The sequence below is a fragment of the Chiloscyllium plagiosum genome, unplaced genomic scaffold, assembly GCF_037043375.1.
Source record: "Chiloscyllium plagiosum isolate Xiang-an unplaced genomic scaffold, Cpla_swu_hap1 HiC_scaffold_7, whole genome shotgun sequence".
NCBI lineage: Eukaryota > Metazoa > Chordata > Chondrichthyes > Orectolobiformes > Hemiscylliidae > Chiloscyllium > Chiloscyllium plagiosum.
This window is the reverse complement of record NW_028270145.1, coordinates 99925362-101078794: the sequence shown is the minus strand read 5'-3', so window position 1 is coordinate 101078794 and position 1153433 is coordinate 99925362. Positions and strand designations below refer to the sequence as shown.

The window sequence follows — 1153433 nt, the reverse complement described above, 5'->3', positions numbered from 1 at the left end:
CTGAGAAATGGCAGATGGAGTTCAACCTGGATAAATGCGAAGTGATGCATTTTGGAAGGTCAAACTTGAACGCTGCAGATAGGACTAAAAACAGGATGCTCGGCAGTGTGGAGGAACAGAGGGATCTTGGTGTTCAAGTGCATAGATCCCTAAAAGTTGCCACCCAAGTGGATAGGATTGTTTAGAAAGCATATGGTGTTTTGGATTTCATTGACAGGGGATAGAGTTTAAGAGACATGAGGTTTTGCTGCAGCTGTACAAGATGCTGGTAAGACCACACTTGGAATATTGTGTCCAGTTCTGGTCGCCTTATTATAGGAAAGTTATGGAGGCTTTGGAGACCGTGCAAAGGAGGTTTACCAGGATGCTGCCTGGACTGGAGGGCTTATCTTACGAAGAGAGGTTGACTAAACTTGGACTTTTTTCCCTGGAGAGAAGCAGGAAGAGAGGTGACCTGATCGAGGTATACAAGATAATGAAAGGCATGGATAAAGTGAATAGCTAGAGACTTTTCCCCAGGGCAGTATTGACTGGTACAAGGATTTATAGTTTTAAGATATTAGGAGGAAGGTATAGAGGAGACATCAGAGGTAGGTTCGTTACGCAGAGAATTGTGAATGCATGGAATGCTTTACCAGAGGTGGTGATGGAAGCAGAGTCATTAGGGACGTATAAGCGACTGCTGGATGTGCACATGGACAGCAGTGAATTCAGGGATATGTAGGTTAAAAATAATCCTCAGCACAACATCATGGGCCAAAGTGCCTGTTCTGTGCTGTACTTTTCTATGTTCTATGTTCTAATGTGAGGTGCTGTATTTTGGAAAGGAGAATCAGAGCAGGACTTATACAGTTAACGGTAAGTTCCTAAGGAGTGTTGCTGAACAAAGGGACCTTGGAGTGCAAGGTCACATCTCCTTGAAAGTGGAGTCACAGTTCAATAGGATCATGAAGAAGGCATTTGGTATGCTTCCCTTTATTGGTCAGAGTATTCAGTATTGGGGTTGGGACGTTATATTACGGCTGTACAGGACATTGCTTACACTATTTTTGGAATATTGTGTGCAGTTATGGTCTTCCTCTTATCGGAAGGCTGTTGTGAAACTTGAAAGGATTCAGAAAGATTTACAAAGATGTTTCCAGGTTTACGGGTTTGAGTTATAGGGAGAGGCTGAATTGGCTGGGGCTGTTTTCCCATTAGAGGTTGAGGGATGACTTTATAGAGGTTTATAAAATCATGAGGGGCATGGATAAATAGACAAGATTTTTCCCTGGGTTTGAGGAGTCCAGAACCAGAGAGCATAGGTTTAGGAAGATGGGAAAGATTTAAAAGGGACCTAAGGGGCAATTCTTTCACGCGGAGAGTGGTGCGTGTATGGAATGAGCTGCCAGAGGAAGTGGTGGTTGCTGGTACAATTACAATATTTAAAAGGCATCTGGCTGGGTATATGAATAGGAAGGGTTTAGAGGGATATGTGCCAAGTGCTGGCAAATGGGATTCATTTAGGATATCTGACCAGCATGGATGAGTTGAACCAAAGGATCTATTTCAGTGCTGTATAACTCCATGATGCTAGGACTCTATGTCTTCAGTACTATTGCTGGAATTGTCAGGGCCCATAGCCTTTGCAGTATCTAGTGTTTCCAAATGTTTCTTGATATCATGTACAGTGAATTGAATTGGCTGAAGACTGGTATCTGTGATGCTGGTGACTATTGAAGAAGGCCATCATCCATTTGGTCAATCTGGCTGAAGATTGCTGTAAATCTTGTAAGCTTTTCTTTTACACTGATGTTTTGGGCTCTTCCATCATTGAGACTTGGAGTATTGTGGAGCCTTCTCCTCCTCCAGTGAGTTGTTGGATATGGTAGGACTGCTAAGCTTAGATCTGATCTGTTGGGTGAGAGATCGCTTAGCACTATTTATCACTTGCTGCTTATGCTGTTTGGCTAGCAAGTAGTCTTGTTTGGTAGCTTCACCAGGTTGACACCTGATGTGCCTGGTGCCACACCTGACTTGTCCTCCTGAACTCTGCATTATACCAAGATTGATGCTCCTCGCTTGATGGATGAATGGGGGATATGCTGGACCATCCAGTCAGAGTTTGTGCTGGAGTGCAGTGTCTTGAATTTTCTCAGCAAACTCAAAAAGGATGAAGCCTCTTGCATGGATGGATTACACCTATGTATTTCAGACGTATTTAGGGTAGAATTAGCAGAAACATTACCACAAAAGATAAAGTTGCCACTTTCGCAGAAACTATTCTCTCATTAGAGAAAAGTGGCTAACCTAATGGCCACCACCCATCAGATGAGGGCTGAGAAAGAGAAATTTGCATGGTAACTTCAGCCAATACAGGAGTTGAACCCATGTTGCTGGCTTCACTCTGCACTATGAACTAGCTGCCCCACCGACTGAGCTAACCATCTCTCATTACAATGCATGCTTAATAATTCACAATAAAAAATGTAAATCCAGAAAAGTAGTCATGTAATACTTTTATTTAAGAAAGGGAGGGTGTTTGAATAACAAATTCCTCGAGAATTAATGTTCAGTCAGTTTAGACCAGAAATAGGAAATGTAATGTAATCCTTATCAAAGGAGAGCAGAATATTGACAAACAAGTAAAAAATAACTAATGTGAAACCTAGAAGGAAAAAAAAAGTCTTGCTTAACCAAATTTCTGCTTTTTTGAGGACATGGTAGAGGGTAGACAGTGGTGTTACAGTAGATGTGATGTATCTGGTTTTCCAAAATCCTTTGATAAAACATTCCCTGAAGCATAAATAAGTACGGTCAGAAGATGTGTTGGCAGAGACCAGTAGCAGAATGGAATGATGGTTAGCTGCAAAACAGAAATCATCGAGAGTTGAGTGAAAGGATTATAAAACAATGAGATGATAAGATATAGGAGTAGAATTAAGCCATTCAGCCCATCACGTCGGCTCTGCCATTTGATCTTGGCCGAATAATTTCTCAACCCGCTCTTTTGTCTTCTCCTGTAATCCTTCATCCCTTACCAATCAAGAACCTATCTATTTCTGTTAAATACACTCAATAACTTGGCCTCCACAGCCCTTTGGACATTGAGCTCCACAAATTAACCACCTTCTGACTGACTAATTCCTTCTCATCTCAGTCCTACAGGGTTGTCCCTGAAAACTGAGGTTGTGCCCTTGGTTCCTGGCCTCTCCTACCAATGGAAACATCTTCTATACGTCCACCCTATTCAGTCACAGCCTATCCAGCCTCTCTTTATGACTCAAATCCTCTCAGCAACATATTTGTATATCTTTTTTGCACCCTTTGCAGTTTAATAACATCCTTCCAATAGCAGGACATCTGGAATTGTACGCATTAGTCCAAATGTGGCCTCAATAATGCCTTGTCCAGCCATAACATGAAGTCCCAGCTCCTGTGCTCAATGCTCTGATTAAAAAGGTCAAATGCCTGCATCACCACCCTGTCTACCTGTGATGCCACTTTCAAGGAACTATGTACCTACACCCCTAGGTCTCTCTGTTTACCAACACTCCCTAGGGCCCCAACATTAACTGTGTAAGTCCTGCCTTGATTTGTCTTATCAAGATGTAACACTTCACATTTATCAAAATTAAACTCCATCCAACACGCCTCTGCTCAGCTCACTCCAGTTGATCAGAATTCCACTGTTCTCAGCAATAACCTTCTTCATTGTCCACTAAACCACCAATTTTGGTGTCACCTGCAAACCTCCTCACCATGCCTCCTGTATTAGCACCCAAATCCTTTATATAAATGTAAGCAACAGTGGAGTCAGCACTGATCCTTGCGGCATAATACTTATCACAGACTTTCAGTCTGAACAATAACCTTGTAACATTACCCTCTGTCTCCTACGGTCAAGCTAATTTAGTAACCAATTGGCTAGCTCTCCTTGGATCCCATGTAATCTAATCTAACTAAGCAACTACCATGTGGAACCTTGTCAAAGGCCTTCCCAAAGTCAATGTAGACAATGTCTACCAGTCCTCCTGCTCATCTAGGATTTTGGTCACTGCTTCAAAAAACTCAATCAAGTTTGTGAGATATGATTACCCATGCACAAAACCATGCTGACTGTCCCAAATCAGTCCTTGCCTTTTCAGATGCATGCAGATCCTGTCTCTCAGATTTCCAACAACATACCCACCACTGAAGTCAGGTACAATATTTACCACTTTCATGTCTTTTGCCACCTCAGTCCTGCGAGGGGCCCCACAATTTCATCCCTAGCTTCCCAGTGTCCTGGGATACATTTGATGTGGTCCCTGGGATTTATCTCCATTTTTGCATTTTAAGATCTCCAACACCTGTTCTTCTGTAATGTGACCTGTTTTCAAGACATCACCATTTACAGTATTTCCCCCAGTTCCATACTCCCATGTCTTTCTCCATTGTAAATACTGACGTGAAGTATTTCTTTAGGATCCCACACATCTCCTGTGGTTCTACACATGGTTGACCCCCTTTTAGTTGGAAAGATGAGTAAGATATTTGTTACTTAGTAGGAAGAATGAAGGGATCTTAGGGATAAAACAAATGTTGCACCACTGGTTTGAAAGGTAAGACAGGCTTGAAGAAAATAAACAAAGCATTTTGCTTTATTACTGGAGGGTTAGAATTGAAAAATGGGGAAGTTGTACTCAACCTGAATTAGTCCATGCTTAAATGATACTTAAGAGCACTGCATGCAGTTCTGGTTGTCAGATTTCAAAAAAGATGAAAAGGCATTGGATAGGCTGCAAAGAAGATTTGCAAGGATGATAGCAGAAATGCAAAATATACCAATCAGGAAAGGACTGACAGACAGTATTTCATTTCTCTTGAATAAAGGGTCACTTCTTAGAGTTTTTTTTAAGATTACAAAATGTTTTGATCGAATATGTTCAGAGAGGAGGCTTACACGTAGAAGGAAGAGGCCATTACTATTAGTTACCAAGAATCCAACAGAGAATGGTTATGATTTAATTGGGAAAAATTAAAGAATTGCAGAATCACACCAGTTTTACAATGCAGAAGGAGACTATTGAGAACAACGTGCCTGAAACAGCTCGGTAAATGAGTATCATTACCTAATGTCAAACTCTTTTATTTCTTCCATATCTTTGCATGGTATTTTTATCCAAGTTATCATCCGATGAACTCTTGAATGCCTCATTTGAACCTATTGATTCAACCATCCTTCCAGATAGTGCATTCCACAGCATAACCATTGGCTGAGTGTAAAAAGCTTTTTTTCACTTCACTCTTGATTCTTTTGCAGATCAACTTAAATTTATGCACTCTTGCTCTTCGTCCTTTCATGAGTGGGAACAGTTTCTCCCCATCGACTCGATCTAATCTGCTCATGGTTTTGAAAACCTGTATCAGACCTCCTCTTCAGTTTCTTGCATCTGCTAGATATACAAAAGACAAGTGTATACATGGAAAAATAATCTCAGTCAGGCATTCAATACTCCAAAGATCAAGGGCAGTCTGGTGGCTCAGTGGTTAACCCTGCTGCCTCACAGCGCTAGGGACCCAGGTTTGATTCCACCCTTGAGTGACTGTCTGTGTGGAGTCTGCACATTCTTCCCATGTCTGCGTGGGTTTCCTCCCACAGTCTAAAGATGTGCAGGTAAGGTGGATTGGCCATGCTAAATTGTCCACAGTGTCCAGGGGGTGTGCAAGCTCGGAGAATTAGCCATGGGAAAGGGTAGGGGGATGGGTCAGGGTGAGGTGCTCTTCAGAGGGTCAGTGTGGACTTGATGGGCTAAATAGCCTGCTTCTACACTATAGAGATTTTATGATGGAGAAAGTGAGGACTGCAGATGCTGGAGATCAGAGCTGAAAAGTGTGTTGCTGGAAAAGCGCAGCAGGTCAGGCAGCATCCAAGGAGCAGGAGAATCGACGTTTCAGAAGAAGAAGGGCTTATGCCCAAAACGTCGATTCTCCTGCTCCTTGGATGCTGCCTGACCTGCTGCACTTTTCCAGCAACACATTTTTCAGCAGAGATTTTATGATCTAAATATCCAGGCCATAAGGTGGAAAGCTATTTACCCCTCATAGTTCATTTGATTTTTGCAATGACGGAATGCTTTTCTCTTCTCAATGTGATCACCTTCAATTCTATGGTTGATTAGGTGCATTTACATCTTGCATGAATTCTGTCCTTTAAGATTTCCTGGTTTTTCTTTCTTGTCCCCAACATGGTGAAAGACAGAGAGAGAGAGAGAGAGAGACAGAAAGAGAGAAATGGTGTGCCTGCAGAGTAAATTATTAACCCTCTGCAATTTGATTGATTGGAGATCTATTATCTAATAGAATTTTCTTAACTTGGGAATTTCAGTCTCGAATTCTTACTCATTTTGCTTCTAATAACCAACATCGTATTGCATGGCTCAACAATACTTAACATTTGATTTTCAGTTTGCAAGCTTTTCCTGTTTATTTCTGAGCAGCCCAACACCCACTTCAGCGTATGGTTCCAAAAAAACTAAACATATCATAGAATAGAATCATAGAATCTCTACAGTGCTGAAACAGGCCATTCAGCATGTCAAGTCCACACTACCATCGCAACCAGATCCACTCCCCTTGCCCTATCCCTGCAACCCTGCATTTCCCATGACACATTCCTGGGCACAATGGATGATTTTGCACGGCCAATCCACCCAACCTGCAGACCTTTGGATTGTGGGAGAAACCTGAGCACCTAGAATAAACGCACACAGATGTAACTGAGGGTGGAATCGAATACATTATCTCTTACAGAATTCAGCAGAAACTTTTTCTTTCCCCCACACAAATGATAAGAATTTGGGTGAAACTTGCACCCACAACTGGAAAAAAAGCAATGGAGGGTAAGTCAGATTTCAGCAAAATCCATGGGATCTCCTTGCTGGGAGGACTTTAGTTAGGATATTTCTGAACATGATGCCATCAAACCAATCATTCACCTAATCTCTCCAAAGCCAAATTAACCAATAAAACACTTACTGAGCAATAAACTATTTACTGACACTCTGAGCCATGGAGCATTTGTCCTCATCACAAATATTGTTTAAACATGTCAACACAGCTGAACTTAAAAGGTGAGATAAAGAGTAACTGCCCTTGACATTGAGACAGCACTTGACTAAGTGTGGCATCAAGGAATGCAAGGAAAACTGAACTCAATGCAAATCAGGGGAAAGCTCTTCACAGTTTGAGTCATACCGAGCTCAAAGAGCTAGGTTATGACTGTTGGAGATATTCTAAGCTTTAAGATCATATTGCTATTAAAAAAACGTTAGGTATTTTTCCTTCATATCTGTGCCAAGGATGGCTTCATACACACTTTTCCTGAGGTTTTTGACTTCTTATCCTTAAGTAAGGCTGTTCCACTCTTGATGAACAGTAACAGTCCTTTGTTTACATTACATCAACGTGCATTTCAAGTTAAAAATACAAGTCTCCAGTGTAGTGCCTGAGACCTTGCTTTTTGTATGCTTATTCTAATCTTACATTTTCTCTCAATCTCTCCTACTGCTGTCAGAGTCACATTATCACCCATATCATCATAGTTTACATATTGGATTAGATTCCCTACAGTGTGGAAACAGGCCCTTCCGCCCAACAAGTCCTCACCGAACCTCCGAAAAGCAACCCACCCAGACCCATTCCCCTACATTTTACCCCTGCACCTAACACTACGGGCAACTTAGCATGGCCAATTCACCTAACCTGCACATCTTTGGACTGTGGGAGGAAATCAGAGCACCTGGAGGAAACCCATGTAGACACGGGGAGAATGTGTAAACTCCACACAGACAGTTGCCCAATGTGGGAATTGAACCCAGGTCCCTGGAGAGCTGTGAAGCAGCAGCATTAACCACTGTGCCACCATGCCACCCACTGTTATGCTATTATACAGCAGGTATGTCAGCAATTCTTTCATTGCCATTAGGTCAGACACCTGAAATGCTTTTCTAAAATGTATGGCAGGATTATCTTAATACACAAATTACAGAAGTTTATAAAGGGAATCATTGTTATCATTATATCATGGACAAAATGGAAATTAGAATAGGTTCTGATGCCAGCAGGCCTACATCCCACAAATAACTAAATATAGTTTAAGTGAGAACTTGTTTATTGAAAATGAATGAGTAGCTGTACATAGGAGTCAAACTTGCTTTTGTCTACCTTACATTTCTTGTAGAACTGTAAATGCCTCATATGCATATAAAGGGATTTTGATAGTTTTGTAATACATTATATATGCCCTCCCACTCCACAGTGTTGAATTTGAGGAGCTTGCCTTGATTAATACCTCTATTTTCATCTTTAGCGAATGGTATCTGATGCCATTAAAACAGAGTTAGACAGTCCTTGTTCTATCTTATTTAGAAATAAATTCAAATCTAATGATAGGATCATGAATTGAATGTTGACTACCGTTTGGTAAAATAAGCACAACATTGCTTCCAAGATTACAGTGGTGATAGAGAGTATGCAATTACTCATGGTCATTTTTGAAGTCTTTGGGTTAATGTAACTGTGAAAATCCTCAACGGCAATCAATGTATTTAATATACAGCAACTGCTTTCGTACACAGCATTCTTTGTCTATTTTTCAGTTGGATGATTATTGGATCTCTCTCGTGTATTGGGGCATATGGAAAGCAATTGCTCTTGCTTGATTTTCAAAAAAGTGCGGGATCTCTGGACCAGATTGGAGTCTCATTTGCATTTTGGTGGCTTCCTTCTTCAAGCAGTTGTAGAAGTTATATTTTGGTTTTATGAAAGGGAACTCATGTTTAACTAATTTACTGAAGGCCTTTGAAGAAATAACAAGTATTGTGGACAAATGATAACCAGTGAACATAGTGTACCTAGACTTTCAGAAGACATTTGATAAGGCGGCACATCAAAGGCTACCATGAGGATGCAAAGCCCACAGTGTACTTGGCAAAATGTTGGCATTGGATAGATGATTGGCTAGCAAGCAGGACATGACGAGTAGGCATCAAAGTGTCATTTTCTAGCTTTCAAATCACAAGGATTGATTTTCCATAGGATAAGGTCAACTCTTTACTATGAAGAGAATCAAGATATGGTTCTAAATTTGTCGATGGTTCAAGATAGCTAGAAAATTAAGCTTCGAAGGAGAGACAAGGAGGTCACTAATCAATATAGATATTTTCAGAAAATGAACAACGATCTGACAAATGGAGTATAATGTTGGAAATGTAAAGTTGTCCACTTTGGCAAGAAGAACAAAAGTGGAGTATATTATCTCAGTAGTGAAAGTTGCAAATGACTGAGGTAAAGGAAGTAATTACAAAAGCTTACAGAAAGAAATCGCCCCACATGAAATCAAGAAATGGTTGAAGGCACTGGATACGGCAAAGGCCCTGGCAACAATCCAGCAATAGTACCGAAGGCTTGTGCTCCAGAACTTGCCGCTCTCCTTGCAAAGCTCTTCCTGTACAATTACAAAACTGGCATCTACCTGACAATGTGGAACATCGCCCAAGTATGCCCTGGACAGACAAATCCAAGCCAGCCAATTACCGCCCCATCAGTCTACTCTTGATCATTAGTACAGTGATGGAAAGTGTCATCAATAGTGCTATCAAGCAGCAACTGCTCAGCAATAATCTGCTCAGTGACGCCCAGTTTGGGTTCCGCCAGGGCCACTCAGCTATTAACCTTGGTTCAAATACGGACAAACGAGCTGAATTCTAGAGGTGAAGTGAGGTGAGAGTGACTTCAGTTGGAATTGAGCCCACAATTGATCAAGTGTGGCACCAAGGAGCCTCAGCCAAACTGGAGTCAGTGGGAGTAAAATGGAAAACTCTCCATTGGTTGGAGTGATTCCTGATGAAGGGCTTATGACTGAAGCATCGATTCTCCTGCTTCTGCTGTGCTTTTCCAGCATCACACTCTTGACATTGATTGGAGTAATACCTGGCACATAACAAGATGGTTGGAGATCTGTTATTTCAGCTTCAGGGAATCTCTGCAGGAGTTCCTCAGGGTAGCGACCTTGATCCAACCATCTTCAGTTGCTTCATCAATGACCTTCCCTCCATCTAAGGTCAGAAATGGGGATGCTCACTGATGATTGCACAAGACTCCTCAGATACTAAAATAGTCCATGTCCAAATGCAACAAGATCTGGACAATATCCAGGCTTGGGCTGACGAGTGACAAGTAATGTTCGTGCCACACAAATGCTAGACAATGATCATCACTAGTAAGACACAATTTAACCATTGTCCTTTTGACATTCAATGGTGTTACCATCACTGAATTCCCCCACTTTCAACACTCTGGGGTTACCATTATACAGAAACTCTTTGGAACTCATAACATAAACATAGTGGCTACAAGAACAAGTCGCAACTTAAGAATACTGTAGTGAGTAAATCACCTCTGACTCCCCAAAGCCTGCCCACCGTCCACTGGATGGCAAGGTGGCTCAGTGGTTTGCACTGCCACTGACAGTAAAGGGACCTGAGTTCAATTCTGTCCTTGAGTGACTGTCTGTGTGGAATTTGTGCATTCTCCGTGTCTGTGTGGATTTCCTCTGGATGCTTCAGTTTCCTCCCAAAGTCCAAAGCTTGGTGGAGTAGCTAGGGGAAATGCAAGGTTACAGGGATTATTGTATCTGGGTGGGATACAGGTGGTGGCTGTATCTGGGTGGGATGTTTTTCAAAGTTTAGTGTGGACCCTATAGGCTATATAGCTGCTCTTCACTGTCAGGATTCTATAAACTACACGGCACAAGTCAGGAGTGTGATGGATTACTCCCCACTTGCCTGGATGAGTGCAGCCCCAACAATACTAAAGAAGCTTGACACCATCCAGGACAAACCAGCCTGCTTGATTACCATCACATCCATTCCCTCCACCACTGACTCTCAGTCGCTGCAGTGTGTACTATCTACAAGATGTGCAGCAGAAAATCATCAAAGAACCTTAGATACCACTCTCCAAATCCATGACTACTTCCATCGACAAGGGCAAGGGCTGCAGAAATGTGGTAACACCACCACCTTCAAGTTCCCTCCAAGCCACTAACCATCCTGACTTGGAAATATATCCCTCTTCAAAATTAAAAGTCAAAACCCTAGAATTCACGTTTAGTGGGTCAACCCTTAGCAAGTGGACTTTATCAGTTCAAGAAGGCAGCTCATCACCACTTTCTCAAGGGCAACTAGGGATGGGCAATAAATGCTGGCCTAGCATTTATTGATGTCCACATCAATGGACATCATTGACGTGAATAAACAAATGATTAAAAAAAGGATGATGAATTGAGAGTAAAATCATATCTGCCATGATCTAATTGACTGTCAGGACTAAAGGGTTGAATGGCCTACTTCTTCACTTAATTTGGATGATCATATGTAAAATGCCACATTGTTCAGTTTCACTCTGAGAAAAGTCAGTTGATTTGCCATGCACAATATTGCCTCAGAAAGTCACTTTCAGAAAGTGAACATCTTTGTTATCAAGATGCGATGCAGTGACTTTTTCATCATGGGTGTTTGAGTTAAAAGAGGTTCTATTTGTCCAGATATTTGTCCATGAATCTGAGGCACAATCATTATGATTTGGTGTAATCACTGCTCTTCCTTCTGGATGCTGAGTCAATCACTCATCCTCACCTCCCACACCCCATCCCTTCACTCTCAGATTCAATGCTGCGAAATATGCAATTACGTTGGAGAATTAGACTAAAAATATAACTTCTTACTGCTATAAAACTGAATTGGACATGTCTGAAGTTGATGAGATGACACTTTCACCTCTTCAAAGAGTAAATAATGCTAGAGAAGATTTTAGTTTAATTTGAAAAATTTAAATTGCAAGTTTGTTTTCCCCACACCCACCATCATTCCAATTTATCTGCGGCCAGTTAGAGTCAAAGAATCCTACAACACAGAGGCAGGCCCTTTGGCCCGAACTGGCCCAGGCCGATTAAAATGGCCATCCACGCTCATCCCATTTCCTTGCAGTTGGTCCAGATCCTTCTAGTCCTTTCCTATCCTTGTATTTGTCTAAATGCCTCTTGAATGTTGTTAATGTACCTGCCTCAACCACTTCCGCTGACAGTTCATTCCATATGCGTACCACCCTCTTTGTAAAAAGGTTGGCCCTCAGGTTCCCTTTTATTCTTTCCCCTCTAACCTTAAACTGATGTCATCTAGTCCTTGATTCCCCAACTCTGGGAAAAAGACTAATTGTATTCAACCTAGCCATGCTTCTCATGATATTATATAAAATCTTCCCTCAGACTCCTATGCTCTAAAGAAAAAAGTCCTAGCTTGCCCAACCTCTCCCTATAACTCAGATCCTTGAATTCTGGCAACATCATTGTAAATTTCTTCTGCACTTTTTCCAGTTTAATAACATCCTTCCCATAACAAGGTGACCAAAACTGAACATAATACACCAAGTGCAGCCTCACCAACATCCTGTACAACTGCAACATAACTTCCTAACTTCTATAATCAGTGCCCTGACTGATGAAGGCCAGTGTGCCAAAAGCCTTCTTCATTGCCCTGTCTTCTTGTGACTTCACTTTCAGAGAACCATGCACCTGAAAGGTCCTTCTGTTCCACTACACTCCTTAAGGCCCTATTATTCACGATGAAACTCCTACCTTGATTTGACTTTCCAGAATGCAAGACCTCACACTTGTCAATATTAAAGACTATTTCCCATTTCTAGGCCCACTTCGTCAGCTGATCAAGGTCCTACTGTAATTTCTGATAATCTTCCTTACTGTGCACGAAACCACTTATTTTAGTGGTACTTCTAGAGTTGTATGCAAAAACGTGAGCACTTTATTCTAAGTACAGTTAATTTTCAAGCCTAAAATTCTTCCTGAGATGATTTAGTTCCTCCTTTGTAGAATTATTTATCTTCTCTCCGTATCCTTCTGGCTGTTATTAAAACTCTTTTATCATTCTAGACTTGATTACTCCAAAGTCTTCCTTCCAGCTCTTGTGTCTTCTGCTTCCATAAATGTTTCAGTCCCTTCTGCTTAACATCCTGCCATTCCTTATTACTTTTTTTGTCTCTTTAAAAAGCCTTGGGACTATTTCTACATTGAAAGTGTAGGTTCCTTTGGCACTCCATAAAAGATGCAATAGGCTACAGCAGCAGGGGTAAATATTGCAAGTTAAGCAGAAGTTGCTACTCAATCTAAATTAGATCAAGTCACACATTGGACTGTTTATGAAACAATCTTATTATTAGTGCTGACCAGCCCTTGGTTTTGCCAATGAAATCAATGTATGGAAATGTAAAACAGAATATTATTGGCTTAGAAGTGATCCCGATAAATTAATAATGATGATAAATAATGTATTTGTGTCAACACATCTTTGAAAATAGGTCGATGAATGGTTGTTTCTGCAGCAATTTGTTCTCATTAACTATGAAACATTAAATCTTTCACATTGATAATTTAGAAATGTTTTGAAAGGGTTGGCACCTCTTTTACAGAACACAAAAGAAAATAACTCTTTTTCTGATTGAAAGCTCTGAAAAGCATTATCAATAATTTATCTTATTTTGCTTACAGTAAAAGAGGAAAAGTGCACAATTATTGAAATTATTAAATAATCTAATCTGATCAATATGCCCCTATTCTGACTCCTGTCGACTCTAAAACGTATCTTAGAGATCAATGTGACATAGCATAAAGACACATTGTCTAATTCACAGTCTGACAGGAGGAATATAGTCTGACATGGCTCTAAGCAGGGTTAAAACAATGACTGCAGATGCTGGAAACCAGATCAGTGGTGCTGGAAGAGCACAGCAATTCAGGCAGCATCCGACGAGCAGGAATAAAGGCAGAGAGCCTGAAGCGTGGAGAGATAAGCTAGAGGAGGGTGGGGGTGGGGAGAAAGTAGCATAGAGTACAATAGGTGAGTGGGGGAGGAGATGAAGGTGATAGGTAAGGGAGGAGAGGGTGGAGTGGATAGGTGGAAAAGGAGCTTGTGTGTGACAATTAAATGGTTAATCCTCTGTTGGTTTTATGAGATCTCACAACCCTCACCAAGAGGTGTTAGATATGTCAACCAAATAGATAAGACCATAAAAGAAGGAACAGGAGTAGACCATTCAGCCCTTGACCTATGATATTTCTCATGTCCACTTCATTGCCCTTTCTCCACAACATTTGATTCCCTGACTGATCAAGAAAGCAAATATCCCTTTGGATGAGAAAGCAACTCTGTGAATGCTGTTTTGATCAAGGATCTTCTGAATCAGAAGTGTGAATGCTATTCCTATGTCCAAGGCTCCCTCCTACTTTTCAGCATAATCATATCTCAGTTAGATTTGATGTCAACTTATGATGAAACAATTGGTATTATATCCCCATGACCAGTCATGCTAACCCTGCATGGAAGCTAGAGTCAATTACAACATTTGCTGGGAATTTTGAGGTGTCAATGGGCTTACTTCAAACAGCATACATCAGCAGGTAAAGGGAGGTTGTCACAGGAAGTACTCATCAAGATGTACTAAGCTAACAGCTTCACATTTTCTGCTATTAATTTAGATAGGTGAAAAATCAAGGTTTGCAAGTCCACAACAAAATAACAAATTGCCTTTAAGCTATTAAAATCCTGCTAACTGGACGCATTAGTACATGATGTTTCACACTGAGCTACAGAAAGAAATATTAAGAGATGTGACCAAGAGCTTGGTTAAAGTGATAGATTTTAGGGAACAAATTAAAGGCAGATGTAAAACTGTGAAAGAGAATCAGGGTAAAAATTCCAGGGCTTAGGGCTAAAGTCAGCTGAGACACTCTAGTGTACCAATGAATATCAGGGATAATTGGAGGAGAAAGGCGTTACAGCTGGAGCATAAGAAGGTTCCAGAACTACGAAGGGATAAGGGCATGGAGAGATTTAAATGAGAATTTAAATGTTAAGAAATTGCTGGAGAGAGAGGAAATAGATTAACAAACATGAGGATGAAGTGTGAGTGGGAGTTGCTGTTTTTCTTATTGTCACTAGTCATTGAATGTGTCAGACCAGACAATCATGATCAAGAAATCAATGCACCTACAGCCAAAGACATTGGACTGCTTATGCATAGATGGTGCTGCTATATCGTGCCCAGGGACCAAACCTTTTGTCACACAACACTCGTTTACTGATGTTGCATTTCTGCCATCTCACAAAGAACTAGGTGTCTCCTTCCACATCAGGAAGGAAGAGGATGGGATTTAGATACAATGCGTGGGATCCAATTCCATCATGTTGATTTTTGAACGGTGGAGTATCAGGATGTGTATTGCTTACCCACACACAGAAAACTCAATTATGCTTTATCTATTGGAAAGGTAGACATCTTCAATGCTATTTTCATGGAATCCTGAAGAAGGGCTCATGCCCGAAACGTCGATTCTCCTGCTTCTTGGATGCTGCCTGACCTGCTGCGCTTTTCCAGCAACACATTTTCAGCTCTGATCTCCAGCATCTGCAGTCCTCACTTTCTCCATTTTGGGATGTGCCATGCTTCATTGCACTTCAGAGGGAAGTTCAAATATTGGGAATGTATGATCTGGAATTGGAATCCTTTGGACAGGTGAGTTCGAAAGGTGTTAACAATTTCCAATGACATAATGATTACAGAGGAACTTGGATTATCCAAAGGACACAGGTCGGGAGTATTTCATTTGGTTAATCGAATTCTGGAAAATTCAATGCTAGACAATATAGTTTAGCTAGGCATTGGGACATTGGAATCTTGCCGAATAATTTGATATTTGGATAATCGAATGCTGGATAATCGAGGTTCTCCAGTATTTGTAGGGATTTGTTTGGCAAAGTAATTTTTCAGAGTTGCAGAAGTGTTTAGATATGTTGGAATACTTTATCAAGTGGATAAAACATTTTGAACATCTAATATCTGCACCTGGATGCACCCCTTGGTAGAAAGTAAATTCAAACACATGTTCTTACAGGTAGGAGAGACTTCAGGGAGAGAAGCCAGTCAAGAATCATCTGCTGAAACATGGAAACATTTTTGCACTGCAGCAGCTTCTGTGACTGCTATAACGAGAAGAAACCTGAACTGGAAGAATTGGCCACTCCCCTACCATTGTTAAAGTAGACATTTCCAGATATTTCAGTGCCTCTGCCTCTCTTGAACAAAACACAAAGAGAACATAACCTTTTTTAAAGTAACAACATCGTCACAGTACTGAAGTACTAAATATCTGAACATTTTCTTAATTCTATTCAATTTAATGATTTAAGCTTGCTAAACATTTCCCCTATTATTAGCCATCATACTTAACTTGTCACATACAATTTTAGTGTTGCATGGAAAGTTAGAAATACTTTTTGCAACTCACCTGTCCAAAGGTTCACAAATCGAGATGAAGCATTCCCCATGACTTCAACTCCCATGAGCTGCTGTCATCCAAAGCCACTACCAAAATAGCTCTGATTCAATGGAAATAGTGGTAGGTGGGAGGGTTTAAAGAGCCCAAAAGCAAAATAGAATATACAAGATTGACATTGCTGTATGTGGATTTGCTACCACATCCTCAATCTATACCCTTAAAAGTTCCACAAGGCAGAAAATTTTGAATTTGATATTGCCCGCAATCTTATATCCTGTCCACTTTCACTCTGACTTTAGACCATAAGAGCATAAGACCATAAGACATAGGAGCGGAAGTAAGGCCATTCGGCCCATCGAGTCCACTCCGTCATTCAATCATGGCTGATGAGCATTTCAACTCCACTTACCCGCATTCTCCCTGTAGCCCTTAATTCCTTGTGACATCAAGAATTGATCAATTTCTGCCTTGAAGACATTTAGCGTCCCAGCCTCCACTGTGGCAATGAATTCCACAGGCCCACCACTCTCTGGCTGAAGAAATGTCTCTGCATTTCTGTTCTGAATTTACCCCCTCTAATTCTAAGGCTGTGTCCACGGGTCCTAGTCTCCTCACCTAACGGAAATAATTTCCTAGCGTCCACCCTTTCCAAGCCATGTATTATCTTGTAAGTTTCTATTAGATCTCCCCTTAATCTTCTAAACTCCAATGAATACAATCCCAGGATCCTCAGCCGTTGATAGAGACATAGAAATCTGACCAAGTTCTTTCAACTTACCCATGATGTAGTTCAGTGTCAAGCATCTGCATTTTAAACTTCTTCAATACTTTACTTAATTCCCTTTCACAGTGGAACTTCCTGACAAGTACTCTTGGGATTTCACTATTTTCCCATTTTAGAATTTTAATTGGTGCAGAGATAACTTGGAGAAGATCTAAGAGAAGTGCCTCACAAAGGATTGGGATTGAGTAAATAAAAGGTTCATTCTTTCCAAAAGCAAAATGGTAGAGATTTAAGGCAATTGGCAAAAGAACCAGAGACATGAAGGAAAGACCTCTTTTTGCTATGTATGGTTAGAATTTGGAATTTACAGATTGACACAGTGGTGGAACCATGTTCAATGACAGCTATCAACTGTAAGTTTAATGAATATTTTGAGAAATGAAACCTGCAGATACATAGAGTGAGAGCCAGCGTGTGAACAAAGAACAAAGAAAATTTGCAACCCAGGAGCAGACCCTTCGGTCCTCCAAGCCTGAGGTGAACCGAATCCACTGTCTAAACCTCTTACCCAGTTCCTAAGCATCTCTATCCCTCTGCTCCAGACCTACTCATGCATCTGTCCAGACGCACCTTAAATGAATCTACCATGCCGTCCTCTACTACCTCTGCTGGCAGAGTTCCAGGTACCTACCACCCTCTGTGTAAAATACTTTCCACGTGTAACCCCCTTAAACTTTTCACCTCTCGCCTTGAACATGTGACCTCTCATTACTGAATTCCTCACCCTGGGAAAAAGCTTATCTTCAGCTACCCTGTCTAAACCCTTCATGATTTTGTGGACCTCAATCAGGACCCACTCAATCTCCTTTTTTCCAATGAAAACAATCCTAACCTGGTCGAGCGCGTGTTGCTAGAAAAGCACAACAGGTCAGGCAGCATCTGAGGAGCAGAAGAATTGATGTTTCGGGCTGGAGTTCATCATCAGGAATGGGGCTCCGGCCCAAAACATCGATTCTCCTGCTCCTCGGATGCTGCCTGACCTGCTGTGCTTTTCTAGAAACACACTCTCGACTTTGATCTCCAGCATCTGCAGACCTCATTTTCTCCACAATCCTAACCTACTCAACCTCAACCTCTCTTCATAGCTAGCACTTTCCATGCCAGGCAACATCCTCATAAACCTTCTCTGTATGGTCTCCAAGGCGTCCTCATCCTTTTGTTAATGTGGCGACCAGAACTGTACAGAGATACTGTGAGACTGTAATGTGAGACTAAGTGAACTGTATCTCTGAATAACTATTGCTGAGTCACTGGGTCAAGCAGCCTCTTCCTGTTTTATATTATTCTATGATTACAATTTCAATAGCTCAATGCATACAGATGGGTTACACGGTGCTAAACCATTAAAATTAGTGAAACTTTGTCCATGCAATGTTATTTTCTCATTTGTGTAGACCTGTCCACAAACTAGGTAGCCCTGATTAATGCTATCCCAACTACCATCGCAATTCTGAATAGGATGGAAGGTGGTCAAAGATCCAGAATAACTAATTTTCCAGTTAAAAGCTTCTTTTTTATGCCCAAAACTGTAAATTTACTCCTCAGTGTATATTATTGCTATGAAGCATTGTTATGTTTCATCAACAAATTGCTTACTTTTATCAAAAATGCGTGGGCAGCAGCAGTCAGCATCACCTAGAGAGGAGAATGGTTTGAAAGACAGAAATCAGTGTGAAAGGGGAGCCTGTATTAGGAGCTGCCTCCAGTAGTTGGCCCTTACATAGACACATGGGAGAAGTTGATTACACAGTACTGGTAAGTTTCTATCTTTCTAATTACAAGAAACTTTTCTTTTAAAATTACAGGATGGCAGGTCAGCTCAGACAAGTGGGGTGTACGTCAGTGGTTTCCCCAGACATATTCATTCTTAGGAAGTATCAATGGCTGCATAAGCTTCAGCTCTAGGTTTTGAAACTTGATCAGATGGCTTGAGTCACTGTTGTGCATCAATGGAGTGGCCTGTGTGGATTGCACATTTAGGTAGATGGTGACACTGCAGTCTTGACATGTATGGGCTGAACCAAGGGAACAAGTGACTGCCTAGCAGTCTCAAAGAACCAAGCAGGCAGTGCAGGAATACCCTGAGTCTGTTGAGATGGCTAATTGGTATTCTTTACTGATACAGTGAAGGCAATGGTTCCTTAGGAGAGCATGGTCAGAGCCAAGTTGGTGGTTTGGCAATACAGATACAAAGTAGAATCACAATAGTGTTGGGGTTCCACAGACAGGTGATCAGATACATGTTCCATCGTGACTCCAGGATGAGATATATGATGTCTCCCTGTTGCAAGTGTAAAAGATGTTATGGAAAGGCTACACAATGTTCTTGGAGGATTATTAGCCAGAGGTCATAATCCACATTGACATCAATGACATGATGCGGAGGTGCTGGTCTGGACAAAATTTGAAATCACACTACACCAGACTATGGTTCAACAGGTTTATTTGAAATCACAAGCTTTTGGAACGCTGCTTCTTCATCAGGTGAAGTGAACTGAAAGCTTGTGATTTCAAATAAATCTGTTGATCAATGACATGGGGAGGAATGGGGGTGAAATCCTGAAAACAGACTTCAAGGAGCAAAGTAGGAGTTTGAAAGAACAACTTCTAAATCAATGGTCTCAGGATTATTGCCAGTGACTCATGCTGGAAGACTTAGAAATAGGGGAATTTAGGGATTGAACATATAACTGGAAAGTTGATGTAAGAAGATAGGAATCAGACTTCTGGGGCTTTAGGACCATTTCTGGGAAAGGTAGGGACTGTCCAAAGATGTGCAGGTTAGGTGGATTGGCTGTGCTAAATTGCCCTCATGTTCAGGGCTGAGTTGATTGGGTGCATTAGTCAGGGGTAAATGTCGGGGGAATAGGTCTGGGTGGGTTACTCTTCGGATGATCAGTGTGGACTTGATGGGCTTCGGGGCCTGTTTCCACACTGTAGGGATTTTATGTACAAGCCATAGGGTCAACAATTGATAACTATCCTTGTAGGGTGATTTACTAGAGCTATTGGGAAGGATTTAAACTAAATTGATAGGAGAACGGAAAGGTGAAGGCAAATTCATAGCAGGGAAGAGGTTAAACCACAACTGGGATTTTATGTACAATTCTGGTTAGCACATAACAAGAAGAGCATAATTACTCTGAAGAGACTACAGAGGCGGTTTACAAAATTGTTGCCAAGCCTTGTAAATTGCATTTATGAGGAAGGATTGATTAACAAGGGTTGTTTTGTTCATATCTGAAGAGAATCAATATTACAAAATAATAAAGGCCTCGGAAATTCCTATTTTCCCTTTTATCCGGTTAATTATCAGGGGCACAGATGTAAGCTGATTGGTTTGAGGTGATATGTGGAAAATCCTTTTCACCTAGACGATAGTAGATATCTGAAACATAACGTCCAGTTTTGAGGTTGATGTGGAAACCTTCAACTCATTGAAAAAAAAATAGATCCGCAACTGACAGACTGCAACTTGTAAGGCTATAGACCAGGCCCCTAAAAATGGCATTCGAAAGAGCTGTGAATTTTCGATCATTCTATTGCCTTGGGCAGAACACCAAACATTGCCATACACAGGGAAGGTTTTTTTTTGAGAACTACATTAAGAAGTTCACAAAGAATTGATGTTACAATGATGTTGATAACATTTTGAAGATTGCAGTTTTCCAAGTTACTGAAGTCATTGCCTCCCACAGTCCTCTCATATTGAGAAAGTTCCTTAATGGATTTATGAAAAGTTAGCAACAGGTGTGGAAAATGGGACTTTTTTGACACCACAGAGCTTCTATATACATTCAAAAGTTTGATAATGTGGCTAATCTGTGCTAGTTAATGATTTGTTGCAACTCGACAGAATACCTTTAATCTGTGTTGTGCAGTCTTCTGGAAGCTTTCAATCACTTACATCTACCAAGGTCATAACCTCACAATAATTTCCCAGCTAAAAAAAACATTTTATAAATTGGCTTAATAAAACTTGATCATTTAAAATTCTAATTGTCACCAACAGGCAAAAATAATACACAGATGCCATATGCCTGCGAACTGAAGCAATTTAGAGCAGTACATACTGACAAGTCAAAGAAAACAAAAATGATTTACCAAGCTACTTCAGTCTCCTTTATGGAATGCGACAATATGGTTCAAACAGGAAAATTCATTGCTGGTTAAATTTTTTATTAATCAAACGCTTCTGTTTTATTAAAGTACAATGTGAATTCTTCTCCAGTATTTATGGTTTTCCAAAAGATATTCCTTCTTTACTTTTACACTTGATGGCTCCTTAGAATTTAGATTTTATAAAAAATTTTTCCTATATAAATAGTTGACAGGTGACTAAGTATTTTCTTATTCATTTTTCACAGTTATAGATCAACTGAATTGACAGTTGCCTAAATAAATATTAATACAATGCTTGCTGCTGTTTGGATGATGTTCAAAGTTAATAAAATCTGTTCATAGCTGAATGTTAAGAATGAAAACGTGCTAATGTTGGATGCACTGAAGGACAGAAATTTAAATATTTATTCTTTAAACTTTTGTTTATATCGGATTAGATACTACACCGATGTCCTGACTGCCCTCCAAGGTGCTGGTAAATTATCCCCAAATGCAAGTTAGATGGCACAGGTTTTTGGGTTAAGATGGTGCGACTTACGCTCATTCCCAATGAGACAGGGAGCATACACATCTCATGGTGTCCTCATTCAAACATTTTCTGCATGCAGTCCAGCATGGCCCAAGATGTTTTTGGCTATTTGAAGAACAGCAGCTCTTAAAGGAAGACTGTCCCACTTGCAGGAAAGAAGATCAAGCCATTTGAAGTTGAATATCAATTCTGCATTGCAAATGATGGAAATTGAGCACCCAGGTAGGGAAAGCAACCTGGAGTTCTTCAACAGAGCACCAAAGTCTTCATTTAAAGATGGCATATTTACACTGGCGTTCAGAGGTCCCTTCAGGACTTCTCTTCAAGTGTGACCAGGGAGCTCAGTGCTCAAAGATTGATCCTGAGGACCTGTTGGAAGAAATGCAATGAAGTCTTGTGAATGGTGAGAATCAATGAATATATCTGCACATGTGCATTATCCACATAACATGCTCTCACACTGCTCAATGAGCCACAACCTCATCACTCACTGGAGAACAACTCCAAAATGCAATTTTCACAATCTCCAATTCATCATTCTTTTCAAATTAGTTAAAGGGATGTGGCTGTCACTGTTAGGTTAGCATTTATTGCGCATCCCTAGTTGGCCTTGAGAAGATGGTGTTGAGGTGCCTTCTTAAACTGCTGAAGTACACATGCTGTAAGTCGACCCACAATACTCTTAGGGAGGGAGTTTTATTATTTTGAACAGTGACATATTTCCAGGACTGGCTGGTCTGTTGCTTGGAAGGGAACTTGCAAGTGGTGGTGCATGCTTTATCTGCCTTGTCATTCTGGATGGAAATTGTGGTAGATTTGAAGGGTGCTGTCTACAGAGTCTTGGAGAAATTCTGCAGTGGGTCCTGTGAATAGTACACATTGCTGGTACTGAGTGTCAGTCAAAGAGTGAGTGATTATTTGTGTATGTGGTGCCAATCAAGTGGGTTGCTTTGTGTTGGATTGTGTCAAGCTTCTTGCATGTCTTTGGATCTGCATTCATCCAGACAAGTGGAGAGCATTTCATCAAATTCCTGACTTGCGTTTTGTAGAAAGGCTTTGGAAAATCAGGAGTTACTCATTGTGGTATTCCCAGTCTCTGAACAGCTCTTGTAGCCTTAGGTTTATCTGGAGAGTTCTGGTCAATGCTAACCCACAGGTATTGATAGTGGGGGTTTCAGTGATGGAAATGTCATTACATGTATGGTGATGATAGATTCTCTTTTACTGAGTTTTGAGAAGATTTGTAGGTCAGGTTGAGGTTCTGGGTGCAGGTTTGCTCACTGAACTGAAAGGTTTGCTTTCAGACGTTTCATCACCATACTAGGTAACATCATCAGTGAGCCTTCGGATGAAGCACTGGTGGCATGGCCCGCTTTCTATTTATGTGTTTAGATTTCCTTGGGTTAGTGATGTTATTTCCTGTGGTGACATCTTTCCTGTGGTGATGTCATTTCTAATTCTTTTTCTCAGGATGGTAAATGGGATCCGTGCCAATGTGTTTGTTGACAGAGTTCTGTTTGGAATGCCGTAGATTAGATTAGATTGCTTACAGTGAGGAAACAGGCCCTTCGGCCCAACAAGTCCACACCGACCCCGCCGAAGTGCAACCCACCCAGACCCCTTCACCTAACACTACAGGCAATTTAGCATGGCCAATTCACCTAATCCGCACATTTTTGGACTGTGGGAGGAAACCGGAGCACCCAGAGGAAACCCACGCAGACACGGGGAGAATGTGCAAACTCCATACAGTCAATCGCCATACTTCTAGGAATTCTCATGTGTGCCTCAGTTTGGCTTGTCCTCGGATAGATGTATTGTCCCAGTCGAAGTGGTGTCCTTCCTCATGTGTATGTAAGGATACTAGTGACAGTGGGTCATATCAACTAGCCACAAAAAGACATGACCCACTCTCACTCTCATCGGAACTCTGCATCCACATTCTCTTTTGTTGACAATGGCCACTGCTTGGCATTTATGTGGCAATTATTACTTGTCACTTTTCAGCCAAAACCTGTATATTGTCCAAGTCTTGCTGTATTTGGACATAGACTGCTTCACTATGAGGGGTTATGAATGGCGCTGAACATTGTGCAGTCATCAGTGACCATCCCCATCTCTGACTTTACAATGCAGAATGGAATTGAATTAGCTTTATTTTACTTTGATGAAGCAGCTGAAGATGTTGGAATAATGATACAATCCCAATGAACTCCTGCAGAGATGGCCTGGAACCAAGCTGAGTGATTTCCATCAGTCACAGCCATTTTCCTATGATATAACTTGATATAACTTGTGGGCGGCACGGTGGCACAGTGGTTAGTACTGCTGCCTCACAGCGCCAGAGACCCGGGTTCAATTCCTGCCTCAGGTGACTGACTGTGTGGAGTTTGCACGTGCTCCCCGTGTCTGCGTGGGTTTCCTCCGGGTGCTCCGGTTTCCTCCCACAGTCCAAAGATGTGCAGCTCAGGTGAATTGGCCATGCTAAATTGTCTGTAGTGTTAGGTAAGGGGTAAATGTAGGGGTATGGGTGGGTTGCGCTTCGGCGGGTCGGTGTGGACTTGTTGGGCCGAAGGGCCTGTTTCCACACTGTAAAGTAATCTAAAAAACTCCAACCAATGGAGAGTTTTCCCTCTCCAATTTTGCTAAAGCTCCTTGATGTACCACTTGGTCAAATGTGGACTCGATGCCAATCACAGTCACTCTCACCCCACCTCTGGAATTCATCTCCTTTGTCCATGTTTGAACAAGGCTGCAATGAGGTCAGGAGCCAAGTGATCCTGATGGAACCCAAACTGGATGTCACTGACTAAGTTATTGCTGAATAGGTGCTGCTTGATAACACTGTCCATCACTCGACTGATGGTCAAGAGTAGACTGATGGGGTGATATTTACCTGTTGGCAATTGTCCTCAGTTCTGTGAGCAGGAGGTTTCCTTGCCCATGTTTGACCTGGTGTCTTAAACTTCATGGAGTCAATGTTTCAGATACCCAGGTCAGCTCCTTCCCAAAGGTAAACCTCATCTGCTGTGTGACAGGACATTGATGATGGTTTTGTCGATAATATTATACAGAAGTATCATTCAGTGATTTGGATTATGTCAGGCTGTTGATCGACTGGTCTGTTAGAGATATCTACTAAATTTCACACTATGCTCAGATGTTAGTGAGGAGGACTTTTCAGGATTAGTACGGCTGTGTTTCCTGTTGTTTTTTCGAGAGCTGTGGACAATGCCAGCTGGTCATAGAGTCACAGAGTCATAGAGATGTACCGCATGGAAACAGACCCTTTGGTCCAATCCATCATGCCGACCAGATATCCCAACCCAATCTAGTCCTACCTGCCAGCACCCGGCCCATATCCCTTCCTATTCATATACCCATCCAAATGTCTCTTAAATGTTGCAATTATACCAGCCTCCAACACATCCTCTAGCGCTCATTCCATACACGTACCACCCTCTGCATGAAAAAGTTGCCCCCTAGGTCTCTTTTATATCTTTCCCCTCTCACCCTAAACCTATGCCCTCTAGTTCTGGACTCCCCGACCCCAGCGAAAAGACTTTGTCTATTTATCCTATCCATGCCCCTCATAATTTTGTAAACCTCTATAAGGTCACCCCTCAGCCTCCGATGCTCCGGGGAAAACAGCCCCAGCCTGCTCAGCCTCTCTCTGTAGCTCAGATCCTCCAACACTGGCAACATCCTTGTAAATCTTTTCTGAACCCTTTCAAGTTTCACAACATCTTTCCGATAGGAAGGAGACCAGAATTGCACGCAATATTCCAACAGTGGCCTAACCAATGTCCTGTACAGCTGCAACATGGCCTCCCAACTCCTGTACTCAATACTCAGACCGATAAAGGAAAGCATACCAAATGCCTTCTTCATTATCCTATCTACCTGTGACTCCACTTTCAAGGAGCTATGAACCTGCACTCCAAGGTCTCTTTGTTCAGCAACACTCCCTAGGACCTTACCATTAAGTGTATAAGTCCTGCTAAGATTTGCTTTCCCAAAATGCAGCACCTCGCATTTATCTGAATTAAACTCCATCTGCTACTTTTCAGCCCATTGGCCCATCTGGTCCAGATCCTGTTGTAATCTGAGGTAACCCTCTTCACTGTCCAGTACACCTCCAATTTTGGTGTCATCTGCAAACTTACTAACTGTACCTCTTATGCTCGCATCATTTATGTAAATGACAAAACGTAGAGGACCCAGCACCGATCCTTTTGGCACTCCACTGGTCACAGGCCTCCAGATGAAAAACAACCCTCCACCACCATCCTCTGTCTTCTACCTTTGAGCCAGTTCTGTATCGAAATGGCTAGTTCTCCCTGTATTCCATGAGATCTATGAAGAGAAAGTGAGGTCTGCAGATGCTGGAGATCAGAGCTGAAAATGTGTTGCTGGAAAAGCGCAGCAGGTCAGGCAGCATCCAGGGAACAGGAGAATCGACGTTTCGGGCATAAGCCCTTCTTCAGGAAGGGCGGAAGAAGGGCTTATGCCCGAAACGTCGATTCTCCTGTTCCCTGGATGCTGCCTGACCTGCTGCGCTTTTCCAGCAACACATTTTCAGCTTCCATGAGATCTAACCTTGCTAATCAGTCTCCCATGGGGAATCTTGTCGAACGCTATACTGAAGTCCATATAGATCACATCTACTGCTCTGCCCTCATCAATCTTCTTTGTTACTTTTCAAAAAACTCAATCAAGTTTGTGAGACATGATTTCCCACGCACAAAGCCATGTTGACTATCCCGAATCAGTCCTTGCCTTTCCAAATACATGTACATCCTGTTCCTCAGGATTCCCTCCAACAACTTGCCCACCACCAAGGTCAGGCTCACCGGTCTATAGTTCCCTGGCTTGTCTTTACTGCCCTTCTTAAACAGTGGTACCACGTTTGCCAACCTCCCGTCTTCCGGCACTTCACTGTGACTATCAATGATACAAATATCTCAGCAAGAGGCCCATCAATCACTTCTCTCGCTTCCCACAGAGTTGTCGGGTACACCTGATCAGGTCCTGGGGATTTATCCACCTTTAACCGTTTCAAGACATCCAGCACTTCCTCCTCTGTAATCTGCAATCTGTTCTGTCTGGTTGCATTCAATTTCCCTTTCTAGTTATTGATACAACTAAATGACTTACTATTTCACTTCAGAGGGCACTTAAGAGTCAACCACCTTGCTGTGGGTCTGGAATCATTTTCATTTTCACTTCTTCAAGGACCTTAGTGAATCAGAAGAGTTTTTTGAACCATAGAATCCATTCAGTGTGGAAGCAGGCCATTCATCCCATGGAGTCCATAGTGACCTTCCAAACAGCATCTCAGGAGACTCACCCACCCATCCCTGTGGGTTGCATTTCCCATGGCTAATCCACCTAGCCTGCTCATCTCTGGACAGTATGGGCAATTGAGCGTGGCTAATCCATCTAATCTGCACATCTTTGTGGAAGAAAACCAGAGCGCCCAGAGGACATCCACGCAGACATATGGAGAATGTGCAAACTCCACATAGAGAGTTGCCCAAAAGTGAAATAGAACCCAGGCCCCTGGAGCTGTGAGACAGTGGTGCTAACCACTGAGCCACTGTGCCACGATCAATGAACAATGGTCATGGTCAGCATTTCACTTTTATTTCCAGATTTTTAGATTCAATTTCCACCATCTGCTGTGGTGGGATTTAAGTCAAGAGTGTGTTGCTGGCAAAGCACAGCAGGTCAGGCAGCATCTAGGAGCAGAAGAATCAACTTTTCCAGCATAATCCCTTCATCAGGAATGAGGCTTGTGGGTCAGGGCTGAGACGGAGGCGAGTGGGGTTGGGGGGAAGGTAGCTGGGAAAGCGATAGGTGGATGAAGGTGAGGAAGAAGGTGATAGGTTGGGGGGGTGATGGACGAGTCCAGGGGGCAGTGCCGAATTGGAGGCTTGGGACTGGGATAATGTGGGAGGAAGGGAAATGAGGAAGCTGTTGAAATCCACCTTTATCCAATGTGGTTGCAGGGTCCCAAGGCAGAATATGAGGCGTTCCTCCTCCAGGTGTTGGGTGGTAAGAGTTTGACGGTGGAGGAGGCCCAGGACCTGCATGTCCTTGACAGAGTGGGAGGGGGAGTTGAAGTGTTCAGCCACAAGGTGTTGGGGTTGGTGGGTGTAGATGTCCCAGAGATGTTCTCTGAAACAATCCGCAAGAAGGCGTCCTGTCTCCCCTATGCAGAGGAGACCACACCCGGATGCAACGGATGAAGTATATGACATTGTTAGAGATACAGGTAAATTTCTGATGGACATGGAAGAATCCCTTGGGGCCTGTGGTGAAACGGTTAAAAATTATGTCCCAATACATGTGTGAATCTAACCAGAATGGAGGTGTTGCTTAGTCCCGTGTGAATCTTATTACACACCTCCCAGTGTGAATCTTCTTATCTGTATGTAACCAGAATGGAATGTGTTTTTTAGCCTTGCTCTGCTGTTCACATGAATGTTTATATCTGGAAAAGAGTATATCAGCTGGAAAAGTCTCCAGTTCGGTGAGTCTGCTCCGGGGTTACGTTTAACCGCCGAGCGTGGGTTGTTGGCAACCGCTCTACGAGAACTGACGGCTCCCAGTTCCGGTAACATGTAGAGTGAGTATAAGCCAGACCCGTTGTAAGTATGAGACCTGGTTGTGGCGACGCTGCGGGGAATAAAATGCTCATATTCTAGCAGACTCGCCTCTTGGTCATTTGTTCTGTGTCAGACTACTCTCCTACGAACCTGACCTTGAGAATTTTTTAAAACATTTGGCGCTGCGAGCAGGGTCAATCGCAATTGAGGAGAGATTTTGATACAGAACAATGTTTTGGAAAAAGACTAAGAAACCAGAAGAACAAACTGTGGAGGTCCCGACCGTCCCGGGATGGCATGGACCGTGGCATGACGTGGCAGTTTGTTTGAGAAATGGTGGGGGGCGACCGGAGGAACCCCAGGGTCGCTGCTGTCCACCCTTGAGAGGATCCCAGTCCTGCCGAAGAACCCCTTGCCTGGGGTACAGCGGAGGATGTGGGCATGTCCAAAAAGCTGAAGCGGAGTTAACAGAATTGAATGGGATTTAACTGAACTGAACTGAGTGGAACTGAAGTGAATCAAATTGAACGGAACAAAATGGAACTGAGCTAAATTGAATTGAAATGGACGGAACTGAATTGAACACAATTGAATTGAACTGAACAGACCTGAACTGAGCTGAATTGAACTACACTGAATTGACTGAACTGAAATTAACTGAAACGAATTGAACTGAATTAAGCATAATGTAACACATGTATTGGGCCAAGCAGTGGAATGTGGTGTAAAATTATGTCCCAATACATGTGTGAATCATAATGTAACACATGTATTGGGCCAAGCAGTGGAATGTGGTGAAACGGTTAAAAATTATGTCCCAATACATGTGTGAATCTAACCGGAATGGAGGTGTTGCTTAGTCCCGTGTGAATCTTATTACACACCTCCCCGTGTGAATCTTCTTATCTGTATGTAACCAGAATGGAATGTGTTTTTTAGCCTTGCTCTGCTGTTCACATGAATGTTTATATCTGGAAAAGAGTATATCAGCTGGAAAAGTCTCCAGTTCGGTGAGTCTGCTCCGGGGTTACGTTTAACCGCCGAGCGTGGGTTGTTGGCAACCGCTCTACGAGAACTGACGGCTCCCAGTTCCGGTAACATGTAGAGTGAGTATAAGCCAGACCCGTTGTAAGTATGAGACCTGGTTGTGGCGACGCTGCGGGGAATAAAATGCTCGTATTCTAGCAGACTCGCCTCTTGGTCGTTTGTTCTGTGTCAGACTACTCTCCTACGAACCTGACCTTGAGAATTTTTTAAAACAGGGCCTTGGACGGATGTGAGGGAAATGGTATGGGTGCAGGTTTTGCACTTCCTGTGGTGGCAGGGAAGGGTGCCAGGAGTGGGGTGTGGGCTGGTGGGGTGTGGTCTTGATGAGGGAGTGATGGAGGGAATGGTCTTTCTGGAAGGCTGATAGGGATGGGGAGGAAAATATATCTATCATGACGGGATTTAAATGTGGTCCCCAGAACATTATCTGGATCTCTGGATTAGTTGGCTCGTGACAATACTTCCAGATTGTTATTACCTCCCCATCATCACATAATATCTGCTGAGCTCAGTCTTTTTTTTAGTCACTTCTTGATGTTTCCAAATATATCAAGCTATACAACTGTGTCAGCCACACCACCTAAACACACTGTGCAAGTTCTGTCCTCTCTCTCTTGAGTGGCTCAATGGCTGAGAACTAGCAAGGACCTAGTACCTCATCAGCTGATGTAAGAGATGGCTGTTCTATCACAGTAGGCATCTGCCATCACTTTGTCATGAAGGCAAGTTATTATCTTAACTGGTCTGCCTCAATTCTCATCTGATTCTGGATTAGACTGGTGCTGGAAAAGCACAGCAGTTCAGGCACCACCCAAGGACCAGGAAAATTGACGTTTCAGGCAAAAGCCCTTCATCAGGAATACAGGCAGAGTGCCTGAAGGGTGGGGAGATAAATGAGAGGAGGGTGGGCCTGGGGAGAAAGTAGCATAGCGTACAATTGGTGAATGGGGGTGGGGATGAAGGTAATAGGTCAAAGAGGAGGGTGGAGTTTTTAGGTGGAAAGGAAGATAGGCAGGTAGGACAAGTCATGGGGACAGCGCTGGAAGTTTGGAACTGGGGTGAGGTGGGCGAAGGGGAAATGAAGAAACTGGTGAAGTCCACATTGATGCCCTGGGATTGAAGTGTGACATGGTTGAAGAGCTTTACCTCAATTCTCATTTGACCCACATCTTCCTATCTTGGCATGATGGTTAATCTCAGATGGTGTAATGGTGAACCTCTTTCTTTATGCACAGTGCAATCTCTGACCAACTCTAGGCACTGAATATCTTTTCATTGGCAGCTAGGAATAAATAATGTATTTTTGCCAACATTATTGACAATTGCAAGAATAAATAAACAATGTATTCTGCAGTATTTCTGCTTATTTTTCACCCCTTTCAATGAAGCAGTATGGATGAAACAGTGTGATGGATACACAGGAGAGGAAGTTGCAATAGAATATGACAGGCATTTGAGAAATGTTTATTACTGGGATTAGAGAGGAAAGGAATTAAAGTGTGATTTTTCAGTCTTTTAATGATATTTAAATGTTGTTCACATCAACATCACTCAAAAATCCATTATTGTGGATTTTGACTATAAATGCATGGAGTTATTCCAAATTGTAAAGATCGTCAGTGAGCTAACAAGTCAAATAAATGGGTCGCTTTTCTGAACTCAGCTGAAGAGATCAATTGATAGTATAAGGTATTCAGTGAATGGGCAACAAAGGAGCGAGTGCAGTATAATGTGGCTAAGTATGTGGCTTTTCATTTAGTTAATGAATACAGAAATGCAGATCTGTTTTGTAAGGGATCAACTTGTAGACATGATTAAAAAGAGCCTGGGCGAACAAATATTGCGGTATTTGGAAGATAAAGAGCAAACATAATCCTGTTATGCGTTGTAGCCAAATTAGAGGTATTGTTAATTCTAAGTCAGAAAGTTATGGGTTCAAGATTCATTCTAGACTGTTGCCCACAGAAATTAAAGCTGACTCACTGAGTGTGAATAACTCATAAAATTATATATTTTTGTGACAAGGATATTTTAAATTGTATTGATTAAAATGAAACAGGTATGTTTACATACATTAAATAATATTTTTGTTATTTAAAACAATGAAAATCATTGAGGACAAACTGACCAGTTGTACTAATTGTTGGAAGATTCAACATGGGAGACTGGTTAGCAAGGTTAGATCTCACTGAATGCAGTGAGAACTAGCCAATTGGATACAGAACTGGCTCAAAGGTAGAAGACAGAGGGTGGTGGTGGAGGGTTGTTTTTCAGACTGGAGGCCTGTGACAAGTGGAGTGCCACAAGGATCGGTGCTGGGTCCTCTACCTTTCGTCATTTATATAAATGATTTGGATGTGAGCATAAGAGGTACAGTTAGTAAGTTTGCAGATGACACCAAAATTGGAGGTGTAGTGGACAGAAAAGAAGGTTACCTCAGATTACAACAGGATCTTGATCAGATGGGACAATGGGCCAAGGAGTGGCAGATGGTGTTTAATTCAGATAAATGTGAGGTGCTGCACTTTGGGAAAGCAAATCTTTGCAGGACTTATACACTTAATGGTGAGGTTCTAGGGAGTATTGCTGAACAAACTGACCTTGGAGTGCAGGTTCACAGCTCCTTGAAAGTGGAGTCGCAGGTAGATAGGATAGTTAAGAAGGCATTTGGTATGCTTTCCTTTATCAGTCTGAGTATTGAATACAGGAGTTGGGAGGTCACGTTGCGGCTGTACAGGACATTGGTTAGGCCACTGTTGGAATATTGCATGCAATTCTGGTCTCCTTCCTATCAGAAAGATGTTGGGAAACTTGAAAGAGTACAGAAAAGATTTACAAGGATGTTGCCAGTGTTGGAGGATCTGAGCTACAGGGAGAGGCTGAACAGGCTGGGAGCATCGGAGCATCGGAGGCTGAAGGGTGACCTTATAGAGGTTTACAAAATTATGAGGGGCATGGATAGGATAAATAGACAAAGTCTTTTCCTTGGGTAGGGGGAGTCGATAAAACTTAGAAGTGTAATCTAACCAGGGCAAACTGAAGTTTAATTTGCATCCTACTTCCCAACTTTGGCCAAAGTTGAAAGATATTTGCTTTAAGTTGCCAGGGTTGGAGGGATTAAGCTGTAGAGAGAGAAGCTGATAGGCTGGGGCTGTTTTCTCGGGAGCATCAGAGGCTGAGGGGTGACCTTATAGAGGTTTATAAAATCATAGGGGGGTGGTTAGGATAAATAACCAAGGTCTTTTCCTTGAGATGGGGGAGTCCGGAGCTAGAGGCATAGGTTTAAGGTGACAGGGGAAAGAATTAAAAGGGTTTTAAGGGGCAAATTTTTCACATAGAGCATGGTGCATGCATGGAATGAGCTGCAAGAGGAAGTGGTGGAGGCTAGTTGAATTACAACATTTAAAAGGCATCTGGATGGGTATATGAATAGGAAGAGTTTAGAAAGATATGGGCCAAGTGCTGGCAAATGGGATTGGATTAATTTAGGATATCTGGTCAGCATGGATGAGTTGGGCTGATGGGTCTGTTTCTGTGTGGTACATCTCTATGACTAAGTTCAATACTATATTAATTGATGTCATTGTAAAGTGGAGTCCATATATACCTCAATATTTTTCAAATTAATCTGTTGGTTAACATGTACTTTTTGAAAGATTGATGAAAAGAGATTCAATCAAAACTTTAAAAAGTGTGAAGGAACATATATGAAAAGGTAAGATTTGTGGGGCTGTGGTTAAAAACTAGGCAGTGGGATTACTTAGCTTTTCAAAGAGTCAGCACAGATAAAATGGATGAAATGGTCCTGGCTGTGCTGTAAGATTTTATTATTTTGTGGTTCAGTGATTCATTATGCTATTCCATTTTCAGATTTTTAATCCCTTCATGATAAACTAAGGATTCAAATTGTAATCATACAGAAGATTAACAGATTTTAACTTTCCGACCACCGTTCTCAAAACTGAAAAATAATAGTTCTCACTATCTGTTCTTCCCTTTTGCTATTTAAGCACCTTTCAGGTAGTCATAACTTTAAATGGTGCAATTAAATTTGCAATGAACTGAATCTTTGATTTCAAATTAATTGTGCTACACTGCATTAGACTGAGTCACGTTTACAAAGAAATGCCCTCTGCCCTGAATATCTGATTTAATGTGCTTTAGGGACAAACCTCAAATAAATTGAATTGCAATGTGCTTTTCAAATAATATTTTTTAAAATGTTGACTGCAAGGTCAAAAATAAGCAATCGAAGCAAGTTTCATATGAAATTTGTTCTGACAGGTGAGATTCTCAGTAGAATAATTTGAAATGGTTAAACATGCAGTTAAGTGGGGAATGTGACTAGCTATTGTACTCAGGATTGTACTCAGTTGTAACTGTGATGCCAACACACCTGAGCAAACCAATTTATCATGGGTACTCAATCAGTTGTTATGCCTGAGCTGAGGTTCCCAATGGCAGCTTTAATAACAACTTACATTGTGGTAACATTTGATGTTTTGAAAAAAGGACATCTTATAGTACGTACAGATCAATGAAGTTGGGCTTTTAATGATTTAGGTGGTCCTTGAAATCAAAAGGAGGGCATCAACAATTTAGCTCAGCTGTTAGCCTTCTCGGTACTGAGTTCAAAACCCAATTTGTGAATTTTAGTTAAGTCTTTAAAAATCTGGAATAAAAAGCAGACATCAACTGGAAAAGTAGTGGTCATGAAGATGTTAAATGAACAGAAAGGCTGAACTGATTCTTTTTAAGCTTTTTAAGGAAGGAATTCTAATCTTGACCTAACATGAATTATATTCCCCTGTCAATTGCCCTTTGAGATATTAGTATCTTGTCCTGTTAAAGGTAAACGCACATAGTACTATCAGAATTCAGTTCTTTTGTCTCATTGGAAAAAGATGCCTGCTAGTGGTTTAACCTGAAGGTCACCACACATCAGGCAAGAGGCAAGGTTGTGAATTTGGGACCTTATTGGTAACTTCATCTGCTAGGGTATTCAACCTATGCTCTTGACTCTACATCACAAGCCAAATATCCCGCATAAATGCTAAATACCAAGGAGTTAAAGGTTATTGTTGTGGTTCTGTTCGCTGAGCTGGAAGTTTTTGTTGCAAACGTTTCGTCCCCTGGCTAGGCGACATCATCAGTGCTTGGGAGCCTCCTGCGAAGCGCTTCTTTGATGTTTCCTCCGGTGTTTATAGTGGTCTGTCCCTGCCGCTTCCGGTTGTCAGTTTCAGCTGTTCGCTGTAGTGGTTGGTATATTGGGTCCAGGTCGATGTGTTTGTTGATGGAGTTTGTGGATGAATGCCATGCCTCTAGGAATTCCCTGGCTGTTCTCTGTCTGGCTTGCCCTATGATAGTAGTGTTGTCCCAGTCAAATTCATGTTGCTTGTTGTCTGCGTGTGTGGCTACTAAGGATAGCTGGTCGTGTCGTTTCGTGGCTAGTTGATGTTCATGTATGCAGATAGTTAGCTGTCTTCCTATTTGTTCTGTATAGTGTTTTGTGCAGTCCTTGCATGGTATTTTGTACACTACATTAGTTTTGCTCATGTTGGGTATCGGGTCCTTCGTTTTGGTGAGTTGTTGTCTGAGTGTGGCTGTTGGTTTGTGTGCCGTTATGAGTCCTAGGGGTCGCAGTAGTCTGGCTGTCAGTTCCGAGATGCTCCTGATGTATGGTAGTGTGGCTAGTCCTTTTGGTTGTGGTATGTCCTCGTTCCATGGTCTTTCTCTTAGGCATCTGTTGATGAAGTTGCGCGGGTATCCGTTTTTGGCGAATACACAAACCAGACATCCCACTCAGACCCGCGCAACTTCATCAACAGATGCCTAAGAGAAAGACCACAGAACGAGGACATACCACAACCAAAAGGACTAGCCACACTACCATACATCAGGAGCATCTCAGAACTGACAGCCAGGCTACTGCAACCCCTAGGACTCATAACAGCACACAAACCAACAGCCACGCTCAGACAACAACTCACCAAAACGAAGGACCCAATACCCAACATGAGCAAAACTAATGTAGTGTACAAAATACCATGCAAGGACTGCACTAAACACTATATAGGACAAACAGGAAGACAGCTAACTATCCGCATACATGAACATCAACTAGCCACGAAACGACACGACCAGCTATCCTTAGTAGCCACACACGCAGACAACTAGCAACATGAATTCGACTGGGACAACACTACTATCATAGGGCAAGCCAGACAGAGAACAGCCAGGGAATTCCTAGAGGCATGGCATTCATCCACAAACTCCATCAACAAACACATCGACCTGGACCCAATATACCAACCACTACAGCGGACAGCTGAAACTGACAACCGGAAGCGGCAGGGACAGACCACTATAAACACCGGAGGAAACATCAAAGAAGCGCTTCGCAGGAGGCTCCCAAGCACTGATGATGTCGCCTAGCCAGGGGACGAAACGTTTGCAACAAAAACTTCCAGCTCAGCGAACAGAACCACAACAATGAGCACCCGAGCTACAAATCTTCGCACAAACTTTGAGTTAAAGGTTATGCCGCAAACAGGTGTTGTAAAATTATTAGTTAATTGTATGTAAGGAAGAGTGGGTTCCCTTACCTTTGATGTCATTACACTGCCCTTTTTATACATTACATACATAAATTGGATATTATTTGCAAACACTGGTGATTCAGTGATGATGGATGAAGGTGGAAAGTAGCCTGGGTGATTTGTTGATGGTATTGAAGAACGTGGTGCTGGAAAAGCACAGCCAGTCAGGCAGCATCCAAGGAATCCCTGATGAAGGGCTTATGCTCAAAACATCGATTCGCCTGCTCTTCAGATGCTGCCTGACTGGTTGTGCTTTTCCAGCACCACACTCTTTGACTCTGATCTCCAACATCTGCAGTCCTCACTTTCTCCTGATTTGTTGATGGGAAAGCAAAAATATTGGGTTGTGCAGGAAAGCACTTCTGGACATAGAAACAGATGTGTAAAAAATATAGAGAGCAGTGTCTAGGAGCTCTTTTGGTGTGGTATTGGTATCCCTACCTCAGAGGCCAGGATTCAAATCTTACCTACACCAGAGGTGTGTCATCACATCTCATAAAGATCAATGTTGCTGAACAAAGAGACATTGGAGTGCAGGTTCATAGCTCCTTGAAAGTGGAGTCGCAGGTAGATAGGACAATGAAGAAGGCGTTTGGTATGCTTTCCTTTATTGGTCAGAGTATTGAGTACAGGAGTTGGAAGGTCTTGTTGAGGCTGTACAGAACATTGGTTAGGCCACTGTTGGAATATTGCGTGCAATTCTGGTTTCCTTCCTATCGGAAAGATGTTGTGAAACTTGAAAGGGTTCAGAAAAGATTTACAAGGATGTTGCCAGGGTTAGAGGATTTGAGCTATAGGGAGAGGCTGAACAGGCTGGGGCTGTTTTCCCTGGAACGTCGGAGGCTGAGGGGTGACCTTGTAGAGGTTTACAAAATTATGAGGGGCATGGATAGGATAAATAGACAAAGTCTTTTCCCTGGAATCAGGGAGTCCAGTACTAGAGGGCATAGGTTTAGGGTGAGATATAAAAGAGACAAAAGGGGCAACTTTTTCACGCAGAGGGTGGTACGTGTATGGAATGAGCTGCCAGAGGATGTGGTGGAGGCTGGTACAATTGCAACATTTAAGAGACATTTGGATGGGTATATGAATAGGAAGGGTTTGGAGGGATATGGCAGGCGGGACTAGATTGGGTTGCGATATCTGGTCGGCATGGATGGGTTGGACCGAAGGCTCTGTTTCCATGCTGTACATCTCTATGACTCTATGAGATCATCTATGTAATGGAACCACAGATGATGAGAGAGATACTGAATTAATATTTTGCATCACTTTTTACTGTGGAGTACTGTCTGCATTGAGTTTGAACATCCTCCCTGTGTTTGCGTGGGTTTCTTCTGGGTGCTCCGCTTTTCTGCCACAATCCAAAGCTGTGCAGGTTAGGTCAATTGGCCATGCTAAATTGCCCATAGTGTTCAGGGATGCGTAGATTAGGTGCATTAGTCAGGGGTAAATGTAGAATAATACGGGAATGGGTCTACGTAGGTTACCCTTTGGAGGTTGGTGTGGACATGCTGGGCCGAAGGTCCTGTTTCCACACTGTAGGGATTCTCTAATTCTATGAAACAAATGAAGGCTAGAGAACTCGGGAATGGGGTATTGATATTTTGAAAATAGCTCACATTACAGAAGAGGAAGTGCTGGAGGTCTTAGAAACCATAAAAGTGGATAAATCTCTCGGACTTGATCAAGTGTATCGCAGGATGTTGTGGGGAGTTAGGGAAGAAATTGCACTATTTGCAGAAATATTTGTATCACCCATAACCAAGAGTGAGGTGCCAGAGGATTGGAGGGTGGCTAAAGTTGTGTCTTTATTAAGAAGTGTTGTAAAGAGAAGCCACGGATCTATATGCCTGAGAGCTTGACATCAGTGGTGGGTAAATTGATTAGATTAGATTCCCTATAGTGTGGAAACAGGACATTCAGCCCCACCAGTCCTCCAAAGAGTTAACCCATCCTGACCCATTTTCCTCTGACCAATGCACCTGACACTATGGTTAATTTAGCAAGGTCAATTCACCTGACTGGCACATCTTTGGATTGTGAGAGGAAACCCACACAGATACAGGGAGAATGTGCAAACTCTACACAGACAGTCACCCAAGCCTGGGATTGAACCTGGGCCCCTGGTGCTGTGAGACTGCAGTGCTAACCAATGAGCCACTGTGTCACCATGTTTTTGGAGGTTATTCTGAAAGATAGGATTTTAGAGAAGCAAGGAATAATGAGGGATAGTGAGCATGGTTTTCAGCATGGGAAATTGTGTCTCACAAACTTGATTGTGTTTTTTTGAGGAAGTAACTAAAAAATATTTTTGAGGGCAAGCGGTTGACATTGTCAAAGGCTTTACTAAAGTCTATTGTTAACAACATTCTGCATGGTCAACTAACTTAGATGACATGGGATTCAGGGTGAATTTGTCAATTGGATACAAAATTTTCTTGACGGTAGGAGACAGAAGGTGGTGGTAGAGGATTGTTTTTCAGATTGGAGGCCTAAAACCACAGGGCTCGGTACTTGGTCCACTTTTGTTTGTCATTTATATAAAATATTTGTTTGAGAATATAGAGGAGACATGGTTAATAAGTTTTTGGAAGACGCCAAAATTGTTTGTGTAGTGGATAATAAAGAAGGCTATCTAGATCTTGATCATTGGATCAATGGGTTGAGGAGGGACAGGTGCAGTTTATTTTGGATAAATGTGAAATATTGCATTTTAGTAAAACAAACAAGGGCAGAATTATATGATTAACAGTAGGATCCTGGGTAGTGTTGCAGAACAAAGAGATCTAGGGGTTCAGGTACATTATTCTTTGAAATTTGCATCACAAGTAGATAGAGAGAAAGTGAGGGCTGCAGATGCTGGAGATCAGAGCTGAAAATATGTTGCTGGAAAAGCGCAGCAGGTCAGGCAGCATCCAAGGAACAGGAGAATCGACATTTCGGGCATAAGCCCTTCTTCAGGAATCACAAGTAGATAGGATGGTTAAATGATGGTTAGCATGCTTGCCTTCATTAGTCAGACCTTTGAGAAAAGGAGTTGGGACGTGTGACAATGCTGCTCCTTTGCAAAGTTATTAGATTACTGACAGTGTGGAAACGGCCCTTCGGCCAAACAAGACCACACCGACCAGCAACCCACCCAGACCCATTCCTCCACATTTACCCCCTCACCTAATACTACAGGCAATTTAGCGTGGCCAATTCACCTAGCCTGCACATTTTTGGACTGTGGGAGGAAGTCAGAGCACCAAAGGAAACCCACACAGACATGGGGAGAATGTGCAAACTCAACACAGACAGTTGCCTGAGGCGGGAATTGAACCCAGGTCTCTGGCACTGTGAAGCAGCAGTGCTAACCACTATGCCACCATGCTTCCCACTGTGTTGTCCTTCAGCATCAGGTTATAGTCCAACAGATTTATTTGGAAGCACTAGCTTTCGGAGTGCTGCTCCTTCATCAGGAGCACTTCTCCTTCATTTGACAACCACATGATAAAGGAACAGCGTTCTGAAAACAAGTGCTTCCAAATAAGCCTGTTGGACTATAACGTGGTGTTGTGTGATTTTTAACTTTGTACACCCCAGTCCAACACTGGCTCCTCCAAATTATGTTGTCCTTGTTTTCTTTTCAAAAGAGTTTATAAAAGGAGAGGTTCCGATTTGTCTGGGATTAGTCCACTTTGATTATAGCTAACAGATATAAGGCAACAATCAGGGAAAAGGACTTTTAGGTTTTTTTAAAATAAACACTTGTACAATGAAAGGCGAGTGGCCAGTTCTCCCAGTTCAGGGATTTATTCGAGTTTAGTTTAGTTTTAGTTGGGGACCCCGAGAAGCTGCTGGAGTGAAAAGAGGTTTTTCAGCAAATGATCCCTGGCTGATCCTCTCTGCAATCTCTCTCTCCAGTAAGAACCTGTGTTTGATTTTACCTTTTTGCCAAAGGATGTGCTCATGGGATGTTGCAGAAATTCAGAACAGCTCTTTGTTAAGTTGTGGAGAATATTGTGTCAGTCGGGTTTCCAAATCATTGTTATTCTAAATTCTGTTTTCTTTTGTTTGTGTTTCCTTTGGTGGTGTGTAAATACATTCTGTTTTACTTGAAGCCAAGTGTTTTGACCAGCTGCATCACTCCTGGGATATCTACCTTATATCTGCCTGAAACAACAAGAAAAGTTCAGGTCTGGGTTACCATCTTAAATGTTTTGAGGGGGTCTGGCCTGGTCCATAACAGACGTCATGTTGAGGTTGTAGACAATGTTGATGAGGCCTCTTCTGCAGTACGGTGTGCACTTTTGTGGTTGCACTGATATAGGAAGGATATTATTAAATTGTGTTCAGCAAAGATTTACCAAGATGTTGCCAGGATGAGGGATTTGAGTTGTAAGTAGAGGCTGGATATGCTGGGACTTGTCTCTGGAACATTAAAGCTGAGGGGTGACATTATCAAAGTTTATAAAAGCATGAGGGGGATAGATAAGGTGAATAGCGCAAGTCTGTTCCCTAGGGTAGGGGAGTTCAAAACAAGGGGCATTTATTTAAGGTAAGATGAGAAAGTTTTCAAAAGGACATGAGAGGCATTTTGTTTACACCAAGTGGTTTGTATGTGGAATGAATTGGCAGCAGAAATGGTATACGTAGGTACAGTTAAAACATTTAAAAGACATTTGAACAAGTACATAAATAGATAAGGTGTTGGAAAGAAAGGAGCCAAATGCAGAATTAGTTTAGTTTGGGAACATGGTCAGCATGGACTAGTTGGACAAAAGGGTCTGTTTTCATGTGTATGACTCTATGATTCTATTCTCGAACAGGCTAATTTGAAAATAGTTGTGAAAAGGAGCTGGCAAGAAGTTTTGGGATATTTTCTGGTGCGTACTTGGATCAAAACTCTGATTAGAAAGTATGTGTTTGAACTCTACTTAACTTCTATTGAACAATATGATGTGACCAGGCAAATTAGCCATCTCCATATGGACAACTAAAAATGAGTGGTAAAGGTTAGTTGGATCACCGGCAAACATATCCCAAGAAAGTATTAAAACAAAGAACTGTGGAAGTTGGAAATCTAAAACAAAAACAGAAATTGCTGGAAAAACTCAGCAGGTCTGGCGGGATCTGTGGAGAGAGATTTTGGGTCTAGTGCACCAACTGCCAAACTCAAGTTCTGAAAAAGGGTCACTGGACCCAAAACGTTAACACTGCTTTCTCTCCACAGTTCCTGCCAGGCCTACTGAGTTTCTCCAGCAATTTCTGTTTTTGTTTGATGTCCCAAGAAGGACTATTTTAAAAAAGAAAGTTAGACATAATTTTTGTATGTATTAAAAAGTCGGAAATTTCCCTGCATTCAGAATGGTTCACTTCATTTGGTGATTATGATTCGATAAGGTTATGAGCTTTCTGATAAGGTAAGAGGTTAGAATTTTCCAGAATGATACCAAATTCCATCCATAATTGTGTTCTTTATTGTTTGATAGCATATGTCATTCCCAGGACAGGGAAGATGAGGAATCACATTCATCAAAATTCAGTCCGTTGGTACCCAGATGCAAATTTTGTTTTTCACATTTTGTTTTAATGCTCAAAGTGACAGTTTGGACCACCAGTTAATCACTGCAGATGGATGCAAGTAGCTTTGAATTTTAAATATTTCAACTCTGATTTGCTCAATAATTATACAAAATAGTCAAACGCAGCACAAAGTTCATTTCTAATTGATAGGCAATATAAAGAAAGTGAGTAATTGATTTTCTTCAAGGCGTGTTTTATGTGCCACTTGAGGGTTAAATATTGACCGAGGCACCACCTCTGCTCATTTTTGAATGTTATTGTGGGATGTTATTGGCCAGATCACTTGTCTTTCCTCTGTGGCTTCCATGTATACTCCTTGCTTCAGGTCCCTGCATTCTCTGCAGTAGCCCCTGCTCCTGCTGGGGCTGATACTGTTATAACTGCAGATCTGTCAGCTGCACTTAATTTTCTGGCTGTTGTTGGAGACAACAACTCCAACCCAAATACCCAGGGAAGCCTGAAGTCAGCCAAAAAAGTGCCCGATTGCATTGGATTGGAAATGGAAGTGGCTAGTTTCCACTGGCTCTCCACTAAAGTTCAACCTGACAATTCCACTAAATCACCCTAAAATTGCTTTTCAAAATTGCATTGATTACAAAAACATGGATGCTTAATTGAGTAATCTTTAACGTCAGGTGTCAGCCTTAATGTGAAGGAATTTGCCTTGTCACCCCGGGACAATCCCTGCACGTGATGAGGGATTTTAAAAGATTTGGGCACGTGCGAGAGCTGCAGAATGTCAGAGTTGCAACAGCTCCCTGGATATTGTGTGCAGACCCAGAGGGTGAGGTTAGTGTGACCACACATGATCTGCACATTAAAACATAGAACACAGAAAAGTAGAGCACAGAACAGGCCCTTTGGCCCACGATGTTGTGCCGAGGATTATTCCTAATCTGAAATAAAATAACTTAACCTATGCACCCCTCAATTCACTGCTGTCCATGTGCATGTCCAGCAGTCACTTAAATGTCCCTAATCACTCTGCTTCCACCACTACTGCTAGCAATGCATTCCACACATTCACAACTCTCTGTGTAAAGAACATACCTCTGACGTCTCCTCTATACCTTCTTCCTAACACCTTAAAACTATGACCCCGGGCAGTCATTTTCCTGCTTACCCTGAGGTCAAGGAAGCAGGAATGGTCAGCAGTTTATACCCGACAGGTATCCAAAGCAATGACTTTCTTGATTGGGGATTAGTTAATTAGGAGGGTCCTGCTTTTAATTAGACATTAATCCTTGAAAAGAAGCTTTGAGTTGAGGCTGCAGTTGAGAAGGTTGAGACATCTTTTGAAATTGGCAAACTTAATCACTAACCAGAAAGTTAGGCACATTATACTCTGTGTTTGCATAAGTCAATGATTCACTTTTGAATTTGGTGAATCATAGTGCACGTAGGAACCTGTCTCTGCATAATTCTTCTGTCTTTGCTGGGTAAGCAGATATAAACTGTGCAAATTTCCACTAATGAAGTGTTTTATCATATTTGCACATTGAGATGAAACCACAATGGGTTTTGAAGCAAAAGAAAATCACTGCTAAAAATCAGAAACACCAAACAGTAGCACAGGGCAGGGCAGCCAGCCTCTGGAGAGAACAGAAATATTAATATTCAGGCAGAGCTTACAGCAGACTGGAAATGTTAACTTTTTCTCTTTCAATAATTCTGACTGACCCGCTGAATGATTTCAAAGAACTTTGTCTTGACTGCACTTAACGACATATGAGAGGCAACATTTTTTAATAGGTCGGTGTTTATTTTGAGGTATGATTAAATTGTCCACAGAAACAATGATTCATTTAGTCTCTGTACAATTAACAATTTACATTAGTAAATATCAAATCACGTCAGAGACACGTGATAACTGTCGGCACGGCCTCACTACTTGGTAACTGCTTGTTGTTCAAGTGCTTGTTTCAGTCTTGCATTGAATGTTTCTGTCTTGTTCTTTTGGACAGGCAAACTTTCACCATTCCAAAGCATACAAAATGGATTGTGCTTGTGATAATGATTGTCTAATTAGGCTTCAAAGTATTTTAATTCAAACTCATCTTTTAAATGATTTTAAATTTTCATTTAATTTAGATAATGAGGGTACGCTTGACCTTCGTAGTTCAGCTTTTTGTTTTAAATCGGCACGGTGGCTCAGTGGTGAGCACTACTGCCTCACGGCACTAGGGTCCTAGGTTCGATTCCAGCCTCGGGCAACTGTGCAAACTCCACACAGACATTCTCCCTGTGTCTGTGTGGGTTTCCTCCAGGTGCTCTGGTTTCCTCCCACAGTCCAAAGATGTGCAAGTTAGGTGAATTGGCCAGGCTAAATTGCCAATAGTGTTAGGTATATTGGTCAGAGGGAAATGGGTCTGGGTGGGTTGCTCTTCAGAGGGTCGGTGCAGACTTGTTGGGCTGAAGGGCCTGTTTCCACACTGTAGGGAATCTAATCTGAAGGCTCGTTTTGATAAGAGCTATGGTGTGCTTCTGTTTGCACGATGGATTCCCTGATTGGCTTGAATTAAAAATGACTCAGTCTAATCCTAGGTATCTTCTCATCAACCTGTTCAAAGATCTTTACGTGCCTCTGGCACAGGTGGAACCTCAACTTCAGACTCCTGGTTCAGAGGTGGGGACATTACTGTTGCAGCAATAAAGTCCCCAGTGCAGTCCTATTCAAAGACAAATACAGCTTTTTTCACTCAGAACATGCTTTACTTGACAAACCTTTATTTTCCTGAAGGACGTTATTAATTTAGAGAGGATTCAAAGAAGATTTATAAGGATGCTGCCAGGACTGGAGAGTTTGAGTTTTAAAGAAAGGCTTGATAGGCTGGGTCGTTTTTCCTGGAGCACAGGAGGTTGAGGGGTGACCTTACAAATGTTTATAAAACCATGAAGGGCATAGATAAAGTGAATAGCAAAAGAATCTTTTCCCCAGGATAGGACAGTTGAAAGCTAGAGGGCATAATTTTAAGGTGAAAGGAGAAAGATTTAAAAGGGACCTGAGGGGTAACCTTTTCATATAGAGAGTGGCACATGTATGGAATGAACCGTCAGAGGAAGTGGTAAATACAGGTACAGTTATAACATTTAAAAGACATTTGGATGGGTAAATGAATAGGAAAGGTGCAGAGGGATATCGGCCAAATGCGGGCAAGATTACTTTAGTTTGGGAAACTTGGTCAGGGTGTGCAAGTTGGACTGAAGGGTCATTTCTGTGCTGTATGATTCCATGACTCTATTATACATAAGAGCACAAAATTACAAAAGGATATTGATAGACTTAGTGAATGGGCAAAACTACGGCAGATAGAATTCAATGTGAGCAAGTGTGAACATATCCACTTTGGACCGAGAAAGGATAAAGCAAGATCCTTTCCAGATGATCTGAAGTTAAGTACAGTGGTTGGGCCAAACAGACTTGGGGGTTCAGGTGCAAAGATTTTTAAAATGTCACAAACAGGTGCAGAAAATAATCAAGAAAGCTAATGGGATGCTTTCCTTGATATCTAGAGGACTAGAATACAAGAATGGGGAAGTTATGCTGAGCTATAGAAAACCCTGGTTAGACCCCACTTGGAGTACTGTGAGCAAAGCTGGGCACCTCATCTTAGAAAGGACATAATGGCCTTAAAGAGAGTACAATGTACACTTACAAGAATGTTCCTGAACTTCACATGTTATATGGAGATATTATTCAAATTAGACCTGTTATCACTAAAATTTAGAAGGTTAAGGGAGGATTTGATCGAAAACTTCAAGATATTAGCAGGCAGAGTAGAAGAAGATAAAAATAGACTACTTCGACTGGTTGGGGATTCTAGAACTAGAGGCCAAAGTCTAAGAAACAGGGCCAGACCATTCAGGAGAGATGTTAGGAAGCACTTCTATGCACAAAGGTGGTAGATATTGGAATTCTCTTCCACAAATGGCAATGGATGATGGATTGATGGTTAATTTTATATCTGAGATACATAAATGTTTCGTAAAACAAAGGTATTAAAAGATATGCGTCACATATGGGTCACAATATGTGACCCGAGGGGCAACATTTTTACACAGAGGGTGGTACACATGTAGAATGAGTTGCCAGCGGAAGTGGTTGAGGGAGGTACATAAATAACATTGGAAAGGCATTTGGACAAATGCATTGATAGGAAAGGTTTCAAAGAATATGGGCCTAGTACAGGGAGATGGGGTTAGCATGGATGGACAGTTTGGTTGGCATTGATCAGTATGGGCCAAAGGACCTAGCGATGCTGCCTGAACTGTTGTGTTCTTCCAGCACCACTAATCCAGAATCTGGTTTCCAGCATCTGCAGTCATTGTTTTTACCAAAGGACCTGTGTCTGTGCTGTAGGACTCTATGATTCCAAGTCTTAAATTTATACATGATGGGCTGAAAACTGTTAAGGTAAACTTTTAACTAAACTATAGGCTTTATTGGAGAGCAATGGCTAGTGACGGTATTACCTAAGGGTCACCACATCTCACATGAGGGTGAAGCTGAGAAGGAGCGTCCTTCATGGTAAACCCATAAACTGGCTATTTAACCAACTGAGCTAAACATGTTCTGAACAAGCCTTTGCATTGTCACAATAACTGAGGACTCTACATGTTTGGAAATGTTTGACATGCTGTCTGCTATTGGGTGCTGAGATGCTAATAATTTGTCTGTTGTTATACAGACTAATTATCTGTTATGAATGCATGCTATCATCTTGATCAGATATGTGGTGAATGCTGCAATTTGCATGTGTAATTCAACATCATTAATCGGCTCCATCTCAGTCAGTATATGACCGTGCTGCCAAGAAAGTTAAAAATCTTGTTCATATTTGCATATGATCCATATTTGAGATGAGTTCTGAAATGAACATTCTCCTATTTAACATGGAGAAAACTGCTGTTTAACACTCTTGAAATACTTGTGTTTTTGCACGACTTTTCCTTTTGCCAACTGGCTTGGTCACCAAAATGACAATTCAGGTGAGGACACAAATCTCATGACAGCAACATTCCTAACTGATGAGCTTGAAGAAAAGCTGACAACAATACTGCGGAATATCGATAGATTGCAGGTTTGGGCAGAGAAATGGCAGACGGATTTTAATCTGGACAAATAAGAGATGATGCATTTTGGAAGATTAGGTGCGAATTATATAATAAATGGCCGAACCCGTTGGAGCATTGACCTACAGAGGGATCTGGGCATGCATGTCCACAGATCCCTGAAAGTGGCAATCCAGATGGATAAGGTGGTCAAGAAGGCATACAGCATGATTGTCTTCATCAGCCGGGGCATCAAGTATAAAAGTTGGCAAGTTATGTTACAGCTGTATAAAACTTTAGATCAGCCACATTTGGAATATTGCGTGCAGTATTGGTCACCACACAACCAGAAGGACGTGGATGCTTTGTAGGTGGTGTAGAGAAGGTTTACCATAATATTGCCTGATCTGGAGGGTTTTAGCTGTGTGGAGAGGTTGGATAAATTCAGATGGTTTTCACTGGAAAGATGAAGGCCGAAGCGCAACCTGACAGAGGTCCACAAATTTATGAGAGGCATAGTTAGAGTGGATCATCAGAGGCTTTTTCCCACAGTGGAAGGTCAACTACAAGAGGGCACAGGTTCAAGGTGAGAGGGAGAATGTTTAGAGGAAAAGTTTTCACATAATGGGTGGTGGATGTGGCGGGAGGGGGCGGGTGTTTGAGTGGGTTACTTGGAATGCTCTGCCAGTGGTGGTGGTGGAAGCAGGCACGTTAGCAATGTTTAAGGTGTATCTTGATTGACACATAAATGTGAAGCGAACAGAGGGATAGAAAACATGCATAGGCAATAAGTGAGTGCGTAGATAAGGATTAAGAATCTTCACAGGATTGGTGGGCCGAAGGGATTGTTTCTGTTGAATTGTATTGTGTTTGTATAAGTATTGACCAAAGCAACTGCAGTCAAACTTGATGGTCAAAATAGTGAGTAATACTGAGTAATGGTGAGTAGCAAATAACAATGTCCCAGAAACAGAAATGCAGGAATGAACAGATAATTTATTTTTAGATCAAGAGATAAATATTGGTGTGAGTGATAATTCCTCTGCTCTTTTTTGAATAAATGCCAAGCAGGAAAGATGATGCCCACGTGGTACCATCACTAGACTATTAATCCAGAAACTCTGCTAACATTCTGAGGAGCTGGTTTGAATCCTGCCATGGCAATTTAGTTCCAGATTACTTTTTTAAAAAATCTACTGATGACCATGAAACCATTGTCAATTGTTGGGAAAAACCCTTTTGGCTCACTAATCTCCTTCAGGGAAAGAAATCTGCCATCCCTTACCTAGTCTGGCCTACACGTGACTCCAGATGCAAAGCAATGTGATTGACTTTCAACTGCCCTCTGAAATTGTATAGCAAACCACTCAGTTCAAGGGCAGCTAGGGACAGCCAATAAATGCTGGCCATCCACTGACAATCAAGTCCCACAAGTGAGTTTAAAAAAAATCAGATTCTGCACGTCCACCTAGAGAGACAGGTCAGACCTTAGTTTAACGTCTTATCTTTATTATTTCATGGGAAGGGTGGGGAAGAAGGGAGCTTTTGCTGAGAGTAGCATTTTTTGTCCATCCCTAATTGCCCTTTAACTATTTGGCTTTCTCGGCCAAGTCAGAGAACAGTTAAGAATTAAATATATTGATGGGGGTCTGGAGTCATATGTGGAACAAACCGGGTAAGAATGGCAGATTTCCCTGCTTAAAGGAAAAGGAAAGGTGTCAATGAGCCATATGGGTTTTTAAGACAACAATCAATGATAATTTCATGATCATCATTGATAAGATTAGCTTTTATTTATAGATTTATTTATTTACTTTAAATCTCACCAGTTGCTGTGGTGGGATTTGAACCCATGTCCCCAGACCTGAACATTATGGACTAACTAGCCCAGGACATTCCCTCCATACCCACTGTCTCCTCATCAGAATAGGGATAGCTCTGAAAATGAACTATTTACTGTAATCAGTACTGAACTAGAAGTGTCAGCCTAGATTTTAAAGTCAAGTCTTTGAGTGGGACATGTACCCATAACCTTTTGATTCAGAGGCAACAATAATTGGAATAAAGAGGGCAGATTAACACCCAATTATTTCTGTGAAGAGTCTCTCATCTTAATTATACCTCTTATGATAAATGATCTGAATCTCGAAACACTAACCTATCTTTGTCTTTCCGAGGTGAATTGATTTGCAATCTATTTCCAGCATGTTTTGTTTCTCTGTTTCAGACAATCAGGACTCATAATTTTTTTTTCTCATATTTATTCCCTTTTGGCTTTTAGAAAGTGAAGTAATCCACTATGCAGAGGTTGGTTTCATCAGGAACTAGAGCAATGTCACTTTTGTCAACACTTACCGAGCCACAGGTGAAGATGAAAAATGAAGTATGTTCAAGCACACTTTCCCAAGAGACTTCTGATTAAGCATTGCAATACCAAGGTAAGTGGCCATTATTATGATTTGATGCTTAAATCCTCTGAAAAAGCCACGTATAACATTCATCAGTTCACTGAATAATTCACACATCCAAAAGAGGTCAATTTCTCAATGGAACCAGGATGCTCTGGAAGTTCTTGTGATAGCTGCTTATACGAAATAAGTTATAAAGTTTGGATGCATAAGAGCATAAAAAATAGAAGCCAGAGTAGGCCATTCAGCCCCTCAAGCTTCTCATAACCTTAACTCCTTGATATTTCAAAAATCTACTTAACTCCTCTTTAAATACTTCCAATCATCTAGATTCCACTGGGGTCGAGATTTCCAGACATTCACTAATCTCTAAGTAATTCCTTCACATCTCAGAAATAAACGAGTGTACCCTTATTCTGTAACAATGTTCCCTAGTTCGAGACTCCACCACCAGAGGAGTTATCTTCTCAACCTGAAATACCTGCACAGAGGCTGAGTCCCGTGATCAAGTCATCCTTTATTTACTAGAGCATAGTACACTGGCTGTGGCCAGCCAACTCAGAGCCAGTCCTCAACTGAGGAGATTCTAATCACCTAATTTTTTTTCTTTTTCTTTTCTTTTTTTTAAATGGAACTAATCTCCAGCTTTTTTTTTTCTTAAGTTAAGAGGCAACAGGCTTCCTCCTCACAGCAAGAGCACACACTGGCTGTGGGCAGCCAGCTCAGAGTCAGTCCTGAGAATAAGGAGACTCTCTGAATCTTCTTTTTTTCCCAGAAGGCAAATGCCTCCTAGCTCAGAGAACTAACTGTTCCCCACAGTACCCTGGTTTTTCTCAGCCAGATCAGAGTCAGTCCCTGAAATCAAAAGATTCCGAATCCGCTGTTTAATTTTTATTTCAGTCCCTCAACTGAGAAGATTGTAAAACCCCTCTTCGTAATTTTTAAAATATTTATTTTATTTTATAAACGGTACAAATTACAAACACACGGTTAACAATAAACAAAAGGCAGCAGTTCACGAAAAACACTATTTACAGGGGAAGGGGCAGCATGGTGAAACCCCAAACCCCACCGTTCAGTTATCAGGGAAAGAGGTTAAATCTCAAATCCCACTTTTACTCAAAGAGGTAATAGTAATAAAAAAGACAAGGCAGTTCAATCAAATGAGAAACAGTGCATGGAACACAGACCCAATATGGCTAAAAACAACACCTGACACTTGTCCACACCACATACTGATCAGACCATCCTTGGCTAGCCTTCCAGCAGGACAGTCATTGGCCTTCCAGTCTCTGACTGCCCTGCGTACTGACCGACCTTCCCCAGGCCTGCTTTCCTCCAGACTGGTCATCGACCACTCAGCTCCCAGTACTCCGCATACTGACCAGACTATCCTGGGCCACTTTCCTACAAGCTTGCTGTTGGCCTTCTGGTCTCCAGCCACCCTGCGTACTGACTGACCCTCCCCAGCCCACTTTCCTCCAGGCTGTTCGTTGGCCAATAGCTCCCAGTCACCTCACTTACTAACCAAACCTACTTTCCTACAGTCGGGTTGTCAGCCCTGATGAAGGGCTCCGGCCCAAAATGTTGATCTCCCTACTCCTCGGATGCTGCCTGACCTGCTGTGCTTTTCCAGCAACGCACTCTCAACTCTGATCTCCAGTATCTGCAGACCTCACAGCCTTCCAGCACCCAGCCACCCCATGTACTGACTGAGCCTTTCTCCTGGCCAGCATTCCTATGGACTGGCCATCGGCTATCTGGCTCCCAGCCTCCTTGCATACTGACTGACCCTTCCCCGGTCGGCCTTCCTACAGGCTGCCGTCGGCCGCCTGTCTCAGCCTCCCCACGTAATAACCTGCCTGCCCTATATCGGCTTTCCTGATAGGACGCTATCAGTTGCCTGTCTCAGCCTCCCCACGTACTGACCGGCCTGCCCTACACTGGCTTTCCTGTGAGGATGCTATCAGTTTCCTGGCCCTGCCTGCCTCACATACTGACAGGCTCCTCCTGGCCCACTTTCCCCCCAGGCTATTCATCGACCCTCTGGCCCACAGCAAGCCCGCATACTGGCTGCCCCTTCCCAGATCAGCTTTCCTACAGACACACACATTTGCGTAGCCCCCGGCCACCCAGTGTACTGACAGATCCCCCCCCACTCCAGCCCGCATTTCCCTAGGCTGGTCATCGACCCTCCAGCTCCCAGCCGCTTTACATACTAGCTAGCCTGCTCTGACCTACACCCAGACAAAACCCACATCCAGTAACAGAATTCACAAAATCCTCACAACAGAGTTTCCAGCACCCAGGCAGAGTTCACACCCGAAGTCAGGGTCCACTCCAACAGGCAGCAAATGCCCACCTCCCGGCACACACAGGTCCTCAGTGTCCACAGAGGACCAGGCCCGCTTACAGGAATACAGTTCATTGTAAACGTGCAGTAAACTCACAGGGGCCTGACCCACTTCCAAAGACAGAGTCCATTCCTGAAGGTTGGGTCCACTCCAGCATGCAGCAAACACACACTTTCCAGCACACACATAGGTGTTCAGTCTTTGCAGAGGCCTAGTCTCCCCATAAAGGATCAGGTCTTTCCATAGAGGAACAGTTCATCTGGAAAGGTACATTATCTCACAGGGTTCAATCCAAACACTAAAAAGTGAAAACACATGCGAAAAAGAAAGAAAGCAGAGTGCAATACCGAAGCCCTGCCACAAAGCCAGCTTGGTCCTTTTCTCAAAATAAAACACACACAAAAAGAGTAATACACAGGGTGCAACCAGCCAGTGAAATAACAGTTTCCTAATGAGAACTGAAACACATTGACTGTGAAGATCAGCCAGTTTAGAAATCAGTCCTCAATACATAAAAAAATGAACACCAGTTAACAAACTGATTGTGCAGATCAGCCAGTTCAGGAATCAGGTCCCCCAAAGACAAGGAGCAATAACAGTACACGCTGGCTGTGTGGCCAGCCAGCTGGGAGTCAGTCTCCTCAATGGAGGAGATTCTAATCTCCTTTCTTTTTCTTCTTTCTTACCCCCACACTACCGCCTAACTGCAGTAGTGCTTATATTTTCCCCAGCACCCATGTTGTGTGTGTGCAGGTGTAGGACACAGTTAAAGACAACAGGTGTACAAATCTTTGTTCAATTTCCACCACCAGGAAGAAAGGAAACACCAAAGTGGCCAGTGACAAGCAATGCCCTTTTCAGCAAAGGGCAATGCTACATGATGAAAAAAGTGAAGGGGATGGTAAGGATTAAATCAAAATAGAGTTAGAGGGGGAAATAATACCCACCTCTCCCTGAACAGCTCGAGGGAGTTGGTATACGCTGCGTGCTCCTTCTCCAGGGACACCCGGGCTCGGACATAACCGCGAAAGAGGGGAAGGCAATTGGCCGTAATGACCCCCTCCATGACCCGCTGCTTGGACCTGTTTATGGCCAATTTGGCCAGGCCCAGGAGCAGACCCACGAGAGGATCCTCCAACCAAGCCTGCCCACTTCGCACAGGGTGCCCAAAGATCAGAAGCGTGGGACTGAAGTGCAGCCAAAAGCAGAGGAGAAGGTTCTCTAGAAATCTAAAAAGGGACTGTAAATGCCCACACCCCATATATATGTGGTCCACGGATTCCACAGCACCACAAGACAAGCAGTTGGGCTGGGAGTCCATAAACCACCCCAATCTGCAGTTGTAGGGGATTGCCACATGCAGCACCTTCCACCCCAGATCCCTGAGAGAAAGGGGGAGGACTCCCACATAGAGAGCCCTCCACTGGGGATCCCCACCTCCCGGTGGCAAATGGGCACGCCAAGCAGTGGTCTGTACAGGGCCTGCAATGATACATCCCTGAAGGGAACAAAACTAAAGTTCTGGAGGCAGATCAGGTTGTGGGGCACAGGCTCCAGTGGGAAGTACGGGACCTTGGGTCTCCTGATTATTTTGGTCAATCAAGACTTTCCTGATTGGCCCAAAATGACAACCCCAGTCAAGAACCTCATAGTTAACAGGTTAACCTGGTCCCACTCATTACACTACCCTATCAACCACCTTCATAATCGTGCATTTTTCATTCAGGTCAAACGTCAGTCTTCTTAACTCTAATGAGTGAAGGCTGGTCCTCTTTAGCTATTTGTAATAACTCAATAGATCAACCCATTCATCCAGAAGCAGCCTAGTGAATCTCTTTTGAATTTTTGCCAAGAGATTCTTTCTCTACTATGGTGAGCACAACAATATATTGCATTCCAGGGTGCAGCTTCACCAACACCCTGTGTGGTTGTAGCAAGACTTCCTTGTTTAAACCTCCAGCCTCTTAACAATGAAGGCTCAAATTTCATTTGCTTTCTCATTTTCTTGCTGCATTTGCATGACAACATTTAATTTCCATGCTCAAGAACACCCAGATCTGTGCTGGACCTTTTATTTGGAATTTCTCCTTTTTCAATAATAGCTTGCCTTTTGATTCTTCCTCTCAAATTGAATGACCTCAAATTTTTCGACACTCAACTCCAGCTGCAAAGGTTTTTGTCTCCACCCTCAAACTAATTATATCCCCTTGCAGATTTCTTATGTCCTCAACACAACATGGCTCCCACTCATCACCAGGAACCAATCAAGTGACCCTACTTGAGACTAAATTTACAGATAAGCATTGGTACTTAGTTCAATCATACCCTTAATGCAATTTCTAATGTGTGTGATGTGGAGTGGGAATATATCTGTTAATGATAGTTACAGAACCAAACCTCCAAAACAAAAGCAACAGGAAAATACAATGGGCAAGATGTCACTTTTTTTAAAACTTCCACCATATTAATCAATGGAAAATCAACAAAACTTAAGCATCAATTAACAGGTAATTTACATTCCACATAAATTATATATTAAATAGCCAATACAACAAAGATAGATATCATGGATGGTTTTAGTCATGGAGTCCCACAAAACCCTATTCTTTGAGTTTCTGTTCCTTTAGTCATGCAGGATATATTTCATATTTGAATCTTTACATCATCTGGGGAAAGGGCGAAAGTAAGGACTGCAGATGCTGGAGATCAGAGTCAAGATTAGAGTGGTGCTGGAAAAGCACAGCAGGTCAGGTAACACCCGAGGAGCAGGAAAATCGACATTTCAGGCAGGAGCCCTTCATCAGAAATGAGCCCCATCTTCTGGAGAAAAGCAGATTGGTAGTACATCCATAAACATTGACTGCTTTCCATATTAATGCTCAGTTACAGCAGCGTGTACCATCTACCAGACGCATTGCAGAAATGCCCCAGTGTTCCTGAGATAGCACCTACCAAGCTTATGCCCACTACTATCCAGAATGACAAGATAGTAGATATGTGAGAACACCATTATTCACAAGTTAGCCTCCAATCCACTCACCATTCTGACTTGGAAATATATTGTTGTTCCTTCAATGTGGCTGGGTCAAAATCCTTGATGGCCCTGGACTGCACGGTTCAAGAAGGCTGCTCACCTCTGCCTTTCAATAACAGTTATGGATCAACAATTAGGGGTGGGCAATATATGATGGCCAAACCATCTCATGGACAAAGAAGAAAATTACAGCAAGATCCACAAGTACTGTGTCCACCAAAAGGTATGCATTTCTGGAGCCTTCATAAGTCTGCTCACTAAATCAGTCTTTTTAGTCTCTTCCACCTGTGCTAGGGCTTTCCAACCTAGTTGTCTTATTGCACAGGTTCTCCACTGTTGCTACACTCATCTTTTGCAAGAAAATCAGGTTCAAAGATTCTTGTCTGTCTGACCACTGGACGCAATTTAGTCAGAGAGTCATAGAGGTCAATGGAAGAAAGGCTCCTTGGCCCATTTCATCGGTGCCAGTCAAACCAAGTGTCTCACTATTCCATTCCTACTTTCCAACCATTGCCTGTTGCCTTGGAAGACAAGTACATATCTAAGTAATTCTCAATTGCTTTGAGGGTTTCTGTCTCTACTCCATTACAGACAGTGAGATCCATATTTCGTCCTCCCTCTGAGTGGAATAAAAGTTTCTTCACATTACCTCTCAACTTCTTCCCGCTTTTGCCATGTGTCCACATTCCCACTCATTGATCCCTCTATTAATGGGTAAGGTTTCTTCCTGTCTTTGTCCCTCATCACTTTACACATCTCAACATGTTCCCTCTCTGTCACCTCTGCTTCAGGGAAAACAACCCCAGTCTGTCCAATAAAACAAAGAATAGCGGATGCTGGAAATATGAAACAAACAACAGAAATTGCTGGAGGAACTCTGCAGGTCTTGCAGCATCTGTGGAGAGAAAGTAGAATTAATGTTTCAGGTCCAGTGACCCTTCATCAGAATGGAATCACTGAAATAGTCACTGGACCTGAAATGTTTCCCAATCTCTCTCTTCATAATGAAAATTCTCCATTCTGGTAAATTTCCTCTGCCTCCTCTCCAGTCCAATCACATCCCACAATCTACTATTGTTGTGGTTTAACCAAATTTGGATACAGTTTCAGCATAACCTAACATCCTTTTAAATTCTATAGTAAAGGCAAGTATCCTGTATGCCTTCTTAATCACTTTATACCTGTCTCATTACCTTAAGGAACTTGTGCGGCATGGTAGCTCAGTGGTTAGCACTGCTGCCTCACAGCACCAGGGACCTGTTCAATTCCAGCCTTGGGCGACTAGAGTGGAGTTTGCACATTTTCCCTTAGTCTACATGGATTTCCTCCAGGTGTTCCCATTTCCTCCCACAGTACAAAGATATGCAGGTTAGGTGGATTGGCCATGGTAAATTATCCCATAGTGTCCAGGGAGCTTAGGTGGATTAGCCATGGGAAATACAAGGTTATAGGGTAGGGGGGTGACTCTGGGTGGGGATGTTCTTTGGACAGTTAGAACAGACTTGTTGGCTGAGTGGCCTGTTTCCTTACTGTAGGGAATCTATGATTTTGGATGTATGCACCAAATTCCATCTATTTGTCAGAGCTTCCCTTGCCTAATTTGTCCTGCCCAAGTGAATTAGCTTACACTTATTTGGATTGGATTTAATTTGCCACTGATTAGCCCATCTGACCAGCCCATCTACATTTGCATGTAATCTAAGACTATCCTCCTCATTATTTACCACCTAACCAATTTTTATATCATCCACAAATTAGCTATCAATGTTTTGTTTTAATTCATTCATTTACAGGATGTGGGCGTCACTGCCCAGGTCAGAATTTATTACCCGTACCAAATTTCCAGCGGGCAGTTCAATGACAGAAACATTGTTGTGGGTCTGGAATCACATGTAGGTGAGCCCAGGTAGGGACAGCAGTTTCCTCCCCTGGAGGACATTCGTTAACCAGATGGGCTTTTCTTCACAATCAACAATGGTTTCACGGTCATCATGAGACTCCTAATTCCAGACATTTATTGAATACAAATTCCACCATCTGGCCATGGAAAAGATGCAAGAGGACCAGAGAACAACAAATGTGGTGCCATTACAGGATGTGGGCGTCACTGCCCAGGTCAGAATTTATTACCCGTACCAAATTTCAAAGTGGGTCCCCAAAACATTACTAAGGTCTCTGGTTAATTGCCTAATGATAATAGTACTAGGCCATCATCTCCCCAATAACTCTCCTCCATTAAAGTTGAAAATATTTATCTAAACGACAAACAGCAAGGATCCCAACACTGATCCCTGTTGAACATTCCTGTACAAAGGCTTCCAGTCACCCTCTGCTTCCTGCTACTCAGCCAATTTTTAAATCTAGTTTGCCAAAACTTCCTTGGATCCCATAGGATCTCTACTTTGCTGTTACTCTCCCTTATGGATCTTTATCTAAAGCCTTGTTGAAGTCCAAGTTGACTTCATTAAGAAGATTGCTCTCATCTACACATCTGACTACATCTTTAAAAATTCAATCAAGTTGGTCAGACATGACCTCCTCTGAGCAAAACCATGCTGACTGTTCTTGATTAATGCCTAGCTCTCTAAATTTACATTAATTCCAGCCCTCAGATTTGTTTGCAATAATTACCCCACCACTGAGGTTAGCTTGATAGGCCTATAGTTTCCTGCTTTATCATTTGGTACCTTCTTCAATAATGGCACCACATTTGTTGTTCTCTGGTCCTCTTGCATCTTTTCCATGGCCAGAGAGGAATTGAAAATTATTGCCAGTACCCCTGCTATTTCTTGAAACTTTATTGCTGGAACAGCACAGCAGGTCAGGCAGCATCCAGGGAACAGGAGATTCGACGTTTCGGGCACAGGCCCTTCTTCAGGAATGGCTCATTCCTGAAGAAGGGCCTGTGCCCGAAACGTCGAATCTCCTGTTCCCTGGATGCTGCCTGACCTGCTGTGCTGTTCCAGCAATAAAGTTTCAACTTTGATCTCCAGCATCTGCAGACCTCACTTTCTCCTCCCTGCTATTTCTTGCCTTGGATAATTTGACCACTTAGCTTTGTTTATTCTTCCTGGTTAGCTTTCTCTCCGAGCAACTTAAGTAACAGTTTGAATTCTTGGAAATCCAAAGTTCCATTTTATAACTCCTCGCAGAGTTTGAAGATTAGTATTTCTATTTAGATTAGAGAATGTCTTAAAGTGAATACAGACTTTGAAAACACAATCAATACATGAAACAGATTGTAAACTGTGGATTGCATTATAATATTATGAATTCAAACCTTTTGCATGATAATGCTCAAAAGTGCCTTTAAACGTTTTACTATTTTAAAGATGCTTCAGAAATGCAAATGCATATAAATAAAGTGACCTATTAGGTTATGATGCGAATTCCATGTGATGGTTCTGATTTAACTGTTGGCCCTGTGTTTGCAGCTCCAATTTGAAAATTCTTAAGTAAATCAAATAACTGCAGATAGCATAAATCTGAAAGAAAAACAGAAATCGCTGGTGAAACTCAATAGTTCTGGCAGCATCCATGGAGAGATGCAGAGTCAATGTTTCTGGTTTAGTGACTCTTCATCAGAACTGATTCTGCCATTTCTGGCAATTCTGGGACTATCCACAGACACTGCCAAACTTGCTGAGTCTCCAGCAATTCCTATATTGTTTCTGTTGAAAATTCTTAAGACTTAGTTTGAGTCTTATCATTGCAAGTTCAAAAATTACCTCAGCGAAAGCAAATGTTGAAATCTGCAGCAATTCATCTTCAAAGAATCTTGTGGAATAATATCATATCAATCCTTCAACAGAAAACTCAAATATCAGCATCTAGAAATGCTAACTTTTTATTTCCTTTGTCAGATGCCAATGGGCTCATTGATTATTTCTGACATTTTTTTGTTCTTATATCAATTTCCTTTTCATTCATCATTTCTTCTTTTAAAACCTATTTACACTTTAGTAAACATGATTATGACAAATCAAATCAATAGTGCAAAACAAGTCAATAGTAGAGTTCCAACATGAAATTAATTTAACATTTATTGTAGCACCTCTGTTGAGTTATGAACAAAGAATCTTCCTCAAGCAGCTTAATGCTCAGATAACTGTATTCTCATTGTTGTGCCATGAGGCAGGAATATCTAACCGACTTTCATTGTCAATCTAGTGTTAATTCTAAACTTCCAATACCAAGAAATGTACCTTTTGTAACTGAGCACCACAGTTTAGGAACAATCTACTGACACATGCTGATCATACTGGACAGGTCAGTCTCCATGGCTGTGTTCTTGATTACTGCGGGGCTGCAGATGGGACCATTTTGATATGGCCAAGGTCATATTGTACAGATGCCACTGTTTGCAGCTCTGCCACACAAAGATCAGTGGGGATTATAGTGGATCCAAACATTCGCAGTCACTTCTGACAGCTGGCCCCCTTTCACAGGTTGTCAATAGCACGATCATCCAAGTACTAAGCCCACTGCTGGTGTTGTTTTTCTCGAGTTGTGATTAGCAGATCTCCATATTATCATTAAAGTGCTGTGGTACAGACTATATAAATAGAGTTATAGAAAGATCCACTTATTGCATTCATGTTGATTAAGACTATACAAATCTGACACATCTGTTACATGTTTTATCTTCTGCTGGCCTAAGCAACATAATCAGCATTCATTCATTTGTAAACATCCTTTGAGAAATGAAATTTGTTTGCCAATTCTCTGCTTATTAAAGTGAAGGGTGACTGTACTGGTAAATGGGAAAAGCTTCCCTTTTGTTCCTACAGGCTGTGGCACTTTCATTCACCAGCTGTAATGTAAAACTTCAGTATTTTACCCTAATAACAATGTATTTGAGCTTGAACTGCTCAGAGTGCTCTCAGTAAAAACAACTTATATTTATGTGGAGGTGTTTACAGCACACAAAGAAGCCATTTGACCCATTGCATCTGTGCCGGATTTCTACAAAGCAATTTAGTCAATCACATTGCTGAGTTCCATCCCGATATCCCTACAAACTTGTCTCCTTCAAGTACCTATCAAACTTCTTTTTGAAATCATTGACTCCACTTCCACCATCCACATGGGCAGCAAGTTCCATGAGCAAATCCTTTGTCATATCCTTTGTAGCATTTGACCAAATTTTTTATATTTGTGTGCAATAGACTTGAACTAGAATGATTTTTCCTTGTCTACATTATTCAAACTTGTGCTAATCAATTGTCCTTCCTTGTGGCAAGAACACCCAAAGAACTTCAGATAAGGAAACTAAAATAAAGATTGACAAATATCAGAAGTGGTTCAAGGAAGGTAGGAATTTTCAATGGCCACACTCTCTCTCACACCCACACTAAGACACACACACATCAGACTTACAAAAACACACACACAAACACCCATGCACAGACATACAGACAGACACACAAACACACACACATCAGACTTACAAAATCACACAAACACACACAGACACATAAAAACAGACATACCAAAAAAACACACCCCCCCAAAAACAGACATACCAAAATATACACATACAGACACACAAAAACAAACATACCAAAAATACACACACACACATAAACAGACATACCCACAAAAATACACAGATACACATGTCAGTCTTCAATTTGTAGTGACAAAGAGTATAGATGCTATACATTAACTGTTTAGCAAAGGAAATAGGACCACTTTATGCTGATAGCTCAAAGTATTTAATTCAAAGAAATGTTGTTTTTAAAGGAACTGAAAAACTGCAAATTTAAATCCAGTGTCTGTCTGGCAAAGTCCTGTAAGAATCCAACAGAATGTTTCACATGCAAATTGATACGGAAACTTCAGGTACAGCGAGATGTAACAAGAAGAAGCAACAAAGGAAGTCACTATTGTTCCCCTTTCAGCAGAAAGTCACCACTTGCAGACATGTCTCTCTAACCCTCCAGGAATACACAAAGACAACCATCTTCAATTCCAATGGAGATGACTAGTGGAACTACATACTTTTGCATGTTCTAGGCTGGATTTGAGTATTAGTGTGTAGTGAAGGTCATCATCAATGAAGTAACCCCTATTTAACTTTGTGTTGCAGGTAAAAATCTTATCTAATTTGGACAGTTGCAAACTTGTTGAAAACATAAATCAGGAGAAAGGAACTTCCAAACAAGAATCTTAAAATTATGTGTTACACTAGGAATGTGAACACTACCTCCAATGCAACAACTTTAATGTTCAGTTATCCAACCTTTACAAATGATTCAGAGACTTATATATCTGGTTTTTTTTCTTTCTTAAGCCATCATACTTTTGGACTCTATTACTCTAATTCTGTGTGCCTGTGCCTTGTGCTGCTAATTCTTCTCCCATTTAGTAATTAATAAATTTACTCTTTTAGAAAATTCAAGACAGTCTGGGTAAATTGGCACCTTTTAAAGCTTAAGTCATTTGATTCTAGGAGAAAGACACTAATATGGGAAGGGATTATTTTTCGTAAACGTATTGAAACCAACTGAGGGGTTTGATAAATTAAGAAGGAGAGCCAGTGCATCCCCCCTCACCCAATAGATAATGAATTGGGGCACATCACTTTGGGTCTAGCCATTACAATCTCACTATAACCACATACCTGAGGGAGTTCCTACAGAATCCTTACAGATATTAATCTAACTCCACTCATTTCAAAAGAGTTTTGGTTGGTTTATATTTGAATCATGCGACAGGATTGTAAAGTCAAAAGCAATTCACAATAACATTACGTATACTGGCACATATTATTTTTTCAATGTTGTGTGAAGATTACATGACAACTATTAATCACTGTCACAGTGCAGCGGTGCCAGTCTTGCCTCTGAGTCAAAATCTAGGCTGGAACTCCAATGAAGTACTGAAGGAGTGCTGCAATATCACAGGGTGCCAAAGTCTGGATGTGACATGAAGAGAAGGTCCTGCCTATTGCCTCAGAGGAATGAAAAAAAAAATCCAATGATCTTGAAGCAACACAGAGAGGCTATCTTCAGTGTCTTGGCCAATAGTTATTCCTCTACCAACATCATAAAACAAATTACGTGATCATTATTGTCATGTTGCTATGGGATCTCAGCTGTCCCATTTTTATATATTACACTAGTAACTGCCCTTCTTGAAAGAAATATTTTTTGAAAGAAGTTTTTCTTTCCTTGTACAAGCATTAATTTTACTATGAATAAAATGAATACAGTGGCGTTCAGTATATAAAGAAATGATTCAAGCTGGTCAATATTTTTTGCAGATACTAAATGTGCAAGTTCATTATTATTCCTGACTCCTGAGACAGTAAAGACCTATTACTGTGTGTGCTGTTCCGGTAGCTAATGATTGCAAAAATGTCAGGAAAAATATAAAATGACTTCCCTTGCCACATGGACGCTCTGATTACTTTGACTCAGATTGACAACAGAAAATGTATTCATTGGTCTTAGTGATAAGACAAGAGCCCAGTGCCTTTTTAACAAGAGAATTGCTGGCACTGACCCTGAATGCCCTGAAAGTGCCGTGACCCTCACTGTAAGTATCTGTATTCCAACAGGGAATTTGAATTAAACTATACTCTGAGAAAGCGTGTAGAAAAATGTAACCAATATGAAAGAAAGGTCAACAGCTCGAGAAGTTTTCGTAAGTTGAGTGGCCATTCTTCATTCTAATAGTGTTATTATTTTTCAAATAATAGGACATTATGAGCATCAACAATAATAAGGTTGAGAAGAAAGCAATGAAATGTCTCCCCACTATGTAGCTGCAAAGTCGGCCCACAGGTGGGTATCAACTGGCCTTTTTCCTGATTTCCACCTTACGTTGCTGCCAATATGACCATCTGGTAACAATCTTCCTCCAGAATATTCAGTCACGTCCTGCTTCTTGCAAGCAAGCTTCTCAGCACTGGGTAACAAGCTTCTCTTTAAAGGGAAGCTAAGGATGATGGCTGCTGCCAACATTTGCTCAATTAAATCAAATGACAAGATGATGTACATCAGTCACTGCTCATTTGCATCACCAAAAGACAAAACATTTCAAAGCAAGTCATTGTGTCTGAAGTACTTTCAGATGCTTTTGAACAACAGGGCACTGTGCCATGTAAATACATGATTTAATGCCACTTTGCCCTTGCTCATTGTGCAATAAACACCAACTTCTTCAGAACACTTTTATCTTGGTAGGAAATGTCATTAGAGGGAATTGTTATGTAGGATACTAGAGAAAACTTGCAGTGACGTCCATAAGACCATAAGACCTAGGAGTGGAAGGAAGGCCATTCAGCCCATCAAGTCCACTCCGCCATCTAGTCATGGCTGAGGAGTGTTTCAATTACACTTATCTCTCCCCGTAGTCCGTAATTCCTTGCAAGATCAAGAATTTATCAATCTCGGAACACCCAACGTCCCGGCCTCCACTGCGCTCCGTGGCAATGAATTTCACAGGCCCACCACTCTCTGGCTGAAGAAATCTCTCCTCATTTCTAAATTAACCCCCTCTAATTTTAAGGCTGTGCTCATGGGTTCTAGTCTCCCTGCCTAACGGAAACACCTTCCCAGCATCCACTCTTTCTCAGCCATGCATTATCTTGTGAGTTTCTATTAGATCTCCCCTCAACCTTCTAAACTCTAATTAATACAATCCCAGGATCCTCAGCTGATCATCATTCGTTAGGCCTACCATTCCAGGGATCATCCGTGTGAATCTCCGCTGGACACGCTCCAGCACCAGTATGTCCTTCCTGAGTTGTAGTGCCCAAAATTGGACACAGTATTCTAAATGAGGTCTAACTAGAGCATGTCTCAGAAGCATGTCGCTGCTTTTATATTCTAACCCTCCTGAGACAAATGACAACATTACATTTGCTTTCTTAATCATGGACTCAAACAGCAAATCAACCTTTAGAGAATCCTGGACTAACACTCCCAGATCCCTTTGTACTTTGGCGTTATGCATTTTCTCACCATTTAAAAAATAGTCCGTGCCTATATTCTTTTTTCCAAAGTGCAAGACCTTGCACTTGCTCATGTTGAATTTCATCAGCCATTTCCTAGACTACTCTCCTAAACTGTCTAAATCTTTCTGCAGCCCCCCACCTCCTCAGTACTACCTGCCTGTCCACCTAACTTCATATCATCAGCAAACGTCACCAGAATGCCCCCAGTCCCTTCTTCCAGATCATTAATATATAAAATGAACAGCTGCGGCCCCAACACTGAACCCTGCGGGACACCACTTGTCACCAACTTCCATTCCGAGAAAGAACTTTTATCCCAACTCTCTGCCTTCTGTCAGACAGCCAATCCCCAATCCATGCCAGTAGCTCACCTCGAACACCATGGGCCCTGACCTTACTCAGCAGCCTCCTGTGAGGCACCTAATCAAAAGCCTTTTAGAAATCTAGATAGATGACATCCACTGGGTTTCCCTGGTCTAATCTACTTGTTACCTCTTCAAAGAATTCTAATAGGTTCCTCAGGCACGACCTCCCTTTCTAAATCCATGCTGACTTGTTCTAATCCGACCCTGCACTTCCAAGAATTTAGAAATTTCATCTTTAATGATGGATTCTAGAATTTTACCTACAACCAAGGTTAGGATAATTAGCTTATAATTTTCCATCTTTTGTCTCAATCCTTTCTTGACCAAGGGGGTTACAATAGCAATTTTCTAATCATCTGGGACTTTCCCTGACTCCAGTGATTTTTGAAAGATCACAGTTAGCGCCTCCACTATTTCCTCAGCCACCTCCCTCAGAACTCTCGGATGTAGCCCATCGGGGCCAGGAAATTGATCAGTTTTTAGACCTTTTGAACCTGGGTAAGTCATGAACCTGTTCCTCATTGGGCATAAATAGCACAATGTAGGCAGAGATAGAAGGAAGGAGAGAGAAACAAAAGGAGAACTAGATGGTCAAGCATTGGGGATATTAGAAACATATGCAGACAAACATATGGTGCAGAGTGATTAGCATTGAGCAATAAAGTTTATGGGACAGTCATTCAATGATGTAACAGTAAGATTTAATTCTGGTATATTGCCAAATACCATTTACTATAACATTTAGTTTCAATATGTAATAAACAGTGTTATAAAGGATGTAAAGCCTTATGTCAGTTCTTGACCTTACCTTCTCCTCGACCAATGTGTTTGAACCGAAACCCATGGATATGAGCATGAAACAAACAAGAGAGTGAACAATACTAACTAAGCTGAATTAATTTTTGTATCCTTTAAGTGAATATTGTGTGTTTCACTGTTCAATACCTTAAAACATTAAAACACAAGGATCAACTCTAGGATGAACATTACTATATGTCCAGCAGACTATAGACTCCAGAAGGGTATTGCAATATAGTTGGTGAGCACCAAACCAAAACAATATGAAGTACCACAGAAACTGGTAAGAGGAGAAAAAAGGTAGAGAAGGAAAGACCTGCATTTACCTAACACCTTTAACAGCCACAAGATGCTCCAAAGTGTTTAACAGCCAATTAAAAACTTTTGAGGTAGTTATTTTTGTAGCCATCATGTGGACAACAAGTTCCCATCGCAATGTGAGAAAAGATCATTTGGTTTTGATGTTGGTTGGCGATAAATATTGGTCTGGAGAGAGGCAATAATTCCTTTATTGTTGTTTGAAATAGTACCAAGGAATTACCTGAAAAGCCAATAGTAACCTTGTAGAACATCTCACTCGAAAGATGGCATCTCCAAACATGTAGTATCCTTTCAGAATTGAAGGGCCATTATTGATCTTTGAGCTCAAGGTCTTGACTGACAAATGAACTCAACCATCTGTGACTCAGAAGTGACTAACTCAGCCATGGCTGGCATGAGGTGAGTATTGCATTGTTGTGATTGGAGGAAACCTGGGACAGTAGCAGTCACCTTGTGGAACCTCTTAAAGCATTCCTGCTCCTCTTGCTCCCACACGCAAACAAAGAAAAAAATCAGTTCCATTTTTGTGTATTTTAATGTATGCCCATCAAGTTTTATTCAACTCAGAACCATAACAATTGCTCCTCCTGTAATCAATTATGATGTTATTGGAGTCCAGTGGAAGTCATAGCACTCTGATCTGAATGAGATTCCAACTTAGCAACTCAGCAGATTATTGAATGCCCAAAGAAATATAACAGCAGAATGGAACATGGCAGTAGGTATATTTCTTCCATTGGAAGTATTGTGGCAACCTCCTTTTAGCTGGTTGAGCAGTTAAAATCTACCCCCACCATCATCTCCAAGGCTCTAGATAGTAAAAGCACAATCTTTTGTTTTTATTTTATGCATTGTTGTCATATGTACTGAGGTACAGTGAAAAGTTTTGTTTTTGCGTGCAGTGAAGGCAGATCATACCATATAAAGTGCGTGGGGTAATAGAACAGAGCAAAGAGTACAATGTTATGGCTGCAGAGAAGGTGCACAAAGAGTGGCAGTGTTGTCACCAAACTTGGCAATGGAGTTGTAGTGGAATTAGTCCACACAGTCAACAGTGTGTAAAGAGTATCGTAGGGGGTTGAGCACACAGCCTTGTGAGGCACTGGTGTTGAAGAATATGGTGGAGGTGTTCTTGCTTATTCTTACTAATTACAGTCTATGGGTCAGGAAGTCAAGGACCCAGTTAAAGACAGGGAAGGCAAGACCTAGATCTCAGAATTTAGAGATGGGTTTGTTTGAAATTATGATGTTGATGGTGGAACTGTAATCATTAAGCAGGAGCCTGTTATCCAGATGTTCCAGGGATGAGTGTAAGACCATGGAGATGGTGTCTGCTGTTGACCTGTTGCTCCAGTAAGCAAACTGCAAAAGATCAAGGCAATTCAGTAGGCTGGAATTGATGAGACCCATGACTAACTTTTGAAGCACCTCATAATTATGGAGGTCAGAGCCACTGAGTGGTAGTCAATAAGATACACTACACTATTTTTCCTTGGCACTTTGGCAGTCATCTTTGAAGCAGATACAGACTTCAGATCATAGTAAGGAGAGGTTAAAGATGTCTGTGATTACTTCCACCAGCTGGTCAATAACACACAACTCAGTGTTTTGGTGCACTTCCCTGTAAAGTCTGTTCCTCCAAGATATATCATATTAATACACACGTGATATATATTATTTGCTTTATTTTTTATATTCTTTGTTAAATTCCTCTCAGCTATGAATCTAGTGGGAAGCAATGAACATTTGAAATATAAATCTGTCCTGGAGTCTCCCTTTAATAAACAGCTTGCTTTTATCAAAATAGTCTACTTATTCAGCTGCCCACTCTATCATCTGATGATCTTGTTCCTGAGGAAATCACTAATGATGTTTCTTTAGCTCTTGGCATCAGTCATCCGCATAGATTTAAGTTAATGCTTAGATATCAAAGAATAACAGAATTGGAATTTCTATCTCCTGAAGTACTCGTTGGTTTTCGGTTGAAAAATAAATACTGTGGTCTATGACTTCAGTCTTCTTCAAGGACAATCCTTCTTCAATGTCATGATATTTTGTGTCCAAGTACACCTCAGACATTCTGCACAACAAAGTAGATTCTCATGGCAAAAGCCTATTTTCTAAAAGAGTGGACATTTGTTCCCAATCCGTCTCTCCTCTATTTACTTTTTCCAGGGAATTCATTGGCCAGAGGAGGTGGTATAAACAGATACAATAGCAATGGTTAAGAGGCATTTTGACAGATACATGAAGACGATGAAGAGCTTTCGCCCCAAAACGTCAATTCTCCTGCTCCTCGGATGATGCCTGACCGGCTGTACTTTTCCAGCACCACACTCTTGACTCTATCCTCACTTTTGCCTAAATACATGAATATGCAAAGAATAGAGGGATATGGACCACGTAAAGGCAAAAAGTTTTAGCTTAGAAAGACATCATGAGCTGGCACAGGCCTGGTGGGCCAAAGGGTCTGTTCCTATGCTGCACTGTTCTTTAATTGTCAATCGCCACTCATGACTGGATATGACAGCGCTGCAGAGCTTAGACCTGATATATTAGTTGTGTTTTGCTAGCTACGCCTGCTGTATACTTCATTGATGGTCTAGCCATGCAAGTAGCCTGATGTTGGTATTTTCAACAAATTGATATTTCACTTTATGTATGCTTGGTGCTGCTCTGGGCATGCCCTCCTATAATCTCACTGAACCAGTGTTGATTTCACAGCCAGTTGGCATTAGTAGAATTGGGGAGCACTCAAGGCCATAATGTTACAAGCTGTTTTTGAATACTATTCTGCAGCTGCAAACCATAGATAATTCATAATTTAGATTCCCATCTTTTACTTTCATAACATCACCTGATACCACTTTGGTCTTAACCTATCGCCTGCTAAAAGCCTCATACGTACCTTTGTTTCTTCAAGACTTGATGTCAATGCACTGGGGTGGCATGGCGTGGTTAGTACTGATGCCTCACAGCACTAGGGACCTGGGTTCGATTCCAGCCTTGGGCGACTGTCTGTGTGGAGTTTGCACATTCTCCCCGTGTCTACATGCGTTTCCTCCCACAATCCAAAACTGTACAGATCAGGTGAATTGGCCATGCTAAATTGCCCATAATTTTAGGGGTAGATATAGGGTATGGGAATGGGCCTGGGCAGGTTACTCTTTGGAGGGTCGGTGTGGATTTGTTGGGCCGAAGGGCCTGTTTCCATACTGTAGGGAATCTATTCTAACCCTGGGTGATCTCCCACAAATTATCCTCGAGAAACATGGGGACACCCAGCATTCTGCTGCTTTCGTTCTAATACACACCAAGACCCATTCATCCATCATCTTGGAATCTGCACCTTTGTTTTTCAAGTCTTCATGCTCTTCAAACTCAATTTTATTTAGTTCATTTGTGGGATGTGGGCGTCACTGGCCAGCATTTATTGCCCATCCCTAGTTGCCCTTGAGAAGGCGCTGGTGAGCTGCCTTCTTGAATGCTGCAAACCATCTGCTGTGAGTTAATTTACAACACTCTTAGGGAGGGAATTCTAGGACTTTGACCCACTGACAGTGAAGAAACAGTGATACATTTCCAACTCAGGATGGTGAGAGGCTTGGAGGGAACCTTGCAAGTGATGGTGTTCCCATGATCTGCTGCCCTTGTCCTTCTGGATGGAAGTGATCATGGGTTTGGTAGACGCTGTCTGAGGATCTTTGGTGAATTTCTGCAGGGCTTTTTGTAGATAGCACACACTGCTGCTATTAAGGGACGGTGGTGAAGGGAAGTGATATTGTTTTTACTTGATGTAGACTTGAAAATCTTGAGAAATCTATGCTTCTCTCATCCTAGCATCTTGTGAATCCTTGATCTTAATGCTGCCTTGGTAATTGTACTTTTAACCAAGACCTCCACATTTGTCATTCCCTTCCTAAACCTCTTTGCCTTTCTCTCTTCTCCTTTTAAGACAATCCACAAGATGAAGTTCTTTGACTAGGCCTCTCTTCACCTACCTTCTTAGACGGTGTCAAACTTTGTTTACTAACTTCTGTGTGATGTGCCTTGGGATGTTTTGCTACTTTAAAAGAGGGATACATTGGGCTTCAAGATTTAACGAGCCTGATTTCTTGCCCATTATGTTTTATGTATAAGTTTTTACCATTTCCTGTTCACTTTCCTTGGGGCGTCTGTTTAAGTCTCTTCATTGCTTAGTCACGCGTGATATTCTTTTCTCTAGGGGGTACTGCTATCATCAATGTAGTCATGAATATTTCACTCGTTCCATTTGCAACACATAAATTCTTCCACACACAAAGGAAGAATTTACATTTATATAGTACCTTATCATTTGCAAAGAGCTTTGGAGAGAATGAGTTACTTTTTGAAATGCAGTGTCTCTATTACATCGGTAAATGCAGAAGACAATTGCACATGGTAAGACCCCACAACGCAAATGAAGTAAAACAAACCCTAGCTACTTTAGTTTGAGAGACAATTACTGGCCTGAACATGACAGAATTTCCTGATTTTCTTTAACTATGCCAATGAGAAATTTTATATCCATCTAGATAGGAAGCTATGGGTATCAATTAAAAGTCAAAAGGCAGTGACGTCAACAAGATGCCACTTCCTCAGCAAGGAACAGTGACCAAGAAAGTGCACTTAAATCGCAGACTGGGTGTTGAATGCAATGCAGGTCTGACGTGTACACAGAAATGATATCAGCTGAGACAATATCTCTTGCAAACTCAATTGAAACTTCACCCATTGCAAAGTATCCAGTCACAATGGTGCCATCATATTGTATACAAGAGGAGAGGTGACCACACAACAGCATAAGAAAACTAAGCAATACTAAATATCATCACAGTGAACACAAGTAGTTTAAATTATAAATTCTGTCATATGTCAGATACAAAATAAATTACAGCATATTGGCTTAAATCTGTTGATATAATAATGCCTGGTCCAATGCAGAGCTCTACTGGTGAGCAGCTATTTTTAAATTCACAGTATGCAGTCTTATTGCTGTCTGCATTCAGCAGAACAGAAATGAGTAAACTCTTCACAAACTGATCCCAATTACACTACCACATTTCTGCAAAGCTCACATTGATGTAAATAGTAGCACTGCATCTGCATCTTAATTGAATTTGGACAATGATAATTAGTTAAGATTTTATTAAGCTCACCACTGAAAACTGAGCGTGAATATGTAAAGCTAGAAATAAGTTCAGTATTGTTACTAAAACAAGAAACAATTGAAAATTCTTCAACTTCATTTGCTTCACATTTCAAGACATATTTTCTTTTTTTTTTACTTCTTTCATGGAATGTGGGAATCATTGACTAGGGCCTGTCTTCTGTTGCCTGTCTCTAATCCCTGGAAGGAAGTGGTGATGATCTTGCTGTTTGAGATGTTGCAGTTCTTGGGGTGTAGTGCTGTCAGGGGATTCCAGGATTTGACCCAGTGACAGTGAGGGCATGACGATTTAATTTGAGTCAGGATGGTGAGTGGATGGAAGGAAAGCTTGCAGCCAGTGAACTTCCCATGCATCTGCTGTCCTTGTCCTACTAGATGAAGGTCACAGGTGGACGACTCTCATTGCAGCATTCATGATTAACTGCAATGCGTCATGTTAGTGTTAGCTACAGCTGCCACTCTGTATGAATAGTGAAAAGAGTGAATGTTGAAGGTTTTGCATTCAGTGCCAATAAATTGGGTGCTTTGTCCTGGATGGTATTGAGCTTCTTGAGTATTGATGGAGCTACACTCATTCAGGTAAATAGCCAGTATTCTATCTACTCCTGACTGTGCCATGTAAATACTGGACAGTCTTTGGGGAGTCAGGAGGTGAGTGACTTGCTGCAGAATTCATAATGTCTACATCAATGGTCCAGTTCATTTCTGATGAAAGGCAACCCAAAAATGTGACAGCAAGGGATTCAGTGATCATTGAAAATTAAGTGTTGGTGGTTAGATTCCATTGTCTTAGAGATGGTCATTATCTATGTGGAGTGAATGTTACTTGTTGTGCATGGACATGGAGTTGTTCACTGTCTGAGGAGTTACAAATAGTGCTGGGCATTGTGCAATCATTGACCCAATGTTCCCACAATTTGCTCCTGTCATGATGCCAAAACATTCACGTCCTGCCAACTGAGTAATTTCCATTCTTCTTTCATGTGACTGGCTGCATCCATGGACAGGTTGATAGTTGCCATGGAGAACGAGGGCCAGCACCGTCCAGGTTTGCTGGAGAGGAGCACACACCAGCAGCCAAGTGCCCTCAGCACTTGTCCTCAGGACTGAAGGCATGATGATAATACAGGGAACCACATAAATACACCAGGTGGCCCTTCCTCACCTGGAGATAGGGCAGTGCCAGGCAGCACCCAGCTGAAGGAGAAACCACACACAGACAAAATCATTGTACTGGTGGCAGGATCACAAATAAGGAAGACACCAACTGAGGTTGATTGACAAAGCAAGCAGCTGTGGTGAATATGAGAAAAAAAAACCCTTTAATGTGCAGTGAGTGCCTTGGATCTGGATTGCATTGTATGAGAGTTTGATCTCAGCAGATTTAATGGTGACTTCCAATAGACATTTGGATGATCAACAGAAGAGACAAAAATTGCAAGGCTAATGGGAAAGGTGGGGGAAACGGATTGAGGTTGGCACCTTTTGCAAAGAGCTGGCACAGACACAATGGACTAAATGACCTCCTTCTGTGTTGCAATCATTCTGCGATTTTATGATTCTTTTAATTCTTTGAGTCTTTACTTCTACATATTGCTATATTGCATTTCATTTCAAAAGGTGAGAAGAAGTGTAGATTAACTATCATTATCATCAATACAAGCTCTGTAACTTATTATTAGGTATGCTTTCCTTTGGCAGTTGTTAAATATTAATTGGTATTGTATCAGCACGTCAGTTGTGGCTCAGTGAGAAGTGACCTTTGAGTCAGAAAGTTGGTGATTCAAATTGTCCGACAGAAGTTTGAAAGCATAATCCTGGCAGGCACTTGAATGCAGTGCTGAGCTTGTCTAAGCTCATCTGCTGCTGAAATTCTCTTTCAAGTCTTGATACCTCAGACCTGGCTATTCCATCACACTCCTGGCTGGTTTCCCAGATTCTGCCCTTTGTATACTTGAGGTCATCCAAAGTTTTCCTACTCATGTTTTAACTTGCACCAAGTCCTGTTCTCCTGTCATCCCAATCTCATTGAACTACGTTGGCTCCTGATCAAGTAACATCTTTTACAAAATCCCTCAGTTGTCTCGCTCTTCCCTATCTCGGTAACCTCAATCACCCCCACAACCATCTGAAATATCTAGCCTCTTGAGCACTCATCTCCAAACTTAATCATTTTGCCACTGGTTCCTCCACCTCCAGTTAAGTAGACTAGCTCTTGGATTTCTCCTCTCTGTAGCTTGCTGCCTCTGTAACATATTCTCCTCTATTAAAACACTCATTAAAACTGAAGCTTTTGCTCCAGCTTTTAATGAGCTGACTTAAAACGTTCTGTGGTTTGGTATTTTATAATGCTTCTGTGAAGTACCTGGCAACATTTAATCAAAACGTAGAAATATAGGAATGAAGAACAGCTGTCGGCCTTTGAGCCTGCCCCACTATTCAGTCTGATCAAGGTTGATTATCCAATTCAGTCCAACTTCCCACTTTGACCCCATACCCTTTGATTCTTTAAGCCTTAAGAAAAAATATTTATTTTCATCTTGAAAACATTCAATTTATTGGCCTCAACCTCTGTGGCAGAAGCTCACTACTCTCTGGGCCTATCCCATATCCTTGAACTGTGACTTGGTGGTATCAGGAACATCCTTCCTATATTTATCCTGTCTAATCCTGTTAGTATTTTAGCGGTTTCTATGAAATCACACGTCACACTTCAGCACTCCGAAGAGTATACTTCTAATCAACCCAATCTCTCTTCATACTTCCTTCCAAGAATCAGCCTGGTTAAGCCTTTGTTGCACTCCCTCCATGGCCAGAACGTCATTCCTCAGATAAGGAGACCAAAACCACACACAATACTCCAAGTGTGGTCTCAGCAAGGCCTTGTAAATTTGCAGCAAGACATCCCTGTTCCTATACTCAAAACCCTCCCGCTATGAAGGCTCAACGTACCATTTGCCACCTTCACTGCCTGCTGCACCTGCATGCTTACTTTCAGTTAGTGGTGTATAACGACACCCATGACTCAGTGCACATCCTCCTCTCCCAATCTATCACCATTCAGATGATAACCTGTGTTCCGTTTTCCATGATATTAAAGACCTTTTAAGATATAAATGAGTGTTTTTGAGATGTTAAACTGCCCTCTCAGTTAGTTGTATATGATGCCTTTGCTTGAAACAGAAAAGGAAAGTTGTACTATGTCATTACTCCCTCAGTCAAAATCTTAAAACAAAATTACTAGGATTTTTTTCAATTGATTCACAGAATGAGGGTGTCGTTGATTAGGCAGCATTTATTGCCCATCCCTAATTACCCAGAGAGCAGTCAAGAGTCAACCACATTGCTGTGAGCCTGCAGTCACATGTAGACCCGACCAGATAAGGAGGGCAATTTCCTTCCCTAAAGGACATTAGTGAACAAAGGTAGTTTTTCCCCAACAGTCGACAATGGATTCATGGTCAGTATTAGACTCTTAATCTGGTTTATTTTTTATTGAATTCAAATTCCACCATCTGCCATGACAGAATACGAACTCAGGTTCCCAGGACATTTTCTGTGTTTCTGATTTAACAGTCCAACAATAGTACCACTAGACCACCGCTTAAAGATTACTTATTGCCTTGTTGTTTTTTGAGATCCAACTGTGCAGAAATGAGCTGCTTTGTATATTACAATACAACAATGACAACATGACATAAGCATGCTTCACTGGTTCAAGAGTACCTTACAACACTTTGTGGTTATGAAAGTTGCCTCATTTGCTGTCTTTCTTTCTCTTGAGAATGTACTGATGCAATACTAAACCATGTATTCCTTTACAGAGCAGTAAATAGTTCAAAAGACATGCTGTTTTGAGGATTGAGCCAAGAACCATCTGGTTCGGAGCAGGTGGCATACAAACTGTGACTGCCAGGCTACCTGTCAAGTGCACATTCGATTATTTCTATTTATTCGGTGTGTATATCAACAGAATGTGAAATAAAGACTCTTCATAAATAGTAAGCAAATTTAAACAACTGATATAATTTGTAAGACTCTTGAGTTATGTTTGTTGATTTTGACCATTTTAAACTTCTTGATCTGGAAATATTGCACAACAAATCTGGCATTTGGAGTTCATGACCCTTCACAGGGATAAATATTTCTCGGTTTCCTGAAAGTGTAAATGTTGTTGATTGTCTTCATTTCAAGGATGTTTGCCTTGAATTAGGAAATATAGTTTTCAATTAAAGATACTATTTACTTATTTTATTGATAGGTTACTTGTATAACTGTGAAGTGCAGTGTGTTAGAAGACTCTTAACTTTGGAAAGCATTTGGTTTGACCTGAATTACATCAACACAACATTCTTAAATATAACAAATTGCATGCTCTTTTTAAAAAAAAGTCATTCAAAGCTCCACCAGTTGTTTTCCTCAACTGGTTACTTTTGCCTGTTATTGTGAAGGCTGGTACCTCCAGTGGTGACTGACTCCCTACCCCCACCAGCAAGACAGCATGATTCATCATAAGTGCTTACCTTTCAGATATAATAGGGTGGTAGTCATGGGAAAAGAGGGCTTAGGGTTCAGAAGAAAGTATAAGTAGTGGATTGTATCCTGATCCTCAACCTTCTCTGATTCGGAGATCAGGATGCAATCATAACACCACAACAACACTAACCACATGCTAACACTTCACATGAATTAATTGATCACTTAAGGGCCTTAACTGGTTGAGAGTTGGGAAGGTCACCTTGCCTAGATCTTAATTGCTGAGTGATGACAAGGAAGCAAGTAACTGTCCAGAGCCAAAGCTCCCAATTTTTGTCCTTCTTGCCATTTCCTTTCCATCTTTAGGAAACGTTAATCATGCCCTTCATGTCTGAGATCTGAGTCTTAGAAGTCTGCAGCACAGAAAATGGCCCTCTGCCCCAAGCTTGTAACTGACTTTTTCCCACACTGACTAACAGTTTGACCAGCAAATGATAATCTGAAATAAAAGAAAATTGACGTCTTGAGATTTTGACTTTTCAAGATAGCAAGAATACTTAGCTGAAAGGGAGGTAACAGAATGTGAGGGCATTAATTCCAAGGCTGATGACTCAGAATAATAAGGCAACTCAAGGATCTAAGATAATCAAAATTGCCTTAGACATGGAGGAGTTACCATATTTAGGAGTTAGATAAATAAATGTCAAGTGGAACATACCCTGTAGATTTTCCTGAGTTCCAGTCTGGGCAGCTGGTAAGGCTGAATGCTCAAGGCTATAAATTGCCTATAATAGAAGGGACAAAGTTTATATAAAAAGGGGACTTATAACTGTGTCAGGTTTATGAGATGTTTCACTAATCATGCTGCTACTAGCAGAGTGATGTCTAGGTCTAAATCATAGAATCCCTAGAGTGCAGAAAGAGGCCATTCAGCCCATGAAGTCTGCACTAACACTCTGAAGGATCCCATTCAGCCAACACCACCATCACCCTCCCACCAACCTATTTCTGCAACCCTGTATTTACCATGGCTAATCCACCAAGCCTGCATATCCCTAGACACTATATCAATTTATCATGACCAACCAACTTAATCTGCACATGTTTGGACTGTGGAAGAAAATGGAGCACCCACAAGAAACCCTCACAGATACGGGCAGAACGTGCAAACTCCACACAGACAGTCACCCAAGGTGGGCATCAAACCCAGCCGTGCTAACCACTGTGCCACTGTGCTGCCATATGCCACATGGGCTACGGAAAAATGACAGTAGCGTAAGATCTTAAGACCATAACGTAGAAGAGTACACAGAGGCCATTCAGTCCATTGAATCTGTTCTGCTGTTCAAGGCTGATCTGAAAATCCTCAACTCAGCTTTCCTGACCTTTCCCCATAATGCTTGATTGAAAGTCTGTCTAACTCAGCCTTGACAGCACTCTGCAATAAACAATTCCATAAACTCACTAATTTCTGAAAAAGAAATTCCTCCTCAACTCTGCCTTCAATGTGTGATCCCTTTTTTCTGAGATTATGCTGTCTGGTCCTAGACTCTCCCACAGGAGAAAACACCTTTCGACATCTATCCTCTCAAGTCTGCTAAGAATCTTATGTTTCAATAAGGTCCCTTCTTCATTTTTCTCAACTCCATTGAGTACAGGCCCAACCTAGAACACCGAACAAGGAACAATACAGCCCAGGAATAAGCCCTTTGACCCTCCAAACCCACACCAACACAGTTTGCCTTTCCATATGAAAACTGTCTTCACAGGGGGTGCATAGTGGCTCTGTGGCTAGCACTGTGGACTTATAGCACCAGGGACCTGGGTTCAATCCCAGTTCTGGGTGATTATGTGGAGTTGCACGTTCTCCCAATTTCTGCATGACCAAAATGCTTCATGGTTGGGGCGGCACAATGGCTCAGTGGTTAGCACTGCTGCCTCACAGCACCAGGGTCCCAGTTTTCTCCCACAGTCCAAAGATGTGCAGGTCATGTGAATTGGCCATGCCCATGGTGTTAGGTGCATTAGGTCAGAGGGAAATGGGTCTGGGTAAGTTACTCTTCCGAGGGTCGGTGTGGACTGGTTGGGCCGAAGGGCCTGTTTCCACACTGTAGGGAAGCTACTCTTATAGGATCCATATCCCTCTATTTTTTTCCTATTCAAGTATTCGTCCAGGTGTTTCTTGAATGTTGCTATTGTGTTTGCTTTTACCACCTCCTCTGGAAGCGTATTCCAGGCACAAACGTACTCAATCTCTCCTCATCAGATAGTCACTCCATACCTGGGATCATCCTCCTCTGGACAGTCTTAGCCAAACACTCATTGAGAATGTCTCAGTCTCCAGAGAATCCAAGTAACCATTCATATTAGTTGCATTTGTCCACTTCACAGGGCTCAGAAGATTACTCAGCACATCTAAAGGGCAAAAAATGCATGGAAATTTCTCTCTCCAATTGTCCTGTCACCGTCAATGATCTGTACACATACACACCCAAATAAATCTGTTCCTGCATCTCCTGTAGAATTGTACTCCCTATTTTATATTGCCTTTTTATGTTCTTCCTACAAAACTATAACACCTTGCACTTCTGTGCATTGAATTGCATCTGCCATATATTTGGCCACTCCACTAATGCAACTATTTTCTTTCGGGTGTCAGCACTAGCCTTCTCACTGTTTACAAATCTTTGAAACTTGTATCTTTTGTAAACATTGAAATCATCCCCTGCCACTAAAATCTATATTGAGGGCCTCTCTAAAATATATGTATACATAAAGTATTCATTTAACACTTCAGCCATTACATTGTTTTCTCACATTAATCACCTGGAAAACCAACAAATTGTACCTAATTTCCATCATCCCTGCCTTTCTTCAGCCATCCTTTGGATTAACTGCAATGAAATTGAAGAAAAGGAGAACTTTCAAGTTTAATCAAACCTTGATCATGTTGTCACCCAAATAAAGTAGGTGAAGCCATAGCCCGTACTAGTGAAAGATTCACAGAGGCTTCTTAAAGAACCCATACAGTGAAATCTTGCAGCCTTCAAGAAAAAAGTGACAGAATCTTTCCAGTGATCCTCCTCCTTTAAATAGACTGTTACTTTTTATTTTGAAATCAGTTTTCAATCTGATGTCAATGAGATGGAGTTTAAGGAGTAGATGTGGAAATACGTAGAGAGGTTGAGGGAAAACGTTTCACATCTTTGGAATGAGCAGCTGAAAGAATGGACCCAATGGAAAATCAATGAATATTGAGGAAGCTCAAGAAGACAGAAATTTGATTTGGTTTGATTTGATTTATTATCGTCACATGTAGGGGTTGTACAGTGGCTCAGTGGTTAGCACTGCTGCCTCAGCACCAGTGACCCAGGTTTGATTCCCACCTCGGCGACTGTCTACGTGGAGTTTGCACATTCTCCAATTGTCTGCTTGGGCTTCTTCCGGGTGCTCTGGTTTTTTCCCACAATCCAAAGATGTGAAGGTTAAGTGAATTAACCATGCTAAATTGCCCATAGTGTTAGGTGCATTAGTCAGGGTTAAATATAAGGTAGGGGAATGGGTCTCGGTGTGTTACTCTTTGGAGGGTTGGTGTGGATTTGTTGAGCTGAAGGGCCTGTTTCCACACTGTAGGGAATCTAATCCTGACTGAGATATGGTGAAAAATACTGTTTTATGTGCTATCCAAATAAATCATACCTTACATTAGTACATCAGGGTAATAGAACACAATGTTACAGCTGCAGAGAGGGCATAGAGAATGAACAACTCTAATTTTTGAGTGGTCCTTTTATAAGTCTGATAACAGCTGTTCTTGAATCTAGTAGCACATGTTTTCAAAGCTTTGTATCTTCTGCATGATGGAAGAGGGCGGAAAAAAGTATAACTGGGGTGGGGAGGGGTCTTTGATCATGTTGGCTGCTCTCCCAAGGCAGCGGGAAGTATAGACTGAGTCAATGGATGGAAGGCTAGTTTCCGTGAGGGCCTGGGCTATGTTCACAACTCTCTGTAATTTCTTGTGGTCTTGGGCTAGGCAGTTGCTTTACCAAGCTGTGATGCATCCAGATAGGATGTTTACTATGGTGCATTTATTAAAATTGGTAAGAGTAATTTTAGATTTGCTGAAGTTCTTTAGCCCTCTGAGGAAATAGAAGCTTTGAGGAAATGGAGGAACACAGTTATTGAAATGGGTTGTGGGGTTCGAGTAGGAAATGAAAATTGTGATTTGTTTGTTTAAACCCTTGGACTATTAAATTGTTCCATTATGGATTTACTGTTTTTTCTTTTCCTTTTAGTACATGATCTCCACAAGAATACAGATGGAGAAGCAAGTGACCTGCCAGTTTTAAAAGCTGCAGGCACATATTCCAAGGCATGTGACTTACGTAGAGTGAAGACTTCACTTGTTGAAGGCTTGACACTATCTATTCAGGGTCAATTGTTATCCTCCTGTGACTGCAAGCTTGACAAGAAGAGGGAAATGAAAGCTATCTCAAAATTAATTGCAATCATGTCTGTCTCTAATGTAAAACCACCAAGGCTAGATATCATATGTTTCTGAAATTGGAACTGATAAAAATAAAATTGAATTGAGTTGCTGTTTCAAGCAATGGAAAAAAAAGTCAGATGAATGTTTGAGGGGATAATCAGATTTTCATTAACAGGAACTCATGGGAAGTAGTCTATATGATCTTATGCATAAAAGAGTTATGTTTGGGAGAAATTAAATTGAAAGCTGACAAAACCTGTCAGTCCAACAATACTGTGCTTTCAAAGCAAAATGCTAAATAGGTCTGAATTCAGAAATTGGATTAGTGGTGCTGGAAGAGCACAGCAGTTCAGGCAGCATCCGAGGAGCAGTACTCATCATAATCTGTGTTGACAGAAGCTGAGTTGATTGGTTGGAATTTAAGGCAATTCACCAAAGCAGGATTTGTGGTGGGAAGACCATAAAACCCAATGGGAATGGGTGAGTTGGAATTCCAATGGCCATATCCGACATGGGAGTTAAATGGCAAATGGGAAAGCAGCAAGAGGACAACATGCATGAAGATGATGGGAAGTCTATTAAAATTTTGAGAAATACAGCTCAGTGTCATTTCCCCACTGATAAATTTCCATCAAGTGGCCCTCCAGGATGACTCGAAAGCCAGCAGCATTGAAGTGAGATGGACTGTCAGTTGTTCTGCAAGCTGCATTCTACAGGAGGAGGGGAGGATTCACAAAATGATAGAGGGCAGAGCACACTTTGGAAGGTGAGATTCTGGAGGAGTTTGGGAGGCATAGATGAAAGGGGTACAGTCTGATAGGCATACATTGACACTTTAAATTCAGAATCAGCAGACAGTCTAAAATCAGACTTGTGAAAGTCACAATCCCCACTATTGTTGAGCGAAGGAAGGAAGGAGGAGAAATGCCGAAGGAGTCATTTTCAGGCACAAGAGAAACCATTGGCGGCACGGTGGCACAGTGGTTAGCACTGCTGCCTCACAGCGCCTGTAGACCCGGGTTCAATTCCCGCCTCAGGCGACTGACTGTGTGGAGTTTGCACGTTCTCCCCGTGTCTGCGTGGGTTTCCTCCGGGTGCTCCGGTTTCCTCCCACAGTCCAAAAGATGTGCAGGGCCAGGTGAATTGGCCATGCTAAATTGCCCGTAGTGTTAGGTAAAGGGTAAATGTAGGGGTATGGGTGGGTTTCGCTTCGGCGGGTCGGTGTGGACTTGTTGGGCCGAAGGGCCTGTTTCTACACTGTAATGTAATCAAATCTAATCTAATCTAATCTAAATCATTATTGGACAGAGAGGAACAGCTAAAGGGCACATCCCCATCACAACATTGAATATAGCCCATGTGTCACTTTCCCTAACTGACTGCCTACTGTTATGTTTTGTTTTATAGACAATGTACCTTTAAGAAATATGTTCATAATATCACCATTATATTATACCATGTGACATTAGGGGTAAATATCACATATTCCATCTTAACTGTCATTACTTCAACCATGACATGTACTAAAATCATACTGCTCTTTGCAAATGCATAGCTTAATCTGAGCCCAAACAATGGTGTATCTGTAAATAAAGTATTTGTGGATGTAAATTTGTTCGCTGAGCTGGAAGGTTTGTTTTCAGACATTTTGTCACCATACTAGGCAACATCATCAGTGAAGCCTCCGGTTAAGCACTGATGGTATGGCCTGCTTTTTATTTATGTGTTTAGATTTCCTTGGCTTGGTGACATCATTCCCTGTGGTGGTGTCATTCCCTGTGGTGATGTCATTTCCTGTTCTTTTTCTCAGGAGGTGGTAAATGTGATCCAAGTCAATGTGGTTGTTGATAGAGTTCTGGTTGGAATGCTATGCTTCTTGGAATTTTCCCACATGTCTCTGTTTGACCTGTCCTAGGATGGATATGTTGTCCCAATTGAAGTGGTGTCCTTCCTCATCCATATGTAAGGAAACTAGTGAGAGAGGGTCATGTCTTTTTGTGGCTAGTTGATGTTCATGTATCCCGGTGTCTAGTTTTCTGTCTGTTTGTCCAATGTTGTCTGTTACAGTTATTGCAAGATATTTTATAAGTAACATTAGTTCTGTTTTGTTGTCTGTATAGGGCATTTCAAGTTCATTAGCTGCTGTTTTAGTGTATTGGTGGGTTTGTGGGCTACCATGATGCCAAGAGGTCTGAGTAGTCTGGCAGTCATTTCAGAGATGTCTTTGATGTAAGGGAGAGTGGCCAGGGTTTCTGGATGTGTTTTGTCACCTTGTTTGAGTTTGTTGCTGAGAAATTGGCAGACTGTCTTCATTGGGTACCTGTTCTTTTTGAATACACTGTATAGGTGATTTTCCTTTGCTCTTCATAGTTCCTCTGTGCTGCAGTGTATGGTGGCTCATTGAAATAATGTTCTAATGCAGCTTTGTTTGTGGATGTTGGGATGATTGCTTCTGTAGTTCAGTATTTGGTCTGTATGTGTTGTTTTCCTGTAGACGCTAGTTTGAAGTTCCCCATTGGCTGTTCGCTCAACTACGATATCTAGGAATGGCGGTTTGTTTTTGCTTTCCTCCTTTTTAGTGAATTTTATGCCAGTTAGGGTATTATTGATGGTGTTGAAGGTTTCCTCTAATTTGTTTTGTTTAGTGATGACAAAGGTGTCATCCACGTAGCGGACCAAAGTTTGGGTTGGAAGAATGGCAGGGATAGTTGTTCAAGTCTCTACATTACAGCCTCTGCTAAGAACCCTGATATCGGAGATCCCATGGGTGTTTCGTTGGTTTGTCTGTAGGATTTGTTGTTGAAGGTGAAGTAAAATTTGTGTATATTTGGCAACTATAATAAACATCTGTTGGACTCTTCAGTGCTATATCATTTACAATTGAGTTCTTATGTCACAAGAGATAACATAATCATTTCTGCATCAAATAATGCATCCTGTTCGAGGCAGAACCTGCATCAGCTCCCACTAAACAAAGTTCAGCCATCTCTATTCTCCATCACTCAGGAATTCTGCTGACATTCAGATCTGCTCTCAGAATACCAATTGCCTGGATTAACTCCACCTAATCACTTTGGGTCAAAGATCTTCCTTCAGAACTAATATATACTCCATCAGAAAACTGCTGAAATAATAGAACAGTTGGAATTAGCTTAACTGCACATGAAAGGAGCTCCCTTTTAATATGGGGATGAGGAGAAATTGCTTACCTCAGAGAGTTGTCAATGTTTGGAATGTTATTCCTTCACATTCTTCTTTCCTTTCCACAGACTCAGACGTTAGAACTCACTCCTTTGAGATTTTTAAGAGTTGTGCCCATGTCATATTGTTATAGTGTGCAGTGTTTATAGCACACTCCATAGTGTTAATCCTTTCAAATACTTTCAGACCCATATACAATAAAGCAATTGTACAATGATGACAGAATGTGTAGGCTGGACCCATATCTTTTGGAGCTTAGAAAAATATAAAAAGTCATCTCATTGAAAACAGTCAGATTCTGAAGTGGGTGAACACTGACAGGTTGTTTTCCAGGCTGGGCAATGGGTTCTGTCTCAGGACGAGAGGGCAATCATTGAGAATTAAGATGAGGAGACAATTTTTCATTCAAAATGTTGTGAATACGTGGGTTCTATGTGCTCCACTATTGAGTATATCAAAGGCAGAGATTGGTATATTTTCGCTATCCCAGGGAACAAGAGATATGGGTAGTTAGTGGAAAATGAAGCTAAGACAGAATTTCCACCATGACCTTAATGAATGGCTAAGCAGGCTTGAGAGACTGTTGATTCCTGCTCCTATTTCTTGACTTCCTAATTAATGCAATGTGTAAAATGAAGTAAGGAAGTGCTCAAGAAGGAAAATAGAGACAGGTAGATCACGGGTGCCAAATGTGACATTTTTTCTAAAATCATTTTCTCAATTGATTTGGAATATGTCAATTAAGTTAGAGTGGGGAGGCAAAAGCTTGTTGCATTATCACCAGACTATGAATCTCGCAAGTCAGCTAATATTCTGGGGACCTGGGCTCAAATCCCACCATGACAGATGGTGAAACTTGCATTCAATAAACATATGTCTGGAATTAAGAATCTACTGATGACCATAAAACTATTGTCAATTGTCAGAAAAACTTACATGAATGGAAAACTGTCATCCTCACCTGTCCTGGTCTATAGGTGACTCCAGAGCCATAATTGTGGTTATCTCTCAATTGCCTTCTGAAGTGGCCTAGCAAGCCATTCATTTGTATTCATCACATCTCCTGAACATGGACTGTCGTGGTTCAAGAAGGCAGCTAACGGCCAATGTCTCAAGGGCAACTAGGGACAGACAATAAATGTTGGCTAGCCTGTGATACCTATATCCCATGAGTGAGTTAAAAAAAAATTAAATGCTCTTTCCTGACAGATATTTGCTAATGAAAGTCAGGAAAGTGCCAGAGGGAATAGCAAATGGATAATTTTCTCTTAGAGATCATGTATCCTTGCTTATTAATTAAGAGTACCCCAGTTGATAGTGTGTCAATTACCCTAGACACCAAGATCTTGCAGAAATGATGAACAAAGATCTCCAGACACACCCAATCTTTTGATAAGAGATCTTGAAATTCCAAGGACAGCTTGCATCATCAGGCATGATATTGGGATACCAGTCGAAGGACAAATATCATTTGTTCTCAGTGAAAGAACTAGCATCCAGAAATGCCTGGGGAACTTGCACGGAAAAGCAGGTCTGGACATTCTCAGTTACTTGAACATATGAATAGTTAATGTGGCTCAACAGAATAAGACATTTTTTAAAAAATCATTAGGGCACTGACACATACTGCATAAGAAAATCTAATTAATGGTATTATCAGGATGTAGTTAAACAGGTTGGTGCCTCATGAAAAATTGATGCTAAATTAAAGTAGGATGTAGAATTTTGTTTGGGGAAATTGTGCACTTGGGAGAAATAATAGTTAGGAAAAAATATCTGCAAAATGTATTTGGGAAAAGGGAAAACTGAAAAATATTTCAAGCCTATGATTTATTCGTGATATGGTCAACTTTAGCTTATAGACATGTATTATTCTTTGAATCCTGGTTTGACACTTGAAACATCCGTACTTGGTATGGATACTTGAATGCTAAAGACTTCAAATGAACAGCGTCTTGCAAAAGGATAAGCAATAAGTGAGGGCTTAGAGGTAACTTCGCCCTGTTAAGGTAGTGACCTTAGCGAGTTTTGAGAAGATTTGAGAATGTAGTGACCGTAAGAACATTTGCTTTTAATTCTGTTTTCTCGGAAATAGGACATTCCAAGAATGGACTCCCTCTGTAATGGTATTGTGTGCCTCCGTACAGTATGCTGCTGTAGTTCATCACCATCATCTTCTCAAGGAAAACAAGGGATGAGCCAGTGAACCCATATCCCAAGACCAAATTTAAAAAAAACTTGACTATTTTTTATGCTAGAATTGCTATTCTGCAAAATACCATAATTTTCAAGCTGATTTTATCTTGAATGATAACGTACATGACATAACAGCCCACGATTTGCTTCAGAGGGTATGGAAAGGAACAAAGGAAGCTCCAAGCCGACTTCAGTTAATCTGTTATCTGCTTTTTCTTATCGAGGGAAAGTGAAACTTGTAAACTATTTAAATGCACCTGATTAAATTGCTTTTACTAAATTTTAATATTTAGCTTTGCTTATGGGTTTTTATATAGTCTTATTCAGTGGAAAGTACACACGATTCAAGGATTTTTCTACAGTTCAGAATTCTAGGGAAAATTCACCTGAAGTATTATACAAGGACCAGGGGCAACACTGATTTAGACAGATGCAAATGCATTTTCAAGTGCAAGAAATGAGGTTTGCATAATGTAATTCTCAATTGTTCTTTGTAATTTGCTGCTCAAATACTGTAGCATATTAGATTTCACTAACACTTAAATAAAGTCATGACTGTTACCCATATTAAGTTAGCTTTGAACCATTGAATATGCAATTCTAAGGATCTCTGAAACTTGTTAAACATATAATATGGCTTGGAATTTCATGTGGACCAGACTGGAAGTTTGGTGGGGGGGCCTATACCAGGTTTCCATTTCTTAAATGCACTAGGATATCACTCAATTATTATTACAATCTGATCATTCCCATTTTCAATAATTTAATCAGAAAATCTAAAACAAAATGACTTTGTTTTCAGAATTTGTGATAATAGAAAATGAATTCTTATGCATTGTATTTTTACATTGCTCTGGGGGTGTGGGGGTGGGGGGGGGCTTCTGAGTGTCACTGGCACACCTGGCACTTATTGCCCACCCTTTGTTGAGCCCCATCTCTAAATGACGCACTGTCTGTGAGGAAAGTACCCCACATCTGCTATGATCATAGAGAACTCGGGAGGAAGCCACGTTGCATCTAGTCATTGCAATGATGAAGGCTAGTCCAGTTTCATCAAATTTTGTAGCTGAAATTGCCAACCTGCTTTAGTTGGTGGCCGTCAGACCACAAATGCAGAGGTGGGATTTAACTCCACTTTAGGACTCAGGAATGTAATCCACCTTTACCCATCAACAAAATGATATACTGAGGAATGCTGCATGGTTGGGGGGTCCCTGAGACTTACTTAAATGTTGTCTTATGAGCATTATCTATTGGATATCTGGAGCTGGATGCAAAATGTTATCTCAGATAGAGTCATAACAGAGCTGAAAAAGACACTTTGGTCCAACCAGTCCACGCCGAACATCATCTCAAACTAACCTAGTCCCACCTGCCTGCTCCTGGCTCATATCCCTCCAAACCTTTCCTATTCTTAGCCAACATTTATCTAAGAGTTTTGTAACATTTGTAACCACATCCACCACATCATACCACCCAAACTACCCTCTCTGTAAACAAAATTGCCCCACATGTCCTTTTTAAATCTCTCATCTCAGTTTAAAAATATACCCCCGGTCTTGAAATCCCCGATCCTATGGAAAAGGACAGCTACCATTAAACCTAGCAATATCCTTCTTGATTTTATAAACCTCTATAAAGTTACTTTGCAACCTCCTACATTCCAGTGAAAAAAGACCCAGCCAATCCAACTGTTCTTTATAACTCAAATCTTCCAAACCTAGCTACATGATAGTCATGCTCAACTCAAATGTGCTGCTTGATTTGTCTGCAGAACAACTTGATTGGAGCTTCAATCTAATCTTTAGTAAGTACTTCAAAAAGTTCTGACAACTTGCCAGGAGCAATGCAGGTATTAAAGGATATGGATCCAAATAGTGGAATTTTCCATCACACTTTGTGCTTGAATACAAAGAGTAAGGACATAGTCCAAGGGAAAGGGAAGTTCACTCCCTCCTTCATGAACAGGGCCTTGAGCTGCTGCAAATGGTCTTATAAAAAAGAGGACAGTCTCTTTCCAGCTGCCCATCATGGAGGGCTATGATCCAAGAGCAAACCAAAGTGGACATAGATTGTAGTTGAAACTTTATTGCTGGAACAGCACAGCAGGTCAGGCAGCATCCAGGGAACAGGAGATTTGACGTTTCGGGCACAGGCCCTTGTTCCCTGGATGCTGCCTGACCTGCTGTGCTGTTCCAGCAATAAAGTTTCAACTTTGATCTCCAGCATCTGCAGACCTCACTTTCTCCTCGGACATAGATTGTAGCCTGGGTCAGTGCTGCATTCTTCAAGAGGTGGGGTGCCCAAGCACTGCAGGTAGATGTTTAATGATTCTCGACGGCCTGCAAGTTGACATGATTGAAACATACAAAATTCTTCAGGAAATTAACAGGGTTTAATCAGAAAAATTGTTTCCCCTTGCTGGAGAGTCTATGACCAGAGGATATAACCTCAGAATAAAAGGTTGCAAGTTCAGTTCTGTGATTCTGCTCATGCCACACCAGGGAGGGGAAAATTTCACCCGATGTGAGTAAATGGTGTTGAAATGCAAATCCACCCTAGCCAAACTGAATAGCAGAGTAGATTCAAAGACTTGAACAGCTTGCTGGAATTTTGAAGTTCTTATCTTGTGCTTTTTTTATATCAAGCATTTTCAGTGTAACCTGCACACTGTCAATGCGTCATGGTCAGCAATGAGATGTAAAAAATACTCATAAAGCTAACCACAACTTATTCAGCATGATCTACCAAGTTGTCCTCTGAAGTTATCAGTCATGATTTCCTGCCTGCCAAGACATATTGTCTTCAATTAAAATAGTGCCTATTGCAACACTGACTACAGAAAGCTGAATATGAGGAGAAAAAAAGAATCAAATGAGAATTCCTTCTGTATAAATACAACACAGAAAAGGAAGCAGAAAATAGATTTTTGAGTTTGATGTATTAGCATTAATATATATGTCAGTGTGTTTCTATTTGTGATAGATGTTGTATTTTATAAGGAGAAGCTTGTATTTTAAGTTTGAATGGTAATTGTTTTCTAAATTATTTACCTAATGTTATAATGGCAATTCAGAATTGACATTGTAAATTTTGTTCGTTGAACAAATCTTCTACAATGAATGATTCAGTAAGGTGGTAATCTAATATTGTTTATCTTGCATCTCGCTCCCATCCAGTCATTAAAGTGATGAAAAATCTTTGACTTTATTATCAGTGTTTTTAATATTATGAGGGAAATGTTTTACATACACAATCTTTTTTCAGGCCAGTGATCCAGACATTAACCATTCAACCTGAGTCCAAATCTAGGTCAAATCAGAAATTGCTGGAGAAACTCAACAGGTTTTGCAGCATCCATGGAACAAAACCAGAGTTAACCAGTGAGCCCTTCTTCAGAAGAGTCTCCGATACACTGTTATGTTCTTCTGTTCTGAAGAAAGCTTACTGGACTCGAAATGTTAACTCTGCTTTCTCACTACAGGTGCTACCAAAGCAATTGGGTTTCTCCAGAAATTCCTGTTTTGTTTGTTTCAGATCATCAGCATCCACAGTTCTTTATTTTCTTCTGGGTCAGATTATTTGAACAAAATAGTCTTATGTTTGATAGGTATAAATTAGATGAGTTGGAATATTTTCATTCAAATCCCTCATGAGGGGAGGCAATGTCACTAGACTATCAGAGGCTCTGGATTTGACTCTGTGAATAAGAGTTCCCACCATGGCAGTTGGTGGAATTTAAATTCAATTAATAATTAGAATCAAAAGTTAGAATTGAAAGATAGATTCAATATTGGTGCCTATGAAACTATCATCGATTAATGTCATAGAGCTGTACAGCTTAGAAACAGACTTTCGGTCCAACTTGTCCATGCCTACCAGATATCTTAAGTTAATCTAGTTCCAATTGCTAGCATTTTGCCCATATCCCTCTGAACCTGTCCTGTTCATATACCCATCCAGATGCCTTTTAAATGTTATAGTTGTACCAGCCTCCGTAACATCCTCTGGCAGCTCATTCCACACACGCATCACCCTCTGCATGAAAACGTTGCCCCTTAGGTCCTTTTAAATATGTCCCCTCTCACCTTAAACCAATGCTGTCTAGTTTTGGATTCCCCTACTCTGGAGAAAAGACCTTGACTATTCATTCGTCTAAACCCCTCATGATTTTAAAAACTTCTGTAAGGCCATCTCTCAGTCTCTGACATTCCAGGGAAAATGGCCCCAAGCCTATTCAGCATCTCCCTATAGCTCAAATCATCCAACCCTGGCAACATCCATTTCAATCTTTTCTGAGCCCTTTCAAGTTTCACAACATCCTTCCAATAGCAGGGAGACTAGAATTGAATGCAGGATTCCAAAAGTGACCTAACCAATGCCCTACAGCCACTACAGCCACAACATGACCTCTAAACCTGTATACTCAATGCATGGACCAATAAAGGCAAGCATACCAAATTTCCAGTCTTCACTATCCAGTCTACCTGTGACTCTACCTTAAAGGAACAATAAACCTGGACTCCAAAGTCTCTTTGCTCAAAAACACTCCTCAGGACCTCACTACAAATGTGTAAGTGTTCTTTAAAGAGGGAAATCTGCCCTCTTTATCTGATCTAACCATGATTCCTGACCCACAGCAATGCATGCAACTCTTCACTGCTCTCTGAGTCCCTGAGTTTAAGGACAGTTTGGAGAAGGCAAAAATACTGCTAGACATTGCAAGTGATATATTCCATATCCCATTTGTCCCATGAAATAATATATTTCTTCAAAAAGAGTCACAACTCTACAGCGCAAAAGTTACCCTAGCTTGACACCAATAAGCGCCTCAGCAATAAGCTCCCTTGGCTTGATCGCAATTGGTTTTTGCATGAAATAGAAACATGCCACAAGATTGACATCTTCTATTTTCCTCATCAGTAATCATGCAAGTCTTTTTTTTCCCTGAGGTAGTTGCCAAAGCATGTGATTAGGGCAGAGTCAATCGAGGGTCTAATTCTTCCTCACCAGAAGTACAATTGTCTAATACGGACACGATCAGCCAAAAAAGTCTTCCATCGCCCAGCATCAACTTTGATAGTAATTGCATTTTCTATTGAATTATGGATGGCTTTTACTTAGTTCAGGAATCCTGATTAAACAATTCGCTTAGAAATATATGTACAAGAAGCATTGGAAGTGACAAAAAAAATGTTGGTTTGCAGAAGCAAAGATCTTCTGGGATGGGTGCAGCTGCTACAAAGCTCAAGAAACGCACAACATCCATTACAAAATAGTCTACTTTGGTAGCCTGTAAAAGATCCACATTCTCCAAAGTCACCAAACCATGACTGCAGTACATCCGACATGAAAAGGATTACGTAATCTTTCAGCACTAAAATAGCTCTTTTGGCCTAACTGATGTATACTGTTGTTTATGTCCCATATAAGCTTCTTCTGACTAGATTTTAATACAGTCACTACAGAATCTCACCATAACGTGTCCTAAATCCAGAACTTGGGACTACCTTAGAAGAAGATGATGTTTGCGGAATTTAATTTGGTATATAAAAATGAGGGTGATCTGTTACTATTGTTTCGAGTGGGACTCAACTAGTGTACTTTGTACTTTCATTGTTCCCTCATTTAAGACAAGATTGAAAAGAATTAGATGCAGTTCACAAAAGGATCACTCAATGGGTACCTGGCATGGCTGTAGTTATGAGGAAAGATTGGTTAGCTTGAGCCTGTGCTCAGTGGAATTTAGAAGGTCAAGAGGTGATCTTACTGAAACATTTCTGATCCTGAGTGGACTTAGCAAAGTGGAAGAATGTTCCCCCCTGTGGGAGCAACTAGAATTAGAGGCTTTAAAGGTTTAAGGCCAAAAGTAGGAGAATTTGTTTTCTCTCAGAACGTTGAGAGTCTTTGGACTTTCTTCCCCAGAGAGTAGTTAAGGAGGAATCATTTAAAGGGATGCTTTTATCCTTACTCCCTGTAATCAGCATATATACCAACCTCTTCCCAGTTCTGAAAAAGGGTCACTGGACTCGAAATGTGAACTGAGTGTTCTCTCCACAGAGGCTGCTAACCCTGCTGAGTCTCTCCAGTTGGGGGTAGGGGGAATAGGGTGGGAGGGGGCTGGGTGGGGGTGGGGGTGGGCGGCATGTTCTTTGGTGGGTCAGTGCAAACATAATGGGTTGAATAGCCTCTTTCTGCTGTTTTGAAATTCTGTGATATCATTCAATTTCTGTTTCTGTTTGTCATTGAATACTTAGAAGGTAGAGATTATGGAGGGCAGACAGGAGTATGGACCTGAGGCCAGAATCAGATCAAACATGATCTTCATGAATGGTGAAGCAGACTTGAAGGGTTGAATGGCCCATTCCTGCTCCTAAGTTGTTTGTTTATATATTTGTGTATCTGGGTCAGAAATGTGCCCATTAAAAGTCAAAAATGGGTGATCAAGGGCCAATGCTGTTGGGAGGGAAGCTGGGCAACTTAATAATGGAGGTTGGTGACAGACATGCAGGCGGTATTACAATAGCGAATAGCAATAATAATAGCATTAACAATATAATATAATAAGAACATAAGAACTAGGAGTAGGAGTAGCTTATCTAGCCCTTCGAGCATGCTCCACTATTCATTAAGGTCATGGCTGATCTTTTTTGTGTCCTCAGCTCCACTTACCCGCCCTCTGACCATATCCCTTAATTCCTTTACTGTTCAATTATCTATCCTAGCTTTAAAAATCATATACTGAGGAAGCCTCAACTACTTCACTGGACTGGGAATTCTACAGATTCACAACCCTCTGAGTGAAGAAGTTCCTTCTCAATTCAGTCCTGAATCTGCTCCCCTGAATTTTGAGGCTATGCCCTCTTGTCCTAGTTTCACCTGCCAGTGGAAACATCCTCTCTACATCAACTTTATCTACACCCTTCATAATTTTATATATTTCTATAAGATCCCTCCCCCATTCTTCTAAATTCCAATGACTATAATCCCAGTGTACTCAGTCTCTTCTCAAAAGCCAAACCCCTCAACTCCAGGATCAATCAAGTGAACCTCTTCTGCACCCTCTCTTGTGCCAGTACATCCTTTCTCAAGTAAGGAGACCAAAACTGCACAAAGTACTCCAGGTGTGGCCTCACCAGCACCCAAACAGGTGCACCATAACCTCTCTGATTTTAAACTCAATCCCTTCAGCAATCAAGGACAAAATTCCATTTACCTTCTTAGTTAGCTGTTGCACCTGCAGACCAACCATCTGTGATTCATGCACAAGGACACCAGGGTCTCTCTGCCTAGCAGCATGCTGCAAATTCTTACCATTCAAGTAATAGTGTGTTATTCCTACCGAAACGGATGACTTCACATTTATTAACATTGCACTCCATTTGCCAGTCCTTTGCCCACAATTACTCTATGTGTCTTTGCAAAGTTTCACAATCCTCTGCACATTTGCTCTACCACTCATCTTAGTGGCATCTGCAAACTTTGACACACTATGCATGGTCCCCAACTCCAAGTCATCTATGTAAATTGTGAATACTGCGGTCCCAACACTGGTTGCTGAGGCACAACACTAGTCACTGATGCTATTCTGGTTGGCACTTGTTTATAAAGAACAAAGACAAAGAACAAAGAAAGTTTACAGCCCAGGAACAGGCCCTTCAGCTCTCCAAGCCTGAGCCGATCCAAATGTACTGTCTAAACCTGTTGGTCAATTCCTAAGCATCTGGATCCCTCTGCTCCCCACCTACTCATGCATCTGTCCAGATGCATCTTAAGTGAATCTACCGTGCCTGCCTCTACCACCGCTGCTGGCAATGCATTCCAAATGCAATGTGTATCCCCCTTAAACTTTCCACCTCTCACCTTGAAAGTGTGAACTCTTGTTATTGAATCCTTCACCCTGGGAAAAAGCTTGTCTGTATCCACCCTCTCTATACCCTTCACGATTTTGTAAACCTCAATCAGGTGCCCCCTCAATCTCCTTTTTGCTAATGAAAATAAATCTAACCTACTCAACCTCTCTTCATTGCTAGCACCTTCCATACCAGGCAACATCTCCACTCTTTGCTTCCTGTTCATTAACCAATCACCTATCCATGTTAATACATTGCTCATAACACTTGCATCTTTATCTTATGCAGCAGTCTTTTGTGTGGCATCTTGTTGAATGTCTTTTGGCAATCCAAATACACTACATCTGCTGGTTCCCCATTGTCCACCGCATTCATAAGATCATCATAGAATTCCAAAAGATTAGTTAAGCATGGCCTGCCTTTCATGAACTCATGCTACATCTGCCCAACAGGACAATTTCTATTTAGGTGCCGAACTATTTCTTCCTTGATAATAGACTCAAGCTTTTTCCCCACTACCGAAGTTAAATGTATAATTCCCTAACTTTTGTCTACCTCTTTTTTAACAATGGCATCACATTAGCTGTTTTCCAATCTGATGAGATTGCCCCAGAATCGAGTGAATTTTGGAAAATTACTACAAGTACATTTGCTATTTCTCCTGCCATCTCTTTGAGCACCCTGGGATGCATTCCAACAGGGCCAGGAGACTTGTCTACCCTTAGCTCCATTAGCTTGCCCAATGCCATCTCTTTTGTGATAATGATTGTTTCCAGGTCCTCACCAACCTTAGTCTCTTTGTCAATATTGTATAATAATATAATAATAAAAATAGTGAAGTGGGGAAGTTCAATATATAGGTTGGGAGGTCATGATAGAGCCTCAAAGGGAAACCAATAAAAAGGAAGATGGTCCCTGGATAGGTAGTAACACCTTGGCTTCAATGGGTCCAATGTATTATTGGATTTGGCATGTTTACTTGATATGCTTAGGAATGCCTATCAGGTTAATGGGAAGGGGCCATTAGAAAGGGAATGTTAATCTTTGGGATGTTTCACCCATTCTCAAGAGGCCCTTTTTAAGAGACTGAGCCAGAGACACTTGTTTGAGGAATGCTTGAGAAAAACTGCATTTTTTTAAGAAGTGCCAATCAATGATAGTTTCATGGTCTAGATTTACCTTCCAGATTTTATTAACTGAATTTACATTCCAACACTGTCTTGGTGGGATTTGAACCCATATGCACATATAGAATAGAATTTGGTTCTGGATTACTTGTACAGATACATTGCCTCGTAGTCTATCCCTACAGGACAGCAAACAATGGATGTTATATCGAACAAGAGTCATAGAAGTCTATCACACAGAAAAAGGTCATTCAGCTATCTACCTGTGCTGATCAAAAACAAGCATCAAGCTATTTGAATCCAATATCCAGCACTTAGTCCATAGCCTAATATGCCTTGGCATTGTAAGAGCACATCGAAATACTTAGAGAGTCTTAGAGTCATAGTCATACAACATGGAAACAGACCCTTTGGACTAACCAGTCTATGCTGACCATAATCCCAAACTAAACTAGTTCCACCTGCCTCTGCTTGGCCCATTTCCCTCCAAGCATTTCTTATTCACGTAGCTATCTAAATGTCTTTTAAATGTTACAACTGTACCCATATCCATCACTTTCTCTGAAAGTTCATTCCATACATGAACCACTCTGTGGAAAGAAATTGCCCCTCATGTCATTTTTTTAATCTTTCCCCTCTCACCTTAAAAATATGCCCCAGTTTTAAAATTCCCTACTCCTGGGGGTGGGGGCAAAAGCATCTGCCATTCACTTTATCGACATGCCTCTTGATTTTATAAACCTCTGTAACTTCACCCCTCAATCTCCTGTACTCCAGTGAAAGAAATCCTACCTTATGCAGCCTCTCCTTATAACTCAAACCCTCCCTTCCCAGCAACATCCTGATAAATCACTTCTGAACCCCTTCCAGCTTAATAATATCCTTCCTATAACAGGGTGACTATAACTGGACATAGCACTCAAGAAGAGGTCTCACCAACATTTTTCCCAACCTCGACACCATATTTTAAATGGTATGAGAATTTCTTTCTTTACTGCCCTGAAAGGCAGAATCTCTTTTATCAACAAATAGTCTCTGTTTATAGTGCACACTCTACAGTGTCTAATTAAATGATTGACATGGGAAAGAATAGTATTACCATTTACGCCCATATCCTGAGAATGAATTCGGTAAAGAAAAGATCTATGGTAAGCAAGTGGTAGGACGGGTTTATAAGGAATGAATTCTTGTCTTTATCAGTTGTGGTGTAGGTTATAAGTGTAAGGTGGTAATGTTGGAGCTGTGTAGAACTTTACTTAGGGCACAGCTGGAGGGCTGTATGCAGTTCTGGTCACCATACAACATAAAAGATATGGTTACACAGGAGAAGAAGCTGAGGAGATTCATCAGGATGTTACCTGGAATGGAGCATGTCAACTATGAAGAGAGGCTGGATAAGCTTGGATTGTTTTCTTTGGAGCAGGGAAAGTTCGGGGTGAAATTGATTGAGATTCACACAGAGAGTGGTGGGCGTCTGGAATGTGTTGCCAGCAGAGGTGATAGAGGCAGGCACGGTAGATTCATTTAAGATGCGTCTGGACAGATGCATGAGTCAGTGGGGAGCAGAGGGATACAGGTGCTTAGGAATTGACTGACAGGTTTAGACAGTACATTTGGATCGGCTCAGGCTTGGAGGGCTGAAGGGCCTGTTCCTGGGCTGTAAATTTTCTTTGTTCTTTGTTCTGACCTTACGAGTGCATGAACATCACCTCACCACTGCCAGACATGACCAGTGCTCTCTCATTCCCTACCACATATACAATGAAGGACATAAATTCAACTGGGACAATGTAACCATCCTAGCACAGGCAACGCAGAGCCACGCAAGAAGCCTGGCACTCCAACTGGAACTCGATCAATAAACACATTGAACTGGACCCCATGTACAAACCACTCAGATAATGAACTGGAAGTACCAAAAGCAGAGACACATAAATACCAGGCAAGACAGACCACCAACACTTTATTGAAGATGCACTGATAATGCCATCTAGCGAAAGGATGAAACGTCTGCAGACAAACACAACGGCTTGGCGAACAGACCTACGACCTCAAGGAAGAATAATTTTAAATTGAAAGGTGGGAGATTTAGAGGGTTTTGAGGAAAAACCTTCTTTTCACCCAGATGATGGTAGGGGTCTGTAAGGCACTGCCTGGGAAGGCAGTTGAGACAGAAACCTTACATCCTGTAATAAATACTTGAATGAACACTTGAAGTGTCATAAGTGGAGCTAGTGAGGGAAAGTGAGATGAGTGTAGGTAGTATCTATTTTTGGCAGGACAGACTTAATGGGTTGACTGACCTCTTTTGTGATGCATTATTCAATGATTCTAAGCAGATACAAGGCTGCATGTTTCAAAACTTTGTTTCACTACTTGAATAAGTTACTGACCCATTGGCTGTCACTTCATGGATGCCTGAAATGCCTCAAGCAATTGAAAAGGGTCCCCAACCGAATTGGAGAATGTAATACAAGAGAGGGAATACTGGCAGACTCCAGCTGACCCACTGATGAGGCATATCTAAAATAGGGTGAAGAAGCAGCTAATGACAGTAGGTTTATGCTCTTCAGCACATTAGCAGCCTCAAGTCAATTGTGCTGCCATCGTGATGTGCCAATGACCTAGAGTGAAATTACTTCGCTACGCCTTGACATAACTCCCATCTCCATCTTGCTGATGTGGGTCAGAATAATTGATGTTTGAATGCTATGCTAATGATCTGCAATCCCACAGCATTTACTCTAATCAGTGAAATTAGTAGTATGCAAATTTGAAACAAGTGTTGCCATGTCTTTGAGTGATGTCTTGAAGAATCTTGAAACTGCAAATTAAATTTGAGAGTGCTTCGTTGCTGAATTATGTTCCAGATGTGGAAACCATATTCAATTGTTTACCAATAGCATTATTTTAAGATAAATCAATTTATTTGGTGCCAAGCCTAATTAATTATTTTTCATGCAGAAATTGCATAAGGCTTGTGTCTCTTTTCCATCTGTCAAGAAAACATGGGTATTATAAAGGTGTTAAAAATGATTACATATGAAGGACCCAAATTAATGAAATAATCCACAAAATAGAAATGCAATGTATTTAGCCATCTGATGTCCTGAAACATTGGTTTGAATATTCCCATTTATTTGGTGAAGTGTTTGTTTTATTCATTCACAGGATGAGGGCATCACTAGCTAGGCCAGTATACTAGCTAGTATTTGTTGTCTGTCCCGAATTACCCAGAATGCAATTAAGAATCAATCACATTGCTGTGGGTCAGGAGTCATTCGTAAGCCACATCGTGGGCGGCACGGTGGTTAGCACTGCTGCCTCACAGCGCCAGAGACCCGGGTTCAATTCCCACCTCAGGCGACTGACTGTGTGGAGTTTGCACATTCTCCCCGTGTCTGCGTGGGTTTCCTCCCGGTGCTCCGGTTTCCTCCCACAGTCCAAAAATGTACAGGTCAGGTGAATTGGCCATGCTAAATTGCCCGTAGTGTTAGGTAAGTGGTAAATGTAGGGGAATGGGTGGGATACGCTTCGGCAGGTCGGTGTGGACTTGTTGGGCCGAAGGGCCTGTTTCCACACTGTAATGTAATCTAATCTAAAGCAGGTAAGGGTGGTTGTTTCCTTCCCTAAAGAAAATTAGTAAACCAAATGGGTTTTTCCACAATTGATTCATGGTCATCATTAGACTCAAAATTTAAGGTTTTTACTGGATTCAATTTCCAACATTTGCCATGGTGGGATTTGAAAGCAGGTCCCCGTAACGTTACCTCAGTCTCTGGATTAATAGCCTAGTGATAGTACCATGAGGCCATTGCCTCTTTTTGCAAAGAGATTTATGGTGTATCGTCTGTTATGGTCCTTATTGACATTCTGATGCAATTGTCCACTCTTCAGCTCATTGATCATGTAAATAGCCTCCATGCTTCCTGGCTCATGGTATTATATGGCAGGAGTGACAGAGCTGCTCACTGCTACCACCATTTTATGGCAATGACACCACTGTTGCCATGGTTAAGCCCCAGCTCCATGGGGATTCCAGGTTCTGTAAGCCAAAGACTGGCCTTCACAGTCTGTTGGCCCACTACTGTTACCTTCACTTCCTGATGGCTCAGAAAGTGAAGGTGCTGCTTTGTTTCACAGAAAGGGACCTGGAGATGGCAGTGGATGGTTGGTCAAAAGAAAAGGCAGTGCTTTTTTTTCCCTCAGATTGGCAAAGACAGCAATGCTACCAGAGGCAGCCAGCCTTGGACGTAGAATAACAGCCTGGGAAGTATTGCATACAGGAACAAACACAACGTCGAAACAAAGCTATTGCAGGAATAAATGCCACCAACTTCTCCCTGCTAGCTCACTACTCACTCAACTCTGTCACTCTCTCACCAAGGTCTATGAACTAAAACTGCTACTGTTGTGTGGAGCATGACTACTTAGTGGCTTTCACATAACTCATCCTCCAAAATCTACTAACCCTTTGTACAGGCCTTGGTGAAACCACATCTGGAGTTGTCTGAAGAAGATGTTCTGGCTATGGAGAGAATACATCAAAGGCTTACCAGGCTGATTCCTGGGATAGCAGGACTGATGTATGAAGAGACACTGAATCAGCCAGTAGCAAATTCACTGGATTTTAGAAGAATGGGGGGAGATGTCACAGAAAACTATAAAATTCTGACAGAGCTAGACAGAATAAAAACAGCAAAGATGGTCCTGATGACTGGGGTGGCAAGAATCAGGGGTCACCCTTGAAGGATATCAGATAGGCCATTTAGGACTGACATGAGGAGGAATTCCTTCACCCAGAGAGTGGTGAGCCTGTGGAATTCTTTGCCATAGAAAATGGTTAAGGACAAAACAATTGGACATTTTCAAGAGCTTACATACAGCTCCAAGAGCTAAATGGATCAAAGGGTATGAGGAGAAAGCGATAACAAGGTCCTGAGGGTTGATCAGCCATGATCATATTGAATGGTGGAGCAGATTCAAGGGGCTGAACAGCCTGGAGCTGCTCCTATTATCTGTATTTCTATGTTTGCTATCCTCTGTACTTCACTTTCCCTCAATAGGGTTGTCTCCCCATCTCTCCTGCTCCTGCATCACCACCACTGTCCCTCCTATATAATCCTAAGATAATCAATACCCCTGCTTTGCATTACTGAAGGATAAAATGTCTGAGCCTAGCAGAGAGGATGAAGACCCACTGAAGGGTGGTGGACATTAAGCTCCTCAAAACAAAACAAAGTAAACATGCTGGAGTTGGCTGGAGCAGACAACATGCGGGGGTGCAGAGACCCCCATGTTTAGCAACCATGTGATCTTCACTGTGTTGTGCTGTGCTGCTCTTTCGTTAATACCAGTGCTAATTCATTCTTACCTTGAACCCATTTTTATCAGTTACACACAACCAAGTCTCCCTCTTCTCTAATCAGTAAGATCCTGTGAAACACTACAACCAATAAGGCCAGCACTATCTGCCCTCAGCTCAACTTCCACCTTCTTTGAGGAAGGCAGTCCATTTAGGTCTTTCACCTGCCACATCCATCAGTTCATTTCACCAAATCTCAGAATTGTTAGGGAACAGAAAGGGGGCCATTCAACCCATCATGTCTTCACCATTTCCATGACCTAATGATAATCTCCTGCCTTCTTCCAGTCTCTCTGTGCACTATTTCTATCCAATTAATCTTCCAATGACTTCTTGAATGCCTCAATTGAACCTGCCTCCACCACATTTCTAATTAGAGCATTCCGTACCCTAACAATGCCAAGGTTGGAGGATTTGAGCTATTGGGAGAGGCTGAACAGGCTGGGGCTGTTTTCCCTGGAGCATTGGAGGCTGAGGGGTGACCTTATAGAGATTTACAAAATTATGAGGGCATGGATATGATAAATAGGCAAAGTCTTTTCCCTGGGATGGGGGAGTCCAGAACTAGAGGGCATAGGTTTAGGGTGAGAGGGGAAAGATTTAAAAGAGACCTAAGGGACAACTTTTTCACACAGAGGGTGGTACATGTATGGAATGAGCTGCCAGAGGAAGTGGTGGAGGCTGGTACAATTGCAACATTTAAAAGGCATCTGGATGGGTATATGAATAGAAAGGGTTTGGAGGGATATGGGCCGGGAGCTGGCAGGTGGGACTAGATTGGGTTGGGATATCTGGTCGGCATGGATGGGTTGGACTAAAGGGTCTGTTTCCATGCTTTACATCTCTATGACTCTATGACTCTATAACTACTCACTGTGAGAACAGAGTTCTCTGTCAGATCACCGTTGTTACGTTTGCAAATCACTTTAAAGCTATACCTTCTCATTCTTTTCATTCTTTCACAAGTGGGAACAGCTTGTCTGTATCTACTCTATCCAGCCTGCTCACGATTTTGAAAATCTGTATTAAGAACAAAGAAGAAGAAAAAACAGTCCAGGAACAGACCCTCCACTACACCAAGACTATGCTGACACATGAAACCTTTCTAAACTAAAAACTTTTGCCTCTCTGCGGTACATATTCATTTATTCCCTGCTTATTCATATATCTATCAAGGTGCCTCTTAAAAGTCATTACTGTATTTGCCTCCACCACCTCCTTACCCCCTTTTACCTTAAATCCATATACCCTCATATTTGACATTTCTATCCTAGGAAAAAGACTCTCACTACCCATTCTATCTATGCATCTCATAGTTTTGTAAACTTCTATCACATCGTCTTTCATTCTTCGATGTTCAAGTAAAAACAAACCAGATTTGCCCATTCTATCCTCACAACTAATGCCCTCCAAGCCAATACCATCCTGGTAAGTTTTTTCTGTCACTCTCTAAAGCCTCCATATCCTTCTGGTAGTGTGGAGACTGGAATTGTAGACAATATTCCAAATGTGGCCTAACTAAATTCTATACAACAAAATCTCCTCTCAGCCTTCTTTTTTCCAAGTAAAACAGTCCCAAATTTATCAATGCATCTTTGTAACTGAAGTTAATGTTTCACCTTGAGTTCGCTTTCTAGATATGAGTCAGGAGCAGGTTCTGGGGAGCACATCACTAATACAACTCCAGATTAATTGCTGACCCAGTCTAAAGAACCCCATTTGAGCTTCCAATTTTCCCCCCCGGGACTGTACTGACTGCTAACGGATAGGTCCCCTGACCACTAACAACCAAAGCCTGACAGATCATGGCCCGGCTCCTGGGTTGACTTGAAGGGACAGGCCCAACTGAGAATAAACCAGACTCCAGATTGATATCTCGACAGAACTCTGTACGATAGACGTGTATCCCCACTCTAGTTCCACTTGAGCTGCAGAACTGCATGTCACTCAATCTCCAGATCAGGAGGACAGTGATCCCAGGACTCTGGAAGGACTGAGCACCTAATTGGCTGTGGCCAACCACCGAGACTAAGATTGGTTGAATCTCCAGACTGGCTGAAACAGCATGTTCTTGGGAGGTGATGGCCTAATTGGTATTATTGCTAGTCTGTTAATCCAGATCATCTCTTGAGGACCCAGGTTCAAATCCTGCCACAGCAGATGGTAGCATTTGAATTCAGTTAACAAACAAAATCTGGAATTAAGAGTCTAATGATGATTATGAATCCATTGCCCATTGTTGGAAAAACCCATCTGGTTTGCTAATATCCTTTGGGAGAAGAAACTGCCATCCATTTGTGACACCTGATCTATAACAATATAAGGTGTCACAGTGGTTAGCACTCTTGCCTCACAGTGCCAGGGACCTGGGTTTGATTCCAGCCTCAGGTGAACATAGTACAGTACAGCCTTTTCAGCTCTTGATGTTATGCTGACCTTTTATCCTACTCTATGATCAAACTAACCTACATACTCTACATTTTACTATAATCCATGTGCCTATCCAAGAGTCATTTAAATGTCTCTAATATATCTGACTTTACCGCCACTGCTGACAGTGCATTCCACACACCCATCACTCTCTTTGTAAAGAACTGACATCTCCCCTAAACCTTCCTCTAATCACCTTAAAATTATGTCCCTTTGTGATAGCCATTTTCACCTTAGGAAAAGGTCTGACTGTTTACTCTATCTATGCCTTTCATTATCTTGTATGCCTCTATCAAGTCTCTGCTCACCATTCTTTGCTCCTATGAGAAAAACCTTAGCTCCCTCAACCTTTTTTCATAAGACATTCCCTCCAGGCCAGACAGTATCTGGGAAAATTTCCTCTGCATCCTCTCTAAAGCTTCCACATCCTTCCTATAATGAGGTGACTAATTTTGAACACAATATTCCAAGTGTGGTCGAACCAAGGCTCTATAGAGCTGCAGCATTATAGTTCTTGAACCCAATCTGCCTGCTAATGAAAACCAACACACCATACACCTTCTTAACAACCCTATCAACTAGGATGGCAACTTTGAGGGGTCTATGGACATGGACTCCCAGATCCCTCTGTTCCTCCACACTGCCAAGAATCCTACCTTTAACCCTGCATTATTCATTCAATTCAACCTTCCAATATGAATCACTTCACACTTTTCCAGTTTGAACTCTATCTGCCACTTATCAGCCCAGTTCTGCATCTTGTCAATGTGACTACCTGTGTGGAGTTTATACACTCCCCCCGTGTCTGCGCAGGTTTCCTCTGGGTTCTCTGGTTTCGTCCCAGAGTCCAAAGATGTGCAGGTTAGGTGGATTGACCATGGTAATTGTGGGGTTACGGGGATAGGATTGGGGTGTACATTTGGGTGGGGTACGTTTTGGAAGGTTGGTGTGTATGGGTCGACTGGCCTGCTTTCATGCTGTAAGGATTCTATGAATGTGGTTGACTCTTAACAATAAAAGCTGGCATAGCCATCAATTGCCTCATCTCGTGAATGAATAAGAAAAGTCTCTGACCCACTGCACTAAGAACTGAACCCCTTTGATTTTTAGGCATGGTCATTTGGTTGAAGAACATGCAGCGTACTTGTTATTTAAGTTTGATATGCCTTAGAATAGTTAACTCTTATTGAAAGTTAATTTAGTTCAGAAAGATTTCGCTAATGACCATTGTTTACTGAACCTGTCTTGAGTGACTAGGATTAACAAAGCCACAAAGTATCCAAGAATGTTAACTTTCTCCAAAAAACAAATGTAATTTTAATGAGCCTGAGCAATGTTACGAATGCCTCAGCCATTTTTAGGGACTGACAATTTTCTCTTCATAACATATGCTTTATCATTTGAGGACCATTCTGAAGGGTCACTGGAATCAAAATGTTAATTTTGTTTCCTGCTGAGTTTCTCCAGCAATTTATGCTTCTGTTTGTTTTAGATCTCCAGCATCTGCAGTTCTTTGTATTTTATAAAAGAGTCATGTTTGTTACAGTTATAAATAAAAAAAAATGAATGAGGTGATTTACCAGAAATAAACAAGCAATATGCTTTAGGCTTCTCTTTCATCTAAACAGTCAGTTCCTTCCTCAACAAATGGTTATGACACGGGAAAAACCCCTCTGCTAATGTAAACCCGACACACAGAGAAGCTCACCTCATGCCATAATCTGTTAAATTTCAAGAGGCAAAGAGCTATTCCAGATTTCACTCTTTAAAGTAAGATTAACAATTTTAATTGTTAAGTCCAACAGAGAACATTAGAACCACTATTTACAACTCCTTTCTCTTAAACCTATCTTTACCTCCCACTCTACAATATTGGTCCAATTAAAAAAAACCCTATTAAGACTTACAAAAAAATATAATAATGTTTCAAAACCAGTCAACTTTGTTGATTTTCCTCTGAGTTTTCCTGCGTTATATCGTCTTCGGTCTTCTGCTGCACAACTTTTCTTATACACAGGTATCTTTCAGAGAGCTATTTGGCGAGCAGTCTATACTTGTTGGTGCTTGGTAGTTCTCTCCTTAAGTGTTCAAAATGTCTTGTTTTATACTGCAAAACATTGGTTCATGTCATCGGTCTAATGTCATCAAAACATTAAATTCAAATTCAATTAGATTTTGGTATATGGGGCATAATTTAAACTGATTGGCCAAATTTGAATTTGTTTTTGCTCCATGGCAACTCCAGAGTTTGGTTCAACCACGTGTTACATTTTTTTCTTGCTCAGGAAATTCTGTGCTTTCTGTCAACCCTTGCTAGCTTCCTCTCTCTCTTAAAGGTACAGTACACACCTACACCTTCACAACAAAAATTTCCTAACTCTATTGCATCTACAAAACTGGATAAAACTCTTTTTCAAAATCTATCCAATACTGATCTGATTATTGCTTTCTACAGTTCATGCAGGAATCAGTCGTTTTAAAATCTCTACTAGCATTTTCTTAGGATGCATGTTACAAAGGATAAGTCGATTAGTTTTTCTTCTAATGTAAAGAGAGAATCGGGATTGATACCTTGGAAAATTATCCATTCTCCCTATGTCATGGCCGAATTGCATTTTCCAACAATAAACTGGGTAAAGGTAAAAAGTAGCGTCACTACAGTCTGACCAGACCATAAGGTTGCTCTCTCATTCGGGCCACTGGTAGAAGTTTAACCTAAGGGTCACCACGCCTCAGGCAAGGAGAAAGGTTGAGAAGGAGAGCCCTTTGTGGCAACTTCATCCAGTAGGGGATTTAAAACCACATTGTTAGCATCATTCTGCATTGCAAACCAGCTATCCAGTCAACTGAGCTGAGTCCCAAGCTGGGTATCTCACTCACCTTACTACTCTATGTGAGATTGTACTGTGCCAAAAAGGTTATCTGCCATACCTGACTACAAAACGGCAATACCAACATTTCAAAAGTTATCACTGGCTGTGAAGCTTATTGAAATGTCCTGAGTGTGTGCAATGAACTCTAAAACTGCAAGTTCTTTCAGTATTCTGACAGGATCAAGACAAAGACTGCTGACATTGCAGGAATACAGCAGCTGCTGAGTTCTGTCCTTGGTTAGCAGATAGCAGTTATCTCAGACTGAAACAACACATCATGAAGACATTTATTTAAGAAATGCCATCACTCCATCAATTAATTATGTGACTGAACAAATGACCAGACATTGACATAGGCACCAGAAATTACTAAAGAACACAAGAGCAGTTGAATATGTTTGTGTCTGTGCTCACCAGAATTCAGAAGAATGAGGGGGGATCTGACTGAGTTATACAAAATGCTAAAAGGTGTTAATAAGGTGGACTTTGAACAGATGTTTTCCCTTGTGGGACCATCTTGAACAAGAGGTCATCAATATAGAGTGAGAGAAGATAGGTTCAAAACTGAGATGAGAAAGAAACCACTTCTCTCAGAGGGTTGTTGTGAATTTGTGCAACTCACTGTCCCAGAGGGCAGTGGATGCAGAATCAAAAAACAAATTCAAGACAGAATTAGATAGATTTCTAATAAAAACTGGGATAAAGGGCTCTGGGAAGTAGGCAGCACTCTGGTATTAAAACCAGGATAAGATCAGCTATGTTCATGTTAAATGGTGGAGCAGGATCAGAGGGCTGAATTGCCTATTCCTGCTCTTAATAACTATGCTCCTGTGTTCCAGTACTTAAAACTGCTGTCTCATAGCACCAGGGATCCGGATTTGATTTCATCCTTGGGTAGCAGTCTGTGTGAAACTTTCACATTGCCCCCAGGTCTACCTGAGTCCTCTCTGATGCTCCATTTTCCTCCCACAATCTAAAGACATTCAGGGTAGATCCATCTCCTACACATCAGCCTTAACTCCCTTCCTCCCTTCCCACAACAACAATCGGATCACCCTTGTCCTTGGATTAGTGGTGCTGGAAGAGCACAGCAGTTCAGGCAGCATCCAAGGAGCTTCGAAATCAACGTTTCAGGCAAAAGCCATCCTGATGAAGGGCTTTTGCCCGAAACGTCGATTTCGAAGCTCCTTGGATGCTGCCTGAACTGCTGTGCTCTTCCAGAACCACTAATCCAGAATCTGGTTTCCAGCATCTGCAGTCATTGTTTTTATCTCTTCCTTGTCCTGATCTACCATCCAAACAGCATTCATATCCAAAGGATCATTAACCGCCATTTCTGCCACCTCCAGTAGGATGCCACCACCGGACACACATTTCTCTTATTGGGATAAAAGGTTCTTTGTCAGAATGGCAGCCAGTGCCAGGTGAGGTCCCGCAGGGTTCAGTGTTGGGGCCACAGCTGTTCACTTTATGCATTAATGACCTGGATGAAGGGACTGGGAGCATTCTGGCGAAGTTTGCCGATGATATGAAGTTAGGCGGACAGGCAGGTGGTACTGAGGAGTGGGCAGATTTAGACAGTTTAGGAGAGTGTCCAGGAAATGGCTGATGAAATTCAGCGTGAGCAAATGCGAGGTCTTGCACTTTGGAAAAAAGAATACAGGCACGGACTATTTTTTAAACAGTGAGAAAATTCATAAAGCCAAAGTACGAAGGGATCTGGGAGTGCTTGACCAGGATTCTCTAAAGGTTGATTTGCAGGTTGAGTCCATGATTAAGAAAGCAAATTTAATGTTGTCATTTATCTCAAGAGGATTTGAATGTAAAAGCAGCAATGTGCTTCTGAGACTTTATAAAGATCTAGTTAGGCCCCATTTAGCATACTGAGTCCAGTTTTGGGCCCCACACCTCAGGTAGGACATACTGGCACTGGAGCGTGTCCAGCAGAGATTCACACGGATGATCCCCGGAATGGTAAGCCTAATATACAATGATTGGCTGAGGATCCTGGGATTGTATTCATTAGATTTTAGAAATTTAAGGGGAGATCTAATAGAAACTTACAAGATAATGCATGGCTTAGAAAGGGTGGTTGCAGGGAGGTTGTTTCCATTAGGTGGAGAGACTAGGACCCATGGGCACAGCCTTAAAATTAGAGGGTGTCAATTTAGAAATGAGGAGAGATTTCTTCAGCCAGAGAGTGGTGATCTGCGGAATTCATTACCATGGAGCGCAGTGGAAGCCAGGACGTTGGGTATCTTCAAGGCACAGATTGATAAATTCTTAATCTCGCAACGAATTAGGGGCTACGGGAAGAGTGCGAATAAGTGGAATTGAAATGCCCTTCAGCATGATTAAATGACAGAATGGACTCGATGGACCGAATGACCTTGATTCCACTCTTATGTCTTATGGTCTTATGATCTCTCTCCTCCCTTGTCAAACTTCCACAAAGACTGTTCCCTCCGAGACACCCTAGTCTACTGCCCCTTCACTCCCAACACCTCCCCCACATCTCCATGGCACGACCCCTGCAACCACAGAAGGTGTAACATGTGCCCATCTATATTTTCCTTCCTCAGTATCCAAGGGCCCGAAAATATTTTCTAGATGAATCAGTGTTTTATCTGCACTTCACTCAAACTTGTCTACTGCATTTGCTGCTCATAATGTGGTCTCCTTTACATTGGGGAAATGAAAACAGTCTGGGTGACCACTTCATGGAACACCAAATTCTGTCCACAATAAAGGCCTGAGCTTCCAGTTGTTTACCTCTTCAACACAACACTGTGCTCCCTGGCCAACATCTCTGTTTCAGGCTTACTACAGTGCTCCAAGCAAAGCTCCACACAAGCTAAAAGAGCAACATTTCATTTTCCACTTGAGAACTCTATAGTCTTCTGGACTCAATATCAGTTCAACAATTTTAGGGCTTGAGGCACTTTATCTCATGTCTTACCCCGAACCCCACACACCAGGCCTTGTTATCACATGGTCTGCTATTACAAACAGCCCATTGTTAGCCACCAGTAGTCCCTTTAGTAGCTATTCATTCTTCTGGGCTGATCGTTATCCACGCCTTTGTCTGTTCAATTGTTCTTCTTCCTCTTTGGGGTCTTTTTAAACTTATCATTCACTCCTTACCCTGACACCCCCATCCTACCTCGTGCATAAAAATCAACATTTTCCCAGCTACCATTAGTTCTGTGGAAGAGTCACTTGACCTGAAATATTAACTCTGATTCCTCTCCACAGATGCTGCCAGACCTGTTGAGTTTTTCAGCAATTTCTGTTTTTGTTGCTGAATATGTGCAGGTAAGGTGGATTGGCCATGCTAAATTGCCTCTTAGTGTCCAGGGATGCTAGGTAGATTAGCCATGGTAAATGCAGTGTTACTGGGATGGGGTGGGAGCAGGTCTGGGTGGAATGTTCTTCAGAGAGTCAGTGCACACTAGATGGACCAAATGGCCTTTTTCAACACTGTAGGGATTCAATGGTTGCCACCCAACTGCCTGAATTGATAAACCATTGCTCCTTCATTTTGAACTACCCATACAAATGTTATCATTCTGCAGTGTACAGCATTCCACACATTGGTCACACCTACTAAAAAAAAGCTTTCAGCACTGGTTATTGTTGAAGACATTGCTTTGTGTGATTGGTATTCCTGTGTTCTTGGTAGTTTTGAAAGGCCATCTATTTCAGACCACAGAAAGGCAAAATACTGCAGACTTTCAAACTCTGAAATAAAAGCAAAAAAAACTCTGGAAATGCTCAGCAGGTCCAGCAGGATCTCCAGACAGAGAATCTATGAATGTTTCAGGTCGACAACCTTTCATTGGAATTCAGATTTCAGATCATCCATTGCTTTCTTCAAAAGCTATCTTTGTAATCAATCTTTTCCTCTTAACCATGCTCGCAATTGCAACGTGACTGGCTGGGCTTAATGGAGCATTTTGCTGAGTACTGCTCACACAATAATTTTCTAGGCAGCAGAGAATGAAATGTTTGTAGAAATTGCATAGGCTTTTGAACGGCTCACTTTGTGTTTCATTGAGAATTTCTTTTCATGATGAGCAAATGTGTATTGTCATCACTTTTTACAGACTTTAGTAGAGTGAATAAATACTGTCTTTCTTTTTTGTTTCTCTAACTCAGGGCTTCTAAAATTGGGCGTGGGGATTCCAAATAGGTCATGAATTAAAATTTTAAGATTGTGAGTTGTGAGGCAGAATTGGACGCCATTGAGCTCAGACCAAGTTATAAATCTGTGCTTCTTTTTGTAACAGGCCCCCATTCTCATTGTGTCTCATCCTTGTTCTCACAACAGCCTCCCATCTATTTTACCATTGCCGCTGAAGTGTTGTAACTATTTCAAGAATTCAAATAGGGTCAAAGTGGGAAAAAGTGTGGAAAGCACTGTTCCTTCACGTAATTTATTAGATGTGCCTGCAATTCTTCCCAAACACTCTCAAGCATTTGCAAGACCTTGTTCCAGTTCACTGTTTGATTTTTAAAAATGCATTTAGTTGCTTGGGAGAATCAACATACAGGACTTTGTGACACTTTCCAGAAATTTTTGAGTTATTGGTAAGTGTTGCTTATTGCTCTTTTAAAAGAGCTTTAACTATTATTCAAGACATCGACATTCCTGCCAACTGAAGATTTTACTTCTTAAGTGACCCGGTACCTTTTCAAATAGACTGTGTAGACCCGTTTGCCATGGTGTGCTGTTTAAACTGGCTCAGTTTGCTGAGAAAATGGATGTCAATTGTTAAAAATACACAGCTATCTGCAAGGTCTGTCACTAGATATATCATACCACCCATACTTTTCTGACAAATTATCCATCAATAAGCACTCTGAAGAGATTAATTGTATTGCCTACCTTAGGAACATAGTTCTGTAATAGTCAGAGCTTCCATACAGATGGCTTTACCAACAGACAAGCCATTTCATGTAACTACTTTTCTTCATTGCTCACTCATTAATCCCATATCCTCTTTCCTTCTTCTCTGCGAAAACAGATATGCAAACAGAAAATGTTGGAAATAATCAGCGGGTCAGTCAGTGCTGTCAAGAAAGCAACGCTCATGGGTTGAGTTTTATGGAGTATCATGTTGTCCAACCACTCCAGCTAAAACATTAGTTGAGAGCCTGCCCCTAGCACAGGGTTGCTGTTGTTTGGCTCAGATCCCAAAAGTGAGGGGATTGCGGGCAGGGGCGGGGTGGGGGGGGGGGGGCGGGGGACCTTGCAGAATGCTGCCTTAGAAAGCTGCTAGCGAATCCAATTAGCCAGGAATGCTGGAGTCCCAATAGATGTTCGGTTGAAAATATGGCCACCGTTGACACTACAGGCAGTTCCCAAAGAGGACACATCAATGAGGGGTGGATTGAAGGCAGTTCTGGGGTGTTGCTAGGGCCAGACAGGCAGTCCAAATAAAGGGGAATTTGCAGGGTAGGGGGGAGGTAGGGCACTAGGTTTGAGAGATCACTGGGAATGTTAGAGGAGGGTGCTTCCAATCAACATGAGGCATCCCTCAAAGGAAATCTTGACGCTCCTCTCATGGCTTGAACTTAAGTAAGAACTGTAAGACCTGTTGTTGGTTATAATAGTTAATCTATTAAACTGTGTTGTCAATATAGACTTTGCTTATTTGATGCTATTTATATGAAAGCCTGGTCTGATTACGTCTTATACCCTTGGTGCAGTATATTCTAAATGGATTGCTCTGTGTGATTTAAATTGATTGGAGTTGTCTTCCAATAATTGACTTACATGGCATTTGCAATCCACCAATAGCCAACCATTCATCAACCTGATAAACTTCAATCAGAATGTCGACAAATCATGTCATTACTGCAAACTATGGTTCTGAAGTCAGAATTTGCACTTAGAACAAATATTTACATTTTTGTTCAGCCTCCAAGGTAAAAAAAAACCCAAGGAAAGTGAAAATGACTTGAATGGCAATGTTTAGTCTGGAGAAAGATGATGCTACGCCTGAACAGATAAATTAAGGCAGAGGAGTTTAGGGGGGATAGTTCAGTTGAAGAACTTGGTTCCTATGAAACATCAGTCAGGTGAATCAACCTGTCTGGATTGTTGCATTACTAACTAATACACTCATAAAGCTCAACAGTTTCTGGCAAGACCATATGTTTGTCTGGCAGTCCATCAAGTATCCACACCTTCCACCACTAGTACTTTGTGCAGAAAAAGAAACAGAAATTGCTGGAAAAGCTCAGCAGGTCTCACAACAACTGCAAAGAGAAATCAAAGTCAACAGTTTGGGTCTGGTGACCCTCCCTCAAATCTCCATCTGAGGAGGGGTTACTAGACCCGAAACATTAACTTTGATTTCTCTTTGCAGATGCTGCCAGACCTGCTGAGCTTTTCCAGCAATTTTTGTTTTTGTTTCTGATTTACAGCATCCACAGTTCATTCATTTTTTATTTAGTGCCTTTCAGTGTGTATTACCAAATGGTGCTTTCTAGAAACACACCACGATTTCCCTTGCAATGCCTTCAAACCTGTGACCCCCATCAGCAAGAAGGACAAAGGCCACAAATTACTTTCCAAGTCACACACCATTGAAATTGATATAACTAGCATAACTGACATAGATTACTGTTATTTCATGTGTTTGAGTAGCATTCCGTGAGCATCATGGATGGACCTTCACCAGATAGACTGCAGCAGTTCAAGAGCAAGACTCATCACTACCTTTATCAATGATGGGAAAGAATGGGAATAAGTGCCAACATTGTCAGCAACACACAATCCTTAGAATAAGTATTTCAAGGAAATAAATCTCAGATGGTGGTAACAAAAATGGAGGATGGTGAGGTGGTGAATAGAGCAAAACATATGGAGTAGAAGTGATTGAAGATGAAGATGAGGGTTTAATGCATAGAAATACAGTGGACTAGTACAGCTCTGCAAGGACAGAAGTACAAACACATTGTACATTATTATGTTAGAATGCACTCTAAGTTAATATAAAAATGGATATCCTGTTGAAAAACAACCCTTCTATTTCTTTGAATTTCTCCACAACACGTATTTCATTGACCTCTGCATATATTACAGATTCCCAAGTCAATAAGACTAGATTTGGAATTTGTCCTCAGTCTTCACAGGCAAAAAAAAAATGATGTGAATAATTCATTTAACAGATCTGCCAGTTCCTGGTTCTCAATAATATTTCTGTTCAGCTTTACCCCTTAATTGACTCCAACAGGTCCTTAACATTCTGCCCACTTCATACTTTTTTTCAAGCAGAAAAAACATCTTTAGATTTCTTGAAGCTGCTGGCAATTGACTTTTCATTTGTTATCAATTTCTTTCGAGTACTCATCTTTGTTATTATCAATTTTATTTTAATTTCATTTCCCATTACATTAAGATGCCTTGCATCTGAAATTAATCTTATGCACCCTAGAGTTCCTCTTGACCATTCCGGTCAGTCACTGCTTTCTTGGTCCAGTTATGAATCTTTTTTTCGTTCAAAGGTATGGATGCCCTTTTTATGGCGTCCATTTTAGATTTGAGTCTGCTCTGCCATTCAGTGAGATCATGGCTCAGAGGTGATAATCCTCAACTCCAGTTTCCTGCCTTTTCCCATTCCTTTATCAATAAAAAAACACTCTGTCAGCCTCAGCCTTGAATATATTTAAAAACACAACCTCAACAACCCTCTGCGTTAAAGAATTACAGTTTCACCATCTTCGAAGAGAAAAACTCCTCTTCACCTCTGGCTTAAGTGGGTGATTCCTTACACTAAAATTATGCGTTTTGGTCCTAAACTCTCCCAGAAGGGGTAACAACCTGTTTCCATTTCACCTGGAAGTTCTCTTAGATTCTTACATATTTTAATAAGGCCTCTTATTCTCCTAAACTCTAATAAATATAAGCCCAAACTATTCAATCTCTTATCATGAGAAAATCCTTTCATTCCTAGGATGAACTTAGTGATTCTTCTCTGGAATGCTTCCAATGCCAGTCTGCCTTCCTCAGATAAGGGGGTTAAAATAGTTTGTCGTACTCCAGCTGCATTATGACCATGTCTTGTATATTTTTTAGCAAGACCTCCCTATCTTTATATGCCATTTCCTCTGTAATAAAGGCTAACATTCCCGTTGACTTCCCCATTACCTGCTAAACTTGGATGTCAGCTTTTTGTGATTGATGGAAGATGACTCCCAACCCCTTCTGTTCTCCAGCTTTCTGCAGAATTTCCCCACTTCAATAATATTCAGTTCTTCTATTCTTCCAGTCAAACAATGTGACCTTACATTTTCCCAAATTACATTCCATTTGCCACATTTTGCCCATTCACTTAACTTCTGCAGACTCTTTGTGTCATCCTCACTACCTGATGTCCCATCAGTTTTAATATCATCTGCAAATCTGGCTATTGTGCATTCACTTTCATTGTCCATGTCATTATTAAACATTGTAAATAATCATGGGTCCAGCACCAAACCCTGTGGCACTCCACAAGTTAGAGGTTTCAGCGATACTAAAAATGCTAATTTTATCCCAACTCCAGTCAACATTTTTTCTGGTGCCTTTTACTTGTTGCTGATTTAATTCTCCTTAGATTTCTTAATATATCTCCGGTGCTTCACCTTCCAAAATTAGAAGCATCTTAATCTTATTATTTTTTAGCGTTAACTATGAAAGTAAATTTCACTTCCAATCATAACTTGCATTCTAAATTCTCACTCATTCCAGATTTCTAACAAATTGGTTTGAAGTGTGAATCTAATATGGTACACAGTTCATTCTGGCATCCTGCCATTAGTTTATTTTCTGGGTGCTGTATTACTTCATTTTGATTGTGCCTTGTCTTTCCATTTCACCTTCCAGACATCACCAAACATTTCCCTGCTAATTCTCTGATCTGAAACAACTCACTTTACATATGGTTACCATGAGCAGTTATTAAATACAAGTTCTATCTCTATTACTTTATTTCCCTTCTCATTCCTATTTTTAAACAAATTACCACTGTCTTGTACCATTATATTGTAACGGTTATTTCATTTTAAAAAAAAATAAATCATTTCTTCACAAGGGTTCATAGCTTTATCTTTATAAATTGACTCCAAGTTTGGTTCTATTTTACCTCAAAACGAGTTTCTATGATGCCTGTAATTTGTAAACTGTGTGTACCTCTTATTCCAAGAGGTTGTTTCTCATGCATTTTCCATTTCTATAAAAGCATTGACAACTTTAATGGCTTTTATCCATTTCTGAACTATTTTATATTTCAATTCCTCTTTTGTGAATAACAATCAACTCATATCTATGTATGCCAATGTCACAGCCTTGCTGCAGACTACATCCAGTTTAAATGAGTACCAGTTACTGTTTCATATTCTCTCCAACAGCTTCGTATCTCAGCTATTATATGCAGACTATTCTTCTGAAAGCATTAGTGAAGAGAATGGTATGTCTAGCGCACTGAGACACAGAACTGGAGAATCTATTTAAGCTATATGATGACCTTGAATGCTGTATGTATTCTCTGCCCCATCAACTTACACATTCTAATCTTTCAGGCCACTTCTAAATAGGAATGTTTGATATGATTGGACCCTCTAGGCTGAGCTATCAGGTCTCTTGTTGCCAACACAACCTGGCTTGATGGACTCTGGGAGTTGACTGGTGTAGTTTCTGTTCTAATGATGCTTGAAAAAGAAGACTGATCACACAGCTGGGTCACTGTTCATGCTTTAATGGAGGCCAACAGGTCATGCAGAACATTATAATGGGTAATGAAGCTTCAACTAACCAAAGGAAGGGGGGAGAGCAGAGGGTGGAAGCCAATCTTGGGACAATATTTTGATTCTTTCTAGCCCTGACTCTGGCAATATGTGCTAATAGATTATTTGAATGTGAACATCAAAGAATGGAACACGGGTTAAACTGCACATTTGAGTAAGTGTCTGCAATGACACTTGCCCAGGGACAGTATCATTTATTGAAAGGAACCTACTTAAATTGGCATTGAAGCCAGGTCTTTCATTAAAACTCAAGTTGTGTTATGATGCTGTTTTAACTTGAAAAACTACTTTACTAAATAATAAATCTACAATACATTCAGTCCATCTCTTCTGTGCCAGATATTTGTTAAAACTATCCAAATATTCTAACATTCCTGCTCTTGTTTCAAAGACATGTACTTTCAAGTGTCTAGCAAATTCGAGGTTGCAAGATACTATTGAATCCTCTGCCATTCTTTCATGCAGTAGATCACAAATCTCATTCCATAAATTGTATTCTCCTCACATTTCATCTGTTTCTTTAGCCAGGCACCATAACTCTTTGTCCTCTGGCAAAAATTCTAATTGTGATCTTCATGAATACTATTTAAATGTAGTTGGATTTCTTTGTGTATTATTTGTACACAGGCATAAGGCCATTTGATATAACATATTAAATGTGGAAATTCATTAAAAATTTGAGCTTTTACACTTTCTGTATTAGAGATCCTAAAAGTGTAGTTGCAATAGAAATGTACCACATTATAATGTCCTTAGGTTAGAATTATCAAGGATAAAGATGCAGATTAAAATGATTGCCTGAAAGGTAACAAAAATACATTTAAAAATATCAGATGAACTTATCTATAAAAGATAGAACTTTTAATGTTCTCTGAAGAATGTCATTGAAAGATCACCTAGCTCTAATGTTTTATTCATTTTTTGAAGCTTTAATTTCCCTTAACATATCATGACTGCATTTATAGTGTCAATGTTAACCAATGCAACTATTACATCCATTGTCCTTCAATTGCACCTTTCAGAAAGTGGTATTGACACAAATAAACTGATCCAACACAAAAATAACATATTTCAGACCAATTATGTCTACCAAACAAAATTTCAAAACATTTTTCTTGAATGTTTTTAACTTGTCTATGTTAAGAATTCCAGAAGAACAAATGAAAGTTCTATTTTTGTTGGATTTCCTGTTGAGTGCAGATCGCACACTTCTTAAACTATAAGACAAACTTTAGTTTCACAGTTGGGGCAATGACTTTGGAGGGTACTGCTTAGCCTGCAGATCATGTACTTGCTGCTGACTATTTCATAGACTGAACACAACAATTATGAAGAACTTTACATGCCTGATTGGACAAAGAAGCACAGGTTAGAATGTCCACTTATTAAACAGAACACTTATTAAGCAGAGGACCTTGGTGGTCTCAGTCTAACTGGAATTATACTGCATTTATTGCAAGCTATAGTGACTGGTTAGCTTATTTGACTAGATAACTGGAGCGTAATACAGACTAAGTGTGTGTTCAGTCCCAATACTGATTGGTATAGTTCTATGGTGATATTATTGTGTTAACTATGGTTAATAATCCTTGAACAACAAGTATGCTTCTTGAAGAGAGATTGCAAATTGGTGTGAGACTATGTATTCAGCCAGTCTTGCATTTGGGAATCAAACTGCCACACTTGTGCGAACACAATTGCAAAATTGACTTTCATGAATGCGATTGTTGTGTTCTCTTTTTATTTTTATAAGTGCAGGAAGCATGTCAGAGCAGGGAAGGGAAATCCAGAGACAAGATACCCATGGTTGAATCTTCACATTCAGTAAAGCGTTCAGACTGCAAACAATTTTCTGGTGAATTATTTTGTTATATTATGTGGCAACTTCAACAATTTATAATTTGCTTAGTCTACAGCAGTGACTCTCCTGATTAGCCAGTGGTCCATTTGTTTTTGTCAAGTCTCTTTCAAAGAAAATGACATCATTTCAGCAAAATCCAAGATTTCAAATGGGCATTCTAAGTAAATGAGAAAATTAATTTTCCTTAAATGTTGCTTAATCCTTATTTGATGCATTATCACACAAAAAAGCTAATTTCAAAGCATTAACAAGAGAATAAAATAGACTACTGTCATGTGTGAATTTATTTCAAAGGAGGTTTAGTGGCACCCCCAGGTGGACATCTATTGAATGGTATATTCTCTATAGCCTACCAACTAACCAGCACCAACTTACTAATTCTGTTTGTCAATGTCGGATATTAGTTTTATTTTTAAATGTATTCTTAGGGTGTAGGTGTTGCTATTCCGTCCATAATTTATGTCCATCCTTAGTTGTTCTGAGAAGATAGTGGTAGGCTGTCTGCTTCAAGAGATGTACAGTTTGTTCAGTCACCCAAGACGTAGTTAAGTTGTTAGCATGGGATTAGAGTTACAGATGTGTTAGAACAGTTCAAGTGGCAGGGGATATTAGCAGACAATTGGACAATCTCATGAGGACATTCATATTTCCACATTTTTGAAAGTCTACATTCAACTTTTAAAAATGATTTCTGATCTTTTTAAAACCGAATTCAAATGTCATAGTGGGAAGTGAATTTATGTTTTAGTCAGATTGCTAGCTGTTGCTTATCCAGTCCCATAATCACTAAATGACTGCATCTTTTTGAATATTTGTTAAATGTTCATTGATTCACAATAGCAATGGACATTGGCAAGTTTACATCTGAAACTGTTTTTGGGAAGTAACTAACAATGGTATGAACGTCTGATCAATGTTACTGCATAAATGATTAAAACCTTCCTATCAAATTCTCTCTTACCTAATTTAACAAAGACAATTGGTTCATTTTAAATTGAGTACAACTTCCAATGATGAGGCATACAGATTGCAAACAGATCTCTTGACATGACTAAATTGCCTTTGCACCTGTAAGATTCAGGGCGGTGCAGTGGCTCAGTGGCTAGCACTGCTGCCTCACAGCATCAGGAACCCCAGGTTTGATTCCAGCCTCGGGCGACTGTCTGTGTGGGTTTCCTCCCATAGTCCAAAGATGTGCAGGTCAGGTGAATTGGCTATGCTAAATTGCCTATAGCGATAGGTGCATTAGTAGGGAGTGGACAAATGGGTCTAGGTGGGTTACTCTTTGGAGGGTCAGTATGGGCTTGTTGGGCCGAAGGGCCTGTTTCTGCGCTGTAGGTAATCTAATCCCAAATTATTATGGTGATGCCTAAGGATCAAATTTGGATCTTTCTTGGATCAATCTCTTCCAACTCCAAGTGCAGCATATATCCTGTGTTCATGTTTGAAACTGAGCACAAGGCTTAGAGGCAGTAATAGGCCATTCAGCTCTTCCACCCTGCCTCACAGACAAATGCAAACCAATTTATTCGTCACTTAGAATTAAAATCTCTTCTATGTATCAGCATAATAGCAAAATATGTGGGCATTGGAATGCTGAAATTAAAACAGGAAATGTTGGAGAAAATTAGCTGGTCTAGCAACATAGGATCCCTACAGTGTGGAAAGAGGCCATTCAGCCCATCAAGTTTGCACCAACTCTCTGAAGAACTTCCAACTCAGAACCAACCCTTCCTGTCTGCCCCATCCCTGCAATCCAAGCATTTACTGTCTTATCCACCTGGGTCATTTAGCAAAGCCAATCTTTGGACTGTGGGAGGAAACTGGAGCACCAGGAGGAAAACCACAGAGACACAGGGAGAACATGTAGCAAGGCTGGAATTAGATCCAGGTTCCTGGTGCTGTGAGGTTACTGTGCTAATCACTGAGCCACTGTGCCAAGCACTTGTGGGCAGTGGAACACAGTTGATGTTTTGAGTCCATTATGACTCTTCTGAAAAACTGAAAGGAGTAGGCAAATGCTATTTTTTTTTTAATGCTGCTGACAAGCGGGAGGTGGAATGAGAGGAACTCTCTCACAGCTGGTGACTGTGCCCAGGGCAAAATAAAAAGGAAGTGCTCAAGGTGGGAAAGCCACCATTCATTTTTCAATCCACCCAAGATTATAGGTATTTCCAAGAAATTTAACACTCCTCAGACAGTTTCCAATTATTCACACAACCTTTTCTTTTTGTACTGTGCATCCTCGTGATTAATTCTTTCATCCTCCCCTCATCAAAAATGCAAAAAAACCCTATTTTTCAGCCCCTTTTGTTATGGAAGAAGAGTCACATTGGATTTAAAATGTTAACTTTGCTTCTTTCTCCACAGATGCTGCAAGTCTGATTTTTTATTTTAAAATCTTTGTTATTCTGAAAATAATGAAATAGACAGTGGCTAATTGTTTTTAGAACAGATTACTTACAGTGTGGAAACAGGCCCTTCGGCCCAAACAAGTCCACACCGACCCGCAACCCGCCCAGACCCATTCCCCTACACCTAACACTACGGGCAATTTAACATGGCCAATTCACCTAACCTGCACATTTTTGGATTGTGGGAGGAAACCCACACAGACACGGGGAGAATGTGCAAACTCCACACAGAGAGTCGCCTGAGGCGGGAATTGAACCCAGGTCTCTGGCGCTGTGAGGCAGCAGTGCTAACCACTGTGCCACCCACACGCCACTGTGCCACCGTGTTCTATGTTCTATCTCCTAATTCAGTATCCAGTAAGAGAAAAGAAATACATGATAACTTATTAGATGTAGACCTCTAAGAGCTGAAAACAAAGGAATACGCGAGATGGGAATTGAAGTATCATAGGCCTAGATTTTCCTACTGTTTTCTGTCAAAACATTGGTGGATTTGAGGACAGTGAGGCTGAAAACTTTCTGGAGAATATCCTTTCATCCTCCTATATGTTGCACAAGTCAGCCATGCCACTACTCATCATGTTACCATTGCTCAACGTAAAGTAGATTTACTGCTACCATCCCCTTTCAGAATAGGATCCACTGGCTTTCTTGTTCCAGTGTGATAGAGGCAAAACCATTAGGGAGTCTGCCAAGAAGAGGCTATTGTCTTGAACGAGATGTGGCTCATTACCTGATAGCAGCCATGTACAAGTTACACTGATGTGACAGATATTATTCAAGAAATAATGAGAAATTATATGCCTTACTCCTTCAAAATCCTAAACTGTCATCCCTACAAACCCATGTTATCATAACAAATAATCCTCAGCAATAACCCTGTCAGAAGCTTACATTATTATAAAACACTGTATTCCCTCCATTTCCTATTCTCTGGATGTAGTAGCAGGCAGGAGTAGTAGTCATTTTACAGTGAGAAGCAAATCATAATAATAAGTAGCTACATGTCTCCTATGATTTGTATCATTTGCATGTTGGACTCAAGGGAAGCTTGTTAGGACCAAGCACTCAGTGTGTGAAGGACAGGCAAGAGGAGAAAAATATAATTTTTCAAAAGTATGCTTTGTGCAAAAGTTCATAAAGTACAATCCAAACATTAACTATCACGAATTACGTGATTCATTGTCATTAAGAACTTGTGAATAGCTTGTTCTTTAAAGGTTTGAAAGAGAAGAAAATTGCTGTATGATATATAAATATCATTTCATTTAAACATATTTTTCTTTTCTTTTAATTGGACAATTAGGCTTTGAAAGCAATCGGCCAGTTTGGTAAACAATAAAAAGAGCAGAAATGCAATTACATTTCATGGGAACTGCTAAAAAGTATTTTAATTAAAACTGATACAGTTGAAAATAAAAGCTATAAAACATTATAGTGAATTGTATGTAGCAATGTGAACTTACAGTTACATTAATTAGAGTAGTAAGCTAGTGAGGAATCAGAAGGAATGCTAACTCCTACAATTTACTTATGGATTTCAAAAGTTGCTTGGGAGAAATGTTAGCTGCAGTATTATTTTTTCTTTAAATGTTCGCATTTCATGAGGCAATTCCAAAAGAGCAAAGTACCTATTTGATTGAGTAATTTGGGAAAAACCATTACCTCTTGTTGGACTCTCGGAGATGAAGGATCATCAATTTAATATCATCGTTAAGAGGCTAAGAGAGGCTCAAAGGCTTTTCTTTACGTAGAGGTCGTTGGAGTGTGGAACACTGCCAAGAAGAATTTTGACAGCAGGTGCTTCGCTTGTGTTAAAACAAAATTAGTCAAATAGTTGAAGTGGAGGGAAGTTCAAGGCTCTCACGATGGAGTGAGGAAGTCAGATTAGAATTATGAATATATAAATTGCTCTTGCAATGTGTTGGATTTTGAAAGATGGTCTTTGTCTGTGCTGTGAACTACTATGTTTAAATTTCCTATGTGTAACAGTCCCTTATGAAGCTGAGGGGCTCTGGCACAGTTGTCGGCAGGTGTGAACATTAAAGCAGATCACCGTAAAACTTGAAATTCAGAAGTTGTCATTAATATCTCAAATTGAGGCAAACTTATATCTTCCGAATGAGGTCATTATAGATATTTAAGGTGTAAAATGTATACCACGTATTACAAGCCTCTGAAATGTATTGTGAAACAAAACTTGTAATTTAAGTCCTATGATCAATTGAAGTCAAAAGAAATAAAGGGTTGCCATAAACTAAATAAAGCTACTTCCTGATCTCCATCAATATGTTTGGAAATAAAGCTTGCAATATGTTTCAAGGACACAACATATCTTGGGGTTCAGATGACATTGATAAACTACTTCAGTGCCACTTTTGAGGTTTATGATTTCAGGAGACTGCCTCCCTATATTGTTGCCAAGTAACAGTCCTTCTGTCATTCTGCATACCTGTACGTAGAACAACAGTATCAAGATTTCCTGATGGATTCACACAATGTTAACAATCTATTTAATGGAGCAAGCAATAAAGGCTGCTTCAATGGCAGTGTTTCATCCACATGCACACAAAAACGGAAAGAAATTCCATGCCAGAATAAGATAGATGAATATCATTAGTGGACTTGAGGGAGTTCAATACTGTTCATTTGAGGATAGTGGTGTGGTATTAAGAATTAGCCCTATCAAGCTCAATCTACATAATTACTGTCAAATTGTTAGAAATATATTCCCACATATACACTATCACTTAATGCTGTTTTGGCTAAATCAAAAGTTGAAGTCTAAAAATCAGAGAGTAATAGAGGCATACAGCATTGAATCAGACCCCTCAGGTCAACTAGTCCTACTATGTTCCCAAACTAAACCAGCCCCATTTGCCTGTGCTTGGCTCATATCCTCCAAACCTTTACTCTTCATGTATTTGTCCAAATGACTTTTAAATGTTGTAACCATACCCGCATCCACCACTTCCCCTCCAGTTCATTCCAGAGACGAATCACTGTCTGTGTAAAAATGATCCCCTTATGTTCTTTTTAAAACATTCCAACCTCATTTAAAAATATGTCCCCTAGTTTGTAATTCACCTATCCCAGGGAAAAGATACTTATTATTCACCTTATATGGGCTCCTCCTAGTTAAATATCACACAACAACAGGTTATAGCCTAACAGGTTTATTTGGAAACACTAACTTTCGAAGCACTGCTCCTTCATCAGGTGATTGTCAGGTGATGAAGGAGCAGCGCTCTGAAAGCTAGTGTTCCCAAATAAACATGTTGGGCTATAACCTGGTGTTGTGTGATTTTTAACTTTGTCGACCCTAGTCCAAAATCAGCACCTCCAAGTCATATGCTCCTCATGATTGTATAGGCCTCTATATGGTCACCCCACAGCCTCCTATGCTCCAAGGAAAATAGTTCCAGGCAATTCCATCTATTTTTATAATTCAAATCCTCCAGTCCAGGCAACATTTTAGTAAATCTTTGCTGAAACCTCTCTAGTTTAATAATATCCTTCCGCTTACAGGGTGAGTGGAACTGCACACAATACTCCAGAAGAGACCTCATCAACATCCTGTACAACTTCAACTTTGATATTCCAAATTCTACACGCAAAGCTCTGAGCAATGAAGACAAGCATGCTAAATGTGTTCTTCACCTCCCTTTTTATCTGTGATGCAAACTTCAAAGAATTTTGTACCTGAATCCCTGGATCTCTCTGTTCTACAACACTACTCAGGGCCCTAACATTTAATTGTATACGTCCTGCCCATTTTTATTTTACAAAATGCAAAATCTTCCGTTTACCTAAATTAAACTCCATCTGCCACTCTTCAGACCATTGATCTAATTGATTAAGAACTCATTGGAATCTTTGCTAACCTTTTTTACTAACCATTGTACAACCAATTTTGGTAGGCGAAAGTGAGGACTGCAGATGCTGGCGATCTGAATCGAGATTAGTGTGGTGCTCGAAAAGCACCGGGCATCAGGCAGCATCTGAGGAGCAGGAAAATCGACATTTCGAGCAAAAGCCCTTCATCAGGATGTATGAAAAAGCCTGATGAAAGGCTTTTGCTCGAAAGAACAATTTTCTTGCTCCTCGGATGCTGCCTGACCAAACAATTTTGGTGTCATCCACAAACTTATTAACTGTGCCTCCGAGGGTGGCATGATGGCTCAGTGGTTAGCACTGCTGCCTCACAGCACCAGGGTCCCAGGTTCGATTCCAGCCTTGGGCGACTGTCTGTGTGGAGTTTGCATATTCTCCCGGTGTCTGTGTGGATTTCCTCTGGGCAGTACGGTGGCAGTGGGTGGCACAGTGGCCAGCACTGCTGCCTCACAGTTCCAGAGACCTGGGTTCAATTCCTGCCTCAGGCAACTGTCTGTGTGGAGTTTGCACATTCTCCCCGTGTCTGCGTGGGTTTGCTCTGGTTTCCTCCCACAGTCCAAAAATGTGCAGGTTAGGTGAATTGGCTATGCTAAATTGCCTGGAGAAAGTGAGGACTGCAGATGCTGGAGATCAGAGCTGAAAATGTGTTGCTGGAAAAGCGCAGCAGGTCAGGCAGCATCCAAGGAACAGGAGAATCGACGTTTCGGGCATAAGTTCTTCTTCAGGAATGAGGAAAGTGTGTCCAGCAGGCTAAGATAAAAGGTAGGGAGGAGGGACTCGGGGGAGGGGCGTTGGAAATGCGATAGGTGGAAGGAAGTCAAGGTGAGGGTGATAGGCCAGAGTGGGGTGTGGGCGGAGAGGTCAGGAAGAAGAGTGCAGGTTAGGAAGGCAGTGCTGAGTTTGAGGGATTTGACTGAGACAAGGTGGGGGGAGGGGAAATGAGGAAACTGGAGAAATCTGAGTTCATCCCTTGTGGTTGGAGGGTTCCTAGGCGGAAGATGAGGTGCTCTTCCTCCAACCGTTGTGTTGCTATGGTCTGGCGATGGAGGAGTCCAAGGACCTGCATGTCCTTGGTGGAGTGGGAGGGGGAGTTGAAGTGTTGATCCACGGGGTGGTTGGTTGGTTGGTCCGGGTGTCCCAGAGGTGTTCTCTGAAACGTTCCGCAAGTAGGCGGCCTGTCTCCCCAATATAGAGGAGGCCACATTGGGTGCAGCGGATGCAATAGATGGTGTGTGTGGAGGTGCAGGTGAATTTGTGGCGGATATAGAAGTATCCCTTGGGGCCTTGGAGGGAAGTAAGGGAGGAGGTGTGGGCGCAAGTTTTGCATTTCTTGCGGTTGCAGGGGAAGGTGCCGGGAGTGGAGGTTGGGTTGGTGGGGGGTGTGGACCTGCTCCCAGGAGGACCAGTTCCAAATCCGTACAACCCAGATGGCCTCCTTCTTCAAGGACCGCAATTTCCCCCCAGACGTTGTCGACGATGCCCTCCACCGCATCTCTTCCACTTCCCGCTTCTCCGCCCTGGAGCCCCGCCCCTCCAACCGCCACCAGGACAGAACCCCACTGGTCCTCACCTACCACCCCACCAACCTCCATGTACAGCGTATCAACTGCCGTCATTTCCGTCACCTCCAAACGGACCCCACCACCAGGGATATATTTCCCTCCCCTCCCCTATCAGCGTTTCAAAAAGACCACTCCCTCCGTGACTCCCTCATCAGACCAAAGCAACATGACGGTTGGAGGAAGAGCGCCTCATCTTCCGCCTAGGAACCCTCCAACCACAAGGGATGAACTCAGATTTCTCCAGTTTCCTCATTTCCCCTCCCCCCACCTTGTCTCAGTTAAATCCCTCAAACTCAGCACTGCCTTCCTAACCTGCAATCTTCTTCCTGACCTCTCCGCCCCCACCCCACTCCGGTCTATCACCCTCACCTTGACTTCCTTCCACCTATCGCATTTCCAACGCCCCTCCCCCAAGTCCCTCCTCCCTACCTTTTATCTTAGCCTGCTGGACACACTGTCCTCATTCCTGAAGAAGGGCTTATGCCCGAAACGTCGATTCTCCTGTTCCTTGGATGCTGCCTGACCTGCTGCGCTTTTCCAGCAACACATTTTCAGCTATGCTAAATTACCTGTAGTGTTAGGTCTAGGGGTAAATGTAGGGGAATGGACCTGGGTAGGTTGCTCTTCGGAGGGTTGGTGTGGACTTGTTTGGCCGAAGGGCCTATTTCCACGCTTTGGGAATCTAATCTATTCTCATCCAAACCATTTATAATAATGACAAACAAATGTAAACCCAGGACCAAACTCTGTGGAACACCGCTGGTCATGGACCTCCAGTCCAACAAACAACGCTCCAGCACTACCCTTGTCTCCTACCATTGAGCCAATTTTATATCCAATTGGTTTCATATGCATTTATTTTTACAGTGCCAATATTTAATTGTAACTGATAATGAGCTACCTTCTTATTGACACGTTGCAGTGAAGATACTTTGATAAAGGTTTGCGGCAGAGAATTCCACGATTTTAATCAAGGCTGATGATTATTGATATTAATTTAGCTGCAAATTTCCATCCTGTGTGATATTGAGTTGGAGTACACCCATACAGTTCTGCCCTTGTTCTTTTAAGTAGAGGATGATGTGCTATCAAAGGAGCATTTGTGAGTCGTTGTGTTACATCTTCCAGTTTGTACAGAGTTGCCACTGTGCGTCATTAGTGGAGGTTGTGAATGCCTAGAGGGCAGTTAAGGGTTAAACCACATTGCTGTGGGTCTGCAGTCACATGTAGGCCAGACCAAGGAAGGATGGCAGTTTCCTTCCCTAAAGTGCATTAGTGACACAGATAGGTTTTTCCCAACAATTGGCATCATTAGATTCAATTCAAGATTTGTACCACATTCAAATTCTACCATCTGCCATAGAGGGATTTGAATCTGGATCCTCAGAATATTACCTGGATCGTTAGGCCAAAGGGCCTGTTTCCACACTGTAGGGAATCTCTCAATGAACAGTCCATTGACAGTGTGCTAGTTCATCACCTTCCCTGGATGCTACCGTGAAGAACTGAAGTAGTTGAGCCCCAACACTTGTAACTATCTCGGGCCACTTGAGAATTTCCCCCTTGATACCCATTGCCTTTCTGTTTTGCTGAGGTATCATACTTCTAAAGTTCATTAAAATTCCATTCTTGTCAAGTTATTCATTCTTCACCTTTGGAATTCAAATACTTATTCCACATTTGGACCAAGACTACAATCAGGTCTAAATATTGATATAAGACCTGATTTAATGGTTCTGGTACAACCAAGCATCAAAAAGCAGGTAAGTATTAGGCACTGCTTATTGGCATTGTCAGTTACACCTTCCATTACTTTGCTGATGATTTGGAATAAGGTATGGATTCAGTTTATTGTTGTTCTTTCCATGGAGCAAATGAACCTGCATTACTTTTGCACTGTTGTACAAATGTCTCGTGTTTTAGCTCTATCAGAATAACTTGGGTCAAGGCACAGCTGGTTGTGGTGCATTCCATTGATACAGAATTGGAAATGAATTATTTTTTAATTCAACAGGAGAACAGTAGCACCTCGTACTTATATCGTACTTAACATAGCATAACATATCCAGCTGCTTCACATAGTCAATGAAAGAAAAAAAAACACAGAACGTGAGATTGGAGCACTGAAAGTCATAGTCATAGAGGTATACAGCACAGAAATAGACCCTTCGGTTCAACTTGTCTATGACGACCAAATATCCCAACCTAATCTAGTTCCACCTGCCAGCACCCGGCCTATATCCTTCCAAACCCTTCCTATTCATATACCCATCCAGATGACTTTTAACTGTTGCAATTGTACTAGCCTCCACTACATCCACTGGCAGCTCATTCCATACATGTACCACCCTCTGCGTGAAAAAGTTGCCCCTTAGGTCTCTTTTATATCTTTCCCCTCTCACCCTAAACCTATGCCCTCATGTCTGGACTCCCCAGCCCCAGGGAAAAGACTTTGCCCATTTACCCTATCCATCCCCCTCATAATTTTATAAACATCTATAAGGTCACCTCTCAGCCTCCAATGCTCCAGGGAAAACAGCCCCAACCTGTTCAGCCTCTCCCTATAGCTCAAATCCTCCAACCCTTGCAACATCCTTGTAAATCTTTTCTGAACCCTTTCAAGTTTCGCTACATCTTTCTGAAAGGAAGGAGACCAGAATTGCATGCAATATTCCAACAGTGGCCTAACCAATGAACTGTACAGCCGCAACATGACCTCCCAACTCCTGTACTCAATACTCTGACCAATAAAGAAAAGCATTCCAAATGCCTTCTTCACTATCCTATCTACCTGTGACTCCATTTTCAAGGAGTTTTGAACCTGCACTGCAAGGTCTCTTTGTTTAGCAACACTCCCTAGGACCTTACCATTAAGTGTAGAAGTCCTGCTAAGATTTGCTTTCCCAAAATGCAGCACCTCGCATTTATCCGAATTAAACTCCACCTGCCACTTCTCAGCTCATTGGCCCATCTGGTCCAGATCCTGTTGTAATCTGAGGTAATCCTCTTCGCTGTCCATTATACCTCCAATTTTGGTGTCATCTGCAAACTTACGAACTGTACCTCTTATGCTCACATCAAAATCATTTATGTAAATGACAAAAAGTAGAGGGACCAGCACTGATCCTTGTGGCACTCCACTGGTCACAGGTCTCCAGTCTGAAAAACAACCCTCCACCACCGCCCTCTGTCTTCTACCTTTGAGCCAGTTCTGTATCCAAATGGCTTGTCCTCCCTGTATTCTGTGAGATCTAACCTTGCTAATCAGTCTCCCATGGGGAACCTTGTCAAACGCCTTACTGAAGTCCATATAGATCACATCTACTGCTCTGCCCTCATCAATCCTCTTTGTTACTTCTTCAAATAACTCAATCAAGTTTGTGAGACATGATTTCCCATGCAGAAAGCCATGTTGACTATCCCTAATCAGTCCATGCCTTTCCAAATACATGTACATCCTGTCCCTCAGGATTCCCTCCGCCAAAGCATGATGAGTATTTCTACAGCAGAAGATCCAAGGCAGGGGCAAAGCCAGGCATTGGTACAGAGCCTGAAATAGGCGGTCTTCGTGATGGTGTTTAGAAGGAAACTGCATTATTTTCTTTGAAAATGTTGATTTTAAAGATTGCAAATTAAACATAGCATTTGAGGAGTCACAATGGTTCAACAGATTAATATGTTTTCCTTTCACCACTTTGACATGGCTTTCAATCAGCTCAGGCTTGTGGGAGGCAAGTTTTGTTTTGCTTTGATGGTTAGATAAAATGGGTTTAGACAGCATTAGTGCTGTGAACATGAGAGTGCTGATTTAATGTTGGGTTCAACGCAAGTTGCTGAGGCAGTACAGAGATAGTTTTACTTCTTTTTGGCATGTTTTTTTAAGTTTAATTTGCAAGTCAATCCTGTTGTTCTGATACAATGATATGTATTTTTTAGCCTTTTCTATTATTTAATAATGTATTGAAATATGTAACAGATAAGTAATGATAGCAATATTAATTAAAACTTTCCTGACTTAAAAAGCTGATGACTTCTTTATTAGAATCAAGACATTTTGCAGCATAAGGGAAGGCTATCATTCTGGCCATCACGCTGTCCTGCCTCTTTGAAATGTTCGCACCAACATTATTTATATTTTGTGATTTAATATTCATGGCCTTTCCTTTAGACAAGAAGTATTTCAGCATCTGTTTCTATTATTGTTTCTGGGCAGTCAAACAAATTGCCATCAGACCTGTAGGAGTCGCAGCAGAAATAGGCCATTCAGCCCATCAAGGGGCTAGATTAGAGTGGTGCTGGAAAAGCACAGCAGGTCAGGCAGCATCCGAGGAGCAGGAAAATCGACATTTCGGGCAAAAGCCTTTCATCAGGAAAAGGCAGGGTGCCTGCAGAGTGGAGAAATAAATGAGAGGAGGTGGGGGTGGGGAGAAAGTAGCACCGAGTACAATAGGTGATTGGGGGTGGGGAAGGAGGTGATAGGTCAGAAGGAGTTTTCCTCATTTCCCCTTCCCCCACCTCACCCCAGTTCCAACCTTCCAGCTTAGCACCGTCCCCATGACATGTCCTACCTGCCTATCTTCCTTTCCACCAATTGACTCCACCCTCCTATCTGACCTATCACCTCCATCCCCACCCCCATTCACCCATTGTACCCTTTGCTACTTTCCTCCATCCTCCTCTCTGACCTATCACCTCCATCCCCACTCCCATTCACCTATTATACTCTATGCTACTTTCTCCCCACATCCACCCCCCTCTCATTTATCTCTCCACTCTGCAGGCACCCTGCCTCTATTCCTGATGAAGGGCGTTTGCCCGAAACGTCGATGTTCCTGCTCCTCGGATGCTGCCTGACCTGCTGTGCTTTTCCAGCACCACTCTAATCTGGACTCTGGTTTCCATCATCTGCAGTCCTTGTTTTTACCCATTCAGCCTATCAAGTTTGCTTCACCATTCAGTGAGATCGTGGCTGATCTGATAATTCTCAACTCCACTTCCTTTTCCCTACCACCCTCATTTTCCTTATTGATTAGGAATCTGGCTTTCTCAACCTTGAAAGTACATTTTTGCCCTCTGCAGTAAAGAACACCACCATTTCATTAGCCTGAGAGGGAAAGAACTCTGTCTCATCTGTTTTAAATGTGGGATCCCTTAAGCTGAGGTTATACCCTTTGGTCCTAGACTCTCCCTCAAGAGACAATCTTCTGCATCTTTTTAAGAATTCCTAAGAATTGTCTCTGTTTCCATAAGGTCACCTCTTATTCTTGAAAATGACAAGTATACCCTCGACCTATTCAACCTCTCATCATAGACAGTCCCTCCATACCTAGTGCCAGTCCAGTGAACCTTCTCTGGACTGCTTCAAATGGCAGAATATCATTCCTCAGATAAGCGGCCCAAAATTATTCATAGCATTTCAGCTGTTGCCTGACTAATCCCTGGATTAATTTTAGTAAAACCTTTCCATTTTTATACTCCATTCTCTTTGAAATAAAGGCTAACATAACATTTGCCTTCCCATAATGGTCTGAACTTGGATGCTAGCTTTTTGTGATTCAAAGAAGAGAACACCCAAGTGCCTCCGCTCTGTAGTTTTCTGCAGCATTTCCTGATTTAAATAATAATCAGCACTTCCATTCTTCCTGTCAAAGTGCATAACCTCACATTTTCCCACATTATATTCCATCTGCCAAGTTTCTGCTGACTTGCTTAACCTGTTTGTATCCTTCTGCAGACTCTGTGATATCCTCACCATTTGCCTTTCTACTCTTTTTTTTATGTCCTCTGCAAGTTTCCAAGTCATTAACATATATTATAAACAATTGTGGACCAGTATTGATCCCAGTGGCACTCCATTACCATCCTGGAAATGCCACCCTTATCCCAACTCTGTCTTCCAGTAGTTAACCAATCTACCATCCATGTTAGTATACCACCCTCAATATCATGTTTTCCCCCTATCGTATTGATTAGCCTGTTGTGTGACACCTTATCAATTCCTCTGAAAACCTAATATTACATCTCCCTTTATGTATCCTACTTATTGTCACCTCATGGACATGATATTTTCTCATGAAGCCATGGTGACTCTGCTTTATCATGTTATCATAGAAATCCTGCCGTGTGGAAGCAGAAGCAGGCCATTTGGCCCATCAAGTCCACACCAACCCTCTGAAAAGCATCCCACCAAACCTGTGCCTTAGTCTGTAACTCCTGCATTTCCCATGGCTAATCCACCAAGCCTGCACCCCCCTGGACACTATGAGTGATTTAGCATGGCCTAACGTGCACATCTTTGGACTACGGGAGGAAGCTACAACACCCAGAGGAAACCTGCACAGACACGGGGAGAATGTCCAAACTCCACACAGACTTGCCCAAAGGTGGAATTGAACCTGAGTACCTAGTGCTGTGGGGCAGTAGTGCTAATCCCAGAGCCACCATGCCACCCATCTTATGTATTTCTAAATGCTCTGCTATTACATTCTTTACAACGGACTGTAACATAACTGGCCTACAATTATCTGTTTCTTTTTCCTACACTTTCTGGAATAATTGTTTTATGTGGGTATCTTTCCAATTTTCTGGGAATTATCCAGAATTTTAAAATTCTTTGCTTTTGCTTTTGGTTATTATATATAGAAACAATGCCATTTAATGCATAAACTTGGAAATATATCACCATTCCTTCTGTGTTAGTAGGTCAAAATCCTGGAATTTCCTCCCTAATGGCATTGTGGGTCTACTGACATTCCTGAAGAAGGGTTATACCCGAAATGTTGACTTCTCCACCTACTAATGCAGTCTGGCTACCTCTGCTCTCCCAGCCTTCTGCTTGTCCACATTAAATGGACTGCAGCAGTTCAGAAAGGCAGCTCACCATCACCTTCTCAAGGGCAACCAGGGATAGGCAATAAATGCTGGTCCAGCCAGTGACGCCCACATCCCACAGGTGAATAAAAGCGGTTATTTCAATTTTATGCATTTTAAGTTATTGATTCAATTGACAAGTGGAATTTTCTTTTCTTGCTTTGCATTATCAAAAAGATCTCAAAGATCACCTAACAAGCTTCCTTGTTCTGATGAAAAGACCTTTATTTTCTTGTCTCGTCTGACTTTATAATGAAAGCTGATTGTTCTTGGGCTTTTCCTAATTACTCTCATTTGACCTTTTCGCTCCAGCCATGTGGCATTTGCCCCAAAATTACTCACAGCTGGAATTATTTGAATTGACAACAATGGAAAAAGATGGGTAAATGGAGAAAGTAGGTTAGGGATTGGGAAGTATTTTCAGGGATGTATTTAGCAGCTTGGTGATGGCTTGGAAAAGTAAAGTTGACATTATTTGAATGAAATCCAATGACTATATCAATGTGTGCTTGCATCAGAAAAGTCAGGGACGTCTTTCTCAGTTGTGTCGGGGAACAAGAGATCAAACACAGTAAATATCATAGGAGAAAGATAGGAAAGTGTTTATGATCAAGGACTTATCCCCCTGAATCTTTGATTCTCCTGCTCCTCGGATGCTGCCTGACCTGCTGTGCTTTTCCAGCATCACACTCTCAACTTTGATCTCCAGCATCTGCAGTCCTCACTTTCTCCTCTCCAGTGGTAATGTTACCATTCTAACAATCCAGAGGCCCAGGCTAATGCTCTGATGATATTGGCTCAAATGTCACCATGGCAGTGAGCAAATTTGAAATCATTCATAAATCTGGTAGTAAAAGCTAGACTAAGTAATGAGGACCATTAAATAACATTGATGTTGTAGATACATCTCGTTCACTAATGCCCTTGAGAGAAGGAAATCTGATATGCTTTTCTGATCTATCTTACATATAAGATAGATCACATCAGTGGGGATTGATTCTTAACAGCCCTTTATCATAACTTAACAAGCCACTCAGTTCAAGAATGATTAGGAATGGGCAACAATCCCTGTCAATCACATCCTAGGAAAGAAGAAAAGAAAAATAAATTGTTTGCTTTTATTTGTTGATAGTGGACGAAGGGAGAACCCAAGTGAGTCCAGATGACATGAAGGCTTGAAATGGAGAAATCCAAGAGCTGTCTGAACTGTGTGTTTGAGGTGACAGAGGAAAATGGGAGGGCAAAGAATGCTTGGGTGACACAGTGGCACAATAGTTAACACCGCTTCCTCACAGCAGCAAGGACCTGGGTTTGATTCCAGCCTTGGGCAAATGTCTGTGTGGAGCTTGTACATGCTCCTCCTTTCTGCTGGGTACTCTGGTTTCCCACACAGGTAAAAGATGGACAGCTGAGGTGGATTGGCCATGAGAAATTATTCTGTAATCTCCAGAGTAGTCACGGTAAATGTTGACTTACTGAGATCGTGTTGGGGGTAGGATGCTCTTTAGAGGATCAGTGTGGACTTGATGTAATGAAATATAAAAAAAAGAGTTGAAATTTAGGAATCATTTTAGTTAAAATGGCATACAGGTGATAATCCTTAATGTTATTGATTTTGTAGGACAAAGCATTAGCTGAAGTAAATAATTCTAGGTCAAATATTAACTATTGGTAAAGCTAATATCAGCTTTATCAGCAAATTGGTAAATATCAGCTGTATACCTGATTCAGAAGAAAATTAGATGAAAGCAAGAAGTAGACATGGAATAATGCAGCTGAGATCACAATAGCTAAGTGTTATAGGTGCTGAAAATCTAAAATTGCTAGAATATTCAACTTTTCCCCAGGATGGGAAAGGTTTAGACGGCATAGGTTTAAGGTGAGAGGAGAAAGATTTTAAAAGTACATGAGGGACAACATCTTCATGCAGAGAATGGTGCATATGTGGAATGGGCTGCCAGAAAAAAGTGGTTGAGGCAGGTCCAATAGAAACATCTAAAAAACAGTTGGATAAGAACATGGATGGGAAGGGTTTCAAGGGATATGGATCAAATGCAGGCAATTGGAACTTGCTGAGTGGGCCCATGGTCAGCATGCACCATGTTTCCATGTTGTATTATTCTATGATTCTATGGTTTGGCAGCCCTTGAATGATAATATTTCAGGTCAAGGATATCTCTTCAGGGAGTTGTGAAGAAACTTCTGAAACATGAGTCTGAATTTTCATACTCAACCTTCATGCTGTTCTAGTTTGTTGTAATGAAGAAAGTAAGTACCTCTAGTTTTCGTCCTTCACACCCCATTACCTACCATGTCAAGCATCTCCACCCATCCCCAACTTTCTCATGTCCCCATGCCAGGCAATGCCTCTTACCAATTCCCTTGACATCTTGTTCCCCACTTAATGGACGATGATGTTCCCCCGACCCCAATCACCCCTTATGTCTCCCATGCAAAGCTATGGCAGTTACATGTTGAATGACCCACTGTATGCTGTACAGAATCAATTATCCCTTTGGTGAAAGTAGGATGAATAAACAAAAATGTTGCCAAAAATGACAGTCATTTATTCCTCACTGTGCAGCATGTTATAATGATTTTAAGTAATTGCAATTTCTGTTATTGATGCACTTTTCCCATGTAGCAAAGTGACTACACTTCACACGATGGCATATTACAAATTAATATCTGTTGTAAAGCCTTTCTTCACACAATATTGTCAGTTTAGGGCTCATTGATTCTATACAGTGCATAGTGGGTCGATCTGCATGGTGTCATAGTCTGGCATAGGTGCCTGAGGGGTGTTTGACTATGTGGAAGCTAATGTGCGACATAAGGGTCCAAGAGAGATATTGCCTGTGTTACACCTCAATGGGGCACAGCACTGAAAATTGTGTCTTGCTATCCATGGCATCATCATAAAAATTTAAAGATTTATAAATGCAATTAAAATTCCTAAATTTAACTGTCTTTTATTTAGGTTGAAAAAAACACATTAACTATGTTTCTGCACTTAACAAGAATTGCTATATATTACAAATGAATAAATCCTAGCTACTGGTAAACAATTAATAGAATTCCACAGTGTAGAAACAGCCCATTTGGCCCACTGAGTTCACACCAACCCTCCAAAGACCATCCCACCTGTCCCTGTCATTTCCCTTGGCTAACCTACCTAACATGGTTAAAAAATTACACAACACCAGGTTACAGTCCAACAGGTTTATTGGAAGTACTTGCTTTCAATTTGCTGCCTCTTCATCAGGTGGTTGTGGAGCAGAATTTATAGCAAAAGGGTTACAGTGTCACAGAGTTGTAATGATATATTAAACAAACTTAGATTAAGTCTGGCATCGTTTAGATGAGATATGCTGGTTTAGACTCTTTAATACAAAAATTCGAGAACTTCTTTTCAGTTACATTCTCAAGGTGGCTTCAGTTTATCTAACAACAGGTAATATCTTCGCTCAGACAATGCATGAAAGGTGTGAACTTAAAGTCTGTCCCAATATTGAGTCAGTTTTATTTCTAAAGTGGGACTTACAACCGATTACATGATTTATGCAGTTTTTGAGCAAAATAAAATGCAATTCTGCAAATACAGATCCACCCCATACATTTGTATGTGTGCTCATGCAGGAGAGACAGAGTGGATGTGTGTATGTGAATGTGTGCATATGGATGTGCATCACACTCACACACATACTTGACCAAGCTTACACACACACATACACAAGCTCTTTCACATGTACACACACCTATATGCCTAAACCAGCATATCCCAGCCTAAACGATGCCAGACTTAATCTAAGTTTGTTTAATATATCATTCCAACTCTGTGACACTGTAACCATTTTGCTATAAATTCTGTATCTTCTGGTCCTGCTCCACTACTTGACGAAGAGGCAACACCTTGAAAGCTAATGCTTCCAAATAAACCTGGTGGACTATAACCTTTGTCCATACCAGGCCAACACCAGCATCTCCAAATCATGACTATCTAACTTGGATATCTTTAGACAGTGGGAGGAAACCAGAGCACCCAGAGGAAAGCTACACAGACAAGGGAAGAATGTGGAAACTCCATGTGGACAGTCACTCAAGGGTGGAATTGAAGTTGGGTCCTTGGCACTGTGAGGCAGCAGTGCTGGCCACTGAGCCACCGTGAAGCCATAATTATGAACTGTTAACACAACTCGAATGAGTTATAGTTAAAACTCTAACCACGTTCTGAAACATTCTCTCGACAAACATACGAGCACGTAGACACACACAGACACATAGACACATACAGAGACACAAACATAGACACGCAGACATACACACACACAAAGGGTGATATGGGTGAAAGGAAAGACTGTGAAGATAGTTCACAGGGTTCATTGAGATGATCCTTTTGCCTTGTCAGGACCCGATGCTCCATTGTCATCCTTTTCTGGGTATTTTTACTCACTTGCAAGAGGTATAGGTTGATTGGTTTACACTTATGAAGTCTCTGACTCATTAATTAAAGGGACAACTTATAGCAACTGATAAAGGGAAATAATGCACGAGGACTTTTTTTTAACTGCAGAGCAAAGGACAGCGCCTTTGTTTTTGGAGCTCTCACAGCTGCTGAACAAACATTCACACAGCTGCTCAGCTACTTGAACATCCAATCGCAAAATTGTTATGGGCAGAAGCCTTTATCATCAACAATTGGTCATGATTCTACTGACCAATCAGTGACTTTTTGCCAGCCAAAGTCCCCTTGGTTCATAACCCCATAGATCCAACTCATCTGCAACTAGACTTGCCCCATTTCTTAAAAGAGCAGTTGTGTAAACAACATTTGCACTGAGTTCAGTTAAATTGATTTTAAAAGAAGCAATAATCCATTTCACAATTCCTGACTTTTAGGACAATATTTTTTCCCCATTTCAGTCGACAATCAAAAAAAAAAAGAGTGGTATCAGAGGAAAAAGAAAATTCTTTGAACTTACTTTCAAAAACGTTATCTCACATGAACAGTGGATCCTGACATTTCCAATGTTCCTTGAATCATTAAAAATCTTGGCCTAAGTCCATGCAAATTGCAGAGGTGTAAATTAGACCTACCTCTGCAGTGTAGATTGATCAATACTACATGGTATGCATTCATGACTTGAACAAGCCTGCACTCTTAAAATGAAATGAGAAAAGTCGGGAGTAGGTTCAGGATTTCCAGAATTGTTTGTCTGCCATTTTTAAATCCTGACTCAGCGAACATCCAGGCCATTAACTCTGCTCCTCCCTCCACTAGGAGCTGTCACATCTATTTCCACATTTTTACTGTTCTTATTTCAAATAGACAAGATGAGTTCTGAGCTATTGTCAAATAAGGAAGTAACACAAAGTTGACTGGTCAGGGATGAATAACATTGAAAAATAAAGGTTAATCAGACATTCAGGAGTATGCTTCATTTGCAGTTTTAGAGAAAAGGACTCAGCAGAACCTTTCAGAAGACTAATTGGGTTTCATTGGGTTCATGTGGAAATGGAAAGAATGACAGATCTATGTTGATCTGTGTTTCAATGTGATGAGAGAACATCAGCTTGTGGAGACAGAGTGCAGCTGAAAGCTGTCAAAAATTACAAGCAAACTATGTTATGTGGTATCAGCCTGACACAACTCCAGCTGACTGATTTCAACTTTTACAAGGCTTAAATTGAATTTATTTCTGCTGGAGGTGAAAGGAATTCACATTAGTTCTGGCTGAGAGGACTTCACAATCAATCTGTCAATCTAGATTCAGACATTACAGTTATTTAGTTGAAAAGTTTTTGCGAATGAATAAATGTTTGCACCAGTTGAAAGTAGCTGTCCCAGGATAATAAAGGATCACCTCAGCTGATGTTGTTAACACAAATCCATTTCTTTGTGTCAACCTCCGCAACACTTTCTGTGTGGGGAAACATCTCCAGTCACTTCATAAGGGCATAATTAAAGAAGATTTATTAGGGTGAAATTTTGCCCTCTTTGTTGTGGCATGAATAATGGCAAAAGAGGTGAAAAACAATGTTCAGAATGAGAAAATATCAGACTCTAGAAGTAACAAAACTATTTTCTGAGTTTTATCTCAAACACGAAAGGAAACACCAGGATCTTGCCAATAAGTGGTGACAACTTTATTTCTGTAAAGGAATAAAATGAAAAATCAGAGACTTCAGGTGGAAAACAATCTTTGTATTGTATCAATCTAAAAATCAATCTAAAAATCATTATTATTTGGACAGGTTTTATGATGTTTATTAATAACTGACCTAATTGATGGCAAGAAGTAATGTCTGGACTTTAATTCTGATCAAGGTTCACATTCATTTCTCTTATATCTCATCCAAGGGGACAGGCTAAGTGCGAGAAGTTCATTTACTAGATCTTGGAGCACCAGTCAAGTCTTAAATTGACTTCCTAATTGAGAAAAGAATTGGCATGAAGGAGTTGGGAAACAGCTATTCCAATATCTTTCAGATAAACTTATATAAATAAATTTCAAATCTAAGAAGATAGCAATATCAAGAACATCAATAGATGTAAGTGTACTAAACATATGGTAACAAATGAAATCAATGAGTGATTTTAATAAGGTGTACCTTTTATTAATTAAACTAAACTAGATATTGATTATCCTTCTGAAGGATATGTTTACTTGATTTCAATGAAAGGCCTGCTAAAGAAATTTATGTGTACTCTCAAGAAACTTAATAATTTATGAGCTTACCAGCAGAAGTTGAGCAGACTAGACCTGTACTCATTGAGGTTCAGAAGAATGAGAGGTGATCATTGCCAAGCATGTAAGATTCTTAGGGGACTTCACAGAGTAAATGCAGAGAGGTGATTTCCCTTGTAGGAGGGTCTAGCTTCAAAGGGCATAACCTGATGATAAAGAGTCACCCATGTAAGACAGAGAGGAGGAGAAATCATTTCTCTCAGAGGATAGTTAATCTGTGAAATTCTTTACAGCAGTGGGCTATCAAATGTGAGGTGTTGAGCACGTTCAAGGCTGAGATAGACAGATTTTAAATCTGTCAGAGAATCAGGTATTATAGTTAAAGGTAGGAAGCTACAGTTGAGGATTTCCTTATCACATATGATCTCAATGATTGGCAGAGCAGTCTGGATGGGCTGAATAGCTTCCTTCTATTCCAATGTTTTATGGTCTTCTGGATTGATTTATGAGGCAATAGTGAGGACTGCAGATGCTGGAGAGTCAGAGTCGTTAAAGTGTTGCCCTGGGGAGCAAGAGAGTCGATGTTTCGGGTATTATCCTTCTTCAGAGGTCAATTCTGTGATACTAAACATCTGACTCAACTTCCATACACCTTTCTACATCACCTTCCTTCTCTAAGATACTCCTTTAAACCAGAATTTAACCTAATATCTCCCATTGTGGCATGGTGTTTCATTTCATCTTTTTAATGTTCTTATGAAGTGCATTTGTAAGGTTCCATATCATCAAAGACTCATAAATATAACTGTTGTTTTGAAACAAATTGGGAGAGGTAAGGGTGCTTTGCGGTGAAAAAAAAGGTGCTGCAACATTAATTACCTACTGACAGTACTAATTGAGATAAAAGCAGAAAACCTTTATGGAAATGAGCAAAATTCTCCAAGACACCAGAACAAGCCTTGGAGCTGTCCATGGTGCTGTCAATGTCTTCAAGAGTTAAAGTTGATGAGTGTTATACAAAGAAAATCCAATGCTCTGTCGACATGGTATATAATTGCAGCCGTGCTCACCAGAACCATTTGAGATGTTGTTGTTAAATTGGTTACAAACAATCCTTCTAATTAGTCATAGCTACTAACACAAAGTGGGGAGGAATGCCCATGCTATGACATCGATAGGAGGAAGTCTCAATCCTGATAATCAAAATAGATTTTATACTGAGAACTTAATGGCCAGTAACATAACATCTGAGTTACTTGATAATCACTTATGAGACATCAGGCTCAGCTTAAGAGTAAATACATATTTCTATTAGTTTTCTGGTCTTGGGACTCAAACTGATCTTGTAACTTAGATGATAACTGAAACATGCCGCACACACACACAAGTTTGTTTCTCCCAAGAACATTTCCACACTGTAAGTAATCTAATCTAATCTAATTTCTTTATACCCTGGTGGGAGGAGGTAATTTTTTTGATGTCAATTAACCATATCAAGTACTAAACAGCCTTATAGATCAATAAGATCATCAGTGAAATTCATTCATGCTTGTGGATTATGCATTAAAACTTTTCATATTGATTCATAAATTTGGGAGTTCACAACTTTTCTAAACTTAGAAAAAGTGTAGACTGTAGCAGAAAAGTCTACCTTTCGACAGGATAGGTGAACATCAACAAGACATGATGGCATATGATCCAGTATTGGTCACTGATTTAAGAGTTAAATCTCTGACAAGTATTGGAAAGATTTTCACCTAACTTCTTATTAGTTTCCAGAGAGCAATGAAGATGATGGACCCTTTCAATATATGATTCCAAGTGGATCATCTCAGGTAAATACAGTAAAATCATCAAAATCATCAACATTACTGCTGGAAGACAAAACTAAGTAAAATAGTGGTTGTCTTTCCTTTTTGCAGAGATAACTATTGTGTCAGCTGAATGGAAGAGGGACAGATTTACAGAAGTTATGACACACCAGATTAGGTAGCAAAAGAACTGCAACTGGATCAGGAACAGGAAGCCAGTGGTTTGTGTTGCTTAGCAATAAAATAGCAGTTAGCAGCACTAAAACTAGATTTATAAAATTGCAAGCCTCAAGCGGAGTGTGAATGTTGTGGGCTGAGGTTTCACAGTAGAACAGAAAGCATGATTAAACCAAAATGTAGTAGTTGCCATAGTTCAGGCATGTTCTTAAACAAAGAATTGTTAACCTGCAGAAATTTGAGACCCTTGCAAAGATAATATAACTCAACTCGAACAACTAACTCTGTTGCAGTAACCAACATACTATAATTTTAATAATGATACAAACATTTTGGCAATCTGTCTTATAGAAAAATAATATTAAACAATAAATCTGACCTATACACATAAAATTATTCAGTTCATTTTTTACATTGAAGTAATACACAGTGAAATATATTAGGTTCATGTTATAAAGTAGAAACCAATGAGTAAATGTAGAGATAAGGTACTTTCTTGGAGTGCTTGTCAGCTGTGTTCCAGTAATTACATAATTTCTTGCAATATAATCATATTCTGCAACAAAAAGCATTATATCATCTGAAGTTAAAAAAACTCAAATTTGTCTGTGAAAATGAAAATGAATTGTCATAGAATCATTTTATGAGGCACTTTAAAATATCTAGTAAGTGCTCAAAAACTTGTCCTTTGTACTCTTCAGTTTTTTTGAAAATCAAGTAAACAATTACTGTCAATGCCAAACATTCTATTATGGTTTTGTTCACCAATGGGAGGGCATTATATGGTGGAACTATATCCGGCTGCATGTCGCTCTTATATGTGGAAATTAACCATTTTAAGAATCAGAAATCACATTCCTGCTAGCCAACAAACTGAAGCAATCTACCTATGTACGGAACTGCAGGCAAACACATTTGGTAGCTCTTATTGGACTCAAGGATTCACACTGGTGAGGAAATTGCTTTCAAATAAAGACCATTATGTCAATTAGGAAGAAGCAGCTGGGCTCCTTTGAAATATGGACAATAGATTCAGTTTTACTGTTGTAGCAACTGAGAACTAACACTAATCGTTGTCATACACAAAATGCAAAGGCCGCTAATCTACAAGCAGATCTGCGAATCCTCACTTCATGAAGAGCAGTTTCATCTCTTTCATTAAAGATTAAAGCTAACTGACTTTGAAATGTTAATAGAATAAAATCAGTTATGTGAAACCTGAAAGATGATGGTATTTTAATACCCATGTTTTAAAGAACAGGAGCTGTGAAATTCAATTTCGTGTGTATGTGTTTCCAGGATTATGAGTGCCATTGGATCCAAGATGGCATCTGAGCCACACAAATCCACAGCTGATTGTGTTAAGCACCATTTTGCCGAGGACACAAATGTGAACGTAGCAAGTGTGTACCAAAACTACGCAGAATAGACAAACTGTGAACCAGCCAACTTATATTGCTGATTGTTGCCAGTGCTGCTAGCACATCTGCTCTGTAGCACAAAGGAAACCCAATAATGTTATTCAAATGGAACATTAGCTGCTTTCAGATTAGCGGCTTATTAAGTTCTATTGGTTATTGCTGAGTAGGGAGAAGTATTTGGTGCTTTGTATTGTAATTTGACACTGCTGAAGTCCAGTGGTGTGGCACGTGGTTTTGGTGTTAATGGTTCAGCTCTGATCCCTTGTTTCCAGAAAAAGAGCCAATATTTCCCCGGGCTAAGGAGAATGCAGAGGTGATAATGTGGGGAATATGCCACAGGAAGCAGGAAATGGAGTACGGCATGTGGATGGGAGTGGAAGTAGGGAGAAGAGCTGTCAGTATGTGACAATTTTCACTCAGGGATTTCAGCAAGTGATTACTGCCTTAGGATAATAGGCTCCATTCCTATACTGTTCTCCCATGAGTCCAATTAACATCACCATAGTAGGTAGTGCTTTCAGATCCATGTACAACAAATCCTTATTGTATCCATTTGCACACTACCTTTAGCTATGTGGGAGAGAAAACTGTGTGAGTAAGTATGGTGCAGTGGGTTTGGGTAATGTGGCTTTTATTATTGCATAGTGTGTAAAGTGTGCTTACTGTGAGCTCTGTGTAGCAGGCTTGTAGCAGTATGAAGTATGTGACAGTGAGTGTTGGAAAGCATATGAATGCTGAGCTATCCTAAGGAGGATATCTTTGAGGGTTCATCAAGCAAAGCCATATAGATGGAGCTCAGGAATAGGAAGGGTGCAATCACTTTAATGGGATTGTACAACAGGTCTCCCAATAGCCAGTGGGAGTTAGAGGAACAGAATATGGACAGATTATGGAAAAATGTAAAAACAACAGTGTAGTTGTGGTTGTGGATGATTTTAACTCCTTCTACACTGGCTGGGATTCCCTCAGTATCAGAGATTTGGATTGGGAAGATTTTTTTGGGTGTCATTCAGGAAGATTTCTTGAAGCAATGTATAGGTAATCCAACGGGAAGGGACCATAATGGATCTGGTATTGGAGAAAGAGCTCAGACAAGTGATTGAAGTTTCAGTAGGAGGGCACTTTGCCAACAGTTCTGCAACTAGTTTCAGAAACCTGACCAGCCAGGGAGCACCTCCCCTTTACAACTAACTTCAGGAGGTGAAGACTGGCTTTGAGTAATGCAGATGACCTTTAAGTAGTGCTGGCCTGTCCTTTGGTGTTACAGCCATTCAACAGTACAAAAAATGTTGCCTATATACAGAAGTCTTTTAAATGTGCAGGAAGCACAATATTTGGGTGATGTCTCCATCAAAACCATATGGTCAGTCCTGCACCAACTTTCATTTTCACAAACCTCATTTTTGAATACCATAAAATTAAAATGACAGTTACTTGACAGGAAACATATTTGGTACAATGAGAAACACCTAACAGAAGCAGTCCAAAAATAGCCACCAAATGTTAATGTTTTATCAAGGCTCATAATATGACTAAATGTGGGTAAGAAGCTCTTAGAGCAAATCTAATAGTGTTATTTTTGATCACACACACAAGAGCATTTGAGATGCATTCACAGTTCCACTTAAGGGCTGCTTTTGTCTCAACTGTTCTGCACTGATTTTTATCTTAAGCACTCTAGTTTGTAATAGATGAGTGTTAAGTAAGTGATTAGCTTTCCATCATGAGACAGGGAGGAAAAGAGAGCAAAAAGGAACTGCAAAATCCATGGTGCCGTCAAAAAGAAATAGCATTGACTATTCAATCAGTCAGCTGGGCTGCTAATCCAGACAAAAAAGGACTAAATATTTGACAAATGTTTTCTGAGCTCACAAGGTAAGAGATAGTACTATTTCAGAATGGAAGGGTTGTCCATACTGTCCAACATACTATAATAATGCTGCATGAATATATTTCCTACAAAAATTTGTTTTCAATGAATGCAAGGTCATTATAAATTTAATTTGGGAAGTAATGAGGATAAAGTTGCAGTACTTTATGCAATTCTGAATGCAATATTATTAGAGGGGGAAAAAGCTTATTTCTATTAGGTCATGACTTTAATAGAGTCATAGAGTCATGGAGATGTACAGCATGGAAACAGACCCTTCAGTCCAACCTGTCCATGCCGACCAGATATTCCCACCTGCCAGCACCCGGCCCATATCCTTCCAAACCCTTCCTATTCATATACCCATCAAATGCCTCTTAAATGTTGCAATTGTACCAGCCTCCACCACTTCCTCTGGCAGCTCATTCCATACACGTACCACCCTCTGTGTGAAAACATTGCCCCCTTGGTCTCTTTTATATCTTTCCCCTCTCACCCTAAACCTATGACCTCTAGTTCTGGACTCCCCCATCCCAGGGAAAAGACATTGCCTATTTATCCTATCCATGCCCCTCATAATTTTGTAAACCTCTATAAGGTCACCCCTCAGCCTCCGACCTCCAGGAAAAACAGCCCCAGCCTGTTCAGCATCTCCCCATAGCTCAAATCTTCCAACCCTGGCAACGTCCTTGTAAATCTTTTCTGAACCCTTTCAAATTTCACAACATCTTTCTGATAGGAAGGAGACCAGAATTGCACGCAATATTCCAACAGTGGCCAAACCAATATCCTGTACAGCTGCAACATGACCTCCCAACTCATGTACTCAATACTCTGACCAATAAAGGAAAGCATACCAAATGCCTTCTTCACTGTCCTATCTACCTGCGACTCCACTTTCAAGGAGCTATGAACCTGCACTCCAAGGTCTCTTTGTTCAGCAACACTCCCTAGGACCTTACCATTAAGTGTATAAGTCCTGCTAAGATTTGCTTTCCCAAAATGCAGCACCTCACATTTATCTGAATTAAATTCCATCTGCCACTTCTCAGCCCATTGGCCCACCTGGTCAAGATTCTGTTGGAATCTGAGGTAGCCTTCTTTGCTGTCCACTATACCTCCAATTTTGGTGCCATCTGCAAACTTACTAACTGTACCTCTTATGCTCGCATCCAAATCATTTATATAAATGACAAAAAAATGAGGACCCAGCACCGATCCACTGGTCACAGGCCTCTAGTCTGAAAAACAACCCTCCACCACCACCCTCTGTCTTCTACCTTTGAGCTAGTTCTGTATCCAAATGGCTAGTTCTCCCTGTATTCCATGAGATCTAACCTTGCTAATCCATCTCCCATGGGGAACCTTGTCGAACGCCTTACTGAAGTCCATATAGATCACATCTACCACTCTGTCCTCATCAATCCTCTTTGTTACTTCCTCAAAAAACTCAATCAAGTTTATGAGACATGATTTCCCATGCACAAAGACATGTTGACTATCCCTAATCAGTTCTTGCCTTTCCAAATACATGCACATCCTGTCCCTCAGGATTCCGTCTAACAACTTGCTCACCATTGTCGTCAGGCTCACTGGTCTGTAGTTCCCTGGCTTGTCCTTACCACCCTTCTTAAACAGTGGCACCTATGATGAGTGAGCTGGTTTAGCTCAGAATAGCTTGCCAGTTTCAGAGCTAGAAGACCTGGGTTCAAGACGCAATGCAAGATATTTTGCAAGGGAAGGGCCTAGTCACTACTGCAGGCAATAAGCACGTATCAGTATTGTGCCCCAGTTGGAGCAGTACAGTGACTCAGTCAATAGCATTGCTTCCTCACAGCACCAGGTATCTGGATTTGATTCTAGCCTCAGGCGACTGTCTGTGTGGAGTTTGCACAATCTCGCTGTGCCTATGTGGGTTTCCTCTGGGTGCTCCAGTTTCTTCCATAATCCAAAGATGTGTAGGTTAAGTAAATTGGCCATGCTAAATTTCCCATAGTGTTCAGGGGTATGCAAGTTAGGTGCATTAGTCAGGGGTAAAAATGTAGAATAGCAGGATAGGGTAATGGGTCTGGTGGGTTACTCTTTGGATGGTCAGTGTTATGAAGATGTGGGTGTACTTTAACTTTAAGAAAATTATTAGCTAGGAGAACTACTTGACAGAACCAAGTGTTTTGAAAAAAAAAGTAACATTTGGTTAAACAACTTGATTAGCTGGTTGCCTGGAGACAAAAACAAATTCAAATTTAACTAATCACTTTAAATTATACCCCAAAATACCAACTTCCAATCAAGTTTGAATTGAATATATTGACAATCCTAAAAGGAAATGACACAATCCAATGTTTGGGGGTATATGAATGAGGAAAACTGAACAATTGAGAGGAGAACTGCCAACCCACCAGCATGTAAAGACTGCCTGAAAAATAGCTCTCTTAAAGGCATCATTATCAATCAATAACCTGTGAAGCAGAATCCCCAAGAAGAAAAGAAGACAGGAATACAGAGAAGAATTGAAAGCTGCCTGGTCTTGAGATAAGAAGTTTCGTTTTGTAAATCTTAATCGGGATTTTTATCAGACCAGTATTGTAGAGGGGAAAGTAAAAGATGGATTAGAGGAAGGAGTTGTAAGTAGTTGTTAGTTAATTATTAGTTGTTATACTTTAAGAAATGAAGTTGTTAATTTTTACTTTTTGGCCTCTTGAGTTTTCACAGATTACTGCATGGGATAAATCTTTATTGTGTTGCTGATTTAAAATAAGCAGAAGGGTTTACCCAGTATCATAATAGTCAGTGTGAACTTGTTGAGCTGAAAGGCCTGTTTCCACACTGTAGGGATTCTATGAATTCTATTCTATGAATAACACCAACATGGATAAATGGAAAGGATTATGGACATGAATTAAAACAATCCAAAAAGCAAAAGGTGGGTTGATATGAAAGATGATTTGTATCAGACCAGTATTGTAGAGGGAAAAGTAAGAGATGGATTAGAGGGAGGAGTTGTAAATAGTTGTTAATTCATTATTCTCTGTTATACTTTAAGAAATAAAGTTGTTAATTTTCACTTTAGTAGTTCTTGGTCTCGAATTTACTGCACAAGATAAATCTTTTCTGTGTTGCGTTTTAAACTAAGCACGAAGGTTTACCCTGTGTCCTAACAGTTTGGGGCCTCGTCTGGGACTTGAAATGGTTTAGACAGGTTTGAGTAGACTTGGGAGTAGGGAAAATTCCCAGCAGATTTAAGCGTTTGCAGGTTAGTGTCCTCAATTTTTAAATAAAATGTAGGTGAGACAATTTGTTTAATTTCGGTGACATGTGGTTGAGTAAATTAAAAGTGAGAGAAATGGCTCTTAAAATTACTGGAGGGATTCTGGGATTTGAAGATGATTCTCAAAATTGCCAAGAAAGTTTAGAAGGAAAGAAAAAGGCCATACATTTAGAACTAGCAAAGAAGCTAGACTTTGGTTTAACCAAGGACAAAAGTAAATCTGAAATTGTAAGGGAATTACTCAAACACTTAGGCATGTCAGAGAAACAGTGCAGTAGAGACAGGAAAACTTAAATTACAGTTGAGGAAAATGGAAATAGAATATAAACACATAGAGAGAGAGGAAAAGGAGAGAGAAAGAGAAGGTTCTTAGCTGAGAGAAGAAAGGGGGGAAGAGAGAGAGAAGAGAGTGAAAGAGAGAGAGAATGTGAACTTGAGAAGTTGCGATTTAGTCAGCAAAGTCAAGTTAACAGGATGCAAATTTAAAGAAAAGATATATATATATGTCAAAACTCTGCCACATTTTGATGAGAAAGATATTGAAGCCTTCTTTATTTCATTTGAAAAATTGGCTAGGCAGATGAAGTGGTCTGAGGATTTATGGGTAATGTTAGTTCAGAAGAAACTGGTAGACAGAGCTGGTGAGGTATTTGCCATGCTGTCAGATGAGGTGTCAAGAGATTATGAAGAGGTCAAACAGGCTATTTTAAGTGCTTATGAATTGGTACCAGAAACATATAGGCAGTAGTTCAGAAGCACAAAGGTGGAACCAGGTCAGAGTTATGTTGAGTTCAAAAGAATTAAATATAGTCATTTTGATAGATGGGTACATGCTTTGAAAATAGATGGGACCTTTGAGCCTCTAAGAGAGATTATTCTGCTGGAGGAGTTTAAAACTCACTTAAAGAATTGGTAACAATTCATGTGGCGGACAGAAAGTTCAGGAAGTAAGAAGAGCAGCAGAACTAGCATATGAACACATGTTGGTGCATAAGACAAGCTTCCAGCCAGAATTTTGTCCTGTCAGGGATAGAAGTTGGGAGAAGGGGAGATCCTACACTACGAAACCAAGAGTAGAGAGCACTGGTAAGAATGTACCACAAGATAAAAAAGAAACCCAAGAGTGTAGAAAGGAGATGAAAGGCCTCAGATGTTTCCACTGTGGTAAAGTAGGACACATAATATCATAGTGCTGGCTGTTAAAGGAAGGCACTGGAGGAACATATGTGGTAAAAGAAGCTAAGACAGTGGTATTAGTGAAGACAGTAAAGGAGACCCCAAGAAGAACCGAGGAGCTGTGGGAGAGTGCATAGCTCAGGCAGGGGCTGGGAATGGAGTTAGTACCCGATCTCTACAAAGAATTCACCTCTGTGGGCAAAGTTTACTCAGAAAGTACAGAGAGAAGGACAAGAAGTTATAATTTTGAGAGGCGTAGAATCTAACCAGTCGCCAATAGTAAGGGATGAGTGAATATGCACTCTTTCTGAACTGTTACCTGAGAGGACGGTAATTTGTGGGGTAGATGGACAGAAATTTAGTGTTCCCCTATGTAAGATCAGGTTTGAATGCCAGCTCAAGATTGGGGAAGTTACAGTAGGAATGATTGACATAGTGTCAGTTCCAGGAGTTCAGTTTGTTCTTGGGAATGATTTGGCAGAATCCAAGGTAGGAGTGGCACCTCTTGTTGTGGAGAAGCCCAATGAAGACCAAGAAACTGAGGAGTTAAAACAGAAATATCCTCATATTTTCTCAGACTGTGTGTAACTAAATCCGACTATCATAAGTCACAGCACAAAGCGAAAAGTAAAGAGAAAGATGAAGGAGTGGACACCGTGTTTGATGTAATGGTGTAGGTAAAACTTGAACAGGCAGAGGGTCAGACAGAAGTGTTTAGTCCTGGACGGCTAAGAGACTGGCAACAACAAACAAGACGATAAAAGATATATATATGTGGATGAGTACTCCGGAAAAGACACAGAGAATATTCTGAAGGGTTATTATCTGAAAGATCGAATCCTTGCACAGTAATGGAGACCACAGCAGGTTAGTGCAGAGGAGAAATGGGCTGCAGTGCACCAGATTGTCTTGCCAGTAGTATATGGATAGGCGGTGTTATGAGTAGCACATGAACTACCTATCAGAGGTCACCTAGGGGTACAAAAGACTCAGGCTAAGGTACAAAAACATTTTTATTAGCCTTGAATGTGCAAGGATGTGGTTAACTTTTGCTGAGCATGTCATACATACCAAATGGTAGGTAAGCTACAGGTGATAATAAAACCAGCACTTTTTTTGACAATTCCAGCATTCGAAGGACATTTCACATGGGTTGTAATTGATTGTGTAGGTCCCCTCCTGAGAACTAAAAGTGGGAACCAGTACTTGTTAGCCATACTGGATGTGTCTACCAGATTTCCAGAGGCAATTCCGTTGTAGAGTATCAAGGCAAAAAAGATGGTAGAGGAGCTAATAGCTTTCTTCATATGGTATGGGCTACCCAGAAAGTCTCAGTCAGACCAAGGGTCAAATTGTACTGCTAGGCTGTTTAAGGAGGTTATGGATAGCTGAAGTACGCAGCAGTTTAAATCCAATGCGTATAATCCTGAATCCCAGTGAGCCTTAGAAAGGTGGCATCAGACCTTGAAGACCATGTTGAGCATACAGTCAGGATTATAAAAGATTGGGATAAAGGTATCCCATTCGTATTGCTTGCCATGAGAGATGCCCCAAATGAATCTAATCAGTTCATTCCTTTTGAGTTAATATTCGGGCATGAAGTGAGAGGTCCTTTGAAATTAATTAAAGAAAAATTGACAGGCCCAAAGTCGGAGATCGCACACTTGGATTATGTATTGGAGGTGAGGGAGAGCCTAACTCGAATAAGTGAGTTCGCTACACAGCACCTCAAGGGGACACAGTGTAGAATGAAGCAAGTGGCAGATAAAACTCTGAGACTCGGACGTTTTCCCGAGGGAATGACACATTAGTACTGTTACCAGTGGTAGACGATCTCTCCAAAGCCAGATTTAGTGGTCCCTATCAAATTGAGAAAAAGTAGAATCAAATGAACTATCTAGTAAAGATGCCAGAGAGAAAAAAAAGGTATAGAGAATGTCACGTGAACATGTTGAAACTGTATTATCCTAGGGAGAAAGAACTGGAGAAACAGGTGTTAGTTACTGCCCTGCAGAGTGAGGAATCAAATCCAGATGAGATGGATTTTGATGTGCCTCAAAAAGATTTAAAAATGAAGAAGACCTTGAGGAGTAGGATAGGTTAGTAATCTATCTGTCTCAGAAGCATAGAACGCAGTTGAAAGAGTTGTTATGGCAGTATAAGAACTTATGCAAGAATCAGATGGAAAGGACTAATGCTATTGTACATGGAGTAGATGTACGGAATACTGCTCCAAAACCAACACCCCTTTGGCTTAATCCTTTCAAAGCCAGGCAGGTCCAGATGGAGGTGGAAGCCATGCTCAACAAGGACATTATCATATCAAGCCAGAACGAGTGGTGTTCGCCGATCGTCTTAGTTCCCAAACCAGACGTGACTCAATGAGTCTGCATGGATTTTTGGAATGTTAACAGAGTTACAAAATTGGACTCATATCCAGTTCCAAAATTGGAAGACTATATCAAAAAAGTCAGACAAGCCAGTTACATCACCAATTTGGACTTCATGCGTTGTTACTGGTAAGTCTCTTTATCAGAGACGAGAAATAAATTTCTGCATTTGTATCTCCAAGTGGTCTATATCATTTTAATGTGATACCCTTTGGAATGAAGAATGTGTCCGCCACATTCCAAAGATTCATGAACAGAGTTATGGCTGGGTTAACAAACTGCAAACTATTTGGATGTTGTAGTGATCTTTAGTAAGTCCTGGAAAGATCACATGGTACAGTTGGCAGAGCTCTTTGAACAACTACAAGAAGCAAAACAGGTGATAAATAAGATGGCAGCAGTGACGTTCTTGGGACATAATATTCTGACCTGACAGAACACAAAGATGAAGACCATTGAGAAATTTCCACGACCAACCTTGAAGAAATAGGTGTTTCAATTTTTCAGACTCGACGGATTCTATCGGAAGGTTGTCCCAATCTTCAGCAGTGTAGTGGCCCCATTAACATGATTTGCTGAAGAGCAATACAAAGTTTTGGTGACCAGAACCATACCAGGAGGCATTCGACCATTTGAAATCAATATTAACCACCAAACCAGTTTTAGCTACACCAAACTTTTCAAAACCTTTTGAAGTCACCATTGATGCTCGTGACATTGAAGTTGGAGCTGTAGTCCTACAGAAAGGTGAGGATGGGATTGAACCGCCAGCTGGTTATTGCTCAAAAATATCAATATCCACCAGAGGAAATACTCCACAATTGAAAAAGGATTATTGAGTTTGGTACTGGCCTTACAGCATTTTAATGTACATGTCACAAAAGATGTTTTGGAGACGGTGGTGTACATGGATCACAATCTGCTTATATTATTAGAACATTTTAAAGAGAAGAATATGAGACTTTTTCATTGGAGTCTTATGTTACAGTCTTTTAATTTAAAAATTGGACATGTTGTGGGTTATAAGAATGTCATCGCAGATGCATTATCATGGAATTAACTGATAAATGAGATTTGTATTTATTTACTGTTATATATATGTAGCTTTATGGGAAGAAGTTAAGGTGAACTTAAATTAAAGTTATTTGTGTGTTAGAGCAATATGTTAAAAACAAATAGAAGGAAAGGAAATGAAGCCATCTTTTCATTACGATTGTTCATTTTTTCTTCAGGAGAGAGATGTTATGAAGATGTGGGTGTTCTGTATCTTGAAGAAAATTATTACCTAGGAGAACTACCTGAAGAACCAAGTGTTCTGAAAAAACAAATGTAATATTTGGTCAAACAACTCGATTAGCTTGTTGCCTGGAGATAAAAACAAAGTTGAATTTGACCAATCAGTTTAAACTATACCCCAAAATACCAACTTCCAATCAAGTTTGAATTGAGTATGTTGACAATCTTAAAAGGAAATGACACAATCCGATGGTTCGGGGGTATAAGAATGGGGAAAACCGAACAATTGGGAGGAGAACCGCCACTGCATGTGAAGACTGCCTGAAAACTAGATCTCTTTGAGGTGCTTTTATCAATCAGTAACCTGTGAAGCAGAATCCCCAAGGAGAAGAAAAGAAGACAGGAATACAGAGAAGAATCAAAAGCTGCCTGGTCTTGAGATAAGAAGTTTCATTTTGTAAATCTTAATCGGGATTTTTATCAGACCAGTATTGTAGAGGGGAAAGTAAAAGATGGATTAGAGGAAGGAGTTGTAAATAGTTGTTAGTTAATTATTATTTGTTATACTTTAAGAAATAAAGTTGTTAATTTTTACTTTAAGTAGTTCTTGGCCTCTTGAGTTTTCACAGATAACTGCATGGGATAAATCTTTATTGTGTTGCTGGGTTAAAATAAGCAGAGGGGTTTACCCGGTATCGTAACAGTCATTGTGAACTTGTTGGGCCGAAAGGCCTGTTTCCACACTGTAGGGATTCTATGAATTCTATTCTATGAATAACACCTACATGAATAAATGGAAAGGATTATGGACATGAATTAAAACAATCCAAAAAGCAAAAGGTGGGGAGATATGAAAGATGGTTATCCAGCATTGCTGCGTCCCCAGTTAGCGAAGGCAAAGCCAAAAGGAAAGAAGGTTTGTAGGAGATAGTGAGCATTAAAAAATAATGAGAAGAAAGTTCTCGAGGAGCATAGTCTGTTTTCCAGAGGATTGGTTTTCTGACAGACCACTTACTTCTGCTCAGAAAAGGGCGGATCAATGTTTGCACCGAAGGAAGAATTACATATCTGGGAAAGAGCAATGCCATGAGGTTAGTTTGGATTTCTCCAGCAATATAAAACAATAGGTGACACTTTTAAAAAGGTGTCAGGAACCTGACCACACTGGTCTCTGTGATTCCACCCTTACTGCAATCTACAGGAGGTGAACAAAATAGGGAACTCCTCTGCCTCTGCTATCCTGGCTAAGGACTGAAGGGCAGAACAGCTGTGCAGCAGTCTCAGTCAGAGGGCCCACAGCTCCAAATAGCTGGCAACAACATTAGGTAATGTGGCTGAGACTGACAGAGGAACATGAGGATGGCAAAAAATGGAGGCTCTCTCAGGTATCTGCAGGGAATTTGAAAATAAAGAATAGCCACATCTGTATGTTGGGCCAGCATTTTGTTGTCCATGGCTTTGTGAAGGTGTTGGTGAGCTGCCTTCTTGAACTTCTGCATTTCATTTACTTCAGGTACATTTGCAGTGCTGTTCGGGACAGACTTCCTGCATTTTGACCGAGTGACAATGAAGGTACTGTGACATATTTCCAAGTCAGATGGTTCACAGTTTGGAGAAGAGGTTGTAGGTGGTGGATAGTGTTCCGATGTGTCTTTTGCCCTTGTCACTCTGGATGGGCATGGCTGTGGGCTTGAAAGATACTGTTGAAGGAACTTTGGGAAATGTCTGCTGTGCATCCTGCAGATAGTACACACTGCTGCTACTGAGCATCAGTGGTGAAGTGAATGAATGTTTGTGGATGTGGTGCCAATTAAGTGGGCCAGTTTGTCCTGGATGGTGTGAAGTTTTATGAGTGTTGTTGGAGTAGCACCTGCCCAGACAAGTGGAGAATATTACATCACACTTCTGATTTGTGTCATGTAGATGGTAGATAGGTTTTTGGGAGTCAGGAGGTGAATTAATTTCTTCAGGATTTCAAGCCTCTGACCTATACTTGTAAACATTTTATTCATATGACTAGCCCAGTTCAGATTCTGGTCAATGATAACCTACAATGTTGATCCTGGGGATTTCAGCAATTATAATTACATTGAGTACCAAGGGGTGATATTTAGATTCTTGTTTTTTGGAGTTTGTAATTATTTAGTACATGTGTGGCACAAATGTTTCTTGTCACTTGTTTCCCAAGTCTGATATTGCTCAGGTCTTGCTGCATTCAGACATGGACTATTCCAGTATCTGAAGAGTCATGAATGGATAATCTTCAGAAACAATCACCAACATATATGCCCACCTCTGACTTTGTGACAGAAGGAAGGACAGAGATGAAGTAGTTGCAGGTGGTTGGTCCTCAAACACTAACCTAAGTAAAAGCTGCAGAGATGTCAAGGAGCTGAGGTGACTGACCTCCACAATCTAAAACCATGTTCCTTTTGGCTTCACATGACTCCAACCAGTGATAAGCTTTCCTCTTAATTTCCATCAGCTTTGGTTGTGCTAGGACTCCCCTTGATGTAAAACTCAGTCAAATGTGACCTTGATGTCAAAGGCAGTCATTCTCTCCTCACCTCAGGAACTCAGCTGTTTTGTCCATTGTTGAGCTAAGGCTCTCATGAGATCAGGAGCTGAATGGTCTGAATAAAACCCAGATTGAACATCAGTGAGCAGGTAATTGCTAATCAAGTGTTATTTGACAGTATCGTTGATGCCTCCTTCCATCACATTACTGTTAATGCCAACATTGTGTTTAAGTCAATCTGCACAGCCTTGATTGATAAAAGGCTATGCCCAAACCATTAACTCTCTTGCTTTTCAGGTGCTGCCTGACCTGCTGTGCCTTTTCCAGCACCACACTTTATCAACTCTGACTCTCCAGCATCTGCAATCCTCTCTATCTCATTGTTGCAGCATTAATTGTGGCCAAGCATGAGATGTCCTCATCACCTGAACCTGGTAATTCAGTGGAGCAGATTGAGTGACCTTCACAGAACCCATTTTGTTTTCATTCCATTGAAATCAATGGCAAATCAGGAACAGGTTTTAAAAGAGAACTTGAGATTTGTCTGCCATATTATTACCAAAGCAGTCTAAGCAAAACTCTATCCTATTCATGTTTCCCATTTTACCTAAACACTGTCTTGTCAAGATCTGTCAACTAGGGCAAAGTACAATTTAGATTTAGGTTAAATCTTCTTTGACTCTAGTAATATGGTTTCATGACTGAAAAGAGTCCTTAATGTGATCTTTATCAGTTATATCTTTTATCATTTATCAATGTGATCTTATTAACACTTCACACCATCTTTTTTTCACAGGAAGACTGTCAATTTATTGTAAGTAAACTGTAGACTTAGGAGCATTTTGCAACTGGAGTCATACACCTGCCAGAAGCTAAGAAAAAACAAGGAAGGATGTTGTGAAACTTGAAAGGGTCCAGGAAAGATTTACAAGGATGTTGCCTGGGTTGGAGGGTTTAAGCTATAGGGAGAGGCTGAATAGGCTGGGGCTATTTTCCCTGGAGCATCAGAGGCAGAGGGGTGACCTGATAGAAGTTTATAAAATCATGAGGGGCATGGATCGGTTGAATAGACAAGGTCTTTTCCCTGGAGTGGGAGAGTCCAGAACTGGAGGGCATAGGTTTAGGGTGAGAAGCAAAAGGTATAAAAGGGATCTAAGGGACAACCTTTTCACACAGAGGGTGGTATGTGTATGGAATGAGCTGCCAGAGGAAGTGGTGGAGGCTGGTACAATTACAGCATTTAAAAGGCATCTGGTTGGGTATATGAATAGAAAGGGTTTAGAGGGAAATGGGCCAAATGCTGGCAAATTAGTTTAGTATGTCTGGTCGACCTGAATGAGTTGGACAAAAGGGTCTGTTTCTATGCTGTACACCTTGACAACTCTGACGCTAAATGCAACAAAAATACAAATGGACTTTCAAATTAACAGTTTGGCTGAATTCCAACTCAGTGGCTCAGTGGATAAAGCCAACTATGGCAATCTCTGTTGATTATCTTTTGTTAAACAGTCTACGTCATGTAAGAGTTGTGCCTCAGCTGGGATAGCAAATAGGAGCACAGGAAAGGGAAGGAAAAATTCAATATTCCTACTTGTTACTAACCAAATATTACCATATACTGTGAGTCTATGGCAGTCAAATGCAATTGGCTCAATAGTTGAGGCTCAATCTTGAAGAAAGATCTCATTATCAAGATACAGATAGGCCGTAGTATCTGTGGAACTATCTTCCAGCATTAGGCAGAATCTTCTGGATTCTCTCTTTGATCAATATTAAAGTAAGCAAGGATAATACATCTTAACAGTTGATACTTATCATGACTCAATCCTATTTATAGAATCACAGAATCCCTACAGTGTGGAAGCAGATCATTTGGTCCATCAAGTCTATACCAACCCTCTGAAGAGTATCACATCCATCCCCCTATCCTATCCCTGTAACCCTGCATTTCCCATGGCTAACCGACCTAACCTGTGCATCCCTGGACACTATCGGCAATTGAGCACGGCCAATTCACTTAATCTACATATCTTTGGACTTTAATAGGAAACCCAGAGCACCTGGAGGAAACCCACACAGACCCTGGGAGAATGCGCAAACTCCATTCAGACACTCGCCCAAGGTAAAATCAAACCTGAGTCCCTGGCGCTGTGAGGCAGCAGTGCTAATCACTGAGCCACTATACGGCCCGTTTACATGAAGAAAAACAGAAATGCTGGGAAACACTTAGCAGAGCATAAAGAAAAAAACAGAGTTAATGCTTTAGGTTGGTGACCTTCCATCAGAACTATAGCATTTCATCAGAAATTGCTATTTAGGCACATCTGGCTAATCCTACTCAGAGAGGCAATAAAGGCAGTAATTTTATTTGTGCTATTTATATCGACACAGAAGCTCAGTGTTAAAATTCAATTCTATTCTGTGGCACTTAAGCACACTTGTGCTGTTGAATTATTTATTATTTAATTAATTTAATTTCCAGCATGCTTCTACCTTGACGTTAGCAATTACAACCAAGTACCAAGCAAGAAACAATTGAATATGGCAGTAGAATTTTAAAGTCGCTGAAGGTGGCAAGAAACAGGATAAAACAAACAAAAAGCAATCTAAAAATAGTAACACTGCTTGAAGGGAACATAAGAACTAGGAGCAGGTGTAGGTGCCTCATCTCCTTGAGCCTGCTCCACCATTTATGGGGTTTTTTTTGGAAGTTGTTAAGTCATTGTTGCCTACATGTTGATTGCCATGAATCACGATACCTTTTGGTTGTTGAGTTCTGCAAGGACCAGAGAGAGATGTGCTAACTGAAAATGATGCAATGTGATGGTGCTTTTGCTACTTCAGAGAGTTGTTCGCAATTGAAATAACCAATTACTAAAGTACAATTTGCTGAGAATAGATTTACTTCATAAAACCTCAGGATATTGATGGGCAGGGAGGGGTTCCTTTTGGAGATGGTCATTATTTATCACTCATGAGACTCGAGTGTAACTAACCACTTGAGAGATCAAACATGGATATTATCCAGGTCTTATGACAAAGACCTGAACTGTTCAATGTTTCAGAGTCTGACTGGCCATGAATTGTATTGTACATTGCACAGTCATCAGCAAATATCCCCACTCTTGACTTTCTAATGGAGGGAAGGTCATTGATGAAGTGGCTGAAGACACTAAATTTTGAGGAATTCCTGTATAGTTATTATGGAGCTGGAATGACTGACATGCAAGAATCTCAACCACCTTTCTTTGTGCTCTGTATGAATCCAACCAATGAAATGTTTTCCCTTTGGTTCCCATTGATGTCAAGGGTGGACACTGTCTCCTCGCTTCTGGAATTAAGTTCGTTTATTCATGTTTGAACAGAAGCTGCAATGAGGCCAGGAACTGAGTGGTCTTGGCTGAACCCAAATTGGGCAACTATGAGCTGATTATTGTGCAGCAAAAGCCGCTTGATAGAACTGTTGATGACGGCTTTCATGCCTTTGCTGATGATCAAGAATAGATTAACTGAATGGCAATCAGTTGGGTTGGAATTATCCTGCTTTATGTGGAATAGACATACTTTACAATTTTCCACATTGCTGGCCAATGTCAGTGTTGAAGCTGAAGATAACATCATCTGTGGGTGACATTGCACACCTACTTTGTTGCACCTTGGCAGTTCTGTATAATTGTCATTAGTTAGGATTTCTACGGGTATCTCCTTCTACCAAAAGTCCAGTTGATGAGGGGCAGTAAACATTTGTGACACTTGTGAGTTGTTGCAGATATACAAATCATGACAGCTACCTGAGTAGTGCATATACCTGAAACACTTCTTTCCCATGATCATAGAGCAGCTCTCCGTTCAGAGAGTGGAGCCCTTTACTAATAGATCCTGCTGCTGATCACAGGGAGCTCTCAATGCCATGTTGCAGTCAATTTTCCCATTTACATGCGTAAATCGTGCAAAAGCAGCATATCCCGTAGTTGTAGCAGTCTGTCAGTCAGCCATGTATCTTATAAATAAGTGTCCTCTCTGATGCCTTTGTGGCTAGCTGGCAGTATTCCACTCAGGTGGAAGCTTTGGAGAGGGTGCAGAAGAGGTTTACCAGGATGGCTATGTGGAATAGAGGGTATGAGGACTAATAAAACTGGCGTTGTTTTCTCTGGAGCAGCGGAGCCCGAGGGGAGTCTTATTAGAAGTCTATAAAATTGTGAGATGCATAGATAGGATTGACAGTCAGAATACTTTCCCTCGAGTTCAAATATAGAATATGAGGGGGCATGAATTTAAGGTGAGAGGGGAGAAGTTCAAAGGAAATATGAGGTGTAGGTTTTTTACACAGACAGTGGTAGGAGTCTGGAATGCACTGCCAAGGGTGGTGGTGGAGGCAGAAAAGATAGGAACATTCAAGGGACTTTTAGATAAGCACATTTATATGCATGGAATGGAGGATAGGGGCCAAGAGCAGGCAGGAGGGATTAGATAAATTTGTCATCATGTTCAGCACAAAAGCTTGGGCCGATGGGCCAGTTCCTCTGCTGTACTGTTCTATTTTCTATGATCTATGCTGCATTCTGCATCACAACACAAGGCAGTATGGCATTATTTTTTGTGAGGTTCTTTCCAATAGTACTTCCTAACTTCTAATCTCAACCAACTAGTAAGACAAGGGCAACATATGCCTGCCCATATCACTGCCTCCAAATTTCCTTCAAATTACACACTATCTGACTTGGAACTATTTTGCTGTTGAAAATGTGTTGCCCGAAACGTCGATTCTCCTGTTCCTTGGATGCTGCCTGACCTGCTGCGCTTTTCCAGCAACACATTTTCAGCTCTGATCTCCAGCATCTGCAGTCCTCACTTTCTCCTCGACTATTTTGCTGTTGCCAGGTGAACATTTGGTCAAAATCTTGGAATTCCTGAGCTAGGCACATCATGGGGATACCATCACCACACTGACTGTCATAGTTCAAAATTGTGGCTCACCACCACCTTATCAAAGGCAATAATTGTAAGTCAGGCTAACAACACTCCCTTAACATAAATGATTCCAAAACAAAATCAAAACAAAACCTTGCAATCAATTCTTCAAATGGTAGCAATATGGAGTGCTACTGTATAATCATGCAATATTTCAACACAAACAATTCAGCAGCTTTTGTGTAATTATACAATTCAGAATTACATCTTAAATTCTGCCATTATTGGGGCTATATTCAAAATCTACAATGCCACTTCAAAGCTTTTCATTTCAAATTGTTGTAATCAAACCAAATTGTAACAAAGCCGTACTAAATATTATGAAATTGCAGCATTATACTTCAATGCCAGTGTCTTACAGTAATAGTTATTTCTGTTTGTGTAACCATCAAACAGAATAAAAAGGAGGCATTCTCTGTAATTTTATGGTATTATTCACAAGGGTAGCAGTCTGCATAAACATGCCTCATATATACTTTCAGTATTGTTGATCCTCAAATTTCTTCATAACGTGCAGTAGATTTTAGTGACTGCTCCAGTCAGTTTGCTGACTGTATATTCAAACCTGTGCATTCTGATTTCATGTGCTTAAAATGTAAGTTTAAATTCAACAACACTAATACAGAATCAGAAAGAAAAATAGAAATGCTTGAAATTCATGAGTAGACTTCCAAAGGAATCTGCAGCATTAGAAACACACCATTCAGCCCATCTGAATAATTGTATTCCACATATTCCCTTCTTACTTCATCTCACCCAATATCATCTCAGCTCTGGGACGATGGCTTGAGGGACACGGTTCAAATCCCACCATATTGGGAAATTTAAATTCAATAAATAGCTGGGGTTAAAAAGCAGATGAATAACAACCATGTAGATATTGTCAATTGGCGTGAAAAAAAAACCTGTTTTACTAATGCTGTTTAGGGAAGAAGATACTGCCCATGTCCATACTGCCCTATATGTGAGTCCAGTCCCACAGCAACGTGACTGAATTTTAACTCTGAAATGGCCTAACAAGTCACTCAATTGTATTAAACTATTACAGAAACAAAACAATGGTTTGACACCAGGTGATTCCATCCAGCTAGTCCAACACCATTCTTTTGCATATTTTGTCCCACTGTTATGGACCAGATCAGGCCGGTTTACTGCCTTTATTCCTAATGAAGGGCTTTTGCCCAAAACGTCGATTTCGCTGCTCCTTGGATGCTGCCTGAACTGCTGTGCTGTTCAAGCACCACTAATCCAGAATCTGGTTTCCAGCATCTGCAATCATTGTTTTTACCTAGTTGATTTTAACCCTACTGCGAATCCTCTTGCAAGGATGCCTGCCTTGAAGATGTTTTCCTCCTCTCTCTACAAGAATCTCAGGGAGTCCCTCTCCCACTGCTATGGTACCTTCTCCCCACACCCACCCTCCTCTAGCTTATCTCTCCACGCTTTAGGCTTACTGCCTTTATTCCTGATGAAGTGCTTTTGCCCGAAACGTCGATTTCGCTGCTCCTCGGATGCTGCCTGAACTGCTGTGCTCTTCCAGCACCATTAATCCAGAATCTGGTTTCCAGCATCTGCAGTCATTGTTTTCACCTAGTTTAAGAAGGTAGCCTGGACAATAACTTTTTCTTACTTTAGAAGTGGATGTGAAGTGAGTGTTCCAAATGTGATGCAACTGGTCAAATCACTCAATATCAAGCAAAACATAATTTATTTAAATACTAATAGTTAAAATACAAATAAAAAAGAGGAATTTAGAATAACTCAACTAATGGAAAACTTAGCCAAATAATAGGTAAAGTACCTATTACCAATTAACTGTTCCAATATAGTAACATTCCATAAACACACCCCTTGACAAAAAGGTAAAATCATAAACAGATTCTTACATCAAGAGAGATTTCAGAGGAAGTCACAGTTCAGAATCATTGACTGAAGCTTTAACCCTTCTGGGACCTAAACAGTTTCTAACTGCTACAGCTAAAAGCAAACTAGAAAGCTTGATCTGGAAGAACTGCCACAACTGTTTAAAAAAAAACCTAAAGGCCCCTTAAATTATTGACTTAGATCAGTTCCAGGAGACACTTTTGCATCTTTGCCTTTACAACCTCTCTTCGAAATACCAAGACAAAATAACTTTTTTTAAAAAAAGTGACCGCATTGTGATGCCAATGGTGGGTCGTACTCAATAAATGTGACAGTATTGTGGTGTGCAGTTGGGAGTTGCCCTTGGCTTTCTCACCACCAACTCCAAACCTCTTAAAGTCTCATGCCATCAGGTCAAGTATGGGCAAAGAAAACTCCTGGCAATTAAAATATATTATGTCATGGCGAACAGCATTTAGGGGAAGCACTGAAAGTGGAAAGGGCACAGAATGGATTCCAGGTGGGCAACTTCAATATTGATAAGATGATAAGATGTAGGAGCAGAAGTAGGGCCATTCAGCCCATTGAACCTGTTCCACTATTTAATGAGATCATCACCCTCAACATCATTTTCCCCATAACTTTTGATTCTCTAACAGATTAAAATCTGTCTGTCTTGGCTTTGACTATATTCAATCGCCCAGCCCTGACAGTCCTCATTAGTAAAGAATTCCGGAGCTTCACTGCCACGAAGAGAAGAACTTCCTCCTCCTCTCTGTATTAAATGGGCAGCCCCTATTTATGAGATTATACCCTGCAGTCCTAGACTCTCCTACAAGAGGACAACCATTCCAAATCTAGCTCTCAAAACTTCTGGTATCCTTGTATGTTTCAATAAGGTCCCTCATTCTTCAAATGTCTGATGAGCACAAGCCCCAACCTACTCAACCTCTGCCCGTAAGGAAATACCTTCATACATGAAATCAAACGAGCGAACATTCTCTGGACTGCATCGAATACCAATATATTTTTCATTGGATAAATTGTTAACAGTATTCCAGCTATGGTCTGACTAGTATCTTGTACAGTTTTAACAAGGCTTCTCTATTTTTATACTTAACTCCCTTTGAAATAAAGGCCAACATTCCATTTGCCAGCCCTGGTAAACTTAGATGCAAGCTGATGATACTGAGGTCAGCCAGGTGGACCTCAGAGGATATGATTCCCAAACAGGGAGCCTTGGCTGACAGATAAGAATAGGAGTGTCAGATACCATGACACGCTGAGAGTTGGCTCAGAGGAAGTTGGATTAATGTTAAGGACTTTCCATATGTAAATAAAGGGTGACTTGGTCATGGGATACCAGCCTCTGTGGAGATATTTCGCGAGCTTCTTAGTGATTCATGCACAAAGACTGCCAATCATTTTGCACAAGGGCTTTCTGCTGTTATTGTCAATTTAAAATGGCAGCAACTTGTTGAGGCTGTAGCCTGTCTCTGCCTCTGGTGCTAACATCACAACTAGAAAAAGTTATTTCAAAACAAGGACAGTAGGCATAGGCCAAATAAGTACAGGCTAGTTTGTCTGACATCAGTGGTACGGGAGTTATTGGATAAAATTCCGAGGAACAGGACTATTCAACACTTGGAAATGCAGGGATTGATCAGGGACAATCAGCGCAGGGTTACTGGAGGAAGAGCATGTCTGACTAATTTAAATGAGATTTTTTTGAAAAGGTGACTAAATGTATTGAATTTGCTGTGACTTACATGGATTTCAGTAGCTTTTGGCCAGGTTCCACATGGAAGGCTGGTCTAAATGTTAAGGGACCATGAGATTCAAGGCAAGATGGTTTTCTGGATCCAAAATGAGCTTCCAAATAGGAAGGAAAGGACGATGGTAGAGAGTTGTTTTTTTTTTTGTTTTTGGAATCCTGTGACCAGCAGTGGACCAGCAGTGGATTACAGACATCAGTGCTAAGGGGCTGTTTGTTGTGTACATTAACAACTTGGATATGAATATGGAAGGCACAACTGGTAAGTTAGCAGGTGACATGGAAATTGGTGGTATTGTTGATAGTGAGGAGGATGGTCTCAGGCTACAGTCCGATATTGATCAATGGTAAGTTAGATGGAATCTAATCCTAACAAAAGAGTTGATGCATTTTTGGCTTTCCAATAAGAGAAGGATATACACAATGAATAATAGATTCCACAGGAGTACTGAGGAACAAAAGAGGTTGGTATAGAAGTCTGTAGCTCCCTGAAGGTGTCAGCACAGATAGATAGATTGGGAAGGAAAGAGTATGGGATGCTTGCCTTCATGAGCTGGGAAGTAGAATATGGAAGCATATTTGTTGTGATTTTAAACACCTTGGTTAGGCCACAGGTGGAATATTGTGTGCAGTTCTGGACACCACACTAACAAAAGAACATGGTTGCACTGAAGAGGGTACAGAGGACATTCACCAAGATGTTGCCTGGGATGGAAAATCTCAGTTATGAGGAGAGACGGAATAGGCTGAGTTTGTTTTCCCTGGTACAGAAGAGGCTGAAATGGGATCAGATTAGATTACTTACAGTGTGGAAACAGACTCTTCGGCCCAACAAGTCCACACCGACCGGCCGAAGCGCAAACCACCCAGACCCATTCCCCTACATTTACCCCTTCACCTAACACTACAGGCAACTTAGCATGGCCAATTCACCTAACCTGCACATTTTTGGATTCTGGGAGGAAACCGGAGCACCCGGAGGAAACCCACGCAGACACCGGGAGAGTATGCAAATTCCACACAGAGAGTCGCCTGAGGCGGGAATTGAACCCAGGTCTCTGGCGCTGTGAGGCAGCAGTGCTAACCACTGTGCCAAAATTATGAGATTGTAGTCGAGCAGGTTTATTTGGAAGCACTAGTTTTCGGAGCGCTACTCTTTCATCCAAAAGCTAGTGCTTCCAAATAAACCTGTTGGACAAAACGTGTGATTTTTAACTTTGTAAACCCCAGTCCAACACCAGCGTCTCCAAATCAAAATAATGAGAGGCACAGATAGGGAAGATTTTTCCTATGGTAGATGTGTCTGAGACCTGAGGGCTTAAGTTTCAGTGAGGAATGGTTTAGGAAGGATCTGAAGGTGTCAGAAATATGGAATGTGCTGCCTGAGAGGGTGGTGGAAGCACCTGTACTCTCGCAACATTTAGGAAGCATCAGAATGACCACTTAAAATGCCAGGGCAACAGGTTATGGACTAAGTGAAGATAAATGGGATGAATGTAGTTTAGTATATGTTGGTCAGTAAAAAAATGATGAGCCGAATTGCCATTTTAATGCTGTATGACTATAGCATTCCAGGAGGAATGCATGGCATTTCTCTGCTAAGTTTATCTGAAGGCAAATCAGTTTTAATGATCTAAGCAGTAGTTTCTAGATTTGCATTCAGAGTTATTAGCTCATTTGATGAGAGCTTCATATTTTACACTTTAACTATTATTATGACTTCATGACGCACCTGGCAAAACAATAAGGTGGCTGATTCACATTATGCACTCAATTGTCTACTGTTCTGTACTACCACAAAAATGTAAGCAGATATGACAAAGAGAAACATTTGTGTCAACACAGTTGTGCACTGCGTCTTTTTAACAAGGAGCTCAAGGTGTCAGGTTTGACTAGGATACTGATTGCTGATGAGTCAGGCATAGATTTGGATCTGTTGCAGATTTCTGTTTTAACCATTTTATAAGGATATGCCAGGGTCTTTGTATGCTCGAGCACACAAGTATTGGCTGAAATATATTTATACTGCAGTGTAACTCAGGATGGAGCAATAATGGTCTTCATAAAGCAAAGGAATGGCAGCTAATTCAACTCCAAAACTGCCTCAAAATAATGGGAACCCTGTAGTAGCCAGTCATAGAGTCATAGAGATGTATAACACGGAAACAGACCCTTTGGTCCAACTTGTCCATGCTGATCAGATATCCTAAATTAATCCAGTCCCACTTGCCAGCATTTGGCCCAAATCCCACTAAACCCTTCCTATTCATATACACAACCTTATGGAGTTCAGCAAGGCGTTCAATAAAGTTCCTCATGGGAGACTGGTTAGCAAGGCTAGAGCTCATGGAATACAGGGAGAGCGAGCCATTTGGATACAGAACTGACTTGAAGGTAGAAGACAGAAGGTGGTGATGGAGGGTTACTTTTCAGGCTGGAGGCCTGTGACCAGTGGTGTGCCGCAAACATCAGTGCGGAGTCTACTGCTTTTCATCACTGATAGAAATGATTTGGATGTGAACATAGGAGGCATAGTTAGTAAGTTTGTTAAAATTGGAGGTGTAGTGGACAGTGAAGAAGGATACCTCAGATTACAACAGGGTCTTGATCTGATGGGCCAACGGGCTGAGGAGTGGCAGATGGATTGTAATTTAGATAAATTCAAGGTGCTGCATTTTGGAAAAGCAAATCTTAGCAGGATGTATACACTTAATGATAAGATTCTAGGAGTGTTGCGGAACAAAGAGACCTTAGTGTGCAGGTTCATAGCTCCTTGAAAGTAGAGTTGCAGGTAGATAGGATAGTGAAGAAGGCATTAGTATACTTTCTTTTATTGGTCAGACCATTGAGTATAGGAGTTGGGAGGTCATGTTGCGGCTGTACAGGACACTGATTAGGCCACTTTTGGAATATTGCATGCAATTTGGTCTCCTTCCTATCGGAATGATGTTGTGAAACTTGAAAGGGTTCAGAAAAGATTTACAAGGATGTTGCCAGGGTTGGAGGATTTGAGCAAGAGGGTGAGACTGAAAAGGCTGGGGCTGTTTTCCCTCGACCGTTGGAGACTGAGGGGTGAGCTTATTGAGATATATAAAATCATGAGGGTCATGAATAGGATAAACAGAAAAGGTCTTTTTCCTGGGGTGTGGGAGTCCAGAATTAGAGGGCATAAGTCGAGGGTGAGAGGGGAAAGATATAAAAGGGACCTAAGGGGCAACTTTTTCACATAGAAGGTGGCACGTGTATGGAATGGGCTACCAGAGGAAGTGGTGGAATCTAGTACAATTACAGCATTTAAAAGGCATCTGGATAGGTATACGAATAGGAAAGGTTTGGAGCAATATGGGCCGGGTGCTGACAGGTGGGAATAGATTGGGTTGGGATATCTGGTCGGCCTGGACAGATTGGATCAAAGGGTCTGTTTCTGTGCTGTACATCTCTATTACTGTCTGATTCTCACTACTGTAATTGTACCACCCTCCACCACTTCCTCTGGCAGCTCATTCTATATACGCACCACCCTCTGTGTAAAAAGGTGCTCCTTCGGCCCCTTTTAAATCTTTCCCCTCTCACCTTAAACCTCTAATTCTAGACTCCCCCAGCCCAAGGAAATTCCCCTGTCTCTTCAACCTATCCATGCCCCTCAGTAATTTATAAATCTCTTTATAGTCATTCTTTAGTCTCCAAAGCTCCAGGACAAATAACCTCAGCCTATTCACCCTCTCTCTATAGTTCAAACCCTCCAGCTCTGGCAACATCCCTGTAAATTTTTTCTGAACCCTTTCAAGTTTCACAATTTCCTTCTTATTGCAGGGAAGCAATCATCCCAACACCCACAAACAAAGCTGCATTAGAACATTATTTCAATGGGCCACCACACACTGCAGCAAAGAGGAACTATGAAAAGCAGAGGAAAATCACCTTTTCAGTTTATTCAAAAAGAACAGGTACCCAATGAACACAGTCCACCAACTTCTCAGCAACAAACCCCAGCAAACAGACAAGGCACATCCAGAACCCTAGCCACTTTCCCCTAAATCAAAGACATCTCAGAAATGACTGCTAGACTACTCAGACTTCTTGGCATTATGGTAGCCCACAAACCCACCAACACACTAAAACAGCAGCTAATAAACTTGAAAGACCCTATAGAGACAACAAACAAAACTAATGTCATTTAAAAAATACCTTGCAAGAACTGTAACAAGCACTACATTGGACAAACAGGCAGAAAGCTAGCCACCAGGATAATGAACATCAACTCGCCACAAAAAGACATGACCCTCTCTCACTAGTATCATCACATATGGATGAGGAAGGTCACCACTTCAATTGGGACGACACATCCATCCTAGGACAAGCCAAACATAGACATGCACAAGAATTCCTAGAAGCCTGGCATTCCAACCAGAATGTTATCAACAAGCACATTGACTTGGATCCCATTTACCACCCCTGAGAAAAAGAACACAAAATGACATCACCACAGGAAATGACATCACCAACCCAAGGAAACCAAAATACATAAATATAAAGAGGGTCATGCCACCAGTGCCTCATCCGAAGGCTCACTGATGATGTTAACTAGTATGTTGACAAAACATCTGAAAATGAACCTTTCAGCTTAGCGAGCAAACTTACACCCAGAACCTCAACCTGAGCTAAATCTTCTCAAAAGCATTGTTAATGATTTGGGTCCATGGTTCTTGTAATTTATGCTTATCTCAAGTGGGACATTGGCCTGTGAGTGAAATCTATTTACAATCATTGCCTCAGGAGTTGAGATGGCACTGTGGCTCAATGATTAGCAATGCTGCCTCACAGCACCAGGTCCTGGGTTCAATTCCAGCCTCAGGTGACTGTAAGGAGCTTGCATGTTCTCCCTGTGTCTGCGTGGGTTTCCTCTGGGTGCTTCGGTTTCCTCCCACAATCCAAAGAGGTGCAGATCAGATGAATTGGCCATGCTAAATTTCCCGTAATGTTTGGTGTATTAATCAGGGGTAAATATGGGGTAGTGGAATGGGTCTGGGTGGGTTACTCTTCGGAGGGGCGGTATGGACTTGTTAGGCCGAAGAGCCTGTTTCCATACTGTAGAGAGTCTAATCTAGAATGAATTTCTTATGATCAACACTCTGGGGGTAATCATTGACCAGAAACTGATTTGGAATAACCACATCAACATTGTAGCTACAAGAGCATGTTAAGAGTTAGGAATCCTGCAGGGAGTCACAGACCTCCTGACTCCCCAAAGCCTGTTCATTGCCTACAAGACACAAATCAGGAATATGATGGAATATCCCCCACGTTCCTGGATGAGTGCAGCTCCAGCAACATTGAAGGTACTTGACACCAACCAGGACAAAGCAACCTGCTTGATTGCAAAACATTCACTGATATCCACCCCCTCTTCTACTGACGCTTAGTCACAACAGTGTGTACAATTCACAAAATGCAGTGCAGAAATTCATGAAGTCTCCATATATAGCACTTTCCAAAATCAAAAACATTTCCATCTAGAAGAACAGAGGCCCCAGCCTAATGATGGAACGTCACCACCTGCAAGCCAATCACCAGCCTGACTCAGAAATATATTGCTGCTCCTTCAGTTTCACGAGGTCAAAATTCTAGAACTCCTTACCTATTGGCATTGTGGGTCTAACTACAACAAATGGAGTGGAGTAGATTAAAAAGACAGCTCGCCAGCACCTTCTCAGGGCGACTAGAGATGCCAACAAATGCTGACCCAGCCAATCATGCCCACAGTCAATGAGTGAGTAAAATAATAAAACTTAATTGTTGAGCTCTTAGGCTTGCTTGTGAGGATTTAAGTTAAGACTGGGCTAATTCATTTTGCCACAGGATCATAAAAGTTTTCAGAGATTATTATGTTCGTTTGGTTTAGCCTTGGTTTCATTATTCTCAGTTTTCTTTCCCACAAATCTCTACCAATATGTTAATAAAAATGAATTGTGAACTATACAACAGATAAGCTTTGGGAGATTATGGTTGACCTTAAAGCTGGTGACATCATTGTCCAAATGTTTAATATTCCCATACTAGATCCAGTTTTGCATTCCATCAAAAAAGCAGAAGAATTTGGTCTGTCAAACAGAATTACATTGCATAGAGTAATGTCTATCTGATTATCTGTTTCCTCTGAAGATGTGGGGAGACACCATTTTACAGATGAGATAAAATTGAAAGGTTAACTGGTTACTTTGTAAAAACCACTTGATATATAATCACTTACACATCTCTGTGAATCATCAACACATCAAGCAGAATTTCTACTTTCCTCTGTATTTGTGTAACTTGGAAGTTTTAAATTAGACAGGCTAACCTCTTGATCTTCTTACTGGTGACATTTCAAGGCAAAACATATTGAACAGTGATGACAAAAATCTATCTTATGAACAAGAGTCATGGATTTTAGATTTTATCAATTCTATTCAGAGAGATAACTTCTCCCTACTGTTAAGAAAGATCTTCATTCACATTTCAACTTTCTTGGCCGTAGCGACATCCAAATCATGTTACAGTCAATGAACTGTTTTTAAAATACAGTCACTACAGTGACATAGGAATCACAGCTGGTATTTTAGGAACAACAAGATTCCACAAACAATGTGATAGCTTTTTGAAAATATGTTGTTTAAATTATGCGGATTGTGATTAAAAAATGCAATTAATTTCAACAAAGTAAGGCAATAGAGGGATTTGAAAATAAGAATGAGCATTTTAAATTTCAGGCATTGCTAGACTGGGAAGCAATGAAGACCAATTGTCCCGGGGTAATGGATAAACAGGACTTTGTACAGTCTTAGGATAGAGACATGATGTCACCACCACCACTTACAAGTTCACATCCAATCCACTCACCAATCTAACTTGGATCTATATCACCGTTTCTTCACTGTCATTGGGTTTAAATCCTAACGTTCCTTCCCAAACACACACTGTACCTACATGGATTGCGCCAGTTCAAGGAAGCAGCTCACTATCACCTTCTCAAGACCAATTAGAGATAGTCAATAAATATTGTTCGGACTGATGCTCACATCCCATGAATAAGTAATCAAAAATCAGAGGGTAATTAAGAGTCGGCCATATTGCTATGGATCGGCTACATTAGCTACAGGTAAATCAGATTAGGAAAAGATGGGAAATTTCATTTTTTAAAGGACATAACTGAGCCATAGATGTTTACAACAATCAATGATAATTTCATGGCAACATTACTAAGTCTAACTTTCCATTCAAAATGTATTATTTGAATTAAAATTTACCAGCTAACGTGGTGAAATTTGAATCTTTGCCTCCCCAGAATAATGGCTTGGTTCTCTGGATTACCAGTCTAGTGACATTTCCACTTTCCCACCATCATAAGGTCAGAAGTAGGGATGTTCACCAAATATTGCACAATGTTCATCACCTTTCACGACTCCTCAGTTACTAAACCAGTCCATGTTCAAATGCAATTGGCAAGCCCACTTTCAGAATACTGCACTAATTTCTGGTCTACCTGCTGTTGAAAGGATGGTGTGGAATATGAAAGGGTTCAGAAAAGATTTACAAGGATGTTGTCAGGTTTGGAGGGTTTGGACTATGGGGAGAGGCTCATTAGGCTGGGGCTTTTTTATCCTGGAGCTTTGGAGGCTGAGGGGCTTCCTTATAGAGGTTAATAAAATTTTAAGGGGCATGCATACACTGAATAGCCAAGGTCTTTTCCTCAGGATAGGGAAGTCCAAACTGAATGTTAATGGCTTAAAAAAAGAGGGGAAAGATTTAAAAGGAACCCGAGGGACAACATTTTTGTGCAGAGGGTGGTGCGTGTATTGAACAAGCTGCCAGAGGCACAGGTGGTGGTGGGTACAATTACTACATTTAAAAGGCATCTGGATAAGTACATGAATAGGAAGGGTTCAGAGAGATATGTGCCAAATGCTGGCAAATGGGACTAGATCAGTTTGGGATATCTGGTCAGCATGGATGAGTTGGACCGATGCATCTGTAACTGTGCTGTATAACTTTTCAACTCCGTTACACATAAACAAGATCTGGACAACATCCAGGCTTGGACTAACAAATAGCAAGTAATATTCATGCCACACAAATGCCAATAATAGATAATCTAACATCCACCCCTTGACAACAATGGTGTTACCATCATTGAATACCCTATTATCAGACTTCTAAAATTTCAGATTTTATCATCATGTGTACCCAAATACAGAGGTATAAGAGTACAGGAGAAAGTGAGGACTGCAGATGCTGAAGATCAGAGTTGAAAATGTGTTGCTGGAAAAGCGCAGCAGGTCAGGCAACATCCAAGGAACAGGAGAATCGACGTTTCGGGCAAAAGCCCTTCTTCAGGAATGAGGAAAGTGTGTTCAGCAGGCTAAGATAAAAGGTAGGGAGGAGGGACTTGGGGGAGGGGTGTTGGAATTACGATAGGTGGAAGGAGATCAAGGTGAGAGTAATAGGCCGGAGTGGGGTGGGGTGGAGAGGTCAGGAAGAAGATTGCAGGTTAGGAAGGCGGTGCTGAGTTCGAGGGATTTGACTGAGACAAGGTGGGGGGGAGGGGAAATGAGGAAACTGGAGAAATCTGAGTTCATCCCTTGTGGTTGGAGGGTTCCTAGGCGGAAGGTGAGGCGCTCTTCCTCCAACCGTCATGTTGCTAATGGTCTGGCGATGGAGGAGTCCAAGGACCTGCATGTCCTTGGTGGAGTGGGAGGGGGAGTTGAAGTGTTGAGCCACGGAGTGGTTGGGTTGGTTGGTCCGGGTGTCCCAGAGGTGTTCTCTGAAACGTTCTGCAAGTAGGTGGCCTGTCTCCCCAATATAGAGGAGGCCACATTGGGTGCAGCGGATGCAATAGATGGTGTGTGTGGAGGTGCAGGTGAATTTGTGGCGGATATAGAAGTGTCCCTTGGGGCCTTGGAGGGAAGTAAGGGGGGAGGTGTGGGCGCAAGTTTTGCATTTCTTGCGGTTGCAGGGAAAGGTGCTGGGAGTGGAGGTTGGGTTGGTGGAGGGTGTGGACCTGATGAGGGAGTCACGGAGGGAGTGGTCCTTTTGGAACGCTGATAGGGGAGGGGAGGGAAATATATCCCTGGTGGTGGGGTCCGTTTGGAGATGGCGGTAATGACGGTGGATGATACGCTGTACATGGAGGTTGGTGGGGTGGTAGGTGAGGACCAGTGGGGTTCTGTCCTGGTGGCGGTTGGAGGGGCGGGGCTCAAGGGCGGAGGAGCGGGAAGTGGAAGAGATGCGGTGGAGGGCACCGTCGACCACGTCGGGGGGGAAATTGCGGTCCTTGAAGAAGGAGGCCATCTGGGTTGTATGGTTTTTGAACTGAACCTCCTGGGAGCAGATGCGGCAGAGACAAAGGAATTGGGAATATGGGATGGCGTTTTCACAGGGGGCAGGGTGGGAGGAGGTGTAGTCTAGGTAGCTGTGGGAGTCGGTCGGTTTACAGTAAATGTCCGTGTTGATTCGGTTGCTCGAGATAGAAATGGAAAGGTCTAGGAAGGGGAGGGAGAAGTCTGAGACGGTCCAGGTGAATTTGAGGTCGGGGCTGCTACATCGATGACTGTATCGGCGCTGCCTCGTGCTCCCATGAGGAAGTTGAACAGTTCATCCACTTTACCAACACCTTCCACACCGACCGTGACTCCCTCGTCAGGTCCACACCCCCCACCAACCCAACCTCCACTCCAGGCACCTTCCCCTGCAACCGCAAGAAATGCAAAACTTGCGCCCACACCTCCACCCTTACTTCCCTCCAAGGCCCCAAGGGATACTTCTATATCCGCCACAAATTCACCTGCACCTCCACACACACCATCTATTGCATCTGCTGCACCCGATGTGGCCTCCTCTATATTGAGGAGACAGGCCGCCTACTTGCGGAACATTTCAGAGAACACCTCTGGGACACCCGGACCAACCAACCCAACCACCCCGTGGATCAACACTTCAACTCCCCCTCCCACTCCACCAAAGACATGCAGGTCCTTGGACTCCTCCATCGCCAGACCATAGCAACATGACGGTTGGAGGAAGAGCGCCTCATCTTCCGCCTAGGAACCCTCCAACCACAAGCGATGAACTCAGATTTCTCCAGTTTCCTCATTTCCCCTCCCCCACCTTGTCTCAGTCAAATCCCTCGAACTCAGCACTGCCTTCCTCACCTGCAATCTTCTTCCTGACCCTCCACCCCCACTCCACTCCGGCCTATCATCCTCACCTTGACCTCCTTCCACCTATCGCATTTCCAACGCCCCTCCCCCAAGTCCCTCCTCCCTACCTTTTATCTTAGCCTGCTGGACACACTTTCCTCATTCCTGAAGAAGGGCTTATGCCCGAAACGTCAATTCTCCTGTTCCTTGGATGCTGCCTGACCTGCTGCGCTTTTCCAGCAACACATTTTCAGCGTATAAGAATACCGGGAAAAGTGTAAAATTTCACCTCACATCTTAGGTACCAAGGAACCTAGGTAAAAAAAACTTAGTTACAAGGTAGGAAGAGAAACGAGAATTGAAAAAGCTAAGCACTACTTCATAGAATAGTAGAAAAATAAAGAAATAGGTAATAGTTTACGTTAAAGTCTTTTGTTGTTTAAGTTAGGAAAATAAAGATATGTGTTAAAAGTTCAATAGCCTTTGATGAGTCCTCCACATACCGCGCTCTTCCGGGGAGACCTCAGCTGGCTGTATCCACGGCTGCTGCCACTGAATCTTTCGCTGCTGCTGCTGGAACAGCTGCCTCTTCAAACTCCCTCGGTAGCTCAGGAACATACCCCCACAAGCAGCTGAGAGACCAAGCCGGGACCTGTCACAAGCCACCGAGACCTAGTCAGGAGTGTGATAGAATACAATTGACACCAATATGTTTGAGGCCTGGGTATGGGTAGAATGTCCTTTAATGGGGCAGTGCAAACTCAGTGGGCCAAATGGCCTATTTCTGTGCAGTCGGGATTCTGTGCTTCTACGAAATTGTCTCAGCTGAATAAGAATGATAGAGCATTTGGGTGGAGGAAGATGAAGTTTACCTGACAATCCAGGCCAATCCTTTCCCTGTCCTAACTATTAACAAAACCAAAATTTTAAAGGACACACTGTAGGTCAGTGATCAAATAGCTTCATGTTTCAGATTAGAAATTTTGAAGTGTTGCATTTTACCAGAAGCAGATTGACCTGCTGAGCATTTTCAGCAATGTATGCTGGGTGTAAAATGTTTTAATTACTTGTCTTTTTAACATTAGTATACAACACAAGTTGTATAATAAAATCATGTTATCTGGCCTTATTTTATACGTTTGAAAATATCCCACATCGCTTTACTGAAAGATTATGCCACTTATGAATTGATGTTCTGCCATGAAATATAAGCAATTCTTGCATTAGTTTGCCTTAAATAAGTAAATGCTCTTATTTTAAAAATAAGCCAGTACCTATTCTGAATTACCCCTTTGAAAAGTAAATGTTTTTGAAGGAAAGTTTTGAATCCTAATAGATTAGCATCTATATTAAATAAGTGTCATGAAGTTGATAAGATAATTTTTACTTCTGATCAATTCACATGATATAAGTTGCACTGGTGAGGCTAACATTTGTTGCCCATCCCCAGCTAGTTTTCAAGAATAAGAAGGGGAGAAGCGAGTTTAAGATATGTTCCCAGTCCTGTTAAAGAGTGAGTTTCAGTATTTTGGCAATTTTATAGAATCTTAGAGGTCCTACATCGTGGTAATAGGCTATTCGACCCATTGAGTCTGCACTGACCCTCTGAAGGACATCCTATCCAGGCCAGCACCTTGACCCTATCCCCATTACCCCATATTTACCACGGAGCTAATCCACGTAGCCTGCACATCTCTGGAAACTATGGGTCAATTTAGTATGGCCAATCCACTTAACCTTGGAGGAAACAATGATATATTTCCAAATCAGGATGGTAAGTGGCTTAGAAGTGAAAGTGAACAGTACTGGTGTGCCAATGTGCCTACTGCCCTTGTCCTTCTAATACATAAGGGATTGTGAGTTTAGGAAATGCTTTTGAAGGAACTCTGGTGAATTCCAGCAATGTATTTTGTGGCTGGTACATGCTGTTCCCACTGTGCACCAGTGTGGAGATAGTTTGTTCAAACTGGTGGAAAGGGTGCCAATCAAATGGATTAGATTTGACCTGGAAGCTTTTTAATTGCGAAAGAGGAAAACCAGGCAATTGCAGACCAATTAGATTAACATCTGCATTGGGGAAATTGTCTAAAATCAAGGATGGGAAACTTCAGTTAATCAGGGACAGGCAGCACGACTTCATGACAGGTGGATCATGCCTGACAAACCTCAGTGAATTTTTTGACAAAGTGACTGAGTTAAAGGGCAGGGAAATATCTATCCATGGACTTCCAGAATGCATTTGATAAAGTTCCCCATAAGAGACTGTTAAATAAGGAAGAAGCCCATGGAATTGAAGGCAAATTACTGATATGGTTGTCAAATTGGCTGAGGGGAGAGCGACAGAAGGATTCTTAACAGGTAGGTTCTCAAATTGGCAGGGTGTGACCAATAGTTTCTCACATGATCTGTGTTAGGGCATTAATTAGTGTTGAGTTCAGACTTTGTGCACCTTGTCTTCAGCCATAATATTGTATTCCTCGCTCTGGTCTATTACCCTTATGCACTTTGTATGGTATGATCTGCATGTGTTGCATGCAAACCAAAACTTTTCACTGTGCCTAAGTACTTGTGACAATAATAAATCTTATCAAATTAAATCAATTATTCACAATATTTGTCAACGACATGGATAAAGATATATGAGGTCATCTATTCAAATTTATTGATGACACAAAGTTGGAAGGCATTACATGAGATTACATTACAGTGTGGAAACAGGCCCTTCGGCCCAACAAGTCCACACCGACCCGCCACCCACCCATACCCCTACATTTACCCCTTACCTAACACTACGGGCAATTTAGCATGGACAATTCACCTTACCTGCACATTTTTTGGACTGTGGGAGGAAACCGGAACACCCGGTGGAAACCCAAGCAGTGCTAACCACTGTGCCACCGTGCCGCCCATAAACAGTGCAAATGATAGCATAAAATTACAAAGGGATATTGACAAACTAGATGCATGGTCAGAATTATGGCAGATGGAGTTCAATGGCAACAAGTGTGAGGTTATCCATTTTGGGTGGCACAGTGGCATAGTAGTTAGCACTGCGGCCTCACAGCGCCAGAGACCTGGGTTCAATTCCCACCTCAGGCGACTGACTGTGTGGAGTTTGCACGTTCTCCCCGTGTCTGCGTGGGTTTCCTTCGGGTGCTCCGGTTTCCTCCCACAGTCCACAGATGTGCAGGTCAGGTAAATTGGCCATGCTAAATTGGCCATAGTGTTAGGTAAGGGGTAAATGTAGGGGTATGGGTGGGTTGCGCTTCGGCCGGGCGGTGTGGACTTGTTGGGCCGAAGGGCCTGTTTCCACACTGTAAGTAATCTAATCTAATCTAATCTAATCTAATTTTGACCTTAAAAATGGGTAGATTAGAATACTTTCTAGATGGCATGTAGTTAAAGATATTTTCTAAACAACCTATCCGGAGATATTATTACACACCATTCGAACAGGTGGGACATGAATTTGGATCTCTTGGCTCAGAGGTAGGAACACTACCATGGATCCATAGTGCCCCTACATGTTAATTTCAGTGGATGTCCACACAGACTTGAGGGTTCAGGGACATTGATCTTTAAAATACCAATTATGGAGGTCAGAGCCACAAAGCTATAGCCATTGAGGCACACTGCACAATTTTTCTTTGGCCTGGATGATAATGGCCTTCTTGAAGCAGGTGAGGACTTCAGATCATAGTAAGGTGATGTTAAAGATACAAAACCAGACATTGCTGGAAAAGCTCAGCAAGTCAGGCAGCATCTGTGAAGAGGAGTGACGAAGGGTCTCCGGACCCGAAACACTAACTCTGATTTCTCTTCACAGATGCTGCCTGACCTGCTGAGCTTTTCCAGCAACTTCTGTTTTTGTTTTAGATTGATAGCATCCACAGTTTTTTTGATTTTAATTGAGGGATTAAGGATGTCTGTGAATACTCCCGCCACCTGGTCCGCCCTGAATTTAAGTACATGGCCTAGGACCCTACCTGGGAGAAAGTGAGTACTGCAGATGCTGGAGATCAGAATCAAAGAGTGAGGTGCTGGAAAGGCACAGCTGGTCAGGCAGCATCCGAGGAGCAAGAGAATCGATGTTTTGGATATAAGCCCATCATCAGGAAAGTAGGTAGAGTCGGTTCTGGAGGCAGTCATTCTTGATGAAGGGCTTATGCCTGAAACATCGATTCTCCTGCTCCTCAGATGCTGCCTGACATGCTGTGCTTTTTCAGCAGCATATTCTTGACTCTGATCTCCAGCATCTGCAGTCCTCACTTTCTCCTGGAGGTGAGTGAATCAGTGTTTTGCAAACTTCCAATTTTTTAATATCAGATATGAAACTGAAAAACTGTTTGTTGAGCTGGTGGATTCTACATTGGATATAGAATAGTAGACATCCTCCACACATTTGGGAAAGGGAGGCCTTGAACTGGGTTACACCAGAAATGTTGACTTCTCCATCTCCTGATGCTGCCCGAGTTGCTGGGTTCTTCCAACCTCCTGCTTGTCTACCTTGGAATCGATCAGTTTCTTTGTCACAAACCGGACTTGAGGGGCTGAATGGCCTATGTTCTCAAGCATTGGTGGATCTGTCCTTTTCCAGATAAGAGGAAGGTATTCCACCACACTACTGACTAGTCTTCTGTATAGCAGAAACTCTTTGTGAAGTTAGGAAGTGAACCATACATCATAGAATTAGCCCGCTTCTTGTATTTATATCTGCAGTTTTCATGTACTGCTCCAGATTAGTTTCTGGTCAACAAGAACTGTTATGATATTAATTATGGGAAATTCAAGGAGAGGTGGTATGATCCTACCTAATAGGAATTAATAATTATCTGTTATTTGAATGGCACTACTGTTACATCCTATTCTTCAGCCCAAATTGTTCAGGGCTTGTTGCATGAGAGTCCTTGAATCCCGACAGTGCAAAAATAGGCCTTTCAGCCCATTGAGTATGCATTGACACTCAAAACAGCATCCCACCCAGACCCATTCCCATAAACCCATGTTTACCATAGCTAATCCACCTAGTCTGCATATCCTTCAACATTATGGGGCAATTTAGCATGGCTAATCCACATCACATGTACATCTTGGACTGTGGGGGAGAACTGGAGCACCTGGAGGGCACCCTTGCAGACACGGGGAGAATGTGCAAACCCTTCAGTGGCAGCCACTCAAGGCTATGGTAGGACCCAACCTCTTGGCACTCTGAGGCAGCAGTGCTAACCACTGTGCTACCATACTGCCCTATTGTCCAGATTACTTTTTCATCAGAAGAATTATGGATGGTACTGCATACTGAGCAATCAATGATAAGCATCCTCTCTTTGGATTTCATTTTACAGGGAGGTCATTGACAAAACAGTTGTTGCTGATATTGTTTTAAGGCACTCCTACATCGGTGTTTAACAGCTACGACCATCTCTTTTGTCATAGTCAATGAGGAGTTTGCTCTGATCCCTATTATCTTCAACTTATTAGCATTGCCTGATGATACTCTCAGTGAAATTATGCTTTGCATTAAGAGCATTCACTTCTGGCATTCTGATAATTTACCTTTCATTTAGGTCAAAGCTGAAGAAAATGAGCTCTAAACCTAAGAGATTCCAGCAGAACACAAATTTGATAAGTAGTTTATCGATCAGTTGCTGAACAATCACAAATTTGCTGATTATAGAGAGCAGACTAACTGGGTTTGTCGAATATGTTTTGTGAACAGGACATAGCCAAGTGATTTTGGCTAATAGATCATCCATAGATTCCAGTTTCTAGCTGTGCTGGAACAGCTTGGCTAGAAGACCTAGGGGACGTTTACACCATTATAACTGGGATTGTCAGAGTCATAGAGTCATACAGATGTACAGCATGGAAACGGACCAACCTGTCCATTCCGACCAGATATCTCAATCTAGTCCCACCTGCCAGCACCCGGCCCATATCCCTCCAAATCCTTCCTATTCATATACCCATCCAAATGCTTCTTAAATGTTGCAATTGTACCAGCCTCCACCACATCCTCTGGCAGCTCATCCATACACGTACCACACTCTGTGTGAAAACGTTGTCCCTTAGGTCTATTTTATATCTTTCCCCTCTCACCATAAACCTATGCCCTCTAGTTCTGGACTCCCCGACCCCAGGGAAAAGACTTAGCCCATTTATCCTATCCATGCCCCTCATAATTTTGTAAACATCTGAAAGGTCACCTCTCAGCCTCCGACGCTCCAGGGAAAACAGCCCCAGCCTGTTCACCCTCTCCCTATAGCTCAAATCCTCCAACTCTGCCAAAGTCCTTGTAAATCTTTTCTGAACCCTTTCAAGTTTCACAACATCTTTCTGATAGGAAGGAGACCAGAATTGCACGCAATATTCCAACAGTGGCCTAACAAATGTCCTATACAGCTGCAACAAGACCTCCCAACTCCTGTACTCAATACTCTGACCAATAAAGAGATTTTAAACTGAAGTCCTTCTTGCTGTCTCAGATTGACATAAAATTATTTGTGAGATTCGTCAAAGAGGAGTCAGAGAGTTCTCCTCTGGTGTACTTGCGTAACATAACCTTAAATTAATAACTATAATCAGATTAGCTATTCATTTACACATTGCTGTGCATAATTTAGTTGCCTGGTTGCATATAAAGTACCTCATTGGGTGTAAAGTACTTTGAAATGTTTTGATGTTATTAACGGCACTTTTCTTTCTTCAGTCAGAAATTAAATTAGACTTGAAAATATCCTGATTGCCCTTATATCCATCTTTACTCAGCGAGTTGTGAATTCATGGAATGCCCTGCCAGTAGCAGTGGTGGACTCTCCCTCTTTATGGGCATTTAAATGGGCATTGGATAGGCATATGGAGGATAGTGGGCTAGTGTAAGTTAGGTAGGCTTAGATCGGCGCAACATCGAGGGCCAAAGGGCCTGTACTGCGCTGTATTTTTTCTATGTTCTATATATGGCACCATTCGAAGGAGAGCAGGTAATCTTTACTTGCATCTTGAACAACATTCATACCAACATTCGCAAAACAGATAAACTAATCATTTATTTTGTTCAAAGTTTGTGAGAAGATTTGTAGCTCGGGTGCTCGTTGCTGTGGTTCTGTTCGCCGAGTTGGAAGTTTTTGTTGCAAACGTTTTGTCCCCTGTCTAGGTGACATCCTCAGTGCTTGGGAGCCTCCTGTGAAGCGCTTCTGTGGTGTTTCCTCCGGCATTTATAGTGGCCTGTCCCTGCCGCTTCCGGTTGTCAGTTTCGGCTGTCCGCTGTAGTGGCCGGTATATTGGGTCCAGGTCTATGTGTTTGTTGATGGAGTTTGTGGATGAGTGCCATGCCTCTAGGAATTCCCTGGCTGTTCTTTGTTTCGCTTGCCCTATAATGGTAGTGTTGTCCCAGTCAAATTCATGTTGCTTGTCGTCTGCGTGTGTGGCTACTAGGGATAGCTGATCGTGTCGTTTCGTGGCTAGTTGATGTTCGTGGATGCGGATCGTTAGCTGTCTTCCTGTTTGTCCTATATAGTGTTTTGTGCAGTCCTTGCATGGGATTTTGTACACTACGTTAGTTTTGCTCATGCTGGGTATCGGGTCCTTAGTTTTGGTGAGTTGTTGTCTGAGAGTGGCTGTTGGTTTGTGTGCTGTTATAAGTCCTAGTGGTCGCAGTAGTCTGGCTGTCAGTTCAGAGATGTTCTTGACGTATGGTAGTGTGGCTAGTCCTTTGGGTTACGGCATGTCCTCGTTCTGTTGTCTCTCCCTTAGGCATCTGTTGATGAAATTGCGAGGATATCCGTTTTTTGCGAATACCTTGTATAGGTGTTCCTCTTCCTCTTTTTGCAGTTCTGGTGTGCTGCAGTGTGTTGTGGCCCTTTTGAACAGTGTCTTGATGCAACTTCGTTTGTGTGTATTGGGGTGGTTGCTTTCATAGTTCAGGACTGTGTGTGTGGCTTTCCTGTGTACCTTAGTGGTGAATTCTCCGTTTGGTGTTCTCTACACCCTCACGTCTAGGAATGGGAGTTGGTTGTCCTTTTCTTCCTCTCTCGTGAATCGGATTCCTGTGAGTGTGTGTATTCTCTATTTCCGTGGTTTTAATGATTACAAAGGTGTCATCAACGTATCTGACCCAGAGTTTGGGTTGAATTTGTGGTAAGACTGTTTGTTCTAACCTTTGCATTACTGCTTCTGCTATGAGTCCCGAGATCGGTGAGCCCATGGGTGTTCCGTTGATTTGTTCGTATATATGGTTGTTGAATGTGAAGTGTGTTGTGAGGCACAAGTCCAGTAGTTTAAGTATGCTGTCTTTGTTGATGGGTTCAACGTCCTGTTGTCTGTTATGTCTGTTCAGCAGGTTGGCTATTGTTTCTCTGGCTAGGGCTTTGTCAATAGATGTGAACAGTGCCGATACGTCGAATGAGACCATGGTTTCTTCCTTGTCTATGTGTATATTTCTGATGATGTCCAAGAATTCCTGTGTTGATTGTATAGAGTGTCTGGATCCACTGATCAAGTGTTTCAGTTTCTGCTGTAGTTCTTTCGCCAGTTTGTGTGATGGTGTCCCTGGTAGTGATACTATGGGTCTGAGTGGGATGTCTGGTTTGTGCACTTTAGGTAGTCCATAGAATCTGGGGGTGTTGTTGCTTTCAGGTTTCATTCTGTGTAGGTCCGACCTGGTTATCTGTCCATTTTTTTGTAGGTTCTTCAGTGTGTTGTTTATCCTATTGGTGAGCAACAAACACATAGACCTGGACCCAATATACCGGCCACTACAGCGGACAGCTGAAACTGACAACCGGAAGCGGCAGGGACAGACCACTATAAATGCCAGAGGAAACACCACAGAAGCGCTTCACAGGAGGCTCCCAAGCACTGAGGATGTCATTTATTTTGTTGTTGTTGTTGTATTTTGCATCGAAAACAATAGTGACTGTTCTTCAGAAATAATTATTGGCTGTTAATAATTTGTTGTCTCCAGCATATAAAGAATCTGCAAGTTGCAGTACTTTTTAAATACAAGAACCTTTCTTCTCTCCATTGCAATCTTTAAGCTAATGTTAAATCTGTTTCATATATCTTCAAAAGATTTATTTCTCTAAATCTTTAACATGTGCAATCATTCAATTATTTTCTATGTGAGACACACCAAGCTAAGCCATTTTCGAGGACAGACGGGAACTCGGCAGATTGGAGTTGTATCACGTGACCACTCATCCTGACGCCCAGGCAAATTGTCTGGTGAAATGGATTTAAATTCCACCAGGGCGATTGGTGGAATTTCAATTCAATTAATAAAGCTGGAATATGCAGCTAGTTGCAGTGATAATGACCATGGCAACTATCATTGGTTTCAATAAAACCCATTTGCTTTAGTAGAAGTAGATAGGTTCTTGCTTAGTAAGGAGATCAATATTTACAGACAGAAGGCAGCAGAACAAAGAACAAAGACATTTACAGCCCAGGAACAGGGCCTTCTGTCTAAACCTATCGCCCAATTCCTCAGGAACTGTATCTCTCTGCTCCCCACCTACTCATGCATCTGTCTAGATGGACCTTAAATGAATCTACTGTGCCTGCCTCAACCATGTCTGCTGGCAACGTGTTCCAGGCACCTACCACTGTCTGTGTAAGGTACGTTCCACGTGTATCCCCCTTAAACGTTTCTCCTCTCACCTTGAATGAGTGACCTCTCGTTATTGAATCCTTCACCCTGGGAAAATGCTTATCTCTATCCACCCTGTCCATACCCTTCATGATTTTGTAGACCTCAATCAGATCCCCCCCATCTCCTTTTTCCTAATGAAAACAATCCCCACCTACTCAACCTCTCTTCATAGCTAGCATCTTCCATACCAGACACATTCTCGTAAACCTTCTCTGCACTCTCTCCGAAGCGCCCACATCCTTTTGGTAATGTGGCGACCAGAACTGTACACAGTATTCTAAATGAGGCCGAACAAAAGTCTTGTATAATTTTAAGATGACCTGCCAGCTATTATACTCAATACCCCATCTGATGAAGGCAAGCATACTATATGCCTTCTTGACCACTCTACCCACCTGTGCAGCCATCTTCAGGGTACAATAGACCTGAATTCCCAGATCTCTCTGCTCATCAACTTTTCCCAAGCTCTTCCATTTGCAGTATAGCTCTCTCTAGAATTAGACCTTCCAAAATGCATCACCTCACATTTGCCCAGATTGAACTCCATCTGCCACTTCTCCACTTGACTCTCCAGTCTATCTATATTCTCCTGTATTCTTTGACAGTCCCCTATGCTTTCTGCTACTCCACCAATCATCATGTCATCGGCAAACTTGCTGATCATACCAACAGTGCCCTCTTCCAGATCATTTATGTATATCACAAACAACAGTGGCCCCAGAACAGATAACTATGGATCATTGGTCACCTTTCTCCATTTTGAGAAACTCCCTTCAAGTACTACTCTCTGTCTCCTGTTGCTCAACCAGTTCTTTATCCACCTAGCTAGAAGACACTGCACACCATGTGACTTCACTTTCTCCATTAGTTTACCATGGGGAACCTTATCAAACATCTTACGAAAGTCAATGTACATGACATCTACAACCCTTCCTTCATCTATCAACTTGGAACTTGGTCACTTCCTCAAAGAATTCTATTAAGTTGGTGAGGCTCAATCTCCCCTGCACAAAATCGTGTTGCCGATCACTGATAAGCCTATTCTCTTCCAAATATAAATAGATCCTATCCCTCAATACCTTCTCCAGCAACTCTCCCACTACTGATGTCAGGCTCATTGCTCTGTAGTTACCTGAAATATCCCTACTACCTTTCTTGAACAGGGGGATAGCATTAGCAGCTCTCCAGTCCTCCGGCATTTCACCTGTATTTAAGGATGCTACAAAGATATCTGTCAGGGTGCCAGCTTTTTTCCTCTCACGCCTCCCTCAGTAACCTAGGAAAGATCCCATCAGGTCCCGGGGATTTGTCCATCTTAATATCCTTTAGCCTACCAAATACATCCTCCCTCCTTATGTCAATGTGATCCAGAATAAACAAACTTCTATCTCTCATCTCAACATTCATCATGTCCCTCTCCTCAGTGAACACTGATGCAAAGTAATCATTGAAAATCTCACCCATTTTCTCAGGTTCGACATACAACCTTCCTTCCTTATCCTTTAGTGGACCAAACCTTTCTCTACTTACCATCTTCCTTCTTATATATCTATAAAGCCTTGGGATTCTACTTAATTCTGCTTGCTAAAGTTATTTCATAACCCCTTTTAGCCCACTTGATTCCTCGTTTAAGATTGGTCCTACTCTCCCAATATTCGTCAAATGGCTTAGCTGACTGGACTTTAATTATGCTTCCCTTTCCTTCTTGGCTCATCGCACAATTTCTCCTGTCATCCACGGTTCACGAATCTTGCTTTTCCTATCCCCTGTTTTCAAAGGGCCATGCCTATCCTGCACGATCTTCAACCTATCTTTGAAAGCCTCCCACATATCAAATGTCAACTTCCCTTCAAATAGCTGCCCCCAATCCACATTTCTCAGCTCCTGCCGAATTTTGATCTAATTGGCCTTGGCCCAGTTTAGTACTCTTCCCTTCGGACCACTCTCATCTTTGTCTACGAATATTCTAAAACTTACAAAATTGCGGGCACTATTCCAAAAGAAATCCCCCACTGCAACTTCTACCACCTGGCCTGGCTGATTCCCTAACATTAGGTCCAATATGGCCCCTTCCCCAGTTGGACCATTGACATACTGCTCTAGAAAACTTTCCTGGACACACCTTACAAATTCTGCTCCATCCAGACCTCTGACACTAAGTGTATCCCAGTCAATGTTGGAAAAATTAAAATCTCCCAGCACCACCTCCCTGTTGTCTCTACATCTTTCCATAATCTGTTTACCTATTTGTTCTTCTACCTCATGTTCACTGTTGGGAAGTCTGTAATACAGCCCCAACAATGTAACTGCACCCTTTTTGTTTCTCAGCTCCACTCATAATGCCTCACTGCTCAAGCCCTCCATTGTGTCCTCATTTAGCACAGCCGTGATATCATCCCTGACCACCAATGCAACTCCTTTCCCTCCTTTTACTTCCCTCCCTGTCCTGTCTGAAGCATCTATATCCTGCAACACTTAGTTGCCAATCATGCCCTTCCTTCAACCAAGTCTCTGTAGTCGCAATAACATCATACCCCCAGGCACCAATCCAAACCCTAAGTTCATCTGCCTTACCCACTATACTTGCATTAAAGCAGATACACTTCAGGCCATCAGTTCCTTTGTGTTCATCTGCTCTCTGCCTACTCTTCCCCTTGGTCATGCTAACTTCATAATCCTGTTCCTTACAGTCTCTAGCTTCCACCTCACTGTCTACTAGTCCTCTCTTCTGGTTACCAACCCCCTGCCACATTCGTTTAAACCCTCCCCAACAGCAGTAACAAAAACTCCCCCAAGGACATTAGTTCCAGTCTGGTTGAGGTGTAGACCACACAATTTGTAATAGCTCCACCTTCCTAGAACTAGCCCCAAAGTCCCACAAATCTGAACCCCTCTCTCCTACACCATCCCTCAAGCCACATGTTCATCCTGCCTATTTTTTAATTTCTACCCTGGCTCGCACATGGCACTGGTAGCAATCCCGAGATCACGACATTTGCTTTCCTCCTCGATAACTTCTCTCCTACCTGTCTGAATTCTGCTTTCAGGACCTCATCTCATTTTTTACTTATATCATTGGTGTCTATATTCACCAAGATAACTGGCTGTTCATCCTTCCCTTTCAGAATGCTCTGCAGCCAATCAGTGACGTCCCTGATCCGAGCACCTGGGAGGCAATATACCATCTGGGAGTCCTGTTTTCAGCCACAGAACCGGCTATCTACTCCCCTTACAATAGAATCCCCTTTGACTATGGCCCTATGAGTCTTTTGCCCACCCTTCTGTGCAGCAGAGCCACCACGGTGCCATGATCTTGGCAACTGCTGCCCTCCCCTGGTGAGCCATCTCCCCTAATAGTATCCAAAACGGTGTACCGGTTTTGGAGGGAGCTGACCGCAGGGTACACCTACACTGCCTTCCTACTCTTTCTCTGCCTTTTGGCCACCCATGTACTGTCTCCCTCAGCAATTCTAACCTGCAGTGTTACCAGTTCACTAAACATGCTATCCACAACCTCCTCAGCATTGCAGATGCTCCACAGTGAGTCCATCCGCAGCTCCAGAGCCGTCATGCGGTAAATCAAGAGCTGCATCTGACACACTCCGTGCAAGTTTAAGAGACAGGAACGTCAGACAGGTTCCTAAGCTCCCACAACAAGCAAGAGGCACATGCTATGGGTCTGAGGTCCGCTGCCATTGTAACCTTAGCTTTAACTCAACTAATACCAAACAATGCACTTAAATAAATAAAAGAAAATGGGATTGAGAAACGTATCAGCCCTTATAAAATGGCAGAGCAGACACAGTCAGCTAAATGGTCTAATTCTGTTCCTCTGTCTCTAGTCTAATGCCTTTCGGGGAGAAAGAATGACATTTTTATCTGTTCTTACCTATGTGTGACTCCACATCGACAGCAATGTCCTATGAAATGGCTTAGGAAGCTAAATCCGTTCCAAGGGCAATTAGGACTGAATGATAAATGCTGGCATTTTTTAGCATCACTCATATCCCATAAAATGATACTGTTTTAGCAATAAGTAAAGCACATTGCTGTGTGCCTTGGGTCATAAGATTGGGAAAGGGCTGATTTCCTTTCCTAAAAGTAAGGGTAAAGCATTAGATTAGCCTTGTTGATAATTGAATGGTTTCATATTTACCATTACCGACATTAGCTTTAAATTCCAGGATGCTTTAACTGACTGAGTTGAAATTCCATCTCTGGTCTGGTTGGAATTGAACTCATTCATCTAAATGATAAATCCAGAAATATATCCATTATTGTACATGCCCTGCAACCCCCATTTATACTTTTTTTTTATTAGACAGTGTAGTTGTAAGATGAATAGCTTACCAAGAAGTAATTATCAACTTGTTATATCATTTTTAAAAGTTATTTCATGGGATGTAGTGCAGAAGGTGGTGGTGGATCTGCCTTCTTGAGCCACTGTAATCCATTTGGTATAAATACATTCACTTGCAGAAAATTCCAGGATTTGACTTAGGACCATGCAGGAAAGGTGATATAATTCCAAGTTTATTAATGTATGGTGTGAAAGGAAAATTATAGGTGATGGGGATCCAACACATCTGCTGCCCTTCTCGATGGTCCAGATCCTGGGCTTGGAAGGGCTATTGAAGAATCCTTCGCGTGTTATTGTAATACACCTTGTAAATGGTAAACTATGCCTCTGTGTATCAGTGGTGAATATAGTGAACTTTGAAGGTCATGGATGTTGTGCCACTAAAGGAGGATGTTTAGTCATGGATATTGTCAAGTTTCTTTAGTGTTGTTCAAGTTGCATCTTGGCAAGTGGAGAGAATTTCATTATGCTCCTCAGTTGTGCCTTATAGATGGTGGACAGGCATTAGTGTGATGAGAGCTAAGTTGCTTGTCATAAAATTCCAGCCTGTGTCCTCCTCTTGTAGCCACATTATGCAAATGGATGATCCAGTTCACTTTGTGGTTAATGGTAACCCCAAGAAGGTTGATGGTGCAGGATTCAGAGATGGTGCAGCCAATGAATGTTGAAGGGTGATAGTTTTGTTCTCTGTTAGTATTTCCTATTGGAAATACTCATTGTCTGGTGCTTGTGTGGCATGACTATTACTCAACACCTTTCAGCCCAAACCTGTGCTTTATCTAAGTCATCCTGCATAACAGAGACTGCCTCAGCATCGGAGGATTCACAAATGGTGCCAAACATTTTGCAATCATCACTAAACTTCCTGATTTTTGATTTCAAGATGAAGGGTAGGTCATTGAAACACCTGAAGATAGTTGGAACTCGAATATTACCATAAGGAAGTCCTGCAGATGACTGACCTCTAACCACAACCATATTCCTTCATCCTAAGCATGACTCCAACTAGTAGAGAGTTTTCCCCAATTCCCATTGAATGGGCTGTTTGATGACACATTCTGCCAAATGCCCTGATGGTCAAGGGCGGTTACTCTCACCTCACCTCTGGAATTCAGCTCTTTCCTCCATGTTTGTACAAACACTGTGAAGAGGTCAGGACCATGTGCCGACAATGGAACTCAAACTGAGTGTCATTGAGCAGATACTTGTTTTGCAAATGTGATTTGATAGCACTGTTGATGACCCTTTCCATCACTTTGCTGATATGACAAGTATTGTCTGGGTTGGTTTTGCATTACATTTTGTGGCCAGGACATACATGGGCAATTTTCTACGTTGTTAGGTAAATGGAAATGTTGTAGCTGCACAGAAAGATGCGATAGTTAAACCACCGGTTGACGGGCAGTATTCTTCAGTACTATTGCCAAATTAATGTGAGAAGCCATAACCTTTGCAGCATCCAATGCCTTTAGCCTTTTCTTGATATAATAGTGAGTGAATCAAATTAGCTGAGTTCTGGAATCTGCAAAATTGGGATCTCAGAGGAGGCTAAGATGAATCAGATAGTCAGCACTTCTGGTTTGAGCTGGATGTAAATATACATTTGGTAGAAAATAATTTGAGTATTGTTGATTTAAAAAAAAAGACAATTTAGTCAAAGATTTCATCCTGTACTCATCAGGATAGTTTGCAAGAATTGTTTCCTGCATGATGGTTGGCTTATTGGTTGGCAAGTGGACTCTGGAAAGACGTTGCCAATTAGAATACACCAGTTAATTTTGATTGATAATGAATAGCCAAGTTTTGAAACAGGCAAGTGGACTCTGATTAGTGGACTCTAGAAAATTTAATCGTGAAGTGAATATTTGCCACATGTCTGCAGAGTTGAAAGAGGGTATAGTACACTTCTTTATCTAAAAAAAAACAACCTTGGTGTTAATATATGTGGCTTTCAGAACACATCAGTGTGTCAAACTGTGAGCCCACTTCACATTAGACTCTTAATTTCAGATTTTTATTGAATTCAAATTCCACCATTTGCCCATGGCAGGATTTGAACCTGAGATCCCCCGCGCCCCCCTAAAAAAAGCATTAGCAGAGTTTTTGGGATTAACAGTGCAATGATAACATCACGAGGCCATTGCCTCCCCTGTCCAAATTGAAAGTATGCAAGGTGTCATTCCAATAAAGTCATGTTTCTCATGGAATCCAATAAAGATATTTGCAAGCACCAGGTCTAATGGGGATTCCATAGTAGCCCCTTCTGTTGGGGGTATACACAGTGTAATTGAAACCAAATTCAAATGTGTGAGTTATTGAGTTTGTAACAAATACAAATTCATCCAATGTTGATGGGTCTAGATTTCCATGATAGAATACAAATGGGGACATGGCCTAGTGGTATTAACACTAGACTATTAATCTAAAAACCCAGATAATGCTCTGGACACCTGGGTTTGACTCCAACCAGGTCAGATGTTGGAATTTTAATTCAGTTTAAAAAAATAGCAGCACAGATGTATATGGCTTCCTTGAATGATACATTGACGAGTAGGCTAATAATGTCACATGGAAATCACATTGCTATCACTGCCCTGTACAGTCTTTGCAAATAGAAAGGAATCTTTGATTTGATTTGATTTATTATTGTCACATGTACCAAGATACAGTGAAAACTATTACTTTGCACGCTAACCTGACAAATCAGAACAGAATGCAGAATATAGTATTACAACTACAGAGAAGATGCAGAGAAAGGTCTAGTATCTGAGGGGTCCATTCAGAAGCTTGATAACAGTTGTCCTTGACTCTGTCGGTATGTGATTTCAAACTTCTGCCCAATAGAAGAGGGGGGAAGAGAGTATTGCTGATGTGGGAGGGGTGTCTGATTATGGTAGTTACTTTCCCTTGTTCATAGCCAGCTGAAACAATTGATTTGCTTTTATTCTTGCGTGGATTGCAGACATTATTGACGAAGCCCACATTTATTTACCATCCCAAATTGGTTCTGGATTATTTACTCAGTGATATTACTACATAGAGTTATAGAATCATACAACATGGAAACAGACCTTTTTGCCCATATTGTCCACACCGACCATGTTGCCAAACTAAATTAGTCCCACTTGCCTGTGTTTGGTCCATATCCCTCCAAACCTTTCCTATTCATGGACTTGTCTAAATGTCTTGTAAACATTGTCACTGTACCTGCATCCACCACTTCCTCTGACAGTTCCTTCCATACACGAACCATTCTCTACGTAAAAAAGTTGTTCCTAGTGTCCTTTTTAAATTTTTCTCTTTTCACGTTAAAAGTATGCCCCAATTTTGAACTACCCCACCATAGGGGAAAGACCCTTATCATTCATCTTATCTCTGTTCCTCATGATTTCGTAAACTTCTACAAGGCCACCCCTCAACTTCCTACACTCCTATACTCCAGTGAAAAAAGGCCCAGCCTATCAAATCTCTCCTTATCACTCAAACCCACTGTTCCTGGCAACATGCTGATCAATCATTTCTGAACTCTCTTCTGCTTGATAATATTTTTCCTATAACAGAGTGAGCAGAACTGCACGTAGTACTCCAGAAAAGGCCTCACTGATGTCCTGTACAACCTCAACATGACGTCCCAACTCCTGTACTCAGGCCAACAAGGGGTGAGGCCATACTGGATTTGGTTCTGGGTAACGAACCAGGCCAGGTGTTAGAATTGGAGGTAGGTGAGCACTTTGGGGACAGTGATCACAATTCGGTGACTTTTACTCGAATGATGGAGAGGGATAAGTATGCACTGCAGGGCAAGAGTTATAAGCTGGGGGCAGGAAAATTATGATGCGGTGAGGCACGACTTAGGATGCGTGGCTTGAAAAAGTAGGCTTCAAGGCAAGGGCGCAATTGATATGTGGAGCTTGTTCAAGGAGCAACTATGGAGTGTCCTTGATAAGTATGTACCTGTCAGGCAGGGAGGAAAGGGTCATTTGAGGGAGCCATGGTTTAATAAGGAATTGGAATCCCTTGTTAAATGGAAGAGGGCGGCCTATGTAAAGATGAGGCGTGATTGTTCAATTGGGGCGATTGAGAGTTATAAGGTAGCCAGGAAGGATCTAAAGAGAGAGAGAAGAGCAGCAAGGAGGGGACATGAAAAGTCCTTAGTTGGTAGGATTAGGGAAAACCCAAAGGCTTTCTATAGGTATGTCAGGAATAAAAGAATGACTAGGGTAGGAATAGGTCCAGTCAAGGATAGTAGTGGGAAGTTGCATGTGGAGGCTGAAGAGATTGGGGAGACACTGAATGAATACTTTTCGTCAGTATTCACTCAGGAACAGGACATTGTTGCCGATGTGAATACTGAGTCACAATTAATTAGAATGGACGGCTTTGAGGTATGTAGAGAAGAGGTGTTGGAAATTCTGGAAAGGGTGAAAATAGATAAGTCCCCTGGGCCTGATGGCATTTATCCCAGGATTCTCTAGGAAGCAAGGGAGGAGATTGCAGAGCCATTGGCCTTGATGTTTATGTCCTCGTTGTCTACAGGAATAGTGCCTGAAGACTGGAGGATAGCAAATGTGGTTCCCTTGTTCAAGAAGGGGAGTAGAGATAACCCTAGTAACTATAGGCCGGTGAGTCTCACTTCTGTTGTGGGAAAAGTCTTAGAGAAAATTGTAAGGGATAGGATTTATGAACATCTGGGTAGGAATAATGTGATCAAGGATAGTCAGCATGGTTTTGTGAAGGGCAGGTCGTGCCTCACAAACCTTATTGAATTCTTTGAGAAGGTGGCTAAGGAGGTGGATAAGGGTAAAGCGGTAGATGTGGTGTATATGGATTTGAGTAAGGCGTTTGATAAGGTTCCCCATGGTAGGCTACTGCAAAATTTACGGAGGTATGGCATTGAGGGTGAGTTAGAGGTTTGGATTAGGAATTGGCTGGCTGGAAGAAGACAGAGGGTAGTAGTTGATGGTAAAGGTTCATCTTGGAGTGCAGTTACTAGCGGTATTCCGAAAGGATCTGTTTTGGGACCATTGCTGTTTGTCAGTTTTATAAATGACCTGGAGGAGGGGCTAGAAGGTTGGGTGAGCAAGTTTTCGGTGGAGTTGTTGACAGTGAGGAAGGATGTGTCAGGTTACAGCGGGATATAGATAAGCTGCAGAGCTGGGCAGAAAGGTGGCAAATGGAGTTCAATGTGGGTAAGTGTGAGGTATTTCACTTTGGTAAGAGTAACAAAAAGATGGGGTACTGGGCTAATGGTCGGATACTTGGTAGTGTGGATGAGTAGAGGGATCTTGGTGTCCATGGTACACAGATCTCTGAAAGTTGCCACCCAGGTAAATAGTGCGGTGAAGAAGGCATATGGCGTACTGGCTTTTATTGGTAGAGGAATTGAGTTCCAGAGTCCTGAGGTCATGTTGCAGTTGTATAAGACTCTGGTGCAGCCGCATCTGGAGTATTGTGTGCAGTTTTGGTCGCCATACTATAGGAAGAATGTGGAGGCACTGGAACGGGTGCAGAGGAGGTTTACCAGGATGTTGCCTGATATGGTAGGAAGATCGTATGAGGAAAGGCTGAGGCACTTGGGGCTGTTTTCATTGGAGAAAAGAAGGTTTAGGGGTGACTTGATAGAGGTGTACAAGATGATTAGGGGTTTAGATAGGGTTGACCGTGAGAACCTTTTTCCACATATGGAGTCAGCTATTACGAAGGGGCATAGCTTTAAATTAAGGGGTGGTAGGTATAGGACAGGTGTTAGGGGTAGATTCTTTACTCAGCGAGTCGTGAGTTCATGGAATGCCCTGCCAGTAGCAGTGGTGGACTCTCCCTCTTTATGGGCATTTAAACGGGCATTGGATACGCATATGGAGGATAGTGGGCTAGTGTAGGTTAGGTAGGCTTGGATCGGCGCAACATCGAGGGCCAAAGGGCCTGTACTGCACAGTATTTTTCTATGTTCTATGTACTCAAATGTCTGAGCAATGAAGGCAAGCACGCTGAACACCTTCTTAACTACCCTGCCTGCCTGTGATGCAAGTTTTACAGAATTATGTACCTGAACCCCCAGCGGACTGTGTTCGACAACACTACCGAAGGTCCTATTACTAATTATATAATTCCTGCTCTTGTTTGTTTTACCAAAATGCAACATCTCACATTTATGCAAATTAAGCTTCATCTGCCACCCCTTAGTTCAACATAATTCACCAAACTAATTGGTTAGTTTAAATTATGCAGAATGAGTTGTAAATTTCATCGGTCAAAAAGGTTTGTCACCTTTGTGTCTCTTGTACAGCCAATATGTATATGGAAACAAAATCCCTGTGAACAAAATTCCTATCATACATATACAACAGCTCATTGCTTTCTCAGTAGTGTTGTGACTATTTTTTAAAACTTGCTTTAGAGTCATAGAGTCATAGAGGTGTACAGCATGGAAACCGACCCTTCGGTCCAACCCGTCCATGCCGACCAGATATCCCAACCCAATTTAGCCAGCACCCACCCCATATCCCTCCAAACCCTTCCAATTCATATACCCATCCAAATGCCTCTTAAATGTTGCAACTGTACCAGCCTCCACCACATCCTCTGCAGCTCATTCCATACACATACCACCCTCTGCGTGAAAATGTTGCCCCGTAGGTCTCTTTTATTTCTTTCCCCTCTCACCCTAAACCTATGCCCTCTAGTTCTGGACTCCCCCACCCCAGGAAAAAGACTTTGTCTATTTATCCTATCTATGCCCTTCTTAATTTTATAAACCTCTATAAGGTCACCCCATAGCCTCCAACACTCCAGGGGAAACAGCCCTAGCCTGTTCAGCCTCTCCCTGTAGCTCAGATCCTCCAACCCTGGCAACATCCTTGTAAATCTCTTCTAAACCCTTTCAAGTTTCACAACATCTTTCCGATAGGAAGGAGACCAGAATTGCACGCAATATTCCAACAGTGGCCTAATCAATGTTCTGTACAGCTGCAACGTGACCTCCCAACTCCTGTACTCAATACTCTGACCAATAAAGGAAAGCATACCAAACGCCTTCTTCACTATCCTATCTACCTGTGACTCCATTTTCAAGGAGCTATGAACCTGCACTCCAAGGTCTCTTTGTTCAGCAACACTCCCTAGGATCTTACCATTAAGTGTATAAGTCCTGCTAAGATTTGCTTTCCCAAAATGCAGCACCTCGCATTTATCAGAATTAAATCCATCTGCCACTTCTCAGCCCATTGGCCCATCTGGTCCAGTACCTGTTGTAATCTGAGGTAACCCTCATCACTGTCCACTTCACCTCCAATTTTGGTGTCATCTGCAAACTTACTAACTGTACCTCTTATGCTCGCATCCAAATCATTTATTTAAATGACAAAAAGTAGAGGGCCCAGCACCGATCCTTGTGGCACTCCACTGGTTACAGGCCTCCAGTCTGAAAAACAACCCTTCACCACCACCCTCACCACCCTTTGAGCCAGTTTTTTATCCAAATGGCTAGTTCTCCCTGTATTCCATAAGATCTAACCTTGCTAATCAGTCTCCCATGGGGAACCTTGTCGAATGCCTTACTGAAGTCCATATAGATCACATCTACTGCTCTGCCCTCATCAATCTTATTTGTTACTTCTTCAAAAAACTCAATCAAGTTTGTGAGACTTTGTGGAAGCTTTGTGGATGTAATACATTTGGCTTTTCAGAAGGCATTTGATGTGTTGCCACACATTAGTCCACCTGATGAGACAAAAGGCCATGGCGCTTTGAGTAGCATATCAGCATGTTAAAGGATTGGCTAGCTAATGGAAGATGGTGGGTTGGGATTAATATGGCATGTTCAGGATGGCAAACTGTAATTACTAGAGTGCAACAGAATCTGGAGCTGTGACTACAATTACTTACAATGTATATTCATGATTTAGACAAGGAAACAGCCAAGTTTGCAGATGACACAAACAGAGCTGAAAATGTGTTGCTGGAACAGCGCAGCAGGTCAGGCAGCATCCAGGGAACAGGAGAATCGACGTTTCGAGCATAAGCCCTTCTTCATTCCTGAAGAAGGGCTTATGCCCGAAACGTCGATTCTCCTGTTCCCTGGATGCTGCCTGACCTGCTGCGCTGTTCCAGCAACACATTTTCAGCTCTGATCTCCAGCATCTGCAGACCTCACTTTCTCCTCAAAGAAGACACAAACATAATTGGGAAGACAATTGGTGAGAATGACACAAAGAGGCTAAGTCAAAGGATAAGAACTTGACCGATGGAGTACAATGTGGTAAATCGTGAAGTATGTACTTTGGCAGGAAGAATGGAGGAGCTGAATATCTTTTAAATGAAGGAAGACTACAGAAAGCTACAACACACCAGGATTTGGGAATCCTTGTGCATAACTACAAAGCTAGCATGCAAGATCGGCAGATAATAGGTAAGGTAAATAGAATGTTGGCCTTCATTTCAAAACGAACAGAGATAAAACTAAGGAGGTCTTGTGAAAAATATTTGTGGCATGGTTGGAATATTGAGAACAGTTTAGATTTCCTTATCTAATGCAATGGAAGATGGTGGGTTGGGATCAATGTGGCATGTTCAGGATGGCATTGGAGGCAGTGGAGGCAGTTCAGAGAAGGTTCACTCAGTTGATCCAAGGTATGAAGGTACTGCCTCATGAAGAGACATTGAGTAGGTCATGCCTGTACTTATTGGAGTTGAAAAGAATATGAGGTGACTTTACTGAAACATACAAGATTGTTAGGGGATTTGACAGGAAAGATACAGAAAAGTTGCTTCCCCTTATGGGAGATTCTAGATCCAGGCAGCATAATCTTGGAATGAGGCATCATCTATTTAAGACAGAGGGTTTTCTTTCTGAGGATAGTGAATTTGTGGATTTCTTCACTGCAGAAGGCTGTCAAGGTTGGGTCATTTGTATGTTCAAAGCTGAGATAGGCAGATTTTTAATCAGTAAAGGAATCAAGAATTATGGGGGAAAAGCAGGAAAGTTGAGTTAAAGATTATCAGATCAGCCGTGACCTCATCAAATGGCAGAGAAGACTCAATGGGCTGGATCACCAGTTTCTGCTCCTGGAGTTTGTGATCTTTCAAATAAAACTGCTTAATGGCAGGTACAATGGATACACGCTTGGACTTTTAAGAATGGTGTGCACTTTGTTGATGAAGTCATGCTTGCTAACAATGACCATTCCAATCCCTTAATCAGGTTTTGTGATATGTCCATAATGCAGTCAGATATTCAAGTAACATATAAAAATTGGATAGATCATTTGGAATCCCATAATGTGCTCACATTTGATCAACTCAGTGCACCTTCAAAGGATTCACTGGTCTTCACTGGTTTGTTGTCGGGTAGTTGGGAGCAGAGAAGCTCAAACTCAGCAAAATCTCTTCCCTTTGATTTGCAGTGAAAGCACACCAGTCACAACCAGGCATAACTTCTTGTTTTCAAACAGTGCATGGTCAAAGAAAATTACTACGTGTTCAGTAGCTTTGTTAACTGAGTTACCAAACTGCTTCTAATTAAGTGAGTCTTTGTGCATGCCTGTTCTAAATGGATACAGTTTCAGTTGTAGTTGTCTATTAACACAACAAAGAACAGGTGTGAATCAAATTATAAGAGTATAGAAATTGGCACTCGTCAAACCATTTCAGCATAAGGTAAAATGTAAATTAGTTATCCTATTACCAATCTAATCAATCTCATCTCAAATAAACATTGATTCAATCATATGGCTGTATCTCAGTTCATCATTACTTATATACTTACAAGTTAAAGTTGACAAAATCTTGGGCTGAACAGGATTTTGAACAAAATCAGTAGAAAACGCATCTGTTCATAAATTACAGGGCAACCCCTGTATCCGCGGAATTGGTTTCCATGGTTTCAGTTACCCGCGGTTTATCGCGGCCCAAACATATTGTACAAATATTCCAGAACCAGGGACCTGCCAGGAAGGTATGTTTCTCATTTAAGTGGTTTGCACCTACCCATAGTTTTGGGCTTCCACAGTAGGTCTTGAAACATAACTCTCTCCCTCCCCTCGCGGGTACAGGGGTCTACTATCCCTGGAGTTTAAAGCTGCAAGTATTCTAGCTATGCATTTTACACTGATGTGGCTTCCCCATTATTGAAGATGGGGACATATATGGAGCTGCCTCCTCCTCCTGTCATTTGCTAAATAGTCCACCATAATTTACATCTGGATTCAACAGAGCTTAGATTTGAAAAAATAATTGAAGACTCACATAACTCAGTCCATCACTTGCTGTTTGCAATGCAAGTTGCCCTGTATTACAGCTTCATTAGGTGGACAGTTCACTTTTAGGTGTGCCTGGTGCTGATCCTGGTATGACCATCTGCACTCTTCATTGAGTAAGGGTTGCTTTCCTGCCTTGATGGTGATGATCAAATGGATGATACGCCACTTTATTGTTCTCATTTAATTGCTGCCTTCTCTATTTCCAATATCAAGATATGCAAAGAATCTGAATTTCTTTGACCCAATTATAGGCAAACTACCAATAAGCATCGGAAGTACTGATGGTGTGGAAAGACGTCATTTAGCCCATCGAGTCTGTACCAACGCTCCAAAAAACATCCCACCAAGATCCACCAGCCCACCTCCGTAATACTGAATTTACTATGGCTAATCCCCCTGGCCTGCGCACTACAGACAATTTAGCATGGCTAAGCCACCTAACCTGCACTTCTTTGGTCTGTGGGAGGAAACCAGAGCATTGAGCAGAAACCCATACAGACACGGGGAGAATGTGCAAATTGCAGACAGTCACCCAAGGCTGGAATCAAATCCAGGTCCCTGGTGGTGTGAGGCAGCAGTGTTAACCACTGAGCTACCATTCCACGCCAGAATGTTTGATCAAATAAAATAGCCTCACCGTTTTGGAATTTGCTTACATGAATTACAATACAGTTTGCAACAAGCAACCAGGCATGGAGTTTGAGAGCCAGTGTGACACTTGAGACTGTCACAAGGGTACGATTTTCTGCAAAGGTTGGTTTAATTTCAAATAGATTATCTCAGTTGAACGAGTTCTGTTGATTTATTGCATGCGTGGACCCATGTGTTAAGCCCAGTAATGATCGTAACAAAATTGCTTTACTGAAAAGGTTATAGATGTCATATTCTTTTGTTTTCATCTTATTAGTTTAATCGTAAATGTAAGAGATAACTTGTAGATGTAAAATACAAGGAGGAGGACAACTGTTTAAATTTACACTTGACCACTTTGAATCCAGGAGGAGTGTTAACATGACATTGGATGTTCCTTTTTTTTACAAAAGAGTTGTAAAATTTTCACACAAGGAGGTACTTCAAGAAGTTGTAACACAGAACACTTTTACAAAGCACTTTTATAAATATATGTAAGGCTGCAGCAGTCATTTTAAATTCAGCATCATAGCACTTCAGTCACATTATAGAAACAAAAAGAAGGTTTTGATTCTTATAAATTAGTCTGTTGTTGGTTTAAATGTTGCTGATAGTATGTACCAAAGACACACTGAATAATAAAAGGGAAGATTATATGTTCAAATGAAAGGGTTTAATTAGAAAACTACCTACTCAGAATGGACTACTGTGCTCACTATCTCTGGACCATATTATGAACAAACACATCTTTTATAACAATGTCACATTTATTTGTAGGATGTTAGTATTTGGGGAAAGGAACACTTCCCATTTTGGAAACCCAGTACTAGCATCAAGCAGACTCAGTTCAAGTATAAGATCATTCAGTTTAGGATCAGGGTGCTTTTGCTCTGGCACTGTGTAAAGTGGACAGTTCCTGCAAAGGTGAGATTTTCAAGAAGAAATCCTTATACTGTCTACAATGCAGCATCTCTGGTAAGATTGCTAGTCTACTACCAACAGGAACAGAGCAGCTTTGTGTTACACAAACTGTGTTGAGACAAACAAAAAGCAGTATTGTTTAATTCAAACTGTATGGTGGTCCATTTGCTGTGGTCTTACAGACTGCAAGTTGAGCTATGAATGAAATACATGCCAAACAGATCCATGTTTGCCTGAGGCTATTTAGGTCACAATGCACTTTATAAACTTGGTGATCTAAACTTCTTTTGTTTTGCCTGTTCCAAAGTCAATTTATAGGAAATTAGAATCTGTCTCCCTTCATGTCTCTTGTGCTAACCACAGTCCCTGGTGTAACCCTGCACAATTACAAGTGTGTGCAAAAATATTGCAAAACCAACTTAAGCACAGGAGGAAGAAATCAACTGACTCCTCATGGATGGAATGAATGGAACAGATCACTGAATAAAAAAAGATGATTTCTATCAAAGTTGCATTTATTAAGTCAATATTGAAGTTCCACTGATCAGAATCTTTAGTGAATCTGATTTAGTTTGAACTTTTTTCTATATCACTTAACTGCTTCGGTGGACGTGTGCACCATCTTTCCCCAGCCAGCTTTTAAAATAATGCTATTGAAATAAATGGGATATCTGCTTTGGGCCACTTAAAGTAAAAGATTTCACCTTTTAATAGCTGTTTATAAACATTTTTCAAATTCGATAGAATTTGTATATCTATTCTGCTAAACTCATCCACAGTTTACAGAAAACAACAAATTCTGCCCCATCTGATCATGAAAACCAGTCCTATGCCATGTACAGTACTTTGTGCTAACTTTTGGCCATTTTGGCTGCAGAGTCCATTGTTAACTCATTGTACAGTCAGTGAGTCCCAGCTGTTAGTGTTATTAATCTTCTGCTGTAACTGAGGTAATGAGAAGGGCTTGTATCACTGTCAGATGAAATATTCCTTCTTGCCTTCACTAATGGAGTCCTGATAAGTGGCATTGTTCTTCAGTGTGGTGTCAGTATTTTCAGCATATTCCACCCCCTTTGTTTCGTTGGTGCGATACGTGCCTTTGTGCCTGTACAACAGGCGTCCTGTTACAGCAACGATGCAGAGGATGACAAAGATCACGATTGCTATAATACCTGTGGGTGAGAAAAAAGAACTGAGTTTGAATAAGGGAGTGAGGAGTAGATCCTGCAGTGGCAGTATCAAGTTACAATGACTTCCCAGCATTTGCGGTCCTCACTATCTCCACAATGAAAAGTAAAACCAGCAATCAGTCAGGCAATGGGATAAATAATCCCCTGAAATCTCTCTGCATCCTCTTCATTACTACCAACGTTTGTACCATCGGCAAACCTGCAAAAATAACAAATACGAGTTCTGATGAAAAGTCACCAAATTTGAAACATTAACTCTGCTTTCTGTCACATGCTGACAGACCTACTGAGTTTCTACAGCAATTTATGTTTGTCTTTCAGATTTTCAGATTTTCAGCATCTGAAGTTCTTTGTTTTATTGCAAATGTGATTATGGGGCCCACAGTCAAATCATTGTGAACAGTTGTGGCCCAAGCGCCAATTACTTTGGTATCCCATTGGGCACAGACTGCTAACCTGAGAATGACACATTTACTCTGAATCTCTCCTTTCTGTCAGTCAATTAATCCTCAATCAATATTGCCTCCAATTCTATGTGCTTTACTAACCTGTTTACTAATTTGTCTGGGATTTTATCAGAAGCTTTCTTCCTAAATATACTACATTTCTGAGGTCCCCACTATCAACTCTGCTAGTAACATCCTCATAAAACACTATGAAGGTAGTCAAATATGATTAACCTTTCATATATCCTCCTGAGTTTCTCCAGAAATTTCAGTTTGTTTTTCAAATTAATATTTCAACTCCCCCTCCCACTCCATCAAGGACATGCAGGTCCTGGGCCTCCTCCATTGCCACATCCTAACTACCGGCACCTGCAGGAAGAAAGCCTCATCTTCTGCCTCGTGACCCTCCAACCCTATGGCATCAATATGGATTTCACCACTTTCCTCATTTCTCCAACCACCCCACCCCACCTTATCCCAGTTCCAACCATCCAACTTGGCACCGCCCTCATGAACTGTCCTACCTGTCCATCTTCCTTCCCACCTATCCACTCCATCCTCCTCTCTAATCTATCCCGATTACCCCCATCTCCATCTACTTATCACACTTTCAGCTACCTTCCCCCCAGTCCCTCCCTCCTCCCCTTTATCTCACTACCCCTTTGGCTCCCAGCCTCATTCCTAATGAAGCGCTTTTGCCTGAAACATTGATTCTCCTGCTCCTCGGACGCTGCCTGACCTGCTGGGCTTTTCCACACCACACTCTTGACCCTGCACTTATCCATGTTGACTCTGTCCAATTAAACAATCATGTTCCTAAGGATCCAGTAATCATATTCTTTATATGGGCTTCCAGCTACTTATGTCAGACTAACATGTCTATCGTTCCCCATGTTCTTTCTCCTTCCTTTCTTAAGCATTTGCAACCTTCATCTGTGCTGTAGATTTACTAGAATTCTGAAAGGTGATCACCACTGCATTCTTGTAGCTATCACTTTCAACATTCCAGGGTGAAGGTCATCAGGTGAACTGAACCCTCCTCTGACAACTCAGTGCATTCATCCATTTACTATGTGAGAAAAATTGGCCATTTTTACAATTTACAGCCAGATAGTTGGGCAATTCATGGAATCACAGAAACCCTACAGTGCAAAAAGAGGCCATTCAGCCATTCAAGTCCACACTGACCCTCTGAAGAGCATCCAAGTCATACTCAGTCCCTGTTACCCTGCATTTACCAAGGATAATCCACCTAGTCTGCCTAGCCTGGACACTATAGATAATTTAACATGGCTAATCCACCTAACCTCCACATTTTTGGTCTGTTAGAGAAAACCGAACCATTGGCAGAAACCCATGCAAGTAAGGGGAGAACGTTCAAACTCCACACAGACAGTCACACAAGGTTCAAATTGAACCCAAGTTCCTGTGGCTGTGAGGCAGCAATGCTAACCACTGAGCCAACATGCCACCCCACTTGCCAGACTGATGAAATAAATGATTAGTCAATCACCGGTAGCTTGACTTTAATAAGCCAATTGATGCTAAGTCCCAGCACCATGAACCAACTGACCTATGAGCTATTGTAAAGTTAGGTCTACATTCTTGGGATTGAACTGTAGCAGGTCTATTAAAGAGAAATGTATAGAAGGGGTGGTAAGAGAGGACACCTTATTTAACCTTTCTACTCAAGTTCCAGCCCCCCTTGATCTGATGTAACAATGACATAATGTCTTGTAGAAATGCTCAGTGATGTTTCTAAGATAAAATGTATAATTACTCCTGTGGTCCACTTAATCAGCCACTGAGCCACCATCCGATACTTAAGAGTTATCAAATTTCCATGCAATAACCATTTCTGGGTTCCAATCTCAGTTTTTAAATCTTCATCCCTGCTTTTGAATTTTTCACATCTCTTCCCACAACTTTCTTCAGTACAATGACCATCCTGGAGATCTGTGCTTCTCTAATTCTGTCTTCCTCTGCCTACGTGATTTCTATCACTCCATCTTTGGCACTCAGCCTTCAGCAGCCAAGGTCTTAAGGACTGAATTTCTTTCATAAATCTTTTTGTTGTGAAGCCATGAGGAGAAATTTCTTCAAGCAGAGACTAGTGAGCCTTCTGAAATTGCTTCCACAGAAAGTGGTTGAGGCCAAAACATTGAATGATTTCAAGAAGGAGATAGAAATAATTCTAGGGTTAAAGGGACCAACAGGTATGGGAAGAAAGCAGGAACAGGGCACCAAGTAGGAGGATCAGCCATTTATGTACTAAAAGGCTGAGGAGGCTTGAAGGGCTGAATGGCCTACTTCTGTGGCTATTTTCCATGTTGCTATATAGGACTGATGCAAATTGTTCATTGAGGTCAGTGCCCATGTTTTCTGAGTTTGCACAATGATCTCGATGGTATTACTGGGCCCTACTTTTCACCCTAATTACTTTCCTACTCTTTATATGTTTATAACAACCATTTGGGTTTTTCTTTAGTTCGGTTTAGTGCTTTCTCACACACTGCCTTTCCTTTCCTAATTCTGTTTTTAGGTTTCCCCTGCACTTTTAATACTTTTCTAGGGACTCTGGTCTATTGGGTTAACCCTAAAGCTAACTCTAATCCCATTGTATCTGCCATAAACTTCTCTCATTGTCTTAATCCTGACCTTCATACCCCTTAACAAGCAGGGGTGTCCAGTCTTATTGCTGCATTCTTTCACTATTTCCTCTTTGAATGACTCCCACTGATCTGACAATTTTACCTACAAGTAGTTGCTCCTAATCCAATAGGGACAGACTGCATGCCTTCAACGTACCCTCAATCATTATATCGTGCTGATGTTGCTGTGTAAATCACGTAGCTTGTACCCCCTTAATACTTTGCTTCATCATGTGTTTATTTCGCTTCTGAACTCCCAACCACATAAAAGCTTGTTGCAACACCATTCCCCAACTGAGGTGCTGCTTATGTGCATAATCGTCTTGTGGGACCAGAGGGAGAATCCATCCAGACGCACACATCTGGACGCAGTCACCATAAAATAATGACATACACGTGACACAAACAGCAGGTGGTTCTGCTCTCTCAGCTTCAGAGGCCCCAAAGGATAGCGATTAGCGACAAGTAATCGAATTGAAGCATTGTCAGAAATGGAAGAGAGAACAGAAGCAAGAGGCAAATTATCAATTGAAGAGAGAAAGTGATAATAATTATTTAGTGCCCTCTTGAATGCTTCAGTGGGGCCAGCCTCCAACATATTTCCAGGCAATGCAATCCACATCCTAACCACTCACTGAGTGAAAAAAAGATTTCCTCACTTTATTCTTGCTTCCTTTGCAGGTCATTTCAAATAAACAATCTCTTGTTCTTGTTCCTTTCATAAGCAGGAACATTCACTCCTTATCTACCCTGTCAAGCCCAATTATGATTTTGAAAATGTCTGTTAGATCTCCTCTCAGCCTTCCTCTCAGCAAGGAGAATAGTCCTAATTTCTTCAGATCTATCCTCATAACTGAACTTTCTCATTTCTGGTACCATTCTTGTCAGCCTTTTCTGCACTCTCTCCAATCTTTCCTACAACATAACACTCAGATCTGTATAAAATACTCCACTTGAGGTCTAGCAATTGCCTTTTACAAGTTCAACATCATCTCTTTGCTCTTGCACTCTATGCTCCAATTAATAAAGCCAAGGAGACTGTCAACTTTACTCACTGCAGCTCTATGTGTTTTACTGTTATCAATATCTCTGCATGTATACCACTTGGTCCCTTCACCCTTGCACCATTTTACAATTGTACCTGTTATTTTATCTTGTCTTTCAATATATATACTTCCTCCACAGGGCACCACTTCATATTTCTATGCATTAAAACTCATCTGCCATCGATCTGCCCACTCCACCAACTTGTCAATATCCTTCCAAAGTTTATACTGTCCTCCTCACAGTAAACAATTTGTACTTGCAGAATTACATTTTACTTTGCTCAAAATCTGCATGAATTCTTGCAAGATTCGGCAATTCCATTTTTTAGATTAGAATCAGTCTGACATTTTGGCACAGACAGCCTCAGACAGGCAAGCTTACACCTTCAATACATTATCTGGGCTGACATGACACCAATTGTTAAAGTTCACTTGAAAATGTATCTTTTAAAAACAGTTTTACGATTTACATATGAAAGAACTGAAACCAACATGGTCATTCTAAAAGATGAGATTCTTAACAAACAATCCAGGTCTTTTCCAATATGTAATTTCAATTACATCACACTATAATCTTTTGCTATAAATTCTGTGTCTTACAGTTTTATTCTCTACAACCATCTGATGAAGGAGCAGTGCTCTGAAAGCTAGTGCTTCCAAATAAACCCATTGGACAATAATCTGGTATTGTGTGATTTTTGACTAGGATTCAGTAGGTTTGCTATGAAGCTTAAGATCTTACAGTAGTTCATTTCAATTTAGTTGTCTTTTTCTTTTTATTATTGTCATAAAGCTCGTCCCTTTTTTACTCTAAAAGCTGTTCCTTGGCTCAAGGAAGCCCTGTCCTTGACTTTTTTCAGAGGGGCAATAAACCTGGCCGGGCTCTGATCAGTCTGGCTTGGTGCAGAGATGGAAAGGATTTTGAGAATCCTTTGGTTTATAGGTAAACAGATGAGACTTCAGGCCAAAGTGGTCATGTTTTAGAAGTGATGTGTATAATGAAGGCCAGTAGTCAGCTCTCTAGCTGAGCAGTTTAGTTCAGACCTGAATGGTGAGGAGTTCAACAGGGGCTTGCGTGGAAACTCTCTCTCTCTCTTTCTGCCCTTCAATTTCAAGGGGGAGTTTGCTTCTTGGGACTGTTGTGTATATTCAGAACAGCATAATGAAGTCTAGTTTGGATAGACTGAGTTCTATAGGGTTTCTGTATTCTGTTCTTTGGGTTTCATGGTGTAATTTTGTGATTAAATTTTCATCTGCTTTAAAATCTAGTAGTCAACCTAGCTAAGTTACTCCAGGTAATTTTCATTGTACACTTACCGAAACAAATTGCAAAGTTATGGTCTGGGTTTCCTGCTTAAGAATGTTTTGAGTGGTTTGGCCTAGTCCATAACATTACACAAGACTAACTTGGCATATTCCTTGCAATAACTATGCTTCTTAATGACAAAGCAGCATAAATATTGACTGGCAATTAAGGTGGAATTAGCATTCTGAGAACAGTTTAAGTGATCGAAGAAGAGGGCAACATAGTTTGTCATAAAATAGCCTTTTCAATATTTCACATAATTCAAAGTAAACAAAAAAAATCCGATTAAGATATTCTGGTCATTCTTAAACATTTATGGAGATGTACAAATGCATGCCTAATTTTAAAATATGTGGCTCATGCACATTTTCAGAAAGGAAAGGTGTAACATCATTAATACAGTGAAACATGATAAGGCAATTCGCAATCGAGATTTTAGAGGATTTAAGCACTGATGGAGGTTACAGAGATAGAGAGGGCAAGATAATGGAGGGATTTTACAACAACAATCTAAAATTTATAAAATGGGAATGTTATAGTCCAGTAGCCATTTCAAACACTTACCTCCAATGACTGCTGAGTCACCTCTGACTGAATTTTTTAATGGTTGACCCACGTCTATCGTCCCAGAATGATCTGCAATTAAATTTAAAAAGAATCAAAATCAGAATTATCAGCTGATAATGCATTATAATTTATTGATAATTTTTGTATGTTCTGCATCTGTGTGGTATAACTTTTTCTATTCATTCGTGGGATATGGGCATCCAGTGCCAGCAATTATTGCCCATCATATGGTGATGAACTGCTTTCTTGAGCCACTGAAGTGCTTGGTGTGTAAGGATACCCACAGTGCTACTAGGGAGTGCCAGGATCTTGACCCAGTGACAATGAAGGAAATGAAGGATATAGTTCCAAGTCAGGATGGTATGTGTTTCAAAGCAGATGTTGCTGCAGGTGTGATTGGTAAGTATCTGCGGCCCTTATTCTTGAGGTGGTAGAGTTCATGGCTTTGGAAGATGCTTTTGGAGGAAACTTGCTAAGTTATCTCAGTATATTTTGTAGATGATACAAGTGTGTGTGGTTGATGGTGAAGGGTTTAAATGTTGAAAGTGTTAGGTGTTAGGTGCGAACCAAGCAGGATAACTTTCTTTTGAATGGTGTTGAGCTCTTTGAGTGTTGTTAGATCTGCACTAATCCAAGAAAATGGATAATATTCCATCAGACTTCCGACTTGTGCCTTATAAATTGTGGACAGTTCAAAAATTCTAATCCATTTTCATAACACAGTATTTGTATGGATGATCCAGTTCAGTCTCTAGTCAATTGTAACCAAATGTTGATCATTAGGGCCTTCAGTCATGAATATGCCATTGAATATCAATGATCAGGGTCTACTTTGTTGGAGATGTTGTTGCCTGATGTAATTGTTACTTGCTACCTAGCAGCGCAAGCATGAATATTGCTTAGGTCTTACTGCACATGGATGTGGATTGATTCAGTTAAATGCTAATAGCTTTATTGATGCAGTCCTCATCTGTTCATTTTTCACTTGCATTTGAAATGCAGCTTACCTACACATGGATCCAGAAGAGGAAACTGACCACTAAATATGATCAAATCAACTGCCTGTCCCTCACATTATTTCCCAGTAGTTTGTTTCATCAGGCACATCCTGGAAGGTACAAGCCTGATCTTAAATTCCATTAAAATCCTGAACCTTTAAAAAGGAACTGAGCAACCTATACTCTGAAAGCTCATGGCATTTACGCAACAATCTGTGAGCATTTGTCCAATAAAGGAAAATAATGAAAGAGACAGAAGTTGTTCTGGACAAAGATATGTAGATCCTTGGAAATTTTTGCAATGTTACAGGGTGAAATGTCTATTTGTTCCAAAATTTAGAATTCATTGATTAGTTGAAGGAAAGATGCCAATCAATGGAAGTAAAATTTAAATTGGATTTTTTCTTTGGAGGTGGGTGGATGTGGGATGGGGAAGTGGAATTAAGAATTGTGCTTTTCATTGATCCTTTCCAAATCTGGCAGCTGAGTCTCAACCCATATCTTTTTTGGCAATAATCCACTCTCATGAACACCCTCAGAAGAGGAAATCTCTGCCATATTTTGCAACCTTACCTCACAAATTGACACCTTAACTATGCCAGCTGTTAGCATCGTTCTTCACCCAGACTATTATAATTAGAAAAATGCTTGTAAATCTCCAAACTCCTGCTTGATCAATGCTAAATGTTCCCATCAGGTGGATCTTGGCATTTATACAAGGATTATAGACCTGTGATTCCCAAATACCATTTTTAGAAGTTGTGAACACTGCTAATCATTTGTAACACTTGAAGTAGTTCACTAAACATTTAAGAGAGGAGATTAACATATTGTATAATAGCATAAAGTGTTCTGAGTAATTGCAATATCAAGGACTTTATCCATTAACATAAGCTCTCAGGTTTCCATAACAGTTTACTTTGTTAGAACAAAATACTGATGAAATATTACTGTCGACAGGTGATCTTCCATGCATTTTAAGTGAAAACAAGAATCTATTTCAAAGCTTAGTACACTTGTGCATATACAAAAATCTAGCAAATGATGTAGTAAATGTATCACTCAATCCAGACTTTCTAAACTCCCTGCAAAAGATGTTTTGAACAATATGCATAAACTCCTTTGTTTTCTGGAATTGCTTGTTTTTCTCTTTTTCAATACATTCAAGCAGCCCAGTTGCTGAACATAAAAATTTTAGATTAAAATAAAAGATAAATAAATAGATAAAAGATCCAATGTCCTGAAAAGCTGCAAGCATTCGAAAGGTACTCAGGAGTGCAAACAATTGAAATTCAGATAATCAACATTCTACACTATATATGTTTCAGTCCACACCAGGATATGAAATGTTGAAAAGCATTCATCCAAATAAAGCAGTTTGCAACAAAGCTATGGAGGTGTTCATCACTGGCTTCAAGGAAAGGCACAATCAAAGTCAAAACTCATGACAGGATGGGGATTTTAATGTTAATTTGAGTCTGGCACCAAGTGAAATAGATCTTCCAGCCTTTAATGATAGTGAGGTCACAAAGCAGAGTGAATAGCCAATTGCACTGAAGGATTTTCACAGACCAATATGTTGAAAGCATTGATTATCTTTCAGCTTCTAACAGAACATTGCAGAAAGAAAATCAAGATTGAGACACACATATGGAATGAAGAGAGAAGACAAAATATCATAAAGAAATGTAAGATTGTCATTTTGCTTTAAGTGTGCATTTCTTTACCATCATGGAGAAATTTCATATTCCATAAAGAACATGTGTCAAAGCGGCACAAGTAAGCCATTCGGCCCATTGAGTCTCCTCCATCATGCAATGTGATCATAGCCGATCTGATAATCCTAAATATAAAACTGATTTTCAGGGCCAAAGAGATTTTCTTGCAATAATTGTGATTTTAGTATGTTGTTTAAACCCAGTGATATCTCCAGCAACAGGATGTAGTTTTCCAAGTGGTTTTACAACCAGAGAAATTATGAAAAAGCAGAAGTTCTCATGTTCAATGATTTTGATTTGCTTACAAAGTGAATAACACCAACACTACATCCCTTAGAGAAGCACAAATTCACTCCAAACAATTCCTATACTTCTGCATTCACTTCCACGTGTGGACTCCAGACAAGCTATGACAGTCAATGCTGACAGTTTCACCCTCTACTCCTTGTGTTCTCATTAATATATCCAAATTCAATCAAATCAACCATCGTATCCTAAATTCCATGAAGCACTACTGTTGTTTGTTAATCTTTCTTTGTGATTTGACCCTTGAATTCCAGACACTATAGAGAATTGAAAGACAATGCTCATGGTACTGCATCTTCCAGAAGACAACTGCTACATTGGGTAATCAAGGTTGAAACTAGCCTGAGTCTACAACTGGATGATTGGAGAACCCCTCACTATCATAATGTCAGAAGTGGGGATGTCCGATGATTACGCAGTTACCATTCACATCACCTCAGATAGTGAAGTTTATGCGGCACATAGTAAGATCTGGACAACATTCAGTCTTGGGTTTATAAACATCTCAATACATTTGCACCATGTAGGTGCTAGATAGCGACCAGCTCTAACTTCAGTGAGTCTAATCTATCTCTCTTGAATGTTGAACACTATAATTTTTGCTAGAGGCCCACCATTGATACCTGGGAGCTATTATTAATGACAACCTTAACTGGACAACCTGATAAATATTGGGGCTACAAGACCTCGTAGACAACTCTAAACGTCTGACTGCAATGTACAAGGCACTAGTCAGGACCACTCTCCATTTGCCTGAATGAATACAGCTTCAACAATGCTCAACATACTTGATATCATACAGGACAAATCAGTCTATTTAATTGGTGTGCCATCCACTACCTTAAACATACATTACATCCACCACTGATGCACGGTGGCGCAATAGTATATAAGATGCACCTTGAAAACTCACTGAATCTCTTTTGACAGAATCTTCTAAACCTATGCTCATAGAATCATGGAATCCTCAGAGTGCACAGAAAGGCCTTTTGATCCATCAAGTCTGCACTGACCCTCCAGACAGCATACCACCCAGACCTCTACCCGATCCCCATTACCCTACATTTACTGTGGCTAATCCACCTAACCTACACCACGCTGGAAACTATGAACAATTTAGCATAGCCAATCCACCTAACCTGCACACCTCTGGATTGTGGGAGGGATTTGGAACACCTGGGGAAAATCCACACAGACATGGGAAGAACGAACAAACTCCAAACAGACAGCTCCCGAGGCTGGAATCAAGCCCAGATCCTGGCACTGGGAGGTAATAGAAACCAGTGAGTCACCACACTGTCCTCCATCAGCAAGAAGTATAAGGGAACATACATTTGGGAAAACCTCAACTACAGGTTGTTCTTCAAGTTATATCCCATCATGAATTGGAAATACATTCACATTCATTCAGCGTCACTGCGTCAAAGTCCCGTAGTTCCTTCTTAATTCACAGTGGGACTACCTACATGAGATGGACTGCAATAGTTTAAAAAGTAGGTCCACTACCACCTTCTTCAGAGCAGTTAGGGATGGATATCAAATTCTGTCCCCACCAATAATGGCCACATTGATTTAAGTAAGTGAAAAGTTGCATAGATGTTGTATCTCTTAATTATTGCTTATGGTACCAAATTCCACAGTCAAACCATTGGCTGGATAAAGAGCATACTCCTTAATTCCCTGTGGGATTAGCAATGATTATTTATAGTTATGACTATTTATCTAAAAGGAATACACAATGGAAGAGATATAAATTAGTTCTTGACCTTTCCTTCACTGTCAGTTTCTGCAGGTATCAGGATGAAATCTATGTTCCAAAATTGAGAATGCGTCTGCAGACTGACCCACCCAGTCAAAGGAAATAGCTCTATTAGTGGAAATAAAAAATAACTTGGGGTGAGTACAGGAACAGCGAAGATTGTGCATTATGTTTTGGGTCGCTGCCACACCTGGCAGAGGGGGCACAATCCATATCTTTTCGAAAAGCAGTCTCCTCACATGCATCATCAGGTTTTGTCGCCACTAGTTTACATCTCAGATAGGATAATTCTTCACCCAAAGTAGCTTTCTTTTTTGGGAAATTTTCATAAATCTATGAATTCCATTTGGATCAACACTAGATGTTCCACTCAGGTGGATCTTGACACAGGGACGTTGGCTGATGATTCTTAAAGACCATTTTATAACTGTGAACACTTAACCATCTGTAGCGTTTGAAGTAGTTCATCACACATTTAAAGAGAAGAAATTAACAAATTGCATAATGAGCGAGGGTAGTCTGAGTAATCGTAATTTCAAGATCTTTATTGATTCCAATCAGGTACCAGTTTTGCATATTCTGGGTGTAATGTCTCTGTTCCTAATAGGTAGGTGACCTTTCAAACATTACAAATGAAAATAAGAATTCACTTCAGAGCTTGATACATTTGTGAATGAACAGAAATCTCACAAATGATGTAGTCAATATACCAATCAATTTCATGCATTTAGAATCTGTAGAGATGTCAAAACCAGGCCTGTGCATAGTTAACTTCAAAATCAAGTGGCGAGCAACAATGGATGAGAGCCTCTCATCAACCAAAAGTGAATGTGTCTGCTTTTGAATGCTAATAGAGAATGCAGACAATTGAGAGTTTCTACATTCCTGGCAATAGATGCTTTGAACAAAATCTATAGACTCCTTTGTTTCATTTGACTTGATCATTATATCCCTTTTTTTCATAAATTCTGAAAGATCATTTTGTCTTGACTGAAATTAAATATCAGATAGCCCTGAAACATGCAAGCATTCTAGAAGATACTAAGGAGTGCAAGTAATGGAGACTCAATGTTCTATGGCATGTCGTATTCAATCGATCTCATCACTTTTAACCTTGGTTTGCAAGGCAATGACATACATCATGCATCACAGCGAAAGGTACATACAAAAATCTAATCATCAACAGCTGGCAATTTTCCCCTTTCATATTGTTAATGTGAATCTAGTGCTAAGTCAAAGGAATTTCCAACACTCTATGTGTTTATGAAGTAGGGGAGCAGTGAATTGCATTCAACAATTTTCACAGACAGCAAGTGTGTAAGTTGAAAGTCTTGATTATCCTTCACTTTGCAATTTCTTTCATAGAGAACAAAAGAAAGATTTGGACATTATGTGGAGGTGAGTGTTTAATGGTATTGTCATTGAACTAGTAATTCAGAAACTCAGAAAATGTCCAGCAAAACCAATATCATGGCCAACAGAAAAACTTGAATTCAAATAAAGTTTGGAATTAAAATTCTAGTCGAACCATGTCATTGTCATTTGTTGTAAAAATCCATCTGGTTCACTGATGTCCTTTAAGGAAGAAAACTGCTATCCATACCTGGTCTACATGTGATCAAGACCCACAACAATGTGGTTAAGTTCTAACTGACCACTGAAATGGTCTAGAAAGCCACTCAGTTGTATCAATCTACTAAAATGTCTCAGAAAAGGAACAGAATCAACAGAACCAGCTGACATCATCCGAGACATCGGTATTGACAACAGGGGGGAGGTAATTACTTATGGTATTATCACTGGACTGTTAGTCCAGAGACACAGGTAATATTTTGGGGACCCAGGTTTAAATCTCACCATGGCAGATGGTGGAATTTGAATTCAGTAAAATTTGGAAGTAAGAGTCTAATGATGACCATGAATCCAGCGTCGACTGTTGGAAAATCCCATCTTGTTCACTAAGGCCCTTTAGGGAAGGAATTTGCCATCCATACCCAGTCTGGCCTACATGTGACTCCACACCCATAGCAATTGTGGTTGACTCTTAACTGCCCTCTGGGCAATTAGAGATAGGCAACAAATTCTGGCTTGAACAGCAATGCCCTCAACCCATGAATGTATTTTTTAAAAAACTCAGCCCTGTCAACCCTCCAAAGTCCTCCTTATCAAAATAGTGTGACTGTTATCAAAATTGGGAGAGGTGCCTCATAGACTAGTCAAGCAACAGCCTGAAATAGTCATATTTCAAGAATTATACGGGGTTAGGTTTAGGATGTCCCCAGACAATACCCTTAACATTCCTGGATATATTCTATCCCACTGAAGACACAGCCAATAGACGTGGTGGAACAATGGTATCCAGTTGAAAAGGGAATTGCCTGGGAATCCTTAACATTGACTTTAGGCTACATGAGGTATTAGGGCATTAGGGCAAACATGGTTGAGGAAACCCTCTGCTGCCTAGCATGTATCACCTTCACACAGTTGATGAGCCAGTTCTCCTCTGTGATGGACAGCACTTGGAAGGAACACTGAGGACAGGAAGGGTGCAGTGTATTTTCAGGTTTAGGATTCCATCACCAAGAGTGGTTTGACAGCACCATCACTAATCAAGTCCTAAATGGCATAGCCGCAGGAGTGAGTCTTTGCTGGTCGGAGTCATATGTGGCACATAGAAAGGCGGTTGCAGTTGTTGGAGGTCAGTCATTTCAGCTCCAGAATTGGTAAGGCACAGAAGGGTTATGCCCTTAATGTCGACTCTCTTGCTCCTCAGCTGCTTCCTGACCTGCTGTGCTTTTTCCAATGCCTGCTTTATCAACTCTAACTCTGCAGCATCTGTAGTCCTCATTGTCTCCATCTCAGCTCCAAGCTAGCTCCTCAGGAGTTCCTCAGGGTAGGGTCCTAGGCCCAGTTGCTTCCTCAATGACCTTCGATCCATCTTAAGGTCAGAAGTGGAAACGTTCACCAACAATTTTACAATCTTTAGCACCATTCATGAAGCATCCAATTCCAAAGCAGTCCAACAAGACCTGGACAATATCCAGGCTTGGGCTGACAAGAGGCAAGTAACATTCCTGCCACACAAATACCAGGCTATGACCGTCTCCAATAAAAGACAACCTTATTGACATTCAATGGTATTACCAGCAATAAATCCCCACTATCAACATCCTTGGGGTTATCATTGATCAGAAACTCAACTGGAGTCACCACATACATACAGTGGCCACATTAGCAGGTCAGAGGCTAGCAGTACTGTGGTGAGTAACTCACCTTCTAACTCCTCAAAGCTTTTCCACCATCAACAAGGTTCAAGTCAGGACTGGGATGAAATACTCCCCAATTGCCTGGATCGGTGTTGCTCCAACAATATTCAAGAAGCTTGACAACATTCTAGACTAAGCAGCCCACCTGATTGAAACTACATCCACAAGCATCTTGTCCCTCCACCCTCAAACTTAGTAGCAGCAGTGTGTACTGTCTACAAGATGCACTGCAGAAACTCACCAAAGATCCTTGGAAGCACCTTCCAAACCCATAACCACTTCCATAGAAGTGCTAGGCATTGTCCACCTCCAACATGAAAGAATCTAAACCTTCTGACTTTTAACAACAGTACCATCACTGAATCTCACACTCTCAATTCCCTGATTGTTAACTGGCCAGCCTTATAATTATTGTCATTACAAGACATGGTCAGACGCTGGGCGTAACTCATCTCCTAACTTTCCAAAATCAGTTCATCATCTACAAGGCATAAGTGAGAGGTTGTCTGGATGGGTGCAGCTCAGAGAAGATTCAAGTATTTTGGACATAATTTGGAACAAACCAGTCCACTTCAAGAGCACCACCTTAAATATTTATTCTCTTGATCATCGGTACATGGTGACAGTTGTATGTGCTGTAGGCAAGACTCAATGTTGCAACTCAGCAATCTTCGGTTTACAGCAAACCTGTACACCTCACAATCTAAAAGGTCAAAGGCAATAGAGATCTGGAAACACCACTACCTGCAGATTTCTCTTCAAGCCATATTCCATCTTATCTTGGCAATATAATATTATTCTTTTGCTCTCAGTGGATCAAAAACTTTTACCTCGCTCTCCAACATCATTATTTATCTTCTAACACTGGATGGGCCACGGCACATCACGTTTATCACTACCATCTCAAGGGATTTCAGAAAGAGGAAAGAACAGATGACCTTGCCAATGATGTTCATGCAGAGTGAAAAAAAAAGTGCATCTATGCTATTTCTTTCAACAACTTCTGTGGCAGCAGGTTCAACAATTTTATCACTCACTGGGTGCAAACGTGTCTCTTTGATTCCCTTTCAGATTTTATTTACTATTATTGTTTCACTTTTGCTGTTTTACATTTATAACTTTTCTTGCATGTGAAAACAGCTCCATATTTGCCCTACTAAACTGTTAGATAATCATGTCTTCAGAGTATCCATGAAAGTAAGAGTTTGCCCTCAGTTAGTGGTAGCTAGAATTATGCAATTTATAAGATCTTTTTGATCTATATGTTTTCATTTATAAGATCGCTAGATTTTGAAAATGAAGCTATAAACGTAGGATGAAAGTCATGTAGTCCATGACTGTAATAATGAGTATACTCAATTTGATTTGATTTGATTTATTGTTGTCATATGTACCTGAGTACAGTGAAAATTTTTATTTTGCAAGCAGGACAGGCAGATCATAACAAACAAGAACAGATAGATGTTAGAGCATTTAGACAGAGCAAGACATAAAAGGTGGTGGCTGCACAAGAAGTGCATAAAAGCAAGATCAACTTTAGATTTGAAGTTAGATCAGCAGTCTAACAACAACGGGAAGACACTATTCTTGAACATGTTGCTACAAGTGTTCAAGCTTCTGTATCTTCTGTGTGGAAAAGAGTTGCATTAGAAAAGCACAGCAGATCAGGTAGCATCTGAGGACCAGCAGAGTCGATGTTTCGGGGGGGCATAAGCCCTTCATCAGGACATTCCTGAAATGTGGACTCTCCTGCTCCTCGAACTCTGCCTGACCTGCTATGCTTTTCCAGTGCCACACTTTTTGAATCTGATTCTCCAGCATCAGCAGTCCTCACTTTATCCTTCTGTATCTTCTGCCTGATGGAAGAGGTTGGAAGAGAGCATTACTGGGGTGAGAGTGTCTTTGATGATTTTGGCAGCCTTTCTGCAATAAATGGAGTCCATGGATGGGAGGTTGGCTTTTGTGATTGGCTGTGCCCAACTTCCGTGTACACAACCATCCTGGTTGGGTGGTTGAATATTTAGGGATCTAAGGAAAATTTGAGAGGAAAATGCAATGTTTATGCTCAGGACCCAGGTCAGTGATTAGTAGAAGTCCTAGAAAGTTGCTATCATATTAATATGAAAACAACTGTGTTGAAAAATACCACATTATTTCTCCAGTGAAAAACAGTCAGGATCAAGGATAATTAGCTTTGAATCGAAGTTGAAATTTTAATTAATGCGTTCTCTGTTGCTTAGGGAAGAAGGTAAAGGAAACTATTTTGAGATCAGATTACAACCTTTTCTTTAACCCCAATGTTATCACAGATGGGCAGCAGTTGCAATTTTGTCTCTGGAGGTGTTGTAGCCAACTGAGAGGTAGGGGTAAGTGATAGAACCAGCCAAGTCCGCATCTCAAGCTGAGAAAATTCAATCCTACATCCCTGCTGGAGCCAGCTTCGGGAGATGCAAAATCTCCAATATAAAATGGTATATGCTGTGTATGAATTGAAAAGGGCCCGAAAGGATTAATACTCAATTGAGTGCACTAGCACCATCCATTGTGATGACAACAATTGAACATCATCAGAGCAAAGCAGGAGCTGGTCAGAGATAGACCGCAGGCTAGTTTGCATCACTGTGGGTCATAGTCATGTGCTTTATAAATAGTTGCACTAATACAATAAACGTCATACTGCTTACTCAGCATGACTCTTCTAGTTATCTTCATCCACACAACAGGGCTGGAAGGAACTAACACATAAAATAGGAAGCTGGCAGTTAACATGAGGCATGCCCTTTCTGACCCAGATTCGACAATCTGGCCAAACATATCAGACGTCAATAAATTGCAAAAAAAAAGTTTTAATATTTTCCCTTTGTTTCTTTCTAATGCAGGACAATTTGCAAATCAAACAATTTTTTTCCATAACATAACCACGATCTATGAAATGGTTAATTTTGAAGTGATTTTGAGAGTTCCCATGTCATTTGGTATGACAAATAACTTGCAGTAATCACAGTTTTTAATTTTTCTCTAATAGTAAAATGCACACGTTCTTCATATTATTCCCACTAAGCTGGGGAGCATTCCCAAAGATCCCTGTACAGATCTTACATGAGTCATCCCCTTTAAGTTACCTCGCATTCATGTTCACACAAAAATAAATCAAAAGAGTTCAATCAGTTCCCAATGGATTCTGGAGAACAAAACAATTAAGAAACTTTAGTTGCTAACCCTTGATGCTCTTTTGCTGGCACTGTCTTCGGGCACTGTTCTGCTGTGACAGCAGCATTGGGCAGGAGACTTTGATTTGACATCAAAACATCAGATAGAGGTAAATCTAATCACAATTCTATGATCAGTGAGCTTTGCAGAGTTTACAAATTAGCTTGACTAATTCAGGAGTTTACAACAATGAAAGGACTTAGAGTTACCAAAAAGCAATCAGTTGGGGAAGTTAGAACAGAATCTTAAAATTAAAGCTGGGTGATTTAGGATTGAAATGAGGAAACACATTATCCACAAAAAATACAATGAAAATGCAGGACTCTCACCTCCAAATGGTTGCGCATGCTGGTGAACTGAAATCTTCAAAATGAAGGCTTTTTTGATCTTTTGTTCAGTAATGATCATGGAACAAGGCGGAAAAGTGGGGTTGAGGAATAGATCTGCTGTGATTTAATTATTTGAAAAATGGTTTTATAGTGTTGGTTAGGGTATGTTGCTATCTGCAGAATTTTAGCTTCACTGAATGCTTGCAAATGCACATTTTCCAGGAAGGATAACTGCAAGTTATTTAGAACGAGCAATTGGAGGCACTTTTCCTTTTCTTAATATGTTGAATGAACCCTACTTTTTCTTGTTAAAACAAGTTACTGCAGTAAATCTGTGAGATTTCAGCTCGACAGATACAAATGCAGAAAGTCTCCAAATTACGAATGGAGCCTTTAAGATGCCTATACAAGAATTACATGGTTTAGAAACCAACTCCAGATAATTGAATAAAACAAAGAACTGCAGATGCTAGAGTCACAGAGATGTACAGCACAGACACAGAGCCTTCGTCCCAACTCATCCATGCCGACCAGATATCCCAAACCATTCTAATCCCACCTGGCTGCACCTAGCCCATATCCCTCCAAACCCTTCCTATTCATATACCCACCCAGATGCCTTTTAAATGTTGCAATTGTACTAAACTCCACCACTTCCTCTGGCAGCTCATTCCACACACATACCACCCTCTGTGTGAAAAAGCTGTCCCTTAGGTCTCTTTTATATCTTTCCTGTCTCAACCGAAACCTATGCCCTCTAGTTCTGGACTTGCCCATCCCAGGGGAACATGACCTCCCAACTCCTGTACTCAATACTCTGACCAATAAAGGAAAGCATACCAAAAGCCTTCATTACTATCCTATCGACCTGTGACTATATTTTCAAGGAGCTATGAACCTGCACTCCAAGGTCTCTTTGTTCAGCAACACTCCCAGGACCTTACCATTAGGTGTATAAGCCCTACTAAAATTTGCTTTCCCAAAATGCAGCACCTCGCAGTTATCTAAATTAATCTCCATCTGCCACTCCTCGACCCATTGGCCCATCTGATCAAGATCCTGTTGTAATCCGAGGTAACCTTTACTGTCCACTACACCTCCAATTTTGTTGTCATCTGCAAACTTACTAACTCTATCTCTTATGCTCACATCCAAATCATTCATATAAATGATGAAAAGTAGTGGACCCAGCACCGATCCTTTAAGTACTCCACTAGTTACAGACCTCCAGTTTGAAAAACAACCCTCCACCACCACCCTCTGTCTTCTACCTTTTAGCCAGTTCTGTATCCAAATGGCTAGTTCTCCCTGTATTCCATGAGACCTAACCTTGCTAACCAGTCTCCCATGGGGAACCTTGTCAAAAGCCTTATTGAAGTCTATATAGATCATGTTTACTGGTCTGCCCTCATCAATTATCTTTGTTATTTCTTCAAAAAATTTGATCAAGTTCATGAGACATGATTTCCCACGCACAAAGCCATGTTGACTATCCCTAATCAGTCCTTGCCTTTCCAAATACATGCTGAAAATGTGTTGCTGGAAAAGCGCAGCAGGTCAGGCAGCATCCAAGGAACAGGAGAATCGACGTTTCGGGCATAAGCCCTTCCTCAGGAATGAGGAAAGTGTGAATATTTTCACACTTGAATGAGGAATGAGGAATACTTTCCTCATTCCTGAAGAAGGGCTTATGCCCGAAACGTCGATTCTCCTGTTCCTTGGATGCTGCCTGACCTGCTGCGCTTTTCCAGCAACACATTTTCAGCTCTGATCTCCAGCATCTCCAGTCCTCACTTTCTCCTTTCCAAATACATGTACATCCTGTCCCTCAGGATTCCCTCCAACACCTTGCCCATTGATGCCAGGCTCACTGGTCTATAGTTCCCTGGCTTGTCCTTACAATCTTTCTTAAACAGTGGCATCACGTTAGCCAACCTCCAGTCTTCCAGCACCTCACCTGTGACTATTGATGATACAAATATCTCAGCAAGAGGCTCAGCAATCACTTCCCTAGCTTCCCACAGAATTCTAGGGTACACCTGATCAGGTCCTGGTGAATTATCCACTTTTATGTGTTTCAAGACATCCAGCACTTCCTCCCCTGTAATATGGACATTTTTCAAGATGTCATCATCTATTTCCCTACATTCTATATTTTCCATGTCCTTTTCCACAGTAAACACAAATGCAAAATATTCATTTAGTATCTCCCCCACTTTCTGTTGCTCCACACAAAGGCTGCCTTGCTGATCTTTGAGGGGCCCTATTCTCTCCCTAATTACCATTTTGTCCTTGATGTATTTGTAAAAACCCTTTGAATTCTCCATAACTCTATTCGACAAAGCTATCTCATGCCCCGTTTTGCCCTCCTGATTTACCTCTTAGGTATACTCCTACTATCTTTATACTTTTCTGAGGATTCACTCGATCTATCCTGTCTATACCTGACATGTGCTTCCTTCTTTTTCTTAACCAAACCCTTAATTTCTTTAGTCATCCAGCATTCCCTATTCCTACGAGCAGGGTTGGATGGGGTTGGGAGCGGGTGAGGGGGCAGGGTTGGGTGGGGTTGGGACCGGGCAGGGGGGAGTTGTTGGATGGAGTTGAGGGGGCACGCGGGGGGGTAGGATTGGACAGGGTTGGGGGCGGGCGGGGGGTGGGTTTGGACAGGGTTGGGGGCAGAGTAGTATGGGGTTGGTGGACGGCGTTGGATGTGGTTGGGGTGGGCGGGGGCAGGGTTGGATGGGTTTGGGGGGAGCAGGGGGCTGAGTTGGGGTTGGGAGCGAGCAGACACACAGGTGTGTTATGCTGCTGCCTCGTCTCCTGAATGGGGAGCACACTTAACTGACAACTCTGAGCCCCAGAGGAAAGGCATTGAATTGATTAACCGAATAATCAATTATCTGAACAAAATAGTGCCTGCCCATCTTGTTCGGATAATCGGGGTTCATCTGTATTAGGGGATATTTAGTAAAATCTCAATAAGGTGATCATCCCTTTCTTATTTCTCAGTTCTCAGTTCCACCCAAATAACTTGCTGAGATATTTGTATCATCGATAGTCACAGGTGAGGTGCCAGAAGATTGGAGGTTGGCAGACATGGTGCCACTGTTTAAGAAGGGCGGTAAAGACAAGCCAGGAACTATAGACTGATAGGCCTGACCTCGGTGGTGGGCAAGTTGTTGGAGGGAATCCTGAGGGACAGGATGTACATGTATTTGGAATGGCAAGGACTAATTTGGGATAGTCAACATGGCTTTGTCTGTGGGAAATCATATCTCACAAACTTGATTGAGTTTTTGAAGCAGTAACAAAGAAGATCGATGAGGGCAGAGCAGTAGATGTGATCTATATGGACTTCAGTAAGGCGTTCGACAAGGTTCCCCATGGGAGGCTGATTAGCAAGGTTAGATTTCATGGAATACAGGGAGAACTAGCCATTTGGATACAGAACTGGCACAAAGGTAGAAGACAGAGGATGGTGGTGGAGGATTGTTTTTCAGACTGGAGGCCTGTGACCAGTGGAGTGCCACAAGGATCAGTGCTGGTCCCTCTACTTTTTGTCATTTACATAAATGATTTGGATGTGAGCATAAGCGGTACAGTTAGTAAGTTAGCAGATGACACCAAAAGTGGACAACGAAGAGGGTTACCTCAGATTACAACAGGATCTGGACCAAGATGGGCCAATGGGCTGAGAAGTGACAGATGGAGTTTAATTCCGATAAATGCGAGGTGCTGCATTTTGGGAAAGCAAATCTTAGCAGGACTTATACACTTAATGGTAAGTCCTAGGGAGTGTTGCTGAACAAAGAGACCTTGGAGTGCAGGTTCATAGCTCCTTGAAAGTGGAGTCGCAGGTGGAGAGGATAGTGAAGAAGGCATTTGGTATGCTTTCCTTTATTGGTCAGAGTATTGAGTACAGGAGTTGGGAGGTCATGTTGCAGATGTACAGAACATTGGTTAGGCAACTGTTGGAATATTGCGTGCAATTCTGGTCTCCTTCCTATCGGAAAGATGTTGTGAAACTTGAAACGGTTCAGAAAAGATTTACGAGGATGTTGACAGGGTTGGAGAATTTGAGCTACAAGGAGAGGCTGAACAGGCTAGGGCTGTTTTCCCTGGAGTGTCAGAGACTGAGGGGTGACCTTATAGAGGTTTACAAAATTATGAGGGGCATGGATAGGATAAATAGACAAAGTCTTTTCCCTGGCGTCGGGGAGTCCAGAACTAGAGGGCATAGGTTTAGGATGAGAGGGGAGAGATATAAAAGAGACCTAAGGGGCAACTTTTTCACGCAGAGGGTGGTACGTGTATGGAATGAGCTGCCAGAGGAAGTGGTGGAGGCAGGTACAATTGCAACATTTAAAAGGTATTTGGATGGGTATATGAATAGGAAGGGTTTGGAGGGATATGAGCCAGGTGCTGACAGGTGGCACTAGATTGGGTTGGGATATCTGGTTGGCATGGACGGGTTGGACCGAAGGGACTGTTTCCATGCTGTATATCTCTTTGACTCTATAACTTCCCTGGATGTATTTCTGATAATATCCTCCATCAGTATAGCTGTAATGCTATCTCTTATCAAAATGCCAATCTCCCCCTCTCTTGCCTCCCTTTCTGTCCTTCCTATCACATTTGAGATCTGAAGCAAAAACAGAAATTGCTGGAGAAAGTCATCAGCTCTGGCAGCATCTATGGGGAGAATGCACACCTTTCATTTTGTGTTCAGATAATTAAGTGTTTTGTGTGCTTTTTCCTCTATCAATGTTTGTTTTAAGATGTTGCGCACATGAGGTTTGACATCTGATTTCTATGACCTTCAACCCTCCAACACTCTGCTACCATGTGTCATTAGTAAGAGCAAGTCCAATTCTCCAATCACCCCTTTGCTCGCATGGTCAAGCAAGTCTTGATTTTCAAATGCTTTTAAGGCCTTGCTCCTCCCAATCTCTGTAATCTCCTTTAGTTCAAAAGCCCTCTGAGATACCTGTGCTCCTCTAATTCCAACTTCCTAAGCATCTCTGAATTTACTTGCTCCCCCATTGGCCATGCCTTCAGTTACTTTAGGTCTAAGCTGTGGAATACCAACCCTACCTTGCTTTTTTTCACCTTGCTCCAGACTTTTAAGACATTATCTAAAACCTACCTCTTTGGCTAAGCTTGTGGTCATCTGATTAATATTTCTTTATGTAGCGTATTGTCATAACTTGTTTTATAATGCTCCTGTGAAGTTTCTTGGGATGTCTTTTTCTTCAGGAATAATACCCTGAAAGTTAAATGATGCCCAAAGACTTACAATGTGCAGTTCATGATCATGTTTGGCAAGATAATGCAATGGTTTTCCAATGCCTTCTGTGGTTGAAATAACACTTCAGAGGCTGGCATCCTATCACCAATCGTTCTTTACTGAGACATGTATACCCTTTGATAATGCCATTGCCTGCTACTGAGTCAAGCATTCAAGGACTCATTCATGACGTTCATGCTTCTATTCCAGTCAGGTCTCTCTGATTGGACCAGATTAACAGCCCCAATCTGGGAACTGTTATTTTGTGATATCCAGCTGGCTGACCTCATTACAATCATGACAGTGAGTTTCATAACTGCCCAGGAATCTTTCCTAGTCTTGCCACCCATCACTGACATGCTTTGGAAGGATTTATAAATTGATAATTAACATGTTTAGCCACATCACGAATACACTTCCTTTGACATTAAGTCCTGGAGTGACAATTGACCATAGACCTTCTGGATTTGAGACCACTTTATCACAAGACATTCAGATTTTGATTAAAGGTGCTATATTGATAATTTCCATGTATTATTTTCACAGTTGTCCTGACATATTGGAAGAACTGCTGGGGAACCTCATCCCACATTGCCAGGTGACTAGCATTGTCTTGTTGCGGAACTATTAAAATCTGTGTGGTAACTCCAAGAGGATCTTTAGATAGCAGGAAATTTAAAATTTTGGAGTTTAAGGTCTTTTATTGGTGAACAAAAGAGAACTCCAATAAAAGAATCTCATCTGTGTAATTCCATGCATAAAGCTCAACTGTGAATTATTGTTTTAGATGGATGTTTCATTCCCCATATAAGAGGTGAAAAACAATGATCCATTTCAGTCAGGAAAGTATATGTGCAACATATCATGTTGCATTCCTGACATTGTCAATCATCCTTAATGCCAGACAAAAAAATTGGATTGTCAAATTTCCACTTCCAGCTGAAAGTACTACATTAGTTAATTATTTCTTTGATTCCCCAGCTGCCTTTCTTATTGCAAGACTTCAGTAAGTTAACAAGCTTATTTTCAAAAGTTGCATGTGTTAATGAATCTTGGATTAATTATAAATGTTATCAGTTTCAAATTCTTAGTTCTTAGTCGATGATGTCAGGTATTATAAAGGGGAACAGGCTGCGTGGGTGGACTTTTGTGCATCAAAACTCCTACATCCATAGAGAGGCCAAGATGTAATTACAAAACAACTTTGCAAATGACTAATTACTTTTCAATGAAGAGTTTAGTTTATGAACAAGTTCACTTGGTGCCTGTTTCGACAAAGTCTTCTAATTACTGCTGTCATTTTATTCTGCCTGTTTAGTCTGGCACATCACTGATGGACAAGACTCTATATCACTACTTCAAATATTTCAGAAAAAGACAACTTTGCTGCTTTTGTCTATGGCATTGATTTTATTCTCTCATGGGTGTGTGCATTGCTGGCTGGGCCAGCATTTATTGCTTGTCCCTAGTTGCCCTTGAGAAGGTGGTGGTGAGCTGCCTTCTTGAATGCTGGAGTCCATGTGTAGTAGGTAGACCTACACTGCCATTAGGAAAGGAATTCCAGGATCTTAACCCAATGAAAAAAAAAGAAGAACTATGGATGCTAGAAATCAGAAACTAAATCAGAAATTGCTTGAAAAACGCAGCAGGTCAGGCAGCATCTGTGGAGAGAAATAAAGAGTTAACCTTTCGGGTCCAGTGACCTTTCCTTAGAACTCTTCAGTTTTTCTGGCAATTTTTAACTTTGTTTCTTAACCCAATGACACAGAAGGAATGACATTTTATTTCCAAGTCAGAATAGTGAGTGGCTTGGAGGGGAATTTGCAGATGGTGGTGTTCCTATGTATCCATTGTCCTTCTAGATGAAAATGGCCATGGATCTGGAAGGTGCTGTCTAAGGATCTTTGGGGAATTTCTACAGTGTATTTGTAAATGGTCTGCACTGCTACTGTTAAATGGTGGAGTTACTGAATGTGTATGTGGTGCCAAATCAGGCAGATTGCATTGTCCTGGATAGTGTCAAGCTTCTTAAGTGTTGTTGGAGCTGCACTCATCCAGGTAAATGGGGAGTGTTCCATCATACTCATGACTTGCATCTTGTATATGGTGGGCTGGTTTTGGGGAGTCAGGGGGTGAGTTACTCGCTGCAAGACTCCTAGTCTCTGACCTGCTCTTACAGTTAATGTGTTTATATGGTGAGTCTAGTTAAGTTTCTGATCAATGGCAACTCCCAGGGCATTGGTAGTGGTGAATTCAGTGATGGTGACAACATGGAATATCAAGGGCCAGAGGTTAGATTGTGTCTTTTGGAGATGGTCATTACCTGGCTTTCTGTTTGCTATATTTTATGTCTGGGATGTGTAATATATTCAAAAGGCAAATGACGAAGGGTGTCTGGAGTTTCAGGCTCGAAATAACGTTACAGGAATGTTCCTGAAATCACTGTTCCAGAAATCAATATTGAATGCATTCTCTATATTGGTGACAGAACAGTCATGTTAACAGTCTCATTAACAGCACAATAAGGTGAAAGAAGAAAGAAAGAATTTTTTACAGTATTATCAGAGTGTCTTTTAAGTGTGGCAGCAGCTCTAGAGTGCAAATATAGTTAACATTTTGAGTCCAGTGACCCTTCTTCAGTTTGCTCTATTTTCTCTCTACAGATGCTCCCAAACCTACCGAATTTCTCCAGCAACTTCTGATTTTGTTTGCTTCAGATTGTCAGCATCCACAATGCTTTGCTTTAATTGTTTGCCCTAAGTTGGCTTAGAAATTTGAGCATGCCTGTTCAATTAAGATTTAGATCATTGTGCCCAGCGCACAGGAAGAGATTGCAGTCTGAGGATGGGTGGTTTGTCATACAAAGTGATGCCAATAGCACGGATTCAGTTCCTATACCAGCTGAAGTCACTATGGAAGTGCCCTTCTCCAACCTTGCCACCATCCCTTCCTCACCTAAGGTGTGACAACACTCATGTTAAACTGGCAGCCTGTCATCTCTGTCTAAAATCAGAGAGCAGTCTGTGGTCTTCTATAATCATAGCACATTTCACTTTCACACCCGAGGTTGCTCAGTACTAATAGCTGAGAGTCCTCAAGGGGGAGCTAAGTAGCTCTCTGTTTCTCTTCAACATCTCACACAATTGGCACTAAGAATGGGCATCTCGGAGGACTTGGAGATAGGACTGCAGATGTTGGAGAGTCAGAGTTGATAAAGTGTGGCACTGGAGAAAGCACAGCAGGTCAGGCTGCATTCAAGGGAGCAAGACAGTTGACGTTCAGGCAGGACCCTTCTGCTGTGAAGCCTCTTCCAAGGATGCCCATGTTGAAGAAGTTCTCCTCCACCCTCCACAAAGATCTCAGCGAGTCTCCCTCCCACTGCAACCCTGGTCGCCTCAAAGGACTACCACAGGTTGGAAAACAAGCATGCAGGATGGCAACTGAGGTTTTGCATGAGTACACTGATCTATTTTCTTTTTCCCAACATAGAAATGATAAATTGTTACTGTTGTGCTGTATTATTCTTGTGGTGGAGTAAGAGTGAGACCCCAAGGTTTGCTGTCAAAGAGAAACTAATTGTGTTTGTAAGAAGCGTGGCAAGTCTTTGTTGACTAGTATTAAATGGCTCAATGTTCACAACTATGTACAGAGGATAGGAAGATATGACATCTTACTTGGAGCCCTCCATATTCAGGTTCGAGTACTGTGTGGTTTGACATTATAATTGCATGGCTTGATTTGCAACTGCTTGTTTAGTAACTATACTCAGAGGAAAGGGCTATTTGGTAAAAGCTTACCATCAAAACCTCGACATGAGGAGCTGAGGGACCATTGCATCTCTACTTTCTTTTACTATTTTGGTGCCATTATAGAGTCATAGAATCATTTGGCATGGAAACAGACACTTTGGTCCAACCAGTCCATGCCGACCATAATCCCAAACTGAACTAGTCCCACCTGCCTGCTCCTAGCCCATATGCCTCCAACCTTTCCCAACCTATACAAATATCTTTTGAATGTTATAATTGTGCCGACATCCACCACTTCCTCAGGAAGTTCATTTCACATGCAAACCACCCTCTGTGTAAAAATTGCGCCTCTCATATCTTTTTTTAAATCTTTCTCCTCTCACTTTAAAAATGTACCCCCTAGTCTTGAAATCCCCCATCCTAGGGCAAAGAAAATTACCATTAACTCTATCTATGCCTCTCACTATTCTTAAACTTCTATCAGGTCACCTCTCAACCTTCTATGCTCCAGTGTAAAAAGTCTCAACCTATCCAGCCTTTCTTTATAACTCAAACCTTCCATACCCAGCAACACCTGGTAAATTTCTTTTGAACTCTCTCCAGCTTAGTAACATTCTTTCTATAAATGGGCGACGAGAACTGGACACAGTATTCACTGCCTAATTAATGGTTAGCTCTGTATCCTGTATCAGCATGGTATCCTGACTAAACTATCATAGTCCAGATGGGGATATCCTTGTTGTCCAACTTCTAATTTGACAGTTTGTTTGAAATAAAGAAGGCATTGATGATTGTCACAGGTTGAATGGACAGATGCTGTGAGACCTATCATGGACCTGCAGAAAGCACCGACTTTGAGGGCAAAGCAGCTCCATGTTGAGGGAGTGGATTCAATTGCGATGAGTTGGTATTAGGGAGCTTGGAAAAGGATAGTTTTACAGCCATTAGATCTGCACCTGGGACTGTGTGGCACATCGTGATGCTGAAGAAGATGTACATATTCCTCCTGGTGGCCTCCATGATACCAAAAACAAAGAAGTTGGTGTCACCTAAAGCAGACCGAAAAGAACCATGTGGCATAAAAGTTGAGGGACATGATGCCTATGACAGACAAAAGCTGTGCTGCCATTATGTCCTGGTTTTCAGGCTGCATAATTCTGTGACAGGCTTCTGGTGAAGTGATAATACCTCCTCCAGTGTTCCTGAGTAGAAGTTGTACTGAAATAATCTCTCTTTATAGGGCAATGCTTTGAGCAAAGGGACTCTCTATAGACAAAATCAATTCCCAGACAGCTGCAGTAACAAATTATGGAGTGATGATAAATAATAAACTAGAAATGAAAGTATAAGTACAACATGCTTCCTTTATGTAGCACCGGCGAGAGGGCCTTCATGCCAATTGGTGACTTGACTTTTTACGAGGATAGCACATGGAGAGTGAAACGCTGTGACGAACAAACATGAGGCAAAAAGGTCCTGTACTATTTCAGGACCTTAATTTACATGATACAGGCAGGGAAGTTGGAGTTAAGGATCATCAGAGCAGCTGTGATCTCATCGAATGTTGGAACAGACTCATTGGGCTGAATAGCCTGCTTCCGTTCCTTGTCTTATGGTCTTATGAATACAGAGTTCTGAATGCTGTTATTGACCTTAATGCTGGTTACTAGATCAGTCTGTTCAGGTCTAAATTGCAGATGGCACCCTTCCAACCAAGGTTTTGATTGGTAGATCATCGGGCATCTGAAATATGGGTTCTGCACAACCAGATTTACAATCCATTCTATTTACTGGGTCTCAAGAAATACTTACAAGCATCATTATAACCATTTGTACAGCAGAGTTTGCACTTTATTTTCATGATACTTTCACAAAAAATATGAATTTTACAGATGTTGAAGCCTAGAGTTTATTTTGAATAGGTAAAAACAATGACTGCAGATGCTGGAAACCAGATTCTGGATTAGTGATGCTGGAAGAGCACAGCAGTTCAGGCAGCATCCAAGGAGCAGAGAAATCGACGTTTCAGGCAAAAGCCCTTCATCAGAAATGAAGGCTTTTGCCCGAAACATCGATTTCGCTGCTCCTTGGATGCTGCCTGAACTGCTGTGCTCTTCCAGCACCACTAATCCAGAATTTATTTTGAATAATGTGACTCTTTTCAATTGCTTTAAGAACGTGCAAGAATCATTGCTGCAAATACAGAACCTTGCTACTTTCCCTGGCAGCCTTGAAGAACATTCAGTAGAAAGAATCTTATTCTCCAAAATATCTCACATAAATGCATATAATTATTATAGAATCCCTATAGTGTGCAAGAAGGCCATTCAGCCCATTGAGTCCACCCCCCCCCCCCCCCCCGAAAAGCATTCCACTCAGCACCTGTAACATTGCATTTCCTACGTCCAATCCATCTAATCTGTACATCCCTAGACACTATGGGAAATTTAGCATGGCCAATCCACATACCTACACATCTTTGGATTGTGGGAGGAAATCCACTCAGACATGGGACAAATGTGCAAACTCCACACAGATGGAGTGTGGCTGGAATCAAACCTGGGTCCCTGGTGCTGTGAGGCAGCAAGGCTAACCACTGAACCACCATGCTGCCATTTGGCTCTTCAAGCTGGCTCTGTCTTTCAGTAAGTTTATGACTGATCTCCTTGAGCACCAACTATCCTTGATAACCTCCGATTTCCCTGTCTACCTTCAATCTATCTGTTTCCAACTTAAAAATATTCAAGAACCTGCGTCTACAACATTCTGAGGTACAGACTTCCAAAGTTGCATAATCTCTAACTGAAAAAAGTGAATCCCCTTTTTGTAACCCCTAATTTTAAAACAGTATCCCCTACTTCTGGGTTCATTCCCAAGACTAAACATCCTTTGCACATCCGCCACGTGAAGTACATTCAGGAGTTTATAAATTTGAATCAAAACAACCCCTACTCTTTTGTTGTGGTTGTTTCTGCTGCAGTTTGGAATTATTGCCTCCTACAGATCTGCTGTCAGGGGATGTCACACCTGTCTGTCTCAGGTGATCCTCACAATGCCACTGTAGCTACTCTTCAACAACTCTGTGGCATCCATCATCCACCTATATCAAGTCTGACTCCTCTTTCCCCTGCCATTTTGACTTCTAGAAGGTTAGTTACTAATCTTAGGCATGATGGTCATTGCTTTCTCTCCACAGATGCTGCCAGAACTGCTGAGTTTCTCCTGTAATTTTTGTTTATGTTTCAGATTTCCAGCATCCGCATTTCTTTGTTGTACAATTATTTATCCTCTTGATTGATTGAAATTATACTCTCTTCATTGGTTATACAGATTATGTTTCTTCCTCGGGGCCAGTAAGATGAAGTGTGTATGAGTCAGTAATCCACGTATTCTTATTTGCAGTCCATGATCTTAACGTAAAATTCCATTTTGACTTAACTTTTAAGCCTATTTTTATGTGAATTTACAATCAAACAGCCAGAAATTAAGCTTTAAACTATTTTGCTACTTCTGTGGTTGAAAATGATTGCATTCATTTATCCCATTGTAAAACTCAAAGAAGTACACTTTTAGTTTATGAATTAACTTGTCAAAATAGAGTTGTAAGAATAGATGCCTTATAAAAGTTAACTTTGGTAAATGTACCATTCCTTATCACACATGGCTGTATTTACTCAATTGCTGTTCCCTTCCTCAATATTTTGTCATGATCTGAAGTATTTATTTCTACCACTACTGTAAGGTTATCTACTGTACAACATATTATGAACTGTAGTTATAGATAACCCACACAAAGGGCTGGCAGCAGAATTCTCTGCTCTCACGTCTCGCCCTTCAATACTGTCAGAAGCTAAGACCATGAACAGTGAAGCTCCTAAATTATTGACCTTACTCATGAGTTGAATTGCAAAGATAGCAAGAAAGGAAAAAAGAGCAATTTGCATTTATATAGTGCCTTTACTATGACTAAATGTCTCAAGGCACTTCACAGGAGTGCTATCAGACAAAATTGGAAACCGAGTCACAAAAGATTATGTTAGGCCAGATGAATACAATCTGTTCAAAGAGGTTGGTTTCTAAGAGAGTTTAAAATAAGGAATTAAATATGGAGAAGTAGGCAGGATTAATGAGGAAATTCCACAGCGACCATTAATTTAAGGCTAATTTTTGGGTGACTCAACCTCAAGGGTTTCAGTCCACTAAAATTTCCACCTAGGTGAGTTGTCTTTTTGCTAACATCACTAGCAAAGGCAGCATTTCTATTCTTCCTTAATTGCCCTTACAATGAGTTATTTGCTTGACCTATTCAGAGGCCAGTTAAGAGTCAAACACATTGCTGTTGGTCTGGACCCCAATGTAAGAAAGGATGGCAGATTTCTTTCTCTAAAGGACAGCAGTGAACTAGATAGGTTTCCACAATAATCAATGATAGTTTCATGGCCACCATCACCGAAACCAGCTTTCGATTTAAGATTCATAATTTGGATTGAAATTGTACCAGTTGCTCTGGTGGAATTTGAAACCAGATCCCAGACCATTAGCCGAGACATCTGCATTACTCATCCATTTCTTATTCTGCACAAACACTGATAAATTTTATAAAGGATTGTAAAATAATCTTTTGGACGCTAATATTGTAAACAATCTGGAGTATAACTTCACACTCACAACACATATGCATAGTAAGGGTTGATACCAAATAATTATCTGTAAAATTGTGCCATTCCTTTTAGGATTTGCCTCTCTTAGTGTAATTTTTTTCCAGTCTCTATTAATTTGGCTCATTACAAAATGATTTGTTCTCAGAGCTAAACAATGGGAATTTCACAATAGAGCCAATGATTATTTTACCTGTAAGAATTTAAACCATTAATGATTAACGATTTTGATCTCTCTTCCATATACTCTGTCTGAAATTGTTTCTCAAGAGGTTCAAGCAGTGATTTAGTTCTGTGTACTAATTTGCTCTCAAGGCTTTAACCTGAGGCTATATTTAGGTACACCAAAAAAATTGCAACGGAAATTTAATTAATGTTTGAACTTGCCCAATTTCCACACAAAATCATTCAATATAATGCACAAGGGATAGTTAGCACAGGTGAAATAGTGTATTTATAGCATGCTGGCAGCAGCCAGTCACAACCCAAGTTTGTACTGAAATTCCTCCAAATTTTTTGCCTCTTGTTCACATCAAGCAACAGAGTTCTTCTGCCAATTGTTCTGTTTTCTAAAAGGGCTACTTACATTTATCATTATAACTGATATCTATGTTGATACCCTTCATTTCCTCTCATTCTACCACCAACAAATTGAACTGTATCTCATGTGAAGGCTTAATCTTTGGGCCCTAGCCCACTACTCTCAATTCCAGCTTCATATGACAATATTCACTGGATTTGTCTTTATTGGATCTCCACGGTGACAGTTCTGATCTTTGTTCAATCTTAGGTAAAAAGACTTAGAGTCATTCAGTCATCAAGATGCACAGCATGGAAACAGACCTTTTGGTTTGACTTGTCCATGCTGATCAGATATTTTAAAGTAATCTAGTCTCATTTGCTCCATATCCCTCTGAACCCTAATCATTCATATACCCCTCCAGTTGCCTTTTACGTGTTGTAATTGCACCAGCCTCCACCACTTCCTCTGGCAGTTTCATACATCCTCTCCATGAAAATGTTGTCCCTTCTGGACATGATTGGATTATGACTGGCTACTGCAGGCATGTTTTAAATATCCCATTTGAACCTGTGCTAACTATCCCTTGTGCATTATATTGAATGGTTTAATGTGGGAATTGACCAAGTTCAGACATTAATTAAATTTCCGTTGCAATATTTCCCCTCTCATCTTGCATTCACGTTGTGCATTTCTTGACTGCTCAACATTTCAAACTGCTTTTCAGCCATGTACTTTTGAAGTGTCGTCATTGTAATTCAGGAAACACAACAGCTAGTTTGCAGACAGTAAGCTCTTAAATTCAGCTGTGTGATAATGGCTAGATAATCCGCTTTTGTGTGATGTTGGTATGAGAGTTTAAGGGGTTGCAGTCTAAGAACTTAGGGGAAATTATTTGAGACTGAGATGAGGAGAAATTTATTCACCTGGAGATGGTGAGCCTATGGAATTTCATGGCAATTGAGGCCAAAACAGTGAATGGTTTCAAGAAGGAGTTAGATATCGTTCTTTGGGCTAAAGGGATGAACGGATATGAGGAGAAAGCAGGAACAGGGTAATGATTCAGTTGATAGCAACAATCATTTGGTTGAGAGGGGGACAAGGCTGGCAACTTAACATTCCCGAATTTAGATGTTTCAAATGAGATAGAAAGGGATGTAAAATAGGTGGGGGAGTTGCATCACCGATAAGGGAAAATATCACAACTGTACCCCTGGAGCTCACCTTGAAGGGCTAATCCAATAAGGCCATATGGGTCAAGGTTGGGAATAGGAACAGTCAAATCACTTTGATGCAATTTAACTAGAGGGTCACAACAGGTAGCAGGAGTTAGAGGAATAGACATGTGGACAAATGTGGGGCAGCATGGCGGTTCAGTGGTTAGCATTGCTGCCTCACACCACAGAGTCCCAGGTTCAATTCCAGCCTCGGGAGACTATCTGTGTGGAGTTTACGCATTCTCCCCATGTCTGCCTGGGTTCCTCCCACAGTCCAAAGATGTGCAGGGCAGGTGAATTGGCCATGCTAAATTGCACATAGTGTTAGGTGCATCATTCAGAGGGAAATGGGTCTGGGTGGGTTACTTTTCAGAGGGTCAGTGTGGCCTTTTTGGGCTGAAGGGCCTGTTTCCACAATGTAGGGAATCTAATCTAACATACAGGGGACCTCAATTATCTGAACGTCGATTATCCAGACAAGATCGCAAGCTCTAGATGCTTGGCTAAACTGTATTATCCGGCATTTGATTATCCAAACAAAATACTCCCCACCTGTGTCATTCAGATAATTGAAATTGTGGTGCTGAATTTTAACTGCCCCTATATTGACTTGGACTTGTTAGGGAGGAATTTGTTAGATGTGTCCAAGGACTCCTCTAGCTTATCTCTCCACGCTTCAGGCTCACTGCCTTTATTCCTGATGAAGGGCTTTTGCCTGAAACGTTGATTTCGCTGCTCCTTGGATGCTGCCTGAACTGCTGTGCTCTTCCAGTACCACTAATCCAGAATCTGGTTTCCAGCATCTGCAGTCATTGTTTTTACCTACTTAAATAGTCCACCGAGGGAAGGGATCATACACGACCTGCTATTAGCGAAGCAGCCTGTCCAAGTGATCGAAGTTTCAGTGGGGGAGAAGTTTGGAAGCAGTGACCATAATTCTGTAAGTTTTGGGTTACTTATGGAAGAGGATCAAGTTAGTCCTTGGGGGAAAAGTACTAAATATGGGAGAAGGGTAAATATAACAATGTTAGGCAGGAACCGGAGAATGTAGATTTGGGAGTCAGCTGTTTCAGGGCAAATTCATATTTAGCATGTGGGAATCCATTAAATGCCATTTGATTAGAGTTCAGGACCAGCATGTTCCTGTGAAAATGAAGGGTAAGGATGGCAGGAATCTTGGATGACAAAAGAAATTGAGAGCTTAGTCAAAAAGGAAAACGAGGCATATGGAAAGTTTAGGAAACTGAAGACAGAAGCATCACACCCATCCTCCTCCTCTAACCAAAATAAAGGTTCTGTGTGCCGGATTGGGAAAGATTACTAGTTTTTCTTTCAATAGTCTCTTTGAGAATTCAAAGTGGGAATGGATGTTAGGGCAGTTGAATACTCCTCCTGTCGAATGTGAGAAGTAATAGGCACCACTATTGTCCCCACTGACTTCATCTGTGGGAAGTGCACCCCACTCCAGCTCCTGCATTAGGGAACTAGAACTTCGGATAATTCAGCAAGCTGAGGAAGTAATTGAAAGGAGTAACAGGGAGGTAGTCATACCTCAGGTACAGGAAAAAGGAAGATGGGTTATAGTCAGGGGACTGAAAGGAAACAGGCAGACAGTGCAGGGATCCTCTGTGGCTGTTCCTCTCAATAACAAATATACTGTTTTGGATATTGTTGGGCGGGATGACTTACCAGGAGTATAGGTCTCTGGCATAGAAGCGAAGGGGGGAAGAGGAGTAGAGCATTAGTCATTGGTGACTCAATAGTTAGGGGGATAATTGGAGTTTCTGTGGGAATGAGGGAGACTCATGGTTGATGTGTTGCCTCCAAGGTGCCAGAGTCCATGATGTCTCAGATTGTTAAGGAGGGAGGGAGAGTAGCCCCAAGTTGTGGTCCACATTGGCACCAATGACATAGGTAGGAAAATGGATGGGGATTTAAGGCAAAAATTCAAGGAGATAGGGTGGAAGCTTAGAGCTAGAACAAACAATTGTTATTTCTAGTTTGTTACCCATGCCATGTGCTCGTGAAGAGAGGAATCGGGGGAGAAAGGGGTTGAACATGTGGCTTCTGCACACGAATGATTGTCTGTGTAAAAATGTTGCCCTTCATGTTCTTTTTAAAACTTTCTCCTCCCAACTTAAAAATATGCCCCCTGATTTTGCACTCCCCAACCCAAGGGAAAAGACGCTTGTTAATCACCTTAATTGTGCCAGTCATGATTTTAAAATCCTTTATAAGAACTCCCCTCAACCTTCCACACTCCAGTGAAAAGAAAATCCCAGCCTTTCCGGCCTATTTTTATAACTCAAACCCTCCAATTCCAGGAATATCTTGTTTTTTTTTTTTCTCTGAACCCTCTCCAATTTAATAATATCTTTCCTGTAGCAGGGTGACCAGAACTGCACACAGTGCTCCTTGCTGGATGGTGAGTCTCAAGAGGGGCATATTGATATTCTAGAGTACAGCAATATAAAAAAGGAGGTGGCGTTGGGTGGTCAGAAAACCATTAAGGTAGACAAGTTTAAGTGCATTTAAGTCATCATTGGACAGGCAAATGGACATCCATGGAATAGTGTAGATGGGATGGGCTTCAGATTAGTATGATAGGGCGGCGCAACATCGAGGGCCGAAGGGCCTGTACTGCGCTGTAATGTTCTATGTTCTAAGTCCCCAGGACATGATGGGATCTGTTCCAGAATGCTGAGGGAGGCAGGTGAGGAAATTGCTGGGACTTTGTATGAAAGCTTTCTATCTTCTACAGCCACAAATGAGGTCCCAGAGGGCCAGTGTAGAGCCAACATTATTCCTTTGTATCATAGGACATCGAACTTAGAACCAGGAGAAAGTGAGGACTGCAGATGCTGGAGATTAGAGTCAAGACTAGAGTGGTGCTGGAAAAGCACAGCAGGGCAGGCAGTATCTGAAGAGCAGGAAAATCGACGTTTCGGGAAAAGCAATCCTGATGGAGGGCTTTTGCCCGAAATGTCGATTTTCTTGTTCCTCAGATGCTGCCTGATCTGCTGTGCATTTCCAGCACTACTCTAATCTTGACATAGAGCTTAGAACTGTACAGCACAGGAATAGGCCTTTCAGTCCATGATGTTGTGCCAAACAGAAAATAAAACGAATCTCTTCTGCCTGCCCTTGGTCCATACTCTTTCATTCCTTACGTATTCATTTGCTTATTTAAGTCTCTTAAATGCCCCTATCGTTTCTGTCTCTACCACCACCCTTGGCAGCATGTTCCCCATTTCTACCACTCCCTATGTAAAAAACTTGACTCCCACATCTCCTTTGAATTTTCCCCTCTCATCTTAAATGTATGCTTCCCTAATTTTAGACATCTGTTTCTAAAAGACAACATGGATAGTCTAGGAAATTACAGGCTACTGAGCCTTATGTCAGTTTTTGGGAAATTACTGGAGAAGGGTCTTGAGGATAGGATCTACTCATATTTGGAAAAAAAATATAGACTTTAGCAATAGGCAACGTGGCTTTGTGTGAGGAAGGTCATGTTTCACAAACTTGATTGAGTTTCTTAAGGCAGGTGACAATGGTGATTGATGAGGATTATTATTTCCCTTGATTTGAGCAATGCCTTTGACAAGGTTCTTCATGGCAGGCTGATACAAAAGGTAAAGTCACATGGGATCCATGGTGAGCTGGTAAGATGGATACACAACTGGTCAGAGAAGAGACAGAGTCGTGGTGATCGGGTGTTTTTCTAATTGTGACCAGTGGTGTTCTGCAGGGATCAGGGCTAAGACCCTGTTTGTTTGTAATATATATATAAACGATTTGGAGGAGAATGTGGGCGGCCTGATTAGTAAATTTGTGGATGGTAAAAGATTGGGGGAGTGGCAGATATTGATGAAGATTATCAAAGGATATAGCAAGATTTCAATAGACTGGAGACTTGGTCAGAGGCATGGCAGATTGTATTTAATCTGGGCTACTGCGAGGTGGTGTATTTTGAAAGATTTAACACAGGAGGTAAGTATACAGTAAATGGCAGAACCCTTAGCAGCATCAACATACAGAGATATCTCAGCATACAGGTCCACAGTTCCCTGAGAGTGGCAGCACAAGTGGATAAAGAAGGAATATGGCATGCTTAACTTCATCACTCAATGCATAGAGTATAAAAATTGCAAGTCATTTTGAGCTGTATAGAAAATTAATTAGGCCACATTGAAAATTGCATACAGTTCTGGTTACTACACTAGCAGAAGGATGTTGAGACTTTCGAGAGGGTACGGAAAGAGTTTAGCAGAATGTTGCCTGATTTGGGCAGAATTAGCTATGAGGAGAGATTGGACAAAGTTGATTTGTCTTCAGTGGAAAGTAAAAGGATGAGGGGTGACCTGATAGAAGTTTATAAAATTATGAAATGCATGGGAAGAATAGATAGTCTTAGTCCTTATCACAGATTGGAAATGTCAATTATGAGGAAAAATATGTTTAATGTAAAAGGGGGTAAGTTTAAACAGGATGTGAGAGACATGGTTTCTACACAGAGGGCTGTAAGTGCCTGGAATGCAGAGATACAATAGCAACATTTAAGAGGCATCTTGACAGAATAGGCAAAGAATGGAGAGATATGGACAGAGTAGAGGCAAAAATGTTTTAGTTTAGAAGGGCATCATGTGCTGGTGCAGCCTTGGTTGTCTGAAGGGCCTGTTCCTGTGCTGTACTGTTTTTTGTTCTTTGAACGACAGTGCAGGCTTGAAGGGATGAATAACCCACTGCCAAATTTCTATATTAATTCACAAAAAATTAAAATTTCTGCTCCACACCTCATTCCTGGCCTTCAGCTCTTTGCACATCTTCGTCTACCTTTGCTTGAGCACATGTTCAGGCTTAAGCAATCGAACACAGTAAATATCAACAGTAGGGAGCCTGGTATAAACAAACATAGACAATTGAATAAAGCATAAGTTCGAAACCCATCCTTAAAACTAGTGGAATTTAAATTCAATTAATGAGTCTGGAATATAAAGCAAGTCTCAGTGAAACTATTATTGATAATTATTGAAACCCGGATGGTTCACTGCATTTTGAAGAACGGGTGAGTCATTTCTTGTTTCCTGATCAATATACATCTCTCAACGAAAATCATAACCACAGAGTACGTAGTCATTGTCACAGTTTTGTTTTTGTAAGCTTGCTGTGTATAGTACGGCTGTCATTTTCCAACATTATGACATGGGCCATATTTTATCAGTTGCAAATCCTTTGGGACAGCTGATGGTCATGGAAAACTCCGAGCAAATACAAGATGTGTTAGAGTGTGACTTGACCACACGTGCAGTTGCTGTTATTTGTTTGGAAGTAGAAATCAGAAAAGTTTCTGGTCACATTTAAATCTCTGTGAAGCATTTTATCTCAGAATGTTTCTCACACTGGGAACATTTGACAATGCCATTATTACTTCTTTTCTTGAAAAATTGGATCAGTATTTAAAGCAGAAGCATCTATGCAGAAAGAAGAGCAGAAGAATCAATTTCAGAATAAAAACCACAAAAAATGATGTGACCTTCTTCTGTGGTATAAACCCATTTGGTTTAGCATGGGTGGTTTCCTGAAAGACTAACATTATTTCAGCTATCTTAAGCTTATTTTTTCATCTAATAATCAGAGAATTTGATTGAGTTTAATGTCCCTTAGTGAGAATAATATATTGGAGGACTGACTATTTTTAATGGAGGGAGATGGTGGCAAAATGTTTATATCGCTGAACTAGCTATCCAGCGATGGTGTTGACAATAAACCCAACTGTTATGGCAACTTAAATGAATTCTGTTAAACTTGTGAAAATATAATTGCAACGTGAATGGAAGATTGCACTAATTAGTCTATACTCAGTCTATAATTGCAATTGAGGAAGCTCTTGTGTGCACTGATAGAACAGGAAAACCCTGGTTCATCTCTCTCCTGTTCCAGAGGTATGTCTAAATATGTTGATTGAACTTTACTCAATTATCACAGTACATATTTCAATTGTGAAAATGAATGCAAAATTATACAGCTGAGTGATGATGGAGGGACAGCGATCGAGGTTCAAGACCTTGCTGTGCTGAGCAAAATATCCACAGAATCCCGACAGTGTGGAAACAGGCCATTCAGCCCAACAAGTCCACACTAACTATTCAAAGAGCTTCCCACAGAGACTCAACCCTTGCATTTCCATGGCTAATTCACCTAACCTGCACATGTTTGGACTGTGGGAGGAAACCAAAGCACCAAGAGGGAGTCCACACAGACATGGAGAGAATGTGCAAACTCCACACAGATAGTTGCCTGAGATTAGAATTGAACCCAGGTCATTGGCACTATGAGGCAGCAGTGCTAACCACTGAGCCACTATGTTGTGTTGCTGGGTTATCCTTCTATTGAAATTAAATAGACTGAAAAATTGGATGGCTTCTATAACAGATAGGCAATTTTCACCCTCATTTTCACAACAAACAGTATCATAATAATGCTCCTTTCTTCCAAAGGATGTAACAAAGAAGTAAGTGAAAAGATAAAAAATAATCTTAAAAGATTATTAAATTTCAGGTAAAAGAAAATTAGAGATAATTAAATACAACCAGGTGACTGTCGAGAGATTGAAGTCATATTTTCATAATAAATATTTGTTATAAAGTGCACCTGTTTACGCTGTCACAAATATCTCATGGGGATTCATTTTAATATTCACTGTACATACAATCTTGGTCTTTCAGTTTTTGGAAAAAATAATCGCTCAAATCAAATACTTTACTTGAATAAAGAAAAATAGTACTTCTGGGAAATTAAAGCATCTAGTTTTATTTCACCATTGGATGTACACATATCTCTGATTATTAAGAGTTGTAAAATTTCAGGCAAGATCAATGCAGTGCTTTCATTTTTGAAAACAATATTGCTTCATATCTTCGGCAAGCTGACAAAGTTTTACATGCTCACTCTACATAAACAGTCAAATTGGAAGCAACATTTTGCAATATATTTTCATGAATAAAGCAAGGAAGCTGCACTGATCCTGAATAAATCATCCATTATGACTCAGCTAGAGTGAATGTGGACAAAGTTAAAAATCCTATGTTCGGGACACCACCCACGCCCTCCACCTCCTCCATGATTTTCGCTTCCCCGGTCCCCAACGCCTTATCTTCGCCATGGACATCCAGTCCCTGGACACCTCCATCCCCTATCACGAAGGTCTTAAAGCCCTCCGCTTCTTCCTTTCCCGCCGTACCAACCAGTATCCTTCCACTGACACCCTCCTTCGACTGACTGAACTGGTCCTCACCCTGAACAACTTCTCTTTCCAATCCTCCCACTTCCTCCAAACCAAAGGAGTAGCCATGGGCACCCGCATGGGCCCTAGCTATGCCTGCCTCTTCATAGGATATCTGGATCAGTCCATCTTCCGCAGCTACACTGGCACCACCCCCCACCTTTTCCTCTGCTACATCGATGACTGTATCGGCGCTGCCTCGTGCTCCCACGAGGAGGTTGAACAGTTCATCCACTTTACCACCACCTTCCAACCTGACCTCAAATTCACCTGGACCATCTCAGACTCCTCCCTCCCCTTCCTAGACCTTTCCATTTCTATCTTGGGTGACCGAATCGACACGGACATTTACTATAAACCGACCGACTCCCACAGCTACCTAGACTACACCTCCTCCCACCCTGCCCCCTGTAAAAACGCCATTCCATATTCCCAATTCTTTCGTCTCCACCGCATCTGCTCCCAGGAGGACCAGTTCCAAAACCGTACAACCCAGATGGCCTCCTTCTTCAAAGACCGCAATTTCCCACCAGATGTAGTCGACGATGCCCTCCACCGCATCTCTTCCACTTCCCGCTCCTCCGCCCTTGAGCCCTGCCCCTCCAACCGCCACCAGGACAGAACCCCACTGGTCCTCACCTACCACCCCACCAACCTCCATGTACAACGTATCATCCGCCGTCATTTCCGCCACCTCCAAACGGACCCCACCACCAGGGATATATTTCCCTCCTCTCCCCTATCAGCATTCCATAAAGACCACTCCCTCCGTGACTCCCTCGTCAGATCCACACACTCCCCACCAACTCAACCTCCACTCCCGGCACCTTCCTCTGCAACCGCAAGAAATGCAAAACTTGCGCCCACACCTCCCTCCTTACTTCCCTCCAAGGCCCCAAGGGACACTTCCATATCCGCCACAAATTCACCTGCACCTCCACACACATCATCTATTGCATCCGCTGCACCCGATGTGGCCTCCTCTATATTGGGGAGACAAGCCGCCTACTTGCAGAACGTTTCAGAGAACACCTCTGGGACACCCGGACTAACCAACCCAACCACCTTGTAGCCCAACACTTCAACTCCCCCTCCCACTCCACCAAGGACATGCATGTCCTTGGACTCTTTCATCGCCAGACCATGGCAACACGATGGTTGGAGGAAGAGCGCCTCATCTTCTGCCTAGGAACCCTCCAACCACAAGGGATGAACTCAGATTTCTCCAGTTTCCTCATTTCCCCTCCCCCCACCTTGTCTCAGTCAAATCCCTCAAACTCAGCACTGCCTTCCTAACCTGCAATCTTCTTCCTGACCTCTCCGCCCCCACCCCACTCCGGCCTATCACCCTCACCTTGACTTCCCTCCACCTATCGCATTTCCAACGCCCCTCCCCCAAGTCCCTCCTCCCTACCTTTTATCTTAGCCTGCTGGACACACTTTCATCATTCCTGAAGAAGGGCTTATGCCCGAAACGTCGATTCTCCTGTTCCTTGGATGCTGCCTGACCTGCTGGGCTTTTCCAGCAACACATTTTCAGCTCTGATCTCCAGCATCTGCAGTCCTCACTTTCTCCTCAAAGTTAAAAATCACACAACAACAGATTATAGTCCAACAGGTTTATTTGGAGGCAACATCAGCTGGAATATGGCATTCTGCATACTAGGATGGATATGAATGCCTTGAACTGGGAGAAGAGGAGATTTACAAGAATGGTGTGAGGAACGAGGAACCTCAACTATTTTTAGCGACTACAAAAACTGGGATTGTTCTACAGAAAAGGTAAAGGAGACGTTGATGGGAGATTTTGGATTTACAACTACATCTGTGTCCTGAAGATGACATCTGAGATATTCAGATTCATTCATATTCTAGATTTTGTATCGATCTTTTTACCCTGGTTTTTTACATTGTCTGACAACGAATCCATGTGGCAGCTGAAAGATAAAAAGCCTATTTCTATCATTTATTAAAATATTCTTAATTAAAGTCAATCCTGACGATGCAGTCTATTTTCTGACTTTAATTTCTAAATAAACACAGCATGATGCAATTTAGTTCTGATAAAAAGTCATCTCAATCTAAAGCATTGGGCAGAATTTCCTCAACCTCTGCATGTTCTAGCATCTCATTATTTTCTAATCTGCCTTCATTTATATCTTCCCAAGTAGCAGAGAAAAACTGGACTGTAACAAAGGATTGTACCTAGGTACCTCTGTACTGAAAATGGTGCTGTCAGTGGCAATTTATAAACTTTTCACAACAGTCATTTGAGCATGTGACAATAAAGCGAATTCAGTAAAGCTAATTCAACTTCATAGGAGATATATCAACAGTATCATAACATCTGTTACACAATAACCTGCATGCAATATCTAGATCAAAGACTGTGCTTTTTTAAAGGTGAAGGCTAGCGCATTATATCTGAAAGATTTAGCCTAGTGCACCCTTCGCAGTCCTCACAACAGATATCTGTGACGTCATTCAATGCAGGTACAAAAGAGGTGACCAAATGCCTCAGTTATTACACCACTTAATTATTGGTACACCTGTATTTACTGACCTGTGGCCGGTTTGTGTTGTCATGAGGCTTGTACTTCAGAGTTTGTTTTGCGCATTAGAGAGATTAGCTTCTTAGTAGTGCTTCGCCTGTTTTCTCCTTACCTAAGTGTGACTGCTCTCTGACACTGACAGGTTTTAGAAAACTCCTTTCTTTATACTACGATCCATAATACTCTTCTCTGCAAGCACATCTCTCACTTGTAGAGATGATTCCAACCTTTCTTCACAGTTTCTTATACACGGTGGCTGATATCATTGACACATTACACTGCACATTACCATATAAATATTATGTCCAACATCATTGTAATATGTCTCCAAATTCCTACTCATCTAAGTTACAAAGACTCTTTCAATATACTGACACAGACACAATATATCTCATGGCTACCTTTTGTCTAAGATACTATGGATCAAATGGGAATAATTTTAGGACACTCATGGAAAGAGATGGAAGTGAAATTCCTTGGTCAAAAATCACAACACCAGGTTAATATCCAACAGGTTAATTTTAAAATACCAGCTTTTGGAGTGCTGCTGCTTCATCGGGTGTCAGGTTGGACTATAACATGGTGTGGTATGATTTTTAACCTTGTCCAACCCAGTCCAACACCAGCACCTCCACATCCTGAAATTATTTGGTTAGACAAGTTCAGGAAAATAAGTGTTTTAAAGATGAGAAGTGAAGACACATTAGCTTTGTTATCTCATAGAGTCATAAAGTCATAGAGATGTACAGCATGGAAACGGACACTTCGGTCCAAACCGTCCATGCCGACCAGGTATTCTGACCCAATCTAGTCCCACCTGCCAGCACCCAGCCCATATCCCTCTGAACCCTTCCTATTCATAAACCCATCCAAATGCCTCTTAAATGTTGCAGTTGTACCAGCCTCCACCACTTCCTCTGGCAGCTCATTCCATACACGTACCACCCTCTGCCCCTTAGGTCTCTTTTACATCTTTCCCCTCTCACCCTAAACCTATGCCCTCTAGTTTTGGACTCCCCAACCCCAGGGAAAAGACTTTGCCTATTTACCCTATCCAAGTCCCTCATAATTTTGTAAATCTCTATAAGATCACCCTTCAGCCTCCCACGCTCCAGGGAAAACAACCCCTGCTCACCAAAATTTCAAATCTGTCTAAAGGAACTGGAAATATCAAAGGTAACAAATCTAGGCTTTGACTTCTTATTTGAGTATCTAAAACCAGAGGTCATCAACATGACAAAGTCACCAAGTATTCATAGAAGAAATTTCTTTACTAAGAGTGTTGAGAATGTAGAATTCCCCAACACAGGCATGAGGAGGCTCAAATGGAATATAAGAATAGGTGTTCTCAGCAAGGTCACTGGACCCAAAACGTTAATTCTGATTTCTCTTCATAGACCTGCTGAGCTTTTCCAGCAATTTCTGTTTTTGTTTCTGATTTACAGCACCTGCAGTTCTTTCAGTTTGTATCAGAATAGGTGTACTAGACCGAATATGCTCTACATTTGGTGCAATTCTACACAGTGTCAAATTTGAAAAGTTACAGTACACTTGGCTGATGGGCTTTTGAAGATTAAAGTTGAAGGAAAGTAACAAATTGACAGAAAATGAGTAAGGCAAAGCTTTATTGCTTTCCCTACCAAATCCATTTCTTTCTTTTAAATCAAAAAATGCCTTCATTTTGTGATAGGTTCTAAAGTACATTGGTCTAAAAGAAATTCCGAAACCGTTAACAAAATATACATGAGATACATCTCATATCATCATTAAGTCAAAGAGATACAGCAGAGATTGTTCCTTGTAGTAATATGTGTAAATCTTTGAGCTATGGTGCCTTGATGCTGAGAAAAATAAATCTATTTGCACTACAGAAAATGGTCCACAGAAGCAGCTTACTCAATGATGCAGTTAAATGGTTTCATTGCTGGTTGTGGCCTTATAATACATTTCACTAATGCTGAATTAAACTTTCAGTCTTGGGCTGGCAAAATGAATAGATATTTAAAGTGATCCGATATTTCAAATAGCAACATTTCACGTATAAAAAATGGCAAAATCATTCTTACTCAATGATTTTTAACTTAATGATCCTTCTGGCTGTCAAACATACTGACAATGTTCCATCTAGTAGCATCAGTAACTAATGCAAAAAATGACTTAGTCATCATAAAATGCGAAGTGCATTAATAATCTAATAAATTAGAAAAAAAATGCCCATTTTGAAAAGAAATCAGCCCTCAAATAATTTATTTACTGACTAGAGTCTCGAAGAAGATGCATTCAAGCTGTTAGGGGAAAGTAACTGACCAAAATATATAACTATTTATTTCAAAACAATAATGGCTGATTGGCGGTTTCATCTCTATATATTGTGAATAGGTATTGAAAAAAAAATTAAAATCATACTGCTTGATAAAACTAAAAGGGACATTATTGCTCTAAGATAGGATTCCATGCTCAGCAAATAATGGGAATGATGTAGAACAACAAATTTTCCAGGAGATTATAGAGTTGCAAAAACAATAGCATTGTTAAAATGATCTACTGTAATTATCTTCATGCAGACTGTGATACCAACTCTGTAAAGAACAGTGAAGATGGACAAGTTTATGAAGTGTGCAATTAGCAATTTTCTGATCTGGAAAGTAGCATGAAAATCTGAAGAATACAGAAAGGGGCCAGTTGGCCCATCGAGTCTGTATTGATTCCCTCCAAAAACTATCCTACCCAAAACCACCCCATCCCTGTAATCCTGCATTTACAACGGCTAACCCACCTCACCTTCACATCCCTGGACACTACATTGCCAATCCGCCTAACCTGCAAATCTTTGGACTGTGAGAGGAAACTTGAGCACCCAGCAGAATCCCACATAGGCATGGGGAGAACATGCAAGCTCCACACAGACAGTCACCCGAGGCAGGAATCAAACACGGGTGGGCAATGATTCCACTATCACTCACATTGCTGCAGTCTATTCATGTGAAATGGTGGGTCGAGTTGACCAAGTGACAGTACAGAAACTTCTCGGGGACAGTGATAATTGTATCATAAGGTTTGGTTAGCTATGGAAGAAAGACAAGGAGCAATTTAGGACAAGAATAATTACTTGGAGATGGACCAATTTCAGCGGGGCAAGAACATATTCAGCCTAAGCAAACTGGAATTGAAAGATTAGCAGGCAAAACCATAATGGAACAATGGGGTGCCTTTAACAAAGAGGTAGCTGTCAAGGTAAATTCCCACAAAAGGCAAATCAATTTAGAGATGTCATAATGACAAAAGAGAGAAAGGCTAAGATGAAGCAGAAATTGAGTCCATGGAACAGATTTCAGGTTGAAAATACAATTGAAAATCAGCTTAAATATAGAAAGTTCAGAGGAAAAACGAAAAACACAATGACAGAAGCAAAGAGAGAATAATATGAACAGACTGACAGCTATTACAAAAGGGAATCCACAGGTCTTATATAAGGACATAAATATTCAAATGGTAGACAAAGAAGGAGTGGTGTCAATTTGAATGTAAAAGTGAGATCTACTCACGAGGCAAAAGGCGTGGTTGATGGACTCAATCTATAAACTTTACATTGATCTTTACCAGAGAAACAGATTCTGCTAAGGCCATTGTGAAAGAGGAGCTACTAAATGAGCTAAGAATTGACAAACAGGAGAGAGACTGACTGAAGTTAAAGTTGATAACATACCAGGACTGGATGATATGTATCCCAAGATACTAAGATCCTTAGAGGTAGTGTCAGAGGACTGTAGAATTGCAAATATCACAAACATCCAACTCCTGCTTCTAAGCTGAATGTTCATCTGGGCCCAATATGCAGTAAATGATTGGAAACAGAGAAGTGACAGGCCTTTGTTTTTCACACTGGAGGAAGGTGAATGGTGGGGTTCCAGAATGATCAGTGTGAACTTCACTTTTTTCATCAAGATCAGTGGGAGACTTAGGAATTCCCATCACAATTTCAAAATATGTGATTGTCATAAATCCTGGACACATCGTGAACTGTGAAAATGATAGTGATAGATTTCAAAAGGACACGGACAAACAGATGAGCAGGAGCATAGCAGATATAATACATTTCAGGAAAGAGTGAAATTATAAATTTTGGGAACAAGGTGGAAGATAGACAACATGAAATCGAGGAATACAATTCTAAAACTAGTGTTAGAGCAGTGTAATCTGGCCACATGGAACATTATGTATTGTAAATCTTCTGAGGAGGAGCGATCAGTCACTCTTCTTGAACTTTTTCCTATCTTGATACTGCTCTTGACAGATTTCTTGACAAATTTTCCAAACCCAGCTGTCCCAGAAATCTGGAACAAATTGTCCATCAGGGAGCTCCATCACAGTGCTCCCTTGGGGGGCATGGGCCAGGAGTATGGGTGGTGGTGATGGTTGGGGGAGGTAGGTGATGAAGGAGACAGGACACATGACCTCTTATGGCACCAACTGGTATATGTTAAAATAAGGGTTGGCAAGTGGATGAACGAGTGAATGGATTAGAGTGGTAGGTTGTGTCAATGGGCATGTTATATGGAAGAGGTTGACGTGGTAAGTAGGAAGAATGGCAGATGGCAGGGGTGGCAGTTTGATCAGATGGTAGATGGGTTGGTTGGTATCTGGGTGGTGCAGCAAATAGATAGGGAGCTGTACGATATGTATTACAATACCAATCACTACCAGCTTGTGGTCAGTGTAGTTTGTGGCTATAATCCTCTTCCATTGACTGGATCTACGAGCTTCCCTTTTTTTTTTAGCTTCACCCCTTTTTTTAGCTTTGACAAAGGGTCAGTTAGACTCAAAACGTCAGCTCTTTTCTCTCTTTACAGATGCTGTCAGACCTGCTGAGATTTTCCAGCATTTTCTCTTTTGGTTTCAGATTCCAGAATCCGCAGTAATTTGCTTTTATCTATGAGCCTAGTTGATTTTGTGTTGGAAAAGGAAAAAATACTCATGAGATAAAAGGCTCTTGGCTTAAACAACATTACATGAAAGTAATCAAGTGCAAATTACAATAGTGTCTCAGGCAATGGGTTAAATTTTGCCAGAAATCAGCAGGTCTTAATTTTGGCAATTTTCCTGGAGGTTTCTCTCCAGGAGCTTGAGACAGTTTTCTCTTGTTCTCATCCCCAGCTCACTTCAGTGCCTAAGCACCACACACCCATGGTGCGCCGCATACTGTATTTTTGCATTTGCCATTGGTGGAAGTTACTGGTGACTGTTGCGAACTGGTGAGGTAATTGCCCATGAATTGTTCTCTAGCTGGTTGGTGATTAGTGTTCAAGTTGAAATGCCAGAGAAGCAAGCGGTAAGTTTGACTTGCTCTGTAACTGTTTTGACTTTCACGTTGGATTTTGTCACTGTCTGACTTCATTCAGGCAAGAATGGGAGAATGGGAAACTGTAAAATCAATTCAACAAAATGACATAAGAACATAAGAAATAGGAGCAGGAGTCGAACATCTGGCCCTTCGAGCCCGCTCCACCATTCCATAAGGTCAGATTTTTCGTGGACTTAGCTCCACTTACCTGTCCACTCACCATAACTCCTAATTCATTTACTGTTGAAAATCTATCTCTCTTTGCCTTAAAAACATTCAACAAGGTAGCCTCAGCTGCTTCACTGGGCAGGGAATTGCAAGGATTCACAACCCTTTGGGTGAAGAGGTTTTTCCTCAACTCAATCCTCAATCTGTTCGCCGTTATTTTGAGGCTATGCCCCCAAGTTCTAGTTTAGTCCACCAGTGGAAACAACCTCCCTGATTTTTTCTTATCTATTCCTTTTATAATTTTACATGTTTCTATAGGTCCCTGCACAGCAGCCTGAAGCAATTCTTCATCATTTAATAATAGTACATTATGCTATTTTTCCTACCAAAGTGGATGATCTCACATTTGCCAACATTGTACGTCATCTGTTAGACCTTTGCCCACTCACTTAACTCATCTATATCCCTCTGCAGACTTTCAGTGTCCTCTGCACACTTTGCTCAACACTTATTTTAGTGTCATCTGCAAACTTTGACACACTACACTTGGTCTCCAACTGGGAATCACCTATGTAAATTGTAAACATAGTAATGAGGAATGTAATGCATGTCAACTCATGCAAATAGGCTTTCCGCTCACGCGTGAGAATTTCATCTCAACGTTCAACACTTGCTTGGAAAAGGTGACATTTTGCTCTTGATATTGGGAATCACCTCATTACCATTCTCATATGACTTTCCCAACATTCTTACCAATGCCCATGTCATTCAGTAGCTTGGAAAATTCAGTGCATTGTTACTAAGGCTACTGGGAAATCTGTAAATATAGGTATTCACTTTACAAGATTCTAAATTATTGTGCCATTCCCATCTGAATTCCTTATGCCATAGAAATATATATAAAAAAGAGTAGAGGAGGCTATTCAGCCCAGTGAACCTGCTTCATCAATCAACATGGTCATGGCTGATCCTCTATCTCAACATGATTCATGTGCTCTCTTTGGATTGTCTGTGACTCCTTTAGCCTCTAGAAATCCATTTCTGTCTTAAGTACATTTAGTAACTTGGCCTCCATAGAATTCAGTGGTACAAAGTTCTACAGGTTCCCCAACTAGGCAAAAAGAAATCTCTCCTCAACCCAGTCCAAAATGGCCTATCCTGAGACCATGACCATTGTCTTGGATTGCTGGCTGTGGGGAGCCATCATCTCTTCATCCAGGCTGTCCAGTACTGTCAACATGTTATCAATTCACGAAGACCCCACTCATTTTTCCAAACACCATTAAACACAGACCCAGGCTGTATATGTGACACATATGCCATCCCAAGAGTTAGTCTATTGAAGCTTTTCTGTCCTTGATTTACAGCAAGTATATACTTTATTAGGTTAGAGGGCTGAAACTGACATTATCAGATTGGATGGATCTTAATGCAGTCTCAAACATTAAGCCTCTCAGAGCTATTGCCATATATAATACAGCATGGTAGGTGAATGATGCGTAAGTTTGTAGTCAGGTGGTCATGATGCTAGTCACATGATCCTTTGGGGTCATATGAGGGTAGACATTAGGTCAGGAGAGAGTTAGTTGGCTGGTCAGCATTGTAGCTAGTAGTCAGGACATTGTTTAAAGCTGTGAGGGGGGGCAGTTGTGGTAAGGGTAGAAGTCAGAAGGAGGACTGGGCTTTAAAGGTAGTTGAAGGCATCAGTTGGGATTCTGGGTTAGTTAGGGGAATGAAGATGGCATGATGATTGCATAATCCTGGGATAGACAAAGTGTCAGTGTGAGTGACCGGGGTGTTGAATGTATAGCTATCCAGGAGTTTGACTGGATTTTAATCTGCCTAATGTTTTCAGGGTAGGTGTTCAGGAAAGTCTTCAACTCTAAATCAGAATCAGAGAGATTCAGAGGAGGTCCTGGAAAGAATCATCAGAAGTTGAAACATTCCAGGCAATTGCCATGTAGGTCAGCAGATCAGGACCTCCTTAGGGTCTGTGAGAGCCTTAGATTTTGGGAATTATGGATGTTACACTTTAGGCAGTGGGAAAAGTCATGAGAGAGGCAACAGAAAATATTAATCAAACCAGGGATCTAGGGATAAGGGACTTTATTTATGAGGATACCATGGAGAAGCTGGAGTGATCTCCTTAGAGAAGTGCTTTGGGAGGAGATGTGGTATTGGCTGAAACTCAAGTGGTTAGGATTGAGTAGGCATCAAGAAAATGCTCTCCCTCCTTGAAAGAGCTAAGATCATCAATTTAAAGTGATTCACAATAGAACCAAAGGCCACAAGACGAAATATGTTTTACCTAACAAGTGTTTGGATCGGAAATGGACTACCTGAGAAGTATATGGAGGTCAATTCAACTAATACTTTCGAAAGGATTATTTTCTGACAAAAGATGGCAGTGAGAAATGGGCAGGAAAGGAGACTAGGTAAAAATAATGACTGCAGATGCTGGAAACCAGATTCTGGATTAGAGTGGTGCTGGAAAAGCTCAGCAGTTCAGGCAGCGTCCGAGGAGCAGGAAAATTGACATTTTGGGCAAAAGCCCTTCATCAGGGGAGACTACTCTTGTAGAGGGTTGGTACAGAGCAAAAAGCTGAATAGTTGTTTTCAGTACTGTATGCACTTGATAGGTCTTGGATACATTAATCAAAGAATAATATGCAGATCTACTTAACATATGGAGATCAGCTAATTCTTTCCTTCAGACAGCATCCAGGGGAATTTAAATCAAATGCACCATTCCTAACATTGTAAATGATATACTTCAAGTTTGAAGCCAAAAGGAAGATGTAATGTGAAGAAAAAATATGGAGTAAAATATAATCATTTGTCATCTCCTTCGAGAGAATGAAGATTATTCATTTTTATAACTTCAGTAATTCTAGTGAAATATACAGTTTTCCTATGATCCTGACTGGTGACTTTAGTCAGGACTCTAGTTCTAATATTGAAACATTTCTACAATTTTAGCAGCAGAAAATATGATTGAATAATGAAACATTCACATGTGTTAATTTTGGCATCTTAAAGAACAGACAGCTGTCACTATTCCTTTGTCACAACAATGATTTTCTAACAGGTTCATTACGAAGTTTAAGAGGAGGGAGGAATTTTGATCATGCTACATGTTTTAGGCAATTGTGGAATGATCTAACACAAAAGGAGGCTCTGCAGATCATTGTTGAAAAGTGTGACGCTGGAAAAGCACAACAGGTCAGGCAGCATCCGAGGAGGAGAGTCGACATTTCAGGCATAAGCCCTTCATCAGGAATGAAAGAGTTTATGTCCGAAACATCGACTCTTCTGCTCCTCGGATGCTGCCTGACCTGCTGTGCTTTTCCAGCGTCACACTTTTCCACTCTGATCTCCAGCATCTGTAGTTGTCACTTTCTTCAGATCTCTGTCAACCACAGAATTTTGTGAAAATGGCAATTAGAGTTAGTTTCCTTTGTTGCTAATGAGTAGTAAATAAGTAGAGATTTAGTTAACTTTCTCATTACAGTTACTAAAGGTTGGGTTTTCTCTATATGTAGTTTACAGGGAGGTAGTGATGGTGGTGTCATGCTGATATCACTGGGCTAGCTATCCATGCCCACAAGCCAATGTTCTGGGGCTTGGATTCAAATCGAAATTTGAATGCAATAAAACCTGGAATTAAAGAACAACCATTAATGACTGCTGTAAATACTCACCATCCCTTTCAGGAAGGAACTCTGCTCTCTTTACGGGGTCTGGACTCTATGTGACTCCAGTTCCACAGCAGTTTGGTTAAATCTTAACTGCTTTTTCAGCAGTTAGAAACAAACAAAAAATGTTGGCCTTGCCCAATAATACCCACATCCAATGAATGAATGAAAAGAGTTAGAAGTATGGAACAACATAAACACACTTAAACATAGATTTGAAACTAATTGCCTAATGCAGAAACATTTAAACAATCATGGTGTGCAGCCGAAAGTTCCTCCTGTGTTCTTTGAAGTGTTAACCAACTCTTCACACCCACTGTTCTTACCCGATAAAAAAATTCCTTTCTAAGCCAATTGAAATGTAGGCAATGTCATTGACACCCAATCTGCTATTTTTTGGTGGAGACCTTTAGAAATGAGTAATGGATGTACCGGTCAATATTGCCACAACCTGAAAGAAGCTTTAAGCTTCTACTGTGTAAGGCAGATGCAGAAGTCTAAAAATTGCTGCCACAACTCTGCTGTTAGCTTTACAAAAAAAAAATGGTAAATGGTATTTCACTCTTTGCTTTGTAATTGACATGCATTGATGGTATGAAATTGCTGTATTTAGACACTGCTGGATTGAATCCTGTAAGATCCTGAGTGGTCTGAACAGGTTGGATATGGAGATAATGCTTCCTGAAGTGGGAGAATCATAAGGGATCTCCAGAAGGGAACAAAGTAGTATAACTTGTGAATGACGCATAATAGCCTGACTTGTTTTGTATAATCAAAACAATGCTCCATTACAATCAGTACATTTCTGAGCAATACTGTTCTTTTTCCTCTCTAGGTCATTGAACAAAAACAAACTATTTCAAACTAAGATTAGGGATTGGGGAAAACAGAGTCGTTGAATATTTTTAACAGTCAGGTGGACAGATTGTTGTTTATCAAGTAGGTGAAAAGCTAACAGGGGTGAAAAGGAATGTGGAATTAAGGTTAAAATCAAGTTTTGCAGAAGTTGACCAGACTCAGATAGCAGTCTCTCATAAATAAGGAGAAACTATTAGAAACTCCAGTATTTGCTTTAGAGAGAGTCCAGAGGAGATTTAGAAGAATGTAGCCAGGGCTTGATAATTTCTGCAGTGAGGAATGAATCAAAGGATTAGGGTTACCTCCTTAGAATAGAGAAGGCTGAGGGATGACTTAATTCATGTAGAAACTAATGAGGGGATTGGATAGAGTGGGACCTGATTCACATAGCAGAGAGATTAATTCTGTGTTCAACACATTAAAGTGATTGGTAGAAGGATTTGAGAAGATGTGGGGAAAATCATTCTTCTTCCAGAGGATGGTGAGTGTCTTGAATTCAAAGGGATTTGTATCCACACCTGAAGTTCTGTAATCTCCGAGGCTACGAATTCAGGTATTGAACAATAGGATTAGAATGGGTGTTGAGACCTTGACTTCTCCATCTCCTGATGCTGCCTGGCTTGTTGTGTTTTTCCAGCCTCCTGCTTGGCTACTTGGATTCCAGCATCCGCAGATTTTTTTTGGTTCTGTCTTGTTTATTCAGCCGGTGCAGACATGCTGGGCTGAATGGTCTCTTTTGGTCTCTTCCAGCATAGTCAAGGGCAGTCATGCCCTTGGTTATAACACTGAAGCCAAGTGTCTTGGGGCTACACAAATTCATTATGAAAAGGTCTAAAAGGGTAGACATGGTGAAGATGGGAGTTTCTAAGATGAGGATCATAAATAAAATATAATAAATACACAATGAAATCAGGATGACCTTCTTCACTCAGAGATAAGAATGTGAAAGTGTAGCAGCTGTAGTGAATGGCATAGATGAATTGCAGTAGAAACTGAATATATGTTTATTTATTCACAATATATGCTCACAGGGCCACATTCCTTAATTTCCCTTGAGAAGGCAGTAATGATTAAAGTTAGATAATACATATTATCATTCACCACCATTTGGGAATTTGGAATTTTAAAGTAAAGGCAGAAGGAAGTTCCAGTTCTATTACTTTTTTAAAGGTCAGGAAGTCATTTTGAACAGTAACCTAATACTTTATTTCCAAGAAGTTTTGTGATCTGCTGAAATGCCTGACAGGAGACCTCTGGGATGGTTACAGTTGAAATTATTTTATTCGTGACACGATGGCACAGTGGTTAGCATTGCTGCCTTACACCACTAGGGACCTGGGGTCAATTCCAACCTCAGTCGACTGTCTGTGTGGAGTTTGCACATTCTCCCTGTGTCTGCGTGGGTTTTCTTCCAGATGCTCCAGTTTCCTCCCACAATCTAAAGATGTGCAGGTCAGGTGAATTCGCCAAGCTAAATTGCCCATAGTGTTCAGGGATGTGTAGGTCAGGGGTAAATGTAGGGTAGGTGAATGGATGCGGTTGGGTTGCTGCTCGGAGGGTAGCTGTGGACTTATTGGGCCGAAGGGCCTGTTTCCACACCATAGGGATTCTAATTTCTAAGATCAGAAGCAATTAATTTAGTTCAGAATCAGAATATCCTTTGTTGTCACTTGTACTCCAGTATAAAAGTATCCTGCCCTACCTGTCCATCTTCCTTCCCATCTACCTGCTCCACCCCCTCCACCAACCTATCACTATTGCGCCCTACCTGCATCTACCTATCACCTTCCCAGCTACCTTCACCCAGCCCCCCACCCACCTCACTTTATCTCTCAGCCCCCTTCCTCCTCCATATTCCTGATGGAGCGCTTATACCCAAAATGTCAACTCTCCTGCTCCTCAGATGCTGCCTGCCCTCCTGAGCTTTTCCAGTGCCACATTTTGTCAATTCGGATGCTGCAGACTTACTTTCTCCATAAAAGTTCGGGAGTACAGTGAAAAATTTTACAATGAAGGACTCACTGCAGCAGTTTGCCTTTGGCAGGAGAATCAAGTTTTTGGTTTGAGGCAACTCGTCACTCAAGCAGAAGGATGTACTGTTTGTAAAGGATGTACTGTATGTGAAGCTTCAAGCTCGGAGAGTTTGTACAGAAGTCTTTGAGTTGTGGGAGCTGAAAAGAGGCTCAAGCCATCAGAACGGAAAAGAATGGTTATAATAGCAGACTCAAAAAGATGTAAACTGTTGCAATAATCCACTGAGGAGAGCAGTTAACTGTCACTCCCTCACCACCCGACGCCTGGAGGAAGAATGCCTCATCTTCTGCCTCGGAACACTTCAACCCCAGGGCATCAATGTAGACTTCACCAGTTTCCTCATTTCCCCTTCCCCCACTTTCCCCAGTTCCAACCTTCCAGCTCAGCACCATCCTCATGACCTGTCCTACCTACCAATCTTCCTTCCCACCTATCTGCTCCAACCTCCTCTCTGACCTATCCCTTAAACCCCACCTCCATCCACCTATTGTACTTTTTGTTACCTTCTCTCCAGCCCCACCCCCCTCCCATTTATCTCTCCACCCCGGAGGCTCCCTGCTTTCATCCCTGGTAAGGGATTTTTTTGCTCCTCAGATGTTGCCTGACCTGCAGTGCTTTTCCAGGACCACTCTAATCTAGACTCTGATTTCCAGCATCTGCAGTCCTCACTTTTGCCTCGGTCAGTTAAGTAATACATTTAAAAATTAGAGCGCTATTTCTCTGGGACTTGATGATTTCTATTGCTGTGAAATACTTTGAAATTTGCTTTGCTACTTATGTTAAAATCTTTCTAAAGTGTATAGGTTTATTTTTTTATATATCTTTTATGGAACATGCTTATGTTCTGTTGTTAAATGTTATTTGCATCCTTGTGTGAATATATTTCAGTGATGGACCAGCACAGTAACCTACTGAAATAAAACTAAAATTGTCATGCATCAAGTCAGGATTTATTCTGGGATCTGACTTCTAATGTATTATCATCAGCTCAGATCATATAACGCTGGTGAAAAATCTCCTTAAACGCCTTGTGGCTTGCTACACCCCATCAAAGGCAGGTAATTGTCAAAACATTGCTGAGTCTGGCATCGCATACAGGTCAGACTAAGTAAGGATGGCAAATCTCCCCAAAAGGATTGGTGAACCAAATATTTTTTCTTTGACTTTTCTCTGGCGAGAATTGCTTCATATTTTCTGCCATCTTTTAGTAGTGTTTCAATGTCATGACCTTTTCTTTCCTTGTTAAAGGATCTTTTTTGAAAGCCAAGCCAACAGTTGAAGATACAAGTTTCTATTATTGATCCAGACAGTTCATTCTCTGAAAAATCACAGTCATCACCCTTGTGTGGCACCTGATGACAAACTGATCAATCTTGATGCTGTGAACTGTAAGACACCAGCTCTAGTTATTGAATTCTCAAGTATACTTTTACACGTTGATTTTACAGTGTGCCATAGCTTAGCAAGATATCTCTCATCTGATACAGAGATGATTGAAGTGTCAACTCTATGTGATGCCCTCTTTCCAATGACTATTTTTACTGTTTACTTATCTGGTTTCATATGAACACAAATTATTAGCAGAAGTAGATCACTCAGCCCTTCAAAACTGCTCCATCTTTCAATAAGAACATGGCTGCTGCTTCTGTTCTGATTTCACATTCCTGTCTACCTTCTATAATCTTTGATTCCCTTGTCTACATGTCTATCTACTTCTGCCTTAAAAGTATTTAATGACCTTGCTTGCAATGCCTTCAAAAACAGAGAATTCCAAAGTTGCACAACCCTTTGAGAGAAAGTATTTTCTCATCTCCGTCCTGAAAGGATGACTCCTGATTTTAAAACAGTGCTGCAAAGTTCTAGGATCACCAAAAAGGATCACAGAGTCCCCACAGTGCAGATAGAGGCCATTGTGTTCAGTGGGTCTGCACCATCCCTCCAAAGAACATCAAACCGTATCCAAACCCCATTACCTTTCATGTGGCTTTCATCCGATAGCTAATCCATCTAACCTGGACATCCCTGAACACTGTAGGACAATTTCGCAAAGCAAATCTACCGAACCGGCACATCTTTGGGAGACAACCAGTGCACATGGAGGAAACCCATACAGACACAGTGCAAGCTCCACACAAGGCAATCGTTTGAGGATAGAATCAAATTTGGGTCCCTGGTGCTGGGAGGCAGCAGTGCCACCATTGGAAATATACTATCCACATTCCACCTTTTTGAGGCATTCCACAATCTTAGTCACTTTAATTGAGTTCATTCCTCATTCTTCTAAGCTATATTTTAACAATAAAACAGATGTAATAAAGCAAAATAAACAACGATAAAATGGAATAAACTGATCTATTTACTCATAACACAAATTCAAAGACATGGTAAAATTATAATACCATTAATCCAAAAACAGTGGTTTACAAGTTTCAAGAAAAGAAAACCACATTCCTTGTAAAGTTCCTAATGGCATTCCATGTACAGTATTCATACCAGAATCCCTTTCTACATCACTTCGACAGTTTCAAGGTAATTGTGACTTTAATTCCTGGAGTAGAACCTCTGCTGCTTATTACAGAAGCTATTATTCATCTAAGCTCAAACAAACTCAACTTCAAGTCATCTTCAGGGTTTAATGCCAACTTCCTGTCTGGGACCATTATTAACTCCTCACTCTAAAGTAATCTGGGTTTAATACACTGTCTCCTTCTCAGGAATAGTGCTGCAGACATACATTTCCATGCAAGGATTTTACAGAACTCTACAGAAAAAGTTAAACTGAAACAAAATCTTTCTTTCTCTTCTAGGGTCTTTCTCTGAAACTTAAGTAAAATCCCCAGTCAAGAAAGTTCCATCAAAAATTTTGAGAGACAATTTTCTGCCTTGCTAGATCCTAAAATCCAAAAGTAAACATAAACCTTTTTAGGCTGTCATAGTAGCCCTCACACAAGCTATTTTACAGAAATCACCATTGTTACAAAGACGTTTACAAGTTAATTATTAATTTCAGACAAACAGAAAACATATATGATACTAATTCAAAATTCAAAACCCAAGTCTAAAATAAGTCATATTAAAATATGTATCAATCAGACAGTTTAATACGACACCATCCAATTACACATTATGCAGTGTCCTATAACTTACTGCTGATTAGTTCCAGAACATGCTTTTCTAAGAAATGATCTTGAAAGCATGCTTTGAGAGCACTATCAAATCCATTATTGCCAATAATATTTTTACAGCTTTCATGCAGATTAAAGTCATTCACAATTATTGCCATGTCTTTATCGTAAGCACCCTTTTTTTTGTATAAAATTTCCTACATTGTGGTTTCTATTTGGGTGCCTATAGATCACTTCCACTGCAGAATTTTTTCTCCTGCTTTTCCTCAGCTCCATCCAGACCAATACTACATTTTGACGTCCTGAACCAACATCAACACTATTTCACCAAATCCATCATTGATCAACAAGCAGACCTATTTTCTTCTTGAATGTCACGTACTCCTCAACAGTGAGTTCAGACAGTTGGATAGCTGGTTTGTCAAGCAATGTGATGTCAACATTGTGGGTCCAATTTGGTGAGAGACACTACAAGTGCAGTGTTTCAGGTTTAGTCATGCCTGAATACATTAGTTCATTTACCCAGCAGTCCCCATGTTTGCTCCTGTTCAGCCTTCGGGCCGCTGATTCACGAGTTAAGTATTTTATATTCAAATTTACCTTCCTGGCTGGCCCATCATTTGTTAGAAAGCAAACCTCTCCCTCTTTCCTTCTTGAATGTCATATACTCCTCAACAGTGGGGATCAGTTAGCTGGACTCTTGGAGGAGAAAGTGAGGTCTGCAGATGCTGGAGATCAGAGCTGAAAATGTTTTGCTGGAAAAGCACAGCAGGTCAGGCAGCATCCAGGGAACAGGAAAATCGACGTTTCGGGCATAAGCCCTTCTTCAGGAAGAAGGGCTTATGCCCGAAACATCGATTCTCCTGTTCCCTGGATGCTGCCTGACCTGCTGCGCTTTTCCAGCAACACATTTTCAGCTCAGTTAGCTGGACAGCTAGTTGTGACACAGTGTGATGCCAACATTGTGGGTCCAATTCCCACAGCAGCTGAGGTTACTAGGAAGGACTCTCCTTCTTGACCTTCCTCCTCATCTGAGGCATGGTAACCTTCAGGTTAAACCACCATCAGTTGTCCTAATCTAATCAGAGAGCAGGCCTATGGTCTGGCAAGATTACAGTCACTTTACACTTCAATATTCAAAATCCAATTCTTATCGTCTTTCAGCCACATCTTCAGAATGACTATAACATCATATTTATTCACTTCAAAGTACAGTATCAATTCTTTAATTAATTATGGATGTAATGTGCATTCAGATACTGAGCTGTAAGTGTATTTTATTTGTTATCTTTATTGCATCTAGCATAAACTGTTGGTACAATCTTGTATGTTTTTCTTTCGTTTTCTTCCTGACATTCTCTGAACTTCATGTTCCACGCTACAGCTAAATCGGAAAATGGAGCTTCAGCCTTTGGTTAAAAACATTCAAGTTGTTTAGGATGTCTGTTGGTTTCTAATCCATTCTGTGAATGCACCTGCATTTTTACGAATTCTGTCAATGTCTGGGGTTTGATTACTTTCTTTGAAAAAAAACTCTGCCATGTGCTGTTTTTGGCTACTGCCCAAGTTTAACATTTTTTCTGTTATCAGCTGTTCCTGTGGCAATTCACTTTTCTGGTTATATGTATTCTTCTGATGCCATGCTTCTGCAAGATGCAAAGGACACTGGGTGATGTTGTACACATTCTGAGCCTTGACTTATTATTTATATCAAGCTCTTAAAACATCACAGCAGTTAAAGCATTTATAGGAAAGTAATTATAATGGCAGTTTTTTGCTTAAATTCCAGACTGAGTAAGTTAATAACAGGGGTGGCATGGTGGCTCAATGGTTAGCACTGCTGCCTCACAATGCCAGGGACCCGGGTTTGATACCAGCCTCGGGTGACTGTCTGTGTGGAGTTTGCACATTCTCCCCGTATCTGTGTGAATTTCCTCTGGGTGCTCCGGTTTCCTCCCACAGTCCAAAAGATGTGCAAGTTAGGTGAATTGGCCATGGGAAATTGTCTGTAGTGTGAGGTGCATTAGTCAGGGGCAAAGGTAGGGGTATAGGTCTGGGTGGGTTACTCTTCGGAGGGTTCGTGTGAACTTGTTGAGCCAAATGGCCTGTTTCCACACTGTAAGAAATCTAATCTAATCTAATCTAATCTAAAATCTCCAGTCACAATGATGGGCTTCGAGTTCATTGTCATGAGGGGTCGTATGGTAGCTCAGTGGTTAGCGCTGCTATCTCATAGTACCAGAGACCTGGGCTTGATTCCAGCCTTGGGTGACTATTTGTATAGAGTTTGCATATTCTGCCCGTGTCTGTGTGAGTTTCCTCCCACAAATCAAAGGTGTGTAGGTTAGTTGAACTGGCCATGCTAAATTAACTATAATGTTAGGGGATGTGTAGGTTAGGTGTATTAGTCAGGGGTAAATATTGGGTAGGGGAATGGGTCTGGGTGGGTTACACTTGGAGGGTTGGTGTGGACTTGTCGGGCCAAAGGGTCTGTTTCCATACAGGGATTCTATGATTCTATTACATCCATTGCTCAGGCCTGTTAATCAGTAACATAGTCAGTATGATATAGTTCCCAATAAGCAAGCGAGAAATGAGAAAGGAATGGAAAGACATGTTAATAGGGTTAGCTACTGTAATGTGGGTTGTAGTTTATATGCAACAACAGCACAGATCTATGCAGTGGAAAGCTGACTGTCCTTGTACTGTAAATTCTTTGTAGTCATTTTCACAACATTTATATTAGATTACTTACAATGTGGAAACAGGTCCTTTGGCCAAACAAGTCCACACTGACTGGCCGAAGCGCACCCCACCCAGACCCATTCCCCTACATTTACCCCTGCACCTAACACTAGGGGCGATTTAGCATGGTCAACTCACCTAACCTGCACATTTTTGGACTGTGGGATGAAACCGCAGCACACCCACTCAGACATGGGGAGAATGTGCAAACTCCACACAGTCACCTGAGGCGAGAATTGAACCTGGGTCTCTGGCGCTGTGAGGCAGCAGTGCTAACCACTGTGCCACCGTGCCGATCACAAATGTGTTTAGGATTTTCATTTGCTTTACAATCTTCTTGCAGCATGTTTCTGTGGCACTGTTAAAAACAAAACAGGGAGGGAGTTATCCATAGTATCCTAGTCAATATTGAGTCTTTATCCAAGACTACAAACGTAGATTATTTGCTCAATGTCACATTTTTGTTTTATTTTGAGTCCTAGCTGAATTAGAACAGTGATAACACTTCAAAAATGCTTTATTTTTAAAAGCACTTTGTGATCTCTTTTTGGAAGGCATTATATAAATGCAAGTCTTCCTTTGTATTAAAGGCATAATATAAGAAATAAAGAATAAAAAGTGTTGGATTTTGATTTATATCATCTGCCAGGTCAGTTTATGCATATTTCTAGATCTCACTAACATAAAGGGAAAAAAAAACCTGATTAAGTATTGAAGAAAAGTATTCAGATATGACCTATTTAGGATGGAAATAAATTAAATCAATTTACTGACCACGATATTATTTATGTACACACTCTTGATAAGATGGCCACTATCTGATAGAGTTACAAAATCTGATCCATTTGTCATACTGCTGCCAATAAAACAGTCCATTTCATAAGTTTGCTACATATGTATAATAAATGGCTGTCATCTCATGGCCTACAAATTAAATTTAGCTATTTCCTCATCACATTTCTCTGTTCTATAGATTACAGTTGCAATAAGAAGCAGATATGTCTTCAGGTTACTGCACCATAGAAATAAGTCAAAGGTTACATTGAAAATACTGTTAGACATTATTCAGCCAGCTAGCACCGTATTGAGTTGTTCGGAATATATATATAAAGCACTGGAATATAAATAGCATCAAGGGGTTTATGTGGGCTGACTGCAGAAGATGGGTTGAGTTTCAGCCCACTTCCTTGATGTTCAGTTTAGGCAGGTACCAGCTCACATTGCCAAAATTGTATTGCATCTATACTCAACTCAGCAGATTCACCCCAACATGTGGCAATGGACAAATGCAAAGCCTGGATTGGAAGCTGTATAAAAATTGGATAATATGTTTCAACCTAACTTGAACATATTTACTAGGCTTGATTTGAGTTGCAAGAATTGTTGGGTTGATAAGCTGGTGCAAGTTGATTTCACAGGTGGTTTTAAAGCGAGTCAAATAGGTTCTTGAGAATGAAAAAAAGAGGGATAACAGACAAAACAGACAGTGGAGATTTACAAGGATGATCCTTGGAATGGTAGGCCTAACATACGATGAAAGGCTGAGGATCTTGGGATTGAATTCGTGGAGTTCAGAGGGTTGAGGGGAGATCTAATAGAAACTTACAAGATAATGATGGCTTAGAAAGGATGGACGCTGGGAAATTGTTTCCGTCCAGCGGGGACACTAGGACTTGTGGGCACAGCTTTAGAATTAGAGGGGGTCACTTTAAAACGGAAATGAGGAGACATTTCTTCAGCTGGAGAGTGGTGGGCCTGTGGAATTCACTGCCATAGAGAGCAGTGAAAGCCGGGGCATTAAATGTCTTCAAGGCAGAGATTGATAAATTCTTAATCTCACAAGGAATTAAGGGATGCGGGGAGAGTGTGGGTAAGTGGCATTGAAATGCCAATCAGCCATGATTGAATGGCGGAGTGGACTCAATGGCCTTACTTCCACTCCTATTTCTTATGGTTTTGTGGTCTAAAATGTGAGAACATAGGATTAAGCCCAACTGCTCTTTCTAAGAACCAACACAAGCATGGTTTCCTGAATGGTCTCCTGTGCTACATGTTCTATTAAACTATTCAATCATTAATACAGCCTGGAGACTCATAAGGAGGTCAAGTTGATCACTGAAACATTTGCTTCTTAAAAGTTTGATGTTCTAAGTATAAAGGCACATTATATGCTTTCAATGATTCATTTTTCTAATTTAAGTGGATTCAAAAGATATGCTTTGTTGCTGTCTTATCAGAAAACTGGGAGCAAGTAAGAAAACAAAAATGCAAGCTATCTCATTTTGTGTGATATTATCCCAGTTTTAAATGTTAGGAAAAGCAAATTTTATTAATGCTGCCTGTTGCTGCTTTAATGTCGAGGTGCCGTTGCTGGACTCGGATGAACAAAGTCAGAAGTTGCATGACACCAGATTATAGTCCAAAATGTTTATTTGAAATCACAAGCTTTCAGAGTGCTGTTCCTTCATCAGGTGAAGTGTTCTTCATTTGATGAAGGAGAAGTGCTCCAAAAGCTTGCAAATTCAAATAAACCTGTTGGACTATAACCTGGTGTCATGCGACTTCTGAATTTATTGCTGCTTTACATATTTGTAAAATACAAACTAATTTAAATTGTAATGATTCTGTACTTCAAGATAAACCTGGTGCTCCAGTCACAGTCTTCAAAAAAGCATTATTTCATTCTACTCTTGGTGATAGAAATGCTGGGTAGACATTTGTGGGGAGGTAAACCAATTGAATATCTCTGTCCTCATAATATGTTCAATATTAGCGTAGACCATTCTGAATAGAAAGATACCCAAAAACAGAGCGAAAGTGGGGACTGTAGATGCTGGAGATCAGAGTCAAGATTAGAGTGGTGCTGGAAAAGCACAACAGGTCAGGCAGCATGCAGGGAACAGGGCTGCTGAAGGGCTTTTGCCCGAAACGTCAATTTTCCTGCTCTTTGGATGCTGCCTGACCTGCTGTGCTTTTCCAGCACCACTCTAATCTTGACTCAGATACCCAAAAACGATTGCTCATCATGCATAGTGACAATGCCACGCCAAACCCATTCTGCACGTGCACAGCAAAGAATTCACAGTACATCTGATTAGATTTTTCGTTGTGTCACAAATGTGTCATCAATGCTCTTCAGCTACTCTTTGTAGCAAAAACAATATTGTTATGTTGTGTTGTATCAGTCTTCGTACGTCATAATTTTAATTCAATTTCCTTGCCTCTTCATCCTTAACAAAGTGAAGTGTTTTTGTTGCTATTGTTTGGATGCGCAGCTTGATAGCTGTAATATTTTAAAGTATTCATATTCTTCAGTTTTAATCATTTTTGTTGCTTTAGAAAATAGTCTTGTCAGTAATGAAGAATAAAACAGACGTACTTTAAACATTTCAAATTCATAAAGCTTAATAGAGTGATAGTATTATTAAATAAAAATATTCACACATAAGTCATGTGTAAGGATTTTCAGTGAAATTTTCAAAATTTAGATTTTTCAAAGGAGACAAATAAGTGTGTATCGTGCATAATTATAAATTAGAAATTGGCCTTTTCTTAAATATTCTGAGATATATCACCATAGTGAAGAGTCCCAGCTCTCACAAGGTTGGTAGAATTCCTGACTGAATCAGAACGCTACGGGTTTAGGCTCCCCTTACTATGGAGTAAACATGCAAAGCTGATCTATTAATTTTGGGCTGTGGAAGTGTTAGGTGAATAGAGATGACACAATCTTCATATGTGTCGGCAAAGTTCCACTGTCTGGTCAGAAGGATGTAAAAAGAATCCTGAATGATATTAAAAGAAGGTTGGCGAGTTCCCCACGTCATGCCAATACTCTTCACAAAGCAATGTAAATTGCACAGACAAATAGACTGAATTTTCATTCATTTGCATTTTGTGAAATGTTGCCAACTGCAAATTGGCTGTTCTCTTTATAACATGTATTGGAAACAATATAAGATATGACCATTTACAACAATATTCCCAGAAACTACAGATCTGAGTTTATGAAGATATCCCATGAGATTTCAAAGGTTGTCTCCTTGATCTTCCAGATCTGACACTTTTCACATATTATATATTCCCATTCCTTTCTTTCCCCCAAAATCAATTTATCTCAAACCTATCCACAGTAAATTTCGTCCATCATTTGTTCAACTATCATTGTAACTTGCTGTATACTCCTGTAGTGTTTTACAGTTGGGTTTTTATGACAATCCAATAAGGTCACTTTTATTGATATCAGCTTTAATATGTACAAACTGAATTTGCTATTTCAAACTAGTGGAAATAAAACTCATGTTATGGGGATTAATAGTCTATGCCTCTGGAAAATATTTATGTTTGAAAACTTACTAACGTTCTGTGTGACGCAAAATATACTGTACAGGAATTGCACACACAGTATAATCAATATAGTTTTCTTTCTTTCCATTGACTTCAGTGAAAAGTAAAATTGGGCAGGTTTTACGGTGTCGAGTGTCAATACTGAGTTCTGCAGAAAAAGAGTCATACCAATCTCAAAACATTAATGTCGTTTCCCCCTCCTTAGATGCAGCCAGAATTGCTGAGTTTCTCCAGCATTCTGAATTACAACTGTCTGTTTTCCATGTGCATCATGTTTAATTTCACCATGTTTATGCCTAATCCTTCTATGGGATGAAGAAATTACAAAAGTAAGTCATCAAACAATGCAAATTCAAAGTGAAACATGATGACCAGAAGGACATAAATGACTCATGGACTGGAATTGCCTGTACCCCAGTGTGCAGAGCAGCACAATGGCTCAGTGGTTAGCACTGCTGCCTCACAATGTCAGGGTTCGATTCCAGCCTGGGCTGACTGTGTGGAGTTTACATAGTTGCCTCCAAGTGCTCTGGTTTCCTGCCACAGTCCAAAATGTGCCAATTGGTTGAACTGACCACACTAAATTGCCCTGCAGTGAACAGGGACGTTTGGGCGAGGTGGATTAGCCATGGGAAATGTACTTCACATGGATAGGATGGGATGGTGTTAGGAGGTTTGATGCAGACTCAATGGGCTGAATGCCCTCATTCCACACTGTAGGGATTCTATGTTTAAAAGAAAAGAAAACAAAGAACTGCGGAGGCTGGAAATCAGAAATTGCTAAAAAAAAAGCTCGACAGGTCTGGCAGCACCTATGTTCTGAAGGAAGATCATGGAATGTTAAGTTCGCTTTCTCTCCACAGACCCTGTCAGACTTGCTGAGTTTTTTTTACAGCAATTTGGAGATTCTATTCATTTTGCCTCCACTTAAAAAGTTTAATGACCATTGACACCATGCTGTCAAATTGCATCAAGATTCCCCACTCAGAATTATGACAGAGTGATTGCAGTAGTACATATGTCTGCCAAGCAAAATTCTTTTTTGTTTACAAAACCAAGTTTTGACAACATAAGTGAGGTCCCTGGTGGTGTTATATAACCTCAGATTTGATATCAATTTTTGGAAATCTTACTGGCAGGCAGGCAGGCAGGCAATGCCATGGGCATTATCTGTTTGCACAATCAAACTTTGATTTAATGTTTTGAGGAGATAGGGAGAGGAGACAAATGCAAAGTCTTGCTTATTATACTAGGCTGTGACATTTTTTTTCTGCTGGTGACATGTAGATTACATCCTTCATTGTTTGTTTTATGAGACCCAAGTTTTCTCTTATACTTTATTTGCCAATGACACAGAGATGGGAGATACAGTAAGCAGTCTAGACAGCAGCATAAAATTATTGAGAGATATTGATAGACTGTGAGTGGGTGAAACCAAGGCAAATGAATTTTAATGTTAAGGGTGAACTCATCTATCTTGGGTGGAAAAATAAGAGAAATCCAGATCTTATTGACTTGAAGAAAAGCAAGAAACAGTGGGACTATTAACATGTAGTTTATAAAATAAAATAATCAAATCAACTAATGGACAATTCCATTTTAGCAAGAGGGTTAGAAAATGAAAGTGCTTTTTTTTGCAGTAGGTTTGCTAAACACCAGTCAGAAATCAGCAGCCATACTAGTACAGCACCTCAGAAAGAATGTATTAACATTTGACTGAGTGCACAAGTGATTCATCAGAATGTTAATTGCTTTCTCTTCTATTTTAAGTCAATATTACTGCCTGCACTTTGAGAAACTGATCAGGAGTACAAGTGTGGTTACTGCATGTGACGATGCTGCCCCTTTATTTTGCCCGTGATTTTTTCAAGAGGGCTCGTAAAGGCAGAGGTGCTGATACGTCTGATCTGGCTACTTCGATTAAGGCTAACAGATTCTGCCTAAGGGAAAAGGGCTTTTTGGTTTGGCTTTTTTTAAAAACACTTGTACAATGAAAGAATAGTGGCTAGTTCTCCCCAGTCAGGGATTTCTCTCGTTTGTTTTAGTTTGAAGCTGTTAATCAACGAAAGCTGCTGAGGGAAAGGTTTCCCTTACTCAACAGAGGTTTTCTGGCTGACTCTCTCTCTGACATCTCTCTCCTGTAAGAACCCTTATTTGAATTTGCCTTTTTGCCAAGGGGCGTGTTTATGGGGATGTTGCAGGAACAGCACTTTGTTAAGTTTCGTTGTCGTGTTGCTTCGGTTTTCAAATTGTTACGTTATTTGAAACTTTGTTTTCTTTTGTTCATGTGTAAAAATAAATTCTGTTTTGCTTCAAGCTGAGTGGTTGGGCTAGCTGCATCATGCCTGGAACATCCACTTCACAACTGCCTAAAACAACTCGAAAAGTTAGGGTCTGGGCTACCTTAAAATGTTTTGAGGGACTCTGGCCTGGTCCATAACAGTACACATACACCAATACTGAGGCTGCTTGCTTGTTAACTCTCAGTAAGGATCTTTACTGTCTTATTCCTTACTGCAGAGTCAGGACCCTCTTGTAAAACTGGTGAGGATCTGAATGTCAGGCAGCACACCATCTACCATTCTACCCTACTGTGGACTGACCTCTACCACAAGGGAAAGAAGCAGGTATTACTGCAGCTGAAAGTGGGTGGAACAGCTTTTACCATCTGTGCAGGTGGGTAGTGTCTGAGCAGGCAATGCAGAGGTAATACAGGAATAATGGTGTAAAGGTTTTGTGGCTGAAGCCAGTGACAGGACATATTGCATGTGATAGCGAGCATGGTAAAGCATGAGACTTGGTGCAGTAATCAAGATAGAGTGAATGGGAAGTTTTGGGAGAGCCTGGTAACACTTATCCTGGCAGACTGGAGCAGGGCATTAAACTTCTTCCAACAGTACTGCGAATTCTTCCAGAATCAGCTCTAACATTGGTATCAATTTCGGACTGGTATGGCATGGTCTAGTGTGGTGTTCCTGGGAGAGGAGGAAGTCCTGCACTGGCATCACCTGGTCTAGCAGGGTCTCCAGATTCCTGCCTGCAAAGTGGGATGACAATATCCTTCTGTCTGCCACATCCTGGGCAAATGTTAGGACCATATACGGCAGCTCCAGCCTTGCCCGGGTGCACTGTTGGCTTTCAAAGAGGGCACAATGGATGCTGGTCTTTGGGTGGATATTTATTGAGTAATGGGGCAGGATCATGATAAGATGGGGTGGAAATCAGATGTGAGACATGTCACAGGGGCATGGAAAGCAATAAATGAGGCTATCTTGGGAAGATACATTGAAAGAATACACTCAACTTCACAACTACAGACCCTCCAAAAACCACAATGCAACTTGGACATCGTCAATAAAACATTAGATTTATCCCTATGATTCAATGATTGTACATCAGGAAACATCTATGGAGAAAGAAACACAGTCAACATTTCAGTTCTTTAAGTCCCATGAATTATAATATCACAGATGCTGTCTGACCAGCTTATGCTTCTCAGTGTCACAATATGACATAGATTCCAGACTTGAAGGCAATTGGGCAGCACTATGAAATGTGAACTTTTGATATAAAAGTTCCTATCATGCCTTCAAGTATCCTTACTGTGTCATGGAATCAGTGTAGTCAGTCAATTATTTTTGTGTGTATTCGACAGCAACATTAGAATCATAGAATTCCTACAGTATGGAAACAGGCCCTTCAGCCGAACAAATCCACACTGATCCTCCAAAGAGTAATCCACCCAGACCTATTTCCTGACCCTATTATCCTCCATTTTCCCCTGACTAATGCACTGAACCTGCATATCCCTGAACACAATGGGTAATTTAGCCCGGCCAGTTCACCTAACCTGCACACCTTTGGATTGTGGAAGGAAACTGGACCACCCAAAGGAAACCCACACAGACACAGGGAGAATGTACAAACTCCATACAGACAGTCACCCGCACTTGGAATCGAACCCAGGTCCCTGACACTTTGAGGCAGCACTGCTAACCACTGAGTCATCATGTCATTATTAATAAGTACAGAACTCAGACTGTGCGCCTAAGTTCATAATATTGTAGTTTTTTTAAGTAGCCAGCATTGTAAATAAACTTCAAGTTATCTGACTCACAAGAGTCTGACTCTTTGTGGTCGATATAACATAGTTTCTGATTTACTACACATTCACCTGTATCGCCCAGCATTTTTAGTTTTCAGATTTTCAACATCCTCAATATTTTGCTTTTGGCAATTCTTGCAATGAGGGAAGGTAACAAAAAATACAATATGCAAATTATTAAATGTGTGACTACCAGGGGTGAAGAAAGGAGGCAGGTTGGGCATATTGAAATTGCTCTTTTCTTAAAATTTATTCACATGAATATCATTTTATGTGAACTTAGAGCCAGAGGGTGGTGAATGCTAATATCATTTGGCCTATTCTTTGTCACTGACCCAATATATTATTCATGCCCATTTACATTAACTATTCCTGCTTTGAAGAAGGCAATGAAGGTTTCGTCTGTGATGTTATTGATCCATAGTTATGGCATGTGTGTGCTCAAATGTTCCATCCTAATGCTTATATATAAAGTGGGGAGGAAAATCTGTGGAGGTTATCCTATTATATCTGATTTGTTGAATGGAAAATCTGCAGAAATTTCACTAAATTGGTGTAAGACATCACATCTGTCTAAACTTTAGTTTTGTGGTTGTAGTTTCAAGAACACTGCACTGATTTATGTGCACAATGTAGGCTCATAGTCAAGTACAGTTTTGTAAGAAATGCTGGACTGTCTGAAGGGACATTGTTATGTGACTACATGAAAACATAATGTGGATGTAAAACAAAATCTCATGGCACTATTTGAAGAGCAAGGAAACCTCCTGAGGTCTTGGCCAATATTTGTTCCCCAACTAACATGACAGAAACAAATTATGTGGTCATTATTATTTAAATTATTTTAAGAATGCTGATTCTCATTGAAGTGAAAAATTTATTCAGTAATAATTCTGCATTCTTGGAGACTCAGCTAAAATGTAATTTATTATGGTGGGTTATCTCGGATATATATGGTTAAAATTTGGACTGTAAGCTTTTTTGAAATGGAATAACATATGGAAATTTCCTTAGTATTCCATCATGGGATGTGTCCATCACTGACAAGGTCAGCATTTATTGTTTACCTTTAACATTCCAGAAGGCAATGTTGGTAAGCCTACTCATTAAGCCATGGTAATCCATGGTGAAGCTATTCTGATTGTTAAGAAAGGACTCCCAGGATTTTGATCCAGCAACACTGAAGAAATGGCCTGATGTGCATGAACTTCTACTCCTTAAACTTCCAGGTGGTTGAATCATGGCTTTGGGAGATACTGTTGAAGAGACTTGATGAGTTGCTGCTCACTCCTGTTCATGTTCATTCCTGCCATTGTGCCTCAGTGTGGAGAGGATGAGTATTAACATAATGGTTGGGCTGCTGATCAAAGGGCTTAGTTGACTTGGTTTTCATCAAGCTTCTTGAGTATTATTGGTGTTATACTCATTCAGGGAAGTAGAGAATGTTCCATCATAGGCCTAACTATCAGGAATAGAGGAACATGGAGGGGTAGAGAGACGTGCAAAATTTGTTGGTAGCTGAATAAGAAGTAAGGCTTTGGCTCGAGAGGCTTCAGAGAGCAGTGGCTCAGTAAAAAGTACAGGTACGCTCAAGTAAAGTCCTTTTAACTTTCCTTTAAGTTTTACAGCAGTTAAGATGGCAAATAGGGCAGTCGCATGTTCTTCCTGCAGAATGTGGAAGCTCAGGGAGACTTCCATTGTCCCTGATGACTATATTGTGGGAATTGTACCCAGCTGCAGTTCCTGGAAGACGGTGTTAGGGAGCTGAAGCTAGAGCTGGGGTTGGATGCATTCAGGATCATCCGAGGTGAAAGTGAGGACTGCAGATGCTGGATGTCAGAGCTGAAAAATGTGTTGCTGGAAAAGCGCAGCAGGTCAGGCAGCATCCAAGGAGCAGGAGAATCGACGTTTCGGGCATAAGCCTTCTTCAGGAATTAGCCCTTCCTGAAGAAGGGCTTATGCCTCAAACGTCGATTCTCCTGCTCCTTGGATGCTGCCTGACCTGCTGTGCTTTTCTAGGATCATCCGAGTTACTGAGCACTTCCTAGATAAGAGTTTTAGTCAGGTGGTGACACCTACGGTGCAGGCAGAGAGTAGCTGGGTGGCCACCAATAGAGGCAAAGGGAGTAGGCAGAGAGTGCAGGAATCCCTGCGGCCATTCCCCTGAAAGATAAGTATACCGTTTTGGATATTATTGATGGGGGGAATGACCGTTAAAGGGAAAGCAGCTTGGTGGCACTATAAGACCATAAGGCCACTATGACTAACTCGGGGGCACAGCGGGAAAGGGTAAAGGTAAACAGGACCTTAATGATAGGGTACTTGATAGTTAGGGGGACAGATAGGAGATTCTGCGGTTGCACATCGGAATCCAGGATGGTGTGTTACCTTCCAGGTGCAAGGGTCCAGGATGTCTCTGAGTGGCTGCAGAACATTCTCAAGGGGGAGGGTGAGCAGCCAGATGTCATTGTGCATGTTGGCACAAATGATATAGGTAGAAATAGGGATGACATCCTACAGAGTGATTATAGAGAGCTAGGAGAAAAGTTAAAAACCAGGAGCTCATTGGTGATAATCTTTGGATTACTTCCAGTGCCACGTGCCAGCAGATTATGGCAGACGAATGTGTGGCTAAAGAATTGGTGCATGGGGCAGTGATTCAGAATTTTAGATCATTGGGATCCTTTCTGTGGCATAGGTGACCTGTTCAAGAAGGATGGGTTGCACCTGAACTAGATTAGATTAGATTCCCTACAGTGCGGAAACAGGCCCAACCAGTCCACACCGACCCTCCAAAGAGTAACCCACCCAGACCCATTTCCCTCTGACTAATGCACCTAACACCATGGGCAATTTCCCATGGCCAATTCACCTAACCCGCACATCTTTGGACTGTGGGAGGAACCAGAGAACCCAGAGGAAACCCACACAGACACAGAGAGAATGTGCAAATTCCACACAGACAGTCGCCCAAGGCTGGAATCAAACCTGGGACTCTGGTGCTATGAGGCAGCAGTGCTAACCACTGAGCCACCGTGCCACCCAGTAGAGGGGGGAACCAATAGCTTGGTGGCTAAATTTGCTCGTGCTGCAAATGAGGGTTTAAACAGATTGGCAGTGGGGGGCGGCAGCGGGGGTGGGGGGGGGGGCGTGATCTGCAACAGTAGGGAGGCAAGTGAGAGGCTCAGAAGAGATTCAGTAATCAGAAATAGTAAGTTGAAGAGACAGGTCAGGATGGAACAAGACAGGGAGCAAGGGATGCCTGTTAGTTTAAACTGCATTTGCTTCAATGTAAGAGGGCTGACAGGTAAGGCCGATGAACATAAGAACTAAGAGCAGGAGTAGGCCATCTGCCCCCTTGAGCCTGCTCTGCCATTCAATAAGATCATGGCTGATCTTTTTGTGAACTCAGCTCCGCTTACCAGCGCTCTCACTGTATCGTTTAATTCCTTTGTTGTTCAAAAAAAATCTATCTTAGCTTTAAGAATGTTTACTGAAGTAGCTTCAACCACTTCACCGTGCAAAGAATTCCATAGATTCACAACCCTCTGGGTGAAGAAGTTCCTTCTCAATTCAGTCCTAAATCTAATCCCTCTAGTCTTGAGGCTATGCCCTCTTGTCCTAGTTTCACCCAGCAGTGGAAACATCCTCTCTACTTCTATCTTATCTATTCCCTCCATACTCTTATATGTTTCTATAAGATCCTCCCTCACCCTTCTGAATTCCAATGAATATAGAACAATACACAGAACATAGAACATAACAGCGCAGTCCAGGCTCTTCGGCCATCAATTTTGTGTCAACCTATGAAACCAACCGGAAGCCCATTTAACCTATACTATTCCACTATCATCCATATGTTTATCCAATGTCCATTTAAATGACCTTAAAATTGATTCTACTACCTTGCCGGCATGGCATTCCACGTCCTTACTACTCTCTGGGTAAAGCTTATACTCTCTGAGTATAATCCCAGTCTACTCAGTGTCTCCTGATGAACCAACCCGCTCAACTCCAGAATCAACCCAGTGAATCTCCTCTGCACCTCCTCTTGTGTCAGTACATTCTTTCTCAAGTAAGGAGACTAAAACTGCATGCAGTACTCCAGTGTGGCCTCACCAGCACCCTAGACAGCTGCAATAGAACCTTCCTCCTTATAAACTCAATCCTTTGAGCAATGAAGGACAAAATTCCATTTATCTTCTTAATTACCTGTTGCACCTGCAGACCAACCTTCTGTGCTTCCTGCACAAGAAAATCCAGGTCCCTCTGCATAGCAACATGCTGGAATTTTTTTACCATTCAGGTAATAAGCCTTTTTACTGTTTCTCCTAACAAAATGGATGACTTTACATGTATTAACATTGTATTCCATTTGCCAGATCTTTGTCCACTTAAAGTGTTTATGTTCCTCTGCAAAGTTTCACGATCCTTTGTACATTTTGCTCTGCCATTCATGTTAGTGTTATCTGCAAACTTTAATACATAACACATGGTCCCCAACTCCAAATCATCAAAACAAATTGTGAATAATTGTGGTCCAAATACAGATCCCTGAGGCACACCAATAGTTACTGAGTGCTAACCAGAATAACACTCATTTATCCCCACTCTTTACTTCCTGTTAGTTAACCAATCCTCTATCCATGCTAATACTTTATCCGTAACGCCATACATCTTTATCATATGCAGCAGCCTCTTGTGCAGCACCTTTCAAAGTCCTTTTGGAAATCCAGGTACACTGATCCAGTGGGTCCCCATTATCCACCTTATTCATAATGTCTCATAGAATTCCAAAGGATTTGTTAAGCATGACCTGCCCTTCATGAAACTATGCTGCTTCTGCCCAATAGGACAATTTTTATCGAGACGCCTTGCTGTTTCTTCCTTGATAATAGGCTCAAGCATCTTCCCTACTACAAACGTTAAGCTAACCAGTCTATAATTCTCCATCTTTTGTCTACCTCCCTTTTTAAACAGTGGCATCACATTTGCTGTTTTCCAATCTGCTAGAACTGCCTCAGAGTCCAGTGAATTTTGAAAAATTACCACAAGTGCAGTTGCTATTTCTCCCACTATCTATTTTAGTACCCTAGAATGCATTCCATCAAGGCCAGGAGACTTGTCTACCCTTAGCTTCATTAGCTTGCCCAACACTACCTCTTCTGTAATAATGATTGTTTCTGGGTCCTCACCTACCTTTGTCTCTTTGTCAATTACTGGCATGTTATGAGTGTCTTCCACTGTGAAGACCAATACAAAAGACCTGTTCAATGCCTCAGCCATTTCACCATATCCCATAACCTAATGCCCATTCTCATCCTCTGAAGGATCAATGTTTACTTTAGGCACTCTTTGTTATTTTCTTGACAAAAACCTTTGCTATCTGTCTTTATATTCTGGACATGGGTAGGTACGTGGGACTGGGATATTATAGCCATTACAGAAACATGGCTATGGGAGGGAGAGGACTGGCAGCTTAATGAGCTAGGATACAGGTGCTTTTGTGGTACAGAGTTGGTGGAAGGTAGTGGGATGGGGGTGTTGCATTTTTGATTAAGGCGAGTATCACAGCAGTAGTCAGAGATGAAGTAATTGAAGGACATCCAGTGAGGCTTTGTGGGTGGAGCTTAGAAATAAGAAAGGGATGGTGGCATTATTGGGGTTGTACCAAAAGTCAACGGGAATTAGAGGAACACATATGCAGGGAGATTGGGAAGACTTGCAGGAGCAATAGTGTTGTCATAGTAGGAAATTTTAATTTTCCTAATATAGACTGGGACTGTCTAAGCCTGAAGGGCATAGATGGGATGGAATTTGTTAAGTGCATTCAGAAAAGTTTCCTCAAGCAATATGTAGAGGGTCCTACTCAGGAAGGGGCAAAACCTGACATAATCTTGGGAAATAGGGCAGAACAGCTGACTGAGGTGACAGTGGGGGACACTGTCCACACCAACCCTCTGAAGAGTAACCCCCCCCCCCCCCCATTTACCCTTGACTAATGCATCTAACACTATGGGCAATTTAGCATGGCCAATTCACCTGGCCATTACATCTTTGGATTGTGGGAGGAAACTGGTGCACCCATTAGAAACCCACGGGGAGAATGTACAAACTCCACACAGATAATCGCCTGAGGTGGGAATTGAACCTGGATCCTTGATGCTATGAGGCAGTAGTGCTAGCCACTGAGCCACCGTGCTGCCCTTAGAGGGGGTGTTGGACATATTGGCATGCATGAAGGTGGATAAATCTCCAGGTCCTGAGCAGGTATATCCAAGAACACTGCAAGAGGCAAGAGAAGCAATTGTGGGAGCCCTGGCTGATATGTTTGCATCAACTTGCCTCAGGTGAAGTCCTGGAAGACTGGACAGTAGCTAATGCTGTGCCCTTATTCAAAAAGAGGTGCAAAGAAAAGTTTGGGAACTATAGACCATTAAGCCCAACATCTACGGTGGGTAAGTTACTTGAGAAGATTCTGAGGGGTAAGATATACTTGCATTTCGAAAGGCAGGGTTTGATTAGGAGTAGTCAGCATAGCATTGTGCATGGGAGATCATTCCTCACAAATTAGTTAGACCTCTTTGTTGATGTGACCGGGAAGTTTGACGAGGGTAGGGCAGTAAGTGTAGTCTCTACGGATTTCAGTAACGCCTTTGGTAAGGTTCCACATAGTCGGCTGCTCTCGAAGGTCAGATCACATGGAATCTAGGGGGAGCTGGTAAATTGGACACACAATTGGTTTGATGGTAGGAAGGAGAGGGAATAGTAGAAGGATGTTTGTCGGACTGGAGGCCTGTGACTAATGGAGTGCCTCAGGGCTCAATGCTGGGCCAGTACTGTCTGCTTTCCATAGCAATGATTTGGATGAGAATGTACAAGGCATGATTCAGAAGTTTGCTGATGGCACTAAAATAGGTGGTATTGAGGACAATGAGGAAGGTTATCAGAAATTGCAGCAGGACCTTGATCACCTGGGGAAGTGAGCCAAGAAATGGCAAATGGAATTTAGTAGAGATGAATGGGAGGTCTTGCATTTTCGATAGTCAAATCAAGGTAGGAGTTTCATGGTGAACGGTAGGGCCTTAAGGAGTGTAGTGGAACAGGTTCACAATTTTCAGAAAATGGAGTCACAGGTAGACAGGGCAGTGAAGAAGGATTTTGGCACATTGGTCCTCAGCAGTCAGGGCATGGAGTATAGAAGTTTGGAAGTCATGTTGCAGTTGTACAGGATATTGGTAAAACCACACTTGGAGTATTGTGTTGGTTTTGGTCACCTTGCTATAGGAAGGATGTTATTAACCTGGAAAGAGCGCAGAAGCAAGTTACAAGGATGTTGCTTGGACTCAGTGGTCTGAGTTATAGGGAAAGGTTGGAAAAGCTAGGACTTTTTTCTTTAGAGCACTGGCGAATGAGGGGGGATTTTATAGAGGGGTATAAGATCATGAGAGGCATGGATAGGTGAATGCACTCAGGCTTTTTTCCCAGGGTTGGGGAATCGAGGAATAGAAGACAGCAGTTTAAGGTATGAGGGGAAAGAATAAAAGGGAACCCAGGGGCAACTTTTTTACACAGAGGGTTGTACGCATATGGAATGAGCTGCCAGTAGAAGTGGTTGAGGCAGGTACATTGACAACATTTAAAAGGCAAATGGACAAATACATGGATAGGAAAGGATTAGAAGGAAATGGTCCATGTGCAGGGAAATGGGGTTAGTGCAGATGGACATTTTGTTCGGCATGAACCAGTTTGGGCCAAAAGGTCTGTCTCTGTGTTGTAGGATTCTATGATTCTATGACTCTATGACTACATTAATATGATGATTAAGCTACTTGATGAGTAACCCAGAGTCCCAAGTTCATAATAAGAGCAGAAACTAACCAAGCACTGAACAATGTGTGCATTAGTTGGGAGAAAGTTGGGAGGATTGCATGAGTTTGGTGGTAAGGAGCTTCCAACATCAAGAACAGAAAGTTTAGCCAAGTTCTGTATGGTGAGGTCTAGTGCATGTCAGAGACCTCTCTGCACTAGCATGCATTAATATCCTCATTAATACATCATCATGCTTCATTCATATGTAGTTTTCCATTCTCTCACACCCACATAGGAACTAGGTGGTAAGAATTCCTGACCTGAAAGTCAGGGTTCGCTCCTGCAGACTTTCATAAGTAACCAACATACCTGGGCATGCTTCATGGGCAGTGGCTGCATGTACCTCTCTCCAACCCAACATCCAGTTGCCTGGTGGCAAAGCAGAGTGCAAATTCCCTCTGTCCCTCATAATGGGATTAATTGACATGAACTGGGCAGGGCACCTGTAGACTGCCAATGCTTGACCAGGTGCATGGCTGGTCTTTAAAGATGGTTTCAGTGGCAGTGATCCTGAAAGTTCTAGGCAGAGGTCAACACATTATGTCTCATAGAGAGAAACCCTCTATGAACCTGACTAAAACCTATGCTTAGACAATTTCTGATAGGATATAGCCATTGTAATTGAAATTTCAAATAGAGCTGGGTATTTGAAATGAAATTAACACAATAAATATGGAATGAAAAGCTTGTGTTATTAATTATGACCACGGAACAACTTGATGGTCTTGAAAAACCCAACTAACTGATTGACAGGTGTCATTTGGGAAGGAGACTTGCTGTCCTTATCTACTGCTGTTCACATACGCCTCCAGACTCATAGATATGTGGTGAATTCTTAATTTCCCTCTGAAATGGTCTCACAAGTCAATTATTTGAGCATTCTTTTGTCAATTATACACTTTCTGAGAAAGCAGAAAAGTTAACAAAGAGGAGAAATGGGAGCTTAGCAAAAAGGTTTTGGGATCTTCTGTTAGAAAGATGGCAGTCTCTTATATAGTTCCATACAATATAAAATGAACGTGCACATATTTTCATAATTGGCCGATTAGTACTGAGATAGTCGATGTATACCAGATGATTGGTAAATCATAGTTGAATATTTGATTCCAAATCATTACCTTCAAATTATTGGTTGTTCTTATTTAAGTTACCTGTTAGAGAGTGTGATGTGGTGATTGCTGTTGATTCGCTCCTGAGGGCAGATCCACAACTTGATTCAACAAAACGCCCTTTTATGGAGACTAAAGGAGAACCTGAATTTTGTAACGCAACTTTCAGAGGAGTAATCCCATTGAACTGGACTGCTGACAGGCAGCCAACGAAGCCTTCTGTGTTCGCTCTGTGCGTCTCTTTATCTAGATTATCACTGTCTGCAACATGAATTAAACATCATGTGAAATTAGTCAGTTGCAGGACATGATAAAAGTCGACAACAAGTTAATTAAATTCAAATTAACACTTATAACTGCCCACACATTATGGATTGCAATCAGCTACAGCATTCGTTAAAATACATTTTGTTTATCCATATGATCCTCCTACGTATAACGAAGCTAGAAGTTGCAAAGATTTAAATAAATACTATCTTAACAGTCAGTTTTGTTAACCATTCCTTAAACTATTCATGCACGGCATCAACCCTTGCATTGATTCACTTCACGTCCTAAGTGCAAAGTGCAGCGAGAAATTGATTGTTAATTAGACTTAAGGAGGAATAGAAAATGTTGAAGTCAATTTTTCACAGGCTGCAGTCCCTTAATTGTAAATTCATCAGAATTTTAATCAAATTTGCTTGTGTGTCATTCTAACTTGCTCAATGACACTCTGAGGCCATTGGCAAGAAAAGCTCATTACTATCAAGAGAGCATTTATCATCAGGTTTACGACCAGAAGATCAATATTGAAAGCCATACATTCTTGAGGAATCTAACACTGCTCCTTAAATGTGGGAAAATTAGGAGCCCTGAGACCACACTTGTCAGTACTTAGATCTACAGTTTGCCCTCTGTAAGGTAGCCTTCTAACTGTCTGTCTATGAACACACCACCATAACCTGAAACACTAACTCCGCTACTCTCTCCAAAACTGTAGTCTGATCTGCTGAGTAGTTCCAGAATTTTCGCTGATTATCACATATTTCCATCAAATGCAATATTTTGCTTGTGGAAGAAAGATTTGGAACAATTATTTAGCCTAAAGTTATCAAATGGCATTTACCATGTGTCTTGGATCACAGGATGTATCCAAGCGGTTCTTTTGGGTTAAATGCAGTCTAAAAAAGACTTGCTAACATTAATTTACTCAGATAGGAACATTCGTTGTGTAATAATAAGAGATGAAAAAGGAAGAAAAACAAAGGACTGAAATATGAACAACTATGAAGTAATATAAAAGATGAAAAAGGAAAGATGAGACAGCAATGAGTTTCACATCCTTCTGCAGTTTGGGAACCCTTTGATTGACGGCTGGTCTAAAAGCTTAGGTTTGTTCCTGGCACCATTCACGATCCCAGTCAGAGATGAAGTCCAAAAATGTGGAACAAAACTTTCTCTTATTCAGTGTGACAAACAGCCAGCACAGAAAAACAGATACAGGAAACAAGCTGCTTACAAGTATAGAAAACAAGTTTTGATTGTGCCGTCTGTGGCACGTACAGGAATGTTCATAGGACTCATTCAAGGTCATGCAGCTGTTGAATATCATCAACAATTTCAGCCCAACCTATACACGATGGGAAGGTGTCAGGACTACTACTAGTCAGCATTTACAAAGGTAAATTGGACTTCATAGTAAAAGCACAACTTGTGGTTGACAGAAAGCAGGATACTACAGCTCTAAAAACTACAGTGAATCCACCACTATCAATATCCCGGGGGTTACCATTGATCAGAAATCTGGGGGTTTACCAGATAAACGGAGTGGCGCAAAGAGCAGCTCAGATGTTTGGAATACTACAGCAAGTAACTTACCATCTGACTCCACAAAGCCCACAGGCACAAGTCAGGAGTGTGACAGAATATTCCCCATTTGCTTGGATGGGTAGAGCTGCATCAACCCTCAAGAAACTTGACACTATCCAGAACAAAGCAGTCTGCTTACTTTGCACCACATCCACTTCCTCCACCACCGATACTCAATTAGTACTATCTGCAAGATGCATGGCTGAAATTCACCAAATATCCTGAAACAGCACCTTCTGAATTCACGACCACTTCATTCTTGAAGAACAAGAGCAGCAGATACATGGGACTTCCATCATCTGCAAGTTCTCTTCTAAGTCATTCATCATCTTGACTTGGAAATATTTCCCCATTCCTTTGGTGTTGCTGGGTCTAAATCTTGGATTTCCCTCCTTAAGGGCATTGTGGATCAACCTATAGCACATGGACTGAAGCAGTTCAAGGAGGCAGTTCACCAACCTCTCATGGGGAGCCAGGCATGGACAATAAATGAAGGCCATTTCTCACGAGTGAAGATTTACAAGGATGTTGCCAGGGTTGGAGGGATTGAGCTTTAGGGACAGGCTGAATAGGCTGGGGCTGTTTTCCCTGGAGTGTTGGAGGCTGAGGGATTATGTCATAGAGGTTTATAGAATCATCAGGTATTTTCCCTGAGGTGGGGGAGTCCAGAACTAGAACACATAGGTTTAAGATGAGAGGGGAAAGATTTAAAAGGGACAACTTTTTCATGCAGAGGTTGGTGCGTGTTTGGAATGAGCTACCAGAGGAAGTAGGGAAGGCTGGTACAATATTTAAAAAGCATCTGAATAGGAAGGATTTAGAGGGGTCTTAGATTAGATTAGATTACTTACAGTATGGAAACAGGCCCTTTGGCCCAACAAGTCCACACCGCCCCGCCGAAGCGTAACCCACCCATACCCCTACATTTACCCCTTACCTAACACTATGGACAATTTAGCATGGCCAATTCACCTGACCTGCACATCTTTGTGACTGTGGGAGGAAACCGGAGCACCCGGAGGAAACCCACGCAGACACGGGGAGAACGTGCAAACTCCACACAGTCAGTCGCCTGAGGCGGGATTTGAACCCGGGTCTCTGGCGCTGTGAGGCAGCAGTGCTAACCACTGTGCCACCGTGCCGCCCATAAAGGGTCAAGTGCTGGCAAATGGGACTAGATTAATTTAGGATATCTGGTTGGCTTGGATGAGTTGGACTGAAGGGTCTGATTCCATGCTGTAACATCTCTATTATTCTGTAATAAAAAAAAGTTAGCTCATCATTTATCACAGGGAAAATATTGAAAGCTGTTATAAAATATTTATAAAAGGGCATTTGAAAAGTGCAAGGTAATCAGGCAAAGGTAACATAGTTTTCTGAATGGGTAATCATATTTAACCAATTTGTTGGCAATCTTTGAGGATGTAACATGTGTTTTGAATGAAGGGAAACCAGTATGTGTACTGTGCTTAGATTTCCAGCAGGTATTTGTTAAAGCGCCACATAAAAGATTATTGCATAAATAAAAGGTCAGGATGGAGAATATTGACATGGATAGAAGGTTGGCTGGCTGACAGGAAGCAGACAGTTGATATAAATTAGTCTTATTCAGGTTAGCAAGGTTAATGAATAGTTTACCACATGGATCAGTGGTAATCCTTGGACATTAATAGTTTGCCATTTATCTAAATTACTTGCGTGAGGGTAGTAAATCTGCAGAATTCTTTCCTGCTGAGGACTGGAGAGAGAGGGTCACAAAGTGCTTTCAAGATGGAAAGAGATAAATTTTTAATCAATACAGGAATCAAGGGTATTGGGGAAAGGCAGGAAAGTGGCATCAATTGAATGGCAGAGCAAAAAGATAAGCCAAATGGCCTACTTCCATTCCAAAGTCTCATCGTCTTAAGGAAGGGACTAAAGGCATAGTTGCCAGTTTTGCTGGTGACACACAGATGAGTCAGGAAGTAATAGCAAATTTTTATGGATGCTGGAAACTGTATTGGAAACAAAAATTGCTGGAGATCCCAGCGGGTCAGGCAACATCCATGCAAAGAATGTAAGCTATCGTTTCGAGTCTCAATGATTCTTGATCAGAGCTAAAGTGACGTGTGGAGTGGGCAGCATTTGTGCAATGGTGGGAGGGGTTAGAGTGCTGGATGAGAAAAGATGTTGATAGTTCAGATTAAGTAATCAGAATATGAGAAAGGCAGAGCAAACATGTGTCTAACTACCAGTCATGAAAGAACAATCAGTCCTGCTGGGGTGATAGAAGGGGAAAGAGGGTGAAAGAGAATGTAACAAGTAAGGCTAAAAGAAACGGAAGGATTGGGTTCACAATTTGAAGGTGTTTAATGCAATATTGAGCACAGAAGGTTGTAAACTGACTAGTTTGAAGATGAGATGTTGCTTCTCTGGTTTGTGCTATGATTCGCTGGAATACTGCTGCATGCCAAGTACAGATAAGTGGGCATGCGAGCAAGATGCTGTGTTATAATGATCAGCCATGGGAAAGTTGGTTTCACTGAAGAGGCTATAAGAAGGCTATTAAAAGCTATAGAGAGGTTAAGCGAGTGGGCAAAAATCTGGCTAATGGAATTGGACGTGGGAAAATATTAAATTGTCCATTTTGGCATGAAAAATCAGCTTGGGGCTGTAGAGCTGTGAGATAGAGAGGGACGTGGGTGACCTAGTTTGTGAATCTCAAAAGGCTAGTATGCAGGATATCTTCAAGTAATTATTGCGATGGGAATTTAGTACAAAAGTAGAAATATTATTCAACATGACACAGGGCATTGGTGAAATCATATCTGATGTACTGCACATGGTATTAGTGACCTTATTTAAGGAAGGATATAAATGTAATCAAAAGTGGAATGGTTGGATTGTCTCATAAGGAAAGGCTAGACAGGCTAGGTGTTTCAAAGAATGAAAGATGATTTGAGTAAAACATTTAAGATTCTGAGTGGTGGATATAATTTTCTTCTTTTTTGAGAATCTAGAACACGAGGTCACAGTTTAAAATGAGGTGTCACCCAATTAAGCCAGAAATGAGTTTTTTTTTCTCTGACGGAGGATGAATTTTTGATTATCTTTTCCTTAGAAGGCAGTGGAAACATAGTCCTTGGTTATTTTTAAAGTGAAAGTACACAATTTTTTATTAAGCAAGTGACTGAAAGATTATCAAAGGTAGGTGGGAATGTGGAGTAATCAGATAACCACAACATATTGAAGGGAGGAAACTCAAAGGGCTGAGTGGTTGATTTCTGTTCCAAACCTATACACATTTGTACATGTGAGTTTATACATTTATATATAAATTTGGAGGTATAGTCAATACTAAGGTATAAGTTACAAAATAAAAGATTATAATCAATAAACTTACAGAATGGGTGTGATGTAGGCATATAAGAGGAACTGCATGTTGGAATGAAGAAAAAGGAGGCTATATGTTATTTCAACATTATGACCAAATGTCGGAAAGAATGAAAGATCCTCACATATGGATAAAGGAAAATTACTAAAAATGGTGGGCTTAATTTTCTGATGGCCAGATAGTCAACTCTGCAGCATGGATGCCAGTTGATAGGAACCTGTGGAATCCCCAACACACTAGATGCTGAGGGAATTGCCCAGAAACTGAATTTAACAATTGGCAATGCCCTTGCCTTGGAAATCTCTGCAAGTGCCCATTTAAATCAGCCAGCTAAGTGGGTTCTGCTACAGCGAAGTTAAATGCCTTGGAAAAGTTGGACAATTAAAAACTCAGTGTGACTTCTGGGTTACTTCTTTTATGTTGACACCCCCAGCTTGCCATGTACACTTCCAACTACACTTTCCCCAAACTTCTTGTAACACCTGGATCCTGACCAGACAATCCTGCACCCCCCATCCCCGCCCCCCTCCACCCACACTCTGCTAGTTCCCTAACTCACAGAACCCAACATGCTTCTCCTCGCCTGGATACAGCATCTATAATGACCTTCACTCAACACTCCATCCCTTATCTTTCACAAATTTTTAGCTTTCACAAAGCCTTATGTCTTGGAACTTGAACCATCTAATTCCCTACTCACCTGGCACTCTGTCCATCCAGCATCCTGCCCGTCTGGCACCCTCACTTCACATATCTTAGATACATTCCCATCACAGTTAAATAAGTGGCTGCCTGTGTTGTTGGACATTTAATTAACAGAATGCATTAAATAATCCCATTGAAAAATGGCACAGCTTGACATCCCAGATGATCCCCAAACAAAGGGATTTGTATGATTTAATGAATAGTCTTTCTGGAGAAGCCAAGATAAATAATTTCCAACCAGGAATGCGGAGCTCTTTCTTAACAGAGAAAAAAGTAGAAGCAGAGTGGCAATATGATTGTCATTGTGATTCATTGGAAAATAAATCCAGTGTGGCGGCTAAGAAGCCCACAAATAACGCAAATAAGCAGAAAGGGTATTTTGCAAGGAAAAAGAATCAAAAAGCCATGTAATTATGTTTTGACTGCATTAAACTTTGATTGAACCACAATTGGAATATTGTGCGCAGTTGTCATATCAATATTGTCTACAAAAGCATCAGATAAGGTATACAAAGGAACCACAAGGCTGATAGCAGAACTATAAGAATATCCTGATCAGAAAATGATCTGCACATGCTCTTGTACAGAAATTGAAAGCTTGGTGATTGATCCCATAGAAGTCTTTATGATCATGAAATGGCTTTATAGGATTGAACTAGATAAGTGTTTCCAATTATGAAAAACTCCAGAATCAAAGTAGATGAGTAAAGATTGTCATCAATGGGGAACGTAGGACAAACTGCTTCATACATAGAATGGCAGCAAATCGTTACCACAAACATGAACTGTTCAATAGAATAGGTTCATTTATTGGGAAACTAGGTAAGTTGTATTGGAAAAAATGAATAGTAAAATATGCTGATAGAAGTACATGAATAAAGGTAGGAGAAGGCTTATACAGGGCCAGCAGAGATCTGCTCAGCTGGATGGTGTATTTTAATGTTGCAGACCCAAAGCAATTGGAAAAGTTAATTATGCATTTCGATAGCAAAGATCCTGCTGTATACTAGGTGCTATGTACAGAAAATTTTGTTGACCATTAAAATGATGCTTGTCAAAACTTAACTCTTACACTAGTTGCACTAGCATTAGGGGGATGGTTACCTCAGTTGGCTGGATGAGTGGTTTACGACGTAGAGTGAAGTCAACAGTATTGATTCGCTGAATGAGGTTACCCATTAAAGGTACCACCTTTTCATCCTCTCCCCTTACCTGATCCTCAGGTTAAACTACCACCAATCATTTCTCTCTCTAATGACAGAACAGCCCTATCTTCTGATAAAACTAAGATGACGTACCAAACTTTACCTTTGCTACCGGTAACATAGGATTGAAGGAGAAAATTGTGAGAATAAACTCATTTGAAGTTCATCCTAATGCAAATTTAGAACAGTTTATTGGAGAAGCCACTGGAATGGGCCTAATATTTTGTCTTAAGCCCAATTTGACACCATCCAAATGCCTGATTATAACTGTATAAATGACTTGATTTTGAAATAATTAAAATCTTACTCATATTGTAACAAGGTGGCATGAAGTCTCATGTCAATGTAAATGTAATGTTTGGTTTCCCATATCCAAACTCACAAGAAGTCCCAATCAATCACTATTTCTGGATTCACTGTCTACACTGACTCATGGTCTGACTCAAAACTTCCATTGCTGGATTGAAATCCCTCCATATCCTTACCCTTCCCCATCTCTGTAACCTCAGTGCCACAAGTGCTCTGCACTCTTTCATTAATGGTCTCTTGTGAATCATGACCTAACTCTTGGTGGTCATGCTTTCAGTAGACTCTGAGATTTGATCATTATGTTTCCTCCCTTTCTCGACTTCCTTTTTTATATTAAGATTTAAAACATATTTCTTTGTTCAAGTAGGATAAGACTCCTTGGTTTTGCTGTGGAAGATTCCACTCTTGCCCTTTCTGTGCCCAACAGTAGAATGCAACCCATAGTGTCATGAGGTCCACTACATGTACAGCACGGGTGCAGTTTCTGAATCAGATCATGCCTCACAAACATTATTGAGTTCTTTGAGAATGTAACAAAACACATTGATAAAGGTGGAGCAGTGAATGTGGTGTACATGGATTTTAGCAAGGCGTTTGATAAGGTTTCCCATGGTTGGCTCATTCAGTAGTATGGAGGCATGGGATACAATGTAATGTGACTGCCTAGATAAAGAATTGGCTGGTCCATAGAAGACAAAGGTGATAATAGATAGAAGGTATTCAGCCTGGAGCTTGGTAACCAGTGGTGTTTTGCAGGCATCGGTTCTGGGACCTCTGCCCTTTGTGATTTTTATAAATGACTTAGATGAGGCAGGGTAGGTTAATAAGTTTGCTGATGAAACAAAGGTTGGTGAAGTAATAGATGGTGTAGAGGGCTGTTGTAGGTTGTAACAGGACATTGACAGGATGCAGAACTGGGCTAATAAGTGGCAGATAGAATTCAACCTGGAAAAGTGTGACATGATTAATTTTGAAAGGTTGAATTTGAATGCAGAATACAGGGTTAAAGGCAGGATTCTTGGCAGAGTGGAGGAACAGAGGGATCTTGCGCGGTCCATGTCCATAGGTTCCTCAAAGTGACCGCCCAAGTTGGTAGGGTTGTCAAGAAGGCATATGGCGTGTTGGATTTCAGTAGCAGGGGGATTGAGTTGAAGAGCTGCGAGATTATGTTGCAGCTCTATAAAGCCCTGGTTAGACCACACTTGGAATATTATGTTCAATATAGGTCACCTCATTATAGGAAGGATGTGGAAGCTCTAGAGCAGGTGCAGAGGAGATTTACCAGAATCCTGCCTGGACTGGAGGGCATGTCTTATGAAGAAAGGTTGATGGAACTAGGACATTTCTTATTGGAGCGAGAAAGGATGAGAGGTGACTTGATAGAGGTGTATTAAATGATGAGAGGCATAGATAGAGTGGATAGCCAGAGACTCTTTCCTAAGGTGGAAATGGATATCGTGAGGGGTCATAATTTTAAGGAGATGTCAGAGGTCGGTTCATTACACAAAGAGTGGTAGGTGCATGGAATGCCGGCAGTGGTAGTAGAGTCAGATATATTAGGGACATTTAAGCAACTCTTGGAAAGGCACATGGAAGATAGTACAATGAAGGGTACGTAGGTTATTCTGATCTTCGAGCAGGATAAAAAGTCAACACAACATCGAGGGCGAAAGGGCCTGTACTGATCTATGTTCTATGAATCCATTCAAGTCAGAATGAGGATCACACATCATTCAATTGAACCCCACTACCCACTCAGTTAACAGATACAACTAGAAACTGAACCAACTCACTCCAAAGGAGTTTTAGGTTGCGACATAATCAGGCATCTTGTAGTCCAAAGCTGTGAGAACTGATGCTGGATGCTCGCATTTCATTGCATGGTTAACCAAGCATTGCAAATAACCAAGCATTGCATATTGATATATGTTAGAAAGATATGCAAGTTGATATTGAACCTGTTATCAATATGCCTTCCTTGTCCATCAATCCTGGAAAAAGACTTGAACATCAAATTTCAGCATAAGGGCTTAAAAAAAAAACTACCCACTGCACCACAGGAACACCAAAACACCATATATGTTGCTATTGCTTTTTATGTCATGACCATGAGTTTGTCTTCTTTACAAAACAGCTTCCAATGACTGAATGAAGGTTGAATAGTTTCTCCATTACATCTATATTATAGTACTGAAGAAAATGAATGGGTAATTGCAAGAACCTAGAGGACAATTCAGTGACTGTCACAAGGTAACAACACATTGTGGTGATTAAGTCATTTCACAGAAAATATCCAGAATGCTTGAATGCTTCCAAACCACAGAAAAACTCAAAACTCTGGAAAACTGAAATGAGAATAGAAATTGTTGTTGTATTTGTGTCACAGTTTATCAACCTTGAAATATGTTACATCCTTGAAACGCATTTCAACCTGCAGTATTCTGCACGATATAAATGGAATTTGGGGGTGGTGGCTATTTTCTGCTATTTGAAGTGAGTTATTTTGTACAGTGAGGGGAGGGTGGTTCGATGTCATCACAACTGAATCCTGTGATTTGAAGTGAGGTGGTATTAAACTTTCATTTTACTGCAGTGATGTTGGATTTTGTTTCTCGATGTATTACAGGACAATATCATACTCTGTACACAATTTAGAATGTAATGCTCAGGGAGAAATAAGAGCTTTTTCCATCGCTGAGAGAAAATCTCAAAGAATAATGAAAAACTATACCACTGGAATATATAGAAATTAGGACTAGGGTAATAGTTCCAGTCATCAGCACTGCATCACAATGAAATCAAAATGAACAATCAGTGCTTCTGGTATTTGTTATATTCTTCTCTTTGCTGCAAGCGCATCAATCAATCAGAAGGATTTATGATAAAAATGCTTGGGTCAGGGATGTCACTGATCGGCTGCAGAGCATTCTAAAAGGGGAGGGTGAACAGCCAGTTCTCTTGGTGCATATAGGCACCAACGATATAAGTAGAAAGCGAGATGAGGTCCTGAAAGAAGAATTCAGGGAGCTGGGAGAGAAGTTAAAGGGGAGCACCTCATAGGTTGTGATCTCAGGATTACTACCTGTGCCACGTGCTAGCCAGCATAGAAATGAAAAAATAGGCAGGATGAACACATGGCTTGAGAGATGGTGTAGGAGGGAGGGGTTCAGATTTGTTGGACATTGGAACCGGTTCTGGGGAAGGTGGGACTATTACAAAATGGACAGTCTACATCTGAACCAGACTGGAACCAATGTCCTTGGGGGAGTTTTTGCTACTGCTGTTGGGGAGGTTTTAAACTAATGTGGCAAGGGGCTAGGAACCAGAAGAGAAAACAAGTAGGCAGCGAGGTGGTGACTGGAGACTGTAAGAATTATGAAGATAACATTAATAAAGGGAAAAATAGGCAGAGAGCAGGTGAGTGCAAAAGAACTGGTGGCCTGAAATGCATCTACTTTAATGCAAGGAGTTAGTGTGTAAGGCAGATGAACTTAGAGCTTAGATTGGTGATTACATTATTGCCATCACAGAGACTTGGCTGAAGGAAGGGCATGATGATTGGCAACTAAATGTTCCAGGATATAGAAGCTTCAGACAGGACAGTGAGGGAAGTAAAAGAAGGGGTGGACTTGCATTGCTGGTCAGGGAAGATATCACAGCTGTGCTAAAGGAGGACACTATGGCGATTTTGGGTTGTGAGGCATTATGGGTGGAGCTGAGAAATAAGAAGGGTGCAGTTACATTGTCGGGGCTGTATTACAGACTTCCCAACAGTGAGCGTGAGATAGAAGAACAAATAGGTAAACAGATTATGGAAAGATGTAGAGGCAACAGGGTAGTGGTGATAGGAGACTTTAATTTTCCCAACATTGGCTGGGCTACACTTAGCGTCAGAGGTCTGGATGGGGTAGAATTTGTAAGAAACATCCAGGAGAGTTTTCTAGAGCAGTATGTCAAAGTCCAATGAGGGAAGGGGCCATATTGGACCTGGTACTGGGGAATGAGCCAGGACAGGTGGTAGATGTTGCGTTAGGGGATTTCTTTGGCAACAGTGACTACAATTCTGTAAGTTTTAGAATACTCATAGATAATGAAGAGAGAGGTCCTAAGGGAAGAGTACTAAACTGGGCCAAGGCCAATTATATCAAAATTAGGCAGGAGCTGGGAAATTTGGATTGGATACAGCAATTTGAAGAGAAGTCCACATTTGAGATGTGGGCGGCTTTCAAAGATAGGTTAACGGTAGTGCAGGATAGGCATGTCCAGTTGAAGGCAAAGGATAGGAAGAGCAAGATTCGTGAACCATAGATGACAGGAGAAATTGTAGCCAAGAGGAAGAGGCAAGCGTACATAAGGTGGGCGGCACGGTGGCACATGGTTAGCACTGTTGCCTCACAGCGCCAGAGACCCGGGTTCATTTCCCCCTCAGGCAACTGACTGTGTGGAGTTTGCACGTTCTCCCTGTGTCTGCGTGGGTTTCCTCCAGGTGCTCCGGTTTCCTCCCACAGGATCTATTTATATTTAGAAAAGAATGGGCTTATCAGTGATAGGCAACATGGTTTTGTGCGGGGGAGATCGTACCTTACCAATTTAATAGAGTTCTTCAAGGAAGTGACCAAGTTGTTAGATGATGGAAGGGCTGTTGATGTCATATACATGGACTTTAGGAAGGCATTTGATAAGGTTCCCCATTATAGACTAATGGAGAAGGTGTAGTCACATGGTGTGCAGGGTGTTCTAGCTAGGTGGATAAAAAACTGGTTGAGCAATAGGAGACAGAGAGTAGTTGTTAAAGGGTGTTTCTTGAAATGGAGAAAGGTGACCAGTGGTGTTGCACAGAGGTCAGTATAGGGGCCACTGTTGTTTATGATATACATAAATGATCTGGAAGAGGGCACTTTTGGTATGATCAGCAAGTTTGCAGATGACACAAAAATTGGTGGAGTAGCAGAAAGCATAAGGGACTATCAGAGAATACAGGAGGATATAGATAGACTGGAGAGTTGGGCAGAAAGGTGGCAGATGGTTTTCAATCCAGACAAATGTGAGGTGATGCATTTAGGCAAGTCTAATTCTAGAGCAAATTATACAATAAATGGAAGAGCCTTGGGAAAAGTTGATGGGCAGAGAGATCTGGGAGTGCAGGTCCATTGTACCCTGAAGGTTGCTGAACAGGTGGATAGAGTGGTCAAGAAGGCATATGGTATGCTTGCCTTCATTGGATGGGGTATTGAGTATAAGAGCTGGCAAGTCATATTAAAATTGTACAAGACATTGGTTCGGCTGCATTTAGAATACTGTGTACAGTTCTGGTCACCACATTACCAAAAGGATGTGGATGCTTTTGAAAGGGTGCAGAGAAGGTTTACGAGGATGTTGCCTGGTATGGAAGGTGCTCCCTATGAAGAGAGGTTGAGTAGGTTAGGTTTATTTTCACTAGAAAAAAGGAGATTAAGGGGGGACCTGATTGAGGTTTACAAAATCATGAAGGGTATAGACAGGGTGGATAGAGACAAGCTTTTTCCCAGGGTGAAGGATTCAATAACCTGAGGGCTTTCAAGGTGAGAGGTGGAAAGTTTAAGGGGGATACATGCGGCATGTACTTCACACAGACGGTGGTGGGTGTCTGGAACGCGTTGCCAGCAGAGGTGGTAGAGGCAGGCATGGTAGATTCATTTAAGATGCGTCTGGACAGATGCATGAATAAGTGGGGAGCAGAAGGATACAAATGCTTAGGAATTGACCGACAGGTTTAGACAGTACATTTGGATCGGCTCAGGCTTGAAGGGCCAAAGGGCCTGTTCCTGGGCTGTAAATTTTCTATGTTCTTTGTTCTAATTCTTTATTGAAGGATAAAATGAAATACAATGTCTATTCGAGCCAAGTATAGTATATGAGATGGCTATCATTGCACTTTAAACTGCCAACAAATCTTATCTGTAGCTCCCCTAACTCCCAACCTCAGTCCTGAAGAAGGGTTACAGCCGAAACATTGACTTGTCCACCTCCTGATGCTGCCTGGCTTGCTGTGTTCAGAGATGTGTAGGTTATGTGCATTAGTCAGGGGTAAAATATAGGATAGTAGGGTTGGGAAATGGGTCTGGATGGGTTACTGTTTGGAAGGACGATGTGGACTTGTTGGGCTGAAAGGCTTGTTTCCACACAGTAGGGATTCTATGGATTCTATGGTGTTCCTCCAGCCTCCTGCTTGTCTACCTTGGATTCCAGCATCTGTAGTTTTATTTTGTCTCTAACAAATCATGGGACTAGTTGTCATCATCTTTAGCAATCACTCATTAATATGAGTGTGATTGCTCACCTAAGAAATTCTGTGTCGCTGGGCATTCGTTCTGTGGCTCCTTGCATGGTTGATGAGCCCAAATCTAAAGCTGAGTCTCTGACAATAGGTTTGACAGGTGTTTCCGGGAAGTGGAATTGGTCCTGAGCCTTGAGATCACTGGCATCCCTTTCCCTGGTTCATTTATTATACTTTCTCTTGCTGAGAAGTCTCAAAAGAATTGTGTCCCTTCATACAAGTCACACCTTAGACCAAGGTTCTCTTATATATTGATGGCAAACACTTTTGAAAATTGTCAGTTAATGAAATTCTAGAGAGACTGGATTAAAAAGTTAAGACCGTAACACCTATTCTGAGTAAGAGGTACGAGTATCACATGAACATCCCTCTGGAGGTTAGGTATTTGCCTCTGAATTCCCTGGCTCTGACCTGTTACAGTAGCTACAGTAGTTATGTAGCTGGTCCAGCTCATATCACGTTGATGGTAGAAGCAAATGTAGGCCCTTCAGCCCATTGAGTCTGAGTCACCATTCAATGAGGTCATGGTCAATCAGATAATCCTAAACTCAGCAAGGGAGGCCTAGTGGTATTATCACTTGACTGTTAATCCAGAGACACAGGTCATGTTCTGGGGAACTGTGTTCAAATCCTGCCATGGCAGATGGTGGAATTTGAATTCAACCAAAACCTGGAATTAAGAGTCTAACGATGACCATGAATCCATTATTGGAAAAGCCTAGCTGGTTCATTAATGTCCTTTAGGGAAGAAAGCTGCCATCCTTGCTTGGTCTGGCCTATATGTGACTCCAGTAATGTGTTTGACTCTTAACTGCCCTCTGGGCAAATGATGTCCTCATCCCATGAATGAATAAAAAATCTTAACTTTCTCTACTTTCCCCCCATAATGTTTGATTCCCTTACAGATTAAAAGTCTATCACAGCCTTGTCAACTCTTTGAGATAAAGAATTTCGTATGTTTGCTACCTTTTAAAAGAAGGAATTCCTTCTCATCACCATCTTAAATGGGGGACCCTTAAGCTATGTGGTCACAGATTCTCCCAAAAGGGGAAACAACGTTTCTACGTCTGATCATATTAGATTCCCTACAGTGTGGAAACAGGTCATCTGGCCCAACAGGTTCACACCGACCTCCAAAGAGTAACCCACCCAGACCCATATCCGTCTAATGCACCTAACACTATGGGCAATTTAGCATGGCCAATTTACCTGACCTGCACATCTTTGGACTGTGGGAGAAAACCAACGCAAACACGGGGAGAATGTGCAAACTCACACAGACATCTACCTTATCAAGTCCCATAAGAATTTTGGATGATTGGAAAGATCACTACTCATTTTTCTAAACTCCAATGTGTTTTGGACTAGGCCAGACCACTCAAAAGATTCTTGAGTAGGCAACCCACAGACCATAACTTTGCAATTTGTTTCGGTAAGTGTACAGTGAAAGTTACCCGGAGTAAGTTCACTAGGTTGACTACTAGGTTTTAGAACAGACAGGAATTTATTCACAAAATTACACAATGAAACACAAAGAACAGAATAAAGAACCTCTACTGAACTCAGTCAATCCAAACTAGGACCTAATTACTGCTGTTCCGAATATACACAAAAGTCCTAATAAGCAACCCTCTTAAAGACCAGTTTAAAAAAAGGAACAGTTGCTGACAAGTTGAAACTAGAAGGGCAGAAACAGAGAGAGAGTTTCCACACAGCTCACTGTTAAACTCTCAACTAGTTCTGAACTGAACTGCTAGAGAGCTGACCACTCCCCTTTCGTTATACAGGTCACTTCTAAAACATGGCCACTTTGGCCTGAATTCTCATCTGTTTACATATAAGCAAAAAGGTCTCTCAAAATCCTTTAATCTCTGTACCAAATCAGACTAATCGGTACCAGGAGCAGTTTATGACCCCTCTGAAAAAAAAGCAAGGACACGGTATCCTTGAGAATAGGAACAGCTTTTAGAAAATAAGGGACCAGCTTTGTGACAAATGAGTATAAGCCTATCGGAGACAATTTCTCCACATAAGACAGTCCCTTCACAACACAGTATCAGCTGAGAGAACCTTCTCTGGATTGCCTCCAATGCCAGTATATCTTTTCTTGGAGATGTCATATGGGGATGATGAGTCTAGTTTGAGAGCTACCTGACTTTAGTAGTCCTCAGTTAAAGTGCTGTCCAATGGTGTCAGCATGAGAAAGCTCTGCATCTGCTACTGCTGTGGCACACTGTAGGGTTCACATGTGTACAGCCGGTGGTAATCTTTCCTTTTAATTCACATTGAGTGCAAGCAATGAATAGCACCACAATGGGCAGAAAATAGATGTGATACCTTGAGATATTGTGAAGTTCTTCCAATTGTTAGACTAGCTAATTTTATGCTTGTGTAAGAATGTGTCAGGAGGAAACCAGATGAAGTTGAATTTCCTCTTCAATCACGTGGTAATCATGTCTCTTACTCAGAATATATTTGACTCCTTCTTCTTTTCCCCCACCTCTTTTTCTGCCAAATGTTGGACTGTGTTGACTCCACCTCGACATTAACAGACTTTGCCTGGGAGAATCAACATGTTTAATTCCAGCTACATGATGCCATACAGGGCTAAGTGGCAACATTCTTGCTGATCTGTGGGAGTACTTCTGTAGAAGATGTTATGAACCATATCAAACCTCTTAAAACATATTAAGATTATAACCTAGACCCCAACCTTTTCATATTTTTAAAAATAAATGTAAGGCATTCTGTTCTGGATGCCTTCAGTTGGTCAATGTAAAAGGCTTGAGGCAAAGCAGACTTCATTTTTACACTATAGTTTAAATACAAAGAAAGAAGAATTGGAATAATTTAACTCGATTGGAACATTTAACAGAATAATAGATTATTTAACTACGAAACAGCAAAACAACGTCAGTTCTAACATTATAACATCCCATAAACACACCTTTGGCAAAGGCAAATTCAATAAAATAGATTGTCTCACATGCAATTCTAGCAGCAGGAAGAGAACCCTAACTTTTAGCTGTAACAGAGAGAGGAATAAGAGATTCCGTATCCAGCTTCAAGTCTCAAGCAACTGCTGAAAGCTGAAACTAAAATCTTGGTTCTGTGGGAGCTTGGCCCCATCCCTTCAAGCTGCTTCTAATGTTCCAACTTCATTAAAAAAAAACTAGCTGGAGTCAGAGTGGACAGCTCATCTCCGAGTTTTCGACACTTGCTTTTAAAAAAATTGACAGAACAAATCCTTCTTAAAGACCCATCTCATAACAGACACCTGTGATCGATTCAAAACTGTCATCCGTTTGGTCTCCCAAATGGTCCAAGATGAAAAAACTAGTTGAGTCGAGAGTTCTGTTTTCCTCAATACAAACATTTTGAGCAATGCTCATTCTGGTGCCATGGACTCCTGCAAGAAAGATCCAACTGTAACATCCACTTTGGTATTAATAGATGTCTGCAAAGTCCTTCAAGCTTTCCAGTTTGTTGCAGATGCTCTCAGGCATGTAATCCATTGAATTCACCAATTGATGGAATACAGAAACTGTCCTTATTTAGAATCAGCTCTGTTCTCTTCAGTAGAGTTATGACATTAACTTGTCTTTTTGTGATCTGATTCCTCGGGGATCCTTTCCAATTCCAATCCACTGCAGTTCAATCAGATGCCCAATCGCCTTGTTGGCATGCCAGTTGTAAAATGGCAGATCTTAAAGAAGTTGGCTTGATGAATAGGAGTTAAATGTGCCATCAGGTAGTCACATTAAGTATGTGACTTATTTGGCGAAAGAAAGAAAAGATGCACTAACACATTTCTAGATGATCTCCAAAGCTCTTTGCTAATGATATCAATGCCTCTTCCATGGGTCTCATTGTTTTCTGCATGGTAGAACCTCCTCCCTGCCCTGTTCTCCAAGATGAGGTGAGGGAAACTAATGTGTGTCTAGTTTAAGAGTTTTTGAGATGACCACAGCAGCTCAGCATCAATTCCCAATGAGTGTACGTAGTTATCTCAAACAGCAGATAATAAAGAAGGCATATAGAATTTTGGCATTTATTGTGAGTGGAATATATAAGGCACTTGGAGTATAGTGTACAATTTTGATATTCTTACTTGAAAAGGGATGTAGTTGTACTGGACGCAGTTCAGTGGAAGTTTCACTAGATTTTTTCCAAACATGAAGGACTTGGCTAACAAAGAGCGATTGAGCAGTTTAGGCCTATACTTTCTGGAATTTAGCAGACGAGAGGAAATCTACTTGAGTTAAATAACTAAAGAGGGAATTGACAAAGTAGGTTTGGAAAGATGATTCCTCATTGTGGGGCAAACTGGAAGAAGAGGATAAGGGGTAGCAGATTTAAAACAGAGGTAAGGACACATCACTTCTCATTGTGAATTTGGAATTCACCACTTTAGACTGCAGTGGAAGCTGGGACATTTAAGGAGGAGATAGACAGATTTTTAATTAATAATGGATTGAAGAGTAATGGAGAACAAGCAGGAAAGTGGAGTTGAGGCTTAGATTAGATCAATCGTGATGATATTAAATGGCAGGGCAGGCTTGAGACATGAAATTGCCTCCTCTTATGTCCTTATGTACACACTCCCAGCAGGATTCAGGCCATAACAGTCATTGTTAATTGAGATGAATATTTTTCAATTTTAGGCATCTACAAAAATATATGTGTACCTCCATGACTGTGAACATTATTTTTTTGTAAGGTTACCAAGGGTAAAAATATTTGAACTACAATATCTAGGTTTGCTCAGCTTCTGTTCTTAAATACATTCAAAATAAATTAAGTTAAATCAGAAATTTAGTATGATGTTGTCCAGCTGGATTGGAAACTGCAGCTTTCATTGTGAATCTGCTCATAGTTGCTTGCTTTAATTCTCTGATTTTAATACTTTTGAGGATAAGAACATACAGAAACATCAAATCCTCTCAGAGTTTTGAACTCAAGTGTTATCTGCAAAGTCTCTTTAAAGTGCCTACAGCTTAAAGAGCAGACAACAGCAAAGATTACCTTAGCTGTACCAACTGAAAGGCACCACACACAGGAACAAGAACATGGAGATTTTGGAAGAGAAGTAAACTTAAAAAGAAAAGTAAGCTTGTTTTCAATCTGCTTGAATTGTCAAGTTTTGGGAAGAAACAATATTGACTATAAGGAGTCCAAAAAAACCCTTTAAAAATGACAAATCAACAGTGAAGAATGTCCCCATTTTGAGCCACAACTATGTTTCCTGTGGAGTGTAATGATGTATTTAGATATAGCAACACTGTAAGACCATTCATTAAATCTGTGATTATACAAAGATTCCTCAGGATGTGAGTTACTTGCCTCTGGATCCCCAGATCATGACATCTTACAGCAGCCGCAGTATTTGTATAGCTGGTCCAGTTCAGTATTGAATAAAAATCTGGAAGAGCTCCAAATGCTGGAAATTAGAAACAAAAACAGAAATTGTTGGAAAAGCTCAGCAGGTCTGGCAGCATCTGTGGAGAGAAATTACAGTTAACATATCAGGTCCAGTGACACTTCCTTAGCTCTGATTTGGCTCCACAGATGCTACCAGACCTGCTGACCTTTTCCAACAAATTCTGTTTTTGGTTCCAATTCAATATTGGGCTGACAGTAATCCTCATGGTGTTAATAGTGGAGCCATACTGACACTGGCTCATCACATTCACGACTGAGAGTGAGGAATGGGGGAAACTGCAAAGGTAGAGCTGGATTGATACATGAGAGACAAGGTTTTTCCAAGAATGGCCAACTATTATACAATACATTAAGACTTAATCAAGAAGAAACATGAATGAATTATCACAAGTGGTGTAACTTTGAAATAAAAACAAACATGGTGCAGTTATAGAAGTACTTGGTGTAACTGGAATCTTTACTGAGTTAGTTGATCTCGTGGTAACATAGCAATCCTCAAAGTTGCTTAAGCATTTAGGGGGAGGTGATTTGGACTAAAATCAGCCAGTATTCCTACTCTGGAGTATGACAAAATGACTTCTTCCAGAAAGTCTCTGTGTGCATTTTTATCAGGGGTAAAAATCACACAACATCAGGTTATAGTCCAACAAGTTTATTTGGTAAGCACTAGCTTTCAGAGCGCTGCTCCCTTATCAGGCAGCATTCTGAAAGCTAGTGCTTCCAAATAAACCTATTGGACTATAACTTGGTGATGTATGATTTTTAACTTTGTCTACTCCAGTCCAACACTGGCTCCTCCACATCATTTTAATCAGGTGAAGGCTGGGTCTTACTTGACCCCATCTGTCTTCCTGCTCAAGTTCAAGCTCTGTTTACATGTACATTTGAAAATGCTGTGAATCACAAGATACAAGGAATTGTAGCAGAAATGGGCATTTGGCCCACTGAACTTGCACCACCATTTAATACATTCATGGCTGATCTTGGGTATGCTTATACAGTCCCAGGATCCAACAAGCCAGTGGGAGAGGTGGAAATTGGAGGTGAACAAGCAACCCAGAAGAAAATGTATTTTGTATTAATGACATCAGGAATAAGAACAGAACAGACCAACTATCCTTACCCAAAGAGGGTGGTGAAGGCAGGTAGTCTCACAACTTTAAAGACCCATCTGGATGAGCGCTTAAAATGCCAGGTCATAATAGGCTACAGACCAAGTGCAGGTAAATGGGATCAGTGTAGTTTGGGTGCTTGCTGGTCAGCACAGGAGTGGTGTACCGAAGGGCATGTTACTTTGCTGTATGATTGTATGACTTCATGAAAAAGTAGATAATTTTACCCCTCAAGCCTGCTCTACTGTTCAATATGGTCAGGGCTTATCTGCCAGTTCAAATCCACTATCCTGCCTACTCTCATGTTCTTTGGTACCTTGAAAGAGCAAAAATCAACCAATCTTAGTCATGAATATATAGCTACTGACACAACATCCACATCCCACTGACAGTGACAATTCCAAACACTCGCGTCCTGCCAATCAGACAACTGGATTCAGATGAGGAGAAATCTCTTCATTTTGTCTGAATCACTTGAGGATGTATTGAGTGGGGACCCAGGGGCTGCATGGTTTGGACACTGAAAGAAAGTTTCCTTGTGTAGGCCAGTCCAGCACTTGGGACCTCTGTTTAAAAATTAGGAGTTGAATTTTCAGGTCAGAGATGAAGAGAAATATTTTCTCTCAGAGAATTGAACGACTTTGGAACTCGCTGACTCAGAAAGTAGTAAAGGTGGGGCCATTGAATATTTTAAAATCAGAGGTGGATAAATTCACGGGGTCAAGAGTGTGGTGCTGGAAAGGCACAGTCAGTGAAGCAGCAGGAGAATCGATGTTTCGAGCATAACACTTAATCAGGAATGAGGCCAATCCACCTCCTGCATCTCGATGTAGTCTCCTCTACATTGGGGAGACAGAACGTAAACTCACGGAGCATTTCAGGGAACATCTCTGGGACACATGCACCCAACAACTTCACCGGTCTGTGTCTGACCACTTCAACTCCCCCTCCCACTCCGCCAAGGACATGCAAGTCCCGGGCCATTCCAACCTTATCTTCTGCCTTCAGACCTTTCAACCACATGGCATTAATGTCAATTTCACCAGTTTCCTCATCTCCCCTCCCCCCAACTCATCCCAGATCCAGCCCTCCAAATTGGCACCGCCCTCTTGAAATGTCCCACCTGTCCATCTTCCTTCCTATGAACTCCACCCTATGGTCTGACCTATCACCATCACCCTCCACTTTCATCTACCTATCGCTTTCCCAGCTATCTTCCCCCAGCCCCATCCTACCTCCTATTTGTCTCTCACATCCCCCTTCCACTGCCCCCCCATCTCCACATTCCTGATGAAGGGCTTATTTCCAAAACATTGATTCTCCTGCTCCACGGATGGTGCCTGACCTGCTGTGCTTTTCCAACACCACACTTTTCGACTCTGATCTCCAGCATCTGCAGTCCTCACTTTCTCCAAGTGGATAAATTCTTGTTTGACAAGGGAATCAAGAATTATCAGGGTAAATCAAGCATTATTTTAAATATAAGCAGATCAGCTACAATCTTATTGAATGGCAAAGCAATTTTGAGAGATCAACAGTCTATTTCTGCTACTTTTTGGATATTTGTATGTTCATAATTGATTGCCCCTTTATCTTCAGACTATTCTGCCTTGTTCTAAACTTCCCAATCGGGGAAGACAACCTCTCATTATTCACTTTGTCAAGCCCCTTCACTATCTTTTATGGCTTCAGTCAGATCAACTTCTCATGGGTGTCACTGGCTAGGCCAGCATTTATTACCCATTCCAAATCGCCCAGATGGCAGTTAAGAATCAACCACATTGCTGTGAATGTAGAGTCACATGTAGGTAAGGATGATGGTTCTCTTCCCTAAAGAACATTAGTGAACCAGAGGAGTGTCTTGTCCAACAATCAACGATGGATTCGTGGTCATTGTTAGACCTTTAATTCCAGCTTTCTATTGAATTCAAACATCACCATCTGTCATTGTGAGATTCAAACCTGAGACATTATTTGGATCTCTGGATTAACAGTTCAGTGATAACATCACTAGAACATCGCCTCGCCTGATATGATAATCATCTCTTCCCGGAACTAATCCAGTGAACATTGGCTATACTTTCCAAAGCAAGTATATTCTTCTTTAAGTAAGAAACAAAAACTGTGCACGGTATTCCAAGAGTGTTCTCACACCATCCTAGACAATTGTAGCAAGACATTGCTTTTGGACTCCAAATAATAAAAGCCAATATGTTAATTGATTGCCGTATGTGCATGCTGACATTCTGTATTTCTTATACAATTTCAAGCAGGTTATTCTGAACATCAATATTTAAATGTTTTATGCTTTTTAAAACAGTATTGTTTTTCTGTTCCCACCCCAAAGTGAACAACTCCTTGCTTCCCCACATTATATTCCATCTGTCATCTTGTTGTGCACTCACTTATTCTGTCTCCCTCTCCAACCCTTTGTGGCCAGCTCACATCTTACACATCAAACGTAGATGTATTGCTCACAATCTCATCAGAGAGAAATACCAAAAATTTCAAATTCTGCTCCTGAACACAATATTTCCCATTTTCACTGAGGCAGGAGGAGGGTCAGGCTGGGTTTAGTACATTTTTTTAACGGAGGTCGGTGCCTATTCAAATCACTAGCTGCGTTCACTGAAGTGGGCTTTTTCTATCCCTGCAGTACAGAACCCAGAGTAAGCACATTGAACCTGCTGATGGCAGGTCGGCACTTGGTTGATCAATTTGGAGGTACCCCCATGAAAATGATTTGGGAGGTTGGGAGCAAATGGGAGTCTCCTGTAGTGGAGTTATATTCCTTGGGAGAGGGTGATATACTATTCTTTGGGATTATTATCAATAGAAAACCGGTGTCTAAAAAGCCCTGGAACTGCAGAGACGTCAAAGCAATGAATAATCTGTCAAGACCTGTGAAGAAATCTCACGTTTGTCAAGAACAGTAGAGCATTCTGAAAGGGATCAACAGTGAATAGTTACGGTACTGAAGACTTGCCAAAAAGAAAAGTTGCTGCAATGTGAACTTGGAGAGTTAGGGAGCAGATTAAAAGGGAAAGATGACTAAAGACGTAAGCTCCAGATTACTTCCACTGCCACGTGCAACTGAGCGTAGGAATAGGAAGACAGGTCAGATGAATGCATGGCTAAAGCAATGGTGTAGGAGGAAGGGCTTTAGCTTTTTGGATCATTGGAGCAGCTTCTGAATGAGCTGGGACCTGTACAAGCTGGAAGGTTTGCACCTGAACCAGAATGGGTCCAAGCAGATGAGAAAATCATGGTCATGATGAGTACATGATAGGTTCAGAAAGTTAATTTCTATCTATTTTAATGAAAGGACCTTGACTAATAAGGAAGATGAACTTTGAGCATTGGGAATATGATATCGTTGCACTCTTTGAGATATGGTTGAAGAAAGGGCAGCAAGCCCAAGCTCAAGGAGATTGAGGGGCGATAGAAGTTTGTAACAATATAAATGGCATGGATGGAGTGGAAAGTATGAGGCTTTTGCCCAGAGTGGAGGGGTCAATTACTAGGGGACACAGGTTCAATGTGCGAGAGGCAAGGTGTAAAAGAGATGTGCGAGGCATGTTTTTCACACAAAGAGTGGGTGAATGCTTGGAACGTGCTCTCAGAGGAGGTGATGGAAACAGACACCTGGACAAAAACACGAATAGGAAGTGAATAGAGGGATACAGAACCTGTAAGTGAAGACTGTTTAAAATGAAAGAACAAAATGTGTTGGCACAGGCTTGGAGGGCCAAAGGGCCTGTTTCTTTGCTGTATTGTTCTTTGTAACCCTGGATGTCCAGGGATATCAAGACTTTGATAAAGAAAAATAAGGAAACATTTGTCACCGACAGAGCATTAAAAAGAGGGGAGGCCTTTCAGAAGAGTGGAGAGAATGTCGGGGGTACTTACAAAAACATTAGGAGGGTACATGAGTTATTTTGCAATTGGAAGCCTGTGACCAGCGGCGTACCATAAGGATCAATGCTGGGACCCTTGTTGTTTGTTATGTACATTAACAATTTAGATGTGAATGTAGAGAAGGTATAATTAACAAGTTTGTAGATTACATTTGGTGGTGTTGTTGATAGTGAGGAGAATGGTGTCAGGTGACAATCTTATATTGATCAGCTAGTAAATTGTGCACAGCAATGATGAATGGAATTTAATCCAAATAATGTGAGGAGATGCATTTTCAAAGATCAAATGAGGGAAGGATATACACAATGCATGGTCGGTCCTTAGAGAGTACTGAGGAACAAAGGGACTTTGGTGTACAAGTTCAAAGATCCATGTAGGTGCCAAAACAAATAGACAGGGTGGTGTAGAAGGCACATTAGATGTTTGTCTTCATTAGCCAGGGTGAAGAATATAGAAGCAATGAAGTTGTATTACAACTTTATAAAAGCATTGCTTAGGCCGTAAATGGAATATTATCTGTATGTTTGGTAGCCAAACTATCAGAAGGACATCGTCAGACTGGAGAGCGTGCAGAGAAGATTCACAAATATGTTTCTTTGGAGCAGAGGAGGACTGGGGGGATATTATTGGGGTATACAAAATTATGAGAGCCATAGACAAGGTAGATCATGAGAATATTTTCCCCATAGTGGGTATGTCTAAAACCAGAGGACATTAGTTTAAGGTGAGTAACGAGTTGTTTATTGGAAATCTGAGAAAAAAGAACCTCTCAGAGATGGTTGAAATTTAGAGTGGGTTGCCTAAGAGGATGATGGGACCAGGTACTCTTACAGCATTTGAGAAGCATCTGGATTAGCACCTAAAATGCCAGTGCACAGTAGGCAATGGGCCGAGTGCAGGTAAATTGGTTTAATGCAATTTGGTGTTTGTTGCTGGACATGATGATGGGCCGAAGGGCCTGTTACTGTGCTGTATGACTCTATGGGACTGTAACTATCAAGAAGTAACAAATCTGTCAAAAGCTGACAAATTTGTTTATGAATTGAAGTGCTTTTATCCCTAGAATATAATGTACAATATTGAACTTTATGGAACTGAGCTTTGTTTCTTCTATGTGCATGTGTATTTGTAGATAAAAAGATGAGATGGCAATGGGAAGTGAAGCGGGAAAGGGTAGAATGATTGGTTGCTGAGAGCTGAACTGTACTGGCATGTACTGTACAAGGGGCCAGGGCAAAAAGGTGGGAGCTGTTAGGTAATATGGGTTTGCATGGATCAGGAATGGGGAGAGAGCATGAGGGCTTAAGGAATTCCCCATAAAACTATGTTTTAGTTTTAATACTTGGACACAGTGCAGGATCACCAAGGCAGGTCACCCATTCAGCACACCTCAGAACCTAATAAAATCCTCAGTGTTTGCTGATGTTGCTAGCCTGATTTTCAATCCTGTCTGACTTTTCCTGCACCAGATTGTGGGGGGCCATTTCTAAAGGCTGGGTTCACTTGGCCCATCTCTGCACACCTGACTCATGAACAAGAAGAGGGCCGAAGATATGAATATAAATCCTAAATAGCTGTGACCCGAACACTGACCTTATTGCATTCCACTAATTATAGCCTATCTACTTGACTTATTTGTCATTACTCTCTGCTTCCTCCACCTGAACCATTTTTCCAAGCTTGCTTATACATAGCTGAACTCCAACTTGCAAACTGACCTTTTATGTGGCATCTTAAAGTATTGTATCTGGAAACAAAGTACACATCTATTGGTTCCCCTTTAACTACACCACTAGTTATAACCTCAAAAATAATGAATTCATTTCTCATGCTCTTTCACAAAAGCATGGTGTTGTCTGATCATGCTGTGATATTCTTAGTATTAAGATTGCTTTAAAAATTCATTCCAGCACTTTTCCAGATTTTTCTCAGGATGTCAGCTAACAGATCTATTAATCCATGGTATTTTTCTCATTCTGGGATGTAAGAAAATATTGGACAGTAACAGAAACAGTGGACCATCGCTTATAATCCTTTAAGTTTCTCCAATGTTTTTTCTTTGCTTATACAAATATCTTCAGTTCCTGACTCTGACTCGTCTCTTTGTGACACTCTATTTTTGGTTTGCAACTTGTTCCGATTGTTTCTAATGCAAACATGGACCGAAGTATTAGTTCAAAGTCTCAGCTTTTTCTTCATCCCCCATGATAATTTCTATTGTCTTGACGTCTAAGACTAAAGTTTACTTTAGCTACTCTCCTTTCTATAAGCCTGTAAAAGCTCTTACAATCCATTTTGACATTTATGGCAAGTTAAGTTCCACATTCCTTTTCTTTCCTGCATTTGTGGTCACCCTTTGCTGGTTTCTGAATTATCCAAATCTTTAGTTTTACTTCAATTCTTAACTACATTATAAGCTTCTTCCTTTAGTCAAATTGTTTCCTTAACTTCTTCAGTAAGCCTGGAATGATTCTGTCTTGCTGAGTTTTTAAAAAAACATTAATGTACTTGTTGAACATTTTGAACAGTTTCTTTAATTGTTTCCCTCTGTCTATTTATTGTCATATCTTTTACTTTATTTACCAACCCAATCTTAGGCTCTCTTCTCTCAAGCCTAAATAAATGATGTTGTTTAAGCTTAAGGTTTTTAGATTAGATTACATTTCAGTGTGGAAACAGGCCCTTCGGCCCAAGAAGTCCACACCGACCCACCGAAGCGCAACCCACCCATACCCCTACATTTACCCCCTACCTAACACTACGGACAATTTAGTATGGCCAATTCACCTGACCTGCACATCTTTGGACTGTGGGAGGAAACCAGAGCACCCGGAGGAAACCCATGCAGACACGGGGAGAACGTGCAAACTCCACACAGTCAGTCGCCTGAGGCGGGAATTGAACCCGGGTCTCTGGCGCTGTGAGGCAGCAGTACTAGCCACTGTGCCACCATGCCGCCCAAAGGTTCTTGTTTGACATTGGAGTATGCTTTCAAACTTAAAATGGAATTCCATTTTGTTATGATCATTTTTTCCAAGAGGATCTTTTACAAAAAGATAACAAATTAATGCTGACTTGGTGAAAAATATTGGATCTAAAATATATTTATTTCCATTTAGTCTGTACTACCTTCAGCAATTGATTTATCCAATCAATATGAAGATTAAAGTTATTACATTGTCTTTGTTACAATACATATCACAGAGATTGCTGCACTACTTATGTCACATAAATGTTTTAAATCAATGTTTGAAACGTGATTGCAGAGATTTCTATCATGTAAGAATTCCCCTGCCATCCCTCCACTTCTCAAAGACCTTCTTTAATTGATGGCAACCAAAGCCAATTTCATTTGGAAGAAATTCATGAGAACATGTCTCTGAATGACCTTAGTTAGATGCGATAGAAGTTCTTCAATTTCAAGGTTAGATGGAGGCAACATCAATCTGATTTCACATTTGGCTGAGATTTGATGCATGTTATACTCACTAATTCATTCTTCTGAGTGTAATTTAAGAATTTGATCATTAATTGAAGTAACAAAGAATAAGCCAAATGACTAACAATATTGCTGTTCCTATTGATTTTTACACATTACATCTGGTTGTTATGTTCTCATCAGCAGATTGTCTTCTGGTTTAACACTCACGAGGACTGAAGTAAATTGGAACAATTTAAACCACAAAAAAAATGAAATACCTGTCCTCGAAGCTTAAGAAGACTTCAGCCCTCACAGATTGTGGATTAAGCCCTTGAACTGCTCTCAATTGAATTGAGGATGTTCAAGAGTGTAATTGCATTTCTATGAAAACTCCACCAACATACAAGAGACATCAATCCCATTTGCTCAATGTTAGAACATAGAACATAGAAAAATTCAGCGCAGTACAGGCCCTTTGGCCCTCGATGTTGCGCCGATCCAAGCCCACCTAACCTACACTAGCCCACTATCGTCCATATACCTATCCAATGCCTGTTTAAATGCCCATAAAGAGGGAGAGTCCACCACTGCTACTGGCAGGGCATTCCATGAACTCACGACTCGCTGAGTAAAGAATCTATCCCTAACATCTGTCCTATACCTACCACCCCTTAATTTAAAGCTATGCTCCCTCGTAATAGCTGACTCCATACGTGGAAAAAGGTTCTCATGGTCAACCCTATCTAAACCCCTAATCATCTTGTACACCTCTATCAAGTCACCCCTAAACCTTCTTTTCTCCAATGAAAACAGCCCCTAGTGCCTCAGCCTTTCCTCATACGATCTTCCTACCATACCAGGCAACATCCTGGTAAACTTCCTCTGCACCCGTTCCAGTGCCTCCACATCCTTCCTATAGTATGGCGACCAAAACTGCACACAATACTCCAGGTGCGGCCGCACCAGAGTCTTATACAACTGCAACGTGACGTCAGGGCTCCGGAACTCAATTCCTCTACCAATAAAAGCCAGTACGTCATATGCCTTCTTCACCGCACTATTTACCTGGGTGGCAACTTTCAGAGAACTGTGTACATGGACACCAAGATCCCTCTGCTCATCCACACTACCAAGTATCCGACCATTAGCCCAGTACCCCGTCTTTTTGTTACTCTTACCAAAGTGAATCACCTCACACTTACCTACATTGAACTCCATTTGCCACCTTTCTGCCCAGCACTGCAACTTATCAATATCCCACTGTAACCTGACACATCCTTCCTCAATAACTCCATTGACTTTTGTATCATCCGCAAACTTGGTCACTCAACCTTCTAGCCCCTCCTCCAGGTCATTTATAAAAATGACAAACAGCAATGGTCCCAAAACAGATCCTTGCGGAACATCGCTAGTAACTGCACCCCAATCTGAACTTTTACCATCAACTACTAGCCTGTGTCTTCTTCCAGCCAGCCAATTCCTAATCCAAACCTCCAACTCACCCTCAATGCCATACCTCTGTATTTTTTGCAGTAGCCTACCATGGGGAACCTTATCAAACGCCTTACTAAAATCCATATACACCACATCTACCGCTTTACCCTTGTCTACCTCCTTAGTCACCTTCTCAAAGAATTCAATAAGGTTTGTGAGGCACGACCTGCCCTTCACAAAACCATGCTGACTATCCTTGATCACATTATTCCTATCCAGATGTTCATAAATCCTATCCCTTACAATTCTCTCTAAGACTTTGCCCACAACAGAAGTGAGACTCACCGGCCTATAGTTACTAGGGTTATCCCTACTCCCCTTCTTGAACATTTGCTATCCTCCAGTCTACTGGCACTATTCCTGTAGACAACGAGGACATAAAAATCAAGGCCAATGGCTCTGCAATCTCCTCCCTTGCTTCCCAGAGAATCCTAGGATAAATGCCATCAGGCCCAGGGGACTTATCTATTTTCACCCTTTCCAGAATTTCCAACACCTCTTCCCTACATACCTCAAAGCCGTCCATTCTAATTAATTGTGACTCAATATTCACATCGGCAACAATGTCCTGTTCCTGAGTGAATACTGACGAAAAGCATTCATTCAATGTCTCCCCAACCTCTTCAGCCTCCACACGCAACTTCCCACTACTATCCTTGACTGGACCTATTCCTACCCTCGTCATTCTTTTATTCCTGACATACCTATAGAAAGCCTTAGGGTTTTCCCTAATCCTACCAACTAAGGACTTTTCATGTCCTCTCCTTGCTGCTCTTAGCTCTCTCTTCAGATGCGTCCTGTCTACCTTATAACTCTCAATCGCCCCAATTGAACCTTCACGCCTCATCTTTACATAGGCCGCCCTCTTCCATTTAACAAGGGATTCCAATTCCTTCTTAAACCACGGCTCCCTCACACGACCCTTTCCTCCCTGCCTGACAGGTACATACTTATCAAGGACACTCAATAGTTGCTCCTTGAACAAGCTCCACATATCAATTGTGCCCATGCCTCGAAACCTACTTTTCCAAGCCACGCATCCTAGGTTGTGCCTCACCGCATCATAATTTCCCTGCCCCCAGCTATAACTCTTGCCCTGCAGTGCACACTTATCCCTCTCCATCACTAGAGTAAAAGTCACCGAATTGTGGTCACTGTCCCCAAAGTGCTCACCTACCTCCAATTCTAACACCTGGCCTGGTTTGTTACCCACAACCAAATCCAGTATGGCCTCACCTCTTGTTGGCCTGTCTACATATTGTGTCAGGAAACCCTCCTGCACACACTGGACAAACACCGACCCATCTAACAAACTCGAGCTATAGCTTTCCCAGTCAATATCAGGAAAGTTAAAGTCCCCCATAACAACCACCCTATTACTTTCACTCTTCTCCTGAATCATCCTCGCAATCCTTTCTTCTACATCTCTAGGACTATTAGGAGGCCTGTAGAAAACTGCTAACAGGGTGACCTCACCTTTCCTATTCCTAACCTCAGCCCAAACTACCTCAGATGGCGAGTCTTCCTCCATTGTCCTTTCCACCGCTGTAATACTATCTTTGACAAGCAATGCCACACCTCCCCCTCTTTTACCCCCATCTCTGACCCTACTAAAACATTTAAACCCTGGAACCTGCAACAGCCAATCCTGTCCCTGTTCTACCCATGTCTCCATAATAGCCACAACATCGAAATCCCAGGTCCCAACCCACGCTGCAAATTCACCACCTTATTTCGTATACTCCTTGCATTGCATGTTAGGTGTTAACTTACAAGAAGAGTGCAAGCGCCCAAATATATTGTGAATAACAACTTGTCATGTAAGCTAGTGCTGAAAAATGTGTTGCTGGAAAAGCGCAGCAGGTCAGGCAGCATCCAAGGAGCAGGAGAATCGATGTTTCGGGTATAAGCCCTTATAGTTGATTTAAGCTAGTGCCACTATATCCTAATGTAGATATTGGGCTGGATCTTACAGGAAATCATCTTGATGTTATTTTTAATGCAATTCTCTCCATGAGGCTGAGTGGGTTCTCTTATACGATTGTCGCCAACTCATTGATGATGCACCATGTCCCAGTGGCGCCCCTCCAACCCAATTCTCCCATTCACCAAGCCGGATGTATTTACAGCTGTTGGGATATGTTGGGATCCCTTGTTTCAGAACCATGTACAAAAGGCTGTTGTACATTTGGACAAACACAGGCAGTCTGGACACAATTGGACCCAATTTCTCCAGGCATGAAAGACAAAGGGGAATTGGAGTCTTGCTTTGCAGATAGTGTTCTGGAGTAATTGGTGGAAAGTGTGGTACAGAGGAGAGTAGTCCTCATCCCCCAAGACTGGCAGAGCATGTCAAGACACCAGAGCCCACCAGCTTGATCTAAGGTTGCTACCCTCAGGAGTCAGTAGTCTCAGTCATCTGGAGAAATGCCCAACAGTGTTAGTTGAAGGTCAAGGTAAGTGCCACAATCCCCCCTCTGATACATCTCACTCAATCTGCCTTTGCATCTGCAAGAACCTCTCACTGATTCTCATGCTCTACAACTCTCTGTATTGCATACAACATCTTCCCTCATTCTATGGCAGCAGTCCCAACCCCCAAACCTGGCATACTGTCTGTACTGCCTACTCGTTCAGAACATCTTACCAACTTTCCCTCCACATCTTTCAGCACAAACAGCTGTATCACGCACTTACCAACACACCCAGTCCCTTCCTTTCTGTCATTCCAATCGAAAACAGCTCAAAAAAAGGACACCAACAGTCATAAAAACAAAGAACTGAAGATGCTGAAAATCAACAACAAAAGCAGAAATGGCTGGAAAACCTCAGCAAGTCTGGCATCATCTGTGGAGTGAAAGCAAAGTTAATGTTTCTGTTGCAGTGACCCTTCTTCAGAACAGAAAGAGAAAGACAGGTGATGAACTGACCAATATTTTAACCATAAAGCCAAAGAATCCCTATAGTGCAGAAAGAGGCTATTTGGTCCATCGAGTCTGCACCGACCCTCCAAAGAACATCCCACTCTATCCCCGTAACCCCGCCTTTACCATGGTTAATCCACAGAGAATTATATACATGATGGTAGAGGGGGACTTCATATTAATGAGTTAGGTTTAAGTAATAATGAGGATAATAATGAGCAATAATCCCCATTAATAGGCATCTTGCTCCTCACTTGCAAGAATCTCACCTTGATATCCAGACTTAGTTGGACTTTATAGTCTCAATAATGGGAATTGCTTCTGTCTCCTGATTTTCCAAAATTTCCTGCTGTAGTTATGTTACCCGAAAAATTCTGTTGACAACTCATTTTTCTAATAGGTGTTTCCAGGGATTATGGAAGTAAATAAATCACAGCTGGTTTGTATATCTAGAAACATTTCACCTCTGGACAGTCACATAATTTATCCATTGTTGATTGGATGATTAGACTCACAAACATACAGACAGGTGTAAATGTAGCTGTGACAAGTCTGCCACCTTGCAAAAATGCCTATGAATAATCAATATGATGACAATTTAAAGAACTGCTTAAGGCATTGCTAGGAATTTTTAATGACTGCCTGTGGATACACTGAACACAGCAGAATCACATGTAAGTTAAAGACTCCTGCACAAAAACAAAGTATATGGGGATTTAATTCCAATGTGATCAAAGAACATCTGAGGAGGAAATCACTTTCTCCTGTGGTAAAGTTCTCGTTTAAACAGAGCAGACAAAGTAATGATGAAGAGAAATATCTCTATTACTGAAAGAACCTGTTCAGATATGAGCCTGGATTTTTCAACAATGCAGTTTGAGGGAAATGTCAATACTGAGAAAACTGCTGACATCAATATTGTCTACCAAAGCTCTTGAAATAGCAGTCAGGGTAGAGAGAACTGCCAGGTTCGCTAGTGCATTATAGATCAATAGGTTCAAGTGAATAGCTGCTCAACCTGCTTTTTTTAAATGTTTTTTTGGGCCATCAGCATCACTGATAGTCTAGCACTCATTGGTTATCTCTAAATGTCCCTTGAAAAGGTTGTGATGAATCATCTTCATGAACAGATGTAACCTGGGGACATCCACAGTGCTGTGGTGAGAGAGCTCCAGGGTTTTCTTCAGCCACAATGAAGGGCCAGGGATATAGTTGGGATGGTGTGTGTCTTGATGGAGGACTTGCAGGTGTATGTGCTTCCATGCATCTTCTGTCTTTGTCTTTCTTGGTGCGAGAACTTACTTGTTTGCAAAGTGGTATCAATAAAGGTTTGGTGAGTTGCTATATTTTGTACATTGCACATTCTGATGCTGCTATGGACCGAGGGTGGAGGGAGATAATATTCAGGATAATGGATAGATGCATTCCAGTTAGATTCTTTGTTCTGCAAGGTTATGAACATCTTGAATGTTGGTGAAGGTGCAGTGCAAATGGAGGGGATTCTACTATAATTCTCAGTTGTGCGTTGAAGAATGCAGAAGGGGTTTGGGAAGCCTGAAAGTTGGTCAGTCATCACATCTAACCTATTTCTGGAATAGTAGTGCTGGAAGAGCACAGCAGTTCAGGCAGCATCCCAGACTTCTAACCTATTGTTGAGCCACAGTATATAAACAGTTTGTCCAGTTGAATTTCTCATCATCAGCAACCTCCAGGCAGTTGAAAGTGGGGTATTAAGCAATGACAATGCCGTTGAATCTCAAGGGAGATTAGACTCTGTCTTGCTGGAGACAGAGCCTGACATAGAGGATTATGCAAGGGCCCAATAATTGGGGTCAGGCACTGTAGGGGCCTGCTCTGCTCAGTTTGAGTGTATGGGGCCACTGTGCTTGACTCAGGGGTTAGGAGTGGGCCAGAGTCTCAGGTCAGGTGTAACAACTTGACCTGGGATTTCTGTCCCTGGCCGTGGCTAAAAATTGGCAATTGTCTAACATTAATGTTACTAATCAGTATAAGTCTGAAAGTTATGCACATCTTGCTGTAGTTGCATATGATTGGATTGAGATTCAGGGAATCTCAATTAAATAGTACTGAACAATAGTAAGTTTAGAGAAAGGTATGCTGATATTCTGGGGCATGTTGCTATTAAAATGGAGGAGCTGTTGGGTGTTTTGAAACCATTAAGGTAGCTAAATCCCAAGCCTGATGGGACCTATCCCAGGTTATTGACGGAGGCAAGGGAGGAGATAGCTGGGTCCTTGACAGAGATCTTTGTATCCTTTAGCCACAGACAAGGTTCCAGAAAACTGGAGAATAGCTAATATTGTTCCTTTGTTCACAAAGGGCAAAAGGGATAATTCAGGAAATTATAGGCTAGAGAGTCTTGCATCAGTGGTAGAGAAATTATGATAGAAGATTTTTATGGACAGGGCTTACTCACATTTGGAAAATAATGGTCTTATTAGGGATAATCAGTAGGGCTTTTTTGCTGGGAAGTCTTATCTCACAAATTTGATTGGGTTTTTTGAGGAAGTGACAAAGATGAATGATGAGGGTAGAGCAGTGGATGTATAGTAGGCTGGATTAAAAGACTAAGTCACATGGAATCCATGGTGAGTTGGTAAGTTGGATACAAAATTGGCTTGGTCATAGAACACAGAAGATAGTTGTGGGGTGTTTTTCTGACTGAAGGCCTGTGATCAGTGGTGTTCTTCAAGGATCAGTGCTGGGACCTCTGTCGTTTGTTTTATATATTGCTATGTAGGTGTTCTGATTATCAAATTTACAAACAACATTAAAATTGGTGGAGTTATTAAAGGATACAGCAGGACATAGATCATTGGAAATTGGACAGAGAAATGGCAGATGGAGTTTAATCTGGACAAGTGTCAGGTGATGCATTTTGGGAGTTTAAATACAAGAGTACACAGTAAATGGCAGGATCCTGAGAAACACTGAAATACAGAGGGATCTTGGAGTGCAAGTCCACAGTTCCCTGAAAGTAACAATACAAATGGATAAAATGGTACGAAAGGCATATGACATGCTTGCCTTCATTGGTCAAGGCATTGAGTGTAGAAGTAGGCAGGTTATGTTGCAGCTGAATAAAACTTTAGTTAGGCATCATTTGGAGCACTGTGTGCAGCTCCAGTCACAATACAGGAAGGATGTGGATGCTTTGGAGAGGGTGCAAAAGAAGTTGAGCAAAATGCGGCCTGGATTGGAGTGCATTAGCTAGAGTGAAATGTTGGAGAAATTCGGATGGTTTTTGCGAGACTGTCAAAGCCTGAGGGGCACTCTGATAGAAATATATAAGATTATGAGAGACATACACAGGGTGGATACTTGGAATCCTTTTTCCAGAGTGGGAAAAGGATTCCAAGTACTTGGGGACAGAGGCTTAAGGTGAGAAGTGGAAGTTTAAAGAAGATGTGCGAGATAGGTTTTCTATATCGAGGATAGTAGGAGCCTGGGGCATGTTGCAAGGGAGGTGGTAAAAGCAGATATAACTGTAATTTTTAAGAGACATTTCGATAGACACCTGAACAGAGTAGAGGGAGACAGATAACATGCCAGGTTATATGGAAGATGGGATTAGTTTAATATGGCACCATGGTTGTCACAGGCATGGTGGGCTAAAGGGCCTGTTCCTGTGCTGTACTGGCCTTTATTCTATGTAATGAAAAATCAGTAAACGCCCCATGTTCTGACCCAATGCTGGAGGAAAGGTCATTGATAAAACAACTAAAAATATCCGACAACTCTCTTCCACTATTCTCGGTCTTAGTTCAACCTATTAATAATTTTCCTTTGATTCCAAGTAATTTCAATTTTACTAAGAACATTTGAAGCCATACTCAACCAAATGCTGTCTTGATGTCAAAATGAGATGTCAGATCCTTGTGTGAAGCCAAGGAAAGTGATGGGACCAGATGACGTAACAGGCCATTCACTCAGTGCATGTGTAGATCAACTGGCAGACGTCTTCTTGGACATCCTCAACCTCTCCCTGCAGCAGGCCACTGTCCCTGCCTGTATCAAGAGGGTGAACATCATCCCTGTGCCTAAGAAGGCTCATGTCTTAATGACTACAGCCCAGTGGCCCTAACCTCAGTCGTCATAAAGTGCTTTGAAAGGCTGGTCACAGCATTAATCAACTCCAGCCTCCCCACTGCTCCTGACCCACTCCAACTTGCCTATCGGACCAACAGATCCACGTCAGATGCCATATCACTTGCCCTTCACTCCCCCCTAGAACATCTTGACACCAAGAACAGCTACATAAGAATCTTACTCATTGACTGCAATTAAGCCTTCAACACTATTAGCCCCTTGAGGCTGATTACTAAACTTAGTGATCTCGGACTAAGCCCCACTCTCTGCAACTGGATCCTCAGTTTCCTGACCTAGAGGCCACCATCAGTGAAGATTGGAATGATATTTCATCCTCACTAATACTCCACACTGGAGCCCCTCAGGAGTGCAAATTCAGCCCCCAACTGTACTCACTGTATACCCATGACTGCGTTGCCAAATACCAGACTAATGCCATTTATAAGTTCACTGATGACACCATCACAGTCAGTCGAATTCAGATGATGATGAAACAGACTACAGACAGGAGGTGGAAGACCTGGAAAAATGGTGCACTGAGAACAACCTAGCTCTTAATGCCAGCAAAACCAAGGAACTCATTATTAACTTTTGATGGGATGTTACTCATACCCACCTATACATTAACAGCACAGAGATGGAATGAGTGGAAAGTGTTAAGCTTCTGGGAGTGGTCATCAACAACAAGCTTTCTTGGACTCTTCATGTGGGTGCACTGGTTACAAATACCCAACAACGTCTCTTCTTTCTCAGGCAGCCAAGGAAATTTGGCATGATGGTGAATATCCTTGCCGACTTTTATAGGTGCACCATCGAGAGCATTCTGTCTGGATGTATCACTACCTGGTATGGCAACTGTACCATTCAAGATCAGAGACGGTTACAGAGAGTGGTGAACTCAGCCTGGACAATCACAGAGTCCAACCTCCCATCTATAGAATCCATCTCCCAGACCCGTTGTCAAGGAAAGGCCACCAGCATTCTCAAAGATCCATCCCACCCTGGCAATGTTTTTCTACAACCTCTACTATCAGGGAGAAGGTACAGAAGCCTGAACACACCTACCAGCCGGTTTCATAACAGTTTCTACCCTACTGTTGTTAGAATACTCAATGAACTCACAAACTCTTAGCATTCGCCTATACCTGTGTTTTTGTTTTTGCCACTGTTTACCTATTATTTACTTATCTATGCTATTTAATTATGTGACCTGTTTGTATTGCTCACACGACAAAGCTTTTAACTGTGCCTCGGTATACGTGACAATAAATTCAACTCAGTTCAATTCAAAACTAACCATTCTCTTGAGTGCATCCTTTTTATCCATATTTAGATCAAGGCTGTAATGAAATTAGAAGTGGTGTGTCATTTGACAATGCATAAGTGGTCGATGATCGCACTACTAATAACAACTTGTATTACTTTGCCAATGACATTACTATATTGATGGGATGGTAATTGGTTAAATTTGATGTGTCATTTTCTTTCAATGGAGAGCAGATGCCATACTTAGAAAGAGGTCAGATTGCAGATATGCTGGAAATACTTGACCAGGTATGTGCCTAGTTCAGCAGCAAATCTTCAGTACTGTTATTAGGATTTTTTCAGGGTCCATAATCTTTGCTGTTTCCAGTGTTGTTAGCTATCTCTTGACATCAAATCAACTTAGTTGAAGACTGTCAGCTGTCATGATGAAGATGTCAGGAGAAAGTCAAGAGGAATTATCTACTCAGTGTTTCTGCACTAATATAATAGGCTCATTTATCAGTTTCTATCAGTATCACTCATAATTCACAACTGCAGGATTTCAGAATTTTGATCTGATCCATTAGTTGAGAGATCATTTAGCTCTGCCTATCATGAGCTACTTTCACTGCTCTCCACAAGTAGTCTTGTATTGTAGCTTCCCAAGGTGAAATATCATGTGTAAGTGTGCTTGGTAGAGCTCCTTGCTTTCCTACTTGTTTTGAATTAATTATGTTTAGAATGGTAGCAATGCAATACAACATGATGGGTCAAAGCAAATTACTGTGGATGCTGCAAATCTGGAACTAACTCAGAAAATGCTGAAGATACTCAGCAGATCCGGCAGCATCCATGGAGAGAGAAACTGCGTTAACCTTGTGAGTTTGGTATGAGAACAGAAAGGAGTTAGAGAATAGCTTCTTTTGTGTATGTTTAACTGAGGCAGAGGAGAAACAAAAGGTGTACTGTTTTGGTGCAAAAGACAAAGGGCTTGTTAATGGAAGAGAAGGGAGAAAAAGATATTTAAATTGATGTAAAGTGTGAAAGGAAGATAGTAGTCTCCTCTTCAACAGAATGACCTGTGATTTGTGAAGACTTTATCTGAGCAATATCTGTTCTTTCTAACCAATACAAATATATTTGTGACACATAGATAGGTGAGGATAAGGTCATAGAATCCCTACAGTGTGGAAACAGTCATTTGGCCAAACAAGATCACACCGACCCTTCAAAGGCTATCCCACCCAGACCCATTCCCCTACCCTATACATTTCCCCTGACTAATGCACCTGACTTGCACATCCCTGAATGCTATGGGCAATTTAGCACAGCCAATCCACCTAACCCGCACATCTTTGAATTGTGGAAGGAAACCGAAGCACCCAGAGGAAACCCATGCAGACAAGGGGAGACCGTGCAAGCTCCACACAGTCGCCCGAGGCTGGGATTGAATCCCAGTCCCTGGCGCTGTGAGGCAGCAGTATTAACCACAGAGCCACTGTGCCACTCAAAGAGAATCTTCCATTTTTGTAGTTCTTTCACCACAAGTCACAATCCAGTTTAGCCAATACATCCTGCATTCCCCACTCAGTCAGCAGATGAAACTTTAAGCTATCCTTGTTGATGGACAATAAAGTCCTCCAAACATTACATATTCCATGCCCCTGCTGCTCTCAGATTTTCTTCCAAGTGGAGTTCAACATAAAAGAGGAAGGGCAGAAGATGGTAAACAGATGGAGTTCTCTGAACATATATTTCTAATAGATATTTTTATTGAAAATTTAACATGTTTTTACAAACTTACAAAATAAAAAACACAAATACAAACATTACTATACAATTAAATATTAAATAAATAATAACCAAAACCTATCAAACAAAAACGAAGAGATGAAGAGAAAAAAAAGAGAAAACAAAACTCAACTAACTACTAATCCAACCTATAACTAACCAGAGCGTATAATAAAATACCTTACATTACTCAAGACAAAAAAAGGATAACATAGTAATTAAATATAAAGTACATACTCAGAACAAATTAACATCAAGTCATGATAAAACCCGTATTCATGCAGGATTCCTCCCCCAAGGGCCCCCAGACCAGCCAGAACCGCTATCACAACTCGATGAAAACCCTTGACAAAATGGCCAAAATATCTGTATCTATATAATTCAGGAAGGTCTGCCATATTTTATAGAATAATTCAGTTTTTTGGTGTACCATATTTGTAATGAAGTCAAGGGGAATACATTCCATGATTAACCTGTGCCAATTCGTAAGTCCTGGAGGGTCCTCAGCTACCCAGTTTACTAAGAAATTTTTCCTTGCACAAAAGGAGAGAATGGAAAATAATTTCCTCCCGTGTACATCCAGAGAAGGCAAGCTCAAAAAGCTCAGGAGAAGAGATACTGGATCTCCTCTAATTTCTGTTCCCAAGATTTCTGTCAGGATTTGCTACTCTGACCCAGTATTTGCGGATCTTATGACATGTCCATAAGCAGTGTGTGAGAGTGCTCACCTCTATTTTACATTTGGGACACATTGGAGATGCTCCTGCCCTAAATTTTGCCAATCGTTCCGGTGTTATAAGAGTCCTATGGAGTATCTTTAACTGAATGGCCTGGGTTCTATTACAGATGGAAATTTTTCTGACATTTTCCCAGATGTCATCCCACATTTCTGTGGATATTTCCAACCCCAATTCCTGATCCCATATTCTAAGAAAACGTTCCATGTCTTCCGACACTTCATTATGTAATAAATGATTGAATGCTGACCGAGGGTAAACCCATTGGCCACAACACTCTATGTTCTCTGTCTGATTTATAAAGGCTATCTACTAACGTAGTCTTCTTCTGTATGTAATCTTGAATTTGGAAGTATAGAAAGATGTCTCCATTAGGTCATCCAAATTCTGGTGCAGCTGTTCAAAAGACATCAAGACCCCCTCATCAAACAGATCCCCTAAACAGGAGATACTCCTGGACCTCCAGGATTTAAATGTGGCATCTGTGAGCCCCAGTTGAAAACCCCATGCCCCCACTATAGGAGTATAAGAGGAGGTTTTATGTGAATTACCCTCGTTTTGCCACATTATCTTCCAGGCTTTAATTATGTTTAATACTATAGGGTTTTTACAATGGTCCATAATGACTTTCATCTTATCGAACAATAAGAAGTTAATAAGAGGACACTTTACTTGAAAAGCCTCAATGTCCAGCCAGATTGATTGTGGGTCAGGCGAGACCCAATAGGCTATGTGGCTTAATAGGAACCTCAGCTGATAATTCCTAAAATCTGGAAAGTCCAGCCCTCCCCTTGCTTGGAGATCCAAGATGGCGGCGACCCAGCAAGTCTGAATCTGTAGTGCTCTGCCCAAGACTCAGGCAAAGTGGGCTGCCCGCCTCCACCAAACCTGCCAAACCATTCAAAATAACTTTTATTCAATACAGTTAGTCATTTTGCATCAAACTTGAGTAGTTTGGTGCTTTGTTAAAATGACCAAGGGAAAGAATGCCCTCAGCTCTCAGCAGGTAGGAACTCCTCCCCCACCCTCCCCAGCGGCAGCAGAGGCGTCCGCAGCCACCCTGGGGGGACTTACCTACGGTGGGGAGCCTTGTTGCAGTAATTACCAAGCTGGAAGAGAAGATCGGTGTCTTCATAGAGGAGTCCAGGAGCAGGTGGGAATCGCTATTAGTCGCGCTGCAAAAGCACGACCAAGGTATTGAAAAAAATCGAACATCGAGTTGGAGGGGCAGAGCTAAAGGCCGCGACCTTCGAGGCTGCTGCAGAACCGGCCATGGGTTGGGTCCGGACTCTGGAACAGCAGTCCGGGCATTAGAAGATCACATCAACGACCTTGAGGATGCCTGGTCCTGTTCCGGCTTCAGTGTTACAGGGAGAAGCAAATGCTCCTGGAAACCTCCAGAACCATCAGGAAAGATCCCCAGGCCATGACATATAAGGGATCTAGCATTATGCTGTTTGTGTTTTTCCCCAGCTTTGGTCTGCAAGAGGAGGGTGTTTGATGAAACGAAGAAGCGTCTAAGGGATTTAAACATTCAGTACTCTCTGCGCTACCCAGCGACGCTACATTATAACGACGAAAGTTTCATCTATAACTTTGGATCACCGGAGAAGGCCAAGGAATTTTTGGACTCTCTTAAATAGATTGTAAGAATTAATCCATGTGGTTAATGATGCTGTTCTGCACCACTATCCGTGCCCCCCCCCCCCCTCCAGTTTACCCTTTTTTATCCCCCTTATTTCCCTTATTGTTTAATATCATCTCCGGGGGGTAGGGAGAGGAGGGGGGCTTATTTGTTCTCCACTATGCAATTTTCTTTTTTTTATATAGGCTGGACGGTTTAGTTGATTCAGGTGAGATGGGCATTTGCCTTGTCCTACCTTATTTCTTTCTTTTAGAGCGGGGTTTTTTCCTCTTTTTTTGTGTTATTATACTTAATTATTACCTGCTGAGACTGTAACTTTACAATTTTATATGTTTATACATGGTATTAACATTACTAAATGCATCTAGATGTGGTGTGGGTGGGGGGTGGGGGAGGGCAGGGTACTCACCGTTAACTTTAGCTTTATAGTAAACTTGAATTTTTCTATTTTATTTTGGGGTGCCTGGGTCGAGGGTGGGACATTGGTTGGGAGAGGATACGATGGGTTTTTGGATAGGAAGTGATGTCCCCTGGAAGCAAGGGGGAAAATCTCCTTTTAAATATGTTTTTTTTTAATTTAGAAATTGTTTTTTACTATATTGGTGTGAGTGTATTAAAGAATCTCTATTTTTGTGAATTTTCTATGGTCTATGCTCGGGGTGTTTTGGATGGGGTTCTTCCTCTTGGGGGGTCTCGGACTTGCCTGGACGATTATGGTTAGTCATTCGATTAAATGGTGCACCTGGAATGTCAAGGGGTGTAATCCGCCAATCAAAAGGAAGAAAATACTATCAAACCTCAAAAAAGAAAGGGTTGATATAGCTCTCTTACAGGAGACACACTTACTGAATAATGAGCACTTGAAATTGCAACAGGGTGGATTTGATCAGGCCTTCTTTTCATCTCTCAGTTCAAAAAGTAGGGGAGTAGTCATTCTCATTCGGAAGAATCTCCCTTTCAAAATCTTAAGTCAGATAAAAGATGAATCTGGATGGTACATACTGATTAAAATCCTTATAAATGGAGAGGAATATGGGATTTTGAATCTTTATTGCCCCCCGGCGCATCCTTTCAAACTTATTATGGAAGCTTTCTCCAAACTGATGGCTCTTGGGGTTCATCACACAATTATAGGGGGAGATTTTAATTGTATTATGGACCCGGAGATAGACAGGATACCCAAGGGTACTGCGGGTATATCCCCCAGAATCAGGCAATTGGTGGATTTGAATAAAGAGCTAGGATGAGTAAATGTGTGGAGGTGCCCCCACCCGCAAGGCAGAGATTTCTCTTTTCATTCTAATCCACATAAGTGTCACACTAGAATTGATATGATTTTTGCCCCCTCAACCTTTTTGAATTCTATATTATCCTGCAAAATGGGTAATATAATAATTTCTGATCACAGTGCAGTGTATATGGAAATCAAAACTCTGAACAATGAGATGGTTCCCCCGACATTGGCGTATGGTTTCTTTCTTAATGGAGGATAGTAAATTCATAAAACATTTCTCTCAAGAATTCAAAACTTTTGGGAAATTAATTCAGGTACGGCTAGTAACCCGTCAATGATGTGGGAGACCATTAAAGGCTTGTGCGCGGGGTGTGATCATTTCATACTCGGCGACCCAGAAAAAACTAAAGGGAGAACATCAATGTCTACTCGATGCTCGCTTAAAGGCAGCTGAGACAGTGTACGTTGTTAGGCCCTCTGTTGCTAAATCACAAAGAATTATGGCCCTTAGGACAGCGCCGAATACCACGCTGACCCAAACGGCAAAGAAGGAAATATTATTTGCAAAGCAAAGATTTGACGATAAGGCTGGTAGATAGCTAACCTTTCTTGCAAGGGAAAAAAAGGACCCTCAAGCTATCACGTCCATCAGGGAAAGTGCTGGTACTCTGACTCACGATCATAAAAGGATCAATACAATCTTCAGAAAGTTTTACTCTGTTTTGTATGAATCGCAGGATTGTGAAGATAGAGCCAGGAAGATGGAGTCCTTTTTTAAAAGCCTGGCCTTTCCGGACTTAACCCCAGAACAGGTGTCGGTCCTGAATGCTCCCCTAACAACCCAGGAAGTATTTGACGCAATTAGGCAGCTTCAGAGTGGTAAAGTACCTACCACTCTGATGGATTTCTGGTTGAATTCTACAAAGAGTTTACGGGAGTATTAGCTGGTCAACTAATGGACATGTACAACTACTCATATAGTCAGGGCTGCTTTCCGCCTTCGTCCAGAGAAGCAAATATCTCTCTCATTCTCAAAAAAGGAAAGGACCCAGAAGATTGCGCATCATACAGACCAATATCTATGCTAAATGTAGATTTTAAAATTCCTTCTAAAACATTAGCATTGAGGCTGTAGAGGGTATTGCCATATATCATAAAAGAGGACTAGATGGGGTTTATCAAGGGCCGTAGATTATCTAATAATATTAGAAGGGTTTTGAATGTGATTCAAGTCTGTCATCAGGAAAGAATACTGGGAATAGTAGTCTCGTTGGACACGGAGAAGGCATTTGACAGGGTTGAATGGTCATACCTGTACTACACACTGGATATGGCACCACTAAACATCAAAGGGTTGAGGGTCAATGTTGACTTCCATTGGCAATGCCTACCTGCCACTGTGCCACTGTGCCACTGTGCTACAACACTTGTGCCTTTTGTCACTAAGCTGGTTCCTTTTTTCGAAAAGCTGTTCCTTTTATCAAGGAAACTGTGACCTTGGTTGTCTTTTTCAGAGGGGTCAGAAACAATTCCTGGCTCCAAGGTGACTAGTTTGGTACCGAGAAGTAAAAGGATATTGAAAGGACTTTTGTTTATATGTAAACAGATGAGACTTCAGGCCAAAGTAGTCATGTTTTAGAGGTGACCTTTGTAATGAAAGGGGAGTGGTCAGCTTTGGAAGCAAAAGTTAAGTTAGAAGTTTAGCAGGGGACAGTGTGAACAGCTGCAAAAACTCTCTCTCCTTCGGGCCCTTCTAACTGCAGCGTGTAAGGATTTGTTTCATTTTTACTGTTTTTAAAGGAGGTTTGCTGATTGGGACTGTTGTTTATACTGGATGTAAGTTTGCTTGCTGAGCTGGAAGGTTCGTTTTCAGAAGTTTCATCACCATACTAGGTAACATCATCAGTGAGCCTCCTATGATGCACTGGTGGTATAGCCTGCTTTTTATTTATGCGTTTAGGCATCCTTGGGTTGGTGATGTCATTTCCTGTAGTGATGTCATTTCCTGTTCTTTTTCACAGGGAGTGGTAAATGGGATCCAAGTCAATATGTTTGTTGATAGTGTTCCAGCTGGAATGCCGTGCTTCTAGAAATTCTAACGTTTGTCTCTGTTTGGCTTGTCCGAGGATGGATTTGTTGTCCCAGTCGAAGTGGTGTCCTTCCTCATCTGTAGTGTTTTGGACTACATTGGACAAATAGGCAGAACACTGGCCACTAGGATACATGAACATCAATTAGCCACAAAAAGACACGGCCCACTCTCACTAGTATCTTTACATGCAGATGAGGAAGGACACATCTTCAACTGGGACAACACATCCATCCTTATCAAGCCAACCAAAGACATGTGTGAGAATTCCTAGAAGCATGGCACTCCAGCTGGAACTCTGCCAACAAACACATTAACTTGGATCCCATTTACCACTCCTTGAGAAAAAGAACAGGAAACGACATCACCACCCCAAGGAAACATAAACACATAAATAGAAAGCAGGCCATACCACCAGTGCTTCAACGGAGGCTCACTGATGATGTTACCTAATATGGTGATGAAAAGTCTGAAAGCAAAGCTCCAGCTCAGTGAGCATCCTTACATCTAGAACCTTAATCTGAGCTACAAATCTTCTCAAAACCTGCTAATTGTTGTGTATATTCAGAATAGCATAAATAAGTCTAGTTTGGATAGACTGAGTTCTGTAGGGGTTCTTTATTCTGTTCTTTGTGTTTCATTGTATAATTTTGTGAATAATTCTTGTCTGTTTTAAAACCTGGTAGTCAATATAGCTAACTTACTCCGGATAATTTTCACTGGGCACTAACCGAAACAAATTGCAAAGTTATGACCTGGGCTGCCTGCTAAAGAGTGTTTTTAGTGGTCTGGTCTAGTCCATAACACTTTTGACAATATAGCATGCCTATTCTTCTAGTTGACAGGATGTACACACAGATATTAATGGCAATGTCTAGGAAATTGCCTTCAGGTATGATTTGGTGAGCATGACTGTGTCAAGCTGCTCCTTGACTCGTTTTTAAAGACAGCTATCCCAATTTTGTTTCAAGTAGTAAGGTATTAGTAAGCTTGTTTATCTTATTTACCAATATACCACTCAAAGAAGTTTTTGATATTTTCACAATATCATGACAATCCAGAGAAGCCGTTGGTGTCTGAATCTGTGATCATGAACTTGGTAACTCAGCAGCTAAATTCAGTTTCAGTGGTGATACTGATACTCATAACTCCTGAAAGATTTGCAATATAATCCATTTTTTTCCCCTTGGGTCATGCTCATTGAACCTCAAATTACCTGAAATGGGAAAATGCCTGAACATTTGAGCAATGGATGCAGGTAGCTGTCTCATGCTTGGTACCATGCAGTAAATTGTTGAGTGGTATCCTCCTCAAACAGCATGCTGCACTCAGACTGAAAGGATGTTTCTCCTGCTTCACAAATGAATAACTTGATAAAAATATGGGAGGCATGGCTAGTAAGTTTACAGATAGCACCAAAATTGGTGATATAGTGGACAGTGAAGAAATCTATCTAAGAGTACAAAGAGATCTTGATCACAAGAGCCAATGGGCTGAGAAGTGGCAGATGGAGTTTAATTTTGATAAATGCGAGATGTTGAGTTTTGGTAAGGCAAACCAAGGCAGAACTTACACAATTAATGGTAGGGCCTTGGAGTTTGTTGTTGAACAGACAGAGCTCGGGGTGTGGGTTAATAGTTCCTTGAAAGCTGCAGGGTGATGAAGAGGGCATTTGGTATGCTTAACTTCATTGGTCAGAGCACCAAGCACAGGAATTGGGACATCATGTTGCAGTACAAGACATTGGTGAGGCCACTCTTGTAATACTAAGTACAATTCTGGTCACCCTACTATATGAAGAATGTTGTTTAACTAGAAATGGCACAGAAAAGATTGACATAGATGTTGTCCAGATTGGAGAGTTTGAGTTAGACGGGTTTGAGTTATATATTGGAGATACTGAATAGGCTGGGACTTTTTTCACTGGAATGTTGGAGGCTGAGGGGTGACCTTATAAAAGTTTATAATATTATGAGAAAGGGGGTTTAGATTAGATTCGATTCCCTACAGTGTGGAAACAGGCTGGTCGGCCCAACTAGCCACACCAACCTCCCGAACAGTAACCCATCCAGACCCATTTCCTTCTGACTAATGCACCGAGCACTATGGGCAATGTAGCATGGCCAATTCACCTGACCTGTACATCTTTGGATTGTGGGAGGAAACCGGAGCACCCAGAGGAAACCCGCGCAGACATGGAGAGAATGGGCAAACTCTACACAGACAGTTGCCCGAGGCTGGAATCGAACCTGGGACCCTGGCGCTGTGAGGCAGCAGTGCTAACCAATGAGCCCTAAGCCGCTGGCGAGGATATTTGCCTCCTCACTCTCCACAGGAATCGTACCGGAGAATTGGAAGGAGGCGAATGTTGTTCCTCTTTTCAAGAAGGTTAATAGGGAAATCCCTGGCAATTACAGATCAGTCAGTCTTGCGTCTGTGGTCAGCAAAGTTTTGGATAAAATTCTGAGGGATAGGATTTATGACTATTTGGCAAAGCATAGTGTAATTAAAGGCAGTCAGCATGGCTTTGTGAGGGGCAGGTCATGCCTCACAAGTCTTACTGAGTTATTTGAGGAGGTGTCAAGACAGGTCGTCAACAGTTGAGCAGTAGATGTGGTGTATGTGGACCTCAGCAAGGCATTTGATAGGGTTCGCCATGGTAGGCTCATTCATAAAGTTAGGAAGTATGGGATACAGGGAGATTTGGCTTTCTGGGTTCAGAATTGGCTGGCTGACAGAAGGCAAAGAGTGGTTATAGATGGAAAGTATTCTACCTGGAGGTCAGTGTTGAGTGGGGTCCCGCGGGTCTCTGTTCTTGGGCGTCTGCTCTTTGTAGTTTTTATAAATGGACTTGGATGAGGAGGTTTAGGGGTGGGATAGTAAATTTGCCGATGACACAAAGGTTGGAGGTGTCGTTGATAGTATAGAGGGCTACTGCAGGCTGCAGCGCGGCATAGACAGGATGCAGAGCTGGGCTGAGAAATGGCAGATGGAGTTCAACCTGGATAAATGTGAAGAGATGCATTTTGGAAGGTCAAACTCAAATGCTTAATATTGGATTAAAGACAGAAATTTTGGCAGTGTGGAGGAACAGAGGGATCTGGGGGTGCAAGTACATAGATCCCTCAAAGTTGCCACCCAACTGGATAGGGTTGTTCAGAAAGCATATGGTGTTTTGGCTTTCATTAACAGGGGGATCGAATTTATGAGCCACAAGGTTTTGCTGCAGCTCTACAAGTCCCTGGTGAGACCACACTTGGGATATTGTGTCCAGTTCTGGTTGCCCTACTATAGGAAAGATACAGAAGTTTTGGAGAGGGTGCAAAGAAGGTTTACCAGGATGCTGCCCGGACTGGAGGACTTGCCTTATGAAGAAAGGTTGAATAAGCTTGGACTTTTCTCCCTGGAGAGAAGGAGGAAGAGAGGAGACCTGATTGAGGTGTACAAAATAATGAAAGGACCAAATAGCCAGAGACGTTTCCCCAGGGCAAGATTGACTGGTACGAGAAGTCATAGGTTGAAGATATTAGGAGGAAGGTATAAAGGAGACATCAGAGGTAGGTTCTTTGCGCAGAGAGTTGTGAATGCATGGAAAGCATTGCCAGTTGAGGTGGTGGAAATGAAATAATTGGGGACATTTAAGCGACTGCTGGTCATGCACATGGATAGCAGTGATAGAGGGGTGCGTAGGTTAAGTTACTATATTTTACATTAGGATTAAACCTCGGCACAACATCATGGGCCAAAGGGCCTGTTCTGTGCTGTATTTTTCTATGTTCTATAGATAAGGTGAATGGCCAAGGTCTTTGTTCAAAAGTTGGGGAGCCCAAAACTAGATGGCATAGGTTTCTGGTGAGAGGGAAAAGATTAAAAAGGGATCCGGGGCACTTTTTTCACACAGACAGTGTTGCAAATATGGAATAAGCTGGCAAAGTGGTGGAGGTGGTTACAATTACAAGACTTTAAAGATATTTGGATAGGGACTTGGATATGTAAGATTTAGAAGGACATGACATGAGGCAAACACAGGCAATTGGGACTAGTTATGTTTGGGAGACCTGGTTAGCTTGAACGAGTTGGACCAAAGAGTCCATTTCCATGCTGTATTATTCTATGACTCCATGACAAGACATTCATATTGTCACATGCAAATACATATGATTCATTTTGTATAGGCAAAAGAAATTTGCATATGCTTTGCACAGTTTTCAAAAATGGAGATCGCAGAAACAGACAATCTCTGCTGCAGTGGCAACTCTTCGACCAATCAGAATCTGCCTGCTTGGTCTGAGCATTAAGATTGACAGTTAACTCTTCTTACACATTCCAACGTCAATAATGCTCCAACCAATTAGTGCCATCTTCTCATGTTATAGAAAACAGTGTTTCTATTTTCAGTTCTGTTTCTTGCATTGTACTCTGAAGGAAGAAAGATGAAAATATGCAACTTCTTCTCTGTGTTTTGCAATGTTTAAGTTCTGTAGTGCCAAGCAATTATTTATTACAAAATTCTGGTTTGTTGATAACTTTATGTTTATGCCTCTGGCAAAATAACAGATGGTGTGTATTGTAGCAGGAAGAGAGTGTTGGTTTGTTTGCGTTGGTGCACATCGCTTTGTAGATGATATATATTCTATTCAATGAATACCCAAGTTTAATGTGATTTTGATTTTTTTTGTGGGATGTGGATATTGTTGGCTGGCCAGTATTTATTGCCCATCTCTAGTTGCCTTTGAGAAGGTAATGGTGAGCTGCCTTTTGAACCACTGTAATCCATTAGTCTCAGCATGTCAGTCAGACCTTTGGGAAAATTTTCACTTTTGTGTTTTTAATTCTGACATGCTAAGGCTGTGCAGACCTTTGTTCCTACTTGCTAAGGACATGATTTTTTGCATCAGTCAAAAGTGAATCTGGAAGCCATAGCTATGAACACTGTTTAAATATTTTGCACTCTTTTAGGAGTTCTGCTGTGGCACAATTTAATCGAGGATAATTTATGGATATTCTGACAATATATTTTGACCTTCCATTGTTTACTGGTAATCTGACACATATCCTGATCGCTTGCCATTCTCAAGTGAGCTAAACTAGACAGTGATTTGTCTGCTTATTAGCAAGCTATGTTTTCAACACCCTTGGACACAATAACAAAGACATTAAAGGTTGTCTCATGGGCTTCAGTATGATTTATGACTGTCAATCATGATTCTACCTGTAGATTAACTTGCTGACTGTTCAAGTACAATATGGCTCATCAACATATTGTTTTCTGTCACTTTTCACCATGTCATGATGATGATAATGGACTGGGAATCAATTATGCATCAGGGTTTAATTAACACTGTAGATTTAACACAGTAAAATGCACCACAAGTTATGAAACAGATATTGCAGCAAACCAGCTGAGTTCTCTCTGTGTAGCATTGGACTGACTGCTAAGAAGAGTCCCTTCCCACTGCCTTAACCTAGGACCCCCCAACTATTTATCTCTCAGCCCCCTTCCCCCTCTACATTCCTGATGAAGGGCTTATGCCCAAAACGTTGACTGTTCTGTTTCTTGGATGATGCCTGACATGCTGTGCTTTTCCAGCACCACTCTTTTTGACTTTGTACATGTATAGCAACTGGAGTCCTTAAAAATGAACTTTCTTTAATGCAATGAGGTTTTGGTTCAGCTTGTCAATGACAATGAATCATCTTGCCCAATGTTGCAATTCTTCTCAATCAAAATGTGTTCTTCATTTTACTTCCTTACTTCTACATCCATAGTCAAGTGGGAAAACTGAGAGAGCTGCATTAAGGTCTTTCGTGTGGATTCTGACACTGTAACAGAAATCAGTTGCATTTGGCATGGTCTTACCAAGTTCATTAAATAACCTGCAGGACACCTGATGATTTCTTCATTGGAAGAAAGTTGCACAGTCATTTTGACACTTTCAAACTTGACGTGAAGAAATCCATGTCAAAAGGAAAATTTGGTAATGCTTGCTTGTTAACTGTCAAGGTGTTAATTAACAGAAAATTAGAGCTGTACTGTTTTTAGTTTCAGTGGATAGAGTGCTGTTGAACTGGTGTGGGGCAATTTACAGTCTTGCATCAATCAACTGCTTAGGATGTATATTGATGTATTGTGGGACTTAGTATTAAATAACCATGACAGCTCCTCAGACATATTCAGATGCTTTGCCTAATCCAACATATCATGAGTCAGCCACTCGTTTTCAATTTTGGTGTGAACTCTTGAGGTTATTTTCTGAAGGAAGTTGTGAATCATAACAGCGCCCAAACTAAACTTGTGAAGTTCCCATCTGCTGTTTATGACATTGGCTTCAGTGTTAACACTGCTTGAAAATATTCACAAATGTCAGGGAAATCTCCAAGTCATTTGATCACTATGAGCAGACATAATTTTTGTTATAAGTCAAGTGTTGACATAAATAATCTTTTCAGGGTGTCCCTGATGTTAAATAGATCAAGGTCAGAGAGTGAAGTCCATAATAAGACATGATTTTTTCATTTAATGGGAGGTTTTCTTTAAAATTCATTCTTGGATGTGGGCATCTCTGTCATTTATTGCCCATCCCTAATTGCCCCATAGGGCAATTGAGAGTCGCCCGCCTCACTTTGGGTCTGGAGTCACATGTAGGCTAGATGAGGTAAGAATGGCAGTTTCCTTCTCTAAAGGACATTAGTGAACTAGATGGGTTTTTCTGACAATTGGCAATGGTTTGGTGGTCATCATCAGACTTGTAATACCTGTTTTTTTTCACTGAATTCAAATTCCACCATTTACTGTGACAGGATTCAACCCAGGTTCCCAAAATATTACCTGGGTCTCTGGATTAACAGTTCACTGATTATACCACTGGGACTTTCCCTCACCTAACGCAGCCTCACCAATGTTAGCCCCCTGATCATTCTCCATGTCTCAGTTGAGCCTCTTCATATGTGATCATAAAGAAAATGCCCATTAATGTGTATGTAACAAACCATTAACAACTGGATGAATTTTTTTTTTACAATTCATTCATGAGATATGAGTGCTGCTGGAAAGGCTAGCATTTAATGACCTTGGCAGGATGGTGGAGTTGCACTTTTATGGATTCACTGAGAGGTTTGTTGGATCATTCCAGAGATCAGTTAAGAAGCAGTCACTGGTGCAGGCCTGGAGTCATGTACAGATAAAGACAACAGATAGACTTCCCCAAACAGAAACAGTAAACCAGGTGGATTTATTTTCCCAATAATCTGTTAGTTTCATGCTCATCATGACTGATACTTGCTTTATTTCCTAGAGTTATGTCACTGGATTTACAATACTAAATTGTCATGATGGCAGTTGAATTTGTACCTCTGGATGCACTAACACACCACTATTTGTTTCTGAATTCACTCACGGGATGTGGGCATCATTGTATAGGTCAGCATTTATTGCCCATGCCTATTAAGAATCACACACATTGCTGTGTGTCTGGAGTCACAAGTAGGCCAGACCGAGATAAGGATGAAAGAGTTCATTCCCTGAAGGACATTGCTGAACCAGGTTACAATCAACAATGTTTCATGGTCTCCATTAGACTGGCTTTTTATTGAATTAAAATGTCATTATCTGCCCTGGGAGGATTTGAATGCATTAGCCTGGGGTTCTAGATTACTAGTCTGCTGACATTACCATTACATTATCATCTCCCCATAAGGAGTACTTCTGCATTTATAACATAAAAGCTGCATCTTTTTAAAAAAATGTAATTATAAGATGCATCTATTGACTTTTTTCCTGGTTTAAGATGTTAACCAGGCATAATATTGAAGATCATTATTGTTATATTGTAAATTCAAAAGCGATGCTTGTACATTGTGAGTTGAATATTATAGTTCCTTCCGATGGGAGTAAACATGACAACAGTTTTTCCTGTTTTTTTTTTGCTTCCGTTTGACAGATTATACTAGCATACCTAGAAGTTTCAGCAGCTTGTTACCATGCTCCTCTTCTTTAAGATATTCCTTCAGAATAATTGCTGTATGTGATTCTGATGCCTTTCTCTGTCTTGTGACCCAGTTTTCTTAATTATGCTTCTCTGAAGATGGGGAGCATGCTGTACATGACTTCCTTACTCAAGCAAGGACAGTCATAGTAACCACCGGGAAATCAGTTTCACAAATCGTAGGTGGATAAAAGTTTAGAAATAAGAATCAAACTTGACAACGCCTGAGTTAATTAGGAGAACCAACATAGATTTGTAATTTGACCAAATTGACAGTTTGGTCATCTGATGAATGTGACTGAATACTTCTAATGAACAAGAAAGATTGATGCCCTCTATACGAAATCTAAGTAATTTTTAAAGTAGCATTTAAAAGCTTGTAACAAACCATTAACCAGTTGTTAATGGTTTGTTACATACACATTAATGGGCATTTTCTTTATGATCACATATGAAGAGGCTCAACTGAGACATGGAGAATGATCAGGGGGCTAACATTGGTGAGGCTGCGTTAGGTGAGGGAAAGACTTGTGACATATAAGATTGGATCAACTAGGCTTGTATTCACTGGGATTTAGAAGAATAAGGAGAGATTTCACAGAAACATATAAAATCCTGATGGGACTGAAGAGGCTAGGTGTGGGCAGAATGTTCCCAACATTGGGGAAATCAGAACTAAGGGTCACAGTCTAAAAATAAGGCATAATCCATTCAGGACTGAGGCGAGGAAAAAATTCTTTAATCAGAGTTGTGAACCTGTGGAATTCTTTCCCACAGGAAGCTGTTGGGACCAGTTCATTAGATATATTCAAGAGGGAGTTGAACGTGGCTCTTGTGGCTAAAGGGGTCAAGCTGTATGTAAAGAAAGTGGGAATGAGATACTGAGATTGTGTGATCATCCATGACCATACTGAATGGTGGTGCAGGCTCCACCACCTATTTTCTATGTTCCTACAAAGCAGAGTCAGTGTTACGTTGATGAATTGAGAAAAATAAAATGGCTTAAGAAAAGAGAACAGTGAGCCATGGTGTATGATTTTTCTTCAGTCAGTAGAATGGTAGATTGCGTTTTCCAGAGTCAGTGCGAAGGTGACTATATATATATACATATATTAGATTATAATATGTAAATACAGAGCAAAATTTGCTAATGATACATAATTTGAAGGAAAGGCCATACAATGAAGATGATACAAATTATTTGCAACAGGTTAGAGATAGGCTAACAGAATAGGCAAATAAATGGCAAAGGAGAAAGTGAGGACTGATGAAGGACTTGTGCCCAAAATATCGATTCTCCTGCTCCTCAGATGCTGCCTGACCTGCTGTGCTTCTTCAGTACTACACTCTTGAAATAAATGGCAAATGCAATTTGAATTGGAAAGTGGGAGGCGATGAATTTTCTAGAGAGGGTGAACATAAAACATTACAGTGCAGTACAGGCCCTTTGGCCCTCGATGTTGCACCAGCCTGTGAAACCAATCTGAAGTCCATCTAACCAACACTATCCCATTATCATCCATGTGTTTATCCAATCATCCTTTAAATGCCCTTAAAGTTAGTGAGTCTACTACTGTTGCAAGGAGTCATGGAGTTGTACAGCACAGAAACAGACCTTTCGGTCCAACCAGTCCACACTGACCATATTCTGAAACTAAATTAGTCCACCTGCCTGAACTTGGACCATATCTGTCCAAACCTTTCCTATTCAAGATCTTATCCAAATGCCTTTTAAACATTGTAACTGCATTTGCATCCACCACTTTCACTGGCAGTTCATTCCACATACAAACTGCTGTCTATGCAAAAACAAAAGTTCCACCTCATGTCCTTTTTAATGGGGGTCACTTGATACGTAATGGCACAATTCTTAATCAAGCGTAGGGACAGAGGGAACTTAGAATCCATGAACACTTAACCTTGAAGGTGGAAAGCCATGCTGAGAGAGTAATTTGCAATGTCTCCAGGACGTCAGGCCTCTTAGATAGAAATATCGAGCACAAAAGCTGAGTAATCAAAATAACCATCAGATGCTCTCTTGAATGTCTCAATTGAACCTGCTTCCACCACATTTCCAAACAGTGCAGTCCATACCCTCTGTACTCACTGAGTGAAAAAGATTTTCCTCACTTCATCCTTGCTTCTTTCGCTTCAAACAAGTATGTAAGCTAGCTTACATACTTATCATCAACCTGAACTACAAATCTTCTCAAAAATAACTATCACTTCAAATCTATGCTCTCTTGTTCCTTTTCCGAGCAGCAACAGTTTTGCCCTAATGACTCATCCCAGCTTGCTCATGATGTTGAAAACCTCTATCAGACTTCCATTTAGCCCTCTTCTCTCCAAGGAGATAACTTTCAACTTGTTTGCCTATCCTCATCACTGCAGTTCTCATCCTTCAATCATTTTTGTAAACAGTTTCTGCACTCTCTCCAATGGCTTCACATCCTGACTATAATGTGCAGTGAATCACTTTGGCAGAAAGAATAGAGGATTTGCATGTTATTTAAATGGATAAACACTGCAGTAAGCTGCAGCAGAGTAGGGTTTTAAGGTTTTTGTGCAAAACTCACAAAAAGCTAACATCCAAGATCAGCCAATTAACAGCTAAAGTTTAAAGCCTGTTGTATTTTGTAGTTGTGGATTAAATTTTAAATTTTAAAGATAATAGGGAAGGCAAATAGAATGTTAATCTTTACTTCAAAGGGAATGGAGAATAAAATAGGAAGATTTTGCTAAAACAGTACAAGACACTTAATTGGACCACATCTGGAACATTGTGAACGGGTTGTTAGCTGTTTATCGAAGGAAAGATATACTGGCATTGGAGGCAATTCAGAGGAGGTTCATTAGGTTGATCCTGGTTATGAAAGGGTTTCTGATGAGGAGAGTTTGAGTAAATAGAGTCGGCCTGTGCCCGAAACGTCGAATCTCCTGTTCCCTGGATGCTGCCTGACCTGCTGTGCTGTTCCAGCAATAAAGTTTCAACTTTGATCTCCAGCATCTGCAGACCTCACTTTCTCCTCCTAAATAGAGTCTGTAATCAAGTAGACCTCACAGCCTCACAGTAAAGTGGCGACTCTTTAGAACAGAGATGAGGAGGAAAGTTCTTCAGCCAGAGAGTGGTGAATCGATAGAACTCATTGCCATAGAAAGCTATGGAGGCAAGTCATCAAGTATCTTTAACACAAAGACAGATAGGTTCTTGATTAGTGAGGAGATAAAGGGTTATGGAGAGAAGGGAGGATAATGAGGTTGAGGAACATATCAACCATGCTGGCATGGTGGAGCAAACTTGATGGGCCAAATGGCCTAATTCTGCTCATACGTCTTACAGTCTTATGAGACTTATTGAAGTTTAGAAACGTGTGAGACATCCTTATTGAAATTTTAAGATTTTAAGGGGACATGACATGGTAGATACAGCCTGGTTGTTTCCCCTTGTGGGTCAGTCAAAGACCAGAGAACATAAATATCAGACTATGGAGTCATCTATTTAAGACAGAGATGAGGAGGAATTAGCTCTCCCACAGGGTAGTGATCAATGAAATTCTTTACCACAGAGGGCTGTTGAGGCTGGGTAATTAAGTATATTCAAGGCTAAGATTGACAGGTTTTTTAATTGTCAGAGAGTTCAGGGCTATGGAGAAAAAGGCAGGAAAGTGAAGTTGAGGAATATCAGATCGGTCATGATCTCACTGAATAGTGGAGCAGACTTGATGGACCAAATGGCATATTTCTGCTCTTATGTCTTATGGTCTTCAAGTCTCACTGGTTGAAAGCATGGGACCACTGGTGGAGCAGTTAAAATGAAGGTCAAGAAATGGACTAACATTTGCACTACTGCAATGCTGGATGGCAGTTCCTTCGTCCGCAATTTGTCTATTGCATTCCAGTGAATTCACATTGAGGAAATGTGCAGAATGACCTGTACTTCTCTATCAGTCTGAGCAGCTATAATTAAAGTACCACCAATATCTATGTAGCTCATCACTCAGAAAGTGCCTGCACATATTTAAGATGGCAAAACCATTTTTTAATTTTTATTTTCAATTTCCATGGGGAGCATTGGATTGCCTGACACAATGGAACCAATCTCTTCCTCCATTAGAGACTCACTTTATTGTGAGGCATAGTTGATATCAACATTCAATGCCAAAGGTTCCTCTTTGTGGCAGGTTCTGCCATACAGAAAGTGCAGCCCAGCTTTTGCAGAGCAAATCATCTCGGCCCCTGTCTTTCAACATGTATGCCTTAGCCCAGCACCTCACTGAAGGTAATCCTCATTCCCTTCACCACTGAGCTATAGACAGTCAATTTATTTCTTGCCCATATATTCACAAACACACCACTCGCCAGTGCGCACCATTAAGTACGCAATGATTAATCAATTTGTACGTTAACATCCCATGCTAATAGATCTGCTGATGGAATAAGCTAAACTCATGAATCACTGCAGTCTGACAATCTCTTATAAAGTATTAGAATTTGCTTGGTAAGTGTACAGAAATCTTGCTGCCATGAGAAGTGGAGGAATTATTCAACTGAAAAGCCAAGAGCTTTTTGAATATTTCATTCTGTCTTCCTGACACAAGGGCAAAAAAAATGAAGGTGGGATATTCATTTTACTTTACATACTCTTGTCCAACTGAAGACAGCAGAAAATAAATTTACATATTAGAAAGCACAGCTTCAGAATGATTATTTTTTAAATTAATTGTGCCTTGGAACTAGTTTAAGTGTGTATGATGTCTCTATTTATCACATTCCCAGGTAGATACCTGCTGCTTGCATTAACTATGCTGCATTTAAATTTGATTTATTTATAGAATGAATGGCAACTTAAAATAATGAAAAAAAAACAGTGCCTTTTCTATCTGTGTTGACAGTAATGAAATTTGTTTAAGAATTGTCTTGGGAGGCTTAAAGTAGCAGCAGGTATAATACCAGAAGTCTTGTCATGTTAAGAGAAAGCAAGACTTTGCATTAAGTCTAACTGTTCTACTACAGTTTTTCTTTTAGTTGGCAGTGACAGTTCAATATAATTGTTTCAAACATCAGAAGATAAACAGCTGATTTACTAAGCTTGTCATAGTGGCTATCCACTTTTTCCCTTCTTTCCACACTGTCCCTCCTCCTACACACATGCTTACCACAGCCATGGAAAGACAGATGAAAAATACAAACTAAAATCTAGCCTCAGTAAGCTAATGTAAGAACCGTGATGTGTAGGTTCATTTTAACATTAGGTCTGAGGTATGGCAGTGATTTCACTGCATTTGTTTAGGTGAGCAATATACAGTGTTGAAACAAGTAGTGCAGCTCTCAAAGATACTGGTTGAACTGGTCAATGGTGAACTCTTGAGATTGTTGGTGAGGGACAATTACAGGTCATGGTGCCAGTGAAGACAGGGGCTACAGGTCAGACCTTTATTTGGAGGAGATGGTCATTGCTGAGCATGCAACAGCTCCCATCATAATTTCTAACTCTCAGGAAGTACTGCAGATCTTCAGAGCTTGGCACACCAAGAAAAAAGATACAGCTCCTTCCTGAAGCAAAGCAAAATACTGCAGGAAATATGAAAAAAAAAACATGGAAGACATTGGAGAAACTCAATAGATCTGGCAGCATCTGCAGAGATAGAAGCAGAGTTCCTATCTCGAGTCCAGTATGAACATACAACAGTACAGCACGGGAACTGGCCCATCAGCCCACCATGTCTGTGCTGGCCAGGATATTATTCAATACTAATCCCATTTGCCTGCACGTGATTTGTATCCCACTATCTCCTGCCTGTTCACGTGCCCATTGAATGTTTCTTAAATGTTATTATTGTATCTGCTTCTACCATCTTCCCTAGCAGCGGATTCAAGGCACCTACCACACTCTGAGGAAAAAAAACATGCCCTTGCACATTTCCTTTAGACTTTACCACTCTCCCTTTACACCAGAGTCCCTAGTATTTGATATTTCCATCCCAGGAAATGGACTCCAATTATTCACCCTGCCCATGCCTCTCATAATTTCATGAGCTTCGAGCAGGTCACCCCTCAGCCTCCAACCTCTTCTTTTTTTGCTAGGCAGCATCCTAATAAACCTCTTCTACACCCAATGAAGACAAGCATGCCATAAGCCTTCTTTGCCATCTTCTCCACTCTTGTTGCCAATTCCCGGGAGCTATGCTCTTGCACCCCAAGATCCCACAGTACAGCAATAGTCATTGGATCCTGCCATTTACTGTATACTTTCCTCTTGCATTCAAACTGCATCACTTTATGATCCTCTGGATTAAACTCCATCTGCCATTTCTCCGCCCAACTTTCTGACCAATCCATATCCTGCTGTATCCTTTGACTATCTTCCCTACTGTCCACAACTCCGCCAATTTTCATGTCATCTGCAAATCTACTAATCAGACCACCTATATCTTCATCCAAATCAATTGTATAGATTACAAATACCAGGGATCTTCGCACTGATCCCTGTGGAAAACCACTGGCCAGAGACCTCCAGTCAGAAAACACACTGCCACAACTGCCCTCTACCTTCTGTGACCGAGCCAGTTTTGTATCCAACTTACCAATTCATTGTGGATTCCCTGCAACTTAATCATCTGAGCCAGCCTACCATGAGGGAACTTGTCAAGTGCTTCAGCAAAGCCCAAGTAGAACAATATCCACTGCCCTACCTTCATCAATCATCTTTCATCACTTCCTCAAAAGACTAAAAATAACTCTTGATTCCCTTGATAATTAAAACATTGTTCTAAAGAAGAATCATGCTGGGCTTGAAACATTAAGTCATTCTCTCTCCACAGATGTTGCCAGGCCTGTTCAGTATCATAGAATCATAGAATCACCAAAGTGTGGAAACAGGCCCTTCGGCCCAAAAAGTCCACACTGACCCCCCCGAAGAGTAACCAGTTCCATCTTCATTTAATCTCGGTACACCAACTTTGTAATATATCATTTAATTGGAGGCAGTTCAGAGCAGGTTCACTTGGATGGTCCACATAACATAGGGATTGTCTTCTGAGCAAAAGTTAAACATGTTGGGGCCATACTCACTGGAGTTTGGATGAGCAAGTGGTAATCTCATTGAAACATGTAGGATTCTTAAGGGGCTTGACAGGGTAAATATTGAGAGGATGTTTGCTCTCATGGGAGAGTCTAGGACCAGAGGGCATGGTCTTAGAATAAAAGGGCACCAATTCAAAACAAAGATGAGGAGGAATTTATTTTCTCAGAGGGTTAAGAGCCTTAGTAACTCTTTGCCATAGATAGCTGTGGGGGTAGGGTCCTTGTGTTTATTAAAGCTGAGATAGATTGATTGAACAGTCAGAGAATCAAGGGTTATGGGAACGAGGTAAGCAAGTGGATATGAGGAATGTCAAATCATCCATGATCCCATTGAAGGGACTCAAGGAGCCAAAGGCCTACTTCTTTTCCTATTTTCTCTGGTCTTATGATCTTTATGGATGATTGGACAGGCACACTCAGGGTGTTTCAATGGGGACACAATGCACTCTCGGGTAGGTATTGCCATCTGTATGATGAGACACCTTTCTCATTTAAATATTTCGTGATACTCTTCATTTCACAAATTCACTTTAAAGATGCTAACACATTTGTCCAACACAGGTAACTGTTCAAAGTAACTGTTACATCGCACTCAACATTCCACTGCTCTTTGTGTCAGATGTTTCTTTTCACAGAGAATTCACCTAAGCTTAAGCATCTGTCAACAATGCAGAGTAAAAATAATTAATAATACTTTTCCTCTAATGGTAGTTTCTGACTAGGAGTAAAGGAATTATATCATTAATGGTATCAGATCTCAGGAAACTTCTCATTTACTATTCATTCCATATAGTTATTTTCAACACCGCCTGTTAATGTTCACCTTAATCAGTGTGGACCTCATCTCTGACAAACAGTAGTGGTATAAATATCTAACAACATAGCTGAGTCCACAGGAGCAAACTCATATTTATGCATAGAGAATAATGGAACTACACAGCACAGAAAGAGGACATCAGTTCACTATGACTCTGACTCCACTTTCAAAGAGCTATTCAAATAGCTCCTCATCTCATTATCATGGAGGTGTTCTCATTTTGAAATACTTATCCCATTCTATTTTGAAAGTTGTGACTGAATCTGCATCCATCATACTTTAAGGCAATGCAATCTGGGTCAAATACAATGCTGGAATCAAGGTAAAGAGAATTGTTCACTTGCTTACCCACAATCTTGCCAAGAGTAAGAGATCTAACAGAATTAAATCTGAGATCCATATCTGAAGGGAGGCTATACTCCACAGTCGTGAATTGATCAATCTGTAAATACAAAGTAGAAATTTGAACGGTCACATTATTTCCTGTTATACACTCTCAGTTTATGCTGTATTTTTAGCATTGGTCAACTTATGTATTCAGATAATAGGTTTTGAAGGAGGAATCATTTTCACACAGTTACAAATACCATGTTTGGTTTTATTTCAAAGTAAGACATTAGTTCATCGATTTCTCCCCGAGTTTGGTCAATTTTAGGTGCAGTAAATCTTTAACAATATCAGATCACCTGTGATTAAAATTTCAAACTATTTACATGGTCAAACTATGCAGGTCTGGGAGTCAACAAGTTTTGGATTGATTTCAGGCAGGGTGCTCTGAGAAATACTAAATAAAAACCGCAAGAACTGTGGATGCTGTAAATCAGAAACTAAAACAGAAGTTGCTGGAAAAGCTCAGCCAGTCTGGCAGCATCTATGCAGAGAAATCAAAGTTAACGTTTTGGGTCCGGTGACTTTTCCTCCAAACTGAGTTCTGAGGAAGGGTCAGCAGACCTGAAACATTAACTTTGATTTCTCCTCATAGATGTTACCATACCGGCTGAAGATCTTTCAGCAACTTCTGTTTTTGCTCTGAGAAATATGGGTGGTCTCAGTTGCGAACTGTAACTTAGCAGTTTCACAAATAGTTTGAAGATTCAAAGTCCCTCTCTCGACACTAGACTACAGAAACCTAAGTTAACACTCTAGTGTTGAGTCAAAGGGGTTGGATTCTGAATCTCTGATGGGGACAGGGTAAGGTGGGAGTGTTTTTGAAAAGAGCGTTCTCAAACAGAATGACAGTCTTTTTATGTATTTGTGATGCACTGCAATTTTCAAAGGTGGGGAAGAAAGCAAACTGGTAACTTGCATACCTCCAATTACCTCCTGGTGTTTGAAATAACTCCACCAAGGCTGGTATCTCATCGCCAAGTTACCTTTTATTTACACATGTACAGCCCTTGACGTCAGTCCTGCCTCATTCAGCATCAGGTACCAGAGTGTTTCTTTTTTATTAATCTATTTTTTCAAATAAACCTGTTCAGCAAAGTTATGACATAGGGCTCCCTGATTGGACAAGGTTAACAGCCCCAATCAAGGAGCCCATACTCTATGATGTCCAACTGGCTGACCTCATAACAATCACGACAGTGGTTAAAAGCTTGTTGAAGAGCTTGTTAACAGGCTGGAGAATGCCAGAATCAAGGAGACCTTGGTTCAAGTTCAACTGTTCTGGAAGTGCATTAAAAAATATCCAGACAGAGTGATTAAATTAATTAAGGACAGGAAGATCACATGATTGGGATGTTATAGAATGCAATGGGGAGACATATCTACTGGGATGGCTGATTTGAAATCTCAAAGGAAAGAAATTCAAATGAGCCAGCATGATGTTTCTCTTGTTTGAGAAGTTTGGGTGAAGTTCCTTATTAGCGAGCAATTGAGCCATGAAACCCTGTGCTGTCCTGCTCCAGGCAACAGCTATTCCTGTCATTGGCTGCCATGTGAAAATTGATCACTGACCATAAGGGTCATCGAGGGCCAAAGAGCCAGTACTGTGCTGTACTATTCTAAGACATAGGAGCAGCAATTAGGCCATTTGTCCCATCAGGTTTGCTCCACCATTCAATCATGGCTGACAAGTTTCTCAACCCCATTCTCCCACCTGCTCCCTGTAACCTATGATCCCTTCATGGAACTGCTTCTCACCTCTCGGCCATGCCAATTGGTTGCCAAGCCACTTCGAGCCATTTCGTACCAAAATCACTTTATGCCACTGTTGTTGATGCAAGGTGGGGTCAGAATCCAGCAGTTATTTGGATATTGGGTTCTTGGCCCTGGATAGAAAACTCAGCATGGCCCCACCCCTCCCTCGCATCCAACTGTCCTTACATATGGATAAAAAACAGAGCTCAACCCACAATTGTATGTGATAAAATAAGTGGATCCGTTCTTAACATAGATGCTAAAATCAGAGGGGGAATAGGTCATTCAGCTCTCCAAGCTTGTTCCATCATTCAATATGATCATGGCTGATCATCCAACTCACTTTCTCCCCAGACCCTTGATCCCTTTAGTCCCAAGAACTATATCCAACTTTATTTCGAAAACACTCAATGTTTGACTTCAACCATATTCTGTGGTAGATAGTTCCACAGGCTCACCACTCTCTGGGTGAAGAAATTACTCCTTATTTCAATCCTAAGTTTACACTTGGGCCTGAATGTTTCTGTCGATTAGGAAATGATCTTTGAGCATAATGTCATAGAAAACAGTATGCTAATATGTTCAATAGTGTTTTGCTGTGAAGAAATATAAATCACTTCTTGAAACTTTAAATCCTTAACGACAACAAAAACAGAAAAACTCAGCAGGTCTTGCAGCATCTGTGGAGAGAAAGCAGAGTTAACATTTTGGGTCCAGTGACTCTTCTTCAGAACTGAAGAAGGAGTGGGGAAGGGATGGGGAATAAACAACAGGTGGCGATGGAGCCCAGAGAGTGAGACAGAAACAGTTGAACAGTTAAAGGGTAAAGGTCAGTCTGAGAAAAATCAGTAGCTGTTAATTTGGACTATTTGGCGCTGTGGCAGCCCATGTGATGACAAAGCCTGGTGTGTGGAGGTTGGAGTAAGGACACAGGAGAAACTGATCAGGCCCTAAAATGACTCAACTCAATATTGAGTCCTGATCGTTGCAGGGTTTGCAACAGCAAAATGAGATGCTGTTCTTCCAGCTTGTACAGAGCTTTGCTGCAGCACTGCAGCAAGGCTGAGACAGAGACTAGATTAGATTAGATTTTAGATTATTTACAGTGTGGAAACAGGCCCTTCGGCCCAACAAGTCCATACCGACCACTGAAGCGCAACCCACCCAGACCCATTCCCTTACGTTTACCCCTTCACCTAACACTACGGGCAATTTAGCATAGCCAATTCACCTAACCTGCACATTTTTGGACCGTGGGAGGAAACCAGCGTACCTGGAGGAAACCCACGCAGACACGGGGAGAATGTGCAAACTCCACACAGTCACCTGAGATGTTGGCCAGCAAACACAACCATGTCGTTTCGACCAGATCTGCCTTTCAGAGGGAGCTGTTCTCTCCTGGTTCTCTTGAAAGCAAGTATTGTAACTTGTAGCTGTCTGCTCTCTGCCAAGCGGTATAACATGCTTTATTCTTAAAGTCGACAAGAGAAGCATGAGTGGATGGAGTCAATTTCACAAAGACTCAGGGTTTGCAGATTGTGCTTTCAGTTGGTGAAGTTAAAATGTTGGAAGAGGTCACAGCTCTCTCTGTGCAAAAGAATATGTTCTCTCCTGCTGTTGGGTTCATGTTTTCATTTCTATTTGCCTTTGCTCAGGGTGTTCATGGGAAGCTGCTATATTGGAACAGCCGATCAGTAGCAGTTTATATCTGTATGTTATTTTGTTCAGCATTTTGATAGAATTACACTTAATCCAACTCTTACTTTTTATTTTTATTTTGTATGTGATTTAACTGTAGTGTAAGAATAATGTGTGTTTTGTTTAAAGCCTCATATTTTTCACCAATCAAATCACATCTGGAATGCAACACCTTACACTTGCCTTTAAATAGGTAAAAGTTAGCATCTCAGACTATCTCCTTGACATATTTTGAGGGGGTTTGGTTTGGTTCACAACCTCTTGAAGTGAGAGGCAACAGGAAACTTAGAGTTAGTTCTGCAGATACAACTTAAGTGTTCTGCAAGGCAGTCGCCTAGTGTGCATTTCATCTCCCCAATCTTGAGCAGATTCAACACATCACCCTTGGAGCTGGTGTCAGATGAAACTCAATTGCCTGACTCTTGCCTCTTTCTCAGAAAGTTGGGGACTCAGTTCCCACCCCAAGAGTTGGATTCAATCCAGGCGATGGGCATCTCATCCCCCTCCCTGGGGAGCAGGTGAAAGCCTAAGTCACCTCCTGTGGAAAATGCCAGTTGGGCAGTGACAGGCCTTTTCCCTGAGATTGGGGTACCTAAGGGCTGCCAGTCATTCAGAAGTTGGCATCTATGCATAGCAGATAGTGCCAAGGAGCAGTGTAACCTCTGTCAATACGGCCACGCAACAGAACCAAGATCAGCATGGAGCCTAAGTCAGGTGGGTGAGAGTTAGATGGGAGTTACAGAAAACAGGACAGCAGAGTTGGCATCTTGGGCAGAGGGGTGATAGCCCTACCATCCCTGCCAAGTGATCACTTGCTGAGTTAAAAGCTGTCAACAAGACTTTCTGCCCCATACATAATTGCAGCAAAGGCAGGTAAACAAAGTGGACCCCATACTCCAATCTCTCGCACAATTGTATGCTAGCTTCACTTCCAGACATGCATCGGTGAGTGGGAAGGACATTAGGTTCCTCGCCAGAACTTCAACACAACAGGACTTCTAAACCAACATTCTGATAGGAAATGTAGCTTTATCAGACATGTGTTTCTTTTCTGGGGAGAGTTAAGTAGATAAAAGCAGAGGAATTATCCACAATTTCTGACACATTTTCTCTGCACAATCAACTCACAAAAACAGATTAGGTGAAAGTGAGGACTGCAGATGCTTGAGATTAGAGTCGAGAGTGTGGTGCTGGAAAAGCACAGTAGGTCAGGCAGTATCCGAGGAGCAGGAAAATTGACGTTTGCTTTTACCCAAAGCATTAATTATCCTGCTCCTCAGACGCTGCTTGACCTGCTGTGCTTTTCCAGCATCACACTCATGACTCACAAAAATATTGTCTATTCATTATCTATTTGCTTTTTTTTGTGGGAGTTTGTGGTGTGCAAATTGACTGCTGGGTTTCTTATTTGACAACAAAGACTAAATTTCACAGGTAAGTCATTGGTCGCATAATGACTGAAGGAATCCTGAGGTTGTGCAAAGAGCAAGCCTTTCTTCTTCTCATTTCCTCCCCTTTCCTGATGATTGGAAGCATACAGGAAAATAAAGAAGTAATCACCTTAATTTGATCTTGGGACAGGTAGAAACGGGTCATTTACTACTCGATATGGGCTGTCCTCAGATTGTGAGCAGATTCTGTTCTGAAGTTCGTTTGCAAGTTGATTTGTACACAAGCCAGAAGACAATGCAGGACGATATTAAATAGCCATTTGTATGTGTAGTAAACACATTGCAGTCCTGTATGGGGATCATGTTCGTAAGCACAAGCGTTCATAAATGGAGGACTCCCTGTGTATATTTTTAACCTTTTATAGTTTCAGGTAGTGGTAAAAAATGTAGATCATTGGCACTCATCATGCTATACATTTATGAGAGCATTTGTTGTAGCACGAGTTTGGTTTAATTTCCCCAATAATTTTTAAAACTCTACTTAAAATCTTTGCACAATTTCTCTGCTGGGCTATTTAAACATAGCAATTATGTCCAAAAGATTAATAACTCTATTTAAGTCCCCCACGCAGGAGTCCATGCCAAACTGTTAATTGGTTGTGAACAAACGTGCAATCAAGAAGAACACTGGTTAGACCAACAGGCAATTTGTTGAAGATAAAATATTGCATTTCACAACAGATCAGGCTACTTTCTAATACTTAAGATTATGTAAAACAAGGTATTCTGTTGTCTGGTTCTACTGGTGGATTAGTCATGGAATTTTTCCTGCTTAATCTTTCACTGAAATTCCTTGAAATTTTCCATTATTTTCTTGTGAAAAATTGAGTCGAGAAACTGATGAGATGTAACAACAATAATTAGACTGGTTCAGTATTTCTTTCTGAATAAGTTATTGTGCAGTACCTGCTGGTCATGGTCACAGAGTTATTCCCTTCTTTAAAGTTATGCTGCTGGCTGCCCATCAAGTATGAAAAGTGTCAGGATGACTGCTCAATAAAACAAACCTGACAAGTCTATAAATATTTAGCTCTCGCTGTCACTACACAAAAAAAATGTTGAATACCTACACTGAGTAAATTACAGTGTCCACTTCCAATGAGGTGTGTCTTCCTTTTTATTAAACTATTTTTCTAATGAACCTGTTCAGCGATGTTAACACCAGGTGGGACTTGAATGTAGGTCTCTCAGTTCCAGGGTAGGGACACCACCAGTGTGTCAGAAGATCCCTCATAAGGTCTGTCTTGCCTGTTTTTCTTCACTCAACCCTGATGGCCAGTATCATTTGAGCACCTCGTAGCTACATTGTTCTAAATGGGGAGGCTGGGAACGAGTCTCTCATTTGGAGAATTCAGAGGCACACATCTCGATTGGAGGATGGCTAATCTTTAAGAAAGGCTGTAAGGAGAAGCCTGGGAACAATAGGCCTGTGAGTCAGACATCATTAGTGGGTAAGTTGTTGGAGTTGATTCTGAAAGTTAGGATTTACATGCAGTTAGAGAGGCAGGGACTAATGAGGGATAGTGAGCATGGTTTTGTGCAAGGGAAAGCTGTGTCTCACAAACTTGATTGAGTTTTTCGAGGAAGTAACCAAAAGGATTGATGAGAGCAGAGTGTTAGATATTGTTTACATGGATGTTAATGAAGCCACATGTTAAGGTTCCACATAGTAGAATAATCAGTAAAGTCAGATCACATGGGATTCAGGGAGAGCTTGACCATTGGATAGAAAATTGGCTCGATGGTAGGAGACGAGGTAGTGGTAGAGGGCTGTTTTTCCAATTAGAGGCCTGTGACCAGCTGTGTTCCACAGGGATTGGTACTCGGTCCTCTTTTGTTTATCATTTAAATGAATGATTTGGATAAGAATGTAGGAGGCATGCTTAAGAAGTTTATGGATGACACTGAAATTGGATGTACAGTGGACAGTGAAGAAGGTTGTCTAAGATTACAAAGAGATCTTGATTAATTACATCATTGGGCTGAGGAGTGGCAGATGAAGACCAATTTGGATAAATGTGAGGTATTGGATTTTGGTAAAACAAACAAGAGAGGACTTACACAATTAATGGTAGGGTCCTGGGTAGTGTTGTAGAACAGAGAGCTGGGGGTTCAGGTACATAATTCTTTGAAAGTTTCATCACAGGCAGACCAGGTGGTTAAGAAAGTGTTTAGTTTCATTTTCCTTCATTGCTCAGATCTTTCATTAGAACAGTTGGGAAGTCATGTTGAGGTTGTAGAGAATGTTGGTGAAGCCTCTTCTGGAGTACAGAGGAACCTCAATTATCTGGCATTTGATTATCTGAATATTGGATGATCCAACAAGGTCCCAATGCTTAACTAAACTATATTATCCAACATTTGATTATCCGGAATTCAATTAACCAAATGAAATACTCCCGCCCGTGTCCTTTGAATAATCAATGTTCCTCTGTATTGTAAAAAGTTCTTCTCTCGCTGTTTAGGAAAGATGTTATTAAATTGGAAAGCGTTCAGAAAATATTTATCAGGATGTTTCTGGGAATAGAGGGTGTGAGTTATAAAAATAGGCTGGGACCTTTTTACACGGAAGCATAGAAGGTTGAAGGGTAACATCAGAGGTTAATAAAATCATGAGGGGCATAGATAAGGTGAACAGCAAGGGTCTTTTACCTAGATGGGGGAGGTCAAAACTAGAGGCTAGATTTTTAAGGTGAGAGAAGAAAGGTTTAAAAAGGGCATGAGGAGCAACATTTTTCTACAGAGAATGGTTCATGTGTGAAATGTACTGCCAGAGGAGCGGTGGATGCAGGTACAGTTACAATATTTAAATGACATTTGGATAAGTACATGAGTAGGAAAGATTTGGAGTGTTATGGGCCAAGTGCTGGCAAATGAGATTAGTTTGGGAACATGGTCGGCATGTATGGTATGTTCCCATGCTGTATGACTCCATGACTCCTCATGGTTTCCATGGATATCTTTGATAGAGTGCAGATTATACCCAGCTTTAACCCTCCCAGAGGATTCATCTGCTGTCTCCATCTGTCAATTATTTATCTCAGATACAATTTCAGATGAAGTTTCATTTCGTTCAGTAGCCAATGAGAAGGCCTTCCGAGAACTCTGCACCTGCACCATTAACTCCATCCCTTTTCCTGGCAACATTCTCCAGTGGAAACAAATTAGCAGGTCAAAGGCTGGGAATCTTGCAGTGAGTACCCCACTTTGTCTCCCAAAAGCCTGTCCAGCTTCTGCATAAGTCAGGAATATTATGGAATATTCCCCACTTGGCTGACTAATATTATCACTAGATTGTTAATCCAGAGACCCAGGTAATATTCTGGGGACCTGGGTTTAAATTTCACCATGGCAAATGTTGGAATTTGAATTCAATGAAAAGTATCTGGAATTAAGAGTCTAATTAATCTATTATCAATTATGGGGAAAAGTCCATCTGTTTCACTAATGACCTTTAGGGAAAGAAACTTCCGTACTTACCTGGTCAGAGACAAAAAAGCTGCAGATGCTGGAATGCAAGGTAGATAAACAGGAGGCTGGAAGATCACAACAAAGCAGGCAGCATCAGGAGGTGGAGAAGTCGATGTTTCAGGTGTAACCTTTCTCCATCTCCTGATGCAGCCTGGCATGCTGTGTTCTTCCAGCCTCCTGCTTGTCATCCTGCCCTGGTCTGCCTACATGTGGCTGCAGACCCACAGGCAATGTGGTTGACTCTTAACCACCCTCTGGCACTTAGGTTTGGGCAATAAATACTAGCCTAGCTAGTGATGTCGTAATCTGTGAATAATTTTTTTAAAAAACTGGCCTAGATGAGTGCAGCTCAAACAACACTTAAGAGACTTGGCACCACCTAAGGCAAAATACTCCACTTGATTGGCACTGCATGCACAAACATTAACTCTTTTCACAACCGATGTTCAGCAGTAGAAATGTGTACCATCTACAAGGTGTACTGCAGAAATTACTGAGGCTCCCAAGACAGCACCTTCCAAATCCATGACCATTACCATTGAGATGATATGTCCCATGTGTGAATAAAAAATAAATTCACAACTGTATCATCACCTTCACCTTTGATATTACATTCACCTTTAAAAGCATTAATTCCTTTCGCACACTGGTATGGTTCTCATCTCTGCTCACTTAAGTCCAAGTGATGCAGATTTGTAGGAATATTGCAGACATCTGTATTTTTTAAAAATACATTTCATGGGATGTGGACTTGTTTAACCGAGTTCCGAATTAGGGGCTAGTTCCTCTTGAGAAAATGATGATACACTATTCATCATCATTAGTTTAGTCGTTAGAAAAGCACTATCAATATTACTCTCACCTGAAGTAAAGAGAGAGAAGGTGGAAAATATGATGCATTAAGATACAGAGGAAACATAAAATACAGTGCAGCCAAAGTCAAAGGGGAGTAGTAAATAAATGCATACAGAAATGAGATCTTTGTCTAAAGGATGTGCAATCGCAGAAAGATGAACAGCTGCCACATGAAAGCTAAATGAGAATTAATCCAAAACCTACAAGATAAAAGAAAACAAATTGAGGCTGATGTTAGGGTTGGAAAGTTTTGAACTCAATGTTGAGTTCAGAGGGAGGTAAAGTTCTGAATGAAAAGATGAGGTGGTGTCACATGAGTTTATATTGAGCTTTATTAGAAAATTGCCTGCCCCACCCAAGTCCTTGCGACATCATCAGATTAGGCAGAATTTAATGAAGTCTCCGACGTTAACTCTTTCAGATCCATTACTTTATACAATGAGATAAACATGAGAAGAAAGTGGAGAATGAGAATGACAGGCAAATGGAAATTCAGGTTAATACTGCAGGCCAAATGCTAAAGCAAAAGCAACCCAAAGAATTTTATGGATGTGTTGTCACTGAAGATTGAGACCATCCAAATAGCTGCATCTGCTATTTCATGACCTTTTAGTAACTCATCAGATCAACTATCTTGATGCCTCCACTGTTGCAAAGTTATTAGGTTGTTTTGGAACATTCAGGGCTAGATGAGCAGAAATTTCCTCCAACTAAATATTGGGGAGACTGAAAATATTTTTGATTCTCTGCTGCAAAATCTGAATCCTAGTCATCAGCTCCTTCCTTGGCAACAATCTGAGGTTAACTCTGTTTGTTCAGCACAACAGTGTCACATTTGATTCTAGGATTAACTTCTAATCTCATGTTCATTACTCGCTAAAATCACCGATTATCACCTGAGTAACATGGCACAACATCACCCTGTCTCAGATTAGTTGCTGCTAAAACCCTCACTGTCTTTGTCTTTGTAACCTGTATATTCAACTATTTCACTGCACTCCTGGCTGCCTCACATGTTCTATCCTCCAAAAGCTTGAGATCTTCTAAAACCTCACTGCCTATGCTTTAAAGAATTCCCACAGTGTGGAAACAGGCCTTTTGGTTTAACAAGTCCACACCAATTCTCTGAAGAGCATCCCACCCACACCCCTCCCCTATAATCCTGCATTTCCCAGGGCCAATGCACCTAATTTACACATCCCTGAACACTATGGGCAACTTAGCATGGCCAATCCTCTTACCTTGCATACCTTCAGACTGTAGGAGAAATCTGGAGCACCTGGAGGAAACCTACACAGGCATGGGGAGAACATGCAAACTCCACACAGTCACTCGAGGCTGAAATCAAACCAGAATCCCTGATGCTGTGAGGTAGCAGTGCTAACCATTGAGCCACTGTGCTGCCTTTTAGTTTGCTGCAAGACCTGTTTCCCTCTTAGACCTGTGTTCACTGATCAACATTGGCTCCTGGTTAAATAATGCCTTGATTTTAAAATTTTCTTTCATATTTTCATGACTTCCTTCCATCTATACCTCTTTGTCATGCTCCAGCCCCTACATTCCTCTGATCCAGCCTCTTGAGCATCCACAATTCTAATTGCTCCACTGTTGGTGGCCAAGCCTTTAACTGATTTACTCCAAGCTCTGGAATAATGTCCATCCACCGCTCCTCTTCTCTACCTTATTTCTTCCTTTGAGACAAGCCTGAAAACCCTAGTTCTTTGATCAAGCTTTACAACACCTCACCTAATATCACTTTATATGGCCCAATAGCACAATTTTGTTTTGTTCAGTGTTTGTGAAGCACTTTGGGAGATTTTATTACATTCAAGGCACTATCTCATATAAATTGTTTTTGTTACTGTTGTAAAGATGCCCACCACCACCCCCCCATCCCTGAATTTACATTGTTTTTCAGGTTCTCCCTTTGTTTTCCCTTACCCTTTCTCAGCTTCTTTTGTGCACGAAAGCAACTTTCTGTTCACTCAAACATATTCCCACCAAATTTCCCATCACCCAACATCCTTTGGTTTCCTTCTTCAGGTATCGTCAGTCAAACTTGCAATCAGCACCCCTACCTGAAACCCAATCCCCTTTGCAACTGTGGTTCAATCTGAGTCACGGCAATTTTTTTTAGCTGGCTGCATGGGTCATTACTTGCAGCGGTTAATAGATACAAATACAAAGAAAATGTCATGGTGATTTGGTAGTGGGAAAGTTGTTCAGTTGTGTGTTTGAAAACACTTGCAAACTTTTTTTGAAAAAAGCATACACGGGGCCCTTATGGCACAGTTGTAAAGTCCCTACTTCTCGAACATAGAACATAGAAAAGTACAGCACAGAACAGGCCCTTAGGCCCACGATGTTGTGCCGAGATTTAATTCTAATGTAAAATATAGTAACAACCTACGCACCCCTCAACTCACTGCTATCCATGTGCATGTCCAGCAGTCACTTAAATGTCCCTAATGACTCTGCTTCCACCACCACCGCTGGTAATGCATTCCATGCATTCACAACTCTCTGTGTAAAAAACCTACCTCTATCGTCTCCTTTATACCTTCCTCCTAGTATCTTCAAACTATGACTTCTCGTACCAGTCAATTCTGCCCTGGGGAAAAGTCTCTGGCTATTGACTCTATCTATTCCTCTCATTATTTTGTACACCTCTATCAGGTCTCCTCTCTTCCTCCTTCTCTCCAAAGAGTAAAGTCCAAGCCTATTCAACCTTTCTTCATAAGGCAAGCCCTCCAGTCCAGGCAGCATCCTGATAAAGAAAATCAGAGGGTTAGATACGGTGGACAGGGAGAGCCTTTTTCCAAGTATGGGGATGGCAAACATGAGGGGACACAACTTTAAAGTGAGGGGAGATAGGTATACAACAGATGTCAGAGGTAGTTTCTTTACTCAGAGTGTAGTAAGGGTATGGAATGCTTTGCCTGCAACGGTAGTAGATTCGCAAAGTTTAAGTCATCATTGGACAGGCATATGGACGAAAATGGATTACTGTAGGTGGGATGGGCTTCAGATTAGTATGACAGGGCGGCGCAACATCAAGGGCCGAAGGGCCTGTACTGCACTGTAATGTTCTATGTTCAATGTTCTAAACCTTCTTTGCACCCTCTCCAAAGCCTCTGTATCTTTCCTATAGTAGGGCGACCAGAACTGGACACAATATTCCAAGTCTGGCCTCACCAGGGACTTGTAGAGCTGCGGCAAAACCTCACTGCTCTTAAACTCTATCCCCGTTGATGAAAGCCAAAACACCATATGCTTTCTTAACAACCCTATCCACTTGGGTGGCAACTTTGAGGGATCTATGTACTTGTACCCCCAGATCCCTCTGTTCCTCCACATTGCCAAGAATCCTGTCTTTAATCCTATAATCAGCAATCAAGTTTGACCTTCCAAAATGCATCACTTCACATTTATCCAGGTTGAACTCCATCTGCCATTTCTCAGCCCAGCTCTGCATCCTGTCTATGTCGCGCTGCAGCCTGCAGTAGCCCTCTATACTATCGACGACACCTCCAACCTTTGTGTTATCGGCAAATTTACTAACCCACCCCTCAACCTCCTCATCGAAGTCATTTATAAAAACTACAGATGAGCGAGAAAACCCAGGTTGAAGACTCTAGAGATGTGTAATAAGATCTCTGGGCAGGCTGATTTATAAAAAAAGCAGACCCTGACGAACACCTAATACTATATTTCCCCCACCACACCATTTTGATTTAACCCCTTCCCCATCTCCCTACTTCTCCCTCACTTTTGATTATTTGCAGTTCCCATAATGCATTTTGCATGTAAATATCATAATTGGCTACATGGGTGATTTGCTGGAAAAGCACAGCTGGTCAGGCAGCATCCGAGGAGCAGGGGATTCGACGTTTCAAACATAAGCCGTTCATCAGGAATGCTTTTCCAGCACTACACTCTTCAACTCTGATCTCCAGCATCTGCAGTCCTCACTTTCTCCTGCATGGGTGATTTAGTGGTGGTAGTTAATAGTGGGGAATAAAGTCTTGGTGATTTGGTGGTGGGAAAGAAAAACATTCAGTTGCGTGGATATGCAAAAAAAGCAGACCCAATGGAAGGCACTCTTGGTGCATGGTAGGGTCCCTACTTCTAAATCAGGAGACCCAGGTTCAAGTCTCAACTCAAGCTTTGTAATAATATCCCTGAGCAGGTTGATTACAAATGAGCTTACTCAGAAAATTAGATAAAGCAGATGTAGGGAAGGTCTGCAGAAATGTCTGTCCTGATTTGGGACTAGTCTATACACATCACTACTAATGGCTCTATTTTTGATGTTCAACAATAAATGATGTTCCTTTCCTGTTGGACTTCCTGAGTTATTTCACCCATTTGGGACAGAGATAGGGAGCATTTGTTTTCTTTCAGAGGGTTGTGCAACTTTGGAACTCTGCCTGAGAAGTGGCTGGAGACAGGGTCGTTAAATATTTTTAAGATCGAAGATTCTTGTGTGGTAAGGGAATGGAGGGTTTTTAGGAATAGATGAGAATATGCAATTTGAAAGCAACAGGCCAGCCATGGTCCTGTTGAGTCATGGAGCAATCTTGAGGGGTTGAATGGTCAACCTCTGCTCCTATAGAGTGAGCTTGTAGGTTCTACACAAAGCCAGGAGAGGTTCTCCTCCTGCTCCCATATTAACTTTGATTTCCATTGAGAATCTATCTTTGCATCCACTAATTCTCATTGACAAGAACACCATCGGAAGGCACAACATTAGTTCTCATATATATGCTGAGCAGGACAGCTCTTCGTCACTACCTACACTGTATTTAAGTTATCCAAATGCTTGTCTGAATTTACGTCATTCATGAACAGAAATATCCATTAAATCATAGAATCCCTACTGTGTGGAAAGAGGCCATTCAGCCATCAAATTTACACCGATCGTCCAAACAGCACTCCACTCAGACTCACTCCATCACTTCCCATGGCTAATCCACCGAGCCTGCACATCCCTGAACGCTATTGGCAATTCAGCATGGCCAAGCCACCTAACGTGAACATCTTTGGACTATGAGAGGAAACTGGAGCATCCAGAGGAAACCAACGTAGACACAGGGAGAACATACAAACTCCACATAGACAGTCAAGATCACAAGGCTGGAATGAAATCCAGGTCCCTGGCGCTGTGAGGCAACAGTGCTGACTACTGTGCTACTAGTCCAAATCCATTAAATGTGATATCCAGAAATATGCTCATCAGTTCCTGCTACAAACTTCAGACTTACCTCTTCGGCCTACCTGTCATCCCAACAACCACAAGAAGCATTTTTGTTTCATTTGCTTGGAGGTTGGTGGTTTTTTTTGGAGTACATTTGTGGAGTAAAGCAACATATGACACTTGAATCCATTCATTCTTACTTGCACATGTGCCAGTTTATACCTTTTGATGATCATTAATTCTAAAGGAGCTGGAGCACCTCTGTATGTTATCTCTGTAACAAGCACCATCAAAGTGATACTCCCCACAAGCATGGTGAAAATAACAGATGACTAGCAATTCCAGTAAGCCAGGCTGTTTAGATTTCAATGGAGAGGAAGTGCAGACAGAATTCAGGTGACTATAGGCATGATCACTATAACGGTGGGAAATTATACAGTGCAGGCGACTGCAGGTAGTGTCATTAGCCTAGACACCCTCAGGACATAGCAAGTCAAGTCAGGAGAAATGCAAGTACTCAGCACCAGCACCTACACCAATTAAACTGGAGTCACTGATCTCATTATTTAAACATGAGTCTGACAAAGTCATGGGGAAACTTTTACGTAACAGCTTTCAGGAGCATTTTTTTTCTGATCTATCTCAAAAGACCCATGGCAAACAGAAATGTAACAGCAACTAACAAAAGCAGGATGACATTCTGTCAGGATGTGGAACAAGCAACGTTGCAGGGCCTCTGAATACCCTCTTGCAAACTGAGGCACACTCTCTATAAGGATACATCAAGTGACATTGTCTGAAGTGCTTTGGTTTAGAGAACACTTTCCAAATCAGATGTGTCAACATTCATTTCAATTATTTCAGGTTAGAAAATCAGACTGGTAGCCCTCAAAAACATCCAGCGTGGGAAACCTCTTTTTTTAATCCATAGGAAATCAATCTCCCTATTAATTCATTCCCTAAACATTAACTTTGCTTTTCAAAACCTTCAATGTGTTTGACACATCTGATGCAATTGTGTATAGTTTATATTTAATATAATATCAAATGTCCTATATTTCCCCTTAAAGATCAAATCTTTGTGTTGAACCTCAAGAGTTGGGACAGATATTTAATGAATACTTTGCATCAGTGTTCACTGGGGGGAAGGAATTGGAGGCCAGACAACTTAGGGACATAATGTTGATGTTTTAAAAACAATTCACATTACAGAAGAGGAAGTGCTGGAATTCTTAAAAAATCTAAAACTGGAACATTTCAGAATGTCTTGGGATGTTAAGGAAGAAATTGCAGGGCTCCTTGCAGAAATATTTGCATCATCTATAACTAAGGGTGAGGTTTGACATGATTGAAGCATGGCTAATGTCGTGACTTTCTTGAAGAAGGATGTAGGGAGAATCCTGGCAACTATAAATTTCAGTGGTGGATAAGTTAGAGTCATACACTCATAGAGATGTACAGCATGGAAACAAACCCTTCGGTCCAACCCGTCCATGCTGACCAGATATCCCAACCCAATCTAGTCCCATCTGCCAGCACCCAGCCCAGATCCCTCCAAACCCTTCCTATTTATATATCCATCAAAATGCCTCTTAAATGTTGCAATTGTACCAGCCTCCACCACATCCTCTGGCAGCTCATTCCATACACGTACCACCCTCTGCATGAAAAAGTTGCCCCTTAGGTCTCTTTTATATCTTTCCCCTCTCACCCTAAACTTATGCCCTCTAGTTCTGGATTCCCTCACCCCAGGGAAAAGACTTTGCCTATTTATTCTACCCATGCCCCTCATAATTTTGTAAACCTCTATAAGGTCACCCCTCAGCCTCCAACGCTCCAGGGAAAACAGCCACAGCCTGTTCAGCCTCTCCCTATAGCTCAGATCCTCCAACCCTGTCAAAATCCTTGTAAATCTTCTCTGAACCCTTTCAAGTTTCACAACATCTTTCCGATAGGAAGGAGACCAGAATTGCACGCAATGTTCCAACAGTGGCCTAACCAATGTCCTGTACAGCCGTAACATGACCTCCCAACTCCTGTACTCAATACTCTGACCAATAAAGGAAAGTATACCAAACGCCTTCATCACTATCCTACTTACCTGCGATTCCACTTTCAAGGAACTATGAACCTGCACTCCAATGTCTCTTTGTTCAGCAACATTCCCTAGTTGTTGGAAGTGATTCTGAAAGATAGGATTTATATGCATTTGGAGAGGCAAGGAATGATTAGTGATAGTCAGCATGATTTTGTGTGAGAGAAATTGTGTCTCACAAACTTGATTGAAGTTTTTGCAGAGCTAACCAACATGATTGATGAGGGCAGAGCGGTGGATATTGTTAACTTGGACTTTAGTAAAGCCTTTGACAAGGTTCCACACGATAGACTAATTAGTAAAGTCAGATCACATGGGATTCAGAATGAACTTGCAAATTGGATGCAAAATTGGCTTAGTGTCAAGAGACAGAGAGTGATGGTGAATAGTTGTTTTTCAGACTGAAGGCCTGTGACCCACAATGTTTAACAGTAACAGTGCTGGATCCATTTTTCATTGTCATTTATGTAAATGATTTAGATGATAATATAGAAGGCATGGCTAGTAAGTTTACAAATGACACTAAAATTGGTGGTGTAGTGAGAAAGATTATCTAATATTACAAAGAGATCTTGATCAATGGGTCAATGGACTGAACTGTGGCAGATGGAGTTTTTGGATAAAGAAACAATGGCATCATTTACACAATTAATGGTAGGGCCTTGGGTAGTGTTGTAGAACAGAGAGAACATAATTCTTTGAAGTTTGCATCACATGTAGTTCGGAGGTTAAGAAGGCATTTAGCACACTTGCCTTCATTGCTCAGACTTTTGACTATAGGAGTTGGGACATTATGTGGAGATTGTACAGGACATTGGTGAGGCCTCTGCTGGAGTACTATGTCGAGTTCTGGCCTCTCTGTTATAGAAAGATATTACAGAGGAACCTCAATTATCTGAATATCAGTTATCCAAATTTCGGATCATCCAAAGAAAATCTCAAAGTCCCAATAGAAACATTACATCAAAGACATGTTTCCACCAGGGGGTCAGATGGGGGGAGGGGGCGTGGAAGACAGTCATGTGGTAGGTGGGGGCAGACGGGGAAGCGGGGTTGGACGGGGTTGGAAGACCCCATATAATTTTTTCAAGATGGATCCATTCATCTATTAATTTCCTTTTGAGCATTTCACTTTTAAACACTATTCCAACACTGTCTGTGCTTTGACTTACGTAAGCCCTAAGCTTTGCATATTCCTCACCCTACAGCTGTCCATTTCTTCACATTTTTTCCCTTCTTTAAAGTGCTCCATGAAATCTATTTCTTTATCGAGCTTTTTGACATCTGACCTAATATCACCTTATGTTGCTGAGTGTCAAAATTAATTTAATAAGTTCCTATGAAGTTCCTTAGGACTTTCATGATGTTAAAGGTGCTGTATAGTACACAGTAGTATTGTTGAATACAATGTGAAAATTAGGCAGGAAGATGGGGAAAATTCAAACTCCAGTATTAGCTTGCAATGCACTCAGTCTACCTGTCTTCACATGTCCGCACTTCACCACCCTGCTCCCACCCCACTCCCTTTATCTGCAGCTCTGATTACTGGCCCCAGTCCTGAAGAATGGTTACACTGAAACGTTGACTTCTCCACCTCCTGATGCTGCCTGGCTTCCTGCGTTTTTCCAGCCTCCTGCTTGTCGGCAATGCATTCAGGGTATTCAGAGGAAAGTTGTGGGGCTGAAATAGTTTATTCCATTACCTGATAACTGGTTCTAAGATCTCCTTAAATCCCTGTCTCCCTGCTTCACTAATCACTTTTCACTAGTTCCTTAAAACCTACAGCTTTAATCGAAATATAGATCCTGTTGTCTTAACATCTGTACATGGCTCAGTGTCAAATATCATGTGATAAAACCTATGCAAAGTGTCTGAGGATGTTTTCTTACATTGGAGACACCTTAACAATGCAAGTTCTTGTCACTGGTGTTCCAGCAACTTCCATTCTCAAACTTCTGATTTTCAAATGTTCTAATTTCTAAACAATCACAGAGATTGTCAAAGTAATGTCAATTTTATTGGAATTTTACTTGTTGTACTCTTAATCCATCATAAGAAACTGGACTGATAATATTCATACTCATGAATGTAGAATTCTTAAAACCAGTCTGTGATGAATTTAAACCTACAGTCAACAGAATAGAGTAGTACAATATTCTGTATGCTAACCCATTGGGCAAGTCATGACAAAGGAATACATCTCCATCTAGTGGCAGCTGCTGTTCCTGCATGATAGCATCATGAAAGACCACGTAGTTTGTTGTATTTCTTAACTGTGGTGTATGAAGTAATTAAGAAATTGCTGAGACCAGTATCACTGCTCCTCAACAGCTGATGGAACAGTAAATTCAGTACACTGAAGTATCTGAAATGCTGCCAGTCTCATAATTATAAATGTGTCTCAGACTCCACCTGGCTGCTGTTTTATCAAATATTGGGTATATCTTCCATCTCTTTTAGATGGATGGGGAGTGGCATAGTGGTAATGGCATAGACTAGTAAACCAGAACACCACCATGGTAGGCAGTAAGATTTGTATTCAACAAACATGTGGAATTAAAAGCTAACATCAGATAACCATTTTCGATTGCCGAGGAACCAATCTGGTTTTCTAATGACCTTCAGAAAAGGTAATCTGCCCTCCTTATCTGGTCTGGACTACATCCTTCACTGGATCCACAAAAATGTAGTTCATTTAGTAACTGAGGATGGGCAATAAATGCTAACCCATGGACAAAAAAAAAAATGCTTTCTCTTAGGAATGGAAAGAAGGATGACTGAGAATATACTATAGGTATTCTGTACTTTAGAAGAACATGATGGTGGTGGTATACTTATAATGTTACTGGTCTAATAATCCAAACCCTGGTCATGAGGTGAAATCCCATCATGACAAATGGAAACATTTGATTTTAATATAAATCTGGAATCAAAAGGGAGCCTAAAGATGACCTACTAATCACTGTTTCAAAAAATCAGAGAGATGTACAGCACAGAAACAGATCCTTCAGTCCAACTTTTGCAAATGTTTGCAAAAATGAAACTGATTACAGTTGTGCCAACTGAACAAAGAATCTTAAGGGAGAGTCAGAGTGGCACTTCACTGAAGGTTTGTGTATCTGTGAGGTTACTGCTGAGGTTTAAAAAAAGTATGATATTTCAAATAAAACCATTTGAAGTAGCATTTGTATGATGTAAGATTGTTCTCATTTTTTGTGTATGTAACAAAGTTTGACATTTGTTTGTCCAAAGTACACCAGCAGCCTCTTCCGAACATGTTCATTGATTGACCACAATGGAAGCGAATTGCTAAAATAAAACCTCTGGCCTATCAAGGCAAGTTTTGCTTTGGGATCTAACTTAGCCACTTTTCCAATATGCAGGGATGCTAATGGGGGCATTGGCAAGATCAAAACTCATTGAACTTAAGAAAGATCTGTGAATCTTTAAAAATAATATGTGGATGTCACCTGCATATCTTTGGACTGGGGGAGGAAATCAGAGCACCTGGAGGAAATCCACACAGACACGGGGAGAATGTGCAAACTTCACACAAAAAGTCGCCCGAGGCTGGAATTGAACCCAGTGCTGTGAGGTGGATGCGAGCATAAGAGGTACAGTTAGTAAGTTTGCAGATGACACCAAAATTGGAGGTGTAGCGGACAGCGAAGAGGGTTACCTCAGATTACAACAGGATCTGGACCAGATGGGCCAATGGGCTGAGAAGTGGCAGATGGAGTTTAATTCAGATAAATGTGAAGTGCTGCATTTTGGGAAAGCAAATCTTAGCAGGAAGTATACACTTAATGGTAAGGTCCTAGGGAGTGTTGCTGAACAAAGAGACCTTGGAGTGCAGGTTCATAGCTCCTTGAAAGTGGAATTGCAGGTAGATAGGATAGTGAAGAAGGCGTTTGGTATGCTTTCCTTTATTGGTCAGAGTATTGAGTACAGGAGTTGGGAGGTCATGTTGCGGCTATACAGGACATTGGTTTGGCCACTGTTGGAATATTGCGTGCAATTCTGGTCTCCATCCTATCGGAAAGATGTTGTGAAACTTGATAAGGTTTCGAAAAGATTTACAAGGATGTTGCCAGGGTTGGAGGATTTGAGCTATAGGGAGAGGCTGAACAAGCTGGGGCTGTTTTCTCTGGAGCGTCAGAGGCTGAGGGGTGACCTTATAGAGGTTTACAAAATTATGTGGGGCATGGATAAGATAAATAGACAAAGTCTTTTCCCTGGGGTTGGGGAGTCCAGAACTAGAGGGCATAGGTTTAGGGTGAGAGGGGAAAGATATAAAAGAGACCTAAGGGGCAACCTTTTCATGCAGAGGGTGGTACGTGTATGGAATGAGCTGCCAGAGGATGTGGTGGAGGCTGGTACAATTGCAACATTTAAGAGGCATTTGGATGGGTATATGAATAGGAAGGGTTTGGAGGATATGGGCTGGGTGCTGGCAAGTGGGACTAGATTGGGTTGGGATATCTGGTCGGCATGGACAGGTTGGACCGAAGGGTCTGTTTACATGCTGTATATCCCTATGACTCTATGAGGGACGTAGCTTTAAATTGAGGGGTGATAGATTTAGGACAGATAATAGGGGTTGTTTCTTTACTCAGAGAGTAGTAAGGGTGTGGAACAGCCTGCTGCAACAGTCGTAGTCTCGCCGATGTTAAGGGCATTTAAATGGACATTGGACATACTTATGGATAATAATGGAATGGTGTAGGTTAGATGGGCTCAGATTAATTTCACAGGTTGGCCCAACATTGAGGGCCGAAGTGTGTGTACTGCACTGTAACGTTCTATGTTCTGTGTTCATGTCAGTCTGCTCTATCTTCCTCACCATCTGAACCACTGTTCAGCATCAACATCCTAACAAGTCCTTTGTGAATTAGTCTCTTAGAGACATGGTGCATTTGTTGCCTCCTGTGCAGATCTATCTGATATGAAGGCATGAGAAGGCAATCTACCAGGACTAAGCTCTCACAAGCACTTACAAATCAACTGAGACATACATTAATGTTTGTACAACAAGGGCTTCTCAGCTCAGTTCTTCAAGGCTCCTACAATGATGATCTTGCCTCCTAGCCAAATATTTAATCGTAATGTCAAGCTTACGAAATATGTCAACCAGCACAATCTCTGTTTGTCATAAGCAATTGGACATTAATAGACAATGGTACTTATGCTAGGTGACAGCAAACATAAGAGAAGAATAGACCCGATATGGTATTAGAGAAGGAATCAAACTGGACAGATGACAACCTCGGAACTAGAAATGACAACAGCATTTGTCAGGCCTACAAAGTCCTCCCAAGTTTTATCTAAATCTTTGCACAAAATTATAGGAGGTATCCCACAGACTGTCAGGATGTTGCTTGACCAATCAAATGTCCATGTAATTGTTCAAACTGAGGCTGGAGGAATGCACCATCACTCGATCCGACTAGTTCTTGAGTCACAACGTTTCCCAGTGAATGAGATGGTTAATTATCAGCTCCCTTCCCCCTCCCCAGTCCTGCATGAAACATTGGCTTTCTTGCTTCTTGGATGCTGCCTGACCTAGTGTGCTTTCTCCAGCATCACACTTTATCGATCTGAATCTCCAGCATCTGCAGTCCTCACTATCTCCTAAATAAATATCTTGTCAATTACAGGTTTTAAATAACACAATCTATCAATTCGGTTTCTTAATAAATACAAAATAATTAGTTCATTATCAGAACATAAATGTTCAACTAAAATACAACTGGCTAAAATAGACAGACAATGATACAGAAGGATAAATATCTGTTCCTTTATATCACGCAAAAGGTGCAACACACACACACGCACACACAGATCTCAACAAGGTTATAGAGAATGCGCGGAAATAACGAGTTTTGAAAAATGTCCATATTACAGAGGAGAAGGTGCTGAATTTTGATGAGAACCTAGGAGGTATAGAACATAGAACAATACAGCGCAGAACTGGTCTTTCGGCCCTCAATGTTGTGCCGACCTGTGAACTATTCTCAGCTCGTTCCCCCTACACTATCCTACCATCATCCGTGTGCTTATCCATATATGTGCTTATAGTTAGTAAGTTTGCAGATGACACCAAAATTGGAGGTGTATTGAATAGCGAAGAAATTTACCTCACAGGGTTTGGATCAAATGGGCCAATGCGCCAAGGAGTGGCAGATGGAGTTTAATTTAGATAAATGTAAAGTGCTGCATTTTGGAAAGGAAAATCAGATCAGAACTTAGGCACTTAATGGTAAGGTCCTGGGGAGTGTTGCTGAATTAAGAGACCTTGGTGTGCAGGTTCATAGTTCCTTGAAAGTGGAGTTGCAGGTAGACAGGATAGTGAAATAAGTGTTTTATAGGTCAGTGCATTGAGTATGGGAGTTGGGAGGTCATGTTGCAGGTGTACAGGACATTGGTTAGGCCACTATTGGTTCTGGTGTGGTTCTGGGTCTCCCTACTACAGGAAGGGTGTTGAAAGAGTTCAGAAAAGATCTACAAAGGTGTTGCCAGGGTTGGAGGGTTTGATTGATAGGGAAAGGCTGAATAGGCTGGGGCTATTTTCCCTGGAATGTCGGAGGCAGAGAGGTGACCTTTCAAAGTTTATAAAATCATCAGGGGCATGGATAAGGTTAATAGACAAGGTATTTTTTCTGGGGTGGGGGAATCCAAAGTCAGAGGGTATAGATTTAAGGTGAGGGGAAAGATTTAAAAGGGACCTAAGCGACAACCTTTTCATGTAGAGGGTGGTACATGTATGGGAGAGCTGCCAGAGGAAGTGGTGGAGACTGTTACAATTATAACATTCAAAAGGGATGGGTATAAGGATAGGAAGGGTTTAGAAGGATATGGGCCAAGTGCTGGCAACTGGGACTAAATTAATTTTGGATATCTGGTCAGCATGGATGAGTTGGACCGAAGGGTCTGTTTCTGTGCTGTACAGCTCTGTGACTCCATCAGCTTGGACAGTCCCTCCTCACAGTTTTCTTGTTCCCAAACTAATTCCAGATACCAAAGCATTCTCCATCCGGTTCCTATTTGAACATATTCAGCAAGGGTTTATAAGAACAAGTACCTAATTTCAGTCATTTGATTTCTCAGAAGTCTCGTGAAAGAAAACTCCAATGTCCACACTGACCTTTGAATGACTGCTTTTAAAGAAACCACTCAGATACTCCAACAAATCATAAAATAAATCATACTTTTCACAACCTTTTGAAATATAAGTCATCCAAGAAAAATTAAGTACGATGTGTCAATGTCCAAGACATTGTTATCACCTCTTAGCTGTCTCTTCTCCTACCAAAAGAACCAGGAGAGGCGGTAACACAGCCGTATATAGTTGGGAGTGGTTTGCCCTGGGAGTCCTTACATTTTACTCCAGACCTCATTAAATCATATGGCATAAGGTCAAATCTGAGCAAGGAAATTTTTAGCTACTTATCACTCTTCCACCCTTTTGGCTGATGAGTCAGTACTCCGTATTTAACACCAATTAGAAGATACACTTTAAAAGAAATGGCAAGGACATAGAATGTACTCTGGATGGATGAATGTACTCTTGATTTCAAGGCCTATTACAAAGAATGGCTCAGTAGCACTATGACTAAATAAGCTATCTGAATTCGAAAGGGCATACCTCATAGAGTAGCTCTGTGGCAGATGGAAAGAGAACCAACAAGAGGGAAAAATCTACTTGACCATGAACTCACCAATCTCCCTGTCATAGATACATCTCTCCATGACAGTATCAGTAGGAGTGTACATTATGGGGATGAAGTTTCTCTCTATTGTGCTGTGTGGAACTATTACCATGGTCATTGGGAAAGATTGCAAACAGATGGTACAATTCAAAACTGAGCACAAAGAGTTTTGTGGGCCATCATCAACGGTAGATTTAAATCCAACCACAAGCTTTAACCTTATGGCCTGGCAAATCACCTACTCGACCATTACCATCAAACTGAGGAGCCAACAATGGTTTAATATAAAGCTCCAGGAGTGAATGCCAGGAGCAGCACAAAACAAACTTGAAAATGAGGCATCTAGCTGGGAAGCTACATTAGAAGAGTATTTGTGTGCCAAACAGCAGAGGCAGCAAGTCAATCACATCTAAGTTTTGCAGTCCTGCCATAATCATTTGTGAGTAGTGCTGGGCACTTAAACAACTATTATGAGGGAGAGAAGGCTCAATATAGAACTAAGTCCCAGCACATCAGTGTAAAACATAAGGTGAAGCATATGAATCTACATTCAGCCAAAAGTGCTATGTAGATGATACATCACAGTCTGCTCCCAGGATCCTAGCATCACAGATGTCGGTCTTCAACAAATTTGACTCATTCCATTTAATATCAAAAATGGCTGGAGGCATTGGATACTGCAATAGCGTTGGGTCCTTAAAATATTCTGGCAATAGTACTGAGTACTGGTGCTCCAGAATTGGTCATAATCCATATCGACATGTTGTAGTGCAGCATCATCACTGCTATCGATCAGGCAATGAGAACAATTGTGGGCCTCCTCCTTCGCTAAACTCTAGCCACCTGATGCCTGGATGCAGGACGCCTCATCTTCCGCCTTGGAACCCTCCAACCACACAGGATCAATTCATAAGTTTCCTCATTTCCCCTCCCCCACCTTATCCCAGTTCCAACTCTCCAACTTGGCACCACCCTCTTGAACTGTCCTACCTGACAATCTTCCTTCCACATATCTAATCCACTCTCCTCTCTGACCTATCACCTTCACCTCACTTATACCTACCTATCGCATTCCCAGCTACCTTTCCCCAACCCCAGCCCCCCTCTCATTTATCTCTCAGCCCCCTTGAGCCACCTCCTCACTCCTGATGAAAAGCTTATGCTTGAAACATCGACTCTCCGGCTGCTCGGATGCTGCCTGACCTCCTGTGCTTTTCCAGCACCTCACCCTTCAATTCTGATCTCCAGCATCTGCAGTCATCACTTTCTCCTAATTGTCTAAATATGTCATGTTCACAAAAGCTGTAAAATTAAAGTGTTATTAGTGTACATTCAATTATCAGCAAAGTAATGGAAGGGGTTGTTGATAGTGCGATCAACCAGTACTTGCTCGTACCTCACTGATGCTCAGTTTATGTTCAACCAGGGCCCTCACCTTAGGCTTGATCTAGTCTGGACAAAAAGGCAGAACTCCACAGCTGAGGTATTGTTCTTGACATCAAGACTGCATAAGACCTGAATATGGCAATAGGGTGGCTTCACAAACCATGAGTCCATCAGAATTGAGGAAAAGCTCTTCACTGGTTAGTATCCTACCGAGTACAAAGTTGTGGTTGTTGGAGGTCACTCATCTCAGTCTCACGACCTCATTGCAGGAGTTCCCAAAAGTAGTGTCCGAGACCTGACTATTCTCAGCTGCTTTTTCAGTGATTTTCCTTCCACTGTATGATCAGAAGTGAGATTGTTCACTGATAAATGCCCAGCACCATCTGTGACTCCTTAGATATTCTGTCCATGTCCATTTACAGCAAGAGCTGGATAATATCCAGACTTGCGTTATTAAGTTGCAAGTATATTTTGCTTGATACAAATGCTGGGCAATAACTGTCTCCAAGAAGAGATAATTTAACCATTTATCCTTGATAGTTAATGACATTAACAGATGGATACCTACACGTATTTTTTTAAAAAGTAACTAAAATCAGCTAATTGTCTCGCTCTTATCTTTGTCTCAGAAATTTGTGGACTCAAGTCCACTTCTGGAGTAGAATTTAATCCAGGTGATGGCATCTTACACAGTGCTTGAAGGTCCTCCTTTGGGGAGAGCGCAGTGTAATAAAATAAACATAAAATGCCAAATAAATTCCCAGAGGCTTGACATCATTTCTGACAGAGCATCCCATTTCACTGACACCCCATCCATCAAATTCAGCATTCACTCACTTCAAAACCAATACACAGTGTGTAGTCAATCCATCAGTACTTTTCAGTGTAACTTGCTATGACCTGTTTGCACTGCTCGCAAAACGAAGCTTTTCATTGTACTGGGTGCATATGACTACAATAAATCAATCAAAGTGTTTTTCCTTTGCTGGCGAATTGTCCTCATGAGTGCAAGCTAAATTGTGTATTCATTTTCTGTGGTACATAATTTACTCAAGCAAATGTGAATTGACTATAGAGCTGTTCTTGTTCACAGGACACCCTGACTCAACTGGAGGGACCTCAGCATTCGATGTAATCACTTCCAGCAAAGATCTCTGGCTAAGAGGAGGGATTGCAGCTATAACTTAATCAATTTACTACTGCAATAAACTAGCTATGGTCATACTTGTATTCCTAGGCTGTCAGAGAAGGACAGTCATGTGACAATTCAGGTAACCATTTATGTGTTAAAACACTGGGTTTCGCTATAGAACAACAAAAGCACACAAGACCTAAAGAAGTAAGATTGCTTTGCAGGTCACTGTCCCTTCGCAGACAACTTGAAATGGCCTTGTCAGCAGTTTTGATTTTCCATGTGCTGAAGACGGAGATTTTAAGATGAACTCAATCCCACGACTATCATCTTCAGAACAGAAACAACATTAAGAGAGATTGCTAAACCTCATCAACACTGATCCAAAAGGGCAACTGAGTCCAGTTAACTTTGTTGGATTTTAAATTGTTTAATCCATCCTTTCACTCTGTAATCTGTCGGTGTGTGTATGAAAATCAAGTCTGTGTGTGTGTGTGTGTTCTGCCTCTGAGAGAGAGGGCAAGAGAGGGAAAGAGAAATGGGGAGAGAGGGGAATAGATAGTGAGAAAGAAAGACAGAGAGAGAGAGAAAGAAAGGAAGAAAATCAGAAAATGTATTATTTATCTTGGATCAAATAAATAGCATTCTATTTTCTTTTAAGAAACTCCTGAAAGCCTAGAACTAATGAAAGCCTAGAACTAAACAGCTAAACACTCACTGATTTGGTCCTTTTAAACAAAGCCCTGTTGTTGTCAAATGAGGAGTGTGAAATGTGACTATACTGTGGTTTTAAGAAATTTATTTTGTACTTTTTTTATGAAGAGAGGTTCAGACAGAGATGAAGAATGGTCTGTTCCAAGCCAGTAAAGTGAACAATTTGTGAGGCCTTGGGTTTTGTTTTAATATAAGTTTGGAAAAGTGGAGGCAGCATTAATGGGTGGAGTGAGGCTCCCACAGAACCAGGGTTTTAGTTTAGCTTTTAATAGTGGTTGGAATTTTGAAGCATGATTGTGAAAGTCGCCATACCTCCCTCTCTCGGTTACGTATTGCATGTGAGTCAATCTGTGGGTTAATGGGATATTATTATATTGGAATAGTTGATTTTTAGTAGTTAAATAATCTTATTTTTCTGTTAAATTTTCCACTAAAGATATACCAACTCTTCTTTCTTTTGTTTGTATTTTTTACTGTATTGTAAGAGGTGTGTAGGTGTGTTTTGCTTCAAGCCTGGTACTGTGACCTTACGAATTATATTTTAGAACCTAGAACATAGAACAATACAGCACAGAACAGGCCCTTCGGCCCACGATGTTGTGCCGAACATTTATCCTAGCTTAAGCACCCATCCATGTACCTATCCAATTGCCGCTTAAAGGTCACCAATGATTCCGACTCTGCCACTTCCACAGGCAGCGCATTCCATGCCCCCACCACTCTCTGGGTAAAGAACCTACCCCTGACATCCCCCTATGCCTTCCACCCTTAACCTTAAATTTATGTCCCCTTGTAACACTCTGTTGTACCCGGGGAAAAAGTTTCTGACTGTCTACTCTATCTATTCCTCTGATCATCTTATAAACCTCTATCAAGTCACCCCTCATCCTTCACCGTGCCAATGAGAAAAGGCCTATCACTCTCAACCTATCCTCGTACGACATATTCTCCATTCCAGGCAACATCCTGGTAAATCTTCTCTGCACCCTCTCCAAAGCTTCCACATCTTTCCTAAAGTGAGGAAACCAGAACTGCACACCGTACTCCAAATGTGGCCTAACCAAGGTCCTGTACAGCTGCAACATCATTTCACGACTCTTGAATTCAATCCCTCTGCTAATGAACGCTAATACACCATTGGCCTTCTTACAAGCTCTATCCACCTGAGTGGCAACTTTCAAAGATCTATGAACATAGACCCAAGATCCCTCTGCTCCTCCACCTTACTAAGAACCCTACCATGAACCCTGTATTCCACATTCTTATTTGTCCTTCAAAATGGACAACCTCACACTTGACAGGGTTGAACTCCATCTGCCACTCCTCAGCCCAGCTCTGCATCATATCTAAGTCCCTTTGCAGCCTACAACAGCCCTCCTCACTATCCATAACTCCACCAATCTTCGTATCATCTGCAAATTTACTGACCCACCCTTCAACTCCCTCTTCCAAGTCATTAAAAAAAATTACAAACAGCAGAGGACCCAGAACTGATCCCTGCGGAACTCCACTTGTAACTGGGCTCCAGGCTGAATCCAGTGCCTGAGAGTTAGAGTCTTGGCTATTTTCTTGATAAGGTTCCCCATAGTAGGCTCATTCATAAAGTCAGCAAATATGGGATACAAGGAGATTCACCCTTTTATAGGAAAGATACAGAGGCTTTGGAGAGGGTGCAAAGAAGGTTTACCAGGATGCTGTCTGGACTGGAGGGCTTGCCTTATGAAGAAAGGTTGAATAAGCTCAGACTTTTCTCTCTGGAGAGAAGGGGGAAGAGAGGAGACCTGATTGAGGTATACAAGATAATGAGTGGAATAGGTAGAGTCAATAGCCAGAGACATTTTCCCAGAGCAGGATTGACTGGTACGAGGAGTCATAGTTTGAAGATATTAGGAGGAAGGTATAAAGGAAACATCAGAGGTAGGTTCTTTACGCAGAGAGTTGTGAATGCATGGAATGCGTTGCCAGCTGTGGTGGTGGAAGCAGAGTCATTAGGGACATTTAAGCGACTTCTGGACATGCACATGGATAGCAGTGAGTTGAGGGGTGCATAGGTTAAGTTATTATATTTTACATTACGATTAAACCTCGGCACAACATCGTGAGCCAAAGGGCTTGTTCTGTGCTGTACTTTTCTATGTTCTATGTTGTATTTGAAGGGGATTTGGTCTGGCCCACAACAAGAAAGACAGAAGTCTTACTAATCCTGCTCATGTGGCCGTTACCTCAGAGCTGCACAGAAAAGCTCAGGAAAACCAAAACTGACTAAAAATTGAAAATTGAGTTCACTCAGAGGATTTAGAAATAATTTTTAAAAGCTGATGTAAAGAAGTTGCATTCTAGTGAACACCCACTACTTCTCTGTCAAGTCTCCACCCACACATATTGTACTGTTATTCAACAAATTCAGAATTAGCCAATTTTGTCTCCATAAAATTTTGTATTCCATAGATCAAAGGATGAAGCTTAAATGATTGGCAAAATAACCTGAGGACTCTGAAGTGTTTTTTTCTTTGAGGTCTGCAAAACAGGAATGAGAAAATATTAAAGGAAATGAAAATAAATTATGGAAATAAAATAGCAAGAAACATAGAACAGATTCCAAACGCTTATGTCAGTGTGTAAAATGAAAATATTAGCGAAGATAAATGTGAAAAAAAAATAGGGATTAGAGAAATGGCAGGGAAGCTAAATCAATTCTTTGTGTTTGTATTCACAGAGGAAGGCATAAGAACTCTGCTTGAAACAATTAAGATCTCAGTGTCTAGAGAGATTGTGGAACAAAAATAAATTAGTATTAATAGGATAGTCATTTCAGAGAAATTAATGGGATGGACAATTGACAAATCCCCACCACTGGCTGACCTTCATTCTAGAGTTTTGATAGAGCTGGTGCCAGAGATAGTGGATGTATCGGCAAACACCTTTTACAATTCAATTAATTTTGCAATCGTACCTACAGTTTCAAAGGCTGAAAATTTAACTGTACCATTTACAAAAGGAGGGAGAGAGATAAGGGGAACTGGAGTTCCGATAGCCTGATGCCAGGAGTAGGGAGAATAGCAGAATTCTTTTTCATTCATTCATGGGAAATGGATGTTGCTGGTTGGGCCATAATTTACTACTCATTCCTAGTTGACTTCCATAACTAAATCACTGATATAGATTGTTAAATCCCTGGACCCAAGCGTTGTTCCCTGCAGCACCCCTCTTCCAACCTGAGCACGAACCATTTGTTGATATTCTCTGTCAATTCTCATATCATGCTAGTGTATGACTCCCAATCCCATATAGTAAACTTGTTTATAAACTTATCAAAAGCATTCTGAAAATTATAGTTGTCCTGGAGAAGATAGTGGTGAGCTCAAACAAAAACAGTCCATTTTGTGTAACTAACACACAATGCTATAAGAGAGGGAGCTCTAGGATTTGGACCCAATGACAACAAAGGAACAGCAATATATTTCCAAGTTTGGATGATGAGTGGGATCATGAGGATGAAGGGGGAACCAGTGGTTATGTATTTGACTTCTTACAATGCTTTTGGCAGAGGAGAAAAAAGTGGGGACTGCAGATGCTGGAGATCAGAATCGAAAAGTGTGGTGCTGTAAAAGCACAGCAGGTCAGGCAGCATCTGAAAAGCTAAAGAATCGACCTTTTGGACATAAGCCTCCTGATGAAGGGCTTATGCCTGAAAGATCGATCCTCCTGCTCCTCAGATGCTGCCTGACCTGACTAAAAATTGAAAATTGAGTTCACTCAGAGGATTTAGAAATAATTTTTAAAAGCTGATGTAAAGAAGTTGCATTCTAGTGAACACCCACTACTTCTCTGTCAAGTCTCCACCCACACATATTGGGTGACCTGACCTGGCCTGACCTGCTGTGCTTTTCCAGCACCACACTTTTTGACTTTTGGCAGAGGAGGTTTAACAAGGTGTCGCATGTGAGAATGCTGAATAACATAAGAGCCGATGATAGTCAGGGCAAGGTCACTGGCATGGAGAGAGGATGTGAACTAACAGATAACAGAGAGTGGGGATAAAAGAGTCTTTTTCAGAATGGCAGCCAGTGACTAGTGGTATTCCACAGGCATCAGTGTTGGGACTACAACTATTCTTGTTATGCATTAATTATATGGACAAAGGAACTGAGGCTATTGCTTCTACATTTGCAGGTAACACATAGATAGGTGAAGGGACTGGTCTTATGAAGGAAGCAGGAAGTCTGCAGACTGGGAGAATGGGCAAAGAAGTGGCAGATGGAATACAACGTGGGAAAGAGTGAGGTTATGCACTTTGGTTGAAAGAATAGAGGTGTAGATTATTTTTAAATGGTGAAATAGGTATTAGGAAGGCAAATACAATGATAGCATTTACTTCAAGAGGGCTAGAATACAAGAGCAGAGATGCACTGCTGAGGCTGAGTAAGGCTATAGTCAGACCACATTGTGAGCAGCTTTGGGCACTGTATCTAAGGAAGGATATGCTGGCATGGAGGGGGTCCAGAGAAGGTTTACAAGAATGATCCCAAGGATGAAGAATTTGTCATATGAGGGGTGGTTGAGGACTTTGGGTCTACACTCAATGGAGTTTAGAAGGATGAGGCGGGGGGAGGATCTCATTTAAAATTACAGAATGCTGAGAGACTTGGACAGAGTTGATGTGGAGAAGATGTTTTCATCTTCTGAAAGTGAAGGGACAGCATTGTCGAACTGAGAGGAGGGAACATTTCTTCAGCTAGAGGGTTGTTCATCTGTGGAACTCATACTGTGTGTATACAAGACAGGTGTATATATAATTTATTGATAGGTAAGGGATCAAGGGTTAAAAGAAAGCTGGAGAATGGGATTGAGAAACATATCAGCCATGATTGAATAGCGGAGCCGACATGACGGCTGAATGGCCTAATTCTGCCCGTATATCTTTATGGTCTCATGACTTTGTGGTCAGAATTAAGAGATGCCAATTTAAGACTGATATGAGTGGGAATTTATTCTCTCAGAGGTTTGTGACCCTTTGGAACCCTTACCACAAACAGCTGTGGAAGGAGAGGCCTTGACTATATTTAAGACTGAGATAGATAGATTACTTACAGTGTGGAAACAGGCCCTTCGGCCCAACAAGTCCACACCGACCCGCCAAAGCGCAACCCACCCATTCCCCTACATTTACCCCTTTACCTAACACTATGGGCAATTTAGCATGGCCAATTCACCTGACCTGCACATCTTTGGACTGTGGGAGGAAACCGGAGCACCCGGAGGAAACCCACGCAGACACGGGGAGAACGTGCAAACTCCACACAGTCAGTCGCCTGAGTTGGGAATTGAACCCGGGTCTCTGGTGCTGTGAGGCAGCAGTGCTAACCACTGTGCCACCGTGCCGCCCAAAGATTCTCGTTCAGTGGGGGAATCAAGAGTTATGGGGGAAAGGCAGGAAAGGAGATGTTAGAAATGTCAGATTGGCCCTGATTCTATTGAATAGCAGTGCAGGGGCCAAATGGCCTTCTCCTGTTCCTATTTGTTATGATCCTTTGGTGTTACAGTCTTGAGCTCCATTTGTTTGAGTGGCACAGAATCAATGGAAGCAGGCTTTTCTTTATTGGAATTCCTATCAGGTACAATAATGGCCAGGTTAACCTGCAGCCTGTTAAGTTTGTGGCTGACCTTCTGTTGCTGGTGATGGGGCCTTTTGGTTGCTATTTCGGAGTAGTCATTAGAAAATTTCGGCCTGTTTATCTTCCAGCCAGCCCAAAATGTGACTCATTACTGTGGGAAGCCCTCAGGAAATCCAACAGTAAGGCAATTGTCAGTAATTGTCAATTTTAAATCTTTAAATCTGAGAGAGATATTTTTAAACAAAGTTATTAAGGGATACGAATCAAAGGCAAGTATATAGAGTGAGGTAACACATCAGCCATAATATAATTGAATGGTGGAAAGTGTTTGAATGGCTGAATGGTGTCCTCCTGTTCCTATGTTCCTCTGTCCCAATGAAAACTAATGGATTAAATCTGCCATTTTATCCCTTCCTGGCTCTGCCAGCGAAATGAGCAGTCCCCAGGTGTCTCAAAGCAGAAAAACCATGAGCTGTCGTAAAATCCTTTTAATTAGATGAAAGGTGCAAAGTTATTCATATAAATAGCAGTGGAATGACATTTAAGTATTCTATAATGTTGCAAATATTTTCTAGTTGCCAACTCTTGTGATAACATTCATAAACTTGCATTTTAAATTTGAACTGCCATCATTTCATGTGTTAAAACAACACCTCCTGCTCTACCTCCGTTCAGGAATGTTTCCATTCCCAACAAAAATTGGCATCCCCATGAGAGATTCAGGAATTATATTTACAATTCCTACATCAAGTTCATGAATAAATATTGTGGTAGGAATAATGGCCTGAGACCTGAGCTTCAGTAGACTTTGCTGATCATAGCTATTCTATAATAGAGCTATTACCGTTGGTAAGTACTCTCTGGTTGCTGTTATCTAACCAATCAGTATCAGTTTACAACTTGCCTCTTTGGCTCCTGAGTTCTACACTGATTTCTGACATGAGATCTCATCAAAAGCTTTTCAAAAGTCAAGGTGTACAAGACCAATTATATTACCACTATTATTTAGCACTTTCACATTCTCAAATGTTCTCAAGAAACTTGCTTGGCATATTCCACCTACATTCTGCAATGCCTTGAATTTATGAGCATAATTCTCATTAAGCCTGAAATGTTTTCATTCTGTAATAACATAATTGTAGTGCACATTTTAGATATCAGGCAAACAGGAGTATAATTTCAAGGAACATGGTCCTCACCTTTTCAAACCTGAAATAACAAGTTCATTTTCAGCCTTCTGCTGCTGTCTGTAATCAACAAACCATGAAAGTTATGCCCAAGGCTCTTTATTTTTCAGTTTAATTCTTTCAAGTACGCCTGAATGAATATTTGGGCTGTTGGATATCATCTCTAAAAACTTAATTACCTTATTGTATCTAAAGGTACTCATGCTATTCAAATCCTACTTCTCATCTACTGAAGTCAGTGGCTTTTAAGCACTTCTTGGAGGATGGCCACCTAGAATTATTGGCAACCTCCAGGACTCCAGATTCACAGCTTTTCAAAGGAACACATGAGCTACCATTCTTCTATGTACTTTTATTTGTGTACATGACTCCATTAGAGTGTGATAATAATAACTTACACTCATGTGAAATAAAATGATCCAAACAGATCATTATAATGCAACATTAAACTCTGGATCCTATCAAAAGCTATTACATTAGATGACCAAAAAACATGGCCAAGGAAGCAGGTTGTTATTATGGTCTCAGTTGAGTCCAGTAACTTTTTTTTTTAAGAAGAAACATTCAAAGTTTGTGAGAAAATTTGTAGCTCAGGTGCTCGTTGTTGTGGTTCTGTTCGCCGAGCTGGGAATTTGAGTTGTAGACGTTTCGTCCCCTGTCTAGGTGACATCCTCAGTGCTTGGGAGCCTCCTGTGAAGCACTTCTGTGATCTTTCCTCCGGCATTTGTAGTGGTTTGAATCTGCCACTTCCAGTTGTCAGTTCCAGCTATCCGCTGCAGTGGTCGGTATATTGGGTCCAGGTCGATGTGCTTATTGATTGAATCTGTGGATGAGTGCCATGCCTCTAGGAATTCCCTGGCTGTTCTCTGTTTGGCTTGTCCTATAATAGTAGTCCTATAATAGTAGTCGAACTCATGTTGCTTGTCATCTGCGTGTGTGGCTACTAAGGATAGCTGGTCGTGTCGTTTCATAGCTAGTTGGTGTTCATGGATGCGGATCATTAGCTGTCTTCCTGTTTGTCCTATGTAGTGTTTTGTGCAGTCCTTGCATTGGATTTTGTACACTACATTGGTTTTGCTCATGCTGGGTATCAGGTCCTTCGTTCTGGTGAGTTGTTGTCTGAGAGTGGCTGTTGGTTTGTGTGCTGTTATGAGTCCTAGTGGTCGCAGTAGTCTGGCTGTCAGTCTGTCTGGCTGTCTGGCTTCACTCATCCACAGATTCAATCAATAATTGTGGGCGGCACGGTGGCACAGTGGTTAGCACTGTTGTCTCACAGCGCCAGAGACCCGGGTTCAATTCCCGCCTCAGGTGACTGACTGTGTGGAGGTTGCGCATTCTCCCCGTGTCTGCGTGGGTTTCCTCCGGGTGCTCTAGTTTCCTCCCACAGTCCAAAGATGTGCAGGTCAGGTGAATTGGCCAGGCTAAATTGCCTGTAGTGTTAGGTAAGGGGTAAATGTAGGGGTATGGGTGGGTTACGCTTTGGCGGGTCGGTGTGGACTTGTTGGGCCGAAGGGCCTGTTTCCACACTGTAATGTAACCGAATCCAATCTAAGCACATCGACCTAGACCCAATATACCGACCACTGCAGCGGACAGCTGGAACTGACAACCGGAAGCGGCAGATTCAAACCACTACAAATGCCGGAGGAAAGATCACAGAAGCGCTTCACAGGAGGCTCCCAAGCACTGAGGATGTCACCTAGACAGGGGACGAAACGTCTACAACACAAATTCCCAGCTCGGCGAACAGAACCACAACTAGAAGAAACATGAAATCCAAGTTATTTACTGAGAGACTCATGCCCAAACTTTCACACTCTAAAACGTTTTATTTTACTATACAAGAGCCAATCAAAACAATCATGAAACATTATGTTGGATAACCACCTATATTCGCAAGCTAAGAATCAATGTAACTTAATCATGAATTAACTGAAAAATTGTGGTTGATTATAAATTATAGCGTTGCCACTGAATGGCAAAACAACTAAAACAGATCTCACCACTTAATTCGGCAGTCTACTCACATATATATCAACAATCTCAGTCACAAAGTCCTTCAAAGCTATGTTTTCTCTGAAATGAATTTCAGTTTCTCAATTTTGAGGACTTAGCCAAATCTCCAGCAAACAACGTTGCAGGAATGGACTGAAATTCACAGGTATGATTTTCACAAATGACCCATGTCTGCTGAACCTCAGCAACTCTCCTCAGGTTTGTCGGTATGGTATGATCCACCTGTGTTATCTTAAAATAAAAAAAATTAGCTGCAGCAACTGTGTATTTGCCTTCTGTCATCTTCTGAATTTAACCTCTGTATTCTTCAGGATGCATGTACTGGAACACTAGGATAATTCTCATCATCTCAGCCCTGATGGCCTGGTGTCTTTTTTATATCATCTCAATCATTTCCATCACTCTCGGTTTGGGTTCCAATTCAGTTTCAGTCTGAACTGGATGGAGGAACAAAAATCTGCAGAAAGCTGCAACAGAAGGGGACTTGGAGATGCTTGTGCATGAAATACAGAAAGCTAGCACACAGATGCAGCAAATAATCAGGAAGAATTGAGTTAGGGTATAAGAGTAGGACAGTCTTACTGCAACTATACAAGGTACTGGGGAGACTATATCTCTAGTACTGTGAGCAGTTTTGGACCCCTAATTTAAGGAAAGATATTATTTCATTGAAGGCAGTTCAGAGCAGATTCACTCGGATGATCCCCAGTATGGAGGGATTGTCTCAACAGCAAAGGTTAATTAGTTTGGGAATCTACTCACTGGAGTTTAGAAGAATGTTTTCAAGAGCTTGGAGCCAGGTTACTGAAGGAACAGCCACCAAAGACAGATCAACTCAAGTTGAGGATGAACAGCATCTGAGGTAAGTCCACCAATAAATAAAAAAAAATGTTTTGTGAACAGTTTGGGTGCCACATTATAGGAAGAATGGGAACACATTGGAGAGAGAGTTGCAAAAACAGTTAACAGGAATTGTTCCAGGAATAAAGAACTTCAGTTATGACCATAGATTGAAGAAGTTGGAACTGTTTTACTTGAAGGGAAGAAGGCTAAGAGGAGAACTGACAGGGGTTTTTGAAATCATGAGCAGGTGGATAAAGTAGAGAGGGAGAAACTGTTCCAAGTGCTGGATGTCTTGAAACGGTTAAAGGTGGATAAATCCCCAGGACCTGATCAGGTGTACCCGAGAACTCTGTGGGAAGCAAGAGAAGTGATTGTTGGGCTTCCTGCTGAGATATTTGTATCATCGATAGTCACAGGTGAGGTGCCAGAAGACTGGAGGTTGGCAAACGTGGTGCCACTGTTTAAGAAGGGTGGTAAGGACAAGCCAGGGAACAATAGACTGGTGAGCCTGACCTCGGTGGTGGGCAAGTTGTTGGAGGGAATCCTGAGGGACAGGATGTACATGTATTTGGAAAGGCAAGGACTGATTAGGGATAGTCAACATGGCTTTGTGCGTGGGAAATCATGTCTCACAAACTTGATTGAGTTTTTTCAAGAAGTAACAAAGACGATTGATGAGGGCAGAGCAATAGATGTGATCTATATGGACTTCAGTAAGGCGTTCGACAAGGTTCCCCATGGGAGACTGATTAGCAAGATTAGATCTCATGGAATACAGGGAGAACTAGCCATTTGGATACAGAACTGCCTCAAAGGTAGAAGACAGAGGGTGGTGGTGGAGGGTTGTTTTTCAGACTGGAGGCCTGTGACCAGTGGAGTGCCACAAGGTGCTGGGCCCTCTACTTTTTGTCATTTACATAAATGATTTGGATGTGAGCATAAGAGGTACAGTTAGTAAGTTTGCAGGTGACACCAAAATTGGAGGTGTAGTGGACAGCGAAGAGGGTTACCTCAGATTACAACAGGATCTGGACCAGATGGGCCAATGGGCTGAGAAGTGGCAGATGGAGTTTAATTCCGATAAATGCGAAGTGCTGCATTTTGGGAAATCAAATCTTAGCAGGACTTATACACTTAATGGTAAGGTCCTCGGGAGTGTTGCTGAACAAAGAGACCTTGGAGTGCAGGTTCATAGCTCCTTGAAAGTGGAGTTGCAGGTAGATAGGATAGTGAAGAAGGCGTTTAGTATGCTTTCCTTTATTGGTCAGAGTATTGAGTAAAGGAGTTGGGAGGTCATGTTGCGGCTATACAGGACATTGGTTAGGCCACTGTAGGAATATTGCGTGCAATTCTGATCTCCTTCCTATTGCAGAGATGTTGTGAAACTTGAAAGGGTTCAGAAAAGATTTACAAGGATGTTGCCAGGGTTGGAGGATCTCAGCTGCAGGGTGAGGCTGAACAGGCTGGGGCTGTTTTCCCTGGAGCGTCGGAGGTTGAGGGGTGACCTTATAGAGGTTTACAAAATTATGAGAGGCATGGATAGAATAAATAGGCAAAGTCTTTTCCTTGGGGTTGGGAAGTTCAGAACTAGAGGGCATAGGTTTAGGGTGAGAGGGGAAAGATATAAAAGAAACCTAAGGGGCAACTTTTTCACGCAGAGGGTGGTACGTGTATTGAATGAGCTGCCAGAGGATGTGGTGGAGGCTGGTACAATTACTACATTTAAGAGGCATTTGGATGGGTATATGAATAAGAAGGGCTTGGAGGGATATGGGCCGGGTGCTGGCAGGTGGGACTAGATTGGGTTGGGATATCTGGTCGGCATGGACAGATTGGACCGAAGGGTCTGTTTCCATGCTGTACATCTCTATGACTCTATGATTCTAAGAAGGCACAGTTTTAGTGTGATCTCCGACTGAAGCAAGAATGAAGTGAAGAAAACATTTCCACTCAATGAGTAGTTAGGGTGAGGAATGTGCCGCTTGGAAGTCTGGTGGTGGCAGCTCAACTGAGGCATTCAAGAAGGCACCAGATGAATATGTGAATAAAAATAATGTCCACGTGTCTGAGGAAAAATATCAGGAGCTTTGCGTTACGTGCTGATGCTCATTTAACAAGCACAGCATTGTCTTTCTGCGGCAAAAGAATTCTGTGATTCTGTGATATACAAAAATCTGATGTCTATTAGATCATCTAGTCTATAACGACAGAATGCAGTTCTCAGTCCAAACACCTTCCCTCGAAACAAAGATGTGCAAGTGAGGTGAATTGGCCATGCTAAATTGCCCATTGTGTTTAGGGATGTGCTAGTTCGGGGTAAATGTAGAGTAATTGGGTAGGGGAATGGGTTTGTGTGGGATACTCTTCAGAGGGTCAGTGTGGACTTATTGGTCCAAAGGGCATGTTTCCACACTGTGAAACTAGTACACTGTGCTTTTATTCATTGTCACTGAGTATTGAACATCCCAATTAAAATAAATCACAGCAGCTACAGTAGAGCATTCTGGTTTTAATAATTCACACTAGTCTTTGAGCTGTACAAGCAATATCAAACTAAATCAAGTCTCTCCCATTAATTACCTTACTTCAGAAAAGTGGTATAATTAGATTTTGCATTCTAAAAGAGCCATGATTTGATGAATTATTAAGCATTTTTTCACTCCAGTGACTTAAATACCAGAATCTGCTCACAGGGCTTTCTCAGTCATATGGCTTTCTTGCTACAGATGCACATCTAATTATGCCATCACGGTTCTCTGAACTAGCACAGCCACATAGAATTAGTAGTGGAGCTGTTCAATGTATTATCCCACAACTCTTCAAATTTAAAAAGTAGAACATGTTTCCAATATTTCTCCATACAGTTACTTTGTGCTAGTAGAGCTTATCATCGTGCATTTTTAAAAAAAATACATTGACAGAATGAGGGTGTCGCTGGCTAGGCCAACATTTATTGACCATCCCTAATTGCCCAGAGGACAGTTAAGAGTCACCCACATTACTATGAGTCTGGAGTCACATGTCAGCCAGAACAGGTAAGAATAGCAGTTCCTTCCCAAAATAACATCAGTGAACTCGGTGTGTTGTTTTCCCCAACTATCAGCAATGGTTTCATGGGTCATCATTAGACACTTGATTCTAGATTTTTATTGGATTTAAAATTTACCATCTGCCATGGTGGGATTTGAACACTGATTCCTAGAATATTATCTGGATCTCTAGATTAATTAATACCCACCAGGCCAATGCCTCCCCATAATGAATGTCAGAAAATTCTAACTCATTTCCATCCTCCATACAATAGATGATTATTCTCATATGAACAGTCATCTCCACATTAAGCATCAAGGCTAGGGATCTAATCTGGGCTCTTTCTTGTCTGTGAGGTTTAGAGATTGTGGTCTTTCCTCTGAACCTTCATGAGAGTCTCCTTTTGTGTCTTTTCTAACACTATGTAGCATGGCTACAGCATGCAAGCAGCTAAAGGTAGCTGTCACAATGACAAATGTCTTGCCAAGACAATTTTGGCTGTTGCTGAAAGCACAAAGACTGTGAGATTGAATATTTGGGCACAAAGTGGTAAAATATGAGCTTTTCTACAATTTAATCATTGCCTGGATCAACAAGTCTGGATCAGCAGGTACTGGTTAATTCTATTTCTGAAGTTCAGATCACAAAGAACTCCTGGCAAGCTGCCCAAGAGAAATTTTGTTTGCCTTAAAGAGAAAAGGAGTGGAGGAAAAACAAGCACTTGTATTTTTATGATGTATTTCACAACCTTACTATATCACAAAGCATAAATTCTCTGGATGTAATTACTTTGAACGCACTGACTCATATATTCAACTAACTATATTCACTGACTATATTCAAGATTATTACATAGCCTATACCTTTAGGATCTGGAATTTATATAGCATTTATATTATTTACATGGCCACAGAGTTGCTCCTATGAAGTCAAATACTTAATGCTGTATATTACCTGAATGTAGATGGCTTGCCCTTCTCGATCGATCTTGACACTATGAACCTGGCCATTTGCCCAGTTTCTGGTATCAATACTCAAGAAAACAGGATCGTTATCGCCGTCCAGTTTGTATCTTATTTGAAAACTCCCTGGAAGGAAAGAATTGATCGATTTCAATTGGAGAGATATAATCTGGTTAAGAGGCTAAACATAGGTCAAAATCCAAATATCGGGTGTGTACTTATATTCAGAAAAATATAATTTTGTAAAAATAACACATTCAAGTATTAAGGTTTGTCCTAATGTGAAAATTCTACTATGTATAACACTGTAAGTTAGTTAGATTTTGTATTTGTCATTTATTTTCATTTGTCTGTTTATATTTTCTATACAAATGGTACTTCACACTAATAACCTACCATTCAATATGAATGTGTTCAAAAGTAAAATGCTCAATTAGCTCAGCAGATTTATTATGCTGTGGACTGTAACGCAGTGTAATTGTATCTACCTCTTTAAAGTATGGGATTCACAACAAAATATCTACTTCTCATATGTCTCAGGAAGACAAAAGTAGAATCGTTGGGGATGCCTCAAGACAGAACAATACTTTTAACATTTTTTAAGTGCTTGTAAGTTTGAAATAATTGGTGTAAATTAGTACAGCATGGAAATCTCAATGTGATCCAGGTTTGGGTGCTCAAAAGTTTATTAAGAAGGTTGAAAATCATGCTGCTTGAGAGTTTGTCCTTTTTTTGGAAACAATACACAAATGCAAAGATATAAAATTGACTTTTAATTACTTGTGCATCATTTTCCCCATCTCATCTCATCAATTGAATGTACAAGTGTATAGCTAATAGTATCTAACAAAGTTCAGGAAGGATGTGATTGAGAGTTGGGTTGCACTACTAAAAGGGAAATTCTTAGAAGTGTCTTTGTTGGGGACAACCTTTTGGAAAAGTGTTTTAAGATTAATCTGCAAAATCAGCTCTCTCAGAGGATGGGGACTCAAGTCATATTGCCATACTCTTAACAGGCCATAGGTCTTCTCTTTCATTGGAAAGGGACCATTGGTAGTGATTTAACTGGAAGACTGCTACACCTCAGGGGAAGGGAGAGGTTGAGAAGGAAATTCCTTCATGGTAACCTCAGGAGGTGTGTGATTTGAACCCAGGCATCACATGACTTTGCAAACCAACCGTGCAGCCAACTGAACTGACCATCCAGGGAATGTAGTTCTCAATGAACTACAAAACTTCAAAAATTGCTGGCCAATTTACAGCATTCAGGAGCTTCCCTTATACAAAAGACACCTCATCCATTGCCTTTCTTTGAGCTTGCTGATTTTGTATGTTAATTTTCCATGAAACCAGTAAAGACTATTAAAAGTCAGAATTAGTGTGGCAAATACCCTGCTAATTATGCCAAAAACCCTCTCCTTTATAGAGAAAGGGAACAATTTAATCTTAGAGTAGGCTAAGAGGCTGGCACAACATTGAGGGCCGAAGGGCATGTACTGTGTTATTAGATTAGATCCCCCACAGTGTGGAAACAGGCCCACACCAACCCTCCGAAGAGCAACCCACCCAAACCAATTCCCCTACATTTACCCCTGACTAATGCACCTAACACTATGGGCAATTTAGCATGGCCAATTCACCTAACCTGCACATCTTTGAACTGTGGGAGGAAACCGGAGATACCTGGAGGAAATCCATGCAGACATGGGGAGAATATGCAAACTCCACATAGACAGCTGCCCGAGATGGGAATTGAACCCTGGTCCCTGGTGCTGTGAGGCAGCAGTGTTAACCACTGAGCCACCGTGCCGCTCTAAGTCTTCTAAGTTCTATGTTCTTTAAAGCTGTTAGATCTCCTGACTGCAAGGAGCAAGTTATTCTTATATCATTAAATAGTTATATGTTAATCATTAAAAGGCTGTAGGTTAGATAGATTTTTGATCAAAAAGTGAGTAGGTTCTGGAGGACAGGTGAGAAAGTGGAAAGAGACTACAAGCAGATGAATTATTGAGTGGCATAGCAAGCTCATCCGGCTGAATGGCCTACTCTTGCTCCTATTCCTTACCAACAACAACTTTAAGGTTACTTTTAAATAAAATTTAGAGGACTTCAAATTCTTCACACAGTTAGGAAAAGTGCCTATGATTGAAATATGTGCCAAACAGAAACCAGACTGGCAGAGGTACTAATGCATTGGCACAGCAATGATGTAACATCCAGGAATGCAACCAACCTGACAATATAGCACTCAACTGTGAAAAACACATCAGCCAAACATCCTGTGAGGCAGCTGGTGACACCACTCGCTGTCAACAACTTAACATAAAAAGTGTTGCATAACATTAAGTAGAAGCAGGCTAGTTGGCATTTGAATTGCTTCTTGTACAGATGGACAAAGAAGCGTGCCTTATGACTAAGTAAAAGTCAACAACACCTGAAGTAATTCAATGTGCTGAAACATTAGTTGGTGCTTTGGAAATATAAGGCTTCAATTAAACTTGTTTTAAATAATTTGATCATTTATTCTTCCTTTTCTTGGATTAAAAACCTATTAAATGTCTAATACTAGGGGGCATGCATTCAAGGTGAGAAGGGGAGTGGTCAAAGGAGATGTGAGGGGTACGTTTTTTACATAGAGAGTGGTAGGAGTGTGGAACAGGCCGACAGGGGTGATGGTGGAGGCAGATACAACAGGAGCGATTAAAGGTACTTTTAGATAAGCACATGAATATGCAAAAAAATGGAGGGATATGGACCAAGGACAGGCAGAAGGGATTAGTTTAATTTGGCATCATATTTGGCACAACATCATGAACTGAAGCGTCCATTCCTGTGCTGTACTATTCAAGGTTCTTTGTATTAGGATTAAATTCTGATGTTTTTGGACCTGTGAAGTATGATTTTAAGAACATAGAACTTTACGATATTCATTTCATCGTATCCACAATATAAAGTAGAAATGAACTAATTGAGAGGATTTTGCATCAATCTGTCAGGCCATATTTAACATATCAATACTATGATGGCAAACAGATATTGCAAAATTACACAGCAATAAGAGAAGAGTTAGAGACAAGAATGCAGAGAATAGTATGACTGACAAATCATTCAGAATCAACTGTGTTTCAATGTTAGCATTTACACCTCTGAGTCAGAAGATTGTGGATTTAAGTCCCAGTGATACAAAATCTAAGCTAACACTTCAACTGTGGTGATACAATTTTAAAAAAAAGACCTTGGATGCTGGAAATCTGACATAAAAAGAGAAAGTGTCAAAAAAAAACCCTCAGTAGGTCAGGCAGCATCTGTGGAAAAAGAATGAATGCCTCAGGTCATTGATCTTCCATCATAGAGAAAGACAGAAGTGAAAGAGTGTTTTTGGACTAGTGGAAGAGAGGACATTGCAAGAAGAACAAAGAAGAACGCTTTGCCAACAAAAAAAACTCCCTAAAGTTTTTTATTTTGCCCTCAACATGACAATTCGTGCGGATACCAATGTAAATGGGAACATGCTTACACTGTATCTGAAGAGAGAGAGAAAGAGAGAGAGAGAGACCATAAGATGATAAAACTTTAAGCTCTAGGAGCAGGAGTAGGCCCATTGAGTGCATTCAGTCTGCTCGATCATTTAAAGAGATCATAGCTAACCTAATAATCCTCAACTCCACGTTCCTGCCTTTTCCCTGTAACTCTAAATTCCACAAGTGCTTATAAATTTGTTTATCTCATCCATGAATACATTTAAGACCCCAGTTCTCGACAGCCCTCTGTAGTTTGCCTGGATTGGAATGGAACGAGTTTCCTACTGCAGATGTGTCCAGTCCATCAGGAAAGATACATTATTGGACCTGGTTCTTGGAACTGATGTGGGCCAAGTAGATTAAGTACCAGTGGGAAATATTTAGGAGACAGTGCTCACTGTGTGATACGGTTCACATTGGCGTTGGAGAATAAGATGCAATAAACCAAAGTTAAGAAAAATCAATTGGCAGAGAGCTGACTTCAAAGGGGCTGGACAGAGTTGAATATGATAGATTGGAATAGATTGTTGGGGGAAGATCAGTAACTGAGCAATGAGCCACCTTCAAAAAGCATATTGGGAGCAATGAGGAATTTGCAACAGCAACAGCATGTGATGGATGCCAGTTATAGGAAGGGGGGAAAGTCTCAGATACAGTCACATAGATAGGTTAACTCCAGGAAGGGTAAGAGAGATGGCACTTAGGGCAGGAGTCTTTTGTGAATATACCCATTTCAAACAGGTATGCTGTTTTGGAAAATGTAGGGGGTGGTGGATTCTCAGGGGAATGCAGCACGAACAGCCAGGTTTCTGGTATTGAGACTGGCTCTAATGCAATGAGGGGTATGTCGGCTTCCAAGAAATCAATTGTGTTAGGGGATTCTGTCGTCCAAGGTACAGACAGACATTTCTGTGGCCAACAGCGAAAAAGCAGAATGGTTGTTGCTTCCCTAGTACCAGGATCAAGGATGTCTCAGAGAGGGTGCAGAATGTTCTCACAGGGGAGAGGGGCCAACAAGAGGTCATGGTCCACTTTGGAACCTTCGACGTAGGAAGGGAAAAGGTTGAGATTCTGAAGGGAGATTACAGAGAGTTAGGCAGAAATGTAAAAAAGAAGTCTTCGAGAGTAGTAATATCTGGATTACTCCCAGTGCTACAAGCTAGTGAGGGCAGGAATAGGAGGATAGAGCAGATGAATGCATGACTGAAGAGCTGGTGTATGGGTGAAGGATTCACATTTTTGGATCATTGGAATCTCTTTTGGGGTAGAAGAAGGACGGATTGTACAAGAAGGACGGATTGCACCTAAATTGGAAGGGGACTAATATACTGGCAGGGAAATTTGATAGAGCTGCTCAGGAGGATTTAAACTAGTAAGGTGGGGGGGGGGGGGGCAGGGAGATAATGAGGAAAGAGATCAATCTGAGACTGGTGCAGTTGAGAACAGAAGTGAGTCAAACAGTCAGGGCAGGTGGGGACAAGGAAGACTAATAAAATAAACTGCATTTATTTCAATGCAAGGGGCCTAACAGGGAAGGCAGATGAACTCAGGGCATTGTCAGGAACATGGGACTGGGATATCATAGCAATTACAGAAACATGGCTCAGGGATGGATAGGACTGGCAGCTTAATGTTCCAGGATACAAATGCTACAGGAAGGATAGAAAGGGAGGCAAGAGAGGAGGGGATGTGTGGCATTTTTGATAAGGGATAGCATTACAGCTGTGCTGAGGGAGGATATTCCCAGAAATGGATCCAGAGACGTTATTTGGGTAGAACTGAGAAATAAGAAAGGGATGATCACCTTGTTGGGATTGTATTATAGCCCCCCTAATACTCAGAGGGAAATTGAGAAACAAACTTGTAAGGAGATCTCAGCTATCTGTAAGAAGAATAGGGTGGGTATGGTAGGGGATTTAAACTTTCCAAACAATGACTGGGACTGCCATAGTGTTTAGATGGAGAGGAATTTCTTAAATGCGTACAAGACAATTTTCTGATTCAATATGTGGAAGGTGCAAAACTTGATCTACTCTCGGGAAATAAGACAGGGCAAGTGACTGAGGTGTCAGTGAGGGAGCACTTTGGGGCCAGCGACCTTAATTCTATTCGTTTAAAATAGTGATGGAAAAGGATAGACCAGATCTAAAAGTTGAAGTTCTAAATTGGAGAATTCTGACGGTATTAGGCAAGAACTTTCGAAAGCTGATTGGAGGTAGATGTCCGCAGGTAAACGGACGGCTGGAAAATGGGAAGTCTTCAGAAATGAGATGACGAGAATCCAGAGAAGTCTATTCCTGTCAGGGTGAAAGGGAAGGCTGGTAGGTATAGGGAATGCTGGATGACTAAAGAAATTGAGGATTTGGTTAAGAAAAAGAAGGAAGCATATGTAAGGTATAGACAGGATAGATCGAGTGAATCCTTAGAAAAGTATCAAGGAAGTAGGAGTATAAAGGAAGTAGGAGTAGGGAAATCAGGAGGGCAAAAAGGGTACATGAGATAATTTGGGCAAATAGAATTAAGGAGAATCCAAAGGGTTTTTACAAATACGTTAAGGACAAAAGGGTAACTAGGGAGAGAATAGGGCCCCTCAAAGATCAGCAAGGTGGCCTTTGTGTGGAGCAGCAGAAAACTGGGGAGATACTAAATGAGTATTTTGATTAGATTCCCTACAGTGTGGAAATAGGTCCTTCGGCCCAGCAAGTCCACACCGACCTCCAAAGAGTAATCCACCCAAACCCATTCCCCTACATTTACCCCTTCACCTAACACTACCGGCAATTTAGCATGACCAATTCACCTAACCTGCACACCTTTGGACTGTGGGAGGAAACTGGAGCACCTGGAGGAAACCCACGCAGACACGGGGAGAATGTACAAATTCCACACAGACAGTTGCCCGAGGCAGGAATTGAAACCGGGTCTCTGGCGCTGTGAGGCAGCAGTGCTAACCACTGTGCCACCGTACCACCCCATTTTGTATCAGTATTTACTGTGAAAAAGGATATGGAAGATATCCTGTACGGAAATAGATGGTGACATCTTGCAAAATGTCCAGATTACAGAGGAGGAAGTGCTAGATGTCTCGAAACGGGTAAAGGTGGATAAATCCCCAGGACCTGATCAGGTGTACCTGAGAACTCTGTGGGAAGCAAGGGAAGTGATTGCTGGGCCTCTTGCTGAGATATTTGTGTCATCAATAGTCATAGGTGAGGTGCCGGAAGACTGGAGGTTGGCAAACGTGGTGCCACTGTTTAAGAAGGGTGGTAAGGACAAGCCAGGGAACAATAGACTGGTGAGCCTGACCTCGGTGGTGGGCAAGTTGTTGGAGGGAATCCTGAGGGACAGGATGTACGTGTATTTGGAAAGGCAAGTACTGATTAGGGACAGTCAACATGGCTTTGTGCGTGGGAAATCATGTCTCACAAACTTGATTGAGTTTTTTGAAGAAGTAAGAAAGAAGATTGATGAGGGCAGAGAGGTAGATGTGATCTATATGGACTTCAGTAAGGCTTCAACAAGTTTCCCCATGGGAGGCTGATTAGCAAAGTTAGATCTCATGGAATACAAGGAGAAGTAGCCATTTGGATACAGAACCGGCTCAAAGGTAGAAGACAGAGGGTGATGGTGGAGGGTTGTTTTTCAGACTGGACGCCTGTGACCAGTGGAGTGCCACAAGGATTGGTGCTGGGTCCTCTACTTTTTGTCATTTACAGAAATGATTTTGATGTGAGCATAAGAGGTACAGTTCGTAAGTTTGCAGATGACACCAAAATTGGAGGTGTAGTGAACAGTGAAGAGGGTTACCTCAGATCACAACAGGATCTGGACCAGATGGACCAATGGGCTGAGAAGTGGCAGATGGAGTTCAATTCAGATAAATGCAAAGTGCTGCATTTTGGGAAAGCAAATCTTAGCAGGACTTATACACTTAATGGTAAGGCCCTAGGGAGTGTTGGTGAACAAGTGACCTTGGAGGGCAGGTTCATAGCTCCTTGAAAGTGGAGTTGCAGGTAGTTAGGATAATGAAGAAGGCATTTAGTATGCTTTCTTTTATTGGTTATAGTATTGAGTACAGGAGTTGAGAGGTCATGTTGCGGCTGTACAGGTATTGCTTCGGCCACTTTTGGAATATTGCATGCAATTCTGGTCTCCTTCTTATCGGAAAGATGTTGTGAAACTTGAAAGGGTTCAGAAAAGATTTACAAGGATGTTGCCAGGGTTGGAGGAATTGAGCTATAGGGAGAGGCTGAACAGGGTGGGGCTGTTTTCCCTGGAGCGTCGGAGGTTGAGGGGTGACCTTATAGAGGTTTACAAAATTATGAGGGACATGGATATGGTAAATAGACAAAGTCTTTTCCCTAGGGTGGGGGAGTCTAGACCTAGAGGCCATAGGTTTGGAGTGAGAGGGGAAAGATATAAAAGAGACCTAAGGGGCAACTTTTTCACGTAGAGGGTAGTACGTGTATGGAATGAGCTGCCAGGGGAAGTGCTGGAGGCTGGTACAACTCCAACATTTAAGAGGCAGTTGGATGGGTATATGAATAGGAAAGGTTTGGAGGGATATGGGCCGGGTGCTGGCAGGTGGGACTAGATTGGGTTGGGATATCTGGTCTGCCTGGACGGGTTGGACCGAAGGGTCTGTTTCAATGCTGTACATCTCTATGACTCTATTTGAGTACATTGAGGTTTTTTTTGCCTCATGCAAAAGGTAGGACAAACAAATCCAGAATTCCTTGGATAACAAGGGAGGTAGAAATTAGCACTGGAAAGGAGAGGTGTGCTTATGACAAGTGTAAGGCAGGAATACAATTTAGAATCCAAAGAAATGCTAAAGGCTGATGAGGAGGTTAAAAAGCAAATCGGAAAATCAAAGAGGAGCTATGACAAAGGTCTAGTAGCTAATATGAAGGGAAACCGCAAGTTATTCTCAACATATAAACAGCAAGAGTGGTTAAAGGAGGAGGAAAGTCAATATCAGAAACCAAAGGGAGAATTTACAGACAGAAGCAGGGGAAGGATCAAGATTAGAGTGGTGCTGGAAAAGCACAGCAGGTCAGGCGCATCCGAAGAGCAGGAAAATCCACATTTCGGGCAGGAGCTCTTCATTGTTTTCCTGATGAAGGGCTCCTGCCCAAAACGTCGACTCTCCTGCTCTCCGGATGCTACCTGACCTGCTGTGCTTTTCCAGCACCACTCTAATCTTGACTCTGATCTCCAGCATCTGTAGTCCTCACTTTCGCCTGGAAGCAGGGGAAGGGTTGAGTTATTTAGGGAGTGCTTTGTACCTGTCTTTACGAAAGTGCTGCTCAGGTCATAGTGACAGAGAAAGGAACTTAAAAATTAAGAAGGAAGATGTCTTGGATAGATTGCTGGTTTTTAAAATTAACAAGGGACCAAGACTGGATGAGGTGCTTTGAACGATTTTGGAGAAAGTAAGGAAATACAGACTGTTATGGACCAGGCCAGACGCCTCAAAACCTTTCAAGAAAGTAGCTCAGATGCTAACTTTGCTAATTGTTTTAAGCAGGTGTAATGCAGATATTCCAGGAGAGAATCAGGTGGTCAAACCACTTAGTTTTAAACAAAACAGAATGTGTTTATAAGACTACCGAATGATGTACAAACAGAAAACAGAATACTGAATACTTATCCTATCCAAAAACCCAACAGACTATCGCAACTTAATGATGTTTTTCCAAATACTTACAACAATCCCCATAAAGATCCCTTGGCATAAAAGGTAAAATCAAACACAAGTTCTTACAGGATAGCGGTCAGAGAGAGTACCAGCCTGGACCTGCTTCTCGGTCCAGCAGCTTTCCCACACTACTACTAAAAACAACAAACCAGAGAGAAGCTGAGCTGGGAGAACTGACCACACCCCTTTCATTGTACTTGGCCCTAAAACTCTTGAACCCTCAGACTTTTCAGAGTCTGTCATTTACCAGTTTCCTCATTTCCCCTTCCCCCACCTCACCCCAGCTCCAGCCTTCCAGCTCAGCACCGCCCTCCTGACCTGTCCTACCTGCCTATCTTCCTTTCCACCTATCCACTCCACCCTCCTCTCTGACCTATCACCTTCGTCCCCACCCCCATTCACCTATTGTACTCTTTGCTACCTTCCCCCAACCTCCTGTCTGACCTATCACCTCCATCCCCAACCCATTCATCTATTGTACTCTATGCTACTTTCTCCCCACCCCCACCCCCCTCTCATTTATCTCTCCACTCTGCAGGCACCCTGCCTCTATTCCCGATGAAGAGCTTTTGCCCGAAACGTCGATTTTCCTGCTCCTCGGATGCTGCCTGACCTGCTGTGCTTTTCCAGCACTACTCTAATCTAGCCACTTATAAAAGTTGAGTTTGCAGCATTCAGAATATCCCAATTTCTGCTCACTGGAACCCATCTGGTCCTATATTTAACACTTGTTTACAAGTTGGGATTGCTTCAGATTTACCAACATAATACATATGATTCTTTCTGGTAGTCGGAGCTCATTAATTGATCAATCACTTTGTCTGAAGTCCAGAAAACCTACACACGGCAGAAAAGACATTTCTATCCCTTAGACTCAAATCTTACTTAGCTCTTATTTCTATTTACTGTTTGAGTAATGCTTCAAAGAGAGAGTGGATTAACAATGAAGCAATAGGAGCATGCTGATCAGGAAACCAACTTGGTTCCCTACTTAGGAGCTGAGATCTTTAACAAGAAGGTCCCTGGTGTACCTAACCCGAAATTATTTGACAGAAGGTGACTGGAGTGGGAAGTCATTACACCAATGGATGTGACTCAAGCAATCAAAAGAATGTCTTACTACCTACCAACATGGAAAGGCATAAGGTCATCAGACCCCAAGAGCCTTCTACTGACACCTAGAAACCAATCAGTTCCTTTGTTCCTGGCAAGAGAATCTCTTAAATATACTAAGCATGCACTGGCACCAGAAAAACTCAAATAAAAAACCATAGCCCCACACACAATCAAAGTAAAATAAAGAGCTATGAATACAAAAAGAACAAAGAACAAAGAAAATTTACAGCCCAGGAACAGGCCCTTCGGCCCTCCAAGCCTGTGCCAATCCAAATGTACTGTCTAAACCTGTTGGTCAATTCCTAAACATTTGTATCCCTCTACTCCTCACCTACTCATGTATTTATCCAGACACATCTTAAATGAACCTACTGTGCCTGCCTCTACCACCTCTGCTGGCAATGCGTTCCAAACACCCGCCACCCTTTGTGTGAAGTACTTGCCGCGTGTATCCCCCTTAAACTTCCCACCTCTCACCTTGAAAGCATGACTTCTAGTTATTGAATCCTTCACCCTGGGAAAAAGCTTGTCTCTATCCACCCTGTCTATACCCTTCATGATTTTATAAACCTCAATCAGGTCCCCCCTCAATCGTGTTGAAGATCTATAAAAAAAAAACAGAAATTGCTGGAAAAAACTCAGCAGGTCTGGCAATATCTGTGGAGAGAAAGCAGAGATAATGTTTCGAGTCCAGTGACCCTTCCTCAGAATTGAGTTCTGAAGAAGGGTCACTGGACTCAAAATGTCAACTCTGCTCCCTCTCTAGAGAAGCTGCCAGACCTGCTGAGTTTCTCCAGCAATTTCTGTTTTTGTTATGCAGTTAAGATTTTGGCTACTAAATGAGTTTGCATTCCAGAGCTAATTGGGCACAGACATAACATTTTGTAAATCATGGGTACACAGCACAATATTTCCATCTGTTTAATATTTAAAAGCTAATAGTAGGACTGAAGGAATGGTCCTTTTAATTCCAAACATTTCAGGGGATGGCTTGGAATAAGCTGTTAGCAGATATTGCCATGAATGGAGGGTTTGAAATATAAAACTAGACTGGAAAGGCTGGCTGTCCTTTCATTGGGCTATGGGAGGTTCAAGTGCCGCTTTATTGAGGTTTATAAAATCATGACAGGTATAAATAAGGTGAATGACAAGGGTCTTTTCGCTATGGTGGGTGAGTTCAAAATGAGGGGGCATGTTTGTAAGGTGAGAGGAGAAAGGTTTAAAGGGGATGTAACGGACAACTTTTATACACAGAGAGTGATTTGTGTGTGGAATGAACTGCCAGAGAAAGTGAGGGATGCAGGTACAGTTACGCTTAAAAGACATTTGGATAAGTTCATGAATAGGGAAGTTTGGAGGTATAGTGATTGGAGTTGGGTGGATCCTGCTGATTATGAGATCCTTGATTGGGGTTGTTAACCTGGGCCAATCAGGGAGCGCTGGTTGACCAATACAAACAGGGGATTTAGAATCCCCTCAGGTGAAGGGACTGACTCTGAGTTGGAGGGTCACAGCCAGTGTATGTGCACAAGTAAATAAAGGGTGACTTGGTGACGGGATCCCGGCCTCTCAGCAGTTATTTCAGAAGGGATATGGGCCAAGGGCAGGCAGATGGGTTAGTTTAGTTTGAGAACATGGTTGGTGTGGACTGTTTGGAGCAAAGGGTCTGTTTTCATGCTGTATGACTCTGCGACTCTGACAGGAATGGAGAGTTGAATTGGGAAAACAAAAATGCTAAAAGAAGAAACACTGAATAACTCAACCCTCACAAGCCTAAACTAAAAAAAATCTATTATAAATGTTCCAAATTCAAAATATAGATGATCTTTCTTAAAATCAAAATACTGTGTTTATTTTATAGTTTACATGGGTGATCTTCAAATCCTTTTGTTCTTCAAAGCAATTCTGTGAGAAAATCAAGAAATCTTGTCTTTGTCAATATTCAACTCATTATAATTCATAAAATGCAGCTTGCATGCAGTTTGTGAAAGGGCACTTGAAAACACTTTGACACCAACTAGCTGTGCTGACCAGAAAATTGACAGTAATTTCTAGGTTTGAATGTCTTGTAAAATGCAACAAGTCAGAACATTTATTTGGAATTATACTACATAACCATCAGAGAAGATATCACATATCAAATAAATCATGAACACATGGATTTCTGATCTTACATTGTGATGTTCTTGTCGGTTGCACAATCCAGTAAACTCTCTAAGCAAAAAGGTCAATATTTACATATCATGCACTGCAGAATTAGGAACAAAAATTCCACAACAAAACCCCTTTCGGGTTTGTTTAGCTCAGTTGGCTGAACAAGTGGCTTGAGATGCAGAGTGATGCTATGGTTACCGTTACAGACTCCACTTCTCAGCGTCTCCCTTCACCTGAAGCATGGAGAACCTCAGGTTAAACCAACACCTGAGAGTCTGTCTCTTTTTCTCCAATAAGAGAACAGAGCTATGGTCTGGTAGGACTATGCCAATTTTACCTTTAAAACATTATTATTTAAAGCAACTGATTATCTTAAAGAGGACAGTTGTGTTAAAAAGAAATGGACACTCACAATGAATGTTCTGAGTTATTTGTGTATTGGTGAAGTGAAAATTTGGATGTATAATTACTGCCTACAAATGACCTGCTTCCAAGCTGTAGGGATTCCATTAAAATTATAGTTGCGAAACTAACAGTGTCTTCTAACATTGAAACAGAGCAATCTTTTTGCTTAAACTTCCAGGGAAATATGTTTTGCCAGCTTTCACAAGTATTTTCTAAACAACCTGTCCACAGCTGTTTTACACAATTCTGGAGCAGTTGGCTGTGGAACTCAGGCATCCTGGCCCAGAAGTAGGAACGCTACCACTGTGTAACAAGAGCCCATTAAAATGGCATTGGAATCAAAGGTGAACACAGAGCATTCAACAGGCTTGTAACAGATTTGAATGGAGGAAGAATTAAGTTCTGTTATTTGAACTCGGTTCAGGAAAAGAAACATTTTTACTTGCAATTGGTGTTCACATTATTACAATCAATTCATCTCAAATGGACTCGCTTCCTTGCACAAACTCATACTTCCAGACAGATTTAGATGAACATAAGTTGGAACATATACAGCATTATCAAGTAGAAGTAGTCAAAAGGCTTCGCGTGGATTTATTGATGGGTAGATCATTACTGATGAATGATGTTAAATTATTTTAAGTTGTTCTCTGATCAGATATTAATTGTTAATTGAAGGCAGGTCCTTGGCCTATTGCTTTTTTTCTGATCTGTTTTCTTGGCATCAATTGTCACTACTGGTTTGTCATGACCTTGTGCAGTTTGAGGGAATCAGTTCCAAGTCTACCTCAACTGGAATGGAGATCAAACCCAAACTGTTGGTGCTACTTTAAACTGCAGGTTAGCCTCATACACAAATCAGATTGGGTGATACTAATACATTCTGCTACATTAACACATTCAGAAGCATTACCTTATCATATGTCATATGTGGCTCAGTGATTAGCACTGCTACCTCACAGCACCAGGGACTCAGGTTTGATTCCACCCTCAGGTGGCTGTCTGTGTGGAATTTGCATGTTTCTCCCATGTCTGTGCAGATTTCCTCTGGGTGCTCTCTGGGTGCTCTCTTCCCCCAGTCCAAAGATGTGCAGTTTAGGTGGATTGGCTGTGCTAAATTGCCCATACTGTTCACAGATGTGCAGGCAAGGTGGATTATCAATGGGAAATGCAGTGGTTACAGGGATAGGGTTTGGTGGTGGGAAGGCTAATTCTGGGTGGGATGCTTTTTGGGGGGTCGGTGTGGACTCAATGGACCAAATGACCTGCTTCCAAGCTGTAGGGATTCCATTAAAATTATAGTTGTGAAACTAACAGTGTCTTCTAACATTGACACACACAGTGGAAATGGGAAAATCAAGTATTGCTGTCAGCACTTCCCTGTTGTTCCACAGGATTCATTGTTAAAGTGCCTAGTTAGAAGCCTCTAGCTATCCTTTGAATTTATGCCAACATCCACATTTATTCTAAGGTGACCTTTCTAAATTGCTGTGAAAACTGCTGCAAATATTTTTTTTGAATGAAGTCCAACTGGGTTTTTAACATTGTATTAAATAATATTTACTGAGTGAACAGCCTCTCTAGTTTTGAAAAACTGTAGATGTCAAGTCTTTCTGATGTGATAAACACATAGAACATAGAATGTTACAGCGCAGTACAGGCCCTTTGGACGTCAATGTTGCGCCGATCTGTGAAAATGATCTGATGCCCACCTAACCTACAACGTTCCATTAGTATCCATATGTGTGTCCAATGCCCATTTAAATGTCCTTAACCTCATCAAGTCTACTACTGTTGCAGGCTGGCTGTTCCACACACATACAATTTTGAGTGAAGAAACTACCCCAAATATCTGTCCTTAGTCTATCACCCCTCAATTTAAGCTATGTTCACCATCCAAGGAAAAATGCTCTTACTGTCCACCCTACCTAACCCTCTGACTATCTTATATGTCTCGATTAAATCACTTTGCAATCTTCTTCTCTCCAATGAAAACAGCCTCAGTTCCCTTAGCATTTCCTCATTAGACCTTCCTGCCATACCAGGCATCATCCTAGTAAATCTCCTCTGAACCCTTTCCAAAGCTTCCACATCCTTCCTATAACGCGGTGACAAGAACTGCAGGCAATACTCCAGGTGCGGCCTTACCAGTGTCTTGTACAACTGAAGCATGACCTCGTGGCTCCCAAACTTAATCCCCCTACCAATAAATGCTAACACACCATATGCCTTCTTAACAACCCTATAAAACTGGGTGGCAACTTTCAGGGATTTATGCACCAGGACACTGAGATCTCCCTGCTCATCTACACTGTCAAGAATTTTACCATTAGCCCAGTACTCTGCATTCCTGTTACTTCTTCCGAAGTGAACTACCTCTCAATTTTCTGCGTTAAACTCCATTTGCCACTTCACAGCCCGTCTCTGCATTTTATCTATGACCCTTGTAAATCACAACATCCTTCAGCACTATCCACAGCTCTGCTCACCTTAGTGTCATCTGCAAATTTACTAACCCATCCTTCTATGCCACATCCAGATCATTTGTAAAAATGACTAACAGCAGTAGTCCCACAACAGATCCTGTGGCACAACACTGGCAACTGAGCTCCAGGATGAATATTTCCCATTAACCACCACATTCTGTCTTCTTTCAACTAGCCAATTTCTGATCAAATTGCTAAATGACCTTCAAACCCAAAACTCCATATTTTGTGCAACAGCTTGCCATGTGGAACCTTGTCAAACACCTTATTAAAGTCCATATCCACCACATCAACCGTTTTACCTTCATCCACCTGTTTTGTGACCTTCTTGAAGAACTCAATAAGGTTAGTGAGGCATGACCTATCATTCATAAAATCGTGTTGACTATCCTTATTCCTTCCCAGATGATTATAAATCCGATCTCTTCTAACCTTTTTCAACACCTCACCCACAACCGAAGTAAGACTCACTGGTCTATAATTACCCCTTCTTAAAGCGACCTTGTAAACCTATCCCTGACTTCACTATCCTCAACCTCCTGTACAGTGGTCTGAAATGGTCACAACATCAAAATCCCAGATACCAACCCATGCTGCAAGTTCACCCACCTTATTCCGGATTCTCCTGGAATTGAAGTACACACATTTCAAACCAACATCCTGATTGCCAGTGACCTCTCGCAACCTTGTAAACCTATCCCTGACATCACTACCCTGAACCTCCTGTACATTGATTATTAAAAAAATTTAAAATGTTGTTATGGATTTTCCAATGGCTGGAGAAGTGTTTATGCAGGGTAAATGGGATTTGCACATGGAAAGCTAATAAAAGCAGACTGAAGGGACCGTCAGGAAATTACACATAGGAATTCCTCTATATTAGAACCCTCTGAATGTAGCCATTCAGAGTATTCTATTGAAAGTAAGGAAATAGTTACTCAGGAAAAGTTAGACTATGAGCTACCAAGCCTAACTCCTGAGTAACTCTTCAACTGACTCCCAACTTACCTTGCACAAATCCAACTACAGTATTCCTTCCCCTGACCCTCTATATGACAGAAGTCCTTTCCTAACAACCCCATCTTCCTCGGGATTTAATAGACCCTGCCACCATTGCAACAATTCTCAGAAGGCCCAGGATCAGACAATACCCTCCGGATTTTAGGCTTCCCTGTACCTCTTCTAGACCTAACTTCTTTTCCTACCATCAAATCCAACATCCTTTCCCCACTGATAGACCCTCCCTTTTCTGGCCTGCCACCAGAGCTATGCTGCCCCCACTCTAGCCCAGACACTTCCTTCTCTGTTGCTGATCCCAATTCCCTTTTTCATAGTTTGGAGCTGACAATCCCTTTCCCTGCGAATGAACTGGACACCCTCTGCCCCACCCACTGCAGACTTGACAGTCTTTTCCCAACACATGATCCAAACCCTCAACCCCCTGCTGCAACCATTAACTTTCTCTGCCCCCGACCCCCAAACTTGGCCCTCTTCCCATGCTTCTGACCCAACATATCCTCCATCCATCACCTGACCTGATCCCTCTTGGCTCAGATTTGACATGCTTCACCTGTCGTCACACCTAATGTCCCCTGGGACCTGACAGCACCCAAGACTCAACACTCTTCCGGAATCTGAATTCCTTTGCCTGCCTGCAATCTGACAGTCCCTCTCCAGACCCTATATTTCCGACTAACCTGAAATAACTCCACAGAAGCTAGTATCCCATCACCAAATCACTCTTTATTTACATACGTACAGTATACTGCTGGAGCCAGACACAGAGACAGTCCCGAGATTGAGGAGGCTCTCCGAATCTCCTGTTTATATCTGTCTGCCAGGGCTTCCTGATTGGCCCGGGTTAACAACCCTAATCAAGGATCTCATAGTCAATGAAATCCAATCGCTACACTACCCTAAACACTTTGACAATCTAATGCTACTCCCTCCCCACTTGAAAGCAGGTCTCAATGTGGTTATGATTCTGGATGCAATGGTGATTTCAGAATGTAGCAGTGGTGTTTCCACTCAGAGAGCACATTCAGAACCAAAGTATGGCTCCACATTTCTGAAGGAGTTCTGATTGAAATCCCCTGTGAGAAATGTGATGCTTTCTCATTGTGTAAAAGAGAAGGAGCTGGATGGTAATCTGTGTGAGAAACAATGACCCATTGTTTTGTATGATTATTTTGCCTTTCAATTTCAATTTTAATCCCACCTGTATGCTTAAAAAGTGAAGGATAAATTTATGCATTTAACGTCCTGGTTTCCTGTTTGAGAATTCTTCAAAGTAATTGGTTACTTAGGCCAGTGTTGAAGAAGGGTCACTGGACTTGAAAGAGTAATTCTGCTTTCTCTTCAAAAATACTGCCAGAGCTGCTACGTTTCTTCAGTAATTTCTGTTTTTCTTTGTTTCAGATCCTCAACATTTCCATTTCTGGGATGTAGTTATGCTCGCTGAGCTGGAAGGTTCATTTCCAGACGTTTCGTTAACCTACCAGGTAACATCTTCAGTGGGCTGGAAGCTCACTGAAGATGTTACCTAGTAGGGTGCTGAAACGTCTGGAAATGAATCTTCTAGCTCAGTGAGCAAACCTACATCTAGGACCTCAACCTGAGCTACAAATCTTCTCGAAATTAGCTCTTTCCATTTCTTTATTTTAGTGGCTACTGAGGCTGCTTATCCATATCACTATTGCTGGACACTGACATAATAGAATGCAGATAAATTGTTGACCATAGTTCAATGGGGAAAGAAAAGCACAGCAGGTTAGGCAGCATTCGAGGAGCAGGCAAATCAACATTTCAGGCATAAGCCTTTCATCAGGAAGGGCTTATGCCCGAAACGTCGTTGCTGTGCTTTTCCAGCACCACACTTTTCAACTCTGACTCTCCAGCATCTGCAGTCCTCACTTTCTCCTAAACCAGTGGGGCATTATGATGTCAGTAATTCTTCATAAGCTACAATTTTGTAAAGTTAATTAAGCTGTAATCGCCTTGTCTTGGTTGCAGTGTCAAATTAACATCAGCAAAGAATCCACATCAAAGTTGTTAGCAATGAAAATTCTCACTTTGCCAACTGCCACAGAATATCTGTAATGTTGGGACATTTTGGTGAAAAATAAATAAACTGCTGTGTTGATGGTGATAGCCTAGCACACAGCTGCTGGTTCCACCGTCACCTTAGGTCCCACATTCGTATCTGGATGATGTTAACTTGCTTAAAAATGTTTCCACTGCCCCAGAGTTTCACTTATAACATGGTGAGAGTGCTGCAAATTGGGAAAACAAACTTCTTCTCTGTGAGATCCGACAAAACCACTTGAGTGACAGAGAGAACCTGAACAGTAACGACATCCAAATAAAATTACATTCTGATAACGCAGAATTCCCTCTAAACTTCACAGAACTATCAGCATATCGTTTATCCTTTTCAGAAACAATTTTACTAATCGGTAACTTCCTTGCCTCTGAATTATGTGGATTCAAGTCCAACTCTAGGACCTGAAGATAAAAATCAAGACTGACACTTCAGTGTAGTCTAGAAGGCATGGTGTAACATTTAAAGAAAGGCATCTGGGAATTACACTTGGTGTATTCCCCAAAACATCAAGTCAATGCAGTGAAATTCTACAGAGATTCAAAGATCTGAAAGGTGCTTTTTAATAACTGCAAGTTCTGACTTTCTTGATAAAATTTAAACTATATCAAAGAACATCTCTTTGTGTCTAGTGAGTAAAGTACATAATATTCACAGTAATAAAGAGTTTACAATTCTGTTTTTCTTCAGCGTGCCCTTTCCCATATCACTGCAATCTCTGCCAGCTGTTCAGCCTTGTAAGAAATCTGTGCTCTTCTAATTCTGGCCTCTTAAGCATATCTGAATGTCATCAACGGTTGCGCCTTCACCTGCCAACGCACTTCAAACATTGCCTCTCAACATCCTTTTCCTCCTTCAAAAGACAGCTAAAAACTGACCTCTTTGACCAAGCTTTTAGTCACCTGCCCTGATATCTCCTTACATGACTCAGTATCATATTTTGGCTTACGATGTGTCTTGGAAATGCCGTAAGGCAATGTTTTCCTTTGTTAATGGCACGACATCAAGACAAGTTACTGTTGCTGATTTGTTTAAGAATATGTCATCCTCACTTTTTTTGTTATCATGTGCAGTGGACAAAGTTGAAAGTAACTCAACACCAGGTTATAGTCCAACAGGTTTATTTGGAAGCACCAGCTTTTTTTTTTGCTGTGTAGCTTTATCCTCAGTGAGAATTTCAAACTGACCAGGAGTAGGAATGGAATGAGTACTTGACAGTCAGCTACAATCCACTCACATTTTCTTGAGCTGCCATGAAAAGGGTGAATAAAAATTGATCGCTGTGAAATGCTGAATTATTGAGTTGTACAGATGGAATTCCCTAGTGTTTGAAAAGTGACACAATGTCTAATTTTATTCTGTAAGCTTGACAAGCTCACTCAGCTTGATAGGTCATGTTCAAGCCTTCAGCTGGTGTTTTAACACCTTCATTTTAACACTTCAGTTGAAGCATGTGGTTGAAGCTTAGCTGAAATTCTGAGTATCGCATTAATTGCAATTCGAAAGTTTTCTTTGATCAGGTTGAAATTTTCTCTGGAATGCTGTTCCTCAAAATGTGTGGAAGACTTTGCTTTGAAGCCTTGTTGGCATATACCTGATATATAAACTTCCACAGTACTGTGAGTGTATCTGTCGCCATGCATTGCAGCGATTCATTAAGGTGGTTCACCACCACTTTCTGAGCGATTATTATGGATAGGCAATAAACAATAGCCAGCAATCTCCACCTCTTATGAGTGAGTGCAAAATAATCCTGACTAAACTACTGCCACCAATTCTTCTTATTGATATTATTCTAAAGTTACTGATATCATGCAGGGAAGGATGCCTACTCAATCAAATTAATTTTACCAGAAATCAACTGAATGTCAATTTTGATAAGTATTATGGAGGGTGTCTATCCATAAGCCCGAGCATAATTTCTCAAATTATCTTCCCAAGTTTGCCTCATGACCAATACACCACACTTCCACGCTGCTCCGTTAGTCACATTCTCCCACTTACGACAGATGGAAGCAATGACCACACCCAGGCCCTTCTGGGACTCCTGGTGCCCGACTTTATTAAAGGCAAGCTGTGCCCATGGTTAAGACCTAGTGGTCTGTAATGGCCCTGCAAAGGTCCCATCCATTGCCCCCAACGCATTGGACAGAGGGAAATTGGGTCTCTGTTTTGCTGATGGAGGCCTGCAAGTTCTGTTGGATGCGGGGGGTGGAAAGTTGCATCTGAATCCTGTAGCATGCCCTGAGATGCTGCTGACTGAGGGGACACCAGAGCAAGTGGCGTGCTAAAATCGCCAGATTGGTTATCCTGACTTTCAGCTCAGGAATTATTGCTATCTCTGTGGGAGATAAGAGAGTGGGAAACTGGATCTGAAGGAGATGAGGTAACATTGTTATGGGAATGTTAATATATCCAAATAGGCCCCTCACCCCTCACTAGTAAGAATCCCATCTCACTATTTAGCACAGTTGGAAATTGGGCCTTTTTGCTCCCAACTTTGGGAAGTTCCTTGCTAGATATCGCAAGTAATCCTCCCAATGTTTTTGCCATTGTCATCTCTGCTCAGAGTGGGAAGATTCCACCCAGGGTCTGAGCTAAGATTAGCAAACAATGTTTATTCTTCAAAGTTTGTAGGAATAGGGTGGGTTGATCAAATAATAGAGGAAGCGGCAATAGAACTCCAAAATTGTGAAGTTGATTAAACAGCAGCAATTGTATGTTAGTGAGCCAAGGGTTACTTCCTGAAAGCAAATTGGAGCATGTGTGAACACAGAGGGCTCAATTTATCCCATTTTCAATGAAGGCGTTAGGTCAAGAGGGAAATGTGACACCCAGTGCACCATGGCATTTTTCTGATGCAATGTTCCACTCTCCACTGATTTAGTTATGCAACTGGGGTCCTCAACAACCCTCTCATGCAACTGAGGGGCAGAAAAGGCTGAAGAATTCATCACTGCCAGCAGCTTCCGACCTTTATATCATTGGTCGGAGTCATGTCTGAAGTCTACCTGCAAATGTGAGGACTACAGATGCTGGAAATCAAAGTCTAGATTACAGTGGTGCTGGAAAAGCACAGGTCAGGCAGCATACGGGGAGCTGGAAAATCAATGTTCCAGGGAAAAGCCCTTCATCAGGAATGAAGGCAAGGAGCCTCCAGGATGGAGATGTAAATGGGAGGGGGTGGGGGTGGGGATAAGGTAGCAAAGAGTACAATAGGTGGATGGAGGTGGGGATGAAGATGATAGGTCAGAGAGGAGGGTGGAGCAGATAGGTGGGAAGGAGGATTGGCAGGTAGGACAGGTCATGAGGATGGTGCTGAGCTGGAACGTTGGAACTGGGGTAAGGTGGGGTAGGGGAAGTTCTCCTCTCTCTATAACAATCTCAGTAAATCTCTTTCTCACTGCAATCCCCAGTTCATCACCTCTGCCGTGAAGCTCTTCAACCATGTACTGAAACAGACCCACCTCAGAACACTTCAACCCCAGGGCATCAATGTGAACTTCACCAGTTTTCTCATTTCCCCTCCCCCCACCTTACCCCAGTTCCAACCTTCCATCATCCCCATGACCTGTCCTACCTGCCAATCTTCCTTCCCACTTATCCACTCCATCCTTCTCTCTGACCTATCACCTCCATCCCCACCCCCATCCACCTACTGTACTCTTTCCTACATTCTCCCCAGCCCCACCCCCCTCCCATTTATCTCTCCATTCTGGAGGCTCCTTGCCTTCATTCCTGATGAAGGGCTTTTGCCCGAAACATCGATTTTCCTGCTCCTCGTATGCTGCCTGACCTGCTGTGCTTTTCCAGCACCACTCTAATCTAGACTCTGATTTCCAGCATCTGCAGTCCTCACTTTTGCCTAGTTGATGTTAACCTTCCTGCGAATCCTCTTGCAAGGATGCCTACCTTGAAGAAGTTCTCCTTCTCTCTCTACAAGAATCTCAGTGAGTCTCTCTCTCTCACTGCAACCCCAGGTCATTTCCTCTGCCCTGAAGCTCTTCAACCATATACTGAAACAGACCCACCTCAGAACACTTCAACCCCAGGGCATCAATGTGGACTTCAAGAGTTTCCTCATTCCCCCTCCCCCCACCTTACCCCAGTTCCAACTTTCCAGCTCAGCACCATCCTCATGACTGTCCTACCTGACAATTTCCCTTCCCACCTATCTGCTCCACCCTCCTCTCTGACCTATTACCTTCATCCCCACCCCCATCCACCTATTGTACTCTTTGCTACCTACACAGTGCCCACCTCATCCTCCCAAACTGTGAAACCTTCCAGCCCGCTCACTCACTGGCAACACATCATCATCTCTCCTGCGTCTTCACCACCATTAAATCCTCACCCCCAATTGTATAAATCCCAAACATCTTGCACTTGATCTGCAGGACTGACCCTGGGCTTATCCTGAGGCAAGGACTAAAACTGCAGACTGCGGTAGGTCCACGTGTCTGATTGGACCATGGTCAACCCATTGGACCAGACTCAGAAAAGACCCTTGCCTACTCAGTTTGCTCCTGACTGACTGTAATCCCCCTTGACTCCACAAAGGCATCTTCACTTTCAGACATGGACATTTGGCTCAAGAAATATGTTTGTTATTGATGTAGTGCACTGTTATACAGCAACATGGCTAGCTCATTTACTGTTTTGTGCTCCACGCTGTGACATGCTGCTTGTCTGTTCCTCTGCACTAAAACACAATGCAAGCCACACAGGCCAGCATCTTCCGAGGACACAGGAATGTGAATGAGCTCTATGAGATGAAGCAAAAAGCCAGTGGATGCATCCTGTCTCCATGCGTGATATACGTGTGTCTTTAACAAGGGTAAAATTCCCCCAATCCTCAGCTTCCACCCAACTAATCTCCGGATACAGTGCATTATCATCCAACATTTCTGCTACCTTCAGTCAGACCCCTCCACCAAGGATATATTTCCTACCCGACCCCTATCTGCATTCATCAGATACCATTCCCTCTGTGACTCCCTTGTTAGGTCCATGCCCCCACCTAGACACCCTCCACACTCAGCACCTTCCATTTCCACCACACGATGTGTAAAACCTGCACCCACACCTCCCTCTCATCTCTGTCCAAGGCCCCAAAGGATCTTTTCACATCTGGCAGAGATTTCCCTGCACATCCATCCACCTCATTTACTGTGTCCGTTGTTCTCGATGTGGTGTCCTCTACATTGGGGAGACAGGATTCCAACTCGTAGAGTGTTTCAGGGAACATCTCTGGGACACACACCAAACAACCTGACAATCCTGTGACAGACCACTTCAACTCCCCAATCCAACTCCGCCAAAAACATTCAAATCGTGGGCCTCCTCCACTGCCAAATCAAAGTCACTTGGGAACTGGAGGCCTTTCAACGAACATCTGTTCAAAAATTTCCAAGTCTCCGCACCGCCCCCCCCCATCTCATCCCAGATCCATCCCTTCAACTTGGCACCGCCCTCTTGACCTGTCCTACCTGTCAATCTTCCTTCCCACCTATCCGCTCCACCCTCCCTCTGACCTATCACAATTACCCCCACACCTGCATCTACCTATTGCCTCCGCAACTACCTTTTCCCGCTCCCAGCCCCACTCCTCTATTTATCTCTCAGCCCCCTTCCCCCTCTATATTCCTGATGAAGGTCTAATGCTCAAAATGTCAACTCTCCCGCTCCTCAGATGTTGCCTGACCTGCTGTGCTTTTCCAGCTTCACTCCTTTTGACTCCGCGCACAGAGCAGCCTGGCTGAAACATGTAAATCCTAGGTGTCTGTGAGCTGCAAAGTGGCTGAAGTACTGTGGGAGTTGAACAGGGAGCAGTCATGATGAAATGCTGAGGTTGGTCACTGGACTCAAAAGAGTAACTCTGTTTTTCTGTTTTTACAGATGCTGCCAGGGTAGCTGTGTTTCTCCAGCAATTTCTGCTTTTATTTTCCATTTCCGGCATCCACAATTCTTTGTTTCATTTTATTGGCTATTTGCACCATGTAGTTTAGAATCATAGAGTCATACATTATGGAAGCAGACCCTTTGGTCCAACCAGTCCATGCTGACAATAACCCTAAAGTAAACTAGTCCCGTTCATCTGAGCTTGGTGCTTATCCTTCCAAACATTTCTTATTCACATACTTATCTAAATGTCTTTTCAATGTTGTAACTGTATCCACATCTGATACACAAGAACCACTTTCTGTGTAAAAAAAATTGCCCCTCATGTCTTTTTTAAATCTTTCTCCTCTTACCTTAAAAGCATGTCCTTAAAATCTTCCATCCTTGGGAAAAGACACCCACCTTTCACTTGACAAAAGTGATGAGAATTGGAAACATTTTATAAATAAGACAAATTGCGCTATTTGTGAGGTACAAATTCATGGAAATAAGTTACTCACCATTCAATAGTGAGATTGTGAAGTTTCTATTTAAAGCTTAAGATGAAAATAGGGATTTTTTTCTTGTTGACATTAAGAGAGAGAGAGAAAGGTTTTGAGTCGAGATGACTCTTCATCAGAGCTGACATGAAGGGAGCAGTGTTTATGTAATAGACTTGGGGAGGAGGTGGTTAGAGTGCTGCTTTCGTGAATCACAGTGAAAACTGGAGAAGAAACATCACAGCTTCAGATTAGGTACTCCACAACCCTCTAGGCTCAATATTGAGTCCAATACCTCCAAACTGTGAACCCATTCCTTTCCTTTCTTTTAGCTTTACTTGTTACATTCTCTCATCATAAAGTGTGGCATTGGAAAAGCACAGCAGGTCAGGCAGCATCCAAGGAGAAGGACAATCGACGTTTCAGGCATAAGCCCTTCATCAGGAATGTTACATTCTCTGTCACCTTGTCTTCTCTTCCATCCTCCAACCCCCCCCCCTCCCCCCACCCCCTCCCCAACCCCAATGGTACTGCCTGTCCTTTCCATTCCAGTCTGGTACTTAGACACACCATTGTTCTGCCATTCTCCCATTCTGATCACTTTTATCTGAAACATCAGCATCCTTTCTCCACACTCCACATCAACTCCAATGAAGTGTCATCTAGACTTGAAACATTAGCTTGCTCTCTCTCTCCATGGATGCTGCCTCACCCGTTGTGATCACAAGCATTTTTTTTTTGTTTTCAGAGTTAGTGGATGGAAAGGGAGAAGTATTTATGATGAGGACCAACAACACTGGCTTCAATCTTCCTGATGGAGAAAATTTTCCCGCATCAAATATTGGTCGTGGGACAGGCAAACTGACAGCGTAGAGACAAAGGAAGGATTAAGAAGGTGAAGGTGAGATAGAACTCAGTTTTACCAGCATGCATATGGAAAAACATTGGGAGAGCTTGGATCTTACGTTCTACTGCATTACAAAGAGTAAAGTGGCAAAATTCTCGACAAATTACAAGATTAATACTGTATTGTAGACGTCAATTAATGTCTGTACCTTCACAAGAAAATAGTCAAGACAATCTAAAGACTTTGACTGAAAAGTATGAATGTACTTACATAGTATCATGAAACTTCTATGTTGGATATGCTGAAGATTCTGCTTTAATGTTATTAATGTTTGCTTACGGCATAAGTGTAAAAACTCCAGCAATTTGCATTAGATGGCAAAATAATAATTTGATTCATGCTACTCAATAATTCAACTCTTTTATTAGCCTTTAATAGACATTATTTTGTGCTTATGTTTAAATGTAGTAGTGAAAGCCAATAACCAGACATTTCTTTAAGCTTTAAACAAAGTTTGAAAATGGCAATAGGTTTATTGGCAAGATGTTGACTGTAATAATAAAAGGAAAATTCACAGCAATATTTTGGCACTGGCAGAAATAACATTTTAAATTAAATTTTGTCAGGATACTGGCTTGAAATAATAATATAGTTGCTTTAATATATGTAAACTAAAGAAAAAAATTGATGATGATTGATTAGGTTTTGTTTTAATACCTTAACATTCAACAATGCCATGTAAAGGGTTAGATTCTGTATAAATTTTGTATAATTCTACATGATTTTGAAAAAGAGTACAGAAATGTCACTAATTAATTCTGTACTGAACAGTGAACCTTCACATTTGCCAGGGTGCCGGGGAATAACTCAGGTGACTGGCATTTTTTTACTTAAAATGTCACACTTTAATTGTTTATAAGATCAAACATGAATGGAACATATCAGCTTCTTTGAATCTGTTAGATATATGTCTGAACATCCAAATCTAGAAAGCAAGCATTCAGATCTCTTGCTGTCTCATGCACGTCTCTTGGTATCCATGGAAATGTGCATGGCAGATTCATAGAAGCACATAATTCAGATGAGGCCCTTCAGCCCATTGAGTTTGCACTGACAGAAATACTCTAAATCTACATTAGCCCCACTTTTTAGCACTTGGTCCAGAGCCTTGGATGACAGGATATTTTAAGTGCTCACACTTTCTAAAGGTTGTGAGGTTTTCTACCTCAACTATCATCCCAGGCAGGATATCCCAGATTCCCTCCACCTCTGGGTGAAAAAGGTTTTCCTCAAATCTCCTCCTAAACCTCCTCCCTTTCATCTTAAAGCAAAGCACCTTATTATTGACCCACAACCAAAGGAACAGCTGATTTCTATCCACCTTGTCTGTGACCCTCATTATCTTATGCATCTCAATCTGGGACTCTCTCAGCCTTCTCTGCTCCAGAGAAAACAAGCCGAGCTTATCCAGCCTCGCTTCATAGCTAAACTGTTCCACCCCTGGCAACACCCTGGTGAATATCCTCTATACCCCCTGCAGGTCAATTACATCCTTACTATAGAGCAGTGACCAGACTTCACAAAGGAAAGATGTTGTTAAACTTGAGAGGATGTGGAAAAGATTTCCAAGTATGTTGCTGAAACTGGAGGGTTTGAGCCAAAGGGAGAGGCTGAATAGGCTGGGGCTTTTCTCCCTGGAATATTGGAGACTGAGTGGTGACATTATAAAGGTTTATAAAATCATGGGAACATGGATAGGGTCTTTTTGCTAGAGTGGGGAAGTTCAAAACTAGAAGATGGGGGTTTAAAATGGGAGGGGAAAGATTTTAAAATTACCTTAGGGGTAACGTTTCCATGCAGAGGGTGGTGTATGTGTGGAATGAATTACCAGAGGAAGTGGTGGAGGTGAGTACAATTACAACATTTAAAAGGCATCTGGATAGGTATATGAATAGGAAGAGTTTAGAGGGATATGGGCCAAATGCTGACAAATGGGTCTATATCAGATTGGGAATTCTGGTCAGTGTGGATGTGTTGGACTGAGAGGTCTGTTTCTGTGCTGTATGACTCTGTGGCTCTATGTTCTGAATTAATCCCTAAATGCTCGAAAGCAGTAGTTTTAGCTGTGCGTGTGAAGAAAGAAATTTCAATTGCTTAATTTTTTCCATACAATGGAACTGATTGCCTGTAATGTTGTTAGAGGCAAAAACCATCGTGACATTTAAAAATATTTAGATATGCATTTGTGAAGCGAAAGCATACAAGGCCAAATGCCGCAAAATGACATTAGAATAGTTAGGTAGCTGTTTCTGACCAGTGCAGATCTGATGGGCCGAGAAACCTTTTACTGTTCTGTAGATCTCCCTGACTTTCATAGCTCTTTCGGGACTGGAGTGATTATACAGAATGGGTATTACATGAATGGATGGTGTTATGGCCATCTGCCAATGTGAAGATGGGCCAATGACCAACATTCCCGCAGCTGTATGCATGCACAATAGCTCCGATGTTCCACAAACCAGCGTGCTGAAGTGTATTGTGTCATTGCCTTTATGCTCTAGAGGTCACTGCTGTGTACAGACCTCAGAGGTGCATGTTGAAGACAAAAAGGAATCAGAGGGAGCAATCCCGTGATGCCAGAGGAAGAGATAGCCCACTGAGGCATCTGCATTGCGCCATTGACCTCAGCGCCTTATGTCACATGATGATGTCAGCAGCAATGCATACATAGATGACCTACACTGAAAGTCAGGGCGATGTTCCAAAGTTATGTGTTCACTACTTACTCCCATTCAGCCAAACTCCTCTAGAAGCAGGCAAAACTGTCACTTGAATCTTACATTGTAGTTAATGGTAATCAAGACACAATCAAAATATCATAGCATATGCCAAAAATGTGCTTTGTCTAAAAGGAACAGGCGATATGCTAAGGGCTTTTGCCCGAAATGTCGATTTCGCTGCTCGTTGGATGCTGCCTGAACTGCTGTGCTCTTCCAGCACCACTGATCCAGAATAATACACTCCATTCTGAGCGAAATGAAGCTTTCAAGGAGAATTGTAGAATTTGTGATGTGAGAACAAGAGTAACATTCCTCTTCGACTGTACCAGTACACTGGAGGGGCCAGGGATGTATGTGTGTGGTTTTGTCATTGCTGGACATAATGCAAGTAGAATCCTCACAGTAATGAAAGAGGCCATTCAGCCCATTGAGCCTGCACTGACCTACCTCATCTCCTTAATCCCAAACAGGGATTTTTCCACAGTTGATCCACATAACCTGCACCTCCCCGGACACTGCAGGGCAATGTTTAGCACGTTTAACCTACGTAACATGGGGAGAAACCTCACACAGTCACCTAAATGGAAGATTGCATAGAGGTGGTCTATATTCCTGAGAATTTAGAAGTGTGGAGGGGGATCTCATTGAGAAATTTCTCCACTTAAAGGACGTTGGATCTTTGGAATCCTTTCATCCAGAAATCTGTGAATAGTCACTGATTGAGAACACTTTTGAGCAATAAAGAAATGAAGGATGGCAGCAACTGTGCCACATGCTGAGGCAAATGATCATGTGGTCATATTAAATGGCAGAGCAGGCTGAAAAGTCCCAGCAATGCTCTTCCCTACTTTGTTCTGATGTTTGATTACATGGTGTATTAAAGGGTTGCATTGTCAAGTGCATTTGTTTGCAGTCTGATGGGCCTTAATGGCCAACGTGGCAACATTTGGGCGGCACGGTGGCACAGTGGTTAGCACTGCTGCCTCACAGCGCCAGAGACCCGGGTTCAATTCCCGACTGAGGCGACTGACTGTGTGGAGTTTGCACATTCTCCCCGTGTCTGCGTGGGTTTCCTCCGGGTGCTCCGGTTTCCTCCCACAGTCCAAAGATGTGCGGGTCAGGTGAATTGGCCATGCTAAATTGCCCGTAGTGTTAGGTTAAAGGGGTAAATGTAGGGGTATGGGTGGGTTGCGCTTCGGCGGGTCGGTGTGGACTTGTTGGGCCGAAGGGCCTGTTTCCACACTGTAAGTAATCTAATCTAATCTAATTTATCAGAGAAATGGAAATACTCATACGCTTCGCATGGAACACTGCAGCAAGCTGTGCACATGCACACAGGAAGTTGTGTGTGACCTTAACCAAGTAATATTGACCAGATAATTTTTGTTTTGTGATGTTGACTGAGTGGTGCATATTGCCCAAATAGGTCACAAGGGATAATTCCACTGCTCTTCCATGGGATCTATTTGAATTAACAGATGTGATCTCAGCTTAAAGTTTCATCCCAAAGATGGATTTTTGAGCGTGGTCAGATTAATTTCATTTGTTGCCATTTGTAACAAGTGATGTAGAGTCATAGAAGTCGGCATTACACAAAAAGGCACTTCAGCCCATCACATCTGCACAGTCAAAAACAACCACCTAACTATAATCGGTTTCCAATTGTTACTGCGTTAAGGCGGTCAGGCAACAGGATTTAGTTGCACACGTAGCTTTGCTGAAGGTGTGCAGCACTGCTTATCTCTGTGCTACGAGGAGCAAGAGGAGGAAGAGTAAATATTGTTTGTCAGACAGTTAACATTGCATGGCCAACACCGGTCAATCCAAGCAACTCAACAGAGATTGACTTAACTGCATTGCTTTGAGGATTCGTGTCTGTACGGGGCTGCAATTCACAAGGGGGGTTATGCCACGTGCTGCAATTTGACATCCAGCCAAACCCTCACAGCAATGCCAGAGGCTTTCAAGGTCATCACAGCCTTCAGCTTGCATGCCTCAGGCTCTTTCCTGTTATGTCACACAAGACATCCATCAGCAACGCATTAATGTATGAAGTGTATAACTGGTTCACTGTAGCAACATGGGAATATAAGGGTATTTTAAGGCAGCAGGCATCACAGGTGTTAAAATGACCCCAATCTTTTCTTTAAAGCCGAATTCTGCCGGCAAAGTATCACGGGGCTTGTTATTGTAATTCCAAATTAATTTTGCAAAAGGAAAAGGGGGAAACTAAAACCATGAGATCTGGAGTCATCAACAACCTCTGATCCCAAGGAACCTGACTCCAGATGAAAACCTAAAGATTTCCCCAGAACTGACTGATTTACAATACAAAGGTCAGTTCTTCTTTAACGTGGTAGTTCCATTCTCATGTGTTATAAGAAAATCATGTAATAGCCACACAATTTGTGAATAGAATTTAATGCTTGTCATGAGTGTCTAAAAACCAACAGGAGCCCCACGTATTCATGTCTGGGGAATGCCCACCATATTGGCACTTAAGTGACTAACATTATACCTTCCATGGGATTATAGACCCGGAGAGCAGAAAGAACAAAACCCCCACCCCAAATGGGGGTGCCAGTTAATCAAAGCCCACAGCTCTCTGGTCCCACTTTGGGAATGGTGGCAGCTGCCAGTATTGCAACTCTCAGTAGTACAGGATCAAAGAGGGACTGACCGAGGTCTGAGGGGAGGTTGTGGGATGGGGTTTGATGCAGTGCAGTCATAGGCACAGGCAGGGATGTTGAATTTTTGTAGCCCTCTCTTTCTGATACCAGGTCCCTTGATCCAACCTTTGGAGAACGGACTTCTCAGCAACCAGCAATTAAACTTGACATGGTTTGGTTTGTATGGTTTTTATCTGGCAATTCTTTCACCCACTGCTGGTACCTGCATTGCCACAACCCTTCAGAACCTTTTATGTTTCATAGGACAATCTTCTCATCCCAGGGACCTCTCTGATGAATCATCACTCTACAGGGTCCAGTGCAAGTATAGCTGAAAATGTGTTGCTGGAAAAGCGCAGCAGGTCAGGCAGCATCCAAGGAACAGGAGAATCGACGTTTCGGGCATAAGCCCTTCTTCAGGAATGGAAGTATATCCAACTGGAAGGTCAGACCCAGCAGAGGTGGTGGCACAGTGGCATGAAATTGGGAAGCAGTTGCCTTAGAAGTCCTTAACATTGACTCTGGAACTTACAAAGTCTCAAGACTTCAGGTTAAACTTGGGCAAAGGAACCTCCAGCTAACTGCCATGTACCAGCCTCCCCTGGCTGGTGAATCGGTACTCCTCCATGTCGAATAGCAGTTGGATGAAGTACTGAGGGTGGAAAAAGTGCAAATGTACTCTGGGTGGGGGATTTCATTTGCAACCTCCAAGAATGGCTCAGCTGCAGTACTACTGATTGAGCTGGTTGGGTCCTAACGACATAGCTGTTAGACTGGGACTGCAGCAGATGGTGAAGGAACTAACAAGAGGGAAAGATATATCTGACATTATCCTTGCCAATCAGCCGGCTGCATCTGTCCATGATAGAATCAGTAAGAGTGACCCACTGCACAGTCCATGTGGAGACAAAGTCCTGCCTTCACATTGAGAATAACCTCCCTTGTGTTTTGTGACACTATCACTGTGCTAAAAGGAACAGATTTTGAATGTGGCTTGAAATCCAAGACTGGGCATCTATGAGGCACTTTGGGTTATCAACAGCAGCAGAATTGTATTCCAATACAATCAGTAACCTCGTGGCCTGGCATATCCCTAGTTAAACATTACCAGCAAGCCAAAGGATCAACCCTGATTCAAAGGAGAGTGCCAGAGAGCATGCCAGGACATCACTAGGCATACCTGAAAATGAGGTATCAACTTGGTGAAGCTACCAAATAGGACTACTTGCATGCAAAACAGATAAGCAGCAAGCGATAGGCAGAATTAAACAATCCCAAAGCTAACAGATCAGATCTGAGCTCTGCAGTATTGCCATATCCAGTCATGAATGGTGGTGGACAATCAAACAACTCACTGGAGGAGGAGGCTTGAACAAATATCTCCAGCATCAATGAGGAAGGGCCCAGCACATCAGTGCAAGAGATAAGGCTGTAGCTTTTGCAGCAGTCTTCAGCCAGTAGTACTGAGTGGATAATTTATCTCAGCCTCCTCCAGTGGTCCCCAGCACTATAGATACTAGTTTTCAGCCAATTCAATTCACTCCATGTGATATCAAGAAACTGAGGCACTGGATACTGTGAAGGCTATGTGTCCTGATGTCTTCCTGGCAATATTTTGAGGTCTTGTGCTCCAGAAGTTGCTGCTCACTTAGCCAAGCTGATCCAGTCCAGTTACAACACTGGCATCTCCCCGACAATGTGGAAAATTACCCAGGTCTGGCCTGAACATAAAAAATAGGACAAATCCAACCCAGTCAATTATGACCCTATCAGTCTACTCTCGATCATCAGTAAAATAATGGAAGGTGTCGCCAACTGTGCTATCAAGCAGCATCTGTCCATCAATAACCTGCTCAGTCATGCCCAGTTTTGGTTCTGCTCGGGCCACTCAGCTCCTGACCTCATTACAGTCTTGATTCAAACAGGGACAAAAGAGTTGAATTTCAGAGGTGAGGTTGACATCAAGGCCTCATGTGATTAAGTATGGCATCAAGAAGCCCTAGTAAAACTGGAATCAAGAGGTACCCGGGGGCAAACTCTCTATCAGTTGGAGTCATACTTGGCTCATAGAAAGATGGTTATGATTGTTGGAGGTCAGTCATCCCAGCTCCAGCACATCTCAGGAGTTCCTCAGTTTAGTGTCCCAGGTTCAACCATCTTCAAATGCTTCATTAATAATGTTCCTTCTATCATAAGGTCAGAAGTGAGAAAGTTCACTAATGACTGCATAATGTTCAGCACTTTTTCTGACTCCTCAGATACTGAAACAGTGCATATCCAAATGCAACAAGTTCTGGACCATATTCAGGCTTGGGCTGACAAGTGACAAGTAACAGTCACGCCAAGCAATCTAATCACTATCCCTTGACATGCAATGGTGCTACCATCACTAAATCACCAATATTAATATCCTTGGGATTACCATTGACCAGAAGCTCAACTAGATTCACCAAACAAATACAGTGGCAATAAAAGGTCAGAGGCTAGGAATGCTGTGGTGAGTAACTCACCTCCTGACTCCTAAAGACTGTCCAGCATCTAAAAGGCATAAGTCAGGAGTGAGATGGAATATTCTCCCCTTGCCTAGATGCATGTAGCTCCAACAACACTCAACAAGCTTCTCACCACAACAAAGTAACCCAAAGGCACAACATCCACAAGCAATCACTCCCTCCACCATCAATGCTCAGTGGCAGCAGTGTGTTATATCTGCCAGATGCACTGCAGAAATTCACCAAACAGCACCTTCCAAACCCATGACCACTTCCATCTAGAAAGACAAGGACAGATACGGGAAAACCATCACCATCTGCTCCAAGCCATCCATCATCCTGTCTTGGAAATATATCGACGTTCCTTTAATGTTGGTGGGTCAAAATCCTGGAATTCCTTCCATAAGGGTCAATCTATGGCAAATGAACTGCAGTGGTTCAAGAAGGCAGCTTACCATCACCTTCTCAAGGGCAACAAGGAATGGGGCATTAATTGCTGGCCGAGCCAGTGATGCCCATGAGAGTATTTATAAAATCCTCTGGAGATCCAGAATGCAAACAGTACTCCAGGTGTGGTCTCATCAAAGCCATGTAAACTTGTACTAAGACCTCTTCCTTCCTGTACTCCAATCTATTTACAGTAAAAATTAACGTGACATCTTTTTAGTTGCTTGCAACAATTGCAGCCGACCTTCTGTTTAAGCACACCCAAGTTCCTCTGAAATCCCACATTGACATATTGGATGTCTTTTAAAAATGTTCTTTTGGTAAACCAACGCAGACACAATGGTCTGAATGGTCTCCTCCTACACTCTCACAGTTCTGTCATACTCTGATATTCTGCTTTTGCAAAATGAATCACTTCACACTCCTTTACATTCCATTCTGTCAGCCACCTTGGCGCCTCTCGGTTAACCTGTCGAGGCTTTTTTGTGGTCTCTTTGAGTCCTCCTCACAGCCTGCTTGCCCTGAGCATCTTGCAATTTGTACAGGCTAAAAAACAGAGAGGGGAGGTTGAAGGTCTGTGCCTGAATGGAATGCCATTCAGCAGTTGTGGCTTTTAATGCACATAGGTGCAGACAGGCTTACTCGTAGAGAGAAGGAGGATTGACCATGCTTTGGTCAACTCATTCCCAACTTCACAAATCATTGCTTGAGCAGTAAGCTGGATAATGTCTCACTTAAACTCATATCTGCTGTCCATTTAAGGTTAGCTTCAAATTCTCAAACTATAGTCTATGGGAACTTCCAGTTTATTACAGCACTGTTGCAACAGCAAACCAGTTTCTCACATCACTTTTGGGCAACTTATACTGGCATAGGAAGGCTTTGCATTTGGTCCAAATGACACCATTCCTCAGATGGTTCCCTGCCCACAAGAAACCCTGCGGTTTGCTATGGGCCCCAAGAATTATTTTGCATCTCTGTCCATCATGACTGTGACCATCAGGAGAATCAAGAGGATCAATATTTGATTCCAGCTGCAATTATACTCTGTTTTATCTTTAGATATTCCAAACTGTTTACCCTTCACTCCTCCCTAGAACATCTTGACACCAATACCAGCTACCTAAGAATCCCACTCATTGACTACAGTTCAGCTTTCAGCACTATTATCCCCATGAGACTGATTACTAAATTTAGTGATAGATAGGACATAGAACATAGAACAGTACAGCACAGAACAGGCCCTTCAGCCCACGATGTTTGCCGACCATTGATCCTCATGTATGCACCCTCAAATTTCTGTGACCATATGCATGTCCAGCAGTCTCTTAAATGTCCCCAATGACCTCGCTTCCACAACTGCTGCTGGCAACGCATTCCTTGCTCTCACAACTCTCTGTGTAAAGAACCTGCCTCTGACATCCCCTCTATACTTTCCTCCAACCAGCTTAAAACAATGACCCCTTGTGTTAGCCATTTCTGCCCTGGAAAATAGTCTCTGGCTATCGACTCTATCTATGCCTCTCATTATCTGGTATACTTCAATTGGGTCCCCTCTCTTTCAATTGGAGAAAAGGAGAAGAAGTCCGAGCTCAGTCAACCTCTCTTCATAAGATAAGCCCTCCAGTCCAGGCAGCATCCTGGTAAACCTCCTCTGAACCCGCTTTCTTTCCTACAATAGGGCGACCAGAACTGGACGCAGTATTCCAAGTGCGGTCTAACCGAAGTTTTATAGAGCTGCAACAAGATCTCAAGAATCTTAAACTCAATCCCCCTGTTAATGAAAGCCAAAACACCATATACTTTCTTCACAACCCTGTCCACTTGGGTGGTCATTTTAAGGGATCTATGTACCTGCACACCAAGATCCCTCTGTTCCTCCACATTGCCAAGAATCCTATCCTTAATCCTGTACTCAGCTTTCAAATTCAACCTTCCAAAATGCATCACCTCGCATTTATCCAGGTTGAACTCCATCTACCACCTCTCAGCCCATCTCTGCATCTTGTCAATGTCCCGCTGCAGCCTACAACAGCCCTATATACTGTCAATGACACCTCCAACCTTTGTGTCATCTGCAAACTTGCTGACCCATCCTTCAATCCCCTCATCCAAATCATTAATAAAAATTACAAACAGTAGAGGCCCAAGGACAGAGCCCTGTGGAACACCACTCACCACTGATTTCCAGGCAGAATATTTTCTTTCTACTACCACTCGCTGTCTTCTGTTGGCCAGCCAATTCTGTATCCAGATAGCTAAGTTCCCCTGTATCCCATTCGTCCTGACCTTCTGAATGAGCCTACCATGGGGAACCTTATCAAATGCCTTGCTGAAGTCTATATACACCACATCCACAGCTCGACCCTCATCAACATTTCTAGTCACATCCTCAAAGAACTTGATAAGGTTTGTGAGACATGACCTGCCCCTCACAAAGCCGTGTTGACTGCATTTAATCAAGCCATGCTCTTCCAGATGGTCATAAATCCTATCCCTCAGAATCCTTTCTAAACCTTGCAGATGACAGACGTGAGACTTACTGGTCTGTAATTGCCAGGGATTTCCCTATTTCCTTTCTTGAAGAGAGGAATTACATTTGCCTCTCTCCAGTCCTCGGGTATGACTCCAGTGGAGAGCAAGGATGCAAAGATCTTCGCAAGTGGCAAAGCAATTGCATTTCTCATTTCCCAAAGCAGCCGAGGACAAATCCGGCAACTGGTCCAGGCCTGGCAACATGTCAATCTTAATGTTTGACAAAATTTTCAGCACTTCAGCTTCCTCTATCTCTATCCACTCTTTGCAACTGGATCCTCAGTTTCCTGGCTCACAGGTCACAATCAGTGAAGATTGGGGCAATATTTCATCCTCACTAACACTCACCATCTGAGCCCCCCAGGGGTGTGTACTCAGCCCCCTACTGTACTCACTGTATACCCATGACTGCGTCGCCAAATACCAGACTAATACCAACTACAAATTTGCTGATGACACCACCATAGTCGGTCGAATCTCAGATGGCGATGAAACAGACTACAGATAGGAAGTGGAAGACCTGGAAAAATGGTGCACTGAGAACAACCTAGCCCTCAATGCCGGCAAAACTAAGGAACTCATTAGTGACTTTCAGCAGGATGTTACCCATGTCCCCCTACACATTAGCAGCACAGAGGTGGAACAAGTGGAGAGTGTCAAGCTCCTGGGAGTTGTCATCCACAACAAGTTTTCTTGGACTCTTCATGTGGACACACTGGTTACAAAAGCCCAACAACATCTCTTCTTCCGCAGGTACTTAAGGAAATTTGGCATGATGGAGAATACCCTTGCGAACTTTTATAGGTGCGCCATTGAGAGTATTCTATCTGGATGTATCACTACCTGGTGTGGCAACTGTACCATTTAAGATCAGAGACAGTTACAGAGAGTGGTGAATGCGGCCTGGACAATCACAAAAGCCAACATCCCACCTATAGAACCAATCTACCAGGCCTGCTGTCGAGGAAAGGCTGCCAGCATTCTCAAAGATCAAACCTGCCCGGGCAATGTTTTTCTACAACCTCTACCATTGGGGAGAAGGTACAGAAGCCTGAACACATGCACCAGCTGGTTTCATAACAGCTTCTACTCTACTGAATACTGAATGGACTCACAAACTCTTAGCATTCACCTGTACCTGTGTGTTTGTTTTTGCCGCTGTTTACCTTTTATTTATTTACCTATGCAACTTAACTCTGTGATCTGCCTGTATTGCTCACAAGACAAAGCTTTTCATTGTGCATTGGTACACATGACAATAAATTCAATTCAACTCAATTCAATTCAATATTTCAAAATGAGAGAAAAATAGAAGACCTCAAGTGAATATGCTGCATACAAAAGCTATGGTTTATGACACCTCTTAAAGATTGCAGACATGAGACAACTTCAGTCAAGCCTTTTCTCTCAAACAACATTCATTGGGATTTAGAAATTATGAGTCACCAGACTGCACTTAAGTCATAACTTTGTGTGACAGAACATAGAAACATAGAAATTTGGAGCAGGAGTCGGTCATTCAGCCCTTTGAGCTTGCTCGGCCATTCACTAAGATCTCAGCTGATCATTCAACTCAGCACCCTGTTCCTGCTTTCTCCCCCTATTCTTTGATCCCTTTAGACCTAAGATCAATTCTCAGCTCGTACTTGGATCCATTCAATGTTTTGGCCTCAACTGCTTTCTATGGCAGATAATTCCATATGTTCACCATTCTCTCGGTGAAGAAATTTCTCCTCGTCTCAGTCCTAAATAGCCCACGTCCTTAGTCTGTGGCTCCCCTGGTCTGGATTCCCTATCTGCAGGGGTATCCTCCTGCATTTACTCTGTCTCGTCCTGTTAAAATTATGTGGGTTTCTGTGAAATCTTTTATTCATTCCAAATTCCAGTGAATATTGTCCTAACCAATCCAATCTCTCTTCATCCGTCAGTCCTGTCATTCCAAGAATCAGTCTGATAAACCTTTATTATACTCTCTCCATAGCCAGAACACCCTTCCTTAGATAAGGAGACCAAAACTGTACAAAATACATGAGGTGTGGTGTTACCTAGAGCCTATACAATTACAGCAAGAAGTCCCTGTTCCTGTACTTTAGCCCTCTTGCTATGAAAGCCAACATACCATTTGCATCTTTCATCACCTGCTGCACTTGAATTTTTACTTTCAGCGGCTGTGAATAAGGAAACCTAGGTTTCACTGGACCTTTCCCTTTCCCAACCTATCACAATTCAGATATTAATCTGCCTTCCTGTTTTTGCTACCAGGTGGATAACCTCACACTTATCCACATTGTACATCTTCTGCCATGTATTTTCCCACTCAGTTAACTTCTTCAAATCACAGTGAAGAATTTCTGCATCCTCTGCTCAGTTAACTGTTACACCCAGTTTTCTATCATTTGCAAACTTGGAGACATTACATCGAGTACCCTCATCTAAATCATTCATGTATATTATGAATATCTGGGGTCGAAGCATTGAACACTGTAGCGTCCCATTAATCAATGGCTGCCACTCAATAAATGACCCATTCATTCCTAAACTTGAAGAACAAGTTTATTTGGCATATAAAACTGCACCAATGTATTTTCTCCATGGAAACACCACCAAAATATTACTTGCCTACTCCAGTTCAGTCTAATAAAAGTATCTAATGTCACCGTTGTGTAGTTTGCCCATGCACAAGGCATCTGAATGGAATAGCTGAACATTAGCGTAATGAATGGGAAGAATCAAACAGCTGTCTAAAGAGGAACATTTATGAGAATATAGGAACAGGAGTGGAACATTTAGCCTTTCAATTCTGTATGGCTATTCAATAACATTACAGCTAAATCTATAATTGGCCCATAGTCCCAAGATATATTCAGCTAACAGAAGTTTATCATTGTCAATTCTAAAGTTAACAATTAATTTCTCATCAATTGCAATTTATGGAACAGTGTTACAATTTTACAATCATCCTTTGTTTCCTGATGTCTCTCTTTAAAGATCTGGCATCAAAGGTAATCTGACGTCTAACCACCCAACTCATATAAATCAGCAACTGCTATCTCCACACATTGACAGCTTTTCATCTCATACAAATACACATGCAACTGTTGGATCTAAACTTCTCTGGATCACATGTTTTTGCTTTGTGAGATGTTAAGCTGAATATAGTGGAGCTTGTGGCTGATCCAACTTTCTTGTGTACTCATTCATGGGATGTTTACTGCCGATTCCTAGTTGCACTTGAGGAAATGGGGGTGAACTGCTGCAGTTCATTTGACATAGGTAGATCACAATATGATTAGTGAGAGATTTCAGTGTTTTTGAACTAGTGACACTGAAGGAATGGTGATACATTTCCAAATCTGAATCCAGGCTGTTGGAAGGCGACTTTTAGATGGTGGTATTCCTATGCGACTACTGCCTTTATCTTTCTGGGTGGTAGTAATCATGAGCTTGAAAGGTTCTGTCTAAGGAGCCTTGGTGAACTTGTGCTGCTGCTACTGGAGAGTGTGGATGTGGTGCCAATCAAACAGGCTGCTTTGTCCTGGAGTCTGCGCTCTGTTCTCACAACCTAATTAGATATAAGATGCAACACAGAGGTCAGAGAAAGAGAGAACTTATAGCTTTTATATATACAGACGATCCCAAAAACTTCACAATGTAGTCACTGGTAACAGGTATATTATGGGAAAATACAGCACACAATTTGAGTATAGCTAAATCCCATAACTGGAGATGTGATAAAAGACCAAATAATCTGGTATGAGAGATAATTACAAGCCAAGCTACCACAAAATCTCCCCTGTACATCTCCAATTCATATAATCTTTATTCACCTTGATAATCCAGGTTTGTTTATAGTCACAGAGTCATTGAGATGTACAGCATGGAAACAGACCCTTTGGTCCAACCTGTCCATGCCAACCAGATATCCCAACCCAATCTAGTCCCACCTGCCAGCACCCGGCCCATATCCCTCCAAACTCTCCCTATTCATGTACCCATCCAAATGCATATCAGCGGAATTCCAATAAGTCTGCTCTCAAAGTTCTAGCATGATAAGCACAAAATCAATGCAGCACATGCAAAATCTGCCCATGGACTGGAAAATTCCTCATGCAATTGTACCAGCCTCACCACATCCTCTGGCAGCTCATTCCATACACGTACCACCCTCTGTGTGTAAAAGTTTCCCCTTAGGTCTCTTTTATATCTTTCCCCTCTCACCCTAAACCTATGCCCTCTAGTTCTGGACTCCCCCACCCCAGGGAAAAGACTTTGCCTATTTACCCTATCCATGCCCCTCATAATTTTGAAAACCTCTATAAGATCACCCCTCAGCCTCCGATGCTCCAGGGAAAACAGCCCCAGTCTGTTCAGCCTCTCCCTGTAGCTCAGATCCTCCAACCCTAGCAACATCCTTGTAAATATTTTTTGAACCCTTTCAAGTTTCACAACATCTTTCCAATAGGAAGGAGACCAGAATTGCATGCAATATTCCAACAGTGGCCTAACCAATGTCCTGTACAGCAGCAACATGACCTCCCAACTCCTGTACTCAATACTCTGACCAATAAAAGAGAGCATACCAAACACCTTCTTCATTATCCTATCTTCCTGCAACTCCACTTTCAAGGAGCTATGAACCAACACTCCAAGGTGTCTTTGTTCAGCAACACTCCCTAGGACCTTACCATTAAGTGTATAAGTCCTGCTAAGAGTTGATAAAGTGCACTACTGAGAGTGCAGCCACCCTTTGTACTTTATCCAAGTGGTAAACTCGGTTACACATTCAGGTCTCTGGTGGATCTTGAAGCTTTAATTTTCTGATTGAAGTTTAATTGTTTCCTGCCTTTACTGCAGCAAAACTTCCATTTGAAGCATTTTCAAGCATATGATGTTGCCACTGCCATTCTAAAGTTTTGAAGTGATTATTGATATTTGCAAGAACAAATATTGCAGCTTTCCTTCTTTGTTGCAGTATACAGAATGTACAGTCAGCAAATGTCCAGATTGTGCTTCTGAGTGGAGCATATCAGGGGAATTCCAATAAGTCTGTTCCCAAAGTTCTAGCAAGATAAGCACAAAATCAATGCGGCACATGCAAAATCTGACCATGGACTGGAAAATTCCTCATGGAATATCTGGGAAAAGAAACCGACTGCTTGGTTGGCTGGAATGTATTATGCTGGAAGTTATCTCCTACTGGGTAGCTGGACTATAATTAAGATTGTAAGACCATAAGAAGGGTCACTGAACCTAAAACATTGACTCCACTCTCTGTCTCCACAGATGCTGCCAGACCTGCTAAGTTTCTCCAGCTATTTTTGATTCTGTTCCCAGCATCCTAAGTTATTTGCTGCTTGATGTTCAGAGTCTTGTACAGTTTAGCACGAATTCTCTGTTTTGAGAATTCAAAACATTCATTTACCTTCCCTATTCTCTGCTAATTTTTATGCTAGCATTTTTTGTGATTTATTCATGAGATCTTCAAAATCCCTCTGTAGCAATAGCTTTCATCACATAAATAATATTCAGCTCCTTTAATCTTACTGCTGAAATGCATTTTTCCACATTATATTCCATCTGTCAAGTTTTTGCTCACTCACTTAACCTGTATACAGTTCCTCTACAAACTCTTTGGGTCAGCCTCGCCACTTACCTTACATTTGTGTCTTTCACAAAATTGACCTTACTATACTCACTTAATGTGTATGTTTGATGCCAGCAGTTGTTCAGTGCATATCACTCTTGGTTCTGAGTTAAAAGGCTGCAGGGCAACTTGTATTCCAAAAATATATGCTCAGATGTCAGTGCAGTACTGAAGGAATCCTACCCTCCTGGAGATGCTGTCTGTTGGATGAAGTGTTAAATACCCCTTGGCAAAAGTGAGGACTGCAGATGCTGGAAACCAGAGTTTAGATTAGAGTGGTGCTGGCAAAGCACAGCAGGTCAGACAGCATCCGAGGGGCAGGAAAATCGATGTTTCGGGTCCTTCATCAAAAGCCCTTCATCAGGAATGGAGGCAGGGAGTCTCCAGGGTGGAGAGATAAGTGTGTGGGGGTGGGGGGGGTTAAATCCCACCATCCCCCCCCACCCCGTTCAGGCAGCTGTGACAATTTGAAGATGAAAAAGGGTGTTATCTGGCCATTATCTATCCTCCAATTAACATTACAAAAGCAATTTTCCTGGTCGTTGTCACAATTCTGTTTGTGAGAGTTTGCTGTGTGCAGATTGGCTGCTGCACTTCTCACATCGCAATAGTTGCTACATTTCAAAATGTAATAGTATGAATGAATTGTGTTAGCCTTTTTAAAATGTGTCACTCAGGATAAAAACATCCAACCATATACAGAGTAAGAACTTCTCACTTAACAAGTTGGCAAGAATCTGCATTTTCTTCAATCTAGCAACATAAACTTAGTTATTGTACAGTTTAGCAAAAATTCTCTGTTTTGAGAATTCAAAACATTCATTTGCCTCCCCTATTCTCTGCTGAATTTTTATGCTAGCTTTTTTTGTGATTTATTCATGAGGGCTCCAAAATCCCTCTGTCACAGTAGCTTTCACCACATAAATAATGTTCAGCTCCTCTAATTTTATTGCTGAAATGCCTTTTTCCACATTATATTCCATCTGTCAAGTTTTTTGCTCACTCATTTAACCTGTATACAGTTCCTCTACAGACTCTTCCTTAGACTACAATAAACTTAGACATCTCCTTACGATTAAGCCTCAAAGTCATCTTGGTAATTCCTGAGCAGTTATTATCCTTGGCTCTCACTCCACTTCTTGCTCCCCAAACAGACATTCCTGCAATACTGGACATTTCCTTGACAGGTAAGATAATGAACAGGGTGCCTGCTTTATTCCTGTATGGCTCATCAGCAAAATATCAGTAAGGTACCTGTTTGGACTGAACAGCACCACCAGCCATCCTCTTCCCCTCCCTTGCTAACAGGGAGGAGCAGTCAAGATATTCAATCGCAACCTGAATGGCTGCCAGTTTAAAATCTGTCCCTATGTTTTGTTGCATTCAAAAGCTTTGCAAATATGATGCAAATTATGCCCATGAAACATTGTCAGTTGTTATTCTCTCCTTGGCAGAGCAATCTGTATTAATCACAACAATCTCACTTCAAATGCTGAGCTTGCCCTGAGTCCAATTCAGCAGGACGTGAATTAGTCCAGGACAGCTCCCCCTGGTCTTGCATGAAAAGCTTTATTGAAGTTCCAAGTGAACTGCATCTATTTAATTACATACCTGAAGTGGCTTAATTATCTCGTCAAAGAATTCCGGTGGATTTGTAAGCATGATTTACCAACTCTAAAGTCATGTTGATTATACTCTATGATAGCAGCATTCTTTAAATATTTATTGCCTTGAATGACTGCAAGCATTATGTCCACGATGAATATAAAGTTAGTTAGCCTGTAATTAGGTGATAATATGGTTTACATTTCAATATAAACTCACTAATAAGTGTACAAGAAGTATCTCTTTGCAATAATTACTTCCATCTGTAATTAAGATTGAACTTCACTTTTTAGGGCAGCACGGTAGCTAACACTGACCAGGTATCTGGGATCATTGTCATGGTGATTAAAGAGTAAATATGGGCTAGGACACTGAGGATAACTCCCCTGCTCTTTGAAAACAGCACTGTTTTTACATTCAACAAAGCAGCTCGATGAGGCTATGGTTTAATGTCTAAAATGGACATTTTTTAGATTAGATTACTTATAGTGTGGAAACGGGCCCTTCGGCCCAACAAGTCCACACCGCCCCGCCGAAGCGTAACCCACCCATTCCCCTACATTTACCCCTTTACCTAACATGACAGGCAATTTAGCATGGCCAATTCACCTAACCTGCACATCTTTGGATTGTGGGAGGAAACCGGAGCACACCCACGCAGACATGGGGAGAATGTGCAAACTCCACACAGTCAGTTGCCTGAGTCGGGAATTGAACCCGGGTCTCTGGCGCTGTGAGGCAGCAGTGCTAACCATTGTGCCACCATGCCGCCCATAACCATGTCTAACCATGCAGCATTCTCTCAGTATGGAGCAGGTCTTGAATTCAGAGCATTGAGTAAATGATCCTTGCCATAGAATAAATGGCAGATTTATATTATCAGGATGTAGTTTGACCTGAATATTCTCATATGCAGCCTGTGAAATAGAGACCCACGAGGAGAGGTGGGCACTGCTGCAGAAGGTAGCCTGGAATTGAAGGCTCTCTTGGTAAGGCATATAAAAGTAAAAAAGATCGCAAGACTGAATGTGTGGAGCTTGCACTTTAGTCTGTGTGAGTTCCCTCCAGGTGCTCAAGTTTTCTCCCACTGTCCAAAGATATGCAGGTTAGGGTGGATTGCCCGTGCGAAATTGCCCATAGTGTCCAGGAATGTGCAAGGTATGTAAACTGGACACTGGAAATGTAGGGTTACAGGGCAAGGGTAGGGGAGTGGGTCTGAATGGGATTCTCTTTGTCAAGGTGATGTAGAATTGATGGGCTGAATGGCATGCTTCCACACTGCAGGGATTCCATGTCTCTGCCAGAAAGCAGACAAAGAACAGTCATGATGAACTCAAACCTGTACATTCCACTCCATAAATGTTGACAGGCCTATTGAGTCTCTTCAGCACTGTTTATTTTTATTATAATAGAACAATCAATCTGATGAAACTGATGAAAGGTCGACCCTCTTGAAATCTTGGGCCAGATTTTCTTAGCCCTGGGGTGCAAGTCTGGAGGGCCAGGAAAATTATACAGAGTTAGGTGGCCAGGTTGAATAAGTACAGTGCCTTAATGGCGAAGTTTCCCCATGACAGACTGTGTACGTCAGACAGTTTGAAACACCACTAGAAATTCAAACACTTAAAGGTGTTGATCAGGGCCTTTTTTGGGGGGCTGTTGGCATCAGGAACATTGAGAGTGAGCTCCAAGGACCATTGAGGGACAGATATAAAGTTCATTCTTTGTTGGACTATAGAAGAATGAAAGGCAACATATTGAAACGTACAAGATTCTTAAAGGATATAAAAACTGAAAGAACGGCAGATGCTGGAGATGAGAAACAACAACAGAAATTGCTGGAGAAGCTCAGCAACTCTGGTGGAGGGACATCAGCATTAATATTGTGGGTCCAATGATCTTCATAAGATTCTTAAAGGATTTGAGAAGGTAGAAAGGTCGCTTTTCCTTGTGGGACTGTCCAGACCAAAGGGCACAGTTCTAGATTAAGGGGTTTCACACTAAAGATGGAGATGAGATAGAATTGTTTTATTCAGAGGATTGTGAATCTGTGGAATCCTTCACCAGAGAGGGCTATTAACAGCACATTAAATATATTGAAGACTGAGACATTTAGAGTTATCAGTAAGGGAATCAAAGGTTATGGGGAAAACACAGGAAAATGGAGTTGAGGATTATCAGATCAGTCATGATTTTATTGAATAGAGGAGCAGACTCGATGGGCTGAATGGCCTACTCCTGCTCCTATGTCATATTCTCTTTAAGGAAGCCTAAACACTTCACTCAGAGAGCTTTATCCTCTATCCCAGTGGGGCTTTTCACATTCAGTCTTGCGATTTTTTAACTTTTATATGCCTTACCAAGACAGCCTTCAATTCCAGGCTATCTTCTGCAGCAGTGCCCACCTCTCCTCGTGGGTCTCTATTTCACAGGCTGCATTTGAGAATATTCAGGTCAAACTACATCCTGATAATATAAATCTGCCATTTATTCTATGGCAAGGATCATTTACTCAATGCTCTGAATTCAAGACCTGCTACATACTGAGAAAATGCTGCATGGTTAGAGATGCCCATTTTAGACATTAAACCATAGCCTCATCAAGCTGCTTTGTTGAATGTAAAAACAGTGCTGTTTTCAAAGAGCAGGGGAGTTATCCTCAGCGTCCTAGCCACATTTACTCTTTAATCACCATGACAATGAAGCAAATTCTTCAGAAACCCAATGGCGGTGGAGGGAACAAAAGATGAACTTTCTCTTAACATTATCTCAATTATTTCTTTATATAATTCATGTCATTAAAATGGCACCAGACTATGGCGAGTTATACATTTTCCAATGGACTTTCATAAATACAAGCGACAATAGACTCGTAGAGTTGTACAGTAAGGAAACAGCTTCTTTGGTTCAACTTCCCCACGCCGATCAGATATCCTAAATTAATTTAGTACCATTTGGCCCATATCCCTCGAAACACTTCCTATTCATGTACCCATCCAGATGCCTTTTAAATGTTGTAACTGTAGCAGCCTCCACCACTTCCTCTTGCAGCTCATTCCATACATTATTGAATTATTACCTTATTGAATTCTTTGAGAAGGTGACTAAGGAGGTAGACGAGGGTAAAGCAGTAGATGTGGTGTATATGGATTTTAGTAAGGCATTTGATAAGGTTCCCCATGGTAGGCTACTGCAAAAAATACGGAGGTATGGCATTGAGGGTGAGTTGGAGGTTTGGATTAGAAATTGGCTGGCTGGAAGAAGACACAGGGGAGTAGTTGATGGTAAAGATTCATCTTGGAGTGCAGTTACTAGCGGTGTTCCGCAAGGATCTGTTTTGGGACCATTGCTGTTTGTCATTTTTATAAATAACGTGGAGGAGGGGCTAGAAGGTTGGGTGAGCAAGTTTGCGGATGATACGAAAGTCGGTGGAGTTGTTGACAGTGAGGAAGGATGTGTCAGGTTACAGCGGGATATAGATAGGCTGCAGAGCTGGGCAGAAAGGTGGCAAATGGAGTTCAATGTAGGTAAGTGTGAGGTGATTCACTTTGGTAAGAGTAACAAAAAGATGGGGTACTGGGCTAATGGTCGGATATTTGGTAGTGTGGATGAGCAGAGGGATCTTGGTGTCCATGTACACAGATCTCTGAAAGTTGCCACCCAGGTAAATAGTGCGGTGAAGAAGGCATATGGCGTATTGGCTTTTAGTGGTAGAGGAATTGAGTTCCGGAGCCCTGAGGTCATGTTGCAGTTGTATAAGACTCTGGTGCGGCCGCATCTGGAGTATTGTGTGTAGTTTTGGTCGCCATACTATAGGAAGGATGTGGAGACACTGGAACGGGTGCAGAGCAGGTTTACCAGGATGTTGCCTGGTATGGTAGGAAGATCGTATGAGGAAAGGCTGAGGCACTTGGGGCTGTTTTCATTGGAGAAAAGAAGGTTTACGGGTGACTTGATAGAAGTGTACAAGATGATTAGGGGTTTAGATAGGGTTGACCATGAGAACCTTTTTCCACGTATGGAGTCAGCTATTACGAGGGGGCATAGCTTTAAATTAAGGGGTGGTAGGTATAGGACAGATACTCAGCGAGTCGTGAGTTCATGGAATGCCCTGCCAGTAGCAGTGCTGGATTCTCCCTCTTTATGGGCATTTAAACAGGCATTGGATAGGCATATGGAGGATAGTGGGCTAGTGTAGGTTAGGTGGGCTTGGATTGGCGCAACATCGAAGGCCAAAGGGCCTGTACTGTGCTGTATTTTTCTATGTTCTATGTTCTACATGCACCACCCTCTGTGTGAAAATGTTGCCCCTCAGGTCCCTTTTAAATCATTCCCCTCTCACCTTGAACCTATGCCCTCTAGTTTGGACTCCCCTACCCCAGGAAAAAGGCCTTGGCTATTCACCCTGTCCATGAACTTCAAGATTTTATAAACCTCGATATGGTCAACCTTCAGCCTCCGATGCTCCAAGGAAAATAGCCCCAGCCTATCCAGCCTCTCCCGATAGCTCAAACCCTCCAACCCTGGCAACAACCTTGTAAATTACCATTTTGATCTATTCTATTCTGGAAGTCTGTGGTGCACAAATGGGCTTCTGCATTTCCTGCACTACAGTACTGATCATGCTTCAAAAAATGCTTTGGCTGCAAAGTGCCTTGTGGCATCCAGTAGTCGTAAGAAGTGTTATATCTCTGCATGACTTTTTCTTTTGGTCACATTTCCTAATGCCTGTTTTGAGATGCAAACAAAATGAGGGGAAAAGAGTGATTTCTTGGGTCAGGTCTGGCTCACATAGAGCCATAGAGTCACAGAGATGTACAGCATAGAAATAGACCCTTTGGTTCAACTCTAGTCCCATTTGCCAGCACGTGGCCCATATCCCTCTAAACCCTTCCTATTCATATACCCAACCAGATGCCTTTTAAATGTTGCAATTGTACTAGCCTCCACCATTTTCTCTGGCAGCTCATTACATACACACACTACCCTCTGTGTGAAAAGGTTCCCCTTAGGTCCCTTTTATATCTTTCCCCTCTCACTTAAACCTATGCCCTCTAGTTCTGGACTCCCCCATCCCAGGAAAAGACCTTGTCTATTTATTCTATCCATGCCTCTCATGATTTCATAAACCTCTATGAAGTTACCCCTCAGCCTCCCACACTCTATGGCAAACAGCCCCAGCCTGTTCAGCCTCTCCTAATAGCTCAAATCCTCCAACCCTGGCAACGTCCTTGTAAATCTTTTCTGAACCCTTTCAAGTTTCATCATATCCTTCTGATTGAAAGGAGTCCAGAATTGCATCCAAAATTCCAAACGTGGCCTAACCAATGCCCTGTACAGGTCGCAACATGACCTCCCAACTCTTATGTGCATAGCTCCCAAGTCTGTAAAGCACCTTGGTATATCCTTACAATGTTAAAGGTGCTATTTAAATACAAGTTGCTGTTATTGCTGTGAAAAAATTTACAATGCATCTGATATGGGCATTTAAATGTGGTCAAGTTGCAAGTCTTAGTGTCAACCAAAGTAAGGGTCAGAAATGTCATTCTTCTTGAATTACTACAGGTACATATGACTTGAAAATCTACCACTACAGAGAAAGAGCAACAAACTATTTGAAACAAATTGACAGAGGGTTGGGAATGAAGTAGTCAACAGGAGAACATTGCTACAGCGGTAGGGGTAGGGGTAGGGGTAGGGGTAGGGGTCGGGGTAGGGGTAGGGGTAGGGGTAGGGGTAGGGGTAGGGGTAGGGGTAGGGGTAGGGGTAGGGGTAGGGGTAGGGGTAGGGGTAGGGGTAGGGGTAGGGGTAGGGGTAGGGGTCGGGGTCGGGGTAGGGGTGTGATAGCCTAGCGGTGTTATCACCGGGCTATTCAGCCAGGGACACAGTTAATGCTTTGGAGACCTGTGTTCAAATCCTGCCATGTCAGATGGTACGACTGCGATTCATTAAAAATCTAGAAGTAAGAGTTTAATGATAATCATGAATCTGTTGTTGATTGTCAGGAAAAAACATTGTTCACAGATGTTGTTTAAGAAAGGAAACCACCATTCTTATTTAGTTTGGCCTACATGTGGCTCCAGAACTAAGCAATGTAGTTGACTCTTAACTGCCCTTTAAGGAATTTAGCAATGGGCAAGAAATGCTGGCCTAGCCAGTGAATGAATAAAAGAAAATTAAACCCATATTATTGGTCATTTTGCGATAACAAGCACTGCCTGGCATTTTACACAAAAGGAAAGTAAACAAAGGAAACCTTGGGTAGTTAGAGAGGTATGGTTCACTGCAGATTGCATGAGCTGAAGTAAGTAACCATTGTTTCTACAGGTAGCATTCTCTGCAGGCTTAAATAAATATCTGCTGTTTAGGCGAAAATATTCTTATTGATGGAAATACATTACATAAAAACTTGCGGCATAACATGGAAACTAATCTTTATGAAGATATACCTTGGAGGTACCAGTATTGGAATGGGATGGACAAAGTTAAAGATCACACAACACCAGGTTACAGACCAACAGGCTTATTTGGAAGTACTAGCTTTCAGGGTATTGCTCCTTCAATGAGTGGTGGTGGCACAACCACCTGATGAAGGAACGGCTTTGAAAGCTAGTGCTTTCAAATAAACCTGTTGGACTATAACCTGGCATTGTGTGATGTTTAACTTTATGAAGTTAAAAAGACTGAAAATATAGACAAACTAAAGTTAAGTTTTACAAGTTGAAAAGAAGCATATTAGTGCGCGAGTTGTCAAAAGGACAAAGCAATCTGTTGAACCAGAAAAAATATGATAATATTTCCTTGGACTTCGTAAGATAGAGACCTTTCTGATCTGGATAGTTCATCACTAAAGTTTAGAGAGCACTTACACACTAAGTCAATGGTTGGACAGCTTAGAAAATCTGAAGTAAAGCCATCTAGAATTCAATTTTCTCGTGTTTAACTTTTAAAAAGAAATGGATCACATGTAAAGTTTTGATACAGTCTTACTCTCATCAACATATGCAGAGAAACACTTTTGAAATGCATTAGTGCATTTTTCCAAACCATTCATTAGCGTATTAGTGTATCGGACTTACCATTTCTCGACAGAGTTACAGCCAAATATTCCCCATTAAGAGAACTAACATAAAGGAGAATACAAGGTGCATGTGTAGTTCGAAAACTGAATGCAATATTCTCCTTCAAGAGAGTGATGTCAGAGGATGTGAAAGATGAAGGACCACTTAAATTCTTGACAATGGTGGAAGATCCATCTAGTGTGTAGATCAGTGATGTTCCAGGCTCGAAGAGTGCAGAAATCTCTGAAAATAAACAGAAGACACCACAAAAACTTGTCAGGTCACATGTATTCAAGCACATGACAATAAAATCTAAATCTAAAATCTAATCTAAATCTAAATCAATACAACTCAGGCTGACAACATATCAAATACATGAACAAGAAACAAATTGTGTTTGTACAATTATAATTTAGACGAGGTTAGATCAATCAAAAACACATTGTGTGTACAATTGACGCTCTTTGGACTTAAAGCATAACTCATACACTGATCAAATATTTTACGTTAATTTAGTTTGTGTGCTTTATAAGGTGTTTCAAATCAAACATTTTTGGACAGATGCATGTTTGTTATTAGAGAAATAATCTATAACTGCAGACACCATGAGTGTATTGGATTCAAAAACTGAAGGCAGCTTTCTTGAAGTGGCAGATAAAAAAATAGATGGACAATGTTTGCCATGTGCACAGGTAAAATATGGAATAAACATGAGACTGTGACAACAACTGAGCAGATGCTAATTTGACAGCAGCCTCTCCAGTCTGAAATGTTTGGAATAACATTTCTAGAAATTGAAAGGTTCTAGGTTGGAGCATGACATCAGAATGTCTGAGCAAAAGTATGTGAACCAGATAAAAATATGAACCTGAGACATAAAACAGTGATTGATTAAATTTTTAATTTATTCATCCACTGATCAGTTGCCAAATTCAATGGAAGTGAAAATAAAATAAAAGGTTTTGTTTACCCTTTCAGCACTTTGGTTTGTTTCCCTGTTTTCCATTTTCAGTGTTATTTGGAGAATGCAATCTGCCTTCAAATGTGTCCCAGAATTATTCAATCAGGAATGTTATTCAAATAGTTGCTTGATATGGACAATCTTGAATGTTGTTGCCAAAAGAGGCAAGCAAACAAAGATTTTGTCTTGCACTTTTCAGGACAGATTCAAGAATGTCAAATATTAAAGGGAGTTACTCATATACTGCATGATAACGAGGTACTGACTGGTCAGCAAGTTAATCATGTATTGCCATGGAGACTGATTGTATTTATGTCAAAGTAGGCAGAATCTGACTGCTTTAATGAATACTAATGTATATAAAGATTACTTATGAATAAAATATATTTTTGAAATTGTAAAAAAACACTCAGCTAACATCACTGAAGCTAAACAGAAACAGAACTGACATCCTCATAGGGTGGTTTGCTGATGTTGTTGGGGTGGATTTCAACTAGACTGGCAGTGGGTGGGATCTGGGCAAGCTGTTCAGAGAGGAGGGAAGCTCAAATGCGACCAGAAGTTAAAATGGGAGCAATTGAATATGGAAGGCAGAAGTTATATAAGGTAGATAAGAAATAAATAAGTTTAGCAAGGCCTTTTGGAATATATTTTAATACAAGGAGTTTGAGGATTGAGAGGGATGAGGTGACAGCATGGACAGGCATGTGGGAGTATGAAATCATTGCTGTAATGTAAGGTGCTGCACTTTGGAAGGGCAAATCAGAGCAGGATTTATACACTTAATGGTAAGGTCTTGGAGAATGCTGCTGAACAAAGAGACGTTGAAGTGCAGGTTCAAAGTTGAAACTGGACCACAGGCAGATAGGGTAGTGAGGAAGGTATTTGGTATGCATGCCTTTATTAATCAGTGCCTCTAATATTTCCTTAATTACTGTTTAGATCTTTATATATTAATGAACACTTTTTGTGTTATCCTGTTTTCAACTTACCAATTCATTCTCATGCACTGGCTTTCCTGATTTCCTATCTTAAGCTCCCCCTGTACTTTTTATCCTCCTTTAGGGACCCTGACAAACTGACCACTCAGTATCTGGCAAAGGCTTTCTATTTTAGTTATAGGAGCTGGGAGGTCATGTTGCAGCTGTACAGAATATTACTTAGGCCACTATTGGAATGTCACATGCTTCTCTCCTTAGTTTAGTTTAGTTGACTGGATTGTTGGCTTGCAGAGCAGTGTGACGCTAATAGTGTGGGTTCACTTTCCATCACTGATTTGAGGTCACCATGAAGGTCTCCTTCTCAACCTCAGAGTAAATCACCACTGGCCGCTTCTCTTTAATGAGAGAGTAGTCCCTGTGGTCTGGTAAGACTATGGCAACAAAAGATTAAACCACATGCAATTCTGGTCTCTGAGTTATAAGAAGGTTGTTGTGAAACTTGAAAGGGTTCAGAAAAGGTTTTTGAAGGATTTTGTTAGGGTTGGAGGGTTTGAGCTATTGGGAGAGGCTGAATAGATTGGGGATATTTTCCCTGGTGTGTCAGGAGGATGAGTGGTGACCTTGGAGAGGTTTATAAAATCATGAAGGGCATGGAGAGGATAAATGGGCAAGGTATTTTCCTTGGGGTGGGTGAGTCCAAAAATAGAGGGCATAGGTTTAGGGTGAGAGGGGAAAGATATAAAAGAGACCTAAGGGGCAACTTTTTCATGCAGAGGGTGGTGCGTGTATGGAATGAGCTGACAGAGGAAGTGGTGGAGGCTGGTACAATTACAACATTTAAAAGGCATCTAGATGGGTATATGAATAGGAAGGGTTTAGAAGGATATGGGCCAAATGCTGGCAAAGGGGACTAGATTTATTTAGGATATCTGGTCAGCATGGACGAGTTGGACTGAAGGATCTATTTCCGTGCTGTACATCTCTCTGACTCTATGAGATACCTGCAGAAATAAACTGTAACAGAGGCATTAGGGAGGCATTAAAGAAGGGCATAATGAGAGTTAAGGGGCAAATGTGTTCCCGCAAAGACAAATGGTCAGGACAAGACCGAAGAACCCTGGATGTGAAAGAACATAAGGGTTAGTATTAACTAGAATAGAAAACCTACACCAAATACTGAGTGGTCAGTTTGGCAGGGTCCTTAGAGGAGTATAAAAAGTACAGGGGGGAGCTTAAGATAGGAAATCAGGAAAGCAAAGCCAGTGCGTGAGAATAAATTGGTAAGTTGAAAAGAGGACAGCACAAAAGGTGTTTATAAATATATAAAGATCTAGAGAGTAATTAAGGAAAGAGTAGGGGCCATTAGGGACCATAGAGGTAATGTATGCATGGAGCAGGAACACATTTGCATAGATGTTAATGAATATTTTGTTTTGATCATCACAACAGAAAAAGAAAATGCAGGGATAGACATGAGGGTAAGCAGAGAAGAACTAACGGCTTTAGCAAACTGAAACATTGTTAGATTTTTAGGCCCAGATGTGATAAATCTCATGCTATTAAAGAAGGCAAGGGAAGACATAGTAGGGACCATGGGAGTAATGTTTAAATCCTCCATGGTTACATGTAAAATGCTAGAGGATGAGATAATATTGTTAATATTGTCACATTATCAAAAGAAAAAGGAAGGGACAGCTCAGGAAAATACAGGGAGGTCATTCAAATTTCAGTGTTTTGAATGTAATTAGTAAGAATTCTGAGGGACAGAGGTATCTGTACTTTAAGAGCCACAGAATAATCAGGGATAGTCAGCATGAAATTCTTAAAGAAAGATGGTGTTTGACAAATTGGATTGAATTTTTTGAGGAGGAAATCAGGAGAGTTAATGAAGATTGTGCATTTGTGTAATGATTTGACAAAGTGTTTGATAAGGTTCCTTGTGACAGACTTGTCAAGAAATGGGTTCCAACACAAAGTGGCACACTGGATCCAAAATTGGCTGTGAGACAAGAAGCAGAAGGTGATGGTAGGGGATGATTATGTGACCAGAGGTTGGTTTCCAGTGGGGATCCACAGGGCTCGGTGCTGGGACAATGTTGATTGTGGTGTTCATTAGTAATTTGGACTCAACTGTAGGGGGAATGATCAAAATGTTAATGGATGACAGGAAAATTGGTAGGGTGTAAATAGTAATGAGCATTGCTATCAACATCAAGGGACTGGTCAAGTGGTCAGAGCAGAAACAAATGGAATTCAGCTTGGACTGGAAAATTGTAAGGAAATGTACTTGGTGAGGCAAATGATTATCCAATGAAAGATAGGATCCTGGAAAGTAGAGATAATCAGAGGGACCTAAGCATGCACATGGATAGCAGTGAGTTGAGGGGTGCATAGGTTAAGTTATTATATTTTACATTAGGATTAAACCTCGGCACAACATCGTGGGCCAAAGGGCCTGTTCTGTTCTGTACATTTCTATGTTCTATGTTCTATGCATATCCAAAGACACCCAAAGGTAGCAAGATAGGTGGATAAGGTGATTAAGAAGGCCATGCGATATATATTTTTATTAACTAAAGCAGAGAATACATGAGCAGGGAGGTGATGCTAGCACTGTACAAAATGGTAGTTCGGCCACCACTGCACTACTGCATGCAGTTCTCTTCACTATACTATAAGAATGATGTGATTGCAGTAGAAAGGGTGTGAAGGAGATTTAGCCGTAGGTCTGGAGGTCCTGAGTTATGACGAAAAATTGTATAAGTTTCCAACTGCCATGCCTGAGGTAGGACTTGACAGAGGAGTATAAGATCATAAGGGGCATTTGGTTGTATAAACAAGCATTTTTTCCATTTATAGAGGGTTCAATAACAAGAAAGCATAGATTTAATGTAAGAGGTAGAAGGCCGAGAGGAGTGTTGAGGAAACTGTTTATTAGGTGATGATGAAGGTCCTGATTAGGTCCTGATGAAGGGCTTTTGCTCGAAACGTCGATTTTCCTGCTCCTCGGATGCTGCCTGACCGGCTGTGCTTTTCCACCACCACTCTAATCTAGAAACTGTTTATTACCCAGGGAATGGTGGAAGTTTGGAACTTGCTGCCTGAAAGAGAGATTGTGGTGAAGGACAATAGGAAGTAAAGTAATTTAAATAAATTGTGGTACACATCACTTTAGAGAACATATATCGAATTTTCCTCATAAAATAGGCTCTAAGTCAAAAACTCTTGCACATTTTAGCAGTATTTAGAAATTCACGTGTGTTTCCATAGCCTCAAGGATTATGAGTCAAAGGCTGGAAAATGGAATTAGAGTAGTCAGATCTCTGTTGATCAGTACAGCACAATGGGCTGAGTGGTTGTTTTCTGCGCTATAAACATCTATCAGTCGAATTAAAAATAAAATAAGTAAACGTAAATATATATTGTTCATTGTGCTTGTTTCAAAAGAATAGCCTCTAAGATTTAGACCTGGTGTGATTATGAGGACTTTTTTCCTAGCTAGCTGACTTAATTGTAACATTATAACATGTTATTCTGTGAATAAAGGTAATAATGAACACAAGAACATGCTTTCCGTTGTAACCACACACCATTGCACAATGTATGACATTACTTGTCTCCGAAGTTTCATTCTTTCATCATTGTTTAACCAGAAGGTTTTTGTCAATTGTAAATTAAGGGGTAAGTATTTGTACAACTGAATACCTCATACAGATTTTATAGGTTTCACTAGATTGTGCAGGGACAGTGGGAATCTTGACTGAAACTACTCCATGCTTGCAAATTTACAACCTCCTTCCATATATATCTTTAAATTATAGTGAAGGACGATAGGAAGCTAAGCAATTTAAATAAATTATAGTGCACATCACTTTAGAGAATATGTATCCAATTTCCCTCCTAAGATAGGAAATTTTAAATGTATTTCCTCAGATGTGGCCCTTGCTGTTAAAATAGACTGGGACCTAATGAATGCATGAAGGTTGTGTGAAGAAAATTGCCTAAAGCAACCTTGAAGCATTATGTTTTCCATCCCAATGTGTGTAAAATTATAATTAATGATAAAAGATACATGTAATATAAATGCACTTTGTTGCTATATATCTTAGAAGTTCAAATGAAGTTTGTGAAAAGAAAATATCAGAAGGCCTTGTCACATCATTAGCCAGAGGGATCATTTCAGCGTCAATAAATATTCATATTATTGTTAATTGATGCTTGTTGTAGCATTTGTTCATGCAATGTAATATTTAACTAACTGTTACTGTGACATGAGCTTTTTACCCAGGATCTGTTGATGAAAATAATATAACCCTACATGAATTTAAATGGACTTCCATGTGGGTTTTGATAATGCAGAATGCATTTGCTTTGTTTATTTTATTATTTAATTTCAGAACAGCATCTTGCTGGAACAAAGTCACTTTTTGAATAACTTTAACATCAACATAAACATATGTTTATTCTTTTCTCTGGTACACTGCACGCTATCTCCAGAAATTAATACTCATTTGGTCACAAAGGAGCCAGCCCTGGAATATTACAACACCGTTCAGCAATGTGGAAAAATGTCAAAAGGTGTGGTGCTGGAAAAGCACAGCCGGTCAGGCAGCATCCGAGCAGCAGGAGATTCAACATTTCAAGCAAGAGCTCATGCCTGAAACATCATTCTCCTGCTCCTTGGATACTGCCTGACCAGCTGTGCTTTTCCAGCACCACACCTTTTGATCTGATCTCCAACACCTGAAGTCCTCGCTTTTTCCCTTCCAATGTGGAAAAATGCCCAGGTACATTCTGTACATTAATAAAAGCCAGGCAAATCCAACCTGGTCAATTGGCACACTGTGAGTCTATTGTTGGTCAAAGGTAAAGTGATGGAGAAAGTCATTGACAGTGCTATCAAGTGGCTCTTGTTCAGTCATGATCCACACAATGACACTTAATTTAGTTTCCACAGGACCACTCAGCTCCTTACCTCATATTCAAGAATAAAAACTGAAATCCATAGGTGAGTAAGAGTGATTACCCTTATCGTGCTGCATGATGGCACAGTGGTGCCATTCCTGGAATGGCGGGATTACCTTACACTGAAAGACTGGAGCGACTGGGCTTGTATACCCTTGAGTTTAGAAGACTGAGAGGGGATCTGATTGAGACATATAAGATTATTAAAGGATTGGACACTCTGGAGGCAGGAAACATGTTTCCGCTGATGGGTGAGTGCCGAACCAGAGGACACAGCTTAAAAATACGGGGTAAACCATTTAGGACAGAGATGAGGAGAAACTTCTTCACCCAGAGAGTGGTGGCTGTGTGGAATGCTCTGCCCCAGAGGGCAGTGGAGGCCCAGTCTCTGGATTCATTTAAGAAAGAGTTGGATAGAGCTCTCAAGGATTGTGGAATCAAGGGTTATGGAGATAAGGCAGGAACAGGATACTGATTAAGGATGATCAGCCATGATCATATTGAATGGTGGTGCAGGCTCGAAGGGCAGAATGGCCTACTCTTGCACCTATTGTCTATTGTCTATTGTGGTTAGCACTGCTGCCTCACAGCACCAGGGTCCCAGGCTCGATTCCAGCCTCGGGTGACTGTCTGTGTGGAGTTTGCACATTCTTCTCATGTCTGTGTGCTTCGGTTTCCTTCCACAATCCAAAGGTGTGCAGGTCAGGTGAATTGGCTATGTTAAATTGCCCATAGGGTTAGGTGCATTAGTTAGAGGGAAATGGGTCTGGGTGGGTTACTCTTTGGAGGGTCGGTGTGGACCAGTTGGGCCGAAGGGCCTGTTTCCACACTGTATAGGTAATCTAATCTTACAGGATGTCAAAGTGGCATTTGACTGAGTATGGCGTCAAGGAGCCTGAGGAAAACTGGAGTCAAAGGAATCAGGGGGAAATTTCTCTGTTGGTTGGAGTCACATTTGCACAAAGGTAGCTGGTTATTGAACATCAATCATCTCAGCACTAGGGAATCACTCAGGTTCCTCAGGATAGTATCTTGTGCCCAACTATCTTAAAGATTCCCATATCTCGACATTGATTCACGATTTCTTGACGGTCCATGAACATGAGTCTTTGGGAACTAGGAAAATTGTGGAGGTGCTGGGAATGGCCTAATCGGGCAGTGGAGCCAGACAGCAAGCTCTTACATTCTCCTGTGTCAGCACACTTCAGAGGTGCAGAAATGCTGGTGAAAATCTTACACTCGATGCTACCCCCACTCTGTTTATAATTGATCACCAGGTCTCCTAGACTGCACAAATTTGGCCAAATAATTTCCTTATGTGGATCAGTGACATGGTCTATTTTATCTGTGTTTAAACCAGAGAGTAGGAAGAGTAGCTGGAAGGAATGGGACATAAAATCTAGCCCCATGTTTCATTATTCGTTCCAATAAATCTTTGCTATGTTCACATTTGGTTGATTTGAATTTCCTATTTTACTCTCCTCTCTCCATATCCAAATTGCTATTGTTTTCTCTTATGTGACATCCCCTTCTTGCTGTTTCTCGTTACTTGTCTTCCTTCTCCCTTCATTCTAAAGTTAAATAATTAATCATTTGTTAGCACAGAATTTTAGTATGAAGGAAAAATGCTGCATTTTCTCAAATACTTTTGTCTTGTACTCACTAGTACAATTTGCAATTTAAGGAGAAAACCACAATTTTGCGATATGAGAGGAGAGCACTGATTAGTTAGAATCATAGAATCCCTACAGTATGGAAAGAGGCTATTTGGTCCATTGAGTCTGCATCAACCCTCTGAAAAGCAACACATCCACACCCAGCTCCTATCTCCATTACCCTGCACTTACCATGGCTAATCCATCAGCCTGCACATTCCCTGGCTACTAAGGGGCAATTTAGCATGACAAAACCACCTAACCTGCAGACACAGTCAGAGCCATACAGTCATAGTGTCATACAGTATGGAAACAGACCCTTCAATTCAGCCAGTCCATGCAGACCATAATCCCAAATTAAACTAGTCCCACCTGTCTGTACTTGGCCCATATCCATCCAAACATTTCTTGTTCATGCACTTGGTTATTTTTGTATCTAAATGTTTTAAATGTTGTAATTGTATCCACATCCACCACTTCCTCTGGAAGTTGAGTTCACACAATAACCACTCTCTGTGAAAATAAATGCCCCTTGTGTCTTTTTAAAATCTTTCTCCTCTCATCTTAAAAATATGCCCCCAGTCTTGAAATCCCCCACTATAGGGAAAAGACAATTGCCATTCATTGATATCTTTAGACTGTGAGAAGAAACCGGAGGACCCAGCATAACCCCACACAGGCACAGGGAGATCATGCAAACTCCATACATACAGTCACCCAAGGCTAGAATCAAACTCGTGTCCCTGGTGCTGTAACACAGCAATGTTAACCACTGTGTCACCATGCTGAAGGTAGCTAGAAGGCTAATGGAAAATCTGACACATAGTCAGCCAGTCAAAAAGAACCAACAAAATCACAGAGCAGTCAGGAAAGAAAGTTTCAACAAATGTTGTTGTGTTTCAGAAGCATTACTATGGGGGGGCGGGGGGTTCACCAAAAACATATATTTTTGTGATGATCAATTTCTTCACATGAGAGAGAATCTAGACACCTGGATTTCGTATTATTTTTGTTTGTAGGGTGCTGGCATAAAGGTTAAACCAGCATTTATTTTCATTCCTAACTGATTGATTGATTGATTGATTGATTGATTGATTGATTGATTATTGTCAAATGTACTGAGATATAGTGAAAAGTGTTGTTATGTGTGCTATTCAGGCAGATCGCACTAAACAAAATGCATCAGGGTAGCAGAACAGAGCCCTCGAAACAATTTGTAGCATATACTGAAGATGGTCCATTATTAATTCTTTTTAAGAATTCATGTTAAAACATAGTGGACTGTGGACTGTTTGTTTGAACTTGTTTGATTTTAATTTGAAGGTGCTAGTGTTGGACTGGGGTGGAGAAGTTTAGAGTCACATATCACCAGGTTGTAGTCTAACAGCTTTATTTAAAATCATAAGCTTTTGGAGCAGCAGTGCTCCGAAAGTTTGTGATTTCAAATAAACCTGTTGGACTATAGCCTGGCATTGTGTGACTTCTAGTCCTGTTTTATTTTAAACAAAGGACATTAGGGAGGACAGTGGCTCAGTGGTTAGCACTGCTGCCTCACAGCACCAAGAACCTGGGTTTGATTCCAGCCTTGGTTGACTGTCTGTGTGGAGTTTGCACATTCTCCCTGTGTCTGTCTGGGTTTCCTTTGGGTGCTCTGGTTTCCTCCCACAGTCCAAAGATGTGCAGGCCAGGTGAATTGGCCATGCTAAATTGTCCATAATGTTCAGCGATATGTACGTTAGGTACATTAATCAGGGATAAGTGTAGGGGTGTGTGTTACTCTTCAGAGGGTTGGTGTGGACTTGTTGGGCTGAAGGGCTTGTTTTCACACTGTCAGGACTCTAAGACATTTAACACATAGCAGCAGGTCAGGCAGCATCCGAGGAGCAGAAGAATTGACATTTTGGGCATCAGCCCTTCATCAGGGCTGTAGCACCATTCCAATATTAACCGGAAACACAGAGAGTATAGAAAGGGATAAACCTGGAACACTCAGCATCATTAGGGGAAAAAGTACTGAACAAACTATTGGGATTGAAGCAAGTAAGTCCCCAGGGCCTGATGACCTACCTAAGGTCTTAAAGGAAGTGGCAGCTATTGTGGATCTAATAACTATAATATTCCAAAATTTCCTGGATCTGGGAAAAGGATTGAAGAAGTGTTAATATGCTTATCTAAAAAGGTAGGCAGAAAGTAGGGAACTAGAGACTAGTTAGCCTAATGTATCATTGGGAAATTGTTAGAATCTATTATTAAGGAGGCAATAACAGGACATTTGGAAAGCCAAAACACAATCCATCAGAGTCAGTAGTTATTTTTATGAACTGTAGGTGAATGTTTAACAGGTTTGTTAGAATTCTTTGAAGATGTAACAAGGAAGGTGGACAATGAAAATTCCATAGATGTGGTGTATCTGGACTTCCATTTGTTAAGGATTCACACAAAAGGTTAATACACAAGGTAAATTCGCATGGAGTTAGAGCTAACTTATTTGCTTAGACCGAAGATTTGTGAACCAACAGAAAGCAGAAAGTTCGGATAAATGTGTGTGTGCATGTGTGTGTCTGTGTTTTGGGGGTATGGAGAGAGGAAGGTGAGAAAGAGGCTGAAACATAATCAGTTAAAACTGTTGAAACACTGATTTATCAACCTCATCCAATATCTATTGTCAGCCAAAAACAAAATTTTATACCTGTGAAAACACCCTACTGGTCATAATTTCTATGAATCCGACAGATTGGATGAATTGAAAGAAGTCAGAAGGTACTTTCATTGATTATTATTTAGACTTTGCTAGTAACGCATCCAAATGTACTGGATCTTCCAGGCACAGTTAATACAGGAAATTCATAGAGTGGGGAACAGAAGCCCAGGAAAGGGTCTGCATGACTTTTCAGCCATAATCAGTTTTAATTTTTTAGACCAAAGATAGACCCAACGGCAGAAAGATGGAACAGGGTGTTATTGTTAAGTGTGAATCCTAATTTTCAGGGCCTGCACATTTACTTATCAGATTTATATATTTATCAAATTTTCCATACTATAGGAAGGATGTGGAGGCACTGGAACGGGTGCAGAGGAGATTTACCAGGATGTTGCCTGGTATGGTAGAAAGATTGTATGAGGAAAGGCTGAGGCACTTGGGGTTGTTTTCATAGGAGAAAAGAAGGTTTAGGGGTGACTTGATAGAGGTGTACAAGATCATTAGGGGTTTAGATAGGGTCGACAGTGAGAATCTTTTTCCACATATGGAGTCAGCTATTACAAGGGGGCATAGCTTTAAATTAAGGGGGGGTAGGTATAGGACAGATGTTAGGGGTAGGTTCTTTACTCAGCGAGTCGTGAGTTCATGGAATGCCCTGCCAGTAGCAGTGGTGGACTCTCCCTCATTATGGGCATTTAAGCGGGCATTGGATAGGCATATGGAGGATAGTGGGCTAGTGTAGGTTAGGTGGGCTTGGATCGGCGCAACATCGAGGGCCGAAGGGCCTGTACTGTGCTGTATTCTTCTATGTTCTATGTTCTAAGTCCTGTCTTCACAGTATGTTAATAATTTTGTTGCTTATTAAATAAAGCTGTGTTTTTTAAAATTCTAAACATAGTATAGATTAAGTACATAAGTAGCCATTTCAGTATCGAGGTATTTAAGTTTATGCTGTGACTAGTTGAGAAATGGGTTAAGAGAGAGACAACACATGCCTCAAATCTCAGTTGTAACATGAAACATGACTATTAAAGAAAAGTGTTCCCATTATTTTACTTGAATAAGGAAAAGCAGGACATGTTTGCTTACCTTTTTTACAGAATGGCCCATCATAAGCAGAGTGACTACAGTTGCATGAGTAACCATTGTACTTCTCTATACATCTCCCTCCATTGTGACACAGGTTACCATAACTGCTACAATGTCCCAGGCATCCTGGCTTCACCCCAGGGGTAATTTTGGCTCTTTCCTCAAGATCAAGGGTGACTCCATTTAACCTTAAAGAGCGAATACATCCAAGGAATCCTTTCTGCCTCGAGGCAGTTCCACCTGTAAATAAATGGACTAATTGTAAATAAATTAGAAGAGGGATGAAATCTGAAAAGCTCATGTCCTATTCCCTTTGTTTGAGCAGTAGACATTGTTAACAGTCAATGAATACTTAGGAAAAGAAAGCTCTTTAAAAATAAATGCATGGGAAGACAACAGTCTTAGTTCACATGGTGTCATTTTTTTTGCTACCATTACTAGTGTAAAACTAATTCCAAGTAAACACATAAATTCACCCAATGTATAAAACCAATTCTCATGCAATTGTATCTAATAAGTAACATGTTCTTCTTCCAGCTTTTCATCTATTAGGGTAATTCAGGCAGTGGCTAAATGTCATCTACAGTATATTTTGAAAAAAAATGTTGTGAGAAATGTGTAATGTATAGCTTTCTAGTAATCGGTTAAATTATGCAATAGAATGTTAAGTACACATATTTGTTAATTGGAGGACTGTCAAGTGATAAAAATACTGCAAAAATATTTATTTTAAAAAAGTTCTCTTGAGCAAGAATGCTAGACTGGAAATAATTATTGCCAGTAAAAGATAAAAGATTAAATTCACATATGCAACATTCCTGTGTCATTATTTTAATATATTTGTTAACCCATTGAATTACAAATGGTTTAGCCAGATCTTAGAATAGCAGCTAGCAGAGGGTCACATGAATGTCTTAAATGTCTTTGCACCCTTATACCAGTAACAAACTAATGTTGACCTGTACTTTTTGGAAACAACTATTTGTTGAGGGAGTGGGGTAATGTTAAACATTAGGATAACATCTTCTATGAACATCTTTAAAGACTTTCCATTGCTTTTGTCCTTCCAATTGTTCTTTAATAGGGTTTGGAGAAGGAACAATTTGGCAAGCTACTACAAGAACTCCTCATTGTCCGAATGACCTGAGGAGATTATTAAGGAAGACCGAGGTCTCAACTCCAGACCAAAACGGGTTTTGGTTAGGTGAGAAGAGGCAGAGTAAGAAAACACACTGACTGGACTAAACTTCAGGCCTTGGCTGTTTTAACTCTCAGATTACACTGAAATGGCACCAGTTCACTTTCCACTGGAACAGACAAATAGATAATTCAGAAGACTTCCTGGCAAGTGAGGTTTGGGTCCAGATCTCAGTAACTGGTGGAAATGGGTCCTTGAATCAATGAATCACAGAATTGTTATGGGGCAGGTGAAGGCTGTTCTGTCTATCATGTCTGCACTGGTTCCCTGTGCATCATAATTAGCCTCATTGTCATCTTCCTGCATTTTATCCCTAACTCTCCATATTATTTAAATTCAATTCATACCCTCTCGAGAACCCCAACTGAATCTGCTGTCACCACATTTCCAGGGAATGCATTCTAGATTGGCATTACTCACTGAACGAAAAACACTTTTCTCATCTCTCATTTGCTCCTTCTGCAAAACATTTAAAAATTGGAACCTCTAGTTCTTAATCTTCCCATATGTTGAACTGTTTATTCCAATCTCCTCAATACAGATGTCTCCTGATTTTCAAAACATCCATCAGATTTCCTTTTTGCTTTCTCCTCTCCAAGGAAAATAACCTCCAATCTATCCTCATAACAAAGATTGTCATCATGAACCATTTTTGCAAATCTCTTCTGTATTCTCTACAATGCATTCACAGCCTTCTTAAAGTGGGCTGCAAGGAACTATATACAGTATTCAGCTCTGATGAAGAATCATCTAGGCCCGAAACGTTAGCTTGCTCTATCTCTATGAATGCTGTCAGACCTGCTGTGATCACCAGCTTTTTTTGTTTTCAGTACAGATTCCAGCATCTGCAGTAATTTGCTCTTCCACTACTCAAGCTGATGTCTGATGATTATCCTATATAAATTCAGAATATCTTCTCTGCTTTGTACCATCTGCTCTTACTAAGAATCCTTGATACTTTAGTAATTGCTCTCTTTATCTGCCTTGCTACCTTTGATGTCTTAAGCACATATACACCAATGTCTCTCTGTTCCTGCACCCCCTTCAGAATAGTACTCCTTATTTTGTACAGTCTTTCTGTAAGGAGTTAAAAATCACACATCACAAGGTTATAGTCCAACATGTTTATTTGGAAGTACTAGCTTTCGGAGCATTGCTCCTTCATTAGGTAGCTGTGGAGCGGCTGATGAAGGAGCAACATTCCAAAAGCTAGTACTTCCAAATAAACTGGTTTAACTATAAGCTGGTGATGTGTGATTTTTAAGTTTGCCTACTCCAATCCAAAACCCGCATTTCCACATCATTTCTGTAAGGAAGCATTTCTGTCTGGCACCATTCCACACTAACTTGACTGAAATCAGTAACTTGGTCTGTAACCTAATGTACTGATGAGGCACAACACCACCTGAAGTAGCAAACCATAATTGCATGTGTAATCATAATGGTCGTTGAGATAAAGTTGATTCAATTAACTGTACCTCCCAACATAAAGACACTACTGTAAAACTTAAAAAGCATAATCACTTCTATTTTTACACTACATCGGCAAACAGTGGCATGCTTGAAAAAATTGGACCCAATAATATGTAAGCCACAATGCTTCAATTTTAATAACATTTAAAAGTATAGTGTTAAAAGTCTCCACAGAATTGCAGGAATAATAAACTATGCATTGAAAGAAGTAATAGTACTCGAAGAAAAAAGCTCAATTCCCTTTCTGTTTTGTTGATGTATGCAGGTATTTATAAAGCTTAAGAACGGCAATAAAACTGAACAGCTAAAGCTCAGTGATTAATGCACTCTATTATAAATACTAGTTGCAATAATCCCTTCAGGCATCCAGTGCTTTACAAAATATACTTCAACTATTTGCTTCTCTGAGGCATTGTACTTTCAGCTCCTTTTTTTGACATCGGTTGACCTTAAATAAAGCTGTATAAATGATGTATTTTTTTAAAGTAAATATGCCATTATAAAAATACAATTGCAGATTAGTTTATTTTGTTGATTTGCAAATAAGCCTCTTATGCAGCTTTACTGCATTGAGTTAGTACTGTGATATATTATCAGGATACAAGCTGGTGATTTTTTACACCAGTAGATATCAGTTGAATAGATAGCAAAAGAAAACAGTATCACTTGCGTTAACCTTATCAACTCTACAGGGCTTTTCTTCTTTCAGATGCAATGCATTCATGTTAATTAAGTAAATTCCCATCGTTTGAAATTTCTTATCTGGAGTATCCACTTCAGAGGATAAAACATTAAAACTATCATGCTGAATAAAACAATCTATCTGAAAACATGCTTTGAATAAAGGGATAGTTTTGGACTGCTATGAGAACCGCTATGTTTACAATTGGAAAGCTTTTGAATATAGATAAGCAATTGGGAGAGTAGTTTGAACTAAAATTGAAGAAACAGTACTGTTATTTTAGGCATTTGCACTGTGGTCTCAAAGGCACAGAAGATAAAACTTTATGTGTTTAAAGATAGATATGCCAAAACTTTGTCTTCCCACTTAGAATGAGACTGATGTATATCGACAGGACCATGGTGGCATGGTGGCAGTGCCACTACATTTGTAATCCAGAACCCCAAGCTAGGGTCATGAATGCAATTGGAAAAAGGGGTTTTGTGGTCCTGATGTCAAGACAGGCTTCACAGGACATCTTAGAGACAAAACAAAACTGCAGATGTTGGAATCCAAAGTATAGACAGGAGACTGGAAGAATACAGCAAACCAGGCAGCACCTGGAGGTGGAGATCATGTTTCAGGTGCAAACCTTCTTCACGACTGGAGTGGGTGTAGGGGGAGCTGCGGATAAATGGGATGGCGGGGGCAGGGTGGTGAAGTGGGGATAGGTGAAGACAGATAAAGGGTATGACAGGGTTGGTCAATGGGAGGAATGAATCCGGTTGGTGGCAGGGAGGAGCTGGGAAGAGAGGGGTTGGGAAAGGAGTCAGGGGGTGGGAAGGGAGGTTATTTGTAATTGGACAACTCAATGTTGTGTCTTCCGGGCTGTAGGCTGCCTCTAATTTGTGGTTTGGTTCATTATGACAAAAGAAGAGGCCAAGGATGGACATGTTGGAAAGGGAGTGCGAAGGGGAATTAAAATGGGCAGTGACTCGGAGGTCCAGTGGCCCCTGTTGGCCCGGCTGAGATGCTCAGTGAACCATTCCCTAAGTTTATGTTTGGTCTCCCTGCTGGAGAGAAGACCACAACGGACGTATCCGATTCAGTAAACTAAGTCTGTCTCACCTGGAAGGTCTGTTTGGGGCTCTGCGTGGAGATGAGGGAGGTGGTATACCAGTAGGTTTTACATTATTTCCGGTTGCAGGGGAAGGTACCTGGGGGTTCAGGGGTGTTGGTGGGGAGCGTGGCGTTCAAAGTTTGTGCGAAGATTTGTAGCTCGGGTGCTCGTTGTTGTGGTTCTGTTCGCCGAGCTGAAAGTTTTTGTTGCAAACGTTTCGTCCCCTGGCTAGGCGACATCATCAGTGCTTGGGAGCCTCCTGCGAAGCGCTTCTTTGATGTTTCCTCCGGTGTTTATAGTGGTCTGTCCCTGCCGCTTCCGGTTGTCAGTATCAGCTGTCCGCTGTAGTGGTTGGTATATTGGGTCCAGGTCGATGTGTTTGTTGATGGAGTTTGTGGATGAATGCCATGCCTCTAGGAATTCCCTGGCTGTTCTCTGTCTGGCTTGCCCTATGATAGTAGTGTTGTCCCAGTCGAATTCATGTTGCTTGCTGTCTGCGTGTGTGGCTACTAAGGATAGAGTGGCGTAAACCAAGAATTGTTGAAGAGAACAGTCCTCGCGGACTGCAGAGAGGGGTGGGGAGGGGAAATTGTTCTTAGTGGTGGGGTCTAGTTGGAGTTGGCAGAAGTATTTAAGGATGATGCGTTGGATGCAGAGACTGGTGGGATGGTAGATGAGGATAAGGGAGACTCTGTCTTTATTGCATTGGGGGGATTTAGAGTAACAGAACGGGGAATGGAGGTGGTGCGGTGGAGGGCTATCTGGATGACAGACGGCAGAAAAGCACGTTGTTCAAAATAGATGGATATCTGGGATGATTGGGAGTGGAATGTCTCCTCGTCCAAGCAGATGCAGCAGAGGCGTAGGAATTGGGTTTTGTCAAAGAAGAAGGCATGGCACTAGGGCAAGTAAAAAAATTCCCTACCTCCCTCTGAGGACCCCTTCTCCAGCATCCAACCTTCCTCCTCCACTTGTTCACTCCCGCCAGCTTTGTTTCTCCCCAGACCTCTTCATGGCTGACTGTCAATGTGACATTGACCACCTCAATTTCTCTGTTCCCCCCCCCCCCCCCCCCCCCCCGCCCCACACACACCAACCTCACCCCGTCTGAACGTGTAGTGGTCCCCTATCTCCACACCAATCCCCAGTTCACTAAAAAACCCACTGATAAAGGTGAAGCAGTGGTAGTCTGAAGAACGGACCTCTGTTGTAGTGGCCATACACCAACTCTCCAACACTACGTTCTACCTCCCCCTTGCCCACGACCCCACACGACCCATCAGGCCGAAATCACTCACACTGTCCATGCCCTCATAGCCTCCGGTGATCTCCCCTCCATTGTCTCCAAACTCATAGTCCCCCAGACCCGGACGACCCGGTTCTACCTGCTCTCCAGGATCCACATGTTCAACTATCCTGGCTGATTGCTCTTGCCCCACTGAACTCATCACATCCTGCATCAACTTTATCCTCTCCCCCTTGGTTCAGACACTTCACACTTACATCCGCGATACCAACCACGCCCTCGATCTCTTCAGTAACTTCCGTTTCCCTGGCTTCCCAGCGCTTTATCTTCACTACGGACGTGCAGTTCTTATACACGTCCATATCCCACAAGGGTGGCCTCCAGGCCCTCCGCTTCTTCCTCTCCAATAGAGCCATCCAGTCCCCCTTCACCAATACCCTACACCGGCTCCTCAAAGTGGTCCTCACCCTTATAAACTTTTCCTTTAACTCCTCCCATTTCCTCTAAATCAAGGGGGTGGCCATGGGCACCCAGATCTGTCCCAGCAATGCCTGCCTCTTTGTCAAGCAGTCCCTCTTCAGTGCCTACAGAAGCACTATGCCCTAACTTTTCTACATGGATGATTGCATCAGTGCAATGTCCTGCACCCAGGCTGATCTGGAATAGTTCATTGACTTCACCCACAACTTCCATCCCACCCTCCAAATTCACTAGTTCCATCTCGGACACCACCCTCCCCTTTCATGATCTCTCCATTTCCATCTCCAGCAACAGTCTCCAGATGGATCTTTACTACATACCCACAGACTACACCTCCTCCCACACAGTATCCTGGAAGAACTCCATCACATTCTCCCAATTCCTCCTCCTCTGCCACATCTGCTCGGATGTGGAGACATTCCACTCCGAAGCATTGTAGATATCCACCTATTTTGAACAACGTGTTTTTCCTCCCTCTGTCATCCAGTGCACCACCTCCATTCCTCGTTCCACTGCTCTAAACCCACCCCCTTCAAATGCAATAAAGACAGAGACTCCTTGTCGTCACCTACCACCCCACTAGTCTCTGCATCCAACGCATCATCCTTAAACATTTCAGCCAACTCCAATTAGACCTCACCACCAAGAACATCTTCCCCTCCCCACCCCTCTCTGTCTTCCATTTGATAGACCTTGGTTTGCGCCACTCTCCCCACCAACCCCCGAACTCCTGGTATCTTCCCCCAAAACCGGAAAAGATGTCAAACCTGGCTTGCTGTGTTCTTCCAGCCTCCTGCCTGTCAGAAGACATCTTAGCTGATTTTTCCAAATTTATCACTTTGGTGACAATTATCACTCAGGTCCACTTTGTTCAAGTGCAGGGAAGATTCCTCCTGATGCAAACATTACCGATTGTCACAAAACCTCATTGCGCTTTGAGGAAGGAAATCTGCCATCCTTACCTGGTCTGTCTGAGATATGATTTCAAGTCCACAATAATATGGTTGAAACTTAAGCAGCCTCAGGGAAGTATGGATGGGCAATAAATGATAGCCAAGCTAAGTACAATCACATCCCGCCAGGACTGTGCCACAGCATGGTGGCACAGTGGTTAGCACTGCTGCCTCACAGCGCCAGAGACCCGGGTTCAATTCCTGCCTCAGGCGACTGACTGTGTGGAGTTTGCACGTTCTCCCTGTGTCTGCGTGGGTTTCCTCCGGGTGCTCCGGTTTCCTCTCACAGTCCAAAAATGTGCAGGTCAGGTGAATTGGCCATGCTAAATTGCTCCTAGTGTTAGATTAGGGGTAAATGTAGGGGTATGGATGGGTTGCGCTTCGGCGGGTCGGTGTGGACTTGTTGGGCCGAAGGGCCTGTTTCCACACTGTAATGTAATCTAATCTAATCCCATGAATGAATTTTTAAAAATAGCTAAAAGGACCAATTTATGTATTCACCATAGTGTTTGAATACTGGGATACTTTGTTTCGAAATGTATAGGCTGTAGACCACTCAGGATAACATGTACATTTCCCATTTCACTGTCAAAAACATCATCTTACTTACTCCGAATGAAAAGGCAGCAGAGCTCCCCTGCTCGCCAGTTCCTTTTCCTTTTTCTTTCTTTCTTTTATTCTTTGCAGTGGCTTTTCTCCCCTCATCCTACCTGGAGAATGGAGGGGAGATGAAGGGTGATGAGTCACGGCTGGAGCCCACGCAGGAGCAGAGCATGTGGACTGAGTCCCGGAGTGGCAGCAGAATGAGGGTGGGCCAAGTCCCGGAGTGACAGTAGAGTGAGGGTGGGCCAAGTCCTGGAGTGGCAGCAGAGTGAGCGTGGACCGAGTCCTGGAGTGGCAGCAGAGTGAGGGTGGCTAAGTCCGTAGTGGCAGCAGAGTGAGGGTGAGCTAAGTCCGTAGTGACAGCAGAGTGAGGGTGGGCTAAGTCCGGAGTGGCAGCAGAGTGAGGGTGGGCCAAGTCCAGGAGTGGCAGCAGAGTGAGGGTGGGCTAAGTCCGGAGTGACAGCAGAGTGAGGGTGGGCTAAGTCCAGGAGTGGCAGCAGAGTGAGGGTGGGCTAAGTCCGGAGTGGCAGCAGAGTGAGGGTGGGCTAAGTCCAGGAGTGGCAGCAGAGTGAGGGTGGGCTAAGTCCAGGAGTGGCAGCAGAGTGAGGGTGGGCCAAGTGCAGGAGTGGCAGCAGAGTGAGTGCGGGCCAATTCCGGAAGCGTGGAAAAGAGCAAGTCGCAGCCAGAGCAGGCGGCAGCAGAACGAGTCCTGCACAGAGACCAACGTGTGGAGGAAGCGTGACCTCATGTTCTGAAGCCCAGCAGGCATTGACTCGTGTTAGAAAGGACTATAATCTGAGTATTTTGTATTCACTTTTCATTCTCATTCTGGACATTTAAAGTCTATATTCCCATGCTAATCTATTTTTATTATTTCAATTCTGTAACAACACTTACCTAGGTACCCTGGACCTAAGATGGCTTCCAGAGATGACATTATAAACTCTTCACTGCACTCATTCGAGTGGTCAAGAATCCACCACTGCTTTAATAATATTTAAGACTGGTTAAATGTTGCACATAGATGATTTTTGCTATTCAGGTGATGCATTTGGGGTATCATATAATTGTCAAGAGGACAGAAACCCAGGCAGAATCGTGCAGGGATAAGGATTCAAGTGACGAGCTTTCTGTAAGTTCCCAGGAGGGAGATATTTCTCTCTCTGCAGGGTGTCAAGGTATTCAAGGGCTGTATCATTGGAAAACTAAATGATGAAAAATATGATGCTCTTCAGCTAAAAAATTTGCAAGGCTCAGCTGTTGGTACTGGATCTCAAAAGATTTCTTTGAAAGGAATAACGTATCCTGATACGTTAATCTTTTAATTGGATAGTTATTAACAGCCTTTGCATGGTAAGTAAGGGAGATATTAACTGAATTCACACAATTGTACCTTGCTGAATTGTTTTTGTGGATAGTGTATTCATCCTGTAACTCAATTAGGACCGGCTGTTGAGAATTACTGTGGAGGAAACTGTTTTAGATTTATAAAGTTTAGAGGTAGCAAATTACCAAGGAAAGTACTTGAAAGTCAAGTAGTCACATGGGGGAGTGGAGGGTCGGATTTGCTGTTGCAGGCAATCTGAGGCTGTAAATATTGAAAAAGCATATTGAATAAAACAGTGGTAATGTGGGAATTACAAGTAACTAGGAAAGAAAATAATACAGAAAACTGAGAAATGGTGCTGAATTTTCATTGCGGAGATGGGAAACTTGTGTGAGGACCAGTTCCACGTTCCAATACTCCACTTCCAATAGTGGGTGGCACGGTGGCACAGTGGTTAGCACGGCTGCTTCACAGTGCCAGAGACCTGGGTTCAATTCCCGCCTCAGGTGACTGACTGTGTGGAGTTTGCACATTCTCCCCGTGTCTGCGTGGGTTTCCTCTGGGTGCTCCGGTTTCCTCCCACAGTCCAAAAATGTGCAGGTTAGGTGAATTGGCCATGCTAAGTTGCCTGTAGTGTTAGGTGAAGGGCTAAATGTAGGGGACTGGGTCTGGATGGGTTGCGCTTCAGCGGGTCGGTGTGGACTTGTTGGGCCGAAGGGCCTGTTTCCACACTGTAAGTAATCTAATCTAATCCAATGTCTGTTCCAGATGTGCCTTAAAGGATTGGCCAGATATGTTCAAGCAGGTGGACTGCAATAGTTGAAGAAGGCCGCTCACCCCCACCTTCTCAAAGGCAACTAGGATAAGAAATAAATACTGGCTAACCACAAATGAATATTAAAAAAAGGGAGACCATCCAGCACTCACAGATTGGCAGTCTTGCTGACTGTGGTGGGAGTTGGTTATCTGAATGTGGAGAAGGAGAGAGGGAAGGCCATGTAAGTCTTTTTTGAATCATTTTACAAATGTCCTCATCTACCTGGCTTTGATCTCCAGAGCTGCCAATCCACCAGTTGTCCAGCAGCTTGGCCTGAAGACTATCACGTGTGTGGGGATATCTTGCAGTTACAATACAGCACAGAGACAGGCCACTGAGATGATTACTATAGCAGCCGAAAGCTGATATCACTGGTACATCATCGATACCTGGTTTAAGCACCATTAGAGGAAACATTCCACTTGAAGTCACATGAAGATATGAAAAGGAGCCAAATAGGTTGAATCATGGCTAAATAGAGATAATTAAACAGCATAGAAATAGTACTGTGCACAACTTCAAATATAAGGTAATCAGTGATAAGTCCATTAGAGAATTCAGGAGAAATGTTTTGACCAACAGAATGAGTGGACTGTGGACCTTTGCTGCAGGAGATTGAGATGCATTCGTAAGAATGTGCAATGATCACATGAGGGACCAAGAAGTAGATTGATATCCTGATAAGTTTCAATAAAGTAGACTAAGTGAGCACAATCGAGCACAACCACTGGTTTATACCTATAGACTGAATGGTCTGTTTCTGTACTGCAATTTCTGCCTCACTTTCTACAGATTAGTTTACGACCTCCTGCAATGACTACCGTACTGCTGCCGTCCTCTTAGGTTAGGAGTTATGGAAGAACACCTGTGACAATCGTCCTCGTAACTCCATCTTGCAATAACACGGTTTAGTAATTTGCAAACAAACAGGTTTTAGTCCCTTTACAATACTCTGTGGACTGAACCAGGGTGGAAATGTTAAATAGATCAAGGGGATCATCAGGAATTCGGTAATAGTGATGTCAGCAGTAGACAGCCAGGAGGCTGAAAGAACAGAGCAAGCCAGGCAGCATCAGGAGGTGGAGAAGTCAACAGTTCGGGTGAAACTCTTCTTCAGGACTGAAAAAGGGTTACATCTGAACAATCGATTTCTTCACTTCCTGATGCTGCCTGGATTGCTGTGTTGTTCCTGCCTCCTGCCTGTCTACTTCGGATTCCAACATTTGCAGTTTTTCTGTCTCTGTAGTGATGTCAGCAAGCAAGGTAAGCAACCAATAACACTGAAGTATTCTCAAACCTGCAGGCAGATAGGTCCTTGTCAGCACAGACAAGAAGGGCCGAAGGATTTCTTCCTGTACTATTCTATGTTCCAGGTTCATGATGGTTCCTTGTTGCCTTCCCACCCTTTTCCACTCTGGTCTGATAGCATGGAGGGTGAATAAGGTCCTCACTAGCCTGCCCATTCTCAGGCCTATTAAGTCACTTACATGGCCTTATGAGGGATGCAGTAGTAAGTCCATGAACTAGTAACACAATTCCAGGCTAACGTTCTGGGTTAAAAAAATCACAAAGAACTGCAGATGCTAGAGGTGAAACAAAAACAAATTGCTGGAGAAACTCACCAGATCTGGCAGCATCTGTGGGGAGAAAGCAAGATTTAACATTTGAGCCCAGTGTCTCTTCATCCAAAACTAAAAGCAAACAGCTAACCTGACAGTGACCATGCAACCACTGTCAATTGCTATAAAAATCCAACTGTTCACTAATGTTCTTAAGAGCAAGCATTCTGGTGTCCTTACCTGATAAGGCCTACATAGACCCACAACAATGCAGTTCACTCTTAACAGCCTTCTAAGAATTCTCAATTAACCACTCAGTCCAAAGCCAATTAGGGATGGGCACCCGTTGACACCCAAATCCCATGGATCAATTTAAAAAAAAAATACGTGAGGTGTTGGATGAAGAGTGTGATAGAGGCAGATTGAATTATAAATTTCAAAAGAGGTTCATATGGTTATCTATAAAAAGAATACAGAGTCTTGGGAAAGGGGCAGAGGAGGGGCATTAAAACATAGAAACACAGAAAATAGGTGCAGGAGTAGGCCATTCGGCCCTTTGAGCCCATACCACCATTCAATATAATCATGGTTGATCATGCTCTCACTTTCTCTTTATACCCCTTTAGCTGCAAGGGCCACATCCAGTTCTCTCTCAAATCTATCAAATGAACCGGCCCCAACTGCATTTTGTGTTAGAGAATTCCACAGGCTTACAACTCACCACTCTTCATCATCTCCATCTTGAATGGCTTACCTTTTATCCTTAGATTGTGACCTGTAGTTCTGGATTTCTCCAACATTGGGAACATTCTTCCTGTATCTAGCCTGGCCAGTCCCATCAGGATTTTATGTGTTTCTAAGAGATCCCCTCTCATTCTTCTAAATTCCAATGAGTACAAGCCCAGTTGATCCAATTTTTCTTCATACGTCAGTCTTGCCATTCCAGGACATGCAGGTCCTGAGTTTCCTCCACTGCTGCTCCCTCACCACCTGACACCTGGAGGAAGAATGCCTCATCTTCCGCCTCGGAACACTTTAATCCCAGGGTATCAATGTGGACTTCAACAGTTTCCTCATTTCCCCTTCCCCCACCTCACCCCAGTTCCAACCTTCCAGCTCAGCACTGCCATCATGACCTGTCCTACCTGCCTATCTTCCTTTCCACCTATCCACTCCACCCTCCTCTCTGACCTATCACCTTCATCCCCACCCCCATTCACCTATTGTACTCTATGCTATTTTCTCCCCACCCCTGCCCTCCTCTCATTTATCTCTCTACCCTGCAGGCTCCCTGCCTCTATTCCTGATGACGGGCTTTTGCCCGAAACAGTGATTTTCCTGCTCCTCGGATGCTGCCTGACCTGCTGTGCTTTTCCAGCACCACTCTAATCCCAGAAATCAGTCTGATGAATCTTCGCTAAACTGCCTCAATAGCAAGAATGTCCTTCCTCACACTAAGAAACCAAAACTGCACAAAATATTCAAGGTATAGCCATACCAAGGTCCTGTATAACTGTAGCAAGACATCGCTACTCCTATACACAAATCCTCTCGCTATGAAGGCCAGCATGCCATTAGCCTTCCTTACTGCCTACTGCACCTGCATGCCAACCTTAAGTGACTGTTCCACTATGACACACAGGTTTGTTGCATCTTACCTTTTCCTAAACTGCCACCATTCAGATAATAATCCGCCTTCCTGTTTTTGTCGCCAAAGTGGATTACTTTACGTTTACTGACATTATATTGTATTTGCCAAGTACTTGCCCATTCAGCTAGTCTGTCCTGCTCTCACAGAGAGCAGGTACAAAGCAACAGGCTGAATGTGTGCCCTGAGTGTTCCATGTTTCTATAATACTAACAATCAAAATAACTGAACAAGCAGCTAAGAAGGAGTAATTTGAAGATGGAAGGGAAAGGGGCATGTGATGTATCAGTTAGCTCTTTCAAATCCCACATGATAAGTGAAATGGTCTCTCCTTCTGCCCTCCATGACACTACGAAGCTCCAGTAATTTGAAGTGATCAGACTCCTACAGATTGGAGTCCAAGGTTTCCCTCCCATTCCTTCTACAGCAACAGCTTCAGCCTTCATGAGGTATTTTTCACTGGTGTTTCGGATTTCTGTTACATGGGCACCATGAAAACCATCACTGTCAATACCACACATTCAATGCTGTGTTGCTCCACCATGCACAACCTTATAGACATGTGTAATAATCACCTCCAACTCATCCAAAACTGATGTATGACTGGAAAATTTATCAGTTCCCTGATAGTATCCCTCTTCGAAATACAAGGCTCCATGACCTCTTGTTCCACTCTGTCTCATCTTTTAATAAACTTCTAATTTGAGCTATACCAGCGGTTCAGACATAAGTCTGAAGTGAGCTATTCATTGGATCCTAAATGCGTCAATCTGACCCTGTTGGAGCTGAGCTGACCTAGAAATGAGTCTGGATCAGAGAAGAACTACAATACTAAAGCCATGAATCTTCTGATAGCTCACCTGAAGCTGTCAGTACAACTAAAGGTCAGTTTACAAATATCATGTGGAAATAAAAACATAGTCCAAAAATGTAATTTTCATTGGAAATCATGTCGCACAAACTTGATTGAGGTTTGTGAAGAACTAAAAAGAGGATTGATGAGGGCAGAGCAGTAGATGTGATCTCTACGGACTTCAGTAAGACAAGGTTCCCCATGGGAGACTGATTAGCAAGGTTAGATCTCATGGAATACAGAGAGAACTAGCCATTTGGATACAGAACTGGCTCAAAGGTGGTGGTGGAGGGTTGTTTTTCAGACTGGAGGCCTGTGCCAGTGGAGTGCCACAAGGATCGGTGCTGGGCCCTCTACTTTTTGTCATTTACACAAATGATTTGGATGTGAGCATAAGAGGTACAGTTAGTAAGTTTGCAGATGACACCAAAATTGGAGGTGTTGTGGACAGCAAAGAGGGTTACCTCAGATTACAACAGGATCTTGATCAGCTGGGCCAATGGGCTGAGAAGTGGCAGATGGAGTTTAATGTAGATAAATGTGAGGTGCTGAATTTTGGGAAAGCAAATCTTAGCAGGACTTTTATAATTAATAGTAAAGTCCTCGGGTGTGTGGTTAAACAAAGAGATCCTGGTGTGCAGGTTCATAGCTCCTTGAAAGTAGAGTCGCAGGTAAATAGGATAGTGAAGAAGGCTTTTGGTATGCTTTCCTTTATTGGTCAGAGTATTGAGAATAGGAGTTGGGAGGTCATTTTGCAGCTGTACAGTATGTTAATTAGGCCGGTTTTGGAATATTGCATATAATTCTAGTCTCCTTCCTATCGGAAGGATGTTCTAAAACTTGAAATGGTTCAGAAAAGATTTACAAGGATGTTGCCAGGATTGGAGGATTTGAGTGAGAGGGAGAGACTGAACAGGCTGGGGCTGTTTTCCCTGGAGCGTTGGGAGTTGAGGGGTTATCTTATAGAGGTTTACAAAATTGGATAGGGTAAATAGGCAAAGTATTTTCCCTGGGGTCAGGGAGTCCAGAACGAGAAGGGATAGGTTTAGGGTGAGAGGGGAAAGATATAAAAGAGACCTACAGGGCAACATTTTCACACAGGGGGTGGTACGTGTATGGAATGAGCTGCCAGAGGAAGTGGTGGAGGCTGGTACAATTGCAACATTTAAGAGGCATTTGGATGGATAAATGAATAGGAAGGGTTTGGAGGGATATGGGCCAGGTGTTGGCAGGTGGGATATCTGGTCAGCATGGACGGGTTGGACCGAAGGGTCTGTTTCCATGCTGTACGTCTCTATGACTCTATGACTCTAAAGCACGAAGATTCTTGGAATCCCAGGTCATAAATATGGGGTTTGGCTAATGTGTCTCAGTCATTCAGCATCTCATGGCATCCAATTCCAAATCCAAAAGAAATCACATCATAATGAAAGCAACAATAGATTGCAATTATTTAAATCTTTCAGAATAGAACTGGATATAAATAGTACATGTCATGCTCATTGCACGTCCAAATTGCTTTACAACCAAGGAATTACTTTCAAAGTCCAGTTATTGTTATGATGTACAAAACATGGTAGCAAATTTGTTCATAGCAAGCTCCCATAAATGGCAAAGTGATAATGATCAGACAACCTGATGTTTCTTGTGTTAATAACAGATAAATATTAGCTAAGGAGAGCCCTGTTGTGGTGCAGTGGTAGTGTCCCTACCCCTAGACTGGGAGGTCTGGTCCAACTGCAATCTGCACGAGAGATGCGTTCTAACATTTTTGAACAGACTGATTATAAAAATAGGTTACTTTTTTTGAAAGGTGGCTGAGAGACAGGGGAGAAAGCCTTTCTTTCAAATACCAGACGGGTTAGATGGAGTCCCAGTTTCATATCTCATCCAAAATGCAACATTCCCAACAATGCGGCACTCCTTCCTTACTGCACGAGAAATATCAGCTTTGATTTGTAGGCTCAACTTCTGGAATGGGACATGAGCTTTGTTACTCAGTGGTGAGAGTGGTACCAGCTGAGTCACAGGTTGAACATGTAAATTCACAGGAGTTTAGTTAAAAACATATACTACACCATTACATTAGCAGTGCAGGTGGATAAATGTGGGGGACAAGCAAATATCCCCTTGGAACATCTATTTATGATTGCTGACCTCTATCAGGTAGAAAGCATGTGATATGATAATTATATCTGAGGAACAATGGATTCAAATATTGATATGTCCTTGATTAGAATAGGTTGTATTGGTCAAGATAGACTAATTCAATAATATGAAACAGGTTGAGAGGTAAGCATATTTATGCTTGTGTGTTATGGAATATAGAAATAGATTAATCATCCCATTATGCTTCTTTATCCAGAGAAACATGGGCTGACTATATAATATGGAAGTTCATGCTGGGAGTGAGGACATGTTTTACACTCATGCATCAAGTTTCTGACTGAGGCTGAAGCATTGGCTTATAAACAGCAGATAAGATGTTGCACTGATTTTTTTAAAATGAGGATTGAGTAGATCTTCACCTTAGCCTAAATGGTACCTGAGCCCCATTTCCAGAGTTCTGCCAAAGCTGACACTTGTTATCTTTGCAAGTTTGCAATTTGCAGATCCGCTGGTCATGGATGGAGCTGCAATTGTTTAAGGGTAGACATCCTGAAACAGATTCCATGCCTATTAGTTGGATCCCAAAACATGATTTCTGGGCTTTACACTTTTCATAATCGGGTCAATATTTACCAGAGTCATGCGAGAGGCAGGGTAACATTTGCTGAGGTAAGAATTAGGAGAAAAAAAAGACATCAGTATGTTATTTGAATGGAGAGAGATTGGCAGTTGGATCTTGGTATCCAATTCCATGAAGAAGATTGGATGGAATTTTTTCTTCCTTGGAGGGAGCAAGGAAAGAGGACAGAAGGGAAAACATTTTGGCAATTGGCTTTAGAGTGGAAGTTATCTCTTCTACTCAGCTCTGCAATTAAGTATTAATTGAGAAGGTCCACGATGACTATCTCAACTCGCCGGTAATTAAGGCACTGAAGCAGTCAATTAATTGGTCACTCAAGGGACTCAACACATCACTTCCCTGATCATGTTCTTTCTTAGCAAGTGAGAAAGGTGACTACTTTCTCATCTGTAAAGTTATGGAGGGTTGCCCACTAGGTTAGGGATCAATCCAATGGCCCCAATCTGAAGCAGTCCATGTTCAAATGCATCAGGACCTGCACAATATCAAGGTTTGGACTGAAAAATGGCAAATAGCATCCATGCCACTCAATTGTCAAGCAATGAACATCTCTAGCAAGAGAGAATCTAATCATCACCCATTAACATTGAATGGCAGCAACAACACTGAATCCCCTACTATCAACATGCTGGTGATATCATTGTCCAGAAACTGAACTGGACTATCCATGTAATACTGTCGCAACAAAAGTAAGTCAATGAGTAACTCATCTTCTGACTCCATAAAGCCTGTGTACCATCTATAAAATATAGTCAAGAGTGTGATAGAATACTCCCTACTTGCCTGGATAGTGCAGTTAAATAACATGTATGAAATTTAACTGGCACCAAATCCATGAAACGTTCAGTCTTTCTGTAACCAATACTCAGTAGGAAATGTGTGTACCATTAAGCATCTGCAGTTTTGGTTTCCTATTTGGAAAACCAATATAATATATTCGGAGCAATTCAGAGAATGTGCACTTCTCATTCCTGGGTTGAAATGGTTACCTTAGGAAGAAAAGTTGAAGATGTTAGGTTTAAACTCATGGGCGTTAAAAAGAATAAGAAATAATATTATTGAAATGTATAAGCTCTTGAGAAGGTAAGAAAGAGTGAATACCCAGAGGATGTTTCCACTTGTGGATTGGACTAAATCTATGAGGACATAGTGAAGAATAAGAGGTCTCCCTTTGAAACCAGAGATGAGGAAACATTTTTGTTTCCCTCAGAGGGTTGTTAGAGTGTGAACATCTCTTGCCTTACAGTAGTAGAGAAAAGCTCTTTACAGGTAATTCTGTAAAGGCTGAATTAGACAGATTGTTGACAGAGATGGGATGAGTGTAGACAGGAAAGAGGATTAGATTCCCTACAGTGTGGAAACAGACCCTTTGGCCCAACAGTTCCATACCAATTCTCCAAAGGGTAACCCACCCAGACCCATTTCCCTCTGACTAATGCACCTACCACCATGGGCAATTTAGCATGGCCAATTCACCTGACCTGCACCATCTTTGGACTGTGGGAGGAAACCGGAGCATCCGGAAGAAACCCACGCAGACATGGGGAGAATGTGCAAACTCCACACAGACAGTCGCCCGAGGCTGGAATCAAACCTGGGTCCCTGGTGCCGTGAGACAACACTGCTAACTACTGAGTCACCATGCCGCCCAGAGTGAAGCTGATATCACAACCAGATCAGCTATGATTATACTGAAAGGTGGAATAGGCTCAAAAGACAAAGTATCGTAATCCTGCTCCTACTTCACAGGTACCTATAGTCTTTTCTCAGCAGATAATCCATTGGTAAAACTCCCTCCTTGTAGAAAAAAATGATTAAGCAATTCCACAGTGTCTCACCAAAACAGAGGCCAGTGTTAAAAAATAGTCAAATAAAGCAAAATGCCATGTATGCTAGAAATCTGAAATTAAAAAATAGGAAGTGTTGGATCAATTCAGCAGGTCTGGCTGTATCTATGACAATAAAACCAGAAGATCCGAAGATATGGGAGCAGAATTAGGCCATTTGATCATAGCTGATAAGTTTTTCAATCCCACTGTCCTGCCTTCTCCCCATAACCCTTGATCCCCTTACCAAGTTGTCTTTGTCTTAAATACACTCAAAGACTTGGTCTCTGTAGCCCTCTATGGCAATGAGTTCCAAAGATTAGCCACCCTCATCCTCAGTTCTAAAGGGGCATTCCTTCCCTCTGAGGTTGTCCACTTAGGTAGTATGGGGAGAGAGAAGTAGAGGTAATGTTATACTGGACTCGAAGCATTCACTCAGTTTCTTTCTCCACAGATGCTGCCAGACCTGTTGAGTTTCTCCAACACTTTAGTTTTATTTATTTAATATTTTATGTTTCATTGACTTTATAACTGTGCTATTTCAGTGCTCACTGGATCAATGCAACCAGCTTAGATTAGCTTTGAACTGTGTCTAGTGATACTATCGATAGGATCCATAATTAGCTTATTTAAATCATTAAACCTAAAGATTTTTAACACGATCTACATTTATGTTGCACACATAACACGCAAAGGTGTCTCACTCTGCTTTGAAGATACTTTTGTACACACTATCACACATGCTTCAATCACACTATAGATAGAGTATCTCCAGGAATAGCATCTCTTTCCATTTCTCTGTTGATGCCTCTGAATTCCTACAAATTCCAGGCCTGCTTCACTTTCATGTCTACAACCTGAACAGTGTTAATATATTTTATAGATAGGTACTTAGCTTCCACAGATATATTGGTAATACCCACCCCTTTTTTAAATCACAATTTGTTATTCTTCCACTGCCTCTATGTGGTTAAACTACATGGATGCATTTCCAGCTTGCACTGTTGGTCACTTGCAGAAAACTATCTTGAAGCTCAGTGTCAAAGAGTCATACAGCATGGAAACAGACCCATCAATCCAATTCATCCATGCTGACCAAATATCCCAATCTGACCTAGTCCCATTTACCAGCATTGGCCCATATTCCTCTAAACCTTTCCTTTTCATGTACCAATCCAGATGTCTTTTAAATATTGTTATTGTACCTGCCTCCACCACCTTCTCTAGCAGCTCTGTTTGAAAATATTACCCTTCAGCTCCCTTTTAAATCTTTACCTTCTCATTTTAAACCTATACCCTCTAGTTTTGGACTCACCCACCCAAAGAAAAAAACTATGGATATTTACCCTATCCATGCCCCTTATGATTTTATAAACCTCTATAAGGTCACGCCTCAGCCTCCAACGCTCCAAAGAAAATAGCCCCAGCCTATTCAGCCTCTCCCTATAGCTCAAACCATCCAACCCTGGCAACATCCTTGTAAATCTTTTCTGAATACTTGCAAGTTTCACAACATCTTTCCTCTAGCAGGGAGACCAGAATTGCATGCAGTATTCTAACCAATGTCCTGTACAGCTGCAACATGACCTCCCAACTCCTGTACTCGATACTCTGACCAATAAAGGCAAGCATAATAAATGCCTTCTTCACTATCCTATCGACTTGTGACTCCACTTTCAAGGAGCTATGAACTGCAATCCAACGTCTCTTTATGCAGCAATACTACCTCGGACCTTACCATTAAGGACATAAGTCCTGCTCTGATTTGCCTTTCTAAAATGCAGCATCTTACATTTATCTAAATTAAACTGTGTGCAGTTCTGGTCGCCTCACTTTAGGAAAGATGTGGAAGCTTTGGAGAGGGTGCAGAGAAGATTTACCAGGATGTTGCCTGGAATGGAGAATAGGTCGTACGAGGATAGGTTGAGAGTGCTAGGCCTTTTCTCGTTGGAACAGCGAAGGATGAGGGGTGACTTGATAGAGGTTTATAAGATGATCAGAGGAATAGATAGAGTAGACAGTCAGAAACTTTTTCCCCGGGTACAACAGAGTGTTACAAGGGGACATAAATTTAAGGTAAAGGGTGGAAGGTATAGGGGAGATGTCAGGGGTGAGTTCTTTACCCAGAGAGTGGTGGGGGCATGGAATGCACTGCCTGTGGGAGTGGTAGAGTCAGAATCTTTGGTGACCTTTAAGCGGCAATTGGATAGGTACATGGATGGGTGCTTAAGCTAGGACAAATGTTCGGCACAACATCGTGGGCCAAAGGGCCTGTTCTGTGCTGTATTGTTCTATGTTCTATAAACTCCATCTGCCACTCCTCAGCCCATTGGCCCATCTAATCAAGATCCCGTTAAAATCTGAGGTAACCTTCTTCGCTGTCCATTGCACCTCCAATTTTAGTGTCCATCTACAAACTTACTAACCATACTCGTATGTTCAATGCCAAATCATTTATATAAATGACAAAATGTCAGAGATCCAGCACTGATCCTTGTGGCACACCATTGGTCACAGGCCTCCAGTGTGAAAAACAACCCTCCACCATCACTATCTGTCTTCTACTTGCGAGCCCATTCGGTATCCAAATGGCTAGTTCTCCCTGTATTCCATGTGATCTAACCTTGCTAACCAGGTAAAAACAATGACTTCAGATGCTGGAAACAAGATTCTGGATTAGTGTTGCTGGAAGAGCACAGCATTTCAGGCAGCATCCGAGGAGCAGTAAAATCGACGTTTCGGGCAAAAGCCCTTCATCAGGAATAAAGGCAGAGAGCCTGAAGCGTGGAGAGATAAGCTAGAGGAGGGTGGGAGTGGGGAGAAAGTAGGTGTACAATAGGTGATTGGGGGAGGGGGTGAAGGTGATAGGTCGAGGGCGAGGGGAGGGTGGCGTGGATAGGTGGAAAAGGAGATAGGCAGGTAGGACAAGTCATGGGGACAGTGCTGAGCTGGAAGTTTGGAACCTTGCTAACAAGTCTACCATGAGGAATCTTGTCAAATGCCTTATTGAAGTCCACAGGGCTCACGTCCACCACTCTGACCTCATTAATACTCTTTGTTACTTCTTCAAAAAAGTGAATACATTTAGTGAAGCACAGTTTCCCATGCACAAAGCACAGTGCCGTGTTGATTATCCCTAATCAGTCCTTGCCCTTCCAAATACATATAAATCTTGTCCCTTAGGATTCCCTCCAACAACTTGCCCACCACAATTTGTCCTTCAGCATGTGGTCTATCCATTATACACATATATAATTGTATAGATCCATAACCTAATTAAAACAAAAGTGAAATGAGGTGCTGCCGAGAATGAGGAGCTGTGAATGAAAGGGACATTTCAGTTCTTTCACATGGAGAGAAAGTGATGGACAGAGCCCAGCTTGGCAATCCAGTAGTCACAAGAATAATTATTTGAGAATGTTGAAGGTAATTAAAAACAAAAAAATAAAAACCTATTTTCTGTTCATTTTTGGGGTTCAGGCGAAGTATGTATGTGTCTGGATCTACAGGTTGTGTTTTGCAGGGTCTCCCTCAGGATCACACCTTCACAACAGATTCACCTTCAACACAGCTGTACAGGAGAGCTAGTCCACACTTCCACTCCTTGTCCAACTTTCAGTGATTATAGGAGAAAGTGAGGACTGCAGATGCTGGAGATCAGAGCTGAAAAATGTGTTGTTGGAAAAGCGCAGCAGGTCAGGCAGCATCCAAGGAGCAGGAGAATCGATGTTTCGAGCATAAGCTCTTCTTCAGGAATCCTGAAGAAGGGCTTATGCCCGAAACATCGTTTCAGTGATTATAGCAAGGTCAGCCAGGTAGGTCACATAGAATACGAGTTCCCTGTTTGGGGCTATTAACCGGGTCCAATCAGGGAGCCCTGGCTGACAGATATAAACAGGAGTGTCTTGATCACACAGCACTGCCCTTTGATGTGAAGGGCAGTGCTTGTCACTGGCCATACGGGTGTTTTCCTATCTTCCTGGTGGTGGAAATTGAACAAAGATTGGTGCACTTTGTGTCTTTCACTGTGTCTCACACCTGCACACACACACCATGGGTGCTGGGGAAAAAATAAGCACTACCGCACTTAGGTGGTAGTGTGGGGGTTAAAGGGAAAAAAAAAGGAAAAAAAAAATAAATAAATAAATAAATAAACCGCAAGCGCTCTTTCACTGTGCCTCACACCTGCACACACACATCATGGGTGCTGGGGAAAATAAAAAAAAAAAAAAAAAAACAGGAGTGTCTTGATCACATAGCACTGCCCTTTGATGTGAAGGGCAGTGTTTGTCACTGGCCACCCGGGTATTTTCCTATCTTCCTGGTGGTGGAATTTGAATAAAGATTTGTGCACTTTGTGTCTTTCACTGTGTCTCACCCCTGCACACACACACCATGGGTGCTGGGGAAAAAATAAGCACTACCGCACTTAGGTGGTAGTGTGGTGGTTAAAAGAAAAAAAAGAGAAAAAAAAATAAGCAGGAGATTAGTACTGCCCTTTGATGTGAAGGGCAGTGTTTGTCACTGGCCACCCGGGTGTTTTCCTATCTTCCTGGTGGTGGAATTTGAATAAAGATTCGTACACTTTGTGTCTTTCACTGTGTCTCACACCTGCACACACACACCATGGGAGCTGGGGATAAAATAAAAAAAGAGAAAAAATAAAAATAAAAATAAACAGGAGTGTCAGAGGTTCTGTTCTGAGAGCTGTCTCTGTTGAAACTCGACCAGTGCAAAGCACTGTGCATATATAAATAAAGGGTGACTCGGTGACAGGATATCGGCCTCTGTGGAGTTACTTTTAACTCACCACAGCTGACTGCACATTTGGTGCCTGAAATTGGCTTGCAATGTTTAAGTAAGCCACAAGATTAACTTTGTGCCCCACTTTGCAAATTAAGCAGTGAAGACCAATCCAGGAAAAACATTTAGGTTGAAGCAGGTCAGTATTTCTTTCCCTGAAGGACATTCCGTGAACCAAATTTTCAACCAACAATAAGAGTTTTGTGGTCACCATTACTATGATTAGTTTTTTCATTCCAGATATAACTCATCGAATTAAAGTTCCATGAACTGCACCAGTGATATTACCAGTATGCCACAGTGACTCATAGTGACTTGGATGAATCAGTCACATGCTATCATTTATACTAACACTGCAGTGATCCAAGTTCCAGTTCATAGAATCTCTACGTGTGAAAGCAGTCCATTCGGCCCCTCATGTCCACACTGCCCCTCCAAACAGCAGCCCACCAACACCTACCGGAGAAGCATATCAATTGCATCTTAAAGAAGACTGGTGTTCCTTTGGGAGAATGCAGACTCAGACACTGAGTACAGATTTGAGAAGAAACCATTTTGCTCCTTTTAGTTCTCCTCATAAAATCTTTAGAGTGTGGAAGCAGGCCATTCAGCCCATCAATTCATCAAGTCCACAATAACCCTCTGAAAAGCATCCCACCCACCCACCCCCTACCCTGTAGCCCTGCATTCCCCACGGGTAACCCATCTAGCCTGCATATCCCTGAACACTATAGGGCAATTTAGCATGGCCATTCCACTTAACCTGCACACCTTTCGACTGTGGGAGGAAACTGGAGCACCCAGAGGAAACCCACGCAGACACTGGGACAATATGCAAACTCCACACAGACAGTCACCCGAGGCTAGAATTGAACCTGGGTCCTGGCACTGCGAGGCAACAGTGCAAACCAAGAAGGCACTGCACTGCCACAACTGCCTCCTAAACAGTCAGTATGTCATCCACAAATAATCCTTTCAATATAAACCTTTCAAATTGCAACCAAGCTGAAATAATTCAGGAACTCATCCATTTAAAGTGAGTTAACATATCCTTCAGGCAAAGTCTGCATACTGATACTTGGTTAGGTGCTCATGATGCATTATGTAACTGTCACCTGATTATATACTTCATCTAAAATGGTTTCCACGTACTTATAAACCAAAATTAATTCTGATTGAGCTTCACTAGTTTGCAAAGTGGCATAGGAATTTGGTAGGCCAACAGAAAGCAATTTGTCTGAAGCTTGATTGAGATGGAAAATGTGCTTTCTCGAAGCCAGTATGGATAGAGAAATTTACAACCAAATTGAGAAAAGAACCTGAAACTCCTGTCTGTGTAAATCTGCTGTGCGACTGCTGTTTTCTTTTGGCACAGCAGGTTTTATTACAGTCAGCATCTGGAAATTACTGCTTTAGGGGAAGCATTTCACTTAATGCATTGAAGGAATTTAGTTCAAAAGTCAATCCAGAAATCAGGCGAAATTTTCATCAAAGGTCGCGAAGATTTTCTCTCCATGAGGCATAGCGAGTTTTTCACACTGTCACCTCAAGCTCAATTTACTAATTTTGTACCATGTCGTTATGGCACCAGGTTCATTCAATTCTAGCCCAATTTTCCCACTTGCTCAAGACAGAAGTACTCATGATTGTCAGGATATCCAAGAATCCCTAACACTGGTGCCATATTTAAAAGACTGCTGTGCCTGGCAAAGTGCTATCATGCTTGAACTATGCCCTGCAAGGTTCACGACATTCATCCCAGATGTGGGTAAATGAATAGTAATTGGCATCTCATTACATGAATAGAGATCTGGAGGTCCTGGTGGAAGCAACGGTGCAAAGTAGTACCATCCACATCTCCAGGACAGGCAGAGGAGGCCATGACACCAGACACTGGAAGCCTGGTATGAGGTCGCAACCCAAGTTTTCCACAGTCCGGAGAAACATCCATGAAGGCCAATGATGTTCTCTGCACCACCAAAAACTGCTGCTTCTCACCCACTCCATCTCTGCTACTGTACCCACCTCCTAGCAGGGTTCATGGTCTACCACTCTCACTGTTACCTGCAACATCATTCACTCACTGTCATTCCCCCAAACACTGGCACTATTATCCCTTTATGACCTCTGCTCTTGTCTACTTCCTCACTCTGGACACCTCACCATTTTTTCTCCATCTGCACCAGTACCAACAGATGTGCCACTCACTTTTATCTCACTCAACCCCTCCCTTTCCCTTATTCTAGGTCAAAAGAGCGACAACAAATGCCCAATCATCACCCCTAAGAAGAGCACTTTGGACGTTAGTAGTGAGAACCAGAATCGGTCCTTTGCAGGTACAGAAACATGCATTTCTTGACAACTGTTTAAGAAGCATTACCCATTGCTGTGCTATTCTCCCATTATCCCAACCATGAATGGATTGTTAACGTGTCATTACATCTACCCCTTGCTCACAATGCATTACTGAGCATCAATGGCAAGAGAATGAAGAACCTTAACCTCATCCATGGTGCATCTTCCCCACAAACAGACAGGACAGAGCCTGTAAGGTCCCAGCTTGAGGAGGAATTACATGCAGGTCCCAAAAGGTCTCCTCTCAATGTGCCTGAGAGATGATTTGACAGTGTGTTGCTGGAAATGCACAGCAGGTCAGGCAGCATCCAAGAAGCAGGAGAATCGATGTTTCAGGCAAAAGCCCTTCGTCAGGAATGACTGAGAGATGGCTGAGCCTCCCACATTCCATCTTGCCTGTCAACCACAGTCTTGTGGAAGATCGATTTGAGGAGAACACACCTACCTCATTGTACACTTCTTATTTACAGTTCAATGGAAGGAAACAGCAGTCACTCCTCAAGCACTGAGTTTCAGGCTCAGCTTCTTTGTATTCATGGAATTTATACATTCCCTTCTGGGTCGCCATCCCTATTAACAGTAGATGCTTTCCCAAGTCCCTAACCAACCTACCTATCTAAGTCCTCATCTTACCACTTTATCACCCCCTACCTTTTGGGGTATCAAGTAAACATACCAGATCTACTAACACAAAGGCCACCCAATGAAGTCAGTCTGTGACTGACAGTTGACGGCACCTCCATTTCACATTGCACTTTACCATTCAAAGCTCTATTGTCTCACCCATCCTTAGATATTCAGTTCACCTGCATGCTTATAATATCCTTTGCATCTGAGCATGTTGCCTCCAATCTCCACAATGATGTTCCCCAGCTTCCCTCCTGCAGCAGTGGTCTCTGATAATATCCATCAATTTTTAGGAGATGGGACCACAGGACTGACTGTGGCCCAACCCTGTTCAGGCAGCCCAGAATGATAAGCGAACCGCATTCTGATCTTATCCATCCATTTTGCTTCCCACCTATCTACTCCACCCTCCACTCCAACCTATCACCTTCCCTGCTATAGACACACACACACACAAACAGTGGCTCAGCGGTTAGCACTGCTGCCTCACAATGACTGGGAACCAGGTTTGATTCGAGGTGCGGGCGACTGTCTGTGTGGAGTTTGCACATTCGCCCTGTGTCTGGGTGGGTTTCCTCCCACAATCCAGTGTTAGGTGCATTAGTCAGGGGTAAATACAGGGTAGGTGAATGGGTCTGGGTGGATTACTCTTCAGAGGGCCAGTGTGGACTTGTTGGGCCAAATGGCCTGTTTCCATAATCTAGGGAATCTAATCAAATCACACACACACTTCTGAAGGGCTTGTGCCTGAAATGTCGATTCTCATGCTCCTCAGAAGCTGCCTGACTTGTTGTGCTTTTCCAGTGTCACACCTTACGACACAGCATCCTGACTCATATCAACATCTCTTTAAATCTCTTCCTATAACTCCTTGGCCAAGTTGCACTGGGCTGACTGTGGCCCATTTCCTGGTAAGTGGAGGCATAGACTCCCTGACTTTGACTGAAATGAGTGAATGACTGACCTTATCTAAGGCGCTGGACTGACATTAGAGACTGCCCTTGACGAACTGCACCCGCATCATTCCTGATGAAAGGCTTTTGCCCGAAACGTCGATTTCGAAGCTTCTTGGATGCTGCCTGAACTGTTGTGCTCTTCCAGCACCACTAATCCAGAATCTGGTTTCCAGCATCTGCAGTCATTGTTTTTACCTTACTGCACCAAGACCTCATGACAGAATTATGTTTCCATTGACTTTACTGAGGACTGCTTCTTGGACACTCTACCTTACTGGCACGGCCACTCAGTTGATGCACATGTACACAGTTGGCACAAACTATAGGTATGTGATTGACATAGTACTACATGACTTTAAACTTTGGCTGAAGTGGCAAAGCAAAAAAGGCAAGGTAAGGCTGCTGCGATGTCAAAGTAGGCACAAAGTGAGTGAGGATCCCTGAGGTGCAGCTGGGTGCAATCTATGAGCTGGGTGATTGTGTGCACAAAGTGTCCTGGCAGCAGCCTTTCAGTGAGAGGGGTCAGTGTGCTGCCAAGTGCAGCATTGAAGTGGAACAGCACACTGCAAATCAATCAAAGATGCATCATCAGTGTGTGGAGAGGTTGGTACATATTGGATGCCAGTGCCCATGGACATTGGGTTCATGCAGCCACTGCCTTGGTGCCAGACATCAAAGATAGAAGTACACGGGAGAAGTGGTGACTAGAAGTTACCAGCTAACAACCCTGACTTTCAGATCGTGATTTCTCAGTACCTAGTTTTTATCAGGTCTCTGGGAGAATGAGAAATCGAGTATCAATGAAGCATAATTAGGTAACGAGGGTAATAATGAACAATAATGTATGTAAATAGTTCTCTCATCACTCACTAGTGAGAGTTTCATCTTGCTGCCAAACACTTGGCTGAAAAATGGAACTTGTTGGTCTCAACATTGAGAAACATTGCTGAACACCTTACCTAACTTGTCGAGCTTTCTCATCATAGCAACGTCATTCAAAGGCTGGGAAGATTCCATTCCAAGTGTTGCTTTGAAACATAACTTTAAAATGCAACCTTTGACGGGAATGCTTGGATTATTTTGTCCTAGATTTATCAATGTAATTTGTTGCAGCACTTGTGTTTGGTTTTCACCTAATGTTGACAGTAGCAAGAGTGAAAAAGCACACATTGAGGTAGATCAGAGCCCAAGAGTTAACGTAGGCAATAAACACAGTGTAAGGCAAATTGTGGCAAAGGGATCCTTCTCATACTATAGCGATGAAGCTGTAACACTGGGAGAAAAGGTGATAGAATCAAGTGTGCAGAATGCAAACTGTTATGAAGGTACACCATACCTTTCAGAGGGAGAGGAAGCTAGTAAGGACTGACTGAAAGCACAGAGTGCCATGAACAAGGTAAAAATGTAACACTTGGTCGAAACAAATAGATGGAATTGTGTTGCCAAGGAACAAAAAACAAATTTAAATTCGGCCAATCAGTTTAAATTGTGCCCTAGTTACCAAAATCCAATCGAATTTGAATTTTACTGTTTGAGATGAAATCAAACTAATAAAATGATCCAATATTTTGGGATATAAAAACCAGACATTTTGAACACTTAAGGGAAGAACTACAAAGAGCTGACAAGAAGCAACACACTGCCAGCAGAATAGCTCTCTGAAAGGTACCTGTCCATTATAAGTTTGTACAGCAGAACACCAAAGTCGTCCTAGAGGAACTTGCAGAGAAGGTTTGACATCCAAGGATTATACCTGGGTTTGAAATTGATTTTGCCGTAAATTTAAGAGGGAATTTATCTGACCAGCATTGTAGAGTGAGAGGTAAAAGATAGGTTTATGAGAAACGAATTGTTGGTTTTAGTATCTTCTGTTGGACCTAAATAATAAAGTTATTAATTTTTACTTTAAATGGTGATCTCTGAGATAGTTCTTTGCTTCTTGAAGTTTAACAGATTACGGCGCTGGGTGAGCTTCTCTGTGTGTCGGGTTTAAAATTTGCAGAGGGGTTTACCCCATCTCATAACAAACAATAAAATCAGGAGCACAAGTAGGCCATTCAAGCCTGTTTCACCATTCAAAAAGATTTTGTGGTAGAACAATGTCAATGATTAAACAGTCAAAGTTCACAAGAATGGAGAATAAAAGACACAGAAAGTCTGGAACAGAGCCAAGTATAATGAATATTGAGTTTTAAAACCACTTGCAAAACCATAAAAATTCTTCTGAACCTCAAAATGCCCCAAAGCACTGTTTTCTAATTCATTCACAGGATATGGGCATCGTTGGCTGGCCAGCATTTATCACTCATGCCTAACTGCCCTTGAGGTGGTGGTGGTGAGCTGCTTTATTGAACTGTACTGTCAGTAGACCCACAGTGTTGTTAGGGAGGGAATTCCAGGATTTTGATCCACTGACAGTGAAGGAACGGTGATTTATTTCCATGTCAGGAAAGAGAGTGGTTTGGAGGGGAGCTTGCAGTTGGTGGCATTCCCATGTGTTTGCTGCCATTATCCTTCTGGATAGAAGTGGTTGTGGGTTTGGAAACTGCTTTCTAAGGAGCTTTGGTGAACTTTTGCAGTGCATCTTGTAGATAGTATACACACTGCTGCTAATGAGTGTCATTGATGGAGGGAGTGGATGCTTGTGGATGTGATGCCAATCAATTGGGTTGCTTTGTCCTGGATGGTGTCAAGCTTCTTGAGTGTTGCTGGAGCTGCACCTATCCAGGCAAGTGGGGAGTATTCCATCACACTCCTGACTTGTGCCTTGTAGATGGTAGACCAGCATTAGGGAGTCAGGAGGTAAATTACTTGCTGCAGTATTTCATGATGTGCTCTTTAGCCACTGTACGGCTAATCCAGTTGACTTCCTGATCAGCAATAACCACCAGGATATTGATAGTGGGGATTCAGTGATGGTGGTCCCATTGAAAATCAAGGGGTGGTGGTTAGATTGTCTTTTGTTGGAGTTGGATATTGTCTGGTATTTGTATGGCACCAACGTTCCTTGCTTTATAGCTAACATAGTTCTTTTGAAATTTAGTAACATTTTTTATTTGCCAAGGCTTAAGGATGCCATTGACTGGGCCAGGATTTATCACACATTCTTAATTATCCTTGAACTGAGTGCCTTGTTAGAACCTTTTCAGGCAGTTAAGAGCTAACTACATAGCTGTGGGACTGGAGTCACATGTAGGCCAGATTAGGTGAGGATGACAGATTTCTTTTAAAAATGGAAATTAGTGAATGAGATGGGATCTCATTACAATCGTTAGAAAGTCACCATGGCAATAGGCTTTGATTTCAGATTTTTATTGAATTCAAATATTACCATTTGCTTTTGGGGTTTCAAACCCAGAACATTATGTGTGGGGATCAATTAGCTCAGTTGACCGGATGGTTGGTTTACAGCACTGAGTGCTACCAACAGCGTGGGTTCAATTCCTGCATTGACTGAGGTTCTTTCTCAACCTCTCCCTCTCCCTTTGCCTGATGCATGTTGAACCATAGATTTAACCACCACTACGGAGAGATTGGCTTGGTTTGTCTACAGTGACTTTGCTTTCAGTCTGGAATCCCAGATTGCTTGCACCATGACAGAAACACTGACGGCTTTAATGTAGAAACCGTGGCAGCCAGTCTGCACACAGCAGACTCCCACAAACAGAAGTCAAATGATTTGAGGATGTTGGTTGGGAGATATATATCAACAAAGACAACAGGGAGAACTGTTTTACTCTCCTTCGAATTGTTACTGAGGAATCTTCGATCAGATCTGGACAACTAGAAGGTAGAACGTTTTATATAAAATTATCCTGCTGGAAAGCTAAAATATTTGACTTCCTGTAAAGAAGGAAGCATAGTAGTCAATTTGTACGCAGCAAGCAAACTGGAATGCACTATTTTCGGATAATGATGTTAATTGAAGGACTGGGATTATTGCCTTGGGCTCTAGATTCCAACTCTTCCTCCATATCGAGCCATGAGATCTTTTACATTCACCCAAATGGGCATTAGTTTAACATCTCACCTGAAAGATGGAACCGCCATCAGTTCAGCACTTCCTTGCTACTGTAATGGAGTGTCAGACTTGATATTGACACATGAGTCTCTCGAGTTAGACTTGAATTAAGGACTGTCTGATTCAGGCATAAGTGTGATACTAGCTGTCTGATACCCTTACATAACTGCACTCCATAAATGCAGCTTTAATCTTTGTTCTTTGTCCTTATCCCCTAGGGATGGAAGCCAATTGTAGTGTTACTGGTACAACCCTAATTATGATAAATGAACTTATTATCCTTCTGAAATATGATCTAGGGACTTTTCTTTAGGGTCACTACACCTAAAGGAACTAAATCAATCAGTCAGTTCCTTCTCTTGTGCACTATTTTATAATCCGTGCGGAAAACAAATTGAAAATTATATTTGGTCAGTTGAGATGTTGCCGTTAAGTAACTAGCAAAGTTTGTTTTATCAACTTACAAAAGTAGACAGTCACTCTACAGCAGACAGTAAGATAATGGGGATCTGCTGCCACTGATTTCACAGTGTTTCAGTATGAGTGAATGTCTTTAAAAAGAGCTAAAAGACAGCCCTGTATCAAACTTTTAACACTGGTGCCATTTTATTTATTTTCCTGTCATTGGCATCAAATCATAAGACAATGCCATTTAAATAATTTATGTTGCAGGTGAATCAGAGTCCAAGTTACTGTGCATTACATAGATCTCACAATCTGGAGTGATAGAAAGAAGAAACCTCAACATCATTTCTATCAAATGTTTGACCAAGAATCTCTCCTCTGCTCTTACCGGCAGCCATTGGCATGCGTGTTGGAAGCATCTGAAGGTGAACACAACTTATTTGGCTGTGTAGTGAACACATTAACCCAAGGCCATTAACCCTTGCTTGGGACTGAAAACCAGAACACTTGAGTCAGGGTCAGGAATGTTGACTACTGCATCACAGAAACATGTTTAAGACTAATTAATTGTTATTGTAGCTTTTTGTCTCACATTCTAAATAATGCAGGTAATTTCTGTGGGAAATTATTATTTTTAACGTATTAAAAATATAATACCTATACATGTGTGCACATATATATATGGAAACAGTTCTATACTAATGTATTTTTGAGAGACAAAAAGCAAAATATGTGATTCTATTTTCTATTCTCTAAATGTTGTCTTATTTCTCCATATGTTTTTCTTTCCAAGATTTTCTTTTAAATTACTTCAGGCATTTCAATTAAATTGTCAAATAATGCAAAACAACCCAGATGCCTTTTCTTTCATGATTTGCTCTGTATTTCACTAATGACAGCTTCTCAGTGTGAGCAAATTTCTGTTCAAAGATTGATTGCTCTGTTATGATTAAAAATTGCATAACAATTAGATCAAACGTCAATTGTACGTCAGCATGTGGCACTTTATTAAGAAGTCAAATATAATTGACCATAGTCTTGTGTCCTGCAGTGAAGACACCTACTTTACACATATATGTTAATAAATGTCAAATACATTGAACTAAGACAGAAGTCAAACAAGTACAGTGTGTGACTTCTCTGTCATCCAACAGCTCTCTCAGGAGAAGCTCTTTATTTATTTCATCAAGTAAGTTTTTGTTCATAAGTTAAATGTACTATAGCATAACAGTTTTCTCTCTTTAGATTTTATGCAGGATTTTAATGATTATAACTATTTTAGAGTTGAATATCATCCACATATTTAGTTACTGAAAGAATCATTGAGCATCCAATGTTCAATCATATGGCAAAGTGCAGTCTAAATGGGATAGAGTATGTCTTTCGAAAAATTTATATGCTCAAAATCCGATTACCTGTGACTTTAATCATCTTGTAAGGGAATACAAATTGATTAATTAGTTTCAGGCTACAAGAAGTAATAAAGTTTCATCTTCTTCCCACACTGAAACCAATTTAATCACACATTCATGAGTCAGCCATTACACTCCAGAAACAGCCCATTAGTAAACAGCCTGCAAGAACAACCCATTGCCTTGATACATTAATTTTCTTGATGGTATTTCTTATTGCAGCTCATTTTCTAGGTTTAAATGCAGGCCGGGAACATTGCTTTGTCTGTCTGTTTGCAGACTGAGCCCAGACATGTTCTTTTTTAGAGTATTCTAACATCTCAGTCTGGACGTGTCAGAAGATTACCAATGATAAATTGTTTAACTGTGTGGGACAATTTGTATCATGTGTGAAATATAATGTAAATAAGAGTATATTAAATTATTCTATGTATGTTTCTAAGTGTTATTAATAATATCAAAATCCATAATAAAAATTCCAATAATTCATCAATTGACTGCAGTCATACATCATTGAATGGTACGTAACTATGTGTAGGGATAAACCATTTGCCTCACATCAGGGAATCAATGTTAATTAAATAAAGGAAATGAACCAGTTTGATCTTTTAAGCAAATGATATCAACACTGCAAACCAACTTTGTCACTAGGGAGTTCGACTTCACTATTTTTAAACACATCCAGCAGGTAACCAATAACAGTTCCAGAAATAGCTCAAAATATCCGTTTCTTATGACCCAGCGGCCACATTTCAAACAGAAGCTTTATGCGTTTCCAATAGCTGGACAAAATAAATTGCAAAAATATTTGCCTCTGAGCATCTTCAGAGAATGAAAGCATTGAAGTGTATAGGAAAAATTTTCCCTAAATGGCTATGAAGCTCCTATTGCTATTACCAAAGGTAGCATTTGGGATTGTGGGGGCGGGGGGAGGAGGTTGGTAGCAATGTCTGAAGAATTATTATGAAGCCCTAATGACTCTACATAAAGAACCCAAGCTGTAAATCCAGGTTAATGCAAAAACTTATACAAGAGCTCCTTGATCCTGGAGTTGCTGAGATCTTCAGCCACATGCAGCTGCTTTCCTGTCTCCCTATTATTATGAAAGCTGAAGTGTTTAGATAGAATTGTATTTGTATCAGTTACTGTTTGTCTAGATAAAAATAATCCAGGAAACGTCTTCTCCAAATTTGTCACAATTCAAATCTTGGGAAATTTTGAAAATTAAGACAATACTTTATACTCAAAATAAAATGAATATGATTTGTTGGTGATCTGACAAATAAACCTTTTATTTATTTTTATAATTCTACTTCATAAATATTTAAAACAAAACAAAAGAAAGTAAGACCATAAGATGTAGAAGTGAAATTAGATCATTAGGTCCATTGAGTCCACTCCACTATACAATGATCTGATAATCCTCAACTCCACTTTCCAGCTTTATCTCCATAAGCCTTGACTCCCTTAATGATTAGAAACCCATCTATCTCAATACACATAATGACCCAGCCTCGACAGGCATCTGCAGTAAAAATATCCCACAAATTCACCACTCTTTAAGAGCATAAAATACCTCTTAGTTTCTGTGATGCCTTTGGTCAAATATTGATGTCTAAGTTTTATTTAGTATGAAGTTGGTCAAAGATTAGTTCAATTCATTGCTCAATCAGTTCACTCAGGATAAATATTTTGTATTGCTCATCAAGATCAGTGTAAAATAAATAATAAAAGAGTGGTAATAACATACTTGTGGTTCAAGTAGGTCCAAGCTATGAGAAAGCTTGGAGTCAATGAGGCAAACCCTGCTCTTTTACACTTTCACTTTCTGAAGATGGTCAGAGGTAAATATTTTTCAATTTGTTCAACCCAACTGTTGGGAAAAGCATAAAGTTCCTGTTTGTAATATGGCCCCTAGGTCACAGGGAAATAGGTTATTTAAAACTATTTCTGGAAATGTTATTAGTTTCCTATTGAATGGATGGTAAGCTGTAAATAAGGGCAGCAAACACATACAACCGTTTGCAAAGAAGAGTGATTGATGCTCGCTTAGCTTTTTATGAAAGATTTCAACGGTGAAAAGAACCCAAGATGTCTCAGTAGCTTGTTAGCTGCATTATTTTAGACTGAAGCAAGAAGCTACCTGAGCTGGGAGGGGGATTGAAGCCAGGATATTGGGCATCATTCTACATCACACTGCTCTAAACTGAACTAATCAGCCCCTGATAAAAATAAATTTCTTGCATTTATATGACATATTTTCTGGCATTGGGTCATCCCAACTTTCTTTACAGCCGATGAAGTACTTTTGATATGTCACCGCAATTTTAATGTGGATTAAGTCATCAATTTGAACACCACAAGCTCCCTCAGGCAACATCAGAAACACGACTTTTGTGACGTTGGTTGAGAGATTAATATTAGTGAGGCGACCAAGACTATCCTTCAAATTGAGCTCTGGGAACTTTGACATTTAAAAGAGGATAAAAGCCCTGATCTTTCAAATGTCTTACATTTGGATTTTTAAAATCCAAGTTTTAACTTAAATGGTTGAAAATGTTACTCAAATGCAGTAGCTAGCACATGCTCGGATTTGCACATTTCTAGAACCAAACTGGAGATTCATATGTGCACTGTAGGTGAGCTCGCACATTAAGAATAATGCATTCTAATACACTGCCTGAAGGTACCAGGACTGATCGACCCACAGGAGATTTGAATTTGCTGGTTGAAAGAGTGAGTGTACAAAGTCTTTCTCCCATAAATAAGATTAAGGCAATGAGTCTTTGCCCATTGCTTGCCAATTGCAGCAATTTCCTAACCCATAGACTCACTGAATCTCAGTGCATTTACATCAGTGGGTGCAAATTTTCTCTGTCCTTAGGGGTCCAGTGAGTCACAATGCACTGCTTTGGTAATTTGATGGTCGACACCAGCCACTGAGCTTGGAGGTGACAAAGTTCTGATATTTGCTCACTTCTTTAAATGAGAGTAGGTCTAATGTCCCAAATGAGTGCATCATATGTCCCAAGATCAATAGTGGGAAACAGTTTTGGGGAAGAATCACAGAATCCCTGCAGTGTGGAAGCAAGCTATTCAGCCCATCAAGTCCATACCAGCCTTCCGAAGAGCATCTCACACAGACCCAACCCCCTACTCTACCTCTGTAACCCCAATGAATAATCCACCTTGCCTGCACATGCCTGGATACTTTGGGAAATTTAACATGGTCAATCCAACTAACTGCACATCTTTGGATTGTAGAAGGAAACCGGAGCACCCGGAGGAAACACACACTCATGAGGACAATGTGTAAATTCCACACAGCCAATCGCCCAAGGGTACAATCTAAGCCGGGTTCCCGGAACTGTGAGGCAGGAGTGCTAACCACTGAGCCACTGTGCCACCAGCTGGTTTTTTTTCTGATCTTCCTAACTTAGTACCTAATATGTTCAATTAAATGAAAAATTTGAAAATTTATTTGGGGCCTATGATTTCTGGATTTTAGAAGAATGAAAGGTCACCTCATGGTACAAACTTCCTGAAGGGCTTGTGAGGGAAGGTACTGAGGGGTCCTGATATAATTGCCTTTCCACTGGCTGAAGTGTCTGAAGTAAGGGACGTAGTCTCAGAACAAGGGGTTGGAGAATTCACTTCATTTACAGTGACATACATTTTTTGAATTCTCTCACTTAGAAGGGCAAAAGACTGACAACGTTAGGTCATTGAACAAGATGGAAATCAAGCAATTTTGGAATAATGCAGAAATAAAGAGTTGAAGTTTGCAACTAACCATGATCTTACTGAATGACAGAATAGACTTGCATGAAGGGCCCTGTGACCTATTCCTGCTCCTATTTCTTAGGTTCTTGCACAGCACCCTTCCTGATAAATCCTGATCAGCTTGTAAAGTGTCTTCTGAAGTGTAGTCACGGCTGTGAACTGTGGAAATGAAATACTCCAATTTGAAAACAAACAGCAATGACATAAAGGATGAATAATTTATTTCAGTAACATTGGTTGAAGAAATTGGGAGAGCTTCCCTGTATTTCCCTAAGTATTCTGGCTTAAGGATATCTGATACCAGTAACTGACACCATTGGACGTGTGTGGATTTATGTAGGTGGCCATTTTTATGCCCATCTTTTTGTGCCTGGACCAATTATTCCAACATCATAAGTAAATACAGTTGCACTGCTAATGCTCTGCAACTAGGTGTCACCATCACATTTGGAAAATAACATACTATGTCGCAGTTATAAAGAATTTCAAAGACGATCATTAAAATTTGACTAACACTTTTAAATAGCAACTGCATCACAGTTCCTATATAATGGGTTATGAAATATTGAACACATTACTCAAAATAGATTAGTAGCTTTGTCAGAATTATAGTCACTCACCAAGTGCTGTATTGTAGGGGATAAAGCTGTCCACCTGATATAATGGTCTTTACATTCAGCATCCAGCTGTCAGATTTTCTCTTCTACTGTTGTGGTCTCTTTTTAAATGTCTTTCTATCTTTAACACGCATATTTGCTGTTTGATCCTTCTAGTCATCTATCAAATGGACTTTAAATTGACTCTATGTGTGTCAATATCTGGGACTCTTCCCTGGAGAGTTAAACAGCTCCTTCAGCAATACACTTCAATCTTTCTCACTCAAGAGAACCTAAGGCCTTTGTGAAATAATGTTTGTCGAAAAGCTGATTGAACTTTAAATGTTCTGTGTGTACTTTGATCACAAATTATAATCAGATGTAGTGTCATCAGCAGTGCACAAAATCTGTTAGATAGCAAATTGGATGGGTCTTACCAAAAAAAATTGCAAATGAGCAATGAGCCAAATTCTATAAAGAGTCCCACAAAGTGTAGTTTTCTTTAATATAAATTACAATCAATAAGAAGTTTGCATGATATCCCACATATTGAGATCAATTGGAAGAGCCATTTATTTGCATAGTGCTGGTTCTAGTGACAGTGAGTAGATTTACATTGATTTTCCTGAGAATTCTGCACCATGGGTCGCTGTCTGCAGAGATTCTATACTGTTTTTCATTGATATCTCTTAAGGACTGTTTGAGCAAGTGGCCATAAGTCTGCATATAGTCACTTGAAATAATGCTGTGCATGCCCATGCACAGTTCTCCCCTAGCGGGGCTGAAACTCCTTGGTGCCTGATCTGTGCCCAACTCTGGCACAAAATAGCCAACTTGGGATTAAATTCATCCTTGGGCCTTATCAGAATGAATCAGGCCAATTACAACCATCAATCAGGACCCAGAGCTCTACCACACAATCTTTCAGCCAAAATCACAATGAGTAATGAGCTGACTGTACCTGGGACAGAAGCAGGAACATAAAACCCTTCGCTTGAAGGAATAATGCTCCTTGAATAAAGAAACTTGGATGAGTTTGCTGTTGAATGTCACCAGAAGGACAAGAATACCTCAGACAAATTGCAAAGTTCCTTTCTTGCCACGTGCATTTTTTTTCAAATTTTACAAATTCCACTTCCAAACCTTGAAAGAATTACATTCAACAAAGTCTGCCGACATGGGCATATTACATATTCAAAATGGTGGCCAGGTGTAGTGATTGTAATGAGGCCAGCCCAACCTCATAGAATATGAGTTCCCTCACTGGGGCTGTTAACCTGGTCCAATCAGGGAGCCCTGGCTGACAGATACAAACAAGAATGAGAGACATCCTGACACTCTGGGAGCTGGCTCTGAAGAGGCAGTATCAGACTCAAGGACTCTTCATGTGTAAATAAAGAGTGACTTGGCGACAGGATACTGGCCTCTATGGAGTAATTTCAGTGGTGATGAGAATAAAGCACATTTCTGAAGAAACTCACTTGCAACAATTGTCTTTAGATGTGGTAAGCATTTCTTGCCTCATGCCATTATTTCAGAACCTTGACTCATTTGACCCTGCTGTCAAAGACTGGACCCAGTATGTGGAAAGAATGTGCTATTTTTTCTGGGCAAATAATGCTGGGGCAAATGAAAGGCAATGAGTAATTCTCCTGACAACATGCGGACCCGCAGCTTTCTCGTTTATTAGAAGCCTGACTTTCTCTGAGGCACCAGATACTAAAACCTTTCAAAAGTTGACAGATTTAGTTAAGAAATATTATGACCCCAAGCATCCGATAATCTGATACGCTATCAGTTTTACTCAGCAACTGAAGGACCACGGGAACCGGTGTTGGGATTTTTGACTAGGTTAAGATGACTGGCAGAGGCCTGTAACTTATCCCTTAATACGATGCTGAAGGATCATTTGATATGAGGGATTAATGATTTAATCATGCAAAAGTCCCACTAGCCAAAGCCCAACTCGACTTCAAACAGACACTACACCTGCTTTATCATTAGAAAATGTGGAAAGTGGAACATACGAGTTGCAGGGTATTCCAATGGATATGAACACCCTTGCCAGTCTGACTGAGCTTAGGGAACACCACTTGAGTGCAGGCACTTGCATAGCCTCACTCAGGACATACCTTATTCAGAGGGACTCTAGGTTGGCTCACAGCATAATCCCAAAATAAAACTGAGCCTCTGCCAAATGGTTAAAATTTTCTTCAGGATCCACTGTGGTTGGAGTTGGTATGCGGATTTGAGACAGTAACACAATCCTACCAGACCTAAATCGAGTAAGATAACTCATAGGCTGGTATTGAGGAGAATGCATACCCTGGAAAGGCCACCTACATCTTGGTTAGAACAGTTTATTTGCTTAGCAACATCCAAAACAGAACAAATCAATATAAATGACTGGTTAAATACTTATCCGGTTCTATTGGAGGCCAATTCTAGCATGCCCATATCAGTGACTTCAGAATCAGTCTCTAACAAAGTTAAAAATCACACAACAACAAGTTATAGTCCAACAGGTTTAATTGGAAGCACACTAGCTTTCGGAGCGTCGCTCCTTCATCAGGTGATAGTGGAGGGCTCAATCCTTACACACAGAATTTATAGCAAAAATCTACAGTGTGATGTAACTGAAATTATACATTGAAAAATTGATTGTCTGTTAAGTCTGTCATCTGTTTGAATACCATGATAGTTTCACTTCTTTCATGGTATTCAAACAGATGAAAGACTGAACAGACAATCAATTTTTCAATGTATAATTTCAGTTACATCACACTGTAGATTTTTGCTATAAATTCTGTGTGTTAGGATTGAGCTCTCCACTATCACCTGATGAAGGAACGACGCTCTGAAAGCTAGTGTGCTTCCAATTAAACCTTTTGGACTATAACCTGATGTTGTGTGATTTTTAACTTTGTACACCCCAACAGTCCAACACCGGCATCTCAAAATCAAGTCTCTAAAAAAGTTTGCTCTGGACTGTTTGCACAAGACCTCAGCTAGACTGAGAACCCAAACCAAAGAACCTTTACAGATTCAAGGTACAACCTCAGTTCTGGCCTTTTATGAAAAGCAGCAACCTGGTTCAGTTACCATTGATTGTAGTAAAAAAACTCAGGCCTAATCAAATTGGTTGAGAGAGATTCATTGGATTGACTCAGCATTTTTCAATTAGAAAATAGCTCCCTGAGTGAAGTCCTAATGACAAACAAGGTCTTCCAGGAAGGTCTTGGGATTATCAGAGGAGCCAAGGCCACATTACATGTTGACCAGGAAGCAACTCCATGATCCTGCAAGGTCTGCCCATTGCCACTTGCCCTCCAGGTAAATGTAGACGCAGAAATCAGAAGGCTAACAAGTGAAGTCAAACCAGTCCAATTTGTGGAATGGCCAGCACCAGTTAGACTGATTTGAAGCTTGACAAGTTGGCTCAGAGTTGTGGCAATTTTAAACAAATGGTAAACCACTTTTCACAGCTGGATATGTACTCAATCCCTTGGATAGAAGAGTTATACATGAAGCTGGCAGGGGTGCTGTCCTTCACAAAGCTGAACATGAGTCATGTGTATTTTCAATTGCATTTAGATGAAGACTCCCAAAATTATATTGCAATTAATACCCATTGTATATTGTACCAATATACGAAGCTGCCATTTGGGGTATTGTCAACCTGTTCAATATTCTTGTGGATAATTAAGAACTTTTTACTAGCTCTACCCAAGTTTCTTGGGTTGGTAAATTATCATGGAATGTTCATACATAGCCTGGTCTCTTACTTGGCACCTTTTCATCAACTCTTAAAGAAAGTCAGCCTTGGAAATGGTCATGTAGCCAAGCCAAAGCTTTCAGTCAAATGAAGAAACAGCGCTCATTCTCTCAGGTTTGGCATATTATGATTCCAAGCAAGATCTGGTATTGGCATGCAATGCCTCTCCAGGTGGCATCAGTGTCGTATTAGTTCATAGGTAGACCAATGGGGAGCAATGGCCAAAATGCAGGACTTTGGCTAATGCAGACCGAACATACGCCCAGATAGAGATAGAAGGATTGGTGATCATATTTGGCAGCAGTAAGTGTCACCAATATCTTAATGCACAAAAAATTGTGAAAATAGCAGACTACAATCCCCTACTATGGCTGCTTAATGAGGACATAGCTTCAGGCTGAATGTAGCGGTGAGCTCTAGTTGTAAATGCCTCTAATTACAAGTTGAAACTGTCCAGGTGAGCAAGTAGAGAATATGGATGAATTGAGCTAACTCCCATTGGCGGATATATCACTGGTTTTAATGTACTATAATGGTTTTAAAATATACATCGAAACACTTTCCCATCATAGCTGATGACATCAGACTTTGGATGCTGAAAGCTATGGTCCTGGCAAAACTGAAGCAGCTGGGGGTGATGGGGAAATCAAAGGGCTGCCACAACCACAACTTGAAACCTTTTTGGGACTGGAGAGACTGGGTCACAGTAGACGATGGCATATTATAATGGGGAACAAGAGTAATTGCCCTTAAAAAAGGTTGCTGCCAGATATTGACTGAACTCCACCAGGGTCATCCAGGGGTCTCCAAAATGAAGTTGTTGGTGAGATGTTATGTTTGGTGGCCAGGCATGAAAGCAGACATTGCCACATTGGTGGGACTGTACTTAGAGGGCCAACAAAGACAAAAATTACTGCCAGCAGCTCCCCCACATTCGTGGAAATGGCCAGGTAAACCCTGAACTCAGTTACACAGCGACTATTTAGGTTCTTTCATGGAATCAATATTCTTAGAGATTGTGGACACCCATTTTACAAGAATGATGCCAGGGTTAGAAGATTTGAGCTACAGGGAGAGGCTGAACAGGCTGGGGTTGTTTTCCCTGGAGCATCGGAGGCTGAGGGGTGACCTTATAGAGATTTACAAAATTATGAGGGGCATGGATAGGATAAATAGGCAAAGTATTTTCCCTGGGGTCGGGGAGTCCAGGGAAATAGGGGGCATAGGTCTATAGTGAGAGGGGAAAGATATAAAGAGATCTACAGGGCAACTTTTTCACACAGAAGGTGGTATGTGTGTGGAATGAGCTGCCAGAGGAAGAGGTGGAGGCTGGCACAATTGCAACATTTAAGATGCATTTGGATGAGTATATGAATAGGAAGGGTTTGGAGGGATATAGACCAGGTGCTGGCAGGTGGGACTCGATTGGGTTGGGATATCTGGTCGATATGGATGGGTTGGACCGAAGGATTTGTTTCCATGCTGTACATCTCAATGACTCTATGACTCTATGACTGGGCATGCATAGAGTCCATTTGCCCAACACTGGGACCATGATAGAAAAACTGCGTGCATCTTCTCAATACACAGAAGTGTTGGTCATAGATAATGGGCCATCGTTTACCAGCATAGTACTTGCGTATTTCCGAAAGTTGGATGGAATTCAACTTATAGGGAGAGCTCCACAAAATCCATCATCCAATGGTTTTGCAGAAAGAACAGTCCAAACTTTGAAGGCAGTCTTGAAGGAACAGCCTGATTGGACCACAGTAACAGCCCCAATCAGTGAGCCCTGGCTGACAGATGGAAAGAGGAGTGGCAGAGATTCTGACAGTCTAGCTGCTAACTCTGATGAGACTGTGCCAGAGTCAAGGACTTTCCACAAAGGGAGACTTGGTAATGGGCTACCGGTCTGCATGGAATTATTTCACAGAGACAAATCCCCTGCCTTGCACCATTCCAACTTGGCAAAAGCAAAAATTCAGGAATCACAGCAGTCAGGTTTAAGCCTGGTTTAAAACTGATGTGACATCAATATTTTAATTAAGAAAATGGGGAAGCCCGTATCGCACTGTAAACACCAGAAAAGAAAAATTACTGGGACTAAGTGGTTACCGAAAGTTAAATATTGAAAGTTACTGAGTGTTAAATACTTGTTATAATTTCTGTGAGGTTTTCTTGTGGGCTGGAAACACCACAGATGCTCCACCTACATTGGGAATGGCCCTTTTGGGAATGGTCCTTTCAGCCTCCTCATTCCTATTTCCCTCCACCTGTCCTCTTCTTCACCCCACTAGCATCCCTTTGCAAAAAGTTTGTGCTTGGCAACCATTCATTGGGACATCTGTGGCTTTTGGCCCAGAGAAAGTTCCTGCTCCTGCTTCTTGGCCATTGAAGGCCAAATAAGAGTTAAAAGAACGCAGTCTCATGTGCAAAGTTCACAAACATACCGGCCAGCCTTGCATCCCAACTCACCACGAATTAAAATCAGGCATGATCATAATGCACCCAACCTGAATTTCATGAGATTTCTTTTTCACTCACAAGGTGTGAGCTTTACTGACTGGGCCAGCATTTATTGTCTATCTTTAGTTGCCTGAGAGAAGATGATGTCCAGCTACCTTCTTGAACTGCTGCACTTCATTTGGTGTAGATAGATCCATAATGCCATCAGCGAGGATGTTCCAGGAATTTGACCCAGCAATACTGAAGGAACGGTGATATATTTCTAAGTCTGAATGGCAAGTGACCTGGTTGAGTGTTCTCATGTATCTGTTGCCCTTGAACTTCCAGATGGAAGCGTTTGTAAGGTGCTGATTAAGGAGCCTTGGTCAATTTTCACAGTGCAATGCAGTATAGGGTGATTTCTGCTAAAAGCCATGCAGACCATTCAATCTATTGGACCCTTTGCTAGTCCAACTAAGGCCTATAGCCTAAACAATTAATACTGTATAGATTTGCTTGCATTACAATGCACAGCTGCATCACAAAACAATGATTGCATTTTTGAAAAAAATAGCTCTTTATTGATACATTTTAATTTAGTTTTTTTTCAAGAAGTGTTTGTGCTTTGCTTGAAGTTAAATCTATGCAACAAAATTAGGTTTATGTAAAATCATTATTATCACAAAGTCAACAATCTTGTTGGATCACTTGTAGCCAATATTCACTGGAGGCAGACAATGAAAAAAAATCTATTCACAGACAACTGATGGCACTATTTGTTAATCAATGATCACCATTTAAGCAGTGAAAATGGAATTTGTTTTAGTCTGCGTGACGTATGAAGCAATTTTGAGGGAATCTCCTCTCAAGGGAACTGATTTCCATGGGTCTGTGCTCTTGTTTGTGTTAACTCAATATCTAGAACATGAATGGATGGAGCGAAAGTCGATGGTGTTGATCCTCACCTATTTTTGATTTAAATCTGTGAACAAATGAAATCGGAGCAACCATACACCTGGAGGCTGCTCCTGCCATGATCTTATTGAATGATGATCTGTTCTTTGGTTGATTAATTTACTTATTGTCAGGTGCACCAAAGTACAGTGAAAAGCATTGTTACGAGCAATACAGACAGATCATAGAATGTACAGATCAAAAAGACAGGTTACATTGTACAGGGCGTGCACTAGGCGAGATCGATGTTCACAAGATCAGTATTATTTGAGGCTTGAGAGTTTATTCAGCAGTCTAATAATGTTTGTGTGTTGAAATCCACTTTCTCATCTACCCCAAAAACCTTAATACCCTGCCACATAAGAATGTACCGATTTTTGCTTTAAAAGTGTTAATGTCCTGTTTGCACTGCTTTCTCAGGCAGTGAATTCCAAAGAGGTATTCTTTGGAAAAGTTTCTCCTCATCTCCGTCCTGAAAGTGAGATGCCTAATTTTAAAACAGTGCTCCCTCGTTCTGGATTGTCCTATCAGTGGAAACATCCTTTCTGTATCCACCATGTCAAGACCATTCAGAGTTATATATACCACAATTACGTTACCTCTCACTTTTCTAATATCCAGTGGAAACAAGCCCAGTCTATCCAACCTATATTGAGAACACAACCCACTTATTCCAGGTATCAATCAAGTAAACCTCCCAAGAAACTTTTCCAATGCATTTACATCCTTATTTAAATAAATAAGGAGACCAAAAACTGCACACAGTATTCTTGATGTGGTCTCCCCAATGCCCTGTTTAACTCAAGTCTGATATCCTCACTTTCATGTTCAATTCCTTTTGTAATGAACAGTAGCATCCCAAAAGCTCTCTTCATTGTGCGTTGCGCCTGCGTACATGGGAGATAGGTTTCATTGGAAAGCAATAGCATTTATTGTCTATTCCTAATTGCACTTGAACTAATTGATCACTGAGGACAATTCAGAGGGTAGTTGTTAGGCAGCTATAAACCAGGTAAGGATGACAGATTCCGTCGACAAAGACTATTAGCAAACTAGATGAGTTTTCCAGGACAATCGACAGTTTCACAGGCACCAATACTGAGACTATCTTTTAATTACAGACTTATGAATGGAATTTAAGTCACATAGTGGGTTTTGAACACCTGCCCCCAAAGTGTCAGCATAGGGTTCTGGATTACTTGTCTTGTGACAGTCATGAGAAGCAGGGCTTCTGTGGCAGGTCTAAGAATGTGAGTAATGCTTTCTGCTGTCTTAGTATCCTCGGCTCTTACTTATGCCTCCAAATAGTTTATAAGGTACTCCAGAGAGCAACCTGCCCAATTTAGGATAAGTGAATCAACAGTAGGTAGAGTACATCACCCTTCCAGAGTGAAAAAGCAAGGCTTTTAATTTTTGTAATAAAAGCAAATTACTGCAGATGCTGGAATTTGAAACCAAAAGAGAAAATGCTGGACAATCTCAGCAGGTCTGGCAGCATTTGTAAGGAGAGAAAAGAGCTGACGTTTCGAGTCTAACTGACCCTTTGCCAAAGCTAAGAAAGGGGGAAATAGGGAGGTATTTATACTAGGCTGAGGGAAGGTGAGTCATGGCTTCAGAAGCAAAGGTAGCAATAAAGAGGTGATAATGACAGTGCATAGAGAGATTATAGGGAGATTAGGAGCTGTGAATGAACAAGGCTGAAGCCAGTGCTATGTGACAAAATATGTGGGGGATGGAGGGAATTGGGGAAATTAGGCAAAATGGAAAACAGGGGAGAAGGGTAGCAAAGGGGCAAGAGAAGAAGAAAAAGATGATGAGAGAGTGGGGAGCGAGAGAGAGACAATCAAGAAATAAGAGGTACAGAACAGTGAAAAAATGTATTTAAAAAAGGGGGAAATAAAGTAAATGAAATAAAATTACGGAGCAGAATGAAAACAGAAGGGTCGAGATGGGATAATCATCTGAAGTTGTTGAATTCAATGTTGAGACCGGCAGGCTGTAACGTGCCTAGTCGGAAGATGAGATGCTGTTCCTGATTGCGTACAGGTCCCGGACCTTCCTGTGGCTTGCCACTTCAACTCACAATTCTGCTCCCATGCCCACATGTCTGTCCTGGGCCGGCTGCAATGTTCCAGTGAAGCTTTTCTCTCCTTACAGATGCTGCCAGACCTGCTGAGATTGTCCAGCATTTTCTCTTTTGGTTTTTAATTTTTATGTTTTTCTCAAATTGTGAACTGAAATGAGAAAAGCTGCTTTAAAGAATTGCTGAATGTTTTAAAAAGCAAATAAACTGGCAAGTATTATATTAAACAACTCTTTGAACAAGCAGTAATTGAAGGTTGGGCTGTAGACAAACCAGAGCTTTGGGAGTTATGTGTAGAGATAAAAGTGGATAGGAACAAGAAGTTGATTAACTATAGAATCACAGACAAGGTGGAAGTCTGATTCCTGATGAAGGGCTCCTGCCTGAAACATCAATTTTCCTGCTCCTTGGATGCTGCCTGACCTGCTGTGCTTTTCCAGCACCACCCTAATCTTGATATAGAATCATACAGTCATACAGCATATATATTCCACGACCACCTGATGAAGGAGCAGCGCTCCAAAAGCTAGTGCTTCCAAATAAACCTGTTGGACTATAACCTGGTGTTGTGTGATTTTTAACTTTGTACATCCCAGTCTAACACCAGCATCTCCAAATCAAGAATGAGAAACTTAAATTCTGAGGAAAGGTTGAAGAATCTGGGGCTTTTCTCCTTTGAAAGAAGGGTGAAAGGAGATTTGACTGAGGTTTTCAGAACACAAGCTAGCTGGATAAAGTAGATCAGGAGAAGCTGCTCTTGCTCATAAAAAAAAAGAGGGCACAGATTTAAAATAATACATAAACAAAACAAGAATGATTAAGCATTGTTTTCCACACAGTGAGTAGTTGGGGTACGGAATACCCTTATCACCATGATAACCAACTGGAACAAATAAAAATATGATCTATTAAGCCAGGCTTCATTCTGAAATCTGACCTGTTCAATATTGCCACCAGTTGAAAATACTTAAGAGACACACTATGTCAGTACATGTTTCAGAGATATGCTCATACATTAGACTGTACATAGCACATAACCCGAGAATACAAAAAAGCGCATACTCCCTCTTACCTCACATCACTTGAGGTATGACATGCTATTGGAAGCATGTTGCTTTATTTAACTTAATATATTAATGTTAGCCCAGACACCGATACGCCTGATAATGTTTCTACATAATAGTAATACTGTCTATTAGATTCTTTAATATCACAATATCTATGTCCAGATCCTTGTGTTACTGGAAATAATAAAATCAATAGTGCAACAGGTCAAATATCCTGGAGACAAATGCACACCAACTAGGGAGAGAATTGATTGTCAGCTTTTGCTCAGACAATCTGCCAATGCTTAACAACTTAAGATAAAAGAGTTTCAAGTGCTTGCAGTTTCTGCTACTGATTCTTTGAAGAGTCGATATGATTGACACTTAATTTTTTTTTTAAATTCTATCGTCACTTATGATTCATTGGTTCCATTGTATGGATCTGGAGTGTCATAGCTTAGAATGGAGGGTATCAGGGTCTTGGGTGAGGTGAATAGAGAGCCACAGTTTGGCATAGAGATTATGAGGGACCATGAGCCATAAATCCTTCAAAGCTGACCTGACTCCATGAAAACTGCAGAACACAATACAATGCTCATTCCCACAGTGGAACAAGCTAAGCCGGGAGTGCTGGGTGTGAGGTCGTGCTGTGTAACATCCTGCTGAAACTTTAACAGTGAACTGGTGGAAATTAGGAAATCCAGGAGTGAGATCAGGAATCCTGGAATCAGATCCTGCCTGCCATTTTCTCACCTCTTTGAAACTCCATGAAAATGCAGCCCCTAATAACCCCAGGAACTACTAGGAGGCCACTAAAATGTTTTTGTAATTGTAGATTCAAATAAAATCTTAATATTTATATGCTTTAAGGCTGAACAGTAAATTGTGTGCATACTTTTGAGCTGGTACTCCCTGTTTACATAGGGCCCCATTCCCAGTTACTTCACTTATTGTCACCCATAAATTACTCAACATTCTACCTGTGTTAAATTTTAATGCATGCATTAATCATCCCCAGAGTGTGATGTATTTAATGTGGGAATACTGCAAGATGGCAACAAATATAAAAACCATTAACATTAGCTCTTTATGTAAATTGCAAGTGTTATTTTCGGTCAGATACACACAAGTTCATTTCTTGGTTATTACTTGTTACGACAATGAACTTGGTTCAGTGACCTACATGTGCTCACCTTTTCAACTGTACATTCTTAAACAGTCTAAATAATGCAAAGAAAAATCATGGTCTTCTGAATTGAATGGACCTTGACATCGATATGTCACTGTCAGAAAGAATGACAGGCCAATAGCAAACAATGAGCTCCTACCGACAAACAGCTGACTACTGAGCTGCAACTGGATATGTCCGTCAGAGGGGGCCTCTTGAGCTTTCCTTGGCAGGTGATCCACTTGAAGGGAGGCCTCTCTGATGTTTCGTTCTGCTTCAACATAATGCCACTGATTGTCGTTCAAATGCGTAGGTGATTTCACAGTCACCTCAAATGGTCCATTACCCACATCAAATGAAAGAACCACCTCAGATGGAGCTGAAAAAGAAATCACACAGCAAGCAAACAAAGGTAACTAGCTTTGACCTGAAGAGAAGGTTCCTGCACTGGACAGAATAATGTATTTATGTTTCTTTTCTGACAAAATGCAATTAGGCCCCACTGTATTAACAATGACCCACCCTTCGAAAATAGCAGAAGAAATAGATTCATTTTTCATGTCTAATTTGGGTCACTTCACATAACACAAATAGAACCTGAGTGGAATATATTATGAATGGAGAGTTAATTTTAATTTATTTTCTCCTAGTAATCTTTTGGACGGCCAAATATTTTTGTGTATAAAAACATGTATTTTTTCAGTGAGCAGAGAAGGGGTGAATTCTTCTCTGTTCAACCTGCTGGGTTAGTCACAAAAAAACATTTAAGTTCTTTTTGCACAAGGTTATGCTTCTGTTGAATTAAAAAATGTAGCTTGCAACTTTGCTGTGAGCAGTCTGGAGGCAATCAACAAAATTTGCTCAAGTCAAAGATCAAATTTATTAGCAACTAAACCAAGAAAATTAATTGAAAAATGCAACATTAAGTAAACACTTTCATAAGCTTGGGCACACATGCACACGTACATGATAAAACGCTAAACAACATATTCTTGAGGGTTCTTTATTTGTCTTAGAGATCTAAAGTTTTAATTTGAAGTCACTGTGGTTTAGGCTGACCATGTTTGCACAATCAAGCATCAAAGATAAAAATCACACAACACCAGGTTATAGTCCAACAGGTCTATTTGGAAGCACTAGCTTTTGGAGCCCGGCTCCTTCATCAGGTGGTTGTGGAGGTTAAGATCAGAATTTATAGGAGTCCAGTGTCATGGAAATGTAATACAGTAAACAATCTTAGATTAAAACTTTCATCTTTTATAATGGTATATGCTGGTTTCTGTTATTTGATATGGAAATCCCAGAACTTTTTAAAATTACATTCTGAAGATAGCTCAGCTTTTTAAACAATAGGTGCGAAGTCTGTCTGTGCTCCAATGCTACGTCAGACTGATAAACCTGTGATATAGTTTTACAGAATTCTACATTGAGTCATGCTGTTGGTGAGCAGAATAAAATGGAATTCTGCAAAAACACATTTAGTCCATAAGCTCATATGTGTGCGCATCTAGGAATGACAGATTGTGTGTGATAGTGTGTGTGTGTGTGTGTGATGAACCTAAAGTCCTGGTTGAGGCTATCAGCTTCTGCTCAGCCGCTCTGCATTGCTGCTTGTCCCATGTTCCGGACCAGTGAAGTGTTCACCTACTGGGAGGGAACATTCCTGCCTGGTGATTGTTGTGTGGTGCCCATTCATCTGTTTTCATAGCATCTGTTCAGACTGGCCAATGTACCATACTTTGGGGAAACCTTGCCTGCAGCGGATGAGATAGACCACATTGGTCAATTCACATGAGTACTCATCGTGTACATGGTGGCCGGTGTCCCCATGTCTGATGGTGTTGCCCGTGTCGATACTCTGACACATCATGGAGTGGTTGTTGTGGCAGGGTTGTACGCTGTTGTCCTGAAGTCTGGTCAGTTTGCTACGAATCATGATCTGTTAAATGTTTGGTGATTGTTTAAAGGCGAGAAGAGGAATCGTGAGGAGGTCTTGACGAGGTGTTCATCCTAATAGATAATGTGTTGCAGGCTGCGAAGAATCTGGCATAGTCTTTCAGCTCCTGGGGAGTACTGAACAATGAAGGATATCTTGCCTGTTCCAGCCTGTGTGTATCCCCTGAGGAAGTCATTCTGGTTTCTTGCTGTGGCAAGTTGGAACTGGCAGTTGTTGAGTTGAGCATCGTACCCCGTTCTTATGAGGGCATCCTTGAGCATTTTCAAGTGTCTGTCATGTTTCTCCTTATCTGAACAGATCCTGTGTATGTGGAGGGCTTGAACATAGGAGATGGCTGTTTTAATATGTTTTGGGTGGAAACTGTAGAAGTGTAGCATGGTGAGGTTATCTGTGGGTTTGCGGTAGAGTGAGGTACTGAGAGGTCCATCCTTGATAGAGATGCATGTGCCCAAATATGAGACAGATACTGAAGAGCAATTCATGGTAAGTCTGATGGTGGGATGAAACTTGTTGATATCACTGTGTAATTCTTTCAGTGACTCCTCGCCCTGGGTCCAGAGGACAATAATGGCATCAAAATATCTGGTGTACATCGTTGGTTGGAGGTCCTGTGTAGAAAAAAAGTCTCGTTCAAACTTTTGCATGAAGGTATTGGCATATTGGGGTGCAAATTTGGTCCACATGGCTGTTCCGTGTGTTTGGATGGAAAACTGGTTGTCAAAGGTGACAATGTTGTGGCCGAGAATGAAGCAGATGATTTGTCGGATGGTACTTGGAGATTGTTGTTGGTATTGAGTACTGAGGCTGTTGCCGCAATGCCGTCTTTGTGGGAGATGCTAGTGTAGAGTGCTTTAACTTTCACTGTGATGAGGAATGTTCTCAATTCAAATGGTCCGTGGGTGCTGAGTTTCTGTAAGAAATCTGAAGTTTCAGGACAGAAGCTGGGGAATCCCCTGAACAATGGGTTTCAAGATGCCTTTGACACAGTCAGAGAGGATCCCATTGCTTGATACGATGGGACGTCCTGATGTGCTGGCTTTGTGTATCTTTGGAAGGCAGTAGAAGTTGCCTACATGAGAAGTATGTGGGAATTCTGAAGGACTGGATCAAAAGTTCTGATCAATGTTTTGAGTTCACGGGTGTGTTCTTTGGTTGAATCGCCTGGGAGTTGCCTGTAGTGTTCCTGGTTGTTCAGTTGTCGGTACACTTCCTTAATCTGTTCTATCCTGAACAATTTGTGGGCGGCATGGTGGCACAGTGGTTAGCACTGCTGCCTCACAGTGCCTGAGACCCGGGTTCAATTCCCGCCTCAGGCGACTGACTGTGTGGAGTTTGCACATTCTCCCCGTGTCTGCGTGGGTTTCCTCCGGGTGCTCCGGTTTCCTCCCACAATCCAAAGATGTGCTGGTCAGGTGAATTGATCATGTTAAATTGCCCATAGTGTTAGGTAATGGGTAAATGTAGGGGTATGGGTGGTTTGCGCTTCGGCGGGTTGGTGTGGACTTGTTGGGCCGAAGGGCCTGTTTCCACACTGTAATGTAATCTAATCTAATCTAACATTGGCTCCTCCTTTATCTGCTGATTTGATAACAATGTTGTGAGTTATTTTGAGAACATGATGACATTGCATTGTGATTGGACATGTTTTGTTCTACCTTGTGGGTGCAGCTGATGAATCTGGCATTCACATATTTCCTGACGGCTTGAACATACATGTCAAGCCCAGGGCATGGGGACCAAATTTGCACCCCAATATGCCAACATCTTCATGCACAAGTTCAAACAAGACTCCTTTGCTGCACAGGACCTCCAACCAACACTATACACCAGATATATTGACAACATTTTCTTCCTCTGAAGCTATGGTGAGGAGTAACTGAAATAACTACACAGTGATATCAACAGGTTTCATTCCACCATCAGACTTACCATAGGTTACTCTTTAGTATCTGTCTCATTCTTGGACACATGCATCTCCATCAAGGATGGGCACCTCAGCACCTCACTCTACCGCAACCCCACAGATAACGCCAAAATGCTACACTTCTCTAGCTACCATCTGAAACAGCCATCCCTTATGGACAAGCCCTCTGCATACACAGGCTCTGTTTGGATGAAGAGGAACATGACAGACACTTGAAAGTGCACAAGGATACCCTCATAAGAATGGCGTATGATGCTCAACTCATCGACTGCCACTTCCAATGTACCATAGCGAGAAACCATAATGACCTCCTCAGTAGACAGGCTCCAACCGACAGGGTACCCTTCGTTGTCCAGTACTTACCAGGAGCTGAGAAACTACGCCATGTACTTCGCAGCATGCAACACATTATCAATGAGGATGAACAGCTCGCCAAGACCTTTCCCATGTCTCCTCTTCTCACCTTTAAACAACCACCAAACCTTAAACAGATCATGATTCGTAGCAAACTGCACAGCCTTCAGGACAACAACACCATGCAAACCCTGCCACAGCAGCTGCTGCAAGACATGTCAGAGTATCGACACGGGTAAAACCATTACACATGGGAAGACCTCTCACCACATATGTGGCGGGTACTCATGTGGGTTTGACCAACGTGGTCTATCTCATACACTGCAGGCAAGGATACTTTGAGGAATGACACATTGGCGATACCAAGCAGACGCTATAACAATGGATGAATGAGCACTGCACAACAATCATCTCTCAGTCGGGGAACCCTTCAGTGATCCGGGACATTCAGCCTCGGACCTTCAGGTGACTATCCTCCAAAGCGGACTTTGGGACAAGCAACAACACAGAGTTGCTGAGCAGAAGCTGATAGCAAAGTTCGGTATCCATAGGAATAGCCTCAACCGGGACCGTGGCTCACTGCACAATACACACGCACACACACACACACCTACATACTCACAAACCCACACAGACCCTCCCTCATACACAAGCTCTCTCTCATATGCACACACATACCCTCCCATGCTCACACTTACACATGCATCCTCCACACATACCCCATCACACTGATACACACGCTTAACCAAACTTACACACACACATACATACAAACACACTCCATCACGTGCGCTCACATCCATCCGCGCACACTCACATGCACACCCAATCTGTCACTCCTACATGTGCACACATATAAGGTTATGCAATTAATTTGTTTTTGCACAATTACATTTTATTTTGCTCAAAAACTGCACGAGTCCATGTTAAACTCTGCAAAACTGTGCAGAGGGTTTGTCAGTCTGACATAACATTGGGGCACAAACAGACTTCACACTGATTGTTTAAAAAGCTGAGCAAACTTGAGAATATAATTTGAAAGAAATTCTGGGATTTACATATCAACAGAACAGAAACCAGCATATCCCATTATAAAAGATGAAAGTTTTAATCTAAGATTGTTCACTGTATCACGTCTCCACGACACTGGATTCCTTTGGCTATAAATTCTGTGAGCACGATCTTAACCTCCACAACCACCTGATGAAGGAGCAGCATTCCAAAAGCTAGTACTTCCAAATAAACCTGTTGGACTATAACCTGGTGTTGTGTGATTTTTATGTGGATGACACCTTTGTAATCATTAAAAACACAGAAATAGAAAACACACACCGGATCATCAACGCCACACTCACAGGAATCCGATTCACTAGAGAGGAAGAAAAGGACAACCAACTCCCATTCTAGACGTGATGGTACAGAGAACACCGAAAGGAGAATTCACCACAAAGGTATACAGGAAAGCCACACACACAGACCAAGTCCAGAACTACGAAAGCAACCAACCCAACACACACAAAAGAAGTTGCATCAAGACACTGTTCAAAAGGGCCATAACACACTGCAGTACACCAGAACTGCAAAAAGAGGAAGAAGAACACCTATACAATGTATTCGCCAAAAACGGATACCTGCGCAATTTCATCAACAGATGCCTAATGGAAAGACAACGGAATGAGGACATGCCATAACTCAAAGGACTAGCCACGTTACCATACATCAAGAACATTTCTGAACTGACAGCCAGACTACTACGACCACTAGGACTCATAATAGCACACAAACCAACAGCCACTCTCAGACAACAACTCACCAGGACAAAGGACCCAATACCCAGCATGAGTATCCCATGCAAGGACTGCACAAAACACTACATAGGACAAACAGGAAGACAGCTAACGATCCGTATCCATGAACACCAACTAGCCACGAAATGACACAACCAGCTATCCTTAGTAGCCACACACACAGATGACTAGCAACATGAGTTCGACTGGGACAACACTACTATTATACGACAAGCCAAACAGAGAACAGCCAGGGAATTCCTAGAGACATGGCACTCATCCACAGATTCTATCAACAAACACATTGACCTGGACCCAATATACCGGCCACTGCAGCAGACAGCTGGAACTGACAACCAGAAGCAGCAGAGACAAACCACATAGAAGCGCTTCACAGGAGGCTCCCAAGCACTGAGGATGTCACCTAGATAGGGGACGAAATGTCTGCAACATAAATTCCCAGCTCGGCGAACAAAACCACAATGATTTTTAACTTTGTCCACTCCAGTCCAACACTGGCACCTCCAAGTCAAAGTATCAGAGAGAGTGAGAGAGAGAGAGCGAGGGAGAGAGAGTGAGTCATTATACTTAACATCACTGCACGTTCTTGGATGTTACTCCAGATTCTTGGACGTATCTGCTCTGTAGCAAAAACTACAGGCCTGTAATCAATGTTTCTGATGGGTTGAGAATGTCATAATTGGGTGTTGGCCCACAATGGAGTTATTCCATTTCTGCAACATATTCCAATGCCAGAGTTCCCTGTGATCCTTTGAAATTGATGGTGGGGATGGTGGATCATGGGGGGTGGGGGTGAGGTAGTTGGGGGAGGGGAGGGAGTGGTGTCAATCTCCCTTTTTGTGGAACAAATTTCAGAATTAGGTCTTCAAGTAGTTCTTGTCCTTTAGGCAGAGATAATTGACGTTCTCACGATGACATGTACATTCCAAGCAAATCATTTTTATTCCCTTGTAAATAATGATATAACCTGGATGTAGGTTTGCTCACTGAGCTGGAAGGTTTGTTTTCAGATATTTTGTCACCATACTACGTAATATCATTAGTGAGCTTCCAGATGAAGCACTGGTGGTTGGCCCACTTTCTATTAATGTGTTTAGGTTTCCTTGGTTGTTTTTGTCATTTCCTATGGGACGTCATTTCCTGTGGTGATGTTATTTCCTGTTCTGTTTCTGAAACATCTGAAAATGAACCTTCCAGCTCAGCAAGCAAACCTACATCCAGAACCTCATCCTGAGCTACAAATCTTCTCAAGACTCGCTAATTATATAACCTTTATAGGGCCGGATCAATTTAAATGCCCCACCGCGTTTCTCTTTTAACCTCAAAGTCTGAATCTTTGAAGTTAACTGACGAAACTTTAAAGATGAATAGACTGCATTTTATCAGCATGACAACATTGTAACAAAAGGCATTGTTGGCAAAGCTGGTATTTGTTAGCCATGGCTGAGATGCCTTGAGAGAGTGGTGGTGAGTTGCTTCTTGAATATAACCAAGTGGTCTGTTTGGTCACATCAGAGACAAAAAAACCCTGCAAATTCTGGAATCCAAAGTAGACAAGCAGGAGACTGGAACAGCACAGCAAGCCAGGCCACACCAGAAGATGCACAAGTCAATATTTCCGGTGTAACCCTTCTTCAGGACGGGGGATGGGTGTGGGGGGAGCATCTCAGCTGGGTCAGCAGGGGCTGACCGGACCTCCCAGTCACAGCCCATTTCAATTCCCCCAACCACTCCCTTTCTGACATGACCATCCTTGGCCTCCTCCATTGCCAAAACAAATCACAGCTTCTATTAAGGAATAACACCTTATCTTTTGCCTGGCACCCTACAGCCTGGTGGATTCAACACTGAGTTCTCCAATTTCAAATAGCCTCCCTCCCCATCCACCCGACTCCCTTCCCAGCCCCTCCCTCTCCCTTCCACTGCTGCCTGCCACCAACCAAATTCATTCCTCCTTTTGACCAACCTAGTCATACCCTCTACCAGTCTTCACCTATCCCCACTTCACCACCCAGCATTCCCCCTGCCATTCTTTCAGTTATTTCCTCCAATACACTGTTGTATACAATATAAACTGTATTTTGGCCCAGATTTCCAATGGTTGGATACTCATTTCTACAGCAACGACGGGAACTCTGTGGCTCAGGATCCTGCAAATCACTGATGCACCAGATTCCAAGGGAATTGAACGGAAGTTGAAGATTCCGCTGGGTAATTCCATTGCACTGCAACCCTCCAAAAGCGTCCATTTAAATCAGAAAATTTGGAGGGTTTCACTGCAGTTAAGTAGTTATTACAAACTTGGTCCAACTCTTGACTAACTATTGCACTGACTTGTCAATGTACCACAAAAATTCCAATTAAACTTCCTCCAGATAACTTAACTTACCTCAGAGCCTGACCTGAAACCTGTCCTTAATGCCTAGAAATCCCCAGAACATGACATCCACTATCACAAAGCCAGCACCCACCCATCACCAGAACTGACAGCCCCGTGATCAAACTCTACCCCTAGGAACCAACAGCTCACCTCAACTCCAGCACTTTAAGCTCCTGTCTCTTAACCATACCCTCCAAACCCTGCCAACAGACTCAATAACCACACCCCTCCCCATGGCTGGATACACCAATGCCACCACTCATCATCTGCTCTCCCAATGCCCCAGGATTCTACACCCCTCTTTCTACCTGGAATCAGACATTCCTCTTTCCGGCTGGGGGTGAAAAGCTCTTGCCTCTGCCTACCAGACCCTACCCACCTCCACACCACCCTCAACCCTCCCTTCACCCCTCCCCATCCTGCGACACATCAACTACTCTTCCCACCCAGGACTAGACACCCACCCCATCCCCAACACAACACTGTCAACCCATCATTTCTTGCCCACCCAACCTTACCCTAAAAACTCCATCACATACATAGCCTCCTTTCCACTTCACACCCTGGGACCCTTACTTACCTGGTGCACCGGTTCCATACACCCCAACCTCCCTGAATTTCAGACACCTGGCATCTGGCATTCTATCTGCCTGGCACCATTAACACTTGGCACTCTGCTTACCCAGCATCCTGCCCTCCTGGCAACCTAATCTCTTGCTTACCATTACATATTCATCTATCCAAAGGAGCTGTTGGATTGGCTGTCAGTGATGCTAGACTTTAAAATCACAGAGCACATTGGCTGACTGCTGTGAGAAAGTGCCTGTAGTTTTCCTTCCCTTCCATATCCTCCCCCATAAGGGACTGCTCAGATTTAAAATATGCTCCTTGATTCTGAATGAACTTTGATTGAAATCTCCCCAACAGAAATGCAGAGGCCTTTCTGAATATAAGAAAAGGAGACAAGAGACAATTTGAGTACAATTACCAGCCCTCAGAAAACCCAGCTCAGTTTTGCATGGATGGGAACAGTGCATAGAATTCTTCTTCTCTACTTTAAAAGGCATATATTGCGAAAATATATTTTACTCCCCCTGTACACAGGGTTACAACACACCTCCATGGACAGGCGAGACTTGAACCTGGATGGAGGAGAGATGAGAATGTTGCTATAGTACCACAGAAGCCTTTAGAAGGCTCATCATGCTCTTTATTTGATTAAACTGGGGTTTAAATTGCCCTTAACTGCATTTCATGCCTTTAGAACAGACGTATGAACAATGATATGGCTCTGAATAGGATTTATAGACTTAATTAACAGCTTTTAATAGGGCTCAGCATGATTTCAGAGTTGGTTGAAAATACATCACAATAGATCACTGCCCAACTTATATAGGCTTCACACAGTAGCAGCTCTGGGGGACATGCGGTCAAATCCCACCAGTAAATACAATTTCAAAACCACAGTTATTCAATCTGCAATGTAAAGTTAGTCTCAGACCATGAAGCTATTTGTCATACAAACCCAGCTGATCTTTAGGGAAGATAACCTGTCATCCTTACCTATCCTGGCCAACTTATGACTTCAGACTCACAACTAAATGTGGTTGACTCTCAACTGCCCTCTGAAATGGCCAAATGAACTATTTAATGAGGGACAGGTATCAAATACTGGCATTGTCAGTAATACCTACTTACTGTGAAAAAATTAAAATGGAAAATGACCTCTCAGAGGAAGCGTGAGATGGCTGTCAAGTGCCTCTAATTCATACCCCAAGATGTGATACCATATCCGGGAGAGTAGGAGAAGGATTTGATTAAAAAAGAATGTCAAGCTCAGTTTAAAACTTTATTCCATCCTGTTATTTATTCTCATATGGGTACCTGTCAACAATTGAATATAGAACATAGAACATAGACCATAGAATGTTACAGTGCAGTACAGGCCCTTTGGCCCTCGATGTCGCACAGATCTGTGAAAATAATCTGATGTCTTCCTAACCTACACTGTTCCATTATCCATTCGTATGTCCAATGGCCATTTAAATGCCCTTAATGTCAACGAGTCTACTACTGTTTCAGGCAGGCAGTTCCATGCACCTACTACTCTATGAGTGAAGAAATTACCCCTGATATCTGTCCTAAATCTATCACCTGTCAATTTAAAGCTATGTCCCCTCGTGTTAGCCTTCACCATCTGAGGAAAAAGGCTTTCATTGTCCACCCTATCTAACCCTCTGATTATCTTCCACGTCTCAGTGAAGTCACCTTTCATATTTCTTCTCTCCAATGAAACAGCCTCAGTTCTCTCAGCCTTTCCTCATTAGACCTTCCTTCAATACCAGACAACATCCTAGTAAATCTCCTCTGAATCCTTTCCAAAGCTTCCCCATCCTTTCAATAATGCGGTGAACAGAACTATACGCAATACTCCAGGTGTAGCCTTACCAGTGTCTTGTACAGCTGAAGCATGACCCCGTTGCTCTGAAACTCAATCCCCCTACCAATTAACGCCAACACACCATATGCCTTCTTAACAACCCTATCAACATGGGTGGCACCCTTCAGAGATTTATGCACCTGGACACTGAGATCTCTCTGTTCATCTACACTGCCAAGAATTTTACCATTAGCCCAGTACACTGCTTTCCTGTTACTTCTTCCGAAGTGAACTACCTTTTCACGTTAACCTCTATTTGCCACTTCTCAGCCTAGCTCTGCATTTTATCTATGTCCCTCTGTAACCCACAACATCCTTCAGAACTATCCACGACTCTGCCTACCTTAGTGTCATCCTCAAATTTACTAATCCATCCTTCTACGTCCATATCCAGATCATTTATAAAAATGACAAACAGCAGTGGCCCCAAAACAGATCCTTGTGGGATACCACTGGTAACTGAGCTCCAGGATGAACATTTCCAATCAACCACCATCCTCTGTCTTCTTTTAGCTAGCCAATCTTTGATCCAAATTGCTAAATCACCTTCAATCTTGAAACTCCGTGTTTTATGCAATAGCCTACTGTGTGGAAGCTTATCAAATGCCTTACTGAACTCCATATACACCACATCAACCACTTTACCTTAATCCATCTGTTTTATCACCTTTTCAAAGAACTCAGTAAGATTAGTGAGGCATGACCTACCCTTCACAAAACCATGTTGACTATCCTTAATCAAATTATTTCTTTCCAGATGATTAGAAATTCTATCTCTTCTAACCTTTTCCAATACCTTATCCACAACAGAAGTGAGGCTCACTGGCCTATAATTACCAGGGTTGTCCCGACTCCCTTTCTTAAACAAGGGAACAACATTTGCTCTCCTGCAGTCTTCTGGCACTACTCCTGTCGATAATGATGACAAAAAGATCAAAGTCAAAGAATCTGCAATCTCCTCTCTAGCTTCTCAGAGAATCCTAGGATAAATCCCATTTGGCCCAGGGGACTTATTTATTTTCAGATCTTCCAAAATTGCTAAAATCTCCTCTTTGTCAGCCTCAATCCCATCTACTCTGGTAGCCTGTATCTCCATCTTCTCACTAACATTGCCTTTTTCCAATGTGAATACGATGAAAATTATTCATTAAGTGCTTCCCCTTTGTACTCAGATTCCACACACAACTTTCCACTACTAGCTTTGATTGGCTTTAATCTTAATTTGGTCATTCTTTTATTCCTGATATACATATAGAAGGCCTTATGGCTTTCCTTGATCCTATCCGCCAACAACTTCTATGTCTCTCCTGGCTCTTCTTTGCCCTCTCTTTAGATCTTTTCTGACTAACCTATAACTCTCAAGCCCCCTAACAGAGCCTTCATGCCTCATCCTCACATAAGCCTTCGTCTTCCTCTTGACAAGAGCTTCAACTTCTTTAGTAAACCATGGCTCCCTCTCTCGACAACTACTTCCCTGCTTGATTAGTATATACTTATCAAGGACCTGCAGTGGCTGTCCCTTGAGTAAGCTCTACAATTCAAGTGTGTCCATCCTCTGCAGTTTCCTTCCCCAACCTATGCATCCTAAATCTTGCCTAATTGCATCATAATTGCCTTCCCCTCAGTTTTACCTCTTACACTGTGGTATATACTGATCCATGCCCATTGCTATTGTAAACATAACCAAAATACAGTCACTATCGCCAAAGTGCTCACCTACCTCCAAATCTAACACCTGGCTGGGTTCATTCCCCAGTACCAAATCCAACATGGCATCACTCCTTGTTGGCCTGTCTACATACTGTGTCAGAAATCCCTCCTGCACACATTGAACAAAAACTGACCCATCTAAACTACTTGAACTATAGTATTCCCAGTCAATATTGGGGAAGGTTAAGTCCCCCATAACAACTACCCTGTTACTCTTGTTTCTTTCAAAAATCATGTTTACTGTCCTTTCCTCTCCATCCCTGGAACAACTTAGACACTTATCGAAAACACCCAACAGGGTGCCCCCTCCTTTCCTGTTTCTAACCTCAGCCCAAACTACCTCAGTGGATGAGTTCTCCAACGTTATGTCAGTTGCTGTAAAACTTGATTAACAATAATACCCCCTCCCCTCCGTTTTACCATCATCTCTGTTCTTGTTTAAGCATATAAATCCTGGAATCTGCAACAACTATTTCTGTCCGTCCTCTAGCCATGTCTCTGAAATGGCCACAGCATTGAACCAGGTACCAACCCATATTGCAAGTTCACCTACTTTATTCCAATGCTCCTGGCATTGAAGTACACACAGTTCAAACCAACATCCTGATTGCTGGTGCTCTCTTGCGACTTTGTAAACCTATCCCTGCCCTCACTACCCTCAATCTCCCTGTACACTGGAACTACAATTCAGGTTCCCATCCCCCTGCTGCATTAGTTGAAACCCCCGAGGAGCATTAGCAAATATCCCCCCCAGGATATTGGTACCCATCCGGTTCAGGTGAAGACCATCCTATTTGTAGAGGTCCCACCTTCCCCTGAAAGAACACCAATTATCCAAGAATCCAAAACCCTCCATCCTGCACCATCCTGCAGCCAAGTGTTCAGCTTTGCTCTCTCCCTGTTCCTTGCTTCACTAGCATGTGGCACAGGCAGCAACCCAGAGATAACAACTCTGTTTGTTCTAGCTCTAAGCCTCCATCCTAGTTCCCTGAATTTTTGCCTTTGATCCTCCTCACCTTTCTTCCAACTTACGTAAGCTTTCTGATACTGTGAATAATGATACTTTCTGAAGCATTCCTATTCATTTTGCCTTACTCCTGTATGAAGACAGATTTAACAAGGCTAAAGACTGTATTTTTCTACATTCAACATCCCACATAAATGCCTCCTTACTTACAGTTCAGCTCAATTCTTATGAAGTCCTTAATTCCAAGATTCTCCAGGAAAACGCCTGAGGAAGCTGTCGTTTTGAAGAAAAATGAAATATCCGCACTCAGCTCACCGTGGAATGTGGGGAAGTGGAGATAGAAAGATTCAGTGTTGAATGATGCTGCATTCCAGTAATGTCCTGGACAAGCAAAAAAGAAGTTTAAAATTTGGGGATTTTAAATAAATATTTAATTATGACTTGGAAGCTGTTTTAATTGTTTGTTTGCTCCTGTTCTCTTCTCTCCTAAACTGAACCTTTCACATCTTTAGGATGTCTTAAAGCATGTTGCAGCCCATGAAGTTCTTGTTTCTTTTGAAGTGTGGTTACTGTTGTAATGTAAGAAATTATTGTAAAGGAATTAAAGGGGACAGTGTGGGAAGTGAAGTTCGGGTGGTAGAGCAGCTAAATCTTACTGAATGACAAAGCAGGTGTGAAAAATTCAAGGTGAGAGACAAAAAAATTGCAGATGCTGGAATCCAAAGTAGACAAGCAGGAGGTTGGAAGAACACAGCAAGGCAGGCAGCATCAGGAGGTGGAGAAGTCAATGTTTCGGGTGTAACCCTGAAATGTCGACTTTTCCACCTCCGGATACTGACTGGCTTGATGTGAAAAATCCAAGGCCTTTTCCTGTCCTGTTCTTACATTTTTATGGAACACAGTATCCAAATTACACAGCATTTTCTTGTGGCCCTTGATTACAGGGAAAGCTTCAAAACAAACATTGCCTTTCACTGACAAAGATAGAAATTGCTGGAAAAGCTCACAGGTCTGGCAGCATCTTTAGAGAGGAATCAGAGTTAACATTTCTGGTCAAGTGACCCTTCCTCAGAACCCCTTCCTAGTTTGCGGAAGGGTCACTCGACCTGAAAGGTTAACTCAGAACTCAGCAATCTCTGTTTTTGTCTCTGATTTACAGCATCCACAGTTCTTTCGGTTTTTCTTGTCTTGTACTGCATCACTAACGTGACCCGAAATTTTAAAGACAGACCAAGCTACAAGGTTGGATAACAAGTCTTCTTATCACCTTTTCTCGACATTTCGGTGAACAATTTCCCCTGCAGTGCACCTTTGACCTCCTGCTGAGAAAATTATACTACTGACTCTCCTTATCATTTCAGTCATCTAGTATGGACCAAACACTGACAGAGTTCTGTTTTCAGCTGCTAGTAATGTTTTACCACTTCGAATGGCTTTCCTATTTCACAGTGAAGTCATTTGTATTCACGTAACTACTTTGCACCCACAACCCTTAAGCCCTCACCTTGCTGCGTTGTTCTTGCTCAGCAGGGAAGTGCTGCACACATCTGAATGACCATTCACTTACTCTGTCTGAGGCTGCAGGAAGATCTGTGTGATATTCATGGGAAGAGGGCTAAAATCAGAGGGGAAATGGCTAATCTCCATCCTCACTAGCTTAGAGGAGGAGACCACTGGCTTCATGAGGATAGACTGATCAAGAATCTTTACTGTTGGCAAGGCAACAATTTGCCCGCCTATTGCTTGCACCATTTCTCCTCCTTCGAGTGCTCAACTTGGCACTGAAGCGTGTTGGCAACCAGCTGCTGCTGTCTCGCATTTCTGTGCCAATTGACCTTTTATCTTGCTAGGTATTTCTTCACTGGTTGTAGCAATCAGATATTCCAACCAAAACACTCCTTGTGTGCATTCAGCGCCAGTCTCGGAGAAATCCAGCACTGATGTATCCAAGTGTGAGGTACATAACAGTGAAAGACAAATGAAACAAGGTGACACACAATAAATCATAGGATTCTCAAAAGCATAAAGAGTGACAGATGAATCTTGTCAACACATCCCTGAAGGAAGTTGGATAGAGAAGATGGTCAAGAAGGCATATGTGATGCTTTCATTCACTGGCCAAAGCCTTGAGGATAAGAGGAGGAGTTTATGCCATTACTGTAGAGAATTCTAATTAGGTCACAGCCTGAATAATGCTTACTGTTCTGGTCTCAGCATCACACAAAGGTTGTGATGGTACAAGAGGATATGGTTTACAAGGATGCTGCCAAAGATGAAGGATTTTAGTTAATGAGTAAAGGCTGGGGTTGTTTTCCTTTAAACTGAAAAGATGAGATTTAATCGACACACATGGAATTCTGACAAACCTAATTAAAGTCAATCAGAAGGACGTATTTCCTTTGACTGAAATGTCAATAACCATCATCACCATCATCATTGAATCATACAATCCCTACAATGTGAAAGCAGGCCATTTGGCCCATCGAGTCCACACTGCCCCTTCGAAGAGCATACAACGAGCCCCACATCCCCACCCTATAATCCAGTATTTCCCATGGCTAATCCACCCAGCCTGCACATCCCTGGACACCATGGGCAACTTTGCATAGCCAGTCCATCTAGCATGTATGTCTCTGGACTCCAATGATCCCTTGCAGTGCTAATGAAGAAGCACAGATATAAAGAAATTCATCAAAAGATTAAAAGAAGGTTCAGTAGCAACTTTTAACTCTCACAATGATGGTGTCTAGAACTCACTGATAAATCGGGTAATGGAGGCAGAAACTCTCAACACTTGAAGCTCCATAACTTTCAAGACTCCACGCAAAAGTAGAAGATGGGATTAGCCTAAGCAGCAGCTCAGCCAGGAAGGTTAATGTGCTGTAAGTTTTGTAAAATTCTGTGTTTATAATCAATGATGACATTTGAACACTTTGGATTGTTATCCTGTTATAGGTACAAAATGTGGATTACTTTCTTCATGCTTAATTATATGTAGCAAAATATATTCAGGGTTTGAAAAATAGATACTGATAAGAAGCAATAGGACAGGTTCAGTTTTAGAGACGTTATCAAACAGGAAATTAACATGAGGCATTGTTGACTACTATCAACAGTTTATGAACTGTCATGAATCTGTAACAAAAACAGAAATTGCTGGAAAAGCTCAGCAGGTCTGGCAGCATCTGTGGAGAGAAATCAGAGTTAATGTTTCAGGTCCAGTGACTCTTCCTCAGTACTAATGGTAACTAGTCTTTGTACAGAGGATCAGGTGGGGGCAGGGAGAGGAGTAAAACATTAGTGAAGATAGATCCCAAAGAGAGAGAAAGGTAGTTGGACAGACAAAGGATGGATAAAGGTCAGCCTGGGAGAATGAATAGATACTAATAAGAATGAATAATGGGGTGGGTATAACAGCAGTCAAGAGTGTGTTGCTAGAAAAGCACAGCAAGTCAGGCATCATCTGAGGAGCATGAAAATTGATATTTCGGGCAAAAGCCCTTCATCAGGAATGAGGCTGGGAGTCTCGGGGTGGAGAGATAAATAAGAGTGGGGGTGGGGCTGGGGGAAAGGTAGCTGAGAGTGCAATAGGTGGATGGAGGTAGGGGTAAAGGTGATAAATCCGAGTTGAGGGTGGAGTGGATAGGTGGGAAGGAAGACGGGCAGGTGGGACAAGTCATTAGGATGGTGCTGAGCTGGAAGTTTGGAACTGGGGTAAGGGGTGGGGGGAGGATAGTGAGGAAACTGATGAAGTCCACATTGATGCCACGAGGTTGGAGTGTCCCGAGGGGGAAAATGAGGTGTTCTTCCTCCAGGCATCAGGTGGTAAGGGAATGGCGATGGAGGAAGCCCAGGACCTGCATGTCCTTGGTAGAGTGGGAGGGGGAGTTCACGGGACACCACATCAATCATTCCCACTGCCCCGTGGCGAAACACTTCAACTCCCATTCCCACTCTGCCAAGGACACGCAGGTCCTGGCCCTCCTCCATTGCCACCCCCTAACCACCCGGCCTGGAGGAAGAACACCTCATCTTTCGCCTATGGACCCTCAAACCCCATGGCTTCAGTATGGACTTCATTAGTTTCCTCATTTCAGTTCCAACCTTCCAGCTCAGTACCATCCTCATGACCCATCCCATCAGTCCAGCTTCCTTCCCACCTACCCACTCCACCTTTCCCTCTGACCAGTCACCTTTACACCCACCTCGATCCACCTATCGCACTCTCAGCTACCTCCCCTCCAGCCCCACCCCCTCCCATTTATATCTCAACCCCCGACGCTCCCAGCGTCATTCCTGATGAAGAGCTTTTTCCCGAAACTTCAATTTTCCTGCTCCTCGGATGCTGCATGATCTGCTGTTCTTTTCCAGCACCACATCCTTGACTCGAGGCTCCAGCATCTGCAGTAGTCACTTTCACCCTGTGTATAATAGCAGACCATGTCATAACAAGGCCTGGTTTGTGGGGTTGGAAATAAGCGTAGGGAAGACCTAAAATTGTTGAACTTGATTTTGAGTCCAGTAGGCTATAGAGTTCTCAAGCAGAAAATGAGGTGCTGTTATTCAAGCTTGCAATGAGCATTGCTGGAGCACTGCAGCAAGCCTGAGAGAGAGATGTTGGCCAGGGAACAGGGTGGTGTATTGAAGTGGCAGTTGACTGGAATCTCAGGGTCATTTTTGTGGACAGAATCTAGGAGGTGTTCTGTGAAGTGGTCACCCAGTCTGCGCTTTGTTTCCCCAATGTAGAGGAGACAACATGGTGAGCAGTGAATCCAGTGGACTAAATTAAGTGAAGTGCTGATTCACCTGAAAATTGTGTTTGGGGCATTGGATAGTGAGGAGGGAGGAAGTAAACAGGCAGATGTTATACATTCTGCAATTGCATGGGAAATGCGATGGTAGTATGAGGATGTGTTGGGAGTAAAGGAGGAGTGGACCATGGTGTCCCGGAGGGAACAGTCCTTGTGGACAACTGACAATGAAGGGGAGGGGAATATATGTCTGGTGGAGGCATCCGAGGAAGGTAACGGAAATGGCAGCTTATGATCCTCTGGATGTGGATGCTGGTGGGATGGTAGGTGAGGACAAGGGGTACCCTATCACCATTGTGGGAGGGAGGAGAGGGGTGAGGGCTGAAGTGCAGGAGATGGGTCAGACACTTCTGAGGGCCCTGTCAATTATTGTGCTGGGAAATCCTCAGTTGAGGAAGAACATAGACATTTTGGAGGCTCCCTTTTTTGAAGTTGGCATCATCAGAACAGAATCTGTTCCGGAAATAAAAATTGAGACTTACTGTCACCATAGCAACGAAGTGGTCCAACCCTATAGGCAGCTTCTGAATGTGTTCTGTCTGTGTCCCCAATAACAATCTGCGTTACAGGTAAATCATCTTTGTACGAAAGATGTCCTGTGTCATTAGCCCTGCCAATAAGTAGAATGGGACAAATATATCTCAATTAAAGATACACCAATATCAATAACACAAGTGGGATCAGATTTAGCAGTGACTATCTGGCTGCAAAAATAGTGAAACAGAAGAGTCACTTATTACAGAAATGATCTGACACTCATTGTCATTGTCCTGAAAGTAAGTTAATATCTTCCAATTTTTTTGAACAAGAGACAAAACATCAAAAACATGACAGTAAGTTCAAAATATACCTACCTTCCCTTGTGTTTGTTATGGCCTGTGTGGCCATAACAACATAAATGCAGACAGTGTAAATAGAATAATGAGTTTCGAGATCTGTATTTTTAATGGATTGGTCCATGTAGTTGTAGACTTTAAAATGCATTTAAAAACAAGTTAGAAGTAAGACTTTTTAGTAACTTTCACAATTATACTTTTGAATCTTAGTTAAATGAGGTACTTTGCGTAAAGAAATACAAAAGTACATTTCAGATAAAAAGAAAGATAAGTTCTTCTGAATGGGTTTGGAGTTGCATCAATAAAGGTTGAGATATAACTGACTTTATAAATTAATTTATGAATATGTTTATTCACATGCTATAGACATTTACCTTATGATATATCTATTTATTAATGCCCCAGATTTGAGCTATAGTGAGAGGCTGAATAGACTGGGGCTATTTTCCCTGGAACGCCAGAGGCTGAGGGGTTACCTTTTAGAGGTTTATAAAATCATGAAGAACATGGGTAGTGTGAATAAACAAGATATTTTTCCCAGGGGTGGGAGAATCCAAAACTAGAGAGAATAGGTTTAAGGTTTGAAAGGAAATATTAAAAAGGGATCTAAGGGGCAACATTTTCATGCAGAGGGTGATGCATATATGGAATAACTGACAGAGGAAGTGGTGGAGGCTGGTACAATTCCAACATTTAAAGGCATCTGGACAGGTATATGAATAGGAAGGGTTTGGAGGGATATGGGCCAAATGCTGATAAATGGGACAAGATTTATTTAGGATATCTGGTCGGCAAGGACGGATAGAACTGAAGGGTTTGTTTCTGTGCTGTATATCTCTCTGACTTGATGACTCCAATAGAATAATAATTAAGTCATATGCAGAAAATTAAGTAGAAGTTGAAATGGCATAAACAAACTTTTTAAACAGTGGTTTTAAAAATAAAGGGACTTTTTTGTAATCATAATGGAGAAATTTAAAATCTCACAAATATGAAATTAGTTTTTCAGGGCTATTCAGGTTGTTTGGCAATAATTGTGAACCCGTTGCACTTTTAGAATCCCAGTTGCATGTCATTCAACACAATGTGTTTTCAAGATTTTCAGAAAGAATTGTAGCCAAAGAGGGCAAGTTTTTCTTGTTAGTTCAATGATTGCAAATTGATCACAAACCTGGGAGTTTACCAGCACAATTTATGAGAAGGTTAAAATTCCTGTTAGAAAATTCTAGATTTTCGGGTTTAATGATACCCCTGCAGGCTCCAGGAGTTTCTCTCAATTTCAATACTGCACTGAAGACAAACTATGACAGTTTGTTGTGGTCACGATTGTTAAATTCTGAACTGCTGACCTGAATCAACAAAGATGTCTCATTTAGTGGAATTACCTGAACTTTCTGGAAAACAGTTGTACACCCACTTGTAAATTTGTTATTACCCGAGATGGAAATTATTTGAGTTGCTGTGAACTTCCAGCATGTAGACCAGGCCTCACCTTTGCTTCACATAAAAACAAAATACTGCAGATACTGGAAAGCTGGAACAAAAAGGAGAAACTCAGCAGCTGTGGCAGAATCTGAGCAGGAAAAAAAATTGATTCGCCTCTTCTTAAGAACTGAACCAGTTCAGAAGAAGAGCACATCAGACCGAAAACACTAACTCTGCTTCTCTCTGAATATAGGTTTGCTCGCTGATCTGGAAGGTTCATTTCCAGACATTTCATCACTGGTGCTGATTACTGCTTTCTATTTATATGTTTGGGTTTCTTTGGGTTGGTGATGTCATTTCCTGTTCTTTTTCTCAGAGGGTGGTAGATGGGGTCTAACTCGATGTGTTTCTTGATAGAGTTCTGGTTGGAATGCCATGCTTCTAAGAATTCTCGTGTTTGACTTGTCCTTCCTAGGGTGATGAAACATCTGGAAATGAACCTTCCATTCAGCGAGCAAACCTACATCCAGAACCTCAACCTGAGCTACAAATCTTTTCAAAACTTGCTCTGCTTCTCTCTACAAAGATGTTGACAGACTTACCGAGCCTTACAGACTTTCTCCAGCCTTCCTGAATCTATTCCTATCATCTACTTTTTAAAATAGCTTTCTTTTCATACTTTGCAGATCTTCTTTATATTTGATTTCAATTAGGGTGACACAGTGGCTCAAGAGTTCGTACTGCTGCCTCACAGTGACAGGGACCCTGGTTCAATTCCATTATTGAGTGACTGTCTGTGTGGAGTTTGCACATTCTCCCCGTGTCTGTGCGAGTGTCCTCTGTGTGCTCTAGTTTCCTCTCACAATCCAAAAGATATGTAGGTTAGGTGAATTGACACGCTAAATTCCCCTTAATATCCAGGGATATGTAGGCTAGATGGATTAACCACAGGAAATGCAGGGTAAGGAGGATAGGATCTGGATGGGATGCTCCTCAGAGGATTGTTGCATACTTGATGGGCTGAATGGGCAGCTTCCACACTGTAGGGATTCTAAGATAATTACATTGAAATTTAGGTTAAGCACTGCAAAATTCTCACTAATTCGTATTAACTTCTGACTTTCGAATCTCACTAAACATATTGAACATCATAGAATCATACAGCATAATAAAATACCATTTGGTCGACTGTGCCTTTGGCAGTTCTTTGAAAAATATTACCCATTGCTTTCACTTTTACCTTGCAATCCTGTCAATTTCTCACATTTAAGCACATTTTCAATTTGTTTTTGAAAGTTACTGTGGAATTTGCTTCCAAAAACATAACAGGCGCTGCGTTGAAGGTCATAACAACTAGAGATGCTAGGGTCTTAAAGGTTAAGAGTAGATTTACTAGACCTGTACAAAATTAAACACAAATAGAAATTACACTGGGGTTTGGCAGAGTAGGTAAGGAAGGAAATACTGTTTTCACTGGCAGGAGGGTCGATAACTAGAGAACAAGGATTTAAGATAATTGGCAATAAATCCAATGGGGATTTTCTTTTTATTTTGGCTCTAGTTCCTGTCTGGTTAGATTGAGGTTTCTCCTGTGCTAATTAAGGTACTGTCAACAATTTGACTAACTTTGTTTAAAGGTAAAAATATATATCCTGACAGAATTTGCTTATCTACCCATTGGAAAAATGAAATTCTGTTTCAAGTGTCACAACAGAGGTGTGACAGACAGGAAGAGTGACATGTTTTCCCAATAGCATTCCTCTTGATGAGCCCTAGGGGACTTCATACAAGTCATTTGCGATACATTATTTATCATCAGGGTTACTTATGGAATAAGTCAATTTGTGTTTTTGTTGCAGACAATTGTCAGAGTGCAAGTGATATTTTCAGCTGAATTTTCTTGATTTAAAGGGTTCAGCAATGACCTATAGGTCAGAAGGTTCCAGGTTCAAGTCCCACAAACTCAAGAACAAAACCCAAGATGACACTGAACTATTTGACTGAGGGATTCCATCACAACTAAGCTGAGGGTTGGATTTTGCTTTTCTTTTCCAACCTCCACCACTGAATGTTTATAATGGCGTAGGTAAAGAGCTCGTAAAATTCAGAGACTGGCAAGGAAGTGTTCTCACTCATTATTTTTTTCTGCTGTGCAGATCTTCAAGGTCCATATGTGGCAGCAGCTCCCAAGTAGTGTTGGGACATCAAACCAGCATATGTGGAACCTTCCAGCAGCTGCACAGCTACAGAACGATGCCACTGTACAGCTACAGGGAATATAGATGACAAGTCCACCTTCTGCCCACCCTCTGCCAATCTGTCCGTAATGCAGAAATTGGGTTGGTGCTAACACTGGTAGCCCCCACACCATTTTTAAATGCTCAGTTGAGCTTCCTGTTGTGTAAGGGGATGAAGACCCTGGAGCAATCCTGTAGTCATGTCACAAAGTGGCAAATCACTGGTTATAAATATCACAGTGTGGGCACAGCTGGCACTTTCTGAATGGAGCATACTAAAATGTCAGAGGAGACTCAATTGGCTGTATGGCCTACTTCTCCTCCTACATCTTATTGTTTAATGGTCTTAATGTGTGATTCTCAAGAACAGACACAGACATGAGCAATCAGAATCGTTCAGCACAGAAACAGACCCTTCAGTCCAACTTGTCCATGCTGACCAGATATCCAAAATTAATATGGTCCCATTCAGAAGATAAATAAGATATTACATTATATAATTATAAGTCAGAGCCTCGTGTATTTTTATCATGTATAATATTAGTTAGTACAAAATACAATAAATAGTGTTGCCTTCTCATCAAGTCTGGACGCAAGCTCATAGTGTGGTACCAATCATATGACAACAGTTGATACCCACCAACAATATTCAACCAATAAAAATATTGCATTCAAGCCAATGGATTCAATTGTTAAGCTGCCTATACCATAACAATTAGCATGGGAATTGACAGTTTTCTTAAAGTATGAATACTTAAAAGGGAGGATATAAGGCAACAAACTTGGTGGATTGCCCTGCGTGTTATCCTTCTCCTTTTTCTCCCCAACCAACCCAAACCCACCACTCCCTTGACTGTCCCAATCCACCAAAACTAAGGCAGTCACTTGACTTCAGGAAATAATGAAATTCTTCGCATCGCGTTTGCAGTGTTGGCAGCTCCTCTGTTCAGTGTTGCTCAGATTCTGGAGCTGCAGGCCAATTTGGTTGCCCAATCACTCTCGAGAGCAGGAATCCCTTACATTGAGGGGCAGAAGTCCCACATCTTGTGCTTTCAACTCACAGTCTGGCTCCAAGGCAGGCTTCTTTCAGGTGCAATGGCTGCTGGCCAACTCTTGCAACATCAGGAGTGAGCAACTGGACTGCCTGACATCCAGCCTTAAATTAATTAAATGCTGTCTTTCATATTAAATGTTGCACCGAGACCCAGTCCAACCTTTGAGGTAAATTAAAATACGCCATTGCACTGCTTCAAAGGACAGCAGCAGAATTCTCTCCAGTGTTGCAATCAAAACTCATGACCAGCAAATACCACTTAAAACCACATTCAGAGAATCAGCACAGTGCTGTTTTGGATACCAAGCTGTCTGCAAACGATGTATATTCCAACAGTGATCACTCTCCAAAACCGTGATATTGATTGGACAGTGCTTTGATATATCCTGAGGGCTTGAATGGTGCTATGTAAATGCAAGATTTCTTTATGTTAGTGCGTATGTCGTTTGATTAAAAGGAGCACATGGGTAGCTATTGTATTGCACAATTTGGTGGAAATGCTGGAGATATTGCTTGTAAATTAAGAAAAATGAAACAAATAATTTATGGTACAAAAATATACAAACACATAACAGTTAAGAGTAGGTTGAGGCTATTTGGCCCATTGCACCCACTCCATCAATAAATAAGATCACGGCTGATCTGACTGTAGTCTCCAATTCACTTTTCTGCCTGCCTCCATAATTCTGGATATATCTGTTGATTAGAATTACATCCAAACAGCCTCAAATATATTCAATGACCCAGTGCACACTACTCTCTGTGGAAGAGAATTCTAATCACTATCAGCCATTTGAGAGAACAAAAAAAAACTCCTCATCTCATTCTTAAATGGGAGATCCCAATGACGTAAAGCCTTTCTAAGCTATGTTCTAGGGAATGCAGTGGTAAGTCAGTGAGGAGGATTGGACACTGTTTGTTACAGCAAGGAGCATGGATCCAGGCTGTGTTGCAAGCCTGGTATCAGTTTTAGAATATCTGCTCAGAGCTGAAGAGGAATTTTCAGTGGGAAGGGGATGATCTATTGATCATGATCCATGAAGCTACCAACGAGATAAACAGGACAAAGAAGGAGATTCTGTGCAGTCAGTAGGTAGTGAAAGATGCCAAATTAAGACACAGAACCTCAAAAGTCATGATTTGTGCACTATTATTGAAATCATGAGTACATTGGCATAGAACAAATCAGTTTGGAAAGACAAATGCGTAGTTCAAAGACTGGTGTAGCAAACAAAATCGGAAATTGTTCAGAGACTCAGCGGGTCTGAAAGCATCTATGGGGAGAAAACACAATTAATGTTTCATATCTAGTGGTTTAAAAGGAATCTGGATAGGTATATAAATAGGAAGGGGTTAGACGATATGGGCCAAATGCTGGCAAGTGGGACTAGATTAATTTAGGATATCTGGTTGACATGGATGAGTTGGACTGAAGGGTCTGTTACCACGCTGTGCAGCTGTATGACTCTAAACCCTTCTTCAGAACCCTTGTGGGAGTGTTATACAGGCCCCTGACAGTAAGCACATGATTGGAGCATATTTACTTGGTCTGACTGTGTTGATTTTCTATCTCTTTAATAATAGATGCTGGTATTTTCACTGTGACAGACGTTAGACTAGCAAGCCTGCTGTTTCGTGCTTTTGGACACTTTCCTTGAATTACGTTTGTAATTTTCCAATCTGCCAGTAGGGAAAATTAATTAGGAATGGAATATTTTTTTAAAAATGAAAAAGGAGTTAAAATTAGAAGTTCAAATATTGTAGAATTTTTTTTTAATAAAGTGAATGTATGTGAAATACATTATATAATGTAATGAAACATTATATAATGCTGTAGTCATCTCAGCAATAACAAAAAAATTCCTTGGGGTTGGAATGATAGGATTAAAGCAATGTAGAACATCCCATATCATGAAAAATATAAAACATTGCCAAATTAATTCAAATAATTCATTATTAATAGTAAAATCATTAAACATAATGCAATCAAAGCAGTTTTTGAAGGTCATTTAATATAAAAATTATTTGTCATATCTCATTCAATAAATGATCATTCAAAATCAGTACTTTCATGAACAGTGCAATTGTTCCAGTAGGCGTCTAACCCATTATTCATCCAATTTTACTTGACTATGTCTGAATCAGATAATTTAGTTAAATATTTAGCATATTACATGTCATTATATATTAATCATAATTCTAAAATAACTACTTAACAAATTTCACTGAAATATTACATATTAAAACTACTTTGTATAGAATTTAATTGAGTTAAATGCATAATTAATTTCATGTTACTTAGTATGTTATTAATATGGTCAACCAACTAATTTAACTTAGGAAAAATCAAAAACATGACTTTTAACATTAACTGGAAGGCAAAAAATGCTTGGAATGTATTCAAACCTGACTATTAAATTATTTTAATCACAAAGCTTTATCAGCACCATGATTATGAAAAATGTTGAGCAAGGGGAGGCATGGTGACTCAGTGGTTAGTACTGCTGTCTCACAGCACCAGCGGTCCCAGGTTTGATTCTAGCCTTGGGTGACTGTCTGTGTGGAATTTGCACATTCTCCCCGTGTCTGCGTGGGTTTCCTCCGGGTGCTCCAGTTTCCTCCAGTTGAATTGGCCATGCTAAATTGCCCGTAGTGCTAGGTGTACTAGTCAGAGGGAAATGGGTCTGGGTGGGCTACTCTTCAGAGGGTCATTGTGGACTGGTTGGGCCGAAAGGCCTGTATCCGCACTGTAGGTAATCTAATCTAATCAAAAACAAATTTCCATTGAAAAATAGAAAGAAATATTTAGTAATTACTCAGAAACTGCTCCTGCTCAGATAAGTGGGGTTTGGATTCAATTTTGACTGTGCTGTAAGGATTATAAACCTTACTCAACTCAATCTAGTAATAGAACCATGTTGATCCTCAGAGACATCATTTATCATAGGGCAGATATTAATTTTTATCTCCTGCATCAATGAATTACAGGCATTCATTTTACTCTCAAAACACGACCACCAAATTCTGGTTCTGCAGTGCACTTCCTCCAGGGACTTGTCTAAATTGCTCAGACCACTTTGTGAGAAACTGAGATAATTAATCATTGGTACAGTATATTGTAGGGAATACGACTGAGGAGATACCGAGAGACATGACAATGAATGCGACAGTCAACTGTTGACATTTTAACAAGCCACAGCTCCACATGAGGATATTCATTTCTCTGGAAAATGAAGGTCACGACACATGTACCCACAGCAGGATAGAGAGATTGTCACAATTCTACTCAATTCCTCTCTGGCACTTAGGACAGAATTGCACAGTAATTCTGTCATTGTTTCCTATTTGGCAATTATCAACTCTTGAAGTGAACATTTCAAAAAAGCAGGATTGCTTATCATATTTTGAAATCCTATTTCAGTATCAGCAATGTACAAAGTTCCACCATCAACATCCCCCAATAATGAAAAACTCTTCGATCTTCTCACCCCACTCTAATTGAAAACTGTTTTTGTGCTTGATCCCAGAGGTAATGGATGAGATACGGTTATATGATATACACAGAACTCAGACAGTAAAACAGGCCATCCACGCTTACGAGGCGCTACCATTTTTATAGAATCATAGAGCTATACAGCATGGAAAAAAGTAGTCCAGCTGACCATGTTTCCAAATTATTTTAGTCCCACTTGTCTGCACTTGGCCCATATCCCTCCAAATATTCTCCTATTCATTTACTTATCCAAATACCTTTTAAATGTTGTCATTGTACCTACACCCACTATTTCCTCTGGCAGTTCATTCCACCCATGAATCACTCTCTGCATAAAAAAGTTGCCTCTCATGTCCTTTTTAAAACTTTCTGCTTTCACCATAAAAATATGTAATCTCGTTTGAACTTCGCCACCCGAGGGGAAAAGATCCCTGCTATTCACTTTTATCTATGCCCTTCATGATTGGGGCACCGCAGTTTATGTTGCACACTTACTTCTTCACTCCCTGGAAAGACCCACCATACTTCTATTCCTTTCAATTCAGAAAGAAAGAATGAATGATGGTGGGGGAATGGATAGTTCTGAGGGATTCATGAGATGAAGACTAAGGATTCTATTGATTTTTTGATCAAGTCAATCAAAATGAGGTAACAGTTTTGTATAACAGTGAGTGGTAGTTGTTCTGATTCAGAGCTCAATAAAGTTTGCACATTGAAGAATGGAGCAAATATTATGGTAGAGATTAAAGGTATAGTGTTGGTTTTGCAGTGATATGCCGACCTATGTGTTTTCCCTGGGCTAGGTGGTCATTTGGGTTACTACCTAATGAAGTTGCATGCACCCTTCATTCATACCCCGCAGGGAGCTTTCTGTACTTAAGACTGGAAAGTTTTCTATCCAGTCCATTTTCCAATGAAAATATTCTAGTTTACACATACAAATGTCTGATGGGCTTGACGGGGCACAGACTGAGTTTGTTTTTCCCCTGGGCTGGGGAATCTAGAACTTGGCAGCATAGCCTCAAGACAAGTGGCTGACCATTGAGAACGTGAATGTGCAGAATTGTTTTTTCTACAAGGGATTATGAATCTTTGAAATTCACTATCTGAGATGACTGGCTACGCCATCATTGACTATGTTTAGGGTGAAGACCAATAGAATCTTGATATGTTAGGGAATCAAGGGATTTGGAGAGTGAACAGGGACATGAAGTTGAAGTCACAATCATATTGCACAAACTCAATGGACCATATGGTCTACTCCTGTCCCTATTTCTTATAGGCTGTGTTCATATTAGATACATTTATAACTCTAAGGCTGTCACAACATATCTTATCACATTTGTAGTTTCAATGGTAAGACATGGACAAGTGATTAAATTTGCAATTACGTGTCGAAGTAGTGATGGTGCCAATGCAATGCTAGTTAATCTGCCTGTATTGTTCACAAGACAAAGCATTTCACTGCGCCTCAGTACATGTGACAATAAATTCAATGTAATTCAAATATATATCCTAGTGATTGAATCAAGCGTATCCCTCTGTTTTTTCCAAATAGGCAGAGTTCAAACCATGCTCAACCACCTTGTACTTGCAAAACTCAAAGCAAAACATCTACTGTTAAGTGTGATTCCAAGAGGTGCCCAAATTGGACAGCACTTGCTGAATAACCCAAAGTAGGATAATTGCTACACTAATAATTAATTTATAATAATCAGTTCAGTTTTCAATGTGCTTCAATTACACTTAATAAAAGTGACATACGTTCATAGACAAAGATTTGTGATGGCAGACAAAGAAATACATTCAAGACTTCTGCTTATTTGAATTACATGGGAGTCTATATTTCTCCATGGTGACAATTTGACGAGCTAGAGTTGACTTCCTAACCAAGCGAGATTCTTTTCTCCTGTGGCATGAATTGTTCTTTTTGTTTGAAATTTGAGATTCTTTCATTAGTTCTGAGGCATGCAAGTTTTGACAACATGTCTCTCCCTCCAGTAATACATTTAAAAGAGTTATTGTCATTCCAGCAAAATACAATAAGCTGCAGTTATTTTCTCAAATTAAAGTCTAACTTACCATTTATCATTATCAGCGTCACAGTTGCAGTCATAGTTTGTATCTAAACAGTCCCCTGTCAATCCACAGGCACATTTTTGAACTCCTGGCGATGAACCGCCCCAGTAAACTTGCTTTTCATTGGCTCCCCCGATCCACCATGTGAATGGTACACCATCTGAGGGAAATACAGTAACAGCCACTATTAGGCACGTTGTGGACTTAAAGTTTTGTTAAGTGTTTGCTTCAAGTCATTTTAAAAAAGCTAGTTATTCTGAAGATTATTCTGATTTTACCTCTTTTTCAAATCAAAATAGGAAAGTGAAATAACTTGAGAAAAGCCCTCTGACCAGCTTAAAAATTAATTTAGCAGAAACAATAGAAGGCCACTTCAAGAAATAATTTGATACAGTATTGGTATAACTTCACAGTCTCTCTAATTTTGATGCATGGTGAAACTTCTAGAAAAGACTTCAAACCAATTTGTAGGCTTTTAGTGCTGTGAAGGAGCCAAGCCAAAATCACCATTTTAAAACTCGCAAGCATTCAGTTGCTGTTGAGTAGACCTCTGTATAAATGTTAACCACTTCCCATGAGAATGATGAACAGCAGCAAAAGCTCAGTGTTGCTCAAACATCTTTTTTGTGAAAATGAAAGTGACTATGATATGAGTTGTGTCATTTATAAATATTTTAACATCATTTATTTTACAGTTTGGATTTTTAACAAGTGGCATGTGAATTTGGTCTACTTCTTGAATGGATTTAACGATTATCGTGTAAGTTTCTGGGAACCGATGTGGATTTTTTTAAACACACAGTATGAGAGCGAGAGAGAGAGACTCTGTGGAGTGCAATGTTTTTTTTTAATTGGGTGAGCTATACAAATAAACAAGATAAACAGTGGAAAGTGTCAGATTCGTGTTAGAAGTTCCCAGATCTTTTTTTGCTTGGGGTAACAGTCATATCTGAAAGAAAGCCATTCGTCAGTCTCCCCACATCAGAACCCCTCCCTTTCAGGAGTTCCTGTGGTCCAACTATTCAAGAGATTATGGATCATTCTCAGCACTCTTCAAAGATCGGCACGATGGTTAGCATTGCTGCCTTACAGCACCAGGGTCCCAGGTTCGTTTCCAGCCTCAGCCGACCGTCTGTGTGGAGTTTGCACATTCTCCCCTTGTCTGCGTGGGTTTCCTCCCACAGTCCAAAGATGTGCAGGTCAGTGAATTGGCCATGCTAAATTGTCCATAGTGTTAGGTGCTTTAGTCAGAGGGAAATAAGTGCGGGTGGGTTAATCTTCGGAGGGCGGTTTGGACTTGTTGGGCTGAAGGGCCTGTTTCCGCACTGTAGGGAATCTAACCTAATCGGGAAAACTATCGCTGAGGCAAGTCTGCCAATAATTCATTAAAACCGAACAAACTACAGGTGCTGTAAATCTGAGACAAACATAGAAATTGCTGGAAAAGCTCTGCAGATCTGGTAGCATCTGTGCAGAGAAATCAGAGTTAATGTTTCTGGTCCAGTGACCCTTCCTCAGGACTCAATCCAAAATGTTAACTTTGAATTCTCTGCACAGATGCTACCTGACCGGTTAAGCTTTTCCAGCAATTTCTATGCTTCTCTCTGCCAATAGTTCACTATGAGAAATTTGCCATTATCATTATCCTCATCACACTAAATATGCAAGAAATAATGTTTTGAAAAGAGTTCGTCCATGGAACGTGGGCATTGCTGGATAAACCTGCATTTATTGCTCATCCTTACATTTGCTTCTCTTTTACGTTCAACCAGGTCTTCCATATTTTCAGAACTGCACTGTCATAACTTGTGGCAGGTTTGTGCCAAAGCCAACCTACTGGCATTCAGAACTATCTAAGGATTTTAATATTGGTTAATTAAACCAACCAGATTAGAAGATACCTGTGAAGTGCAGACTGAATTCTTAGTTTCTAATGGGAGCAGGCATGAATGCAGCCAAACACAGAATTTGTAACCTTGGCCATTCACCCACAGATGGAATGGGATGGGGTTGGGGGAATTGGGGCGACCTTCCTGTGAACTACAGATAGGCAATTAATTGACTTCAGGTTAACTGTCTAAAACAGTTTCTGTAAGCACCAGGGGACAGTTCTTCTACCCTGAGGCAATGTTCTAGGGGCAGTGCTGGGGGCGTATGTGGGAGAGAACAATACAGTCTCAGAGACCCTTGCTGTTTGCCTGAATACAGCTGGAAATTCAAGGCATCCTGCAGATGAGTTTCTCTACTCTCCCATTCCCAACTTCCAGCAATAATGCCCTGGCTGCAAAAGCCTTACAGAAATAGAGTCCCAAAGACAGCACAGCAGAAGGTCATTCGGCCCATTGAGTTGGTGCAGGTCAAAACAAGCAATTAACCAATCTAATCCCAGCACTTATTCCATTTTGAATTTGAAATTTGAAGAGATGATGGCTCCATCTTGGGGGATTCTCACTCTCTCATCAGTTAAAAAGACAGCACTAAAACTGGGATACGTGTTTGTCATATCGGAGCCAATTTTCAGGTATCAGTTAAATCAGTTAGTGTCATTTCCAAGTTTATCTTTGCTTCTATAATGAAAAGCCTCCTAGTTATCCTCCATCTACCCATTATTCTTAATTAGACGTCAAGCCTGTCCTCTGGCTATTAATGAACCAGTGTGGGTTCATTTGCTATATTTCTGACTCACACATACAGTGCAGGCTCCCCACTCCTCCCATTCAAATATCATGTTAGGCTGCAAAAGCACATTGCGAGCATTCTGTCTTCTCTCTCAGTGGTGAAATCAATTCAAAGATTTTTTTAAAAAATTGTTCCTTTTACGTATGGACGTATGAACAAGGAACAAAATAGGCCACCTGAGCCTCTTTCACAATGCAATAAGATCACAGCTGATTGGATTTCAACCTCAACTCGACATTCCTGCCTATTTCCAATAACATTGTTATCTCCTTGATAATCATTCTACCTCTGATTTGAGAAACATGTAAAAATTCTGCATCCACTGCCTTCTGAGGAAAGGAGCTTCAAAGGCACACAACCTTCTGAGACAAAAGAAATGTCTCTGTGTTAAGTGGCCACTTATTTTTCAACTAAGTTACTTTCTTAGCTCTATATTTTCCCACAAGAGGAACATCCTTTCCATATCCAGCTGCTGTAGTCCCCTCATGATCTTATATGATTCAAATAAGTCACCTTGGATTATTCTAAACTGCAGGGAATGCAGACCCAGCCTGTCTAGCCTTCCCTCATATGCCAATCCACTCATTCCAGGTATTTTTTTGATCCAGTCTGGAATCAGCCTGCTGGAATATTCTCCATCAAAATCTAAGAACATTAGCCTGGCTGCTGTGACTTATGCACAAATGCTATGTTGTACTAAATCTAGAGATTTACCAGGGGATCTTGGTTTGATTCTTTATTTGTGCAGAGCAAACTCAGCTTGGAACAAAATGACAATAGGAGCACTGCACTTAGCTTTAATACCTATCGTGACTACAAAGAGGGAAAATTAACAATGTAATAAGTATGAGTTGTAAAATCCTTCCATCCAGCTAGCTTGAGATGCAACATTTTCACGGAGATACTTGCAGACAGTTGAAATATTTTTCATGTATACAATGTGCATAGTTCTTCACAGATCCAAAAACATTTGTCAATCTCAGACGAGTAGTTGCAGAATCTGAGCAATGGTACAGATGATGAGAAATGCCAACAGACAGAAGACAAAGACCTTTGCTTGAAGATAGTGGTTGTGTTTCTTCCAACATGTGGGACTGTAAGTGCTGTGATCAAAGCCACTACAAGCTTGGAATTAGGGTAGTTTGCTGCTGCCATCCTCTTTTCTTGCCTTGATTTAACAGCCCATTTGGTTAACAGTGAGAGAGGAAAGTCTTAACACAAAGACAATTTCTTGTCTGAAACATGGGTGTAATTTGTTGCAAAATAGCAATCAGTATGAGGTAGACGTTATTACTAACACTGAGGCGGCATGGTGGCTCAGTGGTTAGCATTGCTACCTCACAGCACCAAGGACCTGGGTTCGATTCCAGATTTAGGAGACTGCCTGTGTGGAGTTTGCACATTCTCCCCATGTTTGTGTGGGTTTTCTCTGGGTACTCTGGTTTCCTCCCACAATCCAAAGAAGTGTAGGCTCAGTGGATTGGCCATTGGAAATGCAGGATTAAGGGTATGGAGGTGGGATGCTCTTCAGAGGGTTGGTGCGGGCTGAATGGCCTGCTTCCACACTGTAGGAAGACTATTGAAAGCCATTTGATTAAAGGTCTTCACCATACAAGGTCCTTAGAGGATCTAAATGTTGTCCTTATAATTTTACAGCTCCTGATGCTGTCATCAATTAGGTGGAACTCTCTCCAACTCTTTCAAACCTGTTGCTCTATATAGCATAGGATCATTCATTTTCTCCAAATATTAAAGGTCTCTGATTATATTCATAGATGCTCACAATGCCCCAGGTTATTTCTCATTACATCCAGCTCGACGTTCCCTTCCAATTATATTCCCCACAGCCTGAGGACAAATGTCAGAGATTTGAAGGTGACCTCAATAAAGATTCCTTACACCACTATGTTCTGGAGGTAAATTGGTGCATGGGTCAAGAATTGTACTGTCACTGCATTGTCACTTGAAACCAAAAATAAATCAGAAAAGTAAAAAAGTATCAACAAAGCAATATTCTAATTTTTTTGTAACTAAAGAACTACTAATTCTCTTTTAATTTGAACATCTGTTCTGTGCATTAATTCAGCTTCTCATTATTAACTGAAGTAAAATCCTTTTGACTCAGTAATTTGTTTTAACTGGAAGTTGGGCATTGTTGAGAGATCCATCTGCCTAGATGTCCTTGAGAAGGTACTGGGATTCTACCTGTGGACTCATGACCATTCATGTGACAAAGATACTCCCACAATGTTGTGAAGGAGTGACACTGAAGGAACTGCAATAAAAGTTCAACTGAGGAAAATGTGTGACTCAGAGATGAATTTGGTGGCAATGTTGATCATTCACCGTTATCCTTGTTCTTCGAGGAGGAAGTGAGGGCTCTGGCATCTGAGGTCTCAGCCATCAATGGTGGAGTAAAATGAAATCAAGAATGCTTAAAGAGACTAGATTAAAGGTTTGCAGGGGTTATGAAGACATTGTGTTCGACTGTTATGCACAGGGGAATCGATGGCCGAGTAGCATGATTGCTAGACTGTTAATCCAGAGACAAGAGTATGTTGCTGGAAAAAGCACAGCAGGTCAGGCAGCATCTGAGGAGCAGGAGAATCAATGTTTCAGGCATAAGCCCTGCATCGGGAATGAGGCTTGTGTGTTGGGGGCTGAGAGATAAATGGAAGGGGGGGCTGGGTGGAAGATGGCTGAGAATGCAATAGTTAGATAAAGGTGGGAGAGAAGGTGATAGATCGGGGGGTGGGGGGTTTGAGATGGGAAAGATGATGGACAGATCAAGAGGGCAGTGCCGAGTTGGAGGCTTGGGACTGGGATAAGGTGAGGGGAGGAGAAATGAGGAAACTGGTGAAATCCCATGTGGTTGCAGGTCCCAAGGCAGAAGATGAGACGTTCTTCCTCCAGGCATCAGGTGGTTAGGTTTTGGTGAAGGAGGAGGCCCAGGACTTGCATGCCCTTGGTGAAGTGGGAGGGGGAGTTCAGCCACAGGGTGGTGTGGTTGGTTGGTGCCGGTGTGCCAGAGATGCTCTCTGAAATGATCCGCAACTTGGAGTCCTATCTCCCCGAAGTATAGGAGACCACATCGGGTACAGCGGATACAGTAGCTGACAATTGTGGAGGTTCAGGTAAATTTCTGTCAGATGTGCAAGGATTCTTTGTGGCCTTGAACAGAGGTGAGGGGGGTGGTGTGGGCATAGGTTTTGCACTTCCTGTGGTGGCAGAGGAAGGTGCTGGGAGTGGGGTGTGGGTTGGTAGGGGGCGTTGATCTGAGAAGTGAGTTGCAGAGGGAAATGTCTCCCTGAAATGCTAATAGGGGTGGGGAGGGAAATATATCCCTAGTAGTGGAGTCTGTTTGTAAGTGGCAGAAGTGGTGGAGGGATGATATGATGCATACAGAGGTTGGTGGGGTTCCTTCCACATCCGACAGAAGGTTACCACCTGGTGGCTGAACACTTCAACTTATGTCTTATTGTCTGCCTTGTGACCCTGCAACCACACGAGATTAATGTGGACTTCACCAGTTTCCTCATTTCCCCTCCCCCCCCCCCCCCCACCTTATCCCAGTCCCAAGTGTCCAACTTGACACTGCCCTCTTGACCTGTCCATCGTCTTTCTCATCTATCCGCTCCACCCTCCTCTCCAACCTATCACCTTCTCCCCCACCTTCATCTACCTATTTGCACTCTCAGCTACCTTCCCCCCAACACCACCCCCTCCCATTTATCTTCCAGCCCGTCGGCCCACAAGCCTAATTCCTGATGAAGGGTTTATGCCCAAAATGTTGACTCTTCTGCTCCTCGGATACTGCCTGACCCGCTGTGCTGTTCCTGTACCATACTCTCGACTCTGATCTCCAGCATCTGCAGTGTTCACTTTCTCCTTCTCCCTGTTAACCTAAAGATCCAGATAAAGTTCTGGCGATCTGGGTTTGATTCTTGCCAGTGCAGTTGGTGGAATTTGAATTCAATAAATGCCCTGATTAGGAATCTAGTGGCTACTTTAAGTCCATTGTCAACTGTTGGAAAAACCCATTTGGTTCACTAATGTCTGTCGTCCTTACCCGGTCTGGCCTACATGTGACTCCAGACCCACAGTAATGTGGTTAACTCTCAACTGCCCTCTGGACAATTAGGGATGGGCAATAAGTGCTGCCTAGCCAGTGACACGCTCATCCTGTGAATGATTAATGAAAGAAGAGTAAGTTGTAGGAATAGAAAAAAAAGCATGAAAGGGCTGAAATCAAAGATGAATTTTAAATCACCACATTGCAGGACCTGGAAGACTGGAATGAAATGTTAACAAAGTCCCATTAGTGAGTCTAGTTATTGTATGACATTATTCTAGTCAAATATCTAATAAGTTTCCAGAACGTGTCAATTGAAGGGTCAATAACGGGAAGGAATAATTTTAAGTTAAAAGGCAGCAAATTTAGAGAGGATGTGAGGGCAAATAGTTTCATCTAGAATATTTGGGAGGGTGGTTGAGATACAATCTTTAAAAATTACTTGGACGAGTACTTGAAGTGTCATAACATTTGGGGCTGTAAGCCGAGTGCTAGAAAGTCAGAGTAGCGTTGGTTTGGTGTATTTTAGGTGGTAGCATTCAATAGGCCAAAGGCCTTTGTATCGTATGATTGTGTAATTCTATAATTTATCTACAGTGTCAAACCACTTATTTGTATTGGAAATGGTTGGTATTTTAGGGGGATGTATTATCTGACCCCCACCTCGCAACAAAAAATCTGCAAAACCCCAAAGAGAAACCCTCACTCAATATCAGTGGGCATCCTGGCAGACCCAATGTGTGTGCATCTGTGTATGTATATGTGTACATGTTTCTGTGTGGCCTATGTGCACATGTGCATGCACACATGTATGTGTTTATGCATGTGTTCATGCATGTGGGAGTGTGTGTGCGTGTGGACACATGCATGCATCTGGGTGCATTTGTGTATTTGTGAGTGTGTGTGTGTTCATGCTTGTGTGTATATATGTATGTGGTGTGTCAGTGTCTGTGTGCACATGTCCAACTGAGTGTGTACCTATGTGTGCGCATGTGTGTATATGTGATCACGTGCGCGTGCATGTGTGTATGTGCATGCGTGCGTGTGTGTATGTCTGTCAGTGTGTGAATGTGACCCTTTGTGTACCAAGAATCCTGAAAGAAGATTATTCCACCCACCTCTTTCTGTCTGACAGCAGCCTACATAGTGAAAGTGACTGTGAGTCTGCCTTGTTTCAGTCTTTCTCTTTAATTGGTCATTCTAGGATCTTAATAGGCCCAAGAGCACACAGGCTGCCAGGTGCCTTCCCCATTCACCGTAATATGCGCAAGGAGAGTGGGCAAGTAATTTGTTCTATTTGACACCATTCCCCTGACACCCCCCATTGTGCCTTCAATTTTGACAGGCAGACTGTCTCAAAGACCTGAAGTGTTTTATGATATTTCAAAGTCCCTCTATAAGTGCAATTCTCACTTTGATCTTTTACAAGGTTCAGTATTTCTTAGCATGGCTTGAAATTACCATTCAAGCATGAATAATGAGAATTGGGCAAACTCATTAATCCCTTTGAGTGTGCTCCATTAATCTTTTTTGTTTAATTTTGTCTTAAATTTGAAGCACTTCCCCCCCAAAACAATGCATTTTATTGTGGTCTTTTACTTCACGCAAGGGATCTCTTGCACTGAAAGGTTAATGAGAGAGTGTAAAACAGCACACTGCAGTTAGGCTATTTGCCCTAGTGGTATGGAGGAAATAAATAGATAAATAGATAGCAAGATCAAAGAGACTCACATCAAAGAATCGATTTGCTGTTGCTTATTATTTTGGATTAACATGCTACCTAGAAATGAGTAACATTCAAGATAACTTACACTTTTAGCATGAAGCAATTTTTAGTGTTCAGTGTTCTCATATTCTCAAAGTGAATTTAGCTAAGCCCACGCATTTCTCAATACAATTTGCAAATGTTGTTCTCATGAAAGTAAAAGTAGTATAATTTAAAACTTTGAAACAACTGTTAAAGATCGGGCAAAGGTAAAAACAACTAAAGAGAAAAAAAAAAGGATAGATTTCATTAAGTTCCACATGAAGTCCAAAAACACTCATTATATCTTTCTCACATTCCTATGATGTACGGTGAGCAGAAGAGAGAAAGGCAGGTGATCTGTTAATAAAACATCAATATGACTGATTTCCCCATGTTAGAATACTCAAATAAGAAGACTGTTAAAAAAAACCCCAGGCACTCTAATTTTGAAAGAAGTTGAATGAGAAAAGGGGTGATTATTGCAGAAAGAAGATTAAATGGAATAGAAAATGCTAACTGCATCATTGCAGTAAAACATTAACACTTTTTATGTCAAAAAAATTATTTACTGATATAAAATCTCTTTGTATGTATACATTGTCACAAATGCAGTTCGGTTCCGTACAGTTGCATATCAAGCAAACAAACAAAACATTGGTCTTTGACTCTATCCAAAAAAAAAATCATCTTAAAGTGTAATTGAAGAACAAGAGTTCATAATGATAAACTGGAAAAGTAAGTTCGGGGTTAACATCAGGAATCGCTTATAGTACCAGGAGTGTGATCAAAACTGAGGAGGAATCTTTCCAGAAGGAGAAGGGAAATGTTGATGACTTTCCCTGATGGCAAGCTGGTGGGAATCCAGAGAAGGAAATATAAGGAGATGGCCAATTAAGGAGAGTGGACTGGCATTACACTCTGTTGGAGCTCTGATTGGGTCAACGGTACTACAATGCAACTCATCAGTGCCAGCACGAGTTAGCTGCTGCTGAGGCAACAAGGAAAATGTCAAGGTATCTCCATTTTGATACAGAAGAAACAGTTTCAGTTCTTTCCCATGGTTAAACAAGAGAGTTCAAACATCTTACAAAGATCAGCAAGAACAGAGCTGATGATCCTGGAAGAGGCTTTAATGCACACAGCAAAAATAAATACTTAAGTACTTAATGTAACTCAAGATTAGAGTTGTTCACTCTTAAACAGGAAGAAATCTAATTCACAGAAAAGGATGAGAGGATGGTAAAAAAAATCAATCGGTAGACTTCAGAGTAGATTTTTTGAAACCATTTACAGAATTGGAAAGGCAAAAAGCGGTGTATCATATAACACTAAGATCAGAAGGGAAACTGATATGCTTACATACAGCCAGAAAATTTCCACACATTTTACTTCCAAAGGTTAAGAGAGATTACCTTAATGGTCAGACAAGGAGACACTTCACCAGTAAATGAGCCAATAAATTAAAGTTCAGGAAAGGTATTGATTCCAGTGTCAAACCATTCTGTAAAAATACATGTTGGTCTCACACAACAAAATAAAGCTGTGAAAGGAGAACTTATTGTTATCAGTAGATGAAGATTTAAGGAAAGTCCTCATGTTTCCTAAATTCCACACCGATAGAGGAGTTTGGCAAATAATACAAACAGTCCAAGCTTCTCTCAACTTCCATTACTCCATTTGGAACATTCTGTTTTAACAGGTTACTATTTGGGGTAACATTATTGCTAGAGAATTTTCAAAGAATACTGACAAATCTTTTAGAGGACTTGTACAGCATTATTTGCCACATAGGTGATGCGTTCATACATGGTGTTATGCGTCACTGAAAATCAAGTCCCTCTATACCTGGATTCAAAGGAGAAGTTAAAAACTTTATAAATGTGCACCAAAATCCCTGATTTGCCAATCGTTTTGACCCAAGTTGACAGAGAAAGGATAGTTCCTTCATTCTGAGACACCTGATGGGTTTTGCCCAAACATTCACATTCACAAGCTGTTCAGCCTCCTGAGAACCAATCATTTAGATGTTGGCAGGCAGAGGCCTTTATCATTGACAACTAGTCATTATTCTCCAGACCAAACAGCTACTGGTTTCTGGCTGAATCTTCCTTTCATATACACTCCTGGCCCCACTTCATCTGCAATAACCACCAACCGCTTGAGCAAGCAGCAATGTAAACAGAACTTACAATGAGTAAGAGTTAACAAGCTTTTTTCTTAAATATTTGTTTTCAGCCCCATTCACACCAAAGCCAGACAGACAAACACTCGCAGTTAAAGGATAAATAAAAGAAAATAACAAAACTGGCCAGATTACTAAAATGGCTTTGATGTTGTGTTGCTTTACAGGCAAAGCTGTGGACTCAAGCTGTTTTTCTGGATCCGCTGATCAGGGTCACCTTCTCAGGTTTAGGTAAAAGTATTAATACTTTCAATTTAGCTATTTGAGCTTCCACAAGTTGTTGTGGGAGTTTTCAAATTTCCATATGGCATTGTCAGCAGCCATAAGACCATAAGACATAGGAGCAGAAATTAGACCATTCAGCCCATCGAGTCTGCTCTGCCATTTAATCCACGGGTGATAAGTCTGTCAACCCCATTCTCCTGCTTTCTCCCTGTAACCCTTGATCCCTTTGATACTCAAGAACTTATCTATCTCAATCTTAAACACACTCAATGAAGATCATCTCCACCAGAAACCAAAGTTCAAATACAACTCCAACTTTGGTTCCACCCTGAGAGACTGACTGTCCTTTCCCAAGGCCTCAATTATGATGCAACATCTGTTTGAACCCTGGGCCTCTTTAGTCTTTGTGGAAACCAATTCCCTGGTACTGACTTCTATTAATAGCCAACTTCTGCACTCTGTTTAAAGGTAATGCTTTTTCTTGGGTCACTGTGTCTATAGGAACCTTCTTAATCAAGAATCAGCCTGTATTTAGCTTCCAGGCCTGGCCTCACAAACAAAACCTTGTTTTGTGTGTTCTTTTCTTACCACAAACTGTTTCAAAAAGGTTTCTTAGTCATCTGTAGCTCCAAACCAAAATTGACTTTTTAAAAAATGAAAAATCAGTGAGGGTTCTAACTCCATGTCATTAGAAACTAAAAATCCATCAGTCTCTATCTGGAATTTACTTAATTGCAGAGCTTCTATCATACTCTGGGGTAGAGAATTCCAAAGGGTCAACATTCTGTAAATTAAAAGGTCCTTCCTCATCTTAGTTCTTGATAATCTTCTACACCAAAGCCAGACAGACAAACACTCGCAGTTAAAGGATAAATAAAAGAAAATAACAAAACTGGTCAGATTACTTAAATGGCTTTGATGTTGTGTTGCTTTACAGGCAAAGCTGTGGACTCAAGCTGTTTTTCTGGATCCGCTGATCAGGGTCACCTTCTCAGGTTTAGGTAAAAGTATTAATACTTTCAATTTAGCTATTTGAATTTTGAATTGAATTTTGAAATCTGGTCACCAAATGCAGCCACTAGCTCAGTTACCATTTGTTTCAACATTCCGGTGAGAATAACAACAGGTCATGAGGATTTGTCAAATGTCAATCCCATTCGTTTCTCTGATACAATAGTTTTCACTAGTATGAATTTGTTTCAGTTCCACACTCCATAGAATCTGGGATTTTAATTATTTCAGCAAGTTTTCCTGTGTTAACCTCAGTGAACCACACACAAAATTCTTATTTAGCTTCTCTATCTTTTATCTACTTCTGAATATAAATTCCCCTCTCTGTCCCTGTAATGGATCTTGATATGTATTTTCTATTATTTTCCTTTTAACACACCCATAAAGGTGTTTGAAATCCGTTTATTATGTTTCTTGCGATGTTACATTCAGGTTCTGTGCTCTTTTTCTTCATCAATTTCTGGATCCTCCTTTGTTAAATTCTAAAATTCTCCAAATTCTCAGGGTTACAGCTTATTTTAGCATATGTTAATCCTCCTCCTCAAAGACTATCTTTAACCTCCCTTGTTTGTGTTTTATGTCATGCATTTTTGTCTTAAAATATACTTGCAGAAAACAAAGCGTCAATCTTTAAATACCAGCCATTCTCTATCCACCGTCAAACATCATAATATATTTTTAAAATCCACCACAACCCACTTCATCCTCATAGCTTCATAATTGCCCTTACCCATTTGTTTTGGATTGAATGAAATCTATTTCACTCTTTTTGAAAAATTCTAACATACCATGGTCTCTATTCTCTGAAGATTTTTTTTCACAGCAAGATTATTATCTAATCCTTTTTCATTGCATAATGTGTCCTAAATATTTCCTCAACATATTGTTTCAGAAAATAATGTCAAACACATTCCAAGAATTCCTCTTCCATAGCATTAGCTTCACCCAATCTATAGGTAGATTGAAGACGTGCATTAATATTGCATGTCCCTTGCTACTTGTATATCTAATTTCCTAATTCTACATTTTCATTATGATTTGGTGACCTATAAACCATGTCCATTAATTCTTACTGACCCTTCCTGTTTCTTAGCTCCAAACTCACAGATTGTATATCCTAGTCTTCCAATCAGAAATTCTCTCTTTCAATAATAAGCTGATCCCATCCCTTATTATCAGCATGGCCCTGCCTCCTTTTCCATTTTCTTTATCCCTTCTAAATGTTGAACGATCTTGAATAATTTCTGACCTCACACCTTTAATGCATTGTCTGAGATGAGATGTCACCTTTTCTTTATATAAAACTTTAAGTTATCTTGAGAATGTGACTTAAAATAAGTTCTGGGATTTACATATTAATGAACAGAAACCTGTAATGCATTTGAAAAGATGGAAGACTTAACAACAGTCTAAGTTTAAGTATATCATTTTACTTGCATGACACTGTAATCTTTTGCTATAAATTCTGTGTCTTGTGGTCCTGCTTTACAACCACCTAATGAAGGAGCAGCGCTACGAAACTTAGTACAGTGGTGACCCCGGAATCCGAATGCCCTATTGTTCGAACAATTTGGAATCCGAACAATTATTTCGAGAAAATTTTGCCCTAAAATCCGAACACATTTTCAGAATCCGAACACCACGTACCATTGTTTGTTCAGTTCGTTCCAGGAAGTAGTCGTGAAAGCATCTCTCGTGTGTCCATCACTAGTTTACTTGTGTCTTCACCTTGATTTGTGCTGTTTTTTTTATTATCACCCTTGTGCATTCACCATGGCACCCAAGAAGAGCAATGAAGCAAATAAGTGCATTCACCATTAGCACTCCTCACTAAGGTAAATTAAGTTATTTTCATGTTAGTACATTTATTTCTTGCTTTTATTATTATTACTTGATATTTAGGTCATTTACTCATCTTATTTTACCGTAACCATGTGTATTTGCAGTTAAAAGTGTCTTGAAAATGTTTTATTTTTGGGTGCAGAAACGGATTAATTCACTTTCCATTATTTCTTATGGAACTTTTCGCGAACTTTTCACAATCCGAACAGTCTCCTGGAACGAATTAAATTTGGATTCCGAGGCACAACTGTATTTCAGAATAAACCTGTTGGACTATAACCTGGTGTTGTGTGATTTTCAACCATTTGAGAAGCATCTGGATGAATACTATAAGTACCAGGGTATAGAAGGCTATGGACCAAATCCAATTAAATAGGATTAGTATAGTTTCATATTTGCTGATTTGAATAGACATGGTGGGCCATCAGGCCTGTTTTCATACTGTATGACTCTATGTCTCCATGACTCTCGGATAGATTAAAGAAACTGGCACTTTTCTCTCGGGAAGGAAGACTGAGCGGAGAGCTCATGGTGGTTTCCAAATCATGAGTGAGCTTAGATTAAGTAGGGTGAAACTGTTTCCACTTGTAAAATAAATAAGAAAAAGAGAAAAAGAGAAAAAGATTTAAAGTGATTTGCGACAAGGCAATGGTGATGTGAGGGGAAAAAAAATCACAGCGAATTGTCCAGGTATGGAATTTGCTGCCTGGAAGTGTAATGGAGGTAGATTCAATTGAGACATTCAAGAGGGCATTGGACTATTTTTTTGGATGGTAATCATGTGCAAGGATATGGGGAAAAGCAAGAGATTGACACTAGATAGTAGAACCAGTGCAGGCATGATTAACCTCCTTCTGCACTGTATTAACTATGATTCTGCGATAGCAGTAGATTATGACTCAAATGTAGATAGAAGTGAAATCCTTCCATGGTCACAAATCAGAAGCAGTGATAAGATCATTGAAATAAATATTTGCCAGACCATGGGATTCCTGATAATGTGCTATCAGATAACAGCCTACAATTCTCAAACATAGAGTTTCAAAAGTTTACAGAATCATTTAGACTTTCTTACTTCAGTTAACCAAAGTTTTCTTGGGCTAATAGAGAAGCTGAGAGAGGCAAATGAAATGTAAAGGGATTATTGAAAAAGAATAGGGATTTTCAGCTTGCACTCCTGAGTTCCAGGCCCTCACCCTTGCAGAATAGATTGGCTCTATGTGAATTATGAACAGGAACAAAGTTACAAACAAGCATACATCTCCTTTCACATGCATTGACGTCACAGGTAGAAGATACAAACTTAGAATAAGCGTGAGAAAGAGAGGTAATATCCTGCAGTACCAGATGAATCACTGTGCTAGAGTTCAGAGGGAAAAAGAAACTTATCACACTTTCAACAGAGAGAACAGTTTTGAATCAGAAATCAATTGAGATTTGGGGAAAGAGTGGACGAATTACCATACCCAATATTTTACAATGTTCAGATGGAACAGAGTACAGTCAGAAGAAATGTAAGAGCTTTGACTGCAATTGAGTAAGAAACTGAAAACCAGAAACCAGCAAATAAAAATGAAAGAAGAAACACTGAAGCAGATGATGCTGAAACATCTTCTAGATCCACTGGTCCTTGTTCAACAGCATTCAGAGGACCAATGGTAGAACAAGAACAGTATATTCCCGACAAACAACAGAAGAATGAAATATGATAGACTAGTGAAGACACCGCAATGCTGAGTGGTATAAGAAAATGTGTGAATCACATTCAGCTGAAAGAAAAGTGAGAACAAAAAGAAAGCATGGAGAAGGAAAATAAAAATGATATATGTCCAAGCAAGCAAAGGAAGTTAAATTCCCTACAAAATGTTTAAATACTAATTATGTTCAGAATAGCTAGGAGGCTGATACATTGGTTCTCCAAGAATGCCACAGATCATTGATGTCTGAACAGAGGTGCAATATAGTGGACTATGTTGGACAAAGTTTCTTAAAAGGATACTTGTGTGTTAAGTCATGGAAAGAAGTGACTCATGTGATCTGAGAAACAGTGATTTTATGGAAAGAAACTCATGCAGCTGATTATTCTCAAAACTGTAAATCTATTACGGTTGCATTTTTTAATCTAGCAGTCTTTGAGAGTTATTGAAACAACTCCAAGCAATATGATAATATGGAATTTAGATGGGTAAAATGGCCTTTTTGCATTTTAGTTTAAATGTTTTCAGTAGATATCTTAGCTAGCGATGCAATGGAAATGGGGTAGCAGCATCTTGAAAATGCTGAAAACTGTGGTCCTGGGCTATCATTACAGCAGCAACCATCTTCTCCTGAACCCACTGTCTGGGTCAGGCACAAATCTACTGAAACTAGGTTCATTTTGACTCTGATTTGTTATTACTTTGGATATGAATATTTTTTTATGATCAGTTTGTTTATTCACCTCAGTGTCATATTCTTTGATATCTTTGTCTATAAAGAAAATTACCAATGCATGGGAATGCCACCACCTGTGAGTTTCTCTCCAAGCCACTCACTGTCCTGACTTGGAAACAGACTACCGGTCATTCACTGTCACCATGTCATAATCTAGGAATTCCCTTCCTAAGAGCATTGTGGGTCAAATGGACTGTAGTGATTCAAAAAGATAGCTCACCACCACCTTCTCTAGGACAACTAGGGATGGACAACAAATGCTGGCCAGAGACAGCCACATCCAATGAATGAGTTAAAAAAAGTCAGTGCTCAATGAAAAAATACATATATTTTGTAATTGACCCTTTGGGATATGCTAAAATAATGTCCTTGCTTTTGTTTTATTGATTTTATGTCTTAATTGAGCAAAGACACTGGACATTGTGCTGTGCACAACAAGCCCACTGATCAGCTCAAGCCATCACTCTTAAGAACATGATATATCCCAGAACTCAACAAATTACCACATGACATAATACAAGTTGTTAGGGGGAAGGGACATAAAACGCATTTATCTGGCATTTTCCAGAAAACCAGGAAAACTCACTTGCTTTTCTTCAAATAATACCATAATATCTTATTTTTGATTCTCCGAGTAGTTAAAGCACATGGCAGTTGAATACTCCCTAGATACTTCCCAGGGTATCAGGAGAATTCCACTGCATTTTCTCAAATTGTAACCAAACATGCAGCATTGAGGGAAACTGCAATTTCGGCTTAATAGCTCACTCAGAACATATTACATTCAAGACTGAAGCATTCCCTCCATGGCGATATGGCTTGTATTTTCAAATATCCAGAGTGGTACTTAAACCATAGGACTCGGAGTTGAAAGTATTACCAATGAATCATGATTGACATTTCCATAGTAAAGCAGTTATTGGTCCAGAATTTGATGCAAAACTAATGATGAATTCATGCGACATGAAGTTAGCAATGTGCAAACAATCCAGTAACTATGCCAAGGTACAAAAAATTGGAAGTTGCAAATTGTCACAGATTGCTATCCAGAGACATATGTGATGCAGCCATCTTGGAATTGTTAAATTATCAATTTATGCCACAGTTTCCAAGGTTTTGGAATAAAGTGCCTATAATGTGGAATCAGGCCATTCAGACCATCAAATCCACACCAACCTCCCAAACAGCATCCCCCCCAGACGTACCCCTTATCCTGTACCCCTGTATTAGCCATTGCTAACACACCTGGCCTACACATCCCTGAACACCCTGGGCAATTTAGCATGGACATTCCACCTAACCTGCACATCTTTGGACTGTGGGAGGAAACTGGATTATTGGAGAGGATCCACTTCGACAGGGAGGGAATGTGTAAGCTCCATAAGGACAGTTGCCTGAGGGTGGAATTGAATCCTCAGCAGCAGTGCAAACCCCTGAGCCAAATTGTCACCATTTTCTCAAATGCTAGTGGCAATCATGTCATTTGCTTTGGTTATTATTTCAACAAATTACAAACTTCAGCAAAACTTGACTTGTACCCTCTGTAGGACAAGACATTATCACATATTAAAGCAAAATGGGAACAAAGGAATTTCCTTTGCTGGTACTGGGTTCAGGTGTAAAAGGGATATGGAGCAAGAGGGCACTATGCTACATGTGTCCAAAACTTTAGTTAGGCCACATTTGAAATGTTGCATTCTGTTCTGGTCGCCACACTACCAAAAAGATGTGGATGTTTTGGAGAGGGTACAGAGGAGGTTTACCAGGATGTCGCTTGATCTGGAGGGAGTTAGTTATAAGGAGTGATTGGATAAACTCAGATTGTTTTCACTGGAAAGATGGAGGTTGAAGGGCGACCTGATAGAGGTGTACAAAATTATGTGAGGCTTGGAGAGATGGATGGTCAGAGGCTTTTCCCAGGATGGTAAGGTCAACTACAAGATGGCACAGGTTCAAGCTAAGAGGAAGAAGGTTTTTAGGGAAGAAGTGCAAGGAAAATGTTTTCGCATAGAGTGGTGGGTGCCTGGAACGCACTGGTTGGAGAGGCACGTTAACAATGTTTAAGGCATACCTTGATAGACACAAACGGGAGGCAAACAGAGGGATAGAAATAGCTTAGGCAATAAGTAGCGGATCTAAGTAGGGAATAAGAATTCACACAGGCTTGGTGGGCTGAAGGGCCTGTCCCTGTATTGTATTATTGTAAAACAAGTTGAGAAGCTCTAATCTGTTTAAATTGCAGTGCATGCTGGGAGTAGGGGTATTGAAAATCCAGTTCTGCTCCTAGTGTTCTGAACAAACTGCTCAGTTTGCATTATGTGTGGTTAATATTGATACTTTATAGCATCTGTTGTTATGATGTACCATCAGGGAGCAGAAATCTCCACAACCTAACAATCAAGGAATTTGGTCATTAAACTTAATAGCAACACATATGTTGTAGCCAGACCCAATGCACAGTGCTGAACATATTAGGATAAACTAGCCCAGGTATGGGACAAAAAAGGCTGCAAACTACTGATGTAATAAGAAAGGGGATAAAAGGTTAAATCGCTTGGCATGTGACTTAATGGGGATTTGTTTCCTCATTAGTGCCAAGGTTACAATAACCTAGGAGGAAATAATATATCAAGGTTGGTATTTATACTTATGTGGGACCACAGGACATCAAAATGCCTCGTGGAACAATTAATTACACTATACAATGATTTTCCCAATGCTCACATTTCCAAATGTATGTTTTAATCTTTATCTCTACTGTTCTTTCTGCAAGGAATGATATCCTTTTTTTATTAGATTATACCTGAAGGATTGCTCGCTAGTTTTGTTTCAGTAAATTCTCCACATAGAATGAGAAGTAGGCGAATTAAAAACACAAAGTTTTGGAAATACTCAGGAGGTTAGGCATCATCGTGAAGAGAGATAGCCTTCCAGTCGACGTCAGATCATCAGAATTGGAAAAATACAGACACATGACTGGTTTTAAGTGGGTCAAGAGTGTGGTGCTGGAAAAGCATAGCAGGTCAAGCAGCAGCTGAGGAGCAGGAGAATCAACATTTCAGGCAAAAACCCTTCACCAGGAATGAGGCTGGGAGCCTCGGGGATGGATAGAAAAATGGAAGGGTGGAGGGGCTAGGGGGAAGGCAGTTGAGAGTGCGATAGGTGGACAGAGGTGGGGGTAATGGTGATAGGTTGGAGGGGAGGGTGGAGCGGATAGGTGGGAAGGAAGATGGACAGATGGGACAGGTCATGAGGATGGTGCTGAGCTGGAACGTTGGAACTGGGGTAAGGTGGGGGGAGGGAATGAGGAAACTGGTGAAATCCACATTGATGCCATGGGGTTGGAGGATCCCAGGGCAGAAGATGAGGCGTTATTCCTCCAGGTGTCAGGTGGTAAGGGAGTGGTGATGGAGGAGGCCTAGGACCTGCATGTCCTTGGCGGAATGGGAGGGTGAGTTGAAATGTTCGGCCGCAGGGCCGTGGGGTTGGTTGGTGCGGGTGTCCCAGAGATGTTCTCTGAAGCGCTCTGCGGGTAGGCGTCCTGTCTCCCCAAAGTAGAGGACACCGCATCGGGAGCAACGGTTACAGTAAGTGACATGTGTGGAAGTACAGGTGGACCCTTGATGGATGTGGAAGGCTCCTTTGTGGCCTTGGACAGAGGTGAGGGGAGAGGTATGGGTGCAAAACCTGCCTTCCACAAAGTTTCACCTGCACTTCTACACATCATTTACTGCATCCATTGCTCCCGATGTGGTCTCCTCTACATTGGGGAGTCAGGACGTCTACTTGCAGAGCGCTTCAGGGGACACCTCCGGGACACCCACATCAACCAACCCCACCACCTGGTGGCCGATCATTTCAATTTCCCCTCCCACTCTGCCAAGGTCATGTAGGTCTTGAGCCTCCTCCATCGCCACACCCTAACCAACCGATGCCTGGAGGAAGAACACCTCATCCGGCTCAGGATCTTCCAATCCCATTGGCATCAATGTGGATTTCATTGGTTTCCTCATTTCCCCTCCCCTCACCTTACCTCAGATCCAATCTTCCAGCTCAGCACCTGCCTCATGGCCTGTCCCACCTGTCCATCTTCCTTCCCACCTTTCCTCTCCACCCTCCCCTCTGACCTAACACCTTTATTCCCCATCTCCATCCGCTTTTCGCACTCTCAGCTGCCTGCTTCCTAGCCCCTGAGTGCTACCCTGCCACCCTATTTTATATCCCTAATTGTCATCTTCCTCCTGGGGATGGAGTGTGAACTCAAGCGATGGGCTCTGTTTTCTCACCACAAATGCTGCCTGATGTGCTGGGTATATCAAGCAGTATGTGGGACTTTGTTTTATAATTCAGGTCTCCATCACCCATACTGGGCTTTTCTTTTATTCATTTGTGGGATGTGGCCATCACTGGCTGGCCAGAATTTATTGCCCATTCTTAGTTGTCCTTGAGAAGGTGGTGGTAAACTGCCTTCTTGAACTGCTGCAGTCCATGTGCTGTAAGTTGACCGACAATGCCGTTAGGGAGGGAATTGCAGGATTTTGACACACTGAGTTGAGCCCCTGACTTGATGTTAATGGTTAAGTTGGGGATATGCCAGGCTATGAGATTGCAGATTGTGCTGGAGCACAATTCTGTTGTGACTGATGGCCCACAGCGCCTCATAGAAGCTAAGTCTTGAATTGATAGATCTGCTCATAGTCTGTCCCATTTAGAACATTAATAGTGCCACAGAACACAATACAGGTTATTCTCAATGTGAAGTTGGGATGTCATCTCCACAATGACTGTGCGGTGGGCACGCTTACCAATATAGTCATGGACAGATGCATTTGTACTTGTCAGATTGGTAAAGATGAGGTCAAGTATGTTTTTCCTTTATTGCTGGAACAGCACAGCAGGTCAGGCAGCATCCCGGGAACAGGAGATTCGACGTTTCGGGCACAGGCCCTTCTTCAGGAATGAGCAGAGAGTGTTCAGCAGGAGAAGATAAAAGGTAGGGACTTGGAGGAGGGGCGTTGGAAATGTGATAGGTGGAAAGAGGTCAAGGTGAGGGTGATAGGTCGGAGTAGGATGGAGGCGGAGAGGTCAAGAAGAAGACTGCAGGTCAGGAAGGCGGTGCCGGGCTGGAGGGATCCGGCTGAGACAAGGTGGGGGGAGGGGGGATGAAGAAACTGGTGAAGTCCAAGTTCATCCCCTGCGGTTGGAGGGTTCCCAGTCGGTAGATAAGACGCTCCTCCTCCGACTGTCGGGTTGTTGTGGTTTGGCGGTGGATGAGTCCAATGACCTGCATATCCTCGGTGGAGTGGGAGGGGGAGTTGAAATGCTGTGCTACAGGTTGGTTGGGTTGGTTCGTCCGGGTGGCCCAGAGGTGCTCTCTGAATCGCTCCGCAAGTAGGCGGCCTGTCTCCCCAATATAGAGGAGGCCACACCGGCTGCAGCGGATGCAGTAGATGATGTGGGTGGAGGTGCAGGTGAATCTGTGGCGGATATGGAAGTTTCCTTTGGGGCCTTGGAGAGAAGTGAGGGGGGAGGTGTGGGCGCAAGTGTTGCACCTCCTGCGGTTGCAAGGGAAGGTGCCGGGAGTGGAGGTTGGGTCGGTGGGGGGTGTGGATCTGACAAGGGAGTCGCGGAGGGAGTGGTCTCTACGGAAAGCTGATAGGGGAGGGGAGGGAAATATATCCTAGGTGCTGAGGTCTGTTTGGAGGTGGCGGAAGTGACGGCGGATGATGCGCTGTACATGGAGATTGGTGGGGTGGTAGGTGAGGACCAGTGGGGTTCTGTCCTGGTGGCGGTTGGAGGGGCGGGGCTCAAGGGCGGAGGAGCGGGAAGTGGAGGAGATGCGGTGGAGGGCACCGTCGACCACGTCGGGGGGGAAATTGCGGTCCTTGAAGAAGGAGGCCATCTGTGTTGTACGTATTTTGAACTGGTCCTCCTGGGAGCAGATGCGGCGGAGACGAAGGAATTGGGAGAATGGGATGGCGTTTTTACAGGGGGCAGGATGGGAGGAGGTGTAGTCCAGGTTGCTGTGGGAGTCGGTTGGTTTGTAGTAGATGTCCGTGTTGATTCGGTCGCCTGAGATAGAAACAGAAAGGTCTAGGAAGGGGAGGGAGGAGTCCGAGACTGTCCAGGTGAATTTGAGGTTGGGGTGGAAGGTGTTAGTGTAGTGGATGAACTGTTCAACCTCCTCGTGGGAGCACGAGGTAGCGCCGATACAGTCATCAATGTAGCGAAGGAAAAGATGGGGGGTGGGGCCAGTGTAGTTGCGGAAGATGGATTGTTCCACATACCCTACGAAGAGGCAGGCATAGCTGTGGCCCATGCGGGTGCCCATGGCTACTCCTTTTGTTTGGAGAAAGTGGGAGGATTGGAAAGAAAAGTTGTTCAGGGTGAGGACCAGTTCGGTCAGTCGAAGGAGGGTGTCGGTGGAAGGGTACTGGATGGTACGGCGGGAAAGGAAGAAGCGGAGTGCTTTGAGTCCTTCGTGATGGGGGATGGAGGTGTACAGGGACTGGATGTCCATGGTGAAGATGAGGCGTTGGGGACCGGGGAAGCGGAAATCCTGGAGGAGGTGGAGGGCGTGGGTGGTGTCACGAACGTAGGTGGGGAGTTCTTGGACTAATGGGGACAGGACCGTGTCGAGGTCTGCCGAGATGAGTTCAGTTGGGCAGGAGCAGGCAGAGACGATGGGTCGTCCGGGGCAGTCAGGTTTGTGGATTTTGGGCAGGAGGTAGAAACGGGCGGTGCGGGGTTGTGGGACTATGAGGTTGGAGGCGGTGGATGGGAGGTCCCCTGAGGTGATGAGATTATGGATGGTCTGGGAGATGATGGTTTGGTGGTGGGGGGTGGGGTCATGGTCAAGGGGACGGTAGGAGGAGGTATCTGCGAGCTGGCGTTTGGCCTCAGCGGTGTAAAGGTCAGTGCGCCAAACTACTACTGCGCCTCCCTTGTCAGCTGGTTTGATGGTGAGGTTGGGGTTGGAACGGAGGGAGTGGAGGGCTGCGCGTTCCGAGGGTGAGAGGTTGGAGTGGGTGGGAGGGGTGGGGGAGTTCAGGTAGCGGTTAATATCGCAGCGGCAGTTTGCTATGAAGAGGTCGAGGGCAGGTAGGAGGCCAGCACGGGGTGTCCAGGTGGACGGGGTGTGTTGGAGGTGGGAGAAGGGGTCGTCCCCCCTCCCCCCACCAACCCAACCTCCACTCCCGGCACCTTCCCTTGCAACCGCAGGAGGTGCAACACTTGCGCCCACACCTCCCCCCTCACTTCTCTCCAAGGCCCCAAAGGAAACTTCCATATCCGCCACAGATTCACCTGCACCTCCACCCACATCATCTACTGCATCCGCTGCAGCCGGTGTGGCCTCCTCTATATTGGGGAGACAGGCCGCCTACTTGCGGAGCGATTCAGAAAGCACCTCTGGGCCACCCGGACGAACCAACCCAACCAACCTGTAGCACAGCATTTCAACTCCCCCTCCCACTCCACCGAGGATATGCAGGTCATTGGACTCATCCACCGCCAAACCACAACAACCCGACGGTCGGAGGAGGAGCGTCTTATCTTCCGACTGGGAACCCTCCAACCGCAGGGGATGAACTTGGACTTCACCAGTTTCTTCATCCCCCCTCCCCCCACCTTGTCTCAGCCGGATCCCTCCAGCCCGGCACCGCCTTCCTGACCTGCAGTCTTCTTCTTGACCTCTCCGCCTCCATCCTACTCCGACCTATCACCCTCACCTTGACCTCTTTCCACCTATCACATTTCCAACGCCCCTCCTCCAAGTCCCTCCTCCCTACCTTTTATCTTCTCCTGCTGAACACTCTCTGCTCATTCCTGAAGAAGGGCCTGTGCCCGAAACGTCGAATCTCCTGTTCCCTGGATGCTGCCTGACCTGCTGTGCTGTTCCAGCAATAAAGTTTCAACTTTGATCTCCAGCATCTGCAGACCTCACTTTCTCCTCAAGTATGTTTTTCCTTCTTGTTGGTTCCCTCACCGCCTGTCATAGTCCCAGTTCCTTTCAGACCCAACCAGTTTGTTCAGTAGTACTGCTGCTGAGCGACTCTTGCTGGTGGACATGGAAATCCCCCACTCAGAGTATACTTTATGGCATTATCATCCTCGGTGCTTCCTCTATGCATTGTTCAATATGGAGGATTATGGATTCTTCAGCCAAGGGAGGACAGTACATGGTATTCAGCAAGAGGTTTCCTTGCCTATGTTTAAGCTGAAGCTGAGATTTCATGGAACTTGATTTCATTTTGGACATCATGGGTTTGGTTTGGATAGTTTAGTAAACATTGAATTTAAGGGAAGAAATGTGTTTTATTATTAATTCTATGGAACTGCCTATTCCCCCCAGGCACAATGATCCACAGAAAATCTTTCTTTGAGCAATTTCCTGTGGAGTATTAAGGCAGGAATAGTAATTTAGCGAAGTATGAACACATAGAGTCATAGAGATGTACAGCATGGAAACAAACCCTTCGGTCCAACCCGTCCACGCTGACAAGATATTCCAACCCAACCTAGTCCCACATACCAGCACCCAGCCCATATCCCTCCAAACCCTTCCTATTCATATACCCATCCAAATGCCTCTTAAATGTTACAAGATGACCCAAATGTAATCTAATCTAATCTAATCAAATGCTGCAGTTGTACCAGCCTTCGCCACCTCCTCTGGCAGCTCATTCCATACACGTACCACCCTTTGTGTGAAAATGTTGCCCCTTAGGTCTCTTTTATATCTTTCCCCTCTCACCCTAAACCGATGCTCTCTAGTTCTGGACTCCCCAACCCCAGGTGAAAGACTTTGTCTATTTATCCTATCCATGCCTCACATAACTTTGTAAACCTATATAAGGTCACCCCTCAGCCTCTGACGCTCCAGGGAAAACAGCCCCAGCCTGTTCAGCATCTCCCTGTAGCTCAGATCCCCCAACCCTGGCAACATCCTTGTAAATCTTTTCAGAACCCTTTCAAGTTTCACAACATCTTTCCGATAGGAAGGAGACCAGAATTGCACACAATATTCCAACAGCGGCCTAACCAAAGTCCTGTACAGCCGCAACATGACCTCCCAACTCCTGTACTCAATACTCTGACCAATAAAGGAAAGCATACCAAATGCCCTCTTCACTATCCTATCTACCTGCGACTCCACTTTGACGGAGCTATGAACCTGCACTCCAAGGTCTCTTTGTTCAGCAACACTCCCTAGGACCTTACTATTAAGTGTATAAGTCCTGCTAAGATTTGCTTTCCCAAAAAGCAGCACCTCGCATTTATCGGAATTAAACTCCATCTGCTACTTCTCAGCCCATTGACCCATCTTGTCAAGATCCTGTTGTAATCTGAGGTAGCCCTCTTCGCTTTCCACTACAACTCTAAATTTTGGTGTCATCTGCAAACTTACTAACTGAACCTCTTATGCTCGCATCCAAATCATTTATGTAAATGACAAAAAGTAGAGGACCCAGCAACCGATCCTTGTGGCACTCCACTGGTCACAGGCCTCCAGTCTGAAAAACAACCCTATCTTCCACCTTTGAGCCAGTTTTGTATCCAAATGGCTAGTTCTCCCTGTATTCCATGAGATCTAACCTTGCTAATCAGTCTCCCATGGGGAACCTTGTCGAACGCCTTACTTGCTCTGCCCTCATCAGTCTTCTTTGTTACTTCTTCAAAAAACTCAATTAAGTTTGTGAGACATGATTTCCCACGCACAAAACCATGTTGACTATCCCTAATCAGTCCTTGCCTTTCCAAATACATGTACATCCTGTCCCTCAGGATTCCCTCCAACAACTTACCCACCACCGAGGTTAGGCTCACCAATCTATAGTTCCCTGGCTTGTCTTTACCGCCCTTCTTAAACAGTGGCACCACGTTTGCCAACCTCCAGTCTTCCGTCACCACACCTGTGACTATCGATGATACAAATATCTCAGCAAGAGGCCCAGCAATCACTTCTCTAGCTTCCCACAGAGTTCTCAGGTACACCTGATCAGGTCCTGGGGAGTTATCCACCTTTAACTGTTTCAAGGCATCCAGCACTTCCTCCTCTGTAATCTGGACATTTTGCAAGATGTCACCATCTATTTCCCTACAGTCTATATCTTCCATATCCTTTTCCATAGTAAATGCTGATGCAAAATATTCATTTAGTATCTCCCCCATTTTCTGTTGCTCCACACAAAGGCCGCCTTGCTGATCTTTGAGGGGCCCTATTCTCTCCTTAGTTACCCTTTTGTCCTTAATATATTTGTAAAAACCCTTTGGATCCTCCTTAATTCTATTTGCCAACCCTATCTCATGTCCCCGTTTTGCCCTCCTGATTTCCCTCTTAAGTATACTCTTACTTTCTTTATAGTCTTCTAAGGATTCACTCGATCTATCCTGTCTATACCTGACATATGCTTTCTTCTTTTTCTTAACCAAACCCTCAATTTCTTTAGTCATCTAGCATTCCGTGTACCTACCAGCCTTCCCTTTCACCCTGACAGGAATATACTTTCTCTGGATTCTTGTTATCTCATTTCTGAAGGCTTCTCATTTTCCAACCGTCCCTTTACCTGCAAACATCTGCCTCCAATCAGCTTTCAAAAGTTCTTGCCTAATACCGTCAAAATTGGCCTTAGAACTTCAACTTTTAGATCTGGTCTATCCTTTTCCATCACTATTTTAAAACGAATAGATTTATGGTCGCTGGCCCCAAAGTGCTCCCCCACTGACACCTCAGTCACCTGCCCTGCCTTATTTCCCAAGAGTAGGTCAAGTTTTGCGCCTTCTCTAGTAGGTACATCCACATACTGAATCAGAAAATTGTCTTGTACACACTTAAGAAATTCCTCTCCATCTAAACCTTTAACACTATGGCAGTTCCAGTCAATGTTTGGAAAGTTAAAATCCCCTTCCATAACCACCCTATTATTCTTACAGATAGCTGAGATCTCCTTACAAATTTGTTTCTCAATTTCCCTCTGACTATTGGGGGGGTCTATAATACAATCCCAATAAGGTGATCATCCCTTTCTTATTTCTCAGTTCCACCCAAATAACTTCCCTGGATGTATTTCCGGGAACATCCTCCCTCAGCACAACTGTAATGCTATCCCTTATCAAAAATGCCACTCCCCCTCCTCTCTTGCCTCCCTTTCTATCCTTCCTGTAACATTTGTATCCTGGACCAGAGAACTTTGTTTTGTTCAATAATAGGATGTGGGCATCGCTGGCTGGGCCAGCATTTTATGCCCATACCTATATTCTCAGAGGTCTGCTAAGAGTCAACAACATTGCTGTGGTTCTGGAGTCACATGTCAGGCAGACCAGATCAGGATGTCAGTTTCCTTCCGTTAAGGACATTAGTGAATCAGATGTGGTTATCTGACAATTGTCAATGGATTCATGGTCATCATCTTATTTCCAGATTTATTTTTCATTTCTGAATTAAATTCTGCCACGGCTGGATTTGAACTTGGATCCTCAGACTTCTAACTTAAATATCTAACTGCTTATCAATTTGAAATCATCCTACTCAATAGGACATTGCAAGGTTGCAAGGTTTTAAGATTGTAAGGTTTGTGGAGTGATTGCAATTGGACACATACAATCAGCATTTGGATCACAACTTACAAATCCTGGAATTCAAATGAATGGGTCTACCTTACCCACCTAGATGTTTCCAGTTTCCAATTTGACAATCAGTACACAAATTCAAAGTGGGGGACTTGGAAGTGGGTTAAGGGTGAGGGAGTAAGACATTAGAACAGAAGAGTCTAAACTCAAATTACTACCCACTCCCAGGTTTTGCTTTCATTATACGACATAAGGAACAGGTGAAAACATTTGGAGATTCACTCCCCTGAGCTCCTCTAACCTCCAATCTTACTTAATTGTTCCTTTGACATGTATACAACCTTGATGTGGATGAATCCTACTCAGTAGACACAATATGATTGTGGTCTGAAATTCAATCTAGTCATGCTGTGTGAAATGCTAACATCTCAGCTTAGACTTCACCTGGATCATTCAAACCTTTTAGAAGTAGCAAGCCAAGAGGAACAAACGCTGACAAACAGCATACTGAAGAAGAAAAGCTGTTTATTTGTTTAAGTGAAGCTTCTACTTTTAGATGTTTATTGATATTTTACAAAGGAGTGCGTTTAAGAAAACAAAACGCAGAAAATTGATTCTACTGACTTGCAATCAATGGAGCTCAGTTCCAAAAGCATGCCTGTGACGACAAGATTAAAAGCTCCATTGCACTTATTCCTTGCTCTGTTTTGTAATCAAATGAAATCAACTCAAGCTACAAGCCCTTCAACACAACCTTGAACTTAAAACACTTTAAAATATGTTGTGCAATTTGTGCTGAAGGATAATGGTTAACAACATAAATACTTAGCTGCACTTACTTTATCTGTTAAGGGAATATCGCATTGCTGGGAAGACCAACATTTATTGCCCATTCCACCTTATATAAGAGACCCAGTCAACCACCTTCCTGAAGCAGCACAGGAAGCATCATGTTGTGTGGGAGTGGAATACAGGATTTTGACTCAGCATATAGGATTGTAGAAATTTATGGCAGTGATTTTGCTCCACGGCAAGATTCATGACTGTGTAGCCACATTTCGTACAGACACCATCCAGAACGTTTGCTGACAACAACACTTGGCCAGATATCAAACAATCATGAGTCAGAATACAGGAAGGAGATAGAGTGCTTCGTGTCATGGTACAATGATAACAATTTCTCTCTCAATGTCAGCAAAACTGAAGAACTGATTATTGACTTCAGGAGGACATTAGGAGAACATGCAACAGAGTTGAGGCAGACAGGTTCGAGAATGTCAAGTTCCTAGGAATGACAATCACCAACAATCTGTCCTGGACCTCCCATGTAGGTACGACGGTCAAAAAGGCACAACAACGCTTCTTCTTTGTCAGGAGGCTGAGGAAATTCAGCAAATCCATCAGGACCCTCACTAACTTTTACAGATGCACCATAGAAAGTATTCTAACTAGTCTCTTATGTATCAAAAGAATCCAAAGTTCCAAACAAATCACATCCGCTTGCCCCACTTCATCAACCCTATTAGATACATCCTCAAAGGATCACAGTAGATTTGTCAAGTATATTTTCCTTTTCATAAATCTATGATGACTCTTTTCAATTCTATTTTCTATTTTCCAATGGTCAGCCATTAATTGTTTTACTTTGGACTCTGGCATGATCCCCACTACCAACATCAGGCTGACTTATCGATAATTCCTGGCTTTCTCTCTGTTTTCCTTCTTAAATAGAGAGGTCACATTAGCTCTACTCCAAATTGTAGGAACTGTTAAATTTTAAAGGATCTTGGAAGATAACTACCATCTATTTTTTCTAGGGCCATCTCCTTAAGTACTCTGGGATGTAGATTATCAGGTATTTGGTTTTAGTGACCTTGAATCCAATCAACTTCGCCAACACCATTTCCTTACTAATCCAGATTTCCTTCTGTACTGTCCCTCACTAAACCCAGTATTCCCCAACATGTTATTGAAATCCAATAAAATGTAGCAGCTATGTCAAGCGGAAGGAGGGATTGTTTTAAGTTAGATAGTGAGAATCTTTTCCCTTTGTCTAAGATCAGAGAGCATATGTTTAAGGGAGGTGGAAATGGTTTAAAGGGGAACCGAGGCAAGACTTTTTCACCCAAAAGGTGGTAGATGTATGGAACGTGCTGTCTGAGAGAGTGGTGGAGGCAACTACTCTCTCAACATTTAAGAAACATCTGATGAGCATTTAAAATGCCAGAAGATAGTGGGCTATGGATCAAGTGCAGGTAAATAGGATAAATGTAGTTTGGCATTGACATGGTGGCTGAAGGGTCTGTCTCCATGCTGTATGACTGTATGCTTCCATGTAGTTTAATGCATTATTGTTCCTCAAAAAATGCAAACTCTCAACCTTTGCACACAGACATATAATGTTCTCTGGAGCCTAAAAGGTTGCGCAATGACAGAATCGAGGTTTATAACATCACAAGAGGCATAGATAAGATAAATGTCAAAGGTCTTTTCCCAGGAGTGGGGGAATTCAAAACTAGAGAACACATTTTTAAGGTAAGAGGGCAAAGATCTGAAAAGACCATGAGATCCAAATATTTTACATGGAGAGAGGCTCATTTGCGGATTGAGCTACCACAGAAAGTGGTGGATGCAGGTACGGAAGCAAAGCTTAAAAGATATTTAGATAAGTAAATGAATAGAAAATATTTGGAGGAATTTGGGCCAAATGCAGGCAGGTGGGATTAGCTTAGTTTGAGAACATGGTCAGCACGGACCATGCTGTTTGACTCAATGACTCTCAATGACTCTCATCTAAAGATGTGCAGTTTCGGTGGATTGACAATATTAATTTGCCTACAGTGTCCAGGGGATGAATTCACCCCTTGCTGTGGGTCTAGAATCACATAGAAGAAAATGAGGATGGCAGACGTGGGTGGGTCAGAAACGAAAAGTGTGGCACTGGAAAAGAACAGCAGGTCAGGCAGCATTCGGGAGTAGGAGAGTTGATATTTTGGGCATATATTCAGGAATGATGAAGGGCTTAAGCCCAAAATGTCGACTCTCCTGCTCCCAAAAGCCTCCAGACCTGCTGTGCTTTTCCAGCATCACAGTTTTTGAGTCCAGAGTCACATGTAGTCCAGACTAGATAATGAAGGCAGTTTCCTTCCCTAAAAGACATCAGTGAACCAGATAGGTTTTTCCAGGCAATCAATCAATTCATGATCATCATTAACTCTTAATTCAAGATTTTTAATGAACTCACATTCCACCATGGCAGGATTCAAACTTGAGTCATAGATCCATAGAATCCCTACAGTGTGGAAACAGGCCATTTAGCCCAATAAGTCCACACCGGCTCTCCGAAGAGTAACCCACCCAGACCCACTCCCTGAACTTATTACTCTACATTTCCCCTGACCAATGCACATAGCCTACACATCCCTGAGCACGATGGGCAATTTAGCATGGCCAATTCAACTAACCTGCACATCTTTGGATTATGGGAGGAAACCAAAGCACATGCAGACACTGGGAGAATGTGCAAACTCCACACAGGCAGTAGCCCGAGGCTGGAATTGAACCCGGGTCCATAAGACCTTAAGACCATAAGACATAGGAGTAGAAGTAAGGCCATTTTGCTCATTGAATCCACGCCGCCATTTAATCATGGCTGATGGGCATTTCAACTCCACTTACCCGCACTCTCCCTGTAGCCCTTAATTCCTTGCGGGATCATAATTTATCAATCACTGCCTTGAAGGCATTTAATGTCCCGGCCTCCACTGCGCTCTGTGGCACCACCCTCTGGCTGAAGAAATGTCTCCTCATTTCCATTCTAAATTGATCCTCTCTCAGTCTAAGGCTGTACCCACGGATCCTAGTCTCCCTGCCCTAATGGAAACAAATTCCCAGCATCCACCCTTTCTAAGCCATGCATTATCTTGTAAGTTTCTATTAGATCAATCTTCTAAACTCTAATGAAAACAATCACGGGATCCTCAGCTGTTCATCGCACATTAGGTAAATGCAGGGTCCCTGGCGCTGTGAGGCAATCGTGCTAACCACTGAGCCACCAAGTCCCCAGAATATTACCTGGGTCTCTGGATGAACAGTCCAGTGATAATAACATGAGGCCATCACCTCCTCTATCACTGCTACGTCACCAAAATAACATGAGTGGTTGCATGCTCTGATTTATAGGGTTAAAAATCACATAACACCAGGTTATACTCCGGCATCTCCATATCCTGATTTATAGGGGCAGATACCTCTAAGAATCAAAGAAGTATAATTTACAACCAAGACACATCCACCCCTTGCAAAATGGTGAAGGCCAGGTTTTGTAGAAGTTTGGAGATTGTCCTCACTCAGATTTTAGTGTAGCTTGAGAGTTTTTTTTTTATCTGTGTAAACATTTAAGCTACATAGTGAAATAGATGTTTAGGAATTTATTTAGTTTTAAGATAAAAAACCTTCAGTATCTTAGGTATTTCCATTTTATTGTTATTTGTCAACTTGTTACAGGTTGAAGGTGAAATTTCACCTGTAGTCATTTCATGTTTCATAATATGTGCCAATTAAAACAAGAAGGCATTTTCACATATCATAGAGATGTAAACCACTGACAATTTGCAAAGTTATGGACATGAGAAGCACTGAACTTGTTGACCTCATCCTTCATGCGTACAGATGGCAGAGAGAAGGTTACCACTGAAGTGCAGGAAGAAAGGGAAAATCATAACCTGATCTGACAACAATGATTTTAACCATATGTCACAGTTTATGACTGGTGTTTTATTATTAAACTGCTAATATTCTGCATCAGCAAAGCACTTGGAATGAATCCAGTTTTTGAGATATAGTTTGCAATTGTTTCTGTTGACCTTATTTTGAAACATAGGGTTATTACCATTAACTAATGGCACATCTCCAACTGTCTCTACTTTTACCCTTGAAAAGTAATTAAAGGACAATGTCAATATCAATGAAACATTAAAAAATTTGTGCAATGTCTTTAGGCATTTGTTGAAAACATGCCAAGCATCACTTGTGTTCCATTCAAGCACAAACCAAAGAGAGAGCTAGAAAATGAATTATCTTCGGCTATTTGATTTAGTGTATGAGGATCAATAAAGGACTTTAGGCCTTTAATATAGCTTCAAGTTAACTGTTTCTAACATAACCAGAGTTAATGCTTTCAATACTGTTGGCTGTTGAACTGATCCTTTTGGATCTCTCTGGATGAAAGTAGCAAGGCCTCAGAGGAAGCATTGGCAAGACCACCAGCTCAAAGACTCAGTGATAATGTTAGTTATTGATACTGTGGGAGCATAATCTGGTTAGCACCTTTGTGCAACAGCTCTGCAACTGGCCAAAGAAGGAATGCTCCAGGTTGCTGGCACTCAGGTGTCTGCTGGAGAACGGGCACCTCTTCAAGCCTAGGCATGAAAGGACCCTGTGGAGTGGACAATTGGAAATTTCATCCACATGAACAGGGAGGAGCAGATAGGCATATGGAGCACATTGGCCCTCAACTGCCCAGATGCTGTAGCAATATAGCGAATCATGATCTGTCTGTCGCCATGGACTGGTTTGTAGCTGGCATGAACAGCCTGATCAGCACCCTTACACACTCCTGCACACTACCATCCCAGCAAATCATCCCCAGGATTGAGGACATAGTGGAAACGAGATGGTGCCAGGAGACACCCAACCAGAGAAGGAGTAACACTCTAAACAGGACACTCTAGAGGTGGCTGCTCCCTCTGCTGTGCCAGACACTCTCCTTGGAAGTTCACAGTGAGGACGGTCAACTTATTTCTGGAATGACATGGTTGGTATGTCTGGAGATTCAGTACCCTCCCCATTTCACTCAACCAATACTTTACCCTTTACCCCAGTGTACTAAACTGTAAAGTGAGAGATAGGAGGAAGAAGACAGACTGAGGGCACTTTGGTGACATGGGTAACAAAGCCTTGTACATTATTCAATATTTCAGTATACATGTAGGCAGTTTGGCCGAAAATTTAGTTTTAGAGTTGTAGAGCCATAGAGATATGCAGCACAGAAACAAACTCTTCGGTCCAATTTGTCCATGCCGACCAGATATCCCAACCCAATCTAGTCCCGCCTGCCAGCACCCGGCCCATATCCCTCCAAACCCTTCTTGTTCATATACCCATCCAAATGCCTTTTAAATGTTGCAATTGTACTAGCCTCCACCACTTCCTCTGGCAGCTCATTCCATACACATACCACCCTCTGTGTGAAAAAGTTGCCCCTGAGGTCTTTTTTATATCTTTCCCCTCTCACCTGAAACCTATGCCCTCCAGTTCTGGACTCCCCCACCCCAGGGAAAAGACTTTGTCTATTTATCCTATCCATGCTCCTCATGATTTTATAAACCTCTATCAGCTCACCCCTCAGCCTCTGACACTCCAGGGAAAACAGCCCCAGCTTATTCAGCCTCTCCCAATAGCTCAAACCCTCCAACCCTGGCAACATCCTTGTAAACCTTTTCTGAACGCTTTCAAGTTTCACAGCATCTTTCCGATCGGAAGGAGACCAGAATTGCACGCTATCTTCCAAAAGTGGCCTAATCAATGTCCCAAATAGCCACAACACGAATTCCTAACTCCTATTCGATTTCAGAAACTAAGTTCAAAATTGAGACTATGAAGGAGGTCAAACAAATTGGAGTATGTTCAAAGAGGAATTTCAACAAGATTCCAGAACCCAGTTTCGAGAATGACAAAGAGCAAAGATTGCAGATTGTAGAAACGACTGACAGGTTCCGTGAGCAAGATCGGGCAAGTGGTCTATTTTATTCTGACTGTTATCAACATTGCCATCACTTTGTTTCCACGGATGATGCAGATCAGGTAGGAAATGGGAGTTGAGGATTCTCAGAGCAGCCGTGATCCTATCAAATGCTTGAGCTGACTTTGGTTACTACACCTTATGGCCTAATGGCGAGGCAACTGTGGTGATTATTTTTTCAAAACTGTGCAAATGCATTTGCATGATTTCTAGGACAGAGGAGCTTATGAGAGGAAAATGTTTTCCCTGCTAGCCTGAGACAAAGACAGATTGAAGTAATTGTGTTAAATTAATAAACCATGGACAAAAATTCGAGTTTTGGCAATACTATATTTGCAAAAATGTTAATACAACTAAGTTTAACAAGCTCAAAAACAAAAAGAAACACTGCTCCACAGGGAGTTCGATGTGCACAGTTAACTACCAGCCAAATATTTCCTTCGTATATTTATGGTTATTTCTCTTCTATAGTTCATAACAATAATTTTCTACAATATGCTCTTTCAACATGACAAGCTGTCAACTGGGAAGCCAAATGTTACCTTTCAGTTATTTGCATGTTTACGTAAACACATGTTTCCTTTCTCTTTGGGAGAGAAATTCTCAAGGGGACACACTTTACTCAAAGCACATCACATTTTCTGCATTTTATGCCCAGCAACAAATATTTCAACACTAGGCAAAGAACTGTGGATGCTGGAAATCTGAAACAGAAACAGAAACAGAAAAAGCTGGAGAAACTCAGCAAGTCTGACAGCATCTGTGGAGAGAAAGCTGAATCAACATTTCAAACCCAGTGACCCTTCCTCAGAACAAATATTTGACGTCTAAATTTAACATTTAAATAACTTAAGAGCTTTTACGAGCAGTGTGATGTGCTTAAGGATATTTACAATGTCAACACTTGTCTGGTATTAGATAGAAAGGTAAAAGGTTGATATTCAATTCAATTTTAATCATAATGACTACATTGAGTTTGAGAATCAGACAATTGTTACAGTGCAGAAGAAGGCCTTTTGGCCCACTATATCTGCACCGACTCTCACCACATTCTAACTTATTGCCAGTCACCTGTCTCTCCACCATATTCGTGTTTATTTAAGCAATCGTCTGCTACCACCACACTTCCAATCAGTGCATTTCAGACCTTAACAACTCACTTTATGAGAATGATATGGACGTGCCGGTGGTGGACTGGGGTGTACAAAGTTAAAAATCACACAACACCAGGTTATAGCCCAGCAGGTTTATTTGGAAGCACTAGCTTTCTGAGCGCTGCTCCTTCATCAGGTGGCTGTGGAGTACAATTATTACAATTGCTGGGCTATAACCTGGTGTTGTGTGATTTGTAACTTTAAGAGAAAGTTGTTTCTCACCTCACATTCGCTTCTTTTGCAAAACATTTTGAAACTATTTTAAAACAGTTCTGAAGAAGACTCACTGGACTCAAAACATTAACTCTGATTTCTCTCCACAGGAACTGCTAGACCTGCTGAGATTTTCCAGAAATTTCTGTTTTTGCTTCCTGAGTTCCAGCATCCACAGTACTTTCAGTTTTCATATTTTAAAACTGCGGTCTGGTTCTCAATCCTATTGTAAGCTGAAACAGTTTCTCTCTATCTACAGTGTCCCGATCATGATTTTGAAAACTTCTATCAATCTCTTCTCAACCTTCATTCAATGGAAAATAGTCCCAACTTCTCCAATCTTTCCTCACAACTGGAGTGTCCTGGAACCATTCTCTCACATTTTTTCAGCATTGACTCCAATGCATTCACAACCATTCTAAAGTATAACTCTGTATCTCAGAGAAAAGGGTTACCCATTTAAGAGAGTGATGATGAGAAATGTTTTCCCTAAGAAAGTAGACCATAAGACCATAAGACATAAGAGCAAAAATTAGGTGATTCGGCCCATTGAGTCTGCTGCACCATTCAGTCATGGCTGATAGGTTTGTCAATGCTTTTTCCCGCTTTTTCCCCGTAACCTTTGATCCCCTTGGCATTCAAGAAGCTATCTATCTCTGTTTTAAATATACTCAATGACCTGGCCTCCACAGTCTTCTGTGGCAATGAATTCCACTGATTCACCACTCTCTGACTAAAGATTTCACCTTATCTCCGTTTTAAAGGCTGTGCCTCAGTCCTTGTCTCTCCTGCCAATGGAAACCATCTTCCTAATGTCGCTCTGTCCAGACTGTTCAGTATTCTGTCAGTTTCAACCAGATCCTCTCTCAGCCTTCTAAATTCCTGTTGCAGGACCTCATTTCTTTTTCGACCTGTTTCGTTAGTACCAATGTGGACCAAGACTACTGCCTGTTTACCTTCTCCCTTCCGAATGCCCTGCAGCCACTCTGAGATATTCCCAACCCTGGCACCAGGGAAGCAACAAACCATTCAAGAGTCTTGCTCACAGTCACAGAACCACCTGTCAGTTCTCCTTTATAATTGAGTCCCCTATGACTACAGCTCTTTCAGGCTATTTTCCTCTCCTGCTGTATGACAGAGCTCGCCATTGTGTTACAAACTTGGCTGTTGCTGCTTTCCCCTGAGAGCTGAAAATGTGTTGCTGGAAAAGTGCAGCAGGCCAGGCAGCATCCAGGGAACAGGAGAATCGACGTTTCGGGCATAAGTCCTTCTTCAGGAATCCCCTGAAGAGGCCAACCCCCCTCAACAGTATCCCAAATGGAGTATCTGGTGGATGTAGGCACTTCAGCAATGTTTAAAGTGCATGTTGATTGTCACATGAACTAGAGATGAATAGAAGGATAGAAACCACGTACAGGCAATAAGTAGCAGATCTAAATAAAGTGGCATGGTGGCTCAGTGGTTAGTGCTGTTGCCTCACAGTGCCAAGGATCTGGGTTTGATTCCACACTCGGGTGACTGTCTCCATGGAGTTTGCACATTCTCCCTGTATCTGTGTGTGTCTCTGCCAGATGCTCCTGTTTTTTCCAACTGTCCAAAGATGTGCAGATTAAGCGATTAAGTGATTAAGTGACTAAGTTACCCATAGTGTTCAGGGATGTGTAGGTTAGGTACATTAGCCATGGGAAATGCAGGGTTATTGGGTAAGGGGGTGGGTCTGGATGGGATGCTCTTTGGAGGGCGAGTATGGACTTAATGGGGCAAATGGCCTGTCTCCTACACTGTAGGAATTTTAAGAAGGATTATGAATCAGTACAAGCTTGGTGGGCTGAAGGTGTGCTGTATTGAATTGCATTGCATTGTTTGAGAAAGGTATGTCTACAGGGTACTATTTGCCCATGCCTTTCACTGGTAGTCTTCCAACACTTCTCTGCCTGTGTAGCCACTAACATGTGATGTGATCAGCTTGCTAGATGTGCTATCCACAACATCATCAGCAGCATAGATGCTCCATAGTGAGTCCACCCACAACTTCAGCTGCTCCATATGATCAATCAGGACCTGCAGCTGGACACACTTCCTCCATTGAAAGTGTCCCTGTTTCCTCACATATTGCAGGAGAATTTCACATGGCCAAGTTCTCCTGCCATTGTGATCCTTCCATAGTGTCCAGGGATGTGTAAGTCAAGGGGATTTGCCATGGGTTACAAAGATCGGATAATGGGGTGAGTCTGTGTGGGATGTTCTTCGGAGAGTCTGTGTAGGTTTGTGGGCTGAAAGATCTGTTTCCACTGTAGGGATTCTGTGGAATAGATTATATGGCCTGTTGAGTCAGCTCCATTTTCAATTCAGTCAAGGCTGTTCTTCCAATTTGATTCCATTTGCACAAAGATTTGTGTCCATGATTTAAAAGATGATTATGATTTGGACGTTTTCTTTCATTCAGGTAAAATGGAGGAATAGAGTGGGTCATCGGATCTGCTCTAAATTCTGCCTGATGCCAGCCCTTTGTGGCTTGGTTATGATTGTAGGAAGGTTTCCTTAGGCTTTAAGCAGTTTAATTCTACATGCCATATTACACAGGTGACAACAGATGCAGGAGCAGCTGGACTGAAAATGAACAGACCTTCAGTATTCAAGTTTTGTACAGGCAGAGAGAAAGAGAACAGTCGCTTGGAGACTGAAAAGGCTGCAGCTGGCATAGTCAGCAAAAAGAAGGCAGCTGGAAGTTCCCTGCAAGCTGCCAGGCAGAATGGAGGAATGAGGATGGTTTCTGGTTGAAGTGAAGAACCCCTGGTAACCAAGAGACTGTGCAAGGTTTGCTTTGGTGAGACCAGGAGAAGAAAATATTCTAAAGTGAATCTCACTGCAGGTAGGCATTTTAGAGTTTCCTCAAAAACTGAAGGAAGCAACTTTTGATGGTCATATGACATTACTATTTGGTGAAATGGGGAGACAGGGACCTACTGGAGTTGGGAGTTGTTTTCTGTGAAGACATTAATCCTGTGGGAAAGGTGCTGTAATGTGTATGCATGCAGCATGAGTTATTTGTCATGTTAAAGGATTAATACATAGAACACAGAACATAGAAAAATACAGCGCAGTACAGGCCCTTTGGCCCTCGATGTTGCGCCGATCCAAGCCCACCTAACCTACACTAGCCCACTATCCTCCATATGCCTAACCAATGCCCATTTAAATGCCCATAAAGAGGGAGAGTCCACCACTGCTACTGGCAGAGCATTCCATGAACTCACGACTCGCTGAGTAAAGAATCTACCCCTAACATCTGTCCTATACCTACCACCCCTTAATTTAAAGCTATGCCCCCTCATAATAGCTGACTCCATACGTGGAAAAAGGTTCTCATGGTCAACCCTATCTAAACCCCTAATCATCTTGTACACCTCTATCAAGTCACCCGTAAACCTTCTTTTCTCCAATGAAAACAGCCCCAAGTGCCTCAGCCTTTCCTCATACGATCTTCCTACCATACCAGGCAACATTCTGGTAAACCTCCTGTGCACCCGTTCCAGTGCCTCCACATCCTTCCTATAGTATGGCGACCAAAACTGCACACAATACTCCAGATGCGGCTGCACCAGAGTCTTATACAACTGCAACATGACTTCAGGGCTCCGGAACTCAATTCCTCTACCAATAAAAGCCAGTACGCCATACGCCTTCTTCACCGCACTATTTACCTGGGTGGCAACTTTCAGAGATCTGTGTACATGGACACCAAGATCCCTCTGCTCATCCACACTACCAAGTATCCGACCATTAGCCCAGTACCCCGTCTTTTTGTTATTCTTACCAAAGTGAATCACCTCACACTTACCTACATTGAACTCCATTTGTCACCATTCTGCCCAGCTCTGCAACTTATCTATATCCCGCTGTAACCTGACACATCCTTCCTCACTGTCAACAACTCCACTTACTTTCGTATCATCCGCAAACTTGCTCATCCAACCTTCTACCCCTCCTCCAGGTATTTATAAAAATGACAAACAGCAATGGTCCCAAAACAGATCCTTGCGGAACACCGCTAGTAACTGCACTCCAAGATGAACCTTTACCATCAACTACTACCCTCTGTCTTCTTCCAGCCAGCCAATTCCTAATCCAAACCTCCAACTCACCCTCAATGCTATACCTCCATATTTTTTGCAGTAGCCTACCATGGGGAACCTTATCAAACGCCTTACTAAAATCCATATACACCACATCTACCGCTTTACCCTCGTCTACCTCCTTAGTCACCTTCTCAAAGAATGTTGCCTTTTCTGTAGTATGCAATATTAGTTGCTTAATAGGTAATAAGAACTGCATCAACTCATTTTCCCTGAATAGGTTTATAGAGCCCTATAGCACGGCGACAAGCCTTTTGGTCTAAACTAGTCTGTGCCGACCAGCATGTCCATCCATGTTAACCCCATTTGCCTGCATTTGGCCCATAAACCTTTCCTATCCATGTGTTTGTCCAAATGCTTTATAGAAGGTTTAATTAATGATGATTTTAGGTGATCTATTTCAATAAAAGACTTAAAACTTGAAATACTATCATGAAATTCCGCCATGTTGGTCACTCAAAGTTCACTTCCTTGTTTCTCTTGATTTTTGAGAAATTAAAAATCTGTTTATGAAATTATACATCAATCCTTTTGTCATTGCATCACTCCTGCTTTCTACTCTATCATAAACAATTTATTTTGATAATTATTTTTCCATACCTCTCTTTTCCCATATCAACACTTGGTTAAAATCCGTAGAGTCTCTAAATTTCTCTCGTTCTTATGGAAAGTCATAGAATCCCTACAGTGCAGGAAGAGGCCTTTCAGTTCATTGAGTTTGCCCTGGTTCCATGAAGAGCATCCCACCCAGATTCAGCTCCCCTACTCGATCCCCAAAAATGCCCACATTTACCATGGCTAACCTTCCTTGCCTACACATCCCAGGACACTATGGGGCAATTTATCATGGCCAATGCACCTAACCTAATCTTTGGACTGTGGGAGGAAACCAGAGCACCCAGCAGAAAAACACACAGACTCTGCACAGACAGTTACCTCAGGTACCTGGTGCAATGAGGTAACAGTGCAAACCACTGAGCCACTGGGTTGATACAGAAGGTAAATCATTTTCATGAAGTATTAAACATTTTTCTCCCCACAGATCCTGCCTGGTCTGTTGCAGTAATATTACTCCTTCAGACTTTTGCATTTGTAATATTTTCAGTTTTGTACTAGAAGCATGGGTTATACGAATTTGGGCAATCCCAAGGGAAATATGTTTCCAAAAGAAATGTGAAGCAAATCCATAGAATTATGGAGAATTTTACAAAATGTTGATTCATAATATGACTGAGAAACAAAGACATGGTTCCAAAGCTTTTCATCTTGCCTCATCAGATTAAAAGCAAGGATACCAAATTTCAAACAATCTGTACAGGAGGAAAGGGAATGAATTCAATGGCAAGTTGCTGACTGATAGATTGCCTTGGAGAAAGTAATGGAGATCTTTGGACGTCCAATCTCCAAGAATTTTATAATGCAAAAAAATTCATGTGACCCAACAGGTTCACAATGGTGTTTATACTTTACTTATATCTCCTCTCACTCATCTTCATCTCACCCTATCAGAATATTCTTCTATCATTTTCTCCTGCATGTACTAACTACCCTTAGTTGATGTGAATGCATGGCTTAAATGATAGTCATGCATAAATGGTCCTGGAGATGGTGTGCATAAGAGACACTGGAGTGTTTTCCTGTACAATGTTCCTATGCAATATATCATGTTTCTATATCATAAATTAAATTGAAATTAAAGATGGGATGATTTAAAAAAAAAGACTAACTTGCTTCTTCCAGGTTTCTCATCATGAAGTCCACAATTAGCAAGGGATAAATTTAGAAGAGGTACTGGCTTTATTTCAGGTCATCTCAAACAAAGATGGTGGACCAGAGGCTTACCCTTTGTTGCATTAGTTTATAATGATTTATTGGTTTCTACAAACTGTTTATTGTTCAAGTAGAGGATTTCTAATATCATTATCATGTAGAACATTTTTACTACTTCAGTGATTTGGTTCACTTTGGAATTTCAAACAGATTATACCAATTCAAACTGTTTTCTCCAATGTGCTTAAGACTTGGGGCAAATGGGTGAATGACAAATTTAAAGGTATGATAATAACATTCATGCAGCTTGTACAATGTTCTATGTTACAAGTATTGGGCATCTAATTCACTTCAATGTAGAAACATGGTGCCTTCAAGCTGTGGCATAATTTATTTCACAAAATGTGAATTAAGTTTTTCATGCATTCTAAAATGACAGAACTTCATTCAGAATACAGGTTCATCCAGCTATGCTCATTTTCTTAAAAAAAGGAAAATAGTTTGAAACTGCACCCTGTGGATGTGAAAGGGAAAAAAGAAACACAGCCTTGCTGGCAGTACGTTTTCAAGAATAGTTAGGGGTGAGCCAGTGATTGTCACATTCCAAGGTCCCAAAGGAGGTGGTAGTGATTAGGCTAACATCTCGGAGAGGTAGATGAGTATTCCTGTTTTGATACTGGTTTTTAATTGGCTGTTGTTTTAATAGGCAAAAGTGAGGACTGCAGATGCTGGAAACCAGAGTTTGGATTAGAGTGGTTCTGGAAAAGCACAGCAGGTCAGGCAGCATCTGAGGAGCAGGAAAATCGACTTTTCAGGTAAAAGCTCTTCATCAGGAATACCTCTGTTGTGGTAATATCCCACCTTGGACTCCACGCTGCATGCACATAGGCTTGAAACCTGATTCCTTAGGGGCACTTGTGGTGAAGCGGTAGTCTCCATACCCCTGAGTTCAAGACCCTACTCTAGTGATGTTTAATTGCATCGTTGAACAGTTTGATTGTAAATATCTGAGACCTGATTCCTGAGTCTCAGGTTTAATTCACCATTAGTTATCTCACTGTAATGAGAGAGACATGGTCCTCTCCATGGTCCTTTGGGACTATGTCTACTTTACCTTGGCTATTGGTCAACATCTAAATTTCAGAACCAGCTAAGAACAATTCATTTGTTTTATATCTAAAAGATGTTTGAGACATGCAATCTAAAAGTAATATATTTACCACTGATAAATACAAATAATAGAATCTTGCCTATTTTCTTTTTCTTCATGCTTACCACCCCCACAGATTTACATTTGTAAGATAAGATACATTCAGAACATGACAATGTCATATCTACCCAGCATCAAGAAATCTACGAGAGAAAATAATTTAACTTACAATTCATTTCATGTTTCTGAAGAATACAGAATCCACAGTATCTCTGATTATCACACTGAATCATGTGGTTCCTACAGAGTTGCTTTATGGCCACTCACTGAAAGATCACATCAGCTAGTTCTGCTCTCCTGCCTTTTTCCCATAGACCTGAAGAGAAAAAAAAATACAGGTCCATGGGGAAAAAGGCAGGAGAGCAGAAGTAGCTGATGTATTCTTGGAGCGAGGGGCTGGGTTGAGAAAGTGAGTCCAAAGAACAAAGAACAATTCAGCACAGGAACAGGCCCTTCAGCCCTCCAAGTCTGTGCTGACACATTTTGCCCTTTCATACTAAAGCTGTCTTCGCTTACAGGATCCATTCATATCCTATTCCTTTCCTTTCCTATTCCTTTCCTATTCACATATTCATCCAGGTGCTTCTTGAATGCTGCTACTGTGTTTGCTTCCACCACCTCCTCTGGGCAACGCATTCCAGGCACTCAATATCCTTTGTATTAAAAATCTACCTCACACAACTCTTTTAAATGTCCCCTCTCACACTTGAACCTGTGACCCTTGTAATTCACCTCTCCACCCTGGGAAAATGCCTCATGCTGTCCATTCTATCCATGCCATTCACAATCCTTTAAACATCTATTAGGTCACCCCTCAACTTCTTGTGTTCCAGCGGAAACAAACCCAGTCTAGTCAATCTTTCTTCATGGCTAAAATCCCCCATACCAGGCAACATCCTAGGCCCAACAATCTTCAGCTCCTTCATCAATGACCTGCCCTCTGTCATAAGGTCAGAAGTGGGGATGTTCACTGATGATTGCACAGTGTTCAGCACCATTCGCAACTCCTCAGATACTGAAGCACTCCGTGCTCAAATGCAACAAGATCTGGACAATATCCAGGCTTGGTCTGACAATTCCTGCTGAACGACTTCTGCCTGAAGCGTCGATTTTCCTGCTCCTTGGATGCGGCCTGACCTGCTGTGATTTTCAGGCACCACTCTGATCTAGACTCTGATTTCCAGCATCTACAGGCCTCACTTTTCCCACTTCAACCCCAGGGCATGAATGTGGACTTCACCAGGTTCCTCATTTCCCCTCCCCCCACCTTAAACAATGGACAACTTTGGCTATTCTCCAGTCCTCTGGGACCTCACATGTGGCCAAAGAGGATACAAAGATGTCTGTCAATGCTCCAGCAATTTGTTCTCTTGCCTCCCTCAATATTCTGGAACAGATCCCGTCAAGACCTGGGGACTTATGTACTTAATTCTTTGTAAGACGCACACCACCCCTTTCTTTTTTATAGTAACTTGGCTTAGAAGTTCAACACTTCCTTCCCTGAGATCATCCTCTACCAATTCCTTCCCCAAGATGACCTTAGCTTATATGGGAACTGAACCCTCATCACTCTGCCTGACAATCCAGTCAATTGAGCTAACAAGGGAATAATGGCAATTCAATATTGACACAATTTTTCTATTTTCAATATTACTAATCATCCCATTTTTTCATTGACTTAATGAAATATATACTCAGCTGCAGTGGAAGTATTCGCTAGTCAGATTCAGAAAAACCATGAGTTCCAACCTCCTTTGTATTGATTTGACCACAGAATGTAGGCTCGCATCTGAACACAATACTGACAGAATGCTGCAGTATCAAATATATCAAACATGAATCATTCAATTAAAACATTAAACTGAGGGCTTGACTCAGGGGTGACATGGTGGCTCAGTGGTTAGCACTGCTGCTTCAAAGCATCAGGAGCCTGGGTTCAGTTCCAGCCTCAGATGACTATCTGTGTGGAGTTTGCACCTTTGACCTGTGTCTGTGTGGATTTCCTCCCACAATCCAAAGATGTGTAGGTTAGGTGAATTGGACATGCTAAATTGCCCATAGTGTTCAGGGATGTGTGTGTTCGGTGCATTAGTCAGGGGTAAATGTAGGGCAATAGCAGAGGGGAATGGGTCTGGGTGGGTTACTCTTTGGAGGGTTAGTGTGGATTTGTTGGGCCAAAGGGCCTACCTCCACACTGTAGGGATTCTATTCTACCTGCTTATAAATGAACTTAAAAGATACTGCAGCATTATTTCATAAACTGTTGATCTTCCCAATATCAACTCCACAAACTACATTATTAAAATAGATTAGGAAAGAAACTGGTATGTCAAGGGCATTCAGGATTGAAAGGTATATGTGTGACCCATGCTTTATGTGCCATTGATATTACTGCAGGATGCAACATTGGCTTCCTGCCCCAGAAAATGAAATTCCTCCCTGTTGCTTAGTCAGTTACTGCAATGCTGTTTCTAGGATTTTGCTTAGGTTAAATTGATTAATTTGTTGACAAAGCTATAGTAATTTTAATACAAACTATTGCAGATGTTGAAAATCTGAAATAAAAACAAATTTCTACTCAACAGAACTGTTCTGAAGAAGTCAATATTAACACTGTTTTTTGTGCACAGGTGATGCCAGACATGTTTATACAGTCATAGTGTCACACAGCACTCAAACAAAACCCTTCAGTTCAACGCACCCATGCTGACCAGGTTACCTAAACTAAACTAGTCGCAGTTGCCAATGTTTGGCTTAAATCCCTCTAAACTTTTCTTAATTGTGTACCTGTCAAAATGTCTTTTTAATGTTGTAATTGTACCTGTATCTACCATTTACTATGTCTACCTTGGATTCCAGCATCTGGCGTTTCTTTGTCTCTACCATTTACTCTGGCAGTGCATTCCATATATGCACTAAATTTTGAGTGAAAAAGTTGTCCCTTTTTAAACTTTCCCCTCTACCTTAAAACTCTGCCTTCTAGTTTTGAATTTTCCTACCCCAGGAAAAAGATCTTTGCTATTCATCTTATCTATGCCCCTCATGATTTTATAAACTTTTATAAATTTCTGTCGCATTTTCTGGTATTATAATGGTGACTCATTCCAGGAAGCATTTCTCTCCTTTGAACCTCAACATATAATATGGAAGAGCAGACATAATTTTCCTCAACAAGGTTAACCAGAAACTAAAGGGCTATGGGGAGAATGCAGGTAAGTGGAGTTGAAATGCCCATCAGCCATGATTGAATGGCGGAGTGGACTCGATGGGCCGAATGTTTTATGGCCTTATGGTCTAAACATCAATGTGCCTTGCATTTATACTATGTGTTTTGCAGAATAAATATGTAAAGATATAATTTATATATGTAGAAAAAGCAGTGAATAGCCACTGGTGAGATATCAGTTGAGCCACAATTGAAAAAGAAGGGATTGAGAAGGCTTTGAAAGTTTGGTCAAAAACAGATGAAGCTAAAAGATTTCTGGACAGTATTGAATGCTATGTGCACTCTTATATGCCTTGTGAATGCCTTGTCAACCAAAAAAATGGATATTAAATTCAAATGGACTGAGGGCTAATAGATATTTGGCAAACACAAGAATGGGAGGTAAGCAGGGTGGGCTGAATTGGTGTTCTATGCTGTAGCCATTCTTTTATTGCACTCTTCTGGCATGGAAAAAAAACCCTATTGATAAACATTGCTTTTAAAATGTTTTCCCTTTTCCTTCCAGAACATTTGTTTCTTCACTTCTTGTTTGGAATCAACCTTTTGGCGACAAACTTTAACTTTCTATTATTTCAATGAGGAGGACAATGTGAATGCAAGTTGTTAAAACTCGCAGTGTGCAATCTTGTCATTAAGAAGAAATGTAAAGAAAAATTGATTCAGATTGTTTTCAATTCCCTATGTTTCAAAGGGAAGAAGAACACATGTTGCAAAGCAGGAATTTACAAATGATGAAATAAGGAAAGGCAATTAGATAATTAGCTACAGACCACAAAGGACAACAGGCATTTCTTTCTGTTTTAGGAAGAGAAAATTAGCTACATAGCTATATAGCTTTAGGAACTATTGATGTGGAAAACAAAAGTAACAGAATATTCAAAATATCAGCCACAAGAGTAATTTAAACTCCAAGAGTAATTTACATGGAGTACATTTTAACTAAATCTGAAGCAAAATAGTCTAAATAATTGCTTTTTTGTAACCCTGGTTCCCTGCAGGGAATAATTGCTGCTCTTGAAATCTTTAATGATTTCAAATTATTTAATCTTAACTGTGTTTGCATCCAACTAATGATGCAATTGGATGGGAGGAATGCAGTAACAGATTGAAAAAAATAGCCTGGAATTGGGCTAATCCATTGTCAGATCGTTGCTTACATCATTCACACATGGTAGGGGACATTTTGACTTTTTGTTTGCATAAAATGAAGTGGTAGCGATTTGATAGTCTGTTTTCTACCTCTAAATTGAAAGCCAGTATTAAAGTCATAATTTATCACTCAACCATCTTCTTTCTCGAAGCTTTGTTTTTTTTATCTCTCCACTCAATTCTTCTAGTAACTCACTACACTGTATTCCATAATACTCTCTCAGAGCATAATATGTGGACAGTTAGTGCTACATTTTAAGGTCTTCGAGAGCTCTAAGATCTCCATAATATCATTTGCAAAATACATGCATACCTTTGGGGTGAGGTGTGGCTGATGCAAAAATGTATCAATGAGTATTGCATCAGCTATTTGGGTGATCTGTGCACCATGGTTCAAGACAAGCATTGTGGCAAAGTGCTAACACACATATAGTAAATGACTGCTGAGGATGTGCAGAACAGGAAGAACATGGCATCAATCAGTACCAATGCTAATTACTTGCTAGCGCTGTCATTTTGGAAGCTCAATATTCAAGATTGCACCTTTGAAGAAGAAGCAAGAACTCTTCCATGCTATGTTTTAAGGGGGTAGTCAACTGCTTAAAGCCTAGTTGCAGCTGACTTTGTTGGACTCTTGCTTCAATTCTGTAGGCGCTTGATCCCATCGATAGTTGACTAAAGTTGCAAAATATACAATGAATGATGTGGCGGGTGTGGAAGGAGTTTTCACTGCCTTAAAGGCTTCTCCTAAAACTGTCTATTGCTAGACATAGCTGGGCAATTAGCAATGCCTCTTGGAATATAGTTTGGAGAATGAACAGTGATGTCACAGATCCAGACAAGTTGCTGGAAGAGACAGGAGGATAAATGGGGAGAACATTATCTATGACACTGTGTGGGGGTTCCTCATACAATTTTACTTACTGAACCTCAATGAGGTTCAATATGTGTGACATTTACTCTTAGAAAATGATATCTTCCATTTGTTGTAGTCACAACATTAACTACAGAACAGTATAAGGAATATACAATCAATGACCATGGTGATGACCATACAACGAAGCCAGTCAATACCTATTGTCCTGCCCAATAGTCCACTGTAATATTTGATCACCACAAAAAATAAAAGTGTGGCTATTAGGTGACAAAAACTACCATAAGAGCACGACTGATAACTCTGATGTACAATCCACACAGAACTTAAACTATCTATCGTTAACTAAGTTGCAAAATAGACAATGAATGATGTGGCAAGTGTGAAAGAAGTTTTGTTTTTGCATTAAAAGCTTCTACTCAACCTAGTTTGACTGAACAATTAGCAATGCCTCTTGTAAGATACCTTGGAGAATGAACATTGTTCTGCCAACAGTCCACAACATTGCTACACAAATTTTTAAACAAAATTATTCTGCACTGCCGACTAAAGTCAGTCATTCACAGCTGGTGAAGTTGCTTGGTGGGTGTTAATCTTCTGCAGTTTTGCCTGTCCTTGTCATCCCCATCATGGCTGGTGCAGGGCTGCTAACCATCCATCAGAAAAAGATAGCTGCGAGTCTTGGAGATTGAACTCGAAATGAATGCTGTTTCTGAGGGAGGGTAGCCAGTTCCTGCTCCATGTACTCACAGAAAACTGTATGGAGACAGTGAAAGCCTCCTTTCACAGGTACATATGGAGACAGTGAAAGCCTCCTTTCACAGGTACATATGGAGACAGTGAAAGCCTCCTTTCACAGGTACGTATGGAGACAGTGAAAGCCTCCTTTCACAGGTACGTATGGAGACAGTGAAAGCCTCCTTTCACAGGTACGTATGGAGACAGTGAAAGCCTCCTTTCACAAGTACGTATGGAGACAGTGAAAGCCTCCTTTCACAGGTACATATGGAGACAGTGAAAGCCTCCTTTCACGGGTACGTATGGAGACAGTGAAAGCTTCCTTTCACGGGTACATGGATAGGAAAGATTTAGAAGATATGAGCATAGTCCAGACATTCCCTCGATGGTTGTGGTTTGTCCCTGCATGGCAAAAGCCAAAGTTTCAATGCTGTCATCAGGCATTGGTTGGCTGCCAAAGCTGCTGCAGTCGAAACAATAATACCAGCCATTAGGCAGTGCCATTGTGGCTGGGTTCCCGATGTACAAATGGACTTAGCCACAACTTCTTTGTTACAAAGGATGGGATTCCAGGTTCCACACAAGGTCCTAGACCAAGTAAATACTGAATTTCTGGCTTTTACACATTGGCCTCAGGCTTTCTGGCAGACGAACCATTGCACCAAGCATTGTGCTGCAGTTACCCATCATTAGTCTTCTGTAAGCTGTCCTACTGATGTGCCAGTCAGACTCCTTTGCAGCAGAATTCCAACTGGCATTTGTGTTTCCTTGACCCTGGTCCTGCTGATAGACTGCCCTCACAGTGTCTCACTGTGTGGATGTCCTACCTTTTAAATTCCACACAGCATCAAATTTAAGATGGTACCTGTCATTGTAAAAATCAAGTGAAAGTGTTTCTTCATCCTTATTGTCCTCTTGTGCAGCTAGGTGAGAGTGTGGGTGAGAGATAGAAGGAATGTGAGAAATTTGATTAAATATAAGATTAGTTTTATGGTTTCATGACTTCTGATAGCCACAGCATCAGCAGTGATCAGTCAAATAATGGCCAGGATCAGCTCCTCCAATCAGAATTATGATATATAAGCTTTGACTGGCTCCTGTGCCTACTGTTGGTGTGCCCACTTATCTTGCAAGAAAGTATCAATGAGTACCACACAATCTATTTGGGTGATGGTTGAGTACACAGCATTGTATTTAAGTTATGAAAAGTGCTTTCAATGCAGTTTGCAGCTGTGGCATATCTGTGAGGATACAGACAGTTCATGATTACCTGGGAAATGTTAGGGAGTGAGTGATGAGGCATGATGTTTCATCAATGGCTGAGGCTTGTAGTGCAGGGGTTAGGTTATAGCATTTGAAGATGTGTTCATTGATATTGGCCACTTGAGGTCAATGGACTGCTTACAACATTGAATTCAGCTCCTTGAGTCTTGATTCTTTTGTCAGGGCTGTGCTCCCACTGTCTTCAGAGCATGTATCCTGAAGGTCTCTGGCTCATGATGGGGACAGGACATCTCTTCTCTTTACCCCTCCTCCAGCAAAGCCTCCAGTCCTGGATCTGAAAATGTAGGGGCAGCACTGTGGCTCAGTGGTTAGCACTGCTGCCTCACAGCACCAGGGACACAGGTTCTATCCAGCCTTGGGTGACTGTCTGGGTCACCCAGGAATGGGAATGCACATTCTCCCCGCATCTGTGTGGGTTTCCTCCGGCTGCTCCAGTTTCCTTCCACAAACCAAAGATGTGCAGATTCGGTGAACTGGCCATTCTAAATGGTCCACAGTGTTAGGTGGAGAAAGTGAGGTCTGCAGATGCTGGAGATCAGAGCTGGAAATGTGTTGCTGGAAAAGCGCAGCAGGTCAGGCAGCATCCAGGGAACAGGAGAATCGACCTATCGGGCATAAGCCCGAAGAAGGGCTTCCTGAAGAAGGGCTTATGCCCGAAACGTCGATTCTCCTGTTCCCTGGATGCTGCCTGACCTGCTGCGCTTTTCCAGCAACACATTTCCAGCACAGTGTTAGGTGCATTAGTCAGAGGGAAATGGGTCAGGGTGGGTTACTCCGGAGGGTCAGTGTGGACTTGTAGGGCCAAAGGGTTTGTTTCCACACTGCAGGGAATCTAATCTAAAAAAAAACTCTTTCCCATCTTGTGTAATTATTCAATGTTTCCCAGGTCTGGTTCATCTCTCACACAGAGTCTGCACCAGCCACAATGCAGCTCTTCTTTAAGAGGTGTAGCCTATCTCATGACTTGCTTTAATTCTTCAAGGCACTCACTGTACTGACCTCCTGCTCAGTTGTCTTGCCAACCAACAGCATTGATAGAGTTGGCTGGAATCTGTTATAATTGAAATAAAATATCTAGCACAATGTTGTCATGTTGCAAACAATTATATGCATTCCCATTCCTGGGTGAACAAGTCTAGGCCCCTCCGTCTCTACATTTTTATTCATTCCAACTCCAGCCGATCATTTGATTCAATCTAAAAATTCAAAGGGAGGAAGAACATTCAAAGATAAAAGTACACAACATGAAACAAAAGTAAATTTAGTAAGATAAAAAGGGAACTTCTAAAAAAAAACAAATTGGAATGAGAAATTGGCAGATAAAACAGTAGATGAACAATGAAATATATTCAAACAGGAGAATATATTCAACATGGTCCAGGCTCCCACATGTAATTGCAATGCAACAGAATTGACTTCTCCAGATGAGTGGAGAATTTAAATTTCAAATCAGGCTAAAAGACACAAGCCAAATCTGGCAGTACTTAAGGAAAAGAAAATTAAGTGCAGCGGATGAAGAGGAAAAAGTTAAAAGGGAGATTAAAGGATTATGAAGGGTTTGAAGAAAGCTTGGCTGAAAATATAAAAGGAAATAGTGAAAGATCTTGTAAATGCAGAATATGCTAAAAAAAAAAAGCTAATAATCGGTAAGACCATCTGGAGACAAAAACATCATCTCATTCAGGATAATGAAATACTTTACCAAATGAATACTTTACCTCAGGTTTATCACAAGACTGGTTCACAAGAATTAAACAATTCAAAAGGAGATGGAGTCAGTACAAAGGATAAGATAACAAACAATAGCATTTGCTGGAATTCAAAAGAGGAATACAACGCAGGAATACAGCTACACTTCAAAAAGGAATGTGATGAAATTCTGTATAGAAGGCTATTATGTACCTATAGGTGCATCTGGTGCGTAATGGCCAGCATGTGCATGATGAACATACAGCACTGAATTTGGTCTTTTTTGTGGTTGGCACTCATTCAAATACAGTCAGTGAGTTGCCAGCATGTTCTCTAGAAGCAGCTTATCAATTTGCAGAGGGGATACTCTAATTTGAGTGCAAAGCATGGGAGACACAAAGAAGCTTTATTGTGCAAATAACAGGCATTCAATGCAGAAGCTTGCCCATGAGATTGCATTCATATTGAAGATGGGAAACCGGAAAGACTGTTTGGAAGACATCACTTTAACAGCCCTTGATTTGACAGTAGTTGAAGACTGCTTTGACAATTGCTTTTAGTGACTGCTTATAGCATGTACAGGTAGTTGATAAAACCAGTAACTGGTGATAGAGGGTGAGCAGAGGCAGAAATGGCACGGACCTAAATGATGTCACTTAACCCCAAAATGCTGGAGAGAGAGGAATTCATAATAGCACTTGAAAAGAAAATCAATAAATATTTGAAAAGAGAATAAAAGTAGAACTGTAGGAGAATGAGGTTACATGAATAGCATCTTCAGACTGCCAGCACAGATATATGAGATAAAATATCCACCCTGTCATCATTATTGATCTGAAGAAGGGCTTATGCCCGAAACGTCGATTCTCCTGTTCCTTGGATGCTGCCTTACCTGCTGCGCTTTTCCAGCAACACATTTTCAGCTCCCATCATTATTGATCTGCCTTATACAGGTTTCAGACCAATTTTCCTTCTCTAAGCCTTTCATTTTTTTTTTCTTCAATTCTCCCCATGATCACCTTTTCATCCATGGATTCAAAAGCATCATTCTTTTGCTCCCTCTTGGCTTCTTTCCTCACATTCAGTTTACTTCCACCTCTCTGATGATCTCAGTTCACGCTCAATCCAACTGATTTGCCTTTTCCCTGAAAGGATAAATCGATCATTTCTTGTCTATTGACCTCAGTTTCTCTTGGCATTATTAACTCTTGAGAAAGTTATCCTTTGTTTCCTTCAGAAAATGTGCTTTATTGAGAATACATGATGGAAATCATCTCTCTATCAGACACCTTGCTATTATTTTACGGCCTCTGTTCCATTGTCTACTTAACATCCACTTTCTACTCTTCAACAGAACATTTCCGTCGTACACCTAAATCTCACTTTTTTTGGCACATCTGCCATCTTTTGTTATTATTCTTTGCAATGCATTCAAATTCTCTTTCATATACTCTTCACTAGCATTCCAAGATACTTCATAGCTTTGGGTATTACTAATGATTCATGTGAAAAGTCCCAAGTTGGTTGGAGGGACTGTTGGTCATGGATTTACAAGCCTCAATGATGTTCCTTGCCTTGCAATGGACATACACACAAGTTGTACAAGGTAATGGTTCTGAAGATGTTGCAGTTATATTTGATCCACCATTTCACTGAGATCATACAAAGTCACTACATCTCGACAAAGAGTTCCACTCAAGATTTTGGAGGGATCAGATGTATCTGTACCAGCTCCCCTGTGCTCTCAGTAATCAAAAATTACTGATCAAACACAGTTGTACTTATTGCTAATAAGCAATAAACCTTCTTGATATCTTAGAACAGTGCCTCTTCTGTTAGCATTCTATGGTTCTGTATTCTCTACCACTAATGACTTCATCGGCCCAAAACAAAGAAAACACAATGGAGGATAAGTTATAGAGTCATAGAGCCGTAGGATATAAAGCACAGAAACAGACACTTCTGTCCAACTTGTCCATGCCAACCAGATATCCTATATAAATTTAGTCCTATTTACCAGCACTTGGCCCATATCCTTGTAAACCTTTCCTACTCATCTACATGTGCAGATGCCTTTTAAATGTTGGAATTGTATCAGGCTCCACCAGTTCCCCGGCAGCTCATTCCATAAATGCAGAATCCTCTATATGAAAATATTGCCCCTTACATCCCTTTTAAATCTTGCCCCACTCACCTTAATTCTATGCCCTCTAATCTTGGACTCCCCCACTCCAGGAAAAAGACCTTGGCTACTCGCCCCTATCCATGCCCCTCATAATTTTATAAAGCTCTATGAGGTCACCCTTCAGACTCCGATGCTCCAGCGAAAATCCCCCCAAGCTATTCAGCCTCTTCTGATAGTTCAAACCCCCCAAAGCTGACAACGCCTTTGCAGGTATTTTCTGAACCCTTTCAGGTTTCCCAACATCCTTCTTATGATAGGGAGACCAGAACTGCACATAATGTTCCAAAAGTGGCCTAACCGGTGAACTGTACAGCCACAACATGACCTCCCAACTCCTGAACTCAATGCATTGACCAATAAAGATAAGCATACCCTATCTACCTGCAACTTCACTTACAAGGAACTATAAACCTGCACTCCAATGTCCCTTTGTTCAGCAGCACAGCAGGCTCCCTCAAATCCAGTATCACATACTTGTAAAGGTGGAAAATTCTACAGTAGTGGTAACAAACAATGAAATACAAAAGCACAATGGCTCTTGTGATGGTATGGCATTCAATAACATTCTGACATCAATGAGATGATAATATTTTGGATATAGATCATTCGTATATGGAGCTGGAACTGGAGTTGGATGAACTGAGGATTATTCGAGAGGCTGAGAGGGTGATAGATAGAAGCTACAGGGACATAGTTACGCCAGAGAACAGAGGTAGCTGGGTAACAGTTAGAGGTGGGGAGGGGAGGAAGCAGGCAGTGCAGGGATCCCCTGTAGTCATTCCCCTAAACAATAGGTATACCGCTTTGGATACCGTTGGGGGGATAGCCTAGCAGGGGTAAGCTGCAGTGACCGGGTCTGTGGCGCGAGGTCTGGCTCTGAGACTCAGAAGGGAAAGGGGGAGAGGAGGAGAGCGCTAGTTATAGGAGACTCTCTAGTTAGAGGGACGGACAGGCGGTTCTGTGGACATGGGCGAGACTCTCGGATGGATTGTTGCCTCCCGGGTGCCAGGGTCTGAGACATCTCAGACCATGTCTTCAGAATCCTTAAGGGGGAGGGTGTGCAGCCAGAAGTCGTGGTGCACGTTGGCACCAATGACATAGGTAGGAAGAGGGGTGGGGAGGTCATTCAAGAGCTCAGGGAGTTAGGCTGGAAGCTAAAACCTAGGACAGACAGAGTCATCATCTCTGGGTTGTTGCCGGTGCCATGTGACAGTGAGGCAAGGAATAGGGAGAGAGTGCAGTTGAACACGTGGCTGCAAGGATGGTGTAGGAGGGAGGGCTTCAGGTATTTGGACAATTGGACTGCATTCTGGGGAAGGTATCAGAAATAAGGTGGGTGAACTTAAGGCGTGGATTGGTATCTGGGACTACGATGTTGTGGCCATCACGGAAACGTGGATAGAAGAGGGACAGGAATAGTTGTTGGAGGTTCCTGGTTACAGATGTTTCAGTAAGATTAGGGAGGGTGGTAAAAAAGGAGGGGGATGGCATTGCTAATTAGAAATTGTATAACGGCTGCAGAAAGGCAGTTCGAGGGGGATCTGCCTTTGGAGGTAGTATGGGCTGAAGTCAGAAATAGGAAAGGTGCAGTCACCTTGTTGGGTGTTTACTATAGGCCCCCCAATAGCAGCAGAGATGTGGAGAAAGAGATTGGGAAACAGATTTTGGAAAGGTGCAGAAGCCACAGGATAGTAGTCATGGGCGATTTCAACTTCCCAAATATTGATTGGAAGCTCTTTAGATCAAGTAGATTGGATGGGGCGGTGTTTGCACAGTGTGTCCAGGAAGCTTTTCTAACTCAGTATGTAGATTGTCCGACCAGAGGGGAGGCCATATTGGATTTGGTACTTGGTAATGAACCGGGACAAGTGATGGGCTTGTTAGTGGGTGAACATTTTGGTGATGGTGACCACAATTCTGTGACTGTCACCTTGGTTATGGAGAGAGATAGGTGCATGCAACAGGGTAGGTTTTACAATTGGGGGAAGGGTAATTACGATGCTGTAAGACAGGATCTGAGGAGCATAAGTTGGGAGCATAGGCTGTCATGGAAGGATGTCGTGGAAATGTGGAACTTTTTAAGGAACAGATACGACGTGTCCTTGATATGTATGTACCTGTCAGGCAGGAAAGAAATGGTCGTGTGAGGGAACCTTGGTTGATGAGGGAGGTTGAATGTCTTGTAAAGAGGAAGAAGGAGGCTTACATAAGGTTGAGGAAAGAAGGTTCAGACAGAGCAGTGGAGGGATACAGGATAGCCAGAAGGGACCTGAAGAAAGGGATTAGGAGAGCTAAGAGAGGACATGAAAAATCTTTGGCAGATAGGATCAAGGATAACCCCAAGGCATTTTATGCGTATGTGAGAAACCTGAGAATGATGAGAACGAGGGTAGGTCCGATCAAGGACAGTAGTGGGAGACTGTGAGTCGGAAGAGATAGGAGAGGTCTTGAATGAGTACTTTTCTTCAGTATTTACGAATGAGAGGGACCGTATTGTTAAAGAGGAGAGTGTGAAACGGACTGGTAAGCTAGAGGAGATACTTGTTAGGAAGGAAGATGTGTTGGTCTTTTTGAACAACTTGAGGATAGACAAGTCCCCCGGCCCTGACGGGATATATCCTAGGATTATGTGGGAAGCAAGAGAGGAAATTGCAGTACCGTTGGCAATGATCTTTTCGTCTTCACTATCAACGGGGGTGGTACCAGGGGACTGGAGAGTGGCGAATGTTGTGCCCCTGTTCAAAAAAGGGAATAGGGATAACCCCGGGAATTACAGGCCAGTTAGTCTTACTTCGGTGGTAGGCAAAGTAATGGAAAGGGTACTGAGGGATAGGATTTATGAGTATCTGGAAAGACACTGCTTGATTAAGGACAGCCAGCACGGATTTGTGAAGGGTAGGTCTTGCCTTATTGAATTCTTTGAGGAGGTGACCAAGCATGTGGATGAGGGTAGAGCAGTGGATGTAGTATACATGGATTTTAGTAAGGCATTTGATAAGGTTCCCCATGGTAGGCTTATGCGGAAAGTCAGGAGGCATGGGATAGAGGGAAATTTAGCCAATTGGATAGAAAACTGGCTAACCGGTCGAAGTCAGAGAGTGGTGGTAGATGGTAAATATTCAGCCTGAAGCCCAGTTACAAGTGGAGTTCCGCAGGGATCAGTTCTGGGTCCTCTGCTGTTTGTAATTTTTATTAATGACTTGGATGAGGGAGTCGATGGGTGTGTCAGTAAATTTGCAGATGATACAAAGATTGGTGGAGTTGTGGATAGTGAGGAGGGCTGTTGTCAGCTGCAAAGGGAATTAGATATGATGCAGAGCTGGGTTGAGGAGTGGCAGATGGAATTCAACCCTGCCAAGTGTGAGGTTGTCCATTTTGGAAAGACAAATAAGAATGCGGAATACAGGGTTAATGGTAGGGTTCTTAGTGAGGTGGAGGAACAGAGGGATCTTGGGGTCTATGTTCATAGATCTTTGAAAGTTGCCACTCAGGTGGATAGAGCTTGTAAGAAGGCCTATGGTGTATTAGCATTCATTAGTAGAGGGATTGAATTCAAGAGTCGTGAAGTGATGTTGCAACTGTACAGGACTTTGGTTCGGCCACATTTGGAGTACAGTGTGCAGTTCTGGTCGCCTCACTTTAGGAAAGATGTGGAAGCTTTGGAGAGGGTGCAGAGAAGATTTACCAGGATGTTGCCTGGAATGGAGAATAGGTCGTACGAGGATAGGTTGAGAGTGCTAGGCCTTTTCTCGTTGGAACGGCGAAGGATGAGGGGTGACTTGATAGAGGTTTATAAGATGATCAGAGGAATAGATAGAGTAGACAGTCAGAAACTTTTTCCCCGGGTACAACAGAGTGTTACAAGGGGACATAAATTTAAGATGAAGGGTGGAAGGTATAGGGGAGATGTCAGGGGTGGGTTCTTTACCCAGAGAGTTATGGGGGCATGGAATGCGCTGCCTGTGGGAGTGGTAGAGTCAGAATCTTTGGTGACCTTTAAGCGGCAATTGGATGGGTGCTTAAACTAGGACAAATGCTCGGCACAACATCGTGGGCTGAAGGGCCTGTTCTGTGCTGTATTGTTCTATATTCTATGTTCTATGTTCTATGTATACTCAGGTGACATGTTGCAGAATGACAGACTCTCGCACTTCTCTGTCTTTGATACCCAGCATGAGCAAAACCAACGTAGTGTACAAAATCCCATGCAAGGACTGCACAAAACACTACATAGGACAAACAGGAAGACAGCTAACGATCCGTATACATGAACACCAACTAGCTACGAAACGACACGATCAGCTATCCTTAGTAGCCACACACACAGATGAAAAGCAAAATGAGTTCGACTGGGACAACACTACTATTATAGGACAAGCCAAACAGAGAACAGCCAGGGAATTCCTAGAGGCATGGCACTCATCCACAGATTCTATCAACAAACACATCGACCTGGACCCAATAGACCGGCCACTGCAGCGGACAGCTGGAACGGACAACCGGAATCGGCAGAGACAAACCACTATAAATGCTGGAGGAAACAACACAAAAGTGCTTCACAGGAGGCTCCCAAGCACTGAAGATGTCACCTAGACAGGGGACGAAATGTCTGCAACACAAATTCCCAGCTCGGCGAACAGAACCACAATAACAAGCATCCGAGCTACAAATCTTCTCACAAACTTTGACCTGCCCTCAGGCTTCTCACACATATCGTGAGGCATCTCTTCAACATGTAGTCCTGTTTTACTTCTTTATGAGACATAGGCATGGCTGGTTAGACCAGCATTTATTGTCATCACCAGTTGCCTTTGAGAAGGTGGTGATGAGCTGCTTTCTTGAACAACAGCATTTTGTGTGTTGCAAGTAACCCCACAGTGCCATCAGGGAAGGAACCCCAGGATTTTGGCCCAGCGACAGTGAAAGAACAGTGATACATTTCAAGCCACGGTGCTGAGTGGCTTGGAGAGGAACATGTATGTGGTGCTGTTAGACTAGATTAGATTCCTTACAGTGTAGAAACTAGCCCTTTGGCCCAACAATCCATACCGACCCTCCAAAAAGTAACTCACCCAGATCCATTTCCCTCTGACTAATGCACCTAAAGCTGTGGGCAATTTAGAATGGCCAATTCACCATACCTGCACATCTTTGGATTATGGGAGGAAACCGGAGCACTCGGAGGAAACCCACGCAGACACAGGGAGAATGTGCAAACTCCACACAGACAGTCGCCCGAGGCTGGAATCAAACCTGGCACTCTGGTGTTGTGAACCACCGTGCCACGCCATTGTTACCAAAAGCATCTCTCCAAAAGTTGTGATGTATCAAAAAACTGACGTGCTGGAAGTACTGAGGAATCTACATATTATGACAACTCCTGGGAGAATGTTTACTAGATAATCATCTTTCTCTGATCACTCACCATTTGGATACTTAGTGAATGAAATCCTTTGCAGAGTACAACTTGTCATGACTCACTGGCATAATTTACTACAAATCAAGGCCCACTATATCTGAAGTAGCCACACATAGAGTCATAGAGATGTACAGCATGGAAACAGACCCTTCGGTCCAACCCGTCCATGCCGACCAGATATCCCAACCCAATCTAGTCCCACCTGCCAGCACCCCGCCCATATCCCTCCAAACCCTTTCTATTCATATTAAAAGTTGCAATTGTACCAGCCTCCACCATTTCCTCTGCCAGCTCATTCCATACACGTATCACCCTCTGCATGAAAAAGTTGCCCCTTAGGTCTCTTTTATATCTTTCCCCTCTCACCCTTAACCTATGCCCTCTAGTTCTGGACTCCCCCAACCCAGGGAAAAGACTTTGCTTATTTACCCTATCCATGCCCCTCATAATTTTGTAAACCTCTATAAGGTCACCCCTCAGCCTCCGATGCTCCAGGGAAAACAGCCCCAGCCTGTTCAGCCTCTCCCTGTAGCTCAAATCCTCCAATCCTGGCAACATTCTGGTAAATCTTTTCTGAACCCTTTCAAGTTTCACAGCATCTTTCCGATAGGAAGGAGACCAGAATTGCATGCAATATTCCAAGAGTGGAAATGTGTTGCTGGAAAAGCGCAGCAGGTCAGGCAGCATCCAGGGAACAGGAGAATTGACGTTTCAGGCATAAGCCCTTCTTCAGGAATGAAGAAGGGCTTATGCCCGAAACATCGATTCTCCTGTTCCGTGGATGCTGCCTGACCTGCTGCGCTTTTCCAGCAACACATTTTCAGCTCTGATCTCCAGCATCTGCAGACCTCACTTTCTCCTCAAATATTCCAAGAGTGGCCTAACCAATGTCCTGTATCACCTGAACATAACCTCCCAACTCCTGTACTCAATTTAAAGATTCAGTGAAATTTCTACAAATTTCAATTTGTCTCTGACTCACTGCTAGTCAGGGTAAAAGTGAACTACACCAAGATTTCTTTAGTAAAAATAATGCAACTCTTATTTTTCATGTAGGACTCAACTTTACTAAGAACACTAAAAGAACATGTTTACTAATTCACATAACTTAAAATTTACCCTTTAAGTTAAAAAAAAACCCTCCCAGACATTCATCGACAGTCAGATCATAAAACACAGACTGAATACAAGTATTATATACGGAAGGGGGAAGAATTAGTCAGCGGAACACAGTTCTGCATTACTAGTCCAAAATTACAAAGCTGGATGAGTTGATTCTGCAATCCTTTTACTTTTTTTATTAACAATTTGGTGCCTTTTGTGCAGTGACTATCAGTCTGTTATTCGCTGGTTGTTTGCTTGGAAATGGAGACTTCCTTGTTTAACTTTGGATTATGGAATGATAGATCAGTATCTGTGTCTATCATTTCCACCTGTTTTAACAAAACATTGGGGAGACAAATTTTGTAGAGAAAGGCGAGAGAGAAAGATTGATGCAACTAACATTTGGAGGTCACCTTGCTTTTCTCTGACTCCCCTCAGAGGTTCTAAGATGAAGTGCCATCTAAACAAATAGAGGCTTGAAGATATGTGGAAGTCTCCCGAACCTAGTTCAGCCAATTTATCTAGACTCAATGTCTTTGAAAAGTAGCATTTTGCTGCATACAAACCAGTTGGCTTTGCTTATCTTTTCAAAACTACAAAAAAAATTCTGTGTACACAATCTCTTTTCTCAATGGTCTCCATTATTCAAAATTTCAGTCCACAGTCCAAAAAGTAAAAAGATGTGGTGTCTTACAGAATGCCCCTGACTGGCTTGCACCTTAACGATAATATGCATGCAACCTATCACACATTCGACATAATGAGCTTCTGGCTCAAACATTCGGATGTTACCCACAGCACCACACGACCTCAGAGAATCATTTCTTAGTTGCTTTGTTTAGCTAATTAATCAGTTAACCGTGAAAATGCCTAATTGGCTTATAACTGTGACACAAATTGAAGATCACTGTTTTCTTGTCAAAATAAACTTGTTCTGCACGATATTACTATCATGGCAAACTCCAAAAGTGCTATGGGAGAAAAATAAACATTGATTAATTACAACTGCACAGTTGTTAAAAGGTCACTGATCATTATGATAAGTGTTTGTCTGAGTGGTTGCAATGGCACATGAGACTGCCTTAAGCCATTTGGGCTTTTCGAAACTTGCTACACCATGCTATTCCCTCTAGTGTCAGCAGGAATAATTTTTATGTATCTTTCCCTCTGCTAATTCATTAACTTTGTTCAGTGTTCCATTTTGTTTTAATGTTCATCTCCTGAGAGAAACACTAATAAGAAACACGAATATTACCTTTTACCACTGATTCCCCATTATCAAAATCTCAGAGATTATCTTTGATCAGAAAATGAACTAGGCTCACCATATAAATAAAGCGACGACAACAGCAGGTCAGAGGTTAGGAATCCAACTCACCTCCTGTCTCCCCAAAGCTTGTCCACCACTAATTGGGCACATGTCAGGAGTGTAATGCAATACTCCCACTTGCCTGAATTAGTGAGTTCCAATACTCAAGAAGTTTGACACCATCCAGGAGGAAACAGCCCTGTTGATTGGCATCATATCCACAACATCCACTCCCTTCAGCACTGAAACTCAGTCACAGCAGTGTGTACTGTCCACAAGATGCACTGAAGAAATATTCCAACTTCTTTAGACAGTACATACCAAGCGCATGACTACTAACACCGAGAAGGACAAAGATAGCACATCTCTGGGAATATCACCACCTACAATGTCCCCTTCTAGACTCTTATGATCCAGACTTAAAAAAATTATTGCTATACCTTCTGTGTAATTGAGTCGAAGTCCAAGGATTCTTTTACGAATGGCATTGTGGTTAACATGTGGACTGCAGCAGTGCAAGAAGGCAGCTCACCATCACCTTCTCAAGGGCAACTAGGGATGGGCAATAAATGCTGATAGAGCAGGAGGTCAGGAGGCAGTCTTGTAGCTTCTAATGTGTTTTCTTTATGGATTCCTAGGTCTGTAAAGTATAATCTTAAATCCAGAAAGGTTGCTCAACATTAAGGCTCCTAGTCTTTTTCATTGACATGGTTTCTAATATTTAAGGCTTAATATTTAAATCTAATATCTAATATTTAAACACCAAGCTTTACCTCCTTGAAAGCTTTGCTTGACTCTTTTGAGTCATTTGATTTTTCTGTGAACAGTAGATGTTGACAGCACAAATCAAATAGTTGACCTCACTCCTTGATAAAAAGTCATATTTTATCCAGAAATAGCTAAACAATTCTATCATGTTATAATTTTTCTACAAGTATTCTTTCTATGAAGAAATCTGGAATTATAAGTCAAATTATAATCATGAAACTATTGTTCATATTGGTCACTTGTACCCTTTGAAGAAGGAAAATTATTATCCTTACCTGCTTTGGCCTATATCTGACTTCACATCTGCAACGATGTGGTTGACTTTTGACTGCCCTCAGAAATAGCCCTGTGCAATTGGACTAAAATAATGAAAATGCTTCAAAAAGGAAGAAAACTGGACAGGCCACCTGGCATTTACCTGTGTATAAGAAAAAACACATGCAAACACAGCCCTGTTGATCCTGCAAAGTCCTCCCTACTAACATCTGGGGGCTAGAACTAAGATTGAGAGAGCTGTCTCACAGACTAGTCAAGCAACAGCCTTATACAGTTATACCTACAGAGTCAGATCCAGACAATGTCCCAGACAACACCATCACCAAACTTGGATAAGACCTGTTCAACCAACAGGACAGGCCGAAGCAGTGTTGATGGCACAGTGGCATATAGTCAGGAGGGAGTTGCCTCATGAGTCGTCAACATTGACTCTGAACCCCATGAAGTTTCATGAGATCTACTCCAATGCTGGCAAGAAAACCTCCTGTCGATTTCTACATATTTCTCAGCTGTTGAATCTGTCCTCCTCCATGTTGAATACAGATGAACTGTGGAGGCTGCATTGAGGGTAGCAAGGGTGCAGAATGTCCTCTAGCTCGAACCTTCGATGTCAATCAATACCATAGGCTCAGCATTATCATGAATGACTGAGCTTGTCAAGTCCTAAAGGACTGGGTCTGCAGCAGATTAGATTAGACTCCCTACAGTGTGGAAACAGGCCCTTCAACCCAACAAGTCCACTCCAATCCTCCAAAGAGCAACCCACCCAGACCATTTCCCTCTGATAAATGCACCTAACATGATGGGCAATTTAGCATGGCCAATCCACCTGACCAGAACATCTTTGGATTGTGGGAGGAAACCGGAGCACCTGGAGGAAACCCACGTGAACACAGGAAAAATGTGCCAACTCCACAGACAATCACCCAAGGCTGGGATCGAACCTGGGTCCCTGGCACTGTGGGGCAGCAGTGCTAACCACTGAGCCACCATGCCACTACAGGTGGTGGAAAAATGTAGTTGATGTCACCTTCAGCAATCTGGCAGCTGCAGATTCATGTGTCCATGACAGTATTCATACAAATGACCAGCACACAATCTTTTGTGGAGACAAAATTCCATCTTGACATTGAAGATACTTTCCATTGTGTTGTATTGCACCATTAATGTGGTAAATGTGATAGATTTCAAAATGCTTAGCAACTAACAACTCAGCATCCATGAAGCACTGTGTACACCAACACAATCTACAACTTCATGGCTCTACATATTCCCCACTCTACCATTACCACCAAGTAATGGGACTAACCCTGGCCTAATGAAGAGTGCCCAATGGCATCCCAGAAGAAACATGCGACATATCTAAACATGAGGTGTCAACCCTCTGAGTGAAAAGGTTGTCCCTGAGGTCTCTTTTATATCTTTCCCCTCTCACTCTAAACCTATGCCCTCTAGTTCTGGACTCCCCCAACCCAGGGAAAAGACTTTGTCTGTTTATCCTATCCATGCCCCTCATGATTTTATAAACCTCTATCAGGCCACCCCTCAGCCTCCGATGCTTCCGGGAAAACAGCCCTAGTCTATTCAACCTCTCCCTGTAGCTCAAATCCTTCAACCCTGGCAACAGCCTTCTAAATCTTTTCTGAACTTTTCAAGTTTCACAACATCTTTCTGATAGGAAGGATACCAGAATTGTATGCAATATTCCAACAGTGGCCTAACCAATGTCCTGTACAGCTGCAACATGACTTCCCAACTCCTCAATACTCTGACCAAGAAAGGAAAGCATACCAAATGCCTTCTTCACTATCCTATCTACGTGCAACTCTACTTTCAAGGAGTTATGAACCTGCACTCCAAGGTCTCTTTGTTTAGCAACACTTGCTAGGACCTTACCATTAACTATATATGTCCTGCTAAGATTTGCTTTCCCAAAATGCAGCACCTCATATTTATCCAAATTATAATCCAATTGCCACTTCTCAGCCCATTGGCCCATCTGATCAAGATCACATTGTAAGCTGAGGTAACCTTCTTCGCTGACGACTACACCTCCAATTTTGATATCATCTGCAAACTTACTAACTATACCGCTTATGCTCACAACCAAATCACCTATATGCATGATGAAAAGTACTGGAACCAGCACCAATCCTTGTGGCAATTCACTGGTCACAGGCCTCCAGTCTGAAAAACAACCCTCCACTACCACCACCCTCTGTCTTCTACCTTTGAGCCAGTTCTGTATCCAAATGGTTAGTTCACCCTGTATTCTGTGAGATCTAACTTTGCTCACCAGTATCCCATGGGGAACCTTGTCAAACGCCTTACTGAAGTTCATATAGATCACATCTACTGCTCTGCTCTCATCAATCCTCTTTGTTACTTCTTCAAAAAACTCAATCAAGTTTGTGAGACATGATTTTCCACGAACAAAGCCATGTTAACTAACCCTAAACAATCCTTGCCTTTCCAAATACATGTACATCCTGTCCTTCAGGATTCCCTACAACAACTTGCCCACCACCGACATCAGGCTCACTGGTGTATTGTTCCCTGGCTTGTCCTTACCATCTTTCTTAAACAGTGGCACTTAGTGATTAACTACTCAGCATCATGTGCAATACAATTAACCTTAAAATCCCCACTCTTATCATCAAACATAAGCCCCATTTTCAAACACTCTATGTATCTTCAGCTAGCACTTACTGTATCATTTATCACTGGGCACAACACATGAAATCATATTTTCATCAGCACCAGCTATTCTCTGCATTGATCAACTTACATCAACGAGAGAATTGTTTGAATTTATTTCATTCAGTTAATGACTTTCTGCATAGTTTCAGTTAATTTGGATCATAATTTTCTAAATGGTCTGAGTTAATACTGACAACAAGCAGTAGGGGTGAAGACATCTCAACGATTTTGTAGATATAAGACAGGTAATTGTTCCAAGACAGATCTCTACTCAATTAAAATCATTCCTCTAGAAAGGAGAAGGAACAGGAAGCATATTACTTTCCTTGAGAAATTAGCTTAGTGATCAATAGCATGAAAGGAAGAAAGTAAATTTAGTCAGAGTGGTCGTTTATCTGATCATGCCGGTCAGAATGACCTCTGTTTGATTTTGAAACAAAAGATAAAAATGTGTTCAGAAAGATTCTGTCCTGTACTCCATCTGAAGTGCTGAAAAGGTAGGTTGATAATGACAGGCTTTCCCTCTTTAATCCTCTCTTGCTAAAAAAAGCAACTTATCCGAGGAATATTATATTGGCTAATATCTAGAAGCTGAAGCTGATAATTACAAGGGAATGTCATAGGTAAAACAAAAAGACTTGAGATGGTAGCACTACTCATATCGAGACACTGACTTCTCTTCACAGTTGCTGGAAGATCTGCTGAGCTTTTCCAGCAATTTCTGTTGCGATCGTGCAATGCAAGTCCCACAGGGTTCTTCCTTCATTTTTTCTTTAAAAAAATCAATAATTGCATTGGTTAAATGCATCTGATATGCGTTTGGTAACTTATTCCAGAGTTAGTAATAGTGAAATTCTTAGGTAATATAGTTGCCACAAACCTATTATTTTGCTTATTTTGAACTTGATTATTTTAATCTTTACTTTTTGAAGCAGTAGATATTACATTTTATTCCTAAAAATGTCTTATGAATTAAAATGAAAAATTCTTGAATTTATGCTAAAATGTCACGATGACGCTTTTATACCATATCTATTTTTTGTTGTTATGTGGTTGAAGTATCTGCTTACTTGTCCGCTCAGTGTATAGATTTTCTGGTTGGTAGGTAAGTCCACTGGAATAGTTAATACTAATTCAAGCACAAGTACACCAATGACCTGCAGCAAATTTATTCAATCCCTTGATTCACACAGTGAATCTGGCCTTAAATGTTTAACCGTGATTACACCCCTCAAGGGTAATTTAATCACTCATGGCCCATTAGCCTTTCATGTCTCATAGGTCTCTCCCTTCGCTCGAAGTGATTGGATACTCCACAAAATCTTTCAGCTGATTTGATAAACTCATTGGCAGTAGAATATGAAAACTAAAAATCCAAGGCAGGCGATAGGCAAGAGAAACACTTCTTCTAGGCTATAGGGTGCAAATGCCAATTGCTGAGCCAATACAATTCCCAGCATTGACTATGGTTTCAGAAGTTACCTTGTAGGTCCATGCAGAAGAAAATAAAATCAAAAAGAAAGCAGGGCAAGTGGTGGTAGAATTGTGACAAAAAAGAAACAGTACTTTGCTGATGTAATATTCTGCTTTTCTTCCTTGTCACATTGCAAGGCCATAAGACATTGAAGCAGAAATAGGCCATTCAGCCCATTGAGCCTGACCCGCCATTCAACGAGATGATGGCTGATCCAATAATACTGAAATCTGCTTTCTTGCCTTTACCCCATAACCCTTCCTGATTATAAATCTATCTACCTCAGCCTTGTTTATATTTAACAAGCCAGCCTCTCCCAGTAAAGATTTCTACAGATTACAGAAGAAATTCCTCCTCATTTCTGTCTTAAATGGGGCTCCCTTAATCTGAGATTGTGTCATTTACTCCTGGACTCTCCCACAAGGTGAAACAACCTCTCTGCACCTACCCTGTCAGGTTCCTGAAGAATCTTGTATGCTACAATAATGTCTCTTTTCATTCTTCTAAATGCCAATGAGTACAGGTCCAACCTCTCCTCAAAAGGAAATCCCTCCATATCCAGGATACACCTAGCAAACCTTCTCTGTACTACCTGTCATGCCAATGCAACTTTCCTGCAAGAAGGAATTAAAATTGTTCATTGCAGTCCAAATGCAATCCAATTACTGCCTTTTAGAGTTTTCGGAAGACTTTCTAATTTTTATATTCAATCCCCTTTGAAACAAAGGCTCCCCTTCTATTTGCCTTCCCTATAATGGCATATATTGGATTCACACACGTGTAATGACTCAATTTATTCTGAGCCACAAAATGTCAGAATTTTGACATTGAAACATCTCTTTCCATGTTTGGGTCTGAGCAGATTGGATTATTTGAGTAGTGTACATACGGGAAATTTGGATGTCAAGGATTGATAATGAAACATGATTTTTTTCACTGCTTCATTGAAATTAACTAATGAAAGTGAAGCAGGCTGTATTTTACAAATATTCAATACCATTCTGGGTGGCACAGTGGCTCAGTGCTATCTCACAGCGCCAGGGATCAGGGTTTGATTCCAGCCTCAGGTCATGTGTGTATGGAGTTTGCATATTCTCCCTATGTGTGCGTGGGTTTCTCTGGGTGCTCCGGTTTCGTCCCACAATCCAAAGATGTGCAGGTTAGGTGAATTGACCATGCTAAAATGTCCATAATATCCAGGGATGCATAGGCGAGGTGGATTAGCCATGGGAAATGCAGGTTACATGCTGAGTCTGGATGGGGTCAGTGTGGACTTGGGCTAAATGGTCTGCTTTCACACTGTAAGGATTCTATGATTTTTCTACTTGTTTCTCATTTAAATACTGTAATTATGTAACCGCTACACTCAGCCACAATAACAAGGAAATCATATTTCATTTTGTCTCGTCTGGTCTCTGAGAATGAGCTCACTTTATTCAATTAAGAAACAAGCATCTTCTCAGGTTTTATTTTGTATGTATGTTTGAGTCAGTCTTCATGGTTGAGCAAAGGGACTCGCGTTTAAATTTCCTTTAAACCTGTCAAATTTAGAAAATTACTTCACAGTCTGTCTCGTTCAAAACTGGAGAAGTTGCCTGGAGGCAGAAGAGAAAAATAAGTCAGACAGGCTCTCTGTAAAATCAGTAACAGACCACCATGTGAGAGTAAAGATTCAAGGAACTGAATGCAATTGTTTTGATGTAACTACTACTGTTTATTTGTGAAATTTACTTTTCTATCCATTGAAAGTTTTAAATATGTTGTTCACTTAGCCATTCAACATTGAGCACAGCTGCATGGCAGTTTACAGCAAAAGTCTCATTCCAATGAAGTGCTTATTCCGACACCTCGCACAGATCAGAAAATATACCCATACAATCCCTGTGCAGTCATCAGTGCTCACAGTTTGATTTGTGATCGTGCTACAAATTCCATAAAATATCAGGTAGGCTAAAACTTAAATTTTAGTGTTGCAAAGGTAGGTTCAATTGAGGCATTCAAGAGACCAATATCTGACAACTTAGATATAAATAATGCACGGGGTTACAGGGAAAGGGCATAGGATGGTACTAAGTCATGATGCTCATTCAGAGAGCCTGTGCAAACACAATGAGTGAAATGCACTAGAAAAATTCTGTGATTCCATATAATATTCTTACTGCATTGATAATGTCCCACTAATACCACGTTGCAAAACCATTAGTACATGCAATCACCCCAGCTTATATGCTTGATGGTAACACAGTGTAATATCGCTGGGTTAGCAGTCCAGAATCCCAGTTTAATGTTGTGGGGAGATAGATTCAAATCCAGGAGGTGAAATTCGAAACCATCTTCCTTTTAAATCTGAAATGATAAGTGCGGGTGGCTTGGTTGTTATGGGGACTTTGGGGCAAAGTCCAAAGACTGCTGACAAAGTAAAAAATGTTCAAATCTGCAGATAATGGCAATGGCATCTGTATTAAAAATAACTTTTATTTTCCCACTCTCAAAAGTAAGATGTTAGCCACATCAGGTTTTATAAACAGTGATACTTTAAGTTCTCATAAAAACTCATCTGGTTCGCTAATGTCCTTTAGGGAAGAAAATCTGCCATCCTAGCAGCCGGGTGAGTCCAGACTCACAGCAATGTGATTAATTCTTCTAACTGCCCTCCTCTGGCAGTTAGGGATGGGCAATAAATGCTGGCCTAGCCAGGAACACCCACCTCCTGTGAATGAATAATAAATGAAACTTTCACAATGTCCTTGAACTTCAGTGACAAACAGATATTTGTTCAGTCGTTGTTTAAAGACTTAACTGGAAAGATTCGGAGATGCCGGTGTTGGACTGGGGTGAACAAAGTTAAAAATCACATGACACCAGGTTATAGTCCAACAGGTTTAATTGGAAGCTCACTAGCTTTCGGAGCGACGCTCCTTCACCTGATGAAGGAGCGTCGCTCCGAAAGCTAGTGTGCTTCCAATTAAACCTGTTGGACTATAACCTGGTGTTGTGTGATTTTTAACTGGAAAGATATAGCTTTAATAGATGGGAACTATTTCATAATTGGAAGGTTTTTTTGTCTGATCTTATGCCAACTTTGCATTGTTTTTTTCCTTTAATAACACCAGTTTAAACGGGTTAAGTTACCAAGAAAGCTTGACTTGATGTCATGGAACTCATACATGTTTGTCCTGGACACAGTTATTACACATGGATAAATTGTACATAACCAGATTTGCAAAGATGAAACTCACATTTTATCAATGATATTGCTCTTTTCCAAATTCAGCATTTTTGTCACTTTTCAGTTAATAAATAGGCACGCATTTCACCCCACAGCTTCCCACAATCATTGATCACTCAACACTTCTAGATTAGGGTAGCAATTTCGCTCCAATGAAATCACCAACATGAATCAAAATCCTACAATAGGTTGCTGTGCAATATCACTTTTATGTTTAGCACTATATAATAATTTTCAAATGTCAATACTAACTTAGAAATGGGTTTATTTTAATGTACCAGAGTGACCGCGTATTAACATTGTCATTCAATACAGTTTCTCACTTATCAAGTTGTCATGCAGAAGCTTGATTGTTATAAACACAAAGTGTATAAGATTGTTAAATTTTTGAACTGTTTAGTTAATTTAAGGTAAAAAGAGTAACATGATGCTTGCTGATAAGCGTGGGTGGCTTGATTATTATGGGGACAGTTGGGACATAGTCCAAAGACTGCTGACAAAGTTAAAGATGTTCAAATCTGTAGACAATAGCAATGGTTTCTGTATTAATAATAACTTTATTTTCCAAGTCTCAAAGGAAGGTGTTAGCCATGTCAGGTTTTATAAACATTTCTACTTTAAGCTTTAATTTCAAGCAAGAATGGAGTTAGGGTACTTAAAGAGAATTGATTAGCATTCCTGATGAAGGACTTATGCCCGAAACATCGATTCTCCTGTTCCTTGGTTGCTGTTTGACCTGCTGTGCTTTTCCAGCACCACACTCTCAACTCTGATCTCCAGCATCTGCAGTCCTCACTTTCTCCTCAATAGCATTTCTACTTGGATACAAGGCACATGTGATTCACATTGCCTTAGATATGGGACTTCAGAGGGAAATAGTCTCTACACTCCCTTTGTAGCATTGACTTACATTGAGGACAGGGTCAGCCCCTGTGAGGAGAGATTCCTGGACCTCCCTGGAAAAGACTGGGACTGCTCTTGCAGGATGCTGAGAAATCCATGACTTGGAGATGCCAGTGTTGGACTGGGGTGTACAAAATTAAAAATCACACAACACCAAGTTATAGTCCAACAGGTTTATTTAGAAGCCCCTGATGAAGGAGCAGTGCTCCGAAAGCTAGTGCTTCCAAATAAACCTGATAGACTATAACCTGGTGTTGTGTGATTTTTTAACTATGTACAACATCCTCTCTTCAATGCACTGCAACTCCCACCATTACCTTGCTTTCAGTGTCACTCATTGAACATCATTTCTAACCACTGAAAACCACAAGGAACCCACCACCTCTTCAACCTCCGAGGTCATGGGAAGAAGCATCAACACCCCATACCAGCTCAGATACTGAACACCTCATTGGGAACGTTGGGCTTAGGAAGATTGGATGCACAATCTGGTTAGCAACTCAATTTGACAGCTTTGGTCATGGCTGAGAAAGAGATGTCACTGGCTACTGGAACTCAGGGGACTGTCTGAGATCAGCCAGCTGCTCAGCGCAAGCAGCGGAAGACCTTGTAGTGTCAGCAATCATATCTACATGCAGAGGGAGAAGAGGAGAGGCAGACAGGTACATAGGACACTATGGCCCTCATTGATACATCAGGCTAGATGCAGGGAAGATGCTTTCCCTGGTTGGGAAGTCTAAGGAGGACATTGGTAGACCATTTGGGACTGGGATAAGGAAACATTGCTTCACTCAGAGGGTGGTCAATATGTGGAATTCTCTACCACAGAAGGCTGTGGAGGGGAGGTCATGTCACTGAACATATTCAAGGAAGAGATAGATTTCTTTTTCGATTTTAATCATAAATATCCTTGAAGTGGATGAAGTTTACTTAGGCATCTTGATCTAATTTCATGCACATAAAAGACTCTGGCCATCACATGATTTATAGTTATCAAGAAAAGTTTTGGGTAGGTGCAGCATATTACATTTGTTACAGAGTCTGATGGTTTGTCATGCTTCCCCATCAAGGGGTATGGAAAAAGAAAGAAAGAATATGGTATTAAAATAAAGGATCAGCTTTGATCATTTTGAATGGCGGAGTAGGTTCAAAGGGCCGAAAGGCCTACTCCTGCTCCTAGTTCCTATGTTCGAAGAATGTATGCAGCTGTATTTTACAGGTCTAGTGATAGTTGATCCCAATGACAAGGTCTTTCACAGAACAAAAATGTTCAGTTTGTCCACCAGAAGTCAGAAAGAGCCAAAAATTCTCTGGAAGATCAGCTCAAGGTACGAATTAATCTCAGGATAAACATACGCCAACTCATTTCATGTAAACAGCAATCCAAGAGCCCATTGACCACTTTATCAGAAGATGCCACGGCAAAAGACATGTATGTGACTTTCTAAAGAGCAGCTGTCAGAAAGGCTCATTGAGTTAGTCATCATTTCCATATCAATTAAATCTTTAAGGAGAATCCTTTGGGCAAATAGGCATAGAGTGATACACCATTTGAAGATGGATGCAAGTCTGAAGCCATAATGGCAGGCCAAGAACAATAACAGATTTTCATTGCAGCCTTCAGTCTTGATACAGTTAGGGAAGCATTATAAACCATCAAATGCTGTAACAAATGTAATATGCTGCACCTACCCAAAACTTTCCTTGATATCTATAAATCATGTGATGCCAAGAGATTTTTTTTATGTGCAGGGAATTAGATCAAGACGCTTAAACAAACTTTATCCACCCTTGAATAATATTTATGACTAAACTATCAATTTGTGTCTCCCACATTGTGGGTAAGGGTAATTTTGATTTCTGATTTGATGTATTAATGTCGTATGTACCAAGATACAGTGAAAAGTATTGTTTTGCAAGCAGATGCAGAGTAAGATCAACTCTAATGTACGAAAGGTCTATTCATGAGTCTGATAACAGTGGGGAAGAAGTTGATTTTGAATCTGTTGGTACATATTTTCAAACTTTCAGACCTTCCCCATGATGGAAGGGGGTGGAAGAGATTTGAATGGTAAAAATGGCCCCAAATGAGTTTGACCACCCTGCTGCATTAACCTTCGCCATCAGCAAACATTGGATCTGGCTTAATTTATAAATGTCTTATGACAGCTAAATCAAAACAGAGTTTGCAACATTAATTCTAATCAATCATCTATACCCTTCACTTAGCCCACTAGCCCAAACCTATTCTAAAGTACCCCCTGGCCTAGTTCAGAACTTGAATCATTCTCCAATTCATCTCCCATCAAATGCCTTCTCTAAGCGTAGGAGCAAATTACTATAGATGCTGGAATCTGTACTGAAAGCAAAAAAAAAATGCTGGAGATTCCAGTGAGACAGGCAGCATCCATGGAGAGAAAGAGTAAGCTTTTTTTTTGAGTTTAGATGAAGCTTCATCATGAGCTCTCATAAAGAGTCGTCTTGACTCGAAACATTAGCTTGCTGTCTCTCCAAGGATGCTGTCTGTCCTACTCGAATCTCCAGCATTTTTTGTTTTCTGTTTTTTTTAGCTTATATTGTTCATGAAACCAACCTCCTGCTTCTTCAATCTGGTCACACTAGACAGTTGGTTACCCACCTTCCAATCCTGGACCTATGGTAGCTGATGTTGTTTCTGCTCAGGTATCAGCATCCTCTGCTTCAAGCCTTCTTGGCCTACTCAAAAAAGTTTGACCTCTCTCTATCTTCCAATTTGCTGCCTCATCTCTAAACTCAATTTCTTTACCAACGTGCTGAAATATTTGTTTCTTCTCGGAATACTGCCCAACTTTTCCAGACATTTCATAAATGAATACCTCTAATTATTTTTACTAGGCCAGGGGGTACTTTATAATAGGTTTGGGCTATTGGGCTAGGTGAAGGGCATAGGTGATTGATTGGAATTAATGTTGCTAACCCTGTTTTGATTGAGCTGTCCTAAGACATTTATAAATTAAACCAGATCCAATGTTTGCTAATGGGGTAAAGGGGGTAGCACAAGATTCATGCAGCAGCGTGGCCAAACTCATTTGGGGCCATTTTTACTGTTCAAATCTCTTCCATTTCCATCTATCATGGAGAAGGTCTAAAAGTTTAAAAACACGTAGCAGCAGATTCTTCCCCACTGTTATTAGACTCATGAACAAAGGAACAATGACTCTTTACAAAGTTACAAATGGCATTCTGTGCAACCCCAATAAAGGTAAGCAATCACTCCCCACCCTTCTTGACCTGTCTCCAGCATTTGACATGCTTAACGACACTATTCCTGTCCACTGCTCATGCCTGCTGCCTAGCTGCATGGGACTGCATTTACTCTATTCTTATCCATCTAATCCTAGCCAAAGACCCTGTCTATTACCTTAGATATTCCCCATCGATCTGGACTTGCAAACCACAACTAGTCCTCCAACCCATACCATTCGCCTCAGTCTTTCACTTACCTCATGTTTGTTATGACACCTAATTCCAACTTAACATTAATACTCTCAACCCTGATCTATCTCTAAATTAGACAGGCAAGTAGCTGGAAGAACACAGCAAGCCAGGCAGCATCAGGAGTGGATGTTTCAGGTGTGACCCTGCTTCAGGACTGCGGTTGAGTGTAGAGGGAGCAGCAGATAAATTCGGTGGTGGGGGCAGAGTAGAATTGGGAAAAGGGAAGACAGGTAGAGGGTACGAGCTGGTTGTTCAATGGGAAGAATGAATCCGGTGGTGGCAGGGAGCAGTGACAGAGAGAAGTGGGGTTTGGAAGAGAGCTGGGGGGATAGGTAGGGAGGTTATTTGAAATTGGAGAACTCAATGTTGAGTCTTCTGGACTGTAGGGTGTCCAGGTGAAAGATAAGGTGTTGTTCCTCCAATAGGAACTATGGTTTGTTTTGGCAATGGAGGAGGCCAATGATGGTCATGTCAGAAAGGGAATGGTTGCAGGAGTTGAAATGGGCAGTGACTGGAAGGTCCGGTTGGCCCCTGCGGACTTGACTGTGATGCTCGGTGAGCCGTTCCTTAAGTTTACGTTCGGTCTCCCCAATGGAAAGAAGACCACACTGGGAGCACCTGATGCAGTAAACTAGTTTGGAAGGTCTCTAAATTGGCAGATAAGTGGTTTGATATCAAAAGCAGAAATTTCCTCTGAATGAATGGTGGGAAGTTCAATCTAGCTGTCAACAGTCCTTGCCTCAAGCTCTATTCCCTCGAAACTTACTTCTTTGACCAACCATTCGATTACAGGTTCTAATATTTCCTGATAGCTGTTGTGGTAATGGCACTAAACTAGTATTCAGAATCCAGGGTAATGTTCTGGGGCCACAGATTTGAATTCCCACTACAGGTGATGACTTGACTTCAGTAAAAAGCTGGATGAATGGAAAGCATGTATCAATTTTCATGAAGACTCAGCTGGTTCACTGATGTCCTTCAATGGAGGACATCTGTCACCCTTAGCTGGTCTGGCCGACACTTGACTCCATACTCATAGCAATGTGGTGGATTATTAACTCTCCTGTGAACAATAAATGTTCATCAGTCAGTGACATCCACATCCCATGAATGAATATAAGGAAAACTGGCTCAGTGACATATTTATTGAATGTCCTTTATTGTCACTTGTACTCCAGTACAGGAGTACAGTGAGTTTGACAATCCTTTTGCGGAGTAGCTTGGGATGTACTACTATGTACAAGCATTATATAAGTACAATTTACAATTTTGTTGTCATACATTATTACGATTGATTATAATTATATAAAATAACGTAGTCCAATAATATAAGTTAGTTCTATAATAAAATAAGCTGACACAGTTCCCTAAATCACAAAATCAGACATTTTCATGGCTTTGAGATCCATTTAAACTATTGCATCTAATTTTGTTAAAATTAAAAACAAGGTGTCATATTCATAAGTCAGGAAAAAAAATTGATCTTGTTGAAATGACAAGTGTCAGAAAAACTATGACCAAATAATTGGAGGAAGAAAATATAATTGATTTTGACAACCAAAATAATTAAAGGCAATTAGCTCAGATGAAAGATTCCAACTATTAACAGTAACTATAACACAAAACTGCTACAAGGAAAGAAATAGTCAGGCAGCTCAACAATGAAAGAAACAAAGTATCATCCAATCTTGAAATGTCTCCAACCAGCTTCAGAGTAAACCACATTATCAAACCCAGGTGGACCATATGACAGAGTGATTCATTAAGAATATTCTTTTTCTTGTAGGTTTTACTTTTAATGGATTAGAATTTCTTTGCAAATTATTCTAAATTTCAACTGGTTGCATTCCTAAGCCAATGGCTAAACACTGAACTATCCAAGCAGAAATACGGCAGCAAATAACAGTCAAGTCACCATTTATTATACATGTACCAGCCTTGCACTGTGGTTTGTCTGTCAAAACTGAAGAAGCTTTTGTAAGTAACTGTTGCAGGTTCTTTGCATTTCTTTGTTCTGTGAGTAAAGCTAAAGTTTTCACACCAAATCATTTTTGTCTTTTACACTGTATTGCCATGGAGCTGGATTAACTACTGAGACTTGTATGGCGATTGTTATTCTTTTTACATAATTTAATTTTCTTTAGCACCTAGTGGTGCCGTAGGTGACTAGGATTGATTTACAATCATACTTTGTAAAATGTTAGAGCTGAAAGAACTGGGGACGCTGGAGATCAGAAACAAAAACAGAAATTTCTGTTTTTATTTGCAAAATGTAATTGTCCTCCATTGGTTGTACTTTACTGGAAAAATAATCTTCCTTTTATCGGTAGAAATTATAATTGTTGCTGAAATCCTACACATTCTTAAATTCATACAGCGCAGTAAAGGCCCTTAGGCCCATCGAGTCTGCACCAATGTTATTATCACTAATCCCAATTTGTAGCACTTATCCTGTATCTTTGAATGTTATGATATTTGAAGTACTCATCCACATATCTTTTAAAGTTTGTAAGGTTTCCAGCCTCCACAACCTTCCCAGGCAATGCATTCCAGATTCCCACTGCTAAATGAAAAAAACAATTCCCAAATCCCCTCTGAATCTCCTGCCCCTTTACCCCAAACCACGCACCCTTGTGATTGATGCCTTGACCAAGGGGAACAGCTGTTTTCTATTCACCCTGTCCATATCCCTCAGAAGCATATACACCTCGGTCATGCCCCCCCAAGACGATTCTCGTCATTTCCGTTTCTTTAAGGGCACTTTGTTTGCATTGTCGTTTGTAGACGTAGTACACTTTGTTTGCGGTTAACTATGCTTATTTTTTTAAAGTCTATGCAATAAATTTCTCCTTGCTTTCAACTCATCAATTGAAGCACTGACATTCCAATTGTTAATATGGATGCACCAGAATGATAAGTTATGCAAATACAGCTTTCATGCCTTGCATGTGGAGTCCTTGGTCTGGTCACTGTATTAAGGCAGGTCATATGGAAGTTTGGGTGTGAATCTACAGGGATTACAGTAAAACAAGCAGTAGACCAAGCTATTGTGACTGCTGTAAATCTCATATGCAAGCCTGTGACTGGAAAAGAAATGCATAACACATTTAATCAAACTGGATTTGTCATTTTAGAGGTGTCAAAATAGCTAGCACTCATTTAATATCTAGTTCTAAACCAACAAATACGTTTCACTCAATAATTTGCTCATTTCTTATGCTCTCGTGCTATCAAGATTTGTTTTAAGGCAATCATTATGTATCATTTGGAAAGATTCCCAGTTTCACGGGATAACACTGCAGGACATGACATTCCAGTGTCAAATAGAAGTAATGTCTTTTGACTGAAGCTAATTTTACTATAGGCATCACTTAATCATGTCAATGAGAAGAAAGAGACTGACTTTTAAACCTCAATGCTCCAACATAATTAGTTTTATAATTTGTGGTGCTGGTACCTACTTGGCGTGTTTAAAAGGCGTGACTTCCTGCAGTGGTAGGCCACTTTCTGCTCACAATAGTCCATGCTGTTAATCATGGCTCGAAGCTGTTCCATGCTGGCATTGTAGTTTAGCTGCACTAGGTAAGGCTTCTCTACATTCGAACCTCTCACTTTGGTTAGCTCAGTATTGTTGTGCTGAATCACTGTCCAGGTTTTATCTTCTGTTGGTTTTTAAGGAAGAAAATACATTCATTAGAGCTCTCAGAACACATGGCTGTGGCATACAGAAACTTGACTTTTAATGAACACTAGACCAGCATTTGCTCCACTGCTGTTTCTCTTCGGAGGGTCAGTATGGACTTGTTGGGCCGAAGGGCCTGTTTCCACACCGTAGGGAATCTAATCTAATCTCATCTATGCATTTCCTGTAATGAACATTCAACTTTGAGGATGAACAATGATAGCTCAGATTCTGTGGTGGTAATAACAGTGAAAAGTCATCATTGTCAGCATGACTCCAATGAAACAGACATCAACTATTGGAGTGCATACATGAATAAACTAACACAGAAAGTGTGTGTAGTTCAAGGCAGGAAACAGAAATCTATGTCACAGTTTCATTGTAATAGAAGCAGGAGTGGGCCATTTGGCCCATCAAGCCTGCTCCGCCATGGTCGATCTATCCATCGTCTCAGCTCCCCCTACCTGCATTATCCCCATAACCCTTAATTCCTCTACCATGCAAAAACCCAACCAACTGTGTCTTGAATATATATAATGAAACTGTCTCTAATGCTTCCTTGGGCATAAAATTCCATAGATTCACTACTCTCTGGGAAAAGCAGTTCCTCCCCATCTCTGTCCTAAATCTACTCCCCCAATCTTGAGACCATGTCACCTAGTTCTGGTCTCATCCACCAGTGGAAACAACTTGCCTGCCTCTATCTTTTATATCCCTTTCATAATATTATATGTTTCTATAAGATCCCCTCTCATTCTTCTAAATTCTAGTGAGTACAGTCCCAAGCAGTTCAACTTCTCTTCATAGGGTAATCCCTTCATCTCCGGAATCAACCTGATGAATCTCCTCTACACCACCTTCAAAACCAGTATATCCTTCCTCAAGTAAAGAGACCGGAACTGTGCACAATACTCAGTGCAGTGCTCATTGAACTTGCAGATATTGCTGCCGTGGCCACAGTTCAAGGTGAAAGAGTGAGATAGCATGGTCAGCTATCAAAGAGGAGAACAGCAGGAGGTGCACTGACCACCTGACTGTCTATCTATATCTTATGGAAACCAAATAGGCCACAGATTGAGCATCAACTCTTATTTTTTAACTATTACTGTTGTGTATTTATGGCAGTCAATCAAAATCTAATTATTTGGGCAAATTCAGAGTTTTGAGTCATTGATGCCTAGAGTGAACTTTTGAAACAGACGGAGCGAGGTTGATATTTGGTGGAAATGTTGCAGTTGTATAGGACTCTGGTGCGGCCACATCTGGAGTATTGTGTGCAGTTTTGGTCGCCATACTATAGGAAGGATGTGGAGGCACTGGAACGGGTGCAGAGGAGGTTTACCAGGATGTTGCCTGGTATGGTAGAAAGATCGTATGAGGAAAGGCTGAGGCACTTGGGGTTGTTTTCATTGGAGAAAAGAAGGTTTAGGGGTGACTTGATAGAGGTGTATAAGATGATTAGGGGTTTAGATAGGGTCGACAGTGAGAATCTTTTTCCACGTATGGAGTCAGCTATTACAAGGGGGCATAGCTTTAAATTAAGGGGGGGTAGGTATAGGACAGATGTTAGGGGTAGGTTCTTTACTCAGCGAGTCATGAGTTCATGGAGTGCCCTGCCAGTAGCAGTGGTGGACTCTCCCTCATTATGGGCATTTAAGCGGGCATTGGATAGGCATATGGAGGATAGTGGGCTAGTGTAGGTTAGGTGGGCTTGGATCGGCGCAACATCGAGGGCCGAAGGGCCTGTACTGCGCTGTATTCTTCTATGTTCTATGTTCTATGTTCTATGAAAGAGCCTACAACCTGCAAGCGCTGGATGGTTGCCACTAATTGCTACCATATTTCATCAGTGTTGACTATTTGACTCATTTGGATGAGTTGCATTCAAAACCTTGGATTTTTCTAATGAGTAAAATTTAGATTTCATATACAATTGAGAAAGATAAAGTTTTGAGATAAGAAGTAATTAAATCTTAATAGGCTCGCCTTAGTATTGATTTTCCAAAGTAAAAGAAAGGAAGGAGAAATTGTTCTGAAAAAAATGTCTTTGATGCTGTTTATAAGAGACAAAAAAAAACTTCAGATTCAGGAATCCAAAATAGACAGGCAGGCACCTGGAAGATCACAGCAAGCCAGGCAGCAGCAGGAGGTGGAAAAGTCAACGTTTCGGGTGTAACCCTTTTTCAGGACCCTGAAGAAGGGTTATACCTGAAACGTTGACTTCTTTACCTTCTGATGGTGTCTGACTTGCTGTGGTCTTCCAGCCTCCTGTCTATCTAATTCTGTTTGTAAAACAGAAAATCAAGTCCCTCTGTGGTGTAATTGTGCGGTTATTATATGAAGCACTAAAGTTTTGGGAGAAATCTGATGAGAACAAATGTAAACATTCCTTAAGACCTACTGTCAGAAGTAGATTATTTCTGTAAACCAGCAAACAGTTGTGATCAAAAACTCAGATCTAAATGTAAGACAAAATGAAAGTCTGGAAAACAGAAAACTTTGGAAATGCACAATGTGACAAGCAACAATTGAAAGAAAAAGTAAAGATTAATCGAGCATGATTCAGTGATCCTTCCTCCCAAAGGATTCAGGAATTTTTGATGCTGCATGGTAATGTCTTGAATCATGTTCCCTGTGAGTGTAGCTTCCTTTGGGACTGCAGTGTTATCTCTGATATTGTAATGGAGAACTGTTGAAGAGTTACCCTTCTCCCGATCCTCTGCTCAACAACATAATTCTTGTTTCTCCCTTCAAAAGCTGATTGACTTGTTATGCATGCCTTTCATTGTGTGTTTTTGCTTCCATATCATCTTCCATAAAACTGAGTTTTGCTTTGCTAACATTCAGAGTAAAGAATAAAAGTGTTCAGTGGGTGGAGGAAAATATTTTGTTTGTTTCATATGTGTTTTTGATTTCCTGTAGGCTCTCATTTATTGTTTCCTCAAAGCAAAAGTAATGTGAAGCACCTTACCTGTCATGTTACAGTATACCAAGAGCGGTCCCACTGGACCACTGCCATCTGGATCAATGAAGAAGAAACCTGATGTATTCCCAGTGTGTTTGTAAGCTTCACATGACTGTTCATGCACCGCTGAAATAAGACAAACAAAATAAGTAGAATCTTTTACTCCAGGTTTTTTACAATGTTATGAAACCGTGATTTTAATGCAGGGAAACATCCTGGAGCACATCAGGAGAAAAATGCTAATGGAAATTGGAAATCTGAAATAAGAATATAAGATGTTGGAAGTCCTCTGCATGTGCAGCAGCATCTGCCAAAGAGAAACAAAGTTAATGAGCAGGAACTTGCTGTGCATTTCAGAATCCTTACGTTGGAACCCAATGCCAGCACCTACTGAAGGCCGAAACTGAAGAGACGTGTCCTCTTCATTAGCACATTTCCATGCTGTTATAGATGCTGGGTGAACTTCCAATGCTGCTGGCCCAATGATAGGGAGGCTGCTTTACAGACACTAGATTAGAGCGGTGCTGGAAAAGCACAGTAAATCAGGCAGCATCCGAGGAGCAGGAAAATCGACGTTTCGGGCAAAAGCCCTTCATCAGAAATGAAGGCAGGGAGCCTCCGGGGTGGAGAGATAAATGGGAGAGGGGTGGGGCTGGGGAGAAGGTAGCAAAGAGTACAATAGGTGGATGGGGGTGGGGATGAAGGTGATAGGTCGGAGAGGAAGGTGGAGCGGATAGGTGGGAACAAAGATTGACAGGTAGGACAGGTCATGAGGACGGTGCTGATCTGGAAGGTTGCAACTGGGGTAAGGTGGCGAGAGGGAAAATGAGGAATCAGGTGAAGTCCACATTGATGCCCTGGGATTGAAGTATTCCGAGGTGGAAGATGAGGCGTTCTTCCCCCAGGCATCGGGTGGTGAGGGAATGATGGTGGAGGAGGCATTTCCACGGCAGAGTGGGAGGGGGAGTTGAAATGTTGGGCCACGGGGCAGTGGGGTTGATTGGTGTGGGTGTCCCAGAGATGTTTCCTAAAGAGAAGGCGTCTAGTTTCCCCAATGTAGAGGAGAGTGCATCGGGAGCACCGCCTCAAAAATGGCTTTGGTGGATGTGCAGGTGAAACTTTGATGGATGTGGAAGGATCCTTTGGGGCCTTGCATGGAGGTAAGGGGAGGTGGTTTGGGCACAGATTTTGAAATTCCTGTGGTGCAGGGGAAGGTGTTAAGAGCCCCACTAGGAGAGATGGTACAGCATAGGAAGGAAGGTAGTTGATGTTGTGAGAATGTCCAAATAAAGGCACAGAAATTTGAACCACAAAATCAGAGGGGTCAAACACACAGATCCCATGGGAAATCTTTGGGTTTGGCATGTGGGTACCACCTTTGATGCAGTGTCAACCATTCACCCACTATCTTTGTGAGATGGAGTGAATGGGTGCGATGTTCCCCCCCCCCCACCACCCCCCCAAGCTTTCTGCATGCAAACCACCCCAACTGCAAGCACTTGCTCAATTTGATACTTTAGTTGTTTAAAATAGAAGCCCTTCTCTATTCAGCAGGCAATCGAGCTGCACCCGACTTGCCTCAATAATGGGGAAGCATTGTGGAGATATCGGTGATAATAGGAACACATTGTCCAATCATCCCTAACTCCCAAGCCACCCTGAGTCAGAGCTTATTATCTCAGAGCTGAAACTTCAACCCAATGTCTCAAGATAATGAACTTTTGCCTGTCTGTTTGGAGAACAAATATTTTTCATTGTCCTTTGGTCATGTGTCAGGATTAAAGTTTTAATGGCGAAAGCCATCGAAAGGGATGGGGAGAAAGCAGTTGCAGGATTCTGAGTTGGATGATCAGCCATGATCATATGGAATGATGAACCAGACTCCCAAGGGTAGTATGGCCCACTCCTGCCTCCACTTTCTATGTTCCTATCATTCGCATTTCCAATCAAGAAAGTAAATACATTCAGCAGAAAGGAAAACCAATTTACCCCTAAGAGAGAACTGAATAACCGTATTCCGAATAATGAAGAGTCTTGAACAAGTTCATGGGGAAAGATTACTTGGGGTTTTCAAGTCAGCAGTGAGGAATTACCTATTGAAAATGATTTACAAGTGAGTTTTAAAGATGACCAAGGATCAATTTATTTATGCAGAATGTTTTCTGAGAATGAAATTAACTGACTGAGGTAGAGAAACTGTTATCCTGGGATTAGGTTTTTGAACAAAGATATCAGTAATGGAAGAGCAAAGGATCATGAGATACATTTTGGATTGTTTTAGCTCAGCTAGGATGAACCAAATGGCTTTCTGTGTTAGAACTGTCAATGGCTCACCAACCCAGTGATATACAAGCTCTGTGGACAAATATGAAGAAGAAAAGGGATAGCATAGGGAATTTGTGTGTGGAGTCTGAGGAGGTAGGGGAAGCCCTAAATGAGTTTTTTGCTTCTGTCTTTATGAAAGAAACAAACTTTGTAGTGATTGAAGACTTTGAAGAGCAGGCGTGTATGCTGGAATGGATAGAGATAGAAGACGCTGATGTGCTGAAAATTTTGTCAAACATCAAGATTGACAAGTCGCCAGGCCCGGACCAGATTTGTCCTCGGCTGCTTTGGGAAACAAGAAAAGCAATTGCTTTGCCACTTCCGAAGATCTTTGCATCCTCGCTCTCCACTGGAGTCGTACCTGAGGACTGGAGAGAGGCAAATGTAATTCCTCTCTTCAAGAAAGGAAATAGGAAAATCCCCAGCAATTGCAGACCAGTAAGTCTCATGTCTGTTGTCTGCAAGGTGTTAGAAAGGATTCTGAGGGATAGGATTTATGACCATCTGGAAGAGCATGGCTTGATTAAATGCAGTCAACACGACTTTGTGAAGGGCAGGTCATGCCTCACAAACCTTATTGAATTCTTTGAGGATGTGACTAGAAAAGTTGATGAAGGTCGAGCTGTGGATGTGGTGTATATGGACTTCAGCAAGGCATTTGAAAAGGTTCCCCATGGTAGGCTCATTCAGAAGGTCAGGAGGAATGGGATACAGGGGAACTTAGCTGTCTGGATACAGAATTGGCTGGCCAACAGAAGATAGCGAGTGGTAGTAGAAGGAAAATATTCTGCCTGGAAGTCTGTGGTGAGTGGTGTTCCACAGGGCTCTGTCCTTGGGCCTCTACTGTTTGTAATTTTTATTAATGACTTGGATGAGGGGATTGAAGGATGTGTCAGCAAGTTTGCAGACGACACAAAGGTTGGAGGTGTCATTGACAGTATAGAGGGCTGTTGTAAGCTGCAGCGGGACATTGACAGGATGCAGAGATGGGCTGAGAGGTGACAGATGGAGTTCCACCTGGATAATTGCGAGGTGATGCATTTTGGAAGGTCAAATTTTAAAGCTGAGTACAGGATTAAGGATAGGATTCTTGGCAGTGTGGAGGAACAGAGGGATCTTGGTGTGCAGGTACATAGATTACTTAAAATGGCCACCCAAGTGGACAGGGTTGTTAAGAAAGTATATGGTGTTTTGGCTTTCATTAACAGGGAGATTGAGTTTAAGAGTCGTGAGATCTTGTTGCAGCTCTATAAAACTTTGGTTAGACTGCACTTGGAATACTGCATCCAGTTCTGGTCGCCCTATTATAGGAGAGATGTGGATGCTTTGGAGAGGGTTCAGAGGAGTTTTAACAGGATGCTGCCTGGACTGGAGGGCTTATCTTATGAAGAGAGGTTGACTGAGCTTGGACTTTTTTCATTGGAGAAAAGGAGGAGGAGAGGGGACCTAACTGAAGTATACAAGATAATGAGAGGCATAGACAGAGTTGATAGCCAGAGATTATTTCCCAGGGCAGAAATGGTTAACACGAGGGGTCATAGTTTTAAGTTGGTTGGAGGAAAGTATAGAGGGGATGTCAGAGGCGGGTTCTTTGCACAGAGAGTTGTGAAAGTTGCCAGCAGCAGTTGTGGAAGCAAGGTCATTGGGGACATTTAAGAGACTCCTGGGCATGCATATGGTCACAGAAATTTGAGGGTGCATACATGAGGATCAGTGGTCGGCATAACATCGTGGGCTGAAGGGCCTGTTCTATGCTGTACTGTTCTATGTTCTATGTTCTATGTTCTAAAAGTTACAAGTTGGGGAAAGAGAGGTGAGTGCTTGCAAGGTAAGGGAAGGGGCACATATGGCAATGGTAGGGGAAGGGAGGAATTGGAGGTGGGGAAAATCAAGGGCAAAATAGTTGACTGTTCTTGAAATCCATATGAATCTACATATACAATAAGATACAAATTAGGAGCAGAAGCTCTTCAGTATTTAGCTCCTTCAGTATTTCTAACATTTGATGAGGTCTGATTTAATTGCAGCCTCAAGTAATTGACCACATTATGTGAGAAAGTGTTTCCTTCTCATCCCATCTTAGATGAAAGATTCCTTATTTTGAAATATTGTCTGCTCGTTCTAATATCGCCCACAAAGGGAAACAATCTTTCAACATTCATTTCAACAAGGTCTTGAATGTTTCAATATGATCACCTCTCATTTTTCTAAACTCTAATCTGTCAAGAGCCAACCCACCCAGCCTTTCTTTCTAAGGTTATCTAAACCTTCTCCCAACTACTTCTAATCCAAAGATAAACTTTCTTAAGTAAGAGCACCAAAAACTGGTCACAGGAATCCAGATGTGGCCTCACCAATGCCCTGTAAAACTTAAGCAAAACTTCCTTGTTTCTAATACAGCAAACTCTGTTTTAACTGGCATCTTATCAACCAACATACTTCATAAACCAGCAAATATTCTATTCCTCAAATACCTCAATCTAACGTGATGTCCAAGTATTTCAATAAAGCTGTGAATAAAGTATGACAGTGATGCGTATATCCCCTGCATTATGTTTCCATTACTCACTGTGTGGTTTTCCATTGATTTTAGGAGCTATATTGATGTTTTTATAAGATTCTTTGAGGGATGCTAATGTCTCGAAGTTTCACTTGGTCAAGATTTACTGGGGTTAAGCATATTTCTCGATTATCCAGATTATTTGATCAACTGGTGCACTCCACCTGGTCCCATAGGTGCCAGCTAATAAAAAGTTCCATTCCCCTTGCAACAGGAACATCCCATTTGCGCCCCTAATCTCTTGCTGTATCTGATTCATAACCTTTTGTGAGTCATGTATCTGGAGACCCAGATCCCTCTGACTTGCAACCTCTCTCTATTTAAATAATATATGGCCTCTCTACTCTACCTGCCAAAGTGCACAAATTTACATTTGCCGACATGTAGTAACTGATAAATTGAAGTTACTGATGGAGGTCAGAAGCAAATAGTCTGTGACTGATGAGAGAATTTCATACTTTCACACAAGAAAAAAAAACACTATTATCATAAATGGTTGCATGAAACAAGTGAATCAAACTGTGACTAGATTAGAGGGCACACAGTTAAAATGATCAACCTCAAGAAAATAAAACTAGATGTACTGGATGTGGGAGAGGAATTTCTATTCTTTCACTCCCTCACAAAAAAATTAATTTGGCACGGAATCAGTGATTTCTGGCCTAGAAAAAGATACCCGAAAACCCATCATAGTTTTATTTATGTATTCACAGGAATGAAAGAGGGACAGTGTCCCCACCAGACAGCTGTCTGCCAATGCTCAGTAATGGAGATGTGGAGATGGAAGAATATTCTTGAAGGTGTGTTTGATTTTGTTCAACCATCAAGGAATACTTAAACAGAACTTTTCCTCAGAGGAGTTAATAGGCCATGAAGGGTTCATAATGGAGTTAATTATAGACTTAATGAGATAAGCAGCCTGTCTCACTCATACCTCCTTACAGTTATAGAAAGTTACACATTAGTATGCTGAACACTGCAATAACCAAACATGTTTCTTCAAACAAACAAATAGAACTATAACTTTAAAATCAATTGCCAAGAGTAGGCTGTCTTGGTTTGGCAGCGGCCTGTTAAAAATGAATTATTTACAAACAAGAAAAGGTTCACATGTCTCTACTCACAATTGTGGCAGGTAGCTCCTTTATAGTCTGTTCCTGTACAGTCACAGTAAAAGGTACTCCAGGACTGTGAGCATTCTCCGCCATGCTCACAGTAATTTGGCAAACATCTAGTGCACAGAAAAGAAAGTTGACTCAGTAGATATACTTGAATAACAACAACTTCTCTTAGTATTGCACTTTAACACAGCAAACAGTTCACAAGGTGCCTCAGGAGATTTATTGGACTTTAGTTTGAAACGCTAAAGAGACATTAAGAGTAATGACAAAAAGTTTGGTTTAAAAGAACAACTCACAAAGAAGGAAGAGACAGAGAGAGCTTTTAGGAGGTAGTTTCAGAGCTTACAACCTTGGCAGCTGATGACACGGACACCAATAAATTTGGGCGGTATCCCAACACAATCGAATATAAACAGAACTCATCCGCGAGAATGCAAACTAGTGCTCAGATTGGTTTCAAATAATGGGAAAAGAAGGGTCAATTTTAAATTGTTGTTCAGACAGGGATGGTCAGTTGCCATGAAGAAAGCAGCATGTGATTATCGAAGCAGCAAAAGTCTAATTTATTTTTATGCATTGATCTCTTTCAGCACCCATTCTTTTGTACTTATTCTGTCATGGGATGTGGGTGTCTCTGGCAAGGCCAGAAATTACTGCCCATCTGTAATTACTTTTAAACCAAGGAGCTTGCTAGGCCATTTATAGCAGTGTCGTAGAGTCATATAGCACAGATAGAGGACCTTCAGTCCAACCAGTCCATGCTGACCATAATCCCAAACTAAACTCACCGGTCTATGCTTGTTCCATGTCCCTCCAAACATTTCCTATTCATGTACTCATCCAAATGTCTTTTAAATGTTGTAACTGTACTCACATCCACCACTTCCGCTGGCAATTCATTCCACACACAAACCATGTAAAAAGGTTGCCCCTTGTATCTTTTTTAAATCTTTCTCCTCTCACCTTAAAAATATTCCCACTAGTTTTGAAATCCCTCATTCTAGGGAAAAGATACCTACCATTTACCTTATCTATACCCCTCATGATTTTATAAACTTCTATAAGATTACCCCTCAACCTCTTATGCTCCAGTGAAAAAAGTCCCAGCCTATCCAGACTATTCCCATAACTCAAACCCTGCATTGCGGGCAACATCTTGGTAAATCTCTTCTGAACCCTCTCCAGCTTAACACTATCCTTCCTACAACAGGGCGACCAAAACTGGACAGAGAACTCCAGAAGAAGCCTCATCGATGTCCTGTACAACCTGAACATAATGTCCCCAGTCATATACTCAAAGGTCTGAGCAATGAAGGCAAGCATGCTAAATAACCATCCTATCTATATATGATGCAAATTTCAAAGCAATGTGTTTCTGAATCCCGAGATGTCTCAATTCTACAATGTTATCCAAGGCCCTAATTTTAATTGTATAAATCTTGCCCTTGTTTGTTTTACTAAACTGCAATACCTTGTACTTATCCAGATTAATTGCATAGAACAGGAAAAGTCAACCATGTTGCTGTGGGTCTGGAGTCATTTATAGGCCAGACCAGACGAAAATGGCAGATTTCTTTCCCCTAAGGTATACCTATGAGGCAGATGGGTTTTGACAACAATCACTGATAGCTTCATGGTCACTATTACTGAGATGAGCTTTATGTTACAGATTTTTATGAACTGAATTCAAATTTCACCAACTATTATGATATGACTTCCTTTTTTTTATCAAGTCTGACCATTCCCAGGTTTTGAAATAAAAGAAATGAACCATGAAACTTGTTGTTAAACAGACAGTGCTACAAACTCACAGTGAGCTGCCCAGCACCTGAAAGTGAAAGATAAGGTAATGTTTTACTCTGACACTTTGTTCGAACTAAATATGCAAATAGGCCTTCAGTTTCACTGTCTGTTTGGTAAATTATGTTGGCATGTGTCTTATTTGTCCAGAGCAATGAAGCGTTTACGAATTACGTGCTTTGATTCAGAATTAAAGAATAGATGCCTAATTATCAGAGAAATGGCTCTTGCTAATAAAATCTGTTTGTCAACTTATGATTAGTTGTGTGTAATTGTTCATGAAATACCATTATATACATGTCAAGCAGCTTTCATTGCATTGTACTTGACAGATCTTTTCACTTGTTAGTGTTGCTGCATTCCAAGAGGTGCTAGTTTATGTAAAACATTGTATTGAATTTAATGAGCACTTTTTTTTGGCTCTGATCCTCAAGCACTTCAGAGGACGCAGAAGAGAAGCTATTGCTGGAAATCTCTTGATAGATTACAACGGAAATAGGCTAAGTCAGTCTCACTAAGCTGGCGAATAGATGTGTGCATTCAAGGAGGGCTGGAAACTCTGTTGTCTGGTCACTGACTCCATCCCTCTTACAGGCCTCTGCTTGAGGGTCAAGGGGACTGACACCAGTGATTTAACCCCACTGCAGAGCCTTTGATCAGATACCCACACCATCTCTAGACTAGTTACATTCAATTTCATGACATCGACAGACGTGGTCCCTGTCACAGCTCAATTGTTACTAAGAACCCCATCCATGGAGTTGTTACTGATAAACAATCAATAACACATTCCTGGATGGCCTCCCATTTTCCATCCTTGCAGACTTCCGCTTATCCAAAGCACAGCGGCCCACTTTCCAAACTTGCAGCAGATCCTATCCTTCCTCAGTAACATGCCTGCTCACTTACTTTAGTTAGAGACAGAAAAACTGCAGATGCTGGAATCCAAAGTAGCCAGGCAGGAGGCTGGATGAACACAGCAAGCCAGGCAGCATCAGGAGGTGCAGAAGTCAACGTTTTAGGTGTAACCCTTCTGAACTACATTGCCTCCCAGTCCAGCAATGCATTGTTTTACTTTAAGTTTTCAAACCCCTCACTGTCTGACCCCTTAAGTCTGTAACGTCATCTAACTTGATAATCTACTGACATATCTGTGCTCATTAAATTCTGGCATATGGTGTGTCTGCAATTTTTAAGGGCTTTACCATTCGTCCATAAATTTAAAAACGTAGGATTTGTAATAGCTCAAGTATCCAGCAGATGGTGCTTATTCAGAATTTTATTTTACACAAGAAAGGGTGACAAGCAAAGCACCTACTCTTTTATTTCTGGTCTAGCTCCCTGTGATTGCATAATTACTGAGTAACAAAATATGGACCCACCTTAATATATCTGAACTGCATATTTATTAACTTCCAAAAGACTACATTGAAAATTTAATCTTAAGATTAATTTATTTTTCTTAAACCTTTCCCCAAGCTGCATTTTAACTGCACTTCTAGCTTGTCAACATTTTTCATCAGTGCCTCAAGATTCTTTCCTTGCCCAAGTTATTTATAGGACTGATTTTCCACTTTTAAAGGGGAAACCTGTATAACGTCTGCAGTTGAGTAATTTTCGTCTTGTTTTATGTTTTTAAATGTCCTGTCTTTATTTTGAAACAGAAACAGAAATTGCTGGGAAATCTCAGCAAGTCTGGTAGCATCTGTGGGGAGACATCAGAGTTAATGTTTTGGGACCAGTGACCTTTCTTCAGAACAGAACGTTTAGAAGAAAGGTCACTGGACCCAAAACATTAACTCTGATGTCTGTCCACAGAGGCTACCAGACTTGCTGAGATGTTCCTGCAATTTCTGTTTCTGTTTCAGATTTCCAACATTGGACTTTATTCTTTACTTTAAATTATTTAGAAATGGCGTCAATAAGGAAATAGGAGAAAGTGAGGGCTGCAGATGCAGGAGATCAGAGCTGAAAATGTGTTGCTGGAAATGCGCAGCAGGTCAGGCAGCATCCAAGGAGCAGGAGAATCGACGTTTTGGGCATGAGCCCTTCTTCAAGAATGAGGAATAAGGAAATATACTGGGTTCAAGTCTGTTAACTGTTAGCAACAACAGCTTGCATTCATAGAGTGCCTTTAATGCATTAAAATTCCCTAGGATGCTTTATAGGCACATTATAACCCAAAACATGACACCCAGCACATAAGGGGTTATCAATGTAGTATAATGCATTACTTTGGATCCAGGGAGACACTCGCATTACATACGTATTGTGAGAAAAGATCTGCCACCCTGCCTACCCACAGCATGGCCACACAGAACACAGAAATCAAGCCTGTCCAAACCACACAAGAAACACCCAGAATATCTCAGCATTGACCAAACAAGCTGACAAGAGAAACCAGTCATGACCATAGTCACTCACAGACCAGAGAATACACTTCCCAAGACAAACTAACAATAAGCTTCCTGGACCTGATCAACAGAGCTGTCCCAAAGCCCTAAGGGCAGTCTTGTACCCCAGTGATACCAAAGCCATACAAAGCACAGATCAGATGGACAGGCACCAGAATACCTCGCTCACAGGAGAGAAACAGTGGAAACACCTGACTGCTTTAAAAGGGACAATCTCACCTACCCTCAAAGAGAGATGGAATCTCCTGATCCCATTAAAAACTGATTGATGCTGCCAAGATGCGACATTGTATCTACAATCAGGACATTCTTCTGATAACAACTTTGTGATTATCACCATCATAACTGGATGACTTAATTATCAAATACGATGTACTTTCCCTATTTTTAATTATCATCATTGTACAAGATTTCTATAAAACCAACTTGATTCTCAGCCCGGGGAAGAGAGTTTCGGTTCCCTGGACAGACTGTCTGTGCTGTTTCAGCTCAGTCAATTTCTCTTCCGCGATATCACTATGTTAGTAAACTGTTTGTTAATTTCACTTCAATCTGTGTTTTGTGATCTCTGCTTTATTGGGCTAATTTCTCTGACATCTTCACAGGAATTCACGCAACACCACATATTTTTTGGGAGCTGCTTTATAGTATAATGTAGGCTAATCAATTGATTTTCATTCATACTCATTGAAAAAATATGTTGGGAAGAGAAATCACATCAACATCAGTTTTGCCATTATTATTTTCATTGATTTTGTGTTCAGATGATATCAGTATATATAGTTTTATGCATCTGCAGGCTCATTTTGTCCTCTGTATTAATTTAACTTTACCAAGGATATCATAGTGAGCACAGATAAACGAAGGGACAGGTTTTGTACAGTATCCAAAGAAGCAAGCACGCAAGCTAGTTAGGCAGAAAAGTGAAGGAGGAATTTCTAGAGCTTAGGGATTATGTACCTGAAGGCAAGGCCACCAAACAGTGTAGCAATTAAAATCAGGGAAACTCAAGAGAGGCCAGAATTAAAATGAAAATATCCCCGAGGATAATGGAGCTAAAGAAGATTAGACAGATCAGGAAGTGATGAAGTCATGCAGGGATTTGAAAATGAGGATAAGCATTTTAAAATTCAGTAATAATGAGGTATATTAATATTCTTAACTATCACATGCGATCTCACAAGTCAAGTGATTTTATGTCAGAAGTAAAAATGTGAATACTGCCACAAAGAGACATGTTGCTTTTGATTTTCATTATGCACATCGGGACAAATGCAAGAACACCAAATTATACTACATGAGGAAAAGGTACTGATTGTTGAAAATAGACTCAGATTGACTGAGGAACTGCCATGAAGAAAGCAAAGGGGAACGACAGACACCGCAAACTAGCAGGAAATTCACAGCATGCGGTAGACTTGAACAGGCTGTTTCTCCTGGAGTGTCAGAGGCTGAGGGATGACCTTATTGAGGTTTATAAAATCGTAAGGGACATGGGCAGGGTAAATAGACAAGGTCTTTTCCCTGGAGTGAGAGAGACCAGAACCAGAGGGCATACGTTTAAGGTGAGGTGGAAAGATTTAAAAGGGACCTAAGGGGCAACTTTTTCACGCAGGTGGTGGTGTGTGTGTGGAATGAGCTGCCAGAGGAAGTGGTGGAAGCTGGTACAATTGCAACATTTAAAAGGCATCTGGATGAGTAAGTGAATCAGAAGTGTTGAGAGGGATGTGGGCCAAATGATGGCAAATGGGACTAGATTAATTTAGGATATCTGGTCAGCATGGACAAGTCGGACCGATGGCTGTACATTTCTATTACGCTATGATGACTCTATATTTTTTTTTGAAGAATAAAACCCCTGCTTTATGAAGGTAGGCATTTTCTAACAAGAGTAAATGAGTCACAGTAACAGCTTGATAACAAATTTAAAACAATCGGTCAAGCTTGTGAAACGATTCATTGACATTTAGGCGTCTGGTCTATGTAATCAAAAGGAATATGTAGGGCCATCTGCCCTTTTGACTTACTTAGGAGCAGAGTTATTGCTGCCAGGGTGGATCAATCACAAAATTACAAGATTACAAAAAAAGGTCATTCACCCTATTGTTTCTGTACTAGCTCCAAGAATGTGTCATGGCCTAGTGCCATCTAATGGCTGCTTTAATGCCTCAGTTGAACCTGACCCAGCCACACCTCTAGGGAGTATATTCCAGATCCCAAACACTCGATGTGTAAAAAACAGACATATTTTCACTCCTTTATTTTTTATTCTTTCACGAGTGAGAACGGTTTCTCCCTGTCTATTGTGCCTCAAACCCTGATGATTTTGGAAATGTCTAATCAATTAACCTTCTCCTCTTGAAGGAAAAATTCTCCAGTGTATCTTTATAAAGGGAACTGGGTTTGATTCCATCCTTGGGCAACTATCTGTGTGGAGTTTCAACGTTGTCCCCGTGCCTGCATGAGTTTCCTCCGGGTGCTCTGGTTTCATCCCACAGTCCAAAGATGTGCAGGTTATGTGGATTAGCCATATTAAACTGCCCATCCTGTCCAGGGATATGCAGGCTAGGTGGGTTAGCCTTTGGAAATGTAGGGTTACATGGAGAGGGTAAGGGGGGTGGATCTGGGTGGGATGCTCTCGGAGGGTCAGTGTGAACACAATGGGCCAAATGGCCTGCTTCTGTACTATCGTGATTCTATTCTAAAAAAAAAGTTTTCCCATCCTGTGGAATCTGTCTTGAAAACATTTGTGTATTCATATCTTTTGTAAAGTGCATTCCCAGAACTGTGCACTATACTACAGCTGAGAGACCAACTGATGTTTTATATTTGTTGAGCATTACTTCCCTCCTCTATGCCATTATTAATAAAATCTAGGAACTGTACACTTTATAAACCACTTCTTCACAATCAGAGTCAACTTGCCAATGAATCAGTGTCTCTTTCTCCTGCAGTAGAAATTGTGATTGTTTGAATGTTGAAAAATCACACACCAGGTTAAAGTCCAACAGGTTTATGTGGAAGCACTAGCTTTCAGAACGCTGCTCCTTCATCAAGCAGCTACCTGATGAAGGAGCAGTTCTTCCAAATAAACCTGTTGGACTATAACCTTGTGTTGTGTGGTTTTTAACTTTGTCCACCCCAGTCCAACACTGGCTCCTCCACATCATGTTTGAATTTTGGCATTCTTGCATTGCTCCTGATGGGTGCAAGGTGAACAGCTTCAAAGCATGTCTTTCTTTTAGGAGCATGCACGTCATCTATTGGATTGCATGTATTTTCTTGAAACTGCACTCATTCAGCCACTAATTCCCTCTGCCTTCGGTACAACTAGCTGAATTACCAGGCAGAGTTAGTGTTCAGCTCAGAATCATTGTTAAAACAGAAAAAAGAATGCTCTTTAATACATTTTTTTTTAAAAATCATTTTGATTAAAATTACATTTGAACCTGGGGTTTCTTCATTTTCTTCAACTTAGGTATTAATAATCACTTGGGATCTGCCTCATGATTAACTTTCTTCTCATAATCCTCCAACAAATCCTTTCTATTCACAGAAGAACAATATCTGATTTCTCTTATCCTTCTCCTAATGCTTTGCCTCATTTGTGTGAGCTTAGTTTCTTTTTCATTCTTCCCTTTCCGATGGAGAAAATCCTTGTGTCTCAAAACATATGTTTCATTTCACAAGTTTTCTCACATAATTCTGTATGTCACGTATTTAATATTCTGATTGCGTAGAAAGACCTGAGTCTGCAAGTTCCCATGCAAGACAGAAACTATCATAACTTGGGACAACATCTCTATTCCTTTATTGTCACTGGATCAAAATCCCTTCCTAACAACATCATGGATGGACTTACCTACCTTAGACTGCATTGGTTCAAAAAGACAACTTTCTTAAGGTCTGTGAATGCTGAACTAGCCACATCCCATGAAAGAATTTCAAAAACAATTTACAAGTTCTCATAATTGAACCATGACATAATAAGGTGTTCTTATCATCTTATCTTCTCAATGTAAACTCATATTGAATGTCACTGAATTACAAAAAAAATGCATTGCATAGATGAGACCATTCAGCCCTGCATAATTGTTACTAGAAAGGTAGTCTTTATCAATACTTACAAAGTATACCAACCGCCTGGAGATGATTGGTAACTCAAACATTTTTTTTAAATTTAAAGAACTAAAAATATATATACATGAGTTGGACCGAAGGGTCTGTTTCTGTGCTGTACATCTCTATGACTCTATGATCCTAATACCATTAGAAGGCATGTAAACATCTTTAATCTCAAGTTTGCCTGAATATACATCACTCATTATAGTCAGATGGCAGAAGGTCTTGATATGTTCCTTGAAATTATATTTCAGATTAGTTTTCACAGTGGGTAGTTGCATTTTAACATGGACAGCATTGTAGCTGAGCATGATGTTGGCCTCAGCTAATTTCAGCACATCCCCACTTTGCAATAGGAATAGTGAGTAGTAAAGAAAGATATTGACCTTAACCCAGTTTTGTGTTGTCAGATTTTTGGACATTAACACCAATTATTGTTGTTGCCTTCCTTTGAGATCAGATAATGGTTACATATTTGTTGTATGATATAGACTTAATTAATTCATTGTCATTGTACCTGGATGTTCTTACATTTGAGTATATGAAATAGATGATTGAAATGAGAGCTTATAACAAATCAAATTTTTTGGTTTTTTTGATAGTATGTGTGCAATGCACTACACATTGAGGTAATTAACGATACAAACAAGGAAGATTCCAGACAAAAACAAACATTGTTGTAGAAACTCTGTAGGTCTTCAGAACCCTGAAGAAGGATCACATGGCCAGAAACATTGATTTGATTTCTCTCCACAGATATTGCCAGACCCGCTAAGCTTCTCCAACAATTTCTGTTTTTGTTTGAAATTTACAACATCCACAGTTCTTTGTTTTATTTTGTTGTTGAAGGAAGATCCCAGATCTGATCTTGGTTGTAGTAACCATTATCTGATCTCAAAGGAAGGCAACAACAATAATTGGTGTTAATGTCCAAAAGACTGACCACACAAAACTGGGTTAAGGTCAATATCTTTCTTTACTACTCACTATTCCTATTGCAAAGTGGGGATGTGCTGAAATTAGCTGAGGCCGACATCATGCTCAGCTACAATGCTGTCCATGTTAAAATGGTACCACCCACTGTGATAACTAATCTGAAATATAATTTCATGTTACAAACTTGACTAGGGAACTGGATAGAGCTGATATTAGCATGTCTGCTGGTCCCTCATAATGAGGATGACATGTACTTTTGGCAGGAATCTGTGTGTAAAATCTTTTAATACAGGGTGGATATTAGTTTGCAGCTACCCTTCAGTTCTGGCTGACAGAAATATCTCTTACGTGTACCACCTGCCATCGATACACTGGCGGGACTTAACAAAGATAATCAACCTGTTTGTTATGTGATGACTCACAATTCGTGGTCCACAAATCATGGTGTGACATAAACCTGAGCTTAATTGTCCAGAGGGAGAGATACTAACAATGTGCCAGAGGACCTGACAATAGAATACTACTGTTATGAAAGCTCCATGTCAAATAATATTCTGGACTCAGTGGCACAGTAGCAATGTCATGGAATCAGTAATTCATAATCCCAGGCTTATGATCTCGTGACATGGTTTAAAATCCCACCAACACAGCTGGTCAGAATTCAGTGCAGAGGGAATAAAAAGAGCTTTAATTAAAGTTTACTGCAGAAAGTAAAATCTCCAGAGTGAGAGTTGAGCAGGAGAGGATAAAAGGCACAGATGGAGAGGCTTACTTACAGTGAGACCAAAGGTAGAGTGATGTGACAAACCACACTGTGCATAAATGCTTTGAAAGCAGCTGTTGTTTCAGTCGAATTGGTGAATATTTCCATTGTTTAAAGTAAGAGTAAGGTAAATAGCATAAAGAGTCATAGAGCTGTACAGCATGGTCCAACTTGTCCATGCTCACCAGGTTACCTCAATTCAGCTTGTCTTATTTTCCCAGCACCTGGCCTTTTTCCCTCTTTCCCCTTCCTATTCCTATACCCTGCCAGAAGCCTTTTAAATGTTCTAAATTTCCCCACTTCCACTACTTCCTCTGGCAGTTCAATTCATACACACCACCCTATGTGACAAAGTTGTTCCGTAGGTCCCTTTTAAAGCTTTCGTCTCTCACCTTAAACTTATGCCCTCTAGTTTTGGACACCCCTACCCTGGGGAAATGAAGTTGGCTATTTATCCTATCTATGCCCCTCATGATTTTATAAACCTCCATAAGGTCACCTCTCAGACTCCCATGTTCCATGGAAAATAGCCCCAGCCCATTCAGCCTCTCCCTATAACTCAAACCCTCCAACACCAGTAACATTCTTGTAAATCTTGTCTGAACCTTTTCATATTTAATGGCATCTTTACTATAGCAAGGAGACCAGAACTGAATACATTCAAATCCTATCTCCTATACTCAAAGCACTGACCAATAAAGGTAAGCATACTAAATGGCTTCTTTACTAACCTGACTACCCGTGCCTCTACTTTCAAGGAACAATGAACCTGTACTCCAAGATCTCTTTGGTTGGCAACATTCCCAGGACCTTACCATCAAGTTTATAAGTGGGCGGCACGGTGGCACAGTGGTTAGCACTGCTGCCTCACAGCGCCTGAGACCCGGGTTCACTTCCCGCCTCAGGCGACTGACTGTGTGGAGTTTGCACGTTCTCCCCGTGTCTGCGTGGGTTTCCTCCGGGTGCTCCGGTTTCCTCCCACAGTCACAAAGATGTGCAGGGTCAGGTGAATTGGCCATGCTAAATTGCCCGTAGTGTTAGGTAACGGGTAAATGTAGGGGTATGGGTGGGTTTCGCTTCGGCGGGTCGGTGTGGACTTGTTGGGCCGAAGGGCCTGTTTCCACACTGTAATGTAATCTAATCTAATCCTGACCCTATTTGCCCTACCAAAATGTAGCATCTCATATTTATCTAAATTAAGCCCTATCTACCACACTTTGGCCCATCAGCCCATCAGATCAAAATCCCATTGTACTCTGAGGTAACCTTCTTTGCTTTCCACTACACCTCCAAATAAGGCAAGGAGTTTGTGTTTAATTCACTATTATTTTTCACCTCTCTTTTTATAAAAATGCTGAAGTGTAAGATTGACAACAATGTTATTTTTTTCCTTTAAAAACAATTACAATAAAGGGCAAAAACTAGGGATCCAAATTAATGAAACATGTTGCTGCTGCAGCATGTAGGCATGCTGAATACCATAGTGATCAAAGGCAAGCACGTCTGATGATGAAGGGCTTTTGCCCGAAACGTCAATTTTCTGCTCCTCAGAATCTGCCTGACCTGTTGTGCTTTTCCAGCACCACTCTCATCTTGACTCTGATCTCCAGCATCTGCAGTCCTCACTTTTGCCAAGCACATCTGTAGTCAAACCATAATATATAGGAACAGAAGTAAGTGATTCAGTCAATGTTTTTAACAGCTGGAGGAGGTTTGAATCAAAGTTGAGGAGCCGGAGTCTGAGCTGCAAACATGACACCACATCTGGGAAGTTACCTGGACACTTTGTTCCAGGAAGCAGTCACAACTCTCAGATTAGATCGTTCAAATATGGTCTACAATCAAGGCAAAAAAGGCGGTGTCTGTAAAAAAAAGCTGGTACCGAGACCAGGGGTTATCTTTTGAGGAGCCTCAGCCTGTGTAACAATCTAACAGTAATAAGATTTTTGCAAGCTGGGGATTATTGTGGAGACTGCAAGGACGATGAGGAAACTAACTACGGCCACCATGGCAGAGAGAGAGTCATGCAAGTCAGGTTAGAAAATAGCGATAGGGAACAATATAATTAGGCTGTTCTCTGCAGCCATGTGTGTTTGTGTTGAAAGGTCTGTTGCCTAGTTGATGCCAGATTTAAAATACATTAAGGACAAAAGGGTAACTAGGGAGAGAATAGGACCCCTCAAAAGATCAGCAAGGTAGCCTTTGTGTGGAGCCACAGGAGATACTAAACGAGTATTTTGCATCAGTGTTTACTGCGGAAAAGGACATGGAAGATATGGAATGTAGGGAAATAGATGGTGACATCTTGAAAAATGTCCATATTAGAGTGGAGGAAGTGCTGGATGTCTTGAAACACATAAAAGTGGATAAATCCCCAGGACCTGATCAGATGTACCTTAAAACTATGTGGGAAGCTTGGGAAGTGATTACGGGACCCCTTGCTGAGATAGTTGTATCATCGACAGTCACAGGTGAGGTACAGGATGTACATGCATTTTGAAATGTAAGGATTGATTAGGGATAGTCAACATGGCTTTGTGCCTAGGAAATAATGTCTCACAAACTTGATTGAGTTTTTTGAAGAAGTAACAAAGAGGATTGATGAGGGCAGAGCAGTCGATGTGATCTATATGGACTTCAGTAAGGTGTTCGACAAGGTTCCCCATGGGAGACTGGTTAGCAAGGTTAGATCTCATGGAATACAGGGAGAACAGAATTTGGATACAGAACTGGCTTAAAGATAGAAGACAAAGGGTGGTGGTGTAGGGTTATTTTTCAGACTGGAGACCTGTAACCAGAAGGGTGCCACAAGGATCGGTGCTGGGTCTACTACTTTTCGTCAATTGTATAAATGATTTGGATGCGAGCACAAGAGATACAGTTAGTAAGTTTGTAGACAACACCAAAATTAGAGATGTCGTGGACAGCGAAGAAGGTTACCTCAGATTACAAAGGGATCTTCATCAGATGGGCCAATGGGCTGAGAAATGGGAAAGCAAATCTTAGCAGGACTTATTCACTTAATGGGAAAGACCTTGGAGTGCAGGTTCATAACTCATTGAAAGTGGATAGAATAGTGAAGAAGGCATTTGGTATGCTTTCTTTTATTGGTCAGAGTACAAGAATTGGGAGGTCATAATGCGGCTGTACAGGACATTGGTTAGGACGCTTTTGGAATAATGCGTGCAATTCTGGTTTCCTTCCTATCGAAGGATGTTGTGAAACTTGAATGTGCAGAAAAGATTTACAATGATGTTGCCAGGGTTGGAGGATTTGAACTACAGGGACAGGTTGAATAGGCTGGGACTGTTTTCCCGGAAGCATAGGAGACTTAGGAGTGACCTCATAGAGGTTTACAAAATTATGAGGGGCATGGATATGATAAATAGACAAAGTCTTTTCCCTGGAGTGGGTGAGTCCAGAACTAGAGGTCATAGGTTTAGGGTGAGAGGGGAAAGATATAAAAGAGACCTAAGGAGCAACTTTTTCGGAATGAGCTGCCAAAAGAAGTGATGGAGGCTAGTACAATTGCAACATTTAAAAGGCATCTGGATGGGTATATGAATAGGAAGGGCTTGGAGGGATATGGGCCGGGTGCTGGCAGGTGGGACTAGATTTTTTTGAGATATCTGGTCGGCATGGATGAGTTGAACCGAAGGGTCTGTTTCTGTGCTGTATACCTCTATGACTCAATGACTGGAGAAAACTCAGAGTGGAAGGCAAGGGATACAGTTTTCATACACCATATTGGTACCAAAGACTTTGATAAGACTTGAAAGAAGTTCACCTGAAAGAATTTGAATAGGTAGGAGTTAGAAAGCAGCACCTCTAATGTAATAATTCTTGGACTACTACCTGGGCCATGGGCAAGCAGGTATATGATAAATAAAGTCAAATAGATAAATATATACCTTAAAAGTAATGACAAATGGGAAAATTTTCAGTTTGAGGGGCACTGGCACCAGTACTGATTTGATTTAATTTATAATTGTCATATGTACCAAGATACTGTGAAAAGTGTTGTTTTGCTTGCAATATAGGCAATCATAGCTTACATAATTAAATCAGGATAATAGAACAGAATGTAGAATACTGTGCTACAGCTACAAGGAAGTTGCAAAGAAATATCAACTCCGATATATGAGAGATCCACTCATAAGTCTGATAAGACAATAGACAATAGATAATAGGTGCAAGAGTAGGCCATTCTGCCCTTCGAGCCTGCACCACCATTCAATATGATCATGGCTGATCATCCTTAATCAGTATCCCGTTACTGCCTTATCTCCATAACCCTTGATTCCACAATCCTTGAGAGCTCTATCCAACTCTTTCTTAAATGAATCCAGAGACTGGGCCTCCACTGCCCTCTGGGGCAGAGCATTCCACACAGCTACCACTCTCTGGGTGAAGAAGTTTCTCCTCATCTCTGTCCTAAATGGTTTACCCCGTATTTTTAAGCTGTGTCCTCTGGTTCAGCACTCACCCATCAGCGGAAACATGTTTCCTGCCTCCCGACTGTCCAATCCTTTAATAATCTTATATGTCTCAATCATATCCCCTCTCAGTCTTCTAAACTCAAGGGTATACAAGCCTAGTCGCTCCAGTCTTTCAGTGTAAAGTAATCCCGCCATTCCAGGAATTGACCTCGTGAGCCTACGCTGCACTCCCTCAATAGCCAGAATGTCTTTCCTCAAATTTGGAGACCAGAACTGCGCACAGTACTCCAGGTGTGGTCTCACCAGGGCCCTGTACAGCTGCAGAAGAACCTCTTTGCTTCTATACTCAATCCCTCTTGTTATGAAAGCCAGCATGCTATTAGCCTTCTTCACTACCTGCTGTACCTGCATGCTTGCCTTCATTGACTGGTGTACAAGAACACCCAGATCTCTCTGTACTGCCGCTTTACCTAAATTGATTCCATTTAGGTAGTAATCTGCCTTTCTGTTCTTGCCACCAAAGAGGATAACCATTCATTTATCCACATTAAACTGCATCTGCCATGCATCTGACCACTCACCTAACTTGTCCAGGTCACCCTGTAACCTCCTAACATCCTCATCACATTTCACCCTGCCACCCAGCTTAGTATCATCAGCAAATTTGCTAATGCTATTACTAATACCATCTTCTATATCATTAACATATATTGTAAAAAGCTGCGGTCCCAGCACGGATCCCTGCGGTACCCCACTGGTCACTGCCTGCCATTCCGAAATGGAGCCGTTTATCACTATTCTTTGTTTCCTATCAGCCAATCAACTTTCAATCCAAGTTAGTACTTTGCCCCCAATACCATGTGCCCTAATTTTGCTCACTAACCTTCTATGTGGGACTTTATCAAAAGCTTTCTGAAAGTCCAGGTACACTACATCTATTGGATCTCCCTCATCCATCTTCAGAGTTACATCCTCAAAGAATTCCAGAAGATTAGTCAAGCATGATTTCCCCTTCATAAATCCATGCTGACTCTGACCTATCCTGGTACTACTATCCAGATGTGTCGTAATTTCATCCTTTATAATAGACTCCAGCATCTTTCCCACCACTGAGGTCAGACTAACTGGTCTATAATTTCCTGCTTTCTCTCTCCCACCTTTCTTGAAAAGTGGTATAACATTAGCCACCCTCCAATCCGCAGGAACTGATCCCGAATCAATCGAACTCTGGAAAATAATCACCAACGCATCCACGATTTCTCGAGCCACCTCCTTCAGTACCCTGGGATGCAGACCATCAGGCCCCAGAGACTTATCAACCTTCAGACCTAACAGTCTCTCCAACACCAATTCCTGGCAAATATAAATTCCCTTAAGTTCAGGTCCTTCAGCCACTGTTACATCAGGGAGAGTGCTTGTGTCTTCCCCAGTGAACACAGATCTGAAGTACCAATTCAATTCTTCTGCCATTTCTTTGTTCCCCGTAATATATTCCCCTGTTTCTGTCTTCATGGGCCCAATTTTAGTCTTAACCATTTTTTTGCCTTGCACATAACTAAAAAAACTTTTACTATCCTCCTTTATATTATTGGCCAGTTTACTTTCGTACCTCATTTTTTCTCTGCGTATTTCCTTCTTAGTAATCCTCTATTGTTCTTTAAAAGCTTCCCAGTCCTCCGTTTTCCCACTTATCTTTGCTATGTTATACTTTTTCTCTTTTAACTTTATATGTTTCTTAACTTCCCTCGTCAGACACGGCCACCCCTGCCTCCTCCTAGGATCTTTCTTCCTTTTTGGAATGAACTGATCCTGCAACTTCTGAATGACACACAGAAATATCCGCCACTGTTCCTCCACTGTCATCCCTGCTAAGGTATTGCACCATTGAACTTTGGCCAGCTCCTCCCTCATAGCTCCATAGTTCCCTTTATTCAACAGAAGTACTGTCACTTCCGATTGTACCCTTTCCCTCTCAAATTGCAGATTGAACCTTATTGTATTAGGGTCACTACTTCCCAATGGCTCCTTCACTTCGAGGTCCCTGACCAATTCTGGTTCGTTGCACAATACCAGATCCAGAATTGCTTTCTCCCTGGTTGGCTCCAGCACCAGCTGTTCTAAGAATCCATCTCTGAGGCACTCCACAAAGTCTCTTTCTTGAGGTCCAATACCATCCTGATTCTCCCAGTCTACCTGCATGTTGAAATCCCCCATAACAACTGTAGTAACATCTTTGCGACAGGCCAATTTCAGCTCCTGGTTTAACTTACATCTGACTTCCAGACTACTGTTTGGGGGCCTGGAGATAATTCCCAAGAGGGTCTTTTTACCCTTAGTATTTCTCAGCTCTATCCACACTGACTCTACATCCCCTGATTCTAGAACCCCCGCGCAAGGAACTGAATATCATCCCTTACCAACATGGCCACCCCATCCCCTCTGCCTGTCAGTCTGTCCTTACGATAGCACGTGTAGCCTTGAATATTCATTTCCCAGGCCCTGTCCACTTGAAGCCACGTCTCAGTTATACCCATAAAATCGTATCTGCCAATTTCCAAAAGAGCCTCAAGCTCATCCATCTTATTTCTAATGCTTTGTGCATTCATGTATAGTATTTTTAATTTGTTACTGCCCTCACCCTTCCCATCAACTCCTATTTCCCTCAACCTTACAGCATGATCCCTTTCTGAGTTTTCTGCTTCATTAGTACAGTTGTCTTTCTTGACTTCCCTTGTTCTAACTTTCCCTCCAATTTCCTTCTTAAACATCCAGTTTGTCTCCTCCCCCCCGCGACTTAGTTTAAATGTAGCTGTGTTGCAGTAGCAAACCTGCCTGCCAGAATGCTGGTCCCTAACCTATTAAGGTGCAAACCGTCTCTCTTGTAGAATTTATGCTTACCACAAAACATACCCCAGTGATCCAAGAATATAAATCCTTGCTTCCTGCATCAATTTCCCAGCCACACGTTCAAGTCCATTATCTCCCTGTTTCTGGCCTCTCCAGCCCGAGGAACTGGAAGCAAACCGGAGATAACCACCTTGGACGTCCTGCTTTTCAGCCTTCTTCCTAGTTCTCCGAAGTCCCGCTGTAGTATGTTCCTCCTCTTCTTCCCGACATCATTTGTGCCAACATGTACCACCACCTCTGGTTCTTCACCTTTGTCCTTGAGGATTTCCTGCACTCTGTCTGTGATGTCTTTAACCCTGGCACCAGGAAGGCAACACACCATCCTTAAGTCCCGTCCGCTGCCACAAAAACCCCAGTCAGTTCCTCTCACTATGGAGTCCCCTATTACCACGGCTCTGTGCAATGTCCGACTCTTCCGCTCTGCCTCCGCGCCAACTTTTGATTGACAGACCTGGCCGCATCGCGGACTGGCAGTGTCATCTGTCTCTACTGTTTCCAAAAGATTCAACTTGTTCCTGACAGGTACTTCCCCCGAGGTCTCTTGCACCTGTCTCCTCTCTGCCTTCCTCATCGTCTGTTCTCTTCTGCTCTCTTCTGGTACAATTGGTGTCATAACCTCACTGAAGGTCTTGTCCAGAAAGATCTCATTCTCTCGGATGAGCCTAAGGTCCTCGAGCTCTTTAATCAGTGCTGCAATATGCTCTGTCAGTAGCTGAACGTGCACACACTTTCCACAGTTATACGAGCCAGACACACCAGAGTCGTTGACCTCCCACATCAAGCACGTAGCACACTGAACCAGTTGGGCAGTCATGTCTTCACCCTCTTCAACTGTGGCGTAATCACTTCACTCAACCTTCTTGTCAAAGACTCCTGAGCTGAAGCCTCACTCTTCAATCCACAGGAACTTCCTTGGACCCTCTTTTTGGGGCAAGTCTGTGGACTTTTAATTTAGGTTAGAGGAGGAGGGAGGCAGGGAGGCCCTACTTTGTAGGACCTGGGGTGTAGAACACACCTCCTGAAATAACAATCACTTACCTTCCCGACCCGCTTTGCGCTCTGCCTTCACTTCCGCCCACTCCTGCCGCTCTCTGATGCGAAAAGACAGAAGGGTAGAAGATATTCTTGAATTTGTTGGTATGTTTTCAAACTTTTGTATCTTTTGCCAGATGGAAGAGGTTGGAAGAGAGAATAGCCGGGATGGGAGAGATCGTTGATTGTATCAGCTGCTTTCCTGAGGCAACAGGAAGTACAGACAAATCAATAGAAGGAAGTGGTTTGCATGATAGACTGTGCTGCCTTCATAAATCTCTGTAATTTCTTGCAGTCTTGCCATTCCAAGTCATGATGTATCCAGATAGGATACTTTCTATGGTACATCTATAAAAATTCTTAACAGTCATTGTGGACTTACTGTATTTCCTTAGACTTCTGAGGAAGTAATGGCATTGGTATGCTTTCTTGACTGTAGTATCATCATGGACATGACAGATAGAATATAGAACATAGAAAAGTACAGCACAGAACAGACCCTTTGGCCCACGATGTTGTGCCGAGATTTAATCCTAATGTAAAATATAATAACTTAACCTGTGCACCTCTCAACTCACTGCTATCCATGTGCATGTCCAGCAGTCACTTAAATGTCCCCAGTGACTCTGCTTCCACCAGCACAGCTGGCAACGCATTCCATGCATTCACAACTCTCTGCGTAAAGAACCTACCTCTGATATCTCCTTTATACCTTCCTCCTAATATCTTCAAGCTATGACTCCTCGTACCAGTCAATCCCGACCTGGCGAAAAGTTTCTGGCTATTGACTCTAACTATTCCACTCATTTGTGGGCGATATTTACTCCTAGGAACTTGAAGCTCTCGACCATCTTCACCTCAGCACCACTAAAACAGACAGGGGCATGTCTTTTACTCCACTTCCTGAAGTCAATGACTAACTCCTTCACTTTGCTGTCATTGAGGGAAAGATTACACCATGCCACTAAGCTCTCTATCTCTTGCCTGTATTCTGTCTCATTGTTGTTTGAGGTTCAACCCATTGCAGTGGTGTCATCAGTAAATTTATAAAATAGGCTGTATTGGTAGGATTGATTTCACTTGAACCATGTTGGAACCAGTGTAAGAATGAATTGAAATATTAGGGCTATCAAGAGAGCTTCAAACTAATTGGAGTGGGGGTGGGATGGAAGGGTGGAAATGTCGGCTTTCATAGCAAAAGGATATGGCAGTGTTACAGAGCTAAAAGTGTGGTGCTGGAAAAGCACAGCAGGTCAGGCATCATCTGAGGAATAGGAGAATCGATGTTTCAGGCAAAAGCCCTTCATCAAGAATTACAGGACAGCATTTTGGATAAAGATACCAAAGTGGCAAAATTACTAGCTCTTTATTTCAATTCATATAGCATTCGAACAATATAAATGGATAAACAGGAAAAACACTAAATAATCAAGGGGTCCAATGGGCTGGGAAAATAAATACACTAAGTATTGCTGGGGAAAAAAATATGAAACTAATAGGCTAAAAATGGATTGTATCCTATGATATTAAAGGAAGCAGCTACAGAGAAAATAGGGAAATTGGAAAAATCTTCTCAGAATCATTATATTCTGGAAATGTCTCAGAGGCTTTGGAAAATGTGAATGTAACACCTGTACTCAGAAAGGATAGAGGTGAAAAACAGGCAATGATAGGTAGTTAGTTTGACATCTTGGGAAAATTTCAGATCCCATTATAAAGGATGTAATCACAGGACAATTAGAAACACATAATTCAATCAAGTAGAGTCAACTTGGTTTTATGAAGTGAAAATCATGCCTGACAAACTTATTAAAATTTGTTGAGGCGATAACAACCAGGATAGATGAAAAGAATCCAGCAGATATAATATATTTGGATTTCTACAAGGCATTTGAAAAGGTACCACCACCTGAAACTCTGTAATCAGATAACAACCCATAGTATAGGAGTAATATGTCCAAGCGGGTAGAGGATTAGCTAACTAATAAAGGCAGAAAGGCTAGGAGCCAGTTGATTGAGTTTTTCAGAGGGTATTATGTCATGAGGCCTAGTGTATTTTCTTGAAACATCTTACCAAACACAACTCGATAATTAAATACCTCACCCCTATGGGATCCCTTTCATTCAATTTCAGTCCATTTCACCATACATCATTCCTAGAGCAATTTAGAAATATGGGGACATCAGAACAGCTGCAGGCCATTCAGCCCCACAAGCTATTCCAGTATTCAATGAGAACGTGGCAGATCTCCACATACCTGTTTTGAGCCATATCCCTTAATATCTCTGGTCAACAAAAAAAATTGATCTCAGATTTACGATTAATAACTGATCCAGTATCCACTGCCATTTGTGGAAGAGAGCTCCAAATCTCTACCACCCATTTTGTGTCAGATCACTTCCTAACATCTCCCACAAACAGTCTGGTCCTAGTTTGACATGATACTTCAGGAAAATTTGGCCATGATCTCATTGAACGGTAGAACAGACTGCTGGGACCGAATGGTCTACTCCTATTCCTAGCTTTTATATTCCTATGACTTCTCAATAACTAATTTCTTCCACTTGTTTTGATGCTTATATAAACCATGGAGTACTATAAGGTGGCCATTTTTTACATCATACCCATGTGGGCTTGCCGGAAGGCCTACCAATTAGTTTCATTCTTTTACATTTCCCAAATAATCTTTGAAATTTCTGCCCCTTTGTGTATTCATCCAGTTTGGTTTTAAAAGCTATGACACTCCATCCTTGATGCTGGCCAGTTCACTGTGGACCTGCCCTTTTGGGAGATTAGCACAAGATCCCATTGTTATTTTCTCATTACCTCATTTGTTCTGATCACATAGTCCTTCGTGATACATAGAAGAATTACATTGGAGTGGTATCTGTGTCTTTTTTGTTATCCACGAGGAGTCTGGGCCTCTATGTCCCCCATCTCCCTCCGCCCCCCCCACCCCTCCTACTGATAACATGGATAAGGGACTTTGGAGCTGTTCCTTGTCCCCTTTTAAGCAGTGAGAAAGTGATAATAACCTCCTCATCTCTTCTGCGGTTCCTTTGCTGAATTTGTAATAAATATTTGTAAACGTGGAGTCAAATCTGGAGAGAATGTGCAGGAAATTAATGCAACTGAATTAAATCAAGAAAGCAAAAGCCTGAAATGCGTGACCTTGAAAAACTGTAATCAGTCCAAAGATTCTGCAATCCAGGGGAATAGCAATTTGCTTTAATGTTTAAACCCAAGAGAACGCTAGAAACAGCTGCAGACTGAGTCTCATAGGGCTGGGATGGATCAGGATGCAACTAACAAAGGCAATGATTCACTTGGAACACAGCTGGGCATGATCTGCAGAAACAGCTATTCTAACATTGCCCTATGTGGAGCATCCTGATTAGCAGATTGAAGTAGATCTGTTCCTTAGTGAGGGAGGAAGATAAAAACTGTGAGAAATGTCTCTTAAAGATGCAGCTGGTAATAACTTAAAAAAAAAGTTGGCAGACTGCTGGAGATCTGGGGAGTTTTAAGCAGACTTAGAATTCCAATCTCATTTAAAAGTTTGTTAACTTTGCTTAAGAACTATAGACTCTAAAATTCAGGGGATGTTAGTTACCTGCTGAGTAACCACCTGCCACATTTATTATATTCTATGAATATGTTGATGTTGGACTTTATAAAGAGAGTTCTTACTATCCACTCGGAGATTAAAGATAAGACACTTGGGAAGGAAAGAAGGAAATATATGCCTTTGGATAGCACCTTTCACACGCCCAGGCTAACGATTCAATCATTTAAGTGTTTTATGTTTTGTCACTGTTACTTTAAAAGAATTTTTTGGATTTATGGTTCTAAAGGTTGGGAGCAGCAAATCCATACAGGGATCATTTTGCAGAAAGATAAGGTTAAATAATTTGTAGCCATCTTCATCCAGAGATGTCAAGTGAAAGATCCATCACAGTCTTTTCCTGAAGCCACTAACAATGCAATTGAATTAACTCCACATGATATTAAGAAAGAACTGAAGATATTGAATACCGCAAAGGCTATGGTCCAGCTACAGTACTGTACACTTGTGCTTCAGAACTAACCACAGCCCTGATAACAGTGGTATCTAGCCAACAACCTGGAAAATTGCACAGATGTGTTCTGTGCACAAAAAGCTGGACAAATTCTACATGGCCAATTACTGTTCTATCAGTCTAATCTCAATCATCATCAAAAATGAGGAAAGGAGTCATTTACAGTGCTGAGAAATGGCATTTGCAAATGAATCACCTACTCACTCACAATCAATCTGGATTCTTCCAAGGCTATTTAACTCCTGATTGAATTGCAGCTTTGGTCCAAGCATGGACAAAACAGCTAACCTCCAGATGGAAGGTGACAGCAAAAGACCTTGACATCAAGAAAGTACTCAGTAAGTACACCATCTGCAAAACTAGACAGTGAGAAGCTGTGGAAACTCAATCATTGAGCATGTTTATGATGTGGAGATGCCGGAGTTGGACTGGGGTGGACAAAGTCAGAAATCACACAATACCAGGTTTTATTTGAAATCACAAGCTTTCTGAATGCTCCCCTTCATCAGGTGAAGTGATGAAGAGCAGTGTTCTGAAAGCTTGTGATTTCAAATAAACCTGTTGGACTATAATCTGGTGCTGTGTGACTTCAGACATTGAGGGATTGATTGATTTCTGGAGATTAATACCACCAAAGGATATTGAGATAATGGCATTGAAGAAGATGATCACCTATTATCTAAGTGAATGGTGGAGCTGATTTACACAGCCTATTTCTGTTTTTATTTTCTGAATTCTTTTTGTGAATGTTTTCGTAGTCCTTCCCTAGCTGCTTGAGCGAGTTATGGTGAGTTGCCTTCTTGAACCAATGCAGACCATAATGTCATCAGAAATTTGACCCAACCATAATGAAGGAACAAATATATATTTCAGTCAGGATGCTGTTATGATGCGGAGGTCGAACCCCTCTGCTAATTAAAACTAAAATACCCAGAAAAGCTTGCCTCGCCTCAAAATCCGCTAAACGTGTCAGTGAGTCAGTGAAAGAAAACCCTGGTTTCCACTGTTCAAAGAAACAATAACAATTTATTTTCCTAACTCTTAACAGTGAATACTAAACAAAAACTATTAACATACCTGAGCTCCCTCTTTCTTAACTAATCACTGTCTGACCCTAACTGTATTAAAATGCTGCTCCAATAACACAATAATTAAACATTAGCGTCGGTGGTGGAGGGAGTGGATGCTTGTTGATGTGGTGGCAACGTTTTTGCATGTTATTATAGCTGCACTCAGCTAGTCAAGTGATGAATATTTCGTCACACTCTTGACAAAGCAGGAAGTTTGTTGCTCCCTCAAAGGTTCCTAGCCTCTGGTCTGTTTTTTTTGTCACCCTATTTACATGGCTAGTCAAATTCATTTTCTGGCCAATGGAATCCCCAGCATGCTGGTAATGGGTGATTCAGTGACGGTAACATCATTGAATGTCAAGGAATGATGGTTAGATTCTTTCTTATTGGAAACGGTCAATGCATGGCATGTGTGTGGCAGAAATGTTACTTGCCACTTTTCAGACAGGCCTGGATATTCTCCATGTTTTATTGTACTGGAACATTTACTGCCTCAAATCTGAAGAGTTGCAAATGGTGCTGAGCTCTCCACAACTTCACCTTGGAACCGATTTCCATGAGAAACTTACCCTAAATCAAAGGGGGAAATTATTCATCCCATTCTTTAGTAGCCAATCAGCAAATTCAATGCTTTACAATTTCAGAATGTGGAACTGTAATTACAGTCAAAAATTCATTGAGTCGTACAGGGCCTTTAACCCAACGTGTCCATGCTGACCGGGTTTCCTAAACTGAACTAATCCCATTTGTCTGTGCTTGGCCCAAATCTCTCTAAACCTTTCCCATTCTACTACCTGTCCAAATGTCTTTGCAATGTTATAAGTTAACCCGTATCTACCTCTTCCTTTGGCAGCCCGTTCCATATATGCACCATCCTCTGCATGAAAATGTTGCCCCTCAGATCCATTTTAAATCTTTCCCCTCTCATCTTAAATTAATGCTGTCTAGTTTCTGGCTCACCTGCCTTGAGGCAAAAACCTTACCTATCCCCCTCATGATTTTATAAACCTCTATAAGATCACCGCTCCTACACTCCAGCCTATGCAGCATCTCCTTATAACTCAAACCTTCCAGTCTCAGTAATCTCCTTGTAAATCTTGTCTGCTTCCTTTCCGGTTTAATAATATCCTTCCTATAGCAGGGTGACCAGAATTGTATGCAGTGCTCCAAATGTCACCTTACCAATGTACAGCTGTAATATGATGTTCCCAACTCCTGTACTCAAGGCTCTAATTGATGAAGATAAGCATGCCAAATGCCGTCTTCATCATCCTGTCTTCCTCTGATGTCACTTTCATAAGATTATGTACCTGCACCCGAGGTCTCTCTGTTTGACAACACTCCCTATAGGCTTCTACCATGAACTGTGTAAGTCCTGCCTTGGTTTGTCTTACCAAAATGCAATGCATCACACTTATCTGAATTAAACTCCACTTACTATTCCTCTGCCCACTGGCCCAGTTGATCAAGATCCCATCGTACTCTGACATAGCTTCCTTCACTGTCCACTTAACCACCAATTTTGATGTCATCCACAAAGTTACTAACCATGCCTCCGATATTCTCATCTTAAATGTTTATATAAGTGATGAACAACAATGGATCCAGCACTCACCCTTGCACAGACTGCTGGTCGCAGGTCTCCAGTCTGAAGAAGCAACTCTCTATCATCACCCTCTGTCACTTACTGTCACGCCAAATTTGTATCCAATTAGCTAGCTTTCCCTGGATCCCACGTGATCTAACCTTACTAAACAGTCTGCCACACGGAAGCTTGTCAAAGGCCTTGCTAAAGGTTATATAGACATCTGTCTTCATGGTCACTTCTTCAAAAAATTCAATAAAATTTGTGAGACACAATTGTCCACTCATAAAGCCTTGCTGACTATCCTTAATCAATTCTTGCCTTCTCAAATGCATGGAGATCCTGACTTTTAGAATCTCCGCCATCATCTCACCCATCTCACAGACATTAGGCTCACTGTTCTGTAGTTCCCTGGCTTTTCTTTGCAGCCTTTCTTAATAATGCAATTCATTTTTGTGTAATTGAGGGTCCCAATAACTTATCGCTTGATAGTAACGCATCAGCTAAGAGGCAGTCATCCTGATTAAGAAATGTTTAATGATTTAACCAAGAGTAATTTATTGAATCATCACACCTACAGTAATATAAATGTAAATGTATACTACCAGTAAAAATCTGCACTCTACTAAAGATTAAGCGTAAGAAGTCAATATCAAGGAAAAATTGAGTGCACAGAATGATCTGCTGACTTAATCAGGCAGAAAACAAGATGTGCTTATGGTCAATTTATGGGAATTATTTGTAAAGATGTGGAAACCCAGATGTTTTAGTTAATGCAGAAGAAAAAATTATCTATTTCCAAAGCTGGGAATGAATTTTTGAAAATAAAGATCCTGCAAATATTAAGAATATAATGTTGGTGACTGGTATCACACTGACAGATCTGGAAAAGGATAGCCACTGGTGGAAAAGGATAGCCACTGGTGGAAAAATGAGAGCTTCCCTTTTGATCAAAGAAAGCTGGATAAAGGTAGATATAGTGGAGGCTGGCTGTCGTCGGATCCTGTGTCCAATGTCGCAAGCTGGTCACTGATTTTTGTCATTTATATAAATGATTTGGATGTGAGTATAAGAGTTAGTAAGTTTGCAGATGACACCAAAATTGGAGGTGTAGTGGACAGCGAAGAGGGTTACCTCAGATTACAACAGGATCTTGACCAGATGGGCTCATGGGCTGAGAAGTGGCAGATGGAGTTCAATTCAGATAAATGCGAGGTGCTGCACTTTGGGAAAGCAAATCTTAGCAGGACTTATACACTTCATGGTAAGGTCCTAGGGAGTGTTGCTGAACAAAGAGACCTTGGAGTGCAGGCTCATAGCTCCTTGAAAGTGGAGTCACAGGTAGATAGGATAGTGAAGAAGGCGTTTGATATGCTTTCCTTTATTGGTCAGAGTATTGAGTACAGGAGTTGGGAGGTCATGTTGCGGCTGTATAGGACAGTGGTTAGGCCGCTGTTGGAATACTGCATGCAATTCTGGTCTCCTTCCTATCGGAAAGATTTGTGAAGCTTGAAAGGGTTCAGAAAAGATTTACCAGGATGTTGCCAGGGTTGGAGGATTTGAGCTACAGGTAGAGGCTAAACAAGCTGGGGCTGTTTTACCTGGAGCGTCAGAGGCTGAGGAGTGACCTTATAGAAGTTTACAAAATTATGAGGGGCATGGATATGATAAATAGGCAAAATCTTTTCCCTGGGGTCAGGGAGTCCAGACTAGAGGGCATAGGTTTAGGGTGAGAAGGGAAAGATATAAAAGAGACCAAAGGGGCAACGTTGTCACACAAAGGATGCTACATGTATGGAACGAGCTGCCAGAGGAAGTGATGGAGGCTGGTACAATTGCAACATTTAAGAGGCATTTAGGAAGGGTTTGGAGGGATATGGGCCGGGTGCTGGCAGGTGGGACAAGATTGGGTTGGGATATCTGGTCGGCATGGTTGGGTTGGACCGAAGGGTCTGTTTCCATGCTGTACATCTCTATGACTCTATAACTCTTACATACTGCCAGGCTGAGCCTGAATGACTGATGTACATCCTATGGATACCAGTTTGGCAAAAAACAGATGGGTCTTGACAAAGGGAGCAGGTGGGTAAAGAGTATGATGTGCCAGCAGCAGTTGTGTCTTGAGGAATGGCAGCATGTAAGGGAGGGGTATTTGCCTCTAAACATCCATATCCTCCAAGCTGAAACAGTGTGGATGTGTGAAAAACACATTCAGGAGGACCCAACGTGTGACTGAGAAATGCTGGCTGTTTTGGGGGCCAAGTCTATTATTGTCTGGAGACTCATTCTCCTCTTCTGCTTGCAGGAGGAACGATTGACAATACTCTTCATGCGCAAAATGAGTTGCATATCTCTGACCATTAGCGATTTGCCTGAATACAGATCCTGGGCTTGTTGGCTACGGATTGGTTAACTTAGCAGTGGTGGTTTGAAATTACTGTCCACTCTCAGTGGTAGGGAAAGGAAATAAGTTCCAAATCTACCTCAGCTGGAATGGGACACATCCACACTGTCAACAATATTCCACACATTAACTACTTCATCGACTGAGCTAACCAGACTCCACACTTGACAGCACAATGTCAGAGGTATCTTATTAGCCTCAAAGTATTTTTTGGATGCACTGAAATGCAATAGGGTTCTACACTAAAAAATGATGAATTATGCCATCATCAACAAATGACCCTATGTCTGACCTTATCATGGGCGGAAGGTCACTGACAAAGCAGCTGAAGATGGGTAAACATAGGTTACCACTCTGAGCAGCACCAGCTGAGACATGCTTGGACTGTGACAACTGACCTCCAACAACAACCATCTTCCTTTGTGCTTGGTATGACTCCAATCATTGTAGAACTTTCCTGCAGATTGCCGCTATTGCTCAAGCTCCTTCATGCCATATTCAATCAAATGCTGACACGACATCAAGGATATGCACTGTCACTTCATTTCTGAAGTGACATCTTTTTTTGTCCTTTTTTTTGTCCTTGTTTGAACCAAGGCTGTAATGTGATTAGGAACTTGGTGGCCTTGGTTGAACCCAAACTGAACATGTCACTTGAAAGCAGTGTTTACTATTGCCACTTGAAAGCAGTGTTGATGACCACTTTTCTCACTTTGTTGATGATCAAGACTGACTAAGAGATTGGTAATTAGACTGAACAACAACCCTCCCCACCCACTCAAACACCGTAACCCTGCATTTACCTGGCTAATCCACCTATTCCAATTGTCCTCATTGGATGTGCCCTGCTTTTGTGCAAGGACATACCTGGTCAATTTTCCAAATTCCTGAGTAGATGCCAATTCTTTAGCTGAACTGGAAAAAATTGCCTCGGGCTGCAGCGAGTTTTGAATCACAAGTTTACAGTACTATATTTGGAATGTTGTTAGGGCCCATATCCTTTGTAGTATTCACTTCAACCAATTATTGACAGCACGTGGAGTGAATTGAATTGGTTAAAGATTGCCATCTGTAAGGCCAGGAGTTTCATTTTAGTGCAGTGCAGAAAGAGTCCTGTAATTGTCTTTGGTGCCAACTTCATCCCAATGCATATTTTGGAAGTGCAGAAACTTTTATCTAAACCATTGCAATGAGATCAATTCTTCCCCATCTAATTTCCTGTTGCAATAACCACTATAAACAAAAGTAAAAAGAAAATATAAGAATTGCATACAGAAACAAAATGACTTGGGAGCTTCTGTCTTCTTTGAGACCACAGATCATTATGAGGGTAGCTGGATTGACAGAGAAACTTTATAGCATGGCAGACTTGGATCATTACTGCCATACAAGCCACTGGGAGTACATTGACGGCTTTATTGTGCTGGCAGACTGCTGTTTCAGTCGAAGGCATTTCATTTGAAGACAGCAGGGGAAATCGGCCTATTGTACAAGAAGCTGTTTGCATCTATGCTCAGTCGAAAAAAAAAATTCATCGTTTTGCCAGTACTGTATTTTGAACACAAACTGATACTGCAGGTTAGCAGTGAGGGAGTGCTGCACAATCAGATGTCTTTTGGATGAGACATTAAACTGAAGTCCTGTGTAACTCTCAATCACACACAAAAAAAATTGCTATCGTACCATCTTGAAAACAAACTGGAGAGCTCTTCTAACATCCTGGCCAATAATGACCAGAACAATACTAAACTCAATATGAATAAATAGGAAACGGGAAGGTTCTGAGATAATTGGATAGAATTGTGAAGTTACTGGGAAGCACACTTTCAGTCTGTTCATATGTAGTAAGTCAAAGAATGAAACTGTCCAAGCATTACCTCGATTGTATTAATTTCCTTTAGTGGATAGAAATAATGAAGATATTTATTAACGTTTGACCCACCGTTTGCTAATTATAACTGCTAGTTAAACTCGCAATACATGAAACTCTGTTGTTGTGTATCAACAAAAAATCTGATACTACCAAGTATCTATTGGAATAGATTAGATCTATACACATTGGAGCTTAGAAGAAATAGAGGTCGTCTCATTGAAACATGTAACGTCCGGAAAGATTTAACTTAATTAAAGCTGAGACGATGAAATTCTAATCAGTGTCAGAAACACTAATTCACTTCTGTTAATAAATAGTAAAGACCAATCCAGGAAACATTGCAACCAGCAGTGTCATCAGCATAGAGATCCTGCCCCTATCAAATTCACTATTAAGGGGGCTATAAGAACTACAGATCATATCGTAAGTTGTGACATTGTTATGATCCCCTTGGGTTCAGTAACCTTAGAGAACCAAACTTCCCATGACAATTTATTTGAAAAATCTTGATGGATAAGGTTTCACCCTTTAAATTTTTTGCTATAACAACAAAACTGAAATAAATATAGATTAAACATATATGCGCAGGCAAACTGCATTCTGTAGAAATTATAAACTAACCTTTAAATACATGAAATGAAAACGTCAATCTCACAAATTATTTCAAGTACCCTTTCACCTCACTGGCCTTGCTGTAAAGTTGCAGAAAACTGCTCTTTGCAGACAGAGTTTAATTTAATATATTTATTCAGGGTCTTTCTGGAGTTTCATCCAACAACAACTTCATTACTATTGCGTTTCACAGTCCAATGTTCAGCAAAAAGCATAGTTTTAATCACCCTCTATTCGGAAGGACGTTCAGGAAATTGCATTGGATGCAATTCAAAGAAGGATCACTAGATCTTGGGATGAGGCGCTGGGCAGGTTAGGCCTATACTCGTTGGATCTCCGAAGAATAAGAGGTCAGCTTATTGAAACACCGAACGTCCAGAGGGAGCTTAACATTATTGATGAAATTTTGACCAAAAACACTCATTCTCTTTTGTTGAGAAATAGTGAAGACCAATCCAGAAAACATCGCAGCCAACAGTGACATCAGAGGAGATCCAGTCGCCTATTTCTGGAGTTAGTGAGCCCTGTTATGTAGTTGAAATGTCTGACATCAACCTTGACATTTACTGTGAAAAGTGAAGCTGTAACCTAGGTGTGGGGGTATAAGCTGGGTGAGCAGATAAGCTGGCACATGGGCAAGTGCTCAGGTTGAAAGACGAGGGAGCTGTTAGGGTGCCAACTGGATGTTTGTATTTGATGGGATGGAGATGGGGTAGGGTGCCAAGTGGGTTAAGGTATTAAGGTGCCAGCCTGAAGGGAGAAACCAGTTTTTAAAAAAGTAATACTGAGAGATGAATATACTGGTTGCACTGGGCTTTCATTTTGAAGCAGACTAGACAAGTCGGGCCAGTATGTCTCAATTACTGATTTTTCCATCTGCAAGATGAGTTGAGATGTATAGGGTGCCAGGTGGTTGGCAGCTGGGTAAGAATTAAGGGTGGCAATCAAGTGAGGTCGGGTAGGGAGGCATATGGATATGAGGGTAGGATGCTGCTGTGATTGTAATGAGGTCAGCCAGGTGGACCTCATAGAATATGAGTTCCCTGGTTGGGTCTGTTAATTCGGGCCGACAGATATAAAGAGGAGTGTCAGAGATTCTGGCACTCTGACAACTGACTCGAGAGAGGCAATACGAAAATCAAAGACTGCTCATGTATAAATAACTGGTGACTTAGTGACAGGATACTGACCTCTGTGGAGTTATTTCAGGTGTCAGGTAAGTAATTGAATGCTTAGGCTAGATCAAAGGATTAGGTCGAGGGATGGGGTCAATTTGGGGGCTATGTCAACTTGAGTGGAAGAGCTGTTTGTTAGAAACTGGAACTTATGGAGGAGGGAGCACATCGGTAGTTAAGACAAGGTCAGGGTGCGAGTGGGTGGGGTCAGGGATTGTTCAAGGAGTGTTATGAGTTGCAATGTGCAATTGGGGCTTTAATGGTGAACCAAGGGTTTAGTTTAATAGTTATCCAGGATGTATACATTTTTAAACCATTAACTTTCTCTGTGCAACTATTGAGCCTTACGTGAGTCATAGCTTTTCAAAATCTCTGACTCTAAGCAACATTTCAGCGAGCTTTTGATGCAGGGTAATCACCTCAAAGAAATTTCAACTTGCTGTACAGTTTCCACAGTCAACTGCACTGGGATTTCTGCACGGTCCCAATGAAAAACTACGAACTACACTGCAGAAACAATTATTGGGCCATTGAAATTTCTGGGTAACTGTTTCTTCTTATGGTGGATTTCAGAGTGGGAGGTCGGTTTTCAAAATAAGTGGTCACACCTTTAACATGGAGATGACAAGGGGAATTTCTTCCCTCAGAGAGCAATTGATCTTTGGAATTACCTACTGCAGAGAATGATGGAATGTGAATATACTGAAATGTTGATCCTCCAAGGAGTCATGGGTTATGAGGTAGCTTGGCGTTAAAGTGGAGTAATCAGATCAAACTTGAACTTATTGAATGGAGGAAAACATTTGATTGGCAGGGTGGCTGACACCTCCACCTACTTCTTACAATCTTGCACTTTTGTGTTCTAGAGCAATATTTCACGACACAAATCTAGATGCCTCAATCTTTTGCATTAGTTTTTCACATATTGAAGGACTGCTTTGACTCACAAACTGGCCATGGTGCCCAGGTCAAACTGCATCAAAGTGGCATGTTCCCACTCACTTGTGCCCATTGTAGGCCTATATTCAGTCTTTTAAAGGAAATTTTATTTTGGTGCAAAAGCACTATTGGCAACATTATTTTAAAAATATATAATTTACTGGGTAAGTGATCGGGGACATCAACCAAATGAGCACATAATTATTTTTATCAACATGTTTAGCTATTCAAAAATGCATTACTAACAGGTGTGGTAAACACATAATTTGTGATGGAAGTACTTTCAGTAGCATTAATAAAAACCAGTGCTCAGACCTTCCAATTGGATGACAGTTTTTGTAGCAACGCATCCTGAAAAACATCTTATGGGGCTTCTTGGATGATCTGATACACAGCCAGCCAGAAATTCCCCAGGAAGTTTAACCTTCCAAAGGATAATTATTCCTTGAATGGGAACCTCCCAAACAGTCTCCAACTGACATAAGAACAGAGCATCATAGTAATAGGGGTAGGCTATTTAGCTCGTCAGATTTAGCCCTTCCTGATGAAGGGCTTTTGCCCGAAACATCGATTTTCCTGCTCCTCGGATGCTGCCTGACCTGCGGTGCTTTTCCAGCACCACTCTGATTTAAACTCTGGTTTCCAGTATCTGTAGTCCTCACTTTAGCCCCTCATGACTGTTCTCCCATTCACTGAGAATACAGCTGAGCTGTGGTCTAGCCTTTGTCCCTTATCCCTCTCAACCTTAATATCTGAACAAAAGTTTTGTTATCTCAGATTTACAATTAATAATTGATCTATCATCAACTGCCATTTGTGGAAGAGATTCCAAATGAAAAATGTTCTTTCTCCCAGCACAGCCTGCTTGAGGGACTGTAATGCTGAACTCTTTTTAAATTTCTTTATTTTTCTAATTTATTCTGAAAATCCTGTACCTAGGTACCTTGTACCAAAGATGGCATAATTGCTGGTGCTTTTGTAAACTTTTCACTGCACTCATATGAGTACATGTGACAATAAACGTAATTCTAATTCGATGTTAACATCTTTCTGGAATGGTCTGGTGCTAACTCTTTGAGTTAGGAGTGGAGGCTTCATAGAGTTATGACTCTTTTACCTGGATAGTATCCAGCAATATCTTCTAACTCCTGAGTAACCCTATAAATGACTAAACTCTTTGATTAATTTTGATCTGCTTATGTGATTTGCTGTCAAATTTTGTTTGACAGTCTCTCCTTCTAATGCAGCTATATTGAAGACACAACCTTCGGGTGGTACGGTGGCTCAGTGGTTAGCATTGCTGCCTCACAGCACCAGGGCCCAGGTTCAATTCCAGCCTCGGGTGACTGTCTGTGTGGTGTTTTCACATTCTCCCCGTGTCTGTATGGGTTTCCTCCCACTGTCAAAAGATGTGCAGGTCAGCTGAATTGGCCATGCTAAATTGTCCACAGTGTTAGATGCATTAGTCAGAGGGAAATGGGTCTGGGTAGGTGACTCTTCGGAAGGTTGGTGTGGACTGGTTAGGCCAAAGGGCCTACTTCACACTGGAGGGAATCTAATCTATAGTCAAAATGTTGCACCATGTGACAAGAATTAATGTATGCTAGTAACTGAACTATGAAACAAGAAAAATACTTTGTTGTCTGATTGAGGTTATTCAAGTGTTTTATACCTTTAAACAATCTCATTGTGCATTGTGACTCCATGATGAGTTTTGAAATAGAATGGCAACAGTGTTTACTAATAATTGTATATGTACGCAACAGGAAATCTTTGAAGAACTCATTCATCTTGTTTCTTATTTACATTATTTTTTTCTGTCATATTCCATGTGTGTACATTGCTTTCATGCAGAAATATTCTGTGAAATAATGGGAAGTTGTGAACAATTATTATTAATGAATATGGTTTCAAAAGAATATGAATTGGACAATATTCAAATGACAAATTTGTATGCTATTTGTATTGATATAAGTTAATCACTTAGGGACAACTGGCAGTAGAACTCTACTAAATTCTTCCATGCAAATAATATATTCTCTACACCTAATATCTTTGGCCATTTCCAAATGTTATTAACAGTGACTGTTGATGAATTATGGCTAGTCTGCTTTGAAAACTGACATTCCTCTGATCTAGATTCAAACAAACTGAATTAATCACACACATAATTTTCACAGGATTCCTGAGTGGAAAATCCAAGGTGACAGAATGTTTTTGAATCCTGTATATTGTGCTAAAATTGAAAAAAATATATAAGGGGCAGGGCAGGTGGGGCGGCTGGTGGGGGGAGAAGGGAGGAGTTGGTTAAGACCATGCACACTGTTTCCCATTTTGATTAAACCCTTTTTCTTCACAGGATCTTGATGAAGCCCATTGTAGTCAGCACAAATCTGATCCACTCCAACAGCATGAGTTGCTCTGGCAACTATTATACTCATGCTGTAGTGTGCAGCTATGAAAATACATGGATGGTAGAGGCTCCAAATTTCTTTCCATCACCGTGGGCGGCACGGTGGCACAGTGGTTAGCACTGCTGCCTCACAGCGCCAGAGACCCGGGTTCAATTCCCGCCTCAGGCGACTGATTGTGTGGAGTTTGCATGTTCTCCCCGTGTCTGCGTGGGTTTCCTCCGGGTGCTCCGGTTTCCTCCCACAGTCCAAAGATGTGCGAGTCAGGTGAATTGGCCATGCTAAAATTGCCCGTAGTGTTAGGTAAGGGGTAAATGTAAGGGTATGGGTGGGTTACGCTTCGGCGGGTCGGTGTGGACTTGTTGGCCCGAAGGGCCTGTTTCCACACTGTAATGTAATCTAATCTAATCTAAACTCTCCTGCTCTTACTGCTTGCCTGTTGAAAGGATTGATTGCTGAATCTACAAAAGCAGAAATTGCTGGAGAAATTCATAGATAAAAAGGAAAGTTCATGTTTCAGGCCTGTAACCCTTCTTCAGATGGGTCACTGCATTTGAAACATTATCTCTGTTTTCTCTCCACATATGCAGCCAGACCTGCTAATTTTCTCCAATGATTTACATTTTTTAAATTTCAGATCTTAAGCATCTGTAGCACTTTGAGAAAAGTGGATACTCAACATATCTGGATATGTTATGAGTACGAGGAGAAAGTGAGGGCTGCAGATGCTGGAGATCAGAGCTGAAAATGTGTTGCTGGAAAAGCGCAGCAGGTCAGGCAGCATCTAAGGAACAGGAGAATCGACGTTTCGGGCATAAGCCCTTCTTCAGGAATGTTATGAGTACACCTTCTTGATCACTAAATCCTGGAATGGGACTTCAACTCAGAGCACTTGCGATAAAGCTGAGGTGGCTGCACTATAAGAACAATAAAGTTTTTTTTTATTTGTGCAGATATCAGTGTGCATTTGCTGACAGGTCAAGGAAAAGTGCAAAGCAATTTACAAGATTGCTTAAAACATGGTCCCAGAGCAAAGTGTTATAAAGATGTGGATGTATCTTTAAGAGAGTTAAACACAGCAGAACTACCAGACAGCACTAAGTGTTCTCAATAAGGCAAAAATGAATGTAACGTTGGGTTGAACAACTCAAGTAATGCATTGCCGAGAGACAAAAACAAATTTGAATCTGGCCAATCAGTTTAAATTATATCCTGATAAAAATACCAATTTCTGATCAAGTTTGGATTGAGTATATTGACAATCTTAAAAGCCAGTGACACAATCCGATGCTCTGGTGTGTAAGACCGGGGGAAATTGAACAGTTGAGAGGAGAACTGCCACAGCCCAATATGTAAATAGATTGGTTGAAAATATCTACCTCTTAAAAGTACCTTTTTGATCAGTAACCTGTAAAGCAGAAATTCCTAACCAGGAGAAAAGAAGACACAGGAAGATCTGAAGACAAGAACCTATAGCTGCCTGGTTTTGAGGTAAGAAGTGTTTTTTTTTTGTAATTTTAATTGGGAGTTTTATCGGACTAGTATTATAGAAGAGAAGCTAAAATATAGGTTAGAGAAAGAAATTTTAAATAGTGGTTGGTTAATTATTTTCTGTATACTTTAAGAAGTAAAGTTGTTACTTTAAATAGTCCTTGGTCACTTGAGTTTTACAGATTACTGCATAGGATAAATCTTTTCTGTGTTATTGGTTTTAAATTAAGCAGGAGGGCTTACCCCATGTTGTAACAGTTTGGGGGCTCGTCCGGGATCTGAACTAGTTTAGACAGATTTGAATAGATTTGGGGGAGTACAGAAAATCCCAGCAGATTTAAACACTTGCAGGTTAGTGTCCTAGATTTTAAATAAAACATAGGTGAGACAATTTGCTTACTTTTGGTGACTTGTAGTTGATTAAATTAAAAGTGAGAGAAGTGGCTCATAAAATTGCCAAAGAGGTTCTGGGATTTGAATATGATACTCAAATTTGGCAAGAAATTTTAGAAGGACAGAAAAAAGGCCATACTTTTAGAATTGGCAAAGAATTTGGATTTGGGTTTAACCAAGGACAAAAGTAAATCTGAAATTGTAAGGGAATTACTCAATCACTTAAGTATATCAGAGAAATAGGCAAGTGCAGTAGAGGTAGAAAATCTTAGATTACAATTGAGGAAAGTGTCATGAGAAGAGAAAGAAAGAGAATGAGAAAGAGAAAGAGAGACAGAAGCGGGGATGGAGAGAGAGAGACTGTTCTTGGCTGAGCAAAGAGAGAGAGAAGAAAGGGAGAGAGAAAGAAAGAAAGAATTTGAACATGAGAAGTTGTGACTTGGTCAGCAATGTCAAGTTAACAGGATGGACATTAAAAGAGGAGGCAGTGATATATATATATAATTATGTCAAAACTCTGCCACATTTTGATGAGAAAGGTGCTGAAGCTTTTTCAAATTTCATTTGAAAAATTGGCTAAGCAGATGGAGTGGTCCAAGGATTTATGGGCAATCCTAGTTCAGCCTACATTGGGAGGCAGTGCTAGTGAGGAATTTGCCGCATTGTCAGATGAGATGTCAAGAGATTATGAAGAGATTAAACAGGCTATTTTAAGTGCTTATGAATTGGCACCAAAAGCATATAGGCAGTAATTCAGATGCACAGAGAAGGAGCCAGGTCAAACTTATGTTGAGTTCGAAAGAATTAAACATAATCAATTTGATCAATGGATGCGTGCTTTGAAAATAGATAGGACATTTGAGGCTCTAAGAGAGAGTATTCTGCTGGAGAAGTTTAAAAACTCACTTCCAGAGATGGTAAGAATTCATGTAGAGGAACGGAAAGTTCAGAAAGTGAGAAGGGCAGCAGAATAAGCAGATGTGTACATGATGCAAAAGACAAACTTCCAGCCAGAATTTCATCCTGTGAGGGAGAAGGGGAGATCCTACACTACTAAACCAAGAGTAGAGAGCACTGGTAAGATTTTACCACAGGATAATTAGATTAGATTAGATTACAGTGTGGAAACAGGCCCTTTGGCCCAACAAGTCCACACCGACCCGACAAAGCACAACCCACCCAGACCCATTCCCCTACATTTACCTCTTCACTTAACACTACGGGCAATTTAGCATGGCCAATTCACTTGACCTGCACATCTTTGGACTGTGGGAGGAAACCGGAGTACCCGGAGGAAACCCACGCAGACTCGGGGAGAATGTGCAAATTCCACACAGTCAGTCGCCTAAGGCGGGAATTGAACCCGGGTCTCTGGTACAGTGAGGCAGCAGTGCTAACCACTGTGCCACCGTGCTGCCCTAATAATAAAGAAACCCCAAGAGCATGGAAAGGAGGTGAAAGGCCTCAGGTGTTTCCACTGTGATAAAGTGGGACACGTAAAGACACAGTGCTGGTCATTAAAGAAAGGCGCTGTGGGAAAAGATGTGGTAAAAGAAGTTAAGTCAGTAGCATTAGTGAAGGAAGTAAAGGAAACCCCAAGAAGAGCCAAGGAGCTGCAGGAGAGTGCACAGCCTAGGCCGGGGCTGGGTATCGAGTTAGTACCCGATCTCTACAAAGAATTCGCCTCAGTGGGTAAAGTTTACTCAGAAAGAACAGGGGGAGGACAAGAAGTTATAATTTTGAGAGATACAGGATCTAACCAGTTGCTGATTGTAAGGGATAAGCAAATATGCACTCTTTCTGATCTGTTACCCAAGAATGTTGCAATTTGTGGCAAAGATGGACAAAGATTTAGCATTGAGATAAAAACAATGACTGCAGATGCTGGAAACCAGATTCTGGATCAGTGGTGCTGGAAGAGCACAGTAATTCAGGCAGCATCCGACGAGCAGCAAAATCGATGTTTCGGGCAAAAGCCCTTCATCAGGAATAAAGGCAGAGAGCCTGAAGCATGGAGAGATAAGCTAGAGGAGGGTGGGGGTGGGGAGAATGTAGCATAGAGTACAATAGGTGAGTGGGGGAGGAGATGAAGGTGATAGGTCAGGGAGGAGAGGGTGGAGTGGATAGGTGGAAAAGGAGCTAGACAGGTCGGACAAGTCCGGACAGGTCAAGGGGACAGTGTGGAGCTGGAAGTTGAAACTAGGATGAGGTGGGGGAAGGGGAAATGAGGAAGCTGTTGAAGTCCACATTGATGCCCTGGGGTTGAAGGGTTCCGAGGCGGAAGATGAGGCGTTCTTCCTCCAGGCGTCTGGTGGTGATGGAGTGGTGGTGAAGGAGGCCCAGGACCTCCATGTCCTTGGCAGAGTGGGAGGGGGAGTTGAAATGTTGGGCCACGGGGCGGTTTGGTTGATTGGTGCAGGTGTCTCGGAGATGTTCCCTAAAGCGCTCTGCTAGGAGGTGTCCAGTCTCCCCAATGTAGAGGAGACCGCATCGGGAGCAACGGATACAATAAATGATATTAGTGGATGTGCAGGTAAAATTTTGATGGATGTGGAAGGCTCCTTTAGGGCCTTGGATAGAGGTGAGGGAGGAGGTGTGGGCACAGGTTTTACAGTTCCTGTGGTGGCAGGGGAAAGTGCCAGGATGGGAGGGTGGGTCGTAGGGGGGTGTGGACCTGACCAGGTAGTCATGGAGGGAACAATCTTTGCGGAAGATGAAAAGGGGTGGGGAGGGAAATATATCCCTGGTGGTGGGGTCTTTTTGGAGGTGGCGAAAATGTCGGCGGATGATTTGGTTTATGTGGAGGTTTGTAGGGTGGAAGATGAGCACCAGGGGCGTTCTTTCCTTGTTACGGTTGGAGGGATGGGGTCTGAGGGCGGAGGTGTGGGATGTGGACGAGATGCGTTGGAGGGCATCTTTAACCAGGTGGGAAGGGAAATTGCGGTCTCTAAAGAAGGAGGCCATCTGGTGTGTTCTATGGTGGAACTGGTCCTCCTTGGAGCAGATACGGCTGAGGCGGAGGAATTGGGAATACAGGATGGCATTTTTGCAAGAGGTAGGGTGGGAAGAGGTGTAATCCAGGTAGCTGTGGGAGTCGGTGGGTTTGTAAAAAATGTCAGTGTCAAGTCGGTCGTCACTAATGGAGATGGAGAGGTCCAGGAAAGGGAGGGAGGTGTCAGAGATTGGATATCCATGGTGAAGATGAGGCGTTGGGGGCCGGGGAAACGGAAGTCTTGGAGGAGGTGGAGGGCGTGGGTGGTGTCTCGAACGTATGTGGGGAGTTCCTGGACTAGGGGGAATAGGACAATGTTGAGGTAGGTAGAGATGAGTTCAGTGGGGCAGGGGCATGCTGAGACAATGGGTCAGCCAGGGTGGTAAGGCTTGTGGATCTTGGGAAGGAGGTAGAACCGGAACATTTCAACCCCAGGGCATCAATGTGGACTTCAACAGTTTCCTCATTTCCCCTTCCCCCACCTCATCCTAGTTTCAAACTTCCAGCTCCACACTGTCCCCTTGACCTGTCCGGACTTGTCCGACCTGCCTAGCTCCTTTTCCACCTATCCACTCCACCCTCTCCTCCCTGACCTATCACCTTCATCTCCTCCCCCACTCACCTATTGTACTCTATGCTACTTTCTCCCCACCCCCACCCTCCTCTAGCTTATCTCTCCATGCTTCAGGCTCTCTGCCTTTATTCCGGATGAAGGGCTTTTGCCCGAAACATCGATTTTGCTGCTCGTCGGATGCTGCCTGAATTGCTGTGCTCTTCCAGCACCACTGATCCAGAAAGATTTAGCATTCTCCTATGTAAGATCAGGTTGGAGTGTAAACTTAAGACTGGGGATGTTACAGTGGGAATGATTGACAGAGTGTCAGTTCCAGGAATTCAGTATTTTCTTGGGAATGATTTGGCAGGATCCAAGGTGGGAGAGACACCTCTTGTTGTGGAGAAGCCCAAGGAAAACCAAGAAACTGAGGAGTTAAAACAGAAATATCCTGGTATTTTCCCAAAATGTGTGGTAACCAGATCCCACTATCATAAGTCACAGCACCAAACTGAAAAGTAAAGAGAAAGATGAAGGAGTTGAGGTTCAGTTAGCGGATACCCTGTTTGATGTAATGGTGCAGCAAAAATCTGAACAGGCCCTTTCAGGAGGCTAGGCAGCAGCCACCCCAACCCCACCTGCCTCCACCCCACCTCCTGCCCGCACCACAACCCACCCCCACCCCATCTGCCCCCACCCCATCCCCCACACCCCCTCCCAACTCTGTCCCCACTTCTTCCTGCCCCCAACCCCGTCTGCCCCCATCCCGTCCCCAACCCCATCCACCCCCACCCTGCCCCCTAACCTCGCTCGTCTCCACCCCCACCAACCTGCCAACCCCAACCCTGTCTGCCTCCACCCCACTCTCTGCCCACCCCCACCATGCACCTCTGCCAGCCCCCAATTCCCACATGCCCCAACCCTGTCCGCCCACCCCCAATCCCATCCACCCCCATCCCGCCCACCCTAACCCCATCCACACTCCCACCCATCCCAGCCTCTATGTAGAATTCCAGGGAAAGTGTGGTGGGAGAGAGAGAGGGCGGGAGGTCAGTCATTTGGAGACGGTGCTTGGACTGTCCAGGACTGTTCTCAGCATCATTTCAGTGAGCTGAGTTCATTTTTAATCATTGTACATGCAAACAAAAGACACGATCAGGGTTGAAACAGCTCTTTGACGTAATGTTTCTATCGGGACCTTGAGATCTCCTTTGGATAAACCAAAATTCGGATAATTGATATTCGGATAATCAAGGTTCCTCTGTATATGTGAATGCATACTCTGAAAAGGAGACACAGAACATTCCAGAGGATTATTATCTGAAAGACAGAATCTTCAGACTGAAACTGAGACCACATCAGGTTAGTGCAGAGGAGAAATGGTCCAAAGTGCACCAGATTGTGTTGACTGTATCATAAGAACAGGAAGTATTACGGGTAGCACATGAACTGCCTCTAGGAGGTCACCTAGAGGTACAAACGATGCAGGCTAAGGTACAAAAACATTTTTATTGGCCTGGAATGCACAAGGATGTGGTTAACCTTTACCGTACATGTCATACATGCCAAAAAGTAGGTAAGCCACAGGCAATAATAAAACCAGCACCTTTGTTTCCAATTCCCGCATTTGAAGAATCTTTCACGCGGGTTATAATTGATTGTGTAGGTCCCCTCCCGAGAACTAAAAGTGGGAACCAGTGCTTGTTAACCATACTGGATGTGTCTACCAGATTTTCGGAGGCAATTCCATTATGGAGTATCAAGGCAAAAAAGGTGGTAGAGGAGTTAATAGCCTTCTTCAGAGAGATTCAGTCGGAACAAGGGTCAAATTTTACTGCGAGGCTGTTTAAGAAGGTTATGGACAGCTTAGGTATATAGCACTTTAAATATAGTGCATATCATCCTGAATCTTTAGAAAGGTATCTTATTCGTATTGTTTGCCATTAGAGATACCCTAAATGCATCTAATCAGTTTACTCTCTTTGAGTTAATATTTGGGCATGAAGTGAGAGGCCCTTTGAAGTTAATTTAAAAAAAATTGACAAGACCAAAGTCAAAGTTGTCATAATTAGATTTTATATCGGAGGTGAGGGAGAGATTAATTGAATAGATGAGTTAGCTAAACAGCACCTAAACAGGGCGCAGTGTAGTATGAAGCAGGTGGCAGATAAAACCTCTGAGACTTGGGTGTTTTCCCGAGGGGATAATGTATTAGTACAAGGTTTAGTGGTCTCCGGTTTCCTCCCACAATCCAAAAATATGCAGGTTAGGTGAATTGGCCATGCTAAGTTGCCCGTAGTGTTAGGTGAAGGGGTAAATGTAGGGGATTGGGTCTGGGTCGGTTGTGCTTCAGTGGGTCGGTATGGACTTGTTGGGCCAAAGGGCCTGTTTCCACACTGTAAGTAATCTAATCTAAAAAAAAATTGAGAAAAAGCTGAATCAGATGAGCTATTTAGTAAAGATGCCAGATAGAAAAAAGTGTATCGGGTATGTCATGTGAACATCCTGAAACCGTATTATACTAGAGAGAAAGAAATAGAGAATCAGGTGTTAGTTACTGCCCTGCAGAGTGAGGAATCAAATCCAGATGATATGGATTTTGAGGTGCCTCAAAATAGATTAAAAATGAAGAAGTCCTTGAGGAGTGGGATAGGTTAGTAAGCTATCTGTCTCAAGAACATAGAACACAGCTGAAAGATTCATTACAACAGTACAAGGACATATGTAAGAATCATGTGGGGAGGACTAATGCTATTATCCATGAAATAGACGTAGGAATACTGCTCCGATGAAACAATATTCCTATCGGCTTAATCCTCTCACAACTAGACAGGTCCAGATGGAGGTGGAGGCCATGTTCAAGGAGGACATCATCTAACTAAGCCAGGGCGAGTGGAGTTCGCCGATCGTCTTAGTTCCCAAACCAGACAGCTCTCAATGATTCTGCATGGATTATCAGAAGGTCAACACTGTTACAAAATTGGACTCATATCCAATTCCTAGATTAGAGGAGTGTATTGAGAAAGTTGGACAAGCCAGTTACATCATCAAGTTGAACTTAATGCGTGGTTACTGGCAGATACCTTTATCAGAGATGACGAAAGAAATTTCTTCATTTGTAAACCCAGATGGGCTATATCAGTTTAAAGCGATTGCCTTTGGAATGAAGAACGTGCCCGTCACATTCCAAAGACTCATGAACAGAGTTGGGTTAACAAACTGTGCAGTCTATTTGGATGATGTAGCAATCTTTAGTAAGTTCTGGAAAGATCACATGGTAGGTTGGCAGAGCTCTTTGAATGACTACAAGAAGCAAAACTGACGATAAACTTAATAAAACAGAATTCACAAAGGCAGAGGTGATGTTCTTGGGACATAACATCAGCCATGGAAGGTTGACTCCATGGAACACAAAGATGAAGGCCATGGAGGAATTTCTATGCCCAACCTTGAAGAAAGAGATGCTTCGATTCTTGGGACTCAGTGGATTCTATTGGAAGTTTGTTCCAAACTTCAGCAGTGTAGTGGCGCCGTTAACCATATTGCTGAAGAACAATACAAAGTTTCAGTGGACAGAACCATACCAGGAGGCATTCAACCATTTGAAATCAATATTAACCACCAAACTAGTTTCAGCTACCAAACTTTTCAAAACCTTTTCAAGTCACCATCGGCGCTAGTGACATAGGAGTTGGAGCTGTACTCCTACAGGAAGATGAGGATGGGATTAAGCTGCCAGTTGGTTACTTTTAGAAGAAGATCAATATTCACCAGAGGAAATACTCCACAATCGAAAAGGAACCATTGTGTTTGATACTGGCCTTACAGCATTTTAATGTGTATGTCACGAACAATGTGTCGGAGACAATTGTATACACTGACCACAATCCACTTACATTCTCAAAATGTATTAAATATAAGAATATGAGACTATTTCACTGGAGTCTTATGCTACAGAGTTTTAATTTAAAAATCATACATGTTGCGGGTCAGAATAACGTAATCACAGGTGGATTTCACTGATAGAGTTTAGATGAGATTTGTCTTTATTTAATGTTTCATGTATATATACACATGTATGGGAGGAAGTTAAGGTGAACTTATATTAAAATTATTTGTAAGTTAGGGTAACGTGTTTAAAAATTAGAGAAAAAAAAGAGGCCATCTTTTCATTATGATGATTCATTTTTTTTCTTAAGGGGGGAGATGTTACAAAGATATGGCTGTACCTTTAAGAGAGTTAAAAGCAGCAGAACTACTGGAGAGCACTAAGTGATCTCAATAAGGCAACAATGTACGTGGCACTGGGTTAAACAACTCGAGAAATGCATTGCCGAGGGACATAAACAAATTTGAATCCAGCCAATAAGTTTAAATTATACCCTGATAAAAATGCCAATTTCCAATCAAATTTGTATTGAATATATTGACTATCTTAAAAGCCAATGACACAATCCGATCCTCTGGGTATAAGACCAGGGAGGGGGGGGGGGGGGAGGGAGGGGAGGTGGAATTGAACAGTTGAGAGGAAAACTGCCATGGCTCAGCATGTAAACAGACTGCTTACAAATCAGTCTTAAAAGTACCTTTTCGATCAGTAACCTGTAAAGCAGAAATCCCTAATGAGAAGAAAAGAAGGCACAGAAAGATCCAAAAGCAAGAACCTATTGCTGCCTGGTTTTGAGATAAGAATTCTTTTGTAAATTTTAGTTGGGAGTTTTATCGAACTAGTATTATAAAAGAGAAACTAAAAGATAGGTTAGAGAAAGAAATTGTAAATAGTGGTTCATTAATTATTCGCTGTTATACTTTAAGAAATAATGTTGTTAATTTTTACTTTAAATAGTTCTTGGCCATTCGATTTTTTTAGGTTACTGCATGGGATAACTCTTTTCTGTGTTGCTGGTTTTTAATCAAGCAAGAACGTTTACCCTGTGTTGTAACAAAAGCCAAGAGTAAATGTTATCTTTTGCAACAATATTTAAAAGCAAAAATTAAAAACCTGCATTCATTGCTGAAGTCCTTAGAGTTTACTTTTAAAAGCAAATAAATTCAGATCATTGCAATTTCCATAACTTACTTCATAAGTCAGCTCCTTTCAAAGAGGCCTGAATTCAATGCCCAGATTTTCAATTCTATTCCCTACATTTATTCCTGGACAACCCCAGGCTATGGTTGATTAATTAAGTGCCAAACTGAGGGCAGTTACATGTGGAGTGGAGTTTGTGTTCAGCGAGATTTGAATACAATGACCAGAAATCAATTCACTGATGACCCTTAACCCTGTGAGACTATGCCATCATCCCCATTCCCTGTGGAGTGAACTCAAACCAGTCTCACCAGAAATACAAGCCAATGTATGCAGAGCCTCTGCCAAGTCCCAAAGAAGCCCTGATCATTTTTCATGAGCGCGCTGAGTACCTTTTTTAAAAAAAGCTGATTACTATCCATACATGTTAATTTTCAAGCTGCAATTCCTTCAACTACATACAGCTCAAAGAAGGAAAACAAATTTGACATACTCCAATCATTGGGTATAATACTGTTCTGAACTTGCATTGGAGGTTTGACTTAAACTGATAAACTTAGTCAAACATAAACCCTTTGAGAAATGAAATGTTTGAAAATAAATCTCCCAGTATGTTTGTGAAGTTATGATACAAAGCAGCCTCAGTAACACTTAACCAAAGACACTATACACATGGGAAAGAAAGAATCACAGTTTGTTATTTATCTTGAGATTTACAGCAAGCAGGTAATCCTTATTTCAACACAAATTTTCTTATTAAATCTTAGCTCCGATGATAATCAACGTGCAATGTGTTAATGATCTCATTTAGCAAACTCAGACAGAAATTTTGAGACAAACTCAGCAGATCAGGCAGCATCTTTGGAGAGAAGGGAGAGTTCACATTTCGAGCCTAGTCACCCTTCTTCAGATCGGTTCGGACCAGTGAGGAAGAATTTCTTCACCCAAAATGTTGTAGATTTGTGAAATTCCCTGCCCACTGATGCAGTTGAGGCTACCTCGTTGATTGTTTTTCAGGCAAAGTTTGATACATTTTTGGGCACTAAAGGAATTAGGGGTTATGGTGAGCAGGCGGGTGAGTGGACCTGAGACCATGAAAAGATCAGCCATGATCTTATTGAATGGTGGAGCAGGCTCAAAGGGCCAGATGGCCAACTCCTGCTCCTGTTTCTCATGCTCCTATGTTCTTATGTAAGTGCCACTGGTTGTTCCCACTCTTTGTAAGTCCAATGTTGAGCATTCTTTGGTAAAGAGAGAACCCAAAAACATGACTGTGTACATAGAATTATTTTTGTTTATACACAAAATCCATATGACTCATACATGTGCATCAGCACATATTAAAATAGTCAGGAGAGCAATAGAAAAAGCATTGTTAGTATAAAAGAAGTACTGTGAGTTTGCATATCTATAAATATATACTGTATACGAGGGGCTAACAAATAGCTAATGTAATTCCTCGCTTTATAAAGAAAGATGAACATATTGAGGTAAACATCAATGAGTTAGCTTAGTGTCATGATGGAAAAAGTGTAGGATTCTTTACTCAAAATTGGATTACAACAGCATCAAGAAGCAAGATCAAGTGTTGTCAGCATGGATATTCAAAACAGACGATTTAGTGATATTTTTGAATGGATCTATGTTTCACTAGCATGTTATCTCATGTTGTATATCTTTAATTTCCTTTGAACTGAACGGTCCCTGGCGTGGCTATTTCAGACAGTAGTTACGAAGAGTGGGTGCAGTCACAGTTGGATGGCCGATTTCCTTCATTAACTTATAGTAATGAATTCCATGGATTTCTAATCCTGTTAATGATAGTTTAATGGTCACAGTTACTGAGACTGGCTTTCAATTTCAGCTTAAATATAATGTCAAATGTGAAGTAAAAGCATGTAAAGATGGGTGGCAGGCAAGAAGATTAAAATATTAATAAGGAGGGAAATGAAGTAGCCTACCAGTGAAAGCTAACTAGAAATAGAAAAACAAAAGATAAGAGTTTCTACAGTAATTGGAAGAAAAAACAATTAACATAGTAAAGCTGGTTCTACAGAAAGTGAATCTGGGGAATTAATAAAGGATTTTGCATTGGTTTGCATATTAGAGGACACAAGTAACATTTCAAAGGTAGCTGTTAATCAGGAACTGGAAGGGAGAGTGAAAATTATAAATACCTGGGAAGTGATCCTGAGCAAAATATTGGAATTGCAAGATGACAAGTCTGACAAGTTCCTGGGTACTAATGGACTTTATTCTGTTGTTGTGAACCTTAGGAACTCTCCTTCTCAAAAGCCAGTGAATGCAAAGCCCTGATTTTTTTTTAAGGCAGTGGTAGATAGATTCTTGATAGGCAAGGAACTGAAAGATCATCAGAGGAAGGAGAGAAGATGGAATAATCAGATCAGCCCTGAATTTCTTCAATGACACAGCAGATAAGAGTGGCTGATTGACCAAAACCAGCTCCTAATTCATGTTGACATGAATATAAAGTTTAGAAATACCTGTGTGACAAAGAATGTATCAATATGATTAGATTACAAGGTTTGACAGGTACTGTGATTGAAACATATCAATAGAAGTAGAAAATTCAGCCCCTCAAATCTGTTTCATGAATTATGGAAACCATGACTGATCTATGACCTAATTCTACATACATTCCTTTAGCCCATATCCCTTAGTACCTTCACTTAACAAAATGTCAGATTATCTCAGATTTAAAATTAATATCTGATTTAGCATCAACGCAGACTAGTTGGCCCAAATCATTAATTCTGTGCTGTGCATTCTATCTAGATTTATTTCAGCCATTCAAGCCTGATCTGCATTTTGCTACTTCCTTGGAAGAATACAATAAAATCCTGCGTAAGCAGTAAACCAAATCAACAGACAAATGATCCACATATTTTAGTTACTGACTCACCTAGTTCTGTCAGATGAGTAGACTTAAAGCATCCTTCTATAGATCTTTAAAATAAGGCTCCAATAATGGCTGAAGTGGGTACAAAGTTATCCCACATAGCCTGTAATGACTTCTTCCTCTACTTAAAACAAATAAAATGGTTGGCACATTTTGACGTTTCAAAATTTGCCAAGATGATACAAGTGGGTTCAGGAGTTGGCAAGGCTCAGTATCAAGATGGTGGGTGGGAGGCACGTAGTAGCATGTAACTTTGTCGCATTACATGTTAACAATGTAACTACTGAATGAAACAGAGAGTTTTTTGTGCCAGTCCATAGTTAGCCCTACTTGAGATGCAACAGTGTTGGACATAGTCATAAGCAATGAAGCCAGTTCAAATGGTTGAAGTTTCAGTGTTCGAGCAGTTTGATCAAGTCATTCTGGAAAAGGATAAGTACAGTGCAGAAATCAAATGTCTTAACTGAAAGGAAGGCCAATTATAAGATCATTAGACAGAATCTGACAAACATAGACTGGGAGCAGTTACTTACAGGTAAGTCTGCATTTAGAAAGTGGAAGTCTTTTAAAAGTGGTATAGTGAGTGTTCAGCATGTTCCTTTCAAAGTAAGCGACAAGGGTAGCAAGTCCAGGGAACCCTGGATGTCAAGGGATATCAAGAGTTTGTAAAGAAAAAGGAAGCATATGACAGTTACAACGTATTAAAAAATCAAACTTCAAAAGTATAGAGAGTGTAGACAATTTATTAAAAAGGAAATTAGGAAGGCAAAGGGAAGCCGTGAAATATCTTTGAGTGCTTCTCATCTGTATTCACAGAGGAGAAAGATATTGTAGTTGTGGATTTCAGTTATGATGGTGATGTTCCAGAAGATATTAAGATTATTGGGGAGGAGGCATTACACATTTTAACAGGCATACACCTGCACAAATCCCAGGGCCAAATGAGATATATCCCAGGCCACTACAGAAAGCAAGGGAGGAGATTGCCAGATGACAAGAAAATAGTTAATGTGGCTCCTTTGTTCAAGAAAGGCAGCAGCAATAGGCCAGATAGTCTGAAGGCTGGTTAAAATATGTCCGTGGTAATGAAAATATTGGAAAAAATCTGAAGGAAAGGCAGGGATTGATCAGGGATAGTCAGGATACATTTCTTAGATGCAGATCCTGTCTGACTAATTTATTTAGTTGTTTTGAAAAGGTGATTAGATATATTGAGGTTAGCGCAGTTGATGTTGTCTACATAGACTTCAATAAGGTTGTTGACAAGGTCACACATGGGAGGTTGGTCCAAAAGGTAAGAGCTCATGGAATTGAAGACAAGTTGGCAAAGGATGATGATAGAAGGTTATTTTTGTGATTGGAAGCCTGTGACCAGTGGTGTACCACAGGGATCAGTACTGGCACCATTGCTGTTTAATATATACGTTAACAACTTGGATGAGAAAGTAGAAGATATAATTTGTGAGTTTGCAGGTGACAAAGGTTGGTGGTGTTATTAGTTACTAAGGAGGATGGTCTCAGGCTACAGTCTGAGTTGGTAAATTGGGGAGGACACTGGCAGATGGAATTTAATCCGAATAAGCAATATGCATTTTGGGAGGTGTAATAAAAGAAGTTAAAAATCAAACAACAACAGGTTCTAGTCCAAAAGATTCATTTGGAAGCACTAGCTCGTATATGTGTGGAAAGTGTGTGCACATTCAGCTCCTGACCGAGCATATTGCAGCGCTTATGAAGGAACTCGAGGACCTTAGGCTCATCCGAGAGCACAAGATCTTTCTGGACAAGACCTTCAGCGAGGTGATTACACCAATCATGCCAGAAGAGAGCAGAAGAGAGCAGAAGAGAGCAGACGATGAGCAAGGCAGAGAGGAGACAGGTGCAAGAGACCCCGGGAGAAGGAGCTGTCAGGAACAAGTTGAAACTTTTGGAAACAGTAGAGACTGATGACACTGCCAGTCCGCGAGGCGGCCAGGACTGTCAATCAAATGTTGGCGCAGAGGAAGAGCGGAAGAGTCGGACATCGCACAGAGCCATGGTAATAGGGGACTCCCTTGTGAGAGGAACTGACCGGGGTTTTTGTGGCAGCAGACGGGATTTAAGGATGGTGTGTTGCGTTCTTGGTGCCAGGGTGAAAGACATCGCGGACAGAGTGCGGGAAATCCTCAAGGACAAGGGTGAAGAACCAGAGGTGGTGGTACATGTCGGCACAAATGATGTCGGGAAGAAGAGGAGGAACTTACTACAGCGGGACTTTGGAGAACTAGGAAGAAGGCTGAAAAGCAGGTCTCCAAGGTGGTTATCTCCGGTTTGCTTCCAGTTCCTCGGGCTGGTGAGGCCAGAAACAGGGAGATAATGGACTTGAACGTGTGGTTGGGGAACTGGTGCAGGAAGCAAGGATTTAAGTTCTTGGATCACTGGGGTATGTTTTGTGGTAAGCATAAATTCTACAAGAGAGACGGTTTGCACCTTAATAGGTTAGGGACCAGCATTCTGGCAGGCAGGTTTTCTACTGCAACAACGCTACATTTAAACTAAGTAGCGGGGGGGAGGGGACAAACTGGATGTTTAAAAAGGAAATTGAAGGGAAAGTTAGAACAAGAGAAGTCAAGAAAGACAACTGTATCAATGAGGCAGAAAACTCGGAAAGGGATCAAGCTGTAAAGTTGAGTGAAATAGGGGTTAATGGGAAGGGTGAGAGCAGTAACAAATTAAAAATACTATACATGAATGCACGAAGCATTAGAAATAAGATGGATGAGCTTGAGGCTCTTTTGGAAATTGGCAGATACGATATTGTGGGGATAACTGAGATGTGGCTTCAAGTGGACAGGGCCTGGGAAATGAATATTCAAGGATACACGTGCTATCATAAGGACAGACTGATGGGCAGAGGGGGTGGGGTGGCTTTGTTGGTAAGGGAGGAGATTCAGTCCCTTGCGCGGGGGGACCTAGAGTCAGGGGATGTAGAGTCAGTGTGGATAGAGCTGAGAAATACTAAGGGTAAAAAGACCCTCTTGGGAGTCATCTACAGGCCCCCAAACAGTAGTCTGAATGTCGGTTGTAAGTTGAATCAGGAGCTGAAATTGGCCTGTCGCAAAGATGTTACTCCAGTTGTTATGGGGGATTTTAACATGCAGATAGACTGGGAGAATCAGGATGGTATTGGACCTCAAGAAAGAGACTTTGTGGAGTGCCTCAGAGATGGATTCTTAGAGCAGCTGGTACTGGAGCCAAACAGGGAGAAGGCAAATCTGGATCTGGTATTGTGCAACGAACCAGAATTGGTCAGAGACCTCGAAGTGAAGGAGCCATTGGGAAGTAGTGACCATAATACAATAAGCTTCAATCTGCAACTTGAGAGGGAGAGGTACAGTCTGAAGTGACAGTACTTCTGTTGAATAAAGGGAACTATGGAGCTATGAGGGAGGAGCTGATCAAAGTTCAATTTGTGCAATACCTTAGCAGGGATGACCGTGGAGGAACAATGGTGGATATTTCTGTGTATAATGCAGAAGTTGCAGGATCAGTTCATTCCTAAAAGGAAGAAAGATCCCAGGAGGAGGCATGGGCGGCTGTGGCTGACGAGGGAAGTTAAGAAACATATAAAGTTAAAAGAGAAAAAGTATAACATAGCAAAGATAAGTGGGAAAACTGAGGACTGGGAAGCTTTTAAAGAGCAACAGAGGATTACTAAGAAGGAAATACGCAGAGGAAAAATGAGGTACGAAGGTAAACTGGCCAATAATACAAAGGAGGATAGTAAAAGCTTTTTTAGGTATGTGCAAGGCAAAAAAATGGTTAGGACTAAAATTGGGCCCTTGAAGACAGAAGCAGGGGAATATATTACGGGGAACAAAGAAATGACAGAAGAATTAAATGGGTACTTCAGATCTGTGTTCACTGGGGAAGACACAAGCAATCTCCCTGAGGTAACAGTGGCTGAAGGACCTGAACTTAAGGGAATTTATATTTGCCAGGATTTGGTGTTGGAGAGACTGTTAGGTCTGAAGGTTGATAAGTCTCCGGGGCCTGATGGTCTGCATCCCAGGGTACTGAAGGAGGTGGCTCGGGAAATCGTGGATGCGTTGGTGATTATTTTCCAGAGTTCAATAGATTCGGGGTCGGTTCCTGAGGATTGGAGGGTGGCTAATGTTATACCACTTTTTAAGAAAGGTGGGCGAGAGAAAGCAGGAAATTATAGACCAGTTAGTCTGACCTCAGTGGTGGGAAAGATGCTGGAGTCTATCATAAAGGATGAAATTACGGCACATCTGGATACTAGTAACAGGATCGGTCAGAGTCAGCATGGACTTATGAAGGGGAAATCATGCTTGACTAACCTTCTTGAATTTTTTGAGGATGTAACTCTGAAGATGGACGAGGGAGATCCAGTAGATGTAGTGTACCTGGACTTTCAGAAAGCTTTTGATAAAGTCCCACACAGGAGGTTAGTGAATAAAATTAGGGCGCATGGTATTGGGGGCAAAGTACTCGATTGGATTGAAAATTGGTTGGCTGATAGGAAACAAAGGGTAGTGATAAACGGCTCCATTTCAGAATGGCAGGCAGTGACCAGTGGGGTACCGCAGGGATCTGTGCTGGGACTGCAGCTTTTTACAATATATGTTAATGATATAGAAGATGGTATCAGCAGTAACATTAGCAAATTTGCTGATGATACAAAGCTGGGTGGCAGGGTGAAATGTGATGAGGATGTTAGGAGATTACAGGGTGACCTGGACAAGTTAGGTGAGTGGGCAGATGCATGGCAGATGCAGTTTAATGTGGATAAATGTATGGTTATCCACTTTGGTGGGAAGAACAGGAAGGCAGATTACTACCTAAATGGAATCAATTTAGGTAAAGGGGCAGTACAGAGAGATCTGGGTGTTCTTGTACACCAGTCAATGAAGGCAAGCATGCAGGTACAGCAGGTAGTGAAGAAGGCTAATAGCAAGCTGGCCTTCATAACAAGAGGAATTGAGTATAGAAGCAGAGAGGTGCTTCTGCAGCTGTACAGGGCCCTGGTGAGACCACACCTGGAGTACTGTGTGCAGTTCAGGTCTCCAAATTTGAGGAAAGTCATTCTGGCTATTGAGGGAGTGCAGCGTAGGTTCACGAGGTCAATTCCTGGAATGGCGGGATTACCTTACACTGAAAGACTAAAGCGACTGGGCTTGTATACCCTTGAGTTTAGCAGACTGAGAGGGGATCTGATTGAGACATATAAGATTATGAAAGGATTGGACACTCTGGCAGTAGGAAACATGTTTCCACTGATGGGTGATGCCGAACCAGAGGACACAGCTTAAAAATATGGGGTAGACCATTTAGGACAGAGATGAGGAGAAACTTCTTCACCCAGAGAGTGGTGGCTGTGTGGAATGCTCTGCCCCAGAGGGTAGTGGAGGCCCAGTCCCTGGATTCATTTAAGAAAGAGTTGGGTAGAGCTCTCAAAGATAGTGGAATCAAGGGTTATGGAGATAAGGCAGGAAGAGGATACTGATTAGGAATGATCAGCCATGATCATATTGAATGGCGGTGCAGGCTCGAAGGGCTGAATGGCCTACTCCTGCACCTATTGTCTATTGTCTATTGTCTATTGCTTTCGGAGCACTGTTCCTTCATCAGGTGGTAGTGGAGTACAATTATTACAACCACCTGATGAAGGAGCAGCACTCCGAAAGCTAGTGCTTCCAAATAAACCTGTTGGACTATAGCCTGGCGTTGTGTGATTTTTTTTAACTTTGTACACCCCAGCCCAACACCGGCTCCTCCACATCATAATAAAGGAAGGATATACACAATGAATGACGGGTCCCCAGGGAGTACTGAGGAACAAATGGAAGATTGATGAGGGCAGAGCAGTAGATGTGATCTATATGGACTTCAGTAAGGTGTTCGGCAAGGTTCCCCATGGGAGACTGATTAGCAAGATTAGATCTCATGGAAAAAAGGGAGAACTAGCCATTTGGATACAGAACTGGCTCCAAGGTAGAAGACAGAGGGTGGTGGTGGAGGGTTGTTTTTCAGTCTGGAGGCCTGTGACCAGTGGAGTGTCACAAGGATCGGTGCTGGGTCCTCTACTTTTTTGTCATTTACATAAATGATTTGGATGCGACCATAAGAGGTACAGTTAGTAAGTTTTCAGATGACACCAAAATTGGAGGTGCAGTAGATAGCGAAGAGGGTTACCTCAGATTACAACAGGATCTTGACCAGATGGGCCAATGGGCTGAGAAGTGGCAGATGGTGTTTAATTCAGATAAATGCGAGGTGCTGCATTTTGGGAAAACAAATCTTAGCAGGACTTATACACTTAATGGTAAGGTCCTAGGGAGTGTTGCTGAACAAAGAGACCTTGGAGTGCAGGTTCATAGCTCCTTGAAAGTGGAGACACAGGTAGACAGGATAGTGAAGAAGGTGTTTGGTATGCTTTCCTTTATTGGTCAGAGTATTGAGTACAGGAGTTGGGAGGTCATGTTGCGGCTGTACAGGACATTGGTTAGGCCACTGTTGGAATATTGCTTGCAATTCTGGTCTCCTTTCTATCGGAAAGATATTGTGAAACTTGAAAGGTTTCAGAAAAGATTTACAAGGATGTTGCCAGGGTTGGAGGATCTGAGCTACAGGGAGAGGCTGAACAGGCTGGAGCTGTTTTCCCTGGAGCGTCGGAGGCTGAGGGGTGACCTTATGGAGGTTTACAAAATTATGAGGGGCATGGATAGGATAAATAGGCAAAGTCTTTTCCCTGGGGTTGGGGAGTCCAGAACTAGAAGGCATAGGTTTAGGGTGAGAAGGGAAAGGGGATGGTGGTATGTATATGGAATGAGCTGCCAGAGGATGTGGTGGAGGCTGGTACAATTGCAACATTTAATAAGCATTTGGATGGGTATATGAATAGGAAGGGTTTGGAGGGTGCAGGACTAGATTGGGTGGGATATCTGGTCGGCATGGACGGGTTGGACCGAAGGGTCTGTTTCCATGCTGTACATCTCTATGACTCTATGACTCTATAAGTCTATAAATCCCTGAATGTGTCAGCACAAGTAGACAGAAGGCACAAGCAAAGAAGGCACATGGGAAAGAAACTGCGATCTCTCTGAGTTTTACTTTTTCTTATGTAAAAGTAAAGCAGTGCAAGCCATCTCGAATAAAGGTTAGATGCTCAGAAGGTTTAAAAGGGTAATTGACAAATCCAAAAACAATCCTTGCTGCAGTTCCATTCTTATTGGAAGAAAACACCTCTTCATAATGTTGCAACGTACTTTCCCATTGACCATATATTTTGAAATGTATCCATGGTTCTAATGAAGGAAATACACAAAGATTTGTAGAAAGCAAATAGCTGCTAATCTGTTTTAATCATAGAATCCCTACGGTATGGAAGCAGGTCATTCAGCCCATCGAGTCTACACTGGCCCTCCAAAGATCATCCCACCCTGAGCACACTCACTTGTCTTGACAAAATGTGAAATGCCAAAATGTGTAAAAAAAAATTTACTTCTATGTCCAAAGGACAAACATGTGAACCAAGTAATCTTGTCCTCGGTTTCTTTACAATTGTCAGATACTATTAATGGTTAAACTCTGGTCTTTGACTTAGATTTTGAGCTGATGCTGCACCTCACTGTGGTGTTTTTTTGTATTACTCAATCGTTTTTAACCAGAACAATGTACAGTTGTCCAGGCCACATGTGTCACGAAATATAGTTACCTGTCTACAATACCGCACAAGTCTAGTTGAAGGTCACTAAAGTTTCCGAGCAAGCCTTGCTGAACCAGAATGAGATCTGCTGGCTGATTGTCTATGAAGATGAGTCGCATGCAGCCATGGAAAGCACCAAAGGGATTTGAACATCCAGCATTTCTGACAGTTTCAGGGCAGCCTTAGAAAGAGAACACATGCATAAAAATTAGCTAAGAATATCATAAGGGAAGACATGCTCAGTGTGCAACAGTAGTCATACATCAAAGACCATGGAATAAGTCATTATTTACTTTTGCATTTGGCAACAAAAACAATCAAGAAACTATCCCTGTAGGTTTCTTTATTGTAATGAGTCCAATTTAAGTAAGAGACAATGATACTCCATTATGATTTCTTGACAATTTCTATTAAAGTCGGTCACTAAGGCATTTAATGGAAAAAGTAAAAGAACAATCAGTATCATACATTTTAAAGTTGGCTGAGTTCAACCAGGAGAAAGTGAGGACTGCAGATGCTGGAGTATCGGAGGCGATGGTAGTGCTGGAAAAGCACAGCAGGTCATGCAGCATCCGAGCAACAGGAGAATCAAAGTTTCAAGCATAAGCCCTTCATCAGGAATGGAGGAGCCATTCTCTAGAACAGAGTCAATGAAGGTACAGTTTCCTTTAATATATTCAAAAGCTGAATACATCAGAAAGTGGCTGAGTGGTCAGTTGCATCATGAACATCATTACTCAATAGTTCATAACTTGAATATTGCTGAAAAGAGATATGTGCTGCTGAAATTATCACAATGCACTCATCAGGATAAGTACAAGAGTGCCACATTTTAAAACAGGCACAACAATTTATATGTTATATAAAGATATTTAGAAATGAGTGAATAAAGGTACGGTTTCGTTAATGCATTCAAAAGTATGAACCAGTTTTATAGAAGAAATGCAGACATCTATTGTCAAGAGATGTGAAGGGGTAAGAGACCAAGAGGAGGCTGTTTTAAAGAGTCCACCATGCATGGTGGAACTAATGACTTCCTTCTATGCTTCTGCATGAAGCAAGTTGCATACCTTTGTCTGCAAATACTGAATGGAAAAAAAAGAGACAATTATTTTAACAAATCTCAAGAGAGGCTAGAGATTATCACAACAGAGCCCAAAAAAATAACATAGATGCTCTCCCTATAGAGATGCTGAGCATTTTCACATTTGGGCTTTTTAAAATCAGAGATGATTACATACTTCTCTCCCAGCCCACTGCACGGATTAGCGGATATATGAAAAGATCCCTCGTGGAAATAGTGCATTCTAGATCAGCCAGAGTCTTAACAAAAGATAAATATCCAAAAAGGATAAGCATTGACAGAATACTTTTTAGAAATGTGATGTGATGGGACAAATGCAGTGTCACTACAACAATTTATCGGCTAGATGTGAATAATGAAGTGAGAGAATTATTGATTTTATCGCATCTTATTGGAGTAATGCATTGTAAGTCAAGCCTGAGAATTCTGAATTGTCGCAAAAATTAAAGATTTAATCAGATAATGCAGAATTCCCCAATTTACCTATCTTTTAAGACCCAGGTTAAGAGAAAGCATCTACCAGTTTTCTGATCTATCGGTTAAAAGGCTTAGTTTACCACAAGTGGTAAAAAAGGTGTTCCTCCTGCCAGCTTACAAGCAGAAGTTGAAACGAGAGGACCCAGTATAGAAAGTAGTACAGTGCTGGTCTGAGGCTGTGGAGAGCTTCACCGATACAGCTTGAAATTGGTGATTTCCCCAATTTACCTATCTTTTTAGACCTAGGTTAAGAGAAAGCATAGACCAGCTTTCTGTATTTAAGAATGCCTATGACTGATTGTCACTACATATACACAGATTCTTAAGAAAGCATATGGTGTTTTGGCTTTCATTAACAGGGGTATTGAGTTTAAGAGTCGTGAGATCTTGTTGCAGCTCTATAAAACTTTGGTTAGACCGCACTTGGAATACTGCGTCCAGTTCTGGTCGCCCTATTATAAGAAAGATGTGGATGCTTTGGAGCGGGTTCAGAGGAGGCTTACCAGGATGCTGCCTGGACTGGAGGGCTTATCTTATAAGGAGAGGTTGACTGAGCTTGGACTTTTTTCATTGGAGAAAAGGAGGAGAAGAGGGGACCTAATTGAGGTATACAAGGTAATGAGAGGCATAGATAAAGTTGATAGCCAGAGACTATTTCCCAGGGCAGAAATGACTAACACGAGGGGTCATAGTTTTAAGCTGGTTGGAGGAAAGTATAGAGGGGATGTCAGAGGCGGGTTCTTTACAGAGAGTTGTGAGAGCATGGAATGCGTTGCCAGCAGCAATTGTGGAGGCAGGGCATTGGGGACATTTAAGAGACTCCTCGATATACATATGGTCACAGACATTTGAGGGTGCATACATAAGGATCAGTGGTCGGCACAACATCGTGGGTTGAAGGCCTGTTCTGTGCTGTACTGTTCTATGTTCTATGTTCTGGATATGAAGTATTGCAATGTAACTCCATTAGTTTAAACTCTAACTCTGTTATAAATCTTTCAATGTGAACATATGAAGACAAGCACATACAATTTTTTTTTGGTGGAGGGCAAAACTGGGAAAGTATTTCAATAGCCTCTGTCCACAATGCTTTCTATCTCGGCTTGAGCAGAATGCCAGTGGTGCAGTGTCATCTGCTCGGGCAACCCCTGATCCACCAGTTCCCGCTGTCCCGTTGTAGACGTCAGATCAGCCTTCTTGATAGTAAACACGAGGAAAGTGACTGGCCCAGACAGAGTCTCCGGCTGTGCACTCCGATCCTGTGCAGATCAGCTGTGCAGATTGGTGATGTGGTGCAGTGAGGACAACCTCTCGCTCAATGTCAGCAAGACTAAAGACTGGTCAAAACTAGGAAGAAAGGGTGATGAAACGCTCCTGCCTACATCAATGGATCTGAGGTCAAGAGCATTAAGTTGTGAGGAGTGACGATAACCAATAATTTGTCCTGGACCTCCCACGTAGATGCAACAATCAAGAAAACACAACAATGCCGCTTTCTCTTCAGGAGGCATAGGATTTTCAGCATGTCTATAAGGACCCTCACCAGCCTTTACAGCTGCACCACAGAAAGCATTCTATCTGCATGAATAATGGCTTGGAAAGGAACTGCTCTGCTCAGGTTCATAAGAAACTACAGAAAGTGGTGCACAGAGCTCAGATCATCATGAAAGCCAACTTCCCATCCATGGACTACATCTACATCTCCCGTTGCCATGGAAAGGCTGCCAACATCATCAAAAACTCCTCCTGTTCTGATAATATTCTCTTGCAACCTCTTCCATCAGGCAGAGGATTCAGAAGCTTGAACACATGCACCAACAGGTTCCAGAACAGCTTCTTCTCCTCTGTTATTACACTGCTGAATGGACTCAACTAACTTCAAATCGAATGTTGAGCCTGTTTTTGTGCATCTACTGTCGGGGTGTAACGTGACAACAATAAATTAAATCAAATCAAGAAAACAAACAGCACTTATTCAAGATTTTGTTTTTTTTGGACAGAAACACCGTCTGGAGTTTCAAAGGTTTCTAGTGATCTCATTCACATCCACAAACTGTTCAGCTAGCTGGCAAACAATTGGATAGTTTTTGACAGGCAGGACATCTTTGTCATTGACAATCGTTTATCATTTCACAGACCAATCAGATACTTGTTGCCAGCCGGACCTGCCATTGTACTACCCCAAATCTGTTTGCATTAATCTATCCCACTGTTCATACAAGCAACAGTGTTAGCAGCACTTCCAATATGTGCTGGTAGCCTACTTTTAAAAAGTGCAGCAACCACTTCTACAATCTTTAGTTTCTAAAGCAGTCCTTTTCCCGTTGCAGTCCACAATCAATAATACAGAAACATTTAGTAAAAATGGGGGCAGCACGGTGGCACAGTGATTAGCACTGCTGCCTCACAGGGCAGCAGAGACCCAGGTTCAATGTGGAGTTTGCACATTCTCCCTGTGTCTGCGTGGGTTTCCTCCGGGTGCTCTGGTTTTCTCTCACAGTCCAAAAATGTGCAGGTTAGCTGAATTGGCCATGCTAAATTGCCCGCAGTGTTAGGTGAAAGGGTAAATGTAGGGGAATGGGTCTGGGTGGGTTGCTCTTCGGAGGGTCGGTGTGGACTTGTTGGGCCGAAGGGCCTGTTTCCACACTGTAGGTAATCTAAGTAAAGGCAGTAGTCTTCACACTTCTTAAAATCTTATACTGGATAAGGGAGCCACTCTGCCCATTATGTTTGTGCTGGTTCTTTGAAAGATATATCCAATTTTGTTAAATAGTCCAGCATTTTTCCCAAACTCTCCAAATTAGTTTGCTTCAACTGCATTTTGAAAGTTCCTGTGAAAATATGCTTAAATCACTCTTTCAGCAAGCTGAACCCTTTTCAGATAATATGAAAAGGAAATTTGCTGACTTCTTGAATACTTAAATAATGGAAGACAGGAATTGAATTAGTCCTGGGGTTTAAGAAAACTCTTTAGTGAACTTTCCTTTAGATCAATAGATAAATGGATTTAGCTAGTCTGCATATGTCTGTGGCAAGAGTAGAGTCTTTGCTGTTGTGAATTTTATGGAGGGACTCAATTGGATGTTGTTGATTCACAAGATTGTAAAGCAATAACATATTAAATAAAATTAATAATAAGCAGAATTGACAAATGTGAAGCAAGGGATCTGTCTTACCTCCAAAATAATAACTGTTTCCTGAATGAATCTGCACAGTTGAATGAACCGTCGATGCAGCATCATTGTCCAGTGTGATACTGACATGATTCCTTCTTGCATTGAAATGAATGCAATGCCACTGCCCATCATTCAAGTGCTTACCTGAAAAATGTAAGTGAGATCATCATAAAATTGAAGATAGTAACGTGAGTAGAATTACTATGATAAATGGCGACACTACCTCTTGCACTGAGGTTATGCAGTTGCATCATCACCATTTGTGATTTTTAAATTTGTGATCTGGATCGTCAACATATTTTCAGCATAACAGAGGATCAGTAATTTAGCTTTGAAAGTTTATAATCATGAATTGATTCTGAGCTACTGCATGTAGATTCCATCTAATACACACATGAAAATTTAAATGATTTAATTTCAACAAAGACTTTTTGGTATCCGCGGCTCTGTGCTAATACAGCATTAGTAACAAACACATGAGTGGGTAAACTAACAGTATCTGAGTCCTATTTTACTAATGGCCATAGCCAATCCAAAAAATATCAAAATTGCTACAAGAGATGTGCTCTTTCTGTTTCTGCCAAGCAAAAATAACTTTGTGACAGTTTTTAAAATAGAAACTGAATTACGTTTATGTCCAATCATCCCCGCCACACATTATCTGCTTTCCCAATTCCCTACCTCACCCTGACTCCATTCACCATCTAGATGATTTTTGTAGACTGAGGCCTGTTCAAGCAATGTATTGAGTGCTACCTTGTAAATGGGTTAACATAAAGGTTTTGCTTATAACAGTGCCAAGAATTTGGTCATTAAAATAGCAGTAGGTGCTTTGCAGTTAAATACATAAATCAGGTTGCCAGACAGAAATAGAACATAAGCACATAGGGAATGGAGGCAGTAATAGGCTATTTGGCCCCTTGAGCGAGCTCTACCATTCAACAATATTATGACTAACTTTTACCTTAACTCCATCTTCCTGACATACTCTCATAGCCTTTGATTTAGTCAGACTTTGGGTCATTGATTACATGTGGATGAGTACTGGTGCCAGCTACAATGACAGTGTTGGTGGGAAGGGGTAGGCAGCATGAGCAACGCATCCACCCAATGCTAGACCCCGCATATCACAGCAATAGATTGTCATCCAAGAGGGGGAGCCATGGAGCAAGGATAGGTAGTGAGTACAAACTTACTCAAAGTCTCGACCAAAATGTTATACCCAGATATTGAATATCATTCAATTTCCTTTTCTTTTAGGATCTACATGTGGCCCATAATATGACCTAAGTCTATGTGTGTATGTATAAATCTTTAAGTCTATTGGAAGTATATTTGTTAGAATCATTAGGTAAGAACATAGCAAAAATAATCCACCAACTCTGCCATTTTAAGTGGAACATAGCTGCCCTGAACCACAAGCTCATCGATCCTTTGCCTTAATTCATATTCAATGACCCAATTGCTTCCACTCTTAAAGATTTCAATTGACGCATCATCAAAATTTCAATTGACGCAGTTGACAGATTTTGAGAATAGTAATTCCAGAATTTGGTTCTCCTGTCCGTTAGGAACTGTTTCCTGACTTCATTCCTGAATGATCCAACTCTAAATTTAAAATGTCTTCTCATATCATTTCTGGTATCTTTTCATTCATTCTTTCATAGGATGTGGGCATCACTGGCAAGGCCTGCATCTGTCACCCATCCCTAATTGCCCTTGAAATGAATTGCTTGCTAGGCCATTTCAGAGGGTGGTCAAGAGTCAACCACATTGCTGTGGTGTGGAGTCACATCAAGGTCAGACCAGTTAAGGGTGGTCAATTTCCTGAAAGATATTTGTAAACCAGATGGGTTTTCATGGCCCTGGTGGGAAGTGAACATGTGTTCACAAATTTAAGAGCTTCGACTCTCCAATGACATTATCACTAAACCACCACCTCCTTAGAAGGGCTGACAAGAAAGGAATACATACCTACTTAAATGGAATTTACCACCAATGAACGGAAGGGGTCAAACTCCAATAAATCCACATCCCCTTCAGATTCTCAGAAGGGAGGCAGATCAGAGGGCCTTCTCATGGACATGCACTTACTGCCTCAGTTTACAGCCTACTTCACTATCACTTCTTTCAGCTCCCTGACTGTCACCCTGCTTATTAAATACACACTGCAGGATAGACCTCCTCCAAGTGAATATCTGAAAACCTGGAGACAGTAATTTTGGCCCTGTCACAAATTATGTTTCCCAATCACCGAATTGATCCCACACTCTGGCAACAGTCTGGCAGTCTCGGTTTCATACTTGACTCTGAAATGAATACATCACATCATCTGCTGATTTCTGATAAGAATGTCAATTTCCATCTCCAGACCTTCACCCATCTCTGTCCCCCTTCAGCTCATCTGATGCTGAAACTCTCATCCACTTGTTAAATGTAGCCGTGGTTATTTGAATAAACCTCTGTCTAACCTATAACAACGCTCCTCTGTGGACTAGAGGTTCTTTAAAATTCTATTTTCTTTGTCATAAGAAGTCCCATTTATTTTGTTAAGCATTGCTTAGATTTTAAAACACTCACCCTACTTCTCAAATTCCTTTGTCGCTCCACTTCCTATTTCAAAAATCTTCTTCCAGTCTACAATCCACTGGAATATCTACCCTCTTCCAGGTCTGACCCCACGAGCATTCTTAATATTAAATATTCGACCTTCAGTGACCATGACTTCAGTTCTGAAAGTTCTAAACTCTGAAATTCCAAAGCTAAATTTGTACACCTCTCTCTTTTATTGTCTTTTATTTGAAGCTCAAAGCTCATCGATTTAATCATTTTCCCAAGCATCACCTAAAGAATCTGGGCATTAAATTGTTTGATGATGCACCTCTATAGTACTTTGGGATGTTCAAGGTTCTGTATTAAAAGTCAGTTGTTAGGCTTATTCTTTTTGTCACAGGAATATTGGCTGCTGATCAATAGTTTGAATTTAAATACAATCTCAAAAGATTGACATAATCTTGGAAGGTTTATACACTGCAAAATGAAGGGGATTGGAAATATTGGGCTGACATTTATGCTTTTTATTGTACTTTCTAAAATTCTGATTTACAACATAAAAGATGAAACGTAATTTGTGAATATTTTTGTTTGAGACATCCATCAAGTTTTGTATATTTGACTTTACAGCTGTACTCTTGCATCTGAATATGTAACATGCGCATCAAACTATTGCCTGAAAATAAAAATCAAATCCACAAGAAAGGGACAAAAAAATTCAGGCATTGTGATATGTATTCTATCTCCGATTGACTGTCAGTCAAAAGTTAACCCATTTAGAACACCTTGTCACTGAGATCTTTTTCTGACACTAACAAAAGTGCAGTTCAAAGGAATATGGTGAATACATTAGAGATTTGACCCTAGTGCTCACAGAAAGGTGAAAACCATCCCATGACTAATGTATGCTCCATGTTTCAAGTTCAGCAATTGAAATTGTGCAAAACCAGTGACAGTGTTACTTCTGACAACACTATCAGGGAGAATGTTCCTGAAAACGTGATCTGGAGGCAAATTCGCCCAAGGCTTTTGGAAGAGAATTGGATCAATATCTGAAGATGAAAACATTTTGCAGAAAATAGGAGGAAGGCATGAGGTAAATTGCTCTTAAAGAGAGTTAGCACGCACAATAGGCTGAATGGACTACTTCTGTTCTGTAACGATTTTATTCTACATAACGCCACAAGTTAATCTTGATCTTCTACTGCTGGCATTTTTTTGTTGATTTTTCCAGGTTGATGCAGGACAACTAAATGCATCAACAACAGCTTTACTGTTTTTGTTGTATTTGAGCCTGAGAGAGGAAAACAAAGTAGCGAGGCAGGGAGGTACAGGAATGGAATTCCAAAGCTTGGGACCAAAGGAACAGCGGGCATAGCCACCAATGAAGCCTTGATGCTCAAGAGGTTAGTAGGGGAGGGTCGCAGAGAGTTGTAGGGCTTGAAGAGGATTTTCTTTCATGAGATTTCAGGGTTGCTGGATAGGCCATTGCATACTTCTCATCTCTAATTGATCCAGAGAAGAACATGATCAGCGATCTTATTGAACTACTGTAGTGTAGTACACCCACAGTGCTGTTTGTGAATATTGTAGCGAGGGACGAGGGACGGATCTGAAAGCAAAGATGAGAATTTTGGAAGCAATAAATTGTTTCTCCGGTAGCCAATAATCTTTGTGTATTGAGATAACTTGGTGTCAGTTAGGACATGGGCAGCAGAGTTTTGGATGACCATAAGTTTACAGAGTTTTGAATGCCAGAAACTGCAGTGGATTATAGTCAAGCTTCGAGATAACAAACGCATGAATGAAGATTTCAGCAGTAAATGAATTGAGCCAGGGATGAAGTTGGGCAATATTGTAGAGGTAGAAATAGGTAGCATTAGCCATGGCACAGATATCAGGTAGGAAATTGATCTTGGGGTCTAACTTGACACTAAAATTGTGAACTGCTTTTAATGCTCCTTGAAAACTACATCCTTAATGTTCTGCTACAATGAAGATCTTTATCTCCTCAACTTGGTTGTTTTTTTTTTCTTATTGAAGGAGCTGTCTAGCTGAAGTGCAATAAATCCCCTACGTTATGCTGAAGGAGGTTTGTAAAAACATTGCCATAACATGCTAATTGGAAAGTAGGCACTGCTTGTGACAGGGTCAGACAGAAACATGATTGACCCTGGTGCTTTTTCGATTACCAGCCTCCTTATCTAACCACCAGCCTCAAGTGTCTCCCCAACCTTGAACTGTCCTCCTCAATCATGTATTCAACTTTTTTCCCATGTCAAAATTAATTCACCAAATAGTTGCAGAAAGATCCTAATGAAATAATAAAGTCCATTGTAGGCATTTGGTTGTAAGCATCTGACATAATGCAGTATTAGTTTCGGTGCACTCAATAGGTGATCTCACCATGACTATTAAACTAATTTAACAGCATCATGCAACACCTATTGTTAATTTGACAGAAAGACACTGTGAGGATGATAACATGGATTTCACTGACCACCTCAGTCCTCATTAAGATGTTGTGCAATTTGCACTGTATGTACGTAGTGACAGTAAATGCATATTTGGTGGAAGATATGTAAATATCTTGTATTATATTTGCTACTCAGGTAAACATTATTTTTCAATCTGTAGAAGAGAGAGGTGAAAGAATTTCTCCTGCATCTGGGTGAATTGTATTATTCCATTTCATAATCTCATACAGGAAGTGGAACTATAGAGTCAGAGAGTCATACAACATGGAAACGGTAGGGTTCTTAGTAAGGTGGAGGAGCAGAGGGATCTTGGGGTCAACTTTGAAAGTTGCCACTCAGGTGGATAGAGCTTGTAAGAAGGCCCATGGTGTATTAGCGTTCATTAACAGAGGGATTCAATTCAAGAGTCGTGAGGTGATGTTGCAGCTGTACAGGACCTTGGTAAGGCCACATTTGGAGTACTGTGTGCAGTTCTGGTCGCCTCATTTTAGGAAAGATGTGGAAGCTTTGGAGAGGGTGCAGAGGAGATTTACCAGGATGTTGCCTGGAATGGAGAATAGGTCGTACGAGGATAGGTTGAGAGTGCTAGGCCTTTTCTCATTGGAATGGAGAAGGATGAGAGGTGACTTGATAGAGGTTTATAAGATGGTCAGAGGAATAGATAGAGTAGACAGAGACTTTTTCTCCAAGTACAACAGAGTGTTACAAGGGGACATAAATTTAAGGTGAAGGGTGGAAGGTATAGGGGGGATGTCAGGGGTAGTTTCTTTACCCAGAGAGTGGTGGGGGCATGGAATGCGCTGCCTGTGGGAGTGGCTGAGTAAGAATCATTGGTGACCTTTAAGCGGCAATTGGATAGGTACATGGATAGGTGCTTAAGCTAGGACAAATATTCGACACAACACCGTGGGCCGAAGGACCTGTTCTGTGCTATATTGTTCTATGTTCTATGTTCTATGGAAACAGACCCTTTGGTCCACCTCATCCATGCCGACCACATTCCTAATCTAAACTAGTCCCACCTGCCTGGATTTGGCCCATACTCCCCTAAACTCTTTTTTTATTCATGTACTTATCTAAATGTCTTTTAACTTGTCCAAATGTCTATTTTATCAATAATCTCACAGGATAGAAAAGTCCTGAGCAACAATATGGAATCATTGAACAACATAGGTCATCAATGTCAGTGAGAAGTGTTGAAGCCCTCAAGTGTCTCTGGGGCATACAATGTTTCAGAAGCCAAAGGGCAAGTGCTGAAACGGTTACATTTGTATCTGTACTTCCTTGATCAGCAAGTCAGAAGTCATGGCTGATTGCTGCTTCCCAATGATAATGCAACTTTCTCACAATATTTCAATGTCTTTAAAAAACTAATTGAAATTGCCAAGACAGTTTAGGTCAGTAGACAAGAGTACAAAAGTGGAGCAAATGGAAAACACTCTTGAAAATCATGAACAGTGTAAAACAAGTTACTGATTCACGAAGAGCTCAATATACACTCCTTTCCTGGCAATTTCACCCCACAAAGCCTGCTCACCGAAAGATTCATAAGTAATTAAATGAACGAGCTCCAAACATGCTTCCAATGTCTTTTTATAAGATAATGATTGATAATAAAGTTTTGACTAACCAGCCCAGCCCTTCCAAATGGCTTATGAATGTGTATAGCATGAGCAGGAATAGACTATTCAGCTCCTCCAGTCTGTTCTACCAACTGAATGAATTGCCTGTACCAGTGACTACAACTCAAAAGTACTAATAAGATTTGGTATATCATGAAAGGTGCTCTAAATATGTAAGTTTTGCCTCTCTTTGAATAAACCTGCAATATTTTTATTCGTTCAAGGATATGGACATTGCTGACCAGATCAGCATTTATTGCCATTGCATAATTGCCCAGAGAGGAAGTCACATGCAAGTGAGAGCAAGGTGAGGATGTCAGGTTTGCTTCCTTGAAGGGTATGAGTGAACCAGATGTGTTTTCGCAACAATCTACAAGGGTCAGCACAGCATTGGGGGAATTGAATGTCCTCCACTGATTCTCTATGGATAATTAATCACAAACCCATCAATTCTGTTTAGGAAAGTAACTAAAAAAGATAAATAATTACAAAATACAATCAACTCTGTTGCTGATACAACATAACTATTGTGACTTCTCTGGTGCCAACACAATATATTATAAATAACAATTCACATCAGTAACATTTTCCCCAGGGTTGACACCAGGATAAAATCTACGATAATCTGTGATTCTATTCTATGATTCAAAATGTCAACCTGATAGATTATATGTTGATACAAATTATTTGTTGTGCAATTAATGAGAACTCTTATCTGTTTAACTCTTGCAAGCTGCTGGTACAGACTATTGGACTATGTTGCATTTTCGAGTGGGAAAATCTGCAGTTGTTCACTTTGGCAGGAGGAATAAAAAAGCAGAATCTTCTTAAACAGCAATCAACTGCAGAATGCTGAGGTGCAGTGGGACTTAGGCGTTCTGGTACACAAGTTACAGAGTTACACAAGTTACAAATTGCAGAGATAGCACATAATCACAAAGGCTCAAGAGAAGGTTCAACTATCCCTTAATGCAAGAGGAATTGAACATAAAAATATGGATTTTGTGCTTCAGCTATACAGGGCACTGGTGAGGGCACATCTTGAATACTGTGTGCAGTTTGGTTTCCTTATTTAAGGAAGAATTGCACCTGAAATAACTCCATGAAGATCAGTAGCCCATCACCAATTCACCCTTTATTTCCACATCCATAGTACGTGGCACTGGTCCAGTTAGTTCAGAGCTGGCTCCTACAGTGAACAGAACCCCTGACACTCCCATTTATATCTATCAGCCATGGGTCCCTGATTGTACCAGGCTATTAGCCCCAGTCAAGGAAATCATATTTTTTGAGATCCACCTGACTGACCTTGTTCTAATCAATAAGCAGTTCTAAGGAGGCTTATTGGGTTGATAATTGTTTTACAAGGATAGGTGGGACAGGGCTAGGGTTTTAGAAGAGTGGATGGTGATCTGATTGAAGTATATAAGATCCTGAATGATCTTGACAAGGTTGACATGATTCAGTCCAGAACTAGGGTACACTGTTTTCAAATTGGGGGTCGCCTTTCAGAACAGAGATGAGGAGGTTTTTTTCTCTCTCTGTTGTTTGTGCAACTCAGGAACTTGTTGCCTCAGAAGATGTGGAGGCAAGATCATTGAACGGTGTTAAGCCCAAGGTTGATAGATTCTTGTTAGACAAAGAAACCAAGTTTACGGGGGTAGATGGGAAAGTGTCAATTGAATCAGACACAAATCAGCCATGACCCGATTTTGTACGTTCATATTTTCATAAGAAACCTTCGGATCAGACTGTTCCAATCCAGTTCCTAGTGGTTCAGCTAAATATTGCACGTCTATCTAGATGAAACTTTGAAGTGTTCCCAACTGAAATACTCATAAATAACTTTAGTTCCTAGCTATAACATATAACAAAATGTATGCAGCAATATATAACATCCACCAGCTGTGCGTAAATAAGAAAAACTTAGATTGTATTATTGATCTGAATTTTCCAGAAAATATTGGTACACGGTACTGTCTTAACTCAAGGATTGGATTAATTATTTCCTGTAGAATTGTCAATCAAATTGTGTTGTACACTGCGAATTTACAGTCTTTCTCCACAAGTTTTATATGATGTTGCATTAGTGCTGATGAAGGGCTTTTGCCTGAAACATTGATTTTCCTGTTCCTCGAATGTTGCCTGACCTGCTATGCTTTTCCAGCACCACTCTAATGTAGACACAGTTAGTGCATTACATTTGTACTAATTATATCTGCAAATATATTTTTAAAAATCTAATTACTCTCTGAGGTGTGAGAGAAACAGAAAAATTAAGTGGAAAAACATAAATTCCATTAGCAAATATGGAAGAGGATGATAGTAATATTATGAAAGAAAACATTTTTGAATGTCTTTTCAGTCTTGGAATTGAGTTTCTCCAGAGGAATTTTATGTTAAAACCCTTTCTGTTGTGTCTCTGGTATTTCACCAAGTGTTTAATTCCCAGAGTTACAATAATGCTCAAGAGAATCCACACCTGAAATAAATTTTGGACTCACACTGTGATTGCCTTCTGCTAATGTTTAAATGGACGATTCAGAGTTGGATTAACTGAGAATGGAGTAGAGATGTGTAAGATGTGACTTTAATCAATTTCTGAGTGACAAACTGGGATTCAATCCATTCACAAACTTTGCAAGAGGAATAAAACAGGTGATGGTGAGCTACCATGATATTTTGCACCACACTGGGTTTTAGATTTCTCACAATTATGTTGATGGAACCAAAGATTTTCAGACTTCTGGTACAGCAACACGGCATTGTAATCAGAATTGTGAACTTTGAGACTATGATTTATTTGCTAGCTTAAATTCAGAAGAAAATTTTGAGAAGGGTAGCAGTACTTCATTTTGTGGTACTCAGACCTTAAAAGCTCCTCTCACATCATTCTATTGTCACTATAATGATTTTAGCAATGTTACTTATCATTTCTCAACCTAATGTTCATACTTGATGTTGTGACAGCTGCCAATAGAAATATCTGCTTTGCACCATATTTTCACTCTGCATGTAGACATACATACAGCACATTCCAACATAGAAACTAGGACTATGAGCGGGACATTCAGCCCCATGTGGCTGTTCAACCATTGAATAAGAACTGCTGCTTTGTGCTAATTTGCACACACTACATACACACATACGCATTGCTGGATGTTTGACATCACCAAGCAAGGAACATGGATGACACAATGCCAAGTTGATTCCATTCCCACATTTTCCAGTTGGGGACAGGTGAATATTATGACTATCGTTAAGGAGCACGATATTTTCTGCAGAAATCCACAAATAACGAGGTGAAAAATAATTCCAAAATCTTGACTTCCCCTTTTGTGGGAGTGACAATTTTTATGCATCTTTGAGATTTGTGGTGTGATTTAGACACTTCAAACAAAATCAGAGCTGTCAGCTCATGTGTCACTACTTTAAGAGCTGTGTCTGCTGAAAAGCCAAGGACAGGATAACACCAAATGATCAGCAGCCATGAGGTGTTCACACAGTAGCAGAAGGCTGAGACAGGTGGTGGCATAAGGATGATTTCTCTGGTGTAGTAATCCAGCACCCAGGTTAATGTTGGTTCAAATTCCACCTCCACAGATGGTAAAACTTTAACTCACTAAAAATTGAATTAATTAAATTCTGGAAATTAGAAGCTCACCTAGTGGTGACCATGTAACTACTGTCAATTGTTGTACAAAAGCCATCTGGTTCACTAATGTACTTTAGGGAAAGAAATTTGCTGTCCTTACCTGATCTGACCTATACATCACTCAAAATTCACAGCAATGTGGTTGACCATTAATTGCCCTCTCGGTAATTAGGGATGACAATAAATGTTGGCCTATCCAGTGATATCTACATCCCACAAAGAGATATTTTAAAAAAAGGAACGATTTTTGCCTCAGTTACTTTCTCACTGTTGCTTATCAGTTTGAATCTTGATTGAACCTGCTTGAGGTGTGCAAGCAAATTGAACCTACCATTTATTAAGCAAGTATAAGAATGTTTGTCTCTATTTTAAGGAAAACCATACCAGGTTAGAAAATCTGCCTGACAGTTCAAATTTTCTTTACAAAAGCTAGTCTTTCAGTTCCAAAAGACTGGCTAATCAATTTGGATCACATCAAGAACTCTTGACACCAAACCTGGCAAGTTCTTCCCTATTCCCCAGTGTTTGGCATCACTGATACCTCCGTCTCCCCATGTATTATTTGGCAAACAATGAGCAAACAATTTGAAATATCTGTTGTATAATAGGTGCTTGTATGGGCTTGTATATGCTTGAGTTTAGAAGGCTAAGAGGGGATCTGATTGAGACGTATAAGATTATTAAAGGATTGGACACTCTGGAGGCAGGAAGCATGTTTCCGCTGATGGGTGAGTCCTGAACCAGAGGACACAGTTTAAAAATAAGGGGTAGGCCATTTAGAACAGATTTGAGGAGAAACTTCTTCACCCAAAGAATGGTGGGTGTATGGAATGCTCTGCTCCAGAAGACTGTGGAGGCCAAGTCTCTGGATACTTTCAAGAAAGAGTTGGATAGAGCTCTTAAGGATAGTGGAATCAAGGGTTATGGGGATAAGGCAGGAACAGGATACTGATTGAGGATGATCAGCCATGATCATAATGAATGGTGGTGCTGGCTCGAAGGACAGAATGCCCTACTCCTGCACCTATTGTCTATTGTCTATTGCTTTTTTTGTCAGTTTGAGAGAGCAATAAGTAGAAAAAAATCAACTTTTTATAAAAAGGTATTCGATGCAATGTTGTATTATTTTCACAATAAACATATATCTCAAATTTGTTTTCCTTTATTTTTCATAGGATATGGGCAAGCAGAGAAAATGCAACTTTTAAAAGAAGTAATACTTGGAAATGAACACACTGGTCATTCTCGACCTCCATTTTTGAAGTGTACTGTCTCTGCTATTTGCCAGTTTTACTGATATTTCTCTCTGGTCATTGCTAGTTAGACCAGCATTTGTTGCCCATTCCTAATTTCCCTTCAACTGAGCAGCTACTTTCAGAGGATAGTTAAGAGTCAACCACATTGCTGAGTGTCTGGGGTTGCATGGAGGTAAAGATGAAAGATTTCCTTCCCTGTAGAGCATTATTAATATAACCATTGTCAACTTATGTGGTTACATGGTCATCATTATTATTATTCCAGATGAAAAATGAAATCACATATCACTATTTGCCCTGGTGGTATTTGAACTCACATCCCCAGAACAATAGCTTGGTCCTCTGGATGTTTTATGGAATGGTGAAGCTGGTTTCCATGACCATTGGTAAGGTTTGTGTACAGTGGCAGAGTAAGTGTCAGTGTGAGAAAGCAGAGTAGCTAGTCCTACCTAACCCTACAAAGTGCAGAACATCATTGAACTTTTCCCTGTACTGTTGTGAATTTTGTCTGACCCTGATGGCATCATGGACTCAGGCCGCTATCCATGTCAGGGTCAGTCAGGTTTGATGCCTTGCTTGCTTCTGGTGGTCTGGCAGGTAGAGAGTGGCCCGCCTCTCAACCATCCTATCAACCAGGACCTCCTATTTGTAAAGACAGGTGCCAACTTCCCTTTCTGAGATGTTTCAGTTCCCTGAGAGGCTACTTGAAATGACATGTGGTTAGGCCTTAAAGATGAAGGATTCCTGACTCAATATGTAGATAGGCCGACTAGAGAAGGAGGCACACTGGATTTGGTGCTTGGCAACCAACCATGCCAGGTTATCATAGAATCCCTAAGAATCAGAAAACCCCTACAGTGTGGAAACAGACCCTTTGGCCCAACAAGTCTACACCAACCCTCCGAAGAGTAACCCACTGAGACCCAATCCCGTCCCCTATATTAATGTTTAACTAATGCACCTAATGTACACATCCCTGAACACTATGGGCAATTTAGCATGGCCAATTCACCTAACCTGCACATCTTTGGATTGTGGGAGGGAACTGGAGCAACTGGAGGAAAGCCAAGCATACACGGGGAGAATGTGCAAACTCCACACAGACAGTCACTCGAGACTGGAATTGAACCCGGGACCCTGGCGCTGTGAGGCAGCAGTGCTAATCACTGAGCCACTATGTCGCCCTATCAGAAATCTCAGTGGGAGAGCATTTCGGTGATAGTGATCACAACTCTCTGACCTTTACTATAGTCATGGAGAGGGATAGGTGCAGATGGTATGGGAAAGTATTCAATTGGGGGAGGAGAATTACAATGGTATTAGGCAGGAACTGTGGAGCATAACTTAGGAACAGATATTTAAGGGAAATGCACAACAGAAATGTGCAGGATGTTTAGGGAGTGCTTGCTGTGAGTACTGCATAGGTTTGTCCCACTGAGGCAAGGAAGAGATGGTAGGTTGAAGGAACCTTGGGTGACAAGGAAGTGGAACATCTAGTCAAGAGGAAGAAGGAAGCTTACGTAAGGTTGAAGAAGCAAGAATCAGACAGGGCTCTAGAGGTTTACAAGCTCGCCAGGAAAGAACTGAAGAATGGACATAGGAAAGCTAGAAGGGGACATGGAAAAGCTTTAGCTGATATGATTAAGGAAAACCCTAAGGTATTCTACACTTATGTGAGGAACAAGAAGATGGCCAGAATGAGGGTAGGACAGATCAGGAATAGTAGAAGGAACATGTGCCTGGAATCTGAGGAAGTAGGGGAGGTCCTTAATGAATAATTTGCTTCGGTATTCACTAGTGAGAGGGAACTTGTCATTTTTGAGGACAGCGTGAAACAGGCTGATATGCTAAAACAGGTTGATGTTAAGAAGGAGGATGTGCTGGAAATTTTGAAAAACATGAGGATAAATAAGTCCCCTGGGCCAGACAGGATATACCCAAGGTTACTACAGGAAGCAATGGAAGAGACTGCTGCAACTTTGGCGATGATCTTTGTGTCCTCACTGTCTCTGGAGTATAGCCAGATAATTGGCGGCTGGCAAATGTTAGTCCCTTGTTCAAGGAAAGAAATTGGGATAACCCTGTGAATTATAAACCAGTCAGTCTTATGTCAGTGGTGGGCAAATTACTGGAGAGGATTCTGAGATACAGGATTTATGATTATTTGGAAAAGCATAGTTTGATTAGAAATAGTCAACATGGCTTTGTGAGGGACAGGTCATGCCTCACAAGCTTTATTGATTTTTTTGAGGATGTGACAAAATACATTGCTGAAGGTAGAGCAGTGAGTGTGGTGTACATGGATTTTAGCAAGACATTTGATAAGGCTCCCCATGGCAGGCTCATTCAGAAAGTAAGGATGCATGCGATACAGGGAAATTTGACTGTCTGGACATAGAATTGGTTGGACCAAAGAAGAAAGAAGGTGGTAGTACTTGTAAAGTATACAACCTGGATCTTGATGACCAGTGGTGTTCCACAGGGATCTGTTCTGGGACCTCTGATCTTTGTGATTTTTATAAATGACTTGGAAGTGGAAGGGTGGTTTAGTAAGTTTGCTGATGACACGAAGGTTGGTGGAGTTGTGGATAGTGTGGAGGGCTGTTGTAGATTGTGACAGGACATTGACAGGATGCAGAACTGGGCTGATAAGTGGCAGATGGAATTCAACCTGGAAAAGTGTGAAATCATTCACTTTGGAAGGTTGACTATGAATGCAGATTACAGGGCTAAAGGCAGGATTCTTGGCAGTGTGGAGGAACAGAGGGATCTTGGGGCCCACATCCATAGATCCCTCAAAGTTGCCACCTGAGCTGATAGGGTTGTAAAGAAGGCATATGGTGTGTTGGCTTTCATTATCGGGGGATTAAGTTTAAGAACCACAAGGTTATGCTGCAGGTCTATAAAGCCCTGGTTAAACCACACTTGGAATATTGTGTTCCGTTCTGGTCACATCATTAGAGGGAGGATCCGGAGGAAACTTTAGAGAGGGTGTACAGGAGATGTACCAGGATGCTACCTGGACTGGAGGGCATGTTTTATGAAGAAAGGTTGAGGCAGCTTGGGTTTTTCTCATTGGAGTGAAGAAGGATGAGGGATGACTTGACAGAGGTGGACAAGATGACGAGAGGCAGAGATAGAGTGGATAGCCAGAGACATTTTCCCAGAGCAGACATGGCTATCATGAGGGGGCATAATTCTAAGGTAACTGGAGGAAGATTTAGAGGAGATGTCAGAGGCAGGTTCTTTACGTAGAGAGTGGTGGGTGCATGGAATGCACTGCCAGCAGTGGTAGTGGAGTCAGGCGGCATTAGGGACATTTAAACAATTCGTGGATAGGCAATTAGATGATAGTAAAATAAAGGGTATGTAGGTTAGTCTGAGCTTAGAGTAAGATAAAAGGTAAGCACAACATGGAAAGCCGAAAGGCCTACTCTGTGCTATACTGTTCGATGTTCTATGCTTTCTGACACCTGCAGCTTATACACTAGCAGCCATGGAAGGTTTACTTCTGCTACCAATGAAGTCGATTGCACAATTAATGAGGCATGGAAGACAATGTGAATAATGTTGTGAGCAATAACAGAACACTGTCCATGAAATTCCCTTAAAGTAACACTTCAGCTGAAAAATGGGCACTAACAGACCTTTGTGCTTTTTTCCTAGATTAGGACTTAAACCTATAACCTTGTGGCATCAGAAGCAAGAATGAAACTAACTGAACAACGACACTTTCTACAGCTGCTTTTCAATGCCTAGTACATCAAATAATTCAATATAATATTCAAGAATTCCAGAATATCAGCCTCGATGAGTTGCTAGCAATCTTGACACGAGAGATTGCATTTTGGTGACTGATTTCTTGGTAATTGTTTTTAATGACTGATTTGGTTTTACTCATCAGTTACAGACTTTTTCATGAATTTCAGTGAGATATGTGTGTACAGCAGGCCATGTTAACAATCAAGTGATAGGTAAGGTCATAACAAACCAAGTCATCCATCTGGGAATGTTTTGACTGGAAACTAATGTTCACTATTGATCCACCTCAGTGTTTTCACTCACTGCTCTGCCTCTTGGCTTTGTTTATTTTACACCTGCTGAAAATAAGAAATTAAAATTCCGGCATGTGCTTCCCATTATGGGTACAAATCACAGCTGAATCTCAAAAATGTGCCATATCAAAGGACTATGAGGAGCATACATTTTGAATCAATGTTAACAATGTGTGGGGACTTACAAGATTGTATTACCAACACCTCAGTCCAACTCAAGTATTACAATTTATGACATGTGACCAGCTAAAGACTCTAATAGCACAAGGGAAGGTGATTAGCTTGTCTCTTATTGGCTTCGAAAGGTATGGCACTGGAAAAGCACAGCAGGTCAGGCAGCAACCGAGGAGCAGAAGAATCGATGTTTGGGCATAAGCTCTTCATCAGGAATGTGGATGACTATCTCCTATTGGTGATGATCATTGCCTGGCATTTGAGTAACATTCATGCCACACAAATGTAAGGCTAAAACAACTACTAATAAGAAACAATCTAACTACCATCCCTTGCCATTCAATGATGTTACCATCACTGAATCCCCCGCTATCAACATCCTGGGGATTATCCTTGGCCAGAAACTCAAATGGACTCACTACATAAACACAATGGCTACAAGAGCAGGTCAGAGGCAAGAACTACTGCGACAAGTAACTTACCTCCTGTCTTTCCAAAGCCTGTCCAACATCTACAAGGTACAAGTCCGGAGTGTGATGGAATACACCCCACTTGCCTGGATGAGTGCTGCTCCAACAACATTCAAGAAGTTCGACACAATCCAGGACAAAGCAGCCCACTTGATGGCACTACATCCATAGGCATCCACTCCTTCCAAGACTGACACTCAGTAGCAGCAGTGTGTACTATCTACAAGATGCACTACAGAAATTCACCAAAGATCCTCAGACAGCACCATCCAACTCCATGACCATTTCCTTGTTGAAGGAAAAGGGCAGCGGATACATGGGAACACCACCACCTTCAAGTTCCCCTCCAAGCTACTCACCATCCTGACTTGGAAATGTATCACCGTTCCTTCACTGTCACTGGATCAAAATCCTGGAATTCCCTCCCTAATGGTATTGTGGGTCAATGCACAGCAGGTGGACGGCAGTGGTTCAAGAAGGCAGATCACCATCACCTTCTCAAGGGCACGGAGGGATGGGCAATAAATGTTGGCCAGCCAGCAATGGCCACATCTGACAAATGTAAAAAATAAAACTCAAAGTTTGGAGACAGGAATGGACTATCAAACCTTCTTCACCATTGAACACAATCGTTTCTCATTTTCAGCTTCAATCCCAGTTTCCCAGCCATCCCTCAAATCTCTGATTCGCTGAGAGACCAACTTGTACATCTTACCCAAGCCTTAAATATATTTAACGATAGAGCATCTATGCCTTCAATGCATACAGAGTTGCAAAAATTCATAACCCCTTCAACTAAAGAAATTGCTCCTTATCTCAATCCCAAGTGATCATCCCTTTCTTCTGAGACTGTGCCCTCATCTTTTGATTCCCCAGACGGGAGAAGCAACTTTCAACATCAACCTCTACAGAATCTTAAATGTTTCAGTGGGATTACCTCTCATTCTTTGAAGCACCAAAGAGAATGGGCGCAATTTGCTCAGCCAGTCACCAACAACTCTATCACTCCAGGGGCCATTTAAAAAAACCCTGGTGGAGGGGGGGAATTTTCACACAGCCCGGCACACAAGTAAGCCAAGTGTGTCAAGGATTCATAGAAATTGGCCATTAGCCCTCACAACATATCCTCAGGGCAAAGAGATCAATTATGGGCCTCACAGTTTGGCCTTGCTGTTAAAGCAATATGCCTGGCACCCATTATATGTTGAATATGGACAAGACCCACTCCAAATTCCTTTCATACGTGAATATTTTAAATGGTCATCTGAGAAGTTGATGCTTTTGTATTGAGAGATAAAGTGTGCGCACAACAGTTAGTTTTCCAGTTGGGTTAACTAGATAGCAATTGAGATGGCTTGCCCCCATCTCCATCACTGCAGTACTGGAGACAATTATAACAGCTGCCTGAAGTGAAATCTGCTCATACAACACTGAGCAGGTGTTGAACCTGGAATCCTCCTGCTCTGTGCGTACATGAGTTTACATCGCATCGAGCTCATTAAATGCAATTTAATTGTCAGATATGAAACAGTTGGAACATTCAAATTGCTCTTTACTTGGAGTAGATGGAAAATTGACCTTAATATGAATTGCCAATGGACTACTCAGTACTTTTGTATCTGTTATAATTAATACTGCCATCTGGAGTCTTGCTCACCAGTTCAACTAAGATTTTGACAGTGTCACCAACAGTTGGTTGAAGCAGCATTATGCGAGAAATATTACCAAAATTAGAAATGTGTAGTAATCCATTTCCAGTTTTAAAATAAAGAATATTTGCATTTTTACAGTCATCCATTATCTTCGGGTGTTCCCAAACAATTTATAGCCATGTAAGAGATTTTAAAATGTAGTCACTATTGTAATGTTGGCAATGAAACAAGCACAGCAAGCTCGCATAAAGAAAACAAAACCCTTCAGAATGACTGATTTAACGATGTTCATGTCTCTATGACTCTATGACTCTATGACCAGTTCTTGTTCTCCTGCAGAATGTTATTTGAGGATGTGTAGGACTGGATTCTCATCTTTGAGACCAGGGTGGCTGTTGGAAAAGAATTCCCCAATCTCCCTGTTTCAAGAAGAAAGTAGCTCTGGACATGATCTCCATTAGCAGTGATGTGGGCTGTTATGGTTGTTTAAAGGGTTTTTATTTAGGACTTTGTCCCAGTTACAATGAAATCAGTCAGACCCTCTTGCCCTCACCTCTCATACAGTTTCACTCCCTCACCTCCACACATTGCCTAAGCTCCATCTCAGTCGCCTCATGCCTCTCCACACAGACTCCCATATCCCCTCCCAAGTGTATATTGATATATGTCAGAGCACAGACATCTGTTAGAGTCTTGAAACAGCTGAGTCCAAAAGCAAGCATTGTCTGATTGATATATCCAGATCATCGATCTATTTCACTAACTTTTTTACACGAGATAAAGAAATTTCAAATGCTTGCAGTTTTTGCTATTTACGCCTTGTCTTAAGTAGCCTGGATGGTTGCCACTTTTAGTGGCCTGTATAGAAAAGAGTCTTTCTTTTAAGAAATTGTGTGACTGAATGAATAATTTTAATCAAGGACTTGTCTAAAAAAAAGTTCTTGTTGTTACGTTTGGATTCACTCATTCTATTCATAAGGTAAACAGATTTGCCACAAGTGGGGATAGTGGGTTTGAGGGACCATAATATGGGTGGGGGCACAGTTACGCAAGAGGGCCCACGGTGGGGAGGGGATTGGTGGGCAGACATAGCTTGACAGTGGGGGTAATGGGATCCTTCAACCCTACGTTTGCACGTTCTCCCCGTGTCTGCGTGGGTTTCCTCCGGGTGCTCCGGTTTCCTCCCACAGTCCAAAGATGTGCAGGGTCAGGTGAATTGGCCATACTAAATTGCCCGTAGTGTTAGGTAAGGGGTAAATGTAGGGGTATGGGTGGGTTTCGCTTCGGCGGCTCGGTGTGGACTTGTTGGGCCGAAGGGCCTGTTTCCACACTGTAATCTAATCTAATCTAATTTACCTTTCAAAACATTCACTCAGCCAGCTGTAGTTCACGACAACTCTGATAATCATGAACAACAAATGTTTGAAAGGCCAGCATAGCTCTATGAAAATTATGGGAGGACTAAGCTATGCATACCTCCTCAATGGAGCCAGCTCTCCAGCCAACTATACTGGAAAAGGGGCTGATTGCTTGAACTTGAAAGCCTGCACCCTTAAAAGGCACTGCTAAAATCAAAAACTCTGGGAATTAGATCAGGAATCCTGGTGTCAGGTCTCATTCTCCATATTCACATTTTCACAGTATTTCCCTGACTCCATGACTACCCAGTCCTTAGTGTACAAGTTCAACATCTCAGCTTAAAGATAGCACTTGCAACAATTCACCATTCCCTTTGTATTGCTCAGGAACAGCTGTCCTGATTTTGAAGCAACTTTCAAAGAAACTTAAAATCCGAACAGCAACTGCAGTAATTGAATAGTAAACGAGAAAGACACACACACACACACCCCTACAGCAACAATCACAGAATTATTCCCTTTACTTACAAAGGTATGATGAGGTCAATTATGCAACATCTTTTTGCTGAACTAGATAACCGAAAGATCAAATTTAAGATATCTTGAGTTTGCACGAGTCAGCTGCTCACTGAACAAATTTGCTGAGGCATGAGGGGAGATTTTTGAGTTATGTTTCATGAACATGAATAAAGTGCAATAACAACAATAATTTTGAGAGTTATCGGTTGGTTCTCTCTCTTGCAGAACAATGATAAACTATCAATCGTTACAACCATGTAATGCAATTCTCCAACATTTTGGTATTTATCTGTCAAAACAGAGAATGAAAAATCAAATTCATGTTGCAAACTGACAGTAAAACCAAAAAAAAACGTTCTTTTAAGGTTAGATGTCAAAAACCCTACAAATTGCATTTTGAGTTAAGAGTCAAATACACAAACATCTATCACCATCTGTATTACAGGTATTCCAAACTGGAATCAAATCTTTTATGATAGATCCCACTTTTAACATTTCTATCCTTCCAATTTTAGCTCAAGGCAAATGGGAAACTGTATCCACAACAAGATAGCAGCTACATTTAGTGGGTGGCACGGTGGCACAGTGGTTAGCACTACTGCCTCATAGCGCCAGAGACCAGGGTTCAATTCCCACCTCAGGCGACTGACTCTGTGGAGTTTGCACATTCTCCCCGTGTCTGCATGGGTTTCCTCCAGGTGCTCCGGTTTCCTCCCACAGTCCAAAGATGTGCAGGTCAGGTGAATTGGCCATGCTAAATTGTCCATAGTGTTAGGTAAGGGGTAAATGTAGGGCTATGGGTGGGTTGCGCTTTGGCGGGTCAGTGTGGACAAATTTGTTTCCACACTGTAATGTAATCTACCAATTTAGAAAACATTCATTTCAACCTCATTTTGGATCATTCAATCAAAGTTGGAATATTTCTCCAATGTAAGTCCTCTAGGAATGACCAGATTTAAGTATTTGGCTTTACAATGAAAGCAGCAAGCAATGCAAAGTATAATTTAAAAAACTAATTATAATTTATATACATGATTTGGATGTGAACAATGGAGATATGGTTAGTAACTTTGCAGATGACACCAAAATTGGTGATGTAATGGACAGCAAAGAAGGTTGTCTCAAAGTACAACAGGATCTTGATCAATGGGCCGAGGAGGTGGCAGATGGAATTTAATTTAGATAAATGTGAGGCACTGCATTTTGGAAAGGCAAATCAGGGAAGGACTTATACAATTAATGGTAAGGTCCTGGAAGTATTGTTTAATAAAGAGACCTTGTAGTGCAGGTTCATAGTTCATTGAAAGTGGAACCCCAGGTGGAAAGAATAGTGAAGAAGGTTATGCTTGTCTTTATTGGTCAGTATATTGAGTACAGGAGTTCGGAGGTCATGCTGCGACTGTACAGGACATTAGTTAGGCCACTATTGGGCTACTGTAGGCAACTCTGGTCTCCTTGCTACATGAAGAATGTTATGAAACTTGAAAGAGTTCAGAAAAGATTTACAAGGATGTTGCCAGGATTGTAGGGTTTGAGCTGTAGGGAGAGGCTGAACAGGTTGGGGCTGTTTTCCCTGGAGGATCAGAGTCTGAAGGGTGACCTTATAGAGGTTTATAAAATCATGAGGGGCACAGATGGGATAAATAGACAATGTCTTATTCCCTGGGATGGGGGAGACCAGAACTAGAGGACATAGATTTAAAGTAAGAGGGGAAAGACTTGAAAGGGATCTAAGGGGCATTTTTTTTCATGTAGAGGGTGGTGCATGTATGGAATGAGCTGCTAGAGGAAGTGGTGGAGGCTGGTACTATTTCAACATTTAAAAGGCATCTGGATGAGTATATGAACAGTAAAGGTTTAGAGGGATATGGGCCAAATGCTGGCAAATAGAACTAGAGTCATAGAGATGTACAGCAAGAAAACAGGTCCTTCGGTTCAACTCGTCCGAGCTGACCATGTATCCCAACCCAATCTAGTCCCACCTGCCAGCACCTTTAGGTCTCTCTTATATCTTTCTCCTCTCACCCTAAACCTATGCCGTCTAGTTTTGGCTCCCCCACCCTAGGGAAAATACTTTGTCTATCCATGCCCCTCATAATTTTATAAACCTCTATAAGGTCACCCTTCAGACACTGATCCTCCAGGGAAACCAGCCCCAACATGTTCAGCCTCTCCCTACAGCTCAAACATGACTGTATGGTCAATGATAAGCAATTCTATGGACAAACCTTCATCTTCGTTGGAGAGAAGAAGGTTGAGAGGTGACTTAATAGAGACATATAAGATAATCAGAGAGTTAGATAGGGTGGACAAGGACAGCCTTTTTCCAAGTATAGTGACGGCGAGCACGAGGGGGCATAGCTTTAAATTGAGGGGTGATAGATATAGGACAGATGTCAAAGGTAGTTTCTTTACTTAGAGAATAGTAAGGGTATGGAATGCTTTGCCTGCAACGGTAGTAGATTCGCCAACATTAAGTACATTTAAGTCGTCATTGGACAAGCATATGGATGTACATGGAATAGTGTAGGTTAGATGGGCTTCAGATTGGTATGACAGGTTGGCGCTGAAGGGCCTGTACTGCGCTGTAGTGTTCTATGTTCTATGTTCTCTGGCCTCATGAATGTTTACCAAACACCCTTATCTGAATCCTTGTGCTTTCACAATGCATCCTATTCAATCATTTTCCAATACTCACCATTCCATCTATTATTCAATCCTCCTCTCTGCTCGCAGAATGGGGACCTGTCCTTACTGTCTGAGTCTGTCTGTCCATTGGAATTTAATGGAATCTCTTCCATGCTTATTGTGTTTTTTTTTAAGTCAACTATTCAAAATCTATAACTATGAATATCTGGGAAACTTAAATAAAGTAAATCTATTTGTGATGGATCTCGGACTTTAAATCAGTGTGAATGGAATTCTTCTACCAGAAGACTGAAGGGTGTCCTTATCCAGCTATCTCTGTGTAAACAACTGCAGCTGCGTGTTTGCACCAGGTCTCCTTTGTGTGCTATCTTAATCTTCTTACCTTGAACATATTCTGTCTACAAAGCTACACTTGTCCTAACTTACAATTTACTTTAATACTACATTAAACAAGCTGTTGCTTCAGCTAATAAACAAATTCTCCACCATTTTATGTCAACAAAACCTCATAGGCAGCCATTTTTACTTCACTTCAGTTCAAGGAAGCCCCAACAATGTGAGTGAGAAAATAAGATTCCCCATGCCGAGAAAAGAAAATCCAGTTTTTCCCTTAAGGTTTAAAAGGCTAGATGAGAATCTCATTCGGAATCATGTATTATTATCTCATTATTAATTGTGCATGCCTCATTTGTATGCTGGTTGCTATTCATCCAGGATCCATTGGGAAGAGAAACAGTGGTGATTCCCGACTTGAAAGTCAGAGTGGTTACCAGGGATGCAGTTTGCTGGTCTCTCCTTGGTGCCTCCAGGCTGGCTATTACTCCCCAACATCTCAAGGCGTACTCCATGGGCATTGACCACCTCCGGCCTCTATCCACAGAAGTAAGCATTGGCAAAATTCCACATAGGGAAATGATCTTCACGCTGTTCCATCACATTTATTTTAACTTCTCCATAGATGCTCACAATCTACTTCTCTCATTTTTGCATGCAGTATATTCTTTTACCCATCCCATTCCCCCACAAACATATGATATTCCTGCCCTCTGCACTTCCTACTAACACACTTTGGGCACTATGTTGATGTAGCATAGTACCATACAACAATATGAATGCCCCCTTGACTGTGTCGTGTTGGCAAACGTGACAAGTTGCCTAGCTTAATGTCTGCGCTGTAAAGCAAGGTAAGACCGAAATGTTGAGCATCCAGCTAAGTGCAAATTGAATGAGCACTAATGTAAAGCACCACGTTTCAAGTGTGTAAGGTGGCTGGGTGTCCCAGCACATAAAGAGGCCTAGCTGCAGCATTATAATGTAAGAACTCAGCAAGCTTCAGTATTAAAGGAGCTGAATTGTATTTTCAGTTTAGTCACAATGTGCCGTGATGACCCTAAGACTGGTGTTTTAGATTAGATTAGATTCCCTACTGTGTGGAAACAGACCCTTTGGCCCAACCAGTCCACACCGACCCTCCGAAGAGTAACCCACCCAGACCCATTTCCCTCTGATTAATGCACCTAATGCTATGGGCAATTTAGCATGACCAATTTACCTAACCTGCACATCTTTGGATTGTGGGAGGAAACCGGAGCACCCGGAGGAAACGCCGCAGACACAGGGAGTATGTGCAAACTCCATTCAGACAGTCGCCTGAGGCTGGAATCGAACCCAGGTTGCTGGTGCTGTGAGGCAACAGTGTTAACCACTGAGCCAGCATGCCACCCCTGGCTCATTTACCTACTGCACCATTGTTGCACATTCCTTGGGACCATGACAAATATGCTGACCCAGGTGGCTAAATGAAACCAGGCCAGCAGGGTCTGGTGTCACGGTCTGAAATTGGCAGTCCTGAGGGAACAGGGTGGCTCACCTCTCCACCATCCAGTCCAGCAGGATCTTCAAGTCCCTGTCTATGAAGAAGGGTACCAATTTGGCATTACGACCTGTCTCCTTTGCAAAGATGGTGGAGCAACACGCTGTTCAGGCCAGTCGCTGGCTTGCCACATGTGATATGGTGACCAGCTGAGGTTCAGAGATCGCCAGAGGTTCCTGCCACTGGCAAACACTTCCGCCTCTGCTGACTGCAAAGTTGTGCGAGAGTAGCATTGTGGAGGCAGGATTCATAATTAACGTGTGGTGAACCCCAGAGAATTGCCTGAGGAAAGGGATTCGGCTCCCAGAGGAAAACTCGACATGCAGCTCCCTGAAATTGTCACTTAGCCATAATTTGGGAAAATTCAACTCACACTGTCTACACAAAGGACTGGTAAGGAAGAAAGAACCAGTGAATTCTGGAACAGAGAGCTGCTTTGAAACAACTATAGCCCCATAGCAGATAGTTGAAGCTGCAAAGTAATTTATCTTCACATAAACTTTAATGTATTTTTTCTTCCAGCTTCTCGCTAATAATGTATCCCACCAACCCCTGCTCCGTCCCTCGCCTAAAGCTTTGTTTTCACTTTGGGATTTGGGATTTGGTAAAAGGTGGTAACCCTAACTCTATCATTTGATTTTGTTGCTGTCAACAGAACCCACAGAAGGGCAGCTCCCGTGATGTCTATTTGAGAATTTAATGATTTTCTGTAATGCTCTGATGAGCTGAAGTGCAGCAGCTTTGAAATTCCAGATGGTGCAAGGTTTCCTTGCAACATCTGACTCCGTCATGAACAAATGAGACAAGAATTTGATCTCAACAAACTCCTCAAATAGGAGAGTGAAGGTTATAAATTGCACAGCACATGTCTCAAAAAGACAAAGCAGCACTAACTTTTTATTTTAACTTGATAAAATAACACAGGTAATAAAGGAAGGCAAAATGTCTGGCTACCACAAGGGAACAATTCATAAACATGTTTCATATCCATTTTAATGGATTATTATTAACAGATGTTTCAGCTGGGGAGTGGTTTTGTTGCTGTGAAACTAAGCTGTGCTCACATTATGGGAATTGCCATAAAGTTGTCACACTCAGAATTAAAGTATTTGTCATCTCTTCCTCGGTTCATTTATTACACTCTATTGATGTTTTTAGTGCAGTTTTAGTTATTGATATTGTGCAAAAAAGCAAGGAGAACTGTTTTGTCCTCAACTCAGCCTGAATTAAACACCCCAGAATAGAAACTGAACATAATAAAATGATAACAATGGGGTCCAATTTTGGAAATCAATATCCTGGACCCCAAGAAAACCCTAAAGACTTTTGACCTGATATCATTTGTGCCTTGCCAAAAGTAGGGCAGTAACACAATGAAAATGTAAAAGCAAGTGTTGGAAATATTGTCTTATTCCCCTTCTTCCCTCAATTGTCCTGGGAATTTCTGCAAAGAGATGGCTAAGGTATCAGTCCTAATAATTCAAGCGAATGTTAGGATGATATTTATTGGAATTTAGAAGAATGAGGAGTGGAAGAATCTCATGGAAACCTACAAAATTCTAACTGGACTAAACAGAATAATTGTAGGAAGAATGTTCCCAGTGACCCAGAGAATCCATAACCAGGAGTCACAGTTTAAGGATACAAGGTAGGCCATTTAGTACTGAGATGAGGAGACATTTCTTCACCGAGAGACAGTAAGCCTTCAGAATTCTATGCCACAGAAATCAGCTAATGCCAAAACATTGAATCTTTTCAAGAAGCAGTTAGACATAGTTCTTCCAGCTAAAGGTATCAAATGGTACAACAGTGTAAGACAAGGATTTAGAAGGATGTTGCCAGGGTTAGAGTATTTGAGTTATAGGGAGAGGCTGAACAGGCCGGGGCTGTTTTCCCTGGAGCGTCGGAGGCTGAGGGATGACTTTATGGAGATTTTAAAAATCATAAGAGCCATAGATAGGATAAATAGACAAAGTCTCTTCCCTGGGGTGGGGAAGTCCAGAACTGGAGGGCATAGGTTTAGGGTGAGAGGGGAAAGATATAAAAGGGTTCTAAGGGGCAACTTTTTAATGCAGAGGGTGGTGCATGTTTGGAATGAACTGCCAAAGGAAGTGAGGGAGGCTGGTACAATTACAGCATTTAAAAGGCAGCTGGTTGGGTATATGAATAGGAACAGTTCAGAGAGATATGAGCCAAGTGCTGGCAAGTGGGACTTGATTAATTTAGGATGTCTGGTCAGCATGGGTAAGTTGGACCAAAGGGTCTGTTTCTGTGCTGTACATTTCTATGACTCTTTGACTCTATGAGGCCACACCTGGAGTATTGTGTGCAGTTTTGATGATCACATTACAGGAAGGATATGACTGCCCTGGGGATGGTCCAGAGAAGATTTATGAGAATGTTGCCAGGTCTGGAGAATTGTGGCTACGAGGAGGGATTGGAGAGGTTGGGGTTGTTTTCCTTGGAACAGAGGAGGCTGAGGGGTGGTGTGCTGGAGGTGTACAAAATTGTCAGGGGTAAAGGTAGAGTAGACAGGAAGAATCTGTTATCCCTGATAGAGAGTTCAAAAACCAGGGATCAGAAATTAAAACTAGGTGGCAGAAGGATTAGAGGGCTTTGGAGGAGAAACATTTTTATGCAGAGGGTGGTGGGTGGGTGGTATTCGCTGCCTGAGTTGGTGTTGGAGGTAGAAACCCTAAACTCTTTTAAAAAGCACCTGGATCAGCACTGTAAGAACTGTAAACTGCAGAACTATGGGCTGTGTGCAGGAAGATGGGATTAGAAAGAGAATTTGGGTATCTTTGAGTCAGCATGGACAAGATGGGCTGAATGGCTCCCTTTTGTGTTGTAACATTTTCATGATTCTATGGCTTGAAGAGAAAGTGGGAACAGGATGCTGAGTTGGATGATCAGGATGATTATGTTGATTGGAGGAGCAGCCTTGAAAGGCCAAATGGCTTAAATCTGTTTCTATTTTCCATTTTTATGTAATCTGGGTTCTTCGATACATGGACAGTGCTTTAAATAGGGCTGACAATTCTCCAGGATATACTGTAGTGTCTATAAATTGAAAATTACACCCTAGGAAATTGCTAAAATCAATCGGGGACTGATTGTTTGATTGTTCGATTGATCAAATCAGGTTGGGAAAAAAAGAGATGAGGCCTTTAAAAACAAATATTGTGTGGAATTCTTTTCTTGATTCACTTTGAAAAATTATTAACATTAAAAGTTATGGATCCAGAATTTTAAAAGTCTGCCACTCAGTTAAGTAATTAGGAAGTTGTTTCAAATTGGTTTGGGAAGACAGGGCACCACAAAAGAAACCTTAATGGTGGGAGCATGAAGGCAGAGGTCATGTGATGGAACTTTCAGATATCCAGTGATAATTAACTAGATAGCGTTTCTACTTTGGATGCAAGTGCTGACGCAGAGACAAAATGCATCCATTTTATAAAGTTCATTTATCCCCTATGTATTTGCTCAAATGTATTTACATAGTGGACGACATGGTGGCTCAGTGGTTAGCACTGCTGCCTCACAGCACCAAGTTCAATTCCACCCTCAGGTGACTGTCTGTGTGGAGTGTGCACATTCTTGCCACGTCTGCATGGATTTCCTCCAGATGCTCCAGTTTCCTCCCAGACTTCAAAGATGTGCAGGTTAGGTGGATTGGTCATGTTATATTGCCCTGTACATTCTAGGCATGTCCAGGCTGGATGGATTAGCCATCAGAAATGCAAGATTATGGGGATGGGGTGGATCTGGGTGGGATGCTCTTCAGACACTTGGGCCAAATAGCCTCTCTCTGCACTGTAGGGACTCCATGATAAACTGTCCTGATGTGTGCAAAACAGAAAGCTGAGGCAAAACTGAAGCTGTACAGGACATTAGTGAGGCCACTTCTGGAATACTGCATTCAATTCTGGTTTCCATTCTATAGGAAGGATGTTGTGAAACTTGAAAGGATTCAGAAAAGATTTACAAGGATGTTGCCAGGGTTGGAGGGTTTGAGCAATAGGGAGAGGCTGAATAGACTGTGGCTATTTGCCATGGAGCGTTGGAGGCTGGAGGGTGACGTTATAGAGGTTTATAAAATCATGAGGGGGGTGGATAGGGTGAGTAGACGAATTACTTTTTCCAAAATGGGGAAGACCAAAGCTAGAAAGTGAGAGGGAAAGATTTTAAAGGGATCTATGGGGTAACATCATGCAGAGGGTATATGAAATGAGCTGTCAGAGGGATTGGTGGAGGCTGGTACAATTGCAATATTTAAAAGTCATCTGGATGGGAATATGAATAGGAAGGATTTCGAGCAATATGGGCCAAATGCTGGAAAATGGGACTAGATTACTTTGGGATATCTGGTCAGCATGGATGGGTTGGCCATAATGGTCCACTTCCATGCTGTAAAACTCTATGATTTTAAACGTTTCCCTTCTTAGCAGCATTCTTTTTTTTTTCTGATAAAATATGTCTAACATTTCAATCCCATCCTTTCTCAGTTTAATTATTTTACAAATCTCATGATTATATGTACATAGAGTAACTGAAACCTTAGGAGAATGGATTTTTGAAGTAAGTTGCTACTTTGATATAAACGCTCTGTGTTGCTGTGGAGATGTAGATGCCTGGCTTTCTACCAACACAGTGGTTTAAAAGTTTTCTCACAGCTTATTTGCCACACATCCACAGGAAGTTCTCCATTTTGTTTTGTAGCTTCAGTCGATAGAGCAGTTGTGGAAACTGTCAATGCTGATTTCCCCAAGCTGGGGAATGTGGCCAATTGGCATTGTTAGCTGCCTTGGCAATGTTTTTGAAAAACTAGTGAAAAGGATGGCGGAAATTTGAACCAAGCACAAACACTGAAAATTTGTCCTCTTTTGTGTACTTACGCTAGTTTCATCCAGACTGTGCCAAAATAACCTTTACAAATGAACAGACAAAACCAGCTGCTGAGGCTAATTTCACTGTCTGCTGCAGGCTGGAGAAAGCTGGAGAAACATCAAAGAAGGATCCTCTAAGGCTAATTGCTTTGGTGAGGAGGTAAAGCAAATAGATCTAGTCTGGAATCCCTTAGAACAATATGAGTGACTGATAATCTGGCTCCAAAGTTGCACTGGCTTGCAAGGGGAATGTTCCATCACAATGAATATTCAGGTGGGGTAACTTGCTGAGAATATGCCAATGTCCATTGGCATTGTCCCCTGCAAGTTTTCAACTACCTGATAAACTGTTGACAAAGTTACCAGTCACTGGTAAGAAGATCTAGTTTTACATTTCTCAGTTGGAAATCCACCTTTATTCTATTCTGTGGAGCTGCTGGATTGTGGTTACAACTCCCAACTGGTTCACGAATGACTTTATTGGGTAGAGGCTGTTGTTAGTCACAATCTATTGTTACAGACCCAGACCAAACCCCTTCAAAACATATTAAGGAGATAGCCTAGACCCTAATATCTTCTTATTTTAAAGGAGAGTGCCAGGCATTGCTTTCCAGATGCAATTTGATTGGTCAAGCTACCAGATTTGAAGCAAAACACACTATATTCATACATGAGAGCTAAAATTCAACAAAAAAAGCAATTAGAATAACAACTTTATTGGAAAACTGAACTGAATAATAGATTATTTCATGACTGAACAGTAATGGTTCCAATATAGTAACACGCCATAATAATACCATTGGCAAAAGGCAAATCCAGTAAAACAGATTGTCTCACATGCAATTCTAACAGCAGGAAATGAACTCTCAGCTTTTGGTTGTAATCAGAGAGGAGAAAACAGCTTTCACATCTAGCTTCAAGACCTGAGCAGCTGCTACAGAAAAACTAAAACTAAAAATCCTGAGTCTGTGGGAGCTTGCCCCACCCATTCTGGCTGCTTCTATTGTTCCTTCTTTAAAAAAAACAGGACCTCACAAGCTGTTTACTTTATGGAATTGCTCTATACCTATGCCTTAAAATGTCTCTTCAAACAATAGGACAAAATATGCCACAGTATCATCACACAATGCAGTATGTGGCTCTAGGGCCACAGCAATTTTTATTGCTCTTAACAGGCCTCTGAAATGGCTTGTTAAGATCATCTCTTTGTGTGAAACTGGTGCTGATGGTTTCAAAAGATGGCTTACCATTAATTTCCAGACCAATTTGGAATGGGTAATAAATTTCTGCCTTATCAACAATGCTCATACGTTAAAAATGAGTTTTTTTGTAAAGAAATCCACTATACTCTGTGATCAGTATCAGAGATGCAATTTTGAGAAGCATTTATGTAAATAACAGAAAGTTCAGAATAGGGAGAGGTCGATATGAAACATGCTGAATAAAGCTGACACACTGTTATATGGAGGGGATTTTATCATCTGCTTTGTGTGATCAAAGGTAGCATCAAAATTAATGCCTTAGACTAGTCTCATGTTTCAGGTTAGGGTAAGGGTAATTGCTTTGTTTCTTTTCTGTTGCACCAACAAGGAAAAGTGCACACTGCCATCACCAATTTTCTGATATAAAAGGGCAAACCATAGCAGAAATCCTGAGCATTGCGCTATCTCCATCATTTATAAGCATGACAGGTTAGTGATCTGTTATCACAGCATCAGATTCAGTGTGTAGTCAGAATCCATCATTTTTTAAAGTAGGATACGATAGGAAATTTAATTATCTACACCAGGTTACTCACAAAAAACTATAGAATTGATTAGATTAGATTCTCTACAGTGTGGAAATAGGCCCTTCAGCCCAACAAGTCCACACCGACCCTCCACATAGCAACCCACCTAGACCCATTCCCCTACATTCACCCCGACTAATGCACCTAACACTATGGGCAATTTAGCATGGCCAATTCACCTAACCTGCACATCTTTGGACTGTGGGAGGAAACCCACGCAGACACGGGGAGAATGTGCAAACTCCACACAGACAGTTGCCCGAGGCAGGAATTGAACCCGGGTTCCTGGTGCTGTGAGGCAGCAGTTTTAACCACTGAGCCACTGTGGTGGCTCTGAAGATCACTAAAACAACCCCAAAGAAGAGACATTTATTACTGATGTGTTCTGGCATTTTTCCACATTCCCTTTTGATTTCTTTCTGTGCTTGACTGACAACTGTTTATTGCAATCCCTAAATAAATCTCATGAAGTGCAAAATGGGAGATCATCAGGCACCAATTCCACACCCGAACCTTCCAGATCTCCACCAAAGTCAATGTCTCTCTTTTACTAAAAGGACTTGTTCTTCTCTCCCTGCAAATGTCTCACCAATGTTTGGAACTCAATGCGATGGGAGACCAAATCTGTAGCAATGACTTCATGGCAGCAGCTGATAGTTCTCCATGCCTTTGATCTCTGAACATAACATGTAATCTATAACAAATAGTCATATTTAGCACATGGCCAAGGAACTAGTGCAGGGGACACAGTTTCAGGTTCTTAGGTCATTGGGACATCTTCTGGGGCAGGAGTGACCTGTATAAGAGGGTTAAGTTGCACCTAAACTGGAAGGGAACCAATATCCTCTTAGGAAGGTTTACTAGTGCTACCCAGAAGGATTTAAACTAGTGTGGGAGGGGACTGGGAGCCAAAGCAGCAGGTCAGCAAGCAGAGGGATTGAGGGGAAGGCAGATGTTAGGACCAGTAAGTCAGAAAGGAAGGACGGGAAGAGAAAGGTTCATGAACACAATGGTGCTAATGGGCTGAAGTATGTTTATTTCAATGCAGGGAGTATTGTAGACAAGGCAGATGAGCTTCGAGCCTGGATCAGTGCATGGAATCAAAATGTTGTGGCCATTCCAGAGACTTGGTTGAGAGAGGGACAGAACTGACTGCTCAGCATTCCAGAGTTTTGTTGTTTTTCACAAGATAGAAGAAGATAAAAGAGGTGGAGGGATTGCATTATTAATCAGGGAGAATGTCATATGTACACTGAAGGGCTCATCCACTGATGCAATATAGATACAGTTCAAAAATAAGATGGATGCATTCACTCTGATTGCATTATGCAATATCTCCCCTCAACAGCCACCGAGACATTGAGGAGCAAATATGTAGGGCGGATTATAGAAACATGCAATAACAGTAGGATTGTCATAATGGGTAACTTTAATTTCCTGAATATTAACTAGAACTCCTTTACAGCATGAGGCTTTGATGGAGCAGAAGTAGTTAAGTGCAATGAAGAGGGTTTCTTGAAGCAGTATGTGGATCATTCAACTACAGGAGGGGCCATACTGGATCTTGTATTGGCTAATGAGCCAGGCCAGATGATTGACTTTTCGGTGGGAGAGCATTTTGGAAACTGTGATTACAATTTCTTAAGTTTTAAAATAGTCATGTATTAGAATAAGTCAAGATATTATGGTGGGGTAATAAATTGGGGGAGCACAAATTATGTTAGTATTAGGCAGGAACTAGGGAGTGTCAATTGGGAGAAGCTGTTATTGGGCAATTTCAAATTTGGCATGTGAGAATTGGTTAGACCTACTGATTAAAGTTCAGGACCACCATGTTCCAATAAGGAGGGAGGACAAGGATGACAAGGCATCTTTGAATAATGAGGGAGGTTGCGAATTTAGTCAAAAGGCAAAATAGCACATGTACAGTTTAGGAAGCTAAAATCAGACAGGGTCCATAAGGAATATAAAGAAACCAGGAAAGAATTCAAGAAGGGAATTAGGAGAGTAAGAAGGGTCCATGAAATGACCTTGGCTAATAGGGTTAAAAAAAATCCCAGGGCATTCTATACATACGTTAAAAATAGGGGGATAACTCGGGAGAAGGTAGGACCAGTCAAGGATGAAGGAGGGAACTTGTGCTTGGAGTAAGAGGATATGGACAAAACCTTAAATGAGTACTTTGCATCGGAATTCACTCAGCAGAAGGATATGGAGGATAGTGAGGTTAATGTGTAGCATGCTAATATGCCAGGGCATTTTGAGATCAAGAAAGATGTGTGGAGAGCATTAAGGGTCCAATGGTATCTACCCCAGGTTATTGAGAGAGGCAAGAGAGGAGATTTCTGTGGCCTTGACCAAGATCTCTTGTATCCTCACTAGCCATTAGAGAGGTCTTGCAGGACTGGTGAGTCGCTAATATTATTCCTCTGTTCAAGAAGAGTAATAGGTATAATCCAGGAAACTGTAGATCGGTGAGTCTCACATTGGTGGTTGAGAAGCTATTGGAAAGAACTCTTAGGGAATAGAATTTACATGCATTTGGAAAAGCATGGGCCTAATTAGCAGAAGCCACTGAAGGGCTTATACTCAAAACATTGATTCTCCTGCTCCTCAGATGCTGCCTGACCTGCTGTGCTTTTCCAGTGCCACACTTTTCAACTCGAATTAGGGACAGTCAGCATGGCTTTGTGCAGGGTAGGTCATGTCTTAGCAACTTCAGTGAATTTTTCGAGGAGGTGATGATGGTTATCGATGAGGGTAGAGCAGTGGATATTGTTTACATAGATTTTAGTAAGGCTTTTGACAAAGTCCCTCATGGTAGGCTCATCTAGAAGATGAAGATGCATGGGATACATGATGACTTGGCCACGTGGATTCTGAATTGGCTTGCCATAGAAGACAGAGGGTAGTGGTGAAAGAGTGCCTTTCAGGCTGGAGGTCTGTGACTATTGGTGTTCTGCAGCGTTTTGTACGGGGACCCCTGCTGTTTGTGATATCTATAAATGACTTGGATGAAAATGTAGATGGGTGGGTTAGTAATTTTGCAGACGCTATAATGATCAGTGGAACTGTGGACAGTGTAGAAGATTGTCAAAGGATACAGTGGGATATAGATCAGTTGCAGATATGGGTGAAGACATGGCAGATGGACTTTAATCAAGGTAAATGTGAGGTACTGCACTTTGGATCATCAAATGTTAAGGAAAAGTATACAGTTACTGGTAGGACTCTGAGCAGCATTGATATATAGAAGGATCATGGGATTCACGTCCATAGCTCACTGAAAGTGTCCATGCAAATAGATAGGGTGGTAATGAAGGCATATGGCATGCTTGCCATTATTGGTCAGGGGAATTGTCTACAAGAGTCAAAACATCATTTTGTAGCTTTATAAGATATTGGTTAGACCGCAAATTGGTATTGCGTTCAGTTCTGGTCGCCACATTACAGGAAGGATGTGAAAGCTTTAGATTAGATTCCCTACAGTGTGGAAACAGGCCCTTTGGCCCAACCAGTCCACACCGACCCTCCGAAGAGTAACCCACCCAGAGCCACTTCCCTCTGATTAATGCACCTAACACTATGGGCAATTTAGCATGGCCAATTCACTTAACCAGCACATCTTTGGACTGTGAGAGGAAACTGGAGCACCCGGAGCAAACTCACACAGATGTGGGGAGAATGTGCGAGCTCCACACAGAGAGTTGCCCAAGGCTGGAATCGAACCAGGGACCCGGCTGCTGTGAGGCAGCAGTGCTAACCACTGAGTCACCGTGCCAAAGGGGTGCAGAAGAGGTTTACCAGATTGTTGTCTCAATTAGAGGATACGAACTATAAGGAGAGGCTAGAAAAACTCAGATTGTTTTCTTTGGAGTGGCAAATGCTGAGGGGAGATTTTATGAGATGCATAGATAGGGCTGACGGCCAGAATCTTTTCCCGAGTGTTGAAATACCTAATACTAGAAGGCATGCATTTCAGGTGAGGGGAGAGGGGTGTTCAAAGGAGATGTGAGGGGGCACCTTTTCAACACAGAATGTGGTAGGAGTCTGGAATGCACTGCCATGGTGATGGTGGAGGCAGATATGGTAGATAAGTGACTTTTAGATAAGTACATGAATATGCAAAGAATGGAGGGATAGGACCAAGCGCAGGCAGAAGGGATTTTGGCACAACATTGTGGGCTGAAGGGCCCCTTTCTGTGCTGTACTATCCTATGTTCTATATTCTAAAAGATGGGCATGGTTGTTAGAGGCCATTGGTCACAGCCTCAGGGCATCAGGAATTTTCTCGGGTCTTAGATACAAATATATTAAGCTGCTTCAAAGATCATCTTCCTGCAGTAAGGTCAGAGTGGAGATGCCCTCTGATGATTGCACAATGTTCAGTACTACTCATAACTCTTTTGATACTTAAATCGTCCATGTCCATATTCAACAGGATCTGGACATTATTCTGGGTTGGGTTGCTAAATGGCAATTAACATTTACACTGCATTAGTTGGATGAAATGACCATCCACAACAAGAGAGAATTCAACCCTTGGTATTCAGCAACATTAACATCTGAATCCCCAATTATCCTGAGAGTTGCAGTTGGAAAGTAAACTGAACCAGACATACAAAATAATATGGCCACAAAAGTGAATCACAGTCAGATAATTCTGAGGTAAGGAACTCACCTATTGACACCTCAAAGCCTGTCCAGCATCTATAAGACTCAAATCAGTAGGGATGGAAATGTGTTGCTGGAAAAGCGCAGCAGGTCAGGCAGCATCTAGGGAACAGGAGAATCGACGTTTCGGGCATTAGCCCTTCTGAAGAAGGGCTAATGCCCGAAACGTCGATTCTCCTGTTCCCTAGATGCTGCCTGACCTGCTGCGCTTTTCCAGCAACACATTTCCATCTCTGATCTCCAGCATCTGCAGACCTCACTTTCTCCTCAAATCAGTAGAGAACCCTCCCCAGCTAGCTAGATGAGTACAGCTCCAACAACACACAGGAATATCATTCAGGATAATAGGCCGGCTTGATTCTTAACCCATCCAACAACTTTAACATTCACTTCCTGGACCACTGACATGCAGCATTGTGCTCTGTCTGCCAGATCTACTGTAACAACTCACCAAGGTTCCTTAGACAACACTTCAAAACCCATAAAATCTCCCATCTGGAAGGAGAAAGGCAGTAGATGTATGGGGACACCACCACCTGCAAGTCCTCCACCAAGTTTCACACCATCCTGAGTTGGAAATGTACCATTGTTTCTTTCATATTGCTTCGTCAGTTTCTACCCCAACAGCATTGTGGGTATTCCCAAACCAAATAGACTGTAAAAGTTCAAGAAGGCAGCTCACTACCAATTTCTCAAGGAAGTAAGACCCTCCCGGCACCATAGTACATGTCTCCATCTTCAAAAACACCTCCACAACATAACCCCCAAATCACAGCACGACCTCATTTATTCTTGAGCTTTCCCCAATTGAGTCTCAGGGCTTTGAGATTAACCTTCCGAGCTTGAACCTACTCTCATCATAAGCATTCTGGACTTATGCTTTTCCAACATTGATCTTGGCTGCTTACTCCAGTGCCCTTCCCATGTTCTCGAAGGGAGACTTTAGTCCTGTTAACTTCCTCCCTTCCTGCCTCCTTCAGTCAGCAGGAACTGTCTCTCAAAGCATTTTCTTCTGCTTCTCCTGACCTCACTGAGATGTCTTGCCTTATTTGGGGAAAGCAATACCACACGAGCTATCCCACAATCAAAGGAGCAGTGCCTGATTCTGTTGAGCCCTTGGAGATATTATCTTAGAGATCAAAAAACACATGTCCATCTCTGTCAATAACAGTGGATGGAAGTTATTTCAATCTGAAACTCAATTTACTTCCAAGCTGTCCTCCAAATCTGTTTTAATATCTCTAAATATAATTCTTTATGGCTATCTTGTCCATCCTGCAGTTAGAAACTGAAGGTTATTCACAGAAGGGTAAACTATGCAAAATAACAGCTATTTTGGTTTGGGAGATGAGTTGAAGGATAGTTGACAGGCAATGTCCCCTACCCATATCACTGAATGGAGGAAATAGAGTCTATTAACTTTATTTTAGAAGACAAAGAGTGCATATAATTGAATTTCAGCCACAATGCTTACTTGCAGTGAACTTGCAAACATCTGTGAAAGATTATTCTATGCAACAACTGAACTGACAGTTTGTCTGTGAAAATATGGTGACCTGATCCAATAAACTGGAAACATAGGAACAGTAGTAGGCCATTCAGCCCATCAGGCCTGCACTGCCATTCAATATGATTGTGGCTGATCAAATTCTTCCATGCCTGGGTGTAAGTTTGCTCGTTGAGCTGGAAGGTTTGTTTTCAGATGTTTCATCACAACATGAGGTAACATCATCAGTGAGCCTCCGATGAAGTACTGGTGATATGGCCCTCCTGTTGGTGGGACCTTGCTGTGAGGAAATTAATTGCTGTCACAACATCAACTAAATTTCAAAATTAATGGGGTGTGAATCATTTGTGAGTTCTTGGGGTGTGAATTAATGGGGTGTGAATCATTTGTGAGTTCATGATAAGTTACTACATAATGCAAGTTAGTTTCTTTTTTGAATAGGTTAAGCAACTAGGCAATTTAATTGTGGAAATGTTACTGACAACATTTGAATCTGTTCACATGACACCGCTATCACCGCCAGCATCCTCAATGACAAATCTAGTTACTGAACCTACACTGAAACATGTCATGGATGAGCATGATGAGAGGAGGTAAATGTAGTGAATGTTTACTGTACAAAAACAAATGTAGCCTTCAGTAAAACTCAATCAAAGGAAAAATACAGGGAACATATAAACGTACGATTTAAGAACAAGAACTGGCCACTCCCCACTTCAAGCATTCACTCCTATTTTATTATGCCCTGACTGGTCTGATTATAGAGAAACATCGATTATCCGAAGGACACAGGCAGGGAATATTTCGTTCGGTTTATTGAATGCAAGATAATTGAATGTCGCATAACATAGTTAGCCAAGCATTGGGACACTTCAATCTTGTTCGCATAATCTGAGATTTGGTTAATGGAATGCTAGATGAGCGAGGCTCCTCTATATTTCATATTCCCAGCCACACATGGTAATCTTTCACCACCCCCACCTTTCTTGTCAAGAATCTATCTATTTCTGCACTGATTTTTCCATTGCCATGCCTCAGCCAAACCAAACTAACCAATCAGCACCCTTTTCTTCGATGCTACAAATTGTAGCAACTGTTTCAAATTTGGCATTCTTGCTTTTATCCTGACGAATACCCAAAACAAATCTTCAGGAATGTGTGTCTCTTTTCGTGAAAATCAAGAACTGATTCAGATTACTTGCTTGGAATTTAGATTGTGATCGTTTTGAACACAAATTGTGGAGTTGTAGTTTTGTTCAATCCTAGTAAAGACAACATCATCAGGTTAAATCAAAATCTAAAGGAAAACCTCAGAACAAAAAGTGTTCAATGTGTTCATAACTTTTCTTTAAAATTATTACTCATTGGTGTGGGTGTCGCAGGCTGGGCCAGCATTTATTGTCCATCCCTAGTTGCCCTGGAAAAGAGTAGCTGTGGAACTGAGCTATGTTCTTGACCTGCGACAGTTCACAAAGGTAGGCTGACAAAGCCATTAGGGAGGGAAATCGTACTTTTCTACACTTGCACTTTAAACTGTAACAAAAGCTGTAATTTTGCATTATCATTTGTGTGAAAGAATCACGTACAGTTCACTGTAAAATATGGTAAGCCCACATGTGGCTCTCTAGAACAGGAATATAGGTCTCATTTGTGACTAAATAGCAGTTCTTTTGCCTGAATCAAAAGATGGTAGGGACATGTTCCAATTCAGTAATTTGAACAAATAATCCAGGTTAACTGTCTGAAACAGTATTGAGTGTTTGCCGCTCCACTGCAGGTGTCATCCATCAAGGGAGATGGTAAACAGAGACCTATACTCTCTTTCAGACAAATGTAAATATCTTATGGTACTCTTTCAAAGAACAGCAGGGAAAATTCTCCCCAGTGACCTGACCAATACTGTTCTTTAGTAAGCATTACTTAAAAGGCAGCATCCGTGTGCTGTTTAGGGGACATTGCTGTGTGCAGGTTGGCTGCTATGTTAGAATTAGAATTCCTACAGTATGGAAACAGGCTCTTTGGCCCAAGAAGTCAACACCGCCCCTTTGAAGAGTATCCCAATCAGTTCCCCTAACTATTGCATCTAACCTACATATCTTTGGACCGTGTGAGAAAATTCCTCCGTGTGGACCTGGAGGAAACCCATGCAGACATGGGGAGAATGTGCAAGCTCCAAACAGACAGTTGCCCAAGGCTGGAATTGAAGCCAGGTCCCTGGCGCTGAGGCAGCACTGCCAACCCTTGAGCCACCATACCACCCCTATGTTACCACAAAGTGACAATATTTCTATCTATCTGAAACTTGTTGATCTTCCACGATAAGGAGTTGACCTTGACTGAGTGTTGTAGACTGGCACATTCCAGGGTCCAGGACTATGTGCTGAGGGAAATGCTAAAGCTTGGTCCAACTGCCACCAAGGGGCAGTGAGGAATGACCACCATCTGTGGTCTTCCTGCAGAAGAGTATCTCCTCAGTTATCTGACTCCCCCATTACTTAAAGTCATAGAGTCATAGAGATGTACATCATGGAAACAGATCCTTCGGTCCAACCCGTCCATGCCACCAGATATCCCAACCCAATCTAGTCCCACCTGCCAGCACCCAGCCCTTATCCCTCCAAACCCTTCCTGTTCATATACCCATCCAAATGCCTCTTAAATGTTGCAATTGTACCAGCCTCCACCACTTCCTCTGGCAGCTCATTCCATACACATACCACCCTCTGCGTGAAAAAATTGCCCCTTAGCCCTCTTTTATATCTTTCCCCTCTCACCCTAAACTTAGGCCCTCTAGTTCTGGACTCCTCCACCCTAGGGAAAAGACTTTGTCTATTTATCCACCTTTAACCGTTTCACGACATCCAGCACTTCCTCCTCTGTAATCTGGACATTTTGCAAGATGTCACCATCTATTTCCCTACAGTCTATATCTTCCATATCCTTTTCCACAGTAAATGCTGATGCAAAATATTCATTTAGTATCTCCCCCATTTTCTGTGGCTCCACACAAAGGCCACCTTGCTGATGTTTGAGGAGCCCTATTCTCTCCCGAGTTACCCTTTTGTCCTTAATATATTTGTAAAAACCCTTTGGATTCTCATTAATTCTATTTGCCAAAACTATCTCATGTCCCCTTTTTGCCCTCCTGATTTCCCTCTTAAGTATACTCCTACTTCCTTTATACTCTTCTAAGGATTCACTCGATCTATCCTGTCTATACCTGACATATGCTACCTTCTTTTTCTTAACCAAACCCTCAATTTCTTTAGTCATCCAGCTTTCCCTATCCTACCAGCCTTTCCTTTCACCCTGACAGGAATATACTTCCTCTGGATTCTTGTTATCTTATTTCTGAAGGCTTCTCATTTTCCAACCATCCCTTTACCTCCAAACATCTTCCTCCAGTCAGCTTTTGAAAGTTCTTGCCTAATACTGTCAAAATTGGCCTTTCTCCAATTTAGAGCTTCAACTTTTAGATCTGGTCTATCCTTTTCCATCACTATTTTAAAGTGAATAGAATTATGGTCGCTGGCCCCAAAGTGCTCCCCCACTGACACCTCAGTCACCTGCCCTGCCTTATTTCCCAAGTTCTTCACGTGCATGTAAATATAGTCTTTATGTGTAAGTGAAGTCTTTGATTTGTTTGAATAGAGTCAAACCCTAATATTTGTTTATTTCCTTGATATGTTACGTTACAGATTTGTACTGCATTTGTGACTATATGTAAGTACAAAGTTTTTTTATGAATAATTTTTATGAATATATTTTTGTACTTAAAAAAAATCCATCTATCTTTATTAACTATGAGGTGCCCTGAAGATCAGAAAGGTGATACATAAATGCATGTTTTACTTCTCTACAGCTCATGGTATTTCCCATATGAGCATGTTTTTGGCGTAGATAGACCTGATTCCAGATGGCTGAATGTTAGTTTTGCTCAGAACCAGCATTCCTTTGGGACCCCAACATATATGGTTGAGGTAGAAAATACAAGCTTATCTGATACTTAGCTTTCTGTGCAGATGATGCAAGTTGTGTTCATGATTGACAGTCTAGATCTCCCAAATTAACGCCCCAAATTCCAGGCATTGAAGCTGTAGGGTTCCCTGATAAGTAACTCTCAAACCTTCACAAAACTCATTTTCTGCAAAGTACTGAAGCATTAATGTAAAACCCACTGACATTTTCACAACACCTCGGAAGAAAAATAAATTGTCTGCTAAAATGCTTTCCTGAAGCCTTGGAGATTTGTCTGACTTTCGGTTTCAATATTTCTCCTCTCACCGAACATGAAGTAATCAACTGTTGCAATTACCTGTAGCAATGTCAGTTTGGGTCCTTGACAGTTTCAGAATGGCTATTTTCAGCTTTCCATCACTTAGATGAATCTGTAGAGTTCCAGATGCTTCACGAAGTTCACTGTGCAGCAAGAGACCATCCTTGTTCCAAGTGCGGAATTGGAAACTGATAGACAGTCCATCCAGTTGAGGTGGGCCAGGCAGCAACAAGTAACTGCTGGAACTCATGAATGTGACTGGAATGATATGTGGCTCTGAACATGAAAAAGTTACATTGCCCTAAAGAAATATGAAGAGAAAAATAAACATATAGTAATGGTTGAACATATATTTAGGATCAAAAGCTTATTGAGTAAATAGATTTCTTGCAAGGCAAGGCTAAATGAAAATGACAAGTGTTTTTTTATTAAGTAAGTTCAATGAGATTGATGTGGAATAGCTCTACTAGAAACAATATGGCAAAGTAGCCAAATTCCTACTCACTCATGAGAGAGGCAACTGGTGGCGATTTTACCAGCAGTCACCACACCTCAGGCAAGGGGAGAGGATGAGAAGGAGAGTCCTTCATGTTAACCTCAGCTAGTGCAGGAATTTAACCCATACTATTGGTGTCACTTTGCATTGCAGACTGACTATACAGTCAAGTGAACTATCTAGCCCAATATGTAGTAGCCTAAATATGCCATATTGCTGCATAGCGACAACATTGCTGCTTGCCTCCATTTTTTTCTGGGCTGTTCAAAGTGGCGTTTTACTCCATATAAAATGAAGCTTTATTTAAAGTTGTTAATTAAGATTACCATTATGTACTTGTGACCTTTCAACTCAACTGTTTAAGTACTTGTCACAAGGACCATTCTTTTAACTTCCAACCTCTGCTAGTCCTTTTGTACCTGGACAGTTGAGCCATTTGGCAGCATACTGGGAGTATGGATATGTTTCCCAGTACTCAAAATATGTTGGGCCTTTCACTCATCTCGTCCACAAAAAAGTCATACCCGGATTAAAATTTATCTCTGATATGTGCCCCAAATTGCGAACAAAATTGTACATCACACACACATTATCAAATCATGATTGTTACAGAAATGGGAAATGTCCTTCCATTACAGACTTAACCTTATATAACTTACCAAAGGACACACTTAATTAATTATCCAGTATTGATGCAGGCTAGATTCAACTGAATCTACCCAACCGAAAACTGAACATGTATTTTAAAAGTACTGTTTAGAAAATAATTGTGGAATAGCACTGCAAATAACACATCAAATATTTATTCTTTCATGGGATGTGGATATGACTGGAGATGTCAGATTTTGTTGCTTACTCCTAAATGCCTTTGAAAGGAATATCTTGTCAGGCTATTTCAGAGAGTACTTAGGAATCAATCTCATTGCTGGGGGCTCTGGAGTCACATGTGGTCATACCAGGTAAGGGCGGTGGATTTCCTATCTTAAAGGGCTTTTAATAAAACAGATTCGATTGCTACTGTAATCACTGATTGTTTCATTTCTGAGGCTAGCTTTCAATTCCAGACTTTTCATGAACTAAAAATACATTTTACCATTTGCCATGTGGAATTTACATAAGGGTCCCTGGAGATCTAGCTCGACTCTCTGGATTATTTTTCCTAATTTATTAACACTATTTCACCATCTCCATAATTCTAGTAATGATCACACAAAATTAATTGAGAATATCTAACTTTAAGTACTCAAGAAATTGTGCAGCATTGTGTCAGAAATCAGACTGCATATTTGTTGTAGTGGTCTTCTATGCATTTGATAGCGCATACAAAGCTCCATTAACATCTTTCATTGATACAAGTAATGTTTGGTATTTCCTAATGCCCAAATATCTGTCCTTTAATTTCACAGTTCTAAGAAGCTAAAATAGGTCTTAAACATTGCTGGAACCTGTAACTATTATACTCTCATTCATAAATGCCCATTTAACACATTTAAATCCCCTAAAATACTTAATCCCTGACATAAACTAATATTTTTATTCACTGATCCGCATTAAAAACAGTAGACTCTTTAAAGAGCTTTCAATTAAACTTACAACCTGTTGATAATAATAGGATTTAGGAACCATCTACCAGTAAACCAGTAAAAGCAGGATCTGTTGGATATTGGAGTATGGCTTCTAGATCTGCAATGGCCACCAGCATCATTTGGATAAGCCTTGGAGGTTCTATCGGTCTGTCAAAACCTAAGCCAATATCTCCCAGATCAACCAGCATTGACCATTTAGAAAGCCAAAGGAAACAAATGCACGAAAATGCCATCACTTCCAAGTTTCTCTTCATGTGTCTTCAAGAGGTTAGTCATAGCTCACATCAAGTCTAGCCTAAGGAGAAAGTGAGGACTGCAGATGCTGGAGATCAGAGCTGGAAAATGTGTTGCTGGAAAAGCGCAGCAGGTCAGGCAGCATCAAAGGAGCAGGAGAATCGACGTTTCAGGCATAAGCCTTCTTCAGAAGGGCTTATGCCCGAAATGTCAATTTTCCTGCTCCTTTGATGCTGCCTGACCTGCTGCGCTTTTCCAGCAACACATTTTTCAGCTCAAGTCTAGCCTCCCAGACTGCCACAACACCTCGCAATTTGCATGCAGGTGTAACACATCCATGGCAGACACTATCTCCCTACCTCTACAGTCATCCCTGGAACATCTGGATAATAAGGATACCTATGTCAGGTTTCTACTTATTGACTACAGTTCAACCTGCAACACTATAATTCCAATCAAACTGATTTCCAAACTAATTAATAGGTCTCGGCTCTGCCTTCTACAACTAGATCCTCAGCTTCCTGACCCATAGACTGCAGTCGATGAAGACAGACAATAGCACCTCCTCCACGATAATCCTCATCATTGGTGCCCCGCAACGACGCATACTCAGCCCCCTACTGTACTCTCTGTACACCCACAACTGCGAGGCCAAATTTCATCCAAAGACCATCTGCAAGTTTGCTGAAGACACCCCCATTGTAGGCCAGATATCAAACCATGATGAGTCAGAATAAGAAAGGAGATAGAATACTCGGTGTCTTAACGCGAAGATAACAATCTCTTCCTCAATGTCAGCAAAACTAAAGAACTGATCATTGACTTCAGGAAGAAAGGAGGAGGACACGCCCCTTTCAACATCAATGGGGCTGAGATGGAGATGGTCGAGAGTGTCAAGTTCCAAGGAGTGAGAATAACTAATAATCTGACTTAGTCTTCCCATGTAGATGCAATGGTCAAGAAGGCACAACAACGTCTCTTCTTCCTCAGAAAATTCAGCAAATCCATAACGGCCTTCACCAACTTTTACAGATACACCATAGAAAGCATTCTATTTGGGTGCATCATATCATGGTATGGCAACTGTTCTGCCCAGGACTGTAAGAAACTACAGACACAGCCTAGACAATCATGCAAGCCAACCTTCCATCCATGGACCCCATCTACATGTCTTGTTCCCATGGAAAGGCTGATAACATCCTCAAAGACCCCTGCCATCCCAGTAATACTCTGTTCCAACCTCTTCCATCAAGCAGAAGATACAGAAGCTTGAACACATGTACCAACAGGTTCAAGAACAGCTTCTTCCTTGCTGAATAGACCTCTCTAATTTCAAATTTAATGTTGATTTTGCTTTTGTGCACCTCCTACGCCACTATAACCTTGTGTGCCTCACTCTGCCTAAAACCCTATGATCTGTACGTCCTGTATGTTATGATCTGCCTGTACTGCATGTCAAACAAAAGTTACATTAAACTTAGGTACAACAATAAATCAAATCAAATGTCTTCCCTAAGATGCATTTCAATGTTCCTTCATTGCATCTGGTTAGAAACTCCACGTAACAGCAGTGTGGGTAGAGAGACTGCAGAGATTCAAAGAACATAGCAAAACCCCACCTTCTTAATTGCAACTAAGGATGGACAACAGATGGCCTTTCCAAAAATGTCCACATCCCAAGAATGGAAGAAAGCATCACCACTTCAGGTGAAGGTTATGGGGCCAGTGAGGACATCTGGGATAATACATCCAATATAAAATTCATGAATCTAATAGGTGAATTAAAAATACATGATTAATTTTTAAAAGGTAATTTGACAATCCCTTTAACACCATTCACTTTGTTTCACGTTATTAAGAAAGCCTTTCGGAACCGAGAATTTTATTTCTAAATATTTTAAATATGGTTGATACCTGATGTAGAATTTAAAAGAACAGTCAGTCTTGGAGTGCCATGTTGAAGAAGTCTATAACATTGTCAGCTCACACATATTTATGGAGTTGCCTGTCACAGTGTCCCAGTGATTAATTACCCTGGGAATTGTAAATCTAACTTCTTATTACTTCTGTGATGTTGTTCTTTGGAATTAATAGCAAAGTCAGAGTGCTTACTCTATTTAAGAAAATGCCAACTTAATGCTCTATTTAAATGTCTTTGATTAATAATGGTGCAGGATTTCCATGGAAATTGGCAATCGGAGAAAATTAGAAGATGAAATGGTAGATTAATTTGATGTCTCAAGTGCACAGGACAGTTTTATTTTGGTTTGGCAATTTTTTATACTCAGGCAGGTGAGCAACATCAGGGTTAGCAGTTGAAATATGTTTCCATTTAGCTCCTACTGAGCCAAGACAGGAAAAGCTAGATGCAGAATAAAGCTTCCTAGAATCTACACTTCAATATGTCCTTCCCAATCTCTGAGAACAGAACACCATCAACATATAATCCCAGATTCCTAAATACCAATGACCTGTGAGGGAAAGGAGAATAGGTGATAATTGAAGGGTTTTTGAGAGGGAGTTGATCCTCCACTGCCTTGCGAGAGTAAGATCTATTATACAAACAATATTGAGTCACAGAGCTCAGAATCAGACCTTTTGGTTCAACTCACCCATGCCAACCAGGTTTCCCAAACTAAACTAGTGTTGTTTATCTGCATTTGGCCCATATCCCTCTATTACTTTCCTGTTCATGCACCTATCCAAATGACTTAAATGTAACTGTACCTGCATCTTCGACTTCCTCTGGCAGTTTATTCCACATACGAATCACCCTTTTATGCGAAAGTATCTCCCCTCAGTTCCCTTTTAAATCTTTCACCTTTCACCTTAAAAATATGCCCTCTAGTTTTGAACTCCACCACCCTCGAGAAAAGACCTTTGCTATTGACCCGAACTATGTCCCACATGATTTTACAAACCTGTATCCTGCATTGAACACCAGAACGGAGCTTGCACAACATACTTGTTCCCTGGCAGTGATCCATTGTTAACAGATTTTTCTACAGCTTTTATTAATATTGAATGTTAATATTGAATATTAAACTAAATTATTTGTAGAATCACAGGAAGAGTCAGCAGCGGTGAAGGAGTCAGTTCTTTCCTGGCGGCGACAATGGCCAGATGGTGGAAACAAGAAGCCCAGTGAATGAGAAACACACCAGGCTACCACTCTACTATCAATGTCAAAACTCATAAACCTGTTGCTACAACCACACTGGGCAGTGTTCTATCCAAACATGACACCCACTCTGGGTACTTGAGATGGACAGATGCCTCATAAACCAACTAGTCCCACTCTCAATTGCCTTTCGCCCTGTGATCCATGTAACTCTGTAAGGCTATAAGAAATAGGAACACAAATTCAGTCCTTGAGGGGAAAGTGAGGACTGCAGATATTGGAGATCAGAGTCAAGAGTGTGTTGCTGGAAAAGCACAGCAGATCAGGCAGTATCCGAGGAGCAGGAGAATCGACGTTTTGGGCCAGAGCCCTTCATCAGGAATCATCAGGAAAGTCCTGATGAGAGTCTCTGGCCCGAAACATCGCATTCAGCTCTTGATCCTGCTCCATCATTGAATATCCTCATGGCTGATCTGACATTCATCAGATCTATTTTCTTGCATCTTTCCCCATAACTTTGATTTCCCAATTGATCAAGAATCTATCTACCTCAGCCTTAGCTATACACAGATTCAGCCATCAAGGCTCTCTGTGGCAAGGAGTTCCATGGACTCACAACTCTCAGAGACAAGAAACCCTTCTTCATCTGAGTGCTATAACATTGTTCTTGGTGATGTCTTTATCCATTTTGTATTTTGAAATTTATTATTTTACCTATATTTACCTTCTAGGGCAGTTCATTTTATTGTACTAGTTCAGGACATGTAGAAATTATTCATATTTTAAACAAAGATGAGCAGTTTAACATTAAACTATTACTGGAAAAGTGGGAATTTAGAATAGTTGTGGTTCTAATTCTCAATTTTTCCAATGGCTACATTTACCAGACACAGTTAGGCGAGAGGGGATTCAAAGTATAATCATCATAGTCATACAAAAATTCAGGGCCTCTCTCTCATTACAGAGAAAAGAGATAACTGCTGGTGGTTTAACTTGAAGACCTTCATGGTGACCTCAGCCAGTGCAGGATTTGAACTCACGCTCTTGGCATCACTCTGCTTTATGAGAGGGAATAAGGATGACAAAACAATTCTTAAAGTGGACCCTCTGAACATCTGACAATGGGCCTAACTGGGACAGCAGCAAGAGAGTAATGAGATGAAGAGATAAAATGCAATAGACTACTATTTGAGCATTAACAATCACTAAGATCTCCACTGACACATGTACTGATTGCACCATAGAGGGTGCAGAGGAGATTCAGCAGGATGTTCCCTGGGCTGGAGTCTTCCAGCCATGATGAAAATGTTGACTGGAGGGGCAGAGTGGGAGCAAACTTCCCTCTAAGCCGCACGTCCATGCAGCCACTCAGAAGTTCCTCCAAATTGGCATGCCGACACATTGAAGGCCGATTTCTGAAAACATGCTGCGGATGAACCTTATAAGTCCATGCACTGAAAGGAAACTTACAGTGAGTATTAGACTGGAGTTGTTTTCCTTAGAGGGGAGATTTCTTTGAGGTGTAAAAAAAATCCAAACAAAAAGTGGTGTTTCAATACATAATGCTATAAAGAGGAAGGAAATAAAAACAGAATAGAAATAAAGATTTTCCCTATAGTAAAAAGCAATTGAGCAACATTAAAATAAAGTATTGCCGATAAGGGCCATAGAAGTGCCATAGAGTTCTTGAAGAGAATGGACACAGTTTAGGTGATCAAATCAATATTTCTGGTGATTGGGGACAAAATCAATGGAAATTTTCTAAGATCTCTCATGTTACTCCAAAGGCCTCCTCCACTGAGCATTGTTACCATTTTTGAAAAATTGATAAACTGCCAGACCCAGAGGAAATAGACAATAGACAATAGACAATAGACAATAGGTGCAGGAGTAGGCCATTCAGCCCTTCGAGCCTGCACAGCCATTCAATATAATCATGGCTGATCATTCCTAATCAGTATCCTGTTCCTGCCTTATCTCCATAACCCTTGATTCCACTATCTTTGAGAGCTCTATCCAACTCTTTCTGAAATGAATCCAGAGAGTGGGCCTCCACTGCCCTCTGGGGCAGAGCATTCCACACACCCACAACTCTCTAGGTGAAGAAGTTTCTCCTCATCTCTGTCCTAAATGGTCTACCCCGTATTTTTAAGCTGTGTCCTCTGGTTCGGCACTCACCCATCAGTGGAAACATGTTTCCTACTGCCAGAGTGTCCAATCCTTTCATAATCTTATACGTCACAATCAGATCCCCTCTCAGTCTTCGAAACTCAACGGTATACAAGCCCAGTCGCTTCAGTCTTTCAGTGTAAGGTAATCCGCCATTCCAGGAATTACCTCGTGAATCTACTCTGCACTCCCTCAATCGCCAGAATGTCTTTTCTCAAATCTGGAGACCAGAACTGCACACAGTATTCCAGGTGGGGTCTCACCAGGCCCTGTACAGCTGCAGAAGCACCTCTCTGCTTCTATACTCAATTCCTCTTGTTATGAAGGCCAGCATGCGATTAGCCTTCTTCACTACCTGCTGTACCTGCACGCTTGCCTTCATTGACTGGTGTACAAGAACACCCAGATCTCTCTGTACAGCCCCTTTACATAAATTGATTCCATTGAGGTAGTAGTCTGCCTTCCTGTTCTTGCCACCAAAGTGGATAACCATACATTTATCCACATTAAACTGCATCTGCCATGCATCTGCCCACTCACTTAACTTGTCCAGGTCACCCTGTAATCTCCTAACATCCTTATCACATTTCACCCTGCCACCCAGCTTTGTATCATCAGCAAATTTGCTAATGTTATTGCTGTTACCACCTTCTATATCATTAACATATATTGTAAAAAGCTGCGGTCCCAGCAAGAATCCCGGCGGTACCCCACTGGTCACTGCCTGCCATTCCGAAATGGAGCCATTTATCACTACCCTTTGTTTCCTATCAGCCAACCAATTTTCAATCCAATCTAGTACTTTGCCCCCAATACCATGCGCCCTAATTTTACTCACTAACCTCCTGTGTGGGACTTTATCAAAAGCTTTCTGAAAGTCCAGGTACACTACATCTACTGGATCTCCCTCGTCCAACTTCAGAGTTACATCCTCAAAAAATTCAAGAAGATTAGTCAAGCATGATTTCCCCTTCATAAACCCTTGCTGACTCTGTCCTATCCTGTTACTACTATCCAGATGTGCAGTAATTCCATCCTTTATAATAGACTCCAGCATCTTTCCCACCACTGAGGTCAGACTAACTGGTCTATAATTTCCTGCTTTCTCTCACCCACCTTTCTTAAAAAGTGGTATAACATTAGCCACCCTCCAATCCTCAGGAACCGACCCCGAATCTATTGAACTCTGGAAAATAATCACCAACGCATCCACTATTACCCGAGCCACCTCCTTCAGTACCCTGGGATGCAGACCATCAGGCCCCGGAGACTTATCAACCTCCAGACCTAACAGTCTCTCCAACACCAAATCCTGGCAAATATAAATTCCCTTAAGTTCAGGTCCTTCAGCCACTGTTATCTCAGGGAGATTGCTTGTGTCTTCCCCAGTGAACACAGATCTGAAGTACCCATTTAATTCCTCTGCCATTTCTTTGTTCCTGGTAATATATTCCCCTGTTTCTGTCTTCAAGGGCCCAATTTTTGTCCTAACCATTTTTTTGCCATGCACATACCTAAAAAAGCTTTTACTATCCTCCTTTATATTATTGGCCAGTTTACCTTCGTACCTCATTTTCCCTCTGCGTATTTCCTTCTTAGTAATCCTCTGTTGCTCTTTAAAAGCTTCCCAGTCCTCAGTTTTCCCACTTATCTTAGCTATGTTATACTTTTTCTCTTTTAACTTTATATGTTTCTTAACTTCCCTCATCAGCCACGGCCGCCCATACCTTCTCCTGGGATCTTTCTTCCTTTTAGGAATGAACTGATCCTGCAACTTCTGCATTATTCACAGAAATATCCGCCATTGTTCCTCCACGGTCATCCCTGCTAAGGTGTTGCACCATTGAACTTTGGCCAGCTCCTCCCTCATAGCTCCGTAGTTCCCTTTATTTCAACTGAAAAATTGTCACTTCCAATTGTACCCTTTCCCTCTCAAATTGCAGATTGAAGATTATTGTATTATGGTCACTACTTCCCAATGGCTCCTTCACTTCGAGGTCTCTGACCAAGTCTGGTTCGTTACACAATACCAGATCCAGAATTGCCTTCTTCCTGGTCGGCTCCAGCACCAGCTGCTCTAAGAATCCATCTCTGAGGCACTCCACCAAATCTCTTTCTTGAGGCCCAATACCATCCTGATTCTCCCTGCATGTTGAAATCCCCCATAACAACTTCAGTAACATCTTTGCGACAGGCCAATTTCAGCTCCTGATTTAACTTACGTCCGACATCTGGACTAGTGTTTGGGGGCCTATAGATGACTCCCAAGAGGGTCTTTTTACCCTTAGTATTTCAAAGCTCTATCCACACTGACTCTACATCCCCTGACTCTAGGTGCCCCCGCGCAAGGGACTGAATATCATCCCTTACCAACAAGGCCACCCCACCCCCTCTGCCCGTCAGTCTGTCTTTACGATAGCACGTGTATCCTTGAATATTCATTTCCCAGGCCCTGTCCACTTGAAGCCACGTCTCAGTTATCCCCACAATATCGTATCTGTCAATTTCCAAAAGAGCCTAAAGCTCATCCATCTTATGTCTAATGCTTCGTGCATTCATATATAGTATTTTTAATTTGTTACTGCTCTCACCCTTCCCATCAACCCTTATTTCACTCAACCTTACAGCATGATCCCTTTCCGAGTTTTCTGCCTCATTGATACAGTTGTCTTTCTTGACTTCTCTTGTTCTAACTTTCCTTTTAATTCCCTTTTTAAACATCCAGCTTGTCCCCTTCCCCCCTGCTACTTAGTTTAAACGTAGCTGTGTTGCAGTAGAAAACCTGCCTGCCAGAATGCTGGTCCCTAACCTATTAAGGTGCAAACCGTCTCTCTTGTAGAATTTATGCTTACCACAAAATATACCCCAGTGATCCAAGAACTTAAATCCTTGCTTCCTGCACCAGTTCCCCAATCACATGTTCAAGTCCATTATCTCCCTGCCTCTGGCCACACTAGCCCGAGGAACTGGAAGCAAACCGGAGATAACCACCTTGGACGTCCTGCTTTTCAGCCTTCTTCCTAGTTCTCCGAAGTCTCGCTGTAGTATGTTCCTCCTCTTCTTCCTGACATCATTTGTGCCGACATGTACCACCACCTCTGGCTCTTCACCCTCATCCTTGATGATTTCCTGCACTCTGTCCGTGATGTCTTTCACTCTCGTACCAGGAAGGCAACACACCATCCTTAAATCCCGTCTGCTGCCACAAAAAACCCGGTTAGTTCCTCTCACGATGGAGTCCCCTATTACCATGGCTCTATTCGATGTCCGACTCTTCCGCTCTGCCTCTGCGGCAACTTTTGATTGACAAACGTGGCCGCGTTGCGAACTGGCAGTGTCATCAGTCTCTGTTTCCAAAAGCTTCAACTTGTTCCTGACAGGTACTTCTCCCGGGGTCTCTTGCACCTATCTCCTCTCCGCCTTCCTCATCGTCTGCTCTCTTCTGCTCTCTTCTGGCATGATTGGTGTAATAACATCACTGAAGTTCTTGTCCAGAAAGATCTCGTTCTCTTGGATGAGCCTAAGGTCTTTGAGTTCTTTCGTCAGCGCTGCAATATGCTCGGTCAATTACTGAATGTGCACACATTTTCCACACATATACGAGCCAGACACACCAGAGTCGTTGACCTCCCACATCAAGCACGTAGCGCACTGAACAAGCTGGGCAGTCATGTCTTCACTCTCTTCAACTGTGGTGTAATCACTTCACTCAACCTCCTTGTCAAAGATTCCTGAGCTGAAGCCTCACTATTAGATCTAAACTTCCTTAGACCCTCTTTTTGTGGCACGTCTGTGGACTCTTAATTAAGGTTAGAGGAGGAGGGAGGGAGGGAGACCCTACTTTGTAGGACCTGGGGTTTAGAACACACCCACTCTAATAGCAATCACTTACCTTCCCGACCGGCTTTGCCCTCCGTCTGAAATATATGTCAAGCTGCTGAGAAAAAGCATGGCAATCCCACCAGAGGACTGTGAACATTGTGCCAATTTGTCAAAAGGTGGAAAGGTAATTGAAATAACTCCACCAAGGCTAGTATCCCGTCACCAAGTCACCCTTTATTTACCCATGAACAGTCCTTGACTGTCGCACTGCCTCATACAAAGTCAGGTATCAGAGTGTCGGCCATGGCTCCCAGATTACTCAAATTCTACAAGGTCCAGTTCGCTAACCTTGTTACATTCACGACATCCTTCTATCCCTCCTCCTCTAAGTCCATGGACATCAGCTGATCCTTTATCTTGGAGAGCCACCTGGGGTGTTTCAGCACCAGGTCAGGTTCCTCTAACTCAGCGTCTGAGATGGGTGGCGTGTAATGCATGGGAGCCAGCCTCTTGTGCCAGGAGTTCCTCAGTAGAATTTCACTCTCTTCTTCTAGCAGCCAAGGCAGTGAGGTGGCTACTTCCATCATGTCCATCTTTGATTCCAAGGAATTGGCAACACTTGATGAAGAGTGTGGATTCACACATTATGGCAGCATTTTCAAAGCTCACTAAGGACAGGGCATGATTTTCCCCCTCAATGTTGCTAATTCATGGCTTTCATATTATGCAGATGCTTGTTCACACCAACCCAAAGCTTACACATCACTGGTCCTGACCTCACATAGACCATGCCACTTCTTTATGTGGGGTCATTTCCATGAGGCTTACACCAAAGTTCATTCCCTGTATCAAATTCTTGATGAACGGCTTTTGCCTGAAACCTCGATTTTCCTGCTGCTCGGATGCTGCCTGCCCTGCTGTGCTTTTTTAGCACCACACTCTCGACCCTGTATCAAACCATCTTGTGTCTGGTACTGGAGGGCCTGATGCCATTTCACTCTCCCTCTCAGGTCCAGGAAGATCAAATTTAACTTGGTACGGAGTCTTCTCCCCATTAGCAACTCTGCCAGTACTATTCTTATAGTTACATTTGGGTTGGCCCTAGAATCAAACAAGAATCATAACTGCTTGGTATCTAGTGAGGCTGTAGGTTGTTTCTCCAAGCTAACCTTTAGACTGGTCTTTCTGTCAGGCCATTAGATGAGAGCTGGTATGTAGCTGTCCTTATGTGTCGAATCCCAAGAAATAACCAAATTCCCTGATGGTTAAAAATGGCCTGTTATCCATAACCAACACTTGCGGGACTCTGTGAGTTGCAAAAGATGCACACAGTTTTTCTATTATCATTCCAGTATTTCAAGAATGGACACTATGCATGTCCAACCACTTTGAGTAGGTGTCTATAATGACTAAGAACATTAAGTTCATGAAAGAACCCATATAGTCAATGTACGACTGAGGTCCAAGGCTTGCAATAGTCATTGCTGGAAAAGCGCAGCAGGTCAGGCAGCATCCCAGGAGCAGTAGAATCGATGTTTTGGGCATAAGCCCTTCTTCAGGAATGAGGAAAGTGTGCCAAATAGGCTAAGATAAAAGGTAGGGAGGAGGGACTTGGGGGAGGGGGGTTGGGAATGCGATAGGTGGAAGGAGGTTAAGGTGAGGGTGATAGGCTGGAGAGGGGGTGGGGGCGGAGAGGTCGGGAAGAAGATTGCAGGTCAAAAGAAGGCGGTGCTGAGTCCGAGGGTTGGGACTGAGAAAAGGTGGGGTGATGGGGAAATGAGGAAGCTGGAGAAGTCTGAGTTCATCCCTTGAGGTTGGAGAGTCCAAGGCGGAAGATGAGGTGCTCTTCCTCCAGGTGTCGTGTTGCCATGGTCTGGCAATGGAGGAGTCCAAGGACCTGCATGTCCTTGGTGAAGTGGGAGGGGGAGTTAAAGTGTTCAGCCACGGGGCAGTTGGGTTGGTTGGTGTGGGTGTCCCAGAGGTGTTCTCTGAAATGTTCCACAAGTAGGTGGCCTGTCTCCCCAATGTAGGGAAGGCCACATCGGGTGCAGTGGATGCAGTAGATGATGTGTGTGGAGGTGCAGGTGAATTTGTGATGGATATGGGAGGATCCCTTGGGGCCTTGGAGGGAAGTGGAGGGGGGGGAGATGTGGGCGCAAGTTTTGCATTTCTTGCGGTTGCAGGGGAAGGTGCTGGGAGTGGAGGTTGGATTGGTAGGGGGTGTGGACCTGATGAGGGAGTCGCAGAGGGAGTGGTCTTTCCGGAATGCTGATAGGGGAGGGGAGGGAAATATATCCTTGGTGGTGGTGTCTGTTTGGAGGTGGCGGAAATGACGAAGGATGATATGATGTATCTGGAGGTTGGTGGGGTGGTAGGTGAGGACCAGTGGGGTTCTGTCCTGGTGGCAATTGGAGGGGCGGGGTTCAAGGGCGGAGGAGCGGGAAGTGAAGGAAATGCAGTGGAGAGCATAGTCAACCACATCTGAGGGGAAATTGCAGTCTTTGAAGAAGGAGGCCATCTGGGTTGTTCAGTATTGGAATCGGTCCTCCTGGGACCAGATGCGGCGGAGGTGAAGGAATTAGGAATATGGGATGGCGTTTTTACAGGGGGCAGGATGGGAGGAGGTGTAATCTAGGTAGCTGAGGGGGTCGGTCGGTTTATAGTAAATGTCCGTGTTGAGTTGGTCGTCTGAGATAGAAATGGAGAGGTCTAGGAAGGGGAGGGAGGAGTCTGAGACGGTCTAGATAAATTTGAGGTCGGGGTGGAAGGTGTTAGTAAAGTGGATGAATTGTTCAACCTCCTCATGGGAGCACAGGGTAGCGCCGATACAGTCATCGATGTAGCGGAGGAAAAGGTGGGGAGTGGTGCCTGTGTAGCTTTGGAAGATGGACTGTTCCGCATATCAGACAAAGAGGCAGGCATAGCTGGGGCCCATGCGGGTGCCCATGACTACCCCCTTAGTTTGGAGGATGTGGGAGAATTGGAAAGAGAAGTTATTCAGAGTGAGGACCAGTTCAGTCAGTCGAAGGAGGGTATCAGTGGAAGGGTATTGGTTGGGTCGGCGGGAAAGGAAGAAGCGGAGGGCTTTGAGGCCAAGAACTCCGCACCTACATTCAGGACACCACCCACGCCCTCCACCTCCTCCATGATTTTCACTTCCCCGGCCCCCAACGCCTTATCTTCATCCAGTCCCTATACACCTCCATCCCCCATCACGATCCTCCCTACCTTTTATCTTAGCCTGCTTGACACACCAGTGGGCGGCACAGTGGCACAGTGGTTAGCACTGCTGCCTCACAGCGCCAGAGACCCAGGTTCAATTCCCGCCTCAGGCGACTGACTGTGTGGAGTTTGCACATTCTCCCCGTGTCTGCGTGGGTTTCCTCCGGGTGCTCCGGTTTCCTCCCACAGTCCAAAGATGTGCAGGTCAGGTGAATTGGCCATGCTAAATTGCCCGTAGTGTTAGGTAAGGGGTAAATGTAGGGGTATGGGTGGGTTGCGCTTCGGCGGGTCGGTGTGGACTTGTTGGGCCGAAGGGCCTGTTTCCACACTGTAATGTAATCTAATCTAAAAACCTTCCTCATTCCTAAAGAAGGGCTTATGCCCAAAACATCGATTCTCCTGCTCTTTGGATGCTGCCTGACCTGCTGCGCTTTTCCAGCAACACATTTTTCAGCTCTGATCTCCAGCATCTGCAGTCCTCACTTTCTCCTTACAATGGTCATTCCCATGAATGTGAGAGACCTGCTGGCAGTAATTTTTGTCCTTGTTGACATTCTGGGTACTGCCCCACCAATACAGCTGTGTCTGCATCCAGGTCTGGCACCTAAACATAACCTCTTGGCAACATCTTCATGTTGAAGATTCCTGGATGGCACTGATGGAGTTCAGCCAGCATTTGATGGCGAGCTTTGTTCGGGCCAATCACTCTTGCTCCTCTGGTATAAGCTGGTCTCTCCGGATCCAATTTTACCAGTGACCATTCCTCTGTTCCTCAATCAATACCAGCCGTTTCAGTTTAAAAAGGACTGGAACTTTCAGCTAAAACTGGGAGTGAGTCCAGAAAATTAAATATCATTACAGACTCTTCCACTGGGGCACCACTGGTGGTGCATCTGTTAATGGGAGCCAGCTGAATGCATCTGCATTCACTATTCAGCCTCCCAGATGGTAGTTTAACTTATAAGCATTTAATAATGGAGACCGCTGCTGGATGCAGCCCAAAGCTATGAGTGGCACTGCATTGTTCTCTTCAAGCAGACAAAGTAAGGGTTTGTGATCTGTGATTATCACAAATTTTCATTGATAAAGGTTGAACGTCCAAAACGACCACCAATCCATCTTTTTCTCTTTGGATGAAATTACACTCTGCATTAGCCAAAGTCCTGGATGCATAAGCTATTGGGCCAACCCAGAGTCCCTCTGATCAGGATATGACCTGAGTGAGACTTTGCAACTGCCTGCACTCAAATAGTGTTCCCTAAGTTCAATCAAACTGGCATGGGTGTCCAATTTCATTAGAATACCTTGAATACATTAGAACCTGTATGGTCCACTCGCCACATTTTTCAATGTTAAAGCCAACTGTAACACGCCTGTTTGACATTCAGTTGGGCTTCAGCTGGCATGCGTTTTGCATTGTTACATCATTAATCCTGCATACCAGATGGTCTCTAGCATCTCATTACAGGTTAAACCAAATTCATAGGCTTCTGACAGTCATCTTAACCTAGTCAAAAATCCTTTTACAGATTCCCCTGGTTCTTGAATTGCCGAGTAAAAGTAATTGCATCTCCAAATTATAAAAGGTTTGTGGTCATAATATTCCTTAATATGTCGAGCAATTCTGGAAAAGTTTTAATATCTGTTGCCTTAGAGAAAGTTAGGCTCTTAATGACAGAAAAGGCTGCAGCTCCACTGGGTTTCAGGACAATTATTCATTGTCTTTGAACTGCCATAATGTGCTTGCCTGGAAAAAGTAGTGCATTCTTTCCACATGCTGGGGTCAATTCTCAACAGCAGGATTGATTGAGTCAAGCTTCTCAAATAAATGCATGATGAAAGAAGTGCATCCCCCAACTCAAAGCCGACCATTGTAAGCAGGTTTCTTCAGGATCATGCTTTACTCTTATCATCACTGAAATAATTCCACAGAGGGCAGTATCTCATCACCATAGAACATAGAACATTACAGCGCAGTACAGACCCTTCAGCCCTCGATGTTGCACTGACCTGTGAAACCAATCTGAATACCTTTTCACCTACACTATTCCATTTTCATCCATATGTCTATCTAATGACCATTTAACTACCCTTAAATTTGGTGAGTCTACTACTGTTAAGTCACCCTTTATTTATACATGGACAGTCCTTGACAATAATACTGCCTCATACAAAATCAAGTTCCAGAATGTCAGTATCTCAAGACACTCAACCTGTTCATGTCAACCAGGGCTCCTGATTAGACCAGATTAACAGCATCAATCAGGGAACTCATATGCTACGAGGTCAAGCTGGCTGACCTCATCACAATCACTAGATGAATGGGGCATGTGGTTATGAATGGAACCTTGGTGGCGGCCATATTTTTCAGAAAATTTCTGAGGACAGTATTATTTTCTTTAGAATGACACAGATCAGTCAAGGGCAGTCAACATGGCTTTGTTAAGGGAAGCTTGTGTCTGACTAACTTGAATTATCATTGAATTGTAGAATGGTTGTTGCAAAGCCATTTGGCACATTGAGGCCCTGCCAGCTCTCAAGAGCCCCATCCCATAATCTCAAAACCATCCATGGAACTGAACTCCCTCATTTCTGGAGCCAATTAGGCCTCTCCATTTCTCTCAGGGAATTTGTTACAAAACCACGTGCTTGGCAGAGTGCACAAAAATAATGCTTCACTGTTTGCTCACAGTTAAATAATCATGCCACTTGACTGGGCATCATTAAAAAAACCCTCCTGCCTAAAATCACAAGTATTAATAATTTTACTCATATGGGAAAGACCTGTCAGTCTAAGTGCTAACGGTTTTTTTAAGCAATCAATAAAAATTAACGACTGACAACTATTGAGTTTGATGAATGATATTCTCCTCATTGTGACAGATGATCCTTTTACAAATTACTTTAAATGAATTAAAATCAGGTGACTTTGTTACAGGCATATGTTCCATCCCAAAACTGATTTGAAAACTTAGCTTGTCTCCTCCACTGCCTCAGCCTAACACTGTTCAAACCCTCATCCATACATATGTTATCTCTGAGCTCAAATGTTCCCATGCTTTCCTGGCTAACCTCCCATACTCTATCCTCCATAACATGGAGCATTTCCAAAATTCTGTTGTCATTTTCAGAGTTTAATTAAACCCTGTGCACTTATTACCACCGTGTTCACTTACATTGGCTCCTAACCCACCAATGCCTCAATTTTAAAATATTCAATCCTACACTGAGCTCCTTCACCCCTCTCTATCTGTGTAACCATATTCAGTCCTAAAACCCTTCAAGAACACTGCTTTGTTCCAGCACTAAACCATTGTGAATACCCCAGTTCACTTGACCCACCACTATCAGTCACATCTTCAGCTGCCGAGATATGTAGTCTAGTCCCCTCCTACCATCCCTGCACCTTGAAGATGTGTAGTCAGTGCTGTGATGTAGGCAATATAGCAGCCACTTTACACAGCAAGCTCCCATAGCCAGCAATGAGATAATGTCCTGATAACCTGTTCTAATAATGTTGCTTGAGGGATAAATATTGGCCATGCCACCAAAGAAGAGCTTCCCTGCCCTTTGTCAAAATATTACTATGTCATGTTTTCCATCCACGACAAGATCTCAATTCAATATAACAACCAAAAATTGCCATCTTCCCTGGTAGACTCATTAGAATATCACACGAATGCTCAAGGTCAGAGAGTGGGATTTGAAAACACAATGTTCTAATACCCAAGTGAGATGGCTAACAAGTGGAACCTCTTTCATATTCTACATTTTATCAAATGCCTACCTGCTTTGTGCTTCAGGTCTTTCAGTCATGTTTTACTAAAGGGCAGAGTGCATAAGACTCTGAAAGATTCGATATTTAATCCCAATATCCCACAGCTTTATTTACCGGATGAACACGTTGCCATTCTTACCATAATGTGTATCTGAGGTTTATGCCTCTTTGCCAGATCAACGATATTCATTCCATTGTAATATAGATTTTCAATGCAGCCATGAAAGTTCTTCCTCCGAAACGTCACCGATTTGCCTGGAATTGGGATTCCTCCAAAACTGAGCTTTAGTCGCAAAAAAAAGATAAAAATAATGATTAGTGCAGCATTTCTTCATAGGATCAGATAATAACAATAAGGGCACAGGACACTGTTCAGGCTACAGGTGTTGAAAACATTCTGGCAATAGACTTGAAAATATGTGCTTCGGAACTAGTCATGCCCTGAGCAAATCTGTTCCAATACAGTTCCAATTCCAATTCGTGTGGACTGACAATGTGAAAACTTGCCTGTGTCACACAAAAAGTATTTTAAATACCTCTCAATCATCGTCAAATAATGGAAGGGGTCACTGACAGTGCAATCAAGCCGCACTTCCAAAAAAAAACCTCTTCATTGACACTTAGTTGGAGTTCTGCCAGGACTACTTGGATACTTTCCTATGACAACTTTGGTCCTAACAACTATGACAAATTTGGGATTACGTTCAGCATGGACTGATTAAACTGACGAGTCTGTTTCCATGACTCTATGACTCTATGACAGAAGAATTGAACTCTGGAGATGAATTATGATATCAAGGAGCTCAAGGAAAACTTGAAATTGGGGTCAAAATTATCTGCTAGCTGGAGTAATACCCAACATAAAGCAAGATAGTTAAGCACATTGGTGGTAATTCTCTACAGTCCCAGGACATCCCTGCAGTTGTTCCTCAGGGTAGTGTTCAAGGTCCAACCATCTACTGCTGCTTCAACAATAGCTTTCTCTCTACCATAACTTCAGAAAAGGGGGTGGTTGCTGACTATTGCACAATGGTCAGCACCATTTACTCAGATGTGAAGTAGCCTGTGTGAAGATGTGAGCAACATCCAGGCTTGGGCTGATAGATGACAAGTAACATTTGTGCCAGACATTACATTTCAACAAGGAAGAAAAATTCCAAGTAATGTACTGACTATTGTTGCTAACTGGAAGGATTACAGTTGGAATCAAGCTTCAACGAAAAGCATGTAGCTTAGCAAAGATTGACAGTAGGTCAGAAAATTGGAAAGAACATTAAAAAAAACTAAGAAATTTTAAGTGTAAGTACATATTAGAGTTTAAAAGAAAACTAGCTAGAAACGGAACAACAAAAAGAGCCTAGATCCTAAAATTGCAAGATGTAGAATCAATACGCCCTTTGGCACATTATGTCTGCTCCATCATTCAGTGGGATCAGGCTGGTCTGGTAATCTTTAAATCCACTCTTTTGCAGGGACACTTTGCAGACAGACACAACATTCTGTACATGAAATGGACCAGGCTGTACCTGAAGGCAGCTTGCTGGCTCTCTCAGCACCCACTCACTTAGCACCAATCTTTACGAACATACCATAAATGATTTGATTTGGAGATACAGGTGTTGGACTGGGGTGTACAAAGTTAAAAATCACACAATACCAGGTTATAGTCCAACAGGTTTAATTGGAAGCACTAACTTTTGGAGCGCTGCTCCTTCATCAGGTGGTTGTGGACCACTTGATGAAGGAGCGTCGCTCCGAAAGCTAGTGTGCTTCCAATTAAACCTGTTGGACTATAACCTGGTGTTGTGTGATTTTTAACTAAATAAGTGATTTGCCTTGCCATGCTGTGCTGTGCCTCTTAGCACCTTGATGTTTAAGCCAGAGGCAAAGTTTTACAACACTGTTACAGGTTAGAGGTGCTAACACACACACACACACACACTTCATTATATTTGTTGGTGTTCAATGGTCAGTTCTGCATGGTGAGCACAAGCATTCAGGGGAATCATATATCAACAGTTGTGGAGCTGCTAATACTGTAGTCAGGCATCTGGTCCATCATGTTAGGGGTGGTTCGTCGAAGTTAATCAGAGATGTGCAGAGAATGCAATCTTGGGAATCCTTCCATCCTTCTTTGAGGGGTCAAGTGGATGCTGTATGGGCAGCCAAAGATCAATAGATAGTAGCTGTAGGGAGGGTTAACATTTGGAGGGGGGGTGTAATCAGTGAGCTCAGCCCTCATCTGCAGAGTTCTGCGGTCTGAGAAAGTATTTTGCACCATCAGTGCCTAATTTGAATCTTTTCTACTGAGAGTGACAGGTCCTGTGGTTGGTTGCTGTGGATGCAGGAGGAAATTAGCTGGCAGCAAGCAGCAGATCCCCATGGAGGACGAAGAGCAACAAGCTCCTATCTATGTTCATATACGAAAAATCAGACTAGCATATACCAAAAGCACAGTCTAGTTTAAGTTCCTGTGTTCAGGATAGGAAGGAGAAACATAAGCATCTGGAATCTTTTTTGATATACACTGGATCTCACCAAGTTGGGATACAGGTGATTCTGGTGCAGGTGGCAAACAGGCTACAGGAATGAGGTAAATTGAATTGGAGGCAGGATGTAAGATAATGCATCAACAGATCCTATAAGTAGGATTTGTTAGGTTTCCAATTATACTAAACAAATGTGGCAGAATTCTCAAACAGGAAATATTGAGCTGGTTTTGTTGTGCTTCCTGACTGCCAAAGCTTATTTTCAATTGTACATGTTAACTAATTGTAACTGTGTATGTTGAACTAAAACTAACTAGTTTAGAACTAATTGAAAATAATAAATTCTTTACCCAGTCTTATTTCTCACAATTCCAGCAGCATTATTTTGCTGTAAGTGCTGGTATGACAGTGGGACCACATGAGATAGACATATGCAGAGAACAGGTCAACGTTATAGCTTCAGGCTGAAGTCATCCATAGGATGAGGGAAATTTAAATTATCTATTATTCATTGTTGAAATATCAAGTGAATTTTTGATCATCATGGTTGGCCAAATCCGTTGTCTCTCTTTTATTGTCAGCAGGCTTTTAAGTGAGGTTTAAAAATAACTGCTTTAATTTAAACTCTGATATTGCAATTGCTATAAAGCCAATGGGGCATAAGATTCCCTCCAGGTGACACAACTTACTTCCATAAATTAAATTCACTGGACTCACAATTAAAGTTATACTGATGTGAAAGAAAAACCACTTGACATCCAACAGATGGTAGAGGACAAGTGGGCTGTATTTGAACAACAAAGAAATTGCAATATTAAGTAGCAAAGCATCGATTGGGACACCACAGGAGTATTAAGTCTAGATCTGGTTACCATATGTTTGAAAGGGATATCAGGTTCCTTGAGAGGGTAAAGATCAGATTGATCAGTCCCAGTGTTCAGAGATTTTAGCTGCAGGGTTAGGTTGGAGAAGTTGGGGCAGTTCTTGTTGGAGCAGAGAAGTTTGATAGGAGACTTGGGGAAATAAGGGAAATTTATTTTCCCATTACCTGATGGTACAACGGCGATGGGACTTAACCTTTTGGGCTAGAGATGAAAGGAGGAGTGAGGGACATCTTCTTCCATAACACATGGTATTGATTTGGAACTCGCTCCCACTGAGTGTGGTGGCAGCAGAGAAATAAATGATTTTAAAAGGGTGTAGGATGGACATTTGAGGGGGTATAGTTACGGCGTACAGGAATAAAGTGGGGAAAATGGGACATTTTTTTAAAAATTTCATTAACAGTATGAGGTGTCACTGGCTAAACCAGCAATTATTGTTCATCTCTAATTGTTCAGAAGTCACCTAAGAGTCAACCACACTGTTGTGAGTTTTCAGCCATGTAGTCCAGACCAAGTAAGAATTCAGTTTCATTCCCTAAAGGACATCAATGAACCAGGTGGACTTTTCCAACAGTGGCTTCAAGGTCATCATAAAGCTCTTAATTCTAAATTTTTATTGAATTCAGGTTCCACCATCAGCCACTGCAGGATTTGAACCCAGGTCCTCAGAACATTAACTGAATTTCTAAATTAATAGACTAGCCATACTATGACAATGCCATTGACTCTTCAGGATAGAGTGGATTGTCAACACAGACTCGATAGGCTGATTTCCCTCCCTCTGTGCCATAATGACTCTAATACCAATGTCATTTAATTCCAGCTCAGAAGTAAGTCACTCGTGCCAGTATGCTACTGGGCATGCTCCACATGAATTTTCTTCCATTCCCCCTTCATTGAACCTTCATCAATATGTCATTCTATTCATCACTTCATCCTGTTCTTATTTTGCTTCCTCTTAAATGAATCAATTCTTCTTTTTTCAGTGAAACTCCTTGTGAAAAAGAATTTCATATTCTGACCACTCTCTGGGTGTATTATTTCCCCGGAAATCTTTACCCGATTTATTAATGGGAATTTTTGCTATGATCTGACCTGCAAAAGGAATCAAGCATTGAAACAGGTCTTTCCAAAGTTTGACTCTTCTTTTTGTCAGTTACAAGTCTCACCTCGTAATCAATATCCAGATAATCGAAATCTCCTTTGGTTCGAAAGTGCTGTGTGTGCTGATCCACAGTAAAATTCACTTGCTTGTTGTAGCGTTCGATGGTAATGGAGTGCCAGTGCTGATCGTCCAGCAGACTCCCCAGTGTCACTGAGGTGTGACTACTGATGGAATGCAACTTGGTGTCACCTGAAACATGAAAGGTCCTGTTTTGAATTACATGTTCCCAAATCAACAAATCACCCAACAAATCAAAAGAGCACATGAAATTATTGCCTTCGACAGGGAAACCAGCTGAGCTATTTAGTAAAATATATGAACTGCTAAATCAATGCAGAAAACTAGCTTGAAATTTTTCAACTGGTGACTATCCACTTGAAACACTGAATTTTACAGGAGGACAGAGACCAAACCGACGATCAAAAATCCTCAGAACATAGTAGGAGGCATTTCAGGGTCATTGGGTCTGTATAGCTCATTAAAAACGCTATTTGATTAAACCCCCAACCTCATCTTTTTTTGAAAGTTCCACTGTTGTTGCCTTTTTAAGTTATTATTTCATTCCCCTTTGCAAGTTGCTATTTTTGCTGCTTCCAGTATCACTGCATTCTTGTGTCATAACTTAATGGAAAAAATATTGTATCTCCACTCCAGGTCATTTGCCAATTATCTTGAATTGATATTCCCTGAATATGGGCCAGCAGTGCAAATAGTTTCTCTCTATATACTCTCATAATTTTGAATGTCTCAATTAAATCATGTTAAAACTCTCTGCAAGAAAGAGAATAATCAAAATTTCTCAAGTCTCTTCATTCACCAAAATACTTTATACCTGAAATAATTCTGGCAAATCATTTCCATACCCTTCTGCAAGGATCTAACATCATTCATACGTTTTGGTGTTCAGTATTTCGATACAATAATCTTGCTAAACCCTAAACCAAAAGCTCATTAAAGTTTTAATTCATTTCATTCTTGTTCTCCAAGACTCTATATATAATGCAGCAGATTACAATTTTTTAATAGTTTTGCCATTTCTGCCAACACCTTCAAAGATCTTGGTATACCAGACTGTTGTCCATCAAACCCCTCCCACTTAAAATTTCAGCATGCAGCTTACTTTAAAGGGGCTGTTGGGCTGCAGTGGTAGCGTCCCTACTTCTAAGCTAGGTATCTCAGGTTCAAGTCCCACCTGTTCCAGAAGTATGTCAGAGTATCTTTAAGCTAGTTGATTTGAAAATATCTATAGTTTGTTTTATTTCTTCACATTCTTCCTTCCAAAATGCATCACCACATATCTGGCTACTCTTTTGGACATCTGCTTTTATCTGCTTTACCTTTCTCAATGCCTTTTCTCAATGCTGTCATTATCCATAGTCCATTTTGAAGCTATCATGGGTTGTACAGTAAATACTGGGCAGAATTTATTGCCCCTGCAGGAAATGGGATTGATGGTATTGGGGCCATTTGAACAACCACAAGGGTTTACTGTGATTTGCTGCCTTCCTGACTCCCTCCTGATCAAGCTGTGGACAGGAAGGGGGTGCAGTAACCACGCAAGGCCCACTTCAGACTTCATCCCACTGCCAGCTGCAGATAGGAAACCCATCACTTGAGGGAGCACATCAAACTACTCACCTGATCTAGGAACATGGGATGGAATTGGATTTGCAGTAGTGTCAGACCTTTGCCTTTCCTTTCAAAACCCCAACCTCCCCTCTGCCCCTTTCTTGCTGCCAGCATCCTTGACTACACACACTTCTCTTCAGTGTCCATCCCTGGATGCAGTACCAGCAGTGACCACTTCTCCCAGTGACACTGCAGCTATTAGGGGGCTGCAGGCATCCAAAGGGGCTGCAGTTCTTAGGAGCCCACCCTGCCTGGGATTTAATCTAATGGGAATCCTGATGTCGTTGTATAGATCAGGCTGGACCAGACCCCCTCAAAATATTTTAAGAAGGTAGCGTGGACCCTAATTTTGCGTATTTTAAAGACAAATGTAAAGTGCTGTGTTCGAGATGCAATTCGACTCGTCAACTTATGCAGCATTAAGCAAAATTTATTTAAATACTGTAGTTAAAATACAACAAAAGAAAAAAGAACTTAAATTAACTTAACTCTATTGGAAAACTTAACAGAATAATAAATACAGTAACTATTACTAATTAACTGTTCCAGTATAGTAATGTCCCATAAATACATTCCTTGGCAAAATTCAGAAAATAGATTTCTCTTGCAAACGGCATGGTGGCTCAGTGGTTAGCACTGCTGCCTCACAGCACCAGCGTCCCAGGTTTGATTCCAACCTTGAGTGGAGTTTGCACACTCTCCAGGTGCTCCGATTTCCTCCCACAGTTGAAAGATGTGCAGGTCAGGTGAATTGGCCATGCTAAATTGCCCATAGGGTTAGCTGCATTAGTCAGAAGGAAATGGGTCTGGGTAGGTTGGTGTGGAGTTGTTGGGCTGAAGGGCCTGTTTTTACACTGCAGGGTATCTAATCTAATCTAAAAAAAACAGAAGAAAAAACATCAAGAGAAAATTCAGAGAGAGTCTCTGCCAGGAGTCACTTATTGCAGCTCCAAGCCTATTGAGACTCCAATAGCAACTGCTGAATCTAAAAGCTAAAATACTGAAAAAAAACTAGAAATCCTGGTTTGTGAGATCTGGCCACACCCATCCAGGCCTCCCAAGTTGTAAATCTTCTCAATCACCTGTCCCCTAAACTCTCTCTGAAGAAAACTAGGACATAGCAGACCACTTAAACCCCAGCATCGTCACACTGTTTAGCTATGTGTCTACTGCCTTGAAATTGCGTTGCATCTTCGTAAGAAAAGCCATCCAGGTTTCTCCAGCCAGGGTGCTGCCCACTATCACCAGTTTTAATTTCTGCCATTTTTCCTAATTTGGGCACTTCATGTCCTAACAGCTAGCTATGTAAAAATAAAAGATTTTCCAGTCTTTTCCTTCACTGTTTTGATCATGATATCACATTAATTTGTTCCAATCTATCATATTATGACTCACAATTTTAAACTTTAACCTATTATTCTCTGTCCAATGTAGAGTTTTCGTAATGCATTTTCTAAACATTCTCTCTAAGCTTTGGGTACACATATGAAACAGTTCCTTGCCATCCACAATCTGTTTTTGATGATTGTACAGGTGCATAATCCTTTATCCGAAATGCTTGGGACCAGCTGGTTTTCGGAATTCAGAATATTTTGCATTTCAGAATAAGTGGCAGTTTGATGGTGAATTTTTAAAAAATCTTTCCAAAGAACAGACTTACTGTGAGTAAAACGGGCCCTGAAACAAAATTGAGGCCTGCCAGTTAAGGGCCGCACCCCAAATGTCGCATCTGAGTGATACGCATCAGGTGGGTATTGACTTGGGTTAACTGTTTACACGCCAAACAACCTTGTTAATGAGAAAAAAAACTTCACAAAAAAACTTTCGGACTTTGAAGATTTTTGGATTTCGGGATTTCAGATAAAATCTACCTGTTTTGAGATCCTGGTTTGCCTGAAAATGCAAATCCAACTGTACAGCCTTTTACTGTGCTTCAGTTTGATTTGGACAGGTTGAGTGTATGGCCAAATGCATGGCAGATGAATTATAATTTGTTTTATTGACTCGTGATGTGGGTGTCTCTGGCTGGGCCAGCATTTATTGCCCATCCTTCATTGTCCTTGTGAAAGTGATGGGGTGGCTTAGTGGTTAGCACTGCTGCCTCACAGTGCCAGGGACCCAGGTTTGATTCCAGCCTCGGGTGACTGTCTGTGTGGAGTTTCTACATTCTTCCCATGTCTGTATGGGTTTTCTCCCACAGTCCAAAGATGTGCAGTTTAGGTGACTATGCAGGTTAGGTTGGGTTAGGTTGTTATGCTAAATTACCCATATTGTTCAGGGATGTGTAACTGATTTGCATTAGTCAGGGGTAAATGTAGGTGAATGGTGTTGGATGGTTTACTCTTCACAGGGTCAGAGTGGAGTTGTTGGGCCAAATGGCCTGTTTCCACTCTATAGGGATTCTACGATGATGGTGAGCTGTCTTCTTGAACTGCTGCAGTCAAATATGCTGTAGGTTCACTCCCAAAGCCTTGAGGGAAGAAATTCCAAGATTTTGATTGAGTGATAGTGAAGGAACAGTGATATATTTCCAAGTCAGGATAGTGAGTGGTTTGGAGCGGAACTTGCAGGTAGTGGTGCTCCCATGATAAAACTTGGGTTGCAGTTCTGCTAGGGGAGTATGAACAGCTAGGAGTTAAATTAAAAAGCAGAAGCAAAAAGCTAATAATCTCTGGATTACTACCTATGCCATGAGCTAATTGGCACAGGGTCAGTAAGAATAAGCAGGTAAATGTGTGGCTCAAATATTGGTATGGGAGAAATGGGTTTGAATTCATGGCACATTGGCAACAGTACTGGGGAAGAAGGGTCCTGTTCTGATGGGACGGTCTTCATCTGAACCATGCTGGGACCAGGGTCTTAGATTAGATTTAGATTACTTAGATTACTTACAGTGTGGAAACAGGTCCTTCGGCCCAACAAGTCCACACCGACCCTCCGAAGACCAACCCACCCAGACCCATTCCCCTACATTTACCCCTTCACCTAACACTACGGGCAATTTAACATGGCCAATTCACCTAACCTGCATATCTTTGGACTGTGGGAGGAAACTGGAGCACCCAGAGGAAACCCACGCAGACACAGGGAGAATGTGCAAACTCCACATGGACAGTTGCCCGAGGCGGGAATTGAAACCGGGTCTCTGGCGCTATGAGGTTCCAGTGAATCACATAACGAGGGCTGCAGACAGGGCTTCAAGTTAAATTGGAGGGGGGGGGGGGGGTCTAAGTTATAGGAGAAATTAGAAAACCTGAATTAAGGGAGGATGTAAGAGTGCAGAATTCAGGAGAGGTTATTAAAATCTCCAGCACAGGCACAAATAGGACAGAGCGCATGGAAAGGGCTAGCAATCAAAGTTCAAGCACACTGGATAAACGAATGACAATGAGAAGATTTCCAGTGCGAGCAGCAGCGAAGGTAAGACCGTTTGGTTTTAAAAGTGCTTACCGGTAGCGGGCAGCGGTGTTTTTTTTTCTCTTTCACTCTCTCTTCACAGAAAGAGCGGGAGCACCAGGGGGAAGTGACGACGACCAGAGGGGCAGTCGGGAAGGAAAGCGGTGAGTATTTATACTCACCCTTCGAAGCCGTCGGTCATTTCCAGTGCGAGCAGCAGCGAAGATAAGACCGTTTGGTTTTAAAAGTGCTTACCGGTAGCGGGCAGCGGTGTTTTTTTTTCTCTTTCACTCTCTCTTCACAGAAAGAGCGGGAGCACCAGGGGGAAGTGACGACGACCAGAGGGGCAGCCGGGAAGGAAAGCGGTGAGTATTTATACTCACCCTTCGAAGCCGTCGGTCATTTCCAGTGCGAGCAGCAGCGAAGGTAAGACCGTTTGGTTTTAAAAGTGCTTACCGGTAGAGGGCAGCGGTGTTTTTTTTTCTCTTTCACTCTCTCTTCACAGAAATAGCGGGAGCACCAGGGGGAAGTGACGACGACCAGAGGGGCAGCCGGGAAGGAAAGCGGTGAGTATTTATACTCACCCTTCGAAGCCGTCGGTCATTTCCAGTGCGAGCAGCAGCGAAGGTAAGACCGTTTGGTTTTAAAAGTGCTTACCGGTAGGGGGCAGCGGTGTTTTTTTTTCTCTTTCACTCTCTCTTCTCAGAAAGAGCGGGAGCACCAGGGGGAAGTGACGACGACCAGAGGGGCAGCCGAGACCCGGAAGCAGTTAGTGTAAGCTTACCTGGGTAGGTTTTTTCCCCCTTTAAAAGCGCGAAGGAGAGGAACCCGAGGCACCACACGGGTAGTGCCTCCCACCCGCCCTCCTCCTCTAACCTAATAATAACACCTGTTGTGGTAAGTAGGTAAGTGCTGAATTTTGCTTGTTGTATTCTTTAGACCCAGTTTTCTTTTTAAATAAAAGTTAGCTTTAGAGGGATGGCAGTGAAGGCAGTGCAATGTTCCTCCTGCAACATGTATGAGGTGAGGGATGCCATCGACGTCCCTGCCGATTACACTTGCAGGAAGTGCACCCATCTCCAGCTCCTCCAAGACCGTGTTAGGGAACTGGAGCTGGAGTTGGATGAACTTCGGATCATTCGGGAGGCAGAGGGGGTCATAGATCAGAGTTATAGGGAAGTAGTAACTCCAAAGATGGCAGATAGATGGGTGACAGTGAGGGGGACTGGGAGGAAGCAGCCAGTGCAGGGACCCCCTGCGGCCATTCCCCTCAAGAACAAGTATACCGTTTTGGATACTTGTGGGGGGGATGACTTACCAGGAGTAAGTAACGGGGCTCAGGTCTCTGGCACGGAGCCTGTCCCCGTTACTCAGAAGGGAAGGGTGAAGAAGAGCAGAGCAGTAGTAATTGGGGACTCGATAGTTCGGGGCACAGATAGGCGGTTTTGTGGGAACAAGAGAGACTCACGTTTGGTATGTTGCCTCCCAGGTGCAAGGGTACGTGATGTCTCTGATCGTGTTTTCCGGGTCCTGGAGGGGGAGGGGGAGCAGCCCGAAGTCGTGGTCCATATTGGCACCAACGACATAGGTAGGAGGAGTACCGAGGATGTTAGACAGGCTTTCAGGGAGCTAGGTTGGAAGCTCAGAGTTAGAACGAACAGAGTTGTTGTCTCTGGTTTGTTACCCGTGCCACGTGATAGTGATTCGAGGAATAGGGAAAGAGAACACTTAAATGCGTGGCTACAGGGATGGTGCAGGAGGGAGGGATTCCGGTTTTTGGATAACTGGGGTTCTTTCTGGGGACGGTGGGACCTCTATAAACAGGATGGTCTACACCTGAACCTGAGGGGCACCAGTATCCTTGGGGGGAGGTTTGCTAGTGCTCTTGGGGGGGGGTTTAAACTAACTCTGCAGGGGCATGGGAACCCAGATTGTAGCTTCAGGGTGCAGGGCCTGGAGTGGAGGGAGGTTAGGAACATGGCATCAATTTCCAAGGAGGGTGTCTGTAAACAGGAAAGTGGCTTGAAGTGTGTATACTTCAATGCAAGAAGTATACGAAATAAGGTAGGTGAACTTGCAGCGTGGGTTGGTACCTGGGACTTCGATGTTGTGGCTATTACGGAGACATGGCTAGAACAGGGACAGGATTGGCTGTTGCAGGTTCCAGGATTTAAATGTTTTAGTAGGGTCAGAGGTGGGGGTAAAAGAGGGGGAGGTGTGGCATTGCTTGTCAAAGATAGTATTACAGTGGTGGAAAGGACGATGGATGATGACTTGCCATCTGAGGTAGTTTGGGCTGAGGTTAGGAATAGGAAAGGTGAGGACACCCTGTTAGGAGTCTTTTACAGGCCTCCTAATAGTCCTAGAATCATTGAAGAAAGGATAGGGAAGGTGATTCAGGAGATGAGTGACAGTAATAGGGTGGTTGTTATGGGGGACTTTAACTTTCCTGATATTGATTGGGAAAGCTATAGCTCAAGTTCGTTAGATGGGTCAGTGTTTGTTCAATGTGTGCAGGAGAGTTTCCTGACACACTATGTAGACAGGCCAACAAGAGGTGAGGCCATACTGGATTTGGTTCTGGGTAACGAACCAGGCCAGGTGTTAGAATGAGAGGTAGGTGAGCACTTTGGGGATAGTGACCATAATTCGGTGATTTTTACTCTCGTGATGGAGAGGGATAAGTGTGTACTACAGGGCAAGAGTTATAGCTGGGGTCAGGGAAATTATGATGCGGTGAGGCATGACTTAGGATGTGTGGCTTGGAAAAGTAGAGTCCAAGGCAAGAGTGTAAATGATATGTGGAGCTTGTTCAAGGAGCAACTATTGAGTGTCCTTGATAATTATATACCTGTCAGGCAGGGAGGAAAGGGTCGTGCGAGGGAGCCGTGGTTTAATAAGGAATTGGAATCCCTTGTTAAATGGAAGAGGGCGGCCTATCTCAAGATGAGACGTGAAGGTTCAATTGGGGCGATTGAGAGTTATAGGGTAGCCAGGAAGGACCTGAAGAGAGAGCTAAGAGCAGCAAGGAGGGGACATGAAAGGTCCTTAGTCGGTAGGATTAGGGAAAACCCTAAGGCTTTCTATAGGTATGTTAGGAATAAAAGAATGACTAGGGTAGGAATAGGTCCAGTCAAGGATAGTAGTGGGAAGTTGCGTGTGGAGGCGGAAGAGATTGGGGAGACACTGAATGAATACTTTTCTTCAGTATTTACTCAGGAACAGGGCATTGTCGTCGATGTGAATACTGAGTCACAAATAAGTAGAATGGATGGCTTTGAGGTATGTAGAAAAGAGGTGTTGGAAATCCTGGAAAAGGTGAAAATAGATAAGTCCCCTGGGCCTGATGGCATTTATCCTAGGATTCTCTGGGAAGCAAGGGAGGAGATTGCAGAGCCATTGGCCTTGATTTTTATGTCTTCTTTGTCTACAGGAGTAGTGCCAGAAGACTGGAGGATAGCAAATGTGGTTCCCTTGTTCAAAAAGGGGAGTAGGGATAACCCTAGTAACTATAGGCCGGTGAGTCTCACTTCTGTTGTGGGCAAAGTCTTAGAGAGAATTGTAAGGGATAGGATTTATGCACATCTGGATAGGAATAATGTGATCAAGGATAGTCAGCATGGTTTTGTGAAGGGCAGGTCGTGCCTCACAAACCTTATTGAATTCTTTGAAAAGGTGACGAAGGAGGTTGATGAGAGGAAAGCGGTAGATGTGGTATATATGGATTTTAGTAAGGCGTTTGATAAGGTTCCCCATGGTAGGCTACTGCAGAAAATACGGAGATATGGCATTGAGGGTGAGTTGGCGGTTTGGATTAGGAATTGGCTGGATGGAAGAAGACAGAGGGTAGTAGTTGATGGCAAAGTTTCTTCATGGAGTGCCGTCACTAGCGGTGTTCCGCAAGGATCTGTTTTGGGACCATTGCTGTTTGTCATTTTTATAAATGACCTGGAAGAGGGGTTAGAAGGTTGGGTGAGCAAGTTTGCGGATGATACGAAAGTCGGAGGAGTTGTTGACAGTGAGGAAGGATGTGGCAGGTTACAACAGGATATAGAGAAGCTGCAGAGCTGGGCAGAAAGGTGGCAAATGGAATTCAATGTAGCTAAGTGTGAGGTGATTCACTTTGGGAAGAATAACAAAAAGATGGGGTACTGGGCTAATGGTCGGATACTTGGTAGTGTGGATGAGCAGAGGGATCTTGGTGTCCATGTACACAGATCTCTGAAAGTTGCCACCCAGGTAAATAGTGCGGTGAGGAAGGCATATGGCGTACTGGCTTTTATTGGTAGAGGAATTGAGTTCCGGAATCCTGAGGTCATGATGCAGTTGTATAAGAATCTGGTGCGGCCGCATCTGGAATATTGTGTGCAGTTTTGGTTGCCATACTATAGGAAGGATGTGGAGGCACTGGAACGGGTGCAGAGGAGGTTTACCAGGATGTTGCCTGGTATGGAAGGAAGATCGTATGAGGAAAGACTGAGACACTTGGGGCTGTTTTCATTAGAGAAAAGAAGGTTTAGGGGTGACTTGATTGAGGTGTACAAGATGATTAGGGGGTTAGATAGGGTTGACAGTGTGAACCTTTTCCCGCGTATGGAGTCGGGTATTACAAGGGGGCATAGCTTTAAATTAAGGGGGGTAGATATAGGACTGAAGTTAGGGGTAGGTTCTTCACTCAGCGAGTCATAAGTTCATGGAATGCCCTGCCAGTAGCAGTGGTGGACTCTCCCTCTTTATGGGCATTTAAGCGGGCATTGGATAGGTATATGGAGGATAGTGGGTTAGTATAGGTTAGGTGGGCTTGGATCGGCGCAACATCGAGGGCCAAAGGGCCTGTACTGCGCTGTATTCTTCTATGTTCTATATGTTCTAAGAGGGATGGTTAATACAGGACTGAAGGCATTATATCTGAATGCACACAGTGTTGGGAGTGAGCTTGTGGCACAGAGTGAAGTTGACAGGTATGATGTGGTGGGCATCATGGAGATGTAAAAGATCAGGATGGGGAGCTGAATATTCAAGGATATACATCTGATCGAAAAGATAGGCAGGTGGGCAGAGTGTGTGGGGTTGCCTTATGAGTAGGAAATGAAATTAAATCAATAGTAAGAAACAAAATAGGATCAGATGGTGTAGAATCTGTGTGGGTAGATTTGAGGAACAGCAAAGGTTAAAAAAAAGTTATAGTTGGAGTTACGTACAGACCTCCAAATAGGAGTCTGGAGGTGGGACACAAGATACACCAGGAGATAGAAAAGATGTGTAAGAAAAGCAAAGTTACAGTGATCATGGGGGATTTGAATATGCAGGTAGACTGGGAAAATCAGGTTGGTAGTGGATTGTAAGAAAAGCAATTTGTGGAATGTCTATGAGATGGCTTTTTGGAGCAGCTTGTGGTGGAGCCCACGAGGGAACAGGCAATTCTGGATTTAGTGTTGTGCAATGAGGTAGACTTGTTAAAGGAGTTTAAGGTAAAGGAACCCTGAGGAGCTTGAATTTACACTGCAATTTGAGAGGGAGAAGATAGAATCAGAGGTAACAGTATGACAAGTGAATAAAGGCAACTGCAGAGGCATGAGGAAGAGCTGGGTAGAACTGACTGTGAGAGGATGTGAGGCCTGTAGATGCTGGAGATCAGAGTCAAAAAGTATGGTACTGGAAAAGCACAGTCAGTCAGGCAGCATCCGGGGAGCAGGACAGTTGACGTATTGAGCATAAGCTCTTCATCGGGAATGATGAAGACCTATTCCTGATGAAGAGCTTATGCGCGAAACGTCGATTCGCCTGCTCCTTGGTTGCTGCCTGGCCAGCTGTGCTTTTTCAGCACCACATTTTTTGACTGGGAGAGGAGCCTAGCAGGAAGGACAGTGGAACAGCAATGGCAGGAGTTTCTGGGAGTAATTCAGGAGTCACGACAGAGATTCATCCCAAGGAAAAACAAGCATGAAACAGGGAGGATGAGGCAATCGTGGCTGACCAGGGTAGCCAGGGATACCATAAAGGTAAAAGAGAAAGCATATAATATGGTGAAGGGCAGTGAGAAACCAAAGGATTGGGAAGCTTACAAAGACCAACAGAGGGCAATAAAAAAAGAAATAAGGAGGGAGAAGATTAAATATGAGCGTAAGCTAGCCAGTAATACAATGAAAGACTGAAAGAATCTGTTTCGATATTTAAAAGGCAAAAGAGAGGCAAAAGTGGACATTGGGTGACTAGAAAGTGATGCAGGATAAAAAGTTATGGGGAACAAAGAAACGGCTGAGGAAATGACTAATTACTTTGTGTCATCTTCACGATGGAAGAGATGAATAATATACCAAAAATTCAAGTGAGTGAGGGGGCAGAGCTGAGTATGGTGGTCTTTAGCAAGGAGAAGCTGCTAGAAAGATTGAATGGACTGAAGCTGGGTAAGTCATTGGACCAGATTGACTACACCTGAGTGTTCTAAGGGAGACAGCTGAAGAGATATTGGAGGCTTTAGAGGTGACGTTTTAGGAATTGCTAGATTCAGGGAGGGTCCCAAGAGGACTGGAATATCACTAAGGTGACATCCCTGTTTAAAAAGGGAGTAAGGCAAAAGACTGAAAATTTCAGATCAATTATACTAATCTCGGTTTTGGGTAAGATCCTGGAAGCCATTGTGAAGGATGAGATTTCTGAATACTTGGAAGTATTTGGTAAAATGGGACAAAGTCAGCACATGGGTTCATAAAAGGGAGGTCATGACTGACAAATCTGTTGGAATTTCTTGAGGAAGTAATGAGTAGGTTGGACCAAGGAGAGCATATGGATGTTATCTACCTGGGCTTCAAGAAGGCCTTTGACAAGGTGCTGTACAGGAGGCTACTGAGTAACTTAAGGGCCCATGGTGTCAGAGGCATGGATGAAAGCTTGGCTGTCTGGCAGAAAGAAGAGAGTGGGGAAAAAAAGAGTCCTTCTTAGGATGGCAGCCAGTGACAAGTGGTGTTCCACAAGGCTGTGTTGGGATCACAACTTTTTACTTTAGACATTAACAATCTAGATGAAGGAACTGAGTGTATCCTGGCTAAGTTTGCAGATGATACAATAATAGGTAGAGGGACAGGTAGCATTGAGGAGGCAGGGAGTCCGCAGACGGATTTGTTCAGGTTAGGAAAGTGGGCAAAGAATTGTGAATAATGTGGGAAAGTGTGAGCTCATGCATTTTGATCGGAAGAATAGAGGCATGGACTATTTCCTAAATGGGGAGAAAATTCAGAAGTCTGAAGTAAAAAGAGACTTGGGAGTTCTAGTCCAGGATTCTCTCAAGGTAAACATGCAGGTTGAGTCAGTAGTTAGGAAGGCAAATGCAATGATAGCATTTATTTTGAGAGGACTTGAATATAAAAGCAGGCTTGTACTTCTGAGGCTCTATAAGGCTCTGGTCAAATCACATTTGGAATATTGTGCGCAGTTTGGGGTCCCATATGTCAGGAAGGTTGTACTGACCCTGGAGCATATTCAGAGGAGGTTCATGAGAATCGTCCCAGAAATGAAAAGCTTAACATATGAGAAACATTTGAGGATTCTGGTTTATACTTGATGGAGTTCAGAAGGATGGGAGGGATCTAATTGAGGAGAAAGTGAGGTCTGCAGATGCTGGAGATCAGAGCTGAAAATGTGTTGCTGGAAAAGCGCAGCAGGTCAGGCAGCATCCAGGGAACAGGAGAATCGACATTTCGGGCATTTCTTCAGGATCTAATTGAAACTTACAGAATACTGAATGGCCTGTACAGACGGGATGTTGGGAAGATGTTTCCAATGGTAGGAGAGACTAGGACCCGAGGGCCTTGCCTTAGAGTAAAGAGAAGACTTTTTAGAATGGAGATAAGGAGAAACTTCTTCAGCCAGAGACTGGTGAATCTATGGAATTCATTGCCACAGAAGACTGTGGGGGCCAGATCATTGAGTATATTTAAGATAGATAAATAGGTTATTGAGTACCAAGGGGATCAAGGGGAAAAAGTGGGAGAATGGGGTTGAAAACCTTATCTGCCATGATTGAATGGCAGAGCAGATGGGCTGAATGGCATAATTTCTGCTCCTTTGTCTAATGGTCTTATGGTCTTATGTTTCTGCTGCCCTTGTCCTTCTGCTGCCCTTGCCCTTGCCCTTGTGGGCGGCACGGTGGCACAGTGGTTAGCACTGCTGCCTCACAGCGCCAGAGACCCGGGTTCAATTCCCGCCTCAGGTGACTGTCTGTGTGGAGTTTGCACGTTCTCCCCGTGTCTGTGTGGGTTTCCTCCGGGTGCTCCGGTTTCCTCCCACAGTCCAAAAAATGTGCAGGGTCAGGTGAATTGGCCATGCTAAAATTGCCCGTAATGTTAGGTGTAGGGGTATGGGTGGGTTGCGGGTCGGTGTGGACTTGTTGGGCCGAAGGGCCTGTTTCCACACTGTAATGTAATCTAATCTAATCTAATCTAAGATGGAAGTGGTTAAGGGTTTGGAAGATGGATAAATATGAGGTTATCCACTTTGGTATCAAAATCAAGAAGATGACTATTATCTGAATAGCAATAGATTGGGACAAGTGGAGGTTCAAAGAGACCTGGATATTCATGTACTGAAGTTAAGCATGCAGGAGTAACAGACAGTGAATAAGGAAAATGCCATGTTATTCTTCATCATGAGAGGATACAAGTAGAAGAGCAGGATGTCTTGCTACAATTGTACAAGGCCTTGGTGAGACTGCACTCAGAGTATTGTGTGCACAATTCAGTCTCTTTATCTGAGGAAGGAAGGTGATGTGGAGGGAGTGCAACAAAAGTTTACCAGACTGATTCTTGGGATGGCAAAATCGATGTATGAACAGAAACTGGACTATACTTATAGAGTTTAGAATAATGAGGGTGGAATCTCAGAGAATAAAATATTAACACAACTATAAGGGTAAATGCAGGTTGGATGTTTCCAAGGTCCAGTACCAATCACAGTCTAAGAGTACAGGGTAGGCCAATTGAACTGAGATGAGGAGAAATTTCTTCAACCAGAGAATGATGAGCTCATGGAATTGTCTGTTACAGAAAGTGTTTGAGGCCAAAACAATGAATGTTTTCGAGAAGGTGACAGATATAATTCCTGGGACTAAAGGGATGAAAGGGTAGGTCAAAAATGAGAACAGAGTACGAGGTAGGGGTAACCAACCTCGATCATGACCAAACAGGCTCAAAGGCATGATCGGCCTACTCTTTTTCCTATTTTTAATTATTCTTAGTGATGGTTTGTCACTTTGCAGATGCATCCTGTACATTTCCATAAATTTGGGTTTGAATCTTATCCATCAGGCTTACTTTCCACCAACATAAGTGAATTTAACCAATGACAAAAATGAGCTCCTCGACAGACAATGAGTACTGCTAACCCAACTGCACCCTTACCATCATTACCTTCAGTGCTTTCTCAAGGACTGATTCTATATACTTCCACTTCTCCAATTATATATTGCATTTATGGGTGTATTATTGGACCATAGTTCATTACTGTTGCTAGTTTAGGTATTTAAATGCTTACCTAAATTGATCTGCAATGAAAGTTTGCCTTTCTTTAGCTCCAGTGTAATACGATCTCCGCGTTGTCCTTCTCCATGCAACATAACTCCATCACTTTGCATTGTCTTGAATTTCAAGGAAATTATGTCCTTGACCGTGCTCATGCTCTTCTGATGGAACCTGTAGAGTAGTGAACTTCTGCCATCAAAGTCGGCGACATCAGATTCTACAGGGGAAGAAAAAATATTAACGTCACATTTCGAAAAACTCTTCACTGTCTCATAACAAAATTGAGATTAAATTTCCATATGTAATCAGTCACCATAGCTTGAGCTGAAAAATCCAGATAAGCCCTGGAGAAACAGCATGAAATACAACCATTTGTATCTCCAGTATAAGTTATAGAAAATTACTTGGAGAAGACTTGAACTAAATCATCTCCTAGCATCAGAAATTATTAATTTATTACTATTGACAGCATCCTGATACATCACAATGAGATTCATACACCTTCAGTAACCTCACTCCTCCCCCAGTACAGATTTGAATATATTACCAGATAATAGCCATTTCCAACAAGAGAGAATCTAAACACCCCCCATTGGCATTCAATGGTATTACCATCACCAGATTGCCCCACTGTTAACATCCCATTAACTGTAAACTGAATTGACCAGCCATATAAATGTAGTGACTGCCTCAGCAGATCACAGCTGGGAATTTTGGGTGAGTAACTCACCTGATTCCCTGATGCCTCTCCACCAGATACAAGATAAAAGTGTGTTGAAATATTCTCCTCCTGCCTGAATGTGCTGCTCTGGCAACATTTAAGTTTGATATTTGCAAGGACAAAGCAGCCTGCTTGGTTGGCACAGCAGCAGCCATGAGTACTATAAACAAAACGCTTGCCAGCCACCCTAAATTCACAATGTTGCACTGAGAAGGACAGGGGTAGAAGATGCATGGGTTTACCACCACTTACAACATCCCTGCATGCCATAAACTATCCTGATTTAGAACTATATCATCATTTCCTTACAGTCACTGAGCTAAGATCCATGAGTTGTTCTGAAAATGAGAAGTCAACCTGGTGAAGCTGCAACACAGGATTGCTTGCATTAAACATAGTGTAAGCAGCTGACAATACATAGTACTAAGTATTGCTCAATTAATGGATCAGACTTCAGCTCAGGAGTCCTGCCACATCCTGCCTTGAATGATGGTGGAAAATTAAACAACTCACAACAGGAGAAAACTCCACAAATGTTGCAATTCTCAATCAGGGGCTTGCATGACATTACTGTGCAAAGGTAAGGCTGAAGTATTCATATCTATCTTCAGCCAGAAATCTAAAATGAAACATCCATCTTGGCATCTTCCTGAGGTACTGTGTATCACAGATTGGCTTCAGCTAATTCAATTCACTTCACGTAACGTCAAGAAATGACTGATGACACTGGATATGGTAAAACAACGAGCCCTGACAACATTCTGGTCATAGTACTGAAGATTTCAACTCCACAACCAGTTGCACTCCTAACCAAGCCATTTATGCACAATCACATAAGTTACTAATCAATGTTGATATTTACCCAGGTACGTCCTGTCCACAAAAAGTAGGACAAATCCAACCCAGCCACTTCGGTGCACCTTCAATCATCAGCACACTGAAGAAAGTGATCACTACCAATCAGCATTTGTTCAACAATAAATTACCATTGATATTCAAACTGAGTTCCATGAGAGTCATTCTGGCTCTGACCTCGTTATGTCCCAAGCCTAAAATTGAACAAAAAACCCAAGAAGTGAAGTGAGGGTGACTGCCCTTGACATCAAGGTTGCATTTAACTGAGTGTTGCATTGAAGATTTCTAGCAAAACTATAGTTGATGGGAATCAGGAATAAAAATGCAACAAGTGGAATCAAAGTTAGAAGGCTGCCATTGTTTGAGGACAATCATCTCAAACACAAGACGGCACTGCAGGAGTTTCTCAGGGTAACATCTAAGGCCCAAACATCTTCAGTTACATCGTCAATGACCTTCCCTTCATCATAAGGTCAGAAATGAGGATGTTTGCTGATAATTGCACAATGATAAGCACCATTTGTGAATCATTAGAACTTGAAGCAGTCCACCTGAAGACCTGAAGAATGTCAAGATTTGTGCTGACAAATAGCAAATAACACGAACACCACAATTTAACAATGCCATTTTTATTTTACTGGAGAAGTAACATTATCACTTGATCCAGCTGCTATTGATGTAGAAAAAGCAACAACCTAATTTCCATGTACAGTTATATCAATGTAAGATCCTTTAGTAAGTACGGCTCAGCCTGACCTTGCAGAAGCCAACAATTGAAAGGAAAGCTCTCCAACTTTATCTCAAGTGCTTCGATATCTATTCAGAGACTTGTCTTATCCAATAAATGCCACAGATGAATCAAGTCAAAGACTTCGAATGATATGGAAGATATTTGGGAAAACATGTATAGCAAACATTGCAAGAAACAGCAATCTAAGTAACTTATTTGAGAACGTACACTCCAATTAATTGGAGTTTATGATTATGAGAAAAGCTTAGGAAAATGTAGAGTAAGGGCTTTAGAACCCTGGACCAAACTTGCAATGATGCTACATAGTTGCTCTCCATTACTTCCTGATTGCCCTTGAGAAGGTGAGTATGAACTATCTTGTTGAACCGCTGCAGTCCATGTGCTGTAGGGAAAAGCAAAATGCCATTTGGTATAGAATTCCAAGCTATTTACCTAGCAATGCTGAAGGAATGGTGATATATTTCCTGAAGAAGGTTTACACCCGAAACATTGACTTCTCCACCTCCTGATACTGCCTGGCTTGCTGTGTTCTTCCAGCCTCCTGCGATTTATTTCCAAATCAGGATGGTGAGTTGCTTGGAGGTAAACTTGCAGGTAATGGTATTCCCATGGATATGCTGCCCTTATCCCTCTACATGAAAATGGTCATGAGCTTGGAAGGTGCTGTCTAAGGATCTTTGTCACATTTCTGCAGTGTGTCTTGTAGATTGCACATACTGCTGCTTTAGATCAGGTTTTCATGGACTGATAGACAGACAGGCATCAACTTACGTAAGAAAAGGAAGGAATTATTAAGATATATTTTGTGTTATGTGATGCCATCTGTGAAATTGTTTTCCATAATCTCAAATTATTATCAATGAATTCTCATTGTGGAAAGCAATATATATTCATTTGATTTGAGCCTTCAAAATATTATTTTTCTTCAGTGTGAGTTTGCATGAATCCTTAATAACTGTCAGCATTAATGGAACAAAAATACTGAAGAAATACAAGTGAATCAGCCTTGCATGCTTCTGATTGTAAGGAAAATATATTGTTATTTTCAAAATAGTTTATTTCACTCACTCTTATTATGCAAAAAACTGACTGCATAAGTTTTATTTGCTGCAGTTTTGTTTCTTTGAAGCTATTCAGCTTGAATTCTCTCTTAGAAAGTTGACTTGTATGTAAAAAGTAAAGTTGCCACAGTCTTATCAGACCAAAGGGCTGGGCTGACAAATTGGTGTTGGTTTAACCTGAGGGTCACCACACCTCAGGTGAGGGGAGAGGTTGAGGACGACAGCACTACATGGTAAGCTTAGCTGGTGTGGGAATTGAACCACACTGTTCGCATTCCTGTGCATTACAAACCAACCCTTACTTATGTGAGTCTTAAACTGAGTAATAAACTCAGTAGCTTTTAAGTGGTACAAGAAAATATTTTTTAAGAAGATCCCAGTGACGAATAACACATGGAATTATATTCCATCAGCTTCCAATATAAGTTCATAGAGGTATAGTTCATAAGTTTTGCAGATAACACCAAAATTGGAGGTGTAGTGGACAGCCGAAGAACGTTACCTCAGAGTTTTTTCGTCAGTATTTACAATGGAAAAGAGCAATGTTAGTGAGAATATGGAGATACAGGCTACAAGATTAGATAAGATTGAGGTTGTCAAAGTGGAGGTTTTGATCACAGTGGTGCTTGAAAAGCACAGCAGGTCAGGCAGCATCCGAGGAGCAGGAAAATCGACGCTTCAGGCAAAAGCCCTTCCTGCTCCTTGGATGCTGCCTGACCTGCTGTGCTTTTCCAGCACCACTCTGATCTAAACTCTGGTTTCCAGCATCTGCTATTCTCACTTTTGCCAAAGAGGAGGTTTTAGAAATTTTGGAAGATCAGAAAATAGATAAGACCCATGGGCCAGATGGGATTTATCATGGGATTCTCTGGGAAGCCAGGGAGGAAATTTCAGAGCCTTTGGCTTCGATCTTTATGTCGTCATTGTCAACAGGAGTCGTGCCAGAAGAGTGGAGGATAGCAAATGTTGTTACCTTGTTTAAGAAGGGGAGTCGGGACAACCCTTGTAATTATAGGCCGACGAGTCTTACTTTGGTGTGGGTAAGGTGTTGGAAAATGTTATAAGAGATAGGATTTATAATCATCTGGAAAGAAATAATTTCATTACGGATAGTCAACACAGTTTTGAGAAGGGTAGGTCGTGCCTCACTAACCTTATTGAGTTCTTCGAGGAGATGACAAAACAGGTGGATGAGGATAAAGCAGTTGATGTGGTGTATTTGTATTTCAGTAAGGCATTTGATAAGGTTCCACACAGTAGGCTATTGCATAAAATGTGAAGTTTCAGGACTGAGTGTGATTTAGTGGTTTGGATCAGAAATTGGCTAGCTGAAAGAAGACAGAGGGTGGTGGTTGATGGGAAATGTTCGTCCTGAAGCTCAGTTACCAGTGGTGTGCCGCAGGGACTTGTCTTGGAGCCACTATCGTTTGTCATTTTTATAAATGATCTGGATGTGGGTGTAGAAGGATGGGTTAGTAAATTAGCAGATGGCACTAAGGTAGGCAGAGTTGTGGATATGCCAAAGAATATTGTGAGTTGCAAAGGATAAGATGCAGAGCTGGGCTGAGAAATGGCAAATGGAGTTCAATGCAAAGTGAGGTATTTCACTTCGGAAGAAGTAACAGGAATGCAGAGTACTGGGCTAATGGTAAAATTCTTGGCAGTGTAGATGAACAGAGAGATCTCGGTGTCCAGGTGCATAAATCACTAAACGTTGCCACCCAGGGTGGTAGGGTTGTTAAGAAGGCGTATGGTGTGTTGACGTTTATTGGTAGGGGGTTGAGTTTTGGAGCCATGAGGTCATGCTTCAGCTGTACAAGACACTGAAATAGTGCTTGCAGTTCTGGTCACCGCATTATAGGAAGGATGTGGAAGCTTTGGAAAGGGTTAGGAGGAGATTTACTGGGATGGTGCCTGGCATGAAAGGAAGGTCTTACAAGGAAAGTCTGAGGGAACTGAGACTGTCTTTGTTGGACGGAAAAAGATTGAGAGGTGACTTAATCAACATGGACAAGATAATCAGAGGGTTAGATAGGGTGGACAGTGAGAGCCTTTTTCCTCAGATAGTTAAGGCTAACATTAGAGACCTAGATTTGAATTGAGGGGTGATAGTTTTTGGAAAGATATTAGGGGTAGTTTATTTATTCAGAGAGTAGTAGGGGCCTGGAATGGCCTGTCTGCAACAGTAGTAGACTCACTGACATTAAGGGCATTTAAATGGGCATTGGACATACATATGCATAATAATGGAACGTTGTAGGTTAGATGGGTATCAAATTATTTTCACAGGTTGGCGAAACATCAAGGGCCGAAGGGCCTGTACTTCGCTGTAACATTCTCTGCTCTATGTATACAGCGCTCTTGCTCAGATGGGCCAAAGGACCGAGTTGTGTCAGTTGGAATTTAATTTAGACAACTGTGAGATGCTGCATTTTGGAAAGGCAAATCAGGGCAGGACTTATGCATTAATGGTTAGGTTCTGCAGAGCGTTGCTGAACATAGAGACCTTGGAGTGCAGGTTCGCAGTACCTTGAAAGTGGAGTCGAAGATAGATTTTCTTCTTTTTATTGATCAGAGCATTGAGTATAGGAGTTGGAATATAATGTTGTGGCTGTACAGGACATTAGTTAGACCACTTTTTGAATACTGTGTGCAATTCTGGTCTCCCTGCTATAGAAAGTATGTTGTGAAACTTGAAAGGGTTCAGAAAAGATTTGCGAGGGTTTTGCCATGGTTGAAGTGTTTGAGCTACAGAGAGAAGCTGAATAGGCTGGGGCTGTTTTCCCTGGAGCATCACGGGCTGAGGGGTGACCTTATGAAGGTTTATAAAAACATGAGGGTCATGGATAGGGTAAATAGATGGTCTTTTCCCTGGGTGGGGAAGTCCGAAACTAGAGGACATAGGTTTAAAGTGAGAAGGGAATGATTTAAAATGGACCTAAGGGGCAGAGAGTGGTGCGTGTATGGAATAAGTTGTTGAAGGAAGTAGTGGAGGCTGGTACACTTACAACATTGAAAAGGCACCTGTATGGGTATATGAATACAAAGGGTTTAGAGAGAAATGGGCCAAGTGCTGGCAAACGGGACTAGATTAATTTAGGATATCTGGTCGACATGGATAAGTTGGACCGAAGGATCTGTTTCCATGCTCTACATCTCTATGACTCTATTACTCTGAAATCTTGAAGCCATTGATTCTAAGTTATTGTAATTAGTTATGAGCAGGTAACCTAACAGACCATCAGAACAGAGAAGCAATAAACTTGTATTGTCTTGACAGAGGCACTACACCTCTGATGAAAGGAAATGTTTTGTACTTCTTTCCTATTCTCAACTACAATCAGTTTCCAGTCTGCAACTTTCTCCGTGATGAGCTAAGTGTCAAGTTTCAGGTGTATGACCAGAGAGTAGGCCAGGCAAAGTCTGTAGGAAAGATGGCCAACTTTCCTTGGGTTCTGTAGGCAGGTAAAAACATCACTGGTAGAGTGCAAAGGGTAAACTGATAAAAGTGCAAGACAATACAAAATAACTCCATAAAATACTTTGGGAAAACACATAAATATCCATGAGAGCTATTAGTTCAGATTACACTACTTAATCAAAGAGACCTTTACACTGGCCAAATAGCGGTAAGGTCTCTGTTTAATAAATCCTTTATTTTTTGCATTTGAATTTTTTTTGTTTTAGATTAATATATATTTCACACTGTAAAGCTGTTCAACAAATTAAATGTAACAGTAAGTGAAACTTTCCATAAAATTTCTGACTTGTTCATGACCCAAACTTTTGAGTAAGCTAATTCCATAAGACATTTTCCATTCAAATACTACGTTGTTGCTTTCTGTCTCCATAACTTCACTTCCTCCCTATTCCCTATTCAAGTGCAATCCTTCCAGGAGAAGCCACAATTTACTTGGACATCTTTCACTTTAGTAGAATGTATTTGCTGCCCTCAATGCAGTCTCCTCTATATCTAAGTGCAGATGAGGTGACGGCTTTGCAGGACTTCACCATTCATTTCAGCAGATTGACTCCTGAGCTACCAGCCATTTGTCATTTTTATTCTCAGTTCTACGCTCATTTTGACCTCTCTACCTCTGGCCTCTTGAACTGCTCACTCAAGCTCAACATAGAACTGAGGAACAGCTTTGCATGTTTTGATTAGGCACATTGCAACCTTCCATATTCTATACTGGGTTCAATCCTATCAGGTAATAATTTCCGCTCTTATTTTTATTTATTGTTTTTGTGTGGCAGTCATCTGTTCTGTTCAAATTCATACTATTTCTTTTGATTTCATTTTATTTGCCAAGTCCTCTTGTGCCTAGGTTCATCATCTCAGTTCTCATTTAATCAGTTCTATCTTCCACGCAATTACTTTTGCCCACTCCCGCTCTCACTGTCTCTGTGTTTACTTAAAATCGGAGTAGATTTAGCCTGTGTCTTTGCCTGTTGTGATGAGATGATATCAGTCTGTGATATTAACTTTGCTTCTCATTCCACATTTTACTTAATGTGTCATCAAGACAATCAGAATCAGAAGGAAATCTCACTGCTGCTTGGAGTCAAAGGAAGATGATAAGGTAGTTTGAGGTCAGTCACCTCAGTTTCAGGATATCCCTCCTGACATTTTTCAAGGTAGTGCCCTTGGACCAAATATGCTTGGTTGCTTCATCTGTAACTTTCCCTCCATTATAAAGTCAGAAATAGGGATGGCCACTGATGACTGCAGAGTGTTCACCATCTTTTATGACTCAGATAATGAAGCTGTCCAGATCTAAATGTAGCAAGGCTTGGATAATAGCAAGGCCTGGATACTATCCAGATTTGGATTGACAAGTGGTATGAAACATTTGTGCCACACAAGTGCCAGGTTATGAACTACTCCAATAAAAGAAAATTTCACCTTTTTTACAATGAATAACATTATTCACTGATATCATTGAATTCTCCACTATTAACATTCTGAGGGTTAACATTGACTAAAAATTCAACTGGACTAGCTATACAAGTACTGTGATCACAAGGGCAGATCATGGGTTAGGAATCCCACAGTGGGTAACTCATCTCCGGTAGCCATCTACAAGGTGCAAGTCAGGAGTGTGATGAAATTTTCTTTTATTGGAGTAGTTCATTGCCTGGCACTTGTGTGGCACAAATGTTACTTATCACTTGTCAATCCAAACCTGGATATTATCCAGGTGTTGCTGTATTTAGATATGGATAGCTTTATTATCTGAGCCATGGAAGGTGGTGAACACTCTGCAGTCATCAGTAGCCATCCCCATTTCTGACCTTACGATGGAGGGAAGGTCACAGGTGAAGCAACAGAGCATATTTGGTCTGAGGGCACTGCCTGTCTAGATAGTTCTAAGAATCATCAAAACGTTTAACACCATCCAGGACAAAGCTGCCCACTTGACTGGCACCACACCCCCAAACATTCACTCCCTCCACCACAGAAGCTTAGTAGCAGCAGTATGTACTATCTATAAGTTTCATCAAGGCTCCTTCAACAAACCCATGACCTCTACCAACTAGAAAGACCAAGGACAGCAGGTACATGGGAACACCACCACCTGCAGGTTTTACTCCAAGTCGCTCCCCATCCTGACTTGGAAATATGTTGCTGTTCCTTAAGTGTCAAAATCCAGGTCGATGCAGACCTCCATCAAATAGATTGCAACAGTTCAAGAAGGCAGCTCACGCTCATTCCTAAAGGCAATTGAAGATGGGGAATAAATGCTAACCCAGACAATGACAAATGCCCCTGATGAATGAACAAAAAAAAAAGAAATTTAATCCGGGCTGAGTGCTATGATCAGATCTGTAATCATGTAAGTGAATATGAACAAGCTTTATTTATCTTTCATCTTGTTTTGCCTTTATCAGGATCACACTGATAGTATATTCTGTAAATATCAAAATGCCCAGCCAGAAGAAGACCCTCCCCTTATTTTTGAAGCCAAAAGTAGATGGATAAGAATAAACATTTAAGAAGTCATTGTTCCTTCAGTGTCACTGGGTTGAAATTCTGGAACTCCCTCACTAATAGCACTGTCGGCCTACTTACAGCATTTGGGCTTCAGCAGTTCAAGAAAGTAACTCACCATCAATGTTTCAAGGGCAACCTGAGACAGGGGCAATAAATGCTGGCCCAGCCATCAAATACCTGCAGCCCATGAATGATCTTTCTCTTTAAAAGTCAGACCATGAAACGCTGTCAGATTTGCACCTCACAAGGACATTAATGAGCCAGATGGATTTTGACAACAATCAATAATAGTTTCATGGTCACCAAGACAAGCTTTCAGTTCCAGGTTTATGAATTGAATTTTAAATTGCACCAGCTGCTGTGACAGGATTTGAACCCCTGTATGCAGAGCTTTAGCCCAAACCTCTGGATTACTGGTTCAGAACATCACCTTCCACTCTTGCATTACAGTATTGACTCCAGTTGAGAAGTGCCTCAATGGTGCTGAAACAACTTGGGATGTTCTGCCGTCTGACTAGGCAGTGTGTAAACATGATTTTCAATAAAGATACCTAATTATTTTGATACCTTATAAGGTCATGATGGCTGAGCTACTAATCTTAATCACTGTCCTTCACCTTTGAAGGCCAGATTTTAATCCGTTCTGGGATAGGAGATGAATGTCTCCTCTCACTGACAGCTGTTCAGATTCCAAAAAAAATAACTGGAAGCAACTGTGAGTCAATGCCAAGTCTGCAATGACCTTCTATCCATATAATCTGTCTGTCTCAGGTCTTCAGAGAGCGAATGGTTTGATATGTGATGATGTAGACTGAGAAAGCACAAAAGACAAAATCTGATTAGCTGCATTCCTGGCTGGAGAAGGTGCATAGCATAGTGACATTAAAAGAGATAGGAGAAAAAATATTCAATATTTGACAAAGTAATTAATTACTCTCAGCACTAATAAGAAGAACGGATAATTAATGAGGAGATAAATTCATGGAATCAGGACTCAATGAAGATGTAAAGAAAGCTCACCAACAAATGATGTGACTCAACTGACTGATTTTTTTTCCCTTCTAAAGAAATCAATAGAGACTGTCTATCTACTCTATTTATTTTATCATAGCAATTTGTATGCTGACTGTGGATAGATCCACTTTGAACATACCTCAGTATGTGAAGATAATTATATTTTTTCTCTTGAAGTATCTATATGCTGACTCTAAGGTTGCATACCAAAGTTTTTGATACAAACAGCAGTCTTTCACAGGAAAATGCATATTATAAAAATATTCTGAAAATCAGGGAATTGTTGAAATGATAATAAATATAAATATTTAATCGAATCAGTACTTGAAAAAGAATCACTGTAAAAGCATGCTTTGCGCCATTTTTAATGGACATGACTCTCAGTATTACCCAGTCATGTCCATTAAAAATGGCGCAAAGCATGCTTTTACAGTGATTCTTTTTCAAGAACTGATTCGATTAAATATTTATATTTATTTAGAGTCCTGTTATATCTCATTTGGGAGGACATTAAGTGCCAATCGGGCTCTTAATTGGGCAATAAAGATCCCAAAGTGTACTTGGGCTTATTGCGGAGCATTGGTAGTGTCCCTACCTCTGAGATTGGCGACCTGGGTTCAAGTGCTATCTGCTCCAGAGATGTGTCATAACAGTTCAAATTCAAAACAAAATCTATAGCACTTAGATTGTGCCTCTTGGGTTCAGTGGTAGTGTCCTTACCTCTGAGCCAGAATAACCAGGTTCAAGCCCTACCTGTTCCAAAGGTTTGTAATAACAGGTCTGAACAGGTTCAAGAAAATATCTGCAAAGCTGAGAATTTTGTTAGGCATGGATACTAAGGACTACAGGACAAAGGTAGATGGATTTAAGATACAGGTCAGCAATGATTCATTTGAATGGCACAACCCTGTTCCATCCTTTGACTAACTGTACTACTTCCTCCCTTGGTGGACACTGATTTAATATTGTTTCCCTCAGTGCGAGCTGATAGGCAGAATTCATTACGAGCTTGGAACTTTTTTTTTCTCTGAAGGTCTAGGGCAGGGTATTGACAGAAGTACTTTCACTTTTTATTTTGAACACTCTGCAGTAACCATAGAAGATCACAGAATGAAAGCAGGACATTCAGCCCATCAAGTCTACACTGACCCTCCACAGACCATTCAGACCCACCTCCCTCCGTACTCCTGCATTTCCCAGAGCTAACTCACCTAGCCTGCACATTATGAGCAATGTGGCATGCCCAATCTACCTAACCTGCACATCTTTGGACTGTGGGAAGAAATTGGAGCACATGGGGAGGATCCCTGTAGCCACGTGCAACCTCCACACAGACAGTTGCCTGAGGGTGGAATTGAACCCAGATCCTGGGTGTTGTAAGGCAGTAGTGCTAACCACTGAGCCACTGTGCCACCCATGGTTCTAATGTTTCTGTTTTTGATGCATTCTCCAACTAGGATGTGAATTGTACTCAAAATTACATCGATTTTCCAAAGGGAAGTTATGGCTCAAGTTTTCAATCAAAATCAATTAACTACAATAATCAAAAAAGTAAATTTTGTCATGACCCAGTGCAATCAGGCAGCATTTTCAAACATCATTGGTGGTTTTCACCCACGCTTTAAGAAATGAAAGGTTAATAATAATATTAACTTAGTCAGAAAATATTGATAACCAAAGACTGAATTGCAATGCAACTTATGTAAAAAAATGCAACAGATGTGGGTATTCTAATGTAGATATATTTGAAAATGGATTCACCACACTAAATAAGCATTTTAATAAGTGTCCAGTTCATTACCCGTTATGTAACCAGATTATAAGTAACAAAGTATTACTTCAAAAATCTAGAATGAGATATTTAATAGTTTCATCAGTATGCATTGACATTTTCTCAGGAAAATAAATGCCTGGGTGGAATCATAAAGGTGCCTAAACAAACTTCAATCAGGAATGTGGTAGAATCATGTGTGAAGCCAAGAGAGGCCTATCTCAATGTCAGAAACAATTTGCTGCATCTTGCAACTAAGTTCCAGCCATCGAGGCAAGATGCTGGCAATACAGCGAGTGACATATTAAGGGAGACTTTTCCTTATTCCTTATATCTTTAGCAACAGATCTCATTTTATTAATGTGCAGCTTTGGCATGCCATCTGCCACACACAAACTTGACACAAAGAATTCTCAACATGGAAGACAGAGCAGATAGCTGACAACTTAAGTTCAAGATTTGCTTCAAACAACCACAATATTGGACATGAAGCACAAATAACTCTATGGGCATGAGTCACAAAAACTCCAAGCCAACATGTATTGGCATCCAACATGTGCCAGCCTCCTGGAGGCATATCTATGATTCACTTCTAGTTTTCTTCTGCACATCAGTGTTGCACCCCAGGCTTTATGGTAACTATCATTGTAAGGCTCTTGCAAAGACAATTTATGGTCAGAAAATATTTATGCCTGTAGATTAGACCAAGCTGCAACACTCACTTGAACTCTTACTACTCATTCAATACCAAACTGAATGTTCACAGCATCCTTGTTTTGCCTTGCCTTGTCTTGTCTTCTTGCGCCTCATTCCTCAACTAGAGATAACAGGCTCACAGTACTGATATACTGTGTGTCAGTACTGTGCCTGTAAGAGAGGTGTTCTTTGCAGGCACCCTTGCAGAGGGGTATTGTCACCGTGTTGCTGAAATGTCTCCTTCAAAAAGGCAGTTAGTAAACAGCTTTTGAGTTCTCCTTGGTGTTTTTATTTTAAATGAGACAAACAAATCACGAGTGGGCTGGATTCATACAAACTCAGGAAGGCTTTTAGTTTTGCTTTCAGTTACTGAAGGTTTCTGCTGGCTGCAGAGCTAAAAACTTGAGTTCCAGGCTGCCAGACTGAAGTCTTAGATAAGAGGCTTCCTGTTAAATATCACAAGGGGCAGATTGTTTCTTTGCTCTGGTCTGGAGAGTGACAGCACATGAGAATGTTAACTGTTTTGCTGGTTTGAAAAATGTCATGCTGGAAAAACACAGCAGGCCAGGCAGCATCTGAGGAGCAGGAGGATCGACGTTTCGGGTATAATCCCTTCTTCAGGGCTTATGTCCAAAACGTCGATTCTCCTGCTCCTGGCCTGCTGTGTTTTTCCAGCACGACATTTTTCAACTCTGGTACTCCGGCATCTGCAGTCCTCACTTTCTCCTGTTTTGCTTATTGCATTTTTAATAAAGTGGATGTTTATGGTGTGCTGCCTATATTGGGAGAGTTGATGATTGTTGGTTAAATAATATATTATGTTGTTAAGTATTACAATAGTCAAAGTTCTGCCATTTCATCTTTCTTTGTGCATTTCAACTGATGTAAGAATAAAATGTGTTTTGATTAAAGCCTAGTGACAGACTAATCGAATCACATCTGGAACACAGCACCTTACACTTGCTTCTAAATAAACATAAAAGTTGAGATCTAGGCTATCTCCTAACAATATTTTGTGGATGCCTGGTCTGGACTATAACAATTGCCACACCATTTAGTACAGAGAGAAAAGTCAGAAGCTTGTGATGATTGAGTCCTTAGATAAGTTAGGGGATTTATTTTTCACTTTGGGGTTCCAACATAGTAAACAGGATTCAAGAGGCTTGGGTACTATCAGTCAGATGTTGGGGAGCAGTCAGAATCAAGATTCTCTCCTCATAAGTTTTGACTCTTTCTGCTTTATTCTGATGATGTGGATATGCCGTTATTGGACCAGGTTGGACAAAAAGTCGGAAGTCAGACATTACCAGGTTATAGTCCAACTGGTTTATTTTTGTTTACTATAACCTGGTGTCATGTGACTTGCAACTTTGCCCTATTCTGGGCTGTGTTCCTCCTGTAATGAGAGACCAAGACAGATATTAAGAGAGATTAAAATAGGTAATACAGATATTATTGTTGGTGCAGATAGGGAAGCGTCCCAAGCAAGTGAGTAGGCTGCAGAGGGGGCACACAGGGAGGCACAGGATTGGGATGGGTGAGGGAAGTGAGGGAAGATGTTGCAGGCAATGATGAGAGTGGAAGAGCATGAGCCTTGCTGAGAGGTAGGTACAGTAGTTGAAATACAGTGAGTGTGAGGTATTGGAGAGAAGATGGTGACATTATGCAGGTAGTGTGGAGAAGGACATTGAGCTTCCTCCTAAATGGTAGTGCATTCTCCCAGAAGTCTCAAACGGCACTAACCCAGGTGGAAACTTGAGATTAGACAGAAATAGTCTGGTGTCATGGCCTCCTTTGCTGATGTTGGGGGATGAGGCTATCCCACTTCTACACCAGTCCATGAATGAGCAACTCCACGTACCTATGGACACAGGAAGCCATGAATATCCCTTGACTGCCACGTCCAGGGCTAGAGTCAAGGGCAGCTCCAGAACTAACAGTGCTTATCCTTGTGCATAAAAGCCTTGTAAAAGTGGTATTAGTGCCAGGATTGGTGGATCGTCCCAGGATATCCCAGTTGTGGGAAATTGCTGTGGAACAGCAAGTGTTAGAATGGGCTAGAATCAGATGAGAGAACTGGTACTCAACCAAAACAAAAATGAGATTGAGCTTTTAATACTTTTTACCTGATAAATTGTGCCAATGTTGTGGAACTGATGAAAAATTACTTACTCTTCAAGTTGTGAAAAATAATGCAAATAATGAATATAATTGATTTGATTTGGGACAGTTTTCAAAAATGAATTGGCTTCAAGTAGTTTTAAAACTAGTGCAAAGGGTGGAGGTAGTTTGGCTTGTGCTTGCTGTAACTTCTGCTTGAAATTCCTTGATGCTTTGCACTGATTTGGCTGACTTCCAGTGAATTGCAATAGAAACTCTAATCCACTCTCTCCAATTTCAGAATGCTTGATAATAACATGCCTTGCCCAAAGTGGAAAAAGAGATCCATTGGCCCAACACTAAAGACTCATGACCTGTGCACAAACTTCATTAATTTTTCAAACCGTAATTTGTTTTCAGATAGCACAGAAATGAGGGCAGGATATTTTTATTCACAGAAATAATGAACAGTGCTGGCATTTGAGGATTTGCACTTCAAGCAGAGAAATAAGCCACAGATATATTGTTTGTTCATTAATTTTTGAGTGCTGCATTATTCAGAGTAAGGTGTCAGGTAAGAAGTGGATAGTTACAGTGTTACTGATTTGCAATCCAATTTCAGAAAATGGCTACTTGCTGAATATTAATTAGTATTGCAGCAGTTCCTAGCTCACCCTTAGGAGAAATTAAAACTCCTGAGGATGCCAAAACTACACATACAGAACTGAATCCTCTCTGTTATCACGATAACACTTAAGATCTATAAATGTACAATTCCATGATGCACTTTTAAAACATGTTTCTCATTTCTGCTTACGTGCAATAACTAAAGACAAACATGTAATAGATCCCCCTTTCATTTGCTCCCATTACATTCTCTTTCATTTCACCTTTCTGCTGCTCATTCCTCTTTCTGTAAACTTTTGCTTCCATCATAATCCTAGAACCGGTCTTCTTTGATTCACCCACTCAATTCTGCCATCAACACCATGAAAGTCCTCCAAAAGCAGAAAATTGCTGGCAGCACAGACTACCAGTTGGCCTCACAGCATGTTTAATTTTCAAGTACTACAGGCTATCTTCACATGCAGTCCCCCATTTTGTATATGCAAACAGAGTTATGCATCTATAGCACCTTTTCCATTAAGGGTGACGGAAATTGCCAATTCCTGAAGCATTCCCAGTGGCATTGGCCTCGCCATTCAGAGTCGACCCACACGGCCTGACATTAATCAGCTTGCTATGGCCGGAAGTTAATAGATTGAGCTGCATTTCTATGCCAACCATGCTCCAAGCAAGTAGACCCCTTTTCTCATGCTGCATAAATTGGGATACTCTTTCTAAGTCTAGTTTCTCGCATCCCAGACCTGATGAGTGTAAGATTTTATTTTGTATCTTTTTTATCATAAAATTTAAATTCTAAAACAGGTGAGCAACCTCCCATTGGTGCAATATACAAAATGGGCCCAGCTCATTGTAAAGTTTTGAAATTGTCATCAACTTTCTAAATAAAATGCTTGACGTAAAGCTGCTGTTTGGAAAGTGCTGGTGATAAATTGCCGTCAGTAAAGCTGACCAAATTGCACGAATGTTATCTGCGAAACTGGATAAATTGCAGATGGCTGACCTCACACAATGTTAACTTAGCTCTGAAACTCACATTTTCAGGCAGAACTTTGAGGCCAAACTTTCCCGAACAGTCTGACGTGTTCAAGCATAAACTTAGAATGGTTTGTGAAGGTTTGTAGCTCAGGTTGAGGTTTAGGGTGTAGGTTTGCTCGCTGAGCTGTAGGTTTGATATCCAGACGTTTCATTACCTGGCTAGGTAACATCATCAGTGGCAACCTCCAAGTGAAGCAAAGCTGTTGTCTCCTGCTTTCTATTTATATGTTTGTCCTGGATGGGGTACCTGGGGTTTGTGGTGATGTCATTTCCTGTTCATTTTCTGAGGGGTTGATAGATGGTATCTAGATCTATGTGTTTGTTTATGGTGTTGTGGTTTGAGTGCCAAGCCTCTAGGAATTCTCTGGCATGTCTTTGCTTAGCCTGTCCCAGGATAGATGTGTTGTCCCAGTCGAAAAGGTGGGTTTTTTCATCCGTGTGTAGGGCTACGAGGGAGAGCGTGTCTTTTTGTGGCTAGCTGGTGTTCGTGTATCCTGGTGGCTAACTTTCTTCCTGTTTGTCCTGCGTAGTGTTTGTGGCAGTCCTTGCATGGAAATTTGTAGATGACATTGGTTTTGTCCATGGGTTGAACTGGGTCTGTTAAGTTTGTTAGTTTTTGTTTGGGAGTGTTGGTGGGTTTGTGTGCTACCAGGATTCCGAGGGGTCTTAGTCGTCTGGCTGTCATTTCTGAAACTTCTTTGATGTATGGTAAGGCATAAAGTTCACCGAGGAGGAAGAAACCGACAACAAACTTGCATTCATGGACGTCACAGTCGAAAGAAAGGACAATGGAGAACTACAAACCTGCGTATACAGAAACCCGACAAACACTGATCAAATACTTAACTACACCGGCAACCATCCCAACACACACAAATGAAGCTGTATCAGAACACTATTCCAAAGAGCCATCACATACTGCAGCACAGACGAACTTCGGAAAACAGAGGAAAACCACCTATACAACGTATTCAAGAAAAATGGATACTCAAAAAATACAGTCCGCAGATTCCTCAAGAACAAACCACGACAAGCAGACCAAACACAGCCAGAAACCCTAACCACCTTATCATACATCAAAGAAGTTTCAGAAATGACAGCCAGACTACTAAGACCCCTCAGAATCCTAGTAGCACACAAACCCACCAACACTCACAAACAAAAACTAACAAACTTAACAGACCCAGTACAACACATGGACAAAACCAATGTCATCTACAAAATTCCATGCAAGGACTGCCACAAACACTACGCAGGACAAACAGGAAGAAAGTTAGCCACCAGGATACACGAACACCAGCTAGCTACATAAAAGACATGACCCTCTCTCCCTCATAGCCCTACACATGGAGGAAAAAAAACACCATTTCGACTGGGACAACACATCTATCCTGCGACAGGCTAAGCAAAGACATGCCAGAGAATTCCTAGAGGCCTGGCACTCCAACCACAACGTCATAAACAAACACATAGATCTAGATACCATCTATCAACCCCTCAGAAAATGAACAGGAAATGACATCACCACAAACCCCAGGTACCCCATCCAGGATAAACATATAAATAAAAAGCAGGAGACAACAGCTTTGCTTCACTTGGAGGTTGCCACTGATGATGTTACCTAGCCAGGTAATGAAACGTCTGGATATCAAACCTACAGCTCAGTGAGCAAACCTACACCCCATAAACTTAGAAATAATATGAACCTAATTTTTAAAACATTAATTCATGGGACATGGACATCAGTAACAAAGCCAGCATTTATGTATTTATTGTCCATCCCTAATTGCCCAGAGGGAAGTTAAGAGTCAACCACATTGTTGTGAATTGGGAGTCACATAAAAGCCAGCCCACATAAGGGCAGTATATTTCTGTCCCTCAAGGAAATGTGGTTGGCACAGTGGCACAGTGGTTAGCACTGCTGCCTCACAGTGCCAGAGACCCAGGTTCAATTCCTGCCTCAGGTGACTCTCTGTGTGGAGTTTGCACACTCTCCCTGTGTCTGTGTGGGTTTCCACCGGGTGCTCCGGTTTCCTCCCACAATCCAAAAATGTGCTGGTTAGATGAATTGGCCATGCTAAATTGCCCGAAGTGTTAGGTGTAGGGGAATGGGTCTGGGTGGGTTGCGCGTCGGTGTAGACTTGTTGGGCCAAAGGGCCTGTTTCCACTCTGTAAGTAATCTGATCTCGTGAAGTAGATTGTTTTTCGCAACAATCAGCAGTGGTTTCATCATTCGGGCAGTTATATTTTTTTAAATTGAATTCAAATTTCACATCTTTCATATCAAGCTTATATCCTCAGAACTTTTGCCTAGCATTCAGCAGTCAACAGCCATCACCATCTGCATTGTTTTAGATGGTGAATTTAATCCTTTTGTTGAGTGTTGGTCTCAACACTGTTATAGCAACCTAAAAACATGTTCTATTGACGAGCTTTGGCGTTCATTACTCTGTTCAGCACCAGAAAAAAACTTGAGACAATGATACAGTTTGATGTTCTGATTAGATGGTTTTGAATATTGCTGGCTAATTTATCTTGCAACATTGTTCTTCATGCACATCCATTGATATTGTCAGGAGTCAATTGAACCGTTGGCATTTACTTATCTTTTCAATTCCAGACATCATCCATATGAAATTAAGACATCAATTTTTGTGAAGACAGATCACTTGAACTATTTACAGTGGGTTTTCATGAGTGATTGAATTAACCCCCTGAAGTGTTAAGTTTACTCCACTGGATTGACAAATTATTTAAATTGATCTGACAAAAATCACCAAAAAGTACATTATTTATCAATACTCTATATCACACTCTTCTCAATTTATTACCAGTACATTATAATTCCCAGGTGTTAAAAACATTGGATAAGGTAAATAACATTTTATTTTATTCCAATAATGTTAATTCATATTGAGGAGTTAATGTACAAGAACTAAATATTATATATCGCACTGAAAAAGACTAATATGTTGACTCAGAGCAGGCAGCCATTATTGACTGCTATAGAGTCATAGAGTCATAGAGATGTACAGCATGGAAACAGACCCTTCAGTCCAACCTGTCCATGCCAACCAGATATCCCAACCCAATCTAGTCCCACCTGCCAGCACCCGGCCCATATCCCTCCAAACCCTTCTTATTCATATACCCATCCAAATGCTTCTTAAATGTTGCAATTGTACCAGCCTCCACCACCATCCTCTGGCAGCTCATTCCATACACGTACCACCCTCTGCATGAAAAAGTTGCCCCTTATGTCTCTTTTATATCTTTCCCTTCTCACCCTAAACCTATGCCCTCTAGTTCTGGACTCCCCAACCCCAGGGAAAAGACTTTGCCTATTTATCCTATCCATGCCCCTCATAATTTTGTAAACCTCCATAAGGTCACCCCTCAGCCTCCGACGTTCCAGGGAAAACAGCCCCAGCCTGTTCAGCCTCTCCCTGTAGCTCAGATCCTCCAGCCCTGGCAACATCCTTGTAAATCTTTTCTGAACCCTTTCAAGTTTCACAACATCTTCCCAATAGGAAGGAGACAAAAATTGCATGCAATATTCCAACAGCGGCCTAACCAATGTCCTGTACAGCCATAACATGACCTCCCAACTCCTGTACTCAATACTCTGACTGTTATTTACACCTTCCCCAGAAAACAGAAAGATCAGTTCTACAACATACTGCTTTTGATCCTATTTTTAAAAAATCCTTTAGATTAAAAAGAGGATTATTTCCCAGATGCAATATGAGTAAACCATTGTCAATAATACCTAAAATTAACAGGCTGCGCTGCATACTTCCATTTACTGTAATCACAACCAAAGCATATCTGATCAATACTTTGGAGTAATTCAAATAAAAAAAAACACTTTGTTCAATGTGTTTAACAGAAATCTAATCATTAAGCAAGAATTAATGAAAATATTGCTTTTTTCTTCCTATTTACTTTCAATTAAGCCAACTGGCTTCTTTATTTTTCTGTGAATTGCCCCTGCATTTCCATGAACTTGACTCTTCTCTCTCAATTTCTCTGATTGTGTAAAATCTGAACTTTGACTTTGTCTACCAACCCCACTCAACTTCTGGGAATGTGACATTGACTAATTGGTCTTAATTAACGACTTTGATTCACTCAGCTCTCAGATGGATTAGACAAAACCAGCAAACATTTGATTTCATTTGTTCCTGATTTTCACTGGACTCTAGGAGAAATCTGGACTTTGGGAGGTTTCTCATACTTTGTCAGATATTCTCTTTCAAAAAAATTAACTACCTAACATTGACGCAGCGTCTCTCTAGTCTGCTCTCACTTTGTGAATCTAAATGTGAAATTGTACAGTGAAATTTGAGGAGGCAAAACAGAATATGACCACCCCTAACCTGAAATGCGCCCAGTTGATTCTAGTTGGGAAACTGGATAATTTCATTAGGTAGTGATATCTTCAGAAAAGACAGGAAGTGAAATTTGATCTGGAAGATACTCAGATTTTCTCTGTGCACTATAATCAAATAATTTATTGTGTATAAGCACAGTGAGTGAAATCTGCCTTATAGTACAGACCAAAATCTTGCTCATATCCATTGTTAAAATGAGACATCTTTGAGCTTTTTAATTTGTGGCCATTCTGATCATATATTCAGCACAAATCAGGCAGAACAGCTGGAAATGAGTTAAAAACTCTGGAAGAATCTCAATGACATAGTGGTAATGGACATAGGTTTGCTCACTGAGCTGGAAGGTTCATTTCCAGATGTCTCGTCACCCTACTAGGTAACATCTTCAGTAGGCTTCCAGGCGAAGCACTGTTCATGATTCTTGCTTTCTATTTATAGGTTTGGCTTTCTTTGGGTCGGTGATGTCATTTCCTGTGGTGATGTCATTTCCTGTTATTTTTCTCAGGGGGTTGGTAGATGGGGTCTAACCAGATGTGTTTGTTAATAGAGTTCTGGGGGTTGGAATGCCATGCTTCTAGGAATTCTCGTACGTGTCTCTGTTTGGCTTGTCCTAGGATCAATGTGTTCTCCCAGTCGAAGTGGTGTCCTTCCTTATTTGTGTGTAAGGTTACTAGTGAGAAAGGGTCATGTCGTTTTGTGGCTAGTTGGTGTTCATGTATCCTGGTAGCTAGTTTTCTGGCTGTTTGTCCAATGTAGTGTTTGTTACAGTTCTTGCACGGTATTTTGTAAATGACATTAGTTTTGCTTCTTGTCTGTCTAGGGTCTGCTGTTTTAATGTGTTGGTGAGTCTGTGGGCCACCATGATGCCAAGGAGTCTGAGTAGTCTGGCAATCATTTCCGAGATGCCTTTGATACAGGGAGAGTGGCTAGGACATGTTTTGTCTGCTTGTTTGGGTTTGTTGCTGAGAAATTGGCAGACTATGTTCATTGTTTACAAAATACCGTGGTGGCTAGCTTTCTGCCTGTTTGTCCAATGTAGTGTTTGTTACAGTTCTTGCATAGTATTTTTTAAACCGCCAATCTGGGTTGGATGCTCTTTGGAGAGTCTGTGTGGACGCGATGAGCTGAATGATCTGCTTCCATTCTGTAGGGATTCTACACTCCTATCCACCTCAATGCTTCTAAGCCACAAATCTTGCACAGGCTGCTCTCTGCCTACTCTCACTCGGGGCACCGGTATAGCTTTCCCCCAGTTGCGTTACTATTAAGAGCTGTACCACTCACTTACATCTCACTCAATCCCTCCCTTTCCCTCATTCCAGTAAATAACAACCCACAGTAGAGCAGTAAAAGCCAAGATGGGGTGCCAGATTTTTGCTTCTCACCCCCATGAGAAAAGGATCTTGACACTGATTGACCCAAGTTGCCAAATGGCTGTTCCTAAGCCTCTGGTCTGATATCCGAGGCTGCCATTGACTAGTGGGCTGACTACGTGTCCTGGCACAAGGTTGTGGCCTCGCTGAAAGATGTCTCTCTTGACTTGACTGAGGATGACTCTCTTTCTCATAACGCAACATGTCCAACCTCTTGATTGCTCTCTCTGACAACCGTGTCAGACTACCTGGCTGTGTGTCTGCACTAAACGGAAAGGCAATACAGCAGTGCTGCGAACCTTTAAGCTCTGGTCAGCATGGGGGTGGGGCAAAGTGTGCAAAGGCACCGCAGGGCAGGGATGCTGTGAATAGCCAAGTAGGGGGCTAAATAAATGAGCGTTAAGAAAACGAGCAAGCAGCCCTGAGACACAACTTGGTCCAATCCATGAGCTGGGTGTCTGTCCCTGCAATAAACTGTCTTGTAGCAGCATTGAAATGAAAGATGCAGGTGCACTCCAAAGTGCAGCATTACAGCATCTTTGAAATGGATTTGTGCCTTGACGGTGTGGAGAGACTTGCATTTGTTGGATGCCAAAATCTGTGAACATAGAGTGCAGGTGACTCCTGACATAGAGCATGCCTCTGAATATAAACTCCAGTCAATTCAAACCTCATCTTACTCAGAGCCGTATAAAGGGTGGCCTAGTGCATGAATCACAGAAGATTAATAAGCAAGTAATTAGGAAAGCTAATAGAACAATTTTACTTATTGCAAAGTGAACTGAACCCAAAAGTAGGAAGATTGCTCCAATTATACAGGACATTGGTGAAATGCTCATCCAGATTACAGTGTTCAGTATTGGTCAGCTTATTTAAGGGTGTAACTGCATGTGAAACAGTCAAGAAAACATTTATCAGGCTAATCCCCAGAATGGGGGAATTATCTTATCAAGAAACTTTAAACAGACTAGGTTTGTATCTCTACAATAACAAGAAGTGAAGTGATTGAAACAAATAAGATTCTGAAGAGTCTTAACAGGGTAGATGTGGAGACATTACCTCCTCTTATAGCAGAATCTAGAACTAGCAGTCACTTTAATGGCAACCAAATAAATAATAGTTGTTGTGGTACTATTTTATCAACAGCTCCCCATTCCTATGTAAAATATGTAAAATACAAAGTGACAATTTTTACACAGTCTGCATCGCAATTGATTAGCATCTGTCCTCCCTCCCTATCCTTTCAGCAAACTGATGTCTGCTGCTAGGATTTATTCCTACTAATGAAAGTTCCTTTGTACCGAAATACAGTTGTTTGGCAGATGTTAAAGTTTTATTGATCACAATTCTAAACTCTGCAGTTAGAATAACCATATTATTTACTTTGGGAGAGAAAATTGATTGTTGTTATAAAATGTTGTTTTATCAAAAGACTTTAATGAAAAATATTGACAAAATAACAGAGGCATTACAAGAAAATACTCGGAAACCGCTAGAAATCAGGTATCATAACAAACTCAGCTCAACTCCTTTCCTCACAGCTGGCATAATAAACCTATTTTGGATTGTTCTGCAATATGAGAATTAAATGGTCAATTTACTTTGAATGATTGTTTGTTGCAGGAATGTAGGAATCCAGAATAAAAAGGCTATTCCAGATTGAATGTTTCCTGAAATAAAAGCAGAAATTGCTGGAGGAACTTCAGAAAGAGATCTGAAGACGGGTCACTGGATCCGAAACATTAACTCTGCTTTCTCTCCACAGATACTCTCAGACCTGTTGAGTTTCTCCAGCAATTTCTGTTTATGTTTCAGATTTCCAGCACCCACAAATCTTTGTTTTAATTTAATGCCTTCTACCCTGCTTTTCTATCATCCTCAAGTTGTTACCTGATTTTAGGATTCAGTTCCACAGGCAATGCTAATCCTCCAGTGCATTATTGAAAGACATATTGGTAGATTTCAAGCTAACTAGTAAACTGCATGAGCAAGATGATGAATTTGTTTGAACAGAAGAGACTGGGGATAAAACTTTGAGCTGCATTTATTAAATTCTCATCCCACATATTAATAGGTCCCCATTTAGAAGTAATGTAAAATTCCTACAGTGTGGCCATTGGGCCCATCAAGACCACATCAACCCTTCAAAGAGCAACCCACCACCCTACCTTATCCTTGTAACGCTGTGTTTCCCATTGCCAATTCACCTAACTCTGCACATCTTTGGATTGTGGGAGGAAACCAGAGCACCCATAGAAAACTTATGCACACACAGAGAGAATGTTCAAACTCCACATGGACAGTAATCCAAGAGTGAAATTGAACCTAGGTCCCTAGTGCTGTGAGGAAGCAGGTGCTAACCACTGTGCTACCATGCCATCCTATGTAAAATATGCAAAATACTAAGTGATATCTGTTACGACATGGCGGTGAACCCCTCTGTTAATTAAACTGAACACCCAGAAAAACTCGCCTCGCCTCGTAGTCAGTTAAAATATGAGAGACAGATACAAAGAAATTAGTATCAATTTATTCTTTAACTCTGAAAGTGAACAACAAATCTTAGCAGGATTTATACACTTAATGGTAAGGTCCTAGGGAGTATTGCTGAACAGAGACCTTGGAGTGCAGGTTCATAGCTCCTTGAAAGTGGAGTCACAGGTAGATAGGATAGTGAAGAAGGTGTTTGGTATGCTTTCCTTTATTCATCAGAGTACTGAGTACAGGAGTTGGGAGGTCATGTTACGGCTGTACAGAACATTGGTTAGGCCACTGTTGGAATATTGCGTGCAACTCTAGTCTGCTTCCTATCGGAAAGATGTTGTGAAACTTGAAAAGGTTCAGAAAAGATTTACAAGGATGTTGCCAGGGTTGGAGGATTTGACCGAAAGGGAGAGGTTGAATAGGCTGGGGCTGGTTTCCCTCGAGCGTCGGAGGCTGAGGGGTGACCTTCTAGCGGTTTACAAAATCATGAGGGGCATGGATAGGACAAATAGACAAAGTCTTTTCCCTGGGGTGGGGGAGTCCAGAACTAGAGGGCATAGGTTTAGGGTGAGAGGAGAAAGATATAAAAAAGACTTACAAGGCAACGTTTTCACACAGAGGCGGTACATATATGGAATGAGCTGCAAGAGGAAGTAGTGGAGGCTGGTACAATTGCAACATTTAAAAGGCATTTGGATGGGTATATGAATAGGAGGAGTTTGGAGGGATATGGGCCGGGTGCTGGCAGGTGGGACTAGATTGGGTTGGCATATCTGGTCGGCATGGACAATTTGGACCGAAGGGTTTATTTCCATGCTGTACATCTCTATGACTCTATGACTCTATAACTATTCACAACTCTAAGTCCCCCTTTCTTTTAACTGCTTATTACCTGCCTCCAACTCTATAACAATAAGCTGTTCCAATAAAACATTTATTAAAATTGCATCAACTTAATTTCAAAATCATACCATAACTGTCATCTCTGGTGTATTTCCTCTTCTTGCTGAAGATCTCCCTGGGTCATCTCCTTTCTTTTACCATGAATATGTTTCATATAATCAAATACCTTTGATAGAATGTGTGTCAATGTCTTGGGTCTCTCTTGATGGCAGTTAATCTCTTTGATTTTCAACTGCCTGCCTTCATTATATCCCCAACATCAGATCATCTCATTGGTTCGATGTTGGTAAAACAATAAATTCAAAAGTGATTAGGTTTTAGTATCCTGGGGCATAATTTAAACTGTTTGGTTAAACATGAATTGTTGTCAAAACTGCAACCAACTCAGGTATCCATTTCACAGCCAAATCTTATAAATTTTCAATTTTGAGACTGTTATCTCATCATATCACAGATGCTTGTAAGCTCTCAGTGCAGGACAGCATTCACTCTCTCTTAAAGGTACAGTACACACCTTTAACGTCATAACATATCTTTTTCAAGTATGTTCTCCATGAAGCATAATTCAGCAACTATCAGGAAAAGGAACTTTGCCTATTGTATCCCCTCCCGAGACCTACAGCTAATTGTGATAACAACACTCTTTCTTTTCTGAAATTAGTTAATCACTACATAGATAAAAAGCTCATACCTTGGTGCTGTTTTGAGGTCATACAGTGAAAGCTCACCATGTTGGTTCTCTCAAGGAATGAAGGAATTTGGAAAGCATGTGGAGTAGTAGAGTTGAGGCAAGAGTTAAACTAAAATTGTGTTTAAAGACTTGGGGGACTATGTATATAGTCTAATGAGGTATAAATATATTAGTACTGATGATGCTAATCTGACATTAGAGCAAAGCATAAAGAAACGTATGAAAGAAATTCAAAAAGAAGCAGAACAGACATTCTAAGGCAGAGTGGGCTAAATTTGGTACCATGTCTACCACAAAATAAATGGTTTGCCATATTACAGAGAGTGACAGGGCTTTATTCAAAGTTGACAGAAAGCTAGAGATGTAAAGAACAGTCTAGAAAATCATGCAACATCTGCTACAGGGATTCAGAAATATTTTCCCATCTGATCTGATTTTTGAGGTTTTAACATTGTTATGATCTCTCAGTCAGCAATGAGAAGAAGACCAATAAAAGGCAGGAGAAGGGGGATGGTCAGCTATCACTGCCTCAGAGCTCACAACTTGTGACTCCGCTTTGAAAAGGCCCACTTTCTGAGTAAGGTATGGACCCCGAGCACCCTGAGAAACAAAGAAAGTATAGAATCCATAAAGGGAAACCAGACAGTTTTCGTCTGTGAGAGAAGTATAATCTATCGCCATAGTTGTTGTAGACTCAGGCATGGTTATCGTAGAGCTCTCAAAATGATATGGCCTGCTCCTGCTCCCCTTCCTTATATTCTTAACCACAAAATGACTTTTAATTAATAATTCATTGTAGAATCCATTCTTTATTGCAATCATTGAGGAAACTGTACATGAGCAGTTTGTCTAGAAAATGTTGTTGGTTTGATATTGAGCAATTATTTGATAGTTACCATTGGTTTCTGAGCACAAGAAAGAAAATTACTTAATACATGTTTTTACTGATTTGGAACAATAACTAGTATATTGATCTAATGCATTTCATTTCATTCCTTTCCCAAAGAGCAAATGACATGAAGCCCCAATCTTATCACGGGAACAATCTATCTTCAAGTCCCTGGACCATGTTCTACGATTCAACTGTCCATATTATACTGATCACTTTATATTCTACATCACATACTACACAGAAATCTATCATCCACAATGTTGAAACTTTAAATCGAGCCAACATCATTCGCTTAAAGGAAGATCCATTTCCAAATTTTTACCTCTGATTTTGTGAAAGAATCCTTCCTGATATCATTCCTAAATGGCATGGCACGCATTTCATTTTGAGATGACACCCTTTCACCCAAAGCCTCTACCAGCAGAAATAGTTCTACTCAATTTATCCGAGGAACACTTGCATAACTCTGTCACTTAAACTTTCTAAACTCATTGTAATGCATTCACCCTCTCCTTGACATTCCACAACTGTAGTAGGAAACTTGTTCTGTACTCCTTCCAAGATTTTTCTGAGGTGTCTGAAATGAGATATAATTTTGGGGGGTCTGGCCTTGTAGATTCAAAGAATCATCTCTTCAATTCTGAATTCCGGCCTGCTTGAGAAAAAGGACATCCCAGTCTTCGGTTAGGAACAAATAAATAGTGCACTGATCTCTACCTCTGCAACTCCCTGTTACAAAGCTTTCTATGCTGTTCTATATTAAAAGAAAATCCTTTTATAGTTTCCTCTTGGTGATAGTTTTAAATTGGTGACCTCTTGACTCTGCATTAATCATTCCCTGTTCACAAATGTGGGGAAAAAAACCTTCCATAAAATTCCTTCCTCAAATCCTTTGTTCCAGTGAAATAGCTCAAGTACCTCATTAAGAGCAGTATTTCCCAACCCTACCATTATCAAGATGAATCTCTACTGTATGCCCTTCAAGACATTATAGCCGTTTCCATAATTAGATGTCCTGAACTCTATACAACACCTAACGTTTGTTTAATCTATCTTGCATACAAATGTATCACTTGTTCTTTTATCAGTAAGGGATGCAGATCATATGCTATTGCATCATTTGTTTGCAGCCTACTTCTGATCTTCACATTTTTTATTGCAATCCCTTGTAATTTGTTAGCCTCTTCTTTCCTAATATACTCACCACTACCAACACCTGACCAATTCCCATTGCTAATCTCCCTCTCACAGTCCCCAGACAATCCTAAGGTAGAACAGAAAAGTCTAAGTAATGTTACTTAAAAGACCAGCTCCTTTTAAGTGGGTGGAGCTCTATCAATGTTTGTACTCAATGATACAGCGCTCGTTGGCATGAACAATGAATTCAGGAAAATCTTGGGCAAGCCCGTGGGATATTGACAAGTGTCAGGTGCACATTGCTAGATCCAGGAACATTTGGAAAACTTGCCACGTTGCATTAATCATACATCAGATCATGATGGAAGAAGTGACACACAACCGATCTCCCCTTCAAATTGCACATGATATTTGTGATTGGAAAATTCTTCAGAAATTTTGTTCAGTTCTCAAATAGTGTTGGAAAGATGGCAGATGTGAAACTACATCTTATTAATCTCGTGATTTTCCAGCAGAAAATAAAACAGTAATAAAATGGTCTATTTAACAATGGCAACACCTTGAAATGAAGCGCATTCTAAATATTCTGAGGAAGGGTCACTTAAGTTAAAACGTTAACTCCAATTTCACTCCACAGATGCTGCTAGACCTGCTGAGCCTTTACAGCAATTTCTGTTTTTTTTTGTTTTGGATTTACAGTACATGTAATTCTTTCAGGTTTTATTCAACAACTTGAAGTTACTTTGTTAGCCGTGGCTGATTCTCACTTCTGAGATTGCAGGTTCAAGCCCCCACCAGGATTTGAGCACAGAAATTCGACATGATATTTCAGTGCTTAACATTTTGTGAATGAAATGTTAAACTGAGGACCAGGCTCACTTCTCAGTTGGATGTAAAAGATGCAAAATTGACACTTTGAAGTAGAGTGAGGGAGTTCTCCTCAGTGTCTTGACCAATATTAGTGGGCGGCACGGTGGCACAATGGTTAGCACTGCTGCCTCACAGTACCAGATCCCAGGTTCAATTCCCGCCTCAGGCGACTGACTGTGTGGAGTTTGCACATTCTCCCCATGTCTGCGTGGGTTTCCTCCGGGTGCTCTGGTTTCCTCCCACAGTCCAAAAATGTGCAGGTTAGGTGAATTGACCATGCTAAATTGCCCATAGTTTTAGGTGAAAGGGTAAATGTAGGGGAATGGGTCTGGGTGGGTTGCACTTCGGCAGGTTGGTGTGGACTTGTTGTGCCGAAGGGCCTGTTTCCGCACTGTAAGTAATCTAATCCAATCTTATTCCTCGCATTAACCACAACGTTCTGGCTGTGGAGTAAGCCAGGCTGATTCCTGGCAGCAGAACTGACACACAAAATGAGATTGGATTGGTTAAGACGATATTCACTGGTGTTTTGAAGAATGAGAGAAATATCTCTTTAAAACCTATAAAATTCTGACCTGACCAGACAGAATAAATGCAGGAAGGATGTTCCCAATGACTGGGGAATCCAGAACAAAGGGTCACAGTCTAAAAATACAGGGCTATTTAGGATTGAAATAAGAAGAAATATTTCACCCATGTTGGAATATTGCATGCAATTCTGGTCTCCTTCCTATCGGAAAGATGTTGTGAAACTTGAAAGGGTTCAGAAAAGATTTACAAGGATGTTGCCAGGGTTGGAGGATTTGAGCTATAGGGAGAGGCTGAACAGGCTGGTGCTGTTTTCCCTGGAGCGTCGGAGGCTGAGGGGTGACCTTATAGAGGTTCATAAAATCATGAGGGGCATGGATAGAGTAAATAGACAAAGTCTTTTCCCTGGCGTCGGGGAGTCTTGAACTAGAGGGCACAGGTTTGAGGTGAGAGGGGCAAGATATAAAAGAGACCTAAGGAGCAACTTTTTCACACAGAGGATGGTACGTGTATGGAATGAGCTGCCAGAGGAAGTGGTGGAAGCTGGTACAACTGCAATATTTAAGAGGCATTTGGATGGGTATATGAATAGGAAGGTTGTGGAGGGATATGAGCCGGGTGCTGGCAGGTGAGACTAGATTGGGTTGGGATATCTGGGTGGCATGGACGGGTTGGACCGAAGGATCTGTTTCCATGCTATACATCTCTATGATTCAGAAAGCAGTAAGCCTGTAGAATTCTCTGCCACATAAAGTAGTTGATGCCAAAATATTGAATATTTTCAAGAAGGGGTTAGATGTAGTTCTCAGTGCTAAAAGGGGTCAAAGGGTATAGGGAGAAAACAGGAGCGGCTTACTGTGATAAGTCATGATCATAATGAATTGCGAAGTAGGCCCGTAGTGCTGAATGGCTCACTCATATTCCTATTTTCCATGTTTCTATTAATTAATGTTTCATCCCATGGTGGTCAACTCTGATATGTCTCAGGATAGGAGATAAAAACAATGACTGCAGATGCTGGAAACCAGATTCCGGATCAGTGGTGCTGGAAGAGCACAGCAATTCAGGCAGCATCCGACGAGCATGTCTCAGGATGCCCACTGTGCCATTGGGCAATCTCTCCCACATTTGGTGCAGAGGAAGACAGTGGGCTGAGAAGGTGCACAGTTGTATGGTCTCCATTGTCTATTTCAATGCCAATTTCCATATCTGCTCAACTCTTCCAATGGTCTCCCAAACAGTCCCTCTTCAATTGTCATGACTTGTTAGTGACTATCACCCAATCATCAGCATCAATATCCACCTTTTCAAATCTCACTTGCTTCTGTCCTTGCAAAGAAGGAATAGAAGCCGAGGAGGTCATGATCTGGTTACCAATTCATTACACAGCATATCTTTGAGTATGGAGCAATCATCCATCAAATGAACATGACTGAACACTATAATATGAAAAATATATGCCATTATGATTTCCTATGTACTAACAGAGCAGTGAGGTGAAAATAGATCAGACATTTACATTGCATTGTTTAGCCTTGATGATTTACAGTCTTTGTAAATAATCAACTAAGCTGGAAAGAACAAACCAAACCAAAGAATAATTATTCAGTCAGTGCTGATTCTTTTCATGTAAAGCTTTGCTTTGAGACTTCCTTCTGTCGTTATAATTTAATATGGTCACTTATGCGAAGGGGAATTGAATAATATTTACTGATTTCAGTAGATCTGCACCAAAGCTGAAAGAAAAATTGCAATTCCCCTGAAATCACAGAGGGAAAATGAAAAGAATCACGAGGTGGTCCATGAAGGCAGCCGTCAACTTGCATGATAATTATAAAATGCCCATAAATCACAACAGCTCCAACTGCTGATAGTGCATAGCAGACTCAGAAAATATCAACCTGAACATGACAATTGCAGCAAAGAAGCAATCTCTCCAGAGGAAAGTCATTTACATTATTGATCACAACTTGGTCTGATTACCATCTGTAAGCATACTTTGATAAATTGAACCTAATATATTTCTTCAGAACTTTCACTTGCCTGTGGCAGGTCCATTTGAAAAAAAATGCATAAGACATGCATTACAGAATATATTTAGGATTTTAAGGTTATGCCCCAGTATATCAATGGCTTTCTGATTTGAAATTAATCTCAATAATAGTGACCATGAAACCACTGTTGATTGTCTTTAATACCTTCCCTGGGTTTGAATCCCGCCATGGGTTCCACAAAAAGATCAGCCATGATCTTATTGAATGGTGGAGCAGGCTCAAGGGGCCAGATAGCTTACTCCTGCTCCTATTTCCTATGTTCTTATGGCAGAAGACTTCAATAAGAATCTACTGATGGCCATTAACCATTGCTGATTGTGGAAAAAACGCATCTGTTTCACTAATGTCCTGCAGGGAAGGAAATCTGCCATCCTTGCCTGATCAGGCCTACATGTGACTCGTGACCCACAGCAATGTGGTTGACTCTCAAGCGCCCTCTGAAATTGCCTTGCAAGCCATTCAGTTGAAAGGCAACCAGGGAGAGACAATAAATGCTTGCCATCCAACAACACCCATGTTCATCGAGTGGATTAAAAGAATGTCATTGAAGGAAGTAAATCTGCCATCCTTTCCAGGTCTGGTCTGCATTTGACACCAGAGTCACAGCAATGTGGCTGATACTTAACTATCCTCTGAAATCATCGAGCTACCCACTTAATTCAAATGTAATTAGGGGTGCTGGCTTCACTGGGAATATCCAAAGTAAAAATAAATTGAGGCATAAGGCAAGGTGAGAACACTGAATAACTATTCTGTGATTCTATTCCCTAAGGAAGTAGATGCTGACAAATTACCGGTAGAAGCAGAGGTGACAAGGTGAAAATTGATTGGCAAGATATGCTGCAAAATCTTGTGTTGGAAACATATTTTTACGTTTAAGGACTACATGAAAAAAAAAATTTGAAGACTTGGTGTGCTCAGTTTCGGGATTCAAAAGGTTTTGCCATGTAATTTTATCAAGGAATAAAGTCAAGAGCTTAACGTGTTCCGTAAGGTACCTGTTGTTCATAGAAAAAGAATCAAGTGACTTGAAGAAAAAGCAAGCAAAGCTTTCAAGAAAATGAGATGTGGGATTTAATTAATGACTAGAAAATTTTGTAAAGACTGTAGGGCATTTTGAGTGCAAGCAGCAGCGGAGATAAGACAATTCCGAAAGACTGCAGCTAAGGAGCGGGGGCAGCGTGGGAAGTGACGAGGACCAGAGGGGCAGCCGGGAAGGAAAACAGTGAGTATAAATACTCACCCTTCGACGCCAACGGCCATTTTGAGTGCGAGCAGCTACGGAGATAAGACGAACCCAGAAGACTGCAGCTAAGGTAAGGCAGTTTTTTAAAAAAATTACTTCCCAGTAGCGGACAGCGGTGCTTTCCCTTTCACAGAAGGAGCGGGAGCAGCGTGGGAAGTGACGAGGACCAGAGGGGCAGCCAGGAAGGAAAGCAGTGACCATATATATCAGCAAGGCGGCTAAACTCGAGACTCTACAACTGTACAGTCTCCCAACCGCCTTCCTCCTCTAACCTAATAATAAGACTCGTTGTGGTAAGTAGGTGAGTGCTGCATTTTGCTTGTTCTATTCTTTAAACCTAGTTTTTTTTTTAAAAGGTTACTTTTAGAGGGATGGCAGTGAAGGCAGTGCAATGTTCCTCTTGCAACATGTTTGAGGTGAGGGATGCCATGGTCGTCCCTGCTGATTACACTTGCAGGAAGTGCACCCATCTCCAGCTCCTCCAAGACCGTGTTAGGGAACTGGAGCTGGAGTTGGATGAAGTTAGGATCATTCGGGAGGCAGAGGGGGTCATAGATCGGAGCTTTAGGGTAGTAGTAACTCCAAAGATTGCAAACAGATGGGTGACAGTGAGGGGGACTGGGGGGAAGCAGCCAGTGCAGGGACCCCCTGCGGCTGTTCCCCTCAAGAACAAGTATACCATTTTGGATACTTGTGGGGGGGGGGGGGACTTACCAGGTGTAAGCAATGGGGTTCAGGCCTCTGGCACGGAGCCTGTCCCCGTTGCTCAGAAGGGAAGGGTGGAGAAGAGCAGAGCAATAGTTATTGGGGACTCGATAGTTCGGGGCACAGATAGGCGGTTTTGTGGGGGCAAGAGAGACTCACGTTTGGTATGTTGCCTCCCAGGTGCAAGGGTACGTGACATCTCTGATCGTGTTTTCCGGGTCCTTAAGGGGGAGGGGGAGCAGCCCGAAGTCGTGGTCCACATTGGCACCAACGACATAGGTAGGAAGAGGGCTGTGGATGTTAGGCAGGCTTTCAGGGAGCTAGGTTGGAAGCTCAGAGTTAGAACAAGCAGAGTTGTTGTCTCTGGTTTGTTACCCGTGCCACGTGATAGAGAGTCGAGGAATAGGGAGAGAGAACAGTTAAATGCATGGCTACAGGGATGGTGCAGGAGGGAGGGATTCCGGTATCTGGATAACTGGGGTTCTTTCTGGGGAAGGTGGGACCTCTATAAACAGGATGGTCTACACCTGAACCTGAGGGGGCACCAGAATCCTTGGGGGAAGGTCTGCTGGTGCTCTTGGGGGAGGTTTAAACTAACTCTGCAGGGGCATGGGAACCTAGACTGTAGCTTTAAGTTGCAGGACCTGGAGTGTAGGGAGGTTAGGAACATGGCATCAATTTCAAAGGAGGGTGCCTGTTAACAGGAAAGTGGCTTGAAGTGTGTATACTTCAATGCAAGAAGTATACGAAATAAGGTAGGTGAACTTGCAGCGTGGGTTGGTACCTGGGACTTCGATGTTGTGGCTATTACGGAGACATGGGTAGAACAGGGACAGGATTGGCTGTTGCAGGTTCCAGGGTTTAAATGTTTTAGTAGAGTCAGAGGTGGGGGTAAAAGAGGGGGAGGTGTGGCATTGCTTGTCAAAGATCGCATTACAGCGGTGGAAAGGATGATGGATGAAGACTCGCCATCTGAGGTAGTTTGGGCTGAGGTTAGGAATAGGAAAGGTGAGGTCACCCTGTTAGGAGTTTTCTACAGGCCTCCTAATAGTCCTAGAGATGTAGAAGAAAGGATTGCGAGGATGATTCAGGAGAAGAGTGAAAGTAATAGGGTGGTTGTTATGGGGTCTTTAACTTTCCAGATATTGACTGGGAAAGCTATAGCTCGAGTTCGTTAGATGGGTCGGTGTTTGTCCAATGTGTGCAGGAGGGTTTCCTGACACAATACATAGACAGGCCAACAAGAGGGGAGGCCATACTGGATTTGGTTCTGGGTAACGAACCAGGCCAGGTGTTAGAATTGGAGGTGGGTGAGCACTTTGGAGACAGTGACCACAATTCAGTGACTTTTACTCTAGTGATGGAGAGGGATAAGTGTGCACTGCAGGGCAAGAGTTATAGCTGGGGGCAGGGAAATTATGATGCGGTGAGGCATGACTTAGGATGCGTGGCTTGGAAAAGTAGGCTTCAAGGGAAGGGCGCAATTGATATGTGGAGCTTGTTCAAGGAGCAACTGTTGAGTGTCCTTGATAAGCGTGTACCTGTCAGGCAGGGAGGAAAGGGTCGTGTGAGGGAGCCGTGGTTTAATAAGGAATTGGAATCCCTTGTTAAAGGGAAGAGGGCGGCCTATGTAAAGATGAGGCGTGAAGGTTCAATTGGGGCGATTGAGAGTTATAAGGTAGCCAGGAAGGATCCGAAGAGAGAGCTAAGAGCAGCAAGGAGGGGACATGAAAAGTCCTTAGTTGGTAGGATTAGGGAAAACCCAAAGGCTTTCTATAGGTATGTCAGGAATAAAAGAATGACTAGGGAAGGAATAGGTCCAGTCAAGGATAGTAGTGGGAAGTTGTGTGTGGAGGCTGAAGAGATTGGGAAGACACTGAGTGAATACTTTTCGTCAGTATTCACTCAGGAACAGGACATTGTTGCCGATGTGAATACTGAGTCACAATTAATTAGAATGGACGGCTTTGAGGTATGTAGGGAAGAGGTGTTGGAAATTCTGGAAAGGGTGAAAATAGATAAGTCCCCTGGGCCTGATGGCATTTATCCTTGGATTCTCTGGGAAGCAAGGGAGAAGATTGCAGAGCCATTGGCCTTGATGTTTATGTCCTTGTTGTCTACAGGAATAGTGCCAGAAGACTGGAGGATAGCAAATGTGGTTCCCTTGTTCAAGAAGGGGAGTAGGGATAACCCTAGTAACTATAGGCCAGTGAGTCTCACTTCTGTTGTGGGCAAAGCCTTAGAGAGAATTGTAAGGGATAGGATTTATGAACATCTGGATAGGAATAATGTGATCAAGGATAGTCAGCATGGTTTTGTGAAGGGCAGGTCGTGCCTCACAAACCTTATTGAATTCTTTGAGAAGGTGACTAAGGAGGTAGATGAGGATAAAGCGGTAGATGTGGTGTATATGGATTTTAGTAAGGCGTTTGATAAGGTTCCCCATGGTAGGCTACTGCAAAAAATACGGAGGTATGGCATTGAGGGTGGGTTGGAGGTTTGGATTAGGAATTGGCTGGCTGGAAGAAGACAGAAGGTAGTAGTTGATGGTAAAGGTTCATCTTGGAGTGCAGTTACTCGCGGTGTTCCGCAAGGACCTGTTTTGTGACCATTGCTGTTTGTCATTTTTATAAATGACCTGTAGGAGGGGCTTGAAGGTTGGGTGAGCAAGTTTGTGGAGTTGTTGACAGTGAGGAAGGATGTGTCAGGTTACAGCGGCATATAGATAAGCTGCAGAGCTGGGCAGAAAGGTGGCAAATGGAGTTCAATGTAGGTAAGTGTGAGGTGATTCACTTTGGTATGAGTAACAAAAAGATGGGTCCTGGGCTAATGGTCAGATACTTGGTAGTGTGGATGAGCAGAGAGATCTTGATGTCCATGTACACAGATCTCTGAAAGTTGCCACCCAGGTAAATAGTGCAGTGAAGAAGGCATATGGCATACTGGCTTTTATTGGTAGAGGAATTGAATTCCAGAGTCCTGAGGTCATGTTGCAGTTGTATAAGACTCTGGTGCGGCCGCATCTGGAGTAATGTGTGCAGTTTTGGTCGCCATACTATAGGAAGGATGTGGAGGCACTGGAACGGGTGCAGAGGAGGTTTACCAGGATGTTGCCTGGTATGGTAGGAAGATCGTATGAGGAAAGGCTGAGGCACTTGGGGCTGTTTTCATTGGAGAAAAGAAGGTTTAGAGGTGACTTGATAGAGGTGTACAAGATAATTAGGGGTTTAGATAGGTTGTGGTTCTGTTCGCCGAGCAGTAGACTGGGACAACACTACTATCATAGAGCAAGCCAGACAGAGAACAGCCAGGGAATTCCTAGAGGCATGGCATTCATCCACAAACTCCATCAACAAACACATCGACCTGGACCCAATATACCAACCACTACAGCGGACAGCTGAAACTGACAACCGGAAGCGGCAGGGACAGACCACTATAAACACCGGAGGAAACATCAAAGAAGCGCTTCGCAGGAGGCTCCCAAGCACTGATGATGTCGCCTAGCCAGGGGACGAAACGTTTGCAACAAAAACTTCCAGCTCGGTGAACAGAACCACAACAATGAGCACCCGAGCTACAAATCTTCGCACAAACTTTGGTTTAGATAGGGTTGACCGTGAGAACCTTTTTCCACGTATGGAGTCAGCTATTACAAGGTGGCATAGCTTTAAATTAAGGAGTGGTAGGTATAGGACAGTTGTTGGGGTAGATTCTTTACTCAGCAAGTTGTGAGTTCATGGAATGCCCTGTCAGTAGCATTGGTGGACTCTCCCTCTTTATGGGCATTTAAATGGGCATTGGATAGGCATATGGAGGATAGTGGGCTAGTGTAGGTTAGATGGGCTTGGATCGGCGCAACATCGAGGGCCAAAGGGCCTGTACTGCGCTGTATTTATCTATGTTCTGTGTTCTATGTTTATATGAACAGTTGCCCAACAATACTTTCTTGCTTTATCTTTTTGTTTAACAGATAAAAGTAGTCAGTAAAGAAGATATCCCAGAGGCTGTAAGTCTCCCATTTTCTCATTAGAGGCTTTTGAGAATCTAATACAGTTTTCAAATGCCAATATTTCTGACTACCTTGTGAAACCTCAAAAACTGGACTCTGACCACTTTCTAAAGACTCCGATCCACATTTGACTACAATCAGAACTGAAGATCTTCCAGTAACCCATGGCTGGCAGCAATATTATTGAATAAACAGGAAATCTGATAGACCATGAAGGCTATCCTTTGTTTTCAAACCCTTTCCTGGGAGGAATATTTTTTGTTGCCCTCTTATTAAAACCATCATCTCTGCAGACCCTATTGTCTTTTTGTATTATGACTTCTAGGAATAAAGGAGATACAGTTCCAACTGCAGATCATAGCTTAGATGTTAAATAGTGTTTATTGTTTGCTGAAGACTGAGTTTTCATTTTTATAAATAGGTCAGAAGTCACACAACACCAGGTTCTAGTCAACAGGTGTATCTGAAATCACAAGTTTTTGGAGCACTGTTCCTTCATTGGGTAAAGTCACTTAACCTGATGAAGGAACAGCACTCCGAAAGCTTGTAATTTCAAATAAACCTGTTGGGCTATACGAAAACAGAAATTGCTCAAAAAGCTCATCAGGTCTAGCAGCCTCTGTGAAGAGAAATCAGAGTTAACTTTTCAGGTCCAGTGACCCTTCCTCAGCACTGACACTCCTGATGAAGGGCTTATGCCTGAAACATCAATTTTCCTGCTCCTCGGATGCTGCCTAACCAGCTGTGCTTTTCCAGCGTCACACTTTTTGACTTTAATCTCTAGCATCTGCAGTCCTCATTTTCTCCTTCCTCAAAACTGTCGGACTATAATCTGGTGTCGTCTGACTTCTGATCTTGTCCACCCTTGCCCAACACTGGCACCTATATGTTATATTAAATAGATGCATTTTAAGTATATTAAAGAAGCCTGGTGAAAGTTTATTTTCTTCTGGATTATCGTACACAAAGGAAGTAATTGTCCATTTCAGTGATTGAATCAACACATTTATACTAATGGTGTAACTGGTAGAGTATGTGACTTCATTATAAATGCATTTCTCCTAGCACAGTTATAACACTGGCTGCACTAACAGTCAATTGGCTTGGGCAGATATCAGAGAACTGTAGTTAGACAAATGGGATTCATTTACTCATGAAGAACTGGAAAGACTGTCCTCGTGACTACAGATCAGTCTGTTTAACATTCACAGAAGGTTCAGAGGACAAAAATCAATAGGTACTTGGAGGGGTTTGAGTTAATTAAGGAGAGTTAGCATGGATTTCTGAAAAAAATACAGAACTTGCCTGACTGATTCAATTTCATTTCTCTCAGAAGTAATGGAGAAGATTGATGCAAGGAATGCAACAAATGATATTTATCAAGGTTTAAAGACAGTGTTTGACAATGCACCACATAAAAGACTTATTGACAAAATTGAGGGTCAAAGAATAGGACAATCAGCATCGGCTTGAATAAGTAATTGGCTTAAGGAGAGGAGACAATGAGTCATGGTAAATAGCTGTTTTTCAGACTGTACAGTGGTAGACAGTGATGCTCCCCAAGGGTTAAAGTGGGGTCTATATAAATGCCACAACTCGCGGAATACAGAGCAAAACTTCAAAGTTTGCTGATGATCACAAGCCTGCAGGAGTGACAAACATGGAGGATGATTTCAATTGACCAAAGCAGGGCATAAATCGACCATCAGAAAGGACACACCTTCCTATGATTCCTAAATCTTGCCTAATCACATCATAATTGCCTTTCCCCCAGCAATGACTCTTGCCCTGTGTTATGTGCCTATCCCTTTCCATCGCTAAAGTAAACATAACCAAATAGTGGTCACTATCACCAAAGTGCTCATCTACCTCCAAATCTAACACCTGGCCAGATTCATTATCCAGTACCCAATCCAATATGGCCTTGCCCCTTTTTGGCCTATCTGCATACTGTGTCAGGAAGCCCTCCTGCACACACTGGACAAAAACTGATCCATCTAAAGTACTTGAACTATAGCATTTCCAATCAATATTTGGAAGTATAAAGTCTCCCATAACAACTACTCTGTAAACAAGGGGACTATAATTGCTTGACACCAATTCTTAACTTGGCCCTCTGGTCCTAGACTCTCAGCATTTACCCTGTTAAGCCTCTTAAAATTCTGATATGTTTCAATGAGATCAACTTTCATTCTTCTAAACTTCAGTAAGTAGATTAGCAACTTGTTTAAACTTTGCTCATAAGGCAAACCCTTGATAACAGAGATCATCTTAGTGAACCTTCTCTGAACTGCCTCCAATGAAATGATGCATTTTCTCAAATAACGTAACCAAACCTTACAGAGTTGCAGTAAGACTCCCCTATTTTTATACGCCAAATCCCTTGAATTAAAGGCCAACATTCACTTAGCCTTCCTGATTAGTTGCTGCACCTATATGCTTGTTTTCTGTGTTTTGTGCATAAGTATCCCTAAGTCCCTTTGTGTTGCAGTGTTCTGCAATTTTTCTCCATTTAACAGTACTTTGTTTTTGTTTGCTCTTCCTTCCAAAATGAACAATTTCACATTTTCCCACAAGTGGCAGCTTTTTGCTTAATTTCTTATCCTATCAATATCTCTAAACTGTTTGTGTCCTCTCATACCTGATGACATGAATTTTTGTGTCATCTACAAATTTCATTATAGTACATTTACTTCGGTTGCAGCCCTAGCACTGATCCCTGTGGAACCCTACTGGCCACAGGTCACCTATTGAAAAAGAACGCCTCATCCCCACTTGCCAATCTCTATCCATTTGCCAATTCTCTATCCATGCCAATATACTACCTCCAACACATAAAGGTTATGAGGCATGTTGTTGAATGCTTTCTGGAATTCCAAATATAACACATCCACCAGTTCCCCTCTATCCAATCTGCTTGAGATTTCCTCATAAAGCTCTAATGAATTCATCAGAAATGATTTCCCTTTCCTAAAGCCATGCCGGTTCTGCTTGATTAGGTTATGATCTTTGAAATAATATTCCTTAATAATTGATTCCAATACGTTTTCACCAATTAATGTTGGATGAAACTGCCTACAGTCTCCCCACTTCTTTCCTTCCTCTGTTTATCCGTTCCAGCGGATTGGAGGGTGGCTAATGTTGTACCATTTTTTAAGAAAGGTGGGAGAGAGAAAGCAGGAAATTATAGACCAGTTAGTCTGACCTCAGTGGTGGGAAAGATGCTGGAGTCTATTATAAAGGATGATATTACGACACATCTGGATAGTAGTAACAGGATAGGATTATTGAAGGATTGGACACTCTGGAGGCAGGAAACATGTTTCCGCTGATGGGTGAGTGCCGAACCAGAGGACACAGCTTAAAAATACGGGGTAGACCATTTAGGACAGAGATGAGGAGAAACTTCTTCGCCCAGAGAGTGGTGGCTGTGTGGAATGCTCTGCCCCAGAGGGCAGTGGAGGCCCAGTCTCTGGATTAATTTAAGAAAGAGTTGGATAGAGCTCTCAAGTTTAGTGGAATCAAAGGTTATGGAGATAAGGCAGGAACAGGATACTGATTAAGGATGATCAGCCATGATCATATTGAATGGTGGTGCAGGCTCGAAGGGCAGAATGGCCTACCCCTGCACCTATTGTCTATTGTCAATAGAGGTGTCATCATGGCAGCTTTTCAGTCCTCTGGTACTTCTCCAGAATCCAAGGATTTTTGCAAAATTACAAACAATACATCCACTGTCTCTGTAGCTATCTCTTTTAGGATCGTGTGTACTGAGTGACAGAAACCTATGCCCTCGTTTTCAGCTGCAGCTAAATTTGTGATCCTATCCACCAGCCAGTTAATGAATCTGGCAGGCTCCCAAGTAGGAATCCATGAATGTTTCTTGTACTGAGATCCTGTGGTTAAAAGCAATAGGATTTCCACATAAAACTAATGTAACTGTGCCAGGGTCAGAAGCTCCTGATATTCAAAGGTCATGTTGATACTTCCAAAATAGCTCACTAATATGTGACAGCATTAGTAAAACTTATCATGATAAGTCAACGTTACAGTTGTTTTATGTTGGCGTACACTTAGATGAAAACTGACCCTATTCGTATTGAGTGACAATTGAAAATGCAGCGGGTTGGGTAAATTATAAATCAGCAGGTCAGAATGTAGCTTGAATAGCAGATGAATCTCTCCACTCTGCATAATTTTCTACACCTCCACTGCACCCTTCAAAGCTTTGACTGTTGTATTTCATGTTGAGAACTGCAGAACATTTATTGTAGGTTTTGGATCTGAATGTTACTCTTCATTTCCATGAAAAATATTCATTCCAGGTCTTGAAATTATCCATGGCAAGCTCTGTTCATGCCCATCCTGCTTTTCGACCCTCAGTATGTTGGAAAATGTTCACAAGAAAATGGGAGGCCCATTAGGTATAAGATCCACAGAAATAATTTGGACTGTGGCTACCATATTTCCAAAATCCATCTGATCCATTGCTACTCCCATTATGTAAACCCCCGTCAGCCAAGCAAGTTCTTACTTTTAACATTGTCATCCCTACTGTCAAGATCTGGCCCCAATCCACCTCTGTAATCCACCTAAGCCCCATAATTCTCTGAGATATTTGCACTTCTCTAAATTTAGTGTCTTGCCCATCTCCATATTTTAATTGCTCCATCACCGATGGCTATAGATAATAGGACATATAAAATAGAACAGTACGCACAGTACAGACACTTTGGCTCTCAATGTTGTGCTGATCTTTAATCCGACTCTAAGATTAAACTAACCTACACACCCTTCATTTTACTGTCAGCCATGTGCCTATCCAAGAGTCGCTTAAATGTATCTGACTCTATTAACACCACTGGCAGTGCATTCCACATGCCCACCACTCTCTGTGTAAAGCTAGATGGTAGTCAGTATGCCGTCAGTTGCCTTGCCTCAAAATTCTGGAATATTCTGGTCACTCTGTTATTGGAAGGATGTTATTAATCTGGAGAGGGATCAGAAGAGATTTACCAGGGTGTTGCCAGGAAAGGAAGGTTTGAGTTATAAAAAGAGGCTGGATAGGATGGGACTTTTTCACTGCAGTGTAGGAGGTTAAGTGATAACCTTATAGAGGTTTATAAAATAATGAGGGATATAGATAAAATGAATCGCAGGAGTCTTTTCCCTCGGGTGGGGGATTTCAAGATGAGAGGGTGTATATATAGTGGAGAGGAGAAAGATATAAAAAGAGATATGAGGGACAATTTTTTTTAACACAAAGAATGAACTTCCAGAGGAAGTAGTGGATGTGGGTACAGTTACAACATTTAAAAGACATTTCAATAAGTGCATGACCAAGAAATGTTTGGATTGACACAAAACAAATGGAAGCAGGTGGGACTGGTTAAGCTTGGGATCATAGTGTCATGGACTGATTCAACTGAAGGGTCTGTTTCTGTGCAGTATGATTCCATGACTCACCTTTGTCTCTCTACCTAGCTCTCCTCCTAAAACTTAACACCACAGAATTATAGAAGCCGGAAGTTAAAGAAGTTCAGCAGGTCTGGCAGCAACTGTGGAGAGAAAACAGAGTTAATGTTTCCGGTCCAGGAACCCTTCGTCAGAACACAAGACACTGAAGAAGGGTAAGTGGACCTGAACTGTTAACTTTGCTTTCTCTCAACAGATGTTGCCAGACCTGTTGAGATTTTCCAGCAATTTCTGATTTTGGTTCTCATTAAAACTTATCTTTCAATCAGAGTCTTTGCATTCTGACATACTCTCATATTTCATTTTATGATGTTGCAGCGAGTGACATTTGGGGACACTTAATCCTAACTGAGACATTCTAATAGGAGAATTTTACCCCTTTGTTACTGTCATGGAGTTGTTGAGACATCGAGTATAGTTTGGACCAAACCAGTTGTTTAGTTTATGAAAATGCGAAGTTTATCAAGGTGAGGATGATCAAATAGGTTTGGTGAAGTCTATTGCTTCAACCAGAAGACAGACCATATCTGCATGTTATCAGCCACACACCCAGAAATTAAAATTCCCCTGTGGAATGTTCCTCTTGGAATATTACTTGGTAGTTTGTGATTAACATATTAAAGCAATACCAAGAGCTCACAGGTTACGATTTATGTAAACTAATTATAAAGGTATATTCTGTAAATTTGTGCCAAATTGTTCTGCAAACACGTGACAATCAAAAATATTTATGTCCTTTCAGGAAGAAGATATGTCATCTCTACTCAATTTGTCTGACAATTAACTCTAGTACAGTTGTTCCCATCTAATTTAAAACCACTCCCATAGCCAGTGGGAGTGGTTTTAAAGATCCCTTACCAATAGATGAATAATCAAAGTACACCTCAGTTCCCCTGTGTGAAAATCCTGCAGCCAACAATGCCCACATCCATGAATGATAAAGAGAAATGTAATGGGTCTGAGGAAGTACCTTTTAAGCAAAGGCTAAACAGATTTGGACTCTACTCACTGGACGTCAGAAAAAAAAGAGGTGATCTCATTGAAACATAAGGGATCCTTAAGGGGCTTGACAGGGTAAATATTGACGAGGTGGTTTCCCTCATTGCAGAGTCTAGAACCAAAGGGCATAGTCTCTGAATAAAGAGGTGCCAATTTAAAACTGACATGAGGAGGAATTTCTTCTCTCAGAGGGTCGTGAATCCATGGAAATCCTTGCCACAGACAGCTGTCAGGGGAGGGTCCTTCTGTATAATTAAAGGTGAGATAGATTTGGGATCAGTCGGAGAATCAAGGCCTATGCAGAAAGGGCAGAAAAGTGGATGTGAGAAATGTCAGATCCTCCATGATCTTTTTGAATAATGGAGCAGGATCAAGGAACCTAATGGCCTACTCATGTTGCTATTTCTTATGGTCTTACAGTCTTAAAATTAATCTGGTCTAAGTACTAAAATGAAGTCTGCAATCAAATAAAAACACATGTACAGGCTTTATTGAATATAACAGTATTTAGATCAGACAGGGCAAGAGTAATCTTCACTGAGACCTGTTACACTTGGGTTGACTTTCATTTTATTTTGCCATCATCAGGGCATCCCATCATCCCTAATTATCTTACTGTCCATCTAGAAGAAGACCTGCCTCTTAATTTTGAGGACAACAGCAGATGTATAAGAATAAGCATTAATACAAAGATGACCAGCGTGAGATCTTACCTAATTTAATTCAGATTGGCTCAAATCTTCCGAAAGCACCAACTTGGTGCATTCGCACTTTCTTTTTTACCCCACATCTGTTCCCATATTTCTGACTGCAGCTTCTAACATTGGACTCAGCAAGGTCCAATGCATCTTTAATCCAGCCCCAAACCCAGATCAGGTTAAATGTTAGAAAGTTACAGATTGGACAGTCAGTGGTTAGTACTGCTGCCTCACAGTGCTAGGGATCCAGGCTCGATCTCAGTTTCAGATGACTGTCTATGTTAGAGGTTACACGTTCTCTCCATGTCTGTGTGCGTTTCCAACGGGTGCTCCAGTTTCCTCCCAAAGTCCAAGGATGTGCAGGTTAGGTATAGTGTCCAGGGATGCGCAGGCTCGGTTGGTTAGCCTGGTAAAAGTGGGGTTGCTGGATTAAGGAGATAGGGTGGGGGTGTGTGGGATGCCCTTTGGAGGGCTGGTGCAAATTCGATGAGCGAAGTGGCCTCTATCTACATTGTAGAGATTCTATGACACTCTGAGTGTGATTGGGTTGGGTCAGGGAAAAGAAGGGTCAGGCAAGGGCTGAAGCAGATGGATGAGAATTTGTTGTATGGAGGAGGATGCCGGCAGAGTCAGGTTATGTTAAGTCCAGGATAAAAAGGAAAGTTGGTTGTCCATGAATAGCCGATGCCAATATAGCAATTCATGGTCAGTGAGGAACTGGCTATGGGAGTGGTTTTATATTTAGACATGATTTACAGCCGTTTTTACATCTCTAACTTAAAATCAGTTTGTTAGAACCCTCCAAAGTCTCCAACTCACACTCAGAGGCAGAAACTTTTACAGAGTTAACCAGACACTGGATAATTTTCCACCAGGAATTCAAACTTCCTGGGCAATTAGCGCATAGTCAATGCATTGGAACTTTGCAAAGTCAAATGCTCCAGCACGTATATTAATTGATGGGTTATCTTTCTCCCCCCATTCAATGTACAATGTAGTATTACACTATTACTGCCTCTTTCTGGGACAAGAGCTGGAGGGCAGTGGAAATAGTGAATTGCCAGCCCAACAATGGCTCCTGTGACTGCTTTGATGGAACACACAGGATTGGTAATTATATGCGCTGCAGGTTCTTTTTTGGGAGGGTTTTTGATCTAGAAATATAACTCTCTGATCATTACATGGTATTTTATGAACCTAACAGCAGAAAATGATACCACTGCCAAGTCTCATCATTTTTTAATCAATTCATTATACATGGAAAAGGGAAAAATTGAACTAATTTGCTAAGTGTGAAATGCCTTTTTAGAGCAAGTTCGGTTTCTGATTATTCAGAGACTGGAAGGCCTGGGTTATTGTTGGCGATGTCAGTAAGATTCGAAGATTATGAAGCCATTGAATGTACAAAATTGTAAAGCAACATTATCTGCAATGTTCAGAGCAAACATGAATTAAATCATCAAATTTGGGAAGAAAATGTTCACAAGAATGTTAAAAGACAGCATTTTGGTCTGACACCAGCTGTTCCATATTGCTAAATGTTCTTGGTTTATTTCTTTAATGGTTGAGAGAAATAAGTCATGTCAGATGAAACAATTACATATTGTATATGAACAGGCAGCTTTTCATGACTTGGCAATTTTATATACCTTATTATGCAGGAAGCTTTAGAAAAGTAGTACTGAGACTGATGGATGATAGCATCTGCGATAAAAATAGAAAATACTGGAAAAACTCAGCAGCTATCCATAACAATTGTTTTAAATCTCAACCTAGCTTCTTTAATGAAGAACATGTTCACCTATTAACATCAACTGTCACTGTAAGTTGCCCCGAAGAAGATGGCCTCAAAATGTTGCAGATCTGATTAAAACAAAAAAGTGCAGATGTTGGAAATCTGAAATAAAAACAGTAATTGCTTGTGACTTAGTTACTGGACTTGAAACATTAACTCTGCTGCTGCCACTTCATCTGTCTGATGAAGGTATTAGTGATGCAAGGTCAAAGGGAATAGCAATGGGAAAATATAGCAACATCTGGTGTGGCTGACAGAATGATGAACAGTTGCCATGGAATAGAGGAGAAAGAGGAAACTAAGGAAGCCACACAAAATATGCAAATGTGGAGTCAAAATGGTTATGGTCTGAAGTTAGGTAAAAACAAGGACTGCGGATGCTGGAAACCAGATTCCAGATTAGAGTGGTGCTGGAAAAGCCCAGCAGGTCAGGCAGCATCCGAGGAGCAGGAAAACCGATGTTTCAGGCAAAAGCCCTTCATCAGGAATAGAGCCTCTATTCCTGATGAAGGGCTTTTGCCCGAAACGTCGATTTTCCTGCTCCTCGGATGCTGCCTGACAGGTTGTGCTTTTCCAGCACCACTCTAATCTAAAAACTGCTGCCAGATCTGCTGAACTTCACCAGTAATTTCTTTTTTTTTTAACCCAGATTTGAATGACCCTTGAAATGTCAGGGGAATTGAATGAGTTGTGGGGAAAAGTGGAAAAGATCAGGGGCTAGTCAGCTTTGATGGGAGAGAATGGTGGGCAGACACAAGCTACAGAATACCACTTCTTTCTTCAGTTTCTAAAAGAGTGTTGAGTAGCAATATACATTATGGTGTAAAATTGGGGTTGAAGGAGAGTTGGACTGGACTTGTGGCATTTTAAATGGTTGAGTTTTATAGGGGCCTGTATGACGTAACCGATAGCAAGAAATGTGGTGAACTCACATCAGAAGCCCAGTGAGGCCTATCTCGAAATCAAGAACAAGTCATTGCATTTCTTCACTTGGTATCGAGCCAAGATTCTCACAGCAACATGTTCCTGATTATGGAGGATTATTCTGTGTTAAAGAATCTAATAGATCAATATTAGGTACCTTTCTATCATACCATTAACAACAAGCAATCCAAATGTTGACAATTCTCAGCATGGAGGTCCAAGTAGCTATCTGGTGCCTTCAGCTCATCACTTGCTCCAAAGGACCGTCATATTGGAGACCAGGCAATAACATCTCAGGGCAGACCTTCATAGGCACCAGTCAATCCATGTCGACAGATTTTAATCCTGGTATATCCCATCAGTGACAAGTTGTTCTGGGTATACAGATAAGGTTGCCATAATCTTACTTGACCGTAGCCCTACTCTTTCATCAGAAAGAGACAACTTATGACAGTTTAATCTGAGAGTCTACACAGACATCTATTTCAAACCCATTGACTCCCACAGCTATCAGGACTATACCTCCACTCACACCCCTCCTTTAAAAATGCTATCCCTTACTCCCAATTCCACCGTCTCTGCTGCATCTGCTCACAGAAGGACCAATTCCACTCCGGAACATCCCAAATGGCCTCCTACTTCAAGGGCCGCAATTTCCCATCCCAACTCATCCACTTCCCACACCTTCACCCTTGAACCCCATCCCTCCAACCACAACAATGACTGTAGCCTCCTGGCCCTCATCTTCCACCCCACCAATCTCTGGAAACAACAAATCATTCTCCATCATTTTTGCTACCTACAATCAGAGACATAACACCAGAGACATATTTCCACCCCTATCAGCATTCTGCAAAGACCATTCACTCTATGACTCTGTCGTTAGCTCCACTCTCCAACCACTAACCCACCTCCACTCCTGGCACCTTCCCTTGCCAGCCCAAGAGGTGTAAAAACCTGCACCCACATGCCCCCCTCACCTCCATCCAAGGCCCCAAAGGATCCTTTCACATCTGGCAGAGATTTTCCTGCATATCCAAACACCTGATCTGCAGTGTCCAGTGCTCTCAATGTGATCTCCTCTACACTGGGGAGACAGGATGCCAATTTGTGCAAAGTTTCAGAGAACATCTTTGGAACACATGCACCGATCAATCCCACCGCCCTGTGGCCGAACGCTTCAACTCCCCCTCCCACTCCACCAAGGACATGCAAGTCCTGGGCCTTCTCCACACCAAATCCTAGCCACCCGATGCCTGGAGGAAGAACAACGCAGCTTCCGCTTTCAGACCCTCCAACTTCATGGGATTAATGTTCAATTCAGTTTCCCCGTCTCCCCTCTCCACATCAAACATAGATTCAACCCTCCAACTTGGCGCTGCCTTTTTAAACTGTCCGACCTATCTATCTTCGGAACAGCACCTCCTATATCTACATCATGCACAATTAGGTTAGTACGTCCCAGTTTATTTTTGCATATCTCTCCATGTGATTGCTGGGCCTCTTGCTGAGATATTTGTATCATCGATAGTCACAGGTGAGATGCCAGAAGACTGGAGGTTGGCTAACGTGGTGCTACTGTTTAAGAAGGGTGGTAAGGACAAGCCAGGGAACTATAGCCCAGTGAACCTGACATCGGTGGTGGGCAAGTTGTTGGAGGGAATCCTGAGGGACAGGACGTATGTGTATTTGGAAAGTCAAGGACTGATTAGGGATAGTCAATGTGGGAAATCATGTCTCACAAACATGATTGAGTTTTTTGAAGAAGTAACAAAGAGGATTGATGAGGGCAGAGTGGTAGATGTGATTTATATGGACTTCAGTAAGGCGTTCGACAAGGTTCCCCATGGGAGACTGGTTAGCAAGGTTAGATCTCATGGAATACAGAGAGAACTAGCCATTTGGATTCAGAACTGGTCAAAGGTAGAAGACAGAGGATGGTGGTAGAGGGTTGGTTTTCAGACTGGAGGCCTGTGACCAGTGGATTGACACAAGGATCAGTGTTGGATCCACTACTTTTTGTCATTTATATAAATGATTTGGATGTGAGCATAACAGGTACAGTTAGTAAGTTTTTCATGCAGAGGGTGGTACATGTGTGGAATGAGCTGCCAGCGAAAGTGGTGGAGGCTAGTACAATTGCAACATTTAAAAGGCATTTGGGTGGATAATTAATAGGAAGGGCTTGGAGAGATATGGGCCGGATGCTTGCAGATGGGATTAGATTGGGTTGGGATATCTGGTCGGCATAGACGAGTTGGACTGAAGGATCTGTTTCCATGCTGTACATTTCTATGCCTCTATGACTCTATAAGTCAATGATAAATAAAGGTACCTTTAAGAGAGCTGCTCTCCAGGCTTTCTGCAATGTGTTGGTGGCTTGGCAGTTCTCCAACTGTTCAATTTTTCCTGGTCTTACACCCCAAAGCATCAGATCATTTCATTGGTTTTAATATTGTCAAAATACTAAATTTGAACTTGATGAAGGTTAGTATCTTGGGGCATAATTTAAACTGATTGGCCAAATTTGAATTTGTTTTTTTTTGTCTCATAGCAACCCAGGTACTGATAGCTGCAGGACCAAAAGTTACTTGTAGATTCTCCAGCACTCTGTGTTCTTGCTAAGTCCTTCAACTCTCTTAAAGGTACACTACCCCTTATATCTTCATAACAATACTATGCTTTACCACCTCACAGCTTAATAGTTACCTGAAAATTCATAGTTAATTGAGAACTCCAAGTGATCCTAAAGTGATCAATTGCTTGATGTGGGAATTAAATGCAAATTTTGTTTTCTCTAAGGGATTAAACACTCGCATTTGTGTTTTTGTTTTATAAGGAATTCAACATTGAAGGGGTTTGAGTGTTATCAATGAACTGGGTTTATTTAAATACAGTCAAGTCTGCAAGGGACATTTTAAAATTTATTTTATTTCATCTCACCATGGCTCCTGAGTTCTTCCATTGTTGGATGCTGGGTGAAACGGCATGATCAATATAAGGAGAACGGATGTTAGATGTGGGCTTGAGTTGGCATGAGGACATAGATGATATGTAGGATCATGGGGCGTGACAGAAGAACATAGATTGAGATGAAAATGAGTAAGGGTCAGAAGACATTAGTGAAACAGATTGAGAAACCTGAAATTAAGAACATTCTAGATTTAAAGCTTGTGATTTATTTGCAAAATCTATTCTTTTATTTTCATTTCTTTCAAATTTCTCTTTCTTCCCAAAGATGGTAAATTTTTGCTAGTGCATTGTCATGGTTGGGCACACTTCCACAGCTCCAACCCATTTACCTCTAGCAAGCATTTGTTATTTATGCTAATTCATTCTGTCATCAGTCTGTATGATTCTGAGCACCAATGCAATACAGTTTAATCCTGTTCACTTCCTCATAACATTTAAACTAGAAGTTAAGGCTCTCATTGCTGGTTAATGTCCCTCTTTCACATTTGTTGGTACTGAGGTCAAATATCACAGCATTAGCGTAGATTGGTATCAGACCTGAGATATATGAAGTGGTTACTCATTAACCTGATAGCAAAAACTAACTTTTCCATCCTTAAATAATACGCTGTATGCTTGTTCTGAATTTTAAGAGCAGAATTTTAAAGTACACTTAAGTTCCGTTCTCAACAAAAAAGTTTGTACCTATGACTTAAACTAAGAAATGACAATCATCTTTCGAGTAAAAAAAAAGCACTTCAGCATTCATGATTCAAAATGCCAAGCATCCCCTGGGGATTCAGATCGATGAAGAGACAAAAATGAGAAGGGTATAATAGGAGCAAAGCAGATCGAAGGAATGATTCGTAATTCACAAAACTGGTTATTCCAAGGATAGCAATTGGAGATATAAAATGAGGGCAATCAGTGTTCTTTTGTGCACATTTGCAAGTCACTTTTTACAGTGTGATTATTCTTATGAAAACGAAATAACTTAAAAATTGAAAGTAAACGTGTAAATCAGTGAATGTCACTGAGCTTTGTAAAGAAGTACATGTCTGATGCAGCCAATATTCTGTCTCAGGCTGAATTCATTTTGAAGTCTGCAGCTGCACCTTTATAAGCTCTAATTCTAACATACCTGGAACTGCATCTTAAGTTTTCTTGGCTAAACACAAGTTGTGTCTGTTGGAGGGATTCTCACCACAAGGTCTGGTGAGATCTCATGCAATTTTGACAGCATGGTAGCTCTATGGTTAGCGTTGCTGCCTCACAGTGCCAGGGTCCTGAATTTGATTCCAGCCTTGGATGACTGTCTGGATAGAGTTTCTATGTTTTCCCTGTGTCCGCATGGGTTTCCTTCCACAGTCCAAAGATGTGCAGGTTAGGTTGATTGGTCATGGTAAATTGCCCTGTACAGTTCATTGACATGCAGGCTAGCTGGATGAGCCATGGGAAATGCAGGGTTACAGGGATGGGGTGGACTTGCATGGGAGTGGACTCGATGGGCTAAATGGTCTGCATTCACATTGTAGGGATTCTATGATTTTATTAAACTCACCTTATTTACCACCATCTCTGACCCAATATTATCTTGCAGATCCAATTTTATCTGCGTCTCATAACGAGCTATGTCTGGTGCAGTTCGGCACTTACCAGATGTCCACTAATAAAGCAGTATGCTTAGAGCCTGCAGTGTATTTTAAAGGACGCTGTGCACCTGGATGAGCAAACTGGCATTGAAAAGTTGCCCTGCTCAGTGATGAACAGGGTCTGAAGATGTTAGAAAAGGGCAGGATAGAGTCACGCAGGTAGAACCTGGACGTTCTGATGGATGGGATGGTACAAAAGAGGGGTGTCCTATGTCTGAAGGACCATGGATGAGATCATGCCACCTTACCCTGGCAGCCGAGTACAAGATCACCACACAGAACAGTGCTGTGTTAGCTCTGTGGAGGAACAGCCAACAGTTCCTAAACAAGGTCAGACGCGTTCACCACTCTACCACCCTCTTCGACCTACTAGCTCACTCTCCCATTACCTCTGCTGCTTCATTCACTTACCACAAAGGCTCATGCTCAACCAACCTCACTGCGGCCTGCAACATTGTTCCTGACCCATTCGCATGCCTCACTCAAAGCTTCCATAACTCCAATCCTGCACGGCTTCTGCTCTGCCTTCTCAATCCTTTGAGGCACCTTGGCACCTTTTGACCACTTGTTCTCGCACTGTCAGCTGTGCCACCACTTTCAGCACATTCAATTCCACCCTTACTCTCAGCTAAAGTAGGTTAGGAAGGGTCTGGGTGGGTGGGGGAGTACCTAACATTTCACACCTCAACTCTTACGGGGCAGGAGGGAGAAGGGTTTCTGATTCTTGCAGGAAAAGACAAGAATTGCTCCTGTGGACTATCCCACCAACTGAGTCAGTCCCACTTTTCACTCTTTAGCAACTCTCACAGTATCCATGATACCAGTCTAATTCATTTCACACCATTTCCAACCACTGGCCATGACGTATTTTCTCTCCTTGTCTTAGAGGTACTGCTGGGGCACCCATCACTTCCATATAGCAGTGACTGGCACTGCAAGAAGCTGACTCCTTGATCACTGAGGGCAAGAGGGTCAAGGTGAGAGATGAAACATTGCCAAGGCTGCCCCCTGCACCCTCAAGGGTTCAGACGCGGATGCCTCAGTGTAGTTGCTAGCCTGAGAAGGTTTGCAAATGAAATCTGGTGGATGTCTCACTGTGATCACTCATCCACTAGCTGAGGAAGAAATGCTGGCAATTGGAGAGGTGCTAGAGACCAGGCTTCTGCTCAGCCCCAGGGAGCAGCAGATGAAGTAGTGTCAGCAATCATAGACTTCATCCACATGCATAGTGAGGAACAGGAGCAGTACAGACAGGGATGTGGGACATAATGGCCCTCACAACTCAGAAGCTGCACAAGTGCAACAACTCTTGCAAATGCCTGAAGCTTCTTGTCGCTATGAAGAGCCAGACGTAGGACACACAGGGTCTGCTGCAGACACTGCCCTCCACTGCCTCCACTACTGATCCTCAGGATTTGAAGGCAAGACAACTGTACGGTTGAGAATCAGACTTGTGCTCTATCAGGTCCTTTCCTGACAACGAGGCAGGGCAGTTCCAGGGAATACCCAGTGGTGTCAGAACTACACACAAGCCTCTCAGAATACTCCATTCAGGACATTCCAGAGGTAGCTGGACCCTCCATCATGCCCCTACCTCTCCACTTCCAACTGCTGGGACTGCATGCCAAGGACAGTTCTCCTTTCTGAGGGTCTACCTGGCAAAACCTCGAGGGGCAGCAAGATCCTTCTATGTGCAAATAAAAAAAAAATTGAGCTAATCCAAAACTCCACAGCCCATATCTGAACTCTTTCTTTCTTTCCTGGGATTTGAGTGTCACTGGTGAAGCCATTCTTTGTTGCCCATTCCTAATTGTCCTTGAATGGAGCAGCTTGCATGGTCATTTCAGAGAGCAGTTAATAGTTAACCACATTTCTGTGGATCTGGAGCCAAGTGCGGACCATGTAAGGATGCCAGATTTTCTTTCATAAATAGGATCAGCAAACGAGATCTGCGTTATGTTTGCAGCAGATAGATGGTTACCATTAGCTCTCAATTCCAGAATTAATAATTGACTTAGAATTCTACCAGCTGCCAGACTGGACCTTCACCTCAGTTGTCCAGTGCATTAGCATGGACCTCTGAATTAGTAGGTCCCAGTGGTCTCATTCCTGATGAAGGGCATTTGCTCGAAACGTTGATTTTCCTGCTCCTTGGAGACTGCCTGACCTGCTGTGCTTTTCCAACATCACACTCTCGACTCTGATCTCCAGGATCTGCAGTCCTCACTTTCGCCCAGTGATATTACCACTGTGCAACACTTCCTCTTTAATAAATTCCATTCACCCGTCACACCAGGCTTGTTTAATTACATGGTGAAAGCAATTCTCTTGCTCCTCGGATGCGGCCTGATCTGTTGTGTGCTTTTCTTGACCCTTGTTCACTTACATGACTTCTTTCTTAAGCTATGTAGCAATTTGGAAATGTTCATCCTTGTTTTCAAAGTCCCCCCTGTCTCTGTAATTTCCTCAAGCCACAAGGCTCTCCAAAATATCTGTGCTGCTATGACCTTGTGCATCCCCTGAATTGAATTGTTCTTAAGTTACTTCACCACACATTTCCACCTCTTTGCCTTGCATTTTCCTCTCAAAAATGCTCCTTAAAAGCTACCTTTTTGAACAAGCATTTGGTCATCTTGCTCATATCTCCTTGAGTAGTTTGGTGCCATATCTGGTTTCCTAATGAGAAGCACCTTATTGCGTTGAAAACTCTCTATAAATACAAGTTCTAATAGACTTGTGCAACCTGCTTTCACATTGAAGTTATGAAACTGCGTGGATACCAGCACGAAGCACAGTTGGACATCTTATAAACAGCTACACAGATGTTTCAGTCCACACACAGCAACACAGGTGAATTGGCAAGTGCGCTGCTACTGAACACAGGAGGAGAAAGAGGAGAACAAACAGTCATGGAGATCAAGAAACAAAGATCACCTCCCGCCACTACATCCACAGGCATAACGCAAACTGACAGAAAATGGCAACCATAATCTCACCAATAAACAGAGTGTCAGGAGACTGAGACTCAAGAAGAAAGCTGTAAGTGATAAGCAACAACATTATGTCTGGCTGATGGTGCGTATGATAATAGCACCCAACTGTTCTTTATTTAAAGCCACAGTTTTCTTGCAGGCAACAAAAGGGCAGCAAGAATTTTAGTTTGTTCATTGTGCAGGTATAATGCAAGTTTCAGATGTGCTGTCTCAATGTGTCCATGGATACTTTTAAATCAATATTGATGTCTAGCATGAAGAAGAAAGGCGCTAGATTTTCTGGAATACGCAATGACCATTAGTACATCCACATGGACTTTTAAACATCGAGGGGAGTCACTGTTGAGTTTCTGTGGAGAATGGGAGTTTTGAGTTACAGATGTGAAGTTGGACTGGAATGTTAATGTCCCGAGCTGGAATTACTTCAGCTGAAATACTCAGCACTGGAGGGGAAGCTGAGAATAGAGGAATGCAGATCAAGAGTAGGCATTGTACCTATCTTGTAGGCTGAGAATCTGTTCAGCCATTCAATAAAATTTTTGCTGATAAATTCATAGCTTCATAGGGTCATTGAGGTTTTACAAAATGGAAGAAGTTCAATTTCAAGAAGGAGAACTCCATTGTTTTTGCACCTATCATCAAACATCCATCTGTTCCAATCTCATTCTCCAGCGTGTGGCCGATAGCCTTCTATGCTATGGCGGTTCAAGTGCCCATCCAAATAGTTACGAAATAATTCTTTAAGAGTTCCAGCCTTGACTGACCTTTCAGGCAGTGAGTTCCTGATCTACATCATAATGCAAACACTCTCCTTGGCCTCATAATTTTGGATGACCAAAATGCAACAATCTCAGATTTAACATGAATTATTGACCCAGTGTTAATGGTCATTAGTGGAAGAGAGCTTCTAATCTTTTGTTTATGGAATAATTTCCTAATCTCACTCTTGAGAGGTGGGGCTCTAAATTTTAGACTATATCCCCCAGTCCTAGATTCCCTAGCCAATAGACATACTTTATCTCCCTACCTCTTTCTCTCAATATCTTCAAAGCCTCCACCTAACATTTGCCAGTTGTCAAACCTCTTTGCCAGCAACATCATATCATGGTCTATTTGACTGCACTTAACGGCTGGTCTAATTAGACATCATACAGTTACTATGAGAAATGAAGGGAGATAGTATGCAAAATGCATAAAATCGCATCTACAATATTGAGCAGTGTGATGGTATGTTGAAGTAGTATACAAAGACCAAATGGGCAATTCATTAGTGTCTGCAGATAATGGAGACATGAAGAGACAACAAGCAAGAGGTACACATAGATTCACACATTAGCGGTGCTTGGAAGGATATTTAATGTTTAAAAATATTGGAAGTAAAGTCCAGCACTAAAAATATTTTAGTTCTGAAGAAGAGTCACTGAACTTGAAACATTAACTCTGCTTTCTTTTCACAGATGTTGCCAAGCCTGCTGAGTTTCTCTAGTAATTTCAGTTTTTGTTTCAAATTTCCAACATCTGCAATTATTTCCTTCATAAAAATATTTCAAGTTTGCTCTATGTGGCAGCAGACAATAGGATAAACACCACTGATATTTGTGTCAAACAATTGTATTTCTAATGTACATTATTCAGACCAATTGACAAATGGAATCTGAAATTAAAAACCTTAAATGATACGGCTAACAAAGATTGAGAGTTGTCCATAATTAGACAGACAAATGACAAACAATTGCAATGTTTTTAGCTGACAGAAAGATTTCATGTCTATCCATTTACATGCAGTCTAATGTCACAAATCTGTGTTTTCACCAAAAGTATACATTGGCAAATATTTGCTTGAAGGAAGAATAGAATGACAAGGCTATTGAATGAAACAATAGGTAAAATTGTTGTACCACTTTATCAAAGATTCAGCACAGGCATGATGGGCTGATAATAATCTCCTGAGCTCATCATTCTAGAACTCAAATCATTGTTCCTTAGAAAAGAATGGCTGTCATATACAACACAAAGCTTAGATGGAAGTCAGCAGGATTTGCTTCACAAAGCACATATTAAGTTTCGCAGGTAATAGGGAAGGCAAATGGAATGGAAAAAAACAGCTTTTTCAAGGAAGGTGTTCAGCACCAACTTTAAAGGCAAAGGAAACACTTACCACACTTTTAGAAGAGACCATCACACACACCCCAACCACCATCAATCACATTGCCAACGAAAACATCATGAAGCTAGTGGACCTGTGCCTCACCACCCACTTCACCTTCAACAACATAATCTACAAACAAACCAACGGCACACCCATGGGATCTCCGCTATCAGGATTCAAAGCAGAAGCGGTAATGCAAAGACTAGAACAAACAGCCCTAACAACCATCAAACCAAAAATCTAAGTCCGCTACGTAGATGACACCTTTATCATCACAAAACGAAACAAGATAGAAGAGACATTTAACATCATGAACAACACCCTCACAGGCATAAAGTTCACCAAGGAGGAAGAAACCAACAACAAACTTGCATTCCTGGATGTCACAGTCGAAAGAACCGACAATGGAGAACTACAAGCCTGCGTATACAGAAAACCGACAAACACTGACCAAATACTTAACTACACCAGCAACCATCCCAACACACACAAACCAAGTTGTATCAGACACTATTCCAACGAGCCACACTGCAGTTCAGACGAATTTCAGAAAACAGAGGAGAACTACCTATACAATGTATTCAAGAAGAACGGATACTCAAAAAATACAGTCCACAGATTCCTCAAGAACAAACCACGACAAGCAGACCAAACACAACCAGAAACCCTAACCACCTTACCATACATCAAAGAAGTTTCAGAAATGACAGCCAGACTACTAAGACCCCTCGGAATCCTAGTAGCACACAAACCCACCAACACTCACAAACAAAAACTAACAAATTTAAAAGACCCAGTACAACCCATGGACAAAACCAACGTCATCTACAAAATTCCATGGAAGGACTGCAACAAACACTATGTAGGACAAACAGGAAGAAAGTTAGCCACCAGGATACACGAACACCAGCTAGCTACATAAAAGACACGACCCTCTCTCCCTCATAGCCCTACACATGGAGGAAAAAAAAACACCATTTCGACTGGGACAACACATCTATCCTGGGACAGGCTAAGCAAAGACATGCCAGAGAATTCCTAGAGGCCTGGCACTCCAAACACAACACCATAAACAAACACACAGATCTAGATGCCATCTATCAACCCCTCAGAAAACGAACAGGAAATGACATCACCACAAACCCCAGGAACCCCATCCAGGACAAACATATAAATAGAAAGCAGGAGACAACAGCCTTGCTTCACTTGGAGGTTGCCACTGATGATGTTACCTAGCCAGGTAATGAAACGTCTGGATATCAAACCTACAGCTCAGCGAGCAAACCTACAGCCTAAACCTCAACCTGAGCTACAAACCTTCACAAACCTTGCAATAACCAACTTTAAAATCATTCAGGTATTCATCTCCTTGCAGCACATGATGTAGATTATTTATGATTAACTAACATTAAGCACTAAGGGTTGGATCTTCTGCAAACTGCCATTGAGCATCATGCAACATAACAGCATCTGCAGGAACAAAATCAGGCAGGCAGCTGGGTGACAAGCTGAATATTATATCACTGTTGGATGCACATTGCTGCTTGATAAACCAGCCCCCAGTTGTGAGTACAGATGCCATTATTCTTAGAAAAGCTGAGTTTTTGCTTCTGCTGTTTTGAACTCATCAAAAAAATTTTGGTTAAATTTCAGTTTGCATGCACCCATGTTGAATTGCCAGAGGAAAAATGTGAACATTATAAGTGTTTGGTAGGAATATGGCAGTGAAATCCTCAAGCTCACCATTCTCCATATGAAAATATTTTTCCTCATCTTTGGCTTAAACGGCCTACCCTGTATTCTTCGACTGTGGGTGGCACGGTGGCACAGTGGTTAGCACTGCTGCCTCACAACGCCACAGACCTGGGTTCAATTCCTGCCTCAGGTGAGTGGAGTTTGCACATTCTCCCCATGTCTGCGTGGGTTTCCTCCCACAGTCCAAAAATGTGCAGGTTAGGTGAATGGGTCATGCTAAATTGCTTGTAGTGTTAGGTGTAGGGGAATGTAGGTTGGTGTGAACTTGTTAGGCTGAAGGGCTTGTTTCCACACTGTAAGTAATCTAACCTAGCAAATGATGATATTGTATTGTCAATCTGAATCCAGACCACAGAGAGCAAGATCACTTTCTTTATGCTTAGAGTTTAGTAACTACTCAGTCTTACAGCTCATCTCACAGACTAGCCTCAACTGTTCCCCCTCTATATCAATCCCATCAATTAATTAATCGATTTACATCAATCATTGTTTTAACAATGTTTTATTCACATGTTTGAATGTACATTCAGAATTGAATTGCAATTTCTGAAAACTGGCGCACTTATACACTTCTTCTGAGATATGCACAGAATATCAGCACCTCTGTTAGCTAATTACTTCTTCCCCCTGCCCTGGGTCCTATAGTTTATAGTTGGTCACGTGTGTACAGATTTGTCTGTCTGTTCATTTCAAGATGATTGAATGGTGGACCAAGCTCGAGAGACTGAGTTGAGAGATTTCTGCTTAAAATCTATGATCTTATTATGTAATTATAAAATTTTTAAAACACAGCCCTTGCATTGAAGATGTTGATGCAGTTTGATGCTGAATTCCAACCTGCTTTTCATTTGTCCAGAACCCACTCCCAATTAAAATCCTGCCTACACATTCTGAAAGAGTGCTGATTTATTCAAAATTATTTCAATATAAATGCAAGTTCCTTTTAGACATTTTAGCCACAAAACTGTAAGAAGTGCCAGACCATTGATTTGAATTATTAGTTATTCTGATAAAAGTTTGCTTTTGAGGTGAATTAACATAAATCAGTTATGTTTTATGACTGTAGGCTCTTGCAGTAAAGCTGATAAAGATTCTTACTTAATGTTCACCAACTTTCATTATAAAACACATCTAATCATGTGTTGGCTGATGCAATGACTATCATTCAATTAACTTTTAATAAGATTGTCCTCAGGACTGCTCATTTGAATCTTTGTAGCATTGAACTACAAAGCGACAGTGTTCCTCGTTTCAGTTTAGCTTACCCAAACAATAACAGTGTTTGAGAATTGCACTTTTGAAACAGAGTCCTTTGTACTTACTGTATGAACAGCCATAAACTTCAACTCTCATCCCTATTCTGCCATGTGGATTCCACTCAAGAGGAACAAAGCGAAGCAGTCTTGCTTTAATGGAGTGCTGCAGCTTGTGTCGCACAACACCATCTGCATTGGCATTCCCTGTGAAAGCCTATGGAAGAAAAAGATAGATAGAAATTTAGGTAAGAAAGCAATAATAGTCTGCTACTGATTTGAATCGAGCAAGGTCAAAATGAAACTAAATATTTGCAATGGATCTTGAAATCTCCTTCTACAAATCCGTGTCAAAAGGATGCTGCACCAACCAGCTCTTGGCAATTAGATAATAGAAGGACCATCAACTTAGTCCTTTATGTGGGTATATGTCCTAGTTAGTGCTTTGTCATGTGTGAATTAGTAAATGGGAATCAGGGAAATTCACTGTGCTAGTTGGAATCACATTGGAGATTGGAAATGATTGTGATTGTTCCAAACACTCAACTCCACCCAGGATATCACAGCAGGATTTGCTCAGGTTAATACCCAACATCTTCAATTGTTTCAAGAATGCTCTCCCTTCCATCATTACATCTAAAATTGGGACACTTAGTTTTTTTTTATTTTTCAGCACCATTCACAACTCCTCAGACATAGAAGGAATCCACATCCTCAAATAATGACATCTGGACTACTTAGAGATTTGGCCTTATAGGTAGAAAGCATTATTTGTGCCACATATATGCCAGACAATAATCATCCCCATCCAGAGAGAATTTAACTCCCTCTCCTTGACATTCAAGAGTGAGGGTCATTGAATTCTGCACATTCTGTGGTCATCATTGACCAGAAACCTAACTAGACTAGCCATGTAAATGCTAGAGTTCAAGTAGAATCCCTCCAGTGTGGAAACAGGCCCTGTGGCCCAACAAGTCCACACTGACCCTCCAAAGAGTACCCTACCCAATCCATTCCCCATTACTCTACATTTGTCCCTGACGAATGCACCAAACCTACACATTCCTGAACACTATGGGCAATTTATCATGGCCAATTCGTCTAAACTTCACATCTTTGGATTGTGGGAGGAAACCAGAGCACCCGGATGAAACCCATGCAGATATGGGGAGAATGTGCAAACTCCTCACAGACAGTCGCCCGAGGCTGGAATTGAACCCAGGTCCCGTGCTATGAGGCAGCAGTGCTGAGCACTGAGCCAACATGCTGTCCACTCTAAAGTAACTCACTTCTTGATTCCCTAACTTCTGTGTACCATCTGTTAGGTACAAGTCAAAGATGTGATGGAATACTCATCAGTTGCCATGCAAGAAGCTCAACATCAATATGGCAAGATAAAGCACTCTACTTACTTGACACCCTATTTACCAGCTTAAGTATTTGAAAATTCTGCAATTTCTGACCTAACAAAAATCAAAGTATACCTCCACTACAAGGATGGCTGCAGTTGATAAATTTGACTCACCACCAGGTTATTAAGGACAATTAGAGACCAGAAATAAATGTTGTTCTTGCCAGAGATGCCCACAACTTACAAAAGAACGGAAAGTTGTGCGTGCTTGGATTATTAGACAGGGTTAGTCCTGGGATTGATGCCTCAATGAAGGGTAAAACTTATTTTCATGCATAGAGTTCTATGACAGTCAACATTATGAGATACTTGCAAATTCATTGTAAGTTTGTCTTAAACTTCATATTTGGCCCTCAAAGCTTAGTGGTACACACACATGGTTTACTCAGACAACATAGGCACTCTATTATAGAATATTGGCTAATAATAAATGATTATATAAAATAAGTTGCTTCAAAATTGATGTTTTCTTCATTACTCTGCAACTTTTTGCTTTTGAAGGAAAGTATGGGGCCCCGTTGACATTTTGTTCTCCATTTATTATCTGTGCAATGTTTCAGTAACCAAGATTCTTTTTACAGGAAAGACTTCCCAAGATCAGTTTCATAACATAAAAATACAACAAATAACTCCAGGCTTAGTAGACTTGGTTCAGCCAAGGTTCAATCCTGATCTGTGCTGAATTAGTTCACGTCAGTGATGGACAACTTTCAGCTGACCTCAATATCACCATCCTTAGAGGAGGAAGACTAGTTAGAAAGGAAGGTAGTTGTAATTGTTCTGAAAGTGATTTTTGAGAAGATTTGTAGCTCAGGTTGGTGATAAGTATGTAACTTAGCTCGCTGAGCTGGAAGATTTGTTTTCAGACATTTTGTTACCATACTAGGCAACATCATCAACAAGAGTCTCCGGTGAAGTGCTCATAATATGTCCCACCTCTCTAATTATAGGTCTTGATTTCTTAAGGTCCAAGACCTACAAATAGAATGGCTGGACATACCATCAGTGCTTCACCGGAGACTCTCACTGATGATGTTACCTTGTCTGGTGACAAAACAGCTGAAAACAAATCTTCAGCAAGCTAACTTATATACCTGTGGTGGAAGTGTTAAGTGCCAGCAGCATGAATTGGGTTTGAGACAGATCAGCAGCCAATTCTCTACAGTGGTATAATGCTAAGTTTCTTTTTCCCATTTCCTTGGAAAATAATGTTAAGATTTTCAAATTTAAACCAAAGTCCAGGACCTCCAATTGCAACGAAACTGTTCTGACTGACACAGTCTCAGGAGAAAACACTCACTTATTAGCCCATCTGTCTTATAGCCAGTCTGCCCATCCCCTGGACCCTCTGTCATAGTGAATTGATACAATCTCAATGCAATATAGGGACAGTGAGGCTGCACATCCCCATTATTCTAGTGGAGGGCTTTCATAGTTAATGGTCACACTCTGGGGATTGTTGTTGAATACCAAGCCTGTGGGGTGTAGGTACATAGTTCCTGAAAGTGGCATAACAGATAGACTGGATGGTAAAGAAGGCATTTGACATGCTTGCCTTCATTGCTCACAGCACTGATACAAGACTTGGGGTATCACATTGTGGTTGTACAGCACAATGGTGAGGCCACTTTTGTAGTACTGCACATAGTTCTGGTCATTCTGCTATTAGAAGGATATTATTAAATTGTAAACGGTGTGAAGTAACACCACAGAGTACAAGTTTCCGGTCACCATGTCATCCTTTAATTACATGTGAAGAGTCTTTGACACTGATCCAGTTCCCTCAGAGCCAGCTGTCAGAATGAACAGAATGTCAGACATTCCTTTTCTTAACTGTCAGTCAGGGCTCCCTGATTGGAATAGATTAACAGCCCCAATGAGGGAACTGATATTCTATGATGTCTATCTAGCTGACCTCGTTACAATCATTACAGGGTGCAGAAAAGATTTAAAAGGTTGTTACTGGAGTGGAAGGCTTGAGTTACAAGGAGAGTTTGAATAAGCTGAGGAGCAGAGGAGGTTGAGGGGAGACCTGATAGAGGTTTAAGGTGAGGGGGAAAGATTTAAAAGGGACCTGAGAGACAACATTTTCACATAGAAGGTGGTGCACATTTGGAATGAACTGCCAGAGGAAGTGGTAGATGTAGGTACAGTTCGAACATGCAAAAAACCTTTGGAAAGGTACATGATTAGGAAAGGTTTAGGCAGATATGAGCTAAATACAAGCTCATGGTACCAGTTTAGTTTGGGAAACTAAGTTGGTATGGAGGAGTTGGATCAATGGGTCCATTTCCATGTTGCATGCCTCTATGACACTATGACCTAAGTCTGCACCTTAAATAAAGAAGTCACATTGGGATTTAAACAGCAATTGAAAAGAAACATTTTGTAGTATTTTTAAGGTGCAACATACTTTTTAAAATAAAAACATTTCAAGTTTTATTCACTAACTGTAAATGTAACAAACATTTTAATGTCTTTTACCAATTCTTTGATATTTTGTTGTCCATTTATTGTCTGTGTAATGTTTCAGTAACAATGTTTTTTTTTACAGGAGAGACTTCCCAAGATCAGTTGGTAACATAAAAATAACAACAAATAACTCCACGTTTTGCAGACTTGGTGGAGCCGAGGTTCAATCCTGATCCGTACCTAATGGCACTTCTTTTTAATAATTCTGAGCACAATTATGTTTAATGATTGTCAGTGAATGAGTGTGGTTGAGGAAGGTAAATAGATAGGATGGCTAATTGACAGGTGCCCAGGATGTTAAGGAGGAAGTTTGGGAGGGTAGCAAAGAGACAGGTAAGTGAATGGTTAGCAAAGGAACAGGTGAGTTAATGGTTAGCATGCAGGTAAGTAAGTAAATGGGACTGAGAGGGTGTCAGATGAGAGAGTAGGGCCAACTGGGTAGGACCCAGTTTGGGTCAGGGGATGCTGTTGATTGGATATACCCACTCAGTAGGGGTCAAGATTAGATTCCCTACAATATGGAAACAGCACTTTGGCCCAACAAGTCCACACCAACCCTCTGAAGAGTAACCCACCCAGACTCATTTCCATCCATTAATCCCTGACTAACACACCTAACACTATGTGAAAGTGAGGACTGCAGATGCTGGAGATTAGATTCAAGAATGTGGTGCTAGAAAAGCACAGTAGGTCAGGCAGCATCTAAGGAGCAGGAAAATCAACATTTTGGGCAAAAGCCTTTCATCAGGAATGAGGCTGGGAGCCTCAGGGGTGGAGAGATAAATGGGAAGGATTGGGGCTGCGGAAGGTGCAATAGGTGGATGGGGGTATTGGTGATAGATTGGAGAAGAGGGTGGAGCGGATAGGTGGGAAGGAGGATGGACAGGTAGGACAATTCAAGAGGGCGGTGCTGAGCTGGAAGGTTGGAACTGGGGTAAGGTGGGGGGAGGGATAATGAAGAAACTGGTGAAATCTACATTGATGCCCTGGGGTTGAAGGTGGTAAGGGAGTGGCGGTGGAGGAGGCCCAGGACCTGCATGTCCTTGGTAGAGTGGGAGGGGGAATTGAAGTGTTTGGCCACGGGGCGGTGGGGTTGATTGGTGTGGATGTCCTGGGGAAGCGCTCTGCGAGTAGGCATCCTGTCTCCCCAATGCAAAGGCGACCTTATCAGGACAAACAGATACAGAAAATGACATGTGGAAGGGCAGGTGAAACTTTGACGGATGTGGAAGGCTCCTTTGGGTCCTTGGACAGTGGTGAAGGGGGAGGTGTGGGACATTCCCCGCTACATTCCCCCCCACCCCACCCCCTCCTGTTTATCTCTCCACCCTGGAGGCTCCCAGCCTCATTCCTGATGAAGGGCTTTTGCCTGAAATGTCAATGTTCCTGCTCCTCGGATGCTTCCTGACCTGTTGTGTTTTTCCAGCACCACACACCTAACACTATGGGCAATTTAGCATGACCAATTCATCTTACCTGAGCATCTTTTGGAATATGGGAGGAAACCCACGCAGACAGGGGGTTGGGGGAATCTGGTTGGGTATGAAGTTGTCTCAGGTCAGAAAACATTGGCAAAACTGTGTGGAGAGTCAGAATCTGCACAGGGTATCATGGGGGCTGTCAAGAGAGGAGGGTGAGGTCATCGGGTGAACGTCATGGGAGCAGAATCATCCTGGTTACTAGTAAGTTCCCAGACTGTGATATGCAGCCGCATAGTTACATTCATAACAGATTTTAATTCCTTAAACTTTTCCTGGAAAAGGCTCCAGGTAATTGCACCAAAGTCCGCTGCAATCTCCGTGTCTAACTCAGAGTTGCAGACATTTTCAGAGGGTTTGTGTTGCCACATATTTGCCCTTTGGAAGTTTAAACTTTGCAGTAATTTCCATGTGGACAGGTGGTTCATGGACTTCAACATGGACCCGATGCATAACTCCACTCTGTACTGCTGCAATGACTAGTTTCCAATTTAAAGAGCTGGGCCCAAGTAAAACTGACAGCAAGATGAGAAAATTTGTCTCCAAAAGATGTTTAAAATATCTTTCTGTGAACTTTTGTGTCAATGAGTTTGGGCATGGTGATAATCCACTGATATAGCCCACGTTCATGTCCATGACTTCTTGTACCAGGTTTTGGGTCATACATCAGTGCCTCAGGATTCAGGATAGATTAATTTAATGAAGAGTCTTGCTGCCTATCAGAATTCGATTCCATCCTGCTGTAAATCATATTATTAGGATTCAAGTGTGAATTGTACCAACTCAACTATGATAGTCTCTGTTCTATTATTGTATAGATTGCACACATACAGGCAGTGCATGATTAAGACAGTTAGATAATATCATGTGATATTCCAGAAAAGAGATCATTACGTTTACCTTCACAGTGCAGTGCAAAAGAATCAGTGCTGTGTGTGATAAGTTAGTCGTGCAATGTAACTGTGAGATCAATTAGCATAAACCCTTGACTATGTATAAATCTCAGATCTTATAACAGTGAAAATACATAGCGTTATTAATAAACTTCAAGATGTCTGACTCAACAAAACTAGTCTTACTGGTACATGTGCAAGGGCTAACCAGTAGTGAAGCAGTCAGGCCTGATCACTTTGGCAATGTTCAACTCAAGAAATCACATCAAACTTCAACAGAAAAAAGAGAAAAAGGACTTGATCATTTCATCTCTGGATGAAAAGTCAAAATGACCTTAAATTTTACCACTGTTTCTCTCCATAGAGAGACTGATCTGCTGAATATTTCATGTATTTTTTTCATTTAATGTCAGATTTCTAACACATTTTGCTTTTGTATAAAGCAGATCAGAATTCATTTGGACATGCATATTAGTAGAACACCTCATGGAACAACTCATTGTCAAATGCACTCACATTATATTGTCATTAGATTAAACAATTTTCCAGTCACACAGAATTGAGTACATCAAATGAAAACATTCTATTTATTTTTTTAAAAAGAATGCAGGTGAAAAGAGAAAATCAGTGACAATTGAAGAGAAACCAAAGATTTTTTAAACTGTGGAATCAGCTAGAATTTCTATCTATGCAGAGAACTTTGTTTTAAGCTAACTTTTAGTTGTCACCAGTTTAGCTACACTTCCCCAGCCCCACCATCTTTGCCGTATAAATACATTGCAACAGTCTGAGATGTAAAAGGTTGAATTCCATGTGCATATCCCCAGGAAACAAACATAATTGGGTATAAAGTACAGACCTACTCTAAGACATTGTGAAAACTTGACCACAAATGTGTTCTGTGCATAATTGAAAGATATGCAAAATTTATTTTATATTCAGCAATCAATTTGTGCCCTCAACACACCTCAGTTCATTACAATGGCTCCACCCTCAGGCTACAGAAATATACAGGCAAATCTTTTGCAATTAGGCTGGTCCAAAAAAAAGATGTAAAATTAAGCCCTGAATTTCAGACACAGAGTAATACATAACTAATTTCTTTGTTGCATTATTGCCATTTTGTGAACATTTCCAGAAAAGTAATTATCCTCACTGAAACTGAGTTTCACTGACTGTATTTTTACGACATTTGTACAAGTCATATTAAAAAAAATTAAAAGCTTTTACATTGTTAGTTCTTAAATATGTTGTGCTTAATGTGCATGAATGATATCCTTCACATTATTTGGAAAGTTCAGTGCTTTACTTCAACTGATGCTGCTTGACATTATTTCTTTTTATTAACAGCCATTTTTACATACAAGTGAACATCAATGAAATTTTCAGGAAATCTGTGTACAAACAAATTGAGGAACAAATATTGGGCTGGTTGCCACAGAGAACTCAGATATTCATCTTAGAAACGACTGCTTGAGATATTTTCTGCCGAGCAGAATGTGAAGACCGAGCCATCATTTAAAAGGACATAAAACAGATAGTATCTACTCTGAGTACCTGATTTACCAGACCATTAAGATTTCCAAGGCCAGAAACTAATTGAAGAGCATTGTTCTCTTATAACTGATCGATAATTCTCATCACATGTCAACATGAATGGCGGCTTCAATGGTCCAGGTTAGATTACGAGAAAACTATATGCTTGATCCTGCAAATGCACCCCACTTTTTATGTTAGATATTACTACCATTCAAAGGAGTAGGATTATCTTCAAACAACTCTTGGCTAAGATACAAGAGAAATGATTCAACAATATTCTTCATGATATCAATCATTTTTAAGCTTATGAGTCAATATTGAATCAAGAGTAAGTGTGTGAATATTGTTGATCTTCTCTTGCTTTAGGAATTCTGTCAAATACAAAATCAGAGCTTGAATGGGAAAAATAGCCTCTGCATGCATCAAAATCAGACCTTGAAAGGGAAAAATAGCCTCCCCATGCATCATAATGTTTATATGATGCTGACAATATGACTTCAGGGTGAAAATTAGTCATACATCAATACGATGTGCTGGCTCAGATACTCATTGTAGAAACTACCTGATTTGTTTCCCTTTATTTGGAAGGACCTATCTTCTCACTCTGCTAAGCAGAACTGATCACATGAGGCAATTTTGGAACAAGTATAGATGAGTACTCCTTGGAATCCTAGCCTATCCCTTACTCCATTTTATTAAAAAATATAGAAATCGTGAGATATGAGAAATCAGGACCCCTAGATAGTTTAATTACAGCATGTATTTTCAAGAATAAAAGGTTATGCAACAAAAAAAGACTTATCGTGTAAATTGTGAGCAATGTAATCTGATGTAAAGGCTTGCATGGATTATCTCCAACCTTGAGGGAGACCCAGGATGTCACACCTGACAGGAAGTTTCAAAAAGAAAGGCTTAAAAGGGGAAATATACTTGTATCAGAGTTGTAATCTATGAGTTATTTCAGTCGGTGAACATGATGGGAGAAATGAGAGTATTCTGGGCAAGTGACATGCTTAAGTTTTTCCAACAAAAAGACACAAGAACAAGAGTTTGCACATTCCAATGGGTGAAGGTGTTTGCTGTGAAGGTCACAACTAAGTAAATCCCAAATTAGCTCTCTGCTCAACATAAAAAGAAAGGAGGTCTCTATTTCTTGGAAGCCAGAAGCAAGTGAAACTGCAGTCAAAAGGAACCACGTCAAAGGCTGACCTGAAAAGCTAAATGTTTTGAAATCAACTACCAACATCAATGTCTAAGACCTGATATACTGACCACAGCATCTTGTTTTCTTCTCTTCATAGACTCACACATTGAGCCACTGAACTTTTATCTTTTTTAGACTTAACTTTTGTTTCTAAACTGTGTGGATATGTGTTGGTGTGCTAACTTTAATTCTCATGTTTACTAACCAATAATGTAAAAAAAGCTTAGTTAAACATGGCTCTTCAAAAGCATAAATTGAATTAGTCTGGGAGACATGTATCCACAGGGAAGGGATCCCTTGTAAATTAACCTTGTTGTGACCAACCGTGAAGGGCAGGTGAATTTAGAAAAGGGAGCCAGTTCATCCCTCCTCACTCACAACCTTGACATTTTGAGATATCTCGTCTGGAATTGGAATGAATTGGGGAACCTCAAACAGGAACTGGTCATTGCAATGTAGATCCTCGTCTTCACAGATTGTCCTTCATATTTCCTACATGATAACAGCTATCATATCTCAAAAGTCCTTTATTTGCTATGAGGCATGATGGGACATATTGAGGCCATTAAAGGTGTCACTTAAATGCAGGTTTCTTTGTATGTTTTGAAATGTAAATCGGACAGCTGCCATAATGAATGACCAATTCTCACCTCAATTTTAGACCCAGATAGCAAATTGAAAATCCACCCTTTTTTTTCCTGAATTTTATATTTATCTTTTCTCTTTCACTATTTGCACTCTCTTTTTGGCCCCTTGGCTACAGACGTTCTTCTTGGAGTTTGGACTGTGTGGTTAGGAATGGCAAATCATAAAATCCTTACAATGGAAAAAGAGGCCATTCAGCCCAACGAGTCTGCACTGATCCTCCAAAGTACATTCCACCCAGACCCAGCCCCTACCTTATCCCCGTAACTTCACAGTTACCAATGATTAACCCACCTTGCCTACAATCCCTATCACTATGGGAAATTTATCAAGGCCAGTTCATCTAAGCTGCATACCTTTGGACTATAGGAGGAAACCGGAGCACCTGGATAAAACCACACAGACACGGGAAGAATATACAAACTACATATGATCACCCAAATCTGAAGTTGAACCCGGGAGGTGGGGTTGGGGGGTTCCCGGCTGCTATAAGGCAGCAGTGCTAACCACACAGCCACCTTGCCATAATTTGTAAAAAATAAATTATCGTAGCTGTTCATCGCTTGTCAGAAATGATCAAAGCGCTTCAAAATTCAGTGGCGTCCGCTTAGAGAGAGATGCAAGGTCAGTTTGTTTAGCAATGTCTTGGTGTTTTCATAAGAATATAAGTTTTGTCTTTGCTTATGTCCTCTTTCAGATGGAATAGATTGCTAATAGACCATCTGAAGAGGTCCATTCATAGGCAAAGGTAAAATCGCCATAGTCCTAGCGGACCATAGGGATGATCTCTCATTAGAGAGCGACAACTGGTGGTGGTTTAACATGAGGGTCACCACACTTCGGACGAATGGAGAGATTGAGAAGGAGACTCTTTCCTTGTAGTCTGAGCCAGTGTGGGAATTGAACCTCACTCTACATCACAAACCAGCTGTCTGCCCAATTGAGCTAACCAAATCCCAAGTCCATTCACAAAACAACATAACTGGTTTAAATGCAGTTAATGGAAAGCCAATTTCAACCAACCCACTCATTTGGAAAAAGCATTCTCTCCATCCTCTCGCTACCTCAACCCATCACCCACCTCCACATTGAATTGTTTCAGTTTCACTGCTATATTCAGTGCCACATGCCACAAAAACAATCACTATGATACATGGAATGTCAAAGTGCCTACGTTTGTTTGCATTTATGTCATTTTTCTGCTTATATTAAAACACTGTGCTAATTCTTAATTCCATAAAAAAGAATCACTGTTTCAATGTGAACAAGGGACCACAGATTGCAAGTTTCATTATATCAATATCTGGCAAAGTTCCAAAGTATTACTTACAAAAATAAGGGGTTCCTGTGAGATAAAACAATATTAGTTTTAAGCAGTCTAGATTATTGAGAAAAATATCCAGTTCCAGTAGATTTATACCATACCTAATTAGGGTGTCGTGATTTATTCATTGTGATCTATAACTATAATCACAAAAATGTTTGCAAAGGCTGTGATTTAACTTGTATTTAATGTGTTCAGCTATTAATAAGACATTAAAGGTCATGAACAAACAGTTTATCTGTGATTTATGTGGAATGTGGGCTATGAAAATATTGAATGCACTCATCATAAAATAAATGAGATTTTTTTATTCTTTAATGTAATACACTAATAGGTTGTATCAGACAATTGTGGTGATTTTTTCTCTGAATTTTTTATAATGGTGCCTCACTAATGCAGCTACAAAGCTATTGCCTCAAATTCTATGCAATGCTCAGAGAAATGCCTGCACTACTTTCAAAATTGATTTTGAGCTAGTTTTAAAATGTTTAATTTTCACTTTATAAATATAAGCAATCAATTCACCTGTTGGATTGGCAGCTTGCCTAAATGCAGACTGCAGTTTGAGGAAGGGATACAACCATAAATCTTATTGCAGGGCTTTAAAAATGCCCACTGTACACAAAACAGGAGAAATAGAAACTGCCAGAAATATACTACATTGGCATCTGAAAGGGAAAGATTACATGGTTAACTTTTATATGTAACCCTTTGGCATCAAATGTTAAATCAACATTTTTCTGATGTTGTTTTAAGTTTCTCTTTTTGATGATGTTTGAATTTTCTGGGGTTTTTTGTATTTTGTCATATTCCAATATCTCCTTCATAATAAGCTGTCGGAAGGGTAGGTTTATCGAGATCATGTTCCACTCTGTGATGCAGAATTCACTATTCTGCAGCTGAGATGAAGACTTTATTTTAAAATCATGGGGGTGGGGCGTGCTGAAGGTGATCAACACCAGAGCTTGAAACATGTTCGAGAACAAATCTGAAGCCCTTTTTTATAACCACACTGGAATTTATTTCCATTGACTGAGAAGATATTGCCTAGACTTTTAAATGTGAAATCAAGTAAAATCAACAGTGAAACCAGAAAATAAATTTAATTGTAAGTTTGAAACATCATTTCACAAATTTCAATAGTTAAAGATAAAATATGGTAATGTCAGGTGAAAAATCAACTGTGAGTCTCTTCATATGTGTTTTGCAATGTTTGCATGACTTATTTGTCTGCCTGAAAATTTACACTGTTGCATAAAGAACAGAGTAAGTCCAAGAATTCAAAGTCACTTCAAAATAGGAATCATAGACAGATAAATAGATAAAGAATGGGTATAAACTACCCGGCGTGCCAAAATCTATTTTTAAAAGTTACTTTAATTGTTGTGATTTATCCTTGGAGAAATGAAACCTATTTCAGTCCAATAAAATAGAAAAGAAGCTGTCCCCACAGCACTAGGACCAGTGGCAACAGATCAATGTCTTGGCCTTATGAATTAATATGCCTAATTGCTCACTTTCAGATTCTTCTCATAAACCTGAAAATGGTGTATCACTCTAACCTGAGAGATACAAATGATATAATTATATCCCATTACTGATAACGCAGTGTAATACAATACCTCAGAGATTAGAAACAAATGAATTTCAGCTGAAGTCACACAAATCTTCTGCTGTTTACTTTCAAAGCCTGGGACAAATGCTATTCTGGACTTGCATACCTTGCTTGGTTCCTTGATGGGAAATGTTCATTCTGGAGCTCAATTATGAATGGTATACTACAACGATCTGTTTTGGGTCCACTGCTGTTTGTCATTTTTATAAATGATCTGGCTGAGGGCATAGAAGGATAGGTTAGTAAATTTGCAGATGACATTAAGCTCACTGGAGTTGTGGATAGCGACGAAGGATGTTGTAGGTTACAGAGAGACATAGATAAGCTGTAGAGCTGGACTGAGAGGTGGCAAATGGAGTTTAATGTGGAAAAGTATTGATTAGATTCCCTACAGTGTGGAAACAGGCCCTTCAGCCCAATCAGTCCACACCGACCCTCCGAAGAGTAACACACCCACATTCATTTCCCTCTGACTAATGTACCTAAAGCTATGGGCAATTTGCAGACACAGGGAGAATGTGCAAACTCCATGCAGACAGTCGCCCAAGGCAGGAATCAAACCTAGGACCCTGGTGCTGTGAGGCAGCAGTGCTAACCACTGAGCCACCGTGCTGATCCACTTTGGAAGGGGTAACAGGAATGCAGAATACTGGACAAATGGTAAAATTCTTGGCAGTGCAGACAAGCAGAGAGATCTCAGTGTCCAGACACGTAGATCCCTGAAAGTTGCCATTCAGGTTGATAGGGCGGTTAAGAAGGCATGTGTTGTGTTAGCTTTTATTGGTAGAGGGATCGATTTTTGGAACCATGAGTTAATGCTGCAGCTGTACAAAACTGGTGCGGCCACATTTGGAGCATTGCGTGCAGGAAGGATGTGGAAGCTTTGGAAAGGGTTCAGAGGAGATTTACTCGGATGTTGCCTGGAATGAAGGGAAAGTCTTATGAGGAAAGACTGAGGGACTTGAGGCTAATTTTGTTAGGGAGAAGGAGTTTGAGAGGTGGCTTAATTGAGACATATAAGATAATCAGAGGGTTAGATCAAGTCGACAGTGAGATCCTTTTTCCGGGGATGGTGATTGCTAGCATGAGGGGACATAGCTTTAAACTGAGGGGTGATAGACATTGGACAGATATCAGAGGTAGTTTCTTTACTCAAGAATAGTAGGGGCATGGAATGCACTGCCTGCAACAGTAGTAGACTCGCCAACTTTATAGGCAGTCAAATGGTCATTGGATAGGCATATGGACGAGAATGGAATAGTGTAGGCTAGATGGGCTTCAGATTGGTTTTACAGGTCAGTGCAACATTGAGGACTAAAGGGCCTGTACTGAGCTGTCATGTTCTATGTTCTATTTTTATTCTTCTGCATTCTCATTGAGGTGTATAATAAGTAGGCAGTCTTTTGCACCACCTCTGCCTGCATTTAGCATATTCCACTCAAACAAGAATTTCTGCCTATAGAGGTAATACTACAGAGATCAGGTAAATTAATTCTGAAATAACATGGCAGAAGTGAACTTATTGGCAAAGTAAAATGAGTCTTAAGACCTAAGCAAGCTATATTTAGTACATTTAAGTCATCATTGGACAATCATATGGACATACATGGAATAGTGGTTAAATGGGCTTCAGATTGGTATGACAGGTCAGCACAACATCGAGGGCCAAAGGGCCTGTACTGCGCTGTAATGTTCTATGTTCTATGTTCTATTTTCCCATCAGATTGGAAGTAATGAATGGCATGGAGTCATTACAAGGCAATAATCTCATCTCTCAGTTTAAATGACATCTCAAACAGTGAGAGCTAAGTTTTGAGTGCTTTATAACTGTCATCCGAAACCAGACATAAGATTGCAACCTTGAAACAAATTTAGTGCACCTTTTCTTTTCAGGTAAATATATATTATTTTAAAAATTGTGTCGTTCAATGAGCTTCATTTTGATTTGTCTGCACAGGATTGTAAAAAATCTAATGTCACTCTACTATTCAAAAAAGGGCAAGAGATGATGGGGAACTACAAGCCAATTAGCCTGACATCAGTAATTGGGAACGTACGAATGTCTACTAAACATCAAACAATAAAAATTAGGAGAAAGAGTCGAGCATCTTTGACCACTGTGCCCATTCGTCCTGTTATCGTGATCATGGCTAATCTCCAATCTCAAACGCTAATCCTGCTCTTACACGATACTGCTTGACACTTTTGTGTCCAAGGATTCTAACATTTTCTTTCATGAATATGTTCAGTGACGGCTTTCACAGCCTCCTGCGGTAGTGAGCCCACAGGTTCGTTAAACTCTGAATGAAGAAATTTCTCCTCAGTTCATACTGAAATTGCCAATCACATATCCTGAGACTGTGACCCCTTGTTCCGGATTTCCCACTCAGGGGAAACAACATCCCTGCAGGCAGTCTGTCCACTCCTGTCAGAATCTTATACATTACAGTGAGATTCCCTCTCATTTTTCTAAATCCCAGTGAATATAGGCATAGTTGACCAAACCTCTCCTCATACAACAAACCTGCCATCCCAGGAATCAGTCTTGTGAACCATCACTGCAAGACCTCAATGGCAAATACACCCTTTTTCAGTAAAGAGATCGAAACTGCACACAATTTTCTCAATGCAATCTCACCAAGATCCTGGGCACCTGCAATAACACTTCCTTCTCCTGTCTGATGTCTGGTGCACTTGGTTGATTTATACAGCAATATTTCCTAATTGATCATTATTTATTAATATTCAGTCATTCTGTTTTTCCAACCAACAAGGATGACTTCCCATTTAGCCACATTATATTGCATGTCCGATTTATTGTGCATGAAGTGTGACTGGGTCAAAGTTCTGGAGGGCATTTGGGGTCTAATTAGTACACAAGGACCACAGCAGTTCAGGAAGGCAGCTCATCACCACTTTCTCAAGGGCAACTAGAGACGGGCAATAAAAGCTTGCCCAGCGAAGCCAACATCCCATGATTGAATAAGAAAAAACACAACTTGCCTCAATTGCCCTGAAATTTCTTTATCTTCTGCACACTACTCACACTCCAAACTAATTTTGCATAATCAGCAAACTTTAAAATTCAATTCCCTCATCCAAACAGTTGATATATATTGTGAACAGATGGTAACCAAGCACCGATCCCTATGGTACATCAGTTGCCACTGCTCTCCACTCTGAAAATGGCCCATATATTTGTACTCTCTGTTCTTGTCTGCTAATCAATTCTCAGTCCACATCAGTTCATTATTATTTGCAAAATAATTTCTCCTGTGGGACTTGATTAAAAGCTTTTTTTCTAAAAATGGAAATATACCATAAGCACTGGTTTTCTCTCAACTATTCGATTAGCTTTATTCTCATAAGCCCAGTGGATTTGTCAAATACAATTTCCCTTTTAGAAATCCACATTGATTTTGTGTAATATAGTTGATATTTTCAAATTGCTCTGTTGTCACGTTTTTAATATAATAGACCAGCATTTTCCTGACTACAGGTATTAGCAAAAGAGTCTGTAATTTCCAATTTTCTGCCTCCCTCCTTACTTCCAAAGTTGTGTGACATTTGCCACTCTCCAGAATCTACAGAACTTTGGAAGATGACAATTAAGGCTTTTATTCTTTCCATAACAATGTTCTTTAGTACCTGAGATGCAGGTTATCAGGCCTTAACAATACGAATTTCCTTCAATCCCTCCTTCCTGAAAGACCCTTGCTTCCTTGTATTTCTGGGAAGTTTATCATGCAGTTCTTTTTTCAAGATAAAAATGTATGTGTTTGCTCTGCCAGTTGTTTGTTTTCCATTATGATTTTTCTTCTTTCAGACAGTAAGGCTTCTTCTTTTGTCTTAACTAATCTTGTGCTTGTTACATGTTTACAGAAGCTCTTACAGTTTGCTTTTATCTTCCTTAAAATATTATTCTCTACTCTATTTTTCCTCTCTCAATCAACCCTTGGTCTCCTTTTGCTGAATTCTAAATTGCTTCCAAGCCTCAGATTTGCTATCTTATAGCAAATTCATAGGATTGCTCTTCTGATCTAATAATGTCCTTAATGTCTCTTGTTAACCCCAGTGCCACATCCAACATTGTGAAAAGGAATTTATAACTGCTACAATACATTCATTCATTCACTAAAACTTAACTATTGCCTATCCGCTGACATGCATTTTAATGAAATTACCGAGTCTATCACATCAAACCAATCCTGCTTGTTTCAAAATTTTCTTTGTTTAGAGGGTCCATTTTTTTTAATTGGGCTATTTCACTTTCTCGCTAAATAAAGAATTCTATCATTTTCTTTTGTTCAGTTTTTCCTCAAGGACTTCTCATAGTAAAACTATCAATTAACTACTTCTCATTGCATAAAACATCAAATCTAGGATAGAATAGCCTAGACTGAATTGGTTCTTCATTACATCACTCGCAAAATCCATTTTGTTTACATCCAGAAGTGTAACTTCCACAATATTATTGCTAATGTGGCTGGCACAGTCAATCTGTAGAAGGAAATTATCCATGATTACATTAGCATCCATTCTGCAAGCATCTCTAATTTCTTGTTTAATGCCATCCTCTACTTCCTCACTACAGTTTGGCAACCTGCAGACAACTCCCAGTATTGTCACTCCTTGTTAACTCGTGTGTTTGAGATGAGTACAGAAATCTCTCTTTATCTCCATCTGAAATGGTCTACTGTGTGTCCTGATACCATAGCCCATTGCTCTCTCTCCCCTTACCAAGGAAGCATCATCCCTGCATCTACTCTGTCCAGCCCAGTCAGAATTTTATATGCTTCAATGAAATGACCTGTTGAGGTTAGGGATAGACATTTGATTACTCTAGGTCAAGTAGGCAGAAGGAGGGAGGAAGCATTGAGTATTCTAGAAGACATTACCGTGGACAAGTGCGCAGGTCCAATGGGATCTATCCCAGCTGACTGAGGGAAGCAAGAGAGGAAATAGGTGAGGTCACGGAGGACTGGAGAATTGCTAATGTTGTCCCCTTGTTTAAGAAGGGTAGCAGGAATAATCCAGGTAATTATAGACCAGTGAGCCAGACATCTGTGGGAGAGAATATGCTGGAGAAGATACTAAGGGATAGGATCTATTTATATTTGGAAGAAATGGGCTTATCAGTGATAGGCAGCATGGTTTTGTGCTGGGAAGGTCATGCCTTGCCAACTTAATAGACTTCGTTAAGGAAGTGACAAAGTTGATTGATGAGGGAAGGGCTGTAGCCGTCATATACATAGACTTCAGTAAGGCATTTGATAAGTTTCCCCATGGTAGGCCGATGGAGAAAGTGAAGTTGCATGGGATCCAGGGTGTACTAGCTAGATGGATAAAAACTGGCTGGGCAATAGGAGACAGAGAATAGTAGTCAAAGGGAGTTTCTCAAAATGGAGAACTGTGAACAGTGGTGGTCTACAGGCATCCGTGTTAGGACCATTGTTATTTGTGATATATATAAATGATCTGGAGGAAGGTATACGTGGTCGGATTAGCAAGTTTGCTGATGACACCAAGATTGTTGGATTAGCAGGTAGTGAAGGGGACTGTCAGAGAATGCAGCAGAATACAGATAGATTGGAAAGTTGAGTGGAGAAATGGCAGATGCAGTTCAATCTGGACAAATGCGAGGTGATGCATTTTGGAAGATCTAATTCAAGAGCAAACTATACGCTAAATGGAAAAGCCTTGAGGAAAATTGATGTACAAAGAATTCTGGATGTTCATCTCCACTGTACCCTGAAGGTGGCAACCTAGGTCAGTAGAGTGGTCAAGAGGGCATACAGCATGCTTTCCTTCATCAGACGGAGTACTGAGTACGAGAGTTGGCACGTCATGTTACAGTTATAAAGGACTTTGATTCGGCCACATTTGGAATACTGCAAACAGTTCTGGTCACCACATTACCAAAAAGAAATGGATGCTTTGGAGAGGGTGCAAAGGATGCTCACCAGGATGTTGCCTGGTATGGAGGGCGCTAGCTGTGAAGAGAGGTTGAGTAGATTAGGATTGTTTTTATTAGAAAGATGGATGCTGAGGGGAGACCTGATTGAGGTCTATAAAATCATGAGAGGTATAGACAGGGTGGATAGCAAGAAAGTATTTCCCAGAGCGGGGGACTCAATTACTAAGGGTCACAAGTTCAAAGTGAGAAGGGAAAAATTTAAAGAAGATATGCATGGAAAGTTCTTTACGCAGAGGGTGGTGGGTACCGGGAATGCGTTGCTAGCAGAGGTGGCAGACATGGGCACAATAGCGTCATTTAAGATGTATCTCGGCAGATATGGGCAGAGAGCAGATGGATATAAATGCTTAGAAAATAGGTGACAGGTTTAGAAAGAGGATCTGGATTGGCACATGCTTCGAGGGCTGAAGGGCCTGTTCCTGCGTTCTTTGTTTTTACTTTCTTGCTACCATTGAGGTGCTGCATTTTAATTTATGTTCTTGCTCCCTATATTCTGCTGCCAGATCCCCATTTAGAGTCATAGAGATACACAGCATGGAAACAGACCCTTTGGTCCAACTTGTCCATACTGACCAGGCAGATATCCCAACCTAATCTAGGCCCACTTGCCAGCACCCGGCTCATATCCCTCCAAACCATTTCTATTCATATATACCCATCCAGATGCCTTTTAAATGCAGTTGTACAAGCCTCCACCACTTCCTCTGGCAGCTCATTCTATACACACACCACCCTCTGTGTGAAAACGTTGCCTCTGAGGTCTCTTTTATATCTTTCCCCTCTCACCCGAAACCTATGCTCTCTCACCCCAGCGAAAATACTTTGTCTATTTATCTTCTCCATGCATTTCTAGATTTTATAAACCTCTGTAAGGTCACCCCTCAGTCTCTGACACTCCAGGGAAAACAGCCCCAGCCTATTCAGTCTCTCTCTATGCCTCAAACCTTTCAAACCTGGCAACATCCTTGTAAATCCTTTTGAACCTTTTTAAATTTAACAATATCTTTCTGATAGGAAGGAGACCAGAATTGCATGCAATATTCCAACATTGGCCTAACTAATATCCTGCACAGCCACAACATAACCTCCGAATTCCTCTACCTGATCCTCTGACCAATAAAAGAAAGCACACCAAACACCTTCTTCACCATCCTATTCACTATTCACTAACTGTGACTCTACTTTCAAAGAGCTATGAATCTGCACTCCAAGGTCTCTTTGCTCAGCAACAGTCCATCAGACCATACCATTAAGTGTATAAGTCCTGCTAAGATGAAAAGATGTAGAGGCAATAGGGTAGTGGTAACGGGGATACACTTAGTGTCAGAGGTCTGGATGGGACAGAATTTATAAGAAGCATCCAGGAGAGTTTTCTAGAGCAGTATGTCAATAGTCCAACTAGGGAAGGGGCCATATTGGACCTGGTTTTGGTAATGAGCCAGGTCAGTTGGTAAATGTTGTGGTGGGGGATTTCTTTTTGAACAGCGACCACAATTCCATAAGTTTTAAAATACTCGTCGACAAAGATGAGAGTGGTCCTGAGGGAAGAGTATTAAACTGGGCCAAGGCCAATTATATCAAAATTAGGCAGGAGCTGGGAAATGTGGATTGGACACAGCTATTTGAAGGGAAGTCCACATATGTGGGAAGCTTTCAAAAATAGGTTAAAGATGGTGCAGCATAGAAATGTCCCGCTGAAAGCAAAGGACAGGAAAAGCAAGATTTGTGAATCATGGATGACAGGAGAAATTGAGGAGAAAGTGAGGTCTGCAGATGCTGGAGATCAAAGTTGAAACTTTATTGCTGGAACAGCACAGCAGGTCAGGCAGCATCCAGGGAACAGGAGATTCGACGTTTCGGGCACAGGCCCTTCTTCAGGAATGAGCTCATTCCTGAAGAAGGGCCTGTGCCCGAAACGTCGAATCTCCTGTTCCCTGGATGCTGCCTGACCTGCTGTGCTGTTCCAGCAATAAAGTTTCAACTTTGACAGGAGAAATTGTGCAACTGGCCAAGAGGAAAAGGGAAGGTACATAGGGTCCAGGCAGCTAAGAACAAAACGGGCCCTGGAGGAATAGCGGGAGAGTAGGATTAGTCTTAAATGAGGAATCAAGCGAGCTAACAGGGGTAATGAAATAGCTTCAGTGAGCAGAATTAAGGAGAATCCCAAAGCCTTTTATTCTTATATAAGAAGCAAGCAGGTAACTAATGAAAGGATTGGTCCACTAAAGGATAATGAAGGAAAGCTGTGTGTCAAACCTGAGAGAATGGGTGAGATTCTGAATGATTACTTTACATCAATGTTCACTGAGGAGAGGAACATAATGAATCTTGAGATTAGAGATAGAAGTTTGATTAGTCTGGATCACGTTGACATAAGTAGGGAAGATGTGTTGGGTTGGCTGGAGGTTATTAAAGTGGACAAATCTCCAGGACCAGATGGGATCTATCTCAGGGTGCTGCTGGAGGCAAGAGAGGAAATAGCTGAGGCTCTGACAGATATCTTTGTAGCATCCTTAAAGACAGTGAGGTGCCGGAGGACTACAGGGTTACTCATGGGTTCCCCTGTACAAAAAAGGTCATAGGGATTTTTTTTGGGTAACTACAGACCAGTGAGCCTCACCTCAGTGGTGGGAAAGTTGCTGGAGAAGGTACTGAGGGATAAAATTTACCAACTTAATAAAGTTCTTTGAGGAAGTGACCAAGTTGATAGATGAAGGAAGGGCTGTTGATGTCATAAACATGGACTTTAGTAAGACGTTTGATAAGGTTCCCCATAGTGAACTAATGGAGAAAGTGAAGTCATATGGTGTGCAGGGTGTTCTAGCTGAGTGGATAAAGAACGGTTAGAGCAACAGGAGACAGAGAGTAGTAGTTGAAGTGAGTTTCTCTACATAGAGAAAGGTGACCAGTGGTGTTCCACAGGGATCAGTGCTGGGACCACTGTTGTTTGTGATATACATAAATGATATGGAAGAGGGCACTGTTGATATGATCAGCAAGTTTGCAGATGACACAACAATTGGTGAAGTAGCAGAAAGCATAGGGGACTATCAAAGAATACATGAGAATATAGATAGACTGGAGAGTTGGGCAGATGGAGTTCAATCCAGGCAAATGTGAAGTAATACATTTTGGGAAGTCTAATTCTCAAGCGAATTATACAGTAAATGGAAGAGCCTTGGGAAAAGTTGATGAGCAGAGAGATCTGGGAGTTCAGGTCCATTGTACCCTGAAGGTTGCTGCACAGATGGATAGAGTGGTCAAGAAGGCATATGGTATGCTTGCCTTCATCGGAATGAGTTTTGAGTATAAGATCTGGCAGGTCATGTTAAAATTGTACACGACATTGGTTCGGCCGCATCTAGAATACTGTGTACAGTTCTGGTGGCCACATTACCAAAAGGATGTGGATGCTTTGGAGAGGGTGCAGAGAAGGTTTATGAGGATGTTGCCTGGTATGGAAGGTGCTAGCTATGAAGAGAGGTTGAGTAGGTTAGGTTTGTTTTCATTAGAAAAAAGGAGATTGAGGGGGGACCTGACTGAGGTTTACAAAATCATGAAGGGTATAGACAGGATGGATAGAGATAAGCTTTTTCCCAGGGTGAAGGATTCAATAACGAGAGGTCATGCTTTCAAGGTGAGAGGTGGAAAGTTAAAGGGGGGATACACACGGCAAGTACTTTACACAGAGGGTAGTAGGTGCCTGGAACGCATTGCCAGCAGAGATAATAGAGGCAGGCATGGTAGTTTTATTTAAGATGTGTCTGGATAGGTGCATGAGTAGGTGGGGAGCAGAGGGATACAGATGCTTAGGAATTGGGCAATGGGTTAAGACAGTAGATTTGGATCGGCTCAGGCTTGGAGGGCTAAAGGGCTGAAGGGCCTGCTCCTGGGCTTTAAATTTTCTTTGTTCTTTGCTTGTTGTATTTGCTTTCCCAAAATGCAACACCTCACATTTATCTAAATGAAACTCCATCTACCACTTCTTAGCCCATTGGCCCATCTGATCAAGATCCTGCCATAAACTAAGGTAACCTTCTTCGCTGTCCACTACACCTCCAATTTTGGTGGTGGAGGTTTGGTTTTCAGACTGGAGGCCTGTGACCAGTGGAGTGCCACAAGGATCAGTGCTGGGTCCTTTCCTTTTTGTCATTTACATAAATGATTTGGATGCGAGCATAAGAGGTACAGTTAGTAAGCTTGCAGATGACACCAAAATTGGGAGGTTTCCTCAGTTTACAACAGGATCTTGACTAGATGGGCCAATGGGGTGAGAAGTGGCGGATAGAGTTTAATTCAGATAAATGCGAGGTGCTGCATTTTGGGAAAGCAAATCTTAGCAGGACTTGTACACTTAATGGTAAGGTCCTTGGGAGTGTTGCTGAACAAAGAGACCTTGGAGTGCAGGTTCATAGCTCCTTGAAAGTGGAGTCACAGGTAGATAGGATAGTGAAGAAGGCGTTTGGTATGCTTTCCTGGATTAGTCAGAGTATTGAGTACAGGAGTTGGAAGGTCATGTTGTGGCTGTACAGGACATTGGTTAGGCAACTGTTGGAATATTGTGTGCAATTCTGGTTTCCTTCCTATCGGAAAGATGTTGTGAAACTTGAGAGGGTTCAGAAAAGATTTACAAGGATGTTGCCAGGGTTGGAAGATTTGAGCTACAGGGAGAGGCTGAACAGGCTGGGGCTATTTTCCCTTGAGCGTCGGAGGCTGAGAGGTGGACCTTATAGAGGTTTACAAAATTATGAGGGGCTTGGAAAGGGTAAATAGACAAAGTCTTTTCCCTGGGGTGGGGGAGTCCAGAGCTAGAGGGCATAGGTTTAGTGTGAGAGAGGAAAGATATAAAAGAGACCTATGGGGCGACCTTTTCACACAGAGGGTGGTACGTGTATGGAATGAGATGTCAGAGGAAGTGGTAGAGGCTGGCACAATTGCAACATTTAAGAGACATTTGGATGGGTATATGAATAGGAAGGGTTTGGAGGGATATGGGCTGATTGCTGGCAGGTTGGACTAGATTGGGTTGAGATATCTAGTCGGCATGGACGGGTTGGACCAAAGGGTCTGTTTCCATGCTGTACATCTCTATGACTCTATCAGCAAACTTACTAACTATACCTCCTATGCTCACATCCAAATCATTTATATAAATGATGAATAGTAGTGGACCCATACTGTGGACCCATAATGTGGCATTCCACTGGGCGCAAGACTCCAGTCTGAAAAACAACCCTCCACCACCCCTTCTGTCTTCTACCTTTCAGCCAGTTCTGTATCAAAATGAGATCTAACCTTTCTACCCAGTCTCCCATGGAGGACCTTGTTGAACGCCTTACTGAAGTCCATATAGATCACATCCATTGCTCTGCCCTCATCATCTTTGTTACTTCTTCAAAAACCTCAATCAATTAGTGAGACATGATTTCCCTTTTCACTTTTTGTTGTTGGTACTGATATTACTCACAGTGTCTGCTTGTACTCCATCCCCCTTCAGAATGCCCTGCAGTACCTAGTGACATCCTTGATGTTGCCACAGGCAGACAACATTCCATCCTAGTGTCATTTCTCCAACTCAGGAACATCTATCTGCTCCCCTTATAATATCACAATTGTTCTCTCTCCCAAATAGCTAAGCCACACCAGGTACCATGGACTCAGCCCTCCCTGCATTCACCTGAGTTTCTGTTTCCCCCCTAACTGTATCCAGAATGGGAAAATCTGTTATAAAAGAGAGATAGCTATCATTATTGGCATTGTGATCACAGAGCCCTTAGAAAATATTGATATGATAATGCCGAAACAACAAAGATTTATGGAAGGGAAACCATTTTTAAGATTTATTGAAGCTTTCTTTTTGAGGCTGTAACTAATATCGTGGATAACTGAAAACCAGTGAACAAAGTATATTTTCATTTACAAAAAGAAACATTGCTTTTACAAAAAAAATGTTCGGGGCTGCAAACAAAATGTTTCCTTCTTAATTTAAGTTCGCGGATTTGGGGTAATATATTTTGCATAACCTGCATATCTTTTTATAGAGTCACAGAGATGTGCAGCATGGAAACAGACCCTATGTTCCAACCCTTTCATGCTGACCAGATATCCTAATCCAATCCAGTCCCACCTGCCAGCACCCAGGCCATATCTCTCCAAACCCTTCCTATTCACTTACCCATAGCCATATATGCCTTTTAAATGTTGCACTTTTAATAGCCTCCACCATCTCTTCTGGCAGCTCATTCCATACACATACCACCCTTCTTTAAAATCAAAATTTTAGTTAACTGTTATGATACAAAGACTAGAAATAAACAGGTTATTTCAGCTTGCAGAACTTTAACTCACCAGGCATCACAACTATCAGACCTCTGATTATGTGTCACCTAGACGGGTCTGGATGGGTTACTCTTCAGAGGGTCAGTGTGGACTGGTTGAGCTGAAGGGCCTGTTTACACACTGTAGGGAATCTAATCTACTCTAATCTAGACTCGAAATGTTAGTTTGATCTCTCTCCATGGATGCTTCCTGACCCACTCTGATTTCCAGCATTTTTTGTTAACAGCACAGATTCCAGCTTATGCAGTAACTTGCTCCCACAATGACTGGTCTTCAGGAATTTATTAATTACAATCCATATCAATGAGTTGGATGAGAGGGTCCATTGTAGCATGTTGAAATGTAATGATGTTCGCTGGGAAAGTAAACTGTGTGGAAAGTACTTCAAAAGGATATTGGTAGATTCTGAACACATGTCACTGGAACTGAAACATTAACTCTGCTTTTCCACCATGGACGGTGCCAGACCTGCTGAGTTTTTCCAGCAACTTCTGATTTTGATTCTGAATTCCAGCATCTGACAATGGCAAGAATGCCTGGAATAAATTTGTGAGGAAGTTCCACGAGTCCATTCTCCACAGTTGGATTAGCTAACCTAATACTTAATTTCAGAAAAGGAGCAAGCAACCACAGGAACAGTATATGTGCAGACCTGAGATACTGCAGACTCGTATCTCAGTGTGCAGGCAGCAGTATTGATTTAAAGCGTAAGATAAAGGAAAGCACCGGGGCACTGGACTGGCTCCAAAGATGAAGAGGTTTTCCAGTGATGAAACAGTGAGTCTATATTTGCTGGAGTTTAGAAGGATTTTTTTTTTTGTTCATTAGTGCTTGCACTACAGTTTGTGCCAGGAACCATTGCCCAAGTGATGAGTCGAACCATGACATTCTCAAGGCCCTTAATAGGATAGATGCTGAGAGGATCTTCCCCCTCCCCCAACCCCTCCAGGTTAGACAATCCTAAACTAAGGGTTACAATCTCAGAATATTGGATCAGCCATTTCAGAAAGAGTTAAGTGCTATTTCTTCATTGAAAGAATTGTGAACTGAGGAACTCTCTACCCTGTGAGCCTGAGAGGAACAGTCATGAAGTATTTCAGTCCATAGATTGACGGATTTTGGATGCTTTTGAAAACCACAGATAAAAAGGTCATGCGAGGAGGTGAATTTTCTTCATGTGATGCGCAAAGTCACTTTCTTTAAGCCCTTACTTTTAAACCATGTGAGTATAACACACACAGACAGACAGACAGACACACACACACATACACACACACACACACACACAACATGAATACCCAAAGCCCCTGCTCATTGACCCACCTTAAACATCATTGTTGTTGTTGGCTCAGTAATATACCTTAGACCTAATTGCTGCTGTTGAACTATTGAACTCTCTCTTCAACAATTGCTAAGCCTGGTTTTCAATCCTGGCTTTGTTGGGATTTGTTTTGGAATTTGAATTCCATCAGCTGGGTCTTTAATAGGCAGAATATGATGACGGGAGATCTACAGGGGTCTATGGTGGGGGTCTCAGATTTTTACAATATACATCAATCACTTAGATGAGGGGAGTGAAGTCTTGGTAGCTAGACTCACAGACAACACCAAGATAGGTAGGAAAGTAGATTGTGAAGAAGGTATATGGAAGTTGCAGAAATGTATAGCTAGGTTGAGTGAGTGGGCAAAATCCTGGCACATGAAGTTTAGTGTGGAAAAATGTAAAGCTGTTCATTTTGACAAGAAGAATAAAAAGTATTTCTTAAATGGAGAATAATTGCTGAATTTCTAGATGCAGATGGATTTAGGTGCTCTGGTGCATTCACCACAAGACTGTTGGTATTCAGGTACAGTACATAATCAAGAATGCTTTATTAACAGAGCAATTTAACATAAAAGGAAGGATATTATGCCTTAGTTATACAGAGCATTGGTGAGACAACATCTTGAATACTTGGTACAGTTTTGGTCTCCCTAATTAAGGAAGGACATAAGAGTTTAGATGAGAGTGGTGCTGGAAAAGCACAGCAGGTCAAGCAGCATCCGAGCAGTAGGAAAATCAACGTTTCGGGCAAAAGTCCTTCATCAGTCCGGTCATGATACTAGACATGTAAAGCCAGGCCTCCAGACTATTAGGCTGAGGAGATTGGTTCAAATCTCTTTAAAGCATTGGGACATGTAAAAGAAGACCATTTGTCTCCTTGAGCCTTCTCTGCCATTCAATAACATCATGGCTGATCTGTTTGCATTTCAGATTCTCATCTACTCTCAATATCCCTTGATGCTTCTACCTAACCAGAAGCTGCACATCTCTGTCTTAAAAATATTCAGTGACCCCCACCTCCATCCTGTTTGTGGCAGAGAGTTTCAAAGTAGCATGACATTCAGAGAAAAAAGAAAATCTTTTCATCTCTGTCCCGAAAAGCCAAGCCTAAATTTTAAAACTGTTTTCTGCTCTCCCAACCACAGTTCTAGAATCACCCACTAGTGGAAACATCCTTTCCATGTCCACTTTTTCAAGACCATCTAGGATCTGATGGAGTACAATCATTACCTCACGCTCTTCTAAACTCCAGGGAAAACAAACCCAGCCTTTCCAACCTATCCTCATTAGACAACTCACTCATTCGAGGTAACAATCTAGTTAACCTCTTTTGAACCAACTCTGACACATTTATGGGCAAAAGTGAGGACTGCAGATGCTGGAAACCAGAGTTTAGATCAGAGTGGTGCTGGAAAAGCACAGCAGGACAGGCAACATCCGAGGAGCAGGAAAATCGACATTTCGGGCAAAAGCCCTTCATCAGGATTCACGTCCTACAATGGCACATCTCTTTCACTATTTGGAACTACAGAGTCGCTAGCTTATCAGAATGGCTTGAAGCTCCTATGATTATTCCCTGTCCCTAACAGGTGGCAGTCTCAAATATCACGAATGAAGGCTAACCCTTCTGTGCTTGTTACTGCAGAGCTGCTGATTGCTAATTGACTTTTAGATTGGGTGTGGAGACATGACCGGACTCCCTAAGTCTGATTAGGACTCTGAAAATATTGATGGAAACTGAAATTTTGCCTTCAAACTCAGACTAAACTATACTCAATAATGAAAAAAATTCTTAAACATTATTTCATTATTCATCTTTTTCTCAAAAGACTAGAAAACTAAGAGTGAGAATTATAAAATTATGAAGAGGATTGCTTGGACATTCTTAAAGAGAGGTACTTTCACCCCGCATGGGAGAATGCAAAAATAAGGATTATCCAATAGTCACGACAAATACAGCAAATAAAAAGAACTAATTCATCCTGAAAGGCAGGAAAGCAGGAAATGTGTTAAGCAACCTGCCCTCTTTAGGTCCATGGATGCCCTTGACTGGACAATGAAGAGGACTGAACAGTCTCATTCTGCCACTACTGCAATTTTTCAGTCTATGCAGCAGAGAGACACCTGCAGTCTAGCAACTTTGATGGTGTGGATTGCTGTCTGGCTGGAGGTGGTGGCAAGATGGGATGGTGATGGTGTTCATCTTTGGAAAATATCCCTGTACCCATTTGGGCCAACCCAATGTTCCCTCCCCACCCCTAAGATGACACGCACTCTACGTTTTCTCTGTCTCCTTCCTTGGCTTCTTTGACTGATACTCCCAATCTTTCTAACCCTCCTCACTGTGGTCTCCCAGCACCACCCACCAAAAACCCCTGGATTTTCTGAATTACAGGAGGCACTTTCACTTCTTTGTGTGGCTGGTTATCGACACTGGAGTGGCACTATTGGCACAACAGTGGCACATCTCTTGCACTATTTGGAACAACAGAGTTGCTAGCTTATCAGAATGGCTTAAAGCTCCTATGAGTATTCCCTTTCCCTGACGGGTGGCAGTCTCAAATGTCACAAATGAAGGCTAACCCTTCTGTGCTTGTTACTGCAGGGCTGCTGGTTGCTAATTGACTTTTAGATTGGGTGTGGGGACATGAATACATCTCCACTTAAAATCTACTTAAGAAATTTGAGTGCATTTGAGTCATTGAGTGTATTTATTACAGAGATAAGTGGGTTCTTGATGTTAAGGAGATCAAGGGTTAGTGAAGAAGGCGAGAGCATGGGGTTGAGGAACATATCAGTCATAACCAAACGGCCAAATGACTGAATACTGTTCCTATATCTTACGGTCTTACAGAAATTGTGAATTTACTGGATACAGCAAATTTTGATTAAACCAACATCTTATCAACCAGCACTCTTGATAAACTGGCAAAAATTATCCATCTCCAATTCAGGAGGCTGTAGAGGATATTGGTGGAATACAATCTGATTGTTCTTCTGTAGGAAAGATGTTATTAAAACTAGAGATGGTGTAGAAAATACTTTAAAACATGTTGCTGGGAATAGAGGGTTTGAGCTACAGAGAAAGGTTGAATAAGCTGGGGCTTTTTTTCCTTGGAGCATCAGAGACTGAGGGTGACCTAGTAGAGGTTTATCAAATAACAAGGGAATAGATACGGTGAATAGCCAAGGTCATTTTCCTGGGTTGGGGGAGTCCAAATCTAGAGGGCATAGGTTTAAAATGAAAGGGCAAAGAGCTGAGGGGTAACTTTTTCATGCAGAGGGTAGTGTATATGTGGAATGTGCTGCCAGAGGAAGTGATGTATGCAGGTACAATTACAACATTTAAAAGGCATCTGGATGGATATATGAACAAGGAAAGTTCAAAGGAATATAGGCCAAATGCTGGTAAATGGGATTAGTTCAGATTGGGACGTCTAGTCAATGCAGATGAGTTGGACTTAAGGGTCTGTTTCTATGCTCAATGACTCTATGACTGGAATATTTGATCAACTGGCACATTTCAGGTCCCATACGTGCTGGTTAATAAGAAATCTGCTGTAATTATATGAGGAAGAAAGGTACAAAATAATATGCAGATCACATTAGATGAAGCTAGCTGCGAAGACTCACAGTGGCTCAGTGGTCAGCACTGCTGACTTATAGCACCAAGAGACCCTAGTTTGATTCCATCCTTGGGCGACTGTCTGTGTGCACGTTCTCCCCGTGTCTGCGTGGGTTTCCTCTGTGTGCGTTGATTTCCTCCCATAGCCCAAAGATGTGCAGGCTAGGTGGATTGGCCATAGGAAAATGTGGGGTCACAGGGATACAGTGGGGGTCTGGGTGGGATGGTCTCCAGAGGGTTGATGTGGACTCAATGGGCTGAATAGCTCTTTTTGCATTGTAGAGATTCCATGACTTGTCTGGAATGTATGAACCAATTAGGCTAAATAACCTATTTTTGTGATGTTAATTATATGATTCTATGTGGATACTGACTCACCCCTATGTTATCTGTAATAGTCTAACAAGAAAAATCCTATTATTGATTTGAACCCTAAAAAAATGGAAAGGGATTTTTTTCCCCTCTTTATTCATTCAAGTGATAAGGGCATCACTGGCTGGGCAGCATTTTTTGCCCATCCCTAATTGCACAGAGGGCATTTCAGAATCAACACATCACTGTGGGTCTGGAATCACATGTAGGTCAGAACAGGCAAGGATGGCAGTTTCCTTCCCTAAAGGACATTAGTGAATCAGATGGTTTCTCCCCTTAATCGACATTGGATTCATGGTCATAAGACACTTCATTCCAGATTTTTTGCTATTATATTTAAATTCCACCATCTGCCATGGCTGGATTCAAACCCAGAACTTTATCTGGGTCTTTGGACTAACAGTCCAGCAATAATACCACTAGGCCATTGCCTTGTTACAAAAATGACTTACCTGTTCTATTTGTCATGAGTACCTCATCAACAGGTAGTCATGGGTTTCTCTGACTCCCATGAATTGGGGTCAGATGATAAATAATAACTTCACTGTAAATATTGAGCACCATCAATCCAGAAAAGACATGAAGTCAATATAATTTTAATTTAGATTTCTTATAAAAGGCCATGAGATGTGAAATACTGATTTATGCATGTATTCTGCTGCAGGTTCATACACCTGCTTCCCCAGCTCATGATCTGTTAGAGATTACACTGAACAAGAGATTGGAAGATTACATTCTCTCAAGGGAGGGAGAACTAGATCAGGTTTGCTTTACATGACTCTTACCTCAAAGAGACATCTAAAAAATGGGTTGTAAAAAGAGAAAACTTGATACGAAAAGCAATTAATCATTTTAAAATTAACTATGTATCATATAGGTTGTGCCTGTTTACATGATTCGAAAAGTTATCGGCATACCAAACACTACTAAATAATCAAAAAGCAAAAGAAAGATTTATTTTTTTAACAGTTGGTAAGGAGAGCACTAAATGTGCTTGACTGGCATGTTTAATACCTTGTAATAACCTATGCCTTAATGGAAGATATTTTTCAGTGCCTATGTTTATTATCTGTGCAAGATGAAGAGTTGATAGTAAAGAGGATTGAAGCTTTGCTTGTTGGCACTTATACTTCATATGTTTTTTTGAGAGGTTTTGAGAAGGGAAGAGAAGCAATGCTGAATGGGTGTCCTTTTGTCTGGCTTGAACATTTCAAAGACTTTCCAGTGTGATTACATGGCTCACTGCTTGAATATCGTTAAAAATCACACAACACCAGGTTATAGTCCAACAGGTTTAATTGGAAGCACACTAGCTTTCGGAGCGACGATCCTTCATCACCTGATGAAGGAGCGTCGCTCCGAAAGCTAGTGTGCTTCCAATTAAACCTGCTGGACTATAACCTGGTGTTGTGTGATTTTTAACTTTGTACACCCCAATCCAACACCGGCATCTCCGAATCATGCTTGAATATCAAGTGACATCCTGGATGGATAAGCACAGAGGGATTGTGGGAGGTATAAAGAGTCATGGACAATGCATGGGGTATGGGCTAAGAGCAGGAGGGTCTAAAAACTATGTAAACAACTGAGCTAATGCCCCAGTGAATAACATAGAACATAGAACATAGAAGAATACAGCGCAGTACAGGCCCTTTGGCCCTCGATGTTGCGCCGATCCAAGCCCACCTAACCTATACTAACCCACTATCCTCCATATACCTATCCAATGCCCGCTTAAATGCCCATAAAGAGGGAGAGTCCACCACTGCTACTGGCAGGGCATTCCATGAACTTACGACTCGCTGAGTGAAGAACCTACCCCTAACTTCAGTCCTATATCTACCCCCCCTTAATTTAAAGCTATGCCCCCTTGTAATACCCGACTCCATACGCGGGAAAAGGTTCACACTGTCAACCCTATCTAACCCCCTAATCATCTTGTACACCTCAATCAAGTCACCCCTAAACCTTCTTTTCTCTAATGAAAACAGCCCCAAGTGTCTCAGTCTTTCCTCATACGATCTTCCTTCCATACCAGGCAACATCCTGGTAAACCTCCTCTGCACCCGTTCCAGTGCCTCCACATCCTTCCTATAGTATGGCGACCAAAACTGCACACAATATTCCAGATGCGGCCGCACCAGAGTCTTATACAACTGCATCATGACCTCAGGACTCCGGAACTCAATTCCTCTACCAATAAAAGCCAGTACGCCATATGCCTTCCTCACCGCACTATTTACCTGGGTGGCAACTTTCAGAGATCTGTGTACATGGACACCAAGATCCCTCTGCTCATCCACACTACCAAGTATCCGACCATTAGCCCAGTACCCCATCTTTTTGTTATTCTTCCCAAAGTGAATCACCTCACACTTAGCTACATTGAATTCCATTTGCCACCTTTCTGCCCAGCTCTGCAGCTTCTCTATATCCTGCTGTAACCTGCCACATCCTTCCTCACTGTCAACAACTCCTCCGACTTTTGTATCATCCGCAAACTTGCTCACCCAACCTTCTAACCCCTCTTCCAGGTCATTTATAAAAATGACAAACAGCAATGGTCCCAAAACAGATCCTTGCGGAACACCGCTAGTGACGGCACTCCATGAAGAAACTTTGCCATCAACTACTACCCTCTGTCTTCTTCCATCCAGCCAATTCCTAATCCAAACCTCCAACTCACCCTCAATGCCATATCTCCGTATTGTCTGCAGTAGCCTACCATGGGGAACCTTATCAAACGCCTTACTAAAATCCATATATACCACATCTACCGCTTTCCCCTCATCAACCTCCTTCGTCACCTTTTCAAAGAATTCAATAAGGTTGGGGAGGCACGACCTGCCCTTCACAAAACCATGCTGACTATCCTTGATCACATTATTCCTATCCAGATGTGCATAAATCCTATCCCTTACAATTCTCTCTAAGACTTTGCCCACAACAGAAGTGAGACTCACCGGCCTATAGTTACTAGGGTTATCCCTACTCCCCTTTTTGAACAAGGGAACCACATTTGCTATCCTCCAGTCTTCTGGCACTACTCCAGTAGACAAAGAGGACATAAAAATCAAGGCCAATGGCTCTGCAATCTCCTCCCTTGCTTCCCAGAGAATCCTAGGATAAATGCCATCAGGCCCAGGGGACTTATCTATTTTCACCTTTTCCAGGATTTCCAACACCGCTTCTCTACATACCTCAAAGCCATCCATTCTACTTATTTGTGACTCAGTATTCACATCGACGACAATGCCCTGTTCCTGAGTAAATACTGAAGAAAAGTATTCATTCAGTGTCTCCCCAATCTCTTCCGCCTCCACACGCAACTTCCCACTACTATCCTTGACTGGACCTATTCCTACCCTAGTCATTCTTTTATTCCTAACATACCTATAGAAAGCCTTAGGGTTTTCCCTAATCCTACCGACTAAGGACCTTTCATGTCCCCTCCTTGCTGCTCTTAGCTCTCTCTTCAGGTCCTTCCTGGCTACCCTATAACTCTCAATCGCCCCAATTGAACCTTCACGTCTCATCTTGAGATAGGCCGCCCTCTTCCATTTAACAAGGGATTCCAATTCCTTATTAAACCACGGCTCCCTCGCACGACCCTTTCCTCCCTGCCTGACAGGTACATAATTATCAAGGACACTCAATAGTTGCTCCTTGAACAAGCTCCACATATCATTTACAGGCCTTCTAATCTGCTGGCCTCACCATCAATCTGCCTCCATTACCTCCCCAGGACAGAGACAGGGACACCAATTGAGGGAAAGCAACAAATCACTTGAATTAAAATATGATCATCTACATTACTGCTGCAGCTACTCACATATTCCTTCATATCGCCACCAGAGAAAAACCTATCAATCTCAATCTTAACAATTTGAATCAACCTTATATCTAAGCCATTTGTGGGAGAGAGCTGATGATTCCTTCTCATCTGTGTATGAAAAAGTGTTTCATGATTTGACACTTAAATGGGTTACTGCTAATTTCAAGATAGTTCAAGATTATGTAATTGGGTTTCAATACTAAACTACACTGATCAAATGTTCCAAACAGAAACTATAAAATTTTCAGCATTTTATAAAGGAATTCCTCCAGGAAACAGGAAGCAGCCAGGCTTCTGCAGGGAAAATAACTAAAGAATTAAAAGATTCTATAAAGAATCTTGTCCACTGGCCAAACCAATCCAAACATGCTCCACTTGAGCCTCCTCCCATTGTTCCTTACTTCATTCTGATCAGCATGTCCTGATGGAAACATAGGGCAGAAAATCGAGGACTGGCACTATATGGTGGCAAGTCAATAGTAATGATTCTTCAAAGGAAAGACCTGCTGTTATCTTCCTCCAATCAGGCAACTCAAAAGGCAGCAACAGACCTTTCTCCAAAATCAGGTGCCCATGCCAGAGGTCATGCCAGCCAATCAGAGGCTGGCAGACCTTGAACTTAGCAGCACCACCAAGAGGGCTTTGGCTGCTCCTGGAAGTGCAACTAGGACCATGAGGACAAAAATTATTTTTGGGATGAGGAGTTGGAATGAGTTAGTGTGGTTTCTGTGATACTGGTTTACAGGAAGTGGGTGGCCTGGAAGCAAGAAGCAGGAAGAGAAGTTGGGGGGTGTTGCAGAGGTGGTGGTGAAGCCCGCCACTGGTTCACAAGTCAGGTCGGTCACCTCTTAATTGTCCAACTGGGAGCTGGGATAATTGCAGCCCAGATGGGGATATATTCTCGAGTGATCATTAAGTGGTCACTAATGGATGACTTGACAGCTGGTTGGGAAAGTCAATCATTGGCTTTCCATGCACACACAACCACCCTCCCCCAACATCCCCCACCCTTTGCCCAACCCCTGCATGTAAATCAGGCAGGGCAGAAAGGTGGCATGGTGCCAGGACACTTCCTTCCTGTCTTGTCTGTGCTCGGGACACTCCATTACTTTTGAGTCCACCAATGCTGCATGATCCTCTGAGTTTCACCAGAACTTGTGCTCTTGCTTCAGCTTAGCCCTTTATTTTTTCCCTTTTTTCTATGTTCATCTCGGTCCCTCTTAGCTGCATCTACAGATTCAGATGTGTTTTACATGTCAGACGCCTCCACTGGTTCTGAGATCAAAGCAGCAGTAAATGAACAAATGTAATATTGGAAGTAGAGGATAACATCTTAGTCAATCCAGCAAAAAATGGAATTTGAAAGCTCTAAACCAAATCAAATCCCCTTGATCTGCTGTATAAATTATGCATCAGATTCTCTGAACATACAGTCAATCAAAGAGATATACAGCACTGCAAAGACTGGACTGTCAAGGGATAAAACTTAAGCATTTTCAAGATATGGCAGATGAATCACCCAACAGCAAATGCTTGACAATGGAGTTTGAATAACAGATGAATCTTGCAAAGGGCAGTTAAGAAGAATTAACGATTCCATCCATTCTCTGAAAGTATACCAAATGTATTTTACTCAAGGGAAAATGCATAACTTCCTGCTAGGTCTATTCACATCCTGCAAATTCTGATTACATAATGATTGCATATCCTTCCAGAATGTAACTAAAATAATTAAATTCTGGATTAGTGGTGCTGGAAGAGCACAGCAGTTCAGGCAGCATCCAAGGAGCTTCGAAATCGATGTTTCGGGCAAAAGCCCTTCATCAGGAATAATTAAATAATTAAATACTGACTGAAGACTTCATTACTTCAGCTCAGCTATATCTTTCCATAGTAATAATGCCTAATGTTATAACATGAAAAGTAAATGTGCCTGACTATACATTGCTTAGAATTCATGTTTACAAGCTGCATTCAAAAGGAAACTGATTTTATATTGGTGGATGATCCAATTCACGCTTGGTCTTTTATATTACTTCAATGAGAAGAATTCATTTAGTGAGGAGTTGAACTTTTTTTTTTGGTGCAAAGCCGTGGTCACTGCAAAGACCAGTGATTAATTGTAGTGAGTAAAGGCAAAAAGTCCCCAGAGTCCTAAAGAACCATAGGGCTGCTTACTCATTCGCGAGACATGACTGGTGGAGGCTTAACCTAAGGGTTATCAGGCCTCAGGCAAGGGACAAGATCGAGAAGGTGGGACCTTCAATGTAAAGTACATTACACTGAAACATCCTTTTCCTGAAATATCTTCACCAGTTTAGTGAAAACGATATATGTCTGCCTGCTATGGGATTGTTAGAAAATAACATTTGACACTAAGCTGTACAAAGAGATCTTAGGGGAACTGAACAAAAGTTTACATAAAGTGGTCAGTGTTAAGGAGTAAGTTGAAGGACAGTGGAGAGAGACAAAGAGATGAAGAGGCAGAGGTAGGAAATTATAAAAGTCAGGACTTTGTCAGTAAATGGCACAACTACCAAATGGAGAGTAATTGAAATTGAGGATACAGATTCAAACAATGAAAAGGTCTCAAGGGTTTCAGAGTTGTCAGTGAAAGTTAAAGAGAGGGAGGTCTCTGAGGACTTTGCAAATAATAATGAGTATTTTTGATTGAGGCACTACCAAACATTATTTTCCACTTGTCTGGATGCCTGTAATTCCAACAATGCTCAAGAATCTCAACAACATCAGAGGCATATGCAGTCCACTTGATTGGCATTTCACCAACCACTTTTAATATCCACTCCCTTCATCACCAATGCACAGTCACAGCAGCGTGTACCATCCTCAAGATGCACTGCAGAAACTTACCATCGCACCTTCACCAACATCCACCAAACCTGTGACCACTACCATGTAGAAAGAGAAGAGCAGCAGATGCAAAAGAATGCTCCCACCTGTAAGTTCCTCTCCATGACACACACTACCCTGACTTAAAACTGTATAGTTGTTGCTTCAGTGTTTTTTTTTCAAAATCCTGAAATTTTCTTTCAAACAGCACTGTGGGGATCTGTGCACCTCAAGCGCTGTGGCATTCAAGAGGTAGTTCATTACTACCTTCTCCAGGACAATTGGAGATGCACAATAATTTCTGGCCCGGCCAGCAACACAACACCTCAAGAATGAATATCAAACAAAGAACCCAATGCTGGGCAGCAATCATTGTTGCTATAAGTGAAGGTGACTTGTTGTATGTAAGGATACGTGCAGCAGAATTTAGGATAAGATCACATTTACATGTGCTGGAAGATGGGAGACCAGCCAGGAGACCATGGGAATAGTCTAGTCTAGAGGGAACAAGTGCATTGACAAAGGTGAATATCCAGCTTGCTATCACCAGACATGACCTATTAAATTATCATATTTTTTTCTTAACTGAGAATCTTTAAAGTGACAATTGTCATGTGATTCTAAGCCCAGGAAATGAGTAAGGCTCAAATTGGATCCAGGACCCACTGACACCCTTACACTTTCTTTCATCCAAATTCCTGTAACAAATTGATTATATATTCTTAGTTTCTCTACCTCAAACATACCTGCTCTGATGATGTCACCATCTACATTGATATGTTTTCCTTTGTCTTTGACTCAGGATTCTGCTCCACCGTAGACATTGACCAGGCTAATTTCCCAATCCCTTGTCCACACCATCAGCTTGTGTAGTGAATGGAGCATCTTCACCTATTACCACTTCTATCCCTCTTTCTTTTACATCAGTGGAATACTGTGGTGTGTAACTCCCCAAAGCCTGTCCACCATCTAAAAGACACAAGTTAGGAGTATGAGGGAACACTCCTCACTTGCCTGAATGAAGCAACACCATACAGTCAAGAAGCTTGACACCATCCAGAACAAAGCAGCACGCTTGATTGGCAGCACATCCACAAGTAGCCACTCTCTCCATCACTGACGCACAGCAGCACCAGTGTGTACTATCTACAAGATGCGCTGCAGAAATTCACCAGAGATCCTCAGACAGAACCTTCCAAACACATGACAATCTCTGGGACAATACATCCATCCTAGGACAAGCCAAACAGATACACGGAAGAGAATTCTGAGAGGCATGGCATTCCCACCGGAACTCTATCAATAAACACATTCACTTGGATCCCAATTTCCACCCCCTGAGAAAAAGAACAGAAAATGATGTCATCACAGGAAATGATGTCACCAATCCAAGGAAACCTAAACACATAAATTGAAATCGGGCCATGCCATCAGTGCTTCATCCAGAGGCTCGCTGATGATGTTCCGAGCATGGTGATGAAATGTCTGAAAATGAACCTTCCAGCTAGCGAGCAAACCTACATCCATGACAACTTCTGTTTAGAAGGATTATGACAACAGATACATAGGAACACCACTGCCTTCAAGATCCCCTCCAAGCCACTCATCATCCTGACTTGGAAATATATCGCTGTTCCTTCATTGTCACTGGGTCAAAATTGTGGAATTCCCTCCCTAACCACATTGTGGGCCAACCCACAGCAGGTAGACTGTAGCGGTTTAAGAAGGCAGCTCACCATCACCTTCCTCACAGCAACTAGGGACAGGCAATAAATGCTGGCCAGCCAGCAATGCTCACAGCCGACAGATGGGTAAGAGAAACAAAATCAATGCAAAGGGACAATTCCCTCTGTGATATCTTGATCCACTCTTGTATCATGACTATTCTGCACTTGCCCCGACAATGAAGCATTGCTGGGCTATTGCATCCAATCCAACTCATACTTTGACTTCTGCCCTTCCCAAAACTAAAGCAGCAAATGCACCTTCCAGGTGAAACAGTAGTTTCCATGCACTCCTTTTAAACATTGTGGAGCATCCATGAAGCTGAGAGAATCACGTATAGAGAGGTAGTCACATTGCAGATTAAGATGTCACAAACAGAAAGGGAATGGGTGACCACTAGGCAGAGTAAAAGGATTAGGCAAGCAGCGCAGGAATTACTTCCCTGAAAAACAAGTATACTGCTTTGGATGTTGCGGGAAATGGCTCCTGAGGATGGCATATTACCTCTCAGGTTCTACAGTCATGGTTGTCTCAGAATAGCTACAGGACATCTTGGGGAAGGAAGGTGAACAGCCAATGGGCATAGGTAAAAAAAAGAGATGAGATCCTAAATGCAGAATATAGGGAGTTAGCAAGCAAGCTGAAAAGTAGGACCACACCACAAAGGTAATGATCTCAGTGCCAGGTGTAAGTCAGAGGAGAAATAGCAGAGTTCTTTGGGGGAACACATGGCTAAGCACATGGTGTGAGGGGAAGTGTTTCAGATTCATTGGTGCCGGTTCTGGGGGAGGTGGGAGCAGCACTAAATTAGACCTTGGGAGGAACAGCATTGATGCCCGAGGGGGTAGTATTTGTTAGAGTGATTGGGGAGAGCTTAAACTTAATTGATAGGGGGATAGGAAGCTTTTCAAGGGATCAGAGGAAGGCGAACCAAGAATAAAAAAAAGGAATGTTAGACTCACTGGTCTGCAGTTCCCTGTTTTCTCTCTACCTCAATTTTTAACTAGTGGGGTTAAATCAGCTATCTTCCAATCTGTTGGAACTGTTCCAAAGTCCAAAGAACCTTGAAAAATGACATCCAATGCACCTACAATTTCTTGGGTCACTTCCTTGAGTACTCTGGGATGTAGGCTATCAGATCCTGGGGATTTATCAGCTTTCAATCCCATTAATTTTTGCAAAACTGTTTTTCTACTGATATATTGCTTCAGTTCCTCTCCCTGACAAAACCCTATGTTTCTCATCCTTTGTAGTATGTTATTCATATCCTCCTTTGGAAAGACAGAAATGATGTATGAGTATGGTGTATGATGTATGAATGAGCACATCAGCCATTTCTTTGTTCCCCTCAAATAGGAAATTGCACTATTCAAATTCTTCAAGGATGTGGCTAGTAGAATTGATCAGGGGAAGGAGACCCCATATAATGGCTAATAGGGCAAGCAGCATCTGTGGAACTGGACCCAATGAAGAATCAGGGAAATTGAAATAAACATACTAGGATATAAAATCTCACCTATTGTTGCCCATAGTGTTCTGCTGCTCTTTTGAAAACAGATATAAAAGTGTTGTGTGTATCATGTATTTCCTGGCACTGCACTGTGCAATACTTCACGTGGGAGATGTTTTAAATATGGAGACATTGCCTACTTAGTCCAAGAAACATACTTTCACACTAACGGAAAAATCGGCTTTGTTCCAACTCTATGAATTTCTGTATGATTACATAAGATAGCATTAGTTCCCTAAAGTTCAAGACATGACAGCTCTACTTGATTAGTTGTAGAATTCCATCTATTATCAATAAATTATAATAATGACCAACACCAAAGAAACTGATTTATAACTATGATATATTTAAATTTAGAAGCATTCAGACACAAAGCAAATATTCAGTATCTGTAGATTCTATTTTTTTATTATCTTATGCATGCCTGAAGTGATATTTGAGCTTTTTAAATAATTTAGATTTCTCAGTATTGATCTAATTTAAACTGAACCACGTATGTCCAAGTTACTAGCAGTACAGTCATTGCTCTTTTTATGCAGGAATTCTTAACTGTTGGACAAACTTAATCTTGATCGTGATGACATCTCTCCTCTCGTATTTCCAATGCAAGATTGAAAATGCAAGAGATTAACGGATGAAGTTTACATTGTGAAAGGAAACCAAACAAAATGTTTCTAAAGAAGCTAATTAGCTAGCCACCAAAAGACATTCAAAGTTTATTAGTTGAGAATATAAACTATAAACATTGGCAGTGTGATTGTTCTCTGTTCTCTTCTCTGAGAATTCGCGGTTCTCTGTGGAGATACTTGCAGCTGTCATTGTTCTCAAAACCACCTTTGTTTTGATATTCCCATAATAGTTAGCAACACAGCCACACAGAGAAGAGTAGAGCTCTGTGTGTAAAATGTTACTGTTCCCTGAAAAGTGAATGTTATTACAAGATGCATGAGGGGGCAGTTAGTGCTACCATCAAATCATCTTTCAATCAGGTTGTTCATTCAGTCTGTCCATTTTGTTTAAAAGTCTGTAACCTGTGATCATTGTGCCATATGTTAAACATTCGCATGCATTGGCTGTCTTGCAGTTTGCAACACCCGAAGGATATAAAATGTGTTTTCTGCCCATCTGAATCGTGATACCAGCAGATGTTTTAAAAAAATATTCAAACCCCGTTCTCTTCTTGGTGAACTGTAGATATGAGATGTAAATCAAGCCTCCCTACACACACACACACACACACACACACACACACACCACTCTCCCCCACTGGCATTCAACAGCAGCATAGTGTTGCCTCATCCATTTGGTGTTTTACCCAAGTCAGCAGTTTGTTTTATTCTAACAATAATCAACCTGCAAGTCCTTCCAACATTCCCGTGGCAAGAAGTGAAGGAGAGACATTGTTGGTTTCCAGCCTTGTTGGAGAGATGCCCCTCAAACTAGAGCCACTTGTCTCACTCTATCAGAGAGAGATATTTATGGTTGATTGCATACCATGGCTAATTATGGATAATTCCATAGTCAAAGATAGTGCATACATGTCACATTCATGAAGAGTAAACATGACGAGAGACAGAACTTACTCAAATTCAACATGATAGAACAATACAGAATTAATAGCACAGAAACAGGCCATTCAAGCAACTAATCAGGGTTGGTGTATATACTTCACATAAACATCTTCCATCCTTACTTCATCAAAACTTACACTATGAGTAGAACAGTGGGCGGCACGGTGGCACAGTGGTTAGCACTGCTGCCTCACAGCGCCGGAGACCCGGGTTCAATTCCCGCCTCAGGCGACTGTCTGTGTGGAGTTTGCACGTTCTCCCCATGTCTGCGTGGGTTTCCTCCGGGTGCTCCGGTTTCCTCCCACAGTCCAAAGATGTGCAGGTCAGGTGAATTGGCCATGCTAAATTGCCCGTAGTGTTAGGTAAGTGGTAAATGTAGCGGTATCGGTGGGTTGCGCTTCGGCGGGTCGGTGTGGACTTGTTGGGCCGAAGGTCCTGTTTCCACACTGTAATCTAATCTAAAAAAAAACTGACTAGAGAGAATAGTTTTCCAAAATTACCAATTGTCAGGAATGAGTTATGAATTCATCAATATTTCATGTGCCACTCTTATACTGCTTCTGGTAAAGTGAATAGCATCCTTTGTACCTGGAAGATACGTAGCACTACTCTCTAACAGCCAACAAGGAGTGGACATTTTTGGCATAAAATGTGAAAACCATCATATTTGCATTGTAATTGATTCAAATGAAGTGCTGTTTCAGATTATCATGAAAGAATAAGCTATGTACCTATACAAAAATTCAAAGTATATTCACAAAGCGTTCACAGAGCTGAATGGTCCCTTTTTCCTGCTGCTGTTCCTTGAAAGTATGTTCCGAAGCTCGGTATATTTTAATTTGATTTGTGAATGAAGCAATTAATTAATCAACGGTCATTAAATTGGCTCATCTTTTAACATGGAAAATAGTTCAAATAAATGAATTTGAGAACATTAAACCACTGATAAATTTTTTTCAGAAATATGTGACATTGTCTTGTCAGTGAGGACATGAGAAATGGATGAAAAATATTATCTGCGGCTTAATAATGAAATGTAGTTAGATAATAGTAATTCTGCTTATAATATTCCATTCAAAACTGCATACAGAATCATAGAGTATGTATAGCACAGAATTTCATCATTCAGCCCATCATATCCATGACTATGATGGCACTTTGCAAGAGAAACTTAATCTCATTCACTTTTTCCTTCAGGAGTATCAATCTCTTTATGTTTCCTTTTGTAAAGAGCACCACTGAATATTCAATGCTGCAGTTTCTTGTCACTCAGTTGTAGAAGATACTGACATCAGCACGGTTGCAAGGATTACAGCTTCCACAATTGTATGCAAAAGTGCTGCAGGCAAGGGGTGAGGTGTTGTGGGGTATTAGAGGTGTGGACCAGGGTGTCATGAAGGGAACAATCCCTACAGAATGCTGACAGGGGAGTTGATGATAGCATCTTGTAGAAGGTGGTGGAAATGGCAAGGCAAAAATGTTTGAATATAGAAGCTGTTAGCATAGAAATGAGAATCAGGAAGGGAACGAGTAGGCTGAAGCATGGAAAATTGGTTGGATAAAATTGGGAGTATTATCCACTACAGTAGGGGAAAGGTTGAGGGAGAGAAAGGAAGACATGTCGGAAACACCATTGTGGAAAATGCCTCATCAGACAGAGACAGAGAAACTGGAAGAATGGATTGAAGTCCTTACAGGAAGCAAGACATGAAGAAATATAGTCCATTTACTATTTTATTGAATAGTAGTAGACAGCCTAGCCCCAGAAATAACAAAATGAAATGTCAAGGAGCAGAAGGGAGGAGTCAGAAGTAGAGTGGGTGAAGGTGAGCGGTTATAAACTGGAACCAAAGTTGGTGAATTTTTCCAATTCCAGATGAGAGCAGGATATGGCACTGATGCAGCCATTAGCGTATGATGTAATGAGTAGTGGGAGGGGACCCCAGCAGGATTGCAAAAGAAAATGTTCCACAAGTTGCTCAAAAAGTCATACCTAACCAGGACCCATGTGCCTATCTATAGCCACAGTTTCAGAACATCTCTGCTTAGAACTGGCTCAAAGGTGAAAGACAGAGGGTGAGGTGGAGGGTTGTTTTTCAGACTGGAGGCCTGTGACTAGTGGAGTGCCACAAGGATCGGTGCTGGGTCCACTACTTTTTGTTATTTATATGAAGTAACCATATGAGGTACAGTTAGTAGGTTTGCAGATGACATCAAAATTGGAGGTGTAGTGGACAGCGAAGAGGGTTACCTCAGATTACAACAGGATCTTGACAAGATGGGCCAATGGGCTGAAAAGTGGCAGATGAAGTTTATTTCAGATAAATGCGAGGTGCTGCTTTTTGGGAAAGCAAATCTTAGCAGGACTTATACACTTAATGGTAATGTCCTAGGGAGTGTTGCTTACCAAAGAGACCTTGGAGTGTAGGTTCATAGCTCCTTGAAAATGGAGTCACAGGTAGATAGGATAGTGAAGAAAGCGTTTGGTATGCTTGCGTTTATTGGTCAGAGTATTGAATACAGGAGTTGGGAGGTCATGTTGCGGCTATATAGGACATTGGTTAGGCAACTGTTGGAATATTGTGTGCATCCTGGTCCTTCCTAGAGGAAAGATGTTGTGAAACTTGAAAGGGTTCAGAAAAGATCTACAAGGATGTTGCCAGGGTTGGAGGATTTGAGCTATAGGGAGAGGCTGAACAGGCTGGCGCTGTTTTCCCTGGAGCGTTGGAGTTTGAGGGATAACCTTATAGAGGTTTATAAAATATTGAGCGGCATGGATAGGATAAATAGACAAAGTCTTTTCCCTGCAGTCAGGGAGTCCAGAACTAGAGGGCATAGGTTTAGGGTGAGATGGGAAAGATGTAAAAGAGACCTAAGGGGCAACGTTTTCACACAGAGTGTGGTACGTGTATGGAATTAGCTGCCAGAAGAAGTGGAGGAGGCTGGTACAATTGTAACATTTAAAAGGCATTTGGATGGGTATATGAAGGGATATTTGGAGGAATATGGGCCGGGTGCTGGCAGGTGGGACTAGATTGGGTTGGGATATCTGGTTGGCATGGACGGGTTGGACAGAAAGGTCTGTTTCCATGCTGTACATCTCAATGACTCTATGAATCTAGTCCACAAGAAACACCCCAATGTCTACTCACTTGCCATTTTCAATACAGCATCCCACTCCCATGCTCACATTTCTAACATCGGCCTGCTGTCGTGTTCCATTGAGGATTAATGTCAGCTGGAGGAATAGAACCTAGATTTTCCACTTAAGCTTTTTACAGATTTCTGGACTCAACATGCGTTCAACAATGTCAGACCTTGGTGTCTGTCCTCCATTTTGTTTTCCTCTCTCCTTCAATGTCTTGCTTCTATGGTTTTGTTTTGATGTGTACTCTGCTTTTATTTTAATTAGTGGGATGTGGAGGTCGCTGTCCTTCTGGATGGATTTGGAAATGCCGGTGTTGGACTGGGGTATACAAAGTTAAAAATCACACAACACCAGGTTATAGTCCAACTTGCAGAGTTACATTGCACTTTGCTCAAAAACTGCATACATTCATGTAGAACTCTGAGCTCAAAAACTGCATGAATGTATGTAAAACTCTGTTATCTCACTTTTTAGATTAGAATCAATCTAAACATCAGGTCATAGACAGAGAACACAGGGGGCTAACACCTTCAACATATTGTCTAACTATCACATTGTTAACAGCTAACCCGAGAAAGCAACTTTAAAAAAAAGGGTTTTGTGATTTACACATGAAAGAAGTGAAACTATCACTGTATTCTAACAAATGAAAGGCTTAACAGACAATCAATTTTTCAATGTATAATTTCAGTTACAACACACTGCAAATTTTTGCTATAAATTCTGTGTTACGATCGAGCCCTCCACAATCACCTGATGAAGGAGCGTTGCTCCGAAAGTTAGTGTGCTTCCAATTAAACCTGTTGGACTATAACCTGGTGTTGTGTGATTTTTAACTTCTGGATGGAAGCGGTCATAGAGTTATAGAGTCACAGAGCTGTACAGCATGGAAGTGGACTCTTTGGTCCAACTTGTCCATACTGACCAGATATCCTAAATTAATCTAGTCCTATTTGCCAGCATTTGGCCCATGTTCTTCGAAATTCTTCTTTATTATATATGCAGATGCCTTTTAATTGTTGTAATTGCACCAGCCTCCATCACTTCCTCTGGCAGCTCATTCCATACACACACCACCATCTGCATGAAAAAGTTGCCCTTCATTCCCTTTAAATCTTTCCCCTCTCACCTTAAACTTACTCTCTGGTTTTGGACTCCCCCACCCAGAGAAAAAAACCTGGGTTATTCACCCTATCCATGCCCCTCGTGATTTTACAAACTTCTATAAAGTCACCCCTCAGCCTCCGACACTCAATGGAAAATAACCCCAGCATATTTAGCCTCTCCCTGTGACTCAAACTCTCCAACACTGGCAACATCCTTACTGAACTCGCTCAAGTTTCACAACATCCTTTATATAGCAGGGAGACCAGAATTGAATGCAGTATTCCAGAAGTGGCCTAACCAATATCCTGTACAACTGCAACATGACCTCCAAGTTCCTATATTCAATGCACTGAACAATGAAGTAAAACATATCAAACACTTTCTTCACTATCCTGTCTACCTGGGACTCCACTTTCAAGGGACTATGAACATGTACTTCAAGGTCTTTTTGTTCAGTAACAGTCCCCAGGAGTTTGGAATTCGCTTTCTGAGGATCTTTGGTGAATTGCTGCATGCATCTTGCAGGTAGTACACACCCTGCTGCTACCGAGCATCCGTAATGGAGAGAGTGGATGCTTGTTGATGTGGTGCCAATTAATTGGGCTGCTTTATCCTGGATAGTGTCAAACTTCTTGAGTGTTGTTGGAGCTGCACTCATCCAGGCAAGTGAGCAGTATTCCATCATACTCCTGACTTGTGACTTTTGGATGATGGACATGCTTTGGGGAGTCAGGAAGTAAGTCACTCACCACAGTATTCCTAGCCTCTGACCTGTTCTTGCAGCTACTGTGTTTATGTGGCAAGTTCAGTTGAGTTTCTGGTCAGCAGTAATTCCCAGGATGTTGATAGTAGGCGTTTCAGTGATGGTAGCACCATTGACTGTCAAGAAGTGGTCATTAGACTGTCTCTTATTGATGATGGTCATTGCCTATCATTTGTATGGTGTATGTTTTACTCGCCATGTGTCAGCCCAAGTCGGGACATTGTCTAGATCTTGTTGCATTTGAACATGGACTGCTTCAGTATCTGAGGAGCCGCGAATGGTGCTAAATATTGAATAATCATCAACACTTCTGTCCTTATGATGGAATGATGGAAGAAACAAAAGGTAGGAGTAAATAATCCTGGATAATGAAGTCAGGCATGGTGAAAATGATCGATGGGGTGGCAAGAAAATGGACTGCTTTGTTCTGAATGGCACTGAGCATTTTACTTGTGAAAGCTGCTGTCATAGTATCTTCTCTCCACTATTACTCCTTTAGTCATTAGTTTTGTGATGCTTTTGATCTCTAATCTCCCTCGCCCTTGTACCTTCCGATAACACTCCCTTCAGTTTCCTTTCTTCTTCCCAAAATTCTACGACAGTATAAAACTTGTCACTTTTCTGGATCTCTCTTCAGTTCCAAAGAAAGATCAAAATGGACTTGAAAAAGTTTTGTTCTCCAGAAAAGCTGCCAAACCAACTGAATTTCTCCAATGATGATATATTGATTGTAAACCTCCGAAGTGCAAATAGCTTGGATGGAGTAGATTTTGTCAGGTGTGTACAGAAAGGATTCCTGACTCAATATGTAGATAGCCTGTCTGGAGATGAAGCTATATTGGATTTGGTGCTTTGGCAATGAGCCAGGTCAGGTGTCAGATCTCGCAGTGGAAGAGCATTTCGGTGATAGCGATCATAACTCTCTGACCTTTACTATAGTCATGGAGAGGGATAGGAGCAGATGGCATGGGAAAATATTTTATTTGAGAGGGGGAATTACAATATTATTAGGCAGGAACTGCGGAGCATAAATTTAGAACACATATTCCCAGGGAAATGCAGAACAGAAGTGTGGAGGTTGTTTAGGGAGCACTTGCTGCGAGTGCTGCATAGGTTTGCTCCACTGAGGCAGAGAAGAGATGGTAGGGTGAAGGAATCTTGGGTGACAAGGGATCTGGAATATCTAGTCAAGAGGAAGAAGGAAGTTTACTTCATGTTAAAGAAGCAAGGATCAGACAGGGCTCCAGAGGGTAGCCAGGAAGGAACTAAAGAATGGACTAAGGAGAAGGAATGAAAAAGCTTTGACAGGTAGGATTAAGGAAAACCCTGAGGTGTTCTACACTTACGTGAAGAACAAGAGGATGGCCAGAGTGGGGATAGGGCTGATCAAGTATAGTGGAGGGAACTTGTGCCTGGAGTCAGAGGAGGGAGGGGAGGCTTAATGAATACTTTGCTTCAATATTCACTCGTGAGAGGGACCTTGTCATTTGTGAGGACAGCATGAAACAGGCTGATTTGCTAGAATAGGTTGTTGTTATGAAGAAGGATGTGCTGAAAATTTCAAAAAACATGAGAATAGATAAGTCCCCTGGGCCAGATGGGATATATGCAAGATTAGTACATGAAGTGAGGAAATAGATTGCCGCACCTTTGGTGATTATCTTTGCGTCCTCACTGTCCACTGGAGTAGCATCAGATAATTGGAGGGTGGCAAATGTTATTCCCTTGTTCAAGAAAGGGAATAGGGATAATCCTGAGAATTACAGACCAGCCAGTTTTATATCGGTGGTGAGCAAATTATTGGAGAGGATTCTGACAGACAGAAGTTATGATTATTTGTAAACGCACAGTTTGATTAACGATAGTCAGCATGGCTTTGTGACAAGTAGGTCATGCCTCACAAGCCTTATTGAATTCTTTAAGGATGTGACAAAACACATTGATGAAGGTAGAGCAGTGAGTGTGGTGTACATGGATTTTAGCAAGGCATTTGATAAGGTTCCCCATAGTAGGCTCATTCAGAAAGTAAGGAGGCAGGCGATACAGGGAAAATTGTCTATCTGGAAGCAGAATTGGCTGGAACAAAGAAGACAGGGGGTGGTAGTAGATTGAAAGTATTCAGCCTGGAGCTTGGTGACCAGTGGTATTCTGCAGAGCTCTGTTCTGGGACTTGTGCTCTTTGTGATTTTCATAAGCGACATAGATGAGGAAGTGGAAAGGTGGGATAGTAAGTTTGCCAATGGCATGAAGGTTGGTGGAGTTACAGATATTGTGGAGGGCTGTTGTAGATTACAGTGGGACATTGACAGGATGCAGAACTGGGCTGATAAGTGGCAGATGGAGTTCAGCCTGGAAAAGTGTGAATTGATTCATTTTGGAAGGTCGAATTTGAATACAGAATACAGGGTTAAAGGCAGGATTCTTGGCAGTGTGATCAGAACTGTTAGGATAAGATGTGAAGGAACAGAGGGATCTTGGGGTCTGCATCCACAGATGCCACCCAAGTTGAAAGGACTGTGAAGAAAGCATATGCTGTGTTGGATTTCATAAGCAGGGGGATTGAGCTTAAGAGCCATTAGGTTATGCTGCAGTTCTATAAACCCCTAGTTAGACCACACTTGGAATATTGTGTTAAGTTTTGATCACCTCATTATAGGAAGGACTTTGAAGCTTCAGAGAGGGTGCAGGGGAGATTTACCAGGATGCTGCCTGGACTGGAGGGTATGTCTTATGAAAAAAGGTTGAGGGAGCTAGGGCTTTTCTCATTGGTTTGAAGAAAGATGAGAGGTGACTTGATAGAGGTGTACACGATGATGAGAGATATAGATAGAGTGGAGAGCCAGAGACTTCTTCCAAGAGTGGAAATGACTATCACGAAGGGACATAATTTTAAGGTGATTAGATAAAGGTTTAAGGGAGATGTCAGAGGTAGATTCATTACACAAAAAGTGGTGGAGTGTGGATTGCACTGCTGGCATGGTAGTAGAGTCAGATACATTAGTCACATTTAAGCAACTCTTCGATAGGCACATGGATGATAGTAAACTGAAAGGTATGTCGGTTAGTCTGATCTTAGAGTAGGATAAAAGGACGACATTGAGGGTCAAATGACCTGTACTGTGCTGTACTGTTCTATGTCCTATGATGTTCTGTCTTTATTTTAGATTTCTCGCCTCTAGAGTATTTTATTCTTGCAAATGTTATTTTCTATCTCAACGGCACATGCTGTACTTACTATGGGTATAATTATTGTATTTTAACATTTTCACATCTTCATTGTAGATTAATTCATGTGTGCAATAAAGACAAATACTTTGGAAAAGATCCTACTTCTCTCTGATTGTCACAGTCAGCACCTAAAATATATTACGCATCAGGGATGTAAATATTTTTCTCTCCAAATCATTAGCAATTAATCGATGCCAATAGTTGATTTTGTGCACGTGCATGTGTCTGTCTGTCAATCTATCTGAATTGCTGTCTGTGTGCAGTTAAAATTTCAGCTCCTTAAAAAAAAACTCACAATGCACATGAAACAAAATTACAAATAAATAATCTTGGATAATGAAGTCAGGCTGTCGCAACAGATGGTCTGCAGTGATTTACAATGTAGTAATCAAATCAAGTGGGTTTTTTTGATCAAAATGGAGAAAGAAGCTGAAGAATGAAGCAAGTAAAATAGCAGATAGATTTTTCGTTTTACATTCAGTTTTAAATATTTGTATTTGGCTTTCAGTTGCCAATAAATTTTCATTGAGTGTGCCAGTGTGTTAAACCGGGAGCTTCAGAAAATATTCTTCTCCCACTTCATCTGGAATTATTACCTAACCATTCAGTGGGATACACCAGCCTAACATTACATGCATTACTTGCTACATTGCTATCCTGCAACTCATGGGTCACTTGATAATAATGTTCATGGTCAGACAGATTCACATAGAAAACTATATTCTTACATGGGATATGGGCATCACTGTGCAGGCCAGAATTTGTTGTCCATCCCTAGTTACTCTTGGTGAGGTGTCTTCTTGAATGGTTGCAGTCCATGTGGTGTAGGAACGCTCACAGTTTTGTAGGAGGTTTTCCAGGACTTTGAACCAGTGAATTGAATGAATAGTAATTCCTTTACAAAATCAGAATTGCATTTGTCTTGGAGGGGAACCTCCAGGTGATGGTATTTGTTGCCCCTTATCCTTCTAGGTGGTTTAGCTCGCAAGTTGGGAAGGTGACATTTAAAGAGCCTTAGTGAGTTGTTGTGAATGGTAGACATTAGTGGTAAAGGGAGTGCATGTTGAAGATGATGGATGGGTATCAATTAAATGGACTGCCTTGTCCTGGATGGCATTGAACTTTTCAGTTGTTAAAGTTGCTCTCATTAAGTCAAGTGAAAAGCATTTCCTTATACGCCTGATTTGTGCATTGTAGGGGGTGGACAAGTTTCAATGAGTCAAGAAATGATTTCCCAGTTGCAGAATTCCTAATCTCTTGCAGACACCGTTCCTTTAGACACAGCATTTATATTGTTTGTGCATTTCAGTTTCTGGTCAGTGGTAAGTTCATAGCCCACCCCCAATATTTATAGTAGGGACTTCAGAAATAGTAGTACTATTAAATTTCAAGAAGAGATGGTTAGTCTTTTGGATGGTCATTGTCTGGCACTTGTTTGGTCTGAATGTTACTTGCCATTTCTCAACATAAATCTGAACCTTTACCAGGTCTTTCAGCACGTGGGCAAAAACTGCTTCAGGTTATGAGAAATTGTGAATGGTGTTGTAAATTATGCACTCATCAGCTTACATTCCAAGTTCTGACCTTACAGTGGAGGGTAGGTTATTGATGAAGCAGTTGAAGATGTTTGGGTCTCAGATATTACCCTGAAGATGTCCTGGGTCCAGGATGTTTGGCTGCCAACAATGACAACCATCTTCCATTGAGATAGCTCCCCCAACCCCTCCTGCTAAATCCCACTGAGATCAATTTTACTGGGGTTCCTTGATGCCAAATATCATTAGAGTCTGTACTCTCACTTCACCTTCACTGTAACCCATTTTAAGAATCCACCCTTTATCCTAACTCTTCATCCAAATATATATATATATATATATATATATATGTCCTAATAAGATCAGGATAAAGAATAGCAGGAGACAATCGTTTCCACCTTCAAGCCTGCTCCAACTTAATTTGGCAAAAGTGAGGACTGCAGATGCTGGAAACCAGAGTTTAGATTAGAGTGGTGCTGGAAAAGCACAGCAGGTCAGGCAGTATCCGAGGAGCAGGAAAATCAATGTTTCGGGTAAAAGCCCTTCATCAGGAATTTGATCTTGTCTGCTTTGCAATGTAACTCTATACACCATCAAGAAGGCATACAGGAGAGCCACTGATTTTCTTCACTTTAACTTAATTACCCTTACATGAAATTATTCAATGTAGTTAGTTACAAAGCAAGGCTGACCTATTTTCTGCCAAACATTCTTACCATTAATACCTCATCACTCCTTGACTACCATAAACACTCCCTTTGTCTCTTGCTCTAGGCAACTACATCATCTTAATCCTCCTTCCCATTTATCAAAAGAAAACATAATTTCCAGCACACTTCAGTTCCAGAGAAGAGTCCGTTTGAAATTGAAGCATTAACTCTGTTCCTCTCTCCCCACAGATGTTGTAAGCTCTGTTGAGTTTCTCCAACAGATCTCATCTTTAGATCTCCAGCATCTGGCGTATTTTGCTTTTATAAGAAGATGTGATAGTCATTTCTGACTTCGTCAGCCTGTGACAATTGCCCCATAGCATGGTTTGCTGATCACCTCTTTTGTGTAAGTACTTTGTATGGAAGTCAATACAAAATGATTAAAATAGCTTGATCTTAGTACTTGTGAAGAAACATTAGCTGTAGTTGGGTAAGTTCCACTGTGCCCTCAAGGTCTCTTGGAATTCCATTTCTTAGTAATTAGTTTCACTACTGATATTAAATTCAATGCCCTGAGTCACTTTGTTTCTCATTTCTAATGCACCATAATTATCTCTAGTTTCTTGCTCTACTTATTGTAAAACTTTACATTGCAAAATATTGGAAGCAGCATGCAATAAACAAGTCTAAGTGCTCCCAAACTAAGGGTTCAGATCTAAGCTCCTTAATTATGGCATACCCAGTTGTGAATGGTTCTGAACTCTTCAACAACTCAGTGGAGGTACAGGCACCACAAGTACCACCCCCACCCTGAATTATGTGGGAGACAAGCATGATTGTGCAAGACACAAAGCTAAAACTTTGATAACCATCTTTCAAGCTGAAGTGCTGAGTGGAAGATCCACCTCAACCTCCTACTGCAGTCTCCAGCCTGCCAATTGTCATTCTTCAGCCAATTTGATTCACGCCAAGCAGCAGGAGGTAAAGATAAAAGCAATGTATACAATTGCTGTGGGCCCCAACAACATTCCAGCTGTAATGCTCATGACTTGTGCTCAGAACTAGCTGTGCTCCTAACTAAGCATTTACAGACTAAATACAACACTGACTTGTCCCTGTCCACAAACAGCAAGGCAAATCCAACCTAAATAGTGACCAGCACATCAATTTATCAAACAGTCCGCGTGATTGATACTGTACCTAACACCTTAAATAAACATCCCCTTCACTAGAGCGTGATTGCAGAGTGCAACATTTTCAAAACACAGTGAAGCAACTGACCAAGCTTCCTTCAACAACAGCTTCCAAACTTGTGCCCTGACCCTCCTAAAGGATGAGGGAAGCAGATGCATAGGGAAACCCGATGTACCCTTCCAAGTTATCTTGGCTTGCAATAACTTATTTCCTTCACTGCTGCTGAGTCAAAACCATTTCCTAACAGCACTGAGTCAGTGCCTAAAATGTATAAAGGAATAAAATCCAAAACCACCAAATGATCAATTTGACTGAATGACTGCTACTCAGGATAGAAGTAAATCATACCAGGTTCATTCAGGACAAGAAAATAAACTTCACTTTTATATTACATTTAACTTTAATAAGAGCAGTTCAGAAAATAGATTTCTATTTTCTGCAACTCAAACTATACCCCTTCAAAACCCAAAACATCACTTGCACTTTGTCATAATTAAGACAGATAAAACAAAAAATGGTTTAACCAATGTACTATGAGTAGAAAAATAATGTGTTTAAAGGTAGACAAAATTCCAAAGCTCAGACCACAAAGCAAAGAGTTATTTTTCTCATGGACTTACAATTTTCCATTCAGACTGTATCATCTCTAAGGTGACATCCTTCAATTCAAAGGCTGATTGGGTGAACTTAGGTTTTTTTTGTGTGTGCATTATTTCTTTTAAACTTTCTCAGATTTTCTGCATTTTGCTCCACATGGAGAGAGGAAGAGAGAGAGGGATACTTTCTGTCTGTAAACTCTGGAGCTGCTGTTCCTGGAGCTTTAAGCTTCTCATGCCTTGGAGCTCAACCAATCGGGGCACTTGTCAGGCAGAATTTCCATAACTCGAAAGATTCTCAGGCTGTTCAGTCTCAAATTCTCCCACCTACTGTTTTGATAAAGCAACGCTACATCGCACAAATCACCAATATGTGATTCTTGAAATACAACTTGCAAAATGTTGCTGTTTTGTTTTTCAGTTACAATAATCCAACTTCCATTTCAGTTTGTCTTCCCTAACTATGAAAAAAAATTGAACTCTTACAGGACAAAACATCTCATGTCTAATAATACAATTTAACAACAACCTTGCAGAAAGATAATCGTGAAATTATTGGAATTTTTTGGTAGAAAGTGGCCACATATTCTCCTAGACACAGTCTATCACTGTTTCACTGGCAATCAATAAAAGCTCAAGAACCTGCACTTTACCTTTCAATTGTGCATCAATTGTTCAACAATTTCAGACCAGATTCTAGATTAGAGTGGTGCTGGAAAAGCACTGCAGTTCAGGCAGAGCCTCTATTCCTGACGAAGGGCTTTTGCCCGAAACGTCGATTTTTCTGCTCCTCGAATGCTGCCTGACCTGCCTGACCTGCAGCCAGTCCTTGTTTATACCTAACTTCAGACCATAACCATTTTGACTCCGCATTTGCATATTTTGCGCAGCTTCCTTAGTTTCCTCTTTCTCTTCTATTCCATGGCAACTGTTCATCATTATGCCACTCACACCTCCTTGGAAGATGTTGCTACATTTTCCCATTACTATTCCCTTTGACCTTGCATCACTAATACCTTTGACATCAACTTGCTGCTGTCTTCCATGTGATTCCAAACATTCCCTCTTGTTTGCTTTCTAAATTGATAGTAGATAGATTCTTGCTAGACATGGGAATCAAAGCTTTTCAGGGGAAGGTGGGAATGTGGTGTATGGAGTCAGTTGCTCACACAAATCAGTTGAGCTTGTTGAATGGCACATCGGCTTCCAGGGGTCAAGTGGTCTGCAGGTGATATTATCGCTAGACTACTAATCCAAAGACCCAGGTGTAGTGACTGGAATGAAGTTGACCAAGTAGATCTTGTTGAGTATGAAATCCCTGATTGGGCTGTCAACCTAGGCCAACCAGGGAGCCCTGGCTGATGGATATAAACAGGAGTTTCAGAGAGCTTCTTCTCTCTAAGGACTTGTACTGAGCTAGCTGGGCAGAGATCATGTACTGGGCTTGGGTAAATAAGAGGTGACTTGTTGACATGGTGACCAGCCACTGTGCAGTTGTTTCAGTGACCATGAGAATAAACAGTGTGATCCTGAAGAAAGATCCCTTGTAATAGTTGTCTTTGAGTTGGGGTAAGCATTTCTGGAATAATGCCTTTATTTGGGAAGCTTGACTCATCCGATTCTGCCATCGATGACTGAGCCCAGCAGAAAGAATGCGGGCATTCCGGGCAAATGACATCTGACAATTGTGGACCCACAGCACTTTTGATTATTAAGAGCCTAACTCTCCCTGAGGCAAAACCTTTCAGGAGTTGACAGGTTCAGTTAAGGAAAATTCTGACCCCAAGCATCCTCTTATTCTGAGACACTGTCAGTTTCATTTAGCAGTCCAAGAACCAGGGGAATCCCTATCAGGACTTTGATGCGGTTAAGATGACTGGCAGAGGCATGAGATTTTATGTCAACCCTGACTGAGATGCTGAGAGACCATTTGGTATGTGGGATTAATATGCAAAAGTGCCTACTAGCTGAAGTCCAATTGGACTTCAAACTGGCATTGCAACAGCTTTGTAATTATAAAATGTGGCAAATGGAGCATGGGAGTGATAGGATATCCCCCAAAAAAGTGGACACCCTCAGCTGTCCGACTGAGCTTGGGGACCACTTGAGTGTAGGCAATCGCAGGGCCTCTCGCATGACATATCCTGAGTAGAGGGACTCCAGGTCAGCCCAGAACAAAATCCCCAAACAAAACCAAGCCTCAGTCAAAGGCTAAAATGTTCAGCAGGATCTGGGCCACAAGCCTCTGTAGTTGCTGCCAGAATGTAGAGTCAAGACAGCAAATGCATCCTATGAGGCCTGACTTCAGTAAGTGAACTCATTCTCCAGGAGAATGCACACCTTGGCAAGTCCACCTACATGTGGTTTGGAACAGTTAAATTGCTTAGCAACATCCAAATCAAAACCAATCGAAATAACTGTCTGGTTAAATGGAGGTCGATATTGGAACAGCTGTATCAGTGGTTGCTGAACCAGTCTTTAACACAATGGAAAGAAGAAGGCTAAGAGGGGATTTCATAGAGGCATACAAGATGATCAGAGAATTAGATAGGGTAGACAGTGAAAGTCTTTTTCCAGGGATGATGATGTCAGCTTGTACGAGGGGGCATAACTGCAAATTGAGGGGTGATAGATTTAAGACAGATGTCTGAGGCAGGGTCTTTACGCAGAGAGTGGTAAGGACATGGAATGCCCTACCTGCCAAAGTAGTTAACTCAGCTACATTAGGGAGATTTAAACAATCCTTGGATAAGCACATGGATGATTTTGCGATAGTGTAGGGGGACGAGCTGAGAATAGTTCACAGGTTGGCGCAACACTGTGGGCCGAAGGGCCTGTTCTGCACTGTATTGTTTATGTTCTATGTTGATAATGGAGGACTCAGTGATGAAATTGCTGTTGAATGTCAAGGGATGGTGTTTTGATTTTTTTATTGGAGATGGTCATTGCCTGGCATTTGTGTGGTGTGCATGTTACTTGCCACTTGTCAGCCCAAGCCTTGATATTGCCTATATCTTGCATTTAAACATGGGCTGCTTCAGTATCTGAGGAATCGTAAATGATGCTGAACACTGCAATCATTGGCGAACATCCTCATTGCTGACATTATGATGGATGATGGTCACTAATGAAGCAGCTGAAGATGATTGGACCGAGGACACTACCCTGAGGAACTCCTTGGCACTGCTTCTTTTTCACTGATACCGTCTGAACTTTGGTGCATTTTCTGTTTACACATCCGATTTTCAGCTCTGCAGTACTTTGCTTCAGCAATTACTCAAAAAACTGGACCAATTAAATGATTGTTGTGAAGTTGAAAGGACAGTGATTGAATGCATGGTGGCACATTATAACTTTTTCATCACTTGATCGTATACTTCTTCTAACAAACACTGTACTCTTGTTATATTTCAGTACATTTATCAGTGGAAAAATTAGTGCAGCTCTCAAGAGCGCAGCTGTCTTCCTTAAATGCTAAAAGTCTAATTCTGCCAAATAGAACATAAAATTATTGACTATCGCTACACAATTTCAGACCTGAGTCATAATAAATATTTTTCTCTCTGATCGCTCCCTGACAACAGCAATACTTACGCCTGTCCAAAACACAAGCAACCTGCTTCAAACTAATTAATGAAAGGTTCTACACTGTCCTCTTTATCAGGACCTTGCGGAATTAAAAAGCCAGCATTCCTGCAAATAACTGTCTATCATGTTCAAGGACGGTATTTGTTCAGCTCAAGAGTAACGATTTGCAAATTCAAAAAAAATGAAACTTACATTTGCACCTCGCAAGTGTATTGACGAGCTGTCAAAGTTAAAGAGCGAATGTTGTTAATATTGATTAGTCTTTACTGCTAGCATTAATGGTGTTATTCTTACAGTAAAACATTTACTTGTATGATGAAAGGCGTCTGTCTGCATTTGGAGGCTATATCAGTCGTACGAGTGGGAGCTGATAGCTCACTGTGTAAGGATCAATCTGGAAGACCAATTTGCAGATCATTGAAATTAAAAATGAAAATGCTGGAAATACAGAACAGGCCAGTTATCATTTCTCAGGATTATGGTGCTCTGAGTATGTGCCTGAAGATTTTAATTTCAGATCACTGCATAATTCCAGAGCAGATTAATGTTTTTCACTGTCTGTGTACTGATAAATCAAGTATAAAATAACCTTAATTTTAAACTCCATTATCTATTTGCAGTTTTAAAAAGCCATTTGTGGGACATGGACATTGCAGGCTCATACAGCATTTCTTAGTCTGTTCTTAGTTGCCATTGAGAAGATAGTGGTGAGCTGTCATCTTGAACCACCAAAGTCCATCTTCTGTAGGTAAGCCCACAATGCCATTAGTGAGGAATTCCATGATTTTGACCCAACAATACTGAAGGTACAACACTACATTTCCAAGTCAGAATGGTGAGTAGCTCAGAGGGTGATGTTGTCCCAATGTATCAGCTGCACTTGTCCTTCTGGATGGTAGTGATCATTCGTGGATTTGGATGGTGCTGTCTAAAGAACTTTGGCAAATTTCTGCTGTTCGTCTTGATAAAAGAATACCTACTTTCAAGTTTAAGTATCAGCAAAAGATTTTGCATGGTAGATGGAACCTTGCTTGTATATGTGAGAACCAGTCTGAATGTAGATGGTTCAGAGAAGAAAGGAAAATGACATATGCAATGCAAAGAGACAGAATGAGCAGAAACTCACAGTTTACATGAAAGGGAATTAATCAATCATCTCTTCACAAATAAATGGTACAAGAGAGGAATGAAATCACCCTGGGAATTTGTGTGAAGATGCAGAGAGTATGAGATGAATTTTAAATGAATATTTCATCTCTGTATTCACAAAGGAAAGGGATGTTGTGGACAGAGTAATCCAAGAGGAGAAGTATGAAATATTCGACAAAACAATCATAACAAGAGAGGAAGTGTTAGAGGAGTTGGAATCATTGAAAGTGGATAAGTCGCCAGGGCCAGTTGGATTGTTCCCTAGGATGTTGAAACAGGTCAGGGAGGAACTAGCAGATGATCTGAGGATTATTTTTCAATCTTCAGTCGACACAGGTGAGGTGCTACAGGACTTGATGAATGTAATGTGGTTCTGTTTTTAAAAAGCATACAAAGGAAATGTCAAACAATTATAGACCAGTTTAGATTCCCTACTCTGTGGAAACAGGCCCTTCGGCCCAACAAGTCCACACTGACCCTCCGAAGAGTAGCCTAGCCAGATCCATTTCCCTCTGACTAATGCACCTAACACTATGGACAATTTAGCATGGACAATTACCTGACCTGCACACCTTTGGACTGTGGGAGGAAATTGAAGCACCTGGTGGAAACCCACACAGACAATTGCCCAAGGCTGGAATTGAACCTGGGACCTTGTGAGGTAGCTGTGCTAACCACTGAGCCACCGTGCTGCCAAGTTAGTCTTACTTTGGTGGTGGGTGTTCAGTTGCTGCTGCTTTTCTTCATACGTGTTAATGACTTAAACTTGGGGTGTACAGTTACAATATTCAATCTGAAATGAGGAATAACAATGTGAAACGAGGAATTAAGAGGGCTAAAAGGGTCATGAAATATCCCTAGTGAGCAGGGTTAAGGAAAATCCTAAAGCCTTTTATTCATATATAAGGAGCAAGAAGGTAACTAGAGAAAGGGTTGGTCCACCAAAGAACAAAGGAAGAAAGAAATGCGTGGAGTCAGAGAAAATGGGTTAGATTCTTACTTTGCATCAGTATTCGCTAAGGAGAGGGACATGACTGATGTTGAGGTTAGGGATAGTTCTTTGATTTAATCTAGGTCAAGTCGCATAAGGATAGAGGAATTGTTGGGTATTCTAAAAAGGCATTAAGGTGGATAAGTCCCCAGGACCAATTAGGATCTATCCCAGGTTACTGAGGGAAGTGAGAGAGGAAATAGCTGGGACTTTAACAGATATCTTTGCAGCATTCTTGAAAACAGGGGAGATCCCAGAGGACTGGAGAATTGCTAATGTTCTCCCCTTGTTTAAGAAGTGTAGCAGGGATAATCTAGGTAATTATAGACCAATGAGCCTGACATCAGTGGTAGGGAAGCTACTAGAGAAGATACTGAGGATTGGATCTATTACATTTGAAAGAAAATGGGCTTATCAGTGATAGACAGAATGGTTTTTGTGCAGGGAAGGTCATGTCTTACAAATCTAATAGAATTCTTTGAAGAGGTGACAAAGTTGATTGATGGGTGAAGGGATGTAGATGTCATATACATGAACTTTAGTAAGGCATTTGATAAGGTTTGCCATGGTAGGCTGATGGAGAAGGTGAAGTTGCATGGGGTCCAGGGTGTTCCAGCTAGATGGATAGAGAACTGGTTGGGCAACAGGAGACAGAGAGTCGTAGCGGAAGAGAGCTTCTCAAAATGGAGACCTGTGACCAATGGTGTCCCACAGGGTCCACTGGGTCCACTGTTGTTTGTGATACATATAAATCATTTGGAGGAAGGTGTAGGTTGCTCCATTAACAAATTTCGTGGAGGAGCAGATAATAAGGGGGACTGTCAGAAAATACAGCAAAATATAGATGGATTGGAGAGTTTGGCAGAGAAATGACAGATGGAGTTCAATTTGGACAAATGCGAGGTGATGTGTTTTGGAAGATGCAATTCCAGAACGAGCTATACAGTAAATGGAAAAGTTCTGGGGAAAATTGATACTGAGAGATCTGGGAGTTCAGGTCCATTCTTCCTTAAAGGTGGCAACGTATGTCAGTCGAGTGATCAAGGAGACATATGGCATGTTTTCCTTTATCGGATGAGGTATTGAGTACAAGAGTTGGCAGGTCATGTTACAATTGTATAAGACATTGGTTCTGGTTGCCACGTTACCAAAAGGATGTAGATGTTTTGGAGAGGGTGCAGAGGAGGTTCACCAGGATGTTGTCTGGCATGGAGGGTGCTAGCTGTAAGGAGAGGTTGAGTAGATTAGGATTATTTCCATTACAAAGAAGACGGTTAAGGGGGGACTTGATTGAGGCCAACAAAATCGTACTTTTTCCCAGAGTGGAGGAATCAATTACAAGGGGTCATGAGTTCAACGTGAGGGGGGAAAGCTTTCGGGGAGATATACGTGAAAAGTTCTTTACGCAGAGGATGGTGCGTGCCTGGAATGCGTTGCCAGCCAAGATGGTAGTGGTGGGCATGCATTTAGAAAGATGCACGGGATGGGTAGGGAGCAAAGGGATACAGACCCTTAGAAAATAGACAGCAGATTTTGATAGAGGATATAGATCAGCGTAGGCTTGGAGGGCCGAAGGGCCTGTTCCTGTGTTGTAATATTCTTTGTCCTTTGTTCTTTACATCAAAATTTGCATGAAGCCATTGTAAACAGTTAAGAGGAAACTGTTAGAATTCAATAGTACCTGAACATTTTGCAGATGAAGTTTAACACAGAAAATTATGAAGTCATTCATTTCATCAGGAATAATAAGAGTCAACAAAAAAATTTACAATTTTAAAGCAGGGGTGGGGAGTACAGGACATAATGCTGTAGGTATATGTGCACAGATCTTTGACTGTGGCAGGGCAGGTTGAGTAAGTAGTTAAAAAGACATAATCCCTGAGCATTATAAATACAGGCGCATTGTACAAAAGCAAAGAAGTCACACTGCCCCTTTGTGAAAGATCTGTTACCCTCAATTGGAGTATTGTGCTCAATTCTGGAGATTTCAATGTAAGAAGAAAGTGAACATTTTAGAAAAAGCACAAGAGAGGATTGACAACAATGGTTCCAGAAGACAGGAACTTCTGTTACATAGACAGATTGGAAAAGCCTGTGTTTTCTCTTGGGAGAAAAGAAGATCGAAAAGAAAGTTGATAAAGGGGTTCAGAGCTCGAAACAGAATTGAAAAAGAGAAATTGTTCAAACTGTTCCCATTGACTAAATGCCAGCAACCAGAGGGGACTGATTTAAAGTCAGTGACATCAGAACAAAAGTTGACATGAGGAAAACGTAACTGCACGATGAACAGTTAGAATTTAAAATAAACTGCCTAAGAATTTGCTGGAGGCAAGATATTCAATTATGGCTTTCAAAAGGGAATTAGATAATCCATTGAATAGAATACATTTGGAGGGCTATCATGAAATAGTGGGGAGTGGTAATCACCACATTGTTTCCACAGAGAACCAACATACACTCAAAGGACCTAATAGTCTCCTTCTGTTTTGTAACAATCGAAGATGCTCTAATTCAGTATAGGAGAAAGTTCCTAACCTGCAATCTTCTTCCTGACCTCTCCGCCCCCACCCTCACTCCGGCCTATCACCCTCACCTTGACCTCCTTCCACCTATCGCATTTCCAACGCCCCTCCCCCAAGTCCCTCCTCCCTACCTTTTATCTTAGCCTGCTGGACACACTTTCCTCATTCCTGAAGAAGGGCTTATGCCCGAAGCGTCGATTCTCCTGCTCCTTGGATGCTGCCTGACCTGCTGCGCTTTTCCAGCAACACATTTTCAGCTCTAATTCAGTATAGGACACTAATGCGGCAAGCCATAAGAAGATTTCAAATTGTTGTCCAGATGTAAAACTGATACATTGGATCTACCAAAGAAGCCACTTGATTTACATTGCCATTGCACTTTCTGTAAAAGTTTTGTCATGTTAAAGCAGAGTGAAAGCCAATTTGGCCCAATTTGTCTTTGCTGGTAAGAAGGTGTTGGACATATATTTGCCAATCAATAAAACTGATTTGAAAACATGGATTGGGGAGAACTAAAGCTAAGAAGGTTATTGTACCAAGTAGAGATACTTGCACAGAAAATTGAAAGGTAATAATTCTGCCAATCATCCCTGTAGGTGATCGAGTATACTGGCCTGTTGGAGATAGTATGATCAATTGGAGATCTCTTTATTTGAATGATTCACAGGAGGAACATGTCGTTAATGGTGTAACCCATATTTCAGCCAGAGTTATGGATAATTTGTTCTGGAAGGACTAAGACTGATTAGTACTAATATTGTAGCTCCACAACAGGGCAATTATCATCCCTTATATGTGTCCATGTGCCTCAGGAACAATAAGATAGTTCCAATGCATGGTCATAGAGTCATAGAGATGTACAGCATGGAAACAGACCGTTAGGCCCAATCTGTCCATGCCGAACAGATATCCTGAATTAGTCTAGTCTGATTTGCCAGAACTTGGCCCATATCCTTCTAAACCCATCCTATTCATGTCCCCATCCAGATGCCTTTTAAATGTTACAATTGCCCCAGCCTCCACTACCTCCTGTGGCAGTTTATTCCATACATGCACCACCCTCTGCATGAAAAAGTTGATTGGTCTTTTGTGGATAATACATCAGCCAATTCACTCAAGGTATGGTCATATAATATGAATTATCTGCCAGTTTGTTTTCTACATCACCGAAATAAAACTTTTAACTTTATTTTGGGAAGGCAGTTTAATGTCTTTTGAAATGAATACACCTCACAATACTACTCTGCAGTAAAACAAAGAAGTACTGATGCTGGAGCTTTGAAACATACAAGAACAGAAGTTCTGAAGGGTCATTAGACTCAAAACATTAACTGTGTTTCTCTCTCTGCACAGGTGCTGCCAGACTTGTTGAGTTTCTTCTGAAATTTCTCGGTGTGTGCTACTTTTCTGAAATATCTGCTTAGATCATAAGCTCTGAAGCTGGACTTAACTTCATCGATACCAAAGACAATAATGTTATCCATCGCCCAATGTTGACACCAAATGGTCACTTTGTTCAAGGTTTGCACCAAAACCCCTTCATTGTCCTGGTGCAGTTTTCCCATCCTTTATCATGTCAGCTCAGTTATTCTGCCTGCACGCCCAACCATTTTCCATCTGAATGTCTGCTTTTCCCGACTCCCTCCAACAGTTTCCTCCTGTTCATTATCTCTTCATCAACCCCCACACCTTGCAGCAACCAACCAGAGTACTTGCTTCTAGATGCTAGCAGTTCAACAATAATAACAGCATATTGCATTTATAAAATGCCTTTAACATAGTAAAGCATCCTACAGTGCTACACAGATAGGCTATTGAACAAAATTTGAAGCTGAGCCAGGTAATAAGATAATTAGACTGCTGACCAAAGCCTCAATCAAAGTGGTAGGTTTAAGGAACCTCTTTAAGAATGAAACCTAGACAGAGAAATGGGGAATTTTGGGGAGAATATTTCAAAGTTTCAGGCCTTGGCTGGTGAACACATGATCCAGAACAATGATGTAATTAAATTCCGACATGTGCAGAAGGCCATAATTGGAGGAGCACAGATATATCTGATGTTGTGGAGCATGCACTGTGATTGACTTTAACTGCCCCCGAGGCAATTAGGAATGGGCAGGAAATGCTGGTCCAGCCAGCAACATGCACATCTTCTGTATTACTAAATAAAATGAATAAGATACAGATTTAGGGATGGTCAAAGCAAGACCAGGATTCAAAAATAAGATTTCTAAAATTGAGACATTATTGAACTGGGAGCCATATGGAGGTCAGTCAGCACATAGATGACAGCAGTGATTCATCAAATTCCTCATGTCGGCAAAAATGAGGACTGCAGATGCTGGAGATTAGAGTCAAGATTAAAGTGGTGCTGGAAAAGCACAGCGGGTCAGGCAGCATCCGAGGAGCAGGAAAATTGACGTTTTGGACTTCTGCCTGAAACATCGATTTTCCAGATTTCTCATGTCGCCTGAAGTTCTGAAGAAAGAGTCATGCGGGACCTGAAAAGCTAACTTTCTTTCCCTCTCCGCTGTCACACATGCTGTATTTCTCCAGCATGTTCTATGTCTGTTCTACATTTCCACATGTTGCCTCTTGCTAGTTTATTAGTCCTCCCTTTTGTCTAGCAATTTTTCTTCAGCTCACATGACTGGTGCTTTTCCTGCATCCATGCACACTACCGAAACCGAATCAATCTATTTGCCTGTTCATCAACACTTGCATTTTCCTTTTTCTGCCCCCTCCTTCTCCCAAACATCAATGAACTGAAATTAACTAAGTCACTGCATCTTAACTAGTCCAGTTCCACAAAGGTACGATCCGACTTACAATAGATTTCACCTTAGACCTTTATCCTTCAACTTTTCACATGATCATGTGCATCAACAATTTAACCAATATTCTTTAAATCTAGCATTTTCTTTAGCTGCTCACTTCTATTGAGAAGTCAAACTTGTTCAGGTTTTGATGAAAGCCCTTTCATTGCAAAGATTTTTCTTTGTGCTTAAAAAGTCGAAGGATTTCAGGATTGAATGACACATTGTTCCAAGTTCTATGGCCAATGTCACCTTCATTCACCTCTAGAACACTTTGTCTGTAAAGGATGTGACAACACTCTTTGATGATGGAAGAACAAAGGCATTTAAAAAAAAAATCATGCCTTGTGCAGTCTCCTCCATGCCGTGAGGTTTCAGTGTTTCTTTATTGGAAAATGTTTGGCAGAGACACAATTGTCTACGTGGGCAAAAAATGAATGTGTGTGCCATTGGTGTGGACAACTGATGATACAAGGGCAAAAGCACACTGTTGGTTTGATGCGTTTCCAGCATCTCCATATGACCGCAGTCATGGTTGAAATTTAAATGGGTGGGGTAATGGACAGGTAAACTTTAAAAAATTGAATCTTACACCCTGAGAAAGAAACCATTTGACCCAACCTGTCTGTCCTGGAAATTTGTAAAAGATGTCCAACTAAATCCCAGACCCCAGTCTCCAGGGAGCACCATGGTGGTATTAATCATTGCACATCTCATCAACACAGATCGTGACCTCAAACAGTCATGCAGTTTCACCCTGTCAATATCTGACTTACGGGTGTGTGCTCTCTGTCACATATTTTGCCAATAAATTCTTCCCCTTCCAACTACTTATCCAATTTCTTTTCAAAAGCTTCAATTTTAGCCACTTTTACCTTTTCAGGCAGTGAGCATGAAAGGAGTTTGAGTAGACTCGACCTTTATTTCCTAGTGTAAAGACTGAGAGGCAATCTCTTTGAAATGGATAAAACTGTTGAGGGTAGACGGTGAGAAAATATTTCCACTGACAAAAAATGTAGCTTCACATCAGAATAAGAGCAGAGCTGTTGAGAACTGTGATGGCGCAAGTTGTTTTTTAACACAAAAGGTTGTGAATCCTCTGCATGTTCCAATATGAAGAGCTGTTGTGTATACTCAAGAAAAAAGTCACAAGTCGTTTGAATCTAAGAGTCTATGCACGATAGTGAAAGACTCGAGCTCCTGAGGCTGAGTTGTTTTCTCTGACTGAATGATAGAATCCCTATCAGTGTGGAAACAGGCCCTTCAGCCCAACAATTCCACCAAAGTGACCCTCCAAAGTGTAACCCACCCAGACCCATCCTTCTACCCTACGTTTGCCCCTGACTAATACACCTCAACTGCACATCCCTGAACACTATGACAATTTAACTTAGCCAATTCACCTATCCGGCACATCTTTGGATTGTGGGAGGAAACTGAAGCACACTAAGGAAATCCACGCAGACACGGGGAGAATGTGCAAACTCCACACAGACAGTCACCCGAGGCTGGAATTGAACCCAGGTCCCTCAGTGCTAACCACTGAGCCACCTGCTTTTCTTTGCTTTTCTCCCTTTTTCATTTTTCTTTTTTTTAACTGTCTTCTAATTTCCTGTCTTACCTTTTGAGCTTGGATGGCATCAGCAGTGGACCTCGTGGGTCTTGCGTGAGCTCAATGTAGACAAGAATGGACCCAGTGCGCATGTCGAGTGTTCATAAAACTGGAGTTGTAGAAGCAACAGCAGTAATGAAGTGTGGCAGTGGTTGAGGCCAGCACCTTTTGAGCTTGGATGGCAGAAATGGCAATCAATGGCTGGCTGTGACGAGGTGGCGATGGCAAAGAATGGTGGCAGCAGTGGTCAACAAGAGATGGCAACAATAATGATGAGGTGGTCATGGCTGAAGCCTTGCGAGTGGTGGCAAAGACTGGCATGCCTGGGTGGGACTTAGAACAGCCTGGTGGAGAGAAAGACCTCTTGCAGAACATCTGCATGGCCACAACTCAAGAAAGGACTGTAATGCTTGACATTTCAACTTTATTTGTCTAATTTTCTGTGAAGAAGACTGTAGTGCCAAACTTTATAACTTATTTCTTTATTTCTCTGTTTCTGTAACTAAGTTTTTGGTCCTAGGCACTTTGTACCAAGATGGCGCCATGTGTGGTGACAATGTACACTTTTAACTGTCCTGTTGTACCACTTGAGTACATGTGGCAATAAAACCTAAATCAACTGAAACCTAGATGTAATCTATGTATAGAGGGAAATAAGGAAGAGACATATGGTAACATATGAAAGCAGAGTTGTGGTGAATCAGGCATGACCTTGTTTAATTCAGAGAAGTCCGGAAAGGTCCTACTCCAGCTCTTATGAAAAACTGTAAGCCTCTGATTGACTTGTAGGCCTTAGGAGGCAAGACTTCTGCCCCCAGTGTATGGATTCCTTGGGAAGGTCACCTGTAGCCTGTCCACTGCTTGGTTGGCTTGTAATTTGGCAGATCTTCCCAAAAATAGGCAAAAGACACCAGTCGCTCAGCTGCTCTTCAGCTGGCAATCAAGACTCCTCACAACTCAACAAGATTCTGCCTATCAAGGCATTAGTTTGATGATCAATATTGAAATGATCCGTACTCCACGAAAAGATCAGCCATGATCTTATTGAATGCTGGAGAGGCTCAAGGGGCCAGATGGCCTACTCCTGCTACTAATTCTTAAGTTATGTTCTAAATGAACGCTCCAGTAAGAACGTACAGGCATAGGCCATCTGCCCTTCGAGCCTGCTCCGCCATTCAATAAGATCATGGCTGATATTTTGGTGTCCTCAGCTCCACATACCCGCACTCTCACCATAATCCTTAATTCAAAAAATTATCTATCTTAGCTTTAAAAACATTCAATGAGGAAACCTCAACCACTTCATTGGACAGGCAATTCCATAGATACACAACCTGCTGGGTGAAGAAGTTCCTCCTCAATTCAGTCCTAAATCTGCTCCCCCTAATTTTGAGGTTATGCTCTCTTGTTCTACTTTCACCTACCAGTGGAAACATCCTCTCTACTTCTATTTTATCTATTCCCTTCATAATTATATATGTTTCTATAAGGTCCCCCTCATTCTTTTAAATTCCAATGAATAAAATCCAAGTCTACTCAGTCTCTCCTCAGAAGCCAATCGTCTCAACTCTGGAATCAATCTCGTGAATCTCCTCCAGTGCCAGTACATCCATTACAAGAAAGGAGACTGAAACTGCAAGCAATACTCAATGTGCCTCACCAGCACCATATACAGCAGCAGCATAACCTCCCTGCTTTTTAAACTCCATCCCTCTAGCAATTAAGGACAAAATGCCATTTGAGTTCTTATTTACCTGATGCACCTGCCAACCAACTGTATGCGATTCATGCACAAGGACACCCAGATCCTTCTGTAAAGCAACAAGCTGCAATTTTGTTATTGTTCACATAATTATTCCTACCAAATATCTTATATAATACTGCCATTGCCAATTCCAACTGATTGTCACCGATAATAACTGCATGTTTTAAAGAAAAATGTGAAAAGGAGTTTGAAATTGCACGCAAATTTTAATAAAAGAAGCTAACAAATGCCCTTTCTAAACAAACTGCTGCCTCATTGGGGTAAGCTGTAGCAGTTCAACTTGTTTGATCTTGTTTTATTTGGATGCCAGATGGGAGAGAGCAAAAGTGAATTGGAGTTTCCAAGTAGAATTAAATGTGATGCATTTTGTGATATTCTATTCACTTTTTAAAGTATAATGTTCAGTGGGTGTAATTCTTTTATCCATTTTCATGCAATGTATTAATCATGCACCCATAATTTATACAACCTTACTTGTTTATTGGATTAAAAGAGGTACTAGTCCAATTACAATCACATATACCAAATGCGTATGTTTTTGTTATCATTTAATCAGCAAATTGTCATTTAAAAATCTTCATTCTCTGGAACTTAAAAGGTGAAGACTGACATCAGCACGAAAAGCACAAAATCAGTAGCTGTAAGAGCTGCTTAAAGTTATCACAGAAAAAGACACCATGGAATGGGACAGTATAGAAGGAAGCCATTTGGACCATTGAGACTATACTGATTCTGTCAAAGATCAGTTCAGTAAGTCACACACCTACTCTTTCCCCCATTAAGAGGCAAGATAATTTAAGTGATGCTATTTTAATGGTGAGTTTGCAACAGCAGGGGTTCCACAGGTATGTATTCATGTTTGAAGGTGACAGGACAAGTTGCTGATGTGTGTTTAGGGACGTGGTGGCTTAATGGCAACATCACTGGGCTAGGTTCAAATCTCACCTTGGTATGAATTCTCTTAACGAATGATCAATTTGACAGTGATACAGCCACCAAGTTACACTGATTGGTCGATAAGGGAAAATAAATCTGCCATCCTTACCTGGTTTGGGTGATGTGTGACTCCAGCCACACAGCAATGTCTTAGCTGCCCTCTGAAATGGCCTTGCCAATCAATTCAAGGCGATGTATTTAGGGATGGGCAACAAATGCTGGCCTTGCCAATGATGTCCCATGAAAGGAAAACATGAGTCATTCTAATACTGATATCCAAAACAAGGAAGGGAGTGGAGTTGAGGAGTGAAGTCTTTAGCTGTTTGTCTCTAGCTTAACTTGTCTCTGAACAGTTGGTATCCCATGTTCTATTCTGGACACCATCCGACAGGAAGAGTACAAAGGCCTTCAAGAGAGAACAGAGAAGGTTTGCTCAGGACTTTACCAGGAATAACAGCTTTATTGAATTAGCAATTCAAGAAGAGGTGTTCTCCACAGAGCCCAGAAGGTTAAAGGGATACAATATTGTGAGGAAAACTTTTGATACAACAAGTAGTGACAAATTGTTTATTTTAGCGAGTGCTCGGTCACCATAGCTGAACAATTTAAATTATGGAAGATCACCCTCAGAACACAAAGAGCAATTGGATGCATTTTTGAAGTTATGAGGAAAAGTTGGGGCATGGATCACACTTCCAAACAGTCAGCACAGACATGTTGGGTGAATGGCCTCTGCTACTCCAGTAAAACTGCATAAACAATATCAGCAGAATTGAGTAGATTGCAATTCCAACAAAGAACACTGCCTCAGGAAAGCCCAGATCATGGCACTCCACTGTATTTGTTAGTTATTCTTTCTTCACAGAAATAATTATCCTGTCAATTCACCACACACTGTTGCACCTTATTTCATTATATTTGAGACACAAGACACACAGCTGGTAGAGACAAAAGCTTAACATGCAAACAGTTGAAAAACCCAACAACTGAGACCTTGCACTATGCAGTTATGAGTTTAACTTCACCCACGACCATAACTGATGTTCCTTTAGTAATTCCATGAGCAACTATTCTCTCATTTGAGCACAGTGGCCATGTTATATCTCACTATCGTGCCTCAATTAATAAGAAGCTCTTTTTTGTTCACTCTATTATGAAAGGGAGGAACAGAGAACTTACCTTCCATAAGATGAAGCTAAACTTCATTCATTAGACCTCAAAAAGTTCATTCTTTCCTGTTCAAAAGGCATCAATCATCAGTCATATCTGAATCAGGGCACTTTGCTTGTGTCTTGCATCTGTTTGGGTCTCAGACTGTCTAACTTCCATGAAGTCAGATGTTTACATGGCCAAGTTGCATTGTTTGTTAACCAGGGTGGTGGGTTTTACCTGAGGGTCAGCGCAGCTCAGGTAAAGGGCAAGGTTGAGAAGATGGGACCTTCACAGTAGTGTCAGCTGATGCACAGCCAGTTTCAACAGAAGATAGCTGGGTGCAGCATAAATTGCCTGACTGTTCTTTTGGTCGTGATGTTCAAGTCTGGTTGATAGTGTATTGGTGATGCTCAGTTTCTATTGGCATTGTGTTTCATAACGCCATACAAAATAGGAACTCAAGTAGGTCATTCAGCTCTTTGAGACTGGTCTTTCATTCAATAGGATCATGGCTGATTCAACATTCCTCACTTTCACTTCCCTCTCCTTTCCCATAATCTTTGATTTCTATGAATCTACCTATCTCAACCTTAAATGTACACAAGGACTCCGTTCCCGCAATTCTCTGGGTCAAGGAAATCCAAACACTTACAACTATCTGATTAGATTCCCTACAGTGTGGAAACAGGCCCTTCAGCCCAACAAATCCACACTGACCCTCCGAAGAGTAACCCACCCAGACCCATTTCCCTTTGGCTAATGCAGGTAACACTATGGGCAATTTAGCAATTCACCTGCACATCTTTGGACTGTGGGAGAAAACTGGAGCACCTGGAGGAAACCCACCCAGACATGGGGAGAACATGCAAACTCCACACAGTCACCCAATGCTGGAATCAAACCTGGGTCCCTGGAACTGTAAGGCAGTAGTGCTAACCATTGAACCACCATTCCACCCTGCAAGAAATTCCCTCTCATCTCAGTATTAAATTGACACCTCTTTATTCTGAGACTACGCCCTCTAGTCTGGGACTCTCCCAAGAGGGAAAACACCATCTCAGCACTTACCCTGTCAAGCCCCTTAAGAATCCGAAATGTCTCAATGAAATCAGCTCTCATTCTTCTAAACCCCAGTAAGTAGAGTCCGTGGGCGGCACAGTGGCACAGTGGTTAGCACTGCTGCCTCACAGCGCCAGAGACCTGGATTCAGTTCCCACCTCAGGCAACTGTCTGTGTGGAGTTTGCACATTCTCCCCATTTCTGTGTGTGTTTCCTCTGGGTGCTCCGGTTTCCTCCCACAGTCCAAAAACATGCAGGTTAGGTGAGTTGGCCATGCTAAATTGCCCACAGTGTTAGGTGAAGAAGTAAATGTAGGGGAATGGGTCTGGGTGGTTTGCTCTTTGGAAGGTCGGTGTGGACTTGTTGTGCCGAAGGGCCTGTTTCCATACTGTAAGTAATCTAATCTAATCAACCTGCTTAACCTTTGCTCATTAGACAATTCCTCCATACATGGGATCATCCGAGTGAACCTCCTCTGCACAGCTTTCAATGAAATGATAGCTTTCTTAAATAAAGGGACTAAAACTGCTAACAGTGCTCAAGATGTGGTCTTACCAGCATCTTGTACAATTGCAGTAATATTTCCCTACTCTTATACTCCAACTTCCTTGAAATGAAGGCCAATATTCCATTAGCCTTCCTAATTACTTGCCACACCTGTGTGCTAGCTTTCTATGTTTCATACACAAATACTTCCTAGTCTCTTTGTGTGGCACCTTTCTGCAGATTTTCTCCATTTAAATAAAACCCTGTTCATTTGATTTGATTTAATTTGATTTGATTTGATTTGATTTGATCAAATACCATGAAAAGCTTTTTTTACAAGCAATACAGGCAGATCATAGTACGTAAGGATGTACACATCAAAAAGGCTTGGACAGGTTACATTTCACAGGGTGTGCGCTAGGCAAGATTAACATTATTAGCATTGTTTGAATTTAGAGAATCCATTCATCAGTCTCATAACAGCCGGGAAGAAGCTGTTCCTAAACCTGCAGCTATGTGTGTTCAGGTATGTATCTTCTGCCTGATGGAAGAGGTTGTACGAGATCATTACTGGGCTGCGATTGGTCTTTAATGATGTTGGCAGTGATTCCACGGCAATGAACCATGTAAGTGGATTCCAGGGATGGAAGGTTGGCTTCCATGATGGTCTGGACTGTGCACACAATCTTCTGTAGTTTCTCATGGTCTTGGGCAGAGCGGTTGCCACCCCAGGCGTTATGCACCTGGACAGTATGCTATCAATGTTTTCGCTTCCAAAATGAACAACTTCACATTTTGCCATATTATACTCTATTTACCAACTTTTGCCAACATACGTTCAATATCTGCCAGTAAACTGTTTGTATCCCTCTCATATTTTGCCTTTCCACCTATTTTTAATGTTGTCTGAAAATTTCACAATAGTGATTTCACTTTCTTCTTCCAAGTCTCTCTCCTCTCTTTTGTGTTTTAGAAATAAACATTCATGGTTTTGTTTGTATTTGTCCAATTGTTTGCCTGTAGGTGATATTCTTCTACTAGACAATGACAAGACATGGCCGAACAATGATTCAATAGGATTAGGTAGTGTTGACCTATACAGTGTCTCGATGAAATGTAGCTAGGGAGCGATAATGTGTGGTGTGGTAAGGTGGTTAAACACCAACTAGTGTGAGAGAATGGGATTGTATGTGCCAGTATTAGCCAAGTTATCTATTTGCCATAGGCAACATTGCTTAGTGGCTAATGTACCATGGACTTTGCTATTGAGGGGCAACATCACCTGGCCAAAGCTTATATTGGTGTATGACAGCTTTTCAAAGATGGTGCAATGCAAGGGATGCCTGTCTTGGGATAGATGTCTGCAGGATGGCAAGCTATTGTGGGAAGGCCATATGTGGTAACGTGATGAAAACCAGACATAAGTGACACCATATGGGGCGAGGTAATCAATAAATGTGGCGACTTTGGTAAGATGTGGCACTAGGCTTTACAGCTACAAACCCTCCAAAACATCTTGACTTATCCCAAAGTTCGCCAAAAAAAAGATTCATCTCCAAGATTATTTGTCAAAACATTCCATTAAAATGAGAGAGCTCTGTATTAATTCAAACATGTTGACTTTGCATGGACATGACATAGATCTGTACCCTTTCGAAGCCACAGTGATGGGTGATATTACTGAAGAAAGATACTTGTTTCACAATGATTTAGGTCCATGAAGCTTTCAGTTTTGTTTTGTTGAAGATGGAAGCTTTCTACAGATGAATCAACCCATAAATGAACATTCCTCTTAATTTTCTTGATGTTGAGGATGAGGAGCTGAAGCAACTGACAATCTGGAGAAACCTCCAGGAACTTCAGTGACCAGCTTCTTACAGAGTCTAAGATGTGTCAATTTACACAAATTCCCCACAAGAAAATAGGAGCAGAGGGCCTTACAGACATAACCCAAGAGTTGGCAACAGAGTTTCACATTGAAATCGTGAACCCCAGAGTAGCAGTGAGTAGCAGGGAGTGATCACTTACTTTTGGCTGTGATGATTGTTCACATTCAGGAATGTTTTCACAACGCCTCATCATTTTAATCAACAATGTAACAAATGCAGAGAAATTATGGATGGTTAAAGCTTTGAGTTGGAGTATGTACACTGGAATACATCAAGTAAGTTGAATGTGCCCACCACCTGTCAGAATTTGGTGAAGGGATTGCAGAGAGATTCAGACATAAAGGGATTGAGACAGGTTGGAGGTTGCGAGAGTCACAGAGTCATAGAGATGTACAGCATGGAAACAGACCCTTTGGTCCAACCCATCCATGCCGACCAGATATCCCAACCCAATCTAGTCCCACCTGCCAGCACCTGGCCCATATTCCTCCAAACCCTTCCTATTCATATACCCATCCAAATGCCTCTTAAATGTTGCAATTGTACCAGCCTCCACCACTTCCTCTGGCAGCTCATTCCATACACTCACCACCCTCTGCATGAAAAAGTTAACCCTTAGGTCTCTTTTATATCTTTCCCCTCTTACAAACCTATGCCCTCTAGTTCTGGACTTCCCGACACCAGGGAAAATACTTTGCCTATTTATCCTATCTACGCCCCTCATAATTTTGTAAACCTCTATAAGGTCACCCCTCAGCCTCCGACACAAGACCATAAGACTTAGGAGCAGAAATTGGGCCATTCAGCCTATCAAGTCTGCTCCACCATTCAATCATGGCTGATAAATTTCGCAACTCCATTCTGCTTTCTCCCCGTAACCCAGAATCTGGTGCCCCCATGAGAAAGACTGTTTAGGTGATGAATAGTGAAAGTATAAGAATTATGGTTAATGATCATATGGTGAAATCAGGGCCAGGTATTTACAGAGGATGGCAGCCAGAAGATAGGCGTGGTAGATATTCCTGCGTCACTTCTATTACATGTTATAGGGGCACTGACTTGATGAAAAATGGGACTTCCACCCTTCAGTGGGACGAGGTTCAAACCTCTGGAGGTGCCAACCAATGTGTGACCCTGGCAGTGCCATAACTAAGTAATGAGCCCTGATGGAACTGTAACCAGTCCCAAACAAAGCGAATCAGATCCATATCCAGGGTCATAAGAGACATTGGGTGGGGAGGATTTAGTCACTCTTTGATAAGGGAGGGAAGCAGGGAGGGGAGGTAGGGATGCCAGTGTTGGAAGGGTGAGTTTTAAAGTACAAGTGGGGAGGAAGGAAAGGCGTTCACCATCATCTGTGCGGTTGGGAGGGGATGTTCTCTTGATGCTCAAAGGGGACCCTGTGAAGATGGCACCTGCCCCACCCCTCACACAGTCTTAAAAACTTCCCTGAAAGCAATCGACTGCCCAACTGCATTATGACAAGGAAAGGGTAATATTGCAATCAATTAAGCTTTTAACAAACCCAATTGACCCTCAGTTATTTTATTATGTACGCTGGGCAGGCTGCCAATTTCAGTGCCCACCCACCCACTATGATACTTTAAATCAAACATGCCATTAGCCAGTTCATTGTGACCGGGAATCATTGTCCTGGCTAATCTGCTATCATGATTATTGCAAAACAGAACTTATTTTCACACTGCTACTCTCAGGAAGACTTCAAACATGTGTTAAAAGGATTACATTAAAATGTATAAGACCACAAAATTGCAATGAGTTGGCTTGAATAGAAAACATGTATTCATATGAGAATGACTATTGACTATGTGATTCTTAGTGCAAGCATAGCTAATACAGAGTAAACACTGTCAAACAAGCTACTCAAGTTACTTCTTCAGACTGCTGTCCGTTTATTCTTACTGCAATGGCTTTATTTCTAAAAAGTAGCAATTTGGATTTTTAAAAATTTGACTAAAACATATGCTGAAAACTAGTAACTAACACAATTATGTGAAATTCACAACACTTCACAAATTGGTTTGCCATTTCACACACCTGGGCAGGTTGTCAGGAAAATGCTTGATTAGTTCAAGTCTAAGTATCAAGAGTACCTCTGCTCAAATTGATTCTGCAAGTTCAAATTGATTCTGCAAGTTGCAACTCTTAACTTCATATCATAAGAAGAGATTTATTAAAGATTTAAAAATTATTTGTGATAGAGTGAATTCGGAAGAAGTGTTTCCATTGGCAGAAGAGTCATAATAGAACATAAATGTTCTCATTGCCAATTGAAGAGATAAAATGAGATTTCTTTTTAGTGCAGTGGGATGTTATAATCTGGAATGTGGCTGAAAAGGTAGTGGAAACAAACTCAATAGTAAGTTGCAAAAAGTATATATACCTGAAATGGGAGAAATTCAGGGTCAAGGGCAGGGATCAAGAGCATTGGGTTATGATTAGAGAGTTATTTCAGTGAGGCAGCATAGGCACACTAGACTGAATCGCTTCCTTTGTGCTGTAAGACTCTTTGATTCTAGTAAGTCTTACAAGTGTTTAAAAAGAATTCTGACAGGCTTCTGTGGACACTGCCTTTTAAACATATCTGGTTACATCATTGTGGAACTTCATAAAGTAGTTGGAGCTTTTATACAATTTGGCAATAAGACACTCATCTCAATGTTGAATTAAGGTCTGCACTTACTTAAAGTGGCTATTGAAAGAAATAAGGCACTGCTTGATTCACCCAGGAGCATGGACCTTTGCAAATTGAATGTCAGCCTTCTCACTGAAAAATCTCTTAAATGAGAGCTTAGGCCCATGCACCTTCAAAAAGAACATCAGTCACAATAATGGTATAAGACACGCATAACCTTAATCTGTCACAAATACACTACATTACTAGTCAAGTTATAGAGTCATACATTCGATGAAAGATTAGCAACTCAATGTATGGAGCTCCCATTTGATCCTTTGAAATGGTGCCACACAAACTTTTACATGCATTGGGAAAGCAGACAGAGATTTGATTTAAAGTCTCCCCCAAAATACAGGAGATCTGACTGCATAGCACTCATTCAGTGGTGATCTAAACTCACAAGATAATCTAAAATAAAAGCAAAATTCTACAGAATATGATGATCAGAAATAAAAACAGGAAGTGCTGGAGAATCTTATAAAGTCTGGCAGCATCTGTGGACAGAGAAACAGAATGAACACTTTCTCAACTTGATTCTTCTTTGAGGAGAAGTCTTTGGAACTGGAAGATTGTCTAAATTAACTTTTCTCTTTCTTATTATTTACTTGGAATCTTAACCTTATGAGTGGTAAGTAGCATGCATCCACACAAATGCCAAACAATGACTATCTCTAAAAAATGACAATTAGTTAAAACAACTTAATCATCTCCCCTTGATATTCACCTGGTGGCACCATCACTGAGCATCCCACTATCAAAATCCCAATGTTCAGAAACTGAACTGAAACAGCAATATAATGACTGCGATAACAGACAAAATGTCAGCGGTGGGATTGCTGTAGTGTGCAATGCTCCAACTAACTCTCCAGTACCTATAAAGCACAAGTCAGGAATGTGACAGTAACATAGAAACATGGAAATTAGAGGTGGGAGTAAGGCATGTGGCCCTTTGAGCCTGATCAGTCATTCAATATGATCATGGCTGATCGTCAACATCAAATTTCTGCTTTCTCTTATTGCTTTTAAAATTTAAAAATGCATCTATCTTTTTCATGCTTGACCCACCTTTCCTCATCTAGTTTGTTTTAGATAGGCAATATTCCACATTTGCCTGGATGAGTGCAGCTCCAAGAACACTCAAAATGCTCAGGAACAATGAGGTAATTGATTTTAATTAAATTCGTTCACAGGATGTGCCATTGCTGATTATGGTAAGCAATGATAGTTACATGGTCACCATTAGCTTTTAAATTACAGGTTTTCCTTTATTGAACTCAAATTTCGCCACCTGTCTTGGTGAAATTTGAGCCCATGCCCTCAGAACATGAACTAGGGCTCTGGATTGATTGCCCACTGATATTACCATTTCACCTCTGCCTCCCCTTTAATTAACACCTCAAACATTATTTTCCTCCATTACTGACATGGTGCCATCTACAAATTGCACTGCAACAACTCCCCGAGTCTTCTTCAAAAGCACCTGACAAGACCTTAACCTCTACTATTCAGAGGGACAAGGGAAACAGTGCATAGGAACACAATCACCTGCATGCTCCCCCCTAAAAGTGACACGCCATCCTGATCTGGACCTATTTTGTTGTTCCCTCACTGTCACCGACTTAAAATCTAGGAGCTCCCTTCGTCAGAACACTGTGATATACCTCCACCATACACACTGCAGGGGATTGTAAAGGCATTTTTATGAGGGCAATTAAGGATGGGTAATTAATCTTGGCCTTGCCAGCAATGCCCACAACCTTTGAAACAGTAAATAAATCAAACTAAATGAGTTTGAATTTGTATCCTGTCCTTACACCAACTCAGGGCATTCAAATTGTTTCATACTGAGAATGTGCAGATATGTAATGGAGAAAATTCCCTCACCAAATTCTGTACATAACAAGAGATAATTAAGAGACATCACGGCATCTCAGTGTATTCAGCAGCCAGACTTAAGAAGATAAAGAAAAAATAGGTGACAGCTTTGCTGCTTAAGATGTAAGTGTCTGAAAGGAGACAGTAAGGACTGCAGATGCTGGAAGCCGGAGTCAATAGATGTGGAGCTGGAAAAGCACAGCAGGTCAGATAGGATCAGAGGAGCAGGAAGAGGGATTTTGGCCCAAAACATATGACTTTTTGCTTTTCTGATGCTGTCTGACCTGTTGTGCTTTTCCAGCTCCACATCAGTTGTCTGAAAGGGTTAATATTGATTACATCCACTATAATGACATCATATGGATTTTTAGGCCAAATAGCCTTCAAACCCAAAGGAGTCTGACCAAACATTGACTGCCTCTTCACAATCTCTGTAACAATGTTTCTCCATGTCGATGGAACTTGTAACTAGTTGCTAACATGCAATAAGCTATTTTTTGTTTGATAAAGGCTATCTTCTCGTGAAATTGGTAAGTGTTTCCTCCCCCATGCAGGGAACAAATAGGCCATGGATATAAAAACTGAAAATAAAAAATGCTGGAGATCACAGCAGGTTAGGCAGTATCCATTTGATACTGCCTGACCTGCTGTGATCTCCAGCATTTTTTGTTTTCAGTTCAGGTTCCAACATCTGCAATAATTTGCTTGTAGGCCCTGAATATATCTGCACTTAAACAGGTTGGTGACACCAAGTGTACAACATGAGAATTTCTTAACTTGGTCTCACTGCACAGACATGATAAGCAACAGTTTGAAACCTTCACACCCAGTGACAGTTATCTGCTCACAAACCAACCAACAGCAAAAAAAGCTGAAGACTAAATAACCTTACAGCAGAAACCCCCATAGCAAGATTTAACAAGGAAGAAATCCAATCGATGTTGAAAGCATTTCAGACCTACAAAGAGATGTGCTGTAGCGGGAGAGTTAGGAAATCACTGAAGAAGGAGCATTAGTGACTTCAAAGCTGCATCACAAGGCAGCAGTGTGGAGGAACAGTCCTCTGTCGGAGTTCGATTGCAGAGCAAATGGTCATCGGAGGATGTCTGAGTAATGTTCAAATTGCTGGTGGACAAGGAGTAAGTTTTGAAAAAGTGCAGCAAGGCACTGCCACAACAGCAGACACCATGAGGCACAATCACAGCAAGGAAAATCAAAGGCATTGAAAGCAATTTAAACTGAAGCTACAGCAATGGGGACATTGCAAAACCAGAATGGAGTGCCAAAGGTGCAGATTAGAAATCTAAGCAGCCCTGACCAAATAGAATACGAAAAATTGGACTTTATTACTGCTAATGAAAAGACAGGAATCCTTCCATGTAATAAAGACACTTTATTCATTTTACTTGGAGGCCTTATGTTTTGAAGGATTGTGGAAAATTGAATTTATTTCAAATTCTGTGGATGTGTTTTTTTTAAAAGGTGCAGTTGAAAATTCACTGTGGTTGTTGGATTTTTTTTCCCAAACAAGGCTTCCTAAAAATCACTGATTGCTCTGTTGTGGATCCTGCAGTTTTGGATCTTTTCAGTTTTCAGACATGTAGATAAAGAACATTCAATCAATGCTTTATAACTGAGAATTCTCACTCTTGTCTTCAAACATTCCAAAAAAATCAACAATGTTAAACAGCAAAGGCTAAAAAGCTGCTTTAAAAGGGAGTTCTCCGATTGTCTTCATATTTTGGGGAAGCTCAATACTGAAGACAGCAGCACAAGGACAAAAATGCTAATTATGTTTTGATACACCCAGGGAGGCACCACATCCTTTAATTAAACAAATTGAAAACAAATTGCAGAGAGAACCTGAATGAGCGTCATTTCCTCTGTTACAAAACCAACCAAGTGGTCCTCAGGTTCTATTGCTGAACCAAAATCTGATGATTCCATCTGAATTTGTATCATCCTTACACCATTCAACATTATCATGTTGACAGAAATTGTATCTCTACAACTGATGAGAATTTAGCCACACTATCCAAAAGTACCAACCTCAAAAATGGATTGTGGTCGATGCCATGAATCAAGTCACTGAGTTTACAACATTCATAATTCCACGTGGGAGCTCTTCCTTCAGCAGTCTATCATTTGGATGCCATCTTGGGCCCAAAACATTTTCAATGGATTATGTTAAATAACTTAGAAAGTCTTAGAGTCATAGGGGTGTACAGGGAAACAGACCCTTCGGTCCAATTCGTCCATGCTGACCAGATATCCTAAATTAGCCTCGTCCCATTTGCCAGCATATTTATATATCCATCCAAAAGTCTTTGAAATGTTGTAATTATACCAGCCTCCACCACTTCCTCTGGCAGCTTGTTCCATACATGTACCACCCTCTGCGTGAAAACGTTGCCCCTGAGGTCCCTTTTAAATCTTGTCCCTCTTACTTTAAAGCCATGGCCTCTGGTTCTGGACTCCCCTACCACAGGGAAAAGACCTTGTCTATTTACCCTATCCATACCCCTCATGATTTTACAAACCTCAATAAGGTCACACCTCAGCCTCTGATGCTCCAGGAAAGACAGCCCAAGCCTATTTACCCTCTCTCTATAGCTCAAACCCTCCAACCCTGGCAACATCCTTGTAAATCTTTCAAGTTTCACAGCACCCTTCTGATAAGAGGAAGACCAGAATTGCTTAGAGGAATCATATGCTACACAGATGGCATGGATACATATGGAAACAGATGAGGTACATGAATAGACAATGCACACAGAAGGGCTCGCCCTTAATGATACCAGTGTGAATTCTCAAATTTTTATTTTATTCATTCATAGAATGTAGACATTATTGGTTCAACCAGCATTTATGGCTCATCCCCTATGCCCTAGAACTGAACAGCTTGCTGGGCCATTTCAAAGAGCAGTTAGAAGTCAACAACATTGTTGTGGGTTTGGAATCAAAATTAGGTCAGACTAGGTAAGGATGGACGATTTCCTTTCTTAATGGACATTAGTGAACCGGATGGGTATTTAAAACAATCAACAATGGTGAAACGGCCCCAATAGATTGTCTTTTTTTGTTCCAGATTTTCCTTTAATTGAATTCAGATTGCACCACCTGCAATCATGGGATTCAAACCCAGGTCCCCAGAATATTAGAACTGAGGATTTCTCATCCAGTGACCTTACCGCTACACTATAGCCCCTCCATCCCCTTTTGAAATGCATCCTTTGGTGAGAAAATGATCAGAGAAATGGATCACAAACATCAAGCCTTTTTACAGGATGAGTAAAAACTAGCAGGGAAGCCTCCAAAGATAGAGATTTTGGCTCCGTCTCATTAAGTTCACCAATGAAACAGTACACGTGCAGGGAAAACTGCAGAAAATAGTGATGCACTCCTGAGAATTTCAGTCAATAGCCTCAGTAGGTATGATATGGAATTTGTTTACAAAATTAAGTCATGAACTCAGTCCATGGTGACCCAGTGGCCAGCAAACATCAATCGGCACTACCAAATATGACAGTAAATGAAAAGGGGATAGGAATGTCTCACCATCTGCTGACATAGAATCATTGAATCCCTACAATGTGGAAACAGGCCAGTTGGCCCAACATGTCTACACCAACCCTCTGAACACCAACCAAGACCCATTCCCCTGGTCTATTACTCTACATTTCCACAGAATGATGCACCTAACCTACACATCCCTGAACACTATGGGCAATTTAGCATGGCCAATTTACATAACCTACACATCTTTGGACTGTGGGAGGAAACCAGAGCACCCAGAGGAAACCTACGCAGACAAGGGAAGAGTATGCAAACTTCACATAGACAGTTGCCCGAGACTGGAATCAAACCCGGGTGCCTGGCGTTGTAAGGCAGCAGTGCAACGTGTTGTCAAACTTTTACCCAGACAACAGGCCTGGTGCAAAACTGAAAGAACTGTGGATGCTAGAAATCAGAAACAAAAACAGAAACTGCTGGGAAAACTCAGTAGTTCTGGCAACATCTGTGGAGAGAAAGCAGCGTTAATGTTTCGAGTCCAGTTCCCCTTCTTCATACAGATATAAAATCTTGAGGAGCATGGATTGGGTAAATACCCAAGGTCTTGTTCCCAGTGAGGCCAGAACTAGAAGGCATAGGTTTAAGGTGAGAAGGGAATGATTTAAAGAGGACCTGAACAGCTATGTTTTCACAGAGAGAGTGATTCGTGTATAGGAATTCGTAGATAGGATGCAGAGCTGGGCTGAGAGGTGGCAAATGGAGTTTAATGTGGACAAGTGTGAGTTGATACACTTTGGACGGAGTAATCAGAATGCAAAGTACTGGGCTAATGGTAAGATTCTTGGGAGTGCAGATGAGCAGAGAGACCTCGGTGTCCATGTACACAGATCCCTGAAAGTTGCCATCCAGAGTGACAGGGTTGTTAAGAAGGCATACAGTGTTTTGGCCTTTATTAATAGAGGGACTGAGTTCCGGAACCAGGAGGTTATGCTGCAGCTGTACAAAGCTCTGGTACAGACACACTTGGAGTATTGTGTACAGTTCTGGTCACCGCATTATAAGAAGGATGTGGAAGCTTTGGAAAGGGTGCAGAGGAGACTTACTAGGATGTTGCCTGGTATGGAAGAAATGTCTTACTAGGAAAGGCTGAGAGCCTTGAGGCTGTTCTCGTTAGAGAGAAGAAGGTTGAGAGGTGACTTAATAGAGACATACAAGATAATCAGAGGGTTAGATAGGGTGGACAGGGAGAGCCTTTTTCCAAGTATGGGGACGGCAAACACGAGGGGACACAACTTTAAAGTGAGGGGAGTTGGGAATAAGACAGATGTCAGAGGTAGTTTCTTTACTCAGAGAGTAGTAAGGGTATGGAATGCTTTGCCTGCAACGGTAGTAGATTTGCCAAGTCTAAGTGCATTTAAGTCGTCATTGGACAGGTATATGGATGTACATCTGGATGTATACATAAATATTTAGGTTTTAGAGGGATATGGGCCAAATGCTGGCAAATGGGACGAGATCAGTTTAGGTAAACCAGTCATGTAAAAAACTAGGAAAAGAACATTAAAGGAAGAGAACAGAGTATTCAATGAAGAATGAGAATTGCAGTATTACGTAGTTGCTGTGAAAGATAAAATGCTGCATTTGCTCTGCGATGCCATAACTGCAACAGTGAGGAAATACAATGCATATCAGCATTATCAACTCATAAGGACCACAAATATGCTAAACTGGAAGGAGAACACCGAAAGTCTGCACTTAAGAAAATGAAAGAGCAAAAGCAGCAGCAGCAAGTATTTAAAACAGTGTCAGGACAAGGGACTGACATCACTGAAGCAAATTTTAAAAATAGCATATATACTTGGATAAAGAAATAAGCCATTCAGTGATGTGAAAAACATAAAAGAATGCATTGTTGAAGTTGTAGGATGCTTAGATTCAGATAAGTTTAATGAGTGCAAGCAACTACCTCTTTCATGAAGGACCATGACTGATCAGCAAAACAAATAACCCCTTAATGTAATAGAAAAACTTGATACAATATGCCAAAGCGAAGACATTTATTATTCGATTGCCTTATTCGGATGAATCTATTGACATTACTGACTCAGTGCAGGTGTTGTTTTTGATTTGGGTTATAACTGTGAATTTTCATTGCCACAAGGAGTTACTAGCTTTGGGACCCTTATGGTGAGGACACGTGGAATTAACACCTTCGATGTCTTCAAAGAAAAATGCAGTGAAGCGAAACTGAATTTATGTAATTTCGTAAGTGTATGCACAGACAATGCACCATCCATTACAGGAAAACGTGAAGGATTTGTCTGTTACTACAAAAAGCATTGCCAGATCCAAATACTTTGATTTCCTTTCATTGTTGTTTTGCATCAACAGAATCTCTGTGCCAAATCTACTGTTTTAAGTGGCACATTTAAAAAAGTTATAGATATTGTAAACTACATTTGAGCAAATGCATCACGGCATTGCCAATGTAGTAACATGCTTCAGTTGATGATGAAACAGTCAGTGAGGATCTGCCATGTCATTCTACACTGTGCTAGTTGTCACAAGAACAAGTACTTATAAAACTTTTAGTTTTGTGAAAACCAATCACAAGATTTTTTTGAAGAACTGAATGAACCATGTGAATTGTCAAAAGAGGATTTCTGCAAAAATGATGTATTTTTGTGTAATGAAATGTTAAAGCAAAATGATCTTTTTTTTGCAAGGTAAAACTAAATCTATATATGAGATGTGGTTAAAAATCCAGGCATTTTGGTAAAAGCTAACTTTTTTCAAAATTCCCCTTATCCAATCGGAACTTTCAGCTGAACACTTTCCCAAACTGGCAAAAGTATTTAATGAAAAGGATACCAACAAAACATTAGGGAAATACACTGTGAAAGAATACACAGCTCTTCTAGACTCACTGATTGAAGAATTCAATGAAAGGTTTGCAGATTTTGAGAAACAGTCTGAAACTAGCTTTTCGACCATACCTTGTTGATGCATCCAAAGTACCTGATGACTTACAGATGGAATTGATTGAGCTCTCAGAAGATATTATTCTGACGGTCTCTATTTGGTGCTAAGAAGGATCCCATTGAAATATGGAAAAATACCGTTGATAATCCACTCCTACGTGAAGATGCTTGTCAAATGCTGTCTTGTTTAGCACAACCTACTGTTTTGAATCAACATTTTCATATGTGACACAAATTAAAACATGCTTGAGATCTTAGAAGACAGATATTCACTTGGAGGACCAATTACAGCTTCAGTCAATGATGTTGGAACTAAATATCCAATTCTTACCTCGCAATAAGTGATCACAAAAAAGTAATTAAATGGTTTGCTATCTAAGTTATTCACTTATTATTAGTTCTATTGCCAATTTTGCCAAAGAAATAAATGTGTCTTTGCTGAATTTTTACTTTGTTTTAAGTCCTCTAATTTATTCCTATAACCTATAATACTGGACTATTTATTTCTTTACTTTTCTTTTTTTTTATGATTGTTTCCTAATAATTTGAACTTAAGTATCTGTACTTAGGTACCTTCGTACTTAAGCTAACTGTAATGTGGCAACTGTAAACTTTTCACTGTCCTCATTTGAGTACATTTGTCAATAAAGCTATATCAATTCAAAATTTGAATTCAATGCAATGATGTCTTAGGATCTCAAAAGAGTAAAAACCAACATACAGGTCCTTCTCATGGTCTCTGTGACAATCTCTACCATATCAATGTAGCTAGTCACTAATGTGCAATAGACATTGTCCTGTTCAATGTAATAGAATCTTCTCATTGGAAAATCAAATAGTTTTCCTTTTCTATAGTAGATGAAGCAACCTCTACAGTTCCCTACACTTAAAGCTGTTGAAACCTTCCAGATGGTGAGGTGCAGACTTAGCTGTACATACAACAAGAATCACATGGAAGGGCAATTTTCATCTTTGCACTTCACATTTCATAGCCTAAGGCACCTGCATATAATAATAGGAAAGGTTGCTTCAATCCATTTTTGAGAATGACTATTATTTATGAAACTACTCTTCTTTCGAGTTCTGAAGAAGGGTCACTGGACCCCATAAAGTAACTTTGCTTCCTCTCCACAGATGCTGCCAGACCAGCTGAGTTTTTCCAGCACTTTATGATTTTGTTTCTGAGTTCCAGCATCCACAGTTATTTGTTTCTTTTCTTTCAAATGTTTCATGGGAATTTATATGAATACTTAAACACAACAAACATTGAGGCCTTTGGTTCAGTATTTCTTCTATTGCATTTCCAGCAGTGCAACTTATAAATGTCAACCCAGAGTATGTGTCAAATCATGACAAACAGATTGAAGATATCATTCCCAAGTAGATTGTTAGAGTGGACTGACTGAGCTCAACATATATCACAACATATTCACTCAAAGTAGTGGCTTTCACATACTAAAGATATCCCAAGTCATTTTTAATCAGCTTTAACTGCACCCCAAATGACAGGATTGAGGATAGGAGGGGAACAAATAAAATAGGTGGAATTAATTTACCTGATTAGAGACAAAACTGCTGGAATCCTAGGTAAACAAGCAGGAGGCTGGAAGAACACAGCAAGCCAGCCAGCATCAGGAGTTGACATTTTGGGTGCAACCCTTCTTCAGGACTGGGGCCAGGTAGAAGGGGAGCTGCAGATAAAGGGGGTGGGGAGGGCAGGATGGTGAGGTGGGGATAGGTGAACACAGGTAGAGGGCATGACCTAGATGGACGATGGGAGGAATGAATCCGATTAGTGGTGAGAAGTAAGATTCTATGAGAGGAATGGAAGGGAGGGGAAGGGGCTGGGAAGGGAGCCGGTGGATGGGAAGGGAGGTTATTTGAAATTGGAGAACTCAGTGTTGAGTCCTCTGGGCTGTAGGCTTCCCACGCAGAAGATGAGGTGTTGTTCCTTCAATTTGCCGTCTGATTTGCTCACAACCTCACCGCTTTTCCATCAGCTTCCCCGTTTTCATCAGGTTCAACTGATAAAATTAAGCTGAGGCCTGAGGAATTATTCCTCTCAGTCAAACCCTGCCTGAGGACCAGATCCTGAATCAGATGCTACATTTATTTTCAGGTTGTCCTGTATACCTCTGATCTACATTTGTTTACATCACATTTCACCCGTATATAGACCAGGCTATTTAACAGTCACGAGAAGCATGATTGCTAAACATTTTTAAAGATTGATTATAATCTCTACCTGTGTTCACCTATTCCCACCTCACCAATCTGCTCCCTCCCCACTCTCTTTACCTGCAGCTCCCCTTACACTCACCCAGAGTCCTAAAGAAAGCTTACACCCGAAACGTCGACTGCTGATGGTACCTGGCTTGTTGTGTTCTTCGAGCCTCCTGCTTGTCTACCTCGGATTGTAGCATCTGCATTTTTCTTTGTCTCTAACCAGGTAAATTAACTCCAGCTATTTTATTTGTTCCCCTCCTGCTCTCAAACCTGTAAGGTCTTACAGGAATTTTACAATTTAACATCATGTTGGTATAGCTGTGACATAACAGTGACATAACTGTGACATAACAGTGACATAACTGCAGGGGAGGTGATGGAGTATTGGTATTATCACGAGACAATTAATCCCCAGACTCTGGTAATGTTCTAGGGACATGGGCTCAAACCATTCCATGGTAGATGGTGGAGTTTGAATTTAATAAAGATCTGTAATTGAGTCTAATGATAACTGTGAAATTGTTGGGGAAAATACCATCTGGTTCACTACTAACCTCCAGACAAGGAATGTGCTGTCTTACGAGGAGAAAGTGAGGTCTGCAGATGCTGGAGATCAAAGTTGAAACTTTATTGCTGGAACAGCACAGCAGGTCAGGCAGCATCCAGGGAACAGGAGATTCGACGTTTCGGGCACAGGCCCTTCTTCAGGACCTAGACTGGCCTACATGTGACCCTAGATCCACAATAATGTGGGTGACTTGTCACTGCCCTCACTGAGGCGTTTGGGAATGGATAATAATTGATGAGCTAGCCAATGACATCCGCAATCCCATGCATGAATTTAAAAAAAAGGTCTTTTTTAAGAATTATGTTGAGTCTGGTCCTTTTGCGGACAGGAGAGTTGTTGATAGTTAGCTGACTAGTTTATTTCAAAGTAAAAAATCACACAACACCATGTAATGCAACTTTAAAAAAGGGTTTTGTGATTTACACATGAAAGAAGTGAAACTATCACTGTATTCTAACAGATGAAAGGCTTAACAGACAATCAACTTTTCAATGTATAATTTCAGTTACATCACACTGCAAATTTTTGCTATAAATTCTGTGTTACGATCGAGCCCTCCACAATCACCTGATGAAGGAGCGTCGCTCCGAAAGCTAGTGTGCTTCCAATTAAACCTGTTGGACTATAACCTGGTGTTGTGTGATTTTTAACTTTGTACACCCCAGTCCAACACCGGCATCTCCAAATCATAGTTTATTTCAAGCTGTGTATGCAATTGGAGTGATCCCACATTGATGTTGTCATTAATTATTGGGAATATACAGCAGGAGTCAATTTTAGCAACTATGACAGCTGAATCAGCCCCACCCGAAGTTGCCACCCGAATCAGCACGGTGTCCCTTCCTAAGTGAATTGCGGGTTTACCTACAGTACAAGGACTGCAGCAATTTGAGAAGGCAGCCCAGCACCTCATTCTCAGTGGCAGCTAGGAACTCAGCAATAAATGCTGACTCAATCAGTGACACTCACATCCTGTGAATGAATAACGCAAAAACATTATTTTGTTTGAATGCCTCATTCTGTGCTTGTTTCTTTTTTACTAATAATCTCTTTTTGCCAAAGTGTATGATTCCTCTCTTTCCTGAGTCACCTTGCTTCCAGTTATTGGATGACGTTAGACCATAATCTCTCTTTTCAAAATGGCGGCAGAGTAGCAGTGCTGTGTTCAGGCTTCTGGCCCAGATCTTGTCCGCTTCCACCTGCTTTCTTTGTTTCTTTCTGTTTTCTTCTTACTTTTGTTCTTTTCTTTTTGTCTTTGAAATCATTTATCGACGTCTTGAACAGGCTGAGAGTGGGCCCGGTCTCCTGAGCATATGTGGCAGCAGTGGCACCCGGTGATTGGTGGGGTCTATCAATGGAACATATCCTAGGAGGAGGCTGACCAAAACTCCAGCCCAGGGTGAGGCGCAGGGAGATAAGACTTTTATATCTAAATGGTTTCCTTTTCATTTGGAGAAGAACTTTAAGATCTGGACATTTTTCTTTTCCTTTTGGCTCTGTTTCCTTTATTTCATCTCTTGTCTTTTTGAATTCTGGTTTTGCATTCTATATTTTAAGATGGCACCAGAGATTGGCAGCTTTGTACACTTTTCACCATACCCCTGTATTCCTGTACTTGAGTACACGTGGCAGTAAAATCTAATTTCAATGCCATTCTGAAACATCCCAGAGGAAGCACAATATTGCAGCCATGATTTAATTTTCTCTTTTCCTCTGCCCTATTCTTGTTCAGCTCCAACAAATCATTTAAGGGTCATAATTACCCACATGCAGAGCTGGTGTAATTTTCTAAAATAAGAAATAACAACACCAAGTCCAGATTAACAGAATGGAATATTACTCAGATCATTTCTAGACTGCATAATTTTATATAATGACAGAAAATAAGGCTAGGAGAAAGAATTACTGACAGTCAGATGTTAACTTGCATCAACAAGACACATCATTGACTAGGTATTCTAGAATGTTGACACCACGAGAAAAAGTGACTTGGTCCATCAATTTATAGCCATGATTTTCTCCTTGAACTACATGTTCTGCTTACTCACCATAAGCTTCCATGTTTCTATTTTTCAAGGGATCCTGTTTAAACATATGCCCTTTCATTAACAGCTCATTCATCAATCCAAAACATTTTCATCAGCATAAAATCTTAATAATCTTGAGGAACTTTATTATGTTGCCCCTTTAGTCGTTCTGACTGAAGGACAGAAATGTTAACTTCAACAATCTTCTACAAAGCTGCAACATTTTTTTTCCTCCATTATCAATGAATACGTGAACGTAAGTTCACCTCATCCATGATTACACATCTTCCACGTGTTATGGATCAGAGCAAGCCGCCTCACTATATAGACCCTGGACCCTAACCTTTTCTTATTTTAAAGTTAAGTGTAAGATATTGCATTTCAATTGCAATTTTATTGGTCAAACAACTATATCTGAAGGAAAACACACTTCATTCATCCACTATAGTTAAAATACAATAAAAGAAAGAAGAAATTGGAATAACTTAACTCTACTGGAAAACTTAACACAATATTAGATTATTTAATGACTAAACAGTAACTGTTCCAATATAGTAACATCCCATAAGCACACCCTTGAGAAAGGCCAATTTAGTAAAACAGGTGGTCTCACGTGAAACTTCAGTAACAGGGAGAGAATCCCTAGCTTTTAGCTGTAACAGTGAGTGGCAAAATCAGCTTCTACTTCTTCAATACTCTGCAGCAACTGCAACTGAAAAATTAAAAACTAAAAATCCTGTCTTAGTGAGAATTTGCCCCACCAATTCAGGGTGTTTCTGTCATTCCTACTTTTAAAAAATCCCATGGCCTCACACGCTGTTTAAATGTTTTCAATTGACAGATTGATGTCTCTGCCTTAAAACCTCTCTTTAAAAGATAGGATAAAATACACCTCTTAAAGCTATAGTATCATCATATACATAATAGAAGTCACAAAACTACTGAATATTCCAATTTATAATACCTGTGATTCAGCCAAATTCTTTCTTTGATTGGGGAAAGTGCTGGTTTGTCCTTGTGAATGTGGGTGCCATGGTGGCTCAATGGTTTGTACTGCTACCTCACAGCACAAGGGATCCAGGTTCAATTCCACCCTTGGATGACTGTTTGTATGAAGCTAACAATAAGCCACCATCACACTCCTGTTTGCATTGTCATTCACCTTTTGCCTCTCCACCTTTAACAAGGCACAAGTGATCTGTGTGACAGAATACCGACCACTTGCGTTGATGGGTGCAGCTCCAACAACACTCAAGAAGCTTGACACCATCCAGGACAAAGCAACCCACTTGATTGGCACTGCATCTACTCCATCCATCACTGACACTCAGTGAGAAGATGCGCTGCAGAAATCCACCAAGTCTCCTTAGACAGCATTTTCCAAACCCAGGGTCGTGGAGATGTACTGCACGGAAATAAACCCTTCGGTCCAACTCGTCCATGCCGACCAGATATTATTGAATTCCTACAGTGTGGAAGCAGGCCATTTGATCCAACAAGTCCACACCATGCTCCAAAGAGTAACCCACCCAGACCCTATTACCCTACATTGGCAAGACCAAACAGAGGCGAAGGCAACGGATGAATGGACACCGCAGAACAATCAACAGACAGAAGTGTTCCCTCCTATTTGGAGAACACTTCAGCAGTCCGGGATATTAGACCTCGGACTTTCGGGTGACCATCCTCCAAGGCGGACTTCTGGACAAGCAACAATGAAAAGTAGCCGAGCACAAGCTGATAGCCAAGTTTTGTACCCATGGGAATGGCCTCAACTGGGACCTTGGGTTCATATCACACTACAGGTGACTCCATTGCACTATACACACATACAGACAGATGAACACAAATAAATAGACAGACAGACAAACACACACACATATACACACACACACACACACACACACTCTCTCTCTCACAGACCTACGCTCATACACTCACACATATAGTCCCACACGCAGCCTCTCACAGACTTACACCCCTTTACAGTCACACTGACACACATACACACACCATCTCAGAGACACTCATAACGTGCACGCCCCCCCCCCACCCCGCCACAACACCCCTTCCCCCCCCCAACACACACCCACATGCACACATACACATATAGATTTGTGGGGTGAATTTGTACTTGCAGAATTACACTTTACTTTGCTCAAAAACTACATGAATCCATGTAAGATTCTGAAAATCCATTTTTTAGATTAGAATCAGTCTGACCATTGTGGCACAGACAGCCTCACAGGGAGTTAATACCTTCAATACTGTATCTGGGCCAACATGACACCAATTGTTAAAGTGCAGTTGAGAATGTAACTTTTAAACAAAAGTTTTGTGATTTACATTTGAAAGAACTGAAACCAACATGGTCATTCTAAAAGATGAGAGACTTAACAAACAATCAGGTCTTTCTCAGTACATAATTTCTGTTATATCACACTGAAAACTTTTGCTCTAAATTCTGTGTCTTGCAATCTTATTCTCCACATTCATCTGTTGAAGGAGCAGCGCTCAGAAAGCTAGTGCTTCCAAAAAATATGTTGGACAATAACCTGGTGTTGTGTGATTTTTAACTTGATTACCCCTGATTAGTGCACCACACCTATGCATCCCTGAATGCGATGGGCAATTTAGCATGACCAATTCACCTAATCTGCACAGCTTTGGACTGTGGGAGAAAGCCCATGTAGACACAGGGAGAACGTGCAAACTCCACACAGTCGCCGAGGCTGGAATCAGACCTGGGTCCCTGGTGCATTGAGGCAGCAGTGCTAATTATTGAGCCACCATGCCGCCCTTGAATCTAACCTGGGCTTCCTGCATGGCAGGTGAGAATTCTACCACTAAACCACCAATACAACTTTACTGAACCACCAATATCCCAACATAATCTAGTCCCATTTGCCAGCACTTGCCCATATCACTCTAAACCCTTCCAATTCATATACCCATTCAGATGTCTTTTAAATGTTGTAATTGTGCCAGCCTCCACCACTTCCTCTGGCAGCTTATTCCATACATGCAGCACCCTCTGTGTGAAAATGTTTCTGTTTAGGCCCCTTTTAATTTTTTCTCCACTCACTTTAAACCTATGCCCTCTAGTTCTGAAAACCTCACCCTATCCATGCCCCTAATGATTTTATAAACCTCTATATGGTCACTCCCTTATCCTCCGACGCTCCAGGAAAAACAGCCGCAGCCTGTTCAACCTTTCCATGTAGCTCAAACCCTCCAACCCTGGCAACATCCTTGCAAATCTTTTAGAACATAAAACATAGGAAAGTACAGCACAGTGCAGACCCTTTGGCCCATGATGTTGTGCTGAGGATTAATCCAAATAAAATAATCTAACCTGTGCACCCTTCAATTCACTGCTGTCCATGTGCATGTCCAGCAGTTGCTTAAATGTCCTTATTGACTCTGCTTCCACCACCACCGCTGGCAATGCATTCCATGCGTTCACAACTCTCTGCGTCACCCACCTCTGACATCCCCTCTATACCTTCCTACTAACACCTTAAAACTATGACCCCTCATGGCAGTCAATCCTGTCCTGGGGAAAAGTCTCTGGCTGTCAACTCTATCCATGTCTCTCATTACCTTGTACACCTCGATTAGGTCACCTCTCTTCGTCCTTTTCTCCAAAGAGAAAAGTCCAAGCTCAGTCAACCTCTCCTCATAAGACAAGCCCTCTAGTCCAGGCAGCATCCTGGTAAACCTCCTTTGCATCATCTCCAAAGCCTCCACATCTTTCCTATAATAGAGCAACCAGAATTGGATACAATATTCCAAGTGTGGTCTCACCAGGGTTTTGTAGAGCTGCAGCAAAACCTTGCTGCTCTTCAACTCAATCCCCCTGCTAATGAAAGCCAAAACACCACATGCGTTCTTAACAACCCTATCCACTGGGGTGGCAACTTTGAGGGGTCTATGCACTTGAACACCAAGATCCCGCGGTTCCTCCACACTGCCAAGAATCCTGTCTTTAATCCGACATTCAGTATTAAAGTTCAACTTTCAAAATGCATCATTTCACATTTATCCAGGTTGAACTCCATGTGGCATTTCTCAGCCCAGCTCTGCATTCTGTCAATGAACAGAGCCCTGCAGATCACCACTCACCACTGACGTCCAGACAGAATAACTTCCATCTACAACCACTCTCTGCCTTCTGTCAGCCAACCAATTCTAAACCAGACAGCCAAATCTCCATGTACCCTATATCTCCTGACTTTATGAATGATCCTACCATGGGGAACCTTTTCAAATGCCTTGCTGAAGTCCATCTACACTATATCCACTGCTCAACCTTCATCAACCTGTCCCGTCACCTCCTCAAAGAACTCAGTAAGATTTGTGAGGCATGTCCTGCCCCTCACAAAGCCATGCTGACTGCCTTTAATCACGCTATGCTTTTCCAAATAGTCATGAATCCTATCCCTCAGAATCCTTTCCAAAATCTTGCTGACCACAGACTTAAGACTAAGTGGTCTGTAATTGTCAGGAATTTCCCTATTACCCTTCTTGAAAAGAGGAATGACATTCGCCTGCCTCCAATCCTCCGGTACAACTCCCGTGAAGACTGAGGAAGCAAAGATCTTCGCCAGTGGCTTAGCAACCTCTTTTCTCACTTCCCGGAGCAACCTAGGATAGATCTGGTCTGGCCCTAGGAACTTAACAATCTTAGAGTTTGCCAAAATTTCCAGCACATCAACTTCCTCAATCTCGAACCGTTCAAGCCAATTTCCCCACTCCCCAAAGTGCTCATTCACAACAAGGAGCCTTTCCTTAGTGAAAATCAAAGCAAAAAACTCATTTAGGGCTTCCCCTATCTGCTCAAACTCCATGCACAAATTCCCTACGCTATCCCTGATCAGTCCTACCTCTCCCTGATCATTCTCTTATTCCTCACGTATGAATAAAATGCCTTTGGATTCTCCCTAATCCTTCCCGCCAACCCTTTTTTGTGCCTCATCCTTGTTCTCCTCAGTCCATTTCTGAGCATCTTCCTAGTAAACCTGTAATCCTCTAAAGCTGTGATTCCTCCACCTTACGTAAGCTGCCTTCTTCCTTTTGACGAGAAGCTCCTCTGTTCTCATCATCCAAGGCTCCTAAATCTTACCCCTTCTTACCTGTCTCAGAGGAACAAGTTTATGCATCACTTGCAACAACTGTTCCTTGAACAGTCTCCACTTGTTTGTTGTGCCCTTTCTGTGTAACAATTGCTCCCAGTCTGTACTTCTCAACTCCTGGCTGATAGCATCATCATTTCTTTTTCCCTGATTAAATATTTTCCCATGGTAACTGCTCACTTCCCTCTCCATGGCTATAGTAAATGTGAGGCACTGTCATGCTTTTCTGAACTCTTTCAAGTTTCACAACATCCTTCCAATTAGAGAGAGCCCAGAACTCCACATAATATTCCAAAATGGCCTAACCAATGTCCTATACACCCACATCATGACTTTCCAACTAATATGAGAGAAGAAAGTGAGGACTGCAGATGCTGGAGATCAAAGCTGAAAATGTGTTGCTGGAAAAGCGCAGCAGGTCAGGCAGCATCCAAGGAACAGGAGAATCGACGTTTCGGGCATTGCTGCGCTTTTCCAGCAACACATTTTCAGCCCTGTTTCCAACTAGTATGCTCAATATTACCACCTAGAAAGACAAGAGTTACATATGCGTGGGAACACCACCACCTGCAAGTTTCCCTCCAAGTCACTCGCCATCCTGACTTGGACATATATCACCGTTCCTTCACTGTCACTGTCAAAATGGTGAAATATCCTCTCTAAAGGCTTTGCAGGTCAACCTACAACACATTGACTGCAGCAGTTCAAGAAGGCAATGTTCTCAAGGGCAATAGGGAGGCAATGGCCAAGTGGTATGATCACTGGATTGTCTGACTTGTCCAGTATTACCATCAGCTGGGATCCTTACATAATTTAATATTTTATATAATAAACATCAGGAAATGAGCTATTTCTAGGATTCAGCAGAGTGAAAATGAACAGTTTACAGCATTAAATAAATAAAATGAAACAGAGACTACATTCAGACTGGGCGCCTGTTTTCACTCTGTAGGAATGATCCTGAAATGCAAGTTGCTTGAAAGTTCAATAAACCAAATTTTTCTCATGCTGACATTTTCATCTTGGGCTTGCTGCAAAATTCCAATAATGCACACCACAAACTCAAGGTCCAACACCTCATTTTCCTTTTAAGCATTTTGTAGCCCTGAGGTCGTTGAATTCCATAAGTTCAGAAACTGACTGCAGTATGTCTTCTTCATTTTTATTACATTCCCTCACCACCTCCCTCACTGCCTCCCTCACCACCTTCAATGGTCTTGCCATGTTTGCGGCTTGTTTACTTTAGTCTTCGCAGAAATTATCCATTCTTTTCCTTTTATACCTTAAATTGCACCAATTCTACATTTCTATGTCTCTTTCACCACTATTAATAATCCCTTAGCCTTTTGCTCTGGGTCTCTGTACCATTTAATTTCTTGATTCTCCTCTGTTTCTGCCAAAAGTATATATAAACAACATTCCAACATCTTTCAATTCTGAACCCATTCCAAACTCAAAGATTTAGTTTAATTTCTCTCTCCACAAATGCCGCAAGACCTGCTGAGTTTCTCCAGCACGCTGTATGCTTGCTTCAGATTTCCAGCATCCATAATACTTTATATTGATTATAGTATTAAATAAATATTTCCATCAGGATGCTGCTGAGATAACAGCTTGTCTCTCGAGGGAGATATGAAGAATATAAGACAAACAGAAATACCGAGAGAGGAAGGAAACTAAATGAAAGCAGAGATTTATAGGAAAGGAGCTTAGAATTTTTGCCCTTCGGCAGTAGCTCATAATATTTTAGAAATGTGTGAAATAATTTCATAAAACTATCTTCATATAACTTAAGGAAATATTGACATTTTGAGCCATCCTTAAAGTAATCTATGCTTATCTGTTCATTAGGTAAAATGTTCTCTTCATTACATACACATTATATAAAAAAAAACTCAATTGACTGTGAAGTGCTGTGAGACATCTGGAAGTCACGAAAGGGAAGAATATGGATTCAAGGCTTTCTTTTTTCACATTATGCAATGGAAACATAAAATACCAAAACAGTATGGAATGGCTATTTACTTAAATCCATGCAGAGTAGCAATTTGCCTTCTCAAGTAAATGAATAAATTGCAATTAAATATCAAGAGCTCACCATAAATCAAATACTGTAACTGTTGTTGCCAATCTGAATGATAGAAACTAATTTTAATTCTGTAAAGAAAGACAAATTGTATCACATTGTAAAATGAAAGCCGCTAAAGCTGGGAAATCCATATGTTCGAGTAATTGTTTGATTTTCAATTGGACAGAGTATGCACTGTGATCTTGATAAACTAAAAAAAATGAAGTTCATGATATGAATTACAGGCATTTTAATGTTTGATCTCATAACATTTGATATCATAACTTTACAATCATCATTTTTCTCAATCGATACGTTTGAAATTCGTTAAATTTGACACATCTTGAATGTGATCACCATACTCGGAATACTCCATGGACTATTCAGAAAACAGATGTGCTGAATTAGCCATGGCAAATGCAGGGATAGGTTCAGAGGTTGGGTCTGGGTGTGATGCTCTTTGCAGGGTCGCTGTGGATTCGATGGGCCGAATGGCGTGCTCCCACACTGTAAGGATTCTATGATGATTCTATGAACATAGATCTGTACATGAAAAATCATGGCATGTGATATTCAGCGTCATCCATTGAAGTTTTGCATGCATTTCGAAAGTTGGAAAACCAAAATTGCTCAGTCATTCCAGCATGCCTGTGTTACTGGTTTGAGTGAGACTCACGAGGTTGGATAAGTCAATGTAGCTGGAGAGAAATCAGTTTGGGGCAGCAGGGATTCAACACTCATTTGCTACAATAAAATACTTCAAGCCATGCAATGCCAATTAATACTAGGTTTACAGTCAAGCCCAGAAACTCAACAAGGTTATATGAAATTTGATTCGGAGAATGAAATTCAAATCATGATCTTCACTTTATGGTATTGAATGATTCTTTTACATCGGACTGTTGAAGCATTGGAGTCAAAAACATCTACCTTGTAATTTTAACATTGTCCAGCTAACAATGAATGTCAAAGGCAAAAGGAAAGTTATATCCTTCACAATAAAGCTTCACCTTGCAAGTGCAAAAAATTCATAATAAAAGCAAATTACTGCAGATGCTGGAATCTGGAACCAAAAGAGAAAATGCTGGAAAATCTCAGCAGGAGAGAAAAGAGTTGATGTTTCGAGTGGAACTGACCCTTTGTCAAAGCTAAAAAAAGGGAGGAATAGGGAGGTATTTATACTGGGCTGAGAGAAGGTGAGTCATGGCTCCAGAAGCAAAGGTAGCAATAAAGAGGTGATAATGACAGTGCATAGAGAGATTATAGGGAGAGGAGCTGTGAATGAACAAGGCTGAAGCCAGTGCTATGTGACAAAATATGTGGGGGATGGAGGGGATGGGTAAAGCAGAGGCAAAATGGAAAACAGGGGAGAAGGGTAGCAAAGGGGGAAGAAAAAATTCATAATGCCTGAGCTAACTATAAGATATTCAGATTGTATTTTGGAAAATTCTGTGGAAGAAATACAGCACCTGTCATCTGCTGCTAGAATGTTAATTCTCAACAAGATTATGATTGAATTGGCACGATGAAAACCATTGGTTCTTAAACCAGAATCCCATTTCCTGTTGCTTCAGCTGCACCTTGAAATTCACAAATCAGGCTAAAATTACACAGGCAGTTCAATTTTCTCCTACTGGTGAAACTCTCTCAAACATAAGACTTTAAGACTTTAAATTGTAGGAGAATAAGTAGGTCATTCAGTCCATCATATCCACTCCACCATTTAATGACTGTATGGCTGATCTAACAGTCCACAATTCCACTTGCCTGCCTTAATTCCCTTACTAATTAAAAATCTGTCAATTTCTGTCTTGAATACACTTAATGACCTGCCCTCAACAGTACTCTGGGTCAAGAATTCACCACCTTCTGAGAAAAAATGATTCTTCCTGAATGGATGATGACTTATTGTCATTTATACTTGACAAAAAAAACAATACGGTAAAATACAGTGAAAAGCTTCAATTGTCGTAATAATCTGGTGCCATTTGAATACTTCAAGGATAAAAAGAATAAAAAGACAAATCTAAAAGAAAGTCCATCTTCATTCCGCCATGGGTCCCAAGCCCTGAGCCAGCCAACCAATGATACCAACACTGCCAACTGCGGTGAACCCACTGACATCAGAGTCGCCACTGTTCAGGTGTCACCTCTTCATCACTGGGCCCACCCTGCCGATGGGCCGCTGATGCCAGGTCCTATACTGGAACCACACTAGCACCATGACCAAAAGCCCCCAGCTCCACTGCCGCCCATCAACTGGCCAAAACCTGGAGTGCCTGCTCCAGGCCTATCACCATCAGGAGCTGCCCCACCGCCATGCCGATAACCAGGAGTCACTGCTCTGGGCCTACCGCTGGAGTCCCTGGCATCGCCTCCAGGCTACGTCACCGCCTCACCAAGAGTCCCATTCTGGCTACTCCCCTCCGCAATGCCACCCCCTCTGCCACTGCCGTCAGGAGGAAGACAAAGAAAGAAAGGAGATATAAAATGAATAATGAAAAAAGGGAGGAAGCGGCTGGACCCAAGAGCCTGAATGCTGTCTGTCTTGCCAGTGATGCCATCTTGGAGAGAGCTGGAAATGTGCCTCATTGCTGTCTTAAGTGGGTGACTCTTCATTCTGAGACTATGCACCCTAGTCCTGGACTCTCCCACTAGGAGAAACAACCTCTCCACATCTACCCTGTCAAATCCCAAAAGGATCTTACGTAATCTAACAAGGTGTCCTCTCATTCTACTGAACTCCAGTGACTACAAGCCTAACCAACACAATCTGTCTTCAGAAGAAAAGCCATCCATATCCATGATCAACTTTGTGAACCATTTCTGCCTCCCTTTAATCATGGGGTGAAGGGACCAAAACTATTCACAGCATTCTAGCTGTGGTCTGGCTAGTGACCTTTATGGTTTAAGACATACTTCTCCATAATTTTATTCCATTCCTTTTGAAATAAAGACGAACATTTCATTTGCCTTCCCTATTACCCACTGAACTTTGATGCTAGCTTTTTGTGATTCATGCTTAAGGACTCACAAATTCTTCTCTGCTGCAACTTTCAGCAGCCTCTCCCCATTTAAAGGATATTCAGTTCTTCTATTTTTTCTGCCAATGTTCATAATCTCACATTTTCCACTTTATATTCCAAGTTGCCATCCTCATTATTTGTTCATTCATCTATTTTTGTGTCATCCACAAACTTTGTGATAATACATCCAAATTATTATTATCTATTGTAAATAACTGTAGCCCCAGCATGATCCCTGCGGCATTCCAATATTTGTAGGTTGCCATTCTGAAAATGCCCTCTTTATTCCAATTCTCTTCCATTAGTTAGCCAATCCTCTAACCATGCTAATATACTACTCCAAAAAGCATCCACATTTGTCTTATCAAGCAGCCATATAGGTAATAACTTATCAAGTGTTTTTTAGAAATCCAAATTTATTACATCTGCTGGTTTCCCTTTATCTATCATACTTGTTGACTTTTCAAAGCCCCATAATTAATTTTTCAGGCAAGGTTTTCTTTTCATGAAGCCATGATGACCTGAATCAGTCACCCAATTCGGCCCAATCAGCCAACCCTCCCAATCAGTAACCCACCCAGACCCATCTCCCTCTGACTAATGCACCTAACCCTAAGACCATAAGACTATAAGACATAGGAGTGGAAGTAAGGCCATTCGGCCCATTGACTCCACTCCGCCATTCAATCATGGCTGATGGGCATTTCAACTCCACTTACCCGCATTCTCCCCGTAGCCCTTAATTCCTTGTGACATCAAGAATTTATCAATCTCTGCCTTGAAGACATTTAGCGTCCCGGCCTCCACTGCACTCCACGGCAATGAATTCCACAGGCCCACCGCTCTCTGGCTGAAGAAATGTCTCAGAATTTCTGTTCTGAATTTGCCCCCTCTAATTCTAAGGCTGTGTCCACGGGTCCTAGTCTCCTCGCCTAACGGAAACAATTTCCTAGCGTCCACCCTTTCCAAGCAATGTACTATCTTGTAAGTTTCTATTAGATCTCCCCTTAATCTTCTAAACTCCAATGAATACAATCCCAGGATCCTCAGCCGTTCCTCATATTTAGACCTACCATTCCAGGGATCATCCGTGTGAATCTCCGCTGGACACGCTCCAGTGCCAGTATGTCCTTCCTGAGGTGTGGGAACCAAAACTGGACACAGTACTCCAAATGGGGCCTAACCAGAGCTTTATAAAGTCTCAGTAACACAATGGTGCTTTTATATTCCAACCCTCTTGAGATAAATGACAATATTGCATTCGCTTTCTTAATCACGGACTCAACCTGCATGTTTACCTTTAGAGAATCCTCGACTACCACTCCCAGATCCCTTTGTACTTTGGCTTTATGAATTTTCTCACCATTTAGAAAGTAGTCCATGCTTGTATTCTTTTTTCCAAAGTGCAAGACCTTGCATTTGCTCACATTGAATTCCATCAGCCATTTCCTGGACCAAACTGTTGGATCCTTCTGCAGCCTCCCCACTTCCTCAGTACTACCTGCCTGTCCACCTAACTTCGTATCATCGGCAAGCTTCGCTAGAATGCCCCCAGTCCCTTCACCCAGATCATTAATATATAACATGAACAGCTGCGGCCCCAACACTGAACCCTGTGGGACACCGCTTGTAATTCCGAAAAAGAACCTTTTATCCCAACTCTCTGCCTTCTGTCAGACAGCGAATCCTCAATCCATACCAGTAGCTCACCTCGAACACCATTGGCCCTCACCTTACTCAGCAGCCTCCCGTGTGGCACCTTATCAAAGGCCTTTTGGAAGTCTAGATAGACCACATCGACCAGGTTTCCCTGGTCTAACCCACTTGTCACCTCTTCAAAGAATTACCCTATGGGCAATTTAGCATGGCTAATTCACCTGACCTGCACATCTTTGGACTGTGGGAGGAAACTGGGGCACCCAGAGGAAACCCACACAGACACGGGGAGAATGTGCAAACTCCACACAGACAGTCGCCCAAGGCTGGATTGAACCTGGGACCCTGGCGCTGTGAGGCAGCAGTGCTAACCACTGACCCACCGTGCCCCCCCAAACATAATTTATAATAGATTCCAGGATTTTACCAATGATTGATATTACACTAACTGGCCTGTAGTTATCTGTGTTTTTTGTCACCCACCATCTCCTTTTTGAATAAGGGTGTTACATTGGCAGTTTTCCAGAAGCTGAGGATTCTGGATGATTTCTACCCATGTGTCAACAATTTCTGCAGATGCTTTAACTAAAATTCGAAGAATCAACCTGTCTAGTCCAGGGCTCTTATTGGCCTTTAGCTGTATTAACTTCCCTTGTAATCTTTCTTCCAGTGATAGTTATTGTGTTTACTTCCTGCCACCCCTCCTTTAAACATTGATTGTTCCACAATTTTGGAATGGTATTAGTATCCTCTACCGGGAAGACTAATGCAACATATTTATTCAACTCTTTTGCCATTTCCTGACTCCACATTATCATTTCCCTCGCCTCATTCTCGAAGAAGCCAATGTTTAACATTGCCTTTCTCTTCCTTTGTACATGTTTAAAGAAACTTTTTTTTATGTTACTTGCTAATTTGCCTGCATAGTTTGTTTTCTCCTTCTTTATTTCTTTTGCTGGCTTTTGAAACTTCTCCTGTTCTCTAGTTTATGACTAATCTTTGCCACGTTGCATGGTTTGTTTGCTCTTGTTTCGACATTTTATTGTCTTTAACTTCCCTGATTAACTATTGTCAGTTTATCCCTTTCCACAAATCTTTCTTCCTCATTAGATTTTATCTCTGCTGTAGCCACAAATTATTTTTGACCATTTGCTGAGGTGGATGGGGAGTTGCTGGCATGAAATTAAAAAGGCAGAGGGTAAAGTCGTTCTCCTTCAACTGGACCTTATGGCTGCTTTTCCATTAGAGAGACAGATGACTGGTGGTGGTTTAACCTGAGGGTCATCATGCCTTAAGCAAGGGGAGAGGTTGATAAGTGTGATATAGGAACAAAGGAATTAGGAGTGGGAGCAGGCAATTCAGTCCTTTGAGCCCATACCGCCGCTTAATATGATCATGATTTGAAGACGCCTGTGTTGGACTGGGGTGTACAAAGTTAAAAATCTCACAACATCAGGTAATTGTCCAAAAGGTTTACTTGGAAGCACTTGCTTTCAGAGTGCTGCTCCTTCTTTAGGTGGCTGATCTTATCCTGGCTTCAACTCCACTTTCCTTCCTGCTCCTCATTGTCCTTTTTCTCCATTTTCATCAGAAACATTTCTATTTCTTTTTTAAACCTGTTGATTAATTCTGCCTCCACTGCACTCTGGCTCAGTGAGTTCCACAAATTCCTCTGACAATAATAGTTTATCCACATCTCAGTTTGAACGTATCTCCTCTCACTCTATATCTATGGCGTCTTGTTCTAGACTGTGTCCCAGGAGGTGGAATATCTGTTCAATGTCCACCTTATCAATCCCCTTCAATATTTTATATATATATCAGTCAGATGCTTCCTCATTCTTCTGAACTCCAGTAAGTACAAACCCAAATTATTCAATTGTTCCACATATGACAGCCCTTTCATCGCTGGAATCAACTTGGTTAACCTCCTCTGAACTGCCTTCAGTGTCACCACATCCTTCTTCAAGTAAGGAGACCAAAACTGGACACAGTACCAGATGTCAAGGTTAGAATGGTGCTGGAAAAGCACAGCAGGTCAGGCAACATCCAAGGAGCAGGAATATAGACGTTTCAGGCAGGAGCCCTTCAACAGTACCAGATATGGTCTTATCAACACCTTTTAAAATTGTAACACCACTTCTTTATTTTTATACTCCAGTCTTTTTGCAATAAATGCCAGGATTCCATTTGTCTTATTACATGCTGCACCTGCATACCCACTTTCTGTTAATCATGCACAAAGACACCCAGATCCTTCTGCACTTTGAAACTGCTTCTCATTTAAATAATAAATTGCCATTCTATTGTTCCAGCCAATATGGACAACTTCGCACTTATCCACATTAAACTCCATCTGCCAGATTCAGATCCATTCACTTAGTCTATCAATATCCATCTGTAAACATTTTATCTCCTCTTCATTGCCTGCCTTCCCAAATGTTTTCGTCCCTGCTTGCACATCATTTATATAGAGCATAAATAGTTACAATTCAAGAACTGAACCCTGCGGAACCCAACTAGTTACAGTAACCTTCATGGTAACCTCAGCTGGCGTGGGAATTAAAAAGCCACACACAAACATGGACCTGACCCTGAATTATAACAGCAACCACCCAAACACACACAGCAGAAGCTTGCATTAATACTCTGTTCAAAAGGGCTACAACACTCTGCAGCACTCCCAATCTGCCAAGAAAGGAAGAAGAACACCTCTACAAAGTCTTTGCCAAGAATTGATATCCCCACAACTTCATCTGCAGATGCCTGACAGACAAACAACGCAAAAAGGACATGCTATGACCAAACACACTAACCCCTCTACCTTATATAAAATATGTCTCAGAACTTTCAGCCAGACATCTCCAACCACTCAGATTCATGACAGCCTAGAACAGACAGCCACACTCAGACAACAACTCACCAGAACAAAAGACCCAAAATCCATCATGCGCAGGACAAATGTGGTGGGCAAGATTCCATGCAGGGACTGCATAACACTCTATACAGGACAAACAGGCAGACAACTAACGATCCACATTCATGAACATCAACTAACCACTAAATGCCACAACCAGTTTTCCTTAGTATTTATACACACAGACGACAAGGACTGCAAATTCGACTGGGATAACACAGCAATAATAGGACAAGCCCAACAAAGGACAGCCAGAGAATTTCCAGAAGCTTGGTACTTACCCATGGACTCCATCAATAAACACATAGACCCAATATAATGGCCACTACAACAAACAACTGGAACTGGCAACTGGAACAAAACCAAATAAATTCCAGAAGATACAGTACAGCAGTGTTTCACAGGAGGCTCCACGGCACTAAGGATATCATCTAGAAAGGGGACAAAACATCTGCAAACCAACTTTCCAGATTGGTGAACATGCCCACAACTACTGCAATTCAGCCCATAGCTATTGGTGTCACTCTGCAAGGCAAACCAGTCACCTAGTCAAATGTGCTAACCAATCCCTGACTGGAAAATAAATCCTGGTTGCAGTAGTGAGATCTCCAAATCCTAACTAGTAGACCATCAGGGAATTAAAATACACAACTCTTACACCCATCCATCTATGAAAAATCCCATAATATGGTACGTGGATGGTTGCAAACCTGGGCAGCCAACCAACTATTTTTAAATCAGTACTTAAAACCAATTGACAGAATATTACTCCACTCACAATACAATACAGTGATGTGGGCAGTCAGAAGGGAGTGTCTTAAACTCAGGAAGAGGGGTGTTCATCATTTGGTGGGTGCCACGTACACATAAACCGTCTTGATTGATTGATAAATTTATTGTTGTCACTTAAACTGAGATACAGTGAAAAATGTTTTGCATACTAAACGGTCAGACCGCACCATGCCAAGTGGATCAGGGTAGCAGAACAGATGCAGAATACAGTGTTAGAGCTACAAAGAAGGTGCAGAGAGAGAGAGAGAGATCAGAATTAACATTTGAGAGGACTGTTCAAAAGTCTGCTATTAGCGGGGAAGACGCTGTTCCTGAATCTGTGTAATCAAACTTTTATATCTTCTGCCCAATAGAAGGAGATGGAAGACAGTATAACTGGACATCTTTGATTATGATAATTGTTGCTTTCCCAAGGCAACAGGAAGTATAGATGGAGTCAATGGATGGAAGGCTGGTTTGAGTGTTGGACTGAGCTGTGCTCACAACTCTCTGTAGCTTCTTGTGGTGTTAGGAAGAGTAGTTGCCAAACCACGTTGCGATGCATCCAGATGGGATGCTTTCTAATGGAGCAGCTATAAAAATTGATCTACCCTCCACAAGCTGGAAACCCACACGTTCCTGCTCCCTTCCTGTTTGACCTCCAAGCCCAGTCTTTCCAATGCCTTTAAATCTAGGCCAGAGTCTCTTCCACTTGCTGCTCTCGATACAACCAACAGCTTCAAACTAACTAGACAAATATTCTTGTTGCAGCTACATCCAGCAATAATTCATTGCAAAACACAAACACTTTCAAGCTCTATGAATATACATAAGATATTCAAAATGGATAGTTGAGTGCTTCATGGATAATAAGATGTGATAAAAAGATTAGCAGCTTTAAAGATGAAAACACTCAAAAAATGAAATTTCCATTTACGTTATTATATCTAATGGGAAATTACAATGCAATGATTGCAGTTCAAGCTAAACACATTGCTTTTAAAATCTTGCAAAATCATTTTGTTTTATCATGATTCTCGATCCTTCCACTAACAATAACAAAGTGGCTGACAAGGAAGTCACATGTTATAATTGGGGTGTTCAAAATAATTTCCATGGAATACATAATTACGTATAATTGCAAGCTGTTGATTTTGCTTTTCTGAGGACAGCTTATCAAGAAAGTTCTGATAATTTTAACATGTTGTGTTCATTGCTGTCGAGGATAATTAATCTATTTTCTGCTGGAGAAATTGAGGGAGAAATTAGTCTGCATTTCAGGTCATAAAACCACATATTGATTAAGTGGTGAGATGCTTTTGTCAAATCGCTACAAGTATTTGTCGTATTTCCAAATTAAGATGTGGAGGTGTTGGACTGGGGTGGATCAAGTTAAAAATCATTCCTTCATTCCTGAAGAAGGGCCTGTGCCCGAAACGTCGAATCTCCTGTTCCCTGGATGCTGCCTGACCTGCTGTGCTGTTCCAGCAATAAAGTTTCAACTTTGATCTCCAGCATCTGCAGACCTCACTTTCTCCTCCAAGTTAAAAATCACACAACACCAAGTTACAGTCAACAGTTTATTTGGAAGTATTAGCTTTTGGAACGCTGCTCCTTCATCAGGTAGCTGTCGAGCAGGATCATAAGACACAGAATTTAGAGCGAAAGATTATAGTGTCATGCAACTGAACCAATGTATTGGACTACCAAGACAGCTGTTAAGTTTTTCATCTTTTAGAATGGGTTGCAAGTTTCGGTTCATTAATATCTAAATCCCTGAAGTTTATTGAAATCATATTCCTGAGATAATCTAAGGCTTTATGAAAAACGGTGGCATCCCAGCTCAGATAATGCATTAAAAGTGTGGGGTTAGAGTCTGTCTGTATCTCAGTCTTGAGTCAGACTGGTTCTAATTCCAAAGTGGGAATTTATAAATGTCACATGGATTGACTGCCTGCATTGACTGCCTGCAGATTGTGCACTTTTGAGCAAAATATAATGTATCTGCAAATACTATTCTGCAAATGCAAATTGACCCTATAGACTTATATGTGTGTGCTTGCATGAGAGAGAGTGTGTGATTGAGTTGATGTGAGGGTGTTCGTGTGAGTGAGTGTGAGAGAGTGTGTGTTTATGTGCTTTGTCGACTGTGTGTGTGAGTGTGATGGAGTATCAGCCTGTGACAGGGTGTGTGCATGGGTGTGAGTGTGAGGGGTGCATGTGTGTGTGTGTGAGAGAGGGTCTGTGTGAGTGTGAATATATAAGAGCGTGTGTATGTATGTATGTGTGTGTATGTGCGTATGTGTGTGTATTGTGTATGTATATCGTGTACTGGGGTCAGCTGTAGTGTGATATGAACTCAAGGTACCAATTGAGGCCATCTTCATGGGTACCAAACTTGGCTATTAGCCTCTGCTCAGCCACTCTGCATTGTTGCATACCCCAAAGTCTGCCTTGGAGGATGATCACCTGAAGATCTAAGGCAAACGTCCCTGACTAGTTAAGTGTTTTCTGACTGAGAGGGAACATCCCTGTCAAGATTAGAGTGGTGCTGGAAAAGCGCAGTAGGTCAGGCAGCATCCGAGGAGCAGGAAAATCGACATTTCGGGCAAACGCCCTTCATCAGGAACATCATTGTCTGGCGATTGTTGCGTGGGTGTCCATTCATGTATCAATGCAAAGTGGCCGAGCAGAGGGTAATCGCCAAGTTCGGTACCCATGAGGATTGCCTTGGGTTCATGCCACACTACAAGTGATCCCACTACACTATATATTTTATACACTATACAAGCACACAGACACACACACACTCCTACATACTCACACACTCATGCAGACCCTTGCTCATACACACACTCTTTCTCATGCACACACACACATACATTTCCCACACTCACTCTCACGCACACACTTTCTCACAGGCTTATATGCCATCTCACTGAAGCACACACTCTCTCACACGGATTCACACACACACATACACACACACACACACACACACTCTCTATAAACACGCTCGCATTCTTTCTCTCTCTCGCATGCACACAAATATGTTTATGGGTGAATTTGCATTTGCAGCAACATTCTATTTTGCTCAAAAAAGTGCACAATCTGCAGACAGTCAATGCAGGCAGTGAATCAATGTAACATTTTGCAAATTCCTACTTTGGAAATAGAACCAGTCTGACTCAGGATTGGGATACAGACAGACTCTAACCTCACACCTTTAATGCATCAGCTCAGAAGCTGAGATGTCACTTTTTTTTCATAAAACCTTAAGTTATCTCAGGAATGTGACTTGAAAAAAGTTCTGGGATTTACATATTAATGATCCGAAACTTGCAAGCCATTGATCACCCCATGACTGGAGCATGCATTGGATCTCCTATCTTCAAGATTCTTCACCAGCCCCACACACATAAACCAAACCATGGGTTAGTTAAAAAAATGAGCACACTATACAGTTGAGAGATTTGAGGAAACCATTTCCCTCAGCCTCTGCTATGAGTAACAAATATCTTATTTACCCCCGACTTCCAATGCCCAGAGGCACCTGAGGACTACCTTCCATGAAGCCAGTCTAATTGAAGGGGTCTATGACAGAGCTGAAAATGTGTTGCTAGAAAAGCACAGCAGGTCAGGCAGCATCCAGGGAACAGGAGAATCGACGTTTCGGGCATAAGCCCTTCTTGCAACACATTTTCAGCTCTGATGTCCAGCATCTGCAGACGTCACTTTCTCCTCAAAGGGGTCTATGACAGCCCTGAGAACAGAGACAAAATGTGTGGACTAATCTTTCTTCAATGCAATGTCAAATCTAGGTCTGAAAACAAGCCCATGCTAATTTTTGTCCCATGGAAATGTTTTTCTGCCACTCCAGACTCCTTTTTTCTGTTAAAATCCTCTGTTTTTGTTCCCCAGTTCTCCTATCATTGCTTAATTATAACTGGATATGGTTGTTTGACAACAATGGATATTTTGTCATGCTGATATTTATGTTAGCCTCTGCACATCATGGAACATAGGGACCAGCACTTTTCTACATTTCTATATTTCACATTTCTACATTCCACATTCCTACACTTATAGAAATCATATTTCAGCTTACATCTGTATAAGAGCCAAGATTAGAGTGGTGCTGGAAAAGCACATCAGGTCAAGCAGCATCCAAGGCGCTGGAAAATCGATGTTTTGGGCAAAAGCCGAAATTCGGATGAAAGGCTTTTGCCCGAAGCATCGATTTTCCTGCTCTTCGGATGCTGCCTAACCTGTTGTGCTTTTCCAGCACCACTCTAATCTTGAATCTAATCTCCAGCATCTGCAGTGCCCACTTCCGCCCTACATCTGTATAACATTACAGCAATTATCAGGTTGATTTCTAGATTGTTTATTTGAGAGGGAAACAAAGTCAATGCTTCAGGGAAGGTCTCAGAGAGGCTGTATATACAGTAATGTTTGCAGTTTTGGTGGGGGTTGGGGTGCAGTCTTATATCCTTCCAGCTAGATCCCAGTGTCCATCCAATCTGTCTTACAGAGGGGTACACAGCTAAGATGAAAGCAACTCATGATGTTTCTGGTGCTGCTGGAGTAATTAGCAGTGATGTGCTCTCAGCAGAGGTAGACAGTGAAGCTCACTCTTGTCTCTCTGAAGACTGACAGCAGGTAAGTGTAGCTAAAGGTAGAAACGTGATTGTCACTTAAGGGCCTACCAAGCATTTGGCCATCACCAATGATTCAGTGTTAGCACTCTCTGAGAGATAAAGTGCTTTGAACAGCAATCTCAGACCTGATCATGGCTGGTGTTCTCCAGGCCTTCCCTAGCAAGAAGTCACTGCAAGAAATTGGAAAAAATTCTTCAGAAATTCAATGCCAATGTCTTCGTGCTGCTCAGCAGCACAGTTTGAATTCTGGCCCCTGGGAAGGCACATCTTTGATGGTTGATGTTCCTTTCCTTTCACTAATGTTGTTCTATCTATTATCATTGACCTCCTATGGGAGTCTTATAGCCTTAGGGATGGTTGCAATGGAATTGGATGAAGATGACTCATTGAGGACATGAAGGACATTTGTATTACAAAGTTGTTATTGAAAACATGAGCATGAAATGTAAAGTGATTACTGCAGATGTCAGAAAGTCAAGAATAATTTATGTGACTCAAGGGACTCGAGGAATTACAAAACAGAACTTCACTCATGGAAATCAATTGCATTAAAATTGCAATCATAAACAGTGCTTTTAATTTCCCTGCATTACGTACTCATCCAGCCTGATGAGTCTCTGGCAAAGTGCTTTACTCTTCATAAATGGAACTGCTTAGTATTCATGACCAAGGCCAGGTGTGCCATTCTTGTATGACATTTCAAGGTTGACACGTACAGGTCTGGTATTTGCATGTTGTTAACTGAACAGTGGATTTCCCTGATGGGAGAGAGAAAATTTCAGCTGTTTGAATCCAAGATGCCCTCCTGTTGCTATTGTTATTCTTTGACAGAAAATTTTGCCACGTTTGTTTCAACATAACTAATGTTGCATAGTTTAATAAATCTGTACTGACATACAGCGGGATCTGAAAGTGGTAACACAGATGGATAAGGTGGTCAAGCAGGCAGACAGCACGCTTGATTTGATTGGTCGAGCCATCAATATAAAAGTTGGCAAGCTATGTTACAATTGTACAAAACTTTAGTGAGGCCATATTTGGAATATTGTTTGCAGTACTGGTCGCCACACTACCAGAAGGATGTGAATGCTTTGGAGAAAGTGCACAGAAGATTTGCCAAGGTGCTGCCTGGTCTGGAGGGTTTTAGTCATGAGGAGAGGCTGGATAAATTCAGATTGTTTTCACCGGAAAGATGGAGGCTGAGGGGGCGACCTAATAGAAGTCTACAAAATTATGAGATGCATTAATAGGGTGGGTAATCAGAGGCTTTATACCAGAGTGGAAAATGTCAACTACAAGACAGCACAGGTTCAAGGTGAGAGGAGAAATGTTTAGGGGAGAAGTGCAGGGAAAATGTTTTACACAAAAGGTGGTGGGTGCCTGGAATGCACTGCCAGTGGAGTTGGTGGACGCAGGCATATTAGCAACGTTTAAAGCATACCTTGATAGACACATGAATAGTGGCAAACAGAGGAATAGAAACCAGGTAGGGGCAATAACTAGCGGGTCTAAATCAGCGCAGACTTGGTGGGCCAAAGCGCTTATTCCTGTGCAGTATTGCATGATTGTATTGTATTGCATGCTGTGTTCCAGCCTTTCTCTCGTCATTTTAAAATCACATTATCAATTGCTGTAATTGTATGATGCCTGAGGAAATTGAGGAAATATGTTTAATCATCTACCGGTGAATGGCTTGGCTCTTATCAAGTACATGAAATCTTTTCTGTGGTCAAAAACCATTTTCACAGTTAGAGACAGAAGGCTGCTTTTGGAAAGATTCGCTGCACAGTGTCAGCCTTAAAAGAGTTGTAGTCTTTGTGTCAGAAGGTTATTGTTGCGATTTTGCTTTGTAGTCCATTTGCTTAATAGACTAATTAACATATTGCTGATAATATAAATGATTTGGTATACATCGTCACAGGAAACTATTGTTGTGAACATGTGATGCAGTTTTTGGAACATAAATGACCAGTGACTAACACATCCCAGAATCCTTTCATTCTTAATGACAGAAATGTTTGTTCTCATAGCTAATCGTTTTATAATCTTTGGTGATTTTGAGACATCTCAATCTGGAAATCAGAGTGTATACTGCTAGATACAAGCAGCAACCACGTTGTTCAACACCAAACAGCTTCTCTGGTAAGACCCGGGCACACCCATCACCACAGACAGATGTTGACACCCAACATTTGCCAACTCCTTACAACCATCATGGTACCTCTGCAATGCACTTGCAGGCTGCTTAGGAAGCAACTAAATTTGAAAAGCTGCTGCTAGGACACTTTGCACACAGTGACAAACACCCAGCTCCTTGAATCATAGAATTTTACAGGACAGAAGGAGCCATTTGACCCATCTTCCGAACGACCTACCCAGCCGATCCCATTCTCCAGTCCCATTCCGTACTTTCTGAATTCATCACTTTCAAATATAAATCCAGCTCTGTTTGGAAACCTCCTATGGAATGCACTTCCATTACTCTCCCAGGCTGCGCCTTCCAAATCCTAACGATTCTCTGAGTGAAGGCTTTTCTCATCATCTCGCCCCAGCTGTCTTTTTGACAATCTTGAAACTGTGACCCCAAGTTACTGACATACCAACTAGGAGAAACAGAATATCCCTCTTTATGCTGTCAAAATTGTTCATAATTTTGAACACTTTTAAATCTTCCCTGCTCCAAGGAGAATAAGCACAATCTCTTAAATCTTTACTTGCATTTAAAATCCCTCATTCCTGGTGTCATTCCAGTAAATCTCCTTTCCATTCTGTCCAGAATTTTAACATCTTTCCATAAATAAGGTGTAGAGAATTGAGCACAATACTCCAAATGTGGTCTGACCAATGGTTTGTAAGGTATAGCATCGCTTTCTTGCTTTTGCATTTTATGTCTCTATTTATAAACCCAGGAAACATTCAAGCCTTCTTAACAAGTGTTCCAACTTTCCAGGCCACCTTCAGAGGATCATGCTCGTGAACCCTTTTGTTCCTGTCCACCCCTCATTGAGCCTGTATTTTCTCTCCACGTTTCTTCTACCTCACATTTCTCTGTATTGAAATTGATCTGTCAGGTGTCTATCCATTTCGCCATCTTGCCAATGTCTCTCTGACATCATTCAGAATCCTCCTCATGATTCACTATTTTCCATTGCTTAGTATCATCTTAAAATTTAGAATTTTTGCCCTCAACACCCCATCACTAAATTGTTTATATAAATCAGAAAAAAGCCCGGGTCCCAATATCAATCTCTGAGAACGCCATTTTCAATTTGTCTCCAATCTGAAAAATGCCCATCGATACCACCCCTCTGTTTTGTATCTTTTAGATAACTTCTAATCCATGCTGCCAAAGACCCATCAATCCCAAATATTTCTAACTACTAACCAACTTGCTTTGTGGAACTGTATCAAATGTTTTCTGAAAGTCCAAAAAGACAACATCCACTGCTCTACTCTTATCCACTGCCTGTGTCATCTTTTCAAAGAACTTAATTGAATTTGTCAGACATGACCTACCCTTGACAAAGGAGAAAGTGAGGTCTGCAGATGCTGGAGATCAAAGTTGAAACTTTATTGCTGGAACAGCACAGCAGGTCAGGCAGCATCCAGGGAACAGGAGATTCAGGAATTCCTGAAGAAGGGCCTGTGCCCGAAACGTCGAATCTCCTGTTCCCTGGATGCTGCCTGACCTGCTGTGCTGTTCCAGCAATAAAGTTTCAACTACCCTTGACAAAGCCATGCTGACTGTCTAGGATTAACATATTTTCTCTAAGTGTATATTTACTTCATCCCATATTATGGCGTCCATCAGTTTTCCCATTATTGATGTCAAGGTGTTAAGTGTGTAGATTCCTGAGTTATCCTTCGTCCATTTTTAAACAAGAATGTCACATTGCAATCCTGCAATACCCCGGAACAAATCCTGTGTTCAGACAGGCCTGAAAAATGTTTGTCAGTGGCTCTGCAATTTACACCCTTACCTCTCTCCACAATCTAGGATCCTATCCAAGCCTGGTGACTTCTCTAACTGCAGTCCTGACAGCCTTTTTAGCACCTCAACTTATCTATCACTCTATAGTGATTAGTTGCTCAACACCCACATTTTCAACTGTGCCATTGTCACCATCTTCTAATTTGGTAAAGACAGAAGCAAAGTATTCATTTATTATATCTGCAAATCTCTGGTAGTTTACCAGCTTGTTCCTTATGGGCGCCAATTTATCTTTCACTCATCTTTTAATATTAATATGCTTGAAGAACATTTTATTATTTGTTTTAGCACAGCTTGCCATCCTTTCCACATGCTTTCTCTTAGCCTGAATTTTTTCAGCCTCGAGTCTCTCCTGCATTTGACATACTCTTCCTGATTTCTATCCTTTTATTATTCTCGTTTGTCTGTTTTTACTTCCTTATTTTCTCATCAATATCCTTAGTCATCCAGGGAACTCTAGCTTTGGATAAGCTCATGACTGAACCAAGCAGCATCTCAAGGGAGCTCAATCTCTCCTTCTCTCTCTCTCTTTATTTTCGTGTTCACTCATTTAGTGTCAACCTGCAATCTCACAGCAGTGACGTGTTGCCAATTAGTGCAGCCACACAACCAGCCTTATTGGTCAGCAGTCCATGGTCAAGAGGCATACATGATGCCGTATGGTAGTGTGATATCAATCTCACACCGCCACTACATGCCAGCAGCTTACCTGGCAAACACATGACATGTTCTTGTTTGATTCACTCCTAGGATGTGGGCATCTTTGTCTATGCCAGTATTTATTGTCCATCCCTCATCACATGTAGGCCAGACCAGGTAAAGATGGCAGTTTCATTCCCTGAAGGATCCATGGATTTTTCCTGACAATTGACAATTCCATCACCTGCCATAGTGGGATCTGCACTCAGGTCCCTCAGATTTTAACTAAGTTTCTGGATTAACAGTTTAGCAATAAGACCACTAGGCCACCGCCTTTCCAAATTGTGTGAATGTGGAGCAAGGAAGTAGTCACCTTTGAAAGCCTGAGGGGAATAGTCTTCATCGAAGCCCATGGAGGCTCCCATCAATCAGGGGATCCCAGCGGAGTAAATCAAGCGCAGCCTCCAATGGCAGTCCAGAGGATTGGCCATGATCAGGTGTCCAGTCCAGTTGATCCCTGTCAGGAGGTCCATACATTTACAGTCAAGGAAGTGGGTTATATTAGGTCCATAAGAGACAGTTCAGCAGGAAAAGATGTACAGGCATCAGTCAGGGGCTGTCAGATGAGGTTTCAGGAATGTGGGCCACAATCACTGGACCAGGTCTGTCAGTTGAAACTAAGGGGAAAGGAAGGGTAGTGAGGGGGCCAGTTTAGCTGCCATAGGAAGGAGACTAGGGAACCTGGGATTGGGGTGTGCAGGCTGAGGCAAAAGGGATTGACAATTGTGAAGGGGCACAAAAGTATTTGTACACGGGGATATGGTGAAGCATGGATGGGGCAAGTGATGGTCATGCAGGAGGTGGATATGACCACATTGATCAATCTAAATGACATGGAAGAAAATGTGGGGCCAAAACAAGTAAATTTGTGAGTGACACGAAGATTGGACAGGGGATTGACAGTGAGGAAGAAAGTCTTAGGTTACAGAAGGATAGTGACAGATTGATCAAATGGACAGATCAGTGGCAAATGGAATTTAACCTTGAAAAGTGTGAGGTGAAGCACTTCAGAAGAAATAACAACACAAGAGAGTACTCAATGAATGGCAGGATACTGGGAAGCTCAGAGGAACAGAGGGATCTTGGGGTGCTTGAATAAGGGAGGTTAATAGGGGAGTTAAAAAGGCATACTGGACATTTGCCTTCATTTTTCATGCCATAGATTATAAAAGCAGAAAGGTTATGTTGGACCGGTACAGGATTTTGGGGAGAACAACAGCTGTAGTACTGTGCGCAATTCTGGTCACTGGACTAAGGAAATTTGTGACTGCATTGGAGTGGGTGCAGAGGCAATTCATCAGGATGTTGCCTGGAATGGAGACTTCAGTGTGAAGAGTGGCTGGAGAGAAGGCTGAGAGGGGATCAGATTGAGGTGCATAAGATTAAAAGGGCCCTGGACAGACTGGATAGAAAGCAACTGTTCCCTATAGTTAAACGGTCAATAACAAGGGGGCATAATTTTAAGGTGAAAGGCAGAAGACTGAGAGGGGATTTGAAGTACAAAAAAAAATCATCCAGAGAATGGTGTGAATCTGAGAAGCACTGCCTGGGATGATAATCGAGGTAAGGAAACCTCACAACTGTTAAAAAGTACTTGGATAAGCACTTGAAATTCAAGACAATAGCCAGTATTGGAAAGTGGATTAGAGCAGGTTTAGAATAGATTTAAAGTAGTTTTTTTATCAGTGTAGACTTGATGGGCTGAAAGGCTTAGGATTGCTTCTGCTATCTCTGATGTTTGGGGGCCAGGCTATTGGAGGTTGCGAATCAGATGGGGTGTAACCGGCCAAGCAATCATTGGTGTTCATAAGGGTGGTGGAGTGATATGGATAGCTCAGCTCAAGCGAAGGCATGGTCAAGGAAGTGCCAGTAAAAAAACAAAATGCCTGTGAATGCTGTAAATCAGAGACAAAAACAGAAATCGCTGGTAAAGCTCAGCAATCTGGCAGCATCTGTGGAGAGAAATCATCGTTTACGTTTTGGATCAAGTGACCCTTCCTCACAACAGTTCTGAGGAAGGGTCATGTTGGTCAGCAAGAAGGGCTGATCACCATTCTCCATCTCAGAATCACAGAAATTGATACAGTGCAGAAGGAGGTCAATTGGCTGCTCTCCTCCTCTTAGATACCCATTTCTCTTCCAATCCTCCTGCGTTTAACTCTCTAGCCATCACATATTTCTATCTAATCTTAGGCCTTCCTTTTCTCCTTTCTGATAGTTCCATCACTGTCACTCACTTCATCATATTGCTGCTGTCTGTCCCCACAGATGATGGCTCCCACAAATTTCAATTACTCCTGATACACTACTTCCTGATTTTGTCCTATTTTGTTACATTACAAATCCATCTCAACACTGGCATCTTCTTCTCAGCTGATCCTTTGTCTCTTCTTGATGTTCCCCAAGTTTATGTCACTATGTAACTGTCTTGTCAATTCAGCTTTCAGTTTCAGCATTTTCTACTGCATGACACTCTGTTCATTTCCTCTAAGTACCCCACAATGCTCATCTGTTGTTTTAAATTCCATTTCTATACATCCATCTCTTGCCTCTATTGATACCAGAGTTTTTAAATCACTCACTTTTATGAAGCCTTCACCCATACCATTTACGGAATCAGTGCAACCCCCTTCCCAGGGTTCAAACTAGCAGTCCATACGGTGGGTCTTTGTTCCACAGATCTTCTTACCCCTGTCTTCCAGCGTTGTTCCCCAAACATTTGCTCATGTTCTTATCATTCACATCCTTCCCCATCTGATGTTGAAGTCTCCAGGCAGGATCTGTTTGCCATTTTCGGGGGACTCAGTTTAGATCCCATCTTTCATCACACTTGGTGCCTCAAGTGTGGGAACGAATTCACTGTTGACCGTGATATGCTGATCCTTCATTAGGGGAAGAAAGGTAATGATGAGGAACTTGCTTGTCCCACAGTGGGAGTTTGACTGCAGGATATTTGAACCACGAGACAATGATAGATTTAGAAGGGGCTAATGTTTCTCAATAACAACATTATGAAGGGCATGGATAGGATATTTTCCCTGGGGTGGGGTAGTGCAGAATTAGGGGGCATAGGTTTAGGGTGAGATGAGAAAGATATAAAAAAGACCTAAGGGGCAACTTTTTCACGCAGAGGGTGGTATGTGTATGGAATGAGCTGCCAGAGGAAGTGGTGCAGGCTGGTACAATTGAAAAACACTTAAAAGGCATTTGGATGGGTATATGAATAGGGAGGGTTTGGAGATATATGGGCCGGGTGCTGGCAGGTGGGACTAGATTGGGTTGGGATATCTGGTCGGCATGGACGGATTGGACCAAAGGGTCTGTTTCCATTCTGTTCGTCTCTATGACTCTATGACTCTAATTGCAGTGGTGGGGCAAGGATAATAGACTGAAGAAGAGACTGTGGATGTCAACTCGATCAGCAAGACAGAGATAGAAATTGGTTCTTCTGATATAGCCAGTATGTTCCAAAGCAAGAACCTCTTCTGAATGTCAAGGTGAACTTACGCAACTGAAGCCAAGCTTGAAGTAAATCATACTTATGCAGATATTTTCCAAATCCTATAGATCAAGAGAAAGAAAACTCAGATTCTGGAAGATGAACTATTTTCTTTTAATGTAGACCAGTGAAGAAACATTATCTTGATGTCCAATGATGTTCCGGAAATTGGAAACCAACTTCAAAGCATATCTACAGTCAGATCTTTATCAGTGTTCATAAAGTTATTCACGGACCTTTGAACCATCAGGCAGGATGCACTGAAATGGGTTCAGTATTTTTATCTATAATATTGACATATCACAGAGCATGTCAAAATGGTTTCACTCTATCTGACATAATGTGGTCTTGGACTACAAGTGGACACTAACATTACAGTGATACAAAAGATATAACTCCAGGGCAATGCTTTTTTTTTACTGGTAGCAATGAGCAACATAAATTTAGTGACCTTTACATTTTTGTTTGGTAAAATAGCAATTTTTAATTTAGTTTTAATAAAGTAATATTTACAAAGCATTTTTCACAACTTCAGAATGTCCCAAAGCTTTTTGTAGCTAATCAAGTTCTTTTAAAGAAGCATTGTAGTACAGGCAAAGTCAGTGATGTTGCTCCATACAGCAAAAAACCTGAACATGTCTTTCTGCTGTCAGCAAGTGAAATGGTTTCAGCACTTCTGCGTCCGCTACCTCTGGATGCTTTATTGCATTGGATAAATAAAACTGACAGCATCTATGAGGAAACTAATAATGTGTTCATTCAAGAAGACAGAGTGTTTTCTACTGTACTTCTTATAAATGTACTGCTGAGCTTAGAGTGCAGTAAAATTGTAAGCAGTCAACTTCATTCCCTGTCAATCTAGAGATGTTTGCTATTCATGAAGAATAGGAGAAGGTGAGGACTGGAAATCAGAGTCAAAAAAAGGTGATGCTGGAAAAGCACAGCCAGTCAGGTAGCATCCGAGGAGCAGGAGAATCAACACTTGGAGTATAAACTCTTCTTGATGAAGGGCTTACGTCCGAAACATCGACTCTCCTGCTCCTCAGATGCTGCCTGACCAGCTGTGCTTTTCCAGCACCACACTTTTTGACTATTCATGAAAAGTATCTAAACAAACTAGTATGGATGAATTTAATGTGGGTTGGGCATGCTAGGGGAATTGTATGTGTGAAAACTGGTAGTAAAGTCGGATCCTCTGATTTTGGCTTGATTGAGTCGTTACATTCCTCCTTTTGGATTTTGCATGACTGGGCTACACCCCAGAAGGATAAAACAATAAAACTGACAAAGAGACTTATTCATCCAACATCTCTTGGTATTCTTCGCTAATTCATTAAAAAGATGTGGTCATCTCAAACCTTTCATTCGTGACAACATCTTGGTAAATCTTTTCTGAACCCTCTCCAGGTTAACAATATCCTTCTTAATTATAGTTAAAAATCACACAACACCAGGTTATAGTCCAAAAGGTTTAATTGGAATCACACTAGCTTTCGGAGCGATGCTCCTTCATCAGGTGATGAAGTCTGATGAAGCAGCGATTTTTAACTTTGTACACCCCAGTCCAACACCGGCATCTCCAAATCATGACTTCTTAATATAGGCTGACCAGAACTCGACACAGCACTCCAGAAGAGGTCTCACCAATATCCTGTATATGACATCCCAAGTGCTACACTCAAAGGTATTGAAAGCAAGCATGCTAAATGCCTCTGAACCACCCTGTCTACATGTGACACAAACTTTAACAAATTATGAAACTGAACCCCTCAATCTCTCTGTCCTCCAACACTACCCAAGGCCCAATTTTTAATTGTAAAAGTCCTGCCATTGTTGGTTTTGCCAAAATGCAATACCTCACATTTATCCAAAATAATCTCCATCTGCCACTCTTTCGCACATTGACCCAATTGAGATCAAGATCTCTTTGTAATCTTACATAACCTTCTTCACTGTCCACTATACCACCACTTATGTTGTCATCTGCAAACTTACTAACTATGCTTTCTATAAACTCAACTAAATCATTCACATAAATGACTCAGCACTGATTGCTGCTGGGCTGTGTGCATGACTCTCTGCAGTTTCATACGATCTTGGGAAGAGCAATCACCATAAACCATACTGTGATGCATCCAGATAGGATGATTTATATGGTGCATCTTTAAAAATTGGTAAAAGTCCTTGTGGACATGCTGAATTTCTACATGTTGAAGTAGAGATGTTGCTGTGCCTTTTTGGCTGTTGCATCAATGTGGGTGGACCAGGACAGATTGTTAGTGATCATCACTCCCAGAAATGAGCACTCTTGGCCATCTCCACCTCAGCACCATTGATGCAGACAGGGACATGGCCTCCAATCTGTTTCCTGAAGTCAGTGACCAGCTCCTTCGTTTTGCTGATGTTGATGGAGAGTTTGTGTCTTTCCATCATGTTGCTAAGCACGCAATCCCTTTCCTGGATTCTGTCTCATCGTTGTTTGAGATCCAACCTAGAATGAAGCTGTCATCAGCAAATCTGTAAATCTAGTTAGGGTGGAATTTGGGTGCACAGTCTTGCATATATAAGGAATATACTAGGGAGGTGAGTATGCAGCCTTGAGGAGTGCCCAGTGTTGAGGATTATGGTGGAGGACATGTTGTCACCTATTCTTACTTATTGCTGTCTATTGGTCAGGAAGTTGAGGATTCAGTTACAGAGGGGAGCTGAGACCAGATCTCGAAGGTTAGAAATGAAATTCTTTGGAATTATGGTGCTGAAGACAGAACTGTTGTCAATAAGTAGGAGCCTAACGGAGGTATCATTGTGATCCAGATTTTCCAGGGCTGAGTGTAGGACCAGGGACATGTGGCGAATTGCAAAGGATCAAGGCAATTTGGTCAGCAGGAGTTGAAGTGAGTCATGACTAACCTCCTGAAGCACTTCATAATTATGGAGATCAGAGCCACAAGTTGGGAGTCATTGAGGCACGCTGCATGACTTCTCTTTTACAGTGAGATGGTGGTGGTCTTTGCAAAGCAGGTAGAGACTTTGGAATATAATAAGGAGAGCTGTCTGTGAATACCTCCACCAGCTGGTCCGCATACAGCCGGGGACTAGGCTAGGCCAGTCGCCTACCGTGGGTCAGTCTTAAGAAGACTGATTTAACATCTGCGGTGGTGACGGTGGATACAGTGCATCCAAGGCTGATGGGATAGGTGACATTGTTTCACTGACATTTTGTTCAAACATGCATAGAATGCAATGAGCCTCTTGGATAGGGATGTACTATTGTCTGCAATTCTGTTCAACTTTGCTTCAAGTGGGAACTTGAACTCAAAACATTTTACTCCAAAGTAAGAATACTACATACTGTGTAAGGGTCTTAGGAACCTGGAACAGAACTTAACATTAATATATCTTAAATACTATATCTTTGAAGTCTGAAGACAGCTCTTGACTTTGTTTTCTCTTTGACTGTCATTTGAAATCCAAGCTCTGAGTGTATCATCAAAGCACATGATGGAAGATAGTAGCAGCTATGAAATACACTGCCTACAAAATCAAGGCAACAGAGTAAATCAAGAAACAGCACTAAGATCATTTGAAGAGAAGAATTCAGAAAGTCTTTTTTTTTCAATAAGTCATGACACCAAAAGTGGAGGTGTAGTAGACAGTAAAGAAGATTACCTCAGATTACAATAGGATCTTGATCAGATGGGCCAATGGCCTGAGAAATGGCAGATGGAGTTTAATGTAGATAAATGCGAGGTGTTGTATTTTGGGAAAGCAAATCTTAGCAGAACTTATACACTTAATGGTAAGGCCCTTGAGAGTGTTGCTGAACAAAGAGACCTTGGAGTGCAGGTTCATAGCTCCTTGAAAGTTGAGTCGTAGTTGGATAAGATAGTGAAGAAGGTGTTTGGTATGTTTTCCTTTATTGGTCAGTGTATTGAGTACAGGAGTTGGGAGGTCATGTTGTGGCTGTACAGGACATTGGTTAGGCCACTTTTGGAATATTGCGTGCAATTCTGGTCATCTTCCTATCGAAAGGATAATGTGAAAATTGAAAGGGTTCAGAAAAGATTTACATGGAAGTTGCCAGGGTCGGAGGATTTGAGCTATAGAGAGAGGTTGAATAGGCTGGGGCTGTTTTCCCAGAAGCATCAGAGGCTGAGGCATGGGGGGTGACTATGTCGAGGTTTATAAAACCATGAGGGGCACAGATAGGATAAATATACTAAGTCTCTTCCCTGGGTTCGGGGTGTCCAGAACTAGAGAGCATAGGTTTAGGGTGCGAGGGGAAAGATACAGTGGCTCAGTGGTTAGCACTGCTGCCTCACAGCACCAGGGACCCGGATTTGATTCCATCCCTGGGTGACTGTCTGTGTGGAGTTTGCACATTCTCCCTGTGCCTGTGTGGGTTTCCTCCCACAATCCAAAGATATGCAGGTTAGGTGAACTGGCCATGCTAAATTGTCCATAGTGTTAGGTGCATTAGTCAGGGTTAAATGTAGTTGAATGGGTCTGGGTGGGTTACTCTTTGGAGGGTCGGTGTGGACCTGTTGGGCCGAAGGGCCTGTTTCCATACTGTAGGGAATTTAATCTAAACCTAAGAGGCAACTTTTTCACACAGAGGGTGGTGTATGCAAGAGGAAATGGTGGAGGCTGGTACAATTGCAACATTTAAAAGGCATCTGGATGAGCATATAATAGGAAGGGTTTGGAGGGATATGGGCCAGCTGCTGGCAGATGGGACTAGATTGCATCGAGATATCTGGTCGGTGTGGATGAGTTGGACCGAAGGGTCTGTTTCCATTCTGTACATTTCTATGACACTCTGGCTCTAAGTCTTCAATATACATTTTAAGAACACTTAGCAGCCAGAAAAGCCAGAGAGCTGAACAGCTGCTAGAGTCATAGAGTCATAGAGATGTACAGCACGGAAACAGACCCTTTGGTCCAACTCATTCACTCCATGGTCTCTTTGTTCAGCAACACTCCCCAGGACCTTACCATTAAGTGGATAAGTTCTGCTAAGATTTGCTTTCCCAAAATGCAGCACCTCGCAACTATCTAAATTAAACTCCATCTGCCACTTCTCAGCTCATTGTCCCGTCTGATCAAGATCCCATTGTAATCTGAGATAACCTTCTCTGCTGTCCACTACACCCCCAATTTTGGTATCATCTGCAAAGTTACTAACTATACCTCTTATGCTCACATCCAAATCATTTATGTAAATTACAAAAAGTAGAGGATCCAGCACCAATCCTTGTGGCACTCCACTGGTCACAGGCCTCCAGTCTGAAAAACAACCTTCCCCCACCACCCTCTGTCTTCTACCTTTGAGCCAGTTCTGTATCCAAATGGCTAGTTCTCCCTGTATTCTGTGAGATCTAACCTTGCTGATCAGTCTCTCATGGGGAACCTTGTTGAACACCTTAGTGAAGTCCATATAGATCACCGTCCACCACTCTGCCCTCATCAATCCTCAAAAAACTCAATCAAGCTTGTGAGACATGATTTCTCAGGCACAAAACTGACTATCCCTAATCAGTCCTTGCCTTTCCAAATACACGTACATCCAGTCCCTCAGGATTCCCTCTAACTTGCTCACCATTGATGTCAGACTCACTGTTCTATAGTTCTCTGGTTTGTCCTTACCACCTTTCTTAAATAGTGGCACCACACTAGCCAATGTCCAGTCTTTCGGCACCTCACCTGTTACTATCCAGTTCCTCCAGAGAAACCTTAAGAATATCATATGTTTTGTAAAGCCTTTTACAGTCAGTAATAATGGAACCCTTTTAAAAAGCTGTGGGAGCTTTAAAATTCCATTAGCAGTGAAGGGGAGAAATATGAGTCATATACACGTGAAAAGAGGTTGATTATCAAAGACCTAAGAAGAGTCAATCCCTTGAGGGAAGGGACAAAAGAGTTTGATTTAAAAAACTATCTAACAGTGAGTGAACCAATTTATGAACTATGTACTTGATGACAAAGTTAACAACAGCAAATTAAACTATTTCTTCAGGTACAAACTTAATCAACATCAATTGAAAAAAAAACACAAAAATTACTGCTGCATTTCAAAATATAAAAGCTCTAGCAATGAAGTTTGTGAAATATTTGTAATTTTGAATGCTTGAATGACAAATTAAATATTTTACTTGGTAACTCAAAAGGTTTGTACTTTAATGAATAAATTGATTCTGAAGAGATGGTGTGACATTTGGTGTGAAATTACCTCAGACGCAGAAAAAGATATCACATGTCTGATGTCACAGCAGTCATCTTTGATACAGTCAAATACAATCTTAATCACTTTGTGCAAATTTAAGTTTCTATCCACAGCTCTTTTAGAAATTTTCAACCATCTTGGAAAAGGAATACTTTAATTCATCTCTATTGGTCAAGGAAAACCAATCTTTACACTGTAAACTATATTTAAACTGTAGAAACATTAACTTTCAATTACAATAATAAAGATTCAAGACCAAAAATCCTGAGCAGAGAATGCAACAAGGCAACAAAATGAGTGTCACAAAAGGAGCTCAAAATCCTAACATTCATCCTCAAAATCAAGAAAATGATCAATAGCATGGAGTGTCTATGAACAATCAGTCAAAACCACAGCATTCACCTCTACCAATCTTTCCCACTAAAAAAAATCAAGATATCAGATCCATTTGATAGATCAAAAAATTGGCAGATGTGGAAAACCGAATTGCCAAGATTTCAAAGAGCTTCAGTATTGTACACCAAATCAAATGCAGAACAGGTTAGAACACTTCTCTACTACATAAGAAGAGCATCAGCTCTTACAGTAACAACGGACAGATGAGAAATATTCTGTTTTGCACCTCCAAAACAGGTTTCCATCATTATTTCATTTTAAGGCAAATAAGACACTGTTGATATCATGCTTCAAAAGATATCAACTTCCAAAAATTTCATATAGTTTCACTAACAATCAGTCTGTACTATTTGAACCACTCAGTTGTAGAAACTTTTAACAAGCTGGTATGGAACAGAATTGTTCTTCGTTGCTCAGATAAATGAGTCACTAAACTTCTTTAATCAAAGGACGATCTACCAATGAAATGAGCAGTCCCCCTACAGTGGATACATGATCTGGAAAACTGTTCATTATGCAGCAAAGGTCAATTGAATGCAAGCCATTTGATACAGTGTGCTGACTACTTAAAACAAAACAACAAAAATCATTGAAATTACCTGAAGTGTTCTTATACTTAGGTATAGACTTTCCTGATCTATCTACTGATACAAATTAATCAAGTTAATGACTTGGGATGGGCAGGACAGACAGTAAATGTGAAAAAAGATGAATCTAGATGAATATGATGAAGAGTACAATGGGATCTGGATCAGATGGGCCAATTGGCCAAGGAGCAGCAGATGGAGTTTAATTTAGATGAATGTGAGGTGCTGCATTTTGAAAGGCAAATCAGGGCAGGACTTACACACCTAATGGTAAGGCCCTTGGGAGTGTTGGTGAACAAAGAGATCTTGGAGTGCAGGTTCATAGTTCATTGAAAGTGGAGTCACAGGTAGATAGGATAGTGAAGAAGGCATTTGGTATGCTTACGTTTATTGGTCAGTGCATTGAGTATAAGAGTTGGGAGGTCATGTTGTGGCTGTACAGAATAGGCCGCTCGAGGAATATTGCATGCAATTCTTGTCTCCTTCCTATCAGAAGGATGTTGTGAAACTTGAAAGGGTTCAGAAAAAAATTTACAAGGATGTTGCCAGGTTAGCAGGCTTAAGCTAAAGAGAGAGGCTGAATAGGCTGGGGCTATTTTCCCTGAAGCATTGGAGGCTGATGGGTAACCTTATAGAAGTTTATAAAATCATAATATTCATGGATAGGGTGAATAGACAATGTCTTTTTCCTGGGGTGGGGGAGTACAAAATTAGAGGGCATGGGTTTAAGGTGAGAGAGGAAAGATTTAAAAGGGACCTAGGGGGCAACGTTTTCATGCAGAGAGTAGTGCATTTGTGGAATGAGCTGCCAGAAGATGTGGTGGAAGCTGGTACAATTACCCCAAGATTTAAATGGCATCTGGATGATAAATGAATAAGAAGGGTTTAGAGGGATATGGGTCAAATGCTGGCAAAAGGAGGATACCTATTCAGGATAGCAAGCTGGCATGGAATGTGTTGGACAGAAGAATCTGCTTCTGTGCTGTATATCTCTATGACTCCATGAGTCTATAACTCACTTGAGTATGTGCATAATACCAATCAATGGTAATGATTGCAAATATTATTTTGAGAAGATTTGTAGCTCAGATTGTGGTTCAGGTTGTAAGTTTGTTCTCTGAGCTGGTAGATTTGTGCTCAAATGCTTTGTCACCATGCTAGGTAACATCATCAGTGAGCCTCCGTTGACATGCTGGTGTTCTATTGCCTTATGTGTCTTGGTCTGTTGTGGTGGGTGATATCACTTCTGGTTCTTCTTTTGAGAGATTGGTAAATGGGGTTCAAATTAATATGTTTGTTGATGGCATTCTGGCTTGAATGCCAGGCCTCTAGGAATTTCTGTGTGTGTATTTGCTTAGCCTGTCCTATAATGGATGTATTGTTGCAGTAAAACTGGTGTCCCTCTTCATCTGTATGTGAGGATACTGGTGGTAGTTGGTCATGTCATTTGGTGGCTAGTTGGTGCTCATGTATCCTGGTGGCTAGTTTCCTGTCTGTCTGTCCAATATAATGTTTGTTGCAGTCCTTGCAGGGTATTTTGCATGACATTTGTTCTGTTGGTTGTTGGTACAGGATCCTTCCGATAAATCAAGTGCTGTTGGTGAGTTTGTGGGCTACCATGATGCCAAGGGGCCAGAGTAGTCTGGTCGTGATCTCTGAGATGTCTTTGATGTATGGTAGTGTGGCTAGAGTCTCTTATCTCTTCTTGTTTAGGTTTGTTGTATAAGGATCGGCGGATTGTGCTTATCAGGTACCCGTTGTTCTTGAATACATTGTAGAGTGTTTTTCTTTGGCCTCTTGTCATTTCTGGGTGCTGCAATGTGTTGTGGCTCACTTGAATAATGCCTGATGCAGCTCCGTTTGTGGGTGTTGGGATGATTGCTCCTGTAGTTGAGTATCTGTTCTGTGTATGTCACTTTCTTTTGTCATAATGAAACAGAACAAACTAGAAGAAACTCACTAACACATAAACAAAATCCTTACTGGTATAACATTCACCAAAGAGGAAGAGAACAACAACAGACTCCCCTTCCAAGATGGCACAATAGAACAAACAGCCAATGGAGAGCTGCAGACCAGCATCTACAGGAAAGCCACACACACAGACCAGACACTCAACTGCAGGAGCAATCATCCCGACACCCACAAACAGAGCTGCATCAGGATATTATTCAAATGAGCAACACCACACTGTAGCAACCAGAAGCTAGAAGAAGCAGAAGAAAATGATCTCTACACCGTATTCAAGAACAATGGGTACCTAATAAGCACAATTCACTGATTCTTATGCAACAAACCTAAACAAGAAGACACTACATGCCCAGAGATTCGAGCCACCCTGTAATACATTAGAGATATCTAAGAGATGACTATCAGACTACTCCAGCCCCTTGGCATCATGGTAACCCACAAACCCACCACCACACTGAAACAGCTGTTGATGAATCTAAAGGACCCTGTACCAAAACCCAGCAGAACGAATGTCACATACAAAATACCCTGCAAGGACTGCAACAAACATTACGTTGGATATATGGGCAGGAAACTAGCCACCAGGATACATGAGCACTAACTAGCCACCAAATGGCATGACCAATTATCACTGGTATCATTACACATAGACGAATTGGGCACCAGGTCGACTGGGACAATACATACATCTTGGGACAGGCTAAACAAAGACATGTACAGGAAATCATAGATACTTGGCATTCAAACTCCATCAACAAACACATTGATTTGGACCCCACTTACCAACCTCTCAAAAAAAAACAGAAGTGATATCTCCCACCTTAACAGACCAAGACACATAAACAGAAAGCAAGAGAGAACACCAACATTTCAATGGAGGCTCACTGATGATGTTACCTAGCATGGTTACAAAACGTCTGAGAACAAATCTGCCAACTCAGTGAGCAAACTTACAACATAGTGATGATTGATTGATTCAGTCATAAAGACGTGGTGATGGCTGTTGTGTAACAGCCTTAGGATCTGGGAGCAGCTTTGCAATGATGTCACAGAGCTTCACATCACTGGATATAAACAGAGTGACATGCACACAGTTAGTTCGATGAGTAACAGGAACAAAAATTACTGGGAAAGCTCAATAGGTCTGGCATCATCTGTGGAGAGAAAGCAGACTTAATGTTTCGGGTCCAAAGACCCTTCTTCAGAACTGATTGTAGTTAGAAGAGTGTTGTCAGAGAAAAGAAAGAAACATATGGACATAAAAATGTAAAGAGGTACGTTAGTCCTTACTTCATGTAAGCATATGTCAGATTCTGGTACATCTCTGATTACCAAGTACAGCAGTATTTATCATTAATGTCTAATAGATATTATTATTTAAAGTTTTAGCCTGAAGTCAATTATACTGCATGATAAGAAATAGCAAAATTAAAAACATTTTCTTTCATTATTTAAATAGCATGATGGAACATTTGGCATTCTGCATAGTGAGAAAAGGATTCCCAACCTGTGATTATGTGTTGCAAAGTAATTATGTGCAGTTTGCCATTGGTTATGAGCAATAATTGTGGGTGATAACAGCATAGATTTGAACTTGTTGGATAATTGGAAGAAATTGATGCAAGTGTGGGAATAACCCACTGTGCCAATGTAGATAGGTCAGTGCAAACTCGATGGGCCAGAGGGTCTCTTGCCTACTCCATAACTCTCTTGCTCTGTGTCTCTTCACCTTTATCCTGAGATTAGCAAACACAGGGCTTGGCCAACTGTGTTTGTTCAGTGAGGAACCTGCCTCAGTACAGCACACATGTGTTATTTAATTTGAAGTTGATCTTCAAAGTAGGGCCACTCTTATTTCATACCATTCCTGCAATACTTCAGCACAAAACTGGGAGCTACCTAGTTCACATTATATTCATTCACATAAATATTCATATGTCTTTTCTGTACCACTATGATCAATTCCTGTACTTTGCTGTTTCAGTCAGAAATTGGTACAAAGGGCATTGCTAAGCAAACATTTTTTCTTCTACCACATGCAAGGAAAGTGAATGTTTGTTTTTGAGGATAAAGTTATCTTATAAAGAAGTGTGGGATGGGAGAGCTGAGGTGAGAGATGTGCCGATGTGAGGATGTAGACATTTGTTTGGAGTTATATAAAGCAACTGGTGTCCATTAGAGAAGTTGGAAGAGGCCGTACCAAGAGTCGAAGTGTTGTTATAAGAGAATGAAAAGGGTAGTGGTAGCCACTGTAGGCAGTGAGAAAAAAAAGAATGTGATGGCATTAGCTGCACTCATGAAGAGACTTTGCTTTGTTTTTGCATTATTAATAATTTCTAGATGCCAGTGTTAGGTGACAACAGTGTATTTGATGGGATCCTTCTCTGTGGTACCTTGATGTTCTTGCATGGTTGAGCATAGTTGGCACAAGTGGGCATGATATTAGGACTGGTACTCTGGGTCAGGGATACAGAAAATGATGTGGCTGTTGGCAGTATCCTGCTACTGACAGACATTTGGATTCCAGTTAAAATAGTTGCACTGTTGCAAGGAAGCATTTTGTGCAGGAGAAACTGGCAACATACCTAGTTTCTAATCTTAAATATCACTAGGAAAATTAATCTTACACCAGATAGGTTGTGTTAATCGCTCTGGTGCTGAACAGTGTAACTCAGCACAATTAGAGTGTAGCTGACATCAAGGAAATTCATGGCTTTTTTTTCTATATATGCTATAGCAAAATTGATAGAGGTACTTACAAAGTTTGCTAGCTCCAATAAGCCATAAACCAAGTTTAAATGGAGTCACTTAAAAATGGATTGTGGTTGTAATTTAACACTCACATTGAGTATTTTCTTCATTGAGGTTTGAACCATGACAAGCCATTCATTTGAAGACTATTAGAACAGCTAAAATTAGTTGTTTAACATTAGTTGAGTAAACATGTTGATACTGTGATGACACGAGTTGAGAGAAATAGTGATATCTGAGCAGGATGTTATAAACCACCCTTTTTAGTGTGATGTTCACTTGAAATGGAATGTTCAGACCTTGCTGTTTTATGGAAGTTCAGCTAATAAAGCAATGAGAATGTTTTATCAATGCAATGCATGCTATCCAATGCATGCTGGAGTAAGTTTTGCAGAGTTTTACTGCAAGAGCTACATTTCCATTGCACTAAAATAGAAGTCATATCTCAATTTGCTGGATTTAGTGTTCATTACTTTGCATTAACATCTGATTTTATGGAATATTAATAAATGATAAGATAATGCTTGTGTTTCCCACAAATATGAATAATAAACATTTCCAAAGTCTTCAAATGGGTCTTCCTTTTTCATTTAAATCATAAACATTTTCCAGAATTTTCAAACCTTGGAAGAACATGCATCAATTTACATCACTTCAAAAGAACCACTGGATGGATTATTTTCCAAGTGTGTAATATTATTTCAAGGACAGCAATACAAGACACAAAGATAGGTGGAGGGACAGATCATATTGATTAGATTCCCTATAGTATGGAAACAGGCCATTTGGCTCACCAAGTCCAAACCGACCCTCTGAACAGTAACCCACCCAGACCGATTCCCTTACATTTTGATTAGATTTCCTACAGAATGGAAACAGGCCCTTTGGCCCAACAAGTCCACACCAAACCTCCAAAGAGCAACCCACTCAAACTGATTCCCCTACAGTTACCCCTGACTAATGCACCTAACACTAGAGGCAATTTAGCATGGCCAGTTCACCTGGCCTGCATATCTTTGGATTGTGGGAGGAAACCAGAGCACCCGGAATGAACCCACGCAGACAGTAGCCCAAGGCAGGAATTGAACCTGGGTCCCTACTGCTGTGAGGCAGCAATTCTAACCACTAAGCCACCAGGCCATGCATGAGGAAGCAGGGAGGCTGCAGAAGGGCTTGGACAGACTAGGAGAATCCGCAAAGAAGTGGCAGATGGAATACAATGTGAGGTTATGCATTTTGGTTGAAAGAATAGAGGTGTAGATTTTTATCTGATAGAACTCTGAAACACAAAGGGACTTGGGAATCCAAGCACAGGATTTTCATAAGGTTAACATGAAGGATTAGTTGGCAGCGAGGAAGGAAAATGCAATGTCAGCATTCATTTCAAGTGGACTAGAATTGGGTGGCACAGTGGCACAGTGGTTAGCACTGCTGCCTCACAGCGCCAGAGATTCGGGTTCAATTCCTGCCTCAGGCGACTCTCTGTGTGGAGTTTGCACATGCTCCCCGTGTCTGTGTGGGTTTCCTCTGGGTACTCCAGTTTCCTCCCACAATCAAAAAAAATGTGCAACTTAGATGAATTGACCATGCTAAATTTCCCGTAATGTCAGGTGAAGGGGTAAATGTAGGGATATGGATCTGGGTGGATTACGTGTTGGTGTGGACTTGTTGGGCCGAAGGGCCTGTTTCCACACTATAAGTAATCTAATCTAAAGGGCTAGAATACAAGAACAGAGATGTACTGCTGAGGATGTATAAGGCTCTGGTTAAACTGTATATGGAATACTGTAATAAGTTTTTGGTCCCGTTTGTCAGAAAGGATGTGCTGGCCTTACAGGGGGTCCAGGACAGATTCACAGGAATGATCCTGGGTATGTAGGGTCTGTATTTAATGGAGTTTAGAAGGTTGAGGGTATATGATATGTTAAAAGGAAGGAAAGAGAGAGAGCAGGTATTTTGTGAGAAATCACGCAGAAGAACATCTCCAAAGTTCAACAAAAAAAAAGTAGTCTACTTTCACAGCTGACTGATTATGAAAATGCAAGCATCTCTGGAAATCGGAGTTCAGTCTGAGCAAAACAAACAAAGTGAAATTTCACAGCTGATACTGGAGAGATCTCATTATCAGGACAACCCACAGGAGTATCAGTAGCTAAGTGTTTGTTTTTAGACTTATAAAATAAATCCATCTTAATTTGTCACATTTTCTGTAAATCAATGATAGTGACTCGGGTGAGGTTTTGTTTTGTTTACTGAGATCCATCTCCTGATTTTTTTTTTAAATATAAAGCGTAGGTGCTAAGCATCCTACATCAGTGTTTTTAGAACAGTAAAACTGCTATTTTCTACGTCTGTAGATTAAGATGTAAAGCTGGCCTTTAGTAGAGCGATGTGCTCTTATTGTCTGATGTGGGAGATTGGGGAGAATTTCAATGTTTCTGATAACTTAGTCTGCATGAAAGTGTGTTTGGTTGCAACTTCTATCAGATCACATGGATTGGTGGGAGTAGCAGGTAGAGGCAATGAGGAATTTGCAGGAACCAGGTGTCGTGATGGATAGCAGTTTCAGGAAAGTAGAAAAACCACAGATACAGTCGGGTGAATGGGTTACTGCTAAGAAAGGTCAGAGATATGGGCAGGTAGTGCCATCTCAAACAAGTATGCTGTTTTGAAAAATGTGGGGGGTGAGGGACTCTCAGGAGAATATAGCACTAACAGCCAGCTTTCTGGTCCCAGGACTGGCTTTACTGTAATGAGGGGTTTGTCAGGCTCGAAGTGATTGATTGTGATAGGAGATTCTCTAGTCAGGGACACAGATAGACATTTCTGCAGCTGATAGCAACACATCTGAATGGCATTAGCCTTTCTGGTTCCTGAGTCAAGGATGTCTCACAGTTGGAGCAGAATATTCTCAAAGAGGAGTGTGATTAGGAGACTATTGCACATATCGGTACCAGGACATAAAAAGACAAACGGATGAGATTCTGAAGAGACAATGTAGGAATATTAGATTCTCTACAGAGTAGAAACAGGCCCTTCGGCCCAACCAGTCCACACTGACCCTCCGAAGAGTAACCTCCCCAGACCCATTTCCCTCTGACTAATGTACCTAACACTATGGGCAATTGAGCATGGCCAATTCACCTGAACTGCACAGTGGCAGGAAACCGGTGCATCCCCACGCAGACATAGGGAAAATGTGCAAACTCCACACAGACAAGGCTGGAATCAAACCTGGGATCCTGGTGCTGTGAGACAGCAGCACTAACCACTGAGCCACAGTGCTGCAGAAATTAGGCAGGAGATTAAAAAAAAGATCCTCAAGGATAGCAATATCTGGATTACTCCATGTGTTAGTGAGAGTAGGTATATAAGGTTAGAGCAGATGAATGCATGGCTGAGGAGCTGGGGGCAGGGATTTGCATTTTTGGATCATTGGAATCTCCTCTGGGTTGAATTGACCTGAATACAAAGGACGGTTTGCACCTGAATTGGAACGAGACCAATATCCTGACCTTGCTCTTGCCTGTGTTGACTATTTGACTTGCTTCTCTTCTAAACTGTACCAGCAATTCAATATATTTGCTTCTTATACTCCTGTACTACATGCCTACCTTGATTATTTGACCTGGCCTGGAGGTAACCCACCTACCTGACTGTATCTGTTGTTTTTCTACCTTCCTTAAACTGCCATTCATCACACCCTCAGTTCCTATCAATTCCTCACTGCCTCTAACTGCTGCTCCAATCGATCCATGTGATCCAATTGGATTTGCAACCAAACATAATTTGTAAAGACATAATCCTCAGAAACATTGAAGTTCTTCCTAATCTCCCGCATTGGACAGCAAGAGTATATCACTCCACTGAAGGCAATCACTGCATCTAATCGAGAGATTTAGAAAATAACACAGCTTTATGCCTCTAAAAATACTTGCTCTAGGACTGGGCGGCACGGTGACACAGTGGCCAGCACTGCTGCCTCACAGCACCAGAGACCCGGGTTCAATTCCTGCCTCAAGCAACTGTCTGTGTGGAGTTTGCACATTCTCCCCGTGTCTGTGTGGGTTTCCTCCGGGTGCTCCGGTTTCCTCCCGCAGTCCAAAAATGTGCAGGTTAGGTGAATTGGCCATGCTAAATTGCCCGTAGTGTTAGGTGAAGGGGGGAATGGGTGTAGATGGGTTGCTCTTCGGAGGGTCGGTGTGGACGCGTTGGGCCGAAGGGCCTGTTTCCACACTGTAAGTAATCTAATCTAATCTTAATACATATGCTTTATATTTAAAAAAAAACAAGAGACAGATCTCATTAAAACATTAAAAATACCTTCTCCCTACTCACTATTATAGATTTACAAAAAAAGATTAAGATTTATAAGTTTTAAAAACAAACATTTAATTCCTTCAGGCTCTGAAATCTTGACACTCTCAACTGTGAGCCCTTCTACAATGAGGTCTGTTCCAAGGTTAGCTGTGAAGTTTCACTTTGTTTGTTTTTCTTGGACTGAACTCAATTTCCAGAGATGCTTGTACTTTCACAGTCAATCAACTGTGAAAGTTCACTGCTTGGTTTTAATCTTTTGTTTCGGTTAACTCTCGAGGCATTCTTCGACTTCCCACATGGTCTCTCCAAATATCCTGCTGTCTCTTCTTCCTTCCATTTAAAGCATCTTGTTTTTCAAAAAAACAAAGCGAATCCTTAAAAAAAACAGCAGTTACTGCTCCAAGAATTTGAGGAAATCAGCTTCAGCACTACAAAAAAAACTCAATAAACAGAACAGCTCTTACAGCCACAGTTCTCTTCTCGTCCAGCGTATTTTTACTGATTTTCATTTGATTTACGTTCCTTCGTTGCAGCTTCCTGTTGCCAACTAAGACATTTCAGGAGTGACATTTGTGCATCTGAAGGTAATATCAACTAGTAAATCAATCTATACCAGCATTAATCACGTCTTTCCACAGAGAAATAGCATGGTGAGCAACATTGTGATGTCTATTTACAATTCTCCCCATTCAGGTGCAAAATATTGGCCATGTGCTGGAAAAGTTGATATTTGCTCAGCAACAGGAGAAAGTGAGGACTGCAGATGCTGGAGATCAGAGTTGAGAGTGTGGTGCTAGAAAAGCACAGCAGGTCAGGCAGCATCCAAGAAGCAAGAGAATTGACGTTGTAGGTGTAAGCCCTTCATCGTAACCTGCTAACTGATGCTTAGTTTGGATTTCACCAAGGCCATTGTATTCCTGATCTCATTACAGCCCTCGTCCATTTTAATGGGCAGGATTAGTGACTGAGAGAATGGGAAGCTATGCTTACATAAAGGAATAAGTATTTGAAATGTTTGTTTACATTTACATTGAAGCATTTGAGTGACATATTTGATCCAAGAGATTAGTTGAAGCATGTCGAATGTTTTTTTTTCTATTAATTTTGAAGGTTTTTTTCAATAGTAATATCATTTATAGACAGAACTTTATTTCCTGTCACAAACATCTCTAATGTCACAGTCATTGAGTCATAAAGAAGTACAGCACAGAAACAGACCCTTCAATCCAACTCATCCATGCCACCAGATATCCCAACCCAATCTAGCTCCATTTGCCAGCACCCTACATATTCATATACCCATCCAGATGCTTTTTAAATGTTGCATTTGTATCAGCCTCACCACTTCCTCTGGCAACCCATTCCATACACACACCACCCTCTGCATGAAAGAGTTGCCTCTTAGGTCTCTTATATCTTTCCCCTCTCACCCTAAACTTATGTCCTCTAGTTCTGGACTCCCACACCTCAAGGAAGAAACCTTGTCTATTTACCCTAACCATTCCCCTCATGATTTTATAAACCTCTTTAAGGTCACCTCTCAGCCTCTGATGCTTCAATGAAAACAGTCCCAGCACATTCAACCTCTCCCTTTAGCTCAAATCCCCCAACCCTGGCAATTTCCTTGTAAATATTCTCTGAACTCTTTCAAGTTTCACAACATCCTTCCGATAGGAAGGAAACCAGAATTGTATGCAAATTCCAAAAGTGGCCTAACCAATGTCCTGTACAACTGCAACATGACCACCCAGCTCCTGTACTGAATACTCTGACTACTAAAAGAAAGCATACCAAATGTATTTTTCACTATTCTATCTACCTGTGACTCTACTTTCAGAGTTATGAACCTGGACTCCAAGGTCTCTTTGTTCAGCAACACTCCCCACGACCTTACCATAAAGTGTATATGTCCTGCTAAGATTTGCTTTCCCAAAAAGCAGCACCTAGCATTAATCTAACTTAAACTCCATCTGCCACTCCTCAGCCCATTGGCCCATCTGATCAAGATCCCATTGTACTCTGAGGTAACCTTCTTTGCTATCCACGACACCTCCAATTTTAGTGTCGTCTGCAAACTTACTAACTATACCTTTTATGCTCACATCCAAATCATTCACATAAATGACGAAAAATAGTGGACCGAGCACCGATCCTTGTGGCACTCCACTGGTCATAGGCTTCCAGACTGAAAAACAACCCTCTACCACCACCCTCTGTCTTCTACCTCTGAGCCAGTTCTGTATCCAAATGGCTAGTTCACCCTATATTTCATGAGATATAATCTTGCTAACCAGTCTCCCATGGAGAACCTTGTCGAATTCCTTACTGAAGTCCACATCGATCATGTCTACCACTCTGCCCTCATCAATCCTCTTTGTGACTTCTTCAAAAAATTCAATCCAGTTTGTGAGACATAATTTTCCAAGCACAAAGCCATGTTGACTATCCATAATCAGTCCCTGCCTTTCCAAATACATGTACATTATGTCCCTCAGGATTCCCTCCAACAACTTGCCTACCACTGACATCAGGCGCACCGGTCTATACTTCTCTGGCTTGTCCTTACCATCTTTCTTAAATAGCGGCACCATGTTAGCCAACCTCCAGTCTTCTGGCACCTCACCTGTGACTATCGATGAAATAAATATCTCAGCGAGGGGCTCAGCAATCACTTTCCTAACTTCCCCAAGAGTTCTCAGGTACACCTGATCATGTCCTGGGGATTTATCCTGTTTTATGTGTTTCAGTGTATTTGTGTTGGATAGTAGGTGAGTTGACACTGAGACGAAAGCTGAAAGGTTGGAGATAGGGGATATTAATTGATACTGAGATGGCATTGGTGCTCCAAGTGGCCATGGGGATCAATGGGTGTTTAGGGAGCATGAGTGCCCATGAAAGATGGTTATAAGACCATAAGACCAAGGAGCAGAAATTAGGCCTTTTGGCCCATCTAGTCTGCTCCAAAATTCAATCATGGCTGATAGGTTTTTCAACCCCATTTTCCTGCTTTCTCCCCATAACCTTTGAGTCCCTTGGCAATCAAGAGCCGATCTATCTCTGTTTTAAATATATTTAGTGACCTAGTCTCCACAGCCTTCTCTGGCCATGAATTCCATAGATTCACCACTCTCTGGCTAAAGAAGTTTCTCCTTATCTCCATTCTGAAGAGTCTTCCCTTTACTCTAAGGTTGTGCCCTCGGGTCCTTGTCTCTCCTGCTAATGGAAACATCTTTCCAATGTCACTCTGTGCAGGCCATTCAGTATGCTGTAAGTTTCAATAGAATTCCACCTCATCCTTCTAAACTCCACTGAGTGATGTCCCAGATTCCTCAAATGTTCCTCATATGTTAAGCCTTTCATTTCTGGGATCAAACTAATGAACCTATTCTGGACCCTCTCCAAAGTCAATACATTCTTCTTGAGGTATGGAGCCCACAACTGCTCAGAGTACTCTAAATATATTCTGAGCAGAGCTTTAGAAAGTCTCGGAAATACAGCCCAGCTTTTATATTCTAGTCTTCTCGAGATGCATGACAATGTTGTATTTGCCTTCCTAACTAGCGACTCAACCTGTAAGTTTACCTTTGATCGAATCCTGAACTAGAATTCCCAAGTCCCTTTGCATTTCAGATTTATGAATTTTCTCCTCATTTAGAAAATAATAATGTGGGCACGTTTGCTAGGAGGGACCAAGGGAAATAAGTAGATGTGCACCAGGTGCCCTCCATTAAGTTCAATGGAGAAATCCTCTTAAACATGAACATTTAGCCTACAAAGGAGCTGTCTCTCATCTAATACTGACATTGATGAGGAAATCCAATATTGCAGCTGATCTTTCAAATGGATGAAATTTTTGATAACCATGACATTCATGTTGATGCCAAAATCAAAAAAATGAAGGTCATCCTTCCAACTTCCTATATGGCTCTGAAACTTCAACTCCATATAAATGCCATCATTAGACCCTTGAGGCAGGTTTTGAGACAGGTTCTCTGCATCAGCTGGGAGGACAGGTGGACTTGTATTAGTGTCCCTGAAGTAATGAACAAAATCAGCACTGAGACCGTGGTCATCTGAAACCACTATGCATTTGGATGTCTCGGTTCCAGCTACCAAAGCAAGTTTTCTTTGCCCAGCTCAAGGAAGGCACTCAAATGTGATGAGGACCAAGGAAGTATTTCAAAACTGCCCCCACTGAAGGCTTACCTCAAGAAATGCACGAGTGATGACAATGCATGACAGACCCTGGTTCAGGAGAAACCAACTTAGAGGAAATTCCTGAATTCTGAAGATCAAAGGTTGAGATCACAAAGAGAAAAGTTATTCATCTCCAAGTCCTTTTGATCTTGCAATGATAGTACATGTTGTCTGTTGGGTGATTACTGATCCTCGAATTCAGTGGTTGATCAGATGAACTTAGGTCTTTGCTCATATAAATGTTTGAAGCTTTCTTGCTATTTTCTGTCTTTTTGGGGAGAGTGAGAAAGATGGATGCTTTCTACCTGCAGGTTTTAGATTTTTTTTTCCACAACCAGCTGGTTTTGGCATTTATATCTGTTTAACGCACTGTAGCTCAACTAACCAGAATGCTGTCATCAGGAAGAATTTCCTTTGCTTGAAATATTCTCAGTGCCAAATTCAAACTCAGATTCGCCTTCTGAATGCTTCCAGAAACCAACATTATGACTCAACAATGGGCAACATTTGATTTTCAAGTCACCCAATATTCAATTCAAAAAATGAAAATTATGTGGTACCTCACACATTAAGTGCTAGTTTTGCCAGTAATCCTTATAATCCTGAAAATTAATTTAGTACCTTTCTAGATATTATCACGAAGCTCTCTCTTAAATCGATTAAATTTTCTTTAACATTAACTGTAATGTTATTACAACTGGATGTAAAATGTTTCCGTTCTAGATTTCTTTCCAATCACTGATAAATAATCTGAAAGTATTCAAATTGTAATGTAGAAAATGATTTCAATTCTTCAAAAAACTCATTTGGGTTATCTCAAAGTAAGAGACAATGAGGTCTGCAGATGCTGGAGATCATAGTCGAGAGGATGTTGCTGGAAAAGCACAACAGGTCAGGTAGCATCCAAGGAGCAGGAAAATTGACATTTCAGGTCTGATTAAGGGCACTGGCCCGAAACGTTGATTTTCCTGCTCCTCGGATGCTGCCTGACCCGCTGTGCTTATCTCAAAGTAGCCCTTGTTTCCATTAACTTTGGAGCTTTCTTCTTTAAAACCTAGCGGAAACAGAGTGTTTAAATATTTTTAAGGCAGAGGTAGCTCCTAGCTAACCAAGGAGGTGAAAGTATTTTGGGGCTAGTTGGGATTGTGGAGTAATCAGATAATCTATAATCTTACTAAATGGCAAAACAGGGCAACTGAAGGACTAGTATCTGTTCCGAATTGAAAGTTCCCGAAAAAAAAGATCGAAGCCACTTAATTGTTCCTCCGAAATTAAATTCTTACCACCTGGAGTCACCTTTATGGATCATTTTTCTATTCAATTGCCATCCTGTGATTAGATGAACAAGCATTATCACAACATCACAAAGAAGATCCGAACAATACTGTGAGCATCAACAATGCTATTTTACAGAAATAAACTCTATACATATGAATCTAATCTAATCTAAAATCTCTGCTAATATTGTCTGGCAACTATTTTATCTATTTAACTCAACTTTGGCATCTGAATTCTTCCCATCAGTTTTCCTCTAAAATCTCTAAATCACTTTCCTCATCACTCTGATGCATTAACATGGAAATCAAAACAAATACGGTACTGAGGTAAGGTAAAGTCATCATAGCCCCATTCTCCCGTTTGAAAGAGATGACTGGTGGTGAGTTTAGCCTGAGGATCACCACACCTCCAGTGAGGGGAGACATTGAGAAAGTAAAATCGCTATGGTAACCTCAGCCAGTGTAAGAATTGAACCCGCACCCCACTAGCTTTACTATACATGGCAAATCAGCTATCCAACCAACCGAGCTAATAACAAGGGCAAGGCTAATGACCAAGCCAAAGTCCACAGAAGGCACAGGAGAGTTAAACCTAAAAGAAGAATAGAGAATGGCTGAGGCAGAATGAAGAGCACACTAGAAATGTATTCTAACTGAAACCATGCAGTAGAATAAAACATAACCGATGTCACTCAGAAATCTTAAAAGCAGATAGATGTTTCCACGTGCACAAGAACTGCAAACAGCAAAAACTCTGGCATGAATTTTCCTGTGGGCTTTGGAAACCATCATCGCGGTGTGTTGAGATTCAGACCACATGAGGAATGGTCACTTGCCTGTGATATTTCCCAAATCGGCCAGTTAGTACATAGTGAGTGGGCTGGTAAAGGATGGTGTATGGATGCTCAAATTTGAGGTCATTTAGCACTCGGCCCACTTTTCAGGTAATTGAGAGAGAGGAGTCCAAAATGGAGCCATCTTCACTCTTCAACCTTTCTTAACTGAAACAAAATGTGGCTTCAGCAGCCAAGCCAAGCCATCCATCTGTAGGCTCAGGGTGGTTGAAAGTAGGTGGGAATGGCCTGAAGCCCTGCCTATCACCATCCTATTCTCCACTGGGAGGAGGTGCCAGGAAACTGAGCAGTTCCCAGATGCTTAGGTGAGACAGGGAGGCTTACTGAAAAATGCCAATCAGACTCTAAAGATAGGACCTATCTCTATTCTAGTCAATACTCAACATTCCTGGGCAGGTAACCTTGTAGTGACCCTCTCCCATCTCCTTGAAATTAACAATGGGAGAGGATTAAGCCAGCAAATCAGCATGTTAGCTGGTGTCCTAAATTTACATGCCCCCCATATTTATGCCCGCCCCTTTCAGAGTCCACCAATTCAGACTTAAAGGACATTTAATTTGAAAAGTTCCAATGCAATACGTAAATTTGTGTACATGTACTGCTAACTTCAGCAATGCTTTCTTTGACAGATGGCACATCAAACTGAGCATTATATAAAAAAACTTTTGTCACACAAACTAACTCCCTAAATCTTTATCATGAATTAAATCCTATGTAATTTTGGCAATTTGCTATTCTAAGAAGATCCAGAAGCCCCTGTGCCCATCTGGTAAAATTAATAACACATTCCTTTGAGAAAAGCTGCTTAAAAGATTTTTTAAAAGCTGGAGATAAATCTCAGTTGAAGAGCTCACTGTCTGTTGTAGGTCCTGATCTAGAAGTGCAGCTGTTGGACTAGGATGGACAATGTCAGAAGTCACATGACACCAGGTTATAGTCCAACAGGTTTATGCGAAATCACAAGCTTTTGGGGGTTGCCCGCAATATATTTGGGCAGCGGCTGGTCAGGTGATGTGCTGTAGCTGTATATTGTGGGAGCTGGCGAACACCATTGTGAACAGCAGTGATCACATCTGCACCAAGTGTTGGTTGCTGGAAGAACTCTGGCTTAGAGTTGATGATCTGGAATCTGAACTTCAAACACTGCAGCACATCTGGGAGGGGAGAGTTTTGTTTCAGGAGGCAGTCACACCTGGTGGATTAAGTAATTCAAATTCAGTTAATGATCAGGGATAACAGGATGTGATTGCAAGTGAGACAGGTAGGGGGATCCTGAGTTCAGGAGTAGAGGAGCCTCAGCTTTTGACCTAATCCAATGAGTATGAGATTCTTGCTCCCTGTGTGGATGAGGAAAAGGGCTGCGGGGAGAATGAACCAACTGACCATGGCAGCATGGTGCAGAAGGCCATTCAAGAGAGGGGAGCAAAAAAAAAGTGGTAGTGAAAGGGGATTGTATAATTAGGGGGACAGAGAGTATCCTTTGCAAGCCAGGTTGGGAGTCCTGCATGGTGTGCTGCCTGCCTGGTGCCAGGGTGCAGGACATCTCTGATTGGCTTGAAAGATACTGGAGTGGGGGGGAAATCCAGTTGGGTCCATGTTGGGACTAACAACATAGCTGAAAAATGTGTTGCTGAAAAAGCGCAGCAAGTCAGGCAGCATCAAAGGAGCAGGAGAATTGATGTTTCAGGCATAAGCCCTTCTTCAGGAACAATATAGGCAAGGGTAGGATGGAGGACCTGTTTGGGGATTATTAAGCACTAGGAACAAAATTAAGGAACACGTTCTTAAGGATCATAATCTCCAAATTACTGCCCGAGCCACGTGAAAATTGGCTTAGGGACAAGAAATTTAGGGAAGTAAACATGTGGCTAAGGGAATGGTGAGGGAAACAGGGGTTCCATTTCAAGGGGCATTGGAATAAGGTTTGGAACTGGGGGGATATGTACCGGTGGGACGATCTCCACCCAAACCAATCTGGAACCAGTGTTCTGGCGAAAAACATAAATAGGGTGGTCACTCGGACTTTAAACTCATTGGTCAGGAGGAAGGGAACCAGAAAGCCACAGGAAGTATGGTCATAAATAAAAAGGTAAGCAGCAGGTTAGCATGTATGCAGGAGAGTTTAAGTTCAAGGCACACTATGAAAGAAGCAAAAATGAAGGATAACTCAGGAGATATTAGAGCTGTTATGTATCATGACGGTAAGAAAGCAGGATGGTAAGAAAGCTGGAAGAAAGGCACTTTACCTGAATGCTCGCAGCATTCGTAACAAGGTTGATGAGTTAAAGGCGCAAATCATCGTGAACAAATATGATTTGATAGCCATCAGGGAGACACGGTTGGAGAATGGTCATGGCTGGGAATTAAATATCCAGGGGTACCAGACTATTTGGAAGGACAGGCAAGAATGCAAGGGAGGTGGTGTAGCTCTGATATTCAAGGATGACATCAGGACAGTACTGAGATATGATATAGATTATATGGAACATGAGGTCCAATCCATTTGGTTGGAAATTAGGAATTCCAAGAAGAAAATGTCATTGATAGGCGTAGTCTATAGGCCACCAAATAATAACATCACATTGGGGTGGACAATAAACAAGGAAATAACTAAGCCTGCAAAAATGGTTCAGCTATTATCATGGGGATTTAATCTACATGTAGATTGGTCGAACCAGCTCAGTCAGGGTAGCCTTGAGGAGGAGTTCATTAGTGTATCTGTGATCATCTTCTTGAACAGTCTATAATGGAATGGACGAGGGAGCAAGCTATCCTTGATCTGGCCCTGTGTAATGAAACAGGAATAATTAATGATGTCAGAGTCAAGGATCCTCTTGGAAGGAGTGATCACAGTATGGTTGAATTTAAAGTACAGCTGGATAGTTTGTAGATAGGGTCCTGTGCTTGAATAAGGGAGACTATGACAGAATGAAGCAGGACCTGACTAAAGTAGATTGGAAATAGCGACTTTAAGGTGCGACAGTTGATGAGCAATGGAGGAGTTTCAAAGAAATTTTTCAAAGTGCTCAGCAAAAGTATATTTCGGTGAGAAGGAAGGACTGCCTTGTTTACCTTCGACTCCAATGTCAGAGGAGCGGAAATCTGCCATTGGTGTCAAAGGAAATATGACAGGCTATGAAAGTGAAAGAGAAGTCATACAATGTGGCCAAAAACAGCAGGAATCTAGAAGCTTGGGAAAACTTTAAAGGTGAACAGAAAGCCACAAAAAGAGCTATAAAGAAAAGTAAGACAGAGTATGAGAAAAAAAACTAGCACAGAATATAAAGACAGCAAAAGTTTCTACAATTATGTAAAATAAAGAAGAGTGGCTAAAGTAAGTGTTGGTCTTTTAAAGGATGAGAAGGGGCAGTTAGTATGGAATATGATGAAATTGCTGAGGCATTGAACAGGTACTTTGCATCAGTCTTCACAGTGGAGGACACTAATAACATGCCAGTAAATGAGGAAGAGAAAAAGGTAAACAATTATTATTACGGAAGAGCTAGTGTTGGGTAAGCTAATGGAGCTAAGGGTAGATAAGTCTCCTGGCCCTAATGGAATGCATCCCAGGGTAATAAAAGAGATAGCAGGTGGACTCTGGTGAATTCTTTTAATACCAGTTTTGAAGCTTGGCTGTAGAATGGATGGCTTTTGTGTATTCTTGGACTTTTGTTTATTTTAGACAGTTTGTAACCCAGCATGGTAAAAATGGGTCCTCAATTGTTTGTTGGAAGTTGTGGATTTTTAAAAAATTTTCAGGGAGGCACCCTGGACTGAATGAGAGAAGCCTTCTGTTTCAATTAACTTTGGACAGTGTTTCAGTCTTGGAACAAGATGGCTACATAGAGCAGTACTCCCTCAAAATAAAGGATATAATGAGTTCGGTCATTCAAGGAAAGAGAAAGTATTGGTTCCAGGCCAGATTAAAACCTAAAAGTGGTCATTTAAACTGAGTGCAATGGAGCTCAAGTGCATGTTAGCACCAGGAAGAAGCTATCTTAGTTGCTGTTTAAAAGTTGAAGTGAATCAAACCTACTGAAGCGTTAGATTGAGGGATATTGGTGTGAGGATGATATGAAAGGTGTTTTGTGAACTGTACCAGGGGTGTCTAAGGTACTATACAAAAGTTGTTTTGTATCTTTTCAATGTATTAAGGAGTGTTGATGGTATTATACTTTTACTTTGAGTTTAAAACCTTTGAATTTGTGTTACATGTCGATAGTTCAGCCAATTCCATTTTATTTTCATTCCTTGAGTAATAACCATCCATTTCATCATTAAAGCAAAGTCTGCATTTATGATATGATATGTGCAAAGGTACATGGTTTAGAACATTGTGTGAAATAACAATCCAAGCCTTGAGAAAGGAATGAATTTATAAAGGGGTAAAAAGAAATTCAAAACAGGAAATTTTCTTTTGGGAATACCTATAGCAGTGCTCCATTAACACTGCCATCGCTAAAAAAATCAAAATATGAACTCTCCATCATCTGACAGCTTGGAAATCCATTGAATTAATTAGCTTAACTGATATGTACATTTCTCAGGGGTTCTGAGGAAGGGTCACTGGATCCAAAAGTTAACTCTGATTTCTGTTCACAGACACTGCCAGACCTGCTGAGCTTTTCCAGCAACTTCTGTTTTTGTTTATATTTATCTCAACTCCTGCCAAATTTCATGGAGGACACAGCCAGCCAGGATGAACTCACAAATGGAGTAATGCTCCTGAAGCAAGCAACCTATTAACATACTTAAATGAAGTAATTAGTCACCTGCATAGCCCATTTCCTTCCCCACTGCCTTTCCCTGGACTTGCCTCCATTAAGTCCAGAAGTAGGCAAGTTGGGGTTGGCTTTGAGTGTGTTGATATTATTGAGCTGAATTCACCCATTTTTAAGGGGCGAAAAGTCCACTCCACTCCTCCACCCGTTACTTCCACATGTTTGACATAGTGGAAGTATCGTTGTAAGACATTGGCTTTGAAGCTGAATATTGGAACAGAATTTTATACATGTCATGGTTTGTAACTTGGCTGAGACAAGTTGGAGAAATATGTTTCTGTGTTCAACACTGACTAAACGCGGACACAAGTTTGAAACAAATATGTTGTATTAACGATTGGAGTAAAGGCTGCAAATTGATAGGGCATTGAAAGGTTGCCTGTGGTTTACTTTGAGCAGGAATGACTGTTCTTTCATGTTCACACAATCCCAGTATGAATGTGGGAAAACCCAAATTCAATGCATAATTCCTTCTTTTTCTGACTTTGATCAAAGCACACAACACTGTCTTCAATGAATGTGAGGAAAAACAGCAGGGTAGGTTTTGATTTTGTACTGTACTGAAATATCAATGATAGCAAGTTGGTAGCCTGTTTTGAATGCTGAAGTTAAAAGAATGAAATTCTACACTCCACTGCAGATGGTTATCAGGCACTTTGAAATAATGGAAAGGCACAATAGCGCAGATACTGGATATCTGTAGTGTAAAAGAAAAATAAAGTGCTGGAGAGACTCATCAGGTCTGGTAGCAGCTATGGAGAGAGAAAATCAGAGGCTCTGATTTTCATTCCCAGGTTTGGTGAGCAGAGGTGGGAAATTCCCCAGCTCCATGAACCTAGCCTTTAACAATGTGGACTGCAGCCCCTGTTTCTGGTCTGAGAATGTTGGGCAAGACTGACAGTTAGAGATGTGACCCTGAAAGCACTGAGAGGGCTGCAATTTCCCTGAGGTCAGCTGGGTACGAAGCCAACACTGTATCCAAAAATCAAAATAAGAGACTCAATTTGTAACATTTCTCCAGTCCTCACCGCTCACCTCCCTATATTCAGCATACCCTGTCCTTGCCACCTAATGGCCTCTACCCATTCCCCCATGCATCTTCATAGCCCCATATTACCTTAATCCCCTCTACCATCTCCTTGATCTCTCATACCTCTATACCAACATAATCCCAATTTCTGCCCACCAGCCTACTCCCCACCAGGACAGCTCACCTAATATACACAAGTAACCAGATACACAGAGAAAAAAAAAAACATTATACTACTAAAATTTCCATATTGTTCTAAATTCTATTGAGAAAAGCACACTCATTCACAAAATAAAATACATTTTTATGGGACTCATCTGTTTTCTTGATGCTTGAAAGTGCCAGATACTGCTTGATACTTCCTGGCACTTGTTGATAGCTCTTGACTTGTCTTTTCTTGAACTTCTTAACACATCTTGGACAGTGGACAGTTGATCAGTTTCTACAGTTTTAGTCACTTTTTAGACAGAAAATTCTCTGAAGTTAACAGTCCCAAAGGGCAAATGTGAACTATCCCTGACACACACACAGAAAAGTTACCAATATGTGTAATTCCCTCCTGCCAAAGGAGTACAGACCTCCAACACAAGGTGTCTTTGGACCATATCAATAGGGCTACCCCAGCCCTACAAAAAGATAACCTCATAATCCAAAATGAATTAGAATTAGAATCTCTACAGTGTGGAAACAGGCCCTTTGGCTCAACAAGTCCACATCGACCCTCCGAAGAGTAACCTACCTAGACCCATTCATCTACACTATATTTACCCCTGACTAATGCATCTAACCCTACACACCCAAGGACACTATGGGCAATTTAGCAAGGCAGGTTCACCTAACTTGCACATTTTTGGATTTAGGGAGGAAACCAGAGCACCCGGAGGAAACCCACACATACATGGGGAGAATATGCAAACTCCACACAGACAGTTGCCCGAGGCTGGAGTCAAACCCAGGTCCCTGATGCTGTGAGGCAGCAGTGCTAACCACTGAGCAGGGACTCCAAAATCTGGTTTGAGTGGGGGCAGATGGTCATTTAAATGACATACATCAACAATAATGACAAATACTGGGTTTGGGATAGGGTTTAGGATTTTGGACATCTGGCATTTTTGGCACAATTGAGTGACTCTCCATTGAGGCAAAGATCTGGACTTTATTTAACACTTCAAGTCCAAGATGACTTTTCTTTCTAGTTCAATCTGCAAGTGTCATTATGGACTCAAAATAGGCAAAAGGAGGTTTCCCAGCAATTTCTGATTTCATATTGTTTATCAGATGCAGTTCCTTGGCAACACATAAGCTGTCTATTGACAAAGCATCATTCTGTAATTCTTTCAAAGAAAAGGCACTTGGAAGAAGACTTGATTATTTACTGTAACCTTGATTTCTGAAATTCGTCAGTTGCTTTTGGCATATAAGCAATGTTGCCAGGACAGTTTTTTTTGTTCTTACTGAGTTCCACCTCATGGCATCAAAAGTCAACCATGAAATATGAGTCCAGGCTGACAGGTAGGCTGTAACTGAGTAAAGATAGCACATCCCAACAGTAAAGGAAGTAAGTAAATTTGCTGTATTCTCACAGCAGCCTTGCAATGTTCTTTTTCTTTTCAGCCCAGATTTAGTGAATTCAATTTCACAACATGAATTAACGACCCAATAGATTGCTGGCTCAATTCCTTATTCATTGGACTGTTGTTTTTATTTTTCAAATGACCTTCAAGGTTGAAATGAAAGAATTGCTTCTGCCTTGAAATAAAAAAAATGCCCAACTGTTATCCTGGAATACAAATCTAACGTCCACTCAGTCAAAATTACACAATAACTTTGACACTTTTATTCATCAGAAATAAACAGAAACAAACAAAATATAAATGTTAAAAAAAATCGTCAGTTGATTTTTGCAAAGAATATTCATGCATTGAGTCTCCTTATAGAGAGCTTTCCTTCCACAGATGTGTGTAGGGTGTACTCTTGTGAGTCTGGTCTTGCGAACACCAACACATACTGTTCTGCGAAGGTTCATGTAGTTTGCTGGCATTGGCATTGGAGCAATGGTTTATGGAGTCAAGGACAAAGAGGGGAATGTTATGTTCATGCTACCGGGTGTCTTTTTTGTAGGGTGTGTGCAGAGGGGCATGTAAAATCTAATGGATGGCCATCCCACTACTTTCCCATCCATTCCCCCAAGGGTTCATGAAATAGCAGTGAAATATACAGCCTATCGTCATTTCCAGTAGCTTTCTAACAATTGAGCTTTCTAACAAAGCAATGGAACCAAATAATACACTGCTCACATGTTGTTGGTGTTGGGCAGGGGGACAGACAGATGGAAGTGAGTGGGCCGTTTGTTTAAACTGAACTGGTTAAAAAATTGTGAAGAAACACACCATGATTGATGTGACCATGAATGCCCCTTGCTTTCTCAACCCGTTGCGTAAGGCATGGTGGCCCTTGGGTTCAACTGACTGCAAGTAACCTCTCTCGTTAATGAGAGATCAGCAGGTGGCCATCTAAGATGATGGGGGAGATATTAAATGAATATTTTGCATCAGTATTTACTATGGAAAAGGATATGGAAGATATAGATTGTAGGGAAATAGATGGTGACTTCTTGCTAAATGTCCAGATTACAGAGGAGGAAGTGCTGGATGTCTTAAAACGGTTAAAGGTGGAAAAATCCCCAGGACCTGATCAGGTGTACCAGAGAACTCTGTGGGAAGCTAGAGAAGTGATTGCTGGGCCTCTTGCTGAGATATTTGTATCATCGATAGTCACAGGTGAGGTGCCGGAAGACTGGAGGTTGGCAAACGTGGTGCCACCTTTTAAGAAGGGTGGTAAGGACAAGCCAGGGAACTACAGACCAGTGAGCCTTATCTCGGTGGTGGGCAAGTTGTTGGAGGGAATCCTGAGGGACAGGATGTACATGTATTTGGAAAGTCAAGGACTGATTCAGGATAGTCAACATGGCTTTGTGTGTGGGAAACCATGTCTCACAAACTTGATTGAGTTTTTTGATGAAGTAACAAAGAAGATTGATGAGGGTTGAGCAGTAGATGTGATCTATATGGACTTCAGTAAGGCATTCGACAAGGTTCCACATGGGAGACTGATTAGCAAGGTTAGATCTCATGAAATACAGGGAGAACTAGCCATTTGGACACAGAACTGGCTCAAAGGTAGAAGACAGAGGGTGGTGGTGGAGGGTTATTTTTCAGTCTGGAGGCCTGTGACCAGTGGAGTGCCACAAGGATCGGTGCTGGGCCATATACATTTTGTCATTTACATAAATGATTTGGGTGCGAGCATAAGAGGTACAGTTAGTAAGTTTGCAGATGACACCAAAATTGGAGATGTAGTGGACAGCGAAGAGGATTACCTCAGATTACAACAGGATCTTGACCAGATGGGCCAACCGGCCAAGAAGTGACAGATGGAGTTTAATTCAGATAAAAACGAGGTGGTGCATTTTGGAAAGCAACTCTTAGCAGGACTTATACACTTAATGGTAAGGTCCTGGGGAGTGTTGCTGAACAAAGAGACCTTGGAGTGCAGGTTCATAGCTCCTTGAAAGTGGAGTCTCAGGTAGGTAGGATAATGAAGAAGGTGTTTGGTATGCTTTCCTTTATTGGTCAGAGTATTAAGTACAGGAGTTGGGAGGTCATGTTGGGGCTGTATAGGACATTGGTTAGGCCACGTTGGAATATTGCATGCAATTCTGGTTTCCTTCCTATCGGAAAGATGTTGTGAAACCTGAAAGGGTTCAGAAAAGATTTACAAGGATGTTGTCAGGGTTGGAGGATCTGAGCTACAGGGAGAGGCTGAACAAGCTGGGGCTGTTTTCCCTGGAGCATCGGAGGCTGAGGGGTGACCTAAAAGAGGTTTACTAAATTATGAGGGGCATGCATAGAATAAATAGGCAAAGTCTTTTCCCTGGGGTCGGGGAGTCCAGAACTAGAGGGCACAGGTTGAGGGTGAGAGGGGAAAGATATAAAAGAGACCTAAGGGGCAACGTTTTCACCAGAGGGTGGTATGTGTATGGAATGAGCTGCCAGAGGAAGTGGTGGAGGCTGGTACAATTGCAACATTTAAGAGGCATTTGGATGGGTATATGAATAGGAAGGGTTTGGAGGGATATGGGCCGGGTGCTGGCAGGTGAGACTAGATTGGGTTGGGATATCTGGTCGGCATGGACGGGTTGGATTGAAGGGTCTGTTTCTATGCTGTACATCACTATAACTCTATGACCTTCACATCCTTCAAGTGGTGACCTAAGGGTAACAGGGGCCACCCCCTGCCAAAAGCTTTCACAACCCATCTCGAAAGGTGATAACATCAACCTCCCCCCACCCACCTCACCCTCCCAATCCCCCCAATCTCCCTGCTTGGTCATCCCATCTAGACTCTAATCCTTTCACACCCTAAATTCCAGGACTGAACTGAGTTTGGGATCCATTGTTTTTCTTCTTGGGTCCTCTTCACAGTCCCAGCAGTGTCCCTTATGAATTCTGTGGCTACTGCAGGCGCCCACCAGATTGTCAAATTGTCCATCAGCTCTCGAGGTAGGACATCTTCTCATTGAGAGAAGAGGCCTCACTCTCTCCTCCTTTAAGCCAACATCTGCTTCTTATGTTTCCATTGGTAAGTGAAACTAGGATGAGAGGGCACTGCCTCAAAATTAGGGGGAGCAGATTTAGGACTGAATTGAGAAGGAACTTCTTCACCCAGCAGGTTGTGAATCTGTGGACTTCCCTGCCCAGTGAAGGAGTTGAAGCTTTCTCATTGAATGCTTTTAAAGCTAAATAGATAATTTTTTGAACAAGAAAGGAATTAAAGAGTTATGGTGAGAGGGAGGGTCAGTGGAGCTGAGGCCACGAAAAGATCATCCATGATCTTATTGAAGGTGGAGCAGGCTCGAATGGTTAGGTGGCCTACGCCTGCTCCTAGTTCTTCTGTTCTTTTGTTCTTATTGCTGTGGGGTGACCTTTTGGCTTTAAAGATAGTCAGTTTGAAACCAACCACTATACTGTGGTGGGGTTGGATTGATGGTTGAGTAATACATAGCATCTTGTCCAGTAAAAATTCAGCCTACAGAATGTTAAAGTGCAGCAACAATGATACAATTGGGAACCATTTTTGACCAAAGACAATAAATTACAAAGTTGAAATGGAGGTTAAAAATAGCACAGAGTATTTGTATACATGGAAGTAAAATTATTAATTATTCCAACAATTGTGTGAGCTATTTGAATTACACATTGTTCTTACTTCACAATTAGAATTTTCATTTTGATCTAACATTTTATACTGAGAAATTGAAAATAACTGTGTAAAAAAGCATACCCAAATACTGTCTTCCTGACGATATTGCTTCCAGTTCCTTCCAGTATCACTGAACATCAGCAGGTAACTTATAACCCAGTCTGAACTACCATATCGACCTTGAGTTGCTATGGCAGTAATCTCTGTCCTCTCACCGAGATCTAACTGCAACCATTGGTGTTTATTTGATTCCAGTGGGGACCAGCCACCTGCTCCTGAAATACAATGTTTTTGAAAGCAATTGGTAACATTGGGTTATAGACTTTAAGTAGTCAAGAAGTTCAAATTATGCATAATATTTAATAAACCAGCATTCAAATCATATTCCAATTAATAGTAAGCAATAGAGATATGTTAATTTCAGAAGATTTGTAAAGAAGACCTGATTACATTTTTGTGAATTAATTATGTAAGTGTAAAAAATGCTTGCACATTCAGTGGTTGAAGACAAGTTAAGTAAGTTGGCTCTATGTTCACTGGAATTCAGAAGAATTGAAAGGGATCTCGTAGAAAATTCTGAATAGGCTTGATAGGGTGGATGCTAAAAGGTTTTTTCCTCTGGCTGTGAAATTGAAAGTGGAGGGGTGGGGCGCAGTCACAGGACAAGAGGCTAATCGCTCAAAAGTGAAATGAGAAGTTACTTCACTCAAAGGGTTGTGGAATACTTAGAAATCTCGACCTCAGAGTATTATTGGATGCTCCATCACTGAATATACTTGAGGCAGACAGCTTCTCGGTCTCTTCGGGAGTGAAGGCATAAGGATTGTTGGCAGGAAAGAACAGTTGAAACCCAATATAAGCAATGATCAAAATGAAAGGGTGAGCAAGCTCAATGACTTCTAGTCCTGCTCTTATTTCTTGTGCTAAGGCAAATAGGTTCAATGCAGTTAAGGGGAATTGAGATAAATACATGAAGGAAACAGTCATTGAAGCACATGATGATTGGGTGAAGTGCAGTAGAGAGCAAAGAGGCTCATGGGGAGCATAAGCAATGACATATATCTGCAGAGTCAGACCTATTTTTGTGAATTTACATTCTCACAATATGTTTCTCCTTCCACAATGTGCAGCTGAAATGTTAAAGATGGTCACACAGCTGGGACATTACAATTCATAGAAACACAGAATCCCTACAGTGTGGTAGCAGGCCATTTGATCCATTGAGTCTACACTGGCTCTCCAAACAGCATCACACCCAGATCCATCCTATCCCTGAAACCCTGCCAGGCTTCAGGGATTCACCAAGCCTGCACATCCGCGGATATTATAGGACAACTTAGCATGGCTAATACTCTTAACCTTCACACCTTTGGGAGGAAAGCAGAGCAACAATAGGAAATCAATGCACACATGGGGAGAATATGCAAATGCCACACAGGCAGTCACCCAAGGCTGGAATCAAACCCTGGACCCTGGTGTTGCGTGACAGCAGTGCCAATCAGTGTGCCACTATGCTGCCCCAATTAGCTCTAGTGCCCTGGGTAAGGAAGAGAAGATTTGCATCAATTTCCCCCCAATCACAATTATTTGAACTCTGACGAATTAGAATGAAGTCAAAAAAGAGTGTATTTTTAATTCATTTGTGGGCTGTGGGTGTTGCTGGCTGGCCAGCATTTATTGCCATCCCTAGTTGCCCTTGAGAAGGTGATGGTGAGCTGCCTTCTTGAACTGCTGGAACCCACTTGCTGTGGGTTGACCCACAATGCCATTAGGGAGGGAATTCCAGGATTTTGACTGAGCAACAGTTAAAGGAACAGCAATATATTTCCTAGTCAGGATTGTGAGTGGCTTGAGGGGAACTTGAAGGTGGCAGTGTTCTCTTATATCTGCTGCCCTTGTCCTTCTAGATTGAAGGACAAAAAAGAGTTATAATTGGCTTGTTTGACAGGAATTATGTTCCAGCACCAAGACAGACTGACATAAATAGGGAGAAAAGCAACCATGCTATTATGGAGAGTTTCATTGACATAAAACTGATATTAAGCGTCAAATGAACAGGAAGCGGTGAGGAGTTGCTACACAAAGTTGAGCAGTACAGACAAAAAGCAGAGGAACTGAAGCAGTGACATTTGCATCAATGTAATGGTAGCGAGAGGTATAACAATTCTGAGAGAACAGTGTGGGTCTTAGTACATTTATTCCACACCTTTATTCCAAATGTGATTTTATTGCACATGTTAAGAAATGCAATGTGTGCAATTGTTCTCTCACAGGATTAAGACATTGCTGGCTAATCTGCCCTGGAAATAGTAGTAGTGAACTATAATTAGATTAGGTTACCTACAGTGTGGAAACAGGCCCTTCGGCCCAACAAGTCCACACCGACCCTCCGAAGAGGAACCCACCCACACCTATTCCCCTACATTTACCCCTTCACCTAACACTGCGGGCAATTTAGCATGGCCAATTCACCTGACCTGCACATCTTTGGACTGTGGGAGGAAACCGGAGCACCTGGAGGAAACCTGCGCAGACACAGGGAGAATGTGCAAACTCCACACAGAGAGTTGCCTGAGGCAGGAATTGAACCCAGGTCCCTGGTGCTGTGAGGCAGCTGTGCTGACCACTGTGCCACCATGCCGCCCAAGGACGATCTTCTTGAACCACTGTGTTTTAAGTATGTCCATGTGTTTTAAGTATACACACAAGTGTTAATAGAAAGGGAATTCCCAGACATTGACCCAGCGACAGTGAATGAACTGTGAGGTAGTTCCAATTCAGGATGACATACAGCTTGAAGGGGAACTTGCAAGTGGTGATAGTTCCATTTATCTGGTACCTTTGTCTTTCTAACTTGGAGAGGTCATGGATATAATCATGGGATGAGGGGGTTGTCCAATGAGGGGAGAGGAGCAAAATGGATCTAAGGACCTTTCAGTTTAGAAGAATGGCAAGATAATAGCTTATTTTCCCTGGCTGGAGAGACCAAAATATCTCAGATAAGCAGTCAATCATTTATGACTGAAATGAGGCAAAATTTCTTCACTCGGAGGGTTCAGAGTCTTTGAAATTGTCTATGCAAGAATACAGAGATGTGGAGGTGCTGATTGAAATGAGATGGACAAATTCAGTGATGAAGGAGCAGCATTCTGAAAGCTTGTGATTTCAAATATAACCTTGTTTCTTGTGACTTCTGATAAGAATACTGTGGATGTTATGCCATTGAACGTATTCTGTGACTCATCTATTTTTGAACTTAAAAGGAATCCAACAATATGGGAATAAAACAGGAAAGTGAATTTGAGGTTGAAGATCAGTCATGATATTACTGAGAGACAGATCTTCATATGCTTTCCTCTTGTTCTGATCTCTGATGCATACAGTGTTAGAGCAGTTAAATCACGAGCAAAGGATCTTGGTGCAGAGAATAATCTTGTAAGGAAAGCTTTTGTTTCTGTTTGCTCATGGCGTTTGGACATCATGGACTAGGCTTGCATTTAGTGCTTATTCCTAATTGCCCCAGAGAAGGTGGTAATGAATTGCCTTTTTGAATTGCGGCAACTTTAGACTATAGGCACACTATCAGGATTGGTACCATCATTTGTCAACAAGCAATCAAATGTATTTTTGCCAGTGGATCCATTCTTTCATGCAGAGCAAAATGTAGTAACATGCATGACTCCCAATGCTTTGGCCTCCCAACAGATGCTTGTGGGCAGAAATTGAAATTCTGAAATGTTGCAAAATCTCAGGATCATCCATCAATAACGCCAGTGACAAAAAAAAGGGAGGTGTAGTTAGAGGGCAACAAGTGTAACAAATGATGGTGTGGCGTATGCATTCAAAGTTAAAAGAACATTGACTGAAAGCCTCAGGCAAATTAAGGATATTGGTTGGACAATAGGGCAAGGAAAGTCAGAAAAGCTCTTAATGACTTCCATTTATTTTAATTTGCTGCTTTCACATTGGCGATTATCCTGCTACTGTTTGTGAAAATGCTGACATGCCTCACTTATTTTTCTAAGAAATTATTCACAGAATGAGGGAGTCGCTGGTGAGACTAACATTTACTGCCTGCCTCTAATTGCCCAGAGGATAGTTAAGAGTCAACCACATTGCTGTGAGTTTGGAGTCACATGTAGGCCAGACCAGGTTAGGATAGCAGTTTCCTTCCTGAAAGGACATTAGTGAACCAGATGGGTTATTCCTGACCATCGTCAATGGATGTATAGTCATTGCTGGTCTCTTAATTCTAGACTTACCAAATTCAAATTCCACCATTTACCGTGATGGGATTCAAGCCCAGGACCTCAGGAAATAATATTGCTAAGCCATTGCCTCCCTGTTATTGCAATGTATTATTCAAGGGAGTAATGCAATACTGACTGTGTGCAAAATACATCTCTGAGACAGAAGCAGGATTAAACATTGGCAAGGTTTCCAGATTGGGTTACTTCATCGGTGTAAATGAGAAAACTGGACTGTTACACACACATATATATATATATATATAAATTATGCTATCAGTTCTTGTGTTTTTCTCTCAGTTCAAAACCTTTCAAATCATTATTTTCGAAGTGCGGTGACTCATCTTAATGGACCACTGTGCCTAATTTGCATTAACAAATTCAGAAATTTAAAATGGTCAAACTTGAAGGTGAAACAGAAATGTGTCTGGTTGAATTTGAAAAGCTAGCCTGCAGCCGATAAAATTTACAAGCGGCTGGAACAGTTGCAAATGAAATTTACAGATATTGCAAAAATACATGCATATTGGAAGAGTTACCAACTTTACATTCACTATGGAGGATCAAATTGAAAGGATTGAGAGACATTACAGATTCTGCATTTAATTTGTACGATCACCACGAGCCAAGGATTAACAGAATGGAGCAGCTGAAGGTCCAAGAACAGCTTTGAGGAAGGGTCACCGGATCCGAAATGTTAACTCTGATTTCACAGATGCCACCAGACATGCTGTGCTTTTTCCAGGAATTTCAATTTTTGTTTCTGATTTACAGCAATCGTTGTTCTTTCAGTTGAGACAGAGATGTGGGACAGGGAACAAAATGGTGTGTAGAAGTTGCAGACAACTGGAATCTCAGGGTCTTTTTTCCCAACAGAAAAGTTAGATTTTTCCAGATTTGAAATGAGATAACTGTTGAAGATCCCATGGATTTATTTTAAAATAATTTTTAAAAATAGGTAAACTCTGAATATCAGTTCAAAGAACAAAAAGTAGAAATATTGCCTTCCCTTTAAATGAGGACTGAATGGTGTCAAAGATCCTGGGCACAAATGATCAAATTATAAGAAGCAGAGTTGCAGATCAGCAAAGTGATTAAAAGTATTGTGAAAGCATTGGAATTTATTTATGAAACTAAAGAGTTCAGAGGTTCTCAAGCTATGTTAAATTCAAAGTTAAGAGTGTGGTGCTGGAAAGACAGCTGGAAAGGTCAGGCAGCATCCGAGGAGCAGGAGAATTGACATTTTGGGTATAAGCCCTTCATGCCCAAAACATTAATTATCCTCCTCCTCGGATGCTGCCTGACCTGCTGTGTCTTTCCAGCATCACACTCTCAACTCTGATCTCCGGCAACTACAGTCCTCACTTTCTCCTTATGTTAAACTCATACAGAATCCAAGGGAGGCCACGTTTAAAATCCTGGCCTCCTCAAAGACATGGGGGCAAAGAAACTTTACAAGGGTGACACCAAATCTAAGAGATTATAGGCATCTGATAAGATTGAATTCATTAGGGATTAGAAAAGGAACAAACTAAGGAAGCCAGATCGTGATCTTTAAAATTCTGAATGGATCAGCAAAATAGATATGGAGAGAACATTTCCACTTGCGGGAGAATGGCAGATGATAAATATTACAGTTACCAATAAATCCATTAAGGAGATAAAGAAAATTCACTTGGAGTAGTGAGAAAGCAAAGCTCACCGCAACATAATGTTGTTTGAGTGAATATTTCAGATGTTTTCAAAAGAACACCATGAAATTACACGAGAGAAAGGCAAATTGACAAATATGAAAAGTTGGGAAGAGACAAATGGAATGGAAGGAAATGAGTGGGGTGCAAGTATCAATTCAAAATAGTTGAGGCAAATGGATTAATTTTCAAGAATTCATTCCTGGGGGTGGGGCGACATTAGCATTTATTGCCTCGCGAGCAGTCAGAAATCTATTACTTTGCTGTGGGGCTGGAGTCACATGTACACCAGATCAGGCAACAACAGCAGATTTCCTTTCCTGAAGGACATTCATAAACTAACTGGGTTTTACAACAAATGATAGTGGTTGCCATGGGCTAGATTTTATTGATTTTTATTTACTGCTTTTTGAACTTAACCTTCTATAAATATAGGATTCTAGTCTATATCTTGGAACATTGGTCTGTGTGCTGGATCAAGGGACACTCATAGAAACTAGTGAAAAAAAAGAATTACGATGGAGGTGATAAGATTCTTTCCGGATGCTTGGGTAGAAAGTTATCCTTCATTGCTTGCATCTCACAGTGTTCTCCCATTGTTACACAAGCAAATGCTACAGGGATTCTGTATTAATAGTCATGCTGTTTTTAGACAATGCTGCCTCAGGCAAGAACATTGATCCTGCTATTTTTGCAAGAAAGCGCAAAAGTGAGGCGGAAATATAAATTGCTGAGATACATCGACAGGTTAAAGAAGTGTAGTGACAAAGTATAATATAGAAAAAAGTAAGGATATCCACTATGGCAGTCAGAATAGACAGTAGACAAGCAGGAGACTGGAAGAACAAAGCAAGCTAGGCAGCATCAGGAAGTGGAGAGTCAACGTTTCAGGTACAACCCTTCTTCAGGGTTTACTTTGTATTCCAGAATCTGCAGGGTTTTTTTTGTCTCTAACTAAGTCATAGAGTCATAAGTCATAGAGACATACAGCACGGAAACAGACCCTTCGGTCCAACTCATTCATGCTGACCAGATTTCCCAACCCAATTTAGTCACACCTGCCAGCACCCAGCCCATATCCCTCCAATCCCTTCCCATTTATATACCCAGCCAAATGCATTTTAAATGTTACAATGCCTCCACCATTTCCTCTGGCAGCTCATTCCATACCCATACCACCCTCTGCGTGAAAAAGTTGTCCCTCAGGTCTCTTTTATATCTTTCCCCTCTCACCCTCTACCTATGCCCTCTAGTTCTGGACTCCCCCACCCCAGGGAAAAGACTTTGTTTATTTACCCTATCCATGTCCCTCATGAATTTTGTAAACCTCTGTCAGGTCACCCCTCAGCCTCTGACGCTCCAGGGAAAACAGCCCTAGCCTATCCAGCCTCTCCTTAGAGCTCAAATCTTCCAACCCTGGCAACATCCTTGTAAATCTTTTCTGAACCCTTTCACGTTTCACAACATCTTTCTGATAGGAAGGAGACCAGAATTGCACGCAATATTCCAAAAGTGGCCTAACCAATGTCCTGTACAGCCACAGCATGACCTCCCAACTCCTGTACTCAATACTCTGACCAGTAAAGGAAAGCATACCAAATACCTTCTCCACTATCCTATCTAACTTCGACTCCACTTTCAAGGAGCTATGAACCTGCACTCCAAGGTCTCTTTGTTCAGCAACACTCTCCAGGACCTTACCATTAAGAGCATAAGTCCTGCTAAGATTTGCTTTCCCAAAATGCAGCACCTCACATTTAGCTGAATTAAACTCCATCTGCCATTTCTCAGCCCATTGGCCCATCTGGTCAAGATCCTATTGTAATCTGAGGTAACCTTCTTCGCTGTCCACTACACCTCCAATTTTGGTGTCATCTGCAAACTTACTAGCTATACCTATTATGCTCACATCCAAATCATTGATATAAATGACGAAAAGTAGTGGACCCATCACTGATCTTGTGGTACTCCACTGGTCATAGGCCTCCAGTCTGAATAACAACCTTCCATCACCATCCTCTGTCTTCTACCTTTGAGTCAGTTCTGTATCTAAATGGCTAGTTCCCTCTGTATTCCGTGAGATATAGCCTTACTAACCAGTGTCCCATTGCTAGCCTTGTCGAACGCCTTACTGAAGTCCATATAGACCACTCTATCCTCATCAATCCTCTTTGTTTCTTCAAAAAAACTCAATCAAGTTTGTGAGACATGATTTCCCACGCACAAAGCTATGTTGACTATCCCTAATCAGTCCTTGCCTTTCCAGTCAAAATTGAAAAGTGAATATTTTTAAACGAGTTTGAAATGTTACATTTTGATGTTTAGACATGCTTATACAAGAATACAAAGTTAGCACATGGGTACCATGATGAATCTTGACAGCAATTTGCATGTTTAGATTAGAATCCCTACCTTGTGGAAGCAGGCTCATCAAGGCACACCCACCCTCTAAAGAACATCCCATCCAATCCCCATAATCCTGCACCTACATGGTGTATCCACCTAACCTGCACATCCCTGGACAGTCTAGTATGGCTAATCAACATAACCTGCACATATTTGTACTGTGGGAGGAAACTAAAACACTTAATGTAAACCCATGGAGACATAGGAAGAACATGAAAACTCCACACAGACAGTTGCTGAGGCTAGGATCAAAACCAGTTTCCTGGGTCTGTGAGGCAGCAGTGCTAACCACTGAGTCACCATGCCACATTGCTGACTTTTATTCAAAGAAAATTGTCGAACAGGGATAAAGAAATCTTTCTCCAATTCTACAGAACGTTGAGATTATATGAAGAGCTAACGCTTGAAACATCGACTCTCCTACCCCTCGGATGCTGCTTGCCCGGCTGTGCTTTTTCCAGCACCACTCTTGACAAAATGAACATATGACAATAGTAAGCCACTCAGTCCTTTGAGCCTGCTCAGGTATTCAATAAGATCATGGCTAATCTGATGTTGACCTCAATTCTACATTCTTGAATATCCATAATAACCTTTCAGACCACATCTGGAGTATTATGCGTAGTTTTGGGCTCCATATCTAGGAAAGATTATGATCAGTCTGATAGTGTTACAGTGAAATTTTCATGGATTGGAATCAGAAGGGTGGCCTATAAAGAAAACCTCAGTTAATTGGGCCTGTGCTTTACTGAGTTTACAATGGTGAGGAATGATTTCAGTGGAATATACAAACTCCTGGGGGTCATTAACTGAGTAAAAAGTGAAAAGGTCTCTCCCTTGGCTGGGAAACCTGGAACATAGGGTGACAGACTTTTGAGAAAATTGCAATCAGTTAAGACTGAAATGAGGAGAAATTTCTTTCCTTTGAGAATGATGAATCCTTGGTATTCTCTACACCAGAGCACAGTGGATCCTCCTTCATCGGATATATTCAAGCCTCATGCTTTACCTTGTGCTTTAAGCAAATACTGATACTCTACATTGAGCTACTTGTCTGGAGTATCTCTGGGTTATAAACATCTACATGTACACTGTCCCTGAGGCTGCTTGGTCCTTATCTTTACATACGGCTCTTCAATTCCTTATGTACAATGAAACTCAATTATGTTTATCTCTACAAAGTAAATAATCAACTAGAGCTCTCGAGTGTAATGTCTAAAACTTTTCTCTTTATATGTTCAATTTTCACTGTTGTCTTCACACTATTTTAAAATAATTCATGGGATGTGAATGTTGCTAGCAGGGTTTGCATTTATTGCCCATCCCTAGATACCATTTGAGAAAGTGGAGATGAGCTGCCTTTTTGAAACGCTGCTGTTGACTTGGCGTAGACACACTCACTTCGGGACGGCATTTCTAGACTTTGACCCAGTGACACTGAAGGGAGAGCTTTATCTTCCAAAGTTAGGATAACACTGGCTTGGTCAGGAAATTGCAGATGTTGATGCTCCCACTTATCTGTTTTCCCTGTCCTTTGAGCTGGTACTGGTCATGTCTTTGGGAAAAATGGTCTAAGGAGCCTTGGTGAGTTAGTGCAGAGCATCTTGTAGATGGTACACACTGCTATTACTGAGGGTCAGTGGTTGAGGGAGTGAATGTTTTTAGATGCAAGATGGCTGCTTTGCCCTGAGTGGCATCAAACCTCTTGATGGTTATGATGTTTCACCCAGAGAAGTTGGGAGTATTCCATCACAATCCTGACCTATGTCTTTTAGATGGTAGACAAGCTCTGGTGATTCAGGAAGTGAGTTACTCACTGCAGGATTTCTTGACTCTGAATTGCTCTTATAACTATTGTATTAAGATGGTGAATATAGTTCTGTTTCTGGTCAGTTGTAGCCACCCAGAATGTTGATAATGAGAGATTCAGTGATGGTGATGCCATTGAATGTCAAGGGGTGACGGGCAGATTGTCTATTGTTAATGATAATCATTGTGTGGTGTGAATTTTAACTGTCACTTGTCAGCCCAAACTGTGGATAGTGTCCAGGTCTATCTGCACGTGGACATGGACTGATTCAGCATCTGAGGAAATACAAATGGTGCCAAACATTGTACAAGTATTAACAAACATCCCTACTTCTGGCCATTGATGTAGGAGTTGAAGATGGTTGGACCTAGGATATTATCCTGACGATCTCCTGCAGAGATGCCCTGGAGCTGAGCTGACTGACCTTAACAAACTCAACCATCTTCCTATGTGTCAGGTATGATTGCACACAGCAGAATGTTCTCCCCCCTGATTCCCATTGACTCAAGGGCTCCTTGTTGCTACATTTGGTCGAATGCAGCCTTGATGTTAAGGGCTGCAACTCTCACCTCATCTCTTTTGTTCATGTTTGAACAAAAAAGCTGTAATGAGGTCAAGAGCTATATGGCCCTGGTGAAACCCAACCTAAGCTTTAGTGAGTAGGTTACTGCTAGATAAGTGCTTGATGGCACTGTGCTTGACAGCACTATTGATGACACCTTCCATCATTTTACTGATGATCGAGGTCCTGCTTTTTATGAACAAGACATACCTAGCAAATTTATATACTGTTGAGCAGATGCTCATATTGTAGCTGTACTAGAACAGCTTGCCTTGGGTGTGGTAAGTTCTGGAGCACAAATCTTCAGGACTATTGATGGCATGTTATCAGGATGTTATCTGGATTGCAGTATCCAGTGACTCTGACGTTTTCTTGTGGAGTGAATCGCAGTGGTTAAAGACCACTGTCAGGAACATTATTGGGGTGTTTGGATTACTAATCGAGTGACAATCCCTCGAGAACATTGTCTCCCTTCTCTTACTGATGTCAGAGTCACACGATCCATTACACCATCATGATTTACATGAATCTCACTATAGTGCAACCAGAGTGAATAGATTTTAGATGTTTCAGCCAATTGAGATGTATGGAGATTGGAGAGGAAGATGAAGTTGAAGCAGAAGATCAGCCATGACAATTGTTCGACTGCTGTTACTATTTTTTACCTTTTTTAATATCCTTACATTTGTTTTTAAATTCATTCACAGCATGAGTCACTGGATGGGCCAGTATTTATTACCTATCCTTTATTGCCCAGAGGGCAGTTAAGAATGAACAGCATGGCTGTGGGTCTGGAGTCACATGTCGTTCAGAGCAGGTAAAGAAGGCAGTTTTCTTCCTGAAAGGGAATGAGTGAACCAGAATTTTTTTTTCCCCAACAAACAACAATTGCCATTATTAGAGATTTTCATTGAATTTACATTCCATCATCTGCTGTGGCAGGATTTGAACCCAGTACCCAAGACATCACCTGGGTCTCTGGATTAACAGTCCAGTGATTATGCCACTATGCCATCGCCTCCCTGCTCTTCAAGTCATATCATATGCATTTTAAATTTTCATATGAGCTAAAGGAATAGGAAGATGGGGTCAAGGTTAAAAATCGTACTCTTCAAGTATGAAAATGGTCTTTTCTCAGTGATAATGACTGAATGGATTAGTAGAAGCTCAATTTAAAATGCAGCCAGATATTATGATTAAGGCATCTCAGGTTGGGTTTTGTACAATTGTGAACAACGTGCCTTTTTTCAGCAAAATTTTAAAAATTATGTGAAAACAAAGACAGAAAGATAAGAATGCCACCATCATTATTATGTTTGCTAAAGGTTTTTTTTTTAAATTTTGAGAAAGGACTGTGGAGAGAATCATCCACTGCCTGAATTTCTACAATGAATAGCTTGAAGTGCAAGTTATAGTATCTGACCTTTCACACTCATCAAACTGATGAAAATGAATATGTCTTTTCATTGTTATTCAAGACCAGCAGCATAAACATGAATAGCCTGCATCTTACCATCGCGTCTGTTGAGCTTTGCAAAGCCAGGGCTGTGACTGCTAGACAACTCTGAGGAAGAATCGAACACCAACTGAGGCAAATCAGACACTAAGTGATCATCGCAGTCATCTGCCAGACAAAGAAAAGCATTAAATTTAAATCAATTAGCTGTGCAATATGTTTCTGCCATTTGCAAGTACAACAGAGAATCTTAACAAAGCCTTTCGAGCCCTAGATGGCTGTTAAGCTAAAATCGCTGACATATTGCAAATCAAAAATCTGTTCAGTCTATTAGATTATGAGCACATAAATAGCTCTCGCACATTCTAAAACAATTTATACATCTGTCTGTTTGCACATTTTTATCATTTTTAAAAATTTTTTTCAACTCCTTCTTAAGTACCCACCACTGCCACTGTATCCACCCAAATGAAGGATCCGTCTGTGGCCGGTTAGCAGTTCATTTCCAAATAAATCCTGCAACTTGTCAATATAAGATAAACAAGAACTGATGAGATTCAATTCATCTTCTCCTTAGTTCCTTCACTGAAGTGTCCATGTCTCAAACTAATGCCTCCCTTTAAGCAGCCCAACTGAGATAGAGAATGCACTACATGAAATTGGGAGCTTTGTCATTACTACACTATAGCTTAACATAGTAATTGAATAAAATGCTAAACCAACAGAACAAGCCTAAAGCGTTTCTTAGTTTAAATGAATAAAGTAAACAGCAATAGCAGGAATGAAGAAATAAAAAATGATTGCCTATCCAACTGTTGATTAGAGATGCACTACAAGAAAATGCACCCATTGACAGGTGTCTCAAACTATTATCCAGGTAGTTCCCATAACATAGAAAAGTTTGCACTGGGAAAATTGCAAATGCTCATTAGCCTAATATACACTCAGGGAGTCCATTAATAACAAAGTTTGGAAGTACTGATGTTCATCTGATCATAAATATTCACTACACTCTCAGCTTCTGTCATGACAGATGGTTTCTAGTGTACACATTCATTCAATGAGTAACAGTTTATAAACAAATTATCCTGATTTATTTCATCTGTAAAATTATTCTAAATTGTGCATCCAATGAAGTAAAAAAACATTAAAGAAAGCGTAAATGTTGCTATCTTAGCAAGCATGGACTATCAATATTCAACTTCCATCATCTGATTTAAAACCTAAAATTTTCATGGACTAAAGTAACTGCTAAAAAGAACAAACACTGAACGAAAATTGTTACTGTGGTTGCATGACTAGATTGAGCCAACTTAGTGGAGGCTGGTACAATTACTGCATTTAAAAGGCATCTGGATGGATATGTGAATAGGAAGTGTTTATGGGCCAAATCCTGGCAAATGGGACTAAACTAGGATAACTGGTCGGCATGGAAGAGTTGGACCAAATGGTCTGTTTCCGTGCTGTACATCTCTATGACTTTATGACTCTCTGAAACTATCAGGAAACAAGGATCAGCCTGAGTTCAAATTAACATCATTTTAAAAGGAATTGAAACTCAGATCCATTTCTTCTGGTTCATTCATACCTTTCTTGAACTTACACGTTGGGATGAAAGTCACCTCTAGGTCATCAAGTTTGAAACAAAACAATTATGCAAATCACTGGAATCCATAGAAGAACCTTGGTTCAGGCAACAGCTTTGAGTAGCAAATACTAAAGAAAATGCCGGAAGAAAATGAAGAAATGAATTGAAAGCAACGAGAAGCTCAAAGCTCAATCACACAGTCTCTCTAAACCTTGCAGTTACTGGCAAGGAGAAAGAAACTTGAAAAAACAGCAATACACCAAGTACTGAAGGTAATTTGCAAGCATTGACAATGCTGAAGAAACAACAGCTAAAGAGTTGTGACTCTAATTATCTTCACAACTCAAAGACTCCAAGAACTGTAAAAGACAATGGCCGTTATCCTTTTTGCTGTGCCAAGTACCCTTCCCCATTCTTTTTAGCTTATTGCTTACATTTGCCTGTATTTGACAATTGCTGAATAAAATCTGAAACAACTGCAGGGGCTGTAAATGAGAAACAACAACAGAAATTGCCGGAAAAGCTTAGTAGGTCTGGCAGCATCTGTGGAGAGCAGAGTTAATGTTTCGGGTCGAATGACCCTTCCTCAGAACTGGGCCCCAACTCTGAGGAAAGGTCACCTGACCTGAAATGTTAACTCTGATTTTGAGGATTTCTAAGATTCACCAGTTTGAGTATAAACCATTACCTCATGAATGGTGATCTTAGCAAATTCCACCGCAGAGAAATAGAACTTTTCTTCTAAATATGTACGTGGACTATTTTAATCATTAAATTCATTTGCTTTTTTTAGAGTCGTTCAGGGACGTCACTGGCTAGGCTTTTTAATAGCATGGCATTAAAAGTCATGCAGGAGTTCTGCACCATTGTAGGAACTTTGTCAAGGTTCATGAGCTGCTTCTTATGTTGGAGGGCGCATAAGTCCGGGTGAGCCTTGCTGCATGGAGTCATCTTGCCCCATAACCATTTCATGGCTTTCGAGTCTTTCATTAATTTCAGGTTGGCCTTCCACCCCAGTGAAGGGGAACATCCTTATCTGGCAGATTCATGCAATCTAAACACCAGCATTCTCTTATTCCAGAAGCCAGTTCCCAACACTAAGAAACCAGGAGCTCCACCTGAGAGATAAGCATAAGGTCTCACCAATGGTAGGTTGGCAGGCCCAGGAAAAGTTGGGTGTGCTGCTGCAGCTTGGATTGACAAGGTAATGTCGACTGGAAATGCCAGGAAGGGAGGTAGAGGTGCAGGGTCCTGACCAGGATGAATGCCCAAACCTAAACCCTGCATCCAACAAACTGACCATGATATTGCCAGATTTTACTCAATCATATTCAAAACACAGAACAGTCTGAAAAGCCTGACATAGTAGGTGATTAGAATGATGTTTCCTTTGGTGAGAAAATCCGGAACTAAGATGTACACTTCAGGGGTTCCTTCATTTAAGATGGAGCTGAAAAGGCATTCCTGCTCTGAGTGTAACTAACTATTGGAATTCTCTACCCCAGAAAGTGCAATGGACACTGGTCAATGAATACATTCAAAGCTGAATTAGATTTTTGATTGACAATGGAGTGAACAGTTCTGGAGGGCAAGTAGAAAAATAGAGTTGAGACCACAATCTATGTTGCTACTGAATAGCAATACAAACTTGATGGGCTGGATGGCCTATTCCTACTCCTATTATGATTAGTGCTGTGTAACCAAATAATGTCAACTATCTGAGTAGAATTTGCCAGTGGTCTACATTCCTCCTGTACCATCGAGAACATGTCATGAACCTGCCAGTGGTTTCCTGGTGGCAAAATGGAGTATGTGGCTGCAGCCAGCATTCCAGGCCTGGCCTTAAGAGACATTGTCCACCCAACTGGCCACAACTGCATTTTCCCTCCATCTTTAAGGTTGCTGACAGTGCACTACAATGTGGAGGCATCCTCCCTCTTTCCCCACTGCATCAGCAGCCTGCAACAACAACTTTGCCTGTGCTGGAGGACCTGCTGTTGGCTCTTTAGCTTTGAGAACTTGTCATGCTCTCCTTAAATAGATGGAGAGATTGCAATTTGGGGAAGACCACTAACTGGACTCGATACAACATGGGGTCAGCACCTATGTGGGTCGATTGATAATGATTGATTCTGACAATGGACCCTTGTTGCAAACCCCAAAACTTTGCTCAAAAGTGTCCCAAATTGTAGTCAGTGTCATAAAAAAGCAGCCAATTTCAAGGAGAGCTTTCACATTGAAAGAGTCCCAAACTCTATTTTACTAAATTTGAACATAAATGGGTCAATTTAATCAGGATCAAGCACATTTGTTTTTATTGTTTCTTTGGATATAGGCATTTGCTGCTTAACTTAAACTGAATGGTTTTCTGGGCCTTTTCCCAGGGCAGTTAAGAGTCAAGTATATTGCTATGAGTCTGGAGTCACCTATAGGTCATCCCAGGTAAGGGTGGTTCAGTTCCTTCCTTGGATGGGGCTTTATGACAAATCAGCAATAGCTTCACGGTCACCATGACTGAAATGAACTTTCAATTAAATATTTTTTTTTATAATCTGAATTTAATTTAAAACAAGAAAATCAGGAATTGAAATCTGAAGCAATTCTGAAGAAAGGTCACTAGACCGGAAACATTAACTCTGCTTTCTTCCACAGATGCATGCCAGACCTGTTGCCTTTTTCCAACAATTTGAGTTGTTTTCTGAGATCTCATAAGATGGTCATGAAATGATCAAGTACAGGTCATCATACAAGTGGAACCTCCCTGTAGTTTTGAAATATATTGATTATGGATATTTTGTGGATTATATATTGAATGCTCAGTTCTACAAACTCAAGATGTGCTTTTCAGAATGATTGAGTGCATTCCTTGATTTAGTCAATGGGAATTTCATTTTATAGGATCATCTGTTACTGTAGTAACTCGTGAATTTTTAAGTGAATAGACTCTTCCCCAAAGGTTTTACCAACGTACAATCACAAAAACATTACAGGAGGAAAAACCCAATGAGCTGCTTTAATCTTCTAGTTTTAATTTTCCAATTAAAATGGCACTGAATCACAGAACACTATTAATTAGTGTGAAGCTACCTAGGGAAGTATGATAAACAATAATTACTCTTAGTGTTTGAGTACTGCCACTTATTTATCACAGCATTATAATTTCTTTGAAAAATATTCATTAATATCAACAGAACTATATCTACTCTATTCCATCATATAAGGAACTGAGTGAATGTATTGATGAGAGCTAATTCACAGATGACTGTGTGATTTTTTTTTGAATAAACATGATCATGCTCCAAGTCTTATCTTTTTGATTAATCTCAGTGCCATATACTTAACTGTCTCATCATATCTCGTAAGCCCTTCTTTCAATCTGCGGAACCAATTTACACTCTGCAGCTTTTTTTCTGTTAAATTTGAAGATCCAATAGCCATTGTTAAATCTAACTTCCATTTTTTAACTTGCCTCCTCTCTACACTCCATCCTCTTTACAATATTTGAATTGTTTATCAGAAACACATTGGAAGAAGCCGTCATTTGCAACAAATAAAGGTGAGGGTAAATGGTAAACCATCCTTAAGTGGAGGAGCTGAGATCAGCTTCTTGCGGTCTTCCCAAATTATCATAATCTTAAATTTTAATTATGTCAACTTTAATTCTCCTCTTCTCAAAAATGAAGTCTAATTTCCTTTGTCTTTCTTTCCAGCATAGGTCTTGATGTATAAAATTTTCTTAGGTATTCATCACTTCCAAGTCTGATTCTTTGTTATAAATTGTTTGAAGTGAATACATGCTCCAGCTTAGGATCTTTTCCAGCAATAAAATATATTTTGATAAATAATTTGTTTCAATGTTAATGCAATGCAACAGCTTGTTTATTTTTAATGTAACCATGAGTGCATCCAAACTTAAGCAAAAAAGCAAGTCCTCCTCAGGCTTTACCTTGGTTAAATCGGCACCTCAGTAATTCAACTCTCATCCTCACTTTCAAATCTTTCCATGACAACTGCCCTCCCTCTCTATGATATTTTCTTCAATTCCACAGTCCATATGACATTGGCAACAAATTGTGACTTGTTGAACATATCTGATTTTAAAAGTTCATAATTTTGCTGTGCCAGGAGCAGCCTTGGCCTCAAGCTCTGGTATTCATCTCCTACACCTCTCCCCTGTTGCATTCCTGTTTTTGTATGGGAGCTCAGAACCAGAGCAATGAGGGTTAAACATTTAGTTGGCTCCCATTTAAGGAGGTGAGAAGATTTCTTTTTTTCTTAGGAGTGTTGTTGGTCAGTGGAATCGTCCACTCAGAGAACAGTCGAGGATGGATCATTGAATGCATGCATAAGATTTTTCATTGACAAGGGAGCTGCTGATTCTACTGGACAGGAAAGTGGAATTGAGGCCACACCAAGATCAGTTATGATGTTATCAATTTGGCAGATCAGGGTAGAGAGGTCTAATTCTTATGTTCTCATGTTTTAAGGTAGTCCTTCACTCCTATCTCCACAGTCAAGCTATTAGCCATCTGACCTAATACCTCCTTGCTGAATGTTAAATCTCCACCCTTTTATACATCAGTAAAATTCTGGAAATATATATTGCTGTTCCTTCAATGTCATTTGGACAAAATCCTGAAATTTCCTACCTAATGGCATCATGGATCTACCTACAGCACATAGACTGCAACAATTCAAGATGGCAGGTGACCAGTACCTTCACAAGGGCAACTAGGGATGGGAAAAAAATGCTTCATCAGCTACCTACACCCAAACCACACGAATGAAGACAAAGCTTGGAATGTTTCATTATCAAAAGACAAATAAATGCAACTGGTGATTAACAGACTTAAATAGGTTTATCAACAATCATCTTTTGATTTCTTATTAACAACCAGATAATTTCACAGCCATCGACTGGCCCAATTATCTTAAGTTCCTAAACCTTCTGAATCTGGCTTCACTTTTCCCCCTCAATTCAGAACATGGTTGGACACTTAACATTCCGGCTTGTAAGATGGATAAAAAGAGAGGAGGTATAACAGTCTAGGTCAGAGATAATATCATTATCCTTGAACAAGATGTTGTTCCTGAATTAGAATCTATATGGTCTCCATACTTGAGAAAGGATGTATTGGTTCTGGAAGGGGTACAGAGGAGGTTCACTAGGTTGATTCTGGAGTTGAGAGGGTTGGCTTAGGAGGACAGATTGAGTCATTTGGGATGATAATTATTCGAATTTAGAATAATGAGTAGGGCATCTGATAGAAACATGTGAAGTTATTGAGGGAATAGATAAGGTATAAGCAGGGAGGTCATTTCCACTGGCAGGTGAAACTAGAATGAGGGGGTATAGCCTCAAAATAAGAGGAAGCAGATTTAAGACTGAGTTGAGGAGGAACTTCATCAGCTCAAAGGGTGAATCTGTGAGATTCACTGCCCAGGGAAGCAGTTGAGGCTACCTTGTTGAATGTTTTTAAGGCAAAGATAAATCGATTTTTGAAAAGTAAAGAAATTAAGGGTTATTGTAAGCATGCGGGTAAGTGGAACTGAGTCCACAAAAACATCAGCCATGATCTTATAGAATCAGCTGCCAGAGGAAGTGGTGGAGGCTGGTACAATTGCAACATTTAAAAGGCATTTGGATGGATATGGGCCAGGTGCTGGAAGGTGGGACTAGATTGGACTGGGATATCTGGTCGGCATGGACGGGTTGGACCAAAGGGTGAATCTGTCCATGCTATACATCTCTATGACTCTATGACTCTATGGCCGAACAGACTGGATGGGCCAGGTGGCCTTCTCCTGCTCCTATTTCTTATGCTCTTATTGTTGAAGATTAGAAACCAGAAGGGACCAGTGACCTTGTTGAGTTTTATTATAAAGTTAAAAATCACACAACACCAGGTTATAGTCCAACAGGTTTATTTGGAAGCACTAGCATTACCTTAATTAGGTAGCTATCACACATCATGATTTTATTATAGACTTCCAAATACTGGGAAGGAAGCAGAAGAAAGCATTTTTGGCAGTTTATGGAAACCTATAGTAGGGTTGTGATAGTTAGTGATTTCAATTCATGCTGGCCTAACCAGAAATGCTGTCTATTTATGAATTAATGAAAAAAGCACTCCAGACATTGCCAGATCCAAATGCATCCTAGATTAGTGACAGAGATAATCGAGATAATTGCAGAGCCGTTGACAGAAATTTTCTAGGCGTCTCTGAACACACGACTCATCCCAGGGCACTGTAGGATTGCACATAGAGCCATAGAGCTATAAAGATGCACAGCACGGAAACAGACCCAACTTATCCATGCCGACCAGCTATCCTAAATTAATCGAGTCCCATTTGCCAGCACTTGGCCCATATCGCTTAAAAACCTCTCCTATTCATATATGCATCCAGATGTTTAAATGTTGTAATTGTACTGGCCTCCACCACTTTCTCTGGCATGCACCACCCTCTGCATGAAAAAGTTGCCCGTTGGATCCCTTTTACATCTTTCCCCTCTCACCGTAAATCTACATCCTCCAGTTCCAGACTCCTCCATCCCAGGGAAAAGACCTTGTCTATTTACCCTATTCATGCCCTTCATGATTTTATAAACCTCCTTAAGGTCAAAATGTAATACTATTGTTTAAGAAAGGGGCAAAGGAGAACCCAGGAAACAGACATGTCAGCTTGACACCAATCGTGAGAAAACTGATGCAAGCATAATTGAGATAAAATAAATAAACACTGAGATAAAAATAAGTTAATGCTGGACAGACAACATGGCTTTGTCAGAGTCACAGCTGACAAATTTAATTGACAAGATGATAGGCATTGAATGAGGGTAGTATTGTGAATGTTGTATATTTGGACTTTCAGAAAGTATTAGATATGGTACCAGATTGCAGGTTGGTTAGCAGTTAGAAAAGCTTGGGATTGATGGGTCCTTGGCAGCATGGATTAGAAATTTGCTAACAGAAAACAGAGCTTAGGAATAGATGGGTATTTCTCAGATTGGAGAAGAGTTGAAAGCAGTGTTCCCCTGGGATCCAGGTTGGGAGCCTTGCTTTTTCTAATTTCAACAAACAATTTGGAAGTAAGTGTTTCGTGAAAAATCTCTAAATTTGCAGATGATGTTAAGTTAAAGAGAATAGTGAATTGTGAGGATGATGCTGAGCAAGCATCAGAACGACTATGACAAATCGGCCAAATGGGCAGACATTTAGCAGATGAATTTCAATGTAGAGAAATGTGGGATAATGTATTTTGGTTGAAGAAATGTTGAGAGATAATATAGGCTTTGAAGGGGGGGGGGGGGGGGGGGGTCAAGAGCAGACAGACATTGGAGTTGAAGCACTTAATTCTCTGAAAGTGGCCAGGCAAGTTGAAACAGTTGTTAAAAGTTCTTATAGGATCATTAGTTTTATAAATAGAAGCATAAAGTACAAAACAGGGAAGTGATGCTTCACCTCTACAAATCAGATCACATTTGGAGTATTGTGTTCAGTTCTGGGCACCTTATTTAAAGAAGGATATTAAAGAAATAGAGAGAATGCAAAAGAGATTTGCTAGAAAGGTACCAGGAATGATGAATCTGAGATAAAAGGAAAGATTAAGATATTTGGCTTATTCTCCTTATAACAAAGATGATTAAGAGGTAACCTTGTTAGGGTGTTCTAAAGTATGAACAATTTTGACAGAGTAAAGATGAATATTCTGTTGCCACGAGTTGGTATGTAACTAGGGGTCACAATTTTAAGATTATCAGCAAGAGAGCTAGAAGTGAGATGAGGAGAAATTTCTTAACTCAAAAATTTGTTAGGATTTGGAGTAATGCTGCCTGGGAGAGTGGTAGAGGCGAATTCTATAGGAGGTTTCAAAAGTGAGCTGGATATATATTTGAAAGCAATGAATTAGAGGGCTATGGAGATCAGGCTGGAGGATGGGACTAGCTGGGTATCTCTTTCAGGAGCTAGTACCAACATGATAGGTCAAATGACCTCCTTTTGTCCTGACACATTCTATGATTCTGAATAAGTTAGAGATATTTTGGGATCATCCCTGAAAATCAATAGTTTGATTATTATGTCCCTTTACCAAATTGATTTTCATGTTTAACACTTCCAAAAGGGTTGTATAATTTATCCAGCAGGCTTCTTTCAGTGCACACAATAATGAAAGAAAAATGTTGACAAGGAAAAAAAATTTATTCCATATTATTAAACAAAGAACTAGGTTTACAATTATTACTGGATTAGTGATGCTGGAAGAGCACAGCAGTTCAGGCAGCATCCAAGGAGCAGCGAAATCGACGTTTCGGGCAAAAGTCCTTCATCAGGATTTTCGTTGATTTCGCTGCTCCTTGGATGCTGCCTGAACTGCTGTGCTCTTCCAGCACCATTAATCCAGAATCTGGTTTCCAGCATCTGCAGTCATTGTTTTTACCTTACAATTATTACAGACATGTCTCATTAGCTTCCCAATGAAAATGTTAATTCAATGTGCCGTGTTATATCTCACAATCAGTATGTCAGTATACTTTTAAGAGACATGCTCATGCTACCATCACTTTCTTATACCATGTGACCTGAGTGTAGAATGGTCTCATGCTCCATCTTACCTCAGAACATGTGAATCATGACACTCTACTGGAAGCATGCTCCTCTGTTGTAAACTAGTCACTTAATACTAGTCCAAACACTTATGTGCCTGAGGAATGTAATGTTTGTACATAATAGTTATTTGTAATAAACATCTGTTAGATTCTTCAATACAATATTATCCATACACAGTTTCTTATGTGAGGGGAAATAATATAAGCATTGCTGCATCAGGTAAAGCAGCCTAGTGAAAGCAAATTCACACAACGCTGTAAATGACTAGTTGACAAGTTTGGCTAACACCCCCCATCAGCACTCGGCATTAACAACAATAACAACATGCACTTATGTAGCATATTGAAAGTAGTAACACATGTTCAATTTCCTTGATCATTAATGCCTCAGTTCTAAAAATACCCATACTGCATCAATAGTCTTTGCATTTTAAAACTCCAAACAGCTGCCTTTCTCTCCCCTTCTTGTTTCATTGCAATTTCTCAACTTCTCTCAACTTCTGCCTTGAATTTATATTTATTCTTGTTCAATATTGAAATCCCTATAGATGTGGGACTAGGTTTCACACTGAGGATAGCTCCCTGCTCCTCAGTATAAAATTCATGGCCATGTCCTCCTGCATTAAACCAGCTCACCCCACACTGCTTGCTCAATTTGCTAAATTAGCATGAGACTGTGTCTGCATCTATTGCCTTGAGGACAACTGGAGGTCACCTCACCGCTCTGCACACCAGCAGTGTCAAGCAGGAGTGGTGTCAGGGCTCCAGCTCGCTCCCTTGCTTAGGCCAAGGAAATGATAGACCTGGAAATTTAGATGAGTCCAAGATCATATGTTGGACAGAGCAGAGAGGGAGGATGGCTGTGGGAAACTATTGTGCAGTGAGTGGGGGAAAGTGGTTTGGGGAGCTTGGTGCCTCCTACTTACAAAAGAAACTCGGAAGATGGAAAAACTCACACTACTGCCTAGCAGCTGTAGGGTTCAGTCTATCAGGTCTGTGTTAGTTCCAGGACTGTCCTTCCACCCATGATATCAGAGCAGTGGCAGGGAGGTACACTTGTGGGGCATTGCTGATTTGTGAGCTTCAATTGAACCATGGGTGGATGGCTGACCTGACTGTAGTCTGAATGAGGGGTCCTGCGGTGGGCATTGTGCTAATTCCAATATCCCCTCATTTAAGAGTGTTCACCTGCCTGTATTCCTGCTAATAAAAATGTCAAGTAAAGAACCTTGTGTCAGATTCATGCCTGAATAGTTAACTACTTTGATCCTCCTTCTCCCACACCATGCTTTCACCATCGGTGGCCAAGCCAGTTTACCTTTACTCTTTTCAAATCTCTCAACTATACCAGTTCCTTCTCAATTTTCACAAATTCCTGTCTTTCCAAACAGGTTTATCAGTACCTCACCTCACTGCTCCATGACGGCTATTACATTGACTGCTTTTTTTTTTCTCCAAGTACCTGCCACCCTACCCAGCTCCTTCTATGCTCTGACAGAATTCAAATGTTGAAGGTGTTGTCCCTGCACCCTGCCGTTGCATCCTGTTCATGTCTGGGATGCTGCCTGAACTGCTGTGCTCTTCCAGCACCACTAATCCAGAATCTGGTTTCCAGCATCTGCAGTCATTGTTTTTACCTCATTGATTTTAACCCTACTGCGAATACTCTTGCAAGGTTGCCTGCCTTGAAGAAGTTTTCCTCCTCTCTCTACAAGAATCACTGCCTTTATTCCTGATGAAGGGCTTTTGCCCGAAACGTCGATTTCGAAGCTCCTTGGATGCTGCCTGAACTGCTGTGCTCTTCCAGCACCACTAATCTAGAATCTGGTTTCCAGCATCTGCAGTCATTGTTTTTATCTCTGGTCATGGGACAGTCTAGAAACAAAGAGCTTAGCCTCAGAATAAAGGGGAACCAATTTAAGACTGAGATGAGGAGGAATTCCTTCCTCAATGCGTTGTGAGTCTTTGAACCTCCTCTGCCTCAGACAGCTGTGGAGGCAGAGAACTGGTGAATATTTAAGGCTGAGATAAATAAATTCTTGCTCAGTAGGGAAATCAAGCGTCACAGGGAAAAGGCTGGAAAGTGAAAGTGAGGAATGTCAGATCAGTCATAGAATCATAGAGATATACAGCATGGAAACAGACCCTTCGGTCCAACTTGTCTATGCAAATCAAATGTCCAAAATTGATCCAGTCCCATTTCACAGCACTCAGCCCATATCCCTCTAAATCCTTCCTATTCATACACCCATTTAGATGCCTTTTAAATGTTGTAATTGTACCAGCCCTCACCACCTCTTCTGGCAGCTCATTCCATTCACACACCAATCTCAGCATGAAATCGTTGTCCCTTAGGTCCCTTTGAAATCTTTCCCCCCTGATTTTAAACACATGTCCTCTAGTCTAGACTCCTCCACAGAAAAGACTTTGTCTGTTTCATAAACTGACTAAATGATGGCTCAGGTTTGAGGGGCAGAACAGCCTATTTCGTACAGTCTTATGGATACTTTATCGCTGTATTGTACAAATGCGTTGCTTAAGCTGTGAACACAAAACGATAAGACAAGCATAAGATTATCAAATTGAAAGATTCAAGGATTTTCTGCTCACGGTGTCGTGGGATACAGTTCCTGCTTATAGTAGGAAATATGAATTCCAGACTTCACCAATCTATTTAGTCTTTTTTTTAATTGCAGGCCCTGTGGCAGGTAATGGTTCCTAAGATGTTGAGTCCATTCAAATAGCACAGCCAAAGAAGCCACATAACTTGTAAAATTTAACTCATAAAGAGAAATGGCAAGATTTTGCATATATATAATGCCTTTCAAAACCTCAGTGTCCCAGAGCACTTTACAACCAGTTCAGTGTTTTTTAATGAGGTTATCATTGTAATTGGAGAAACACAGTTGCTAATTTTGATGGAGCAGAATCCTACAAACAACAACTGTGGAGAGACTAGAACTAGGGAACACCGTTTAAAAATAACAGATCTCCCATTTAAGACTGAAATGAGGAGAATATTCTGCTTAGAGATATACGTTTGTGGAACTCTCTATCCCAGAGAATGGTAAAGGCAGGATCACTGAATATTATGAAGGAAGTAGGTAGATTCTTGAGTAACAAATGAGTCAAAAGGAATCGGGGAAGCAGGAAAGTGATGCTAAGGCCACAATTAGATCTGCACAATCCTATTGCATGGCACAGCTGGCTGAAGGTGTCAAAAGGCTACTTAAGTTTTTTAATGGGTTGTGGGCATCATTGGCTCAGCCATCCCTTGTGCAATTAGGCATGAATTGCTCATCCCTAATTGTACTGAGAAGGTGGAGATAAACTGTTCTTGAACTGCTGCATATTTTGGGATTGGGGTGGGGTGGGGAGGCACCTATTGCAGTTGGGAAGGAGTTCCAGGATTTTGGCTCAAAGTCCTCCAACTCAGTTTCTTCTGAGTGAGGGGGTCCTCTGCATTAACATCCATGTTGCATTTCTTGAAGGAAACCTTCAGGGAGTCTTTGAAATGTTTCTTTATCTTCATCTCATTCAAGTACAATTCCTGAGATGGGTGAAGATATATTTCCTTTGGCAATTTGAACTCAGCTATCCTAAGCCCATAGCTGAACCAGAGGAGTTGGTTTTGGATAATTGTGGCCTGGTGTTGTTAGCTGCTTCAAGGATGTGGAGGTTAATATGCCTTTCTTCCCAGCTGATGTGGAACATCTGTCTCAAACAGCATTAACAGCACTTCTCCAGGGCATTGAGCTGCTGTCTATGTGTAGTCTCATATAGAAGCATATAGAAATGTCAGAAGGACTAGTGTCTTATTCACAAGGAACACGGTTTCAGTACGGGTGTTGAAGTGGAAGATTCTCATCCATCATCATTGACAGATTGCATGCAGTGTTGGATCTCTGTATCGAAGTCACCTTCAGATGGGGAGGTGATGGCCCCATGGTATTATTGCAGGTCTGTTAACCCAGAGACACAGATAATGTCTGGGGACCCATGTTCAATTCCCCCCATGGCAAATGGTGGAATTTGAATTCAATAAATATCTGGAATTAAAAGTCTCATGATGACCATGAAATTGGATTGATTGTTGGGGAAATAAAACTCATCTGGCTCACTAATATCCTTTAGAAAAGGAAACTGCCATCCTTACTTCACCTTTCCAGACCCACAGCAATGTAGTTGACTTTTAACTGCCCTCTGGGCAATTAGGGATGGGCAATACATGTTGCCTGACCAGTGGTGCCCTCATCCCACGAATGAATAAAGGAAAAGAAAAGATGAAAGGCGTAGTTTCCCAGTTAAAAGAAATGCTTCACATTTGAGAGGATTTCTCTGTTGAGATTAATGCAATGCTTGCCTGAACTTGCCTTGTAATGGATTGGTAAAGGAGTCCTTTAGGTATCTTTTAACATGAGAATGCTGTTACACATTAGCAGACACAAGGTCCTGCTGGACAGAAGGTGGATTCAGTTTCAGGAACAAGGAAGCCTCAACAACTAGGCATCTCCCTGCTATTGCAGCCTTCACCTGCCATCGTAACCATTAATATCATACAAAGATCTTACACCTGAATTGCCAATGAGATCATAAGACTTTAATATACTGAAGCAGAATTAGACCATTCTGCCCATCAAGACTGCTCTGCCATTTGATCATGGCTAATATATTTCTCAACTACATTCTCTTACCTTCTCCCTGCAACCCTTGATGCTTTACTTATCAAGAACCAATCTATTTCTGACTTAAATACACTCAATGACTTGATTTCCACTGTCTTCTATAGCAATGAGTACCACAGGTTGGTTGAAGAAATTGTTTCTCATCTCAGTTGTAAAGTGTCATTCTTTCACTCTGTGCCCATGGGTCCTAGTCTCTCCTAGTAGTGGAAACATCTTCTCCACGTGTTCTCTATAGAGGTGTGTATACAGACCTTTCAGTATTCTATAATTTTCAATCATATGGGAAACATGGAAATTGCAGAGGCACAAACCAATATTTTGTTTCTGTTTTCATAGTAGAAGATAATAATTTCTTCCCAAAATCTGCAGTCACTACAGAAGAACTTGTGAAAATACTATATCTCTGGAGAAGGTATTAAGCAAACTGATGGGACTAAAAGCAGTAAAGTCCCTTTGGATGGATGTTGTTTTGAATCTCTACAAGAAGTAGGCCATTCAGCCCACTAACATCTCACCGACCCTACCCAAACCCACCCCCCCTATTCTATCCCTGTAACCTTGCATTTCCCATGACTAATCCACCTGACCTGCACATCCCTGAACACTATGGGCAATTTAGCATGGCTTATCCAACTAACCTGCACATCTTTGGACTGTGTGAGGAAACCGGAGTACCCAGAGGAAACCCATACAGAAAAAGGTAGAATATGTAAATTCCATAGTCACATGAGAATGGAATCAAACCTGGGTCCCTCACTCTGTGAGGCAGCAGTGCAATAGTTATGATGTATTAGTTATGATTTTACAAGCTTTCCTGGATTCTGGAAAGGAACCAGTGGTTTTAAAACATGTTAATGTGACACCCTTGTTCAAAAAATAAGATAAGCAATATGTGGAAAGTTATGGACCAGTTAGTTTGATCTCTGGAGTGGAGATGTTGCTGGAGTCAATCATGAAGGAGAAGATAACTGAATACTTGGAAAAACAATGCTTAATTCAGTGGTGTCAGCACAGCTTCATGAAGAGCAGGCCATACTTGACAAACTTGCTGGAATTCTTTGAGGATATAACCAGCAAGATAGATAATGGGGATCTAGTGGATGCGGTATACCTGGACATCCAGAAGGCATTAACAGGGTGCTGCATAAAAGACTAATCTAGAAGGTCAGATCTAAATCTAATGGGGCTAAATATAGAGTATTGGCTTGGATAAAGAGTTGGCTGACTAATAGAAAGCAGAGGTCGGGATAAATGGGCCCTTCTCAGGATGGTGAACTGTACCTAGTGGGGTGTTGCAAGGTCCAGTTCTCAGATCTCAACTGTTTATAGTTCTGCATAAATGATCTGCTATCAAGGACAGAGTGCAACATTGCAAAATACATGGATGATAATAGGTGGGAAATATTGATAGTGGATAAGATTCTGGCAGATTGAGTTTAATGCGGTGGTTGTAAGTGCGTAGTTGGCCAGAAAAATACAAGAGCACATTATTATTCAAGTGGAAGCAGATTCAAAGTGCATCAGTGCAGAGGGATCTGGGTGTCTTTGTGCGTGAATCACAGAAAGTGGGTGTGCAGGTGCAGCATATAATAAGAAAGACAAATGGAATCCTGGCATTTACTGCAAAAGGACTGGATTATAAAGGTAAAAAAATGTTATTACATTTACATAAGGTGCTGGTGAGACCACACCTGGAATATTGTGTTCAGTTTTGGTCTTCTTACTTGAGGAAGGATGTGATGGTATTGGACACAGTTCAAAGGATGTTCACCAGGTTGATTCTAGCGATGAAAGGGCTGTCTTATCAGGAACAGATGAATGGCTTGTGCTGGAGTTCAGAAGAATGAGGGGGATCTGATTGGTGTATATAAAATGCGAAAGGGGATTGATAAGGTGGACATTGATCAGTTGCTCCCCCTTGTGGGACACAGTGTAGAACAAGAGGTGACAAATATAGAGTGAGAGGAGATACGTTCAAAACTGAGATGTGGAAAAACTACTTCTCTCAGAGGTTGAATCTGTGGAACTCGCTGCCCCTCAATGCAGTAGAGGCAGAATCAATCAACAGATTCAAGAAAGAAGTAGATATGTTTGTGATGAAAATGTGCAAAACGTGCTGCAGGGAGCACGCAGAAAAGTGAAGTTGAGACCAGGATAACATTAGCCATGATCCTGTAAAATTTTGGAGCAGGCTCCAGTGCTGAATGGCCTCTTTCTGCTCCTAATTCCGATGGAAAAGACCTTACCTCATTCTTCTAAACTCTATCAAGTACAGACCCAGAGTCCTCAAGTGCTCCTCATATGACAAGCCCTTCATCCCTGGGATCATTCTTGTAAATGACCTCTGGACCCCTTCCAAGGTTATCATATCTTTCCTGAGATTTGGAGCCTGCAACTGCTCACATTATTCCAAATGTGGTCTGTTCAGAGCCTTATACAGCCTCAGCTTCTGCTGTTGTAATCTAGTCCTTTTGAGGACTGTTTCGGATTACAGATTGTCTAGTTCCTCCCCTCCAACCTTACCATCATAGGTCATCCTCTCTGGAGTTGAGACCTCCATGCTGGTCTTGCTCTCGCGATGAGTGGAACACCAAAACCTCTCCACTGCAGCAAGGTGCAAGGTGAGGGATAAACTATTGGGCAGAGCACAGGGGAGAAAGGCCCTGCTCCTCATTGAAAGAGTGCAGTGGGTTTTCTACATGTATCCAAGAGATCCGACAGCATCTTCCTTTAAAGTCTCATCAGAAAGGCAGCAACCTATCAATGAGGTACTACTCTGGGAGACTCAGCCTTGAATATTTGGAGCTTTAAGTCTCTATAATGGGGTTTTAATGACAAATCTTCTGACTTAGTGTTAACCACTAAAGCAGAGCTTTAGTGAATCGACAGTTTGGAACTTTGTTTCAAGTTATCTGAGGAGCTGAATTCTTTGTATTTAGCTTGGGCGATTTAATGAGTCAGAACGAGTTTACAATAGTACTGGGCTTTGGAAGAATACAGCTTGAAAGCTTTAAATATCTACTTTCATTGAACCACTTAAAGAAAATGTTATACTTATCATTTGTATTCTATTAATTGCCAACCAAGTATATTAGAAATAAAATTAAACAATCCATCTTAAACAGCTGAAGAATTGTAATGACTTAAAACATGATCATCCTGCCATTTCCATAATTGATCTCAGGTCACCCTGTTTACTGATAAAATATTTAGCACCAGTCAGATGTCATAATAATCTGTGAAGTTATTCAAAAGCAACTCAAAAGGCAAATGTTGAGGATGTACTTGATTTGAAAATATTTGTTTTTGCCGCCATATGTTTAAACAGGTTCTGCAAACTCACTATAGAGAAAACAAAATAATTTTCACTCAGACCTAGTGTGTTACCTAGATGTATGCACAAAGTGTGCTTCAATGTACTTGAAAAATTGACTAATGGCATTTATGGTGTGTTAGGAGAGGGGCTATGGCAGAGGAATGTGGAGACTTGGATCCTGACATAAAGGGGAGCATTAATTACATCCACAGTAAATGTCATTAACTCCATTCATCAATAAATACCTGTCTGCCTTTCATCAATAGTTGCATCATGGCATCATATATCTATTAAAAAACAATTAAACAATAAGCATAACAATAAAATCATGTGAGCTAAAGCAAAGTGCTGATGATAGATTCTCCTCATTGTCACCCAATAATTGCTTCACAGTTTCCTCCTATTGACAGTTCTTCTGAAACAAGCTGAAGGGAACCTCATTTGCATTGTTTAATTGAATGCACACAGAGCATTAGGATTATTATTTTGGCCTTAAACATAAAATGCAGTACATATCAATCCAAATCATTAACTGTGAGATTAAAATATTTCAGAGTTTAGTTAATACCTTCCTGTAGTACCTTCTTTGCAATCAAGACACATAAATCAATAGGTTCAGTGAAAATAATTGTGGAAAATGCAGCACACACATCAGTGGCAATGATTTGTTTTTATTATGAAACATTGCTGATCGAATTTCCACTTCATGTCACAATTTTAAATAAAATCAAAACAAATTAACTGCCATTTAGTTTCTTGTTTCCATGTTGTAGTGCCTTTTTTTCTGTGTTTGGGTGAGGAGAGAAGCTTTGGTTTGGGTTTTGCAGCACTGGGTCACAACAGAGGCTGGCATCAATTAAAGTGGTCAAGCTTGCAACTTTGGGAGTTTTCCAGAATGGAAGACTAATCTCCAGGGCATCGATGCCAGCCCAAATAAATTGCAAGGGTTCCCTTGTCCACTGTTATATTTGCAAGGTAAAGTCACCATAGTCCTGTTGGATCTTGGGGTTTAACCGGAGGGTTACCTACACCTCAGGTTAGAGGATGGATTGAGAAAGACAGTCTTTCATGGTAACCTCAGCCCAATGCAGGAAGGGAATCCAGGTTGTTGGCAACACTCTGCATCACAAACCAGCCATCCAGCCAACCAAGCTAACCGACCCCCATGGTGGTGTTCAAGGATTAGTTACTGGATGATGATGCATCAAATTTCACATCACCTCCGTTATATCTGCCCTCCTGTCATAACTGACAGAAGACAGCTATGCTCATCTGTCTTTTTTTTTTGATTGTCACGCTCCAGTATATGCTGAACTTTCAGGCAATACTGTAAAAGTTTGAACAAAAACAGACTGTTAACTTGGCTCCTGCAAATCAGCAGGCCTTTGGCAGTATCGGCTGTATACTGTCTTGAGATTCAAAATTAAATGTGGACATTTTTAGCCAACAGAGGAATTCACACATCATATTTGTTTAAGGATGGACCATGAACAAAAAGATTCCAGGCAAGTCATTTTTCTGTTCACCATGGACAAAAGATATTGAATCTTAATGTACGTGAGATGAATGTGAATGGGTACTCTTTGAACTCTCACTGAAGTGCGATGGTCCCTCTGAACCCAGATTGAATAAGTGTCAAATGACAATGCAGATATTTATCAAGCAGACCATGTGCTTAGTTGGTAAAAGGACTTGCAACAGGTCATGTGGATAAGACACAGCTTCAGTTGCCTTGCTGTAAAATAGCAAGAAACAACTCTGCTAAGACAGAGACCGTAAGAAAGCCATCAAACCAACTGCAGTCAACTATTAAAGATAACAAATGGCAACACCTTAAAAGTGAGAGAAGGACTCTCCCCAATCCATTCTATCTTCACGTTTACCAGCATAACAAATCATCAATTAAGTCAATCACTGGAATAGGAGGCTCCAAAAATATCTCCATCCTCAATAATGGGGGAGCTGTCCTCTACCAAAGTCAAAATCCTGGAACTCCCACCCAAATAGCATTATGGGTCTACCCATGTCAGTTCTCCACCACCTTCTCAAGGACAATGAGGGATGGGCAATAAATGCTGGTCCAGTCATCGACATCCATATCCCATGGATGACTGAAGAAGAGTCTCCTGCCAATTTAACTTCAAAAGCCATGCAGCTTACTGAACTTTGGGCTCATCATGACATTGAATTTTTTTTCTAACTCATAAGTCTCCACGTTCACTTCTTTGGGCAGGATCCCCAGCTCCCCTATTCCATTGATCCCTTCATCCGCCACCAGTATTACCCCTCCGCTAGCATCCCATCCCCTGGCCTCTTACCTGACCTCAGTCTCTTTCTTGAAAACTGCTGACGGGCTTCGGCCATCTCAACTTTTCTGCTCCTCTCACCCACTCAAACCTGTCCCTTCCTGAAATTGCCACACTTCACTCTCTTGGGTCCAACCCCAATCTTATATCAAATCAGTCAACACAGGCCATGCTGTTGTAGTCTGGTGCACTGACCCTAAACTTGCAGAGCTCAACACCAGCTCTCGGGCACTTTTACCGACCACCACCAGGACCAGGACCCCACATCTGAACATCAAGCCATTGTTGCCAGAACTGTTACTGACCTCTGGAGATCTCCCCCCCCCCCCCCACTACCCTATTCCCCTGCCCTTCCAACCCCCTCCAACATTAGAGTCTCCCAATCCCAGGCAGCCCGCTTCTACCTCCTTCCCAAAATCCACAAACCAGCCTGTCCTGGTAGGCCCATCATATCAGTCTGTTCCTGCCCCACCAAGCTCATTTCCTCCTCCCTTGACTCCAACCTCTCTCCACTTGTTCTGGCCCTGCCCACCTACATCCACAATTCCTCTGATTCCCATTGCTGTATTGACAATTTCCAGTTGTTACGACACAGCAACAAACTCTCCTGTTAATGAAACCAAACACCCAGAAAACCTCGAGTGACAGAGAACTCCCAAATTCAACTATTTAAAAAATTAAAATCAATTATTCTTTAACTCTAAAAGTGAACATTAAACAACTATTCACAACTCTGATCCCCCCTTTCTCTTAACTGCTTATTACCTGCCTCCAACTCTAAAGCAATACACTGTTCCAATAAAACACTTATTAAAATAACACCAACTTAATTTCAAAACCACACAGCGGTTGTCGACTTTGGTGCCTGTCTTCTTCCAGCTGACGAGCTCTCTGAGTCATCTTCTAATTTTGATAAAGAGTGTTTCCTAATTTCTCGGATCTGTGTTGATGGCAGTTGCTCTGTCTGATTTTCAAAATGCCTGTCTTTTTTATATCCCCAACATTGGATCACCTCATTGATTTGATGTTAGCAAAATAATAAATTCAAACTTGATTGGGTTTTAGTATCCTGGGACACAATCTAAACTTGATTAAATCTGAATTGTTGTCAAAACAGCAACCAACTCCATTTTACTACTAAATGTTACACATTTTCAATTTTCCAGTACACTCTGAGACTGCCATATCATCACATATACAGGTGCTTGTAAGCTTTCAATTCCAAACAGCATTCACTCTCTCTTAAAGGTACAGTATACATCTTCAACTTCATAACACAGTGCTCTGGGCCTAATTGCTTCCTGTTCACCATGGACGTCTGATCCCTCTATCTCTCCAATCCCCACCTGAATGGTCTGAGATCTCTCAGCTTCTTCCTTGACCAGAGACTGTACACTCCTCAGCCACCACCACTGTCCTCCGCCTGGCTGAACGTATTATCTCCTTCAATTTATTTTGCATCTGGCTATGGGACAATCCTTGTTCCAGTTCTCCACTGCCCCACCCCCCACAATTCTTCCTTCAGTACATCGAAGACTGCTCTTGCCAGGATGTGGAAGACTTTGTTCATTTTGCTTCCATCTTATCCTCTCTATAACCTTCACATCATCCATTGCTGACAATTCCCTTCTTTTCCTTGACCTCTCCATCTCCAATTCAGGGAATAAACTGTTCACTGCCATCCACTACAAAGCCACTGACTCCCCCCTAGCTAACTTCATTGCAGCTCTTCACATCCCATGTTCTGCAAGGATTCCTTCCCATTCTCCCAGTTCCTTTGTCGACATTGCTTCCAGAACAGCCCTGCTGACATGGCTTGCTTCTTCCATAACCATGGTTTCCTGCTCAGCGTGGTTGACAGGGCTCTCAATCACATTCCACCTATCACCCATGCTTCTGCTCTTGCCCCTTCCCATCACTCACAACATTGTGATCGGGTCCCCCATATCTTCACTTTTCACCCCACTAGCCTCCGCATTCAAAAGATCATTCTCCACCATTTCAGGCAAATCCAGCAGAATGCCACCACCAAACACATCTTCTCCTCACTCCACCTCTCTGCATTTTGCAGGATCACTCCCTCCGGGACACCCTAGTCCATTCCACAACCAGGAACACTACATTCCCCTTCCCACAGTACCTTCTCATGTAACCGTAGAAGGTGCAATACCTCCCCCATCACCTCCTCCCTGCTCACCATCCAAGGCCCTAAACAGTCTTTCCAGGAGAAGCAGCATTTCACCTGTACCTCCTCCAATCTTGTGTATTATATTTACTGCACTCAGTACGGCCTTCTCTACATTGAAGAAACCAAACACAGACTGCTTTGCAGAACACCTTCGTTCTGTGCGGAAGCATGAGCCTGGCCTTCCTGTAGCCAATCATTTAACACAGTGTCCTGCTTGCATGCCCATTTGTCAGTTCTCAGCATGCTGCTGTGAATCACAGAGCAAACAGGAGAAACAACATCTCATCTTCAGACTAGGTACTTTATAGCCTTCTGGACTTAATATTAAGTTCAACACCTTTAAATTGTGAACCAACACCTAATTCTTTCCTTTCTTTTAGATTGTTACATTTGCTGTCACCATGTCATCTCTCCCCTCCCCCATCCCAGTGGGACTATCTTCCCTTTCATGTCTGGCAGGAGTCACACCATTGTTCTGCCATTCTCACATGCCAATCACTCAGTTTGTACTATTAATGCATTTTCTCCACCAGCACTCTACATCCCACCTCTGCTACACCTACCTCCCCTCCTCCACCATTAATGCTGCCCCCTCCACACTTCACTCCAGCTCTGATGTAAAGTCATCGAGACGCGATGACTGCTCTCTCTCCATAGATGTTGTCTGACTCTCTGTGATCTCCAGTATGTGTTGTTTTCAGCTTTGTCAAGATCTTTTTCCCAAGTGAATTGTCAATTAAATTAAGGAACTATCACAAGCAAGATTGAGATAATTATACATTGTAATCATGTTGGACTGAATCTTACATTTTGAGTAAGTGTGAGTTGAGGAGGACTTTTAAAGGGATTTCCACCGTAAAGCTGAGTGAGATTTCTCATTATTTATTTACCTGTTGGTACCTACATCCCATCTAAACACACTCTGCAAGTCTCCAAGGCACTGTTTCCATTTCCCACGGGATACTCATAGTTTGCACTTTCTCCCTCATGTCTACATGGGTTTCTCTAGGTGTTCCCATTTCCACCCACAGTCTAAAGATGTGCAATTTAGGTGGATTGGCCATGCTAAATTGTCCATGGTGTCCAGGGATGTACAGGTTGGGTGCGTAGCCAAGCTAAAAACCCTATGTGGGGCTATGAAGAATGGATGGAGTGTGGAATATGGTTGGAATATTGTCCAGAAGTCAGTATAGCCTTGATGGGACATAGGGCCTCTTCCTGAACTGTATGGATTCTATGAGAAGGTGTTTGGTGACAATGAGATGGTGTTTGGATTTTTCACCCTGTATGTGTGGACTGTGTACCAGAAGAATGGGTCGAAACATTTCCATCATCCCAAATTCCCAAAGGATAAATGAATCATCATGGCAAGTGCCAGGGTAGTAAATGAAGATGTGTCAATAACCATAATAAAAGCAAAATACCGCAAATGCATTCTTTCAAAAAAAAATAGAAAGCACTGAAAAATTCAGCAGGTCTTACTGCAAGAAATATAGTCTACACAGTCAGAGGCAAGTGGGGGAAGAAATAAGGTATGGATAGATAGACCAACCAGCATTGAGACCAGGTGTGATGTCATGCATGCAGGAAAAGCAGCCAAATGGGGACTGTGTTTGGTCAGGATTTCAAAACTTTAAATTGAAAGATGAGTATTTAGTTAGTGTTTGCATTTGTAGACTTCGTTTCTGACGTTTCTGAGAAATAGCTTGTTAGGTTTTCACAGTAAGTTGTCATACATGTTCTAATGACAAAATTGATTGTTGCATTACAGGATAGCAAGTCAGAAGAGTCAAATGAAGTGCACATTCTACAGTATGTGGTAAGCAATAGACATACGGCATGTCTCAGACAAAAACATCTGCAGGGAATTTCACCGGCTGTACAAGCTTGAGATCCCAGCTTCAATATTCGACCAGTGGCTCGTGAAATAACTCCACAGAGGCTGCATCCTGTTACCAAAACAACCTTTATTTACCCATGAAGAATCTTTGGCTCTAGTACAGGTTGTTCTGTATTAAACACGTTTCATTAATGCAAATTCGCCATAATGCGATTGATGAATTGGGAACACCATTTCTAAAGCGCAAACTTTTAAAACATGCATTGGTTGTTACACTTTAACCGCTGTTTCTAAAGTGCAATTTTTCTATAACAAGGGGTTGCACAAGAACGCAGCCATCGCATTATCGAACTATCTGCATGGCCTCTTCAAAGTCAGCTCTCAGAGCGCCAGAATCTCTAACACTGCTCTTTTTATCTGTCAACCAGGGCTCTCTGATTGGACCAGATTACAGTTACAATGAGGGAACTCATATTCTATGAGGTCCAGTTGGCTGAGCTCCCTACAATCACTGCAACTAGAGTCACTGTTGTGTATCTGTGAGGCAGAGATTAGATGGATAGCATGTATTGGGAGGCAGTCATACAACAGGCGATAAGACCATAAGGCATGGGAGCAGAATTCAGACATTTGGCCCATCGAGTGTGCTCCACCATTTGATTTTCAACACAGGCTAGAAGCACACAGCAGAGACGAAGAAAAACACTACAAAGAAGTCTAAGAAAACCAGGCAGGTAGTGCAGCCATCCTGTGCTTATTATTGAGTATTCCACTTTGGACAGAAATGAGGATGTTGGTTCCTCAGGGGAATGCAGTTGAAGCCAAACCCATGGCACCACAAATTACTCCACTGCACAGAGGAGGAGGAATAGAACTGAAAATCAATAGTTAAAAGGGATCCCATGGTCAGACAAATGTTTCTGTGGCATGCAACTTAACTTGGGGATAAAGGATATCATGGACATCCTTCTGGGAGAGGGGAATTTGTGGTCTGCATCGGTACCAGTGAATTAAGTAGGAAGAGGGATGATGTCCTGAAGGCAGATTTCAGGGAGTTCTGAAAAATTAAAAAGCAGGATCTTAAGAGCAACAAATGCAGGGTTACTCCCAGTTTAATGTACTCATGAGCATAAGAACACAAGAATTTATTGATTAATTGAATAAGTGGCTGGAGAACTGTAATAGGAGAGAGGGCATCAGATTTTTGAATAATTGGATCTGGTTCTGGGTATATCAAACCTGTACAAGCTGAGCAGGTTACCAGTTAACAGGACTGGGACTGATATTGTCACAGGGATGGATTTGAACTAGCTTCTCAGGGCCTGAAGAGTAACACAAATTGGAAATTAGTAAAGATGGAAACAGGAAGTTGAAAAGATGCTAGGGAGACTGGAAGCCAGGAGAAACAAAGGCAAGCATTGAGCACGTTTTGAAAATGATCCATTAATATTCCATTCCATTTCAAACAACTGTATCAAACCACATTTGGAAGAGACAATGTATTCCAGAGATTGGCACTTCTCTGCAAATTAAATAATTTCTGGTGTCTAACTTGACCTTGTAGTTTGTACAGATGCCCACTTGGTTTCAGCTGTGCTCTTCATTGAGTTTCTTTTTATCCTGACTCTTGCAATTGTGTTGCCTGCCTGTCGTCCTCCAATTGACTTCCAAGCTATCATAAGTTTCATGAGCCTATAAATTGAATCTTCAAACTGACTGCATTAAACTAGGATTAACAAACAGTTTGTCAACCATCAAGACTGGGCAATCTGGGCAGTCCAGCATAGAGTCAATGCAGAACCAATGAAGCAAAGGAGGAAGCAATTATTAGTGTTGTGAAATGGATGGCAGCAATGGGTGGGTGGGGATGTGGTGGTAAGTGATGGAGAGAACCATATGGGACAAAGAGAGAATTTAATAGGCCAGAGACCTTTTTTTGTCAGCTGTGGTCCAATGAGCTTTGTGTCAGAATGTCGAGAGTTCAAGTACTATTCTGGAACATGAATACAATAGTCACTGCAGACTCTGCAACACAAGTATCCAGGGATCATTGCATTGCTAATGGTGATACATCTTTAATTTTATGTACATCAGCAAAAAGAAACTGATGAAAGGTAACACAAGATAGGTAGTCTGCAATATTCAGTCATCCAAATAAGAGATTTTCAAGAGTTCTCCAAGACTGTAAGTATGCAAACACATTTAAAAGAGCTTTGATTCAAGTTAATAGTAAAACTGGATGAGTCAGATTCTAGGGTGAAAACTGGCTTGTTGGACCTTAAGGTTTTTTGTTACAATTTGGTTGCCATGGTGGTAAGTCACTGAACATATTCTTAAAAGGCTGCTAATGTTCTTTTGACAAAATAACATAAGTTTGTTAGACAGACAACTATAAAAAACTACATATATAAAAAGACAATTTGAAAAGGTCTTAACGTAAGCAGCAAAAAGAAAGCCTCAACCTCTTTTCCCAGCAACATTCTTTACAGATACTCAAATCCAATGCAATATCACAGCTACATTCACTCCAATTTCTTTTACAACTGGAAATTACACTCACATTTCCCTTTGTTGAATTTCTGTACTAATTGAATTCTGAGAAAATGCTCAGGGATTTTCTAAGCCATGACTACTTGGACTGTTAAAACAGATGAAGACTTCTTTCATGCTCTGATGACTTGGAAAGTGCTAAATCTAAACAACACATCTGCCAATATGGATCCTTTCCCCTGAACAGGACCTCTCCATTTGTGTCTCTCTGAGTTGTAAATCTTTAATTAGTAAAGAGTATGCCAATTACCTTCAAAGATAGCTTACTTGGGCATTTTGCTTAAGACACATGACTTCTTGGAAAAGTTGTTCTGACCTAACTACCCACAAAACTGAGTTTCTGACCACTTTAGAAAAAGACAAGTCACCATTGCAAACTGAAAATCAAATACACATTTACTTTTCCTTTATTATTTTAGATTAGATTACTTTAGATTAGATTTAGATTACTTTACAGTGTGGAAACAGGCCCTTCGGCCCAACAAGTCCACACCGACCCGCCGAAGCGCACCCACCCAGACCCATTCCCCTACATTTACCCCTGCACCTAACACTACAGGCAATTTAGCTTGGTCAATTCACCTAATCTGCACATTTTTTGGAGTGTGGGAGGAAACCGGAGCACCCGGAGGGTGCTCACGCAGACACGGGGAGAATGTGCAAACTCCACACAGTCAGTCGCCTGAGGCGGGAATTGAACCCGGGTCTCTGGCGCTGTGAGGCAGCAGTGCTAACCACTGTGCCACCGTGCCACCCACTTTTTTATTCTATAACTTCAGATTCGTCTGACACCTCTTGTTCTCACTCACTCTGTGGCTCCGTTTTCTCTCCATTCCTTTTATCTCTCTTCACTTCCTTTTTTCTCTGTTAAATTTTCTCTCTCTCACGCACACACGCACAGACACACACATTCTGTTCTCTGTTGACAAGATTAGATTTAGATTATCCAAGTGCCCAAAGAGTAATAACACATTATAAACATTTATTGCAAATACTGTAGTTGGAGTGTTTGTGCACAGTGGTAAGGAAAGAAAGCACAAGGGCAATTTTTGGATAAGAATTTAAACTGATATTCCTTCTCTAGTGCTGGTTGTATGTAAAAGATCCCATGGCACTATACTGAAAATGATTAAGTAAGTTATCAAATGCATCCTAGCCAACAAATATCCCCCAGTCAACATTTCAAAAACAGATGATCTATTTAGAGTCAAATCTTGATGAGTCAGGAGGCCCAGACACATACATTTGTGCTAAACAGAACTCCAAGATAATAAAAGAGGATCCTTTGTCACTCAATACCAAATGTGCTCTCTGTCAAAAACAAGATAAAAATACAGTGACACAACAAATATGTGGAAGATACCTTTATTTTTCAAATTATTCATCACTTACAATGGCCTGACCTTGCACAGTAAAAGGTTTTGAAAAATACTGTGAGTTAGGCTTGGAAAAAAAGTCAGTCACTTGTTTTTAAATGTGCTGTGAACAGTATGCTATTTGGATAAAACAAAACAAAATTGACTTCAAACACTGAGGTTTAATAAATCTTTAACTACCTTTGATTTGTTTTTATTCTGATAAGTGAAATTATACTACCCTTTAAATGATTTTCTTAACGAGAATGTGAACTGAGGCCACAGCAGTGGAGGTTGACTGGCTCATTGTAGCTGTTATATAAATGCAAGGCGCTTTGCCCTTTGCATTTGTCAATGGACATGTCACTGAATTCAAATAAGAAATCAACCTCAGAAAGAATTTGGCATGGCAATTTACAAACTGTATGCTGAAATATTTCCCTAGTTGAGAAGTCTAGAACCAGGGGTCACAATCTCAAGATGCAGAACAGGCCATTTAGGACTGAGGTGCAGAAACATTTCTTCATTTAGGTGGTGGTCAACCTATAGAATTCACTACCGCAGAAGGCTATGAAGTCTGAATGACTGAGCATATTTGAGAGAGCAGGAATATGGTGTTGAGACAGAGGATCAGCCGTGATCATATTGAATGATGGAGCAGACTTGAAGGCCGAGCAGTGTATTCCTGTTCCTGGTTTTTATAAGCTGACTGGGTCTGCTGCTCCTACCTGAGTGTCCAGAAGTAAGCTTCTAAATGCCCACACTGGTAGGTCTGCATATCTTTCATCACTGTCATTACATTTAATTGCTGTTGTTTCTCTTAATTGATTTACTTGAAGGCTGTCACAATATTTTCTTTTATTTTTATAAATGAATATAATTTTGCTGTTCATTGTTCTTGGATGTATAATCAGTTCAAGTGTATTAATGCTGACTTCTTCAGCTACTTATTAAAATGTTATCTTTTTCGAATTTGTGTGTATTTTTAATTGCTTTCTAAGACTGTAAGAAATTGGAACAGAAGCGGGCCATTCAGCCCCTTGAGCCTGCTCTGCCATTTATTAGGATGATGGCTAATTCCTCACGCCCACTTTCCTGCCCTTTTCCTGTAACACTGACATGTCACAACCCTCTGGATACAGGGATGCTGCTTTCTCTGGCAGAGGTCAAAACAAGACGGCACAGTGGTAGGATGCAAGGTAGGCCTTTGTGGACTGAAGTGAGGAGAAAACGCTTCACTCAGAGATGGTGAACCTGTGGAATCATCCACCACAAATGGGTGTGAATGCAGAATTGCTAATTATATTTAAGAAATAAAATGATGGATTTCTAGAATCTAAAAGTGTAAAAGGATATGCAGGAATGTGGGAGACAGAGGATCATTTATGCAAACGTTGACCAGTGGAGCAGACTCAATCGATTGAACAGCCTACCCCATTCCCGTTTTCTATATTTCCATTTCTTTAAGATCATAAGAAATAGAAACCGGAAGTAGGCCGTTCAGCCCGTCAAACCTCCTCCAACATTTAATAGGATTGTGTCTGATCTGACACTAGTTAGGTCCACTTTCTTCCTTAACCCCATAACCCTTAATTCCACGACTGATCAAAGATCTAACTATCTCAGCCTTAAATATACACAATGACCAAACCCCCACATCATACCCTCTCGGTATCAAGGAGTTCCAAAGACTTACTATCCTTTGAGGGAAGAAATTTCTCCTCATCTCAGTCTTAAATTGGTCCCTTAATTCTGAAGAGGAATTTTTTAAAAGCTTTGCATTTAAGCAGTTTTGTTTCTTTATTGAATATTCTTAACATATATGTTCTTATTTTCTTTTTCCAGAAATATCATTCACAAAGTTGAAAAGCTACATAATATTTCAAATTATCCTCCAACTTCTGTGTCAAATTATTTTAATTTGTTTAAAGATCGTTGAAATGCTTTAAATTGAAAATTGTGTTTTTCTCTCAGATGGAAGATAGATTGTTATTTTGTGTCATTTTCACCTTCTGAATGATTTTAACAAAATGCACAATTTACACCCATTCTCCTTCTGAGATTTTTGCACTGCTTTTGATTTTTAGTGTGGCATCATGCTGATAGGGATGTAGAGTCATATAGCATGGAAACAGACCCTTCGGTCCAACTTGTCCATGCCAAACATCCCAGTCTGACCTCAACCCATTTGCCAGCACTTGGCCTATATCCCTCGAAACCCTTCCTAATCATAAACCCTTCCAGATGCCTTTTAAATGTTATAATTGTACCCGCCTCCGCCACTTTCTCTGGCAGCTCATTCTGAACACACCACCCCCTGTGTGAAAATGTTACCCCTCAGGTCCTTTTTAAATCTTTCCCCTCCCACCTTAAACCTATGCCCTTTAGTTGTAAACTCCCTCACCCTAAGAAAAAGACTTCGGCTATTAATCCCACCAGGCAAAAGTGAGGCCTGCAGATCATGGAAATCAGAGTCTAGATTAGAGAGGTGCTGGAAAAGCACAGCAGGTCAGGCAGCATCCGGGGAGCAGGAAAATCGATGGTTCGGGCAAAAGCCCTTTATCAGGAATGGTTTTTGCCCGAAATGTCGATTTTCCTGCTCCTCGAATGCTGCCTGACTGGCTGTGCTTTTCCAGCACCACTCTAATCTATTCATCCCACCATATAAAATCATGCACCTCAAGATTTTATAAACTTCTACACGGTCACTCTTCAGCCTCCGATACTCCAGGGAAAATAACCCCAGCCTATTCAGCCTCTCCCTATAACTCCAATCCTACAGCCCCAGCATCATCTTTGTAAATATTTTCTGCACCATCTCAAGTTTAACAATATCCTTCCGCTAGAAGGACAACCAAAATTTTAAACAGTATTCCAGAAGTAGCCTCACCATTGTCTTGTACAAGCACAAATGACATCCCAACTCCTATACTCAATGTTCTGACCCATGAAGGCAAGCATGCCAAATATCTTCTTCATTAGGGAGAAAGTGAGGTCTGCAGATGCTGGAGATCAGAGCTGAAAATGTGTTGCTGGAAAAGCGCAGCAGGTCAGGCAGCATCCAGGGAACAGGAGAATCGACGTTTCGGGCATAAGCCCTTCTTCAGGATTCCTGAAGAAGGGCTTATGCCCGAAACGTCGATTCTCCTGTTCCCTGGATGCTGCCTGACCTGCTGCGCTTTTCCAGCAACACATTTTCAGATCTTCTTCATTACCCTGTTTACCTGTGACTCCACTTTCAAGGAACTATGCACAACGGTCTCTTTGTTCAGCAAAATTCCCCAGACACCCTATCATTAAGTGTATAAGTCTTGCCCTGATTTGCCCAACCAAACTGTAACACCTCACATTTTGCTAAATTAAAGCCCATCTGCCACTTCTCAGCCCATTGGCCCATCTGCCCCATTGTACTCCAAGATAAACTTCTTCGCTGTCCACTACACCTCCAATTTTGCTGTCGTCCACAAACTTACTAACCATACCTCCAACACTCACATCCAAATCATTTATGTAAGTGATGAAAAGCAGTGGACCAAGCAGTGATCCTTATGGCACACTAATGGTCACAGGCACCCCGTCCGAAAACAACCCCCCACTCCCGCTTTTGATCTCCTACCTTCAAGCCAATTTTGTATCTAATTGGCTAATACCCTCTGGATGCCATGTGATCTAACCTTGCCCACCAGTCCACCATGTGGAACTTTGTCAGATGACTTGCTGAAGTCGATATAGACAACGTCTCCTGCTCTTCTGTCATCAATCTTCTTTGTCGCTTCTTCAAAAAACTCAATCAATTTAGTCAGCCATGATTTCCCACGCACAAAACCATGCTGACAATCCTAAATCAGTCCTTACCTTTACAAATGTGTGTATATCTTGTCCCTCAGAATTGAGGGTTCAGAAGAGATTTACCAGCATGTTGCTGGGTTTAAGTTGTAAAGAAAGGCCGGTTAGGCTAGGACTATTTTCACTGCAGTGTAGGAGGTTGAGAGGTGACCTTGTAAAGGTTTATAACATCATGATTGGTATTGATAGGTTTAATGGTAGGTGTCTTTTCCCGAGGATGAGGGATTTCAAGACTAGGGGGTGCATTTGTAAGATGAGAGGAGAGAGATTTAAAAAAAGATGTGAGAGGCAAATCTTTCACACAGCCGGTGTTTGTGTGTGGAATGAACTTCCTGAGGAAGTGGTGGATGGAGGCACAGCTACAACATTTAAAAGACACTTAAATAATTACATGAATAAGGACAGTTTGGAGGAACATGGGAGAAGAGCAGGCAGGTGGGACACATTTAGATTATGTTTGGCATGGACTGGTTGGACCAAAGGGTCTGTTTACATGCTGTATGACTCTATGATTCTACACATCACCTGTGTCAGGCTCACTAGTCTATAGTTCCCTGGCTTTTCCTATCCATCTTTCTTAGATAATGGCACCATATTAGCCAGCCTCTTTTCGGCACTTTACCCATGACTACCGATAACGCAAATATCTCAGCAAGGGGTCCAGTAATTTCTTCCCCAGTTTCCCACAAAGTTCTGGGACACACCTGATCAGATCCTGAGGATTTATCCACCCTTATACATTTTAGGACATCCAGCACCTCCTCTTCTTTTAAATATATCACTATTTATTTCTCCAAGTTCTCTAGCATCTGGAAAATGTTGCATCCTTTCATCTGAACAATAAAAAAACTTCAAATACTGAGATTTCAAAAACTTGCTTCTGCCTTTTTAAAATGCTTATTAACCAAATTATACTGCTCTTGGAATCATTTTCTTTACAAGTTCCTTTATTGGAAAGATTTCTTTCTGAACAGTTTTTCCTGACAATTTTAAATTTGCTTAATATCGTAATTTCACCTTCTGTTATATTCTCAGCTTTAGATTTCTTCCTGAATTATAAAAGCTATTACCCTCCCTCTCCAAGACTGAACTTACTTCAGCTGTATGATATCTACAGTTGTATCCCAACTTTATAATTCAGATATTTTCATTTGCTGCACTAATAAGTCTTGCGAATAAATAAAAGCGTTTTAAATATTTTCACAATTTCTAGCTGTTATAAGCTTCAATGAGCAGGTTTAATACTGCTTTTGTTGTTGTAGTGTTTTTAAGAGTCAGCTCCCGCATTCAGAGACTGAGTGACCGTGTGCTCTTCAGTTGCTGAATGTTTGAAGATACTCTCAGTTTTCTGTTTTCTTTTCTCAGATGGCTGTGATTTTTGTGGAATTCAACATTTACTTTCATAATATCATCACTGCATGCTTATTTTATGGTACTATGTTGTCTGACATTGCTACTAGCTTGGATAGGTTCGGCTAAAAGGAATCCTCTGTTCCACCACTGCCAGCATCTTGGATATGTTGGTTTCTGCTAGAAGCATAATTTCCAACAACTCTTCTTGCTGATACCAGTTGAAGCTATAGATACCATTTGGGGAAAGATGCCCTCAGCAAGAGAGATTCAATCTTGAAGAATAATCAATAATTTCTTACATGCTATTAATTGCTAGTTACATTATATTTGAGATACATGGCAGTCTCACAAGAGTATCAGGGTCAACTTAAGATTAAGTACATTATTACTTTAGTCAGATGCTGTAAATATATACAAAAATCACTGAAGCATTATACAGACTCTGATGAATACACACGGAGCTGGTTGGACACATGGAGAATATTGAGCTTTGCCCAAAAACAGTCCCTTATATCTTGTTGGGCAGAGCTTAACTTCTGATATCAATTTATCCTTTCAGATATCAGCTACAGGTAGTAACTTTTAACTGTAAGCATCCGTGGCCTTGCAGCAGCAAATTACACTCACCTGGATACTCTCACATCATCTCCCTTCACTTGGATACCTGACATACTTCTCTAAATCAACAGAGCGAGAGTTCAACATGAAGTATGTTGACCCTTAAGCATGTTGATAGATTTGAGGTTTCTTTTACTTCAAAAAAGATCACTTATATTGGGAAGAAGGGGCACAGTTAATTGAAGTAAGACTTACCCTGATGCTCAGAAATATTTTATAATAAGATCACTTCGTAATAATACGCAAATTAATCCAGCTTTGGAGAAAATCAAGATGTATTGGAATAGTTCATCAGAAAACCTGCATTGATCTACAGTTTCAACAAGATTGAGCCTTATTCTTCATTTTATTTCTGGACCATGAAATTGAAAGTGAGAAACTTTGACAGATTTGCCAAAGGCAGTTTGGTGAACATTTGAAGTGTTGCACAAGTCTTTTCAATCATTCTGAACATGATGACCAAGGGGTACTGATGACTTGTGAGTGGACAATTGGCTTTTATCTGTTTGCAGATAATTATAATCTTTGCTGCTCAGCTATGGAAAAAAATGCAATAATTGATATTGAAGAATCTGCATAGAACTTGTTCATGAATAATTATTTGATTACGTCTTCTTCTCATGAGGCTATTATTTTTCACATAGAACAAAGTTGAAACTATATTTTGCACATAGACAAATTAGGAACAGGAGTGGGTGAGCCAGCATTTGAGCATGCTTTATTTCAATAAAATATGATTCAATTTTACCCTCAATGCCATCACCCTGCTTGCCAAGAAGCTACCTAAAATATAAAAATATTCAAGGGTTCCATGTCTCACATCATGGTGATGGAGCCTTTCTGCCCAGTGTCTATTCCTCTCCAGCCCTGGGTAGATATCCCATATTCCCACATAGGACGGGCCTCACAACCATCTGGACTTCTGATCTTTGTGCAGAGAAAGGTGTGAATTTCCTTCATTATAATGTTCCCAACTACCACTACCTTCCTTCTTACTCCTCCTCTTTGAAAGGTTTCCTTTACCACAATGCCATAGTCAGCTCGCTCTTTCACCCTATAGCCCTCCCTTTCATCTAGGTAAGTTGGAAAAACCTCAAGCCTGGTGGAGAATTGCAAAGACCGAGGCTCATGGACCCTTGCCCCTTGGTACAAAGAATCAGATAACTTTCCCTCTCCCTAACGCATCGCAATGTCTCAAGTTTAGCCACTAGCTTCTGAGCTAATGTTGATTGAAGTTCAAACACTTGCCGCAGACATGTTTGCTTTGGACTTAACTGGCATTCAGGAACTCCCGTATGCTGGAACTGTGATACATCACTGTCCTGCCATCCTTAATGTGTTCTAAGGAACTGTTTAGTTATTTTATTGAATTTGATGTTTGTTTATATTGTGACAGGGCTATGGCTTTAAAAGATATATTGTGCCTTTCTCTCTTATAGAGGGGCGTTGTCATAGTGGTTTCAAAATGTATTCTTTCTTTAGGCAGTTGGTAAACAGTTTTGGCTTGGAGAGGGTGGACACGTGGACTAGGACCCGTGGACACAGCCTTAGAATTAGAGGGGGCAAATTCAGAACAGAAATGCGGAGACATTTCTTCAACCAGAGAGTGGTGGGCCTGTGGAATTCATTGCCACAGAGTGCAGTGGAGGCCGGGACGCTAAATGTCTTCAAGACAGAAATTGATAAATTCTTGATGTCACAAGGAATTAACAGCTACGGGGAGAATGCGGGTAAGTGGAGTTGAAATGCCCATCAGCCATGATTGAATGGCGGAGTGGACTCGATGGGCCGAATGGCCTTACTTCCGCTCCTATGTCTTATGGCCTTATGGTCTTATGCTCCCTGGCTGTTTTGTCTTAAGACAAAAGAATCACGAGTGGACAGAGTCAGGCTCACATGGATCTTTTTGATTTTGCTTTTAATTAGTTGGTGGTTTTTGCTGGAGATCTCTGCTGCTAGAGTGAAGTCTTAGACAGCAAGGCTGTTTCCTTTCTTCCTGGTGGTGGAATCTGAATAAAACAGAGCCCTTGTCAACAAATCGCAATGCCTAAGCGATCAAAAAATGTGAAGGGGAGGGCAGGAAATAAATCAAAACAGAATCGGAATGGGAAATAAAACGTTCTACACCCTGTGGTGCCCACCTGTCCTTGAAAACTCAAGGGCGTTAGTAGACACCGCGTGGTCCTTCTCCAGGGGCACCTGGGCACAGATGTAGGTGCAGAAGAAGACAGGTAATTGGCCATAATGACTCCCTCCACGGTCTGCTGCCTGAACCTGTTTATGGCCAGTTTGGTCAGGCCCAGGAGCAGACCCACGAGGAAGTCCTCTGACTTGCCCTCCTCCTCTGTACTGGGTGCCCAAAGATCAGGAGCATGGGGCTGAAGTGCAACCAAAAACATAAAATAAGATCCTTAAGGAAACTAAAAAGGGAATGCAGATACCCTCACCCCAAATATACATGATCCATGGACTCCACAGCACCATGGAACAAGCAGTTGAGCTGGGAGTCCATGAACCCCGGTTGCAGGGGACTGGTGCATGCAACACCCTCCATCCTAGATCCCTGAAGAAAATGGGGAGGACTCCCACATAGAGAGCCCTCCACTGGGGATCCCCACCACCCAGTGGTAAATGGGCATCCCACGGTGTGTCCAGGTGGTGGGTTAGGGAGGACAGGTGGATGGTGTGCAGCAGCAGTCAATACAGGCCCCGCCGCTGTACGTCCCTGAAGGGGACAAAACTAAAATTCCAGAGATGGCTCAGGTTGTGGTGCACAGGTTTCTGCAAGAGGTACGGTACCCTGGGGCCAATGTGAAATTCCATCTGGGCAGGGGTACGCACGGATGGGATTCCACCGCACACCTGAACATCCTCCAACTACACAATCTCAGGTCCAAGCACCACCATTGTAAGGCATTGGATGGTGGTGGCTTCGAACCAGATGTCTACCACTGCCCTGCTCGCTAAATCCTGCAGCAGCATCCAGGGACGTTGCCTACATTATGATAACTAAAGATTAGCAGTTCAATGTTACATTACCTTTTGAGTATTCCAATTGAGTAAAGTCATGCCAGTTCTTCTTTTTGTTGTATTTTAATTTTGTTGTAAGAGTAAAGTGTGTTTTGATTAAAACTTAGTGGTGGAGCATTCGAATCATATCTGGAACACAGCCCCTTACACTGACATTTAAAAAAAAAGGTTAATAAAAAAAGTTAAGGTCTAGACTATCTCAATAATTCACTTTGGGGGTTTGGTCTGGTCCACAACAGTGTGAAGTTTAGGAAAACGCAAAAACAACAAAACATCTTTCCCTGTCCCTTCCCACCTTAATCATTTAACTCTGACACTCAATTGCAGGTGGCAGTCAAGTGCAAAGTCAAACTCAGTTGGTTAGCTCTATATGCACCTAAGACAAAATGCCTAGCTGATTGGCTGAATGAAGATCCAGGTACAGCTGCATCTTAATTGAGCTGCTCTTTCACTGGTAGCTTTGTTCAAGACCTGTTAAAGGTTTGCTACCACAGAATTTAAACTGTTGATTCCAATTTAATGCTTGCAAAAAAACGAAATTAGCTTTTGCTTCAAAATCAAAAAGGTACCTCTTTAACTAGTGAGTGGATACACACAGTCCTCATTAAAAGATCTTTAAGCTGAGAAATTAACGATCCTTTCTCTCCACACATGCTGCCAGACTTAATAGTAGAAGTCACACAGCATCAGTTTATAGTCTAACAGGTTTATTTGCAATCACAAGCTTTCAGAGCGCTGCTCCCTTGTCAGGAGAAGTCACTTGTGATTTCAAACCTGTTGGACTATAACCTAGTGGAGTGTGACTTTGACTTTGTCCACCCCAATCCAACACCGGCACTTCCACATCAAGACTTAATAGAGTCATAGAATCCTAAAGCACAGAGACAGGCCCTTTGGACCAAACTGGTCCATGCCCACCAAAGTGTCCATCAATGCTAACCCCAGTTCCCTGCAGTTGACCCGTAAATTTCTAAACCTTTCCTATCCATGTATTTGTCCAAATGTCTTTCAAATGTTGATAATGTACCCACCTCAACAACTTCCACTGGCAGCTCATTCCATTTTATACAGCCTCTGTGTAAAAAGGTTGCCCTGCAGGTTCCCTTTTATTCTTTCCCCTCTAACCTTAAGTGATGACCTCTAGACCTCGATTCCTCAGCCCTAGGAAAAAGACTGAGTGCATTCACTCTATCTATGCCTCTCATGATCATATACATTTGTATAAGATATTCCTTCACTCTCTTACGCTCTAAAGAAAAAGTCCTAGTTTGTGCAACCTCTCCCTATAACTGATACACTTGAGTCCTGGCAACATCCTTGTAATTTTTTTCGGCATTCTTTCCAGTTTAATAACATTCTTCCTGTAGCAAGGTGACCAAAACTGAATACAATACACCGAGTGCAGCCTCACTAAAGTCCAATACAACTACAACATAACTTCCCAACTCAATGCCCTGACTGATGAAGGCCAGTATGCCAAAAGCCTTGTTCACTGCCCTGTCTGCCCTGTCTATGTGGAATAGCAAACATTACAGCTCAGTACAGGCCCTTTGGCCCTCAATGTTGTGCGGACCTGTGAAACCAATCTGAAGCCCATCTAACCTACACGAATCGATTTTCATCCATATGTTTATCCAATGACCATTTAAATGGCCTTAAAGTTGGCGAATCTATCACTGTTACAAGCAGGGTTTTCCATGCCCCTACTACTCTGAGTAAAGAAACTACCTCTGACATCTGTCCTATATCTATCACCCCTCAATTTAAAATTATGCCCCTTCATGCTAGCCATTACCGTCCACAGAAAAAGGCTTTCACTGTCCACTCTACCAAACCTTCTGATTATACTATAGGTCTCAATTAAGTCACCTCTCAAGCTTCTGCTCTTTAATGAAAACAGCCTCAAGTCCCTCAGTCTTTCCTGATAAGACCTTCCCTCCATACCAGGCAACATCCTAGAAAATCTCTTCTGCACCCTTTCCAATGCTTCTACATCCTTTCTATAATGCGGTGACCAGAACTGGACTAAACCAAGTGCAGCTGCACCAGAGTTTTGTACAGCTGCAATATGAATGCAACCTGTGACTCCACTTTCAGAGAACAGTGCACCTGAACTCCAAGGTCGCTCTGTACCACTACACTCCTTAAGGCCCTACCATTCACTATGAAATTCCTGCCTTGATTTGACTTTCCAAAGTGCACGGTGGCACAGTGGGTGGCGCAGTGGTTAGCACTGCTGCCTCACAGCACCAGAGACCCGGGTTCAATTCCCGCCTCAGGCGACTGACTGTGTGGAGTTTGCACATTCTCCCCGTGTCTGCGTGGGTTTCCTCCGGATGCTCCGGTTTCCTCCCATAGTCACAAAAAATGTGCAGGTTAGGTGAATTGGCTAAATTGCCCTTAGTATTAGGGGCAGGGGTAAATGTAGAGGAATGGGTGTGGGTGGGTTGCGCTTCGGCGGGTCAGTGTGGACTTGTTGGGCCAAAGGGCCTGTTTCCACACTGTAAGTAATCTAAACCTCACACTTCTCTACATTAAAGTCCATTTGCCATTTCTTGGCCCACTTCCCCAGCTGTTCAAGGTCCTGCTGCAAAGTCTGACAACTTCCTGTTTTAATGTTGAGCATTTCCAGCTCTTTTTGTTATTCAAACAGATTTTTAACATCCTCAGTATTTTCCATTTGCTTTGGGTTTGATCAAATTTTGGTTGACAGTGTTGGACCACATTGCTCGATACACAAATGCCTAGTCATGAGTTCCACATATCTTTGAACAAACATGGTCTTACATTTGTCTCGGGGACAAGACGTACAACTGAAACCTTCGCAAAAGTTTCACATTACAGATTATTGGCTTTTGACATTAAGATGGAAATGAGTTATGTCATGTTCTAGCACATTGCTGTCGCAAATACCATATTAAATACAAGCCTTCCTTTCACATTTCGGAGTACTGGTGGAAAAGGCATAGCATTGAAACCATTTTAAAAGCAAAATGTATTTTTAAATTCACTTAGGCAGCTGTGGATGTCACTGGCAGTATTGTTTGACCACCCCAGTTGCCCTAGTCAGTGAGTGAATTCGGATTGAATCAGCACAACAGAGTGTGGTGTTTGGTAGATCATTTCAGAGGACAGTTAAGGGTTGACCACATTGTTGAGGGTCTAAGTTAACATTGTCCAGACTGGATAGGGACAGCAAATTTCCTTTGCACAAGGACATAAGTGAGTTATATGGAAAACAAAAAAACATTTTTTTTAACATCATGACACTAAAGGACTGCAGTGTGTTGATTTCAAAGAAACAAACTTTTTTCTTTGCAAAATTATTATCTTAGGTTACCTAAGAGCACAATTGGATCTTGACTAACTGGGCCAATAGGCTGAGGAATGAAGTTTAACTTAGGTAATTGTCTACAGTTGCATTTCGGTAAGATGAACCATAGCAGGATTTACACAGTTAATGATACGGCCCTGGGGAGTCTTGTCAAACAGAGAGATATAGGGGTGTAGGTACATAGTTCCTTGAAAGTGATATCATAGGTAGTCAGGGTGATGAAGAAGGCATTTGGCATCTTTGCCTTTATTGGTCAGAACGCTGAGTACACAAGTTTGGACATTATGTTCTGGCTGTACAAGACATTGCTAGGTCATATTTGGAGTACTACGTACAGTTCTAGTTGCCCCGCTGTTGGGAGGATGTTACTAAACTGAAGAGAGCACATAAAAGATTTACAAGGATGTGACCAAGACTGGAGGGTTTTAGTTAAAGGAGAGGCTGGATAGGCTGGGACTTTAATCCCTGGAGTGTAGGAGGCTGAGGGGTGACCTTATAGAGGTTTATAACATCATGAGGAGCAGAGATAAGATTAATAGCCAAGGTTTATTCCCCAGGGTAGGGGAGTCCAAAACTAGAAGGCATAAGTTTAATTGGGGGAAGATTTAAAAAGGACCCAAGGGGCAATGTTTTCACACAGATGGTGTTGCGTCTATGGAATGAGTTGCTAGAAGAAGTGTTAAGGTGAGTACAATTACAACATTTCAAAGACATTTAGACAGATCCATGTATAGAAAGGTTTAGAGAGATATGGGCCTGACTCTGCGAGTGCAGAAGGAGACCATTCAGCCCATTGTTATGTGCACTGGCTGGTGTTTTCTTATATTTCTTTTGCCTCTTTTATCAATGATTTTACACCTGTCTTTCTTGATCCTTTCATAAATGAGATTTGTTTCTACATACCTGCTCTGTTCAGACCCCATATGACTTTGAATGCTTTAATAGAATCTCCTCTTAGACTTCTTTTGTCAAAAGAAAACAATCCTAACTTCTCAATGTATCACCATAGCAAAGTCCTTCATCCCTGGATCTATTCCAAATAATCTTTTCTGCACTGTCTCCATAGCCTTCACATTCTCCCAAAAGTGTGGAAGTTAAACCACATGAGACTGATCTAGGGTCCTGTACAAAATCAATATAACCTCTTTGCATTTGTATTATATGCCCCTATTACTAAAACCAAGGATGCTGTATTCTTTATTAACCACTCTTCCAATATGTCCATCCACCTTTAATGATTTCTTCATACATTTACCTATGTCCACTTGGTCCTGCATCGCATTTAGAATTGTGCCCTTTAGGTTATGTTGGTGCATTAGTAGCAAGGCAGCATTTATTCACAATCCTTCATTGGGCTAAGCAGAACTCTCTGAGGAAGAGTCACTCAAATCAAAATGTTAATCCTGATTTCTCTCTACAGATGCTGCCAGACCTGCTGAGCTTTTCCAGCTATTTCTGTTCTTACTCTTCAAATAAACTCATGCAGATTCACTGAGCTGAACTGCTATACATGGTTCCACAATGTATAGGATTTTATTGTTGTGACAAATGCAAATATTTAATTATGGTTCATGCTGGTATGTTGCAAATAATCAGACTCCAATTTCAAAAGAAAGTATCTGTCCGACTTGCTTTTGACAATATGAATGGCATTGGGAATATTGCATTTCTTGCTGATCTCATCCTCCTATGAAGAGATGGTGATAATGGATGTTCTCTTTGCTTGGGGACAAATCTGCTGGAGATCATGGTTGCAAGGTGTTATTCAGGCACACTTACACAGATTCTTACACAGTTCTTTCATGGTAAACTGTCTGCTGTTAACCAAATTAATAAACTCACTGGGGTTAAATTCTGACTTTTGAAAGCCCGACCAACAGAAAGTGTTTGAATCTGAAAGAACGAGGAAGAAATGCTAATACTTAGGTTTCGTTAAGGTGTGGACACTGTGAAACTGTCCCACACTCTGAGGCTCCTTTTTCAGATGGGATGTTAAATGGCAAACCTCTCTGTCCTCACAAGTGGATGTAAAGATCACATGGTGCAAAACAAAGGAAGGGGAGGGCTTTCCCTTTCGGCTTGTGGCCAACATTTAACCCTCAGACACACTGACTTTAATACCCAGATAATCTGAACTTTTTTTTCTCATTGTGGAAGCTTGCTGTGCACAAAACCCCATCAGAAATTGAGAATGGGCCCATATATTAGATAATAAATTTATGAGTCCAATGTACCTTTATGAGGTAATAAACTGCTGATTTTCATTGTAACAGACTGGGCAGTACTAAGTTGAAGACAGGCATCTGTTGGAAAGGAAAGGAATAATTAAAAAGCCCTAAAATGGTATTTTTGGTGGAGGAATAGGCATTTTCATTTTAAGAGTGCTTTCCTTTGTTTTATGCATACTGGGATAAATGTATCTCTTATTAGCAGTCCTTTCTCCCTCAGCAGACAGCAGGAAGAAAAATGGAACATGTGCAGTAACGGTGATGATAATCCAGAGGAGGCTGGCAGGCCATGAATAGAAACCCTGAGATACAGCAAGTAGCAAGTCAAGATGAAGGATAATAGAACTGCCAAAGGCCTCAAAACCATTCACGGTATACAACTGATTTAAATTCACAGCTTATGAATGTGAAAGTCCAGCAAGATACAGAAAAACAGCAAGAATTCAATTGGATTTTGGGCAAATGCTTAAGCTGTTTCAGATACGTGCAAGGGACTACAGGTCCACTTTAACAAGACAACAACTAAGGGCAAAAAATTTCGGAAATGAACAACCGAATCTGTTTGCAGCAACAGCGTGTCTCTGATTCACTCTGGAATTTCAATCAAATGAGAATAATTTCTTATTCTAAGATGATTTCATTAAAGCTGCTTTTTTAGGAACACCCTACTCTGTCAAAAGACTTTGCAGCATTTCAGAGCTGAATGCATGCTTCACCATGGAATGACTTTCCAATGTAGAGTGAAAATGACTTTCAAAGTTTGGAAAGTTCACCCCTTCAGCCCTCTGACTCATTCCCGAGGAACTCTGGCTAAGTTTTGAGTTCGGGTCACTGGATCCAAAATGTCAACTCTGCTTTGCCTCTGCAGATGCTGGCAGGCGTGTTGAGTTCTCTTCCAGCAATTTCTGTTTTTGTTTCTGATTTCCAGCATCCGCAGTTCTTTCAGTTTTTTTTTGTAAATGTGAAATTTCCGACTTCATTAAGAAAAGCAGAAGGGCAGAGTATTATTTAAGTAGTAATGACAAATTACTGCAGATGCTGGAATCCATACTGAAAACAAAATGTGCTGGAGATCACAGGGGATAAGGCAGCATCCAATGCAGACAGGCCAAGCTAATGTCTGGAGTCTATAATTGAGGAGTTGAATACAGGAAAAAGCAAGTCTTACTGAAACTTTACCAGGGATTGGTGAGATGACAGCTGCAATTGTATGCAGTTTCAGATATCTGTACCTGAGAAAAGATATATGTGCCATAAAGGAATGAAATGGAAAAGCTGGTAGGAGCAGAGTTTGGGTTGATTAGGCCAATGTTCCCCGGATTTTCAAAACAATGAAAGGGGAATTCATTGAATTATACAAAATCCTGACACAGCTGAACAGAATGGGTACAGGGATGCTGCTTCCCCTGGCAGGGGTCCAGAACAGGACAGCACAATCACAAGGTGTAGGGTAGGTCATTTTGAACTGAACTAAGGAGAAAATTCTTCAGTTACATGCGGTTAGCATATGGAATTCTTTATCACTAAAAGGAGGCAAAATCACTGATTATATTTAAGAAATAAATGTGGGCGGCACGGTGGTTAGCACTGCTACCTCACAGCGCCAGAAACCCGGGGTCAATTCCTGCCTCAGGCGACTCTGTGTGGAGTTTGCACATTCTCCCCATGTCTGTGTGGGTTTCCTCCGGGTGCTCCGGTTTCCTCCCACAATCCAAAAATGTGCAGGTTAGGTGAATTGGCCATGCTAAATTGTCCGTAGTGTTAGGTGAAGGGGTAAATGTAGGGGAATGAGTCTGGGTGAGTTGCACTTCGGCGGGTCGGTGTGGACTTGTTGGGCCGAAGGGCCTGTTTACACACTGTAAGTAATCTACTAATCAAATCAATATGGGATTTCTGGAAGGTAAAGGGGTGTGAAGGGAATGTGGGAAAATGCATTGGGACTGAGGATCAGTTCATGGTCATGTTGAGTGTCGGAGTAGACTCAATGGACCGAATGAGTCTGCTTCTATTCTCTATGCTTCTATTTCTTTAACTTCAAACTAATGACTGAAATGGTGCAATCACTATTACAATAAAAGTAACATGCACTTATATAGTGCCTCTAACATAATAAAACATCACAAGATGATTCACAGAAGCACCATTGAAAAAGGCCTAACACAAGCCACTAAAGGACTTGTTTGGATAAATATCCAAAGATTTCGTTGAAGAGGAAGGTTTGAAGGGGCTTTGCAAAAGAGGAGAGATTATTTGACAGCTAAATGCATGGCTATCAATGCTGGAGAGAATTATAGTCCAGTGTACGCAGGAAGCCAGGATTGGAGCAACACTATAGTTTTTGAGAGCTATCGGGATGGAATTTATTCTGTAATTAACTTGTTATGACATCTGGAACAGATGAGACTTAAACCCAGGCTTCCCAGCTCAGAGATAGGGTATTCCCACTATGTCACAAGAGCCTTTAGAGGGATGGAGTTTTTCTTGTTTATTTAACTTATATTTTTCTAATAACCTGTTAATAAATGCTATTACACACTAAATAAAAACCAAAAGAACTGTGGATACTGGAAACAAGAAACAAATACAGAAATAGCTGGAAGAGAATTCAGCAGGTCTGGCAGCACCTGCAGAGACAAAGCAGAGTTGACATTTTGGATCCAGTGCGTCTGCCTCAGCACTAGGAAAATGTCCATTTTTTTGTGTCGAAGATAGGGAGCAGGGAGGGAGTAAGAAGTAAATGATAGGTGGACATAGAGTCCAAAACGGAAGAACATTGGACATAAAAAGGAGTGGATAGTGATCAGGCTAAGAGAGTGAATAGCCGTTCATGAGGACTGTTAGTGGATAACAATGGGTTGTGTGTAATAGCAGACCATGTAATAACAATACCTGGTGTGTGGTGGTTGGGAGAACCCAAACCTGAAAACTGTTGAACTCAATATTGAATCCAGGAGGCTATACAATTCCTGCTTGAGTACAGTCCCCATTAAAGCTATTCATCCTCCTAAATAGATTGTAATCTACTCCTTTGTCTGTCCAATTGTTTGGGAGTAGAATGCAGAGATATTTTAGGAAAGTTTGTGCAGAAGTCAGTTTTAAGTTGTGTTATAGTATTAATTAAGTCTTCCTCCTCTCCATGGCAGGAATACCCTGATGACCATCACTATGGTAATGGCTTAGGCACATGCAATGCATGTTAGGTATGTTCTCCTGTGATTTAGGTCTTTAATCTATACCGAGCCAGTGTTTCAAACACTAGCCCTCTTCTCACCCTTGTGGGGACTAATTTTGAGGTGTTTTAAAGATACTTTAATCAACCTATTTAGTTCTGCTAGTACATGGGACTGAAGCACACAAGACTTGAATCCAGGTCACCTGACTTAGAAACAAGGGCAATACCACTGCACACAGCCTTAAGGCTTTTTATATGTTTGTGCTAAGTTAGTTGAACATAATGTAAGCTCATTATGTAAAAGAGTATAAAAAAAAATTTTGATGCTGTTAAGACTTTTTAATTTTACTTTTGATTGTGGACTGAATTGGGAAAGCAATTCTGTTAAAACAAAGGACTTAAAAATTAAGTTACTGAGACTCACTGTAAATTATGTTTACACTGTTGCCTTGTAAGGACTGGGCGTATGTGTAAGAGGAGACAGCATGGCTCCAGAGCATTTACAAAGTAAGACTCAGTCAGCAACAAGTCATTGATTTGGTTTCTGTAATTGTGACCAGTCAGAGAAACCGAATATCATTGGCCTGATATCAATTCTCTGACTGGTTCCTGGGTAATTGGGTGAGAATAATACAGAGAGAAGCCCTTGGCTCTCTGGCAGAGGGACAGTCTCTCTTTCTCTCTCTTTCTCTCTCCAGTAAAATGCCTGAAGCTAAAGAACACCAGTTGTTACCTTCCACCAGTTGCCATTTAGCTAATCGTTTATGGATTTTATAATTTATGAATTAGGTGGCTCTGTGCCTTTTGTGAAGAAGTGAAGGTACCTGAAGGAAAAGAGCAGAAAATAAAGATCAAGGGAACAAAAGGAACACTCCAGTTCTTTTTTCCCTCCACTGTTTTGGGTTTTGGCTCTGTATCTGTATGTGTGTTCCAGGATGGCAGGGGAGGGGAGGACAGAGAGGGGATAGAGTTTTAAATCCCTTCTAAACAGTTTTATGTGAAAACTTCAAAGTTAGAATATATTTATTTGTAATAAATATTAATTCTTGTTAAGGATAGAAACTCAATCCATGTTTTTTGTTAACTTTGGTCTATCAGTCACGCAAATTAGCAGCTTTGCGTATTTTGATCATATTTTTAACTTTTGTGATTATTCCAGAAATAGCAGGGCGTTACATTCAGCAGACTGCCTGAGTGAGGTGTAGGAACGTAAACAACATATACTAATGCATGCATAATTTCCTGGCCCTGAACTTTGTTCAGTTAAAATTATTGACTGGTTACTGTTTAAACAAAAAGGCTAAGTTGCTCTGTTTCAGCGATGGACGGATTGATCTCTTTCCAAGAGCAGATATAATCTTACACATAAGCAAGGCTGTATCATAAAAATACAAATTGATTCAGTCAATCATCATGAATCGTTGGTTCCAGTTTAGGGCGGCATGGTGGCTCAGTGGTTAACACTGCTGCCTCACAGCCCCAGGGACCCAGGCTCGATTCACCCTCGGGTGACTGTGTGGAGTTTGCACATTCTCCCCGTGTCTGTGTGGGTTTCCTCTGGTTTCCTCCCACAGTCTGAAGATGTGCAGGTTAGGTGAATTGGCCAAGCTAAATTGTTCAGGGCTGTGTAGGTGAGGTGCATGAGACAGGGGTAAATGTAGAGCAATAGGAGAAGGGAATAGGTTTAGGTGAGGGTCAGTGTGGACTTGTTGTGCCATATGGCCTGTTTCTACACTGTAGGGATTCTATAACGATGTAATAAAACAGTAGCGACAGTAGACAGTCTCACAGTGCCCATTAGAAACTAAGACTGGCACTTCCCATGATGTTCTGGCTGAGGCACGAGTAGCATTGTCGCCAACTTTCAGATAAGCCAGCTCATGAGGCCTTGCCAGTGAAATGGGTGTGCAAAGCCAACCCCTATAGCTAACCAACCCAGAGACAAGTTAGAGTCAACAAAATATAAGGAAATTTCAAGTATTAAGAGATGAGAAAATATTGTGCATTTTTTTTCCCAGGAAAACACCCATGTGGCTAATGAAACATTAACAAGCAAGGCCTGTTGAGGGCAATGAAGTCATCTAAAAAGTCAAGGGGAGGGCGAGACAGAGAAGGAGGTGACTGAATCAAAATGGAGTTGGAGGGGGAAATAAAGCACTCTGTTCCCTGTGGTGCCCAGCTCTCCCTAAAGGCATTCATAGCATTAGTGGACATGTGTGCTCGCTGTCCAAGGACACCCAGGCTCGAATATTACTACAGAAGAGGAGCAGGCAGTCTGCAGAAATGACCTCCTCCACAGCCCGCTGCCTGGACCTGTTTATTAAAGCCCATTACACGACTCTGTACTCTGCGGTTTAGTCCAGCGAAGTTGCTCACAGAGTTTCTGTGGGAGGATCTACCGCAGGTCAGCCCAGGGGTGAAAATATTTTAATCTCTCTGTCATGTGTTTCCAAGACATTCCAAATAATCACACCTTCAGACACAAAGATTGTATTTCTTAGATCTCACCATGTGCTGCGGGCTGATACATTGTTGCTTTGCAGCTTAACTGCAGGGCAGCACTGAGTTACATGACACTCTGGATACCTGGATTTGGCTGCTGTCTCATGCACTGCAGAATAAGTAGTGAGATACCCACTCTGAGTCTTAGGAAGATGACCCACTGTATCTGCTGCAACCAAGCACCTCTGAGTTTGTACGTTCTCCCTGTGCCTGTGTGGGTGTCCGCCAGGTGCTCCACCTCCTTATCATAGTCCAAGGATGTCCACGTTAGGTGTGTTAACCATGGAAAATGGAGGTCAACGGGGATAGAGTAAGGTGTGGATCTGGGTGGGATGCTCTTTGGAGGGTTGGTTTGGAATCAATGGGCTATATGGCCTGCTTTCACAGTGTAGGGATCCTATGATTCTATGCATGTTGGGCTGTCCACCTGACTGAAGACCTGACTGGGGAATGACCGTGTGCCTGCCTGATCCGAGGCTGGAAGCTCTAGTATTTGGCAGCACAGCTGGAAAGACTGTGGCTGCTGCCAGTACAACACCTCCTGGATTCAGAAACAATTCAAAGGAAAAGGCGAGTCTGGTTGGGGATGTGGGAGGAGGTTGGGGTGGTGATGTCTGGCATGATGGAGATGGGGATGGGGGTTGCCCTTTGGGACTGAAGCAAGGGCAGGATTCCTTAGTTATGCACAAAATGGTACTGATCTACAGTCTACACCCCAGCCAATGGCAGCCCACACAGTTTCTGCAGGCAGCATGTCACCAGCATCATCAGGAGCTTGGAAAGTTAAACTCAAGGCAGGAAGAGAGCCTTAAGTGACCATTCATTGACCATTTAAAGGTCTGAAGTGGTGGTGAGGCTGGAAGGCTGGCTGTGGGCCTTCCTGCTCAGAACTCACTATTTGGTGAAGGTGCCTGATCTAGATCTGATGCTAACCCTCCTCGTTTTCACACCCTCCGTCCTGTGACACCACAAAGTTCCATCCGTGATTCCAAACACACACTGGAATAATACACTATAACACTCACCAGTAGAAAACCCAATAGTTTGGATGGAATTTCGTCCAATATGCCACCCAACATTACTTCACAACAGGAAGAAAAGATGGCCACCTGATCCCATCCTGACTGGACGATGGGGTTAAAATTGACCTTAAAGGTTTTGACCAAGAGTTTCAAAGTAAAAAGACTGTAGATACTGGGGAGTATCAGGGATTTCAACACTGGAAAGATTGAGGCAATGGAGAGATTCGAACATTTCCATTGGTGCAACAGGGTGCAATAGGCATAGAGCTGGGATACATTGAATAACTTGTTCAGAGACCTGACACTGGTGTATTGAGCCCTGCAGGTCAATATCCTCAAGCCAGCAGTCTATGACATTCAGGATTCCACAGGCAAGGCACAAGTGAACAAAAAAACACTGCTGCATATTTGTGCAGTACTGGTCTCCCTCCTATCGGGAGGATGTTGTGAAACTTGAAAGGGTTCAGAAAAGATTTACAAGGATGTTACCAGGGTTGGAGGATTCGAGCTATAGGGAGAAGCTGAATAGGCCGGAGCTGATTTTCCTGGAGCATTGGAGATTGAGGGGTGACCTTACAGAGGTTTATAAAATCATGAGGGCCATGATTAGGGTAAATAGACAAGGTTTCTTTTCCCTGGGATGGGGGAGTCCAGAAGTAGAGGCCATAGGTTTATGGTGAGAGGGGACAGGTATAAAAGGGACCTGAGGGGCAACTTTTTCACACAGAGGATGGTGTGTGTAAGGAATGAGGTGCCAGAGGAAGTGGTGGAGGCTGGTACAATTACAGCATTTAAAAGGCATCCTGATGAGTAGATGAATAAGAAGGGTTAAGACTGATATGGACCAAGTGCTGGCAAATGGGACTAGATTAATTTAGGATATCTAATTGGCATGGATGAGTTGCACCATAGGGTCTGTTTCTGTGCTGTACATCTCTATGACTCTATGACTGTATATTTAATTTTAGATATTTCAGGTTTCTCAATCCCACTGGGATAGTACTTGGTAGTGTGGATGAGCAGAGGGATCTTGGTGTCCATGTACACAGATCTCTGAAAGTTGCCACCCAGGTAAATAGTGCGGTGAGGAAGGCATATGGCGTACTGGCTTTTATTGGTAGAGGAATTGAGTTCCGGAGTCCTGAGGTCATGATGCAGTTGTATAAAACTCTGGTGCGGCCGCATCTGGAATATTGTGTGCAGTTTTGGTCGCCATACTATAGGAAGGATGTGGAGGCACTGGAACGGGTGCAGAGGAGGTTTACCAGGATGTTGCCTGGTATGGAAGGAAGATCGTATGAGGATAGACTGAGACACTTGGGGCTGTTTTCATTAGAGAAAAGAAGGTTTAGGGGTGACTTGATTGAGGTGTACAAGATGATTAGGGGGTTAGATAGGGTTGACAGTGTGAACCTTTTCCCGCGTATGGAGTCGGGTATTACAAGGGGGCATAGCTTTAAATTAAGGGGGGGTAGATATAGGACTGAAGTTAGGGGTAGGTTCTTCACTCAGCGAGTCGTAAGTTCATGGAATGCCCTGCCAGCAGCAGTGGTGGACTCTCCCTCTTTATGGGCATTTAAGCGGGCATTGGATAGGTATATGGAGGATAGTGGGTTAGTATAGGTTAGGTGGGCTTGGATCGGCGCAACATCGAGGGCCAAAGGGCCTGTACTGCGCTGTATTCTTCTATGTTCTATAAGTACGGTGGCTCAGTGGTTAACATGCTGCTCACACTGACAGGGACCCAGGTTTGATTCCAGCCTCAGTTGAGTGCCTGTGTGGAGCTTGCACATTCTCACCATGTCTGCATGTGCTTCTCTCCCACAGTCCAATGATCTGTAGGTTACATGGATTGGGCATGGTAAATTTCCCACAGTTTCCAGATTTGTGGAGGGTTACAGTGGGGTGGACTGCTCTTTGGAGGGTCAATGTGGATTTGATGAGCCGATTGGCCTGCTTTTACACTGCAGGGATTCTTTTTCAAACTTTCTGCACCTACCCTTGTTAATTTTGAGAGGCAGCAGTGAGGAAGTCACGAGTAATATCCCCAAATGTGATGACATTTCTTGAACTGGAATGTAATTCTGTGAATGTGCTATGGGTTTCATCAGAAAATGTGCTTACATAACTTGAATTTATATTCATTTCCTGTATTCACTAAGTAAACAGAAGACAGCTGAATATTTACCTTGATCGTTTCTCCTGTGCCTGGAAAGTTTTTTTTAATATTCATTGGAATCCAAATTAATTTAGAATGGTAGAATTGATTCTGGAATGTGGATATGGAATTAATGTTGCTATTATGGTATTGGCACAGAATGGGACAATAAAATTATCAACATAAACTGAGTTGAAAACAAATTCATGCAAATACAATATCAGGCAGTTTATGTTGATTATTAATGTTGTGTTGTCACTGTTTTTGAACTCCTGTGTTTAGAAGTCAGGAAGAAAATGCTTATCGCTCAAAATAGAGTGATTCATGTCTCATCTTTCCTTCCGGGTGTCAGTAATTGATTTTGGCAAACTGATGTAATTGAGAGCAGTGCATGAGTAAAACATATTTCTTCTTCTGATACTCATTATCAGGAATATGTAATCTTATCAACAACACTGGGGAAGAAAGAGCTTCGATCAAGGGAAGGAAGGAAGGGAAAGGGAACATACACATTGAGTCATAGAGATGTACAGCACAAACTCTTCGGTCCAACATGTCCATGCTGACCAGATATCCTAAACAAATCTTGTCCCATTTGCCAGCATTTGGCGCATATCCCTCTAAACCCTTCCTATTCATATACCCAATCAGATGCCTTTAAAATATTGTAATTGTATTGGCCTCCAACATTCCCTCTGACAACTCATTCCATGCTCACACCGACCTCTGTGTGAAAATGTTGCTCCTTACGTCCATCTTAAAATTTTCCCCTCTCACCTGAAACCCATGCTCTCTAATTTTGGACTTCCTTATCCTCAGGAAAAGGATATTCACTCTATTGACTATTCACCTTTTCTACGTTCCTCATGATTTTATAAACTTCTACGAGGTCACTTCTCAGCCTTGATGCTCCAAGGAAAACAACCCAAGCCTACTCTGCCTCTCCTTAATTATCAAAACCTTCAATCCTGGCAACCTCCTTGTAAATCTTTTCTGAACCCTTTCAGGTTTTATAACATCTTTTCTATAGCAGGGAGACTAGAATTGAATGCAGTATTCCAAAAGTAGCCTAACCAATGTCCTGTACAGCTGCAACATGACCTCCCAACTCCTATACTCAATACTCTTATATTTCATCTTCTCTCCCTACCCCCATTGCTTTTTTAGTTACTCTTTTCTGTTTTGAAAGGCTTCCCAATCCTTTGGCTTCCCACTAATCTGCCACACAAACTGTCCCTGACCTCCCCCATCAGCCATGGTTGTCTCATCCTCTTCTTAATATGTTTTTTCTTCCTTATGATAAATTTATGCTGTGCCGCACAAATTACTCCCAGCAACTCCTGCAATTGCTGCTTCATCACTTTTCCTGTGAGGCTCCCCTTCCAGTTAGGCAAAAGTGAGGACTGCAGATGCTGGAAATCAGAGTTTAGATTAGAGTGGTGCTGGAAAAGCACAGGTCAGGCAGCATCTGAGGAGCAGGAAAATCGATGTTTCAGGCAAAAGCCCTTCATCAGTTATTCTAACCTTATCTCGCCCTATTTGCCAGTACTTGGCCAATATCCTTCTGAAATCTTCTTATTCACATACCCATCCAAATGCCTTTTAAATATTGTAATTGTGATAGTCTCCACCACTTCCTCTGGCAGTTCATTCCTTATATGCACCACCCTCTGTGTGATAAAGTGGGCCTCTGAGGTAATACTATTCCCTCTCACCCTCAATCTATGCCCTCTAGTTCTTGTCTCCCCCACCCCAGGGAAAATACCTTGGCTTTTCCCTGGGGTGGGGGTATCTAGAACTAGAGACCTTGGCTTTTCCCCTAATTCATGACCCTCACGATTTTATAAACCTCTATAAGGTCACATCTTAGCTGCCTACACTCAAGGATGAGGAGAATCTGATAAATACTTACAGAATACTGAGAGGCCTGCATAGAGTAGGCATGGAGAACATGTTTGCACTGGTAGGAGGGGCTAGGACACGAGGGCATAGGCTCAGAGTGAAGGGAATACCCTTTAGAACTGAGATGAGTAAGAATTTCTTCAGCCAGAGTGTGGTTAATCTATGGAACTCATTGCCACAGAGGGTTGTGGAGGCCAAGTTAATGAGTGTATTCAAACCATAGAAAGATAGGTTCTTAATTCATCAGGGGATCAAGGATCATGGGGAGAAAGCAGGAGAACAGGGATAAGAAACATATCAGCCATGACCGAATGACAGAGCAGACATGATGGGCCAAATGGCCTTATTCTGCTCCTATGTCTTATGGTTTATGGTCTAATAACAACAAAATACCTTAAGTCACATTCACAACTGTGCCTCTTACTTCACCAGCTTATGTAGCAGATCTTCCAGCTTCCGGATAGACAGAGAAGATTGGCACTACAGATGTCCTGGCACAATTCCCATGAGAATTGCATGGGAAACGTAAACTTCCTATGGGCAATTATCCAGATTCTGTAACCCTCCAAAAAGGTTTTTGACTCAGAATTCTGAGAGTTCCATGATGATAATGTGATAATTACATGGGCGGCACGGTGGCACAGTGGTTAGCACTGCTGCCTCACAGCGCCAGAGACCCGGGTTCAATTCCCGCCTCAGGCGACTGACTGTGTGGAGTTTGCACATTCTCCCCGTGTCTGCGTGGGTTTCCTCCGGGTGCTCCGGTTTCCTCCCACAGTCCAAAGATGTGCAGGTGAATTGGCCATGCTAAATTGCCCGTAGTGTTAGGTAAGGGGTAAATGTAGGGGTATGGGTGGGTTGCGCTTCGACGGGGCGGTGTGGACTTGTTGGGCCGAAGGGCCTGTTTCCACACTGTAAGTAATCTAATCTAATCTAATCTACTCATGGAAAGGGAGAAGGATTGAAACCTGTTCGAAAGTGGTAAAATCATCTTCATTCCAGAGGGCTGCTGTCTCTTAAGAGACAGATGAATGGTGGTGAGTTTAGCCGGAGGGTCACCACACCTCGGCTAAGGGGCAAGGTCGAGAAGGCAGAGCCTTCATGGTGACTTTTGCCTGCGCAGTAATTGAAGGCATATGTCACTCGAATCGCAAAACAGCCATCCAGCCTACTGAGCTAACCAATCCCCAAAACCTACACACTTTCCTCACCCACCTTTCCGACTTAAACATTTATGTATCAATCATACCTTCAAACTAAGACAGTGTGAAATTCTGGAGCATTTAAACTTTACCAGATTGCTGTAGCTAATGTAAAAAGGCTTTGCACTGCATCAAGATTTGCTAGTTTTCTGCAAGGGAGAGTCCAGGGAGTGGTCAGAATCCAAAATCTGGCCTGAAAAGATGCTGCCAGGTAAGTGCATAATTTTCCTGTAATTAACATCAGTCAGACCTGCTGTAATACTGAACAGAAAATTAGGGCCAATATTTAATTTTCTACATCATTCATCCCTGAGGCTAACTGTAACTCTGTCACTTTCTTATTTTTGACTCATTCATAGGTTGTGTGTGTATCAAAGGCTGGGCCAACGTTTATTGCCCAGAGGGCAGTTAAGAGTCAATCACATTGCTATGGGTCTAGAGTCAAAAGTAGGCCAGACCAGTTAAGGACTGCAGTTTCCTTCCCTGAAGGACAGTCATGAAGCAGATTAGATATCCCCCCCCGGAAACAGCAATGGTTACTCAGTCATCATTAGACTTTTAATTCCAGATTTGTACTGATTTAAAATTCTGCCATTTTTTGTAATGTGATACAAAGCTGGGTCTCCAGAACTTTGGGTGGGTTTCAGAATTTTTAAAAAAACCTATTGATAATACCACTAGACCATTGCCTCCAGTAAATGCAAACAAATGTATAAACTTACAGCCATTTGAGTTCTATAAATTCCACCAATGCATGTTTTAGAGCAAAGAACAAAGAGCATGGTGGCACAGTGGTTAGCACTGCTGCCTCACAGGGCCAGGGACCTGGGTTCAATTCCCACCCCAGGTGACTGACTGTGTGGAATTTGCACATTCTCCCTGGGTTTGCTCCGGCTTCTTCCCCCTGTCCAAAATGTGCAGGTTAGGTGAATTGGCCATGCTAAATTGCCCGTAGTGTTAGGTGTAGGCGAATGGGTCTGGGTGGGTTGCGGGTCGCTGTGGACTTGTTGGGCCACTATAAGTAATCTAAAAACAACATAGCACAGAAACAGGCACTTCAGCCCTTCAACTCTGTGCTGACACATTTTGCCCTTCCATATTAAAACTGTCTTCACTAACAGGATTTGTATCCCTCTATTCTCTTCCTATTCATCTATACGTCTACGTGCTTCTTGAATGCTGCCATTGTGTCTGCTTCACTGCCTCGTCTGGCAACACATTCCAGGCACTCCCCACACTTTGTGTGAAAACTGTGCCTCACACATCTCTTTTAAATACCCCCCTCGAGCCTTGAACCTGTGTCCCCTAGTAATTGACTCTTCCATCCTGGGAAAAAGCTTCATCCTTTCCACTCTATTCATGCCATTCACAATCTTATAAACTTCTATCAAGTCACCCCCTCAACCTCCTGCATTCCAGTGAAAACAAACCCAGACTATCCAATGTTTCCTCATAGCTAAAATCCCCTATACCAGGCAACATCCTCCAAAATGTCCGCATCCTTCTGGTAACGTGGTGACCAGAACTTTATGCAATATTCCAAGTTTGGCCAAATTAAAGTTCTATAAAGCTGCAGCATAATTTGTCTATCCTGACACTCAATGCCCCTTTCAATGAAGGCAAGCACGCTATAGGCCTTTTTTACTGCCTTATCTATCTACCCTGTCACCTTCAGTGATCTGTGGACCTGCACACCCAGATCCCTCTGCATATCAATACTCCTAAGGGTTCTACCATTTACTGTATGATTTCCATCTGCACCTGACCTGCCAAAGTCCATGACTTCATGTTTGTCTGGATTAAACTCCATACGCCATTTTTCTGCCCATGCCTCCAACTGATCTATTACCTGCTGTATCCTCTGACAATCCTCCTCATTATCCACAACTTCACCAATCTTTGCATTGTTGGCAAACGGACTAATTAGACCAACTACATTTCCCTCCAAATCCTCAATCCTAGCTTCTCTGATATTGAGGTCTGTGCCTTCAGGTTTTTACACTTCACATTTTGGAGTTTCTTCCTTAAATTAGGAAGAGGTGGTGACTTAGTGGCAATGCCATTGGACTATTAGTCCTAACACTCATGCTAATACTACAGAAACACAAGTTCAAATTTCACCATGCAGCCAGTGGAACTTCAATTTAAATAATATATGAAATTGAAAGCTCATGCCAAAATTGAAAGCTCCTGCCATTGGTAATTGCCATCAAACTATCATCAATTGTCACATTAAATCCAGCTGGTTCACAAAAACCCTTCAGGGAAGGAAATCTGCCATTGTCACCTGGTCTGGCCTACACATGACTCCAGACCCACAGCAATGTGCTGGACTCTTAAATGCCCTCTGAAGTGATCTAGCAAAACATTTAGTTCAAGTGCAATTAAGAATGAGCAAGAAATGCTGTCCTTGCCAGCAACACTCACATCCCATGAAAGAAAGCATTGAAAAAAAAGTATTTTATCGTTTTGAGATGCTCCTTAAAGCATAACTCTGTGACAAAACTTTTATTTACCTATCTTAAAAATCTTATATGACTTGGTGTACAACATGATTCAGAAACACTCCTGCAAAGCACCTTGGTACTTATAACAAAGCTACTATATAAAGACAAATTGTTGTTTTTTTAACATTCACTAGGAGCTAGTTTGAATCAAGTGAACCTTATTCAGTTGGCAACTTCACTTGAGGTGCAGTATGTTTTCAGTACCAGATTAAAATTTCCACTTAAAACAGAACTACAGTAAAATTGCACAACATGTTGAATTGCAAAAGATCACCCATAATTTTCTGACAGGCAGAACTTGGATATAGAATATAGTATAGAATATCCTTTATTGTCATGTGAAACATTTTGACAATGGCTGCCTCCATTGGTGCCATCTTAGGTACAAGTACCGAGGTACAAATCTTGGTACAAGAGACGATTGAAAGGAAAAAGTACTAGCATTACCTACAGCATGTAAAAATTATGTTAAAGATAAGATAGTTCTAACAGAGTTAAAGGATTTATATTACAGTCTGATAAAGAGTTTCAAATAGCAGCTCAGCATGTGGTCTGACCACCCACACCAGGCACATGTCCAACTGTCCCGCTCCTCTCCAGCTTCCAGTCCACTCCCCACCGGCACTCAGCTGTAAAATTAAGACCAAATGATAGCACAGTAACAGAGTAAATACTCTCCGCTTGTCCGGATCAGTGCAGCTCCAACAACACTCAAGGACCTTGGCATCATCCAGGACAAAGTAGGCTGCTTAACTGGCAACCATTCAACACCTTCAACATCCACTCCTTTCATCAATGAAGCATAGTGGCAGCAGTTTGTATCATCTACAAGATATGCTGCAGTAATTTATCAAAACTGCTTGGACAGCACCTTCCAAACCAGCAACCTCTACCACCTTAAAGGACAAGGGGAGCAGCTACATGGGAACAGCACCACCTTCAAGTTTCCTTGTAATCCACACACCATCTTGTCTTGGAACTATCTCACTGTTCCTTCACTGTTGAAAGGCCAATATCCTGAAATTCCTTACTATCAGCACTGTGAGTGTCCTGACACACAAAGGACTGCAACAGTTGAGGTAACAGATTTAGCCACACGGGAAATGTTCTGTTTAAGCATGACCTGACTCCTTTCTGATTAGTTGCTTTGATTCGTGAGAAGTGTACACAGGTTCGGTCCAGAAATTCAACTTGTCATGGCATCTTGTCAGTGGATCTCCAATTCTGCCAGCAGGAATGTTTAATAACTTTATTACAATCAGAGTTTCCAGTGATCTGAATAGGTTGTATCGCATTGTGACTATAAGCCTAAAATCTAGAGATGGGTAATTTTCAGCGTTATGGCCAAAAGGATTTAACTGCATTGCAGGCAGTTCAGAGACGTTTTACTCGATTAAGTACTCGTTAGAGTAATGGTTTGTTTACTGAGAAGAGAGTGAACTGTTTAGGCTGATACTCACTGAAGATTAGAAAAATGAGAGATCGAATAGGGGTACATAAGATGCTAAAGGGAATTGACAAAGTAGACGTAGAGCAAATGTTTCTCCTTGTAGAGCAATCCAGAATGAGAGGTTATAGTTTTAGGCTAAAGGGTGGCAGCTTTGAACGGAAGTGAAGAAGAATTACTTCTCTCAAAGAGAGCAGCAGATGCCAGGATACTGAATAACTTTAATGAGGAGATACACAGTTGTTCAATTAGTAATCGGTTAAATAGTTATAGAGACCAGGCAGGAATGTGGAGTTGAAGCTGAGATGAGATTAACCATGATTGTATAAGAGTCATACAGCATGGAAACAGACCTTTCAGTCCAACTGGTCCATGCAGACCAATTTTCCCAAACTAAACTAGTCCCATTTGCCCTATTTTGCCCATATCCTTCTAAAGCCTTCCTATTCATGTAACTGTACAAATGTCTTTAACTGTACCCGTATCTACCACTCCTCTGGCAGCTTGTTCCATACACGTACCACCCTCTGCATGAAAAAGTTACTGCTCAGATCCCTTTTAAATCTTTCATCTCTTACCGTAAACCTATGCTCTCCAGTTTTGGACTTCCCTACCCTGGTAAAAGACCTTGTCTATTTACCCTATCCATGCCCCTCATGATTTCATAAACATGTATAAGGTCACCCCTCAGTCTCCAATGCTCCAGTGAAATAAGTTCTAGCCTATTGAGCCCCTCCCTACAAAGCTCAGATCCTTGAATTCTGGCAACATCCTTGTAAATTTGTTTTCTGAACCCTTTCAAGTTTAACATTATTCCTACATCAGGGAGACCAGAATTGAATGCAGTATTCTAAAAGTGGCCTCACCAATGTCCTGTGCATTCACAACTCCTTGAGTCAATGAACTGACTAATGAAGGCAAGCATGCCAAATGCCTTCTTCATCATCCAGTCCATCTGCAACTCCACTTCCATGAAACTAAACACCTGCACTCTTAGATCCCTTTGTTCAGCAACACTCATGGCCATACCATTAAGTGTAAAAGTCCTGCCCTGGTTTGCCTTACCAAAATGCAACAGCTCACACTTATCTAAATTAAAGTCCATCTGCCCCTCGGTCCGTTGGCCCATTTGATCAAGGTCCTGTTTTACTCGGAGATAACCTTCTTCAGTGACCATGACACCTCCAATTTTTGTGTGATCTCCAAACTTACTAAATATGTCTCGTATATTCAAATCCAAATCATTTATATAAAGGACAAAAAGCAGTGGACCCAGCACTGTTCCTTGTGAGATACTGCTAGTTACAGGCCTACAGTCTGAAAAACACCCTCCACCACCACTACCTTCAAACTAATTTTGTTCCCAATTGGCTAGTTCTCCCTTTATTCCATGTGAATTAACTTTACAAACCAGTCTGCCATGTAGACCTTGTCAAATGCCTTGTTGAAGTCCATACAAACAACATATACTGCTCTGCCTTCATCAATCTTCCCTGTCACTGCTTCAAAAAACTTAATCAAGTTAGTGAGAGAAGATTTCCCATGTACAGAGCCATGCTGACTATCCCTAATTCATTCTTCCTCCACCGAACCCATGTAGATCCTATCCCTCAGATTCCACTCCAAGAACTTACCCACCACTGACATAAGGGTCACAGGTCTATAGTTCCTTCGCTCTTCCTTACAGCTTTTCTGAAATAATGGTACCACATGAGAAAACTTGCAGTCTTCAGGGAGCTCATCCCTAGATACAAATATTTCATCAAGGGTTGAAATCAACGAGGTAAAAACAATGACTGCAGATGCTGGAAACCAGATTCTGGATTCGTGGTGCTGAAAGAGCACAGCAGTTCAGGCAGCATCCAAGAAGCTTCGAAATCGACGTTTCGGGCAAAAGCCCTTCATCAGGAATAAAGGCAGTGAGCCTGAAGCGTGGAGAGATAAACTAGAGGAGGGTGGGGGTGGGGAGAAAGTAGCAAAGAGTACAATGGGTGAGTGAGAGAGGGGATGAAGGTGATAGGTCAGGGAGGAGAGGGTGGAGTGGATAGGTGGAAAAGGAGATAGGCAGGTAGGACAAGTCCGGACAAGTCATGGGGACAGTGCTGAGCTGGAAGTTTGGAACTGGGGTGAGGTGGGCAAAGGGGAAATGAGGAAGCTGTTGAAGTCCATATTGATGCCCTGGGGTTGAAGTGTTCCGAGGCGGAAGATGAGGTGTTCTTCCTCCAGGCGTCTGGTGGTGAGGGAGCGGCAGTGAAGGAGGCCCAGGACCTCCATGTCCTCGGCAGAGTGGGAGGGGGGAGTTGAAATGTTGGGCCACGGGGCGGTGTGGTTGATTGGTGCGGGTGTCCCGGAGATGTTCCCTAAAGCGCTCTGCTAGGAGGCGCCCAGTCTCCCCAATGTAGAGGAGACCACAACGTAGAGAGCAACGGATACAATAAATGATATTAGTGGATGTGCAAGTAAAACTTTGATGGATGTGGAAGGCTCCTTTAGGGCCTTAGATAGAGGTGAGGGAGGAGGTGTGGGCGCAGGTTTTACAGTTCCTGCGGTGGCAGGGGAAAGTGCCAGGATGGGAGGGTGGGTTGTAGGGGGGCGTGGACCTGACTAGGTAGTCACGGAGGGAACAGTCTTTGCGGAATGCGGAAAGGGGTGGGGAGGGAAATATATTCCTGGTGGTGGGGTCTTTTTGGAGGTGGCAGAAATGTCGGCGAATGATTTGGTTTATGCGAAGGTTGGTAGGGTGGAAGGTGAGCACCAGGGGCGTTCTGTCCTTGTTACGGTTGGAGGGATGGGGGTCTGAGGGCGGAGGTGCGGGATGTAGACGAGATGCATTGGAGGGCATCTTTAACCATGTGGGAAGGGATATTGCGGTCTCTAAAGAATGAGGCCATCTGGTGTATTCTGTGGTGGAACTGGTCCTCCTGGGAGCAGATCCGGTGGAGGCGGAGGAATTGGGAATACGGGATGGCATTTTTGCAAGAGGTAGGGTGGGAAGAGGTGTAATCCAGGTAGCTGTGGGAGTCAGTGGGTTTGTAAAAAATGTGTGTTAAGTCGGTCATCATTAATGGAGATGGAGAGGTCCAGGAAGGGGAGGGAGGTGTCAGAGATGGTCCAGGTAAATTTAAGGTCAGGGTGGAATGTGTTGGTGAAGTTGATGAATTACTCAACCTCCTCGCGGGAGCACGAGGTGGCGCCAATGCAGTCATCAATGTAGCGGAGGAAGAGGTGGGGAGTGGTGCCGGTGTAATTACGGAAGATCAACTGCTCTACGTTGCCAACAAAGAGACAGGCATAGCTGGGGCCCATACGTGTGCCCATGGCTATCCCTTTGGTCTGGAGGAAGTGGGAGGATTCAAAGGAGAAATTGTTAAGGGTGAGGACCAGTTCGGCCAAACAAATGAGAGTGTCGGTGGAAGGGTACTGTTGGGGACGTCTGGAGAGGACAAAATGGAGGGCTTGGAGGCCCTGGTCATGGCGGATGGAGGTGTAGAGGGATTGGATATCCATGGTGAAGATGAGGCGTTGAGGGCCGGGAAAACGGAAGTCTTGGAGGAGGTGGAGGGCGTGGGTGGTGTCTCGAACGTATGTGGGAGTTCCTGGACTAGGGGGGATAGGACAGTGTCGAGGTAGGTAGAGATGAGTTCAGTGGGGCAGGAGCAGGCTGAGACAATGGGTTGGCAAGGGTGGTCAGGCTTGTGGATCTTGGGAAGGAGGTAGAACCGGGCAGAGCGGGGTTCCCGGACTATGAGGTTGGAAGCTGTGAGTGGGAGATCTCCTGAGGTGATGAGGTTCTGTATGGTCTGGGAGATGATGGTTTGGTGATGGGGGTTGGGGTCATGGTCGAGGGGGCACTAGGAAGAGATGTCCTCGAGTTGGCGTTTGGCTTCAGCGATGTAGAGGTCAGTGCGCCAGACTACCACTGCACCCCCTTTATCCGCTGGCTTGATAGTGAGGTTGGGATTGGAGCAGAGGGATTGGAGGGCTGCACGTTGTGAGGGTGAGAGGTTGGAGTGGGGGAGGGGGGTAGACAGGTTGAGGCGGTTAATGTCCCGGCGGCAGTTGGAAATGAAGAGGTCGAGGGCAGGTAATAGGCCTGTGCGGGGTGTCCAGGTGGATCGAGTGTGTTGGAGGTGGACGAAGGGGTCCTCGGAAGGTGGGCGGGAATCCTGATTGTGAAAGTAAGCTCGGAGGCGGAGGGGACGGAAGAATTGTTCGACGTCACGGCGTGTATTAAATTCATTGATGGGTGGATGGAGGGGGATGAAGGTGAGTCCTTTGCTGAGGACTGATCGTTCGTCCTCAGTGAGGGGGAGATCTGGGGGGATGGTGAAAACTCAGCAGGGCTGGGAGCTGCGATCTGGTGTGGGTGTAGAGCTGGGAGTGGGGGCGGAACCTGTAACTGGAGTGGGTGTGATGGTGGGGGGAATGGGGGTGGAGTCATGAGCAGGGGTAGTGTTCCCCTCAGGGTTCTGGGGGGTGGGGATAGTGACAGTGGGGTCTGTGGAGGGCATGTCAGCAGAATGCAGGTGAGTGGCGCTGGTGGGGGCGGAAGTCGTGGCAAACACGGCAGTAGGGGTGGAGGAAGTCACTGAGCGTGTGACATCAGCAATGATGTGAGGGGCGTAAGTGATGTCACGTGTGATGCATGAGGAATTGTGAGGGGTGGAAGTGGTTGTGGGAGTGGCCATGATGGGGGGGAAGTGACATCATCAATCAGCGTGGGGGTGGCAGCTGTATCAGCCGCATGGCTAATTGCATCTGAGTACATTCCGAGGCCAGGGGAATCTTCTGGAATGTTTGAGGAGCACTGGTTATGGAGGTGGGTAGATAAAAGTTTGTTGTACCTACAGTTTTTGATGTTTGAGATGGAATTGAAATGCTGTTTGTTGAGAGTATGAATTCTCCTGAGGATGTAGTACAGAGTGGGTCCTTTGCAATTCTGAGAGAGTGTGGCCCTCAGCTGAGGCAGGGCTGACTGTAGAGAGATTAGGTGCCGGCGCATTGCTGTGAGCGTGGAGCGGAGGATCTTGAAGGAGAACCGATGCTGGTGTTTTTGAATCTGTAGTCTATACTGTTTGACCTGTTCGGGTCCGAACTCTGCCGGTTTAAAGGTGGTCCGAAGTCCGTGTGGGATGAGTTGGTTACGGATGCAGGCACTGAGGAAGCAAATGTGGCTGTGGTAGTGAGTTTGTTTCACGACATGGTTGAAGAGCTTTAGGGCAGAGGAAATGACCTGGGAGTTGCAGTGGGAGAGGGACTCCCTGAGATTCTTGTAGAGAGAGGAGGAAAACTTCTTCAAGGCAGGCATCCTTGCAAGAGGATTCACAGTAGCCTAGCAATCTCTTGCTTAGCTTTCCACAAAGTTCTGAGATATATCATCAAATTATAGAATCCTTACAGCATGGAAGCAGGCCATTCAGCCCATCGACTGTCTGAAGGGCATCCCATCCAGACTGACCACCCACCCTACACTATCCCTTTAACCCTGAATTTCCCATAGCCAATCTACCGAGCCTGCACAATTCTGAACACTATGGGCAATTTACTATGGCCAATCTACCTAACCTGCACATCTTTGGACTGTGGCAAGAAATCAGAGCACTCGGAAGTAAGTGGGGAGAATGTGCAATCTCCACACAGACAGACACCTGAGACTGGAACCATAGAGTCATAGCGGTGTAAAGCACAGAAACAGACTCTTTGCTTCAACTCTTCCATTCCAACCAGATATCCCAACCCAATCTAATCCCACCTGCCAGCACCCAGCCCATATCCCTCCAAACCCTTCTTATTCACATACCCATCCAGATGCCTTTTAAATGTTGCAATTGTACTAGTCTCCACCACTTCCTCTGGCAGTTCATTCCATACACGCACCACCCTCTGCACAAAAAAAGTGCCCCTTATGTCTCTTTTATATCTTTCTCCTCTCACCATAAACTATGCCCTCTAGTTCTGGACTCCCCCACCCCAGGGAAAAGACCTTGTCTATTTACCCTATTCATGCCCCTCAATTTCATAAACATCTGTAAGGTCACCCCTCAGCCTCCAACGCTCCAAGGAAAACAATCCCAGCCTGTTCAGCCTCTCCCTATAGCTCAGATCTTCCAAACTTGCCAACATTCTTGTAAGTCTTTTCTGAACCCTTTCAAGTTTCACACTATCCTTCCAATAGGAAGGAGACCAGAATTGCATACAATATTCCAACAGTGGCCTAACTAATGTTTTGTAGAGCTGCAACATGACCTTCCAACTCCTGTACTCAATACTCTGACCAATAAACGAAAGCATACCAAATGCCTTTTTAACTATCCTCTCTACCTGTGACTCCACTTTCAAGGAGCTATGAACCTGCACTCCAAGATCTCTTTGTTCAGCAACACTCCCTAGGACCTTATCATTAAGTGTATAAGTCCTGCTAAGATTTGCTTTCCCAAAATGCAGCACCTCGCATTTATCTAAACTAAATGCCATCTGCCACTTCTCAGCCCATTGGCCCATCTGATCAAGATCCCGTTGTAATCTGAGGTAACCTTCTTCGCTGTCCACTACACCTCCAATTTTGGTGTCATCTGCAAACTTACTAACTATATCTCTTTTGCTCCTAGGTTCCTGTGGCTGTGAGGCAGCAGTGCTAACCACGTAGCCACCATGCCACCTCTGAACATCTACCACTCTACTCTCATCTACCTTTGTCAATGTATTCTCAAAAAACTCAATTGAGTTTTTGAGATATGATTTCTCACGCATAAAGCTATGCTGACTGTCCCTAATCAGTTCTTGCCTTTCCAGGTGCATGTACATCCTATCTCACACCAACCCCTTCCCAAACAACAACTTCCCCACCACTGACATCAGACTCACCGATCTCTGGTTCCCAGACATCTTCTAACAGACTGTCTTAAATAAAAGTATGACATTAGCCACCCTCCAGTCCTCCAGCACCTCAACAGTATTGAATGATGGGCAGGCTGAAGAGTATGAATTGCCAACTCCTGCTCCTAGTTCTTCTGTCCTTAAATGGTGGGGTGGGTGTGGAATGAAGCAACTCGACTCATTCAAAGAGAACCCACCATAGCAGGCCAAAAGACTCTTCATTGCCCTCAATTTCTGTGATTAAAGCAATCTCTTCTCACCCTTATACACAGCATTTGGATAAAGTACTGTATCACCATTCCAATTACCTAAACTGCTCCCAGATTTCAACTAAAGAAAAATCATTTGTGTAATTAGTATTCAGATGAGATGCAAGCGAACAAGCTGAACAGAAGACAGCAGTCAGGAGGGATTGTCAGTATCACTACAGACTGATAGGTATCTACATGCTGCATTTTGCATAAATAAAAAGAAATGGCAGGCAATTGAAGAGTATTTAACATTGCCTGTTCCAAGCTCATCAGCGTCCGAGCCTGTTAGGAATTACTACTTCTCACATCACCTCCAGAATCAGGCAGGGTGCTTGACCCTGCAAATCTTCAAACCAGATTAGCATCATTGCAAAAGACTCAACATTTCAATCTCTCAATGATTCAGAGATGTACAAATAGAACCGGACATCTTACTTTAGCAAGACCTTGTAACAGAGGCAAGTGTCCACCCTAATCACATTTTTCTTTCATTCATTCATGGAACATTAGCATTATTGACAAAGCATGTATTGCTCACCATTAATTGCCTTTCAGAGGGTGGTGTTGAGCTAACTTCTTGAACCTATGCAGTCCATTTGTTGTAGATAAACCGACAATGCAGTTATGGAGGGAGTTCCAGGATTTTGTCTCGGCAACCCTGAAGGAATGGTGATTTATTTCCAAGTCAGGATGGTAAATGCCTTGGAGAGGAACATGCAGGTGGTGTTCCCTTGTACTTCCTGCACGAGCCCTTCTAGATAGTAATGGTTATCTGTTTGGAAGGTGCTGTTAAGGAAACTTGATGAGTAATCCATTAGAGTCCTGATTTGTAGGTGGTGGGTGGGCTTTGGAGAGTCAGGTAATGAGTTACACACTGCAGCGTTCCCAGTCTCCGACCCGCTCTTGTTAGCGTGGCTCAGTTTCTGGTCCATTATGCTATCCAAAATGATGACAGTGGAGCATTCAGTGATAGTATTGCTGAAGGCATGCCAAGAGGAGTTATGAATAGTGCTAGACATTGTGCATTCATTGGTAAATGCTTCCAACTTTGACCTTATGTTGGAGAGAAGGACATTTTTGAAACAGCTGAAGATGGTTGGGACTTTGATGCTACCCTGAGCAACTCTTGACTTTCTTAAGAAGAGACAAATAGAGATGATGTTTCAGGCCCTGTTTCTCCCTCCACAGATTCTGTCAGACCTGCTGAGTTTCTCCAGCCACTTTCTGTTTTTCTTTCAGATTTCCAGCATTCACAGTATCTTGCTTTTATTCTACAGTGAGGCACTGGAAATGAGTTGATTGCAACAACCTTTCCTTGTACTCAGTATGACTCCAATCAGCAGCTTTTGCCTAGATTTCCTCTGACTCGGGTTTATATGGCTCCTTGATGCCACATTCAGTTAAATATTTCTTGACGTCATTTTCACATTATCTCTTGAGTTCTTCGCTTATACATATGTTTGCACCAATGCTGTAACCAGTTCAAAAGCTGAGTGGGTCCAACAGAACCAAACTGAGTACATTTATTTTTGTGTAAATGTTGTGTAAAGCATCTTCCGTTGCTTTATTGATGGTCCCGAATAGACTGATGAGCAATCATTTACTGGATTGGTTTTATCCTGACTTTGGAGAACATGACATAACAGGGAAATCTTCCACATTGCTGTGTCGATGCCAGTGTTTTAACTCTACTGGATCAGCTTGGCTAGGAGTACTACTAGTTGCTTAGTGCAGGTCTTTAGTACTCCTGCAACAATGTCCTGAATGTTCTCAGAATCCATAGCCAGAGCAATATCCAGTGCCTTCAGCCATTTCTTGATATCCCATTGAGTTAATGAAATTGGCTGGAAACTGACATCTGTGATGTTAACAACCTCAGGAGGAGTGAGAAACGGATTAACAAAGTAACACTATTAGCTGAAGTCGCTTGCCAATGCTGCAGCCTTGTCTTTTGTACTGATGATTGAGGATCCACATATTTATGGAGCCTCCTCCTCCAGTAAGATGTTTCATTGTCACCACCATTCACAACTCGATCAGACAGGATACAGAACTTAAACCCAATCCAGGAAGGGTTTGGAGGGATATGGGCCGGGTGCTGTCAGGTGGGACTAGATTGGGTTGGGATATCTGGTCGGCATGGACGGGGTGGACTGATGGGTCTGTTTCCGTGTTGAACATCTCTATGACTCTAATAGTTGGAGGATCACTTAATTCTGCCTGCTGCCAGGAATCTGGATTTCAGTCTTTGCTGCTTCCTTTGCTTGGCATGCAAGCTATCCTGCATTATATCTGAACCAGGACAACACCTTATGTTGAGGTCAACCAGGTGCTGCTCCTGGCAATGCCTTCCTCCACTCTTCATTGTAGCGTGTTGCTCCCCTTGTAATGGTTTGTATGGGGAACTCACAGGAATGGTGATGGCGTGTTTGAGACATTGTCGGTTATGACTGCACGAGGTTGACTATGTCAGGCTGGCACTTGGTTTGTCTGTGGGACAGTTCTCCCACCTTTGGCACAAGTTGCCTGATATTAGCAAAAAGGCACTTGTAGGGTGGACAAGGCTCTTCCTTCTCAAGGAAATATCATAGGAACAGTAGAATGAGCAGGAGAGCACCTTCTATAAGAAATGCCACCCAAACCTTTTAGTTTCCCCAACATCAACTGCACTGTATGATGCAGGCACACATACATGTTGCACCAAAACTAACTGTAAATGCAAGTTCACCATTGTTCCCTGTGCTGATTTGTTGTCATTGGGAAAACATGTATTTCTGTGAAGTTTCTGACAATCTTCAGTTTGCATAGTTGATCTCATTTACAATCAGAAGATTGTGGGGTTATGTTCTACACCACAGATTTAGGCATGCAATCTGGGCATTTCTGAGGGATTACTGAAGAAGAGCTGGGGTTTTATCCACATTATTTGTCCTTCAACCAAATCAGACTGTTGACTGTCAGATCTTTTTGAGCAAGATACCACACAAGATTCACAATTCTTCTACTCTAAAGCAGCTGCCCGGTATGTTCCTATTTTTGGGCAGCCGCTCAGGATCCAGGATAACTTGCTTCAAGTCCACTACAATAGGTTTTTGGAGAGTCCAATCAGTCCAAAGCATGGTCTTTGGACTCTGATACACGAAAGGTAGGTGGTGCTTGAAGGATTGAGTTACTAGGTTATTTGGAGGCTTGTGCTATCCCTCAACTGCCTCAACTTTGCCTCTAGGTCTCCCAAGAAAAGTCTCTCAATGTTTTTGATGCCTTACTGAATGAACCAGCTCTTTCAAAATGGAATCATCCATTTTGGTTGATCACAAGCAAAAGACTCCTATGAATCAATCGTATATTTGGCCTTTTTAGGAATGCTCAGATAACATCTTTAAAGTTGGCATCCTGAGAGTCTCCTACCATGACTGAATTCTGAGTACAGCTATTGATTCAGCTGTCAGGTATACAAATGACATCTAATTCAGCAGAGCTGGTTTTGAATGATTAGCACCTCAGTGCTAATCTATGTTATCAATGGTGCAAACACTCATTGCCTACAGTCCCTACTTAAGACATGGTCAGGATTTCAGGAATCTGTCAGTCCAAAGTCTCAGCTATCAATGGCTGATCCGGATCCTGGAAGTTTCCATTCCAATGGCTATTAATCTTGATTTGGAGATGCTGGTGTTGGACTGGGGTGTACAAAGATAAAAATCACACAACACCAGGTTATCGTCCAACAGGTTTATTTGGAAGCACTAGCTTTTTAACTTGTGATTTTTTAACTTGGTTATTAATCTTTGCAGGTACAAAGGTCCCATGTTTTATCGCCACTCTGCACTAAATTATCTGGCATCAGTCAGGACAACCATGTGGAATTTTGACTAAGTCTCAGAAACTTGGGCTTGGGGTTAAAATTACAGTCAAAAGTTCCGTCAACAAAAGCAAGCTATTCAATAATTTCCAATGCAATTTGAATGTCAGGCAGACAAAGACGGGGTCGGTTCACTACTGCTAAGTGTCTTGAATATTGTCATCTGTTAAGGCTCAGGCAGGACCAATGAAGGCTTGAGTGAAGTATTGTCTGAGAGTATATCCAATGAAGCAGTCAACAATAAAGCATTTACTGCAGCACGTCCCATTTGTCAGCTCTTTTGCTTCATTCTTCTGCTTAAATATTTTCATGACAAAATTTAATAAATATGTACTGAAAACAGCACAGTGATGCCAAAGGAGCACCTGGAAGCATCTCATAAACCATGAAGACTTAAAGATAGAAAAAAAAAACAATAGAAAAGAAATAGGGTGAATATGAGACAAATTAGATACAAAAAATATAGAGCGGAAATAAACCATTGGATCACGACAGTGAGCGAAATTGGCATAAAAAAAGAAAGATTTTTTTTAAAAGCTTATATTTTATATTAAATTTTTTCATTACAATTCTACAAATTGTAAGAATGAAGATTCAGAGTTTAAATAGATTCCTTCCTGCTGAAGAAGTTGATTGACCTGGCAGGATCAAACTCTGCTCATTAAAAAGTTTCTTAAGCTGTTAAGTGGCAGCTGTAACTTCTGTTAAATTGGTATTTAATGCAGAAGTGTGTCAGTGGTCATACTCTCGCTTGTGCCACCAGGTTCCGTATTCATGTTTCCTCACGGACCCAAGTGTAAAAATCAAGGCTGAGAATCTAGTACATTCTGGGGGATTGTTGTATGGTCGGACAGCCACATCCCTGGTCAAGCTGTTCCAGTACAGCTATAACATGCGCATCTACTTGACAATGTGGAAAATTGCCCTGGTATGTCCTGTACATTAAAAGCATGACCAAACCAATCAGACCAATTACCACACAAATAGTATACCCTTGTTTGCCAGTAAAGTGATGTCGTGTGTCTTCGTGATATCAAGAAGCACTTGCTCAGGAATGATCTGCTCACAGACGTTCAGTTTGAGTTCAGCCATGTAGTTCTTGATCACATTACAGCCTTAGTTCAAACATGAACAAAAGAGCTGAATTCCAGATGTGAAATGAGACTGATCGCCCTTGGCGTCAAGACTGCATTTGACTGAGTGTGGCATCAAGGAGCACTGGGAGACTAAACTCAATGGGAAGGCAAGGGAAACTCTCTGTTAGTTGCAATTATATTTGTCACATGGGAGGGTGGCTGAGGTCAGTCTTCTCAGCTCCAGGACCGCTCTACAAGAGTTCTTCAGGGGAGTGTCCTTGGTTCAATCATCTTCAGCTGTTTCATCGATCACTCTCACTCCATGAAAAGATCAGAAGTGAGGATATTCGATGATGATTACACAATATCCAGCAGCATTTATCAGCTCACCAAATTTGAAACAATTCGTGTCCAAATGCAGGAAGCTCTGGACAATATCCGTGTTTGAGCTGACAAGTTGCAAAGGACATTCGCCCCACACATATTTCAACCATTTCAAAGAGAGATTCTAATAATTACCCTTTGACGTTCAAATACATTATCGTCACTGAATCTGCCACTATCAACATCTGGGTGGTCACCAATGACCAGAAACTGAATTGGACCAATCACATAAATACAAGAACATGTCAGAAGTTAGAAATCATGCAGTGAGTAATTCATCTCCTGACTCCTCATTATCTGTCCACTATTGATAAGGCACAAGTCTGGATTGTGATGGAATACTCCACACTTACTTGGATGAGTGCAGCTTCAACAACACTCAAGAGACTGCACACCATCCAGGACAAAGTAGCCCGCTCGATTGACACCAAATCCACTCCCTCCACCACCTGCCCTTAGTTGCAGCAGTGTGTACTATCTACAAGATGCACTGCAGAAACTCAACAGCCCACCCTCATCAGCATCTTCCAAACCCAGAACCAATTCCATCTAGAAAGTTGAAGGCAGATACATCGGAACACTACCATTTGCAAATTCTCCTCCAAGCCACTCATCATCTGGACTTGGAAATATGCTGTCGCTCCTTCAGTGTCACTGGGTTAAAATCCTGGAATGCCCTCCCTAACAGCATTGTAGGTCTACCAACGTTAAATGGACTACAGCAGTTCAAGAAAATAGCTGATCATGGCTTCACCAGTGACAACTTGCGATGAGCAATAAATTGCTCGTGACTCCCACAACCCATGAGTAAATTTTTTAAATGTGTTTCAGATTAAATATTAAATCTTCTGCACTACCAGGTGGACATGTAAGGGCCAATGCAATGTTTTCATATAAAAAGTGTTCTGGTCAATATATATCCTTCAGTCAACAAAAAAAATGAATAATCTGGTCATTATGAACTTGCTGTGTATTGGTCCTTGCTGTGTCTGAATTAGCTGAAGATTTCAATGTTACAACAGTGACCACATTTCAAAAGTACTTTAATTGTTAAAAATTACTTTGTTACATCTGATGGCCATGAAAAGTGCTGCATAATTGCAAGTCTGTCCTTCAAGTGGGAGAAACTGAGGACTGCAGATGCTGGAGATCAGAGTCGAGAGTGTAGTGCTGGAAAAGCACAGCAGGTCAGGCAGCATCCAAGGAGCAGGAGAAAAGACATTTTGGGCATAAGCCCTTCCTGAAATTGATTAAACTAATAGGGAGGTTGAACACCATTAAGTTGTTCTACAAGGCTAACAATGGAGAAGCTCAAATTAACCAGCAAGTAAAGGTGATTCACAACTTGGAGAATAAAGCTTCCTCATTACATTTCACAGAATAAAATATATACTAGTAAGTAATATATGCATTCAAGTTTGGCACAAATCTCAGAAGCAGAGAAATAAAAACAGAACGCATAAGCAAACGAAAAGAAGATCAGTATTAGTTCCTGACCACAGGCCAAACCTTTCTTAGTATTTGTAGACTATTCACTGCTTCAGAGAGTTCCTCACTTATTTTTGCAACAAACTTGGCTACCACAGTTCCTGAGATTATCTACACTTGACTGCATAGCACTGACGAATAATTTAACAAGAAGGCTTTGCAACAAATCACTGGATACTGCTCCTCCACCAATAAATAATTAGATTAAAAGTAAAAATGTTTAATGAAAAACATAATCAGTTTTAAGCTATAGGAAACTCTGAAGATGTGAAATGGAATATATATTTTTCCTCTGATATTCAGAGTCTTGACTTGAATAAGGAATGTGAGCTTTTTTTCATGCTTTGCAGTTAATATTATTTTGGTCTGAAGTCTGTGCATCACTACGATTCGGTGAATATTCTCTACCATTGTATGACTTTCAGACAGCGTTTATATATCTATTAGTGTGTGTGTCTGTGTGTGTGTAGACAGAACTAATTATACGTAACATAAAATTCCATGCAGTTTGTGGTTATATGAAAATCAGTAGGTATTTGTAATGCTTGTTAGATAATAGTTAATATCTATTAGGTAATAGCTTGTGAACTAAAACATCAATCCTATTTTTTTCTCTCCATAGATACTGTCAGACTAGTTTTGATTAACCAGCATTTTATGCTTTTATTGTAACATTTGTAAGTAGCTAAGACCTCACAAACAGCAATGACATACTGTTGGCATTCTCTAAGTGAGCTTTTGCACTCCCTTACAGAAGGACTTGACATCCTCCATGGCATATGAACAATTTGAAACTATTTTGAAAGCTCTTCTACCGTTGCTAACTGAATCAAATACCAGGTGATGGAAAAATCGCATATTCTACAGGCATCACCTTGCATTTTAATGGTTTCTGTCATTGGCTAGCATAATAGACAATTTGTGAGGGTCTTGTGGAGACATGTTAAGTAAGTAATGACTTGATAATAGTTTTTGAAAATAACTACTAATTCAAGGAACTTTCATCCATGTTTGAACATTGATAAAACCCCTAATTTAGACTTTTCCTGAACCACTCCATCCTGACTATTGATTTTGTCTTGTAAACATGTGCCATTGGGGCTGCTTATTGACTTTTACCAGCTGTAGCTGTAGAAACCAAGCTTGAGATTTGGCTTGCACATTACTTTATTCCTGAGGAATTTTTACATCATCTTTCATCTGTCGAGCGACTGAGATGTAGACTTTCCACCATTCTATTTTGGCCAGATTTGATGATCCTGCCCAATGTTGTTATGTGTTAACGTTCATTGTTTTATTCATCCACTAAGTACTTTCACCTTTTAATTGAGTCCAACAATAGCCAGTGTCCGGGTAAAAGTTCCCCTAAGAAACAGAGTGAGACTCTGCACTGTCCCAACTGGAAGTATGACACCTGCAATACTGTGAAGTAGTTGCGTTGGTAGTGAGAGCATAGGTCAGAAATGTGAAAAGGTAGGAATTGATTCCACCAATGTGCACCTTGGGGGGGTCTGCTCACTGTTTCAAAATGCTAAAGCGCTTCACTCACCATCTGCAGCCACATGTGCAGCGCAGTCCACTTATGAAAATAGAAGCGAATAGCGAAATGGGCTCTGGAAGTGGATAAGAAATTATCCTCAACTTGGTGGCTTCCCCTAGTTTTATGAAGGGCCATTAGAATGTATATTTTCCTCTAGATTCCAACTAGACAGTGATCCCTCTTCTATGTATAATTGGGAAGGATTGGGGTTCTCCTCTCTATACGATATCAGATATGCACAGGCTACTCCTTCCCCTCTCCACTGTTTCCCCGATGCATCGATGACCTGAGGATGGATCACAATCCCTTCCAGCTACAAACCTATCTTTTCGCCCATTCCTTTTCCACTTGCTAGAGTGGCAACAGTGATAGATTCAATGGTACAGCTGGGACACTTCACAGAAATGATCCAAGATCCAATTCAGGTGTAGAAAAGAATCACAAAAAACACAGCTTTCAAGTTCATTGGATAATAAAGAAGGCAAATGCAATGTTGGCCTTTATTTCCAAGGGAATGCAGAAGGAAAAATAGGGACATTTTGCTAAAACTATACAAGGCACTAGTCAGACCATAGCTGGAATACTGTGAATGGTTTTCGTCTCCTATCTAAGGAAATATACATTGGTATTGCAAGCAGTCCAGAGAGTACTTGCCAGGCTGATCCCAAGTATGGAGGGCCTGTCTAATGAGGAGAGGTTGGGTTGATTGAGCTAGTATTCATAAAAATGAAATGAAACCTTATTTAAAAATACAATGTTCTCTGGTGATTTGTCAGGTTGGATGCAGAAAGGTTTATTTTCCCTTGTGGGAGAGTCTTGGACCAGAAGGTATAATCTCATAATAAGGGGTTGCCATTTAAGACAGAGAGGAAGAGGAGTTTCTTCTCTCAGAGGGTTATGAATCCTGGGAATTACTTTACTGCAGGGGGCTGTTGAGGCTGGACCATTAGATATATTCAAGTCTGAGACTGACAGATCTTTAATCAGGATGAGAATCAAGGGTTATGGGGCAAAGGCTGGAAGGTAGAGTTAAGGATTATCACATCAGCCATTGAGAAAGTGAGGACTGCAGATGATGGAGAGTCAGAATTCAAAAGCACAGCTGGTCAGGCAGCATCCAAGGAGCAGGACAGTCGACGTTTTCCACATTCCTATTAAAGGGCTTATGCCAAACATCAACTCTCCTGCTGCTCGGATGCTGCCTGACCTGCTGTGCTTTTCCAGGGCCACCTTTTTTTTACGCATATTTCAGTGGATGGTGGAGCAGATTTAATAGGCTGAATAGCCTACTTCTGTTCCTACATATTTTGGTGTTATGGACCTCACCATCTTTCACAGGAAAAAATAAAGACTTGCATTTATCTAGCATCTTTCTTATTCTCAGCATGATGATGAGAATGCCCATACCAACATGTAATTATATAGTGCATGGCACATTGTCATGGCACCATAACTCCCAACACCTGGGTTGAAAGGATGTCACAGTTGGTAGTGAGCCACAACCACCCAAACAAGATCACTCAGCCACCAGCCAATGAACAGAATTGCCACAGGAGGTAATCACATACCAGGTATAGGTGCCGCATGGAACGGGGCTACCACACCAGCACTCACTGTAATAGACCAGGGAATGTGAGCGTTGGTGTGGACTGTGAAGATGCTGAATTGCAAAATCAAAGAATGTTTCCACAAGACATTTTGCCAGATGGAGGGAGTATTCTAAGAGTGAAAGACACATTGAGAAGTGAAGCTCAGCACTTTAGGCTGCCGTTTATCTTTGCCTGATTGTACTTTTCTCAATTGATATAATTCCAATGGAAGTCACCTCCCTGAACTCAATGCAGATCTTTGAAGCAGCTTTAAAGCCATCAGGTTTCACAAGGTGTGTTTGTGCACTCAAGAGAGGTCCCATAATTAAATTTGAAAATTAAAACTTAATCGCTGTCAGAAAGCTGATTAATTAGTTTAAGAAGCTCTTTAATGAATTTAATTACCTTTCTACCACAAACAGGCACGATTTACAAATCAACCTTCCCACTTTCATCTTGATTGCGAATGTTTCCTCACCTTTGTTTCCAAGGGGGAGTTATGCAATTTGCTGATGTGCCCAGCAAGTTGCCACAGAATATATTATACCCAACATCTTTAATGTAATAAAACATTCCAACTTTTGCAGAAGCATAATAAAAGAAAGTTTAACACTGAGCCAAAAGATGATCTGAGGAAAGATTGCTTGGAGTATTGTGCAGTTTTGATCTCCAAATCTAAGAAAAAAATATACGTGCCGTAGAGGAACATAACAAAGGTTCAACAGGCTGATTCTAGGGATTCTCAGTTTGTCATACAAAGAGACACTGGGTTGATGGGGTGGATATTCACTGGAATTTCGAAAGATGAGAGGGGATCTGAATGAAAAGTATAAAATTCTGCTTGGGTTGGCCGGATTGGATGCAGGGACGATGTTTCTCTGGCGTGACTCCAGATCTAGTGGTCATGGACCCAAGATGTAGAGAAAGCCATTTCAGACTGAGATGAGGAGAAATGCCTTCATTCGGGGATGGTGAACCTGTGGAACTCTCTTCCACAGAAGACTATTTAAGCCTAGTCATTGAATACGGTTTAAGTGGTTAAAGGGTACGAGGAGAGCATGGAATCATGTAGTTGAGGTACAGCATCAGCTATGATCATGTGAATGGTAGAATGGACTCAATAGGCTGAATTCCCTTTTTCATTCACCCCTGAGATGTGGGCAATGCTGGCTGAAACAGCATTTACTGCCCATTCTCAGTTGCTCTTGAACTGTTGCAATCCATTTGGTGTTGGTAGACCCAAAACACCATCAGGGGGAGACTTCCAGAACTTTGACCCAGTGATAGTGGAGGAATTGCAATATATTTCCAAGTCGAAATGATGAGAGGCTAAGAGGGAACATGGAAGTATTGGTGCTCTTCTGTATCTGCTGCCAATGTTCTTCTAGATGTCAGTGTCTGCAAGTTTGGAAGGTGTTCTTCAAAAAGCCTTGGTGAGTTGTTGTAAATAGAAACTATACATTTCTGCCACTGTAGATCAATAGTGAAGTAAATATTTGTGGATGTGGTGCCAATCAAGCAACCTGATTTGTCCTGGATGAAGTCAAGCTTCTTGAGCTTTTTGGAGCAACGCAAGTGAGGAGTATTCCATGACACTCCTGACTTGAGTTTTGTGGATGGTAGACAGGCTTTGGGGAGTCAGGAGGTGAGTTATTCACTGCAGGATTCCTAACCTTTGACCTGCTCTTGTGTGCTTTGTACTTATATGGCTGGTCCAGTTCAACATCTGTTCAGTGGCCTACTCCTGTTCCTATCTTTGATGTCTACATATTCTATAGCCAATTTGGAGGTATAGATTTGAAGAAAGGTCATAAAAGAGGAGCAAAGATTAGAGATGTACATGCAGGAACTCATGAAGTGGAAGTCGTTGGTAGCTAAAATCAGTATGACTGATGGTGGCACAATCAAAGTTGGGAATGCTCAAGGGAAGCAGAATTGGTGGAATAAGGATAGAAAACATAAGAAATAAGACTGTCTAATTCAGCTGACTGATCAGGGTTCACCTTTGCATTCAACTCCAGAAGTCCCCCTCATTCTCCATATCCTTGGACACTCTGAGAGGTCCAGAGAATATCTGTCTCAGTTTGAAGTATATTTAATGATGGAGTATTTATTTCCTCTGGAGGAGCAAATTCCAAGGATCCACAAGCCTTTTTAAGAAATTGCTCCGTACCTCACGCTGAAATGATTAACCCTTTATTCTGAGGTTCTGTCTATTTGTTCTAGATTTCCCAGCCCAGAGAAACAATCTTGAAAATTTCCTTCAGAATGTTGTACCTTTCAGTAAGATTCTCATTCTCCTAAATTCTAGTGAATATCAATATTGTGTAATTAGTGTTTTATCCCAGGGACCAGTTTAGTGAATTTTTGCAGTATTGCCTCCAAAGCAAGGATATCTGTCAAGAGGGAAATACAACAGAGGGTTTTAAAAACAATTGTGGAAATTCTAAATTCAAGGTAATGATCAGCAAGGAACCAATGTCCATCAGCAAGCAGGGTGGTGATGGCTAAATAGAGTAATAGACCTGTACAGCATGGAAACAGACCCCTTGTGCATGTTGACCAGATATCCTAAATAAATATAATCCCATTTGCCAGCATTTGGCCCATATCCCTCTGAACTCTTCCTATTCATATACCCATCCAGATGCCTTTGAAATGCTGTAACTGTACCAGCCTCCACCACTTCATGTGGCAGATCATTCCATTCTCTTCCCACTCTCTGTGTGAAAAAGTTGCCCCTTAGGTCCCTTCTAAATCTTTCCCCTCTCACTTTAAACCTATGCCCTCTAGATTTGGACTCTGCTACCCCCCACCCCTCCCCACAAAGTGGAAAAGACTGTAACTATTTACTCTATCCATACCCTGCATGATTTTATCAACCTCTATAAGGTCTCCTCTCGGCCTCCAGTGCTCCAGGGAAAATAGCCCCAGTCTATTCAGCCTCTTCCTACTGCTCAACTCCTCCAAGCCCAGCAGCATCATTGTAAATCTTTTCTGAACACTTTAAAGTTTTACAACATCCTTCCTACATCAGGGAGACGAGAATTGCATTCAGTTTTCCAATAGTGGCCGAACCAATGTCTTCCACAGCCAGAACATGTCCTCCCAATTCCTATACTCAATGCATGGTTCAATAAAGGCAAGTATACCAAACACCTTCTTCACTATCCTGTCTACCTGCGGTTCCACTATCAAGGAACTATGAACCTGCCCTCCAAAATCTCTTTGTTCAACAACATTCCCCATTAATTGTGTAATTACCATTAATTGTGTAAGTCCTGACCTGATTTGCTTTTCCAAAACGCAGCACCTCCCTTTTATCTAAATTAAACTCCATCTGCCACTCCTTGGCCCATTGGCCCAAATGATCAAAATCCTGTTGTACTCTGAGGTAATCTTCTTCTCTGTCCACTACACCTCCAATTATAATGTCATCTGCAAACTTACTAACCAAAACTCTTATGTTCTCATCCAAATCATTTATATGAATGATGAAAAGTAGTGGATCCAGCACTGATCCTTGTGGTACACCACTGGTCACAGGCCTCCAGTCTGAAAAGCATCCTCTGTCTTCTACCTTCCAGACAGTTTCATATACAAATGGCTAGTTTTTCCTGTTTATGGAACTTGCGAAAGTCAAAATTAGGACAGGAGTTTCGGATGACCTCATTCTTAAGGAGGGCTAATGTGGAACACCAGCCATCAGATCACTAAAATAATCAAGTCTGCAGGTTATAAATGCATGAATGAATTGAGACAGGGGAAGAATAGAACAATGTTACAATTTATAATCAACAAAGTACTTTCAAGAGTAGTCACTGAAGTAATATTGGAAATTAAACAGCACATCCTCACATGCCTGAAAATGGTTGCATCTAAATACTTAAACCAAGTTTTGTCAGGTATCAAAACAGAATCTTTCATCTGTTTCATATGGAGAAGTTATGCATAGTAAATAATTTCTCAGTGCAGCGCAGTTATTATGTTAAGTAGATATATGGCATTGTATATAATTTCTTGCTTTCTCTTTGAGATTTTTGCCTTACTGACATATTTACGACTTTGGTCTCAGCACATGCCCAATAGTATGTTGATATTTGTATACATCCTGCATTTTTGTGCAAAGCACATTTGCATAGAGTAAGCAAGCACCAGATGTGATTAACATCTGTTATTTGTTGCTTGCCAATATGGAAGTAGGAAACAAAAGCTTTGAATGCTATTCTGTTTAAAGATTAGTGCTACAGTTTTGATATGGGGAGGTTAATTTAGTGACTGAAAGAGAGAGAAAAGGAACTTGCAAATGGCAACTTTCACAACCTTAAAATGTTCCAAAATGCTTTATAGCCTGTAAATGCTTTTGAAGTATCATCACTGTTTTAATGAAGGGATGATCCTTTCAATATTGATGAGCTTTAATAATATTCTACAATTCCAATTAACATTCTTTCCACAGACAACATTACAAACTATATTGATAAACCAGTAACCACAATTGATGTTCTTGATTTATCCTTTCTTGACCAATTATATCCCCCTTGTAATGGGTATATTCAAGTCTTTTATTTGTCATTGATATTGCTCATTTGTGCATCAAAGGCATTCAGCATTTCCATCAATCATACATTCCTGTTTACATTCATTTTTACTTCCTAGTAACAGTGGAAATCCACTACAAAGCCGGGAGCTAACTTTTGTAAATACACGTTGGCCCATATTATACACAAGAATAACACTGTGGCTTTTAACACTGGCCTGCATTATGGAGAAAATCATCAGCAATTTCCACCACTTAAACATGTGCAATAAAACATGAAAACTGATGGTCAAGTTGTCCTGTTTCTCCATCGCTCACTCACTAAAAGGTTCAGGACTGAAGTGATTGAAGGATTTGACATTGTGATCCTCATAGATTAAGCACAGATGAAAAGGTTGTGACTATCCATTCAAGTACATTTGAATATTTAACACAATTACATGTTTTAATTACTACCAGCTTTTCTGGTCCAGAAAATTTATGTTTACAAGCCTGGAGTCCTATTCCTCCAATTTCAAATGATTTATTTTTTAATTTATTTGTGTGACTTTTCTGTTCCATTATTTCTCTCCCTTAATCTCATCTTTCTTGCCTTCTCTTCAATTTTCTTTTGTCAATATTAATTGAATTAAGAGTTACAATTTATAATTTCCTAATTTAGATTTTATAACTGGAATTTATCATTATGCTCAGAGCTCTGATGATGGGCCTAAATCTGATTGGTGGAACAGTCACCGTACTATCTACCTTTTCCAAACAAGGCCCAGAGTTTCTGACAAGGGAAATGCACTGAAAAAGATCTCAAAATACTGGAAGCATTCATGCAAATGCCCATGAATGTAGGTAGCTGAAATCATAATCCTCTCCTTCTCAATTGCTTGTCAAATCAAAGCTTATTAACAATGTTGACACTGTTACCTTGGTTCTAAACTTGTTGCAGTCACTGACCAAGGAATTCCAAGCACTGGAGACTGAGAATTGAAGAAAGAAAGTTGAAGAATTGTATTGTTTCAAAGTCAGCATTATCATTGATCAAAATTGAAATGAAAAGAGGCCAAGAAAGATGGAATTTTAGAACTCCATCCCAATTACTGAGGCCACTGTCTAGACTGATGTTTCATTTTACACTGATTAATCCCATGCTCAAACCATTAGGCGACTGTATTACTTTGCTCTTATTCATCCTTTCAAATGTTTGTTTTCATTACTTGTAAATCAAGGAAATTGCTGAAGCAATCAGTGTGTGGACTGCTCTCATCACAAACGATTTGAGCTACCAACCTCTGGATCGATATACCTACTGCCAAACAATTTGTATTTCATTTATACCAACTCGCCTTGATTCTCCTGCAATAATGACAGGGGCATATTAGCACGAGTAAACATGGACTGTGGTATTTAGAAGTGAAATAAACAATCATGTCACTGTTTGTGGTAAATTGTATAACACTCCTGCTGCTTTTTTCAAAACTGAAGATTTGTTTCCTGCCCTGTTTGATCACTACTGTGGCCCGCAACTTTGCCTGTGATCTGCATTTTAGATACAGGAACCTCCCAGCGGAGTCCTTCAATCAACTATTTTAATAATTACTTTTAATTGAGTGCATCCATCTGGGTAAGTAATTGGATTCATCCCTTGACATAAACTGAAGATGTTTTCTTTTCCCCCATACACTTCCAGTTTAAAAACAAATTAAGTTCCATTCTTAGTTCATACTGTTGAGATAATCATCTCTCACCAGTCCACATTATCTCTTAGAGGGAGAAAAAGTGGATTCAGTTGGTAAAACAACCCTTTTGCATATACCTTTCTTTTAATCAACACATTAGCTATTCACTCTGTTTTTCAACAACAGTGCAGATCGAACCAGTAAACAAACTCAAAGTGATAAGAAGACGTGTCATGAATATTCCCATGCAAAATGGAAAAAAGTATCCTGCTGGCCTCCAATACTCTGTATGTGGATCCCTTTCTGTCTCCATATACAGTGATATTTTAAACAGTGTCCATGCATCTTTGGTTAAATCTCTAGTGTGAATATTTATGATATGAATTAATTGTATCAGCAAAAGTACAAGGTAAAAGTACAAATTGGACAAAGAGCATGGAAAGGCATAAAAGAAACATTAGTGAAAAGAAAGGTAAGTAGGACAAGGATGACAAGGAGATTATTTTTGTTTGAATAATTCAGCAAAATAGTAATAATTCAACAAAATTATTTGTGCCTTTGCCCAAAAATAAACATTAGATAGGTTGTTAAGGCTATCTGGAAATGCACTTATTTTTCTTCCATTCAAATTTTAGCCTACAAAGTACAAAACTGCACATTTAAACAGCACCTTTAACATAATGAAATTCATCAAAGCATTTCACAGAAGCAAAAATTCAAGACAGGCAAAGCCAGAAGAGTTGGAGGATAATGATCAAATGCAAGAACAAAGAATTAGGCTTTGTGAAGCCTGTTAGCAGAGGGAAGAGGCAGCAGAGTATGATGCAATGATTGGAAAAGAAACATTCTATAATACTTGCCCATGGCGACTGAAGACACATCGATAAAAAGGAACAGGAAACAGTTTGGAGAAGTAAAGAAGGTGATAGTCTGTGGGTTGATTTGTCAATGAGGACAAGGATTTTGAAACTTGGAGCAATGTGGACTTGATGCATTTTAAAGAAGAATGGGTGATACAGAACAAACTTTATGATAGGTTATGATCTGTGCATGAGTTGTTCGTTGAATGGAATTTGGGGCCATCAGCTATGTAAATCTAGGACGTAATGGATGAGTGATCTTCGGAAGTGAGCTAAATGCTGTGGGGGACAATGATGCCGAGTTCAAAAAGAAACCAATACTGATAATGCACTAGGTATAGAATTTGAAACTCAGTTTAAGTGAAACAGGACAATGAGATTAGACATTCTGAATCAATGATGAGCAAGTAGCCAAGAATGGAATCAGGGATTTGCATGCAGAGATGCTGCCGGATAATGAACAGATTGGCTTATTTATTTTTATTTCAACTTTAAGGCGAGGAGCCATTTGTGCTGTTCTTGGAATTATAATGTCAGGCCCAGTTGGTTTTATGTATGTCAATGTAATTGAATCGTTGCAATTAAACAAGGAAAAGAAGCTATTGGCATTTTTGAGCAACATATGAAAAGACATCTTGAATCATAACACTTTGCAGAGCAAGAATTTAAAATAAAACCTGGTCAAATTCTGTGATTCAGTGGATGAAGATGAAAATCTAGCCTTGAATATCCATTAATATTTATTATTCAAGAGAGCTTATTAAGCAGAAATGTCAACGAAGCTTCGGCAAAGAGGTGCCACTGAAGGTACCGAAACTGGATTTAAGTTAATTCATTAATAAGCTGGATGATCCTTTTTTACAGGAGCTGCTTTTTGTAAAATAAGATGCTTTCTGGTGCTTCAACTTTACACTCGTTGATTTTAGGGATCATCGAATTTTATCCTTCAGACCAGAGTAGCAACATTACCCAGAAATATAGATGCCTGATGCACATTACAATGATTAGAAATATAAATGCAAACCGTGGTTTAGAGACTCAACACGAAGACAGAGCAGTTCAAAGACCACAAAGGAGCAAAAGGAGATCATGAAAGAAAGACACACATGCATGTCCAAGTGCATGTACAGGTAAAAAGAGGGACGTGGTTTTGCAGTCAGAATTTAGTGTGCTTGTTGGGAAAAAAAGCAAACAGGACCTTAGAAATAGCAATCTCTTGATTGTTCCCAGTACCAGGTGTACATAAGAGTAGAAATAGAAGTGCTCAGGCCAGATGGGTTGTACTGAAACCAAACATGGAATAATTTCCTTGGAGTGAGATCAGTTAATAAGATAAGATGGTAAAAAGACGTATGGTATGCGTGCTTTCAACATTCATGGTGCTGAGTATAAAGGTTGGCAAGTCATATTGGAGTTGTGTAAAACTTCAGTTAAACTATATTTGGAAAGTGTTGTGTGCAGTTCTGGTCGCCACATATAGGAAGGATGTGGAGACTTCAGAAAGGCTGCAAAACAGGTAAACCAAAATGTTGCCTGGATTAGAGTGTGTTAGCTATAAGGAGATGCTGGACAAACTTGGATTGTTTTCACTAGAGCATCGGAGGCTGAGGGGTAACTTGATAGAAACATATACATTTATGAGAGGCAAGGATAGCATGGATAATCAGAAACTTTTTTCCCAAGGTGGAAACTTTAAATAGTAGGGGCTATAGGTTTAAGGTGAGAGGGGGAAAATTTAAAGGAGATGTGCAACACAAGCTTTTTGCACAAGGATGGTAGGTGCCTGCAACATGTTATGAAGGAAAAGTGATAGAAGCAGATGCAATAGAAATATTTAAGAGGCATTTAGACAGATACATGAAGAGGCAAGGAAAAGAGGGATGGGGACCATGTGCAGGCAGGTGGGATTAGTTATATTAGCACAGTACCTGTTCCAATGCCATATTGTTCTATGATTTTGGGAATAGCTCAAATTAATTTAGCCAGAGATAATACCAGAGAGGAATTCAAATGAACATGGAGTACTGGGAAAGACAGATAGCACTAGAGTAGGAAATAGTAAGAGCACTGTTGACCATGTGTGAACTTGTCATGTGAACATACAGGCTTTAGAATTGCAAAAAAAACCCTTTTTGGTTTTCGGCCTTACAATAGCAACAATTCTTCTTATTACTTAGGGCACTTTAAAGGAGACTTAACAAACAAAATTCGATACAGAACTCCATAATGAGATACTTGGACATGTGATGAAAAGATCAGTCAGAGAGGCAGTTTAAATGGTTGTGAAGTTATTGCAAATGGAACGGTTTGAAAAAGCTATTACAGAGTTTAGGACTTAGTTGCTTGAAGGTACTGCTGTCAATGGTGGGCCAGTTAAAACAGAGAAAATTCAAGACATCAGAATTGCAAAATACCAAGCCAGCACTCATGGGGCAAGAAAGGTTGGGGTGAGAACACAAGAGAAGGATAGATTGGTATGGAGAGGATGTTTGTTTAAGGAAGAATGCAAGATATTCCTTATGAACTTGCCATAGCATGGTATGGCGCATGCATGCCATTACATCTCATATCCATCTGTAAACCACAGTGTTTTGGAATCATCACAAATTGTAGTTAAGACACCCCTATCTTCAAATGTAACAACAAATTATAGATACATGCCTACAGTTGTCATGAAATATCCCAAGGTTCCCACTGTTCTCAAATATCCCACAAGACCATTATTAGACAAACTTTACTCCAAAATTTCATCAAATATCTGCCTAATTCAAACTTGAATATATTCAATAACATTCCTTCATTGTTCACTGGAGAACTGTAAAATTAACTACCCTTTGAGAGAAAAAGACACTCCGCATTTCAAAATTAATGGGAGACCTCAAATTTCTAAGTTGCTCCCACCTTACATAGAACATAGAACATAGAACATAGAAGAATACAGCGCAGTACAGGCCCTTGGGCCCTCGATGTTGCGCCGATCCAAGCCCACCTAAACTACACTAACCCACTATCCTCTATATACCTATCCAATGCCCTCTTAAATGCCCATAAAGAGGGAGAGTCCACCACTGTTACTGGCAGGGCATTCCATGAACTAACGACTCACTGAGTGAAGACCTTGTTCTAGTCTCCCTGATCAGGGGAAGCATCCTCTCAGCTTTAACCTTGTCAGGTCTCCTCAGGATTTTATCTTTCAATAAGATCACCTCTCACCCTTCTAATGAGTACAGGCCCGACCTGTCCAGCATCTCCATATTAGTTAACTCTTCTGAAGAGTTCAGAAAATAATAAGACAGCATAAGAAACCCTCAAGTAGGTCTATACAACTTATTCATTCTGCTTTTCATCAAATATCACAGTGGCTCTTGAGTGGACTTTGAAGCCACTGATCAGTTTTGATCACAAACAATTATTTAGTTTTACCTAATCTGAGAATGACTTCTAAAGTTCATAGAATGTAACGTGCCATCAAAATATCAGCTAAAAATTGATCATGGTGATTGCATTTCACTGCTGGTTAAACATCAATCAACATTCAATGAAGTACTCTAACCACCATTCAAGAAGTAAATCTACTGGAAGTTTTTTTCTTATCGAATTCAAAATATATAAAGGAATGCTTTTATATTTCAAAACTAAATGTTGACCTTCTTACTCAATTCTTATGCTTTAATTCCAATTGTGTATCCCATGGTCTACACATTCCTAGCAACTGCAGATCTGAATTAATCAGCAACCAAAGTTTAAATCTCCTCCCTCTGCTGTTCAGTATTCTAAACCTGGTTCATGTCAGTAAAATTCATGGAATGAGATAAAAAGCTAACAGAAGGAACTCAAATGTACAGCTGATGGTAGAAGTGAAAACAGTCATATTGACCCGAAAGAAGGCATTAAGTTGAAACTGCGCTTGAGACAAATTGTTTGGAATGAGTGCAGGGGAGTTACTGAGTACTTGACCACACTACTACAAGGTGGTATTGCGTGGTAAAAGTTACAAAATGCATGAAAAAAAACCTTTTTTATTATTGTCACTTGACGTATGCAGAGTTAATTTCGTAACATTTTAGTCTGCTACTGTGACCTTACTCAACTACAGCAGAATTAAACATGTGACATTATGCAGGAATGTTATGCTTGTTATAAAATTAAGTAGTGAATTAATGTTTTGAATGACAGCTGAAAGTATTCATCTGTTGCTGGTCAGCCCGGATCATTGTATCGTTCTGGAGTTCTTCAGACTTTATGTTGTTGAATCTTTAAGCTGAAGTATTTGAATGGTACTTTCCAATAAAGAGAAGAAAAGAAATTAAAGGACTATGGGCAGCAAGTCTGTCCAGTGTTTTTAATCATTCAAAGGACTTACACTTTGCTGGCTGAGCCAGGATTTATTGCCCATCTCTAGTTGCCCTTGAGAAGTGATGGTGAACTGTCTCTTGAACTGCTGCAATCCATGTCCTGTAGGTAAACTGACAATGACATCAGGAGGGAACTCCAGGATTTTCTGGGGTCCTTGTCCATCTGGGTGGGAGTGAGTTTAAAAACTGTTTTCTAAAGAGCTTTGGTGAATTTCTTGTACCTTGTGCATACTGCTGTTACTGAGTGTCAGTGATATAAGGACAGAATGTTTGTGGATGTGATGCCAGTCAGTGAGCTGCTTTGTCCTGGATGGTGTCAAGTTTCTTGAAGACCTTTTGCAGTCCTCCAGGAAAAAATAGAGAGTATTCTACCATACTCCTGACTTGAGTTTTGTCAATGGTAAATAATTAAGAGTGGAGATACTTGCTGCACGATTCATAACGTCTGACCTGCTCTTAAAAACGCAATGTTTAGATGATTATTCCAATTCAACTTTGGTCAATTGCAACCCACAGGATATTGATAGTGAGAGAGTCAGTGATGCCAATACCACTGTATGTCAAGGGGTGATGTTTTGTTCTGTCTTGTTCATTTCCTGGAATTTGTGGGACACAAATATTACTGGTCACTTATCAGCCCAAGCCTAAATATTGTTGAGGTCTTGATGCAGTTAGACATGGACTTCTTTGGCATCTGAGGAGTCACAAATGTAGTTTCTTTTCATAGATGAATTGCTCCAGCTCAGGCAATATCCTGATGAATCTCCTCTGCATCGTCTCAAATGTAATCACATCCTCCCAATAGTGTGGCAATCAGAATTGCATACAATAGCCCAGCTGTGACCAAACAAATATTTGTATACAGTTTCAGCATAACCTCCTTGCTCTTGTATTCAACAAGAATAGGCCCTGCCTATAATGGGAATGGTGACAGGATTTGTCCTGATAAATATGAAGTTGGCTGATGGACAGACTTCCTGACCCCCATTCCCAATGTGACCATTTTAGTGAATGTGGGCTCAGCACCCAGGAAGATCATCCACTGTCCTGAAAAAAGCAGCATCCTTCAGGTAGAATTTGTACAATACCATTCTACACCTTGATCCCTTTTGCATTCACTCCCACTGAGGCATAACAAAACTCTCAAACATCATTCACCATTGTCAGTTGCCAACTCTACTCTTGCAATGTCTTTGAAACTACATTTTGACATTTGTATGGAAGTTCTTTTGTGTATCTGTGCCTGACTCAGTGATGATGACCAAATGACTGATGGTTCTTTGTATCCATTGTTTGCCTTCAGCTGGATTTTGAGCTCAGTAAAAGTGCTCAACCCTTTTCTTGAAAAAGCTTGTCACAAAGATGGGAGATATCTGTGGTGCACCTCTTCCCATGTCCAGATGGCACTGAGTAAAGGGATTGTCCAAGGCATGGAATAGCAGTGATGTTGGCAAGCAGCCAATCAAATTGAAGTGTTCACACACAGCAGCAAAGCAGAATGTTATAAGCACTTCTTTTGCTTTATTTAAAATTTCAAACAGTGAAAGGAATTCTAATTGGATTAAGAAAGATGTGAAATAGGGATGCACAAACTTTTAAAATAAGACTTTTTTTAAACAATGAATGATTTTATCATATGAAATAATTTGACACAAAATGTAACATTGGCTTTTCAGGCCCTGTGAAAGTGTTTAAAAGTTATTAGTTAGTATCCTTTCATTGAACGTGGGCATCGCTGAAAGACTGGTACTTATTGCCCATCCCTAATTATCCTTAAGAACGGGGTGGCAAGCCATCACCTTGAACTGTTGCACTCCATCCAATGCAGGTACACTTACAGAACTGCTTTGAAAAGGGAGTTCCAGGATTTAATTTTGACTAAAGAAATGGTGATATAATTCCAAACCAGTTGATGTTTGCGTGGCTTGGAAGGGGATTTACTAGTGTACCTGTAATCTGATGCCCTTGTTCTTTTCAGTGGTACAAGTTTGGGTTTGGAAGGACCCTTTGTGACTTACTGCAGTGTGTCTTGAATACAGTAAATTCTGTTGTTGCTATGAGTCAGTGGTGGAGAAATGAATGTCAAAGATGTAAGATGAATTGCCAAATACGTGGGCTGCTTTGGCCTGGCTGTTGTTGAGCTTCTTGAATGGTATTGCTGCTGCTTTCATTTGGATATGTGAAGAACATTCCATCACACTCCTGACTTGGGCCTTGTGAGTGGTGGACAGGCTTTGGGGAGTCCAAAGATGAGTTACTCACCTCAGTATTCTGAGCATTGGATCTGTGTTTGCAGTCACAGCATTTACTTGACTAGCATTTTCAACTTCTAGTCAATGGTAAACCACAGGATGTTGATAGAGGGTTAGCCAGTGATGGTCATGTCACTGAATGTCAAGAGGGGATGGTTAATTTTGCTGTCTTGTTGGAAATGGCCATTGTGTAGCATAAATATTGTGAGTCCAGTTCCACCTTATTCAACAAGGTCTAATGTTTTCAACGATTTTCCAGTCACAGTAACTGAAGTACAAGAGCAAGTTCTTTGAACAGAATGTGTTTCCTCTGTTTGCAGTCTGGGGCTGCTTTAAAAGTGCATGTAGTGGACAAGCATCAGATCACAGCAAACAGCTGCAAGACTTCTAAGTTATTCTATACTATTTCTGTAATTTCTGATTCTTTCAGATTCAGTAGTATTTTGTGATGTTTAGATCAGAGTTTCTAAATGGTATAAGTTGAATTTAAAATCTATCCTATGGTATAAGTTGAATTTAAAATCTATCCTCTGAACAGACTGTCCCCTTGCACACCACAAGTTACACCTGCCCAGGCCATGCACTCCTCACCATCTTTCCCCAAGCTCCTATTTGGTCATGACTGACAGGCAGTGGACAGCCAAGGTCAGCTCAATCTCCACCTGCAGTAGCTAGTTTATGAGCTCTGCATGCTTGTTCCACCAGCATTTAAATTGGACCTTGTGGTTAAAATTACCATGGATTCTGCTGGTGGGAAATCAGCTCATCAGAACATTTTCCCTTTGGAATGCCAGTGTGAATTGTAATCCATGTCCCTGAGCAAGCAAGGTTGTTAAATGCAAAATTTCAAGAAAATTTTCCAATCGAAAAATGATTGGGTGACTCTTGGTATTTCTTCCATTATGGCACAATGCAAAAAATAAAATAGTATACGGCTGAGTTTTATCATTAAGGACATTACATAAAAATGCCTTCTCTTGCTCTGATTGCATATAATGTACCTGGCAATAATTCCACTAATTAGTATAAACAGCACTAGCTCACTGATCTCACTGAAACTAAAATACGCAGTGTATTAAAGTTGCACATTATGTTTCCTTTTATAACATGACAATAAATTTCTTCCATAAAAGTCATCCTTTATCTAATTATAGAATCCCTACAGTTTGGAAAGAGGCCATTCAGCCAATCAAGACTGAACAAACCCTCTGAACAGAATCCCACACAGACCCAACCCCCGACATTTCCCATGGCCAATCCATCTAACCTGGACTTCCCTGGACACTATAGCATGATTTAGCATGACCGATCCACTTACCTTGTTTGTCTTTGGACTGTGTGATGAAATGGGAACACTAGAGGAAACCATGCAGGCACAGGGACAATGTACAGACTCCACATAGACAGTCTCCCAAGGATGGAATCAAACCCGGATCCCTGACACTGTTAAGCAGCAGTGCCAACCACTGAGCCACCATGTCACCCATTATGTATTACATTCTGATAAAGCTTTTGCATGGAACATATTTTATTAATTTCTCTTCCTCCATCTCCCCCAACCAAATTTCTTCCCTTCTTTTCTGAAGGCAGGGATTTAATTTCAAGACCATCTTTCATATAAGAGGGTAGATGTGCAGTGTTGACTCAACTGGTAGTGATCTTTGTTCTGAGTCTGGAGGTTAGAAGTTTAAGTCCCAGCAGAAGAGATTTGAACTGCACTTTCAGAGATGCTGTCTTCAGATGCAATGTTCATCTATGCCCTTTTGTGTGGCATAAAAGATGCTGTTTTTTCTGTATTTCATGGTATATAGATGTTGTTGGCAAGACTAGCATTGGTTGCCTAAACCCAAATTTCTCTTCTGCAGAAAAATAATACCTGGCCCATATTTATCCCTCAACCACCATCAGGAAAACAGAGTAGTCAGACATTATCACATTAATGTTTGAGGAATCTTGCTGTGCACAACTTGGCAACTACATTTCCTAAATTACAGCAATGACTGCACTTCAAAAGTGTCTCATTGGCTACAAAGCACATAGGGACATTTTCAGATCCAGAAAGGCACTGTGCAAATATTAGACTTTCACTTTAGCTACTTTCGGAATCATCTTAACTGTAAACCATAGTTTGGTTAGAGAACAGAAGGAAATTATTTGGACAATTGTGTCTCTCTCTACAAGCTCAATTCATCAATTCATCTATTGCCAGGATACTGCACATTTTTCCCCCTTACAGATGAGGACTAATTACCTTTGAAATACTACGATTGAACACAGATGAGTGAGTGGAGCTAATACGCCGATTTATAATAATCAAATTGAATAATGAAACAGACATGAGGGGCTGAATGATCTCGTTTCTATCATGGGACAGCATGTAAGATGTGCAGTCACTATGTACAAAACAATGAAAAGATTTTTACTTGCAAGCATATAGTAATACATCTACGTCAAGCAAATTAGAAACAGAAACAGAAAATAATCAGAGTCAGAGACAAGATGGGTGGATTGACTCATTTTTGGACTGCAAATTTTGTGTAATTGTGTAAATTCACTGCACATAGTGATGGAAACTTAGCTTTGATATTTTATCTGACTCCAACTGTTCAATTTGGAGTCACAGTGATGATATATAACCTGTTTGTTCTCTGCAGAGCAGAAAAATGATTTGGCACATTATATGCCTATAGATCTTTCCATGCTCAGTAAGGGTGACCATAATATTCCTCCTACACAACCAGTTTCTTTCAATTCTGAACATTGATATGCTCAGATTATTCAGTTGTAACTAGCAAAAGACTACTGAGATGATTTAACTGTTTAGTACCCAAACAAAATCAGCAACTAATTACATTGTTGACCTTGAAAAGATCACAGGATATCTCATCCCATGATACTTCTATTACGACACTACCTGCAGTTTGCAAATGATGTTGTACCCACCTTATGAAGCTCGGCTATTCATTTTCCTCGAGCTGTACTTGGCAACAATAGAAAACCCTTGCACTCTGTTTCTCTATGTCTGGCACTTTCCCAAGCAGCCTATTGTATTCACCAAGAATCACTACTGACTGGTGAGCATTCACCATATTCCTATCAGATTTATGCAGAAGTTCTAACTAAGAATTGTTCAAAATAACCAGTCAAAAATATTCATACATCTGATACACATTAAATCTCCAAATTTACTTCACTTCACCACTGAAATTCACCACTTTTTAAAAGTGGTTTCTAATTTACAGCAAAGAAAGTGGTCATTCGGCCCATCATGTCTGTGCTGATTCTCTGCAAAAGAAATTCACTTTTTGCTTTGCTCCTGCTGTTTACTGATAGCCATGCCCTCATTTTTCCCTTTTCAGATAATGATCCAATTGTCCTTTGAATGCAGTGATTAAACCCACCTCCATTGGGATTATACCCACCCACCTCTCAGGGAAAGCTTTCCAAATTCTAACAACTCACTGTGAGAAAATAAATAATTCTCATATTGCATCGCCCATTCACAGATGGGAATAATCTATTCTCAATCTTCTCTCTTCCAAAGAAAGAAGTTCCAGCTTCACTAAACTATCTACCAAATTGAATTTCTTCATCCCTGGAAGCAATCTTATAAATCTTTTCTGCACTCTCTCAAATACCTTTACATTCTTCCTCTACTGGAACTATTAGTCCATTGAAGGCCAAATCAGTCTTTTATACTGGTTGAAAATATTCTAAGCCTAGTATCCCATAAGTTTTATTGACCACAGAAACCACCTACTTGCCACCTTCAATGATTGATAGAAGTATAACACTCATCCCTCTGCTCCTACACACTACAGAATTGTAGCAATTATTTTGTAGTGTCTTTTCATGTTCTGCTTACCAAAATGAAATCACTTCACACATCCCTGCATTAAATTCAGTTTGTCACTTGTCCTCACATATCCCCAATGTTTCGGAGTACAAAGAACAAAGAAGAACAAAGAAAATTCCAACACAGGAACAGGCCCTTCAGCCCGACAATTCATCCTCTATCTAAACCCGTCACCTATTTTCCAAGAGTCTGTATCCCTCTACTCCCTGCTCATTCAAATATCTGTCTAGATACATCTTAAATGATGTTATCATGCTTACCACTACCACCTCCACCAGCAACGTGTTTCAGGTACCCACCACCCTCTACGTAAAGTACTTTCCATGCATATTTCCCTTATGTTTAGAATTCTGACAGTACTCGAAAGGGGAAATGCAGAAAGGATGTTCATGATGACTGGGGAGTCCACAAACAGGTGTCACAGTCCAATGTAATGGAGTGGGCCACTTAAGATTGAAATGAGGAGAAATCAGTCTACTCTTGATCATCAGTCAAGCGATGGAAGGTGTCATCAACAGTGCTATCGAGAGCATCTACTCAACAATATCCTGTTCAGTGATGCCCAGTTTGAGTTTCATCAGGGCCAGTCAGCTCCTTACCTCATGAGACAAAAGACTTGAATTCCAGAGGTTTCAGAGTGACAGCCATTGAAATCAAGTCACATTCAACTGAGAATAACATCAAAGAGCCCTGGAGTCAAGAGTGTAGTACTGGAAAAGCACAGCAGGTCAGGCAGCATCCGAGGAGCAGGAGAATCAATGTTTCAGGCATAAACCCTTCATCTTGACTCTGATCTCCAGCAGTTGCAGTCTTCACTTTATCCCATCAAGGAGCCCGAGTAAAACTGGAATCAATGGATATCAGGGGTTAAACTCACTGCTGATTGAAGTCAAACTTGGGCCACAGGAAGACAGCTGTGGTTGGAAATTAGGTCTTCTCAGTTCCAGGACATTTCTGCAGGAGTTGCTCAGGGTAGTGTCCTAGGTCTAACCACCTTCAGCCATTTCATCAATGATTGTCACTCCATCATAAGGTGGGGAATCATCAGAAGTGGGGTTGTTCGCTGATGATCGCACAATGTTCAGCATCATTCGCGACGACTCGGATAGTAAAACTGTCTATGTTCAAATACAACAATATCTGGACAGTCAGCTTAGACTGATAAGTGCCAAGTAACTATCATACCACACAAATGCCAGTCAATGACCATCTTCAATCAGAGGCAAATCTAACCACCACCCCTTGACATTTAATGCTATTACCATCACTGAATCGCCCATTATCAACATTCTTGGGGTTACCATTGATCAGAAATTCAATTAGAATTGCCAAATAAACACAGTGGCTACAGGAACTTTTCAGAGGCTAGGAATCCTGTTGCAAGAAACTCATGCCCTGACTCTCCAAAGCCTGTCCATCATCTACAAGGTGGGAGGGTGATGGAATACTTCCCACTTGCCTGCACAGGTGAAGCTCCAACAATATCCAAGAAGTTTGACATCATCCAGGACAAAACAACCCACTTGATTGGCACCACATCCACAAGTATCCAACTCCTCCACTATCAATGCTCACAAGTGGCAGCAGTGTTTATAAATGACAAGAAACTGCAGAAATTTACAAAAGATCCTTAAACAGTGCCTTCCAAAAACACAGACTCTTTCATCTAGAAGGAAAAGGACAACAGGTATATGGGAACACTACTACCTGCAGGTTCCCTTCCAAGCCACTCACCATTCTGACTTGGAAACATATTGTCATTCCTTCACTGTCACTGGGCCAAAAACCTGGAAATCCCTCCTGAATGATATTCTGGGTCAACCCAAAGCATATGGACTGCAGCAGTTCAAGAGGCAGGTCACCACCAACTTCTTCAGGAGCAACTAGGGGACACGCAATAAATGCTGACCAGCCGGTGATGCCATGTCCCACGAATGAATAAAAAAACTCTTTACCCAGAGAATGGTGATTCTGTGGAGCTCCTTTCCTTTAAAAAGCAACTGAGGCCAGAAGACTGAATATTTTCATGAAGGAATTAAACATGTCTTTAGTGCTAAAAGGATCAAAGGGAATGGGGCTAAAGCAGGAACAGGGTACTGAGAAGGAAGATCAGCCATGAGCATGCTGAATAGTGGAGCAGGCTCAAAGGAACTACTTTTGTGCCAATTTTCTACCTAAGTAGCTTTATCGAATGCCTTTGGAAGTCTGTGTGCAATACATCAACAGCAATGATCTCCTAAAGCTTCTCTGTTACTTCATCAAACACTCAAGCAAGTTACTTAAAGGCAATTTGTCCTTCATAAATCCATGCTGCCTTTCCTCAATTAACCTCTCGACTTTGTTTATCTGTACAGATTCAGCCTCATCTGTAGCGTATTTCCAGTACTTCATGTTGTTCTAGTGTAGTTTAGGTGTAGGGTTGAAGCAGAGCCTCGCTCCAGCAGAATGTTGCAAAATTTAGTTTGTGATTTTTTTTTGCTATCCTGCATTGCTTCTGAAAGCTTGCTTAAATTTGCACAAGAATGGTTTTGGTTTCCAGAATAGAGAATACGTACTAATTTTGAAGAAGATAGAAAAATTAATATCAATCTGGTCACACAAGAAAAAGTAAACTGGATGAATACCTTTTCCAGTTGAAGAAAACCTCTTCCACGTGAAAGGTTGGAATCGACGACTCACTCTGAAATAGATAGAGCATATTCTCTGGCGCTTTGCATTCTGGATGATTCTACCTACCATTATACGATGTGATCATAAAATATATTCTACTAAATTCAGTTCAGGAGAATCGTGTTTGGAACGGACAATATGAAAGAGAGATAATAAGTAATAGATAAATAGAACGCAAATCGGATTCCAGGGCTGTCGAAAACCTATGTATATCTCAACAAACAACAACCAATTCCCATTCCCACTATGGTAAAACTAAGACATATGTAGTGCTTATTTTTGTAAAATAACAAAATGGTATTGATCGATCGAATTCATTATTGCTCGAGTTCCCTGCACCCCAGTCCCTGAAGTGTAAACAATTTGATCACCCTATCAAACACGGACAATGCGAAGTACATTTTTACCTTCACTGTGAACAATATATTCCAGAAAATTTAACTCCCATTCCATATAATCTCCGGCCAATCCTGGAAGACTGACTGTTTTATCACCAGCATGACGTCCAGTGTGTGTCGGCATGGAGTATAACTTCACAGCCAGTTTGCACATTACTTAAAACAACGCCCTGGGCAGAATTAGCATATTAAATTTAAGGGTAAAAGTACAATAGATCCCAGAAATCAGAAATAATCCGAAATGACAACAGAAAATCATATAAATTCCAAGCAAGTCAGACAGCTGCTGTGTGGAAATAAACGAAGTTGACTTCTTAGGTCAGTGACTTCATTAACATTTAAGGATGTTGATTTATTACTTTAATTGTTGTTTATATGTGGTTTTATGGAAATATTAGGATGTTTGAATAGAATTTGAAGTAGTCTGTGTGTGTGTGGATTTGGAGGAAGTACCTCAAGTAAACTCTCATCTCCACTTCGACCCATTCCTGGAGATTTGATCACGTGATATTTACTAGCATGGTATTTGATCATGTGGCATTCTGGATCCAGAACAAGCCCTCTCCACCACCACAGTGCAGTGACAGCAAGTGTGTACCATTTACAAGATGTATTGCACCTTCAGTAGCACAAAGGCAGCAAAGAACAAAGAAAATTACAGAATAGGAACAGGTCCTTTGGCTTTCCAAGCTTGCGCCATTACAGATTCTGTATCTAAACCTGTCACGTATTTGCTAAAGATTTATCTCTGTCTAGATACATCTTAAATGATGCTATCATGCCCGCCTCTACCATCTCCACTAGCAACGCATTCCAGGCACCCACCACCTTCTGCATAAAAAAAACTTTCCATGCATATCTCCCTTTTTCCCCAGTAATTGAATCCCCCACTCTAAGAAAAAGCTTCTTGCTATCCACCCTATCTATACCTCTCATGATTTTGTAGACCATAATCAGGTCCCCCCTCAACCTCTGTCTTTCTAATGAAAATAATGCTAATCTAAACAACTTCTCTTCACAACTAGCACCCTCCATACCAGGCAACATCCTCATAAACCTCCTCTGCACCTCTCCAAAGCATCCACATCTGTTTGGTAATGTGATGACCAGAACTGTATGCAGTATTCCAAATGTGGCCAAACCAAAGTCCTATACAACTGTAATATGACCTGCCCACTCTTGTCCTCAATACCCTGTCTGATGAAGGTAAGTATACCATATGCCTTCTTGACCACTCTATTGACCTGCACTGTTGTCTTCAGGGTACAATGGACCTGAACACCCAGATCTCTCTGTACATTGATTTTCCCCAGGGCTTTTCAATTACCGTATAGTTTGCTCTTGAATTGGATCTTCCAAAATGCATCAGCTCTTATTTGCCCAGATTGAACTCCATCTGCCATTTGTCTGCCCACTCTACAATCTATCTATATTTTGCTGCGTTCTCTGACAGTCTTCTTCACTATCTGCTACTCCACCAATCTTAGTGTCATCTGCAAACTTGTAAGGGAATGCCAAGGGAATACCACCAGTAGCAAGTTCTTCTCCAAACCACACACCATCCTGACTTGGCACTATAAAACTGTACCTTCATTGTTGTTGGGTCAAAATCTCAGAGCTCATTTCCTAACAGCACCACCTCCCCACCACTACTGCACCCACACCACACCATTGATTTATGTAAAAAAGACAGCTCACCACCACCTTCACAACTGCAATTAAATGAACAATAAATGTTGGTCAAGACTGGAGCTGCCATATCCCATGAAAGAAAACAGGATTAACGAGAGAGTCCAAATGGATTCTACAAATACATTAAGGAAAAAGAGGTAACTAGGGAGAGAACCGGGCCCCTTAAAGATCAGTAAGGCTGTCTATGTGTGGAACCACAGGAAATAGAGAAAATACGAAATGAGTATTTTGTATCAGTGTTTACTGTGGAGAAGGATATGGAAGATAGAGAATGTGGGGAAATAAATAGTGTCTTCTTGAAAAATGTCCACATCACAGAGTAGGAGGTGCTGGATGTCTTAAAATGCATAAAGGTGGGTACATCCCCAGGGCCTGATCAAGTGTACCCTAGAGCTCTTTGGGAAGCTAGGGAGGTGATTGCTGGGGCCCTCGTTGAGATATTTGTCTCATCAATAGCCACAGGTGAGGTGCTGGAAGACTGGAGGTTGTCTCCTTTGAAGTCAATATTGAAGAAATGTGTGAATGAAAAGCCAAGGGACTATAAGCTGCGAACCTGACATTGGTGGTAGGCAAGTTGTTAGAGGGAATGCTGGGAGACAGGATTTACATGTATTTTGAAAGGCAAGGACTGATTAGAGATAGCCAACATGGTTTTGTGCATGGGAAATTGTGTCTCACTAACTTTACTGTGTTTGATGAGAAAAGAGTGGTTGGAGTATAGGAGTTGCATTTTGGCGGGTCGGTGTGGACTTGTTGGGCCGAAGGGCCTGTTTCCACACTGTAAGTAATCTAATCTAATATGGACTTCAGTAAGGTGATCAACAACGTTTCTCACAGTAGACTGGTTAGCAAGGTTAGATCACACAGAATAGGGGGAGAATTAGCTTTTTGGAGACAGAACCGGCTCAAAGATAGATGACAGAGGGTGGTGTTGGAGGGTTGCTTTTCAGATTGGAGACCTGCAACCAGTGGTGTGCCACAAGGATCAGTGCTGAGTCCACTGCTTTTTGTCATTTATATAAATGATTTGGATTTGAACATAGGCGGTATGGTTAGTAAGCTTGCAATTTACACCAAATTGGAGGTATAGTGGACAGCAGAGAATTTTACTTTAGAGTACAACAGGATCTTGATCAGCTGGGCCAATGGGCTGAGGAGTGGCAGATGGAGTTTAATTTAGATAAATGTGAAGTACTGCATTTTGGAAAGGCAAATCAGGGCAGGACTTATACACTTAATGGTAAGGACCTGGGGAGTGTTGCTGAAGAGACTTGGAGTGCAGGTTCATAGTTCCTTGAAAGTAGAGTCGCAGATGGATAGGAGAGTGAAGAAAGCATTTGGTATGCTTGGCTTTATTGGTTCTTGCATTGAGTATAGGAGTTGGGATGTCATGTTGCAGCAGGACAGGACATTGGTTAGGCCACTATCAGAAGACTGCAATTCTGGTCTCTGTGCGATAGAAAGGGTGTTGTGAAACTTGAACAGGTTCAGAAAAGATTTACAAGGATGTTACCAGGGTTAGGGGATTTGAGCTATAGGGAGAGGCTGCATAGACTAGGGGCTATTTTCCCTGGAGCATTGGAGGCTGAGGGGTGACCTTATAGAAGTTTATAAACTCATGCAGGACATGGACAGGTTGAATAGTCAAGGTCTTTTCCCTGGGGCAGGGGGGTCCAGAACTAGAGGATATAGGTTTAAGTTGAGAGGGGAAAGATTTAAAAGAGATCTAAGGGGCAACTTTTTCATGCAAAAGGTGGTGTGTGTATGGAATGAGCTGCCAGATGAAATGGTGGAGGCTCGTACAATTACAACTTTTAAAAGGCACCTGGATGAGTATATGGATTGAAAGGGTTTAAAGGGATATAGACCAAATGCTGGCAAATGGAATTAGATTTAACAAGGATACCTGGTCATCATGGATGAGTTGGATCATAGGGTCTCTTTCCATACTTTATATCTCTATGACTCTAACTAAAAATTAAACACTGCGCATGGATTGTTTCGCCACATGGCAATGGACTGTGTAGCATGTTATTACTTTTTGGCAATATTATTGCATTCACCTTTGTTGAGTGGAATGCTTTCTTAACATGGCATGGCTATGGACTGAATATGGATCTATGTCATTTCTGAAGTGAACACAGTCTATTCTGGCAGTATCCATTCATGCATGGCTGTCTCTTCCACAGCTGGCACAGAAAGATAATATTGGCCTGACTTTTTTTTTCTTTCCTTCTAGCAGACTCTCTTTTCTACCATCTTTTAAATTCCATTGTCCTCTGCTTTTCCTGTCTACATTCTGACTAGTTATCTCCAGGAACTCCAGTCAGCAGCAAAAATTCACCATGCATCAATTCCAATCACAGTTATATCTGAGCTCTTGTTTGCAGGCATCTTTATATTCGAAACATGGGTAAACTTTGGCTTCATGCCAAAAGTCCTTTCGAATTGAAATATCTGTAAAGTTTGCAATAGACTGCACACTGTAATAACAAGAAAGTAAACAAAAACCAAATATGTAAACCTAATTCATTTCACCGACTCTCCTCAAAGGTTCAGTTTCAGGGAGATAAGTCACAAAGCTGTCTAAATCTAAAAAAAATCAACGTATCGACAGTGAACATCACAACTCAAAGTGAACTCTTCCTTCAGCCAATTTCTGTTATTCGAATCTAGAGATTCTTTTACTCTCTCACATACTCATATTCTATTTGCATGTCATTATCTCAATCCTACCCATTTGTGTGTATCTCTCTCCCTTGTCCAGTTTCTGTGCTTATCTTTTCCTCCAGGGTGGCACAGTGGGTCAGTGGTTTGCACGGCTGCCTCACAGCACCAGGGTCTGGGTTCGATTCCTGCCTCATATGAATGTATGTGTGGAATTTGCACATTCTCCATGTCTCTGTATGGGTTTCCTCGAGGTGTTCTGGTTTCCTCCCATAATCTAAAGATGTGCAGGTCAGGTGAATTGGCCATGCTAAATTGCTAGTTGGGGTAAATATAGGGTAGGGTAATGGGTCTGGTTGGGTAACTCTTTGGAGGGTCGGTGTGGACTTGTTGGGCCGAAGGGCCTGTTTGCACACTGTAGGGAATCTTAACTACCCACTGCATAGTGATTCTCCCTTTGCTTCATCCCGTTATCTCTCACTTCTTACCTGCAGTTTGTGTTGATTTCTCAGGACTCTCTTACTTTCTATTCTATTTTCTTTATGGACGGACCAACAGGGGTCACCACAGCGAGTCTTCTGCATATATGTAGAAATCAGCACCGCAGAAATTAATCATCTATTCAGATAGATTCCAGTCAAAACAAGTAGACTTTGGAACCATATCTTGAACTTTGGACCTCCCCACCTTGCTGTGAGTTCTTTACATTCAAAAACAGCTGTTCAGTCCAACTGAAAACAAATGCAATAATTGCAATCCTCCAACCATGGCCTCTGGCTACATTTTTCAGCTGCTGGTTCTCCTACCTGTGAGCTGGCTGGCTAGTCAACCCGACCAGCTGTCAGGCATGAAACAATTGAACATGAGAAAAACACAACAGCAGAGCTAACCAATTCTGATGTTCTGCTCATGCAACTTGGAACCAGAAAAAACAAGTGTTTTTACCATTTAAACATTGCATACAGATTTGATTTTTATACCGATATATAAATTATCTATATGCTGTACATAGAACCTGGTTACATACTATATACATTAGTGCAGTCATCTCTGTATGAGTGAGAGAAATGGTTCATTGGTCACTCTGCAGCAATTCTTTGAAGTCTTGCTAGATGTCTTTTGACTCAACATCACAGAAACAGAGTGTCAGCTGTCATACACTAACAGAAGCATTGATATCATGGTAGCAGCATTTCACAGCATCCTTCTCCAACTAAACACACATTTTAATTTGCACCTTCTACAGTTGGTGCTAAGAAGGATGAAGAAAAAGAAAGTAAAAGTGGCAGTGAAAGACAGTGAAATCCAAATTATTGACTTACTGAAATTGTATTTTGCCATGTAATTTGGATAAAAATGTCAAATTAATTTGAAACTCACAGCACAATTCTAATGTGTATTTTGCATTGCTCCAAGGCATCAATCAGAAAGATCCAATATGATTGAAGTGCAAATGACAATGGCTGAGGTTTGGGTGTCAACCTTGTAATCTCACATTAATGTGTGGTGCGTTTACTTCCTCACACCTTGACTTTGTGACTGGTACAGTGTAATGTGAACTTCAACACTGTAAAAGGTTCAAAAATAATCCATGAAGATTTTATTGTTTGGCATTGACAAAAAGCATAGTCAGTCTTCAGTGAAAAAAAAGAGTATTTTCTTGTGATGCATCCCAAAATCTAGAGTCTAGAAACTTCTGTTGCCAAAATTAGTGTAATACGACTTAACGACTGGACTTTGTGGCATAAATGGCAAAATAAAACTGGCAGCAAATTCTGAATTCAGTAAAAGTACTGACCAAAGGGAAATCTATAAGCTGTCATCTATACCACAAAATCCAGACATTAAGTCGTATTGCACTAATTTTGGCAACAGCAGTTTCAAGTGATGTTTTGCACCAATAATCTACAGACATAGAGGTCCAAATATTGACAGAGCCGTTTGAGCTATTAGTGATTCTACACTTCCACTATTGAGTTTTTTCATTCCAAACTTCCACACCCTCCTGGCTGCCAGCAATTAGAAATCTTTGAACTAACAAAACATTCATTCTTGTAGTCTTATTATTCAAAATTAACATATTAGGAAAATGTATACGTCCTTGAATGAGGTGTAACAGGGTCTTAGTGACATATTAACTTCACAATTATTACTAAACAGCTTTTGCTGTCACAGAAAGTGTAGTTTAGCATATTAAAAATCAAATTTCTCCAATATTATAAGAAATGTTATATTTAAGAGGAAATACATCTTTAATCATGTATGATGTTTTAGCTTCTGTCTTAACTGTAAGTGGAATTGAATAACTGATTGTGATATACAGAATTTGTTAAATCCTTTCTCGATCTTCTCTACCCCTGTAACTGCCCGACTCCATACTCCAGTTCCTGTACATATGAGAAAACACACAAACACCGTATGAGCATATAAAGTAGGAGCAGGACAAGGCTCTGTAAGATCACAGCTGATTTGTTTCCATTTCAAATTCTACATTCTCATCTACTCCCAACAATCTTTAATTCCCCTTGTCAACAGGAACCTATCTGTTTCTATCTTTGTTACCTATCTATTTAGATTAGATTAGATTAGATTAGATTAGATTACAGTGTGGAAACAGGCCCTTCGGCCCAACAAGTCCACACCGACCCGCCGAAGCGCAACCCACCCATACCCCTACATTTACCCCTTATTACCTAACACTAAGGGCAATTTAGCATGGCCAATTCACCTAACCTGCACATCTTTGGACTGTGGGAGGAAACCGGAGCACCCGGAGGAAACCCACGCAGACACGGGGAGAACGTGCAAACTCCACACAGTCAGTCGCCTGAGTCGGGAATTGAACCCGGGTCTCTGGCGCTGTGAGGCAGCAGTGCTAACCACTGTGCCACCGTGCCGCCAAAGAAGATTAATTGGACTCAGAATGTTAATTCTGTGTCTCTCTCCACAGTTGATGCCAGAGCTGCTGAGTTTGTCCAGCACTTTTTGTTGTTATTCAATAATTTATTCCCCCGTCTTAATAATATTCATGATGTGGAGGTGCCTGTGTTGGAGTGTGGTTGACAAAGTTAAAAATCACATAACACCAGGTTATCATCCAACAGGTTGATTTGAAATACAAGCTTTCGGATCACTGCTAGTTGATGAGGGAGCAGTGCTCCAAAAGCTTGTACTTCCAAATAAACCTGTTAGACTATAACCTGGTCTTGTGTGATTTTTTAACTTTAAAAATATTCAATGACGCTGCCTACATCATCTTCTGAGGCAAGGGGTTCAAAAGGCACACAACCCTCAGAGAGAAATTTTCTCTCCATATCGGTCTTGAAGGTGTGACTGTCAGTTATAAAACAGAGCCACCTAGTTCTGGACTCACCCACATGAACAAACATTCATCCCACATCCACCTTGTCACGGTCATTCAGTATCTTATACACTTCAATCAAGTCACTCCTCAGCCTTCTAAATGCTAGTTGATGCAAACCCAGTTTGTCCAACCTTATAAGTGAACAGACTTATTTCAGGTATTAATCTAGTAAACTTCTAACTGCCTCCAATGTACCAACATTATTTCTTAAGTAAGGAGAATGCACACAGTATTCATGATGTGGTTCTCACCAATCCCTATAGGACTGAAAGTAACATCCTTACTTGCACATTTAATTCCTCTCATCATAAAATAAAGCATCCCATCAGCCTTTTTGATTAGATGCTATATCTGCATACTAAATAGATTTTTTGTGACATGCAATGGAACACCTAAATCCCTTTGCAGCTCAGTAGTCTGCAGTCACTCTCTGTTTAACTAATATCCTACATTTTATTCTTCCCACCAAAGTGAGCAATTTCACATTTTCCCACATGATATTCCCATCTGCAAAGTTTGGCCCACTCACTCAACCCATCCAGATCTGTCTGCAATTTCCTTATGCCTCCAGCCTTATGCCTTGATTTTCCTCATTTATATGTAGACTAAAGTCACCCATGTTTATGTTGTCCCTTTATCAAAACACTAGTATTTGTTATTTGTCTACTTTGTCCAACATTGTAATTTCTGTTAAGTGTTTAGACCATTGTATTAGATCAATCTCACTAGCAACTTCTTTCCCAACCTATTCTACATCTCCAACCAAACTTATTCTATATAGTAATCTACTGAATCAAGGTAATATCTAATTATTGCACAAATGCAAGTTATTATTATCTCACTTGCTATTTTTCTTGGAAGTCATATATGGGACACTCGTGTCAAGCATCATGAAACCAACTGTTTGAACAACAAATAACTGAAAGCAGAGTTGTAGAACATTTAAACCAAGGGGGTGTACTGGTGCAGTTTATTTCTGGCAACAAGAAGTTAATTGTTCTATGGACTAGTGCCCAATATCAATGACTTCAACATTTTTGCTTGCCAATAACTGTGTGATTGGTTCTGAGGTAACTGAAGCTTGAAGCTAGAAACAATTTACAGAGATATGGAGATGTTCAGTTCTTCCCCAGCTCAGGCATGGTCTTAAAAACAGATTTTTTTGGAGAAACTCAGCAGATCTCACAGCATCTGTGAAGGGAAAGTAAAGTTAAAATTTTGGGTCCACTAACCCTTCTACAGAACTGTTTTATTTTCTGATTTTCAGCATCTAGAATACTTTATTATTGTTCAGAATTGGTCTCTCCATTCTCTGCAGTCAAAACTCCAGTGCAAACCTAAAGAAAATTGGTTTACCTTTTCTGCAACAGTTGTGATATGCTATGACTTTTAACTGATATGTCACCTACTTATTACCAGGGAGCCACTCACCTTGCATCTCTCACCAACCAGTGGATGTATCCAGACAAAGATGACTGGAGCAATGTGCTGGCCAGCAGAAGAGTCATAAGGATAATTTCAACACCAGATCCTGGCAAGAAGGACTACTGAATTGCCTTCCAGTTTTCCTCCTTTGTACATAATCTACTTACCCTGTCTGTTTGTCTCCATGAATGTGGTAATGAGGACCTTATAAGGTAATTCAAATTTTAATAATGATGGTCTCTTACTGTTTATCTGTAATAAACAGTAATTTTTGCTCAGTGCAGAAAACTGTTTCCTGCTTTCTATCAATCTGAATTTGGAAAGTCAAGTAAACTATGGACTTTTTCCTCCTTAAAATTATTTAAATTTTGTGCTAATTCCAGGAATAGCAGGGCTTAATTTCTCATTACCTAACATTACCTCAATTAGTAGTAACAATTTCTACAACAATTGTTTTACAGTTCACAAAAGCGCTATCCTTAACATGGTTCAGATGTAGACTGTCCCAACAGAACAGCCCCCTCATTCCCCAATACTGGTGCTGGTGGTTCAACATCCAGAATGTATGTCTTGAAAACCAGTCTGTGAATTGGCACAGATAGGGTGAATAGTCAAAGTCTTTTTTCCCAGGCTATGGGGGCCCAAAACTACAGGGCAAAGGTTTAAGTTGAGAGGGGAAAGATTTAAATGGGACCTGAGGGACAACTTTTTCATGCAGAGGGTGGTGCATGTATGGAATAAGCTGGCAGAGGAAGCGGAGGAGGTGGGTACAATTATATAATTTAAAATGCATCTGACTAGGTACATTAATAGAAATGGTTTAGAGGGATAAATACTGACAAATGGGACTATATCAGTTTAGGATATCTGGTCAATATGGATGAGTTGGACTGAAGGGTCTGTTTCCATGCTGTTTAACTATATGACTCAGGTAATAATCCAGAGATTAGAAACTTTGAGTCTAAGTTTTTACTTTCGTTCTTAGCTCCTTACACTCCTAATACCACCTACGTCTCTGATACTTACATGGACTGATACCATTGAATCCTTACCTTCTCACTTGCAAGTTCCTTTCCAGGCATGAGCAAATATATCAACCTCTGGCATTTAACAGGCCACATAGTCATCTGGGCTCTAGCTCTTTGTTCTGGAAATCCCTCTGACTATATTCCTCCCTACTACTACTACATTCCTTTGTGCACTCCTCACTTGCATAACTTCCTGTACCATGGTGCCATTGTTACTTATCAAACCTGCAGCATCCTGTTCTCATCCAAAAAGAATGAGAGAACCTCAAATCTATTGGACAATTGCAGAGGCTGATATTCCTATCAGCTTGCTCTCTAGATCCCCTTACCTGTTTCACTCACATTTATACCCTGTTGTCTCTGACCACTGACTAAATCAGAAAACCTTATCCGAACAAAGAATCCTGGTATCTTTTAACACTTCCTGATGCATTGCAGTGAAATTAGTTCAGCCTCCTCCTCATAAACTCTGAGACAAAGCTACTTGAACTTTAGCTATCACAGATATGCTTTCCACAGAACCTAACAGAATTTAGGAGCACTCAGGTACTGCAGCTTTGAACATCCACCATTATTTACTGACATTATTCACTAATTTATGTAATTTTATGTATATTTCATTATTTTAGAACAAATTTATTTGCTATATTAAACTTTAAGAGTGGTACAGATCTGAATCACATCAAATATTCAGTAAAAATTAGTTCCTTTCGATAGAACAGGAAGAACCAATTACAATCAACTCAAATGAATCTATCTATGGATCTGGCTGTCTGTTAAGAAGTCATTTTCTCACTTGCTTCCCTTAGTGATACTGACTGCCTGTTAAGGTATCCTTATCACATCAACTCCTCTCGGTGATACTGACTGCCTGACCCAAGGCCATCCCTTCACCCGTTACTCAATGGTTTTGCCCAATGGTTTTGAGCAAAATATATCAGCACAGGCACAGAGGGCTGAAGGGCCTGCTCCATCTTGTTATTTGCTCTTTGTGTAAGTCAGTTTTCAGCCTTCCCTTTTGACTCATCTAACCTTCAGTCATCTGGAGTCTGAGCTCTACAGTTGCATTTTTTAATCTTCTCAATTTTCTTTCTCCACCTCCTCCATTATGATCTTCCTTGACAGCTAACCTCTTTGACCAGTTTCTTGGTAAATTCCCCTGGTTTGACTCCACCATTTAATGTGCTCATTCTTCTGCAGAGCAACTTAGAATGTTCTCCTATTGTAAAATAAGCATTGTTTTCATCAAGTTCAAAATTCTTCTTCATCCTTGTTTATTTAAATCTTCAATTTTCTCCATCATGAAAAATTTCTTGGTCCTATATCGTCCTCTCCATCTTACCCATTACTATGATCTCCATTGTGGACATGGCTGTCTGACAACACATCGTCATCATCTCCTTTTCTAACATACCTTTCTCTCCACTTTTGGCCAAATTTTTTTTTGTTTATTTTCTCCTTTAAAAAGTTCCCTTAAAACCTCCCTTTGGTTCTTTCTTGCAAATTAACCTGGCCACAATCCTACCACTTATAATGTTACTTACGTATATCTCAAACTTACCACTCTCCATGGTCCTGAAACACAGATTTCCATTTTAATTGTGCTCTCTCCAAAAATAATATTGCACTGTTAAATTCACTGTATGACTCTTTGCCCACCCTTTAATGGCATACTGATATGAACACTTGTTCAAACATAATAAATGGAAAATTCATACATGCTCTTTACTTTCCATCAACACCCCCATGTCTTCAGTCTTAATTCAATTAACATTTTCAGGAAGTACTTCAAGTAGACTTAAGAACTAGTGAGTCATTACACTCTGTTTACCTCAAACTCAATCTCTTCATGCAGATCATTCCCATTGCTTTTTTGTATAACCATTGGTTATTGGCTATTTTTGTCCTTCATTTTCTCAATGTACATCTCACCTTCCTCTTTGTCCTGTTCAGGCTCTACTAGTGCCTCTGCCTAACTTAACAATTCTAAACTGTAAGTTTTGTGAATCTCATAATAGCCTCATCCAACACTGATTTTGTGATTCCCTCCTGACTTATAAACACATGCACATATTCAATTCCTCTGACATTCTCCTTATCCCTGAAACAATTTCTCCTCCCCCACTGAAAGCCACTATGCTGTGGTCTTCTGGGACTCTCTCTCTCCAACTCCCTCTCACATCATCCTCTCTTCAAAAACATCCCCTTCAACAATTATCTGTTTCTCTTCCTATACTCTGTTTTGAATTCCCCCTTTCTCAAATTCTTATTATTTCCCCCACGCAACTGAGCCCTTTATTGTAAAAAGCCCAAGTTACCATCCTGAAGATCAGACATTGTGCTCAGAGGGTGAGTTGAACTATAGTGGGTAATATGAAGTGAGATTGACAGGGGCCAGTTGGGCTTAGTGGTCCATTCTATGCAGTAACATTTATGAGTCATGCTAGCTAAGTATAAATCATTGTTTTATGAAACAAAGAATATTTCATGTTGTCTTTTTAGTCTGGAACTCTGACACCGTACTGTCAGTTGTGCAGAAAACCTATGAGGCACAATGTGATGATCATAACATTATTTGAATATGAGTATGAATCTGTATCCAGTGAGCTAACTGTAGTGCACTATGGTCACATTATCTGCCCGTAACCCTCACAACATGATGAGGTTGAAATAGCATCAGTTGTAGTTATTATCCTGAGATACCTTGATTTTAATTGTGCAGATTGATTCAGTTACATGCAACCAGTTTTGCTTTTTAACACCTCCAGGCCAACTTTTAATCATGTCATTAACTTTCTGCACTTAGAAACAAAACCTCCTGCAGAAGGCAAAGTTATGTTTCTGACAATCTAATGTTGTAGCATTGTTTATATTCTCCTATTGGGGCCAATTTCCTTCTCTCTTCTCCCTACTTTCCCTCTTAGATTGCAACCTCACTGTTGAGGTGTTGTTGTAAACCTGACAGATACCTTAATTCAAGCCACCACCCTGCAGGCAAAGGCAAAATACTGCAGACATTGGAAATCTGGAATAGAACAGAAAATGCAAGGAGTACTCAGCAGGTGAGGCAGGATCTGTAAAAAGGAAAAAAAAAAAGTCAGTTAATGCCTGACCTGCTTAGTATTTCCAGCAGTTTCTATTTTTCTTTCAGCTTTCATTGATGTTTGACCCTAAACAGTGATTCCATCAAACATTTAAGAGGACACATCAAAGTGCAGTCTAATCTCTACCCAATATATCCCTACATGGGTTCTTTCAGTAGGAACGGCTGACTACAACCAGGAATGGGAAAAACTACTCATTCTTAGACAGAGAGTGCTTGGCAATCCAACTTTTTTATTAACAGCATACATCCACTGAAGAGGGAAATCTGAAATAGAATCTAAACTCTTTCCATATCAAATTGCAGAGCTATTCATAGTCTTGTGCATGGGGATCGGTTTATTTTCCAAATAGATATTGATAGCTGGAATAATTTTATCACATGTCTACTCTCTTACATCCTCACCTAAGCCCACCCACCTATTTATTTCCTGCACACAAATAAGCATATCCATTTATGCTGAATTAAGTTAAAGTATTGCCCTACCTACACAGTTGTAGATTCATGACTTGAATTCCTGATTTGGTTTAATCATTTCCTAATTGTTATTTCACAGACTTTAAAATTCTCTCTACTTTAGTTGTAACTTAAATGCCATGAATTAAGAAGAGTTATGTTAAAAATGAACGTACAGAAGGAATATGATATTGGATGAATTGATGAAAGCATAGTTAGATAATAATAGAGTTTAAATGACTGCTGGCTTTTTCTGATTTCAGAACAGCCTCAGAATACAATATATTAAATAAATATGCTTCTGTAGCAATTTTAAAAAATGTTAAATCTGACTGCAATTGATATAGTCAGGAATACAATATTGCCACAAACTTGATAAACCTGAAGGCATGCCCAGAATGAAGACTGGAGGAGGTTCCACATTGTTTGGCTTTAGTAGGTTCAAGTGCCTGATGAAAGATCAACTTTCAATTTCTTTTGACACATTTTCAACGTTATGCACAGTTTTGCACAGAAGCAAGCAAGGCAGTATAACGGCAGTCTATGAGTGACCAGCAATCATCCAAGCAAATGAAAAACTAAGAATTTTTCAACTAAGAAATGGCACCAACCCCATGACTAATGAGCCTGCAGTTAGTACTTGCTTTAAAATCATAGTATTCGAAAGAGGCCCCTTGGCCCATTGTGTCTGCACTGACTTTTGTGATATTCTCAGGATCATAGAGAACCTTTTGATATGCCAATATTTTCTTATGCATATCTTAAGCAGACGGCGAGACAGTCTGAGTTATGGTGTCAATCGGTAACTTAACTCCATGCATCTCTGCCCTTCACATGTAGGGTGGCACAGTGGCTAGCACTGCTGCCTCACAGCACCAGCGTCCTAGGTTCGATTCCAGCCTTGGGCGACTGTGTGGAATTTGCACGTCCCCCCCCATGGGTTTGCTCCGGTTTCCTCCCACATTCTAAAGATGTGCAGGCCAGGTGAATTGGCCATACTAAATTGCCAGTTGGGGTAAATATAGGGTAGGGTAATGGGTCTGGTTGGGGAACTCTTCGGAGGGTCGGTGTGGACTTGTTGGCCCGAAGGGCCTGTTGCTACACTGCAGGGAAGCTAATCATAAACACACATACGACATTTATATTAAGGCAGTATGTATCAAGGATATCTTTTTCCATTCTGCAAGTGAATGAATAGAGCTCTCCGGGCCTCATTTAATGAAACTTACTGAGGATTGTTCAAATCGGGTTAGAAGTAATTTCGTAATATTTGTTCAGCCTTTTAAGTGACGAGAAGCACTTTCCCTGCCGATTAAAGTTAGAACATTATCGCGTCGTGTTAAAAATGTTTTTTTGCCAATAGTAACAATGTTTGTAACAAAGATCATATATAACAGCATAAGTATGTTTTGGGATCAGCCAGTATATACAGCACCTGACTTAAAGCCTACACACAGCGATGTTGCTAACTAGCTTCCGTGTGCCCGAAGCACCTTTGAGACAGAAGCATCAACTATTCTAATGAGTGGCTGTCAAAGTCCAATTCTATTCCCAAACACTGATCTGGTTCCAGATCCAGAGACAAGAGTATTGAGGTTATGTTGCATAACCTACATGTAAAGGTAACAATAAAGCTAAACTTGTAGCAAATGGGTAGGATTTGCTCAATAAAAACTTACCGACTCTGGATACATTATTTTCGGCATTCTAGGCTACAGACTTGAGCAAACTAGGTTGTAAAGTACTTTGCATCTATGTCGAGTGTCACTGGTCTATTCAGGTTGCAGTAGTGCGTGTCTTAAATTCACATTATCATATTAAAAATAGAATGACCACTGCAGTACGATAGGAATAGTTCTCGGGGCATTACCTAAGGAAGCCCTATCAGTCAGTTGTTAAAAATGAATACTTACTCTCTACCAATTCTTCTGCAAATGCACTTTCTTAATCCTCCCTCCCCCACACCCGTCTTTTCTCAATAATAGTAAAGGGGAATTGTTTACTTACAAGAGTGGGCTGTTGTCAAGAAGATGCAGAGGCTGATGAAGGAGAGGGAAAAGGAGACGCGTTTGCTACCGGCGTCCGAGTCCATTTTTTGTGTGTGTGGAAGCAATTAGATCTTTCAGAGGGCCGAGCTCAAAACTGGTGCTCTCTCGCTGCACTTTTCACCACGTCAATGCACATTCTGCTGTGACTCTGTCTCGCTCTCTCCTTTCCCTATTGCCTGCTCCTCCTTCCCTCCGCTTTTAAACCAGCCGTTCCCGCACTCTCGCTGCCGCACAACACGTTTTCCTGCGTCCGGCTATTTTTGCACTGGGAAATCCAGACGTAAGAACGGAGGAGTCGAGATGTGTGTATGTGTGTGTGTGTGAGAGGGAGAGGGACTGGGAGAGGGAAGGAGCCGCGCTCCGAATTGGTGGACCGAGCTCACAGGGAGGTGCTGCACAGCGGCTCGTTCCTTCTTGCCAGTTCACAAAGATTGACTGCAATTTATATAATATGTCTGGTAGCATTTATTCACTTTCACAATCATGTGTGGAAGGGGTGGCTCTACATAAACGCTGCTTTCTGCTCACATCCTAACCCACTTTCCTTCACCCAGCGCCGAGCAACCCGAGGAAAGTCAAAACGTGATTTACACTTGTCTGTCTGTCTATTTCCGCAACCGCACCGCGCTCTTGCTAATAAATGTGACTGTTAGTTCGATCAATATAGAATGTTGTTACTGTTGTTGCTCCTTCCGGAGGTGTTCTGAGTGTGGAGAGGGGATGTTGGGGACGTACCAACGCTCGTTGCAACTGTTCCTTTTAACAACATTTCACAATGCGATGCTTTTTTTAAAAAAAAACTTTATTTCGAAAAACAGAAGTTCCATTCCGCAGCATTTCAATGATTGCAAACATTTCGTCTGAACATACCATAATACTTCTCAGCACCAACCTGGAAAATAATAGCAATGAGAATGACAATCTTGCTACGATATGTATTGCAAAAGTCAATCTCCGTCGCCTCAGCAAAGTGTTTTGATTTTTTTTGTGTTGTTGTTGTTGAATCTCTGTTTGTAGTCGGTTCGGTTTTGGTTATTCAGCGTTTTTGTTGTTTCCCCTCACATCAATTCCCCCCCCCCCCCCCGCCAAGAAAACATAATTGTCCATCCAGTCATAATAGACATAAACGAGACTGACTAAGACACAGCAAGCTGGTTACACTGGATCCGTCCGGTCTACTCCTCTGAATCAGCGCAAGTGTTAAAACCTCCCTCCTCACCATCCTCTTCCCAACTACTTCCCCCTACCCCTAAACACACACACACACACACACACATGAACATACACATACACACGAACACACACACACGAACACACACACCCACACTCACACACACACACATGAACACGAACACACACACACCGAACACACACACACACACGAACACACACACGAACACACACACGAACACACGAACACACACACCAAACACACACAAACACACACGAACACACACACGAACACACACACACATGAGAACACACACACGAACACACACACACACACACACACGAACACACACACACGAACACACAAACACACACACACACTCACATACATACACACACACACGAACACACACACGAACACACACCTCTTGTCAGTCCCTCTGTAAAAATAAGCATCCTCTAGTTGTTTAAATGCACTTGCAGTCAGTCCCTTTTCTCTCCGACCAGATTGTTGGTTGTTGACGTCTTTGCTGTCTATTTTTCACAGAAAGCTGGAGAGCCTTAATCACTGAAGTTGTACATTTACTTTTTTTTTAAATTAAGACATCATGGAGTAGAAACGTTTGAAAAGAAACAGGAGCAGGCTATTTGGCCCTTCAATCCTAGTCTGCCATTCAATTATATCACAGCTGATTATCCTTCTCAGTATTCTGTTCTCATTTTCATGCCATACCCTTTGATCCCTTTAACCCTAAAAACTATACCTACATCCTTTTTGAAGACATTCAGTGTTTTGGCCTCAACTGGGTGTTGGGTGAAAGCATGATTATGGCATTGAGATAAAGGATCAGCCATGATCATAGAGTTAGAGAGCTATATAGCATGAAAATAGACCTTTCAGTCCAACACGCCTGAAACTGATCTAGTCCTGTTTACAATCATAGAGCTGAATACCATGGAAACAAACCCTTCAGTCCAACTTGTCCCTATGACCTGATATCCTAAACTAATCTAGTCCCATTTGTCAGCATCTGGCCCATATCCCTCTAAACCCTTCCTGTTCATGTGCCCACCCAGATCCCTTTTAAATGTTGTAATTGTACATGCACCTCAAACACTTCCTCTGGCAGTTGGTTCCATACACGCACCACCCTCTGCTTGAAAAAGTTGCCACTTAGGTCCCTTTTAAATCTTTCCCCTCTCACCTTAAACCTATGCTGTCAAGTTTTGGAGTCCTCTACCTCAGGAGAAAAAAAACTTGGCTATTCATTTTATCCATACCCCTCATGATTTTATAAACCTCTATAAGGTCACCACTCAGCCTCCGATGATCCAAGGAAAAAGCCCCAGCATATTCAGCCTCTCCCTTGATCTCAAACCCTCCAATCCCAACGCATCTTTGTAAGTCTTTTCTGAACCCTTTCAAGTGTAACATTATCTTTCCTATTAGCAAGGATGCAGAATTGAACACGGTATTCCCAAAGTGACCTTACCAATATCCTGTATGTCCTTATTCTTACACTTGATGCACTGACCAATGAAGGTGAGCATTCAAAAGGCATTCAAAACACCTTGTCTACCTATGACTCACTTTCAAAGAACAATGCACCCGCACCCGCACCCTATGGTCTCTTTGTTCAGCAACACTTGCCAGCACCATACCATGAAGTGTATCAGACCTACTCTTGTTTGCCTTACTAAAATTCAACACCTCACATTTATCTAAATTCAACTCCATCTGTGACTCGTCATCGCATCGGCCCATCTGAACAAGATCATGTTGTACTCTAAGATGACCTTCTTTACTGTCCATCACCAATTTTGGTGTCATCTGCAAACTTACTAGCCACTCCTCTTCTAAATCATTTATATAAGTGATGAAAAACAGTGGACCCAGCATTAACATTTGAGACACACCTCTGGTCACAGGCCTCCAGTCCAAAAAAAAACCTCTCACCACCACCCTCTGTCTCCTATCTTCAAGCTAATTTTGTGTCTAATTGCCTAGCTCCCCTGTGACTCCATGTGATCTAAATATGCTGACCAGTCTACCATGCAGAACCTTGTCGAATACCTTGCTGAAGTCCATATAGACAACATCTATTGCTCTGTCTCCGTCAATCTTCTTCATCACTTCTTCAAAAAACTCAATCAGGTTAGTAAGAAATAATTTCCAAAGCACAAAGCCATGTTGACTATCTCTAATCAGTCCTTGCCTTTCCAAATGCATGTAAATCCTGTCCCTTAGAATTCCTTCCAACAACTTGCCCACCACTGATGTCAGGGTCACCGGTCTATAATTCCTTGGCTTTTCCTTACCACTTTTTAAAAATAATGGCAACAAGTTAGCCACACTTCTGTCTTCTGGCACATCACCTGTGTCTGTTGATGATCCAAATATCTCAGCAAGGGTCCCAACAATTTCTTTCCTAGCTTCCCACAAAGTTCTGATCAGGTCCCAGGGATTTATCTATATTTATGCAGTTTAAGACCTCCAACACTCCTCTTCTGTAAAATTGACACTTTAGCTTCCATGTCCTTTTCCACAGTTAATAGTGACATAAAGTATTTGTTTCTTATTTCACACAGCTTCCGTGTTTCCACTATGGTGATAATATAGCTTTAAGATGTGTATTTGGTTTTTATTTTTATGAAGAATGGTTGAGACAGAGGTACTCAGCAGCCTGCTTCAAAACTCATACAGTAAATAGCTTTTAAAGCCTTGGGGTTCTTTTTAAAATTCCAAACAGTAGAAGCAGTCTGAATGGGTGGGGTCAAGCTCCCACAGAGCAAGGAATTTCAGTTTTAGTTTTTCAGGAGCAGTTGTTGGGGTCTTGAAATTGGGTTTCCTGATACTTGCTGTCTCAGAATTCTCTGTTGATGCGTTTTTTTTCCCCTGCTGGACTGGAGAATTGCATGTGAAACAATCTATTTTACTGAGCTTGCCTTTGCCAAGGGTGTGTTTGTAGGATGTTATTACATTGGAACAGTCACTGTTCAGTATTTAAATAATCCACTATTCTGATAAATTTTCCAATAGAGTTAATTTGTTCCAATTTCTTCTTTCTTTTATTGCATTTTAACTATTCATAAAGTGTGTTTTGCTTCAAGGCTGGTAGTTTGACCAATCAAATTGCAATCAGAGTGCAATGGCTGGGATTTGGACAAAACACGTAAACCACGCTCAGTGTTCTGAAAAAAAAGTCCGAATCATCACAAATCCTCAACTCTCCATTATCTCAATATATAGTCATAGATTCATAAAGGAATTTAGCATGGAAGCCGGCCCTTTGGCCCAACTTGTCTATGCCAAACAGTTTTCACAATTAATCTAGTCCCATTTGCCTGCATTTGGTCCATATCCTTTCATCCCTTTCTCATCCATGTACCTGTCCAAACGTATCTTAAATGGCAAAATTGTACTTGCCTCCACCAGCTCATTCCAGATACTCACCACCCTGTGTGTGAAAAAAAATTGGCCTTCTGGACCCTTTGTATCTCTCCCCTCTCACCTTCAATCCATGACCTCTAGTTTCAGACTGTCCTACCATGGAGAATAGCTATTGGCTATCTATCTTATCTCTGCCTCTCATAGACCTCTATAAGGTCACCTCAGTCAGCAGTGCTCCGGGGGAAAAAAAGTCTTGTCTCTCCATTGATGTTGTCAGATTTATTGAGCGTTTCCAGTACTTGCTGTTTTTATTTCATAAACACATGGCCACCTCATTTGTTTATATAACAAGTCACAGCAGTTTAAAACAATTTGCATCTACATAGCTTTTCGAGCTTAACTTTTATAAATAATTAATAAGTCCTAAGGGAAATTAACAAACAAACATGCTCACAAACAGCATAAAGATGTACTAGTGATTGATGACCAAGTGTTTTGTTAAAAAAACAGAGTTTTTGGAAACAACTTAAAATAACAGACTTGGATTGATGTGGCATCTTACATGACCTGTAACATCTCCAAGCACCTTAAGATCAATGAAGTAATGTGCATCAAATGTGCAACAAAGATTCACTGGACTAAGTGATGGCAAGATTGCCTTCTGAGGAGAGATTGAAGAGATTGAGCCTGTATTCTCTTGAGTTCAGAAACATGAGAGAAGTCTTAACTGAAGCATGCAAAATGTTCACAGAAATTGATAGGGTATAGGCAGAAAGGGTGTTTCCCCTGGTTTGGATGTTGAGAGCCAAAGGTCGCAGTCTCAAAATTGTCATATGTCATTTCAAGGCTGAGATGAGTTTCTCCACTCAGAGAATAGAGGATCTTAAGGGCTTTCTACTCTAGAAGGCTCTGCAATGGCTAAATATGTTCCATACAGAGATCAATTGGTTTCTGCATACTCACGGGGGATAATGCAGAAAATAGCATTAGGTTGAAGATCAGCATCATCTAGTTGAATGGTACAACAGATTCAATGAGCAAAATGGACTCAGCTTGCTTTAATGTCTTTTGCATCTATGGAGGAATTGCAGTGGCCAGTTTGCATATAATTACAAATAATGTGATAATGATCAGATCAGAATGTTTTTGTGATGTTGAATAGCCAGGACACTGAGATCGAATCCCTGCTCTTCATTGGAATAGTGTCATGAGGCAGAAATTTCCTGTCCCTTATTTACAGATATAATATTCCCCCAGTGGCTTTCCCGCCCCACATGGACACGCTTCACCATGTAATTTTATATGGGGGTAGGAGGGGAGGGGGAGGTGGGAGACTGATGGTGGTCTTTCCAACTTTGCCTTAATTTTGAGGCTGGCAGGAGAAAGAGGTGGGTGGATGTTTAGCTCAGGTCTTTGGCAGGAAGTTTGAAGTTTCCCTTTAAGATTCCCCTTTTCCTATCTGGTATCCCTCCTGAAGATGTGTCATCCATGGGTGTTTCCACCATTCTCCCATATCTAAATTCCTGGGTGTCAACATTTCCCCCCCCCCTGCTCCCCCCCCCATCTCCACCACCCCCCACACTAACAGACCCTCCCTCACTTTCCACGTCTGGAACACTAAGATTTAGAACTTGTGTAATATTTGTTTTCCCCACACTCGTACTGCTGTTGATGGGAATACAGAGCTGCTAGGTAATTAGTTGGCCGGAATCTACCTGAGGCAACCCTTCAGTTGGAGTGAGGGGACATAATTCCTGTCTTTAGCCAATTATCGTTCTCCAGAGTGAAGCAATGCCTGTTGAAATCAGCAGTGATTGCTCAGTACAACACTAGATATGCCAGAGTGATGCAGGATTGATGGAATATGTGAAAATGGCCAATTATTTCTGAGGCCCAATGCATCTGTTACAAAAAGACCATTGAAGCCTGGCAAACGGCCAAGCTGCAGAGCTGTGCCATTTACAGCAAAACAATCTGTGTGACCTTGTACAGCTGGCCAGTACACGGGGAATAATGGACAACAGCAGCTACATTTGGCGAGAACCAAAGTTGAGAGGACTGCATTTGGATTGAAAGATTCATTTTCTTATCGTTATTTCTACATTAGCTGCACTTCTAGTTTTTTTTTCTTGGAATCCTTTTCGTTTAGATGGAGGATTTCAAGACTAGGGGACATTTTTTAAGGAGAGAGATTTTAAAAAAGACATGAGGGGCAAATTCTTTACACAGAGGGCAGTTCGCCTGTGCAATGAACTTCCTGAGGAAGTGCTGGATGTGGGCACAGTTACGATGTTTAAAATATCCTTAGATAAGTACATGAATAGAAAAGGATTGGTGGGATGTGGACCAGGACCAGGCGGGTGGGACTAGTTTAGTTTGGGATTATGTTCAGCATGAACTGGTTGGAACAAAGGGTCTGTTTCCATTCCGAATGACTGTATGTGTTTGTGAGGACTTCCAAAGGTTCAAGGTGTGTATATGCAGCCCATTTTCTTTTTTTTTTAACAGATATTTTTAATGATAAAGAGATTTTTAAAAATTTCATTAAACCAGAAACAATACAAATCAAATCAATAAGAAAAGGACAGAACTACACTCATATACATATACATATACATAAATAAATGGCTCAGAATGAGGAAACAATAACTCTCGGTCGTCAAGAGCATTAATTTGCACATTTTCATATATTCATAATTCATAATTCTTCCTGTCATTGTTTAATGAATGGCTATATAAAAGTCTTTCTTAGTGTGTTAGGTGAGTCTATGTCCAGGTAATCCAAAAAGGGCTGCCCATGTCTTATAAAAGTTCTCAGTGTTTTGGTGTACCATATTGTAAGAAAATCCAGAGGAATATGCTCCATGACTAACTTACACCAACCCAACAGACCCGGGGCGGGGAGGGGTTCAGACACCCAACATAGCAAAATGTTTTTCCTTGCGCAGAAAGCAAGGATATTGAGAAGTTTATTTTCTTATGTGCATCTAAAGGAAGTACACTGGGAGGCCCAGGATAAGAGAGACCATGTTCATCTCCATTTTGTCCCCAAGATCCTCTCTATTTCACCTACCACAGTGCTCTAGTATGTTCGGAACCTGTGGCAGGACCAAAGGCAATGAGTGAGAGTACCCCTACTCGTTGTGCATTTGGGACATGTTGAGGATACTCTTACTTTGAATTTTGAAAGGCGATCTAGGGCCATATAGACACTGTGGAGAATTTTCAACTGTTACAAATTAAGATCTTTCTTGCATTTTTCCAAATATTATCCCATGTCTCAGAAGACATCTCAACTCCTAGCTCTCTTTTCCTGACCTTATAAAGCTGCTTGGTCTCTTCCAAGGGACCACCTCCAACAGGTAATCGAGTGCTGACAGAGCGTGTGTTCTTAGCGCTAAGCACCCTCTTCTCTGTGTCAGATCTATAATGATTGGTTAAAAGTGTAGTTGGTTTTTGGATGAAATCTCTGATTTGGAAAAATCGAAAGATGTCTCTGCTAGGTAGTTTGTACTTCTGAGTTAATCGATCAAAGGCCATCATTGTTTGCCCTCAAATAAGTCACCCAGGCAACACACTCCTAGCTTTCCAGAGATTAAACCCAGAATTTATTGTCCCTGTTTGGAAGCCTGGTGGCTTATGCCCGAAACATCGATTCTCCTGTTCCCTGGATGCTGCCTGACCTGCTGCGCTTTTCCAGCAACACACTTTCAGCTCTGATCTCCAGCATCTGCAGACCTCACTTTCTCCACCATGCCAATTATAGGAGTAAGAAATAACGTTTTGGTTACATTGCTCTTCATGCTTTAATGATATTAATATTTAAAGGATTATGGCAATATTCCTTAACTGTCCTTATTTTGCCCAGGAACAGCAGACTAATGAGGGGGCACTTTGCCTCAGAAGTTCTGATGTCCAGCTATATTGAAGCAGAGTCCTCGCAAGTCCAGTCACTCACATAAGATAAGAGAGAGCGTAATTGGTAGTTTGTAATATCCGGGAAGTCTACTCCCCCCAGTCTGTGGGTAGTTGTAATTTGGTTAGTTTGATAAGGGGTCATTCATGTTGCCAGATGAAAGAGCTAAGTCAGCTATTCAGTCTCCTGAATGTCTTTCTTGTGAAGACTAAAGGAAGCATTTGAATCAGATATAATAGGCAAGGGAGAACATTCATCTTAATAATGGCTATCCGGCCCAGCCAGGATATTGGAAATGCCTGCCCCGACCCATCTTCAGAGGTCTTGTTTGATTTTGTCAAATGAGTGGGTAAAGTTAGCTTTAAATATCTGATCAAAGATGGGAGTGATAAATATACCTAGGAAATCTCCCATGACCACTTAAAAGGAAATCAAGGTCCATCTTCAAAGTCAAGCATTTTTTGGAGACCTCCCCCCCCCCACCTCCACCCCCCCCCACCCCCCCACTCCACCCCCCACCCCCCCACTCCACCCCCCACCCCCACCCCACAACCTTAGGCATGGCCTCCAATTTAGCAAAATTGATTTTGTAGTCTGAATAGACACCAAACAAATTGATACATAGTTTCAGATGAGATACCAAACCTGCTGGGTTTGACAGAAAAATAAGGACATCATCCATGTGCAGTGTAATCTTGTGTGACTTTACTCCCATTTCTGGGGCAGATATGTTGGGGTCCCTACGAATGGCCTCTGCCAATGGCTCAATCACCAATGTGAAAGCAATGGCGAGAGGGGACAGTCCTGTCAACTGCCCCTAAGTACATTGAAATTACTTGATCCAACACCCTTGCTGAGAATCACAGCCAGAGGGTCACTATAAAGGACCATTATCCACTTGACAAAAGTTTCATCAAAGCCAAATCATTCTGGAGTATCAAAGAGGTACAGCCACTTATCCTGATCGAATACCTTCTCTGTATATAGAGAGATCACTAATCCCCGTACAGCTTGTTGTTGGCATGCTTGGATCATATTGAGCAATCTCCTAACATTGTTGGAAGTTCTGCGGCCCTTTATAAAGCTGTCTAGTCCTCTTTGATAATGGAGAGCAGCACAGTTCCAGCCTTAGTGCAAGGGTCTTAGGTAGGATTTTAAAATTGACACTTAAAAGTGAGATGGGCCTGTAGGAGACACAGTCCTCTGGGGTCTTCCTTATCTTAAGAATAAGAGAGATATTAGCCTCCCTTAAGGATGATGACTGTACAAGTAATTAAACATGTTGAGCATTGGCCCTGACAGTATAAATTCTTTATGAAATTCACTAGTAAGTCCATCAGGATTAGTAAGTCCATCTGAAGCTGCTTCACAGCCTCCTGCACTTCCTGCACTGATAATTGGGCGTTAAGGAAAGATGTTTGTTCGAGGGTTACACCTGAAAGATCCAGGTCCTTAAAAAAAGACTCCATCCTAACCCGCCCATTCTCACCATATTCAGGTTGGTATAATTCAGAATAAAATCTCTAAAGTGCAGTGTTTATCTTTTTAGAGTCACAGGTAAGAGATCCTGTTCCTTCCCCGATCAAGCCATGGCTTGGGGGACATTTCTTTTCCTGGCAAGATATGCTAAGTATTTGCCTGATTTATTGCCATGCTCAAACAACTTTTGTTTTGCAAAAGTAAGTTCCTTCTTGGCTGTCTGTGTAAGCATGGAGTTCAGCGTAAACCAAAGCACTGTGACCCTCTGTAACTTATCCACAGAGGGCCTATTAAAGTATGCTGTCTTGGCTGCACTCAGCCATATTTCAAGCAAGCACTACTGCTCTTCCTTCTGCTGTTTCTTACTGGCAGAGTAGGAATTAATTATTCCCGGGGTTATTTTTAGTGATTTCCCAAAGAATGGACAGGTTGCTGCCCGAGTCTGAGTTACTGGCTAGGAAAGCTCTGAATTCATTGGAAAAATACTCAGTGAACTTACTATCTCTAAGAATGAGGGAACCATTTGCCAGTGTCCTGAACCTGTTACATTGCCCTTAATCTTAACCAATAAGTATACATCTGCATGATCAGAGATGTTAATATTCCCAAATGTGCAGGATGCCACCAAATCCAGGGTCCTGCAGGGGTTAGGAAGAACTCAATCTTGGTGTGGTACCTGTGTGTGGGTTGCAGAAGAACGTAAAATCCCTGCCTGTGAGATGGAGGTGCCTCCAAACATCCACCAGCCCTAGTTCTACACGCAGATCCACAATTGTTTAGATTGGAAAAATTGGGAGCCTTTGGGCACTCTGTCTACCGTGGAGTCCATAAGATAGTTAAAATCCCCTCAAGGTAATGTGTCAGGATGTCAGATTAATGAGGTTGGAAAATACATCCAGCAGGAATTTAAAGGGGTGGGCCAGGGTACAGTAAACATTTAAAATACCGTATTATTTTCCGTATATATAGGCTTTGAGAATTATAAATTTCCCACACATGTCTTTAATACAATCCAGTAAATTAAATGGGAGATTCTTCCTCACAAGCATGACCACTCCCCTACTCCTAGTGTTGAAAGATGAGCAATAACACTCTGTAGAGACATTTGGATTCCAGAGAGGAAGAACTCTAATCATAAATCACTGAGCCTCACTGAAAGTAAATCCACAGAACACTAAAATTACAAAGGCTAAAACAACTACTACAATTACCAAACCTTCAAAACATAGAAAGCCATTTGCAACAGGAACCAAAAAACAAAACAAAATACAAAGTGCCAATGGCGCTGAATAGGGAAGCTGACCGTCCCCGACCACCACCCACCCCATCACCACCTCACCCCACCACCCCACCCAAAGGGAATACCTACACATCCTAAAACCCTGTCTTCTGCCCCGTTGACAATATGTCAACCAGGACAGTTGAATACAAAAACTGCCCTTAGATAAGCATCTAGCCATTGCAAATACCTTCCTTACTCTTTCTAGCTAGAGTCACAGACACAAGCAAAAAGAAAAATGACGTTGGAGTTAACAAAGGAGTGAAAAGTGAGTACTCTACCCATCCCCAAGTACAATTTAATGCTGTTTAGTACCACAGAATTGAAAAAAAACGAACAAGATTTTCTTTAAAACAAAGATTATTGTCTGTGTCCATTACATCATCCAGGCTAATTTAACATATCCACAAGAGTTTTTGCTTTCTCTGGAGAGTCGAATGAATGTCTGGATACATTGAATGTAAACCAAAGCAGTGCTGGGTACCTGAAAGAGTATTGGATCCTGTGTTCTCTTAATCTTCTCTTAATATCATCGTAAAAGTTTCTTTTTGGGACCACCACCACTGAGCTGTCCTGAAAAAAAATGACCCTGGATCCCTCATGAACTAAAGCCTTCAGATCTTTTCCCTGGGTTCTAGAGACTTCCATGATTTATTTTTTGTCCCTGTAGCTGTGAAACAACATGATATCAGGGCGAGAGAGCTGGTCTGTACCTGACCTTTGCACCATAACCCGGTGAGCTCTTTCAATTTCAACTTTCACCCGCTCCATATCGACTTCTAATTTGTGGAATCACTGCAGCCAGTTCTTGAAAAGGTTCACTGGCTGAGACCTTCCATCCCCTCTGATTGACTGATGATACAAACGTTTTTCCTCCTGACCCTATTCTCAAAATGGGGGAGATACTAAATGAGTATTTTGCATCAGTATTTACTGTGGAAAAGGAGATGGAAGATATAGAAAGTAAGGAAATAGATGCTGACACTTTGCAAAATGTCCATATTACAGAGGAGGAAGTGAGGGATGTCTTGAAACGCATAAAGGTGGATAAATCCCTCGGACCTGATCAGGTGTACCCAAGAACTCTGTGGGAAGCTAGGGAAATGACTGCTGGGCCTCTTGCTGAGGTATTTGTATCATCAATAGTCACAGGTGAGGTGCCGGAAGACTGAGGTTGGCTAACATGGTGCCACTCTTTAAGAAGGGTAGTAAGGAGAAGCTAGGGAACTATAGACTGGTGAGCCTGACGTTGGTGGTGGCAAGTTGTTGGAGGGAATCCTGAGGGACAGGATGTACATGTATTTGGAAAGACAAGGACTGATTAAGGATAGTCAGCATGGCTTTATGCGTGGGAAATCATGTCTCACAAACCTAATTGAGTTTTTTGAGGAAGTAACAAAGAGGATTGATGAGGGCAGAGTGGTAGATGTGATCTATATGGACTTCAGTAAGGCGTTCAACAAGGTTCCCATGGGAGACTGGTTAGCAAGGTTAGATCTCACGAAATACAGGTAGAACTAGCCATTTGGATACAGAACTGGCAAAAAGGTAGAAGACAGAGGGTGGTAGTGGAGGGTTGTTTTTCAGACTGGAGGCCTGTGACCAGTGGAGTGCCACAAAGATCGGTGCTGGAGCCTCTATTTTTTGTCATTTACATAAATGATTTGGATGTGAGCATAAGAGGTACAGTTAGTAAGTTTGCAGATGATACCAAAATTGGGGGTGTAGTGGACAGTGAAGAAGGTTACCTTAGATTACAACAGGATCTTGATCAGATGGGCCAATGGGCCGAGAAGTGGCAGATGGAGTTTAATTCAGATAAATGTGAGGTGCTGTTTGGGAAAGCAAATCTTAGCAGGACTTATACACTTAATGGTAATGTCCTAGACAGTGTTGCTGAACGAAGAGACCTTGGAGTGCAAGTTCATAGCTCCTTGAAAGTGGATTTGCAAATAGATAGGATAGTGAAGAAGGCATTTGGTGTGCTTTCTTTTATTGGTCAGAGTATTAAGTACAGGAGTTGGGAGGTCATGTTGCGGCTGTACAGGACATTGGTTAGTCCACTGTTGGAATAATGCATGCAATTCTGGTCTCCTTCCTATTGGGAAGATGTTGTGAAACTTGAAAGGGTTCAGAAAAGATTTACCAGGATGTTGCCAGAGTCGGAGGATTTGAGCTATAGGGAGAGGCTGAACAGGCTGGGACTGTTTTCTCTGGAGCGTAGGAGGCTGAGGGGTGACCTTATAGAGGTTTACAAAATTACGAGGGGCATGGATAGGATAAATAGACAAAGTCTTTTCCCTGTGGTCGGGGAGTCCAGAACTAGAGGGCATAGGTTTAGGGTGAGAGGGGAAAGATATAAAAGGGACCTAAGGGGCAACTTTTTCACGCAGAGGGTGGTATTTGCATGGAATGAGCTGCCAGAGGATGTGGTGGAGGCTGGTACAATTGCAACATTTAAGAGGCATTTGGATGGGTATGTGAATAGTAAGGGTTTGGAGGGATATGGGCTGGGTGCTGGCAGCTGGGACTAGATTGGTTTGGGATATCTGGTTGGCATGGATGGGTTGGACCGAAGGCTGTTTCCATGCTGAACATCTCTATGGCTCTTTGACTCTAAGTTATGGGCCTGCTTTTCAAGGGCTTGGATTCAATCTTTGGATGAATCGATCAAGGTTTCTGCCATTGTGGTTGACATCATCCGCTCTCTCCTTGAGGTCCTCAAGCTGCTGATTATGTTTTTGAAATATGGCGGAGAGCAGATCCAATTTACTGTTCAACCTTTCATCAATCCTGCCTTCGAGTTTTTCGTGCATCTTTGCGATCTCTGTGATAAGAACCTGGTGAGTAATCGGGTCACTCGGACTGGTGGCCACAGGCGAACTCGATCCTCCAATGAGTGCCCCACGTTTTGGGACTTACTCGAATTTTTTCCATTTTTATGTCATTTCCATTCCACAAAAAAGTGATTGATGAAGATTCTATGGCTAATTCGGCATTTACATTTAGTGAAATGGTTTGAGTAGGGTGGGTTAAAGCAGCGTTTTGCTTGTGGTGTGGTGCAGAGTCCAGCAAAGCAGTCCGTTCAGATGGCCACCATCTTGGATACCCCGTAGTAATGTTCTTTTTCATGATGAGAATCAGATTCTTACAGTTATATCTTTGATAACAGATGCCAGAAATTTTGTGATTTGCTGTCAATAGCTGTGTTTTTATACCACCTTCCTTGACCTAAAACCAATCCTTGGCAGTGATTAGTTTCATGCTTGACTTGCCTGCAACTTTTTTCCTACAACAGGTTAGTTTTTGAAGTGATCTCCTTGGCAGTAGTATTGTTTGTCCTTGACAATAGACTCGTTCAACCTGTGCTGCTGAAGCACATTAGTACCTCGTCTAGATTGACTAAATTGCCATCCTGCTCTTTTGGTCTCTGATTGTGTACAGACAAGATTTCCACAGAAATTTAGAACAATGATTGCACCATAAATTGCAATGTGTTAAAAAAAAAGACAGACTTGAGTGCTTGGTACTTTAGTGTAACAAAATGATTGAAACTTTATTTTTCTTAATTTTCCACTGACACCATTCAGATCAATGTACATTTTGTTGTGCAGATTTATTTATATCTTTGATTCTGAAGTGAGGTTAGATATCGTCCCAGCCATAAATCATGGTCAAATTTCACATGAGGTGATTGACTCCAAGTATGTCATTATGTCTTGGAATAACTTCGTTCATTTAAAACTGCAGATGCCCATAATTTTGAAGAACCTTATTTGATCTTATGTTTAGGTGGAAGCTACAGAAGCAACTTGTTTTTGCTCAGAACCAACCAAAATGAGAAGAATGCATTTTTTCAATTTCACAAAGCTGGAGTTGTGTATTTGTGTCATTGACCTACTCTGATAATTTTAGTTTAATCGCCAGCCAAGGAGACAGAACTTGATAGCAAAATCCAAAGATTAAAAGAGTAAATAAACAAATCTCACATTATTAAAATGTATCTCTATAATGGAATGTATTTTCAACACATATCTTAACTCTTGCATGGAAAAGGGAACTGTGTACATGGTTTCTCTAAAAATCAAGAAAGAACACAATTTTAATTTTGAACATAATCACTAACATTTCCAAACCATATTAAATTGTAAGTCACAGTTTAAGCAAAGGTAGGGATTTATTTGGTTTAATTATTTTTAAATAAGCCTTTGAATGGTCTTATATTTTAAAGGGTTTAGTCATGGCAAGAGAACTCCAAGCTGTGGTTTGCTCCTCTTGCTCCATGTGTGAAGCTGGGCAGATTTCCAGTGCCTGGAGCCAGTATGAGTGCACTGTGTCCAGCTGCAGCACCTGGAAGCTTGGATTTTCAGAGCTAGAATGGCAGCTGGGCATTACTGGGGAGAGAGGTCAAAGAGGCGTATTGAGTTCTGCATTTAGCTACACCATCGATCTTTATTCAGAGCTCTTTTACCATGCAACAGGGAATAGGTTCCTGTAACAGTGTCCAGGGAACCCTCTGGCCCTCCCAGTCAAGTACAGCATTTTTACACATTTTGCATTACAATGATTATGTGCAACATGAATGTCATTGTTAGCCATGCCCACCAATCTATATGTCCAATCCTGTAAACGCATGATCAATGATGGACAATCCTATGGACTGCCGTAGGCTCTCCCATGATCTCATGATGCTTATCAGGCATTGTTATTATCAGGCCTTGGAATCTTACAATGTACTTCATTAATTTTTATTCTTATGTTAACTGTTATGCTCTTTTTCAGACATTTCCCAGACTTTCTTATTTCTAAACAATGTTTGAATTCTGTTATTCATTGCTATCCTTATCAAATTCTGTTACTCGTCTTATATTTTCCACTGTATTAATTATAGAAGTTACAATGCTAATTCCTACTAATTGCTGTAAAATTCATAATATCAGTTCTAATATAAGGTTAATTATATATAAATTTATATGGTTACACACAATGTTTGAACTCTTCAGCCAATGACTTGTGAGCAGCTTCTGTCCAACTTAACCTTGGAAGGTTAGGTAAACATTGCCCCTCTATCCTGTAAATGCAACTATGACTCCTTCTATTCACTTGCTGCATGCAAGTGTTTTAAGTTGTAGATTGCTTCTGTGATGAAATTTTCTGTCCTTACTTGAAATGCATCTACACAAACTCTTTTACTTAATAAGACAACATCTATTCAAATTCTACTAATAAGCTTGAAATTCAATCACTTCCAAAATCAGTAAGCTTCTTTGAACTCCTATGATTTTACAAAATATTTTCTCATTCCCCTTTTACCTTATGTCCTTCCTACCTTGATACTTGGATGTATAAATTTATTTGAACTGTCTCCATCTTTGGTGTTTGGATTTGCTTATTTACCATCGTTTAATTTCTCGAAGTCAAGCTGGTGTCCTTGAGAGGTTGTCTGTTTTCCCAACTTGTCATTCAGTCCCTCTCACTGAATGCTTGGGAACTCTTCTCCTCTATCTATAGTCCTTTGTCTAATGGAATTCAGCCAAATGTCTTAAAGTTTACGATGATTGCATTTCCTAACTTCTCAATACTCAATAACCAAACACGTTTTTATTATTGTGAGATCATACTTTGCTTCAAATTCTTGTTACAACCTTCAGGTTGTCCATTCCTAGATATTGAGACATTCCTGATGAAAACCTTATGTCCAAATCATTGACTCTCCTGCTCCTCAGATGCTGCCTGATCTGCTGTGTTTTTCCAACACCATTTTTCGACTATTGACTCTCCAGCATCTTCAATCCACACTTTCTTCCTGTTTCTAGATATCTCCAATCAGTCTGCCTCTTACAGACATCTGCAGCTGTGGACTAGTACACCACTCCTTGTATTTTAAATTGTTAGATTTTTTTGTTAAAAATTGACCTTATTACCTTGTACTTACCTTCTTTTCAAGGCCACCAAAGCGAACTTGTGATCTCACTCTAATGTTGAAACAGACATGCTAATTCTGTCATTGCAGCTAAAAATGTCTGCCATATTTATGCCAACTGGCAGCCATATTGTGCCACCTCTGACCATGTGTCCCAACAGGGACATTGTGGAGCATCCACAAGTCTGAAAGCATTGTGGATAGTACTTTCAGAGAGATGGTCACACTGCGGAAGAAAGGCCCTGAAGAAGGAAGGGAATGGATGGCCATCAGATAGTCCAGAAGCAACTGGCAGGTGGTTCAGGAGTCCCTGGGGCCCCACTCACAAATCGATATTCCATATTGGAGGCTGATGAGGATACTGGTTCCTTCAGGGATTGCAAACAGAGCCAAACTTCCCACACCACAAGCAGCCAAAAAGAAGTGGAGGAGAGGATGAGAGGAAGAGCAATAGTAACAGGGGATTCTACAGCCAGGGGGAACAGATAGGCATTACTGTGGCCATCAATGAGACTGCAGGATGGTGGGTTCCTTCCCTGATGCTAAGATCTCAAATATCACTAAACGGCTGCAGGGCGTCTGAGTGAGAGGATAGTAGCACATGCTGGTACCATTGACATAGGCAGAAAGGAGCTTGAGGGAAGAATTCAGAGAGCTTTCTCAAGTTGTAGTATCTGGATTACTCCCAGTGCCACATGCTAGCAAGCGTAGAAATAGGAGAATAAAGCAGATAAATGTGTGGCTTAACAGTTATTTCAGGAGAGAGGGTTTCAATTCATGGATCACCAGGACCATTTCTGAGAAAGGTAGGACCTATAGAAACATAATGGTCAACATCGGAACCAAAGCGAGGCTAACATTCTCACGGGGTGGCTTGCTAGTGCTGTTGGGAGGAGTTTAACCTAATTAGCAGGGGGAGGGGACACAGGCTGTTAGCAGAATAAGGGCACAGAATCACACAGGAAAAAAACCAAGTCTGAGGGAGTTTGGTTGTAATAAGTTTTGAGGGAATAATACAAGCCACAATGGTTTTTACTTTAGCGCTAGGAGTGTAAAATGGGCAAGTTAAGGACAATGGTTGATATGTGAAAGTGTGATATAGTAGCCATCACAGAGATGTGGTTGAGGGAGGGGTTGGATTGGCAATTCAACATTCTGGGATATAGAGTCTTCAGGTGAGACAGAGGAGGGAGTAAAAGAGGAGAAAGCATTGCATTATTAGTTAAGGAATCAGTTACTACAGTAAGAAAAGATAATATCTTGGAGGGGGCATTGAATGAAGTCTGGGGGCAAAACTTAGGAATAAAAAAAGGGGTAGCCACATTGCTGGGTGTTCATTATAGACATCTACAGAGTTGGAGGGAAATTGAGATGCAAATTTGTGTACAATATATAGAAGGTCCAACAAGGGATGGAGATGCTCTGGACGTATTTCAGGGGAACGAAGTTGGACATTTGGTTGAGATGATGGCAGGGGAGCATTTTAGTGATAGCAATCATAACATAGTGCAATTTAAACTTATTATGATCAAAGAAATTGACAAAAAAGCTTCAGGTTTGGACTGGGGGAGAGAAGACTTTAGTAAAATAAGGCAGGATCTGGTAAAGGTAAACTGGGAACACTGTTAATGTGGAAATTGGCAGAAGAGCAGGGGAGAGCATTAAAAAAAGAAATGGGGAGAGTATAAGCCCAACATTTTCCCTCTAAGATGATAGGAAGGAGTAAAAAGCCCAGGGAACCATGGATGATCAGAGATATACTGCATACAATGAGAAGCAAGAGAGAGAATTTTAGATAGGAGAACAAATCAGAGATGTATTAGTGGAGTACAGAAAGTACAAAAAGGAGCTTAAGAAAGCAATTAGGAAAGTGAATGCGGATATGAGAAAGTTCTGTCTAGTTAACTCAGGGAAAATCCCAAAACATTCTATAAGTAAAACTGGAAAGAGAATGACCAAGGAAAGAGTAAGGACTGGTAGGGTGGGACACGGTGGCTCAGTGATTAGCACTGCTGTCTCATGGTGCCAGAGCCCAGGTTCAATTCCAATCTCAGGGGAGTTTGCACATTCTCCCCGTGTCTGCACGGGTTCCCTCGGGGTGCTTCGGTTTCCTCCCATAGTCCAAATATGTGAAGGCTAGGTGGATTAGCCATGGGAAATGCAGGGTCACATGGGTAAGGTAGAGGACTGGGTCTGAGTGGGATCTCTTCAGAGGGTCAGTGTGGACTTGATGGGCTGAATGGCCTACTTGCACGCTGTAGTGATTCTATGAGGCCCATTAGGGATCAAGGGGGCAATCTGTAGGTGGAACCAGACGACATTGGTCAAGTGTTGAGCCAATACTTTACATTCATCTTACCCAAAAGAATGAGGTCTAAGGCATAGAACCCAGGGGGGAAGCTGCAATGTGCTTGAGCAAATTAACTTAAGGAAGGACAAGGTATTAGGTGTGTTGGCAGGTTTAAAAGTGGACAATTCTCCAATCTGGGTGAATTATGTCTCAGGATACTGTGGGAGGCAAGAGAGGAAATTGCAGGGCACTGACTCAAAATTTTAATTCTTCTCTGACTATGGAAGTTGTCAAAGGACTGGGGAACAGCGAAAGTGATTCTGATATTTAAGAAGGGTTGTAGAGATAAGGCAAAGAACCACAGTCCAGTGGGTCTCATGTGAATGGTAGGGAAATGATTGGAGAAAATCCTGAAGGAGAGCAACTATTTCTATGTGGAGAGACAAGGCTTGCTCAGGAATAGTCAACATGGCTTTGTCAGAGGAATGCCAGGTCGAACAAATTTGATTGAACTTTGTTGAGGAGGTGAGTAGATGTGTATATGAGGTTAGTGAAGTTTGATGTAATTATTTGGGTTTCAGCAAAGCCTTTGACAAGGTCCCATATAGGAGATTAATCAAGAAAGCAAATGCACATGGGAAACAGGGTATTTTGATAAGGTGGACTCAGTTATCGGAGACAGAGTGATGACAGAAGGCTGCTTCAGTGATTGGAAGCCAGTGTCTAGTGGAGTGCCACAGGGGTCTGTGCTGGGTCCCCTATCATTCATCATTTATACAAATGACATCGATGACTGTGTATTTTTGGGAGTGGGGGGATGTGCAGGTTGATATTGGATCAGTATGTTTATATATGACATGAAGAGTGGCCAAGTGGTTAACAGTGAGGTTCAGTGTTTTGGGCTACAAGAAGATGTAAGTGGGATTGTAAACATGAGCAGTTAAGTGGTAGATAGAAATTAACACAAGAAAGTGTGAAGTGATACACGTTGGAAGGAATATTTTGACAAGGAAGCAGTAAATGAATGGCATGGAATGAGGAAGTTCTGCAGAACAAAGGGGCCTTGCAGTGTTTTTGTCCATAGATCTCTGAAGAGCATGTTAGTTGGGTGGAGATAAAGACATATGACACTTGCCTGATTCTCCTGTAGCCTGACCTGCTGTGCTTTTCCAGCACCATACTTGCCTTTATTGATCAAGACACAGATTACAAAAGCAGGTAAGTCAAGAGTTGTATAGAACTTTGGTGAGATCGCAGCTTGAATATTAGAATACAGTTCTAGTCACCTCATTATAGGAAGATTGTAATTACACTGGAAGGTGGTGCAGTGGAGTTTCACCAGGATGCTGCCTGCAATGGAAAATTTAAGTAATGAGGAAAGGTCAGATAGGCTTGGGTTATTTTTGTTGGAGCAGCAAAAGCTGAGGGGCAATCTGATTGAGGTGTATTAGATTATGAGAGGCAGGGACAGGATTGATAAGGAGCAGCTATTCCCCTTAGTTGAAGTGTCAGTCACGAGGGGACACAGGTTCAAGGTGAGGGACAGGACGTTTATGGGAAATATGAGGAAAAGATTTTTGCGCAGAGCATGATGGTGGTCTGGAATGCACTACCTGAGAGGGTTTGAGAAACAATTTGCCCCACATACTTTAGAAAATACCTGAATTTGTACTTGGCACGCTATAACATTCAAGGCTATGGGCCTTGAATCATTCAAGATTAGGTTAAAAGTCAGGTGTTTTTCATATGTCAGCACAGACTCCATTGGCTGAAGGGCCTATCCTGCACTGTATGATTCCGTGATTCCAAATGTAAACTTTAATATTTTTTATCACGGGTTTTATGCAATTGGAGTTGTAGGAACAGAGAAAGGTCTTGATCTCACGAGGCCATTATCTTTGGTTAAACAATGACATCCATATAATGAGCTTCAGAATCATAGAATCCCTGCAATGTGGAAACAGGCCAGTCAGCCCTACACTGACCCTCAGAAAAATAACCCACTCAGACCCATTCTTCTACTACTCTACATTTACACCTAACTAATGCACTGAATCTACATAGAACATTACAGCGCAATACAGGCCCTTCGGCCCTCGATGTTGCGCTGACCTGTCATACCAATCTGAAGACCATCTAACCGACACTATTCCATGTCCATATGCTTGTCCAATGACGACGTAAATGTACTTAAAGTTGGTGAATCTATTACCGTTGTAGGCAAAGCATTCCATACCCTTCCTACTCTCTGAGTAAAGAAACTACCTCTGACATCTGTCCTATATCTATCACCCCTCAATTTAAAGCTATGCCCCCTCATTCTCACTGTCACCATACTTGGAAAAAGGCTCTCCCTGTCCACCCTATCTAACCCTCTGATGATCTTATATGTCTCTATTAAGTCACCTCTCAACTTTCTTCTCTCCAACGAAAACAGCCTCAAGTCCCTCAGCTTTTCCTTGTAAGACCTTCCCTCCATACCAGGCAACATCCTAGCAAATCTCCTCTGCATCTGTTCCAAACCTTCCACATCCTTCTTATAATGCGGTGACCAGAACTGTACACATTTTTCCAAGTGCGGCCGCACTATGCTACAGCTGTAGCATAACCTCATGGTTCCGGAACTCGATCCCTCTATTAATAAAAGCTAAAACACTGTATGCCTTCTTAACAACCCTGTCAACCTGGGTGGCAACTTTCAAGGATCTGTGTACCGAGATCTCTCTGCTCATCTACGCTACCAAGAATCTTACCATTAGCCCAGTACTTTGCATTCCGGTTACTCCGACCAAAGTGAATCACCTCACACTTGTCTGCATTAAATTCCATTTGCCACCTCTCAACCCAGCTCTGCAACTTATCTATGTCTCTCTGTAACCTACAACATCCTTCGTCACTATCCACAACTTCACCGACCTTAGTGTCATCTGCCAGCTCTCCAACTTATCTATGTCTCTCTGTAACCTACAACATCCTTCGTCACTATCCACAACTTCACCGACCTTAGTGTCATCTGCAAATTTACTAACCCACCCTTCTATGCCCTCATCCAGGTCGCTTATAAGAATGACAAACAGCAGTGGACCCAACACTGATCCTTGCGGTACACCACTGGTAACTGTACACCAGGATGAACATTTCCCATCAACCACCACCCTCTGTCTTCTTTCAGCAAGCCAATTACTGATCCAAACTACTATATGTCCCACAATCCCATTCCTCCGCATTTTGTACAATAGCCTACTGTGGGGAACCTTATCGAATGCCTTGCTGAAATCCATATACACCACATCAACTAGTTTACTCTCATCTACCTGTTTGGTCACTTTCTCAAAGAACTCAATAAGGTTTGTGAGGCACGACCTACCCTTCACAAAACTGTGCTGACTATCCCTAATAAAATTATTCTTTTCTAGATGATTATAAATCCCATCTCTTATAACCTTTTCCAACACTTTACCAACAGCTTTTCCTTGAATAACCTCTACATTTCTAAGGTGCCTATCCCCTGCAGTTTCCTTCTCTATCCTATGCTTCCTAAATCTTGCCTATTCGCATAGTAATTGCCTTTCCCCCAGCTGAAACTCTTGCCTAGTGGTATACACTTATCCCTTTCCATCACTAAAGTAAACATAACAGAATTGTGATCGCTATCACCAAAGTGCTCACCTACTTCCAAGTCTAACACCTGGCCAGGCTCATTACCCACTACCAAATCTAATGTGGCTTCGCCTCTTGTGGCCTGTCTACATACTGTGTCAGGAAGCCCTCCTGCACACACTGGACAAAAACTGACCCATCTATAGTACTCGTAGTATAGTGTTCCCAGTCAATGTTAGGAAAGTTGAAGTCGCCCATGACAACTACCCTGTCTCTCTCACTCCTATCGAGAATCATCTTTGCTATCCTTTCCTCTACATCTCTGGAACTATTCGGAAGCTTACAGAAAACTCCCATAAGGGTGACCTCTCCTTTCCTGTTTCTAACTTCAGCCCCTACTACCTCAGTTGATGAGTCCCCAAACATCCTTTCCGCAACGTAATACTGTCCTTGACCAACAATGCCACACCTCCCCTTCTTTTACCATCTTCTCTGTTCTTACTGAAACATCTAAATCCCGGAAGCTGCAACAACCATTCCTGCCCCTGCTCTATCCATGTCTCTGAAATGGCCACAACATCGAAGTCCCAGGTACCAACCCATGCTGCAAGTTCACCCACCTTATTCCGGATGCTCCTGGCGTTGAAGTAGACACACTGCAAACCAACTTCTTGCTTGCCGGTGCCATCTTGCATCCCTGAAACTTAATTTCGGACCACCCTACTCTCAACCTTTTCTGTACTCAAACTACAATTTTGGTTCCCATCACCCTGCTGGAGTAGTTTAAACACACCCCAATAGCCTTAGCGAATTCCCCCCCAGGATATTGGCACCCCTCTGGTTCAGATGAAGACCATCCATCTTGTAGAGGTCCCACCTACCCCAGAAAGAGCCCCAATTATCCAAGAATCCAAAACCCTCCCTCCTGCACCATCCCTGTAGCCACATATTCAACTCCTCTCTCTCCCTATTCCTTGCCTCACTAGCACAAACTAGAGTCAACAACTCTGTTCATCCTAGTTCTAAGCTTCCATCCTAGCTCCCTGAATTTCTGCCTTAAATCTCCATCTCTTTTCCTACCTATGTCGTTGGTGCCTATGTGGACCACGACTTGGGGCTGCTCCCCCTCCCCTTTAAGAATCCCAAAAACACGATCAGAGACATCACAAACCCTGGCACCTGGGAGGCAACACATCAACCGTGAGTCTCTCTCGTCCCCACAGAACCTCCTATCTGTCCCCCTATCTATGGAGTCCCCAGTGACTACTGCTCTGCTCCTCTTCCCCTTTCCCTTCTGAGCAGCAGGGACAAACTCTGTGCCAGAGCCCTGTACCCCGTTGCTTCTCCCTACACATCCCTGAAACTATGAACAATTTCAGCATGGCCAATTCAGCTAACCTGCACATCTTTGGATTGTGAGAGGAAGCTGGAGCATCTGGAGAAAACCCACAAAAAGGCATTTAACTATAAGAGTATAAGATTAACGGTGAATATCTTGGATGTATACCAAGAGTGAAGCCACTGTAATCTTTGATCTTAATATAGTACACAGATTTTTTTTACTAGAAGTCATCAATTAACTCCTCTACTTTTCAAATGTCGGTCACGCAGGAACAAGAATAGGTCATTCAGCCTTTAAGCCATTCCATCATTAAATTAGATTCTGGTTAGCTGTAAGTCAACCCCAGTTACCCACTTTTGTTCTTTATCCCTTATAGTTGTGCCAACAGAAATCTATTAATCTCAGTCTTCAAAATACAAATTGACTCTACATCCCCTGCCTCAGTTATTTGAAGAAGAGTTCCAGATTTGCGCTATTTGAAACAAGTACATCCTGATTAAACTTCTAAATGAATGAACTCTAATCATAACACTCTGGGGTGTTGTTGGTCTGCACCTCATGGATTAAAATGTGACCATATTGAAACCTTTCATTATTTTAAATAACTCAACATTCCAAACAGGCACAAGAGAAGCTACGTGAGGACCATGTTTAAAAGGGCTACAACACACTGCAGCACTCCCAATATGCAATGGGAAGAAAAAGAACAAACTCTTTGCCAAAAATGGATATCCTGGTAACTTCACCCATGGATGCCTGGTTGACAACCAACATGACGAGGACATGTCACGACCCAACACACTAACCACTCGACCTTATATAAAAATATCTCGGAACTGATTGCCAGACTCCTCCGTCTACTTAGATTCATGACAGCCACATTCAGCCAGCTCATTAGATCATAAAACCCTATACCCATCATTTTCAGGATAGATGTGGTATACAGGATTTCATGCAGAGACTGCATGAAACACTCTACAGGACAACAGGCAAACAACTAGCGATCCGCATTCATGAACATCAACTAGCCGCTAAACCAGCTGTCCCTAGTATCTATACACACAGATAATAAGGACCACAAATTTGACTGGGACAACACAACAACAATAGGACAAGCCAAACAGAGGACAGCCAGAGAATTCCTTGAAGCTTGGCACTCATCCACGAATTCCATCAATAAACAAACTGACTTCAACCAAAATACTGACCATTGCAATGAACAACCGGGATCGGCAACTGGAAGCAGTGGGAGTGAAACCAATTCAATTCCAGCCGACATAGCAGTGCTTCACCGGAGACTCAATGGCACTGAGGATGTCACCGAGAAAGGGGACAAAATGTCTGTACATCAAATTCCCAACTCAGCTAACATACCCATAACCACTGCAAACGGCACCTTAGCGGCAAATCTTTACGCAAACCTTGAATTCGATATTTCATCTCTCAAACTTTTAAATACATGGAAATGCAAGCCAGACTTGTAGCCTGCCATCAAGATTTAATTTCAGCCCAGGTATCCTCCTGGTGGTAATGCATTCTACACAAACAATGTTCATATACAGATATCTTGAGGTCAGTTCCCAGGGGGCAAACAGAAGCATTACTTCCTCACTCTCCAATTCCATTGTCCTGAAGATAAAAGACAATGTTTTCAATTGCCTTTTGGTTACTCTTTGGATGAAATTCTATGACTCTTCTCAGGAGTGGGTTGCAATATGAGTGATTCATACAATTGAGAGGGACAAGTGTGTAGGTGTCATGATCACTGTCTACCTACCTTTGCCACCAGCAGGGGGTGTGTTGGTTGCATGTCCCAACCTTAGGCCAAATGAGATATTTAATTCATGGACATTGTTGATTTACCATGATGGAACAGTTAAAGAGGCAGCTGTAATTGCAGTCAACAGAGCACCAATGACAGTAAGAACAGCAGCCTGCATCTCTAAAACGGTGGTAGTGTAAATGAATGATCAGAAGCTCAACTCAGACTCAAACATAATATGATACAGAGAGAATTGTTGCTCTTGTACTCTGGCAGACTGACCTCTACATTGTAGAGGCTGAGTGCCAGCTGTCAGATATCTCCATTCCATTCTCCCAGTTCCTCCATCTCTGTCGCATATGTTCCAAAGATGCCAACTTCGACAAGGGAACCTCCAAAATGTCCACCTTCATCCTCAACTGAGGATTCCCCAGCACTGTTGTCAACAGGGCCCTCAACCGGGTCCAACCCATCTCCTGCACTTCCACCCTCAACCCTTCTCTTCCCTTCTGCAACAGCAATAGGGTTCATCTTGCCCTTCCCTACGATCCCACCAGCATCCACATCCAGAAAATCATTAGCCACCACTTCTACCACTCCAGCAAGCTGCCAACACCAGACACATATTTCCCTCCCCTCCTTTGTATGCTTCTGCAAGGACCATTCCCTCCGGAATACCCTGGTCCACTTTTCCTTCACTCCTAACTTCTTCCACCAGCCCCACAGCACCTTCCCCTGCAATTGCCGGAGAATTGCCCATTTACCTCCTCCCTTCTGAGTATCCAAGGGCCCAAACGTACCTTCCAAGTGAAGCAGCACTTAATCTGGAGAAACATTGGAGAAACAAAGCATACGCTGGGTGACTGATTCTTAGTGCACCTATATTCTGCCCACAAAAATTACCTTGAGCTTCCAGTTGCCTGCCACTTCAACTCACCACCCTTTTTACTGGCCAACATCTCTTTCTAAGGCTTGCTACAGTGCTCCAGTGAAGTTTATTGTAAACTGGAAAAACTGCACTTCTTTTCAGCTTGACATCCTGCAACCTTCGGGACTTAATATTGATTTCAATAACTTCAGGGTCTGAACTCTCCTATGTCCTATCCTCCACCCTTACACACCAGGCCATGTACTTTTGCCTGAAACATCGATTTTCCTGCTCCTCAGATGCTGCCTGACCTGCTGTGCTTTTCCAGCATCACACTCTCAACTGCTATCTCCAGCATGTGTAGTTGACACTTTCACTTTGTAATTCCATAGTCTGCTATTGCACATAATCCATTGTTAACCACTGACAGTCTCAATTAACAGCTATTCACCTTCATCTTCCATTCCCTTGTCTGTCCAACTGTCTTTCTCTCTCTTTGGGCTCTATCCCCACCTATTGTTTACTCCTCACCTCCTCCCCCACCCTATTCTTCTGCATAAAAATCCACATTTTCCTGGCTACCATCAGTTCTGGGAAAGCTTCACAGGACCCTAAGCAGTAACTCTGATTTCTCTTTGCAGATACTGCCAGACTTGCTGAGCGTTTCCAGCGATTTCTGTTTTGTCGGATTTACAGCATCTGCAGTTCTTCCAGTTTTTAATTAAAATGACAGAACTGCTTTTGTGAATCTCCTGTGGCCTCACTCATATACAAAGAACGTGATCCTCTGACTGCAAATGATTTTGCAGAAGGAAAGTATGAGGACTGAGAAAACAGGCAGAAGTAATGGATGGAAGACTGCAGTCTACCAAAGTAATCATATTTGGTTGTAAGGTGAAGCATTACAGAAAATATGTTCATCACATTGGGAGATGTAGGAGTTGGGCACTTTGGACTTTTGAACAATATGTACTATGACTCCAGTGTGGTGTGAGGTAAGATTTCAAAAGCTTTGCAATGTGTTTTTTGAGATTTTACAAGATCTTAAACGAGTGGTTTAATTTACAGTCTAGCTGTGCTTATGTCTATCTGGGTACTTTTAGCTAGGAAAGCAATCTCGATTTACATAACAAAGCATCCAAGGAGAGAACTCTGTCACCAGTGTACCTTGATGTCATTGCAAGGGACCACAGGCTATATGTCAGAGTCAGCTGCAGTGAAGAAGCATTTTACAGCTCTTATATAATGCTTTCACATACCTGGAAATGCTTAATCTATCTCCCTGAGATCTTCTCCACATTATTTTCTTGAAGTGTAGAACCCATTTGATGTGAAAAAGTTTCAAAAGTGTGAAAAAGTTAAATAACAAGAGGCAGAATTGCAGTCAAACACATTTGTGTTGAATGTTCATAGATTAGATTAGATTGGATTAGATTACTTACAGTGTGGAAACAGGTCCTTCGGCCCAACAAGTCCACACCGACCCCGCTGAAGCGCAACCCACCCAGACCCATTCCCCTAAATTCACCCCTGCCCCTAACACTACGGGCAATTTAAAATGACCAATTCACCTCACCTGTACATTTTTGGACAGTGAGAGGAAACCGGAGCACCCGGAGGAAACCCACACGGACACGGGGAGAATGTGCAAACTCCACACAGTCAGTCGCCTGAGGCTGAGATGTGTTGGGGTTGATCCAAATGTGAGGGTGCCACCTTTTGTGTGATTGGCCAGGGTACCTATTCATAGATATAAAGTCAAACAGCATGGAAGCAGACCTTTTGGTCCAACAAGTCCATACCAAACATAATCCCAAACTGAACTAGTCCCAACTGCCTGATCCTGGCCTGTACCCCTTCAAATCTTTCTTTTTCATGTACTTATCCAAATTCTTTTAAACTTTTTAATTGTACCACCTCCATCAATTACCTTTGGTCTATTTTGTAGGAGTTGGCTTCTGGGGGTTCCTGAAGAAGGGCTAATGCCCGAAATGTCGATTCTCCAGTTCCCTAGATGCTGCCTGACCTGCTGCGTTTTTCCAGCAACACATTTCCATTTCTGGGGGTTAAGGCAGCAGGAGGGGGTAGGGGTGGAATCTTTCAATGGTAAACTAAGAATTAGTCTAATTCAAGTGCATATCAAGATAACTTGCCAACAATTTCCGAGCTAGAAGATGGTTGTATCAAAACGTTTGCACAATTCCAGATCTAACTTCAGGCTTAAGAGTTTCTGGGAGGCAATTAAATATTAAGCACAATGTTGTGTCCACAGGACCATGTTATTTTCAGTTAATTGACACATTGAAGAAATGTCACTGTTCTAGCAAATGTTAATGTTAAATAAATGTTAAATGTTAATGATAATTGTTAAATGTTATTAGCAGTAATCCCTTGTCAAAAAATTTATATTGTTTAATCCTTCATTTGTTAGAGTGCAATGTGGTTTGAGGATCCAGTTTTGCAGATTAGAGAGTAGATTTAATTGCACTGCATTTTGGTTCATGAACGAAAAGTACCAAGACTTCTAATAGTTGTAAACATGGGAACAAAAGATTATTAGTATTAAAACACATGTATATCTAATATGTCACCAAATGCAGAGGTGTGTGGATAGTATTTCAGAAAAAATATCAGACTTCTAACTTTCCTCATCCTGCAGAATGTTAACTATACTGAGATTCCCGCCTCAGGTGACTGACTGTGTGGAGTTTGCACGTGCTCCCCGTGTCTGCGTGGGTTTCCTCCGGGTGCTCCGGTTTCCTCCCACAGTCCAAAGATGTGCAGCTCAGGTGAATTGGCCATGCTAAATTGCCCGTAGTGTTAGGTTAAAGGGGTAAATGTAGGGGTATGGGTGGGTTGCGCTTCGGCGGGTCGGTGTGGACTTGTTGGGCCGAAGGGCCTGTTTCCACACTGTAAGTAATCTAATCTAATCTAATCTTATTATCTTACCACAAATGCCTTAAAAAAAAGGAGCTACATCAACCTCTCTTAGTGGTTTCTCACCTTTAAGCATTGCTTTCATTTTTAATTTGTATTTTCTGGTGGATTTATTAAAGCAGATGGATATAATTTTTGTTTGTGGAACTTTTTTAATATCAGGGTCAGTATCAAGCACGCTAGGAATAGTTGCAGGCTAAGACATAGTTAGAACTTTAAACACAGGCACAAAATGGATAGATGTGAATCAACTGCATGAATTGACATCCGAAATCTGGAAGATATTTCAAAGATATATGACTTGAGGTCTAAATATTTGTCAATTTTTATGCCTCTTTAGTACATTATTGAGAATGGTGATGCCTGCTTTAGGCTATCTTGCCCGTTTTAAATGTTGCAGAATGGAGAGGGACCATAACAGTTCTGCTCGTGATTCAAAACCAATTAATAGGTAATTTCCACCCAAAAATAATTTTTAAGTGGTGACATTCATGTTTTACTTTGAACGTTTGTGATAGTGCAGACTCACAAGATCTGTAAGTTGTTTGTCCTTCCTTAACCATTGAACAAATAACCAGCATATCTCCTTGTGGTAGAAACTTGAGTTGTATTTCTTGGAAAGCTGACAAGAAGGAACAGAGAAAAATGATTCTAGAGCTCAAAACTATAGATGGCTTTCAGTACAGGAGGAAATAATTGATTGTTCGATTGATTTATTGTTGTTACATGGACTGAGATACAGTGAAAAGTGTTATTTTGTGTGTTGTACAGGCAGATCTTATCATTCAAAGTGCATCAGGGTAGCAGAACAGAGTGCAGAATACAGTGTTACAGCCGCACAAAAGATGCAGAGAGAGAGATCAGAATTAACATTTGAGAGATCCATTTAAAAGTTAGGTAACAGCAGGGAAGAAGCTGTTCTTGAATTTATTTGTACATGTATGCAAACTTTTATATGGTGTGCCCAATGGAAGTCTTTGATTATGTTGTTTGCTTTCCCGAGGTAGTGGGAAATGTAGTTGGAGTCAATGGATAGAAGGCTGGTTTGCATGATGGACTGGGCTGTGTTCATGACTCTCTGTAGTTTCTGACAGTCTTGGGAAGAGCTGGTGTCCTACCAAACTATTATGCATCCAGTTAGGTAGGAGTTCTTGTGGGCATGTTAAAATTCTTTAGGCTCCTGAGGACCCAGAGATATTGCTGTGCTTTCTTGACCATTGCATCAATGTGAATGTTAGTGATCATCACTCCCAGCAACTTGATGGTCTTGAGAGATTGTTGTTCTTACACAATTCCGCTAAGCACTCAATCTCTGTTCTGCGTTCAATCTCATTTTTTTAGAATTCCGATTGACGGAAGTGGTGTCATCAGCAAATTTGTAAATCATATTGGGGTGGAATTTGGCCACACAGTAATGAATGTATAAGGAGTAGGGGACTGAGTGTGCAGCCTTGCAGGGAACCAGCATTGAGGATTGTGGTGAAGGAGATGTGGTCACCTATTCTGACTGGTTGTGATCTATGAGTCAGGAAGTCGAGGATCCAGTTACAGAGAGAGCAACTGAGATCTTGATCTTGGAGTTTAGAGATGAGTTTGTTTGGAATTGTGATGTTTAAGGCAGAATTTAGTCAATAAATAGGAGCCCGACATAAGTACCCTTGTTATCCAGATATTCCGGAGATGAGTATAGGGCCAGAGAGATGGTGTCTGCTGTGGACCCATTAAACCAATAGGCAAATTGCTAAGGATCAAGGCAATTGGTAGGCTGGCTTTGATGTGAGCCATGGCTAGCATCTCGAAGCACTTCAAGTTTATGGAGGTCAGAGCCATCGAGCATTAGTCAATGAGGCATGATGCATGATTTTTCTTTGGCACCACAATGATGGTGCTCTTCTTTAATCAAGTGGGGACTTCAGATCACAGTGAGAACATGACCAGATGAAACAGGATACAGTTTAGCCCACTCAGGCCACTCGAGCTTGATCTGCTGTTCAACCAAATTAAGGCAGATTTAATTACTTTACATTCCACCACTAGCCTTTCACTTTCTTAGGATTAAGAATACTTGTACCTTAAAAATATTCAAAGACTTTGCTGCCACCATTCTTCAAGGAAGGGAATTCCAAAGACTCAACACCACCTAAAGTAAAGTCATTTCTCAGTTTTAACCCCTTATTATTAAACCATGACCTCTAGTTCTAGGTTTTCCCCAAAGAAGAAATATCCTTTCTCCTACACCCTGTCAAGACCGTGCAGGATCTTATATGTTTCAATCATAGAGTCATAGAGTCATAGAAATGTACAGCATGGAAACAGACCCTTCGGTACAACCTGTTTCCATCCCTCCATCATCTTCACCTGGTCCATCTCCGACACTTGGCTTCCTTTCCTTGACCTTTCTCCATTTCCGGCAATAGTCTATCCACTAATATCCATTACCAGCCCACTGACTTCCACAGCTCTCTGGACTACAGCTCTTCTCACCCTACATCCTGTAAGGACTCTCTCCCTTTCTCTCAGCTCCTTCACCTCTGCCGCATTTGTTCCGATGAGGCCTCTTTCCAAAGTGGTGCTCTTAATATGTGCTCCTTCTTCTCCAACCATGGCTTCCCACCTACAGTTGTTGACAGGGCTCTCGACAGCGTGCGGTCCGTCTCCTGCATCATGACCCTCACCCCCTCCCTCCCCTCCCAGAACAAGGATAGGGTCCCTCTTGTTCTCACCTTTCACCCCACCAGCCTTCACATGCAAAGAATAATCCTCTGCCATTTTGACCAACTCCAACATGATGCCACCACTAAATGCATCTTCCCTTCCCTCCCCCTGTCTGCATTCCGCAGAGATCGTTCCCTCTGGGACAACCTAGTCCCCTCCTCCATCACACCTAACACCTCTCCCATCACACACAGCACCTTGACATCACACCTAACACCTCTACCATAACACACGGTACCTTCCCATGCAATCACAGAAGGTGCATTACCTGCCCCTTTACCACTTCCATGCTCACCATCCAAGGCCCCAAACACTCATTTCAGATTAAGCAGCATTTCACTTGTACCTCTTTCAGTTTGGTCTATTGCATTCGTTGCTCCCAATGTGGTCTCCTCTATATCGGAGAGACAAAACGCCGACTGGGTGATCGCTTTGCTGAGCACCTTCGGTCTGTACGCAATCAGGTCCCGGACCTTCCTGTGGCTTGCCACTTCAACACACAATCCTGCTCCCATGCCCACATGTCTGTCCTGGGCCTGCTGCAATGTTCCAGTGAAGCTCAATGCAAACTGGAGGAACAGCATCTCATCTTCCGACTAGGCACGTTACAGCCTGCCGGCCTCAACATTGAATTCAACAACTACAGATGATTATCCCATCTTGACCCCTCTGTTTTCATTCTGCTCCGTAATTTTATTTCAGTTATTTTATTTATCTTTTTTTAATATTTTTTTACTGTTTTGTACCTCTTATTTCTTGATTATCTCTCTTTCTCTTACTCCCCACTCTCTCATCACCTTTTTCCTCTCCTCTTCCCCCTTTGCTACCCTTCTCCCCTGTTTTCCATTTTGCCTCTGCTTCACCCATCCCCCCCATCCCCCACATATTTTGTCACAGCATTGGCTTTGGTCATTCACAGCTCCTAATCTCCCTATAATCTCTCTATGCACTGTCATTATCACCTCTTTATTGCTACCTTTGCTTCTGGAGCCATTGCTCACCTTCTCTCAGCCTTGTATAAATACCTCCCTATTTCTCCCTCTTTTTAGCTTCGACAAAGGGTCAGTTAGATTCGAAACGTCAGCTCTTTTCTCTCCTTACAGATGCTGCCAGACCTGCCGAGATTTTCCAGCATTTTCTCTTTTAGGTTTTTGTGACACACCACTGGTAACTGAGCTCCAGGATGAATATTTCCCATCAATCACCACCCTCTGTCTTCTTTCAGCTAACCAATTTCTGATCCAAACCACTAAATCACCTTTAGTCCCAAAACGCCATATTTTGTGCAATCGTCTACTGTGTGGAACCTTATCAAACAACTTACTGAAGTCCATATGCACCACATCAACCACTTTACCTTCTTCCCTCTGTTTTGTCACCTTCTCAAAGAACTCAATAAGATTAGTTAGGCATGACCTACCCTTCACAAATCGTGTTGATTATCCCTAATCAAATCATTCCTTTCCAGATGATTATAAATCCTGTCTCTTATAATATTTTCCAACACCTTACCCACAACCGAAGTAAGGTCCACTGGCCTATTATTTACAGGTCGTCCTGACTCCTCTTCTTAAACAAGGGAACAACATTTGCTATCCTCCAGTCTTCTGGCACTACTCCTGTCGACAATGATGACATAAAGATCAAAGCCAAAGGCTCTGCAATCTCCTCCCTGGCTTCCCAGAGAATCCTAGGACAAATCTCATCCAGCCCAGGGATCTTATCTAGTTTCAGATCTTCCAAAATTGCTGGAAACTCCTCTTTGTCAACTTCAATCCCCCCCAGACATGCTTCTTCAAAGACCGCAATTTCCCCCCAGACGTGATCGACGATGCCCTCCACCGCATCTCCTCCACATCCCGCTCCTCCACCCTTGAGCCCCGCTCCTCCAATCCCCACCAGAACAGAACCCCACTGGTCCTCACCTACCACCCCACCAACGTCCATATACTTCATATCATCCGTCGTCATTTCCGCCACCTCCAAACGGACCCCACCACAGGGGATATATTTCCCTCCCCTCCCCTATCAGCGTTCCGAAAAGACCACTCCCTCCGTGACTCCCTCGTCAGGTCCACACCCCCCACCAACCCAACCTCCACTCCCGGCACCTTCCCCTGCAACCGCAAGAAATGCAAAACTTGCGCCCACACCTCCCCCCTTACTTCCCTCCAAGGCCCCAAGGGATTCTTCCATATCAGCCACAAATTCACTTGCACCTCCACACACATCATTTATTGCATCTGCTGCACCCGATATGGCCTCCTCTATACTGGGGAGACAGGCCACCTACTTGCAGAATGTTTCAGAGAACACCTCTGGGACACCCGGACCAACCAACCCAACCACCCCGTGGCTCAACACTTCAACTCCCCCTCCCACTCCACCAAGGACATGCAGGTCCTTGAACTCCTCCATCGCCAGACCATAACAACACGACGGCTGGAGGAAGAGCGCCTCATCTTCCGCCTAGGAACCCTACAACCACAAGGGATGAACTCAGATTTCTCCAGTTTCCTCATTTCCCCTCCCCCCACCTTGTCTCAGTCAAATCCCTCGAACTCAGCACCGCCTTCCTAACCTGCACTCTTCTTCCTGACCTCTCTGCCCCTACCCCCACTCCGGCCTATCACCCTCACCTTAACCTCCTTCCACCTATCGCATTTCCAACGCCCCTCCCCCAAGTCCCTCCTCCCTACCTTTTATCTTAGCCTGCTGGACACACTTTCCTCATTCCTGAAGAAGGGCTTATGCCCGAAACGTCGATTCTCCTGCTCCTTGGATGCTGCCTGACCTGCTGCGCTTTTCCAGCAACACATTTTCAGCTCTGATCTCCAGCATCTGCAGTCCTCACTTTCTCTTCAATCCCATCCAATCTAGTAGCCTGTATCTCCGTATTCTCACTAACATTGCTCTTTTCCAATGTGAATACTGATGAAAATTATTAATTAAGTGCTTCCCCTATGTCCTCAAATTTCACACACAACTTTCCACTAGTATCTTTGATTGGGCCTCATCTTATGCCAGTCATTCTTTTATTACTGATAGACCTATAGAAGGCCTTAGGGTTTTCCTTGATTCTATCTGCCAACTGCTTCTCATGTCCCTTTCTGGCTCTTCTTTGCCCTCTCTTCAGATCTTTCCTGGCTAACTTATAAATCTCAAGCCTTCACGCCTCATCCTCACATAAGCTTTCTTCTTCCTCTTGAGAAGAGCTTCAACTTCTTTAGTAAACCATGGTTCCCTCTCTCAACCACTACCTCCCTGCCCAATAAGTATATACTTATCAAGGACCCTCAGTAGCTGTTCCTTGAATAAGCTCCACATTTCAAGTGTGTCCATCCTCTGCAGTTTCCTTCCCCATCCCTTGCATCCTAAATCTTACCTAATTGTATCATAATTGCCTTTCCCCCAGTTATACCTCTTTCCCTGTGGGATACACCTATCCCTGCCCATTGTTATTATAAACATAAACGAATTGTGGTCACTATCGCCAAAGTGCTCACCTACCTCCAAATCTAACACCTGGCTGGCTTCATTCCCAGTATCAAATCCAATATGGCATCTCCCCTTGTTGGCCTGTCTACATACTGAATTAGAAAACCCTCCTGTACACATTGAACAAAAACCGACCCATCTAAATTACTTGAACTATATGTAGTTCAGTCAATATTGGGGAAGTTAAAGTCCCCCATAACAACTGTCCTGTTACTCTCGCTCCTATCGAGAATCATCTCTGCTATCCTTTCCTCTCCATCTCTGGAACAACTGAGACACCGATAAAAAACTCCCAACAGGGTGACCTCTCCTTTCCTGTTTCTAACCTCAGCTCAAACTACCTCAGTGGATGAGTCCTAAATGTTATCTCAGCTGCTGTAACACTTGATTAACAGTACCATCCTCTCCTCCACCCCCCACCTTTTACCATCTTCTCTGTTCTTACTGAAACCCAGAATCTAAATCCCAGAATCTCCAACAACCATTCCTGTCCATCCTCCAGTCCTGTGTCTGAAATGGTCACAACATCAAAATCCCAGGTACCAACCCATGCTGCAAGTTCACCCACTGTATTCCAGAGGCTCCTGGCATTGAAGCACACACATTTCAAACCAACATCCTGATTGCTGGTTCTCTCTTGTGGCCCTGTAAAACTATCCCTGACCTCACTACCCTCAACCTCCCAGTACACTGGAATGACAATTCAGGTTCTCATCCCCCTGCTGCATTAGTTTATACTCCCCTGAAGAACATTAGGAAATTTCTCCCCCAGGATATTGGTTCCCCTCTGGTTCAGGTGAAGACCATCCAGTTCATAGAGGTCCCACCTTCCCTAGGGAGCCCCAACTATCCAAGAATGCAAAAAACTTTCTCGCCACATGTTCCCTTCCACTATCTCCCTGTTCCTCGCTTCACTAGCACGTGGCACGGGCAATAAACAAGAGATAACAACTCTGTTTGTTCTAGCTCTAAGCTTCTACCTTAGCTTCCTGAATTTCTGCCCTAGATCCCTACTTTTCTTCCTACTTATGTCATTGGTGCCTATGTGGACCATGACTTTGGGCTGTTCCCCCTCCCCCTCAAGCATCCCAAAAACATAATCCAAGACATCATGAACTCTGGCACCTGGGAACAACACTACTCATGAGTCTCTCCCAGTCCCACAAAACCTCCTATCTGTGCCCCAAACTATGGAGTCCCCAACGACTAAAGCTCTGCTCATCTTTTCCCTTCCCTTCTGAGCAATAGCTAGAGACCTGTGCCCCATTTTTACCCTGGTAAGTCACCCTCCCCAACAGCATCTAAAAAGGTACATTTGTTGTTGAGGGGAACCATCACAGGAGATCCCTACACTGCCTGCCAGTTCCCTTTCCAACCCCTGACCCAGAGATGTAGAGGAAAGGATAGCAGTTCCAGCGATGTAGAGGAAAGGATAGCAAAGATGATTCTCGATAGGAGTGAGAGAGACAGGGTAGTTGTCATGGGCGACTTCAACTTTCCAAATATTGACTGGGAACACTATAGTACGAGTACTATAGATGGGTCAGTTTTTGTCCAGTGTGTGCAGGAGGGCTTCCTGACACAGTATGTAGACAGGCCAACAAGGAGCGAAGCCACATTAGATTTGGTAGTGGGTAATGAGCCCAGACAGGTGTTAGACTTGGAAGTAGGTGAGCACTTTGGTGATAGCGATCACAGTTCTGTTATGTTTACTTTTGTGATAGAAAAGGATAGGTATATACCACTGGGCAAGAGTTACAGCTGGGGGAAAGGCAATTACAATGCGATTAGGCAAGATTTAGGAAGCATAGGATGGGGACGGAAACTGCAGGGGATAGGCACCTTAGAAATGTGGAGCTTATTCAAGGAAAAGCTCCTGAGTGTCCTAGATAAGTATGTACCTGTCAGGCATGGAGGAAGCTGTAGACCGCGGGAGCCGTGGTTTACAAAGGAAGTGGAATCTCTGGTCAAGAGGAAAAAGAAGGCTTATGTTAGGATGAGATGTGAAGGCTCAGTTAGGGTGCTTGAGGGTTACAAGGTAGCCAGGAAAGACCTAAACAGATTGCTCAGAAGAGCCAGGAGGAGACATGAGAAGTTGTTGGCCGATAGGATCAGGGTAAACTCTAAGGCTTTCTATAGGTATTTAAGGAATAAAAGAATGACGAGTGTAAGTTTACGGCCAATCAAGGATAGTAGTGGGAAGTTGTGTGTGGAGTCAGAGGAGATAGGGGAATACTAAATGAATATTTTTCAACAGTATTCACTCGTGAAAATGAGAATGTTGTCAAGGAGATTACTGAGATACAGGCTACTAGAGGTTCACAAGGAAGAGGTATTAGAAATCCTGCAGAGTGTGAAAATAGATAAGTCCCCTGGGCTGGATGGGATTTATCCTAGGATCCTCTGGGAAGCCAGGGAGGAGATTGCCGAGCCTTTGACATTGATCTTTAAATCGTCATTGTCTACAGGAATAGTGCCAGAACACTGGAGGATAGCAAATGCGGTTCCCATGTTCAAGATGGGGAGTAGAGATAACCCTGGTAATTATCGACCAGTGAGCCTTACTTCAGTTGTTGGTAAAGTGTTGGTAAAGGTTATAAGAGATAGGATTTATAATCATCTAGAAAAGAATTATAATGATTATAATGATTATAATGGTTATAATGATTAAGGATAGTCAGTACGGTTTTGTGAAGGGTAGGTCGTGCCTCACAAACCTTATTGAGTTCTTTGAGAAGGTGACCAAACAGGTAGATGAGAGTAAACTGGTTGATGTGGCGTATATGGATTTCAGCAAGGCATTCGATAAGGTTCCCCATAGTAGGCTATTGTACAAAATGTGGAGGAATGGGATTGTGGGACATATAGCAGTTTGGATCAGTAATTGGCTTTCTGAAAGAAGACAGAGGGTGGTGGTTGATGGGAAATGTTCATCCTGGAGTCCAGTTACCAGTGGTGAACCGCAAGGGTCGGTGTTGGGTCCACTGCTGTTCATCATTTTTATAAACGACCTGGATGAGGGCGTAGAAGGGTGGGCTAGTAAATTTGCAGATGACCCTAAGGTCGGTGGAGTTGTGGATAATGACGAAGGATGTTGTAGGTTACAGAGAGACATAGATAAGTTGCAGAACTGGGTTGAAAGGTGGCAAATGGAGTTTATTGCGGACAAGTGTGAGGTGATTCACTTTGGTCAGAGTAACCGGAATGCAAAGTACTGGGCTAATGGTAAGATTCTTTATAGCGTAGATGAGCAGAGAGATCTCGGTGTCCAGGTACACAGATCCTTGAAAGTTGCCACCCAGGTTGACAGGGTCATTAAGAAGGCATACAGTGTTTCAGCTTTCATTAATAGAGGGATCGAGTTCCGGAACCATGAGGTTGTGCTACAGCTGTACAAAACTCTGGTGTGGCTGCACTTGGAGTATTGTGTACAGTTCTGGTCACCATATTATGAGAAGGATGTGGAAGCTTTGGAAAGTGTGCAGAGGAGATTTACTATGATGTTGCCTGGTATGGAGGGAAGGTCTTAGAAGGAAAGGCTGAGGGACTTGAGGCTGTTTTCGTTGGAGAGAAGAAGGTTCACAGGTGACTTAATAGAGACATATAAGATCATCAAAGGGTTAGATAGGGTGGACAGGGAGAGCTTTTTTCCAAGTTTGGTGACAGCAAGCACAAGGGCCCATAGCTTTAAATTGAGGGGTAATAGATATAGGACAGATGTCAGAGGTAGTTTCTTTACTCAGAGAGTAGTAAGGGTATGGAATGCTTTGCCTGCAGCGGTAGTAGATTCGCCAACTTTAAGTACATTTAAGTCATCATTGGACAAGCATATGGACATACATGGAATAGTGTAGGTTAGATGGGCTTCAGATTGGTATGACTGGTTGGCACAACATCGAGGGCCGAAGGGCCTGTACTGCGCTGTATAACGTCCTTCCTGTAACTCCATTCAACAACCCCCTCCCCCTCCCAAATGATCCAAAACTCATCCAGCTCCAGCTCAGTTCCCTAACACAGTTCTTGAGGAGCTCGATTTGGGTGCACTTCCTACATACTGCAGGAGGAACATTCAATTGCCCTAACCTGCATTCCCACTATTCTAAATTCCTAAACAGACCACTGAAAAAATGAAATATGAAAGAAATCACTTGTCACCTTACCAACTGACGCACAGAATTTCTTTTTTGGTCAGAGGAGGAAGATGGTTGGGAGACACTATTTGAGTAATGTTTGCGGTAAAGCAACCACCCAAATATGTAACCTCGTGACCTTGCCAACTGCCTTCAGGAACTGAAAAACCCCCAATTTGAAAGTAAGTAATTTAAACTGTATACTCATGGATCCCGACAGGCTCTGCTGCTTCCTGGTGACCTCGTGACCTCTCTGACTGTCTCCTGAAAGTCTTTCCTTCCATAACGAAATCAATATTGTAACAGTCTTCAAAATGTATAACTGAAGCATAACCTCCTTGTGCTTATATTGAATTCTCGTTCAATAAACTTTAACATTTTTAGAATGATAACATTCTATCAGCTTTCCTAACTACTTGCTTTATTTGCATACTACCCTTTTGAATTTCAAGGTCTGGGACACATTATTGCCTCTATGTTTTTGAGCTTTTCAATCCCTAACAGTTTGGATAATATGCTTTCTTTACATGTATCCTGCAAAATAAGTTAAAAATCACACAACACCAGGTTACAGACCTACGGTTTATTTGGAAGCACTAGATTTCAGAGCACTGCTTCTTTATAACAGCTACCTGAGGAAGGATCAGTGCTCCAAAAGCTAGCGCTTCCAAATAAACCTATTGGACTATAAGCTGGTGTTGTGTGATTTTTAATTTCGACCACTCCAGTCCAACACCGGCTCCTCCACATCATGCCTGCCAAAATAGACAGTGTCACATTTTCCTATATTATATTCCATTTGTCAGATCTTTGGTCATCCAATTAATGTTTTCCTTTGTAGCTTCCTTGTGTGCTCTTCACAAATTACTTTCCTATCTATCATTTTGTCATCTGTGATTTTAATAACCATACCTTCAGCTTCTTTATTCAAATCATGCATACAAAGGTTGAGGCTCCAAAACTGATCTCTGTGGCATACCACTTATTACCTCTTACCAAATGTGAAATACCAGGTTTATGACTATTGCCTGTTTCTTGTTATCTAGCCAATCTTCTATCCATGTCAATGTGTTACTCTATATACAATGAGATATTATTTTCTGCTATAACCTTTAAGCAGCAGTTTATCAAATGCTTTCTGGTAATCTAAGCGTGCTACTTCCATTAGGTCCCCCATTAAGCACAACACTTCCTCAAAAACTTCAATAAATTTGCTCAACATAACTTCTCTTACATGAATACATATAGACTGTACTTGCAATAATGTCTTTAATAATAGCTTGTAACATCTTAACTTATGACAGATTACAGTCCAGTTACATGATCTGTAATTTCTTGTTCACAATTCCCTTGCTTTTCTGAACAAAAAAAAAATTGCATTCACTTTTTTAATTTAAATAGATTCTTCTCTGAATCCAGGGAATTTTGTAAAGTTAAAACCAATGCATCTACCCTCTCACTAACCATTTCTTTTAAAACTTTCAGATGAAATCCATCAGAACCCAAGGACTTACTCGTCTCCAACAACTTGCTTTGGAATTTTCTTTGTATAATGTTCTTATATCCACTCCTGTAAAGTCAATGTAAAATATCTATGCAATTAATCTGCCATATTCTTGTTTATTACTCTTTTTTGTATGTCTGTAGAAACTCAGCTCCTTTGGATTTCTTTTCAGTATTAAATGCAGTAACTAAACAGAACATATTCTTGTTACTGTTCCTATTACATGTAGCATAGACCTTTGAAAGCATTCCTAAAAGTAATCACACTACTGCTCACTAAAAGTCATTTCTCAGATTTCCAAGACCAGTGCAGATATTGGAACTTCTGATAGTAGAGTCTCTTTTGATCCATGACACAACATGAATAGATGTCGTAACTTTGAAAAAAATTAAATCATTTCATATTCTGCATGTGTGTTTCGCAGGCACCAATTCTTGCTTTGTTATAGCTCTGTTTCTGTGATATATGACTCTATAACCCAATGTGCTCTGAAAGGTATGTTGCTACACAAGGGTGCAAACTGGCTTCAACTGATGTTGTTCTTCAAAATGAATGTATAGCTCTGTGCGTGCAGGCTACCTGATTCTTGTGTCTTACTTCCTGAAGAAGGGCTCATGCCCGAAACGTCGATTCTCCTGCTCCTTGGATGCTGTCTGACCTGCTGCGCTTTTCCAGTAACACATTTTCAGCTCATACTTCAGAGCCCCAATTTGATGAGATATACAATATCTGTTTTATGAATTGTTGGCTGCTTGGTGCCAGCTAGATTATGTGTACTGATCTACCTGTTCCGTCAAGTGAATTCATTTGTAGAATTCACAAAAGCTCCCAGTGCAGCTTTGGAATGGTGCTGGAAGCTAAAGAAGTGGAGGAAGGAAAATAGAAAAACCCCAGCAAGCAACTAGCACAGTGGCTCAGTGGTTAGCACTGCTGCCTCACAGTGCCAGGGACCTGAGTTTGGTTCTCGCCTTGGATGACTGTCTGTGTGAAGATTGCACATTCTCCCTGAGTACACATTCTCTGGGTGCTCAGTCCAAAGATTTGCAGGTTAGATAGATTGTCCATGCCAAATTGCCCATAGGCTTGGGGGATGTGTAGGCTAGGTGGATTAGCCATGGGAAATGTAGAGTTACAGGGATGGGGTGGATCTGGGAGGAATGCTCTTCAGAGGGTCAGTGCGGATCTTATGGGTTGCATGGTCCGTTTCTACACTGTTCTACAACATTTAAAATGCTGCTACTTTCCAATGTCTGAATCTGAGGATATTATTTCACCTCTTCTTGTGATGTCTTCTTTAAGTATTCTGGCATGAGGATAGGTTATTAGGCGCCGTGAATGCTAACCATTATTCATCATCTGTATTAATTGATTTGTGCTATCTCTTCTTCTCTCTGATTAGATTACTTACAGTGTGGAAACAGACCCTTCAGCCCAACAAGTCCACACCGACCCGCTGAGGCACAACCCACCCAGACCCATTCCCCTACATTTACCACTTTACCTAACACTACGGGTAATTTTGCATGGCCAATTCACCTAACCTGCACATTTTTGGATTGTGGGAGGAAACCGGAGCACCTGGAGGAAACCCACACAGACACGGGGAGAATGTGCAAACTCCACACAGAGTCACCTGAGGTGGGAATTGAACCTGGGTCTCTGGCGCTGTGAAGCAGCAATGCTAACCTCTATGCCACCGTGCCACCACTCTGCCTCCCAGAAGAGTCAGGAAAATAGAAAGTAGCAGCTAATTCAGGAAATCTCCATCAAAGGTAACAATCAGGAGGTGGAGCCTTTTGGCTGTTTATCCACCTCCTAACTGGAATTCAGTGAGGGCAATTTTGGTGCCAATCCTGTAGATTGTAATTGACATAGTGATAAACTAAGACAATGCAAATTGATGGTCTTGTTCCATATTATGTAATGCCTTTGTCAATTGAGCAAAGGAAATAATTATTCACCCTGTGAAAAACACTACATTTCTTCAATTCTCTTGAATCAGCAAAGCAGTTGGTGAACTTTTACCTGAAGGAAATTAATTTAAAATTTTAATATGGTGGGTAGATTGGAATAATGTAGAAAGGAACTTAAAGGAATAATTAAGAAGTTGAGTTAGTGTAGTGATTGGAACTAGGGCCAAGTGGATCTCGTTAACAATGAAATGTTCGATTGTGGTTCTTAACCTGGGCCAGTCAGGGAGGCTTGGCTGATATATACAAACAGGAGATTCAGAAGGTCAACTGAGCCTGGGAACTGGCTTTGGGCTGGCTAGTCAGAGACCATGTACTGTACACATGTAATAAAAGGTAACTTGGTGATGGGATACTGGCCTCTGTGCAATTATTTCAGTCAGTAAATTGGGAGAAGGAATCAATGAAAGATTGGATACATGAAATTAACTTACTTGCACCCTGTGTGCTTTGAAATGAGATTTGTGAAGATCATGAACACAGCAAAGGGGAACTTGGACTGATGCTCTCACCACAGATCAAAACACTGACCTTCCTTGGTAGCTATCAAACTGCTTAAGTTTTCAGCTGACCAAATGAGAAACTTAATGACATCTGAAAATAAGTAAATTGCACTCCCCTAATTAGTCTTATTTGGTTACTGAAATGTTCTTTCATGAGCATCTTAACTGAGTAATTACAATACTGATGATCAAAAATGTTACTTTGATGTTGGGCAGGGCTGACCTTAACAAATTATCCTTCTCCCAGTGCTGATCATAGAGTCATAAAATTATAGAGATGTACCGCACAGAAACAGACCCTTCGGTACAAATCCTGGCAACATCCTTGTAAATTTTTTCTGAACTCTTTCAAGATTCACAACATCTTTCGTTGATCAATTTGAGGATATTTTCTACAATAACCCCAACATTGGCTTTATTGTTGCATTTTCCATAATCTGCTTATCTAGATGATCGTGCAGATATTTTCTGATCAATCTATTCCAAGATGTTATCACAAACATCTGGAGCAAGTGATATTTGAACCTTGATTTCCTGGCTTAAGGTAGGAAAATTACCACTCCAATGCAACACTATCTTCGGCTAATTTCTCACAATTCCTTGCTTAGATTTGACTATGTTCAGTGTTTAAATTTGGAAAGTTTAGTAAACATTTTAAGATTACAAAGGAATCTTGATCAAGTTGCTCATTGAGTTGAAAAAATAGAAGGCAGAGTACAATTTGAATAAATGTGAGGTATTGCATTTTGGTACACCAAACAGAGGCAGTACTTAGATTAGATTAGATTACTTACAGTGTGGAAACAGGCCCTTCGGCCCAACAAGTCCACACCGACCTGCCGAACGCAACCCACCCAGACCCATTCCGCTATATTTACCCCTGCACCTAACACTACGGGCAATTTAGCATGGCCAATTCACCTGACCTGCACATTTTTGGACTGTGGGAGGAAACCGGAGCACCCGGAGGAAACCCACGCAGACACGGGGAGAATGTGCAAACTCCACACAGTCAGTCGCCTGAGGCGAGAATTGAACCCGGGTCTCTGGCGCTGTGAGGCAGCAGTGCTAACCACTGTGCAACCGTGCCGCCCACTTACACAATTAATGGTTGGTTTTTGGGAAATGTTGTAGAACAGAAGGACCTAAGGGTTCAGCTACATAATTCTTTGGAATTTGTGTCACATATATACAGGGTGGTTAAAAAGGAGTTGAGCATGCTTGCCTTCATTGCTCAGTTCTTTGAACATCGGAGTTGGGAAGTCATGTTAAGGTTACAAGAGACCTCTTCTGGCCTACTGGTTCTGGTTGCTCAGTTATAAGAAAGGTATTATTAAGCTGAAGGGCATTCAGAAGAGATTTACAAGATGTTGTTGGGAATGGAAGGTTTGAGTTATAAAGAAAGGCTGGATAGACTGGAACATTTTCACTGGAGCACAGGAGGTTGAGAGATGACTTTATAGAATTTTATATAAATCATGAGGGGTATAAAGAGGGTTAATGGTGGATATCTTTTCCCTAGAATGGGGAATTTCAAAACTAGGGGACCATATTTTAAGTGTGAGAAGAGTGAGATTTAAAAAAGACACGAGGGGCAAATTTTTTACACAGACGGTTGTTCATGTGTGGAATAAACTTTCTGAGGAAGTGGTGGAAGTGGGCACAGTTACAACATTTAAAAGACACTTAGATAAGAACAGGTACAGGAAAGGGTTGGAGGGATATGGGCCAGGAACAGGCAGGTGCGACTAGTTTAGTTTGGGATTATGTTTAGCATGCACTGGCTGGAAAGAAGAGTCTGTTTCTGTGATGTATGAATCTATGACTCTTTGTGCCCTGAAAGGTATATAGCTACATAAGGGCGCAAAATGGGTTCAACTGATGCTGTTCTTCAAAATGAATGCTAGATATTTGTAAGCCGTTGCCAAGGTTGGGATTAAATTGTGAGGTTTCCTGGAGAATGTACAAGAATGAATAAGGACAATGACTACTCCACATCTTTTATACTACAATCTCCTGCCTGCATACCCTGACACATAACTACCTCCACGCTCTCACTTTGCCTATATGTGGGTAAGTGTTTTTCCACTTTCTCTATTTCCTTCACAATATAAGTTGAATAGAAATGTAATATACTTGTGCTCTGAGGTACACTGTCCTTTAAATACTGCAGGAATGTCAGCCACGCAAGTCCATGTTTAAGTGAGATGCCAATGAAGTAGTAATGGTGAGACAGCATAATGCTTAGGGTCAGCTGAAATAGCTCAGTTGGAAGTATGTTAGAGTGAAGCTCTTGAGAAGGCTCTGATGACACAGTGATGCTGTGCCTAACTCTGAGCCAGCAGACCTGGGTTCAGGTCCCATTTGCTTCAGAGATGTATCATAACATTCCTGAACGGTTTGCTTTGAAGATGTCTACTGTCCTGTAGTCAAGTTTATGGTTGTTTTGTTCAATTCTAACATAAACCCACCCACTCTGCTTGCTACCCATTAGAAATCAGATGTATAACTTCAATTCCTGAATATTTCTGTACAGTACTATGAAAGACCTGCCCATCAAGGAAGGTTGAAAAAGGTGATTTTAACTTTCTGAACAGGCCATGATTAAAAATGCTTTTGTCATATTTAATACTTAGAGCTAGATTTTCATCATCAAGATAGGAAAGTGGGGAAATTTCCTAACTTGGCAGATATGCTCCCCCATGAGAATCAGCCCCACAATAATGGGGGTGAGTTGCAAGTTGAAGGGAGGTGCAGACGTAGATTAGATTACTTACAGTATGGAAACAGGCCCTTCAGCCCAACAAGTCCACACCGACCTGCCAAAGTGCAACCCACTCATACCCCTACACCTAACACTACGGGCAATTTAGCATGGCCAATTCACCTGACCTGCACATCTTTGTGAATGTGGGAGGAAACCGGAGCACCCGGAGGAAACCCACACAGACACAGGGAGAGTGTGCAAACTCCACACAGTCAGTCGCCTGAGGTGGGAATTGAACCTGGGTCTCTGACGCTGTGAGGCAGCAGTACTAACCACTGTGCCACCGTGCCACCCACTAGGAGCAGAATCAAGTCATGTCTGCTGATTTTGGAAGTATTTAAAAGGTGAAGGTGGGGTCTGATGAAGACGAAGTGGACCACGTTTCGGGCCTATACTAGAAGTGAAGCCTGCTAAGTTCTTGGTCTGTGATGTCATATCCATGGGGAAATTGGCGCACTCCTCCATCTGAACAAAGTAAGCATAATTGAAGACATGGGAGTGCAATATGACAGCGGAGTAGGGCTCCTGTGCCACAGTTTGTCTATTCCGACCGCTTTCCTATTTCTTATTTTTTACTCCTCTCTTTTCTATTTTTAACTTACTTACCCTGTCCTGAGCTTGGCGAGAGACCGGCGCACTAAGCCCAAGCAGTCTCAAACTGGGACCAGGCTGTAGACTTCGGGCCGGCCCACTGTGAACCTTGAGCAGGTCCAGGAGGGAGGACAGTGAGTCCCCACTTGCTTTTCTGGAGCAAGCATAGGACCTGGAATCAGCAGTTGCTACATGGGCGAGACAACGTCAGCGAGATAAGCTCAGCAGCAAAAGATGGCGCCTGAGGACCGACAACATGTTTGTTGGTTGGGTCCGGCACTGGGGCCAGTGAAGCAGTGGTAGAAGGGCATCATGACAACATTGATGGCTCTGGCCCAGTGGTGAGAGAGACAATCCTAACATTGGTTGGTCCGGTGCAGGAGATGGCGAAGTGGTAGCAGAGGAGTAGGGGCCCAATGGCAAAGTTGGCGCATGAGATTCAGCAATTTTGATATTGGCTGCTTCTGATGTAGACGGCGGGTGAAGTGATGGTGGAGAGGTGGCAGCACAAATGTCGTTAATGGTGATGAGCTGGCTCAGGACAGGTGGGTTGTCTTCAGGCTTTCTTTCTATTTTTCCATATATGTAATTTATTCAAAATGGCACCATTCTGTGGTGACAAATGAAGCTTTTCACTGTATTTTATCAGAAAGCAAAATCAGATGGTAATAACCCAGTTCATGGCTGATTGAGAAATGTCCACCTCAGACCCTGGAGAAAGCTAGCTCTCTAAGAATTGAGATGAATGGTAAAATTGAATTGAACAGCAGGGTATGGGTTGATTGGTTGTGCTGCAAGATCTCTCCTTCTGTGTCTATTTCTTTTGAAATCCAAAGCTTTCACTTGCGTGACCCATTTCTTGTAGCAGGGAAACTTTGACTCTTCCACCTCCTTCCTACTGTGGTCTGCCCTGCATATCCTGGCATATTACGACCACTGCTCTCTCTCTCTCTCTCTCTAAGATCTACATGTGAGAAAATGTTTCATCTATTTTTTCTTCTTCCTTCGGAACATATACTTCAATCAGCAAGTGTGGCATTCTGCCCTCTCTCTCACCCTACTATCTGAAGTGAGGAATAATCCTGAAAGACCACACATCTCCTATTTCTATTCCATAATTCCCTACCTCCCATGGTTTGCAATGCACTACCATCACAGAGGCAGGGCTTCTTTTGTTTAACATGGTAATTTGCAGAGCTCTGCATCTTCACTGTAAATTTACGACTCTCACACTGCAGTTTAAGGCATTTGGAACTTCACAACTGTGTTTGTTTGACCTCAGTTTTATTTTCAAATGATCCAGTCGATTCTTGTTTCAGGCCTGCATGATTCATGCACTGTCCCTTTCTCCTACTGGCAAAAAGTGCCATATGGTTCCACATCACCTGATATTTTTAAAAGACTCTAGACTTAGCCATACAGCACACAAATTCAATCCCTTTGACTTTCTAGAGAGTAAAGCCCAGTGAAATCATAGCATCAAATGTTTGTTAAATATAGTGCTGTGTACAAACCTAGACTAATACATTTTAGGAAACCATGTATTAAGCATCTCCCTTACAATATGAGTTGAGCAATCGTTCAAGAAAGTAGTCTGTGAATACCATCCTCTATTTTGATTATACCTGCTTCCCCACCTTGCTACTTCAGTATATTGTTTGAAAGTATTTGCTCTGAACAAAGTTGACCTGTTTACTGCTGTTAACAGCTACCATTAAAACCTATTCTTTATCTGTATCTCTCCTCTGCTGTAATGAACACTCTCATTGCTTTTTGCTCTGGATTCCTTACCATCTGTTCCCCTTGCACCTCCTTCACCTTTGAGCACAGCATATGAACCATGATTTCCAAGAACCCTTCAGTTTCAAAGAAGAGTCATATTGTACTTGAAACATTAGCTCTGTTTCTGTCTCCACAAATATTGCCAGACTTGCTGAGTTTCTCCAGCAGATTCCGTTTTTGTTTCTGGAATGAATTGTTGTCTGAAAATTATGTGTTTTTTCCCTGTGTGCTGCAGTGGTACGCTGAAATACCACAGTGAAGTCCCTCATTAGATCCAAATTCCTGCTACTAACCAGAAAGACATTAGGAAACTTTGTCGAGGCACTAGTGTCAGCAAATATATGCAATAAGTTGTTGCTCACACTTATCATACCTTTTATCTCATGTTTTGATTGCTTTTCAAAAATCTCATCAGTGAAATGCACTATACAGTATTGTTTGAATCTGTCAGGAGATTCCCGGTTTGTCCTGCATTATCTGAAACATAGCATCAGTCCCATGGTTGAAGGAAGTTTTGAAAATACTTCCAGAAAAGGAGAGAAATGAGGAAAAAGGTTTGTTACAGTGCTGTTCATTATTCATAAACAGCTAGAACTAATCATTATGTGAACATCCACCCTGGGTGCCAAATTCAATGTTACCCGACAACCATGTTCTGAGGAGGAATGGGCTGAATCCTTTATGGGTCTGATTGAGATGGGAAAGGATAGGAATCTGTGGCAGAATTGAACAAGAAGTCCAGTGAGGCCTGAAATAATCCACAGAGATTGGTATTCCATTACCAAGTCACCCTTTATGTCCACATGCATAATATTTGACACTGATTGGGCTTCCACAGAGCCAGCTCTCAGAGTGAGCTAAAACCCTGGCGCTCGTGTTTATCTTCTTTTGATGTGTGTCGGAAATAACTCCACAGAGGCTGGTATCCTGTCACCAAGTCCCCCTTTATTTACCCATGGAGGGTGTCTGACACAGACCCAGCTCCCTCAGACCCAACTCCCTCAGAGTGAGCAGAACCTCTGACACTCTTGTTTATTTTTTTTGAAGAGCTTATTTTTTTCCCCCAGCACCCATGTTGTGTGCATGCAGGTGTGAGTCACAGTGAAAGGCACAAGGTGCAAGAATCTTTATTCAGTTTCCACCACCAGGAAGGAAAGAAACAGCCGAGTGACCTGTGAAAAGCAGTGCCCTTCACCTCAAAGGGCAATGCTGTGTGATCAAACAGTGAGGGGGAGGGCAGGGGTTAAATCAAAATAGAGTTGGAGGGGGAAATAATGCACTCCACTCCCTGCAGCGCCCACCTCTCCCTGAACAACTCCAGGGTGTCGGTGGATACCACGTGCTCCTTTTCCAGAGACACCCGAGCTTTAACATAACCGCGGAAGAGGGGCAGGCAGTCGCCCTAACGACCCCCTCCATGGCCCGCTGCCTGGACCTGTTTATGGCCAGTTTGGCGCTCGTGTTTATTTTTCGTTTCTTTTTTTAAATTTTTTTTATTTTCTTTTCTGGAGTGTGAGGATGTCTGACATTCTTGTTTTTTTTCTGTTTTTTTCTCTTTTTTCCCCCCCACACTACCACCTAACTGCGGTAGTGCTTATTTTTTCCTCAGCACCCATGGTGTGTGTGTGTGTAGGTGTGAGACACAGTGAGAGACACAAGGTGCACGAATCTTTATTCAGTTTCCACCATCAGGAAGACACCCGAGTGGCCAGTGACAAGCACTGCCTTTCTCAAGGGGCAGTGCTGTGTGATCAAAACAATGAAGGGGAGGGCAGGGACTAAATCAAAATAGAGTTGGAGGGGGAAATAATGCACTCCACTCGCTGCGGCGCCCACCTCTCCCTGAACAACTCTAGGGTGTTGGTGGACACCGCGTGCTCCTTCTCCAAGGACACCCGGGCCCTAACGTAACCGCAGAAGAGGGGCAGGCAGTTGGCTCTAACAACCCCCTCCACGGCCCGCTGCCTTGACCTGTTGATGGCCAGTTTGGCCAGGCCCAGGAGCAGACCCACAAGGAGGTCTTCAGACCTGCCATCCTTCCTCCTTACCGGGTGCCCGAAGATCAGGAGTGTGGGACTGAAGTGCAACCAAAAGCAGAGGAGTAGGTTTTTGAGAAAATAAAAAAGGAAGTGCAAACGCCCACACCCAATATACACGTGGTCCACGGACTCCACAGCGCCACAGAACAAGCAGTTGGGCTGGGAGTCCGTGAACCACCACAATCTGCGGTTGCAGGGGACTGCTGCGTGCAGCACCCTCCACCCCAGATCCCCGAGAGAAAGGGGGAGGACTCCCGCGTAGAGAGCCCTCCACTGGGGATCCCCACCGCCCGGTGGCAAATGGGCACGCCAAGGCGTGTCCAGATAGTGGATTAGGGAGAAGAGGTGGACGGTGTGCAGCAGCAGCCTTTCCAGGGCCCGCCTTTTTACCCCCTGGAAGGGAACAAAATTAAAATTCCGGAGGCGGCTCAGGTTGTGGGGCACAGGCTCCCGTGGGAAGTATGGGACCTTGAGGCCAATGTGAAATTCCGTCCGGGCTGGGATGAGCGCGGACGGGATCCCACCGCACACCCGAGTGTCCTCCAACTGGTGCACTACATCGGGTCCGAGCACCGCTGTTTTAAGGCATCGGATAGCGGTGGCCATGTACCAGACGTCTACTGCTGTCCTGCGGCAGCGTCCAGCCCAGGCCCCCGGCACCCAGCACATCCCCGACCCTGGGTCACCCTCGCGGCCACGGCCCTCCCCTCCGACAGCCACTCGTACCTGCGAGTACGGAGGTGCGGATTCCTGAGCAACGGCACCCTGACGACAGCCGCTACTCCTGCCGGAGGGTAGGCGCAGCGCGATTCGACCATGTTCCAGACAGTGATCAGGTCCTGGTAAAAGACAGGCAGCGTCTTGAGGGCGACCTCCAAACCGTCACGGTCGACGAACAGGAGCTGGCGGACATAATACGTCACCAGGGCGCACCACCTAGGAGGAGGCTCGACGTAAAGGTATCGATGCAAGGTCTGAAAGCAGAATGTCGCGACCTGGGTGCGGACGCACACCAGCGACTAACCGCCCTCCTCAATAGGGAGATTCAGAACCTGCGCGGTGACCCAATGCATCTTTTTGTCCCAGAAGAAGTCGACCAACGTTCTCTGAATGTCAGCGACAAAGCCAGGAGGAGGGACCAAAGTGACCAGCCGGTACCACAGCATGGCGGCCACCAGCTGGTTTATGATCAGCACTCGACTCCTGTCAGATAGCACTCGGAGCAGTCCTGTCCAGCGGCCTAGGCGAGCAGAGACTTTGACCTCCAGCTCCTGCCAGTTGGCCGGCCAGGATTCCTCAGCCGGGCTGAGGTAGACCCCCAGGTAGAGGAGATGGGTGGTACTCCAGCTGAACCCCCGTAACTCCTCCGGCAGAGAGTCCACCAGCCACGGACCGACCAGTAGTCCGGAACATTTGGCCCAGTTGATCCTGGCGGAAGACGCTGCCAAGTACACGGCCTGGCACTTGCGCATTCTCCCCAGGTCAGCCGGGTCGGTGAAAGTGAGGAGCACGTTGTCGCGCCGCGCAGAACCAGCCCCGACAACCTCCTCCGCAAGAGGCGCAGGAAAGGCTCCACGCACAGGAAATACAGCTGGTTGGACAGGGGGCAGCCTTGACACACTCCTCTCCCGAAGCGAAGGGGCGCCGTCAGGGACCCGTTAACTTTAACCAGACACTCTGCGGCGGCATACAAAAGTCGGACCTGGGCGACAAACTGCATCCCGAACCCGAATGCCCGCAGAGTCCAGAGCAGGTACTCGTGATCGACCTTGTCGAACGCCTTCTCCTGGTCGAGTGACAGGAAGGCGCTCGGCAGACAAGCCCGTCGACAGAAATGGATCAAGTCCCTGACCAGGTGGACGTTGTTGTGTATCCTCCGGCCCGGGACCGTATAGGACTGGTCCGGGTGAATCACGTGGGCCAGCACGGAGGCCAGGCGAGAAGACAACACCCTGGCGAAGATTTTGTAATCCGTGCTGAGGAGGGAGACCGGACGCCAGTTCTTCAAAGAACGAAGGTCCCCCTTATTTGGCAGCAGGACGATGACCACCCTGCGCCAAGAAAGGGGCAGCTGTCCAGCATTTAGACACACCCCCAGGACCTGCACGTAGTCGCTCCCCAAGACGTACCAGAACGCCCTGAAGAACTCCACAGTCAGCCCGTCCAGCCCTGGGGACTTGTCCCTCGAGAGCCGGTCGAGGGCGCCGGTTAGCTCCTCTAAAGTGACGGGAGCGTCGAGCCTTCCGGCGTCCTCCGGGCTGAGCTGCGGCAGGTCATCCCACAGAACTCTGCGAGCATCCTCGCTGGAAGGATCCAGAGAGAACAGAGCCGTGTAATAGTTCCGGACATGGGCCCTGATGCCCTCCGGATCCGAGGCGAGGGACCCGTCGTCAGCCAGCAGCACAAGGAGCTGCTGACGGGTGCCACGCCTTTTTTCCAGCGAGTAGAAGAAGGGGGAGCCGCGGTCCAGGTCCTGGAGGAGCTGGATCCGCGACCTCACGTACGCGCCCCGAGCCCCGACGAGCTGCAGGTCCCGGAGCGCGGCCTTCTTCTCTTCGTACGCCCCGCGCAGGGCCGGGTCCGCGTCGGGCTGACCGAGGCGTGACTCCAGGTCGAGCAGGTTGTTAAAGTGCCAGTACGCGGAGCCGAGCCTGGCGCCGAATGGAAGGAGTTCCACCCACACCAGGTGATGGTTCGTGCATGACAGCTGTCACATGGAGGCCTTCAGAAAAGAGGAGGCGTACAGGCGGTCGATTCTGGACGCTCCGACCCCAGGCTTCACGAAGGTGAAGGCGATGGAGCCGGGATGGAGATTCCACCAGACGTCCACCAGGTCGAAGGACTTGACCAAGTCCCCCAATCTCCTCCCCAACGCCCAATCCGTGCAGGCACCGCCATGGTCCCTGCCCTCAAGGACGCAGTTAAAATCTCCCCTGAGGACAACGCACTGGTTCTCGTCAATGGAAGCGAGATGAGCGGACACTTCTCCAAAGAAGCTTGCTTGCCTCGGCCCGGCCAGGGAGGCGTAGACGTTCACCAGGTGAAGCACCTTGCCCCCCAGCCAAACCGTCAGGTGAAGCAAATGGCCTGCCACGGGCTCCCTGACCGCCAAGATCTCCGGCTGAAAATGCAGGGCCAAGATAGCCACCCCGCCAGATCTGCGGATGAGGTGACTCATGTAGACCTCCCCTCGCCAGTCCAGGAGCCAGGTGGCTTCATCTCCCGGGGTAGTGTAGGTTTCTTGCAGGAAGCACACCGCATACCTCCCGTCTCGGAGGACCGAGAGGGTCTGGAATCTGCACTGTGACTCCCTGCTGCCGTTGATGTTGAGGCTGGCTATAGTTGTCTCCATGTTGGAAGCGTTGTGCAACCACCACCAGTACAGTTAAAAACCTACATACATATTTACAGGGAGGATGAGGGAGGGGCACAGAAGTCCCTCGCCCTCACCAGGAGTGCCCCCAGGAAGTTCCTGACTCGCTTTCGCTCGTTATCGTCGAGCCCAGGCGTCTGGCGAGCAGCATGGGCCGACCAGTAAACTCTTTCAAAGGAGCTCCAGCGGTCGAACGCCAGTTGAGCTCTATCCCAGCGACTCCGAGTTTCCTCGACAAATTCCTGGAGCTCCTCGAGGGGGATGATGAGGGGGAGATCGGTGGGGGGCACCCAGGACTCAAATGTCGCTGCAGACAGAGTCCGCGTCATCCCCGGTGTCCATCACCAATCCCGAACCCTCCTCCGGGAGGTCGCCTTCGGTCACCGACCCCTCCCTCACCAAGAGGATGGGGGCTGGTCCGGCACCGCCAACTGACCTCAAACCCCCAGCGACCCCATCCCCAGGGTCACCAGCAGCACCTTCCTCAGCGCACCCTTCCCGGAACACCCCGAGTTTGGGTCGTCGGGCAGCAGAGGCCCGGGGCCCCGCTCCTCTCCTGACATCGGGACGCCCAGCTCCTCAGGGAAAAGGTCCTCACCCAGGGCCAGGGCCAGGAAAAACAGTCTGGGAGGGAGGAGCGAGGATAACACCTTCCTCCCCTCCGCCGCCGCTCGACGACCCAGCAGAGGGTCCTCCGTCGTCACCCACACCACGGCCCGTGTGGTTATTAAAGTCCTCCCCAGGGGCTGGAGGAGTTGAGGCAGCAGGAGGCCCTGCTGTAGCCCCTGGGGGTTTGGGCAGGTCGGCCCGCGGTGCGGGACAGTCGAGAGGCACCACCGGCGCGCTACTGGAATGTCTCTCCCCTCCAAGGGCTAGCACCTCTTCCCCAGATAGAGGGGGGAGAATTTATTTTTTTTTTTTTTTTTTTTTTTTTCTTTTCTTTTCTTCTTTTTTTTTTGCAGGAGAGTCCCTCCCCTCCAAGGGCCGGTGCCTCTTCCCCAGAGAGACCGGGGGGGGGAATTTATTTTTTTTTATTTTTCTTTTTTTTTTTTTCCTTTACCCTACACTACCACCTAACTGCGGTAGTGCTTATTTTATCCCCAGCACCCATGGTGTGTGTGTGCAGGTGTAAGACACTGTGAAAGACACAAAGTGCACGAATCTTTATTCAGTTTCCACCACCAGGAAGACAGGAAAACACCCGGGTGGCCAGTGACAAACACTGCCCTTCACATCAAAGGACAGTGCTGTGTGATCAAAACAGTGAAGGGGAGGGTAGGGACTAAATCAAAATAGAGTTGGAGGGAGAAATGATGCACTCCACTCCCTGCGGCGCCCACCTCTCCCTGAACAACTCCAGGGTGTTGGTGGACACCGCGTGCTCCTTCTCCAAGGACACCCGGGCTCTAACATAACCGCGGAAGAGGGGCAGGCAGTCGGCCCTAACGACCCCCTCCACGGCCCGCTGCCTGGACCTGTTGATGGCCAGCTTGGCCAGGCCCAGGAGCAGACCCACGAGGAGGTCTTCAGACCTGCCCTCCTTCCTCCGTACCGGGTGCCCAAAGATCAGGAGCGTGGGACTGAAGTGCAGCCAAAAACAGAGGAGAAGGTTTTTAAGGAAATCAAAAAGGGAGTGCAAACGCCCACACCCAATATATACATGGTCCACGGACTCCACAGCGCCACAGAACAAGCAGTTGGGCTGGGAGTCCGTGAACCACCGCAATCTGCGGTTGCAGGGGACTGCTGCGTGCAGCACCCTCCACCCCAGATCCCCGAGAGAAAGGGGGAGGACTCCCGCGTAGAGAGCCCTCCACTGGGGATCCCCACCGCCCGGTGGCAAATGGGCACGCCAAGGCGTGTCCGGACGGTGGATGAGGGAGAAGAGGTGGATGGTGTGCAGCAGCAGTCGGTACAGGGCTCTCCTTTTCACCTCCCGAAACAAAACAAAGTTAAAATTTCGGAGGCGGCTCAGGTTGTGGGGCACAGGCTCCCGCGGGAAGTACGGGACCTTGGGGCCAATGTGAAATTCCGTCCGGGCTGGGGTGAGCTCGGACGGGATCCCACCGCACACCTGAGCGTCCTCCAACTGGTGTACTACGTCGGGTCCGAGCACCGCCGTTTTGAGGCGTCGGATGGCGGTGGCCACGTACTGGACGTCTACCGCCGCCCTGCCTGCTATGTCCTGCGGCAGCGTCCAGCCCAGGCCCCCGGCACCCAGCACGTCCCCGACCCTGGTCACCCTCGCCGCCGCGGCCCTCTCCTCCGACAGCCACTCGAACCCGCGAGTACGGAGGTGCGGATTCCTGAGCAACGGCTCCCTGACGACAGCCGCTACTCCAGCCGGAGGGTAGGCGCGACGCGATTCGACCATGTTCCAGACAGTGATCAGGTCCTGGTAAAAGACAGGCAGCGTCTTGAGGGCGACCTGCAAACCGTCACGGTCGACGAACAGGAGCTGCGTGTCGTAGTTGAGGTTACGCACCTGGCGGAAAAAATACGTCGCCAGGGCGCACCATCTAGGAGGAGGCTCGACGTAAAGGTATCGCCGCAAGGTCTGAAGGCGGAACGTCGCGACCTGGGTGCGGGCGCACACCAGCGACTGACCGCCCTCCTCAATAGGGAGACTCAGAGCCTGCGCGGCGACCCAGTGCACCTTTTTGTCCCAGAAGAAATCGACCAACGTTCTCTGGATGCCAGCGACAAAGCCAAGAGGAGGGACCAAAGTGACCAGCCGGTACCACAGCATGGCGGCCACCAGCTGGTTTATGACCAGCACTCGACTCCTGTAAGATAGCACTCGGAGCAGTCCTGTCCAGCGGCCTAGGCGAGCCGAGACTTTGGCCTCCAGCTCCTGCCAGTTGGCCGGCCAGGATTCCTCAGCCGGGCTGAGGTAGACCCCCAGGTAGAGGAGATGGGTGGTACTCCAGCTGAACCCCCGTAACTCCTCCGGCAGAGAGTCCACCCGCCACGGGCCGACCAGTAGTCCGGAACATTTGGCCCAGTTGATCCTGGCGGAAGACGCCGCCGAGTACACGGCCTGGCACTCGCGCATCCTCCCCAGGTCAGCCGGGTCGGTGAAAGTGAGGAGCACGTCGTCGGCGTAGGCCGAGAGGACCACCCCCGTGCCCGCGCCGCGCAGAACCAGCCCCGACAACCTCCTCCGCAAGAGGCGCAGGAAAGGCTCCACGCACAGGGAATACAGCTGGCCGGACAGGGGGCAGCCTTGACGCACTCCTCTCCCGAAGCGAAGGGGCGCCGTCAGGGACCCGTTAACTTTAACCAGACACTCTGCGGCGGCGTACAAAAGTCGGATCCGGGCGACGAACTGCGCCCCGAACCCGAATGCCCGCAGAGTCCCGAGCAGGTACTCGTGATCGACCCTGTCGAACGCCTTCTCCTGGTCGAGAGACAGGAAGGCGCTCGGCAGACCAGCCCGTCGACAGAAATGGATCAGGTCCCGGACCAGGTGGACGTTATCGTGTATCCTCCGGCCCGGGACCGTGTAGGACTGGTCCGGGTGGATCATGTGGGCCAGCACGGAGGCCAGGCGAGAAGACAACACCCTGGCGAAGATTTTGTAATCCGTGCCGAGGAGGGAGACCGGACGCCAGTTCTTTAAGGAACGAAGGTCCCCCTTCTTTGGCAGCAGGACGATGACCGCCCTGCGCCAAGAAAGGGGCAGCTGTCCGGCATTTAAACACTCCCCCAGGACCTGTGCGTAGTCGCTCCCCAGGACGTCCCAGAACGCCCTGAAGAACTCCACAGTCAGCCCGTCCAGCCCCGGGGTTTTGCCCCTCGAGAGCCGGTCGAGGGCGCCGGTCAGCTCCTCCAAAGTGACGGGAGCGTCGAGCCTTCCGGCGTCCTCCGGGCCGAGCTGCGGCAGGTCCTCCCACAGAACTCTGCGAGCATCCTCGCTGGACGGATCCGGAGAGAACAGGGCTGTGTAATAGTTTCGGACGTGGGCCCTGACGCCCTCCGGATCCGAGACGAGGGACCCGTCGTCGGCCAGCAGCACAAGGAGCTGCTGACGGGTGCCACGCCTTTTTTCCAGCGAGTAGAAGAAGGGGGAGCCGCGGTCCAGGTCCTGGAGGAGCTGGATCCGCGACCTCACGTACGCGCCCCGAGCCCCGACGAGCTGCAGGTCCCGGAGCGCGGCCTTCTTCTCTTCGTACACCCCGCGCAGGGCCGGGTCCGCGTCGGGCTGACCGAGGCGTGACTCCAGGTCGAGCAACTCCCTCTCCAACTCCCCGATCCTGGATTTCCGCCTCTTCGTCGACCCCCTCGCGTACTCCTGACAGAAGACGCGGACGTGAGCCTTGCCCACGTCCCACCATAGCCTCAGGGAGGGGAAGCTTCCCCGCTTCCTTCTCCAGCCGGCCCAGAAGCGACGAAACGAGTCCCGGAACCGCTCGTCCTCCAGCAGCAGGTTGTTAAAGTGCCAGTACGCGGAGCCGAGCCTGGCGCCGAACGGAAGGAGTTCCGCCCACACCAGGTGGTGGTCCGTGCACGACACCTGCCGCATGGAGGCCTTCGGGAAACAGGAGGCGTACGCCCGCGAAACGTACAGGCGGTCGATTCTGGACACTCCGACCCCAGGCCTCACGAAGGTGAAGGCGATGGAGTCGGGATGGAGATTCCGCCAGACGTCCACCAGGTCGAAGGACTTGACCAAGTCCCCCAACCTCTTCCCTGACGCGCGGTCAGTGCGGGCACCGCCGTGGTCCCTGCCCTCGAGGACGCAATTAAAATCTCCCCCGAGGACGACGCACTGGCCCTCGTCGATGGAAGCGAGATGAGCGGACACTTCTTGGAAGAAGCTCGCTTGCCTCGGCCCGGCCGGGGGAGCGTAGACGTTCACCAAGTGAAGCACCGCGCCCCCCAGCCGAACCGTCAGGTGAAGCAAACGGCCTGGCACTGGCTCCCTGACCCCCAAGATCTCCGGCTGAAAATGCGGGGCCAACAGGATAGCCACCCCGCCAGATCTGCGGGTGAGGTGACTCATGTAGACCCCCCCTCGCCACTCCAGGAGCCAGGTGGCTTCGTCTCCCGGGGTAGTGTGGGTTTCTTGCAGGAAGCACACCGCATACCTCCCGTCCCGAAGGACCGAGAGGGTCTGGAATCTGCGCTGCGACTCCCTGCTGCCGTTGATGTTGAGGCTGGCTATAGTTGTCTCCATGTCGGAAGCGTTGTGCAACCACCACCAGTACAATTAACAAACCCGTGTATATATTTACAGGGAGGACGAGGGAGGGGCACTGAAGTCCCTCGCCCTCACCAGGAGTGCTCCCAGGAAGTTCCTGACTCGCTTTCGCTCATTGACATCGAGCCCAGGCGCCTGGCGGGCAGCGAGGGCCGACCAGTAAACTCTTTCAAAGGAGCTCCAGCGGTCGAACGCCAGTTGAGCTCTATCCCAGCGACTCCGAGTTTCCTCGACAAATTCCTGGAGCTCCTCGAGGGGGATGATGAGGGGGAGATCGGTGGGGGGCACCCAGGACTCAAATGTCGCTGCAGACAGAGTCCGCGTCATCCCCGGTGTCCATCACCAATCCCGAACCCTCCTCCGGGAGGTCGCCTTCGGTCACCGACCCCTCCCTCACCAAGAGGATGGGGGCTGGTCCGGCACCGCCAACTGACCTCAAACCCCCAGCGACCCCATCCCCAGGGTCACCAGCAGCACCTTCCTCAGCGCACCCTTCCCGGAACACCCCGAGTTTGGGTCGTCGGGCAGCAGAGGCCCGGGGCCCCGCTCCTCTCCTGACATCGGGACGCCCAGCTCCTCAGGGAAAAGGTCCTCACCCAGGGCCAGGGCCAGGAAAAACAGTCTGGGAGGGAGGAGCGAGGATAACACCTTCCTCCCCTCCGCCGCCGCTCGACGACCCAGCAGAGGGTCCTCCGTCGTCACCCACACCACGGCCCGTGTGGTTATTAAAGTCCTCCCCAGGGGCTGGAGGAGTTGAGGCAGCAGGAGGCCCTGCTGTAGCCCCTGGGGGTTTGGGCAGGTCGGCCCGCGGTGCGGGACAGTCGAGAGGCACCACCGGCGCGCTACTGGAATGTCTCTCCCCTCCAAGGGCTAGCACCTCTTCCCCAGATAGAGGGGGGAGAATTTATGGGCCTTCCCTCCCCGCCCACCTTGGTGGTCATGGGGCTCGAGGTCCCCCCCCCAGCCTTTCCCGGAATACGATTGGCTGGGGGAAGACAGGGGGCGTGGCCAGAGTGGGGAGGGTCAGCAGTGTCACTTCCTGCCCCACCCCTGGTTTATCAGGTGATGGTGTGCAGGGGTGTGCAGGGCTGTGTAGGGGCCCAGTTCCCTCTCCGGGGTCCAGAGACATGGTCGCTGCAGGAGGTGGGGCAGCGGTGGATCCCCCCAGGTTAGTGCCAGGGTGTGGCTGGTGGGGCGGGGCTCAGGCCCAGGAGCACCCAGGGCAGGCTTTGAAGCCCCAGGGGTTTCTCTATTGGGGTGGGGGGTGGATGTGGGGTCAGTGGGGCCAGGATTAGGTATGGGTTTGGGGGTCAGGGTTCCCTTGCCGGGGCAAAGCTGGCACGGCCGCAGGGGCATTGTCGTGCCGGGACGGAGCAGGTCGTGGGCTAGGTGTTGGGGAAGGGGATAGGATGGTCTCCCTGTAGGTGGGCCTGACGCGTCGCGTCTTCTTTAGCGCCTTCTGGCCAGCCAGACGCTCACCCCCTTCTCTGCCAGAGGCTGGAGCATTGGAAGCCTCCGGCTTAGCCTCCGGTGCCGGGCTTGTGGTGTTTATTTCGAGGGAGGGGGAGGGGGAGGGGGAGTGGGTGCGGCGGCACCACCATCAGCCGTTGGCGTGGGCTGGGCAGCCTTCTGGGTGGGGCAGTTTTTTCTAATGTGCCCCACCTCGCGGCACAGGTGGCACTGTCCGCTGTCCAGAAGGCGCGGTAGGCTGCGCCCTCGTGGAGGAGGGTTAAAGAGCCCTCGGTGACCTCCTCCCGGGCCAGGCAAATGAACACCTGGCGTCAGAAGGAGTATACGTGTCGGAGGGCGGGGTCCTTAAGACCGAGCAGGAGCGGTTGGACCCCCGACCGGATCTCCCCCAGGGTGATGAGGTGGGGGAGAAGGAGCTCGCTGGCAATGAAGGGCGGGACGTTGGAGATCACGACCCGCTGGGCTATAACCTCCAGAGGGTCGACGGGCAAATGTGTCCCGCCCACAGTGAGCCCCCTCTCCACGGCCAGGTGGACCGCATGCTCGTTCTTCAGGAAAAAAACGGCCTTCCCGTACATCCGGGCCACAGTGACGATTGGCTCCCTGATTGGACCAGATTAACAGCCCCATTCAAAGAATTCATATTCTGCACTCCAAGTCTTTGTTCAACAACACTCCCCAGGACCTTACCATTAAGTGTACACGTTCTACCCTGATTTATCTCGCCAAAATGTAGTACATGGGGGCTCAGTGAGGGGATCTGGTGATAACATGAAGTATGATGCCAAAAGTGTCCACATCAAGCTGCATTCCCTGCTATCACTTGCCATTCTCTTGAAATTGGCTCAGACCACATCCAGGAAGTACAGCCCAATGTCAGTTTCAGATCCATGTTTACTGGACACTGGGACATTGAAGGAGCAAATACATCAAGCAAGCCAATTGCAAACTCCAGCTCCATTTAATTTGCAATCATTTCATTGGCCATTTGCTTTGCATGCAGAGTGGAGATGCTGAGGTGGGGCAGATGCTGATCGAAGGTGATTTTCATCATGCTGTTGTTGCTTTAAAATTCAATATCAGCACCTCAATGCTGGTGAAGTCAACAGCAACGCCTTAAGAAGGGGCCAATGTCAGCCAAAGATGAACTATTTTTTGTGCAATTTTCAAAAGGGAGGAGGTGCAGACCAGTGCCTCATTATCTGTCCGTTAAAGTGTAGCAATGGTCTGTACTGACACAGTGAGAAGGTGACTGAGAGGATCCGGGATGGGAAAGGGTTTGAAGCAAAGTAGGCACTCCCTTAAACTGCTTTTGTGGTTGTGTATGTATACAAAGACTAAAGACTTTTTATGAATCAAATATATTTTTGAAATAAAAAGTGGCACTCACTTTTGGTTTCATCTGTTGGTCACTAAACCAGCATGGCATTTTCATCACATTACTGCACATTTTGATGCTGCAGCTGAAGAACTCATAATTAAAGGGTGGCACTTCTCACTGTATGGAGAACTGTACTCACCCCTCATCCATCGGACATTACAGTGATGATTCTATTGAGATCTAAAATCCTATTTTGTTCCTTGCGCTCCCAATGTAGGTCATTTTCACTGAGAATCCTGTGCCCAAATACTGGTGGGATATGGGTTGCTGTCACTATCTCCCTCCTGAAGACCAGGGTTGGTCTCTTACCAGGACTGACCTCCTCTAAGGGAAAAGTTACAATTGTAGGATTGCTCAGGATGCTTGAGACCCACTGAAGACACAACAGATCTTTGCCCCCACTTGGTTTCTTGTGGATGAGCAAGGTGCAGTGCAACACAGGTCTCGTATGGCTCATTGAATTGGAATGTTCAAAGTTGGAGAGACACATGAAGCTACACAAGTGGGAGACCACCTTTCCTGGAGCCTATGAAGGTGACAGCCACTTTGAACCAACTCATTCCAGCAAGCGACGGTGACTTGCATGGGATTTCTCAGTTATGCACGCACATAAGCATCAGGATGCTGACTAATCGCATCTAGATCAAGACCACACCGGTTTGTTTGGTTCCCCATGATGAGGTGAGTACTGTAATCCAGGCAGTCGATTCCCGGAGCATAGTTGACATCTTCCAAGTGTAGGGTGTTGTATATATCTTGTATGTGATGGGGAGACAAAGACCTGGTGGTATTATTGCTAAATTGTTGATCCAGAGACCCAGGCAACATTCAGGGAAAAGTGAGGTCTGCAGATGCTGGAGATCAGAGCTGAAAAATGTATTGCTGGAAAAGTGCAGCAGGTCAGGCAGCATCCAAGGAACAGGAGAATCGACGTTTCAGGGATAAGCCCTTCTTCAGGAATTCTGTAGAAGAACTTATGCCCGAAACATCGATTCTCCTGTTCCTTGGATGCTGCCTGACCTGCTGCGCTTTTCCAGCAATGTTCTGGGGACTACGGTTCGAATCCTGCCATGGCAGATGGTGGAATTTAAATTCAATATAAATGTAGAAGTAAAAACCTAATGATGAATCTGAATCTACTATTGATTATCATTAAAAAAAATCTGGTTCACTAATGTCCTATTGGAAAAGAAATCACCCTCCTTATCTGGCATACATATGACTCCAGAACCACCACAACGTGGTTGGCTCTTAAGTGTCCTCTGGGCAATTTGGGTTGGGCAATAAATGCCCAGCTGGTGGCACTCTCATCCCAAAAATGAACTCAAAATAAAAATATATATGGCACAGGGAGGGCCACATCACAAAACTGCAGACCTCCTCAGCAGGAAGGGGTTCCAATCATTAATGTTCAGGTGATCTGTGATCACCATTACCACTTCCTGGAGGTGCGTGCCTGCTCACTGGCATCTGTCACAACTCCTACATCCAGGTGCATTCTCGCGTAAGGCCTGTTTGAGGTCCAAGGTGCCTTATGATGCTGATTATTAAGGGACAAAGAACCGCCACTGGACCATGACACCATTGTGCACCATAACTGACATGGAGTCCAGCTACAATGTCATCAACGCCTTGACCAGGGCTGTGATGGAGCAGATGTTACAGCTTCTGAAAATTGGTTTGCTATGTAGACCAATCTTTGCTGGGCAGAATGATGTGGAGGGGCTGCAGTAGAGTCTGCAATACAGTGTGCTGCATCACCCTGGCATGCCATTGAAACAGGTACTGAAACTAAGGTGACATGCTGGGAGCTGATGAACTGAAGGAATAGGAATTGTTTTCTGAGGAGGAGATTGACGACTTAGGGAGGAGAAAACTGGCCTTGTCCGTGACAGACGTCCGCTGTGAGAGATGCTAAAAAGCACCCAGTTCAGGAGAGGGTGCAGACCATCATGGAATGTGAAAACCTCATCGGTTACAATTCCAGCAGCTGGTTAGACATTTCTGTGATGCACGCACATAAACATCAGGATGCTGACCAATCGCATCTAGATCAAGACCACACTGGTTTGTTTAGTTGCTATTAAGCATCGCTGGAACAGATCAATAAAGCCTAGGCTGCCTGATCCAGAGGTAGCTGAAAAATGTGTTGCTGGAAAAGCACAGCAGGTCAGGCAGCATCCAAGGAGCAGGAGAATCAACGTTTCGGGCATAAGCCCTTCTTCAGGAATGTCCGAAACGTCGATTCTCCTGCTCCTTGGATGCTGCCTGACCTGCTGCGCTTTTCCAGCAACACATTTTTCAGCTCTGATCTCCAGCATCTGCAGTCCTCACTTTCTCCTAGTTGATCCAGAGGTAGGGACACTATCATTGCACCTCAAGGACCCATTGTATTGTGTTTGAGACATTTCACACATCTCTTAATTGACACAAAGTTACTCCTGGTGTCCTGATTGATCAGGAACAACGCGACTTTTATAAATTATTTTTTATGGTTTGCACTCTTTTTACTTTACAAGACAATTGTGAAATTTAATGTCCTAATCCTCATTTCTTGCAGTTAACACCATCTGTTCGAAGAAATAATTTTTTCATTGAATTGTTTTCCAGTTGTAATGAGCTAATGGTTTTGTGTGAAACCTATTAAGAAAGAATTAGAAACAAGTAATTGCTAATTCATGCTCTTCACCCTTCAGCACATTTGAGAACAAATGATGATAGCAAACAATCGTTGCTACTGTTCAAATTTAAATTGTGCAAATGGACTTGCTTCTGTCAACATTAAATTTTAATTTGTAGTGGATGTAATTAATTGCCTTGCATTTGAATGCCACAACAGAATAAAATATGACTTGACTGAAACGATGAATGGACATTTGCACATATATTAATGTTATGCAGATGTTTGAAAGATTACAGCTATATTTTGTAACTAAAATAGACAAAATGAGAAAACAAATGCAAGGACGATATAGACAGATTTTTAATTAATAATGGGTTGAACGCTAATGGAAAGTAGGCAAAAAAGTGGAGTTGAGGCCAAGATGAGATCAATCATGATCATATTAAATGGTAGAGCAGGTTTGAAGTGCTGAATTGCCTGCTCCTAGTTCTTACATTAAGCGTAAAATAGCGCAATGCAAAAAGTAACAAACATGGCAGGAAATGCTCTTTCTTTTTACTGCATTCACTGTATGCTGCCATTTATTGCAACCTGCTCAATTTTAAAGCTAACATAAGCAGATTGACTGTCCACCAGTTATCAGTAATTGGTGATCTGTGCTAGGAATGTACAAGAGGGAAGTGGGAGTATGGTTGATAATGGGGAGGGAGAGATTTTGGAAGGGGGAAGTAACAAATAGTTCCTTTAAAACATGAAGATGCTTTGAATAAGATCCTGCCCCAATTGGAAATTTGGGGAAATCATTTAAAATTGCAAATTAAAGAATGCATTCAGCTGATAATAATCTATTTCTAATTCAACATTTGTGATCAGATGGTGTTCTGATGCCAGCTCTAGGGTTCTGTGGCTATGTAAGGTGATTTGTGTTAAAAGTTACTTTTATCCAGGACCACGTGCTCTGCTGAGAGTGCTCCTTACACTAGTACTAACAGCAACATAAGAAAAGAATCAATGAGCCTCCTGGCAAATCGGCCCAATATGACTTTCTTAGCATCAACAGCTAATGGAATTAAAATTGTGAGTGGAGTTTTGGAATGCTGTAATGGCAGAAAATACAGCAGGAGAAAATGTTGTCCTTTTTTTTGACAGAGTTAATGGACTTGGTGGTGGACCATCAGCAGACAGTACTTAGATGAATGAGATTTATGAAAAATGAGAACTTCTAATATTCTAATATAGAAGGAAATGGTTCAGAGAACCAAACTGATCCCCCAAAGTTAACATTCTGTTCATAATATTATCGCAAACCAAGAACTGAGGATGCCACCAACCAAATGAACAGTGTGTTGCATAATGTCTATAAATCAATAATGATGGCAAGATGTTACTCTACAAGTATTTATTTAGTTCTGAGGAGCTATTTGTAAAGTATTTACAGTTATTTATAAATTTCATTTGAGCATTTATGGGATGTGGGCGCCACTGGCTGGGCCAGCATTTATTGCCCATTCCTAGTGCCCTTGAGAAGTTGGTGATGAGCTGACTTCATGAATCACTGCAGTCCATGTGCTGTAGGTTGCCCAACCATGCTCTTAGGGAGGAAATTCCAGGATTTTGACCAAGCAACAGTGAAGGAACAGTGATATATTTCTAAGTCAGGATGATGAATGACTTGGAAAGGAACTTGAAAACGGTGGTGATCCCATGTTTCTGCTGCCCTTGTCCTTCTGGATTGTGGTGGTTGTGGCTTTGGAAGGTGTCGTCTAAGGATCTTTGGTGAATTTCTGCAGTGCATCTTGTCGATAATATAACATTTTAAAAAATAAAATTGGAAAGGGAGAAGACAGAAATGTCACGCATGTGTGAATTGTCCAGCTAATCAATGAAGAGAGACTGCATGAGTTATAAATGATCAAATGTGGTTGGGTGATTTGTGCCACTTTGCCACCAATCTCATTAAAGTGGAAGCTTGTCCTCAACCGCTCTGTCAGATCATGAAATTGTTGTGTAGATTAGCAATGCGCTGCAATGTCTGTGAACCTCCCTATGGCAAAGAAAGAGAAGAACTGAAACACTGAAATTTATACAAGCAATAAATTGAAGGGGAGTTTTTTAATGGGTTACATTTTACAGTTTGTTCCTATTGGTCATAGAGTCATACAGAACAGAAACGGATCCTTTGGTCCAACCAGTCCATGTCGAACATAACCCCAAATTAAACTAGTCCCACTTGTCTGCTCCTGGCCCATATCCCTCCAAACCATTCCTGTTCATGTACTTATCTAAGTGTCTTTTAGACATTGTAACTGTGCCTACATCCACCACTTCCTCAAGAAGGTAATTCCCTTCTTGTGTGTGTAAAAACTTGCTACTCATGTCTTTTTTTAAATCTTTCTCCTCTCACCTTAAAAATATATCCCCGTGTCTTGCAATTCCCCCACCCTCGGGAAAAGATATATCCCATTAACACTATCTATACCCTTCTTGATTTTATAAACCTCGATTGAATCACCCTTCAATCTCCTATGCTCTTGTTGTCTTGTTATGTCTTTCCATATCAGTCTTGACTTCAATAGGCAACTCTCTTCAGCACTTTTTCTGTCTCTGTTTAAATTCTGATGGGTATCCTGGTCAATACCTGAGCAGACATTATGTACCTTTAATGCTACAGAAAACTATATTTCAGCCTCAGTAAGTGTGAAACACCTGAATCCACACAGAAACACAGCAGCTAGGAGCAGGAATAAGCCAGTCAGCCCTTTGAATCTGTTCTGCAATTTAATATGGTCATGGCTGACCCTCTATCACAATACCATATTCCTGCTTTCTCCCATAAATCTTGATGACTTTAATATCTAAAAATACATTTTATCTCTTTCTTGAATGCAGTCAGTGACTTGACCTCCACAGCCTTCTACGATAGAAGATTCCACAGGTTCACTATCCTTTAAGTGAACAATTTATAATTCATGCCAGTCTTAAACGTTCTACCCATATCTGCGTCCTCTGAGTTTAGACTCATGAACTAAAGGAAGCATTCTCTCTGCACCTCGTCTGTCCAGCCTCTTTAAAGCTTCACACATTTCAACCAGAACATCCTCTCATTCCTCTCTCCAGTGATTACAGGACCACTCAGAGGAGCTTTCCTCATAGGACAGTC

The 1153433-nt window shown here is 41.7% G+C and overlaps 1 protein-coding gene across 2 annotated transcripts; it reads right to left on the bottom strand.

The window, feature by feature from the left end:
* Positions 1-197026: 197026 nt before the first annotated feature.
* On the bottom strand, positions 197027-1085093 carry LOC122551779 (contactin-associated protein-like 5). 2 transcript variants are annotated; one of them, XM_043694242.2, is made up of 24 exons: positions 1084727-1085092; positions 972615-972725; positions 960467-960660; positions 808600-808747; positions 747984-748187; positions 733435-733619; positions 729032-729175; positions 710504-710765; positions 669020-669163; positions 664292-664463; positions 608635-608741; positions 602632-602751; positions 599440-599640; positions 521131-521287; positions 510486-510613; positions 505403-505573; positions 491813-492031; positions 442711-442950; positions 430417-430641; positions 379448-379581; positions 338301-338394; positions 277189-277407; positions 204888-204959; positions 197027-198856 (listed from the first exon to the last, which is right to left on the bottom strand). In XM_043694242.2, exons 1-24 carry the CDS (start codon positions 1084809-1084811, stop codon positions 198660-198662), a joined length of 3933 nt encoding a protein of 1310 aa, XP_043550177.2. In that variant the 5' UTR covers positions 1084812-1085092; the 3' UTR covers positions 197027-198659. The 2 variants fall into 2 exon arrangements, with proteins under 2 accessions (XP_043550177.2, XP_087845455.1); XM_087989329.1 differs by lacking the exon at positions 277189-277407 and having other exon boundaries at positions 1084727-1085093.
* Positions 1085094-1153433: the final 68340 nt, after the last annotated feature.

Excerpts from the sequence above, each read along its gene's own strand:
- LOC122551779 (XM_043694242.2), bottom strand. The coding sequence starts at position 1,084,811 with ATGGACTCGGACGCCGGTAGCAAACGCGTCTCCTTTTCCCTCTCCTTC. Across the intron at positions 808,748-960,466 it reads GTCAGGAAGACAGTATTTGG|GCTTTCACAGGGAATGCCAA; the intron begins GTATGCTTTTTT and ends TTTCTTCCATAG. Across the intron at positions 430,642-442,710 it reads TGGGCCATTCTGTAAAAAAG|AGATTTCTGCACTCTTCGAG; the intron begins GTAAGCAAACAT and ends GTTTATTTTCAG.